The sequence below is a fragment of the Erithacus rubecula genome (genome assembly GCF_903797595.1).
Source record: "Erithacus rubecula genome assembly, chromosome: 3".
Lineage (NCBI taxonomy): Eukaryota > Metazoa > Chordata > Aves > Passeriformes > Muscicapidae > Erithacus > Erithacus rubecula.
In genome coordinates, this window is record NC_136689.1 from 32,098,375 (window position 1) to 33,251,807 (window position 1,153,433).

Sequence of the window (1,153,433 nt, forward strand, 5' to 3'; positions counted from 1 at the left end):
TCATAGTGAATATTTTGAAGTTTTTTGGTTTTAGTGTTTTCTGGTGAAGTGCAGTGAAGGAGAATACTGAGCAGAAGTCAAATAAAACCAGAAGTCATGTCAGTTACACAGATGCTCTCATTTGATTGTGTTTCTATTAAAAAAAAAAAAAAAAGTAATTGAAGAGGTGTCCAAATGAAAATAGTTGTTCAGTTAAGAGACAAAGGAACATAAAATCCTGAGATTTTGAGTGGAATTCAGAGACCACAATTTTGATGAATGCAAGTGAGGTTTTGTACCAGAATTCTTTTGCTCTTTATTTTCAGACAAATGCAACTCTTGACTGAAACTTCATTGCTGCCTGAAGGATCAGGGCAGCCTATTGGATGCTAGGCAGATTACTGGACCCAGATCCCAGGTCCACAGCCCAATTCTGTCTCTAAAACAGTTGAGGCAAACCACATACACACACACACACACACACACCTGTGTAAAACTGTATGTCCAGTTGACAGCAAGGTAAACTTCCACATAAGCAAAATATTCTTTTTCTCCAACTTTTTTTTTTTTTTTTTTTTGCCTCACTTAGCACCAAAAACTTTTCAATTTCTTCTGTATCAAGTACACTCAGTCAACAAGACCTAGACAGCACTAACCATTATCTGCTGAATACAATGGCATGTGCTGGCTCTATTCAGCACACAAATCCAAAAATATCTCACCATTTATGTCTGTTTATAGGTGTCTTTCTATTGGTCAAAGAATTTAGATGGCTAGTACTAAGATTACTTCTACTGTACATGGAAACCTTTATTCCAGGCAAAATGGAATACCTGAAGCAAAAAATACAGTCAAGCTCTCACTACTCTTCAGCCAGTACCATTACTACTCAGTTATAGTCCATGCTGCTCTCCCTGTCTTTATCAGAGAGGAAAAACTAAGAGAGCTCAAGTCAGAGCCTCTCACTGCACAGATTTAGTTTTTCATCACATTCCAAGCCAGTAAACAAGTGCTTTCCAAGCTGCTGGAAGAAATGGGGGGCTACATTTCCACAGCCTTTTCTACAGACTAGCTGTTCATCCTCCTCACTCACTAGTCTCATGTGCACCTGAGTGCCTGACTTGAGCGATGTGAGTTCTGCAAAACGAAATGTCTCTAAACACAGTTGTGGCTGGAGTGAGTACATTAGCTCTCCTGAAAAATCTGTCTTTGTCTAGAGGAAGAGCTTGTCCTGCCTGTCTCCACAATCATTAGGCTCTATTAGAGTGGGATAAGAGGCATACAAATAAAGTGAATGTACAGTTATCTGGGAGGCCCTCAATCAGAATGATTAACTACTGCTCCAAACATGCTTTTTTCTAAAGTACATGATTATTATGATACTTCTAGGATCAACGTGGCAGCAACAGAACTGAGATCCTGGGAGCAGAAAAGCTTCAGCACTTGAGGTGTCAAAACCAAGTACATTGATTTATGGCTAGTTCGCTTCAAAAATATATTATAGCAAAAGCCTTGATATGTTTTATGATCTTTAAATAAAACTGTGATTCATTAGTGTGATTTGAAATTGAAGATAGGAAAACTGGCAAACAAAACACACACAAATTTTATAAAGTGAGTTGTAATCTGAAGCAAGCGTCTTCTACCACTTCATTGCTCACAGACTGCCCAAAGAGTTCTAACCACACCAGTACTAAACCAAATGCTTCTCTTCCAGTTTTCTTAGAGCAAAGAAAAAAAGGACACATATAATGTAAAAAATTCTCTCCAGGTTTTACATGAGGTCCAGTATTCTTGAAGTGTTTTATCACAGACATGTATGTAGGTCTGTAGATGGTGAATTTAGTAAATTCAGTTGTCAATTATTCTTTTACTATTTGTTGACACACCTTGAAGAACAGCTAGTCTCTTGAAAGACTGTCAATACAACATTATTCCTTTGCTTTCATTGTGTCAAAGCACAGTGCTGCTGGACCTAAATCTAAATTATGAGACTGAACATCCAGCTGGTCCAATTACTCTTAGACTTCTGCTGTTTTTCTAAGTGCCAGAAATATTTAAGCACACCTGCACGTCTGGTGGTATCTCTCATGCCCAAAATTCTAGGTTGGAGGGAATATAACTCAATGTAAGAAAAGAACATGTTGAAAAACACCTGATAAAACAGGGCACAAGCCTGTGGGCCTGGTGACAGGCATCCCAGGCTAAAGGAACTGGCTGACTGTTGCCAGCTCACTCTCCATCATATTTGAAAAGTCATGGCAGTTGGGTGAGGTTCCCTATGCCTTTTCCAGGAAAAACAGAAATGTAATCTTTCATGATGTTCAATAAAGCCAAGTGCCAAGTCCTACACCTGGGTCAGGGCAATCTCAGATATGAGAACAGACTGAGACAAGAGCTGAATGAGAGCAGCCCTGAGGAGAAGGGGTTCTCATGGACAAAAATGTGGACATGAGCCAAGAGCCTGTGCTCACAGCCCAGAATGCCAAACTCATCTTGGGCTGCATCAGGAACAGCATGGCCAGCAGGTCAATGAAGATGATTCTGCCCTTCTACTTTGCCCTTGTGAGAGCTCACCTGGAATGCTGCATCCACCTGTGGGGTCCCCAGCACAAAAACGATGTGGATCTGTTGGAGTGAGTCTAGAGAAGTGCCACAGAGATGATGAGAGGGATGGAGCACCTCTGCAGTGGGGACAGGCTGAGAGAATTGGAGTTCTCCAACCTCAGAATAGAAGGCATTAGGAGAAATTTAGTTTACCATGAAAATTCAAAATTTAGAAAATTTAGAAAATTAGAAATCTAGTATAAATTATTTACTGAGATCATAGTGAGGCACAGAAACAAGTTACCAAAAAAGTTGTGGATATCCTGTCCCTGGAAGTGTTCAAGGCCAGGCTGGATGGGAGTTTGAGTAATCTGGTCTAGTTGAAGGTGTCCTTGCAATGGGAAGGGAATTGGAACTAGCTGACCTTTAAGGTCTCTTCCAACCAAAAACTCTAAGAGTTGCACATTCTTAGTCTCCTGACTGAGGCAATGCCCTGTTAAAGTAACTGTATCTTTTCCACTCAATTAAATTCCATTCAGTGACTGCAGTAAGACCACAAGAACATGACCAATCCACTTTGTGTGGATGCTGTTTAAAGGGTCAGGACACAGCAAAAGACAAGATACTCTAAGCAGAAAAATAGAGAGAAAAAAAAAGTAAGATGGAGTAAAATTTATGGGAAAATCTAGAAACAATAATAGTATAATCCCTACTTAAATAGTAATTTCAAAGGTTTGAAGAAAATGGTTTGGCATAAATAAATTAGATTAAACCATATAGAATATTCTGCAGTGAAACAAAACCACTTACTCTCTGTTGACACTATACTCTACTTGAACATACTGTAAATATTTTCTTTGCTAAAAAGGTTAGATCCAGTTGTGTCTCTTTCCTTCCATTCATTCAGAAGGGCTGAATCCTCAGCTGGGCTAATTACTACAACCATGCAGATGTCAACAGAGCTAGGTGAGATGATGATCTGTCCTATCAATTACTCAGTTTCCTAGAAATTGTAGACAGGAGCTCCTTCTTATTCCCAAATTCAGAAACAAAAGCTTTGAAAGCACATGTTTTCTGAAAGTACATTATGCACCCCACTCAGACAGATTAAATTACCAAAAATTCTAGCATAACAACCACTACTGCTTAAAAAAACCCTCACAAAATTGAAAGAAATTTTGTAAGCTTGCTTACAAACAACTAGCTGCTACAAAACATGAGCTGCTTTCATATAAGGCACTGAGACATACAAGCACACTTTATACATGTAGCAGCATTTACCATGGGAATGATGAAGCCTGAAATTCTATTTATTATGCAAATATGATTCTGTAATATTAATTATAATATATATTATGCATAAATTAAACAAGACCTAACCCCAAGTTTTAATGCAAGTAATTTCTTTTGAAATATCAGACATTTAAACATTAGTAAACTGGGTAATAGAAAAAACTGTGTCTGTATTAAAATAAAGTGTGTTATTTACGTGACCATAAGTTTTTTCAGGGTTTTATTTTGTTATTGTGTTGATGAACTGTACTTATCTGGGCAGTGTTCCTATTTTTTGTGTACCCTTGGTTTTGGAAGGTTGGACTATTCAAACACACTTATGAAGTCAGAGCTACTAATTTCAGTGAGGATTTTCCACTGTTATAATGGGATTACATGGCAAGGAAGATAAAGGGATATTATATCCATGAAATTAATAACAACAACAACAACAAATATTCTTATTGGCAACTGTGTGCAAAAGCACTAGTACTTAGGATAATTCAGGATTCCCCCCCTAATGTGCCTGTAGCTTAATTTTTCAGAGAACAGAATGCATTTTGCAATGTGTATAATGAAAATTCTGACAAACTAAGCAAAGTGAAATTCATTTCCTTGCTTCAAAGCAAAGCAGAATAATTTCTCAACAAATCAGTATTTTCAAAGAAAATTGGCCTAAAGCCTGTTAGCAAACCAAAGTTAATCACATTTATTATTTTTCTGAAATAGAAAAGTTGCAAAGCACATTTTAAACCTCAAGACTGCCTATGCTTTAATTGAATAAAAGAGCTGCTTGCAGTAGAAAATGCCAAAAATGCTTTAAATGTGGGAACTGCACTGCTCTAAATATGGGCATCTGTGCTGTTTACAATGATGGAAAATATCCAGGTACTCTTTGGATTAAGCATTAGAGCAGTTTAGAGTGCATTTATGATAATCCACTGAGAAAGTATGGGTTTCCCACTGGCATGAGAAATAAATGCAAACCACAGTCTTTTCATTGAGGAACAAAGCAGCAGTTTGTGTAATATTTAGGTTAAAAATACCCCGGAAATAGCTATAGTCACAAGAAGCAAGTCAGCTGAAAGAAAATTTGTCTTTTTTCCAGTCACAGGAATATAAAGTAACTTTTCTGAAGCAGAAAAAGACCCTTGCACTTGCTATGCTATAAGAAAATATAAGGAAAAGCTGGCAGGACTCTAGTCCCTTTTTGGAGTAAATATACTTGAGATTTTTATCAGAATACTTCAGTGAGCACTTTATTTCATACAGCTGCTTATACTATGAGTTAATATATTGACAGCAACATTTAAACTATTTCAAGGGTGTCAGGTAGTCCTGCATTTTTTCATACACTCAGAGTTGTAATTGCTCTCTCCAACAGAAAGCAGAACTTCACTTTTTGTTTTTAAACTGCTTTAAAGACATAACAGCCATAAAACAACTTACATGGATAAGGAAGAACACGGTGAAATGGGTGAATTTGATATTCTTTGAATGGAAAACAGTGATTGAGCAAGGGGTGTTAATTTGACATTAAAATTGCTTATTAATGATGTAAAAATTCCACAAAGATATCACCACTATCACAATTTAGATTCAAATTTTTGCTTTTTTACAGATGTTATTCTTGACAAAACCCCCACTTTTTCAAGTCCAGCCTAAACTTCTGTTTTTCTTTCTTAAAATAAATTTTAAAAAATAGTTACTCTTTTTCTCCTCTTGTAGTTCTGCAAATTTTCCATGCCAGCTGGACTTTTAATATTTAATGGTTTTGCAGTGAAATGAAAAAATGCCACAGTTTTAAAATTTTGCCATTTTTTCCAAATTATTATATTGTTTTTCAAGAAATTCTGGTATAATATTGTAATTTCTACCTTCTGGCAGAAGTTCATTTTAACACTGAGAATGTCAAGTGGTGTATGAAACCCCTGCTCCCTCATTCAAACATTTTAGCACAGTATGTTTGTTTTACAATTTCCTATCACAGAAATTTAAGGAAATCATCCACAAAAATACTTTCTATAGGTTGAATCTCCTTTAGTGAAATTGGTGATTTGAAGGATATTTTTGTTTTGATTCTTTGAAACAAATACAGATATCTGGTGACAGCTGTTTATAAGCTCACACACTACAATTATGCTGTGCTGAATTTCAAGTATCTGACCTATCATTTGACAGAAATTATAGATTGCTGACTCTAACCCCCACTATATAAATTGTATCAATTTGATGCATTCAGGAATGATGAAATTAAGAAAATTCTTAAAAATCTTCTGGGGGACAGTAATTGAAACATAATCAAGAGGGCTGCTTTTATCTGTGGTCTTCATAGATTTAGCAATCTAATGGTTTTCTGAAAGCTTCTTCCTAAATAAAATATGTTCAGCATTGCCTAGGTAGATATTGATTGAGAACTGAAGCTCAGCTAGCCAGCCAGATAACTCAGGGTCTGATCTTCTCCTAAGGAATAATATAACAGCACAGTTATTCACTAGATTTGTGTGGAATATTTACCAAAAAAAAAGTGCATTCATACTGCCTTAGTGCTGTTTGATTCAGACTGTGCACTCACTCTTTAGAGCTCCACAAACACTTTTAAACTTCAAAATGCTCTAACACAGGGCAAGTGTGTGTATCAGAATCTACTCAGAGAATGCCTGGCCTCTTGTAATTCCCCATTACTCCTGTGTGTGTGCAGTGTGCAGAATCAACAGATCTCATCCAGCAGAGTACTGCAAATGAGCAACCACACTGCAGGTGAACCCCAGACATGCAGAGCTGTGGCTCAGGATTCAGAGGTTATGTTTCTACTCAGTGAAAAATTTCAAACCCATGTTTACATTGATAGGAATATAGAATTACATGGAGAAAGGAAAGAGTAATTCACAAAGAAAGTTTGTCTTTTTACTTCTCCACAAAGTAACAGATTGGGTAGCTTTGATCCTTTGTAGAGATCTGAGCATAGTAAACCACTGGAGCATAGCTCAAGATCATCAGCAAAATGCAGAAAATGAACTCCACTGTGTATTCTTCCTCACAGAGCTAAACTCTAACTAGGTACACCGCCATGAAAAGTGTCTTACTGTTACTAATGATACAGGGTGAAAAAGAGTCCATGTCATTGGGGATCTGCAATTAGACACTAATCAGAACAGAGCCAGTTAGTCATACAGATCATGCAAATTATACTTTCAGGTATTAAATTTCACTGCAGGACTAAGGACTTTTTCTGCAAAACAATTTGCTATAATTTTCACAAATTTTCTGTGCAAATATAAGGGACATTATCCCTTGAAATGGCACAGGTAGAGGGAAGGCATAAATCAATTTTAGAATTGATCAGTTTGCAGCACAGAAAAAAATCACTACTCAGATTGTAGAAAAACAAATACATATACTTCATTTTTAAGGCATGTAAAATAGGAGGGATAGGAAGTGGTTTAACTTACTACTGTTATGATGGTAAAAAAACAACAAGAAACAAACAAGATGAGATCAGAAAACAAGAAGGTGAGATTTATATGGGAGATAAAGTTATGGAAACTTGATGCAATAATTAAAATAACATAACATAACATAACATAACATAACATAACATAACATAACATAACATAACATAACATAATATATTGAATAATTAATATTAACCTAGTTGAGTATTTATTGTATGAGTATTAAAAACAGTGGTGTAACATTCTAGTATATTTGTATTTTTCACAAATACTTTCAGAATGAAGACCCTGCATTGAGATAGAAGTCTTCTTGACAGACATTTTAATGTCTAATGTTTCCTAATATAATCACATGACACACAATCCAGTATGTAATGTAACCATAGTAAGAAAAAAGGTTGTCATCATTCTGAAATTCCTTTTATATTTAGTCTTTTTTGTTAACTGGGTTCTCAAATTAACTGCACTTGAAAATTTAAGTCTCCCTGTTGAACCATTTCGTACTGGCTGCTGATTTTCACTTTTAATGAGAATATAAATGCTCCTAGGACCTTGTTATTGAGGATGTCAGCTACATTCAACAGAAGACAGCTCAAAAGCTGGTCACTAGTTCAACATGACTTCCTGTTCCATTAAATCCACTGTTCCATGTGGGTGTATTTTGGAGAGCTGTTGGAGGCAGAATGGAGTAGATAAAGTACAATGTACATCAGCTGCCTACCTAGAAGCAAGGCTGATCTCTGGAGTGAAAAGAAAAGGTGTTTTGTGACCCCAGGATCCATTAACAACTGTTCAACACTACAGAAACATCCCTTTGGAAACAGCCCTTGGCTCTTCCCTAGGCAGGAATTCCTTGTACTCTATACATGTACAGGATGGCTGATTTCACACAAATGCACACTGAAGTTCAATGCTTGGCCACAAACATATTTGGAAATACATACATGCAAGTGTTCATGTGGATGGATGGATGGTTAAGGAGAGGGGGAGAGACAGAGAGAGAGAGACAGATGGTATTTATATTTAAACATAGACCCTTACACTTGCACCACTCTCAGACATATTTTGAATTCTTCCTACAGGAGGAATTCAGCATGTAAGAAGATGGTTTGGGATTCTGAATAAGATTTTATGTATGCTCAGAATAATGATTCACCTGTTCAGAATTCTTTTTCTTCTGTTATAAATCTGGTCTCATTCACACCCACATTTGAGAAGACTTCCTACATAACTGGTAAATAAAAATGTCTTAATATTTCTAGGTGCTGTGTGTTGCTATCACCTACTATGTTAAATAATGCAAATACTACTGAGCAGCACTTTGTAGCATTTTATGTGGCTTTTTAATTCATTGTTTAATATAAACAAATACTTAGTCTTACAGTTCCAGTGAAAGAGATACAAGGAGAATTCTTTAAGAGCTGTTCTGAAATTGAATTTTTAATTTCTTTTGGGAGAGACGGTGAACTCAGACCATATTTGTGTGAAACTTCTTTATCCTTCTTTCTTTTCATAGGTGTATAAATGAAACCAATAAAACTGCTACTGATTTTAGAAGCTGAGTGTTTCAAAGTAACCATTCCCATTTCCTGAAAGTGGATGAACTTCTTTTGCTTTCACATGGACATGAATGACATAGCAAGATGGGAAAGCTAGTTTGGGGAATTTACTCTGAAACCCACAAGATGCCATGCATAACCACAATTTCTGAGTTGTCCTTAACAGGCAAGTTTAACTCCACCTCCAGCAATAAGCATGGACAGTTTTCTGCTATGTGCAAGAAGTTATTGTATTCATATGGTTTTTGTCACATGATGACATAGATGACACACACAACACACAGAACCCAATTTGTAGAGTTATTCAAATTTTGGGGTGTATTTCTAATTTCTTCTGATTGTGCAAGGAAAACTCTTAATGTCCTAAAGCATTCCACCATTGAAGTTAAATTAGGAGGTTATAAAAAGGGAAGAAAAATAAATCTCTGCATTTACCACACAGAATGAAAACAAAATATAGTGCAAGTCATACTTTATCTTACAAGGCACAAATTCATTAACATATGTTAAACCATATGAAGTATCTAATTTCTGCACAATCTTACTCCTAGTATATATATATATATTTCCTATAGAGATATTGTTGTCAACTGTGATATTCATATTTAGGGTTCATAATAATTTCTGATTTATTCTTTCAAAATTAAAGCTTTGCTTTTGCCATCTAGGCACAACTTGATGATTCTTATGTGTCCTTTCAAATTCAAGATATTCTATGGTTTTTGGCAGCTACAATCAGGCCTACACATCCTCAAAATAAGGTGCCTAGACACCAAGAGTCAGAACATTTCAGAAAATTAGCATGGAAGTAGAAAAGAAATCCAGTGTAATGAAGCATGAAAAGGGTGCCAATTGTGGTGTAAACTAGGAAGAACTGCAGGAAGCAGTAAACAGAAAATATAAAAATGTCGTGAACTGTGGAGGGATAAAGTTACAAAGAGATCTCCTTGGCTGGAGAAGAAAGTGATAGAACAGTTTCTTCAGAATACAGGGGATAAAAGAAAAGATATATCCTTTCATGAATGGAATTTTGAAACTGATGGAACTGATGGAATTTTAAAAATGAAGTAATTATACCCGACCCTGGGACATGAAAGACAAAGACTGGCAGATAGAATAAACAGAAAAATCAAGTCAGGAAAAGGTGTGATCTATAATTTCTAAAAATCCAATTCACAAGCCATGGCTTGGGAGGACTTTCGTAGCTTCTGTTTCTGAAGAGGGCAAAGGTCCAATTGAGAAATGAGTGGTATTTTGGAACATTCTTAACCAAACCGCCAGACACCTATATATTTAAAAGCTAAGTACACAAGAGATAAACATCATAACATTTGCATTGCATAATCTAAAGAAATAAGGACCATAAGCAAGTGGATGAAATGACTACAAAATATATCAGATAGGTGAATCAAAGATGAAGCATTCCAGTTTCAGGAGCCCAAAGGTGGAGTCGACCATAGAAAGTTCTGAATCAGCTTTTTTTTTATGCTGACATCTAAATGCCAGCCTTAGATCTTCAAACACTAAGGCAAAGAGAGAAAAATGTACTTAACTCCAGAATCCAACCACAGCCCAAACGAAAAGATCCCAAAATATTGTTTTTTAGAAAGATATTCTTCTAACAAAGATTCAAAGATTTAAAGATCAGGCATCTAGTCTAAACCACAGCATTGCAGACAAGGAGACTGGCAATACCCAACACACATGAGTGGGTGTGCCTCCTGACTGTGCCTCAAACCCTTATCAGGACAAAGTCTGCATCTGTATTGTGCTGTTTCCACAGAAAGCACACCCAAGAGGGGGAAGAAAAGGAAGAAACAGCATGCTCTGACTGGATCACCTATTTGGACAAACAAGAATTGAGGAGCCCAGCCCACATCAGAACACTGATCTCTATTTAAATGCTTCTACCACTGACTCAAAATGACAATGTAGACCATCTTTAGGTGGACAGCTCCCCTATGAAGATTTCTCCTACAACAAAAGAAGCCTATGTGACTAACTTACTAAATTTCTAACATTTAGGTATGTAGTTTTATTAGGGGACTGTAAGTAGATAAAATTAGTGCTTGTGATTGAGCTAGATGTTTGAGCTATAGATGTCTATACTACATGCATGGGAAACACCCCCCAAAAAACTCTCTACAGACAGAAATTCATTCCTGACTCAGCTGCATGTATTTGAACTGGCAGTGTTCCTTCATCTCTTTCTAAACATTATATGTAATATCATGGAAGCAATTCCAAGTAGCCACTGTGGACACAAGGTTTCTGTCACAATAAGACAAGATAAGCCGTGCCTAACACAGCCAATGCTGTTTACCACTGTGCCTAGATTTACAGATTTATTCCATGGAGATCAGAGATTAAGCCATCCTCATTCTCAAAAGATGGCACTTAATGCAGGCTACACAGAGTTCCTCTGTAAATTACAGATTACTGAATGCTGGTACCTTGTGATAGAGAGACATGGAAAAATATATCTAGACTTAAAGTTTAGACTAATACCAATAAGAAATGAATCAAAACATAAACAACCCTGAATTTGGAAAACAACCCCCAGGGTTTTGGTTTTAGTAGCCTTTTGCAATTGGTGAATTCTTTTCACCAAGGGCCTATGACTGGAAGTCTTTATGCACTCTTTACTCCAACATTAACAACTGTTATTGTAAGTTATCATAAATATCCATCATATTCTGTGCCAAATACCTGTTTTAAAGACTGTTGTGGATTGTCCTGACTAGATAAGTGAAAAACTCACTATTTAAACTATTTAACTATTTAAAACAGGATTTCTGGAAGAACTGGCTGATAAAAAATTGCTTTGTCTTTCTTTCAAAAAACCATATACAAAATTAGGCTGCAGTACTTCCTTTGCACAGAAGTTAAAACAAACAAAATGCTTCTCTTTCTCAGCAGAATCTCTCTGCTAGTCTAACTTGTTTGCAATTAACAAGATGTAAATATTTAAAACATTTGAAAACTTCAAAGGCAGTGCAACTTTAAGAGAACAAAATGGATTGTTGTAATATCCTCTATATCATTTTCTCAGGCACATTTACAAAACAGATATTAAAGAACCCTAAAACATCTTCAAGGAAATAGAAAAATACAAACTTAACACTCTAAAACATATCTATCTTTTACTAACAGAGAGATCAAAAGAACAGCCTGAAACAGATCAAGAGATCAGTCTGAAACTGAGTAGTGTTTTATATAAGTCTTATTGCAATGTTCAACCATGTGTGCAGTAGTAATGGCTCTTCTAATGGCTCTGTAAAGCAAAGACATTGGAATAACTGCCATGGAATGCTGAAAGAATTTCCAGTGTTGGGTTCAAGTCCTGACACTGATTTTGGTAAACCTAAATTAGTTTTTCATGGACAAGTAAATATAATGATGAATATATATATATATATATATATGTATATATAAATATAATGATGAATACAGTCTACTTCTACTTGTGCCTGCTCCTAGTCTACCATTAACTGTTAAAAAAAATATATAGTACTTCAATAAATTAAATTGCCACTATTTAAGGTCCCATGAAAGTATCTTTAGAAAAAATAATGGATCTGCTAAGTGATTTTGAACAGTCAGGAATCTTCATCTAATTTCAAAAAGCAGTATTTCCTGGAGCTTTATTTCACCACCCTTCAAAAGTACTGCATTCCTGCCTCCATCACATATCCAGACACTCCTTGTTTGTCCCAAAGCATGTTTATGAAGTTAGTTTGGTTGTCAGGAAATAGTAGTGTATTACACAGGAGTGATTTAAGGTACTAATCTGGGATCTGTGGAGTTTTGTGGTGCAGGATTAAAGACATCAAAATGAATGAGGAAGGTAAACAGCCTTATCAGTCAAAGATCCACAGTGCAACTAAATTACTCACCCAGGGAGACTGTTTATCCATAAAACAGGAGACAAGCAGCACACCCTCTGGCCAATATTTGAACTCATTTCACACTCAGCCAACATTTCTCCATCCACCCCTCTGTCAACCTACTCTATCAATGAAGGGAAGACATTAGTAGTAAATTCAAATTGAAATAAAGTAATGACATCACAATTTTAAGTAGCTGATAGAGACTTTTGGAGAGACCAAAGTTTCTTAGGGAAGATCAAAACCTCTATGTATTGCAACAATATGAAAATTAAATATCTTTCTTATTTTTCCCTTTAAAGCACAGAAAATCCAAGTAGTTACACCTTATTATGACCCAGCATCTTGAAATAAAATTCAGTGCTAAAACAGTGATGTTGGCTTGGCCTGTGAAAATTAGTATTTGTGAGCAAGATAGGAAATTTTTACTTTCAATGCATTTGATCAGCTTAATACCGTAGAAATATTTGGATCAGTCTCAGAAAATAAGTATCTAGCTAGTTCTTTTCTCTCTGGCTCTGGCCCTTTGTTTTTACACCAGTTCTGCTTACTATAAAATAGCTGTTTATTTTTCTTCAGTTCTTATATTGATGAAAACCTCCCTATTAAAAGTAATTTTCTGCTATGGTTTCTATGAATTTTAGCCTTGCAATTTGCTATCATGCAAAAAAAAGAAAAAAATATTCACCATTTGTAGGCAGGTCTGTATTGTTAAAAAAAGATCAAAAAAGAGAAAAACCATTATTATTCCAGACAAATATTACTTGTTTGTTACTCTTACCCTGAAAGACTCACAGCAGCTTATTTGTTGTGCTCATGCTCAAGTCTAAGTCTGCAAAGCTAGTTGCATCCACATTGCCAGGGGAGACAGAGCATGAAAAGGAGCTATCCTTCCTCCCTTCACCCCTGCCCTCCTTTTTGTGACTGAGGTTCCTTGCCAGGAATGCCAATACACTTCAGACTACACCCACCACATAGGAAAAATGAAGAATAAGGTCATGACGTAGCATGACTCTATAGATGGTTGCTGAAAACAATCACATAGATCAAACGTGTCTGAAGAAAAGAGGGGGAGTTATCAGCACACAGTTGGAATGCAAAGCTGCTTGCTATTCTATTACAGTAATACCCACATTTTTGAAGTAAGTTTAGTGAACCCTCTCAGGGAGTTTAAAATATCTCCCAAAGAAGTCACTGTTAGAAGAATACAAAATTCTAAGCACTGGCATGCTGAACTGTACACTTTTTCCTCTTTATTAGGGTATGCCTGATGAATCAATACAGACATTTCAGTTGCAGCTACTTCCCATCTCTTATCTCTTTTCCAAATATTAAATGCTTTTTAAAAAGCATTTCTGCCTCTGTTGGATTTAAAGGCAGCATAAGCATTTTGTTTACTTTACTGTGAAAACTTTGAGGTTCAGAGATCATAACTGGACAGTGCCACAAGGACTCTGCAATACCAGCTGCCTTTCATTTCCTTAGGTACTTCAGAAGGAGAAAGAATGGATGGAAATAATGGATGTTCATGAACAAATTAGAAAACTCTTTACATCAATTGTATGAATATATTTTTTTTATATAACAGAGCCATAGAATTTTTTGCATTAAATATCTAAAGGTTGTCCATGCTGCACCTGGCATTTAGCAGATCTAAGTCAATGTAAAGGAATTGAAGCTAGTGGTCATGCTTAGATTTTCACTGAGCCCTTCCTCAAATTGCCATGGCATATGTGAGGAGTTAGATCTGTAATAGGATTAATGGCCCATCACAAAAATAGCTTAGGTAGCTGTAACTTCTGTTTCTGTAAGATCATTTGGCATACTAGTAAGAAGAAGAGCTTTAGGCCAATTCCATCACAGTAATTTATTTTATCAAAGTCTCTGAGTCAGCACATGCAAACAGTAATTAGGTTAGATCCTTTGCCCAAGATTAACAATATAAGAAAGAGCTAATGATAGAGAAAAAATTCTTAACCATAATAAATAAATAAGTAATAGAGTGGCAGAATAACTTAAGCATCTCCAAAAAGCTCCCAAATTATTGTTAGGATTCTTGGGGCAGCCTTGCAGTCCCCAGTTAATCCAGCAGAAAATCAGTACCCATACCTGAGCAGAGAGCCAAAGGCTCCTCCCAGGGTGATATCAGAGGGCTGTATCTCTCAGTTAGACTTCAACAGGCCTTTGAATTCCACCTGATCAGAACTCATCCTTAGTGGTTTATTTTCCATTCACTAAGAATGTTCATCCTAGAGCTTTTGAGTAGGTATCAAGACGGACTGAATTCTTTAGATCTTGATCATAATATTGCATGTAAGTTGTGCCATTGCATACAATGGAGCTTTCAACCTATTTGAAATATTTTGGGGTTTTTTAACTTTTTTCATATCCTGGATCAAAATTTAACTAATAGAATTCATTTAAATTCTGCAGTGCAGAGCCAGTTTAGGCAAACTAACAATCTGGTGGGTAGCACTTTGGGAGCTAGGCAAAAACTGTGGTTCACTAGAATTCTGGGCTTCCTTGGACATTTATACTACTGTATGAGCTCTTACATGCAGTTCAGACTTGCCCTGTTATTTTCAAGTGGGAAGTGATAATGGACATTTTCTTGTCAGCAAATAACTATTATTATCACAACAAAAAGCTGCTAAACACAGGTGTTTTTGTATTTCATCCTTTGTGAATGCTGGCAGCTTAGAAGAACAAAGCTCTGAGAAGGTGCATAGTTTTATGCTGTACTAGGCTACAGTACTGTGCAAAATAAGTTAAAGAAATGTACTGTTAAAAAGTGCCTCATGATGACAACATTTGGCATTCACTTCATACAGGTGCAAAGGCTTTCCAAGGTACAGTACAATAAAGTGTCAGAATTCATGGAATTTAATAGCTAAATTACATACCAGGATACTACTTGAGCTTGTGTCAAATTCATAAGCTCAAAGATTTTTAATAGAGCTCTTTACAATAGCATCAACACTCAGATTACATATAATACAGGCCTTCCTAATTACATTAGTTTAATGAGATTGGTAATAAGATTTGATATAGCTGATAAGAGAAGTACCTGTAGAGTGCTACAGAAATTACACCTTCAGCTCTTGACAAAACCAAAACTAAAATAAAGGACTGGCCAAAAAAAAGGGGAAAAAAAGGCAACTCAAAAGTTTAATAGAATAAATAATACTTCAGGCATTATCTGATCAGATAAGAAACAGGTATGAGAATTCAAATTACTTCAGGGCTAGATTTAACAAAACAGAAACTATTTTGTGTTGCTCCAGCAAAGTAAAAAGGGGCAAAGAGGGGAAGAAAAAAGATCCCAATGCAAACTCATTTTTTAGCCATCCCCTCTTTCAGGTGAAATAACAAATTTCATCAACTCTGTAAGCAGCTCCTTCTTACAATGGGAATTAAGAAGAGAAAAAAAAAAAATTTAAAAAAAATCTTACTGTCAGGGCCCTTTTTCTCCATGCTTGTACTTGTATTAGGGAGACCTAATATTTAACCTTCAGAAATTGCTGTGAGCTTGTTACATGCTAAGTAAGAGAGATGCATTGTGAAAGATCTCTTTGATCTTACTGCCAGGAGTTCAGAATCATTCTGTTGAGCAAAATGTATGTGTGAAGAAAAAACAGCCATTATTTTCAACTGGCTCCAAGCAGAAGTGAATATCTTAGAAAAAAGCCGAGTCACATTACAAGTCATGGCTGGGGAGTGAGGAAAAGGGAGAAGCTCCCAACCATAGACTGAAATAAGATACTCCTAGGTGTTATGTTTTTCAAACCAGCAGGACTTTGCACTTGCCCACATACAAGAGCCACCAAAATATTTGTTCTGGATAAGTTTAGCTGGTTTTTGAAAGATAAGAATGATTTGTTTTTTCTCTCTAGAAAGGTAGAAATTAGTCTTGTTTCAGGAGACAGCACTGATTACTTTTTTGCTTTCTTGCATGACTTGCAACTGCACAAGGAAAATGTTTCTGTGAAAAAATAAGGCATGATGAATGGGGGAGGAACATATTGTTTGACAATGCCTTTCTAGCAGACAGGTACTTCAATAAATATATGTTTTTTAAATAATAAAATACTCTATCAGCCTTTAAACTTAGAAGTACTTGAAAGTCTCCATTAATCTGTTTCTATTTCAAGCAAACTGTACCTTATTGTTTTCCAGCTTGGTAATACAAAGCATATATTTGGTCTATTTCTTACCATTATATTTAAAAGTGAGATTGCATTTCATATGTATGTATGTATGTACATACAAGGCCAAGGAACTTCCCACAAAATAGTACCAATGTTGCTGGGTTTGATGTGCTAATGGGAGCTTATTACTAAAATTCTGGCAGTGAACTGCAGTGAGAAATCTGATTTTCCTCCTCTTTATAGAAGATGACCTTCTGGCTGTTGCTGAAGCAGCTCTGACTTCATTGACTCATCCTTGAGCAGGTAGGAAACACAGTCTTACCACCCCTGAAGTAATGCTTTTCTTTCTGAAAGAGCATAAGCATTTCATATCTCTGAAGTATTTTAAAAGATACTGTCAGAGATTCTATAGAGTTTTTCACACATACATATTTTGTCCTTGCATTGTTTTCAGGATACTTTTCAAAAAGTTTGTACATTTCTGGCAGTCATTAACTTTACATTTTTGAGTCCCCTAAGGGGACCCCTCTTGGTCACAGCTCTGAGTAGGGTTTGTATATGCAGAAACTTACTCCCTCAATTTCATTTTCTCAAGGCTACAAGTATGATTTAGTACATTCTTAATTTAATTCCCTGGCAAAAGAAATATCTGCATTCTAATAAAGCAAAAGCCAAACCTTCAGCCTTTTCTCTTACCTTGCACTCTACTAAGACAAGTGTTTAAGTAGCTTATAAACTATTATTTTTTCCTTTTTTTTCCTCTTCTTAAAGAAATGCAAATGTAGTATTTCACTTTGAAATGCAATCAACTCACACAAATTCACCTGTCCAAACTGTAGGTATGCAGTTCAAACCAGGCATTGAGATTCCTCTCAATATAGTAGTAAGAAAAACACTATCTTTGTTGTTTGTATAAGTATCTCTAGCTCCCTGGGTGATCCCCTATAGAGTCGTGAATCTTCTCTCTGACTAAATATCACGAGGAAAGTTAGCTCAACTGTGAAAGCTCTTCCATGCAAATCTCAGATACAAATTAGATCACTTCTCACACTGTCACGTTTACCAGCTTTCCCTTAAGGCTTCTTTCTGACATTTTTCTTTACATGTTTCTTCCTGTTTCTTTTGAGTCCTCCCTTGCTTCCAGCAATAGCTTCCTTTTAAGTGCCTACCAAGATTGCCTCTCTGCACATAATGCAATTGCTATGGTTTCTGACCTATCTGAAGACTTACAAATTTATATGAATGGGCTCTCATGACCAGGATATTAACAACCCCTCACCAGTCTCAGTATTCACCCTCTCTTGCATAATTGTTATCACAAGCTCAGGAAAATTACATGGGATCCACTCTAAGGAAGGATATTTCAATCTATTGTGTCAGGCATCTGAAAGATAATTTTGTCATGTGGCACCTTGCATGGCTCCTTCCTCTGGGCCTGTCTTTAGTTTTCATGAGTCTTCCCATTTCAAAATCAAGGAAGTACATCGAACAAAAATATATTTTCAACTCAACAGGACTATCACATGTTGCGAATAATTTCTGCTCAGTTTATACAAGAGAATCTCATGGTGTTATTCAATTTGCTAGTAGGAATTATGCTGCAAAATCACCACAAAGCAATCTTTGTTTGCCATCCAATTTTATATTCTGTGCTCTGGGTCTCATCAGATTTTTTTACCAAAGTATATGTGGCCTTTCTGGAGATCAATATGAAATATGAGAATAGCCTCTAGGAACAACAAGGAAAGGTTGACAAAAGAAATGTCAGCAAAGTTTAAGAAGAAAAAAAAAATCATTATTTCACTTTTGAAATCAGTTTTAAAGTGGGTTTTATTTCTAATGGTCATACTTAGTTAATTTCCTTCAATTAGTAATTGCAGAAACTTCACTTGGAAATGAAACTTCACTCTGTTCAGCCTGGAGAAGAGGAGACTGAGGGGAGATCTCACTGCTTTTATAACTTCATGAGGGGCAGCAGAGGGGCAGACACTGATCTCTTCACTCTTGTGACAGGATTCAAGGAAATGGCAGGATGCTGAGTCAGGAGAGGTTTAGGTTGGCTATTAGGAGGAAAGTTTGTCACCCGGGGGTGATTGGGCATTGGCACAGGTTCCCCAGAGAAATGCTCATGGCACCAAGCCTGTTCAAGAGGCTTTTGGACAACACTCCCAGGCACAGGGTGTTACTCCTGGTGTTACTCCAGGGTGTTACACCTCAGTGTGCCAGGCCAGGGGCTGGACTTGGTGATCCTGATGGATCCCTTCCAACTCAACACATTCTATGACAAGTTTCTATGATTCAACTTTTTCCTCAATCCTTGGCAAAGGATGCCAGTAGAGGACTGAGAATGAGCAAGGAATCGAGAATACAGACTGGGATATTTGCCAGTACTAATCTCATTTACATAATACATGATTTTTGAAATAAATTTTCTACTTAAAATTTTCCTTCTCAATTTTAAAGGGTAAACATCATCATTTCTTTTGGAGATTGTCATTTTTTTCTGAATTCTGTGCTATGTGCCCATTTCTAGAGATACTTTGTCTCCAAAATCTGCTTTGAGTGACAAATGAGAATTGGATAAAGAAGCTGAAGTGCAGTATTGCAGTTGATGACATATTTTTGCGAGCACTTTTTCTCACCATTTTCACTTAAACTATTTCTTTCTGTTATTTAGTTATTTTGAGTGTTATCCCTAAAATGTTTTTATCTTTTTTCCTTAAAAGTATTTTTACATATCTGATATATATAATGATTTTTTTCTTTCCTGGATAAGGAATCACTGACATTTTGTGGGTTTTCCTCTCTTATGAAAAAAAAAAAAAATCTAAAGCTATGTAACATTTCAAAAATTGCATTTCTACTTATGGCAACTTTGAAACTTACTCTAGTTTTACACTTGAGCAAAGAAATGTTTGTAATTAACATTTCTCCATAAAACCAAAGCAAAGTACTACACAGGTCCAAGAACTTAAATTCCATATCCTAACAGTGCCAATATTCAGAATGATTCAAACCCAACTACAAATTGTGTCACAACTCTACAGTATGAATCACAGAAATAAGAAAGTCTCAGTAGGTGATCACTGAATTATTACTAGAAGAGGTGATACATATATACATATTGCCTTGGAAAGTGCCAAGATAAAAAATCAATGTCACAGAGAGTACAGAATCTAAAGTAGGGAGACAGCATAATGAGAAAAGCATACAGCCTTTGAATAGCACATTTGCAAATAAATTAATTGAAAATAACAGATATTTCCTAAAAATATTTTGTGCTCTTTTTCTGTTAAGTGCTCTAAAATGACAGATCTTGCCACAATGCAGCAAGATTTCTGCATTTGCAAAGATACAAATCCCAAGAAATGTAATGTAAGTGTTTATTTCTACTTTTAACTTACATTTGGGAGCTGAGAACAAAAAGGCTGGGCTAGATCTTTCTCTGGAGCCCACAAATTTCAAGTTTTGCTGTGTCTGTAAGTAATTTGAAAATCAAGATTGCTGAAACACCAGGCTGATAACTACCTACCCCCTTGTGGTTTGCTTTTAAGCTGTACAACTAAATTAATATGTTTCTACTTCAAACAGAAAATGCTTGCATGGGTAACCAAGGTAATAACCCCTTGGATAATCTTTATTGGTTTTGTACCTTCTGTACATTTCCTAACCCAGTATTTACTGGATTATAATGGCAATAAATACTACCCATAATATGACAGCTGGTGAATAAATCACAGTGACCACATACAACTCAGGCCAAGGACTTTGTGTTTGTTGCACGAGGCAAATAATGCTTATTGCTGAAATACTCCAATCTCAACTCAAGTATGCTGTGCTATCACATATTTCATTTTAATTTGCAATATTCTCAACACACTCATCTGATCACTGGAGGAAACAGGGGAGTTTGTGTTTGCATTAAGACGGTTGTTGGCGATGAATTTGAAACAAGATTTCAGTTGAAATGGGCTAAGATGGTGCATGATCCAACACTTTTCCTCCTTGGAGGGCAGGTGTCTTTTCCCAAAGACTGAACTACCAGAGATAGCAGTGCCCATTGGGACTCTGCCATGGTGGAATTCTCAGGTATCCAGCTATCAGAAGGAGAGAGGGGAAAGTAGAACTATTGGAATGGAAGGAGTTGCTTAAACATAACAGCTGCAGTTAACAATATGAAGAACACCTAAACAAAGAGTGGTCCTCAGGAAATGTAGTAAATAATAGAAGGGAATGGGCCTACCTTTTCTGAGGTTTGATTTGGGACTTCTTTTTGCATAAGAGGAGTAATCCACTTTCCATGTTGACAAGTAAACCTCAAGTCTTTTTTATTTTATCCTGTGCTTCTTCATCATCATGCAGCTGCCTTTAGCAGCTCTGACCATGATCTCATGCTAGTACAGATATTTGTGCACAACAGGCAGCAGTGTTAGCAGGGAAAACAAGCAGGATTCTAAGTGGTCTATTTTTGTTTCTGAAATATTTTATTTTCTGGAACAGCTACAAATCTTATTAAAAGGATTTGGCTGCCTTTCACTCCCTATAATAATCTGACTGGCTAACAAGTCACTTTGTGGTAGCTGCTACCTGTCTTCTGAACCATACTAGTAACAGTAATTATCACAGCAGGAAATAGAAATATTTCTACAAGGCAAGCAATCATTGCAAGGCAATCATTGCACTCTTTCACCAGAGTGAATAATGACTCCTCATACCTGTGCAAGTTTCTATTCTTCAGCACTGAAAAACAGAATATGAGAAATGTCTTTTTGAGCCTGTTAGTTTCTGTTTAACACCTGTTAGAGAACTGGCTAATAAGAAAGAGCTATGGGGAACTAAGGAGAGATCAATATTTTCTTCCATGGGTATTCTGCATTCATAGGGATGGATGTTGATTGATTGATTGATTGATTAGTTGGGGAAATGAGATAAAAAACACTTCAAATGGGAAAAACAAAAGGGCCTAATGAGGGCTGAACTCTATATGAAAGAAGAAGAGACTAATACCAAATAAAAAACAATTCCCTAATGAAATGACATCTTCCTTAAAGCTGACTCCCCAATGTAAAATAATTTCATCAAAACACGAGAATTATGGCAAAGTATAAGGGCAAGTATTTTGTTGAAATAGCATGGCAGTATCATTTGTCCTTCTTCAATTTACAAACTAAACATCTTTATTCTTATTTCATTAGTGCGTTGCAGAACTGGTCACAAGAATGCACCCAGCAGAACTGGGACAATGCAAGAACTTGCAGTGACAGCAAGTCAGTCTGGCACCTGATGCCTTCAGAATATATTCCCTCCAAAATACATGTATTTTTCATAATCATTAAAGCACGTACAGAATGCTTCTTTCCTACTCCACATCAAATTCCATATGCTTCTCAGCCACAGATACTCATCTCACCAAAGATTAAACAGAGAACCCACACCTGAAGGAAGCATTCTCATATTCACACAGGCACAGAAGAATGAATCTTAACAATGGTATGAGAGATGAATTAGACTGTACATAAATTCTACTCAGTGCCATGCTCCATGCTAAAAGCTAGTTACATGTTCACAGAAGGAAATATTTTGATACATATATCCTCACCAGTCAGTGCTGTGCATCTTTTGTCTGTACTACAGTGAGGTCTGAACCCTCACTGTTATCTAGTGGTTCTAGGGTGTAGAAGGGGCAGGGAATGAGCAACAAAGATCCTCAAGGTAAAACCCTTAAGGAAAGTAAATTTCACCCACACAACTACATGGAAGATTTTTTTCAAGGTGCAGCTCACTGAAATCCAAGGACAGGTCTGGAGTTTTACTTGTCACTGCCTTTTAAAGGAACATTGAATTAACTGCATTTAAAGTCAGATCATGCAAGCTCTGTAAAAGGCTGTCCTGAAAAATGCAGCAGCTATTCTTGTCCAGTCTAGATAGAGTCAGTGTATAGAGGCACCAGGGCCTCTATAAAGTCATGGACAGAATGAGAGCTTAATGCATAGCTGTGCATATAGGCTCAAGTGCTCTTGGCAGCAAAGAACCAAGATGTGAGACAAGCTTAGCACCACAGCACTTGTCTTTTGTCTCTTGGTGGTGAAGTGGCAGAACCAGCTATAATGCTAGATGCTTCCTTCCACCCACACAGGCTTACCCTCTCTGTTCCATGAGTTTTCTGGGCTGTGCCCTCCAGTGTCACATATATTTTCCCAATATATGACAGAAATTTCAGGGAAAGTAAACCACTCATAAAGGTCCTTCCCTTATCATTGAGCCCACCATACTATTTCCTTCAGGACTCCCTTGCTCATAACTGCTAGAAAACACAGCAAATTCTGAAGAACACCTAAATTAGACCATCACCTGAAGTCACTGCCATCATACGGAGTAGGAAGTTTGCTTTAAAGAGTATCTGTTTATGTGATTTACTTTTCCTCAAAGCTTTGTACTTAAGTAAATACACTTTTTTTCATCTAAGTAAGTACATCTCAGTGAAACATCCCAGTCTGCAGCTCGCTCTCTGTAACTCACCCCTTTAATGAAAATATTACCATTGATGACCTGGTAAGCATTGCAATCACTCACCATTGGCACAAAACCACCTTTGTCAGGCCACATTGGCCTACAGGGTCCAAAAAAAGCACTTCCTCATGCCACAGTATGAAACATTAAGAAAAATGGAGGAAATATTCCAAGAATGATTGTTGATCATTCTCATAGCAAAACACATCATCATATACAGACAAGAGACAGCTCTGCTCATTGATACCCTGCTTGGCTGATGAACACCCACAAGACTTTATGAAGGATGCAAGGCATTGTACATCCTCAAATGTGAACTTCCTATTTTGCCTAGAGAGTGTGGCATCATTAATCTCAACAATTCAACCAACTCACCTGAGGATACATCTGGTCATGACTTCTAAGGAGGTCAATTCCTACCTCTTGCAGTGCAATTTATTTACATATAGATGATGAAAAATCAGCTCAAAAATTTCATGGAAGGCAATAAATCATATAAACAGATAATAGCAATTTGCCACAAATAAAAAAATCCCACAAATTTTGCCACAAATAAGAAAAACCAGTGCAATGTATTTTAAACAGAAATCATCTGAAAAGCACAGGATCACTTAAGCTAAACTCTCGTCTCACTACCAGAATTTATACCCTTATTTTGAGTGCCAGTCAGTGGGGATGGAGAGGATTACAAATATTTGTTCTGGTCTTAGAATTAAGGTTTAGAAACCTGAAGACCTGAGAGTTCAGTTTCTGTCTGGCTTTAGACAAATATTTTGGATGGTTCACATACTGGCTACATTGCAACTGTTTTTGCAGTTTGTTGGGAAAAATGTAAGGGTTTCAGTTTCCCATTGATTTTACAGGAATTTTTGAAGGCCAGATAATTCATCTGAGTGGGATGCCAAGTGCTAAAGCTACTAGGTATCTTATCATCTCACTTCATCCTGCCATGGTTTCTTCATATTTCAGAGGAAAATATCTTGATATTTGTGGAAAACTTGGGATATTTTCCCATTATGCAAGCACTGAAGGAAGTTAAAATAACTGTTATTCATAAAATATCCCCCTGAATACTGTTAATTAAAGCCAGATTTCTGAATGCATGGAGAAGGACTAACAGAAAAAGGAAGAGAGCATTGCTGCATTTACATTAACAACTGTCCAGTATGGCTGTAACATTAAAACTTCCTCTGTCATAAAACAAGAGAGAGACATATGCAATCCTTATTTACCATCCTGGGAGACCATCAGCCACAGAATTCTCCTAGCCTGTCCCCAGTAATGACCAGTTTTTCATAGAACTTCCATCTAGAAGAAGATGAGGTTATGTCCCAGGACAGGAATCTCAAAACATAGTTCAGCCCAACCTTTCCTGAGAAACTGAGTTTAAGTCAGGATCTAGCATTCTGTCTAAATACACCTTGAAAATATCCAGCCAGAGAATTCTACTACCCTCCCTGGGGAGGTTGTTCCAGCATTTGACTGTGAAAAATTCCTTGTGAAAATATCTTACATCAGGATGAAATCTCTTCCAATACAATTTGTACTCATTTCCCCTTGTCTTTCCCATTTGGCTTATTTTTTTTAACTGCTCTATGTCTTCTAATGCCCATGCTGTATTTAGAACCATAAAATTTCGGGCTCTGAAAAGTTAGATTTATGTTTGTGCTTCAGATTTAAACCTGAAGTTTGAACAAAACATGTCCCTGAATCTTCCCAAAGAAGCAACAACAGGAATTCAAACCATTAAAATCCACATTCTATTAATTACAAAATACTGAAGGGAGAGGAATACCAGAAAATCACTTGAAATTTCAACTTAAGGCACTTACTGCTTTACAACACCTTCCTGTACATATCAGCAATACAGTTTCTTTCTAAAGCACCAAGAAGATCATTAGAGACTTATCAAGAAATATGTGTGAATTCTGTTTCACTTTCTTTTCCAGCTTTTCACTCTAAGCACATAGCCATGTTTAAAGGAAGAAGATGTAGGTAAATGGCATCAGGCATAATGTAGCATCATACTGAAATGTAAGAAGGCAAACAGAAATATTTAAACCTTTCTTCTAGCTCTTGATAGATTGCATAAGCATCATTGCATGAAACATGCTATTTCAAATATTGAACACATGTCCCATAATACTTTTGTGTAAAATCCTTCCCTGCATATATAGCAATCAATCCTATCACATTGCAGCTGGTGATGCACTGTTCCATGAGCAAACTATGTTTTCAATTGCACAATCCATTTTTATTTCCTATTTTGTCACTTCACCACTGGCAAGGTTTCCTGAAACTTACTTCATTTCACATCTGACAATACCAAGCCTTCATTCAATGCATTGCTATAAAAATTATGTATAAACAACTGAATTCACATGAGGTCAGTGAACAAGTGCAGGATATGGAAAGCCTAAAGGATTCATTGTGTCTTCTGCTACACGGTTGTAAGAGAATTCTTGATGAGAATAAGGAAGCACGAAAGAAGAAATAAGGAGGAAATAACTAATTTTTTTGTGTGTGTGTGCAGGTATTCATCTAAATTCATTAATGTTTGGTAAATAAATTTGAAATTAATATGTATTCTTAATAATCTGTCTTCTCACAAAAGAGCACAGTGTTAGCCCCTTTTTGTTCTACTGTAAGTCAGCCACTTTGAGATGAGGCACTGATAGATTTTATTTCTGAGGAATTTTCCTCTTTAGTTCTGAATTACTACATTCCTATAAATATATACATTCACAACATACTAAGGTAATCAAACATTAAAAATGGTCACTGCAAACATAGCATAATTGTTTATGTCATGCATGTTTGAAAAAAAAGAAGAAAACCACTTGTGAAAGAACTTGCAAAGTAGGAAAAATACTTGTGAAACCAGGCTGATATCATTTTCAGGGCTAAAAACCACTTCACAATATTAATATATAATCTGTAAATATTTAACTTTACTGCAAGCAAAGGAGTTAGCAGAATAGTGCTCTTTGATCAATATTTGCAGCATTGTGTGCAATTTCCAATGGGCTTGAGTAACAAAATATTGTGTATTGACTAAAATATTCTACACATTATTGAAGCTTAATATAAAGGATCATGAAAAACTTACCTGACCAGGAGTAAGCCAGTAGTCTTATCTTAGCCTGATCAATCTTTTCTTGCATTGCAGTAGCACTTGGTAGTTCCCATAGTCATTATTTTCTGGCAGCTTTCCAAACCATGGACAAATTCAGTCCCTGAAATCAGGAGGTTAAAGTATTAAAAAAATTAAGATGACATTAAAGAAACAGAACAAGTGGAAGTATGAGCAGTGAGAAGTTAAAAAGCCCAAATGGGTTTGGGTTCATAGATTAATAAGATGCTCAATTTATCATTCTGAATAGGAACCATTTTGCTTTCATCTTTCTAGCTTATAAAACTAATAAGAAAAAGTTCTTGTATTCTTTCTCCTGGTTTCATTTCATACTTTGCCATGGAAGCCCAAAAGGGACAGTGAATGCAAACAGAGAAGCCTCAGAGAAGTTAGCACTACTTGTGACATCCAGGAACCATCCAAGTAGAACAATGCTCTGTCAACCTCAGGAAACTACCAAACACTGCTTGGGAAATATCAGTCTGTGCACTTCATTCTGGCCTTTGAAATTTCACATTCTTTCAGTAGCTGAAGGAAACAGCTGAAAGAAAGCTGCCTTAAACAAATATTGTTCCCATCTTTCATGCAAAACTCTACTGCATATTTGGTTTCAAGAGGAAAGCACAAACAAGGAATTTCTCATCGTATAATTTCTAAGGCTGAAACTTTTCAGAAGTAATCATTGCAGACAACCTGCTCTTCAACTCTCCACTCTTTGTAATATGTTACAAAGTCTGGAAATTTGGACCTGCACAGCAGATTCAGGGCATGAGTATCTTTTATCTCAATGTTGAATATGGATGAAATAATCCCATGACAGAATGCACCTGAACACTATTCTCACTTGAAATGGAAGAGACAGGGCAGGGACTTTCAGTGCAGGCAAGTCCAGTTCCCTCTAGGCCAACAATCTTCCAGGCAGAATTTATATCCCAGAGTACATCCTATATGGCAGATGCTGGATCATATCTTAGCAAAGAGTTTTACAGCTAACTTCTGAATAAACATTTGTATAAAGTGTATTTCAACTCTCATTTCTAACAAGTAAAAGGGTCAGTCGAGTAACTGTATTTCACATTTAAGCTCAAGTATCCTTCAACTCCCACAAGGTTTTAAGTGATATATGTCAAAAACTGACTATAAACACCCAAGGAAACCAATTAGACAGAACTATATACAATCTTACATAAACTGTCATTAATTCTTCAAGAAGGAATCAATAAAACATTTCCTTAAATTATAATTTCTTTTCAAATGTAGACCTTCTTTCTCTCTCTAAGTATTCTGAATTATCTTAGATTACTTAACCCTTCTTATGATTGATCAAGAGTTATGATAACACTTTATGATGTTTTTAACCATATGATCCCCCGTTGTTACTAATTTTAATCAGGAATCACACATAATCCTAATTATTGATGAGGGATTTTAGAGATTAAATTTCAACTGAGCAACTGAAATAAGAATTCTGACAGATCTCAGATGCACTGAGATCTTATTGATGTAGACAGATCTCAGATCTGAAATGTTATGTACAATTACCCCAGAGACCTTGGCTCTGAGTCTCCAAATAAGTCCAGCATTGTACAAGCTCTCATCTTCCTGCTGACAACTTTTGGGACTTGGTTTTAAGGGAGTATAAAATTCATTCTTCAGAAGTACTGCTACTCTATAATAAGAGTAGCAACTTAGCATGGAGGGGAAAAAAAATATTTCCCCACCATCTATTCTCACAAATTAAGCACAGCGTGCGAACTATTAGGAAACAAACAGAAACAGAATGCTTCCCTATGCAGGCTAACTAAAGATTTCCAGACTACCTTTTATTCAGTACATTGTCTGAGACCTCAGGATAAAACATTCCACTTACTGACAGTAGAGATACCTGAGAACCAGATTTGTAGTCTTTTCCATATTTAATGAACCATGTTCCTGTCCTCAGTTGCTATTCATCTTCTAATATGTAGTTATATTTGCAATTGCATAGAAGTAATTCTTTTGTATTTTGGATCATCCTTTTCAGAGATCTTGGCTGTGTTAAGTATTATAACCTCAGAAGTCTCTTGCACCCATCACTGGTTACCATTCATCTTTAAGTAAGTTTTTGTGTGATTAAACTGGAACTTGATTCCCATCCCTCTGAAGTGAAAACGTGGAAAAGTCACTTGCATATACTTTGCATATAGACATAATTGTTTGTACTGTGATTTCCATGCCTACATGTCCATTGGGTACACAAAGACAAATAATATTCACAATTCACTTCTTAGAGATTAGATGGATGTTAAATGAAAATTTTGTTCTTGGTTATCAAATTCTATTGAACTGGCATAAGAATATGTATGAGTTTCCACAGTATGGAAAAACACATCAAAAGTAGAAGCAGAGGTATAGACAGGAAGAGATTGCTGGCTTATGTTCAGTAAAGCATAAACTCTGGGTCTTTTATATTCATAAAGTGTTGTGATAGCCCTAAGGAAAAGAAAAAGTCAAAAATAGTGTTCCTATGGCATCATTTTCCAGGCACCCAGAAAGCATATTCATTAGAAAAGGTTACAATTTTGTTTGTCAAGATGGATATTCATAACATTAACTCATTAACTGCTCTTTGGTAGGATGGCTTAAATGAATCAAATACTTTTTACCGTTTCTCCTCTCCAAAGAATTTTGTCCTAGATCATTATGCACGAGGACAAGGCAATATTTTTCAGGAATATTTAATATCTTCCAATTTCATGATCTAAAATTTGGGAAACAAAAAATTTGTTTATTGGAAAGTACAAATTGGGATGGCAGGTGAGAATGCATGTAAACACACACATCTCACCATTGATTTGATCTGGTATAAATTTTCTTATAGGAGAAAAGGTAACACATGCTTTCCAATAAAGACAGAACTTATGTGTAGAGGGATTGTACTCCATGCCAGTTACATTTCTCCATGGTCATGGCTTTTTTGCTTGCTATTGACCTATCACATTTTTGGTAGTTGTCTGGCTTAATTCTGACCAGATGGTTTCAGGGAAAGACAATTTGCATAGGTTACAAATTACAGCTGTGTCAGTTTCTAATCTTTAACTTGCTTTATATTGTTTATTTGCTTTATATTTCCTTTACAAAAAGCATAAAATCAACACAGCATTACTGTGACTTAGTTTGAAATCTCTACCCCTCCTCAAAAGAAATTATTTTTGCCTCCGAAAAATATTCCATCAGCTGAATTTTTCTTTTGGTACACAATTATCATCAACAAGAAGCCACAAACACTGTTTGATTGTTGAACTGGATTTAGGTAAACCTTTCAGGCTATGGGACAGCTGGTATATATACTTAGAACACCTATCATGGGCAAAAGAGTCTTAACTAGAGAATTTTTTTGCCTAATTTATTCATTGCCAGTTATACCAACTTATGATTAATAATTCAGGTACTGGGGAGAAAACCTTAACACAGAGTTATAGAATACAATACTTGGAGCTGGAAGTGTGAAGGTAAGCTAGCCCTACCCCAGCAATGAGAAGGGTCATCTCATCAGGTTAATCAAAGCCCTGTCCAATCTGACCTTTAATGTTTCAAGGCATGGACTATCTACCTCCCTTTTGGACAACCTGTTCCAGTGTCTCATCACCCTCAGCATAAAAAAGTCCTCCTTATATCCAGTCTAAATGTTCCCCATTAGCTTAAAACCATTACCCCTTGTCCTATCACAGCAGATCCTGCTAAAGCATGCTCAAACCTTTCTTATAGGACCTGTATAAGTACTGAAAGGCTTCAGTAAGGTCACCCCAGAGCCTTCCCTTCCCCAAGCTGAAGAACCCCAACTCTCTCAGCCTCTCTCCATAGGAGACCTTTTCAATCACTCTGACAATTAACAATTACTGTGCCTCTCCACTGGACCCACTCCAACACCTCCATGCCTTTCCTGTGCAGTGGACCCCAGAGCTGGAGCTCTGCTCCCAGTGAAGTCACATCACAACAGAGCAGAGGGGAAGAATGACCTCCCTCGACCTGCTGGCCACAGGGCTTTTGATACAGCCCAGGATAGGGTTGGTCTTCTGGGCTGACATACCTGTAAAAACCTTGTTACTATTTTGTGTATCAGCTCCATCTGTGCCTTGGTCTTCCTGACCCTTTCTACATAACCAGGCAGTGTCCCTATGCTCTTCACAGGATATATGTCCCTGATTTCACTGCCTGTGCATTTTTTTCTTGTCTTTTAGTTTGTCCTGCACGTGACTCTTTCCCCCCATTCCTGATTTCTTATTCCTGGGGATGGACAGCTCTTGCACTCTGTGGAAAGCAACCTTAAAGACCTACAAACTCTGGTGTGACCCCTTATCCCTGAGGGCAGTTTCTCAGGATGTTCTATTGACTAATTCCTCGAAGAGTGGGGAGTTTCTGTCTGCAGGACCTCAACAGCTTCCCCTGGGGACAGTGGTCCTGCAAGGGCACTGCTCATCACAGTGACAGGCATTGAGGCACCCTGGGGGAGAAAATTCATCAAAAACTTACTTAATCTAATTAAGCCTGGAAAAGCTGTTTAAATATTGATTTCTAGCCCCTTGACCTTTTTGAAATAACATAATTGGCCCTCAGGAAGGAAAAGCTACACATTGCTGATGTAAATAAAGATACTTGTTAGGTCTTGACAGAATATGTTCAATCTTCTCCTAATTCTACAAATTAATTTTCATGGCAAGGAGTATACAGATTATCCTTAGAGTTATTAAGCTAGCTTATAAAATGCATATTCAATTGAGACAAGCAAAGTATAGATATTTTAAAAATTCTAATATTTTAAAAATTCAAATTTTAACCTATGTTCAAGCCTACACATATGAAATCTGTCTCAGATAATTTTACTAGAGAATATAAAACATTCTTAAAATTCTAGACCTATTATGTAAATTAGGGCAAAAGAAAAATCAAGTTGTTAATATTATTGAAGATAATTTACTGTTAGCAAAAAACTAATAAGGACTATATCTGGTTACTTATTTCATCATGTTTGCACTATTAGATAATGCCCAAACAGCAGTGTTTAGAAGAATTTTACCATAATAATAAAAGTTAGATATATACTTTTTCTTACAGAAAAAAAAAGATTCTGGTCTGTTATTTATATTTGATAACTTCTGATCAAGTGTCAGTTAGTGATTTCCTGCCTCCAAGGCAAGGTACCTGTGACATCACCATGTTATATCTCTTCAGAAGGCAGAGCCACGAGTGATATGGACTTGTACCTTCCTTGAAATGAATGCAACATTGCTCATTCATTCTGGTTTCAAAATCTCATTCAATAAAAATATAGTCATAAACTTGCCATATAACAAGATTTCTCCAGAGAAACTGCTTGAAACCTGCAGCTCTTTATTACATCAAGTGATAGTCACAGCACACTTTCTTTTCCCCATTCAGTTGTTGAGATATTACTCTGAGGAAAATAAAGTGTAATAAAGATTTATTTTTTTTAAGCTTTATCAAATCTGAGGGAAAGTCATTCATCCTCCAAAAACAAGCAAAAAAAAAAGAAAGAAAGAAATCTTGCTACAGCTAGAACATAAATAGCTTTATTCATTTGGACAAAAAAAAAAATAAACCACCATACCTTGCAGCCATTCACATCAATAGCATAAGAGTTACTGTACATTTCTCTTCAGCAGAGAACCATCCAGAATCAGATTTAGACCTCAGAACTCAGACAAGAAGAATTCAAAACAAATCACCAAAAGACCTGATCAGGACTTATACATAGCAAGAAGTGATGCTCAAAGTGACAGCACCAAGATTTTGGCTTGTTGACTACTGTAGTGCCATAAATAATTAAGAAAATTTTCCCTGAGTAGGTAACAAAGGTATTTGGTATAATCATTAAAGACTGGAGGATTGAAAACTATTCTTAGCAAGGCAGCTACACAGCTTTTACACCCTTGGGAAGTAGGTGGATACTACCATGTCTTTTCTAGATAACAACACCAAAAATATAGTTACAGTTCAGGGTATAGGCAGCAATAATTGCAGTCACAAAAAATCAACTCTGTTGTGGCAAGGGATTTTGTAACAAGGAAACATTTTAGTATTGATTGAACTGATCACTCAAGGTACTTTGCTGGTTGCAAAATTAAAACAATAGGTTTATCATTATTCAAGGCCATATGTTTTTCGCAAGAGCAAAAAAAGATTCAAGGCATTACTAGAGACTTTATTTGCATTATTAGGCTTAAGACACGTTTTCACTTCCTTTTTATATTTTCAGATGCTGCTACTATAATTCAAATAGTAATTCAATTATGTCTTAGTAAAAACCCAAAAATGACTGGACTTGTTTGCAGCAAAACACTGTCAAGTTAAGCTAAACAAGACTTTGGGGTTTTCAGAGCCTATTCCTTACCAAAATAGTTTTCAGGATTACACTTATTTTATTGTTTAGACCTCTCCATCAGGTGTCAGACAAAGAGAAATCTACATAAGCCCCAGCTGGGGGGATACAAACACCAGAACAGCCAGTGTCAGTGCAGTGCAGCAAACAGTCTGGCTACTGACAGTCCTACAGACTCTGCTTTTACCCTGGGAATAACATATTAGCTGCTCTCAGATCTAAGAGAATGCACAGTTCCTATCCACTTCTTCAAATGGAAAAAGAAATAGAGTCATGGAGATTTCTAGTTATTACTCCTGGCATTTTCAGAGGTTTAGGAGACCATGGCCCAAGTTCTAACATATATATGTGCATCCATCTCAGCATGAACATTGTGCCTGGTTTTGACAGCAAAAATAGTTCATTTACATTAAGTTTAGGAAATTACTTATTATTACACAAATTTTGCTCTAACTGCACAGTGCTAACAAATGGATAATTGTTTACAAATAGTTTATAAAAAGTCAGAAACTAAGCTTTGAATGTTTCACTGCTTTGCAAGGAACTTCCTATAGGTACACCATAATACTGTGAAGAGATCAATCTAAATTTTATGGTAGGTGATTCATTTCAGATTTAGAATGGGGTAGAGGGGGTCCAAAGGCCTTGTTGACTGGCCACAAATGGGAATGCTACATAAGGCAAAGGAATGAAGGGAAAAGCTCTGCTCCATTTCTAAAATAGAGGCTGCAGGCTCAAACAGAGCAAAGGAATCACATTCTGGGTAATCTCAGCATCTGAAATGTGTGAAGGGATTTGCAGCTGAAAAGAGCTGCACACAGAGTTGAAAGAGCTTTGTGAGCTGCTATAATTGTACATTCAGCAATGAGGGGCTGGGGCAGAATTCACCACCACTTATTATTAGATGGAAATTAAATTCTAAGAATCATCAGGATCTATTCAATGTAAAGTTCAATCCAAAGTATTTGGGGGTATTTATACCATAAGAAGTTTTTCAAAACATTTCTCATTTCCTAGTTACTAGAACTAATATTAGCTGCATGTGGACATCAAATACAATTCCATTTCAAGTATTTTTTTTCTTAATACAATATCCCAAATTCAATCTGCCATATAAATGGTTGTTAAAGGCAGTTGTTTCAAATACCAGCATACCAAACCACATCTCTACTGGAGAGGAGACAGAAAAGAAGTATGAGCAGAGAATTTATAAGCACCAAATATAGATTTGGCCATCCTCTCCTCATTCTTCCATTGTATGTCATTCATTTAAATATCTCTTTTCTAATTTAATCCTCAGTATCCTCCCCACTAGTATTTTTATATAAATTGAGAATAAAAATGCTTAGGATTACATTTGTCTATTCAAATTCAGACAGAATGTAAAAGTTAGCACTACTCAGTTCACATTATATGAGCCAGATTTTATTGCAGCTTTAAAATGCTACAGAAGGAATACAATTATTCTGTAGGGAGAAACTGAAAATTACCTGTCAGAGGTACAAATAGTGTCAGATTTTATGGCTATATCACCTATGTCTCTCCATGGCTAGTCTATCTGTCACATGTGTTGGAGAAGAATGATGTGTACTAGAGTGAGAAAGGAGTCTTTCCTAATCTGGCTTTTCTAGGGATATCACATGAGCACAGCAATTTAGAGCAGCACAGAAACTGATCTAGGTCAGTGAATTCACCACATTCGAAAGCTGTATATCCACAAGGAGACCTATAACAGGATCCTCTGAAGTCTCTTGGATTTTTGACTTAATGGAATATCAGCGTAACAACTAAAAGAGAAATTTCTCAGAGAACCTGTTAACTCTTGTCTATAGGTATAGTATAGGGTAGAATAACTTTCCTGATAAGGGAGGATGTAAAACTAAAAATGAATGAAAGCTTGCCTGTGGAAAAGTGAGACTAAGAAAACACTGTCACTTTTTTCTTTTTTAAATTATGCTATATGTTGCAGTAATGAGAAAGAGTCAGTCCTTACAGATCCTTGCCATTTAGAGGCACTAAAAATGCTTCATCTGGACTCCTTTTCAGTAAACCTTTGGCTTTCACATCGTTGCCTTACATCTGCAATTTCCAAATCATTATACTATTGCCAAGCTATTGTACACACTTCAGGATGCCAGCCAAATTCTAATAATGGCATCATTAAGAGAGTGATATTGCAATGGTAAGTGCTGTATTACTTTGCTCATTTTGGCAATCAGTGTTGTCAGTAATATCCTGTTCTTTAGGAGGCCTAATTAAATTCTTTCATTGAAATAATCAACACTCGTGTTCCCAACCACTTTGCAACTACAGTAATTCTTTGTCTGCCAGCTGTGAAAATTTCCTATCCTACCCTCTCACATCAGCAAACCAAAGGGAAAAAGTTCATTTCACACTTATATAATATAGTCATGATTGAGGTAGGTAACAGACATATTTGCTTGTAATAATAAAGCTTAACTCACAAACTAGGCTTGGAATAGACTCAAGACCAAAAAAAATTGTGTCTCAAATTCAGTCTTAACAAAGCATTTGCAGAAACCACTACCTTTTAACTAGTAGATCAAACAGCTAATCCAGTCATTGATGCAGGGAGAATACAATCAGTCTTCATTTGGATCTAAAGCAACCAAAACCAGCAAACAGTAAAATTTAATTGTATCAAAAGTCATCTGCAGAAGATTGACAAGTGAGTAGGACTCTGGATCATGAATTCTAAAATATGAAACTAGGTCTAAACCACGTCAGAAAAAGATAAATAAGCTAGAGGTAAATGTATTGCTGAGCACTTTTGACCCTCTTTCTACCAGTGTTACACTACATAATGGCTTGAATCTAGAGCTAATAATTATTTCCTCCATAATGCAGACCCTCATGGCCAAGCTTTAGTCTGAATCCTCTGCCAAGGAGAGCCATTAACTCACTGTAGAAACCTAGAGAAATTTTCTGTCTAAGCAGAACTTAACATGTCAAAAAAATACAACGTAGAAAATGTGAAAGAGGAATATGAGCACCCTTATCTACTTGGGATCCACAGCTTGGAATTATTTTATGAAATAAAAGGACCTATTCAAAAGATCCCTTTAAAGAGAGATTAGTGCTCTTCTTTGTGCACAGCTGGGAGAAGGCAGATATAAGCCTCCTTCTTCAAAGCCCCACACAGGAAATGCTGAAAGTCCCACAAGCCACTTTGGATCCCATCAGATAATGTTTCAGTACTGTGGAGAAAAGAATGAAGGATCCTACATGCAGAAAACCCCCAGAATCATACAAATTTTAAATTGTAAAGACCTCTGGAGGTCGTGTGCAACCTCCTGCTCAAAAAAGTTAACACAATTTGTGAGAAACTTGATCTAACTTGATATTCTGTCAGGGCTTTCCCTGAAGTTTTGAAGACATACAGGGTTGGAGATTCCACAGTTTATTACACTGCTTGATCATCCACAGTAAGCAGACTTTTCTTTCTTTATGTCCAGTTCACTAATAGTGTTTTTTGCCTTTTCATCACAGACCTCTGAGAAGAGTCTAATTTTAGCTTGTCTGTAATTGTCCATCAGGTATTGGAAGACTCTATTTGAAGAGCTTAAGTCTATGTGTCCTATTTGGAAGGTATTCAAATGCTCAGTTCAACATTATTTTGGATGCACAGGGGAAGGAGAAATGCACAGATCAACGCAGTAATGGTCAAAATTTTTCCCTATACTAAAAAGGATAGATTTATTTTTAAAGTTTTTACTTCCCTTTGATTCACAAAGCAATAATAATATCTTTCTTGCATTTTATAGGGTTACTTATCAATAGAAAGGCATTTCATAAATAGCTAATTGGGGAATGTTGTATTTGTAATTGAAACAGTCTGAACTGGATTGACTGACAACATGATAAAACATGCCAAAGTTGAGAAACTTGGAATAATATTGCTGGCATAAACAACAAGTCATAAAAATTTTAAATTTGGTTTTCACATTTTAGAGTATCTACAATTATTAGTCCATGGGATCCACTAGCAAAAAATTAATGAAGCAAGCAAAACCATTCAACATTTTGCATATTTGTGAAAAGGCTGTGTAGCATTCAGCTGCTGCCAGCAGTTCTAAATACTGCAAATTGAAGGCTTTAGAGCAGGCCAGTAAACTGAAAGATAAAAAAAATTTCAGCAATTTCTTCAAATTTAGAAAGATGATTCAGTATCAGGGACCATTTTTTTACTGGTTATTCCCTATTAGCTGAGAAATTATCTGTGTGTAAACATTTGACTGAAAAATTGTTTATTAATTAAGCCTCAAAGAAAATCTTAATGCCTATATGTGATGTTTTCATAACCTGATAGTGAAAATTCTACAAATTCTACATGGAGCCACTGTGCTGAACACAGTAGCTCTGTGACAGACTGCATGATGGTACACACTGCATCTGAAGTTAAAGGGCTCCCCTCTAGCCAAACCTGTCCTAGTTTAATTAAAGGTGTGATTTCAACTCCACAAGACCAGAAATGTGATAACTTTGACTTCTCTAATTTAATTCACACTTCCCTGGTGGTTTTTTAGGTAATTTTCATCTCAGGTTAACCAGCATACATCAAGATTGCACTGAGTGCAACCTCATGGATGGACTAACATAGATTTTAACCATCTGAAAATACACTGGTAAAACTTCAGTGTCTTGCACACTAACAGAGCTGGTAGCTGCCACAAAAAATACACTATCTGGCTCTTAAATTATATAGCCAACTGTGAAATTCTGTATGTCTAAAAAAGAGACTGTGGAGAAGGTAGCAAAAAAACAGATCAGCATTGCCTGAATAGCATAACAAAGATTACTAGCTTGTACCATCTGAAACTTATTTTCACAACTCCCATACTTTCACTGTTCTATTTTTCATTCCACAGGCTGTGTCAAATATTAAACATATTAATCCACCTACTCTTTGGTGTTGCACAGTTTTCATAGCTGAAGTGCTTAATTAGGCTTTGATTTGCAGTTTCTAATTAGTAGCAGAAGCAAAAAGATGTAGTAACAAGCTGTAGTACAGAACTACCAGATTTAAGAAGGCAAGAAGCATAATAATTTCAATTACTCACACATATTTTTGGATCCTAGAAACATAATCACTTAAGAAAAAGATATGACCATATTCTAGGCAAATCCCCTAAAAGAATATTGTAAAGCAGTTGTAGTTTTAAAAATGAAGCTTAAAAATCCTCATTTAAAAATCCAGATTTGGAAATAATTTTTAAAATCTGTCTTAGAAAAACCTGAGAAAACAAGCATAATTTCTTCCAGTGTTTTGTTCTATCTCATAGCCGATATAGCAGATGAAAAATGGGGCTGGGATGAGCAGATAGATTATTACACTAGGTACAGAGAGTAATAACTAAATAGAAGATTTCTAAGACATTACAAGTGTGTGCATACTGTCATTATAAGAATTTCTTCAACTTCCATGCCTAGGATCAAAGAGTCCTGGATCTGGCTTGAGAATATCTCAAACACTGAGGAATGGGGATAGGGGTAATTTTGCCTTGTTCTAGTCTCCAGTTGCTGGAGTGGGATCAAATCTTCACTTACAAAGATTTTCATTCATTGTAATATATTTTTGTCACTACTACTTATTCCAAGAGTCTTGTTCAGTTCCTCCTTGAACTGCTAAATCCATTGATTTAAGGATTCAACACTGCCAGTGCAACAGTTACTTTTGCTCTGTGTCATAAGAAAATATAAAAGAGACAATCTGAATTACAAAATTCTTCAACTACTGAGTTGATTTTTATTTGCAGCTAAGTAAACATAGCCAGATTTTAAACTGCCTTTGGGGTAAAGTGTTTCTCCCTGTACTACTTGCCACCTCTATCTGACCTCTCCATAATCCTTCAATATCTTTTCTGAGACTGAGTAAGAATCACAATTTCTTTGCTGAGATCAGATTGGTGGTTTACTGGTATAGCAGCACTATAACACATTCCTTACTATTCCCCATCCAATACTTTATTACTAGAACATCTTGTTTTGATTTTGTACAACTGCTGTTCATTAAACCAGACTCTTCATCCAGCTATATTCCAAAAGATGCAGGCCTACTTCCCGAGTTATTACAGGTAATTTGGGACACTGTATGACAACTAAAAATTCTACATAATAGCTCTGGATACATTTTAAAGACATTCTTTCTCTGCTCTAGAGCTACAAGAAATAAATATTGCTTTCTGATGTCCTACAAGCCATAAATACCAAGCAAACATGTCATCCAGAAAACAATTCAAAGCATAGAGAAAATATAAGAGATGGATTTACTGGAAGTGTTCTGATCTATCCACTAGGACAAAAAATATATATGAACTTTTCCTTTCAAAGAATTTAATTCATGCAGAGATAAAGCCACATTGGGGGAAAAAAACCATCAGTTTTATTTCAAGTCTTGGTGAGTAGAAAAATGTTTACCTAGGATGCAGAAACTGGAAAAGTAGGCAGCTGAAACTTGATGCACCACAGGCACCAAAGTGTCACTTCATTTCAGCCAATGAGGTGGATTAAGATTTTGTGGTGGTGTGTCTGTCTAATATTCTGACATGACACATGGATCTGTGAGCTACAGGCTCTCTAGAGTTTTGAGTCTCCAAATCAGAAGTGATGTAGAAAAACTTGGAGTGATCAAAAAGCTGCCAAAATCACCTCTGTTCAAAAGTTTGTGAAGGTGGGAGAGAGGCAGTCGAGGGCAATCTGATTGAGATATAGGTGGGAAGTAGAAGAGTATACTTCCAACAGCCTGAAAAAAAGCTGTTCTTGGTGGTGCCAAACAGTGGTTGCAAACCACAGCATGGGAAATTCAGATTGGACACAAGGAATGATTTTCACTTGAAGGATGAAACCCTAGGGAATGGTGTCTGTGCACCCTTGTGAAACATCTGTTCTTGGAACCTTGGAAGATTCTGCTCAACAAAGCTGATATGGTTGAGAGATGTCCCCATGCATAGCAGGGGGTTTGGACTGTGTATTTTTAGAAGTTCTCCCCAAATATTCTGTGTTTCTGTGGATTGAAATATGTTTTTTCTTCATTAAAAAAAAAAAAAAAACTTAAATTTACTCTTTCCTGTCCTTACCCGTTTTAAAACACCTCTTTCTTACAGAATCCAAATTGATGCCAATAATCTTTGTAATGCAACAAATGGGATTGAAATGTCTTACCACAGTCCTCTACAGTAATACACAATTCCTGAAGTCATAACCCATTAAAGTTAACATTTCCTTATTGGCTCAGACACCAGCAATGGCATTATTGTAGCAAGAGAAGAGCTCAGACACACTTTGCAGCCACCTCTGGGAAAATGTAACTATGTGCTTAGCAGAACCTAATACAACTAGGTTAAAGTAGAGAGGATTTGCCTACAATAAGTTGGAAATAATTCCTTTCAGCAAGTTTGAAATAAATTCACTCACTGTTAAATGAGGCAAAGCAACAGCAAAAATCAGTTACTGCTCCAGACATGAATGCAGCTGCCCGAGCAGTACATTTCTCATAATGTTCTCTGGTTAGAATTAACTGCCTTTAGATTCTGTTGAAAGTGACTCAATTATAGACTCCAAAGCTTTCCATCCTTCACCTACTTTCATGCATTTGACGTCACATTATGTTAATATCTCTTACAACCAAGCTGATTTCTGAACTATTTGCAAACAGAAAAATTTGTCCATTTGTCCCCAGGGACACCACATCCATAGGGGGAGAAGCACATCATGTGGATGTCACAGTGCTCCCATGCAGTTCACTGTCTGAATGCAGGCAGGAGTCTGTTGCAACCTGACTACACTGAGAAATCCTTGAGAAAACACAGGTTTTCTCACTATTGTGAACCCGTTTCTGTCATTATTTTTATCACTCTCACTAATTCTGGTAAGGACATTTGGGACTCACAGAGTGAGGGAAGATGATGTCTTAGAAAATGAGTGCTGCCCTGCCATGTTAGTGCACCTGAAAAAAAGTAATATTGACATGCAAAGCCATCAGAGACAGACTGTGCCAGTGATGAGCTTCAACTGAAGGATTTGTGGTTACTCAGCAACTGAATTACTGAGAATTTTCCACCCAGAATAATGACCCAATTCCTTACAATATCATTATATCAATCCTCACTCTCCTTTTGCTGTCTCAGGCAGATGCTACAAAAAGGAAATAAATAAAAGATTATGTAACCAGGTAACCATGTAATACTGTATTGACATTGCTAACAGACCATATGCTTCATGAGGAATTAAAAGGCTTCAGGACCCAGGCTTGTCAGGCTTTCTCTGTCTGAACTTTTCTTGACCTGCCTCTGGTTATATTTTACCTAGTTTAGATGCAACAGCAATTTCTTGTATGGATCACAAGTCTACAGTTAATTTATTTTACTTTTGTTTGTCTTTGTATAGTGCAACTTTATGTCCTTTCATTTGCAAATCAATAACAAGCAGTTATCCTATGGAAAACGGGATATTTACAACTCTAATATGACCAGAGAAAAACAGGTCTGTTACAACAGAAGTCCTTGAGAAGTGAAGACAGGATGCAGTGAAGAGGGCCACAAGCACAGGATGCTGAAGGAGAGGGCACAGGCTGGGACTGGGTATTCCTTGACTATAAAAAACTTACAGTCAGTAAAAGACATGTAGACCTGGAGCTGGACAGAACTCATTTTAGGAAGTAACAAAAACCAGAGTCTAACATAAGGAAAATCACCATATATTGTAAATTTAGGTGTGACAGAGAGCCACAAACCAGTGAAGCCAAATGAGAGGCCCAAAAACATGCTAGAAAATGTATAAAAATCACTCCTGATCAATCCTAGAACAAGCAAGAATAAACTATCTACACAAACTTACTCCTCATGGCAAAATACTCATGGTGCTGACAGCTCACTGCAATGCCCCACCAATAGCATCAGCACAAAACCATCAACCTCAGCAGCCAGACCATCAGTAGAGACATGAGACTAACACATGAAATGGGGTAGGAACTAGGAATTGCATGCTTAAAAAACTTACCTGTGTTTTTGTTAGTTTCCTTTTCTATTAGAACTACACATAAAATTTCTTTAATTAGACTGTTAATTTTTCAGCCATGGTAACAATAAATTCTTGACTATATGTGAATGAGATATTTCTGCTGTGCCTATAGACAAGAATTTGAATTTAGTGAGTGTAGCAATGAGTAGAAAAAACGGTTCCCTGTGCGCTAAAAATCAAAAAAACCCTCACCTTTCTGGTGTAGAAGTACTCTAATTTCTATCAATATTGAATATACACAGATTACTTTAGCCAGCTAAGTTAAAACACATATGATATTAATACTCAAAATTTAGATGAGATATGACAGTAGCACTTAAAATGTAGCATGATACAAACAGAAGGCAGGTCAGAAAGTTCTGTTTATATTTTGATAGAACCCAGCAACTTGGGAGGATGCAGTGATATCAAAGCATATTACATTTAAGTCTGGCTACTAAAATAATTGCATTTTGTACATAATTAACCTCCAATATTCATTGCCATGACAGATGTAGGATCACTTAATAAGATTCTAAGAAAATGCTGGAAGTTTAAAACCATAACCACATATTAGGAAGATAAAATGGACTGAAAGCAGATTGTATTCCTCCTGCCAAACAGCAGATTCTCATCTGAAATAAAGTGGCATAGGGCCACTGGCTTCCATCAGGGGGTGATCTGTTACAGGCACAGCAACTCACACCTTGCAGGGCACAAAACAATCTCTAGTGGTGTTTAAGCACAATGCCCATTTCTGTTATTCTCTACTTTTACTTGTTTGTTTGCCTGTTCTCATTGTTCTAGACATTTGTCTAAACTACAGAGATAACCCATCTGACTCCATAGGGAAATGACTAACCATCCAAACACTATTCTGAACACCTAGAAAAAATTCTGTGATTTTGTTTTTTAAAACCACTGTAGATCACTGTGACACCTGGTGCATATGTTCTTGCACTACAAAACGAGTCTCCTCTTTTCAACTTTGAGTTACCAGATAACTCATTGTCTTTTTCCTACTGAAAAACTGCCTCAGGAAGAACAACAATTTAGCACACAACCACTGAGAGAAAAATGCATTTAAAGAAGGTGCTGAAAAGAGAAAAAATTTTATAACCTTTACTTGAGCCAAAATAATACATTTTCTGTAGTTTTATGTAACTGTTTGATGAATTTAGGATTACTTTATTAAGAAAATAATTTCCTTCATGTAATTATTACTACATGGTTACCCAGATATCCTAAATTCTTTCAGGGTTCATTCAAACTACATCTGATAATAAGGAGAGGAACACACAAATGTCAGTATCCTTTCTGATATCAGTTAGAAGAATCTGTATGTATATAAGCAAGGGACAGATGACAGAAATAAGATTTTTATAAAAAATTTGCTAATGCATAGAGCTCAGCCTGTCAGAGTCAGTTAGAAAAAAATATCCATATCTTGTCATTAAACCAGATGTTTCATACATTAATTGTGGTCAAAAGTACAGTATGATGTCTATCCCTAGCCATATAACAGTGTTTTCTGGTAAAATATTGGATGTTAACATAGCAGAAGGTGTACTTTAGCAAAAAGAGACAAAAATTTATTTTTCATAACATTTCTCTGGGCCAAATATGCTTCAACTTTCAGAAGATAGTGATCTGTTTTTTCCACTTGTGATATTTCTGCACCAGAAATTCTGGTTCAGAGATAATCCAATGCCACTTCTGGAATAAATGGAATGGAGGTGTCAAGTTTCTGAAGATGGATTTGAAAGTTCTGAGGAAAAGAATGCATGCTTCCACTAGTTGCTACTCAATTTCAAAACAAGCAAAATTAATGGAACACACACAGAGCCCTAGAAAAACACAGGAGTTTGTAATAATGCTCTTTCAATAATGGGTGACCATTTTTGCCTTTAAGTTGCCAACTCCTCTCTGCTGACTGTAAAGCAAAGATTTCTGTAACCTCTTGGACTAATCTGATCACAACTCAAAGACAGGCACTTAACCAAGCACTTGGTAACCTGAAATGCTCTTTGTGTACTCAGGAGAGCAGCTCAGGAAAATTTTCTGAATTTGTTTAGACATTGAAAACACCTTGGGAATCTAGTCTCAGGCTTTTACAGAGCATCAATAGGAGAAAATAATGGTCTTTAAAGAAGGTAAGAGTAAGATTGCTTGTCTCTCATTCAGCAAAAGTCAACTTATTCAAGCACTTTGGCAGCAAGGTGGAGATGGCATTAGTGGCACTGCCCTGAAGCTCTTGTTGTTCCTCTCCCAGCCACCACAGCTGCTTCCTCTGCTGCCTCCCTGAATTTTCCAGTGCTCACTCAAATCTTCTATTTATAACAGAACAAGGCATATGATTTTGTATTGAGTGTTAAGATAAGCCAGATTTGTGCACAAATAACATTAATAATAACAAAATCCTGGGTTCAAGCCATTATCTTCTATTTATTCACAACCTCAAATTTGCACAGGGGTACTGAATTCGTCCCTAGCTGTTGACAGAACTGGCAATAAAGCAAATTAAGGTCCTCTACACAGAAAAGAAGACAGAATCTGATGTTTAGCTTTCCAAGCTTCATTTCTAAAACTCTGCCTTCACTCCACAAGGAGCAATTTGAGTAAGTGGTTTCTCTGTAGGCAGTCTTCAATAGCCTTGTCAGGAAGCAAAAACAAAACAAACAAATGAAGCAAACAATACAATGAGAAATAATGGCTAATAAATAGGGAAGTGCAGCAATCTAATCCTATTATAATTTTCTATTTTTATACACTTGGGACAAAATCCAGTGATGTGAATCATTCAAAACTGAAATTGGTCCTAATTCTTGCTGTCTAAATCTCTCAGTGAATTAGAGTCAACTGGGAGGGGTGGGAGAATCTACTTAGTTGAACATTCACCTCCCAGTTCTTATTTTTATATAGTTGGGTTTCCAACATGCAAATACTAAAACATTTTTTAAAAATTCTAAATGTGCACTTAGATAGATGATAGATAGATAGATAGATAGATAGATAGATAGATAGATAGATAGATAGATAGATAGAGTAATGCATATACATAACAACATATGCACACACACAGATACACACAGACAATACAATGCATTTGTTTCAAAAGCCAGATTATGTTTTACTGTCCCTAATCACTGGAATACCTAATATATACAATCAGTATAGAGTCAAGGAAGAAATAAGTGATGCTGAGCAGTTAGCACAGTAACAGTGGCATTGTTTTTTTGCAATGCACACAGGGTTTACTGAGAAAAGCAGCAGAATTAAGACATTTCCCACACTTTGTCCTGCACTTAAATGATTTGCCCATTGTGGGGTCAGTTGCTGAAATACAACCAGATTCAGGCTACTGAGGCTTTTCTCATAGAACAGTCCAGAAATTAAGCAATGTGACATTCCCTGTATTTGCCCTAATCAACAAGATGAAGATGTTTATATCTTTTGTTTCCATAATTGTGAATAATTTACTTCAGCAGACACATGGAAAAATACTGCAGAGAGCAAGAGATATGTACCAGCACCAGATTTCTGGGTGTGCTTGTCAGCATCTGTTCTGAGGTCAGATTCTTGCCAGTGCTTTTCTGCTTGTATGCCAGTACTGCTCTGTTTTCTTTTGTTATTTCATTCTTGCCACATACTGGGCAATATTTGGTATAGGGTTTTTTTGCTATTATTTTGATTTATTTCATAGTTCTCTTTTCTACCTCCTTAATAAGAACCAAATTATTTCATCAAAAGTATATTGTATTCTTTTTCATTGTAACTCTAATGGCTTTTGGCAATTCTTTGTTTGATGAAGGTTTGCCAAGTATTAGATAAATTCAGTCCCAGAAATGAATAAAATGTTTCACTTTTTTTTTTTTTTTTTTCTGAGTGGGGTCTATCCTGGAAAGCCAAATAGAGTTGGGTCTAAGTGATGCTGAAAAATAAAGATTTCTTTTATACTTTTTGATTTCTGCTTTGTTATGAATTTTTCCCATTTCATGTGACTAGTAGGTGGATTTGGTACTCTGAACAGTAACCACAAACCTTTCCAAACTGGACAACCTCTTACATTTCTGTCATGACACAATATCCTGTCATTGAACTACTTTTGACTTTGTAAGAAAATAGGGCATGATCAGATGATGCTCTTACAAACTCAGATAGACTTAACAAAAGTTAGATGATGAATAATAGGGGCAAACCATGAGGCTTTCTTCTTGTAGGAACAACAAATATAAGAGTGTCTCCTCTAGAAATCAATCTGTATAAAAGTATCACTCTGACTTGCTTTCTGTACAATGACTGTTCCTATACATAATTGTCTCATATTACTGAAATTACAAATGTAATTACAGTACTGCAAATATTTCCACTGGTCAAAAAAATTGCTAGGTCTTAATATCTCTGTAATGGTCTTTGACACAAAACATGCTATCTGTTATAGAATACAGCATGTTCTTAATGAAACTAAGTGTTTGAGAGGGAGGTGGTATCCATGCCCAGATTTCTCATATTCCAGTGGGTAATTCTGGTAACCAGTTACAAGTCTATCCTTACATATATTTCAATATTCAGAGTCAGTCTAATTGAATTATTAGTGAATTCTTTTTCTGAATTGACTCAACAATGGAAGAATTCATCTTAACTATCTCTTTAAATACTTCCAACAATTATGCATCATTTCTCTATTGTGTGGATGTTCTTTTACTCTCACTTGCTTACAGTCGGGGTAAAGAGATATTGATCACTACTAATGAGACCAGTGTGTCAGGCAGATAGGTCTTACTCTTTACTGCTTTTTTCTAATCTCAGACTACAAATTGCACAGCCAGGTCAGCTATTGAATAGCATGCATTCTTTCAATGACTTCTAATTGCTTTTCTAAGACTAAAGCATTTACTCATAATAAATTCATAAAATTCTCATTAGTTATACCACAGTCACTCTCACTTTAAAATTAACCTAAGTTATGTGAGAGGGAAACAGGTCAAATTATACTTTCATAATTTTGTTTATGAGTTTTGTATCTAATTTCAGGCAGCAAAGAAGCCTGAACCCAGAGGTTCCTACTCACAGCTTTATTGAACTCAAGGAACCCAAGTTATCACTTCAATAAGTGCTTCCTCTCATGAATGCAATGATTTAATTGACTTTGTCTCAAATTTGCAATCAGATGTAGGATTCTCCTGTTAGCTTCACTTCAGTCTTTCTATGCATGGGTGCCTCTCATAAGCCTTTTGCATGTTTATTTACCAGTGAGGAACATTCCTGAGATCTGAAGGGTAAGAGGTGTAAATTGACCATTAAGAAAAAATTTTCAGACCAAGGTATAATCATATGTTGGTAGGAAAGCAGCTTTAACTTGCAAGAGAGGAGATTTAGAGTAGATATGAGGAAGAAATTCTTTACTGGAGAGGTGGTAAAACAGTGGGACAGATTGTCCAGAGAAGCTGTGGATGTTCCATCCTTGGAACTGCTCAAGGCCAAGTGGGGCTTTGAGAAACCTGGTCTAGGGGAAGGTGTCCCTGCACATGGCTGGGGGTTTGGAACCAGGTAATATTTATGTCCTTTTCAAACTAAACTATACTAAAATTCCATATTCAGGCTTTTATATAAAATTGGTTTAAATTTTGATACTGTGTAACATCCATGACTCCTACTTAGATTAGAAAGATTTTCAGAAAAAAAGTATGCTTTTATTGAGACACCATATGTCATGGGGTTTAGTTAAGGTCTGTACACAACAGGAATACAGGACTTTATAAACTTCAACATGAAACATTAAAATAATACTTTAGTCTCTAACCCTTTGTTAATCAGAGTTTTTAAAAATTAGGCTATTTCTGTCTGTCTACCTATCTCTGCTGCTATTTCCTTTTTCCTATCTGTCTCTTTCTGAAAAAATAGCTTTTCTGTATGCTTAAGACAAGCTATTTCCCCAGTTTCACCATGTCTTACACTTCTTGTTTGAAAAGTACTGATTCCTTTTTCAAAAAAAATGAAAAATCAGACAGAAAGTGGTACCTCATATAAGGCTGATTTGCAGTACCTAAACAAAAGTCCTCTCTAGAATGGAAAACTAAACCCTTCCTGTCCAATCCAGTTGACTAATTAAAAGATCCCTCAGACTTTATGGTCCTAATCAAGAAATCTTTAACTGCAAAATTCTTTTTCTAATAGTGTTTCTTCTGCTTGTTATTGGCTGCTTTTTGGACAGAGGTTGAATTATATGTTCCTTTGAAGGAGCTGCCACTTCTACTCAAATATTTATCAACATCCTTAAATAAAGTTATTTCTCATTTGAATCAGGAGAACTGGAATCATTTGATGACAAGCATAAGCAAAGATGCAGTGGGGGTGTCCCTGTTAATTCACCCATGAATATCAGTGACTTTCTATTTAACCTCTCACCCTTTCAGCTTCCTGGGGTGAAAACAGGAACCATTACCTTTTCACCTTACACTTATTATTGTTAATAATAATAATACCTTATTATTGCACATAAAACTGCCAATCAGAATGTACACTGGAATAACACTTATTCCATTAAAATAATAAAAGCTAATAACATTTTAACTCACTTTGAACTGATACATATAATCAGAACCTTAAAAATACAAAGCTTAATTTTTTTTTAAGTCACTGGGATGTTAGTTATTGGGTTTTTTGTCTAGGGAGTTGAATTGCATTGTTGTTTTCCACTTGCTTTCAATCCAAACATTTCCTATTAATGTGTGGGAATGCTAAGCCTTTTATCAGATTTTGACAGTTCATACAGTTCATACACCTATTATGAACTTTTATAACCAGCCAGTCTGTGAAAATAACTTTTTGTCACAAAAGTCTGATTCTTAACAAACCCACCTTAACATTTCAAAAATTCAGAGAGTATAGAGACATCATCTTAGTGCAAGGCTTTTGTCTTTAATTCAGTGAGAGAAGCAGCCTGCTGTTTTAATGAGTACCCACAAATGACTGCTATACTAGCAGATATTGATTTCAGTGGGGGCTACTTGTCTCCTAGGCTGACATTTAATATCTGTTAAAGGGAATCACCTGCTGAGTGACTTCAGCAAAAGCATTACATTAGGGCTTCAGCCAAACTAGCTGGTATAAGCAATTCTCCTTGAAAATACCTTTCCATCAGCATTATGAAAAGCTAAAAGCAAGGCAACGCTTGATTGAAAATTAGAATGAATAGCAGTAGAACACAGAAGAGGAAAAAAGCCTCAACAGTTAGTTCTGATAGTTTTCTACACTGCACAGAAAAAGTTGAGGTAAGAGATCTCCTAACAAAAAGCATCCTGCCCTGATAGTGTTGCAAATACACTCTGCACTCCCATGTCACTTGTGACTGTCATTGTGGCTGCACAGAGCTGTTCAGATAACAGATAACAGGGATAACAGCTGCCTTGTCCTGTCAGAAGCAAAAAACATGGATTCACAGCAGAGCACAACACATCCTTGCTTTCTTCTCTTTAAATCAAACAGGCGACTCTAGTTTACACCAGTTTTTGTTCATCCTCCTATTACACTCGAAGTATGACTCCAATCTTAACCTGCAATTTTTTCCTTGCTTTGGTGGTTTTCCTTCATGTTGACTTTAAATATTTTCTCTGCTCCAGCTACTAAAAAGATGCATTACATGTTTACATGTCTAAATCTGAAAAAGTTTTTAAGATTTCAAACAGAGAATATTTCATTTTTGTGATGTATATTTCTTTAGCAAGAAAGATTCAGTGAGCCTATGAACTTTAGTGATGACTGCAATAGGATTTGCTTATTTTGAGGTTATTATCAGTTTGCTTTGCCTTTTGTCCATTATTATGTCTCTCCTCCCTACAGGAGCATCAGTGAATTTCTGTGGACCAGGGGTCAGGCACTTCTTCAATTCTTATCTGCTCAAGGCTACCAGGTGGGCCAGAGAGGAGAGCCACAGCCAGGGCTGGGTGCACATAGCCTCAGACAAGATGCAGAAACCAGAGGCTACAGTGTGTAGTTTGCTGCCACTCAGAAAGCTGCAGAGATGGCTGGAAATGAGGACCTTCCACAGAGATGGGTTAAAAAATGCTTATATGATCCCTATCACTCCTTTCCCTGAGTTGCTCTGTATTTTCTGCTTTAAACCACTCTGTTGCTACTTTTCTCTGAATTGTGTTGCCAGTAATTCTGTATAAGCCTCAACTTAAAACTTTTTTCATTGCTGTGAAGTTGTGCAAAACTCGTATTTTGATTTTGTTCATGCTACCCCAAAGCTAATAGCAATTTAACCCACTTTGCACTGTCATGAATGATGACAAAATAGCAAGCAGTGATAAAACATCTCAATAGGTAGGTTTCCTAGGAAACTAAGATTGTATGAGCTTTTCCAGAATCAAAATTTAAAATGAATATATAAATAAAAAGTAAATGGTTGCAAGACCTTTCCCATGATGGTTCTAATGAGATCTCCTCTGAGAATTTGCTCTCACCATTGGCCAGAAATCTGTACAAAGTCTTCTCCACACTACTATGTATTGTAATAATCTCCTGCTGCTCTGTTCCAGATTAACAAGCAAATGGGAAATGAAATAATACCTTTTATACTGAAATGTATAACAAGTTTTCTATTCTATCAAATTTTAAGAGGTGAATTTCTTGGAATTTTGACATAAAATTTTGCCAGTAAGTCTGCTTTTTATTTAGAACAAATAAAGCTATATATAAAACCCCCAGAGGAATACTGCAAGTGAAAGGGTAAATTCCATTTCTGGGACGTGCTGTTCTTGATTTTAACTTAATTTCCCTGACAAAAGTTGAAGAAGTTCATAATGAGCTTGACATAAATGCATTTTACTGAGTTAAAGCAGCAAATCAGACATAAATACTTTTTAAACTAATGTACCACAAAACATCATTTTCTAAATTGGATTGAACCAATGATGGCCATGATACCTTATAATATAACAATAGTTGTTTCAGTATAACCTAAACAAAAACACAGTTGGGTGGTGTTCTGTTTTATTGTTTCAAATATTTTTGGGGCTAGAAATTCTCATGTCTGAACCCTTCCCTAAGGCAAACTCAGAGAGCCTTACTACAGTACTAAATTCAGCTTGAAGTTAATCACTTCCTTTAGAAAAACAACCAGCCTTGATGTTAAATGTGCAACAGTGAAAAATTGTTTTCAATGATACAAAGATTTCTTACTAACACTTTTATAAAATATGAACCCTTTCCTGTATTTGACTGACTAGCTCTAAACCAGGTCTTGCTGTACTGCTGTATTTATATATTGCTGGACTAAAAGCTGACAATTATCTGTTTCCAGAAGCTTGATCCTGTGCTAACTGGCCTCAAATCATCACTAAAAGATGCCTTGGAAAAAATTAATAACATTCATTTTCCTGGGCCTCTCAAGGCAGGTGAGGCTCACCAGGTAGTGACCCAGGACCAGCCCTACTATTCCTTCAGGACATCTCACTTGGAGAAAGGGCTGCTCTCACACAGGAATGAAAGGCAGACCTGGAAATATTCTGTGTATGAGACCAGCCTCCATCTTGTGCAAGGGTTAGTTCAGTGTTGTTTCCTTACTTAAAAAAAAAAAAAAACAAAAAAAAACCATAGAGGAGGTATGAGTTATTCAGTGTGATGTGATCACAAACGTGATATTTGACTCATTTTCATGTGCTCTCTTTAGAGTTTTTATTCTTTCTTCTTGCTCTTTTGGTTCTTGTAAATGATAAGAATGTGGTTTTTTGCAACAGATGAGGAAGAAATCTATTTTCTCATTCATATATCATGAGTAGGAGGTAAGTGGAAAAAGGCAGATCATTTCTCAGGCACTTTAGCAGATCATTAAATAGTAAAATAAAATATTTTTCTAAGTTTCAGGAGCTGATAAGAGAGCAGGAATAAGTAATGAATCTACATTTTCTGCAAAATCTAAATATCAGTCATTGTAAAGTTTCCTTAAATTTTAGTGAATATTCCAGCCTAATGTTTTCCTATTTTAAAATACAACATAAAATAGAGTTAAAGCAAGTAGTGCCTAACTAACAAAACTGCACAATGTACAACACAAAAAGAAACTCTGTGAGAATGAATGGCAAGAGGAGAAAAACTTGGATATTTGCCACAAATAAATTAAATGCTCACGTTTAATGCTAGCACATTTTTCTACAGCCCACTTCTCTGCTGAAGTATGCTATCTTACAAGATTTCTTCTGTGAAATTCTTACTGGCACTAGGATTTTAATCCCAAACCTGCTAAATTCACTGAAGATCAGGCATTGTAGAAGCAGAAAAAGACTTCTGGATTTCTTGTAACACTTGCATTATAAAGGCATTTCAATCTGTAGCACAAAGACCCCCGAAAGAGCCATCTATGATTTGCAGTTTCTAATTACTTGCTCTAGGAGAGCAGGAGAGCTCTGCATCTCATTTTTTTTATACTTGTGTAATCTCTTGAGAGCAGTTCCCAATATGAGCAACACTCCCCTATTTTCATAACATTTCAGAAATGTGCTGGCCTATTGCCCCTTCCATCTCTCTGTCCTCAGGGCACTGTTCAGCTCAAATTGTACTACTGAGAGTGAATTAGGCCCTGAGCACTTTGCTATCAATATATTAGCTAAGATCCACATGTTATAACTCAAGCATGGAAAGTCTCTATCCTGCAATGCTATTATGCCCCTGGGCTTGCAGCTAAGCACTTTGCCATCTCAAGCACTCCCTCCATTAGCTATGAAGCTTGGGGTGCTTTGCTGATTTTTTTTTTCCTCTCTTTTTTTAAGGTTTGTGCCTTTGTCTTGTTGTTTTCCACTTCAGTTTCTGGCATCCTTTGGCTATGGAAAGATACAGATTTGTTTATGTGCAGTAAGGCTGCTGCTTCCAATGAATAGCTTGCAGAGCTGAAAATATGAGAGTCTCAAAGTGCCCCATTACTGAGACTTTCTACAGTCAGCTGCCACGTGGGTCTAATATCTCCAGCATTGCTTTTTATATTTTTTTCTCTGAGTTTTTGTACTTTGAAAAGTGCCATAACTTCTCAAGTGTGCCTGGCAAAATGTCAAAGGTCTGGATCTTTCTTGGTTAGAAAGCTGGAATTTAGGAAGAGTGCACACCAATGTGAACAACAGTCTGGTTGCATATTCAAAGTGTATTTTAACCAGGGGCTCTCTCCATGCTTTACAAACACTAATTAATTACTCACTCTGTGAGGCACACACACATTACAGTCTAAATTATATAACTGAGGAAACTGAGGTTCAGCAAATATCAAGGCCTAGTATTTGCAGAGGCTGGTTACCCACTGGTCCCAACAAATCAGAATTAAAAGCATTGAGTCCTTGCAAATACCTTCCTGCAAGGCTAGCCATAAAAAGCACTACAGATCTGGAAATAAACCAAGAGCCCTAATTCCCAGCCCTACATTTGTTGTTTTTCCCATAATTAAAAGAAAGTGCCACTGGTCATGATGCTTTCCTTCACCCATTTAAGAGATCTTTAGTTACTGACCATGGCCAGATCACCTACTGAAAGAATTGTTTTAGCATAGACTAATCAATGCTTATAATGGACTGTAAAATTTCTCTGTTTTCAAGAAGTAGCATCAAGAGACTGATCTCCATGATTCAACAAAATAGAAAAATTAAATCCTGTCCAGTGAAACAAACATACAAAATTTTCCTAATCTCTCTGACAGTATCCCATGTTGGTGGCAAAATACTCTGCTTGAAGTTCTGCATCTAACAATATTTCAGGATAGGAGAGTTTCAAGGGTAGTCTCTTCTTTTTAAGGTAAGACAATTATACTTTGACCTTAAGTGCTTTATGAAACAGGTAAAACTCAAGGAAAATCCTCTCTCACTGCCCAAGCTTTAGGGTGTGATCTGCTTTAGTCTTCTCTGTGGTAAGTAGCATTTAAGTAGCTTGGAATAAAGCCTGGAGTTTATTTGCTATTCACATGACAGAAGAATCCTTTGTATTTGTAACCATAAATCCTGGGGCTCACAGCATCCTTTTACATCACTTTCTTACATTGTGCGTGGCTTTTTTTCCCCAGATTTTACATTCGGATTTTCAAGCAGAACACATTAAAGGTACCAATAAGCCCAGGGAAAAAAAAGGAAAGGCATGTGTTCTTTATGCATACATTTGATATCTGAAGATGAAAGACTTTTTTTTGTGATTCATACCTGATCTGGTGGTTCCATCTTTAGGATAATTTTTTTTTTTTTTATCCAGTAAAAATACATTATAAAAGAAAACATCCCTGACAGAAGCACTGGGATATGCAATTTTTGCAAGTCCTAGTCCTGTTCCCTGCCACTGTGCTAGAGATTAAAAAAAACATGAAGTTTATCTGAATATAGTTGTTGATATGATTATAGGGATGTATGCTGTTTTAAATCTGAAGCCTTAGGAGTATGTAAGTTTTCACTGAATATGAATTAAATACAATTTCCAACTTTCATTGTTCACTGTTTAAAATTTCTTTAATAAATTACAAAAGTAGCTCACAGTTTCTGCTGCATAATATTTATTCACTTCAGCAGGAAGATATGCTATTTCAACAAGGAACATGATGTACTAAACTTTCTCAACTGCTTTTCTTTTTTTTTTTAATTTTGTTTTGGCTTATTGGTGCTTGTTTCTGTTTGGGTTTTTTTTTTTTTTTTCTTTTTTTTTTTTTTGGTTGATTTTTTGTTGTTGTTATTTTTTTTGTTTGTTTGTTTTCTGGGGAGTGGGGTGGAGCTGTGATTGAAAACCAAGGAAAAAATGTTAAGATCATGCAGAATGGAGGATCTTATTAAAAGCCAAATACTATTGATCCATTCACTTCTTCAATCTGATATTTGTAGCTAAATGGAATTAAAATGTTGACATTATCTCTTTGCATGTGTGAATTCAAAGAATTATTTTGCCATGGAGAACATTAGTTTAATTTTGTTTCTTAATTGAAAGCCCATAAATCCCTGGAGATGTTTACATTATGAACTCTTCAGGCTAAATATCATGATATCTGCATCTTGCACAACACTGAACACACTATCAGATTTGAGCAAATCATAAACAACAATAACAATAAATTGTGCACAAAATAAACCATCATTTTCCTGGCTTTAAAGCGTGCCTGGCAAAGTTTCAAGGGTCTGGAACTTTTGTCTGAATACATGTGTTAAGTCAAAACAAAGCTCCCAAGTCTTCCTTTTAAACAAACCCATTTCCCCAGACTGCTTCAAACTCAGCTGTGAAATCCAGACTTCAGGATTTGGTACCTGGAAATATGAGAGTTATTTCCATGATTTTCATGTCTCAGTTCACTGAGAGAGTACTGGACCTGATGTCAGTGTTACAAAAATATTTCCTACCATATTTTTAATATGAAAAAGCATTAAATCTTGGGAATATATATTTGTTCTTGGTTACTTCTATTGTGAGAATCCATAGAAAGAAAATTGCATAAAAAGCAAAACAAAAAACCCCAAACCAAAATAAATCTTAAAAACAAGACTTTTCCCCCCTCATTCTCTGATTTCAGAGACAAGAGTGCTCTCTGGAAACTAAATACAGCTAGAAAAAGAAGGGCAAAAAAAGACCATAAAAGGCAAAACCCAAGAACAATACTGCAGTTTCAACACAGATTTTTTTTCATAAACTTTTAAATCATGGTTTTCATGACCACCTCCTACTTCTTTTCTAGGCTCACAAGGCCTAACTTGACTTAGCCTCTAGGCACTGAAAAATCTTTTTTATGACTAGCTCTCTTATGTTTGACATACCCTTATTCCACAAAGTTTCCTGCTCCCTTCTGACAGACACCAATGTGTTCTCTAACTCTGCATTCCTTCTGATGTCTCCACCAAATCACTCCCATCATCTCCCCCTTATCATTCTATTCCAAAGGAGCTCCAACCTAAAACAGACATCCTTGAAGTATCCTAAATTCTGCATTGTGTGTCAGTGACAAACAGATCTCCTGGAAATTCATTTGTTAAACGGCATTAACAGAAAAGCCAGCCTTCCCCCTATGAATTAGTTATCATTCTTAATCTTATTTCTTAGTCAGATTACTGTATCAATGAAAAAGTATAATGTACATTTTTCCTCTGCTGATTCAGTTTGTTGTTCCTGTGGAGTGTTCTGGGTAAGATACTATCTTTAGTTTTGGAAATAAAGCAAAAAAATACACTTAACCAGAGATCTTAATGACAAACACATGAAGGGAATTATAGAAAATAATTAGAGCCTCTTGCTGCCCAAATTCATTGTCCAAATCATTTTAAATCATCACCATGAGCTCTACCTAAAATTGCAAAATTGTGTTTTACCTAACAGTGAGTTCAAACTACATAATAACTAAACATTGTTCAGAATTAGTTTTTATGGGATTTGGATAACTAATTCACCAAGGCTTCTTTGAAAATCCCAGCCTGAACTGTGCTGATTCACACTTGAAGAAGTGAAAGGAAAGTGTATGCTAGTGCAAAAATTAATTAAGAGGTGATTTTACATTCTAGATAAATACTATAATGTTCTGGATTATCCTGGGTGGATACCATGAACATATGACACATTTTCTCCTGCACTGAGGATCAAAGCAAAAGCAAAACATGGCTCTGATCAGGCATTCAGCTATCAGAACTTCTTTCCACAGGACGCACTTTATAGGTCAATATATATATACATACATATATATATATATATATATATAAAAGTTACAACCCATCCAAACCCATTTAAGTGTCTTTTTTTTGTAAGCCTTTTCAGTTGCTTTTTAAAATAAGACATTGCTATTTATTCTTTGCTCTAAGTGTAATAAATTTTTCTTCCACCCATGTCATCAGTTCACAATTTTCCACCACAGTAATCTACAGCAGCGCCTCTGCTAAACTCTTCTAAATAAAATTCCTGGCATTTCACCCAAGGAAAGCTTTTCTTTTACAAAACAACACTGATATTTTTAGAACACATGCAAGTCTTTGAGAACACATGCAAACCAAATACACTAAGTACCACTTGTTTCTGGTAGCTTGGGTCTCAGCATTTTAGCACTCCCAACCAAGCAAACCATATACAGTTCACAAGGGTGAAATCATCAATAAACCCAAGCCAGACAAAAGGCTTTTGCAAGCCAACATTTGATCATTATGATGAAATAAAAGCCCATGTCCCCCTTCAGAGATTCCTGGTAGGAGAGCAAGGGTAGAACAACCTATTGACAACTTTCTGCTAGTGCTGCATATATGATGGTTGCTTCCCATCTTTCTCCTTTGTTCCAAATACTGCACAGCAAAGAGCAGAAGACCCTTGGTAAGGCAGAGGCTGCCTAACAGATACTCAATTGACCAAATGATTTCAGGATCACAAGATAATTCTGGCAGCTGTAGTGGAAAAAATCCCTGAACTCAAATCATGTAAGCAGTGAGAAAATCATCCTCATGAATCCTTAAAGCAATCACACTGCATGCTTCAATAGTTTTCGTGATCACAAAACATGAGACAAATTATACAAAAACAAATTCTAGTTCCCTGCTGACTCAGTATGCAGAATTATGTCAGACATAGACAAATTGTTCATAAATTTGTGGGAAATTGATGGGAATTGGGGAAATGGGGGGACAGAGAAAAATTACACCTGTTCCAAGAGAAAGGGCAAGAGAAATTACCAAAAAACCTTTGTATGTCTGAGGTCACCTATTGTTTAAGCAGTTCTCTGTGGTAGGATCACATTATTCCTCACTAACCTAAGTGGTACAAATCAGAACAGTGAAATTACAGCTCCTTCTTCATGTGCTTAACAGTTGCTGATGGCCACTGGGACCCCTCCCTTTCCTTGTGAATTGCTGACACTAGGAAGGAGAAGCTGGAAGGGCTGCAGCCTGCATAAAGGAAAAAGGTCTTTCCTCCTTTTTCCTCTCACATAACTGTGCAGAACCAAAAGGCATAAAACAGCACTTGAATAAATGATTTTATTATGCAGGATACAAGAATAGGAAAAGGCTGAGTAAACACATGGAAAGAATAAAATTCCAAAGCTTGGTGTCATTAAGAGGCCCAGACTCCCCACTTCACATGTCTGTATGTAGTTTCCTTTTCTGCAGAGGCTAAAGTCAGTACTGTGTCTGTCACAATAGGAAGCTGGAACAGTCACATTACTTGTTTGTAATTGTTTGCAGCAGCAGAGCTCTGTCACAGAGGTAGTGGACTTCGTGGAAGAAATCTCCCAGCACTTTTAAGAGTTTGCCAGCTGGCTAGCACTGCAACATTGGGTTCATAGATTTCTGACTTCTTTTTTTTTAATGGGAACTGTATTTACGTGCAGAAAGAAGGAAGGTTTTGATAGTGCAGGATTAAGGTGTGTTTATTTCGTGCCTGATTTCTACTGTACAAAGGACTTTGTGTTACTTGTGCAGTTATACAATAGTCTGGAAGGTAATAGAAAACTTCTGAATAGAAGGAAAGAGAATGGTATTGGAACAGGAAGACAATCACCAATTCAAGTGAAATACAAAGGAAGCACTGTGAAGTCCTGCTCCATAACCTTGACAAAGTTTTACATCATCTATATTTGATTCAACTTCATGATTTATCTGCCCTCTGAAATTAAATAACTTCAGTAATGCTACTTTGAAAAAGGAAGTGTATCCGAAAGGGGAGAGGGGGTTCCAAAGTGGTGGTACAATATGCCTCTTCTTTTGTCTTTTAGTAATGTACAGTGTGCAGTCCACAAAGATACTGAAAGTGCCTCTGGGTTTCCTGTTTTGAAGAGGGAAATGTGATCATACAAGAATTGTCTATTGAGCATCTTAAACCTGGTTCAAAAACCACACAGACATTAACAGGCAAGTTCACTTTCAGAATTGCAGAATACAACAATTCAACAGAATCAATGCAACAGAAAACTTTGGCTTCACCTAACAAAGTTCTTTTGTATATGCACAGTGCAATATTGAGAGGCAGATTTATGCTGTGACACCACTTCCTCTGAACATGCATTTTCTAAAACCACAGACAGTAAGGCAGAGAGGAAGGTGAGCTGTGCAATGGAAAACAAGTTCAGTTAAAAATCTCTTTTATAATGTTTCTGTCACACAGGCATTGTTAGAGTTCCCACTTCTGCAATTTCTAAAATAATTTATTATCTTCTAATGATTCCTTTGTTGGTCTCTAAATATTAATGATAAAAACAGTTTTTAACATGTTAGCTTTTGCTTTCTCCATGAAGTTCTAGAGAGAGTGCAAGTGCACTGAAGTGCTGCTGGGTTCCCAGCAGAAATGTTGTCACTCTCTGCAGAGGATCCATGATTTCCCAGCTGCTGAAGTCTGACCTTAACTCTGCTAGATTTATGGTTTTCTGAATAGGAATCTGGCAGTCAATTTGAACGTGAATTGGAGATAGAAAAGTTGGTTGTGGGCTAAAATGTTCAGATCAATTAAACATGCTGTGTAACAGTGTGAGGATTTTGTTCCATGTATTGTAAATATGAACACCTACAGAGCTCCTCTCAAAGCTAGGATTTCAAAAGCAACTGGCTAAGTCCATTTAGAGACATGAGAGAGAAGCCCTGTTTTCCCTATTCAACAAGAGCAATTATTCAGTGATGCTGCAAACAGAACTACATCTTGCTGCCTGTTCTGTGGCTCCTGAACCTCACTCTCTGCTGCCCTTCCATGGAACACTTCCCAGAAAGAGTCCAAGCCTTTATCTTGTAGCTCTTTTGGATTTACCATCACTGCAGGAGCAATAGGGAGATCTGCTCTTCCATTTGTCTTGTTCATGGAAAAATACCATTTCCTTTGGTTTATGCCTGTGGGTGACTGTGAGTTTTGCTTTTGTGCTTCAGTGAATATCTAGCCTAACTCTGTCTCATCTGCTGAGTACTTCAAGCTTAAAGTAAACCCCTGGCAGGACATGTTGCATAGGATTTCTGTGTTCAGTCTGCAGAAACAAATCTGTCTTGTTAAGACAAGTTTTGCTGAAAAAATCAGAGCTTGAAATGCTTGTACTTTTCTACTACCAAGAGATAACAACATGCAGATGCTAGCAGTGCTACCTGGAAGCACTGACCACAAGGACAATGATCTAAAACTTATGCCAAGCTTTGCACTGCAAAATCTTGTGAAGAAAGGAAGAACAAGAAGATGGAAACAAATGGCTTGTTTATCACAAAGACATGTCCAACTCTATTCCCTGATTTCATATTATAGAGTAGGGAACATTTAGAGCATGACAAAAATGTCTTTTGCCCATGTCTGAATTGTCTTTGTGGAAAGCAAGGCACAAAAAGAGCAATGACACTTGTTCCATCATGAAGCTGTTCCATATCCAGACTCAAGAGCTACAGTCTTGAAATACTTGGGAGTAAAATCATTCCTTTTCAAGGAAAAATCCAATGATGACATCTCTTCTGAATCCAGTATTAGATGCTTTTGGAAAGAAGAATCATTTGAGGAGAAGATAACTTAAGCCTGATACTGTTTTATTCACGTTTCATAATATGTTAATATGATTATTTGCAGACAACCCTGTGATTTACATCTAGTGTGGAAATGCAGAGATTCAAACATCATGTTTTATTTCTTATTATAGACAGGATTAATTAAGTCTATAGGGCAGAAAACAATGGCTATAGTTATTACACAACATAATTTGTTTTCTGGAGTGTTGTCTTATGAGAAGATACAAATTGAAATTTTATATTTAGAGCAGAAATCAAAATTTCTAAAAAATTTACAGTAGGGAAGGTTTGATTTTTTCCCCCTCTGGTTTCATCCCAAAAGTCTGGGATTTGTCCACTGAAGCACATTGCTGCAGTGGCTGAAGATAATATTGCACTCACTGCTGTCTCATCTCTCCTCTTGAGACTGCTAAAGGCAAAATTATCCGCCCACAGTTCAGTCACTCTGTTTCATAGTTTTCACACGAATTGACCTCTGTGGGTAGTTTAAGCTCATGTGTGAACAGCAGCAGCAGAGATCTGAGCATTATCTGCTGCTGCTGCTTCTCAAGGGCAGACGTGCAGGGCAATGAGCTGCGACAGCTGTGGCTGCAGGCTCTGCAGCAGGGCAAAGTGTGGCACTGGGAAAAGAGCAAAAGAGCTGCCCAGCCCTGGCTGTGCACTGGCATTGCTCTGCAGAGCTGCTGCAGGAATTGCCTGTGTGAGGAACTGGCTTTGGCTTAAACATTACCTCCCATTTAAGCAGTTTAAGCTTACACATAAGTTAAGTCAAGTGGCTTAAGGTGATCTGGTAGAGGAGCCTCTCTAAAGAGATCTGAGAGAGAAAAGAGGGGTCCTGAGAAGGAGGGCAGTTCCACAAAAGGGTGTCCATTCACTTAACACTAAACCTCACAGGGAACAAATTCCAATAGAATGGAAGTCATGTGGCTACAAGCAGCTTTTGCTCATGGAAAACACTGCAGATGTGCAGAGTCACTGTTAGCTAGCAGACATTTTTATTAACTAAGAACTATGGAGCTATAATATGACAAACAGGTCAGCAAAGAAGTAATGAGAGCTCAAAAATTTATATTTTTTTTACACTTGATCAAAAAACTGAATAAGCTTGAATGTTCATAAACTCTTGGAATAGTGTGGTCTAGAAGGAAGCTCTGCAGCAGGCTTATACTCAGAGCACAGACAAAGCCAAATTTGGACTCAATTTGCAGATTAGACCAGGTAGCTCAGCTATTATCAATGGCTAACCAACCTGAAAACTTTTAAACAGCTGTTTAGAGGGGTAGCTTTCTTGTCATTTAAGCAAGTGTTCACTGTGCATTTTATGTCACAGCAGAATGGAGAGCCCAGATTCTGTTCAGCAGGCTACCATGAGTTTGACATCCCAAGAGAAGAGTCCTGTAAGAGCTACATTGAGAGAGCAATGCACACACCCATCCTAGCTTTAAAACACAGTGGTTATAAAGACATGCTGAGGTAAACTGCAGTGTGCAGCTCTGCCTGGGACAGACCTCAGCAAGCATCTCTCACAGCACAGCTAAAGCACCTCCTCATGGGATGACTCACTGCATTAGGCAAACTGAAATAAAAATGCTTCTTTAGCATTTAATTAAAGGTCTTGAAAAGAAAACTATGTTATAGAAAAATGTTTTAAATTAAAAAAAAATACAGTCCTATGCCACAGGGAGAAGCAAGAAGAGACCTGCCTTAGCAACTTTGGCTGCATCTGCACTGTTTTCTCTGAAATCACTATGCAAATAGAAACTCATTCTATGCAGTTTATGCTCTCAGCTACCAGGTCAAAAAGTCAATAGAAAAAAAAAAAAAAAGCCTGCTATGAAAATCCTATGTTTGACTGTAAACTCCATTGAGAATTCACTGAGATTCTTAGGAAAATAACACTATTCAGTCTAGTACAGATGATGGACACACCTACCCCAGTGTGGAGAAAAATAAAGCTTGAGAAGTCATGCTTCCATGGCTAACTGAAGACAAACAGAGTGCACAGTAAGATTTGCAACCTCAGTGCGTCAAAGTAGATTTGGCACTGTCTGTGAGATCTTGTTTTTGGACCAATGTCTCAATCTCAGAAATGAAACCTCTTATTTTTAGTAGGCCAGTGTTTGAAAAAAATAATTCAAATATTAAATATGTTTAAACATATCTATGTAAAATTAGTTGTACTGCTGGATTAAGTCCTTCTAGTTTATCTATTTATTATTCAGCCAAAATTATTTGCAACAAGCTTGAGCTCTTTTAATCTCTCTACCTCTCTGAGAGTTGCTGATAATGGAAGCAACTTCTGCTCCCCAGCTGCCATTAAGAGTGTTATTCTTCCCAAAAGAAAGGGAAACATCTGTGTTTGTATAATACTATATTAACCACCTAGCAGCTGGATCACAGCACTGGGAACATAGCCTGGTAACTCTAAAGGGCTCTAGAGTATTAGAGTCCAGTGATCATGTAATAGTGACAAGAATTTGGTACAGAGCCATATCAACCTGTTTGGAAAAAATACCAGGCTTTTAGGGGTGATTATTCTAGCATCGGAGTACAGTAGCAAGTTATGATAAATCAGCTTTATAAGCAAAGCTTGTAAAGAGAAATTACATACACCTAAACTATATTGCAGGAATTGAAACCACAATGTTAAAACTTGTCTTTTTTCTTTTTCCTTTTTTTTTTTTTTTAAGCGTAGGTAAATTTAAGTTTGCTTACAGAGCAAATTATTATTTAACTCCTTCCTCCCACAAGCCTTAGGTGTCTGGACAGACAAGTTCTGACAAATCTTCCTGGGAAGGTTTAGGAGAATTCAGTTAACCCTCTGCTACCCACCCCACCCCTTGCTCTTTTCTTCACTGCACATGAAGGAAACTGAATGCTTACAAAGACCACACCTACTCCAGTCAAGACAACATTGCAGATTATCTTTACCAGAAACCTGATGCTTTGGTAGTCCCAAATGAGTCTGATTTGATGGCTCATAAGGCAGAGTGTGAGCACTGATGATTACACTGATGCTTTGATGGTTTCTGCCTTATGTCAGTAAGGTTCACTAGGCCCTTGAAAAATAGCTTGGTATTTAAACTGCTCATGCTTATGCTTTCTGATGTTTCATTTCCTGTAACTGTGACCTTAACGACTATTTTACCTTATTTTAATAATTTTCACTCATTAATTACTATCATCTCATCTCAGTTTTGATGGAATTCTTGGAAAGCTGTTTCTGAAGAAATATAAAGGCTTAAAGGAAGCTTTGGTTCAGAATAATACTCAGACACTTGCTGGCACAGTGTATACTTAAAATTAAATAACAAAAATTTGATGTTTATTTTATCATTGACAGTCCTGGAAGGAATATCTGCAGATAAGCTACAAGATATAGATAAGTTATAAGATACAGATATAAGGTGTGTAATGTCATTTTGTGTTTAAGTAGCTTTCAAGTTAAGTAAACAAATTGGAAGCACATTCAGAACACAGATCTCCTCCCTATGGTTGCAAAGAAACAAGCTGCACAGCCCTTGAAATAAAAGCAGTTTATTCCTCCCCGAGCAAGCAACTACCAGGCACACAGCTTTGCCTATCCTGCAGAAGGATTTATGGTGTAAATAGATGCAAATGGCTCCATCAGATGCACAGCTGGAGAGATCCTGCCTGCTGTGTGCATGCCAGAGAGCACGAGGGTGTCCAGGCTCAGAGCAGGATTGTGTGAACACCTGAAAGAATGGGCTAAAGTAGTGACTGCATATGAAATTAAATCCTTACTTTTGGTACAGCTGTAGGGAACAAATAGGCATTTCAAGGCAATATCTTTGAGATATTTTGTCTTTTTCACCATAATTAATGATTAGACTGAACCAAAGCACCACAAATCTGTTTCCTCTCTCTTCCTCCTCTTGTAAACTAAAAAACGAAAAATGTTTATAGATCTGCCAACTACAGAAAGCTGTATATTTTTTTTTTTTTGTTCACTGGGCATTTTAGACATTACAACAACATTGAATTGTGCAAGGGTTAGTAGGAAACTGCTATTATTTCTAAAACATACATTGAGATATTATTAGAAAGGGTTATAGGCCATGTTTTTACTTTGATGCTAAAAATAAATTAGACTAAAAATAATTTCTGCTGTGAATAATTTGTCTGATTATCTTTACATTCAAGCACTTATATTGTTTCCATTATAAAAAATTTATACTATCCACCATCATATTGACTGAAATAAATATATTGAACACATGTTGCTCTTTTCCCAGCACAATTAACTTGCAGGCAGTATGTGAGGTAGGTCAGCTCAGGCATATCCATTTACTTCTTCGGAATGTCCCACAGGGTCAGGCAGTGCACAAAGGAAAGTACTTTGTGGGTGTGATTTAACATTTGTAAACGCAGTGCACTCATCTGTCTGCATTGCTCTCATGTTTTAAATGCTTTTATGTGTATTGCAGCAACATTCAGCAGCCCCAGACACAGCCAGGACTAAGTGCTACACCTGTACACACCAACCAGCCACCCTGGTTTCAGAGATTAAGCCTGGAGCTTCTCTTCTAGGCAAACATTAGATTATTTTCCTTCATCTGCACACACACTGATGTTCAGTCTCACTAGCTACAGCTAGCAGTTCCAGGGAGGTCTATTTTCAGGATATCTCCTCAGCCTAGAGGTAAGACTTGGACTTTATTGTTCCCAAGGCCTGTCTAATGTCAGATCAAATCAACACACAGCTCTGTGACAATTGATCTAGTTGCATAAAACTAGTCAGTACAGTGCTAAAAAAATATTGTTTCTAGCAGCAATTCTTCACAATGTGAGTGCAAAGCCAGTGGATACTCACAAAATACCCCAAAGATTCAAGGAGTTAGCTGCCATGAATGTCAAGAAAGAGACTTAGCCATGTGCTCCAGGGAAGGTAGAGTTTACCCAAGAACACAAGAGAAAGACAAGCTTATTTGACATAGATTTGTTTTCAAGCATTTCAGAAATTCATAGGGACACTGTCAGGGTGAAGATAACAATGAACATTCTCTAACACCTTGGCCATTTTTACAATTGTAACATTCCCAAATGCAGAAATGTTGCAGTGCTGCCATCCAAAATCCATTTCAGTTTGCCTGACTGCTCTATTGGGCTTTTCCATAGAATGCAAACAAAGCACAGACAATCTAAAGCAACTCTTCCCCCATGCCTAGAAGGTATCACTGTCTAGGCTCCAGGCCAGATGGTGTCATATGCTGCAAATGCTCTTGGTCACATGGACAGTCGCCTGCTGACATTCAAACCCACTCTTCCAGCCTTTCATATCTGTGTTTTATTCCCCTGGGTCTGTGCCTACACAGATATTTAAGATCAGATCACATAGTTATGACAAGCAGGGAACTTCAGTCCAGTCTGATAACTGAACCTTGACACCATTTCTGAACTTCAACACACAAAAGACAAAGACAACAAAGGAGATGAAGGAATGGCTGGAACTCACTGGGTATTCTTTGAGACAAAGAGACAATATAAAGAGTAGTCAATATCTAAAGCCATGTGCAGAAATGTCTGAGGCTTTTTTCCAGATTGGCATTTTGACTACATTTTAACCATTCTACTCGCCAGGGGCAAAATCTCCATTGCTTTCCAAAGCCAAACCCACCTACTGTGTCTGTATCCAAGACTGACCTTAAACTGCCCAGCTCCTGACAATACAGGTCTTCCCTATTTCCAGGTTCCTTTGAAATAGCCCTCCTCATTCCATGATGAAGTAGAAACTACAGATCCAGAGAGGTTTGGGCTTGGGTTGTTGGTTTTTTGTAGGGGGTGTTTGTTTCCTTATTTGGTTTTTTGTCAGAAGATTTTTTCATAGCATTGACATTGAAAATGCCTATTTTATGAATGTGATTCTGACCCTTCCCTAACCACTCTAATTAATTAAACAAATGTCAGAAGGATAAATTAGAGTTTGATTGGAACATCTATATATGGACATATCTCTCATAATTCACACACAATCATCTGCTTAAAAGGTAGAATTTATTAGTCAGATATAATATATTAAGTATAGCATAAGCTACTAAGAGCTTAATCAAGACAAGAATGAGATTTCCAGTATGGACACCCAGTCCATGAAATGTCTGTTTTTCTTAGCATATATACATGTAAAATTATAGGAACATGCCAAACACATTGACACACCTCATCTCTTTGTGTGTGCTTTAAAATGAGCAAAATATAGAATTTTTCATGTCAGTGAAAAATGACTAGGATTTTACTTGGGTCTTTGTTACTTTTCAATACTTTTTCTAAACAATTCTGTCATGCTGCCCTAAGAACAAGAATATCATGTGCATCTTATACTAAATATGAACAGAAGAACCTGTGCCTAAAATATAAACTTACAGGCCCAAAGATGGCATATTGCCCACCAAAACTGCAGAACATCTTCCACTTCCTTTTTGTAAATGGAAAACTTGACCAGTTTAAAAGAAGTGCCTGTGATAGGGCATCCATTTCTTACAGGGTCTGCAGAATACCCATAAAATTCTCTTTACTATCTAATCTTTTTCCACTTTAAAGTAATGGAAATAAAATACATATGCAGAAGTCTCTGCATATAAAAATATATGTATCTTCCCTTATTTATGGGTGCACAATCTCTAAATGATATCCTAATCAACAGCAGATTCAAGAAACTATTCAAATTAATAAACACCAGACAATTTATTGTTCACTAGTATTTAATTGAAAACTGTATAATTGTTGCTACATTAAATTTTCATTGTAAGCTCTAGAGAGCTGATTGGAAACATATTGTATAAATATGTGGCAATAATCTGCATGAATTATTCTCTTACTCTGTTTTAATTTTGATTCCACAACAAAGCCTGTTTGAGAAAAGGATATATATCACTGCTAATTTTGTTTATTGTGATTGATTTGGGAAAACTAGAGCTGTAGAGAACTTGTAGGCCTAAGAATATTTTTCAGAATACAGAAATGGCAAGTGAGATGATAGCTCTTAATAAAATATAATGGAACTCACACTGGAATTTTAATAGTCCCACACTAATAACTAAAATACAACTATTAAGATAGCAATCCAAAACCAAATATTTTTCCATTTTTCATAATTAATGAAATAGTTTCAACCTCAATAGGAATTTTCCATTCACTTCCAACACGTTTAAAATTACTTAGGTTAAGTCTAGCAAATACTTGTGGAAGAAAAAAAAAACAAAACCAAAAAACAAAAAACAACAACTACAACAACAACAAAAAAAAAATTAAAAAAAAAAAACCCTCAAACTCCTTTTATTAAACAAGATTGCTGAAAATAAAAGAAAAAAGAAGAAAAAAAAAAAAAAAAAGCCAAACAGACAGCATAGCTCAAAGCACAGGCAGACTGAGCAGGCATAAAAGCACGTGCACAAAACTTCAATTAAGTATCTCTTGTGGCTGAGTTATAGAATTTGTCTACTTTCCTAGAAGCATGCTTTCCCAAAACTTTGAAGGATCTAAATTATATCTGAGAACTCAACAACCTCATTTTCAAACCAGATGAAATCAACAACACTCAAAACCAACTTGAGATCACCCACGCACAGCGTGAATTTTTAACATATCTTTCTTTGACCTTAGCAACTTAATAAGGCTGGAGCTTTTCTGGCTTCAGAAAAATACTCAAAAAATGTGTAGGATAAGGTGAAATTTTGCAAGAGGATTAAAAAAGAACCTTGCCTTTTATGATTTCTCACAATTTCTGGAGAACAGTTTTTCTCAAACTGGCCATGAACAGCTTTGCAATCACAACACTCTCTTCCTCTGTCTATTTCAGGCAGGTACTTTCTTTTCCTCTCTTTGCCTGTATAATGTTAACTAGGAGTAAGTATGTGAATGAGTTTTCCAATGTTACCACAATATAAAATTATTATAATAGTTCTTCATGCTTTCTGATTTTGTCCACTCTGAACACAGACAAGTAGCAAATAACCCAAATAAATTGACCAAGAGTAGTTCTTCCCTTATTAAACTGTGGACAGTCATTGGCTACAAAACACACATGGTATCCAACCCTTCCCTTCATTTGTTCCTGACTTTGTAGCTCTCTGTGGCAGCAGATGGCTTTGGTACAGTTATTAACCATGAAGTAATGTGCTAAATATGCAAAACTTGTCATCTTTGCAGTCCAAGCTATTCTGAAGCCACAAAGGCAACCCAAAATATAAACAGACACACAGGTACTGACTAGTGAATTTAGGAAATACCCAATCTTTCTCAAACTGCAGGGAGTCTAGTAACATCCCCCTTTTGCTCTGGAAAGAATGCTCCTTTGGCCAGCAAACTCCAAACCATAGCACATGGCCCTGCAGCAGCTGCTGCTAAACTCTCACTGGCAAAATCCCCCAAATCTCTTCCCACCATGTTTCTGGATGTGCCAAGGAGTTCAGTACCAGAGTCTTGGTTAGCCTGGGTCAAAAATCCCCAAACCTGTTTTGTTAATTTTCTAGTACATTGTTCTTACCTTCAGTGACTAAAAAATTAAAAAAAAAAAAATACCATTCAACCAGAAACTTTTTAGAATGAGTTACTGGTAAATTTCTGCTGCCTTTTTTTTTTTTTTAATTTTCCTTAAAAATCCCCAGACCTTAAAAAACAGCCAAATAATTTATTCTCAGGTGTCTAGGACTTACACAGATCAGAAATTGCTTACGCTTGAGCCAAGACTGAACCTGGAATTTGAGACTGGAAAGGACTGTAAAATGTTAGGAGTACAATGAGAGAAAAACACTTAGAACTTCGTAAACTTCATAAGGAAATCAAAGAAAAGCCAGAAAAACTACCTGCCTTCTGCAAAGAAATATATTGAGCATACTTGCCCGGAAGTTGTTGAATGCATAAATTCCATATTTCCTGAATTTTTTGTGGAGGGAATGTAAAAGTTTCTGTGGGAGGGAAAAAAACTTTCAGCTGTCTAGTCTGTTGCTTCTACACATACACACACTCTCAAAGCCCAACAAATGAACAAGAACACTGTAATGGATGACCTAAATTGATTGACAAAATTTTGACTAAAAATGAAGTAGAAAATTTGAGATCCTTTACAGGATAGTAATCCATTACCCAATCTAAGAGAGATATATACTGAACCAAAAGAGGTCTTTTTACAGAAGCTGTAGTAAGTCAGGCTTAGAACCTGGTTAACAGGGAGCTAATTTTTTTTCTGGGTTTTTTTAAAGCAGCATTCACTGTTTTGAGATGTGCTTTTCTCTGATATACTTTAACTCATATAAATAATGATTTAGGGTATAAATTGCATCCGGTCATGAAGCAGCAGATGCTTCTTCTCTAGAGACACAAATAGCCTTACTGGGCATAGTTTTTTGTTTGTCATGATATTGTTGGCTGGTGCAGAGTCTGGCATAATACTGATCTCAGGTGATTTCATGTCAGGAAAAATGCATTGATTAGAAGCCTCAAAGACAAAGCACTAAAGGCATAGCAGTAAGAAGGCATTATTGTCATTGATGCATGGTTTCTGGGCAAAAACCCAATGAACAGGGTATTTAACAATAATGTTTGCATGCCTTTTGTCTCTTTATCCATCTTGTGAGTGCTGAGAAAAACTGCAGCCTTTATATGGAAAAAACTCACAGGAATTGCTCAAAGCAAGAGTACAATAATTACTGGTCTCTCTGACAGCAGCACTATGTCTGAGACAACCTAAAACTCTTCCCCTGCTCTAGCCACTAGGAAAGAACATTTCTGGTCTTGGCATTTCATCTATTTCATCACTTTGCTTGTCCCTGCTGTGTCCTGGACAAAGACATTGACCACTGTTTTCCATCTATAGTTAACAGTGGCTATCCATAGCATTAGTATAACATAGGTTTTCCAGTGTGTGTAATTCATAATCAGTTTGTTTCTAAATGCATGATTTTCAATATACTGAAGCCACATTTTGAAGATGTGATCCTGTGATTTATAAAACAAGTGACCTAGCATCAGCTGAGAGGTACCTGAGGATAGATGCCACCTTCAACACAGGCAGCCTGGAAACAGGATATCAGGTTTCTGCACCCTGCCATTCTGCACACCAATCCCTATGATAAGTTACTTCAATCAGGTGTAGAGAGTGGTCTTTATCTATTATGAACTCTTGGATAGTAAAACACCAGTATTTGCTGTGATGCCCTAATAAGTAGGTTTCTAGCCCTATCGTGGGCAAAAGTCAGCTACTAACTTCTGTTAGGACACAGCCCACATGCCAGAGAGCAAGGGCAGTCCAAGAGCAAGCTTATTTTAATGCTATATAGAAGGTTTTAGTAAGGACAGATAATGACTTAATGCCTAAAAGAGCCTACACAATTCTATGATGATCTTATAGAATGATACATTCAAAGGTGGTTGTACCATAAACATGATGATTTGTTCTCTCCCCTCTTTAAATATTCATAGAGCTGGGAACTTACAAATACACACACATAGATGCAAGAGTGTTTTCTGGTCTCTTGTAAAGAGATAGTTATACCAGTATTGCAGTATGTCCCCTGGGATCCCAGTATCTGAGCCAGCAGGTACTGCTGATCAGCACAAGGAATCCCAGAATGGATGGGTTGGAAGGAACCACAGTGGGTCACCAACCTCCCTGCTAGAGCACATGGCACAACATTGCATCCAGATGGTTCCAGAAGCCCCTTCTGAGCAACTGCACACTTTATGACAGCATAAAGCAATTACAGCCTTTGTTTCTATGCAGATTAAAACCTAACTTCCAGATGATCCTTCATGGAAATATTTCTGTAGGGGTTACTTCTGGGTTTGCTGCATAGCAGACAGCATGACTCTCCTACACCCTCCAGTTAGTAAATTTAGTAACCAAATTGTACAAATTGTACAGATGCAACTTGCAAAGTTCACTGCTCCTCAGTTTGAAAGGAAATATGATTGCCTTTAAAAAGAAAAAAAAAAAAAAAAAAAGAAGGTGTTCCTAGGACTGTATAAGCAAGAATATCAAACACTATGTTAGGGCTAAGGTTTGGTATGTGCTGTTATCTTGAAAAATTGTGTATATATAACCATATATGTGATTATTCTTTACACCTACAGTCTGTTGAGAGCATGGCCTCTTCTGCACTGTTATTTATTAACTGCAGTTTCTGCCCAACACAGATAAACACAGCTAAAGCACCTTTAAACACACAGGTCCTCACAGCACAGCACTCACCAAGCAAAGAGCCTTCAGCCCTCTACAAGCACAGCAAGTCCCAAGTGCTTTTGCTGAGGCACAGAGGGCTGCACAGATCAGAGCTCAGTGCAGAACCTGCCTACACAAAGATCACTACTCACATTGCAGCAGCAAGCAAGATGAGACAGCAATTTACATGAGAAATCAGACAACACTGTGCTCAGAACACATTAAATCTGTTTAAGAGTTCTGCTGTACAGTTGTCACTATTCCACCCTGCACAAATGGGCTAAGATGTTTATAGGCTCTTTGCTTTTTCCACAAGGCAGATAACAAAGCAAGTTATGCTCTTCATGTATTTATATCCTAGGCGTGTGCTGCTTTTGGTGTTTTAGCTTTGGGAACCAACAGCAGCTGTAGTAGCCTTTAGTAAGAAGTTTGCTGAATTCCAGCCATACTTGTTTCACAGCTGTGCTTCCAATCCTTGCCATTCCCACAGCTTAATTTACACTGCTGCAAATGGCAGCCCTTCCAGTGGACAGCTCTCACTGCTTTTTGGGGCACAGCTTTTCTCTTTGGACCACTCTCCTACCTTGTAGCTGTAAGAGTGTGTGAAAGACTAAGAGAAAAATCAGCTGAACAGTAGACTTTGTTTAATTTAGGTCATTAGGAAAAGGTGTAATTTCTTCAACAGAAGCACGAATTTTGTGCATTTAACACCACAATTTCCTTAGAGAACGGATTCATTACCAGATCATGCTCAGATATTCATGATTTCAATAAAAGTACATAGAATTAATGAGAAACAGTAGTGCTAACATCCCACTTCCTATTTAAATTACTGGAAGTATAAGATCAATGCATGCACAGAATCCTATACCCTGTGACATACAGGAAACTGTAGAGATATTTAAAGAAACTGATGGGTTTGCCATTTTCCCCATCCCAAAGAACTGAATTGTGTTGAAAGTTGAACAAACTGTTACCCATAATTAAATTCTTTCATTAAAGACACATTAAATTTAAGTCAGTCCATTCCACAAAACGTATAAAATAATTAATGTAGAGAAACTTTGATGTGGTTTCTATCCATGATTACAACTATTTGATTTAAATTAGAATAACATTATAATTTGCTATGTAAGAAAATACAAGCCTGTGCACAGTACAACAGCATCCTGGTCAACACTACCACCATTATATACTGCAAAAATAAAACCCCCTAGCACTAAAAAAATCCCATCCTCACAACTCTGAGAGGAGAAAATGGTTGTTTGGTTTTTCAGAAACTATTGAAAATTCCAGGCTAATTACTATTCATTAACAAGAGAAAGAAAAGTTGAATTTGGATCAGTGTTGAGTATGTGCTATATTTTAAAAACTACTGGCCAAAAAAATCCTGGTGAAGTATCTAATGATGCTGAAAGTTCTTTAAAATATTTTTTTACTTCTCTTCTTGAATGATATTTTCCAGTCCTCATGCATAGGTGTGGATTTTAAAAATTTATACATGGCTTTGATTTGCAAGTGCAGTCATTGCCCTGCAGTCAGTGAAAAACAGACTTGTAAATATTCAAGTAATGTAAATAATGATATATTGATAGAAGTAGTGAATGTTTACTTCTCCAGAGGAAAAGGCTGAGCTTCCCAGAAGTCTGCTTGAAATGTCCTGAGAAAATAACCTAGACTAGTTAAAATTAAATGATTCTACAAATCCAGGGAATATTTAAATTATGGATGGGGTTTGGATTTGTTGCTTTGATCATTTTGATCTTTACATAATTAATTTATTTGAATCTAAAATGTAACTTTTAATGACATCAATAAATTTCACAACAGTAAAAGATTAAATTCTTGACACCTTTCCAAAGAAAAACAGATTACTAATTTCCTAGAAAAATCCAAACATTAAACTATTGTGAAAGGAGTATTTTTCTCATTAGTCAAATATCTTTGCACAAATCCTGACAGACTTCACTTCAGCTTGTACAAATTGGTCCAGCTCCCAACCCAGGGAGATGAGGGCCTATCTTAGGAGAGAAACATGGATGTCAGGGCAAATGATGGCCAGTCTGCCTGGTGATCATGGCTATTCTTCAGCCAGATGGTCAATCCAAGATAATACTTTTCAAAGCTAGAAGGGAGAAGAGATGAATCCAGTAGCAGTAAGGGAAGTCCATACAGAAACACAAGGCTTCATGTGTTACAGAGGAACAGTCTGAAGGAGGCAGTAGAAGAAAAAACTATATATATAGAAAAATTGTTCTCTCACATGGAGTAAAAGCATGCAAGCACATAACACAGCTCTCTTTTACTAGAGCAGTTTATGACTAAAAATGGAGAGCAACCAAGCCTTGCTAAGACATTCCAGTATAGCAGGGTTCTACAGCTTTACAAGCACTCTTCAATACCTGACTCCAAACTCCTTTAGAACAGACTCAAACAAATCCTGAGGGTTTTTCTGGCATCCCCAGTCTAGGGAGCAGCCCAACCTGGGGTGAGCTTTGCCCTCCCTCCATCCCCAGACACAGGCTGTCACCACCCCAGCATACACTGAGCTGTACCAGAGATATGAACCATCACTTCTAGGAAAAAATTGGAGTAGCAACCATTTCAGGGAGGTTCCCCAATGTGGTTCACTGCAGAGCCACTGGAGATTGCTCTACTGGCATGAGGAAGGACAAAATATGCAGCCAAGAAGAGTAGAACCATCTCTTTCAGCAAACTATTGTCTGGAATTTCTTAGTCATTTGTTCATTTCCTCAGAATTTTAGTTGAAAAATAATGGCATAATACAATACTATGACATTAAAAGAGGTTCACCCCATGAGATTAATAAAGGGCATATTGCAAAACACTATGAAGTTCAATTCTAAATATGAGGAAAAATTTGAATTACTCATCTATGATCCCATACACAATGAAAACACATTAAAACAGTGTCACTTAAAAGCTCCAGCAAAAGAGTATTTTACTGCAGCTCAGCTCCAAAAAAAGTCAAACTAACAAAGAATATTCGGCATAACCAGAGGAATTTTTTCCTCAATTTTCACATCACTATAGTAGCACTTTCTCACAAGTTCAAATTAGATTTGGTTTGAGATATTTTAATACTGTTTCAGATCAGATGGAGAAAACAGAGAAGTTCATACATTTTGCAAACACCCACCACATTACCAGCAGGATCACACTGACTTGGTTGCCTTGGGAACATTTACTGCCTGTGACACTTTCGAGGAATTTTTGTTTGTTTGCTTTATATTTATTTGTGGCCTAACCACCCCTTTGAAAGTTTTGTGCAGTTCAGGAATAGTCAGGCATTTTTCCAAAACCATGCTCCTGAGGTAGTCACATGCATGGGCTGGAGAGGGGAAAGGCAGCATAGTCAGGGTGGGATTTCTGCCAGTAACACAGTACAGAGGCTGAGGTTATTTCCTTATGAACTTCACATTTCAAACAACATGACATGTTCCTTCTTTGGATAAGTTTCCTAGAAATAACACCTTCCCGACTGTGAGCTGTACACTTTGTACATCTCAGTACTACTACTCATGTGATGACGCTTAAAAATTTACATTTTGTGTTTTTCCCAAATATTGATTCTTGGGAGAATTCACAGTAGGTTCAACTTCTTTGAGATATCTGTGGGAAAAATACATTCCATACCCAGTTTTCTTAAGGGTCCAAAACTATAGAAAGCTATGAAAGCTATGGAAAGCTATAGAAAGCTAATAAACTGTTGCATGAATATGCAAATAGCCAAATAAATGCCTATGTAAATTCTTAGTTCCTCTAAAGCCAAAATGAACACAACAGTTTCTGAAACATGAGAATCTAAACCATAATTTTCAAGTATTATTTTCAAACAGCAGTGAGACAGAGGGTCAAGTTTTGAATTCAAAGAACATTCTACAAAGGACAATGGGACTCAACTTATTTTAGTTGGGCATATACATGTGTATGCAAATAATTTATGGATTATTAGGTTTCTAAAGTAATATGAAATAGGAATTGTTTTCAAGCTGGCAAATTGCACTTGTGAGCAGTGCTCATCAGTTACTTTGGAATGCATCTAGAACAAATTTAATCATTGTGAATTTGCCCCATTGAGTTAACCTTCCCTTTTATCTCTACCAATGAAACCCTAGGCTCATTCAACCAAAGCAAACAGCATTATCAAGATGTACACCTGTGTAAACATAATTCAGCTCTGCCTGTTCCTATACCAAGGTTTTTCTGCTGTAATGATTGACTGACAACTTTTATTTCTTTATAGCTACTCCAAAGTCTGTTGTAAAATGTGTTTCTGAAGTGAGTAGCAGCACTAGCTGTGTCTGGGGATTGACCACCAGCATGGTAGACTTAATTACTTCTAGTGAATTGAAAGGAAACAATAGCATATAATTGAAATTCAAGAACAAAGGGTGCTAATACTCAAATTCTCTATTATGTGTGTGCCTTTATAAATCTAGATTTCACAACATGATTAAAGACAACCTAAAATATGAGGAGTGCAGCTTATTATACAAGCATATTTTGTCTGTACTTGAGCTAAATGGAAGCCTTTGATTCTGGTTAATGACAAATCACTTTTAACTGAGAACAAAGAAGTCTAACCATAATTACCACTTGGACACTGGTGATTTGTTTTGGTAGCTCCTGTCAAAGACAAAGAAATAAATGGAGCACTTACAGCCTCTTGCAAGGTGCTTATGTACTTTTTGTTTTTCACCTTTTAAAAAGTCATTTCAGGTACTGCAGGTAAATGTCCCTTTCCTGATTCTTAAGAAATAACAGGAAAGTCTGTAAAAAATTTATTTATGTACCAGCAGGTTAAATCAGTACTGAATGTTCCACTATTCTTTACAAACCAGATAAACCAAGCAAATCAAGATTTTTACTGAATAAAAAAATGTATGCTTCTCTCCCCTTATACATTTTAAAGCTTGGGGATACATGATGCAAAATACAGTCCCTTGATTTGGGGGCTATGAAAGAAGTTGATGATAATAGACTTCTTTTGGATAACTGAAGAATGACAAGGATGGGTATGAAAATGAGTCTAAACTTCCCTAACTTTGCTGATAAAACCTTATAGGATACTGTGAAGCTAAGAGAGCTGCTTTTCAGCTTTCTTCTCCAGAAGAAAAACCTAGAACTTTTAAGCAAACTAGCCTTGTTGTCTTGAACAAGTACTATAATTTGGGGTACACTGAAGTGTTTCCAAATGTGTATACTGAATTTCAAGGGAGAAAAATTAACACACAGTGCCTGATACAATACATATTGCACAATATATGAAGATGAATACAAAAGTCAAGGAAAAACATCTCAACCATTTGTAGACTTTCTGCCATGCAGTTGTACTAAGGTGCTACATGAAGCACTTTTATTCATTATATCAACCTTTAATATCTTACTTCTCTGTCAGACAGCCAGTCATGCAGATTATTCTCTTCCTTGTAAGTCTTTGAAGCTTGACTGATGAGTGAAGTAAATCCAAGCTTCTTGGATTTCCCATTTTCCTGTGCCAAAATGCATTTCTCTCAGAAGACTACAAAAGCCTTCTGATTTTATTCTACTCAAATCTATTATTTTCATTTTAGTCTTTCCCATGACCGATATACAGCAGAAAAATATACAGTTCTAACAAAGTCTATTAAAAGAAATAGACCAAACAAAAATTTTTTTCCATGGAATCCTTCAGAGTAGCACCACTGCTATCTTGTGGAGAGCATGAAGTTTATGAAAGATCAAGATGCCACATTCCCTGAACACATTTGAGCAAATACTTCTAAGAGCAGAATTTGCATCTGGTCTACAGTGTCAGCAGCACTATTAGAGAAACAGAAAAAGGGATGGATGAGTCAAAGAGATGTGACCCTCTTACCTACTGTTTATGGTGTAAAAGTTTGTTTTCTAGTCTGTGCTACTCACATCATCTCCCTCTACTGTCAGTGGAAGCCAAAATATCTCTGACTATATCCCTATTTAAGGTTGTTGTAGAATAAAATCCAACACTCTCTTTTCAATGCTAGAGAAGATTGTTGCTGTGCACTGACAAGATGAAACCTCTGGCTGTCCAAAACCAGAATGTGTTTCCTGGGGGAACTTTGGGCTTTTTTTGAATGAATCCCACTCAAAATCCACAAAACTCCTGAAGGTCTGTACATGTCCCTGAAATTTCAGGACTAGGACCTGGACTTGGCCAGTCATTTTGTTCATTTGCTCTACCCACTTGTTTGCCAAAACAGTCAGCTTGCATTAAAATAAAAACCTCTAGGCAAAACACCCAGGTATATTGTGTCCAGCAGGTTGTCCAGCAAGCTCATGCATTGGGGTTTGCTCACATAGAGCTCTGGGCTCAGAATGTGTCCTTCAGCTGAGCAGAATCCAGAATTCATTTTAGTGGCATTGCCATGCTTGCTTATTTTTTAAGAAGGGACCTTTCAGTTGTTGTAGGCAATTTCAGGAGCAATGCAATTCCCTGATATTACTTCCCAATCTTTCAAACAGCTTCTGCTCATTGTCTCTCAAGGACTGAATTCCTGCTGCATCTGAGATCACTGATTCCCATGAACATGTAACAGTGGTAGCAAAAATGTTCATGTTTGATAAAAGTGCTCAGAATTTCCCCATCCTTTAACTAAACATAAATATCAGCACCCAAGAAAAAAATGCCAATATTCTTTTCCTGGCTTCCTCATTATTGAGAGCTCTCAGTGGCCGTGTCAGAATCCCCTACAGATCCTCCAGGATCTTCCATTATATGACTTACTTGCCTTCAGCTTTCTGTCTAAAACAGTGAATTTCTTTCTTTGTCTCCCACGTGACAAGCTGAAAGTTGCTTCCTTCTTTTTGTGGACACTGCCAACTCACCTTTTGACCAAGTAAATCAACACTATGTAGTGATGAATCTGTTAAAGTATCTCCAATATATCCTTCCATCTCTATATATGGAGAGGACAAATAAGTGAAAATAGAAATACTGGCATGTATAGATAAATCATTGTAAGACAGATCAGTGTAATTTTCTTCCAAGTTTAAAACAAACAGTAGCATGTGGCAACATGCATTGGTCACCTTGGATAATAATTCTTGGACATTGGATGTGTGGGGCTGGAAAGAAAAATGAGAAAAAACACAGAAAAAGAGATAGATCCAAAAAAGTGAAATCCAACAAAAGTCTGTCCATAGAAGAAGACTTGGAATAACATGTTTTCAAAGCACCTGGAGTCATACATAATGTATCCCTTTCTCTTTTTTCTTTCCCTATAGAATCAGTGGCAGCTCTTCCATTTCTCAAACTTGCCTATGGGCATGCAAACTTCCCTGGGTACTACTGAAGGTCTCCAGTTTTTTTCCAAAACACAAAGAACCCCTCTGACTACTATCACTGCTTTTCTCCATTCCATGCAGAAAGCCTGACAATTTGAAAGAATTTTAAGCACCAGGTTACACAAAAGTAGGGCAACGTTTTCTAAATTAGAAGCCAGAATTAGCAGAAGGCTCTTCTCCATGCAAAAGGCACAGCATGAGCTGAGCTACTTTCAGAGGTCTGCCCCTCTCTCAGCTTTACAGCATTGTGTGTTCAATGTCTGTTCCACTTTGGGAAGTCTCTGTGCACCATGTGCAAGCTGACAATGAAGCAGGGGATTCATTCAAGACCCCAGGTAATCATTCACATGTGCATTTACTTCCACCCTCCCAGAGAATACCTCTGTTACACATTTCATATGGGAGTAGTGAGGTGATGGACCTGCTCTCCTATTATTTTAGCCATTCTCTGTGCATTAGGTCGAGCCAGGCATCCCATCATTTGAACATTTACTCAGTCTGCTCCCACTCCCATAGACTCAACAGCTTCAGGACCTAATGCCTGCTCCAGTCCTGCTCATTGTTCCTATTCAATCAGTTTGAAAGGGGCAGGAAAAGGAGGTTTCTTGAGCAGTTCTTTCTCAGCATCTTAGAGTGACATGCTTGAGTTTTAAAGAACAATTCCAAAGCAGGCACTCAGAAGCATAAAAGAATCATTACAGAAGATCATTACCCAAACTTTCCTGTCCTATACAAGCACATGGCAAAAATCTTGGCTCATCAACACCACCCATCTGTCACAACAGCTCATTCTATGCAGCTGAGCTAATCTATCAGAAAATTTGGGTGTATCAGTCTCCAAAACACTACTAATCATCTGTTCCCAAAAGAGAGACACATATCAGACTATGTCAAAATGTTGGCTTTGTTATGGGAATGTGACCTAATTCTGCAATATTCTCTTGTTTAAAGTTCAATTGAGTTTTAAGAAAATGGCGAAGAACTGTGTTTTGGGTTTTTTCCTCAACTGTCCTCCTGCTTAATTAAATGAGATTTTAAAAAAATCTGTTTAATCTGATCATGCTTTCAAGAAAAAGTGTGGTGGCTAAGTTCTAGAACAAGCTTTCGAAAGTAAGTGGAGGTGGACTGGAAATAGGATGGCACTACAGATTCACATAAATCAACAGGCATTACAAGCATCTACCTCATCATTAGCTTTATAGGTGCTGTGCACAGGTATTTCTCCTATCCATTACTTTCTACAATTTCATAATGACTTTGATTTCACATTAAAACATTCTAACCCATTAGGAGAATCTATTTGCCTGAAGGTACAAGCAAAACTAAGAGAGATTCAATACAGTCAAAACTTGCACAGTACTGCTAACATACAGGGAAAACCCAGCTGTCTCATTCCCAACAACAAAATATGGACAGTCCCAAACTGCCTCTGGCAATAAGTTTGCTATACACTGTACCACCATATAATAGAAAACTCAGTTTGAGCTGAGAGGATGAAAATATATTATTTTTGAAGTTGATGTATCAAACATTATTTCAATATATAGCTCAACAGTGCAAGTTAAAAACCAATGCAACACCAAGCTCTAGATTAAAAAACAACTAACTGATCACTTTATAAACACAGCCTGGTAAAAAAGGCACTGATCATTACCAGGGTGATTTGGGAGCTTCTCACAGTCCAGACTATAGCTTTAGCATAGAATTGATTTTCAAACTAGAATAGCCACTGTAAGAGATTTTTTTAAAACAATCTGTATAAAACCAGAGAAGTACACATACAGATGTGAACACGTCCAAGACAGTGCAGATACTGGCATTGCTTTTACTGAAGTTTCATTTTCCTTCATATCAACAAAATTTCTACTAAATACTTTTTAATTCATCAAACCTAATATAGACAAATGCAACTCTTTCCAACTGCACCTTTTCGTTCAGGTATATGAGTGTTAATGATGCACATCCATACTGGGTCCATTGCACTCAGTAAAGCACAGCACAGCAAAGGTAATTCATCCCTTTGTCTGATGAATGCCCAAAACCTGTAGAAATTTGGCAGCACTGGTGGCACCAGTCACCCAGAAGCTGCACTCAGAGTAATCTTGAACAGCCTGTGGTTGGTGACCCCTTCATTTCACAGAGCTCACAGTGCAGATACATGCATGCAATGGCACTTTCCTCAGAATGAATTTCTCCATCTACCTCATATTAAAATGCACATTTTTGGAGAAAGATAACGTGCTTGTGTTTGATGGATGAAGTTTAGTAACACAACATAAATTAGCAGTGCAGATTCTGTCATGGAGCACACAGATTTTTACAATCTGAAGTTATAGACTTTACTCAGACTTACACAATCTTTAAAAAGCACCTGCTTATCAGCACACATTCTGCAGCATACTGTAAGGGCTCTGATACAGCACAATAAAGATAATTTTGTTACAGGAACTATTAATTATGAATTCACAGTACCAGATTAAATCTGCAGGGGCAATTTAGAAATGAGATGCTTACTAAATGTGGTTAACTTTTTTTAGTTTTCCCTGAAGACTTCTACAGCTGAATGCATTTCTGTCACTCATTTCTGAGAGATTGAAAGATAAGCAGAAAATGCTGCTTTCCACTTTTCAATGACTCTCATATGCATGTGTTGCACTTCCTCCATTTGAAAAAATGACTTTTCAATGTGGGCACTTCTCATGTGAAATAAGTGATTTGGGCAATGTTCAGTTCTACAGACCAAAAAGGGGAGTGCACCTGCACACAATGGAACAATTCAAACTTTGGGTCATAGCTACAAAGAATGTGATGGTTTGCTTAGTTTTCATTTACCACCATCTACTAATTTGTATGTAAAATTTAATGGAAACATGGAAAACCCCGTGAGTATGCACTTGGTGTTAAACATTTATATCTGCACTAAATATATCACAGTGAATATTTTTAATGCACTGCACACATTCCTGTTGCCTTATTTTGAACACTGTTCTGAATTTTATGTGCAAAAAAATCAATGCTAGACTTTTGGAAGGTCTGCCAATATTAGCTCTCAACTCATCTGCAGCTTAGAAGGTTCTCTACTACAAACTTTGGTCACTATTATGCAAAGTTAGAATAGCTTGCTTCTGGGATTCAGTGCTTTAACACAAGCACATGTGCACCAACAATAGCACACAGCCATGCCAGCAAGTCTGTACAGGCTTACTCTAGTAGAAAGAATTACAAAGCAGTCAATCAACTCAAGAAGTTTAAGTGTACACAAAGCAAAAACAAAAGGTTACCCCATTAAAAATACATTATTGCTCATCCACCTGGCTGTATTTTTCAGTAAATAGCCCCCATTCCCCAAAAGACAAGTTCAAGAGGACTAAAAATCTGCTGCCACTTGCTTCAAAGGATTTTTTTCAGTACAACACAGATTGTTCCAAATCACTAAACTGAAGTTAATGCACAAAACCCACAACAAAGTTTTACAATTTAATCCTGCATGCAGTGTTTCTCTCTAGTAGAAACCAAAATGCTGCCTTGTTATTGCTACCTCTTTACCCATGTGAGAATGAAATTCTACATCACAAGAGTGAATAAGGGCTGAATAATATCCAAAATCCAGATGCCATGTGAACAAAATAGTCATTACTGAAACATCACAACATTTATTTATAGACCCTATTGAGACTCCACCACTAGCAAGACAGCACATGCTACAACATTCTTTTTGAATAGCTTTTCAGAGCACTTGAAAGATCTATTTTACAAGCCTGTACCACCATCCAGAGAAGAGTCGTATATAGGGTAGAAGTAAAACACAGCAAGCAAACACATGCACTTGAAGGAATAAAGAACATCTAATCACTTTTCATGTAAAAAGAGTGTTGAAATGTTTTCCTGTAATACTGACATTCACTCTGAGAGCCCTTCTCATAAAAGATCTATTACCCTCAGAAATGCAGCATTTTGGAAACATGTGCTGATATTTTCTAAGAGACCACTTGAAGGAAAAAAAAGAAACAACCCTGCCTATCCCCAGCTGGCACAGCCAATCATTTTTATGTGTTTTCTGTCAGTAAAGCCTCCAAGATAAACCATCAAGAAGTATAACTTTCCCTTTTGACCCAACCAACTAGTCTTTTCAGTGTGGCCCTGCCTGCAGGGCAACCTGGTGGAAAAATGTATTTGCAAATAAGTAGATCTGTTCAAAAGTCACCATATGAAATCCTGTTTCCACAGGCAAATGGAAGAATCAGGCAAGAAGGACTTATGAACAGTGATGCCCAAAATTTGCTTTTAGGCTGATTTTGGTCTAAAACCTTCCCCTCTCATTGCTTTATTCAAGGTGGAAGGAATGACAGAGACTCACAGGCAAGCCCAGACCCACTGAACTCCTCAGAGGATTCACATCCAGTACAGAATTACCCCCTGGAAACACATCTACCTGCACAGCTGGAGCCTCCCACACCATGTTGCACCAGCAGTCCTCCTCTGCTCCTCATGTTTTGCACTGCTCTTTTTTTCTTTTCTTCCCCTGGTGCACACACATACTTGCTGATACAAGCCAGTTCCAGGGCCACTACCCTAAAGGTAATTTGGATTCTCAAACTCACAGCTGTGCCTCATCTTCAGAGCTGCTGCAGAGATACTCTTAGGTGCCCAGGAAGTGAGACACTCTCCTGTCCAGTCAATGCACAGATCTGCTCCAACAGGTCAGTGGGCAACAGAGGCCCAGGAGCAAAGATCTGCAAAGATCTTCTTTCTGATTGCAGTGGAGAGATTGTTTACTAACATTTGTCCCAGAAGGCACAATGCTTACCCAAAAGCAGAGAAGGAAGCAGTGGTACAGCAATTCTGACTATGAGCTAGAGCTGTGATGGCATTGGTATGATAAAGTGATGGAGCAATGTGAATAATGCCTTTGTCTGCCAGGCAACTCTGCCATCCCTGTGCCATTAAAACAACATGGCCCCCTGCCAGACCTAAATGTGCCCTGAATCAAAAATATGCCAGGCTCACATGAAAGCAGTATTTGATTCAATGGTTTTTCCAACTGGATTTTTACATGCAAAAGAAGTCATTACTTCCTTTTGACTATATCACTTCTGTTGTCCACAATGAGTTAAATACAGAAACATCTGAAGGCAGGAGCTGCCATGGCAGCAATAGTTGCAGAAATGAAATGAGGACAGATGATAACCACTGGTGTTTGACTCCCTATTTTCTTGGCTTTAGGACAAAGCTCCAGATTTTATGAGCAGACTCCTTAAAAATACAATACGTACAAACCAGCAGTGGTATATGAGGTGATATGAGGACCATGAGTTCATTTCATAAGAATGATGCCCTACAGCTACCTAATTAATGAGTCAGAGGTGAAGAAGTTTATTGGGGTTCTCCAGCTTCATTCTCTTTCACAGCTGCAATTTTTTTCAAGTTGTTCTGCCACACAGATCTCCAACAGCCATTACAGGATGCATCTTAGCCAGTGAGTAAAAACACTGGTAGAGAGGAAAAAAAAAATTGATTTTGTTGGGTTTTTGTCTTGTCAATACACATTTAAGAAGTTTTTATTTAATATCTGATGATGCTTTGACCTTTCACTTCCTAGCTAATCATTATTAGCCAAGTAATGGTGTCCCTTATGTATTATATGCCATTAGACTGAGTCTAGGGAGTTGACTCTTTTCAGGACAGAGCCACTGATGAGATACTATTTACCCCCACATTTCTCTCACTCTTGCTGGCCAGGCTGCCTTACTAACACTGTTCATTTTTGTCCTCAAATTCAAATATTTGAGATTTGAATTTCATATCTGTTCTTCATACATATCACTCATCTGATTTCCTTATGCCTCCACAAATGTTGGTGAGTGGGGTTATCAGCTATGGGGAAGATTTACAGGGAAGATGCTCAGGTCCAGCATATACACAACACCTACAACAGTGCAAGTAACAACATCAACATTTTGATGTTGTCAAAATGTAAGCTGAATGTACCAGCTCTGTGTGTGCATTTTTCCATTTCCTCTGCCCTCCTACAGTTAAAAAATTCTAAATTGGAGATATCACAGAGCACTTAAAGGCCAAGTCTTTGTCTTTCTAGTCATTAGATGAATTTCTGAAATGACTGTAAAATTAGCTGTACTATAAAAAACAAATTATTTTCTGTGCTATCATTTTCAAAGGAAATATGTAGCAATATAAATTAAACATTAAATCCAAAGCTTTTCTGTAAGGCCATTGAGTCAGAGACAGAAATTAAGATAATTAATGAGAATATCTGTCCTTGCATATTCACTTCCCTCTCCAGTAGAGGTCATTAATCTTTAAATAGGTATGAAAAAGACACATGTCAGCACACAAAGAGCATGAATTAAGGACACCTCACATGTCAGGGGGAAAAAAATTATATTTCTAAGCTCTCCAAGCCACTTTTGCACAGCCACTTTCTGTTCCTTTTACAGGGACAACCAGGAATTGCAGGGAAGAAAATCAGGAAGAATCCAAATTCTTCTCCAAACTGTTTCAATTTTTTACAAGTGATTATTAAGACATCTTCAAGACATCTTTGTCTTTTAGATAGATGCACTTAAATGTCACAAATGGGAAAAATTATAATTATTAATAGAGTCTTGTTGAGGCAACTTTTCTTGCTTCTGGCAGAAAAGTTCTTACAGTCTGTTCAGTTCCACAGTCAAGATGTTTATAGTGAGGAGGAGACATACCTGTGCTTTGAAGCTAAACAAGACTTTTTAACAAGACTAACTCTGATTGTAAAAAAAAACCCAGTGAGATGAAGGAATGGCAACATTGTATTCTTACTCCTTATCTGCCATAGGATCTTCAAACACTTCAAAAGATACTTCACCTGATACAGGCTGTTCCACCTCAAAACATGCTCTGTGAGGAAAATTTCCAAGCAACTTACTGGCATGGCTCATGGGTAGCTGGATATTTGAAATTCCTTAGCTTTCTCCTGCACCAAACAATCATTTTACCAGGTAAAACAATTTCAGGACTAAAAAAAGAAAGAAAAAAAAAGAAAAGAGGAAAAAAAGAAAAACTAACCCACAAAATTAAACATCCCAGAACCCAAAAACCCCCAATACCAAGACAAAATATTTTTCTGAGCTATCTTTTCACCAAAGGCTGTGCTGCATTTATCATTCTTGGGGTGAAACACCAACTAATCTTTTAGTTCCTTCCAGAACACTCATCTGGGTTTGGAGGAATCTCATCCACAGCCTCATTTTTATTTGAGGCTGCACTCAAGAGGTTCTGCAATGCACAACCAGCATCTCCTCAGGCTGCCAAACTTGTGCCTCTCCAAGGCCATTTACATGCTCATTCCACCTTCTGCTCTTTCTCCACTTATGGATTTCAACGTGACCATTTGCAGGTTCTTGTGCCACTTGTTCTGCACAAGAAATTCTGGACAGCTCCATACTTAATTCTTTTACCTATTTTCTCCAGTCTGAAAAGAAGAATCAATCTCCTGCCTGTGGCCTCAGGTCATACAATTCCAGCATCCACATATCACACAAAAGACATTTGAGACTGTATTACTCTGAATTATAGGTTAGAGATTGAAGCCACAAAGAATGGAGTCAACTAAAGATGTCTCAACCACTTTTTAGCAAAACTTCTCAATGTAGAAAGGCGTTTTTTATTTTAAAAAACAAACAAAAAACAAACAAAAACAAACAAAAAAACCCCAATATTTTTTTCTGAAATACTGTAAGTTGAGAACTTTTTCATTAATTTCAAGGTTTGCACTAAAAGGTCATGAAAACCAGACAGTGGGTAGGGTTTTCTGGTTGAAAATTTCCACATGAAAATAATAATTTTTTAAAAGACAACTTAGCCTCACAGGCAAATTTACTAATAAAAAAGGAGAATAGGGTAGAAGTGCAAATAAGTCACTTTGAGACTTTACCTTAATCATATGATCATCCTATTGCAACAATTCAGACATCCCAACAAGCAAATATGTAAATTATCTGGCTAAAATTGCAGCAGTATTTGTTACCCTGAAAACAGAAAGGCATTTCACCCGAAACAGTGTGGGGATTTTCTGTACTTAATATTATATTAAATATCTGTTTCCTCAGATGTATGTGAAAACAGTATCTATTTTCCAGAGATATTTTGTCTCATTTGCAAAGGAAAAGTAAACAGACTTCAGAGTGCTTCTCCTTAGATCTATATCTCATGACAATGTGAAAATAAGGAAGTTTATGCTACAGTTGTTTGGGAATTTTCTGAACAAAAATGGTAAAAATAGAAATAAAAATAACATCTTAAAGATCTTTTTTTGTGGAGGTTCATATCTCTTTGTATTAGATCTCTAGGGCCTGGGTAGGTTTATGGTCCCATTGGGGAATTATTTGGCCAAAAAGCACATCATCATACATCTTCTAACATTGAATTAAACAGTATTCTGCTTACTTACAGCTCCTATGTGAAAGATAAGGAAATAAGATTAAACTCTCCTGCCTAATGCAGGTAAAGACTTAAATAAAAATTATAAAAAGCAAAAATTATTGGGTTCTGGAATCCAGGCATGCAACAGGAGTTCTTTAACTGCAGGATGATTCCATTTCTGACAGCACTGGAGAGAACATGCCTCTCATTTTTTTTGTTCTTCCTACACAAAAGGCTTCAAAAGAGCACAGTTTTCCTTTAGTTAATATTAAAAAGGGATAAAAAAAATCTCTAAAAATTTCCATGGGTATGAAAGCTGATATCAAGAACTGCAAGCTCTTTAGGCAGGAGCTGGTGTCCAAGAGCAAACACAGCTGTGGAATTTCATCTCACAGGACTGCAGACAGCAGCTTTTTCAGTCACTGACCAGCCAAACCCTCCAGAAAGGAGCTCCAGTCCTGTGAGGATTGCACCAGGATCTGCATGGTACAATCCTGTCCCTCAGCTGCCTTTCAGGCATCACTCCTGCCACCCAAGATGCATTTCAGCAAAAGCCACTCTGAAATTTGCAGCTCTAAAGGATTTGCCCTGATCAGGGAACGGTAGCTGGGCAAAGTGTTAGCTGCCAAGGAGTGAGATTTCACTTGCCAGCACAGGCAATTTCAGTTTGCAACCTTAAGAAGAAAGCTTCTCACCTCCAAAGCTTTCACCACTCCTGCCTGCACACTTCCTCTTCTCCCTTTTGCTGACCTGGCAGAAAATTAACCCAGCAAAAACAACTGGGTGGTTTCCTATGGAGCTGTTGAGTCAAACAGCTTCATAAAGGTCCAGAGCCACCAGGGAGCTGGGCATAGGGGTCAGCCTGGAGGAAAAGGCCAGGGAAGAGGTGAGCAACACATTCCCTTCATGATAGAAATGCAACTCTGACTCAGCTCAGTTTGCTCCTGAGACAGCAAACTATACCTAACCTAAATCAGAAAAACAATCAGATTTTTAAAAATTAAATGCTCAAAATTCTTATTAAGTTGGTTAAGGCAAACTTCTCTTATATGCTGTGAGATCAATACGTTTGGGAAATAAAGGCAGCTTTTTATGAGAGATCAAATTTAACAGTTTTTATTACCCAAAACTGATACGCTTACAGGTTACAACCCTTCGTTAGATTTACATTTGCTTCAGTTAAATTAGGATCAAAGTCTGAAAATTTTACCACTCTATTATAATTACATAGTCTTAGATGCATGCCTACAAACATAAAAATACTGCCAACATCTGATATGGAGAAACATATTTGTACAAAGTGCTGGTTTGATATGCATTGTTAGCATATTCCTATTTCTGTTGTTATTCTTAATTCAGTCATTATCCTTGGTGGGTTTGACCAAATGAAAGCCTAAGACCACTCACACTAGAACACTTATCAAGTCATTTTTGCACATCACAGAATAATGAGTTAGAACATCCTAGGTTTGATGCCAGGTTCACATATTATAGAAAAGGGAAAAGCTAATTTAAGCTTTGATTTTAGGTGTATTTGTATTATCAGTAAGTACAATAGAGTCATGAAAAAAAGCAGTGAGCTAGGACAAGAATGAAATGGGAATACTGCAGTACATTAGCAAATAATTTACATTATATTTACAATACTGAGTAAAGAGAAGAGTTCAGATCTTGCAAAACAGCTACAATTTTTTTCTTAGCTCACTGAGATTCATGTTCATGAGACCATTATAAAAATATTAGCAGAACTGTAGTTTTGATGTGCTAAGGTCAAGGATCTTAGTGTTTGAGGGTTTTTTTTTGGTGGTTTGTTTTGTTTTTTGTAAAAGCTTCATCAAAATTATGGAAGTTTTAGCAAACTTGAACTATTTCGTCTTTCTACACTACCAAGAATCACAGGTGTAGAACAAGTCATATTGACAAAAAGAACAGAAAAATTCTGTACTTTAAAAAGCAGGTCATTCTTACTTTTTCCCTTGGGTTATATCACTGAACAGCACCTACTGTGCCTACTGTCCAAAAATACAATCTGTGCTTGTTTCTGGGATTTGTCATTCTGAGTGGCTTTCATTAGTCCACATGTCATTGACATATCCCAGGTTTAAATACAGGCAAACTAGAAAAGTTCTACTTCAGAAGTCCCCATGAGCAAGCTAAAGTAGAAAATACTGTTTACTATTTCAGATATATTTCAAAAAATGCATCAAATCAAATGAATAATGACAAACAGCGTAACTAAACTTCATCTAAATTGTAATTCTACAAACAAGACTGCTCACAAAGAGAAGTGTTGGAGCATGCTGATTGGAAACAATTTTTGTACTTTAGCACCACATAGGTTTGTCCTAAGTTTTCCTAATTAATGAGGAAATTCCTAGAATTCATCTTTATCATAGCTATTTATTTTCTCAGCATTTGCCAAATGCACCCATAACAGAGCACATGTGGGAAGGCTGTGGAGCATCCTGATCACTGCCAAAGCGCAAGTTCTGACAGAATTCTTGCCTCTCTGATGGGCTATGCCACTTCCCTTAAATTGAGGGACCCTGAATATTCAAAGTAAATTATTTAAGCAATTAACCTTGCTGTCTTCTCTTTGGTTATGCATTGAGTTGATTCAGCCTGCAAAAAGCAATCAGCAAGGTCTCTGGGTCAATAGATAACAAGTCATCAGTCACAGGGGAGGATGAGCAGGCTGGTCTTTTCGAGTGTCACCCTTCCATCACCTTATTTAAGTTTAATGTCATGCAGCACAAATGGTGTGGTTTCATTCATGTTCTTTTTGCCCGAGTATGAACCAGTCCAGAGAGCCCTGGAAGCTGGGATGTGTGTGGGACTTTTGACTCATTTGACTCTGAAGGCAGGAGGTGTGCTGTGCCTGAGGAAGGAAGCAGACAAGGGATAGTCTGATGGCTGGGGTGAACTAAATGACCCTCTCTAAACTCAGGTTGTCTCCCATTCTTCTCATTCATATGTGACAAGAAAGAGGTCATGAAGGCAGCTTCTCAAATATGGTTACTAATTGAGTGCATTCCAGTTTTTGGCTGATAAGTGGAGCTGCCAAGTGTCCTAGGTTACAGTGTAAAGATAAACCCTAAAGTATGTATTCATCACGATCTGCTGAAACCAGGTGGGGCAGTGATTCTTATCTCTGTGGAGATATCCTCTGCTAATGGGCCATCTGTTAAAACCAGGTGGGGCAATGTTCTTTACATTTCCTATGACCCATCCTTCCTCCAGAAAGGTATCTTCTGTTAATGGGTCATTAACATGCATGATTGATAAAATTACATCATCCCATTGTGAGATGCTCCACCCAGGGGGAGGAGCCAAACATTTCCTACTTAGATAAAAACTGAGATTTGGAACACCAAATCTGCCCTTCTCTGGTTTCCAGAGGATGAGAGCTATCAGGATCACTGATTCAAGAAGACCACTTCATCTGAACTGCTACCACCATGCTAACTAGTGGGGTGCCAGGTTGTATTCTGTCAGTGGTTTTCCTTTTGTACTATTGCATACATTTTTTTTTTTTTTTTCCTATTAAATTGTATTTCTGACTTGGAGTCTCTCACTGGTTTTGCTTTCAAAACCATTACATTAAGTTATTCAGTAGAACATCCACCTAGAAATCCTAATCCAGTAAAACAGAAATGGATTTTCCCTGCCAGTTTGTCCATCTGCACAGCCTGCTGTCTGTCCCTGCCTATTCCTCATCCCACTAGCCAGGGCTCCCAGCTTGGACATCTCTCCCTCCCAACCATCTCACAGGCAGCTCCCATACCCTCAGCATCTCTCTGGGGTGGGGATGCTCCCATCTCACCCAGCACTGACACAAAACTATGCCCTGCTGGGTCTTTTGCACCAGAAATTGAAGGTCTGATTCACTGCCAGGCAACTGCGGATTTTTTGACAGGATAATTTTTCAGAAAGCCTTTGCACAAAAAGCAGTAACACAATCATGAATTATTCCTTCAGCCTTTCCTAAGTGATATTACATATCATCCAAGACACAGATCCTTCAGATACTCTGAATGTACTTGACAAGGAGTGCAAATATATCAACTGAGCCCTCCTGAGCCTACTCTTGGCCATTCTGCTGGAAAGAACATTTCTCAGCTCACAGTACACTGATTATCCATACTAGGAGAAATGGTGAATTATTCCAATGCTGCATTTAATGCAGTAAGATCTTTAGTGGCCATTAACTGAAGAGTTTATTTGCTAGTTCACTTATGGATATAGTTTTACATTGAAGAATTTATCCATCCAAATATTCTATGTATACTATTGCAAGTATTTATAAATACACACCAGTGTAATCCCAGCACAATTAATCAGAAGTAATATAACTGGACTTCTAATATAACTGAAGACAACAACCCAGAAAAATGAAAAGTCTATTCAGAGTTTTATTTGGAGCTGCATGACTGACACCTTCAACAAAAGATTATTCTGAGATTGTAATGATTTACAATTCAGCACTGTCTTCTCATAGAGTACCAATTTTGCTCTAAAATTTACTGAGGTTTTTCAATATTTAATATTTTCCACTTTGAGCTTTTGTTTTAGATATAATCCTGATCCAGTAAGTCATGCTGGTTATGCACATATACCTAATAAGAAAAGAAAGAAAAATACTACAGTTAATAAATTGTGAAAGCCTAGAAACATCTCTTCTCTCCCTTACATTTACCATATCATTTCTGGAATGTGAAAAGATGCTATTTTAGATCTGGCTAGTTCTGGATTCAGGAGAAGAGGATCCTGGTTTAAAACCAGGGTTCATATGCCTTCCTGAGCTCCTGAGATGTTTGGTACATATGTATATGTGCATGTGTTTGGGGCAAATAGATTGTAAGTCCTCTAACATGAATAACTCATGCAAATTATTGGTGCGATACTTAAAATGAATTATGAAAATAGCTATATTTAGTGAAGCTGTCCTCACCATAGTAACAAAATCTTTTAAGGGAAGAGAGGAGAGGAAGGAGCTGAATTCTTGCACTGTAGAGACTAAGGAAGTCAGGGGGGAGGGAAAAATTCCACTTCACAATCATATAAACTTCAGGTTTATAAAAGATTAAAAAAATGAGTAAAAAGATAGAAAAAAATCAGCAAAAATAACCAACCAAACAAAAACAACCCAACAAAACAAAAAGCAAAACAACCTCCCCTCAAACCTATAACTGTATTCATTCTGTTTTGCCAAGCCATCATTATAGAATTCTAGAAGCATATCATAGAGTGAATATTTAATAAAAAAAATTCTTTTTTTTTGCAGCCAAAATTAAGTAGGTGAATTATAGAAACACATTTCACAGTATTCCAACAGCAGTTAAAAAGATTGCTTTTTCAGTATTTTACACTTCACAGACAGAAATTTATTTATTCTACAAATTGAAGCAGGAGAGGAAATAGAACAGTTCTTCATTATGTCATGGCCACCTAGTGATAGACAGCTTGCAGACTATTTGGTGCTACAACAGAAGGATTCTGTTCAGCAGAGTAAAGATATAATAATGAACAATAGATCCTTCACAACTGCCGAAATAAAAGTTGATGCTGGAAGGGTGATGAAGTCAGTGGCCTTTCACTGCTGTGATCAGAGAGCATAATTTATGATCTCCTGGATTTCACTGACAGATTTCATGTTTAGGCAGACAAGACACAGGAAGGGGAATTTTGCAAGCTGGACTCAAGTTAATATTTATGCTGCATATTTAAAGGTCAGCACCCAGCATTTTGTCTGCACTGACACTGCCTGGACACAAAGTTAAGAGACAGGCTGCCTGCAGCACAGTGCACAATGTCCTTGCAGTACAAAGGCAACACCAGGGAACCCCCTCTGCCTTTCTACAAGCATCTGGCAGTGCTGGAGACAAGGGCACTGCTGCCCCTCCTCCTTGGGCAGACGGGCAGGATACAGAAGGTGCTCAGGCTGCTGCTGAGATGGAGCTCACAGCTCTGTCCTACTGTGCTCCAGTGCCTGCCCTGCCCATATCTGTGACACATCACATGGATTCTAAGTGAAATCAGACGATCAGTTCAACTGCAGACACCTCTTGTGTAGTCATCTAAAACTCTGAGATAAAACCCGTGCAGGACAATTTTATACTTGTGTTGATCTAGCAGACAGATTATTGGTATGACTTTAAAAGAAAATTAAAGTCAATTCTCTTATTCTTTAATATATTTCAAATTTTCAGTTGGTAACTCCAGACTGGCTGCATACAGTTAGAAACAAACCAACAAAGTGGAAAAAACACAAACTATAAACAAACCTAGGAGAGCACACATCATTAAGCTTTGCTTTGGAGGAATGTGGTAGAGCAGGCCAACCACGTTTAGTGCTAGATCCACACTCTCAACACAAAGCAGCATGACTCCATATGGCCTAAAAAGGGATTAGTGTCTTACAGCACTGTATGCTATCATTATAGGATATATCATGAGTGCATAAGAATTGGATCATGACCGCATGCACGCCCACTCCTGATGATTCTTTGTTTTTCTGTAGATTATCTGCAGTTACCATCCCAAATTCTCTCCAATATATATCTGCATCCTTCATGCCCTTGTCTGTACAGTCCACATCTCTAATATCAATTGTAGTGGTAAGTAGCATTGACAAGGGTGGTGAACTCAATATGTCATGTACTTCAGCTGTACAGATTACAATTATCTCAACATCTCTTTATTAACACTGCAGGATTGAAAATTACTTGTGGGGACAGAGCTTTTCCTTGTTGCTGTGTTATCATTAGTAGACAAAACAAAATCATTGTGAGATACCAGATTCTGAACAGTTGGTTAAAACTATGCAATAATGCAATAGGGTTTATTTTGTATGGGCTTTGTGGTTGAGAGGGAAATAGGACTGGGAAACAGACTTAGAAGAGGAGAAAAAGTCTAGAATGTATTATTTACATTCTTTACCTTTGCTAAGGTATTAAGGACATGTTCCTTATTTTAAGTACAAATCCTTCGAAAATAGGCCTACAAATACTTTTGCTTTCCTTTCAATTTCTCTGCATAGTAAACAAATCCAAGCCTGAAAACACCAGGCATCAGGACAGACAATGTAGGTGTTTAGACTTCTATGGAACTGGTCTAATTAAAAATAAATACATAAGTAAAATAAATGCACCTCACAACTGTGCATATTTGCAGTAAAGAGGTTCTGGTACTCTGCCCCTCTCACTTTGTTACATACATCTGTGGAGTGCTAAGACTCTTCCTAGGCTTCCACAGCTGTCAATTTTCCCTTTCTTCAAAATATGGTGTGAAGTCTGTTCCACTAATCCTATGTCCCTTATTCAGAGGGTGCAAAGGCTTTTTTTAAAAAACAAACAAACCCTCTTATCTGAAGCATGGCCATTTGCAAGCTCATTACACAAGACTATCACTGCAGGAGCCTCACCATTCCAGTTTCTGCTGCAAGCAGCACACCTGTGGTTTGAGAACCTGGGCATGGTCTCCTGCCCTATTAGTCACAAAACTGTCACAAGGAATTGGAGCTGGCGTACAATACTTCCTGAGCAGCTGGGGCTCCTCCCTTGCACAAATCTGACTTGGTAGTTAATTGACAGTAGCAAACCAAGTGAAAAATTCTTGATTAGGATTTTCTATTACAGCCATGCATGCTACAGTCTCTGGAGAATAATGCCATCACTGTTTACATATCCATTTAACATATTAAATGTTGTATAGTGTCTGTCTTTTACAAATAAACTCAATTTTGTGTATACTATACACCACATATGTTCATATTCTATTGTTGCCAGGAAAAGTAAACAATGGAAACCGTGGAGGCATAAAAACTAGTTTCATCAGTGCCCTGAATCTACATTATCTTTAAAGAATAATCATCTTCAGTGACTGATTATTTCCATAATAATAATAATAAAAATACTGTTTATTTGCAATCTAAGAACTTCTGGATACAAATTTCCAAAAATTAACTCATTGTCCTTCCTTGATAAATTATTTTACCTTAGATTTTCAGTTTTGCCATTTTGCTCTATAGATGCTTTGCTATTTTACTCTTCTTATTTCTGAGCAAGGCTAAACTCCTTGGGAATTACATTTGATTTTCAAACACTACAAAATTTAGCATTTGGGAAATCTCTACTCTTGTTCCCTAAGCCACTAAGTCAGCTCTAGTTCTCAATTTTACTGGGAACACCTGGCTTGAGAAACAGTTGCTAAATTTAGACTGCAAATAGACTGCTTGAGAAATAATTAGGTATTGTTACATGATTAAAAAAAAAAAAAAAAACAAAACAGGCTGTCAAAGACTCATCCCACTCCTAGACTCTTAGCAGGGGTGTGAATAATTATATATTCATTTCACAGTAACTTAGTTCAATCAGTCATTGCAATATAGCATTCTAGAACAAGATATCTGTTTCAAAGAAGAGCAATGGCAAAATAGCAAAAGACTTCAGCATTTCAGAGAACACTTCAACCACTGAAAGACTGGATTCAGTGTTCAGTACATCTTTATCTTATAAGATGAATTTCCATTTCCCTCAAAGTTAAGGAGCTCAGGTCAATGCAGAATTATCATGATTTTTCTCTCTACATGCTCTGCAAGTCTGAGTTCTCTAAGATACACAGAAACTTCTGCACACAGAGATCTGACACAAAGCAGTAGAAAGGCATTACACAAAGCAGAATTACAAGTTCATTATCATGAAACCTCCCTGTGTACATTCAGTTGGTGTACTGGGATTTCTGCTGTAGCCCTGACATGTAGCTAGAAATTCTGGTCAAATTACAAAATTCCTGACTCCACTAGAGCAAAAATTCCTAGCAGAGAATGAACAGAGTGCAAGGATGACTGTGGTTATTCCTACACTGACCAGAGTATGAGCATACATTTTTATAATGAGGATCCAAGGTTTGGTTTCTTAAAAAGAATCCACGATTATTTGGCTATCATGTTTAAAAATATTTAGCTCCTCTATTGCTTATGGCAGAGTGTTCCAAATATTAGCAGTATGCTATATGGATCAGCCTTGACACCTAAAAGCAATTTTATCCTGAGAGCTAAATCACAACATTTAGCAAGCCTGTGGCAAAATTTGCCCAGCTTTTTCCCTTTGTTTTTTTGGTTTTTTTGGTTTTTTGGGTTTTTTTTGTTAATGTAGATTTAAGAAGATGAGTTAATGTTCTAGAATATTATAGCAATAAACATAAAAGAAGAACAGGACTCAATTTATCTGGGGGGGAGAAATAAGAAGCTCAACTATAGATGGCCACTTCTATCAACATATATACTAAGGAAATGTCACAGGCTGCAGAATCTGTGTCAATGTGAAATACCATATGAAAATCATGAAAAAAATTAAAGATATTTTTAGCACAAGGTTATAGCAATGTATCAAACACCAATAGGTTCTGACACAATAGGTAGAATTTCTCTAAAATCTACAGCTGTATTTTTAAATAAACTCATCAAAATAGTGGTTAAAAAATCCACAAAGTCTCAATTTAAACAAGAATAAATCCAGAAAATATAGTAAAAAGCAAATTACCTCCCATGCAAATAGAGACATTCTGTATAAATTTTTATTTAAGCACTTCCACATTCCCATTCCTTATTGCTACTCATATATTTTTCCTATAAAACCACTATTCATATTAAAAAGGAGGTATATTATTCAGATGCATATTTCTGGGCCCATCACCCAAACATTTCATATTGGGACCATCAGGAAAATAAGAGATTTCCCTGAAAAGGAGTAAATTTAAATATGCACAGAGAAATATTGCACTATTACTGAAGGGCAAGCACAACCTCAGTCTGCCCCATGGCAGCAATTATACAGCCCTGGATGGCACCTCTGGAAAGGGGAGCTGTAAAGATTTATATCTGTTATTGTCTGGGTCACAAACCTAGGAAAATTCTCACTGACTTAAACAAAAGCAAATAATTGGATAGTTGCAGTTTTGTGAAGGAAGGAAAAGGCAGAAGACCGGAAAATTAAAATATTATTGTGTAGGAATAATGAAGGTAACTACAGTAAACTTAATTTTAACACAGAACTCATTAAGTTTAATGCTAGCATTTCTCTTCATTTAAGTTAAGCAAATCAGGTCAATATAGAATTGCCATGTTTTTGGGTTTGTATTTTTTTTTTTCAGAAGAATAAACATGCCACAGAATTAAACACAGATACATATTCTGAGTAGCACAGCAAGTCTGAGCTCTGAGGCACATAGAAACCTCTGGAGGAGAGAGAACTCTTCCTTTGGAGAGGAGAGGAGCAGCCTGCTCCTAAAATGTCATCCCTAGGTGAGACTGCCTCCTTCTCCCTGTCCTCCCTTTGCTGAAGGAATTCTGTTTCACTCACATGGAAAAGGTGGTGAAGGCAGCCAAAGCAACTGGTCCAATGGGTCACCAGTTATCCAAAAGAGATTGAAAAAATGAAAAGATCAAAAGTGAGTAAAAATGACACTTCTATCTGTTTCAATCAGTTTAAGTTAAATCAGGATTTTTTTCTGCAGGTGATGTGCCATATCATCTTGGGCAGGTGGGTCATTTAGTTTATCCCCCAACAACATGAGATTGTGATGCTAAACTGAAATTTGTACACAGCACTCTCAGATCTCAGACCCATCAGGTATTCTGGTTTTTTATTTAAAACAAATTTAAAATAATAAAGCAAATCAATATGGAGGCAGTTGAGTTCAATGCCCCCAATTGTAAAGCCTCTAAAGCAGCTGTCAAAAAGAGTAAAGGAAAAACATGCAGCTAAATTTGATCAGCTAAGATGGGGGTAAGTGTTGTCACTGAGAGAATATGGTGTGAGAACTAGAATACTAATAAGAACAACAGCAAGTAGAGGTCAAATGCAGAATGGATTTCTTTCCCCAAGTCGAAGAAGTGATTTTTTTTCCCCAGTTTTTAAAACATTTTAAATAATGTGAGAAGCTTGGGAATCTTTAGAAAATCAGAAGTTTGAAGAGTGAGAAAATATTCCTTTTCTTAAAAGAGTGACCTGTGAGAGGTGAAGAGAGGCCTTTAATGGAAGTCTGGGGAGTTGCTCAGCAGTGATCTCAGGAGAGCCCAAGGCTGTTCCATTTCAGTGAGCAGGCATGTTGGGTCAGATGCCTTACTCCTTTCTGAAATGTTACCTGCCCTTGTGTAACCTCTAATTATAAGTTTCAGTGAGAGTCTCCATAAACTACATTGCAACTGGCCTTATTTAAGCATGGTAAGATTTGAAATGGTTCAGGACCTCTGATACACTTCCCTTTTTCTTCTGTGTATATCAGCCTTTTATCTTTCTCAACTGCCTCTTCCTGCCCCTACCTCAATTTCAATAGGATTAATTCTTACAAAATCATTTCTTTCCGTGGGGTACTAAAATCAGGGGAAAAATAAATTGCAGAATCTAAGAAGGTAAGTAATAAAATAAATTAGAACTCTACAAGTGATTAGAGATGGGTAAGCCTGGACTCCTCCTGCATGTTAATAAAAAATCCACTTCCTTAAAACTGTACATCCAATTCCTGACCATTACTCTGAAGCTGGATATTGCTCAGCTCGTATAAGTCTGCTTCACCATGCAACAATGTCACCTAGTTGCTCAAACACACAGCTCAAGAGCACTGGGATTTGATGCAAGACCTCTGCAGCCTAGTTCAAAAGGACAAAGGTTGGTAGGGTTTCTCTCCACCTGGCAGCCTCCCACACACAGCCAAGAGAAGCTCTGTGCTGAGCTAGAAAAACACAGTCAAACACACAACCTTTTATTTATTATTCACGACAAGACACTTGTGGTTTTCACCCCAAAAAAGCAAATTTTCATCAATACAATGTCAACGTAACACCTCATTATTTCAGCTATTGAATGCAAAATACTTTTGAATGCACAGAAAATCAATGTCAGAGTCTGCAAAACCCTGACCATCAGCTCTTTAGCTATTGAGACTGAAAGACTTGATTGGAACAAAGGATGTTTCAAAACAACCTTCTGTAACTGCATATTCAAGTCTAATTTGGGGCTTCAAGTAACACTTGCATTTGGCTTAACACTTATTTCTTACACATGTTCCTCAGATGGAAGACTGCCAAAAAATACTTATTATTCCAATTATAAACAAATGGTTCAGCTTGGAGAACAATGGGTCTGACCCTGGGAAGCTTAATGCACTCCCAGGTATTTGTACTATATCAGGAGTTCTTACATGCTCACTTTTTTGTGTGCTTTCCCTATGAATAGCATTTAAGCTGAAACAAAGAGTGGCACACCCTCCCTGCTTCAAAGTACTGCCTCACAGGTGGTGACACGAGGACAGTAATTGGAAGGGTTTTGGTAATGTTTTGATGGCCAGCCAAATTTGTATGTGTCCCTTCTAGTAACTACAGTGAGAGAAAACAAGTTCAAAGCATTCAATTTACTCCCCAGAAAAATAAATACTGCAAACTACTATCTGAGAAGATTATTAATTGAGAATTACTGGGAAGAGATTTAAATTCACAAACGTATATATTTACATATTTGTGTGTTTACATGTGTGTATCCACCTATATAGACATACACACAAACACACATAACTTGTCCTTTCAAAGAAAGCTGAGACTAAAAAGTTTGTGGCCAAAGACAGTGGTTGGCAAACATACAAAAGGGATAATGAGGAGCATTCATTTCCAGTCTCCTGTCCTGCAGGCACCTGTGGAATGCAGTGAATTAATTAGAGTGTTTGCTAAATTCAAAATGAAGGCCTACAGAAAGGGTGTTGGCTACAGAAAAATAAATGAGCTGTAGGAAAAAAAAATCCAAACTGAAACATACACTTTGGACTGGAAAAAGAGAGAAATGGAAAGAGTTCAATATCCAAGGGGAGGCAAAAACTAGATCAGGCCTAACATAATAAATTAGATTTAAATACTGTGTACTTGAAAACAGGAGGCTATCTTTAAAGGAGAAAGAAAACACAGTTTCCCAGACATAGCTACCACTGCCAAGAGCCCAGTTTGTGAGGTGCCTCATGGCTTTCAAACAGACCACAAAAACAAAACACCTCTAGAGTAAATCATGGTGAAGAATACACACTTATAAACATAACCAAATGATGCTGCATGTACAACCAATGAAGTAATAGGAGTACTCATTCTTTACTCACACAAGAAAACACAAATACATCCATCCAAAAGGAAAAGAGTTAACATGGATCTGGGAATCTGGTGTGGAATCCAAACTTTTCAAATGTTCTGTGAAAAAGGCAAAATGGCATAAACAAAACTAAGCAAAATGGCACTGACTGAGGGAAGAAAAAAAAAAAAACCACCAAAGAAAACCCCACAACAATACCAAAAAACCCAGAAGCTCAGCAATTAAGAAACACACTCAGTTTGTGGCAGACAATTTTAAATTCTCAGCCTGCAGGTCAGGTCTTGACATGCTAGCAGGGAATGCTCTCACCATTTGGCTATGGGCAGTACACTCTCTTTCCCTCTTTCCAAGTAATATTTTATCAGATTTTATCCCTTTCAACAAAAAAGAGTTTTGACAACTTAACGTGTTTCAAAAGCAGGACAATTTTAAGAGAGACTTTCTAACAAACTCTTTTTTCTCTGATGAAATAACCACCATGACAAAGATGAGGGAGGTGTCAAGAAACTGAGCAAACTGCTGATAGTCCAAATCTATTACTCTGGTTAATTGCACATCATTCCTTTGAAGATCTCATCTTTGGGGAACACTGCTTTTACATTTCACTTGCTTCCTGACTATTTTTCTCGCTTTTCTAGTTGTTTTTATGTCTTAAATTGTTCTAAATTGCTCTTCTCAACTTTCATTAATATTTTCATTTCTCCTTTCCTCTTCTCACCATCCCTGTCAAACTTTATTTGCACATTGCATGCTCTTAAGATGTTTAGTTGTTTACTGTATTTTCTTCCTTCCCCCAGCTCTACATTTCTCTCTTATTTATTTACTTCACTTTTCAATTTTGACCATTGGAGAAGATCATCTATCCTAAATTATCTCTTAAAGACATAGAGAAGTGTTATTGAGGAATAAGTAGCTTTCTATCTCTTATATTTTTCAGGGAAATAAAATTGCAGATGTAGGACTAAAAAGAAATATAAATAGGGCAACATCCAGCAAATGTGCAAGTTAAACCATGTTTTTGATTACAGCCCTAAATATCTTTCTTGTTTGTGTATTTTTTTAAGTGATAGCCATTTATTTTTAGATTTTAAAAAAATGCCAATTTGGGTTGTTATTTTTTTGAAGATAAATCCATAAACTAAAATATATTAAAGACATTTCACTTCCCTTTTGTGGAGAATTGCCTAATTTTTTTCAGTTTGGTTCCTGACCAAAGAGGAATCGCCAACTCTCTTCTGATGGATTTCTAAGTGGTACTCAGAGTAAGGAGCTATGAGTGGGATTCTTGATGAATCTGACTAATATTTAGCCTTCCATAAGGGTTATTTTAGAAAACAAAATGACACATTTCTTATCATGAGATCACTGAGGGAAAAGATCAGCTGAATTATTACTTATGATTATATAATTAGTCTAAAGGCCAGCAAAAAATACTTTAGGTTTCTAAATACCTTATATCTCACTGCTCTGCCACAAAGGAAACTAAATCCAGCAGATTGTCCATTTTAATTCCTGGAAGCTCTGCAGTGTCAGAGTTTCATAGGAGATACCCTGCATCCCTTCACAGAAATAATGATCTTTATTATATTACCTATAACTTACTGTTCTATGTTTGCCCCTTAGTTCCTGTTTTGATATTTTAAATTTCTTACAGCAGAACAAGTAAAAAGCCCAGCATAAATGCTGTTAAAACAGATACTAACAAGTTTCTGATTTCTAGTACACAGTATTTACTATTAATCAACTTGAACAGTTTGAATACACCAACAAAAACACAGTCACTACTCCTCACATTTTCTCTAGGAAACCCCTGAGACCTTTTTTTCAAGGAGGTGGTTTGTATTCCTGGCATTACCTACTGTATAAAAAAGATCCTTTCTATACATTTTTGATAGATGCATACCTGCTGCTAATTTATAGTGTAATACTCCATTTACTCTTTTTCTATCTTTAGCAGCTTACACACATAAATTTTCACATTGAACTTTTCTTTTGCCCTCATACTGGATAGATTTAGGGTAGAAAATGTTTTCAGGTTCTATATGTCAGAAAATACAATAAATTATTACAAAGTCAGCCATTTGTTCTCCCATAGAACAAAAGGAATCTGCATAATAACATCCCAAATCATAGATTTTAAGTTGTATGTTCCAAAGAACCTTCATCCCAACAAATCACAGATCACAGCTAGTACTTAGAATACCTTAGCATCCAATGAGAGAACCAAGAACAAACATGTTTTTCAAGCAGAAAAAAGAATTTCCTATATGATGCAGTCCCGACACTTTGAAACAATAACAATTCAGAATTTGGACTACACAATCTACCAGCTTAATTTCTAACTGGCAATTTTGCTCCAATAGTCTGTTTGGAATTAATAATTATTCTGCATAATACAGGTTTTTCTTTGGATTGTTGTTTTGTTATATGATCGTGCTCTGCAGGAGAAATGCAGGATCAGCAAAGATTATCCATTGTTTTCTTTGATGACAGATTATTTACAATGATTGATTTTTAATGATATGCCAGAAAGAGTATGAAACTGAATGGTTATGAGGTAGCAATTGTTAAAAGAAGCCGCTCTAAATGCTACAAATAGAAAGTATATATTATGGTTCACTTCTGTCACTGACAACCAAATCTGATGGTGCACATTTTACATTAGGAAATTCTTCCTTTCCCTACAGAAATGAGATCAGATGACCATTCAGAGGACTTTTTTTTTTTTTTTTTTTTTTTTTTTTTTTGTGTAAAACATATTTTTAGGAAGCAAGCAGAGACATTTTTTCTTCCCCTAAAACCACAGCAATTTTAAAAATCCAGATTTATAAGAGAATTTGGTATGTATTCTGAAGACAGTAAAATATGAACCACTATAGCACAGAAAAAGTGGAAATTAATCTTTGTAAACAGATAATTTTGTGTATTTAATACACTGAAATGCCACAGAGTTCTTTGGTTTGCTATAAATAAAACACTAGAGCAGCTACAGACACATTGCAGCACTCTTTGATCCTTTAGAGTCAAAAAATAAAGCGACAGATGCAATATGTGCTGGTCAACAATAAAGATTTCCCTCAGACATGAAAAACTGCAGCAGCTGTCTCTTTATTCCAATTTTGCATGCAGTTTCCATGCTATGACAGAGCTAGCAGGCAGGAGTCCAATCATGCCATGCTGGCACTGATTTACCTGTCAGGTCGTGTACCTAATGCCATTTTCACACTGAGGTGACAGACAATACACTGAAATACACTCCACAGGGGCACCACTTCCTGCAGCACCAGAAACCACCTCTAAAACTCTTTGCCCCACACATAAACGAGTGGAGGAGGTAGAGGGGTGCTGACGTCTGGCACTGTTCCCACTGTCCCCCTTAGCTCCACTCCTCACTGCCATGCACCATCTCTAGAATCAAGCACTGCTCTCCAGACAAGGTAGTACTGGAGTGTGGGGGTGACTGCCTCTTTCAGATGAGCTCCAGGACTCTTCTATAGCAAGGATGTCAATATAGTGCCAATTAACAGCTAGTTTATAGCCTTGATACCAGCAGGTGGAATTCCTGTAAACTATTCTGTACTTATACAATTTATCTCAGCTTAGAAAAGAGAGTTTCTTTGACTCCACTGCAAATGACAGAAACTTTACCTATTCATGTAAAGAGTGTAGGTAGCATAATTCATGTGCTGAATAAATAAAATACAGAACCTTCATGCAGAATATAACATGATCTGCCAGTACATCTTTGAGCCATTCTTTTACAGCTTTTGGGAGCTAATCATCTTGGTACAAGAACGATTCACAGCACACTTCATGTCTGAAGTTAATGTCTTTGCCGCTGAACGTGCCATAACAAGGACACTGGAGGTTGCAACCAATGTTTGATTATCCCCACAGCAGTACAGGAGATTTTGTCACATTAGAGCTGTTAAAATGAACACAGCTAAGTGGCTTGTACTGCTTTAGAAAGCTCTATCAGAAGCAAATTAGCTGTTGACCTCTTAGGGCATATGTAATCTCTTCAAAGCTCTGTCTTCTCTCAGGTAGTTCAGCTGTTCTCTTGTGAAGAGGCCTGCTTCTCACTACAGCTGCTAAGTGTTGAATTTAAAGAGTAAATACAGTTTTCAGAGGCTTTAATTAAAAATTTTCCAGAAGTGTGAGGGTGCACTTGAAACCTAACAAGCAAGATTTTAATCTCCTCACCTACAGTAATCACTTCACAGCACGGGTGCTAATGGAGGCAGCAAGGATGGGAGATATTCTGATGAACCAATTGAAGCCAAAGAAAAATAGAAAATATTTTCTCTTACACAGGGCTTGCCCAGCTATGACAACAAGCGAGTAACCAAAGGTTAATCTGGTTATTTTGATACATCTCAAAGATGTTCAGACTCAATACTTAATAGCAGTCTTGTAAACTTTCCTTGCTGTGCTGAGATTGATTTCAGGTTTTGCTGCTACAAAGGCCTTTGCATAAGAAAAGCCTGGAGGCCCCAAACATATCAGTGGATTTGTTCGAGTGCATAAGTCTCATTAACAAAAGAAATCATGGGATACTCTCACAGAACTGTATCTTTTCTGTTTAGTTTACCTGGATTCTTGTTCAAAATAATCTAAAATGCTGCAACTTCTAATATTTGTCTTATTAGTTCAGTCCAAGACCATGCAACAAAACTGTCTTAAAACAAATAACCAGGTGCTTTCAGTTCCATTGCATAGCAGTACATTTTCTGCATTGCAACACAGAGAAGAAACTTGTGAGAAACACACAAACATGCACACACTTAACATTTTAGGAGCCTGGGGCTGTTTTGGGACTTTTGGATTGAAAATCCTCCTCCATAAATCCACAATCATTGCTATATTTCCTGAAAAAGGAGAAGTTGCCATTTTTTAGCTCAATGGTGCTATGTGTTAGAATATATAACTTCCAGATCTCCACGTGGACACCTACTCTGAAAAGCAGACAGCAACTCCTGAATTAAAATGCAGCAACTCTTGAATTAAAATGTATCAACTCCAAATCTTGTTTGATAGCATGTGCATACACACCTCTTACTCTAGACATGTCACTATTTTGATCAGCATCTGCACATTAGGAAATTTAAGGACCACCAACCCATTGTGTCCTGCTGGAGACTTCAGGAGATGGCACAGATACAGAAGTTCATATACTCAAATATGCATAGCAAAGCACTTGAAAGCCAAGGCTTAATTGCTTTTTGATTAAGGTTCTAAGCAGTGCTATTTAAATATTGTATATATTTTAAAAAACATATTTGGTGCTGTAACAGAAAACCTTATGAGTATCATCTCTTCACTACTTGCAGAATACAAGCACCTTGCTGAAGTGAAGTACTCATTAACATGTCAGAGAAACAAAGATAATGGTTTGGTTTGTTATTAGGGAAACACCTTAAACACAATCCAAAACTCATGAACTCCTAATTTAAACTGAGAGTTAAAAACCATCATAGAATCACAGAAGGGTTTGGATTGGGACCCTTTCCTTTGCTCAGATCCCCATCCAACCTGGCCTTGAACACTTCCACAGCTTCCCTGTGAGCATTCCCATCTCCTGTATCCTTAACAGCAGGGGTTCCCTGGTAAACTCTACTGTAAGCACAGACAAGAGCAAAAACAAGAATGAGAAATAATAAAATTCCAAGAATAAAATCTTCAACACTTTTCCTTTATAAGGAAAAAGTTGTCCTGTGAATTAACACTTCTATTTATAGAGAAGGCCCTTAGGAACCAAACTACTAAACAAATTGCCTTCAATGGTAGGTATCATTAACACCATTAATTTAGTGAGGAAAAAAACAACAACAAAACAGCAAAAAACAAATAACCAACAACATCTAACAGTATTTAATTTAATTCTGTGTTGAATATGTTCAGCTCTGCATTTATTGATTCTCATGCATAACAAGCTGAAGAATCACCAGTCTTTCCACATGCAAAGCATAAAGCAGTCTGCATGTACTAAGAAAGATCAATACAAAGACAGGTAAAAATGGCAGAACTCTCTCTGCAAGACCATTTAGAGAGAGCAGATACTCTCTTCTGGTTCTATTTCATTATATACTCTTTAGGAGAAAACCTATGTATAAATTTAATACTAACACCCATTTCTTAATGAAAGTCTTCATCAGTGGTAGTAGTACTATGTTGTTATATATTATTATGGACTATTGAATACATAGTCATTATTATATATTAAATATTTAATACATGACTGACAAGTTAGGTCAGTACTAACACTATTTCAATAGATACTAGATTTCAGTAACAAGTTTTATTGCAAGCAAGCTGAAATTACATTAGTAATTTCATGTGATTCCCCTCTCCATTTTAATCTCTGCAAGTCTTTCTATAGCACTAAATGATGCTAGGCAGAGTACTGGAAGCAACTAGCTTGCATCTTTACATCTGTATTTACTGAGATAATATTGTCCTACAGCCAGCTGCTTTGTGCTGCTTTGGTTCTTAATTGTAAAGTAAAACTCAGAATTGCAACAAAAAACTGTTTAGTTCACAAAGTTCATTTATCAACATCATCAGCCTGCAATGAAAAGTTAAGCTGATACAGCATTTTATGTTGAAATTGCCAAATTCACTCACTGGAACTAAAAGTTTTCTCAAGAGACCAAACTTTCTCAGAAGAAAATATGCAGTTAACAGTTTTCAGAGAGTCTCTCTCCCTTAACCTAGCTTCTCATGAAACCACTTAAAAGCTGCCAATCTCATTCTGGGTGCTGAAACAGGAAAAGTCTGATCACAAAGTCCTTTGTAGAATCAGAAGCCACTTCCTGCCCAGCTCTTTGAAGCATTTTGAATAGGGAAAATAAAAATATTTTAAAAATGAAAACTCCCATTATCTCACAGATCCATTTGCAACATGAAGACAGAGCTAAGAAGGGGTACAGATACATCCACAATTATTACTTAAATCAGGACAGCACTATAGAAGCAGATATCCTAGTAATGTCCATTTCCTGAATTCTTTGTGTTGCAAAATCCATGAACTGGATTTCTTCTTGAGAAAATTAGCTGGAAAATGCTTTCCAGGAGGGCATCCAGTATACTCTGTCCTTCTAGACCTGAGCCTAAAGCTCCAGGCTACAGCTACCCAAAATGAATTAGTGAAAAATGTGCACTGCACGATCAGTTCCTCACAACCAGCTGCTGTGCTGTACACATATTGTACCAAGTTAACTGCTAACATTGATATAGACTAGACATTACCTAAGTGGTAGGACTTTTCTCCAAAAAAACTGAAACCTAAATATCTTTAGAAGCATTTTAAACAAGCAATCAACTCTGGGAGACTCAATCTGAAGAGCAGCACTGAGTGGTATCCAAGGTTTAAAATCCCTATATGTTTATGTAGCAGCACTAAAAAGTGTTGATCAAACCCTCATGATCAAAGCCAGTTTATCCTCTGTTAAATTTGAATTCAAAGATGTGATACACAAACCAAAACCTAGAGAAATATGCCTAAAATTTATTTTGGGGAACAAATGACCCACACGTATACAGTGTTTTAAGTTGCTTTTCTGCCCCTATTCAATTAAATCATAGCAAGGAAAATTAAGAAAGAACTGCTAGTACAGATAATGTGTTTCTTCATTATTCTTTTCTGATGGAAAAACTCCTACCAGTACAGGGTGTATCTATTAATGAAAAAACACAGCAGTTGCTCCTTTTTGAAATAATAAAGTTTTCATGTATCCTATTTATGATTCAGCAAACAGTATTACAATTCATTCTACTTTTACAATTTTTCACACCCACTGTCACATGTGCATATTTGTATAGTTTTATAAATATATGTATTTACACATAGGTTCATTTGAGATAATTTCATATATTGGAGTTAGAAATCAATGTATCTTTCAGAAGAGCACAACTTATCATCAAACCAGCAAGGTCTGGGACAAAGCAGATCTCCAAGCTTATCACTTCAGCATGTGCACTATTTGTGCACCAGAACAGGCAGAGGACTTCCAGGCTTGGGACAGTCTGTTCTTGTCCCTTCATACATCCTAAAACAACATTTTACAAAGGTATTGCGGCTAACAAGTTTCAGCAAAATGCTGCTCTGGCTCCCACAGGCTGCAAGTACACACAGCAGAATCTCAGTGCACTGAACAGTTGAATTGCAAGATGACACTCAGAAACCTCTACAAACCTTGTGCAAACTCTAAAGATGTATTTTTCTATAATTAGAATAATAGAACAGTTTGGTTTGGAAGGGACCCTCAAAGCTCATTAAGTCCTACCCCTCTACTTTGAGCAGAGACATCTTCAGTTAAAGCAGGTGCCTCAGATTCCCATCCAGCTTGACCTCAAACGTTTCCAGGGATGGGGCATCTACCACCTCTCTGGGAAATCTGTTTCTGTAACATAATTATATGTAACAAAAGCTATATTAAGTAGAGCTGAATAAAATATATTTTGAGATTCACAGCCACATTCTGAAAAAAAGGTGTTTTGTCTTGTTTTAAAAATCAGATCTGAATTTTAAATAAATCATGTCCTCTTAGAGTGAAGAGCTGGCAGACTGAATCTCCCACCTTCAGAGCACAGAAAATTAATAATGTACATTTCCATCACTACTTTGCCAATACATTTTCTTGTGGTATGGTGAAGTATCTCAGAAACTAATAGGATCCTGTAACCTCCAGGCTGTTAACTTGATATTTCAAAAGATCAAAGCAAATAAAAAATAATAAGCTATCACACACTGTTTTCCTCATTTTACCCTCCGTTACATTTTGCACCAAGGCCCAGCTGCTTGGGTATTTACTGAATCCCAGAGCCAAATTCAAACAAACCTGAACTCAAAGAGATTTTAAGCAGTATTTTCACCTGTCCAAGGTAGTTGACACCATATTATGTTGCTGTAAGGATGTCTCAATATGTGGGACACAAGGAAGGGCTTGTGAGTGCTGTGATACCTTCTTGAGGAAAAGCACATAATAAACTCAATATCCATGCTTCCTTTTGCTTCATTGAGCATGTTTGAAAGTTGGAAATCCAGGGGGGGAAAAAACAGTTGTGAATGAAGTAACACCCTAGTAGAAAATTCATCATGCTCTAGGACTTTTTCTACATTTTAGCTGGAACATTGCTCTTAAGAATTATTTTCTTAAGGGTCTTTGAAGAAATACTGCTCACTATATTGGATAATTTGCTGTCAGTGTGATGTCTCTGCAGACAACACACACCAGGGCTATGCATAAACTACGCATGTCTCTTCTTGGTCTCAAGTGTGAAAAAGGACTGTGGGATAAAGACCTCAGGACTAGGGATTTTATCCAAAAATTTCTTCTCATTGCCCAGATAAAACTCTTAATAGCCCTAAAGAAATGCAATTTCTGGGTTTGAGTCTCCGGTATTGGATTATGCAGTTGAAATATCTGTAACACATAAAATTACATAAGTTGCTAAAGCATTTCAAAGATCCTTTTAAGACCCATACTAAAGGTCTGTGCAGATAGAGCTATTTTGGCACAGACATTGTACTCCAAGTAAAGCTGTACTCTTTTAAGCAGTACTAACAATAATGGCTTCACAACCTGAAATTGAAGCAGTGATGATACATTTGCTACCTGATTATTTTCATAAGGTCAAGTAGTTTAACTACTAATCATCAAGTTAAGAAGTGTCTTTCATGATGCACAAAATGAGCTGTTAGTATTTCTTCCCTACATTGGGCCATAACCTTCTTCATTTCCAACTGAGAAATTTATTTGGGCTTATCCTTCAGCAGCTGTATGATAAAAAATTATTTTTAAAAATAACTTTTATATTTCTATGAAGAATAAAGACTCTTTAAAGTTCAGAATAGGAATAATTGCCATGCTCATAGGGAAAGCAGTTTTACTATATTCTTTGATGAGCAATGCCTACCCAAAATTAATGGTGCCATCTAAAGTTCAGCTCACTCAATCTGTACCAATTTGCTTGGCAAACACTTGTTCTGTGGACAAATAGCACCAGGTCTTGACCTTTATGATTTATGTCAGTGGCACAATGGCTCCCTAGGTTATTGCCTGCTGAATAATGTCTGGGGATAATACACAGGTTCAGATAATGAAAACACTGTTAAATACACACACTTTGATGAGCACTGAGGTGTAAACACAAGAGGGACCTGATTCACCCATGCCTGGGTTCTTGTAATGAAGGTAAACAGAGCAGCATCTTGGAATCCCTCTGAAATGCCTGAAGATCTCCAGTGAATTTGGAGCTAAGGAAGGCTGGCTCCTCTGGAGGACATCAGGGGCTCTAGATTTGCATCTCCCATTCATAAGCTGTGGCCTTAGAAAAGAAAGTCTCCATCTAATGTGAGTTCTTAAACTGGTATTTCACCACTACCAGATTTATTTTGAAAAGTAAATAAATAAAAAACTCTCTCATCTGCTACATCTGACTTTAATGAAATTAATCAAATTAAGTCTCTAGTATAGCTTCACAAGAAAATGAGCCTTACTAGTGTCACAGATATTTCAAAATATTTTTTAAGTTTCTTGCTTAAAAAAGAAGTTTTTGAACAGTAGCTCTTAGGAGCCTGTAACTCCTAAAAATAAATGCTTGTGTTACTTCTGAGCAAGAAAACGAGCTCTTAAGGTTACAAGACTACTTTTATTTAACTCTACTGTTCATAAGCTCTACTGAACTTCACTTTTCCTGGCAGAAATCAGTGTGGTGTGAACTATATATTTCACAACAGGATTATTTATCCTTCACTCAGCATTGGAGTTTCAATATGTCACCAGTATTTCAGGATATGCTATGGTCAGAAATAGTCAGCAGGTACCTTTAGGCAATAAACATTATTTTATCACCCCCACTGAAATCAGGACTTTTCCAGGGGAGTTTATCCCTCAGAATCAGCATGACAACTTATAGGCCAGAATGGTCTTGTTGGGCAGAATGATGATTGTCAAAATTTTCATGTTCAAAACCAAAAAACAGTTTGCAGAACTAAACAGAAATTTTCTGGAAGATACATATTTGGATAAGTCTTTCCTTTTATTTTCATTTTCCTGCCAGAACATCAGAAACCTCAGCAGGACACCAGCTCCTGGGAGATTTATATTCAATTTTTGAAGCAAAATTTTGGTTAGCTCACCTAAGATGACGATTAGCAAGCCAAACTTTTGGTTTTTTAAGTGAAGAGCAATGAACCATATATTTGGAGATTCCCTCCAAATTATTTCACTAACAGAAAGCAGAACAGGATAAAGATAACTAATCTCCTCCTGTCAATAGACAAGTTTGTTTATGGGCTTGACATTCTTCCAAATATGCATCCCAAAGAACTTGCCAAACAACAATTAATAATGGTATATTTGCTTTGTTTCTACACTGTTTTAATTAAAATTATGAAGTCAAGGGTTAGCCAATGTGCAAGGATGCCATCTTAATGGTGAAATGAATGCAAGGGAGAAAAAATCCAGCAAGTCTGAAGGAGAACTTTATACATAACACTGTTTTTTTTGGAGCAGAAGCTGAGAAAGATCCACAGTTTTCTCTGCAGAGATGTTTTTGGAGACATTAATTAGAATAAATCTATTAGAGCTATGATTGACCCTCAAGAAAGACATTGTGACATACAGGAAAATTCACAGAAAAATAAAATAGTCCCTTTATTCATCAAATATAGAAAGGGAGGCAAGTTTTTAAAAAAGAAAGGAAGTCCATTAACATCAACATTATGCCATTTATTGATGCTTTTGCTGCTGCAAATATGTGCCCCCCACAAGGGGAGATGAAATGCAGAAATATGAGGTCACACTATGCAGTGTAACAGCTCAGAATACTGAAAGGTAAGGTTGCTCTAACCCCTTCCCACCTTTCTCATCTCCTCCCTTTTCTATCGGTTCACCAGGCAATCTTTGAGAACCAGGCTGAACTCCATGGGAAAAAAAATCAGAACAAACAAACAAAAACCAAAAGGAAACAAACAAAACCACAACCAAGCAACTGGACATTTTGCTCCTCTTTAGCTGAGTTAAAGCAGATCAAAAAAAGGATATTGAAATCTTCAGGGAAATAAACTAGTTAGACCAATATAGCTGGGAATGAGATAAAGGAACAGAAAGAACCATGTAATTGGAAATAGCTGAGAAAAAAAACTAAGTTAAAACATCTAAGTAGCATATTCTGCATTAAATTTTTCATGGAAGAAGTGAAGGTACATTAGTTTTATGGCATTACTTCAAATGATGCATAATCAGCATGAAAGTGTTCATAATGACTGGAATCAATATAATATAATGATTTCTTGGAGGTTCACTCCTCCCTTACAGCTCAACTAGTTTATTGAAATCACCATTACCTCTGTCTGGACAGTTTCACATGAAACTTGTTTATACATAATTTGTAAAAGGCATACCTATAAAATATGGTGACTTCTAATATTTTGACCAGAAATCTAAGGTAACTGAAGCATTCAAAACACTTCCAGATTAATTTAATCCAAATATCAGGAAAAGGGAAGAATAGACAAATAAAATATCATTGTATAATTTAAGTCCAAATGCAGCAGTATATCTCTGACACAAACAGACCTCGTGTTTGAGGAAAGAACATTCAGTTGAATATTTGCTACTGATACAGCCTCTGATTCTTTATGGCACTAGCTTTGGAGTGTTTAGTGAAAAGGCCCATAGCTATTGATGCTAATTGCTGATCTCTGTTTCAGGATATTACACAAATTACTCCCTTTATGAGCATAGATATGGCTGCTCTTTCCCTCCTACAGAAGGAAGCTTTCCATGTCATTAAGATATTTTCTGCAGGCACTCAGCTCATGGCTTGAGCAAGATAAACATCTCCAAGATATATATATTTCAAAGATCATTACATCCTTATGATATCCTTTTTGATTTTATCTACTATAATCATTTGGTATACTGTTTAGGGCTAACTGTTAGTGCAATCTGGATGGGAAGCTTGAGAAATGAAAGGCAAGGAAAAACCTTCAAATTAATTTTCAAATTATTTAATTGTCAAAAATAAATTTTAAATTACATTCCATATTAAACAGAACTTCCTGTGAACAGTTGGAATTTGTTCATGCTTAAATGAAAATACCTCAAGAATAAAAACTGAAACTAATTACAGAAAAATGGGAATGTCAAATATTGAAACTTTCAGCTGCACTTTTCCATTAGGTGCCAATTCCCAAAATTAGATTATATGAGAGTTTAAGTTTTTGTTTCTAAGAAATACATGCTTGGTTACTTGACTGCAAAGACATAGAATTTGAACCATTGAAGGTCCAGACACTAGAAAGCATGTAAGATATCTAAAAACTAAAAATAACAACAACAAAAAAAAAATAGAAACAAGACAGCTTCATCCTTGACAACCACCTCAAGATTTTTTAATGTGTCACTTATTATGAAAATGGCCATATGATTTTCCTAGCCCCTAAAAAAACAAGGTTATGGTTATATCTGTACAGAAGGCTGTACATAAAATATAGAAAGTGTGATAGCACCAATAGCACATAGAATAACCTGGAAGAGAAATTTCTGAACTAATAGCAAGTCTCATTAGCTATTGCTGCTTATCCTAAAAGCCTACAAAATTACTTTCTATGAATGATCAAATAGTTGGGTACAAAATACACAGTGAGGAGATAACACGGAGATCAGTGATAACAATCAGTTTCTGCAGTCTCTCCCACTCATGCAACACATAACACTGAGCTGCATCTGCACAGAGGCCCAGTAAAACTCTCAGATATTTACATGGCTCCATCCTAGCTGCAGAAGTATACATATACACTGAAGAGAGAAAAAAAAACAAATCTTCCTAAATCAAGATTAAATGGAAATTATCTCACAGTGAAAGACAGCAGAGGACTACCCTGACATGATAGCTTATTTCATGTTCTGTTGTGTGCCTTTAGAAACATTTGCATTACCAGCTTTTGCCAGATTTTATCATTTGATATTTAAAATCCAGAGAGCTGTGCCAAAAAATAATTGCCTGTAATAATGGTCATGCTGTACTGATCAGCACAAGCAATGTCACTGACCTGGCCAACAGCTCTTAAAGAGCTATTCATCCAAATGCTCCCAGAGAAATGTTATAAATGGCAATGTTAATCCCTTTTGGATATTTTGAGGCATTATAACTGTTTATTCTCAAGCATTTCATTTTCAGAGTACTTACACTTTCTTATTTTTCAACCTATTGAACTAAATTATTTGGGATTAAGTAAATTATTCCACAGTGGTTATTCAGGCAGAGCATAGTTTATTTCCACCATGTCCAGGCTGTGTCTCATCTCCTCAACTGGACATACTGAAGCTGCAATGTAGAAAGCCAGGTTCTCAGCCTCAGTTGCCTGTTGTGGTGATATTCAGGTGAACAATGTTACAGCACCCAGCTCCTTATGACCAGACAACACTGCTACTCCCACCCCTTCCCAAACACATCCAGTCATAGAACACACCTCCTGGATCACAGGCAAATAACAGATTTTGCAGGGATTATGCACTCCAAATACTTGTCAAAATTGTACTCATTTATTAGAGCATTAGATTAGAACATTTCTTTCACTGAATATGGACACACCACCTACAGCTTGTGATCACCTGCACTAAGGCCTCCTTACATTGGAATTTTACTTGAACCTCATAAAGACCATCTTCAAAATGCAGGTTACAGTGGTTGCCTCAATATACAGATCACAAGTGATAACGTCCTGTTTCTATGCCCAACATTTGAGTAAATTGGCACACCACAGAAAAAGAGTTGAAGTAAATGAATTTTTAACAGATAAAAAATAACTACAAGACTAAGATGAACTGCTGAGACTCTGCAAACATCAGACAAAATGGTTGACCTGGTAAAAATAAGCCTTATTCTTCTCTTACACAGCTGACTACACCAGAGTTACCCTGATTTACAGAGAAGTTTTACAAGGCTAAAACTGATGCCAGTTAGATCTGAATGTGGCCAAACGCCTACAAATGGAGTAGCTTCAGATGCTGGCTTAAACTGAAATGGCAGATGTACTATCACATGGCAATCAGGAAATTTGTTCTGCTTTCTTTCCCAAATTGCTACTGACCCCAGCCATATCCTTGTGTCAATAAGGAAGTGTGAAAACAGGAATCTGAGGAAAGAGTGGACTATTAAACAGCTTTGGAATCTGTTTTTTAAACTGGGGTTTTTTCAGCATCACTTAAACATCAGTAGCCTTGTTTCAATACTATTTTTATGTCACTAAAAGCAGTTTCTAAAAATTTTGAGCTTTTTCCCCTGGCAGCTTCCTCTGTCTTTTATTCTAATCACACAAAAACTAAATAAAAATCTTTTCAGACACAAAAGAAGGCTGAATGCACTGTAAATAACTGACCCATTTCAGGCTTTCTCTTCCATTGTGCCTAATTCCATCTTCTAGGGTAAATGGAGAAAAGACTGGCTAATCAGAGAAGCTTTTACAGTTACAATGGACTTTTATGACAGTTGCCATGTATTGATGCATTTGTAACAGCAGGGGTTTGGGCCAGCAGCAAAAGTACCTTGCCACTTTCACAGATGATCTAACTCATTGACCCCACTGGGGGAAAAGCTACAGCTGAGGACAGTACAACCTGTCAAGAAGTGGCCCTTTTGTTAGTATGAGAAAATGCACCAGTCAGTGAAAGGAAGGGTTTATAGATCTTGAGACCACAGAACCACTTTGCCAGTGATTTTGTTATACAACTCCAAGAATTTCAGAATGCAGTTAATACCAGAAACCTGCAGCCTGGTTAAGGTTGCTCTGTGTGGTAGCTAATCTTGCCTTTTCAAGTCTTCTTTTTTTGAGCAAGAAAACACATCCATGACAGTCATTTGAACAAGACAGTTTTATCTGGCCCAGGTTCTTTCACCTGAAGAAACCATTGTAGCCAGCAGTTTTGTCCTTAAATATCCCTAACATTTCCATCTCCAGAAGTCTTTATTTGCTATACCAAAGACAAGCTTTAAATGGTCCAAGGTCATTATTGGTCTGCAAGTAAGCTATATAAACTAAAAATTTGTAAAGTGCTGTTTGCACCACAGAGGCAAGACACACCTTGAAGTGAAGACACACCAGGTCTCAGCTGAAAAAGACAAATCACATAAAAGAGGTTAGCTTCACCTTTGCATGCTTCATGAAGAGGCAATCCTAATGACTCCATATGGAGCTTCTGCCATGGGCTGAAGGGCAGATGCAGATGACAACATAGCCAAACTCTTGTGAGCAGTGGTAAGTGAGCTAAACATGGACCAGAGGCACAAGCTGAGCAGAGACAGGCACTCACACAAAACTCACCACCAAAAGAGGCTACAATGAAAAAATCTAGGAGGGCCATGCTGCACTGGGACAGGTACCCAAGGTACTCAGAGGGACTCCATCCTTGGCAATTTCCAAAATTGGAACAAGTGGAGGCAATAATACCACTTTAAGGAAAAGTCTGGGCTTCAAGCCAACCCTTCTAGCCACCCTTGCTATGATTTCAGGAAAACAGTGGGCTAAGTAGCCTGTTTTAAAGATGTTTAAAAACCTTTTTTAATCTTTTGTCAGAGCCAGGCAAAGCAAGGAAGGGCAGGACACCCCTATACTGGAGGCAGCCCCTCTGTCAGGCCAGGGAAAAGGAGACTCCAGGGAAATGTCTTGGGACACTGGAGCACAAGAGTATAATAAAAGAGTAGTGTCATTACTGGGACAAAGTAAAAGCGACAGGTAGAAGGAATTAGATTAGTAAAAGGATGCAAATTATGATTTTTTCCAGGTCTTTTAGAAAAAGGAGTGAAACAGACAAACCTGTTACAGAAGTGAAGCACACTGGCCAATGTAGAAACTGCCATACAAAATGGGTTCCAGGGTAGAAGTTTTGTTGAGTATCATCTGAAGGAAATGTTGGCTAGAGCAGCTACCTGTGACAACTTCCTTTACAGAGTTATGGCTTAAACAGATAAAGAATTTCCCAAGACAAATAGGTTAAAAACCCTTTTATGGGTTTAATACCACCACTGTAGTAGATATCAGTCACATTCAGAGGGACTTTTTACACTTTTAATATTGTAGGTTATAAGCTATACTAATTTAAAAAAAAAGAAAGAATATCCTTGACTCATTTAACCTGTTCTTTTGTAAGATCTGTTTCAAATAACAAAATTAATTATACACACATAGAAGAGTAATTTTCTTTGGATAGCCAAGGCTTCTTGGAAAAAACCCTTGGTCCTTGTCTTGCTGCATATCATGCAGCCATCCTGCTTATGCCATAATATCAGTAGCTAATTTCTTTCATTGTGGAGCCCAGATCCTCTTGCTTCAATCAATTACACTGTGTCACCCAGGCTGATTGATATAAAACAAAGGTGACAGGAGCTCTGAGAGCCATCGAGTGATCTGCTGATGACACAGAATGGCCTCATCAGCCAGTGTAGCTGTGATTAGATGAGTGAATGCTCCATTAGGCTCTCCCTATTTCTTAATCATTTCTTCCAGACACACTGGCAACTGCCCTGCAGTGAACAGGGAGAGGGAAAAAAAAAACACCCTCCAGGACAATTGTGCTGGAAAATATGAGACCTCTCAGCTTCAGTGATTGCAAACAAGAGATGGAGAGACGTCACTCCATGAAACCAGACTGCTGTAAGGAACAGTGGAGCTGGATCCAAGCCAGGCTGCTTTACAGTCAATAGTACAAGCCAATTTTTTGCCTCATACAAGTCTTACTAGCCTGTATTAATCATTAATTATTAATCATTTATATTAATGAATATTATTTAAGTTATTACTTAGTACTTCAGAAATTGTTTAAGAAATTAAAAATAAGCAGAGGTCCATCCTAAAAGAACGGGATATGCTGTGTTAAATTTCCTGCACACTTGGAACGGGAAAGAAGAAAAAAGATAATTTCCAGCTAATTGTTTATGTCCTATTCTTTGGCAGCTATGCCAATAAAAGCACAGAATAATGATCCTGAAAGGACCAAAACAAGAGAAATTACATGTTCAGCAGTTCTTGTTATTTGAAATCCAGTAGTGTGTTTTATTTGCTTTTCAGCTTTACTTTGGTGTGGCCTTCCAAAAGGAAATAATCCTGTGAACAAAATATCTGGCCAAGAGACAAAAGGCCTGCCAAGTCTGATCCACAGGTGATGAGTACTTGGCCAGCTACCAAACCTAGGATAAATTAAATACAATTAAAACAGACAAAATTGTCCATCTGCTTGTACAGTTAGTATAGACAAGGTAAAAAGGTGTTAATAATGACTAAAGAGAAAAATCTTACACTGCATGCTGAAGACCAAATGTCCAGCAAAAATTTCTGCTGTACAAAGAAAAAGCCTGTACAAAGGAACTTTAGCAAAACACTAACATGAAGTGCCTAATTTTTTAATGTTTGGTAGTAATAAAGAATAAACAAAATTTTCAGCTCCTCTGTGAATGGCAGAATTGGATTCTCAAATCTCACATCTTTTCCATTTCAACTGTAGTAGCTAAAGGGATATTTAGAAAAATTTTAAAAGCATGAATCAACCTGGAACTAGCATGTATACTGAAATAATGGGAGTATCTTTTGAATCTTACACATGCAGTGTGCTTAAATTTAAGTCAATAAAAAGAAGTCATGTATCAAAACAGAGGAATATAAATAATAAAACACCATAACCACTTAAGTTTTATATAACTGAGACTCAATCTCTGTCAAAAATCTAGCACAGTCAAAAGAATTTTTCCCCCAGGTTTCAGCCACATGTATGACCCAATAGTACAAGAACTTTGCTCTTTAACAGCAAGTGGGACACCCAAATTTAATTCCTTGCTTTGACTCAAATGCACATATTTTACTCAAATCCCCTCTGCATTCCCTTGCAGAGTTGGGTGTCTGTGCTGGGTGAGGTGCCTGAGCAGGTCCATAATCCAGTGCTACTGCTGGAACAAGGGAAGCAGCTGAGCACACAGCATACCAGGGATGAGTAGGGAAGCAGGACTGCCTCTGTCAACAACAGCCTTTGCTTCTGCCTCCTTAGTGCTGCCCCAAAACTATATCTTTAGTTTCATGATTGTTTCAAATGAGACTGTTGCAGGTTGATGCCTTGCTCACTCCTTTCCTCCTGCCAGCACTCATGCAGCCATGCAATGAGCCACATTGCAAACTCATGCTGGGTTTGGTTATGGTTTTCTCCTATTAAAAACATGTTTATAAATACAGAAACAATGGAAATAATTTTTGGGTATGAAGGAGTTTCCACAAAGTGATATTCTCACTTTTTCTTTCAAAGAAGAGATGTACATTTTTAGCAAATACTAAGTACCTCATTAGTGAATATTCATGGCTTAAAGCACATTTTAAGCACCTTAAGAAAAGCAAATAATTGTGATTTAAAATATTTTAGTAGCTTCTTTTTTACTTTTTTTTTCTTTCCTTGCTTCCACCCTTAAGGAGAGGTACTAACTTGAAACTAAGCCAACACCATTGAATGAAAATAAATTGCCACCTCCAAGATGACCCATAATAGGGCTTGAAAAGTTTATCTTACCAAGTGCCCACAGATATCTTAAATCACTTTTAAGATCAATGAAAGTCCCAAACAACCAATTTTGTGCATTAGCAGGGCTCCTGCAACCTGAAACCTGCTGCAGAAAAATGTCACCAAAAAAACCCTGAAACAGTCACTGTCAAGACATTGCTTTTTATCTCATGAAACAGTTAAATGGAGATGAATTAACCCCTCTAAGAAAGGACACCTTGTCTGGCATGTTTGGTCTCCCATGGTCACTGAGCAGTGCAGGAGGAGCCAGACTCACCACAACACTTCCAGACCAGCAGCACCATGGCTTCAGGTAATTCAGGCCTAAACTCACCAAAACCAACTCCAACTTACAGGACTTTTAGTTCCTGATCTTTAGCAATTCTTCCTTTAACACTCATAAATGAAGTAGGGAAAAAGAAGAAAGTAAAGGGGAAGAACTACACTCATTCCTGAAGTAACCAGCCTAAACATAGTAGTGTTTCATTAGACAAGGACATTTTATACAGATTTAGATGATTATCCCAAAACAGAGTAGCAAAGAATGCTCACTGTGATATATATTTAATTTCACTAAAAAACAAATAAGAAAATAACACCTAGTTATTTTCTTTGTTTACATCCACAAGCAGTGGATCTCATCTAAGATTAGGCAAGATTAGTTAAAGGAAAGTAACAGGAGAACATAATGAGGAAAAAGAATTTTAGGAAGTTAATGTTTCTGGAAAATCCATCATCTGAGTGCAAAGCTAAAATATGCTTCCTCTCATGCCCAGCCTTAGTAGAGACAGATTAATTTCTTGGATTTTTTTAATTTATACTGAATCTCTGGTAAATATTTCCAATAATCCTTTCTACTTTATCAAGTGCTCTAACAAAACAAGCACAGAAAACAGCAGCTGTACAGCACGACTTGCTTTCTGAAAAACAGACAATATAGAATATTACCCCTCCCTCAGGCTGGATATTAATCCCATTTTTGAGAAGAGCAAGATTTTTATTAATTTTTTAGAAGAGTAAGATTCATATCTGTGGATATGCTACAAGGTGGAGGAGGGCAAGGTTGGCTGAGTTTTTTCTAAATGTGCCTATTTTCATGCACACAACAATTTTACCAGAGGGTTTCATGCATTCCCTTAACCTCCAAAGGTCTGGGCTTACACAAAGCTCCTGAACTCTGTCATTCCAACTCAAAGCTGTTTATACCAGAGAAATTGCAGAGCAAACACACCAATCATACCCTTAGCAGTCCCAGCCTCACAGCTCTGCAGCAGTCATTTTTATTACTGAACAGTTTGGGCTTTTTTTTCTTCTTTTTAAGCCATGCTAATTAAGAGAATCCAATGAAGTACATTGTACATTTTCTCCAGCAGAAACCCAAGGGCTACTATTTCAGAAGGCAATCTCATAAGCAGAGTTCTTATTGGTAGGGAGATTAGCTTGCCTCCAGTAGCACTGGAGTACTGATAGCCAGGGGTGCACACACAGTGAGCACACCAGCCTGGTATGAGAAACCAGCCAGGACTGCAAATAAAGCTGTTCTGCTAATGAGGAGCTGGAGGAATCAGAGCATGAGGCAGCACTGAATTAAGATGCCTTCCCATCTCTGCACTGCTCACTTTAACTGCCTCAAAGGGCCAAGTACCTTTACGTACCCCCATCAACACTATTATATTTACTTCTGGTCTTACCCAGGACTTTCTTCCCTCAAATCTCAGGTCACAACCTTTTATATTTTGTTCAATGGCTAAAAGAGCAGGTGCTTGCATTTAATATAAAAATGTTGTTAAAAAAAACACTGTACTACACTCCCAATATCTTCTTGTGGCAAACATAGGTGAACTAAGGACTGATCCCACAATTGCTCACAAAATTAACACTACACATTAAGACAATAAAAATAATTCAATACTGGAATTAATTCAATATTTGAAAATTTCTTGATCCTTCTCTGCAGAAGGCAGGTGATTAACGGGACAAAAAATTTAACAGTAAAAATCAAATAACATAAAAGTTTAATCACACATGAATTACATCTTGTATCCTCTCCACCACAGACCTTGCAAGAACACAGCCAGTAAAGGACAAAAAACAGTGTTCCAAGCAGGAAAAGTAGCAGGTGTTTGCCTAAGGGCTGTGGAATTTATTAGTACTTGGTGAGGCTATAACTCAAGTTGTTTCATTTTTATTCTGTGTTGAATTTGGGATCCTCAGAATTTTAAATTGAAGCCTATTCTGATAACTGTAATCTGAAACAACTATAAGGGAAGAGGAACATGTTGGAGAGTGGACTTTGTCTACTCCCCTCAGCAAAGGATGCACTCTGGAGAGTGCCAAAACAGGACAATGCTTGGATCCCTGCTCACCACTTGCTGTGCCAGTGCAAGGCTGCCCTTGCTGGCCATGCACAACCATCAGCCAGGCAGTGACCAGCAGCACTGCAGGAGCCTCACACACACTTTACCCCCACTAAACCCATCTGGGGCAAGGAGTGACATCTTCCACATCAAAAGGTGACCACCCATCTGAGACCAACCCTCAGACACCCCTGCTGAAATAACAACATCATGCTATGCAGCAGTGGAGGGAAAGACAGAAACTGTTAGAGATTAAGATAGGACTAACTAGTGTTTATTGCTTCTCTGTAGGCTTCAAATGCAACCACACAGATGAAGGGAACTCCCTCCCCACCCTCCACAAGTTAATAGTGTCTCACCCCAAACACGTCAGCTAACAAAGCTCCATGTCAATCTAAATTCTTTCATAACCCATTCCTAGCCAAAGCTTCACCCTGCTTTTACTTTTGCAATGGGAACTGGGGACAGCTAAACAGCCTGTGAGCAATCTCAGACAAGCCTTTTCAGAGTGAGAAGGTAAAAGATTGTGCCAATTGACTGTGAAATCCCAAAGTTCAAACAGCCGTAACTTGAAAGCCAAGAGAGTCTGTGCAGTTAAGCAAAAAACAGGCTACCTAAAATTGCTGAATTCTTTCCCCCCATATTATATGAATACACTTCTAATTGCTCACATTAATTTGCTATTTACAAAACTGGCAAAATACCACTAAAATATATAATTTTGGGAAATGTTCATGAGTTGTACAATTACTAGAACTATGGAGAACAAATTCGAGTCCCCAGTGGAAATAGAAGACATACAGTAGATGTAAACTTGGTTTATTCTCTTCAAACACTTGAGAAAGCACTGACTTATCCAAGCCATGAATCTCTGTAGAGTTCAGATTTATTTACAACCCTTCTGCTGTTGCTATCTTTTTCCTTTAGTCAGTCTTTTAATAATGACAAACATGCTTCAGCTAGCTGAAATATTGAAATATTCCACTGAATATTCAACACCAATATTATTTTTTATGTTAGCAACTAAATTACTACAAGAGCAAAGCAGTTTTTTTCTATTTCCCAATGGGATTTTTTTCATGAATGGAATTTCATTTTAGTCCAAGTGCATATACATGTAGAGGTTTGTGCAAATACTTGCATGCTGAGGTTGTACTGACCAGAATTTTCACAACCAGTTTTATTGACCGAACTTTATGAAATAATTTCTACTGAAAACCAATTTGATCACTATGATTACTCATAGAAGAAATTCAATTTACATGGAATATATTTGCTAATGCTCTCTGCAGTAACTACCAGATGCTATTTATAAGTCAGAGGCTGAAATATAGACAGAAAAGATATTAAACCCATGAAACAAGAGATAATAGGTGATCCTTCTATGATCCTCTCTTTTTTTCTGTCTAAAGATGAAACTAAGCATTAGTCAGTTATTTTTGTCTTAGGGCATCATAGGGCTATTACACAATATTGGACTGAACAAGTCTAGCATCTCAAAGCTGCAGAAAGATGGATATCCATATTCCACCCCATCTCCTTCCATTCACTTCCAGCTTCATGTTCCCTTCAGTGACATAAATACATTTATCCTTACAATGAACTGCTTCAACTCACTAGCCAAGTCAAAAAAATAGAAAAAAAAAAGCAAACCAGAATATATATAATTTTTCTGATAGCTTTGTGTTGGGTTAGTGAGTTTAAGCACCTGGTGATTTAAGCATTCTGGTGAATCACAGAGCAAGGACAATGCAGAAAAAGAGCACAGAACCTTGAGACTGAGTGCAGGAGACAGGTAGGAAAAAAGAGGAAGAAATAAGGACAACCTTTTGGTGACAGCAAATGAACTGGCTTAATACCAATGTCATCTTCCCCATTATATCAGAAAGAAGTGCTGTCTTTTTGCTTGTGCATACACCTGCAATGTAGTCACCCAGCAAATATTAAATAGGTACTCACTTACAAGACATTTCCAGGAAACAAGCTTGTAAAATATTTAGAGATACCTATTCTCACCCAACAAAACCATTTTGTATGGTGTCCTGTTTGCATGAGAGGTAGAAAGGTAATGTTAGGGTAGAAATTACACTGTAAAAAAGGTTACCTTATTCAGTTAAAATTAGTTCTGCTTCAGTGTTTCCAGTGCCACTTTTATACACAAGCACATGCAAGATGCATGTATATATTGACATCCATAATGCAGGCACTACCTAGACCAACCAAGTATTTTTCCCATCTCCCCACTTTCATAGCCAAGAGAAACATTTATCAAAGCATCATTGTTTTGTGTGTTTTCAAGCAGAGCAGAACTAGACTCCCTTCACTCTGAGAGTCACATTTACTCAAAATCATTCTGTTGCACCTGAAAAGCCTCTTGAAATAAACATTGTCAGTGCTCAAATTGTCCAGAGGGCTCAAAACCAAGGACCAGATTGAGTGCACCATGGAAGACTAGAAGATACAACAGCAGATAACATTTTTTTCTTCTTAAATTTATCCTATTGTTACCAAACTGGTAGAAAAAACTCCTTAACATCTACGTAGCATTAAGAATCAGGCATTATTTATCAGCATTGGATGCACAGGGGATATTTTTTCCTATTGTGCATACCAACCTCTTCTTGGTTAATGTTTAGCAGGATTTTGAAGAATAACCACAGTATTTTTTCCATAAATTAGGCAAATTGTTAATCTAGTGACACTATGGAGCATTAAATTGCCTGGAACAGAGGTAGCAGCCATCCATACAAGCCCAGCACATTCTATTTCTACAGGAAACAAATAGCCCAGAGGTGTCAAATGAGAGGAGAGGGATCAATGAGTCAAACACTCAGCAACCAAAAGTCTACATTGCACTGCCATTTTCAGTTTTGCCACACTATTTACGTCAGCTGAGACTCCAATATTCCTGGCCTACAGCAGTTTTGCATACAACACCAGGGTTAAATAGCTATGACATCCATGACCTAGTTGAAGTATGGAACCATCCCCTCTGCTCCTCTTCCACCCTGTACTACACCATTTCCCTCCTCTACCCTCTGGCAAAACCATCCATGAGGCCATGATAAACACCAGGGAATGTTCATGGATCCACTATCAATTGCCCACAAAAGCATTTCACAACTTCCAGGAGATTTCAGAAAATTTAAGTGCCTTGGTGGATCTATTTTTCAATATGAAACAATCAGATTTCTGTTCAAATATCTGAGTCATCATTTTTACAGTTGTACAATATGTAAAATATTTTAGGAGTAATTGGCCCTTCTTGTTCTTTCTCAACTAATCTTACTGATATGACAGTTCTTCCCACTGAGCTTCCATGCAATGAAATGCCAGACAGGTTTTCTTTCCCACATGGATTCTGATCTTCTGAGGGGCAGGAAGGAAGGGGACAAGGCAGTAATCTTCACTGTAGTCCCTGAGTATTACACCACTGGTTTGCTCCCAATTGCAAAGTAATCCCAAACTGTTCCAGCAAAACAGAGTTACCATTGATCCTCAAAGTATCAAAAAACGAATTCTTTACTGCCAAGAAGTTGTGACTGCCCTATGCACGGAAGTGTTCAAGACCAGGTTGGATGGGGCTCTGAGCAACCTGGTCTGTTCATGGCCAAGGGGTTGGGACAGAATGATCTTTAAGGTCACTTCCAACCCAGGCCATTCTGCAATTCTATGATCACATTAGAAGAGATCTGTCTTTGAGCACTTTGTAATAATTCAGTGAAGTACTTTCTTACAACACAGTCCTTGGCTCTCCCTCCATGCAATGAGGAAGACAATTGCCTACATTAATGCAAGTTTTAAAGACTTGATGACAAATCTTCTGACAGATGCCAGGTGAGGAGCCTGGAAAAAGGTCAGCCTGGGTTCATTAATTAAAGGGATGTACATCAGAACACAGACCCTTGAAGTTTGGGGGTTTGTATTAGAGGATCTTTATGGTCAGCTATTCAGTCTGTAAGTGTTCATTGTGCTTATCTAGAAGGCCTCATGCTGGAATTCATTTGACAAACAAACTGCCACTACTTATCAGGTTATTCTTGTCACTGATATGACAAAATAATTCATGAAGGGATTTTAAACTGTATCTGATTTTCCTCCAGCTAGCTGTAGTCTCTGGCACTTAGGGAATAGCTGTATGGAAGCACTTGAGGCAAAAAATAAATGTAGCTTAATAACCTGAATATTATTTTTAAAAATCTCCACCTGATACTGAAGACTCTTTAAAATTAGTCTGTCTGCAAAAGTGTAGCATTTCTAGGGGAAATTTGGAAAATTTAAAATTCTACTTGCATAATCAAGAGAACTAGGAAAACTGGAATTTTGCTCATTTAAAAGAGTCAGGTAAAACATATTAACAGAATAAGGGTTTAAAAAACACTGGCCTGAATTTTGAATTGAAAAATGTGATAATCACTTACAGCATACTAAATTTATATTTGTTTAAATTAGGCTAGATATACAGGTGTTGTCTTATCCTGAATAAATATTTCAAAAAGATTTTTAAAATTATTGGGAAGTTACATAAAGAATTTTGGTGGAAAAAATCCTGAGCTTGAAACCAGACCCAACCCAGCCTCTGCATGACCTCACCAGGTGCAGAACTACTCTAGCCTGAGCCACCAAGCACCAGGCTCCCACCCCAGATGCACAAAGGTCTGCAACTCCTCTACATAAGCTCCCAAAGCACCTGGCCCAGTAGGGAAACTAAGAAACTAAAAGTGTCTTTATTTCTTTTTGATAGATGGAAATTTCCCTAAAAAAAAAAAAAAATCAACATATAGATGTGATGTCAAGTGGAGCTTTGGAATTTACTCTGCCCGTAGCAGGAGGGTCAGAACTACGTGATCTTTAATGTTCCTTACAACTCCAATCTTTCAATGATTCCCTGCTTTACTTAGGAAACTTTGAAGTTAGGTGCTTGCATACCAACAGACAATCAGAGTAGCTGAGACCCAGGTTTGTATTTCTTAGGAGAGTGCTTAGAGGAGCATACTGGTCCTGCAAATGGTCATTGCACATGTGTGCAGAAGAAAGGAGGCTCCTGCCCAATATTTCTTTATTCCTAAAAAGTGTATATGAGTCATTGGCTAAAACAACTAAGCTGTTTGTTTCCTAAATTTCAAGTCAAGATAGAGCAGAAGTACATTTTTCTCTTGGGTAATTAGAGGGGGAAGGGTGAGGTGACTGGAGCCCCCTTAATCCCCTACTCATTTATTCCCAGCCACAAGACACAGCCATCATCATCCAACCCTTGTATAAGAAAGTTTGATGGAAAGAAATTAAGATTTAAATCAATGCCAAACATATCTGTAAGAGCTCTCATATCTGGCAGTCCATCATGCACTGACCCTTGCAAGGCTGTTCAGCAATCCTTGACCATAAGTGTTTCCAAGGAGGCAGAATGAGCTTATTTCTTACTCCTACATATGATACATAAGGATAGGTATGATACTTATCAGGCATGAAGTTAACATTGCAATTGTTTCAATATAATTATTTGAATTATTCAAACTTTCTTTTTCTCTTGTTTAAGGGGGGAAAAAATGGACATAGTATCTTTTTTCCTCACATTGTTAATATTTGATGCTAGAAACCTTAAATATTTATGCATGTTGGGAAAAGTTGTTTTCTGTCAAAATGGTCTCCCTTCGGAAGAACAGCCTGATCTTTTTTTAGTTACTTCTAAAACAAATGAATGATTAAATGTTTTATTTTTACTGCAAAACTTGCTCTTGGACCTTATTTCCACTGGCAGACATAAGACCACAGGGTTGAGAATATCATCTAAGACCTTTCTCAACCTTCAGTTCAAAGAGGTTTTTTAGGGATAAAATTTTGACTGTTCCTTTTCCTTTAAATCATGAAATCAATTTAGTCGGGTTTAGATGCAAAATTAAGTACTAAACAAAAGAACCAGATCATTAAAACAGAGGTACAAAACCAGTGTTGCTGGTTTTCTTAGTCTTGGCCACAGAAACTCTTTCATTACAATGCATGCAAGTCAGATATTTTTCTGTAATGTTTAATATGTGTCTCAAACACATACCCCAGTTTTGCACAGGTATTTTGTAGACAGCACCAACCCATGCTGCTCTGGTGTGACTCGAATAGTCCAACCATGCCACTCAGGACAGCTGAGTGCTTTACTCAGAAGGCAAGGCCTGGAAGGAAAAGAGCAGCTCCAAGTTGTTCAGCAGAGCTAAGGCTGTAGCATACCAGACTGCACCTTAATACCTCTCACCCTGAGTAGACGTGTAGTTTTCTCCTCCTCAGAATTATGTTAGTGAGTTTTAAGTAGTTCAGCACCGGTGACTCGAGACAACTCCCTGCTCCAACACCCCCAGTGTTCATGGCCTTCTGAGACACCCAGAGATGCCACAAACACACACTATCTGGCCCTTGCCATCACAGTTAAATTATATAGCTCTTGCAAACCATACTTATTCTACACTCTGGAGAAAGGTTGCCTTTCCAAAGCAGCACTGGCAGACAGGAGTGTGTGCCTGCCCCATAGGCACATTGCCACATGGTCTGACAGAGCACATCTCCAGCTTCCTTTCTTGGGCAGGTGTAGCTGGGCCAGCTACAGGGAGCATCTCCCATTGCTCCACACTTCCCTCTGCAGTGACTGTGCCTTGTAACAGGGGCAGTCACAGGATGGGAATCCACATCTCAGCTGCCAGATTTGTAAATGTTTGGTATAAAGTGTGACAGTTCAGATCCAGCAAAGCTCCAGTCCAACTCTCCTTCCCAGCCTTTTTGTAGGAGGACACGAGAGACCCTGTTGGGCATCAGGAGCCAGAGCCATTATGAGTTTAAGCTGATATTCCAGATTATGATTTGATATAGTTTTGGTGTGGTTATATTTTGCCTTTGCCAGCTCCACCATGAGAAATGCAGACACCAGAAATTCCTACAGAAGAGTAGCAGATACAACTGCAGGTAGAAACTTCTTAAACTGCCACAGCACATTCACAGCACACTTTTCAAAGTCATCTGTGGCACCCTTTGTCTCCCATATGTCAATCCTAGGCACATGATACACGATGATTAAGATTACATTCAGGAGAAGACACATTTAAATCTCAGTTGCTATAGCAGCAGAGAAATGGACTGCTGCTTTTCAACTTGATTGTAGAAGCAGCACAGACCAGATTCCAGCATCATTAATACTGCTTGAGTATGAATTTTTTTTCTTGCCATGCCATGACACCCTTAACATTTTGGGTTTGCACACACAAACAGCAAAGTTGTAACTACACCCTGCACAGGCTTGTCTGAGTCAGCTTGAAACCAGCTCAGGGCACTATTGTTCTGATGCTTCAAGACAATACTGCTATGAGAAGAGGCAAGTCATCCTCCCTGCTTTCAATCCAAACTCCATGTCAGCAAGCAATTCAGCTCAGCAGGCATCTGTGAAACTCTACTGCTGGCTCAAAAAAAAAGGATAGGACTAGCTTAAACTTTTCTTTGTGAGTCAATGGACCTCTGGATTTTGGCAGGAAATCACACCAAGCAACAACAATACTTCAGCTACAGCAGCTTTCATGTGGATACAGAAAAAAAACCTTCTGGAGCTAAAGATCCTTTATGCAGCAAAATCTGCATTTCTTAACTAGCTTGCCTAGCTCAGGTGTACCTGGACAAGCTGCAGCCCTCTTCTGTGGGTTACAGGGTGAGAAAAGATATGGTGACTAGATGGAGTTCAAATACCACAGCCCAAGTTAGAGACACGCCACCTATTACATATTTTAAAGAAAACAAAACGAACAAGAAACAAAACAACCTAAAAAACCCCACCAAAAACTAACCCCTGAAAAACAATCCTGCTTGCAGAGTCCAGGGCAGATACTGGACAGCAGCAATTTTCATTCCCAAACATTGGTTTTGTTCTTTTTGTTTAGAGTATCTCAGCTTCTTCACAAATCACCTCATTATACTCTGGCATTTCATGCAAAATGAGATGGAGATATTTTGTCAGTGTCCCATTCAGTTTTCAACAAGAATCAGGCAAGGACTGAAGATCTGAACTGACTCTCCCCTTTGGTGAATCTGTTCCACATAACATGAGGTTAAGTACATTCCATCCAACTTACGTTTTTCACCTTCAGTCACGGATCAACTCTCAAGCACTCTTACTTTCCCAGCCTTCTTTGTTGGTTTGTTTTTTAACAATCTAAACAGCATGCCTGGAGGGAATAGATAGATTGCAAATGCCATGGCATTTACCCTTTCTATCAGAGAAAACATTAGTAAGGTATGAACAGCTTGTGAACATTTTAGTATCTCCTCAGACCTGATCTAGCACTCTAGTCACTAGATACTGAACTCAATATAAAAATTTTGTATATCCCACCCTGAATTATATGGTATTTGTATTTGAGGGAGCCAGAGTCCCAAGAGCTTGGAATGGAGTCTTTGTACAGGTAAATTTATTTCATTATTTTCTCCACTAAAAAAAAAAAAAAAAAAAAAAAAATCCTCTATTCTACCCTTAAAAAGACAAAAAAGCTAAATAAATACAATAAAAATTACTCCAAACAACAACAACAAAGAACAAAAGACAAAACCCTTTTTGAATGCTAGAAAGGATCTAAGACATGTAGGAGCTTCACTAATTCAGCTTCATGAGTTAATGTTTGCATATGCTAAGAGATATTTCCTTATATGCATCTCATTTCAGAGTTCTCTCTCTATGAATTTTAATTTTTTGGTTTCCTTTTTTAAATTTTGCATTAGATGAATTCTAAAAGATGGTTGTGATAATGAGATGTGCACATCCAAATCTGAGTTGAAATTGTTATTGCACAAAACCTGATTTGAATGGAGCTGCGCAGGAACCTTTCTGAATCAATTGTTCATAAAATAATAGTACATACAAAACATCTTTTAGTAACAGACCTTACCCTTTGAGGCATCATATTTTGTTTTAGGTCAACAAGTGATTAATTCAGTGATCTATTAGCCATGAAATATTCTTAGCTGAAAGTTTGTTTTTATGCTGTCATTTTCATAGACTACTCCTTTTCAATGGCTTGAAAGTGTATATCTTTAAAGTTATAGATAAATGTGCACAACCTTAAACAAGTGCATTATCAGGTGAAATTTGACATAAGATGCCTGAGAGGTTTACGTTGTCTTCACCATAAATTGCTGATAAATTCCCATTTTTGCTACAGGCTTTGCCAAGTGGACAGTTTGACACATCTGAACACGTGAATCAGAACATAAAAAATCTTGGTATAAAGAAAAAGCGTCTAGGATTTGCAATTCCCACAATGTCTCTTCTAATTGCATTTCTACCCCAACTGATTTGCCTGCAATTAACAGTTCTGCCTCCCCTCTCTTTGACACTGACTTAATTCCTCAAGAAGACAGATTGTCACAAAAATTGCTCTTGGCTGAAGGAAAAAGACACAAGTGCCCTCAAAAAAGGACAGGGAGAAGAATCCCTTCCTCTGGCTTTTTAGTGGTGTAATAATACATTTATGCTGGTATCTTTAGAGAAATGAAGGCCAGGGGGTCCCTGGTGGGCAGTCACTATCAGTCAGACACTATCATTTTCCCCCAGACTCCTCATCTCAGACCTGCATGGTTAACACCCCTTAGCCATTCAGTACAATCTCATTTACATGGAGCACAATGAATTACATTGACTCCAAGGTCTTGACTATTCAAGAACAAAACCAGACAAAGTCATGTACCTCATTGAGTTTGGCTGGCACAGACTGCTTTAATAGAACAGCTTTGGTTATTTCCAATTAACAAAATTCAGCTGTCTACAATCCTTATTACACTGTGTTGATGCCAGATGCAACTAGTCCATAACAAAAGAGCACAACTGGCAAAAAAAAAAAAAAGAAAATTTAATGGCTGAGTCACAAGCAGCTTCATCCCCCCTTTCTTCAAATGCAATAGAAATCATATAGCAAAGACAAGTTAATTTCCTCCTACGGTGAGTTATTTTGGACAGCATGCTGCAATGCATGTGATAGTAGAGCAGAAAACAATAACAAAATCTAAATACATCCCTTGACCAAGTAACCATTAGATAGTTCAGTCTTATCATCATTTTCTTTGTCTCATTCTTAGTCAAGGAGTTCCTATTCACCACAAGAAAAGACAAATGTAACACCTTATTGTGTTTTGCATCTGATAATCATGATAAGACTCATATCATGGTCTCTGTTTGAAACCCTAATGGAAGAGATCCTCCAAGCCTCTCCAGTCCAATTTGAAATTCACCTTCAACCACAGTTCCCAAATTTGACCTTCTATCCATCTCAGACAACACGTGGTTGGGGAATGATGTTTAAGAAAAGCTCCTGGAGAGCTACAGAAAGCAGAAAATCTTCCTACCTCAAACACTGAGCAAGACTGAGTTTGTAGAAGGTGAGCAAAGAATGCTTTCAGGAGTTCACAACAGGGGGCAGGTACAAAATGCGAGCAGGATCAAAGGCAAATAAATAGCAAAATCCCCTGTTGGCAAGAAGAGGTCCCTAAGATTGGGATGGCATCACCTGTCTGTTTCAACCACAAGAACAAGCTCTTGAATGCATAACTCAATTCCATAAATAGTTTCCCTCTTCTCTAAATCTTCATCCTCTCTCCCATGCACCTGCTGTTGCTTTACTTGGAATGCTTAATTCTGCATTAAAAAATAATAAACAGCAGTTTTGATAAGTGATCTCAAAGCCTATGCTATTTCTGTAGCAAGCAGGGATCAGGCAGGATTCAGGATTAATAACTAACCAGATCAGACCCAGTGGGAGCCATTCTCCTTCCCACTCTGCAGCAGGTCACAGACAGAAGGTACTCTTCAATGAGGTTGGCAGCATCTGCTGCAATAGGGTGGGGAAAATAGCATGGTTCACTGTGTCCCAGCTTTGAAAGCAAACTCCCCAGGGTGAGCAGACAGACAAGGAGCCTCTTTCAGTTTTGCATGGTTCCTGATTTTCTCCCAGACAGCCTGCTCCTCCCAGCCAGATCCATTTGCCTGCAGTGCCATGGCCACCCCGACCTCCCTCTGTCACTAGCAGTGCAGATGGACACCTTCCAGCTACACCTGCCTGAAACAACCTTGTGCTCCTTTGCAATATCCATCACATTGCTATGAAGGGAATTGGCTGTAGCTCCTTAACACAGCACTTAGGTCTGAAAAACATCACCCAGGAAAGAGCTAATTATCTTGCCAGGCCCAGAGAACACATGCAGACAAGAGAGAGGAAAGCCCCTGGCTCAGGTGAGATCCCAAGACTCACAGAAGCTCAGGAGAAGTTTCAATGCCTTTTTCCTCCAACACAAGGCCAAAAAGCCATCCTACACTGACTGATAGCCTGACAGTTGATGGCATGCAAGGATGCTGCTGAGGCATTCAGGGAAGCACTCATCCCTACAGCCCATGTTCTCACATGCCAGACACTGTCCCAACTGCTGTCCTGCCACAACTGGTAAATGTGGGAGTGCAGCTGGGCACCCATCTGACAGTGACCTCAGTGCTGGAATTGGAGAGGAAGCTGAGCCTGGATGGGGCACTTGGTACCAGCCCACACCAGGAAAAGTGTCAGAGATCAATTGATCCAGGCAAAAATGGCAAACTCAGCAATAATCCCAGATACAGTCAGTTCATTAGAACTGCTTCACAGAACTACCACTGCCATGTCCAAGAAAAACATTACTACCATCATCATACCACCCCTGCCAGGCACAGTGACTGAAGTGACACTTTTTTCATTCTTTTCCACAGAGAGGAAAATGACCTTCCACAGCCTGATGTCACTGTTGGTGGTGTTCACACAAAGGAAGGCCACCCTGTGAGCTCACAGTGCTACATGGTGCATATTTGGAATAAACCAGTCACTCCTTACCAGCATTTTGCTGCCTGCTCTGCACAGCACACACAGGATTGTTGAGTGGGGAAAACCCAGCATGTCTTTATTTACACATGCATGGGGAACCATTCAGAGATCAGCTCTGCCTGCAGACAGATGGGGAAACAGAGGTGGTAGACCTCCAGAGGAGCAGTCCTCAGCTGGAAAGGCTTCTGGAGAGACAGGGTTTCAGGCACCTCATAGACCCCAGCTGCTTTGGGAGCTGGGTTATCCCCAGTGTGCTGGCTGGGCTGGGGCAGAGCTGGTTTGCTTTGCAGTGTCTGTTTTGGGGCTGTGTTTTGGATTTGTGCTGAACATAGGGCTGGTAATACAGAGATGGTTTTGTTATTGGTGAGGCAAGGCCTTTTCTGCTTTTCCAAGTGCCATAATGGGAAGGGGGCTGGAGGTACATGAGAGTTTGGGAGGAGACACAGCTGGGAGAGCTGACCCAAACTGACCAAAGGGATATTCCAGGCCATATGACATCATGCTCAGCATATAAAGTAAGAGGAAGAAGGAGCAAGGGGGAATGTCTGAAGTGATGGCATTTGTCTTTCCAAGTAACCATTTTGTGTGATGGAGCCCTGCTCTCTTGGAGATGGCTGAAAACCTGCCTGTCAATAGAAAACAGCGAATTAATTCCTTGTTTTTGTTTTGCTTGTGTGTGGGTTTTGATTTCCCTACTAAAATGTCTTTATCTCAACCCATGAGGGCCCCATCTCTTTTACCCTTCTAATTCTCTCTCTAATTCTGTTTTTGGGGGAGTGAGTGGCCCTGTGTGGTTTGGTGGCTGGCTGGGGTTAAACCATGACCATAGCCTCAGCCTACATCACTGCAATGCTCAACCAATTGATAGTTACTGCTGCTCAAGGCCACCAAGGCTGCCCATGACCTTGGGGTCATGCAAAACTGGAGCTCTGTAGCCTCTCCCCATCTCACCCCTGATTGCAGTCAGGCAGTGGGAAGAGGCTGAAGAGTAGAGCAATAATATTTTCTTAAATCAAGAGTTTTCCCCACAAGTTTGGTACACTGGAGTGCTCAGAAAGCAAAGGTCAGAGCAAATGTCTGCACTGAAAATCTATAAAGAAGTTAAGTTTAAAAGACACCAAGGGTGACTTTTACACTTTCTATCCAACACCATGTTTTCCCTCCACATAGTCCTGCATCTTTCAAGACTAAAAGCAGAAATGCCACAGTGCCATCATTTCACTTCCACTCTCATTTCATTCATCTTCCACTCTCTGTCTCTGAAAACCCTTTTCTCTTTCTCTGAAAATGTTTTATTGCCTTGAGAGTGCTATATCCAAGTTCAGTTGCAAAAGAATTTGAAATCTGAAAATAAAACCCATATCAGCAAGGACCTAAAATTACATAGCTACCTCAAAGCAAAAGTCATATTACTTTACATTTTCCTTATGAGTGTAACTGAGCAGTTCATATTTAGATGTTGAAAAGTAAAAAATATTTTGTCATGTTGCACTTGTGGGGTTAATAAATTAAGTATTTTTAATTAAAATTAGACTTGATTTAACTTGACAAATGCAGAGTTAGTTTCGGGATTCCTCAATTCACTCTAGTAAACATCAATGCAATCAAACATCTTCTGTTAAGACCAAAAAATTTAAGTGCTTCACATGGGCTCTTTGCAGGAAATGATATTGAAGTGATAAATTTCTGGATTTTTGCTTTATTAAGAATCTGGAAACACACGGATGGAATACACATGTTATCACACTACTGAGCCTTTCACAGGGACTGAAAAATAGCTCAGGTTAAAAACCAGAGACAAGATTAATGCCTACATCACTACTAGAGTTAGTAAATGACCTGCCCCAGGCTGACAGTCCTCTATAAACTCTGTGACCTCTTTGGAGGTTTCAGATGGGACCCACAGGACACTAGACAGTCACCTGGTATTAACATTAAAACTTTAAAGGGAGCAAAGAAAACAACCTGAATTATCATCCTTTTTATATGCAAACTATAGTAAATTGGGAGAAAGCAAAAGCATCCCAGCCTGAATTGTTTTTCTTCTTTGAGTGCTGGCTTCATTTCCTTGCTGCTCAGTACAGTATGTTCCATCTTCCACATTTTTTTTGAAGACACATAGGAGCTTCAGAAAAACAGCACATGCTCACAGAGGAAAAAAAAAAAATCTCAAGGAACTGGCAGATACTTGTGATTTCTGAACAGCAGCGGGGTTTTCTAACTACAAATTGTTCAGATGTTGTGGGCTTGACAGAATCTATTCCAAGCTTGTTGTTTCCCTGCTCTTTTTCACAGATTTAGAGCCTCTGATGAATGCTATGTGTACCAGCCCAGATGCTCTGTTCTAGCTATAAAACAGTTTTAGTCAGCTAACTGGATAAGAGAGCCTAAAATAGTGCAGCTCTTTACTCTTTATCAGCTTAACATTTTCCACTACACTCTACCAGACTCCCAGAAGTACAAACCAGCCTGGGTACAAGTGACATACATATTCTGGGGTTGCTTCATGTTGCCTTAATATTGGATTGAAAGTAACTAGGATTTAACTCTTTGTCCTGTCATTCTAAACAGTGCCCAAATACCACAGCTAACTGAGCATTTAACTATTACAGCAGTTACTTGCATATTAACAGACTATTTGTAAGGATTTGGCCTTTCAGTTTTAGAAAAGACCTTTAGGGGATTTGTGCCTTGTGTCCTCAATCCAATTCTGTTTTCTAGACTCTCTCTAGACACCAGAACGAGCCTTACTGTTTTGTTTATTATTTTTATTGTTTTTCAGTCTTTGCTAAGACCATTTCTCCAAACCCCTGAGATCAGAAGCAGAGATCTAAAACTTCTCCAGTTTTAATCACTGCAGAATCAAGTATCAAATAGCACTTATTTTAAGAACAAAATCATTTTGACACGTTGAATCTCTCAAATCCCTAGTGGCACCGTGCCTTTTGGCAAAGCTTACAACACTAGTCATGCCAATAAAGCAGTTTGAATTGAGCTGCCTTTTTGCCCAATCCCACTAAAACCATAGTAATTGGTTCAGACAAAGAGGCTCAGCTGCTTCAATGAGGGCTAAAGCTACCAGTCAATCTTGACAACGGCTTTTTTTCAAGCCTGGCAAAATGAAATATATTGCAAATGTTCCTATTCTTGTTACTGGCCTGGAACATTTACATCTTTCCAAGCTGTCTGATTTTTTCATGTTCACATCCCAGGACGTGTTGACCAGTTTCAACCAAATGTACCAGAAGGTGAAAAGTTCCACACATTTCAGAGGACATACAAGAAAACCTCATTATAATCCAGAAATCCTTATAGGAGCAACACAAATGCCTCAAAACCTGAAAAAGATTCCCTCAAACTCAAACCACTTTAATCAGAAAATTCATTAAGAAACCACTACGTATCAGTTGGACCCTTTGTCTCATGGAATTATTTGGCTTAGCAAATGGTGAGTGGTTTTTCCTCCTCATAGAATAGATTTTCCATCTCTAGGAGGGACTGAATACTGTTGTGCTGCTTGACTTATAATAAAAGTAGCAACACCATGCACATTCACCTTGGGCACTCATAAAACACTCCCTGTCAGAAGTGTTTTATCAGAACCTGCTGGTTTGTGGCTCACTTAACACAACTGTCTAGATATGGCTGTCATTTTTATCAAAACCAAATACTAACACAACAATTGCTCCCTACACCAGTTTCAAGTGTTGTGTAAAAATGTGACACCTTCTTCAGGATTTTCATTACTCTGTATTATCACACAACCAGCCACATCAACACCAGGGACATAAACAGTTCCAGGGACAAAACCTTGGTAGTCTTTTCATATTGAAACAGTGACAACACTTTGGCTGCATTTTGTGATCCCTATGAGAGATGCAAATGCAATTTATTTTCACTGGTCCTTCCCAGTATCAGTCTGATGTTTCAAGGAAATTATGAAATAAGTTTTATTCTACAGTTTGAAGTTAATTAAGAACATCTAAGGAGATAAGTAAGGTGAAATGCCAAAGTGGACTTTTTTGTTCAGTCAGATCAGAATTACTTTGTTATTAATCTTGTTTATAAACAAATTGGGGATATCTCTAATTGGAAACTCCCTCCTGCCCACCCTCTCTTCTTCTAGAAGGACTCTTCTAATCCACTTGGGAGCAGCAATCCTACAGAAAAGAATCAAACTGATAAAGTTTTCCTACCCATCATTCTTTTCTCCTTTTGCTGACCCAGCACCTCTGGCATTCTAGTCTTTTGCCTGCAATGTAAATGAGCAATTAATTCAATCTAATGTTGTAGCATCCTGATGAAATATCCTTTTCCCTTGCTAAATTCTCATCCTATGGGACTTATTCTCCAGGATAAGCAATCCACATCTAAAAGACACATAAAAAACAATAAACCACTTAAAACCAAAGTAATCTGTCAGTTTATGTTACATACTAGAAAGAAACAAGAGCTGTGCATTCAGAAGAGGTATGAAAAATCTTTTGCAGTCTGCTTTGACTCTATCCTAAACTCAGGAAAAAAAACCGACTTCCAGCTCCCCCTTATTTGGAGCTGCTCTGTAATTTATTTCTTACAGAAACCTCTGAAGCATTGCAGACTCCAGGAATTCTGCAGGTGCCTTGACTGCAGCGCTGCACATTTCTAACCTTCAGAAGTACATTCAATTATGCTACCAAAATCCTTTCTCCCTGTGCCAGCACCAACAAGATCCAAGAGCTTTTTTGGAACTGCAGAGTTCCTAATGCAGCTCAGATCCCTCAGAAGTGTCAGCCATACGGATTTCCCCTGGCAAAACTCCCACTGACGTACGAGAGTTACGGTAAGCAGATAGGAAGGCACTGCAATTTCCTCACCCTGGCAGCAAGGTGCAGTGCTTAGCACACCCTGGGCTCTGCCCATCTACATCTCACAGAGCCACTCACTGTGACAAAGCCTGCTGTAATGTACGACAATGCTTTTGTAAGAGCATGTCTGGAAGTCCTTCAAACTGCAGCAAAGTAAAATTCTGTATCCAAAGACAGGCAGCTTCGCTATGAAGAGCTATAAATCTTTTTCTATAAATATGGAAAAAGCAAGGGGGTGTGTTGTATTCACAGATACTTATATTTCAGTCATTCTTGACAGTAGAAGTAATCTGAAAGCTGGCTATTATCAGGGTCACATACAACAGTCATAAACACTGCTACCATGCTCCAGTAGTCTCTTGATTTCTGGCATACATCCTAATTAGCTGACCTGAACAAAAGGGAAAATCAAACCAAAATGCCAACAAAAGAAAAGGCAAAAAAAATATTACACATCCCCCCCCGCCCAAAAAAGAAAAAAAAAAAAAAAAACAACAACACCAAAAAAACCAACTTGATTTCAGATTAACAACTTTGAAAAAGTTTGTCTAGCCTCCCTCAAAATCCTTTGCAGAAGTTTCTGAGTTACTGCTGATGTGCAAAGAGCACCTCTGTGCAAAGGGTCCTGTACTATCAGGATTCAGTGAGGCCATGCAAAGATCAGCCAATATTTCTGTGTTTCTCAGCACTTTTCCTCAGATTTGTCAAAAACATTTATGCAGTTACACATGGTTTCACACTTTCTATTTTACAGAACCCTGTTCTTTTAGGCACCATGCCTCAGGCTTAGAGAGCAGGGAAGATAGAAAAGTCCTTTACTGGTAGGGCATTTCTTGTGAAATGTTCACCCTCTAGAAGAATGATTGCCTTAGAAGAACATAAAATATTCTGTGTGAGAAAAGGAGAACCTGTTGAAAATCCTCATTTCAACACTTGCAGGATGGGTAGGTAAAAAACCAAAATCAATTGTCCTCTGAATGTAAAACAGCACTCAGAATCTGAACTTCTGTTTCCCACGTGAAAGATTGCCCTGTTCTCTATTGTTAAGAAAATATTTGGTAAAAAAATTAAAAAGAGAGAGAGAAGGGAGCTGAAAATAGGAATTCAGGCTACAGCTATCCACTTGACAGCAACTGCAAGGGCCAAAGAAGTATCTCTCTGTGAAGAACAGACTTATGTTCATTGCAGGGTTTTTTGGCATTCTTCATATCATCAACACAATATGCTTTGATGTCAAAGAACAGTGTAGTCTGAGATTTATTACAATTGGGGCATATAAGGCATTATAAATAAAATTAGTGCTGGCACTAATGGGTCTGTGCTCCATCATCGATTAAGAATAATAAAACCAAAAGGAAATAACAAGAGGACCAGTTTAGAATTGCAAAGATGTAACTGAAGCCCAAGATACAATGAGCCTTGGGAAGGTAGAAGAGAGTTTTGCTTCTTCCTACAAGAGTCTTTATCTATTCTAAGAGCACCTAGGGACTTCCTAGCACCACACTTTCAGCTAAAAGGGCAGTAGAGATGATCAGTGCCTGAGATGTGGTACAGAAGCAGCTGCAAAGTCCGTTTGCATGTATTAGGTAAGGACTGAAAGTCAAATCTGAAAAGGAAACCTGAAGTAGTTTGAAAATCATGTTATGGCAAGATGTGCAGAGCACAGAGGAAGAAACAATTTATTCTCTTTCTTCCTCCATTGAAGCCTCATTCCTGTTTGTAACAGATGGCACATCAAGCATGTGCTGGGTGATCTTTGCTAACATTTAACATTTTGGAAACTGGCTTCCTTTAATCTGGCTCTTCAGGGAGGTACATGTGACAGTTGTAGTGAGTAAAAGCTGCAGGACTGCTTTTCTGGGCTGCTCCTCCCTTATAAAGAAAACACTCTCCAGTGAGGAAGGACTGGGAGGGAATTGAGAATGAGGGAAACAAGGGAGGAAGATAATGCAGATAATTGACTCAAAAGCCTTAGGGGGACAGCCCCAACAACCCCACAACCACTGAAAGCAGAATAACTCCTTGGAAAATCTGCATAAGGAAAGAAACCTATGGGAGTTTACAGGCTGTAAAAGTCCTGTACGGGGAAGCTTTTGTAGTGAGACCAAAGCCCTTGGTTAGAACAAAGGGACATCCCTCCACACTTCCAGAGAATTATCTAATCACAAAAAAAAACCCCACAAAGGAGAAACAATATGGAAAGCACTTTTTAATGGAAAAAAGTACTGTTTCCTTATAATAACTAGAAATCCTAGGGAGGTTCTTACAAATCAGGGGTATGAGTCTAAGGCAAGAAAAGTACAGATACTTACCCTTCCTTGTCTTAGCAGATAGTGACCCTTTCTGAGCTGAAAAAGGAAAGGAGACCAGGGGGAGCCCAGTACTATATAAATTGAAGATGAGTAGGGGGAGCAGCCAGAATTATGACAATATAAAGTTGGATTGGATTAGATCAGCTAATATGAACCTGCCCCTTACTGCTTGCTAAAACAAGAGTGAAAACTTGTGATGCTGTGCATCAGAATCAGGCTTAAATTTCACATCTTCATTAATGTGGAGTTATGTTTGGTCAAACATAATTCTTTTAAATATTTTTATTTTAATTGTATGCATCTATTATTTAAATGTAAGATATAAAAGACAAAAGGTCTCACATTAAATTACAGTTTATTCCTTTCAGTGGAGATATTGCATTATGTAAATGGTACCTTTAGACGTTGGAATAAAAATTGCCACAAGGCTCTTCTGGGATCTGTTCTGATTTCCCAAGTATTTGTTCTATTTCTATACACAACTGATGGAATTGCACTGAAATAAGGGTTTCTTTGTTGCTATCTCTGCAATAGGGAGAAAAAATGGCAAGCAAAAAATGAGCAATGCAACAAAACCCTCTAATTTAGGCATTTCAAAGACTATGGGGTGAATTCAGATGACTTATTTCAACACTGCAAAGGAATACAGACCAACAGGGTGACTCAATGAACTTATGATAGGAATTTATGTTTCCCCTACAGTCAGTAGAAAGAAATTGATACCTCTGGAGAGTAATTCTAAAGCATGTAACAGAGATAAGCTTTGGCTCCCAACTCAGCCATTTCATAGGGAATCAACAGAGTAGCCTGAAATGTACATGGAGTAATTAAAACACAGGCACACATCAAAACCTGGTGTACAGACAGGGTGCAACACCTATATTCTCCAGTGGATATCCCAAAAACAAAGCACACACACTTATGAGAAAAGGGGCTACATCATTCTCTTGACTTGATGCCATCACCACAAGAAACAACTGACACAGCTGGAGGCTAAGGACTTGTCCACACTGCAGAGCTGAATACTTGTGAGGATGCCACAAAAACCAGGCACAGAGTACTCCTCATGGATGCACAGCACTGAGGGGTAGGTGTTGCAAAAGTATTATCACATTTCCACAGCCTGCAAGAGTAGGTAATCCAAGACCAGGTGTGGCATCCCACCATCTCAGCTGCAATTTGGGAAACAACCCTAAAACAGAGCTTGGAAATAAATCTGACTGATTGAAGCAAGCAGATCACGCCTAAGCTGTGGAAGGAAGTGTTTTCCTGATGGCAATAGATGCTCCTCTTGGAGGTTGTGCTATCTCAGAGTTTCTCTGCTCCCAGGAGAACTGGCTGGCTGAACAGCAATAGCTGCTGTGCTGGGGGTGCTGACCACTGGCACAATTTAAAAGAGCAGCTGGGTTTGCAGTGTTGACAGGACTGATCTGCTGCTACCCCTTTCCTTGAGCCCTTCTGACCTTCCAATGAGAAAACTAATAAGAGACAATTCCAGAAAACCCCATTTGAGCACTCTCAGGGGGCTGCTGCTCTGATTTGTACCAGTGCTCCAGCACAAGAGGCATGATGAGACCTTTGTCTTCAGAAGCAAATTAAAGAAGCTTTTGCCCCACTCTTTCCTTTCCATCCTCCCAGGAACAAGCATGAGACTGACACGGACGAGGAAACACAAGTGGCCCTGCCAGGGACAGAACAAGGGAGTGTGAAATCCTCATTCAAATACTGCTATTTTCAACTGATTATGTGAGGAGCACAAAAGCCAATCTCATAATGAACCCAAGAAACTTGGCAGGTTTCTGACACGTCTGGGAAGCAGCCTGCTGCCATAGTGATTCTGCTCCTTCCTCAAATCCACTCTGCTGGGAAGGAAGAAAGATTTGGAAATATAAACAGAGATCAGGAACCATTTGCAAGGGGATTTAACAAAAATCTTCTCTTCTGGCAGAACAAACATGATTCTTTTTTTCAGTGGAGAAAGAAAAAAAGGAAGAAAAATATCAAAGTCCTGCAAAAACTTACTAGTTCTGTTTAAAACAACATTGTAATAGTAAATGCAGAATTGCTCTGCATTTTCTTCTGAAGGTCTATTTCTAAGGCTGGTTGGGGTGTGACCAGTAATTTTTTTTCTCCTGGAAAATGCCAGCTGCTGCTACCTCAGGAACACTTCTGAGTGAAACAAGTGGGATCATGTCAGGTGCCTGCTAAACTTTAATTCTAAGCCTCATCTAAACTTTTTTGGCTCATCTCCACAAAGGTGACAGCAAAGTGCCTCAGAGTGGATTGTGCTTGCACTAGTGGAGATGTATCAGTGCTGACAGTGAAGAAAAAGGGTGTTTTGCAGCATGAATGCAAGGCAACCACCTTTTAGATTGCATTCTTAGTGTGAAATCAGAAGAGGACTGGGAATAACCAGATCCAGAACTCTGCTCCTTTCCGGCTTTCATTGCAATCTTTTTGATTAAAAATGTTTCAATTAAGGTTATTCTTTGGTTCACGATACAAGGTTTGAAAAACATGGTTTTTATGTCATCATGAAATATCACCACTAGTAAGGACATCTACATATGTCATATTTCATTTCCATATTAACAAAATCTTAATTGGAGGGAATGTTTTAAATTTTTTCTATTCTATGGAGCCTTGTGATGATTATCCTGATGCCAACACTTTAAAGGGGAAGGTCAGGAGTCAGAAGTCAGTCACATGTCATCAAGAATGTCCTCCGGAGACTTAGTCTGCTAAGAGTCTTATCCTAATCCTTCCAAGGTATTCCTTAATGCTAACAAATCTGCACTGAACCCTCTGCAGGAAACTCCTGTGTAGAGTGTAATGCCTACTCAAGCAGCTATTTATTGCAGAAAAGGCAGATTTTTTTTTTTTTTAATTACCTCTCTCATACACTGAGATTTTAGCAATCTCTATGAGCGCAATTCAACTTCGGATTTCAGATTTTTTTTTTTCAGTCAGGTTTCAAATTGTACTTTCCCAATACAGAACAAAGTAATATTTAGACTGTGACCTTTAGTCACAGAGACTCCTGGAACAGCCAGCCTAATATCAGTGTGCACAGCAAGGCTGAAGGACACAGAGTGCATCACATGTGCAGCTCTTGAGGAATTCCCCCAAAGAATGAAGAAAGGAATGAATCCCTCTCCATGCCCCCTTGCAGCCCACCCCACTTTACTCTGGAACACCACATTTCAAATATATCTTTTGGAGGGGGAATTAGTGTTCAAAATAATGTTCAGATAAGTCAACATGGGCAGTTTTCTTCCTGCTCTTACTGCATTGGTGAGCTGTCATGGCCCCAAATATTGAAGAGTTTAACAGCTCTTTTGTCTGTGCCCTCTGCTTTTTTATATACATTTTTAATTAGGCAAAGAGGACTAATGCAAATGAAATTAAATTATGGCTATTAAACTGTGTCTCTTGGGGGAGGTTTTCAGAAGGGAATTAGGGAAATTTCTCCTTTAGCGTTAATGAGAGTTTTGCTCTTTGTTCCTGTACAGTACAGTTCTGACAGCACCTGCTGCAGACAAACCCTTCAACTTGCAGTGTGTCTGTGTGAATCAAGATTGGGCCTGCTAAGGACCGTGACACACACACACATATTGCTCATTTAAAACTGCACAGAAAGCTAGAGGGCCAGGGAGGCTCCAGAGAGTTGGAAGTGTATTGTTAAAATAAGGGAGCAAGCATACAGGAACTGCAATAGAAGATAATCTTGTAAAGCAGAGACACAGCGCACAGCTCCTCTGTCCAAGGGGCTCTGGATGAACAATCCTGCTTCTCCCTGGCAGCCCACACACCCTGATGCTGCCCAGGATACTTCCCACCCTCCAGGCTTCTCCAGGGTAAGGGGAGCCCAGCACAGGAACACCCCAGCAATGCTGGTGGTGGCACTGGCGAGCCCAGGCACAGCAAAGTCCCCTGACAGCACCAAGGCCACTGCCTGCATGTCCCCATCACACCCGGGTTACACAGAAGGACATTACAGTGACAACATTCCTCATTGCAAAACAGCCTTCTCCTGCAGGACAGCTAAGAAAGGCCACTGAGCTGTTTTCTTTGTTTGGTTGGGGTTTTTTTCCATTTGGATGGTTTTGTGTTACACACAAATCATTACAGAAGAAAAGCAACTGCTGGAACTGCGTTTTGGTTTCCTGGCTCCTTAAATGACAAACCCTCAGTGAACAGTTTTGTTGAATGTTGGTTTTGCACTTTTGACTCACTTTCCCTTCTTTGATTTTGACAGAACTAAGAAAACAGGGAAATGACAAATTGGCATGCATTCCTTTTCCTTCTTGAAAAAAGCCCCCAATTTTCTAGATATCACAGTCAAGCAAAACAATTTATGAAAACATGTTTTTCAAACACTCCATGGAATTTATTAGCATTTCTGACAAGTATTTTTACTACATGCTATCTAAAGTTAGTTTAACTTTCAGTATTTAATAAGAGGAGTGTCATAAGTATTCCAGGGAAGAAAAAAAGTTATTTTTTTCCCTATTAACTGAAAATATTCATAGAAAGGACATTTTCTATTGTTATAGAATTTCCTAGTCAGATTACATTTTCTGCTTTTTGCATGTATCAAAAAGGGCATTAAAAGAAATATTTTTTCACATCTATAACACTTATCTGTAAGAAAATAAACCTACTTTTAAAATTTTATGCAAACTTGTATACTGCAGAAACAAATAACAGTTTAGAAACACATCCCTACAATCAGGCAAGGACAGAAGGGATGGCTTGGTGTAACTTAACTTCACATACAATGCTGAAAGAATTGAACCTCAGAAGGAATAAAAAAGTAATTGTAAAACTTGGAACCTAAATACACAACCTGAGGCATGCATCTGTCTGCTTTGCAGTAAACTAGGAGTAAACAGCTGAACCTAACACATACATTCCTTCCAAAACCAGCAAGAAAAAGAAACGAGTTGGCAAAAAGATGAAATCCCTTTACACACGGTGTTTATGCTGAAAACGCAGGCAATAAAGAGGATGTCAACTGCAGCAGCTCCAACCTTGTTTGTCACTAGATTAACTAGAGAGCCAGCAAGGACAATGACTCAGCCATTCATGCCTATTAGGCTTGCTGTGAAAGGCTCCATTCATTCACCAGCTGGCACGGTGGAAAGATATCTAAAGATGTGAACGAGGCAAGGGGCAGAGGCAGCCTGGCCCTGCTGCAATCTAAAACCAAAGCTGCAATTAATTATATATGGAATGCAGCCAGGCTCTCCTAGCATTGTTATCAAATGGGACCACACAGAGGAAAGAAAACCCTTTATCACATCACATGCACTGCAGATGGACAGACAGAATTCTTGCCATAGACATTTTTTTTTTTTAATTCCTCATGGCATTATTCCTGTTGACAGGCTACAGTGAGTTTATATCTTAAAACTTGAAGTTTTCTGCTTCTGCTTTATTTCCAAAAAATGCTTACGTGCCTGTTTGTCTACCACCAAAATCAGCCACTTAACAGAATTTTTTTTTCTATATGCTTTTTGTCCTCATACTCATAGCAGTAATTTTATACTATTCCAGTGCTTGTACCCTAGAGATATTTAAATCTACAGAATCATCACTCAAACTGCTTGCAAATTACAAGTCTAACCTGGGAAATTCCTGATAGTCTCAACCACACACTGGCACAGCCCACAGAATTCATGATGCTGTAGGCATGTTTTAGATGAGACCAGCTTCAGCTAATTTCCTCTTATTGTAATCCTCTAGGACTGCACAAGCATTTTTCCTATGGGGAAAAAAAACTATTACAAAAAACATGCCTCTAAACAAAACGAGAAAAAAAAGTGGCTGTGGATAGCCAGAATGATGGAATGTCATCAACATCACCCATATCACAAAAGCAACAGCATTCCCAAAATTTATCTGCTACGTGCAGTGCTAAACTTTATATCTTCCCATCATGATCACCATTAAACACTATTAGAGCACTATTTGGAGTATGTAACCAAATTAGGACTCTCTGGCATACACATCAACAGTAAAATACTCTAGCTGAAGATCTTGCAATCAGATAAAAACCCAGCCAACCCAGGGATTTAACCCTATATGTATCCTCCTCTATCTTAATCCCTCTATGGTCATTATTTCTGCCATTTGCTCATTTTCTTGATTAATATAATTTCAATATACTTATTTAACTATGTAATTGCTATTCAGAGCTTAACACTAAAATCAATGAGAAACATCACTTAGAAATAAAGTGAACTAGAGTCTTTGCACAATGGGGTGCAAGTTATCTGAGGATGGGAATTTTTTTGCAGTGGAAATATGTCTTGGGTTTCAAGGTACAAAAATATTGAATAATAATTAACCTGGTTTTATGATTAATAAAGAGTTATAAAGGCAAAGGGAAGTGTTTTAACAACACAGATAGTGAAGCCCTGCATGTATCAAATTATACAGAACAAAACTCAAAAACCTTTTAAAAAAGGTAACATTGCAACAGCTTTATAACATTACTTGTTATGAAGATATGTTATGCATCCACTGTGCAAAAAAATATGCCATCCTGTGAAAGGTGAACCAGGCTCAGTTCAGTGCCTGCAGTGTAGCTCAGTGTCACTGCCTGGTGTACTGCTTGTTGGCAGATGTTATTTTCACACAGAGGAAAAAGGGGCAGAGTCAATGTGCATTCATGGATACAGATATTGGTAAAATATGCAGAGATCTCAATCCCCACATAATAGAGCACCAGTTAGCATCTCTCAGGAACACTGGGCTTTTTAGGAGGAAAGCACATGTCTATGGATTTTTGGGGGGTTGAGTGGGTTTTTTTCTGTTTATTTGTTATTTTTGTTTTATTTATCACTGGTCAGTTGGGGTATTCATAAAACCACAACACATCAAAAATTCAACCTGAAAAGAAGAAAGGGAAGTTTCAAAGACCAGGTCTGGCCACACCATCACCCATCCAAATGGGAGTGGAACCTGGCAGAGGAACCTGCTGATGAGGTACTGCAAATAAGTGTGCCTGAGTCCCTCTTTCCTGTTGATGACCTCTGTGCAGGCATGTGGGAATAGTATAAGCAGCAATGAGTGCAGAGAGGGGCAGAAGAAAGCCTGAATCCCCAAGCCCCAGCCAGAGAACAGCTGGGTGAGTACTCAGAAAACCTCCATGGAGAGGGGGAAGGAGACACACAAAAGGAGCCCTTTGGCTTCAGTCTGAAGTCACATCAGCTCCCATGCACTGTAAAATTTGAACTTCTCAGAGTCAGAATAATATAAACACCTCCACAGCATGACTGTGCAGCCAAGGCAGGTGCCTCCCTCCACACAGGGAAAGAGACTCAACACTCAATCACAGCAGAGTGCTCCGAAAGAGGCCCAGTAAATTGATTTTTTGGTTGGTTTTTAACTTCATGCTGGGTATTACTGAGGCAGACCAGGCTATCCCAGCTGTGAAAAATTCCTTCATTAAAGAAAGTGTCATCATCCTTCATAGATGTAAAATGGCTAAGGGCTTTATTTTCAACAAGATTTCAAAAGAGTAAATAGGCACCAAGTGGGATTTTCAAATGCCTGTAGGTACTTCAGACTACTGAGACTACACAGAAGGAGAAAGAGAAAATAGTACTCTGAATCCTGGATAACTAATAATTTGAGTCAGTTGTGGTAGATTTGAAGCACATGCAAGGACTGGATCTACCAGCTGACCAGCATGATCCTCTCTGTAGGGAAATGTAAGCAACATTTTGATCATGTAGGTTTCTATCTATGTGCATAAACAGAAATACACATATCTCAGTCCTGTTAAACTGGAGAATCTACAATGTAATAAGGAAAACATTTGAGAGTAGTTTACCAGTGATTTAGGGGATAAAGGAGGAGCACAAGAACCAAACAAAAAGAAGTCCCACAAACAACATAAATATTTGATCTGTAAATATTGAAAAAAATACCATATTCACCAAACTAACCACTCGAGTTTAAGAAGCAGTAACTCTTGTGCTCTGCTTTAGGTTTTAAACTTTCAACGAAGACAAACATCAGGTATGGATATCATGTATAAATGTAGCCCAATACAATATCCTGCCTTAATTGAAGAAGTTAGGAAACCCACAAGCAGCTCAACACATGAGTGGGGGACTTACCTGCTTGGTACCTTCTGAACTTATATCAAGGACCAAACTGTAAAAGGAACTGTGACTGTGCAGGGCAAGTCTGACAAATGGGGCCGTCAAGGGGTAGAAGCAAGGCAAGATACTGGAACCAAACATCAAATCTCCAGTTTCTAGAAGGTATAATTAACCATTGTGCCCAACAGTCCTGTTTGTCACAGTGGATGTCAGGCTGAATCTAACTCACTACAGGCCAGGGTCATTTATACTGCTGGTATACAGCAGAAGGCCTCTCCAGGCACTTCCTCTATAATTTTAATTGTTTTTAATTCTCAGTTATTTGTTGGCTTCCATTATTTTAAGAAAAAAAAAAAACTATGCAAAAGTCTGTAAAGACTGGGGGGAAAATATAGATTAGATATAGTAAAATATAGATATAGTAAACCTATCCCTAGTTTTCATTAAAATTATGCTACTTCTGTAATCAGAGCAAGAAAAGTCTGTGAACACTTACAGCAACCCTGCTTACATAGGACTTTATTTTCTTGGACTCCACAGAAGTTATTTTGGGAGTACGAAGAGTTGTGAGTATCTTGGGATGCAAAGTGCCCAGCAGCTCCAGTGGAGAGGACTGTCCTCCCACCCAGCACAGCCTCCCACCTGCACTCTGCCCCAGAGTGACTTATTGGCATTCAGTGGGCCACTACAACCGACCCCAAATAACGTGTTTATAATATCTAAAGAAGAAGAAAAGAAGTGCTAATGAGAAATCAGCTCATTGTCATGCCATTTTTTCCACATATTCAGTTATTTGTTATCTGCTTGTGTCTTCTGACTGATGACATTCATGCCAGCTGCTGGCTGAATGGGAGCCTTCCAGCAGGCCTAAAGAGACTGTCTTCATTAGTGCTTTGTACAAATTCATTCAGAAAGGACTTGCAGACTGTCATTAGGCAGGTCCAGTCTTTCAAGTTCTGCTGCCACAATCCAAGTTGTTTGCTTTAGCAGACTTTCCCCTGCTTTTGTTCCTTTGACAGAGGAGAACCAGTTTCCAACCCCCAAGTTGTTGGGGTTTTTTTGACGTGTCCCACAACTGCAGTTTCCAGGCATAATTCCACACTGCACTACAAGGGGAGAGGAGAAATGCACTCACACACTACATCTTTAAGATAATATATTTCATTGTATGCATTTATTTGCTCCCCACTTTTCTTTCATAAAACAATTTAATAACGAGTCCATATCAATTAGATGACTGAACACCAAGGAAGAGAGACCTAGTCTGATCTTTGATTTTTGTGCATCAGGAGACTGATGGTATTGTATTAAGCGGATGAAAATGGCACATAACCTCAGTAGCTGAAGTTGAATAAAAGTTATTCCTAAAGTCAGGGTAAGATCATTGTTATATTTCAAAACAAGCATTCCTATCCTTCAGCATGCTTGGGAAAAGACATGCAAAACTGAAGTCAGGCTTTAGATGCCAAAGGATATTCAAGAGAAGCAACAGCTGTTTTTTCTTTGAATTATTAGGATTATAGCCTTGAGGGTGGGGGGGGGGAAGTTTTCAAGAGCAATAGTGGATCTTTCTCCTACTTATTCTCCTTCTGAGGACTGGATCAGTTTCTTACCTTTACCTATAAATATGTCATGGTTTGACCCCAGCCAGCCACCAAATGCTATGTGGCAACTCACTCATTCCCCCAAAAAGAAAATGGGGCAGAGAATTAGAAAGGTAAAAGACTGGGCCCTCATAGGTTGAGATAAAGATATTTTAATAGGCAAATCAAAAGCCACACACACAATCAAAGCAAAGCAAGGCATCAATTCACTGCTTTCCATGGGCAGGCAGGTGTTCAGCCATCTCCAGGAGAGCAGGGCTCCATCACACATAATGGCTACTTGGGAAGACAAATGCCATCACTTCAAACATCCTCCCCTTGGTCCTTCCCCTCACTCAGCATGATGTCTTATGGCCTGGAATATCCCTTTGGTCAGTCTGGGTCAGCTCTCCCAGCTGTATCTCCTCCCAGCCTCCTGTACACCCCCAACATCCCTGCTAGCCTGGCACAGAAAAAGCAGAGGTAGCCTTGGCTCTCTGTAAACCCTACTCAGAAATAACAAAACCATCCAAAACATAGTCCCATCCCAGCCACTGAGAAGAAAATTACCCCAGTGAAATCCAGCACAGTGTGGTCCTGTGCAATGCCACGGCATTGATTGTGGCATCAAGCTTTTGACTACAGTTCACCACCTTCTCAGACTATTCATCACTGGAAATATATGCTAACCATAGGGTTAGAAGAATACATGCTAACCATAGGGTGTATTTATGGTTTCCCTTTCAGAGGTTGCTCTTCAAAAACAGTCCAAGATCATCACAGTTCCAAAACAATCTCAAGAGAAAAAAGTCCCTCCAAATATAGCCACAGCCTGCTGTTCGGTTATAGATCTACACAAGGCACCAGAGGTGTGGAAGGGAACCATACAAGAGGTGCTGAAAGACTACTGCCATCAATATTTAGGAAAATAAATTAAATGTGACAATACTGCCCCTTATTTAAAATGTAGGACTAAGTCACCAATGTGTGTCCATATAGAAAGAACAAGCATTATCTAAAATAAGTTAGGTTTATCTATTGTATTGCAGTGTATTTATTATAGGAGTCTATTGGAGGAATTATTTAGGGTAACTCATAGCTTGAATGCCAACTCATGATGACTCAAAATCACCCTTAAATGTCTTCTTAGTAACATTTTATGGCAAATCCTAAGACTTGAGTCTGCTGGGGAGTAAAATTTTGTTTTCAGAGTATCTACAAGAACACTTCAGCTTTCATTTAATTTGATTCAAAAATAATTAGTTCTAGCTTTGTGACTATGGTTGTGAGGAAAAGTTTGAAAATATCAGAGTGCTCAACATTATAGGTAAAGAGAAAAAAATACATGTAATTGACACATCATTGAGAAAGAGTAATTGTTTAAATATTTCCGTAAATTACTGTCACTTAAAAGGATATAATGTTCTGTAAAAATGAAGGAGAACTTAATAGACTCAATAACAAAGAGAAAAATCACCGACTAGTTCTCAAAGAGAAATAGATCATTCTTAACAAAATAAAACATTTACTGGCTAAGGTAGATTTTCCAGAGGAACAAAAGCATTCCAAGAATTCGGACACACAGCCTTTAATTTTTAAATTTGCTTTAAAGGGTGAGAAGTTTTATTTATTGGGCTTGCAGAAAGCACAGCCTGGTTGCTAACACTATTCTATCTTTAGTCTAGTATAAAGCATAAATGTTAATGCATTTATCCAGCATCACAGCATGCAAAATAACATGGAAACAGGAATTGCTTCCTCCAATCACAAAGGAAGGCTGAGCTTTCTCCCAGAAGAAATCCTGCTTTGCACTGTCTCCTGAGTCTCTTGTAAGTCAGACCCATCTCTTCTGGGAGAAAGCTCAGAGTCCCAAGAGGACCCTTCCTTGCTCAAACCAGGTTTTTCCAGTGAAAGAAAACTTGTTATTCACCAGAGAAAAGCAAAGCCTGAAATGTTCTGAGTAGAATTAACTCTATTCAGTAATTTAGGTAGATTTCAAGGAGTTAGATAACAAAAAATACCTGTGTGTTTATATCATATTTGCAAAAACACACATTTGGCCTCAGACTGTAAAATGCATGCATCACTTCTACCATACAACCTGAGGAATAAAACTCCTCTGTAAAAAAGATGCCAGGTACTACCTACAGCACACAAAATACTCAACACTCAATTTAGTTCCTTTGGATTACATAACTGAACCAGCAGATTGGGGGTTTTTTTTGTGGAAGTCTTTGATATAATAAATATCCTTTTCCCCATGGGAAGTTAAAAAAAGAAACACAAACCAACCATTAGGTTTCACCTCATTTGTTAAAATTCAGGAAAGAAAAGTCTCAAAACAGAAAGCATAAAGGTCCTTCATGATTTCCAATTGTCTTTTTATATCATCTAGGCATTGTCTTCAAGATTATTATGTGGTAAGTAGTAGAATATACACAAAACAGAAAACATCTTCTTTTACTTGCTCTCTTTCAATATCACTCTTTAATAAGGCAAACAATAATAAGGTATATTTCCAGTATTTTTAAAACAATATTCTCTTCTTTAAAGATGACCAGAAGGAAGATGATTTGCTGACTGTTAAAGAATATCAGGTTTTACCATTCATTGCTAATCCTTTCTTCATCTCGTTTGGTGTTTGGGGTGTTTCTCCCCTTTTAACAACAAACTTTACAATACAGAAATTGTTTACAAAATTAGAGGGAATTTATCTACTCTCCTATTACTTTTCTCCATAAATATAAGCCCTGAGAAGAATTTCAATAAGGTGTTATAGGGATTGAGTCTTGGTTGTTGGGATGCATTGCAAATTGACTCTAATTTTTTATCAGCTACTTCTAGAATAAACACTTATAAAATTCACTGTTCCCTGCTGGTTAACAAATTTGTTTCTAAGCACACAAACAAAATGCACAGGTGAATTTGAGATGTGGAGTTTCCCTTTCAGGGAAAGGGATGTTAATTGACACAAGCTATCCCCCAGTATCCCTTCCTGTGCCAAGCAGGACACAGCACACGTAGCTTGACAGGCACTCAATTCCTTAATTTTCAAAAAGCCTGTGGGGCTGAGAGCAGGAAATACAAAAGAGAATTGTGTACTTGAAAAAGTGTGTTGTTCTTGATGTACAATGATTATTGCAGTGTTTGTTATTTCTGACATGAGCAGCAAGAGGGGCTTGCATCACTGCAAGCAATATAAGATTTGAACATCTACCTGCAAGTAGAGAACAACTGTAGAAGAGTCTGTTCAAGGAAGATGAGGAACTTGTACCCTCAGAGGATTCAAAGAACAGAAACATGCTTCTGAAAAGACTTAAACAGAATTACAACTTTCACAAGTTGTTACTATCGTTGAAGTAAATGGGAATATTTGCATGTGAAAGTTGGAGCATCCTTAAGACAATAGTCTCTATTTTCCCAAGCCATGCCCAGCACATGCAAAACAAAAAAATCAGCATTCCAAATTATTTATTTAAACCACAGTGAAGAAACCCTTAACATGTAATGTAATTTATTTTACAAAAAACCAAACAAAAAAACCAAAAAAACAACAACAACAAAAAACCAAAATAACCTCAAAAATCAGCAACTTGATTACTAATATACTTAATATATTTTAATTATTTCACTTAATTTTTCACAAGTCCTACTTTTAGAAGAGTAGAACAGCTAGCCTCACATCCCAGAGGTGATAAAAAACAGGAAACCCACTCAACAATACTGGGGAAGTTGTTTCAGGAAAAGAATATTCTTTTACAAGAAAATTACAAGGTTTTCCATGCTGAAAAGCATCAGTTAAGCTCTTACTTTCAGAGCCTAAAGTGACATGAATAAAGCAATTTATCAAACATCTCCCAAGCCACAGAAGCAAAATGCTTCTCCACAACCATCACAAGAATTCTAGAAAAGTCAGTTTGATTCCTAAAAAAAGTTTAAATTCCCTCAATTTTTTTAATAGGAGAGCTAGGAGAAGAATAAAAAATAAATTAAAAAAAAACAAATCCCCAATTATATCCATAGATAGATCTGACCAAAACTGTGTCATGAAAAAAAATTCTCTAGAAGTCCTATCAGAAAAGAATGGGTCAGAAGAAAGTGGTCAACATCCAGAACATGGAAAAACTTAGCATTAGTTGTAGTGGTAGCAGCTTCATAACCTCAAAGTTTGTGTATTGTCTTTTTAATCCCACAATTCTCGAATTTTAAAGACTCCTGCATGAAGATACCAAGAATAAATGCTTCTAGAAAAGGTAAAATTGATCATTTTACCCCCTCTCTTTACCTATTCATCATATTATCCTTTGCACCCAGACAGCATTCTGAAGCATCCTCTTAAGATCCTTCAAACAATACCAAGTGAACACATTGAAAAATAAGCTTTGTTGAGTTCCACTACTCAGCTGGAAAATGATCAGGAGTGCATTGCATTCACTAAAACTTCCAAGAACTTGTTTACCCTATAATTGAAAGTGGAAAAAAAATACTGCTCCTAACTTCTTACTCTATGCACTGTGTTGCACATTGCAATGCCTAGAGAGTTTGACAAGGGCAGTGTATAAAACCATCAGCTCATAGATATCATCTTTGCTGCATGATATGGAATTATCCTGCTGGGATAGCACACATACTGTCCCATTAAGTCTCTATTATATAGCCACAGGTGCTTCAGCACAGGCAGGGTATTAATTATGTTGCATGCAGGATCTGGAGACACTTTTCCAAACAGTATTTCCTGCAGTTGCTTTTCACAAGTCTTTTCCCCCACATTCCTTATGTGAATGCCACTTTGCCTAATTCCAAACTCTCCTTGTTGCCAGCAACAGCTGCACTCACAGCACCCTCCTCTACATGCAAACAGCTTTACAAATGCCACAATTCTGCCTTCTCACTGCTGTCTGTGGTGAAATACTTACAACAGACTGTGGGTGAAATTCCACTTCTGCAGAAATAAGAGCTCCAAATCCTCAACAGTGCCTAGCATCATGTTTTCTGATGTTACCCTTCTGAAATCTGCACCTTCCTCACTGCAATATGCTGTGCTGCTATCCAAGCCTCAGACAAGGTTTCAGCAGCCAAACTTTGGTTTAGCTATCAGGTGATATTATCAAATGTCCAAGATCTAATAACATATTCACCTTGAGGGGAAGAATGGGCTCCATTCCACTAAGCAGTTGTGTCAGCAGAGATAACAGTGTAAAACCAGGGTAATGCAGGGGAGTCCCTGGGGGAAGAGACAGGGGAATATGGACCCTTGCTCCACTTAATGAGTGCAGTTCATACCTTGAGCAATTTGGTGGATGGTATCAGCCATCAGGAAGTTGTTTCTCACAGCTTCTGTGTGATCTGCTGCCCACCACCAGCATGGATTATCTGTGCAGTTAGAGTGAGAACCTTGGTCTGCCCTTTCCTCCAGTGCACAGTCATTTTCCTGCAGGCAGGCAGCATTATGTAGCTATTATTTGCAGCAAGATGATCCTTGGAGCCTAGGAGACCTACTTTTAGCAGGTCAGCCCCAGTGCTGCCAGAGGTGTCCATAGGGATTCACATGCAAATAACCTTAGAAATGGACTGATGGGATGAAGCAGAAGAGAGGAATTGCTGTTGACATGGCAAGGTCCCACATATCCATGAGAATAAAGACAGCATAAGAATTATGCATTTAGACCTTGGCATTTTTCATACCCATCACCTCTCACTATTGTAGGAAAGCAAACCACAGGCAGTGATTCAGCAGCACAGGCCCTCCATGCACAGCACTCCTGCTGAATGCAAATGCAACAAACAATGACTAATTTCAGTTCAGCTTTGTGCTTATTCTCCTTGGGAGAGAAACTGACTGTTCCACTCACACAGCATAAGTGAAATATTTTCTTCTGTTCAACATTAGGAGTGCAACCAATATTTTAAATTGTTCTGCTCTTGCTACAGCCACTGTTCACAGCTACAGGGATGCAAGGATAAAAAAGCAAGGGATCCTGTTTGAAAAGAGAAACATTTTTAAGAGTATTATTTCAGGTCAATTTTCTTTCCTTACAGTAGACCATCCCTTGGAATGTCTTTAGGTGTATAACTTACAAATGTTAAGCCTTTATTATAAACCTGACCACATATATGGTGGGGGATTTCCTAGTTTTTTGGCTGATTTAATAAATACCTGTAGTGGGAAAAAAGCAAATTGCCTGCTGCCAAATGCTAATAAGGAGCACAGGACTTTGGATTGAAAGGGAGTGCAAAGTAGCTGAACAAAGGAAGAACTGATGGGGAAATCCCAAAACTAGAAACAACATTTACACTGGTTTCCACAGTCATATTTAGTCAAGAAATCTACACAGGTATATGATATAATAAATAATTTGACGCCTTTAAAAAGAGACATCTGGCATTAAGTTAAATATTCCTGCCCCATCTCAGCCATGAGAACCAAGATACCTGTAGGGAATGCAGGTTGAAATTTTAAGATTATCATAAGGGTCTGACTGGTGTTCACACTTCTGAGCCTCACCTGGATCCCAGAGGAAAGCCTGGTGTACTTTTTTTGTTTACACTTATGCAGGAGTCAAAAAGGCTGCTAAGGAATTCGTTTCACTTTAGCATTTAGTAGGGTCTCCCTCTGCCTTCTCCATTGAGCTGTTCATGTTAATCAGAAGAACACTACAGTAAAATTCACCCTTGAGAGAGGTATAGGAAAACCAACTGATAGCATGCAAGAGGGCTCTGGAAAGGACAGAGAGAAAGGAAATAGCATTTGTAAATCTAGAATGGAAATCCTAAAAACGGAAGCTAAAGTATACTATAAATTGTATCTTCAGCTTTACTGTTCTAATAATACCTCAGCAAATATTGGCTTGATCTGTAAGATCCCATTTCTTCTGCAACAAAACTTCATATGAGAAATTCAGAAGCAAACAAAGCAGTAAAAACCACCAAACAACTTGATTAAAAAAAAAAAAAAGAAAATGCCAGAGGCAGACAAAATATCAGTTCCAAGAAAATAAGACAGAAAAGCATTATTTTCATAGCCACTAGGAAAAGGAAAACAAGAATGTTAACTTAATTTCCAATAACTAGCACACAAATTAAACACTAGAGTAATTCTGAAGGCACTGAAAAAAGAGATGGAACACAAAGTTAGAACTAGCTAGGGGGACTGGAGAATCTTTCCTGGAGGTTTCGAGAGCAGACACTAGCAGAACACATTGTAAGGAAGGCTGGGTGCACTTGACCTCACACTAGCACAGAGGCACAGATTGATTGGTCCTGGCACTGCACACAGCTCCAGACTTTGTAGAGAAGACAGAAAGCAGGAACTGTGTTATCTAAAGAACAAAGCAAGTTTCTGTTCTTCCTTTTCTTCAAGGAACACACTATGCCAGCCTCTGCTATCAGGTTTATCTTTTAAAGCAGCCAGCAAAACTATGGCTACTTTCAACACTGTTGCTGAAGAAGGGAACAGAAATTTCTGCTGTGATTTGAAGTAATTTTCTACCACATGCTCCTCCTCAATAATCAACAAAGAGCTTCATACTGTACCATGAAGTTCAACTCTTTTTGCAAATTTTGCAAAGAAACCTTGTGAAACCATCAAGTAGTTAGTCTTAAATAAGGCGTGTCTCTTCGCAAGTTCAGCAAAAGAAGTAATGAAAGAAGAACCAGTACACTTCAGTTTTGCTCCATTGTATACTAGCATTGGCCCAAAAGAAGCTGCAGCTGCCCCAGGGACTGGAGCTTCCTCTCTAAGGCAGGTATGAAAGCTGAACTTAGTGGGGAAAGGACCATGCACACAAAATATTAAGTAATTTTAGTTTTCTTTCACAAAGTTTATCACAAACCTACAGTTTATTAAAAAACAACAACAGTAACACTTTGTCCTGCAAGCAGCAAGGAAGGAGCAACAGAAATAGTTTATATTATCTTGACTGACTGTATCTGGGGGGGAAGTGTTCAGGCCCATAGTGAAGATAAACAGGTCTATTCTAAGCTCGTTTTTTGTAAGCATAAAAAGGGATCTAAGTCAGCCCCTTTCATGCACTTTGAAGTTACACACACCCTTTGGCCTGTGCAGAGAGGTATCCTGTGGACCTCTTTGTACGTGCATAGCATTTCAAATCACTTCTTCATTACAAATTCATTTCTGTCTCATGCAAACCAGACCTTTCAAGTATCCTTCCAACAGGACTTAAGATCAAACATGCCTAAAGTTATTCAGCAATACTTCCCACATTCCTTGCTGCATATATCAGGGTCACCAAGAACAGTTGCGGTTCCCTCTTTGCATGGTTGCTGCCAGCAGAGTTCCCAGAACTTTCCTGAATAACTAGTGTTACCTGTTGATTTTATGCCTTTTCCTGCTGTTTTCCCTTTGCACTGACCTCCTGCCCCATCACTCAGAGCTGGTGTGCATTTCTTTTGGAGTTTCAGCTCTCTGCCAGCTCCTTTCCTTATGTTAGGAATCAGCCTTTCAAAATATCTTTCATCCTCCTGCCTTCCATGTCCTACTACATTCTTCATTTCAATCCCACATCTTTCCTACCACTGGCACAAGCATACCAAATATGTTCAATACAAAAATCACAGCAACCCACTAGCACCTATATCTATATATCAAATATAACCTTTAAATATATTACAGAGGCAAACTTTTATGATTTAATTCATTTTTCTTGGTTTCTAGTAATTTTAGAAGTTTTAGAATAATTAGTATTTTTAGAGTCCTCTCCGCAGTAAGAAAGAAAGCTACACATTAAAAAATTCACCTACTTACAAGATTCCTAACTTCCAGTCCCTTGTGGTTTCAGAAATTAGATTAACACTGGATATTTATTCATATTTTACTCAAATCACCTAAACTCATCATAATACCAAAACATTTGTTTTATAGGTTTATATGGTAAAACACCTTCTGTGCCAAACTAGGCTTCTACACTGCTGTAAACATGGCCCTGCTAGGCAGAAGATCCACTCTGGTTTGTTTTCAGTTCAGTAAGCATCAGGAAGTCATTACTCTGATCCAAATGGCATCAATCTCTTCCAGCCTCAAAAAGTGGAGAGGTCAGTGACCTGGTAGAAAGAATGCTAAAACAAATATAATGAATAATTAATTAATCAAGAAATTTACAGGTGGGGAGTAAAGGATGCCAAGTACACACTCAAATTATCCAGTTCCCACGTGAAGGGGGACATGCAACATCTTATCTCAAGTCCCCTCCAATAAAGGCAAGTTTTAGCATAATGCATTCACATTTGTCATGAGTATCCTCAAAAATTTTGTAGGTCAGTAAAATACAAAGGGTGAGGTATTAGAATATATCCTTTGGAAATAGGAAAGAACTGCTTTGTTTCTGCACCCCTGTCTGTAGCATGTATCTGTTGTCAACACACGGGATGTATAAGGTTTTTATTTTTAACCATAAGCCCAAGGTGGCAAGGGATGCTTTCAGGATGATGGGCAAACAGCATTCCATTCCTAGGGGAGTGGCCACCTCTCCTAACAGGGATCTGGATAATTCAATACCTGGCCCTGTAATTAATGGGGAAAGAGGTGAAAGACTGTCCTTTCCATCTGAGCCAGTCTAGGAACTGGTAGCTCATGATGCCTGCATTTGAGTGAGGGCTTCTGTTGAGAGGTATTAGCCTAGAACTCTTTGGCATGCAGGCATGAGTGCCAGGAGCATGCCTGAACTCGAACAGAGGATTGCCAACAGTAATTCAGGACTAATTTATTTACATCTACACCTCTCTGGAAGAAAATAAGAGATTATCACTTAAATGATGCTGCTTCACTTGAAACCAGCAAACCTGCTTTGGGCAAAGTGGCTTGCAAGGCTTCATAGCAAAAACAAAAGAAAGAATTCACATTCCTTTACTGTGCCAGCAATGAATACAAATAAAGGAAAACAAAACAAAACAAAAGCACCCCAAAACAGAATAACCAGTTGGATGGCCTGAACTGCTGCCACATACTACATTTTGAATTCATCAGCAGTTTCACCTAGGAAGAGTTTAAGAGTTTTGCTATGCACACCAAACTCAGTTTCACATGGAGATCTTATGGGAGACTTAAGGTTCATATTCCTCCTGACACGTGTAGCAGCGACCCCAGTGCCTGAACAAGGTAATATGGCCACACTATTGCTCCTGCTCATTTAACAGAAAAAGCTTTAACAGAGTTGTCACCAAGGACAAGACTGAAACCCCGTTTCAGAAGTGGAGCTCTGCTGCATTTCCAGCATGGGGCACAAGCTGCAGGCTCCTGCTTCAGTGCCAGCAGGGTGTTGCCATGAGGCTGAGCAGGAGCATCCAGCACACCCTGCTGCACTTTGTCCAGGGATATTGGCACCCAGCAGCAAGGTGAGGAACATGCTATATTTTCCTTAAAGTACCAGCTACTACATGTGGTGGGGGGAAAAACCTGTGACAGTTTTACTGCATCATTCAGGTTAGGGAGGTGCACTGAAGGGTGCAAAGCTCTTGGGTTTCCAACAGTTCAATTACAAGACAAAAGACAAACGTTGTGCTAATTACACATTCCCTTACTCGGGAAGTTGAAGCTTTAAGGACAAAGCCCAAACAGCCAATGACTCAGGACAAGCATCTGCCTCCTGCCCAGCACAGGAGCAGGTTTTTTCACAGCACCCTGTGCTTTGAATGGTCCTGTCCCTTGACCTTCACCCTGAAATGTTCTGCTCATGAACATCGAGAAAACTTTAACCTAAACCAATCAAATACATTGAAAAGGCACATTTGTTTGCCAGGTAAATGGTATTTGCCTAGTGCTAGGCTGTTAATTCACAGACTTTACAGGATGTTATTTTTTGACTTAGAAAACATTATTCCTGTTAGCAGAGAACAGCATGTAGCAAGAATGGCAATGCTTCATACAGAAGATAAGTAGATCTTCTGACAGGCCAACTGACATGAAAACAAGTATAAATTAGCTGCAAAATTAAGTCCCTCCAGATGCAATGCCTGAGCACATTTGCTTTCTAATTTATTTTGCTAATGCATACAGAATTATTCAATCTTCAAGAAGTGAGGTTATTTGTTTGCAGCTGTCTTCTCATTACACCTGTCTTGATATTCTTTTCATGAAACAGGGTTCCTGAAATCTTGATTCATTAATTTTTACCTAATTTTCTTATGGCAGCACTCTGAAAAGTGTGGCTCAGTACAGAGTCCATGGACCCCATATCAATGTTTGGAACGGGAGAAAGCACAGTGCAGCTCAAGCTTCACATTTCCACGAAATTCAAAACTCAGTTTTTCTGGACACAAAGCAAAGAAAAATGATGTCTTCAGTCACAGTTGCTACACATTCTTCCCTGTGTTTCTGAAATGCAGACCAGAAAGCAGGGGAAAAAATAAAATTAAATAAAAATGGTCCAATCTACTGCCTCAGCACCTTAATTAAAGGGAATAAACCAATACAAGACAAATAGAAAACAAACACATTTCAATGAAGTCTGCAAAAACTTTTCATTTTGAGCCTCAGGGATTTGTTTGTAAGCATATTTTATAAATAGCTGGCAGAGTAAATTTACTAAGGTGGTCATTGAGAGTAAATTAAAAGCAAACACTGAAGATCATTTAGAAAAAGCAAATTTTGATGGTGTAATCCCAATATGTATAGGACTTCCCATAGTTACCTTATCCAAAACTGAAGTCACAGACTACAGAGCCTGTGCTGAAAGGGACAGCAAAAGGAAGTGAATTATTTTCTGCAGTATTATCTAACACTGAACACTCTTGCCCAGCCACCCATGTGATTTATCTGTCTGATCATAACAGCTCAGCTTTCAAATATCAAAGGTTTTCAAATCACTCTTAGGAAAGCAGCAGCAGACCAAGGCCTTTTCTATAAAGTCAGAGGAAATACCTTGGGAATAAATGACCTTTCCTGGAAAGCTGCTCAGGAGCTATCCCAAAGAAGGAGACCCACACTTGGACGCTTGCAGCCTGGGCTCCATGCAGCCAGAAGCAGATGGAAACCAGTGACACCAAAAGGACTCTCATGGCCATGTTTACTGTTGTCTGGGGCCAGACCATCAACTGGAGCATTGTTAAGGGCCAGGTGAGAGTGATGAGACACAGAAGCTGAATCACAGTGCTGAAGCACAACCTTGCTCAGGTGCTCCTGCCAGGGTTTTCATCTGTGTATTCCTCCTCACCCCCTCTTTGGTTTCCCTGTGCAAGAAAGGGACAGGAGGATCATGCAAGTGAGCTCTCTCCTGACTGCAGGGATGGCTGCAAGAGGCAATGTGCCATCAGGCAGCTCCAGCACAGCGTAGAAAGGGCATGAGCTACTGGGGCTCCATCAGGAATTTCACACCCCTACACTGCCCAAAAGTGCTGTACACGGAGCTCTTCAGTCACACCAGCACTCCTGACAGCCACCATCTCACCAGCACCGTTTTTGGCTGGAGCACAGGGAAAGGCTTTCAGCAAAACCCTGCTGGAGTGGCCCTATCAGCAGTGGCCTCTCAAAGGGAGCACACTGTCTTCCAAACTTGCAGTACTGTCATCCTGACACTATGGTCCTACACAGGTGAGCTAGCCAAATTACCATCTTGAGATGGCTGTGAAAGAAAAAAAAAAAGGCAATTTTTGTAACTTTTAAAAATAAACAGTTTCCTATCCAGTATTAAATTGAAAACATATTTCTGTGGTTGAGGGCTGCTCTGGGGAAAAACAAACCTTCACGATTCTTTATCAAAAGAAAAACATTTTTCAGGCACGCCCGAGATATATGCAGAAAAAAAACTTACCTTATCTACACAAATATAGCAGGAGGCCAGACTTAGGATAAAAAACATAGCTCTGTGAAAAAGAAAATGTTGATTACAGACACCTATAGCCTTTATAAATTGCAAGTATGTAAGAATATATTCAGCCTCTTGAGGTTTCCAGGTAGCAGAAAACAACTGAAGCTATGCAAATCATTTTGGAGCTGCCCTTGGTATAAATTTGTCCTCAATGTAACACTGCTATTCCATTCAGCTCTAAAAATAAATTCTCTTCATAGACCTTGTCTTTCCATAGAAAATTAGCCAAATGTTATATGTATTCAGACACCTGCAGGTTTGTATATGTGAAATAATGCACACCAAGATCCTGCAACCAACCAGTTTGGAACATGTTTCTGTCTTACAGTCAGTTTGAGACAGAATGGAGGCTAAAAAATGTACTACAATGCAATTTTCTATACCCACTGAATTGATGTGCTTGTTCATTTTGCTCATCAAAATATCTCCTAATTTTGATCTTTCAGAGGGTACAAGCACTGTCATCGACACTGAAAAACAAAAATAAAATTAAGGGAACAGTCTCCATGCAACAAAAAAGATTAGAAGGGGGGAGGGGGGAGAAACAAACAAACAAACAGAAGACAAAACTCAAAAACCAACCAACCAAAAAAAAAAAAAAAAAGCAAAGCCAAATTCCTTCTAGGAAAATTCAGAGCAGATAAATAAAAGGTTTGCAGTAAAAGAGAAAGAAGTCATCAGGAATAGCAACGCTGTGGTTTAACTACAACTGGTAACTAATAACCCTAGAGCTTGCTCACTCAATACCGTCAATGAGATGGAGGAAAGAGAACTACAAGGGGTAAAAGTAAGAAAACTCATGGGTTTGAATAAGAACAGATTAATAACTGAAATAAAATAAAACCATCAAATTATAATAAAATGAGAACAGCAGAAAGAAATAAATCCCAAGAAATAAAAGAGATGCAAATGAAAACAGTCATGCAGTACCAACACACCAATACCAAGCCAGTCCCTTAGCAGGAGCTCCCCAAACAACCTTCCCCCCCAGTTTTACTACTGAGCATGATGCCATATAGTATGGGATATTCCTATGGTCATTTGGGGCCAGCTGTCCTGGCCATGCCCCCTCCCAAATCCTGTGTACCCCCAGCTGCTCAGTGTTGGGATGGGAAGCAACAGCAGCCTTGGCTCAGTGTAGGCACTGCTCAGCAGGGACTGAAAGATCCCTGAATAATCACTCCATACTAACCTACAGACAAAGAGCTCCATACTAACCACTATGAGGAAAGTTAACTCCAGCCAAAACCAGCCCCAGCTATCTGTGCTATAATATCCAATATTAATAGCCAAGTCTATCTTGCCTCATAGACTCATTTTTACACCTTTCATGAAACTGCCTCCCTCTTCACATATATAAACACATTCAAACTCTATCATCTGTCACAAATTCAGCTATCTGTATTTCCCTCAATTTTACTTTTCTAGTTACTATAGCAAGGATACAGAAATGTAACCAAAAATAAACAGCCACAAAACCCCTATGACCTTCAAGCCATGCTTTGAATTTGACATTGAAGAACACACTCTGAAAGCAGGTGGGAACTTTGGCTGACATAGGCTTGCCCCAAATAGACCATCTTCAGTCATGAGGAACACCTGCCTCACACCTGCATTAGGTGGGAGGCAGTGCCCTTAAGAAAGCAAATAGGGCAACAGGGGAAAGAGAAAAATGAACTCATGAGCAGAGGTTTACATTAAAGCATTTTTTTCCTTCCAGAGTTACAAGAAGTATTAGAAAAGTCTTTATCTTTCCCCTGTGGTATCTGACATTGGCTACTGGCCATCTCAGAAATATGCAGCAGAGAAGCAAATAGAAACATCCTAATAAGTCCTCAGCAAAACCAGAGAGAGACCTTGGAAACAAGGTTCAAACGTAGATAACAAGAGATTATGTGTGGGGTGGAAAGGCTGAAGGTCACAGAAGAGGCAATTTCAGAAGAAAAAAAGAAAATAGGAGGAAAGAAGAAAATATCCAATCATTATTCAGCAGCACTAAACAGCAGGTAATGACTTCTGAAGGCACCTCTCCCAAAGAGAGAAGTGCTGCCCCAAGGCAATAGACAAGAGAGCTGATCAGGTATTTGTGCACTGATGTAGAAGCCTGGAGCCCCCTCCTTCCCTGCAAGCAATTAACAAAACAAAAAGGCTTTATGGCAAGAGCCTGCATCTGGAATGCTTTGTCTGATTGCCACCCCCAGCCCGCGGCATTGGGTCCTACAGCACAGTTTGGGGAGGAAAGCATGGATCAATTTCCTTAGAAACACCCACTGCCTGTTTCATGGAGATAGATCCACAGTTTTCTTGGATTCTATCCTTACTTCTACTCTTCACTCCCATAAAACTGAGATCACTTTTATGAAATGCATAACTGTATAGAAAACTTATTTTGCCATTTTGGTCAGATGCCCCATCTTTGAACACCTATAACCCAGTACTGTTGAAAAGTACATTGTCACAACAGACAAATATCGAGGTTGACCTAGCTTTCTTACCCACGTGCTGGAATGATTTAAAAAAAAAAAAAAAAAAAAAAAAAGCACACTCTTGTTGCATGGTTCACACAAAGTACAGAATATTATGATAAGGATTAGTACAGTATACAAGAAGTTCATGTTGAATTTATAACAGTATGATTAGCTGCAGCTTCAGCCTTGTGAGGATAAGTAACCTAGTAAACATCCTAACAGCTGCAGAACAGCAGAGTTACACTGACCAGGAACCATCATTCTCTAAATCCTACTCATAGAAAACTGACTGCAAGTAGCTGTCTCTCAGTTTTAATGAAAAATTGACAGCTGCTAATCCACAGAGTAAAATCTTCACATTTTCAGCTTTTGAAGACACATGATTTTGTCAAGTTTGAACTCAGATTCAAACCCTATCACTGCTAGGGGTAGATGTGAAGGGTGAAGGTGGGGAGGAAGGACTGTCTTTACAAGTTCCCTGAATATTAGCTGACAGGGCTTGGTTCAAGACCAAAGTATATTTTGGCCAAAGAGCCAAAACAGAGAAATACTTAATTTTCTGTACCTGCACCTTCCATAAATGCATTTTGCTGTCATTGCAAGATTTGTGTGTTCTTATTTTATTCACCTTTAAGAGATAACAATAAAATACTCTGTTGGTTGTAATTTAGGTAGTTCTGGAGATAGTGTTGACTGAACAAACTCTGTCGGGTTAAAATTGTTTAAAAAATCCAAACATAAAATGAGAGTAGATATCTGGTCTAATCTCTGTTAAAGTCAGTGAAAATGCCCTGCTCACATCAATAATTTTAGAAATAGTTCCTACCATGAAGACAGTAAAGAGACTAAGCAGAGTACAGCGAGGGAGTGCTCAATTGTAGGATCTAAGATCAACTGATTTTGACCAGAAGTTTAAACAAGTTTAGTTGTCATAAACACCACGCATCAAACTCGCTGTTACAGAGCATCTGCCTGGATTTGCAGTGGTGCTGGAGCCCTGCTGTGGTCTGTGCAGCCCCATGGTCTGTGGCCCTGTGCTTTCAGCTACGTGCTGGCAGACAGGCTTTCCTGAGCACAGCCACTGCTGCAGTCTTGCACAATACACTTCTGGAAGGGAATGTGTGCTGCAGCTCGATGTTGATTTTTATTAACACACAGATCTCAATTGAGAATTGAGAGACATAGGACTAACTCGCTACTGATTAAAACTTAGGAAACTAATTATGAGATCAAAGTAAGTTATTAAAAAATAAAGCCCCACAAAACCTAATATCACATCCTAGACAGATGTGATATTACATCCTCTTGGTCAGAGATATGGAAAAGCATGGAGAAAACAAACAAACAAAGCATTTTCCACCTCCAAAGCCCTATCATTAGTGAAGAGACTTTTCTGCTGCTCAAGCAAATGAGATGCTAGAGAAACTTGTATTTTAGGAAATTGAAACATTTTTATTCTATATATTTTTTACAGTACTGTACTAGAAGAGGAAATTGGTTCTCTTATGCTTTATATTTTTGTTGGAATATCCGAGGCCTAAGGTTGTATATTTAATCAGACATGGGACTTGTACCCTCTTAGAACAGCAGCTAGAGACAAAGCAGAAATCACTGGAGTGGCTTATAGTGTTTGAATTATGTCATTAGGCAAATGAATTGAGGACTTTCAAGATGATCTGACAAGGCAAAAACACCCATAACAGAGCCTAATTTCTGCAGGAGCTCCACAGCTGTCTGGAGTATATTCCTACAAAAGGGACTATTTCCTTTTACACAGACTATTCTTACACAGCTGCTTTCAAGGATGTAGTCAGGATTTCTAGGTTTATCAAGCCAGTGCTCAAAAACCTGATGCATACCAGATGCAGAGGATACACTACAGTACACATGGAATCCTCATAGTGAATTATTGGTACCTCAAGGTTTTACCTCGCCAATTCTCATAGCCTTAGCCACTTTTTTTAATACACCTTCTGCTGCTAGAGCTAGCCTGCAGTTTGGCATTGTTGAGAAAACTACACACACCCTATGACAAACAGGTGCTAAATTAGTTAATATCGTGGCTGTTTATGCAAGGCTGCATTCGTGCTAGGGTATGTGCTGCAATACGTGCTAGCATTCAGACTGTGAATAGGGCAATCTGCTTCAAATTCAATTACTTAGCGACTTTGCAAAATGCTGCTTATCAGGCATTAATACTTCCCTATTCTTGCTTTAACACCTGCGTCACAGCTTAGGAAAGAGCAAGCTGAGCCAGTGAAAGTGAGAGTCATGTGGGGCTGCACAAGTCCCACGGGACTGCCTCTGAAGGCAGTCTCCATCCCAAATCCTGGCTTGCTCAGCCTTAGGAGATCCCTCAAACATTTGAAATACCACGGGGGCTTTCCTAATTAACCCTTGGTTATGTGATTATACATAATAAGCACCTGAAGGCTGCATTTCTCTTAATTCAGACAGCTTCAGGGAAATCCAAATTCCATTTCTCTCTTCCCGGAGCTGCAGGCAGATACTAGATAATGACTCTCCTCTCTCATCAAGCTCTTGTAAGACGTGCCAAGAGCAAACTGCTATTTGTAATCCAAACAGGTCTCTCAAAGGAGCAGCACAGGCCCGGAAAGAACAGGAAAAAGAGCTAGAAAGGACTATATGAAGCTCTTTACTTTGATTTGGGTTTGGTGGTGGTGTTGGCTTGGGTTTTTTTCAGAAGGCAACATCTCTTTACCACACTCCTAATGCCTGTGACCTTGCTATTCATGCCTTTCTGAGAAAAGAATGCATAGGAAATTAGAAGTCCTAGACCTATCTGTGCTGTGGACTAAAACCAGCTAATTAAACCTTACAGATACTTGGAACTGCTCTAAACACACTGTCTGATAGGATTTTACTTGTTGCACTTGCAACAAAATTTCCTGGCAAAAAAAAAAAAAAAAAACCAAAGAAAATTTTAAAAGGAACATCAGAGGCAATTTGGTTACAGGGAGACACTACTGATGGATCAATAGCCTTGTAGGAAAAGTTGCTATCCCCAAACTCAGTGAGCAGAGTCTCAATGAGACAAAGCCAGCAGGAAAATATAAGAAGCCTGTTTGTTTCAGATACAAACAGCTCTGCTCCTTGCTAATACCTCCTAAGACAAAGCCTCAGTTTTACTGGTAGTCAATCAAACATATTCAGAGTCAACTGTCTGAAGCAAAAGTTACTTTTCTTTTCAAGCTTAGGAATAGCATTAGTAAAATCAAGGTCAGTCATTAGGGTGGTAAAACAGCAGCAGCATCATGAACTCGGGATATGCTTGAAGAGAAGTCAAAACTCATTCTTTCTCACTGGAGTAATGCCTGAGAGGAAAAGAATTGGGTTGTATGTCAGCAGCATGAGCAGCTGGAAACAATGAGGTACATTCCTAACAGTTACATTTTACATAAATTTACATCAACCTTTCATCCAAACCATCTTACAAAAGGATGAAAGAATTACCACTGTTTTACAGAGAAGTGAGGAATGCAGACTTGGTGTAGAACTCGCTTGGATGGCACACAAGGGCCTGTTTGCATTGCACACTGCAGGCTTCTGCCAAGGAGATGAGAGTTTTTTCAGTTCATGTGCCATGCTAGAAGAGAAGTGTCTGCATGAGCATGTTAGGACAGCACCAAGCCCAGTCTAGCAGAGAAAGCCTTTCACCATGACTTTGTAGCCTCAGGCATGGTCTTACCTCAGCTAACATGGTCACCTGGCTTTAAAACAGAAAGTATAGGCAGGCATGTGCTCATATGTGCCTTTGTGTCAGATGCTGGAGAAAAGGGAAGAAAAAAAAAAAAAAAAGAGGTATTAAAAGTCTGACTGTACAGAAATTAGAAATTAATGAGAGCTTGGCTACTAACTCAGTAAAAGCCAGATGTTTACCACAGAGCTATGACTCACATTAACATTACCCAAAGTCACTTTGTGCTGTGACACAAATGGGCAGAGACAAATGTCCCATTGCACAGCCTCAGCCACACCAGAGACCAAGAGTAACTCAGGTGTTAATCCTCTAGCATAAAAAATTGAAAGTGGCAAGGGTCCATCTCGGTTTTGTTCCAGACTCAACAAATATACACCTGCACAGTTACATCAGCAAGGTTATTTTAATTTAGAAAGTCAACTGGTACTAAAATGGGCTAATTCACTTAGAATGCAAAAGGCAGATCAAATTTATTGAGTAAACAATGTGCTGTGAGAGAAAAGCTTTCTAAGAGAAGAGTTTTCTGAGAGAAACTCCTGGGTAATTATCAAGGGAGGTAGATGTTCTGCTGCTCAGGAAGCTGAGCCCATTATAAAGGAAAAAAGTCCACTAAACACAATAAAAGGCTATTGTTAAAAGTCTCTGTATAAAAAAAAAAAAAAAAAAAAAAAAAAAGAAAGCATCAGGTCATGGGGTGGGAGGAGTGGCTCAGCCACCTGGTCCCTACTAGGAATGCTATTTCCTAAGAATTTGCAACTATATATTCATAATTAGACACTCAGATGAACTAACCTTTATAGAAAACATTGTTATAATTTGGATAATTCCAATTAAGTTATTCCCACAACTCCCTTCACATTATCAACTTTTTTTTTTTTTTTTTGTTACATTGAATTGTGTCACCAAACCATCCAATTAAAAAACCCCACCATCACTAGTCAAAGAAGGGATGTGAGATTTTGGCATCAGTGCTCAACCTTGATTTGCATTGACCCCAGAAAAGAGCTCAGAGTTAGTCTAAAGCAATTTACAAACAAGAGCACAGTGTTGTTTAACTCACTGTGTGAACAGAGGCTGCTGTCCTCAAAAGAATAATGTTATCTGAGAGAGGTATGGTGACACAGCCATAAACTAACACAGACAGACATTGTTAATTGTATGAACTTTCGGCTAGACTGCAACAATGTGGCAAATATGCCCCTATTGGCCCAAATACTTCTGAGCCATACCTAACTTCCCCCACTATGAACAAGGGCAAAAAAGTATTTTTATCCCAATAAAGGGGGGAATTAGATTATTATTTGCTGACAGAATCTTTCATATTTCAAATTAGCTGCAGACCATAAAAACAAGCCCACATTTTCAGAAGGCAAAGACAATACACACCATTGCTGCTATGTATCCTTACCAAGAAGAAGAGAATTTATGATTTGGAGGGCAACAAAGCCTTTTTGTCTGAGCACCCTGTGCATTTTGCCACGTGTGCTATTTGGAACGACACATTTCAGAGCAGTTCAGAGATGCCATGGCCCATCACATCATCCTGAGTCACCTTGACATTTCTGAAATTATGCATTGAGATGATAGCCTCAGGGCTATAAACCTGCTTTTTAATGCATTATTAATGATAATAGCTGTTAGAGATTGCATAGTCCTAATGCCTTGTTTTCCTCTCAGAAATCTAACCAAAGTGTTGTGCACATATAATGCAATGATATGCTGTAAGTCTGTATTAGGTGTCTCAGCACTACCTGGTGTCTGCACAGAAAAGGCTGCTTCAGTTCCCAGTTCACTCCCTTGCTCCATGAACCAAAGGACAAGGGAACTACAAAGGCACCAGTGGTCTACTCTATCATCTAATGCAGATCTTGGATGTGTTTCTTGCTTCAGTTAGCCCTGCAGTTGTGGAAAAATATCTAGGCAATGTAGCTGTTCAACATCTAGAAAATATGTTTGCCTGTCTCTCAAATTGTGCACAGAATGAAAAAGTAACATTAATAGACAATAAGGAAGTCTATTGGACCCACCTTAGCTAGGTACAAAAAAATCAAAATCAAAAATAAGCTGTCTGAAGATTGCCACCAGAGCCATGGATGGCTTGCAAAGACAGCAGACAGTGCTGGCGCTTCATTTTCTTTGTATGAACAGCAAGCTCTTAATATATCCTCTGATCTTTCCAGTGACCTCCCACTGGCTTAAAAGATGGGCTGCTCAAGGTCTGCATCCACCCAAAGAGCAGAGGCTGTGTAATAAAATTTTAATGCACTGGTCCTACTCCCACCTGGCACGGTGTCCACATACCTCGCCCTAATTCTATTGATGAAAAAAGCTCGGAAATAGCCTCTCCCCTGTAAGAAAATCAACAGCATTGCTGTTTACTCTTCCGAGGCTTTCCCAGCCCACCACATTGTCCTCAGCTTCCCCGTTCACGGGGAAGAGCAGGGAAGTAGCCCCGCTCCTTGTGTGCGCTTTGCTTAGCTGTGGGCAGTGATATACATCTGTTTGATGTAGAACTTCCTCTAATTACCTGCCTAATTACATACAGAAGCCTACGTGCAGCTGAGTTTGGGCTGGTTCTGGTTGTCTTAAGGACTACAATAAAGGTCAGAAATTTCATACACATCTCTTTTTTTCAGGAGGTTAGTCCAGCCTACATCTTACAAGCAGAAGAGCCTGGCTGAAAGTCTTCCATTATCTCCTGAAAGGCGGTGCTATCTGAATATTAACAGCAGTACATGGATATTCATCTCATGCTCCGATAACATTGTTATCTCCAGGGCTCTTCGCTGCAGGAACAGGCGCTGCCGCACATCAAAGGAGGAGCGACAATGGAGCGGCTCTGGCCGGGAGCCAGGGCTGGCCGGAGAGCAGCGCTCGCAAGCAGACACAGTGTTCTGTTCGTCCCTGCCAGGAACTGCCCGCGGCCGCCCTGACTCAGCCGACACTGGGAAAGGAAACGCGCTCCCCTTCCAAAACCCCACCAAGGCCACGCTCGCCCTGCCCCCGTGCTGTCATAGCCGAGGAGGAAAGGGGCACTACCAGGATAATTAAAAAAAAAAAAAAAAAAAAAAAAAAAAAAAAAAAAAAAAAATTAGACAAGGTCAGGGAGGAGGAAACAGGAAAAAAAAAAAAACTTGGAAGAAAATATCATTATATAGCATCAATGCACTTGACTCCTTCTTTGACCTCATGCTGACGCTCGTCTTACACAATTCAGGGGTGATGGAGGCGCACACCTTCCCTCCCTCCCCAGCAGGGCCAGGAGCCGCCCTGCCTCCTGCCTTGGCAGCTGCAGGGTGCAGGGAGGGGACAGCAGGGGCAGCCACGTTACACTCAGTCCCACACACACGTGTGTATGTTTGCATACTCAGATACACACACCAGTACTTGAAAATTCCTTCTGAAGACCTCGGAGCCACCGCCACCACGAGATCATTCCTTCAGTCTGCTTTAAACAGCTGCCAGAAGTCAGGAACATGAAGTTGGAATACGAAGTTCTCCTATGTTATTACAGAAAATCTCATTTGACTTTTAGACAGGTTTTCAGATGTTCAGCTATGTTTTCTTTACCCTAAAGTCACTAAAATACAGTGCTTTATACATATGTTATGCAAGCAGACGCAGACATTACTTTGAAAACAATAAAAAAAATCCAAAACATAATAGGAACTTTAAATGAGAGCAACATAACCACACATTTCCTGCTGTCTGCATTTGTTTTACTGAGAACACCACTTCTCGGGTCCAGCTAATCAGTATTCATCAGTAAAACAAGATATCAGGGAGCAGTGAGAGCCCTAGAGGTGTTTATCTTCCTCTTCTCTGAATCATTAAGCTTTTCCGAGAGTATTTTCACAAGACAAGAGAATTGTTCCCGAGTATCTTGTAGATCAGCAGCTCGATTTGGGAGCAACTGCCAAAAAGCAAAAAGGACAAAGAAATGTTGCATCTCTCAGGATTCTTTAGCTTTTCCCTATCTGTCCACTTCGAGATCTTTGTGACTTTATATTTTGTCCCATAGCAAAAAGAGCGGCCTGTTACGAGGTAACAAGAATCTGGAAAGATTTTTGCAATGCTATAAATAGCCAGAGCAATTCTCCGGCCAGCAAAAGCAGTCCTGTGTTTATACCCAGAGAATGTAGACAGAGAAAGATAATGGTTTGTTTTGTTTAAGGTGGAATGACTTTGGCAGTGAACAGTTGCATTGTTACTAATTTTATACTGTTAAATAGACAATAAAATCTTCAGAGTACATTTCAAGAGAGTTACAACACAGACTTCAATATATCTGAAATACAGCTTGTGTATGCAATCATCAACATACACACGTAGAGAGAGCCACAGTGACTAACACTGACAGGGTGCTTTTTATTTGTTTGGTTCTGCTGGGGCACACCACTGAGTGGCAATTCTCTGAACCTTGTGTTCATACAAGAATCTTGCAGAGCTGGGTTGGATTAGCCTGCTGCACATATTTACACTGGAGTAACGTTACCTGCTTTGGCAGTCTGCTCTGTGTAATGCCCAGCTTCCTCTACCCAAACCACTCTTGTTCTAGTCCATTCACCCCTCCATAACTGCTTGGCACAGTTTCAGTTCTCCTCTCTCCCCTTGTATCTTTGTAATAGGCTTTGTCAAGTCTGCTCTTAAATCTTCCTGTTCATTTTTTTTCAGGGTCATATCTGAGGCAGTTTAAACTAAAGAAAAGTTACAGGTCAGTTGTTTTTAGGCAAGACTTGTGAACTCAGAAACAAGGAGTTGCAGCTCAGATAACAGCACACTTCACCACATAAACTATGCTGGCTTCCTGAAAGGAAGGGGACACTCAGTACTCTCCCTGCAGCTCCAGCACTTCTTACCATAGTCCCAGCTTTGAGATCCAAGCTGGCCAGCTCTGCAGCATGCCTAAAGCCTGTGAAGAATGACTATATAGTACTGCAGTACAATACTCTAGAGAGGGCAAGAAAAACACTACCAATCAGACCAGGAGTCTGCTGGCAGAAACAGCCCATAATGAAATAGCTTTTGCCCCTAAACTGTGGCTGTTGGGAGACAGCACCTGCTCTCTGGTGCAGTGCCTTACCTGCCCCAGAGGGGCTGTGCAAGTCTCCTGCTCCCCAGCCCAGTCCTAGGCACATGCTATGGATCCAGATTTGGAGACCAGCTGCCCTCTATCCCCTCCTCCCTTCCATCAGCCAAGCCACACATGCTAATCTGCTACACAAGCAGAGTACAGTGGCATTGGACTAACATAACTTGGGGGCTGATATAAAGCAATTTTATAACTTAATACTTATATTCAACTATCTTAATCCATTTTATTCACAGGCATAAAAGCTATACCTTGCCTTGATATATGTGTACTCACTCAGTGTGTGTAGCTCTTGAAATGTACATTCAGGAATGCATATCCTGATTAGTTAGAGCACTCCTAGTTAGAAAGCTGTGCCAGCCAACCTCACTGGTTGACTTTGCAGGAAGACATGGCACATTATTTGAGAAATAGCATCAAGTTAATGTAGCTGCACTGTTCTCCCCAAAGATAACATGAGCTGTGCTGTACCATGTGGACATCAGCCACAAGAACTCTGAGCTTCACTTCCAAGACTGGACACACCCATGTGTTGGCAGGCAAAGTACACACAGATAAATTCTCCATAAAAAGGCTCTCCTCTGGAGGTGTAAACTCTGAAGGGCACTTGGCAAAAGTAAAATAAAGCCACATAATGGAAAAAAAAAATCTATAACTTCATATAGATTAATGTTCATTAAATTTTACACTGGAACAGTTTAAGGCAGTCATTGGTTGTACATATGCCACCACACATTCAAATACATTTCCCACAACTCAGAAGTACAGTGGTCAGAAGAACAATAGATAAAAACCATGTTTTGCTTTTGTTAAACTGGTGGCTGAGAAGCCACCATGAACATAAAAAGGCAGGAAAAAGAATAATCAAAAATCACAGTCGGTGGCTGAAATTTAATTTAGGTTTTCCAAAAGGAAATCCAGAATATGACCTAGGTTTGAAGAAAAAAAGTAAAACTTAAAAGGAGGGGGGAAAAGCTCTGAATTTTCTTTCTAAAGCATTTTTCTTGGGTTTTGACAGGCCACAGAATTAGCTCCAAATTACTCCTTCACTAAGCATTACATCAACAGCACTTTGTACTCTTACTCTAAGATTTCTAGTTTGTATCCTACGGGGATGACAAAGCAAGGTCAGCAGGCCTAGACTAAGGACAGCACATGCTAGACATAATACACTCCTGTCTAGAACTGCCATAAATTTAAGTAACAGGCACACACCAATGTTAACACAAATGCTGCTTCAACATTGGAATGCACAACACTGAACTAACATGACTTTCAAATAACAAAGCCATATATGCAATGGCTACACCAAGCTCATATGACATGGTAAATGACATGAACTTTACAGTGTTCACCATTCTGTGTTGAAGTAAACACCTCTTTGAAAGCAAGTTAATTATAACAGTATTTGACAAGATAAAAAAAAAGGATGAAGACAACTGTGTGAGCATAAAAGCAATTTAAACCAAACACCACCCACCTACACACTGCAGAGACCTGTGTAGACAAGAAACTCAGAGCCAGAGCTCAAGTAGAAGTCCAGGACAATAAGCCAGTTTAGAACAACCTGACCCATGCACTTATTTAGCTCCAAACTAACACTGTGTGTGACCAGTTCATTGCTGCATGCTGTTTTTAGTTCACTGTTTTTCAGAATTAATGTGAAATGGAAAGATTCTCCCACAAGCCCAATAGCCATCTGGTGCTATTGCTGTACTTCATGAAAAATTCATTGCCTTTTTATCATAGTCAGCTATTCAACGATTGTAGTGATTTATGTTTTAAGCAGAATATTTTATTCACTATTGATGTTTGCAAATATGGTTTTCAGCATCACAGTTTCAACAGATTGTGTTCTTTCTGGCTTCATCCTGGGGATTTCTAGCAGCCTTGAAGACAGCAGAAGCTGTAAAGAAGTCAGAAGTTTTAGTAATAGGTTTATAAAATGGACGTCACAGTTTTGTCTGTTTTCCCAAGCTAAATAAAGCTAAACTCAGTGCCAGTGAAACATGCTCAAGCACTAAGAGGCACACTACAGCTCCAAGCTCTCATTCAGCCATTCATCTCCAGCATAGCTATCTGTCAAGTAACACATTGAGTGTGAGTTTGATATTCATTCTAGCTTAGAGAAATTTTGTATTTTTCCTTCATGCTCTACTTGCAGAAGATTCTGCAGCCAGAAGTGTTTCAGCAGGCTGTAGGGAGACCAGAAGCAAGTTAGTGGTTTGAGGAGTGCACAGGCTAAACCCCTCCTCCTGAGTGATGGAGAAGCATCATAGCAGTGCAGTAATTGCTTCCCAGATGGTACCCAGCCATCAGGAGCTTGGCTGTAACACCCACCTTGGTCCTGCCCTGTACCACACCAGTAAGAGCTGTCTGTGTTGTGGCTTTTGAAGCCCTTAAAATTGTGTTTTTTCTTCCCTCCTCCTTCAGGCTAACATGAATAAGTCCAAAAGAATTCAGATAATATAGCTCAGCAACTCCTTTAATCAGAATGAATGCTTTGTGGGTTGGTAACACCTGGAGAGTGGGTGTAGAATACACCCCCCAACAATTCAATACACAACAGGCTGCAAGAGGAAATAGCTACTAAAACTGAAAGGAACTGAGTGAATATTCATAAGTTCTCATCAAAAATAAGATCACCTTTAGCAGTCCCTTTACATACCCACAAATACTTTATCAGCCCACACAATACTCTCCTCAAGCACTGCAAGTTACCTCAGCCCTGGGTATTCATATATGTTGTCAGGGTACTATTTCTGAGTTTTAATCTTAAAAATACTGATTTTACTCCAGCAAAGGCCCAATCATGTGCTTTACTTTGTCAGTTTTGAAAAAATCTGAACTCATCCCTGAATGAGTTGATTTCACAAAATCATGCTGAAAGCAAGTTTAAGGAAACAGAAACAATGCCAGCCTACAGGGAGGGTCCTAGAGAAGCTGACACTGCCTCAGAACCAAAATTAATTTTAAAAGTGTAAGAGGAAGCAACATGGTCTTCTCCTGATACAGAATCATGAAAAGCAATTTTATAGAAAACATGGCTCTGTTGCTGAATGGGCTGGGAGAACTTGGTGCTGAAAGAAGCAGAAAAGGCCTTTTCTGGTGAGGTTTCATCTCCAGCCTTTCTGGTTCCTCTGCCTAATGGAAGTGCCTGGGAGAGCAGACTGAATATCTGTCTGGTCCTATGGGCTCACATGACAAATGAGACCAGTGAGACTGCTGGGCAGCACCACTGACATGCCATCCACAATTGCCTTTAAAATGTCATGGCACTTTCAGGAGGGCCCAATTACTTTAGAAATGCAAAAAGGTCAGATTCCTCTTCAAGAAGGGTTATCTTGGGAAACCACACACTTAATCACAGTCCCCGGAAAGACTGTGGAGCAAGTCTTCAAAGCCATTTCTAAGCACAATAAAAATGAGAAGATCATTGAGAACTGGCAACTGGGGAGTTACCAAAAGGAAATAGTGCTCAACTGATATAATCTCCTTCCATGAAGAAAAAGGTGACTTTGAACAAAAAGCAGCAGATATCCTTTAACTTGGCCCTCCCAAAGCTTTCCCAACAGTCTCCTCAGTATCTACAGCAGCCAAGTCAGAGGTATGGATGATGGTTGGCATGTAAGGAAAATAGAGAACTGCACGACCACTAATTGCCTGAAAGAGTTAGTCTTCAGAAGCCCTCGAGTTCTCATGGGAGGGGTCAAAATTAAGGTGATCAAATACTAGCCCAGGCTACCCTTTGCATTATCTCAGTCCTTTGAGATTACAGAAACAGCTGGGATTAGAATGGATCTCTGGAGACCATTTTGTCCAAACCCCCTGATGAGGTAGGTTCGCCTAGAGCAGGTTACAAAGGAGCACATCTGGGTGAGTTATGAGTATCTCCAAACAGGGAGACTCCATAACCTTGCTGGGCAGCCTTTTCCAGTGCTCTGCCATCCTCAATGTAAAGCAGTTCTTTCTCATATTAAGGTGGAGCTTCTTGTGTTTTGTTGGTTCTGTATTTCAGAGTTAGGCATAGCTTGACTGGGCAAGGCTCTGAGCAGCTATACCCAACTTGAGAGCTGGCTGTGCTTTTGGGAGTTTAGTGTATCCTGCAAGAGTTTGATTAAAGCATCATGAATGCTGAGATCCAGGCTTTTCTTGTCCAAAGATCAAGAAGATAACCCAGCACAACCTCACATGAAGTTTTTTTCACCTAAAGAGGGGAAGAAATAACTTGAAGTAAGACTTTCAGAGGCACCCTGTCCTCCCTACATTTCTCACTTTTTGAGATAAACTCCAGTGTGTTGGAGATTTTAAACAGAATCCCAAAATGCAGAAGAGATTATACTGCCAAGTTCAAAAGAGTAAACTATGCAAACTGCAGAACAGCTTGAACTTTTAGCTTTCCTGCACTACAGATGATTGCACAGCAAGGCTCTCGTTGCTCTGTTGGGCTGGCTTTGCAGGAAATACCTACACGCCTAAACAAACAGTAATAGTAGGAGAGGTAGGAGCTCTCCTGCCCTGACATTCCAATAAGATCACCTGACAATGCACTTGCAGGCAAACCAGTCAGTCAAACAAATCATTAACTTGAGGTTTCAAGTAGCATGGAAGAGACTTTCTGCTTTCAGCACAGTTCTTTCCTGATCAGGGCAGGAAGAGACCCACGGCCTCTCTACAGATATGGCAACCTTCACCACAATAACATTACTGCCAACTGCAATGGCACAAGGCAGTTGGCTGTTTTTGTTATTGCTTTAGGCTGCTGATAAATCATTCCAGGGGAGGGACTGCAGGCACTGCACCTGCATGAATTCCCACAGACTAATAAACACCTCTTTCCAAAGTCAGAAGCATCAGCATGGAAGTGAACACCACAGAAAAAATCTCCCATTTTCTTCCTGTACATCCTCTGGAACTGTCTTACCCACTCCAGCATCCAAGACAAAACCTATGAGTAAAGAAGCTTCAGCATGGTTGTCTAAGGCATTTTAAATTTTGTAGTGAAAAAAAAGCCAAAACAACAAAACCCCAATAATACTATTAAAATCACTTCATTCCTATTAGGACTAGGTCTCATTTAGATGTCAGCAGTAGGGAAACCTCAGAAGGCAGAGTAGCCCCCACATTCTGTTTCATTACCAGTATGGTGTAGCTCCATCCCAGTTCTAAAGGATGGCTGGTTTACATGAGCCCACATAGCACACCAGCATCTGCTCACTGCTCTCTTCTTCCCATTTTTCATATGCTGTATTCCTCTAATTCCTACTCATCTTATTGAAATTACAAGGCTGAGTATTGACATTTTGGTCTGTGTTTGCACAGCCCTTTGCACAATGATGTGCAGGTGCATAAGAAAGTCTTTAGTACAATGTTCTTACAAATTAGACCAGTAACATCAACTAACTGGAGAGAATTGGTCCTGCTAAAAGTTCTAATATACTTGCTGTCTCAATTCTAAGAACAAAGTCACCAGTGACTACATGAATTGCAATCAAATCATATTCCCACACTCTGCACCTGAACTTCTCCCTCAAAAAAAAGGCAGTCTGGCTTCAAAAACTGAAGCCAAATACAGTCAGTACTGGCCAACCAAGGACAAGAGATTTCAGTCAAAAAACCCTCCCAAGGAAAACTAATCCCAGCCTTCATGAGCCTAAGAGTCCCATCTCCATCAGTGACAGCCATGGCTGCTCATTAGTATTCCCAGTGCTCAACAAGTTTGGTTAATAGCCTAAAGCTCCATCTGTGATAGGCATATTTACTTACAAGGAGATAGCCCACAGACTTCAGTGGATTGCTTATTTCTGCTCATGCTGTAGCAGGCCCACAGACTTAATACAGATGGAAGGAAGCAGATAGGATGTGCTTCTCCTTAGATTACACAAGAGGCTTTCTGCTAAGAGGGCATAGAATAGGAATCTGAGTCAACATCTGCTGAAATTGGTGGAAAGACTCCTGCCCTTTCTGCTCACTGTTTTTCTCCTTGTCTCCTTTCCTAATTCAAGGCCTGATGCAAGCATATGCAAGTAAGTAAAATACATATTTTTCAGCCACGTACATTAAATCAGACACAGAAGTTCAGCTTTGGCTTCTTCAGTTTAGATCAATCTGTTCTCATATTGCTCTGATTGGGAAAATCAGATATATATATCAGATATAATAGTTTTTATTTCTTGTTGTAGGTAGATATTTCAGGCATCTAGCTCATTTCTAAAAAGAATTTTTTCAGACAACACCCCCTCTGCACACAGAATTTGTTCATAATATATTTCTAAGTTTGTAGCAAGAAAGCATCTTTCAGTGGAATAAATTTAAACTTTCACTTTGAAAAGATCTTAGCTAAATTGAGGCTGTTCACAAAAAGATAAATATAGGTTTTAAGATGAACACATTCCTACTAGAACATTCAATCACAGTGTTACTGTAGTAACAGTCATACATACTTGCACCTCCTCACAGCTATGGAAAAATAAGAGATAGATGACAGGCAAGTGCTGAAGCAAAGATCTCGGATCACATCCAAAAAGTGGTCATATCAGCTGAGGTGGCATCAAGAAGTGTGACTGATATTTCAATAACTCACTTTGGTTTTCATTAAGCAAGGAATGCTGATTAACATAATTCAGCTGCCAAGTTTAGCCAGCTAAGCTATTCCAGAATCATTTCCTCAACCTAGAGCTGTCCCTGCACACAGTGCTGGGCACCATTTGCATCAGACAGAGTAAGGTAGGAGTCCAAGGCTCCTGATACAAGGAGTCCAGAACCTACTACACTTTGAGATATAAAGAAAAGACAGACTTCCTCAGAATTTCACTTGATTTCAGCAGCAAAGACTACATATTATGTCTGTCTGTAGCAAACTACTCAGAATTAGGTATACTGACCAAGGAAGAGTGCAAAGCCCACAGTTTTCCTGAAAGCCCAGCATCATTATTTATTTTTGTTCAGGCCCCATTTTCCTTTGAAACATGTAGTGCTTGGCTATGTAAAGCAGACCTGGGCTATGGTAGCTGTCTGACCTAGTCCTGTTGAAGAAAGGACTTTGCCTCTGCTGTACCCTGACATGTTCCATAGTTGTACAGGGACAAAGTGGCCACAATTTCCTCCCAGGTGTGCCAGAGTCACCCCAAGCACATTCCAGATAACAGACTTGGTCACCAAATGAGTCCTGGAGACAAGCCCCGATTCCACTACACACAGCCAGGAAGGTGTGCGGTGGTGTAGAGCAGTAACATCAAGGCAGTAACACATTGAAGGAGCAAGTCTTTGTAGCCACCATGGCAGATGACAGGCTAAGGATGCTGGAAGGAAAGAGAGAACTTTTACAGCTCTAGCAGAGACTTCTTCATACATGCAAATGGCTGTAGCAGTGCTAACAAATGAACCAGCATTGGTCCCATATGCCTTCACAAGCCTTGGAAGGAAAGACACTACCAGATAAGCATCTTGTTACAAGCAAAAGTGACAATCCTCCCTTTGAAATTAATATTTTCTAACTGATTATCCCCATTAGTTTGTATGATCAGATTCAGATTAAGTAGGATGAGAAAGACCCACTAAGATCACAGACTTACCCAAGATAGACTAGTAAAACTGGAAGATCCTTCCTTATCTGCAACTTCACGTTATGAGTAAAGGTTTTTTTATTGTGGTATAATGCTTTAACTTCACTTACCTACCCAGCAAAATTATACCCAGCACAAGCATTTTTGTCTGTTGTGATCACATCTACAACACCAGCACACGTAAAAGCAATGCCAAAGTGTCATTCTGCATCAATGCTTTGCCAGCTGAAATTTCAAAGACGGAAGCACAAAGTCCAGCAGGTAAGAGATATAACTACATCCTTGTTGGATTTTTTAATACCCACTACTCCCTATCAGAGAATGATCACTGCAAAAAAGACTACAGAAAGAGTACATGTGTGAAATACTAACAGTGCAACGATAAGAATAATATCTGGGGACAGCAAGCAGGCAAGTCTCCCACGAGAAGGAGAGAGGGAGATATTCCCAAAGGCACTGCTGATCCCTTACATTTGATCTTATCCCCCACATCACTATCTACGCACAGTTTTTGGCAAGATGACAGGTAGATGGAGAGCAGTTTAACTCCTCTATCAGTGGGATGGCTTGGCATGGTACAAGAGGCACGTATCCTCACAGCTACAAAGTTGGAGGGCTTAGCAGAACCACCCTGTTTGCTTAACAAAGTGACGTAAGCCACACAACCACGCAAGCACAGCCTTTGTTCTTTCCTCCAGCTATCCCTGTTTTTCCTCAATGCCCTCCCACTAATCCCAAGTCTAGCCCAGAAGTCTGTAAACCTTAAAGCAGGTACTGCATCTTTATAATGACCAGGTGTGTTCTGAGTAGGCACCAATCATAATAAACCTGAATTCCACTGTTGACAACAGAATGTCCCTAGACACACACACACATATATATATATACATACATATATATAGGGTTTGCCATTAATAAATTCTACTTTAGGAGGCTGAGCCTATTAAAGAAATGATCATGCCTTACAAGGTATAGATGAACATCTATTTATACCAAACAATTAACAGATGGTATTATACTACTAAAAGTTCAATTCTTAATAGAGATGGTTTACAGATAAAAACAGTGAAGCCTCCCATTGAAGTGCTTAAGACATGCTACTCGTGTAACAGGATTATGGCATCTATTAGGCAATTCCATTGAGGATAAACTCCTGATTTCTGAAGTGTGACAGAAAAAACAATTACCTCATACAAAACAGACTAAGCAGATCATAACATATATTTACCCATACATCACAAGGCACACAAGGTAAGGGGAATCATACCAGTCATTTTTTGTTATTACTATGTATCTCAGCAGGCTTGTTTTCAGAAATGTAAAGATCTTTTGTCATTCTACTACCCAAACAGACAGAGAAATCTCAATGAAATCAGCAAAATTTAAAGGTAAACCACATTCATCAGCTAAGACTCTTGTCACTTTAGATAATACAGCCGAACATCACTGTACTTTTTTTTTTGTCTAAACAAATGTAGAAAAGGCAAGACTGAGTGAAAGTCTATGAGGGACCAAATATGACTTGTCACTGTTTGTATTTATAAAACAATGAATACATTACTACTGTTTTATTAGCCCAGTGTCTGGCCTGATACAGGCAGCACCACAGAAGGTACGTGGGTGAGCCCCAAGCTGACAGGGCTGGGGTAGAGGGATGCTATGGGTGGCAGACAATTCCCCCAGCCAGCAGCACTGACAGGGAGCCTAAGGAACATGCAGCTTCCAAAGGGGACGGCCCAAGCTCCTAGAGCTGCCACAACAACTTGTTAATTTAGAAGAGAATGAAGCTGAAACTTCCTTAAGGACACACCCACTCGTATTTAAACCCTAATAAATCCCCACACAGGAAGTGAGACGTGCTTTACCAGGAAAGAGGGAGCTCCTCTGCATAAGTTCCAGTTTATGCAGTCACCAGAAACAGAGAGGCCTCGGCAGTGAATCATCAGTTCCCATGGGTCAGATGTGACCAGCAGAGCAGACATGCTCTCTCTGCCAGAGCACCCAAAACAGCTGCAAGTGGCACCTCGCAGGCAGCTGTTTGACCTGTCAGAAGCTCAGGTGCAGCAGCCTCCTGGTTTGTGGCTCTTTTCCAGCCACAGGAGCAGCCTCTGCTGCCTCCTGCCTCATGGGCTGCCCCTCCAGCTGGGGAAGGAAGAGAATGGCAAAGCTCTGGTGCCAGGGGAGATCAATTGCATCCTCCTCTCCTGGACTACTAGGTAACATAAATACTAATCAAAGAATTTTGCAGAGTAACAGCAGCCAACACTGTCATTACTGCATCTTTTAAAGGGGTATTTATATCCATCTCAAAAAAAGCTACAGCTCACCTCCATCTGAAAGGAAAATAAACACCATCTGAGCCAAACAAATAATGTCGCACTTCAAACATTCAATTCAAAAACTTAAGCAGTGGAAGTAAAAATGACATTTTGCTTTGTTACCAGCTTTCATACATGTCTAAAATTCTCTAGCCAAGAACCGAGTTGAAGCTGTCATTAGACAGTATCTACTAGATTCTACAAATGTCACTTCAGAAACTGAATATGAAATTTGAAGGAAAATAATTTCACATCAGAATTTAAGCTGCAATATTACTTAATACTGAAGTCAGATACTGTGTATGTTGAATAATCCCACATTAATTGTAGACAAAAAGCTTTAAGAGAAGGTACCTAGCAATGAGTTAAGAAAGCATGACATTTCTAAGGTATCATTTTTTCCTAACAGAGTTGGTGGGGAAATAAGAAGAGGGAAAGGAACAAGAACAGGTACAATTACGATCAAGGTCTGTCTTTCTCATGCACACGAAGAAACAGCCAGTCAGGCTGAGGTACCACAGCATGATCCTCAGAACAGACAGTTCCTTGTCCTGAATAACCATGATGGCTCCAGGCTTTATTTGCCAGCCTTCAGAAGAAGATCAGGTTCTCAATCCTTCTGTCCTTGAAGGTTAGCAAAAAAAAAATTCCCCAAAACAACCAACCCAAAAAACCAACAAAACCCCACAACTAAACCTCCACACCAAAAAATTCTGTGAGTATCACAAAAAGTACTTTCCAACTCTTGTACAGTCATCACATCTTCTAATTGACCTCACAAACTTCCTGGTACCTGAGAAATTTTAAAATGCAATAAGAGCTTTCAACCTCTGATTTTACCTTTTTTCTTTCCAGACAGTTACTTACTTTTAAGCTAAAAGTGGCTTATGACATACTAGCCTACAAAATTTGCAGAAACAAGCTGATCAATGAATCAGAGAGCAAATCACCACAAATATGTATAGCAATTGTACACTTGCAGTTCTCAGAAACCCAAACTCTACTTTGAGACAGAAAAAAAAGACACCAGTACACTGCACAGTGATAGGAGAAAACATCACAACAATATTAATAAGAAACTTTTTTAGATTATGGCAGACACTCTTAAGAACTAAGGTTCACCTCTTGCTTCTGCTTAAAACAATTCCTGCTCATTACTTCCATGATGACAGCCAATGACACCCCTGTAGGAAGGCTTTCAAGTCAGGAACAATTTTTTTCAGCTTTCACAAACAAAGAAACTATTATTTCATTGAATTATGCTTTGTGCACGTTGTTACTACTTTGCAAACACCAAGGCCCTGATTGCATGATTCTTCAGCAGCACTTAGGTACTTCCACCATTCAGCCCTGTCTTCTCTGCATGACTCCCTCCAGTTGTGCTGGCATGGAGTCCAGCCAGCTGCAGTCTGAATTGATAAATTTGAAGATAACCCAGGAATTCCACTGAAGCCAGATCAGCTCACTGTGATGGCTACAATACAGCTGCACAGGTAACTGTGCCAGCACAGCTACAGCATGCAAATCAACATTTTTATTGAATGCTTCGTGCCAAAAAATCTAGTTGTTTACATTTCTGAAAAACTTTCATACTCTTCTGCTTCATCCTAGGCATATTCACAAGTCAGAGATTCCATTTTTGAAATAAAATAATATCTAGCCTTAATACTGAGCTTAAGAAATAAATACACCATAATCCAAAGACCAGATAAACCTCCCAAGTCACTTTTCAAGATTATTAAAACCATTGATAAGAAAATGTTGATACTGGAAATAGCATTCTTAAAAGACAGCACGCTTTGGTTACGGGAAGGCCTTTATCCAGACAATAATTCCTGGGAGAAGCAGCACTCCATTGGATTATATCCCTTTTGCTTCATCACAGTGAAGAAATTTAGAGACTGTTAATACTTGGAAGCCACAAACAAGTTTGTAAGAAGACACACTGAAGCAGCTTCCCTCAAAAAGACCATGCACACAGGACAACCCCCAGAAATGGCACTGCGCTGTGCTGAAGCACTAGGAAAAGGAGTCAAGTGCCCAAACTGGATCTCTCCAGGAGCCTTGGGCAGGCAGTGAGCAGGAACAGATCCATCTCCCGGTGTCTTACAGAGAACGCAGAGCTGGCAGATCAGATCTGTAAGGGTTTCAATCAGAAGCTGCAATAGGACCCACTGTTCAGGGCAGGGCATTTCCAAAGGAAGTGCTCAGCTCCCCACTGATTATCAGAAGGGCAAAGGGAAGGGAGGGGGAAGGGAAGGGAGGCTTGCTGCTGCCAGATATCTTTAGCTGAACATGTGAGAACAATTTATTGTCATTTGCAAATACCCCCCGTACAACAGAGCTGCAAGGAGCTGCTCTCCAGCCCTGCCTGCTGAGGGGCTGGGCAGGAGCATCACACCAGACACTCATCCCAGCTTGGTGTAGCGCCTCGAGCACCTCGCACTCCCGAGAGGGCAGGCTGGGCTCTCCCACCCCTCCGATGTGTGCCTGTTCCATGGGAGCAGAGGACTCGCTCCGCAGGGCTTCCTCCAGAGGCTGCGCTGCACTCCGGACGCCGGGACGTCGGGAGCCCTGGGCAAAGCAGGACAGCCTGGTGCTGCTGCTGCCTGGGACACAGCCCGGGAAAGGCAGCACTGCCAGCCCTCACCCAGAGCCACGGACTTCCTCAGGGTCCCTACTGCCCCATCTTCCCTGGAGGAAAGCAGACACCCATTTGTAACCAAAGCACCTACCAGCCAGAGGCACCAGTGAAAGGGAATCATAAGAAATACTCACTGCTTTTTTTATTCATATTAACTCCAGCCAAAAATAGATAATTTCATCAAACCAGCACAAACTGAAAGAGAGTACCACAGTGCCCAGAAAAGTCATAACCAGCCCCAATGACCAGCAGTGAGGCCACCCTACCAACAGCTCCTACCAGAGGGGCTCTAATCCCTTTCCCCAGGAGAGGCTGTGAGCAGCATGGCACATCTGGGAGCCCACAGGTGGGATGAAGTGCCTGGCTGGTCAGTCAAGGGTAGCATTGCTCTGCAGGCCAGAGACACACCCATCAACAGCCTCTAGCTTTAGACATCCTGACCAAAGAAGCGTAGCAAAAGGCTCTTTAAACACAGTAACAACAAATTACTACACTCCCCACCAAAATATTTCTCAAGAGATCCTACTCTAGGTTTCCATTCCTTATGGAAGAGTAGCAAGGTCGCTGCAATACCCTCGGTGTTCTCTTTGAGTTTTAAAAGGCAGGAAAGAAGGAGAAAATTCATCAATCTGCTTGGCTATGGGATTATTTGATGTGCATCAGGATTTAAATCAAGCTTGTCACAGTACAGCACACGGATGTAAATGCATTAGAGTCCAACACCATCACTGCAGGGCACAGGAGTCTAAGAACATTAAGGGGGAATACAAAATTGGATCCTTGCTCACAGGTAACCTGCTGCTGGCACTGAAGAAAACCTTTTAATTGCTCAGTACACACAAGTTTGGGGGAGTCCTGCTACAGAGCTGGGTAAGGCAGACTCACAGAACATAAGCCATGCTAGAGTTTATTAAAAGGAGGGTTTCTGGGTGCCAGCAACAAGCTCTGGCTTTGCAACAAAAGTAAACGTAATTTTTTTTAACAATAGCTCCCAAACATTGTCACATCTTTTTGCAGACTTTATTTTTTTGAACTGGCATAAGTCTTTGCTCCCACATCTCTGCTTTTCATTTTGTAATAATTAAAGCATGCTAAAAAAATTTTAAAAAAATTAAAAAAAAGCAATGACCCAGGAATCTCCATATTAGAAATGAGATGAATGTTTGCTGGGTTTCAATCCTAAGAACAGAAAAACTCCTAACCACTCTACCCAATAACACAAGTGCAGCCTTGTTGGTCTTCTAGTCCTCTGCAGGAGTATAACCCCTGCACCACTCTCCTCTTCTTCAGAGCTGAAAACTCTTTGAATGCCAGTGCAACCACTTACTAGAGCTGAATTTGCATTATTAAGTCACTGCCCCAGGCCTGAGAAGCAATAGGTAAAGGCTTTCTAAGCACATCTGCAGTGGAAGAGAGAAAGTGAGCTAACAGGAACAATGCAGGTTTCCAGCAGAAGTCTCAGTCCCAGTTTCGATATCTTCCCTACCCCGTTTAATCCACACAATACAGAGTGAACAGGATGTTTAGGGAAGCTGATAATATCTGCTTTGGAGACTATGTACAGTTATTTTCTCACTAGAGATAACCTATAGGGTGTCATAGCACCTGGTCTCACATCAGAGATAAGCCCCCAGGAGGTACACCCTCACTGTGCTTTCACATGATGATAGGATGATTTAGGGAATGCAGAAATGCCCATAAGCCTGCACAACAGCTTTCTTTTAAGATCAAGCAATTAACTCAACAAAACAAAGTCTCACGCTTTCCCCAGCCTACAGGAATACACAATACGGTCCCTTTAGTCCTTTGCTAAAGTCAAAACATAACAGCATAGCCTAAAATCTCTATTTTCAACCTATGTTCCTCCCTCTACCCCAGCTTCCAGAATTTCAGCTGAGTTTCCTAAAGAAATAAGTGATATGTAATTCCAAGTATTATCTGTAGTGGGTATTGAACCTTTTAGGCAACAAGTTTGACCATTATAAATACTTTACAAAATATTAAACTATCACAGCTTTCACAACACAGGGACAAGGAAGCCCCTTTTCCATACCCCCCTCTAAAGTTAGGGGTTTCTCATCAGGAAGGTTTTCAGTTACTCGTACCTTATTAGACAGAAGGAAACCTGGAGACATCATAGCAGGTAATAATGTCCTCTGCTTGTGGAGCTCTGTAGTCACAGCCTATTTCTCTGCTCAGGTCAACCCTAAAGGCCAGCTAGCAAACTTTCTTTCAGCCACTCCTTCTCACCCTTTAACAATTTCAGGTTGATTGTCAGTGGCCTTTGTGAGGTCACTTTGCTTTGTGAGAGCAATTGCAACTCACAACACATGTAAGAGCAGGTGCAAATGCTGCTAGACTCAATTACATTATCAATGAGTAGGTGGGCATCTACTTGCATTTAAAGAAAACCTGAAAAAACAACAACAACAAAAAAAAAAACAACCCCCAACTCAAAAAAAAGAACAACAACAAAAAAAAGTCTAATACTTAAAAGCTTTTCTAAATGATTTCCTAGACAAGAGTTTTGTTGCACAATTATAAAGCCTTATCTCCCACCCACTGAATTTGATGAAAAATCTACCTTTGCATGCACAAGCAGCTTTACTGAGACACTGTAAGAGGAAGTAATTTGGTTTACAATTTCTCTAACAAGAATATCTGGACTGTGAAATGTAGTCTTCATGGTAAATAAAACGTTTCACTGCACTTTGTTAAATAGATATTGTTTAATATACTGGTCTTTCTATTTTCCTTCTACAAAGAGTATTGCCACTGACCAACACCCAGAAGCACTGGGGTGCGTTTGCCAAGGCAAAGCACTGCATGAGGCTCTCAGCTGCCACAGATTGACACAGATTTCAAATGGCAGACACCTGCATTTTCCAGCAGAGGAACTGGCACAGATTTGGGGCTATCATTTCAGATATAAATATAGACAGTTGGTGTAAAAGGCAGGTGTCTATATTTGAGTTAATCAGGTGATGCTGTCTGTGGAGCAGAGAGAGAAACAAGCCAGAGCACACGGTGATTTATCTGACCTCCCTTAGATAGCACTCCTGAACTAAAATGAGTCACACCCTAGACAAACCCTTCTTTCCATGAATTGTGAAAAGACCTAGAGATACCTAAATTAAAAAAAAAAAAAGCTTAATTTTTATAGTTTTAATATTAAGTGAATTGAATCCTGACTGCTGTGCCTGTGTTATAATAAAAACACACAGCATTTCTACTGAAGGGTATTATAGACGTGCTTAGTTGCTCATAGGTAAGTAAGTGAAAGAAACCAGGTTGAGTGGAAGAACACTCTAAACTTGACCCTAAGTGTTTGAAGTGAATAAGGATTTTCACTTAGCACATAATTATGGCCTTCCCACTGAAACTGGGATTTGAATGGAAGGAGAGAAAAAAATAAAAAGGTGGATTTTTTCAACTCTAGAGGTTTGTACCCTTAATAAAACTGGCTAAGCAAAGAAAGACTGAAGAGCATGTGTAGCCTTCTGAGCAGATCAGTGCTCCTTGGGAGGAGGAGAGCTTTGTGCAGGCATGTACGTGCAGATGAAATGAACTCAAAGGAAGAATGAAGTACTGCAGATTCAAACACTCAGATTCTTCACCCCCTGTGCAGAGGCTTAAGTGAATCCATAAGGGAAAAGCCGGAAGTGATTTAGGTCAGACTAAAGCTATCATTAATACAGGATCTCTGTACTAGCTCTGCCTTTAAGAAAAAACACACATCTATGCAACAGAGTGTTATACCAGGCAAGCTACACCCTTAGTAACCCTCAGGATAATTCCAGGGTTATCTAGAAGGGGTGAACAAACATCAAAAGATTCAATACTTCTATTGAGATTAGAACCTGCTCCATTTTTTTTTTTTTTTAATAGTTTAGAAAACAGCCTGGAAATTTTACAAGCATGGGGATTTTTTTCCCCCAAAATGGAGAAAAACCTGCATTTGATTTACTTCATCATCACCCCTGTTAAGAAAATGGACTTTATTAAGGAGATGATTTTAAATTATTAATTAGAAAATCCAATGAAAAGCACGTTCATCTTTCTGTTCCCTGTACACGTTCAATTTTACAACTGTTACTGCACAGAAATAGCTCTACTGACAGTGATGAGAGAGTTTCACTTGCTGTGAGGATCTCTGCAAGTTTGTATGATGTGTGTAGGCCTGATTTGCAAATGCTAAATATTGCGACTTAAAAAAAATTTCAAAGGTTTCCATTTGGAGCTGCAAGCTCAAACCATTTCATTTCATAAACAAAACTAACTTTGAGATGGAAGAAGCAGCAAAACACAAACTTATTTTTTGTTTATTTCCATTCCCCTCTAATATATATTTTTTTTTATTTAATGTGGTAAAACAAATACTCTGTGCCAAGTTTTAGACACGTATGAAATTTCAAGGCCTATTATGTTATTAAGGTTCTGAAATAAGGATTTATATTTGTAAAAGAAGTGCTGACACAACCTGAACTCTGGGCAGTGGTAATGTTGCCAAGCAAGAGCATGGTTCCCATGCCATGTGAACAGCCTGGATTACCTTAGCCTAATAAAATGAAAGATTTAAAACAGAGGAAATAATTTAAAAGAATCATATTTCTGCTGTCATGTTTGCAGTCACATTTGGGTTGAAAGATGGGAAAACGTGAATCTATTTATACATTCTCAAGTTACACCCACAAAACAGGATCCCAGAGAAATTCTCACAAACAGGGTTTTCAAGAATACAGCAGAAGTGTGTGTAGGTAGATGTGGGTGCCTGGATGGATTATGTATGTAATCAACATGTAAAGCTCTGTAATACTGAAAATAATGAATTGTTGTGAAGGGGTAAGGGTGGAAAGTGCATTTTACATGGATTATCTGCCCTAGTTCCTGTTCTTATTTTTGGAAAGCAATCAGCTCTTCGTGAGAACTCAGCACCACGCTGAGCCACCCTGGGGCTTTTCATGGCCCAGCCCTTCACTTTGCATTATCATCTGTTAGCAGCCACATCCTGTGCAGACTGATTCATTACAGCCAAGAAAGGCTGTTAGAGCAGTAGACCCTCTGAACCCTCAGGTCTGAAATCACACTAACATACTTCTCCCGGTGCACTATATAAAATAAAGATACTTTTCCAAAGCCATTTCCACTCATTTTTGTGATTATTTCAAATAAAAGCATATTTTAAGAAAATTTATTATTTTAACTCAAGATCTTTGCAAATCACCATTACTTGAAAATACTCATATAACTGATTTGGAAGACCATATGTTCATCCCAATTTAATTTAGACATAAAACTAAATAATTTTGATCACTTTTGCTTAATAGCTATGGTCAAACTCAAACAAAAATCAGGTAATCAGAAACCGATTCAGCTTATGAATATTTAGTCATTGATGTATATGAAATATTATTTTTAACTATGGTAATATTTTTGCTTTCTGTGAAGTTAAAGCACATACAGTCAGAGATAATACACTGTGTTGAACTTGCATTTTTAAGCTCTAAAATGCATTACTTCTAAAATAGTATGATTTCCTGATGCATAACTATTGAACATAAGTATATTGCAAACCAATTGAAAAATCTGAATTAGTGTCACAGTTTATTACTTTTCATTTCACTGTATTTTTAAATATCCTTATATCTCACAGTGGTTTTAAGCATGAATTTAAATGTAAGGGCAACTATGAGATTCTTGTTTTACACATAGATGAAAAAACTTTAGAGGTAAAATGACCAACAAACAGTGGCTGGGATGAATGCACTAAACTTCAGGCTTAAACTTCCAGTTTCCTGCATTAACTCTGGGACTTTAAATTACATTTTTTGATGTATTTGTTTTAAAGTTGCAATGTACACCTGAGTCATTGTGCAGAATTTTTTCTGCCTTCTCTCATGATTGCAGCAATAGCAGGACATAAGCAAGCTCTGCATATAAGCCAGTTCTATGACAGAGTGGCAGAAACACAATTGCTGAACCATGTAGAAACACAGTTTGCTGGTACCAGTGCTACCATAGCAAAGAGTGAGGGATGTGTATTGATGTGGCAATAGGAGAGCTGTCAGAAAGCATCAGTGTGGGCACAGTCCATGAATCTATTTGTCTCCAGTGTAACACGACTGATTACAGCTAAATTACAGTGACTTTAAATGTACAAGTCAATTTTCTAACCTAATTAAAATCAAGGAGACTGGTACTTCTACAGTTAGCAAAATTCAGCTCCTATACAAAATAATGCATAATCAAGAACAATGGCATATATATGTATGATTTAAATAGAAATTCATTGGCTGGAGTTTAAGGGAGACAGCACTACTAATAATCCATAGATTGCCATTTTACTGCATCCCTTATAACAGGAACCAAATAGGCATAAACTGCGTTTGCAGAGATATTGATATATTTCCCAAAGAATCAAGGTTCTATTAGAAACTAAATTAACCCACAGAAGCACCTCAAGACAACTGAAAACATACATCATGGATATATATATATTCAGAAATACTGTGGAGACTTCTCACCTATTGTCTGCCAACTGTTGAAGGCATCTTAGAAGACATCATGCAACTGGTGTCAAGAGAACAACAGCAGCCCATGCTTCAACAGCATACAATAGTTCTAAGACCTGTGTAGTTCAGCTAATGTTAGGAACAAGAGGATATTTTCAGAAAATTTCCTTCTTTAGGGTCATCTTCATCCTGTTAAGCCTACTTTACAAAAAGACTGGTTTTACCTAACCAAGTCACTGAAACGCAGGCGAACTCTTCCCTAATCCTCTCCATTCACAAACTCATCCTTTTGACACCCAATTCATTGATGTTCTAATATTAAAACAACCTGTTAAAGCTTTCAAGCAAAATTACACTAAAACACGAAAAGGATGAAAATGTTGCTGCTCCAAAGGAAATCTCCCTAAATTATCATTCATAAACTGGCAACAGAAGGTAAGAGATTAGAGGGTTCCTGGTACCTCTGGACTATGTAGTGTCTGAGGTATCAGGCCTCACACCTTTACATTGTCTGACCTAAATTCTACCTTTCTGGTATTTTTAGAAAGAACCTTGAAATGTGGCAGCTGGTGAGCCAGCCAGGAGCCCTCAGCACATTTAACAAGGCTCAACAGCCCTGCTAACTTTCTCTTTTGTCAATTGAGATTAAGGCAGCGATTAGGTGACTTTCTTAAATGAGCTATTGTTTCATTTTAGCAATAGGAAAGATACAGTGTATAAAATAATAAAGATTTTGAACCAATTGAGCAGTCTGAAATAATATCTATTTCCCTAGGGCTCAATGTGTCTTGAAACCCAACAGTCTCAAATCCTCTGTCCCGTCCCTCCACACACCCCACAGCCAACAACTGTACTTGACCTTCTCCTTTCTAACTATTCTGTCATCTTTAGCTCTTAATTCTAGTGGAGCAGCTGTGTAAATATAGCTGGAACTAAGAAACCATAATCTTCAAAGCTCAGGGATTACTCTCTCTTACTTTCCTGAGCCATTTGCAAGCAGGTATTTAGCCTGGAAGTGCTGTCAAGCCTCCCTGCCTACATTTTAACCTCAGATTTTGGGTTTGCCTTTGAATAAAATAAGTGTGTGGCTACTGGGTCCCGTGGTGAGCAGGCAGGCAGCATCACCCACTCACCCAGAGGCGCTGGGCTCACTCCCAGCCAGCACCAACACAACAGGATGGCAGGGAGGAAACTGGAGTCCTTCATTTGATGAGTGGGTCTTTTGTCAGCTAGATCTACAAAACTGCATTTTTGCTCCTTCACATGTGGTTTAAGAAGACTGACTAATGCTTTAGAGAAGGGCAAGGTACCAGCTATCTATTGGCCCTTTATTTTGTTCTCAGATAGGCAGGATGGCTGTGGGAGCCCACATGACAGCCCCCAGCATCACCCTGCTGTGAAGCCAGCCTGTGTATTTCCCTTCAGTTTATTCACACAGCTCTGCAGTCTTGTACTGCTCCTAAAAATAATCACAGCCTGTAGAGGAGCATGAGGGGCAGGCCTTCACATACCTATGTCAGTGAGGATTAAAAAAAAAAAAAAAAAAGCTTTCCTCAACCCCCAGACTAAACAAACAGTTCCCTACACATCCCTCCCAGCAGCAACAAGGGTTGTTTTGGCTTGGGGACACAAATCTATCAGAGCAGGCTGTAAACTGTGACCCTCTCAAAAGATGAGTCACCCACCAGCAAAGTGAAAACACTGATCCTAAAAGCACTGATTCATGCCTAGATTTCCCTCTCAGAAGTTAGGCAGCATTATGAGCACACATTTGCCAGCCTTCATGCACTGCAGTCTGACAGCTGATTCACGACTGCATGTTAGGACTAGTGCCCTATATATAGTGGATGCAAGTTGACTATGTTTTCCACACTCTGCCTTACCAACTCCTTTGTAGCATCAATTTGTAGTATCTAAATCCTCCCTCCACGTCAAGAATGACACTCACCTCTCAACAAGTTTCAGCCAGACACTAATTAAACACTCTGCTATTAGTAAACAAATAATATCCCCCCAAGAAGACAAAACTGCCTTCACCCAAAACCTGCTGAGGTTCAGAAGGGCTTAGCTAGCCCCCACCTGACTGCTTCCAGCTCACTGCTGGTCTGTGATCACAAAGTCCTAGGTGATGAACTCCTGCAGGACCAGAGTGCTGTGATCCAAGTCAGGCTGGGAAGCATGGGCTGCCTGTGGGTATTGCTTTCCACACAAAGGATCAATCATGTCTCTCTAAAACATGAACATTTGAAGAGCATAGTGTTTCACTTTTTTTTTTTTTCCCAGATATAAATGCACATTCAGTGCAATGCAATTTAAAAGTGATGTGAGAACCCGAAGGAGCCTCATCACCCTGCAGTATTTTTCCTAGTTGAAACAGTCTGATGGTAACACAGCTAGAAAACAGAGACCAAGTCCTGAAGGCTGGTTAACTGTGATTGCATGTGCATAAATAGCTGAGGGAATGCTATGCAAACTTTTGTAAGCTAAAACAACTGATAAGGTGACAAGGCATTCCTAGCTGGTAACACCAATTCAGATGCAATCAATTCCTTACCTGCTTAAAGAAGCAGGTTAAGATAGTCACCTGAAATCTGGAGGAACATAGTGTTCATGTGTAGCTCTTCTACTTTAGCAAAAAGTATTTTTGATTTAAAATTTGTAACTCCAGAACTGTAACAAAATGACACCTGCTTATTCAGCTACTCTAAATACTTTCTTACACATACCAATATTTAGGCTAGAACTGACAATTCATCATATGGAAAAAAGTGATCCACAGCAGGCAGGACTGTGCCAGCAGGAACTCAAAACAGTTCAGATGCTCTCCTGCAACCATTGTTTTGTTCATAGTCGGATGATTTTGTCATAGTAATTTTTGGCATAGTAATGCAAAACACAGTTGCACAGTTTTGGAGCTACATTTGTATACTGTACTCTCAGAACTGTCACTGTAAAATCCATCAAAATACTTCTAATACAGATGAAGGCACAGCTTGAATTTAAAACTCATCCCCTAGAGTCTTCTACTTCAAGTCAGTATTAACACAGTAAGAACCATGACATTTTAGAAACAGTACTCCCCACCTTCTCTCACTTTTTCCTCCAGAGTGCTAGAGTACAGATCTGTCAAGTCTTTGTAATAAAAAATCATTCACTGCTGTTTTTATGCATAGAAGAGTTTAGGGAGACTGCCACCAGATAAAACACTAGCATGTTTAATATGCAGAACAAAACACAGTTGTTGTTTTTCCAAGCAGTATGCCTTTCCATCTATTCCCAATAGAAGCCTAATGAGTACTGAAAATGAAGCAATTAGTATTTGGTATCAGTTTGTTTCCCAGGTACAAAGAGCCAGTCTGCCATCTCACCTTCCTTAGCCTAGGAGTATAGTGCATCCAATAGGAAGGAAAGCATTAGCCAGATGATACCAGCTATACACCAAATTCACAGGATTCAGCATCACCAATATAGCTTTTTCCTCAGGATTAAGACTAACCTATATTTTGATGTCCCATCAGTTACATAAACAAAAATTAATACATCAGGGTTTTGAGAGAGATGATTGGGTATTCTTGCCCAAACTTAGCCATTTTCATTTGCAGGCTAAACAAAGTTTTTCTCGTCTATGCATGGATCCTGAAACTAATTAGAAGCTTGCCATATGAACACATTCCACTCATTGCTTTTTTCCATGAATATAAAGACATACTGTTGGTCCAAAGTTTTCAGTGAGATACCTACAATTTCTAACACCGTGACATTTATAAGCCTCACCATATTTTAAGACTCTGGTTATTTAACAGAAATACTGATTTGAGTAACAGCAGAACTACATGCACAGAGGTTGATAACAATGTACCATTGCAGCACAAGAAGTCAGACACCTTCTCTCTGCAGGCTTGTTTTCAATTGTTTATTGAGGTTTAAGAAGTCATCCACATTTCTATAAATATAGACATTACTTGAGTAAGTGACTTACAATGTCACCAGTGCAGGTACATATATAACCAACATACAAAAGCTCCACTGGAAGCTACTTCAGTTTATTCAAAAAGGACCAAGATGTCATAAAAAAAACAAACAGCTGTCACTTTCAGTTATCAAAGACACTAAAGTGCATTTTTGGTTACCTCCTGGTCAAACAGCTGCTGGTTAAAAAGTTTGATTATTTTTTTTTTTTTCCTCAACATAGCTAAATTACATCAATTGACATTCAGGTTTGTAGCTGTCATCCTCCTGATACATGGCAGCAGGTAAGAAAAATGTGTTACTTTGCTGGTTGAGAGGATGAAATTGATTTTGCTATTTTTAACTTTTTTTAAAATCTAGCATTTCCAACAAAAAAATTTAATGATAATCTAACATTCTGATGAATTTCTACAGCACCACTAAAGTTAGTCTTAAAATTCCAGGCTCTGCTTTAGCCCTTTTAATTGCTAACCAAGTATCTAAAGAGTCACTTGAAGCTCTGTACCAGTAAGAAAAACTACCCTCCCTTTTCTGTCAAGCACTATCCTGCCCAGTTAACACTGTTTGCACACTCTGTAAACAAGAACAGCTTAAAGCATAATTAAAGCAGAACACAGGCCCATCTTGAAAATCTTCTTCCCCCTTTCCCTCCCACCCACCCCCGCCCCTGGTAGTGTCTAATGTTTTGAGTGTATAAAGCATTATTACAATCCTAACCACAAAATACTGTGAGAGTCACAACAAAAAAAGCATACGTTGAAAGTGACATAGCAATACCACTTTAATAAAATGGGTTATTTTGGGGAGATACAAGATGTGCTCTGCTAATTTTAACTCCATCTTTACTTCATTATAAGTATGTTATGTTGCCAGGAAAGTCACCAATAGGGCAAAGAATGCTGCACTGGTTAGAACCATAGCAGCCACAGTTGTTCTTTATAGCTCCTTTACTGCAATTCATTGACTTTTGATACTAGGAGGATGTAATACTCACCATTCAGAAATAAATTACTAATTTTGAGTAACAGTTTAAACCTGATTAGCACTGTATAATGATGAATGGCTACTTCTAAAAATTAAAAACCTTACATACCAAAAAACATGCTATATGTTGGGAAACCACTTTTTCATGCTCCATCGTGTTGTTTACAGTTTTTACTTTTCAAAGTCTTTCTTTTACCAGTTGAAGAATCCAAAGCACTTAAAATTTTAAGTGTTTGAACTGAACATAATTCAATTTCAGAAAGTGCCAAATTAAAAAAACCTACACGTGTAGCCAAGCTTTCATAGAAATCCTCAAACAAGGTAAAAAAACCAGCCTCAACAAAATTATGGGTTACTAGCTTCATACATGTTTTTAAAGCTGTATAATGTTCACCTAAGCACTCCACTTACGAGCATCAGAAATTTAAAAACACAGAACACCTTCAACGCAAATTGCTTGCAGAGGGCACCCTCAAACATATGAGTACAACACTAAGCAGAAAACCCTCGTTTTATTTGGCTATTTAGACATCCATGTCACATATACCCACCCATCCATTTCCTGATAGCATTACATCATCTATTAGGGCTTCTGAAATAATACAGAGCCAAAAAACTCAGAAGAGACTAGTTTAAAAAAAAAAAATAAAAATCCACAACTGCACAGCCTTCCTGCACACAGCAAGGTTGTGCAACTGCTTGTTTAATGTAACTAAGCTTAACGGCATCCAAACAGGCAGGCCTGGGTTTGGAAGCTGTCTTACGTCAAATTTTGACCATGGAACTACTCTAAAATAGAATGGTCAAAAAAGAACTCATCTCTTCTTTTTCTGCTGCCTCAACATTTTCCTTCGCTTAATTATCATATCATGTAGTTTCTCCAGTCCCTCTTTAAGTCCGTCTCCAATGATTGCACAGGTAGGCTGCAAATGCCACGGCGTTGAAGAACTCAGCTCACTCATCGCTAACATTTTCTCGATTTCAGAAAGGGAGAGAGAGTTCCTCAGGTCCTGCTTGTTAGCAATGATAAGGACAGGCACTCCTTGATTCTCAGATATCCTAGTGATCTTATGAAGTTCTGTTTTGGCCTCCTCCATCCTCTCAACGTCGACCGAGTCCACCACAAACACGATGCCATCGGTGCACCTCGTGTACGACTTCCACAGCGGCCTCAGCTTCTCCTGGCCGCCCACATCCCAGAAGTGGAAAGTGACCGTCTTCGAGTTGCCCAGCGTCACTTTGATTTTCTCCGTATTAAATCCTTTAGTGGGGACCGTGTTGACGAACTCATTGAACTGCAGTCTGTAGAGCACCGTCGTCTTCCCGGCGCAGTCCAGCCCCAGGATGACGATGTGAAAGCTCTGGAAGGAAGGCAGGCTGGAGAGGATCGGCGTCTGGTCCGAGAGTCCATTCCCCATTGCCAGCAGGGAAGGTGACAGCAGGCTGCCACGAGCAGAGGCGGCTCCCGCGGCGGCGCTCGGATCCTGCCAACGACACAAGCGGCGTTACCGCCCGCTCCGCCGGCACCGGGGCCGCAACGCGCCGGCCGCGGCGCCGCCGCCCCGACTGCGGGGGCGGCCGCGGGCAGCGCGACGCGGAGCGCCACACGTCCCCCGCCCCGCCCGGCGGCTGCGGCCGCTCCCGGCACTGCGGCTCGCCCGGCACCTGCGCGCCCGCCGCCCCGCGCCGCGCCCCGAGCCTACCGCTGCTCCCTCAGCGCGGGGAGGCGCGCGCTGCCCGCGACCCCATGCCACGCGCCGCCGCTGCTCCCGCTACTGCCGCTGCTCTCCCGCGGCCGCCGCTGCTCCCGCTGCCGCAAGTACTGCCGCTCTCGCTGCCGCCGCCGCTCCTGTAGCTGCCGCTCCCGCCTGTGGCGCCGCCGCCCGAGTAACTCTCCCCTGCATCTGCTGCTGCGGGCGCCTCCCAGTGCGCGCCTAGCCCCGCGCGCCCCTCCCCGCGCGCTCCCATTGGCCGCGCCGCGCGCGGGGGGCGGCGAGCGAGCCGCGCTCCGCCTCGCCCATTGGCCGGCGGCGTCGGCCACTCACGGAGAGCCCGAGTCCTACCGTCCGCAGCCGAACGCTTCGTGCCGAGCGCGGCCGGGGGAACGGGCCGCCTTCCGCCCACGCCCTGCCTTGAACGGCCCCCGCTGCTCCTCCTCCTCCCACGGGAGGCGGAGCCGCTCGGGGGAAGGCAGCGCGGTCACGCCCTCCGCCTGCGGCAGCGCCCCGCCCCCTCTCGGCAGAGCGCTCGTTCATTGGGCGCTGTTGCTGTCTGTCACTCCATCCCTGCCCCGGCCGCCCTGGGGCTGGCTCCGCGCTGCCCCGCCCCTTCTCGGAGAGCGCTCTCTCATTGGGCGCGGGCGCTGTCACTGCAGCGCGCCCCTGCCGGCCGCGGGCGGAGCCGCCCCGCGCACCTGCGCCGCTGCCGGGGGCGCGCGGCCCGGCCGGGGCGGGAGCAGCGCCGTGCGCGCGCCCGCCTGCGCCGCTGAGGGCCCCGGGCGCGCGCGCGGCACGGGCGGTCTCGGCCGTGCTGCTTAAATAAAAGTGCCCCGGGCCCGGCTCCGCTCATCATGCGTATTGTGTCCGCCTGTGACCTGGCCCCGCGAAACCGGAGACACAGACCGGAAGGGGCCGGGAGTAACGTGGTGTATGATCCCGTTGTGATGGACGCGGCAGTGCTGGGGTCTGAGTGAACACGCCATGGTACCTGCCGGGTGGCAAGAAAGGTTTCCCACAGCACAGAGATATGTTAAGTGATCCTGCGTTTTCATATCTCAGGCTGCTTTGAGCAGTGAAGGTTTCCCAGAACTGATTATGAGTGTCTGATAAACGTTTACTGCATTCCTGTTTCCAGAGCATAGAGGAGGCCTGGGGAGTATCTGTCTCAGCCCTTCTTGCTGTGCCGTGGTTCTGTTCCACTTTGCCGTGCAGTTTGCTCACCTGTGCCATGGTTCTGTTCCACTTTGCCGTGCAGTTTGCTCACCTGTGCCGTGGTTCTGTTCCACTTTGCCGTGCAGTTTGCTCACCTGTGCCGTGGTTCTGTTCCACTTTGCCGTGCAGTTTGCTCACCTGTGGCGATGCAGGTGGGTGCTGCTGCCCCGGATCACGGCAAGATAGCACACGGAAGGATCAGAGCACAGCATGCTGCAGAAATAATCTATAGCCCTTGGATAAAAAGTTAATAAATCAATCTTGATGATAAAAACATACGTTTAACTGTTAGCTAAAGCCGTTGTGCTACTCTAGTCTGCCAGTCCAAGTGCATATTTTGTGTTCTCAGTATCACAGTCATATAATCACAGAATGGTTTGGGCTGGAAGAGGCTTTGAAGATCATTTAGTTGCGACCCCACTGCATGGGCAGGGACACATTTCATTAGACGGGTGGCTCAGAGCTCCATCCAACCTGGCCTTGAACACTTGCAGGGATGGGCATCCACAGCTTCTCTGGGCAGCCACCCAAATCTTTGACCAGCTGGGCTTCAGTAAAAGAGGAGTGGCATTTTCAATATTAGTCTTGCCTTTTGGTCTAGAGCACTTAAAGATTTCTTGATGTGGCTGCTGAAAAGTGTTAATTTACAAGAATATTCAGACAATCATATTTCTCTTTTTCTCCTTTTGAAAGCATGGTACTTCATATTTTAAATTACAGAGAATTCTAAGTAAAAGAGAAGTAATTTAATAGTAAAGGGACATATAATAGCAAAAAACCCCCAAAAAAACAACACTATGTGCTGTAGGCAATGTTTCATGTTATTAAGGTACCCATTCTAGTCCTACTAAAAATAGCAAAATTCTAATTTGCTTACATCTGAGATTAATATTTCACTGCTTTTATCTTTGTTAGTTATTTACATCCTGATATTGCAGCTGATTCTCTTTAGAGGAAGTGGCCTGTTGGTATAGGAAGGTGATTTTACATCTATGGAAAGGAGGAATAAGTTACTACCCCTAAGGCCAGCTGGTAAGGCTTCTGGTTTGGCAGTATTTTACAGACTTTTGCATAACATAAAGAACTGCACAGCATACATCTATAGTATGTAAAAGCAGAAAAAGCACCTATAGTGGCAGGAAAAGTGGGCCTTAATTGTATCATGGATGGTTTTAGTAATTCAAAATGGGAGGAAACCAGCTAAAAATACCATTTTAAGGAATATTACTGCTGATAATAGATTTATTCATACAGCTTGACGAGCTGAAATAAATCAAATTGACCTTTATCTCCACCTCCAAAATTAACTATCCCCTATTTGTAATAGAAAAATAGGCCTATTATGGTCTCCTAAACCTTCATGTCTGATTGTTACCAAGATCTGTTCAAACTTTAACAGAGCTTCCTAATAATGCATTTTACAATTAATTCCATGAGAGTGGATATTAACTAGATCCTACCCTTATGGAAGGTATTTTGATTTTAAACATAAAATGCATAAGGCTTGTTTTTATCTCTTGTTCTGCTGAAAAGCAGCCAATACATAATATTTTATTGAAAAGGGAGGGATAAAGATGTGTTTTTCTAAGGGATAGCATATCCAACACAGTAAATGGAGAAGGAATCTCATAAATGATGCATTTCTTTGGAAAAAGAGTTTTATGTCATCAGGGAGGTCGTTTTAAGATTAGACAGAAATTAACATCTTCAACAACATGAGCATACCTGTATTTGTAAATATACACATGGAAATAATCCATGCTCTCCAGAAAATGCTTGGACACTCCCTACAGTTAATTTATTACATTTACCTGTTGTAACTTGCTATGAAGTCAATTATGATCTCTCTGGGGCTGAGACTATTTTTCACTGTAAGTCTTCTTTGCACCTTGATCTTAATTAATGCCTGTAGGCACTTCTGCAAAACAGCTATTAAATAACAATCCAAGTGGATCAACTCCTCCCATACACTTCATGCTGCTTTAGAAGTCAAACGTGCAGACTGGGCAGGTGTTATGGAGTAATGGTATCTAAATTAGGGGGAGTGTAGAAGAGTTGACACATTCAACCTCTGGTAATTGAAGGTAAGGGTAAAGCAAGGCTTTGATTATCCTGTAGAAGTCTTGAATGAAGGAAGTGTACAGAAAGAAGTGTACTTTTCAAGTGTGTAGCTAAATGGGGGGAGTGGGCTGTTCTTAGATGTCTGCTGAAAATAACTGCAAGATACATGTAAGAGGAAACAATGGGGAAAGGCTTGAGCCATGTGCAGAATTTTTAATGCAAAATAAGGAGGTGCCTAATTTCTGTGTTGGAGTAATTTCACATACTGATAACTTTCTCATTTCCTATCTAATCTCTACAGATCTGAGTTCTTTCTGTCTCAGCACTCCTTAGCTCATGAAAATAACTGCAACTTCAGCTTCTCTGGGCTAAAAACCTTCTCCCCTTTCCTGGATACCAGTTTACCAGTGGTTTACCAGTGTAAATAGTGATATATTATTTTCTACATAGGTTTCTTACATATATGCTATAAATATTTCCCACACAGAAGAGAGCAGGGCCTGGGACAAATCGTGTTTCAAGAAAAGGAAGCAGTACCTGCATAACGTGCAGCTTCTTCACTATGGTAAAGTAGTTTGGTTTTTTTATTTTTTTTTTATTTTTTTCTTGTTTCTTTCTTTTTTTTTTTTTTAATATTTTTTTTATTTTTAATTTCTTAATGGCCCAGGGATAATTTTGGTTTAGGGCAGGTTTGAGAGGGCCAGGCTTCCAATGCTGGAATTATTAACTGCCTCTGAGAAACTTAGATAGTCCTTATTAGTGATATGGACCATGAAATTGGTTGAAGTGTTGCCAAGAAAGAATTGGCATACAGTGGGAAGATAAGATTCTTGGAAATTTTAATATTACTCAGCAGAGACTTAGGTTACATTTTAATATATATCACCTCCTTCACTGCAGGAGCTGTCTCACAGTGCCCAGATAACAAAAATGCAGAAGATCATCAAACATCTACTTGCAAGACTGTATGTATTCTTCACAAGAAATCATCTTTCATATGGAAATAGCAAGTCATGGAAATTAAATCTAGCAGTTCATGAGAGCTCCACTGTAGCAGGACATTAAATCAGAGCTTTCATTAGTGCTGGTCATTTTAAAGTTAAATTCCACTCAAGTAGGTATGACTGTTGTTATACAACCACATCTAGTGATGCAGCAGATGAGAAATTCCTTCCAAAGCAAAGATAGTGGGCTTGAATTTCTCTGGACAGATAAACACAATATTCCTTTTGTTTACATTAAATGTCATCATTCTGAAGAACAGGCTAATGTCATTTATTATCCAGTTCAATAGCTAATCACCTTAGAGTTGTTTTTTAATAGCACCACGTGTTGTGTGTAGCAAATTTGATTCAAATCAAATGAAAAATGAAACATCAGACAAATGATCTTGAGGCCATATACTGCAGATGCAGAGGGATATGGCCAGAACTAAAGAACAGTAAAAGACAGCAGCAAATATGAGCAAAAACTGAAGGAGGGATAGGAAGGAGCTGCATCACAGAGCAGGGATCCCAGCATCCCATCTTCATGAGAGATGTGTTAGCAACCTCACACCACCAATTATTACTGCTGCATGGGGAAATTGAGCAGATTTCTCAATGTGTACGAAAGAGAAAATCAGCTGCATTTCAGTACAATGACATGGCAAACCTAGGCTGGGCTAATATGTATTAATGTTTGTGTAATAGCAATAATATTTATTATTACAGTAACCAACTGGTTATACATTCAAAAATTGAAGTTACCTCTCTTCAACTCAGAAGATCTCAAATTAGGGCTAAAAAATCCTGCTTTGAATTGTTACATGGTTCTGAAAGTATTGCTTTGAGTTGTTACATGGTACATAAAATATTATAGCTGTTTCTCCATGAGAACCACCTTGACTGTGAGCAGTAAGAATGAAATAGCTGACAAATGGCAACACATGAGGTTTTACTCTTAAGACTATCTCTTAAATTGATGCATAAAATGTTTTGCACAAAGAAGCCTTTTATCATCTTTGCTACATCTGCTGAATTCTTTTATGATAACTTACAAGCTGCATGACTTTGCTTTGATTATTAAAAAGTAGTTGGTGGTAGAAAATCTAATTTATTTCCTCACAATAAATAAGCTTAGAGCAGTAGGAGATGGAGTTGCTGTGTTACAATTTAAGTTACCACTCTGATTAGACCAGTTAATTAAATGTACTGTCATTTCATATGTATCTTCACATGAGGTCTAACATCTATGTTTTGCTACTTTCATTTTCATAAATAAACATAATGCCACATAGCAGGCTAACAAAAGCCTCTAAACAAAAAGCCTCTTTGATACTGCCTTTGTTGCATCTTCAATTCTATTTAGGTATGTTAGCTGAAAGCAAGCTGTACTAACTCATAAATGTTCTTAGTCACACTGAGCAAGTGTTGGCTCAGGGTAACTGAAATTGTAACCTCTGCCTTCCAAGCTCCATGAATTTTGGTTATTTCATCCTCTGATGGGATGTCTGTAATGGTGGTGACTCCATGTTTGTGGAACACGGGGAATGGTCTGACCACTTTGTGTACACAGGCTTGTACAAGTGATGCACCTTCCATGATAGGGTGGGACAGCAGAAGGGTTGTCCCAAACAGCATCTTTATGTTAAGGATTTGTATCACAAAACTCTCAGCTACAGAGTGTGCATTTAATAGCAGAGTGAAATTAATAAGGGCTTAGCATAGAGCCCCTCTTCATATGATACAAAGTTTATAGTTACAAAATCCAAATCCGGACACAGGACATGTTATGGGGCAGTTTAAAAGAATAGAAAAAGAGGGTTTTTTTGTTTTTTGTTGTTTTTTTTTTTTTTGTCAGGAGCCCCTGATTTCTACCCCCACTTCACTAAGAAGCTGGTGCTAAAAAACCCCAGCAAATATGTTTATTTAATAAATGGACAAAATACCTCCTACTTTAATCTTTTATTATGTAAGACTTCTGCACCATGAGCAATTCTAGTGTTCAGTGTGTGATACTACAAACAAGCAAGCCTTGGCTTGCACGTTTTCTTCGATGGTTGTATGCTGATCAAAGACTTACATTCACCTCAGCAACAGGTTCCCCACCTCCTACCCCAGATTTGTGACAGCACTTCTGCTTTTATAGGGATTTTTCCCTCTGGAACTACTGACTTGAGTCATCACACTCTTTTGCTGAGAATTCAATGCTACTCAATGCTACTGTTTGAAAATCTTACCAGTTAAGAAAATGGCTTCCAATATATTTTTTTCCCCCCAGTTTTTTATTTTCCCCCAGAAAAGCCTTTTTTTTTTTTTTTTTTTTTTTTTTTTTTTTTGTATGCCAGAGTGATTCTAAACAGTTTAAAATTCTATCAAGCTGAGATTTCACTATCAGCTGCTGTCTTTTAACATTGCTTCCTTTGAAAAGGGTTTCAGAGTTTTTAAATATATCATTTTTAATATGATGAGAGCAGTTTGCTCTCATTAAAAGTACTACAATTACAAATATAAGAGCAGCATGTTTTATTTTGCCCCTGTATAGATGGATTTAATATGTGAGGGTATTTTCTCAGCTTCAGAATAACAATGGAAATGTTGGTAACATAACTACTGCTGTTTGAGATATTGCTAGCACAGAGTAACAATGAAGGAAAGAAAAAACTGCTCTTAGATACTTTTCTGAAAAACTTTATAAATATTGTAGAACTGTTTAACATGTATAAAGGTGCTGACATTTGCTGGAATTGTAATAGATAAGAAAAATAAACAGACCTTGGACATCAGAACAAAGAAGGCTTTTCTTTGATAAATTTGTATCTCAGTTGATTTACTGTAGTGGAAAAAAGAGTTACAAGTTCTGACTGAAGCTTCTGACTAAGTGTTTATGGGATGAAACATTCATTTAAGCCAGTTATTTCCTAACAATCCATCTGCTTGCTACAGTTACTTATTTAAAAGCTATGCTTTGTTCTTCAGATGCTGCATATATCCAAAAGGAAGTGCCAGGACAGGAGGAAGCACACAGCACTCAGCTCACAGAGTCAGAGTTAGCATGTGCTTAATGAAGTGCTTAAATGCCAAATACAGTGCACTGAAATCTGCCATGCGTGCGTTTCAGACAGTCATAGCAGACAAAGCACTGAAGCTCCACTAATTTGCAGGGACTAGCCTGCTCCTGTGGCTGTGCCTGTGTGGTGTGCACAGCTGGCTCTTGGATGTGTTCCCACCATTTTAGCAACAACTGAGAGGTAATGCCCATCCAATATACAAGGTTCACTGTGAGAACGAGCAGGCTCTTGGTCTGTAATAACTTTGTGTAAATCAAGTTAAGTGCACACCTTGAAGAGGAAATTCAGTTGCTCGTCTCTCCTAAAAAGGCACAGCAGTAATAGAAACAGATTTCACAGAGATTGCACTGTATGGAAATAAAATTTTATGGGAGATATGCCTAAGCTCCCAGGAGGACTGTGAAAAATCTAAAGTCTCTGCTTTAGTGTATAATAATGTAGGTAGTACAGTGATAATGTCACAGCTGCTTGAGCCTGGTGCTCAGAGGCAACAGCTGAGAGAAGTCCCCACTGAGACAATGAAATATGCCACAAACAATTTGTTTGATGTTCTCCAACCACTGTTTGGTAATTTATCAGTGCTCCTAATGATAGGAGCTTGTGAATGCTGCTTATAACTCCTGGTCACATACAGAACAAATAATATGGATTTTAACTATTCTCTGGCATTCTGAAAGCATCTCTTTCTTAGATGAGTGAAAACAGCGACCTGCTGGCTCCCTAGATAGAGGGGAGGGGTTTATTTTCATTTTTTGAAGAAAGAAACAATTTATTATTAATTTTAGATAACTGAGCTTAAATATAGTTGTAATAGTTGTAACAATGCTCCTGAAGAAAAACAACATATACATGTTTTAACAGATAAATTAACTTTGTCTTTTTAAATCACAGAAAACTGGTAAAGCCTACTGAGCATCTGTGCACTCCATTGGTCTCATTGTCTGCAGTGCTTGCTTCACTTCTACCCCAAGTCTTTCCTAAGCACTTCATTTTAGCTCTATAGTTGTGAGGCATTTGTGAGTTTTGAAAAACTGTGTGGCACTGGCTGGATCTTTAACCTGTCTTTTTAGTCAACAGGCATCTGAAGTGCATAATGAAATACTTAATACAACCCAGCAAAATAAAACATCAATTTTAATTTAATTTGAATTTATATAATTCAGAATTATATATGACCCAATTCTTTGCTTGCAAAGAAGGTCATAGTTCTGAGTGGCTTTTCATTTGGAGACTTCCCAGGCACTAGGAGATTTGAGCTAAGGCTTACGTGTGTTTGCCCCTATTCCAACACAACAGCACTCCCAAGTGTAGTACATGAAAACCCTGAAATAGCAGGTCCTACAGCTTTGCCAGATGTGTGGCAACTGCATCCAGTCCCTGTGCATGCTTGGATTTTGACCAATATATTACATTTTGTTTTGAAGCAAGAGGGTGTTAAAAATCAGCTTTCCAGGAGGGAATGGAAAGAGCAAATACTCCTTTGCTTTGATTTCTGGTATGAAAAGTAAACTTCAGTCAGCAGAACATGAATGAGAGCTAAGCATTCTAGATTGGATTTTTCTCAAGTGCAAACAGAGTTGTTTGGCTGCCAGTGATAAGAACTACAGAGTTTCAGTCTTTCCCCCAAGGGCCATGGACAGTTTCACCAGCTAGCCTGAACTGTGGCATGAAGGTTTCAGTCTCTTCCATTGAGAAATGCTGGGCATTGTATATTTAAATACTGGATAGTTGTTGCAGCTAAAACCTAAGCCAAATTAAAGAAAAGAAAAAAAAAAGGATAATTATTCTTCTCAGTTACAATACTTAAGAGGTTCAATGTGAAATCTGAGCCTATTACAGTGTGTTATAGCAAAAGGAAAGCCAACCCTTATTATAGGATTGTATTTATATATAATACAAGCCCTCCCAGGTTTGTATTTATGATGAGATGAAAAAGGGAAGAAGAAACAAACCAGAGGATGATGAAAGAATGTTTCAGGGAAGACAAACACTGTGTGGGTGGGGAGGAGTAATTTCATCTCCTTGCTCAGCTGTAGTCCAGACTTTTAAAATCTTATCAGCTCACCATGCCTTCTTTTTAAGTTAACAGTAAATCTCAAAATTACTTCAGTGAATGCAAGATTAGGCCTACTGCTTGCTAAATGTTAAATGCTAAGTCCCTTGAAAATTGATTTGAAAGCTAATCACAGGGGTACTAGGCAGAAAGCTTTCTTTCACATCCTAGGTTTCAATTCTTGGAGGGAAACAACTTTGAAGACCTTATAAAACCTGTCCCTGCAAAATCGTTTTTGATTTCCTCTTCCAGGGAATATGATTCAAACAAACCACATCACACATTCCAATTCCATAGTATTGAAAAAGAGAAGCCATTCAGAGAATGAGGCACAGCTTCTAACGCTAGGATTGTAAACTCACACAAAACCCTGCCAGAATAGTAATTTTTAAATGCATAATTTTTTAAGCCTTTTGTTGACATCACAGTATTTCAATATTTTATCAGAATATGGATTTCCTCTTCCCTGGCTCTCATGGCCACACCACACTACTTAACACACTACTTAGCAGGCTTTAAACAAAGTAAGGAATGCAAATAAACGAACCTGTGGAGGAACAGATTGTTTAGCTGAGATTTTAATTGTGTTACTGAATTCCAGTGAATGGAGGCAGTACTAGAGCCAATAGCTGAAGTGCTGCAAGAGTAAGCTCTTCAGTTTTCATCTCTCTTTCATCTTCCTTTTCACCTCTACCAGGACTGGTCATAGAAGATTAAGAGTCCAGGCAGGACTCTAGGGAGCTGAAGCAGCAGTGTTCAGACACTATGAACATACTAATTTTTTTTTCTAATTTAATAATTTGATTCAAGGCCTCTCTACTCCTGGAAAAGTCAAACAAATAATACCTCCTAATGTGAGGAAAAAATAATCATGGACATATAGTAAACAGAAAGAATCTGTTTAAGGAAGTCTTCATACTTTGAAGATTTTGTATTTCAGATGGTATATGATAAAGATATGATACATTCAGCACATGAGTAGATGCAACCCCAGACTGACCTTCAGAGGAAGCATGAGAAAGCTTTAAAGAGGACAAATGGTTATATCCCTTCCTCCTGGTTTACTGATAGAAAGACTCTGAAGCCATAGGTCATTCTGTGAAAGCTAGTTACTAAATCTGAGATTGTGCCTGCTGAGGGTCACTTAAAGAGCCTGCCCTTCTGCTTAGGGACACTGATATCTGCAGTCTTTCATCACAGCACAACTGTAGATACAAGGATTTTAATGTTAGCATCACTGCACTCCCTGCAAATCATTCATCTCTGAGTTCTTGCTGAGGATTGATTGAAGACACAGCAGTCTGGCATATAAAACATGTATGTGTTCCTGTGTTTTTCAGACCTGTGGTAAGTCAGAGTTGAGATAAAATGTTAATCATTAGCAGTCACCAGAGAGGCCCTAACCTCAAGCTTTCACCGGGCCAGAGTGTTGAAATTGTGTGAAACCAATAGCAGCAGGCAGCAGACATTTGTTGAAGAATGGAGACCACATTTAAGTGCAAAACCAAAGCTTCGAAATGAACAAGACATTTGTTAATCTTCATCCCTCCATCTGCAGTCAGTGAGCACTTTTTGTTTCTCTCAGTTCTACCCTTGACTGTGGACAGGACTCCTGGACTCAGTCTCTGGACTGAAGCCATGTGAGTGGATGTCTGTTACCCAGTATAATGAAAGGAAGAGCCAATACATTATCAGCAGTCACAGTCCTTAAGTCATTCACAAAACAACACTTGCCAGAAACAAAATGAGCTGTACTGCAGAGAGGCCTCATATCTTTAACAACAGATACCATCCCTTTCAAAAGCAAATCATTTCATTCTCCAAGTTGAAGTAAAGAAGCACCTGAAAACTTTGCTATTTCTTTGTAAGCACAGCAGAGCCTTATCTTTGCTTCTTACTTATAATCCCCAGAGCAGTTGCTCCCAATATGGAGAGGAATTTTTATGGACCTGATGCAAATACAGCCATAGTTACAGCTTTCATGGAGTTCATGGAGTGTCAAGGCTGAAGAGGCAAGGGTGAGAGATCTATTTCAGCTTATATGGTGTTATAACATAAAAGCCTTACTCCTCAGTCGAGCAGGCCTCTGTCCTTCCTCTGCTGCCCTAATGCTGGCTGGTGGAACTGCACCCGTTCTTCAGCAGGTCTCTGGAGGAGATGAGGCATTGCACTCATCCTGTCTAATCCTGCTCTGAGCAAGTCTGTGCAGCCTGGCACCAGTAGCCTGGGCAGCTGTCTGGATTATGAGCAGTACCTACAAGATGACAGTGTTGAGAAGTGACTTGACTAGGTCAAGCACTGTACAAACACATGGTAAGAGACAGAGCAGCTTAAATAAACAGGGAAAGAATTGAGGAAATCCTCATTTAATAGGTAGAGAACAGGACTGAAATTCAGTGATTCACTTCACACAGACAACAGGAAATTCAGGTACCATAATCCCTGTTTGCTGCTTTGAATATCAGATGACTTTTCAATAGCTTTGCTCACACAATCTTGAAAAGAAAGATCACTTTAAACTTTGGGAATTCCCACATGGGATTATTTGGATACTGAAGTGAATCTGCAAATGCTAGGATGGGATAGTCTGGCAGCATAATGCAGCTTGGACCTATCTAGAAAGAGAACAGAGGATTGTTAGAGTGGGCATCTTGCCGGTTCTTGCTGGTAGGACATTCACTGCCATTTCTTATCCAAGTAGAGTAGGAGAGTAGCTGGTTAGTGTTGGGAAGGACAGCAATCAATCTTTGATTAGAGATATCTGCAGCCCATTCAGCTGGTTAAATGGGGACTCTGATGTGCTGCAACACCCAGTTCAGGAAAACTGTAACCTTTCTGAGACCACTCTGTGAAAATCTACACCCCGAGGGAAATTTGTGATCTTCAGTGGTCTATTGTAATCACAATTGTTTCTGTAGCTGCTTGTTCTGTAGGAAGGGTATCAGACAACATAAAACATGGCTATTGGGAAATGATACTAAAATCACCTGATTGCATCCAGCCTTGATGTTCCTATAACCAAATGCTGGTAAATCACCCTGAGTCACCTCTGTGGTATCTGTTGAGTAGCAAATAGAGCTGTGCTCTTCTAGCACCTGTCAAGAGGCTTTTTAAAAATAATCAAATTATCATTACTGCAAAAGTAAACATGTGTCTCTGGGCCTTTCAGTGGGATCCTGTTCAGATTGTTGCAGTCTCCCCTGCTTGCCTCCATGCAGCTAATTTTTGAGGCAATGATCTGCAGTTTAACAATAAAAATCAATGCTTTCACCTGATGCTTTCATTTCATGTGCACAGAGGCCCAAATTTCACTGCTGATTGATTAAATGTGGTGGTGAAATGTACAGTGTTGTGGTTCTCAGTACACTCATAACAACCCTTTGAGAAAACACTCACAGGGTGGAAGTGTGGATGTGTTTAGGGAGAAGTCTGATACAGACTGTTTCACCTTCTGCTTGCCCCCCTGGAATAACTCTGTCTGCTATTATTAAAAAAAAAATAAATAAAGCTTACATATTCTGTTCTGTAGAGGCTATTTTTTTCCTGCAATGCAAATATGCTTTAATGTGAAAAGGAAAATGACAAGCAGAGTGAGAAGGGCCAAAATAATAATCCCTTAATTTTATGCCATGGTGGGCTTCCCAGTTCCCATTGGTCAGCTCTTCTCCTTGCACCCTGGAAGCTTTAATTGAAGTGAGTGTATTATTTTCATTTTTAGCATAAGGTAATGGACAATAGACAGAGAAGGTCAAAGTAACTTTGGGCTGGTCAAGAGAGGATGCAATTAGACATTAAGAACCTGTAGCAGATTAAAGATCTGATTGTGTTTTCAGAAGTTCCTTTGATTTTAGCATCAGAACTCCCAGACATAAGAAGGGGAAAGTGTACTATTTCTTTAGATAAAGACAAAATTATTGTCTTTAAAAAAGAAAATGCAAGGACTTGTAGAGTCAGCATAGCAAAGTATTATCTAGCTCTGGCTTTATTAGATAATAATTTTCTGGCTTATATACTTGCATTTGGCTCATTTAAGCCATAAAGGCCAAATTTCAGTGAAATGTTGCTGAAGCAGCTCTATCCTAAAGCAAAGTTTGAAGGTTTTTTCTGAAGCTTTCCTATAATGAAGTCAACTCTGAAGAAGAATTTCAGTCCACAGAAAAAAAAAACCAACTTGTTTGGGCCAATTTTTTCTTTTTAATTCTTTTATATTCAGTAAAAATGAAGGCTACAAGAATATCACAAAGTTCGTAACAAGAAGTGGTCCTATAGCCTGTAAAGATGTTTAAAGATGTCTGAGAGCATCCCCTGCTACAGTCTAGAGAGCAAAACATTTTCTGTATGATTCCTCAGTTCTCCTGTGAGAGTATCATAATCCTACTGTCTACCATCTCCCATCATCTGCATTTTCTTGCTGCAGTTGAAGCTGCACTGGCAAGAAATCAAACCCTTCAATTGAATTTAGCTGCATTTAACATAATCATTTACAGCAGATCTAATTTTATGTAGCACTATGTGCTATGGTCAAAATGGGTACTTAGAGCAGTGATTCCAGAAGCTGACTTCTGTCCTGTGCATAATCTATAGTTATACTTCTAAGATTGTGATATTTTATGTAATATAAATACTATATAGTACTATGACGTCCTGATAGATCTAAGGATTCCAAACACTTTTCTCTTGCAATAAAATAAAGATGAAAAATGATGCTGTGTTTACAGCCAATAGAACATGAATGCTGTTTTGTAGTAGCATAATGAAACTCCTAAATCAGGGTCTAATTTTGCCATTACAAGTACAGTGAGCATGCTATTGCTCTGTGATAATACTGCAAGACATAGCTTATTCTTGACTGAACTTGACTGTACACAGATCTGCAAAATTTTTTTCTATTATGAAAACAAGGCAGATTTGATATGTGTATTCATAAAGTTAGGTGCTTAAGTATTTTCTTGTAAACAGCTTAATCTTTGATATTTCTAAGCCCTCATAGTCTATCCTGTCTGTCCTGTCTCCTTCTCATTCTTCTTCTTGAGAAACAAATACATCTTTGTGTGTACGGTGGATATACGTATGAAAAATAAACTTCCTCACTGTCAAGTAAACCAAGAACAATGTTGCTAGCAGCTGTTGTGCTTAAAGCCCAGTGGAGAACACTGTTCCCTTATGAGCTCTCAATGCTCTTCTCAACATCAGTAATCAACATGCCAGAACAATGTATTACAAACTCGGAAGCCCAGGCCAGGAGACCACAAAAGCTCCTCTGTCTTGTGTGAGGGAACTGAAAAGAGGCTTTCACAGAGCTGGAGAATATGCTGGCACACTGTGCCAGTTCAGAGCCCTCAGAATCCCAGAAGATGTTTATGTACAAGAAGGACAAATCTTGTCTAATCCTTGGCTCAGAAGCTACTATAACTGTTATTTTTTAAAAATGAGAGGAATCATATGTGTGTGTTGAAGATGACAATCAGATAATTACAGGCTGCTCAGTGGCTGAGGCATTGAAAGGGTCTTTGTGCTCCTTCCAGCAGGAGAAGGACATCTTATCTACTGTCCCAAATAAAAGGCAAGATGTATCCTTTAAAAACAAACATAACCTATTTCCTCCTATTTTATAAAGTAGTTATTTCTGTACTCAATTATTTTTGCAAGCAAAAAGTTATAAAGCCAGAGAATTCAATTAATAACAATGGTGTTTTTTCTTAAAGATGAAAATAACCTAATAAGCACCCAGTTCTTTGATTTTCACTTAGGTTTGTAACTGTGAAGTTGTTGAGAAGAGTTAAGCTTCCATTGAGTAAAATGACACCAAAGACAAAACAAATAACTTCTCACTGCACTGTCCTTTTAAAAGGAAGGTACCTGCTTAGGTTTTCAGGAAGTCTTGCTAGATGCCAGTGGAAGCACTGCCCTACAATATGTCAGACAGGGGAAGATCAGCTTGGCATGTAGAATACTAGTTCTTGTAACTTTATTTTAAATGAAATTACATTCACATACAGCCCAGCTATATCAGCAGATATTTAAACAAGTGTTTAAAGCTAACTTCTATAATTAATCTCTTAGCTTCACAATTCTTTTGTCGTCGCTATTACAAGCTCAGACTAAATTCATTCTTTTGCATTACCCTGATTTAAAAATCCCAAGCATATTAAAAATATACAAAAATGTCTAAAATTTCACTTTCCAATCTAACTTATAAGACTAATAAAACTGCTGAAATGCTGTCATTAAAAAGCCACATTGGTATGATTTACAATTGAGCTGTACAAACTGTTGTTTAAAACAAGCATTACTGGATAAATGATCAAAGCAGTGCTAAAGATTTGAATAAAGTTTTACCACTGCCCTTAAGTAGATTTTTTCCTGGTTAAGTTACAAATAAAAGCCACTTTGAAAACATACTTTTAAATACACCAGAATAAAAAAAAGCTCAAGTAAGTGTGCCTGAGAGAAAGGAGAAGGCCATATTCTACAGTGCATACTCACACTCCTAATTCCCAGAAATGCTACCAAAATCAAGGGTTTCCTTGTTTTTGATGTGTGTGATATTTGTCTAACACCTGCACACAAAATTAGAAAGACATTCTGCACCTGACAAGGTGAACAGTCTGCATGCTGAAGAGGGAGTGAGTACTGCTGAGTAAGGCAACTGAGGTGAAGTATGGCTTGAGAGCAATCTGGTTAAGGCAGAGTATGTGTTTTCAAAGCTGTTACTTTTGCTTCCACTTCAAAGCACTAGTGCACTACACCGTGTTTAAGAGCTTTAGTTAAAAAGACCTGGTGGAGCTGGAGCTGGTGCAGAGATAAATCTAACAGAATTCATAACAATACGCCAGACAGTCCCTCAAAAAACACCTCTGTTGATTTCATATTCTGACAGTATTCAGTCTAAAGCTCCACACATATATGTATTAACAGGGTAAAGAAACATGTTAAGCACAGCTTTCTCCAAATATCCATTCATTATTTGCCCCCTGTGAGCCACAGCTCCCACTGAGCATCAGACATTATTTGAAATTTTCAATGAGATTAGCAATGTGTGGGCCTAGTAATTAAATCAGGTGCAGTCCCTTCCTTGTAATGGATAGCTTTATCCCTCTGTCAGGCCAAATTCTGCACAGTATTATCTTGACCTTAATCTGAAGGAATTTCTGTGGCATTAATGTGGATCTTTTAGTGAAGGGAGAATTTGGTCCATATTAGCACATTAAAATAAACTGATCCACAGCTTCTCTTTAAAGAATCAGTAGATTAAAGAAAATCTATTTCCTTCTTTTAAGATTAAAAACTGGTAGCACTTTCTGTATTTACCACTAGAAAAGTCCCACTCACCCCACTTGGCCAGTTTGCAATTATCATTTATCCCTTCCAGTGCCAAGAATTTCTAGGTTATTCACAGAAATACATCAAAACTCAGGAAAGTGTAACAACAGATGCATCGTATTGTTGCATAAGCTTATGCTTAAAATTACTAGAAAGTAGCTGGGCTCTGATAATTCTTTGGCCTGAAGGTGGAGTCTCCTTGGAGAGATCAGTTCTTCCATTTGTTTGAGTCCCAAGCCAGGAACCAGCCAGTGAATGTGGGGGGTTCATACCCTTGCTTCACAATTACAATGGGGGTTCCCTTATCTCTGCCAGAAGGATCTGTTTCAATATAGCGTTTGGCTAAAAACAGAGAGGAAATAAAACATGGAATATATTAGTTCATTTCTTTGGTATAAAAAATACATTAAAAGACATAGTGAAAGAACACAGGGCTGCTATAATACAGTATTCAATTAATTATTTCAAAGGCAATGAGATGATCAGGTAAAGGCTGATTTTTCCCAGCTGGCAGTGAAGGAATTTTCCATGAAGTTAAAACAGAGGGATTGCTTTTCTGAGCAGTTTGTTGAGCTGGGTTTTATCTCTTAAACAGAAAAAAGCATTTGCTAGTGCTGTGAGGATGCACAAGCTTCATTCCCATTTTGTCCATGTAAAAGCCAGTGAGTGTAGTTTCCCCTGACATCTCAAAATGACATCAATACAAATGGAAACACAGCCAGGTAACCCTAGCTGCTCCAGAGAAACATGTGCAAGGATTTTCAGCACAAACTTTGTCAGAATAACTCAGCTGTATGAAGTCACACCAGGGATGACACATGATTTTTCAAGGAGGTACGTGCCACGTTAAGTTGTCTTGATTTGTTCTGTTTATTCTGTAATTGGAATTTCCTCCTGAAGATTTAAGTTAGTGAAGGGTGGCACTATAAGGTTTTGCTGGCAATCCTTCCTCTGTATACATTATTGAAGGTGCAGGACCTAATTTTAAATTTCTTCTCTTTTCAGTGCAGTTACTTTCCATAGGGCACTCCTGCATATTATTTAAAAAGCTCTGCAGCCCAATAATGCTATCTTGATTAATTTTATCCTTCATAAACATACAGAGTTTTAAAGCACATTTAAAGGTGAAAATAATCATCTCCTGTATTAAATCCTAATAAGCTCAGAAACACTTTGAGACACTGTAAACATAATTCGATTTCTACATCATATTTTCCCCTTTGTTAAGTTATATTGATGCTACTTCACTCAGAAATCTGCCATTACCTGATTTAACAGATTCCTGTCGCTCAGTTTCATTAGCGTCCTTCCCAATCCAGATGAAAACCTGCAAACAGAGGAAAGACATAACTCCCCTGGTGTTATAAAGATATTGTGTACAGCTGGTAAAGTACAAAATACTTGATTCCTCTAGCAGAAAGAATACATGCTATGAAAAGACTGCAGAGATACAGAGCTCTCACAAACCACAACTGGTGTTCTTTTCCTCCCTTGTGAGAAAATACAATTATGACCTCTGAAATCTCACTGCTTTCTATGACACTGGAAGGCCAGACCTTTATTTATTCTGATGAAAAGATCTCTAATTACCTTTTTCATAGGTATCTTTGACTTTTACAAGGAAATTGCTCTTTGGGTACAGGTAATAATACTGTCTCTGGTTTGAGCTCTGTGTGCACATCAGCATTTGTGCCCTGTGATATGTGCTACCCTAGGTGACTGCTAGGTAGCCATCTGAAAATCCTACCAACCACAGCCTTGATTTGAAATCCCACACACACCATTTTTTCTCTCCAGGATTTGCTTGGAAAACAGCTACATGTCCCAAGACTTCCTATCTGACCTGGTATGTCCCAACTACTTTGCACCCAGCTCTTCCCTGCCACCCCCATCACTCCTTTTCACATGAACCATGGACATTCCTTCTTATTTCCAAAAACCTCAGCCTTTTGTTCCTTAAGGGTTAGGCTCAGGAAGACAAATAGGGCATGGGCCTTCTCCTCTTTCCCTCCAAGAGGAGAGGAAGGGTAGAGAGAATATACTGTGATAAACAGATATGTTCTCTAAATCTGCAGTGAGTTTGCCTGTCATTCAAAAAGCTCTCCACATTTTCAGTTTTCAGTGAACTGGGCAATGATGGGGATTATTTGTCACCCTTCATTCACTTTCTAGTATGAAGAAATTTTTGTGTCTATCTAGAGTTGGTCCCTTTCTCTACTAGGACTTTTTGTAGCTGGCTCCTACTACAAGGACTTAGTGAATTCTAAATACATTTAATGCAAAAACTTTTTAAAAAATAATACATTTTTGTGATAAAGTTAAGAACACTATTGAAAACCTTTCCAGAACACTGCTGGGGCTTATTCTCTTGCAGCCTCCATTGGTTTAAATAAGAAGTGCCTGCCATGGTCTCACATTATGCTTGGAAATTCAATTGTATGTGTGAAAACCAGCACATTATATAGCTTGAAAAGTATAGCTTCTTTTGGTATAATTTAAAGAAAACAAAATTGTTTTCTGTCAAGGTGATTGTTCCTCCCATCTTACAAACTATGTGATTTGATTATCACATAAAGCAGTGGTCAAGTACACATCTCACCTGCTCCCAGGCATCCAGCAACATGACATCATCTTCAGCCAAATCATCCTGAGTGAATTCTCCTGGGACCTCTTCAATCTAGAAAGGATAATATGTTTTGAGGGCATTTTTTTGTTTTTAATTATTTATCAAGACATAAAATTTTACAAAGACCTAACCTATTTTTATTATGTTAAGTGCAGAGGTAGATGAACAATCCTTTTGACTCCTAAAGGGTCAAACCCTAAACTGATTTGATGAATGCATTAAGGGTGTTTCTCTGAAATGAAACAAATCACATAATGGCACGTCCTATAAACTCAGCTTTGTTTTTCAGAATTGGTAAGATATCCTCAGGAGCAAAGATCTACCTGACAATTGTTTACTACTGTAAAGTTGGGACTGAAGTCTGCCAGAAGAAGGAGACAGGGAAATTTGAATCAACCAAGTTGATATCAGCTGATACATTCATGCAGCTTACATTCATTAATTAGGTAAAGAAACTGCTTTGATTTGCAGTGGGTGACCTCAGAGATGAAATACACACCCAACCAAGCTTCCCAGTCACTTGACTATGGGACAGTACAGTTGACTAAGCCACTGAGGATTAGTCCCCAAAGAAAAGGCAGACTGCTTGCTTCTTCCAGGGACATGCAGGAAGACAGAAAGGCAGTTTAATATTACTCTGTATGAGAAGAGAGAATAATGTAGCTAATGGTTCCTACTTTTAAAGGATTGTCAAGGGTTTGGCTATGTGTGGTCATGTAGGAGTGTTAAAGGGAAGATAAGCAGATGGTGAAAAAGACATTGCTTTTCCCCACCCTGTGTTACAGAGGCCAGAAGGTCAAAGTGATCTCACCTGCCTCATCTGAGACCTCTAATGATGGTGATTCAGTTACTAGATAAAAGCTACAAGAAAGAGGGGATTTCACAGAATTTGGAGGGAATTTAAAATAAAAACTAAGTCCATAGCTCCCAGCAGACTACTGCAGAGAGGTTGGTTCCTATTACTCTATTTCCCAGGAGTATTTTAGAAGCTTGTTAGAAGAATACACTTTTCTACTCTTGTAAGATTTTAAAGTCCTTATTAAAGGATCCTATTTGTTTTATCCCTCTCCAAATGACTGTGCTGTGCCTTAAGGAGACTGCCAGCTATGTCCCCTACCTAAAAATGAGTGTGTCCTTGCCAACTGGTGGCACAACATTGCCCTCCCAGAATACGGTAAGTAATTAAGCCTGAATCACAGACTTAATACCCAGTGCATAGCTCTGGGTATTTCTGCCATGGAAGTAGGTTTTCCTACCTCCTTGAGCACAGGCCAACACCTTAAAGGCATAATTACACATCTTAAATCTCTATGGAAAATTTCAGACTGCTAGGGATTTTTGGCAAGCAGCATTTCTTTTCCTCACCACTCTGTCAAACACGTAAGGCGCAAGGCACTGACCTGCTCTTTCTCAACAAATTGATAGCAATCTGGTGATGCTCTGCAAGAATTAAATTGCTTTTGACTGGGCAAATGCCTTATCTTTTTGCATCTGCAAGCCTCTATTTTCAGACTGGAGCAGGCTCTGGATGCAAACTTCTGCAGTATTAATTATTCTTTTCATCCATCGCATTTGGATTTAAAGCATCAAATGTCCATTCTATAGTTTTTGACAAGTCTAAGCCAGATCCCCAAATTCACTTAAAGACCACTGATTTCCAAGACAAAATATACCAGAAACTATATAATTAAACAGAAAGCATCCATCATATACTCACAATAAATCTGCCTGTCTTATTAGAACAACCATACAAGCGAGGGGGATGATCTTCAGCATTTGTCAAGAGTTGTGATGAAGTCTGGTATTGTTTTTTACCTCCAAGTGCTTTCCAGAATTCCCCTAAAATACACAATATATAATTTATGCACCAGCTGATTAAACATTTGATGTTTCAGCTTGTTAGATAATGTTTCAGAAATCCACAAACAATCTTTGTTGTCTCAAAGATTAATGTATTTTCTTACAGTACTTCCTACAATTTGACAAAATACCAATACCAGTTGCATACCTATTAAAAATCATAGAATTATAGAATGGCCTGGGTTGGAAAGGACCTTAAAGATAATCTAGTTCCAATGCCCCTTGGGACACCTTCCAGTACACCAGGCTGCAGAGAGCTCCATCCAACCCCTCCTTAAACACTTCCAGGGATGAGGCATCCACCACTTCTCTGGGCAACCTGTTCCAGCGCCTCACCACCTTCAAAGTAAAGAATTTTTTCCTAATATCTAATCTAAACCTACTGTCTCCATGCAGTGCTGTGTATTCTCAGCTGTCTATCAGCAGCCATGTGGCCTCATACAAACCTGGTTCCTGGCCTTCATTAATCTTAGTGGTCTGGCATTTGAGAACATTGGCAATGTATTGAGCTCCTTGTTCCTCTTCTTTACTTGCTCCTTTTCCTATCCATGTGTAGCCAGAGTTGTTTGGCAGTTTCAGAACAAAGACATCATTAGAGTTTAGTGACACTGCATCAACATCAACCTAGATTAAAAAAGAAATTGTTTTATTCTTCAAATCTTCAAATAATGTAATTATTATTTTTCACGTTTATATAAAATGCGTAGACATGTTAATCTGCTATGCTTTTGGTCTTCAGTTCTCTTGTATATTGACACAAATTTAAGACAGGGAACTGACTTGCAGGGCAAAACTGAGGACTGTTTGCAGTAGGAAAGACCATCTCATAGGGGTTGCTGACTTCTTGTCTATTCTTTGTTAACTGACTGCTCACTGTGTGTATTCTTACAATTCCTCTGAACGATGTAGACTGATTCCAGCCAGCTACAGCATATTCTCTTTGGTTTATTGGTTCAATAGAGTCAAATAGAGCAGTGAATTGGATTTGGAGTTCTGTGTTCCTACCAGATATGACTACCCAACAGGATGAGCCAGAGAAGTTCATGGCAGCCCTCTCATTTCCCATTGGGAATGGCCGGTTTGCTTAGCAGGTGACCTCACCTCTGCAATCCTAGTAATGGCTGCTAGGTTCCTGCGGATTTGGAAGAGTCGTGTCGGTGGGGCAGGTTTCTGACCCTCCTTCCTGGATGTCCCATCCTTGTAGACTATAAGTGGCTTGTTTTTGAACAAGCTCAGTAAATGTGCAGGCTCTTTGCCTTGACTGACTCGGATCTGTGCATACGTAAAGAAATGCAATAAAAGAAACAAAAGGACACAAGTGGTTATTTTTGGTCTTTGCTGAATAGCTTAGGGGATCTTAGCCAACAATGCTAAGTATGTTAGCAAAAACAAGAAATGGCAAGCTGAAAAGGTCTAAAAATATAGTTCCAGACATACAAAGTTAGAGCATTTGAGAGATTTTTTTTTTTGTCAATCACAGTGACACAAAGACAAGATTCAAACTTCTAACACCATATTTAGCTGATTAAAATGGCTGCTATCTACTGTAATAAAAAAAAAAAAAAATCAAAAGAACTGTCATTTCAGTGTTTTATAGAATGACTTAATTCTCCTGAAAAACTGTCTTGGAATGTAGGTGCCCTGTATTTAAGTTGAAGAAAATGGTTGTTCATTTTATTCATTATTTCTATATGTGTTTTATCTGCAAGAGGAGGAAAAAGAGTAGCATAAATTTTTCATCCAGAGAATAACATGGATGACAAAAATGAACTTCCATTACAGATGTAAAAGATGCTATTGCCATCTAAAAAAATCACACTGCACTATGAAGAATGACTATTTTTACATTAATGTTAAAAAGTTATTTGTATGCAACCATTTAATTTTCCTTTATAATGGTACCACTGGCCAATGTAGAGGTCTGCAAGTCCCTGCCTTTAATTCTCAGAAAGAAAGGGAAAAAAGGGAATGAGACATGCTGTGTAGCATGTGGAGAGCCCTCAGTGAGACCTGTAGCAGCTAGGAGCTGGGATGCTCAGAGGGGCAGCTGGGCAGAAGCAGGTGCTTTTACTGATTTCACAGGTAGACAGAATGCTACAGTTGTCTGGTAAGGATAACCTAGGACACATACACTTCTAAGGCACAAACTGCAGCAGGATTTTTCAAATGGGGAAAAAAACCCAACCCTCAAACCACAAAACCCCCCCCAAAACCTGCAACCCGAATAAACTCAAAAAACCCCAAATCACCCAAACAGCACAGTGAAACATATTAATGCAAGCCCAATGTTTTTTTTTAGCAGTCATTTGTACTGTTGTGCCATCTAGTGTCCACACAAAATAACACACTTAAAGCTTTCAAATAATGCTGATAGAGATATTAGGCACAGGTAATATATTCTATCTGTTTGCATAAAAATGCACACATACACACATATGTACACACACACATATATATATAGATAGGTACACATATATGTTCCTAAACTCATTGCAGGCTGAAAGTACTTTTAAGTATCACATCTTCTGCAGTAAAATGGATCTCCTTCAGCTTTACTAAAAAGACTTTTCAAGCACCTTACAATTGCTGTAATAATGCTGTTAACAATAGTATAATATTGTTATTACTTTAAGATTAATATTAGCCTTAGGTATGAGGCAGGAGCACATTGTGCTGGACACAGTCCAAATACAGAGCACATGTTAGGAATATTTCAAGCAGTAATTATCTAAACATGTTATAATCCCCCCTTAATACAATTTCTATCAGAAATCATAACAGATTAGTGGCTAAAAAAAAAGTATGGGCTGCCATATGAATTAACTGTACCTTGGTGGGTGGGGGAAGCCTTTTGCTTTTGTAAATAAGAAATGGGAATCACAGAATTATCTCCTGCTGCCTAGAAAATCTCTGCTTGTCCCTTGTCATCTTGAGCTTTTCTGTGACAAAAGACCTCTCAGGTCTTCACCTCCCCACCACTTCTCAGTAGTGATATAAGGAGAGCACACCCTGTCAAGCTAAGGACTAGCTTATCTACTTACACCCTTTAGTTGCCAATGTCCTGTGACTTGCCTTGCACACCCCATTTCTGTATGTAAAGATGTGTATTCTGCTTTCATGGGGCTGCAAGCACTATGGGATGGGAAAACCCATGTTCCTCACTGAGGCAAGGAAAAGTCAGACCCTGTTGCATAATTCCAGCAGGCTTTCCTCTTCTGTCTTTCATGTGGCTTTCGGTTCTCCCAGTTTTGACCCTCAAAAAGTCAAGTTTCTTGTCTGGGCTAAATATTACAACTTCCTCCATAGAGTCAAAAGGAAACAGAAGCTCCCACAGGGCTATTGACTTGTCACACTTCTGCTTGGAGTAAGCTGCCCTGGGACAGTCTTATAACTCAGTCTCCACCGGCTAAGCACAAGGTCTGTAAGTCATGGGAAGACTGAAACCTAATTTTAAAGCAGTGGAAATCACAGGAAAGAAAAGGCAGTTTTAGGTTCTGGCATATCTGTGTTCTTTTGGACATGCAGAAAGGGTGATTCAAATGGGCAATCTCTGGCAACTTTAACAGGATGTCATGGTGCTTGGCTTGACACAGACTGGAGCAATTGGTCTTTCCAGTCTGTAAATGCTAGCTCCTTCTTTCAGTTCTCATCAAAATCTGCATATATCATATACTCTGTTGGATTTTATCCAAAAGACACTAACCTGCACAGCCTGATCATTTAATGACCGATCCAGCTGAACAGTCAGAAATGCAGATGCAGTCAGCTCATCTTTTGTAGCATGGGCTCCTTGCCTGAGGAAGACAAGGAGAAAGACAATGGTTAAATTTAGCTTCAAAGTAACCTAGAGCTTGTGCTATGTGACAAATTCACAGTGAATGATGTAACATTTACATATGTTCTACTCAAAAGGACATGGAGTCAACATAAAATAATATCCACACACTGCAGGTCTGTGCAAAGGCAACCAAACATACCATGTATAGATGATCTGCCCTTTAGGGTAAGTGTAGAGGATAATGTAACAGTCACCCCCATAGAACTGTCCATATGTCTCGGGTCCCACAGGAACTCGGCCACTGCTTTCCACACGCCAGATCTGGGAAACAGGGAAATCATTGGAGACTGCTGAACTTCATCCTGAGACTCCTCACAAGGTATTTTACTATCTTATCCCTTGAGTGTCCTGTCTGTTCCCAAGTGTCATTAAATGGAAACAGGAAGGATTCTTCATGAAGTAGGTAAATACACCCTGTGCCCACTGAATTAATGACAACCATCAACAAGGGACTGCAGCATGTTTCCATTTGTCTTGGTGCTTTATTGCCACACAATCACTTCACAATGCTACACTGAACTTTCTTAACACCTTAAGGTGACAATATGACATGGCACAACATTATGATCCATCATAAAACTAACATATAATTTTGGACAGGCAGACCGCAGTCAGATTTCAGTTAGGCAGATTTCTTCCTATTTCATTCACTGCAGACCAGTTCAGCTAAAAACTGGCTGTTCAAGCCTATGGACCATCCCAAGTGTGAGGTCAGAAACCTAGAAAATACCCCAATGAGACTGCAGGTACTCATCCCTTCTTTTTCTTCCAGAAGTCCAACATGCAATTTGCATTCAACAGGCCATGTTGATACAATGCCATGCCAGCCCTGTGTAGCCCAAAGATAGTCCTGAAGTGGATATGGAGAGGTCTAGTAAGACTGTACAATCATCTTTTTCTCTCCAAATCCAGGCTCCCTGAGAGACACACTAGGCACAAAGAAGGTTCCTCTAGAAACCAGGATGCCTACATAAAGAACAGATTTCTGATTCCAAGCACAAATCTCCCTATTCCAGACTTCAAGCTGGTATGAGCTTGAAGTTTTTCCTTGAGACTAAGAATCATATTTAAAGTAAATATTTACAAGGTATTGTGTAGAAGGGGTAATATTTCTGGTGTTTGATTTCTCTTGATGACTGATACATCTTTCATAAGCACCAAAAGAAACACAACCCAGCACACAGTTGATATTCACTTTCTACTTCAAAGTATCTTTTGTGGTGCTAGAAGTAATACTTCTACTAATATAGTGCTAATCTAAACAACAGTATAAAAATTAAAACACAGAATAGCAGTTTAGTCCATTACAAGTAGCAGAAAAAATCAGTTAGATAAGATAAAATTTATTACAACATGAAAATTACCTCTACTTTCCCTGAACCATCATCTACCATGTTATGCTGGGCAGCCATTTGTGGAGACTCATGTAACTTGGTAGCATCAAATTCAACCTGCTCAATTTTAGCCACTCTCTCTGTGACATATACTTTGCCAAAGCCATCACTTTGATCTTTATCCTTCCAGTCTTTGAAAAACTGTTTGAACATTGGCGTTTCCCCTCCTTCGGGAAGGACTTGAATCTGAAATGAAGGAAGACACATGAAACAGAAGGAAAACAGAACTGACACAGTTACTCCAACAGAAATTTTTCTAGATTATATGTGAAATATTGCCCTTATAAGCCCTTAAAAATATTTTTCTGCTGACTTAAAAACAATGTGTTTAACAGAGCTGAAGCTCTCCTGATATCACCTCCATAAATAGATCGCACCTGTGTGTTGGCAGGATAATTCATCTGCTGAATGAACTGTTCAGCATTCTTCATGGCAGCTTTTCTCTCTTGAGGGTTAGCATCTTTGCCTGATTAAAACAGAAGGATAACAGTACATGGGAAAGGGCAATAAGCTCACAGAACCTTCAAAAATCTCGAGCCAGGTTCTCTTTTACATTGCTCTTCCCTCAGTCCTAAACAAACACAAATGCTGGGCTTTGCATGAGCAAGAAGATGCACGTGAAGCTGAATGGCCAAAACAATACTTCAGTAGCTTTGAAAACAGTTAATGTAAAGGGAAAAAAAAAAAAAAAGAGAGAGAAAAAGGTGTCATTCTGTTTTACTTAGTGTTTCTACCAAAATAAAAACTGGTTAATAATGCCTGCTTAGCTCAAGGTACCTGGGTCCTTTCTCTGACCTTTCCTTTGCTGGGCTGCAATATGGTCAATAAAGCTGAACTGCCTCCAGTTCTTCAGGCAGTGCAAAAGGGTAAAAGAAACTCTTGTTTTGTCTGGCTGGGGCTTGCAATTTATCCATTTCCCTAGCCACTGCTCCTTGTTCAGCCTTGCTCAGTGTTAGATATTTCTGGAAGTCTCTGTGGGACTGACACTGTCTAGAAGGTCTGTGTTCCAGCAGGCTGCAGTGACTACATTCCAAAGACCTCACAGTCTAATCAGGTGCTCTGAAAAGGTAATCATTTGTATCCCATTCTGAATGATACACTACTGAAGTAATTCACACTTGTCAGCTTAGTGGCCTGAAGATTTCCAGCAGAGATGATAGCTGCAGTCTCCTGTGCAAGACTCACAGTCTAATGGGGGTTTCCCACACATTATTTTTACTGGCAGTAGCAAACTGAGGATACACAAAGGAGCACACAGGGCCACAGTCAAAGAACCTAAATCATATTTTATTTATTTTATGCCTCACCCTCTTGGCTTGGTTCTTCTAGGAGTTGTCATATGGAGTGACAACTGGGACTTGGGGGGTCAGACAGACCGTAGGCCATCTGAGTACAATGCTCCCAAAATGTTTTCTTTTAAAGGATGTTTCCCTAACTGCAAATAAAGTTTTAAAGCAAAATGCTTACAATGCTTCCTGGGCTGACTTGAGAGACTTGACAAATGCATCAAGTAATTATTTGGTACATAAAAATGCCAAAGAATAATTAATAAGCTGCCTCAGACCAAAAAAGGAGATACTCAGCACTGGATTTAATGGCAGCACTACAGCAATCCAGCTACAAGGTGTCAAGACCTAATTCCACAGTAGTAGTATTCTTCTCCAGGGAAACATTCAGACAAAGCAATTGCCAAGTGATGATACCTCAGAGAACTATTTGCAAGAAAAAAAAGAGACATCAAAGTATTTGCAAGCTTATGCTTTTAGTTTATGCCCTGGACATGCACCTTTCAATTTCACACCTCTGTGGAGATGCCTACCCAAATGGAAAGTTCAGATTTTGTCCCAGAATATAGGGATTTGATGACAATATGCAGAACTCATGTAATTCTTTGTTTGCTTTGTACTTGCCATTTAGATAAGCATTTAATCACCCAAGCTTACAGATATCTCAAAAATAGGGTCCACAGACAAGACTCAGTCTTGAGGTCCTTACACAAGTGAGTAATCCCTTTCCACAGGGAAGAGCTTTGTGCAGGGTACAGTGTCCAGCCATTATTAAATCCTTGCTAGTGTCCCAAGGGTGTTGTGTCAGCTCCTTAGGTATCTCTGCATAGCTTCTGCATGTGCAGTACACGCGACTTCTTACCTTTCCACACAAAGATCTTCCTGGCAGCACCATTGTCCAAAATGAAGCACTCCTCAGACAAAAGCATAGCCATAGTGAAGGGGTTTTCCTCTGCTACCAAGGACACTTTCATGGATCCACTTGCATCTGACACCTAAGAAAACAGTAATTTCAACTTTAGATCAACTCTGGATTTTATACACAAAATTAATTTTTGTTCCTGAAATCAGTATAAAAATCAGTTGCCATTCCTATATAACTGGCTATATGAAATTTGTGCACTGCTGGGAAGTAAAGCAGGCTAATGATTTTTTTTTTTTTTGTTCATTTCATTTTACATCCAATAGAGGGAGATGTAGTGTTAATTTTTAGAGAGTTTGTTGGATCCTTGTTTCGCAACTTCTTGAAATAAATCCATTTCTCTTCTACTGGTATTGTTTCTGCTGCCAAGCAGCTCACACTGAAACCAAAGGTTCATGTACATGCTGAACAACATTTGGAACCATAATAAAACAGTCCTACACTGACACTAACAGGTGAAATGCCTGCATTTATAACCTGCTGTTATTATAATTGGAAAGTCTAATGTAAGACCTGTTGCAGAATTTGCTTTGTACCCTATACCACCACTGTGAGTTCATGTAGACCTTTAAAACCTTTTAAAAATCACTCCTGCATAGCTGAAAAGACCAGTTATTAGTGGTGAAAAGAGATTATTACTATTGTAATTACTTTTCCATCAGTCTTTATTTCCTTTCATAATTAAGTATTAAACACACCATAATATCTTGCATTTTGTATTATGGAAGTACAAAGAGGAAATTACCACTGCACACAACAAATAAAAATCAACCCTTATACCTACTTTGAGGGCTCACCATAGACCTGTCTCCTGCCTTTGACACTCACTTTGAAATATGCTAGACATTTAAATCTAGCAAACAGAGCTTTGTTAGCACGATCTGTGACTTACACTAATTTATCAGATACTCCATGCTGTCAGAGCACTGCCACTTGTTAGCCCAATTCTCCTTGTTAAGTGATATTGGGGAAAGGAATTAATTACAGATATATAAAACACAATGTAACTGTCCATCTTTCAAACTCTGTTAAAAATAACTAAGTCATACATGACTTCTAAAAGTCTCCCTGTTAAAATTAAGAAGGCAGGATGATTTAAGAGCAGTCAATTCTTCTTTGACCTTCACTGTGTGGTTCACAGCCTATGCTTAACTTGTTTCCTGAGTAAACAGAAATGGAATCCATTTTTTTCCCCTCAAATTACCTGGACTATCTTGATTGTCATCCTTTGAGAAACTTTTCCATTGGCTGAAAATAAACTAAAATAAGAGCAGTTCTGTAAATGAAGCCAGAAGTCTATATATGAGGAAGGAATGAATATAAGCATGAGTACTGTTGAGCTTACCTAATTATAAGTAAATAAATAAATAAATAACTTACCATATATAGCTTAGCACTCCTCCTGTTTGTGACATCAGCCAGTTCATCATCATCATCCTCACACTCAGGAAGCTCTGGCTTGTTCCCTAAAACCTGTATAAGAGAATAACACATTCAATGCAGACAGAGTAGGTGCTAAACATCTGTACATCTGTTATTGTTGCAGTAATTGAATAATTGGGATCATCTTTATATATAAGACAATCTAAAACCAAACTCATAGCTGACACAAACATACAGATATTTTTTAAAAACTGTGTCAGATCTCCAGCAACTTTATAGCTACATGATGTCTTTTCCACAGGTCAATTTGCTGGTTGCCTATATGCCACAAAATACACGTAGAAAGGTGCATGTGATCCTACTCTATGCATGTGTTTACCTGTCTGTCTTCCTTTTTTCTTCCCAGTAATTTCTGAACTGTTGTCAAGCACATCTTTTAATTTTTGGAATGACATTACTCTTAAAATGTTTAACAATACTAAAATTAAAACTGACAGAACAGAACATATTAGTTGAAATTATAAAGTAATTAAATTAACCATATAAAATATCAGATTATGAGTTCTTTAATCTTCAAAGTTACAGATTCCTAATACCATTTAAGAGGGAAGTTTAGCTAGAGTTTTGAAAATAATTTATGGTGTGACAAAAACATTTTCTTGCTCTACCACCAGGCTATCAATTTTAACACTGCGGTAGTTTTACATCATGGGCAATATTATAACAAATATCACTACAAGAAATTTACAGAGGTTCATCAAAAATATATTAGATCAAGTAATCATTATTAAGTCCTAGTTACCCTTTCTTGATGATCTTTCCTTAATGATTCATATATGTGGACAGATCCAAAGGTTACACACAGATTATTATGTATTGCTATGAAATTGTGTCCCAGAGTGAAGGTAGTAATTGCTGTGTCTGAGAGACTAAGTATTAACATAAAGTACAAGGGCAGTGCCAGCCTCCCTGTGAATTTGTGCATTATCTGTGTAACACACTGTGCAATATAATGTGGAGTTGCAGGCAAAAGCCTTGTAAATATTTGATAACAGGGAAGCCCAACAAAGTATACAGCTGCAAATTTGGAAAGAAAAACAATATAGAATGAATATTTAATAGAAACCTGCAATCTGTGGAGTTTTCTTACCTGGTAAAGTTAGTAAAATAGTAAAATAAAATAACATGAAAATAGCCTTTTCAAGTGCAATTGTTACAGTTTAAGCTAGAAAATTTTATCTGCAACTCACTGAAGGCAGGAAAGCAATGCCCTGCTTAAGAAAGATGTTACCTCTAGCTCTCCAGTAGCTATCAGTCAGCATTTCCTGAACTTACACTACAGGGCTGCAGATTTACTACTCTATAGGCCAAGCAGGGTTCCATGTTCACCACAGAGTGCCACCATGCTGGGGAATGGCTGGAACAGTGTGCATATGCAGTTTATTGGCACCAGATTTCTAAAAATGTTTCCCTACCTACCTGTCTTTGTAATGCCAGGATCACAGAATTGCCAAACAACAGGCATTCATCTTTACCTAAGCAGGCACTGAACAAGTCTGGTTTTGTAACATTTGACTTTCAGTAACCAATAAGAGGGTAAAAGAGTCCTGTTAATAAAACTCTCAGAAGCTTGTACTCACTAGTGCTCTGCTTAATTAGGCATTTACAGTAAAAGAAAAAAATAATCCCAAGAACCCAAAAAACAAAACCAAAAAACCCCAACCAACCAACCAACCAACAACTTCCAAAACAAAAAGACCCAAAAACCCCACTACATTTTGACTTCTGACACAGTTAAAGTCAGTGTTCTCCCTTGCTGTGCATATAGAATACCTATGGCACCACAATTATTTTGCAGCAACTTTGTGAGTCATGCACATTGATATAAAATCCCTTTTTAACTATGCAAGTGTCATTCTGAATATTTCAAAGCAAAAAGTGCCTGTTGGTGTTTGTGAAAGCACCTTGACAGAAGAAGATTCTCTATTTACAGCAAGGTCTACATGCTGCAGTCTGGCAGCAATTGAAGTAAGCAGCCCCTATAATTTAAAAATTGGGCTTTAAATTTGGGCCCAGCACAGGTCAGTTTGCTGGCCTGACCTGTTGCTGTCTTATAACCAAATGCAGAGATGTTTTTCTGAAGTAGACAGAGAATTATGTCAGACTCATGAAGTTGGTCTCAGGAAATCTCAGTTCATGGGTACTCGCACAGGGAAAGGGGTTAGTGCAGGTTGTGCAAGTGCAGCTATAGATATGAGACACTCTGGTTCCAATGAAACCCTTCCACAACTCATGCAACAGCAGCTTCTCTGGCCAAAGAGAGCTTCTCTGTCACTGTGCTTCAGGCACAGGAAAACAGAAACACAAATTATTAATTTATCTAATTCTTCTTCTCAGAAGGGCCCAAAAACAAATGGAGAAGGGCCTTGAGAGTGTCCCCTTCTCCTGCATTTTAAGTCACAGCTGCTTGTGGATCCTGGCACTATAGTGACCCTTGTTAAGGACACAATGTGCTTCTCCTCACACCAGGTAAGAAAACCCTGACTTGTGAGGAGGGCTGGGAGCCAACACAGCTATCAGAAAATGCCTTGAGCTCAATCACTAGCAGTACCTGCATGTGTTGGTATCAAAACCAGAAGATGATACAAGATTAAATGACCTAAGGCCTGTGAAGGCACCAACTGTGAAGATATGTAGCATATATAAATATAGATATTTACTCAATATATGAAGTAATATTGTATGAAATATATATATATATATATATATATAGTCAGTACATATCTGTATTGCTAGCATGCAATTTCCAACATGGATTTGTTTGTCTTACAGACTGGAGGATGAAACAGATCATGGAAGGAAAAATCCTATGCTTAAACACAAAGCGTGAAAAAATGCTGAAACAATCATAAGTTCTTTTCCAGAGAACTGCCTTCCAGTGAAGTTGTCTACTCCTCCTGAGGCAGACTCCCATGCTATGGCTTCACATGCATATGTCTGCATGTTATGACAATTAGTACTTTTATCAGTAAGATTACAACAGTATTTAAAGAACAGCCAATTGCTGTGCTGAAATTGGGTTGTATCATTACATAAACACCTGCTGGCTGAGCTGTAGCTCTCTGGGGCACCTCCCTTTTTACTGAGAATTCTCATGTGATGGATCAAAAAGAAAACAAATTGTTCCAGCTGAGACTGCAGTCACAGGCTCCCAAAGCTTTGCAGCAAGGTACCCCAATAAAATAATTTATACCAACAGACCATTTGAAGGACACTGGGTCTTCTGATACTTTTGATATACACTCTTAGTCTCACACAACTCCTACTGCAGCTATATACACAGGACTGTGCTCATATAATCCTCTCTGTACAGTCAGGCTGCTTCTCTGGGGCTTGACACTGTATGGCCACATCTTCTTAATTCTTTGGTTTTAGCATTGGTTTAGCAGAAGTATTATTTAACTCCATACCTTCAGATCTTGTCTGAAGGCATATAACAGGAAGTCAGTCTGCATTAATCTAAAAATTTTGGGATTTTTATGTTCTGTTAGACTTTTGTGTTGACATTCTCAGGTTATACAAGAATGCCATTATGCAAACCAACAGAACATCAGTTCCTCTACAATTGCCCAAGTTCACTCTTCTGGTAAATGCAATGTAGCTTATCCTGCCTGCAAAACCTGTTTCATATTTGCATGTACACAAGCTCTTCTCTGTAAATCTCTGCACTCCCTCAGATAAGTGCAAAATACTCCACCCTTTAAAAAGAAATTTGGCAAATATTTTCTTCATAACTGGAGAAGCCTGCTCTGCATCATAAAATAGTTGATATTGATTTAATGGGAGTGAGAAGTTTAAGGAGCTCAGTGAGGCTGAAAATCCACCTAAGAAAACAATAACTGAACAACACGTCAAGTGAAGGTTAATTAAGAGAGAAAACCAGTTTTATACAGTTTAACTTGTGTACACTAGCATTGTGTTTGATTTTTTTTGTCATGTACACACTTTGGGTTAGGTTTCTGGGTCTGAAACTGAACTGTTTGTTGTGGCTGTGATCCCAAATATAAAATTTCAAAACCACTCCAACTCACATTTTTATATGCTAAGAGCAATATAGAAAGAAGAGCAAGAAATTTATATAGCTTAAAGCTGTCTAAATGACCTGACATTTTATTACTTAATACTTTTGGAAAACAGGGTAGTAGCTCATCATTTACTTTCCTGTATGCTCTGACACAAGCATGTCTTGCTCCACAAATTCAAGGTACACACGTACACATGTAGGTTGTGGCACAGAATAAAGCCACTGTGCAGGACTACAGGTCCAAACAACAGACACAGTATGAACTCACTGGTAGATAAAGGCTTAGATTTTTATTAACCTTCAAAGCAGAGAAGAATATTACAAGGAATATCTCTCTCAAATAAGTATTCTCTCAAATATGTACTCGAGCAGGAAAAAAACCTATCAGAGAAAGGAAGAGATGAATGTGATGCAGGCTAGTCACCACCTGGCTGACCCTGGGTACCAGCACAGAGGATCATCAGGCAAAGGGGGCTCTAAGGCTTCACTGCTAAAGAAGCCACAGTTTAACTTCTAACCTGGGGTTACTGGTTCCTCTGACAGAGCACAACCACTGCTGAGAATATTCCAGGCCGGACAAAAATGACTTTTGACATTTATCAGATTATGAATAACCAAATATGCTTTTTTTCCTGATTATTGTAACCTGGAACTCATCCCATCAATTTGAACAAACTTTCGTTATCCTCCAAAAAATTACATTCCCAATGGGAAAAACTTATCCTTTCACTGAACTGCTCACAGGGTTTCTGCCTGAAATGGCCTCTCATTAGCAATTCCAGCAACAACAGATCTCACGAACCTTGAGCAGATGACCTCCCACCTCTGAACACAGATTGAAAACATAAGATATCAGCCATAATGCTCTGAGAAGTGGGCAAAAGGATGGTTTATGTTAACAAATAGTTCTGGCATGCTGTTAATTTCTGGGTGTTTACCATGTAATTTATCAAAAGGACTTTCTGGCATTAAGGTCTAAATCTGATCTGTATGAATTCAGATTGCTATAAAACAGCAAAACACATAGCTGCTCGTGGCACTTTTGATGTATAAATTATGGCCTACATTTTTAGCAAGTTTCTGTCGTCTCAGGAATTTCAAATGCAAATCATAATTTTATTTAAAAGCTTTGTGCTTAAGTGGCTAAAAATAGGGCATTAGGCTTTGGCAGCTTTTAATAAAATATTTGCAACTTTGCATATCTGTCTGGGATAATTTGAATAGAAAGTCTTTACTCACAAGATAACAATATTCTAACATTAATTGTCTATTCTGTGAAACTGGCCACATGTTCAGAGAAAAGTGTCTAGATCAGTCTTGAGAGTACAAATTTGATTCTTCTGATAATTTGGCTCCAAGGTAAAACAGCATTTCTGTCCTGCTGGGCCTGAGCCACTGGCAGCATCTAAACTGGTTATTTACTTGGAGACTGGGTGTGCATGAAATGAGGAAATCCCCAGCCTACACTATCTGTAAATATCTGGCTTTTAGGATGCCTCCAAGATGAACAGTGATCCTGTGCTAAAGTAACAAGGAGGGTGAATGGCAGTAACTATGAAATGCAGCAGTCTTTTCCTAACCATTACTGCTGCTGAATGAACATGGGAAAATTGAGGTGTTCAGCACCTGCCTACCTGCAGCATAATTAAAAATGAACTAATCAATCACCCCCACATCTTTTTTGCATTTATATATTTATACTCATTCTTTCTACCTAAACTTTTAATCTAATTTTTTTGTTAATACCATCCTCTGATACCAGAAGTAGCATTAAATATGGAACCCAAAGCCTGCAAAGACTTGCACATGTACTTGAGATGCCCATTTTTTCTGCTTTATTGGAACATAAATTGAGGCACACACTGAAGCCTTTGCAGCTTTGCAGATCTCTGTTTGAAGGCCTTGTGGATAAAATATCTTACATGCTGCGTGACAGTGCATGCTTATGTGCTGGATAATAATGGCATAAATCAGTAACTAGTGCCAACAGGGAGCCTCAGACATAAAGAATATTTATCTGATAAAATCCACAACACTCCCAGCTTTTCATTCCTTAAGTGCCTCCAGTTTTGCAGCTGGTCCCAAGGCTGTGGCTGGAGCATACCAATATGGGAGTGAAAGGAGCAGTGTGACAAACACTCCAGGAAGCTTGAGCTGGAGACTGCAGCCCATGATTGGCAGCCAGAGACCCTGCCTGGAAATCAGTGCTCCCAGGGGATGCACAGCAGTTGGAAGAGCAGCAGGCAGATACACAGCAGCATCAGGGTGAGCAGGGGAGCTGCAGCAAGGTGTTTCAGCACTTAGACCATGAGAAGGGTGGTGGAAAAAGCCACTCAAGGCATTGGAATATTTTTACAGTGCAATGTTGACTCTATTCACAAGCTCAGCATTTCCAGTCCAATACAACAAACAGACCAGATATGTCAGGAGCTCCTCTCTGGTGTGACACCAAACTCTTAGTCCAAGACAGAGTACAGACTGGATTCTAACATTTAAGAAAGCAATTCAGAGAGTATTTTGACAGGTATTCTCTAATGACTCCTTCTGATGCCTAAAATAAATTAAATCTTTATTAGCACAGAGAGAGCAAGAATGTTCCTTTCACCTGGTGGTATAGGAGATATATCTTGCTTACCTCTTCCAAAATAATTTCCTTCTGCACGTTTTGGTGCTCTTCACTAACTGATTTATTTCTTTAAGTTCCTACATGTCCTAAAATTTTGTGTAAAGGAGCCAAAACATGCTGCTATAATTTACAGTTCTTCGTAATTAGAAGCTGCAGCACTTGTTACTGCAGTATTTAAATCCATCTTAATTTACCTACCTTTTATTTTTAAAGGTAAACCAGATAGTATCAAAGCCATAGGCAGTTGTGTAAGCAAAGACCTGGTCCTAACAGCCTGCTCTGCAGTACTGCAATAATTATATTTACAGATTTCTTCAACATCACACACTGTAGTGGTGAAAATACTGAACTGATCCTCCAACACATGGGATGCTTTCTTCCATACAGCTGTGCTTCACTCTGGCCCAAAATTCCAGTTTTACATGGCCTGGACAGGGAACAGCAATCTGTGCACATGCAGAGTCCATTAAAAAAAAAAAAAAAAAAACCAAAAAAAACACCCAACAAAGCAATCTACAGAGTTTTTCCTCCCTGAGTCCTTCCTGCACTACAGAACTTTCATTATGGAAAATTCAAAGGCAACCTTGCACACAGATGCCAGTTGCTCTGCCAAGGGGCTGGGAGGAGATAAACATGCAGGGGGAAAAGAAAAAAGGAAAAAAAAAAATTATCTTCAAGATGCATTTCTGTTAGGGAGATGCAGGATTCTCAGAACTTTTTATACAGCAAAGAAAATCTACCCTTTCAGGTATTCTCCATGGAATTCCTCTGTTGCAAGAAAGTACCTTGAAATTAGCTAACAACCACGTGTGAACATAAGTGCTGACATCTCTTGTCTTTGGCCTTCTCTTAATTATGCTCATTTAATAACTGAAAATTATAGTACTTTTTCACCAATAGATTTCTTGATAGTATAGCACAGAAAGGAAAAAAGCCATTACAAACTCTATTCATATTCTAACATGTAATTATAAGATTATAATTGACTTATGTGGTAGCCCTGCGAGCACTACAGCTGCTAAAGAAGGAAACATAACAAAGATGAGTGGTTTTCTCACTCACAAGAATGCAAATGAGACGTGTTATAATCTGATCACAAGCACTTCTAGAAAATCATTAGGATCTTAGAAATTCACTAGAATACATAGTTTAGAAGCAACTTTCCTAGCATAAGAAATCAGGTTTTCAACCACTTGCTAGTAGAGCTATTCATAAAGAATTTAGCTCATGCCATGCAGTATGATATACCTGAACATTTTCTTTCCTGAAATTAAATTCCTAATGGAGGCACTAAAATTCATAGAGACTTAATTAGAAGCCTGGCTTTCAGATGTGTTTGCCACCTGCAGCTCCCATTCAGTTCCCTGTCATTTAACTACCTGGCTTCAGGCAGCCAAGACTGAAAACTGCAGTTTGAAAAATATTATGACAACTCCCAATGTTTAGGAAGACTCTTTCTTACCAGCCTCTGCCATTCTCTGGCTAGACCCCTCTTGATCTTCTACATGGATCTAGCCAAATACTCAGCTGGTGCAAAGCAGCTAAGCTGTACTAGAATCCAGGCCATGCAAGTTTTGTCTGGGTATGAGCTGTGCAATTTAGCCATTTAAATGTAAATTTGCATCAAGAAAAGGGACTGTCCTAATGAAGGAGATAGGCTCCATTGCTGTAAGGAAAACAGGACTCCTGGTTTTGACAGTTTGCAACTGGCACCCTAAAGGGCAAGGGGTTTGCACTTTGTACCCACATTCACAGCCCATCATAAAGCTTGATTAAACACTGGAATGTTTGGTAAGCTGCCACTCCTCAGACTGAACAGGTGTTGCTGTGAAAGCTGCACAGTCACGTGTAGGATTTTTACCCCTGTAGGTTTATTCCCCTGGACTATTTTGAGTGGTATTCAAGAAACTCTTACTGCTCAAAATGACAGGACCCAAGTTCTTGCTGGCACCTGCATACACTCAGAATCACTCCAGTGTAGAAATATATTCATCTTCCTGAGGGGTAAATTTGACCCACAGTTTCAAAGCAGCCTGAGAAAGCTGTCTGATGATTTGAGCAGCCAATGTTACTACTAAAACAAACTACAGCTAGTAGTTCTGCTATTTTCTGTGCAGTAGCTTTCTTAAGTCTTCACATTCTCATGAAAATGTAGTTGACTTCTCTGTGTGCCTGTGTTACTGAGTCTTTGCACTGAAGTCTGATACATCTTCCATTGTCCTCACCCCTCTCTCAATGCATTCATTTTCCTTTGTACATGACTGCTCAATACTGCCTCTACCCTGGGACTGAAATTCATTTCTAATATTTATTTCACAAAATTCCTTGGAATAACCTCCGTCTCAATTTATATAATAAGAGACATTACTTTGGTTTACATATATCTAAAGCCATAGACAGGACTTTTCATCTTGGGCAATTTTTCTGGTCGTGAACAGGTCAGGCTGGACCCTGACAGTTACATACAATTCAGAGCTTATGAACATGCAGCATTTGAGTAAAACTGTGTACAAGCTACACAATTAAACAGTTGTTTAATCCCTAGCAAACGCTGGGAGTTAGAAGTTCACAAAAATAATAGAATATTATTCTAGAGAAGTTAGCCCTCTTCCTCCTCTTGCACCACCCTCAGTCCCACTGTTCCTCCACTCCTCTGTATACAAAACAAACAAACCTCCCCTGGCACGATGAGCAATTTTTGCTTTTGCGGAGTTGCGATGACAGATCCTGCTCTTGCTGGCTCTGGAAAGGAGCAGGTACCAGACCTGTGCCTTCACCAGTGGGGCACATGCTGCTGTTCCAGCCTTATGTAATGATCCATGTGACAGGGCCAGGAACTGCAGGAAACTGCACAGCTCCTTCAGAGCAACATGTCCTTGCACTCTCACACCCACTGACATGTCACAGCAAGCCTCACTTTTCCCAGTTACCTCACTGTGCTCCATGCTGGCCTTGGTTTGCAAAATATAACTTTTAAGGGCTTGAATTTGGTAAGAAAAAAAGGAATGATCCAGCTCTTCTATCCATATGATCAGACATCTAATTAATTTTAAGGATTACTGGAGCTTCATGTTTTCAACATATTTGCATTATTTGGGTCTCTAGAGTCTAGAGCATCTGTAACTTACATTTGCACGGCATCTCTTTATTGTCTGTGCTCTTGGGATTTTATCCACAGGGCTGAGTTAGCACTGTCTAGTGCTGCCAGTCCCTTCCAGCTACAAAGGTAGAAAGGTGTGACTGGCTGTAATATGATCAGGCCATTCATGTGTAGTATTTACACCACAGGCAAAAACAATCGTCACTGAACACAATGGCATTCAGGAATTCTCATGGTTAAGCATTGATTAGGGGCTTTAAAGAAAAAGCAGAGAGGAGAAAGGCTGCCTTATCAGCAAGGAGGAGGAAGTTCCCCCTGTTGCTCATATTTAGCTAGCTGAATCTTTACACAAGTATTTTATGAGGTTTGGACCCACCTGTGGAAAGGGCTCTAGAGTGCTCACAAAAACAGGCACAACTGCAAATGCTGAGTAAATGAAAGTGGTGGAGCTTTATGCTGAAAGGCTGAGGAGTGATTCCAAAGATGCATACTAACAAGATGATTCATTTTCTTGCTGTTTTGGACCTCAGCTGTCACATTTCTCAGGTTTCATTGTTTTCAAACATGAAAATCAAAAACCTTTACAAAACCACAACAAAAAGTCCCAGCAGTAAAACCCACAGCAATTTTAAGAGCACTTTTAAGAGAGTAATCTGTAGGAGAACAATAAAGCAGTTCCATGAATCAGACAGGCTCAGAGAAAACAGAAGCATCTTGAAAAGTGTTAGCTGAACATGATTAAGTAGATTACATGATTAAGTAAAGGGGGAAGATGCAGGCTTAACACTTAGTTTAGGTAAAACTCAGTCCATCCTAGTTTTTCATACCCTACAAACTGACAGCTGCCCAATATAACTGAAATGTTTCACAGGGAGATAAGTCTATGTAAACAGAAAATACTGTCAACATAAATGTATTTTAGGGTGTCTAATATTTCAAATTACATAAATAGAGGAAAAGAAATATACTAAGACTTTCTTTTCCTCTCAACTTCATCTCTAGGGTTGCAAGACCAGACCAAGGGATTGCTGCACAATGAATGGAGGATTGATGCTTTGCATCTTTCCCTTGAGTGACTCAACTGAAAGCTTCTATGCATCCTTCATAACTGCAAGAACCTTCAGCTTGCTGACTAGAAATCTTCACATATACAGGAATTTCTGGTTCCTTGCATCCATGTTTGCCATTACTCTACAATACTAAATAACAAGATTATGGGAAATTATTTTTAAAATAGAGTTTCTCCAATTTTGTCTTCTCCTCAAAATTAGAGCAGAGATTCCAGCTAGAGTAGAAAATTGCCTGTCCTGAGCATGGCTGCCTATTACTTTGGCTGCTCTCAGTCCTCAGTGATCTCTTGGGCAACTAAAAGCAGTGCTGTGAGATCTCTGCTTACCACTGTAAGCAGTGAGAAGGATGAGTATCAGTGTCAGCACAATGGGCCCAAAGGGACAGATAGGGCTAGCAATGGACACTAGAGAATTTTGGTCTTAGGATCTCTTTGAAATAATATATTTACTCTTCCATCCTTAAAAAAAAAAAAAAAAAAAAGTATAGGTAGTTCTAATTCTAACATGGTCACTCTGCAGCTACCAAACTGAGTCAAGCATTGCTAAGATCTGTTTTTGGATTGGTTCCATGAAAGTAAAAAAAATCCTGTAACACAATTCAAACAGTCAATGTAAGATTCAGCAGAATAGGTAACTATTCAGCTGTTCACATGCAAAAATCAGAGCAGAGTTGTCATCTGGAGATTTTTTTGATGTTCTGTTGAGACTGGTGACCAGTCACAGCAACAGCAGCAATTTGTCCAAGGTGGTCTGTTTCTCTTTTACTTTTCCAAGGTAGCAAGCCTATACAGCACTGCTTCCTTAAACCTGCCAGTCACTACCTTACCTAAAGCACAAACATGGAGGTGAAGCCAGATACATAAATATCTTTTATGTGTTAGCACAGAAAGCTTCTTCCTTGTCTTCACAGTCCAGAGTTCTAATGATCCTTGAAGCATCTTAAAAGAATTTCTGTGCTGCAAGTCTGAGCTTTCCAGACATGCTGTGTTTCCAACAAGCACAGGAAGGTCACTGCATGTTCCCAAGTGGCCAAAAAAAGGTCTTGCTGCTGTCAAAACTACTCCCATACCCACCTTCTAGTAATCCTCCTTTCCCAGGGCCAGCGAGCTGTATCTTGCTGGTCTGCCACAGCAATTCATCCAGTGCTACAGCAGCTCCAGACAGCTCTCTCCCATGGGCAAATTCAAGCAGTGCAGCCTGTTCCCACTGCTAAAAATGGTATCTGGGAGCAGGTAGCTGCCCTTATCAGACAAGTTCACCCTGTTAGCTGGGAAACACCACCTCATCACAGCACTGCTGCCTCTGCTAATCCTACAGCAGGACACAAGTGTGGTAGGGTTAGTTCAGCCAGCCTGTGTCTTGCCTTGTGGTGGAATGCAGGCACAGAAATCTTGCTTTTCTGGTAGGGAATCACAACTCTGTGCTTATGGAGCAGAAATACAATCAGTATTGCTGGTACTCATGCTGGGTATGTCAGCCCCTGCCTGAAGCTTCTGCTGGCACTGCATGTGCAAGTTTGGCCACTGATATGGAAGCAGATTTCTAGCTCACAGGAAGGGGAATCATTCCTGACATTTGTCAGAGGAGATTAATTTTAGGAAATCTCTTTCTTATTTCAGTGGCATACTGGATGACAAAATGAATATTTAAAGTATGCAATTCTTCTCACTAGAAAATAAATCAACCTTTTTCTAAGAAAGCTGGAGATGCCAAAAATCCACCCTTCCTGATGTGGAGGGAACAAACAAACAATGTCAGCTCAACAGCAGTTAGCCTGGGAGAGTGTAACAGCAAGTTAAGAGACAATTTTGTGGAAGCAAGGAGAAATCCAAAGAAAGAGTAGCAGGAACTGGATCAATTTGAGCAGGAATAAGGATTAATACATTTTAGATGTTTGTGAGATTAATTACCCTCCTGACTTATTAGCAGCACATTTTAGAGTGGACTGGGAGAGCCACAGCTGAGCTGCAGACCCTGTTATGGAAGCAGCATTTACAAAAGCAAGGCTAGCATGATGCTCACTAGAAAATAAACACTCACTCAAACTGGGCCCATCACAGTGGCAGCAATAAAAACAATTAATCTAATTGCATTGAACTACCCATTTCTGTTCCCTCTATATTCAGAATTTCAAAAGAAAAGCAGAAACTTCTTCATAGACTGCTGCGCAAGGGAAGAAAAAATTTATTCCCTGATACAATAACAAAGCACTACAGGATCAAAAGGTGACCTTAGTGTTTTCCTGCTCTTAATCATATGTCAAGGTTGCTACAGAACAACAGTTGCACACAAATGAAAGTGTGGCAAAGAGATGCAGGGGCGAGGGCAGCATATCCCATTGCCCTTCCCCTCAGAGCCCATGGAGGGGCATGGCAGGGAGGCAGCCTGCAGCTGGCCTGTGTCCTTGCTGGGGCAGCACTCAAGTCCAACTCACCTGCACGTCAGCCAGGTAAGAGGGGCAAAGGGAGCTGCTCTGATCAATGCTCCCAAGTCACACAGAAGCCCTGTTCTGAGCCCCCAGTGGTAACCCCAGATGGCCAGGGGCAGGGTCCCAGTGCCACCCAGCCAGAGATGCAGTGGGATTCAAACCAATGCTGTGATTCAAACCAGGCTGCTCTCTAAATGTCAATCTGTGCTCTTTCCAAAAGAGTTATACGTGTAAAATATGTGCCACATCAGAGCCAGTGTGGAAAGTCCATACAAGGAAGTAAAAATCCAGATAGAGGATTGTTTGCTTGGGTTTTTCCTCTTCAAAAATCTCTGGTACACTGGGTGCCACCTCCCCTACTTCTGAGCACAGTCACATCTGTACTCACAGCCACAGGGAAAAAGGTCTTTGCCAGCATATGGCCAGTCCACCCAAAGGGGTCCACAGCCAGCATGGTCATAGGCTGGTGGCTCAGCACCTGCTTTGCTGCCCAGGCAGTAATTAGTTACATACATATGACCACACTGAATGAAAGCACCACAGAAAGTAATTGCACTCCTGCATGAGCCATTAGCTTTACTTCCTGAATTTAATCTGGAGTACAAGACAATATCTTAGCTGTACATATTCCACTCTATTAAAGGACTGCTTTGTGACCCTGCTTCCCTCTTCCTTCTTTTTAGAGAATGAATGGAAGAAGCTGAATTTAGGATACAAATGCCAAGTGCTAATGCTTTTATTAGTATGTGGCCTGCAACAACACAAATGATTGTTCATTTTTTGAGATCTGAAAATCCATAAATTGGGAATTTTTTTCCGCTCTACTTCAATCAGTAATGATATCTGAAATGTGGGGATTTTAAATGGCTTAACTTTCTAAACATATGAGGCAGGGGGTCACTGGTGTTACTAGAGGCTAGGTGCATGTGATGTTGAAATAGAAGCAGAAGTATGCAATACACAATTTGCTACATTATTTTACTTTCTACACGCAGTAATTCTGTGTCTTTCCTTGTTTGGTGCTGTCCCAGATGGATGCTCCATCCTCATACAGAGCTGATAGTGTGCTTTGGTGTGAGCCATGCTGTTAATTCAGTCACTGTTACTGAGATAACTCAATAAAGCAAACATTTGTTCTTGTAAAGGTATTCTCAGATTATTAAGTATCTCAGACTGTAATGCCCAATTAACACTGCCTGGATAAGGAAGGAAAAGGTATAAATTGCCCTACTATATCCTTTATCTGTCTTCCTAGCATCAACCTAACCTGATTTAGTTCCTGAGGTGTAAAAACTTTCTGTTCACAGCTATGTCAGCAACAAGTTTGCACATTACAGTACCTCTATGAGGCGGTCTGGCTCACTCCCTTCCTCCACGGTAATTAATTTAGACCTTCCATTCCGTTCATTGTCCCGAATGCCAACAGCAACCTGTGTAGCCTTCAGCCTCTCGTATTTATTGCATGATGAGCCACACCACTGGTAGATTTCCTGAAATAATGAAAACACACACATTAGCAGTAGGATTTAACACAGCAAAGTTATAAAACTAATTTTATTAATAATAATTCTACTGGATCTGAATCAGCAGAACACTGGTGAATCTGCATTTTTCAGAAGTACTTTCTAGAAGAGTTGCTCAGTCAGGTAGATATTTGCAATATCTATGACAATCTCAAACTGCACCAGGAGAGATCTGGGTTAGATCTTAGAAGTAACTTTGTCATGGAAGGGGTGAATAAACATTGGAATGGGCTGCCCAAGGAGGTGGTGGAGTCACACCCCTGGAGGCATTTAAGAAAAGTCTGGATGTGTCACTCAGTGCTGTGGTTTGGTTGACAAGGTGATGCTCAGTCAAAGGTTGGACTCTGCGATCTCAGAGGTCTTTTCCAACCTATTTCATCCTGTGATGCTGTAATATGCAAGATATTTACATTATATAATTTAACTTCCATATATTAGGAGATCACTTGAACTCTTGATAGACAGAGTTTTGGTTTGACTGAGTTTTATCCCAATTATATATAGAACTTCAGCTAATTAAAGTACCATAAACTCCTAAATTTGCTACTGCAAATTTTATGTATGTCAGCTCATCTTCTATGATACTTCAGCAGAAGTCAAGAAACCTGTGTCAAGAAACAAATTAATTTTAAAATATCAAGGAAGATCCTAGCTGCATGTGTTACTAAAGAACAGTTAGACCTTTCAATCCAGTTTTTATTTGCTGACCTTTTATTTTTTTTCAGAATGCAGCATGATCCCAGGACACCTCTCAGGAAAGGGAGACACCAGGACCAGCCTAAGACAGGTCACCTGATTCAGCCACACAGACCAAGGACCCCCAGTTTTGGCAGCTCCTGTTATTTATCCAGAACTTGAACATTTCAGAATAAAGAATTTAGATTTCAGTCTTGATAAAAATTACTAACAAAAGGTACAAAATAACTAACAAAGTTCTTACTAATAGCAAACTGCAGGGATGCTAGAGGCTGGACTGGAAGGAGCCAGTCCAAGGAAATTACTCATCTTGGCTGGTTGCTTCCCCCACCTTCTCCTGGAGGAAGGTAATTTGATTCTTCACATGATTCTGTCAAATAGCTCAAATAGTACAGCAGCAAAGGTACACAGTCATTTCCAGCTTTAAAAAGGTTCAACTGGTTTGTGTTCATCTGCAATGCAAATTTTAATCAGAGCCCACACTGAATAAATTACTTGGGCTTAGTTTCATGTTTCATGTACATACAACTGTATAAAACTTAGATTTGTGTTTCATAAAAGAAAAAAATCAAGTTATTTCTGCTGACCACTGTTGATCTTTGACAGAATTTGAAAGGGTGGTTTCAGACAAGTGAGGGATGAAGCATAGCTTCTCAGTATTAGCAGACACATATTTTTAGAAAACAGCAAACATTCATGGCATCTGCATGCAAAACAGTGCTAGTAACTTCCAACAGTTACTTTTCACTGGTTTGGACACAAAAATAAACCCACAGTGATCTTACTGTTCCCTTTCAACCTCCATCCCCCTTTTAAAAGCATGTCTTCAAAGACAAAGTTTTAACCTTTGGTCAGGATTACAGCACAGATTCACAGAACTGTATTCCTTTCAACTTGCAGATGTTATGCAATGAAAGTTGTGAGGTTTTCAGCTTGCCTTTAACAACTTGACTGTAGGCTTAAATTAAAAAATTGCTTCTAAGTTCTGGTTTAAATACTGTCCATTTACCAAGTATTCAGAATCTGGAGACAAAACTGGTGCCTTTTCATACTTAGGGAAATAATTTTCTAAAGCACAGAATGTGTAGAAAGTAAAGTTCCAATCTGAGCAGATTTTTTAATACATTTGTTAATTGCCAGGCACTGCTTCAGCTCTTTCTATCTAATGGAGACTTCCCATAACACAGACTCCTTAGCATCATTCTCATCTCAGACTACATCCTACTAATTGAGCTTATTTGCAATTATGTGAGAAAAGAGGAGGCACTAGAGATACTGCAGCAATAAATGGGAATTCTTTATTTCCCATAGTCTGTAGAAGCAACAAGGAAGAATAAGAAGTCCTATCATAGAGAACTAGGGAAAGAGGTAAGGCAGCTATTGCCTTATCTCAGATGTGGCAGATTGTGGTGGAAATTGCTCATCCAGAAAAGTTAGAAGTGGAGCATCAGTTCTACCCATTGGCCTTCTCTTGTTTTTTTTGGTAACTGGTGATGGAACCTCAAACAAGTAGTTGCATCTACAAAATGAATATTTTTGCTGTTCTGACCACAAAGGATATTGTGAGACTTAAACTGCCACTGCAAATTACAAAGACCTTTACTTCTTGGACAATAAATGAATATTTTCTTTTCTTAGCATCTCCCAAAGGCCCCACTACACCCAAGTTACTCCACATTCACAGTTTATTCTCTCTGCCTTCAGTCAGCAAGTGACTAAACTGAGCTCTCCTGCAGTCCACATACTCTAGGCTTCAAATGAGCCTGAGGAAGGAGAAGGACCTTAAAAATAGTAATGGATTAAAAAATATTAAAAAAATACAGTAATGGATTTCTGATTTTTAAATTTGCAGGTTTCATTATTTTCCTTATGGGGTCCATGTTCCAGGTTTTGTTCTACTGTATAAACTATATCACTTGAATCAACAAGCAGTGTCTGAAAACATCCTTGATCTAGAGATTCACAAGCTCCATCTCACATGGCTATTTCAAAAATACCGATTTTAAAAGCTAGAGAAATAAGAACCTGCTTCTTTTTAGCACTAAAGTATAAAGACACTATTCTTTATTAAAAGCCTGAAAGCTAAACTTCAGGTACTGTATAAACAAAGTAAGGGACATGAGCAGCCATAAGTCATGAAAGTGTCCCAAAGTATATAATACTGTAATGCATTTACTATGATCACTAAAATATCTTAAACATCCAATGCTAGAAGCTTTCAGGAGCTTGGATGTAAGTAGTTTTCTCTTCTGAGCTAAAATCATCTCATTTTCAATGTATCTAATTTTGAGGCCTCATAGTAGAGAAGCTGAATATCTATAAACTTGCCTTCCTGATATAACTTACCCATTTCACCCTCTAGGCATTCAATTGTTTTTCAACAATTTAAAACCAGAAAAAGAGAAGTTAAAGTCACTTCTTGAGAAGGCTAATATTTAGATCTGGATTTACCCGAAATACAGTAAATTAGTTATCTAACCATATACAACAAATCATTGAGCTCTTGGGTCATATTTTATTATTCATGTACTTATTTTTTAGACCAATAAAATGCTCAGCTATGGGCAAAATAGGATATTTAGCTTTAGCTCACTCACTACTTTCACAATTTCCTAGCTGTACTACACCTTCACTATTTTTAGGTTTGTTTTCCTAACTTTATTTGGAATTGGCAGGTTGACAAAAAATGTTTCCATTAAAATGAAAACAGACTTCAAGTGTTCACTACCCTCAAAATAAAGAGCTTCATTCATCAGTAATTCCTGTGCCAAGGCCAGTTTCTTTTCAGAAGTTTGCACTAGCAGTATTTATTTCTTTAAACCTCTTAAACAGAATTCTGAGAGATACCATATATTAATGTCTGTTTATTTCAATGGAGTTGTTAGATCATGGTGGGGCAATTAACAGCAGAGGGTGAGACAGTGTTATAACAAATAACATTATAATAAAATGTTATAATGAATAACAATGACCACCCTAGAGCTCCTGAGTGAGGTTGGGAAGGCAAGCTGCATTTGTGCCATTGCACACTGTGTTTAGAATGAGCTCTCCCCTCAACTGCACATTTTGGGAACAGTTTGGTCTTCCACACAGAGAATTCACTGCTCTTACTCCTCATAGCTTCTGGCCTGCAGGGTGACCTTGTGCAAGTCACATGAGATTTCTACAGCACATTAAAAATGACCCAGCATTTAGCTTCCATACAGAAGTTGTGCATCAGGATGATTATGCATGGCTCATGTGCAACCCTGAGCAAGAGCACCTTGGCACTTCTCCCTGTATGGAGGGGAATTGTAAAAGTACACCTCCTGCTTCAGCCCCAAATGGCACAGCAAGAGAAGGAAAAACAAACAAAAAGCACTTATTTGAGAAGTGACATAAAAAATAATTTTTTCCATTCCAACACATAGCCACCTCTGTATTCAACTGGCAGCCTCCTTAGTCTGAAGGCAAATGAAAATATAGTATTTTCTGGATCTTTTGTGGTCATTTCTGTGGATCTTAGCCAGGACAATGACAGGAAAAGCCAAGAAGCTTAAATTCACGAAGCTGTTTTTCTCTAGTTAAACATGCCCTAAATATGCAAGTGCTTTAAACCTATATGTCTGCTGAAATATCTACTAATTTACAGGCCTCTATTGTAACTGCTGATTTGCATTCTCTTACATGAAGAGATATTAAAAAGCTAAATCAATTAAATAGGTTTCAAAACTAATTTGAAACAAGTTTTTTGGTGAAACTTCAATTTAGGTAGAAAATAACAGTGAAATGTTTAGGTCTTATTAACCTTAAATACTGAAATAAAATTTAAACTTTGATTAATGAAATAATTTAAGCCAGGCATCACCAGCTGGTATGCCTCTATGCTTTGTTTGGAGGTTCTGGTACACCTTAAACATGTCCATCTTTGCCCATATATACCCCAGAACATGTCTCAGAATGTAATAGCACCTCAATTAAAAAAAAAAAAATACCACTCTTAGTTGAGAGACAGCTAAAATTTGTAGTGTGGATGTAGTTTTCATGCTGTCATGATCCAACTTTAGCTAACCCAGTGTCAGTCAGGATGTTGTCTTCCATTCCTCTGAACTACAACATTTGGTGCAGTAGAGGTACAGCTCTCATGCAGAGGGACTCAACACGAGAAAACTCCTCAGCTCTATCTGCTCACTCCTGTAAAACACCATAACAAATTCTCTGTACCCCACAGCTCAGACTAAACAGCTGAAAGCAAGAAAAGAATATTTGTAAAGTTATAACTGCTTTAATTCCTTTCTTCCCCTTGCTTTAGCTGCTGCTGTTCAGATGCAAATAGCACATCCAGAAGGCCACTGTGGTGCTTTCACTGCAGGTAGAAGAAAGGCTGATGGTGGGTCAGGAGGAGAAAAGCTGTGATGCAGGGGTCCCCAAAACAGCCAGCCCTCCTAGTACTCACTTCTGGAGGGAAGCAGAAAAAAAAGCCCAGCATGCTAGAAGCAGATGGAACATACTTGAATATTGGCAAAGCTTTACACACATCTTGTCATGCTACTATCAAAATAATGGGCAGGCACTCAGCTGAGACTCCTCATGGCCATTAGTGAACAGCTGCTCTGATAAAGCATGAGTTGCTTATGCCTCACTGAAAGGCTAGTCCTGCAATTAAACTTAATATGTTTAAAGAAGAAATGCCAATACAAAATAGAAATAAATTTGGAAAAAATATCTATATGAAATGCAAACAACAGAAATACTTCTAATGCTTTAATTCTAAGCATTTGTGAAACAGTGGCATATTACATTGGTATTTGTGTTTAAAACACCAAGTTGTTAGAAATAAAACAGAGCCCTAAAGCAAGAGTGTAGAGTGCTTTTTAAAAATTTTATTTACGTACAGAAAAATGTTAAATCAAGAAAAAGTCCACATGGTAGGGAAGATTACTAAACTGAACAAAAACAACTGGAATGCAGCATTTTTAGTCAGTTCACTGGCATCCAGGGGTTTTTTTAGGAACTAACAATATATTTATTAATAAGAATGTTTGGATTCAACCCAATTATAGTCCTCTGAAGGTATTTTCCCTTCAAATTATTAATTTTTTCTTTCTTGACTGTGGAGTTCTTGATACAGGCAGGAAAAAAACCCCGCTCATTTCACATATCCATCAAACCTACCTTTCTTACATTTGTTGAAACTGCACTACAGTGAACCATTGAAAGTCGTGGAGTTTTGATAATCCAAAACAAACTCCAAATTCATTCAGCCAGAATACCTCTGAGGCCACCATGAGCCTGGCCCTAGTAAAATTACAATAGTGTCTTTGTAACCAGTCTTAGGAGTGTCCCATTTGACTCAAATGGAACACATTTTCAGACTAAAAATAAATCAGATACAGCAGAGTCATGCACTCAGTACATTCAGTTTTCCTCTCACACCTGTTTTGTTAGTATGCACTAGGAATAGCTCTTGCTATACCACAGTAGATTAAAGAGTCAATACCAGGATAATCTTAATTCTAAACAGCAGCAGCTCAAGCTGCAAAACATCTGGATTTCCTACAACATCAGGAAGAAAACCAACATAACTGAATCCTTGTGGATACATGTGTGTCCAGTCCACCTAAAGCTTAAACAATCTCTGGTACAGAGAGATACAAATACTTTTCTGTGTACAGAAACTTTCCAGTCCATAGAGTAAGAAGAAAAATCCATATTCCAAATACTTTAACTGAAATGGGGGCCAAAAGGACTTAATTTTTTTTTTTTCTTCTATCTGATGACTTTGAGATAGCAACTTCCAGAATGCTGGCATTTACATTGCTGGAGTAACTGGTTCATGGAATTACAGAAAAATTGAGACACTTGCAATATACACATTGTAGAGACAGAATAACATATTAATGCTGTTAATAAGTTAATAAAGAACCTAAGCACTTTAGTTCCTCAAGCTCAGCCACTTGTTTGGCAGGTCCCTGCTGCAGCATGAGCAATAGTTTAAGTCTCAGCTGGGGGAAACTGAGGAAGAGGTTAGCTGTGGGAGAAACATGTGAATGGAAAACGGACATGAGCCAGTTGTTAGTCAGGGAAAGCAGCTAGAAATGTGGTGATGAACTGCAAAATGCAAGAACTACTCTTCCAGCCCTGTTTATACCTTAACAGTGACTTTATTAAAGCAATTACTATGCCTGTTGTGAACTGCTTTATCCAATGCAAGAGAAGCAAAGCCAGCTAAAAGAAATAGTGAGGGAAGATTACAGATGCCACCAAGACAACTGTGCTTGAGGTTGCAATGTGATGCTGAATCATACCCTGTGGTCATAATCACAAAGCAAGTACCTGTTATCTTGCTCTTTAAAAAGCAGAAGTTACTTCTCTTTTTGTAAACATAATTTAGTCTATACCAAGTTAACAGCTGTTATGAAAAACAGCTGTCATAAGAAGCCAGCCTTTTTGCCTGATGTATTTCTTCTAGTGTCTTTGTTGCAAGGCAGTAATTTTTCTCCTTCTTACATGCTTATTATGTCAGGTGTTCTAGTAGGAACACACAGACAGATGATAACAACTCTGTTCAGTCCCATACTTTTGAGTTCTAACTTCATAATCTTCATTTGGATTCATGAAGCCCTTGAGAAATACATAGATTGAATGCTAGAAAGCACAAGTTGTTTCTAAAAATATTGTGGGCTCTTACATTTCAAGCCAGCAACTCCTTGGCTGTCTATAGTATAAACACCACTACAGGAATAGGAAGAAAGGACAAATGAGCACAGTTTACCTTCAATCTTCATTTAGCTTGAGCTATAGTTATCACCTCACCCATCTGCACTCTTCCTTTGGGAGAAAGGTGATGTTCCACCTGCAGAACTTCTATTGTACTGACAAAATTTTCCAGCTGCAATCAAGCCCAAGCTCAAACCTCAGTGGTAGTTATCACACATCACCCTTCACTCCCTTATTTTAACAACTGCCTCTTAATTTCTTTGAGAAGGCTGAACAATGCACAGCTCCCTGCCTACCTGGCCTTTGCTGCTGTCTCCCATCAAAGAGATTAATCAGACAGAGTCAAGTCTTACATTTCACAAAGCCCTATCCAAACACATGCACAGAGAATATTTTTGCTGGTCACTAAGGATGCAACTTTAGACAGCCTTCATACAGCAGGGCTTCCCAAACTGATTGGGAAGCATTCAACAAAGTCAGATGATCAATTGATGTTGCTTTATTTATTGTTACTGCCATTATTGTGCTCCATGTTTTGATAGCTACCCAAATTATTGGCACATCTTAACATTCCAATTTTGTAAATAACCAGCATACACCAATATATGCAGGGTTAATGCCACAATACTGGCAAGTTTCCTTCCCACTTTAAAGCATGAAAATTCACAAAAGATAAAGTCTTCAGCACATCTTATCAGAAATAGACATATGTACAATATATTTACATATGCATCTAGATGAATACTAAAATAGCCTTGAAAACTGTACATATGTTATTCACTAAATGGCACAGTGATTCATCTCTTCCCTTGCCTTCATGATCATTTTCCACATCCTCCTGCTCCTTGCTATTTTGAGAATTTTCTTGGTGATGAAGGAAGTCAAAGGACTGTGTGAAAGGGGAGGTGGCTGGAGGATGGGGTGAAACAGAGAGCTGCATCTGGAGGTAAAGAGGAACACAGAGCAAGGCCACCAAGGACTGTCAAACCCATCCTGGTGCCTCTCAGGTGGGATAGCAGCAATAGTTCAGGACAGGATTGGAAATGCCTTGAGGAGAAGCCATATGAGGATCAGCTGAGCTCACTTGGTCTGTTCAGCCTGGAGGAGACCGAGGGGAGACCTCACTGCAGTCACAACTTCCTCAAGAGGGGAAGAGGAAGGGCAGACACTGATCTCTTCTCTGTGATGTTCAGTCACAGGACCCACAGGAATAGCCTGAAGTTGCATCAGAGGCGTTTAGGCTGGGTTTTAGAAAAAGGTTCTTCACCAGATGATGGCTGGGCATTGGAATGGGCTCCTCAGGGGCACAGCCACAGCACTAAGCCTGACAGAGTCCAAGAGGAATTTGGACAGTGCTCTCAGTGTAACTCCTGGGGCTGTCCTGTATAGGCCTAAGAGTTTGACTTGTCAGTCCTTGTGGGTCCTTTACACCTTAGCATATTCTGTGATTGTGTGGCAGAAAATACCAGCTCCTGGGAAGCCTTGAACAGAGCTACACCTGGACAAGATGCACTGAGCAGCACCTGACAAAGCAATGTGTGCTCCACTCCAGGCCTTCTCAGCACTGCCCTCGTCTTGCCCAAAGACTCCCTACAGAGAGATTCCCAGGCTCAAAGAAGTGATGTGGAAACCCCACATAGAAAAAACACCGCAACATGAACCAGGGTCTGGCACCCCAGCACTCTCCTGGCTCACTCACTCAACAGGAGAATCAGTTCAGTCACAGCTCTTAGTTCACGGTGTTACAGAAGACTGCTTGACTAAAAGGTCCTCACACATTTCCCACAGCTAACTCCCCTCATGGCACAGACAGTGCTTTCTCTGCCCTCTGCAGCTATTTTCTCTTCCAGCCAAGAGAGCTCAAAAGAAGCAAGATGAGACCTGGGCAGGGTATTTGAGGTGCTGTAAATGTAGTTTGGTAAATTAACCAAGCTGCTGGTGGGTCGTGCACATGGTACACAGCCCCATGGGATCCTGACCACCTTTAAGAGGGGCGTCAGGAAACAGGCAGTTACAGCACTATTTTTTGACATTATTTCCAGCCAAGGTTTGACTCTAACTTAGAAGGCTGGATAAAGATAGAGTAACTTTCATTCAAGGTCAGGCTGAACAGAGCTCAGAGCAACCTCAGCTTGTTGAGGATGTCCCTGCTCATTGCAGGGGGAGTTGATCTAGATGACCTTTAAAGGTCCCTTCCAACCAAAACTATTCTATGATCTAGGTATGAGATAAGCATCAGAACTTGAACAGGAAACATGAGAACCTAGCTTGAAATGCCCTCACACACTTTTTGCTTAAAGCATTATCCCTGTAAATGAAATCCTAGTGATAAGTAACTATTTTATTCCTATTCATCATTATCTTTCATAATTTTCCCTTATCTGTTGAAACTATGAGTTTCAAATACTGCAGTAATTGAGCTTGACAGGAAAACTGAAACGATTTTTATTATATTAGATAAGTGCCTTGATAAAATATAAAAGGAAATGGACAGCACAAGCAATTTTTCAGTGCCATAGAGACCATCCTTTTGGTTAGGTAAAAGACTGGGGAAAGTAAATCCTGGAAATACATCTTATTGGACATACCACAATTTGTTATTACAAGCACTGACCATAAACTCATTTTATGCAATTACTGTTCATTATTCTTAGACAATGAGTCTGCAGTGGTCTGCAATAAATACCAACTCAAAAGCAACCCTATTTAAGACTAATTTTATTTCAATTGTTAAGAAAAACAATCTACATTAGCCAAAATACTTTTATTTTTTCAAAGGAAACTTAAATTCAATTAAGAGCTCCTGTATAGACTCAAAGCATGGGCCTCTAATCATGGAAAAATTCAGTATGAAGTAGAGTTATTTCAGCTTGAAATACAGTTCTTAGAAAAGATGATTTCACTGGAGAAACCTTGCTCAAGTTTTCTATAACACTCATTTATTTAGAGGTACTTCACTAATCTTGTCTATCTTCATCCTGAACTATGTCACACATTTTCATCTCTCATAAGCATGGTCTGGTTTGTGCAATAACCTGTGACCATGAATATCTAGATGCTAAAACACTTTTCTCCTGTCAGTACATCCAGAAAAACCCATCATTCTTACACAACAGACATGACAAGACTGAGAACTGTTTTAATCATGTGATTTGACTGACATTTCCCACATAATGGCAAAAAAAGTTAATGTAGATACTGTTCACATCTAATCTTTCTTCCTCCAAAGGCACAGCATTGCATTGCTGCTTGGCCTCTGTCTTGTCAAACAGTGACTCACAAACCAGTGACATTACACTAAAAAAAGTAAAAGGCTCCCAATGTACATTCAGCATCAGGTAAGGACTCTAAAGCCATATTACATTTAAATTGCTTAGTGACAGCACTCTCACCAAAAGGGATGGGCCTCAAGCTACACATGTAACACTGCAATACACCCACAGTGCATTTCATCAGGGCCATTGCCTTGCCTGCAGTGTGGCCTGAGTACCTACTCAAGGTCATCTGGGGAACTGCAGCACAAAGAGGGTCAGAACAAGTTGAATTCATGGAGGACACCCAGTTCCACAGCATGTCCATGGGAGGTGAACTCAAGCAAAGTTTGAGAGAACTGAAGTCCAATTACAGCCTTACTGCAAAAGCAGCATTTTCTAGAAATGTTTGGTTCTAAACTTCCCACCATTGATTAACTCTGGAAGGGAATAGATAATTTGGGTCTTCTCTGCAAAGTGACATTGAGAGATTACTTTGGATATTGATCACCAGGCTGTTCCAGATGATTAAACCAACTGACATAAGAGGAATAGAATAATATTCAAAAAACACCATTTGGTGTTCCATCTGAAGGCTGTGAAGCATAATAAAAATCAAAGACATATTGGTATCAAGTAGCTATATTCATTACCTTCAACTGTCACACTAGGGGACTTTTTCAGAGAAAAATGCCAAATGCACAATATTAATTCAAAACAGTCCATTTTTCAAGAGGTCAGGGGAACTTTGAGATCTTGATGCAGCTGACCACTTATTTGTGAAACACTACAGTTAAAATCAACTGCAGATAAACTATTTCCTTTCACATGCTTTCCATTTTCTACATTTGAGCATATCAGGCATGGGAATAATTTTAAATTGTTAATAGTTAATGCAGACTACATCCCAGCTGTTACTCTTAGTATCAGAAAGTCTTAGTAGGTATTCTGAGGTGACAGCACTACACTTTAAGCCATTTGAAACAAGCAGAATTATGTTCTCTTATGTGTCAATATTGTTCTATCATTCTGAGCAGAAAGCCTTGAAGCACAGGATTGTTCCTTGAGTGATCTCTTGAAATATTAAAGTAGTTTTATAATCACTTTTGCAGCTATTTCTTTAGGGTCAACTGTCACTACCAAAGTTTGATGACTATGAAGAAATGCTCTTTGGAGAATGGTTGAATCCATGTTCTGCTCTGAACACTACCACTGATCCCATTCATCTGTAGAGAGTGCCAAACTCAGACTGGACTCACAGTGAAATGTTTAAGCTGTTCAAACCAGCAGTGAAAGACCCCAATGCCTTGAAAGGGAAAGAGAACTGTCCCTTGAAGAATAATCTGTGCACACTTCAGAAATGTTTAGGGCAGTTTGAAACCTTTCAAGTGGTGTGACACTTAAACTATTTTTCTAAAGCAGATTCTTTCTGCTGTTTCACATGAGTGACAAAATCAGTTTTGCACTTTAGGGGATGACTCAAATCTTAGAAGGGATGCAGCTCTTTCTTTTCAGTGTTTTGCTCTAGAAAATACTTACATTTCCAAGGTCAATAATGAAACAATCTCCCTTGTTGAAGCTGGTCCAAGCCAGGGGGACTTCTGTGGCTCTTACAACTCTCCGGCCCTTGATATGCAGCAGCCTCTGAGCACTCAGATCATTTGTAACAACATGATTAAATCCAGAGGCAACACCACCTGCCTGAATAAAACAAAACAAAGGAGCCAGCTTTATTTCAGATTCATTTCTGCAGTTGCTTTTTTTTTTTTTTCTACGGATGAGGAACTAGCAGTGAAAAAATAATGGTCTGTGCAACAAAAAACAAGATAAAGTAATGTACAGTTTAAGAGTGCTGAACATTCAGGTGTGAACTTTAGCCAAAGGAGCAGAAGTCACCCTCCTTCAAAGGGTTTTCAGATAAACAGCAAAAGTGAAAGCACAGAATTTACAGCACTCTCCAGCCCCCTTCAGAAGATGAGATAATACTGAACATCATTGTAAGGACAATGGTTAAGGACTGAGGAAAAGGAGAGAAATATGCAGCTCCTTTTGAGGTTTCCCAAACTTGAATCTCAGAGGTCCAAGTGGTTTTAGTCCCTGGTTACATGTAGATGGATGGATAATTCCACAGCTCTGTAATTTTATGAAAGAGCTGAAAATATTTCAGAGTCAACCTCTCAAGGAGTACCAAACTAGGCAAACTGTTGATTTACAATCTGTGAGTAAATATAAGCATAATCTTGTAAACTGGCTTGGATGTCTGCCTCTGTGAGGCAGCATTCATTCTCCACTCTTCCAGGAGATTCAGACCTTGAGTTCGAACAGAGAGGCTCTTGAAATTGCAAAAAAAAAAAAAAAACCCCAAAAAAACAAAAAAAAAAAAAAAAACAAAAAAAAAAAAAAAACCACCAAAAAAAAATTTAAACATAAAAGTTTGGGTCAGTTACTGTCAACCTCACTTATGTAGTTAAAAACTTGGTTATGTAGACAAAGAGAAGTTACAAATCTTCAAAATGGGGAAAAAAAGGCTGAATGAGCCATGGCTGCCAGAGATTCTACTATGGAGATATTCTCAGGTGATACCTTACTTTATTGTTAAAAAAACCCCACAGGTGTTGCAAAAAGTTACTTTTCATCTATTCAGCCTCTGGAACTGACAAGCACACTGACACCACACCTTTCCAAAAGCTAAAATTTTTCAAAAAAGTTTGGGAGGCTGTTTTATCTCCTTCAGAAAAAAACTGCAGTAGGATTGCAAAAGTATAATTTTTAGATTCAAGTGAAAGTTCTGCTCTTTTCCACTCTATTCATGTTTCTAACCACTTGAGCACACTGCGTTCTCCATTCGAACAAAAATATTTGGTCTGCAAGACAAATTATTTCTGTGAGATTTAACACCCCCCAGACACAGAGAGCCCCTACTGTGAGCTCTCTGGTACACAAAAGTATGAAGTTTCAGGACAGCTTTATTCTGGGGAGAAAAATTTAGGAAGAGTTTTCACATGTCAGAAGAGGCAGTGACAAACAAACTGCTGCTTTCTGTACAAGCACTAGGACTCCTACAGTTTAAGATGCATAATTCAGATCTAAACCCACAAAACATTAATAAACTACTTTTAAAATCTCCATTTAAAAAGAAAAACATTTGATTTTTATGTAGGGAAAAATATTACATACAATTTCAAAATGTATTTCAGAGTCTTTACCTTGTATTTAATTCCTCCTTTGAAGTAACCCACAAACTCAGTAGACTCATACCCTTGAATCTCTCTACTCTGCACAGGCTTTCCTCCTAGATAGTCATCCATTTGAACAGCAAAGATAGCTGCAGCTGTGCTTTCATCCTGGGTGCACTCTTTCCCTGAAAAAAGAGGAAATATGTCAGTAAAGCATTAATATAATTTTGAATTCTGTTGGAGAAATTATTTCTGCAACAATTGGGCACTGCCTTCAACAGGTTGTATAACTCATGTTTATGTTTAAACAAAGCACTGAAACACAACCTTGTTCACCAGCAAGTAATATGACCTTCCAAACCATTTCTTGACTGCTTGTAGAATTGCATTCATAAGGAAAAAAGAGTGAAAAATAGTGAAGTTCACCTTCTCTTAGAATCTTCAAACAAAAGAATAATTTCATTGAGCATGGCAAGTGTCAGCCATAATGATTTTTGGACTTTTAGCTGAAGTTCAAAGAAACTAAGATCATGTGAAAGGACTGTCTGGATGGTAAAACAAACATTTATTCTATGAACAACTCACCAAGCCATAAAGCCAAAATAATTCAAAGGCAGTCCTCTTGACACTATAATGCCAGCAAGATATTTTGCCTGGTACAGCTGAGAGAAAGAATAGCATCTTTGGGGCTCAGATATTTGCTTCATGAGGTCACACTTTGTTTTGTACCTTATAGAAATTAGCCTATTCACAAGACTGTGGCAAAATGGCCTCTTGACCTAGTGTGCTGATGCCTGTACGTGCAGAAAACAGGCTGTACATTAAACCAAAGTTTTGAATGTGTGCCCACACATTTTTGCTAAACATTTTCAGCAGTTTTAATTGTTTCAAGAAAAGCACAAACAGAATCAAGTCAAAAGAAAACAGGTTTCTCAGCAACTATAGGAGAAAAAGGAAAGGTGAGGTCTTCCATTTGGTTCCCAATCACTCCATGATAGAACTTGTTATGTTTCAATATGCTTTCTCAGACCTGGGTACCACCTAAAAGTTGGTGGTAAAGCTTTGGAGGTTTTAGGGGTGTTCTGTTTCTTTTTCTAAGTAGGGGTAATCATATCCATTAAGACTAGCTCCTTCTAAACAATTACTTGCAATCACATAGCAGGGTTCAGGGTTAAAGAAAAATGATTTTTGAACAGAGTCATAGATAAGAACTACTATCAGGCTTAGTCTCATAGCTGTTATGCAATAAAATATTTGGTGAAACTCCATTAAAAAAAATTGAGCATCAGTCCAAGCATAAGTTACTCAAGCTTGTGTGAAAACCAGATTTATCTTACAGTGTAAGGCACAAACAGCTATAAATAAGCCAGATCATAAAGGAAAAAGAACAAGTTTTTATCAAACAGATCCTGGTTCACATAGGCAGAACTTATGACTTCATCTCTGGGGACAAGGGTTAAATAATAGTTTAATAACACCATGCATGATTTTATTAATGATGCTGAGTGGGATATAGCCAATCTCAGCTGCACAAGTAGTTTCATACTGGCATAGTGCATGCTGTTTCCATTAAGGATAGCTTCAAGTCCAGACAGCTCCCTTAGGATTAGTACAGCTACTAAGGTATCCCTCAAGTGCCAGTAGAGACAACTGAGTCAGGATGTCTGAGCAAGGTTAAAAGTGGATACAGCTGCAGCAAAACAGATCTGACTGCTTGGCCATGCCAACAATGTTGATACACCCAGGTTGGCTTGCTCAGAAATTATCCAACCTCAAGCATCAGTGTATGTGAGATACTTGGTTAAGCAGCAGTTTTCCCATACAAAGCTTCAGCATGGCAGAACAAGTGTGGGGTCACTTTACCCACAGGATGCCAGTCACAGCTGAAGACTGTCAGCACACTGAGGTCAGAGACCATGCTTCTGTGGCCTAGATTCCCTTTTAATCCATTGAGTGTGTCTAAGCAAGCAATTGCTTATTTCAATTTCTTACCAATCCATTGACTGTGCCCAAGCAAGCAATTAGGAGGACCTTTGCCACAGAAATATTTGATGTTGGGGGTCTTTCTTGCTGGTCAGAATCCCTTCACCCTAACAGCTCTGTATGTGGCTGCCACAATAACATACCATAGATGAGAGGCAGGAGTAGGACTGCATCACCAAATGGCAAAGCCCTTGCAAGTACCCAAAGTCTGCAGTGTTTCCACCATCACAATAATTCTTTCTTTATATCCCAAAGTCTGAGTGATAGTGACTGCTGTAAGCTGTCCAGAGGCACTTATGGAAGTCTTCAGAAAGCCCCTACTGTGACCTTCCTGGTCCACAGGTTATACAGTATTTGCTTACAAGGGAAAAGTTTGGTGTACAAAACAGCTGTGTGAATCAGTTAGAAAAACAGCAAAATGATTCTGTTGTTCTTGCCCCCAAGTATGGCTGGCCCTCCCAATACTCCTTGTTTGAAGTCCTGGTCTCCTGTTGCTGTTAACTGTGCAGCAGTGTTTGAGACTTTCCCACCCCACTGCTGAACTATCTTGCAAACAGGGATTTGCCAGCAGTGAGCCTTCCTGCTGCCACCTTGCCAACTGCACACAGTGGGTGCCCAGATCACCTGAAGCCATTTAGACTATTTAGATAGCACCATATCAACACAACATGTGCATTGATGCGTACAAATAAAGCTCTTCAGCCACCAGCAATGAGGTTTTAATTGCTGCAAATTTTAGTCACTGTTTTACCTTCCCTTCCCAAGAGCTGCAAGCAGTCCTTGCACAACTCCCTGTGATGTCTGCTAGACCTTCAATAAAACACGGGTAGCTCCAGCTTCATTAACAAAGGTCTACACAGCCAAACCTTGCTACTAACTAGCAGCACTGCTGACAGTCTCCGCCAAAATTCATCCACACTGCCATCTATGATTATACTGTTAGCAGAGACAGAAACTATCCTGCTTGCCAGCTGAAAAACTCCAAAGACAAGCAAAATTCAACATGCAAACATTTATGCAGAAACAATCCCAGCTTTATCTGCAATTATTTTTCAATGCATGAAAAAATACAATGAGAACTGCAGGAACTCAAGCACATTAATGTTAATACACCTATCTTTATGTGCATTCATTGAATGATAGCCTACAAACACAAACTCGTTGGTGAAACAAGAAAAAAAGTAATAAGTTTCAAGCAGCTAAACATCAAACATTGTGGCAGGATGACTGTGGCCAGATGGGAAAGTCACATGAAACCTCCAGGAGATGAGGAAATCATGTAAAACACAACCTTATGTCAGGCATCAGCTTCAATGTAAGTGGGCTAGTTAAGCTAGAAGGCAAAAAGACATCCAGCTCTAATTCCAGTAGGCTGCCAGACTGATATTAAAGAGGTTTTAAAGAAAACCTGGTGTCTTTGAACATGATCTCTGTACCATCAGAAAGCAAAATTAATCCAGCTGGAAAAGGCACACCCAGACACCAACCAGGGCAACGCCACGGGGAGAGTGCCAAGGGGAGAGGGCCAAGATGATATTTTCATCCACACGGAAACAAAGGCAAGAAAACTTTTCATGTGAGGAAAGGCAGGATTTCACTCCAGAACCTCTGTCGGGCGCAGCCAAGATTTGACTTTAACACCAGTACTTTTCCAAACAAGCACCACAAAGTGAGCAAGCTCTCGCCGTGCTGCCGTACCCCACTGTCCCACCACCGAGCCCCTCCGCATGGGAAGCGCTGGCGCTTGGCACCATCCTTGGTGGCAGCCCCACTCCCACTTCGCTCGGGTATCCCTCCTGGAAGCCTCGCACCCGCAGCCTTACTGAGAAAGGCGGGGAAAACCCCGGCCCGACACCCTGGAGCCCAGAAACCCTCCAGCAGCAGCAGCAGCAGCAGGGCGGGCGTTGCGGGCTCCCCTCGCCCCTACCCAGCCAGTAGTGCAGGCGGTAGGCGACGCCGTCCCCGCGGCGCTCCGTGCGCAGCACCAGGTACGCGTCCCCAACGAAGAAGTCTCCGTGCAGGCTCGGGGGCACCGGCACCAGCTCCAGCCGCTCGACACGCCACACCTGCAGCCCACTCTGCCGCCCGGCCTCGGCGAACGCCGGCGAGGGCCGCTCGGGAGCCATGGCCGGGAGGGGATGAGGCGCGGAGCCCGCAACGCCCGGTTATAGCGCGGGGAGCGGGGCGGGGCCGGCGCTGGGCGGTGCGCAGCGGAGCGATGCCCCTGTCCCTGCCCCGCGCCTGCCACTGCCCCTGTCCCTGCCCCTGCCCCTGCCCCTGTCCCTGTCCCTGTCCCTGCCCCGCGCCTGCCCCTGCCCCTGTGCCTGCCCTGTCTCAGCCTTGTCCCAGCCCTGCCGCCCGGGCCGCATGAGCTGTCCTTTAGTTATTCCTTTCCAACACGCCCGTAAAACAAACTCACCGGGAATCCCTTTTGCTTCTGTGCCCAGCGCCGTAGCGGGAGTGTTATAAAAATATCACCCACCCTCACTGCAAACAGAGAATGTTTCTCTATTCTAAAATAATAGGTGAAAACCCCAGAAAAGAAAGAAAAGTACAAGTGGGCTAATCTAGTGTCTGTGCGTGTTGTAGCATTGTGCTGTTTGCTTCTATAATTATCACATCTGCTTTGTATGAACTGCTCATACCAAAATACAAAGAGTTTCTATTCTACAGCTCGCACTTGCGGCTTTTTCATCCCCGGCTGGAATGGCAGAGCACAGCTCTCATTCACCCAGTAATCTCATTTCTTTTGTTCACTACAGATAGGAATCTTTCTGGGGGGAAGAAGGGGGAGAATCTTTCATTTGGGATTCCAGATGAAGCCCAGAATTTTTATGATTTTCCTTTTCTCAGAAAATGTTAAAGAGGTCTGCTGGTGTTTTTCCAAAACTGTGCAGCAGCCCAAAAAGTTTTAAACCCAATTCCTACTTGTCTGTCTCCTTTATAAATGTTGGGTGCATCGATGACAATTGCAGTTTTCATTGCAATATGAAAATTATAGCAAATCACTGTTTTCCATCTAATATTGGATATAATACAAGCAGATGTAGTGCAAGCTGTCAGTATATCAAAAGATACATTTCAGAAGGGGTTTTGTTTAGCTTCATCATCTTATCCACCTGGATGAGTTTTGAAGCTCCTAATTTCCCCACTGGGTTGTTTTGTCAAGTTAATACAAGAGTGCGAGTATCCACCCACAGGCAAATCAGGGCTCTCTCAGCAAGTGGGAGAGGCACTGCTCAAAGCAACAAAGCAGCTGGAGAGCATCTTTGCTGATAAAAAAAATAAAAATGTACCCCACAACTAAGAAATTAATATAAACTATCTTCCCATCTTTATACTGTCTTGATGCAAAAGATGACCTTACACTCTGTGTATCCACTATCGTCTCCCATTTTAGTGGGCACCCTGTCATCAGTTTGCCAGACACAGGTTGCCAAAAAATTCCAGCAGTTTCAGTTTCAATATAGTATCAGAAATATTTGGAAATATTCAAAAGGGATTTCTCAAATTTGTCCTCACATTTATGCCAATTGTTCTTCTGTTCACTTTTACTCACTTAATAACACTAAGCAGAATTGCATGCCTTTTTGCATTGTTGGGCATTAATTTGCTTCAGTGAGGGTAGAACTTACCACATACTCTATAATTGTATGGGTTTATTATTTCTTCTGAAGTTGTCCAGGTGAACTCACTTTGCAATGGTGCTGTTTTGCCCATACAGGAGCTCAAACCAGCCCGGTGTTACTCAGCCTCATGTCTCCTACATGTTCTACTTGTCTGGCCAAGATAAATTTGTTTGTACACAGATTGCACAGAATAGATTGGTTAAATTTATATCTCCTTATTACAGCTTTAAATTTTAAATCTACAGACTTATTACTGCACAAAATGGAATGCCTCTTCCTGGCATGAAATGCATACTGTTTGATTAGCATTGACCATTCCCAGTATCACACACCAATGGACAAAGGTTAAAGACACAAGAACAGTTTAATTGTTTTGTCTCAGTGTCTGTGGCACTACTCAGACACAAAGGATGTTAGTACTCCCAGCAGAGTTTTCTCATGCCTGAGTTTGCCTTACTAGGATTATGTAATCTCTTACTGGCTGCTGGCAAAGAAAAACTTGGATTGAAATTTGTATCCTAAGTGCCAGGATACTTGTTTGTACTCTTCAATTTAATTTAATTTTTGACTGTTTGCAAATCTTGCTTTTGCAATCTCACTTCTAATGAAAGCTGTACCATCTGCCTTCATTCATCCTTCTTTGCAGCAAGAGTAAGAACTAACATTGTTTACATGACAGATTTTCATAAATTTTTAAATATTCAAGAACTTCCTAACATGGTTAATCAAAAGTGAAATTTTGGAGTACCTTAAAAGTTGCACATTCAGAAATAATATTTATAATTATTTTTTATGTGCTTTTGCATGTCCTTTGACATAGCAATTGGAGAGGACTAAAAATAACATTGCTTTTGTGACTCAGAAGTCCTTGGTCAAATAGTAATTACTACATTAATTAGAAATTGCACTGTAATGGAATTTTAGACTACCTCAAGATTTCAAAGATTTTTTTCTAATTTAGTGAAGATTATATCTTGCTGATAAACTGTGGCTTTCTCAGAAGGATGGCAAAGGCCTAGCACTGTTTCATCTTTGTGGTGGCAAGGAGCAATAATTTTGCGTCACACCTTTTCCTCGTCCGGATGTAGCAGTTGGCTGCTGTCACAGCCCAGGAGCACACTCATGGGGTAAAGATGCAGCTTTCTGCCTGCTCAACTGCACTCTTTGAGGTATGGACAATTTTAAATACCTGTCTTTTTCTCAAGTCCTGATAGATCACACAGGAGCATTGGAAGATGTTTGTGCTCCTCATCTAGTCCTTGAAAAAGTAGTTTCAGTGCATTGAATTTAAAGCTATAGTGTGACTCAAATAATTAAAGAATTTATGAAAAACTTTACCATTTAATTTTGCTCATTTATTTCCTAAGTATTTTGTTATATTGAATAAGGAATATTTTTCCCCTCAAAGCATTGTTGTCATATACTGCATACATGCAGAGCATGTGTGCATACACCAGAATACCAAAATACAATGTCCTGAGTTCCGATTTTTGTCCCAGTTAGGGGAAAGGTTCACAAAAACGCCAGGTGATGTTTCCAGGTGACAGACACAAGGGGCTCTCAGAAGTTAAGCCCCAGCATCTTTCCCAGCAGGAGTAACTTTCAGTTTATACAAAGTCTAAGGTTTAAGTTCTTCAACAAAGCCTGATTTACAGTTCCAGGAGCTAACAAGGGAATGAATGAAAAGGAATGAAAGGGGAGAGAATAGTTTGAAATGTCTCATGTGTTTCTTTCTACAAAGTTTGTTCCTTCTTCACCACAATTGGCAAATGCCCTCCTGACCTCTATAACCCTACCTAAGCAAGGGGATTATACATGTTTAGTTTTGCCTCTAGTTTCACATAACAAAGTTTGCTGTACATGGAGTATGTGTGTCAAAAGCACACTCTTGTCCAAACAGTCACAGAAGTCAATTTCTGTTCTCATCTGTTCTGTTGCTGAATCAATAGTTATTAATAGGTTTAGCCTAAATACAGCAAGTCAGTTCCAAGATCTGAGCTAAATTCTTATTCCAATATTCATCTAAAAAGTAATGATTACTGATAATGTAAAGGAGAATTTGACCATACACCTTTAAAAACCAAGTTATCAAAACAAGCTGTGGAATTATGTTACCACTTGCTAATTCTCTCCATTCTCTCATCATCCTTCCATCCTGTGTGGTAACTCAGCTTCAACTGGAGAGAACATGCTGAAGGAAGACTGAAACCTAACTTTTCTCTGAATTGGCAAGGTTTGAGTTATGAGGCTGCCAGAGGAGAGGTATGAAAAACCTGGCATAAATGTATGAAGTTCTCCTTTACCTTCAAGATAGGAATCTGGTTTTAATTCTTCAACTCCAGAGCAAATAAAGGGCCTCAGTGTGCAGCTTTGAGGCAGGTGTCTAAAGCAAAGAGAGGGTAGTGTCACTGCTGCACCGTGTGCACCACTTGGCAGCTGGCTGGCTCCTCCCTGTTTAGTGAGCACTGTCACTCCCTGTGGCAGTCCCTGTGCTGCCTGGACCATGAGGGATTCTTCAGGGGCACCCACCACTCTCATCTGTGCAGGCAAAGACACCTCGTGTCCAGCAGCTGAGAAGCTCTGACTCTCCAAATTCATCCTTCAGCAATGGGACTAAGTGGTGCATGTAGAGAAAACCATCTGAGTGTTGGCTGCAGTAAGAGAGTCAGGTAAACATTTTTGACACTGGGATAGAGAGAAATAAAGCATTAATTATGAAGTGTGCTATAGCTCCCTGAATTTTTCTTATGTTCTTTCCTTGAAATATTCAAAGAGCGGCATAAATGTTTAATCAAGAAATTCTAGTTTTATGTTCTTCTTAAGCCACAGTATTATATCATTATATATTATATTTCAAGAAGTCACAGAGAGGGAATTGAAACACTCTTTCAAAAATCACCTATCTTATAAAAGACAGAAGGTCTCCTTTATGTTCTGGTGACATGACATTTCATGTGATAATCATGACATTAGATAAGATTTAAAAAAACATATTCTCAGACTCATCTCTTTACTCATCTTGACTGTCTAGATAGAGAAATGTTGTCATGATTCCCATCAATGATTAATCATCCTGTCCACATTATGTGCTCATTTGGTCTACCAAAGGAATAAATTACGCTGTTCTCTATGTGGCCCAGTAAGTTTCACCAAGACTATCCCACTGATCCTTAAATTTGCTTTCTTATGTTTAAATAAAGTGGTCTGAAGTTTCATGGGAAAAATATCCAGCCCTTTTCAAAAAGTTCAAATTTCAGTGTATGCTTATTTAGACTAGAAAAATAGAAAGGCCATTCTTTATTGAGAAATATTCAGAAGTACTGACCAGAAGGTATTAGTCAAAAATTTTAATTAAAACAAGACTATTTTATATTAGGTGATACCTTGAATTATTGCTACAAAGCCTCTTTCACATGCCTTTATCAATTTCCAGAGTATTGCTGGGACTCAGATGTACACTGCTTTGTGAAAAAAATATTGCAAAGGATGGATAGGAATTAAACCCTGATTTCTGCATTTATGTATTTAATCATGTAGAAAAGTTCAAATACATAGGCTAAAGAGGGTTACTATAAGGTAGTTACAGAATTTGTCTGCATAGACTGATATCATGTAACTGTCAAAGAGTATGATTATCCATTTTGAAATTGAAAATACTGTAAATTTAGTCTGACTATAATTTCCTAATCATATTTTGTGTGCTAAGAAGTGATAATTAAAGCTTCTTATTTCTATATTGCAGCTACAGGTTTTGATGATGGCTTAAGTTGTTTTTGAATACTTGGAAAAGAGGGACAAGGAAACAGCCACACTTCCATTTACCATCAGTGCAGTAATTAGCACTGTTAAAAGCATCTAAGTAAAACTGAGGAAGAGAAAAGAGGAAGAGAGTTTTATTCAGAAACAAGGATTCAAGAACAATTTGAAGAAAGCACAACCATCTTCTGGACCCATTTATTGAATATGCAACATCCACTAAGGTCAAACTCTCCAAAAAGAGGTCCTTAAATCTGTTTCCATTGGCACTCTGGAGGAGTGCCAATGGAAATATTGGATATGGCAGTATAGAAAGTGCAGGGGAAACAATCTCCATCTGTATAAACCAGCAGATATTCTAGATATCTACTCACAAAAAGGGAAGGGGCAACAATCAAATCTGTAAAAAGTGGTAATAAGCACAACTGCTGGTAGTTATATAAACTGAGGGAATATTTCAGTTTAATTTTTTTCATTGCATTCTTAAATAGTAGGTGTTTCCCTCATTATTTCCTTGATAATAACTTGTCTGAGAAGGTTACTGAAATTAATATAGAAAGGAACAATCATTGTGCAATGTTAAACTAAGATCCTTAGGAAAGGATTTTTTAAAATAAGTTTCTAATTATAGATGTGTTTTGAAATAAAGTTATTCTGAGATAGCTTTTTCTCTTGCATGAAGACTATGTCAATGCCTTTTATGCAGTTAAAGGTGCTGGGTGCGAAAAGCAGAGTACTCACAGCATGTGCATCTTTTACCCCCATTTAGCAAGTAGTGCCTCTGAGTTCTCACTAAAGGAATAATCTGATTCATTGAGCTGATTTCAGTGGTAGATATCCATGGAATAGGTCAGATTCTATATTCCAGGCAAGACAGTTGTAAATTATTTAATCATGAATAAAAATAACATTTAAGCTTCTTTAGGCTTTTAAAAATTTTCAGAATAACACGGTTCACTGCAAGAGTACAGCTGTCTTCTAAATACAGAGTAGCTCCTCATTTTCATCAAATCTCACACATAAACTTATCCTGGATTTGGAAACCACATATTGAAACTAATTTTTTTAAAGCATTCATTGACATTCACATAAGATTTGAAACAACTTCTTAAAGTTTGCATCAATTGTAATTCTGACCATGAACACTTACCTAAGTCACTAAAATATCTGAAGCAGAAAACAAGGGGAAGAAGAGAGGAAGGCTTTCTCTTTTCTGACTTTGTGTAAAAAAGATTTCTTGGATTTAGTACACCAACTTGAAAAAGCAAACATTTTCTGGACTGTTCAAAATATCCAGTTCTTACCAAGCTCATATAGGAAAGTGCTTATGCTTCACATTTATTTTTTTTAAGCACAAGTGTCTTGTCATACTTTCATTAGTGAAAGTGGTTTTAAACTCTCCAAGAATAACACATTTGAGAATTATGAACTTTGTTACTGTATGTCAGCATTTATGTATTAGCCAAGTTGCCAACACAACACTAAGATTACTAACAAAAGTCCTGTCACAGCATTTTATAGTTAATAGTTTCATCTCTGCTTTAGTTTCAGCAGGGCAGCAAAACTTCCTTGATCAGCCTTTCCCAATTAAATGAGTAGTTTCTAAGATAACTGACATTTATTTGGAGTCAGCCCATTGAATTTAACAGACCTGAAAATGAAGTTCTCTGAAGAGCAAAGGCATCCATACATCTAGTTCTACATCATCTGGGGCACTAGATTTATAAAATTAGCTTCTCCCTTTCCTCTGAGGTATTGAAAGTATACTGATTTGCCAAAAAGCTGCTGACATTTGCAATTCCACTGAAGGCAGCTTCTAAAATTATTATCTCTTAGTAGCCCACGTTCAAGATGGGATCTTGATATTGCTCAAGAAGTCTAGAGAAAGATCTATTTTAAATCTAATTCCTGTTTCAAGAGTCTGAGACATACTTACTGGAAAAGGACCCAACCTCTTTGGTTTCTGATTAGCACTATACCAAGAAAGCATGGAGGTGCCTTGAGATTAAATGTTGACCTGTCAACACAATATTTATTTTTAAGTTGCTTTTGTAAGGCTAAGTGACAAGGAAAGGCATGGAGGAATATATTGTTAGGCTTTTTTGCAACTCCTCAGGAACAAGAAAGTCTGAAGAGCACACATTTCCTATAAACTGAAGTCTGATTATTAAATCATACATGTTCCTCAGCCTTAGATGCCAATGCAAAAGTTAATCTTACAGGAATCAATACACCTTTTTAGTGCCTTGTTTTGGAGAGCCTATTATTCTAGAGAAGGCATGTCCTCAGGGACACAGTGCATTATCTTTGCAGACACTGTTCTTCTGATTTCTCTTCCTATTTGATTGTCCACTGACAAAGGGCAGATACCAAATTAAATAAAACATAGGGTAAAATGCATAACTGATTTAAAACAGTGAAATGTACAGTTAATTTACATACTCCCAATCCTAGCTAGCATTAGGTATAACTCTCAGAATAAATTAATTTTCTCACTAAGAAAAGACTTAAAACCCAATATCTCTGATATTTGTCATCCCCTTATTTCCTTCATGTTAATAATACATGGCAATGCTAATGATAATGACTCAAAACATATGTGAGAGATTGTAATGTTAATGGTAATGACTCAATGGGCCACTTGCAAAAGCCACAGAGCACTCTGGTGACCTGGGGAACAGCAGCCATCCTCATGCAGAGGGAGTGCACGTCCACCACAGAGGCCAAAAGCTGGGGTTTGAGCCAGTTAAAGGAAGAGGCCAATAGCAAGCAGATCCTGCAAGGTGTGATAGTGCTTTTTGTCATGCCAATGCTCTTTCTTAGGTAATTGGCTCAGATGTGAAAACTCCTCTCTGGGGAAGTACAGGGACATTCACACAGAGGCCATAATTCACCCAACTATGCTGATGAGCTGTAATGTCTTAGAAAGGGTCATAAACCATCAAAGATCCCCAAAGTGCCCCATGATCCACATGATCATACAGAGTAAATCTTGCCTCAAGAGGAGGTACCTGGGAATTCCCACAAAACCTGAGAGTATGTTAACCCATTCAACTTTGTGTTTTGTGGGCTTTCCCCATCCCCAATGGATCAGGACTGCCACCTTCACTCATCAAAACTGCAACCAAGTCTTGCTGCTGGACCCACAGATGGTACTACATACCTTTCTACTCTTATCCCTTATTTCTTTTCCCTTATACATTTTCTTAAGTGTTGTTTTTATGCTTCTTATTATTATAGATAGTAACCAAAATGTTTGCAGTGCTTTCCATTGCAACCAAATTGTTCTAAAATAAATCCTACAGATATATATATTTATAAACATTGGTCATCCGGTGTTGTTTCACTCTAATACACCCCAAGGGATCTATTATCAAGTACCTGGCTTACCCTCCCCTTCTGGGGCAGGCTGTAACAAATACTGTATATACATGTGTTCCCAAAGAGATGTACAGCATTCACTACTTCCAGAATAAAACTGTTGAACAGATACCAGGAAGCCTTTAGCTTCTCTTACAGATCAGTAGTTTAGGTCTTTTCCCCAAGTCTTCAGTTTATCCTACTAAGTTAAATTCCATCCACCTCCTCTATGCAATGCTCTGAAGTCTCTGATATTTTCCTGTCACATTTCCAAGCCTTCTTGACTAGACCTGCTAGAAGCCAAGCATAAATGTTACTTGTACCCCAACCATTCTCCCTTCCTATATGACTTCTGAGAATACATTTATCAAATACCTATTTCTAAAAATAAAATCCTAAACAGTACCACAAAAGAGTGGGTAAGGCCCAGTCTTACAAGACCTACAATGTTGTGAAACTGTGATATCCTGTGTGATGCTAGTAAAAAACCAAAACAAACTAGCTAAACAAACAACCACCCCCCCCTCCCCCCAAAGCCCCATCACAATAAAGTCAATAAATAAACTTATAAATTTTGAGCTCTTTTTTGTTCAGTGACATTGCAACAAAAAAATACATGCACGGACAGTGTGCTTAAAATTGCAGATATGGAAGGCACTTAAGGCTTTATCCTTCCTGGATTTGAGAGAAGCATTTTCCTTGTATTTTTCTTGCTCAATCCAAGGCAGCCAACATGACGCTCCTGCACAGCTCCTGCATGGCAGGGTTCACGTTTTGCACAGGCCGTGCCAGCCACTTTTAAAGACACAATCAGAGGGACATAATCAGAAGGACAGGTGCATGCTATAACATTTGTTCCAACACATGGCATTATATCCACTTTCCTTCCTTGCCTTTACCACAAGGTCAGAAAACTTCCTCTGTTGGGAACTATTGTTGTTTGCTATCCTTTGACTTTCTCTGATTTTAGTTATTTTCACTAATAACATTTTGTTATTTGCTTTCAAAAGTACATAACAATCAACAAGAACAACTATACTCACAGGAAAAACACAGGAACACAGCTTTTTATGGTTCTGTGTTTTGACATTCCACTGGCTGTCAGGCAGTTACTGTTTTCCTATCCTGCTCTTGAGATGAACATTCAAGAAATAACTATCACTATTTGACTACCATTTTCTTCAAATAAGCGAGTAAGAGTCAAGTGAAAATAACATGTTTCTCTTTACAAAGTAAAAAAATGATAGGCAAAAATCAGTTGAAGAACACCTTATTACAGATAAGTTTATTTTCCAAAGCATAAATTTAGTATAACCTGCATGACAGACACGTCCTTGATTTATTTTTCCAGCTAAGAAAAGGCCTCTATGGAGGAAAAGTAGCACTTAAGTGTTATAAAGCTTGATGTTTTAAACAGTTAGAGAATAGAGTTTCTGTGTTTCACTCACTGTCTGTTGGTTTGTAACTTGAGGAAATCCCATGGTACTAAAACTAAACTGACTCTTTAAGAAAAGAACCATGTACAGGCAGCCTGCAGCCACAGCTGCCTTTCCAGCTATGCACATCCCACTGCCCCTGCCAAAGCCCCCTCCTCATGACTTCACATCTCCCTCTTCTTTTCCCAGTCTCATCCCTGCTTGCTGTCCTTCACCACAGTGTGCACAATATTCAGGCAGAACAGTCTCAATGCTACCTGTTATAGTGGTGCTGTCAAAGGAAAAGAGGGTATTATTCTTATCTAAGTGAAAGGAGGAATCCTGCAATATTTTTCATTTGGCTTCACTCCTTTATTTAGCATTGCAGAGGTCTCTATGTGTCTTTTGGGATGCAGTTAGTGCCTTATTACAGATGATCCCTTATATAAAATAAATAAATTTTTTTCTTCATTATATGAACTAAATAGTGCTGTGTTAGCTAACTGCAGTTGTGTTATTAAGGTAATAATATTACCCTACTGCAATCAGCAAAACATGATGAGGTATAATGCAGTGCTCAAAGCAATATTCAGTGGAGAAGAGAAGTATTTAGCAGAAAATTATTTTTCCTGGTTTTTTCCAGTGTATTAATTTTAATTGAGGTCAATACAAGATTTTTTTTTTAATCATCTCTTGTAAATCAGGCTTCAGAAAAATTTTAATAAATAATTCTTTAAATGTTAGATTTTTAATACATTGTTAAGTTGATTATTTAATGTATTTTTATTATTTTGTTCCCCAGGAAAGACATAAAATTTAGTATTTCAAAGGCTCAGTGTGACAAAGATATTAACACTTTCAACAGAACATAAAATTTGATGACCACCTGAATACTCTGGGTGTGTGCTAACATTTTCAAATGTATGCATTTGTCATGGTGGAAGGATATACAAAAGTGTCTTTTAGTTGAACATGGGCATAAATCCATGGTGAAGAATATAATCAAAGTTACAGAAGCATTGATAGATCTTAGATTAGAATTAGGAGTCACAGGATCACAGAATTAACTAGGTTGGAAAAGAACTTTGAGATCACCAACTCCAACCTATGACCTAACACCATGTTGTAAACTAAACCATGGCCCTAAGTGCCATATCCAGTCTTTTCTTAAAGTCCTGTGTTTAATTTGAACACTGATTTTAACCTGCATGGTAATCATTCAAGAGCTCCAAAATCACAGTGGACACAGCTACATCTAACCCAAAGTACAACAGTTTCAGAGATTACATTGAATTTGGAGTATATGGGGGTTGGCAGAGGATGTCATGAGCAGGGACCTTGAAATCTGTTTTATTATAAAGTTTGTTGTAAAGTTCTATACATATAAATACAAAATACTAGTATTAATAACTTAGATAATCTACTGATTTGGCTTTATAGGGTCAGTATGTGTGGGTGACAGATCTGAACACACTTTGTGTAACACTTAGTCCTCCTGGTCATTCATGAAATCACAGTATTAACAGTTGACTTGCAAGCCTGCTTCTTCCTTTTAGTATTTCAGAAAGTATCCATATTCTCTCTGCATCTATGTAAATTGTAGATGTTTTCATAAAGCAGATTCTAAAGGAACAATCTCATAGTGCTGCCTAAAATAAAAGAATTCACCTTCATTAAGCCTGTTTCAAAGTACACTGAAGTTAATGGAAAAGTACCGACTGACTGGAACAGATTTTAGATCAGTGACATTTTTGGTGATGGCTACTGTGCATTACTGGGCTAAGAGGTGCTCACACTGAAGTTGACCATGTGCCCAAAGGCTAACATGGCTGTCAGCATCATTTATAGTGCATTTTCACCCTCACAATAAGCATGCCAAAGTAAAGAGAGTGAAGAGATTTTGCTTGTATGAAAAACTGTTGCAGCATGAAAACATCACTTTAGCAACTTCTTGATAAAAAACCACAATCCACTTCCTCTCAATTTTAATATCTTTGCAACATGTGTCAGAGGAGATGGAGATCAGCCTGAATAGCAAGCATGTCTGCAGGGCAGTCTCAGGCCCTTTGGGCTCTGAATTTTAGTGTGTAACAGGGGCACAAGCTGATGCTAATCTGAGGCCAATGTGAAGAATTGTCAGAGCACTCTACTCAGGTGCTGCACTTCTTCCACATGTACCTATGAAACAGAGCAATGGGCAATGATGCAGAGACACAGCAGCATGCCAGTGACACTGCACTCCTGCTGGGCACTGCTGGATGCTGCTGCCATGCACCAAGCCAACACTGCAGTGCAACCAGAACTGCTCTCTGCAGACTCTCTCAATCTCCATGTTGTAAAGCAGCATCACCAGCATTTTCAGATTAAGCCAGTGCACTATATTGGTAAGACTGGGTGGGTAATGGGGGCTTCTGTGTGCACAGCTGGTTAACAGCACTGCAGCTGCCTTTCACGACAGCTACAGCTGTGTCACACCCCTGTAGGAATTTGGAAGCAAGAGTATCTGTCCTGCCAGTAGCAGTAATGCTCTTAAAGCTGCTTTATTTCAAGGATGTGCTGTTGGAAGAAAACTTTGTACTCCTTCACAGTGTTCTTAACAGGAAAAGCTGGGGTTTTCTCACATATGGTAAAGGTATTTGGCATAAACAAAGCAGGTAAACAAAGCAAGTCAACACTTTTTTATATTCTTAGGGTACTTATTGTATATTTGGGAGTAAAGAGGATTATTCATGCATAGATTTACTGTAGGTACCTTTGTTTTCTTAATAACCTTTATACCCCAGAGTGTCCAGCAATTGCACTCTCCTCACTGCAGAGCAGCTTGGTGGTTTTTTTCTGAGTCTTTCTTAGTGAAAGAATAAAGTTGCCTAAGCCAGGAAATGAGTGTCTGTAACATGTCCATGTGTCTCACTCTCCACTGCAGACTAGCATGAGAGGCTACCTCCATCATAATGAAGACATTCCATTTTTAAAGATGAGATTTCATGCACAGAGGTTAAAGACAAGTTCATTCCTCTTTTCCTCATGAGCTCTAGAAATGTTTCCACATGTGCTGTAAGAGACTAAATTTACTTGCAAGAGTTTGTCTGAAATTGACTCTTCCCTCAGGATTTTGGGGCAATTAATTAACCTGCTCTGTGCTTCCTTTTCCCCATTTGTCAAAACACCAAGTCAATATAATTCCTTTGAAGGACTTCCATGTGTGTCATTAGATTATACTGTCACTCCTATCACTATGGGGAAGTCCAGCTAAAACTCTATCATAATCCATGATTAGAATAGATACAATGCTCTTATCTTATGTCTACCAAGCTCTAATAAGAAAGAGCTGCAGATCCTAACAACCTCTGAATTTTAATTTGTCTGGAGCCTTTTAGTTGCCATGCACAGAGAAACCACCTTTCATTGGACTGGGTTTGCGTGACATTCAGGAAATGAGTAATTTGCAAGCAGACTGGCGACTTTTATCCTTTCTAAACTGAAATTTGGGGAACTGCAAATTTCAAACAATGTCTGGAGATTAATTGCAATTGACAGGAAGCTCTCTTGAACAAAAAATACGCACATTTTTATTGTCAACATCTTGCACAATTTTTGTTTTCAAGTGCTACATCTGGGGAATCTTGTAGAAATGCCAGCCATCACCAGAGTGCACATGGAGCCAGAGGATCCTCACATAAAGGATTTTCACTAGTGTCCCTAGCTTTCCACAGTGGTATATAGCTCACTGTCTTTGGAAAAGGCAAAATATTCCAATATGCTATTTTCTATACTAAATCACTTCCTGGGGTGCATTTACCATGCAGCTTACACACAGCTTAAGTCTGGAGATTTGTGTTCAAGTATGGCTCGGAATACACCTCTAAACCAAAGCCCTCAGCAATGCAGACTATGACTAAGAAGTGCTTCCCCCTGTTGCACTCAACATCCCCACACACTTCTTGGAAAAGGAATTGAAACTACCTGACTGTGAGGAGCTTTCAGCAGTCCATTCCTAGTAATCACAGTCAAGAGCTGAGCAGATCCATCCATTGAAGGAAGAGGGAATGTATGAGGGTTTATTTTGGCACAATCTGCTGATCTCCAGATTCTGGGTGCAGAGGACAGGCAGTTTCCAAACCAAGCTCATTATGGCCCTCAGCATCTGTAGTTACCAGGAACTTGATGGGCTGGGCCCTTTCTCTCATCTCCAGATAACTGAGGTTGGTTAGAGAAAAGAATTAATGATTTGGAAGTGTTGGTGAGTAATTTTTAGCAATAGTGAGGGGAATTTGTTAAGTAGAAAGATATAGTAATATTGATTTCAATACTATTTCAGAAATTTGGGCCTAAGGGAAAGAGGTAAAATACTCACTAATATACCAGACAAAGTGCATTTAGTGTGTTTTTGCTCCATGCTGGTATTTATCTCTGGTTTGGAGATCTCTACATTTAAGAATTTGCTATTATTCTGAAATAGCCTGTGTCTTTGAACAGTCTAATACGGACATCTTGATTCCTAAAAAATGAATTGCCACATGCAATACTGTGTAATTTTCTGCTAAAGTCTGAAATAAAATGTTCTACTACAGACTATATTTCCAACTCCACCAAAGCTCTCAGCAAGAGCTAGAGGAAGAATCACACTCTTTATAAGCTAAAAGAAATTAATAGTCAGTGTCCCTAGATCTCCAGTGACATTTCCCTTAGGATATGCCAGATACTCTCTCAAGACTGGGTGATTCAAAATATTCAGAAATTAATATAACTATTATTGTTGTTATTATTATTTTTGTTGTTATTTTGAAATACTTTGATGCAGAGAAAAGCAAGAAATTGTCTATTAGTTTGACTAACCAGTAATGAAGCCGATTTTGGTGGCCAGGGACCCCTTGGCAGCAGCTGTGGTTCCCATTTGCTTTCATGAGGGTTGTACATAAGAAATCTCCTATCAGGGTCCTTTTGCTTTCCTTTCAGTGGTTCAAGTTCAGAATCTGAAAATATTAAGCAAACAGTATTTATCAGCTATAGGAGAAACTGTCAGGCTTCTAGGATTTAAAAAGCTGTGGTTTTTGTTAATCAGCTCGGATCCAGAAAAAGGAGCATTCAGACATATACAGTAAACACAAGCAAAAAATATTCTGTCCATGGCTTTGTTGTGAACCAAGCCTTGCCTTTGCCTACAAAGAAAGTAATGCTTTATCCTACATGGTATGCATGTATGTGTACTTTCATTTATCTGTAGTTAATTATTTTCAAAGAAGTTGTCCTTATAGGATGTGAAGCTATAGAAACACTTGAGGGCAGGCACCCCATTATGGACCATACACCACAGTGGGATTGCAGATATGGATCATTGTATCTACAATGAGTACACAGACATTGGACTTGAACCAGTTGCCTGGAAATAACCCCTGTTACAAGGCTGAAATTGCAGTCTTATCAGAATAATCAAAATTACAAGCAGTTTTCAGATACTAATCCTTCTTTTATCAGGTGTCCCTAAATCCAGGTGTTTTGCATGAGTGAACTAGTGTACTTCCTGTGATCTGAGTCTGTTATTTAAAGCTCAGAAGTGGAATTTTTCTGATATTGAAACTGAGGGGAAAAACTACTTTTTGATCTTCAAGTTTCTTGTAAGGCCACTTAAGACAGCTTTGAGGGTTATGTGCTCTTATTCCTGCTCCTTGCTGTTGAAGCAATGTTCCTAAATTCTCTAACACAGTAAATGTGCACACCTCCACACACTGCCCACAGCAACAGCCCTAACCACACCTGGGCACCACTACTAAGGATGCCATTTTAGGGTTAGGGTTGTTTCTGTGGACAATTTCCATTCTTGAAAGGAAATAAAATCTTGAAGTAAGTGCAGGAAGTCGAACAAACAGTCTGGAAAGGATATATGATAAAATCAAATGCAATTGAAAAAAAAGAATTTGGAAAATGAGTCACTACAAATTGGATGAGATTAAAAAAGTAGAGTGAAAAGGACTGAAATTTGCCAAAATTATATGCAATGAAATCTTGAAATCAGGAAATGTAGTGAAGAGACAAAAGAGATTGAAGAAATGAAATGCCATTAAAAAAATTTTGAAAGAAAGTGAAAACAATAAAATGGAAAGGGATGACAGGAAGTACAGGGAAATCTTATCAAATTCATACTCCTCGAAATCACAAGGTTTAATTTCCTGTCAAGAAATGAAAGGAAATTAGATCTTGAAATCAGAGAACAAGGTGTAACAAACACTCTAGAACAGAGATATGGTAAAATCAAATGCAATTAAAAAAAGTTAATTTAAAAATGGAGTGAATAAAATTAAATGGATTGTGATAACATTAAGTGCAGGGAGATAGACCAAGCCTTGCCAAATTGATCCTCACTGAAATTACAAGATTGAAAATCTTCATCAAAGAAAATGAAATATTGAAATCAGAGAGCAAAGTGTAACAAATATTCTGGAAAGAAGATACCATAAAATCAAATGCAATTAAGAAGAAAAAAAAGCAACTTTGTAAATTGAGTGAATACGAGGAAATGGACTGGGATGACATCAAGTCCAGTTTCGAGGTCTGAGACTTGCCAAAATGATACTCACTGAAATCTCAAAATCAGGAAACCAAGTGAAATGAAGGGACAGGAGAAGAAATTGAAGAAATTAAATGGAATTTGAAAAAAAAAAAAAAATCTAATTGGATGAAACCAATGAAATGCAATGAGATATGATGATCATTGGATATCATAAGGTGGGACGAAGTTTATAGGTAAAGAAAAACATGCATTCCTACTGAAGGGGTGCAGACCAGGATGTGGGGAAGGAAAACGAGAGAAGACAAGGACAGCATTACCTGCACCTCGGGGCACCCTGGAGGTGTCTGTTCAGCAGATGGATCGTGTGTGCTGGGAGCAGCCAGCAGCCTGAGTGGCTTTGTGACCATTCCCCAGCGGTGGCGAGCAGCTGGTCTGGTGCTTGCCTCAGGCAGCTGCTGAGGCCTGGTTCAGGACAGCGCTGGGAACATGGGCTGATGTGGCCAGAAATGTGTATCCTATCACCATCTGTTAAAACCAGGTGGGGCAGTGATTCCTTATCTCTGTGGCACATACTATCTGCTAATGGTCCATATTTAAGACAAGATGGGGCAATCATCTTTATCTTTTCCACAACTCATCCTCCCTCCAGGAAGATATCATCTGCTGCTGGGCCATTCAGTCCCACTGCATGACTGATAAAATTACATCATCCCATTGGGAGATGCTCCAGCCAGGGGAAGCAGCCAAGCCTTTCCTACCTAGACAAAAACTGAGATTTTGGACATCAAGATACCTTCTTTCCAGTGGATTCCAGAGGAGAAGCCAGACCTTTCTGCATCATCCCTGGACTTGCGGAGGAAGGCTGCACCATCTACAGGAGCACTGCTCCACCTGAACCACACCTGCCACTGCAGGAGGATGCAGCCACCATTTAATGGGACTGCTCCCAACACCCTGACTGACTGATGGGGTGTCAGGTATCTGACTCTGTCAGAGTTGGGATTGTTCTTTGTAATACTGTATTTCTATTTTAATTTTCCCAGTAAAGAACTGTTATTCCAAATTCCCATATCGTTGCCTGAGAGCCCCTTCATTTCAAATTTATAGTAATTTGGAGGGAGGAGGTTTACATTCTCCATTTCAAAGAGAAGCTTCTGCCTTTATTGGCAGATAGCTGTCCTTCACAGCAGGACAGCACACCATGGCGGCAGGCCGGGTGCAGGCCAGTGCAGGCTGGGGGCTGACCTGATGCTCTTTTCGTCCAAGAAAACCAGAAAATGGCAGCCCCAGCAGTGTGGGGATGGTAGCTGCTTTTATCTACTAAGGCTCCTCAAAAAAGCCCAATTTACCTGGCATTCTTTTCCTGGGAAGCCAGTGATCCAGCCCACCTGCAAGGGGGAGGCCTTTGAAGACAAATCATGGAAGTTTCTCTCCCCTCATTGTCTGTCAAACAAAGTCACTGAAGGACTGGGCATCCTACCATGTCAGTACAGCACCTAGAGAAAGTTTCCACATCATGTATAACATATATTGAGGCATAAATTAAAATCAGCTTAGTCCTCCGTGAATGGGTGGAGCCAAGGAGCAAGGTGTGGAGGGAGCAATGCTGGGGCAGTGCTGTGCCCCCCTTGGCATGCCTTTTGTAGTGTTTGTGGTTTTCTGAACCCTAATCCTAAGCACAGCTCTGGCATAACTGGGGCTTCAGAGGTCCTTTTTGGCTTCAGTTCTTCTTTTCCCTTTCCTTGTGGCTTCTAAGGAAGGTTGGAGGACTTACAGATCTGGTATCTAAAATCAGGAGGTTATTTCAGCCGTAAATCTGTGTTGGCTTTGGATTGCTGCACTGCAGTTTGTTGTTGTGAGAAAGGCCAGTCAAGGCTTGCAGAAAATTTGCTTTGAGTTTCAAATAAAAATTTTCTCTCTTCTTCATGGAAGATGAACATAATGGCCTGATGATTATTTTTGTCATCTCAAATATTGCAATCCTTGGCGAAAAGTAAAAGAAAAACCCAATACACACGTATACAACAATACATTTATTATTGATCACTACTTTCACTCTGACTACACTTGTCTGCACAACTCAGCACATTCACTGAAGATAAATATGTGGTTATACTTTAGGAAATAACTTTTGTACCTTGTAACTTTTTGTACCTGTGCTTAGATGAAGAACACTGCATTTTGCTTCTGGCTTTCACTACTGCAAAGTAACCTGATGAAGACAACTCCTGAGCCTAGAAAAAGCCCATCTGAACTCAGAAGCATGCATGTTAGGAATTTACACATTCATAGCAACCTGTAGGAACAGGAGCTCTGAATTTTATTCTACCTGGAATACTGATCACTATGTAACAACACAAATACACCCTTTTTCATATTTAATTCTTGTCTCATTAAGCAGTACATCCCTGGCAGAGATTAAACCTGTGCACATGCAGGGCAGCACAGTAGGGTCTTGGGGTTATAATGAGGCACAACAGGGGGAACACTAGTCTCACTTTGTACAAGTAGAAGTGCAAAAAGAACCTCAAAAGAGGGAAATGTTGAAGCTCTGCTCTCCATTCTTCCAGATGAATTTTCATCTTTCTCTGCATTCCTGGGCAGACCCAGGGCACAATGTTAATTAGAGCTGCCCCATTTCTATCCTAATATGAGCCCAGCTATTATGTCCTGCCATGGCCCATCTCATCAGCCAGTGCCATGATATTCATCTTTTTGCCCAGAGGTAGAAGAATGCTCCTTCCTACACCCAAGGATGCCTCTGGGCAGGATGAAAGACCATTGGAGCAGCATTAGCACCCTGAATAAGCAGTAAAGTATTTCACTCTGTGCACTAACTGGATGCAGACACTACCTTATCCATGTTTCCTGTTTTATCTCCATGTTCTAAAAGCTGGTCCCAGACTGTTACCTTTCTTACACAAGAGGTCCTCTTATGCCCTGAAAATGTGGAAGAAAGACATGGATCCTAAGGGTATTCCAGCAGGCCCAAACACAATATAAAAATTTTTTTTCTCCTCTAAAACTCAACACTCAGGAAACCTGAAAGAAAGTTCTAACATTATGAATTTCTCTTATTTGCAGTTATCTATTCTGAGAACAATTTTTTTTTTTTTTTTTTTTTTTTTTTTTCCTAAAAGAAGGTCATGGTTCATTGATGGATAAGGTCGTATGGAAGTATGTCCTTACCAATACAGCTGTGCTTCTGAACAAGGATTTGATTGGGCAGCTTTCAGGAGATAAATCAAATACCTACAAATTACTTCTGGACAATCACATTTCTGTGCTCTTTTTTTTTTTTTTGTTCCCAGGCCATGCTCAGCTGTGCTGTACTGCCAAGACAGGTTCCTTCCAGCCCAGGACCACATGGCTGGAACACTTCCAACTACAGCAGATCCCTGCTGCAGAACAGCCTTTGGGAAGGGGACAAAACTCAGTCTCTACTTCACAGATTATACTCAGGCTATCCAAACACTGAAGCACAACCTGGCCCTGTTCCTGCTTAGGAGGAGGTGAGTAGGCTTGAATGGGCACTTTGCTTCTGTATTCTGAGGTGTCCCAGGCTCCCCATCAAGTATGTGTGGGCAGTCTACAGGCAAACCACCTGTCCCACCATATCCAGCTGCTGTGTTTACCTCATGATTTAGTAAATTTTGGAAAAAAATTGGCAGTTGATACTTTATACATGTAAAGAAGCCTTTTCTTGTTTTGCAACTAAACTGAGATACTGGCAGACTGACTAGAGCAGTTTTAAGTTCAGGAAAAACAGGTACCTGCCAAGGTCAGTGGGATGAATAGCACAAGTGCTTCTGTTCTTCTACTCTGCTCCAAAATTGTACTATCTGAGACTTTGCATTGCTGCTGTTGCCATCATGAAAAGATGGTGTATGCACCTCCACAGGCATCAGGAGCAGAAATGTTCAGCTCTGCAGAGATATTTGTCTTTCTCTGTCCCCTTTCCTCTCCTTTGTGCTCCTCCTCTCTGTGGCAATGTTAGTCCCACAGTCCGGAGGCAGCAAAATTCTGAATTTTCCTATGTTGCCAAAACCCCTCAAAACTGCATAACACTTTGCAGAGATTGTGTTAAAAAGATAACTTCTCTCCATCTCAAAAACAGGTAGTAGACCACTAACACATTATTGCATTTCCTCCTTATCTCTCAATCCTCTACCCATTTTCTCCAGCCCTAATTTCCTTCCTAAAATCAAGGGTTTGCACCCAGAGTTTCTAAAGCTATGCTATTCTCTGAGTCTCCATTAATTTCATCAGAGCAAAAAGTCAGTGTGCTTTCACACATCCCACCTCTGCCAGCTTTGTTACCATTGATTTTTGGTGCCTATATTTGTATCTTAGAAACAGAAACTCACTGATCCAAAGTACCTACAGATCCATGCACATAGTGGTGAATAAAGACCCCAGAGAGATGCAGAGAACAGGAAAAATAGAGATATGACTCACCACTCTGCAAAGACAGGGACTTCCAGACAAACTTCATCTGCTGTACCAACAGAAGTCTTCCCTTTCCTCTCTTCTCTGGGAAATTAAGTGAAGTAATGGACTTGCAGCACACACTTACTCAGGGAATTGTTTATTTTCCATTGTGCAAAAGAGCTGGAATACACAGTCTACCCATCTGTGTTGCTAAGAAACAGGGCATTGCTGCCTTGGGACTTGATTCAGAATTCAAAAACGAGAAGAACGTCTCAGTAGATTGCATAAATGCAGTTTGAAACCTAGCAACAAGGCCACAAGTTCAATATGCTTCTCTTATATACTAGAAAATATGGGTATTAGAAGGAAAATATAGGACTGAAGAAAAGAAAACAGTAATTTGAAAATAAAGCAGTGGTATTCTATCACCAGTTTTCCTAATGGATGGAACTATGTTTTGCTAAACATACTTTTGTGACCTGTAAGATCTGATGCTGCCCTGTGCTTTGAGCAGGTTCATATTTACTAAAACAAATGAATAGAAAGGAGCAACAGTATTTACCCCAGTGTTTCCTAAATATTCATATTTTTCAGTATAAGTGACAACGAAAGAGTCAGGAGAGCAGAATTAACTTCCATTAGTATTTCAGTTTTCAAGCATTTTGCCAACAGAACAGTTTAATAGCTGCCACACACACCTTGAAATGGTCACTTGAAAAGGCCTGGATTGTATAATTGGGTGCAATTACTTAGCCACATACATATAGACTGTTTCTCTATTTGCTTATGTACAAGTGAAGTATAAACTATAAATAAAAAATACATTATACACCCTTTCACCTTAACAAGTGGTCATTATGTGCTGTTGGAAATTACATTGGTTCAACCAGGTATTTAATTGTAAAACCTGTTCTTTCTGGTTGCAGAGTGTCACTACACCACTGAAACTTTGGCCAGAACTCCAGCAGGGAAGGCCAGGTTTGAGCTGAATTATGTCTCTCAGCTGATTAAACAGAGCTTATTTGGGTTTTATTTCCCTTTTTGACGTTCTATCATGAAATTATAGAGATATTCTTCATATGATATGACTGTATACATAATGAATTTAACTGGAGATGAAGAAGAAAGTAAATTTCAGAAGTAAAAGCCACCTAAATCTACCAAACAGTTATCATATTTGTCCCCTTGTTTTTCTTCTTATAAAATACACTACTTCAAAAACAAAGAAAAGAACAAAAGCTTTCATCCTTAAATATTTCTGAGTTTAAGGCATCTGCTTCCATGCAGATCCTTCAATGTTTATATTTTTTAAATTTTCAGGGTCAGGACCAAAAGACTATCTAGGAAAACACATTTTTGTTTGGTTGGTTTTAAAGAATATTCAAAGTCTTTTGAGAGGGTACACCTTTTTCTCGGAGGAAACATTTTTTCAGGCTTTTAGCTGAAAAGAAATTTGGAGGTTGTACTTGAGCTTTGTGATAGGACTTTGTATTAGTTCAAGTAAAAAGGATTTCACAGGGCTCCTGAAGTAAATTAGAAGATTTAATTGAATGGTCCTTTGCAAGTCTATGCTGCTCAGACACCTACCTCTGAAGAGAAAATAACATCATACAAACTTCCTTAAGAATTTGAAGATTTATATTCCTTAAATCACCTGAAGCAATAAAATAATTTCTCATCGCCAGCAGATGGCAGCATGTTACTTACTTTGCAAAACAAGGGCTCTTTAAAACCCAGGCAAGCCAGAGAGTGAGCCTTTCTCTACCATAGAATAACAAGAGGGCGTGACATTTCCCTACACAAAACCACCTCATCTTTTTAGCTAAATATAAGCTGTTTGTAGATTTAAATAAGATTAAGGAGATCTTAAGAGTTCAAGCTGGAAAAAGCAGTAAAGCTAGTCAGGATCCTAGTCTAAGCTGCAGAATCGTCTTAAGGACAGGCAAGCACAGATGGAATATCATACTCAGATTTAACCCTGAAAACTGGAGCTGTAGCCAACAGTATCAACTTTTTACCGTGAGAGAAGGTATTTCAGGGAGGAAAAAAGACAAAAATCCAGAAAGAAAGAGCAAAAAAGAATAGAATCTCTTCCCATTCATTATTTCTAAATGGTGAAAAAAAGGGGATGAAATATACTTTTTTCAATCATGTTATCAATCAAACCAAGGCTGTAAGAAAAACACATCCCTTGACAGGACCATAAGCATGACATTTGGAGCATGTTGAGCTCTTTGATTTTTTTAGGTTTTTTTTCAACTTTAATCGTTCTAGCTGTACTGATTCCAAAGAATCGACAATGACAAAAAGAGAAAGAAATTTTAAAAAAGGAAGTTTGCTTTTGATTTTGGAAACAGATAATTCTTATCACCACTTTCCAGCCTGTATTAGAAATGGAATCTTTCCTTTAGGCTCTCAGCTTCTTGGAGTAGTGACCTACATTTTTCCTGTATTTCTGTGTCAGCTAAGACAAAAAAATTTCAAGGCACTTGTTTGGGATATATCCTGGCAATACTCAAAAAAATGAGAAACAAGGCACTAGGTGTTTCTGATTAAGTTCTTGCACTCATGCAGAATCTGAGTATGTCCACTGAAGTCAGTGTAAGGCATTGTGAATCAGAATTAATTATTGAAAACCACTGCTGGAGCAACAGGAAGAAAGATTACATTACAGCAGTTTGCATTCTGTATAAAATGCTGATCAGTATGTGATAACAGGATAATATTTCATTGTTCCTTAACTAGGATATACAGTGGTGTTTAAGGGTAAATGAGGGCTTAGTGTTCCCTTGCTATAACTCATTTAGGTAAGGAAGAAGCTACAGATTTCATAAATCCACTTCTTACTTCTCAAATCTTATTAGAGACTGAGTAGAATAAATCCTGGTTTACACTAAAATAACTGTTTCATTTCCCTCACTCTGAGTAGTTGTTCATCAAACCAGGGAATTCAACTCTGAAACATCCCAGCTGACTCCAGGATCAATGCCTAGAGGTCCAGGCCAAGGTGACACATGCATTGTTGCTAATTAGTCTTCATATTCAGTGTCATGCAAACATAGCTCTTTTGCATTTCAGTGATGGAGTTGAGAAATGCAAGCCAGCTTAAACCTATTTTAGGCTCTTCTATGCTGCCCAAGGAGTTGTGAGGTTAATTTGTTATCATAATTCCTTTCACAGAGATGAAGGAAAAAATAGAACAGTCTTAAAATCTTGGCAGGGGCAATTCCTATTTCATGAAAATGTAATAAACATGAAAAACAGCTAGGATACCTGGAATAACAAACCAAACAATAACAAAACCTGAAACCTTAAAACTAGCACCAACACTTGTCCAATTTGAGTTCTTATAAATTGCTTCTCTTATCTGGGTATGCCTTCAAATGTCCTCATTATAGTTTACTGTAAGATATTGTATGAGTCAAAAATAAAAGCCTCATTGGGTTTGACTGTGAGAATTACCACAGAATTATTTTTCAATGGAAAATTTGGAAAGTGACTCATTAAAATCATAAGAAAAATTATTTTGTTTTTCTAGTACATTCTGATAGCAGTCTTTCATTCTGCTGTTTCCAAATGACATAGAACTGAAAAAATAATCACACAATAAGTCAGCAGTAGAAAGAGCAAAAATTAGCAAAAAATTCTCTTATGATTTGTAATGTCCTTCTACAGCTAAATTGAACTGGATAGCAATTTTCTTCCTCTTATACTTGTCCTCTCCAGTAAGAGCAACAAATATACTTGTGTGTATGTGTATAAAATCAGATTGCATATATACACTTTAAAAGAGTTATCAAGTGTATAAATTTAGTGTTCTTACACCTTGAAACAATTATCACCCCATAATCTCAGTCTAAGTCAAGTTATAGCCTTAACCTTTATCACCAAGTTCTAAATCCCTCACAAATAAGATTTAATTTAAAATTGCTGACAAAACCAAAACAGGGAATCTACATTGCTATGCATTTGAGTCATTGCATTAGTTGCTGATGAAATTTTCTCTTTTCTGACTTGAAGTTCAGTGGGATTGGATTCTCTGAATTGTGACACTATAACAGGCACAGTGATTCAGCATATATAGATTCTGTTTATTTGGTTAAATAATTTGACAGACAGGGTTACCTGTTCAAGTGCCTCACATTCATGCACAACAGAGAGTTTAATGAGTTTAAGCACAACATATGAACAATGGATAAATATAATAAATGTTCTGAAAAGCTACTTGTCTGTGAGAGTTTTACATTAGTCAAAATTAGTGTCATTCCCACCTGCCAAAATAAGTAGGGGAGGGGTAGAAAATATCTGTAAATACCTGGGAGAAACAAGGGTTTAACTTCTTTTCCAGACCTTCTTTAAACTTCACAGAAGTGACTTTCTGTATCAGATATTTATGACTCAATCAAATTTCTACAAATTAAGTGCAACATGTAACAAAACAATCTTGTGGAAATATAGCCAAGAACGATATTTCTTTTTAAAGCAAGAAATAGAACACCAGAAGAAATCCTATTTCTTAATTTAGGTGCTCCTACAGCCCACTGGATTGTTGCAAATTGAATCCTGGGAATCCAACTGTCCCTATTCAATATTCTCTGTCTCAATCATATGAATCACTTCTATAGCCAGGCTCCCAACCTGAAGGCAATACAGCAGTATGCAGCACAGCTCCTAAAATATATCCTGTTGGATACATCCTGGTGATTCTCTCCACACCACTAGATTTAACAGGCTGTAAACTGGGCAGAGGAAAGAGTGAGTTGCAAGAAAATCAAGAGGGAGTGGCCAAGTCCCAGAGAGCATCATAGGCATAGCCATGATATGGGAGAAGGAACTGAGACCAGTCTTGATTAGCTCTACCTTCAGACTTGCAAACAGAGAACAAGAGAATACTGGTTCTGTCCACTGTGAATAAGTAGGGACCTAATAAATATTCTGTGCAATTATCTTTGAAAAACCATTTCAGTCATTACTTTGCTGTTATTTGCTAAACACAAATAATTTTCTGCAGGATGTTTTTACTAGTAGGAAGCTCATTTCTTAAACAGAAGACAAAATTTTCTTCAATAATTTCTTAATGAAGTTAATTCTTTAATTGTATAAGTTATTTCCTCTTACAAATTATTTTTCCAGTAATCTCCACATTTCTCTAATAGATGAAAATAATTATATTGGCTCTGCTGAAAAACTTTAAACCATGAAAGTTCTTTAGCTAAGCATAGTTTTAAGAAACAGCCAAATGAACACTGTCTTTGTAATGTAGGTCTGCAATCTCAAATGCTTTATAATATAAACACAAAGTTCTACCATTAGAGGTTATATATATCAACCAGAACTGTTTCAGGAAAATTGACTAATCGTTTTCCAACACACTCAATTGTAAACTGCACAATAAGGAGTTAAAATTTCTGAATTCACAAGTCTTTGTTCACTGTTTCAGAAGCCAAATCAAGTATAATTTGCATTACTACAAAGGTGTTAACAAATATACACTGTTTCCAAAGGCTGAATATAAACTTAAATAGATTGTATATATGCACAGCTGTAAATCAGATTAATTTATAAATGGAAATCATTAATCCAACTAGTATATTATTTTAATACGCCACATTGTCAGAACTCCTATATATTCACATCAAGGTAGATGGAGTTTGTTTTCATTATTCAATATGTTTAGCCTTCAAAAATAAATGGAAAACAATAATGAGTCAGATTGATGTGAGCAGATCAGTGCATAAAAAGCCAGGCTCTTATTTATTTAGCAATAAAATAAATTTCAAAAGAAAATGCTTATCTAACAACACCTAGATGTTACTGTTGTTCTCTTAAAATATCTGTCTGCCAAGCTTTTCTTTTTGTGAAGTGCATTGGTGAAAACATCTTCTCATGAACTAAACCTTTGTATAAGAGTTCCCTCGTGAAAGAGCCATGAAAACACAAAGCCTTTACCATGCTTTACTGACATGCCAACTTTAACATGTTCCTCTATTCATTCTTTACAGTTTTATTTCTCCTTCTGTCTCTGTTGTAGTCCCTTGGCTTTGTCTTTTTTTCACTTTACTCTCTCCCACTGCAGGGGTGATAGGATGCAGTGCTAGTGGCTAGTGGCTCTGCAGAGGTTGGTGACCTTTTCTCTTGACTAAGCTGAATGTTGAGATATTAGATGTACAGCATACTTTGTTTAGAACTGCTCCAAAATTCATGTCTTCATGGCCCATTGCACAGGGACTGTTGCAGATGCAGGAAGGCAAAGCAAGCAGATGGTCTTCATAACACATTTGTACTTTGTCCTATGAAATGCAGGTTTTTTCTGAGAAAATACCAGGTTCTATAAATTTTCCAAGTGAACATTTTCTCTGCAATTTCAGTATTTCTTTGTATGATCTCAAAGATGATGATGTCATGTGGAACTGGTGGACACTACTTCGTCCACAAAACTGTGCATTTACTACAGCTTCACCTTGTGTCCTCCCGACTTTCCTCTATCAAATATCTCACATTAGTTGCATGGTTCTCACTGAAAGGAATGTACCACTTTATTTTGTTATTATCTACTGTTTTATCTCACAGCTCTTTCAGCAATTAGCCACTAAGTTGAGAATGTCAACCCCACTGTTTGGTGAAATGCAACCATCTACTTAAGAGATTCTCTGAATAAATACAAGTTTAATTACACAGAAAAGAGTCTTACAAAACTGAGGTGCTTGTTCTAAAACATGAACCTGTGTGACACATGATTAAAATCTGCCAGTGCCCAGTACTTGCTGTGCCAGATCTGATAACAGTGTTCTGTACCTGGTATCTGTGTACATGCTCTGGTTCCAAATGCAACTCCTGTAATGCAAGTGCAACAATATATATAGGGTTTGACTCTCAGCTGTTTTGGCAAAAGGGTGGTGAAAAACTAGTGAAAAATTTAGAAGGAAGAGCTGCGCACTGAGCATCTTTATTTCTATAACTTTATGAATAGTACCTATAAAAAAATAAATCAGATCAGCATCTTTAGCACTCTGAATACTGCATGTTTATAGTCAAAAAAGTAAAGTTAAAATTTTCCCTTTGAACCAGATGATAATACATGCTCATGCTAATAGAGATCAAATTAAAAACAAGTTTCTATTGTAACAAGAATGTTTAGATCTTGTATGGCTGCCTGATAGACAAACTTCCTTGAGTAAGGACTGATGCAGATGGTTAGACAGTAAAAGCCAGGACAGTGAAGAAAAGTTCAGAGGAAGTTTATGAGTGAAACCACAAGGAGTAACCCCTAAATACAGATTGGGATGTGCCATCTGTCAGGCAAGGCTTATCTGGGTGTGAATCCCTCACCAGACACAATTTGAGCTGCTGTTCTTTAAGCAAGAGATTAGCTCCAAATATCCCTCACTTTTAAAAGATAAGCAATTCATGATCTGGGAGGCTTTAAATGATATCTCCCAATTAGAGATATTCTGAAATATTTCCCCAATGCTGCATCTTGAAAAAATAGGTGATACTAATGAATGTTAACAATGAATGAAATTACTAGCAGTGAGTGAAGTTACTACGTATCAGTAGCCTCCTGGAAATTCATAATAAGCTTTATACAGATCTTCTGTAATAGTGATTGGTGTGGCAGAAAACCAAAAGCCACTCTGAGTTCAAACTGCTTTGAAACAGAACACTTGACTGTACAGATGAATAAGCTATTATAGAGCTTTGAAGAAAAATAGCTAGACACTCCATCTTGAAATGAAGTGGAAACACAATAATTGTCATAAAGTAAAAGAGAAAATGGAAGTTAGCAAAGGTGAAAGTGCTTTTTTATGTGCTTCTGTGCTGAGGTCTCTTCACCTGGATGAACTACTCTTCATCTGCGCAGTATGCTTTCAGAGATGCCTGGTTAAAAAGAGCTGTGAGTATAGCCATGTAGGTAAGTGTTGTTACTGGAATGAACATTAATACCTGAAAATCTCATTTTTATTGTTATCCCAAGAATAATAGTGTTTGGTTTCTGGGAGGAAAAATGAAATGCATAATTGAGAGGAATTGAAGCAGAAGTAGAGACACCAGAGAGTTGTATATCACAGATCTGAAGGATGCAGAAAGGCCCAAAGTTATTTTGGATAACAAATTAGGAGGGCATAGATATAATATAAATATTCATAAGAAATATTCTGCATAAATAGTCTGCCATGATGAGGTCATGGTAGAAAAATTCTAATACCTCAGGAAAGCCAGGATAAAGTTACAGGAAGATCTTTTTTTGTCTCCTAATTCCGCTATGATAATGACAATCATAACTCATAATGACAATCAATTAATTTGCTGACAGACTGATATTGACTTAATTTAAGGATGTTGAGATAGCTAGATTGTATTTCCACCTCAGAAAATTCCTTTTATTTTTTGGTCAATGTAGAATTCCTGAGGATCAACTTCAGACAGAGGGAGATGTTGATCTGAATGGTATCACTCTGTCTCAAGCTGCCACCGAGGCTTATTGCTGGCTTTACAGGGGACAACAGAGATGTTTCTCCTAATCTGTAAATACTGAAAAACAAACTAGAGATGGACTGAGTTTCTAAATCACCTGTTACCATTTCAAAACAGACACAAGAAAAGCTTTGTAGTGACTTCTCATTTCAGTCTGTCTGTTGATAGTGAAATACCTGCTTTCTGCCCAATTTCCAGCTGCGGTCTCTAGGTCTCAGAACATAATTCTGACCTCTAATTACAAAAAGCCAACAGATTCAAACAAGTTATATTTCCCTTTGGGGTAGGGCAATTCTCTCACTTCCCCATCTCATGTATGTTGCAAGATGCCAAGGTCTGGAGATATATTTTATTGATATGATGAGATATGTGAAGAGGATTGTGGCACTGTGACTAAGCCTCTGGAAAGGCCAGAACCTTTAGCTTGATTAATTCATACCTGGCTTTGTGCCAGCTTCAGCTTACAACACAAGGGCAATTGCAGATGTGATGCTGACTTACATGTACAAGCAGAGGCAGCATCCACTAAAGAATTTGTTATGCATTCACACCCTGTGGAAGGGAGGAAAGAAAGGTGGAGCTGAAGCTGTATTTCCTAGTTCTTAGAGAAGTGCTGCAAAGGAAGGAAGCAGAAGAACTCTTTGTTATTTCTCCTAGTGAAACACAACCACCAGGAAATCATCCTTCTTGAAAGAACCAGAAATAAGAGAATGAAAAGCTAATGGACTGACTCCATCACTCAGCAAAGGTCATTGCCCTGGAAGGTGGAATTTTGGATCCTCTTACTGAGGCCGTGTCTCCACATGAGTCATAGTAGTGATCTGTTTCCTGTGCTCATCACTCAGCCACATTAGAGGCCACAACTTCCCCTGCACCCTTCCTGTCGTGTATGCCCCAACCAGTCACACAAAAAGAACATGGGTTAGGTCTGAAGAGTGAAAGATCTTTACAGATTTGTGCTCAAGTAAAATCAGTTTATTCCCAGCAAATGTCTTCAGAATTTGTGTTACATCTAAATCAAATATGCTTCCCATGTGTTTACTCAGTGATAGACAGGAATCAAACAAGATAGTCTTCCAGATCCCACAAACAGCTGTCCTGACACAACTGAATAGACAAGAGCTTCTTAAGCCTACTTATCATGAAAGTATGGTTTACCATGTTAGGAATTAATATACTTTCTCAAAAAAAAGAGCACAACTTGTTTCCTAACACACAGGTCTTGCAGCTTCCTTTCTATTGACTAATAAATCCAGAATTTCACACAATGTATTTCAGTTGAATACTCTTAAGAACAAGTTGCATACATAGAGCTGAGGATTATGGTTTTCAGTTCTGTGGCAAAACACAGATCCTGAAAGATATGTCTGGAAATCACAATAGGAGCTTTATGTTCCTTTAAAATGTACCACGTGCTTTACGTTATGTGAATTGCATAATTTTGAAACAGATTAACTGTCCATTCCTTTCAAATTTAGCAAGTTTTCTTGTATCATGATCACTGGAATAGTCAAACCTTCACTATGTCAAAGACCTTAAAATCAATTAATTTTGTTAAAAGATTTATGACAGGTCACAGGTTCAAGACTAGATTCAGTTCACAGCTGAATTAATTCCTGTTCTTGCCTATCTGTGTATATAACTGAAATCCACATAAGTAAGCCTTGTGAGCATCAGAAAAAGCTTTTTACTGCTCCATGGCAAAGGGCACTTCAAAAATTAATCCTCAGTAACCAACAGCAATGCCTGGTCTGATGTCAGACACCTGTTAAAAGAGAACTTCATTTGTGGCAATAATGATGTACCTGAGATTGGTGTTTTCAACTTTTCCAAGGCCACTTTTTTGACTTTTCAGCAAAGTTACAGACATATAGTATGCCAAGAAAAATACAGTTCAGTACATAAAGCAGCAATATTGAGTTTTGTATAAAATAATTTGTCATACACTGAAAAATAGCCTTTGATATATACCTAATGCTAGTCTAATTATGCAGGTAATGTAACTGGAGGCATACATTTAGGTGAGGTCTAAAGCTTTAAGGAAAATTAGGATTCTTTGCAGAAAAGTCTTCTTTCTAGAAGAAGTAATGTATTGCATTTAGGAAAAAAAAAAAGAGATTAGTTTAAACTGACACTTTCCTTGGTACATCCTCCTAGCTTTGCCAGTCTTAACATTGGGTGCAGTAGCTGTCTTTCAAATCTCTCTCTCTCTTATTGTGCTAAGATGGCTTTCTTTGCTGAATTTCAAGAATTAATTTTTTTAAACTATTTAAAAGTCTTGTAGGCCAAATATTTGTTATAATTATACAACTTGGGAAAAAATGTGGTTTTTTAACTGGAAACTTGATTTTTTTTTTGAGCAAATGCCCTCCAGCACTTGTTTTCTGAGAATTTTTTCCTACTTTTTTTCTTCACCCCACTCAAGTTTAATAAATCCCTACCATGTTCCTCATTTGAGGAACTTTGTTTCCAAAGAGTGGAGTCCTGCCATGGGACAAAATCTAATGCAAAATCCAGGGCAAAGGCCAGGTGCTTTCAAGTAAGTGTTCCCATATGCATCAGCTGGAAACCCAGGCTTGCACCTAATCCCTAGAACCATGGGGTTTTCAGTCCAAGTCTTGTTTTCAGTGTTTCTCAGTGTCTCTAAGCTCAATGCATGTCTCCTTTGCAGAAGTCTCTATGTTTGTTTTTTACTTTTAGATGTGTCAGGCACAGTGCCACAGCCAGCACTGTAACAGCATTCAGCAGCACTCCAGGGTTACCTCCCTGTTACTCAGTTGATTTCCAGCAGTTAAGGCTATACCTTCTACCTGTATTCCATTAAGAAAGGGAAATGTTTTTGATGGAAGCAGAGGTATTTCTGTTCTCCTGCTGGCATTATACTAAATGAAACATGAAATCAATACTGAAGTGATGAGGAATGGAGATTGTCAGAGTTTCAGGATGCTGTTTTTTATTAAATGCTACCAAAAATATTTTAAAAATCTAATTTGTATTTCAAATGTTTACATTTTGCAATGGATGAGCCTGATTCAGTGGAACAAACACTGTCTAACAGGATGTAGACTCTTGCAAAGTGTTCTGGTAAAACAAACCCATTATCTGAGAACCATGGGGTCTATCTATTTTGTTAATCCCTTATTCTTTCATCTTCAACCAAAGAAAATGATTATGTCCTAGCAAACACTACTCATTCAATGAGTCCTTTCTTTGGGAGAAAGGTTATACAAAAGGAAAAAAACACCTTAATCCAAACCAAACATTCTTACACTATCAAATTCCTTCCTGCCATGGTGTCAATGTCTGTTTTCACTAAATAAAGATTAGATATTACTTATATAGGGCAAATGCAGAATTGCAGAAACATTTTCAATAGAGCCAGTCTATTTGGTATCTCAGGAAAGAAACTTACTCTGCACTCCAGTTCAGTACAACTCTTCCAAGTAAATTGGTGGAGTTGGGGAACCAAGATGTACCATAGACCTGAGGCACTATCAAAACTTTTCAACTTGTACTTAGTACATACAATTTGTGGATCAGCTTTTCTTACATATGAGAAAAATTACAAATATGAGAGATGCTCTAGAGAATTTAGTGATCAGTACCAGAACAAGAAAGATTTAAAGATTAGGTGCTATGAATCCAGGAGGAAACCAATGTATCTCTTTTGCCTTCTGCCTTGGTTTCAGGACACCTACCAAGATTTTGAGTCCCAGTGGGAGGAAATGAGCTCCACAGGTGGGTCATTGTTTGCAAAGATGATGCATAAATGCCATTATAGCTTCTCTGTAATTACAGTTTGTGATGACATATGATAATGATGCATTTCATAATCTGCATATTAGCAAATATAGGAAAAGAAGGGTGATCAATTATAGTTACAGAAATCCAGCCATAAAGGAAATTATTCTAGTTTAGGTGTTCCTGCCTCACACATATAATTACTGTGTAACAGGCCAGAATCAGCTGCTATTCTGGAGTCAGAAAATTGGACAGATCAGCAGTGCTCTGATGATGGGGTTTCTTAGCCATGTCTCTAGCCACCATCCTTACTGCAGTATGTGCTGGCCCCTTGTCCCCTACTGCCTTTTTAAACAAAATTCAACAGCCCCCCCCCGCTTCCCTGCAGCAGCAGCCCCTTTATCCCTCATCTACAGAGCTCCCTTGGCTCTGAAGCCTGCGTGTCCTGCAGCATGCAGGGACAGAGCTGTGGCTGCCTCAGCTGTGGCCAAGCAGCACATTCCCTTACCAGCCATTCCTGCCTGTGTTGTCTGATGAGAGTGGTAAGGGAAAGAAAATGCTCAGCAGGACACATGAGGCCCATCTGCCATGTACCCTATAGATATATTCTGAAGAAATGTGTAAAAACTGTGAACCATACGTACAAACAAGAAGAATTTCTCCTAGGCAGCCCTGCATAGTTCAAAATCCCTGTGATTTTGGGGTTTTGTTTGTATTTTTTTTCCCTGTCTCTTTTCAAGACAAAACCTGTAAAAGTATAAGGACTTCAGAAATAGGCTGAAGTGTCCAGAAAACTTTGAAAGTAATTTCTCAGTGGAAACTGTGAAGCTGAGGTTGTCTTCTTCATAATTTCTTGTTTATACTGTAAATGAAATATAGCATCTTAGGTTTTATTGTCCATATAGAAACAGAAGTGTTACCATAGTTTAAACACTAGAATAGGACATTTGAATTAACATCCACTTGGAAAAATGTAAAGCCTGTCATTCCATTTCTATTTATAAATAATCTTATGTTTTCTGATTCTTTGTAAAGAGGAAGAAAATTTGGAAGGCATTGCACATATCCAGCAGTATAGAGCCACACTCCAACACTTTTACTTAGATTTATTAAGATTTTATTTTGGATGAACATACATTAAAAGTTAGTAAAAATTGGTTCCTCTTGTCTGACCAATCACACACAAGCATCATCTACAATTACAGTTATAAATAAGTATGTGTAAAAGCATGGAAGAAAATGGACAATAAAAAAATTCCCCGTGAAAAATTATAAAGTAAGGCTTTGAGCATCTCCAAAAATAAAATTTGTCTCTTTATTAAAAGATGATGACATGAAGCATAGGCCTTTCACATTACTGTCCTTAACATAGAATGGTTTCAATTGGAAGGGACCTTAAAGATTCCAGCCCCCTTGCATTAGACCAGATTGCTGAAGGTGAGATAAAATCCACACGAGATAAAATCCAAAAGGCTTGCATGCTCCATATACATAATAAATACCACTTCCCCAGCAGCTACATACTGTGCACACCTGCTGCATAACCAACAAAAGACACAAAAACCTCAAAGTTCACCAGGCAGGCACCAGCCTCTCTTATGGCACAGAGCCATTCTTCATTCCCAACCCAAACATTTTACTGCTTTTCAGTTTTTCAGTACCACACAGACAGTCACCATCTTGCAAAATCCAGGGCACTCCACTTCTTGTAGGACTGTGCCAATGCCAGACCTACCATCCAGAACTTTTGTGGCTTTTTACCTCTGAAAACTTCACTCCAGCTAATTAAGGACTTCATCAGTCTTTTAATAGAGATCTATGAAGAAAATTTTGCAAAAGGCAAAAAACTTAAGAATTTTTAAAAGTAGTCCACTCTGACACTCTAGTTCCTACTGCAGTCTGTGATAAAACTTGCTTGAATGTTATGTGCCCAGATTTGTCTTCTCACAATTTGAGAGATGTAAAAGAAAATAGCAGGAAGGGTCTGAAATGATCCACTGTTTCAGAAAACTGAAAAGTCATACAGAGTGGCCAAGATAAAGGTACTGATGAACTGATGTTCTCCCTAAATATGAGCCTGTCACTGCCTGCAAATGAGACTAACTACAAATAGTAAGTTTTCCCATTAATTTTAGAAAAGCCTTGCACTGTTTTTACTTCTGTGAGAAACTGCCTAGTCAACAAAAGAGATTGTGACAGAAATCTCATGCTTAAAGAGATAATAGATGAGGTATTTAACATGCATAGCACCTGGGATCCAGTTAAATGAGGAATGTAGACTGCAAATGCTCAAGGGGATCTATTAGCAACAATGTCCTGCAGTGAGAGTACCCAGCAAGGTAACAAAATCATTTGTAATAAGGGTATTCCTCAGAAAAAAAAATAAATCATTAATGTGTTCCTGCTGTGCTAGGAGTATTCATGACTTATGGAAGACAGCAGTGGTAACTGGGCTGGAGGAGTAAAACAAGGAGTCCTTTTTACAAAATTGATAGTGTTATTTTATACCAACCTGGTATAGGGGGGAGTAAAACCAATATAGCTAATGGCAGCTCACTAGAGAGGTTATTGATGCTGTGCCAGAAGAGTTCAGATGCTGAATTTACACAGCCACCCACCAAGGAACATGGAGAAAGAGCAGTAAGACTTGGGACTTAGTTCAGTTTCCAGGCTAAAAAATGTGTTTATTGATTTTTTATAAACAGTGAGATTTGATGGGTGCTCGATCTTTGAGTTTCTCTTAATCAGTGCCTGAACAAACTCTAAAGATTAGAGTTCATATGAGGCTTGGCACATGACCTAGAAATCTCAAAATTTGGAAGGGTTCTGCCTCAGTCACTACTTCACTACATTACCAATGGTGAGAATTTAGTTCTAGACTCAAAAAATACCACAATCTCAGATGTTTTTCATATTTGCAGACCATATTTCAGAAATCTTTCTGTGTGTGGGAGTCAAGTCCCTTGAAAATGAATGAAAGAATTCTTATCAACACTAATGAGCATTTAATCAGAACCTAAAAGGAAAGAAACTAACTGCATACATCAGCCCTTTCTCAAGTTATATTCTTTTGACAGTAAGAGTCTGTGTAATCTGTGACTGACTTTCTTCTAACATACTCAGTTTTTCATTGGCTTACTGAGGGATGATGTCCTTTGATAACAGAGAGTTAATGGATTTCCTGGCACTTACAGACTTTTGAAAATTCTGACTATCTCCTTTGCAGAGAATTACTTAAACTTGTTAGTGTTTACTGAATGTCTTTGAATCCTCTGAAGGAAAGTTTTAGATAAGGCATTGGTTTTTGTCTCTGATAGCTTAACTTGGGATTTGCCTTGATGCTGAACAGAGCATTCAGGGGAAAGCTAACAATCTTCTGGACTTTGGAAGATTCAATCTTACTTCTTAAGCAAGAGAAAGAAAAAAATTATTGGTACTCACTATTTTTACTTCCCTGATGATATATGCAATTCTAAAGAATTTAATCTGTAAATTCTGGGAAAACAAACAAAAAATTGACAGCATCTCTCACTAGTGTCCTTTGAAAATGGCCCTGGAAGGTAAAAAAAAATATTTTTTATTTATTCCAGAAGCTTAGAATTTACATGAACAGGAAATATATCCCATGATGGTCTATCACAAATGACTACTGAAAGCCAGGAATTGGATGTATTACTTTATGTTTTCAACATGGGCTTTAGGAATTTAGAAAGAGTGACTCTCTTTATGAAAAATTTCTCTTTTCCACTTCCTTTTGAGATTTGGGTTTCCTTTTTGCCAGTGCAATAGTGTTGTATTTTTCCTATTCCATTAATTCATCTTTAATTCAGTCAATCAGTCAGTCAGTCAGATCAAAGTAAATTAACATCTTTTTGAGAAATTATAAGCAGAATGAAAAGACAGACACTTTCAACATATTCATTAACTAGTTCAGTAAACCCATTTTATTCCTCTCTCAGGTTTTGCTTCCTGGCTTACAGTAGGTTACCTATTGTCTTCAACCCTCAACCACTGCATACAGAAAAGAGAAATTACTGGGTAAACAGATTGATTAAAATATTTTTGCAGCACCACAGCAGTATAATATAATTTTTAAACATTTTTGTTGCAAAAATATCCAAAATATCCAATGTAGATTTCTGATTTGCATTGATTTCTCCTAAAAACATCCTTATTATTAATATTTTCTAAGACTTACTTGAGTGTTTTTCAGTCCTTGAAACAACAGCTCTGGTATACTGATTTTGGTGGTGACATGATAATTTTGAAAAGTTGCTTAGGAGCTTGTGTTCTATTTTCCTTCCCAGGTACATTCTAATTATTAGTGGTGTAACAGCCCAGTGTCTACTTTTGATCTCCTCCACACAGAAGGGTCATGGACACACAGGAGCAGTTGGTGAAGGGCCATGGAGATGATTAAGGGATTGGAGCATCCACTGATAAGAGGCTGAGAGCTGGGGCTGTGTAGCCTGAAGAAGGAGCTCAGACAGATTTTACCAGGATGTAGAAGACAGATTTCTTATGCAGCTTCAGTGTTTCTTGCATCAGGGCTCCAGGGCAGTTTGTGGCAGTTAAAAAGTTTAGCACAAGTTCTGAAGTTTCTAAAACAGTATCCCATCAACACTTTCTTCTAATTTTTGACTCTCTGTTTAGTCAGTCTTTCACTCTGAAAAGTCCAAGACTCTGTGTCAGGATAGTCACATTGAACAATGTAATATTCACATTTAGTCACAAACAAAGCAAACTCTTTCTCCATGAGACAGTGTGCTAAGGAATGCCTCTGAGCTGTGCCTCTAACGTTCTGCAAATCCCACAATAAGGGATAGAGTGAGGATAAATGTAATTGGACCTCATAGACTGGGGTGGGGGAAAACAAGCAAGCAGGCAAGTAAGCTGTATGATTCTTACTGTGTTACAGGAACCTGTAGGCTAAGTGACTTCTTTTGTGTGACTCTTTTAGCAAACCATTTTAATAGCTGTATTTGCAATCATCTCAACAGCCTTTTTCTGTCATATAAATGCATTTTCAGGGACTTAAATGTGAAATCTGTTCAGAAGCAATTGCAGAACTAAGTCCTTAATGATAAAGTTGGAACACAGCTCTCAAAAATAATTACAATTATATACAGAGATGAGAGTGAATTCTGCACTGCCTTGTACTGTGCAAGGCATAAACCAAACAGCAAAATAATCAATATCTTAGAACCTATCCAAGTTATCTATAATTCATTTTTCATCTGCTTTTGGTCTAATTTCTTAATACTTCTGATAGGAAAGCTGCCTGATAATATGCTGAAGAACTAACTAATGATCTGTACTGGAAGAGTTATGAAGGAAATGACAGTACTACATGGAAGATTCTGCAACCAACATTGTTTATGAAAGTTTTAAAATGGCATCACAGGTACTACTGGAAAAACAAGAACAGGAAGAAAAGTGCAGAATGCCATAAACAAGAAAAGAGGATTGAAAACATCTGTGGAAACAAGTACCATCTCTACAAATAATATTTTTAATGATATTTTCCAACTATTTTAATGTACAGAACTATCTGCTTGAGGCAGTGCAGAAGGGTGAGAATGAATATATCCTCAGCATGCCAGCTGTTGCTCTGCAGATAGATGGGCTATTTTATGCCAGGCAACATTTAGGTTTATAAGAAACCTCTGCACATGATTTTGGAATAGGTGACTCAATGGGATTCCATTGCCAGGAGCAGCAAGATCAAATATACTATCTCAGATTACAATTACCAACTCATTGCACGAGCAGGAATTAAATTTACAGTCAAGAACATCAGGATGCAGAGGCAATAATCCCACCCTATGAAGCCACCCCACTGTTTTTTCTTAAGCAAACATAAATGGGTAGATATTCATTAAGCTGTTTGGAAAGTGGTAACCTGCCAGCTCTACTGACCACACTTGATTTGGGTGGGTGGGCACCTCGGTGAGAAATCTGATTAGTAGGAGATAGTGTGAAAGCCTCAGTGAAATGTTTTGTGAAAATAGACAGCCCTGCTGTGCAATATTGTTGTATCTCAGCCATGCCCTGCTGGGATAACAGATAAAGCAGGAGTAGTTATAGCTATAAAAATTCACCATATGACTGCAATGCAGCAAAAGGATTAAACTTCTTTTAGTGACAGCACTCAACTTTAATTGTATCAACATCACCAGAAGGGGAAATTCTGCTGAACAGAGAAAAGAGCTGTAATTTTCACAGTTTTCAGTGCTGCTACCAAATACACAGCTCGATTCTGGCATAAGCAAGTTCTTGGCCATTTTCACTTTTTATGTCTGAGAATATATTTGTTGCACATCCAAATGGCTATCTGATTGGTATGACAAAATTCAGACTGTGAAGGAGTTAAAATTTTTGAACACTAGTGTGCTGATGTAAAACTATGTCTTGTGTACTTTCATTTGCATTGTGCTTTTTTCTTAAAATAGGGTATATTATGGTGGAAAAGAACAATTTTAACTCATTTAGCCAAGTACTTTGGCTTAATCTCATTGAACAAAGCCACTTGTTCTCCTGCACTGTGAAACCTTTGGGCTTTTGACACACATTTAAAAATTTATTTTGAAGTAAACAATATAGAAATGCCTTTATGAATAGCTATTTTAAAAGCTCTGAGTGTCCCTTCTGCTATTGCTCATACACTACTAATAAAGACAAACAAATAACCAAGAAAGACAGTGCCTTAAGCTCCTATGACAAATTTTGCTTGTTGACACTCAGCATTCTGGGAATATGAGTAATTCTGCCTGAGTATTTTTCCTCCTTTAATTGGCAATGTATTGTGACATTTACTCTCAAATTAGATCCAGATGAGACAGGAGCAATTTTATCGTCATTACTTTGTTAGGTTCACTTTGAGTGAACCTAAGCTTGACTGGACACTACTTTATTATTGAAATCCAAAGTGCTGCATCAAGGCAAAAATTACAGCAGACAGAAAATACTCTTAGACATGCCCATACTTCAATAGAGACAAAAGCATTCATCATTCATTGAAGTGCTGGGACTTTAGTTGCCTCACGTTGCTTGAGAAAAACTGCTGAGAAAATCCTTGCTGCCTGTGTTCAGCCACCTTCTTGTTGTTACTGTTTTTTGGAAATGTTTACCAGGATGATTGGCTTCGCCACCTTCCCAAGGTTCAAGATGAAGTTGATGAGCCTACAACTTCTAGATCTTCCTTGCTGTGCTTCTTGGACACAGTGGTGACATTTGATTTCTTCCCAACCTCAGGAATCTCCCCTGAGGGCCACTGCATTTCAAAGATAATTGAGACATTGGCCAGCTCCCTCAGTACATCTGGCTGCTTTCCATACGGTCCCAAAAATTTATGTCCAGTTAGTTTAAATGTTCCCTAACCCGATCTTCCCTTTACCAAAGAGAGTTCATTTGGAATGATTCAACTGGCTTTATTTGTTAGGTTTCAATAACTCAGTATCTTCATTTATTTCTGGATCTTACAGCAGCTCAAGTAAAGCATTATCTGTTGTTTTAAAGCAATCTTAATAATGTTCTACAAAAATCTTCAGTTTTCTACAAAAATGTTCAAAAATTCAAATACTGCAATTGCATTGCTACTGGAACAAAAGGATTAAACCTGCTGATCCACAGTCCTTTTCCTTCAGCTGTGATTTCACATTGGATATATTCTCTGTACAATAAATATTCAGACTACTTTTCCAATCTGTGAAAATTTATCTCAGTAAAAATAAAATGCATTTAACAAGTCTAATAAATAAGGCACAGTAGTGACTTAAGTTTTTGAAAAATATTGAAAATGAAAATTTGAAATATGAGAATACAATAATCGAGTTTTGTGTATGAGACCTTGTGTCTCATTCTATGAAAAAATTCACATCTTTCAATGAACACAAGGAATTGCTTCTGGTTTTCTGTGAGCTTAATGTAAAACATAAGTTCATTTTAGTTTTAGCAATGTGTATAAATTTGATTTTTCTTAAATCTTGAAGAAAGCTATAACTGTCTAGGCAGATCTTCATGAAAGAAAATGAGGTACTAGAATATACCTGCAAAGTCCTGATACTTAAATAAGCTGGTTATAAATCTGTAGGTAAGTTTCCCAGGTCCTCACCAATATATGTGCATACAATATATTGCTTTATCTTCTCATGCATTTTTTGTAACTGCAGTCCATGGGATCTGGAGGGGTCAAGGGATTAATAGATAGCATCAAAACTATGTAGAAAAACATTTCTCAGCTGCTTGGGAGCAGGGAGCAGCACGTTTTGCCAGCAGTTCAGCACAGAGACGTGCTGGCTGTCCTTGGCTGTGTGCTCACCTTCACTCCTCAGCACAGCATTTGGCTGTCACTGGAGTGTCCCACACCACAGCTCTGCACGCCTGGGTGCTTATTTTATATATGCTCCTGCTTATTTCAGTGCTGGCTGAAGGCACTTCTCAGGAAAAAAACAAGTTCCATAAAAGCTTACTGAATAAACATTGAAGGAAACTTCGATGAGATAGCTGTAAGCCACTGAGACTCATTTGTACTAGAAAATAAAAACATCTGTTTATTTCTTTCAAAGCTCTGCCATCACAGGTTTCTCAAGCATATGCTCCAGAAAAACATAACAAAACAATAGAAAACAAAAATCCTGGATATCTGCCATTTCTTGCAGCACTACAATAATGAAATAAAAGCTACATTTTTGTTATTGGTAAGGTAGCATTTTTTCCCTTTTAAAATGTTTTTCTGTTGTGTATATTTTTCTGCAAAAAATGTAGGATATAAAGAAACCTTTCAATCAGAAAGGTTAATTCTCTCTAGAGGTATTTGCAAACAATGTATCATGGGGGCAATTGTGTCATGTTTTCTCAAGTTTGTAGAGTGCTTTAGGCCAAAATTCTACAAAAATGTAAGAAAAACCATTTTGATTACAAACATTCCAATTCATGTAAATCATGTGTACAGGGCTGAAGCAACATCCTGCCATGAAAAATTTCTTTCTTCCTTCTATACACTATCTCCTAGAGAATCCCCAGGCTCTTTAAGAGCTGCCACAAACCTTGGAAGAGTATCATCATTTTCACACACACCCTTCAGTATTTAGATTATTTCTCTGTAAACAATTATGGAGTAAATTATTATCATAATATTAAAAATGGGATATTTGAAAGAATCTTGCTGACTAAAAATTAATATTAAATAAAAATCTTGCATGAAATATATAAGAGATTTTCTTTAATTTTGTGACTCAGCTTAAAGACAAATTTTTCAGACAACTTCTTTTATTATGTGTAGAGGAATCACTCTAGTTTTGTGTGACTTTCTAAACTAGATCTAAGTGACAGCAACGACTGAACATGGAGGTAACCCCATACAGTGATTTCCTTTTCCTAGAAAGCAAAACCATATTTACTCTAATTGGAAATGACTTAAATAAAATTCTGAATACTTGGTAGATGTGAAAATCATTCCTTTGGTATTATAGTATATTATTTTTTGCTTAGATGTCAGTATTTATCTACTTGAGAACCTTATTCTTAAAAAAAAAAAAATAAAATCACTTTCTCTGACAACTTTTCACATATCTCAAAAGTGCCTTCTAAATAGGACTAAGTAGAAATGCAGGAAGCATGAAGAATGCTGTGAAGATTTGGAGCACAAGTAGCTTTTTGTGAAGGATGCAATTTAGAAGACAACTTTAATGATGATCTTTAGATGGTAATGATGGCTTTGAAACTGGCTTGTTTTCTTGACCAATTCAAATGCAGAATGTTGCTCCAGGGTACATGTTTTCCTGACCAACTCTTTTTTTGGCCATGAGAGAACCATCAGATCAAAGGGCCGTTTATTTTCAGGACTGATGAAAAACAGTGTGCTGATGGAGAATTGTAACACAGGGCTCAAAAATGGCCAAACCTGCTTGTTGAATGAAGCAATGTGCTACTTTACAGCTTATCTTGCCATTCAGCTCTTATTACTCAAAAAGAAGTGTATCTCCTAATCACTGCTTGGAGAAAATTTTGTTCAGCCTCTATTGCCCTTGTAACAGATTATATATGTGGTAGTGATCTTTGCCTCTTAATTTTATGAGGTCCTTTAAAAAGAAATTTTTTCTTCTGTTGTTTGTGCCATTCAAGGACATGATAGACTTAATTTGAATTTTGCAGCAAATATAACCTTAGAAATATCAATGAGTAAGTCTTTAATCTGTTCCATGAGTCTAGGAATATCTTTTACCTATATATGTACATATGAAGCAAAAGCACACAAACACATAGATGTAAGCAAAGGAAAAGTTGTACAAAATACTCTTCATCTATCTTATACATGTGAAAAAATATTGGTTTAGAAGTGAAACTGAAAATAGCCAAAGGGCTAGAAACAGCTATAGTTTTCTGTAGTCTCTACTCAGCCAAACCTCTCTGTTTTTGAGCTCTGTGGCAAAATAAAATGTATTTATGGAAACTTGATTTGCATTTTTGTTTGTAGGTAGCTGCATACTTTTCTGTCTATGAAATCTTTTGGTTTTATTCAGCCTTGGATATATATATATTTCAATTCCACTCGGTCATCTTAAACATGCATCTGTTGTCATATTAATTAGTAATGAATGCATATTCTCGTGTACATTTCTGTTTGAAAATGAGCTCCATTAATTGTTGCTGCATGTGATTAATGAGGAGAGGCATAATATGTAGTATCTCCTTTGTTAGAACTGTTACTGCCTTTCATATCCAGAAATGGGTGGAAGAGGAACAGTCAGACCACAGGACATCACTGCATGTGCCTTCTTATCTGGTGTGGGTGGGATGGCAGTGGGCTCAGAATTTCATTGGCCATAAAGCCAGATAAAATATTCTGAGGGAATGACATAAAAGTCCAATGACATAAAGTGCCAGTGAGGTAGAGATAACTATGTAGTATTAATTCTAAGGCTTCCCAAAATATCAGCATGGACAGGTCTGTAATTATGCTGTAATTAGGTCCCCAACTGTGACTGTTTGCAACTCCTTCCATTTCCTACCAGGAGGTCTGTGAATGCATGGAACACGAAAAATCTAGTCTAAATTAGAACAGGTTGTCAAAACTTCCAACAAAATAGTATTTCCTGATGAAAAATACCTTAATTCCTGTGAAATTTCAGTGAGGCCATAATCTGGAGTTTTGTCAGGTAGGCTGATTAGGAGATCAGATCTCCTAAATCTGTCCTTGCCAACAGTTTCATCATGATTTATTCTGAGGCTAAGAACACCAAACAATTGAACAGTGAAGCTAGAAGTACAGAACTCTTTTAGCTGAGTGTAGAGGGTTCACTCCACAGCAGATAAGACCTTCCCTAGTAGGATGGGGGAGAGAATCAGAAAACAGAAATAAGAAAACTTTAGAGTAAAGATAGATTAATAGGAAAAGGAGGAAGAGAGGGGGAAAAAAAGCAAGTGATGGAAAAGCAATTACTCACTATCAGCTGATTGATGCTCAGTCTCTGAGCAAAGGCTACTTTGGAAAAACTCCCACCAAATTTTATTGCTGAACATGACATTATATGGACTCTCTGGCCAGCTGGGGTGAGCTGTCCCAGCTGTGTACCTTCTCAACCTTTTGCCCATCCCCAGCCTACTGGCCTTTGGTGGCGTAGTTGGAGAGAAAACCTTGGCACTGTGCAAGTGCTGTTCAGCAGCAGCCAAAACGCTAATGTGACAACAACACTGTTTTGGTCACAAATCTGAAACACAGCTCTGTATATGGGCTGCTATAAAGAAAACTAACTACGCCCAGTGAGACCCTGTACATTAGGATTTATAATAAGCGGCCTTGCATTTCACAAAACCAATGCCCTTTCAATTACAACTGTTTTCTAAGGGAGACAGAGTATTTTTGCTAACATCCTAAATTCCTAGGAAATTGCTAGAATGTTACATAAAACCACTTTTGTTAATCTGCCCAGTTGTCACAAGGAAGTGGTGATTGCTTGAAAACAGTGTTGTCTCCATATTTACAAATTACTTTTTTTAGTTATAACTTCTTCTCATGCATGTTTGCCAAAGAAGAGAGAAATTAGGAAAACATTCCTATACTGACAGCTTTTAGATTTAGATGTTGTATGTTATTTGCTATTTTTCACCTGCCTGTATTTCCAAATCCCTTTTTTGCATATTGTTGATGTTTGACACTGGCCAAACAACAGGCATCCACGAAAGCCTCTCACTCGCCCTCCCCTGATACACCTGGGCAGAGGAGAGAAGAACTTAAACAAAGGATTCGTGAGTTGAGATAATGACCATGAGAAAAACACTCCAGGGGCAAAACAGGCTCAGCTTAGAGGTACAAAATGAGTTTATTACTAACAAATTCAGAGGAGGAGGATAACCAGAATAAGCCTTTAAAAATACCTTATCTTCCCCTTACCCCTCACTCCTTCCCACTGACAGTGAAGGAAGACAGGGCATGGGGGTTTTGTTTAGTTCATCACCAGAGGTTTTCTTCTGCAGCTCTTGGAGAGGAGTCCTTCCCCTGTGAGGCCATGGGGTCCTTCCCATGGGAGACACTTCTCTGTGAACTTCTCTGGTGTGGGTACACTCTCACAAGCAGCAGCCAAACCACAACTGCCACAGTGTGAGTCCATCCCATGGGAACAGTCCTCCCCACACTGCTGCAGTGTGAGTCCATCCCATAGCATCAGTTCTTCCCAGACTGCTATGGTGTGGGTCACTCCATGGGGTGCAGTCCTCCAAGGACAGGCTGCTCCATCCTGGGCCCCTCTCTCCATGGGTGTTCCACAGGGTCACAGCCTCCTCTAGGCATCCATGTGCTCTGGTGTGGACTCCCCCTCCACAAGCTGTGGATGGATCTCTGCATCCCCCATGGATTATTGGGTTGTGGGTGGATATCTGCATCCCCATGGATCCCCATGGGCTGTGGATGAATCTCTGCATCCCCATGGCTGCAGGGGTACAGCTCCCTTACCATGGTCTGCACCATGGGCTGCAGAGGAACCTCAGCTCCAGTGCCTGGAGCACCTCCTGCCCTCCTTCTGCACTGACCATGGTGTGTCCATGTTGTTTCCCTCTCATGTTCTCATTTCCTCTTCTTCTCTGGCTAGCAAAAACTGTACCCACTTTGTTTTTATTTTTTTATTAATATGTTATCTCTAAGGTGTTAGCAACATCTCTAATTGGCCCAGCCCTGGCCAGCAGCATGTCCATCTTCAGAGGCACCAGGGTAAAGCTCAGCTAGACATGGTAGATGCTTCTGGCATCTCACAGAAGCCATTTCCACAGCCACCCCACTACCAAAACCCATGCCATGCAAAACAAACACACATATTCAATATGTACCTGAATAACTTGGTAGTGCATGGAACACAGTATGAGTCATTTCTGCAAAAGTCAGCATGAGGCTTTTGCATCATGGTTTAATAGAACTTAAGTGATGCACTGGCTTTGTATTGGCTTTCCTACTGTGGGGACTGTGGGTCAGACTCTTTAAATTATGAATCCCTAGTTAAATATAAATACCTGGCTGTTCACTGGAATTCAAACAGCTTCTGGGGACTTTAGTATCTTATTTATTTACTATTGTCTTAAATATCTGATATCATGTGGCTTTCAGATTTGGGATGTTAAGATTATTGTTGTTTTATCTTAAAGCTGAATGAATCCCCTTGAAATCAAGTGGTGAAGGCAGTGGTGGCTATCTATTTTGTAGTTAATTCTCTGCAGAATCAGTCCTTAAGGGCTCTTTTACTTTCCTAACTAAGGGCTGTTCCACTATGTACCTTCTATGTACTAGTAGCATTTTCTATTAAAAAAAAAAAAAAAAAAGATGGTTTATGTTATTAAAGACTATTTTGTTAGAGAAATGAAGTTCACAAATGCATCACATAAGTGTCACAAATACAGCCTTCAGATAAAAAGTTATGTGTCAACTACAGATGCATTGCCAGTTGAGCAGTCAATGACATGGGAAGAACTGGTGGGTGGTAAAGTTAGTTTGCTGCCTCACACACCAGCTCAGCTTTTAATTCTCTTTATAATTATATATGGGAACATATTATACAAGCAATCAGGCTCAGGGGAAGCCCTCTTATTTATTATCTGAATAAAGTACATTGACATTAAGTAACTATCATGAAGAAGTAAGTCATTGTCTCCCACAGGAGAGCTGTTCTTTTATCTTGTCTCGGAGATTGATCATTTCAGAGCCCACAGACAGGTCTCATCTTCTTTACCATGTTTTTCCATTTACATATGCTAATGGCTACTCTGTAAATGGTACCACTTTCCTAAAGCCATTCTTACAGAAAATTAAATTTCTCAGAATTGATTGATGACACAGTTAAAAATGTAACTTTATTAAAATGTATAATTACTAATATGTGAGCTAACCTTGACAGAAAAAGTACAGCATAAAGAGTAGACTTAAACAAGTGCTATCAGAAAAATAAGCAATATAATACATTTATTTTGATCCCACAGATCCCATACCTGATGAAGAAAACGTCTATTCTGCTACTGTAAAGATTATCAGAGTTATTCTTCTCAAGGAAATAAAATTTGTCCTTGATTCTTGTGAGTAGAAACATAACTGCCTACTTCAGGTTTTATAAGGGTATTTTAAGCTTTCCAGTGTAGTAATCATAGATGCCACTACAGTTTACATTGTTGAATGAGGAGGAAAGAAACACATTATGCAGAAATGTGTCTTTCACTACTGTGTAATTTAATGTCATGTTTATTTTCTGTGGAAAGTGCTGTGCATTAGGGTTTCAGTTTCTCATATACACATCAAAGAGGAGGGAAAGAAGAAAGTAGTGTCTGCCTTTACAGCTAAATCTTCTACTGAAACTTGTATGGCACATACATGAATTTCCAGAATCCGAAGAACCTTTTGGCACAGAGAAGATAAAGTGGCACTACACCTCCTCCATCTGTGATGATTTGCTGCCTACAGTTCCTATGCTCAAATCTCCCAAGCTGTCCAGCTCTGCAGTTGCACAGGGTTTAAAAACAGATTCAGCACTGTTTCCCTGTTGACTTGGACAAATGCCAGCTCAGTGACAAACCACAATCATATTTTATTTATGTTCAAAAGCTGAGGTTGTATTTAGAAGCAGGATACCACATTACAAGAGATAGGGAAGAGAATGTCCTTCAGAACAGCTGGATAGCATTGTTTAAGAAGCCTGCCGTGGCTAGAAGGAAGAGAGGACAGGTTTTATGTCTAGGGCTTCTACCAATCTAACATTACATCTATATGTAAATGGCATAAATATGTTTCAATTAATCAATCCTGAAATGGAATCTCTCAAACAAGGTACTTGACCATGCTCGTCTTCATGTTCCTAAGGAACATGTCAGTAGGTTTTAATCTTAGAATTGTAAAATGGTCTGGATTGGAAGTGACCTTACAGATCATCTAGTTCTAACACCCATGCCATGCTAAGGAGATGAAGATTGGACTATTTCCATGGTCCTTCATCTGTTCTGTGATAAGATTGGACAATACTCTCCAGAGCTATCTATGTTACCTTCTTAAAGGCTTCACAAAGAAAAAACAAACAAACAAACAAACAAACAAAAAAACCAAAAACAAAAAAAACAAACCAGCAGTTTTCTTATAGAAGATTTTAAGATATTAGCAGAAATTGATAGCATCAGGTCATGAATGCAAAAACCCACCCCATAGATATTAACATTTATTGTCTGTAATGTGACTTGCATTGAACACAAAACTATGGCATCATGCAGTAAAAAGTTGAGCATAGTTGCTATAGGCAGATTTACAGCTAAACTATAGGACAAAACAATAAACCTGTTATATCCACAAATATAATTAGTGTTTAATATGTGAAAGGTACATGTGTATGCATTTACAGACACACACAAGTATATTCTTTATATGAACTTATAAATATATACACACACATGTAAGTTATGATGGACTGCTTCAGACCAGCATTGAATGGAGGCACAGAGATGTAGAGATGGAATTTAAGATTAGAAGAAAAAAGGAAAAGGAAGATGGAATTTAAGATTAGAAGAAAAAAGGAAAAGGAACATTTGGTGGGTTTAACTGTTTTCTAATTTGTAAACTAAATCCTAGTCAATGGTCTGGAATATTGAAAATTGTCCAAAGCTTTGCTATCCAAAACAGAATACAAGGAAGCAGTGGATAATTTATAGAGCTGGACAGAAAACAAAATGTTTTAAAATTTCCACAAAAAGAGGGTAAATGTTCTAAGGAATATTTGGCAATTCTTTTCTTTGCTCGTTTTTTTCCCCCCAGCAAGCTTATTCTTGTCATTATCATGTCTACTTATGTAAGTTCACGAGTACACACATACACACTAAGGAGATTAGATCACTCAAACAAGATGATAAATCCCAGATGCAAGCCATGGATGTTCTCCATTTATACATAAAAGACAACCCCTTGGGGAATCTAACCACTCTTCAGCTGCAAAACATTTAATGGTCCAGAGAGGATGTGGATCTTGATCCTGCAAACACTTAAACATGTGCTGCAGTGTAAGCTGTTAAATAAACTGAAGAAGTCAAGTGTGTAAAGCTAAGTATATAATTTAGTTGCAAATTGAAGGTTTTAAAACACATCAGAACGCATTGCTTCTAAAACTTTTAATAATTTTTTTCTTAGCAATACCACACAAAGCAGGAAGAGATAATCACAGCTTGAAAATCTTTTAGTAGAATTCTTGTAAAACCAAAGATTACAGTCAGAAGGGGCAACTGTCATAACCTTTCTGCTCACAGATGCCAAAAAGATGCTGGTGGTCTAGGGATTATCTTCAAATACACAATGCTAAGACTCTGGTTGAACAGCAGGATGTCTGTTCTTAGCATTGCAGCAAGTCTCGAAACAAGGAGGTAAGAACATCACAGAGTCACAGATCTGTAGAAGGGGAATTCCTAGTTTTGCAAATCAGCAAATGTAAAAGCTCTAGATTAAGTCTGTGTCATCAAAGAGGAAAGATGTGAGTAGGGTCTGACTGATTAGATTGCCTTTGCAGAGAAGGCTTAAAGACTGAATGTTTTAACTTCATTAAACATGCTGTTAATGGGTTGTGAAGTTTAAAATGACCCTTCATCCTCAAAATACAGATGAGCTGGCTTCTATATATGCAGCAGTACTCTGAAAAGAGAAGCTGAGGAGGTTATTAAGGACTGGGTGAGAAAGAAATGCTACAGAGCACATTTGCTTAAAAATATGTTCTTAGTTCTGAGACTGTCACTTTATGCAAGGCAAATAGCAATCTTTCAGCCTCCACTACATTATATTTCTTCTTCTTGACTGACAGTCCTTTTTTCTATTAAAAAATTGACAAAAATTAAAACATTTAAACCCCTGCTTCTTTGTAATATATGTAAGCATAGACCAGTCTAAATACAGTGGAATGAAATATTTCATTCTATTAATTGCTTTTCCTTTTAAAATTGTCACTACTGAGTGATAATCACTTTAGGCTAGTAACTAAACAAATCACATTTGCTTTACAACAGTTAAAAAACAGCATTGACCAGGGTAATTATTCTTTTCATTGGAATGCAGAGGGCATCAGCTTGGAATAGTCCTAGTGGGACACAGTCGATGTGTTTGAGATATATTTTATCCATCAATCTATACGTGAAGCTTTAAACTGTGATATTTTACATTTTCACAAGGGACTTATAAGCAGTAATTTCTATCACATTTCAGTGCATGTTACAAAACAAATTTTAACAGGTGTTTGAGGGCTGTTGAAGATATGGGAACTTTTACTATCCAGTGCTTTTCACAACCTTGTTTTTTGTTTTCATATTTGCAGACTGTATTTTAAATTCAGGATACTGGATTTTTGAAAGTATTGCATTCAATGGAGAGCTAAAAACACACAAGCAGGACTGAAAGAAAATCCACTTAATGCAAATTCTTTTCCTAATTACTAGAACTGCATAAAAATGAGATAAATCCAGCAGCCAAATTTTATCAGCACAAAGTCATGTAGTTCTGTGGGGCCCACCAGCATAACAGGGGCTATTACAACAACCAACATTTCCAATTCTTTTCAATCCTTCTCTCTCAACCTGCAATCAGACATTGATGCAGTTTAACAGTATAATTTGGCTTTGATTTTTACAGTTTTTTTCTGGCATCCTTTATGTTGATTTCATGTGACAGTTTCAGCAATGACGTGCTGCAAGTACTCTCCAAGTCCCCGGGTGGTCTCTGAGCCATAAAGAAATGGAATTGAAAACTGAACAGTATTATAGAGCAATAAGCCTATCATGAGATGATTATTAATATGGCTTATTCATTTAATTTTATATTTTCATAGCTCAGGCCTACAAAAATGTAGACTTAAAATACCAATAGCAGTAGGATGCTACAGTAACAGTAATTATGTTGCTCCTTAATGCACTGCAGCTCCAAGCTCTTCTAGGTGATGAATTTTACTTAACTTTAAATTGAGATATAGCAGGAAATAGGTCTGGATTTTAGCAGCACTAGCCTTTCCACTGCTGACAAAAGAGACATAAGGGTTTTGGCTTTGTTGTAGTCACCTATCAAAACCTTTAAGTATTTGTCAAAATCACATTTGTCAAAATCACAAAAAAAGCACAAGCTGCTGACATCTTCTGAATATTTTCAAGTTTGAAGGAGTGTTGTATGATACTATGTATATGATGCCTTGAGATTGGTAATTATGCAACATCTATGAACTCAGGTTAAGAATATTATTGTTTTGACAGCAAGGGAGATAAGTTACTCCAACAGGTTGGAACAAATCTTTGCATAGAGAACACAAAGAAGGAGTTCACTCTTAACTCAGCTGCTAATGTGTTTTCTCAAACTCAAATAACACTACCAAATGTAATGTCAGCCATGGTTTCCCTTTGTCAGGACCACAGATGTAACCAGAGCAGCTCTGAAGCCAGAGAGGTATGGTACAGAAAGGATGTACTTTTCTATCTGGAGAAAATCCCCAAGAAATTGTTATGGGTGTAGGGTTTGGGGAAGGATTAAGGCAAAGACAAATGTCCACACATAGTTTTTGTAGGAGACACAATTTGTGGGAAGCAGATTCACTACAGCCTTGTGCAAGCTGAAGAAATGAAGTAGTTTGTCCTGTGTAGTCATTGGAACCAAAATTGTACCATAATTAAAAAAAAAGAAGCCATAAGGATTTATTTGTTCCCCCACTGACCATCTGGCTTTCATTCTCAGATCTACTTATGATCTATTGCTAAAATTACAAAACTGCAATGATTAACAATATTAAATGTTAGAACACAGAAGTTAATTTTTTAATTCTTACTCAAAAATTCTGTCTCCATAAGCCATTTAATTCTTTCCAGTCCCATCTGAGTGCCAGAATAACATATTTAATACAGTTCATATCAAAATTCCTAACTACAGAGGAAGAAAGGTAGTGAAACAGAATCTTCATGTTACAGGAACACTGAGAGAGTTGCCAGAAAGATATACAATTTTAAAAATGGCATAGCATTTACCATAATTATACTGCCCATAAAAGGATTAATCTTTTAAACTAATATATTATTTTTTCTGTATCTCTCAGTATATCTTTATATCCACAACATTTCTGTTCCTTCCTGTTGTTATCCTAAGAACCTGAGGTATAGATTGACAAGCCAGTTTGTCATTTAAATCTGTCAATGGTTAAGTAGCTGTTTATCTTGTAATTTTATACAACTCTTTTTTTGCATTTTTATTTTTTACTAAAGATTAAGAGCATAACAAAAATCAAACCACGTATTGCTCAATATCAGTGCATGAGAGGGACCAATACCATCCTGCTTAGAGAAAACAGAACATACATATGAAATAATTCCTTGTCCTGTTCTCACTTTTGTCTGATCTGATGCTTTGGTTTTCCTGAGCCAGACACTGTAGCTGTGTTTAACACTTCTTCAAATCTAAAACTTCATCAGATTAATATCCCTCAATTCAGTGTAATTTAGTACCAGCCTTTCAAATCTGGTATACTACTGAACTAATATTTTAGTGAATTTTCAGATTTTTTTTTTAATTATTCTTAGAAATCAAATTAATAACACTACTTCACATGAATTTGTAAACCACTTTTTGAACACTTTGTTCCCTTCTTCTTTAAAACCAGGCCTGTGCTTTGTTCCTGTGTCAATAGGCTTCTGCCAGTCCATATCATGCTTTATTTTTTTAAGCATAATAAAACCAATGGTGTTAACCTAAAAATTGAGATGGCCAGACCATCACAGAGGGAAGTTAACAGGGCATGAGGCAGAGATTGTCCTTCAGTTTCTTCAAACTACAGATGATAAAAAACATTTTCATAATCTGCTGTGCCAAGAAAATTCAATCTGTAGTGAGATATCTTACTCCTATCCAAGAAAAAGACTTCATTTTATCTGGGGAACAGACAGTGAACATATTTTCCATTAGAGTGAGGCAGGGGGATCTGTTTTCCTCAAAATACTTGTTTAAAGCCTCAACAAAGCCCAGTGGGAGGGGGAAAAAATCACATCTGCTTCTCTCTATGAGGACACTTTTGTTTTTTCATACTGTATAAAGATATACATGAAAACAAGCATGCTGGGTGAAATCCTCAGCAAAAACCAGTGGAACTTCATGCAATAAACCTATTTCATAAGCTGTGCTTCTGCTCCTTTAGCATGCATCTGTTCTTACCATCCCATCCTATATTAAGTCAATAAATATTTTCTCTACAATGCAGAGAAAGGCTTATGGAAAGTCACAGCCTAGCTCAGTGTAGTAGCCAAAGCTGAGGAACCCTTCTGCATGTGCTTGCTTCCTTTTATGATCCTCAGCTGTGAGCTCCCTCCTTCAGAGACCACAGAGAGCTTTCCATAAAACAAAGGCAAAAAATGTGCTTTTCCTGGCATGGTGAATGCATCTTTTTCTTACCAAGCCAGCCATGGGTTATTTGTTTTTATAATCAGGGTTATCAAATAGTCATGGATTGTGTATAATAGTAGTAGTAGGATGTGCCCCTTATCAGGGGTGCCATGTATTTGGACCCAGGCAGAGGTGGGTGCTCAGCGACCTTATGGACTCACTACCCAGGAAGTGTTTTCACATATAAAATAAAAGCTTGGAGGAGAAATGATAGGCCCAGAAATGAGGATCACAACTTTTATCACTAGGATATGGAATCTGGGAGATTTTTAATCCCCCCTCTTCTTGTGGGATTTTACTAAAACACGTTTTAGTGTCTGCATGATCAAAGCTTTTGGTAATAACAAAGGTAATCTGAGAATTTGAGAAAAGGATTCTATTATTTGTTTCTCATCTGCATAGGTTACATATTTTGAGAATACTTTTTTCTCATCTGCATCTTAGAAGACCACATAACTTAGTCAAGACTTTTACCCAGTAATGTTAATTTGTATTTCACATATATTAGAAATAGTAGTGCAAACACAAATAGATGAGAGCCAGTATGAAGTACACCATTACCTATGAGATCAATGTTCTGCACCTTACCCAAGTAGCATTTATTCTGTATAGGGTAAACAATTAATTCCATGGTGTCCAACTTTTTAAAAATTGCTACTAACTGAGCTGTACACACGCAAAGACAAACCACATGGGAGACAGAAAAAGATGAAACACTGGTTGAGAATTGTATCATACTCAGCTTATCCATGCAATTACATGTCAGTTCTACATTTCTGCATGTGTAAAACAAAGATGATTCCATTAATATTCCACTGGCCAAGGGACTTCCCAGACTTCAAAATATTCTGGCACATTCTGAATAAACACAGCTGACAGACCATGAATTAAGAATATAAAAATACTTGAGAAAAATAAAAGAGTAAGTGGTTGATCCAAAGATGATTGAAGTTAACAGAAAGCCTAACACTGACTTTATTCAACTCTTAATAACTCCTGGAGACAGATCTCCCATAATTTACATTATCTCTTACACTGCTTATCAAAGCTAAATTACATTAGATTTTTAAACTGGTCCTTTACTGCATAAGTCAAATATAATATATACAAGAGGTCAAATATAAAAGAGAATTAGGGACTAAAACATACTAAAGATGTCATTATTTCTGAAAGTTAAACAAACTGTCAATGCTGAGTACATTTACATGGCAGATTAAAAAATACCCTCTACAAAATTTAAAAGCATTTTGGAAAACAAATGTCACTCAAAAGCCCCTCAGTTTTCTGAAAAAGCCACCAGCAGAATGCAGTAAGCCTCTTGTGATTCTGCAATATTAGCCACAGAATGACCAAAATTAATAAATGTGCATGACCATTACCTATTCTCTGTTTCTATTTATTTGGTGTCAAAGATAGGAAGGGGGATAGAATCAAATATTTCATTCTGAACTGGAACTGGCAATGTGTCTTAGTGTCTTCTTGTGTTGTAGTGACATTTCAGGACATTATTTTCAGAGCTGTTAAACCATGTTTTTAAATCAAATGAACCTTAGCTAAGTTAAAAGTCACACAACCTACAATTTGAAGGGAAGACTGGAATTTGACTTTAAGGGCAGGATTGATTAGACAAAGAATGTTAACAATTTATTGCTTTGGAAAGGACTAGTTCAGCTACCATTCACACATATGAATTGGCACAAGCAAAAAGAAATTATTTTTACACAAAGAAATAACAGAAAACAGTAAGAGGTAAATGTAAGAAAACTCATCCCTCTCTGATACTTTTGGATCTGCCCAGGGCTGCAGGCTATCTGATCAGCCATCTGCTCCTTCCAAGAGGGGTGTTATCTGCTGAAGGTAACTCTTTCCAAACATTCAGCACTGGCAATACTGCAATAACCCTTTGAAGCTTTGCAGGGAAATTTCTTCCAGCTTCCAAGTTCTGCTCACAGCTTTATTTGGACTTGTCATCCATGCTCTATCTCTGCACAGATAACAAACACAGCATAGATTTAAAGGGCTTATTCAGATTTACCTTGCCTTACACTACAGATATACTTAGTGGCTTAGCATGAAAGATTAATTTAAGAAAGAATGCATTGTTCTTCCATTTGTACTTTTAGCTACACAGTTAGAAAGACAAGGTTTATAATTAATTAGATATAGTGGGCAATTTTATCTTAAGCTTAATCAGATTCTTCTCTAAGTGTTTACCTGAGTTTACAAAACCTGGCTAAGAACTTCTGAGTGTTAGAGTGAGAAAATGCCTGGGTGTCAGACCTGGGGATTCATTGTTCAGGACAGCATCCACCTACCCAGCTGTCTTCAGCTCTCAACCTCTGATTTCCCCTTCCTGTGCCCTACCATTCACACTAAGGATTTATTATTTCAAGGAGCCCACCACAAGTACTGTCCTGTAGGTGATCCCCTTATTTACCTTCGAGTTGAGGGTTTTGGTACAACTAGAAAAAGAGTTTGTGGCTTTGTCTAGAGATAACTACTTTTAAAACTCAAGGTGATTTTTCATTCCCAGTTACACCTGAGCAGCTACACACCTCTATTTTTATGCATTTTGGCAAACACTGCTGATTGTTCTTCTTAGCATAGTTACCAAAAATAATCTTTAATCAATCTGCCAGCCACTTGGCTGCTGCTCAAACTGGACTGTTCCTCCAAATGCAATGTGAGATAATGACATCTTGTTATATATTGTATAGACATGTATTTTGTATACATTGAGTTAAAGATCTGAGGTGTACTGCTACAAATATCCCACTGGCATGTTAGCAATAGAAGTGTCAGATGACAAAGTTGCTGGGCTGGCCGTGTTTATGAGAAAATTCCTTTTTTTCCCTTGGACATTTTTGGTAGGATTCCTGTTACCCATACACACATGCTGCAGCTGCACAGTCATTAACTATGCAGATAACCCTTAAACCAGAACAATCTAGTTGCAGATCCAAGAACTTAGTGTCAGCAGAGCCACCTTCTTTGTTATCTGAATTTTTGACTATATTTCCAGCATTGCCCAAGTTGTGTTACTTGTCATCCAACACGTCTCTTTTCTTCGATTTATTTCTGTGCTCTTCCCTGCCTTAGGAGACAGTCATGAGTCAGCAAAAGCACTTCTGCTCAGGCTTTGCTCAAATAATTAATTTAATTTATTAATAGACTGGACTTCAGAATCCACCTTAAAAAGTATATATATCTAAAAGGTTTATTGAACAGGCTGACATTACTAAACTCTAAGTTAGCTTTGGAATAATTTTCAAAATCAACTTTAAATCTCTCTTTCTTCATTATTAATCATAAAATCCACTCTGGTGCTTTGTACTGCCACGTCTAAATGCTTCCTAGAATTGATATCATCGCTCCCTGTGCCATGTTTTCAGTGAAATATTAAGTAATGATTTGGCTTTCATAACCATGATAGTATCTTAAATTCTTCATGCAACAGTCTTGGTTTTCCTCCCAAACATCCTGTTATTTAATAATATACACATACAAAATTGCAGTTTGACTTCACATTCCACTGTAAATGAAAGAAGTGTTTTCAGTAGTGCAACACAATTTTACCTAGCCTATGATTTCCTTAATTGAAACAATGGAAATTACTGACAGAAACCATCTGAAATTTAACCTACTGGAAAGACCTATTCTCCTATTATAAGCACAAGATTGCCTTAGAATTACTTTCATTTCCCATAAATTCACTGTCACTGACACAGCTCTGTTACAACGGGTGCCAAGTACTACTTTTGGCAACTTGTCAGCTCTTTTAACCACAATATGCTCTTTCTCTGCTGTCACTGTAAGAGGCTACAAGGCTGATAGTAGCAGAGGGAGCTGGCAGAAGAAAACCAGTCTGGAAAAGATGAAAGGTGCCTGTACTCCAGCAGCCATTACTGCCACCTCTTTCATGATCCATGACAAAAGGTGTTAATCCTCCTGTAAATACCACTCCATCATGACTAGCAGAGGTCAAAGAAGTACCCCAATGTTTAAATTTTGTCAAAGCTTCTCATATCTCTCTTTCTAGATCTTAACTCTGTAACTTGTTACCTCTTTCCTCTTGTTTTTTTAATAAATATGTGGTTTGGGAAAAAAAAAGACAAATAAAACCCAAACAAATTTCAGACATATGCAGCATTTCAGAATAACAGTTTGTCATATCTGCTGTCAAAAAACCAAGAGAGTTGAGTAAACAATTAAGAAAACTTATTCTTAAAATTTCCCCGAATCTTTAGGACAAAATTATCTGCCTTAGACAACTGACAGGTATCCAAGACACCGAATTCAATTCTCAGGCTTTGACAATGATTCCTTTTAAAAATTCACTGCCATCATAGAGCTATTTCTTGCAATAAACTCAGGGTACATGAGCAAGAGAGGACTGAAGTTACTCCCAGCTGCTCTGCCTTGACTCCTCCTGCAGGGAAAGCTGCTCTGCAAAGACACATCCAGTGCCCCAAGGAAGCAGTCTTGGCTCACCATTGTAGCCTGGCAGATGTTCAGGGGATGGCAGTAAGGTGTGTTTTAGTGCCATCAATGTTCATTTTTCAGACTTAGGCCGACATATGCTACGGAGAATGTGAAGCATTTCTGCAGACTGCAGTACTGTTAGGGGTGTGCAAAGCTCAATAATGACTGCACAACCTCAGGCCTACAGTGCAGAATACCAGCAGTGCCAAATCTTAAATGCTGGGATTTGTCCTGCTCTTTGTCCTCTGACAGGCGTCTCTAAAGAGGAGCATCTCTTAGCAAATCTTGGGCTCTTGTTAAATATTTGCTAAACTCAGTCTGCTTTATGTTAATGAAGATTACATACAGTAAAGGCTAAAAATATATAAAACGCTGTTGGTGATCTGTTGAAGGACCAATTTGAAATTTCTTCAGCATTTTACTGTAGGTCAGCAAATAAATGCAGTTGTGGGTTGGAGGGCAATAGGACATTGCTGATGGTTCTGACTGCTTTGGGTCTGTTTGGACCTCTCTGGGATACGGACAAGCATCTTCAAGGAGCCGCCGACGAGAAGCAAGGACTGTTTCGCTTTCTTGCAGAGAATCCCCAGAGGGGCAGGGATTCCACAGCGGCACAACCCGCGGCTGCGGCGGCCCGGAGCCGGCCCGGGGCACGGAGACCCGCTCAGCGACCCCGGCGGGGCCGGGCCGGGCCGGGCCGGGCCGGGCAGGGGGCGGGCCGAGCCCCCGGGGGAGGGACGGGCTGGGCGGAGGAGCGGGGTGGGCGCACGGAGCGGCCACAGGAGCCGGGAGCCGCTGCCGGGCCGGCAGAGCCCGCGGCTGGGAGCGGAGCGAGGGGAGCGCAGCGAGGGGAGCGCAGCGAGGGGAGCGCAGCGAGCGGCGGGGCCATGGCGGGGGCCGCCCCCTCAGCCCCGCGCCTCTGGCTCGGCGCCGCCCTGCTGGGCTGGCTGGCGGCGGCCGGGGCCCGCCGGCGAGGTAAGGACACAGGGACCGGGACACCGGGACACAGGGAACGGGACACCGGGAACGGGACACAGGGAACGGGCCCGGCACAGGGAACAGGTGAACGGGCGGCTGCTGAGGGGCGCGGACGGGCCGGGCATCGCCTGCCGCCCGGCGCACGGGCTGCGAGCCACACTTTCACTGGAACAGGCTGAACTTTGTGCCTGCCAGAGCAGGAGCTGTCCTTGTCACAGCGCTCTTGAGTGAAAGCCTGCTGATGGGAGCTCAAAACCAGGGGTGCTGTGTCTCCCACCCTCTCTTCCTGGCGCTCTTCGGCTCCGTGGTGGATCACAGGCAGCCTTGGCACATCCTTACCTGGGACCTCTGCTGAACACGCCTCTGTTTATAGTTTCACATTTCCGACAGAAAAACTACATCAGTTGTAGATACAATAACGTATTGCAATGACAACTACTAGAAAACGCTCCATAAACATAAATTTTACACTTTCCTAAAGGTTATGTGATTATTACATTTGCAAAGCGCCTCGTAGGGTGTGAACAGAAGTGGTTGACAAATGTTTTAACACCCAGTGTAATGAGGTTATTTGTAAAGATGTATTCATTTGTGCTTGTTGATTCGATTTTCTTTATCGGTCCGTGCATAGGAGTCACCATGTTTCTGTTCCATGGCATTGCAATACTATCATTTCTGTAACATTTTTGCTCATTTATCAGTCTCATCAAAGAAAATTGTATTTTTTAGGTAGTTACAGTAATTTTTATATTCTCCCTTAAAAATACTAGTCTAGAAAATTGTTCCAGGATTACTTCTTTTCCTGTTTTATTGTTTTGGAAGAGTTTAGATCCACAAATACTTTTATTAAATTCAGTCATAGGTCTAATTTCTGCCTTGAGATGTTGGTAAGCTGCATCTTTTGCAGTCAGTAGATGGAAAAAAAAACCACGTTCATGCTCAGAGTGGGCACTTACTGAAGACACTGTTGGTTTATCAGTGGTCATTTGCCAAACCCCAGCCTTTGGACAGCAGGACGTATACACTCATAAAGATATTTGTACCTGTGCTTGCCAGTGCTGCCACACTGCCCTTGCCTGTCTGTACTCTGCTCCTTTTCTCTTCTCCAGTTTGTACCTGGTAGTCCTCAGTTCCTTACTGTTCCATCGGGATGGAAACATTCTGGACAGGTGGAAAATCACTGACCCCTCTTTGCACATGGATGAAATAGAGATGTGAACAGGAAGTTGAGAAACCCTTCCTTTGTGGAACTCATTTTCCACCCCAGTGCCTCAGAGATAGTCATCTGGAGCCACTTCATATCTCTGTGGCAAATGAGCTCCTGTGTTGACTTCAGAAACATCTTTGACTTTTGGTTCAGTTGTTCAGAGGATCTATTATGTGACTCAGTTTACAGCAGCCATGCTGGAAACCTCAAAGTGTTGGCAGAGATTTCATTGTATCTCTCCCAAAAGGCTCATCCTCTTAACACAAAGCTGTGTGTTTAAGATGCTGCAGTTTAGGGTCACATTTCTCAGTATCCATCAGGACCAAAGAAGTCTGGGATGGATCAAAGCTCACTGCACTGATCCTGAAGACAATCAGGAAATAGCAAATACAGAATCAAATTCTTCCTGGTGTGCAGAGACACAAATTGAAGAACAGTAGAGAGCCATGTGCAGTATAGGGTGTTTGTGGAAAGAAGCACAGAACATGATGAGTAAACTGAAATGCCTGGGAAATAGCTGCATATTTCCCAGGATGGACTGATCTTGTTCAGTAGACAGTGTGTAGTGTTGGGACCTCCAAACAGAATGGGAGAGTTACAACTTTCTAGACTTGTTATTATCTCTCCTAATAACCTATTGATAACCACTTGTATGTATTTCCTCTAGTTTAAGTGAAAACACAGGTGCATCCACTACAAAGGAGACTGGACACCATGTCTTATTTCTCAACTATTCATTTGTGTATTTTATAATTGGAATTTTGCTGTTCTATAGCAAATATTTAAAATGAAAGTTATTAAATCACTAGTACTTTTAAAGGTCCGTAAAAAGAATTCAAAAGAATATTCCCATATCTATGAAAAGCTTTCATCAAGAACAATCATGAATAAATGCTAAATTTTGCTAAAATTTACATGAGTTTTCTGTTTTGTGTCAAAACATGTTAGGATATTTTGTGATTGTAGATGAAGTCACCAGTAGCACAGAAATCTTCCCCTAATTTAATGTTCCTCACATCCTGGACAGAGATGGTGGGTCAGCCTGCCCTGTAGATAACCTTCCTTTACACTTCAAAGCTATCAGAACCTGTTTTCAGTCCTTGTAATTTTGTCAGATTTGAATCATCAGGAAGCCTACAAGGAAGATGGAGAAACACTTTTTACAAAGTGACAGGGCAAGTGGTGGTGATTTCCAAATGAAAGAGAGTAGGTTTAGATTAGATATTGGAAAAATATTCTTTACTGTGAGGATGGTGAGGCACTGGAACAGTGGAACAGTTGCCCAGAGAAGCTGTGGCTGCCCCATCCATGGAAATGCTCAAGGTCAGCTTGAACAACCTGCTCTAGTGAAAGGTGTCCCTGCTTGTGTCATGGAAATTGGAACTATATAATCTTTAAAGTCTCTTCCAGCCCAAAGTACTCTATGATTCTGTAAAATTGCTGGGTGTTAGACACAGGCAAAGCTTTTCTGGGGCATTTTAGTTAAGTTAGTATTCATCATTCTAATAATAGTATTTGAAAGAATGCCTGTATCAAAATCTGTTTTTATTTAAGGCATCCTGAATAAGGAAATCATGATTTCTGTGGAAAGTGTAGCCAATTCCCTCCTAAATGCTTCTGCTTGGAGCAGATCTGTTCTGCAGGGGTAACATTTTTGCAGAGAACTTGACATTAATTTTTTGTGTGTCTCTCCATAAATCTGATGATTTTATTTGTTTCTGCTGTTGCTGAAGTTAGACAGCACTTCAGTTACATTCAGGTTAAAAAGTTGCTTTTATATGTGTTATTGATGATTACAGTTATTTTCAGTTGTTTTGCAGAATAAAAAAGAATAAAAAATTAACCAGTGTTACACAACAAGATTTCCAAATGATAACTATGAAAAATTCTATAAAGGAGAAAGAGATACACTGGATTCATAAAGAGCTGGATGGCCTTTTAAAGTGATATGCATAATAATAAGAAACTTATAATTTGATCTTTAGTAGGATTTATAACCCTATTACAAGTGACTACAGTCAGCTGTTTTAAAGATCTATCAAATGATGATCTAATTAAACTGTGGAGGAAAAGAAAATAAAGACTTGTCTCGTGTCTAGCCTGATTTATTAATGGAGAAGGTAACAGATATTAATTGTTTCATGAGTGATTCAGTTACAGGAAAGAAAACTAATGAGGGTGCTGTATGAAAGGGAGAATTCAAGTAAAGAATAGAGGACAGGAAGAAACTTTCATCATGGTTCGTAAACTGCTTGTGCTTGTGCTTGGAAAACATTTCAATAACACACATGACTGACCTGTGGTTCTTCAAGGGCTTTTCTCAAAATTCCAGTGAAGGGTAAGTTCCCTGTAAGGTCAAATTGTATGGACATGAATAGCCTACAGGCTACTACAAGAAACTCAGAAGCACAGTGGTGGCACAGTCAATCACACTGACTTCCAGCTGCCCTTAGAGGACAGAAGATAAAGCTGTTGTTACCTGCCTGGGTAGCCTAAAGCTGTATCAGATTAAATCTTCAATCTTTGAAAGACTGTAGGATTCTCATATTGTGTTAAAAAAGATAGAGTCTATTCTTTTACTGGGGCATTGTCTCCATTTAAAGGTGAGGAATTACCTGATTTTGAAACTTGTTTTATAATTGTGGATATCTAGAATGACATAAAAAAGTGAAGATAGTAAACTATCATATAGTAATAACCCAAAATGTTTCTAATCAGTGACACAATTGTACCATGCAAAATATGTGACAAATACAGACAAACCTGGGATGGAAAGCTGGAGATCAGGGCATTCATATTAAAAATGTAACATTAGACAAATTTGCTTACAACTTCATCTTTGAATTCAATAGTAGCACAACGAAGGCAAAAATTAAGATTCACTGTATCATACAGTGTAACCTGAAATTCTGTTCACAGTTTGATCAGTTGGCATCCATTTTTAAAAGCAAGATAAATAGATAGGTATACTTTTAATATCACTTATATATAAGCGTTTCCTTACTTTATTTTCTCATTCGTTCACTTCCCAAGCACATTTCTGAAACAGAATGACCAGTTAAGTATGTTGCATGTAAATATACCATTAGCTAGAACTTCTTTCTGCTTTATTTCTAAATGAGTTTGCAGTACAAAAAAAAAAAAAAAAACAAAAAACTAACAAACAAATAAACAAAAAACCCCCAAAAAACTGTGATAAAGACTTCTTCAGATTCTGATCCTTCATTTTATCTATCAATCAGAAAATTTGAGAGATTTTTTTGTGGCCATAAGGTCACTTAGATGTCAAAAATATGTTTGGCAGTTGTATTTTCTTTATTATAATTTAGCATGTCATTCATGCAAGTTGACTTAAAATGTGTAATCAAGTGTCTACCCATTTTAATACACACTTTTGCTATGTTCTATGTGTATACATGCAAGCTGCATGCAGCTATCCAGTATCTCTCATCCATTTGAGGGAATTGCTAATTTCATGCTGAATAGTTCTGTAAAGTGGTAATTATTCTGAAAAGACCTATGGATAAACCTTACTCCTCCTGAGGTAGGTTTTTTATATTCTCATGTATCAGACACTCCATTTGCATTCAGGTTTCTTAAATATCAGTGGAACTAGAAAAAATCAAAATCCAGGTGGAATGTATAAATGTATTCCTTCCCACTGGTTATGCATCCGGGGTAAATGCCTATGTGGTTATTATTGCATTTATTGTCCATTAAAAGAAGGAAAGTTATGGCATCATGAAGTCTATTAAATTTCAGAGTACTAACATGCAAAGTTGTTGTTACTAAGACTTCAGGATATTCTTTCATAAAATTTGTTTTGCATGATATTGCAACATATCCTTATCTTCCTTTAAAAATGCTAACAACTTTTCTAAAATAGTTGCTAGGCATTACATCTTGATACTCAGAATACTCTTGCTCCACAGTTCTGGAATGCTCTCCTGGTGGACATCAGATCCTGCAGAGCCCATACCGAAGTGTGGATTTTGATTCATCCCAGCTCCAGCAATCAGCGATTCAGGATTTAATCTGTGACCATTCCCTCACTCCAGGATGGTATCGCTTCATGATTTTTGATAAGCCTGCTGAGATGCCAACCAAGTGCGTGGAGGTATTATATATATAAATCGTTTCATTCTGAGAAATAGATATTTTGATGAAGAATTTTTCAGTAGAATAGGTATAAAAAAAGGGTATGGTTATGGGAACTTCTCTAAATACTTGATTATATTAAAATGTGCTAACTGGAAAATTAAGTCTTAAGCATTGAAAATTTTACAATGAATGCACAATAGCAGAGGATGATAAATTAAATCCATTTTAGAGCACTCAAAAGCTGTAATTGCCACTCAGTGATAAAGAAATTTTCTCAGTGGCAGTGCTCAGATAGCAGGGCTATCATGTTGTAAAGCTGGAGCTGTGTGATGGTCAGTGTGTTAGAAAGGCCATGTGAGAGCAGTATAAAGGCTTGCAGACACATGAACCCAGTAATTGTCTAGCTTTTACAGTCATCATGTCACAGAAGAGAGATTACTCCTAAAGTGATTTGAACTAACAGAGCTAATTAAATATTGGTTGCCTTATCATCTGCAAGCCTCCAAAGACTCAAGAATTACTTGAAATATTTAATACTTCAGATGTCTAGTTCTTTATTTCAGAGCTTATTTGTAGCTTTATTTTGGAGCTCTGTTATATTCTAAGGAGATACATCTTTTTAGTTTCCCCTTTTAAAAACATTTTCTTCCTTAAAAAACCTTAAAAATGTCATTAGAATATTGTAGCCTCGATTTTTCTAATGAATTTAAATTTCCTTGCCACAGTTTCCTACAAAAATAAGCTAAAATCCCATCAACTAAGTGCTTTTAAATGAACACAAAACAGCTCAAACATACTACCCACATTTCATAGGAGAAATCCAGGAGGTTAGTTGAGCCTTCAGCTGATGGCCAAGTGCAGATAAAAGGTGACAGCTTTAACACCTTTAGTTGATACTCAGTGTACTTCTGCTCTACACTGTTTGCTGTGTTCTGAGAGCATCCATACAGTCACTGCAGGTTAATGATGCAAAGTAGCTCACTAAGCCATAACACAACTGTGAACTTTTTTGAGCAAAGCACTCAGATGTGACTTCCAATTTAGTTCTTTATGCATTAAATTATAACCTGTCTTTAGAAACGAACACAAATTCACTAGGTTCAATAAAGGACCTAAGTGTCTTTTGTGTGCATTGTTATTCAGCCTTGAGGAGGAAAGTCAGCAATCCCTCATATACTAGCTGAACTTTGCTATAAGCTCGTGGGAGTAATTAATTACATAGGTACCTTCTCATTAAAGCACAGCAACAGTTTGATGTAGCATTAACCATTTCCTGATGTTTTTCTCTGGTGCTGAAGATGAATCACTGTGGGACTCAAGCCCCTGTCTGGTTGTCTCTGAGGGAGTCAGAGTCCATGCCTCGACCTGGTGAGATCAAGCAGTTAACAGCTTGTGCTACATGGCAGTTTTTCTTCAGCTCTTCAAAAGACTGCTGTCTTTTCCGAATCCCTGTCAGGGTGAGGAACTGTGGAGGTTTCTTTGTTTACTTACTGCAGCCCACCCAAGGATGCATGGGGTATTGTGCAGAAGGTGAGAAAATGCATGCTGTAACTCAGCTAAGTGTGTGTGTTTATAAGTGTTTTTCTGCTCTATATATGTTTGGTATTTGGTGAAGTGGAAATGTCAGGAAATAGTTTTGCTAAAATTTCTTGCAATCCTTACTTTTAATGTTGATATGATAGAAGAAATGATCTGAAATAGTGGGTTCACTTTGCCTCTCTAATATACATGTAGCATTTGACAAATTTTCAAAGACAGAAACTTAAGAATTGAAATTTTCCTTATAATGAGGTAGAGTTACAAGACACATCCATAAATCAAAATTCAGTATACCAAAATTCAGTGTAATTCAGAACACTCAGACTCTTCAAATAGCTATTACTGAACATGCACAAAATTATGTATCAGAATAAATTTTGTCTTAAGAACTTGAGTGACTGAGTAAATTATTATTTAGCATGGTTAGGAATAGTTTTGCTGTTGTTGTAATTCTTATAATATTTCTGGAGCATTTACATGTTGTTGCTAAAAGAAAATTCAGCACAGTAATGCTCTACTGATGCACATTTTATCAGTACTATGAGAAAGGAGTAATTTTGCAATGTCTCCTATTGTCGTGGGTGCTTGTGCTGCGAAAGTATGTTGGTGTTTGCAGCTCAAAACTTCAATATTTCATTATTCATGACAGATTTTTCAGATAAGCAAGGCAGGGTTAAATCCTTACAGTTATAAATATTGTGAAATAGTGACACAGTGTAGTAGGAAATTCTTATTAGCGCATATAACACATCATTATGAAAATATTTGCAGTATTTTCATGCATGATATGCTATATTGCTTGGAGTCATAGTCTCTGTTACTGACTACTTTAAAAAGCTTAGTAGCAAATCTATCAGTGGGCTTTCTGGCCCGTCATTGTACCTTTAGATCCTTCTGTTAAGACATTAAGACTCCATGGGTTCAGCAAGCATGTGCCTGAAACAATGAAGAACTCCTGCACAACAGGACTTGCATTTACTTTGGATCCTGGTACATGATGAGGAAAGAAGATATAAAACCACAGCTAGACATCCAGCTAGCAAATTTTTACTACCTTAAAACTAAAGCAGACAAAAAGTGTAATTCTTATTTGTCTATACTGAACACTGTAAATCTGAAGCACATTTTGAGTTTAAATGCACATATTTAAGATGATGTTGTCATGTGAAGTACATTGTACTATTGTACTGCTTTTTGTATCTATGTTACCATGTGTACCTGATGCAAATTTGCAATCTGTCCTCTACATGCTAAGGAATTCAAACATTGTACCACTGAAGTGTGGAACAGCAAAATCTTTTTTTCCTTCCTTTTGGTGAATAAGATTTCCAGCGTTGCTGTTGCCCTTCTGATGTAGTTTGAGTAGAGTCACTGACATTTTCATATTTAAGTCAAGTTCCACTTACTTTTCTATAGCATTCAAAATACCAAACAATTGCAGTGCACAAACACTTTCTCTTAGGCTTCTGTAGGAAGGTGAATTTTTTCAAAGCAGGTCTCCACTGAATTTCACTGTCCAAGGTTACAGTTAAAGGATAAGTGTTTAGATGTGAATTTGGAGAAGAAAAATATACATTCAAGATAATAGTATAATTCCTTTTTATTCCCTAGCAACATGTATAAGTATTGGTTGAGCACATCAGCAGTAAAAGTTGTAGAGGTGGTGGAATGTTCTGTACCCTTTCTCCTCGGTGTTTTCCAGCACAGGACATTGTGCTCACTGCTGTCACAACTGTACGTGGATCAGATTACAAGATTGTTTCTATTCTGAAAATTTGCACTTCAATTAGTGTTTTGTGAGATTTGCTCCATAATCTAAGAGCAGTGGTGTTTTTTCTCTGTATGTGTGTGAATATACAATGTAGAAACCTTTTATAGTTGTTTCAGATGCAAGGCCACAGAGCTGTGATCCTGAGGGAATGGAAATTGAAGGTATCTGTAGCAGTGAGTATTTTGTTTTGATTTTCAAGATTTTCTGTGCATCTGTGACCCAGTAATGTCAACATTTAGTGATATATTCTGACTTGAATAAAAATTTGTTCATGTTATCAACAGTATTACTTGGTTTATTGCAAAATGAGTAGTTTGGAGGTAATTTCAGACAAACTCAGATTGTGAAAGTTCTTTCTCAGAATATTTTGAGTAGTTATCAAAATGTCAAAAAGTAACTGTAATGATGCTGAATGACAGATTGCTTTGATTCTTCAGCAGCAAAATATTAGAGGAATCTACAAATCATATTGTTGGTTATTCTGTTCCTTTCTGAATAGCCTTTTTCTTTTTTCTTTTCTTTTCCCCACTTTTTTGGTAAGTAGTGGAATTATTCTTCTGTAAGGCACATTCCTTTGCATATTGCTCTCTTCTGCCTGGTGAAATAATTAATTGCATTTTATTCTCTTGTTTATTTTTTTTTTTTTGGTTTAGGTTTATTTGGATTGATTTCCCCCTCCCTCTTTAGCACCTTCCTATTATCTAGAATATAATCCAAAGCTCATAAAGAGTATTTTCTCCATTTAATAATTGTTAGAAAGAAGATACACATTTTTCTTTGATTCTCCTAAGAAATTATATAGTATTTCCACATATAAAAAGGTAAATATTATTAGAGTATTAATTGACAAAATTTATGTCAGTGTCATTGTATCCAGTACTGATTTTGTGCAGAATAAAAAGCAGAGACCACCCTTCTGTTTGACTAGGTAACCTGGCTCCTACATCATCTCCATCTGGGTCACCACCACTTCCATCTGTTCCTGAAGTTGTAGCAGAGATGATCAAAGGCAGCATCTACCTAAGGTGTACCTTTGGCATTCCTTTTGCCAACAGCTCTGTTGGATTCATTGTAACTTGGTCAAGACTTTCTCCTGAAGGCGTCAAAGAAGAACTTACACATGAAACAGCAGTTCATACCTTCTCACTTCTAGAATTAGATGGGATAAATGTCAGACTTGGAGACAGAGTATGTTAAAGCATTATTATGATTTCTTTGTATATTTGTAAGTATGGCTGAGTAGATGCTAACAGTTTTTAGAGAGAGGTCCAGCATCTTACTGTATAATTTTTCTTGGCAGAAACCTTCTGATTCACTAGATATGTATTGTTTCTCTGGATGAGCTGCTGTTTACTGGTTTTGTTTCTAGGATTTATATACCTTGCCTTCCATTGTACCAGAGTGAAGACTTAGGCTCTCAAGATAACTTTGAGAAACCTAAGTATTGGAAAATCAAAACATCTTTTACCTATATATACCAAAATACAGGTCAATTTTTCCTGGAGGAAATAAAAACCAAAAAATCATGGCTGGTATGCATATGCATGTTCAAGCCAAAGCCTGGCTTATGGTTGGATTATGGACGGCTTATGGACAGCAATAGCAATTGTTACTCCCCAAAAATCATTTGGGGACTTTATGAAGACTTGCCTGACAGTGTTGGCTTGGTGACAGTCAAAAGGAAATCACAATCACAAGCTACCTCCTGCTGTGAATAACTTTTTTTTTTTTCAGGGTCGGAAACACTACATGTGTGGTCAACACATCTTAAAATAGATACAGCAAAATAAAAACAAACACTGAAACAAACAGCAAGCCAAAGCAAAACCACAGTGTCTAGTAGCATGAAACTGGTTCAGTGGAGTAAAATCACACTGAATTCCTCATCTTGAAAAAAATTATCCAAGTCCATAACAAGAGGAAATACATAATCTAAGATCTGATGGTCACTAAACAAAAGGCAAAACCTACGAAATGGAAAAAAAAAAGTAGTAAATAACATATAAACAAGTGTAAAACACATTTGCAGCAATGCTCCAGAAAAGGTTTTTTAAATATTCATTAAATATGATTTGTATGCAGCCATTAGTTGAAGAAGTCTCTGCACAACTGGTAGAATATGCCATGAAAAGGTCCTAGGATGCTCAGTCTCTTTCTGTTTTTTTTCTTTAGCTGTATTTACCAATTACCAGTGACAACTGGTACCTTCTGGTGCCATCAGAAGAGTAGCCATGATAAATCATTGAAGTGACCAGAGTGGCCAAGTTTTGTCTTCATGTGACCACTTCATACCAAAAATGTATTTTATTATTCTGGCTTTACCTTACAGGTCTACTGCAGCAGTTCTTCTTTTTTCATGGAGAATCCAGATATACGGAGCTCTTCAGTTGAGAGCAAGGAATTTTTTGCTGGAATTAAGGTAACTTTGTAAAAACATAATGTAGTAGGAATTTTGAAGTATTGCTGTAGCAATCAGTCCTCTGAAATAGAAAGCACTTAAATGTATAAATTGTGAATCTATTATCCTTCCACCTTTACCCACCACTTCAAGACTATGGCTGCTGTGTCTGCATCTCCTCACACTGCTGCTCCTCAGTCCATGTAATTTAACACTCCAAGCTGATTAGGAAGCAGTGCTGCAGTTTGCTTACAAAGATTGCATTTTAAGTACAATTTCTTCTGTGCTAGATACATCCAGAAACATATGATATATCAGAAGATGGGAAGGAATACAGACTGACAATAGAAAGTAGCATTCCTATTCCTTGTCCTCAATTTAGCCAGCTAAAAAGTGACTGCAAAATCTCACTAACATTAAACAGTGTTGATGAAGGTAAGTATAACACTGATTTTGTTACATTTTGTATATTTAATTTTTAAAATTTTGTTGTATATTTTTATAAATACTGTACTGGTTTCCTTCTTCAGAGAAGTTGTTGGACTTTCTAAATAATTTCTAAAATGTTAAAGTATTCAGAGTTTGCATGATGCTCCTGAAAATATTATATAATTACTTGTTGAAGTTTGCAAATGTTTTGGTAGACACTGGTATCAGAGATACATTCTTTAACTTGAATAGACAGAATACTGTAATACTTATAAAGTTTATAATTCAGATAATTTTGTTTACCTGTTGCATTGCAAGTATTATATATGCAGTCACAAAGTCATCCTTTATTACTCTTATAGCCTTTTTCTGTAATATTTTCTCAAGCAAAAGGAAGAGCCTTGCCTATGCAGACAACATTTTTTTTTTTTTTACATTATCAAGCCTAACATGATTTCCATTTGTCTATCAAACTGGGGAATGCAAAAACATTGTCCTGGGTGTGTATAAGAAGAGGTAGAGAGGAGTTTTTTTTGCATGACCAAACCAAACCAAGAAAAATGCATAATTATTTTAATTTATGAGTGTAAGTGTGTGTAAATAGGTTAGTATCTATATAAGCAATTATAATATGGAGAATGTAGTTCATTTAGAGGAGGAACTCACTAATGATGTATTTTCTTTAAAACAGGTAAAGAGCAGTTAGGTCTAAACTTGGCTCTTTCTTCTTGTCATGTGGATCTTCTCCAGAAATCCTGCAATAATGGACTCTGTGGTCAAGCTGTAATTTTTTTCACTGCTGTGACAGACTTCATGCAGGATGGAGACAGGATTACCAGAATTGCAGTTGAACCTATATCCAGTGAGAATTTCCTGTGGAATGGCTATGTTCCAGAAAGCACACAGGTTGAAAATCTTTGTGTTAAGATCTGTAAACTGGTGTTAGTGAAGCTTTTATTTCAGTTTTGACTTATTGACTCACACCATGATTTATGTGTGGTTGATTTTAGTTGCTTTCTTTTTTCTTGAAGTTCTGTGTTTTCATTTGAATTTTTTTTCATTCTAATATTGAAGTAACTACTAAGACTGATTCAAAGTATAATATAATATAATATAATATAATATAATATAATATAATATAATATAATATAATATAATATAATATAATATAATATAATATAATATACTTATTTGAATGTAAACAAATATAATAAGATAAATAATGTACTTGAGTGCATTTATTTCCTAACCTGATGTGTTTTACAATTCCTTTCTTTGTTTTGAAGATTACAGTTAAGGATCTACCCACTGCCTACTGCTACTCATTTACTGACCCTCATATAATTACTTTTGATGGAAGGTAATTACTGGCTTGCTGCTCTGAAGTGTGTTGGGAGTTTTTTTGAGTGGGTTTTGGGGGGTGTGTTTCATTTGTTTAATTTTATTTATTCTTTTTATTTGTACAAATAACCTGTAGTTTTCTTCATTTTCACTGTGTTTTACAATTATTTTTGACAGGATAAATATGCTTTAGTTGGTAAAAGTTTGCCAGTCATGATGAGGTTTTTAATATTTGCATTTCTAAAGGAAAGTTTTGTGGTTGTGGCAAGAGAATGAAACAAATGGGCAAGAGGAATGGTAGCTGTGGAGTCTGTTGACTACAGAACATAGAAACATTCATATATTAAATGTGAACCATGATAAAATGTTTGAGTAAACAAAACTTTTAATGCAAAGGTGTTTCCAGACAAAAGCATAGTTTCCCTATTTCTATGTGTCAGGATCTGAATCCTTGTAAGGATCAAATTATGAGAAGTTGTCTGCTGTCTGTGTAGCATTTTACTGAGTTCATTAGTGGCACTGAAAGCAACTTATTTGCTACTGTCACTTGCATATCACTGGCTAAAAAGGATTTTGAAGTGAAAACAGCTTTCTTAGCTACAGCTGGTTTTGGTGTGCTTCTTTCTCTCAAGGTATTTGCAATTCACAAAGGATGTCTGAACAAATACATGCTCCACACCTGGGAGTTTTATATTCTTTATTCAGCAGAAGTACATTTCAAGTGGCAGGGTGAGAAGAAGAGAATATGTTGCCTCCAAAAAAGGATGTTCAGCCCACACATGATAACAGAACGGGAAATAAAAGTTGTGATTGTTTCTCTGATAGAATTTTGACTACTGCTACTACTAATAAAGTCAGTGGGCTTATCCTGATCTTGCAGTTTCTCCTTCAGTGGAAGTTTTAGGGTTTTCTTAGCTAAGCATTGTAACTATGGATGCATTGTGATCAAGTTTTCTCAAGAAGCTGTGTTTTCCTGCAATGTGATCTGTCTGGAAGCATGATGCTGCAGAAAAAGGGCTTTCTTTTTAAGGATAAATTATTTTGGTACTTTATTTTACAAATGGAGGAAACAAATTACCTACTAAATTACGGACAATCTGATGCAGTCCCAGTAGTGCAGCCATCTGCAGTTTGTCTGCTGGTCCATTATACACAAAGCAAATTGACAGTCTGCAATCAGCTGTCAAATGCCATCAAATGCCATTTATAGCCAAGAGGCTATTAAACTTACAGCAAAAGTTTGGGGGTTTTCTTTCCGTTTCTTTTCTATTATTTTTTTCTTGCTGTAGAATCATTAAATTGGCTATTTTAGCCTTGCTTCAGGGGACAGATGGCTAACCCTAAGGAAAAAATGCAAGTTGCTATTTATGGTTTTCATCTTAAATATCATTGGGAATAAGCACTCCCCATCTTTATCTTAATAAAGCAGACCTTTTTAAAAGGATGTGACTTTCTAAATCATTTTGTCAAGGGTACTTGTGCAGTTTTCAGCAGCTGCCCCCACATGCACACTGCTATGCATCTTACTGCTCTTGCAGGTTTGCCATTGTAGAAACACAAAGAGTGAGAAGTACCCTCCATATGCACTGTTGAAATCAAAGAATGACAGTAGGTTCATGCTTATGTTTCCATTCACAGCCATTGTCTACATATATTCCCCTCATTATCCTTCTCTTCTGCTGTAAAAATAAAGTATATATATGTATATATATATATATATTTTTTTTTTTTTTTAGTTAGAGCTGCTCAGAAGAAGATATGATGGCGTTTGCTCAGGTTAAAACTGTGTTTTGCTCTGTGAACTGTACTGTTTTTTCTAACTTGGGAAAATGAGTTTCATTATCAGTGTTCACCAAATATTAGAAATCTGCTTAAAAATGAAGTTGCTGACATGTAGTGATACAGTTATTTCACAACCAAAGTGATATCTGTGCTATTCATTTGATTCCAGAGTCTATGACAATTTTAAAACAGGAACATTTGTTCTCTACAAGAGTACATCTCGAGATTTTGAAGTTCATGTTCGTCAGTGGGACTGTGGAAGTCTTCACTACCCAGCATCCTGCAACTGTGGCTTTGTTGCTAGGGAAGGAAGTGATATAATTGCATTTGACATGTGCAGTGGTCAGCTCCATGAATCACAGCCACACTTGTCTGTAATAAATAGAGACACAACAGGAAGCAATGTCAGAATCACTGAATCCTACCTGGGAAGAAAAGTAACAGTAAGTGGTAAATAATTGCTTACAGAATAGATAAAATAAAAAAATCATGTTTCTCATGAGGCTATCTTCAATCTCTTTTTAGGTTTTGTTTTCTTCTGGAGCTTTTGTTCGTGCTGATGTGAGTGAATGGGGAATGAGCATTACACTTAGGGCACCCAGTTCAGATTACAGACATACAGTGGGACTCTGTGGCACCTTTGATGGAAATGCAGAGAATGACTATCACACTGCAAGTGGCAAGGAAATCCCAAATCATGCTAATGTTCCTTTTTCCTTTATTAAGGAATGGAGGTAACAAAATGCTTCTGTTGATAAATCAAATGTCATAATTTTTGGTTCTGTCTTTCCTTCACACTCTTAAAAACTTGTCAAAATAATAATAAAAAATTGCCTTAAGTTTTTAAGTTGATATTAGAATGTCATAATTCTATTCCATAATTAATTTAAGAGAAAATTGAAACTGAATTGCCAAATAAGTATTTAAGCACTATGATGTAAAATTAGTTTGGTTAGGTTTGGAACACAGTACCAAGTTATACAGAAAACATCCACTCGTCTCAATTTTTTTATAAGTTACTCTTGAGGTTTTGTGTTTTAACTGGTGTTTAAATATAGCTGTGTGCTGCAGACTTATGCTGTAGAAGTATGAAACAACAAAGAACAAAAAGAAGTTAATACTTTCATAACACAAAGAAAATAGTTCAGATGATACAGTTTTTTTTCCTTTCCTCACTAGAATTTTACCAGGAGAGAGCTTGTTTGACAAGACACCTGCTTCATTAACATCTTATAGAAAAAATTTCTTCTGTGACTGTACACTTGAAGATGCCAGATTATATCAACCAGCAAACAAACTGGAGACAGTTACTCAGTCAGAACCTCCTCTGTCTTGTAAAGAAAGTGAAAATGGTAGATTTCTTTCTTTGATACCAGGACTGGATGTCACTGCTGAGTATCTTGGTCCTGCTGATCTTGTCAGGGGCTTAAAGAAACGTTCATCTACACATGAAATGGATTCATCTACACATCTGCAGAGGCAGAATAATCAAACCAAACTTCACAAAACATCACTAGTAAACTCTCATCTCTCTGCCACCTCAGTGGGAAATACTGGAACAGAAAAAGAGAGAAGTTCAATCTTAGACATTAGGAGAAATTCTCACCATTACAGCAGTCATTTTCACAAAACTCAATCTGCTACGAGTAGAGGGAAGCGCCAGAATTATTATGAATACCATCCAGTATTCATTTTCCAAAGTCTCAGCCAAACAGATTTAGAGGGATATAGTTATTTTTTCCCAGAGGACCATGCCACTGACACAGATGAAAAGCTCCTTCCTTCTTGGCCCACACCTTCAGGCCTCACTGAATCTAGTGCTTTGTTCCTGTGCCAGCAGGCAGTAGCTAATTCCAGCATAGGGAGATCCTGTGGTGCCCTCCTTGGCCAGAGAACAGGGGATGCCATCGATATGTGCGTTAAAGACTTGCTGCTGAAAGATGACCTTGGCTGGGCAGAAGCTTCCTTAGCTCTGCTGGAGAATGAATGTGAGAAAAGAATTTTAGAAGAAATACATTACAACCCACAGGAACTTGAAGAGTCAGTTGAGAGCCTACTTACTGCTTTAAAGTGTCCCAGTCTCTGCAGTGGAAATGGGGAATGTACAGAATGGGGCTGTGCATGTTTTCAAGGCTACAGCTCATATGACTGCAGCATACTGTCTGGTAAGTGGGGGGAAATGAGATTTGCTTTAATAATGTTCTCAGTGTTTGTGCAAAGTGTATTTGTTTTGCTGCCTTTCTCTCCTGCTTTTGTACATGGACAAGGGTTCTCAATTATTTAGTTACAGTTTACTACAGCTATAATTATTTTGCATTCAGCCTTCTTGTTTACAAGGACAAAACATGAGCTTAGTTTCTAATAGGTTAAATTAAAAAAGTTGGTTTGCAATGCAGAGTGTAGCCCCAAGAGACTGGCAGTTTCCACATGCTGTCTCCTTCAGGGAAAATATGCCACATTCATCCCTCCCCTAGATTTGTATAGATTATGTGATCCTGTTTATTAACTCTAAGTGGGATGATTTTGTCTTTGGTGATGTCATATCTCTGTAAGCTAGCTGTAAAATGGGATGGGGGCAGAATTGGTGGTGAAGAAAAAAGAGGTATAGCAAATAGTGCTGGGCAAGGGTCTTTTTCCATTTTCAGTAGGTAAGATATTCACTAAAAATTCAGTTGAACAATTATGCTGAAAAAATATGAACAGTACGACCAAAGTCAAACCTCTTTCAAAATACAACGTGTTAATATTCTGGTTTGCAATGGTGTTTTTGTTTTAATAACTTATTTAAAAGCAAATAGAGAAAGAGGAAATAGGATATTAAGAAATATGTGCCTTCAAGAGGAATACAATAAGATGGTTTTACATCAGAAAAACTGTTTTTGTATGTTCTGAACTGTCAGTTTATTTCCTGAAATAACTTCCATCTGAGGTTTCTTATTTTTTTAGTATTTATTTTAAAATAACCTCTATATAAATTATTGCATAACTGTCTCCAGTTCCTATTTCTAAGACCCTTAGTTTCATTTCAATTTCTTTCTGGAAATCTAATAAAAATAAACATAGTTGAGAAAGCAAAACATGTATTCACGGCCATTTGTTATCAGTTAAAATTCCTCTGCTTCCTAATACTGAGGTTCCAAGAGAAGACAGAGGCCTAGCTTTAAATTTAAAGTTTCAGTTTAATTATGTAAAATCTTTCTGCTTATGCTTGCCTTCAGCCGGGTTCAGATTATCTTGTTACCATAGTTTTCATGGTTGGATAGAAAAATAAACATGTTGCATAATGTAAATGCATATGAATGAGTTCTCCTAGTAGCATTTATTGTCTAATCTCTGCTTCCAAGACCAGGCTCCAGAAATTACAGAGCTGGAGAATGCTGGGCTCTGCGATATTCGACAGTATGAGTGCACATCAGTGAGAGTGTTTGGACATGGCTTCAGGGACTCATTGAATCTGAAATGTGAAATCATCAAATTGCAAGTAGGTCTCCCTGAACGGTGACAATTAAATTTTAAATTTCTTAGACAACAAGGGACAAAATGTCAAACATATTATTCATTGGTGTGGGTACAACCCAATGCTTTAGTGGAAGCTAAAAGCAAAGGCACTCGGCACTTTGCAGCAAACACTCAAGACTTTGCAAGATTGCCATTTCCCCCATGATAAGAGAAATACACAACATAATGGGAATGTTCAGCAGCTGGGAGGGAGATAACAGCATACAGCAGCTATTCACCAGAAAAGGGCAAGGGCAGCCCTATTAGTAACCACTAGTACATCGTTGTATTTTTAAGTGCTTATGGAGGTGAATTGAAGTACCACTTCTTTGAAGAAGGACAGCAAGGTTAAAGCCATTACTAGATTTCTGTCTCAAATCTAATGCTTGAAATAGTCTTTTATAAACATAATAAATCTATTAGGAAAAGATAAAGGCGTTTTTGATATGTTGTCCATTTCCCAGAGGTAGAATACCGTGGCTATTTAATGATACATTTCAGGTTTGAACTGGAGATAAAAAATGTTACACTGTAAACTTAAGGGGTATTTGTGTAGAGAGGCTGTTGTTGCTCATTCTTGAAAAAATTGTTCAAAGCAAATATATAAACAATTCACAAGTTGTAGCCTGGAATAAATGGTCATCAATTACAAGATTTTATGTCATGTTAGACATGAGAACAAAAAAAGCTAAAACTAAAACTGTATTTTATTGGTGTGATGATGGAGGAGGTGAGAGCTGGCAAAAGGGGAATCATTCAAAAGGAAATTTTGTTCCTGAGACAATAGTTTTCCTTAGCTATTTCCAGCAGATGCTGGAATTATTTTGACAGATCAGGCAGTGCTGGCTATAGATTTTTCTTAAACCCACCATGTATCCACTCAAGTTGGCTTGAAATGATTGTCGAGAGAAGTTTGCACTCCCCTTATATTAAAGAATTTTAGACCAAGCTTGCAGTAAGACAATTATTGGTAGTTCACTTATCACAGTTTGAAATGTTTCAGTTTTGACTCATGGCAAGATACTCTGAAATCTCTCTTGGTGGTGCTGTGTTTGCCTTCCAACACAAAAACTTCCTAATTAGTCACTTCTAATGATGATATTCTCACTGACAAGAGCCATTTTTCTGCTATTAGCTGCAGTTGAGAAAGCTGCCGAATTTTTCCTTGAAAATACAAAATAAAGGAAGTTTAGAGTGCTGGTTTTTGTTTGGTTTTTCAGACTGGAGACTTAGTCAATTTAGGGAAATTTCAGTGGACTTGCAATAGCATAGAGCTGCACATATTTTGAGATAGAACTTAAATTATCAAAATTGTGTAAGAGGCATGTTGACAAAATTTAGAATTTATTTATCTTTTCAATATTTTACTTTTGAAATGTTAAATCAAATTGATTGTTCTTGGGTTGTCTTACCCAGTTTAGAGTAGATACTTGATAGAGGTTTGGGTCAGAAATGGCCAGGAACCTATGATTATAGAGATAGCGAATTTAAAGGTAAAGGATGAGAGTATGTTTCATCTCTGCAAAACAAATACAGGGTTTTATTTCTTTCTGTTCTGCATTGAACTCCAGTTTCTATGAACCTTATAAGCTGGAATGCTTATAGGACTGAAGGCTTTTTAATTGGTTTTTGAAAGGCTAAACTGTTTCTCAAAAAATTCTCTGAACTTGCCTTCAGCTAGTAACAAACAGTTTCTGAAGAAGTAGACTGCTACATTTCAAAGGTCACAGTACTAAATGCACTCAAAATTGCATATTTAGAAATATTTATCTTTTATACTTACCTTTGCTGTGAGTTGCTTAAATTACTATAGAGTGAAAGAAAAAAATGTGTGGTTGGAACAGAAGTAGTATGTATGTCTTTTTAGCAAAAGTATTTCTTTTTCTGCTTAAAAAAAAAAAAAAAAAAAAAAAAAAAGCAAGGCCTATACAGCTGATGAGTCTTCATGTGAGGATTGGGATTGAATAAATGTTTTGATTAGCTCCAGTAAATAAAAAAATATGCCAGCTCAGTAAAAACTAGTCAAGCTCAAAATCCTTTTTAGTTGCTGTTTTCTTGATTCTTAGTCTGCCTAGATTCTTAGTTCCATCTAATTTTATTTATTTTCCACATGCTTATCTCTACTTCCACATCAATGCTTCAGTCAAATAGCATTATCATCCTTATTCTGTTATCTTGAGCTCTCAAGATGGATCCTTGGATGCTCTGTTCCTCGCAGCAGTTTGGAAGAAAAGACAGCGGGTCAATGGTGTCTTGTTTTGTTGAACAACCTCTTGGCTTGTACAAGGGCTAAATGGCCAACTGCCAGTATTGCCCCAGCACCCAGAATGATTCCTGAGCCCTGCCAAAACTCTCATCTGTTCCTTTGACTAAAGCCTGTCCTCAAAGGGGAGCAGGGATAGAGTGGAGCAGAGGCATTTGCACGTCAGATCAGTGGTGTTTGAGGATCACCCAGTGCTTCACCCTCCTGCTACCTTCCAGCTGGAAGGACTGCTCGTCCTTGGCAGTGCAGTGCCAAAGGTGTGTCAGGAGAGACTTCTCTGCCTTTTCATCCACAATGGCAAGCTTAGGTAAAAATCTGTGTGAGCAAATACTGTCATCTAATATTTGCCACTATTCTAATCCAGACACATCAGACTGGTTCAAACACTGTGCAATATATGGGGAATTTTTCTCTGGTAAAAATATTTTCATGATGTACTTCAGGTGTAAAACAAATTTTCTGTCTTAACATTCAGTATAGTGATAGACAATGGATTCCTGGAGAACCTCTAACTATGCCAGCTGCCTTCCAAAATGCCAGGACTGTCGACTGCCAGTTACCAAGTGATGGCCAGCAGTCTGATGCCATGGATGTGGTTGATGAAAAACCCATTGCTAGATGGGAAATAAAGGTACTCTCAGAAATTTCAAATATTCACTTACAAATATTCCTATTAAGATTAAAATACATCATGTATATATTATCCTTTATTTGATGGTACTAAAGGGAGAAGTCAACTTGCTTAGCATGGACTCTCAGTCATGTCACCTAAGCTTAAGTGTCTAGTATTGTTTGACAGTGTTCTCCTGCAAGGGGACTGGTAGATACAGCCTAGGTCCTGCAGAGACACACATTCTTCAAGAGGCCAAGTAGTTACCCTAGAGTATTTCAAATTACCTTGGATCTATCTTTGGTAGAACTGAGTTGAACTCAGCCACATGTACAAATCCCTGTGAGCAGGTATCTCAGCTCTCATGCAGATGGAGTCAATAAGGTCAATAGAGCCTGCACATAATTCAATTTACCTTGAAGTAAACACATGTGGTTTGTCAAAATCTGCCTAGACTCCTTGGCAGGTTTGATTAGATTTCTGATGGCTGTTGTGAGAGTTTAGACACCTCCTTGTGGATGTCTATAATGAGTGGAAGCTCATGCTTGCAGATCATGTGGGTGAGATCTCTATACCTGTATCAGTTAATTCTTTTTTACTGCTCACCTTGCAGATTTCTAATGATGGATTTGTTTATAGCAATTCTAAAACAATGATATTATATGATGGAGCCTGTCAGACCTGTGAACCACAAGAATCTGGGTTATGTACATTAAAGGTATGTATTTCCCTACTCTCTATTATGAAAATATGCTTTTTTTTTTGGCTGAAAACGTATTAGAAAACTTAGCAGAATATACTGTGTTCTTGTTTCCAACAGGGATTTTCAATGCACGGAAAGCTGACATGAGGCAATTTTAAGCATAAAAAATCAAACCAAAAACTCTATTTACATAATTACCAAGTGAAACCTAACTTGCTATCAGTTTTTTAGATTTGCAAACAAGTGTAGTTGTTTAATAGAAGTGCATAATGATTAGATTTTGTTTGATACTTAAAAATTCATAAACAGTTTGATAACCAAAACCATTAATGAATCACATTTTCATTTCTCTAAAAGGAGAAAACATGTAATATAGATGGACTCTGTTATGGTGAAGGAGACACAAATCCAACCAGCCCTTGCTTACTGTGCAGACCTGACATATCTAAGTTGACTTGGTCCATTGTTGAAAGTAAGTTCTAAATAGTTCGTTTTTAATATCAAGTAGTTGAAAATCTGCCAAGTTTTTACATTTATGGTAATAGTGATGTTTTAAGTTTAACTAGGTAAGTGTTTTGGCATTTCTATTAATTTCTCAAAATTATATTTTCGTTTCCAGACCATATATGTAATATTTTAAGTTATTTACCCTGACTCTCCTGCTGTAGCCATGGCAAATAACTAATGAAAATTAACAACTTTCAGTCTAATTAGCAATTTGGAGTCTTGATATTTGGCATTGCTACATCCACATGTGTTTGTCTTCAGCATATAGGTGTAACAGGTATTTTTTAAACAAATTATTCTGATTACAAACAAGTGGAGATCACAAATTAAATTAAATTAAATTAGATATGTCACATTTATTAGACTTAATATCTGGACATCATTTACATTGATGGTGTAGATACATGGCCTATATACTTTGAAAGTACATCCAAGGCTGTTGTACTCCAGTCTAGTTAGAAACTACACTATGAAGGGAAAACTTAAGTCTAAATTTTTCATTTTCCTTCTCTGTAGTACAAAGTTCGAGCATAGAAGTTGTAGCTCTTTTGGTGCAGATTTTCGGCTTTGGATATGGTCCCTTCACCAAATGGAATGTTTCTTGGAGCTTTCATATTAGCCATCCAGCCTCTCCTGCCAGCCCAATCCTACACATCACAAATACAGGCATCCTCACAGTGTCCATGAGTGAAAGACTCATTAAATCAAGACTCTGTCTTGATTAGGAAAAGTCCTGCCTGAATGGACTTCTGGTGCCTGTCTTGGTGAAACGTGTCCCTGTTCAAACTTGTACTGAAAACCAAGGTATATGTACCTATTCTAAAATGATGAGATGTGAATGGGAAGAATGATATAAAACTCATCTAGCAGAGAGGGAGTCAAGGGATCTCCACTGGCCATTTTATGGACTGGAATTCCTTACAGCCAAAGTCAGAAATGAACCAGACCTAAGGAGTACAATGTCTTCTGCAAGGAGGATGATGTTAGAAGCAAGAGAGTTCAGGACTGGTTATGCCATCTTCCTTCATGGTTTTTGCCACAGTGGGTGGATTTTGCAGCAGTCTCTCACTACTTCTGAAAATATCAAGTGCTTTTCCTCTGCCATTCAAATGACATTAAAATTTAAGAGAAATAAATACATGGGATTTCTTTAGTAGAAAGATATGTTCCTTTTAATTTTTATAATATATTGCAACTTTTCTTTAGAAGAGGAAAATATCTCCTTTGTTACAGATAATCAGCCTCCAGTGCTTGAAACTTTTCAGGGTATGCTACAGACATTTTATGGAGAAGATTTTTTATATCAGTTTTTGGCTTCAGATCCAGAGGGCTCTGCTATTCATTTCACATTGGATTCTGGTCCAGAAGGTGCCAGTCTTTCCCCATCCGGTCTCCTTTTGTGGAAAGCTGTGTCAATGAATGTCCATAAATTAACATTTTCTTTGACAGATGACTGCAATGCAACAACTAAGGTAGAAATAGAGGTAATGAATATTACAGTAAAATTACACTTACTAATAAGATATCTAAGTCTTCTATTTACAGAACTCGTTGCTAGTTCATTAAAAAAAGGAAAACTGTCTTATTGGGCATGTCTTGTAGGTCAATGTAAAATCATGTGATTGCCTAAATAATGGCTCATGTGTGACAAACATTAATTTCCCACCTGGAAGTGGAAGATATCTTTGTGTGTGTGTGGCTGGATTTGAAGGTGATCTCTGTCAAGTGAATACTGATGACTGTAAACTTAACCAGTGTGGTATTGGCAGATGTGTGGATGGAATAAACAGCTATTACTGTGAATGTCCACATGAACTTCAAGGTAAATTGCTACTTTATTTCCATGCATTTATCATGTTTAGTGATGAATAGGAGCTTTTAATTTTATGTCTACAATTTTCTTTTTAAATTGTTCACTGTAAATAACTTACTATTGTATTATGAAGAAACTTTATGGTCTTGTGGCACAGATATATGATATGCTTCAAGATTTTTCTGGCATGACTGTAACAGTAGTTTATTTTAGTTCATTATGAAAGTTAATTCGTGTGGTTTTCCTCTGCAAAGATAAATTCACCGACACAGGGAAACATAGGAGATTCCTCCTTCAGATAAGCATGTAGTCTCCACAGCTCATCTTCTCCATATTCTACAATAAGCAAAATTCTTGATATGAGATAAAAAAATATCAAACATTATCAGCTGTTTTTATTAGATGTACTGAAATTATTGGTTGCACTTTTTTTTCTCTCATCACTTGCATACATTTTACTTTTATAAATACGCTACCAAAGTCTAGTAACACAATATTATTAAAAATAAAAAATCTGTATTTCAATGCAGGTAAAAATTGTCAAGAGGATGTAGATGAATGTGCATCCAGTCCTTGCTTCCCTGGAGTATTTTGCTTCAATACTTTTGGTTCTTACCATTGTGGTCCATGTCCAAATAATATGCAAGGAGATGGGAAGTCATGTCATGGTAAAATTCTTTGATTTTCAGAAGAATGGTATTGTCTTATTGTCATTCAGATAAAATATCTTTCTTTGTGCTTCATGTTTCTAACAATACCTTAGAACTCTTTCAGTAGTCAGCAAAGCAGGGCTGTGTCTCTGCTGATGGTAGTATTAGACTGTACTGGGTCAACACAGCTGTAAAACACTTTTTCTAGTGTAGGAAAACGTAGATACAAAGCACGCCCCCATTCTTTTACATCAAAGTAGAACAATACAGTGGAATATTTTTGGCATTTTTTCTTCATTATTTTCATAATAAGATAAATTATTAATAAATTATTGGAAAATATATATTTCTATTAGATTTATTAACATAGAACCGTTTACCCAAGTCAAGGCAGCTGCCAAACATTTATTTACATGCAATTACTGAAAAACTTGTGTTTTTAAAATGATCTGTAAAAAAACTTTAAAGAAACAGTTTTTAACTTTTATCTACTTTCTGAATTTTGAGTTGTTTTTATGTGATAAAATTTTAACTCTGTAATTTATTTAAATTTAATCAAGTGTAGCTATGTCTGTGCACTACTTATGTGCACCTTCACATCTTTTCAGAAAGCTTTGACAACACTGGTATTGGAAGGAAGGATTCCACGGGAGAAATTGGAGGGAATAAAGGTGATTTTTTTCTTGAGGAAAATGGAATTTCTGATTCAAATACCGATAATAATATAGCTGGCAAACAAAGGTTCTAGTCAGTTTTATGCTATTCACTTTATTTTTCAGTTTGACACAATTTATTAATTACTGGGGTTGTATTCTGATCTGAGAAATGAGACTGAAATGTCAATATCAGCAAATCCCTTGGGTCAGTCAAGCGATTTTATTAACAGTGTGATGTATGACACTCTTACAGTTGCCTTTTGTTTTAGTGACCAACCACTGACATAAAATAGGTAACATGGGGATAGGGACATCTGTTATATGAGATAAACAAAAGTTTATGGCATTATGTTGAATGCCATTTTCCTGCTTTAACTCAGAGGAGAGGTGAAGGATATGGCAAGTGAATTTCTTTATTCCAAAACTCTGTAAATGCTGTTGCTGGCATTTCCAGGTCTGTGCCTTCTGGGGGTTTCTTTGTGGGAAAATCTTGTATTTCCCTTTATCTCTGAATTGTTGTTTGGGGAAGGGAAGACTCTCACTGCACTGCCAGAGCTGGATAATTCTTCATCAGCTGCAAAATGGTTTGCTTTTCAGCAGTGGGAGACCATACTTTATCACAATTCAGTAAAGTTTAACCTTTTCTAAACCATTTTCTAGTTATAAATAGGTTAGGGTTTCATTCCTCCACTGCCCTGTAATGCTAAAACTCCATATACAGTATTCTGCCAGACTGAGATTGCAGTGCTGTACGTCTTTCCACAAGCCACACACCTTCCCTGGGCAGAATATGAAGAATTTATCATTCATTTTGCACTCTCTTGAATGAAGAGACTGAGTTAATCTCTGATGTTTATTAAACAGCTGAAACATCCCACTACTAAAACCCATGCAGAAAGTTTAAGAAAGTTGATTAAGAGGTTTGAAGAATAAAATGTGGTAATACTTATGCTACAAGTTGATTGCTTACTCCCCTAGAATACTGCCCATGGTGCATCAGCATGTATAAGCACCTGCATTCATCGTGGTTTTCTCTCTGCTTGCACTGCTTAGACACACTGATGAACCATATGCAATAACTTTCCCTTAAATTCTTTCAGTTACCTAATTGAAAGCAATATAGGGAGCTGATAATCTGCTGACAGTAAATCTGTTTATTGACTGAATATGAGAAAATCTCTGCTCCTCTAAATCATGTCTCCTATAAATCATGCTTTGTCCTTATCTTCCAGCTGAGAAAAGGCCATGGTGAGGGCGAAAGAGGTTATAATCAGAATACCTTGATCTTCTCTAATTCTCCCAGTTAGTTTTTACTGCATACTTGGGTTCTGACATTGCACAAGGAGAGATTTCCTAAAACACAGAATGAATGGGCTGTATGTTTATTTGTTCAGAAGACATTCCCCACCTTCAAAGGGAAAAATGTCTGATGATATTCACGTGCTTGTCCCCCCTTTTTTTCTAACATACTGTAGGTTTTCAACCATCATCCTTTGAGAAGATTTTAAGCATGTCAAGTTATATTCCTAGTTCTACAGATGTCCCAAAGAGATTTATTTCTACAGAAATGGTCAATAGCAGCATGCCACCAGCCTCCACAGCAAACACATTCACTGCCTGGAAGACACCTGATTCTCAGAGAAGTTCTTCTGTACAACCTGTGCTTACTGGAAACATTGTTCATGCTGTAGACACCATCAGTGGTCACCTTGCTGATGTGGAAAACAGTTCTTCAGTACATGCTATAAAGGCTGCATCTTCAAGGAGCCACATTGTATCACCTGAGAAGAAAACAAGGGCACAAGTTGAGGCCTTCAGCTATTCTGAGAGCAGCAGGAAGACTTCTCTTAGCAGCAGAGCAAGTATAAGCAAAGGACATTCTTTGCCAGACAAAACATTCAAAGGAGGAAGTGCTCAGAGAGTTCTGCACCTATTAGCTAAGCAGAAAGCGAGTCGTTTGCCTTTCACCCTTGTGGAAGTCACTGTCCCACCAAAAATGCTTCCTGAGGAATTGAGTGAAACAGAGTTTCCTAAAGCAGTGACCTGCTCTGATTTACCCTGTTTTCCTGGGGTACCCTGTGAGCCAAGTCAGGATGGAAGTGTCAGGTGTGGTCATTGCCCTTATGGTTATTATGGAGATGGCTTCACTTGCAGAGGTATTAGAAATGATTGCACTTAAATGCTTTGAAGAAAAGAATCTTGAGATGTCTTTATAAGCTGCAAGTATATTGTTACTGTATTATCAGTGGAAAATGTAGTGTATTGAATTTTCTCATTTTCATTATTAATATTGGCATAGCCTACAGGCTTTTAGTTGTATGGATGCACTTAAAAATACTTTTCTGATATCTTAGTCTCCTCATTTATGGGCAGTGACATAATGGATTCTCTGTAATCTGTTCATTATATTAGGCAAGACACAGTGTGCTGAAATGCCAGTTTCATTTTCCTTATTCCTTTCTTTGTTTTCTTCATGTCTTTCAGCAAGATGTAAACAACCCTGTGGCAAAAATATGGAGTGTGTGGCACCCAATATTTGTAAATGCAAGCCTGGTTATGCTGGTTATAACTGTCAGGCTGGTGAGTATGGCATGTTAATTTTGCCTGTGGTAACTCATATGCACAAATTAATGACTTGCAGAGTGCTGTTGATTTTTTTTTTTTTTTTTTTTTTTTTTTACAGCTCTATGCAGACCTGATTGCAAAAACCATGGGAAATGCATTAAGCCCAACATCTGTGAGTGTTTGCCTGGATACAATGGCTCCACCTGTGAGGAAGGTAAATGTAGCAGCTTTTCCTTTTAAATCCATAACTACCCAAAGGATGCTGTGAACAACTCCCAGGACTGTTTATTCTGACAACATGGAGGCACCTTCATTTTACTGTCACTTTAACAGAACTCTTGAGTTACATTTTGTTATATGTCCTGATTTTCTTGGTGAACACTATAAGTGTTCCTTATGATTGGATATTCCTAAATTTGGCTTTCACATTAAGTAGAGGAGTTCACCAGTGAATGTAGTTGCCTCCAAGCTTAACACTCCTGAAGAGTGGGAAGCACTGTCTGGAAATTGAGTCAGCTTTCTTTTTTTCAGGATGACGACCACTGTTGGGATTCTGTACTACTGAAGTGAAGTTGTTCTTTTTACATAGGCGTTGCATATATCTCCTTATTTTATTTCCAATTTTTTGCTCACTGGCAATTATTAACATAGCATTTTTTATGAAGCATAACCAGTTCATGCATCTTTCTAGAGGTGATTTCTTGAACTTGATTCTGTATCTGCAGCACATTGTAAACCACCGTGTCAAAATGGAGGCACATGCTTGGCCAGAAATCTCTGCACCTGCCCATATGGTTTTGTGGGACCAAGATGTGATACAAGTAAGCAAAAAAAGAATAAGAGAAAAATGCACAGCATGTTTCCTGTTCTTCAGGAGCAGGAGGGAAATTTTGGTTTAAGTTTTTTATGCCTTCTGTCCAATGCTAGCAAATGACATAATGCCTGTGCCTCTTTGAAGGTTCCCATATCTGGGCTTTTTGGACATCAGGTAATATTTCCACATAACTGTGAAAACATAATGCACTATAAAAACTGCAAATAATGTATATTTTGTGATTCATAAACATGGAAAAATTGAGTACATTTTGTATGTGGTACTACCTTTAGAAAAACACACAGATGTCTCATATATCCTGAAAGCTTTTAAACTTCTATCAGTTCAGATTGATTAGAAACTGGGGTAAGTTCTGAAGCTGCTGTCAGTGAATGGTGTGTCAGAACGACTGGGATACTGGGGAATTGAATTCAGAACAACATTATGGTGTCTTTTTCCCTTTTACCTGGCCTGAAAATTGAAAAATTTGCTGTGATCATAGATGAGAAATTGGAATTACTTTGCCTCACATAAATTGTCGATTACCTATCAAATCGTACATGCTGCAATTTGGAAACTTCACATTTTGGGTAGATTTTATATAGGTAATTTGTATCCTTCAGAGAATCCAAATTTAGACATGCTGTTTATATATTGCTCACCTGAATGTATCATTGACCCTAAGTTCAGAAAATCCTTTGTCTCTTCCTCAAATCCCAGGACTTTTAGTTTTCAGCTTTTCTTGTTCTAATTTCTAATTCAGACCAAAAAAAAAAAAAAAAAAATAGAAAATGCTGCTCTTTGTGAAGGAGTGCTAAAGAGAATGAGATGTTTTCTTGATGAAGTTAATCATGGTTTTCCTCAGCCCTGATATTTAAATGTCTTTGCTTGTCAGTCTCATGTGCCTGTGTACCTGCAGCTGCACTTGTATCCATAGCACAGTCCATTTGTCTCTCAGCATTTCTCATTTGGTTTAGGATTTTTATTTAAACTTCTACATTTTTAACACTAAATATAACTAGACCATGGATATTTGCATGGAAAGATAGGGTTTTTTTAGCTTTGTCATCTGTGCTTGCTATTATGGGTTTGAGACTAGGTCACTCTGTTTAGCAATTCCACTTCAGCTAGAAATTGAATGTTAATTTTTGGGGGAGAACTGAAAAACAAATCAAGAATAATTTGTAATGTATCTGTTTCTTGTCCTCCCACCCCCTGTCTCTTCCCCTGCCTTCTCTTACATTTTTTCCCACCTTCTTGGATGGCAGTGGTTTGCAGCAGACACTGTGAAAATGGTGGCAAATGTCTCACTCCAGACATCTGCCAGTGTAAACCTGGCTGGTATGGACCTACCTGCAGCACAGGTAACACCCCTGCAACTTCCATGTTCCTGGGAGAGCGTCCATGGTCCTCCCATAGTTTGAGATTTGGAGCTGCAGGGCTCAGGTGGCAGCAGTGGGCAGCTGCTCTGTGCTGCAGAGCCCCCACACTCCCCTGAGTCTGCATGTTTGTTCTGCTGCCAGCAGCATCTCTGGGAAGTCATATGCTGATCCTTTAATTTGGGGTAAAGATTCTTTGGGAATGATGTTACCTGCAGTTGTCTTAAGTGTTTAACTCCTGTTCTTGAAACAGACACACATATATTATAAACTTGTTTGGATTTGTGCTTCCTGCTCTTCCTGATCCTGTTTCTGCAGCAATGTGTAACCCTGTGTGTCTCAATGGTGGTTCCTGTACTAAGCCAGATGTTTGCCTGTGTCCACATGGATTCTTTGGTGCCCACTGTCAGAATGGTAATATTTTCTTTTTTTCTTCTCCTCACTCCTTAGTTGCCATTATGAGAAAATCTGTGAGAAAACATTAGGATACAAAATTAACAATCAAATCATGTACCTGACGAGTGATGTAAAACAGAGATTGCATTATTTTTTTAGATTTTTATGGCTGATTCAACAACTGTCCAAGGAGAATGAAGATTCAAAATTAGTCTTGTGCTCCACTCAACATTTAAGCAGTTTTCCAGCTCCATTGTATGCTGTGTGTAGTTTGGTTACTTTTGTATGGATACAGTTGCCAATCTTGACTCCTTTTTGTCTGAGTTTGTCTTTACTTTTGGTTTTTACACCAAACCACATTAATTAGATTTTTACAAGACAGGCCTGATAGGGCTGAATGTCCATACAAGCTGTCAGAATCTTAGTGTTGCACTCTTGCTTTCCAAAAGTATTTCACTAAGTCAAAATGCAAATGACAGCCTTTTCCTCCTGTTTGTATCTTTTAGCTGTCTGCAGCCCTCCTTGTAAGAATGGTGGTCACTGCATGAGAAATAATGTCTGTAGTTGTCCTGATGGGTACACAGGCAGAAGATGTGAAAAAAGTAAGCCAGTGTTAAAATCTTACTGTGATCCAAAAATAACCCATAAATTATTCTGTAATTGATTCAATGTATTAAAGAGCAGATATTTTTGATTCTAAGGTGTCTGTGAGCCAAGGTGTATGAATGGAGGAAGATGTGTGGGCCCAAACACTTGCTCTTGTCCTTCAGGATGGAGAGGAAGAAGATGTAACACTCGTAAGTACCTTGCTACCAGGAGAACCATACCTTAAAAGTAATATGAGATTCAGGGCAACTCTGCCCATACAAGAAATACAAAGTTAGTGCCAAAGAACTTAATATAAACACATTGAAAAAACCAGTTATCTATAACTTGACAGCAAGATTTAGGATGGAGAACTAATACCATGCTCTTAGTTCTTAGGTTAAATCATGGGACTGAAATATCTGTGAAATTCTTGTAGAGCAAATATTATTTGTTTCTTTCTGGATTCTTGTTTAAATAAAACCGTCTGCGTTTCGGAAAAGACGTGAGTAAAAAAGTGAAAGAAATCCAATTTGTGCTGTAGGACATAAAACCAGATATCAATATAAAAAGAAGTTCTGTGAAATATTGGAAAACTGTGGAAACAGTTGGACATAATGTGAAAAAATGATGCAGTGGGCACAAGCTTTTTAGGACAGGTAGAAATAGGACTGTGATGGTAGCACATCTTTGGGTCACATTGTATCTTAATAAAGGTATTGATGGTGCATAAATATATAGTGCCTGCATGGATAAAAGCACATTCTGCAGGAAAATCAGCATAAGGATGTGTGAAGTGTTAGTGTGTGTCAGAGTACCCACTCGAGACTTGAGAACTGATGTGGGCAAAGACCTCTCTAATGGCATGGAGGAAAAATAAATTTTCCTGTATTATTTTCTGTAATTATTGGAAAGGGATTGTATTTTGAAAAAAAAACCAAAAAAACTGTATTTATGGGGGTGAGATATTCTTGGATACTGTAAGAGAGGTCTAATTATCAAGTAGTCGGCTATGAACGCATAATTGTGGATTATATGAATAATTTTGGGTTAGATCATGGCTAAATAAGCAGGGAAAAATGTGCACATAAATGGATCATAGAAAATAACTTTGGATCAAATATACTTGAGTTGGGTGTTCAGCTGAATGACAGACAAACAATCTGTTGCCAAGGTGTGTGCTTTAGAAAGGCAAATTTGGAAAAAAGGTAGTTAATGGTGCTCCCTTAATTCAGTATTTTAGGCTTTTGTACCAATCTCTGACACAGCAGAACCTCTGAATGTGGGTTTTGGTTGTAGGGTTTTTGTTCCTGGTTGCCTGTCTTCTTTAATATCCTGTTGGTCTTAGACACATATTTGAGTGAAGATGATTTGACTCTTGTGTATGAAAAGCACGCCACCTCTTGTAAGCATCCAGAAATCTGAATAATAATGTAACCAATGTAACCACTTGGAATATAACCATACTTTGTGATGGTGTTTGTGCAGCAATCTGTCTTCAGGAATGTAAGAATGGTGGGGAGTGTATTGGACCAAGTACCTGTCATTGTCCTGCACAGTGGGAAGGAATCCAGTGTCAAACACGTAAGAATGATGCAACCTGAAACCTCTTGCTTCTGCACAGCTCAGAATGCTTCAGCCATGCACAGTGCAGAGAAGTCCTCCTATACCTTGGATGTATTTTATCCACACTGTAGTCATTCACATGTGTCAAAGGCAGGATAAAGAGTAGAGATTGCTCTGCCCTTCTGAAGCCCTCCAGGTTCTGATGGCACTCTGGAACCATGTGTTGGTTTGCTCCAGTGCTATGTGCTGCTGCACAAGCCCTGAGAGACCATTGTGACAGCTTGAAATAGCAAGATGTGCTAAAAAACACCTTACTCATGTTCTTTGCTCAGTCTCATTCATCCCCTCAGCATGTTCTCACATTGAATCTGCATCAAAGCAAAAGGGAGTTGGGATAAGATATAAGAACACTCTTGGCTCCACGTGACCTTTAAGTCTCCTTATGCTGTGGGATGTTACCCTGTGAAAATACCTTCCAAGGTCTTGATTCCTATAACAAACAGAATATATAGAGATAGCATCCACTTTTCCTTCACCAAGAGGCATCTGTGAATAAAGCCTTATATGTACCTCTCTTGTTTTAGCTGTGTGCACCCAGAAGTGTCTGTTTGGAGGGAAGTGTGTATTGCCCAATGTGTGCTCTTGTCGTCCAGGTTATACTGGAGTCCTCTGTGGGAAGAAAATTCAGGTAAATATAGAGCCAAGACACCATCACAATTATTTGGGAGTTAACTAATCTACCCATGTCCAGTGAAGCACCATGATATACACCAAATGTGTATTTTGTCTGATTTCTTCCTTTCACACTGCAGTGAGGGAATATTAATGGAATTCCTAAGACCTTTTCCAGTAATTTTTAGACTCTAATATTAACAGAATTGTTCTCAGCACCAAATGTAAACTTCCTTTGTTTCAAATTAAGCTGATTGTGTCTTGTCATGCAGTAGGAATTCATACCTATCCTTCTCACAACAACCACTATTTTATTTTCCAACATCTGGCCTCATTTTAGAGAAGACTGTCCTATTGATGACTTTCTTAGCTTGCAGCAAGTCAAACCCTGATCTTTTCCCAGCTAACTACACTGCCAGTCAGTTCATCAAGTATAACATGGAATAAATTTACTTTTTTGTATCAGAGGGGACAATGACCATTTCTGTGTTTTGTCATGCAATTTTTTGTTGGATTCCCTTGCTTGAGTGCTGATATTCATTGAAGTAATTTGATTTAAAATTTTGTTGCAACTAACTGTTTTGTGATGTCTGAAGTAAAAGCATTCTGCTCTTCTTGCATCATCTATGGTGATTCTTTTCTTTTAATTTCAGTGTATTTAGACACATTTGTGCTGCCAGCAGAATTGAAAGATGGGGTAGTTGTATTACAGAAGTTGAAACAAAGAAATGCTCATACATATTTTGAAAGTATGCAACTACACATCCTATGTCAATAAGATTGTAATGTTTGTAATATGGGTTTCCAAAATGTGACCCAAAGAGAGAAATAATTTTGATTTAAAGAATTTCATAAATATGTCCTGCATAGAGTTAGTCTATTTAGCCTAGAAAATATATATGTAATCACAGTCAATAAGACAGTGCTGTATCATACATTGATCAAAATGACACATTTTTTTAATGAAACAAAAAAACCCCTATAAGCACAGGTTTACCTTCATGCTGTGATTCTACATATCAGGAACCAGAGATTCATTAAAATTGTTTCATACTTTATCATAAAAATTTGTTCCTTCATTAAAGTCTGCTTTTAATGTTTGTTTTCTCTCTCCAAGGTACAAAGACATCATGGTTGAAGAAGCATGGCAATTCAATTGCAATGCTGCATGGATGTATGAGACTTGAAAATAGCAAAAGGGTTGAAGGCAATTAAAGAATTCATTTAAAGGAAAAGAATATTCAGAAGCCTTATTTTAAAAGATGCATATTAATCACAAATGTTGGTGAGCTTCAAAACAACAATCTTGTAGCCATTAAATTAAACATATGTATATTCCTGTAATTTTTTGCTACTTCATGTACAAACCCCACAGCCTCTGATGTCTTCAATCAATTCCCAGATCTGATGACTGAGCCCAAAATTCTGCAGTTTATTTATGTAGTCAACTGGACTGTGAAATTTCAGTTGAGGGAACAACACTGTTGGGTGTCTCTAGCAAGGAAGGCAGCACTTCTGCACTTGTGAATGGTACCTCCTTTTTATAAACACTGCTGACTTACATACTATATGACTGCAGACAGAAGGAAAAGCAGAACTGTTTTTGTATTTACATTGGTCATGTTGTAATGACAAGCCAATATCAAGGAAGAGGGGAAACCAGAACTGAGATTGTGCTACTAATGAAGGCAAGGCCTCCTGTCCTGTTAACAGTCAGACAGATGCAGAATGACTCTGATTTATCTATGACAAGCCTTTGCAGTCAGAAGACAGATCCCAACTTTCTGTTTTGACTTCATTACTTACAGTCACAAATTTGAAGAGCCAGCTACTGAATTATTCCTGTGTCTGTAAGACTCAGATCCCCTGTCTGAGATGGCAGTCAGTAACAGGAGGAAATTTTGTTCCCAAGACTCTTACAGAAATTTTACAATGCTTTCGGTAATGCTGAATCTTAAAATAGGAACTAATAAGAAGAGAAATTTGTTGTACATCATGCCATCCATACTCATCATGTCAGAAAGTATTTTTAAAAACTTAGCAGAGGTTTTTTTTTTTCCCATTGCCAATTGCTTCGATGAACCTATCAGCTGCCAGACAGTTTTTGAAAAAATAAAATTCCAGTTTTTTCTGAAGTTTCCTACAAAGGACTGCTATCTTCTCCTAGAGCTGTGAAACACATATCAGTTCCTGCCATAACAAAGTGAGCTCTGGTAATAGACACAAGCATCCCATTAGCTAAGCCATTGAAGTTTACTTCTTTGGTTTTTTAAGATGATAATAAACATCATGACTTCCTCTTTGCCTGAACAATATTCAGTTTATATACCCTAATTTTGAACAGGAAGAAAATAGAGGTAATTTGGCCATTTACTGCCATTCTGGGATGCTGATTATCAAATCATATCTGTTAGCAGCTTTGTGCCTAGATTTCTCCTCACGTTTTGTCAGTCTTCTTAAGTCATCTTGCAAAGTAAGCTGGCATTTTGAGTGCTTAGCATCATTCCAGAATGATACCTCATGGATTTCCAAGTGCCTGACTGGTATATTTTAAAAATGTGCAATTTCCCACTTGCATTTTAAATTTCAGTGTTTCCATAGTTTCTTTCAATCAAGCATCCACGTGGCTGATAGCCTGATGATCTGGGAACCATTACATTACTTAAAACTTCTCATATTGAACCATTTCCTTTCCTCCATCTCACAAATGCCAATGAACAAAATCTGACTAGCTCTTGGAACTGTGTTTTGGATAGACAAGATACTCAAAAAGTTTTTAGGGTATAAACCACCAATATCACATAATCTCATATTGTAATTACTGCTGTTCCATGTGTCAGTTACAGAGGTGCTGTGCAAAGAAGAAAGACAACATCTGCCTGGAGTACTGCTAATAGTAATTTGGCTAATGAGTTTGTGCAATCCTTCACTCACAAAATGTAATCAATGCATATATGTGCATTTCTAGGATTTCAGGCACAATAAAGGATTTCTTTATTATAATTGTTAGTGTTTGCTGTTTATTTTCAATGGTTTTAAAGGCAGAAATTATTTCTTTTACACTTTCCAAATGCAAGCTGTGTGAACAAAAGCAATCCAGAGTTCTGCTACAGTGGCTAAAAATGCTCAGTGCTAAGCTGTGCTGTTTTTTGCTATTTTCTAGCAAGCATATGGTGCAGAAAAATTATTAGTACTTGCAAAATGCCAGACATCTACTTCAAAACTGCCCAGTAATTATGTGATTAGTTGAAACTGTTTTGTTACAACATTGTCCATCATACACATGAAACAGAATTCACTATAATTAGAAAGCACATGGCAACAATACAGTAAAATTGCTCAGTGTAACAAGATGTGGATTTCTATAGAGGGCTTGTGTACAGAGGTTAACAGAACTGCTAAAATTGTAACCTGAAATTAGGCCTAAAAGAGTCAGGGGATGTGGAAGTGGGAAATGGGTTGGAATTGAAGTAATGAAGGACAACTTGTATCAAACTGAAGATTTTGCAGTGATTCTTACCACATTATGTACAACACTGATATCTTTGTTGAATTTTCTTGCATGATTTTTTAGACACTGAAGAGTGCTGGAATGGATGCACGTTATCCATTTATTACCTGGTTCTACTATAGTTGTTCTGCAGGCTAACAGAAATTCTCCCAGGTGTGCATTGATTTTTGCCCCTGATCTTGAAAAAATCTTTTCAAATGCAGTACAGTGAATGTTCTCTAAAGGAAGGGCTGGTATCACAGAAGATACCACAGATAGTCATGTTGGCTATGATTTAAAAATAAAACCACAAGTTGGCCCTATGGGAAAGGTGTTTTCTTTTTACAAAAGTTGATTATATATTTTCATAGCTGACAAAGTGACTTAACATTTCCACTTACCAAAAGCAAACTCATGAAGAAGTATCAGCACAAGTCCTGAAGTAAATAGGTATAAAAACTGAAGCTACTTGACAAATTGGCTACACCCACTCCATTCTTTGTCCAAATGGAATACTTCAAAGTTTAAATTCTCAAAATATAACATTGGAGCAAATGTAGAGGCTATAAACTTTTCCTAGTAACTAAAGTTATTTATGCAGGTTCTGTCATTTAAAGGTGCCACATGCTGGTATCAGGTCATTTTACCCAGCTTCTGCCTACAGCTCAGTTTAGCTAGCAAATGATATTTTACACCTGAACCAAATAAATCCATTCTTGCCAGAAGCACTTAGAACAGAAGAGAAAACATAAATAAAAATGTGTATGTAAGTAAACTAAAAAAGAAGAAACACCTCACCTTTCCATGCAGATGCTAGAAAGACAGAGTATCAAAAATGCAACCACAGCAATATCCCTAACATTTACAGTTGTTTTAGTGAAAACCAGAGCACCTGTATGAAGTGTTACAGTTATCTCTCATGAGTAAGACAGCTAGCATGTTCTGTGTTGCTTTTCTTCACCTTTGAGCTGCATGAGTGACTTATATCCCCACAGGAAGGCAGAGCTATATCCAAAAATTGCATGCTGTAACTAGTATGTTCAATCCTCCAGCGAGCAGAAAACAAACAAAAGACAAGAATTACTGACAGATCTTTTACTCTTTTTAGTATGTTTAACTGTGGAAACAATAATATGGGGTCACAGACTGTCAATAATGCATTCTGAGATTCTTCAACTCTTACTAGAAAAATCATTTTTAAACTCACTTCAATTGAATGATAAGAAGAAATCTTTATTAAAATCAAAACAAAAAAAAACCCAAGCCCCACTAAGAGCACTGTAGCCAGTAGATGGTGCTATGTTCAAGTAGTATTTCTGAAATGTGCCATTGCATTCTGTGTGGCATCAAATTACTGCTTACTTCAATCGTTTCTGAACAGGAAACTAAATTAGCATTTGTGTTGGCCCGTTCAGAAACACCAGTTAAAGGTCTCTCAATGACTGTTTCTGGTCTCTTGTTCCTGACAATGCCTATATCTCTTCCAGCTTCTAGTCACTATTACTTTTGTCATTATTAGTAGAAGTTAGTCTTTTTGGGAATAATACAGAGATATTATGCCTCTTTGTATTTACATAGTACTGATTATTTATTCTAAATTTTGGGTGGTGCAACTAATTTTTCCCATTCATTCCCCTGCAAACAATTTGTCACTTAAGGTATTCATCCCAACTCCTGAATTTCTAAATTAAGGCATGATGTAGTGGGCTGTGAGACAGGATTACATCATCATCATCATCACTATAAAACTTCAGTACCATTGGTGAAATCATCTTATTCTACACATGAGAATCACATTTTCACCAACAGGTGTGAAATAGACAGTGCATCCCAGCAAAAGCAGCACAAAAAAATGCATTCCTCTTATGCTGTGCCCTGTCCCTGCAGGAAATCCTTCACATCTCTGCAGCAGGTTTCCTCTGAGCCAAAGGCAGCAGCCTCCAATGCAAATGCAGGAGAAAGCTCAACTACACCACACAGCAATTGCTCATAACAGGAAACAGGGGTCTCAGGAACTAAACCTCTGCCTTTCAATTGCCCTCTGCATGCTTGAGCACTCTCTTATAGAGAAGATTGGTAACTGAAAAGACTCCATTACCTTTGCCTCTTTGCTCAGTGGCTTGTAATTCCAGGAGAAACAGGTTCCTGTAAGTCCCTGTCCGTGAGAGCTACATGTTCTGGTAGTTAAACACAGTTAAAATGTTGTTCCAACAAATGGACTAAAGTAATGCATAGAGAAAATTCTCCCACCAAAAAAAAAAAAAAAAAAAAAAAAAAAAAAAATCCAGTTTTATCTAGATGATAATGAAAATCAATCTCTCAAAAAATAAAAAAAAATTGATCTGAGCATCATTCGGAAAGTTGACTGATTCAGTTTGCATATTTTGGCAAAACTTTTCTCAAGAAGGTTCATTCAAGAAACAGCACAAATGAGACAAGGAGCAATGAACTTAGGAGACTCAGTTTGTTCTGCAGCCCTTTCAAAAGGCTGCAAAACCTAAATGAAGGCAAACAGGAACATCTCCAGAAGACAAGCATCAACATCCTGCACAAGTGTGATTTGTGACAGGCACAGCTTTTCCTCACTGCTAGTCTGCAGCCTCCCATTTTACTGCTCCTGTAACAACACTGTCCTGAATAGCATAGAATTATTAATGACTACAGAAGGAAAATACATTTACCTGCCTCACTGGGGTAAGGAAAAGAAATAATTGGAAGTTGAAAGATGATCAGATAATAAGAGCATAGAAGTAGTCAAGATAAGGACTCTTAGAGTATCATCATGGATTAAGCTTTTAGAAAGTAACAGCAGAATTGTCTGAACAAGTATTGGCAGGGCAAGTATCGCTAGTGGTTGGGTTTTTTTTAAAAAATACTGTTCAGCTCATTGAGATCCAGATCAGATTGGAGGAGGATGGACAGGAAGCAGACAAAGTGATAACCATGATTTAAATAAGATGCTTTGCAGTTTGGTAATGTTCCAGAAAGATGCAAAATCTGCAAGTTTTCTCTTGCAAATGTTTAATCTCAAATAAGGCAAATTATATTTGAACTAAATTTACTTCTGATGATCTGAATGGAGGGCTGTTTGTTTCATGTGCTTTTAAAAATGCAATTATATAACACAATGTCTAGTCAAAGGGGAGAAAAATAAAAAAGAAGAGCATAGATGTATTCTGAAGCACTTGATTTGAAGAAAATTTTATTTCAAGGTCAGCTGTATCAACCATCTGCTTATGAAAGATGAGAAGAGAAAGTGTGTGATACACTACACATAGTTGGATATTTGCAACAACTTTCCTACAATCAGCAATACCTTTCTTTCATACAGAAAAGCATGTACTTAATATAGTGAGGACAAAAAGCTGTCTGAAATCAAATTACCATGTTTATTTTAAGGTCCCCCACTGCTGCAGTGTTCTTCTCTGTATAGTTACATTATAAAAATGCAATTTATTTTGGTGGAGGTTGCTTCATTGCTTCCTTTTCTTTGTGCACTGTGGCCCAGAGTACGGCAGTCGACACCGGCACGCGTTTGGAGCGATGCATTTCCCTCCATGCTGGCAGGGCAGCTTACATACAGCTGAAATGAGACACCAGATACACAGCATGTCTTCAGCACAACACAGCATCGTTTTTCTTTTTGTCTCACTGCAGTAGCAGAATTGTTCCCTGGTGACTGCACTGGGACAGTATAAATAAAAGCATAATGGAGGAACTGAAAAGCAATGTCTCTCAATTTATGGCATTGTGGCCTTCACTGGAATACAGGCACAGTACGTCTAGTCTTATTATGCTCCATTTCCCTTTTAAAATACTATCATTTCTGTTCTTTAAGGCACAGGCTCTTTTTGAGATGGATGCCTCCATAAAAGTGAGAGAACAATAAAAATTCCTGCTGAAACTTATTCAAGCCAGGGCTGGATCCACACCCATAAGGGAACAGCCACCTCATCCTAGCAATATCTCACACACTGCCCTCCTCTTCCCCCACAAGGAGAGGAGGGCTGAGTGGGCTCAGCTTCAGCTGTCCCCTGCTACATACACACCAGTTCAGCTCTTGAGCCAGGGCCTGCAATTTGTTTATGAGCATGTACACCAAAAGAAGTCAAACTTGATGCAGGTCTAGTTCGTTTGGGAACGGTGATTATTTCAACATCAAGAACCTGAACACTTTTGCAATAACTGTAGCTGCAGGGAGCTAAGCATTCTACAAGTTCTCTGCAACTCCCACACTTGGCTTTTAATATCACCCTCTATCTCAATACACTGATGAATATAAAGGATAAGCACTTTGATGGTCAAGGGGAATATCAAAATATTACTTGCTAATGTTTACTTGACTATATATATTTTAGAACTAACACTGGCTGATTTAGTGCCACAGCCATGCCCACAGCCGTGTGAAAGTATCAGATTCAGAGATCTTAATCAGGAGACCCTGCACCCACAATATCCAGTTCAAAACCAGTGTTTGCATGAGGGCTTTTTCAGTCTCCCAGAGAGCAAACAAGAAAACCCTTTCCTTTTGTAGTCTCAGGATTATTGTCTTTAGCATCAGAGAAGTCTGTTACAAGGATACAAGGCCCAAGCAGTGCAGATTTAAGACTTTATAATCACCTGCTTTTGTGAAACAAAGTTTGTGAAAATGGAAATGATTGTTCAGCAAGAGTGTCAGTACTAATCCTGATTACAGGCAGCTTTCAGAGTTCTAAGAATACATGGAGTTGATTCTATCAAGTTATCCTCAAAGAGAGAAGCAGGTTTCAATTTCACGTCTATAAAATTTAATGAAGCTTCTAACCCACACCAGTACCAATAGTACTTCTGTAATTTTCAGTTCCTTATACCGGGGTCTCAGTTTACAGACAGTATTTCAGAAATACCAACAAAATATACCAAGTAATTAATTTTGTGGCAACCAAAATCTGAATCTCTTCCAAAGTGGAAAAGTTCTGTGTTTCTGGCCAAATTGAACAGTCATCCACTCCCTGTGCATATTTGTAAGGGCCTCAGTATTTGGAAGCAGCTCTCAGTTACTCTTCTAAGATACTTTCCCTGGAAGCTTTGTTCAGCCCTGAAGACTTGAACACTTTGATTAGTAAATCAAACAAGCAGAGGAAAGGATAAATGAAAAATGTCAGAAGTCATTTACCTAAGTGACATGCTCTACCGACCCATCCAGCTGGACAGCTACAAATCCCAGGAGCCACACAAGCTCCATTATTCCGACAACCTTGAGGACAAATTGCTACAAGAGAAAGAATGGGTAAGCCAGCAGGATTTATAAAACTGATGTAAAAGAATCCTGACAGAATGAAAGATTCAGGATGATACAAGTCAAAATGGCAAAACACATTTTCTTCTAGGCCAGATATTCAACTGCATTTCAAAAGCATTTCCAGGACCATGGAAATGAAAAAAAAATATAGGTACTGAGTTATCAATCTTGGTTTAAATGTGCACAGTTGTACACCATAATGCAAAATATTTTCACACTATTTTATCTGTATAAGTACTCAATGTAGGTCATTCATTTCGGTAGTAATGCAATGACATTTCCATACTTATTAGTCCCTTAATACTTTTTAAATGTTTCTGTTACTGCAGTTTTAGAATTAAATATTTGCATGAATGTAGACACGCACCTTCCTGGCATCTCGATCCTGTCCAGCCAGAGGCACAAAGGCACTTCACGACTCCATTGACAGAGACACATTCCCCACCATTCTGACATCCTCCTTCACAGCTTACTGTGGAAGACAGCATGCACCAGGCATTTCAGAAGCAGCACAGGACTTCAAATTATTGTCTTTAAACAGCTCATCTGTCATCAACTGCAAAACATCAGCAAAAACTAAAATTTCAACTCTTCAGAGCAAGGCACTGCTCTACTTCTCACCAGTAACATCACCGTTCATCAGCCACACCACACCACAGGAACTACTAACACACAAACTGGCATCCAACCTGCCAAACCACAGCTGGTAAGCCAATAACGTGGGTAAGGATTCATGTAGTTCCTTACCTGACAGGACCTACAAGTAAAAAAAGGAAGAAGAGAAGATGACATTACTTTGACAAATGAAACTGTGACTACAGTCAAGTTAAGCAGTGCCTTCCCAAAGGCCAAATACTTGAGTTAGCCTCCTCATTTCAGAATTGTTCTACACATCAAAGCCCTGAAGGCCTCATTAATGAAGCATTATTTATGCCAGACATATGATTGGTATTAACTGTGGAGAGCACAATCACTGTTCTGTACAATCAAATGCTGTCTTTCACAAGTATGAATGTGTATTATATACCACCTTCACTGTATTGAAGAGAAACAACCATCCTTCATTATGAAGATGGACAGTTTGGATGTCTGCTTGATAATTTGTAAATAAAACATCCAAATCTCTTTTTCAACCACAAGCATTGAGCACAATTTCAGCTAACAGATTTTTAGCACAAATACTGAACATGCAAGGACATGCAAGTCAAATCCAGCACAGCTGGAAAAGCTTTTCAATGTTTGTTTGCATATTACTTTGTTGCCCAACATAAGTTAATGTATTTAATATTGATTGTGTTTGATCCATCACAGTGGCAGAGAAGTGCATGGATGAAAGCAAATGTTACTCCAGTCTTCTGGAAGGACAAGAAGGACCCAGGGAATAACAGGCTGGTCTGCCTCACCTCAGCCCCTGGCAAGGCAATACAAGAACTGACTCTGGAAACCATTTCAGCCACATTAAGGACAAGAAAATCATCAGCAGGTCCTCACAGTGAGGGTGACCAAACACTCATATGGTGCAGATTGCCCTGGGAATTGTGGAGTCTCTGTCCTTGGAGCTGTTCAAGAGCCATGAAGACATGCCCTCCAGCAGCTGGCTCTGGATAGCTCTGCTTGAGCTTGGAAATCATGGTCTCCAGAGGTCCCTTCCAACCCCTCCCAGTCTGATATTTTGTGAGATTCATAATAGCACATTGCCCCACACCACAAGTTTTTACATGTTTGTACAGTGTTTTCTTGGATTACCTTTTCCAACACATGCATATTCAAAAGGCTTCACAGAACCATAAAAATTGTCCTTTGCTACCCCTCTGTCATCTCCCATTACCTCTCAACAATACATTACCATACATATCCTCAGTGACTGGCCCTCAATGCTACCATCTTGCAGATACTACATAAAAGTTTCAACCACTTAATGCAGAAATATGCATCTGTACAAGCATCTCAATAAATTATTTAGAAGGAATCTGTTATGAAGCTAAATGGAATATTTACATAGCACATAAAAAGGAAATTTTCCAAGGCAAAATGTTTGCTCAGATTCTCACAACACATTTCAGTTTATGTACTCCATCCCATCCTCCTGCAAGGAGGCAGATCCTCTAGGCCATGATAGTAAGGTCAGAGATTTACAGAATTAAGGCCATTATTTCAAGTGCATTAGATCCAAGAGGATGCAGGCATCCTAAACTATTTTAGTATGTTCTCAAACTCCTTGTCTTTTCAAGCTGCCTTCTCCTTGGGTCTTACCTTTATGACAGTATCTACCCCCATACCCAGGTGGGCATCTGCATTTTCCAGGTCGGAGGCACTCTCCCCCATTTTTGCATTTTGGATAACATGTAGCTGAAAAACAGACAACAAAGAAAAGCTGGATAAATATTGGTGAATCTTATTAAAGTTATGACTTAAATACATAAGAAATTTGCACATTTTCATATTTTCATCAGTTTGTCTTCATATTTTCTAAGATATATCTGCCATGTCATCTTATATAAGATGAAATCATTTCCCTGCACAGACAGCACTCCACCATACTAAGCTTTTAAGCACTCAAAATTAAGGGATGTTTTGGGCCTGGACAGAAGAGACATAATAAAGATACATATTAAAAAGGAGAACAGCTGGACTGCCAAGAAAGCTTTTGATAGCTGACGTGGAGAAATAACAGGTAAGAAAATAGGTGATAAGAAGAAACAATTCAATAAAAAGATGTTTCAACTTGAGAGGCATCATGTGATTTTTAAGATGAAATATCAAACTTTTTACTCTTTACTGGATTCCTACATTTCTCTTCAGGAAAATTTCATGCTTCCCTAAAATGTCTCCAGAAGTAAGTCAGGATTTCTTTCTCCCCCACACTCTTTTTTTCCCCTTTTTTGCTTCAGCTGGCTTTTCAGAAATCTTTCTGAAATGTACAGTGATTATTTAGCTAACATCCAAAATAAAGATCACTTTTCTCATAATTCTAATCATCTCTTGGAAGAAAAGCACCTATGATCATTACAAATCCAAGCTGACAGCTTGGACATGTTCGATAAGGTACAACTAAAAATCTTAATTTTGCAAAATTCTGGATAAATCCAGTCAGATTGCAAATAAATTACCTATCACATAGACTCATAGATCATCCCTGAATCAGTCCTGATGTCTGAGAAAACATTTGTCTATTCACACACAGGTTTTAGAGACCCATCCATTTCAGGGAGTCTCATCTGAGTCAGCTGCTGGTGTGAGATGAGTTCTCTACTTATTCTTTGACTGGATGGGTGAAAAGTATGAAAAAGATGAATGATGAGTAACACCATCCTGATTTTGTCCTCACAGACTTATTTCACTCTCAAGAAACCCAGCTGAAAAATAGAGGACTTTAGTACCTGAGCAGGCAAAGAAAAGACAGAGATGTATGAAAAAAATAGCCAGTGCTCAGGTCTCCATAACTTTTACCAGATGCTCTCATTTCTTTGGAAGTGCCCTACAAGAGCTCCCAATTTAAAAAATATTCTGTTTCTGTGTTATTTCACACAGTGTTCAGAACAAGGGAAGAAACTTCATTTATCCAACTTCCTTTCTACACTGATGACCTTATGAGCACAAGGATTCAGTGGTTTCCTTAACAATTCCCAACAGTTCACCTCACTAGATCAAGAACTGGTCTGCCTCTCCACCAATATTTCACCTGTCCCCTAAACCCCAAAATGTCTAGGAACCAACAGTTCCTACAGCATAGTTTGTACAGCATAGCTGTTAATCTCCACTACACAGCACATCAGCTATAGATCTTTTGTCACCACCTGCTAGCCTCAGCCTCAAAATGAAACAACACTCCATGAATGATTGCAGTGCTGAATGAAATATTCAGCATCTCATTTCAGAGTTAAAAAAAAATCCCCACGTTTTAAATGAAGGACAATGAAAATTAAAACAAATACTGTACAATGTTATCACCTCTTCACATAGGACAACATGCAAAGCAAAGGAGCTCCTGACACTGAGTGATTTTTTAGCATTTAATGGCCAGAAACTCTGTGGTTAAACTTTTAAACAAGAAAATTAGAATACTAGAAAACTAACATGTTACATTGAACAGGGTTTAAACTAAAACTCTTCTGCACAATGTTTTCTTTTGCATATTAGGTGCCATTTACAAAAATACTTTGTGTCTCTATAGAAACCAACAGGAACAGACTCCACCCTACCTTCATGCCTCCTACCATGGAAATGGGATGTACAAATGACTGTGCATTAGGTGACATCCAAGGAGTAAACGACAATACTTTTACAAGCACAAGGTGTTCTAAATAGAAATGAAATCCAGAAAGTAACCTACTTTCTACACACTCTTTTGGTGTTTTTGTTAGTGACTAATCCCGACTATTCGCACCTAGAGATACTAGTTAGATGTTGCTGTGGCATAGAATGCTGTCTCTAAAAGCATTCAAGAACCATCTGGATGCAATCCTGTGCATCGTGCTCTAGGATCACCCTGCTTGGGCAGGGAGGCTGGACCAGGTGATCCTCTGGTCCTTTCAAAGCTGACTGTGATTCTTTAAACACTTCCAGGGAAGTATTCAAACACGCAATTAAAGCATTAGGAGGAATAAAACACCAAAGCCTGTCCGGGGAGAGGCCTCTTACCCAACATCCAAGTGGCAAAAAGCTCTTTATGGACCCACGGCTATTTCCGACAGCGGGGTCTGCTTACCACCGTGAGGAATTCCCGCTGGCTCTGGGCTGAGCTCCACCACTTTGCCGTCACTGCCTCACCTCACCAGAGGCTCTTAACTCTCTTCCTCCACCTCTCCTTCTCCAGCACTCCCCGCCCGCTCCCACCCAGGTTTGGTTCCGCGGGATGCAGGGCTGTTCCCATCCCGGAGCCGGTCCCCTCCCCGCGCGTACCGTGCTGGCAGCGCTCGCCCTCGTAGCCCTTGGAGCAGAGGCAGGAGCCGTCGGCCAGGCAGAGCCCTCCGTGCCGGCAGCGGGGGCTGCAGGCGGCGGCCGGGCCGGGGCACAGGCACAGCCAGAGCCACAGCCAGAGCCCCAGCAGCAGCCGCAGCCCCGCCATGGCCCGGCCCGGCCCGGTTCGGCTCGGCTCGGCAGCTCCGGGCAGCGCGTCCGCTCCGCTCCCGCTGTCTGCTCGCTGCCTCTCAGCCCCGCTCCTCTCGCTTTTACCCCCTCGGCCCGCTCCCACTCCCGCTCCCACTCCCACTCCCACTCCCACTCCCACTCCCGCTGCTCCTCCTCCCCCGAGCGCCCCCGACCCCGCGGTCACCGAGCGCGGAGAAGGAGGCTCGGGGGTAACCTTATCACCACCCCCACAGTAAAGAATTTCTTCTTTATATCTGGTCTTAATTTACTCTTTTTCAGTTTAAAGACATTTGCCCATGTCCTGTCACTCCACGCCCTTGTCAAAAGTTCCTCTCCAGCTTGCCTGTGGATGGGCCTTTAGGTACTGGAAGGTGCTCTGAGTAATTCCCAAAACATAATTTTCTTCAGGATGAATAGCCACAGCTCTCAGCCTGGCTGAGAATAGATACCCCAGCCCTCTGAGCATATTGGCTGCTCTTGCTCCTTGATATGTTGTCTCTGGGAATGGCTCGAGTACAAATCTGTGACAAAAAAAATAGCAGTATATTTCAACTTGATAATGAAAATATTTCTGTCACAAGGAACACACACATAAATTGTCAAAAAACATTTTTTCTCTCAATATTTCCAATATTTCACAAGCTTTTCCTATAATTTCAAAAGTATCCCAGAGAAAACGCATGCTTTCAACACCAAGATTCAGCTCAACGAAACATTTTCAGATGAATTGGAATGACCAATAGTGAAAAAAAATAGATTATAAGCACCTACACAAAGTGTCCACAAAAAAAGTGAAATAAACCTCATGCCTTTTCAAAAACTAAGGGAAAACCAAGTCTTGTTTTCAACTGTGAGAACTGACTTTGAATTACTTTTGCAAGTGGCAAAAAACAGCTTAACTTTTTTTGTAGATAAAGCAGGAGTATGATTTGGTAACTTCTTTCACTTTGACTGGAAATCAAAATTTGTGCAATTGCCTTGTATAAAAGTCAAAGGTACTTCTGTTGTGAATCTGTTTTAAATCCTTTTTTCCACCTACAGAGCATGGAACATACAGTTCATAGCAGGAGTATGCTATGGCAAATCTGCTGCCAATAGCATGACTCTGGCTTCTTGTAAAGGTTAAGGCACATATAACATTATCTTTGCAAGACTGCATTTAGACTTTCAAGTAGCAAAATGCCATCAAATGATTAAACAAGAGCTGAAAGTACAACACTGAATAATTGCCTAAAACGTGAACAATTTCCTATTGTTTGTGCCTAGGCAACCAAAGCAACATTTAGAGGATGCATACATACATACAATGACATGTGTCCTGTGCAAACTCACATAGTAAATATCCTTTCAAGCTGTAATGATGAAGCAAAAAGCCCCAGTGATTTAATTACCCATGCACAAGCTGCCATAGTGCGTGGATTTGCTGTCTAGAATTAGAACATCCAAACCCCATTCCTCCTGCAGTTCCAGTTGTGGTGAGAACAGGGTCTCCTGTTTTCACAGGCAGTATTCCTTCTTGCAAGGACAGGACTAATAGGATTATACAGTGATACCACTTTCAGTAAAACTACTTGCCAGAAATTTACTGTGGAATAAATTCTTCCCAAAAGGAGTAGCTTCCTTTATGCCATCACCACAAAAGCAAAATGAGAGAAGAACTGAGGAGACTGACTCTGGGCTGTATTGTTCTCTGGGTATATCATAATTTTGCACCTCCTTGACTTCTGCCAATAATTTTGTGCATATTGATTTCTTCACAGAGGTATTTTTTCCATTACTGTCTTTCCTCTATAAGACAGTTTTATGTGGAACTGTTCCTTTCTGATATTAATGCCTAGCAACAATTCCTTCATACAGAATTCTTCTCAGATTTTAAGAGCTATTCTTCATTATTCATGATTTTTAAAGCACTATTTATTTTCAGTTTTGTATCCCATCTTCTGTATTCCAGAAAGATGACTCTTGGTGCCTCAGGTTAATTAAGACCCCTTTTTTGATTTCTCTTCTAGTTTCCTTTGAGGATCTTAAAATAATTAATGCCAAAGAAAATAATCATATTTTGAAATATGGCAAGTGCCTCATCCGAGGGGATAATTAAATGCAAAGACTATATTAAATAAGCTTGCCCAGGTGTTTCATTGAATGAAGTAAATTTGTTTAAATATTATCTTCTGTAGGAAGGATTAGGCTGCTTCACCATATTTGTGCATCTAAATTCATCTCAGGATTTATCAAATTTGCTGAGTGCATGTCTGCATTTAAAAATGATTGAATCATGTTAACAGAGGTTCTCACTGAAAACAGAAATGCTTCCAGGCATCCAACATGCTTTAGCCTTAGATGCACAATCTGTTTAAAAAAAAAAAACCAAACAAACAAACAACCCAGCAGATAATTAAATTTTTAAGTAGAAAGCTAGACAAAGAGAATTTAGATTAATTCATTCTTGTCATAATGGCCATAATTAACAGTTATTTTTCAAAAAAAAAACCAAAATAGGGCAGTTTGAGCAGTAGGAAATTCACAGGCTGATTTTTTTGTGGCAACACCCTCCTGATATACTGTATCATAGCAATATGTAATAGCCTCTTGAGGGACACTGCTGTCCAGTCCAAAGAAGAAGACAGGGAAGAAATGAACTCTCCTTTACCATCAGATTTAAGGTACTCTGTATATTATATTATGAGAAAAAGGATGCTCACCTGGAGTCTGGGATTCTACTCCATGTAAGGCAAAGCAGGTACAAAAGTGGAGTCCCCAACAACCCTGTGGGAAGACACCACTTCTGACCTGCTTAGAGCATGTGCATGTGTCTCTTGCCTATTTCAAATATATTTTATTTCATTACAGTGTGAAAAATTTTCAGCAAGTACAAGCTCAGATCTTCACCTGCCATGGGAATTTATGAGCCAGCCTGCTGTAATACAGCAGAACCTCCTCTCAATAGTAAAGAAATATAAGAAAACAATAAGCTAGGAATTGGGATACAAAACCTTAGAGGGTGCTTGTGCAGAGGTGATGCACAGCCATCTAATAAAATGTCAGTATCTCAATAATCAACTAGAATTGCTGGTATGAGAGGCAATGTTAGAAGGTGTATTACACAGCTACCTCTTTACTAGCTCTGTGCAATATGTGCAGCTCCAAGCTCTGGCACAATCAACCCTGCACTGTTACAGCTGCACTGGGTGCTATACTAAAGTACATCTGAAAAATGTGTCATCCAGAGACCATGCTTTGTTTGTCAGTGTCACATCACACCTAGAAACCACATTTATAAGTGCTTTTCAGCATAATTTGGTCTCTGTTCTACCACGTGTGGATGAGCCATCAGTGGTAGAGTTAAGTAGCATTGATCACAGCTGTATCTCAACTCAAGCCCACATCAGGGCTGTCAGATAATGAGACTTATGACCAACATCAGTCTTCTTTGCTGACAGCTTGAATACTGATCTGTCTTCCAGTGCAATTGGGCTTCAGTGGCATTTGAACAAAAGTTCTGCTAAAAGAAAGAAAATGACATATGGGTTTATTTTTGAACATGCCCATGTGTGAATTAGGTGAGCAGAAATATTATCCATGGACAGGCTATGTACAAACATTCACCCACAACTCTTCTTGGTGTCCAAAATAAGAGGCCTCTGTGGATTGCATGTACAGATTTTCCCTGTTAATGCACCTAGCCCTGGTTCCATAATATGAAATCCTATTTTAATTTATATGAAATGAATACATTAATCCAAATGATGCCAGCCCTGTATGCAACTGCAAAGCCACTATTCTAATAAGTAATTTTCTTCACATAACAAACTCTCAATACATGATCTTTAGTCAACAAGACTGATGTGCACAGAAGTTCCAAGATTTATCTTGCTTACTAGATAGAAACATGAACAAGGTATATGTTAGTGAGATACTTCAGAATTAATACTTCAATTATTATAAATCTCTCAGACTGCCACCTAATATAGGCATTTGCAATTAGACTGCAGAATAAATCTGTGCCTGTGGACTCTGGGTAACCCAAAGCAATACAAGAGTATTATCAAAAGACCAGCCAGGCTCACTGGGAACAGTTTAACTCTCTTTGAAGCTTTGTTTTATGTAAGTCAAGGTCACCCAGTCACTACTCCCTCTTTTGAATCTTGGATGTAAATTGCCTGATGGTCAAAGAAACAACATTTCTTCTGCCCATTAAAAGAGTACTGAGAAAAAAGATCAAGGCTTGTCTTGCTGCTTGGCAAACAGCACAGCTGTCAGCAGCAACCTTAATTTGTTGTTGGATCTGGTTCTATCTTTTGGGATAGTTTGGTGATGTCTGAACTAAGAAACCTTCAATTTCTACACAGCCCCTAGACCAGTGACTCTGCTGCCTTAAGTTTTAGCTTTTATATTTTTCAGATTCTGACCTGCCTTAGTGTGTGAGTCTGAACTTCACATAAAGTGCTAGTGAGTTCTCTTCACAGGGTAGTTTGACAAAACAATCCCTTTCCAGCCTGAGAAACAAGGACACTGTTGCAGCTTCAGGCCCAAAAATGTGCTAACAAGAGCAAACTGAGGAGAGCAATCTGGGAGGATGGGACTTCATTACCTGAAGCTGCAATTGCACAATTAACCCCCATGTGGAAATGGATCAAAACTTTAAAAAGTGTGAAAATTCGTGACCAGTTGTCCATCTTGGGTTCATCTTGAGCCACAGCCAGGCTCTTCTACTGCCCAAGGTGTATCTTTGTAGGCCTTTAATAAATACCTGCTTTATTCCTTTAACACTGTCTAGCCTCTGCTCCTCTTTAGGCATTGACCCTTTATCTGATTTCACAAGCATAAAGCATTACTTCAAAACTACAGTTTTATAAAATAAGGCCCTAATATTCCACTGAGACCACCTTGGTTAGGCCCTGCAACCAGGAGAGACCAAATGTCCTCACAAATATAACACCCAATTTAACTTGAAAGCTAAGGCCAGTATCATCTTAATTAAGGGACTTTCTGCTCATGCTAAAGGTGTTGAAATCAGCCCCATTCTGCAGATGCATAATCTGAAACATGCTGGGCAGGTATCCATCAGTGGAACTCCAAACCTATGATTAATATCCAAAAATGACTCTTAAGGACCAAAATCCAGATAAAGCAAGATTGCAAGACACTTAAGTATCACATCCAGCTTCTTTAGAGCCATCTGGAAACCTCCTTATTTTTATCAGTACTATAGTATCAGACCCTATATTCTGGAAAATAAAAGGCATAGTACTGCAAAGTTATCTTGAGTTTCTATTCAACCTGGAGTTTAGAGGACTCAGTATCTCAAAATACCATCAAAGCCAAACTGAAATAGTCCTCATCTGCTTTTTTTTCTTCATTGCATGAAGTTGGCTTGCAAATAAATGAAAATAACTTGATTTTCCCACCATTCATGAGTCTCAGCCATGTCCCTCAGAAATAAATATAGGATTTTTTTGATCGTGTAGTATTATATTTTTCCCTCAAAGAAATCTGGCATAATCTTCAGTGGAAAGAGTTATTGAATAGTACTTGGTGTAACTATTGAGTATAACTCAAATATCACACTAGTGTACATAGTATAGATACCAGGGGCCTAATTAATGTTCTGTAATTCAGTTGAAGTGAAAAGTCCATATTCACAATTCATCCTGATTAAATCTAGGAAAAAAAACCAAGAGGATAAATACTAATTCTAAAGTAAAGGTTTCTTTAATATTCAGTAGTGAATTTTACAGAATTCAGCTTTATATCAACCAGCTTCCTGCAGTATCAAGTGCTACTGATGATTTAATATCTATATAGTTGTTATTGTATCATAATTCCCACACACACTTATGCTGCTGTAAGGCAGAGCAGACACTGCTGAAGTTGTCCCAGAGTAAAACTAGTGTGAGTGGAAGCATTCAGAGAATCATCCTCAAGACATAAAGATATCACTTTGTCTGGTACAGAATCCCTGCCAACTTCAGGGTGAATGTGGCTACTGTTCAACAGGGCACAGCAAAGTTATCCAGCAGTGTGAAACAGGAAATGAATAAAAAAACCCACTTATAATTGATATTTAAATATGGTAGGATGTAATTACTCATGCTGGAATTCATTCAAAGCATCAGCACTCTGAATGCTCCCTTATTTAAAAAAAAAAAGAAAGAAAAAAGTACAATCAGTTCTTTACTGTCCACCAACAGAGGAGACTTAGGTCTGGCAGCTGATTGTTAAAAAATTGGTTCAAAACATATTTCTCTGTTTTTCCTGTCATTATTATGTTTGTTATGCTTCAAGTCTACATTTGAACAAAGAAAATGGTAGCTCAATCAAACAATACTTAGAAGTTTAGAAGCCCTTTGAAAGTTTAAAATTAATTTTAAATGTTTCCAGCTTGCATTAATTTTCCCAACACTTCTGAGGAAAAATTAAACAGCAGAACCATTTTACAAATGGTGAGACAACAAGAAGTGTTTTGGCAAATCATATTTAGAGCTGATAGCAAAGCTGAAGTATATGTGGTATTGTTTGGTGCACAATTGAAACATGACAGCATGACTAATGCAAATGTGTCTTCTTGTGATCTGGGGCTGTCTGGCCAGGAAATGGATATGAGAAAAGAAGGAAGTCAGATAGTAATTTATTTCTAAAGAGCTCTGTCATTCATCCAAAAAACACTGGCAAGCATCACCTTTCCTAAATGCATAGCTATGAGCATGTCAAGGGAGCAAACCTCTAACTTAAACAGAGTTGAATCTAAGCCCTAGAAACTTAAAAAGTGAGAAGTCCTAAACATAAATCCTTAATGACTACAGATTAAACAGGTTGATATTGAATTGAAATTCATCTTAGACAACAAACAAAAAAGTGGAAAATTATCATTACAAATTATCTACTCTGACTCATGTATGTGTAGGTAAAAGGTGAAGGAAATTAATTTATCCAGAAAACTTTAATGTTTGTTGGAAAAAACCTCCATCTTTGTCACTGTCCCCCTTTGAAGGTCACATTACATAGGTGATCTCCAGTTACTCAGCTCAGCTCTCTCTGCCATTTATGCACCATTGTGCTTCTTTTAAACTCAATCCCATGATGGACACCAACTCTGATGGACACTTTTGTCTGCACTGATTGAATTTTAAAACTTGCGACAAAGAGCTAAGAACACAATCCTAGAAAACTCAAGCAGATAAAATCAGTTTTTACACTACAAATTCTATTTGCTAATTTCATTTATTTATTTATTGTGTGTCTATCTTTTGAACTCCTAGGGTATGTAACAATGTTCTTAATTTCACTTTTTATAAATGCAAAATAGCAATTTTATACATACATGCACAGCTGGTAACACATGTCCATGAAACAGAGCCTGAGGTGGCCTGGCATTCTAGAACAGTCCAAGTTCAAAAATCCTGAAATCAGACTTCTAAGACAATAGATTCTCCACTTGCTGGTTTAAACATCTCATCTACAAGCACCAGCAGTGCAATCCCTTGCATTACCTAAGGTTTATTTTGAATTTTTTCAAACCAACTTCTTAGGCAGTATCACTTCTGGAAACCTTCTTTCTTTTTGTTACAAAATTACAATTGCAAGTTATATGTGAATCTCCAGAGTGGAGAGAGGACAATCCTCATTTTAGCACCTGATCATTTCACAGCTTCTCATTTGGTTCATGATTATTCTTAAGTGGTTTAAGTCTGGGATCCTGGTCCCCACAACTGGCAATTCAATGTAAATAAAAGAGATATATTTCTGCACCTAATTGCCATCCATTGGGAGACTTAGAATCCTTGGGTGAAATGTTCCCCATGGGCACAAAATGATCACACATCTCTGTGCTGATCCTACCCAGAGCTGCATCATGGAACCTGCACCACATGTATAAAACTGAGATGCTGAACAGAAGAGCACAGACCTGTGGCAAACACAGTAGAAGAAAGCTCAGCAAAAATGTTCCAGGCAATTTAACCCAAGGCACTGACTGTACAAATTTAACTGAGTACACTTGATGAAGATGAGACTAATAAAAGCCCAGCTGCTTAGCACTTTGGACTTTCAGCTCACACTGCTTGTATGCAAGATGATTTTGGTTCCAAACTGAATATTGCTGTCTAGAGATTAGTAGGTAGGCTGAACATATGCTTGCTGTCTTGTTTTAGGAGAAAAGAATAACCTAAGTTTAAAATATGAAGTCTGAAAAGCAGCCACAATGAAGCAAACAGACCTTAAGGCAGCCTCCTCCTCTCTGCTATGATTAATATTAATGTCAAAATCTTTCATTTTTACTGATTTCAGTGATGAAAAATTCCAGTCCTGCATTACTTAACCTCTTCTCTGCATTAAATCAGACAACACCAAATAGACCTTCTCCTTTTTTAGTTTTTTTTACATACTTTCATTAAGAGTCTAAGTCAGAACAAAACAGCATCAATACAATTTATCTATTACTGTTTGATTATGATATCTTCATCTTCTCTTTAGAATCTTGCCCAGTGGCAGCATTTTCATTTCTAAAAATACTTTGGCACCTATATTTTTATTTTACCACAATTAAAACTAGAAACAAACATGTCACCAATAGTATTTGCCAGCAAAATCTTTCAAAAGGCAGCATATCTGCATTAAAAATTTGTGTAACATTCTCATACATATTTGCTCATTTTTGGTGACTACAGAGGCTGACAAAAATACTACAGTAAAGGATGTCAAATATTGCCCTGTGAAGTTATTTTATGTTAAGGTAGATTGCAGAATGAATGTAGGTTGCAGGACCCTGTTTTAAGACAAGTCAGTGTTAGACATTATTAGAGGGTGCATGACTTAATTTTTACAGGACTGATATTTTCATGGTTTAGCTGTATTACTCATGGACTAAAATAAACCATGTGGCTGATGAAGAAAAGATGAAACTTGTTTTTTTTGCTGTCAAGTAGAATTTCTAGAGTTGATCACTTGCTTAGAGAAACTTGGTGCCCTGCTGCTCTGGCACCTTAAATTAAAATGGCCCTGCATGTGGAAATCAATATATATTTTCAAGGAAGAAAGTGGCAAAACAAGGATGCTCTTTTCTATAAATTACACATCCTCCAATTCCCTTTCTTTTTAATGGTACTCAGAGGAGCACAGGGGCTGCAGATCACAAATGGGAGAACATCACTTCCCTCCCCAGACAGCTCAAGGGTGGCATTCAAGTGTCCCAGATGCAGTTCAAACTGCTCCTTACATTTAGTAATCAATATGAAACATCACTAATGTTTGACTCACCATTAGAAGTGTTTTTGACACTGCCGAAAGAAGATAAGGCTAATGGGAACCTGCACTATCCCAATGGCTCCAAGGACTCTGGGTCACTGCACCCCTTCTTAGCCCTCTGAGTCATCCAGTACCAGCATCCTACACAACCAAAAACTCCCAGTACATAAAATCAACTTCTTGAGAAAATTGTGGTTTTCCTCAGAAAGAAACCAAAACATATGAAAGACATTGTTAAAGCTCTCTTTGCTTAAACCTGCATGGAATTATCTTAGTGAAAAATTAGAGAAGCCAAATAACCCTAAGAAGGGAATGTTTTCCATCATAAAGAAATATCCCACCAGTGGCTCCCTGCCAGCTGAGTCTGACAAGGAAAGGAGGACACCAGCTGCTCCAGAGCAGCACCATCAAATCCAGGTAGCAGGCATTCTGCTTACTCAAAAATCACCCCAGTGGAGTTTCTCTATTGCAAAACCACTGCTATGGCCCAGGCCAATGCTACTATTCCTGGATATGCTTGTGGATATAGCTTTCATAAGCTACTGCCATTGTCTCAATGAGGATAATCACAGAAATAAAATAAGCAGTATATAGCCAAAGCCAAGCAAGACTGATTTTAAAGTAGTATCAAACAAAAGAAGTTGCAAAAATTAAAATTGTAGAAACGTGTTATATTTTTGTTTCATAATAAGAATAAAAATTTTAGTCTGAAAAAAGGAGGTTTCATTTCCTAATTTCAGTGCTAAGAACACCTGCATGGAATAATTCCATATTCATAGCTGTTTCTCCTCTACAGTCATTATCTGTAAGCTGACATGGAAGTCAACACACAGTGCAGTCTAGTGCAGTGAATGGAGTTATTATGAAACTCTAAGAACCTCTGTCTTCTTTGCAATCCCCCCACTAGCTACTGGCCATTATAGATTTGCAAGAGAAGGAGATGACCCAGCAATCTGCACAGCCCACATAGTGCATCACATTGTCTCACTTGATGAGCTGCTCACACACCCTGCATACAGCAGAGCTAAAGTGGAGTGTAAATACCTTCATGTCTTCCTTGCTTATGTCATTCCTGAGCATTAGCTCCCCATCTGTAGAATATTGTCTGAGCTGCTACAGACATGTCTATTCAAATGTGTCTTAATATTCAGCTGTCTGTGCCTTTTTGACATGTCCCATCAAATAGCCAATAATGATGTCTTTTTGGCATTCCTAAAACTGCTTCCCATGTCTCTCAATTACTTGCCCCCAGCAAAATGGCTGCAGTTATTAGTTTGTGCTTCCCTGTGTCATTTGTGTTATTCTAGTTCAATGTGAAGTATGACTTCCTGCCACTTATTTGCTGATGGCAACAAGCTGCCTTTCCTTCCCCCCTGAGGTTTTGTTTCCCCTTCAAAACATTTCAGATTTTTTGCTGGCCAGAAGCACAATTATTCTGCACTGTCAGTAAATTCCTCGGTTTCTGTTCTGTATAGGTTCTGTTCACATGCAGCATATAGGTACTACACTTACTTAGTAACAAATAAACTTCTAGAGTAATAATTAAAAGGTATTTTCAAAGTGCCAAATTCAAACAGCATACAATATGCTGTCTGGCATGGTCAAAAAAAGAGCCATAGAAAAATTACTTGGAACTTAGGATTATGATTTTTTTGTTGTTGTTGTTGGTCACCTTGTAGTTTTTTACTCCAAAATACAATTTAATATTAACATATGCACAGTAATGCTACAATGTGCCTTGGCAGAGGTTTTTAGTTTGGTTTTGTGAAGAAGAATATGTGTTTAATGTAATCATTTTAGAATCAGCCAAAAATAAAGCCCACTGAAAATCATTCCTGTCTGTGTTATTTCCATTTGTCAGAAGAAAACAATTTTGCAGATTTTTAAAATTCAATCTCCATTAAACACTGATTACAGAAAAAGTCTTTTGTCCATTTCTGGGCATCACATGTAGCTATCCTGAAGTTTCTGATCAAAGTGGTGGGGGACTGTGAATATCTAACAACAAACTGAAAACAAATAAAATCCAAACAGTGGAAAAAAACTCCAAGACAAACAGCTGTAGTCAAGATAAAAGGCTGTCAAAGCATGGAGGCAACAGAGACGTGTCTATCCCACATAATCCCACGTTCTGGCCTCCTTCATTATCCCCTTTACTGTTTTCTGTGCATTGTATTTGCAGACTGTGCAACTGGATGATTGTTTGTTGACTGTACATATTACAAGTGGTACTTCAGCATTCTAGTATTTCCTGATCTGTTTAATTGACAGAGTGTGCCCAGGCCTCCCAGTGTTCAGCCTTGAATCCCCTCCCTGTGCAGCCATCTCTCCCCTCCATTCTCTGCTTGGCAAAGTGGCAGCTCCAATATTTCCAACCACAAGTGGGTCTGGCATGATGAATTTGGGATGTGGTGAGCCAAGTCTGTAGGTGAACAGCAAGAACAGATATTAAACCAGCTCAAAGACCATGCTGAACATGAAAGCTTGCATTAAACAGTGCCAAGGACTATTACTGGGAAAATGATAAATTCTGTGTTGCAGAACACTGTTCACATGCTCAGGCTGGTCCCTGGCCATATGAGCCAGTGTTCTCCCAGGACACTTTCAGGGATGAGCTCCCTGAGGACCATTCCAGCAGGCTGTGTGCCCCACCATGCTGTTTTATAGCCTGCTTACATGGGCAGGGGAGATCATGCCTCTTGGTCTCTTTACCAGTAATCAAGCTGGCAAAAATTTTTAAAAATTAACATTTTTAATACCCTAATCTAGATGTAACTTTACATCCCTAGCATCCCCTAATGTACCATAGGGGTATCTACCCTAGATTCACTGTTATCTAATATGTCACTGTATTAAGATTTGGACACAATTGTGGTCCATTTCTGACCAAAAGAGTTTTTTAGTTCAGTGGAACAGCAGCCAACATATGGCACAAAGTTTGTGCCATATGCTATTATATTTGTATATACTGGGCTACATGTGTGAACATGCACATTATGCTTCAAGTAAGAATTGCTCAACACTCATTTGATATTATGCATAATATCTGATTCAAGAGGTTTAGGATGAGAGGTGTGAGAGAAAGTGATATAAACAGATTAATAGAGAACTGTTCAGACCAATTTGTATGGTGCATCATCTAAATTGATATTTGTTTAGTTATTATTCATATTGTTTATTTGCTACAATATTCTTCTCACACTTTTTTTTGGGTAGCAAAAATTAAGCATTTCAGACTAGATAGTAGTAAAAATGCTCAAATTACCTTTCTTTATTGCTATGACTATTTTTAGAGGGACTCCATAGCTTGACATGATTTGGGAAGAAGACATTTACAAGAAAGCTTGTGGAAGAATTAGAGACCTGTCATTTGGAGAGACCAGCTATTAATCTGAAAAGAGAGTCAGCAGGAAAGCACCATTGGACTGTCTATCACAGCCTTTCAATTCCCACTCTTTTCTCACAGTAACACATATTCATTCCACTTATGATTTGCTCCTAAAATCAGGCTTACAGTCTGCAGCCTAACATAAAAGCAACACAGAAATAGTTGCAAGCTTTACAAAACAACACAAATTACTGTTCACAACATTAATCAATTGTCCTACATTTTACTGGGGAAAAGTCATCAGCATAGACAATAATCATCAAAAAAAGAAAACAAATCTGTTTCTCCATCAGGTTCAGTACTGCTAAAAAGCAAAGAAATGAGAAAACAAAACTGAACATTGTGAAAACTGTTTATAACCAAGATAGCTGGGTAGAACAAGCAATTTGGACACATTCTGGAGGCAGCAAATGTCCCTCTAAATTGCCTGCATATGAGGGTACACATGTATATACAATTCACATAGAAATAAATTTAAAGCTCTAGCTGTACTTTCTAATGCTCAGCAGCTCAGAGAGCCTCAGCATGAGTCCCACAGAAGACAGAGTGACGCATTTAGCTTGGCACTCGAAATTTAACACAAACTGTAAAAAAATGGATATATTTTAAAAAGTTTTATATTTGTTCAAACAACATCTGAAAAGAAAGGGTTGTAGACTTCAGTTTGAGTTCAATCCTGCAAAGTACTAAGAAGGAAATCCTGATGTCACCTCAGGCACAGATTAAAGAACCATAATCCAAAGGAAACCTCACATCCACCACACTTACCTTACTTGTTCTAGAAGACTATTTGTCTCCACTGAAGTAAATGCAGCAAAAATTGACTTCATTTTTAGCACAAGAAACAAGCACACACTGTAGAAAAAAATTCACCCTCCTTATCTGTATGTGGGGGGTTTGCAGACCTTCAAGCATTTCCTGTAATAGTGCCAAAGGATTGGTTTTGGTAAGTGATTTTGAGCAAGCTCCTGTGAATGAAGCCTGCAGAAGTAAATTGCAAGCCATATGAAATTAAGAAAATCAGATGGCAAAGTGGGGAGAAGTTAAATAACTTTAAAGCTACAATGTCAAGTTTGCACAATTCATTAAAAGTTGCTATCTGTAATGCTGCAAGGGGTGGAAAAATCTGGTTTTCTCTGGGCAAATTATTTCAGCTATCCTAGGCAAAACCCCTTCTTAATTAACCAGGTGATATAGATGAAGCCTTTGAAATCAAGGTGTCTGCCCACAAGAATGACTCCTGTTTCTAAAAGATACACTTCTAATTAAACAAAACTTTTGGGCTGGGCATTAAATACAGCAAAAAAAGTAGAAGCTCCCTGGTGTAGCTCTGCTGCAAACAGCTTTCAAAGCAGTGAGGTTTCAGAATGTTCCATTTTGGTGCAGGTACCAAGGGCAAGAGGGACAGGTAATAGGGAGGAGGCTGAGAGTTGTTCCTGTCTGATGAGTAAAGCTCATCAGCTGCCTAGGAGGCCAGCAGAAATTGAGATGGTAACTTTGGGAATCAGCACCTGTGAAATGGCTACAGCTTCTCACCTGTGGAGCACAGGCTCTTGTACCCCAGCATGTCGTAGGATGCAATTGATTTTGTCCTGTCCACAAAATGCACCTTGTCCTTATCAATGCTCTGAGGCACAAAACAATGGAAGGGCCGTGCAAACATGAAAGTGAGATTAGGAAATGAGTTTTCCAGTATTGACTGCAAAAGGATTTATATTGCCCACCACAGGCACTTACTGCCCCTGCAGCTTTGATGAGATTTTGATGTAGTTTGTGTGACAGTCTCACTGTGAGGTGAGGGAAACCTGCTGGAGGAGCTGGAGCTGCTGTGGGGTGAGGGCAGAACTGGTGAGAAACACCCCAAGCTCTTTCCCAGAGCTCTTGGGCAGAGTGGGAGGATGCTTTTCAGAGGGGTCATCAGCATCATAACCCAGAGGTCTGGACTTCAACCTAACCCACATAATCAGTTTGAGAAGACTCAGCTATCTTGAAAGATGTGCAATAAAATCCAACATATGTAAGGTGATGAAACAGTGGGATTTTTTTTGTGTCTGGTTGAACTTAAATCAATGAATTATGTTTTTGTTTGTGTTGCATGGTTTGGCTGGTGTAGTTTATGGCTGTCAGCAGCTCATGACATTGCAGAAACAATCCTTGTGACTCTAGCAGGGTCACAGAGGTGACAGTATCCAGAATGTATGATGTATTTCAGAAGCCTAGCTCTACTCAGGGCTGCTCACTGCTTCAGTCTCTAGCTCAGCCCAGAGTGGAAAAGCATTGCTGTGCCTTAAACCCACCTTAGCCCACATTTCCTTTAATCTCACACACATCCCAAGCAATCCAGTTAATGTTTCTCCTCTTAATACTGAAATTGTGATGGGATCTGATTAACCTGCTCCTGGTGGGTTCAAAACAGGCCCAGCAGCTGTGATTTGCACAGTCAAGAAGAAGGCAGGCGGTATCTTTAATGTTTGAGGGGGACTGTATGTTTATCTGAAGAAGGTGGTATTTCTGAGCTTAAAAATAAAACATGATACCATGAAAAATGTCCATGTCCCACAGAAATTGTTAGATTTTCCATCACTCCATGAATGCATGAAACTTTCAGCCCATTTACACCTTTGTGGCTCAGTAATGAAAATCTTTGTGAAGGAAAAAGAAAAGCCTAGAAGAGCTAAGCCTAGAAGTAGGTCATTACTCATTTTGTCAGTGGCTGTATCTCAGTGAAATCTATAAGTAATTCATGGTATCCTTTTTGGTTTTCTTACTCCACAGCATAGTAGGACTGTCCATTGGGACTGTGATTCCTTGTTGGGCTGTACAAAGAGTCAATGGTTGACCAGGAAGAGACAAAGGAGGTTTGTGAATCTGTTGAACTGTGGGGTTATTACATTTTTAGCTAAATTTGAGAGGAGGAAAACGTCATCTAGAACAAAAGGAGCATACTCAACCCATATGTCAAAGCCTAATAAATCCTGTCTTTAATTTTGGGATTGTGAATGGATCAATTAAATGGATGTTACATTCCTGAATGAACCCTTGTAGTTTTTATCCATTTGTAGCATAAAAGCATTTTCCTGAGTGGTAACCAGGGGCTCAGAAACAAAGGACTCTTGAGCCCACTTTCATTTCCTTTTCCCAAAGAGCTCAAGTCTGAAATAGTCTTCAGATTAAACCAGAAATGAGGGCTTGACACTTACGCAAAGTAATAAATGAAGCCTCTCCACAACAGTGGCACTTCTGGCTAAATGATAAAATATGTAGAGAAAAGCTTTTCATTTGGAGCATTTAATGAGCATATTTCTAAGAGGTAAGAGCACTTCAGAAGCTGAAAAACATTTTTTTGCTCCCTTTCACAAGAAATAATTCTTCTGTGGAGCATAGAAAGTGGCAAGGAGCATGACTTTCCTTCCTACCGTGGGGAAGGTGATAGTCTCTCCTCAGAGCCAGGAAAACAGGTGAGACCAGACACTGACATGGTGCCTGCAGCAGTGATTTCCCTGCAGAGTTACACCATCATCTGAGCAGTCACAAAGGCTCAGATGAGCATGCCAGGACCAGCATGACTTCCCCTTTGCATGGCCAAGATGAAGAGCAGGCTTCATCCAGTGCAAATTGCCCAGAGGTGAAACATGCTCAATGGAAACAGCTGGGAAGAAGAAAGGAAAAGCAGAGGGCATCACAACAAGGGTCTTGTGCGACTGGTGCCATGAGCTGAGAGCTGGGTGTGCTCTGCCCCTGCTGCTGCCCCTGACTCAGAGGGAGTGCCAGCAGGTCAGGGAGCCACACTTTTCTGAAATGAACCAGGAATGCAGCAATCCCCAAAGAAATATGTCTTGAAAAACAGCAACCATTCTCCTGGCACTGTTGCAGTTTCTTCCTGCTCTACACAACTGATGACATGTTTTAAAGGCAGAGATTTCAGTTCCTGCTGGTTTTTGACCTTCCAACTCCCATTCTCCTCCCAGAGATCCACAAAACACCTGCTACCTCCTCCTCCTCGTCTCAGAGCTAAAGTTAGTTCAGCATGTATTTGCTCACTGCAGTGTCAAACAAGAAAAGTTACCTTTAATTTTGTCTGTGTGACTATCTGCTTGTCTGTGTGATGCCATTAACAACCCCTGGGATCTGTAGCTCCAAAAAAAAATCACCAAGAGAATTAAAATTTTCAGCACTTCCTGTAAGAGACAGGATGATCAGGACATTAGGGAAGAAAAATTATTCATAACTTTACACTGGGCTCTTCTTTATTGTCCAGACACCAGAAAAGGCTGGGTTCATTTTCACTCCTCCTTTTTCAGATGTGTGAAGACTACAGCACTGAGAGAGCAAATAACTGCACTGAGGTCTGTCACCTGTGGAGCAGGACACAGGAACTGGGGCTCATTTATACCATCCTCTGCCACCTACACACAGTGACTCAGCACTGAAGCCAGTTTCAGAATCCAGCTCCAAATCCAGTGCTTTAAAGCTACATGAGTTGATGAAAGGTGCCTGTGTACCTCATGGGTAAGATTGTTTATTCATGTTCCCTTCATGACTTTGTCCCTCACCTGCAGGGCATGGTGCAGGGAGATTGTCAGGCTTTTCACATTCACCTGGCACTCAGTTGACTCCCGCATCATGCAGAGTTCCATTTGCATAAGGAGCTTTGCAAGGCATCTCCAAATCAAAACCACATGAAACAAATCTGTGGTGAAGCAGCTAACAAGTACAGTCATAATGGAACAGGGATGATAAGATTTAACTTGGTTCTAGGGAACCAAATAAGCATACACACAGTCTGCCTGACTCCAGCTTGCTATTGTCTTTGAACCTCCTCAACACCATCCACCAAATACAGAAGTGAAGACAACTGAGATATCAGGCCTTTGCAATTGCTGCAAAAATTGATGGTCATGTAAAAGACAGATGTCAAAAGTATTTCCATTGCAGGAAAATCCACTTTTTATGGACCACAGAAAACTCCACATAGAAATGGTCCAGTGGCAAAATATCTAATCTAAAGGATTTACTGATTTATTTGAAAGCATAATTACTGTTAAAAAATGGGAAAGAGAAAGTTCCTGGCAGTGTAATAAAAGTTTTAAAGGCAGGAAAATTAGGGGTGCCTAGATTTCCAGACACAGCATCCCTCTAAGAAATAAATCCCAAATTAGTCAGTGCCATAAATAATCCCCTAAGAGCCCATGCTTCTGAGATTGTGGGCTCAATTATTTTTGTCATGAGGCTTAGAAGAGATTAAGCAGATAGGGGCAGAGCATGCTGATTAAGGAAAAAGTGGTTTGCTCAGCAGATGTCTTGTCAAAACCACATCCTTTAATCTGAAGTGCAAACACACCAAGACCAGCACTGCAATGATCTGTTTTAACCATTAGAGCAGGGAGTATGAAGGAAGTATGGTCATTAGGGTGCAGAGGAGCTGTATGGCAAATGTCCTTCTGTGAAAGGATAAATGTGCTTGTCTAGGCAGCTTCCCATCAGGAGGAGCTCAGGCATAGCTCCCCCTTGCTGGGTGCCCTGAAGATGTGCCAGGGATGGACTCCTCTCTCTGCCAGACCTTTTTCAGGAAAAGGATGCTCTGTGCAGAGTGTGTGAGCCAAGCTGCAGGCTGAGAACAGGACCAGAGGTGTGACCCCACAGAAACCACCCCAGCTCCTGGGGAGCTGGAGACAGAACAAACTCATCTGTCTTCACATACCAATGACAAATGCAGAGGATTAACTTGGGCATTGAGCTCAACTCCGTGGCTGAGGCTTGGCAGGCTGAAGAAATCTGTAGCCTGAGAGACTGAAGATGAGGCTAAGAAAGTGGAAATTTTAAGTTCTGCCAAGGTGGTCACTCACATGACATGTAAACTCATCTAGATGAAAAAAAATCTCCTTTCATTTTTATCAGCTGCAATAAAGTACTTTAAAGTGTTTGTTCACACAAAATTAAAAGTAGCAAATTTTTTTTTGGCCAAGTGTGGGATAGATTCAACCTGCTCTTCCACAGTTCAGAGGAGACTTTGTGCAAACAGGAGCTGTACAGTCAGGAGCCAGAGTCTACAGACAGTCTTTTGGAATGTTAATTCACAGTTCAATCATAGCTGAAAGAAAAGTAACTTTTTCAGCAAGAGAACCTGGGATAAAATGCCCATTGACAATTCTAGGGCTTGGTTCAAGCTGGCTGCAGTCAGTACACTCCACCAAGCTAGCCCGAGGAGGGATGGAAATTACATTTCTCTGCAAACCCTTAGTCTAAGAAATAACTTTGTTTCTTCCTCCTAATGTAATTAAATTCTGTGTAGGATTTGTCAGAATTTGCTTGAAGGGCTGAATTTATGATGGGACACTAACTCATCCAAGCACATGTTGTTTAGCAATGCTAAAGAGCATGGGAACCATATCAGCAGTATGAAGTCCCCATAGATCTTTCATTTGTCATTTCCAAAAATGTAGATACATGACAAGGATTATCTTCTGTAGGGTATTTTATCTATCATATATTATATTATATACACCTGAGACTTTAAAAGATAATGATGATTGCCTTTTTTTCTCTAATCTGTTCAGTTTTCTGAACATTGGTTTGGTGGAAATCTGAATAGGGTTTGATTAAATACTAGCAGTGTATTAGCCATACATGTGTTTTTTCCTGCTAAATGTACAATGACCCAAGGGTGCAAGAATGTGAGTGTGCATATTTGAGGGAGTAAACCTCTGCACAAAGCCATTGCCTTGAATGCAGGCATGAAATTAGGATTAAATAAACAAAAACTTCTGTCTGTGGACATGAAATCCCCACACTGGTGGGGTCTGAGCAGCAGGGCTTGTCACACTGGGTGTGGAGGTTTCCTGAGGAAAGGCTCAAGGCACTTGGCTGCAGGATGCACACCAGATGTGCCACCCCATTTCCATGGAGCACCTGCAGGCACCTGCAGAGCACCTGCTGGGAAGAGGCAGAAGGTGTGGAAAGCCATGGGGACTCAGGCAGAAGGCATGAAGTGGTGTAAGATGGTCAGAGCACCCTGCTCACTGTGCCTGCACCTGAAACTGAAAGGACACTGCCACCCTGTCCTTCTGTCCCTGCATTTCCAGTGGGGAATGTGGCTGGCAAGGTCACCAGAGGAGCAGCTTGCAGGAACATTGGATGACCACAGAGCTGAGGGCTGTTTCCAGCTGTCCAACAGGGATGTCACATCCAGTGCACGAGCAATGGGATGGGTCAGAGTGTCCAGACAGCACTTCACATTGCATTTCAACCTCTGCACAGTATCTGGATCCAGCACCCTCTCCTGTTTAACTCCTCTCCAGTTCCAGCTCCGTGGTGCTTCTGGGCTGGAAGCAAATTTTATCCTAGCTCTAGAGGTCCCAGATTTCCAGATCACACTAAACTCTTTGGCAGAGTGATAATTGCCCAAACAAAAAATTTATATAAGTTCATTATCTAATCTACAACATTCTTCTTGGCTTTAGAAGAAAAAAGCTGCTTCTTGTCTTATTTAAATTTTATTAAAAGTTTCATTAACATTACATAACACAACACAACATAGCATAATGTTTGACCAAAGATCTCAACAAAATTTCATAAACTTCACAAAGCTCTTAATAAAAGTTTTAAAAAATCAGATACCTAATAGAAGTTATCTTCAGATATGTAACCAAGTACATGAGCAAAATTTAGAAAACAATAATTTCTTTGATTCAGCTAAATTGTGCTCCAAAATTCCAGCTCAGTGAGTCTTCTGCTGACTGTATCAGGGCTTACACTTAGTCCATGGCTAGTTTCTAGTAGAGCAATGAGCATTTTATTGTGCATTGACAGTTTACCTTGGTACTTGCAGAATGTGACACAAAAGGATGTTTCCAACTGAATGCTTTAGGTTTGCCAGAGGTGCAGAAATAAGTTTTGCTAACAATTTTTTAAATTAATATTATTGACCTCATACTATTCATGTTTCTTGCTGCAGATTCCACTATAATCTGGTGTATAGGTCATGCATTCTGGATGTATTCACAGGCATATGCATACATGAGAATAAATAGAAACAGACAATATGGAAAACAGTGTGTTAAGCAATCTCCAGCCAGTAAAAAAGTGCAATTATTTTTGCTGGGAATGGTAAATGTTTAATGTAAGAAAATTAATATTGAGATGGGTTTGTTGGGAAACATCTCAGCACAGAGGGGAATGGGAGGTTAGAAACCTGAAAGGAGGAACTGATTTGTGTTCTAATTTCCTTCCTTCAAGTCTATGAATGTGTTTTGTGGATATCAAGTATTTCATTCACAGAATATAGACAGGCTTAATGTTTGTTCTTCCCTCCTCCACAGTCCCACTCCAGCTGCTGGCCATTGGACATCTACTATCAGCTGATTCACCTTTGAGCTGGGTACAAAAATTGCACCTAGATAGGACAGTGCAAGGACTGTGAGCCTGTAAGACTCATTTTATGCATGAACAGATGAAAAGTTTTGTCCTGGATATCCCAGGAAAACACCCTTGTGTTACTTGTATAAACATTAACTTTACTATTCACTTTCAATGCATCTCAAATTACAGTTAAACCAGAAACTGCATTTCCAGCATCATCCACCTGACATGTCCAGGCTTATGGCTTCCAGGCACCATTGTGTTTTTGCTTAATATGCTTTCAGACACAGCCTACAAACCAGACACTTCCTTCACACTTGTTATGAATGGATGCTGCACCATTTGAAGGCAGAAATTAGGTCAGAGGTAAGCAGGAAAGTCTGTTGAGTAAACTATACCAGGAAATTATTTGGGTAACAACACACAGAGGAAGGTGATATATACCAATGTACAGAATCTGCCTTTAGTCTGAAATATTGTTGTGTGAAACCTTCAGTCTGTATGTCAATTCTGTGTGAGCCATCAGCCATTTTTCCCCAGTCACCCTGTTCTGGAGAGAACATCTCTCTAGAGACAGCCCTGGATGATACAGTCATTATTTATCATCATGACACCCCTCCAGGGACTGTTGACAAATGGACCCTGAAAATCTGTCAAGACCATCAGTATATTACAAAGATGGCAGAGATAATCATTATATAATAATTCTTCCACAAAAATGTTGTTTAAACAACGTGATATTAAAGCTTAATAGCCTATTCATCAGCAAAAAACCAGAACAATCCTTAGACACAATGACACCATCAATGTTTATGTCCTCTATCCTGGGCCTTCAGAGCTTATTAACTAAAATATTCCTTCATATATATACATATATGTGTATCCATACACATATACACCTCTTCATGTGCTGGAGGTGAAAATTACAGTGCACCTTTATGCACAGAGAAACAAACCTGATGGGTGAAGGCTGTCAGAACAGCAGTGGTATCACACATAAAGTATGTGAACATTATTTATATGTTCTATAGCACACATTTTATGGTATATTTATTATATATATAATTCACTTTTTAAGTTGTTTGTTTTCCAAGAGGATTCACTAACACACATTACACAATGTATCACATCAACCCCAAAGAAGTTAATTTGCCATTTAAGAGGATTTTTGCTTATAAAAACTTAACATTTCCATAACTTTGCTCATACTTATATGTCCATATCCTTCCTAATTATGACTATGCTTTGCTTTACACAAGGATTCAATATTTGCCCTTTTTATGCTTTTCTTCACAGGGATGTCATTTGGTGAAAGTAGTCACTAATCTCAAGCTAAAGTTGCAACAATACATGACCAGTGGTGATGAGCAGAAATAATGATTTTCTGTGATGTCACCAATTGTAAATCAGCTCTAAACTACCCTGATGGCATCACTATTTAGTGTTTGTGGAATATTAATGTTTTTCAGAGCAGAAGTTGTATACATGTTCATGAAGTTGAACACAGTTCATGGCAACATGATCACATCTGGTGGAGCCTCACAATGGAAGCTGCCAACCCAGATCCAAACTTTCCTGAAGTTACAATGGCAAAGAACTGGAGTCTGGACTGCTGGATATAGTTAATCATACATACATGGACTGTTGGTGTTGAACAATTATCCAGAAGCAGCAATGCATGAGATTCCACCCACTTAGGACTCAATTTCAGTATCACATCATCAGTAGCACAGAAAAACTCTCCATAAGACTTTCCCAAAATAAAACAGGAATGCCAGGAATGTATTCAGTGAAGCTAATCTTAAATGTATTAAACTGTCAGATGAAGGCTCCACTGATTACCCTGTAAGGTAATACTGCTAATATTTATTATACAAATAGTTCAGGAGACTAAGAAAAGAAATAAAATTAAACAAAATGCTATTCTTGTCAACCTAAAATCCCAAACCAGTTTGTCTGCTGCATGGTCACATGGTGGAAATATATTCTGCAGCAGCAGAGATACTCTGCAGTGCCTTAGAGATGTAAAAACTATGGAGGAATATGTGACACATTAACAAACCTATCACTGCATTTGTGATGCACTTACACCAAACTTTTATACCCTTCCAGTAAATTTTTCCTCCCTCGACTATGAAGAGATAATTCATTCACTCCCAGCTATTTTTTGGAGAAGATATCCATTTTTTACAAAATAAAGTGTCTACAGAAAATAGATTCCACTCCAGATACACTGGTACATGTAACTCTCAAATATGGTCTTGTTCATACAGTAGGAAAATTGCTTTTCATATTCTGATTTGCATTAATAATGATGATTAACATAAAGATCTTGATAATATTGCATCCTAATCAGTCTCTCTGTAATGAAGGAGTAAGAATATCCAAATTTTCACAATAAGGCAGCTTGCTTTTTAAAGGTTACAATTCAAGAGCCTGGGAATGAATTCAGGAATTTCTTACTTGTGGAGGCTGGGTCAAGCCATTAAGTAATATGATATGACTGACTTTAAATAAATTACTACATACAAAATTCAAGTCTACTATGTGAGTGGGCTAAAAATGACACAGGAATGCATGTCTGAGAAACAAGATTTTCCCAGAGAAAAGAGACTGAATTTGGGATAGGTTTTTCAATGTACTTTTAAGAACTCACTATCTAAGGGTGATTATGTGGTAAAACTAACAGTCTGAGCAGGTACAATTGTATCTCCTTCCCTAGGTAGCAGCAAAAAGTACATTTTGATGTTAAATATTGATTTTATGTGCTTTAAATAACTGGTGAATACACCTAATCAAGATCAGGATCAGACATTTACACCAAGAAAGCACATTTGCACAATGAAAAAGAGATTAACACAATATGTATTTAAGGCCATCTCTGACACTGTTGGGGAAGCATGCAGAAGGGTAAGGTCATGGAGTAATAGCATATGTCCCCCTAGGACAGAGTCTACTGCTATAGTTTTTGACCAAGATCATCTCTTAATGGTGTTTTCCTAGTCCAGAGGATGAGCAGAGTATCTCACAGAGTAGTTCTGTGTCTAACATACATTTATCCAATTCTACCTACATCCATCTTGGTGTAATGGTATCAACTGCTGTGCCAGCACCATTGACTCCCATACATAGATTTAAGAACAATTCAAACTAACTGAAATCAGAGGCAGCCAAGGGTCACAGCTTCAGTGGAATATAAAGTATTCTTGATTTACAGAAAGTTAAAATATTACTCTCTTTTAGAGTAATCTTGAAATTCATAACTGTATAACTAAAACACATTTCTCAGTAGTAGAAAAGCTTCTCCAAAATCTTTCCTTCTGCCTGGAGTCTTAAATCCAGTGCTTCATTCTTCACATGCTGGGCCCCTCACAGCCATTCCAGAGCTGTGGACTCACCTCCTGCAATTCTGCATCGAGGGGTGCTGGGAGAAGCAGCTGATGCCTTTGCAAGGCCAATCTGCCATTTCTGAGGCTGTGCAAATCCAGCTACACAAACACGAGCTGCTCATGATCTTTCACTCGATTAAATGTCTCAGCATCAACATGATTCTCTCCACTCAGACCTCTAACATTTTAAAATCTGAAATAGACCTCTGAGTGGGAGTATTTCACATATTCAGAATGAAAATCATTTACTGGATTTATTAGATTGAGAGTCCATTCTATCTGAACAGTTCAACCAGGACAACCCTGCTCATTTCTGGGAGGTTATTTTTGCTTCTGGCTGCACTTGAATATTAGAGTGGGGTGGGCAGTGAAGGGCTGGGAAGCAGAAATACAGCTTGTTTCTTCTTCAGAGCGCACTTTTCAGCTCCTCAAGCACTACCTGAACTACACTCATCTCACTAAGGAGGCTGCTGCCACTGGCACATGCTGCAGGCTACTGGCATCACTGATGGAGGCAAGGCAGCAGACTCATCACCTTGGCACATTAGTTCTTCATATTAAAAAAAACCCCACAACCCATTCCTCCCCCTGCAATAAAAACTAGGGTGCCTCAGATTGCACTATAAATTATACATATATGCATATTTATACAGTTATATATGCAAAAGAAGTGTTCATAATAGTGGTGGGGGGTTGTTTGTTTATTAGGGTTTTTTAGTGGGTGTCTTAGATGCCAGGGGGTTTCTTTCTGTTTTTTTTTAAATCAAGGACCCTGCACACACCTTCCCCTGGGCTTAGCTGGTCTCATCAAGGTTACTTAGTAACCTTGAGTTGTATTCAGCTTTTCTACTGTTCTTTTGAGAAGGAAATTGAATCCCTCCCATGTTTGAGAAGCCTAGCTTTTAGTTTAAATAGGATTTTTCAAGTATTAGCATATCAAACAGTATAGTTGACAGCATGCAACATAAGATTAGCACATTTTATTTTTTCTAAGTCTTAGCTTCCTTCTGTCCTACTATTTTGCATTTTTAGCAGGAGCAAAGCAAAGGCAAGCTTGGTAGCCATATGCAGGAGCAAGACACCAGATATATTTACACAACAGCTTAATTTGCTTTCAGGACTCAAAGTGTGGCTTTAATCTGCTGGGTCCCCCATGAACACTGCTGGCCCTTGGGAAGTCTACAAGGCAACAACATTTCAGCCCTGACCCCTGAAAATACTTACCAGTACTGAAGAGCTGGACCCCAGAATGTCACAGAGGATGCTGGAAACATTAAAGAAGACAGGATCATCTTCTGATCATAAATTGTTCAGGGAACATGCCACATGTCACATAATATGTTAAAAGGGACATGGAAATAGCAACTCTGCCCCACCTCTGGTTTTAGACAGTATGAGTTTTAGAATCTACATTCTGCTGCCATATTTTGTGCTTTTAAGTCTTATTTTAACATTTTGTTGCATATTTGATGAAAATCTCACAAATTCAGTGTCAGTGTGGAAAGTGAAACAGTTGCATTGATTGTGTCAACATGTTTAAACACACTGAATGTAAAACCTGGTCACAAGTTTATTGTGGGTATGGATTTCAATGTGGACAGCAACTAACATTCCACAAACATAAATTATTTGAGATGGACTTAAGAAATTTCTTAATTAAGAAATAATATCTATTAGTAGGATATAAGCCTCCAAAACTCATGAAAAACATAGTAGGTGTTTACCTGCTTTTTTAGATATTACCATCTGTATAGATAGCTCTTATATCACCTTTCTGACTAGTACCAGAACAAGAGTCTTATGGGATAAATGGCATGAGAAAAAACAGACTGAGACAAATTACATTCATTTTTCAACCTTAACTGTATTGCTAGGACTACTAGAAGCATTACTTCCTAAAAACCTCTCAAGTATGACATACATCATTATCTTCCAGGTATCCATAACTGCAGTCAGTGAAATGCTACATTACAGTGATGCCAAAGCTCCCTAATCAAGTTCTACTTTTCCTGCATTAGATGATTCACTGGTTCATGAAAAAGCAGCTCCATTATGGAGCAAGGTCAGCTCCACAGTGCCCATGACAGCTCATTAAACTGGTGTGGCACCTGCTACCCATCCACAGGAAAAACATCTCAGCTCTGAGGCTTAAGGATTCCTGAAGAAAAACAAAAACAAAAACAAAATCAAAATCACAACAGAAATGTAGCAGGATCTTTACCTAATCTGACATCAAGAGATTTCTAGCAAGATTAAATGTGTGATCTGGTATCCCTTAAGTTGCCAGATAGACATCACCTTTACACTGGAAGGCAATTAGTGTCATTCATAATCAGTGTACTCAGAGTACTCTCAGGTGAACATGTCACAAAACCACATCCCAAATATGTACTGAGTTGCACAGTCATACTGAGATCTGTATGAAATTTTGAAAAGTAAAAGGAAAGCAATGTACAGCCAGCCAGAAAAAATTCAAAATCTTTCAGAAGTTTCTGTAAATTAGGCCTTTGAAACTAGCCTATTAAAGATGTCAGACATTTCAGTCGTTGGATCTCAGAAACATCTGCTTTGGGTGTTCCAGAACAACAATTTCTGGGTCTTTAAATCTGTCCAAATTCATATTTGATTATTTATTCTCATCTGTCAGTGCATTTATTCACTTTTAATGCTCTTTATACTCTCCAGAAAGGTAAAGAGACATTTGAAATTTACCTGGTAGAATTTCACCTTTGTAGTTCCCTACCTGCTTTGAATGGGAAAAAAAACAAGGCAGGAGAGGAATCCAAATTATGTAGCTTGAAGTTTTTGGATCAACTAAATCTGTTCACTGTTAAAGATATATTTCTGTTGATCCATCTCCAGATCAGTAGAACAAGACAGAAGCAGATCCTCTCATCTCTTCAAGCTCTTATCTAAGCAAAGGAAAGCAGTGCTTAAAGGTTGTTGCTCTCCCATTTGCAGTGTCCCATACAGGTCTTGGACAGCTGTAACCAGGGTTATGACAACTCTGGGACAGGAAAATGACTCTAGGAAAAGAAAATAGCAAGCATGACAGTAGTTGTTCTCCCATCTAAAATTCGGTTTTTAAAAAAAAATCAGCCTTTCTAAAGAGATTGACAAGTTGAAACAAAAACCCTCTACACACAAAGACCCCCACTTGTTATCCAAACCAGAAAACTGGTGTAGTACTCATAAATGGACAACAGGTTTCTCCAGGACAAACATTAAAAGTATCCCACTAAATTGTTCCAAAACATCTGTGTAAAGCCATTTGTAACATTTGGACACTAAGAATGTGCTAATGATCAAAGTCATGGGTTTTGTTGCTCAGTTTTTAAAGGTTTGGGTTTTTCAGCAACAACGGATCGTTAAAGTAACTTTGCAGAATTTTGTTTGTCTGTGATGGAGTTAATTTTCCTTACAGCATCCCAGTTATACAGCTCTATTCTTTGGATTTGTTTTTGCTAATGTTGAGTAGTGCTCACGCAGCACCAGAGGTTTTCTTTTCTCATTTCTCATTCTTTCCTGTTTGTGTCCACCCAAACCTGCAGGACCTAGGCTGTGAGTGGTCAAGAAGCTGGGAGGGAACAGCCAGGACAGATGCTACTCCATATGGCCTCATGCCTGGCAGTAAAAGTTCAGGAAAAAGAGAAAGGAAGGCTAATCAGGGTTATAGGGGTTATTTTCCTGTTGTAAACAGCTGACTGCAGCTAGGAAATAAATTTATTTTGTTTTGCTTGTGCATGCAGCTTTGCTTCTTGTATTAAAATGTCTCCAACCTGATCCAAGTTTTCTTGTTTTTGTCCCAGTTCTCTTCACCATCCTACTGGAAGAGTGTACGGGCAACGGCACGGGGACTCACCTGGTGGCAGGGACCAGCCCATCACAACAGCCCAAGTTTGAACTCAGTTACTTCACTAGTTCAGTCAGACAACATTAATTCATTCACATAGGGTGTTCAGCTTTCAGATACTCAAGTTTATTACAGACTTAACACAATAAAACATAGTATAAAAAAAGTAGATTGCAAATTCTTCACATCATGGAATGCCAAGTTACAAAAATTGATGTAATATCCTTGAAAATACATGAAAGCTAGTGGGAAAATATGGTGAGATAGAGGGAAAACTTGTGGGAGACAGGGAAGAAGGGCAGAAAAATACTAAGTCAGTTAAAAAAAAAATATACGTGATCCAGGCATTTTAAATAGAAAATTTAATATCATTCTTTGAGTCAAACAATCCTGTCTAGAAACATATTAATAATGAAGTTAGTCCTCCAGATTTTGAACCACTGAATAACAAGATTCCTTGCCCCCCAGTTACCTTACATTAACACAGCTTCTGTGTCCTACAAGTCATTCCAAAATACTCTTTGACTTCTAGAGTGTTTATCATGCTTTACTGGATAGATTGTTTGCTACACAGTTACAAGAACATCTTAAGTTACAAAAATAGTTATCACTCATTAGTATTTCTATACATATCTCAAGCTATTATATGCACACTCTGTACAGTGGATGTTAACAGTAGTTAAATTTGCTTCCTTAAATCAAACAAAAGAACTAAATCACAGTCAGTCAGACCCAAAATACTCAGCCACCATAATACACTTACATGTGTGGTACTAAACATCCCTGCCCATGCAAAGCAAAAGCAGTTTCAGTACCCAGGAAACACGTGCATCCAAATTGTAGGATCCCTGTGATGGTTGGAGGAGGAGAGTTTGAGGATCAGGATGTTACTCCCACTGAACAGTCTCCCACTGGACTGCAAGGCTCTCCATATGAAGTGTGCAGATCCCATGCAGACTGTTTTTCCTGGCCAACAGGCTTGCCTACTCATAGAAAAGTAGATTTACATGGCAAAAGCTGTAGGTAGCAAAACTACACCAAAATACCCCTCTGGTAATGATCAGAATTCCCAAGCTAAACATAAAATAGGAAGATGACTTCTGAAGTGGAACAAACACTGGGTATTTGCCACAGCCAAATAATTGTTCTCAACATCGTTTGGCTGGGATCTATTTCTCCTTCCCTGAGCCAAAAGAAAAAAAAAATGAGACCTTTTTGGCATGACCAGGGCTATCACTAACAAATATTTTGCTGGTTGCAAGTAGTCAATTGCTGAAGCATATTGGTAGTACTTGCATTATTTATCCTTCCCTTTCAGTAGTGGAAAGCCTGGAACCATTACTAGGGTTGTGGCATTTTGTTAGACAGGGAAGTAAAAGATTCAGTTCATAGAGGTACCATTGCTAGTCTTTCCCATCTCTTAATTCTACATGTGCAGTTCAGCTGACAAAGCCTCCTGCAGCTGCCCAACTCTGGAACAAGTCACCTATTCTAGAAGGTGCTATCTGGGATCAGACAGATGTTTTGCTATAGATTGGAGGGTGGGTAGAAAAACAAAACCACAACTTCCAGCCCTCAAAAAAAGGAGGAAAAAAAAGAAAATCTACCATTTTCTGAATATAGAAATTTCTTTCATACCACTCCAAGCACTATCCTTTCCATCATGAGGGCACACTTCAGTCAGATTGAAGACCCTCATGGCTCAATCCAAGCACTTAGAGTTTCAGTGTTTAAATGGTTCCCTTTATAAACCACATGCTGAAAAGCCCAGGCATGTTTGCAATGCACTACTATGAAAAATATATCCACTTGCAGAACTTCAAGGACAATTTGAAGCAAAGTCAACTAAAACATGTACTCAAATCTGCCAACATTAAGCTGCAAAATATAAACACTACAATGTTAATATCAAGGTCATGCACACATCAGAAGTGAATTAAGAACTTCAAAGTTATACCACAGAGGAAAAATATACTTATGGTTTGTCTTCACAAAAGATTAGGAATTAAGCAATATCCCTATGACACCGAGATGAGTAAAGAAATTATGAATGAACTTCTACAGGCTTTTTCCCAAATCAGGAATCCAAGAATGTCAGGTATTTAATCTTTTAGTAAGAGTGCTTCCCTTTAAATCTCTCCAAATAGATATTTGATGGTTAGTTGTTTGATGGTTTGATCTTGGATGGTTATTTATTCATTCTTTTATTTTTAAAGCAATGTATTGGAAATGTAGAATAACTTTGTTCTCCAACAGCCAAATAATCAATATTTCAATATTCTTATGAATTTAAGTGTTCCATGCTTACTTAGGTTAAATTTTTGAACTTTTACAGTCATTTTAAACAGAATACATTAAGCAGAGTTTTAATAGTGCCATTATAGTGCAATATCTGGATTGTATAAGAAATAACTAACAGAGCTTCCATTTTAAAGTGCAACAGGTTTTGGTAAAGGAATTGCTACAGACTATTCAAGTAAAAAGAATTCTACTAGAAATAAACACACTGCATTACCATATAAATGTATTTGATAGTGTTTGAAGACTAGAGGAAATCACAAGTGAAATACAAAACACTTCAGAAGACACAGGTAAAACAAACCAGGAAAAAACTGTAATTTTTCAAACCGAGTCTCTGGAGAGAATTGTATTTATTGATTTACAACTGAACTGAAAGGTTTGCCTTTTTTATTTTAAGATCAAGATAAAATGAATGTGAAAAATGAAAGGTCTGGCACTTGGATGTATACTGATACCTTGTTTACAAAGTTATACAAGTTAATAATGAGTTCCCTTGCTCCCTTTAGCATGTTTCCAAGCTTGGTCACATAAAGCAAGTACAAGCTAAATATTCACACAGATGTTTACCTGCTTATCTGATGTTACATTAAATCAGTACATAAATCGAAATACTTATTTGATTAGTAATATGCTGACAGTTGTGCAAGGGAATACTAGCACTTGGAACCTTGAACCTTTTATTCTCCTGTTACTGACTTAATTTGAGAATTCAGTAGGATCTTTAAGCCACAGTTCATTTTTTACAATGAGAACTCTTCACCATTCAGTAATTCTATCACAAATTGATGTTTAGATATCCTAGATAAAAAAACTGGTGTTTTATCTTCTCCCTTCTGACACATACATGGAAAGAATAACTCCACTCAATTCTTTAATTTAAATCAGTGAATTCCAAGCTCTTCATGCAAGTTTAAGAACCACAAATTTAAGTACTGGTTTTGGTCAGCATGTCCACCAAAATTTCAAAAGCCAGTCTGAGTCTCAATGTTGCATAAAGTGCAACTTCCCCCTCTGCCATGCTTGCTCAAAAGCAGGATTCACTACTGCCACCAAATAATTTGATCATTGTGCCATTCCAGTTATTTTAGATTACTTTTCATCCTTCAAAGAAAAATTTGTTTTAAACCAATATAACTATCTGCCTACAGCTGCCTTCTTCTATTTCAAAAAACCATAAACAACAACCCCCAAAACAAAAACAACACTTTAGTGTATAAGTATTTAAGCCTAGAAGAAAAGACTCTGTGTCACTTGCTGGCAGACTTCAGTTCTGATATGGTTTAAACCAGAATGCTCTCTCTCTCTCTACTCTCCATTATCAGCATATCTTTCTACAACAGGTATCATGAGTTCACCTCTCTGCTTCTAGCCAGCTCCCCACTCTCCTGGTCTTCAGTTATCACCTGTATCTTCTCAGCTTATCAGTCAAGCTTATGAATGCACTTTAGCAGCTATGAACCTCATCTAAACTCTAGAAAGGTGAGTCAGTTGTGAACTAGCTTCCCTCATGACTGTGAGCTGCAATAAAGGATGCTTACTTTTAAGGGCCCAAAAATCAAGAATAATCTTCAGAATATAATCACAATAAATCATCTCAATTGACTACTCCAGTTACAGAAGTTCTCTAAAGGCAAAAGATGAAATTGATAGTTGAGGTTCCAGAAGTTTTCACAGACTCTTGGAGTAAGTGCTCATAGCAATTTAAATAGAGAGTGGGGTGTTTATTATGGTTACTTAATGCCTTTTAAATCAATCTTACATCACCCACATTTTTTTCCCCCACCCATCCCCTTAGGTCCATTTAAGAGAGGCCAGCAAACAAAAGAATAATGTAGACATGTATCTCTCCTAAGTACTGGAGCATCAGAGATTGTTAGTGGCAAGTTACTCAGAAGCCTTTTTCTATTGTGTTTATTGCCAATGCATTCTGTATAGCTTATTTCCAGGAGATAGGCAGCACAAAAACAGTAATATCTATTTAAAAAAAACCAACCCACTATTCATTATAATGCAACAGTCTTAATAGTACCCTCTAACAGCTGGATCTCACCTAATATAGAAATAAAACAATACTGACCTAGCTAATTAAAAAGTTACCCCTCAGAATAGTCAGCCTTCAGAAGTCAAACAACTTTGGACCCAAAGTTTACAATCATCACGACTGACAATTACCCCAGAAATTCATATGTGCAAACTGTGCTACAGAAACTATTTCGTGCTGTCAGTCAGTAATCTCACAATTACATCAGCATTTACTCCTACAGAAAGAATTGCTTCATCTTCCCTTACATAATTTTGATATGACCTCTGAGTGCTCTGGAGGTACAGATTACTGCTTACTGAAAAAAGCAAAAAAAAAACCCAAGAAATAAGCAAGAAATAAACAAAACCCTATGTATTAACACTTAAAAGTTGCTTAGGTATATAATACATTAAAACAGTAAAAAAATCACAAAAATTTACACCAAGCTCTCCAAACCCATGATCAAAGTTTCCCACCTAGTCCCAACTGCACAATCTTGATTTTAATATCTGTTCCAAAAAGCTTACTAAAAACAGACTGGTAAAGTCTTGTTCATTTTCTAGAGTATTGCATTTTTTCTTTGTCAGTAATTGTTGTGGGGGTTGTTTCTTGTTTAGTTTTAAACCCATCTTTAAATCTAACAATATATATTCTCCTTATAACATCTCAGAGGTAGCAAGAGGGAATATGAATGAAAAGATGCCAGATTCTAGAAACTGCACATTCAACTATAGTGTCATCCAAGAGAGCTTTCCTGGCTTTCATAGACTGCATGTCACCTCTAATCATGGATAGCAAATGAAGTGTAGAATCCCAAAATAAAGAACTATTGCCACTGGGCTACTAATAGAAATTTCATACCCAAACACCTCAAAGTAATCTTGTTACTTAAGTAGTAACACTGCGTTTTCAATAGTCAAATATCAAGAACAGAAGTATAAACTTATAAATTTATGAGTATTGTTTTTTAAAAAATGCTCATTAGTGACACATTTCACCTAAACACAGACATACACACAGTTATTCTAAGTTGATGTACCACACTGTAAGGAAAAGTCCCAGTTCTGTTCAAGAATCTGATATTCCCCCTCTCCCCCCCACCACACAACTTGACAGAAGTGCTTACAGTAACAGAAAGCAAACAGAAGGGGAAAACACAACATTTAACAAGTGCACCTATTTACAATTTGCACCTTTCCCTCCTTGCATCTAAAGTGTACAGATCTCCATGTTTGCTATGCTGTACATGGCATGAACTCTCCCCTCCATGTAACACCAGCTCTATCCAAAGGATCTCTGCAAGCACCAACAGCAGTCATTCCACACCAGCCAACAGGTGCTTCTACTGTGGAGGCTGAAGGACATTTAAATACTCTGACTGGCCCAGCAGGTAGGTCGTGTTTCCTCCACAGTCCACATACTGGTATCTCTCCTGGGATATTTGCTCAGGGTGGCCTAAGTACGAGGTGGTCACTGTCACTCTTAAAAAAACAGAAAATATTTTTAGTGTATTCTATTCTAAAAATCACTGTGTTTTTATTACCAGCATTATTAAAGAAAAAGTTTTGGAACAAAATACATTTTAAATAAATTTAAGAATATTACAGATTTACCATTACAGGTTTTATCCATGAAAGACATCTAGTTCCTTTTCCTAAAGATGCTAAAGCTCAGGTCTACTTGTAACATTTACCACTACAAGTAATATTTCTTGTTTGTGACAAGAAAGCAAACGATTAAACAAGCTACAAGCCATGTTATATCTAGTCTAAAGACACACTCCAGTCCCTCACCAATGAAAAGACCCCACCATGCTGAAATTTATGCCATGTCACAAAAAGCAATCTCTGACAGAATACTAAAGCCAGGAACTCCTTCAAGATCAAAGATCTCAGCAAGTTTTGGACAGTGGGTGATAGACAAAGTAATTTTAAAGTTTTTGAGATATCAGTAGCTCCATAGCTACAGCCCAGCTGCAGAGCAGATAGAGTAGCAATGATTCTCAATGCAGTCTTTATAGCACCAGAACCTGTCAAAAGACAGCTCACTTTCTATAACTATAAAGCTACAACAGTAGAAAGTGAGTCGACTTAATTTCATCTATGATGCAAAGACTCCAGGATTAAGTATTTGAGTATTATTTTAATGAGAATTACATTGCTTCTGAATCTGTTTCTCACACATAGGAAGACTACCATACTTACTGCATCATCACTACTATGTTATGTACTTTGATAGATGGTAAAGTACAGAAGTCACTGCAAAAAAGAACAACAATTGTTAGATTTACATCAAACTTTTCCAGGGTAATTATCTAAAATAATTTCTGGCTTTAACTGGAAATTCTGCTGTCTGTATATATAGAGACTAGAGGGTTGCTGGCAATAGCAACAGAATCATTTGCCAGTGATTGTATGGTCACCTGGACCCACTTTTACATACATAGTCTTACTTTCACAGGTGCTGTCTCCACATGTGTTTGCTTTCATGTAATGCCAACAGAAATGCCCTACACTACATTTAAAGCCTGTCAGGATCACTTTTGCCATCTTTTTTTTTTCTGTACTCATCCACTTCTATATTATGCAAACTAGCCTTTAACCAACATAGAGAGATTCCAAAGTCAAGGTTATTGCCCTCTTGCAAGATCACCTTTTCAGACTTACATTTTCTGACACACGCCTACATACCAGTCATAAAGAGCACCATGCAAGTACATACTTTTAACCCCTGCTTCTTAAATCATTGCTCTTGGTCACAATTTTATCAGCTCTAGAATGTAAAACATGTGATCAGTGTAGTAAGACTGCTTGGCAGCCACCTACAGTATTTGCATGCCTTTGTCATTCTTTCTCCCTGCACCAACAAATTTAAAATATAAAAAGTCAGTGAACTCAGCTCATCCAAATTGTAAAAACATACAGCATTATCATAAGTTCTATGAAGGTTATTTTTTTATTTCCTTATTTAATTTGTCATACATCCAAAGACTGAGCAGATTCACAGGATTTAGTGTCTACATAAAGCTAATTTACATACTTTTAAAAGGTGACAGATGTTCAACATTTTCTGTGGAAGATTGTGCCTCTCTTGGCATTTCACACCTACTTCATTTTGTTTCAACACTTCAAAGCAATAAGGTTTTTCTCCCACCTCAAAGGGGCTGGCATCCACTAGAATTGCACACAGACCTGAAGCCTCAGTAGTTAACTCTTCCTGTTCAGTCTAGATTTCAGCGTAAGAGAACTAAGGTACCAGTCTGTTGGACCACTGAATTTTCAGAAGCTATGAATAAAACCACTCAAAGGGCAGGCTGCTTACCCTTGTATACACAATGTCTGAAGACAAGTCTTTAATTTGCATACCACTAAATACAAATTTCCTTCTACTGAAGAGAAAGTTGTGGAAAAGTTACTAAAGAACTTGTTAGGGGAACACACCTGCACTTTCACCCCCTAAAGCAGCAGTCCTTACTAGTGCCAAGGCCCAAAATACTGTAACAGAGATACCATTTAGAGGGTTTGCAGCCAGGTACAGCAAGCCTAGGTATATGCAACTAATCAAGCAACTACCTATCTTTCAGTGCTATTAAACTTAAAAGAAAATGTCCCAGCAACTTTCCAGACAGATTCCTGCTAACTTAGGAGGAAGTTGTTTTTAACACCACTGCAACTTTTAATAATATCCATGTGATAGTTATAGGTGAATACACTTACTACATGTAGCTCATTTCATCTTGTATGACTGTGGGCACCATATAATCAATCTAAAAAAAAAAAAAATAAAAAAAAACACAATTAAAAAAGCAATGAAAACACAAATAAGTAGATTTATATATGAAGATTAACATATGCTTTTTATTTGAAGTTTAACTTAGAAAGCCTAAGCTACTTACCTGTTTCATATCAAGTGGACCAATGTTGGTGATGTTGTTTAACCGTGCTTTGCCAATAACTGTTTTTGAAAACTGAACCTGGGCTGTGATATTTGCCACTTCAACAGAGTAGTAGTTGTTATTCGTTATATTAAGCGTGTTCTGAAAAAACAAACACAAAGCAGTAAGAGCTATCCATTCTATCTTGATGAGCAAACATTTTGAATCTCATGCATGAGACAGTAATATCAGAAATTCTGCAAGTAAGTTTTCCTGCCTGTGAGGATTGCAGAGAGGAGTGGGGTTACTGACCATCACTTAACCCCTTTCTGAATTTGATTAGTGAATATACTGAGTGATACAAACTTCTGCACAACTTTCCTGGTACCAGCCCTCCACTTCAAATACTGAATTTTCTCCTATCTTCAATTATTCCTTCCAGTAAATTTAGCTGTCAAAGAATGTCTTTCTCCCATGGCAGCTTTGCTTTATTTAAAATTAAGAACTCTACCAAAAGTCTTCAGGCAATCCTTTATCAAGGTAATTATGAAGAAATCAAGAATTATGTGGAAAGAGCTCCTTTAAGTTTTAAGGTGGATAAGAAAGCATTTTGCCTCACCACCAATTCTGACAGAGGCAATAGAAAATGGTATTCCTACACACTAAATTTCAGACATATTCCAAAAGTAACACTGAGAACTCTAAAGTTACTGTTCCCTTGACAACAGAAGACCCAAAGCCAGCTTGCAACTGCACCTCTATTAGCTACAGCTACAAGAACCAGCCACGGCACGTTTAGTCACATTTCCAAACTGGTCACTGATTCTAGCTCTTAAGGCACCAACTAAGCTTTCCAGCCAGACCACAGTTTCTATGTACATTAAAGTGCAAAGCAGTACCTCCTGGTGCATTTATGCATTACCAACACCCAGAGAGTCAGACTCACTGTGATATTTAGGTAGATGATCCGCCTGTCCGGTTCGTAAGTGACGTACACTGACTTCACACCAATGTACTGAACGTCAATCGAGCGAGGAAACAGGAAAAACACAGCCAGCCCAGAAAGCAGCAAACACACAGTTACAGAAGCAGTCACATAGAGCTTTCTGGAGGGAAAAAAGCACATTTCAGAGTCAAAAGCACATTAAAAAATAGTGGCATGCTGTTTTCTTTTAAGTGAGAAGGAGCAGGACTAGTCAACACAACTAATTCAGTTTATTTCTAGCTTTTATTAGCTTCTAAAAAGGGAAAAAAAACCCTATGCTGCACTTCACAGCTATGTCTTAATCAGCTCTTACTCTTGCGTATACATCAGAAATCACATTTCAAATCATGTGGTTATGCCAACATTTGTAACTTGCAAAAGAAAATGGAAAAGGTAAATATTTATGTGCTTTGAAACAAATCCACTTCCTCTTAACATTTATTTATAGCACAACTTCCGTTATTTTGTGGAAGTCTCTCAAAAACACCCAGAACACAAAATAAAGCTCTCATGACAGAGAATCCCCACTTCCATGGAAAGTGTTAGCACTTCAGCTAAGGAGCAGGAGATGCACAATCAAGCTAATACAAAAGTGTGTTTGTGTGGGTGTGGCTCTGTGCACAGGAGGGTGGGGTGGTAGTAGTGGTGTGAGAGATAATAAAAAAACCCTCCACAAATAAAAAGATCTACTTCAGCTCCAATTTTGTCAAGATTTGAACACTAGAATAATATGCTTCAAATCTGTACTACCATTACATCAGATATATTATCCAGAATAGTATTATGTGAAGCTAATATATTTATTTTTCCTGGCACTCATTTCTGTTTGATACAAAAATATCACAACATTAAAAAAAAAAAGAAAACCAAAACATGTCAGAACAAAAAGCCCTAAACATCATAGTGAACCCCCTACATAGATCCTAGAAAAAAAAAAATATGCTGTACCATAAATTGTTGATTTTTCTAGCTACAAAAATCAGAATGTTACAAGTTAATTTTAGGTGACTTATTTTGTAGTAGTGGCTCAAAGACACTATCAATTAAATCAAACTAACACTGAAGATGTGTCTACTTAGATCAATTAGGATGCTACAGAGATTGAGATATATTCACAGCATTACTGTAAACATGTAGATGAATAGGTCACACAGTATTCCTTAGCCTTGTACTTAGCTAAGATGCACTGTGATGAAATTATGCACACCTGTTAATGAATAACTCTCCAAGAGTTAGAGGTGAAGGGTGGGATTACCCACAAGCCCTATTCTTTCAATAATGAATGCAAGAAAGCATTCCAGTGATTTTTGCTTGATTCTTCTTATTGCTATCTCATTTGAACTGTTGAATTTTAACTAGAAGAGAATAATTAACTGTAGATTCAGGTATTGACTTACGTTCTTCTTGGCCTCAGTCTTTGATCACTGTATGGAATTAAGGCTACCAGCTGATTTTCCTGCCCTGGAAACAAAAACACCCTTTCAGAATTTAAACAAAGAATAAGTGTTGTTGCAGCTCTTTTAAACAAAGAGTACCCCTTACAACCTAGTGGTACCAAAGAATAAACACTAAAGATAAACATTTAAATTCCAGATAAGGACCCAGGTCAAATGCTACTGTAGATGATGTCATTTTCTGAAATAGTATGGCTTATGCAACATCAAAATGAAAAAACACCAAGTCCACAAGGACCAAAACAGCAATAAATCCTGCCTCTGTGCTGCACACATGACCAGAGACAGCACTGCTTCTGGCACCACTTCCTGAAGAAAGAGCTCTGAGCTCTCCATGCCAAACTACATAAACTCATAGGACAAAACATGCAGAAGCTTGGGCAGTAAGAACTGATGCAGAAGGCATTCTGCAAGTAGTCTTCTAAAAAGCAGAAGTCAGGTTTGGTTAAAAAATCCCCACCAAACAACAAGCTCAAACCAAAACAACCAAAGCTATCAATACAGGTGGTCTGGGCAACAAGCTATGCATACACAGCATTCTGGAAATCAGGAGTATACAAAACCATATTTACCATGGTGCTGCTGAGCTGCAGCACCCTGGAAGTCAAAATAAGTATCTACTGGAATTTCCCATGGAAGTTATGTCACTAGACAGCCTTTTGAAAGGGGGTATCTTAACAGCAGAAGTAAAGAGTACATGCACAGATGAGTAGTAGTTGAACATACATGTACTACATCTGCCAATAGAGCTTTTGCTATTCATTGTGGAACTGTATGAGAACAGAGGCCTCAAGGCCAAGTCAGATCTGTAATTTTTAAGACAAATGCAAAATTTGATCAAATAATCACTTAGCTAATCAAACACTTGGCAATGATTCCATGCTGAATCACTATGCTAAGCAAAACATGCTAACCAAGTATACAGTAGCATGCAAAATATCAACCTTCTAAAAAGCCTCTACCAATTTAAAACACATTTTCATCTCTACTTCAATGAAGCATCTTCAACCTTTGAAGAAAATAGCACAGTCCTGCTGTCATACATCACACTAAAAAACTAAAGCTGTCCAAGTAACAAAACATAACTTCATGGATTTATTACAGTTTAGCCATCATATCACATATTAATTATAGTCTTACTAGTTATGCTGTCATTCTTAAGTTTTCCCCTTTCCCCTCAAATGACCTCCAAACTTGACATTTTTTCTTCTCTAAAATACTAAAGAATAATTAGAAGGACAATCAACCCTCTTAGCTCTAATAACTCATTTTAAGTTCTAAGTTTAACCACATAATTTTATTAGAATGTATATATAACATGCATGTTTTTATAGTTACTGTAAAATCTTTAATAAAATAGTTAACTTACATTTATTTAAGAATTACATCTAAGGATGAAAATAAGATACTTTTGAACATAGAAATCCTGCTATTTCTTCATTTTGAGTAAAACGTTATTGATATTAACAAGTATTTCAAGTTAACAGATCAAACTTCTTTACCCTTTCTGGCTAAGGTAACTTTTAGTTTCAGAGCGTTTCCAGGTGCCAAATTTGCTGAATTCAGAGGTACTCCAAGAATACACATTGTAGTAGAAAGTTTAACAGCTAAAATACAAATCTCCTACGGTATTTGCAACCACTGAAATATTCTATGCTCCCTGGTCCTTCTACAAAGGTGAGATGCAAGGGTTTGTGAACTGTCATAACTTAATCTCACCAAAGCACATATAGAACGACAACATGGCATAGACACCATTCAAGTTTCCTGAGCTGCTGGTTGAAATCAGTTCCAAGAGCTTTTACACCCAATAATCAATTTTGGATAAGGGGTCTGGCAAAAGCAAACTCAAACATGGAATCATCTCATCAGCTCTTCCTCAGTCAAAGGGAAAATCTCACAGCAGAAGCTCAAGGCTGTGCCTTGGCCCACTGCATTTGTCACTCTCTTCTTCTGCCTGGTTTCAGATATCCCACATTCTCCTTTCACATGTCTCTTCATAAATATTTAGGCAGCTTATCATTTAGTATAGAAGCAGAGCAAAGCAGCATGTTTTACCAAGAGGAAAACCAAAGGATGAAGGCAAAGCAAACAAAACATGGTATGAAGACCAATGCTGTGTAGCCTACCCCTTGGTGAGGCAGCCAAAGAATATATATATTTTCAATTCCAAGCTGGAGTTATCCAGCCAGCAAGCACCAGTGGGACAAAAGGAGGGTAAAGGAAAACAAAGGACATTGGCAGCAGTGAGGGCAAAAAAAATTCACTATAAATCAGGGAAAAGGTGTTGCAGCCCAGGCCTACTATTTCAATTCTGTATTTGCAGCGACTTTTGCAGTTATGTATTGATTCAGTTAGTTTAAAATAGGTAGTTAAAAAAAAATGCAATAAAGTGTCATGAAACTAAAGGTTATGGTTATGTGTGTATTCAAGGCAGAGGAGGAAGAAACAGTTGCATTGTACAGACAAGAGGAGATCCAAGTTGTAATAGCCAAGGTGTAACAACTGACTCAACTTGCTACACTTATTTAGTGTAACAAAATCCTTAGTGCTAAAAAACTCAAAAATATGAGAAGACTTCATCTTGACTTGAAAAGCTATTCGTTATTAATTACTACAACTGCATATGGCTATTATGTAAATTTATAGGTAAAATAAGAAATAAAAGTAACAAACAGAAATTTACCTCGTGGAATCCTTCCTGTTCCCTGGCAGGTTGGGCAGGTGACACTGTCTCTTCCTGTAAATTCCACATATGGAAACTGTGACACATCTCCACATCTGCTATCTTCATTGTGCACTTCTGAGTGAACTAAACCATTCCTCACGTTATCAGACACTGAGCTTCCATCATAACCATCTTCCTTGCATGTATGCATAGGCAGGTGAGAAAGTGATTTTCCCATGTCTAAAAAAAGTCAGAAGGAAGTTTTCAGGGAGAATGATTCAAACATGGCTTGCATTTATTTCTCTGCAGCAGGTAGCTGTTAGTCTGTGGCCACAGTCTGACAAGACTCAGCTCTCCTTTGTTCAGATCCATTAAGATCTGCAAAGCACTAAGGCCCTGTCAAGCTGGAGTCAATCCCAAACTGTAAAGAACCTGAATTAACTGGGAGCTTTGTTCAGATTCTCCAATATGCACAGGTTGAAAGGGGACCAAGAGAGGCTTTAAAGTTAGAACAGTACAACAGTACAACTGCTGGCAACAGCTTTTCAAAGCATTGGTATTGTACAGGCTTTAACACAATGTTAATCTTGGTATTAAAAAAAAAAAAAAAATCAAGACTGGGCCATAGAAAGCAATTTTGCAATTTTGAGTAAATGCTACATACATGACCCCATTTTAGTATATTTTTTAACCTGGACTTATTTTGAGAACACAGGATTGGCTACTAGTTTCTAAGCTAGAAATATGCATTAGCTGGTATTTAAATTGATGATTCCCTTTAATTCAAATGAGGAATAATTCACATGGGAGTCAAGTAAAAAAAGGGAATTACTTAAACATAGCAGCTGCCAATATATAGCATTTATAAAGACTTGTTTAAAAGAGAGTATTACTCACAAAAGCTTTTTTGTTATCTATGTGTATTTTAATTTTTTCTCATTAGTGTAGCTTTTCAGCAATGACACTGAAAATACCTTGAAACATAGAACAGTTAAAACTAAAGTCTGTAAAAAAAATGCTGTAAGCAGAAACCTCCCCAATGCAACTCTGGAAACATTGGAAAAATACCTCCAAGATAAAAAAAAACTTTTACAAAAAACTTCTACATGAAGGGCAATTAGTTGTCCAGCTTATCTACATAACCCATTTTAGTTACTTAACACACAGAGACAGCAGTCACTTAATTCATCAGTGTTTTAAGCAACTGCATGATTAAAAAAGAATATGCAAAACTTCACTGTTTTTTTTTTTTTCCATTAAGAGGCATTTTTAGAATGGCAGCTAGGAATTACGCTGGATCACTAAAAGGAAGCACACTATGTGGAAGATTAAAAGAGGAAAATAAGTCAGAATATTTTAAACCCACTAAAGACAGAACAGAAATATCTCAAATATAGTGATGGCAATGCAAACACGACATTGGTTCAATACATTGCCACAAAGGCTAAGTGAATGTGGGAGAAGGAAAGTAAGTAAACAAATACCAACTGGTCCCAGTTACAGCAAATATGCAGGATTATTTTTCTCATTTATATCATTAAACCCTTACAAACAGGAAAGCTTCTTACCCTTCACTTTAAAAAGTGCTACAGCACTTTTTAAACATTCTAATTTTGGGAGCAGTTCAACAATGGAAATTGTTGAATTGAAAATGAAAACTACAGAGCTATTGAAAAAAAAAATCCTGAAAAGCTGCTGACATTGTTGACAACTGTTTCACATGGGGTTTTTGCTTACTTTTCTCCTTGCAGCTGACCTACAGCCTTCCAGCTACGGAACTTGAGTCTTGCAGCTTAGGCAATAGCTGCCACAATTACAGATCTGACAGCTTAGGGATCATGCTGCTCTGCCACCACTTCATCCAGCTGACTACATCCCACTGACAACTGAAGTGCACCTTCTAGTTTTAGCTTTTTCCAGAAGGAAAGGTTCACACTCTCCCTGATCACACTGTGACATCAGCCAAAGTGCAGCAGGAAAGGATGACTGGGAACTCCTTTCAAGAGCACGTCCTTCGTTTGAATTAAAGTACTAATGCAGGTGCATCCTTCAATGACAACTGTACCTGAGCTTCAATAATTGAATTTAATGGTGCCAGATGAAGAAACATCTCAGTTCAGAATTAGGAAAACACAGAACCACTTTCAAACAAAACAGGATTCACCAACGTGCTGTTTCTCCCAGCTGAGCCCGAACCTTATTACAGCTGACCACAAATCACGAATATGTTTATCCAGCACTTATAGGTTTAACAGTAGTAACTCTGAAAATATAACAACTGTATCTCACAGTTTCTATATATCATCACCAAAGTCAGAAATCCTGCTCCATGAACAGCTCTGCTTTGGTCCAGTCTCCCTTGCAACTGATGTTACACTCAATTCCCCTTGGACTTAACTGAGGTTTCTGTGAATTTACAGTTTGTTAAAAGGAGTTTGGTAAACTACCAATGCTGTGACGAGTGGCTTTTGTTTACAACCGCACCCTTCAACTTGCTGTGCACTGCAGCACAATGGTGCAGGGACAAAACCCAAACAGTGTCACAAGACAGACTGAACCACCACATCCTGAGCTACACACAAGGCTAGGGGAAAAACACTTTGTTTATAAACTCAGTGAAACCTCATAGAGTCAAACTACATTGTTATACTACTCCACCAAGTCAGGCAGATGTTCTTACCCTTTATATGCAAACATGGAAACTTGAGATTAGAAACCTACTTCTTTTTCAATACAGCAAAAGCTTTCGAATCGCAACCACCGCCTGCCCCACCAGCTGTGCCTTAACCGCGATCATCACCAGCTCCTCGAAGCAGGGCAAGGCAGTGACTTGGCAGCCACAGGCTTGTCCAGCCCGGGTGGGCACGACCAGCGCCGCCCTTCACAGCCCCTGACAGACCCGCGACCCGGGCGCTGCCAAAATAAAGGAGCCAAAACCCCTGGGCTTTGGGGATTTGCTAGTCCATCAGCGCCAGCTGCTCTCACAAACATGGCGAAGTTTACAGTAGGCTTGGATCAGGGCCCGGCGAGCTCGGCTGCTGCTGGGCTGCCCGGCCGGCCCCGGACCCGCTCGACCTGGGGTGGTCTCGGCGCGGGAGCCGTCCCGGGGCAGGGCCAGACCAAGGACCGGACAAGCCAGGACTAAGCCAGGGTTAAGCCAGGGCTAAGCCAGGCCAGGCCAGCCCCCCGCTCCGCCGGCCTGCCCAGGCCCCGCCGAGGCCCAGGGGCCGCAGCGACCCCGGCCCGGCGCGCAGCTCCGCCAGCGCCCCGCAGCCCCCGCCCGCCGCCGAGCGCCCCTCCGTCCCACCTGCGGCGCGGGCCGGGCCGGGCACGGCACAGCGGCAGAACCGGAGCCTCCGGAGCGACGCAGCGGCCGGCGCTGAGCCCCGGATCGAGCGTGTGCGCAGCCGCGGGGCGGAGCGGGGCCGAGCGGGGCGGAACGGGGCGGAACGGGGCGGAACGGGGCGGGCTGTGGGCTCGGCTCCCCGCCGAGCCGGGGCTCGGGAATGGCGCATGAATGGATATCCCGAGGGTGCGGGGCGATCCCGTGTGCGGGAGTGGAACGGGGAGTAGGCATGTCGCACAGCCCCCCTTTGCGGCAGAGGGACTAAAGGGGACAGAGCGGGATTCCAACCGGAGGTTCAGAATCCTATTAACAGAATCATCTAAGATCGTCTGGTCCAACCTATGACCGAACCACCACGTCAACTAGACCACGGCAGCAAGGGCCAGTCTTTCCTTAAACACCTCTAGGGACAGCACCTCCCGGGCCAGTCCATTCCAATCTCTAATCATCGTTCTGTGAAGGAATTCTTCCTAATGTCCAACCTAACCTCCCCCGGTGCAGTTAAACCCGTGTCCTCTCGTCCTGTCGCTGTTTTGCCGTGCTGCCCCAGCTGTGAGCGCCCGCTCCTGTTCTCAGTTTCGAGGCACCATCGCTGTTTTCTGTGCCCTCCTTGGCAGCTCTGGTGGGAGCCCCTCGCTCCCTGTGCTCCGGAGAAAGGAGATCATCATGACATCAAAGCGGTGGCAGCAAAAAGAGGAGCCAGAAGCGAGCGCAGCGCCTTTTCATCACTCGCGGCATGTCATACAACGTTGCTTGTACAGGATGTTTGTTTATCCAGGGCATGGGCATGAGATGTTCTGCCAGAGATTGGCCTGAGCAAGATGAAGTGTGTTGGAACTGAGTAAATTGTGATGGCTTCTCTTCACTGCTCTGCCTTTTGTTCACGAAAACCATTACCTGCATTTACATTACATTACATTACATTGCATTATTTGAAAATTCTTGAGACGACTCTGGGGATACGTGAGCACCAAAGGGATGAGATGTGTGCAGGGGGGACACAGCTCAAGTGGAAAGCAGGAAGAAGCTCTGCCTGCTTTGGGAACCTTGACCCAGCTGCAGGAATGAATCAGGCTGGGGGTAATTCTGTGATTCACACCATGTGCTGCAGTCCAAGGACAAACATAGGGTCAGGGTTCAGGAGGAAGAATGAGGAAGGGAGGTTCTTATGACTGCTGGGGTGATCACAAGGCTGGGGCAGGGTGCCAGGCTGCTCCAGGGGCTGGGAGCAGACAGGATGCTCCAGCAGCCACCCAGAGCAGTGCAGCTCTGAGGCCATCTGCAGTACTGCCATGCCTGCAGCGTGCATGGCACCAGCAGATGGTCAGCACAGAAAAGAACCTTTTCCCAACCAAGCATGTGCTTAGAGGAAAAAAAAAAAAAATCTTCATTTATCTTTTATCTGGCCAATGCCAGCCCATTTATTCTCTTTATGCTTGCAACTTCTTGGTGTTTTCTGGGAGTTCAGGAAGAATTGGTTTGCAGTCTTCAGCTTTCATTATTCAATTCAACTCATGGTGAATCCTGCATCACGGCTGGTGTGACTCTACTTATCCAGCCAGGCATGGTCAAACTCTTGGCAGTATTGGCAAAAGCTGGCCTGTTCCATGTCCTTCTGGTGGATCTCCACCTGAATCTTTGGCCCATGACTGGGCCAAGGTTCCTGAGGTACCTGTATAAAGCTCTCTACAACAAGATTGACCATGGTATTTTGTGAGTTCTTATCTCCAAAATGGTATATGATACCTTGAACAGGTGCCTGGCACGCTCAGGGTCAATGTGGAGTTTCTATCTCACTTTAAAACATCAGCTAATCCCAAATTTGTAAGGCTCAGGTCTAACTAGTAATTTCACTGGCTTTTGGGTCTGGTTCAACTTTACATTGATCCAGGGAGCATGAAATGCACTGTGAAAAATACAGCTTTCGGCTGTACAAAAAGAACACCAAGTGTTTGCCTTTCATATTGTTTTAAAAAATAGTGGCAGCCAGTTACATTGAGCTGAATCATCACACAACAGGGGATGTGCCAGAAAAGATCAAGAAAAAAGGGGTTTTGGAGTAGCTTTGGGAGATCCCCCTGAGTTCTGGCAATTAAATTCTCTCAATGCATTTTTTTAAAAGAGAAATATTACTAGTATACGTAGAGAAATATTACTAGTATATTGTAATTAACATGGAGGTTTTTATCAAATCAGAATTTTGCATCTTAAACTGCAGCAGTTTTTATCCAATACTTCCAGCCCTCAAACTAACTTGTAAGGCCCCCTGCAGGCAAGAATATTATAAAACTGCTGCAGTTTTTTCCCCTGTCATGATAGAAGCAACAGTTGAAATCAGTAAGGGCTTTAGAGATAGTTCTCCACTACTGCAGTAAATAGACAAGTTTCTGGTTAAAGACTTAGTACGTGGCAGAGCCCTTTCTCCATAGCTTTGACACAAACAGAATGGTTTGGGTTTTTTATCTCTTTACAGCTGTCATAATGAAAGGGAACATATCTCTGGCTATCTGTTTGCTTTGTGTTATTTTCACTTTGAAAGTACATGTTAAAGGTAGCATTGTATATAGAGAAATGGAAACACTGTGAGGATCAAGTTCAGCCATAAATCCTCAAGGTCACTTTAAATATAATTTATTTGGTATAAGCTAAAATAATTCAAGGAAAACAGTATAAACAATAATATAATGTGTCACACCAACTGTATAATCTTGGAAAAATCAAAGAGAAAATATGTGGCAAGAAGATGTAAAACTTAGAAGCAGCACTTAGATATATATTTAAAATGTTACTGAAACGAGACACTGAGATTAGGATAATAAAGACAGGGTTCCTGTGATTATGACAGAGTATTTTGCAGTAAAGACATACAGAATTAATGACGTTCAATATTGCATGAACTGAATAGATTATGTCTAGATGAAGATTGCATGCTTAAACAGAGACACAGAAATTAATCAGTTGAGAAATACATGGTAGAGGGGTGGTATGCAATACTAGTGCTAGTAGGAGGGATATGAAGCAGAAATACTCAAAAAGCAGAAGGAGAGAAGTTGAAATCATCACCTTTGGACTGAGTTATGGGACAGCTGCAAGTAATATGATCTCTTATTTCTCATACATCACTAAAGGAGTGCAGTTTGTACTTCTGATAGTACATCAGTAAAGAAATCCAAGCAATGAATCTGCTTTCAAGTTGAGTTTTGTGGCTGGGATATGATAAGTGAGTCAAGGCCTTGAAAGGTCTGGAGTTAGCAATCCATAAAGGAGCTGATTGCACCAGTGTACAGCCTCCCAGGTCCTGCAAGCAAGAGACTTAGACCCTAGAAGTACCAGTGAAAAATTATATTTACTTCTGATTTTCTCCAAAGATGGATAGCAATCCAGTAACGTTGGTTATCTGAAAAAACTTCAGGCTGTCCACATTTATTTCATCCCTAAGGAATATAAGCCACTGATTCTGTGAATATTGAAGGTAATGAAGCCTGTTTTTTTACAGAGTTTCTTCTTGGTTGGATATTATTTACCTGAATTATATTTTCTGTTATGACTGCTTATACCTAAAATCTACTGCAGAGCATTTTGACAGCAACAAGCAGACTACCATGCTCAGAAGTGGAAATTTGCAGAAATTTGCTGTCTGGATAGAAAGCTTTTTAATGTTGTCTCCTAAATGTTCAGTTCCTTGTGTCTCCTGCCTGGTTATCTCTTCCTATGAAATTTCTGTGGATGATATTATCTCTCAAACTCCACTGAAGCTGGATAACACTTTCAAGGTTATTGGAACTTGGGACAGACAGAGACAGAGATTGCATAAACCTTGTTTTCATATAGCCTACCAGGCTATATTTGGATGGCATCCTACCTGAAAGCTGAGCTGGGAACAGAACCCTTTTTTATTTGCAAGCAATCTCCAAGTCCAGAAAAACAAACAAACAAACAAAAGAATGTGAAAACTGTAATCCCCAATCATCTAAAGTATAAAGAATGGGGGATTTTGTCAATTTCTCTGTTGCTGGTGGTAAAGAAGATACTTATAATTTGCTGTAATTACTTTAAGTTCATCATTACTTCACTGGGAGTTTTGGAAAACAAGGGGTTTTGGAAACCCTTATGGAAAACCAGGCTTTGCAGAACTATTATAGTTGTTTATGTGGATTGGGTTCTTCCTCCACCATAAGTAGTCCAGAGAATACTAATGCTGCCATGTTGTAAAAACCATGTTTTTTACTAAATTTCTCTCTAGTTTATGGAGACACAGGAAAGAAAATTTTCATTCCTTATACTACAGTTTTCTTATCAAGAAACTTTGGAAAATAGATAATAAAAAACATAATTTTAGTGAATTTACCCCTTTTTGCTGTTTTTTTGTGAGTCAACCTTGTCCCTGGATACACTAGACTGATTTATAAGGGTTTGTAACAGTGACTTAATTGCAGTTTTGCAAAATATGCTAAGTTTCATCATTGAAGGCAAAGTCACACTCAGGCAAAAACAAAAACAAAAAAACCCCTATATTAATGTATATTAAATACTAAAAATATTAAATATTATGCTAATGAGTATTAGAAATAAACTTCACTGACTTATTTTGGACTTTTAAAAGTATAGTTTTGAAACATCCTATTTTCCCCTCCTAGAGTGTTATCTGTACTTAAGAATTGCTGCTTTTAATGGTATTCTATGGTAAATATTTTAGACACAATACTTGCATGTAATAGATTACAGATACTTTCAGTGCTCTGTAATTTCTGATGGTGTAGCTTGGGCCCTGACTTATTTAGCATGAATAAAACATAAGCAGTTTTTTATAACTGATATGTTTCTGATATATTGCACAGCTACAAGCAGCTGTCATTGTTGCAGCACTCCACAGTCTTCTGCTGTGTATACTTTATAGTAGCTTTTTGTTCATCACATGTGCACAAACCTTAAATTCTGCATTAGCTGACAAATGAATGAGATAATTATATTCTGTAACAACATGGATTTTGCCCATACCTGTGTCACACTTGCTGCAATACATGCTTCCTATACCTTCTGGGGAAAATGACCCCTATTTCTCCTGTTTGCATATTCTCACCTTTCTTTTTTGAAAAAGCATTAGCTGAATATTGATGAGGAAAAACTAAAACTAAGACAACAATCCACAGATTTAGACAAAGAATAAATCTTTGGATTGACTGGGTGAATGTCCCTGTGATTATACTTCTAATGCTCTTGAATAGCTTCTTTCTGAGCAAGGTTTTTATAAATTACATGCAGAACCATTTGTCTTTACCTTAGAGGAGTGGCATTACATGGCAGATGTGGCCACCTTCAGCCATGCATATGGACATAGAATAATACTACTGTGAGCAGTCCCAGTGATCTGAGGCTCATCTAATTTACATGTGATCTGTGCTGCAGTTTCTGATGGAGGAAAGTACAAACAAGGATATTCTGTCTTTATTATTTCTAATGCATGACTTGTCTAGCTTTATTCAAAATTGCTTTCTGCAGAGCTAAACCTGTTACTGAGAGGGTTTAAAATTGTGTGGCTCCTCAGGGAAGACTTCAGCTACCAATAGAATATTTGGCCTTTAAGCTTTCAAAGTTATTTAACTTTTAAAAGAATATGTTTTTAACACATATTTGTAAAAAGTAATGGCATATATATGAGTTACATAAACTTCTGAGAAGATCTAGTTTCATGTGTTTGGAAAGTTGCGTGAGTGATGATGACTGCCTCACTTCACCAGCAACAAAATCAGTATGTCACAATGCAATAAATAAATGGGTTTTGCTATTTTTAAAAACATTTTTATTTATGTTGATCAGCACCAAAGAAATCTGCTTTTACTTAAAAAGTTCCATATTTTTCTTCTAAAACACCTTGGGAGAAATCTGGCATTGAGTTCTCCATCTTTCATTTAGGACTCTCCCACTCAAGAGTCAATCTGTGCAACCTTCTGTCCACAGTTTATTCCATTATTTATATAAGGTATTGATTATGGCATCAGTCTTACAGATACATGAAGTACTTTTCTGAGCCAAAAAGTATGAGAAATGGTACCCATAACAGCCAAGTAAGAGATAACAGAAGGTGCAGCATCAAGAGCAAAAATACAAACAGATAACATTGAGGAAAATATTTCACATACAGCCCAAAGCCTGCTCCTGGCATTTTAGCTTAAGTGTTCTTTATTGTATGCACTGCAGCAGTAAATATGATGTTTATCAGTAGGATATGTCAAGGCATCTTTGATAACCTGCCTGTTGTAGCAAAATGACAGACTGTTTGGTCAGCTCTTAAAATCACATTGTGTTAGCCTGCCAGTAACCAACCTGCAAACACAGGTATTTTGGGAATGCTGTTCAAAACAGTATCGGTGTAATTAATGTTTTGTCATTGTGGTCATGTCTAGCCCCACACAGTCTCTTGTGCAAGTTTGCAAGGTGAAGTTGCCAGAAAAAGTGAGTTTTTATTTCTTGGAAAATAGATAGAAGCAACCAGTTCACGGAGGTTACTCATGTTTCTAGAGGTTTAGCTTTCTAGCAATTACAGTTTTTACTTATGACTGACTGGACCAGAGTCAGAAGCTTTGTAAGGGATTTAGAAATTTGTGTCTTAGAAATGGAACACTCTAAATTCCCTTACTTCTTAACAGGGTTTTCCACACAATGGCAATGGTAATTTTTCATTCTTGCTCACTCAGGTAAGCATCAGGTCTTCAGCTTTAATACTTCATTTAGTAAACAAAAACTCTTTTTTATTTTTCTATGTCTATCTCTTACAGGTTTTATATTAGAAAACATTTTTTATTTAAAAAAATCTGCATCATAGTTTGTGAAGGCAAACGAAAATAAATCTGTTTAAGCAACTGTTCAGCTAAAGTTTATACTCTAAAATTAATTTTCTTTCTTTAGAAAAATACAGTGATAATAATTTTTAGTTGGGATATTTGCTGTGCTAAAGTGCTATCAGAGACAGTTCATGTTTCTGTTGTAATATGCTCTGCAGTATGTTAGTGAAATACATATAGAAGAGATGGTACTAGAAATTAATATTGTAACTATCATGGCCATCAAAATAATTTGTCATGGAAAAGATGATCATATAATTGCATTGTGATTATCTTAATAAGTATAATTTGTTTTGTCTGATATTTGTCCGCTTTTGCATTTCTTCAAAATAGGATCCTATTAAAATGTTTTTCATTACTGTCATGAGAACTGCATTGAAATATTTTATTTTATTAATAATTTAATCAAGCTATTGTTGCTTATAATATCTTACTGCAAAAGTAGTTCAGTCTGTGTGGTGGGTTGACTCTGGCTGGATGCCAAAGTCTTTATATCAGTCCCCTCCACAACTGGACAGGGGAGTGAAAGTACAGCAAAAGATTTGTGAGTTGAGCTAAGGAGAGGGAGAGTTCTCTCACCAAGTACCATCACAGGCAAAATAAACAGAACTTGGGGATGTTAATTGAATTTATTGCTAACAAAATGAGAGCAGGATTATGAGAAATAAAATAAATTTCAAAAACACCTTCCTCCCACCCCTATCTCCTTCCCAGCTCTAGCTCCTCTCAAGCTTCACCTCCTACCCCCAACAGTGAAAGGAGACAGGGAATGAGGGTTACAGTCAGTGATCACATGTTCCTGCCACTGCTCAGGGAAAGGGTCTTTTCCTCTGCTCCACCATGGGTTCCTTCCCACAGGAGACAATCCTTCATGAACTTCTCCAGTGTGGGTCCATCCCATGTGGGTCACTCTTCCATGGGGTGCAGTCCTTCAGGCACAGTCTGCTCCAGGATGGATCCCCCACTGGGTCACTTATCCCACCAGGAGCCTGTTCCAGCATGGGTCTCCCTTGGGTTCACCTCTCAGGCATCCACCTGCTCCAGCAGGGGCTCCTCCCTGGGCTGTGGGTGGATCTCCCCATCCCTGTGATCCTCCCTGGGCTGTGGGTGGATCTCCCCATCCCTGTGATCCTCCCTGGGCTGTGGGACACAGCTGCCTCACCATGACCTGTAAGACAGGCTGCAGGGGAATCCAGCTCTGGCACCTGGAGCACCTCCTGCTTCCCCTTCTCCACTGGTCCTGGTGTCTGCAGAGCTGTTCTCACATATTCTCACTCCTCTCTTCCCTGGTGGCAATTACATCTGCACAATAACTTTTTTTTCTTATCACAGAAGCAATACTGTCATTACTGATTGGTTTGTCCTTGTCCACCAGCAGGTTGTACTGGAGCTGCCTGGCACTGGCTGTGGCTAACATGGGGAAAACTTTGTCAGCCTCTCACAGAAGCCACCCCTGTAGCCTCCCCCACTACCAAAACCTTCCACACTAACCCAATACAACCTAGATGAACTTTATACAAAGTGTACATTCCTACAGAATAGTGTCTTTAGTCAGCACACAATGACAATGTACTCATTCCTGTAATACCCAACTTATTTTAATTATGTTTAAAGCAAGCAGAGAATTCCATTCCAACAAAGAGCAATGCCATTTCTAAACATGACAGTACCATATAAAACAATCCATGTATTTTTTGTTCTGTAATACAGGAGAGAGCTTCAGTTGTTTTTTTAGTTGTTTGGCACAGTGGAGATTTGAAGAATACAGATTTTAGTTTCTTAAAGATTCAACTTTTCTCTTTTTTTTTTCCCCAATGAATCATGCTTATTTCAATATGTACATAGTGCTCACAGATCTCTGATTCTAGATAGAGTGTTATTAATTCATAATTGATTGCTTCTCTGTTGCTATGGTTTTTGATTTAGAAAATTAACCTCTACATTTTCCTTCCTTTTTTGAGTGGTGGATACCACAAATAATATGAATTTGTTGCTAAATAGATTAGAGAATTTCCATTTTATCTTGCAGCTATGAGCCTCACAGAGCTTTGGTTAAGTGCTGACTTAGCAAAGGATCCAGTAGCAGAATTATAAACTTGCAAAGGTAAAATTTGGTGTCTCAGATAAAGCAACAGTCATTAAGAATAAGTAGATCTAACTGTGCACTTCCTTTCTAGGTGCTTAGTATGTTGTGTGTCCTATAATCTTTTAACAATCAGTTTAACATGTGTATACATATCCTAAATAGTGTCACCATCACTGGGAAATAATCTAAAATAATCAGAAATAATTTTATTCCAGTTGTGAATGGAAAAACATCTGTATAACATTTGTATGAAGTCTGAGGAAGGTTTTAGCAGTGGTAAAAATACTCTTTTGACTAATTACAAGTAATTTAATTAATAGATAATTATTTGAAATTAGAACCAGAGTTGTAATGCAAATAGCCTGAACATTCAAAGGAAAGTGTACATTTATGTTTGTTCATAAGGCAAACAGCAGAGTGGATGACATGAATTGGCCTAAATTAGACCATGAGAAAATAAAACTTAGAGGTGAGCATTTTTAAAACCATATATAATTACTGATTAGGTTGTTTGGAAAATGGAGGGAAAACGAAATGCTGGAGGAACAGATTTTATGAATTGAGAAGCTCACATCTTATTTTGGAGGTGTGAAGATTTCACTGATGTAACACAGTCACTGAAATTTGTGTTTCTGAGAATGTTTATGTGCAAAGTAGAGTGTTTAGACATTTCTGTTAGCAAGCATGAAGAGCAAAAAATTTTATCTCTCAATTTAATTTAAACATATGGAAGAAGTTGGCTTACATTTTTCCAGTCTGCTGATTTGATTTTCTTTCATACAATTTCATGCTCTGTGAGAAGAATCTTGTTCTTCAGGGAGGATACACCAGTATGAGGATAGGTGGACTCTGGTGGGCAGGATATCTAGCTAACAATTAGCAACCTTGGAAAACAAAGACAAGAAGCGAGAGGAGCATTAAACACTGGCACAGCACCACTGAGGGAGAGGAGATAACAAGACAATAAGAAATACAGGGGTCCTTTGGACACTGATGGACACTGAAGGAACCTCTGAAGGCTGGCCTTGAACAGGTTCAACCAGAAATTTGTTGCTGAAAGAACAAAGAAAGCAAGGAACAAGATTATCAAGAGCTCATGGGAAGGTCAAGCTTCTAATGCTTGAAGGGACTTCAGAAGTTCTGTAGAACTTACTAAGGTGGATGGAGGGAATGAACAGAATTTATTATATCACATATAGAAAAGGGGGCAAATGCAGAGAAAGGAAGACATGGTGAAGAACCAGAGAGAAATGAGTGGAAAAAAGGAGAGCAGAATGAAATGAATCAATGATGATTTAAACAAACTGTTGGCCAGGACAGTTCCCTGGCTAAACCTTTGGGCTTGATTACCTTGGTGTGGCTTATCATGAAGTTAAACTACTGCTCCCATGTGGATGTGAGCTTTACAACAGACTAGCTGGTGGCTGGGATGAGCATTCAGGATGCTGTCACATGAACACTGAAGCCAGAGGATGAAGGGCCCCATAGTTCCAGGGCACAGTGACTGGAGAGAGGGGTCAGCTGGCAGAGGGGCCCATCTGTTTGTGTGTGTCTGAACAGCACAGCTGGAGTAGCTGGTGAGTTCAGTAAGAAGATGTGGGCTTGGCACTGGACGGGTTAGGGGTCTGATAATTGGTGACTGAAGGGATCTGGAGCAGCCCCAGCAAGCCTTGTGTGTGCATGCTAGCAAGTATTGTGCCTGGTTAGCTGGTGAATAAGGCATGACCAGGTCACCAGTTTTGTTCATGTCCATGTTAGTGCTTTTGGTGTAACTCTGTGGGTGTGCAGGGGCCAGTGGAGCCACTGCCATCTCCTTGGGTTGCTCTGTGTTGCCAGATGTGTCTGTGCACATTTGGGATACCTGCCTAGCCAAAGTTCTGGACCTGGCGAAGGCACAGCAGCATACTCAGCAGCAGGAAAGAGCCCTGGGGTCTCACAGCCCACCTGACTCAGCTTACCTTAACAGCAGATCCATATCTGTGAGACTACACCTTGGCTTGGCCGTGCACAAACATCTGCATGTTGTCTATATGGAGAAGTCATCATGCCAGTAATTTGTGACCTTGCTTTTTAGCTCATTCTCAGAGGTAGTGATAATGATTTTATAAACATACATATGTCCCAGGATTTCTGGAGATAACTGAAGTGATCTGAAGTGCAGCAGAGAAGTCTGAAATGTAGGTGTGTTTATAGGAGCCCTATTCATATATTACAGTAGCACATTGATTTAATGTCTTATTTCAAGTCCACCTTGTGGATCTCTGGGAATGACATAGCTTTTGCCATCAATATGATCAGACTGAAAAGTTATTTTTCTGTCTCCATTCTTATTCCCAAATGTACACTTTTGACACTTGATTTGTGACAGCTGACACCTCAAAGCTTATATATGGCTCAAGAGTTAAGCAGCACAGGGACAGACAGAATGAGCTAGCTATAATCTCTCAAACATACAATACTCTCTGACACTGAGTGTGAAAATCATCAGCTTGTGAATAGTGTCATATAGAAAAAATACTAAAATTAAGTAGAAAATTACTAGAGTTTTGACTTAGAGAATGTTACACTATTAAACTGCCTGATATAAATATATATTTATCTCCTTCTCTTTCTTTCCAAGGATATAGTAATAAAAATTTATTCTTGCATTTCAGCTCCACTCACATGTCTTTGTTGATGAGAGAAGGGAAGGGAAGGGAAGGGAAGGGAAGGGAAGGGAAGGGAAGGGAAGGGAAGGGAAGGGAAGGGAAGGGAAGGGAAGGGAAGGGAAGGGAAGGGAAGGGAAGGGAAGGGAAGGGAAGGGAAGGGAAGGGAAGGGAAGGGAAGGGAAGGGAAGGGAAGGGAAGGGAAGGGAAGGGAAGGGAAGGGAAGGGTCAAAGTCTTTCCCAGCAGGTTTCTGGATTTTTCCATGCTGCATTAGGAGACAACTAAACTACAAAGACAGACTTTGTTTTCTGTATTTGCCTGGAAAAGGACAGTTAAAATGAAGGCAGAATTTATCAGTATTTTTAACCAGAAAAACTGAAGTTGCTACACCCTGAGTTACTATACCAAATATTTATATCTATTTAAAATCAGTTTGCTGTAAACCTGTATTTTTCCTGATGAGAATAAACATGTTTTGTATCACAAAAAAATCCAGAAGCTGACTTTGAAGGTTTGGAAATATTTAATTCCAATACTAAGTGTGATCATGTATAGATGATGTTTTTAATGCCTAAGTATTGATCAGATTGGAGTTTGGGTGAGCATGGACTGCCTTCACCCAAGAAAACAAAGGATGGGACAGATTTTGTAGGTAAAATGTGACGGATGACCACTGAAAATGTACACATGGGTAAGAGGGTTAGAAGAAAAGACAAACACATTTTTTCAGTCTCAGTATATGATCAACTATTTTGAGAATAGTTACAATCACAATTTGGAGAGTGAAACCTGAGTGCATGGAAAAGGCTATTTTAACCTTCTTGAACTGGGAAATTTGCAATAATGCAGGAAAGCAATTCCCTGACACTGAAAGGATTTTTTGGGTCAGAAAGTCAGAAGGCCTTTCAAAGAAGCCAAATTTCATAGAATTACAGACTCATAATTATAATCATAGAATCATATAATAGTTTAGGATGAAATGGACCTTTAAAAGTCCTGTAGTCCAACCCCCCAGCAGAGAGAAGGAACATCTTCAACTCTATCAGGCTGGTCAGAGCCCAGTCCAGCCTGACTTTGAACATTTCCAGGGATGGGACATCTGCCATCTCTCAAGGCAAGCTGTGTCAGTCTCACCACCCTCATAATAACAAACTTCTTCCTTATATCTAGTCTAAATCTTCTCTCATTTAGTTTAAAATCATTACCACCTATTGTATTGCAACAGGCCCTACTAAAAATTTGTCCTCATCTTTCTTGTAGGTCCCTTTACATATTGAAAGTTCTCCACTGGAGATTTCTCCAGGTTGAATGATCCCAACTGTCTCAGCCTGTCATAGGAGAGGTGCTGTATCCCTCTGATTGACTTAGTTGTCTCTCCTTTGGAGTGTCTCCAACAGGTCCCTGTCCTGTGCTGGGATCCCAGAGCCAGGTGTAGCACTGAGGTGGAGACTCACCAGAGCAGAGCAGAGGGGCAGAATCTCTCTCTCGCCCTTGCCCTGCTGGCCACACTGCTTTTGGTGCAGTCCAGGACATGTTTGGCTCTCTGGGCTGTGAGTGCACATTGATGGGTCATGTCAACTTTTATTCACCAGGATCCCCAAGTCTGTCTCTGCAATGCTTCTGCAGTCTCTTCGTCCCTAATATTGATACCAGGGCTGTGCTGGCCCATGTGCAGAACACATTAGGTTCACATGGACCCACTTCTCAACCTTGTCCAGCTTCCTCTGCATGGCATCCCATCCCATCCCATCCCATCCCATCCCATCCCATCCCATCCCATCCCATCCCATCCCATCCCATCCCATCCCATCCCATCCCATCCCATCCCATCCCATCCCATCCCATCCCATCCCATCCCATCCCATCCCATCCCATCCCATCCCATCCCATCCCATATCCCATCCCATCCCATATCCCATCCCATCCCATATCCCATCCCATCCTCAGACATGTCAATGTCCCTCTGCCCTGTGCTCCCTGCCAGCTTGCTGAGGGTGCTCTCAATCCTGCTGCCCATGCTGCTGATGAAGACATTAAACAGTCCCAGTGGGGACTCCTGAGGGACAGCACTTGTCACCAGCCTCTGTCTGGGCATTAGCCTCACTTCTGGTTTCTCAGGCATCAGGGAACAGAGGGAAGATCTGCCACTTCTCCCCAAAACAGATCAATAAACAGGTTTCAGAAGAAAGAGACATAAATACACTCTGAATGTTTTACTTCATTTAAGAATGTTTAAACAAGGATCAAAAGCACCCACAGTGTCAGGAAAAGGCTTGCTTCCATTCAGTAGGGCAGCTATTCTCCATTTTGACCTTTCTGGCTCTGAACATAAAATGCATTATGAAGCCTATGAAGTCTTCTTTTGGATATGGATGATATTCTAAGCACTTTTTAAATTCAGAGTTTAAGTTTAGTTTGAAGATCTCAGGAGAAGCTAAGCAAGCAGAAAGAGATTGAAATCACAATCTGAAATTTGTTTTTTAAACTTGGGGATATTCATGCAGGATGTAAGACCAAGTCTGATTTTTTTTCTTTTTTTTTATCTTCTTTTTGTGTATTGTGTAACTTTTAATAATAAAGAGTCTACAGGTTTATGTCTTTATAACACTTCCTCCCCTTTGCATTCACTAACTGCTGTCTGCCTGTACAAGTGCAGGCTGAGCAATAGCAGAGTATCTCTGCTGCCTGGGGCTAGGGTGACTTCAACAGAAGGAGAACCCTTCTGCAGTGCCCTGTCTAAAAATCCCATCAGTGCCATCAGTGGCACCAGTTAGCCCTTGAGAATCCTCTTCCAGCTCAGCATTTTGGTGGTTTATAGTCACTGATACCTCAGATTGAATGTACTGGGTGATTTTTTCTTTCTTTTGTTTCTTCATGCTGTTAAGGTTAAACAAACCATTTATTCTTTAACTTTCTAGACATAAATTGTTTAAATTCGATTTTATTTGTTTTTGAGCAACAAAAAGCTCCCTTAAAGTAAGCTGTGTAACGTGTAAAGGTAAGAGTTTTCTCTGCAGTCTGATTATGGCTTTGGACAGCACTTTAAAGCCTACTAGCAATTATAAATCAATATATGTCAATTAAATGTACATGTGGCTGCCAGATCAAATTTGTTCTTTATTTATTTACTCAGTTTGGCTGCTACCAGTTATTTCACCTTTTATCAAGTACAAGCAGCATGAAGCTAACAATGAAGAATGATGCAAATATAATGATCCTATTGACTGGGTCAGAGATTGGCTGCTTGAGAGAGATTGACTGCATGTACTGAAAGAAAACATACTTAGGTAATGGACTTAGATGAACTGAAACTCTTACAGAATGGACATCATGGCATTCTCCTCCTGAGAATATCTAGATAATAGTCAATTCTTATCAGCAGCTGTACCACAGCTCTGCTTCTGGGAACATTAAGGTTCACCATAGTGGCCTCCAAAGCTCAGAAAGTTCAGAAACACCACAGAATGAAAACACAAGCTAGTTTCACTTCAAAATACTAAAAGTAATTTACATCTGTGGTTTTCCTCAGCCATACCAATACAGGCCCTTCTTTCTTTTCCTTTGCCATTTGCATGGCCAAGTTTTCTGTGGCTTGATTTCAGTCCTACCTGTGATCCTACAGTGAATAGTGAATATAGAGGGCTGTCAAGTGCAGCAATATTCCCCCTTAGGAGCAAATGGGGAATCAATACTGCCTGAACTCATTATCTGCTGGTGCATCTGCATTGCTTCTATAAATTGTTATTCTTTAAAAGTGACTAACTCAGCATCCATTTGTCAACATTAATGTGGTTATTTCAAGATTTTTCTCCATTTCAAAAAATTCTCTGGACAATTGCATAATTACAGGAAGGTACTATCTCTGTGACATTATGGCCAAGTTAAAATGTGTGATGGGAACTTTGATTCATACACTGGGAGGGCTCTTTCCACTTATGCTTCTAAGATGTGTGAATAAGATTTTCCTCATTCATTTAATGTCCAGTGTATATGAAATTTCATCTCCCTGATGGAAAAAGAAGTCCAGTCATTTATTTACATAAACACTGAATCACTCAACCATCTTCAGTGCTGTAATTTTAAAATACATTTATAAGGTACTCTTGTCAGTTTTTCAAGCTCAGGAGGCGACTGCCATTTCTGGTGCCCCAGACTGACATCAGCTCACAGCACCAAATTGGTTTGGGGCCTCACCCTTCACCTGCCCTGTGCTAGGACTCTCTCTTCGTTTAGCACATTGCTGTAATTTGAGTAAGAGATGCCTGTATGCACAAGGAAAGAAGGAGATACAAGATCTGGTAGTGATGCTCTTTCTTTAGCAGTAGCAAGATATAGCCCTCACTGATTTGCAGTAGGTGTGATCCATCTAACTTTCTGTAAACTACAGAAGCAGACCAGTTGCAGCAGAACATGCTCATGCTGTAGTCTCCAGAGGATCACTTACATGGGCTTTTATCTGCACATGTACCTACAGATAGAGTAACAAAATGGTCTTTTTGTTCCTGTGGTTTGCACAGAGCAATACAATCTGTTCGTTGTATTGGACATTAATCATTATTCATACATATGTGTGGAGTTCTCATTTACTGGCCAAGCTGACTTTGATAAGAGACATCATTATTACAGTCTCCATGAGTTAATGAAGTGGTAAATGCTTCTGTCACATGTTTTGGAAAGGAAGGCCAAAGAATGGGGTGAGATAAAGCATTGAAACTTGGATTGAGCCATTTACTGTTGGTTTCATTTTTTTTAATGAAGTCTTTCTAGTAATGTAATTATTTATATTTTTATACATTTTGCTTGGTTGGTTTTGGGGCTTTTTTGTTGTGTTTTCGTGATATTTTATTTTATTTTTTTTTTTAAATAAGGATTTACATAATCTGATTTCAAAGCAAAAAGATGCTCTCCGTATTTTATCCACAGAACAGGGACAGTGCAGTGGCAGCCTGCTGACATGCAGCCAGATTCAGACTCATCAGAGCTCCTTTATTAAGAATTAGAAGTCCCACACAAATAGGAGAAAGTATAGTTAAATTTTTACCTTCTTTCCGTTTCAGACAGCTCTGCCCAGGCTCTCAGCCTGTGTTCTGACACTGAAATGCTTACACTGGTACTGATCTGCATACATGTGAGGTGTTACTGTGAATGTGAGGCCAAAACCTGAAAGGCTTTGAGTCAGCAGTGTTAATGTGATAAAATTGTGCCAACATCTGCAAGATCAAGGCTCAGGGGAGCAATTAGCACAGATGGTTTTGTGTGGTGCAAAACTGTCTGCTAGGGCCTGGCCTGAGACCAACAACACATTTTACATTGGGCAATGAGTAACATTTCATATCAGCTGTAGTTTACTCCTGGTCTGAACTGAACTGGAAATGGTGAAATGGGGTTTGATCTCTTAATGGGCCCATTTCTCTTTCCAAGAATTTGAAATGCTAGTATATTATATTTTTAATAGATTTATTTGAAATTAATTTGAAAGTTGTGTTCTGGCTACTATTCCTTTCATTATACATTCTCATGAAAAATATAGTAAGGATAATTGAACTAGATTATTATTTGGGTATTTTTATGGTCTAATTCACTCTTTCCTCTGGCCTAAGTTAGCATGGTTTGGGTTTCTTTTTTGAAAGAGGTTTTCAGGTTCTCCTATCTTATACAAATCTTCCTCCTTCCTTAGAGGTAGAGTATAATTTATATTAGGACTACAATAATATTTTTTGCATGTGTGTGGCCTTTCCTTCCTGAAGGCCCAGTAAGTGACTTTTGGTCTCCAGTTTATTCCTTTGAGAAAATGTAATAATCTCAATGTATAATTCAGCTAAATTAGCAAATCTTGTTTCATTAGAAGCCCCTCACTAAATGAGCAGGGAGCCTAATTAGGTGCCAGCCCCCTGGGGGACACCAGCACCTGCAGAAGCAGGCTTAGGGTTCAGGTGGAAGCCTGGGGGTGATTTATCTCTCCCCTCCCACCCCTTTCCTTCCCAGACTTGTTATTTTGCCTTTAAATGCTGATGGATTGCCAGCTCCTGAGCTGTGATGAATTCTGTGTGCCAGGCTGGGTGACAGAGAAGCAGCTGTGTGAGAACAAAGGCTGGTTTGTTGGTGCTTGTGTGATTCTCTCTGTAGGGGCTCTTTCTTCTAATGGCACCAATTTAGGCTTGCAATAATTTGGCAGTTTTGTAGTTATATTAGACTTCTGCACCCAGTTTGGGAGGATAGCAAAATTTTGGCATCTCTTTAAAGTAAGAATGTTTAAAACATAACTATCTTTGTTAGCAGCATGTTTCCACTATTCTTCATTGATCCTCTATCAATGGATAATCTTTTATTCTCTAGAGCAGGAAAATCTTTTACCTCTTTGTGTAGAGTAATAGAATGTAGATAAGGTGTGGTGGGAACAAAAGCATAATAAAAGGAATGAAATATATCATAAAATTATCTATGTAGAGTATTTTCAGAATTTGTTGTTCACAAGACTTTCTACAATACTTTCTTGCAAAATGCTGTTTCCTGCATATAATAAGGAGTATTTCTCCTGTCTGTCTGTAGCTTTAAGTACACTCCAGTGGGATGGATAAGGTACCTCAATGTCGATATTCTTATTTAACCTAAAATGCAAAACTCCAATCATTCCAAAGACAAAGGAGCCCAAGGGCAAAGTAGTAATGAACATGTGAAAAGGGTTACTGGGGGAAAAACCTCTTTGTATTTTTGCATGCTAATATGAATTCGAAATGAATGAATTTCTAGAATAGTTAAAATTATTTAATATTTGCAGCTTTATTCAATATTTGGAATTATGCTGCCAAGTTTTTAAAAACCACTTGTGTTCTCAGCAAGGTGACACCATGAGAATCACTTTTAGTATTTGTTCTTTATTTTTCTTAATAATTCTTCTAGTTTTACTTTGTAACTGATCACAGTAAAGATGTGATCATTCTCCTACTCCCTTTAAAGGTAAGCTACCCTGAAAACAATTTGCATGCATCTGTAGTACCCTGTTGGTATATGGCTTTACTAATAAAATATATACACAGACAATATGAATGAAACTTTTGGGGGATTTTTTTTTAATTGAAAAAATGCTGAACTTTTCACCATGTTATCAGAAAAAGAAAAAAAAAGTATTAGTGTAACTACTATTATAGCAAAAAAGAAAAAAAAGAAAATACAGAAAAAGCAATATGAAGTTAAAAGAAAAACCCTGTGAATTAATGGGTTCTTCTGACAGCAGTTTTATATCAAAGAAACAAGTTCCTTTTCTATGGTGGTAAACAAAAAGGAACTACAGAAATTGCCAAGTTGCCTTCTAATTTTCAATTGTTTTTCAGGTAAAATACAAAAAAAAAAAAAACCAACTGAGAGACTTCTTGGGTTTTTTTCTTCAGCCTTGGGTATGTCACAGCTGAAACTCAGAGTCTTATCACAGATTGTTTGTGCAAGGTTATATAAATAACCACGCCTTCACCAGTGAAGTGTGTTTTCCTTTCTATTACTCCCTAGTATGTAACAAATTTACTCTTTTTTTTGTGTGTGTTACTCTGAGTTGAAACTGGAATTTTTATTACATATTAAATTTAAAGGCTAACGGTTTCTGAACAGCAAGGAAAACATGCTTAAAAAGAGGAAGAGAAAATAGAAAGGAGGCTGTAAAGGGAAGATTTGACTTTGTCTGTGTTGGCAGAAGGCCAATCACACCTCATGTTAGCAGGTGCTTCTATGGTTTGAGACTTTTTCCCCCTAAATTATTTTTATGGAAAAAAAGAAATCTTATGAACTTTTAAGAACTCAGCTCTGGTCTGAATGAAAGGTAGTCTTAGATCAGGTACTGATGTAAAAACAAAAAAACAAACAAAAAAAAAAGGAAAGAACATTGTGTCCAACTCAAGTTGGAAAGGTTTTTCTTATTGTCTTTTCAGATCTTTAACCTACCTGAGAAACCAGCTGATATTTTTTCAAACCTGCTTGGAGTGTGAATTTTCTGGGGAATGCCTTCTACCAAATTCTACCTATCTGTAGTTCTGTAGTGCACATGCATGCACAGATGACGTTTGTGAAGTAAATTTTGAAAAATATTTCTGAATGTTTTATAGATATGGAGATGAATTCTTGCATTTCATATTTCAAGTGTTATGAACAGAATTCTTCAACAAATCTGTCCTTTCGTATTGCTCATTTCCACTGGAAGAAAATAGTGACACGCTTAACATCTGTGTTTATTCATTATATCAACAGATTCTTGACTAGGAATTGAACCTTCTTCAGGAATTCTCCTACTTAAGCAATTCTTCTTGCTGGAGCAGAATCCTTATTTGTGTTCCAATGAGCAGAAGACGTGTTATTTACTATACTTAGTTATTTAAAGGGCTCTGATACTCAGTATGCTTTATGTTCATATTCAACCAGGCAAGCACAGAAGAGGAACAAGTTTCAGGAATAACTGTGGTTGTCTAAACCAGTAAGGCTGGAAGAGAAATGACAGATTCCATCTCTTACTACTCAGAGACATAAGGAATTTGTTATATTCTTTATTTTAGGAATTTTTAAATTATCTCTATTGTTACCCTTTGGATTCAGTAATCTTACAGGAAAAAAAATCCTGTGCTTTTAGGATACTTTTTGCACTCAGACCATGGCTATGTAATAGAACCAAACCACCATAATGAACCAAAAATACTGTATACCCAAATGTTTATTGGCATGATTTAGGAAGTAACATAAATTGGTTGAAGTCCATTTGTGCTCTAGGACATGTTACAATATCTGCAACAGATTATACACAAAGATGTGACTGTCAAGCAAATTAAATGAATCATCTCCATGACGTGAAGTCACAGAATAATTAAATTTAAATATAAATAATGACTTCATTTATCTTAATTTAGGGTCTGTACCCTACATCAGGTGCAGATATGAGATAAAATATTCTGAAAATTGACACTTTTTCTGTACACTCTGGAAAATAGTCTGTTTGCCTTTTTTTTTTTGTCTGAAGGATACTTATTTAAATATTAATTATGTTTGATAAGAACGGAGCTAAACAGTTCTACTAAACCTGGAGCTGCATAGATAGTATATATTTTTAATTTTTAAAAGCTTAGTATCAAGTCAAATAGAAGCTATTTGACATATTGTCAAAAATGTGATTGCTGTGGGCTACTTGGCAATATTTTTGTTGTCAAAGCCAAGCAAAAACAGATTGTAGGGTAAAACCTTCTAAAAACTGATTCAGAGTTAAACTGAAGAGCATAAGCATTTCTGGGTTTAAAATCTGAGGCTAAGAACCTGGGTGGGAATATGACAATTCTTAATAGTTGTTTATGGATGCTTTTATAATTGCAGTCCTGCTGCTTAAATTAACTACAAGAAATTCACTTAACAAGGTAAATCTGACAAGTGGGCCATACAGAGCCACCTTCTTGATTTTTCTTTCTTTCATTCTTTCATAAATAAATGAAGAAAAATTCAAGCTGTTTGTGCTCAGATCTGTAAGATCATTTGCAATACAAGTGATTGCATTTCAAATAGGATTGGGGGTATTTTTTTTTGCCCTGGGTTTTGAGGCCAGTATTAACATTTCATAGTTTCCTTAATAATGAAAGGCACAACAGGGAAAACTAGTATCTATCTAATGAAAAAGAATATCTAGTGATTGCTATGAATAAACCAGCAGATCTTCTAAAGTGTGTAATGGCAAGCTGCAGAGTTAAATGAAAGCTGGTGATGCTCATTAGAGCCTGCTATGACACCTAGTTAGATTCATCAGTGCACAAACAAAGGTTTAAACTGCAGAAGACAGGCATATAGTTTCATCTGCAATGGGTTGTAAGTGAACAAAAGGAAAAGGGAACAGTTAAGAAGGAAAATGGTGTTGGATAAGTGCCATGTGGGAAGCTAATTCATTATAGTTGCTTACCTTAAAAAAATTCTACTTGGGCCACTTATAATATAAATAGGCATCTAAAAATCACAAAATCCAAAATGAAATAATCAAAGCCTCTGAACTTGCCTTTTGATTGCTAACAAGCTTTTTTGATTTTTTTACTTATCTCAAACCCATAAACCCAAAAATATCCATTAAGGGATGTTTCTGCTGCTCTAGCAGGACAGCCTGCAGCAGGACTGTGTGATGACATCCTGTTTTAAAAGATGCTGCCAAACTTTATCTTTTTAAATATTACTTCTACCCTTGTTTATGTTAATATTTTAGGTTATTAATAAAAAAAATATTAACTTGCTAATTTCTTGGCACTATTTATGTAACTCATTTCTTTTTTGACCTGGCCAAATACAATGGCCTAGATGATTTCATTGCATTTTTGAGCTGCCAGGACAACAGTATTGAATTTAATATTATAGCTGTGATCACAGCTCCTTACAACAGGAAGGGAGTTCCTGGGAACTCCTTTCAAAGGGATTTCCTTCATTGGCACCCACATCTGGGAGCAGGCTGGGGCACACTCCTTTCCTGAGCAGGCAGAGGAAGCCAAGAGGCTTCTGGCCTGGGATTTCTCCCTTGGAAGGTGGTAGGGAGGCAGGAGCAGAGGAACTGGCACAAGAGGTGCTGTTCTGGCTTGTGGTTCCATTGGTGAAGTGAAGGATAGAGGAGATGCAGCTCAGCACTCTCAGGGCTCCTTTCCTCAAGCTGGTGTCTGCAGCATCCTTCAGCTTCTCCAGAGAGGAGCCCCTTACCACAGGGAGTGTGAATTGGAGAGGATCCTCTTCCTCAGTGTCTGATATCTGACCACTAGAAACCATCAGTAGTCACTGGGCAGAGATTGATGAATTTTTTTTCTCAAAAATAGCAAAAAAGTTAAACTGATCTTGGTGCTAAAGATATTAACAATTTTATTTTTTCTTTTTTTGGCGGGGAGCTTTACTCTGCTTACTTTTGAATATTTTCTGGCTAATGTATTTCTTTACCTTTTTATTGGGTTACATACAAGAAGATAATGGAATTATAATCAGAATTTCTAGATTGAAGCCCAACTACAGGCCTGCTTTGCAAATGAGCTGCTGTAAATAGTGCAGACAAGCATGCAGAGTTATATCACTCCTGTAAATTTGCAGAGCAGCTGTCTATTCTGGGTTTTGTAAAAATGGCAGGAGGCTGCTGTTTGGATCTAGCTGCTGGAGTAAGAACCTGTTTTTCAGGAGAGTGTTTTGGAAAGGGTAATTATGTGGGAAGAGTCATTTAAGTGCACTACTACATCATAATTAATAATAACTGAATGAATGAGTCTAGTGAGATTGAATTATTAAGCCAAATTGTTGTGCTACAATGTGCAGCAAATCTTATGCTTCTCTGCTACAAAGCTTAAAGTTTTTCTTAGATGTCAGAAACCTAGTGTAACTTTGGCAGTGGTGGTGATTTATTTAATAATTAAAGCCTGATTTCTTTTAGTCATTGCCCCATCTCTTTATAATTCCTTGTCACCAGTCACAGCAGCTTCAAAACATTTAGGCAACTTCTGGGACATCAAGTTTTAAGTGAGGCAAATGATGGGTTCACACTTCCAGTCATCATGTTTTATGAGAGCCTGTTGAAAAAGAAAGGTCACCAAATGCCCCAAAACAAAGAAGGAATTTTAATTATTGGTCTTAGCAAACTAAATAATTCAAGTTATGCAAATTATCTGAGTAGTGTCAGGTTAACTCCTGACACCATAAATCAAACATGGGTGGGCCATGTAACCTTGTGAGCTAATCAAGGCCTTCACAGAGCCTAAAAGGGCATTTTCCAGCTTATGGCTTCTGAAAATAAGACAGTCTGGGGGAATGGAGGGGGGAGCTGTCTCTCCAGAGAGCCCTCTAACAAGAGAAATCCTGTGCTACAAAAGCTAAAGAGCAGAAATTTTCTGGGCTTCAAGACTCTCCTCAATGAACTGTTTGCATAGCTCTGGGAAATTCTCATTCCTTTTCTAGTCAACCCAGTACTGCTTTGGCAGCAAGCCCTTGTCTCTACCTATGCATTTTTTTAGAGTCACAATGGTCACAAAGGAGCTACAGTGTCTGATTAGGAATCCCAACAGGCAGGAAACAGCAGAAATTAAAAATAGTGCTTTATTAACACAAGTCAGTGTTCTGATATGATGACAGAAATGCAGAAAGACAGAAGTATCTTGACAGATGCTTTAGTGCAGTCCAAATATGAGTATATTGTAAACAGTGCTGTACTTGGTGCTGGCAGTGAGGAGCTGCTCTGCATACGGATAAAACAGGAATTACAAAGTGTTGCTGTGGTCAAGAGGTAATGAAAGGGATGTAGTCACTGCATTTCTTGACTTTGGGTTGACCATAATTCTGAGAGCAATAGGGCTGTATTTACTTTTTCCAACCTCTAGCTTGATGTTCATTGAGCTCATTTAAATGAGAACTGAAATTCATTTGTAAGAGATATGAAGTGTGAACTCATCCTTGTGCACTGCTAACATGGCCTGAGCATAAACAGAATGTCCATTTGGGTTTGCTCATCACAGTTCATACACATTTAGTGCCAGAGTAGAGACAAAGTGAATGTGTTTTGTTGAGTCCAGCATTTCTCTTTTCATACACTGTCAGACAGAACCTGTTCCCTTTTAATTAGTTGGTTTGTTGTTGGTTTTGTTTTTTGTTTGTTTCTTTTTTCCTTTGCAGCCAGCAGCATGGGATTTGCTTATCCCATCTCTTAAGAAGTAGAAATGTTACAACCACAAAATGACCCAGTTATATAGAAATATGGAGATGGTTTAATAACATGAATGAATATATAATTTAATATAGGTAAGTGCAGGAATAAGCTGTTGATGAAATGAGACACCATTACTTCTTGTTACTGGGGATTCAAAAAGATGGAAGTTTATTTCTGTGGGACTCAATTATTCTTTTTTCCCTGACTGCACAGTAAACAGCAGTCTAACTAATGGGCCTGACTCATTTAAGGATAAACAAGTGCCACCTTCCTGTCTAGACATGCAAGGTATGTAATGACCAACCATCCAATTAAATGCCTTTGAAAGCTATAGTTAAAGCCCGGTTTTCAGCTTACAAAGACTATTCAAGAAAACTGAAACTAGTCTTGAACAGACCATGTGCATCCAAGACATCTTTTAGTGTAGTTCAGAAAGAAAAACAAGAAAAAAAATTGCTGAATATCTTAACTAACAATAAATGGTACATCTTTTAGAGATAGTAAAGGCATGTGGTAATAAGGATGACATAATTTTCCATCTCGGACTTAAAAAGAGACTGTTATGATAAATTTAAAAGACTTTTAACATTTTACAAAATAGTGTGCTGACTGACCTCAGACCTCAATGATGCAAACTGTTGTACTTTATGCATTTGAACAGTATCTAGTTAATCAAACTTGGAAAAAACACATTTTTAAACAACACTGTTAACAGGATTTGACCTGTTTTCATCTTGTCCAGTTTTAGATACTGTAATTTATTAATAGGTATCCCAACTCTCAGAACTGGCAGCAAGTTCAGGGGTTTGGAATGCTTTGGAGGTGCAGTTAGATACAATCGCCCACAGATGGAGATGGTGCTTTCTTTTGACATTATTTTGTAATTATGCCTATCTCTATAGAAGGAAATTTCAACAAGTAGAAGGTCTCAACAGTTATCATTAGGTGAGTTTCTTAAAATAAAAAAGTAAAATCTATGGTAATATGTTTCCTTTTGAGTTTTATTAAAACTATTAATGTGTTCTTAAAAGATTAATTGAAAGATGAAGTAGATTGTGAGATAATAAATTCAGCTTTGGAGATGAGAAATTCAATTTTAGTGTTCAAAGAATTTAAATATCAGGTTATTTGTTTTTTGAATCATCTTAGGTGTTTGCAATATTTAAAATAAAAATATTTTTGAAACAACAGATGATAGGTGTGTCAGTTATTTGGGGGTTAATATCTGTATATCTATTCTTTATAAGCATTGCTGAGTTTATTCTTTTTTTATTGAACTTTATATCCTTCATGCCTTATAGCTGTCTCATAAAGTCTTCTGTCATCTATTCCCAGATAAATATTATCCTGTGTACCATTACACACTTTAATGATTTTTTTTTTTGCATGAAGCAGTGATTCTTGATGTATTTCTGCTTTCATTTCATGCTATCTAAGCTTCTATAATTCAATTGCATACTTTAATCACAGTGTTACCATGAGAGGATAAATTTTCTGTGGTTTATTTAAAACTACATTTTCATTTTGCTGTTGTTACTCTCAGGGGTCTGGAAGGCTACAGCTGACACTGAAAGCAAAGGTGATCTAGCATAGGCAAAATTTCACAGTAATGAAAAAAAAAATTTTTTTTTGTTTTTTTTTCTGGTTTACCACTGCTGTCTCAGAATAACTTGCATTAGCCATTTTAGGAATTCCAATGACAGTAGCACATCTACAATATTTTTAACACAGATTTGACTTAAAAAGGAGGAACCAGTTGTAGGGGAACAGAAGGCACAGTTATAAATTATTTAAATGTTGTCTCACAGCAGGGTTAGGGTTCTGAGAAAACTGTGTAGTACTGGCTTTTCTTGATTTCCAGAGATTAAAGTTTCTAAATAGGCTTTTGAGCAGCATATTTGATGATGTAATGCCCATAACAGTGCAGATAAGGACATATTCTCCCTCAGTTGTGGGAAACAATAGAGGAGGGCTGTTCAGAATTTTTCTTTTCCCTGCCAAGAAAGCAAATGTGAACATTTAAGGCATGTGGTAGCCATGCCCCATCAACTTCATAACTTGAGTTGAGCACTTTGCAATGTGACTAACTTACAGATTTCATTGTTTTAGAAAGGGGGTTTTGGAGTGGTTTTAGAAAAGAGCCTATCTTCAGGATCTTTTTTCATTTTTTAAATTTTTTAATTTTTTTTCTTTTTTTTTCATTTGTAAACCTTATTTCTGATTAAATCTGCAGAGTGGGATGGAATTATGAGAACCCCAACATGGAAATAACACATGGTCTGATGAACAACTAGAGGAAATGACTACAAACTTCAGGGACACCCAGTGAGATTCTTAAGACTGGTGAATTAAATCTTCATACTTATTAGTTTAGTCATTGAAATTTTATATCAAACCACTTTTTTTTTTTTTTTTCTCCTTGTGAATTGGGCTTTCCAAGTTTTACACCAGCAAAAATTTTCTACTTGCAGTTTGTTGGGTAAACTATAGTTTTATATAACTATGAAATAGTTGAGCTGAATAGCAGCTGGAGGTAAAGTTTGGAAAGACAGATGAAGGTTGGTGCACTGGCATACTGTCCATTATGTGGTCACCATGAAATTCCAGGACATTAGAGCACACTGTTATAATTTGCAAAAATTAAGTGGCCAAGCCTGGCAATGAAAACAGAGGATGAAATAATTAAACTGGCTGCTAAGCTAAGGAAAGGCTTTTGCCAACAGGTGTATATGAATGGAGGGCAGAAATAGCAGCATCTTGGATATACTAAAGCTACTAATTTCATTATTGCTTCTTAGCAGATGCAGGTTGTCTTCATAAAGAATACCTTTGCTTTTGTCTAAAGGGTGACTTTATAGTGAAAATGACTGCTTGGCACTTTCTACTGTTTATATCCCCCAAAAGGCTGTTTCTTAAGTACAGTACAATCCCTTTGGTTTTGTTTTTGAGGAACAGAATTACCTTTTATGGTTGGAATCTTGTGTGCTTAGTTTGCAGATGTTATTTTATTTTTTAACAAAACACACTACATAGAAATAAATCAGAGTATGTCTTTAGATAAATATATATATTTTAAAAGCTATTATTTTAAGAAGCATTATTGAATAATAGCTATTTGGGAAATTGCTTGAGGCAACTTGTAGATCTGTAAATCAGAAAATAAAGGAAAAATTAAGCTTCACAAAAAAAAATTGTAGTTCTAGAAACTCAGAAGGTTCCTCAATATGTAATGTTATCAGCTGACTTATTTTTTTCTAGTTTTTCACAGATGAATCAAAAATAATCAGCAAATTCATCTCTGTAGAACACAGAATTAGAGTTGATCAGGTCTGTATTAGTAAAATGAGTGAATCATAGTAACACCTAAATTTATGGGAAGCTCTGTATCATGCTAATTAATATAGCATCTGTCCCCTCACCTCTCTTCATAAACAAAATTTACTTTAAACAGCAATTTGTTCCAGAGATGTGCATACAATGTCCATTATACTTTTTAAATGATGAAATATGATAGCTGCTTCCCACCTCTTCTGGGAGAGGAAAATAATAAACTAATTATAATGATATAAGGAACCCAGTCATTGCAAAGGCTTAAGAGAATCTAAAGTAGACTTTTTTTGAGAACTCTTGAATCTCATAGAAGTTCTTCAAAGCTAAATAAGTTTTCTAATTGCACTTAAATCTCTCTATTAGGAAGGCAAAACAGATGTGTCATACCAGGTTCCATTTTTCTCTCTTTTTTTTGTTTGTTTTGTCTTGAACGTTTTTTGTTTGGTTGGAGTTTCTATGTTTGTTTGGTTTGGTTTTTGTTTTGATTGTTTTTTGCTTATTTGGGAGGTTTTGTTCTGGTTTTTTTTTTGTTTTTTTTTTTTTTTTTAAGGGGAAGATTTTGCTGACATCCATTTCCATCACATATAATTGTTTCCTTGGCAAGATGAATGCCATCACTAAAATCATCCCTCACTTCCTTCTTCTTCCCTATACTATATGCTGGGCAGGACACCATATGATGAGGAACAGCCCTTGGGTCAGCTGGGGTCAGCTGTCCCAGCTGTGCCCCCTCCCAGCTTCTTGTACACTCCCAGACCCCTTGCTGGCAGGGTGAGCAGCAGAAAAGGCTTTGGCTCTGTAAACACTACTCAGCAACAACTAAAGCATCCCTGAATTGCCAACACTTTGCAACACAGATCCAAAATACAGCCCTATACTAGATATTGTGAAGAAAACTATCTCTACATCAAGAAAAAACTGCATAATTCCTTCCTGCATTTTGTCTGGAAAAGGAAAGTAGCTTGAAATCTAAGAGATCAAAGGAGTCACCTATGAAAGGGACTTCCATTTTGCAAGCTGGTAATCTTGCAAATTGGTTAATTGTATGTGCAAGCAGGTATTCACTAATTGGATGCTCAATTATCCATTTTTCTCAAACAATGGACAGTCGTGTACATAAAATTAAAGGACAGCTAACTCTTCCCTTGGTAATGAGATTACCAGAGACCATCTTAAAAGACATCATCAACATTTCAAGGCTTCAGAGAAGTCAAGGGGGATGAAATTCTCTTATGAATAAGCACCGTGTAGTGTTGCCTAACAATTAAAGTATATATGTGGTAATATTAATATCAGAAAGCAGCAGAACCCAATATAAATGGTAATTAGGAGAAATGACAGCTCTGCAAAAAGGAGCTATAGCATCATTAGTGCCACTAGGGGCTTTGTGAAGCACACTCTTGACTGTGCAGCCACAGAGCTGGGAAGGGGGTGGGGAACAACAGCTTTTCATCAGGCCAGGTAGTTCTCTGGAAATTCAAACTATTGCCTGACAGATTGCAATAATTTTCTCATTTTCAAAAGGGTTTGCATATGGCTTTTCAATGTGTTTTCAGTCAGACATAAGTGCTTTTTGAAAATAGGACTTAAACTTGATTCCTGAGCTTTTCTTTTGCCTTCTGTCCAATATTGTGTTAGGACAATTACTCTAGAGCTACAAACTGATATCCCTGGAAGCTTTTAAAAATACATTCAACCTAAAGTATAATGAACTATGCCTTGTGGAGTAGAAGACAGGATTACAGAGATCCCATTTAATGTTTCTCTCTTCCTATCACCTGAGGATTTTGCCTGCTTTGTGGGGTTGATGTGAGTTTTATCTACATTCATAAACCACTTCCTAAGCTCTGAGGTAAATCTAAGAAGGGAAAATTAAGAAAAAACAACATATATAGATGAATATTGTTGTTACTTTCTAGCCAATACCAGGTTCATACCTTTAAGCTACATCAAAGGTGGATAAAAGTTTTAAGTTATTTTATTTAGAACATATAATGGCCAATAGTGATTTCATTTTATTAAAAAAATTAGAAGAAATAATTACATTTTTTTGCATATCTCAGAGCTCATAAAGTTGCTTCTGATTGGCTTTATCAGTCATGTCAGTAGATGTTGTGTGTCCAGTGGAAGAAAAATAAAAGCTGTAACTGAAGTCCTAAATCCCAGAAGTTCACATGTACTGAAACAATTTTCTACTTTAATCGTGCTTCCTCTCCCTCATCCTCCCCTCTTCCCTCTGCTCTTCCTGTGTGGGTGATTTCTGTTCAGTTTTGGGTAGGTTAGAAGCTGTGGAGAAAGCAAGGCTTGTCCCAAGCCCCATCCAACCTAGGAGTCTTGCAAACTTTTGAGTTCAGATTTTGGGTTTTTTTTTTTTAGTGTCAGAATACACCAATCCTGCAAAAAAATCCCAAATTCTATCTTCTAAAGTCTGGAGAATAATTAAGCTTCTCAATGCAGAGTTGATAGTTCAGAAATTAAATTTCTATTATTAGTTAAGTTATAAATATCTGTGTGGCTTATCAGCCAATATTTCTGGCTTTCAAATATGTAAATATATTTATTTACATGAGCTGACCAAAGTGACTAGAACCAAGCCTGGGATGACAGGTGAGAGAACTGCCAGGTTTTGGTCAGGAATTGGTGGGGCGAACAAAAGGATCACAGAATATTCTGGGTCAGAAAGGACCCACAAGGATCACTGAGTCCTTAAGTGAATGACCCATATGGGGATTGACCCCATATACCCTCATCAAATCTATATGAAATTTGGCTTTGAATCTCAAGGAGGAGAGGCTGTCTATTATTTACTTATGTTTTAAAAATCCTTTTTTGGACGTTTTTACTCCATTTTTGTTAATGCTACTGATTTCAGTTGCAGTGCTTGTTAATAGAATTTTGTGTGGGATAAAGCAGATGAGTTATTCCTGTCTTTTCTCTTAGCTACACCTATCCTTTCATTACATGTTATGTCATTATTGCCTCATTTAAAAACAAACAAACATAACTCTGATCTGAATAAAATTTGAAAATAACCCCCCAAAAAAATAAACAAAAAAGAAAAAAAACAAAACCAAACTCTCAAATTTATCTATAGTCAGGAAAGGAAAATTCCCTAAGGTTTCAGAAGACCCAGTCATAAGAATAGACATGCACAGTTATTATTTCCCCCAAGGGATTTTAGAAGACACAAACATAGCTCTGCAACCATTTCTGCTGGGCAGTTTTTATTATGATTTATCTTCTTCTGGTAATGCCTCTGTGATGCTAGCTTAAAGCATGACAGCACTCTGTATGACAGCAAAATGTCTTTGAAGACTACCACACAAAATGTTTTTATTTCTACATAGTCCAAAGAATGTGCTAAATACTCCATATCCACACTTCCAAAATAATCCTTTATGGATCATTCTACACTGTGACAGTTTATGCTGTATTACTGATCAAGTCAGTTTAGACAATGTGACATTTTCTGAGGTATTGGAATAAAGTTCTATTGAAAAATTACAAAATTAGTACTTGTGTATGGTATGCAATATTGCAGTCTACTAGAAAATCGTAATATTTTGTAAAAAAAGTATTATCATAGTAAAATTCATTAAAAAGTGCAAATGGAAAATTCAATGGGGAAAAGAATTCCTATTTGACAGATACACCATCTCTTGATTGTCCCTTGGAATAATGAGCCATTTTTCTTAGCCAAAATTACAATTTGGCTATCCTTGAGCAGGAAAGGACATATGAAGTTTAAAATTTAAAAATATGTTTTTTATATTGTAGTGTATTAAAAAATGACAGCTCCAGTGGTTATGATCATCATATGTCAGAGATAGGATGACTTGGGATCTGCTTTTAACCCATAATTCATAAATGTTTATGTTGTCAGACCAGTTGCAATACATTTTTATGTAAAGCATGCTACTTATATAGCACCTGTATAAACATCAGATACTTGCTCCACTTGAAAAAAAATCAGTCTATGGCTAAAAATTGAAAGAAATTGAAGTCTACATGAATTTTTCTCACCACAGCTACTTCCAGGGTCAAATAGCATGATCCTACTCCATATAGCTATAATAAGTGGATTCCCATGAAAGGAAAGTAGTTCATTGCAACATCACTGAGAGATGTTACATTTCTTCTTACTGATGAACTAGTGATTTTTTTTTTGCCAAGACACTGGCAAAGGGTGCTGTTGGAGATGTATTTTTAGTTCTCTACAGGCAAATTTGGGAAAATTTTGCTCAGTCTACTTCCATGAGAATGGATTTTTACAGTTCCTGATTTAGCTATGAATAGTGTCCTTTCTGCCTTTGATATGTGGACCTTTGTAGTAGAGTCAAGCTTTGCTCATTCTGTCAAAATTTCAGTTATGTTGTATGTCTTGAAATAGGATTATCCACATCTTTCCTAAGGGATGATGAGGGTAATGAGCAATTAGTTCACAGAGGGCCAGCTTTTCATGTAAGTTTCTTCCTTCTATGTATATTCTGCTTTTGCTGACAGAAATTGACCTTTACTTTTCAGATTTCCAGCTCCCTGGAGTTTTTCTAGTCTCCAAACTATACTGAAAAAAAAAGAGCAATAAAAAGAGAATGTTTCAGTAAATTATCCTTTACCAGTTTAGTGCCAGTGTAAACCTAAAACTTGCAAAAAATAATTCTCTATTTAATAGTTAACTAATGTTAAGAAGGTTCATTATTATTAAATAAAGGTGATATACAGCTGGAGTTTTCTACACACTTGTACCTTCTGCATAAAGCAAGGGAGAGGGGAGTTAAAATACCTTCACTTGGGATGAAATAATCTATTTTCTTCCCCTGGTGAAATATAGATGATCAGGGATATATATCCCTTTGAAAAATACATTGAATTTTCATGAAATTAATAACATTTCTCTAATAGTATAGGTAGGGTAGATTTTGAGGTGTCCCATCTCAAGACATTCTTACAAGTCTCCTACGAGCTGTATGCCATCCCATCCTGTTTATAGGAATGTACTCAAAATGCATTACTGGGAGAACAGTATGATAATAAAATCTCCTTCAAGAGACCAAAGGTGCTTATTGGCATGGCAAGCACAGAGGATCACAGATACAAATTGAAGTGGATATTCCTCACTCTATTTCCTATTCCAATTTCTTAAAGTGTCAGTGTTGGAATATTAACCCCATTGATATGACTAAAATTTTCACTGCCTGTTGCGTAAAGCTTTTAACAGCAAGACTTGCAGGTCTTAGGCAAAATAAATTCACCTCAGAAGGTAAATCCCTGTGGGGAATTTAAAAAAAAAAAATTATCTAGTTCTGTTCCGAAACATTTTCTTCCTACACTTATATAAATGATCCCAGCAGCCCATTTCTGCACCTCATTGCTGTTCTGGTCTTTCATATTGCCCAGCAATCTGATTTCAGGACCTTCTTTTTTACTTTTGTGCCTGGTGTCTCCAGTCTTTCCTCCTGTCCCTACAAAGCTTTCCATATTTCTTCCTCTTGGTAGCTGGGAATATTTATTGCTCTAATCATTGTTGCTGGAGTTAGTGGTAGATATAAAATATCATGGTATCTCTCTTAATAGCTGATTCAAATATCAGTTCTCCTAAGGCAAGCCTTTATGGCAGGGCAGGACTTTCCTCAATGACTGATTTATATTCCAGTACTTCAAGTATTCAGTTTTTAGGGAATACACAGAAAAATGGATTTAAATGGAAGTGTGCAATGTCTGTTTTCATTCAATTATATTTTTATAATTATTTCTAATAGATCAAATGTGCTGCTAACCACTCAAATGGTGTCTTAGGAAAATTCTCCATCTGAAACCTTTTCAAAGATGCTAATATTTTAGGAAAGCTAAGAGATTGAATGTTTCCCAGTTTGTATATTTCAGATATGATAAAAGACCTCTTTGTTTCTGAGGCAAAACCAGAGGTATCCACAGATGGAAAAACAAGCACTATTTCATGCTTCTTCTGTTTTAAGACATGTAGCCAAAATACCAAGGAAATGCCTTCAAACTGCCCTATTGCTTACACTTGTGAGGAATAGTTTGTGAATAAAAACGCAAATTACCAGATATTAGATTTTATGTTGGGGATAATGTTTCACATAGAGGAAGAAAAATAAATTTATTCAGTAATAAATTGGTTTTGATTTTAAAATAAAGCTAGTATACAATGGTTTGGAAAAGAGCAGGCAAGTGCTGAGCTGTATGTTTGGCATGAGCAATGTAAATCTGCCTGTGCTTCACCATTGCTTTGCCTTAAATGCTGTTCCCATAATCAGGGATGTAGTTGTGTGTGTTGTCTGTGTCCACATGGTGCTAGAAAATTTAAGCTTTCTAGACTGAACAGGAATGCCAATTAGGGTCTGCTGTGCTGGTGATTTCTTGAGTAGACTTCTGCCCACTGGAATAACAAATTAATGTCACAGAAGGCATGGGATATGAGAAATAGTGACAACTCAGTCAATTTATCACAGCTTTGCTGAACAAAGAGGCAAGAGCTTCTTTACTGCACTCCAATTTCCTGGATGGTTTAGTTCCTTGACTATGAACATGCATTTTCTGTTGTCTCTCAGGGATGATTTTTTCATCATTTACTTTTTGAGTGATTATGAAACTTTTGAAAGGTTTCAGAAGTTCTTAAGAGATTTAAGAAGATGCTTGTTTAAAGTCTCACAGAACACTTCAGCCAATTTATTTTCAGTTCTCACCCTTGGTTTGCACTAAGGGGTCTGAAAAAAAACACATAAAACAATTTATGAGCACACCTTGCAGGGCTGATATATTAGTTTAGAATGTGATGGTGATTCTGCATCCTAGCAGAATATTGCATTTCAGGTATAGCTGCATGCTTATTTCTAGTGTGAAATGAGGATTCTTTCAAACAAGAATCTCTGTATCCATGAGATACTTAAGATTATTTACCTTATATGTATTTTTATAAGGTATATGTGTATATATAGAGAAAGAGCATGCAATTTATGCAGTGAAAAAATAGAGAATAAGTTAAAATACAAGTAGTGTTAAGGAGCATACTGGTAAACATGTCAAATAGTTTAAGAAGAATGCAATTAATAGAAATCCTAGTTTTCTCTTTTGCTGAGATGGAGGACAAATCAGAGCTTTTGTGCATGAAAGGGAAAAGAGTTTCAACCTGGGCTACTCTTTTTGCCCGTTGTTCCCTTTCTCAGCCTCTCTCTGTGTTACTGCCCCTGACAGCTTCAATTCATGGCCTATCTCAGAACAAGCCCCTTTGGCTGTGCACAGGCCACATGCCTAAAAATATTATTAGTTTTCAAATACAGCTAAGAAACTCCATCTCAGGCAAAAGTCATTATGGTCAGAGCAAAAAACCTAATATTTGCTATTAAACATTTTTTTAGGTAAGGCTTGGAAAACTCAGTCTGCTCTGTAGGTAGTGCTGATACCCTAAAAGTTACCATATGACCAACTTGTATGGCTAAATGACATAAAAATTATTTTGACCTTTATCTTTGCCCTTTCAAGTAGAAATAGGGACTTAGGATGAAGCTTTACTTTGACCATGCTGATTTTTGTAGGAATTGTCATGAGAACCCCATTTAGAAGAGGGATGAGTCATTTTGACCATCAATTTTTAATACTCTGAGAGATAAGGGAAATAAAAAAATCCAAAAATAAGAGTTTTGCCCTATAATATTAAACTTAGTGTGATTTATTAAAAAGAAATAAGGAAAGAGTAGTGAATTCCTGAAAGGTTAATAATATTTCTGAGAGGTTTGAAGAAAAGAAGGCTGAGGTGGAGGATGTAATAACCATCTTCAACTACTGAGGGAGTGCTTACAGGAGACATAGAACCACACTCTTCTCAGGTGCCCTGAGGAAGAATGAGAGGAAACAGACCCCAGCTGCAGCAAGAGAAATCCCTATTAGGATAAAACAAAAGCATTCTCTGCAATAAGAAATAGTCAAAATTGAACAATTTCCCCATAAATTTGGAACCTCCATTCTGGGTGATTTTTGAAACTAGGCTGGACAAGGTGCTGAGGAGGCTGATCTAGCTCTGAAGTTGTATTGCCTTGAGGAGAGAGTTGAACTAGATCATCTCTCATCAGCCTAAATTATATTGTTTAATTATATTGCTGGTTGTAGATAGTGATATTTCTAAGTTATAGCAGTGATGTGGTTCTCCACTTGAACTGTTAGCCTTGCACTTGTGATTTAAACAACTTAAACCTGATTTTCCCCTAGAGTTTGCAGCAAATGTAGGAAAAGCAATACTTGTGTGCAAGCATGGTTTCTACATCACATAGTGAAGCATTTAAAAGATGATTCAGTGTAGAGTGCTCAAAAAATCCAAATGCTGATTTTCAAGAAGAAGGCACATTTGATATTTTGTGCATTGGTCTTCCTACATCTAATAAAAATCACATTAATTTTTCTAAAAGAAGCTTTTAATAACGGATATTAAACTGCTAAGCCTGGTGAACATTTAGTTTATGTATAAGGAGTTAACATTTGAATATTTTTAAAACAAGTATTGTAGACTCAGTGTTTTGTACAGTGATCCTGCTAATGGGATAGAACAGATGCTGTTATTGGATTTATAGAGCAGGTTTCTGTAGAATTCTGAATGTTGCTGTAGATTGATCACATTATTGCAGGACATGCAATCAAGCTTACAATTACTCAGTCATGGGTATTGGGGCTAAGCTTATATTTAGACAAGCATTTGACATATCAATCAATATTTTACCATGAAAGATTTACTGAAGTTGATCATACCATAACTCATTTTTGCTATGTGAAAAAAAAATAAAATTAGGAGAGACAAATAGAAAAAGTTTTCCTCTCCATTCAGATTATTTAGACTCCACAGAATGTCTAATGTTCCTTTAGGAGTTATGAATAAAAGTTGCTTTGATTCAGTCCTTTGCTCAAAGTGCATGAAGAAAAATAAAACCTAAATAAACCTAAATAAAAAATATTTTGCTGCAGTTGTTACTGGAAATAAAGATAAATCTACTGGAGATTACAAGATAAGCCTATTAACTTGCAACTTTTTCTGCTTCTTTCAGAAAGAGCATTGAAGCAGTGGTTTGGTACTCGTTTGCCTGCTTTGCTTTTCATCCATGTCCTGAAGGACAAGAAGTGTGAAAAATCAAGTTTCTTTTCTGGGCCTGAAGTTTCTGATTTCCAGGAAGGAAAACTAAGTATTTCCATTATTTAGAAAGAGAAACATAACAGTGATTGGAAAAGCTTTCCATGATCCAAAGTGAATATTCGTCTTTCTAAGATACCCTTCTCTTCAGGAAAACGTATGAGGTTCTGTCATTGGCTGTTGAATAATTTGAGACATTGATGATTTACGCCAGACCTGGAGAGCGCAGTGTTTGCCTGCCATCTGTCCCAGCTAATCTCCAAATTCCATCTACAAACGTGGATGACTTACAACTTCCCTGATTAATGTCATCTATCATTTTCTTCATAACACGGAGCAATTAATCTCGGCTGGTCCCTGGGGTCCGCCGCAGTAATAGGTTTGTGAGAGGTAGAAACAACCCGCAAAAGTCTGTTTGGAAATAACACCCTTTAACATCCTTTCCTCGCACCCCACCCCGCGGTCCTTCATTCTTCTTTGCTTTATCATTCCTTTTTTGGGTTTCTCTGTGTGTGTGTGTGTGTGTGTGTGTGTGTGTGTGTGTGTGTGTGTGTGTGTGTGTGTGTGTGTGTTTTCCCCACCCTTCTCTTGTTTTGCTCCCTTGTTTTGCCCTCTCCGTCTCTCCTCCCTGTCCCACACCCGTGACGGCGCACTGGCACCGGGAGCTCGCTGCCCGTGGGAGCGGGACCGGGGCGGGTGCGCATCCCGCAATCCCGCAATCCCGCAATCCCGCACCGGGGGCAGCGGGCAGGTGCCCGTGCGGAGCAGGACAGACGGGAGGAGGAGGAGAGGGCGGCCGCAGCTGCATTGCGGATGGAGCCGCTGGCTCCCGGGGAGGGGCGGGATCCGTGATGCCGGGGGCGGGCGGAGGCCCGCGGAAGGCGGCGTGGGCGGCGCGGGGCACCGGGGGCGCGGAGCCTCCGCCCCGCCGCGGGAGGGAGGCAGGCAGGGAGGGGGGAAGGAAGGAGAGAGGGAACGAGGTGCCGCCGCCGCGTCCCGGCGCGGGCAGCGGAGCGGTGAGTGCGGCAGGAGGGCGGGCGGGCGCTTCGGACAGCCGGCGGTGCGGAGAGTGCGCTCCGGGCAGCGTCTGCCCTGCCCGGGCTCAGGCTCCAAGGGCGGGAGAGCGGAGCCGCCAGGGAGGTGCGGGATGGACCTGGAGCCGCCTGCGGGCGGGCGCGGAGCCGGGCTGTGACCCGCGCCCTGCGCTTCGCCCTCTCCCTTCGCTCGGCTCAGCCGCAGCCGCCCGTGCCCGCTGCGCCTCCCCGGCTGCCCCGCGTTCTGGCTGCCGTGCGGCTGTTCCCGCCCGGGAGATGCGGAGGGGCCGAGCGGGCGGCTGGGAAAACTCTTTGCTGGGTGTTCTCGTAGGTGTCACGCAGAGTTTAGCACTCTGAGAGCGGCTGCTTGGCTGTGGATGCGCTCTTGGTGGGGAGGCAAAGCAGAAAAGGCATGCTGTGAAGCCATGGCTATAAAAAGTAAAAAACCCGTCAGATGGGGTTTGCCCAGCCTCCCGTGGGCGAGCTTTGGCCCGGCACTGAAGCTGTCAGGGTGCTTTGTGAAAGCAAATAGTTGCAATTTTAAGGAAAAAACCCCCTCGTTTGTCAGGTTAATTTGTGCGTGTTGCAGGGGCAGAGTGTAGTCGCGCTCGGTGCCCGGAGCGCTCCGTGCCGCTACTGACGCGCTGTGCTGCGCTTGGTAACGGGACCGGCGGAGCCGATGCTGCGAGAGTAGCGAAGGAGCATCTGGAAAGTGACCAGAGGGCATGGGGACAGTCTTACATCGCACACGGTTAGGCGCCTTCTGGAGCTCTCTTAACCAAAAGGAATGTAAAGAACAAGACATAATTAAAAAGGAAAATAACTCTTGTAGTAAAGACTGTTGGCATAAATACAAGTCACAGGCGTTTCCTTTTAATAACTCAGCCTCAGTGAGTTATTAAAGTCTGTGTTATTATGGAAACTGAAAAAAAAGTGGTTCTGGGTTATGGATGTGGCTTTCTGTGTTGTATGAACTATTTCATGTCTAACTGAGTTTGGGAGGCTTAATTCTGAGTGAAATTTCTGATGTGGCACCACTTAATTTATAAATCAGCACTAAGTTCAAAGAAGCAGCACAGGAGAAAGTTGGCTTAACATACTCGTAATTCATTAAAATGTTAACTTTCTAAAAACTGATCAGGCCATCCTTTAGCTTGAATGTGTGTAAGATAACATATTAAACTAATTTGCTGTTTATATATCAGTCACAGGACCTACCCTGTCCTTTCCTGACTTTAGTTCTCTTTTCCAAAGACACTGTTGAAAAAGCCATTTTTTCTAGATCTCTTGGAGAGCATCTGGAAGACAGTCAGGGACAAATGTGATGAAAGTCACTTGAGAACATCATGCTGTGCTTTGGGAGCAGGTGATTTCCTTAGGTACAAGTTGTCCATGTTCCTGTTTCAGCTATATTATTTGCTTTATTTTGGAATGACTGACTTTCTCTTAAGACCATTTATATAATAACAGACAATAATTTAAGACTTTCTTTAAACATCCAGATTCATGTGACTGATTAATTCATGTGACTGGTTAATTTTGTGAGACCTGTTCTGACTTGAGACTCAGAACAACTGTAGAGATCTTTCTTTTTGTTAAGTTATTAGATGTTTCGTTGGTTTTATGGCACTGGAATAATGCAAGTTTTCTGATGGGATGGTACGGGCTTTAATTCATCACTACTTTGTCTCTTTGCAACAAATTAAGTCTTAATATTGTCAGGGGCTTGCCTTTGTAAGCTGAGGAATTTAGAGCATCTCTAGCAGCTACCACATTATTTCTGATGCTTTATACTTCATTTTCCTGGGCAGAACAAAATACCAGAAATTCCAGCTGTGGCTAGGCACTTGGATTCCACATTTATCTTCCCACATTGTGCATTTTATGACAAGGGGGAGTAGTGGGAGGCTGACAAAGTGATAATACTCTGACATATTACTTCTATAGCCTATATATCACACCAGTGTACCATATATTGCATCAATCATATGTAGTGTGTCTGTCACAGCTGGCCATAAGAGCTGGGGGGAGGGATCTAGGATTACTGCAGTTAGCCCTCCATCCAAATCCACAAGAGAACAACAACGTTTTTATCTGGATCCTATTGAAACATTAATAGATAGTTGAGGAAAGGATAACGTTATTGACTAGATTGTATTGATACTAAAAGTTTTCAGTTAAAGTAGTAAAATCCCATGCTTTCCATTCTTTGGAATACCTTAGGTCAATGTGTGCAGGGTAAAATACTTTCACACTTATGTCTTCCTGACTGCTTTAAATTTTAGAGGTGTAAGGCATTGGTTTATCACACTTAATCAACAGTCAATCAGTATCCCAAAAGTATTCAGAAGGTAATCAGGGAAAGAAAGAATTTTAGTTTTTGTTGTAACTGCTGCAAAACTGATTCGAACTGATTTTTATCCAGAGCAGTCCACCTTCTCCAGCTTTATTTCATTAGACTGACAAGCAAATGTGTAGATAATACAAAAATTATCCTAGAATTTCTTACTTTAATAATTAGAAAAAAGTTCTTGCTTCTTCATTTACTTTCTTCTGTGCTTCAGAGTTTTACCTGACAGAGGTTGAAACCAGGATTAAATGTCATGTAAAGGAGATGCAGGAAAAGATGAGCTAGAATGCTAATATCCCTTCAGCCTGCTGTGATGGATTGTGCTGGTGTAAAAGTTACTCTTCCCTTCAGAAGCAAAACTATTAATGAAATAAATATATTCAATATCTTTGAGCTGTTAGTTTACCATAAGCACAGAATGCCTGTCAGAACTGTGCCTTCAACTCAAATTACCACATACAAGGATGGTACCCAAAAAACATAATAATAAAAATATATGGTTCTCACATTTATTTAGATTGATAGACCATGGGCAACTTTGCAGTAGAGTCAAATTTCCATTTAAATTTTGGTTTCAGCAGGTCAGTTTTCCTTAATGGTGTGTATTAGACCATTTGGAATTAATTTGCATAAAACAAGTAGAAAATTACTTATGTAATATATGAGTATCCACTTTAACTTTCAGATGGTTGACTGGTGGTATGTGGATATATAGTAGCTTTCTTGAAATTTATGTATGAAAACCAAGTCTATTTTCCACTGTTGTCCTTATCTCCTCAATTGTATATTTGGCAAAGATATTCATATTCAAGTTGCTGAAGTTGAGGTCTTTGAATGATGCTGTAATTAATTCATCAGTCCTCATATTCATATATGAATATATAATCTATATAAGATTTGTTCAGTGACAGAAACTTGGGGAAGAAATAAAGGAAATACTCACCTGGATGGCCAATGTAAAGTAGCAGTAGGAAAAGCAAAATCTAACCTTATGCCTGTGTAGAGAGGCATAGAGAGATCTGATAATCTGATGAAAATAATAGTATAAACTCACATTAATTTATGATGAGAGGAAACGTTCATCTTCAAGAAGAAATAACTGAAGTTGGGTCAGGTGCTGTAAAGGACTGATAGGATGGTCTGGTCTTAAGGAGATAAGAAGTCCTGATTTGTCTGACCAAGTGAAATGAAAGCTGTGTAGGGCATGGACTCCATCTGCAAATTCAGGAGAGCATCAACAGAAGGGAAGCAGAGGTTTTTGGTAAAGGACATTGAACTCAGAACAACTGAGTACTACCCTCAAAAAAATTGTCTTGCAGAAATTTGGAGAACATTCTCCTGTTGGAGCACATGGGTTGTGAAACACCCAGTGGCAGCAGAGAGTGGTTGGGAAGTGCTGCAGAAGTTTTGAGATGGAGTTTGTCTCTTATTTCAATAAGGGATTACATGTGCCCAGGAAGTGCTTGCATTTAGCTTCTGTCAGAGCTCTAAATGTCACGCCATTCAGCATGCCAGTCCAGCTCTGTTGTAACCCAATACCAGAGGTATAAGGAATGCTTTAACCCTTCCCTCCTGTCCCTATCCTATTGGCAGAGAGCCAAATTCCCCTCCCTGACCCTTTCCTAGAAAAGACCGTTACCTGAAATCCTCCTCCTTTTTTGTCCTGGGACCACCATGAAATAAACTATAAACACTGAGAAAGGCAAGGAGCCTCTTTTGAACCTTTTTTATCCTATGCACTGCCTAGCTCCTTCTTAGAGATAGCTAGGAAGAAGTTACAGCATACTGAAGTTGGCGCCCAACGTGGGGCACAAACCCACGACCCTGGAATTAAGAGTCCCATGCTCTGCCTTTCAAGCTGTTTATAATGAAGTTTCAGAAACTTTTCATTCTTTTTTTGGTGCTTGCCAATATTCAGCCCCTCTTGAGTGACTGTTCTTCTATGTCAGCTTTAATCTGTTTGTTGCTCCTTAGCAGGCTAAAGCTGCATTATGTGGAGCCTGCCTTTCTATTCTTGTTTCTTTTCCCTTTGCTTCAGCAGCCCTCTGGGCTGTCTGAAGTGAGACAAATCTCCTCTGCTCTCTCACTCCTCAGCCTGTGCTTTGGTCTGGCTCTTTCTCTGAATGGCCTTACACACTCTTATAAGTTTCTTCTGAAGACACATAATATTCAAAATGTTTTCAAATGAGAGCTCTTTTGTAAAGGAGCATGAAAAAATGGGCAATACAGAGATTTTTAGACATTGCTTTGTTGCACTCACATACCAAGGGCAGTAAGGAAAGTGAATGTAGTAATTTGTGGAATTGAAATTCTGCTAAAAATGTCAGAATTTTAAAATAAAATACAACTTTAGAAGAGCTTTAGTCTGGCAAATCCTGCTGGCTTTTTGTCTCTCATTTTGTGTTATGTGTTAGAGAGTGTAATTTTGCTTTTGTGTGCCATGCCAGCATCTCTGGTGGAACCACTCACATTTCAGATAACAGCATGGGCTTCTATTTAGCTCTAGTGTTCCTTAGAGATGTCTTTTGGATGAATCCATTAGCAGCCATAGCAGAGTATGTGCTGTGCTCTTGCTGCTTCAAGTCAAGATGTCAAAGTTTGGCAAATGCTGCTCTGTCCCTCAGAGGGTACTTAGGTAACCTGTGTGCTCTGGGACCAGTTGTTTGTTTGACTGGTTGTTTAGAAAAGGGTTTATTTCTAATGCAATTTTGCCTCCTAGAAAGATAGTTTACATGAGTAATTTTAAGTAGATTCCAACTGGAGAGAGGTAAGTCTTTCTCTCTTCCCTGGCCCAAGACCAGTGCTGGTAGCAGTATAGAAGTGGAAATCCCAAAGTCATTAAACAGTTGAGTTTGAAATAGGGGCATGAGTGAAAATAGCTCTAAGACCCGTATTTATACCATGGTTAGGAAAACTTGGATGATTTTTTTCATTATGTTTATGAAATTATTTGCCACCTCTTTGGCTTTTTGTGTCCTTAGTCTTGATTGCTGTCCACTCTTTGGGTTTATATTTTAACTTAAGTAACTTCTCCCTTTTGCTTACTCTTCACTTTATTCTGCTACTCTTATGTCTTTTAGTGTCTGCAACTCCAGAGGCAGTGGAAAGTTTAAATTTGAATTTTTAAGCAAATCCATCTACTGGGTGAAAATTATAGGTGTATAAGGTCAAGTAGAATTATATTGAAGTATACATGGGTAACTTACAATTTAAAAACCTTGATTTTTAATAATACTTCTGGACAGAAATTTCATGGAGACTTTAATATTATTAGTTTAACTTAAAATTTTGGCTAGGTTGTAAAATTATTTAATTTAAGATAAATTGCCTGAAGAAGAAAATAAACACACGGTTCTCACCTCAATTAATTTACTGTATGGGGTCTCTACTATGCTAGAACTAAATTGTGTTATCTATCAGAAATGCAGATAATTCTATTGTAATTTGTAAGTTTCAATGGAAATTTGCCTCATTGGGAGGCAAATTTACATTTGGTAACAAGAACAAAAAGGGCATTGGATTAATTTAAAAATTCTAATTTTAAAAACTATTAATTATATCCTGTATTTATTGATCTTTCTCTTTTCTTTGTGGTCTTCTAAGCTTGATGATTTTTTGTTTGTTTGAGGAAAGAGAATAAAAGTGAGGAGAAGCCTACCCCAGATCAGTCAGTAATTATTATGTTACCCACTACCTTAATGCATCTATAGTTTTCATAGCCTACTTTGAAGTTAGCCAGTATAATAAAACAGCTAATCAGAAAGCTATATTTTTTAAAAATGAGTGCTATTGAAATATGCTTCTGAGTGTTGTGAATTTTCCTTTAAAAATGTTCTGGTCAAAGTACTTTGATTGAAAAGGATTCTCCTGTTTTGCTTTCATGGGGACCTAAAGTATAAATGCAGCATTTTATATTCCTCCCAAGTCATTAAGAGTTCAGTTTTGTCACTGAAGGGAAATGTATTCTCTCCTTGAATTTAATATGTATAAGACTGACTTCCAGTAGTCCAGTAACTATATAATAATGTGTTATTCCTCCAATTAGATAAATACAAAAAAGATTTATCTTAAAATAATTGAGGACAGATCAATACATTTTGAGAAATCCACTACAGTGACAATGTGATTATGTGGTTTATCAGTGGCATGAAATCTTACTAAGGATGATGGATAGAAATTCCAGATAGAAGCAGTTGTAACAATATACCTTTTGTAGTCTCTGAAATTAATTTAATAAATGTTTTGGAGATTGACTAATACACAGAGAGTGACCTTTTTGTTTAGGTCAGTGCAAAGTCAAATATATCTTGGAGATTAGTATTGATCAGAATAAAGCCAAAATCAATCTTGAATTTTGAGGGTCATTACACTTGGAAATAGGATACAATACTGCAAATGTTGGGTTGTGGAAGACTTTTACAGTAATTATGGAAAAATAACCTTTTACATAGGTGCAGTGTCTAAAAAACCAAATAAACTGCTAAAAGATTAGTTATTTAAATAAGTAATAAATTCAGGTCCTTTCAACTTTCCTTAGTTTGAGAGATGATATGCAACAGTCTTAAAGTTGGTATTAAAAGCTGTTTTTGCTTCGGAAGTCAAAAGCTGGTGTTTAGAAAAAGGTTAACCTATGTTTGTTTAGAGAATTGGTTTTTTGTTTGTTTTTCTTTTTTTAAAGCAGTAAATTTTTTTCTGTCTTGACTCTTTTCCTTAGATGTTTTGGTGTAATTTAATTTGTGCAGTTGGAGAAGCACAAGTGGAAGAGGTAAATTACAATGCAATGTACCTTTGGAACATTGCATAGCAAGCATAATCAGTTTTAATGAAGGAAACTAGTGCTGCTTGCTAAATCAGAAATCTTTGAACAGAACTTTTTATTTTGTGTCTTTAATAGATTTTTTTTTTTTTGGTTTTGTTTATTTTGTCTGGTATAAAGTCTCTGGCCTCTGTATCTCATTTAAAAATACCTGGTGGAAATTTTTAAGGATCTTACCAGAGAGTTTTCAACAGAAGTAAAACTGTGAAGATCTGAATTGATTGAAATGTCTATCCTGTATTAAGTGAAATAGTGCAAACAGCATTTTGTCCAAGATTCCTCTGTAAAAGACAATTTTCCTGCTTATTTTCAGAACCTGCAAAAAAATGAAGGTTGTTTTGTTTTTTTTACTTTTGGCTGTCACCTAGCCTTATATATTGAAATCTGAAAAACCATATGTAAGGTGATAGACTATGCATTTATATTTATTTTAAAAATAATGCATATTTCTTATCTTAATGGTGTATTTGAGTGCAAATAGAGGTCCCTATATGCATGTGCATGTGTGTGATTCAGGGACCATGTACCATTGTCCTTGAAAATGAAAGTCCTACATAAATGCAAGCTACTGATATTGGAAGTGATCTTCAAAGCTGCTCCATTTAAAGATATTTAACTATTAATAATGAGCTACATTCCAGATACATTAGTTCATATTCTGAGAGATCAAAGTGCCAAGATTATAGATAGCAGTTCTCAGGCTATAAAAGTCCTTTTACCTGAGCAGCTCCTCTTATCAGTGGACTTCTCTTGAATTTCTCATAATAGTTATCCTCAGAGAAAATCTGTGGTGGGCATATTAAGAAATTTACCTTATTTGTAACTGAAATAACATTTTGAAATATATTAGCAGAAATTTCAAGAGAGGACGAATATATTCCATCTTTTGCTGCAATGGCAGTTGCTTTGAATTTAAGGCAGGCTCAGCCCCAAAAAAGGCAACAAATTGCCAGAAACGCCTCATAAGTGTCTTTCAGAAAAATATTCTTTAATAGTCAGAATATAGCTATTAAAAAAAAATCTCAGAAAAGGGGATGTTTAGTGTAGAAATATCTTTCTTCTTACTGAAATATTTTGGATGAAATTTGCAAGATTATTTTCCAATGGACATTCCCACATGGAGTAATGTATGCATCCATTTTACTAAGTAGAAAATGTTTTTCCACAACTGTTCCCCATTCTCCTGTTTCAAGTACTCATAAAAGAAGATACTAGAGTTGAGTTAGAATTATCATTGTTTAGATTCTCAAAAGAAGGAATGAGTATAGTGATTATATTATAATTGTAAATTTATATATTCTGATTTTTGCTGTTTCTGTTTTTCTTCAAAGAAAGTAATGGATAAAGATTAAAAAATAATAATTTTTCTGCTGTGTGCAATCTTTATATTAATATTTGTTTATTCTAGGAATTATGAAATAAAACACATAAAGCACTAATGTATCTTGAGCTGACTAGTGAGCCCCAAATGCCTGTGAGTTCTTCACATCAATCTTCTCAGAGTATGGAATTCAAATGCTAATATATTTAGTATGTGAGACTTTTAATGCAGGAGAAAAATGTACACTGATTAATTTATATAGTTTTGAAGAGCCCACTCAAAATGGGTCAGGCTTGCACTATTTGAGCTGACTTTGAGAAAGTTTGGAGGCAGTAGGTAACTTGACCTATATTTTTTAACTGGGACTTTAGAAACTGGGCTGAAGGAAGAATCTTGTAAACTTCTTTCTATGCATAGAAATATTGAAATTTGGACACTGACTTATTCTCATTCCAAGAATTCATGTGTACCTGAGTTAGAGGCTGCTTTTTTTCTTCATCTGAGAATTTTGAGTGAAGTTCATTGTAATTTTATCTGTGTAAGAGCAGAGGAGCCTCAAGTTGGATTTAGCCAGGCATGTATCCATAAAAAAGGTATTGAATGTCTGAAAAGTGATTCCTTCTGATTTTTAGTGGTTTGTTGCTTTTTTCAGTAATGCAATCGAATATTTTAGAAGTAAAATGCTGTTTTTGTTCTAAAAAGATTAAGAATATTACAGGACTGATACTGTGTTGCTAAGTGCTACTGCTTTGATTGGTGTCACAAGTCTCCAACAGTGCTTTTCTTGAGCCCTGTCTCCAGTTATATTAATGTGCCACAGTTTCTCAGAAAACAGATCAGTCCTTTGCCTATTATGCTATTACCTGTTCATCACAGGAGACACAAATTGTCTGACTTTTGAGTCTGAAAGATTTATGGAAATTTCAGTCTATTCTTAATTAAAAAAAAATAAGTTAATAGCATTAATAAAAGCATGGCATTGGGGATGCCTGCTAGTGGTGTTACTTGGTGTATTGCATTTTTAACTACTGTCATAACTCTACTTTTCCCAAGTGTAAAGTCAACCATCAGAATATAAAAAAGTTTGAGAAAGAAGAGGTATTTACCCCTAGTTACTGCAGTTTGGCTGATCTTGATTGTCCTGTCTTCATTTTTCCAGGCCTTTCAAAAATCTCTGCTAAGCTGCAGCAGCTCTTATTTGCTGTGATTTCTGCATAAAAAATGGCCTAGAATCTGATTTTCTTATATAGGAAACACTTGTAGCATTAAATTAGGAGATTTACACTTGGGATTTTTGGCACTGCCAACCTCTAGTATTCTGTTGTAATTCAGTATTTTGCATGCTGACTTAGTGAGGCTTTACAAGTTTCCTGTGAGTATGTGCAAAGAACACTTGAAAACTGGGGAAGGTGGATGGAAGGTGGATGTATCATCCAGCACACAGAAAATGATGGCATGATCTGATCAGCTGATACCAGAGACATTGTGAAACTTTATCTAGATGGGGTCCTCTTGGGCCACTTTTCTCTTCACACCTTTTTCAGTATGTTAAATCACATTGCTTTCTAGGCAAACCAAGTAACATATTGTAACAAATAAAGTGTTGTGGTTCTGAGGTAGAAAAATGTAGTGGTTTTTCAGATACAGTTTTCCTGCCCCATTCAAGTTTTTAGGAACACTTAGAGCTATCACTTTTTTCTTCAGTTTTCCAAAAGAAGCTTGTCAGGACATGCAGAGAGCATCTTAACTCTGTAGTGATGGCAGATTTGATGACCTAGCTGCTTAGTGAACTTGCAGATTCATTTGAAGCAAACTTAATTGGGGAAAAGAGAAAGTATTTTACACAGTTTTTCTGTAATCAGCTTTCTAGTGTCAATTCTTTGTATCAGAGTAGATGTTTTACTCATAGGTAGCACTGATATTACATGCTTCCCATCTGAATGCTGCAGGGTCTTTGTGTGTGCTTGAGGCATAACTTGTCATAAAAGTGCTACTGATGAAACAGAAACCCTTTCCGAGTTTTTTTTGGTCTTAATTGCCAAATAAAAGGTACAGATGATGAAGACTAACAATACTTACTGCAATAATGTAAAAGTAAAATCAAGATATTCAACTAAACTAATTAGAATTTGTTGTTGCTTACCTTTTGTAATTTTCTAATTTTTAATTTTTTGAAAACTTTTTTATTCTATGTAATACTGTGGTTAGGCCTACAAGCTGTTTCCCAATGTAATGTCTTTACATGGACTGAACCACAGCTTAAGCAGGCAGACAATTGCCATTCAGTGCATGTGCTGTGGGAAGAGTGACTTTGAGTAAAATCAATTTGTGAGGGATTTTAAAAATTAACTTCCATCATTTTTGTTTGTTCCTTCCTCATGAACAAAGGGGACTTTCTTTTCAAATCAGAAATGGAAATGTATGCTAATGAGTAGAAAATTCCTTCATGTACTCCAAAACAGGGTTTCAGTACCAAGAAGGACCTTGATTCTGGTTTCAGGCTTTATCAGCTAAGGGATGCTGTTTGGAAAAAATTCTGCCTCAGGTCACAGCTAAAACATTTATTTAACTAGTCTCATTAGAAAGCTTTATAGACTTCCAAGAGAAATTAATAATTCAAAAGGACATCTGTCTGTAAATAATTTAAATAACCATATCTCTGTTAGTAAATAATTTAAATAACCATTTTTATGCTAACTGTTATTAGTTACCTGCGTAATATTTCTGAAGAACAGTTCTACAATAGGAAAGAATGTGTGACAAGACTACAAGAAGGAAATAAGTTGATATTCTTCAATATATGAGGCACATTCATAGTATTTAATGATTTATGATTTACTACCTCATTTTTAGCATTTGACTTTCAAAGGATGTTTTGACAATGAATTGTACAAAACTGTAAAGTTTCTGCAAAAATTTGCATTTCAAAATGGTCAGTAATTTTATTAAATGGCCTCTAGTTTGTGAACCTTACATAGCTTTGATTTTATAGATCTCTGCTCTAGCCACTCTGTGTTCAATTCTCTTTCATGATGAAAGATACTTTTTTTAAATATGAAAGTCCCAATATAATCTTTGGGCATCCATGTTGCTATGCCATAATGTCTCTTCTAGCTCTTCTCTGTAGTGGTGTAAAACAAACAATGACCAGAATAAAGTCACATTTTGAGGATTCTTGGTTTGCCATCAAAATAATTTCCAATTAAATCTCATTGCACTCTGTCCCATTGCCAAAACTAATGGATTTTTCTCTGCTGCTGGACATCAAGGAGGCATTTTCAGATAGCTGTTCTTGATAACTCTAAAATGTCATTCTTATAAAATGGTATAGAGCCCATCTCTTTGTATATGTGATTGGGGTTGTGTGTGTGTATTTTTGCAATGCATCACTTTATGTTTATAGGCAGTGGATTTCGCCTGTAATTCAACTTTCCACACTTGTGTGAAAGCCTTCTGCATCTTTGATCATTTTGAATTATTAGCAGGTGTACTTTTTCTTCATTATCAATTTTTGAATAGTTAATTTTTCTTCACTTGCATGTGGAAGTGTAAATATCTCTATCTGCAGATAGATTATATATATATATTATATATTAGAGATCATATATCCATATTATATACTTACGTGATATGTTGCAATGAATTCATTTTCTTTATAGATGCAGTACATCCTCTCATTCCTGTATCATTTCTATCTTCTATTACATTCTTTGTGCTTCTGTTAAACACACATGCAATAGATATTGATAGATGGTCTGTTTATATGGGATAAAATACCATTTTACACAGGAGTGTGGGCATATGCACATACATGAATTCATATATTCCATTATTAGGTTTTATCATTTATATAAAAGCACAGTCATGTTTAATCTTAGCTTTACTGGTAATTTTCTTATGTACTGCTTAATCCTTACTCTACTAGTTTTGTAAAATTGTCAGAGAACTTTGTAGCCATTTTTTCTTGTGTTAAGATTATATCAGTGTAGCATGAGAGCTCATGGTGTGACCCTCAAATCTAAGACTTACACAGAGGTGCTCAAAAATAGCAGCTGGCTTCAAAACTAATTTTCAATAATTCCACATCTGCAATGTGGATTCACCTGGAACAGTAATTTTTTTTTTTTTTTTTTTTTTTTTTTTTGTGGGGGGGAGGAACTGGAATATAAAATTCAATTATTTTTATGAAGCTTAAACTTTGTAAAGCTCTGGCTCTGTGGTTTTAACTTTTACTGCAGTGGGATGGAGCAATGGTGATTTACAAACTATTCACTGCAATTTTGCAAGTTTTTGGTAATAGCTGTCTGGTAGAGACCACTGAAGCCCAGTGTGGGCAGATCTGTGACATTGCATTCCACCTGTTGCTCTTTCTCTGCAATTGCTGTTGTATCTTGGGAAGGTTTAGTCACAGAAATTCCAGAGGTGTTCTTACCTATAGGAACTGCATAAGGACAAGCTGCACTCATCACAGGTGCCCACACTGCCATGGAAGCAGGCTCATAGGCAGAGGGTTTGCTGGGGATGCTCTGTGGGATCTGTGAATCCTCTCCTGGGGGAAGGTTTCTCTGTCTGCCACGCCTGCAGAGCAGCAGGGCCTGACTGTGTGCTGTCCATGGGGCTGGGGTAAAGGGGAAGGTCAGACCCAGGGCAGAAGTGTGCTGGCTATCAAGGGTGAAGATGTGAAGTATTTCATTTGTTGTCTGTATGCAATAGCAATGCTCTTTATGTCATGCCTGGAGCCTGCCAGACACTGAGAGCTCTATCAGTGTTCCACATGGTTATTTCTTTGGATGTGCTTCCACACTAGAGACCTATAAGCTCATTTAAAATGTGGCTCTTAGCCTGTGGTGGGTAAGGACATCCTTGTTTGTTGTTTTTCTTGCAGCTGAGTCCCACAAAGAGCCTCTGTTTGTTGAATAAACTCAGTAAAGAGTTCAGCTGTGTCTGAACAACAGCATTAAGGAGTATCAGGCTCTCCAAACAACCCAGAAAAGATTATACTAATTTTTTTTTTTTCCAGCTGACTGGCTGTGTTAGCAAAATAAATAAAGTTGAAGGAAAACAATGACCTCCTTGCTTAAATCAGCTTGGAGAGTTTTTAAAAATGTGTTTGAAATCTGGATGTCACTTTTAAAATCTAATTAGGCCTGGAAAGATGTGTGTGAGTTGAGCCAATGTCACCCAGTCAGCCTTGCACTGCAGTGCTTCCAGCACAAAGATGTTGCAATAAGCAGTATATTTTGCTGTTTTGTTTTTAGTTTTATTTTGTGGGTTTTTTTCTTTGTTTGTTTTTTTGTTTTATTCAGATAAGTGCTTCTTAAACACTATTTATATGTTGTGACCTCCTGTGTGATATTGATTATAATTAATGTTGAATCAGGGTGCATCTGCATTTAATGTAAAAAAAAATGAGCTGGAAAACATTGCTTAAGCTTGTAATTGTATTTTGTTTTCATGCTAAGATATGTGCTTCTTGTTAGGAGAAGACCAAATATTTGCATGTGTCTTGAAATGGTCCCATTTAGTGGATGGGAGTGCTTTTATCTGAGTTCCAGTTTAAGCAGTGGTGGGGAGGCTTAGTCCAGAGATTTTTGATAACAGTAGGAATTCATGTAGCAGTTATCTTTTCTTGATTTAATCTTGCCTGTCAGCTATGAGGAGTTGTGCCTCGTGGTTTGCTGTTTATTAATTAGCTTTTGTCTGGTAAGCACAGGATGGAAAGTTACTCTTGTAGGCAAAGTCAAAACCTCAGAGGCCTGAGGTAGTGCAATTTCTTACCCCTGGCCTCAGAAAGAGCCAGGATAAGCAAGAAATGCCTGTCTTCTCCCATGATGCTATTTTCTCTATAATTCAAAAATGCTAGGAAAAGCACACAAATTCATATGAACTTTAGTTTTTCTTGTCCAAGAATCTGATTTATGTGAGAATACTTTTTTTTGTTGGTGTTAGAAATAATCAAACTATTTAAGACAGAGGAAGATTCTGTGAGTGTTTATCTGTGAGAGAGAATTAAAAACCAAATCTGTGATTAAAATTCAGGATTTGTTAAATTATATTGACTTGGGTCAGTAAGAAGAGGAAGAATTTTTATTCCTTTTTCTTCTTTTAAGTTGGAAATTGTTTTCCTATATGGATGGGGATTTTTTTCTGAAAGAGGTGGTTGTTTCCCTGCAGTATATACCATATCTGCTGAAATATACTTTATTTTCTGTGTGCTTCTGCTTTTTTTAGCCTCACAAAAATGTATACATTACTTGAAGGTATAAGGTGACACATCCTTGTGGTCCTTTCTACACAAGATTAACATCCTCCTTCACTTTAAGTCAACCCTAAGTTGTACAGAAAGTGCTGTGCACTTATCAAACTTTGGATGAGTTTGGATGAACTACTTTCCATTAGTAAATTGTTCTTGTTGCATGTTTTCCTCTGGCTTTAATACAAAACAGGATTAAAACCTGCTGGACTTTAATCCTGTTATAACATTTTGTTACCTCATGTGGTTGGCTGACTCCAAGTTAAGTATTTTGTGACAGGTTTGCCAAATTTGTCCATGCCTGGTGTTGCACCACTGGTCCCTCTTCAGCCCCTTGCTGTGAAAAATGTTTCACTTTCTTGGTTGCTGTAAATCCTGATGCCTTGATTTTAGCATTTCCTTGTCCTGTGGCACTAGAAGAAGTTTCTGTGGCAGCACATTGCTCATGATCCCTGTGTTGGGAAGCCCTGATCTGCCCCAGTTCCACTCCCCTGTTGCTGCAGGACAGAGCTGAGGACCCTTGCTGCAGCTTCAAGGGCCAAGCAGTGGCCAGAGCTGCACTTGCATTAAACCTCAGTCACCTGAGCAGGGCAGAAACTCCTCGGGCAGCTCTTGCATCTGCTGCTGCCCACAGGCACTTGAGGAAACTCACGAGAGCCCTCTGAGTGTTGTGTACCCACAGGTGCAGAGCAGTGGCCCATGGTTGGCTGTGCTGTCCTCCCTGAGCTGCCTGAGCAGGGAGCCAGGTGCCTCCAGGGCTGCCTGTGCCTCTATGGCTGGCAGAGATCTCCCTTTAAATTAAATCCCCTAAATGGGATTTAATTGGCATCCCATTGCCCCCGAGGCTGTGGCTGGCTCCCCCATCCCTCTGTGCCTGCAGTGCAGAGCACTCTGTACTCCCACACTGCCTGGGACTGGTCATGCTGGACCCTCCGGGGGTCCTGCCAGCAGTGCTGTCCTCAGGATTGCTTTTCAAGACATGGTTATCAGTTTAATTTGCTTAAAATTTGCCATGAGGAGAAATAGGCTATGAGGTCTTTCTTCCTGGGAGGAATTTGGACCAGGAAAACCTGTCACAGAGCATTAGCTGCACACTACCCCTCTGTGCTGCTGAGAAAAAGAGCAAGTGAAACTAAAATAGTTTGTCTTGCTGTTAAAATTTCACTCAATTGTTCTGTATATTACATGTGCTTCTAGGAAGACCAGATTCTTTAGAAACAAAGCTGTTCCTATTTGTTTAGTGTCTTAAATTCTGAAATCTCAGGTCTCTGACACCTTTGTCTCTTCTGTAGATAGTTTAGTTGCATAAAATCATGAATTTCAATGGGGAGTAAGAAGAAAAGTAACTCTCAGCATATGGAGAACTTTTCACACAGAGTAAATGGATTTAATACACCAGGGTGAACTTACTGACCCTGATAAAGACTTCTGAGCCCTTGAAGTCATCTTTAGTGATATGATCAGTTTTAATACTTGGTGGTGGTTATGCAAATTTGGAGGCTGAAATAATGCTTGTTATAAGATCTAGAGCCACCATATCTAATACTTTTGACTGGATAAATTTGCCTGCTTGGACTTTCTAGAAGCACTTTGCTGAGTGTTGACAAGAGCTAAACAGTCTTTAATTTTCCTCTGGAACCTCTTAAATTGTTCTTGAATCAGTTCTGGGGAAAGAATACTACTTCCTAATAGGGAATACGTATTAGTTCTAAAGGGTGAATATGTGGTTTTGAAACTCTTCCCTTTTTGAAGAGTTTTCATCTAATTTGTTTGAATGGACATCACACTAAAAGAGTAACATAAGTAATCAGTTATTGGTGTTATACAGGAGGATCAGGAGAGAGTGTATCTGTAAGGCTTGGGATCTTTATTATTACTTTCTTCTTTTCAAATCCATGATAAAACTGATGGTATGCACCTTAGGCAGAGTGTGTTAAGCTGCCACCTGACCAAACCCTATAAATCTTTACAGTAAAGCAATTTCATCATTTGCAAATATGAATTGTTAATAGTGATTACTTTGTACTCAATTCTGGATTCTGTAAGGATTTACCACCAAAAAAAAAAAACAGTACAGCAGTACTGTTCAGCAATTTCGTGTCTGAAGTTCTGTTTTATATTTGTTAACATGTTTTTAATTGAAAAGTTCATATTTTATTAAAATAATCAGACAATCTCAAAAGAATTTCAGTTGTTTGCTCTTGAGATGTTGCCTTTTTTAAAATCTAATTGTCTATATTTTTGGCCTTTCTGTGACATTTGTAGAATCAGTGTCACACTGAGTACAGATCTGCAAGTCATCCTTTTCTGGTTGGCTGGTTTTGTTTTAAAAGCATCAGTAGCTTTGTTATTTTACATTGTTTTACTTTGTAACTGTTTGGACCTTTCCTTTGTTAAGGCAACATTGGGGAGCTCTGTTGGCGTTTTAATACTCTGGGATGCATTTTTTCTGCTGAAGATTTAAAAATATTGCACAAATTGTTGTTATTTAATAACTTATTTTCTAATAACTAGAACATAATAATCACTATAAAACACTGATACATCATTCTACTTCCTTTATGATCAGAATAAATATCTTTTGAGCACTTCTTGCTTTCATCTCCTAAAGAAAACTTTATCAAAAGATAAGAGCTTTAAGCTCTGACCTCAGTGCTTGATAACTTAGGTGTGCCTTTTATTTCACTGTGAGCATCATCAGAGAGTTTCAACCATAGCCTTAAGAATTCCAGTTTCATTTGGGTTGGGTTTTTATTTTGGTGATGCTTTTTTGGTGGTGTAGTTTTATTTTTTGTTGCTTTTTTTTTTTTTTTTTTTTTTTTTTTTTTTTTTTGATGTGTGTGTGTGTGTCTAATGAAACGTGATCCAAATGGATCTGTGTGTGTTTAAATGTACATTGAGCCACAATTCCTTTTTCTCAAGTCTAGCTACGTTGGTAAATTGAGTTGTGTTCAAAACTGGAACACAGAAAGAGTAATGTTGAAGTGTTTTAGGATCTGCTCTGTAAATTCTCTTTGAGGTGATGAGAGCAGACAGCTCCTGGCCCTGAAATGAACACAACTACAGAAGGGATTTTGGTTACTAGGAAATATCACAGCAACAGAAATGTTTGCCTTAGAAAACAGATTGGCTCCTCTTAGTTAGGAGGTGAATTTCTTTAAAACATACCATTTATTTTAAAAGGAGTAATGTGTATTTCAGTCAAGACCCTGTGGATATTTTCATTACATTATCTAAACCTTTGAGAATATTTAGGATTATTGGAAACATTTTGGATTACTTTACCACACTCTTTTATGTCTCTTTTTAATGCTTATAAAAAAGCATTATAGTATTTTAGCTTCTTAATTCATGTCCCATGATTTCAAGTACTCTATCATAAACTTCTAAGGAAATTGTTTTAATGCTGCTGTTTCAAGACTACACTGCTATTCTTAATGTCTCTCTGTTATTGTCAGGTGGTTGTTTTTTTTTTTTTTACTCGGGGAACTGAGCTTGGGTGCTACAACTGAATATTGATACAATTACTGCAAGCCCAGTCTGGTTTTATTTTTTAATGATTTTCTTTCCTGAGACGAATCATAGTAAAGAAAAATCATTGTGAAAGAAATCCAATAACTTGATGGAAAACAGCACATCAGTTGGTCAGAGCAGGGTGCTGATAATACAATACCATACCATACCATACCATACCATACCATACCATACCATACCATACCATACCATACCATCATCAAGAGTGTTTACTCATCAAGAGTAAATCTTTTGAAATCTCTTACTTTGAGCAAGTAATATTGGCCTCTTTGAAAAATGCAATATAAGAAATTGTTAAATATTTAAATGCTTAGGCATCACCATCATTTTGAGAAATTTTGTCATTACCTGTGGGATTTTGAGTTGGCATGAAAACATTATTTCTGTAGATAAAGCAGATTTGAGTTGATCAGATTGGTCTGTAATGGGTTTTAATTTATGGAAGCCACAATGAGCTGTGCCTGTTAAAATGTTCCACCCCAAGCTTGCCAAGCCTGAGATGTGGCACTGTGTGTCTTATGGTAAACTCTTTCAGAGCAGAGGGGGGCCTGGGAGGGGTCACCAGAGGAGATGCTGGGGTCAGTGTGGGCTGGTCCTCTCTGCCTGCTGCTGGCAGGAGCCATGCAGGAGGCTGCTGCTCCAGAAATGGCATCTCTCACACAAGCTGCTTTCAGGTTATTTGCTGTTGAGATGCCTTTGGATCCCTGGTGGAACTGCTTGGCAGGGCTTTGGGCTTTGTACTTAAAAAACAAAAGCCTTTCTCTCCAAGGTTTAAGTGACAAGTTGGTATTGAGGCATAGCCTCCAAAAGTGTGTTTTGTTCATCAGCTGTCAGAATGTGTGAGGCTTCCTCCCTTAACAAATGGTAATAAAACAGATAAAAGCACTTACATGGTGTTTGATAACATCTTTGAAAGTCTCATGGGGGCCTGTTAACAGTTGGTGGTATGGGGGATTGTCTTCCATATAGTCCTTCAACAAAGAAGTTACAAAAATAAATCCTATCAGTTTATCAGGAAGGAACATGAAAATGAAGGTTGCTAGAAACCTGTGAGCACTCAGTTATAACAAATGAGTGCCAGGAGATGTGGGCTTGCTTCAGGGTATCTGCTACCACAGAACATTTTAAGGCAGGTATTGTAATTTGATCATAAGAGGAGTAAGCTGAAAATTGGATCAGAAACCACAGAGCAGTTGTGGTTATTATTTGTGTTTGGCTGACAATATTCCAGGGAGGGAATGTAATGATACAACCTTGTCATTTAAAGGCCTTATTTTCAGTCTCCCTTTCACAGCTGTTTTCATCTCCACCACTGTAAATCATTCATACACCATGAACAATTTAAGCTGTGCATGTTTGTTCCTCAAGTATAAATTGGAGCATAACATTCACTTTACCATCTTACTGGTATTGATTTAATACCTGCTGGTTTCAATTTGTCTTTAGACCCAAATTCTACTTGACTCTCAAGTTGTCTCCTAAGTAATTAGCAGTATGAAATTATACCTTTCTAGTGACTGAAAGACTTTCAATTTTAGTTTAAGATAGATTTTATTATTTGATCCTTTAATATGTTCAGTCTTTTTCTTGTTGCTTTAAAACAAAGGTGTAACAATCTGGATTGATATGAAATCTTACATGAATTTTCATTGTTAATATTGCTTTTCCTAAGGTTTCCCAGGATTACAAAAAGTTGAAAGACTCTTGTTACTGAAAGCTGTTTAATAAAACCTAAATTTTTAGTATTTAAAAACTCAATAAAATGTCCCATTGTAAATTTTGTATTCCCAGGTTGGCACCAGGATATTGAGCCCATTGTTTTCAGGCTCACAATTGTTAAATGCACATCACTGACAAGAATACTGCAGTTACTTCAGAAATTACACTGTAGCCTGTTTCTATATCTTGACTCTTTTAAACCTTTCCACAAGGGACTCAGAATTTCAATCTTTAGATTTTTAATTTTTTATAAGTGTGCTCTTACAGGCTGTTTTTATTCCAAGGGCTTCCAAAGAAGGATTTTACTCAATCCTCTTCCATTCCTGTAAACAAGTAAACAATGCTATGGTTTCCCTTATGTTCAGAAAGAGGAAAAAAAAAGTGTTGCAAGTTTTTCTATGTTATGGTATTTTGCAACACTTGGTTTGCAACTAGGGAAGTTTTTAGAGGAAAAGTCTTATGAGTTCTCATGTAAAACTGAGGCATTTTTCTCTGTTGTCACCCAGGAGCAAGGACATTTTGCATACTCCATTTATAGCTACATTTGGGAAGCATAAATTGCATTTTAGTGTTTGTCAATTCTGTTCTACAGAAGTTCTAGTTATTACTTGTGCAGAACTCTCCTTTCTTAATAAATGAATTTAGAAACTGTCATTCAGCTACCAAAAAAATGTTTAATTTGAATCTTTGAAAATGGGCCACCACAAATAAATTTAATTAGGACATGCTGTCCCAGAAAAATTCCTGCTTGACTTTGAAGATCTGGAATGAAGGTGTTATTAGACAACAGCCAGTGACAGAAAAGAAGAGGCAGCAGGTTTTTTGGTTGTGAGTTTTTTTAAAATTTAAATCACAATGTTCACTATTTTCTTTTTGCATGTTGATATATCAGTCCAAAGTACAGCACAGTTGTATAGTATAGCGCATAGTATAGCATGAATAAAACTTTTTTGAAGTGATGAAAAATGGGGCAATTGTTGAATGTAGTACTAGCAGCACTGAAATAACACTAGCAGCACTGAAATAATAATATTACATGTTAAGTTTTAAATACTTTGTCTTCTTCCCCATCCTGTTTTAATATTTAATTACATGTAATTGAAGAAAAATTATCATATGACACAAAAGCTGTCCAGAATGTTGTTTAATCAGAATATAGTCTCTTCTCTCATGCCCTACATTTTAATGTAGGCATAAACTTTTCAATACAATTTAACTATAAATACTGATTTTTATCCATTTTCATATCAGAAGACAAATGGGTGACACTGTGACTTCTGCTGGATGTAGCTCACTAGATTTTATTGAAATTCACCACTCTCCACACTGTAGCAATGAAGTTCTTTTTGAAAAAATAAGAACAATTTCTGCATTTGTTTTTTAAATGTTTAGTGTCACTGAAATCACCTGATGAAATTCTAGGTTTAATGACTGACTTTTAGGAGAAACTGAGTTTGTCATATCTACCCGAGTTGGATATCCAATGTCTGACTCCCAAGTCAATATGTGTTGATAAATAAGAGCTTGATTTTTTGTTTTGTGTGTTTTGGGTTCTGTCTGACTTTTTATTTTTGTTAATGGACCTGTCATGTTCCTACATCCTCTCTGCAGTTTCAAGTGGAGATAACCTCATAGCTAAATAACCTTTTTCTAACTCATCCCATCCCATACACCAAAGACATGATTTGTATTTGTGACTGCATATTCAGAAGAAATAGTGGGAAGGTAAGAGACCTATAATGGAAAAAAATCAGGAGATGAGTAAATGCAAAAGTGAAGGGAGGATAGAAATAAAGTAGCTTGTCTAGTTGCAACTTATTCAAACTCTCAAATGCTTACCAGGAAAACCTGAATGCCAGTTTTGATCTGGAAGTTCAGAGGTAAGTAAAATCTGTGGAGTGATCCCACTGCCAGTATCTGCAGATGGGGTGTCAGGCAGATGGGTGATGGGGCATTGAAGGAGAAATGACATGGTGACAATTTGAAAGGTGTGGAGGAAATACTGATCTCCTCTGGTGTCTGTGGAGGATGTGTTGCTTTCCCTGTGAGTTTCTGACAGCACAGCACAGTGAAGAGATGTAGGGATGTGGCACAGGTTGAACAGGAGCTCACATGGCTGTATCTGGGCTGACCTTACATATTCATTCTATAGTCTGAACACTTACCTGGCAGAGCAGGCCCAGAGTAGATCACCAATAGGAAAATTGCATCTTGCTTTTTTCCTGCCTTATTCTGATCACTGTGGTGTCTTTGAAACTCAGAATTTTTAATGGGGAAAAGAGATATTAGTAAGTGCTAAAGTATCTGTCCCTGAGCCAAGGTTTCACACTCTGTTTTACATCCCAGACTTGTAAGGTGTAGTCTTGCTGTGGTGGGGTAAGCTTCTGGTCCATCCTGCCTTTTCATGCCAGCTGGAGATCTGAGCAGAGCAGGTGATGAATCCAGAGAGTGGGACTGGGACTTGCTGCTCCTCCTGCCAGGACAGGGCCATTGTGAGGGACTCTCATTCTCTGGGGAGATGCTCCTGTACTAAAAGCTACACGAGCTGAAGAGAAACTAATTCTTCTGTGGCTCCAACTTTACCATGTCTCTTGATTAGGTAAGGCAACAAAGCTTTGCTGGTTGTATTGCTGGAGGTGGAAAAATACCAGAACTCTTCTGTGACTTGATGATCCATTTGTTCCTAAATGCAAGTTTCTGCCTTCATGGACTATGTTCAGAGCAGTAGTGTAAAACTGAGCTAATTTTAATCCCCTTCAGCACCCTGGCAAAGATGCTGCAGGAGATTGTGTGTCATATACTGGATGGCTTTCTTCAGAAGTGGTGCTTCTTTCCAATGCTAGTGGTCAGTTACTTTATGAATTGAGTTCTGAAATCAATCACAAAAATCAGAATAAGCCTCAATGGGCTTCTTCAAACAGTTCTTTTAAAGGATATGTTCCAGGTGTCCATATGAATAGATTATTTTAACCTATTAGTGCAATTAAATGCTTATATTCAGTTAAAACCATCTAATTGGATTCCTACTCATAGTCTCTATTTCTCCATAAAAAGGTAATAGTATGTCTTGTCTTTTATTTTATTACAGTCTGGCCTATTTCAATTGAATTTAACTTCATTAGAGAGTGCTTAACTTGGGTAAAAGCAAAGCTTAATTTCTTGCTTGTATTAATATAGTAATAATTCACTGAACAGGCCTAATCCTATGAGGATAAGAGCAAGGTGCAATATGAACTACCACGTTGTAATTTAAGATTAAGTGTATGTAGCTTTTAGACAAAGATTTTTCCTATGAATATGTGCTACAGGAAGGCCTGGAGGAAGTTTGAAAAATAAATTTGCATGGTGTGGAATATTCAAAGACCTCTCCACAGTGGTATATAGGCAAGGGCACATTTTACACAGCAGCTCATGCTGCCTTTGGTTTCAATTTTCATAGGTGTTTATTTGCTGCAGCCTGAAGGCTGGTGGGAAGGGAGGAAGCTGCACTGGACTCTGTCTGAGCCTGGCAGCCAGCTGTGCTCACTGGGACCACAGCTGGCTATTTGTTCTTTAAACACCTTTTGTGTCATTCACTTTCCTCATGACATTAAAATGACTAAGAGAATATTCCAACAATTCACAGCTGGTGTGTCACTCAGTAGAATTTGATTATATTTGGGCTGTACTTGTGAGGTAGCTCTTGGAAAAAATCTTGCATGGCAAGACTTTCTTGGGTTTCTGCCATGTGGAATCCTAGCTGTGACTTAAATCAGTATTGCCTAAGATTTGTTCTGGGATAGATTAATTTCCTAATTGTTATGGTTGCATAAAACAGATTTATTTTCCCTTCAGTTTGTCCAACTTCCTCATGGCAGACAGGAATTCTGAGCATTTGAATATCCTGATTTATCCTGAATCCTTTTTAAAAGCATTGAAGTGTCATGTTGAAACTTTTATATAGTTTCTTTACTAGGCTATCAAGCATAAGACTGATGTGTTGCATTGTGTTCCCTTCCCTGGAAGTGTTTCAGGTAACACAATTATATGCAAGATATAATAAGCCCTAAGTCATAGAAAGGAGCTGAATTATGTAGCTAGCTTTAGTATTTATTCCTTGCTTGGTCAAGAAGTTGGGTTAAATACAAGGTATAGAGCCATGTAACAGTAACACAAAACATTTTTTTTTCATTATCACCAGTTGCCTGTGGGATGGTGTGAAGGTTGACTTGGATTCTCATTAGCAATCAAACTTTTCAATAATCTCATTGAATAGATTAAAATAATGCAGGAGTTTGTGGAAAAGGACTGTGTACATTTGTAATGATAGGCAATCTCTGAAACAAAAAATAAATTATTTGAGATTTTTAATGAAAATTATGGCATTGTGTAATATTTTTTGTTACTATTTTAAAAATTATTTTTAAATGCATACTAAGACTGTCCTCACTAATGATTCCTCTTAATGGAAAAGCAATAAAAAAATACAGTCCTGCTCTAGGCTATTTGAAAATTGCCTCAAGTTTTCTAAGTAGCTCAAGGCATTTTGACATGATAAGTCTAGGACTGCTGCAGTTTCTGTTACAAATTCATGTCACATTTTGTATTACATTTGGTAGTTCAATTTCATCACAAAACTATTGAAGTCATCTTACAGGCAGTGAAAGCTGGTTAATGAATTTTGTTGTGGTCTTTGACTAGAACCAACTTCAAGTAATAGGATGGGGATTTTTCCACAGTGATTTTGGGAGTTTTCACATCACTTGCATCTCATATTTCTTTTAGCTACTATGTCTGAAGTCAAGAACCTAACTTTTAATGCAGATACTTTTGCCTTGTACCCTAGAGGAGATTTGCTTATGTTATGTATGTGTTATCCAGGCAGTGTGAATGGCTTTCATGAGCCAAACTGTATATCCATGGGCATCCAGTCAGCTCCAGTGCTCTCAGCAGGATTGTGTGGGTGCAGTAGAGATCAGAATTTGTTTAATATGCTCTATTAGCACATATTCTTTCACTGAGAATAGTAGCCTATTATATTACCCACTCCTTTCATGAAATTACGAGGATGTGTGTAGTGAAAATTATCATTATGGGATATTTTTTCATGCCTGGTTAATTGTTTATAAAGTCCTTTGTGTACCCAACAAAAACCTCCTCTCACTGGGAGAATTGGTTTGGGTGAGTATGTTAATTCTGAGGCCAGAGTAAGACTGTATGCTCATACTAATCAGTTAATTTTTAAAAGGAATTGCAGTAAAGTAAGTAATCTAGGCTGAAGGTGTGAGCAATACTAGATACCCACCATAATTGGAGAAAATTGCTAGGGGCAAAATTATGTAGGGTAAAATGGGGCAATAATCTTTTCTAAGCCTTCCCTAGGGAGAGGAAAAAGAAGACCTTTGGCCTAAATTTACATTCCGAGAAAGAGAAAATCCATTTCAATTTCTTCCTATTAAATGTAATGTTACTTTTCCAACACCTGTTTGGAACCTCTGCTCTTGGAATTAGCAATTTGTTAAGAAACTGTAAACATTGCAGAGGCATGGATATGGTATTCTCTCACTCAAAGTTAAAAGTACTCATTGAGTCTCTCAGGCTTCTGTTTTACTAATACTTGAGCTATGTTGATTTAGATGTAAACATCTGGTTTTGTATGCTTTGCTAGTGCTCCACATGCCCTTGCTTTTTTATAGAAGGTCCTAACATAAGAATGTTAAACAAAATATGACTGTTCTGTACATGAGAAGAATGTGGAAATGAAAGATGGGTGTTAAAACTATGCATGCAGAAGCCTAATCTGAATGCATGTTGTGTGAGAGGTTTGTGCAGTGGTTTCCCTGCTTTCTGAGAGGAAATTACTGTGACAGTTTGTTGTTAAAACACATGGAATGCATATATGAAATCATCATTCAGAGACTTAAAAAAACTCCTGTTAGAGAAAGTGAAGATTTGTTGAAGGAGAGAATCTGCAGGAATAATTCCAGTGTCAACAAGATCTATTTGTTATCAGATGTTTCTCTGTGCACGAGGGTTGTGGAATGAAACCCTCTGTGGGTTTCAGGGATCTTGGCCAACAGTTCCATACAAGAGAACTGAACTGTGTTGCAAGGGCTTTGACAGTGTGTCTTTGTTGTAGATAACAGTAAAACAAGACCACATTGTGGCCTGAAATGGGTGATAGATGTTGAAAGCTTTGTCATGCTCAGGTCTTAATTCAGAAGCAGTTTTGAAGAAGTGGAATTTATACTTCCTGTTTAAAGCTCATTAAGTTCTTTTTGTGGCTAATAGTGTGTTATGTTCAAGGTGATGTTTTGTGACAGGCAAAACCATTTTTAATTTAAGGTTTGTTTTGAAGAGTTGTTCAAAGAAAAAGGGGCATCCTCTTTCAGCTTAGTGCACTTGTAAATGTCAGGAAACTGATAAATTAGAATTAGAGGAACATCCATCCTTGCTTTCAAATTTACCAGTGATTCAAATATTTTCTTTAGTGATAAGCCTTCTGCTTTTGTCCAGATGACTTGTATACATAGTTCTGATTGCATAGCCTAGGGGAAAAATATTTTCTGCCTTCCTGGAAGCATCCTGTAGCATAAGATACTACAGTTAAAGAGGTTGGCTAATTGTAGTTGGGATAGTCATTCTTACTCTCCCATCGAGAGAATATTCTGTATTGTCTTACAAAACTGGCCAGATCTCCTTGAGGAAGGTCTCATGTGAATGACTCTGGACTTTGATCTCCAGTTCTCCAAGGAAATACAACTCTTACTGTAACTCATAAAACAGAACCTGGTCTTTTGTGCAGTTGATTCTGAATGTTAATGCCAAGATCTTAATGGATTAGAAGCATCCAGGGAGGCATTAATATTTTGTGACAGGAATTTCTTTTGCAGAAGATGGCCCTACTTTGGGAGATACTAGGTAGGTGCTTCAGCACATCTAGAGCTTCCATGATGTCCTTTGTTTTACTGTGCATCATCTTTGCAGTAATTAGTAAAAAGCTATATGGACTTCTGTGAGATGGCTTTCCTCAAAGGAAAACAGAGGAGAGTGAAATAATGTGTTTTCTGTAGGGGGCCCTAAACTGTGTTTCCCTTCCAGGCTAGTGGTAGTCTTGGGATGGAAGTTGAGTTAAAATATTTAACATGTTCTACATGATACAGAAGGAAAGGCTTATGCAAATCCAACATTAAAACTAAGGTATATGATGAACTGGCCATGCATAAAACTTACTTCAGGCTTTATTATTTGAAGTAGCTGAATGTTTTCATTATTTCCAGAGGTGTTGTACATAATGAATTTTAATTTTTTTTTTTTTAAACTCTTGAACTTAAGCAAACAATTCTTTGCTGAGATATGGTCAAACACTGGAACAAGCTTCGTAGAGAGATTGGCAATCCTCAAACATGGGAGTGTTTATGAGGCATTTGAATAATGCCCTTAATAACATTCTTTTACTTGATCAGCCCTGAAATGGTCAGGCAGTTGGACCAGATTATCATTGCAGGTCCCTTCCAGATGAAGGAGTGTATTCTATTCAAACATGAGCTGTGAATTGGGTCTGCACTGAAAGTGTGAATTATTCCTTCATACTGATATATCTGCCATGCTCTGGAATTGTGCATTCCTTCTGAAGTGCAGCTGAATGCTGCTTGCCTGATAGCACTGGGACAAGGTGGCCCCTTGGAATGATGTAACTTTCCCTGGGAAGTGGGCAAACAAAACTCTTTTGGTATAATAAATAAAATTGAGAGCCATGTTCAGAGAGGATAAAAACAGGGCCCTGAGAATGAGATACCCTTTGGCCAGTCTTGTATAGAGTTGTGGGATTCTTATTTCCAGTTAGAGGCTGAATGCTTGGCCTATTTAAATAAGCAAAGCAAAGGTAAAAATTATATGTAAGTGATGCATTCAATTGTTTCTGTGTATGTACATGTTTATATTCACCAGCATTAGTTCCTCTGAGTCGGTAATGAAATTTTTGTCTGAAATTCCTGGCATTTTGGCACATGAGATGGAGAAGGAGTTTGGAAGTCCAGGTCCTTCTGCTTTTGCAAAGAAGCTCATGTGCTCAGTATTTTCTTACCCAGAACATGCCAAAGTGTGTGCTAGGTTTCTCTTCAGTGAGGAAGAAATGACTGTTTATCTCTAGGAATGCTGCAATGAGATGAATGTGTGGGGTGTAGGACTTGTTGCACTCTGTGGTGGGTGTATGCCATGTGTCCACTCACTCTTCAGAGGGGCTTTCCTTGTGGACCCTGGATAACACACCATCTAATTCTACTGAAGAGCTGCTCTGGTTTATCTTTTTCTCAGTAGTAGTCTATTACAGGGACATAGAGCAGAATTTTGTCATTATTTGTGCTTTTCCTAACTTCATTCAGCTCCAGAAATGAGAAAGGCCATTTTTAGACCTTAAAAAAAGTAGTGTCCTTGCAATGTCATTTTGTGTAACTTTGCTTTTGCCAGTGAAAACATGCACTTCTGTGTTATTATTTGGCCTGAGCATTTGCACAGATTATACAGTGCTGTCACAATTTCTAGTAACTTAAACAATTTTTTTTTTCTTTTGATATAAGAATAGAGCTAAATGACCCCTGACCCAGAATTTTTTGTCAGTTTTATTTTGCACGTCCCACACTAATCAGCTTCCAGATGTGCATCAAATCTTGTGGTCTTTTGCTGAACCACACATTCAAAAAGAGTTTAATATTTTACTTACTCTTAGATAATAGAATATAACACTATTTTATATATATATATACATATATATAAAATATGTGAAGTTTCATGATTTTTAAAAATAAAACTTCTGCAATTCTGCAAGCTCAGCTAGAATCTGGATTTACATTCAGTCAGATGCAAAAGTATACACCAAAAATGTGGAGAATAATGTGATCATTTCATAGAATTAAAAATCCTTGGATTCAAATGTTTGTTCAAGGACTTTGATGCATATGAAGAGAACTTCTCTGCTCAGAATGGTTCTAGAATTATTTCAGTACTTGATATTTCAGACACAAATGCATTTAATTGGAACTGCTCATGGGAATATTTACAGATTCTTAGTTTCTCTCTCTTAGAATTTGTTGATTCTTTTTTGATTTTTTCAGTTCTACATCCCTAGTCTGCTTCTGCAGACCAAAAAGTTCCTCCAGCTCCTGACAGGTTTTTGAGCATTTAGAGCTCTTGGCTATTTCTGTATGGCTTAAATGCCTTTGTACAACTTGAGTATTTTTACCATTTCCAGTCATAGCCCTCAGTCTTTTGCAGACTTTTTTACTTCTTAATGTGGAATTTAAATGGGAAGGATGTTTAAATAGACTTAATTGACCTTGACATTTCCTTAGCCACTGAGGTCTGCCCATTTTTCTATCTTCATCTCCATTTGTATCTTCTATTGCATATTCCTTTTAGCCTTATGTTATTCCCTTTCCTGACAAATTTACCTTGTTATTTCAATGTTAAAGTCTTAAAATTTTTCCTCTGGAGATAAGTATTGTGTACCACTTCTGTAGAAATGAATAAACCATATAATGATCTTGCATATCTGAAATCAGTCTTTGTCAGCATCCTCAGAAAACTTAAAAATGGGATTTAAACTTTTTTATTAAACACTGTTTTTTAGCCTTAAATTTCCTTTGTATTTGAATGTTCAGATTAATTTGTATTCACTGTTATCAAGTTTAGCTAGCTAGTTTAAGAACATTTTTGTCAGCTTACAAGGATATATTTGACTTATCTTTACTAATCTCAAGTCCTATTTGTCTCCAAGTCTCCAGACATCATGATCTTTATCATAAGTTCTTTCATTCTTATTTTAGCAGAGTTAGCATATAAAAGTTGCTGCAGGCTCATGCTGAAGCAGCAATGGCATTGGTTTCCCTGAACCTCTGTGTGAAGCCACAGGGATCTGCCTGTGGGGAACCATGTATCTCTGCCTTAATCCTTTATTAAGATCAAATGGGGCAGGCACTTCACTCAGTATTAATACTCCTACTTTTTGAGCCAAAAGCACTCCATTGTATCCCTGTAATAATTTTACAGGGGGTTCCTGACTGATTGCAACCCAGAGGCTATCTCATGCTATGCAATGATTATATGCTTTCTTTAAATCTGTTGTGTAGTCTGACCTTTTTCTTTCCTCTCTCTTTCATTATTAACCATGTGATTTGAAATGCTTGAAACATGGTGGGCCTGTCCTTGCTTATTTAAAAGTAATTAAAAACCTTATTTAAAAATAATTAAGTGGGAAAGACATGAATATTGTTAAATAGACTGGGATTTTAAAAACAATTCTGCACTGGAATGGAAGTTGTTCTTTCCCTTAGCTTCTTACATCAAAAAATTATTTAGGTAAGCCAGATGTTTCTAATGTTTAAACATCACCAAAAAAAGAATTCTGTAACTCTTCAGTTTTCAACCTCTTTGTAGCTTAGAAAAGAGCTAGAACTGTAGCAATTAAGCTTCCAGCAGAATGTATCAGCTTGAAGGCATTAAAAAAGAAACCTCAGGCAAGTCAAGAAAAGGACTGATACAGGCTCTCTTCCTTGTACTTTGCTTCTTGCCAAAATGGGCTTGCACTTTCCAAGTTGATTGGAATAAGTCTTATTTACCTTTGCTACAGTAGGGTGGATTTCAGGAAGGCATCTCTAGATGGACCCTCCAAACCTCCTCTGTGAGCACTGGTGTTCCTTCCTTGAGTCTTGCTTGGTCTGATGTGTGGACACCATCACTAGAATAGATGTTTCAGTACAAGAATGCTTATTTACAAACCTGTATATATCTATGTATAATAATAGCTGTGTGATAAAAGTAATAGAACTACTAGTTCTCGTAGCATTAACTGAACAATAATTAATCTCCCTATCAGCTGCAGTAAGATTAGCTTTTGAGTTTGGTCAGTGTGAGCTGAAATTTTCTGAGAGCCATGTTCCTATATGTAAATAAAATAACTAGAAGGGGCTATTTGAGAGCCTTTATTTTGTCTAACCAAGGATAGCATGGTTTGATTGTAGCTTTCTTTTTGGATTATTCTTATTTCCAGTGGTAATACCACTGGACATCATATGGTAATATTCTTCGTCGTCATTTTCAAGTTTCTTAAAAATATTTTTAATGCCCTTTTTGATTAGATTGTTTTTAGTTTTAGGTTTAAAGTTCAGTCCAATACCTGCAGCCCTTTTAAGTCAGAGTGCCTTTGCAAAGACTATATGTAAATATTGCTAATACTTGCAGAATTGATAATGTGTCTTAGTATCTTTGATAAGGAGGGATCTGTTTTTGTTGCCTGCACTGTTGGTGTGCTTCACTGGGTTAACATAAGCACCACTTAGAGGTGGAGGAGACAGAGAAGAACTTCAAGGTGTCTTTCACTTATTCCGCTTCCAGGGTGATTGACCTTGTTCATGAGCTGCATTGCCTAGGAGGCTTAGATATCTACCTTATATCTATTCTTAAATATATTCTTTTTTTGTATGATAAAAGGTTAATCTGAAGACAGGAGTGTTCAGAGACTGCAGCCTTCACTTGACAGTTTTAAAATTTAGGGCAGCCCATTGCGTGAGTGCTTGGTTTAGATTAGGTTCAGCATTATCCCAGGAAATAGGGAGATATATAGCAAAGAATACCAAGTACTTTCTAAGATGCTGGAATATAAATGTCCTGACAAGAATGTATGGGTGAGAAAGATTAATGCTGGGGGGTAAATCTTTTCACAGAAGCTTGACATTTAAACCTGATCTGCCAGAGAACCAGTCATGGATGTGAAATCCAAATGTCACTTCTGTGCTTGTGTGGGTTTGTTGCCTTATGTTATGAATATCCAAAGCTGTAAAATATGTAATCAAATTTACTACAGCAGTAAAGTTTGGATTTTTTTTTTTTTTTTTTTTTTTTTTTTTTTTTTTTTTTTTTTTTTTGTGTCAAAGTAAGGAAATCATTGTAGTGACTGCTGAATTGTGACTGTCAAAATCAGGAATCAAATTAATGCAGGTGGAATGCACATTCTGGAATCAATTCTGGACCTTTTCATTGCTCTTATATGGATCTGCATGATTAAGGCAAAAAATATAGCAGTCTTTCTCAAACTTTTACAAGCCTGAGCATCTCTCTTCTTTTGGATGTTTTGGTTTTCTTTTTGATCACAATGTACCAATATATTCCAATTTTTTCTTTGCTATCAGTGTGATTGTAGAAAGCTGTGAGTATTACTAATTTCTTCTGGGTGATTTACAGTACTGGCTTTATCAAGAATGGCATAAATTGAAAACCTTTAGGGAACTCAGTGAAAAGTCTAATTCTTCATCCCCCTGGAACTGCAGTACAATTTGGTAGAGTCCAGGCATTTCAAGCCACCACTGACACCTAATATAATGCAAAACCAATTTGGTTGACCAAATTATAATGCTGCCCACAGTGTCTTGCTTGCTTGCTAGTAATTCCCAAATCCAAATATCTATGCATAGTTTGTTTTAGGTAATAAGAATATTAATCTGTAAATGAACCACTGAGATGCAAATATAATATGCTGAATAAATATCAATTATTATTCATTAAAATGCAAATGCAGATAGGCACTTTAGAGACAGTTTAGGTAGTCAGAATAAATGAAATAAGTCAGGACATCCGTAATTAGATACTTGCAAGAGGTGTATAATATTTTGCCACAATTGCTGGACCAAGACAATATAAGGCTCCTTTTTCTTCAGCTTTATGTTGCAGCCTCACAACCACTTTTTTCTTCTATGACTATATAAAATATTCAGGTACTGCAGCTCACACTAAAATTTTATTAGACATATTCTAAAGATAAATCTTTCTGTGGCAGTAAATTTTATCTGTACTCTTTCCTTCCACTCACCTTAATGAATTCTTCAGTTAAATCCCTGTGTGCCACATAAAAAAAGACTATTCTCAGTTTACAGAACAGAGTGAATGGGAGTAATTATTTTGGCACTAGATGAGCATTTGTTATTCTAGGTTTACACAAGTTTTATACTTTCAGTTCAGTGCTCAAATAAACGATTAAGTCATTTACACACAGATGTCAGTCAAGTAATTTTAGAAAAATGACAATGAAATTTTGTGAATTTTTCTTCTGAATGATGTGAAGGCCTTGTCACAGAAAGCATTTGTAAAGCTGTTGCTCAGTTAAAGATGGTTTGTAGACACTGTTTTGTGTTTAAAATGCTATCACAAATTAAAAACAAAGTTTGGGACTTTTGTGACGTGAACACAACTGTAATGTGTTGTTATTAAATTTAAACACCCTTTGAGGTTATAAATTTGCAGTAGTCTGCCAATGGCTGTATAAGAACAGAGATTGCAGTTGGTCTGGTAACAGTTATTATGGCTTCATTAAGCCATATATACTCCTGCATAATTAATGCTGACTATAGCCACATGTCAACGTTTAACCCTTCATTGTCTTGTGGGTTAAATTAAGTAACATGAAAGTAATTTTGTGTAATGTTAGTGGTCTGTTGAATCCCTTGAATCTAGATGGAAATAGAATCCAAATATAAATTGAATATTGGTACCCCGTCTACTAATAACCATATACTAAAGCAAATTATTTTAGAAACTATTGAGAATATGACTTTTTATGTTTTTAAACTGATTTATTTTTTTTTTTTACGAGTTCAAGTGACTGATTTTCATGGTTTATTGAAGAGTTCCTTTTGGTCTTTTTGTGGAATAATACTGTTAAATTTGGTCAAGTAAGATCATCTTTTAGGTGTTCTGAAATAAAGTTTGAAAAGAATTAATTGCATTCTAGTAATTTCTGTTTGCAGTATGATAGCACTAAAATGGGAGATTATTTTAATGTCATTAGAATTAATTAACATATATTTGGCAAATATAAATTATGATCCAAGTCCTCAGTGAATTCCAAATTAAATTCAAATTGCCCAACCACAAGTATGTTTTTCAGATGGCACCATCCAAGATTTTTCTGTTTGTGTCAGTCCCTGAAGCAAAATGTGAAAGGACCATTAGGTAATATCCCATGGGAATTGTTTTGCTGTTTCCTGAAGCCAGGCATTCAGTGGCATCAAAGTCAGATACAAAGTAGATGACATAGTGATCTGGAATTGTAATGATGTGAGGAAACAGATACAAGAATTAAGTATTTCATAGCACTGTTCTGGTTAAGTACAGGAAAGGAAGAGGAAAAGGAGAGTTGCAATAAAATGCTCTGTGTAAACACTGGAGCAGGAGTTGGAAGATTGCCCTTTTCCTTTATTTATGTTGACCCTTAAAGTAACTAGGATGGTCATGTTTGTAAATTTTCTAATACAGGTGTGAAAATGTCACTGTTTGCCTGCTCTAAATGCCTTGACATAATAGTAATAATAATAATAATAATAATAATAATAATAATAATAAATGGCAGGTCTCCTTTTCATATAGAAAATATTTTGCTAATTTTCATTAAATGAGACAGAGAGGCACAGCGTGCTGTAAATTATAGAAATTAAATTCTCTGCATTGTGGTAGGAGTGAAATAAAACCAGTAATGAAGGCTAGAAATAAATATCCCCATCCTCTCCCCTTAAGAAGAACAGAGAATATGGATAAAACTTCATTTTCTCCCTTGAGTTTACTTCCAGTAGTTGCATCAGGACCTTGAAATACTTGTAACATATCTTTGACTTTATATTACCTTTTTACTCATACATCTAACACCTTCATCCATCTGCCTTGCTGTTGTTATGTGTCTCTGTTCAGATGAACATATCTCTGTAATAAATAGAACATTCTATAATGGATTTTTAAAAATTTGTATTATTTTTCATTTTGATGTAATTTAAATTGCTTGGATATGGCAACCAGTAATGTCCCTGTTAGGTCTGCTTGGACTTAAGGAGTCACAGGCAGTGTTAATAAATCTAAAGAAAACCTTCCAGTGCCAAAGTGTTTATAGCTGTGCTGGGGATTCTGTGATTTAAATTTATTTGTTTAATGTAAGCCTTACTGTAAAAAATTGCTATTTCTGAGTTTACTTTTATTCTGTTCTGAAATATGTTTGTGGGTTATGATATAAAGTACATTTGCAGATGGGAATATTAGATACAGATAGTATATATGCATAGTAAATATGAGAAAAAACAGAAAAGGAAGAGAAAAGAGCCAGAGTGGATTTGGACTGCTTACATGTCTAGGACACAATTTCAAGACAGATTAACATATGCAGAATTAAGAGATTACAAACTGTCTTCATACTTCAGCTTGGGTTTAATTACATAAATTATTCTTCTGATGAGCTGGTTGGGTCTATTGTATATAACTTAGGGATGAGATTCCCAAAGGCTTGGGAGCTTCTCACAGAGTATTCCCAAGTGTAATGAAAAAAACCACCTCAAAGAGGAAAAGGAGAGGGGGAGCTGTTGAAAAGGTTCTCTGTGTGTGTGAGGGCATTCTCTGGGCATATTTTATCTCAGAGAATTAGGATTTCTATCCAGAGGGGTTACTCAAAATGAATTGCATGAGCTGCATGTATTCATACAGTTCAAATCTATGGAAGGTGGAAATACTAGACATAAGCCAGGACTATTTAATGGATCTACATGACAGTTCCAGAATGCAGCAGTGTGCCATTCATAATATTACTGACATAAGAATTGTTATGGAATAAGGTATTTTGAAAAGAAGTATTTTTAAAAAATGCAATGTACTTTGATGGGGAAAAAAATAAACATGTGGTAAAGAACTACCTAGCAGTGACCATTTCTTTTGAAAATCAGTAGATATTAATCAAATATTGAAAGACTAAGTTCCAATTGAAAATGAGGTTTATCAAATGATGATTGCAAAAAAGAGAAAAAGCAAACCAGAATGAGTAAAAATAGTGGTGAAAATAGTTTCAAAGTCTATCAGCTGTCAGCAAAATAATTAGGAAGGAATTAGTAAGGAGTTATTTTGTAGTTTACAGGTGTTTTCACATAAACTGATCACAAAGGTAGCAAGCACAACTAAAACAAAAATACTACTTATGAAAAGCTGTACCTTTTGCAAAGGAATGTATCCTCATGTGAACAGGAGGTCATCACATCAATGCTTTAAAAAAGTTTTGGGAGGTCCCTGCTTCCTGAGTTTATATATTTTAGTAATTGCAGCTATCACAGTAATCAGAAACTTGTCTCTTTTTAAAGTCTTAAACCAATCATATTAATTGATAAACTTCAGTGTATTAGAATAGTAAACTGGGATGTTCTGGCATTCTAATTTTTACAGTCATATATCTGCTTGCAAGTCAACAGGATTCATATACATGTTTATAAGTTTTGGATGCTGTATCGGTGTCATGGTGCTTGTGCAATCTGTTTTGGATTCTTGTCATAAATGGCAGCCCTTCATTGGTCATGCATTTCTTCTGAAAAATGCTGTTAGTGGCACCATTCTTTATTAGTGGAAGGCTCAGAACTAGATTTGTTTTTTTAAAAAGTTAAAACTCAGTTATGTGGCAGGAGGGGGGAGAAATCTACATCAAGTGTCTTGCATTAAATCATTTGACTTGTATTTAAATCACAAGGGTTGGAATTGAGCCACAGAAACATGTGTCCTTCTGCTTTTGCAAATTATATATCTCATTTTTAAATACTGCTGTCATGTGAGATTTAATAGACCTAACTGGCCTTAGGGATGAACTCTGAAGAATTTCAACTTTGAACTTTCTGAACTTTCTCTTGTTGATAATTATCTCTCATGTATCAAAGAGAAAAAACATCAAGAGTTACAGTTACTGAATGTGAGTTGTATCTTATTTCTCAAATGTAGATCCATATATTTTAAAATGTCAAGAATAGGCCAAACCACCCTCTAGCAGAAACTTTTGTGTGGTATGGGCTTGTCAGCATTTTATTATAATTCCATTCTTCAGGCTATAAAAATTTGCTTTAAGCCAGAAGCTGGATGTGAAATATTAACTTCATCATAAAGTTGATTTATCAAATTTGGCCAAATTTGGCTTCATTTTGAATAGTTCAGAATTTTAACAACAACAAAAAAAACCCCATGTTTCTTTTCACCATTCTGCTGTGTGCATTACTCAAATTAACTGCTTGTGTGTAACTGGCTGTTTTGTGCTGCTTATGTGAAACTCTTGGGGTGTTTACTTTATATGGCTGCCATTTTTATGGATGAAAAATAAACACTAGCATTTGATGAAATATCTCCCAAACTAATGCAGCTCAGTTAAGACTTTCTCATTGTTCCAACTGAGCTTGTCTAAAATTCCCTGAATTAGTATAATTATTATGGTTTAAACCTAGTGGGATGCTCTGCCCCAGTTGGCCGCTCACTCACTCCTCCTCTAGTGGGATGAGGGAGAATCAGAAGGGTAAAAACAAGAAAACTTGTGGATTATAAAGAATGTGAATAAATTTATGTGAAAATAAAGACAGTTTAATAGGTAAAGCAAAAGCAGTGTGCAGAAGCAAAGCAAAACAAGGAATTCATTCATCCCTCTTCTGGGCAGGCAGGTGTTCAGGCATCTCCAGGAGAGCAGGGCTCATGTTGAGCCATTTCTTGGGAAGGAAAATGCCATCACTCCAAAAGCCCCTTCCTCCCTTCATCCTTCTCCCCCAGTTATACATATGTATATGCTGACCATGATGCCATATAATATGGAATATCCTTTTGTTCACTTGGGGTCATGTGTCCCAACTGTGCCCCCTCCCAATTTCTTGTGCTTCTTCCTGCTGTGTGAGCAGGAGAAAAGGCCTTGACTCTGTGTAAGCACTGCTCAGCAATAACTGAAACCATCATGTGTCATCAACACTGTTTTAGCAGCAATCCAAAACACAGCCCCATGTGAACTACTGTGAAGAAAATTAGCTCTACCCCAGCCCAAGCCATTGTGTTATTCAAAGATGCCCAGTAAGATGAATTGCCACTTTGATTAATGAAAGATATTTGTTTCTGAATGGAGGTATCTAACTCATACTACAAATTATGTAAAATAAACCACAAAAGGTATTTCATTCTGTTTTGCAATGATCTTCTTGCTTCAAGTCCTCAACTAGGACGTGACATACTGATATACAGACCAGCACTGCTTTGAGATAATAACAAGACAGATCCTTATTTTTAAATTTCCTCATGAAGAAAAAGGAAAACAGTTTTTGGAATGTACAAAGGACACAATTGTCTCCCTTTGCTGCCATTCTTTTACAGTAATTAATATATAACCATAATATAACAGCTTAAATGTAAAAAGAAACACTTTTTAAAATAACATCTGCCTTATGTCAAAACTTCTTGGCATAAATTTTGGCTACATAGACATTTCCTGAGCCTGACTTATCTTTGTTCATTTTTAACAGGACAAGCTGAAATAGGGTTGGAAAGTCCTGAATGAGATTAGGTATAATCACAGAATTTTCTCAATGTAGGAAAATACGTGCAGCTATGGAAATAGTCCTTATTGTGGTCCACCTTCTCATATTCAACTTGCTCAGCTTTTCTATGTCCTTAAGATAGATAGAGGTTACGTAAGAAATAAGGCTGAGGATTTCACTGAACTCCAAATAAAAAGGACTTAGAGCAAATGGAGCTGAAGAGAATGGCTAACAGTTGCTATTTTTTCTGTTTAGCTGGCATATTTCTCATATTAAGGAAATTTGGAGGTGTGATTTTATAAATGCAGAATCTTTCTGCCTGTTAGTACCAATGTTCTGCACTTAGTTTACTGGATTACATTTGTATTGCTTGATTGCTGGGCCAATTAATCTGTCAGAAAATTGGACTTTTTTGATTTTAGTAAGCATTTGTAAAAATTTCATCTATGTTGTTTGGGGCTGTCAAGCCTGATAGGCAAAAAATGGTGTATATTTTTTAAAATAGATTCAGACTGAAAAAAAAGGTCTTTCAATATACTTTGAAAGGAGTGGGCAAGACTAAGCCATGATTCAGAGGAATGTCCTTTTAAATTAGAGCTTTGAGATGGATGTAAGTAATGTGCTCAGATGGCATAAATAGAAAAAAAAAAAAAAAGGGAGTAGAAAAGGTCCCAAACAGATGCCTGGCAGCAGTTTTTCACAGAAACAAAAAATGTGTGGAATGACCTAGACATGATTATGCAACTGTGAGTTAGACATTGGGCTACTTAAGGAAATTCAAAAGTATCCAGGGGCACATGGGACAAAGTAAACTTTGAAATGTAGGGGGCTGTTAAAATATCTTCAAATGTTCTTGGCTTTAAAGAGATATTGATGATGATTTGACTATTACTTTTACATGGTTCAGATCATCACTACCTCTCATCTAGTGAATCCTAGGGAAATTCATATGGGTAATTTGTTCAATTTTTGCCTTCTTTTATCTGCTTGTTTTTAGGTTGCTTCTGAATTCATTACATGGACGTTTCCCATCCTTATGATATTGATTTTACATGCTCTGGAATCATGATGGTTGTGAAGTCCCTGGCTGGCAGTGGAGAATTTATGTTTGGTGTGACAGAAAGGTGAGTTTAATTTGTGCTACTCACTATTCCAAGTGGAGTATTAACTTGTTTCTTTCCTAAAACCCCCTTGATTCTTCTTACAGAAAATTTGAAATATCTTTGGAATCAATAGCAATTATCTTTGCCTAACTGAGATGTAATTTACAGATAGAGCTGCAATCTGCATGAAGCAGTCTACAAATAGAATACTAAAACACATATGATAACAGTGAACTGCAGTTTATCAAAATGAAATGTAGAGAGTTTAAGGTTTATATTTTTGTTCTAGTTTCAAATATATCTGAGTAAAGAAAGCTAGGAATGTCCCTAGGAAATATTGGCTAACTCGCTATTGTGCACTTGTGTTGTCTTGAACGTCAAAAATTGATTGTGAAATTGTATAGTCCATCATATGTGAACCTATCTTTGGATGACATATCTTTGACTAAAAACATAATTGTAGGTAACACAATAGTGTTGTTTTTTTTCTTCTGCAATTTGTTTGCCTGTATAGTTTGAGTGTAAATTCCACAATGAACAAAGTTGCAAAGATTCATTTCTGCTCAGGGTGTGAAAGAATCTTTCCTCTGAAATAGCCTGATTTTTAGTCAATTCATTCTTTAGGAACAAAGCCAGTGGTTTTTTGTGGAGTCACTATTTTAACAGGCAATAGGCTGACTAAGACAACAGTTTTGTGTCAATTATATTTCAGTCTGTCCTAACCTATTTAAGTCACTTTTACATAGTGGCTTCTAATTTTTTTTGCTTTTCCACTGTGGCAGATCTGACCTCACAATAAAGTGTACATATTACTTTCACAATCTGCAAACCCCTGTATTTTTTCCAAATTATTTGGTTTTGTTCACCAAATTTTGAACAAAATTCTATGAAGTGTGGGAAAATTATGGGGCAAAAAATTCTGTGGTAGGCAGATATGCTGGATTGTCTAAAAGTACTAAAAAGCTTAAATCCTCTCAAACATCATCAACAATCTTTTTATATTAACTATATAAAATATGCAGAGCTTATGGTGCAGCTGATGCATTATTGACAGTTAGTTGTCCTAACAGACAGATGTGCTGTCATTCAAAATTTATTCCAACAAAACCAGTAAAATATTGCAAACACTAATGTATTTGTTTATTATCCTACATAAATCATGCATCTAACATGCTGTTATGAATATGCCAAAACTTCACTGATGGTTTTGCTTTGTTTTGGGCTTTTTTTCTTTTTAGAAATAAGAAATGAACCTAAACTAAATGTTAGTGACTGCATGTTAGCAATTGAAGATGAAATAAAGCCAAAATGTTCAGGTATTATCATGAGGAAGGGAGGGAGTGCTAGTCTTTTTGATTTCTGTATTGAAGAAAATAATTGGCTCATTATCATAATTACATTCGTGTTCATGATATCAAGGTCAAACAAAATAATAGTAACAGTAGAGGGATGTAATTTTACTGAAACTGGCAGATATTAATTGAGGTTATAAGAATTTGGTGGTGCTGAAAAGAGACAGGTGAATATCAAACCCAGAGGACCTTCACTCTATTGCATATTCTTTACCATCTGTTTTGGGAATTCCATGTTCAGCCATGCACTGGGAAAGGATGTAAAGTTATATCTCCTTGTTTTCTATTTCACTTCTTTAAAAATGCTGTTTTCAAGATAATGTTATGATAGAATGTGTATATTTTTAATTTGAATTTAAAAGTTTGGATTTTTATAACAGAAAAACATATTTTCTGTTATGTGTTTATATTTTGAAGCACTGAACTCTTCATTATTTATTCCAGTTCAAATATTATTTCCGTGGTCATTAATGAAAATCATTAATAGTTCCAGCGATGAGTGTTGACTGTTTCTCTCTCTTGTCTCTGCAATCTTTTATAATAAGAGGAACCATTTACTTTGCCCTTTTAGTAGTAAAAAAAAAAAACCAAAAAAGTTTAAAAGATTTATGCCAGTAGAACATGGAGAGTATTAAATGAGCTTCACATTGGGTCTAAAACCAAGTGATATTTAACTGAGCAGAATTAATAGATGTTCAAAGGCATTTTGATTAGTTCATGCAACCAGCTCAACTTCCTAATAGAGAAGGCATGGTGACAAATGTGTTGAAAGAACTATGTTGATTAAGCAGTGTTGATCTTTTACACAGTTCCTGCCAATGTAACAGCATATGAAGTCAATACTTTACTAGCTGAATCAACTCAAGACTGTTTTGTTTGGGTTTTATGTAAAACTGTTGTGATAGTTAGAAGATATTGCTTCCTAACTTCTCCAATATCTCATTTTGCTTTAATTGAATTTTATATATGTTAAATAAACATTCTTGGATATAACTTTGAAATGACAGTAAAGTTAGAAAATCAAACAGAGTGTTTCTTAAATTATGAAAGCAATGATTGTTTCCTGAGTCCAACTGGCTGATCTGATTTAGCTAAAGCTTTGCAAAAATGTCATCTTGATGGACATATGGAACTGGAAAACATCATCGGATAATTTGTCAATGTATATATGTGTTTAAAAAAATCTCAGAATGGGAACAGCTTTTCCTTAATGAGATAAAGTTCTGGCTGATTCCTTGATGACCTGACCTCAGCTGATCTCTCTTAACAAAGGGAGCACCTCAAGAGAGGTCCAGGGGTACCCAGCTACCTGCACAGCCCCAGCAGCCATGCAGGGGTGGGCATTGGGATTTTTGGGCTGCTGGAACTGAGACCATGACAATGGCTAAACACTCTTAGTCCTTACAAGATGAAGCTGTATTTGCTGAAGGTGACCTTTTGTCTGAAAATTAATTTCATGTGTTACAGTGGTAATAAAACATGCTTTTCCTATGTTTTTACTTATTTCTTTGTGCTACAAAGTACAATGTCTTCAACAGAGTATGGTCAGTGGCAGATTTATGAAATTGTTTGAATATGGCTATGCTAAATATTTGGTCTTTGATACTGAGAGGTTTTTTTAATTTGTCTTGACCTTGTGGGTAGTGTGTAAATGAAAGTAAAAGAAATATTTTTTCAAATCACCCAAGAAAAGTGGAAAAATAACTGAAGTAGCTGGATGTTTTTTGTTAAAATGTGTGTATGTCAGTCCTTGGCTGAAATTATGGCACTTAAACAGATTTACATTTTGAACTGACAAAAAGAAAGCATTTGGGTTCCAGCTGGTAATTAACCCCTACCACTTTTTCCCTGGCCTCAACTCCTCTGGCAGGGTATGTATTCTGGAGGGAGGATCTAATCTGTCTTTTATCCTCTCTAATTGCTCCTGTAATTGGATGCGTATGTCAATACCCACTGCAGTGTTTGTGGCCCCATCTCAGGAAGATGGCATTACTGAATAACATCTGCCACACCTGGCACAAGGATCCCAAATTTAGAGTGAAAGTGGAATTTTGCTTCAACTTAGTAGGATGTATGGAAAAGAAGAAGAAAGAACATCTAGGGGTTTTATTGCTCCATTGATTTATTTTGGTTTTGCCTGTTTTCTTGTTTTTCATTATTTTTGTATTTTTCCCAGTTTATCTTTCATATTCTCTGGGAGCCTGTGGCAGTTGGTTTGCATTTGCACAAATCTCAGTGACATGACTTTTGGCCATAGGCTGCTTCAAGTCTTACTGCAAATATCTGATTGCCTCCTGACCAGCAGCTAACCCTGCTCTGCAGCTGTTCAGTGCAGAAGGGTATCTCCTATCCACCCACTAATCAGTGTAATCTGTTACTGGCCTTCTCACACCAGTTCTGTGCCTTTACCACCTTCCCCCTGCTTTTATTCCTGCTTTCCCCCTGCCTGTCAGGTACTCTGAGACCTGGGAGTCCTCCCAGCTTCCTATGAATCACATTACTTTTCAGTACCTGGCAGGAAGAAATATAGAGTTATCCATGGACATTGGTACAAGATTCATTTAATGAATGGCCAAGCTGTCAAATGTTTGAAAATGATGTAGGTGGAATGTTTCTTGACACTTTGAATAAGTATCTGAAATCTGGGATTTTCAGTAAGTGTGCAGGTTCTCAGCTTGTCTGGGCAGCAGCTGCCTGCCTGCAAGAGCTCTGGAAAGAGAAATTAAGCTGTGGAATGGCTGTGCTTGTAAAGAATGTCAATATTTGCCTGCTGTGTTGCTGACAATTTTTAGCTCTTCTTGTAAAATGTTCCCTAATTAACCACTGGCATGAGATGCTTCATGGGAATTAGATGTCTAATTTTTCAAAAAGAAAGGAAGAAATATTTCTCATACAACTGGAAGGAATTGGCAGCTGTGCCCAAAGTCTTGATATTGCTAAATCAGTCATTTAACTGAAATGGAGAATCAGATTAAGGCTTGAAAAGTTGCATGATAATTTAGTTTCTTTCTTGTTAGTGTGACATACAGCTCTGCTGATTCTTTGCTCTATACTTTTATGTGGGTTTGCATAAATATGCTGCATGAACTGAATCACATTTCCTTTGCCTTTATAATTCTCCATAAGCAATGCAACTCAACAGCTCCTGAAAAATGCAATACTTTTAGGATTTGATTTAGGACAGTGTTTATAGCATTTAAACCAGTGTATCATAGGCCTATCCCATGTTGACATGAAAAGCTCATAGAGAAAACTACATTATTAAAGATATACAGCTGCTGTAATGTGGGTAATCATATGCTACTCTTACACCCCTTAAGAACTTTTTCCCTGTATGCACATATGTTTTGTGTAAGAGGAAAACTTCTAGGACATTAAGCATGCTCAAATTGTGTTAATATTTGAATTTTGGCATCAGAACTGGTATCGACAGTTAATCCATGCTGCAATGTTCTTATGCTTCTAAAATAGTAATTTTTCTTCCTATTAATAAAAAGTGCTTTAGTTTTGCTCTAAAATGAAATATAGAGATTGTTGGAGAAGATCTCAGGTGGAGTAATATCCAGTAAGAGGAAAGTCTGGGTACAGCAGAAAACCTGATTTAGGGTCATTCTTGTGAGATACAAGAAGGCATTATAGTGAGATTCTCATGAATAATACTTTTATAGAATTAGGACACTTTATAGCAGCTACAAAATTAAGACTTCAAAAGTGAAGGACATGGGCAAAATCAAAACTGTTACTTTGCTTCCTTCATATGTATACAGAGGTTGTCAGTATTCTAATGCATGGTAGAAGCATAATTCCCTATTTTCTGGGGAAAAGGGCTTCCCTGAGCCTGGAAGTAGTAAAGCAGCAACCAGCACTCTGGAATTGGCTTTTCTGGAACAACAGCTCTAAATGAATAAATTGATGCTTCTCATTGCTCTGTTTCCTACTGTTTATTATATGCATAATGTTTCGAGAATATGTGGATGTAATAAGTAATATAGTTATTAATAGTTGCATATTAATTATTACAATATTATGTAATAATTACTATCGCAACATTTAATACATGTGTTGTAAAATACATAGACTAGCTGAAAAGAAATGGTTTTGAAACTTGGAAGCTGTTTCTGAGAATGTGTGATGACTTGCAGATTTTTTAATTAATTAATTGAAACCTTTGTTTACTCAGAAACGTGTCTGGATTAGCAAAGATGTGCAACACATTAAAACAAATTTCTAAATTATTTTCTATGTAAAAGATTTAGAACAAGAAGGATTTCTCTTGCATTACATTTGGACCACTTATTATATTTTGAATAACAATTTCAGCTAAAAAGTGACTCCTCAGAAATGCCATAAAATGGGAAAAGCTTAAGGGCAAGTTGTGCTGTTAGTGAGTGATGATACTTCTATCTGGCAGTTCAGTTGGCTTGAATAATACAAGGTTTATGTGATTTATAATCTTACAGTACTGAAGTAGTCTACTAATACAAATGTTTCCATTTAAAAAGAAAGTGAACTTGCTAAATGGAAAAGATAATGTTTTATTAATTTTTCTTCTCTGTTTTATATTCTTGTGCCCTGCAGCTCTAGTACAGCTGCTGTAAGTGCAAATGCAAATACCAACTTGCTTAATGGGGTAATTAAAGGCAGTGGAGGAAAGTTATGTAATGGATACTCACTGAGTGTAAAATATATTCAAGCCATACAATATGATATTTTAAACTGTGGAATTGTCTCCTGAGGTTGGAAAGACATTGCATATTGCTTGTGAAACAGTTCTATTTTTCTGAAATTGGATGTAAAAAAAGGTAAAAGGCTCTTCCTTAATTCAGCAGAATCTAAATGATTTTTGTTCATCTTACTAGAGTAGGGTAATTTGACGTTTTTTCCCGTTATTAACCCAGCTTCCAAATACAGTTAAAAAACAATGTATTGAAATCCTGACTAGCAGCTGCATTATTAGGAAGACTATTATGTAAAAACAGTTTTCAGGGAAAATTCTTTGTCTTCAGATTATGTTCATTATTGCTTTGCATGTCTTTGTGTAAGTGAATGCAACTGAGGACAGATTCCAAGGGCACAGAGCATTGTGTAGTTTAGCAGGGGAAATAAAAGCTGTTTAACATGTTCAGAAATCTGTGATTAGATAATTGAAAACTTTTGTTTTCAAAACAACCAGGTTTTGAAACTGGACTTTGTCTTTTTAAAACTACTGTGCAATATTTTGGGACAGCTTCCAATACACTGGACTTCACAAATCTTTCCAAAGACAGTATTTGGCTTACTCGCTAGAGTTGTTTCCTTTATTAGCAAAGTGCAAAAGTGTAATTCACAGGGTAACCATAGTGATAAGGTTATAAATATATAGAATTCAGTTTACATTTGGAAGGAGATTTCTACATTTTAAAGAACAAAACATAAACTGAATCTGCTATTAAAATGAATGCACGTGGAACTACAACATATTTCAAATAAGTTAAATAAAAGTTTGGACAAAGTGTATATTGTGGCCTCAAAATGAGCCAAGGGAGGTTTGGATTGGATATTAGGAAAAACATTTTTCATGGGAAGGGTTGTCAAGCATAGGAACAGGCTGACCAGGGAAGTGGGTGGGTTGCCATCCCTGAAGGTGTTCAATAGATGTGCAGTTGTGGCATTTAGGGACATGCCTTAGTGGTGGACATGGCAGTGCCATGTTAACAGTCGGACTCCATGGTTATACAGATTTTTTCAGCCTAAAGAATTCCCTGTTTCTCCTATGAAGTGTTAGATTATGGTACTGGAAGCCTTGGAATGGGTGCTCCCATGGCATATGAAACTCTGGCCTTTTTGCTTTGGGTAGAATCCAATTTGAAATGTTTCAGTCCTGAGCTAACAATATCACTATCACCCACAGTTTTTGCCAGGTATGTCCACAGCTGCTCTGGATAATCTGTTTCTGTGTCTTACCACCCGCAGAGTAAAGATTTTTTTTCCTAATATCTATCTAAACCTATTATCAGTTTGAAACAATTCCCCCTTGTCCTGTCACATTTTACTCACATACATAGTCTCTCTCCAACTTCCCTGTAGGCTCTCTTCAGGTACTGGAAGTCTGCAATTAGATCACCCAGAACTTTGTCCTTACCAGGCTCAACAATCCCAATTTTCTCAGTCTTTCCTCATAGGAGAGGTGCTCCATCCCTTCAATCATCTTGGTGGCCTCCTCTGGAGTTCTCCAACAGGTCCCTGTCCTTCCTGTGTTGGGACCCCAGGGCTGGGTGCAGGGTTCCAGGTGGGTCTCAGCAGAGCAGAGGGGCAGAATCCCCTCCTTTGCCCTATTTTGGATGTAGCCCAGGACACGTTTGACTTTCTGGGGTGTGAGTTCCAGACATTGCTGGGTCATGTCCAGCCTCTCACCCATCATCACTCCCAAATCCTTCTTGGCAGGGCTTCTCTCAACGTGCTCATCTCCCAGCCTGTGTTGGTACTGGGATTGTCTCCACCCAGATGCAGCACCTTACATTTGGTCTAGTCAAAACTCAATTTTTTGTATTTTATTCCCTATTTTATATATGTTTTATATACCCTCTAAGGTATTTTAATGTTATCTGATAGAGATGAGTGGTCAGGCTTTGATAAGACATGGGAAGTGCCTAGTGGAATTCTAAATAGAAATTTAGTATCTATCTAGAGGTAAGAAAAAAAAAAAAAAAGTTATGAAGGAATATGCATCAACTGGGTTGAAAAATCTGTAATTGGTGACACTCCAAAAAAATCCCAAACCTAGGATCCTTGTTGAATTGTGTTGTTTCTGTTGTACAGACCTGTTTTAGGAAACAGTGATATTTTATATTTTACATAATAACCTGACTTTAGCTTTCAAAATCAGTGCCCATGAAATGTGCAATTGATAACTTGTGTTTTAGAGTTGCAGAATAATCTGAACTGGCTGGTAAAATGGATTTATGCATGGAAAACATTATTTTGTCTAACAAAGTCAAAGTGATGCTTCTAGAAACAAGAAGTGCAGGACTTATTTTCAGAGAGCTCCTGAATTCTTTACTGAGGAAAACAGTGACTCTAGAGAGGGCTTGGGGAGTCAGAAAAGAAAAAGTAACTCCTCAAGAGGAACCAGTTTGACAAATGTTAGTTCAGTCTCTAGCTGTGAAATGGTGCAGGAAAGACTAAAAGTCAGCATTTAGTAGAAAGACTAAAAGACTTGTTTTAATCTGTGAAATCAATACTGGAAGTGTTCTCAGTGATTGATGTTGATGGTTTAAAAGCGTGCAGAAGAGCAGGAGAAGATGTAGAAAAACATCACATAAATATTGCTCGAGGAAACTGCAAAAACCCTGTTTGTTTCATTGATAGCAATCCTAAGTATTACTTGGGATAAGATGCATAAATTCCTTCAGATGGGGAATAAATTTTGGGGGCTAGTAATATTCTGTTAAAATATATGTGTTTTTGAAAACCTGAATGCATCACATGAAGTGCTATAGAAATATCTGGGGGAATTTAAGGTTCAGTAGCAACCAAGTAAAATCTGATCCAGTAAATCCTAGGAACATGTGAAACGCTGGGGTAACATATTTTGCAGGTAGTCAGAGATATGGTCTGAGGAGTACAAGTCCATCTTTGTTGTAGTGGAAAAGGATAAACTGGGTTAGGATTTGATAATTCCAAGGCTGAGCTGAGATTCTGTAACTCCATTATTTTAATTTCATAAATCTCTTCTTTTGGTGAAGAGTTTGATCTTATAATATTTAAATAATAATTATTTCAATTTGTTTCCTTTTTAAATAGTTGTTGCGGTTTGTTTTGAGAGGAGAGTGTTTTATAAAAGTTAGAGGCCAATTTTTGATGGCAAGAAAAGGTCAATCACTGACAAATATCTTGCATTATATGCTTTGGTTATGATCAAATGGGGGTACTTTAGGTATGGTGATAGTAACTTCAATTAATATAATAATAATCATTGCTTTGCTGGGTGATATATACACATATTATCCCATATCTCTTAACCTCTCAAATCTACATTCCAGCCTGGCTTTGGAGCATTTTTGCTTGGCTGTGGCAGCTGGGTTTTTCTGCATTTGATTATTTTTGGCAGGTTGCAGAGGCCTCTTCTCTTCTCTTCTCTTCTCTTCTCTTCTCTTCTCTTCTCTTCTCTTCTCTTCTCTTCTCTTCTCTTCTCTTCTCTTCTCTTCTCTTCTCTTCTCTTCTCTTCTCTTCTCTTCTCTTCTCTTCTCTTCTCTTCTCTTCTCTTCTCTTCTCTTCTCTTCTCTTCTCTTCTCTTCTCTTTTCTCATGTCATACTAGAAGCATAAAAAAGGTTCAAGATGACCTGGAACTATTGCACGTTTATGGTCCAAATTTTGTAAATGTTTCTCAGTCCAAAACAGTGATTGACTGGAAGGGAAGCTTATGAAAAGCATGAGGACAGGGAATAGAGTGCTTTGTGAATGGAAGTGCTGAAGAACTGTATTACCATATAAATAGGATTTTTTTATTGTTACTGAAGGAAGGAACATACTCCAAATCTGGAAGCCAGATAACTTGGCCCTAATCTAATTTAAGTGTCTGTAGCTGAGTTTGTAACATGGCAATTCTTTTATATTCAAAGTGTATTTTGATATTTTAAGGTAAGATTCTTCTGACTGGGTTTAGAAATAGACTTCCAGGCAAGATAAATTGTATCTTATTGACTAGGTCTTTGTTGACTGTAATGAAATATAGCTAAAATGTAGATAACAACAATGGACACTGATGAATCCTATTCAAGATATGTACTCAGAACACCACAGGCAGTGCATTATTGCACATTTCCATCAAAAATGCATGTACTTCTGAAATAGTTGTGAGAAAATGACACCCATTCTTCCCAGCATAGCAGTATGAAAGTTCATCCACTTGATGAATAGAGAAAAAGAAATCAAATGCATTGTATGGTTGACTGATTCATGCTGAAAAATGCTCTTTATCTTTGAACTCTCAGATTGCAGGTCAGACTGGATTGTGTAACTTTTGTTTCAGAACATTCTGTGCAGATGTGATTGGACAGATATGTGAAGAAAGAGTTCTTTCAAACAAAAGCTGAGCAGATTTCTCTAACCATTGTCTATCCTGGTTACAGTTAATGTAGGCTTGAGAAGCAGCCCCAATTCCAATAAGTTGCACTAAGCTTTTAACTGGTATTTTGGAGGGAGGGGAGGTAAGTTCTGATGGTGGTTCTGACCTTTCTCAGCTTTGTCCCCTTCAGAAGTATTTTGTCTAAGCTTCCTTTTTGTATTTGTTTATGTACCTTTTTACACAGATGTTGAGGCTTATTTATATACTTAAAAAAAAAAATACAGGAAGTACAAGTATTTTTAAGACTGCCAGCATACCCAGATTATACTAGACATAATTTTTTTTCACCTTTGTTAAAGTTGTTTGACAAAACAGTTAACTTCTAAAAGCCTTTTGTTGTTTTTCACTTTTACCATAACTTAGGTGTTGAAATGTAACGAGTTTATACTTTCTAAATGAGAATATTGAGGTATTTTGTATGAGTTGAAGTGCTGATACTATGAATATGCAATATAGTAAAATGATAGAGCTTTGGTGACTTAGTGAAAACAAGCAGTGGGATTCTGGTAGCTGCCAGGAGCACTGTGTTTTTGCTGGCAAGCAGGCTTCCATATCACCTAAGGTTTTTAGTCAACACATTTCAAATTTAAAAGAATGTGGAGGAAAGTCTTATAATGGCCTTTCTAGTTAGTCTTGAAACAAGGAAAATAATTTTTTCTTCTTTATAATAATATCGAAGAATTGAAGTATCTGCGTCCTTTCCAATTTTGTGGCGAATGTAACTCTCAATAAAGTTCAAAATGCAGGACTGAACCAGTTGAAAGAATATTTATTCATGAAAAGTACAAGATATAACAGCAATGGACAGGTTGTGGTAACTTTAAAATGTCTGTGGTAGGAAGTGAAACAGAGAACTTTAGAATTCAAGAATAACTTCTGTTAATTTCGACTTTTTTGTTGAATAGAATAAAAGCATGGGAGCCCCAAGTGATCAGGCATGTATTGACCACTTGGATTTCTTCTGTTGTTTTCATACTATTTATTTTAGCACCTTGAGCTAATCTGATGTATGAGATAATTGATATTGAGATATTATATTCAGAATTGAGATAATAATTAATTTAACAATTTAGATATGTTTACTGTTATGTTATAGAGTAAAGGGAACTTCTTAAGTACTCCTATGGTATGTATCCTCCTGACCCATGATAACTCCATGGAAATTCCATGGAAATACTCTTTTGAAATCTTAAGAGCTTTGATAACGGTTCTTGTTAATGAATCAACTCCTGTTGATTCATTACAGTGACTGGTAGCTGTAAAGGTATCTGTTTTGGTAATTAAAAGTGCTCAAATGCTGTAGCTTGATGTGATTTCTTGGTTACTCTGTTCCTGCTTTTGTGTAGTTTCTGTTGGAATTTGCAAGGCCAAGCACTTATTCCATAATCTACAGGAGTGCTGAGTTCTGAAGCTTTGCTTGCTGTATGTGCTGGTAACACATGTATATGCTCAGAACAGGATTTGGGACTAGATTTGCACGCTAAAGTATTGCACCATTATCTCCCTCAACAGCTCTCAACTATTTAACCTATTTAACAGATGAATAGGTGTTTAGCCAGTAAAAGGGAGGTGTTGGGTTGGGTACCTTGCCACAAATTTCCACCCTGTCTGTGTAAGGAAGTTTAAAGAGCTGAAGAGTTTGGCAAACAACCAGAGCTGCCAAGAGCTTTGTGCTGCTTAGGGCAGGACTGCACCTGGCAGCTCTGAGGCACGTGGCTGAGATGTTCAGCCTGCAGGTGTGTTCTTTCCCTGCTGGGGATGTTCTGGTTTGCTGTAGAGATTTGCTCCTGGAGCAGTGCTGACCTCAGGTGTCAATGCCTGGTGGTGTCACATGCCCTGTCACCCTCAGAGGCTGATGCCCTGAGAGCCCTCACAAGTGCCTTCCTCCCCAGCACCTCCCTCAGTGCCCAGGCAGCCACTCCTCCCACCCTGCCACCACCCCTCCTCACAAATGACCATCAGAAAACTGTGCTTCTAAGCACTGCATTTATAAACACCTGCAATGTTGTTAAATATGCATAAGGTAAGTTAGTTTTTGGTAAATAACTGGAATTGGTAATTAATTGAGAATAGTAGAATGAATAGAGGTGGAGCATATATTTTTGCAAGGATTAAACTAAAACCTTTTCACTGAAAGATGCAACGAAGTGTAAACCAAGATAGTTCCATTGATATTTTATTGTAGAATCCAGATAAGCATCTTCATGTTATATCTGTAGCATGCTCAAAATTATTCTTGTAAACTTTTTTTTTGTTTGTTTGTTTGTTTTGTCTGGTTTTAGAAATAAGGCAGATACACTGAAGGACAAGCAAATAGTAATTTCCAGCTTTTATCTACCTTCATACAGTGATTGAGAATGCTACTTCTGACACATTTTATAGTAGTATCCCATTCAGATAATATTTCTTTTTATTTGTTTTAGAGTGATTAGTCTTGGCTTCAATGTCTGCTAACTAGCCTCTCTGAGAAGCCTACTTATAGAAAACATGCATTTATATATAAATGCAGGGAAATAATCAGAAAAATTAAATAATAAAGTCTTCTTGCAATACAAGGTAAATTAGAAAATAGTTTTAGAGGTATTTGTTATACATATTCAGCCTGTAATTAATCTCAGACCTCTCTTGTACAGCTGAATATTTTGTAAAGTCTGCTATATGAATTGAAACATATGTATATAATTTAAACATTGAATTATCTTATTTTTGCTTCCCTTGGTAATGTTTAGTGTCTTCTCCTTGCAGTTCTTTTTCTGCTTTTCTGCATGAGACAAAATTCTTCACACAGCGTTAATCTTAAGGAGAAGCATGTCCATGGGTGCTAGTAATAAAATTAAATCTTTATTGCTTTCAGTACATAGTTTGCTTGGACTGTACATTAATTAAAGCACTATGTAATTCTGTAGGACTTCTGATTTGTGGATAGTAAATCCATCTCTGTATATTTTTTATTTGTCTTCTGTGTTACAGTTATTCCTTGACTTGGTGCTCATATATATATGGTTTTTTTCAGTGACAGAATCATAGAAGTCAGGACGACAAATAGATATTCCATCATTAGCAGGAAATCTGTATGGATTTTGATTTCTTTTGAGTGTTAATTTTTTTTCTAATACCTCTTACAATAAATTGTCTGATAATATGTTCCTCTTTAGCTTTTATCTAATTTGAAGTGTCAGTCTGTCTTTTCAGGGTTAGGACTCATCTTCCATTAACTTTCATGCCACCATGGCAGTCTTGCTAATGAAATGATAGATGTTGAAATAACAATGAGAGATAGGTGTGAGAACTCTCCAGGAACGCACTGTACTAACACAATGCCATACTTGAACTGTCTGGTATTTTTCTTACACTGCAAACTAAAAGAAAAAAACAACAAACTCTTGGTAGAATGATGGAGTTATATGAATCCATTTTAATTTAAATGTGCTCTCACATATTAAGTGTTCAAAAGTTTTGTAGGTAAGACATAACTTAGTTCATAATATCACAATTTATGAGTTAATAAGAGCTTCAACCACTTAATACAGTTACAATTTTGCAGTGATTTATAGCTTAGAGCTCTCACATTTTGCATAACAAAATTTGCCTAAAAATACCTTTAGTGACCTTGAGCAGGAAATTTCACAACAGTGTGCTTGGATTTATTCCAAATTCTATTATTATTTTGAAAACAGTAGAAGCTACTCATACATGAATTTCTTAAACAGTAACCTACAGTTTCAAATGACTGAAGATTGAAACATTACTAATATCATTTCTCTGTGTGTGTGTTCAGCATTCTTGAGATATTTTGTTACAATAATTCGAAACCAATGGATTTACAAACAATGTATCTTTATAGAGCTATCCTTGATAAACATAAACTCTATTGTAGTGCAAAATCGTGGGTTCTGAGCAGCAACACTGACTGGTGTAAGACATTTGTCTATCTGTGGAGTCCCTTTTCTGAGCAGCTCCCAGTGCTGTTTAGCATCTCTGTTGGTGATGGGCAAGTTTGCTGATGACACTGAGCTGTGTGGTGCTGTCAACAGACTGGAGAGAAGGGATGCCGTCCAGAGGAGCCTTGGCATGTTTGGGAAGGTGGATCCATATGAGCATTGTGAAGTTCAACATGGTTCGGCAGTTTCAAGCACAAATACAAGCTGGGTGGAGAATGGATTGGGAGCAGCCCTGAGGAGAAGGACTGGGGAATGTTTGTGGGTAAGAAGCTTGACATGAACACACAGTATGTGCTTGCAGCTCAGAAAGCCAGCCACATCCTGAGCTGTATCAAAAGCAGCACGACCAGCAGCTTGAGGGAGTGATTCTGCCTCCCTGCTCTGATGATACCCCCAGATGGAGTTCAGCTGCATCCATCTGTGCAGCCCCTGATATACGGGTGTGGACCTGTTGAAATGAGTCCAGAGGAGAGCCACAAAGACATTCAGAGGTCTGGAGCACCTTTTCTGTGATGGAAGGCTGAAATAGTTGGGGTTTTTCAGCCTGGAGAAGGCTCTGAGGAGACTTTATAGCACCTTTTGGTACCTATAGGAGGCCTGCAAGAAAGCCAGAGAGACTTTACAAGGGGTATTGCAGTGATAGAACAAGGGGCAGTGGCTTTAAATTGTAAAAGGATAGATTTAGATTAGATACTAGGAATAAATTGTTTATTGTAATGGTGCTGAGACATTTGAATCAGTTGTCCAGAGAAGTGGTGGCTATTCTATCCCTGAAAGTGTCTAAGGCCAGGTTGGATGGGACTTTGAGCAACCTGGTCTAGTGGAAGGTGTCCCTACCCATGGCAGGGTGATTGGAACTAAATGATATTCAAGATAACTTCCAACCCAAACCATTCTGTGATTCTATGAACAAGATACAGACAAAAAAAAAAAAAAAAAATATATATATATATATAAAACATATATATATATATATATATATATATATATATATATATATATATATATAAGACTTAGGTCCTGTTTTGAGAGTTGTTATTCTGGTAAATATCTAAAGTTAAGTTTACTGTTGGTGCACAAATCCATGCAAGCTTGTCCCACAACTGTAAACACTAGTGGTCTGTAAATGCAGCAATGGAGACTGTCTGACCTTTAAAATATTAGCTGTAAATATATGGAAAGATTTCTTTAGTGTAAGAGTTGTCATTTACTCTGTACTGAGACTACAACTGGTGAATGAGAGCAGCTTTAGCAAAGAGATCTCAAAGGAAAGTTTCTGGTGTGGAAATATCCATGGGAGTAATTAATGAGTATTGTAAAGATGCAAATCTCTGTTCAACAAGAAGTTACTGAAGAAGAACCTTAGCTAAAAATAGAGCAATCCATACTATGGTAAGAAAACTGTGAAGACACAAAGCACAGCATGATGACAACCAGGCCAGTGCTCTGTTCTAAAATTAAATAAATAAATGCATGAAAAAGGCAAGCTTTGGACAACCATTTTTTAATATTTTTTCTCCTACAGAAGATGTTAGAAACCTGAACTGCCACGTGACAGTTTGGATGAGCTAGCTGTTGATTTTGCATAGTTTATACCTGCTGAAAATCAATGAACTACAGGTACAAAAGTAAATTTTATGAGAATTAGATTTCAGAAAGAAAATAGTGTGTTCAGACTAATCTTGCCAGTAATTGAACATTTTTTACATTCTTTTAGTCTTCTGAGTAAACTGTAAAACTCAGTGAATTTAAAAATCCTGTTATGACAACTGGGAAGTAATTAAAGTATCAACTAAAATTAAGAGCCTCATCAGTCAAAATATCTAAAAATGACCAATAATATGACCATTTTATGAGGTATTCCACAAAAAATAAGATTGTTTCAACCACTGTTTTCATTAATTTTTCCTCATTGTCTCTTTTTATTTATTACTTTTGGTAAAAAATAAATTCTAGGGTCTTATCACACTGAAAACACTGAGATATGATGGTAGATCAGTTCAATTTAATATTACAAGAGTTGGCTGGGTATTAGAGCCAATATCTAAGCAGTCCACTTAAACATGCCATGTTCACTTCAATTTGGAGAAAATAGGTCAAATTCTGGCATATACTATGACTTCATTAAATTAAAATTATGTCTTTCTGCTGCCAACATATTGATGACAAATTTAACTTGAAAATATTTAGGGTTCATCATCTTTGTTAACATTGGGAGAGCAGCTTCAGCTTCAAGTTTATTGTAAAAGGTAAGAATTGTGTTTTGTTCATTTCTCTGGTTGTGTTACATTAAATAAAAAAAGGAATTTGCTCTGTTTTACTTCAGAAAATATATTGTGATTATCAAGTTCTGTTTTTTATCACTCTATGAGTTGGGTTTTGCCCACTGGGGTCAGATTGCTGCCAGGGTGGTGTAACCCTTCATCAATGGCATAGGTAAAGTGGAAAGATGTCCTTAGCTGGAGAGTACTGTAATATTTATGTATGTGTTGTCAAGTCCTGCTTTATAAAGCCAGGAGCAACTTCCAATATATTAAACTCTGTGTTAGTGCAGTAATGAATGGAAAGCAGAAGGTAGAAGCTGGAGCAGGGCAAGAATAACCCAAGCAGCACATCAGTCAGAGTAACCTCAGAGGTCTTATCTTGGTTTGGCCACAATAGTCTGCTTATTTCTAAAGGGGCAAACTTTATGGATTCACTATGAAGAAATGTACTGTCAGCTCTAATGAAAACTATTGGTCTCAGAAATTACACAGAATGACTGAATGCTGCTATAAAACCACTTCATGTCAGAATATGAAAATATTGCTTATTTGTGCTGAAAAGAATCATATTCCAGATGTTTTATACACATCCCAAACATTATACTTACTTGCGTGTACTGAAAATAACTGCTTGACAACATATTTTGTCAATAAGTACATAGTAAACCTTGCTTCTCTTTGCCCCATGGTGTATCACAGATGGAATAAATGGGGCTGTAACTCCCCTGGGTTCTTAAAAATGCACTGCCTTAGTTCAGATGCTGTAGCTGCATCATTGCCTTGCTACTAAAACCATCGGACCCAGTGTGGCATACTGGATGCAAAGCCCTGCTATATTAAACTGGCAGCTTTGCTTAAAATCTCTTTATGGATTGTTAATCACCAAAATAGAGGCTATTCTGCAAATATTTACTGGGCTGCAAGTGTTCTTATGCCTGGATAATCTGCTAGATTTGAAAGGCAATGGTGAGCAGCTACTGTGAATTGGTGAACAGGTATTCTGGATTAAGAGCCACATGAAATACCAAAATAGCAGCTATAACAAGAGTTTTGACTTATCCAATTAAAATTCTTGTCTTTCAACTTGACATAAGTCTCTCCCTGGTGTTCAGGGAAAGATTTCAGGATTTATTATTAGAATGATATTTTTTAAATGACAGGAGAAAGGATTGAAGTGAATAAAAGCTTTGTTGAGAAACACTGGATGTGTTGAATTTCCTTTTCTATATGATATGTGTTGAAACACAGAATACAGTAGGAATTAATGAAAATCTCTCTGCTTCTACATCCACCTTCCTTCTTTAGCTTTACCACAAACTAATATATAATAGGTGGGTCTGTGAAATCTGTTTTAAAGATGATTTTTTCCCTCACTTTTTTTCCCAGAGGAATTTTTCTCTCCCTTAATTGTGGTTTGGTGTTTTGCTACTTACTGAAGTTTTAAGGTGTAATAAAATTTAAGTAACCTACTAATTTAGTTGAGTAGTTTGTTTCCTGTCAAAGGATTTGTTTTTAAATCTTGGGTCATACTCTTCCCTTGCCCTATGACAAATATATAGAGGAAATTAATGTTCCAATCTTCTTGGAAAGCACATTTAGCAGGAAAGGGAGGGCTATATTTAAAATAGGAAAGGAAAGTGTTAATTTTAATAGGCTTTTGAGAAACAATTAATATACAGAACTAACCTATTGTGTAAATAAAATTATATTAAGTGTCTAAATAAAAGAAATGCAAATTGTTACATGCAGTAAGATCCATGTTTTGCTAATACAGCTCATAGAGTGTATAAATATCTTGTGTTATTCTGGTAGTTTCTGAATCCTCATCCTGACCAAAATGTCTGGAACCTTTCATCTTTTATTAAGTTTAAAATGCGCAAAAAAGACACTTTTCCTTTTCTGTTTTTGAAATTACTTATCTTGCTAAAGCATTTTCTATGTTTAAAATCCTGCTTCACAGCCTCAGAAGTCCCAGCTGAAAGCAATCTGATGGCAGAGGTGTGGAAGACTGCAGTTGAGGGATGCTAGAAAGATGAAGGCAGTTCTTATTTCAACCATGTGGCTAAGTGCTTTTGACTCAAAGGGATGTCAAGTGAATTCTTTAACCCATACAAATGGAGTACTCTTACAACTTAGCCCCTCTGTGCCCTTTTTGGAAGTGTGAAAATCTCTGAATCACTAAATTTTGAAGTATTTTAATTTTCTCATTTTTCAATAAATGTTTATCAGACTTTATGGTTAAGGTAGCAATTTGGAATTAAGCACAAAATAAAAAGATATATTATGAAGGTACTATTAATATAAATCTTTGTGTTAGAGGAGTAATTCCTCTAAAGACAAGGGCCAGCCTCTCTAACACACTGCAGGTTTAGCTGTCATCTGATAGAGAGTGGAGGCTTCCTGCTGCACCATCCATTTACATTTCCATTTCCAGCCCCCTCCCACAGAGGGGTCTTTTACCACAGCCACAGTCTGGCCTGCTGCTGAGCCCCTTCAGCTCACTCAGTGTCCAACAAGTCTTGGCAGCACAGCACCCCCAAAACTCTCATTCTCTCATGCTATTTAATGGGGTGGTTAAAACTTACTGTTAGGAAGTTATTTTTGTGGCTCTTCTGTTTTGGACAGCACAAACGTAGGTCTTGCACTTTTCCTGTGCTGATTTCCTGCTTCACAATCTGTGCCAGCTCCCACTAACATCAGGACTGAGGCCATTCCAGTAATTGTTTTGGATGGAGAGCATAGGAGGAGTCCTTGCCTAAGCTCATTTTCAGCAGATTAACCTTTTATTTGCTGGTCTGTTATCTAATTGCATTTTTGCTGTAGTTATGGTGTCGCCACAATATAACTGTGAAGTTTGTAAATTACGAAATTACTTTGATCTTTACAAAATAACTAAAGGCAGTGTGATGGAGACAGACATACTCCTGGAAATTGAAGCTTCCAGATTTCTGTTGCTACCAATCTCTGCTGTTTGGGATTTGTAGTTGGAGAGCAGTTTTTATAAACTGTCAGTCTGATCAGCCACATGCTGGGAAAAACTTATTTTTCTTTCCTTTTTAACCTTTGTTAATTTACTGTCAGGTATAATTAGGTTAATAGCTAAAGGGCTTGTAACTGTTACCTTCAGTAATACTTAGTGTTACTTGTTTTATTGTGAACAGAGTGGATGAATGTGAGATAAGCACCTGTTTGAAGTGGGAGTAGTTCCACAAAGATATTCAATTTAGCTTAAAATGTGCTTCTTAATGTAGTGAAACATAGTTCTCCTTTTAAATTAAAGGCATATCTGAAATGTGAATTTCACAAAATTCAAGATTTTTTTTCAATGATTTCAAAATTTTAATTTATACTTTAATTTTTATGAATTGAGTGATTTAAATATGTTTCTTTTTAGGTTTAAAATTATTGAATTGTATGATAATGATAAGTATTACTTAGCTACAAGTTGCATTTCTGGTACTGTAGTTCACATATTCTAATTTGCTCCAGTATGAATTTATGTGTCTATTAATATTTAGAAATGATTTAGAAATGATTTTCCACTGAAACATCTCAAACCATGTGCAGTTCTTAAAAAAGTTTACTGCTAAGTTAAGATCACTATTTGGAAAAACAAAGACAAATATAAGGTAACTGTGCACTGTGTCAAACATCATCTTAAACTTCAGTTGTTTCATTTAGCATTTTATCCCTAGAGTAGAAATTACTTTAGGCCCATTACTGTAATAGGTTTCATCATTCATCAATCAGCCACTTGTAACATTGCTTTTTCTCAGGTAACTACAAAAATAAATACCTATTTGCCATTTTTGTTCTCGTTTCTGTGTATTTGGTGTTGTTTTGTTGTTGTTGTTTTGCTTTGTTTTGTTCTAGTGTTAGTCAATTGTTTCAAATACAGGAAAAAGAAATCATGGGCATTTCAAATGGGTAGGAGAGCAGTAGATTGGCCTGAACCTGGAGAGTGGGAAAGTGAACAATGGAGGCATGTTTTCATTAGATTAGAAATATTATTCTTTGGAACTCAAGGTGCAAATTATCCTGTGCCATAATGTTCTTTTCAAACACACAAGATAAAATTTGCATATCTAAATTGGATCAGCTTGAATGGGTTTCCCTGCTGTCTCACCCCCTCAGCTACCGTCTTTTTGAAATGGCCTGCAGGTGGATCCAAATAGTAGTTTTTAAGTCTATTTTTAAGAGCATCTTTGAAATATTTTTTTTCTTTTAGTTTTCTATTGATTTCTTGCACTGAACATCAGCAAAATTTCTCCTATGTCTCATCTGAGTATAATCTACATAATAATTAGAGGTTTAAATTTCAATGTGCTTACACTGACTTTAAGAATAACAATTTAAACTGGATCAATAAAATCACAATTGTTTCATATTGTTAAAATAGTAACTTTCCCATTCTCTTCCCTTTCCCTCTTTCCTTTCATCTTAGAAGTAGTGTAATATTTTATTTTCAATGTGAACAATTCTGCCGTCCAAGGGAAGACCCTGCAAGCAATCTTTGTTCTACAATGCTGGGCTTTTCTTCTGCTTTTAAGGGTAGACTCACTGATACTGCACTGATTAAGATTTCTGTTCTCCCTTTCAATAAACTCTCACTACTTTGATAATATTTTATTACATTAATCAGGATGGAGGTGTATATATTATTTTCACCTCTACTAAAATTTTCAAAAGATTTTTATCAAGTATGAGGGGAGACCTCATCATAGTCTGCAGCGCCCTTATGAGGGAAAGTGGGGGGGCAGGTACTGATCTCTTCTCTCTGGTGGCAAGACCCAAGGAATAACAGGATGCTGTGAAAGGGAGTTCTTAAGCTGGATATTAGAAAAAGGTTCTTATTTGAGAGGGTGAGCACTGTATCAGGCTCCCCAGGAAAGTGATCATAGTACCAAGCCTGGCAGAGCCCAAGGTTTTGGCTAATGCTCTTAAGAACATGGTGTAATTTTTGGACCAGGAGTTGGACTCAGTACTATTTGTGGGTCCCTTCAAACTCTGAATATTCTATGATTCTAATAGTCTAATTAATTTCATCCAACTGCTCAACTTAATTTGCTTTCATTTGGTAGTATGACTTCTTCTGACATATCAAGGAGAAATAGCAAAAGAAAAAAATTAACTTCTGTGGACCACAGGGCTATAGCTCAAAGACAATATTTTATTTCCTGTAGAATAGTTAGAAAGTTTTAAGGGTAATATTTTTACAGTGTCTCTCTGATGTATGTAAAGAAAAATTGTGGCACAGTCTTAGATTTTGGTGGTTTCTGTACCAAGGAATGGATGACCTAAAGCTTATGCTCACTCACCTATGTTTTACTAGCTGTGCATGTACATTAGCTGCCAAATCTTGATGTAAGAATAAGGACTATGTTGTGAAGATGGTTCTTGGCCTTTGTTAAATGAACAAATAGAAGCAGAAAATGTTTGACATCAACAGAGCTTCTCCAAAGCCTCTGTCCAAGGTGCTGAGGGTTAGTGTTCGTCTCAGCATTGTGAGGCAGTACCTTCTGTGCTGGGGACTGGCTCAGGTGGGTGAGCTGTGCTTACTTGCCACCATTGTGCTTTCTCAAGGTTATATTCTGGGTAGGTTTGTGGTTAAGAGGCATTTGGTTTAGGTTTAGGTTGGAGTTTTGAAGTTTTGTTTCTATTTTTGTTGTTGTGGTTGGTATTTTATATTTTGGTTTTGTTTTGAAACTTCTTACCTAGTGTATGTAGAATGCTGGAGTGTCATAGAAAAATCAGATTTGGTTTGGTGGTTTTACGTACAGGTGGTTAAATCTCAACATTATCAACTCTCTCAGTTTATCTACTGACCCTAGTTCACTTTGGTGTTTCTGTAGATAGGAGGTCTGAAGATCCTATTCAGTTCTATAAATAGTTCTCATTTATGTATTGTTGGAGTTTTTTTTTTCTCTCATTTTTGTCCAAGTAATTTGAAACTTTTTGAGAATAGGCTAGGATTAGTGCTGTGTCCTGTGATGATGGTACCCATATATTAGTCAGAGAAAAAACCCGCCCTAATTACTGCTTCTGAATGCAAAATTAGCCTTGCATGGGGGTTTTTTTGTTTGTTGTTTTTTTGGTTTTTTTTTTTTTTAAGATCACAGTAACTGTCTTCTCCCATTTGAGTGATATTTGAGGAGGTGTGATTGACCTAAACACCAATGACCATGTCTAACTCATGGAGCCTATACTGATACCACAGTAAGATTAATGATACTGCTTCTGTAAAAACACCAAGAGATTGATGATACTACTTCTGCAGAAACGCCTTGGCTATCATTGGTGCAGGGAATAAAAAATAAGAGATATTCCAGTGGTTGTTCTTGGACTGTAGGATTAGTTATCTTGCTTTAGGCTTTTTAAGGAATACAATAAGGTTGAAATGTTTTTTTTCTGGCACAGAGAGCAAAAAATATGAGCATTTGGGGAAAAGATTCTGATTGTGTTGTGATGGGTGAGGAGGAGTTGAACTCCAGACTGTAGTTCTGAGAATAGACTGAATAGAACAATATTTTTGAATATTGTTACTGTTTAACTTCATTTATATACCCACATATCTTAACATAATACGTTCACCAAATATAGGTGTGGTGTTTGGCTTTCTATGGGAAGTATTAGGCAATATGCCATCATAGTTTAACAATCTGTAAGGAAATTGTAATGAATTGGTAAATTGTAATGGATTTCCTTGCTCTTGTCTCTATGGTTAATCCTTAGTCTTTTAAATTGCATTTACTGTTTATAATCCAATGTGTTGCAGTAGAGCAGACATAACACTTGTGCTGAGTGTAATTTATCATCTTTTAGTTCTCAGTATTTGCCAGAAGAAAGAACATGGATTATTAGTTCATTAGGGAAAATTAGGGTACAGAAAAGTTAATTAATGATGAAAGAGTTGTTTCTATGTAAGACAAGAAATACCTTCAAAGTTTTCCAAAAATCTTTGTTAAAAAATGGCGTGTGTGCTTTGCAAAGAAATCATTTGTTCTGCCATGGTGAAGCTAATTATTCTCAGCATACACTAGCTATGTCAAATTGCAAAATGAACATCAGACTCTGTGTGTTATAGGAATTAAAACACCATCAGTTGAGTTAATGAAGAGCATACAATGAATATGATCTCATTTTTGCAATGCAGTTTAAGTGAAAGCCTTTTAAAGAATTGTTGCAAAAATCATAATTTAGGGGGGAAAGAAACAATAAAGCAAATGTTTGCTATCTGTTTTAATTACTTTCTGCTTAGAGGTATGCATTAGGTTTATTTATTGTTTGATTTCAAATTATTTCTCTTAAATGGTTTAAGAATACAGTGGCTAATGATCCATTCTGAAATCAAATGAAGAGTCTTCTGTATTCCATTATACAAAGCCAAAAAACCTCATTTTTGATTGTTTCATTGTAATATCATGTGAAGATCACTACTTGAAATTATAGATTAGCATAAGCATGGGAACCTGAAACAGAATATGAAACACAGAAGAGAAAGGGAATCAGTACATTTTTTTTTTTTTTAATGGGAAAAAATGAGAGTGGATTTCTGAATTATGTAACAACTGAGAATGTAGTGAAAATGCCATCTCCTATTAATATTTCAATTCTTTTTCTTTCCGTAGAATTCCTTGGAAGGCAGCACTATGAGAATGTCCCTGTAGTAAATCTCCTTGAAAACTTTAAATATTTGGTGGAAAGAAGATATTTTTTCCTAACCAAAGATAATAGCAATTTTCATCTTGCATACATATAGGAGAGATTGGAAGATTTTATTTCACTCTCTCCAACACAGATTCAAAGTGTGGGGCCCTTCCCATAGTCAAAACTATGTATGCACTTAGAAAACTTAGGATATGAAGTCAGAAGCCTGAACTCTTAACAGAAGCAGAAAACCTTTATTCTACTTCACCAGTCACTTCAGATATGAAAATTAAGTATAGGAAGTTAAAAGGGAGCCCTGTCAAACTGCCTACCTGTAAATCAAGAATATTTTTTCTCAGAGACCACTGCAATCAAATAACTCAATATAGTTACATTTTCTATTTTAAAAAATCTTGATTCACAAGGTTGGAAATCAAGCATTTTGTTGACTGCCAGTAAACCAGTTTTTGACAGAGAGGGGATTTGGTGTGGGCATATGCATGTTTAAAGTGTTTGACATAATGGAGTTCTTTCCTGAATCCTGCCAGTATATTATTTTGCTATGGTAACCCTGTAGCTTTACAGGAGATGAATTTATTGAATTGCACCCCCTTAAGCCTTAGTGAGGTACAATGTGTCAGCTATTCTGTGAGTTTCAGTATTTAAGATGTACTCAAAGACCATAAGATATTTAACTTCCTTTAGATAAGACCATGTGCAATAATCAGATTTGGGCAAACTTCTGCATATGTTATGGCTTTGCTTGTAAGATTTTACTCTGTAGAAAGTAGAAAGGACTAAAATGATCTGAGGATTTCACATTCCATTATCCTCCAAGGTTTCCAAAGCAGATTGCTTATAATGGTTTTCTAACAGCTTTTCATGGAATCAGAATATATTTTTTATTTTCTTCATATTTCTCCATGTAAAAATCTGAATTATTTGGTTTTGGAGTGGATAAAGAAAAATATTAAATAATATACTAGAAATAGCTTTTGTACATATTAAAGAGTTGAAAATACCACTAAGTCAGTCTGTCTGATGGAGACATTAATATTTGAGCATATGTAGAAGTATCTGCAGGAAGTGGGTGGAGGTGGACCTGGTGGTGAGAGTTTTTTTGCAACATATTGCAAAAATTGCTATTTTCCTTTCACTGTGTGGGATGTCTCAGAAAAGTGACTTTGTACTTAGGCACTGATATATCAGCTGGACAACTGAACTTGTGTGTTGTATCTGTATTTATATATGGGGGCTAAGAGAATTTAAGCTGACATAAATTGTGCTAGTGTCTAGTAAACATATTCATTTTAATATGTGTATTTAAATAATTACTATGAAAGCATAATAAATTTTTCCCTATTGATACATCTGTTTTTATGTGAAGTTTGACTTTTACTTTATACATAATGTATCTTTTTTTTTTTTATTTTTGCAGTGGTAAATCCTGTCTATCTATTTACCTGAATTCAGGTTGCTCTTTTACCTGAACTCAGCATCATTCAAACATTGTGGATTCAAAGTCCTGCTTCAAATTTTTAATCCTTTCCACCCTAGTTTATCTGTGTAAATTAAATTTCCTTGTCCCAGGGAAATCATGCTCTACTCATCTAGCTGGATGGTAACAACTGAACAGCATGCTGATCTAGAGACAACTGCTTTGCAGGTTTCTATATTTCAATAATAGTTCAATCACTCAGAATCTCCTCCACATCATTTCTTCCTTCAGTGGGCACTATATCAAATGAATTCTATTCTGCAGACAGTGCATGGATGCAACTGTCAGCTCTTTAGACCAAGCTTAGTTTTGTCTCACAGGGAAAACCTGTGTAAGTAACAGAGCTGACACTAACAGTTAATTGGAAAACATTTAATCCTATTTTCAGATACATAAATGTAATAATGATTGGAGAAAACTTGCTATATTGTCTTTTGTCATCACAGGGAAAAGCAGTGGTACCAATTTTATGAATGTTTTTCCCATCCTGAAAGTGTCACATCAACTTAAGTTTGGTTTGATCCCTTTTAATGAAGCTTTCCTTGTAATGCTAATGCTGATAATTTAGGATATATTTTTCAGCAGCACACAGAATGTATTAAAAACATCATGATGTATATGCAGAAAATTCAATTATATGTGGTTGTGATGCCAGGTATCTTGGTGCACAGGTTTGGCTACTTGCTTTATTTTGCCATAGAAATATTGGTGTAATGAAATGGAGGCAAGGATGGTGTTCAGCAGCAGAGAAAGAAGAAAAGGCAGCTCTTAGGAGAATGGGAGGTTTTGTTAACAGCTCAGCATTTTGCAGTCCATGTGTTTTGAAATGATAACTTGCTTTGATTAATATGCATTTCGAGTTTGCTAACTTTGTGGCCCTCCCTATTTAGATTTACTTTTTGCATTGTAGTTTGCTCCAGAGTTGACTTTGGTGAGTCACCTCTGATGTTCAATAGTGAGATTGATCAGTAGGAACAGATTTGCTTCCATCTCCCAGTTAAAGCAGCTGCTATATAATGGAAGTATGACAGATGGAGCAGGCTTGTGAAGTTTTGGATACTATTGCAGAGAGAAAGCTTTATTTTGAGATACTATATTTAGGGCTGTAACTTTAATTATGACCAACAATGCTGCAAAGTATTATTATTAATGATAAAATGGGCTTCTATTTTAGGGTTTATTTAGTTAGCCAATCCCAATTGAACCTTATTTATTAGTTTAGAATGGTTTAAGTCTCACCTCAACTCACCCTGAGCCTGAAAGGTGTGAGATATATTAATCAGTTTACTGAAGTTATCCTCTTGTTCATTGCTCTGCTGAAGCCAGAGCAAAACACACAGATGTACTTTTGGCCAGCTAAATTAGGACTCTTAACAAGTAAGCAAGTTATTAAAAGCTGTTTCCACCTATCTTGTGTTTGTCACTACTACTGAGTCTGTGTATTTCTGGAAACCACTGAATGTATTTGTTAAGTTAAAAATAGCTGCACCAATGAAACAACTCACTAAAAAAATCAGCCTTGTTTAGTTTTCTTATTAATTAGTATTACCTAATTAGTATTAACTAATTTGAGAATTGATAACAGAATGTTTGAGTGATTTATGACATGAAAAAGAAGACCAACATTTCCCTCCTTGAAAATGGAAATTGGCTTGTCAGACATTTAGATGAAAAATGATCAATCAATAGGATTTTAATAAGGAAAAGGTTTAAAATTGACTGAAGGTGGCTTTTGTTTAAGGTGATTTGGTATGTGCATATTACTAAACTCTCCCTGGAGAGGATTTTCAAAGTCAATAATAGGCACTGATTTTCTTTGTTTATTTCATTGTCTTTTTGTTCCCCTTGCCAGGGATTTCAGTACTTACCTCTCCATTGTGTCTTTGAAATCTCCCCAACTGCTCTTCAGAACCTGTGAAAAATTTTACTTATTTGCATTTAAAACTATGAGTTTTAACCACTATTTTTTTACAGTGAGCCTGTTGTCTAGATAAACATTTATTTTCAGCCTAAGTTCATGTTAGACATGGGGGCTTGCTGTTCCCATTGATTTTAGGAAAACAAATTTCAAAAATACATGCATGCATTGAAGGAATACAGTTGACTTGGAAAGATTATTAAAATCCTGTATTTTGTTACATCTTGGAAAATCTAGTATAATGGGCTTGGAGTTAAAAATTAAATGGCACTTATGGTCAATGGGTTTGGTTTGTTTTCTCCATTACTATTACAGTCCCTATTGGGTTTTCTGAAACTGATGTAACTAAAGTTAGATTAAAAAAGCTCCTTTCTCTGTGCAGTCTTATTCACATACCTATGCAAACTGTAAATCCATGACCAATGCATTAAAAGAGTAAACAGTATATAGCACACCCACACAACTTCTAGTTGTCACTACTTCCTTGCAGGTTTTTTCCTCTGGTTAGGTTTCTTATACTGATTTCATCCTGCTTTCTTGGCACTTCCTGTCATTTTCCAAACTTTCTAGCCTTAGATAGGTGACTTAGAGTCCACCATTATGTTCTACTTTTGTAGCCAACCTTATTTTGTTTCCCCTCTGTAAGCAAGTGCCAACTGGTATCACAATTACAGAGGAGGTTCTAGTTTTGCAGACTTCTCTTTGGAGGTTGTGAAGGCAAGAGCACACTGATCATTCCCAGCACAAAAAAAGTTAGAGTTTTTTCCTCAAAACAGGAATTGCCAAGCTTTTAAGTGAAAAATTCACCATTTTCCTCATGCATTTTTTTTTTTTTTTGCCCTTTTTTATGAAGGTGGAAAAAGTCATGGAGCCAGTTTTGATCTTAGCCAGTTCTCATCTTTGGATAGGATCTTCTTCACATGGTTGGCATTGAAGCCAATGCAATCTGGGCAGAAAGGACAATGTTCATTCACAGTTTAAAGCCAGAAAGTAAAGTTAGGCAGTTTAATCTGACCTTCTCCAGTTCTTGGACCATTATATTTCACAGTGATATTGATCTATTTAGCCCAGTCACCTTTGGTTACATTGTCAAGTCAAAACTAACACTTTTCTTGGAAAACAAAGATGGTAAATACATTTTTTTCATCATGTACCTTGATCCAAAGCTGGGTGCCCTCCTTGATAAATTAATTGATTTTTTAAATTGAATTCTTCTAGCTTGATATCCCAGCAAGCAGTTCTAGACATACTTCATGGCTATACCTCAATGTGCTTTCCTTACAAAGAATACTTACTTTCTGTGAATGCCAAGGATGTTGATTTTATTGCCTACAGTTCTTTGGTTTTTTTTCAATTGAAGAACCCACCCTATACCAATGAAAGAATGAGTAGGAAAATGTCGAGCTATTAAATAAATATTGAAAAATTCACCCTTCTTTCTCCTGTATAATGAAACAATAAAAAGAAAACCTTAAAAAAGATAAATCAGGCAAGAATTGCTATCTTACCTTAATAAAAGCAAAGCGTTTATAAAATCAGAACTAGGTGACGAGATATTTCTAATTATTCATGTAAGTAGAATCCTCATTAATTTTTCAAAAATAAGTTTCTATTAGCAATCATTACTACTTTTTTATAGAAAACAGGAAACACTGAAGAGTTTAAGTGTACATTATTAATATACTCCAGTCACTTTGTATATATAATGCTATCTTAACTTTGTGGAGCTTACCCATATAACTCTTAAAGTTCATTATTTATTCTCTAAATCCATGATCAAAAAAATGAAACAAATTTAACATCATGATACATTTAATGTTTGCAAAAACAGTTATTCTGGGAAAACCGTAAATAATTGTATGGTTTGATGACTTGTATGAAAGATGCTGGGTTGGTTTTGTTTGTTTGTTTTAAAAATTGAAAATTTACAGAGGATGTGGCATAAAAACCTTGAAAGGGTAAAATCAAGGCTTCTTACCTGCTATGAAAGAAAAAGAGGAATCCATAATAGTGTATATCCATAATAGTGTGTTATGACATGGTCGAGTGTGACACCTAGAGGCCATATGTTTAGGATTCCTAAAGAATAACTTCAGCTGCAAGTTTTGTACAGCACTTGTAATTTTGGACTTAAAGACTGGAGCAACCATATTTTAAAAAACAAACTTTTTTTTTTTTTTCCAGATTTCTCATGTTTAGCGTATTTTTGTGGGCTCCCTAAGGTCTCTACCATTGATATGAAGAAAAATAAGAGACTGTTTCTGAATCTGGTAAAGAGTTCTTAATGCTGTGCAACAAAGAGTAGAAGAGCCTTGTGCAACTTATTTCCATCCTGAAGTACTCAATATCTAACAAAATTCTTGCAGGTCCCATTTGAAGAGAATTATTACAATAGACTTGCAACCTTAGTAGAATATCTTCATGAAAGTCAGGCTCTCACAAAATGCAGGACAAGAATTTTTGGTCCATGACTTTGTCAGGTAGAGAACAAAAGCTTCTTTTCACTGCTGTGTGAATTATTTAGATAATAGTTATTACAAAGAAACATACATGTAAGGGAACACATTCACCTTCTTAACTTCTCTAGAAGTTAGAGGGGCAACCATATCACTACATCCCATGAAATGGATATATCCAAGGGCATCCTACTCCATACAGCAACAGAATCAGATGTTCAGCATGTTACAGATTTAGAATTCTTTTCAGAAATGTTTGGTACTCTATTATCCCATGGGCATTGGCTATAGTACACTCTTTATAACCATAGAGCTAAATGAATAAGAGATGGGTGACTTAGTTGTTTTTGGCAGTATTTGTTATTTTTATACCTAGGAGAGAGGGAAAAGTCTTGGAAATCAGACAAAACTAGCACAGTTCAGATGAAGAGTACTTTGACTTTTCTACACAAGAAAAAAATATTTTTCCCCTTAAGAATTTGGGCTATTCTAGTAAACATTTTGGAGGTTTAGTCTAGTACTCATGCAGCAGAGATGGTTTAGTGGCATACAGTTAGAGTTTGTAAAGCATCTTCTATAGATCTACAAAAATTGACTGAAACTTCTCTAAAGGTTTCTGGCTTGACCAGTCTGAAATTGAAGGCAGATGGAAGTGATGCTGAACACTGCTCTTTGTTGTGTATTGCTTACTCTAGCAGCAATTGTGCTTTTAGTACAATTGTGCTTTTAGTAGTCTTTGCATGCTCATTGGCCTTACCATATGTAGAAATACAACATGATCAGGATATAAAGTAATATGATCCTGAAGCTTTTATTCATGGCTTTTCATAAAGAGAAGGGTGTTAGTGTGGGAATCCCTGGCAGCAAAGGAATACTACCAGCTTGATTCTGTATTGAAATATGTATCTTATAATTTGTCTCTCCAAAAAGTAAAAGGTATTGCATGCTTACTTTGTCATCCTCTATCTCTTTATTGCTAGGAAATGTGAGCAAAGTTATTCCAATATTTCATGACTAACACTGTCATTTTCATAAAGGTCTTTGAGGTTAGTCACACTTTTTGCAGAAAAATTAAAAGGTGCTAAGTTGCCAATGATTTGTGTATTTTACAGACTTCTTGTAGCTGTTGTGCCTAAAATAAAATCATAGGATTATTTAGTTTAGAAAAGATCTTTAAGTTCATGGAGTTCAGCCACTGACCTATCTCTGTCAAGTCCACCACTAAACCATACACCCAGGTGCCACCTCTACATCTAAATAAATAATTGTATCTCTTGAGGCTTGCATGTTTGTGCTCTAAGGGTCAACTATGACACTATTAAGTTTGTGATATGAATGCTAATGTCAATTGTAGTTTATTTCTATGCTTTGTCTAGAGGCTCCTTCTCAGGAATACTTGATCAGTTATTTGGGAATGTCTAAGCCATAAACAACTGATAAATTAATATTGTTAAGCATACATTAGAAGAGTACCAGTGGGCTGGAAACAGAGGTTGTTAACTGGAGGGAGGTCCCATGTTCATGTATCAAGTAGGAGAGGGTAATTGGGTATCAGATAGACTGGGGTGGAAATGGCTAGCATCATTCCCAGAAAGGCATGCTGACAGCAAATGGAACTTAAAATCAGGGTATATTCCCTCTTGTTTGAGAAGTCTAGCTCCTGCAGTTAGGTTGGTGAGGTTGGTGTTGGTGTTTGTGTGTTCAGGCACCAGCCTGGTCTTTGGCCTGGGGAGCCACTGACCTTTCCCTGTACTGAGTGATAGATGAATGTATGCACAGCATCAGTGTCTGAGTGTGTCCCAAAATCAGCTCTTCAGAATTCCATTTTTTTTGTTTTCCAGACACACAAATACTTTTGCATAATAATTATTCCTTCCATTTTGTCTCTGTGACCTATTTCTGAACAGTTTGAATTCATTATATCTTCTGACCAAAAAAAGAAAAGTGGAATTATTCTTTTGTAGTTCTTTGATTTTGTGACCAAAAAAAGGGTGAAACCATAAAAAGTAGTGTTAATATATTTTACTTTGATAATCTGTATTTTAGTGGGTTTGAAGTATGCAGTCCTATAGTTACATAAGTATAATAAAATATTTGAGTATTTGTGTACGTGTGCTTACCCTCTCTCATGATGCTGCTTTGTTCTGCTGTCAAAACCCACTTTGATTCATTGTGCCAACTACATGGATGATCTGTTCCCTGATGATGTTTCCAGATGATCTGAGTCACGTACAAAATATTCTCAGAGGCTTTCTTTATACATTCATTAACAATTCTAGGTAGAATCCATTGTGTTTAATAACTCTGAAAAGGGTGCCTTTTCCCCTAGTCTCTCTATAAACTTGAGTCTTCCTCTGGTGCATAGCTCTGGCTAAAAAGCCAGCCTTTTACTCTTAGTTTTTCAAAGGAATATATAACCTACATATGTTTTAAGTATACAAATCAATGCAGCTATTGTCAGAGATTTCCTGAGGTTCTTAAAACCTCTTTAAGCCCTTAGATTCTTAATCCGATTTTTCATAAATTGTGAAGTTGGCATTAATTTTATTATTTTGAATATTCTCGCTACACAGGCTGTTAAATAATGTGTGTGTGATTAACTTAACCACAGATGTGGCTTTAAAATGGATGTAAATCAATGAACTCAGAAAAAAATTTGGTTTAAATCAGTGTTTTGGTTTAAATCAGTGTTCTCTCTAGTTCAAAGCAAAGGCTGAAGGGAAAACCATGCTTTCTAAAGTGAATACAGCATGATGTAGAAGTGAATAAAATGTATCTCCTGAAGTGCTTTTAGCTGAGGGTCCAAGTTCTGGATCAGGACACTATAAATTTGTTAAGATCATGGCTTTCTATGTATCCCTTATCAACCTATAATCTCCTGATTGTTGCCTGTTTTTCAACAGCTGAGGAACAGTAATCCACACTTGCTTATCTCTCTTAATCACAGCCTCATGGTGCTATAGCTCCCTGAGCCTTTAATTCCCTCTTAGAGGCGTAACAGAGTGGAAAGTAAACAAAGACGAATTTGCAACCTTCAACATTGCTAATTTGCTCTGATGTCAGAATATTTAAACAGGCAAGGACTTGGGAATTATTTGATCACAACTGTTTTTAATCTAATGCATGTGAAAAGGCTGAGTCTGGGAGGGTTGTGCAAAATGACAGGCGTCCCAAGAGAGGTTGACTGAAGGTTTCTTCTTTAAACAACAATAGCTCCATCATTTTTCAACTCTGGGTCCTGTGTATTTTTGTTTGCATTTTTAATGTAACTTTCTAAATATTATATTGGTTTTCTTGAAAAATCCTCATTTGCTTCCCAGTTTATAGGTGTCAGGAGCCCCATCTTTAGGCTTGTCATAGTGTCTGTTCACTGCATAGTGGGTGGGAGAGATAAAGATCCCTATTTAAAAAGCTTTGTCTCTCTCCACGTTTTTGTACCATCTTGACAGCCTAATGTATCCTGCATACTTTCATATGTAAAATGATTGATAACTTGATCTTCAAATTATTTTAAATTACACAGTTGACGTTTATGCATGTATATATGTGTACATACTTGCTGGACAAGAAAGGATGTTATCTTGTGTTATATATTATATAAGCATACTTCATCTACCACAGAGGTGATGGGCTTACACATACATACACATAATTATACACACATATTCATCTGTCCTCATGACAGATAGCTATATGCCATTACCTGAAACAGATTTGATAAATATATGCAAGACAAGGTAGTGGGTTTGTTTTTTTTTTTTTTTTTTTCTCTACATGTTCTTCAATTTCCCTTCATAAGGTCTTAATTGTCTGTTTAATGTATGTGTAATCACTTATTGTTTCATTGTTTACAAAATGGTTAATGCAGCGTACACAGTATTATCAGGACAAATGTCTGATGCTCTCTTAATTGTTATATATCGTTCTGTTTATATCTGTTCTGGTTGAACGACTTGTGTTTCTGAAGCACGTCTGATGGTGATTTCTTCTTTTCTTCTTAGCGTGTATCATTTGGGATATTCCAGGGAGAGACGTGTCTGGGAAGCCAGCCTTTTGCAGTCACTCTCTGCGCTGAGATTACAGCGCTGGGCTGTTTGTGTTTCTCCTCATCCCTGTTTCTCTGTCTCTCGCTCTCTCCAGCTGGTGTAAATGACTGCTGCTGCCTCCCAGAGCAAGATAACCTGCTCAGTCAGCTGGAGCCCCCTGCGGACAGCTGTCTCGCTTTGAGCTGATGGAACACTGCTACAGGCGCTGAATGGGAGAGCGCGGAGCAGCGCCCGTGCCGGCGGAGGAGCTGCTGCAGCAGCGACAGCGAGCGAGGACTCTATTGTTCCCCGGTGTTAAACGGCTTCTCCTGCTCCAGGGCCATGCACAGCAGCGGGAGAGAGGTCTGCGGCCCCTTCCTCCCCGTGCAGAGACTGTGAGGCGGGGAGGGTCGCTACAGGAAGGTTTGGCGGCGGCGCTGCGGGATTTTGGGGCTGGAGGGATGGGGCTGAGCGCGGGGAGCGCTTCTGGCTGCCCCGCTCCGGGGAATGCTGCCCTGCCCGCCCGGAGCCTGCGAGTGCTGCTGCTGCTGCTGCTGCTGCTGGCGGCAACTCGGGACGCCCGTGCGCAAAGTGAATTCCAAACTTCGTCCGTCTATTTGTGGAAGACTGGTAAGTCAGGGTGCTGTGATAACGCGGCAGCAGTGCGATGAGTTTTTGTTGTAAGTAACAACCTTCCAGTGTGCTTTGTGTGTGTGGAGGGAGAAAGTTAATCTAAATAACTAATGTTTACTGGCAGGATTATAGGGGGAAAATAGGTCACCTTACAGGATTCTACCATCTAGGCAAATACTGCAATTAAAAAACTCCACATTTGTGAGCCTGTGGCTCTGTTATTGGGATCTCTTTTATATTTTCTGTGTCTTTTGAGGTTTTTAATTTTGTTTAGCAGCTCTGTGTTGTACATGAAGGTCAGAGCATTAGTGCCCATCCACAATAAGAAGGAACAGTTCTTACAATTAGAGTCAGTGTTGTTAAAAGTGCTCTAAACATATTGAATTTTCACAAAGAAAGATGTAATTCGGCACATCTAATCTTTGTGTCCTGTGCTGACATGTAATATATTCAGTGTGGTAATTGATGGGGAGTTGGGTTTGTTAAATTTAGGTTTATTCCATGGTATATAGGACACGTGAAAGCTAATGATGGATTAGGTGAAATAATCCAAGTGATGCCAGATCTCATAACCAAAGAGCCAAAGGCAAATAGGCTGTGTGGATTCAGCACCACAGTAGATGGATAATTTCCCCTACTTTGATCCTAATGAGTTACGTGTCTGTTTTAAAGATTGCATAGTCATAACAGTGTTTCAACCTTAACTCTGCATTAAAAATCAGTGGGGAATTTTCCTGTGTCTATTAATATATTGCATTAATTCAGGATTTAAGCAGTGATGAATATGTGCATTTTAGTTGCCTTGATACAGTTTTAGTTCCTATGTAAGTAGAATCAAATTGTTATTTAGGAAATTTAAAAAATTCTGACTGGGAAATATTTCACATTGGTTTTGGCAGTTAGCTTCCTTTCCTGCATGTTGCCAGGAATAAAACAATCAAAAAACTAGTAGACTTGTTTAAAAAGTGATTTTTCACTAAGGATAATACAATAAAAAGAGAGATTGAAAATTTATCATTTGTCTGAAAAACAACTTTGAAAAGACAGTCTCTTTCCTGGATGTAGGGACACAGCCTTCTGCCAAAGAGGCAGATCAATTTACAATTACAGTGATATCCTGAATTTTTTAAGAGGCTCCCTCTATCCAGCAGCTCAGAAAAGAGATTAAAAGGAAATTCATTTAAACAAGAAGACAAGCTTTCCAATAACACTAGAAAGAGAAATCTGAAGGGAGAATCCTTTGCAACTTTCACTTCTGACTGCAAGATGGGTTACACAGTGACCATTTTTCCTCTTAAATCATTGATAGATTAAAAACAGTTTATAGTTCCATTACAGATCTGTAAATGTTCAACACACACTTAAAAAGAGATTATATGTGTGCATAGGCTTATGCAAAGGCACAGTAATAATATAACATTTTCATAAAGCATTTCACATTTACCCCAAGTTACTAGGCATCAGCAGAATAAACTCTCCAGCAATTTATTATGTCTCCATTTAACAGTGCAATGGATTGTATTTAGAAATAGTAACATTGTTTGAGGATAATAATAATTCTAGAGAGCTACTACTTAAGAACACGTGCAGTCAGTTTGCTATGGACTGAACTCCACTTGCTTTGCACATAGTACACGTGCTCTGAGGTCATGTCAGTTTAACCAGCAGGAAGGAAACTGTTGGCTTTTGAGTTCTCCTCCTTTCTCCATTCCTGGTGAAGACTGCTCTTAAGAAACTTTTGTGTAGAGCAGGTATGATCCAATTACTTTGCCTGATGAAGAGCTAGTTCTTTCCTTCATCTTTCCTTCTGCGACCTCTCTCGTCTGTTTTGCCTACAATAAGAAATATTGCAGCCATAACACCAGTGATGAGATTGGAAACATGATGAAAAACAAGTAATGAAAAACAAGAGTGGCTCTTTTCAGATGATGAATGACAAGATGCAGTGAATAAGACACTCCATCTGTGTTTGGCTCCAAATTAAATTTTTGCACTCTTTTTCTTAGCTGTGTGTTGAAATCTTTTGTTTTCTCCGCCTCCAGTTGTGGGAGGATCTAGAATGTGAAGTAGAAGAATTGCTGGTCAGTGGTCTGAAGTGACATGTGGTATGGGATGTACAGAGTTCAGCTAAAGTATTAGAGAGAAAAACAAAACTGAGCAGTAGTGAGCTCATGCACTTCAGATGATATTTTCCTTCTTCTGTGAATGAGAGAGGTCAGAGGAATATGTGGCTGAGACTTTGTCATGGCAATCAGCTTGATTATATGCCTTTTGGGACCTCTTATGTCCATTTTTTGAGACCTATGCTACTTTTGTATCGAATTTAGTCTGTCATCAGCTTTTGTAAGTGCTGCTCATGACTTGCATCTGTCTTGTTTTTATTTCTAAAGGTTTTTGAAATAATGTCCTGGTGTATGCTACTCTGTGTCTTCTATACTGCTTTACTGCATTTTGTTTTCTTAAGGATGCCCTTGACAATAATCTGCAATGATTATGAGGTTTGAGTTAAGGCCTCCTTTGTTTTATGGAATAATAATTTCTCTCCTTTTGTTTGTTTGTTTTGTTTATGGGGTCTGAAGGGGTGTTTTGTTTTGTTGGAAAGAGAGGAGAAGTGTTCTAATTCAAATTTCAAGTGTTTGCTTTCATTCTATAAAAAGCTCTCAGGGGACATGATTTCCTGTTTACTACCATCCTCCTGTCTACTACCATAAAAATCCGAGGTTATTGCAATATTCACTAACCATTTGGAGGTTTAGCTAGCTTTGATTCAACATATACAATGTTGTGAATAATCTGTTTTGAGCAGGGAGGTTGTGCTTAAAGTAATCTCCACCCATCCTGTGATACAGGTGCCATCACTGAGTCATTTTTACTTCTCCAGCTGAAACTGCTTTGACTTTTGGCTTTTGTTACTTTTTGTCATGTCTTGAGAGAATGGGTATTTGGTGTTCTGGTGTGTTTAATGGACCTTCAGAGTTTTGAATGGCATTTAAATGAGCATAGTTGATTATAGCTTCAAGTGATTAAACTAGGTTCCTCACCAAACTTTCTCATTTCATCCTGTGCAGACCTGGTGTATGCATTTTATTCAGTTACAAATGCACAGCTGGTTCCTTTTGTGTGGTCTCTGAGAAAGTCATCTTGGTGCTTTAACATGAACTAAAACAAAGTGATGAAACAGCAAGATTCCAGAGTTTAGTCATGGTGTGTGTCTGGTTGATGATCTGAGCTCGACAACAGCAGCTTTCAGCAACTCTTGAAGAGAAGTTGTGGTACTGAGGCCTGGTTATTACATTGGTGTGAGGCTGACACGCTGCCAAGCATTGAGCTGTTTATGTTGAGAAGATGTTTAATGACATGTTTTGTTCACGAGTAATATCCTTACTCTGATTTAACTGATTTAGTTTACAATGAGCAGTTGTTTGCTTCAGGTTCCACTCTACTAAGTTGAACTTCTGTGAGCTTCTTACATGCCATTGTTATTCTTCCTTAACTTTTGTGATTTGCTTTAGAATTTTGCTGGTTAAAATTGGATTTAATCTGAAGGAGAGTTGTCAGGAATAGAGCCAGGCTCTTCTCAGTGTTGCCAAGCAATAAAACAAGAGACAGTGAGCAGAAACTGATGCACAGGGAGTTCCATCTTAATATGAGAAGGAATTGCTTTATTGTACAGGTGACTGAGCACTGGAACAGATTGACCTGAGAGGTTGGGGAGTCTCTCTCACTGGTGATATTCAAGAACTGTCTGGATGCAATGGTGACCCTGTTTAGGCAGGGAGGTTGGACCAGATGATCCACTGTGGTCCCTTCCAACCTGATCCAGTCTGTGATTTTCATATTCAAAGACACCTTATAATCTTGTGATAGCATGCACTAAGATATTGATGTATCTGTAAGTTTTGCAGTGACCAGTGTGATGACTGCTAATTCTTAAAGACACCAGTGAAGTTTTCACTTATTCCACTTTACATGAATATGCACATATTTCTTAGTCTGTCATTTCATCATGCAGACATATATTTACCATTCCTTTACACAACTAAGCATAGATGTTTTTGCCCTATCACATTCTACCCTCTACTTCATACTTTTTGTTAAATGAATTCACATGCTGATCTGTGATGTGCTGTCAGTATTGAGTGTAATGACGGCCTACAGTTGCTAAGATATATATATATATATATATAGATAAATATATATACAGGTATAATATGCTGATTAATTACCAAAGAATACACAAAATCAGCAAGATTCAATCACATTAAAATCACATCTTCCAACACTTGAAGGAGTGCACATTACAACTTTGAAGTAGGAGATGAAGCATTGGATTAATACCTCTGGAACAAAAAAGTCTCGAGAAAAAAGTCCAGGAGGTGCTGCCTTTTCCATTATTATCCATTTTAAAGACTTGATCAGATCTCAGAGAGTACAGATAGGTGTAGCTCTACAGAATTATTTGAGATATCTGCAATTGCTGACACCAAGGCTTGGTCTTTGGTATAACAATTGCAGTTGGACATTTTCCCTTCTTTTTAACATGGGTAGAACTTGAAATAGGCTTTCTGCGGGTAACAGAGCTGTTTTAAAAATTGAAGTGGAATCAGAAAGAAGTCATTATTTCCTGAAGAGAACAATAAAGTATCTCTATTTCCTGCTTATGTTGTGTCTCCTAGGAGAGAATTGGTCCTTAGATGAGAACGTGCTCAACCTGTGATGCAGTAAAGAATCAGAGGAGAGGAATAATATGTGTGTAGGCAGCATAGAGAAAATCATAGGTACTTTTGGGGTAGTGGAGGCCAGGAGTGGAACCAGTGGGCCAGATGGTTTCCACAGGGGCCAGAGGAGTGTTGCAAACTCTGCAGGCAAGAGCTCTTAATCACTTTCTGATCTTTCTCAGGGAACAGCATCTGTACCTGATTTATCCCTGTTCCATTGCCTTGGCAAGAGGGCTGCACAAGGGCCTCCTGGCTACACAACCTATCAACAAATGTTTTCTGTATCAAGGTGTTACTTTGGGATCTTGTAACCAAATCACACTTGACTGATTGATATCAGCTTGGGTCTCAATACTCCTCTGATTTTCAACCTCTTCATTTCCTACTTGCACAACATCTGTGCCATTGCATCCCTGTCAGGATTTACATTCTAATGGCCAAATCTATTTTAAAAATAGTTTGTGGACTTTTCAACAGTTCTAACGTCTTTGGTGCCTAAAACCTATACAATCACTGAATAAAAAGTATTTATTTTCCCTATGTATGACCCTAGGGCTGTCCTATTTTCCCTGCACTGAGTGTTCCTATCTCATATTAATGCCTGAGGAGGACAGAAGTCCTTCCTAGTTCTGGCAGTCCAGCAGGCATTTCAAAATGTACCTAAATACACACTGACAGGAATTATCAGAAGGCAAGAGGGAGAGAGGAAAAGTTACCTAACCAAACCTGTGATAAAAGCACTTAGCTCTCAAGGGCTGTGTCATTGTTTTTTGTTGGAGCTGTTTCATTACCTAGGTGAACCCCCCCATTTGTTTCAGTATTTATTTTCTTTTTGTTGTTGTTGTTGATTGATTGTTTTTTTTGTTTTTTAAACCTGAGAAAAGACTTGCAGTAATTGCACCTTGAGACTAAAGACAGATAAGCCTGTGTCAGTAACTAGGAAACTCCTGATTTTAAAGAGATTATGAAGAAATGATCTGAAGAGGAGGATTAGATGATAGGGAAAATGTTAAATGAGAAAAAGATGTTTTATCTTGGGGCCTGTCAGGAAAGGCATTCACATATGATGATGAAAGAGGGCAGTGAGGACCTCTTCAAGGGAAAATAGAGCCCTGGTTATGGCATGGTGAACTTCAGCTGGTGCCTGCACATCCTTGAGGAGAGAGATCTGTCAAGATTTAAACTGCCACTGACTGTAAAAGGTGTTTTTGGGGATTCTTCTTTTTGATTCTCTGGTCTTCAGTTAACAGAATAAGATAGAAGGAATGTTAATAAAAGCTGTATTTCATCACCTTTCAAATATTAAAAATTATTCAAGCAAAATGGGCTGAGGAAAAATTACTGCTAAATATAAATGACCCTCCAGGATAGAATGTGATTAAGTGTTGGTTACACATACACCACATAAATTCATATTAATTAGAATTTATCACTTTTATTACATTCTGCTATGTGCATCTAAGCAACCACACTCTTTGCTGTCATCTCCCAGTTTAATCTGACTTTTATGTAGTCAAATGGGGCTTGTCTATCTGGGTCTTGAATAAGGACATATTCATTTTCATTAGGTATGTTCATCCCTGTTGCTCTTTGCCCTCATTTATAAAATATCCTTTCAGATATTTTATTCAAAAGAAATTTTGCAAAGCATGTATTAAGTCTTTGATTAATGCAAAAAGACTTGTAGTGCAGCCTGGCAACAGAATATTTGGCAGAGATGCAGAAAATGGTTGCTTTAAGGAAATTATTTATAAATGTTGCTTAGTATTCTGTCCCTATTTAACAAAATCAAAGTAAATATTTAAATGTTTGGATAAAAATGTTGTGCTGTGAAATTCTTTTTCTTATGCAGCTACTTTACCATATTTGAAGTAGGAAAATAGAAAAAAGTGTGGCTGATATTATAAACCTCTAGTTAAGATAAACAAGTACTATATGCTAGGGTAATGGTTGATTTCACTTGGAGGATGGCATTTTGAAGCTGTCAGAGAAGTTAAAAATGGTCAGTTGGTAATGTTGTACTGGTAGCAGAGGATGCCTGGATTGTTTTTAGCAAGTGCCCTGAAGTGCTTATGCTAACTGGATCAGCTCAATTCCTCAGCTCATAGGAATGCTGGAAGAGGAGAATTCCTCAGTTGCTGTGGATTTTATTCTGCAGGTTGGGATCCAGTGTTGAATTAATTCAGGTTTTTTAATACCTTATAGACCAGGGTTTAACTTTACAGTTCCCTATTTCACTTGATGTCATTTTTTTATCCTGCATGTCCACTGGGTTCTTCAGATAACAGAAGTGTGTGCCTTTTAACACAATAACTCCAGATTTCACAGAAAGCCCAATTCCCATAATATAAAGTATAGCATTAGCAAAAACAAGTACTAATCAATATTTTGAATTAAAATTTTTATAGTGTAAATTAAATTGTGCATTAAACTTTGTATTGTGAGTAAGTAATTCCTGGGGTAAAGGACAATGCATATGTTTATCTTGTTTATTGAAGTTTGTCCTGGATTCACATGTTCTTTTTTCTGTTTCTTCTATTCTTCTGTGGTCTGTTCAAAAACAAGCCCTCACTTTGTAACAGGGCAGAAAGACCCTTTTCCTGGATGCATGTCCAGTCAAGATCTCTGTTTCTCTTTCAAAGACCAGAGAAACTGGAAAAAGTGGTGGGTTCCTTAGGTGGGTAGATATATGCTAAAATTCCCAGTAACAGAAGTTTAAGATCTGGTGGGTTTGTGTAGCACCTCAGAGAAGGCAATGGGCTGACAACTTATAGTGGGAGGCAGCAGTAACATTGACTTGGGTTCTATTTATGGATTGTTCTTCCTTCTTATGTCTGTTTCTGTCTAGTAAGGCAGAAAAAGTATATGGAGTTACTAAAGGAATGGAACGATTAGAAGAGAGAACCATTAGAGAAATCCTAAAACTTCATATTATTGGGTGAAAGGTTTCCGAAATAATCACAATTAAAATAACTTTATTATATAGATATTAAAACTTAGACAAATGAAAGTTAATGCAAACGCTTTTGTTACTGCTAGCACAAATTATTCTCCCCTAGGAAATCCCATTGCTTATCATTTCCATATGAATGCTGTACAGTGCTAAACTTATCAGTGTCTGGGATTTCAAACAAAATCCAGCAGCCATTTATTGTAGCAATCAGCACGTTCTCAGCATTAATTAGTGCTGTGATTTTTGGTGCTGCTGACATTGCTCAAAGTCATCAGTAGATCACAATAGATGAAGGTTTTAATAATTGCTTTCTGTACTTTGTGAGCACTGCCACGATTGTTTTGGGGATTTCATGTCTGTGGTGTAGAGAAGGAAAATCTGGTGTGCTTGCATGGATTCAGGGAAGAGTGTTATTAGATGCAGACCTTATTGAGTGGCTCAAGTGGAGGCTTCTTGTGTGATCCCTTGTGAATGATGTTGCTAGAAAGCAAGCTTTCAAATGTCCAAATACCAGTAAGAGATTTCCATAGGTATTTTAAAGGGGGAAAGGGGTTGTTTGGCCATTCCTTGCAGTCTGTATTATATTAAAGTGAGGGTATTGAGGATATTAATTGGAGAAGGTTTCTGATGTAATGAGGCAAACGTTTTTAAGATTGATGACATCTGCTAATCTAATGAGAAATTTCTTAATGAGAGACATGATTACTTTCTACCTCCTGTATTATGCAAAATGAAATGTTTTTATTAGTGAACAGCAGTATAACTCTCCTTATGTGTGCTGGATAATAGCTGTTTTACCACTAAGCCATTAGAGATGTAGAGAATAGAACAGAGAGAGATTGTTTTATAATGACTTGTGTTTGTACAATGCCTAGCACAACTGAATTGTTCTTCATTTGCTGGTGTTACTATGTTCCACAGCTTTATACAAAACAGCATAATTGAGACTTGTTAAAGATGCTGTTTACAAAGACACAAAAATAATTTATTAACATTCTTAAGGAGCATCCAAATTACATCAAGTGCCAAAAGCAGTTCAAATAGCTGATATCAAGGTGCCATGCTAGTGGATATTGGAGGAGAGAATTGTTTTCATAGGAAAATAGCACTATGAAAGACCTTGGAAAGCAGGTTCTCTGTGTGATAGCTCCAAAATGCATTGTTGGGAGAAGATATTGGGAGAAGAGGAATGTTTGTAGAAGTTACTTAGCATTTCTGCATCCACAGATGTAACAGTCATTCCTTCTTCTTGCAAGTAGCAAAACTCTTGTTTTGAATGTGCTTAATTATTCTAAAAGATCAATTGTGTTGTGTAAAAATTTGCTTGTTTTGCAGTGTTCTACTGGTGTTTTAAACAAGTATACATTGTAAGGAATTTTTAGCTTGATTTAATTTCTTGTGGTTTTTGGTCAAAATAATTCCTGAATTAAAGGAAGAGGGTGGAGCAAGAAGAGAAAAAAACATTAAGATAGTCATAAGACTGCTACATCCTGCAATAGAGAACATAAATCTTATTTGCAAAAGTTGCATTATAAGCTAGTAAAGAGGCTCCAGCCTCTTGAATCAGCTCTGCACATGGTTTGCAGTGTTGGTGCTGGGAATCTGCTTGTCTCTAAAATGACATTTACATGAATATAGTTTTCTTCTAGCTCAATGCAAAAACAAAACAGAAGAAAATTTGAGTCTCAAGATTTTTGGTACAGTTGTTAGTGCCCAAGGTACTAGTGCTTTAGCACACTCCTAGTACATTTCATATGCAAGCAAAAATGGATGTAGTGCAGAAGGCCAGAACACTTGAGAAAAAGGAGGAAAAATTTAACATGAGTGGAGAATTCAAACTTGAAAAGCACAGAGCAAGCAACTAGCAAGTTTGTTTCTCTTTTCCTGTTGAAATCAAATATTTAAAATAGATTGTGAGGTTGAAGAACTGAGGGGGCTGAGATAAAGGGCAAATTCCTGTATGAACAGATATGGACTTTTTAAACATGACTTTCTAATGAATCAGTCTGGAAGATATTTTTGTGCCATGTATGAATGTGCATGCTTGCATGTGTAATACGTATGTGATGGTTTGAAGGCACTGTTGAACAATGCTGTATGGGTCCAATGGAACTACTTAAAAAAAAGTAAATAATAGATTATCTAAGTAATCTTCTTCCTGAACAGTGGCACAGCTTGAATTAGTGGTCAAATCTAAGAAGTGCATTTTTCTATACCCCTAATTCCTTTTTTAGAAATCCACCTTCGGGGCTGCTGAGCTTGCTGTTTTTAAGAGGAATACCTTGAAGGCTGTCATTGAAATGACTTTTTTATTTTGCTTATTTGTTTATTTTTGTAGTTCTAAATGAAGTTCACTGTCAGCATTGCTTTTTAGATGACAGCATTGGAAAGGTTGACTTGCTCCTGTAAGATGTGCTTGGTACCATGCAGGAGATAATGAAAGGAAAAGGAGGAAGAGTGATAAAGTGACAGAGCATGCAAGGAAGATTTGTAGTCTTTAACTTGACATGGATGGATGAGTCATGGCTCTCCATATTTCAACTTGATGCATGAATGTCAACACCTTGGGAGTAGTTTGGGTACCTGAACCATAAAGCCAAGAATTCAGGTTATTTTCTGCAGTGTACTTCACATCTTTGTAGGGAGCTGCAGGAATGTTACTCTGTGTGCTGAGTTCTTTGAAACTCCACAAAATGCATTTTGTGATACTTGTATAGGTGATTTGAATATTTAATAGTGATAAGCACTTTATTTTCTTCTCCTCCTTGTTAAATATACCTTAAAAGCTTTATGGAGGACATCCAGATGATGAGTTCATGCACTGATTATAACTGAGTCTTGGTTCTTTTGTCACAGTACAGATTTGAGCTATTCTGCCAGGTAGACTGCCAATTACATGTGATGGAAGTAACTTTAAAATTGTGAGTTTTTCCTATACCTGTAGTACAACTCGTTTTTTGAGATAGTATTGCTTCTGTCTTTTTCTCATCTTAACTCTGCAAGAAGTTAATTTTGTTGCTCTGAGGATGTGATAAGGTGAATGCCTTCTCTTGAAATCTCTGAATTTTCTAGATTACATGCTTCATAGTTTCTTCTGAACAGTGTACTGCTTAGTTTCTCTCTTAACAGGAAAGTAATAGTCTTTAGGGTCAGGGTCCACAGAAACCAAAATTAGGTAGTAAAGATTTTACTTTTTGGATGCAGAAGTAGGTATTTAAAATAGGTGTATTTTGCTGAAGCCTCGCATATAAAAGGAAATTGATGATTAGAAATGGAGTGGCAATTCAGTGCACTAAAAATTACTGCCATGTATGCAGAAAAGAGTCTCTTTAAATAACAATCTGTTGCTTACATAATGCCTTCATCACTCTCATTTAAGAAATAGCTTTTCTCATATTGATAAGAATATTGTTTTGAGACGAGAAAGAGGCAAGCCAATGAACCTAAGTCTCAGAGGAAATGACATGTTTTTACTGTTCACATACAATGCTATTATTTGGTGTAAGCCATTTTAAGATAGATGGTAGGTAATTTGCTTATGAAGTAACTTATGTATCTTTTACAAAGATTGTGTATGTGCCTTGTCAACTAGCAGGTTTAGTAAATTAAAGGCACTCTTCAGTATATAAGCCTAGGTCTTCTTAAGTATGTTGTTTCTGGACAGTAGCCCACTACTATCCAGAAAGTTGTTTATTATTATTTATTATTATTAATTCTTCTTTGCATGGAATACAGTCACAATATATAATTCCATGATAATGATGAGTAGCACAACTAGAGGCAGGTTTTTATTAACAAAATATGGGTTCAAGGAGAAGTTGAGATAAAAAAAGGGTGCAATTTAATTAAAGAGAAAATATTAAAAGGAAGAGTAAAGAATTAGTTTTCAGCATTGTCATGTCTATATTAGTTGATAATGCAATTCTGTGTTGCAATTTCTCTTCCCTTTAGGACAGACATTCCTCCCATTTTATGCAAATGTTACCAGAGAGAGTTATTTTGGAAAGAAAAGATGAAATATATTTAGAAGCCATAAAAAAGATGCCCTGCTTTCTGTATAATGAATCAGATAATACAATGCCTTTTTGTTAACCATTTTTTTTTTTTCGTTGAGAGTATATAAAAAGGAAACAAGCTATCATTAGCTAAGGCTTATTAAATCCTCAGAATGTTATTAAAATAGTTTAATCTAGTCAGGCATATCTGAAAAAACAATGAAACAACCCCAAATATGCAAACTGGAGTGTAGACCATAAAAGATATAATGTATAATAAAAAATATATAAATCCTTTGTGTTCTGTCACTTCACCTGTCTGGAGCTGAGACACAGGGTTCACGTATTTTGCTACAATCTGTTATAAAGGAGGGGTCCACTTGAAGCAGAAGTTCTGCTTCTGGTTTTGAATTTTTAAAGTAAAGATGAAGGAGGCTCCCTGAAGATAGAAATTCATTAAGAAAGCCAAAGACTTTTTGGAGAATATGTTCTCTTCAGGGTGGTTTTCTGTTCCCCACTTTGTATGTCTCAGAGCACACTGGAGCTTCTAATGAAAAAATAATACAGTTCATTAATGTGGAAAAACTTCTGGAAGTAGCTACAGTCTCACAGCATTCTGGGAATTAGTTTGAACATAATTGGTTGGATGTCAATATTAAAAAGCACTCTAATGAAAAAGAAAATGCTCAAGCTATGATAGTTTGCTGCTTCTGATGAAAAATTTAATGAGGCTGAATAATTAACCCCTTCTCTCTTCTTTCTTCCCTAACTGCCATGTCTTTGCCAATTTCTGCTTTACATTTATTCTAAATATTTTAAGCAGTACAGTTTCTATCACCGTAATAGAAAGACTACACTGTTGTCTGTGTGCTGCACTATAGCTAGTGTTTTTTTGGTTTTTTTTTTAATCCTTTTTTCCTTCATGGCTAGCTTACTCAAGTAGAGAGTTTGTCAGTTGTCTTGCCCCTCAGCTATGACTTAGCTGAACTGTGCTTGGTGAAGTCTAATCTTCCCTGATAAATCCACTGGCTAGTGTTGTGCCAAGCAGCACAGGATCTGCCATTTACATAATGGTTGCTCTAATTGGTTTAATGTGACTTCCAACCTCAGGCTGAGAATTACTTCCTTCTGAAATGTGATCATTGCCCAAATACATATGCTTTCCACTCACTGAGTTGACTCCTAATTGCTTATTAAATAAAGTTATGAAGCACGTGGAAGTTTTTAATGAAGAACCTATTTATAAAAAAAGCAAAAAACTAAGAAGAGCAAAATAACACACACAAACAGAAAAGACAAAAAAACTACACGATGGATATTTCTCTCTGATATCTGAGTTGCCATCAGTTTGATATGATATACATTGTTTCCTTAAATATATTGAACTCTATGTGAAGTACAAATAGATGAAAGATGAAATATTTAGTCTCTTTAAAACACAGTAGGTTTTTGTATAACACAGAAGGTTTACTAATTTTTCAAATCAATCATCAATGATTATAGTTGTTCATTTTATTTTTGGTACATATGATAGTTTTTAGGTCCTCATCCCAGTGTCTCACGTGGCTTGTATTAGCACTTCCATATGCTACCCTTCTTTTGTTTCAGTTGGTGATGGATGCTGTATGAGAGTTTGTTGCTGTGACCTGGGTCAGTTTCAGCTCCCTGTTCAATAACCACTCAGTACTCTGGAGAACAAACATGTTTTTACTGCCATAGGCCTCCATCTGCAACAAGAAATAGTGGTTCATCCTTTTTGTCACGTTGTGTTAATGCACTTCCAAAGAGAAACATGAACCATGAAGATGGTCTTATTTATCTCATGCTGTCAACATATAAAAATTGTTATCAAAGATGAATTGAAATTATAAGACAAAGCTTGATCCAGTTGGGTGCTTTTGCTAATGATATTCTAGGTCTGTATAAGTTACAAGCCCTGAATATCAGGCACATCATGATGGCAATGCAAAACTGGATGTTAATATTCAGGTACTCTCTGTAGAGACATTTGGTGCCTCAGAAAGCTGCTGTTCTTTAGAGCCTGAGGCCTCAAAGATAACCTGGAATGCCAGATAAGGAAATTGATAAAGCTGTCAGCTATTTGCTGTGCTCTACTTCCCAGGCTGTGAGCCACATGTGATACCCATGGTATCATCCAGTGTATGACATTGAGAGATCACAACTTTTTCCTCACTTCCTAATAAAGTACAAAACTTTTAATGTAAGATTAATAAACAAAATACGACACATATCAATGCCATCTCTTACCAGGAATTTTTGCTTTTTAACCTAATTTCATTTCATTCAACAATTGAATGGTTTGTTGTCTTTTTTCATCACAATCAAGAGAGAGGAAAATTTGAATCTTTCTAGGAGGAATTTTAGTTCATCTAACTAACTGTTGTAATAACAGTGTACATCTGTTTGATTTTTCCATTGGGAGGATAAAATTTCTTGGTCCAACCTAATATGCATTTAGCTCCTGTGAATTTAATGTCATGTCTCAAGGTAACAGTGCAAGTGCTCATCATTTTTATTGGATAGTAAAGGAGGAAATAGTCTCTGTGAGACATTCTTAATTTTTTTTTTTGCATTTTAATTTATATTTTGTAATAAAAATTTATCATCTTCAATATGTACTTTGTAGTATCCCTTTCTTCGTGCAGCTCAATATACTGAGATTTCTTTTGTTTCATCCATTAAATTGTAATATAGATCATAGTGTTGGGGCTTTCCCCATCATGGAGGCATGCTTGAACTTTCTTCTGTCTTGTTGGAATTACACCTAACTTTTCAGAAGCTGTGCACTTTGCTTTCCTTTTTATTTTTTCCAATTTTATTTAAAGGAATATGTCTTAGTTGCTATCGCTGTCACAATATCCATTCAAACAAAATGCCCAGTGCCAATTGTCTCCTGTTAAAATGCACTTAAAAAATAACAACAAAAAATCTATGAGGTGTCTTATTTTCTTTTCAGAAGATTCTTGGCTATTAGATTAGCCTATATGCCTTATTTAAGAAATAATACTTAATCCTTGAATCAGAAGGAGTTGGGAGCAGAAGATGAAATTGAGTTATGTGACAATTTGTGTCCCCTTGGTTTGGAATAATTTTTAGAAAAGGTTACTCCCCCATCCTTCAGAAATGTGGGTTGCTGTTAGAATCTATTCTGAGCATAATGCCAATGTAGCTCTATCAAGCAGACCTGGTAAGAAAACAGATATATGAGATTTAGACTAAAATAAGATATTCTAGCATCCTTTAATTTTTTCAGTTGTGATGAAAGATATATTTTTTAGGTGAGGGAGAAGTTTAATGTAGGCTTTTGATAGTTCTTATTGTTCATTTGTAGTTAATGATTCAAGATTTTATTTAGTTCTTCTGATTTATGTGAACAGCCCATTTCTGTCTCCCTTTTGCTATTACCAAGAAAAATGTTCTATGGCATTGAAGTAATGAAAAATGCTACTTGCTTATGTGGTTCTTATCACCTCTGAGGTGCTTTGGTTTCTTAGAAAAAACAAATCAAATTTCAATGCAGTGTAGGTAACAAGGAATTTACTCCTTGCAATAACAAAGAAGTCTCTGCAAATTAAATTTTTCAAATATAATACCCATCAGTTTGAAATCTGGTAAATAAGTACCCTTGGCTTAGCTGTTGCCAATGATTTTGTGTCTAAATAAGCTTTTCATAGCTATTCCATTTTCAAAGCTGAGAATGATATGTATATTTAAAAATAACTGGTTCCAAGAAGAGTTTCAAAATGAGAACAAGTTGTTTAAAAACCTTCATAATGGAGAAGCTTTCAAACTGAAATTTACTTCATGGTAGCCATTTATGAGTCAGGCAGTTCAGTATGATTCCAAGCTCTTGCTTTTATCTGCCTTGATAACAGTGCATCAATCTGCAGTGCTGGTGAAGATACAGAAATTGATCCCAGCAGCACAGAAGCAAGACCCAGTTTGATTTTAAAGGTCATTCTTGTGCAATGCCTTTTGATGAATTAGTAATTAAATCATTATTTTTTTATAATTTTGGTTGGCCTTTATTTTAGTGAAGTATTGAGATGATTTTACTTTTCCAATTTAGCACCCTGATGTGACTTTTCAATTTGGAAAAATTTGGAAAGGTAACCAATCTTTCAACTGCAGGGATGTATCAGATGCATATCATTCTTCCACCTCTAAGACTGCCTGCAGTTTCAATGCCATCCAAATATTCCCACTTGCTAAGAAGATAATTTTGTAGTTTGTTTACAAACAGGAAATTGGATAAGGCATTTTGAAATGCAGTATTTCTGCTCTGCCTAGTGCAATTAAAAGTTTCTTTGCATATTATTAACTATTGCACATTATTAGACTATTTTGTTATTACTCATGTGCTTGTGAGAACATATTTCACAAGTATAATCTAGTGCTTCAGTGTTTCTAGAATATTCCTAAATACTTAGTGGTGATTCTAAGCAGCCTCTTGGAAATGACTCCATCATTGTAGTGATGACACAGAATTTCTTAATGTAGTTTTCTTTGTGGAATGATCTTTGCTGTCTGTTTCTCAGTGTCAGGATTTCTGACATCCTGACAGATTATTGTAACTCAGCAGATGGCCTTAGACTTGATCTTTAATCAGTAAACTCAGACTGAAAGTTTGGCATTTATCTACTTCATTCTTAGCTATGGACTAATAGTGGGATAGATGGATTCACCCTGTTCAGTGGAGTTGCCATAAAAAGTGCTCTTTGTAACAGTAAGTGTTGCTGTGAAATGCAGGAGTACTGCTGATACTGTTGACATTTTGGATTATTGTACTTGACTTTTGATATCTTTAAAATCCTCATTTATGAAAAAGACAATTTTATTCCACTTTTTACATAAGCCCTTTACAATTTTCAAAGAGAGGTCAACTAAATAACTAAGATAAGATAAGCACCTGAGTATAACTAAGAAAACAGATGTCTGTATTCTGCAATAAATATATTACATAAGGAGTTTTTTATGTGGATTTTCAAATTAGTTACATGTTATCTAACAATTTTTTCATTGCTTGTATTAAGCTTTTTCTGAGCATTTAAAACAAAGTGTCCAAAAGTATATTTTTTGAAGAGTTTACATTGTCACAAAAGTGTATTTTAAAACAAATATTTGTTAATATATTCCAAGTTCCTAACTGCAAGAAGGGTTGTGGTTTTTTGTTTTTTGTTGTGTTTTTTTTTTTTTTTATGAGAGGCACATATGTTAAAGCTGTCAATACAATGGTTGGTTATAAGTAAAACTCACAGCACTATTAATACTACTTTCTCAGCATGTTGTTTTCATATACAATGTTTTCTCCTTGTGTCAGAGTATTCTGCCATTAGTTCAGTGGATTCAGTGACAAGTTGTTATAACTGCATTTCAGAATATAGAGATAAAATCATGATCTCTATAAATACATATCTCTGTCAACCAGAACTAGCTTCTTCTCTCAAAGTGGAGAGAAAATTTTCTTCCTGACAGCTTTTTTAAAAGTTTGGATTTTGTTCTTTGTTAGAAAGAACAAAAGTTGCAAGTTTCTAGGTAGCACAAAGAAAACAATCATTTTCCTGATTAAACCTGTATTTTTATGTAGGTTTCCTTTTTGATACCTTGATGCCTTCAAGCATGAGCTTTAATTTCATCATCATCAATTTTGATTCCTGAACTAATCTATCTTTCTTCAAAGCTCTTGATGCTATCCCTGCTTGAAAGTGAAAATGCAACCTGAAATTATACTTTCTAGATTTATTCCTGGTGTTTAGAAATAGCACTGTTTTACATAATGAAAAGTAATTAAGTGATTCTTAAATAAAAAATACAAAGCTTACATGAGACTTTCTTTTTGTTGTTTTGGACAACATTCCCTCAGTAAGTAATTATTAATGGTAAATCATTTTGGTAATTATTTGTGATGGATTGGACTAATTATTACTAATGGTTGCTTTTCAACTCCCTCTTTCTTCCCCCTAAGTATGGTATCTTGGATATTCAGTGTTTAGAGCTGCATTAGAAAAACACGCCATATGGTATTGCTAGCCTTCCCTGATTGAATGTAGCAGCTGTAGCACCAGCTGTTACTTTGCAGATTCCTGAGTAGACTGTATAGATTTCATCTGCAAGTGCTCAGGCATTTACTTTCATATTTGTTTTCAGGATGGATTGTCTGAAAATTAGATTGAGATTTATTTGAAAATATGAAAGACATCCAAGTATGAATATTTTTTAGAAGTATGAGTATTTTCAGTTAGCAAACTGAAACTTTATGTGCAAAATAAAGGCATGGCATCCTCTGGCATTTTTGTAATGCATAAACTTTGCTGATTTTTTTTGCAAAGTAGCACAAGGAGAAGTAATCAATTGTCTCTCCTTAAGAAAGCAAATCAAAAAACAAACCTCTCTATGGAGTCAACCTACTTGTATTACATTTCCTTGTAATATAAACTCATGCAATGCATAAAAGCTACATTACATAACATTTTCATGCTTGAATGCTTCACATTTATTGGGATTTTAGAGTTACTGAAGTGTTTTAATTTCATTAAAATAATGAAATAATGCTTTTCTCAGCAACGTAAAGACTTGGTTACAGTAAAAGCTAAGAGGCTTTTATTGACATTTAGGAGTTAGTTATGAAAATAACAAAACAGTTTTCTGTATCAGAGGTTGGATAGCATCCATCTTTGTTTATTTAAAGTTTCTGGTAAATATTTCTTCTATTGCATTTTTCTGGTGAAAGCAAAATCAGCAGAACTAAGCAGGGACTTTGGAATGCTGGAAAAAGCAAGGTATTCCCAGAGTTACCAGCAGAACACTCAAAAAATATTGAGAGGCAAAGATTTAAGGAGCTGCTCTGAAGTAGCAGGAGATGGGATTGTATTCATAGTCCTATACAAAGACTATACTGTATATCATCAGTTTATGAGTTCTGTTCCATCTTCTTTTGCCCCAGACTGGTGGATGAGAACCTTTGTTCCCTTCAGGTGTTTATTTTGTGGCCTTTCATATTGCTGCCTTACAGATAGGTGTGAATTTTCTGACTGCTCTCTGTCCCCCACAGAGTGGGTGGATGGTTTTAAACATTCACAGTCATTCTAGCTGGATGAGTTATTGATGAAATTGCTGTTCAGATCTGATGACAATTTAATACAGTACATGATAACTGAACTGAGTGACCTTTGCTGCAATTGATGTTGGCCTTTCTCCCTGTTAAGTGACCACCTAATTTATCTAACTTAGAGGAAGTACTGTGATTGCTGCATAAACTGTCTTGGACAAAGATATCTACCATTCATCCTGAAAAGGTTGAGTGGACACTAGTCATCAGAAAAGGTCAAAGAGCCTGATTTAAGATTGTTTAATTTTAGTGATTTTTTTTTTCTAGGTAAAAGCCAAGCGTCTACATCCAGTGTAGGTGAGTCTGGTGGAGACAAACCAGTAGCATATAAGATTTTAGAGTGTCACCCAGGCTGTCAGTTTATGGGTGTTAGAACAAAATACAAGTTTTAGACTTAGACTTGTCTTCAATCTTCACAGAAGACATCTAATTTTTTAGCTATATCGTAGTTTGTGTACACATAGTTGGTATTTCATGGAATCAGACACAAATACTTACCTTTAGTGAAAATTGGTAGATACTGATCTGTTAAAATGTGATATTTAGGTTCATTGATACAGGCTATTTTCTGCAGAGTTTCTGCTGTTTGAGAACTTGTTTCGTTCAAATTGCATTAACTACCACTTCTATGCTGAAGCTCAAAATTATTAAAGAGAAATGAAGAACAGTCAATCTGCATGCTTTTCTTTAACATATATTGTTCTAATCCACACATGCTATTTTCTGTTTGATTATTCTGAATTTTGAGGCATTTTATCAGGAGAAAATTAGCACAATGATGTTGTTACCTTCTGCTTTCTCTGTTAACCTCATCACATTAAACCATTACTTGTGCTTAGAATGCACAGGAATTTCCTGCCTGCTTAGAATATTGTATAGTATGTTGGTGCTTTGGCCATGTAGGTAATGCCCCCTCACCACCTCTTTTTAAAATTTTATTTTTGTATTTCAACCTGAAGCATTTGGAAATAATTTTTTCCTTGATAGGTTTACTTGTGTTATAAGTCTTAACTGGGGATGTTGTGAATTCTGGGGGTCAGCAGAGTGGCACCAATATTTAAATAGATGCAAACATTGTTTCAGAATCATCTAAGTGACCAAGTTCATTCTAACATGAACATATGTCCACCTCCACTCCACAATTTTCTAGTGTCTTTAGAAGTTAATCTGTTTGAGCAGTAACTACGGATAGTGAATTACTTGAAATCATTGAGATTGTATAATAAACTTATTTTTGTACTTAATCAGGTAAATTTGAGTGTGTGTTTCCATAGCACTGGTGCAGTAATGCAGAGAAGGGCTATACTTACACAGCTGTGGGATTCAGGTCTCCATGGGATTGTCCTGAATTGACCTGTATGAAGTACCCCAGAGTTAGAAATGGAGCCACTTTCATTTCTCACCCTTATCTTGGTCAATGATGAGATGCACATGAACACAGGGCACTTCATTCTGTTTTACCATGTTTTTATTTTACCTTCACTGTTCCATAGGACTGTAGCCATCATCCCAGTGTGTAGACACGCGTGCGTGCATGTGAACAAGCTTATTTACCCAGGGCGCAGTGTGACTTGATTGAAGTTTCATTACAAGCTTGTTAACAGCTAGGTTAAAGAGAGTGTGTAGACTGTCTGGCAGTTAATTAGTTCCCATCAGCAAAATTATTAGCACAGTAGGTCAGAGTTACTCCCGCCAAGTGGAAGCTTCAATAATCAGTGCAGGATCTGGGTCAGAGACCAATCCGATCATAAAATCTGTGATCGCCTGGGCCTGGAGGGTGCAGGCTCAGAGCCACTGGTGCTGCCAAGCTCTGATGTGCAGTTGCTCCTCTAGCACTGATAGCATTACATGCTGAACAGTAGCAGTAGCTTTTTTTTTTTTTTTTAACATTTTTTGCTGACACTCTCAGTATCAGCCCCTGTCAATAATAATGCTCAAGCTTGAGGCAGCAGCTTGCATGATGAATCACCACCATAGGAGATGTGTGAATTTGGATGTCTTTCTTTGAAAATATAGCTTTAATAAGGGTCCCATCACAGAAAGTAGGAGTTGACAGTCAAAATATTAGAAGCTGCTCTTCAGTCAGCTCATCTGTCTGAATTTGCTCATAAGTTTTTGTTCATATTTAATTCAAATGGAAATAACCTATTATTTTACACATGTGTATAACTCTCTGTTCTGAACCTGTACAGAGCATCTTTAATGCTGAAGAGTGGTGAAAGAAGTTGACAAGGCTGAGAAACAGTCATACTGGTGTGCCTTTAAAATGTCTGTTTATGCAGTTTACCTAAGAATAATAGGACAGAAGGGAAATGAGACAGGGCATGGTTGGTATCAAAAGCTTTCCCATTTTGTAAAGGACAGCTGTAGTACTGCTCCATCTGTGAAGAACTATTTTTGCCAGTAATTCCCCCAGAACTGTGGTAAGAATATCCAGCTCAGCTCCAAAGCAGAACCAGTGTCATGCATAATACATCATTTCCATCAAGGTTTTCGTTCTGAGAATTACATGTGTTCTCACAGGAGAAAACTTGGGCATCTTCTGGAATAAACTGAAACATAAAGGTATGATTTTGTTTCCAGGAGAGAAAGAAAATGTGGGCTAAGCTGCATGCCAGAAAATATTGTTGATGATAGTTTTGTGGAAAGCAAAAACATATGGTAGGTGCAAATGGATAATGCAAGAAAATCCATCCCTCTTGAAAATACACTCTTTGCAAAAACTTTGATTCTAGCTATTCATTAGAAAAAAAATATCAATATTTTTCCAGTGTTTAAAATAATGTTATGAAAATATTTATGCAAATATACTTCCTATGAACCTGTCTTCCTATCTTACTTCTCTTTATTGCTATAGACTAGAAATTTCAAAATGTTCCAACAGCCAAACTTACACTGCTGGCAGTGGAGGTGTCCTAATGCCTGTATATCAGTGCAACATCAATGTTTTTTTGTGTGAAAACTGGGAATTCTTTTTTTACATTTACTACTATTTCAGAGGAATAATATTGAAATATATTTTGATTTATCACTCTATTCTTTGTTTTATGTTGCTCTGAATACAATTACATACAATTCAGATTTCTTTTAGTTTGTTTTTCATCGTTTTCTTAATATATAGGTGAATAAGACAAATGAACTGGTGATTTTCCAGGGAAGTGTCAATAAAGGTTTATTTTTGATCTATTAATAGCAGAGGCATGTGGCAATCTAAAACTATGTTTGGCATATTAGGAGTTCATAAGGGATAAAGTAGAACATTTTTTGAGAAATCATAAGCCCTGTTGTAATTAAGCATGGATCCACAAACATTTGAGTTTAAATATGATGGTTTATAATAAGTTAAACTTCACAGGTGAATACACATAAGATAATGTTTAAACACAAAAGTATGCTGTTACCTATTCAATTTCATATGCATTTTTTGCTTTTTTATAAGTAAATGTTCTTCAGAAGAAACTTTTTTGTCCTTTTCTCTGCATCAGCCAGCAGTCTATGCTGTACTTTGTGTTTTCAGTTTGCATTTGTAAATGGGTTTTTTTATAAGGCTTTAAAAATCACATTAAAAATAATGGAAAAATAATTATTGTTTTTGTGCTCTTTGAATTGCTCATGCAATCTGAAGCCAAATGTTCCAATGAAAGTGCTATATTCTCATGTTTTCCTCTCAAAACATGTTTATGGCTTTTAAAAAGAGAAAGAAACAAATATCTTCAGATACTCACACATTATTATTCTACCCAGTTATCTAAACCTCTTAAATTTTATATTTTCTGATGGTTTTCTAGTCCCAAAGTATAATTCTAACACTCAGGGGATTTTTTTCTTCCCCATTTATCACAAATTTGCCACAGTCTTGCAGCAGTATTAGCAAGATTTAGTGTAACATTAACAGAATCTAAATTAGAATGGTTTTATTTGAGATTATATTTCCTTAATTGCTGTAGAGATGTTTTCCTTGACTGGGGTGGAGTGTTTGAATGCACTATTTAGAAGACTTTGCATTCTAGTCCTAATGCCTTATATGCTCCTGTTCTTTGAGCTGGCATGATCTGCTCTCTGACACAGGCTTGTGCTGCCCTGCTTCTTGACCTTGCTTTTCTTTGTCACCCTTACCACAGTGCTGAAGGGGCACTCTGCAGCTTTCACCTTCAAGGTCCTGTGCTGCTGGTGCCTCTTCCCACTCTTTAAAGCTTCATTAGTTTGTTAGGGAGCAGCTTAGTGTTGAATGGGAAATGGGTATCATTCCTTTGTTATATGTTTATTATGTGTTGGGTTTTTCCACCTATTAGTGCTAGGAATGAAGCTGAGGTCTCTTAAAGGGCAAAGTTTTGTGCCATGTGTCAAAGGGCTTCTGGAATTATTTTTAAGTGCACCTTCTCAGTTGTCTTCCTCACATTAATCTAATTGCTTATTATATGACTGAAATAATGTAGTAAAAAAGAAATGTCTTATTAGTGATTACAGAACAGTAATTAATGATACAGAATAGAACTACAGTACTCCTAACATACCAGTCTGCATCCAGGCCTTGAGAAAACACTAGTCTTTGGAATTGCTCTTACTTACAGGCAGGCTTTACCAGAAGTTTGGTTATAGATTACTCTAATAATCAGTGGTACTGGAGGAAATAGCACTGCTGTGAAACTAATGAGTGCATAGGTGTAGTAATGATACATAGAACTTATTATAATCTCCCTCTGCTCCTCAAATGACAATATTTAGTAAGCTTTAATTTGTTTTGGTCATGTTGGAGTTAAGTATCCAAAGAAAAATAGCCAAAAGAATTAAAAATATATAGTAAGTGAATCCTTAGACATAAATAAAAGAACATTCTCCATTGTGGGCAATGTGTCTGCATGTTGGATCTCAAACAATTATTTGGGCACATTTTTATTTCCAGGGGAAAGTGTTAGAAAGAAAAGCCCTTGAATGCAACAACCAAATGGGTTTGCCTTGCCCTATGGTTCTCTTATTTCCTTTACATTTCTCTTTCCCTCCTCAAACTAGTGCTTCTTGTAGCATGTGTTTCTTCCATTGTATCGTGTGTTGTCATCCATTCCCCTAATTTTGACCTAATTTCATTAAATAAGCAAATGCAAAATTTAAATCTGGAAGAACTTCAGAGACTAAAATATTTCCTAAAAAATGTGTAAATGTAAAGGTGAGATTTTTCTAGGAGGGAAACCCACAAACTACCATCCCCACTGAGGGTAATTAGGTAATAAATGGCTCTTTCATATACTGACCACACTTCAACATTCTCCTTCAGTTGTATATCAGTTCTGCGTTTTTCACTCAAAACAAATCAAACTTCTATATCAGTCTCTAAAATCCATCCTATATCTGGAATTAAAGACTTACCCTAAATTCATAGTCATGTCTAATATTTTTTTATATTTCTTCTCACTGTATCACCTGATTCAAAATTAACCCAGTGTTTTAATTCCTGATCCTCAATCTATGATTCTGCAAAGCAGAAATTCAGAGAGGATCTTGCTCTCCTTGCTGTGTGTCTACACTGATGAGCAGTGCTGGCTCTTGAGAGAGCATGGCACCATGAACTCCAGTTCATCATCATCATTTGGCCTAAGAAATTACTAAAAAAACTTCTGTCAGTGGCTGTGGGGCCTGTGCTGGCTGCATTGGGCAGAGTATCCCTCTTCCTCCCTCCCTGAGCTATTATATAATTGTCTGCTAGATTTTCAGGCTCTATTAAGAAGAATCTGGTGCAAGCCAAGTTTTTAAATAGTTATAGTGGGCACTCAGCAATGTGTGAACTGAGTGGGAGAGCCCTGTCAGGACATATTGCATGCTTTGGTGTGACTGCTAAATTGTTGCTGCTCTCTGGAAGAAAGCTTCCTCTGTGCTTGAGTTGCTGCTCCCAACTCCAATACCAGCTCACAGAAACCACAAGTTTTGTTGAAACGTGGCAAGTAACTTCTGTGAGTAGTGGCATGACATCTTCCTCTGCCCCATCTTCTCAAAATCTAAACTCTGCTTAGGGGAATGAAGGAGACTGATGACAGTAGGGGCAAGTCATCTATTTTGTTAGACATTTGGGATGTCTGAACAAGTTTTGTCTTCCTTTCTGATTTTGAGATACAATTAATTGATTTTAAGCAGCAGGTTTTGGCATCCTACGTATCTACAAATATACAGCAATGTACAGAATGTGAGAAAAATGCTGTCAAAAACTGGCCAGGCTAATGAAACATGCCTGAAGTGAGAAAGAGAGATGAGAAGACATTTTATTTTAAATCCCGAGTAACATATATAATAATCCTTAATACTGAATGCATGTTAATACTAATACTTAATACTAATGCAATGTTTTTTGCTTCAAAATTTGTTATCCATGTAATTACAGACTTTCATTCACAGGATGACCTAAATCAGATATCCAAATACTTGAATGTAACATGAAGGAAGGAAGATGTTCAATATATGCATTAATATATATTAATATAGACCTAGGAGACAGGGAAAATGTGGAAGCACAATGAGTGACAATCAAAAGTGGGACAAAAGAATTTGATTGCTGAAAGATAAATCCTAGATATAAAGGACAGCAGGAATTTGGAGATGCAAAGAGAGAGTGGGGAAGGTTAAAAAAATCTAATGAAAAATTTGCTATTCAGTCTATTGACGTCAGGCTGCTAGAGTTGCTTTGCCCTCATAGATACAGAAAAAGGTTTAAATGCTCAGTTCCAATGTGTTTGGATTTTTGATGTGGATACTGTGATGAGGCAAATTCTTTTCAGCTCCCTTTGTGAAGATACTGACTTGAATTAGGTGACTCTTGGATAGAAATTATACCCATAAGATACTTTTTCAAAGTAGTGTAATAGTGTAAGAATGCCCAAAAATCTGCTTGCTATAGCTCAGAAAATAAGATTAGAAAAACATTGTTATTGTGACAAAATCCTCCTTAGGTCCATAGTCACTTAACAGCTGATTTTAAATTGATTTTAAAGAAGACAAACAGTTTATGTATCCTTTGTAAATAAGTGGTATGTAACTTTACATGTTGGTGTATATGCATTTATATATAAAGAAGTTATAACTGCAAGTTGCATTTGTACTCCAGTGCAGAGATTAAGGTTTTGCCATTAGATTTTATTTCTGATTTGCTGTAACCAGCTTTTTTTTTCTTCTGAATTTAATAATCTCCCATCATCTTCAAGGATCCCAACTATTTTAGCACTATGACAAATCTTCCCTATTCCAAACCAATAAGCACATTCCCCATTTGCAGGTAGCACAACAGGACTACTTTTAGATTAGAGTCGTAGCAACATATTAGTAAAGCAAAAAAGTACCTTTACCATTAAAAGCAGACATAATAATTGCAATTAAGGTGTATAAATATTTGAAGAATGATGTGACCTCAGATGTGTAGAGTGCTTTGGAGATATGGCAAATCTATGCTCAAGTCCCTGCCTTACCTGCTTTACCAGCTGTAGCCTTGTGAGTTGAAAACAAAGGATCCATTCTCACTACAAGCTGTGGCTGATATAAGCAAGTTTCATTGTGAAATGTTTTCCTCTGGATCTGGGAAATTTCTGATGCACATTATAAAAAATGTGTGTGCATAGAAATGACATATTAAGAATTAGTTATATGCCATCAATATAACATAGTATATAACATATTACTATTTTTATATATCACCAATACAATGAATATGTTCTATAGACAGCATACTATTATATTATGTAAAATTTGTAATATGAAAAACGACTAATTTGGGCATCTTATGTATAGCACATATGTGCATACATGGCCACACATGGCAGCACTTGATGCATCTTGTTTTCCTGACCAGTGCATTTGTTTTTCCTTGTAAACCATCATCTGTCAGTGTTGTAATTCTTCTGTATGGTTATAAATCTTCCTCATTTATTTGAGATAGGACTAATTAAATAGCAAGCTCTCTTACGTTTAGTAAAGTATTCAATCAAGCTTTTTGTTCTAATGAGATGTATGCAGGTGTCAATTCTGTCTTCCACTTTGTTGTTCCTTCAATATCTTTCTGTATTGTGGCAACACATCTTTTATCCTGATTGTCTGGAGTTTGGCTTGTATCAGCCAGCACTCTTGTATTGTGCTGAACAGATAGGAATCCCTATTATTGTCAAACCCTTTTCCACAATACTTCTTAACAGGGGCTGTCTTTATCAGACTACAGTGAAAGCTCACCTGGTGTGACTTTTTTTTGCTTCACAAACTCAGTATTTTAATTTCTAGCTCATTAAAATATATTGTGATGGCAATCCTGACATTTGCAATGTATTTTTTTTTTAAGTATCTGAACATGCAGTTCTAGGGAGCAAAGTCTAGCACTGTAGAAAATTGAATTAGAAGGAACATTCAGTTCAGCCGTGGAAAGATTAATTGGTCTTAAACCTATGTTGGTAAAGGTTTCATGGTATTCACAGGCAATCTGATACTATGTCCTTCTTTTACATGACTTTTTAAATTTTATAATGTTTTGACTTCCTAATGTCTAAGCTGTTTCTGGCAAGCAAATTAATTAATTACTTGTGTTATTTCCCATAAATTTTAAAATTTTCTCCATGAAGTAAACTTTTTCTTCCATGAAGTGTGTTTTGTGTTAATTATGTCTATTTTAAAACCAAAGAGAGATTTTTTTTTTTTTTCCAGTCCTTACAGTAGGTTTTGTTTGGTATTGGCCTTGTTATCCTTGTTGTCTTGATTCTCTGCAATAACTCTGTAGAAAGAAGACCTAAATAAGTTTTACTTGCAGGATGTAATTAGATTTATATTTCTAAAGGTAGCTGATGAAATAACTCTGTACAGAAATCAAAGACGAAATTTTGAGACATTTAAGATCAAAATAATTAATTTGGTTTGATATTCTGAATGTAGACATAAAAATGAGCAAAGCCTTTTTGTCAGAACTATAAGTCTTGTGGGTAATGCTGTGTAAGAGCCCAAAATTATCTTCTGTTACTGCAGACAACTGACTCCAGCAAAGCACAACAGTGTGGAAAATAAAACTAGAGTTGGGATAAAGAGCAGGATGATGTTGCTTGCAAGAATGGAGTGACATAAACAGGAAATAGAAACCATTCTCCTTGCTTGCTTCTAGAAAATATGACTTTTCAATATCTTGTCTTTCATTTTGTCATCCACGTTCTGTGGGAATGTCCCATAATCCTAACAGGAAAATAAACCCAGTGGCTGGAAAACATGGAGCAAATTACAACTAGATGAGTATGACTAGTTTCCTTTTTGTTGGCCACCATTTGCAGAGAACAAAAAATCTTGTCAGGGAGAGTTTCACAAATTTGACTGGTTTTGAGTGAAGAACTTGCAAGACTTATGAAAAATGTTTCAAAGAGAAATGGGATGACATGTGCTATGCTTTGAAGAACTGATTATTTCCACTTCATTAGAAAAATAGCCAACAAGGTACTACTTGTAAATTCAGCATTGTATTTTAATGCTATAACATTCAATCTTTAATTCTTTTTACAGTTAACATTATGGTTGATTACTGACTGTAGTAGCCAACAGCACCATAAAAGCATTGGTGAACTTTCATAGCAATTACCAAACCAGAACAGTAAATAAATACAGCTATCCTAGTGTTTTAAGTCACAGAACATGTGATAATCTCTAGCAGTAATACAAATGATGAAATTCCATAATTCTGTATAAATTATAAAATAAAAGTAATGAAGTATTATTTACTGCTAAGTGTTGGAGATTTGACTGAGGAAGAATTATCAGTCATATTAGAAAGTTGTATTCTCTGAAAAATATGTTTTGGGCAGCACGTTTTATTGTGAACTGGAATGAACAGGATTGTGCTGCCATTTTATTCACTCTTTAAGTAAGAAGAAATTGCTATTTTTTTTCAGCAGCTGACAATTGAAGGAGAAATGCCACCTTGAATGAATAATTTCTTTTCTGCAGCACGACCTCCTTCTTCTTAGATGTGAAGGTGATAAATCACTGAGTAAAACAACAGCAGGGATCCTTATTAATAACAATGTTCAGCACTCTTTGCAATCATTCCAAATCCAAATGACACTGTAGAAGTGTAGATTTATTTTTTTTTAATCTGAAATTTGAATTTACTGCTAGCTAGGAAATTTGCCTGGATTGAAGAGAACCTTCAGGTGTTAGATCCTTTGGTTTGGCTTTGGGAGTGGTATGGGTTTTGGTTACAGCCCTGGTTACACTTCTGGATGGACAGAGGAGGAAAAGGAAATGTGAGGCAGCAATTCTGTGATGAGAATTAATTATAATTGAACTTTTAGTTAATGATCTGGCACTTCTAGTTCTTAGACAAAGTAAAGGAAACTGTTGGTTTAGTGGTTTGTGCAAGGTTTAATTTTTTTCTTTTAAAGCCCTAGTTTTTGTTGGCAGTGATTTTTTATTTTTCTGAAAATTGCCCACATCTGCAATGAGAAGCCCAAGCAAAGACTGTGAAATGGGCAGAAGATACCTAAATAGGATAAATTTACTATTCAGAGAAATTTATAAGCAATTTTGATTTTACCTATGTCTTCTTGTAAACCTTTTAAACCTTCTTCCTAACCTTTTAATTTGAGGATGGTAGCTTAGGAGACCCTTGTTCCTTAAGAGATCTGTTAACCAGACCTGGTACTACAGGATGCCCAAGGTACATTTGCATTGGTGTTTTAATTTGGGACAGGAATGTGTATTTTGCATGGAGTTATGCATTGATCTCCATTTGCTGTGTTTCCCTTCATGTTGGAAATCACTGGGCACATATTAAATTTTGGGTGAAGCTAAACTGAACTGTGCTTTTTGGGAATGCAGTTGATTTTTCTCCTGCTCCTAAATGGAATTTGGTCTGTGCAACCCAACCAGAGCTAGTCCTTGAAAACATGGATTTCTGTCTACATTGACTGCTTGCTTGGGAGCCTCAATTCCACCCTGTGCAAAAGTAGTATGTACAGGACTGGAATGAGGAACTCTGTGATCACAGCAGACTTCTTCAGTTTCTGAGAGGTTTCTTGTCACTTTTTGTAAATTTTTGTATGCCTGCTACCTACAATGTATAAAACATCTACCTGTGCTTACTGGGGAACATGTTACTTCCCTCTCCAGTTGTCTGGGTTGGTTTCAGTGTGTTCATCTCTGATTGCAAAAGAATGCCACCACAGTTTATAGACCTATGATCACTTTCTTTCCAATGTGGAACTCAAATGTGGTTAACAACCACAAGGGAAGTCTATTTCTGTTACAGGTCTGATTTTAGCTGCCTCCTTGGAATGGGAAAGAACCAGTTTTTCTAATAAAACAATTGACTCACTAGAAACATGTCCTTTTAGTTGACTTAAACCATACTTAAATCAAGGACAGTTCTGGGGAACAAGTTTTATTTGCTGAAAACTTTAGTAGTAATTACTTAGTGGTTCTGAATTGCTGGTTTGAGGTGAGGAATCTAAACTTGTCATTTCTGAAGTATCAGATAATGATGTAAACACCGGCACAGCCATTCTCCATGCACAAACACAAATAGTACTTAGTTTGTATTGAATTCATTTTAGGAAAAGCAAGAAGCTTGCAGGTACAGAATGTTGTTACTCACCTAAATACACTTAGGGAAATTAGAAAGGTGGGAGACGCACTGGATGACTCTCAAGTTTCTGAAGGTGCCTGTTAGTTGAAACTGTGATTTAGTGTGTTGAGCAGTCCACTCAATATCGTGGCAAATACAGTGCAGTATGAAGAGATGAGCCCCAGCATCACTCCCTGGGCTACTGTGCTTCACAGTGAACAACAGCTGAACAACTTGAGCTACTGCTTGACAGACTTTGAGCCCAGCAGTCCAGACAGTTTTTGAACCATCTAGAAGCTGTCCAGTTCTCATCTTGTTAATGAGGATACTGCAGGAGTCAACATAAGTCTTCTTGAAATCAAGTTATACTTCACTGTTTTCTCCTCATGCACAGGAATGATCTTCCCTTGGTAAATCTATTTTGACATTCATGATACTGCCTTATTATATTTATTATCCTTACTGTTGTTGTGAGTAATTTCTCAGAAAATGTGCTTCATGACTTTAGCTGAGACTGTGCTAAGTCTGGCCAGGTCTCTGGGTCCCTGGATCCACCCAGCTGCTACCACTTCTCCCATTATCCTCCTCTAGTTTTTTAAAATCATAGACATGGCCTTGAAGGCACAGCAGGCTATGTTTAGAGCCCACACCTAAATAATCTCTAATTCTATGCGTTTTCATATGTCCAGTTTCTGTCAGTAGTTTCTACCTTGTTACTCTGCAGTTTGGGCTGTCACACTACCCCAGCCTTGCTGTTATGGTCTGTGAAGAATAAGACAATGAATTTTGTTTAACTGTGTCAGGTTGTTGCCATATCATCCTTCACTACCAGCCCACATCCAACCCACCCAGTTCTTTGATCTTGCTTTTGCTGCTGACAATGGATTTATTTAAATGAGTGCATTTCAAAGATGTGTCATACACAGCATAAACGTGTGGGGCTGTACTTTGGAAATTTGTGAATGTTTTTTAGTATGTTCAGCCAATTCTGCAATATATAGCATCTATGTCCAGCACTCAGCACTTAACTGAACTTGAATATTAGGGTAATATTTCACTTGATTATCAGGTCAATATTTCTCTTGTATATCTCCTTTAAAAGGTATATTAATATGTATATTAATATTTTTATACATTATTCTTTCTCTTATCACTCCAATAATATTTTGAATGTCGTGCAGGCCTCATTGTCTCTTAACAAAAGGAAAAGCTTCCTAGGTAAACATTCACTTTTATTGTAGACAGTAATATATTAAGTTCATTTAATTTGAGTGACAGTTGCATAATTCTGTTTTCTTGACAAGTTCATGAAAATGAATGAGTAGGGTTTATATTCAAGAAAAGAATGAAGTTCCTCAGATTTTGAGTAATGATAGCAAAAATCCTTTATTGTTGCAATCTATATAACAATGAATTCAAAGGTTTTCTATTCATTTGTAAATCAGAATAATAAGCCCATTTATGAAGTTCTATTTCATTTTATCATTGTAATTATTTCAGCATATGAAACTGAAATATTAAAAATCAAGCTTTCAGGAGGTTATTAGTGATTTAGCAATGGCTGCACTTGACTTATATTGCTCCTACCCAAAAAGCTTGCAAGAGAATCCAAACAGAATGATTTGTATTAACCTTTCTCCTAATAAATGTGTAAATATGCCTGAGCTGATTGAATCTGAAAATTAGAATGCCAAAAAACGTTATACATATAGGGAGACTGAAGATTGTGTCCTCCAGTATAAAATGAGAAAACATAGCTGATTAAATCTGAAGGGGAGTCCAAGATTTAAATCCCAACTATTTAAGTATTCTGCTCAAATTGTTTGCTGTTTCACTTACAGTACAGAAGAATTGGCTTCTGGAAAAAAATTGCAGGAATTGGTTATTAAACAAGTTTTATATTCAGATGGGCAGTGTCGTATAATATCTGCCTTCCTGCATCTCAGAAATCTCCAAGCACAGACCAGGTTGCTGTAACATGAAGGAATTGCCCACTGGTGTAAGAGGAACACACATTTTGCTGCTTATTCATCCAGACAGTCACGTAGTCCATATTTTTAATTTCCAAAGCAATATTGAAAAGAGGCACAGCTCTCTGCCCACCAGCAGCCAGGCACCTGTACTGCTTGTGGTGAAGCCCAGCAGTTCTTTGGTTTAGAGAAGGCTTCACACAGGGATTGTAATTTTGTTCAAGTAGATTTATGGTATCTGAGCATGGACCACATGTTTGTGTTGATATTGTTCAGTAGTTCTGTAGAGTAAACTCCTCGTGACTGTTGTAAAGAATAAACTTTGTTCTGGCCATCTCTGTATGTGCACTCCCTTACAGCCTTTTTGTCACACTAATTGCTAGAAAACTGTCATTTTTGTGTTGGTGATTTTTGAGTTAACATTGCAAGAGGAAAAAACGCTTTCAGAAGTTAAGGAGTCATTTAAGCATCTTGTGTGCTGCATGAATAAACATTCTGACTGTGTGATACTGCCTGCTCCTGCCTCATCCTGAGAGAGAAAGGAACCACATTTTCAGGGTCACATTTCCTAGGCTGGTGTCTTTCAGAGTGAATTGTGTTTTGTTTTGAAAGTGAAATAGAATCCAGTATTTATAGAAAAATCTGGATTTGCTAAGTGGTAAGTTTCTCTATGCTTACAAAAGGGGAATGCAGTGAATGAAAGGTGACGAACCCAGTTAAACTATGCATATTTAAATAGTATAGGATCAATTTCAGTAAACCCTTGGAGCATTAAGGGGTTTTTATTTTGAACCTTAAATTTTATTTATAACCAGCACTGGGACAATTCTATTTTCTGAATATCATCATAATCAATGCCAATTTAGGACAATTTGGAGCCAAAGAATGGAAAGGGGAATCATTAACACACATACACAGAAATCAATCTATGGTATCTGTCTGCCAGCTGACCTCAGGCCAAAATAGATTGAAGATCAAAAGTAGTCAAAAGGGAAATTCTGTGTCATTATGAAATGCTTCAGCTTGTCTTCTATTATGTGAGTAATGAACCTTTAATTTTGGATTAGCGTGTTTACAGTTGCAGCTTGATGTCTGAGTCACAATTATACATGGTTTTGATAAGCAGAGATGGTTTAGACTGAGAAGCAACTGTGAAATGGTCACTATGAGTGTAAATATTTTTTTAGTTCCAAGCACAGAATAACAGAAACAAGTTTTCAAAACTGGATGGTTAATCTTGATCAAAAGCCAGCAGTAAAATAGCAATAGCTCCAGCTTTTGGCCATCTGGTAGAAATTATTCTCTGGAATATTTAGGCTTGAAATGTAATTTTTCATTTTTTCCAGTTCACCTAACTGTGAAAGAATTTTAAAAATATGTGGAAGGATATAATTTACTATTAAATTATTGGTGAAGGTGACAATGAATGACTTTTAATCAGATGTTTACAAGAGCTATAGCTCAAGCTTTGTAGTTAATCACTGAATTTGCACTATTGAAAATGATAAAATTAATGTATGCTAAGTGCTCTTTTTCCCATTGTGACTGTTTCTAGTAGTGGCAATTATTCATTTGTTTTGCTTCAGTGTTTTTCCATTTTGCTTGATGTCCCAGCATTTTAAAATGTGGTAAATTGTTAGTGATGATGAGATGAAAAGCAAGTTCTTATCTAGCCCTATGACCTAATAGTGTCCAAACATTTTAATTTTATTGTATTGTTTTTTGTAGCTATATTGCCCAATTTTAATAATAGAATATGTTTATTCTAATTTTAGAAGGGTTTTTCAACTTTCTTATGTAAGAAGCATGTCTTTTGAACATTTTAGTTAATACTTAAGAAGATAGATATTTCTATAGGGTAAGGCTGTTTTGGTATAGTTACTATTATCTATATGTATGTGTATGTAGAGTTATCATTTTTCTCCCCTACTTTCCATTCCAAAGTTTTTTTTAAAAACAACCTTTCAATTATTTTCAAGCAATAAAATATGTGTTCCTCATACACTTTCGTGCCCTCTGTTTCAACCCCCAAAATACCAACATACCATACACCTAATAGTTTTTTTCTCCTTATGCGACCAAAAATAGACAAACAGCAATTTAAGATTTAAACTCAGCAAATCAAGGTCACATGCTGATGGTGTTTCACCTCAACTTCAAGAAAGTCAGTTCTAAAAGGCTGAGTTTAAGTGGCAGAGGATCTAGCCCATTTCCTTTCCCTGGAGTGAATGGTCATGGGGGGTCAGAATTAGATATCCTGGTGTGGATGCACACCTTTGAATAGCCATGTTAAGTGAGCATATGATAGGAACTCCAGCTGTAGATAATATGTTGTCTCCTTGTGGCATGTGTTGTCTCAGAGAGGATTTGTGCTTTCTGGTTATGTGGATATAATGTAGAGCAGTGTTAATAGTAACATTTCCTTTAGAAAAATCATTAATATCGTTGACACAATTCTTAAATCCTCTTAAAAAAAAAATATATATATATATATGGTTATAAATGGTTAATTCTATCCACATTTAACACTGTTTGGTCATTTTAGAATTGCCTTTGAAACATAAAAACTTGACCCGTAGTTTTCTCTGTTGTGCTGACAATTTTGTTTGAAAAACACTCAAACTACTGTTGTTGCGTCCATCATTACAAAAAATTCCGGAAGAACTATCTGAGACAGAAGAGTAAAAGCGCTTTATCTATAGAACTTGGATATATTTTAGCATATTGGCATGAGTTTTCTTTGCTGCTCTTTAAACAAGTGCTTGGCACTAAAAAAGAGTGAAAGTGTTAAAATGTGAATTACTATCTACTGTGTAAAATAAAAAATAAAAGATGAAGACAATCTATTCTTTGCAAGGTTGCACTGTCACAGAGCAAGTAATCATATATTGACTGGAATAATTCATTCCACACTGTGATACATTTCTGTAGAGCAGAAACGTTAAGTTATTGCCTTCTGACAGAAATGCTCAAAACTCTTTCCATAAGCTTCAAGTAAATTGGTGAAATAAGAAGCAAAATATTTTGCAAGAGAAAAAGAAAATGTAATAATTTTGCTCCACATTTGAAAGTTGTTTTACTGTAATAACAGCATTCTGTTTTGACATACAGCTGCTTATAACTCCTAGTGACTTGTGACACCTCTGTCATAGAAGAATGTAATGAAACTTGGGGTTTTTATTGCAGTTCATACAACAAACAGGTTTATGCCTGCCCAGGATTCCTGTAGCATTGCTTCCAACACTATTGCCAGATTCTGGCACTGTAGGATATTTTTGTGTAACAGGATGGTACATTCCATTTTTATATGTACATTAAACTAAAATATAGTAAAGCAGTTTGGCAATATTCTTATTTCTAAATGTGGGGTTTTTAATAATTGCCCAACATCATATTCAGCAGTGGTCATACTAGAGATACTGTACTATAAAACCAAAGTAAAATATCACCAACAAAATAAATTCTTTGGTAACTTTATCAAACAGGTTGGAAGATAGCTTTGTTTTCATTTAGCTTTTCTAAATTTAGTTGCACAAACTTCTGGATCAAATGATACTGATAATAACTTGGGCATTTTTCAGAGTTTTGTAAGATTGGATAAGAATACTTTTATGCAGAGTTGGGTTTGACTGATCCCATCTCTATTGAAGTGGATTACATCACCCTCAATGGCTTAGATGTGGGTGCAGGATTTACTGATATCCAAAGTTCAGGCTATCATTTCCTATTTCCTTCATGAACACACCCCATTTTTCTTCGTTTAGTTACCTGTGCATGGCTGTTTACAAGTCTCTATCTGAATCTCATGTGTATAGGGAGCCAAATTTGGGATGAGAAGTAAAAATTCTTGGAGGATTAAGGGAGCCTGCAGTTTAGGTCTGAATGTTGCATTGAGATTTGTGAAAATAGGGCTGGGAAGAGCCCTGAGAAGGAAGAGGCTGGTTGAAGTGGATCTGCAGGAGTGATGAGGATGGAGGGGTTGTATGATGTGAAGGGCCAGGGTCTGTGTGCAGATAACCAAGATTCTGGTTAGGGCAGGAACTTATGCATAGTTTTAACAAATGAATTAACATATTTCATGGATTTTCTTTATTACTCCCTCACATTGAATTAAAGCCCAAGTACACAGGTTTCATTATATGTTATCTGTACTTATTAATTATTAGTTGATCTCTGTTGAAAACCAAAAAATACTGCTTGCAAGTGCTTGTTAATGAAGTCACTGCACATATTTTCCATATTTTTTAATTGTTCTGTGAACAAAAGTTTGTTTCAAGATTTTAAACCATTGGAACAGTATGGATGTGTGTCCTTTACCCCTGAATAAAAAGACTTGTGAGTTGTCTTATTAGTCTCTCATTGAATGATTACAGCAGTTGTTTGACCTTGGCAGAAGAGGGACACTGCTGGTGTTCTCCAGGGGCTGGTGCTATTAGTGCTGGCTGACCTCGGGAGCTGGGTGACCTCCATCTCACCTCCAATCTCCCAACACCTAAACAAGGCTGTATTTTGCAACATAACTTAAATAAAAGACAAAGGATGGATGTTTTTATATATAGAAGAGTGAAAGAGTCTGATGTAGCTTTGATGAAAAAATGCAATGCAATATAAATGTCTTGTAAAAAAATGAAAAACCTAGGCTGCTGTACACACTATGACACTGATTTCAAATTTAAGGTTTTCACTTAGAGGACAACGGGCATAAACCTCACTGTCTATACTACAGTTATTGCTGTTTTTAAGGAAAAGGATAGTGTCATGTCTCAATTAGAGCATAATCTTTCCCATTCCTTCCATTCTGTGCAGCCAACACATGCATGCTGGCAAGTATTCACTTTTTAGAATTGTGTTTTTTGACAAAGTGGCCACTGTTGATTTGAAATGTTAAGCCACTGTTATGAAATCCAATAATATTCCACTAATGTTTCAGGGAAAAAAATGAGATTCTGTGACTGCTATTTTCAGCTAACTGAGAAAAATAATTGATGAATTCTTTTCCTAGTTGCTATTGATAATGTTTGGGATAGAAGCTTAAAGTTTTTCCAGTTGAAAAGAAATAGCAAACTCTAGCATGTTCTTTTTCTGGTCAGTGACTTAAAAGTCATGCTTGGCTTGCAGCTGGGCTGATTCTGCATCTATCCCAAATAAAGGAGATAAAAAGTAATCATGGTGCTATTTAACATATCAGTCTTGGCCTCCTTTAACTGTAGCTGTCAGTCTGGCAGGATTCCAAAAATGGAATTTTTGGAATTCTAATGTGCATAGATCAGATTCTTGGGAATTGCTGTAGGCTGAAAAATACTTACCAGTTCTTCTAGTGTATAACTTGCAATTGTGAAATGCCAGGTATCTGAGAGAGTGCACCACCACTATATTTTCTCAAGGAAAATAAATTCAGCCCTTCTCCCTCATTGTTTTAGCCCAAGGCCAAAGTAGTTGAAAACTGAACTACAGTGCTAGATTAGACTTCTATGTGAGATGCTTTGAATCAAGCATCTGAGTTTCAGACAAACAATGGATTCACACATGCCGAATCTGCTGCCTGATTAACATTGCTATTTTTCAATGTACTCAACAAACTTGATTTGATCCTACTGGTGGAAAAGCTGATTTATGTGGCTATTCTTTAGATACAAATTATGTCACTTTAGGTAAGTTGGCCTTCCTTCACAGTGCCAGAGAAGGGAAGGCCACAAAAGGTAAGAAAATGGGCTTGGAAGGCAAGGGTGTGGTGCTGGTTTAGCCCATTTCTGAAGAAATGTGTCCTTGCTGTACCTTACAGTGAGAGCCAAAGCCTGTACACCTCCATTCTGGCGTGCCCTGGGAATGGTTCTGAACCTGAATTTTAATAGAGCTGCATACATGAAATTCACTGAAACAGATTCCTTGCTGTGAAATAAATGATGTGTTGCAGCATAATATATTACGAACACATTCTTGCTAAGAGACATTTTTGATGCCTACAGTCGGAAAGCTTTGGTATTTGTTTACGCATGAAAAAATAGTCTGGTAATTTTAATTGTGTATTTATATCTATAGGCTACATTCATGGTTTTGTTATCCCTTAAATCACACACACAACTTATACTGCCTTTTCTTTCAGGGGTCGTTGCTTGTATTGTTTAGAGTTCAGAGAAATGACAATATTGTCAGAATATTGAAGCCAGAGGCATTTTCAGATTGGAATGAATTTGGGTAATCGAATAACAGCACTGACTTTTTTGACACTGAAAAATTATGATATATTGTGCTATAAATTGGACTTTGGCTCAGTACTGACTAACACACCTAATTGACCTTGGGTCATCTAATATTTGTAGCAGTGTGAGAGGAGAAAGAACTCCATATTTGAGTGCAACTCTTTATCAGAGGTTTGGGAGATTTACTGGCAGCTGAGGTATAAGATGGAAAGAGTTATATTTATTGTCCATAAAGTGTATATATTATATGTTTTTTCATTAATAATGCTTTCTGTTCCTTCTAATATTTTAACATTCAGCTTTTATAATTTTAACCTCACTCATGCAACTTTAACTTGAAATGGATCCCAATGGCATCATGGTTAATTCATGAATTATCTATTTCATAGCTGAAGCTATGATAGGAAAGTAATAATTAAAACGTATTTATAGAGGCGTGTGTTTCACATATTCATCCCTGGTCTCAGAGCTGCATGTATTGCAGATATAAAAAGTTCTTTTTCATCAAACATTTGGTGATTTTGTTGGTGGCAGTATTATCTGATCAGGCAGTCTGGGAGTGCTGCATATATATGGCATATAAAAAAGATTTGAGTGAACTTGCCTGTCTGACTGTCACTTGTTCTTCCTTAACTACAATTGTTTTTTCATCTCACCAACCTCAAAGTGATCATTTAGGTTATAAAATTTCATAGAACCAATGATATCCTTTGAGGATATAGGAAGCACTTTGGTGATGTTTGGACAAGAATTTTGTTTACTACGTACTGGTTCATCTTAGACTAAGTCAAATTCTTATCCCAATATTTTAGTGAAGTGCAGAGAGTAACAATGAGACTGTGTAACCTTTTCCTTAAGAACTACATATACATGAAATGTGATCCCAAATAATAAGACACACTTATGCATCTGGTTACTAGTAATGTTAAGACTGGAGTTCACTGATAATGAGTATTAGAGTAGCAATTAAACACTGACGCATGCATCTACGTGATTACCATGACTCTTCAATCTAAGCATCTTCTTAATGTTCAGAATAAGAGCTTTGAGCAACAGTAAACAACAATTTTGGGTCTACATAAAGTAAATGAGAATATCTGTCCAGTAGAGAGCTGAAAGATGTGTTTCATACCTTAAAGGATGGAGATATCCCAAGAATAGGAAGAGATAATGGGTTGCTGGGTGACTTTGGGACCTAAGCACCCTTAGGATGATTCCAATGAGAAAGGTGGTCCTCAGCCTTCTTTGCTATAGACAGCTCCTTATCATTGACCATTCCAGAAGCCAGCTCTAGGCTTCATATATTTACATGTCCTTTGCATTATGTACTAGCTATCTATCTGCTTCATCAGCCCACTGTGGAATTTGAGATTTTTGGATCTTCTTAAACATTCCACCTAAACATTTTTTCTTTTTTTTTTTTTTGGTATGTTTTTTTTTAGTTTTCTAAATTTGATTTCTGATCTTATTTATGTCCTACAAGCAAGCTGCTTTTCTGAGGTCTTGAAACTTTTCCTTGCATTGGATTTACTGATTGTTCTTTCTGTTGAAGATGTGAAGTAAATTATTTGTAATATGTGTTACATCTTGCTTTTTGGACTAAAATTTTTAATGTGTAGAAAGTCTGGCATGAATTAATAAAAGTGATGTCATGTATTTGTCAAATACTAGTGGTATATCCATTCAGGTGTCATTTGTGACACAACTGCATTCCAAAGCCTTTTTATCCTGACTTTTCCACAGTGAACTGCAATTGTATAATCTGGAAAATAGGATGAAAGTATCAAAGGTCTGATATTTTAAGAAGGAATTGTGAGAGGAGCCAGTATTTAGAAGGAGTGCAGTAGGCTCTGAGAAGGATCAGACAGATACTTTAATACACCAAGGGAAGAGTGCTTTACCTTTTGACATGGGTAGCTCCAGTAGCTAACCAAGGAGAATGACTGGGAATCCTGAGCTCATTTCTTTAGAGAAATAATGGATCAGAGACAAAGGCAAGTGTTAAATGTTTCTTTGAATTTCTGTATCTCCTGTGTTAAGTATTAATTATAGCTGTATGTGGGCATATGTGTGTGCTTCAGCTGTTACCTAAACTGGATATCTGAATCATGAGACAAGAATACTCCTGGCAGAAATGTAATTGTGTCTGAACTACTCAGCAGGGTGAAGGGATTGACACTGGTTTCACCTCCTGAATAAACTGGTGTGTGCAGTTCTTTGTCTGTGATGGCATAATGTCCATTTTTCCACATGCTAACTGGCTATCCAAACACAGCCAAACTTAGGTGTGCCAGATGTCATGCCATAGTTTGTGATAGACTTCCCCAGCCCTGTTAAGTCTATGATGTACATTTAGAGACTGGGACACAGCCAGATCCTTAATGAAAGCTGAAGATATGAACACTTGGAAAGCATTTAAGCATTTAATAATTAGCAATTAATAACGTCTGCACTCTAAAAAAAATGGTACAGACCCATAAAATGGGCTCCAAACCTATCACACTAATAATTTAGACTGGTTTATAGAGTCTAGAAAAAAATATAGAAATTAATGCCATTCTATCTACTGACTTATTGTCCTGTAACAGCCAAAGTCAATGGCCATGGCATGAGCAAGGTCCTAAGGTTCTTACTGGGGAAAGTATTGAAGGATACTTATTTTACAAGACTGGGGGAGGTGGAAGTCAGCAAGAATATGAGTCCTAGAAGAAAGCAGAAACAGGTTTTTATGCCAGGTGCTAAAAAAAACCAAACATGTAGGACAAAAGTTTTCTCTGATCAACAATCTTGCTGGAGTGAAATGAAGGTCTTGTAAAAAATAAAATAAATGAAAGTTTACAAACACACTAGAGGGTGAAAGAAGTCCTCAAATGAATATAAGTCAGCTGTAAAAATACAGTCAGAGAGAGAAAGATATTCTCTTGCTTCATGATTTCAAGTTAATTAGTCAAGAGCTGTATCTTTCTGATTTTCATAGTAATGACAGGAAAAACTGATAACATGATGTAAATCAAAGGGCATGGTTAGCAATGGGTGCATACTGCAAGTGATGAAATAAAGTTTCTGTGGCAGATGGCCTTGTGTTTCAGAGAGTTCACAGGATCAAGAGGTTTAGACACTGGATCACTGCCTACTTCATTTGGAAAATCCTCATTGCTTCTCTTGAGCAAAATGACAGTCAAAATCTTCAGGGAAACCTCACGGTATTCATGCCCTTCATTTGCCCTGCAAGTTTTGCTCATTCCACAATATCCAAATTTGGTCTCAAGTCATAAGTAACATAACAATTTTTTGCTTCTAACCCAGTCCCGAAATACATAATTTCAAAATGCTGCAGCCTTTGGAAGCATGCTGGCAAAATGTATTTGAATCTGTACTATGTCCATTTACCATTTGATTGTTAAAGCTGGTAGAACAAAATGACTTCTGGAATTTCTTTACTTTTCCCACAGATGCACTTAATTTCAATAAAGTCATTTGTAAGTAAAACCAAGAGAGCTACCATCCCTAATATATCAGTGGACATAAAAAGCCTGCAGCTGGAATCAGATTTGTTCTGGTTGTTGATATATCTATTGTATTTGGGTCACAGTATGGCCACAATGAAGTCAAATAGTCAAATGATAGTGAGTGATAAGAGGAAGACTAATCACTTACCTAAATACAATTGAAAAGATGGCTTATGTACAAGCTATTGGTTTTCTGCTCTTTGATAAATGCATGTAACTTTTTTTTTTCTTTTTTATCCGAGGCTTAATCTGCTAATGGTCTTCACAGAAGGTGATTACTTTTTAGCTTGGTACAGATTTGATTGGACTTGTGTTGTAAGTGTGCTATGCAGTGAGCATAGCCTTTGGGATAGAGTCAGGTTGTCAAATCAAAATGTAACAGCCATCTTCTGGAGTGCATTTTTTGGTAATAGAAGTCTCTATGGATTACATACATTCAGTATAGCCTCTTGTGCAGATTCAGTACTGTCCTAGAGCTCTGAAGCATTGTTTAATATAAAAAACATGAGTCCTTATGCTGACTTTGAGATTTTTCTTTGGTTAGAGAAAATGCATTTATGTTTTCTGAGCATAAGGCTGACACATACAGAGCTCGAGAGTGATCACAGCACTACTGTTTATGTGAAAGCTGCACAAACACTGTAAACTGATATATGACTCACTCTCTTGTTTACACTTCTTTGCTCTCAAATTCAGTATTTTTAACTATGATACAAGCATAATTTCCACCTTTTTGGTAGTGCTCGTAAACCATTGAAGATCTGCATTTTTATTGTCACATGAATATTCATCAGAATATTCTTCCCAAAGATTTAAATTTGGATCCCCAAAAGCTAATGGTAAATGGAAGCAACAATATTTAATGAGTTCAGGAATTCCAGAAAAGAATGTTATGTGCAAAGAAGCATTTCTACATGTGAATTTTCCTTTATTTAGACTTCTGGGTATGATGATGTTGTGGTATGACTGACATTGTGTCTGGTTTTGAACTAAATGAGAAGGTCACTGTAATATTTTAAGAATGATGGTCTGTCTAATGATTTACATTTTTTTCCCAATACAGAATGAGTAATTTGTGAAGCTCTTAGAAACTTATACAGCACAGCTATGACAGTTTAACATCTAATCAGGTATCACATCTGATATTTAGATTGATTTCACCAACAATATTCTTCTGTTAGGGAAAAAAAAAAGAAAAAATGGTTAATAGAATTAACTGTTGCAGCTGCAAAAGAATGATGCTTGGGGTTTTGGCTATTCAAGAAAGGAAAATAATTAAAGTGTAGTAAAATATTCATATACCAAAACAATTCCTATATGTTGAATAGTTTCTGAATATATTATGTAGCTGGAATTTTGTCTCATTGCTGCCAAATTCAAGATCATGGCTGGAGGAACAAAATGTTAGGAATCTGGCCTGAAGATTCCATGTAGCCACTGAAAATGTGAAATTAAAATGGTGGTTAAATTTTTTCTATTTTGTGTGCCAATGTAGTTGTATTAATCAGGCTCTTTCTTCATAAAGCAAATCAAAAGAAACCATTCAATATCTTAAGCCTGATGCATAAAACATGTACTTGTGGGATCAAGGCGATGCTCAGCCCACCTTGCAGGAGGGGCTTAAATGAGGCTGCTTTGCTCAGAGAGTGAAACTTTAAAGAAAATGCATGCCATGTTACCTTTGAACACATTTAAAAAGAAAAAGATCAGAGCAATTTGTGAGAAGAGTTAATAGTTCACAAACAGATTAAAGGTGGAAAAATGCATGCATACATACATATATATATATGTTTGTATTTATTTTTATATCTTTATGGTAACAAAAAGCTATGGAGATAAAGATTTGGAAACAGGTTTCCAGTTTTCATACCAATAGAAGCAGTTAAGGTAAAAGGCCTAATTATTTTCAGAAAACATCATAAATTTCAGAAATCTTCTAGAACAAATGAAAAGCATTTATTTAAGACAATACATGAAGTATTTACCTGAAGTAGCAGAGTTTTGTATTTTCTAGAATTGCTGCATTCCTATTTTAGAAGGTCATTGCCAAAAGAACAACAAAGGCAGAAAATTGTATCTATATTGAAGTGCTGTCCAAGCTGCTTGTAAATAAATAAGTTTGATTATCTCTCTGGCTTGCATGTACATATCTATTGAAGATGTGACTTAATTGCAAATTGTCTAGGAGAGACATGTTCTGTCCTTTGGGCTTGTTTTTGCTACACTTCACATTGCACATGCAATCTGCTGATCCCTAACAGCATCTAAGCTATGAGGCCATTGCACCCTTATGTGTGCAGGGTTTCTTGCATTGCAGAAATAACTGTATCAATTGCAAAATGGAAGAAGCCAAAGAGTTAAAATGATGACACAGATAAGCTTGTTTTCATCTCTCTTACCCCTTTGTTACAGGTTAAAAAAAAAATATTATTTTGGATGTCAAGCAAATCTGCCCCTACCTTAAGTAGAAGCAATTAATTATCATATAAATATCGTATAAATGCATCAGGTTTCATATTTTGTGGATTTTGAGGGGATTTTCAGGTTCTATAGAACCTCTCCTGTGAGACTCAAAGCTTCTATAAGTGCTTTGAAACACAAATTGTGCTCCCCACTACACATTTTTGTCACTGCTTTGCTGAGTGCTACCCTACTCACTCAGATGACAAGAATCCCAGTATCCTAATCAGCAACACTTTTTCCAATTAACTCCATTTGCCTCTGCTGGCATCTTCCATAAAGGCTAAGCCATAACACCACAAAAAAATCCCTTGACAAACATATCTGCATTTACTCTCTGCTCTTTTGTGTGTCTCTCTCCTACTCCTTGTGCAAAGGCCTGGAAAGTCTCTGCACATCAGAATATCACTGCCCAGCTTATCAAATGATAGAGCCCTTTTCTGGAAGGAAGATGACATTAAGAATTAGATGGTATTGAAGAGGCTGATTCAATTCAGTGTATTTGTTGAAAGGCAGTTCTCTGACATTTCGCCCCTTCTCTTCCTCTGTTTTCATCTGCTCAACAGCTTCAGCATCATCCATCACAGCTGTGCTGAACAGCACCTCTTGCTCTTCTCACTCTGGAACTTTCTCAGTGCCTTTTGCATTTCCTCATTGATTTCTCAGAATGATTTAAGCTCCATTCCCTGGTGAACTAACTCATGCACTGCTCTTTCAAGTGCATGTCTCTGGTCCCTTCCTTGATCCCCATGTTTGTATCACTATTGCCTTAGCTACCCGTCTTCACTCCCTCGAGGAGTTTTACTTAAACTCATTGAACCACATGTTAACAGGAATTACATTTTACACAGAAATTTTACACTGCATAAACGCAGAATCACCATGTTGAGAGTGAAGTAGTCCTCTAATTTGACCATGAGCATCCTGGAGGGTGTTTTTCTTCATATGTTTTTCAGGAATTCCAGGGTTAGGAATCCTGTGATAACATGAGATGAAGTATTCTTTACCCTTTCTTCAAGATTTTTTTCCCCCTCTAAAATCTAAGGCAGTTGGTGCTGCAGTTTAACCAGAATCCTCTCCTACTGCTCATATTTCAGATATGAGGAGTAGTAGCTCATCCTCCTCTCCTTTTCACAGCAGCCTGAAAGGCTCTTTTTCTGTGCCTTTTGAACAAACCCTCTGAAAACTGTATCAGTATAAGCATTACACCATTACACAAAGTTCTCAAATCATTCATTAATGTAAAGAAATGGATACATTCCATAGAAAAAATTATTTTTGATCTGTGGTATTTTCATCATAAGGAATGTTATCATAACTGCTTCCTATCATGGTATCCTTTTAAGAGTCTTGTTATACATTTTGCTTCAGCTGATAAGTTTTTAAAATCTTGGATTTATATTTTGTCGTCTAGCTTGTATAATAGGCATGAAATGCCAGTTAGACACACCTGGGTTTTTTATGGTTTCCTCACTACAGTTGTACAAAGTTCCTTTGAAAATAGGCTTAACTAATACTGTAAACAAATCAGCAGATTCACTTAGACTTGTCCTTTAAATTCTTCTTGTGTAGATTAAGCATCAGCATTTTTTATGGTTCATAGAAGCCACTAATTAAGTAGTACACTAATAACTTCAGAAATCTATTCTGTTGCTCCAACAGTCTTTGGCTGTTGCTAATTACAATCTCATTAGTCCCTATTTTACTGTCAAAACATGTTCATGAAGTCTTTCTTCTCAATATAGCTAGTACTTTGTCTATGGTGGAAATCTCTTTGGGGCTTGAGTGTCTTTTTTTTTTTTTTTTTCAGAAATCAAATACATCAGTACTGTTATTAATTTCACACCTCTTCCCCTCATATGATTCTTTGACATTGCAACTAATTTATTCAGTTTATTTATTCATTCTTTTTAGGTACCAATTTAGTAACTGTGTTCTTCTCACTTTTTTTTCAACTTTAATGTTTCCAAGTTCACTCAGAAAAAAAGAAACTTTTAATGAAAGAAATAGCCCTCTTAAAAACAAAAAGAGAATGGTTGATCTGGGATTTACAAATATATTTATTAATGCTTTTCAATACATGCTATATGCAAAAAGCAGTATAAATTTTATGGGATCATGGAAGATCAAATGTTGTTACAGGCTTGCAGTCAAGTCTATCAAATAATCATTATTCTGAGAAAGGGAATGTGCATTGATGTAATCACTTAGAATAATCTCCAAAATAAATCTAATCCTGAAAATAACTTTTTTGAATTTGTAGAAGGATAATGAAAAAAGAAGCAAGTATTAGGTAAAATGCTTATAATACAAATTCAGAGTAGATAAAGTACCCTAAACTCATGAAAGTGATAAAATTTTGGTTGGTAAAAACTTTCTATAAAAAAATCCAGTTGAGAAATGAAGTAGCACAATAGAAGCTATACATGGTGCTAAGCCATAAAGATATTTTGCAGAAATGTAAGCTCACAGGCTCTCTGAAGTGGGATTTTAAATGCGGGGAGTGGGGGGGTTGTGTGTATTTGTTTGTTTTTAATTAAACAGAGTCCTACTTTGCCATAAAAAACAGTGAACCCTGAATTCAGACAGGCAATTTGGAGAACATTTTCAGAAATGTCAATATGGCTTCAGAAGTAGTTGTTGAGTTGTTATGAACTGAACCAAGGTATAAGGGATGGCAGTGCCTGACATGTCCACTGACCTGACAGTGTGTTCTGCTGCCTCATTCTCCTCTTGTTCCCAAGACTGTGACTGATGGATATATATTTATTTACATTCCTCTCCCAGTCTTAATATATATAATAAAATATTTGAAGTTTCTAAAATTGTTCCTTGTATAATGAAAAGGTAGTTTGAAAAATAACAATCTAAAATGTTTCTATGGCTGCATCCATTTCTGATGTCAGTACTCTGATATCTGTGGTTTTTCATAAATGCCACCCATGCAGTGGCAATGTGCAAGTATTAGACAAGGTGTTCATTAGAGGTTGCCACATTTTAAATCACAGTGGGTGTCAATCAATTCTTTATAAATCAGAAGATGTGATACAAGATTTTGTCAGCGTTAATTCTTTTTTTTTATTATTTTAACTATATAACTTCATATGATTCAGAGCAAAAGTTTATTTCTGTGCTTGATTTCAACATTTTGGAATTTCAGAAGCATTTGGAAGAGGGAGTAATGAGTGTGCATTTAGTTTGGCTTCTAAGATTGGTTATGTATATTGGGATTTTTTTCAGTGTCCTGAACTGAGAAGAAGCAACAGAAATATTTGTGGCTTATAGTATGATAGCAGAACTGACTAAGAGAGAATGTGAGATGCAAATTCACATTTTTAGGGGATTCATTAGATTTGATTTCTTTCTATGGTACAGCTTTTATACTATTGTGTAGATTTCCTAGGTGTTAAAAAATAGAATTTTGCCCCAGCTATGTTTTTCTGTTTGATGAAATGGGAATGTGTGTGCAGATGTCAGACTATGCTAAAGAAAGAAGGAATGCTTCAGTATTTGATAAAAGTGATCTCTATTAAATGTTTTTCAGAAAGGTTGTATATAATTAATTCATATGTTTGTGATTCTTGATATAATACTATGAAACAAGAATCAGACATCTCATTGTACCAGCTGGATGGTTCAGTGCATGTAGAACTGGTGCTGTTCACCTTATGTGGAGGGAGTAGGGACAGTGGTTTTTCATTCTTTAAGGGGTTTTTGGATGTGTGAGTATAATTTAGTAGCTGTTACAGTGAAGCATCTCAAGGTTTATTGTTATTTACTCTAGTCATTCTACATTAGTTTGTAGATGGACAAGAAAGTTGTGGCCTTCCTGATTTTCTTCAACCATCTTTTTTTGCATCTTTCAAAATGACAGCTTGTGCAGCCTCTGTGAGCACAGGAATCCCTTTCAAATACACATTTATCTCCATGTTATTCACTGTACTTAAATGTGCAGGGATAAGACTGTGTAAAATTATCATGTGCTGCAGGATTTTTTTGCCTTCCTAAAGCTGATAAAGAAAATTCTAATAAAAACAGGTGATAACTTGTTTTGTGCTAAGAGGTAGTACCATTTTAGCATGTGAAAGAAGTAACAACAGGCATTCAAAAAGTGGCAGCAGTATCCAAACTGAAAATTTTTGATGATACTTGTATAAATAAGGTGGGCAAAGGCACATCACATGCTCTCACTCCCAGGCATATGACAGGAACCTTGTGCTGACACTGAAGTCAGAGTGAATCTCGGTCATTTTGCACTTCCATCCTAGTTTTACACATGGTGCTTCACAACAGGGACTGACTAATGTGATAACCTCACACTAAGGTGCAGTGTCAGCCTTGAAATAAAAGGTGGAGTGTGCTGAGCTCCCAAAGGGTGCAGCCAATTAGCACATTCTGTAATGGGGTCTTGCTGCCATGGGATCAGAGGTTTATTTCCTTCAAACAGAGAAGTATTCAGGCTCCTTAAAGATTTGCTTCTTGAGAGCTGCTTTATATTTTCTGAATAGGGAAAAATTAGGCAAAAATGTCATGTTATAAAGCCTTAAGATTCTGATTGTAGATAGAGCTATGTAAGGCTTATTTTCATATTTACTGATTAGAGTGGAAAATAAGAGTAAATATTCCAGTATTTAGATCTGAGGGAATTTTTGCCTTCTTCCTACATTATTTTCATTTTTTTGCCTCCCCCTCTCCTTCATTAATAGGGCATATACAACCACTTGGTGTTTTGTGTTCATGATACTAAAAGTAAATTTAATTTTATCAAAACTTGATAGCATATATCAGTTTTCCCATAATTACTTGATAGGTGCATAGCCACATGTGTAAATGTATTTAAAAAAAAAAAAGGAATCAGCAGCCCTGGAAATGTCATCTGTTTCTGCATCATAGAAAGACATTTAATCTAATTCTGCATAATAATGAGGGAAGCTGTTCTACAAGTATTTTTGTTGCATATGATTGACTGAAATATCCAGAACTAACGGAGAATAAAGCCTAGACTAGCTCTGGCTGTTTTGCCTTTGAACAAATAGCAACTTTTAGGAACTTTTTCTTTTAGGCCTTTAGAGTTTCTATATGCAACTGCTAAAGCAATACTTTATAATATTTATCTTTTCATTCTCTTCCACCTCACAGTTCAGTAAGAATATATTTTTTATGGAGTTCCCTATGTTAAGTGTGGTGACATTTGGAACACACATGGACTTTGCTGCATTTGATGAAACATTTCTGATAATTTGGAGATAGAAGGAAGAAATCCATCAGCGTGTTTATCTCTGCTGATTTAAAAAGAGAGCATTCAAATCAAATCAAAACAAAGGAGAATTTAATAGAATATCCTTTCTGTGACCTTGCCTGTTTCTGATTGCCTGGGGAGGAGTATGAAATGAGGACAGTTATGTACAGATACCACCTCTAAATGCTACCCTTGCCTCCAGCACATTGTATCTTTCTAGACCAATGGTAATCCCTTTCTGTATAGTAACTACTGTGAATTTTTCCTCTCTGACCATGTCCTCCTGCTCTTTGCACACAACCACCTGCAACAAAAGTTTCCAAGTTGTTTTTATGTTTTGTGAGAAACATCCTGTTTTGTTTTGATTTTAATTGCAATTTTGTTCTACTTGTTTGAAAACACTCCTTCATTTACTAAAAAATGTTGTAAATAGTCAGTTCATGAAAAACAAGGCTTGTCCAAATCTTAGTGTCGTGGATCCCCACCACCTTGTTTGTATGCAGAAGTGTAAATGCTAATCCCAGCGTGGCAATCCAACATCTCAGATCTACGCACTTCTTCACAGGAATATTGTGCAATTATGAAACCTGTAAAATAAATAAATGCTTTTAAAGTTCCTTTCTTCAGGCACTATTGGTTCTTCTGAAACAGCAGACGAGAATCATAAAGTTGTTGAGGTCAAGAGCTTGGTAGATTTCTCAATCACAGGTAAAATATAGAATAGAATAGAATAGAATAGAATAGAATAGAATAGAATAGAATAGAATAGAATAGAATAGAATAGAATAGAATAGAATAGAATAGAATAGAATAGAATAGAATAGAATAGAATAGAATAGAATCATTCTGATTTACAAAGATAATCTATTCTAACTGCCTGACCCCTTCAGAACTGACCTAATGTTAAAGTTTATATGCTGATAATAATGCAGCCTTTCACAGGGAACAGACCTCAGGAACATCACAACACCATGACAGGGACAGTTTGAGCATGTAGATCATCTCTTGCCCCCAGAGTTGGTTTGATTTTTTTTTCTCTTGTTTTCTCTATGGTTTGATATGGTATGGTTTGGTTTTGAGATTTTTGTTTTGTTTTGTTTGCTAATGATACAATTTACAGATTGATTTACTAGCTGTGCTCCTATTGTGCTTTTTGGACTGGTGTTGAAGGATTCTCCTAGGTCACAATTCTGACCTTGGCAGGATCATCAGAGCATTTCTAAAATAACAAGGGTAAAGGAGCATGAGTCCTTCCCATGTCTCTGAAGGAGGACATCAGCTGAACAGACAGGGAAATCTCTGCCAGGAGTTGCTGCTTAGCCATTGTTTGTTACTGTCCAGGCACTTGCTAATGTCTTTTGGGGCTCATCTTCTCTGTATTGCTAATTTGCACTTCACCTGGGACATTTTCTGCAAGTGGTTCAAAAGCTGGTGTCATCACTAATGTGATAAGGCAAGTTTGGGTGATGAGCTTCCCAAGTGCTGGTTTCCTTAGTCAATGGGAGATCTGCCTGTTTTCATCAGACTTTTAAATGGTGAAGTAAAAGTGAGTTCTAAGGGATCAGAAGAGTGAAGAGAAGGCCCAAGAAGCCCATACATTCAGTTCAGTTTCTTCCTTTGCACTTTACTGTCAGTTGAAGGAAGCTTTTTCATTCAATCCAAGACCTGCAATGGAATATTGACTACTGAAAAGAGTTTGTTGTGGATGTTAAAGAATGAAGGAAAATAAAGTTGTCATGCATCATGTGCATGAGAGCAGTATGGCCTAAGTCTCTGAGATATATGTTTAGAAGAACGTTTTCTGGGTAGGGATTTGAGGGGGGGTATGCATCTTTGAGATGTGGCTCAGTGCCCTTGACCACCTGCTGTAAATCAAGGGTCCAGATCTTGTAGAGGTGTGAGGTTTTCAGTCACCAAGGGGCAGCTCACGCTTACTTGTGTTTGGTGCCTCTGGCTTAATGTCTCCAGACTCACTGAATGGCATCACCTCCCTCTGCAAAGCTTCCAGTTCCTCTTGCCATGCATTTTATGAGTGTTAACTTGTCATGAGATGCCTCAGTAGGAACATTATGTGAACACTGAAGCACTGCTCTTTTGGTAGCATTAAGTGATATAGGAATGTGCATAGGGGAGGCAAAGGCTTGTTAAATCATTTTTTTATCTTTAACAGTCTCGAGAGATTCCATTTTGTTCACACTGTGAATTGCTGTTGTGTGTACTTATTGGCTTGGGATTAACTTCTGAGAACATGATTGACCTGTCTATTTTGTCTATTTCTTCCATGAACTACTGGAAAATAAAATATATCTTGTAGTTGGTTTCTAGTACTCTGCAAGCATGTGATTTCAGATCAAGAAAACATTCCCTGCGTGGTTATTAATCATCCAGTATCTTGAACCTCTGGAAATATACAGACAAAAGCAAACTAGACTATAGAATTGTTATATATTGTTTATATGTATATATATATATACACATATATGCATATATACACATATATGCAAATATATATATTTGTGTGTCTTCTGTGAGGTTTTGATTGTTGCAACTTTGACAGTTGATTGTAGCTGTGGTCTTGTGCCTCTTCTGAAATATATTAATGGAATTCTCTGATGGAGAAAGTGATCTTTTTAACCAACTGAAAATACCATTAAAAAATTGAAACATCTTTTTCAATTTGGCAATGTTTGTTCCCAATATGTATGCATTATGGAAACTTTTATTGTATTATCTCAACTTTGAAAGTAGTTCTGGCACATATGCAGTGTCAAAGTAACACAATATGTATTTCCTATGGACCAAAAATGCACTGAATTGGAATGTGAAAGTTCTTGGTTTTGCCACTGATTTTTTAAATTCTGTGTGTTGAAACAAGTTTTCAGGGATCCAGTCCTGTGCTGTGCTGTTAGAAGTAATAAATTCTTAGTCCATGACATTGCTGCAGAATATAGACTTTTTAGTGTACAACTGTACTTTTTTCCATTGTTTTAGTTGATGTTGGTGGGGAAAGGATAAAACAATCTTGTGTTCTTCAGGATGACATTGTTGTCTCTGGGCAAGTAATTTCCTTTGCTCTCCATCAAGATTACCAAGCTGCAATCTCAATGTTTTCAAACACTGTAGCCCCAAAACACTTTCATTCCTATTTTTTAAATAATTCCCTGTAGTGTTCACCATGTTTTCAGTTAAAACCCTAGGAGGTCCATATGAATTAAAACCTCATTAAAGGCTACAGCAATACCAGGAATAAGTAAGCATCATTGGATAGAAGTAGATTGCATCTCTTGAGCAGATGGGTACCACAAAGTAACAGAAATAGCCTTCCTCCCTTGCTGCTATTATATATATGGTAGAAACCAACCCTTTAATGTCCAAATATATAGACCATTTCTATTGAAATGTTGATGTAAGGCCTCACTTAGGACTGAGTTATCCTTTGAAAGTTCCTTTTAAATCATGCAGTGCATTTATTGGTAATGCTTTGTGCCATCTAATGAAAGAGAATATATATGAATAAAGGGGTGGGGAGGGAAATATCTTTATTTTTGTTCCTGAAACTTCTAGGGTTTTATGTGATGACAATGGATCCATCCTTCATGCTTTACAAATGTTTTGTGCTTTGTGAATGTTTCTTGCAAACCAAAATCAAGACACCAGCCTGATGGTTGTTGCAGCACAATGGAAATATGAGCATCCCCTGTTAGAGAAACAGCTTTAATTATTCTTTTGCTTTCAAACCTTTATTTTTGGAAAGTTTCAGAGAAGCAAAAAAAGCTAAAGAATAATTAGAAGACATCATTTTATTACAAACCATTCCAGATAATTTGAATTAGCTAAAGAAAACATGGGGTAATTTGATAGGAAATCTCTTGCATTGCCTTTGAGATTTTTTTTCTTATTTCTGGTCTGCAGGTTGTGTAATAGAGTTGACCTGTGAAGATGTTGATAGTGAAAATCCTGTTGGCAGTAAAGAGTGTTTGAAGTGAAACATGCAATTAATACTAAATTTGCTTGGATAAGTGTTCCATTTCTTACAGAGAAAGTATAAAACCCGGTATAATTCCTAATAATAGAGAAAGGTCTGTTAGTATCTTGATTAGTGGCTGAAACCAAGGTCTTAAAAACCACCAAGGGAGTAGTAGAATCACTGTCTGAACTTCTATTGTTGGATTTTAGCTATTAGTGTTTGAATTATTGAAAAAGCAAAGTACTAAAAGAGCTTTTTTTTTTTTTCAAATCTCTTTCTGTAATGTGTTTCTCCTTATTTAAAAATCAAAACATACATTCAATAAAAGCTACTGCACCAAATAAATTGAATTCAAATTCATGAGTCAGCATATTCAGTTACATCATAAAATGGTTCTCTCTGCAGCTTTAAATTAATAATGATTTGTAGACAGCATATGTTTTATTTTACCTTCCCTTGAAAGTCAAGAAAGCAAGTTCACCCACTAACGTTTCAAACAGTTTTTTATGTCACATTTTGCTCTTTTAACATAGAATCATAACAGATTAGTTGGAAATATTAATAGACTGCTTCAAATTAATTTATGCTAGAAAAATGTTTCCTGGTCCATTAATGGTATTTTTACTCTGAATTAACATCTAACTTAAATTTAATTCTGGACTTGCAACAAGTGTCTTAATTTTAATGCATGGTCAGGTGCAGTAGTCCAAGCAGTAATGGGATCTGACAAGACCCTATAAATCACAGCTTTAAGGAGGCAGTAGGAAAGATGAGCAGCACAGCACCCATATGGCCATCACTTAATCAGTGATAGCTAACAAGGGGTCATAAGGGATGCCATGGCTGTGGCAAACTGCCAGGGATGCTTGGAATATGGGTCATCTGGCAGCTGCAGCCACTTCTGCAAATGCCTTTCGCCTGTGGGTCAGGGTTGGGATGCTCCTTGGCTCCAGCAATGCCTTTGTGACTGGAGGAAGTCCAAGCTCACATCAGTGGTGAGCAGGTTCCACCTGAGCTGCTGCTGCTGCCAAGCAGGGTGTGGGCAGCGTGCCTGGATTGCACAATTACTGTCTGCTTTAAAAATTGTTAAAAATTCCTGCCTAACTGAAGAAGTAGGTTTTGAGACAGTTGAAGACCTGTTATCTGCAGTAGCAGCTTCAGGAATTAGTGAATTAGTGGGGTTTGTTTGTGAAATCCACTGTTTTTAGATCCTTGTCTTTTCTGGTTGACTGTTGAGACATTTCTTTTTGCCTTTCTAATTGTTGTAGTACCTAAGTTCCACTCACACTTTTTATTGGCTCTTCTCTACAGTTTTCCCTTTTGCTATTTGACACAAACATTCTCAGGAAAGCCCAGCAAGGAAAGAATCAAAGAAAAACATTAGTACAGCTAACATGCTTACAGTCATCAAGTTGTTTTTTCTGTGCTTTGTTCCTATCTCCCCTGAGCCCAATCCAGCTTGTGACCCCTGTGGAGCAGCACCTGGGCACTCTGGGTCTCTGAAATCACACAACATCTGGCACCAGTAAGGTCAGGTGTGTTTGGATCTTGGAAAAATTAAATGAATATAAGTAATTGAATGCATCTTCCAGAAAAGCATCTAGTTTCAATCTCAAAGTTTTCTAGGGAGAGAATTCTGTCTTCCTGGTGATTTGTTTGAATGGTTGAAAGAGAGAAATCTCCTTTCTGATTTGAGTTCCTTTTCTATTTTGCAATGTCCTGCCTAAGATAACTATAAATGGTCCTATGCTAAACTAGTGAAATTTTGGTTGGCTGGCATGGAGTCAGGTTTCTTACAGCTGCAACCTCCTTCTTTGGAATATTTTTGTTGCCTTTAAAAATCATAACTGGAAGGAAAAATGCAGAGCTTACTAATTAAACAGAGTGCTGTGATTTGCATATAATAAGGAGATGCATATGGTTGGGAGTATATTGCATTCTCTTTGCTACCCAGCTGGCTTTTGTTTTTTTTCAGTGGTGCCATGCTGGGTTGAGCTTTCCTTTGCTTACAATTACCTGCTGTTGAACAAATAAATGTGCCCTTCTTCAAGTGTGACCATTGTCTAGATGACTGTCGCTATTTTTCAGTGCAAGGAAAAAAGGCATCTTAAATAGTACTATTATAACACAAGAAGGGGGACAAAAAAGCATTGGGATTGACAATTCAATAATGAGGTCAAGGTAGACAAATTTAGGCTCCTGCATTTGATTTATAATAATTTCATTATACTTCCCCATGAGGCAATTGTTATCCAATCTAAAATTCTGTATTTTAAAAGGAAGCAAGAGCTTGTCCAATTCTCCTGTAAAATTTGAATTGAGTCAAATTTTACATTATGATGGAGACTTAGGCAAAATTCAGATATGTCCCTGCTTGAACACACTGCTTCTTCCAAAATGCATCTGAAGAAGGTGAGAAAAAATTTGCAGCTGCTAATGTAGTCTGGATGGATAATTACCTATTCTACATCCTCCAGAAAAATAAACAGTGGCCATATGATCACTGTCAATGTCCTTTGTGACACTGAAATTCTCATAACAGTTTTTTTCCTTTATTCCTGAGACCAGTAAACATTTTAGTATTGATAAATTTAAAAAAAAAATATTAGGACGGATTCTCTGTCACTCTTACCCCTTTGTAGAGAGTCTCCTTCAGACAAAATGACCTTTCTGTTTTTCAGGGCCTTTTGAAAATATTTCAGCATAATTCAGGCTGATAAGTATCTTTGCATCACGTACTTGGCAAGGGGGCCAGCCTTTCTTTGTCCAACACTAACCTTCCTTCTCTACTCATTATCTCTGGTGAGGGCTGTTTTAATTGAAGCTGTTCCTTCAGAAAGATATCTCAAGTGCAGTTCATTATTGATTTTGAAAGATCTAACCTGTTAAAATTTCCTTGCCAATGAGTTAACCTTCTTTCCTGAAGGTGAATTAAAATAGAGAATGACATTTCTAATTTCCTAAGTGATGTAGCCAAAGGAGCTGTGCTAAAGTGGCATAATGTTATCTCAGTCTTTTAAAAGGATAGATTCTGTTATTTAGCTTAGTGAGACTTCTTGGGATGTGCAACAATAGCTTCCCACTAAGGTGCAGTTCCTTCTGGAATGGCCTTTAATTGAATATTATTATACCATAAAAAGACACTCTTGGACTTTCTCTCTTTCTTGAAGTTCTGTTTTAAAGTTACACAAGGCATTCAAGTAATAGCAAAATTGAAGAATGTGAAGTAAACTATTTACCTACCCAGAAATTTGACTGAACTGATAGCATAGCATCATTTTAGCACTTTGAGGACCTGGATTCTGTGGAAAATTATTATCTCAATAATTTTCTCCCTTAAATTTGCAAAAGCACTTCACTATTTAGAAAATGAGTTTTTATTTGTCTAATACTTATAAGTATTGAGAGGAAGAATTTTAAGAATTTATATAAGTATACATTGCTCAATGAAGCTTAAACTATGAGATTTAGCACTGGTGGTAATCCACAAAAAGTGGATTATTTTTAAGATTTCCTAATGTATAATATTAATTTTTTTATGTTATTTTGTATCTGTCACAGTTCTGTCTCTACTCCACTGGATTTCATAAATATAAAAAACACTTAGGAATTAATTTTTAATGTAGTTAATATTTAATGAAGTTGAGTACATGTTGCACATTTAAGTTTATGGTAATTGTCTATTAGTTAAGTTTAAAATTCTATAGATGGTTTTCATTATAATTTGTTCTTCCTATCAGTTTTCTGATACAGAATCTGTGGCATGCAATTAATTAGCTATTTCTAGAAAGGTACAGACTTTATAAAGACCGATGATTAATGGAATCCAAACCTTAACAGAGAGCATTTTCTTGATGTCTGCTTTCATAAATGCAGAATATCTTTTAGGCTTCATATAGAGCGTTAAGATTTGGCATAGTAAAGTTAGAAAATTCAGGAGATTCTGGAAACTGCATAACCAAATAAATACTGCCTTTGTGACTTTCAAGTCTCAAACTGATATGGGTATTCCACAGGATCACAGAGCAAGTGAGGTTGGAAGAGAGCAGCAGAGATCACATTGTCCAAATATCCTGCTCCTAGAGTCAGTTGTCCAGATTTTGAATGTCTCTAAGGATGGAGACTCTCCATCATCTCTGGACAATCTATTCTAGTGCTCAGTCATCCTCATAATAAAAGGGTTTCTTGACTGTTGTGGTTTAACCTCAGTTGGGAAGCCCTGCACAGCAGCTCACTTGCTTTCTCTGTTGAGATGGGGAAGAGAGTTGGAAGTGAGAAAATTTATGGTTTGAGATGAAGACAGATTAATAGGTTAAGCAAAAGTCACATGCACAAGCAGAGCAAAACAAGGGATTCATTCATTCACCTCTTCCCATGGGCAGGAAGGTGTTCTGCCATCTCCAGGAAAGGAGGGCTCTGCCATCAATGAGGTTACTTGGGAAGACAGACACCATTGTTCTGGACATTCTGTGCTTCCTTCTTCCCCAGTAATATATCACAAAATCATAGAATATATTGAATGGAAAGGACCACTGGGGTCCTTCAAGTCCAACTCCTAAAGCTGAGCATGATTCCATACGGTGTGGAATGTCCCTTGGATCTGTTGGGTTCAGATGTCCCAGCTGTTTTCCCACCCAACTTGTGCATTCCATTCTCTTTGCTGGTAGGGTGGTGTAATGAGCAGAAAAGGGCTTTGACTCTGTGTAAACACTGCTCAGTAGTAATGAAAACATCTCTAGATTATCAACACTATTGTCATCACAAATCCAAAATATAATGCCATGTGAACTACTATGAAGCAAATTAACTCTGTTCCAGCTAAAACTTGCCTTCTAGTGTCCAGGGGAAACAGGGGGAGCCTCCTGTCCTTCTGGTGGTGCCTGTTATCTCTGATCCTGTCACTGGGCACCACTGAAAGGAGTCTGGCTCCATCCTCTTTGCACATTTCCTTTTGGTCTTCCTATTTTGTGGAACACTAAGTACTGCCAACTTTTATCTCAGCAGATGATGAAATTGTGCCTAAGTTTCTGCTGACCGTGAGAATTTGGCAACAGTCAAGATCAGATTTAAAACATTCTTTGTTAAGTATAATGGGTACTTTTACAAATCCTGCAATAATGAGAATATTATTTGCTTTACATTGCATGCCTTTCACAGAGGTATACTTGAGAGAAAAAATACTGTGCAGTTTACCATCTGTACTGGATGAGATTCTAGAATTGTGGCTGACTTTTTGGAAGAGCAGATACCAAATTATTATTTCCTTTCTCCCCCTCTCTACTTATTTTAATAGCAGTTATAACTGCCACCTGCCTATTATGTTTTACTTTATGCTAAATTGTCTGGAAGATTTTCGCTTTCCTGTAGAGATGTTTCTTTTAATCTCCACAAGAATTCTGACAGACCTACATGTTGTCAGAATGTTTTAGTTAAACTTCTTTCTTTTTTTTCTTTCAAAAATTAAACCTGAAAGAATTGGTAAATATCTGATTACTACCTTGTAGTACATATTATGTCAAATTTTAATAATATCTGATGAAAATCTAATGTTTTTAGGTTTCTTGAAGGATGAAAAAGGATCTAACAGGACAATAGTAGTGATAAAAAGTAGTACCGGAGGAGTAATCAATGACATTCCTTATTGCTAAACTCAGTGCTTTAGCACAGTTTTCAAAGAAGTAGCAGATTATTAAAAATGACAAAAATTAATTTCTTGTTGTTGTCTTTCTGGAGTCAAACATGCAGTTTTGCCTGATACTGTGCAGCTTTGCATGTGTGAAATCTCCTAACACATTCTTTGCCTCTCACCTTCTCCTAAGTGGGAGGTTTCCCAATATAGTAATCAAATAAATCCTTCTATGTCTACAGAAGGTTTAAGGTGATGCTAAAGAAAAATTTACCTGTCAAGAGAAAGAACGAAAAATCTTTTAGCATCTGCTAAAAGATTCTGCTATTGCTTATAAAATAACCTCTCTGAAGTAACTTAAAAAAGTCAAACGTATTACTGGCAGTGGAAAGGTAAGTGGGTTTTGTGCTAGGAGAGAAGATTAAAGAAAAGGTTGGTTGCTGTGTTCCTGTCTTTGTTTCTTTGATGGGTGAGAGGAATTTTAAGATATCTTCTAGATGTTTCTGAGAGTTTTCTTCTGATGAAGTCCTTAAAATATTTATGTACATTTAATTTTTCTGTAATAGTGATTCACTGCATTTTAAATAGGACATCTTGGGTTCTTGTGATAGATCTGTGTGATAACATCAGCTCAAGTTCATGTTTTTTAAGCAGCAGTCCCTGCTGTGATTAATGGGGATTTCTGTTTAAAAGCCAATGTTATGATATAGTCTAAGGTACTGAAATAACTGCCTACACTAATATTTTATTATCCTTTTTTTTTAAACAAAAATTGGGAAAGTACTTGCACAACAGGGTTTTTTAGATATATTTCTAATATCACAAAAATAGAGCAAAACTGCTTATTTAACACAATTTTGGAACACATTTGCCAGATGGAAGTGACTAAGTAATAGTCATTTCTTGAACTAATTATTTCTCCCAGTTATGTCTGAATGAAAATGATTGATTATAGGGCACTCAAATGAATACATTGCTTATTTTGCATACATTGCAGTGACAGGTATCATATGGTCCTGATAATTCCTTCAAAATTCCCAGATGATTTCTTCAGAGTTAATATAGATTTGTTCTTGTCTAATATACAGTGGCACCTATATTTTGAGCATGTCACAAGACTTAGTTGCCTTGCATTCACAGAGTTTTAAGAATGATGTCTGTATGATGAATGCACCACAGTTTTAGGGGAAAGTTGCCATTTAAAATGGAAAATGGGTTTCAAAGGAATTTGGCAAAATGCAGATGATAATGAATAATAAATGAACAGAGGATATGCTTGGGAGAATGTATCTCTGCAAGACATAAAGTCTTAGTGCACTTCAAAAGAGTTATTACTGAATTGTTATTTCAGCCCAATGAGGCAATTTAAATAATTAAATATTTAAAGGTAAATAATGATAATTATACACATTTGACCCTTGGCTTAAGGTTCTGTATATGCAAGTTCGTTAAATTAAATTTAGTTAAACTTTCTTTGCTGCACTAAATTAGAAGAAAGCCAAAAGGATGATAAGTCCATTGCATTATTTAAGTGACATTCATTAAGTTCAGATCTGCTATTTTATTTCATTCCATTAGTGGCAAAGAATGCTATAAAGAATCCAGAGATATGAGAAACCTTCCTATTTGATCTTTAAAAATCTGTATTAGCTCTCCTGTGTCCAAGGAGTCAGAGGGAAGACACAGATGAGAAGTGTAAATGCTGTGCTCTATGAATAAGATTTCTGCCAAGAGTAAGAAAAAGTATCGGTTTATCATCTGAGCATCTTGCTTTTTTATTAAAACACACCATTCTACACAACTGGGATTTAGAACAAAACTCCAGGGAAAGATATTGAGTAAACTATGTGCTTCCAGAGACAAATGACAGAACACGTATTCTTACTGCTGTTTACTTATTGCACACTGTTTTTGTTAATGCCTGTAATGGGCTTTAAATATTCATTTTGTCGTCCTTGCCTTATACTGAAGAAGCTGAAGAGCAAGGTGACAGAAGGGGTGTATATAGTTCATCCTGCAGGCTAGCAGTGGGGCTGAGTACCTAAATCTCTTTATGACTTCATGTTACTGAACTGTAGTGTTTTCTTATAACCAGCTTCTGGCTTCCTTGTCTGACATCACACTTCACAGAAAGTCTGACCTTTTAAACAAGTCACTGTCAAAGACACTACATTTAATTTCTGATTTCTGGCTCTAGTAGCCTACTTGAAAAGCTGTAGCCAGTTTCTGAAAGGCTGTATAAGTGAATTTCCTCATTTCTCAGTGGAGGAGGTTTTTGACTTGTTTGCCCTTGGCTAATGTAAGCAGAGCCTGGGATTACAAACCAGTGGGCTGGCAATGGCTTGTGCTGATGGACGTACCCTGTGGCTGCAGCAGCCTCACAACCAGCACTTCTGGCCATCAGCACCACAGCAGGAGGCTATGATGAGCAAGGGAAAGAAATCAAAGGGCAGAAAATGAAACAGAGGCAGAACAATAAAAGCATTCACTTGGCCTTGATGAAAATTGAAACAGAAATACTTTTTTTTTTTTTTTTTTTAAGGCATCAGTCTTTGTTTACTAAAGAAAATCACATTTAACAATCTGAATTGCAAAATTATTTATTATAGAAATTAAATTTGATTTAAAGTCTCTGCTACCTCTTCAACATGACTAATTATCATTAGATTACGTGAGACTGCATAGAAATAAACTCTCCTAATATTACCAAGAAATTGGTGGTGCAACACACACTGATGGCCAAAGTGTCATGACAAGGACTAGTAGTTTACAATAGATCTACCTGGGATTCCTTCTGATGAAAAGTGGAGGGCAAGCTAGTGATGATTAAATTAGTGCAAAAATCTACATTTTCTTGTATGGTCAGTGAGAACATTCATTGCCAGTGAAATTTTCAGGTTATGTGAGATGTTATCTCAGCAGTGTTTCAGTTCAAATTTGCTTTAAGATTTGTAGGTAAACTGAATATAAAATGCTTTTAGGAAGAAAACAGTGAATCTTTGTTCAAAACCAAGGATAAAATTTCATCTTAATCTATACAAATCAAATCCTCCTCTTTACTAGGCATTGGATTCTGAATTGATTTTCTCAGTAACCTATCTCTTAAAATCAGATTCTGACAGAGACGGAGCTGTAAAAGTCTACAGGGACACAGATAGGAATTATTCATGGTGATTTTTTTTGTGACATATTATTATAGGGCTTCCATTGTAAAATGATAATATTTACTCATTGTTACAGTCTGAATAATAATTGGTAGTAACTTCTGGTTTCATGGATTTACTTGTAATTGGCCCTGCTGTTCATGGAATTGGTTTTTGGGTTTTTGTTTAATTTTTCTTTGCCCACTGCATAAGGAAAAAATAGGTTGATTCCATGGGCTTTCTATCATTACATTTCTAGTATTTCTATATATTTTTATCATTACATTCTGGTACCATAGAAAAAAGAGCAGAAAATTAGGAAGTTCCTAATATGAGTTCTAAAACTGATCTTACTTAGAAGGTGGTTGAAGAATCCATGGATTTTCTTTATCAGAAGTATTATTTCTAGGTGAAAGTTTGTACCAGCCTGTCTGCTGTGGTGTGTGAGCTGGAGCTGGTGGTAAGCTGAGAGGGTGCCAGGGAAGGCATTGTGTATGCTCACCATATTTCTGTCCCTTCTTCAAGCTCCAGCTCTTTGTGGTGGGGTAGGTGGGTCCCCAGCCTGACTCGGTATCGCTGCCTCACAGGGGAGAGGCACAGCAGCTTTCAGCTGTGGGAAATCAGAAGGAAACCAAAACAGACGTGTGGCAGAGATACAAGCAGAGGTTAATGAAACCTTTCATCCAACTTACAAAGCCTGCAAGAGTGTGTGCTGTGTGTGAGAATCATCATTTTGTCAGAAGAGCGTTATCTGGCTTTTCAGCCAGCAATGTGGCTAGAGGGGCAACGGAAGGAGAGCAATGTGAGGATGTATTAGGATGGTTTAACACCACCTCTAATGAAAGTAAGAAACATTCATGAACCAGCTTTATATGTAAACAGACTGTTGGCTAGAAGAAGCTATATTCAATATCAGAAGTATTTATTCCAACATGACTAGTAGCTCAAAGCAATGTAATTGCTTTGTAGAACATAGAAGCTCTATTTTTCTTTAAACCATGCTGCTTCAATTAAATATTCCTTTTGTGTATTCATTTAATATTCATTTTGTCTGCTACTGCTATACTATGTAAAGAGAAAATGAACAGTGAGAGGAATTTGTGCTAAAGAAATTTGGAGGAAGAGCTGTTTTAAAACTGAATAATGTTTTAGGAATTAGCTTAAGTTTGCAATAAGCCTAAAGGAGAGGATTTCTTTCCAGGTAATAACAACAGCACAAAGCCAGATAGTTCTGCACTGTGAGCTGTCAACCTTTCATGTTAGTTTATGTGCCAGCATATACTTCAGAAAAATATGTTGCACTGCTTCTGCAAGCTGACGGCTCTTGATAGCCATGGTGCAGATAGCAATTTTCAGGGTGTTAGGCCACTGTACAGTCAAATTACTTTGGGCAGAAATGTGTTATGAAAAGTGTGGATCCTGATGAGTTTATTTAAAAAATTGAATGTGTACAGCCAGAGCAACAAAATAAATATTAAGCAGTGACAAATATAAGTAGGTGGTTGAGTGTATTTTTTATATAAGTATTGAATTTTGTTCTCAGCCCTGGCTGTCTAGGGCAGATGAAGAACTAGCATTATATTAAAAAGTGGAGAAAAACTTTCAGACCATTTAATTTTTTAATGTTTATTTTACTTTTCTTTTTTTTTTTTTTACTGTAGAAATATTTTTTAGTCTCTCTATGTTTATAACAAATGGAGAATGAGTCATTATCGATTATAGTTGTCACAATAATAAAGCACAAAAAAAAACCAGGGAGCAGCCAAATAACCTCTTTACAAGTGAAATGTGGTGTTAAAACTGCCATGAGTTACAGCACAGGAAACCTCACCAACACTAGGAAAGCATGTTGCATTCAAAACTTTTGTTAGGGAATACACAATCTTGTCTTAGACTCACCAGTTTTCTCATGTGTAAAATTGATTTTCCTCTTTTCTGGAGGAAAATAAATATTTGGTTCTAGTAACTGTGAGGTTCCAATATGATGATGCTTTTAGGGAAATACTGAATACGTGCTCTGTCTTCTGTGATGTAGTCAGAATTTGAAATGGTATGGTTACTTCTAGGTTTGTATCATGTGTATTGCATTCATTTTTCAGAGAAATTTAATAACAGATGGATAATGTTAATTACCATACTGTGAATAGTATCAGGAACATGTGTGAATGTATTTTTCCAATGGATATTAATACAGGAAAAGGCCTACATTTTATTAGGTGCCTTAATAATTGTGTGCACACCTGGAAAGACTATTGAGTGGCTGATTTTCATATGCTTTGTTTCGCCTTTATTCCACTGTTGGATGTACTCTGGAAAGCTGGGGAAACAATATGCAATTTATAAATTAGCTTAATTTGTATTTCTTTTTAATGGTATTTTTTTATATTTCATTGTTAATTTGAGAAATTTCAATAACTTGGTCTTCAAATTCTGAAATTCTTTGAATTACACTGTGGCTTATGCTATTAGAAAACAAAAACTTTGTAGGCATATTTGATAACACATTATATTTTTCTGAATCATGGGTGTTACATTTTATTATGTTGAGAATCCTTTCTGCTTTTATCTCTCTCCTATATCCTGAATCCATTTTCATTGATGCAGACACTGCCTTGCATGTTCTTTTCAACCTCTGAAAGAGGAGCCAAGAAAGACAAAAGCATTAAATAGAAACAGCAGTCAAGGTGATCCATAGCACTCCTGGAGGGGAAAATTTGCTGGCAAACAGAGCAGGCAGAAAGCCACACAGCACTCAGGGAGTCCTGCCACGGCTGGGAAAGATGCAAAATTAAAGGTTTTGTCTATCAGTGCTCTTCTACAGTGTTGGCACTCCCAGTAGTATAAATTATAGAACCTGTCTGTCCAAATGTTGCCAGCATGTGGTGTTGGCAGCATATCAGACTCTGTATAAAAAATAAATTAAAAAAAAATCCAAACTGAAGTTACCAGTAATTTATCTAGAATTACAGCATTTTTCTGTTTTATCTTTTGCCAGTGAGATAAGCAATGTGTCTGTATCAGTGAGACTGTTCCCTGTTTAGACTTTCACAATTACTGCCTGTGATATAAATATTTTGTTGCAGCAGTGGTTGTTTTTCCTTTGTGCAAAGCAAATATAGAAGATTCAGGTGTACTAAGTTACAGACATGTTTATCAAATTTTAATTCAGCCAAGCAGATCTGCAAGTGATTTTGGCAGAGCTCTGAGCTGCTGTATTCTCAGTGACCTGCTGTTCACCCAGCTCTTTGACCAGCTCCACTATCAGGAGCTGCAGTTTGCATTCAGTGTCATTTTCTGAGTCCTTCAAATACTTCTTGATCTGTGTCTTTTTGACCCCTCTTGAGATTTACTGCTTAGGCTTGAACTCTATCTTGTAATACTTGTGTCCTTCTGACTCAGCCCTGTATCGGTCTGTTAACTTTTTTGCCCTCTTCCCAACCTTTTTATGCTACTAAGAAATTTGAGGTCTCTAATATTAGGTAAGGTTAGCTTGTTTCTGAACTTAGAAAAAGTAGATTTTTGCTAATCAGTCTCTCAATAGTCTCATTAAATACAATCCTCTCAAAATACTGAAAACTAAGCTGCTCATTGTCTCGTGCAGTCTGAGTCTCTCTCCCTGGCATTAAACTGTTAATGCTACTTACAGGCACCAAACCAGTAACACAAAATGGGTCAAAACCAGTTCTCACGGAAAGTACAGCTAAATTCAGTTGAAATCAGTGCAACTCTCACTTGTTAAAAATGTGAGCAATGTCTTGCTCAATGCTTTAAGATGTGTTTGGAGTTTTATGTTTAAGGATAGTTGGGGGATTATTTTGTCTTTCTTTGTATGTGTATGAGGAGAAGAGCTCAAGGGATTTTCACATAGCCTTATTTTTCCTGGATTGAAGTTCAAAGTTCTTTTTAAAACAGAGATAATTTTAATACCTGAAACAATATTAAAATTTAGTATATAAACTATGCTATACTAAATGCAATGATAGCTTACTTTGTTCTCAGCTGCAAAACTGTCAGTGCTTTAGTGGGACTTTAGTTTTCAGTTTTTTCCTCCATTGTGATCATTCCCTCAAATTTCAGAATAAACTGGCAGGAATGGTTAATTCGTTTATGTTCCTGCTCTCTAAACAAAAAAAAATAAATGTTAATCCATCAGAAGCTTAGAGACAATCTTAATATTGTATTTTATAGTAATCTCTTTAGAAGACAAAGAATTACAAATGACATTTTAAACTCACTAAGACTTCAGTGACAACTCCCAGAACAAAAAGAGGCAAGCTTCCCATTTATTTCTGCAACTGCCATTTGTAAAACTCTGATTAAATGAAGAGTGGATAAACTATAGTATTTTCATTAAATAAGTTCAGCTCACTACAGGTAGAGTATGACTTGTTCATCTAAGTATGTTCAGATAAAATCCAAAGAAAAGCTGTTTTGCATTCACAGCAGTAGCCTTTTTCCCCAGTGTGAGATGGTTTGAGTGCACATACATCCCATTGGCGAGGCGTGTCTGGATCAGCACACAGCAGGGACAGCAGAGTGTCTGTGTGGAAAGAGAAAACCTAAAGAATATTCATAAAGGGCAAATTAAAATATTATATGAAGCCTTGATTAGGCTTGACAGGTTTCCTGAAGACATTCTTGTTGTTATAGAGATTAACATCAGCTGAAGATTTGTGATAGGGCAGCCACCCCCCACCTCCTGCAGCCTTTAAGTAATGGTGGGTGAGACTCTACACAGTGTCCTGCTGATCTCTTTCATCCTGAGTTTCATGTGTGTGCTACATTAGTCTCTGTGAAATTAATTTCATGCCAAAATTTCTTATTTACAAATACAGTGGTAAATGTACTACCTCTAATAATAACATAGCATAAAAAACATAGTGCAGGTATGGGATTTTCTTATACTTCTGAGAATCATTCAAGACTTTAAAGTGGATTAGCAATACTTTAGGATTCATTTCTTTGACTTTTTGGAAAAGTCACAAAGACCCCTTTACTCAGTTCAGAGACATTTATTTTCCTGTTTTCCTGTGATTAATTTCAAAAGACAACCATGTCTCACCTTGAAGCTTGCAATGTTTTTGGGGCTACTTAAGTTAGAAGTGAATTATTGTAGGCTCTTAATAATTGAGAAGGAGATGGGTAGATGTGAGGAAAATCCAGAGAGAAACCTCTCCTTCTCTTTTTGTGATATCCTCATACAAATGCATATCGACAACATTCCTCATCAATTGTTTGAGTTTGACCACAGTGGCTACAGGGAAATGGGGGTAACTCAACTGAAGATTTCAAAGTGTGCAACTGAAAAATAACAGGAATATTGGTTAATGTGGATGGCAGAGATTGTTTTCAAAAGAAAAATAAAAGGTATTACTAGAGTAAGTTTCTATTAATACAACTAGAAATACATTAAATTATATTTTTTTCTTTAAAACTAAATAAAAAAATGAAATATCAATCTCTTTCATCCTAAATAAGATAAATTAATTAAGCAGTGAAATTGCTTGGACATTCATAGATATTTTAAAATTAATTAATTGGAAATTGGCTTGATAGTCTAGTTCTTAATGAATGCTGAGAGTATAGAAGTGTTAGGGTTGAGGTCTCTTTCCTTTATTTTTTTGTTTTCCTGTATATTCCATAATCCTAAAGGAAAATGTAGCTAGTTGTGAAAAATGGTCCAGTTGGTTTTTCTTTGGTTCTTGTTTGTATTAGAGCATGCTTTAAAAACCAAATATTTATCCTTGATTCCAGGACATAGACACAAGGAAAAGGTATTTCAGTTTGTGATTAAGGCCTTCCAGGATAAAAGCTGCACAAACAAGCAGTTGGTTAGGACATGGTGCTGATAACACCAAAGTTCAGAGCTTTATCCCCAGAGAGACCATTCACTGAAGGGTTGGATGTGATGATTCTTGTGGGTCCCTTCCAACTAAGAATATCCTGTGATCCTGAGCACAGAAAAGAGAAACCATTTGAGTGAGGAGGGTATGGCAGGGAGTACACGGCCAGGACTGCAGGGCCAGAGGTGTTTTCTGCAGCCAGCACAGAACAGTTTCCTGCCATTTAAAATCAGGGAATAGGCTTAGACGGCAGGGAAGAATTATATGTTTGTTTTTGGTTTTGTTGCCTGCTTTTTCTTAAACGCCTGCCCCTTGCCCCAAATTTTAGTTTTCTGTGAATGAAATTTGGTTTGGTCAAGTGTGGAAGCACTAGGTTCTTGAGGAAGCTCACTTAGGACAAAGCCTAAATAGATCTTTGCCCCAAAGCTATGGTTCCCTTTTAGACCCTGTCACAGTTATAAAAAGAAGTGTGCAGCAGAGTGAAAATTTAAGTGTTTTTCTCTAAATGGGTTATTTTGTCTTTAAACTTAAAAATCATTCTAGTGTAGATAAGAGACAGGGTCAGATACATCACTAAGATCTCTGTGTCACCATGCACACAAACATAGAATTGCTGAGCAGTAGTCTGCTCAAAGGGTCATGTAAATGTGGTTTGTTGGTACTCACCTGTAATGACTTAATAAATGTTTTACTATTTCACAGGACAAGCAAAATAATGCGATTTACTACGTGAGTCTATCTGTGTGTCTCATCATTTTGTATTCAGTTCTAAAAACAACATATTTATAATCTAATGAAAGAACATTTTTCCCAGTTAGCACAGTCACATAACAGAGTTTTTGTTCATATTTACATGTCCAAAGGCAGAATTTATTGCATCAATGCTGAAATTTTTATCATTTTCGATAGTGTAAACCTGTCTTAGAATTGGATGGAAGATACTTTGATGACAAGCACTTTTTTTAGGTGCAATGTGATTTTTTTGATTACTGATGAATGGATATGTGGTAGAATCCCAAGTGGGCAAAATTTTCATCTGAATGAAATGACCTGATCTTTAAAGAAAGGGATTTCTTTATTGAACACAAAAACCATGCACAAGGTGTGCTGACATGGCAACGTAGATACTTGTAGTTTGCAAGATGAACAATTTATCTATATTTCAATCAAGATTAGTTTTTGTTTCTCTGCTCTAGTTGAAGATTTTCTGCAGTCTTTATTTTTTAGAAAATGGCAGGTGTTCAGAGTGTTTTGAGGAAATGATGTCTCTTAACTCAGTGTAAATACACCCAAATTAAATGCAACAATGATAATGTCACTTGTGGAAGGCTGGTTAGATAAAGCAGCACAGTCTTGCTGAAATGGAAATTGAAATATGTTTACATTTAATATACATTCATTTTTCTGGACAGCTAGATAGATCTTGCCAACTATAATTCAAACTTAATTTGCAAAAGAATATGGGGGAATTTCCTTGGACTGAATTTGCCAGCTGGTATTGCTATTTTCAGCCATCTAGTGTTCATTCTCAGGGTTTTAAAACTACAAGTGAACTGTTCAGCCATGGTGTTCACTTAAAAAAGAGACAATGAGGAGCAGAGGCTAAATGCATAGCCTATCATCAGCCCATTCCCAAACTGGTACTGAAGTTAATGTTGGATAAACAGATGAAAATTGTGTGCAAGTCAATGAGAGTTTTAAAGCTCATGGGAACCAGTAATAAAATGTGGCCACATATTCCTCCCAGTCATTTGATAAGAAGACATTGTAAATAATTTGTATCTGCCATAGTTCATTTAACTTATTCCTGTGCAGTTCCAAAATTATGCTGTTAACCTGCTTTGAAAATAGCAAAGGCTCAGCCTGGCTTCTTCAACAGCTTTACTCACAGAAATAGTCTTGAACTGGGGTCATTCAGGTGAATGAGGATTGTGTGGCATGGCCCCAATTTCTTCATAGGACAGAGCACTCCTCAGTAGAGAAAAGGTCTTCTGTGGTGTCTGCAGATAGACAGGACTTTGATAAATAGTTGCAGGATTTTTCTCTGAATTGCTTATTCTTTTGCTCTTATGTGTTAAGTCAATTCACAGTGTGTGTGAGGGGAGATCTTTAAAAACCTGATAAATACAGGATTTTTTTAACCTCTGACTTATGGATTTCATGGGTTGAACTGGGTGAATATTACAGTTTTTAATACTGGAAAAAGCAACTACGTAATCTTTCAATCAGATAGCCTTTTGTTTATATTTGTTGACATTCATTATGGTAATATGTTGCATGTCAAATATGGTAAATATCTGACACGCAACATATCGTCATAATGAATGAGAGATTTAAGAAACTGGTACGAGCAAGTTACTCCTGGGTGAATGTTACCCCTGGGGACATCCTGATTGGACACAAGAGGGAACATTTACAATGAGAATAATCAGAAGTATAATAATCAGAAGGAATAATCTCCCCAGGGAAGTGGTAGATTCCTCAACAGTGGACATTGTTAAGAGATTGTTGGACAGGGTGCTGAGCTGTCGTGTCTAGACTGTTCTTTTGCCAAGAAAGTTTGGACCAGATGATCCTTGAGGGGCCTTCCAACCCAGTATTCTGTGATTCAATAGCTTTTGTTATTTGGAGACTTACAAGCTGGTATCTCTCTGTCTTCAAGAGCTATTCTATAATGTTACAGATTGTGTGGAATGAACATTTCTTAACTGTATTGTAATTTTTTTTTAAAGTTATGATAAAGGAAAGACTAGAAGTGGCCGACTTGAAATGACCACTGTTTTTCAACATGTATTGCATGTATGCATGTATTTCAACATGTATGCAATGTGGAAGGTAGAGAACACAATACCAGTTGGCATCAAGGTATAAAGTGTAGTGCAGTAGAAATGTGAAGATGAAGAAGAAAGAGTCCAGGAAAAGTTACGCAAGTGAATGAAAGAGATCCAATTCATGTCTTTAAGGGAAGAGATTTGGCTCCTACCTTGGCAGCAAAAACTAAGCTGTGAATGTGATTGCTTAGGTAATAGTTCTCCAAAGTGATTGATTCGTGTGTATGCTTAGGAATTATTTAATATTAAATATTCCATTTGTCTGGGATAAAAAGTGAGATGTATCTGTAATCATAAAAACAGTACATGGAGAGTGATCCCATGCTTGTGTTCTCAAAGTTTAAGTTTCTATAAGGATGAAATTCTTGGACATGCAGGAAGTAGTGTGAGTTTGCTTTTGCAGTATGGCAGGGAAGTAACCGAGGCGTGCAATGCTAGCATCTTGTCTTGTTTTGCAGGTCCGTGGGGGAGATGCATGGGAGATGAGTGCGGTCCGGGAGGCATCCAGACGCGGGCGGTGTGGTGCGCCCATGCGGAGGGCTGGACCACGCTGCCCACCAACTGCAGGCAGCCGGAGCGGCCGGACAACCAGCAGAGCTGTTTCCGCGTGTGCGACTGGCACAAGGAGCTGTACGACTGGCAGATCGGCAGCTGGAACCAGTGCCGGCCTGTCCTGTCCCGCAGCCACGAGAAGCCCCTGGAGTGCCTCAGGGGGGAGGAGGGCATCCAGACCCGGGACATCGCCTGCGTGCAGAAATCCAACGGCGTGCCGGCCGAGGATGTCATCTGCGAGTACTTCGAGCCGAAGCCGCGGCAGGAGCAGGCGTGCCTCATCCCGTGCCGGCAGGACTGCATCGTGGCCGAGTTCTCGCCCTGGTCCGAGTGCTCCAGGACCTGCGGCAATGGGCTCCAGCACCGCACCCGGCACGTGGTGGCTCCGCCGCAGTTCGGGGGCTCCGCCTGCCCCAACCTCACCGAGTTCCAGACGTGCCGGTCCAGCCCCTGCTCGGCTGAGGAGAGCCTGTACAGCCTGAACGTGGGGCCCTGGAGCGCCTGCTCCGTGCCCCACTCCCGGCAAATAAGGCAAGCCAGGAAACGGGGGAAGAGCAAAGACAAGGAAAAGGACAGAGAAAAGGCAGTTCGAGACCCTGAGGCTCGCGAGTTAATTAAGAAGAAGAGGAATCGTAACAGGCAGAATAGACAGGAGAACAAATACTGGGACATACAGATTGGGTACCAAACAAGGCAGGTCACGTGTACTCACAGAAATGGGAAAACTGCTGCTCTGAGGTAATCGCTATTTATATTTGCATACTTTAATTTTTATCTGTTTGAAGTAAAACATGCACAAGTGGATTCTTTTACACAAGCCCAAATCTCAGAATGGGGCTCATGCTATTTCCAGTTGAACATCCATCATCAAGCTCCGTGTTTTCTGTGACGTGAAACATGCAAATTGTGCTGGTGATCATACTAAGGATCACACACGTACCCTATTAAACTGAGCTAGTCTGTAGCCTCTCATTGCTTAAAGAGATTTGTAGGTTCAGGCAGGCATTTGTTCTCTATTATTTTTGAAATAATTGATGTTACTGCTTGATGTTACAGGAAACTGGATTGAGACAGACTTACAGTAAAAGTATACAACAAGAGAGAAGCATGCATGAGAAAGCAGCAGCTACTCATTCTAGCATACTTTCAAAAAATACATGAGCTTGAAATATTGTTTGTCCTTCATGATCCCTGTGGCAAAATTTCTGAAAGGGAGACTGTGAAACCTCTGTTTATTCCATGTGCCTCCTCCCTCCTCTGTTTCTTCCTCATCTGCACCTCTGTTGTCTGCCCTGAGTTTTTTCTGATATTTATTTTTATACATTGATTCATTATTTTACTTTTCGAAAGTTCTGTCAGTCACTGATATTTTGATAATTCTTTCCACAGGCTTCTGGATGCATCTCTAAAACTGTATTATCTTTGATTTATCTGCCATTCTCTTGCTAGCTCATGTATTTCTTTCCTATCCCCCAGAATGTTTCTATTCAACTCAAAAATCTTTCAGTTTAGTCTTCCTTTCTTAATGTGATTCTATTTCCTGCCCTCTAGTTGAATGCCTGATTAATCAATTTTACTTCAACTGTGCAATGACTAGGATATCCTGCTGAATGAGGCTGAGAGTCATTCCTGCTATGTTAATGTTTAGGAACTTCTTTCAAGGTATTTTGGTTTAGAGTTTTTGTTGTGCCAGTTAAACATTTATCACAGAACATGTAATTGCTTCCACCTTTTCCATTAGGAGCCAAATAATATAATTTTTTCCAAGTGTAGAAAACATTTTTTTTTTAGTATAATTCCTTTCAAGAGGTGATCCAGCAGTGGAATAGGAAAATGATGAGTTCCCTTGGTTAAGGGAAGAACTGAAAGGCTTGAGTTGTTTAGTTGGAGGAGGGACAGATGTGAATGAAATGCCCATAAGTGTGTAACAATCCATCACAAGGAAGAATGGAACAATCTATTCTCTATATTATGGATGTATTAGAAAAGCAGTAATGGGAAAATCACAGCAGTGCTGAATGAGGTTAGGCTTCTCAACACTGGGAATAGTGAGACTCTGGTGAAAACTGCCTGGGCCATGGGTGGCACCTTCATCTTCAAAGGTTTTTAAGAAAAGGCTAGAAAAATGCATGTGTTGGTGATGACACACCTGGACCAGCTCTTGATTAGGGCAGAGGGACTGACTGTTTAGTCTTTTTGCAGTCTCTTCTAAGTCTGGTTTTCTTCAGTTCTTTAAGAATTTTGATCCACACCTGGATGAAGGGCTTCACAAGAAACCTCTAAATCAGCAGCTCAGGCTGTCCCAGGTGTTGGCTGCAGCACAATCTCATTTCTGGTACCAAAATATTGCCTTTACTCCTTCCTTTTCCAGTCTCACATCATGCAAGCCACACTGTGCCTAGCCCAGGAACATCATTACCTTTTAAATACAAGGAATAATTTATTATACATCAGTTGCTATCAGATAGCAGCTAGGCACTCTTTTTCAAAATCCCTAAGTTTTTGAAAGGTTAATAAAATTATTGAATAAAAAAGGGAAGAATGACACAGTCATGCCAAAGCTCTGAAAAGTAAAAGTATAGTTGGAAGTCAGTGGCATACTTTACTCATCATCTTTACACTCACTCTTGAATTCACTTAGATCACCAGCGCTGTCTTAAATTCAGATACCTCAGAGTCTTGTGCAATTTCAGGTTGGGTGCAGGGAAGTGGATGAAATCCTCTTGCCTGAGGCAGTGAAACAATAGATAATAGAGTATAGGAACAATTCTTCCAAGAGTTGAAAAGTTTACAAGTCATGCAGTGGGCATTTCTATGTCTAATGTGTAAGGTTTTATGTTTTAATTGCACAAAGGATTTCCAGTAGTCTTCACATTAATTTTAATACAGAATTTTCTTTTCTGGTTGCATAGTATAATCAATAAAGTTTGGTGAAATGACTCATGTGAGAAATTCTGATGCTGATAACAAAGCTTTTAGAGACCAGTGTATGTTACCTGTATATCCATTTGCATCTTTTGTGCTGCACTCTTCACTAAGCAATCAAATGCTTTATTCTATGACTGCCATTCCAGAATCTGAAACAAAAGAATTATTTTTCTGCCCAGGGTGTCAATGCATCCAGCTCAAATGATTTTGTAACCTCCATCACATAGTAACAGTGTTACTAAAAAATATAGACAAGTAAGGTGACTGGGAAACCTGCCGTTCTCATGTGAAATCCTCTTCAGCTTAAATAGTCCATTTTCAGTGAGTTTTGACTTTAGCAATCAGAAACAATCAGCCCCCTGGCAGTAAGACTGAAAGAAGAATAAAAACCCTCAGGCAAGTAATATTTTTTGCAGAGATAGCAAAATTGATATATTATAAAAAGGGTTTTAAAAAAGAACAACTTTCAGAAGGATGCTACAGAGAAAATGGTTCTGTAACACTGTCAGCAAAACTTCAAAAAGCTAAAATTCTCTTGACATATCAGCACACCAGGCATGGTAAAAGAAGTGAAACAAGAAAATCAAAGTTTAATTTATATACTTTATTGCCGAGTGAACAATAGATAGTCTCCTGTGAAGGATGAAATATTGGATTTTGTATTGCTCCTTCTGCAATAATGAATGTGTTACATGGCCTGTGTTTGCTTTATGTTCCACTCAGTCTGAAATTCTGGTGCACTGAGAATATTTGAAAAATAGAAATGTTGAAGGAAAAAGCAAATTCAGTAATTGAAATCGCTTATAAAATTACTTTTTTGGATAGCTAACAAAATCTGGACAGTGCTGCTGTTAGTGTAAGGGACAACACTTGCTTGTCTGAAATATTTCCTCTTTGGTGAAACTGGGGTTTACCAAAGAGAGCTGTTGAACAACAAACTGGCAATGCAGAGAAACAAAACAGTTGCAAATCTGTTTTTTCTGTTACAAGTTGTGATTAGCATGCCTCATGTTAAGCCTATGATTTTCTGTTATAATATAGACTCTGTTGCTGTTGTGTCTCAAACATTTTGTCATCATTTTTCTTCCTGAACAGATTTTTGTGTTGCAAAGTTTAGCTGGTTTGTACAAATTATACAAGTCTAAGAAAAGGGGTTTATTTTGTAGGTTTGTTTTTAATTCATGCAACCTTTTTGCTGAAATGCTTTCTTGGGACCTCACTAGATTGGGAAAATTGTAAGGACTTAACCACGGACATTAACAACAGTAAGAACATGGAATAGAACTAGAGTATCATCTTGACCTGTATGGCTGTGCACTTCAGCAGAGATTTTGAAATCTGGTGACAAAGCACATCATGTTCCCCTGAAGCTGGCTCATGAGTGTGGGGGCAGCCTGTCACTGCTAAGAGTCACTTAACTCCAATGGCTGGAAAGGGGGCTGTAGTTAAAGCAGTTCTTCAAGGGTATAACTGCCTCTTAAAAAAAAAAAAAAAAAAAATCCCAGAAACTTCTGTGCCATTTCCTTTCTTTTTCTACATCATTTAGATACAGCTTGCTATCTTGCTTAGTCTGGGACCAAAACATCTCTGAATGGGGGGAAGAATGGAGGAGAATACAACCCCACGAGCTCTGGTTGCAGTCCCCAAACCTGGTTAATACTCTCTTGGCAGCAACACTGTGGAAGAGAGACCTGTGTGTGAAGATGAACATTACTGGTGACCTAAATGACCTGAAGTGAGAATTCAAGAAAAAACAGTAGAATTTTATAAATATTCTGAGCTTTTACAATCAGAGCAATTACAATCATGGAACAAAATGAAGGGGCAGAAAAGAATCACAAATTTAAGACATTCACAGAATAACTAGGTTGGAAGAGTTGCCAACCAATTATTTAGCACATTGTCTTAGCTTCAATGCATTTGATCATATGATGATCTTTGCTTTGTTTCACCTCTGTTCACCTGAGAAAGTGATTTTTTTTCAATTTTTTTCATCTTCCTCACTGATTCTGTGCATTCATTAAATATCTAGAAAATTATATCCACATATTTTAACAAATTTGGCTCTTTTAGAAGTTTTTCATTTTTTGTTGGAGTGCTTTATGAAATTTCAAGTTTTGGAGAGTTTGAGTTTCTATTTATTCCTATATTATAGTTGAGACATGAGAGATGACAGTAGGACCAAAATTATTGACTTGTCTTGCTGATGTTGGGCATATGTAATGCTTCATTTTTCATCTTACTTCACAAAGGTGTCTGTCTGCTTAAAGCTGAATCATGATATTCATTACTGGCCACAGGTGTTAAGCTGTCTAGCCAGAAACTAAGGAATTTGGGAATGGCCAATTGAGTGTTTAGCCTGATAAGCAAATAATACTCAAGATATTGTCAGGAAAAACAAGGAGGGAGAATCTCCTTCTCTAGAATGGCATTTTAGCTTTGTTTTCCTTTTCAGGTCTTGAAACCTCTTAACCCAATTTTCCCATTCCAAATCATAAAACAAATGTCTGCATTCCTTTATGGACTTTCACTCCTATAAGCTGTGAAGGAGGAAAATAAAAAAACCAAGCCAAACCATCAAAAGCCTGTTGCTTTATTTATGCCATTGATTTGAAAACCAGACAAGTCACCCAGAGGAATGTGCTGTCAGTAAACAGAAAAAAGATTTAGACATACATACCATACAGTAGCACAGTGTGTTGGATCCTGTAATGTATGCCTTGCTTAGAAAAAAAATCTTAAAAGGGATTCTCTGCACTCCTCTGAGCTCCTCCATGAGGCAACAGGCAGAAGGGGGATGTGTGTGAAGGTGGCAGTGGTTAAGGGCTTCAAGGAGATGGGCTGCAGGAAGGTGAGGGAAACAGCAATGCAGAGGGTGGGTTGTGAGATGAAGGAGCATAAGCAACATTCTGTTTGTCACTGAGGACCAGATGAGTGCATGTAGGTCTGCCCCTGTTTTTTATGTTACTGCAAAGGCAGCTCTACTGCTGTTTTTAGAGGAAGCCTCCCAGCTCAACATACTGTGAGGATTTAAAAGGCATAAGTGGTTCACTTACAGAGCACCTGTAAATATCACTACTTAGGATAATGTGCTATATAGAGTCATCTTGATTCATTAATTTGGAATTATTTAGAGCACATTCTGTTAACAAATGGAGAACAGGGAAGAAGAAAGCAATCTTGAATGAAAAGCCTCTTGATAACTACAGGGTAAATTTTTGGGTGCATTGGGATAATAAAAATGTAAACTATTATTAGAGAAATGCGATGCAAACATACTGCTTTCCAGTCATTTTCTGCTGTGCCTTTAGAATTTCCATGAATTTGAAAGTAGAAGCATCCTGTAGTTTTTTAATGTGATTTTGGTGGAGACAGTAATTTCTGTGGATATGCTTAATATTATTTGACGGGTGTTCCTTTCTATTCTAAGTACCTGCTCCATTATCTTCCTGAGGCTTCTGTTTTGACAGTGTCTTGTCAGTATTGCTACACATTTGACATACCATGTCCAAATCTAGATTTGAGATGGAAACGTACACACCATGCTGAATAATTGAAACAGCAATGAACGATTCCTATTTTGAATGATTCCTATTTTCCATACCTTATTTTAACTCCTTTCATACAGTGAACAGGATGTTCTGTCTTCTAGATGTATGACATTCATACATTTCTGTGCAAAGCATCAAGACTGGGTGCCTTTCTCGTATATAGTTTTTATTCAAATACCTGCAATTGTCTTCCTTAGCAAAATATAATAGACTATAATGTAATGAGGGTTGTACTCCATGTTCTGATAATCTCTTGTGGCGATAAATCCTATGAATGAATAAATTATTTCCTTGAATGAATGCAGTGTTGAATTTTTAGCTTCAATCTAGTAAGAGATTATGTTGCACAGTCGTGAATTGAATTAGGCATTGAGATCTTAAATGAAGATTCTCCTACACTGTACTTTTATGCATCTTTTCTTGTCAGTTAATGTTAATTGACCTCTGTGACAAAATAAATAAATGTTAATCCAGGAGTATCCTTCTAAATTTTGGAATTTCTATATTGGTATTATATCATAATCTCCAAAAGAGTCCCATGTGTTTTGGTTTTGATCAGTTTATTTATGAAACTGCTAAGTGTAGTCTGGGACTTAGAATATATCCTTGTTTTGTCAATCAGCTTAATGAAGTTATGGTACAGGAGCACTTGAAATGAGCATCCTCCTGGGACATATTGTCCCTCAGGGTGGAAATGCACAGGACTCCCACACAGAATCTCAACTCTCCAGAACAGCAGGATTGGCTGTTTCACTGTCCATCTTTCAGCAGTCCCACTGGAGATAAAATATGTGGCTCACTTCCTAATACTGACCACATTTTTTCAAATGCTTGAAAATTTGATGGAGCCAGTAATACTGCAAAATTTCAGCTTAAATGCAGGGGCCAAATCTAAACTAATGCCTGAAACACAGCAAAAAGTAGTAAAATAATTTTCAATAATATATTTCTGTATATCTTTACATTAATATTGTACATTTTTATTCACTAAGTTTGGCATTTTGGGGGTTTTTTTTGTTGGTTTGCTGATAACCCTGTGAATCTTGCTGTTATTTTGGGTCAAAGTAAATTCCAATTAATGCTATGCAATGAAAATTCCCACTGACAAAGGGGAATTCCTCCCTAAAGCTTTAATAACTCATATCTGTAGATTCTTGTCAAATAACCAGCACTGCCAATTTCATAATTATCTGTAACATGAGATGTACCTGAATGTCACTATCACTGGACTGTGAAAGATAGCACTCTCAGTGAATACCTTTGCTTTCTTGTCTCCTCAGGCACTCATGGTATCAGCCCCACATCAGCTGTTGTTGACACTTGTTTGGGTATAGTAGCACCCCTTGTTGCTTTGCCTGCATTAGCCAATGTATTTTTTTCTTGACACAGTAGTTGTATGTAGTCTCTGTCTTCTCCTGTAGTGTAGAAAGCCTGAATGGTTTTGTTTATTTCAAAATTGTTTGTCAGAATTAGTTAAACTCGTGAAAGGATCATGGGAAAATTGTCTTGTGAAAAACACATAGGTGGACAGTATTGGAATTGTAAATGAATAGCAGTGGATTCATTGTCTGTGTGATTATAATGGCCCATTATACCAGGAGGTACTAACAGTTTCTCAGAACAATGTACAAGATGACCAATACTAAACAGTGCAACTTTATGGAAAATGAATGGGAACTATGTAATTTTCTAACAGGGAAAATACAGGCACTGTATTTTCACTGACTTGCTTAAATAAACAAGTTGTTGCCAGCCATAAACTGAACATCTTAAGGATGACTAAACTTTACAAATGGCAATTTATGTCTTCAGAGTAACTCATGGGGGTTATCTAAGCTCTAGATTTAAATCACTCTATTATCATTCCTGCTGTCTAGTAGCTGCACAGTAAATAGAGTTTTTTAAAATTTGGGTTTTTTATGGGAAAACACACCTTTTTTCTTTAGGCCAAATACTTATCACAGTCTCTCTCAAAATCCAGCTATACATGTGGTCCAAGAATAGAGTTAATTTGATTATTTTACTTCACAGGTTAATGCATTCAACAAGCTGTATGAAGTCTGAGGAGAACCATGCATGGAATATAAACAGCTTGTTGCAGCACATCAGGGCACTGTGCTTGATTTTTTTACTCGTGACTCCAAAATCCCTCTTACTCATACTGAATAACTCTTAAGGTTCCATAATGGACAAATAAGAGCAAGAAGAAGATGCTCCCCATGCAATATTAATATCTGAATTTCATTCCAGATAGCACAAAGGATTAATATTCAGCATGAGTAATTCTGTGTTTCCTCAGGCTTCCTGTCCATGAGTGTCATCATTCAGAGTTGCAGTAGAAAACTGCACACAGGGGCCCCTATATTTCAAAGGCTGATTTGACCTTCTGACCTAACCAGGTTATTTCTGTGAGGTTGTTCTGTTATAGGTATGAGCATCTAGGCTGTGGCTCTGCCCATGGGTCATCAGATTTCCCAGCAGTTTAAGCTGTAGCTTTTCTAAGATATGAAGTAATGAGTGATGTGGTACAGATTTTACAGATTTTACTTCCTTCACTGTAAGGTTATAATCATGAGAAGCAGATGTGGTCTTTGGATACTGTTCCTTATAGTCTCTAGTCTGGTAGCAATTTACTGAGATTTAAGAAAATTCTAAGCAAGCTGCTGATATTCTCTCCACTGGGAAAGTTAAATATGCTTGTGCTCAGTTCCTGCTTTAAATTATTTTTTTACCTTAAGGATTCCTTGGGAGTTGGGCCAGTGTTCATGCATGGCTGTAGGTAGTCTTGCAAGGATGCTGCCCAGCCTTGTGGCTTGTTTTAGTGTGATTTACAATTGCTATTTTCAAACACAAATTCACTTTCTGACTCTTTTCCAAAAGATTCCTCTAGTTTTAGTATTTTCTTCAGGTAAAAATGGCAGCTTTTACAAGCCTGGTTTTATGTATTTGTGTAGTTTTGGTTTTCAAGTGCTACACTAGCATGTAGTTTTGGTGTTCTGCAAGTAATTAGTTATTGTTCCAAGTGATTCTGCAGATGAGTTTGTTTGGTGAAATGGGCTTGTATGTCAGCAGTTCTCATCTTGTGGCTGGTGGTAAAGGTTGGAAACTATTTGTCTAGTGGTATTCAATGAAGTAATTTTTCATGAGATCAGCAAGAATTCAAGAGAAAATCTTATGGTTTGTGATGATGTGATGATTGTGGGAGATGCCTGATGGTATGCAGGGACTTTGTGGCTAGGAAATGGTTAAATTATTCTGCTCTGAGGGAACCTACTGTGTTTTATGTTGTTTGGTTTTGGTTTTGTATTTTTTTTTTAATCTTCCAGGTAGTCCTTGGTCTTTTTCCTTAGTATTTAGATGAAGCTTTTTAAAAACCTATTAAAGCATTTTGGATTTTCTTAGAATGTTGATTGCCCTTTGATCTGAAACCTTCAGAAGCAGCTACCTTTTTCTGCTGAACTGCTGAACCTCCTCTTATTATATTCAGTGTGTGTTTCTTCCAGGCAGATAGCCTAGTTTTTGATTGCATCTTCTGCAGTCCTCTAAAGTTTTTAATTCATTCAGTCAGTCTTTGTTCAAAATATAATTGGATTGTGTTGTTGGGGTTTTGCTTTGGAGAATGCAAGTGGAACTGCAAAAAGAATAATGAAGTTTCTTCCAGAAAGGTGGGAATATAGAACATCTATAGAATATCTTATTACTGTGGCACTAGTTTAGTATGAGAGAGCCAAGAGGAGGAAGAATGCCATTTTCCCTAGGCTTTGTGTATAATGTCCAGCAGTTTAGATGTCTGTTGAGTTTCTCTTACTAATGCCAGCTGTGCTGAGCTCTCTGATATGGGAGTGGCTGCTTCCCTTAGCAGAAGCGAGGGGAGGTCAGTCATGCCAGGACTGGAGCAACTGGGCAGATCTGTAGGGACACCTGCAAAAAACTCTAGAGTGACAGGAGCAAAGACCCTGTGGACATAAGCCACTACTGCATCAAATAGCCAACCAGGATTTAAAAAATCAAAGTTTTCAATTTTAAAAAATGAAAAATTTCATTTTGTTCCTCCTGAGTGCCAAGAGTTTATATTGGCATCAATCTCCTGAACCGTAGCCATGTTATTCATTTCAGAATAATGGAAGTCTCTGTATGTAATCAAATGGAAAATCAGCTAGAGAAAAAACAACTATATCAGGGTTCTGGGAGAATTAATATAGTGAATGAAGTAAGGAATAATAACTGAAAATTTCATTAATGAAAATCAAAGCTGAATATGGATAATGGGAAAACCAAAGTTTAATGTTGATAATGGTAAAGGAATAGAGGCAAAATAATGCAGACCAAAATTATTGAGGAGACTAGTTTGCATTAACCTTGCCAGTTGATCTCCATTACTTTACATTATAATTTTAAAAATGAATAGCAGTTCTTGTTAAATATCAGTACTGAGTGAATTAATTTAATTTATTGTAAAAGACATGTCCTTCACTGTACAATTTTAGATTTAAATTACAAACCTCACGTTGTTGCTCCATTACATTTGAGCATGAAAAGCAGTGCATCAAGAAAAACACAAAATCAAACTTTGAAATGGTGTCTCCTTAATACCTTGTGTTTGTGACTCCCATATTCATTAACTTATAGATTGTCAAGATATAGCAATGTACAGATATTTTAGGAGTGTCCTCAGCATGAATATTGAACAGTCCTCAAATCCAGACCAGTTTTCTCAATGTTGCACATAGAGTAGAAAGGATTTATTGTTGTGGGGTATAATTGTGTTTAAATAAAACAAGACCAAGTGAAAGAGGGCTCTTGGACCTGACAAAGAGACAGTCAAGGAAAGATCCTATAGGAGTGTCTAAGTCAAAATGCCACAGAGAACAAATACAGTTGTGCAAGTCAGAAAATTAAATTAGCTGAGCACTTTTAATGCAAAAATAGCTATCTACAGTTATTTGTCAGTAAAAAAGGTGTTTAACTTTCTGTTTCCAAGATGATGTACATACCAAAATCTTATCTAGTTTTAGAAGGCATTTATATTCGTTCATGGAGGTGAACACTATAAACTCTTCAGTGAAAATATTCAGCTTGTGTTCTAAAATCTGTAAGCCATAATTTGCTGGAAAACCAGAGCAAACCTTGGGGTGGTGTGACTGACTACTTGCTGTCTTTCCATTTTTGCCCTTTATTTGCTACTGCCAAGGCAGTTTTCCTACTGCATGAACTATTAGCTAGTTAATAGTTAGAACCTCCCAGCCATTCTGATGCTGCTCTTCATCTTTTCTTATTATTTCTTTCTAATTGATAATTTAGTCTGATATGAAAAAAAACACCAGCAAAAGCAGAATATCTCTTAGCTGTATGAGTTATGTAAGGAGTATGTTCATCCAGCAGAGTCCTACAGCCTAGTTTAAAACCTGCACATTTTTTCCATTCAACTTGCATGAATTTAGAGATCAGTTGTACTGTCATGCATTTGGCCTCATGAATGCAGTATGCATGGTTTTATCTATTGCAAAAATTTATCAGAAAAACCCATTTCTTGTCTAGTTGAATTTCCAGAGGAGGAAATTCCAGTGGTCTCTTCCATGACCTTTCCACACCACTAAAAAGACAACTTTTGAGACTGAAATTATAAACACTCATCCAGGTCATTGGCATATATAATCACTCTTTCCTGATTTTTAAAGTTGTATAAGTATTATTCATTCTCTAGTATATCTTTAGGATATCTCAGAAAGTTGTTGGTTTGTTTTTTTTTTTTTTTTTCTCATGACTAATCGAACTTTTTCACATCTTTTAAAGCTTATTTTTGACTGAAGAGAGTTTTTTCAACTGCACAACTTGCTCATTTGTACACAGGTACAATGGTGTGATTTTCTCCAGGCTTATGTGTTAACCTTTGTTCTCCCCTGTCTTTAGCCTTAATTATCCCATAAATTACTTTGAAATCCCTAGGTGCAACCTTCCTATTTTTAATTCTTAAGTGATATTTAAGTTTTATTTATTGCTGTAGAAGCACAATGAGGCTGCAGAACGTGAGTAGACACAAATTTTTGACCACATGTCTTCACAAGAGGTTGAACAGTAATTATGTTCTGTAGGTTCTCCTTAGAAACAGCATTGCCTTTTTCTTTACTTCTTTTGTCTAATCTATGTATTTGAGGCCAGGAATAGGTTTATTATTGACTTAATAGCAATAGGGACTATTCATCCTGTGATGTTTTATTTTGTTTTGTTCTGTTTTGTTTGGGAATGCTTTCTCTCTCCATCGTGTCATTTAAGTGCTTTTATACCTTAAGCTTCATTTCCCACTATATCTGTTTTCTAAAATGGTACTTTCTCAAACCACAGCCTTAGTTCAATTTGTGTAATTCCTTCTTCCCTGCCAAAAAAACTTGGGGCATTGTCCTTTGAATATATTCACTGGATTTTAATTTCCGTTTTTATTTTCTGTTGTGTTACTTGCCCATTTGCCTTATATCCTGTGAAAAGATTCACCCCAATCATCTCCATGATTAAACAAGACACATACATCCATGAAAAAGTACAGAGAGCGTTACATGAAAAAAGTTTTTTTTCAGAGTTCAAATCTGTAGCATCAGGTACCAATCACAGAAGAAACTATTTTGTTTGACAAACAAATTCCCATGTTTTGTTTTAGAATCAGTCTGCTTGTTTCTTCTGGTAAAATAAAGTTTGAAGAAAGTGATTTTTTCCCTTCCTTACTTGATTAGAGTACAATACATATTCTTCTGCTGCCTGCAATATGAAGGAAAACTCTTGATAGTGGCCATTTCCAGTTAGCTCTTACTGTTTCTCTAACTTGCCCAAAGAAAACCAAGTGTTAAAAGAACAAATAGCAGTTCATTTGCTTGTGTGACTCTTCTTTTTCTAATTGTAATTATCTCTGCCCTCTAACAGTATGCATAATAGAAAAGAGGTTGTGTAGTTGTGATTTACAGTATCAGTTCCTTGTTGGTGTTTATGTAGTACTGCAAGTGGTGCATGGTTTTAATAAGCAAGTAAGGAAATAAATAGGTAACTCACTTTACCTCTTGCTTGTCTCCCTAGTAACATTTATGTTCTGGTTACAGGAGCCTAAAAACATCCTTGTTTTATATTTAATTTTAAATAATTTTATTTTACAAGTACCTATTTTAAGAGAGGCATCTTTTAACTCTATTGTTTTATTTTTGTTAAGGATCATAAATAAGCAATGGAGTTAGTAACATGGTACAATTCTGTTTGAGTCTTCATGTCTGAAAATAAGGAGTAACAAACATTAGCCTTTCTCTTGTAACACTTCTCCCAAATAAGTTTTGAAATGGATGCAAAGCCCATGGACTGTTGCACATCATTAATAAACCTCTTCCCTCCTCACCAAAGCTACTGTGTGGTGGCAATTTTGTGCATGCTCCCTGGCAATATGCATCTGTAATTAAACTCAGCCCCAGTCACAGTGAGTGTGAAGAGGTTGGTTTACTCTGCTCTCAGAGGTGTCACATTGGGAACTTGGGAGGGGAGGATACTTCATCTACAAAACAATTTGCAAATACTGCTCATGTTAGAAACCAAAAGGAATGTATCTTTTCTCCAGTCACTTAAATTTGTTTTTGGGGGATCAATGGGTCTATATGTTTTATCAAAGGTACAGAAACTGATCTATTGATTTTGACAGTACCATAGTCCTGTGCCAGATTGAGCTTCATGTAGGTGGGAAAGCCCATTATTAAAGAATGATTTTCTCAAAAACTCTTGAGTATCTTCTTCCACAAACAGGATGGAGTTTCTGTCCTAAAGCAGAATAAAAGTTGACTATCACGTGTTAGGATTTTCCCATCGCCTCTACTTTTAACATAATAAGAACATTAGAAAACTCCTCCTGAGTAATCCCCTATGGTCTGTCAAGCCCAACAGTGTCTCCACATTATTGTCTCCAGTGGTAGAGGGAGATGCAATTTAAAGACCAAAAATATAACACCTGCCTGTCTTTTGCAGTTCCTTTATTTTTTATTTCTCCCATATTCCAAGAGGAAAAAAAGAAAGAGTATATCTAAAATAAAAGATAAGTGAAAAATGTATGTATTTCCTCTGTTGTATTTCTATACTTGTAGGAAGACTTAGATTTTAATTGTATTCACAGATATGGCAATGTTTTGATCACAGATATGGCAATACTGGTAATCTTTTACTATAAAAAATCTTTTTTGTCTGGTTTGAGTCGCTTTCACCAAAAGCTCTTTTGGCTGAATTTTTAGGGATCAAATAAATGTGGAGTAAAACTTAACAATTTTAAAAACATTTACTGACTTTCATGTTACCACTGATAGTGCTATTGCTGTAGGAGCTCATGACTGTCTGTGGATGTGTGTGCTAAAATCTGTAATGCTCTCTTTTTACAGCTTCTGCAATCAGGAAAAGCTACCCATCACATTCCAGTCCTGTGTGATGACGAAGGAGTGCCAGGTGTCAGAGTGGTCAGAATGGAGCCCCTGCTCCAAAACTTGCTTTGACATGACAACCCCCAAAGGGAACCGTACGAGGTCACGGACCATTAGGCAGCTCCCTGTCGGCAGTGAGAGCGAGTGCCCACAGTTGGAAGAAGCAGAGGAGTGTGTTTCTCAAGGAGATGGTGTAGCACCCTGCATTACGTAAGTTGGTTCATTTCAGTGCTCCATTGCTAAAGTGAACAATTCAGCATATAGGGCTGGTGATGGAATATCAACCAAACCATGATTAAAGAAATAATAAGTAGGACTTAACCTTTTATTCTTCAGTGTTCTTGAAAGCCTGCAAATAGCTGTAGTGTAACCAGGTCCTTATCTAAATACGCGAATAATAATAATAATAAGTATATTTTCATTCATTCCAGTTTTTAAAAGATAATATTTGCACATACACAGACTCAGGCAAGAAGAAAATAAATTAATTGTATTGATTTACCAGCAATCTTTTCCCTACATACCATTTCTCATTGTTTTCTGAATTTCTTGTCTGTTTGCAGACTGAACGTTGAAAACAGGAAAGGGGTCATAAACATCTGGTCAGCTAACAGACTGTCTTAGTGAGGCTTTTATTCAGCACAACAAAGGCATTACTGGGCCACAAATGGTAAATAAAAGTGGCTAACAGTGGCAGCAAAGAAAGTTTAGGAGAAATGACAGAGAGCACTTTATGACTCAAGAGATTGCTGTAATCCTTATCTAATCAAAATTAATATTAAAGTCCCAACTGTGTTTTTTCTTTATCGAACTAAGAATAGAGTCTGGAGAAATGTCACTTGATGTTACATATCTTACTGTGGTATATATTTTTCATTTAAGAGCTGAAATATCATCTTTCTTTATCTCCAGCTGCATTAGGAAGCACTTTGCTTTATTTAGCCTTAAAGTACTTGTTAGGTAGAGAATTCTGTGGCATTTCTTGCAGTTCATAATCCTGACTGGGGTTTTAACTGTAAGTCAAAGATCTTCTTTGCTGTGTATTCACTGATTAGGAAGCTTCCAGCTTCTCATCATTCATCAATACCCAGCAGGGATGCTTCAGTACTGCAGAACAATCTTCCTTTTAACTGTGAAAAAAACCCAAACAAAACAAAAAAAAGAAACTTGCTGAAAAGTTTTTCTGTCATTGAAAAATTACAATTATAGTTTCACCTTGATATCCAGAAGAAACTTTTTTGTTTCCTACCAAAGATAAAAATATGCTTTTGGATTATTTGTGGGGGGAGGGGAAAGAGGGAGATGTGAGGTTTTCCCCTCATTTTCTGGCTCCTATGTTTCTCAGCATTCTCTTTCATATTTTGGATTTTGTTTATATAAATTGTCAAGCTCTAAACAAATGCTGAGAGTCACAATCTTGAAAGTTAACTTGCCTGAACATGGACTATATGTCTCTGTATATCAAGTTTTTCTTCCCTCAAATAAAATATTCATATGTGTAGTATGTTTCAGGAATTCAACAGAAAATATCCTCCTAAAGAGTAAGGATTTTAAAAATAAATAATGCAAAAGAAGTTTCCATACATAAAATGGGAGATTTAATACACCTTTGTGTGCAAGGAATTGTGCTTTATGGAACTAATGAGGTTACTGAGGTGCTTCAGCTTGTATAATGTAACCCTGTGTAAAATGGCTGCACAATCTCTAACGACCCAGTGACCCAAATGTGATGCAGGTATGGCTGGCGGGCCACGGAGTGGACAGAATGCCGTGTGGATCCTCTGCTCAGCCAGCAGGACAAGCGGCGCGGGAACCACACGGCGCTCTGCGGGGGCGGCGTGCAGACCAGGGAGCTGTACTGCGTGCAAGCCAACGAAAACCTCCTCTCCTACCTCAACACCCTCAAGGATAAAGAAGGTACATTTGGTGCAATTGCCATTCAATTAGTGTGAAATCAGAGCGTGTCAGTGTTCCAGAGCTCTTTCACAGCCATTGTCTTCTGCCATGAGTGCCTCCTTACCTTGTGAGTTACTGCTATTTCTTAATTCAGGTGAAAACGCTCAGTTGCTGCAGCATTCAGTACATATAGATTCCAAATATAAACCCCTACAAATTACTATTTCTTAGTGTCTACTGAAAAATACAGTTCAGGATACCATTTCCATAAAAAAGAACATGAAAAGGTGGGTCAAAATCCTAGAAGTCCTGGTTTTTTTCATCTTCTGTAAATTTCTTGTGTGTCCTTCATCTGGGTGATGAACTTGTGCTATTTGATGTGTAGATGGAATATGTAAATTCTGACATGTAAGCTCAATATAGAAAATTGAAAAAAATATGATTAAATTTTATTCCCAGAGAATTGATTTTTTTTCCTTTATTTGGTCAAATTTTTAAATGCTTTCAGGACTTCAAACCAATATAATTTCATGGGTTTATTTGCGTAACTGAAAGAGAGAAGAGATTATTCCTTGTCACTGTTGGAGCCTGTACAGCTTCTTAAGAAAAGAGAGGATAACTTAGAACACAAAATCTTTAATTAATTTGGTAATCTACTTGCTTTAGAATAACACCTGAGTAGTTTACATTACATCTACTTCTATAGTATAGCAGTGCAGCACTGTAGATTCAGAAATCAGTGAATTAAGCTAAATATATTTTTAATTCATTTTTATCCTCTACCTATTTCATACAAACACATGTTATTATTAATAAGTAAATGAATAAATAAATAAATACAGCCTTGTACTTCAGGAAAAACAACATCAATATGCAAATCCTGTGTAACACCACATTTTGTCCAGGGCTGGCCAAACAGCAGACTGGTGAGGCTCCTGCTGTGGTTTAAAGGTACTCTCAAACTTGCCGTGGAGGTAGAGTTTGTGGGGAATGCTAATACCAACATCCATTTCAGCATGACTGCTCAGATCAGTAGGGTGTGACTTGTGAGCTCTGCAGCCCCACATCTGTATTTATTAAAGAAGAAGCTTTCAAGCCTCTTTGTCTTATGCAAATCAGCTCTGCCCAAGGGCTTTTAGTAAATCGCCTCTGCTGAACAAAGTTTAGATGCCTCTGCCTAGTATGAGCTACAAAAACCTCCCAGCTAAGGAGAGGTAACAATAAAGCCAGTGGCAGCTTACTGTTGAGAATGATGATTAGGATTTTGGTAGGCTGTGAAGTCTCGCCAGATTAGGCGTGTGTGAAATGTACCCTTATCAGACTGTGACAGGAATACATGGAGCCCATCAGGAGGTAATCTCTGCAGGCTCCTGGAAGCTGATTAAAACGTAGCTAGTCTTTGGATGCATAAACATGAGAACGGTTTTTCAAGAGCTCAAACTGGGAGTGAAGTGGTTCCTAGTTTAAGAAGGAGCTCTGGGCTGTTTCCACATTAGGGAATAGATTTGCAGAAGAGGTGCTTCTCTGCTCATCCTCCCTCTCTCTCCCCTCCTAGAATAGAAAACAATGAGTAATTTGAGATTATGATGTGGGGAAACGCCTTTATCTCAGTGTAGTTTACTGTTGGTTGTAGCAAATGCTGTCTGGGTAAGGCTACTCTAAAGATCTCTTTCTCATATACTCATGGTGGCGTTTCCCTGTTATTTCAGAAAGTCAGTCACAGAGCAAGTCGAAGGCTAGTGCTGCACCCCTGCTATCAATCACTTTTGAAATAACAGGTAGGTAAATTCAGGCTTCAACCTGACCTTTTGATTAAGAGCATGAAAAGGAAGCAACATCCCTTTTGGGGGACCTTGTTTGCTATTTGTGTGTAGTTAACATGTTTATGTAGCTCTGAAATAGTTGAATGGATTTGAGTGTTCTCAGGAAATTTCAGATCAGTTTGAAAGTGATGGGCCAAAATTCAAACTATTGAAGTTCATGAGCCAGCTGGGATGCTGGAACAGTTGCCTGTTCCATCCTAAACCATTATAGCTAGTGATGGTTTTTCCTCTCAATTCTGAGCATCAGTTTTGCAGCTTTCATCATAGCTGCTGTTTCCAGTCCCTTTTGTAGATTTAAAAAACCATGTTAGGCCTCCAGAAAGAATGTGAACTTCTAATACTTAGCTGAACCAGAGTCTCTCATGACATTCAGGTCAGAAGGGAGAAGGAGCACTGGTTGTAGTAGTTAAGCAGTGGCAATCAAGTTTCCTGGAGGCCACAGTCATTCTACCATTTACTTGCCACTGACATAAATTGTTTCATCTCTATTCACCTACTTAACTGGTTTAGTCATGAAGTTTCTCTTACTATATGATGTGGACAGTTTCATCTTATTCCGAGTACCTTTAAAACCCTCGATGTAGAATAAAGAGGAGGAAAGTTCCTTTATGGGCATAAATTTATTCTACATCTGCAAATACACATTTTTTTCCCCTATTAAACACAGGGTAACTGCTTACATGGAATTGTGCCATTTCTCAGAGCATAATGTTCTGAATGCATAATGTTCTGAATTATCTAGTGAGTTTTTTTATGAGAGAATTCAGCATTATTATAGAAAATAAGAGGAAAATATGTTATTTAATCGTTGGTCATAATGTGTTTTGGTCTTGGGTTTTTCTTGGGATTTTTGAGTGAGAGTACTTGGAGAAATGTCTTTGTGCTGTATGACAAATGACCAGAAAGAGAATATGAAGCTGTGTCTGCTTACACTGATGCAGTCACATATAAATTCAGTCTCTTTGCCAGCCTGGTCATTACTGGCACTAGTCTCTTGAGGGTCTTTAGAGAAAGACAGACTTTGGTGTCTTGATAAATGTAGCAAATGCATAAAAGCAGAACTATTCTTTTTCTTTTTAGTTGTTTTTAAAATGCAGTACTTCAGGGAGGTGTTTTCCAAGGATTTAAATTATATTCCGCTAAAAATTACTAATATAGAAGATGATTTGAGGATTGGTTTATTAAATTTTACTTTAGCTTTTAGGTTGCTACCCACAAACCTGAAATTCCTTGAAAACTGAATCTAATTTATTACTTAGACTGAAGGAGAAGATTGTGAAAATCCATTAACTTTTCTTTCTATTTCTGGCTCAAAATTTGGTCAAATTTCACATATATCTTATAGTATTGCACCCAGTCTAATCAGCTTTTAACATTACTTCCAAGGAATAAATAACAATCTTTATTGCTGACACAAGAGAGTATGAAAGGACAGAGATAAGACAATGTTTAAACTGTAAATATATGCATCCAGTATCATCTTATCTCGGAGTATCTTTGCTAAACAATAAGCATCAAAGCCTATGCTCAAAGACGCTGAAAGAAATTAATCTAAATTCATGGGAACAAAATGGTCATAAGATGCCCAGGCAAAGCTGATTTCTTATTTTACTGTCATCTCAAATAAAGAATTCTGAGTAATCCTGCATGAAATTCATCCTAAGTGCTTAATGACGAAAACATTTTTTAATAACCTGAAATAGAACTTTTCTGTCCTGTGGTTGAATCCTTTTGTTGTAAAAGCAAAATAAAGAAGAGAGCATTTGTACATCACTTAGGGTCTAAAAGCAGTATTTGAAAAGCATTTTGGTATATTTAAAGATTTATTAAAACCTGTGATACAAAAAAAACTGCTACTGCTAAAAGCTTCCTGATTAAAGTTCTTTTTTATTTTTCTGAGTAAAATTCCCTGAACTAGTGATGATAAGTTCTTTATCAATCATGATGAAGGCTAGAGATGAAGCGTGAAACTCCTCAGAGCACTTTCTCTATTCCCTGGAGCACTGTGTCTCAAGGGTATAATCAGCCCTTAATTTCAACTGTCTCACTTGGGCAATTCCCCAGTTAAATTAGGGTAAGAAATGTATGGATAGCAGTAACTTACTCTTTTTCTTTTTTTATTAGAAACTATTGAGTACAAATTCAACAGGCAAACTATGTTTACTTATATCCATTTTCTACACCAAATAGGCATGTTATGTTGATTATTATGCATGTTAGATATGCATGCCAAACTTATTGTAAAGTTCAATGATATGTCATAACATTTAATTTCAACATAGCATTATGCAGATGTTGGAATATTAGGCCTTATATTTATATTAGTTTGTTTCAAGAGATTGGTGAACTAGAGGTAGTAATATTAAATTACTATCTGCCACCTTCATGCCTTGCTTATGTGAAGCAACACAGCATAAAACTGTGCCAAAAGAGGCAATGTTGAAAACCAGAATAGGGTGAGGATTTTTCATTCCATTTTTCCCTTAAAAAAAGTGAGAATTGGATGCTTTTTCTGAAACTGCAAAGATAACCTGCTTAGAAAATCAGAACAGAAAGACAGACACGTGTGTACAAGCTTGACTGTATTTTAACAGCCTAGTGTTTACTTTCACATTCTATAAGTGGTTATTGATCTCATCTTTCAGAAAGATATTTTGTCATATACTGTATTTATTTAATCTGAAAGTTTTTCCATCAAAAGTGATGGCAAAAATTAGTGATGTAACTCCCCCGTGAAAAAAAATACTGAATAGAATGTGAATGCTTTTCAGTTAAGGAATTTCATGTTTCCTCATTCAATCAAGTGAAATAATGTGGCAGACTTCTAGCAGATATTCTTTGCTTACTGTAATATTTTTTCATGTCCCATATTATGAAAGAGAATTAAAATCTTGCTTTCAATGAAATGGTACATTTTCCAGTTAGAGTTCTGTGCCTTACTCTGGCATCTTCTAGAATTGTCCTGTTACTTGTATTACCTGAAAAGTCAAAAGAATAAAGTACAGAAGGAAAAGGGTGATTTCTGCCCAAGTTATTGATCCTTAAAGAACAGAAGACTCTGCCTTCACATATGTCTCTATATATTAATGACACTTAAAAAAGTTGTCTCGTGCAGTTTTTACAACTACATATATACATTACATATGCATATTTATAGACATATATGTAACAAATGCAAGCCAGATATATATATCTGAAACAAAGCCCTTCTTGAACTAAAGCTGCTGCTGTACAAATCTTACTGCTGAGTGTGCACTTGATGGTCTTTGTAGAAAAAGAAAAAAGTTTTTGCCATCATTTTAGCTGTGTTTCAGGTTAAAGCTTAAAAATAATCATTTAAATATTAATTAACTAGGCCTTTGAAGTTATAGTATCATACAGTTTACATATACAATGGAAAGGGTTTTATGTAGCTTTTTGTTCAGTTTCTTAAGGGAAGAAGTAATGAGATAACAGGACACAAATTTATGCAGAATGTGAAGTGAATAATTGTTATGGTAAAATATACCCCTCAAAGGAAAGGACTGGGTCTGAGGGGAGCTGCAATATCTACAGTCTTCCCATATCCACATAATGGGATTTGACTTTGTTCATGCAAAGATTAAACTGTCTTCCATTCAATTTTTTTCAAGGCAGCCATTTTTCTATCACATCTCCAGATTAAAATTATGAGATAGCAGCCTTTCTGACTGAAGGATGGTTCTGTCCACTTAGAGCTGAGGATCATGACCAGTGACATATAAGAAATATTTTAACTTTGTTTTGACAGCTTCAAGGCCAGTAGACCGTAAACTGTGCACAGGACCTCTTCCCAGCACCTCCCAGCTGTGCCATGTTCCCTGTCCTACAGAGTGCGAGACCTCGGCGTGGTCAGCCTGGGGACCCTGCACCTATGAAAGCTGTGATGATCCTCAGGCCAAGAAGGGTATGTGAAAATTCAGCACAGCCTTTTAATGGGGTATTTACTATTCCTAAGTCACTAGGTTATGCAAGCACACTAAATCTTGTACCAAGAAGTGTATTATCTAGTGCCTCTGGTCATCAAAATAAAGTCATTGAATTAAGACTAAAAATATAGATGTGACAAAATATAGATGATCTGACATCACTGTTACACCAAAGGTCACAAAAATGTAGCCTGTTTACTCGGCTCTCAAAATCAATTTGGGTTTTTACTGGTCAATTCTAGTTTCAAAACTTCCTCTCAGATTGAAAGGGATACAGTCAGTGGGTTCACAATTTTGGCACTGTCTCAAAAGGATGTGTGTAGTGTGCAAGGCACTCAAAAATTGTCAGTTCAGTAATGGCTTAAGAATTCACCATTAGATTGTAAAGCATGATCTGACAAAGAGATGGCACCATTCACTGGTGATACATGATGCTGTTTAACTTATGACATATGTGCTGGTTCCAATTCCAGCATGTTTTGCAACTTATTGCCATTCAGAACAGATTGTAATAACCTGACATCCAAACAGGGAAGCAAGAATACAGTGACAGGGACCTCATGTTAGAAGTCTGTAGGCTTCTGGCTGTAAATGAGAAAAACTGGCCTAGTCATTGCTGCAAAGTGATTATCTGGTAAGAGCTGGGAATACAGGCTTGGTTTCTTGATTGAAAACTATTGTAAGAAAGGACAGCCACATATGTACACTGGAAGGAGCAGCTGTGATTACTATATTTGCTTAGCTGGATCTTTCTGGCATACTAACTACACTTCTGTCTGGGCAGCAATAATACAAGTCTTACAAAGCTGTTTTGTGGAACTCTGACCCAACCTTGATCAGTTCAAGAAGGAAAAAGCAGTTCACTGTGCGAATCTATCAGATTAAGTCTCCTCTGACTACAGCTGTCAAGTAGTCTGCTATTTCTGTTGCTGCTCCATCACTGAAAGATTTATTACATTTTCTGGGGTAAAGTTTAGGTTTGTGAGACTGATTTGGACATCTGTCTAACAGAAATACATTAAGATGTACTTTGTGCAAGCCTTTATTTCTGCACACATGAGCAGGAATCTTTTCTCAATTGCCAATGCTTTTTCTTCTCTGGAAATTCTTACATTTTATATTATAATTGCATTGACAGTTCTTCTGAGAATGATGTGAAAATTGTACAGGCACTCCCACTTTTAGCAGCATGTCTCTCTGCATATTTCCAGATCATTTACATCCATCCTTTGTTGCTGTAGATATTGGAGTCATTTATTTATGAAATTATATCAGCCTTTTGTGTCAGGCTTACCAAACCTTTTGAATATAATTTGGCTGAATTCTTCAATTTAGGGAAAAAAGTAGCAACATCAACAGAAGATAAATGGAAATGTATTTTTAAAGTAAATGCTATAGTTGAATTAAGAGGCATGTCTTCAAAGGATCAGTTCTTGCACACATGTTTGAAAACTGTCTTGTTTAGTTTGTGTCCTGGTAGATATGACAGAGTTATATCTCAGAGTTATAAAAAATATCTTTATATTACTAACTGATATAAAACAAAAGAGACTGTGAAAAGATGTGAGAAGAGAAACTATTTCTTGAATTCATTCCGTTGTTAGGTTGTTTTGACCATATTTATTCTCTTTTTTTCAATGGGCTATCCTGAAAGGAGAGAGTGGTGCATAAAGGCTCATCAGTTTCTCCATTCCAAAATTAGTTTAGGTAGTCTTAAGGAAATTTTTAAATGCAAAGGAATGTTGTGGTGTTTATTACTGAAAATGTATTCATAGGACTTGAGATTATTTCCGTGTTTTTCTCACAAGGTTGTGTTGTCTTTTTATTCCTCTGTTTTCTTTAGGAGGGTAGGAGAGGGAAGGGAGTGTTTGTAAACTGGTTTCACTTGATAATCCATTCCTGTTGGAACATACCTGAGAAAAAACAAACAACATATTTGAGAAATGGTACCCTAGTAATGTAGTCCAGATTTATAAAATGAGATGAACCTTGCAAGAGTGATGCTCAGGAAAAGATTATGTCTCCTTCCTGGAGTATGCATGATTATGATAAACAGGGGTTTAAGGCAAAGCCTCCTGAGGAGGCTCAAAAAAATTGAAATTTGTAACATTTTATCTCCAGTCCCTCTTTAATGAGTTCTTCTACCCGATTATCTAAAATGCATAGTATGTGTGGTGTGCCTTACAGAGAAGAGAAACAGAACTCTTCACTCTGGTGTAGACAAATAAAAACTGCTTCACTTCACATTTTAGAGTTAAACTGTTGTTTTCATGGGCATTTCAGGCTTTAAGCTGAGGAAACGTCGCATCACCAATGAGCCTACGGGAGGAACAGGGAACTGTCCTCACCTGTTGGAAGCCATTCCTTGTGAAGAGCCCTCGTGCTACGAGTGGAGGATCACGGGGCTGGAGCAGTGCATCCCTGACAATGAAAGGCCGTGTGGCCCCGGCACCCAGGTTCCTGCTGTGGTCTGCATCAACAGCGATGGTAAGATGGATGGTTTGTACAGTCCACACCAGATAGAGTGAGAGACTAAAATATCATCCACAAGGTTTTGTTCTCAGCTTTCTCCATCCTTAAAACCAAGCTGTCTGCAATAGATATAAATGCCCATTAATACTGCAGAGGAAGGGTGAGACCTCTAGTTGCTCTAGGACCAAGCTCCTTCACCTACACTGTGTAGGTTTTCAAAGCTTCACAAGGTGATTTACAGAAAATTAAATAGAAAACAGCTATTGTTTGCCAGTAGATCAGATTCATGCCTGCAGTGGCTTGACTGAATTCCCTGATGTAATCCCACTAACAAAGCTGATCCTCTGAGCCCTGAAACAAATAGAATGTGAGCATTGCAATAAGTATAGCTGGAAGAAAAATAATAATGTGTTTATTTAAAAGGATGGTTTGATGTGTGTTATGGAGTTGGGTTGACAGTCCAAGCTGTCTTGCTTCTTCAGAAGGTCAAAAAAAATACCACCATTATTCAATTATCTTCTGTGAGACAAAACAGATCTTGCATGACATAGTCATGAAAGCCAATTTTGAAAGCTGCTTACAGAATACTTTAATCTACTGAAGATTCATGAATAACAGTTGTGAGAGTAGTCTTTATTCATTAGTAATATTATAGTCTAGAGCAGCATATAAATAAAATAATTGTACTGACTGCAGTGTGGTATGGTAAGCGGCTTCTAAGTTCCAGCAGAGGATTAAGTAAGAGGACACCTCTGATGAGTGCTAACAGCTGCACAGAATATTTTGAAATTAAATCAGTCAGAAGTAATAAGAGCTGATTATAGAGATATTTAAATCTTGAACTTTCATGCTGAAGACTTTGGTTGTAATTGAGTTTTAGGGCTTAAATTGAAATGCTTAGAGTTAGAATGTAAGCTTTATTTTTCTGCATACACCTAGGAGAGCTAGTAACCATTTTTACAGCTCAGAAAGAGCTGTATTTCATGTCCTTAACTCCAAATATGTCCCTTTGAAATTTAATAATTTCTTGGAAATAACTTTGAAACTGTTTGCAGAGGTTTGTTGCATACATTTTCAGATGAAAAATTGCCTTTTCCTCATAAATCAAGGTGTTTCCTAAATAATTGTGAAGATACTTAAAAAAACAAAAAGCTTTTTTTTTTTTTGCTTTTCTAGATTATTCGTTTAGTTTACCTTTATTTTGAGAAATGTGTTTTCTCACACATATAACGTAATTTCTTTCTAAATTATAATATAATAATTTATATTGTATATTTGGAGCATGCAATTGAGCCATTAAACTTTGAGATGTCCCTTATCTATATGATTTTTTCTATTAAAATTCACAGGATTTGCTCTTTGCAGTTTGTGGGCTTTGGTTTTGGCCAAATTTGACTTTGAGGACTTGTGGTTAACTTTTTTGTTCCCACTATATGTTTTTTGTGTCTCTATCTTTCTGAATTATATGGCATTATATATTGCTGTAAATATATGGCCTTATACATTACCTGTATCAGTAATCTGCCTCAGAGTGAGAAGTTAGGGTTTGGCCTGTCAGTCTGTAAGATTAAAGAGTTGTAGGCACAGCTTCAAAGAAAGGACAAAACAAATTGTAATTCCATCTTTTTTTGTAAAGATTTGATCACCCAGTCATCCAGTCACAAAAATATGTGTTCAGTTATGTTTGAGAGTGCAAAAGCAACAGAGAATAATGTAATTAACTGCCCCAGCTCTTCTTTGAAATTCCTTATTTAATAAGCAGTCTTCTGTGTACTTCACCAGTAATACCAAGTGTGTGCTGCTTCGCTCTCCTGAGAAGGATTAGCATGAAGCAGTAGAAGCAAAGCAAGGACCCACCAACTCCAGCAATCTCCCCCTCCAAGCTGACTCTGCTCAAACATCTTATTACTTTTCCCCCCACAGCACCAACCCACTAGAAATCCTGTAGACAGCTCTTGAATACTTTCCAAACACCACCACCTCTTCCCAGATGGTTTCCATCTGTACTTTGGCCTCCTGCCCTGGCAGTCAACAGAATATCTGTGGTGTCCTTCACCAAACCCTTGCTGCAGGCTTCTAGATCCTGCTCTGCAAAAAACAAGAGGGAAACCCTTTGCAGTCAGGCAAGTTTTGCTTCAGGTCCCACAGCTTCAGGCTAGTTCCAGTAAAATAAAGTTTGGAGAATGCTACTTTTCCATTGTCTAAACATCATGGTTTAAATTATTCTTCGTAAGAAATTTGTTATATTCAATGTCCTTTGAGTACTTCTTGAAGAAGACTGCATTAACTGTCAGTTAAGTACTGTACCTTTATCAACAGGGTAAATAACTTGTATAATAATTATATGTTTCAGTATTTTTGATCTTAGTAGCACACAGGGAATTTAATTGCAGTTTTACAAGTAAAAGGGACCCTAAAAGGAAACAGTATGGAAAGAATTAACTATTGCATGGGGTTGCTATGTTACTCACACCAAACTAATCTTTGCTTGACAATATTATCTTCAGTCTCTTCAAGAGTTCTTGTTATTGTTAGGTATTAAGCCAGTCTTAAATCTTAAAATGCCTGGATTGGAATGGTTGAGATGAAGGGATTTAAATGTACCCCAAAAAAAAAAAAAAGCATATTGTGCCCTTGGCTTCTGTTTTATAAAATGAAAAAGGCTGGTAGTGTGTATTTCAGAATAGATTAAGCTCTGTAGCTTTAATGTAAAATAAACCCAACACTGATTACTAGCTTCCCTTCCTGTTCATGGTTGCATTGTTCTATATATCTTAAGCATGATTAATTTGGATAATATGTCTTGACCTGGATGTTTGGCTTCACAATTAGAATCAAACAGCAATGTTTGTGAAGTTGTTTCATATAATTGGAATTAGTTTTTCATTTTGGTGTTTAGATAAGAGTCATTACAGCCTTTGAGACAACAGCAAACAATAGGTTATCCTCCTGTCTCATTGCTGGAGGCCTGTGATTGTCACTCTTTCCACAGTGGATGGCAGTAATCAGAATTTTCATTCAGGCTGAAAAAAGCATGACATTCAGTACCCCAGGTTGTCATTGCAAAGACTATAATGAACTTTGATGTATTTTATTATATAAATGGAACTTCAGTTCTTTTACTGTGGAGAGAACATTTTCAGAATAAATATTCTTGGTAAATCTTCCAGGAGATTTTACAATGGAGTTTTTTAGGTGAAAAAAACGCCTTTTGGTTGTGGAAGCTCCAGACTGGACAGAAAGTGATCAGAATTCCTTAATTGTATATATAATTTTAAGAATTAGGCATCTATTGCTCGTGTTCCATTCTACAGATTAACTTTTGGTAATGATAAAATGACTTTTAAAAAATAAATTGATATTAATCTTTTTGTTGTATAGGTAATATATGAAAGTCATGCACACACACACACACCTGTGTGCATACTATCCATTCTAAGTGTATTAACATAGCTCACACTCAGAAGAGTAATTTTTTGGAACAGATGAATTTGCTCTATTTCTCTGTAGCTATGACAGACTATGAAATTACCATTTCAAAAATCTCTGTGTTATTTGAAGTCCACAGTGGAAAAGTTGTCTGTCTCTCCACTTTAACAGACATATTAGTGCTACTCGTATGTTAATAAGGAAAAATAATTTCTGACATAAATATTTTTAATATTAAATTAAATTTTATATTAATTAAATATTAATGTTTAATATGTAGATTACCTCTGGTAATCTCACACAGTCATCTGAAAATTTCAGTCATCTGAAATTACTTGCTCATTTGCTAAGAATTTCTAAATAATAAATTCGTTTACAGCTTTTACAGTATGCTGGGCTTTGTACTGCTGCACGTGTTACTCCAGAGAAAACAGGTCTCACTTTTTTGAAGGTTTCTTGTGAATCTTGTTGAAGCTCACTAATAGTTGGGTTAGGGTAGCTCTACAGGGGACAGACAGAAATGGCCTCGTTGCCATCTTCTGCCTCACAGCTGAGAGTCACTTGCCTTGAGAGAGGGAGCCATGGCAACATCAAGGCTCTTTGTGCATATGTAAATTTGTAGAGCCCTTTGAAGCAGCAGAATTGCTGCTGGAGGTGAGCAGGCAGAGGTGCATGCTGATGTAGCTGAGCTCCACAAGTTCCTTTCTGGCACCTGTATGGGCGTGGGTGGCACAGGTCTGGTTTTTCTGAGGCTGAAGTGCAAATTCAAACCACACTGGCATCAGTATTTTTTGATGTAAATGGGAGGATTTTACCAGTTTTGCAATACTGGGGACAAAGCAGTGGTATTGCTATTAATTAAAAGATATAGAAGGTAGACTAGTCTGTTTGGTTTAGGCACTTTACAAACCAATTATTTTAGCTACTTTGGCTGGAGCTGCAGCACTGTACTGACCAAAATGGAACAGAGGATATTTCCAGGATACCTGCCCTTTATCTCTTCTTACTCTCAGCTAGTGAGACTAACAGAAGAGACCATACTTCAGCAATAAAACATCCTATGTTTTATTTGCCTTATTGTTTTCCTCAAGAGTTAGAAATATTTATTTCTGAAATACTTCTCTTATTTTTGCTGAATTTTACTTTAAATCTTATAAAACTTTTTCATCTAGTTTAAATTTTCTTCTATAGTTTCCTGAACAATATCTCAATTTCCTTCCTTAATTTTTTGGTTGTGGCTTTATATCATCTTACAATAAGCAGCTAATGAAATAATGTGTAATGCATTTTTGGAAAAACTAAGTTTGGCTGGTGCAACAATTTTAATTTAAAATATTGTGGCTGGTTTCAGAATTGGGTCTTTCTGTATATTTATGGTTTGAATCAAATGCTAACTGAGTGGTCTGATCGTCATTTATTTTCATGATGGGAAACAATAAGAGATTCAATGGACCTGAGCATATAGATGTGCCCACATCTAAAGAGTCTACTTTTCTGACATTTCTATTGTGCAGCTTTATGCACTGAATGAAGAAACCATCAGACTGGTTGGATTTTATGATGATTATTTAGAAAAGAAAATACCATTTTGTGTCACTTTATGACTTAGTTCTTTTTCAAGAACGAAGAGCCAGATTCAAATTCAAATTACATTGAATTATTCAGTTATGCCTGTAAGAAAACCCAGATCAAAATCTGGTCAATGCTCAACAGTCAATTAGCAGAAAAATATAGTAGCTAATGACAGTTCCTTTGAGCTCATAGTGCCTTATGCTTACAGGAACTTGGCTATGTTGGTATTAATCATCATTTCCCAATATTTGTTTCCTTGCTAATATCATAAGAACATTGTTTAAAACTGTTCTTTGCTGCTGACAGCTTTTAGGATAACCAACTGAAGCATTTAAATCAAATGTAAGATGCATACTGTTATTCGCTGTAAACACATAGGCTGTGAAGCTTATGCCCAAGTCATTCCTTCCTTTCCTTTAATTTTTCTGCTAATGTAAGGAACTATTGAATATGTTTCTTGGATGCTTGGTATATTTAAGAATTTCTTAGTGAGGGTAAAATATAGTGAATTTAAAGGACCTTAAAACTGACACTCTCAGGCAATTATGCTTCAGATCATTGGACTTTTAAGGCATTTTTTAACAATATTTGTTTTATTTAATATAAAAGAATATAAGGAAAAATAAAAGTGCAGTATACTGCTTAAACTATCTCATTGAAGTTTCCGAGTAGTTTGATAATTAGTAACTCTTCTGTCAATAAAAAGTCACCTTTAATTGATGACACCAATTCCTTTTTGCTCTCATCTTGACATGAGAAAAGTGACATGTCACTACCAAGTTTCATAAAAGAATGAAAGCTTTTAGTATTTATGTAACATGTAGTAATTTAATTATAGGGAAATAATTAAATAAAGATATGCTTCTTTGTGCTTATCTTTAATAGTTTGCTTGTAATTTGATGTGATGATATCAGTTAAAGGGATAAATAAAACAAAGCCAGTGTTCCATCTGCATAGTCCAGTAAGAAATTAGCACTTATGACAGTGCAATAGACCCTTGCTTCCAATTTATCATATATCTTTGAAGATGGAGTTGCACTTGGGATGGACAATGCCTAATGAGACATTAATGTCCATAAATAATACAATTAAGGTGAATACAGGCAGGCCAGCCTAATTACCAAAATGTTTTTCTGGTGTCATAGATCATAATGTGACTGTCTGGTCGGGCAAGTTTGGTGCATTTTGGCCTGTTTATTTCTAAAATGTAATGCTGCAGTCGTGTAAAATTTATTGGACTTACAGGAAGGAGGTTTCTGGAGTGGAAAGTGCAAATATTTTGAAAACATATCTGGGAGAGTGCCATGTTTCATATGATCCATATTCTGAGTAACTTTCTTTTGTTTTTGATGGCACAACCAGTAGAATATTGCAATAACAGTATGTGACTAAATTTGAAGGGAGGGATTTTGATGCATATGTTTTGATTTATGTAATATTCAGCTATGCAGAAGCCCATTTCTGATTAGGCTCCAAGCTTCATCATGGTAAGAACAGAGAGAGGAATAATTATAGGTACACTTCATAACAATTGGGATTTGTTTCACAAAGGTCAATTTAATGCTGTATAGTTTTTCCATTTATCACTTAAAATTATGCTATTATGAAGCAAGAAAGAAAAAGAAGGCTAGGGAGTTATGGATGGATCATGAAACAGGATTTCTAGAACCCCTTTGGTTTTGCATTTGTGTGTAAACTTGTTAACTCCCAAGAACATACCCAGAAAATATTTGAAATATTTTTACAAAACATATTTAGAAGAGATAATTTTACATCTAATTCTGTTATATATAAAAATAAAGCTACATAGCTATACATTAAGTGCCACTTTCTCAGCAGACTATATGACACAGCACTAGTCATTAATCTTTATAATAAAATATTCTAAGCCAGTATATTATTACTAGGTTTGATGGGAGTCAGTTTTCCATCTGAGAAAACATTGCACAGGCCTATTTATATTTTACAACAACCTGCATACTTATAGTCCATTTTCTAAATAAATGTTATAAAATTTCAAAGCTGTGAAACCACTGTGTTGATAAATGGTGAGGATAAAACCATCTTCATGAGCTAGTCATGGTGAGACAGAATAAACTGGAATTTTACTCTCAGTACTTCCTGCCAAGAGCAGCTCATTGTCTGACCTTTCTTATGGATCATAATTTGTGTTAAGTACTGATTAATTAAAAATTGCTCTTATCTTCCAAAAAAAAAACCCCTTGATTTCACAAGGCTCCAGTGGCCACTTAGAGCCTTAAAATAATCCGTGTTATTTTGCAATTCTTGCAATTCTTGTGCACAGCATCTTCACTGATTACTTAAGAAACTTCAAACTAAAACATGCTCAGGCACAATGATTATTCAAAATCAAGGTAAACAGTTGATACCAGTCCCTACAGTGTTTCCAGATTTCACATTTTAGAGTGCAGGTAGTTTGTGATTCTACATAACCACAACCCCAGAAGAGGGAAATAGAGGTTCCTACCTGGGACTTGGTGAAAAAGGACAAGACAAGAGGAAGAAACTTGTTCTGGCCAAGCAATTATGTTCAACGCTGGGAGAAGGTAGGATTTGGCTCTGGTTTCCTCCAGGGCAGTTTCCTGAGACCGAGTAAAGAACTCAAAGTTTTAGAATGTCTCTACATGACAAGCATTAGGAATTACTTTGGTGAGGGATTTAATCTGCCAAGGGTTAGCCCATGGGAGGATTTGACAAGCATCTGAAAAGAATTTGGCAGGGCTGGGTGAAAAGAATAGTGAGGTGTCAGACTAGGATTAGTGTCTGGAGAAAATAAGGCTAAGAACCCAGAGAATGGGGAAGAAAAGGAAATTCACAGCTTCTAGGGCTGGATTGCAATGAATTTTAGTCTGCTTCTGCTTTTGTCTCATGAGATCACCAGGCAGAGCAGCAGTTTCCAGCATCAGTGCAACACCCATGGCAGGAATATTATTTATCATTTGACTTCTGTTTTAAACTAGAAAACTGGAAATAAATATTGCATCAAAGTCTTGTATTTTAGTTTTCAAAGGCAAGCCCTCAACCATTAAGAAATCAAGTTTGTCCTGTCCTTATGTGAATGCATCAGAAAGAAGTACTTAATTATTTAATTATTCCAACATGACATTTTCTCTACAGAGCCTGCCACTTATTTGTGAGACAGATATATCTACTTTGGTGATTAAGTAGTCATTTTGTAGTAATGAATGCAATGTCTGTGAGACAACTAACCTTAGTTGTCCTATTCTTTAGGGTTTAATTTTTCTCTGCTTTTGTTCAGCATCAGCAAAATATAATAATGCTGACCTGTCACATCTTCAGTGTTGTGAAAATTGCCCTGTGCTAGTGGGCACCTGATAGTCATGACAGAGAGATCTTAGGAAAAGTGCCAATTCTGTTTTAATAACACTTTTAATTAGTGTGTGGTAAATAAAACATAGGCTCATGACTTGAACAAAGGGAATAGAACTAAAAATACCAAATAGCTCCTCATTAAGGAGTTTCTAATCTGTGAATTGAAGGAGGAAGAGACCCAGTGGAAAAATAATCAGCATGTGATTGTACAGTTAAATAAACTGCATTATACAAAGGTAGCTTTCATTTTGTCATTTATTGTTTGGTTTCTTGATAGAGTTTTGGGAGTAACTTTTGGATTGAGTGTGTAAATCTTGACCTAGGAATTATCAGATGTTTGGGTCTATTTTTATTTAGACATCCTTTATTGATACTAATACTATTTTATGAATAGCAAATTGCTACATGAATGTTTCCCAGACAAAAGATATTATGCCAAAACTACATGAAATCTCTTGTTCTGGGTGTCTCAGAATTGAGGGTTTTTATTTAAAGAGGGGAAAAAGAAGAATTACATGAGCTGGAAGCATCTTATTGTAGAAAGCTTATAGGAAGCCAGCAGTGAAAGACAACCCGACTTTTAGGGTACAGTGGATTTCTATGAGTGTTAATCTACAGTGAAACCTCTGATTTCTGTGACTTTAGGACATTGGCTTGCATAATTTATTAACAGAGAAGAAAACTTGCAATGTCCCTATACTTGAAGAGGTGCTCCTGGGTTTTTTTATTTGTGACAATGCTATTATATTTCCTTCCACAGCATACATTTATAAGGTGTAGTACTATTTACCTCTGGTTGCTTTCCTGACAGCTCCTTCTCTGAATCCATACACTTAGAGGCTAGGAGAAAAGTCAAAAGGATGGGTTAGTTTTAGTCTTCTTGGGAGGAAACAGCTCTGAAAATGTTTCCAAAAGACAAGATTAATTCACAGTCTGAGCTCCCTAAAGGCATGCTGTGCCTTCCACTCATAATGATGAGAAGATATTCATTGCAAGATGGATAAAAAGATGTTCTCCAAAGACTGCATTTTATCTGCCAGTAGTAGGACACAGACAAAAGCATCCATGAAATTAATTTAAAAACCATTTCTCAGAAATGTGTAAACATGACAGTGGCAGTGATCTCTCTTACACCTCTTGGGTCCTATGTTTTAACTGTGATTGAATTGAGCTGTCAGATTACATAGAGAGTGACAACTCTTTACTAGCTGCAGCTAGATGAATAATGCAAAGAAAATGTTTGCAATCATCTTTTGCCATATAAAATAATTTTTCTTATTCTCTCAAACCCCCTTTTGAGTTACATGTATGGCAAGAGGTGTGACAATGTGTACGAACGCACAGTTGCAAACTTGCTGCAAATTCACAGTATAGTAGTGAAATTCTAGATAATTGAAAAATTAACTGAAAAAGATAAAGATAGCTGAAAAATTCTCTTAATATTCCGTCAGGTACAGACCATTAATCACTCTCTTACTCTGTGAGATAAGCTTTTGCAATACAGAGAGGAATAATGTAATGATGTTGGTGGTCAAATTCTAGGAAAATATTGTTGGAGTATATATGAACCCATTTTTGATGTAACTTTTTTGGAGTTTTTAGTCTAAATGTGTAAATTTATTAACCAAATATAACATTTATGCTGAAAATGAGAAACCTGAAGTTTGTGAAAGTCTTGCTGTTTCTTGAAAAACCAGGCCATTTAAGGTAGCTGCTGAAAATATGCAGATTAGTACCTCAGTGTAGGGCATTGTCGAGCACTGTCATTCTACTGACATTTGTGGAACTGTCACATTGTTTTCATGCTACTATTTTTCTTGCCTATTATTTTGCTTTTATGCTTCTAGTCCTAACTCATGTCACTAAATGTTAATCTAGTTCAGAACTATCTTCTTTAATCAAGCTGGTTTGAAGGTATTGATATTCCATTGCCCTTCTCAAATTTGTTCTCCAGGTTATTTTGGCCTTATTGGATGGGAGGAGGAAATGAGTAAAATAGCACTTAAAATACCTTTAAAAGGCTACAATAGTCTGTGTCCACGTATGATGAAGTTACAAATTTACTGAGAATACTCAGCAGTGGAAAAATAGTACAAAAACTTCCTGTGATAAATAAAACATGTTCTTTTTTAAATAATCAAAAAGACACATTGCAATAAGTACAAGTGTTTTTGGAAATACAGTGTGAATTTTCTAGTGATCTTATCCTCAAGGTTCTCACTGTCCTCTTTTTTTCCAAATTGCTCTGTCAGCACTTTTCCCCTTATTTCCCCATCCTGCTAAAATGGCCTATTTGTTTGACATATTGATCCCACTTGGTCCCATGACTAATATTGATTTTGTTCTCAATGGGACCATAGCCTGTCATCAAACTTATTTTTTCTTTCATATCAAGATGACATTTGATTGGCTTATTTGACACTAGAAGGCAACTCTGCTTGGTTATGATCAATGCACTTGTATTCTCTGTTCCTTATCATTCTCAGTAAGACTACATTAGCAAATGAACCATGAAAATGCTTCAACTACCTGTCAAGCAGTAGGAACATTTTACTCCTGTTGTTAGGCAGTGTTTGGGTACTCTGCTGGAGTCTTTATTAGAATTATTGAACTTCTATCCCTGTGGTACAAGTCTACTATAGCACCAAGTTAAAAGGAGATTTTCAGCTAAAGGCATATCATGTTTCAGGTTTTCTTTATTTTTGCTTATATGCATGAAGACACTTTCCAAAGCTGATCTAAATTAACTGCAAAACTAATTACTTAAACTATATTAAATGTGTCTGTGAATCCTCCTATTCAAAGGGGTCTTAATTATATTTGTTAAGAATTTTCTCTTTCATTCTGAATAAGGATAGCCATGCAAAATGTTAATGCAGTTTAACTAATCTCCTTCAAAGTCCTAGTTTAATTAATTTGGATTAATTCTTCAGTATCCTTTAGGTCAGGCTCTTTCAGAGATACTGATTTTAGTAGTTCATATATAGCCTATTTCATGATGTTGAATATTCTGTGCTATCAGAAGTAGTGAAGAATCAAAGAAGTATCATCTGTAAGAGTTTACCATTAGCCTTTGATGCATAGTACAAAATATGCACTCAGTAACCTACAGGGTTGTGTCAGAGAAAAAAGGGCTTTGTTACTTTTTAAGCCATAGTTAGTTTTATGCGTTTTTTTCCCTCAGTTTTCTGTATATTTCTATTTTAGCATAGTTATGGGATATTATTTTTTCATACTCTTGTTTAATCTGGCCAAACGTCACTTAATTTTAAATAAAAATATATTATTTGAATAAAGAAATACTATTTATTTCCCTGGTTGTATTTTGTCTGGCAAATTTAGACTCTGTCTACATGACTGTAATCCTGATAGATGACTCTGATATAAATGAATGCACACGTGTTCTGTTATTACCAGACATGAAAATGGGATTACTAGAAGCATTAATATTGTATCTGAAGGTGTTAATTCATTATGTTTGACCATTATTTTAAGTTACTGCCAAAGAATATGCAAATATGTTTTCCATCTGAAGCAATTATAGCAGGAAATAGCCATCTTTAAAATATATTCTCAATTTTTGTGTCAGTTTTCCCTTTATTTTTACCATTATTTCAAGTTATGGAGTGTTATTTTGGTTTTGGTTAGTCCTGTAACTGTTTCTTATATGGTGCATGAAGTATTAATATATTATTCATCTGATGTATTAAGGAATACTTACCTGGATTTTTTATCAGTGATTAATTTTTCATAAAATTTGCATGATTGAAAGTTTGGATGAATTTAAGGACATAGCAGAAACCTTATAACCAGAACTGTCTTAGCTCTGGAGCAGAATGGTTTTCACATCTTTCAGCTCTCCTATAAGCCCCTTGCGTTGTTACCTGCTTCTGCCTTTTTTCTACCCAGTTGATAATATGCTGTGTTCTGGGAAAGGTTAGCACACATTCTACCCTGTGAGCTGTAACTGAGCTCTTTACTGGCTGGGTTACAGCAAAGGAGCTGAAGTGTTCAGGTACTATTCCTGAAGTTGTATTTCTGCATGAATGTGGGAGTTCTTGAAACCAGGGTCATCCCACTCATCAGAATTATTTTTCCCATAAGGTGAGTGGAGAAATTTGCATATAGCCATTAACAAGAAGTTATTGCTTATAAAATGTGGTGTTTCATCTCATTAAGGAATAAAAACCAATTAAAAAAATAATTATTTTTTTCTTTAGTGTGTTAACGTGCTGTTATCTTTGATTGGAAAAACATTGGATATGGTGGGTTTCTAAGCTCCAGCTATTTTCCTTTTGTATACTATTACTTCCTGTCATTACAATTACATTCCTGTCATTTGCAATTTCTCATTGCAAACATTTGCTTTTAAAAAACTAAAAATCAAATTTTAAAATTTAGTATTTTATTTTAAAAGGCATATGTATCTTCCAGTATTTGCACAGGGAAAGGACTGCAGTCAGTGGCCTTTTCTATATGTCACTGGTTTGTCTGTGCAGGACGGGTAAGATGTAAATAAAATGATGGTACCTGTGCTTGTGCTCTCAAGTTTCTTGTTGAAAAAAAAAAAAAAGGATTAAAAATAGAAACATACATGTTTATGACTTACAGGTTTTTTTGAGTAAGTGGCCAAATTATCACATTTATAATTTGCACATACAAACCATCAAATCAAAGAGTTTACAATCCTGCAATGTTTACATATCATTAAACTATTAGACCAACTTTCTGTCATTTTTGCATAATGAACAGATGTGAATAACCAGGGTATTTGTCTTCATTGAAATCAGTGCCGTTTCTACTTAGGCTTCTCAGAAGAAAATTACTTCAAGAATATTAACCATCAACTAATTAAGATGTACTTAATTAAATGCAAATGCTACTTAGCAAAAGCGATTGAGAGAAAGGCATGTGATTAGGGAATTAGCAACTGATTTAACACTTGGAGTTACCAGCTAGGCACCTAAGCATAAGAAATAAATGTAGAAGCTTCACTTGATAAGAATAATACAAATGGAAAATGCACAATCTTTTCACAGCTTATTTGTTGAAAAACTTAGAGTCAGTGAAGTAAGATATACTGAGATCATAAATTGTAGTTAATGTTACTTATGTTTGATAATTAGAGAGGTTAAAAAAATCTTCCAAATGTTGAAAATTTACAAATACTTTTAGATAACTGATTCAGGAACTGTAATGGAAAACAATTACTAAGGTAATACACTTGCTGCTTTTTTGAAAGACACTGCCATGTTACTACCATTAAAGCTTTTTTTTGGAGCAGATATGAATAAATGCCATCAACATGGCATGAAGAATTGAGGATTAATAAAACATTTAAAGTTTCTTATTGTCTGTCAAAATATGTGTTATTTGCTAGTATGGAACTGATGAAAGGGCAAAAATACTCTTAAGATTGATGAGCTAAACAAGATGGTAAATGATGAATTTCATGTAAATATTATTGTTTCTCCTTTCTGGGTTTATTTGATTAGTCTTTCAGAGATTAGCTTCTAAATTCTCCCAACTGAAAAATCTGGGTCAGCTTTTCAAAGTTGTGTATACATTTTAATTAGAGACACGTGCTAAGAAAGACAGTGTTCCTCAGAGAATTCCTCCTGTATAAGGAAAAACTAACAAAAAACCAAAAACCAAATCCATCCTGAGTTATTTTCTGATCATTTTATAAAGAAAACATCAAACTACTGCTGGAGCTTCTAGGTTTGGATGGAAAGCATAATTTGCTGTGAGTGCTCATGCTAAGCAGGCATGATTTTTCCTGTTGTGGTGAAGTTTGGTAATCAATTAGTGATTCAAAAGAAATGCAGAAGTATTAGAAATTAAAATAATAATTTCAGTTTATCCTGATTGATTACTGTCTGCTTATTTGCATGTGAAGATGTATGAGGTTTTGAGAAGTCTGATAGAATTTTGCATTAGACTAATCATCCAATGTGTTGACCAGGTAATTACTAAAGAAAATCTAGTATGGAATTTCACATTTGGATAAATTTGTATATTTTCTTAGTTATTTTCTTGATTTTTTTTTTAGTTGCCTTTAGAATAATTACAGTTAAATGCATTAATGCTGCTTCTATACTCTCACAGTGTAGCCATAACATTCCTGTAACTTTGAGGCAGGTAGATTATGGACTGATGACTTTTTAGTGGGGAAGGATATGATTTGCTAACTGTGGTTAAAGTTAGCTCCAAGTGAAAATAGAACTGAGCACATAGCACAGATCTGGTTTTAGTAAGTTTTGAATACCAATAGGTGTATTTTTTTCTTTATGGGCAGAGTCCACCCAGGATTTTTGCCTTCTCAGCCAGTCTGACACATTTTGAGATTGACAAGGGGATCAGTGTAAGGACAGGTATAGGTCCTTATGTGAAAGGAATGCATATGGGAAACTGCAGAGGAGTTCAAGACAAAGAACATTCTCAGCCATTTCAGCCTTTACAACTCATACTAGAGGCAGTTCAATTCTTTCCTGTTGATTATTTTTCTACACAGGAAAGGAAGGAAACAGTCAGTGGCAACCAACCACTCAGCACAGCCAGCACAGCTCACAGCTATTGCTGTTGTGTGAAGTAATACTGTATTTTTCTCCTGCAGCCCCTCCATCCTTAAAGGCATTACTGAAGGCAGTTAAATAATAGCAAGGCCTTCTTCATCCACAAACAGGTTAAAAGTTGAGTCTGTAAGGCTTTTCCAAGTATTTCAGCTGCCCAGCAGTTTATAGTGGATGACACATCATGTACAAGATACTGATACAAGAGACTTTTTTCTTTCAAGTTGAAGATACAGTTGTAAATTTGAACATATTGAAACAAGCGATAAATAATGTGAAGTCTGCAGTTCTAGCATTTGGGCTCAGTTGTTATCATTGCTTCTTTTATGAGCTTTAAAATGTGACTGTAAAATCTGTTTTACCACTGTGTGCTATTCCTGTCCTTTACTGATTACACAGGCAGGTTAAAAATAATATTAGACATTAATGTTCAAAGCTTATCTTGATTTAATTCCACTTATTTTTATTTTCTTGTCAAAGTTTACTTCGTTTATATCAAGTTTTAGGTCAGTTTTTCAGCAACAATAGCTGGTTTCCTTGTTTAGAACCAGGCTCATTGACTTATTACATAGGGCTCCAGGAGCAATTTTATTTTATGCTGATTTTTTTAAAGTTGTTCTCTATGCTTCATTGAATCTTTCAGTGATTTTACTGTTCATTTTAAGGCTTAAAAAATATTTTGCTCTCTGTTAAGCACTTGCCTTCCCATTTACTACAGGTCAGATTTTGACAGCAATTTTCACTGTGCACTGAAGCATGCACCATGTTAAAAGATGCACAATAAGCAAGAGGGTTTCTTTGCCATTTCTCTCTAGTGATTCCAGCTCTAGGAATGCTTCCCATTGGAACTTAAAGCATTTTACAAGAAACTTAAATATCAGATATGTTTTACAGATGAGTAAACAAAAGCACAAAGGACTGACATGATTCATCTACATTAACCACAGAATATGGTCTAGCCCACCTTTAGCACCTAGACTAAATTTTCACAGATACAATACCTGCTTTGTGAATGTAATAAAACAAGAATGGTGTTGTGAATACTGATATTTATCAATCAGCTCCTCATGAATGTTATTCACAAGCTGCCTCTCTGATCTGTTAAAATTAGCCTATTCTGTAATTTGGGGGTTTTTTGCTTGGTTGACTTGGTGTTTTTTGTTTGGTGGGGTTTTTTTTGTTTGTTTGTTTGTTTGGGTGGGGGTTTTTTTTGTTTGTTTGTTTGTTTGTTTGTTTGTTTGTTTTTTGTTTTAAAACAACTAAATAGTTGTGTACTTCAATAGAGGCTCTCATGTCGGGCATACCAGGAAGTCATTGAGCCAAGAAGTTGGCCAAAAGGAGGTTTTAATGTAGTGACTTGCTTTGCTGATTGTCCAGATGGATCAAGCTTAATTATTTGAGAAAGAAATGTGTATTTGAAAGACTATTCCCTCAGCATTCTCCACTGATGTAAATCTGTAAAAAGAATTCCCAGAAAGATTTTAAAAAATATTGACATTTCAGATTTTTGAAAACCCCTCTTTTGCCTCCTGCCATTTTTATGTGCTGTCATTTCTTTAAGTGCAATTTGGAGATTTTAGTCCAAAATGAGTGTCTCTTGTCTAAGAGAGAAATATAACTCAACAACATAGGCATTTGTAAATATAAAATATTGTGAGATTCCAGATTTTTGTGAACAAGTCAACTGGTAAGTGGTGAAGGGTTCTCTTGACAGAAATGTCATATTCTGTTTTCATCTCTTTACTTTTTGACATTCTGTTGTTTAAGGTATAAGTAACCCCAGGCAGAGGCCTTTAAGTAATTTTTGTTTTTTTTAGTTTTGTCTTCAATACTTATAAATAAAGATAAATTTATGCCCATAATGTCAAAATAAAATCAGAATCATCAAGCAGTTAGGGTTGAAAGGGACCTTAAAGATCATCTAGTTCCCACCTCTCTGCCATGGGCAAGGACACCTTCCACTAAAACAGATCCCTGGTCTTGAGCACTTCCAGGATGGAGCATCCACCACATCTACAGCCTGTTCCAGTGCCTCTCCTCCTTCACAGTAAAGAATGTCTTTTTTAATCTTCTCTCTTAGTTTAAAGCCCTTCTCCCTTGTCCTATCATTACAGCTTTTTTTAAAAACCCCTTTTCATCTTTCTCATCAGCTTTTTTCAGATACTAGTAGGAAGCTGTAAAGTCTCCTTGGATTTTCTTCTCCAGGCTGAACAACTCCAGTTTTTTCAGCCATTCCTCATGGAAGACATATTCCAACCCTCTGTTCACCTTCATGGCCCTCTTCTGGACTTGCTTCAACACTAAGTGGCAAACATTTCCAAATGGCACTTTTTCTAAGTAGTCTTTACACTGGCATTGTTCCCAGTTTACGGCTGAGTGGCTCCTGGTGATTGACTACACTACAAGCTTTAAAGAGGAAGGCAAAAAAGGTCAAGTCGTTCATAAAATCATTAGGGAAATGTCAGAAACAGTTTAGTATAAAGAAAATATTTCTCTGAAGAAGTACCCATTAGAAGACATTTCTTCCAACTACATTTCTATGTTACTGAATTCATCATATAAAAATTGGACACTTGACAAAAACTAAATGCCAATATGTAAGGTAAATAGTTCTAGACTATTTTCTGTATAAAAGCAAATTAAAATAGGGCCTTTGATTTTGGGAGAGAGTGAAGGCTTGGCTTCATTTGAGATGCAAACTCTGACTAAAACTAAGTTGAAAATATTCTTCATTGTGGCATGAAATTAGACTTGAGTTCGAGTTTAAATTTAAAGCCAAGTTCAGTGTAGTGTCATTTATTTATACTGTGGCACACTTTATTGTAGTAGCAGCATTTCCTGCAAAGAGTACACGTGTCCTAGCAGTTTAGCTTATTGAGACTTACCTAGCAATGGAACAATTTAAGAGTAGGTCTCACCCCTTTTCTAGCTTTTTTTTTCTATCTGAAAAAGAAGTTTATAGTCGTCTCCTCTGTCTCTTGTCCTTGAACCCAAAAAATGCCCTTCTGATGAAGCAGAAAGTAATCCCTCCTGCACTGGTGTCAGAGTGTGATGACCTGCAATATAACAGAGGGAGAAATTGATGGAAAGACTGAGTCCAGTGAGGGAAGCAGAACTTGGTGTAAGAGAGCCATGAAGCCTTTGCCAGGACTCAAATTTATATTTTAATATGGGAAAATATAGCTGCTGAGACTGACTTGATCTCAAAGGTCTTTATAATTCAGATGAGTGTGACTTCTGTAGTCTATTTTAAAAACATGAGCTGCAGGATTTTCCCTGGTTTTCAGAACCAAGGAAGATCATGTTTGTAGTTCTGTTGTGCCTATATATTCTGTATGAATAAAATATTTGGCACTGTTTAAAAGGATCTAATATTGAATGGATGGCCCTCTTCTTTAACTCTTTCACAAAGAATTTGGTTAACACTTCTGGGACTCATAATCTAATTTAGTGCTAAAACACCTCCTTTCAGGAGTTTCAGGAACTCAGTTTAAGAGATTCTTATTTAAAGGGTTCTAAGACTGTAACCCTTGAATGACAAAAAAAATAGTTTATGTAGTTTCTGGTTTTATTAGTATTTGAATCAATTTATTATTATGCATCTATTGAGCAATAAAGCCTAATGTGAGACTCAGTAAAGCAGAGTTTTTAGCTCTTTGGCTTCATTTATCATGTGCTCAGTTCTTACTGAATTAGCTTTCAAAATCCATGTGGTAGTTGCTAACAGTAACTGATGCCTTTTACTGATTTAATTACAGAGTATTTAATCAATATATCTAACAAATATTTAGTTGTAATGAAGACTTACATTCATTTACAAATATTGATAAGACATTATTTTGTTGACATTGGCTATTAAAACAAAGGGGTTGACATGATGGATCTTAGAAAGTACATAATGTAGACAAGTCCTGTTTTGTCTTGTCAGGATCATGTAAAATTCAAGAGTGTTTCAATAGATGAATCATAACAGAAACTTTTATGCCCTAGTACAGAAAAGATTATATAGCACAAAAGACATTGTGATGCTTTGAAATGTTATCCTGTTAAGAAAATTTAAAAAAAATATGTTTACAACTGGACTGGCTCTTTCATGTCTTAATTGTATGTGGTTATCAAGGCCATAGAAGTCTAGTGTCCTCTTAGATGCAACATTTTCAGTTCCTCATAACAGGCATTATGTTGTGATAACAAGGCTATAATTCTAAACACTGGACCTAAATCTCTTTCTCCTTCATTTTTCCATCATTTGCTCCAACATGAAAATTTAAGATTTTTTTTATCATGAGACTTACTAATATCACAATATTTATTCATTCATTCATTCTCCTCAAAATAAATATTAACTGTTTAGATCAAGAAATCATGTCACCTCACAACTGTCCATGTGGTGATTAAGGTGCTGTTTAGACAGATCTCAGACACAGTGCTCCCACGATTATCTGATTGAAAACAAAAGCTACCTAAATACTAGCTAATATTTCCTTAAGCACTTCATACCAACCTGGATCATTTTATTATAATGAAGTATGTACCTACAGAATACAAATGCATAGATCCTGTTATACTGCCATGACACAAAGACTGATGTGTTGCTGATTTGCTAACAAATGAAGATCTTTCTAACTAGACAATACCCTGAATGTAATTTACTGCTGCTTTTCATATTTTGATGGATAGCTGCTATTCAAAGGATAAATTGTGGATTATAGAACTGGCTAAGTTGGGATATTTTTCCCCTTTTCCCACAGATCTGGATGAAAACTGGGTTATTCCTATGCGTGTATCTCCATGTACACAGTTTTCCATAAGTGTGTTATATACTCCATTACTTACATTTGGATTTTGTGTGGGATCAAGTATGTATTATAAAACAAAATCCTAAAGGCCACCCAGGCTGGCATTCACTTCATGAGAATATCGAATCAACTTAGGTTTAAGTACGCTCCTCTAGAATCGAGGCAGAGGAGACAAGTAATAAAAGATCTATTTACCTTGTTGATACAGAAGAACAGAATCTAATTTATTTGTGTGCCCATCTGGACTAGATTGCTCATTTTAAGTTAATTTAGCGAATGATAGACTGCTACTGGCTTTTTTTTTTTTTTTTTCCTCCCAGGAGAAGAGGTTGACAGGCAGCTCTGTAGAGACGCCATCTACCCGATCCCGGTGGCGTGCCAAGCGCCGTGCCCCAAGGACTGCGTGCTCAGCCCGTGGTCTGCCTGGTCCTCCTGCTCGCACACCTGCTCGGGGAAGGCCACGGAGGGGAGGCAGGTGCGCGCCCGCTCCGTCCTGGCGTACGCAGGGGAAGGTAAGGCTGCGCTCTGTGGGAATGGGATCCCCACTGTCCCTGCAGCAGGAATGGGATCCCCACTGCCCCTGCAGCCGTCTCCTGATCCACTGACACAAACTGTGAGGCCGCACTGGGGGTCTTTAATACAGCAGAATTGTCTAAATGGTTATCCCGCCTGTACTCCTGGTACTAGAGCTGTTCTAAAGACAGTTTATTTTGTTCATTTCTGTTAATTTTACTATATTTTTATGAGTGTGATTAATGTTGCTATTTCACATATATGATTTTCATTAAAATTGATCAAGACAAACAGTTAATCCGACACAGATTATCACCCCTAATTTATGTCCAATTTGAAAAGATACTATTATCCTGAATGCTGAATCTATGAGAATTTAATGATTCAAATGTTACCAAAAGGTTTTTGTTGGTTTTTTTCTCTGATTGGTAACTTATGTTGCCTCACTAACATTGCTATTCATAGCAAAACTTTGGGTTTTGCCCTGCAAGTCTTCACTCAGGAATGGTTTCCATTTATTCAAGTGATCCTTGTACAGTGTCTGCAGCATATGCAAAAAGACATAGCTGGAATACAAAGGAGAAGACAGAACAGGTTTTAGATACAGGTTCATGGCTATTCTTTGATGATTTTCCATGGTTCCTACAGCTCTTTCTGTTTTGGTTTTAAGTATTTGGAGGGGTGGGTGGATTATAGAGGAAATGCATTCTGTATATAATATGGTTCAAAATTGGCCATGTCAGGTGTACCAGGGTCCATCTGATAAAGTGCCTTGTGTCACACCAGGAGCCACAGACATAGCCACCAAAGAGTTCTTGGAAGATGTTTGCTCACATGTATTACTGACAGAAAAGTCAAATATAAAAGGGTATAAATGGATTAATATTATAAGAGGATTACATGCATATGTTAGTTTTTCTTTTAAACTGTTAAGCATTTTATTACTTTATCTTAAGATCAAATTTAGCTGAAAAGTGAAAGCTGCAAGGTGTGGAAGCAGTGAAATGGAATAGCTGTGCACTTTGCTGTTTGCAGACACATTGCTAGAAGTGTACTGTGTATTTGACAGAATTTGGATGATTGTTAAAAAATAAATATAGCAGAGCACTTTCAAACTTTTCTCTGGAAGGAACCTTTGCTAGAAATATAAGTGGCATTCAGAAATGTACTCTATTTTAGTAGGTGATTCAAATCACAAATTACTTAGATAGATGTATGTAACAAAGTAGGAGCACATTTAAAATTATTTTCAAAATTGGATTTGTGGTGTCCCTGTTTTTCACATTGTGTTGAACAGACTCATTTTGGGGAAAACAAAGAGCCATATAATCTAAATAAACATATATTCATGTGCTTCTTGCTTGTCCATGTAGATCAAGACAACAGATTTTCTATATACTTCTGTAATTTTACCAGAGACAGAAATTTAAATCCTGACAAGCATGCCAAAGAAGTGAAAACCCTAAATTACTGAAAAAATTATTCCACTTTATTATGCTTAATCTTAAAAAGTACTCTTTATTCTGACTTTGATACTTAATACAGCCTAGGTTAATTTACAAGGCTACAGATGCAGCAAAGCTGTTTAGTGTCGCCTGGATTTTGAGTATGTGAATTTTATTAAAGTTCATTGTGCAGTGATCAGAATCAGCACAGAGTGATCACAAAGACAGATCTCAAATCATAGAGGCTGTAGTGAAGAAATCCCTAAAGTAAGGCTGAGAAATCTAACTCATTACCTGGGTACTGTAGTCCTTCAGCTTTGCTTGCACCCTGGCTTCTTTCCCATTATTTCAGATGAAGTTATTCTGTGCTTGTTTTAAGGATACAAGCTGGTAGATCTACCCAGCTTACCCAGGAGTGCACTCACATTTTGATCAAATCTCTTCAATACTGTGCTCCTTTGCACTCTCTCCAAACTCCAAAGAATGAAAGTATATAAATAAATGAAAGAACCTCCCAAGGCTAAGGGTATTTTTACAACTCTAGCTGAAGGTACTTTTCACCTTTTCTTCTATCATATTAAAAAATGTATCAGTTTAACATTTATTTTTTATCCTTCAGTAGAATTAGAGTTATTGTCATTTTTTTCCTCATACATACTCCTGTTATGCCTCTTAGTAATTTGTTACATGACAAATAACTGAATGAGTTTTCACCTCCAGAATTCCATGACTGAGATAAGCTGTGCTCCCAAAACATAAAATACTGGGTGCTAGGAGGTCATTTCTTGTTCTAGGAGCACAGAATATATTCATGCATTTGAGCATCTGTATTCCACTGATATAAAAGGAAGCTTCACATAAACATTTTTTGGAACACATACAGTTCTCAGTTCTATTCAGAGCTTAGAAAAAAATGCGCAGAACTGTAGATGGAAGCTCTGCAAGCATCATGCAGCTACAAATTCCAAGTCTCATAAATATAAGACCAGTAATTCCATATATACATTAAAGCTGAGTTCTGAAAACAGCAATCAGTTCTGCTCAGGTGAACAGACACACAAGTTTTCTTTTGTAGTTCTGAACCTTTTCTTGGGCTGTTGGTAAGGCTAGGTAAGCTATTCCATTGTAATTTCTGTATCATATTGCCATGAGTTTTTACTCAAAACACTACAGTAAAAATATATTGTACATAAACATGTGTTACTCTTACTATATATCAGAATCAGATATTAAAGAAAAAATATGCAAGACTAAATCCATGAATAAGGCTAAATTTGTATTTTAAGATGAAATAAGGAGTCCAGATGTGAGTTCTTGATCACACTCATCCTCCTGATAGTCATTCAGTCCACAACCCTAGAAACATCAAAGCATTGCAGGCATTACCTTTGCAATAAATACTGTAATCCATCAAAGTATGTGGTACATTTAATTCTTATTCATTTGGGTCCTTAAACATGAGCACCTCACTAAAATTTTTGAGGATCTATAGATACATGTGAAATAGGATTTCTTATCTGTCTCTCAGGTGGCTTTTTATCAAGTATTGTCAGTGATTGTTCAGTTTCTCTCCTCTTTGAAATGAAAAATATGATATTCTGCCATTTTTCTTGTTAATATTGGCGTATATCTGTCTGTAATAGAGCGATGTGATTTCATATCTAAGATTTTTTTTCTTATTACCCAGTTATATCTGCTGTGAATTGAAGAAACCATCAAGTTAACATGACTGGCCACCAGGAAACAACCACAGTTTAATAATTTATTTTTAATGACTTAGAATAGAAATAATTCAGTAGTATGGTAATAATTTCTCAGTGTAAAGAATAGGTTCAGAGTAAAAATATAAGCCATATGTAAATTACAAGGGTGATGAAGTTTTCTTATGAGCTCTGGGATACTGACTGCCCCTCCAGCACCACACTGATTTCTTCTTGAGCCAGGAGCTGACCTCAGCTGTGCACCCTCTCATCACCATTTCCTCATTCCAAACAAGACCCTTTTCAGGTGGTCAGACCACACACTGCAGAGCCTCAAGCACAGTGTGGTCATACACATCTGGAATGGGCTTATTTGCTTGCATTCAGTGAGGAGAAAGGAGTTCTCTTCATGAGATGAAGACTTACTGTGTTTTGTGAGATGACTCCATGTGGAAATGAGTGTCACAGTAACCATTTGTGACATTTTTTCTGAGATATTTTTCATTGTCCTCAGCTTGAAGGTTTGAAAGGCAAAGCAATTTATAAATTTGCCTGTCTGTGAGACTGCCTATAGTGTTAGCTCATTTGTGGCACTGTCAAATATATCTTCATGGTACGGTAAGAAGCTCAGAAAAGTCAGTCTCAAAATAAAAAATGACAGCAAAGGACATAGTGATGTTACCTGATACGTCACATAGTTGTTCTGCATAAATCTACTAAGGTATCATATACAGCTTAGCCTGTCTCTTGAATGAAGAGTGTGTCTACTTTTGGTTTATATTCTTTTAAATATTTCTGGTTTGGTTTTTTTTTCCTCTGCTTACAATGAATCTTATAAAATTAGTAGTGTGCACTAAGACTGTTTCACATTACAACTGGACCTGTACTAAAAAGTACTTAGTTTTTCAGTAAGTAATAAATATGTAGATTGATTCAGTATTGATTATACACTGCCATAGAGTGGCACTGATAAATTGTGCAATACAGCATAACACTAATGTTGTGGATTCATCCTAAGTTTTATCACTAAAACCAATTTTGGAAAAGTTAAGATTTAACATATCACCTCCAAAAAAACCTGAACCAAAACAAAAAAAAAAAAACAAAAAAACCAAAAATTGAATACAAAGAGGAAAATTAAATTACTTAAAAGCTTAATTTATTAAAATGAGAGGGAGGGAATTTATTATTATTATTATTATTATTATTATTATTATTATTATTATTATTATTATTATTATTATTATTACTTAGGGCAGGGATGCATGTGCTTGGCAGTGTTTTACTATGGGTATTATATGATCATAGATTAGCAAAGTGTAATGCCAGGACTGTTTGGCACTACCATTTAGCACAGAGTACTAAACATCACAGTTAGATAGTATAGAATATTTATCCATCTCATCAAATATGTTTGACAAGAATCAACAGCTCTTACTTCTCATCTACCTGCAAGACTGATTTATTGAATTCATAAGAAATAACTGGATCAGAGAAGCTTATTCTCAATACTTCACAAATTATTGTGGATATGCTTTAAAATTTTATCTTTGTTAAATTCCAGTACAGTTTGACTTCATAGTTGCAAAAAAGAAGTTATGCTTAACATTTTTAATGTATTTACTCTTTCTGCACTTATTGAGTTTGTTTTCTGGGTTTGTATTTTCCTGGCTTGAATTAACAGTGCTTGGTAATTAAATCTGAAAGCACAGAATTGAGTAATTGTTTCAGCAGGAAATTTCTCATTCACAAAAAGATAAGTTTTGGAGAACATGAGATTTTTCATGAAACAGGAATGAAAAAAAAAAAAAAAAGAAAAAAAAAAAAAGCAACATTAAGTTTTGGAACTGTGCAACCTGAATTTTCAGGCAAAACTTACTAAGTGACCAGACACCTGTGTGAGAAAGGTGAGCCAGGGCAGGGTATGTTATTGTGCTGTTTTTGCTCATTGTAGTGAGGGGCCAGGGGGTCATGTTCTATCCTGGAAAAGACTTAAGGACAGACCTTGCATTTACCATGGGTCCACTCTGCATCCTGACCTGTTGTGTGCTTTGGACAGGTCTGTTTGGTTTATGCAACTGATATAAACCAGGGGAGGAAACATCAATGTTTGCAGAACAGGTCTGTCTTCAGGAAGTGCAGCTGAGAATGCCTGCAGTAAAGAAATTAGTAACACCCATTTCACTCACTGGAATACAAGAGGCTCTTCAGTCACATTAGTTTTCTTAAACATTAAGATTATTCCAGCTGTTTAGAAATGCATTTGTAAAACCATACGCATCTGCAAAAACAAGTGATATCAAAATGATTAATTAAAATGATTAATTAATTAAAATTATTCTAAATGCTTTAAAAATGTTTAATGCTTTGAAATTTTAAGGTTATCTAGTCAATGTCAAAAAAAAAGATTTATAATATTGATTATCCTAGAGCAAGGTGTCTTACCCATTAGCAGCTCCAAATCAGGCAGAAAAGCAATCTAAGTGTATGACAATTCTGTCAGCTAATTTATGAGCAATATGCAAGTCCATCTGCAAAGCTAGTCTTGCACTTCCAAGTCTACTTTGCTTAAAAATGCAAACCCAAATCTAAACACTTCAGCCTGAGGTTTTTGCATCCTTGAAATTGTTATTTTTAGTGCTACCAACTGTCGTCTGATCATTTATTATTAAAGGATGTGTTGATTATTGTATATCCCTTTTTCCTATGTTCTGATGAATTCAAATGTCTATTTTATTTTTTTTTTCTGTGATACTCATTAGCTTTTATGTTCCTGTCAAACCTGTCCTCTTCTGGGGATATGCTCATAAAGCTGCTACCCTTAAACAGATGCTGTAAAGGGCATCTCTAACTGCCAGTTTTCCAACCCATTCTGCATTTTCTGTACCTAGTTAAATTGAGGAAGCACAAGAGAATGCTGTTTTCCTGGAGATAATGGCACATTGATTTTTATTTTAGTAGTAGTATTTCCACATTTTGTTCAGTCTTTGCATGTTTTCTTTAACTCCTGGTTTAATCTGTGCAGAACTGGATTCCCACTGAGCTGCAGACATTCATGCCCCAATGTTTTGCATTTACAAGTCAATGTCAATCTCATTTTTTTTCCTGAATATATATTCTTCCATAGCTGTCAAAACTGAACCTAAGTTGTCACTTTATTCTCAAATGTCTTAGGAACTGGTGCCTGTGGCATTCAATTCTGGGAAAGTATTTTTTCTCACACACACCCCGTTTAACTTTTGAATTTCATTAATATTTCCCTTGTGTTTTTTCTTGAGCTAACATCAGATGGAAATACTTAATTTATTAACTTTGCCTATATCACTTAAATTTTTGTTATTTAAACCTTTTAATGGAGGAACATGTCTAGACTCCTCACATGGATCAATTTTCTATCACAAATTATTTGTGACTTTACTAGGTGGTTTTTTTCCTCTTCAAAGTACACTCACTTTTCTAATTTACTTGCTTATATTCCTATCTGGTGGTGTTAACTGATTTTTTTTTCTTGAAGGATGATGATTAGATAACTTTATTAAACTTATTACATAAGCATAATTTTATTTTACCATTTGTTTTTATTTCCTTTTTTAAGAAAATACATCTGGCACTTTGTTTTTATGCTCTGCACATTGACATATATTTTAACCCATTCTGATAGACTTGAGTTGCATTCATTTTGAACCAAAAAAAAAAATTTCAGGTTATTCTTTAAATTCAAACTATTCTTTAATTACATTCACATATCTGCAGGTTTTTCTAAACCCCTTTTGCAAAATTTAAGAATAGCCATTTTGTTGCATGACATCTCAACTAATATGATGTTTCCTGTTGCTTGGTTAAGTCAATATTTTTAGAAAAAAAAACAAATTAAAAATATTCCTAGATAATTAAATTCAGAATGATGATTTTACCTTGTGGTTTCATTGGAATGAACCTTTTCTCATGTTTGCTGCATATCTAGACCATGCAGAACAACTTGGGGTACAAAGTATTTTTATACTGGTTACTTAGCTTTCTTGTGCTGAAGTATTGAAGTATCCATTGTTTCTTTGATTACATTTACCTTTTTTTTTTGTTTAATTTCAACAATGAGAGCTTAAAACCCCTTCCATCTACTGTAGAGTAGACAGTCAACCTGAAGTTCAGTGTTGAGATATGAAAAATAATATACTCTACAATGTGTATTTGGTGTTAGCATAAATTTTTGCCTTTAGAGAAAAGTCCTGTGGATCATCAGCATTAACTAACAAAAAGGTCCTATTTCAATTGTCTTTCTTACTTTTCTTGTATTTTAGGAGAGGCCAAAACATTGCTTAGATTTTTGCTGTCTTTCCATTTGTTGGAGATAGGAGTCCCATTGTTCCTTGTAGGTCAGAATCTTAAACCTAGGTTATGTGTGTCCAGTAACACCAGATATTGTCTGCTCACAGGGCTGGGCACCAAATAGCTTGTGATCAGTTCTGGTAGCAAGGACTTCTTCATTTCTCCTGCAGGACTGGAGGCCAAAATGGGTTTGAAGTGCTTTAATATAATAAACCAAACATACTGTCTGAAATCAAACACAACAAAGACAGCATCATCTGGGCTGTTCTTCACAGTCATTGATACTTGACTGCATTTTAATCTTAACGTGCAGTAAGCTTTGTTGTCTTAATCTGACCTGGAATTGCCAGCTGTGCCATCCTCTTTGGGTTACATAAATGGATAAACATCCACTGGGAGCTGGACAAGAGATCCAAAAATCATCGATCTGTGAATTAGACATAAACAGTGGTCTTTAGACATGTATAACTAGAATAACTAACCATTTCTTCTGCCTAGAGCCTTCATATGTCCTTATGTCATCTCATGCAGTCTCTTCTAGAGACCCCTGAAATAATAAGGCTGAAGATTACTCCAAGCACATTAGAGTTTTATAGAAGTTATGATTATTTTTGGTATCATTTTAGTATATATACTGTCCATTAACTCTTCCGTGTGGCCTGTTGATTGAAATTTGCCAAACTGGGCATATGAAGAAGAGGAAAAAGGAACAGCATTTCTTTCATGTAATCAAGATGATAATATATAACTAGGAAAATTTCAAAGTGGGTCTGTGGTATTTTTTTAAAATAAAGAACACATTGCAGTGAGCGATCCTTGCCCTCTTTTATCGTTGCAGGAGGAACACAGTGCCCAAACAGCAGTGCCCTGCAGGAAACACGCAGCTGCAACGAGCACTCGTGCACCGTGTACCACTGGCAGACCGGCCCGTGGGGACAGTGCATAGAGGACACATCTGTCTCTGCCTTCAACTCCTCTGCCAGCTGGAATGGGGAGGCCACCTGCTCCGTGGGCATGCAGACAAGAAAGGTCATCTGTGTCAGAGTCAACGTGGGACAAGTAGGCCCAAAAAAGTAAAGATCTTTAAAAATATCCTCATGCTGTAATTATGTTTGGATTTTACTGCTTTACATTTTTGTCACCAGTGACTGCTTGCAAAGGCAAAAAGAGTCTCTTCTTTTGATGTACATTTTATCTTCTAAAAGTGTAAAACTGGTCCAACGGGAAGACTAGATAATACTTTGTCACTGTGGATTTTAATGGGTGGTATTTGCAGTGGTGATTCTGCTGACAGCTGACAAAATCCAGTTGGCTCCTTGCCACCATCAGGTTGGGTTACAATAAAATGCTTACAGAATGTGTATGACATGCAGAGCAGCAACATTTCCAAGATCCTTGTGTTGTCTCCAAACAAGCAGTGCACTGTATAGATTAGTGCAGTTCCACTCAAAAATAGTGATATTAATGTAAATACAGTAAAGCACTTCTCAGAAACAGACCAAGGAGGTATTGCATAGTGGAAACTGACATGACATTAATTTGAAACATTAGTTTGAACATTAGCTTGATGAAATTTGTGAATTTTTTTACCTGTTTATGTGTTTTTTTAAGTTATTCCTTTGGCCCAGTGATTTGGTTTTACAGTTTAACATGTGACCAAGGTTAAATACAGATTAGCTGCTAGTAAAATGCATTTGATATCTTTGTGAGGATTGGCAGTCTGTAAATATATCCCACTCAGAACTGATTCAAACTCTAAGAACTGATTGTAGAGGTCATTCAGAAAGTTCATGAGGCAGCTATTTTCACACTAAATATTTGCTTGATGCCTGCCATTTGTTTTATTCTGCAGTAGATTTAAGCCTAATTTACTTTAAATGGAAATGTGGGGAGTAATGTGTGCACACTCAGTAATCTAAATTATTATGTATCAGCATTAAGTTTCTGTTCTATTTAGTCATGATATAATTATCTTTTGTTTGGTATATTTACATAAAAAAACCCACAAACCTTTAATGATTTATCATCCTTTTAAAATCTACTGCAAATTAATCTGCCTTTGATTTGATATTAAATTCTGGGAGGAGGACCGTTTTATTCTTTAAAAAATGAATCATGTGAAATGAAAAAGGTCTTAGTTGTTCCTTCAAATTGTCACATCAAAATCACTGAATCATTTTTAAAGACCCAGACATTTAACATGAAAATGTAAATAGGAACCTTGTTTTAAACTCTCCTTAATAAAAAGGATTACTGTGGTATGATACAATCAATATTATTGGCCTTATCTGCCTCACAAGTTACAGACTCCAGCTTGTATCTTTTCTGTTTAATTTGACCTTGAGTAAGGACTGAAAAAAAATCAATACTTTGCTTTAAGCCATATATAGTAAACACAAACAATATAAAGCATAGAAATGGTGTTATAATTGAACTAATTGCCTTGCCTAAGTATCTGAAGAGGAATTGTAGTGTTTAGCACTCCTGAAAGATGAAGCTCTCTGTGAAATGGTAAATGTGTATATTTCAGACTGCTTTGTGTGCCTATAATTTCTCCTGTTTTTAAAGGGAAAAGTCAATGCAAGAAAAGCCATTAGCAAGCCAGCATTCAATGCTTTTCAGAAACATTTTTTATTTTAACCTTAAAGAAAATTTCTGACAACATCGTCAATATATCTGACTGGCAGCAGAGGTTTTTTTAAAGTGTATGTGATCATACCTAAATACATCCTGGCCTATAGAATCTGATTTTATGAATCACATAGAACCGAGGCACAAGTTGACTTAAAATTTTAGAGAGAACTTACAGAGAGGTGATGGAGATTTGTGTTGCTATATCTGTATTATTTCATGGTGGTTTTTTTACATTGGTGGAAGAGATAAAAAAGAGAATGGGCTGAGATCCCATTTTAACAGGGCACCAAGCAAGGAATTGGTGCTGGTTCATGTTAGTTGATCAAATCCTGAGAAGAACGTGTGAATTGACAGGAAAATGCAGTGACAACTAATGGAAAGCATGCACAAACAAGTATTATTGTTGAGGAGTGTGTTCTTGTAAAGCTGCAAATTAGCTTTTGTCCTCCTCGCACTTCACAGGCAGAGTTCCCTGCTGACCATGGAGATAGATTTTCTTGACAGTTTACCATTAGACTTGCCTCTCCCACCTCTCTTCAGTTGCCCAGCACTGAAAAGAAGAAAATTTAGTCATAGCAATGCTTTTCTGTAATGATCCAAAAGCTCCCAAAGATGGATGTGATGTTTTTTCTTACATCTCTACATAATCTTCAGACAGCCCACAGTCTGTATGTTTTAAGAGCAATAGTAGTTTTGAAATTATTTCAAGTATCTTCAGGACTTCTGCGAGAGTTTTTGTACCACTCTGAAACAAGTGTTGTGGCATACAAAGTTGATTTTCCTTGATCAAAAAAGACAGAATCTCCACAGAACGTGGAAAATGACCTGGGTAATGAGTCCCATATGTGGCAGTCCAATAATCCTTTTTATATGCTGATCAAGCCTCTTCCTAAAACAAGTAAGGTTTTCTGCCTTTTGACAGTCTTTCTCAGTCTCATTGATCTGGCAGATTTAAATCCTTTTCTGGTTTCTCTCATAATCACAGCCAGCTTATAACTATTTGTTCCTGAGTTAGCAGTGTTACTTATTTTCAATATGCCTCCTTCCAGAGTTTATATTTATGATAAAGTGATGAGACCTGGAAACGTATTTTACTAAGCTAAATGAGATTGCTTTTCTTCATAATTACGTGAAAGCTTGAAAATAACCCTGAAAACACAGAGTATAGCACGGTGTGTGAGGGATGATGATTATTTAAATCCTGGGGTGCAGAATGTACCAGATTTTGCTTGCTTTCACCACATGCATTTAATTGCTACTATTTTTCATATTTGTGCTCCATCCTGCTGAATTCTGGGCAACAAGCACTGTCCTCATGTGCCTGCAGGCATTCAGTACCTCACACGATTCACTACTTCATTGCAGAGTGATTTTTTATTTGATAATTCTTCTTGGTAATTTTTTCCTTAGATGCCCTGAAAGCCTTCGACCTGAAACTGTGAGACCTTGTCTGCTTCCCTGTAGGAAGGACTGTATTGTGACTCCATTCAGTGACTGGACAGCATGTCCTTCTTCTTGTCAAGAAGGTAATTTTCCATTGCATGCTAATAAATTTTAAGAATATTAAAAATGGAGAGTCAGACTAGAAGTCACTTTTGGCACATCTTTCTGACAGAGGATGTGTCATACCTGGTACAGCTGTTGCAGGGAGGACATAGAGTTTTTTGCTGAAAAGAGCAGTTATTTCTATCCATTTTCTATTTGAATCTGTTTGTAATTTTTTCCACATTTTGCTGAATGTTACAAACTCCTATTTGCATCTTACACTGATAAGGAGATAACTAGTTACGGGGTAGACGCATAGCTCTTATCATCAGCTTATCATCTTAACATCAATACTTATATAATGATTTTGGGTATGGAAATACCTAAGTTTATGCTGTTTGCTCATCAGAAAAACTTGAATCTTTATATACCAGGAGATAAGTATACAGCTAAATAGATAAGTAGTTTTATATAATTTTGTCTGGCTGCTTCTACTCCAAGGAAAATTGAAGGAGAGTTAATAAAAACCAACAGACTTTACAACAATGTGAATGGTCTGATTTAAACGTAAAATCCAACACCATTTTAATTCACTTGGCAAAGCTCCTTAAAAGTGCTTTAGCAGTGCAGGTCTCCCCTGAATTTTTATTACATTGAAATCACACATGAAGTTAGCGTGATGACAGGCTTAGCATTAGCCACATTTTATGCTCTTTTTGTCTTCTTAAGCTTAACATTATGCATTTTTCTAATATGTACTGTTACAGACAGGCTCTGTAATACTCCCTGTTCCACAGGGTGCTAATCCCTGTGTGGGACATGGTGATTACTCACAGCTACCACATTGTCAAAATGTAAAAGATACAGTTACATCAAAGATACAAATTTGGGCTGTCAAGGCCAATTCTTTATGCTTGGTAAAGGACACAACCATAAAGGCATTTTTGCAGTAATTCCTACCAGTGTTTAGTGCATTCTAACAAATGAAAAAAGATATGAGAAAGATCAAATTCCTAACCTTTGAAAAAGAGCAGGGAACTGAATCCATTAAATCTGAATCCATAAAATAGATATTCATTTTCATATGTGTGTTATTTTACAGCAGTATTAATTGTTCTTTCTGAAATATTTTTGTTGGAGGAGATCATACTGGGTAAAAATGCCATCCATTTCTGCTCCTATTTCTGTGGGTTTTAAGCAAGTTCTCAATGAAATGAGTATATCTTCATGAATATTTCCCACAAACTATTGTGCAGGCTTCTATAAAACAGTATATTTGTGAACTACAGGTGTTTTGTCTATTCTACAAAAAACAATTTTTATTTAGTGGGGTTTACCCATTTGTGCCAGCAAGCCGGTCAGTAGCTTTGCTGGGCTGCACGTCTGTCTTGCCCCTTGTGCCAGCTCCTGGCATCTCCTGGAGCTGTTTGACTGGGGAGTGGAGGGTTTCCTCGGTGCTGAAGAGGGGCCAGGTGGTGGAGAGCCACCGCTGGGATTCTCCTCCTGCTCTCTCCTAATTGCAATGGCTTGGCCGAGCTCCAGCACGCGTCTGTGATCAGACAGGCTGCAGCTGCTCTAATAACCCCCCCAAAGCTGGTATCAGCCCAGTCAGCCAAATGTCTGCTCTACTGCTCTCTGTGAAAAAAAAAAATAAAAACCGTCCAAGAGTTTTACCTAACGTAGGCATTGCTGTGGAACTAATACAGATCTGTAGCTTTTCTCTTAATTTTCTGCCTGAAGAACCGATACCTGAAGACGACAGAAATCAAAATTCCTACAGGAACGATTTACTGTTTATCATTAATAATGGATGACCATAATAATTAAAAACTGCAAACTGTAAAGGAATTTTAGAGTGGAATTTCTGTTTCTGGTTTTACATGCAAATGATTAGGGCAAGCTTACACCTTCAAACTGTAAAATGTAGCAGCAAAGTGAGCTGGTTTAATTTTTGTTCTCTTGAATTGTTTATTCATTTCAGCTGTCTGTTCATTTGTTCAGTATTGCTGGTATTGCTTTCTATTTAGTTCTGCTTCCTGGCCTTGAGCTGAAATTGAAGTGTTTTTTCAATCAGGATTAATTTTTTTCTGCTTATGGGCAAAATAGCATGTCAATATTATGGCAATTGGTTCAAAAACCTTGTTTTCACCCTAATTAGTTCCAGGCCTAAGTGGCAGCAGTAGAAACCAGCTATTCCACTCTTTGCAGGGGGTGTCATGGTAAGGAAGCAGTCCCGTCACCGAGTCATCATCCAGCTCCCTGCCAATGGTGGGCGGGAGTGCCCAGACTCTCTCTTTGAGGAAAGGGAATGTGAAGCTTCTCCTGTCTGTCACAACTACAGGTATGTGAGACAATCAACCAGAAACAGCTCAGCTGTGATTTTTAAACTTGTATGCCTCTGGAGCTTGCTGAATTGCTTAGCAGTAGTTGTTTTTCTAACATGTACTATTTAGAAAAATAGGATACACATCTGAATCAAAGTTTCACAACTGATATGTAGACTCAGTTGGGCCCATAGGGAATCACTGGTTCATCTTGTTCCAGATCCTTTGAAAGAACATTGCAACAACTAAGAATTACTTTCCAGAATAAAATTTTCCTAGAAACTGTTTTGACATTCTAAACATGTAAAACAAATCTTCTAAAATATCTAAAGTGCTGAACTGAAAACTTATATGTTTAGGAGAGCTGATTTCTGATGCTACACTGTTCAACCTGTCATATCCTTCATTTTTCTATCTCTGTAAACCCTGAGGCAGTTCAGAGCTGAAGATATTCCCCTCATGCCCTGTGTCCTCTGCATTGCCCTGATCTTCATCACAGAATGTTGAGGACTATTCCAGAAGGTGGAACAATTTTTCCTTAAGAAAATACTTGGTTTGTACTTGTCCTGTAATATCTGAGTGTGAGGAAGGTCTAGACATACAGCAAGATTTGTTGCTGATGGAGACAAAGTTTAGAAAATTCTAATGTCGTTAGTTAGATTTACTTGACAAAATAATAAAAAAAATTGTTTGTTTTATGAATAATAATTCCAATGAAACTACTATCAGTTGCAGAGGTACAAATAGAATTCAAGATTAGTTTAATGAAAAGAAATTGAGATTAAAGAAACGTATTGCTTTCATCGTCTCGTAAGAATTATCGTTGCAAATTCATTAGGAGATCACAGTCCATGCAAATAAAAGATATAAAAATATTGAAAAGAGCATTTGGAAGCTACCAAAATCATTACTCTAAACATCATAGAATTGGAGCTCAAGAACTTTCTATAGTTAAAATATAGAAACAGAGTTTTATCTTTTAAAATGCTGGCTGTTCATCATCTCTTTAATTTAATCTTCAATATCTGATCTGCATGATAATGTGCTGAACATTAAGAAAAAAAGAGTTGCTAGAGAGTGGTAGATGAGGTCATTTATATTTCATGACATGAACTAATACTAAACACATGTTCCATGTATTTCCTTTAGCATCTTTCTGACCTGCACACATGCTGTGACAGATGGACTCACACACTCAGCTGGCTCATGCCTTAGTTGCTGTCCCATAAAGGCAGGTTGCTATGAAATGTGAGCTGCAAAACCATTGAGATAGTTTGAAACACGCAAACTGCTGATGGTTGGAGCTGTGGACAGCTGTGGATTATTTTAGAGTTGTGACAACAAACAGACTTGCCTGGATTTATTATATTTAAGGGCCACAGCATTAGCAGGGAACTTTGTAGAAGTTTCATTGCAGTTTATATTCACATAGAATAATATAAGCAGTGCAATATTGCATTTGTTATTGATGTTTTTTTGCAAGTTCTTTTTGTTTATGTTTTATTTTTTATATGGTGGACCTTTTGCATTGGTTTTCTTGGCTGGTTGCACATTTCTAAGGTGTTGCCACTGAGCATTCCAAGATCTCAGGAATTTCCTGAGGCAGCCTTGCAATCACTCAGTCCCACTGTCCCAATACTTTCTTGCAGCTACCTTTCCTTTCTGTTTCTCATTTCTTCTTTTTTCTTTCTACCTTTGCTTCCTCCTTTTTTCCATGTGTTCTTAGTGGCCTCATCCTAAAAGAAGAAAAAGAGTTAACAGAATAGAGATAAGTTTGTGGTCTTGTTACTGGTTCTTTTGTGAATTGCCTGTGACCAGTTAGAAAAAATAAGCAACAGTTTATGGTGGTTTATAACACTATCTATTACTTGTGCTGCCTGAGGTTTGGTGGGTACAAGGTTTAGGTGGGCTGCTTCCCTTCTCCTTTCAGGTGGAAGACACACAAATGGCGCAGGTGCCAGCTGGTACCGTGGTACGTGCGCCAAGACAGCCCAGGAGCACAGGAGACCTGTGGGCCTGGACTACAGGCAAGAGGTGAGACCTTTTGTTTCTGTCATTTATTCCTCAGAAACCTGCAGATGCACTGGTGAGGGAAATGCCTTACATTTTGGTCCTTGTAACCTAACATTAATTTAATCCATCTTGATGTGCATCAGCATAGGAAAATACTCAAAGTGCTCAGGGCAATGTCTCAGTTTGTTTGTAGTCTGCCAGTGTGGAGATCCTAGAGCCTCCTCTGGAACTTGCTGCCTGATGCAATTTGTGTGTGTGACCCCTTATCCTTTTACTGTGTGCCTCTGAGAACATTTTGGCTATTTCTCCTCGATATTCTCAAATTAAGTTACAGAGAGCAGTGGGAGCATGAGAGATGCAAGACTTTACATTTACACTGTTAAAGTTCAGTGCCAGCCCAATTTTCCAGGCTGTCAAGGTCCTTTGAATGGCAGACCTTCCGGTGGGTACCGACTGCTCAAACTGCCATTGTCCTCAAACATGCTGAGTGTGCTTTCTGTGCAGGTTGTTAAAGTGACTAAACAGAACAGTGCCTGGAATTAACCACTGAGGTGTAACAATCTTAACCAGGTGCTGGTTAGACTTCTAAGCCACTGACCCTTTGAGCCCAATGATCCAGTTATTTTTGCACCATTTTCATTAAAAAGCAAATAATTTTTACATCCAAATCTAACTTTGTTGTCATCTGTCTTCACAGAGAATTTTGTGGTTTTAACAGAATTGTATGTGTGTGAATCTGTTAAATATAGCCAGGATAAGGGCTTTTTAGGTACATTGAATACATTCAATAGGAAAATAAGTGCAATTCCTATTTGCTATGTTACAGTAATTGAATTGATTTGAACTACTGGTCAACCTTGAATTCCAGGAAGGTTTTTCTCCTTTGTTGTTTGTGAGTGCAGACTTCTATTTGTTAAAGCACTATTGGCTCAGCAGATTGTGCCATTGCCAAGGAAGGACACTGCAGAAGTGAAATGTTCAGGTCATTAACTTCCTTGCAGTATGAAAGGAGGTCATGGTATACTTAAAAAGTTATGGAGTAAATCTTAAGCTAGTAGCTCCTACCACTTACTCAGAAAGTGTCACAGGAGATCAATTTAGAGCTTACCACAAAATGGAACCTTAAGGCATTGCCTGCTAATACAAAAGACTTCTGGCTGTGGTAATTATTTCAAAGGTCTATCACAATGGAATCTATTTCTAGCAGCTCTGGAGGATACATTCAGATTGCACACTGAGAAAATAAGATTTCTGTCTTTGATGGTAGGAATTCAGATAGTAGAAAGTGTTGTCTTCTGTGCTTACATGGTAGTACCTAAATCTCTTGACTTTGTTTCAAAGTGAGTTAATAAAGATAGTTAATAATAGTGCATGCAGATTGGATTTTATTATTCTTTTGTATCACGAGAGTATCCTACCTAAATCTCTTGACTTTGTTTCAAAGTGAGTTAATAAAGATAGTTAATAATAGTGCATGCAGATTGGATTTTATTATTCTTTTGTATCACGAGAGTATCCTTTTATTTTCTTAAATGCAATTCCAATCATATACAGGGCATAGGCATATAAAATAATACATTATTTTGAAATTAATGACCATGTAGTTTTCAAAACAGAGTGGCAGAATTTCCCTTTGGTACTACACAGAGTTTGATCTTGTGAAAGATGATGTATTCAAGCAGTAATCATGTTCCCACAAGCAGATAAAATGGAAGTAGCTCACTAGTGTAATATGGTCAAGTAGTAGGATGAGTAATCCTTAATTAGGAACCCCTGGAGTAGCTAAGCCTGAAGAAAGCCAGTGTTTTTGATAGAATTCTGTGAATGTTTCTGAGATCAATTGTTAGAAAGGAAGATTTTTGCTTATTATCCATAAATGTATAAATTCCATTGCAGAATTCATGGAGCATATTATTCAAGCTGGAAAATTAAAATTTATTTGTATCTCGGTCGAGATATCAAAATATGAATTTAAATATTGTTTAGGCTCTTACAGTGGTGAAAAATATAGGCATTAAAGACAGAGGGGGTCTTGTGTAATATTTTTCCTATTTATTTAAGTGATGTAAATTAACATCAGATGTAAGTTTACAACTCAGGTCTATCATGCATCATGTCTCAGTGTTGTAATACCTCACAGTGTGTTGATCATATCTTTCACTTTTGTACTCAGTAATGTAAACTGATAATCTGTGGGAGCTAAACGCAATAGTACAGCTTTTCCTTAGATTGATACAAGTGAAATATTTTCCATTTACAATGAATGTGACTTGGAAGTACAAGTTGAATTTTTTGCACAAAAGTAAATTTCACTTTGGAAAACACTCTTCTCTAGTTCTAGATTATCAGCTGAAGTTTTTTCTTACTTAACACCTCAGAAAATTGCATTTTGAACACAAATAGTGTGGCTTTATGTGATAATATAATTTATCTCCTACAAAGGGCATCAACAGATTCCCTATCTCCTCTTACCTTTCAAATTCTGCCATCAAAATAGCCATGTATGATTTTTTAGTGATACACATTATTTTGTTTGGCCCCCTGCACCAGAGCTGATTTCATGCAAGGTGCTCACTGAAGGGAGGCTGACCTGAAAGCAAACATCTGCCTGACTGAGCTCTGCCCTGGACAGTATTAGAAAGATTTCACCATTTCCTGAAGGAAAACTCCAGAAGAGGTTTCACGTCCTCTCCCTGTTAATTCTTGTCTCCCTCCTGCACACTTGGCTGCTCCAAAATAAAATTCCACAGCCTGTGGAAAACTTTGCATAAAAATGTGTCACTAAAAAATTCTGTACTATAAATATTTTCTTTAATGGCTATTTTGTGATGTAGTTACAGAAAAGAGTGAGTTACTACTGTACAACTCCTTTTAACCACCCCAAAATCACAAAATGCTAAGCACTGAAACATGAAATCCATTTGGTATAACATTCTGGTGCTGCATTTATGATTGCAACTGTAATACAGTTATTTTGACCAGTGCATTCAGCTGTGTGTTGGTGAATTCTGTACAAATATTGACCATACTGTGAAAATTGTTGACATACCAGCATTTCTTTTCCAGTTGAGAAAGAGTTCTCTTTCAAGTTTCTGGTGCTCATGATTACAGAACTCACACATGCATCCATCTGTTTGTGCCAACTTGCTTTTGATAACAAAGTGAAACAATAATCTTATAGAAGTAATCTCTGCCTTCCCATGCTCTTTTGTTTTGTGCTGATATTCACTAGAGCAAGTAATTCCATCCTTCTGTGTGGAAAGAGTTCTGAGTTCCTCTTCTTCAGTGCAAGGGGATGTAGCCATTGCTATCAGCTTGTCCTATTTCTGATCTGATTGCCCACACACAAACACTAACTCAGAGTATCAGCAAATGTGTTAAATGAGAAAATATAGGAATGTACACCAGGGAAAAGGCACATCTGAACATGCATTCATTAGCAGTTTATTTTGAACAAAATAGTCTGCTACTGTTAATATTTTAGTTAGAAAGATAATTAAATCTGAAGGAAAAAATATAAGTTAGAGATCATTAGAAATGTCTGGCTGGGTGTCTGATCTTAGGAGTCTGTGAATAATTAGAGCATATGCATGCCTTGCTTTGTATCACAGCTTTACTATTTACACTTCCATTCTTCAGCTTTTTTATCACATTTTGTCCTTCTTGGCAAAAGAGATATTTGGGTGAATTGTAAAGTTTAGAATTGTGATTCATTGTTAAAGACAGCTTTGTTTCAATCTGTCTTGTATAATGAAGATTTTGATACAAACCATGTCAAGTTAAATGAATGTTGTTAAACTGTAACTTGGGTCAATGCAGAGGAAAGAAAATAAAAGGGTTTGGTGGTTTCCGTGTTTTATTTTTAAAAAAATATTTTCTTTACAGTAGTTTTTTTTAAAAATGTTTGTTAGCTATTCGTGCAGATAATGAGCAAGTATTTATAGTTAGTCCTAATCACAGTAAAATAGCATTTGATACCAAGAAGCAAATTAATTGCTGTAATGATGAACTTTATTTGAAGAAGGCTGGTGGTCATGACAATTGCATTGAATTCCTATGATGAATGAACATCTGAATTTGTATCACTGATAAAATGTCTTTTAATGGTGGGCAAGCAGGCCAGGAATGTATTACAGAACTGAAGCAAATTAAGACTTGTGTCTTTTGTTCAAAACCTCAAGAGGAGATGATATGTGTGCATCAGCAAGGAGTTTGAAACTTCCTTTTGACCCTACCCAATAAGAAAAGGAAATACAGAGAAAAGCCTTATTTGACTGCAACAACATTTGTGTTTATTTTCATAAGCTGTTTCTCACCTAACAAGATTATTTGATCAGATGTATTGATGAGTCACCTGAAATCCAGGAGAGAGGGGCACAGTGGTGACACATTCACAATAACCCCTTCTCCTATCCCCAAGAAAATAAAAATAAGGCAACAACCACCAGCCAAAAGCTAAACAAGAGTATAAATGCTTGTAAAGCTACTAAGCATGAAAGCTACTAAGTTTGAAATTGTGAACAATTTAGGCAGGTATGTGTTATGTTATGCTTAAATCTGTGTTAGTAAATCTTTGTTTCAGTGACTTATGAAGGAACTTAGAAGCACAGCTCAAATCCCTTTTGAATTGTATAGGAAAACCTAAGAAAATTAATAAAACTTGTTTTGCCAATAGCTCCTGCAAATTTAAGTAGGGGTTATTGGGCTACATCCCAATGGCAGTGAAGAGAACGTGTGGCAAATGAGAAGCTTGAGTGCCCAAACTGCAATAACCAAATCACATCATGATGTATATGGATGGATGCACATGGTAAGGGCCATCCCAGTGACCGAAAAGGGATTTGCAGAAGGATGCACAGCCTGCAGTCCTTGCCACCATGAATCTTCCTCAGAGTTTTGTAGGAGGAATGGGATGAAAATTGCAAAATATGTCCGCATGTTCTGTAATAGCAAGAGGAAGGTTATTTGTAAATTTAAACAGAAGTTAAAGCGACCTGGCTGTCAGAGAAAATACCTGAATAGCTGTGCTTGATGTCACTGGGAATTGGCCTTCACTAGAGACCTGGTCTTGAGCTCTCACGATTCTCCATTCACAGGCTGCATGCAGTTATTTGAAAGACACAGGAATGTGAGGAAGCTTCCCAGGATGGCCATGGGTGCCCAGAGAGGCCTTGCAGGCTTGTCAGAGCCATGGGCAGGCTCAAAGGCAGAACCAGTGGTCAAAATCTCTTTGCTCACTCTGTAGTTAAACGGGGACAGCAGCCTCCCTCTCCAGGCATTGCTAATGGAGACAGGGATTTGATGTTGTGGGTGTTACATGCCCCTACTGAAAGCACAGGAAAGAATTCAAAACCATGGAGTGCTGCTTTTCATGGAGCTATAAATTACTATTTTAATGTTATTGAGACTTAACAGATGAGAGTTCCCTTTTGCCTGGTTTGTATTTTAGTTACTGCAATGTAGTGATCAACTTCAGGAGTCGTAAGTAAGAGCTTGGGCAACTGCTGAAAAGCAGTGTCTACATGAGAATTTAATTTTTTATTTGAAAAAAAAAAAAGAGCCACGATCTCCTGACAGCATTATTTGTCAGAAATACATTGTTATTGTCTTTAGAGCATAAAGAGCACTCAGTGTTGTATTTTCACAATATTATGGGCATATGCTCCTTCTTAAGATACTTTGTGGTAGGAATATTTTGTCACACTGAGTCAAGTGTGCTGTGTCACACAAAGAAGGAAATAAACATAGATGAAATCATAGCTTAGACAGCACAGATAAAAGGCATAAGAAAAGTCAGTGTTCTGAAATAATGCTTGTTTTCTAGAACTGAGAAAGAATATTTTTGTTCTTAAAAATACTTAGCAATTGAACAAAATGATATCACAAGTGTGTTGTAAAAGAAAGGACAATGGAGAATCTAGAGAACCTTCATTTATAAAGAAATTTTTAGGTATAGGAGCCACTGAATCTCACACCTCAGTGAAATGTCGGTGAAGTATGCTAATGATGGTAGCACTGGAAAGGTTTTTATATATACTCACACATAACATGACTTGCTAAAATACAATCTCAGTGCTTCATTATACCAGAAATATATTAGCCTGTACACTCCTGTGGGGACTTGGTGGAAACAATGCTATCTGATAAAGTTTTAATTACATCAGAGTCCCTTGTCTATAAAATCTAGACTGCTATTTATTTCCCACCTTTCTTCTGGGAGCTAATAGTTGTTAAACACCAGAACAATTTTATAAGTGAATGGTTTCCATGTTAAATTTTATTTTTCTGTTAGTTGTACTCCTGTTTTGTCTTTTCACTGAATTATTACTATATTTAATTCAGTAATGGAGGAACCATGAGCTTTCTACTTACTGATAATATCTATAATAAATATAATGTGGTTGTACAAGCAAAATAATTAGACAGGAATTGTACAGCTTTATAGTAGTTGAAGACACTTCTCTATATAGTGAGTAAATCATCAATCTCAGCAACCTCTACTTAAAAAAACATAGGTTTGATCAAAGAGTCAGTGGATGAGCTTGCACAGATTAACTTGTGAGTAGGAAAAGTAGCTCCTCTAACAGTGAGAGCATTTCAGATGTCAAGACAGTTAGCTGGCCAAAAGAATGTATTAATAGAATGTGTGCAGTTGTCAAAATCCCTGCTTCTTATACTGGAAAAATATCCTCTTTTCAGCAGTCTTAAGGGGTATAAACCATTCACATTGATACTTGAATCTGGAAAATAACAATAGTAAAATGGAATATAGATCCAATCATCCAGGTCTTGTCAACTAGAAGTAGCATGAATAATTATGAAAAGACACTGTGAAAATTAAGATTCAGGAACTGATCTAGTATGTCTTCTACTTTGTGTTGTTATTAACGTGAAATATTTAGGTCTTGAGAATGAACAGTTTTCCTACTTTGAATGCTTTGGTACAAATGACAGTTAATCTGAAAAAAAACAAAGCATTAATCCTCAGGGGAGCTTTTCACCTGAGTCTGCCTGATGTAAATTGGGTGCATTAATATGAGTCTGAAAAAATTTATGATGTCATGGATATCTGCTCATGGAGTAATGTTTTATAACTAGCCAGGATGAGGGAATGAATATTGGTTTTAGAAAAAGTCAGTTTAGCTGGAAGGAATGTTCTTTGGTGGACAACGTTTATTCTCCTATCCAAGGGCTAGATGGAAAGGCAGTTTCTAAAATGAGCATTAAACTTTTGAAGAAAGTTATTAAAGGTTGTTGGTAAGTTAGTTGTCTTTTAGCCCTTGGTTAGGTATAGCTTCCACTGTTAAAAATGGTGGCCTCTACCTCCCTGAGAGTGCTGTCAAGATAATGAAATTAGTTTTGCTGATGTGTGCATATAGCAGGGCCAAACTCAAGACAGAGGATTTAAGTTTCACCTCTGTGAATTTCCATATGGTAAAACTAGTCTGAACTGTGTTTTTACCTTAGGAATATTGATGTGTGCTACTAGCAGAGAAGAGCATCTCACAAGAATCCAAAGTTATAGCTTAGGCTTCTATTGGAAGATAGCAGTTTGACTTGTGTTTTTCCAAAATATTTAGGTGACCTTAGAAATCTGATCGTATGGATTTTCAATTTTTACATATCTGATTTTTCTCACCGAATCACTGTAATTATATCTGAAAAAAAAAATTCCTCGTGTAAACTACACCAGTAGTAATAGGATTTAACAGAATAATTGTATTAGACAGTGTGCAGCTGGTCAGTCCCCTGTAAGCACAACCTAATGCAGTACTGAGCCTATTACAAACAGTGCTGGCAACCCTGCTCCAAAGGGCAGTCAAGGATCAGGGAAGTTATTTGCGCATCTCAGGAAAAACACACCCCCCTCCCTTTCTGTGTTTTCTGGTAGATGTGTGGGAAAAACAATTCCCTTGGGAATTTGGATATGTCTTAGTAGGCACACAACTTGAAACAGAGCACATGGGTCATCAAGTTCAGCTTCCTAAGTCATGAGACAGAAATTTAATTTAGAACTGTCAGACTAAAAATATTTTTAAAGAAATCACAGGTCACTAGACCATTACAACTACCTTAAAGCAATATTAAAAAAAAAAAAAAAGTTTCCTTAACTATGCTTCCTTTTTAACTCCAGGAAGAAATAGTCATAGACTCATAGAATATCCTGAGTTGGAAGGGACCTGCAAGGAAGTCAAATACCTGGCCCTGCACAGGATAGCCCCAAGAGTCACACCATGTGCCTGAGTGTTGTCCCAATGCTTTTTTGAACTCTCTCAGGCTTGGTGTGGTGATTACTTCCCTGGGAAGCCTCTTTCAGTTCCCAACTGGGTGAAGAACCCTTCTAATGTCTAAACTATTGCCCCCTTACACAGCCTTGGGCCATTCCCTCTCATCATTCCAGTGGTCACCAGAGAGAAAAGTTGGGCACCTGCCCCTCTTCTTGCCCACTTATAGGCAGTTTCTTCTTTTATTTTGAAATTGCATTCATACTCCCCTTTTCTTCAACAGCTAAACTTGATATTTTGTCATTCATGCTAATAAAGCAGTTATTGTTAGCACAATTGAAAAGCTATGCTTAAACTATAGAGTGTAACATAAAAAACTATATTCCTTCATATGACTACAGAATATTTGGATGCAATGCTACTGCAACAATAGGTGACCCAAATTATTTTACAGTCTACAGTTTACAGAGCTACCACTTCTACTGTGTGCTGTCAGATGCCAAGAAGCATAAATATAATTCTGTTGTGTGAACAAACAACTAGAAGTTTCCTGTCTTGTTACTGTATAATAAGTCTTACGATGTTTTGAGGAAGGAGCTAAAGTTAGGTTTATTAAGCTTAGAATAGATATGAAACCATGCTTAAAAAAATACTAGAGAAACAATTACAGAGCACTGTTGACTTTCATGAAGGGGTAGAGTGCCTCCTCAGCAAGTTTGCTGGTGATACAAACTGGGATGAGTAGCTGATACCACAAAGGGTGATTTAGCCATTCAGAAGGATCCAGACATTAGGAGAGATGGACAGTGAAGAACCATCTGATATTCAACAAGGGCAAGTGCAGGGTCCTGCACCTGGGGGTAAACTACCCCATGCACCAGGACTGACCTCCTGGAGAGCAGCTCTGTGGATAAGGGCCTGGGGGTCCTAGTGGACAATGAGCTGTCTGAGCCAGTGATGCCCTCTGTGACCAAAAATGCCAATGGTGTCCTGGGGTGCATTAGGAAGAGCATTGCTGCCAGGTTGAGGGGTATGATCCTGCCCCTCTACTCAGCCCTGGTGAGGCAGGGTGGCATCCACTTCTGGGCTCCTTAGTGCAAGAGAGATATGGAGCTTCTGGAGCAGATCCAGTTGAGGGTGACAATGATGATTAGAGGACTGAAGCATCTCTCTTGTGAGGAAAGGCTGAGGGAGCTGTTCACTCTTGAGGAGACTGAGAGTGAATCATATTGATGTTTGTGAGTATTTGAAGGGAGAATGTCAAGATAATGGAGCCAGATTCTCCTTGGTGGTGCCAAGTTTTAGGACAAGAGGCAACAGGCAGAAACTGAAGCACAGAAAGTTACACCTGTACATGAGGAAGAGCGTTTTGCTGTGAGGATGACTGACCACTGGAACAGATTGCCCAGAGAAATTGTGAAGCCTCCTTCCCTGGAGGTATTCAAGAGCCTTCTGGGCACAATTCTGTGCCATGTGCACTAGGAGACCCTGCTTGAGCAGGGACCTCCAGTGGTCCCTTAACATTAACCAGTCTGTGATTGTTAAAGACTATTAATGAAAGTGCCTTCCCTATTCTTTGTAAACCCTTATGTTCCAGCTCCTTACTTTCGTGTGACCTGATGTTTCCTTAAGGAACTTGTTTTTCTTCTTATGCAGGAAGCTTTTATTCAGGACATGCCATCTTGTTCTATAGAGTTGTACCCCTGTTGGCTAACAATCTTTCCCCAGGAAACATGCTGTATTATTCAAATCTTTTTCAGGACCAAAAGTTGCTGAAGAACATCAAGTAGCAATATTGTTGTAAAGGGTTAAGTGATACCCAGAACTCAAATATTCTTCTAAATTTTAAGTCTATCCATATTTCTAAAATTCAACCCACTGATAAAACTTTGTAACTTATACAATTAAGTTACTTAGGATGATATTGCAAGTTTTTTTAATGTCTGAGATGTTGATTGCATCAGTAATACCAGGAGAAATTATAATGTGTAAAGTAGTATAATAGGTGTGGGTAACATGGTGAAACCTTTATAATATTTGCAGTTGTCTATAGTTTTTTTTTTCCTAATAAGTCCTGATTAATTATTTTAAACAAAATCTTAAAATAGAAATGTCAAATGTATTCATTCAAGGTAAAACAGTGGCTTTTGTAGGTATTCTGGGCTTACAGTGTGATTTTCTGATAGAATATTGTAGACTATTTAACTGAATAGAGATGTTCATTTAAAAAAAATAGAAAAGGGTAAATTAGAGTCCATCTCTTTTTGCTTCCAGCAATTACTTGTCGCAGACAAGACGGAGGACAAGCTGACATCAGTGAGTGCCTTAAATACTCTGGCCCATTACCACCCTTAACACAGATGTGCCAGATTCCCTGCCAAGATGACTGTCAGTTCACAAACTGGTCAAAATTTTCTCCCTGTAATGGGGACTGTGGAGGAGTCAGGACAAGAAAACGCACTCTTGTTGGTAAGAGTAACAAGTAAATAATGCTTCTTTTATTAATTATTTATTGCACTTTGTTTAAAACCTGTGGACTTTAGAGGTTCCCTTATGACAAGTGTTTGTCATAGTGGCAGAAAACAGATCCATTGTCATGCTTTATATACTGCTGGTGGAACATATCCAGTGTAGAAACTCATGCCATATGCCAGAGATTCTTGATATAGGTAAGTGGCTGGAGAGAAGATGGGAGAATGTAGAAGAATACCTTTTTTTTTTTTTTTCTGAATATGGTGCACATATTTTGGGAGTTTTATTTTTTGCTTTTTGTCTTTTGTTTTTTTGTTCTGGTGAAGTTTTTTGTTTGCTTTCTTGTGGGTTGGTTTTTTTTTTTTTGACAGGCAAGTTAGCAACAGGATGAGATGTTAACCAAGTTGCCTTCCTCTTCCCACACTGGTCTCAGCTAAAGCATATTCTTTCTCTCATGGTGTTTTTTGATGCATTTAGAATTACTGTGACAGCTGAGCATTTTTCAGCATTTTGCTTTAGATCACTATTTTCAGCCTTAAGCTTTGGCTTACCTGTTTTGGTCTTAGCTGCAGTCTTGAATGTCATATTTGTCATTAAGCCAATCCTTTCTCTGGCTGAATGTTTGCTCTCCCAGTTTCCTCTTTCTCCATTTTTTCATTGTCTACATCCAGCACTACAAACCACATGAGGCAATACACTGCTTAATTTTTTTGCCTTATTTCTTGAGACAAGTAATAATGCTTTTATTTTGTGTCCCAAGAAGCCTCTTTAGGTTTTACTTAGCAGAATAAAAAGATTTACCAGTGATGCCCTTGCCACAGACTTGTCCTAGTTCTACATAATGGACACTGTTCCACTTAGAAACATTTTTTTTCTTCAGCTTTTTTTCTATCTGTTGTTTGTTGGGCTTTTTAAAATTATTTTTTCTTCTGCATAAAATTAAAAAAAAATGCCCTGCTTCTAAATTATAATTGAAACCTCAAGAGTGAGGCTTGGCCTCTGTCACAGCACTCTTTGCCAATTAGTCTGTATTGTCTGTGGTGGAGGAAAGCTAGCTAAGGGGGGTGCCCATTAGCAGGCTCAGAAAGAATGTGATAGGATCCAAACCCTATCCCCATCTCCATCCCCCTGTAAATCAGAAGACCAGTGGACAATGAATAATTCATGATCTTCAAGAAGCCTCACTGTGACTGTCTAATAATTCCAGTAAGCTTTATGTCAGGTTTGCTTCCACAAGGGAAAAAATGAACAAAACTGACTAACAATATTATTCCTTATTTTAAAAACAAAGCAAGAAAGTACATATTCTCCTACCACATTATTAAAACTTTGTGATACCTCCTGTCCTCATTTAAGTTACCTCTTCAAACTTGCCAACTCTGTGATATGTGCTGTGGTGTATTCTCTGTGGCAATGCGTTACCCAGACTAATTCGTAATGCTTGACTTGGAATAAATTCATAATTATTCCTGGTAAATAATTCCAAAGGAGAAGCATGCACTTAGTAAGAAGTTGTCCTGTCAAAAGAATGATAAACTTTTCTCCAGGTACCCATTTCCTATTCTAAATGAAAGCAGTAGCAAATACAAGAACAAGAACTAAAGTTATTTCGAGTGTCTTGTTTTGAATAGAAAGGGAAATGCTGCAGAATATTAATTTACAGCAATATCTAAGTAACAGCTACTGAGATATTACTTACTAACACCCACTACTTTTCCAAAGGTTACTACATTAATTTATATGAACTGTCTGGTATGGAAAGGAAAACTAAGCAAACTTTACCAAAGAGAATATTTAAATATATTTAACAGAAAGGGGAAATTGAGTGGGCTATGCTCCAGTTCAGGAAAGGAAACAAGAACAGAACTGAATAAAAACAAATTCAGAGAAGGAATTTATTCTGTTAGAGGGGAAGAATGGTAATTATGAACAAATGTACAATAACAGGTGATTAAAGAATTTTGACATTTTGAAAGAAGGTACTAGTGTGGCAAAGATGCGTGTTCCTTCCTTCTTGACTTCTTCCATCACCTTGAAAAAGCTTGATCCAGATAGAAATATTGTTAATGAACTGCACACTGTGGATGTAATAGGAGAAAAAGCATATTTAATTGCTTTTTCAAACTTTATTTCTGAAACATTTTTATCCCAATTAAATATAAATTACATCTTCTTTTTTAAAAAGAAATTGCCTTTGTGCAAATTGTAGATATATCCACTATTTTAGAAATTCAAGTCAATAACCTAATTTAATAAAGATTAATGTAAGAAGTATTAGGCATATGTGTGTAGTTGCAAGCACTTGCTACAGAAGCCTAAATTAAATTTTTGAGAGATAAGCTGGAAACTGATACAAACTTGCTAACCACTATTTCTTCTCTCTAGGAAAAAGTAAGAAAAAGGACAAATGTAGAAATTCTCAGTTGTATCCTCTGATCGAGAACCAGTTCTGCCCGTGTGACAAGTACAGTGCCCAGCCTGTGGGGAACTGGTCAGACTGTATTTTGCCAGAGGGGAGGATGGAAGTGCTGCTGGGAATGAAGGTCCAGGGGGATGCCAAGGAGTGTGGGCAGGGCTATCGCTACCAGGCCATGGCGTGCTACGACCAGGACAGTCGGCTCGTGGAAACGTCGCGATGCAACAGCCACGGTATTGGCCAGCCCATTCCATTCCATCTACCTACTTACGTGCCTAATCTACATTTAACATTGTATCTGCACAAGTAGAATTAGCACATTAATAGTTATTGGCTAGACTGCCTTTTATCCCAAGATACCTTCAAACACAGCATGTTTTTGCTGACTTTTAAAATAGTAAAATTCAGTGAAATCATAATAAGCTACTAACTAGGTATTTTAATTGAAAAAAATAAAATCTGTTCTTTTTCTTGATAACTGTACCTAGAAATTTGAGAATAAAGCCATTTAGAAGAGGCAAATTCACAAAAAATAAACAAGCACAGGACTATTTTGGAAAGGCTGAAATTATTTCCACAGATTCTTTAGATAGCTTTAAACTCCTTAAATAGTCTTATCTCTACCATTTGTTTTTCAGCACCTTAACTAACAGGCATGCATTGATCTGAGTTCAACAGCACACAGCACTTCTACTCCATTTAAATCTGTCATGTGTAAAACTAGGATGGTTAAAGACTTTATATTTTTTTATATTTGCATTGCTCCAGGAAGGAACAGTGTTCTTTCCTAAAGGGGATGCATCTGTAGCATTATGATCAAAATTGGCAGTTTCTGGTTTTCAGTGAGCCAGAAATGTGCTAATTGCCATCAGTGGAGTTTTTGTGTTCATTTTTTTTTCTGCTTGCTTTGCAAACTTGTATCTGAGCAATTGGTATGAAAAGCTGGATGTTAGTGCCATTAAAAGGTCAATCTAAGTTTAATTCACACATGCATTCTACTCTCTAATGTTAGGATATCAGAAATTTCATTTATTTACTTAGATCTATTTAAAGTAGCTGATCAAAGAAATTGAATTAGTCACTTTTAATTTTCACTATTAATTCCAGTTTAGAGATACGATAAACTAGAAATTCAATGTATCAAGTCAAGGTGTTAGCATATTCTATGTTAGAAATTAATGATTTTTCAGCATTAAGTTCACAGTAACCTTTGAAAAGTGGAAAAATATAAAAGTACTTCAGTATGTAGGAAACTAGAGGAAGTGATGGCTTGCTGCCAATCAGTTTTCAATGACTTGAAGAATGGGCACTGCCAGCTTTTGTGTCAAAAAAAGGAAAGAAACTGTTTGTCCGGGAGCATGTTGTTGGTGTTGTACGTGGTAGGTAACATGCTGCTGCTAGGAACAGATTTTTGTGTAGAACAAGTATGGATGTAGCTGCTTTCAAACCCTGGCAGTACATTTTGAGGTGCAATTCTGCTGCAAAAATGAAAGAAATAGAATAAAAAAGTATTTTAAAAGTATATTCTAAACCATCATGGTTTACAGTGGCATAACTCTCTCCTCATTATAGTAATTTCTGGTCCAATAGATTTTATCAGTGAATGTGGCCTGCATTCACAGTGACCACAATGAATAATAATCCAGTGGAAAAGCTGCTAACAATGAGTTACTGTTATTCCTGCTATAGTCAGGGCTACTCCTTGCATGCTCTTAGAATGCTAAGGCATCCTTCCAAAAACACAATATAGCATTGCTTTGTTGTGCTTTTTCCTTCTCAAGTTCCATCCCTTTTTTGCTCATGGGAGACTTGAAGTCTCTTTTAACTTTGTAAAATTGAAGTGTTTTCTTGTCATTACTGTATTTATTGTGGGTTGGGAAGCCTGAACCCTTTTTTTTTTTTTTTAGGTGTTGTTTTGTTTTGAGTTCTTTCTTTCTAGATCAGTTCATAAGATTTCTGGTTCCTTGATATTCCACTACTCCACCCCCCACCTCACACCCCTTCTGTCTGTTTTTTTCTCATCAGTTCCATCTGAGAGGGAAAGTGCATTCCATGGTGTAATGTGCGAGCAGATGAAACCTGAAATTTTTATTGAATTAATCCTGTATTCCTTCTACCTTCCTACAATTGTTTGACAGGAACCTCATGTATACAAGAAATGAAGTATCTGATATGATTTTGATGATAAAGGTTTAAACTGATGCTAATGAATATGCCACTAAATTTATGGTTTCCTTTCCAGTAGATCTTCTGTTATTGGTAGGTATTGTACATACATAAGGTTTACATAATTTATTGTCTGCCTTCGGCATTTTTCCAGGTTTGGCATACTTTCTCAAATACAAGAGAGCTAGAGCAAATTACATAGATTTTTCAATCTAATCTCAGTATGTTTACTGCCTTTTCTAAATAACTACTTTGTATTCATGTGTTGTATTCTGAGGATTTGTTTTATTTTTCTCAACATGTACAAACTGCTGCTTTGCCAGTTAAATCTTATTTTATATCTTCCCAATATTTATTTATGAAGCTTTTTTTGTTTTTCTCATGCACTTGTTGTGTGACAGTTCTTCAGTTTGGCATCTTCTAGGTTTCAGTGTGCTCTTTCATTTTTTGGGGTTTTTTTCCCCTTGTGTTTTGTTGTTGTTGTTTGGGTTTGTTTTGTTTTGCTTTGTTTTGTTTTGTTTTCTTTAAGAACAAACATAAGAGCTATAGTATGCCAAATCGACAAGGGACTTCTGTATTACCACAATAGTACCTCACCTGCTAGAAAATAAAAGTGCCTTGTGGCTTCCCATCAATCTGAATTTAGCTTTTCAAGCAGAACTTGACAGAACACATAATTCAAGCCTGCTTGGGTTATTTTTTAAATTTTAACAGAGGTGCTTATTTCCCTACAGCAATGATTTTTCACTAATTTCATAACTGATTTTTAACTGGATTTTTTTATCATTTTATTACTGATCCAAAGTGTCATCAGGTTTTTCCACTATGTTCTCTTTTTTACACTTAGTTCCTGTGAGTCTCTAATTTCTTTTCCAAGCAATATATTATTTCCAAGCAGTGATTTGGTGAATTAGCTTGCAGTAGGAGAGAAAACAAGACCAACATTTAAGGGAAGATATTTCCTGTCTGGTATCCAACTTGAACTTTTGCTGTCTTCTGACACTATGAAATCCTGAGATGGGAAATGGAGATAGTTGAACTTCTTCAGCTGTGACAGCAACCTCTAAATCTGGCAAGAGAGACAAAGTGCACCCACACTGATGTTATTAATACATCATGAGATGTGTTTTTTGGTATATTCAAATGACACAAGAAATTCAAATTGTGAGACTTTCAAAAGTTTTATGCAAATATTGCCATGTAAATTTACAAGGCCATGAACAGGCCAGTGTTGCAAGTCATGTTGCTTTGAGTGGAAGGAATGAAAAGACAGATCTGCTCCGCTGTGCCAAAAAATTCATATGCTGTTTGTTTTGCAAAATGTTGCTTGGTTATTATCACAATTTAGTTGATGTATTCAGAAAATAAAAGGTAAACAGAAGCAGAAGAATAAATATGTCAAGTTTCTTTTTCCTGCTTGACACATCTCATGTTCAAAAGACTTAAGAAGAGTTAACTAACAGACTGTTTCAGAGACACTGAGGAGCTAAAGGACACGTGACATAAGGACCACCCTAAATTAATACACCTATTTGAGGATTATTGTGATAATTTTTGAAATTTTGGGTGCAATTATGAAGTCTCAAGTGCAAATAAGTTTCTCAAAAAGTTAGGAGTGACTGTAAAGAAAAGGAAAGACAAAATATAGTTAAATAACTCAAGTGTTACTGCTGGGTAAGAAGAAGGCAGACTTCTGGTAAGAGGGCAGAAGTCCTTCTGCAGAGGGTCCTTCGATTTCTGTAGCTTAGGAGATGCTTCAAAAAAAATCCCATGCAAACTGTTGAAAGTAGACCTTAATTTCAGCTGCACACAGACAAGATTTGTTTTTCCCTTGCTTTCTTTTTTCATCTGTGTTGTATATGCCAAACGTTTTGACTTTCATTTTCAAAATATTTTGTTTCACATTTGAGCCATATTTATTGGTAAGAAAGTTTACACTATTCAGTGGCCATTTGAGCCATTCTGCCACTGGTGTTTTTCATCCATTCCAGATCTGCACAGTATGGGCAGGAGCTAATAGCTTCCAGATGTCAGCAGATGTGGTAACATCAGCTAAAAGTGGTAACTGAGCTGTTGTTTACCTGTTTCCCCTAGTGGAAGATACATCAATTGCCCTTTGTCAGCTTCCTGCTTTTCAATACTACATAATATAATAATACTAGATAATTTTATTGGAGAAATATAAAAGCATATTTATTTTGTTAGTCATGTGTGAGAGGTTTATTTTTTTTCCCCATTAGAAAAACCATAGTTGTTTTTCATAGCTTTATCCTTGCCATGAGTCATGTACTGGAGCTCTGTGGATAATGACACGTGTCTGCCAACAATCTGTTTCCATGTATTTGTGAAAAATAATGAGAGAGATTATCTTCATTATTCCTTTAAATTGTACCTTGGAATTTTCATGACAAAAAAAAATCAAAAGCAGGCCACTGCCATGTTTATGAGCTAGATTATTTGCTGTTCAGTATTTGGTTTTTCTCCACCATGTATCAATTATGAATGATGACCCACATAAGCTGAGCAGTGGTTGTGTTTGTGTGCTCCTACTGAAGGCAAACAGGGCAGCATGGCAGACAGATGCAGCATTTTTATATAGGTCGTGTTACTCTTCCTAATTCATGTCTGTTTGCTGTTAAGACCTTAGGCACAGTCAAGCAGTCAGGATAGTTTGTCTGCTGCCTTATTAGTGTGAGATTATTTCCCCCTTCAGCATTAATTAAATGAGATGCATTGATTTGTGCTGACTCTACAAAGCCCTCAGTGGCTACAAGGCTTATGTGGAGGATTAGAGAGGAATATCAGTGAATACTTTTGCAACAGCTGCTAGGAGAATGGAGAAATTTTGTATTTAATTTCTTATATGTGCAATAAAATAAAATCTTGTGTAATATAACAGAGTCTATATAGACCAAGATGTCTGTTACAGCTTGCTCTATCCACTTTTATTAGGATTCATAAATAGTCTAACCTGAAGCAATGCAAATTTATCCAGAAAAAAAAACCCATCAGTGTTAAAATTTAATTGATACTTTCCATTGAATATTTATTCAAAAGTAAATATATTTCCCATAGGAAATTCTAATCAAGTATGGTAGTAAGCCTAGGTTCTCAAATTGTTATTAAGGCTCTTTACTGTTTCATAGCCTATATATTTTCTCATATTTTTAAAATCTATATAGATTTTTGTCATGTGCTCTCTAGCCATATTTTACCTATTGACCTGCACCAAAATTCCTACCTCTGAATTCTAGTGCCTCCACATCTGCCTTGTCAACAGGACATCAGTCTTAAAGCAGACATCCATCAATACAAAGAGGTGTAGTTAGTTCACCAGAGGAAGAATTACTGATGCAGGAGATAGTTAAGCATGAATAATTGCTCTCAGATTTTGAGGCTTTGAAGGGTAATCCTGGAAAAAAAAAAAAAATCTTATGGTGTCCAATCTATCTCTCCATGGCTCAACAGAAATATGAATAGTCTCTAGAAATATGTATCTTTGGATTCAAACGAAATGCAAATACTTATATATTTCTTTATCCTGGAAGATGAGATCCATGAACTTTATATTTCCTGGGAAAAAAAAAAATCTATAAGAACTGCATAAACCATTTTGACATTGCAGGTTTTTTCTTTGAGACGTAGTATGACATTTAGTTATGAAAGTATGAGCATAATTCTGTCAGTCCTAGGGACAACAGAGGTCATGTAAGCCTTTTGTGAGATGTTTGTGTTTGCACCCTTCAACTGGAGTAGTCAGTCTGTTCCTGCACATTGCACATGCAGTTTGAGGGGAAAAGTCTCATATCCACCTGCTTATCCTGCTTTGTCATTAGAGAAAGCACGAGTCCATTAAAGTCCTCCCTTATAAATTATCCATCACATCTGTTAATGACTTTGCTCTAGGAGTCCAGATTTTATAGCCAATTAGCAATGGGACAGTAAACTTTTCCCTTTTACTAATGAGTTCAGTTCATACTCCTAGTGGTTTGAAGCAATTTGTTAAATTGTGGTTCAGTAATCTTTAACAATAGAATAGCCATGTTCTCACTCCTAACAGACAACTGCCCATTTCACAGCCTTATAGGAGCTGAAATAATGGAGAAACTGCTGCCCTGGGAACAGACACAGGCCCTTAGATACAGGCAACTCTTTCTAACACCTCTCTGGACCATGCAGAGCCCTGTACCACATGCAGATATTCTGTATCACAGTACACCACAGTCTCACTCTCCAACATCCTTCAGATATTGTGAGGAGAAGGAAATGATGGAGAAAGCATCCACATCCATGTAGTGAAACACTTCAGTCAGGATGAGAAACAGCAGGGAAAAGTGAACTGATGATGTCCAGAGAACATATCTTCAGCCCTTTAATTGTTGGTTTTTTATTTCACTGTCCCTCCCCCACCTTCTCAGCTCTTCTTCATAGACATTTCACTGCTCTAATTCTTTCCTTCTCTCTGCATCTATTGTATTTTAGGTATTTTACCTTGGTAATTTCTTCCTTGTTCTTTGAACCTCAAAGCTCTGGTAGTGCAATTTAGTGCAATTGTATTAATCAACCAGTCTGTGTGGTACCATTGGGTGATATTCCACCATGGAGACCCTTACCCATGCACTAGAGGCTTGTTTCTGTAATAAGGTTCTATACTAACACACACACAAGGTTTGTCTAAGTGGCACCTTTCCAAGAGTGATTTGATCAAACTGATAACAATACTGAAAATTTTAAAATGGCTCCTTCAATCCTTTTCATGTCAGAAACTATATATCTGCATCACCAGTGTCATTTACATGTAGTATTTCTGGTTTCTGCATTTTAATATTTTTCAATATAACAACATTCTGTCTTCTCACTTGGCAACATTGTTATGGTGTGAACAAACAAATATCTGAAATTTAGCAAAAACAGCAACAACTACAACTAAGTGTAAACTTTTCAAAGTTCATGAACATCTGCTTTCTTGGACTTGAGGGAGGATTGCTATGAACTTATGGAGATTGTCCTTAATCACCCTAAAAGACAGCTGATTTCATACACAAAGAAAGGCATCTGAGTGATGACAAGTTCAGAGAATCTTTTCTTGAGAAGTACCATTTGATAGGTAGTAAAGGGAGTGGAACAAGTAATTTACAACAAGGAATTTATTTTTTAATTTGCTCTTATTTCTGTCTATAAGCAATTTGAAGTGTGCTTCTGCCTCAGTTCTAAGGGAGTCCAGTAGCATAGCTAAATGTTAAATAGTCTGTTGAGCAAAATACTGAGGCCCCTGAGAGGAAATATAAGCCAAGGGATGAATATGCCAAAAACTTTTTGATGTCAGCTATAACAAGGTCATTTTCATTCTGCATGCTAATTACATATGGAATGCAAATCAGAGAGCACAGTGTTTGTATTTCTTCCCTTTGTCCTCTGTTTTGATTTGTGAGACCATTCTTCGTTACATTTCACTCTGGCCAGAGGATGCCAGCGTAAGCTCTTGAGAGCATTTTGTTCTTTTTTTGTGCTTCAACAAGATATTACTTTTGGCAGGATGTTTATTTCTTTTCTCCTCTTTCTTTGTTTTCTATTCCCATGCAGATTCTCCTAAGAATTCTCTTGACTTTATGTTCTGAGCCATTTATTTCCTCTTCCTTCTCACTGCCTTTTCTTACCCTTTCCTCTATTCCTCCTTAGTCCCTCTTTTGTTTTGCATTTCCTCTGTTGTATTGAATTCTGACTCTTTTCCATAAAAAGTGACTTCATATAATTATAGAATACCCTGAGTTGAAGGGGACCCACAAGGATCATGGAATCCAACTCCTGGGCCTGCACAGGACACCCCAAGAGTCACACCATGTACCTGAGAGCATTGTCCAAACACTTCTTGAACTCTGTCAAACCTTGTGCTATGACCACTTCCCTGGGGAGCCTGATCCAGTGCCCAACCAACCTCTGGGTGAAGAACATCTTTCTAATATATAATCTAATCTTTGTGTTCTTCACTTGTTTATTTTATTTTCTTTCTATTTGGCTAAGCCCTGAAATTCCTTTGTGGACCCCTTAAAACAGTATTCTTAGTATACCAGTGGTTAGAAGTGTTTTAATGTTTGTCTTGCATCTTACAAAAAAATAAGTGTTTTTCTCTCTATTCTCCAAAAATGCTCTGCACTTCCAGAATCTCCAAGACATCCTATGTTGTTAGAGCTCATTTTAGGTGCTTTCATTGATTGACTCTGTTCTTGTTCTCTTCTTGACAAGTATTTTCCATTCTTCTTGTTCAGCTGTTTAACTTTCATGTGTGGAGTTTGAGAATTGACACTTTTTTGAGAAAATAGGAAAGAGGGAGAGGAGAGCATCATAGGCCAGATATCATGAAGGTGGCAGAGGAAAGAGCTGTATGGTGAACACAAGCTATTCCATGAAGCTTGCAGGATTAAGAACCCAGGATAAGATTGCAGTTCAGTATTTTTTCATTATTGAGTATGTGGGTAGTGTCATCTGGACCCCTGCATCTTCTACAAAATGCATTAACATGTCAGCAGGTTGCAGTCTTCCATGCTATAACTCTTAGTAAGATTCTGAATCTGAAATAGGATGCTGTTTTGCCTTTTTTGCATTATATGGTAAGGCAGTGGCTGACTTCAATGTAGATATTTCATGGATAGTATAAAGGTTGCTCTAGTGATATGGTTTCATGTGGTAATTTATGGAATCACTTGGAATATAGCTCAGGGTAATTAAAATGTTACCTGGAAATTGCATATAGTATCATGTATTTGATACAAATTCTGTCTACAAGATTCTAAATATGTTGTTAAACTTTGTGTCCTTGTTTGAATTAATTGAAGAGAAATGAAACAAAATAACTTCTGATTTGTCAGTCATTATAGTTTAGTATGTTCCACACAGGGTCTTTTTGGTAGGCTATGAAGTATTGTCAAAATCTTGGAATACCATGGTATCCCAGAGAAGATCTTGGCAAAGACTGAGAAGATTCCTTTGAAGGTTACTAAAACAAGCTCAGAGGTCTATGGAAGTCCTAATAAAGTCTTCATGAAGCAGCCTGTACTAATTTCAGTTACCTACTTAAGGATATATAGTGTTTTTTAAAAACTTGAATTACCAAATATAGAAATTTGACAAATGGTAAATGGAATAACTGTGTTATAGTAGAAAGGTCTCTCCAGAAAAACATGTTGAAAGTAAAAGCATCATTTCAGGATCACAAGAAATTTCATAGGGCAATGAAATCTTCACTTAGTTCTATCAGACAGTAAATATCACTAAACATTCATTGTTTGGAATGAATTGTTTCTTTTAACTTTTTTTGGGCTTTTTCCATTTTAATTCAGTAGCTTCCTGATTGTGTGAGTACATGGTTTTGCATAGCACCTGAGAGGACTTGTTGAAAGCTCATTTCTGGTGAAGGTACAGACTTTGGTATGCATGCAATCAAACTTCAGTGTAGGATGGAGCTCTGAGATAGGGTACATCAGGTTTCTAGGACTCAGAAATGTCAGGTAAGGTTAAATGTAATCAAGTTTGCATCTATTACTGTGGGGCAACCTATGTCAGCACCTCTGATATGCAGGGATGTGATCCTCAAAAATGTACTTTATACACTAACCTAGTATCCCTTTCATATCCTTTCACTGACTGGTCACTCAAATGGCAACAGATATTTAATAAATATGCTTGGAATTCAAGGTAATGATATTCTAGTAATTTTAAGGAAGAAACATTTGGTGAGCATTAGTTTCACAGTCCTCAAGTCCAAGAAGTGCTCTCTATATTTATTTAAATAATTAACAAATTAACAAATAATAAACAAAGTAAAACCATACTGAATAAAACCTGAATTTGACCATAAAATGCTCTAAATGCTACTATATGTTTTTGTTACAGAAAACTTCTTTATATCTAAAACAAAATAACTATAACTCAAACAACCAATTAACTAGAAATAGGTATATAGAATTGAAAGCTAAGTGTTTCAATCGTTTACAAACTTTGAGATTGGTTGTTATTGGTTGCTTTTAGAAGAGACAGAAGAACTTAGGTTAAAAACAACTCATATCTGATGAAAAGACTGATCCCTTTAGAATTTTAAAAAATCTATCTATCTGACAAAGAATCAAAACATTTGAAGTCTAGGAAACCATTAAAATCTTTTGAGGGTGATCTTAGCCAAGTATGTGTCAATTTTGCAAATGTTTTCATTAAATATTTGAATAAAATATTTAAATACAATTTTAAATTCAGCAAGGTTTTTAATCTGTAAAGTGAAATGCTTTGCACATCTGACACAGGAAAGGGGAGAAGAATTTAGGATAGAGTTGTAGGAAACATTCAGTAGAGGCCAGCTTTTAATTTGATGTATTATAGCTTCTCCCTTAAATATTGGGATAAATTGCACATATTGTAGAGCATTGGCATATGTTGCTTTTGAAAGAAAGACATTTTCACTTATTCAGTGAATTGAGGCCTCATGTTACTCCCTGCAGACCATGTCATACCCCCTTCCAACCTCTCTGGACCAATGACTTCTCCAAAACAAACATCTGCTTTTCCATTCAGTGCAATCATTCAGTGTGCTACTCTGGGCAGATGGTTGTTAATCAGCAGATCATTAATGTGGCAGGCTACTCTCTCTTTCTAGCCTTAGAAAGGTCACAAGGTGTTAAGTGCCCTTGCTCCAGGCTGGCGAGATGCATTTCTTCTCAGCTGGATTTTTTATGTATAATTGCAATTTAATTACTTGATACAGTTGTGGAGTATCCTCTAATTAAACCTTTTTGCCTTAAAAAAATTACATATCATTTATGCAGAGCAAGAATAATGCCACCAAGAAATGGTTAGTGTCAATTGCATTGTAGCTGTCAGAAAGTTTGAATGCTGAAATCTGGAGAGTGTGAATCCTAATCAGATGGGATGATGAGCAGTGAGGATGCTCAGCTGCTACTCTAACACAGACTCCAGCTATATGTGTCAATTTTCTGCAGAATTTCATTTATCCCTAATGATGAAGAAATCTCACAGCCCTGTCAAGTCAAACTTTGGAGAATCTAAATGAAGCAGACGAGGGCTTCAGGGAGAAGTCACAAACTGACATGCTGAAGAGATTTCACTTTCTTTTCCATTCATACAGGGTATATTGAGGAAGCCTGCATTATTCCATGTCCCTCAGACTGCAAGCTCAGTGAGTGGTCCAACTGGTCTCGCTGTAGTAAGTCCTGTGGGAGTGGGGTCAAGGTTCGATCCAAATGGCTTCGTGAAAAACCCTACAATGGTGGAAGACCCTGTCCAAAGCTAGATCACGTCAATCAGGTAATTTGATTTATATTTGCATTAAAAATATAGCTTTTTCCTTACCTCAGATAACCCTTTTGTCTGTATTTTTTATTGTAGAAAAACAATATAAGGGGCAGATAGAGGTAGAAGGAATATGTGTTGGTTTGGAGTTCCTCAGGCAGTAAAGAATGTCTTAGTTACTGACTCATCTGCAAGAATTTTGCATATTTTGTGAACTGCAGATTTTGGAGACTGTCTTTCCAAAGATCTCTTACCTGAATGGATTCTCCAAGAAAGATGGAAAGAACCTTTGTGCAGAGTCGTGTAGTGACAGTACAAGGGGTAATGGCTGCAAACTGAGAGTATATTTAGATTACATACTAGGAAGAAATTCTTCACTCAGAGGGTGATGAGGCACTGGGATGCATTATGCAGAGAAGTTGTGAATGCCTCATCCCTGGAAATGTTCTAGGCCTGGTTGGATGGGGCTCTGAGCAAACTGGCCCAGTGGAAGGTCCCCGCACATGGTAGGGGGCTTGGAACCAGATGATCTTTAATGTCCCTTCTAATCTGTGACGGGATAAAATGTCTCATTAGAGTTGCTCAAACTGGCAAGATTTTTATTGTCACTTCCCAACCATCTTAGATCAGACAACAAAATTCTCAAACAGTCACAGTCACAGTGTCCCTTAGTGGGTTCTCCTCAAGCTGGAGCTTGACCACCTTGGGTACACTTGCCCTGGCAGTGCAAAAGCACTTCCAGTCACAAATGCACTTCTGAAGTCTGTCTCTCACAAACTGCACTTAATATTGCAGTATGGAGCAGCCTGACCATGCAGTCTGGGTCCATTTCAAGTGAAACTTAACCATAAAATGTGATCCAAAAGCACCCTGGAAGAGTTTGAATGCTTGGACCACTAATAAGCATTTAATCTTTAGGACTAAGTTTAGCACTACCCCAAGTTAAACCTCTGAAGTTTCTTTCCTTGGAGAGTTTTAGAAAGGAAAAAACATTCCTTGTCAATTAACTTATGCTCTTCAAAGTTGATTTATATTCATATTAATGTTGAATTTAATTTAGTCTGCAGAGGCATATTAAGCAACCACATGGTCTTTTCTGTAAATATTCAAAGATTTTTAAAAAATGTGCTCTCAATTTACATTTGAATAAAAATTCATGTACTTAATATTATCCTATTGACATTTTGCTAGAACAAAATGAAATGCCTTGTTTATCTAATTTTCTACTTTAGGGGATGTAATTAGCTCTAATTTAAAAAATCATAAGTGTCAAACCACAGCTAACAAGCTAAGTTTGTGATCTACTTTAACAAAATATGAACTAGAATGAGGGTTGTTGGATTTGGGTCAGCATGTAAATATGCTTTAAATTAGGAGGAACATGTTTCAATAGGAGCAAATTATAGTCTATACAAAAGTCTTTTTGCTTCTTTAATATTCATGTAGTACATAATAGGCATGTATTTTTCTGCATCAAAGGTGATTTTGCTGGAGCTCTGTCAGTCGTTTTTATGCAGCACTATTGCCCTCTGCTGGTACTTTGACTAATTTGTTTTGTGATTTCATGGTATTTGACAAATAATAATAGCTGATTCAAAGTATAATTATTGTAAAAATAAAATTGAAATATAGTACTTTCATGAGAAAGACAGATAATACAGAGATGTTGAAGAATGTAGAGGCTGTATTTTTCATTTTTAAATACATTTCCTTTCAATTCAGAAATATGCAGGGAAATAAACAGATATTTCTATTTTGAATTAGTTATTTAAACTAAATATGATTCACCATTCAGCTGGAAAAGCACTGACTTTTCAGAGTCAGCATTCAATAATCATTCAATATAATGTGTTTTAGTTACATATTTTTTATTTATATATGTAACGTACTTATTTGCATACTTATGACCCACAGTGGAAAGATTGGATCTTTGGTGCCCACAAATATGTGTTCTATGATTTACAGAAGAACAATGCTGTAAAATGCCATCTAGGAATTATGAACCTGAGGAAGGACTACAGCATGTTGTCTAGCCCAGAGAACAGGATATGGGAGGGAGAATGCTGGCAGTCTGCTACATACATAAAGGGCTGCTGCAAAGAAGGAGGAAATAATCAATTTTCCATGGCATCATGGATAGGATAAAAAGCAGTGGGCTTACACTGCTGCAAGCAGATTTGGGTTAAGCCTTGGGAAAACTATCTAACAGTAAGGCTGGGAAAAACTGGAATAAAATGCTTAAGACCTTGTTAAGAAGTCGTTCAGTGTCTCTCAAGGCTGATGTGTGTCTGTGATTTGAGGCAGGACAGAGCACAGTGAAAACTGGATGTGTCACTCACAACACTGGGTGTGTCATTCCTTCTGGACTGTGCATGCCAGGGTGGCTCCCAAACCAAACTCTGAATAAAGCTTGCTCAGTACTCACTTCAGTAGGTTAAAAGACATCATAATTATAGTAATGGTAGAGTCAGGTTTGATATAAAATCATGTCAATGGCTATCAGATGATTTCAAATGAAAAGACTAACTTGAGACTTTGAGAAATTGAGGACATCCATCTTTTAATTGATTATATGCATTTTTTTCCCCCTTATCAGTAGCAGGATGAGTATACCATTGTTATACCACCCAACTGCTGTGGCCTGCAGTCACAGCTACAAAATGCCAGTAAAGTCAGAACACCACTCACATGTGCAATGCAATATGAAGTCCTCCTCTGGCTTTCTGTCAAGATATCCAAATTTTATGTTACTCCAAAAGCTGTTTTGTGTGTGGGATTTATAAATTTCTTCTTATGCTAATCAGGCTCAGGCATAGAGACATTTCCCTGAATTAAGGCTTTCCTATTTTCATTTTGGAAATTCTGGGGAAGAACAAATTTTCAACAGAGTCCAGTACGATCCTTAAGATGCATTTTCTCCACACACTTTTACTCCTTTTATTGTTTAGGTAGTTCAGAGGAGGCCCAAGTATGCTGACAGTGCTGGTGGTCTTCTGAATGGGCTGATCAGCTGCATAGTGGTATCAGACTCTGCACAGTTACTGTTCTGGCATTGTATTTTCTGTGGTATTTTGTTGCAGGTTAGCTATCAAACCATCAACCCTCTTTTTCTACGCAAGAAGGACTGCTGAAAAGAAATCAAGAAGTTGTTTGAGACAAGTCTTAGATTGTCCAGCAGTTTTAGTTGTGCTGACTTGACACCTAGAATGATATGCCAAATTAGCTGGTAAAATTTCAAGGCAATAGGCCATAAATAATTTATGCATAATTAATATATTCCAGAAAAGACTTAGGAACTTTGGAAGAATGAGAATTGACAGTTCTATTTATTTCTTTGACTCTATTGCACTTAATGCTGCCAGAAGAATTTCAATTGATAGAAAAGTCCAGTGTCCTTCAAAAACACCATGGATTTCCTCTTATCTAAGAGAGACTGGATTCCCTACTGTGTAAAAGTTTGATGCTCATTATAGGCAAAAAGGGAAAACAGTTCAACTGTCTCACCAAGAGACTAGGCAATATACATTTCTTCCCACCAGCTGTGATTTTAAGAAATTATTTTCTTCCAAGGACAAACTTTTTACAATTTACCTTATGACAGCAAAGGAGATCCAAGAGGAAAAAAAATACCTTTTGCTTTGCAAAAGTAACAATATTATATATCATAAAAGTTAAATTGATGCCATTTAAATATCTATATTTCACTCTAATAATTCTAACTTTTTCTCTTTGCTTTTTTTTTGTGGGTCCATGAAAATACTTTCTTCAGGCACAGGTAAGTGTTAATAAAACAGAGGTTTAAGCTCATCATGTACTGTCTGTCCCTTTTTTTGTAATGTATGTTTGAGTCAGTACATGGAACACTGGAGAAATTGCTATATGAGATGCTATTCAAAAATTTGTATTCAAATCTAAACATAGTACTAATGCTGATGCACAAATAAATTAGAATAATTTTAGGCATACACAATGAATAAATAAAGTGAATCAATATACATTGGTATAATTTCTCTTGAGTTCACCTCTCCTTAGTAATAGAAAAAACCCACAGCTAATAACTGGGATAATAATATAATAATAGTGGGATGTAATCATGGAGAAGAGATGTGAAGGGTAGAGCTAAAGTGCTAGCAGAGTTTTAACAGCATTTTTAAAAAGTTGTGCTCATGAGCCAGCCTAGTTACTGACTTTATGTTAGTTTTGTTGATGTTTTTTGTGGAAATGGCACAGCATGGGCTTAGTGGCCCATGAAAAAAGAAACAGTGGAAAAAACTTAGTGGCCCAGAGAAAGCCAGAGAATCCATAATTCAATAACTTTTTTCTTTTTGTTATTTCAGTAGTTTTCTAGCAAGTCTTTAATCTGTATTATTACTAAAGTATTTAAATTATCAAGTGCATATTTTTATGCTTCCCAAAAAAAGACCATTAATGCTTTTTCTGCATGATCCCTTTTGCATGCTTATCTTACTTGTCTGCCCAAAACTGACACTGAACGTGGATTCCAGGTGTATGAGGTAGTCCCCTGCCACAGTGACTGCAGCCAGTACATATGGGTTACTGAGCCCTGGAGTGTCTGCAAGGTGACCAACGTGGACTTAAAAGAGAATTGTGGAGAAGGTGTTCAAACAAGGAAAGTCAGGTAAAACAATATTGCTCCTCCCTCACTTTCAGTTTTGGCTGCATTTAATTTTATGTGATTCTATGTAATTGAGTCCAAACCTGGACCCTGGCTAATATAAATCAGAATAGATTCAGAGAGTGCAATATGACTCTGTCTACTTTTTATGGATATAGACTTTGATTCCTAATTTAATCTATTGGTAGTTAAAAGGCATCTGTGTAAATTAAGGGTGAATACTAAGAAAATAATTTTTTTAAAGCTTTAATAGTCCTGAATTTAAAGTTATCAGCTGAAATATGCACAAAATATGTCTAAACCATATATGGTTTGCATTATTCTGATTTAGAGGTAAGCTAATGTCAAGCAAATCACTGATAGGGACTGTCTAAATTATGTGCATGCCTTTATGTTGATTTCATCTCTGAAAACAAGGATTGTGTTTGGTTCTTCAGCTTTTCTTGGATATTCATAGATCAATACTTATTTATGTGATGGCAAAATGGTAAAATGCCTCAGAATACTGTAGAACATATACCATACAAAATCCATGGCAAATGAAGTTTATGTGCAGTTCTTTGTTCCAGGTGCATGCTGAACACTGTGGATGGTCCTTCTGACACAGTAGAAGACTATCTGTGCGATCCTGAAGAGATGCCTCTGGGTGCTAGAAAATGCACATTGCCATGTCCTGAGGACTGTGTTATGTCTGAATGGGGATCGTGGTCTCAGTGTTCTTTGGTAAGGAGTGTACTGAAGTGTCACATTTATAGTTCTGGTGGGATATTTTACTGAACTGATTACACCTGTAAACATCCATATATAGGGTCATCTTTAGGGTTGGTTTTTGTTGTCCGCAAATAAAGTGTGACAGTACTTTCCATTAAGCTAAATTCCTCCAGAACACAGACTAAAATGTGCCCAGTGATCACTCTTCCCAATGTGGGGTACCTTCTGTGCAGTGGAATAGTTTTGGCAGTGGCTTGTGAGTCTGTCTTTGAGCCTAGCTCTGAGCCTCTGCATAGTGGCACAGTCTCTGAACTAAAACTGTCGTTATCTTGGTATGAGTGACAAAGTCTGCAGATCAAGTCTGAGCATAGAAAAGTAACTTTGGTTCTCTTCTCGCATTCCTTCCTGACAGCAATTTCAAAAAGAAATGTAAAAAAAAAAAAAAAAAAGAAACAAAAATCCAAATGTGTTTCAGGACTTCTGAGAGGCTTTGGTGCACTGCATTGTAGCATTTGGAAAGTGAGCATATCTCAATATCCTCTTTATGAGTGAAGTAGTTCCAAAGTACTGATACTGAAATATGCACTAGTTAGGAAAACAGAGTGGTGTTGCCAGGTGAAAGGAAAAAGAAAATATTTCTCTTATACATTAGCACGAACTTTTTATTTCACACTTGTGTTTTGTGAAAGGGTTGTTTAAAAGGTTGTTGTAATGCTGCATGATGAGGTATCAGGGTGCCAACATATCTCAGCTGTTTCCAATCTTACTTTCAAGCCATGCAATGGAAGTAGTGTCCGTGAAAGGTCAGCTGAATGCCTAAGACAACCCGATGATGGAAAGCCTTGTCCTGCTGCCACCGAGGCAGAAGCCTGCACTTTGAACAAGAACTGCTACCACTATGACTACAATGTGACAGGTATTTATGTTATTATGCTCTAGTGACAGCCTGGGACCACATCTTACAGCTCATTCCCATTCACCTTACAGGATGGATTTTTCTGCTTTCTGTTCTTACACAGAGGCAGCTGTGGAACTTGTACTGAAAACCGATTCAGGCTGTTTGATTCAGATAAAATATTAAATTGAGAATTCGCATGTGAAATGTGCATGTTGTAACTCCAGGAATAGTATTTCTCATATAATTTTGTGATTTACTCAAAATCCAAACAGATAAAACAAAATATGAACTTTTCAGGAAGCTACACAGACAATTTGCAGTAAAGGTCGCTGTTTCCAAAAATGTGTAGCAGCTGGGTTCCATGAGCATTTTCATGTGTAAAAGTTGCTTGTGAAGGTTATTTTAGGCCATCAGAATTAGGTGGGATACTGGATCATTATGAATTCTATCTGAAAGTCTGCAATGCTGTTGAATTCCTCCTTTGCAGACTGGAGCACTTGTCAGCTCAGTGAGAAGGCTGTCTGCGGCAGTGGTATCAAAACGCGGATGCTCGATTGTGTTCGCAGTGATGGCAAATCTGTTGACCTGAAATACTGTGAAGAGGTGAGTGGGTACCTGTGAGAAAGCTCTCTTCTAATGGTGCTAATTAATACTGAGCCAACTGAGCTGTATGGCATCTTCACCAGATGTTTTGCAGCACTGTTCATGGGTTGTTAAGTACCTCTGAAATGAACTGAGCCATCAACTGATTTTTATACTATTTCCTTTGGTTACTTTTAAGTGCCCCTGTGAACATATGCTAATTATTATGTCCTGAAGGAAATGAATTGGAAACAATAATTAATAAAGTAGAATAAAGGTGATAAATCTCAATCAGAATACTAATCATAATTCTAATTTGATACAACTTCAGCATGGAGTCTTGGACACCTGCCAGTATCAATCATTTACTCAATGTGTTGGAAAATATTTCTCACGTGTATTATTTCTCATTCTGCAGCTGGGCTGAATGCTAACTTCTTGTATCCAGCTCTGTGATGCAAAAAATACCTAAGCTAGTGTGAAAAAAATGTGCAGCATGAATGTAATATTAAATGGGAACATATATGTAAAACTAGCAGCAGACAGGGGCCCTTAAGTTTTGAAAGAGACAGTTTGCAAACTAACCTCCAATTTGACAGCACTGGTTTCCTGATATTTTTTGTGTGGGTCCTAATGCTTTCAATTTCATGGAGCCCATAGCATCAGCACAATTTTGAAGTCAACCCTATATGCATTTCTGATGGAAAGTAACTGCACTTGTTTCAGCTGGCATTCTCCCACCACCATGACATCAGAAATAAAATTACTGGCAATGGGGACCAAAGAGGGAAAGGACTCCACAGCAGTTTTGGCACCAACAACTTTTCTGTGGAACCTTTCTGGCTTCTAGCTGCTCTCAGGATGTTCCCATAGAAAAGAGTCTCATCAGAAGTGTAGGGAGTCAGGAAACACATAATTTACTTTGGAATATAATTTTGTAAAGGTGTATCTGACCTACTTCTCCAATCTCCTCGGACATACCGGATTCCTGAATCAATAAGTTCTTATCAAAGGTAGAGAGCTTCAGGTGAGAATTACTTCTGTCCCATGTTCCTCCTTCCTTTGTAGTTCATGGGTTTCTAATAAAATCTAATAATTTCACAGAATTATAAAATAGTTCAGGTTGGAAGGAATCTTAAAAAACAAAGCCCCTTCTGTCGGCAGAGTCACTTTCACTATAGGAGGTTGCTGAAAAACCCCCTCCAACCTGGCCTGGTGAACACTTCCAGGAATGGGACAGCCACAAAAATTAAGTCTCAAGAAATAACTCAGGATATAAGTACCTAGCAGCAAGTTGTTGTGAAGTTAATAAGGCAATGCATTAATGATTTTAATAAAGTTTTAATGTGTTAAAAAAGAAAATGCCTGTAATTTCTAAGTGATTACAATATTGATGAATTAATATCAAGGCATGATGCAAAATAGCCATGCAAATAAGTATTTCAACAAAAAAAAATCATTTGAATTTATGGGAAAATATATTTCTTCTACTATAAAGCCAAGAAATTATTCCTGTTAAGCAAAGATTTAAAACAGCATTTAGAACTGATTACATTTTACACTGAAATCTCATTTCAGAAAACCTCTGGAGTTTTTCTGCAGTTAAGAAATGAAATTTTATTATTCAGAGAAATAATGAGGGCAAGAATATAATATCTCAAGAGCTACCTGCTGTAAATGACAGGCCAACAGACATTACTGCTGTGGTGTCCTGGAGTTATCAACAGCCACTGTGCTGCATTCTTATTTGCCCTTTTGATTTGCTAGATCATATAGAGCTACATCTTCTTGTAGAAAGCTCTGATCTACTCCCTAGTCACACAGTTAAGACTATTTGTTGAATTATGGATGTGTAAGCAGTGGTCCAACAAGGTCAAAGGCTGATCCAATAACTGAGGAGTAAAACCTGTTAAACTGATTAACAGGAAAGCCAAGCTGTTCGGATCTTAACAGACCCTTCACTCTAAAGATGGGAAAGCCAACTCTGTGACCTTTCAGGTCACGAGAGGAGAGTGTTCAAGAAATTATCAAAATGTGGATACATACTATAAACTTCTTGCTAATGATCCTTCAGGTTTCTGCTGGGTTTTTGGATTATAAGGGTAGTGCAGAAATATTAAATGAAGTTCTAAATAAGGTGCATGTGGTTGGAAAAGTTGATGAATAGGAGAAATATGAAGTAATTTGTACTGAGCTAGCTAATGAATTTTCTCTGGGCTATCATGAAACTTATTACCAGATGTATGAATAAAGATTTGCTTAATTTTTGTGTAGGTACATTTACTGAATTATGTTTCTCATTATTATATGCAAAGAAGAGAGCTCATAATAAATAAACCTACACTGATCCCTAAGAAATTAAGACACATTATTGCAATGAGTTTCTATGTAAGATATGGTTCAAGAAAGTATTAAAACCATATATTAAAAAACCCTTCATGCTGAACTTTGTAGCCATCTCCAGGTATGAGCATCAGCGGAGTTAAATACTAACATTCCATCTGAGCCCCTGTTTTCTGGTTTCCTTATGTGTCCATAAGATCCTGTGTTTATTTGAGCTGATCAGTTAAGGAAGGTAGCCAGTCATCCTGATTACTGCCAAGATAAACCAATTTCTAGAGCTTATTCCCAAGTCCTGGTTATGTTAATGTAGTTCTCATCAAACTCCCAAAGCATAGCAATACTGGATTACTTGATTTCTACTTATCACAAGAACTTGACTCCTCTTTCTTTGAATATTTGAAAATCAAATCACCTAAAGCAAGCTGATCCTGTTCATATTCCTTTTTGTAGACTTATTTTCATTCATTTAGCATTAATTAAGGATGAGAAAAGCCTAGAAACCAGCAGTTGTGTCTGCAATAGAAAGCAGACTTTGCTGGTTTATTGGTGAATAGTCTGCTTTGTCAGATTACATGATTAACCTCCAGCAGCAGGGTTTAATCTTTGGGGCCAACCATTCCTACAAACAAATGCAGATACTTCTTGTGGATCAGAGGATATAAAGAGCATGCTGGTGTGGCAGCCTGCTGCCCCTGGCACAGAATGTGGCCAGAAGCACAGAGCACACAGGGGTAGCTTTCAGTACTTGCTGTGGTTGATTCAGAAACTACAGCTCATTTAGAGCAAATGCTCCAGGGTAGGGGAGCTACTGAACACTTTTTCAAATATTTTCTAAGCTCTTCAAGTTGAATTATGGTTCATGAGTTCAAGAAAGGAGAGGAATGAGAAAGGAATATATGAATACTTTTGAATTGCAAACTGTCAGTTCCCCAGATCTATTTAAGCAGCACTTCAGTATCTAAGACATGCAAATAGGAGGTCACTGTGGGTAATCTGGCCTTCAGCTTTCTCCTCTTCCCTGTTAATATCTTTCTTGGGCTTTTCCCTCTTGAGCTGCTGAAGTCCAGCTGAGCAGACCAGTCTGAAAGCGAAGAGTCATGTTTCTATAATTGGCAGGAATCAATTCAGCAGGCTTCAAAGCCTTTGCTCAGAAGGTTTGACCCAAATATGGACTTCAAAGAGGGTTCTCCAGCTTCCTAATCATCCAAATTCCAGATTATCCAAAGGTTTCAGGTGTTGTCTGTGAGTGATAGCTGTATTATCAAGGCTATACTGAACCACCAAGAAAAGCCAAGAACTCATTCTTTGATGTATAAAAGCGAAACTCTCATTTGTCTCAATAAATGGTACTGTAAATGCAAATTTAAAACTTGGTGAGTTTATAAGGAGGAGATATTCTCAGTACTTCTGCTAGTTTATTTATGGAACACATGTTAATGTGCCTAATTATTGCTCTATGCTTGTGTTTAGTAGGAAATAGTAGGTTTATTTCCTTTTTAAGGTGATTTAATAGGTTTTTTAATTTCTAGTTTGCTTGGGGTTTTTTTTTGCGAGGGGGGGTTTAGTAGATGAGGATTTTTTTACTAGTGAAAGATATTCACAACTGCCTAGGATTCTGAAAGGCCTCAAGGTCTGCTGGTGAGGTCAGTGAAGAGGACAGTTCTTTGTGCTGGAAACCTGTAGATCTGTTCATATTGGCAGGACTGATTTTGTTTGTCACTTCAGACCATACGCCCTCTAACTGACCTACCCTTTTAACTCAACTGTGCAGAATGCAGGCTTTATTATGCTAATATTTTTGCCATCAGTCCTATTTCATTCTTCATCATCTATTCTCATGTGTGTTAGGGAGAATATCTCTTTCCTTCCATGGATGGGGAAAATCTGGAGTGTGTGAATTCATAAGAACATAGAAATGGCTGTCCAGGATAAGACCAAAGGACCATGTAGTGGTTGTGCCATATCCCAAGCATGATTCTAAAACTCTTCCTTCCCTGGGTTGGGGTGTTAGGCTGAATCATACCTGGAGAAAACATGAGAACAGAATATATTTTTGGGAAAACTTGAGTCTTGAGATTAATTTCACTGTCCACTTCTCTCAGACTCCTCCAGCAACTGAAGCTTTTGCTTTATGGATGCTAGAGGATTCTGTTTTTTTGTAAAATTTTTCAGAAAAAAAATGGAAATATCTAATTTTTTTTGATAGATCACTGTCAGTATCATATCAATATCTTTGTATGAATAGCATGATAAATGGAATGGAATGGGAGTAATCATGCACTTTTACATCAAATTAGGAATAAAAAAATGAGAGGCATAAGCAGATGCCCTAGGAAGAAGCACAGACATACAAGAGTTTCCATCTACTTTTTCTAAGGCCTCCACTTGTTTTGAGTTCTTGAACTGCTTTTACCTGATGGAGATTCTGTGTGTTTAAACCTTCAGATTTCTCTTCCATTAACTTATTTAGTCTTTCTTGGGCTCCTGTAAACTTTTAGCATCTGCAACATGTTCTGAATATACAATACATGTTCATCCTCCTCCTTTTGCTAATTTGTAACTTGGCTTCTCATATCACATTAATTCACTTCTTAATTGCTGTTCAGTATTTTGCATTCTTCTTTCAAAATACTTCATAAATTATTTTAGCCTTCACTTATTGTAAAAAGTAATACTGTTGAGACAAAGCCCTCAATTTATAAGTTCTAGTTTAGAAAGTGATTGATAAAAATGGGATTTATGCATGTATATAAAGATCAGTATATGCATTAGGACTGTCTTGAAGTGAGAATTTTAAATGTCCTGATTACTTTAGTTTTTACCTTGCACTGATGATACAGGCCTGGAGTTTTGTGCTGACCATTTAACATTTTCTTTCAGCTTGGTTTGGAAAAGACATGGCAAATGAATACGTCCTGTGTGGTGGAATGTCCTGTGAACTGTCAGCTCTCTGACTGGTCCCCTTGGTCTGAGTGCTCTCAAACATGTGGCCTTACAGGTCAGTACGTACCTCTGGCATATTTTAAAGACTGAGTTATCTTTTTTTCTTTAATAAAAGTGATAATATCTCTCTTTTCAGAACTAAAAAAATGTAGCTAGACAGGGAGACTTACAGGGGTATAAATCCGGCTTATTAATGGAAATAAATGCTTGAGTGAGACTGTGCTCACTGAAAATAATGGGAATTTAGTTTAAATATTTTCTGATTCTGGAAAAAATAGTGAGATGCAATGAATGATATATTAAGACAAAAGCAAGCATTGATTTGAATATTTATTTTTCAGCTGGTGGGGGAAGGAAGAGGCAGAAGGGATTTTCTTCTAAGTTTAGTTATTGGTGGTGAGATTAGACAACTAAAAGTGTTCCAATAACAAATTGGAACTGGTCTTTTTCAATAAGTTCTAGCCATGTAATAAATTCAGTGACCACAAATCTTAACTGCTTTTGTGCACCCACACAACTATCCATCTAGCTGAGGAAGAATTTTGTGTATGAGAAGTCTGTTCTTTGCTGTTCTTTGGAGTTTTTCAAGAAAATCTTATTCTCTTCTGTAACATCTTATTTGAAGCAGCTGTGAATTCAAGAATGATGATGAGGCTCTGTTTGGCAAACATCTTTCTAGCTGTCTGCAGTGAGAACAGCTGTCTGGAAGACTGATATTGTTCTGCTTATGCAAGCTTGTGTAGCTTGCTCTCAGCAAAAGATTCATGTCATATCATTGGGGTACTCAATTGCAAATGCATGAGATTGAAATGTGGAATTAAAGATTAATTCTTTCGGCCGGCTAGCATCAGGTGTTATATAGGTAAATCTGTGTAATGCTTTATTTTAATATAACCCTCACTATACAAATTTAAATAAATATGATTTTTTTTCAGGCTTGGCACTTATATTTTTCTATAAATATATTAAAATATCACAGCTGTGTTGATTTTGTGTAAACCTTTGTGAGGTGACATCTCTAGACCAACCATTTGACCATTCCTTCTGACACAGAAGGAAATTTTCAGTTACATCACATGAACTGTCTGTAATGAAGCATAATAGTCTAATGCCCACAGCAAGATGAAAGGAGAAAGAATTGCTAAAAGGATAAAAATGTCTTTCTCTTTCAGTTTATATAAGCATTTGAAATAGAACCTGTATCTCAGTGAAGCTGGGTAGCATATCACTCACAGCTGAACAGGAGATAATTGTTGGATAAGCCTATTGTATTTTAATTTTCTTTGGGCCTGAGTGAAGAATCCTCCATCTTCTGCAAAATCTGTATGTAATGTTTTCCACAGAGACAGTGACAGAAATTTGCAAGTTTTTGTTTGCTGGAATCTGACAATTATGGGACGAGTGTTTTTGTGTTAACTTAGAGAAGACTACAACATGCTGGCCTCTTCTAGCAGCAAGCTCCAGATGGGGAGCAGGAGTCTCCACTGAAATGGACAAATATGTTGGCACATTCATAAAGAATATTTTTATTTGGCTTCTGAACTAGGAAATTACTGCTTTTGTTTGCTGTTACAGGAGCAATACTTATCAGACATCCTCCTGCACTTCTTATCCTACAAATGACAGAATATAAAGTGTCTGACTTGGAAAATGTGAATCCATGTAACAGACAAGAGCCAACAGATCAGCTTTACAATCCAATTTGTCAAATCTGGAAAAAATTGCTTTATTCAAATACAATGCTTTTCAGCAAAATAGAACCATATTGAGGAATAAATCAGTCTAACCACTTTTTTGTTTGCTATATTGCTGGGGTTTTTTACAGGAAAAATGATCAGAAGAAGGACCATAAATCAGCCATTTCAGGGTGATGGGAGGCCTTGTCCTTCTCAGATGGAGCAATTCAAACCCTGTCCAGTAAAACCTTGCTATCGATGGCAATACGGTCAATGGTCTGCATGCAAAGTAGAGGTAAAAGCCATATGGGACTTTGAAGTTATGGAATATGTGGATCCAGGCATATTTGTGATACACCTGGATACCACCTTATCAACTCTGTAAACAATTTGCTTCCACCTCTCTTATATAAAAAATAGTTTGTTTTTTCCTTAGATTTCTTATTAATCAATGGATGCAACAGTGTCCTACAGATATTCAGAGTATGAATGTAAACTTTTGTACCTGAGCAGCATCTTTGCTAATAATTTCAATGCTTCTATTGTAAAAGAATATCAGTAGAAATATATTCACATATTAAAGATATCTTCACTTGACATACTGCTCTTGTTGCAATTCTAAGGCATAATTTAGCTCCATAGTTTAAGGAACAAGTAACCGTGACCAGAAATTTTGTGGGTTTTTTGGTGGTTTTTTTTTTTTTGTTTTTGTTTGTTTGGTTTGTTGTTTGTTTGTTTGTTTGTTTGTTTTGGTTTTGTTTTGGTGGGGTTTTTTGTTGTTTCAGAAGTAATGAGCCATGTCTTCTCTTTTTTGTCTTCTTTTTCTCCTTATTGGAATGAATAAGTAGTTAAGCAAAAATAATAGGAGATAGAGTGACATGTAACTCATATCTAGTCTTCTGGCACTTTCTTCTGTCCAGTATCAGTCAATATATGTTCTCCTTCTGCAGGATGCTCAATGTGGAGAGGGAACACGAGTGAGGAACATCTCCTGTGTGGTTTATGATGGATCCATTGAAGATGTTGGCAAAATAGTAGATGAGGAATTCTGTGCAGAAATAGAGCCTATTATAGATGGTGATAAGAAGATAATACTTGAGGAAACTTGCACTTTCCCTTGTCCAGGTAACAAAGCTGTTCAAATAAATGTTGCATTTCAAGATTGGTTGGGTGTCATTACAGCTATTAGGGCCTAGCATTAGCCACAGGCAATTAAGTCTACTTCATGACAATAAATCAATTAGAAAAAATAATAGATTTTAAATTTATAAAAGACAGGATCTCTCTGTCACAGATTGTATCCAAGATGTATATATTTTTTCACAAAATCTATTGAAATAAAACCTGTATTTAATTCTAAAAGAAAGGGTATTGGTTTACAACTAAATATTAGTGTTAAGTGTCTAGACTACGTAACAACTTTATTAATACTTTTACCAGTGGCTAAAAGGCTTGATGCCTTTTATGGGTGTCTAAGGAAGATAAGCTAAGGCATCTTATTTTTTTCTTTAAGGGTTCTATTTCAAATGAAACTAAAGTTTTTGTCTCTGAGAAAACATGAGTGCCCCTAATTGTTTAACTCTCTGTATGTGATGTGCACTATCATTGTCTTTGTGAACTGAGTCTAAAGGAGCTGTTATGAATTATCAGGTCCATGACACTCATACAGACAAGGATTAAGAGCATATAAGAGCTGTTCCAGTAAAAACCCTCCAGTTCATCCCAAATACTTGTAAAATTTGAAGAATATTGCTATTGTAGTAGCCTTTAATGATGAATCTTCATTGGAGGTGATAAACTCCTTCAGTTCTAATGTAGTTATCATTTCACACCAGTACTCTATTTTCATTATCTTGAAACCCTCCTCTTTCCAAGCGAGTTTTTTTTTCCAGTACATTTCAGATTGGACTGAAGGTAAAGTTGTCTCAATAAATAGAAATAAATAAAAATTGCAAGATTTCTATCACTGCTTAGTACATAGCATTCCAATTGCCTAATTTTCATATATTTTTCTTCTTAAATAGAAACTAGAAGAATACAAAGACTGTAGTTATACAGTTTATATTAATGAGTTTTATAGAAAAATTTAGCTGCTTACTGATCGCTTTCAAAAATTTGTTGAGCAGGGACCTGTTCCTCAACAATATCACATTTAGCCAGCAAGAATAATTGCCCTGTGGGGATGTGCTAATGATACACTCCAGCTAATGTTTCCAAAAATCACTACTTGTTTTCCTATTATGTATACATCAGTTCGTCAATTATTCATTTCTTTGCATGCTTTCCTAAGGTTGGCAAATAAAATTCCTTCATTAATCAGGCATCCGGTCAACACAGTACTGATTATATCTGTCATCAGTATAATGCAAGGTAGCATGAATTTTTAATGGCTTGCTCACTGAAATAATGAGAACTAAGAGGTTTATTTATGAGTTTGTGCACAGTCTAGTCCCATTTTCAACTGCAGTTTTAACAAAATGGTTTCTTTGTGTCATGCCTCAGATCTTTCTTAAATGTTCTTTAGCTGATCATACTAATTAGTGATATTAGTATAATTTTATTTTTCAGTTTTGCACTATAGAATTCTACAGAGCTATTATCCTAACATGAAATAGCAAGAACAGACACTTTAATCATGTTTCCATTTCCCTTTCTTGCAAAGAATTTTCATCAGTTGCATCTACATCTGTTTAGAGAAAATCTGCATGGGGATAAGCAATAAATTATTTTTTTAACACTAAACAATGTTTTCTAAAATCAAAGCTGAATTGAAAAAAGGATATGTAGATTTAGTATAAGACATGCAATGCACAATATCTTAAAATGTACAAAAATCTAGACATTGGGTAGAGCATTGCAAAGAGATTCATAATGAGAAAGATCTCATGGGAATGCTACAAGAAAATAAAACTTCTTTAGAACAAATAAGTCCTTATATAATCTTTTTATATTATTTTCTATGACACAGAAATTTGGATAGTATCAAAATGTTATTTTTCCTATACGAGTCAAGTTTTAAAAGAGGAATGAAAGGAACTAAAAAGAAGGAAAATTACGAAACTGTTATTGGACGGTTTTTAAAGACATATTCAGTGCAAAGAAACTCTTCACATACAATGATCATTCATCTCATAAAACTGCTCTTTGCAGGGGACTGTTACTTGAGAGAGTGGTCAGAATGGAGCCTTTGCCAGCTAACCTGTGTTAATGGTGAGGATCTTGGTTTTGGTGGAATACAAGTGCGATCTAGAGCAGTGATCGTTCAGGACTTAGAAAATCAACATCTCTGTCCAGAACAGGCTTTGGAAACAAGACCATGCAATGGTAAGTACCAAAATATATGTAAGGCTGCTTCCTGTAAGAAAAAATACAGAACATCCATAATTCTGTTTTCTTTCTGTTCATGGTATCGATTTTGGGCAAATGCAAATTTTAGAAACAGAAATGCACTTAAATGGTTGTTTTCCGTATGTTAGCTGTAAAGAGAAAAAACTTTCAAGTGGTAACTATCGTATGTTACCCCTCTAGAATTATTATGACATTTCTTTTTACATGGGACAAAATTTTCTTATACGCTTAGTAACATTAACCGAAAGAAATCTCTGAGTTTTGATTCATAACCAGATTGAAATTTCTCTCTACACTTTAAATTTTCAATTGTATGACAATGTGATTGAAATGTCTCAGCCATGCTTACTACTGGTAGTAGACAAATTGTCTAAGAAAAGTAGTTTCCTGTACTGACTTGCCCATTCAGAGGTCGGATCAAAAGTAAAGGAATTTTATATTTATAATAGAGAGCTAAGGTGCAGAAGGAACTTCACCATTCATCCCATATGAGATATGGGATATATTATATGAGCTATATGATATCCCATATGATATATGAGATATGCAGAGAAGAGCTGAGACATGAAGCCAGATGCAGCCCTGGCCACTTCACCAGCACTGGAGCACTGGCTGAAGCTCAGTGTTACCAGGAAAGGAACATGATCCCTAAATGAGTTTTGCACAACAGATGGGCCACAACAATTATGAGGTTATGGGAAACATTTCTTTGACCCATCAACTGCATTAGACTTGCTTGTAATCCTAGTTAGTGTGTGGGACACATGTGGTCTATTCTCTATGTCCAGTAAGTGCAGGAGATCCTGGGAACTCCACGTGTGAGGTACAGTGCTGGATGAAGGAAAAAGAGGCATATTGAACTGTATAAGTCATTAATCTTAATGAGTGTGGCCACAAAATGAGTATGGTCTGCTGATGAGTGTAGCTGTTGCTTGTGGCAGTCTAAAACCTTGTCATCAAATTTCTTGAAATGTGAATGTTCTCTGTGCAGATGGCCAGTGCTATGAGTACAAGTGGATGGCCAGCCCATGGAAGGGATCCTCTCGGACTGTGTGGTGCCAAAGGTCAGATGGTTTAAATGTCACAGGTAACTACTCTTTTTATATACACAAAAAAAAAAAAAAAATCCTGGAAAAAAGGTGAATAATGTGTTTTCCCAAGAAATCAAAAAAAAAAAAAGTAAAAGGATCTGCTAAAAACACTTCCTCGGGTATGAATCAAAATAATAATCGTTTTACATATTAAAGATGTGGTTTCTTTTCTAGAATCGTCCAGCATGTAATGGTAAAAGTAAATATGAGTATTATCTTCTGTAGTGGACCTGAAATGTTTTACATTGTATATGTTTGGGGTTTTTTTACCTTCAGCATCTTTACACTACTAAATGTAGGGTTTCAAGTTTCAGGCCTTACAACAAATAAAATTTTTATGTATTACAGGTCATTTCAGTGCCTATACAAAGTCAAAGTTGCAGAGCTTGATAATATCATCCATATATGATATATCTCACTTAAGTTTAAAAATATAAAAGATAAATAAATGTGCTAATATGAGTTGATTTCTTTACTTCAATGCCATAAATCTGTATCATAACGGACTGTTACGGAATGTTGTAACTTTTTGTGCAAGCCAAAGCACAAAAAAACATGAATTAGGAATGACTGAGATCTCAGAAGAGAATCTACATATGAATCTATTTATGTGGATTTATATATTGGCAATGGGGATTCATTTAAGCTAAGAGTTATGCATTTATTTAAATAATTTTTGTATCAGACCAAGTGATAGTAATTGAATCCCAGAGACTGTAAACATATCCTCAATGCCAACTGATGTCAGGTCAGTCACAACAGGGGAACTGTTACTTACATATTGCCACCACAATACTTCTTGATGATGGAGTCCACCACCCCTGGCTGTTACTACAATAGAAGTAAAATATTTGTATAATTTTTACACTGTGTTGAAATAACAGCTCAAAGCCTCTTGCAAATCTTACCTTGTGGTGTAGGACTAGTAAAACACATCTTGTTCACAAGAAATGCAACAGGGCATTGTTTATGCACCTTGATTGATTCCTGCTTAGCTAAGATGTTTCTGTGATAAGTAAAACTCTAAATAAGGATTCTTATTGAGACTAATATAGTCCAATAGATATTATCTATGAAAGGTCCTATAGGATTTGAAGCAAATAGTATCTTGGAGATTATAGCTCTGAGATGTTAGAATATATTCGTAAATCACCATCAGTCACATGAAAATAATAATTTCTTCTGATGTGACTGAATACAGCTTTATGATAAATTCTAGGAAAAATAAATGTATGACTATGTATTATTGGAAGATTTTTCATAATGTGACCTCCAAGGCAGACAAACCTCAGACCTATATTGCATCACTTTTTTTTCAAAGATTGTTTGTATGTGGCTTTAAAGCTGTGGTAACTTTCTGATTTGAAAGACTAAGGGAATATTCCGGAATATGCAATCACTGGTCTCCATGCAACACAAAACTATATTTTTCATGTGTTTCTATTAAATGAAAAACTATAATTTTCATTAATTTTATGATAGTTTTCAAGTGCAGCTTTTAAATATAATACTCTAGTCTATTAATATCTAATGTAGAGGGAATATTTCTACATTAAATATACAGTAGTATACCAGATTTTAATTTGCATTTGTACATTTTCTGAAAGTGTTTTGTATAAATTACGGTATTTTTGAGCTTGTAGATGTGATAGATGCACATACATAATTGGTTTAAATTGAGATTAACTATTTTGATTCAGAAGCAACCCATATCTCTGATTACTGTGTCTTGTTAGCCTTATTCCTGCACATTTGTCTCTAACACAGTGCATTTTAATTCAGATATTATTAAATAATTATTGTGAGTTCTGTTGGTATTTTAAGGTCTTTTTCTATTTTCTTGCATAATACCATTGTGCTGAATAGCTCTTTTTTACTTGAAGGTGTTATTTCCCATGGGCGATGAGGCAACTCTTTCCTTCTGCTTCCTTGGATGACTGATATTTTATTACATAGATTCCCACAGGCATGTGATTCGTATGCTAGGATGTATGATTTTCTTTTCTGGGGGTGGGGAAAACTTATGGCAACCAGCAGGGTTTTCTTTGTTCCTCACCAGCCATTCTGTTAACACTTGGATCTATGTAACCACAACTAACTGCATCTGCTATGGTTGTGACCAACCTCAGCTATCAGGATTTCATTATCATATCACACCAGTATAAAAATGGTATTAATTTGGGATATGCATAATAAGTTGCCCTGTAGCAGCATAAATTTTAAACAATGTGATACATATCCCTCTTCTATAAGCTAAGAGGAAACACAGGTGAATTCAAATTGGTTCTAAATGCATTTTAAAGTCATTCTGGCTGAAATGATAGTGAAAGCCTGATCATGTGTATTGGTCCATAACAATAACTGCACTATATATAAAGCTGTAGTAATGAAAACTAGTTCTGTATACAGAAAAGACTGAAACCCACAGTATCATCAGTATTGTAACATTCAGTACATGCTTTACTGATAAATATGCTTTTCTTTTGTAAAATCTCAACTAACATGAAGCCTTGATTCATAAAGGCATATGTAAAAGTGACCCAGTAGCAGCAGAAAACAGGTATCCTTTCATAAACAGGATGAGTAACTTGTTTGCAGTTCAACAGGAAAATATGTAAATTAAAAAGATGCTTTTATTTAAAAATTGTGGACACAGTTTTAATGCGTAAGTCATAAGGAGGCCCCTAGAGAACCAAATCTGTTCCCTTGAATACAACAAAACATTTAAATTGGTTTTTTGGGCAATCCACCTACGGGAAGAAGGGGAAAACAAAAGGCTCCATTACCAAATATTAGTTCTCTAAAATGCACATGAAATTAAATACATTTGCTGTATCCTTATTCTACGTATAAGAAAATACTTGATTCCAATTATCCTTCACCTTAGAATAAAAGAAGAACTCTTACATTCAAATTTGCAACAAGAGGGTCATCCATTGTATCCTGCAGGAAGTAATTTCATCAGTGGTGAGGTATTGCCATGTGAAAATATGATTTTCTGTCCTACAGGGGGCTGTTTAGTGATGCGCCAACCAGACGCTGACAGGTCATGTAACCCACCGTGCAGCCAGCCCCACGCTTACTGCAGTGAGGTATGTGCTACTGCATTGGAGCATAGGACACCCCTACGAGGCCTTCTCACACATCTCTTGATTACAGAGATCATGCCAAAAAAAAAGCACTTTCAGAGATTTTACTGGTCACAAATTTGTTAAAATCCGCCTAGCAGAATTTTCTACCTTTCAATTAAATGTTAAATAATCTTTGTTGATATGGTATGAATTTGCATAAAAATATATGAAGAGGTATTCTCCAGGCTAGCACTCATCAAAAGTCTTCTCTTCCGGTCATCCGTGTTGTTATGCTTTACAGCTGACAGAAAACATTGTTTTTCTGCTGCACATTGTGAAACACTTGTTCCCTACAGACTAGAACTTGCAGTTGTGAAGATGGATACACTGAAGTTATGTCCTCTGATGGCACACTCGAGCAGTGCACTCTCATCCCAGTGGTGGTGATCCCCACCATGGAGGACAAAAAGGGAGATGTGAAAACCAGTCGAGCTGTGAACCCTACCCAGCCTTCCAGTAACCAGTCAGGACGAGGAAGGACCTGGTTTCTGCAGCCCTTTGGGCCAGGTGAAGTCATGCAATGAGCAGCTCTTAGTGCTGAGTACTGCTGCAGGGTCTGGCATTTATATTTTTGTATATCTAGGAGGACCAGAGAAACCCTTGACTATTCATTTAAGAAGGCAGGCATGTACCCTTACTGAAAACAAAGGAAGAGACATAAGAAGGCACCTAGCTCCTTTCACTTCTCCATCAATATATTTAGTGAAATCTTATAATGCAGATTTCCTTTTAGCCATTCTACCTGTTAAAATTCACATAAACTATTTGACATGTGACTGTAGAAGGGAGTTTGCTGCAAAGGTAGAAACCAGTATATTAAATTATGGTGTCTTAACTAATAATTCTGTTGACAGATAAATGAAAAGATAGCACTGAAAGCTGAGAAGAGTAAAGGCTTCTTGAAATCTGTAGCCATAGGATAAATTGTAGGAAAATAAGCAGTATAGGTATACTAATGCTTTTCTGACATATCCATATTTAAATTAATTCATGTTAGTCAAATGCTAATCATATTATTGATATTTAGCATAGGCCTGCTCTAAGTCTCTGTGAGCAGTATTTGCTCTTATGATGGACCATGTTCTTTGGAGCGGAGCAGACTTATATGCAAGAGCGGCATAAAATATAACAGTTATTTCATAAAAAAACTTCATAAAGCCCATAACATAATCAGATATCAGTAAATATTTTCTAGTGCAACTAAATATTTGTATAAAAACACTTTAATTAACAAAATACTTTCACATAAAGAGATATATTGCTTTTTCCAAAATATTATTAGTAGGGAAGACAGGAATTGGTAATCATCCTAAGTGTCTCTTAAGTCACATAGGGCTAAATATATTAATATACTTGTGTATTAGGGTGCCATTTATTTCTAAAGGGTTTTTTTATGTTTTTAATTGCAGAAATGAAAGCACTATCTTTACATGCAAAATCCATAAGATGTTTCAAGTTGAAATTTATAAAAACATTTCTAATAAGAAGATTAAACAATGTTTGTGTTAGAAACAAGAAATGCTTATATTAGAACCCATTAGTGCTACTAGTATTTACTATTATTTGTTCTTTGATATTAGATTTGGTACCTGCAATAAAATGGTCTTTACGCCAAACACTTTAATCAACAATAAAAAATAGAAAATTAAGCTTCTCTAGTCCTCTTTTAAAAAATAGCATCTTACCAAATATGTTATCATTTACTCATTTTAGCTAACCTCTCCTGAAAATGGCAGAGGGTGTGTTGCATCATGCAGAGTGATAACAATAAGTAACTATCAGTCAGTCACTTTCAATAATTTAGGAATGTCGACACTCATGTGAGCTCAGGGAGGGTTTTGGAGCAAAGTGCATTTGAGAAACTTCATAAAAACTCACCAATGTAATTCGAGTTGGGAAGAAGACATAGCTCAGTTCAGATAATCTCAAACATACCCAATAGAACTAATATTTTATGCAGTGAAGTTATAAGTGTGTGTGAGAGAAAGTGTACATTTTCCAATTCAGATGAGATTTAAGCTTCATTGTTTTATTTCAGGATTGGATATCTATTTGAAAGGTTTGGGTTTACTCCATCATGATTATTCTTTTTCTCACAGTTTCTAAGTCTAGATATAAAATAGTTCTTTCATTTTCTTCCACAAATTACATTGCACTTCCAGAAAGGAAGGTATTAAAACTTTCCTCTTCAGTTGTCTGGGCTGAGGTATTACCACAAAAGATGAATCTGAGATGCCAATTCCCGTGCATATTTAGAAATAATCTGTCCAGAGGGAATCCAGAAAGCCTGAGTTAGATGTCAGTAGTTGCATAATAGGAATGACCTCATTAGCAGAGTTCCCTGCTTTGACAAAAACAAATAAATCTGTATACAAGATATTGCCAGCCTTTTTTTCAAGGAGATGTTGCTATTTTAAAAGAAGCCAACCTGAAAAAAACCAAACCTCTTACATTGACCAATAAAAAAGCCAAGGAGAGAGTAAACTAACTTATTTAGCAGTACTAAAGTCTGAATTCTTCTCTTTGGTATTATTATATCATAGGATATTTCAGGTCAAATCTACTGTTCCATTAATTTCTAACGGATCAGTTATTTCAGTTATGTCAGTTATTATCAGTTATAATGTTTCATTAGGTTGATTAAGGTAATGAAGGTAAAATGTTCTGATATTGATTAGTCTTGAACAACTTGTCCACATGACAGCAAGATATTGCATTGCTACAGCCCAGAAAGCCTGAGCTTAACTGCACAGCAATGGAGAGCACTACTGTGTAACCAAGCTATCTTAGTCTAAATTCTGTTAATATTATTGTGGAAATAGAAACAGCATTGATGATGTCTTTTGGTTGTGAAGAGCTAATGAGAAGCACTAAGTGTTTGGTCAGAAAAATTTTAGCTTCATTTGCTTACATGCACAACTTCATGAAATAAAACATGAACCGTTTGAAAATGAAATAATTCAAAATGATTTTGATATTTTTGTAATTGCCAAGGAGATGCAACAAGGCTTCCCCTGAAAAGCAATGTTTGCAAAAAGCTATTTAGAAATTTGAAAAATTTGTTGGATAAAAGTAATGAATCAAAAAGCATGCACTCACCTTTAGTTGCCCCCATGATAATTTGGGGGCAGAGCAAAACCCCATAGACAAAGCCACCCCGTTTTCCTTGTAGACATGGGTGCATCTGAGACAAGAAGTAGAGTGATGTGTATGCCTAAGCCTCCAGGGACATCACACACAAAATACATACTACACAGGCTGCACATATATGCAGTCCTTATTAACAACAGATAGTTGTTTTATTTATGGATATGGGTTGGCTCTTTTGTTGTATTTTTATTCTGTGAGGAGAAGTTATATAAATAGAACTTACATTTGGTAGGGAAAGAAATTTAAAAATTTTACTACTTTATGCTGCAGTAAAAGTTGTGTATGTGCAGTTAAGGGATAGATGATGTACAGCGCGCTAAAGACATTTAAAAATATATAAGTAAATAGGAACAACAATAAAAATCATACAAATAAATAGGAACAACAATAAAAATAACAGGCAGATTGCTTTACCAGAGCTAGACTAGAAAGTGATGTTAAATGAGTCCCAGGATGATGCACTGCCCTGTGACCACACTGAGGGATTGCTCACTTCTAGAGAGCCCCACAGCTGAGTTTATGCATCTCCCACCCACTGCCTCTGCCCCAGATCTCAGCTCCATTTGAATTATCCTGACCAGCTGAAAAGCAGAGCACAGAGAAGTCATTGCTGTTATTTAACAATATTCACTCTGATTAAACTGTAATTTCTAGTGAAGACTTTTATGTTGGAGAATTAAAGTATTTCTATGCTATATCAGAACTAATAATTCAACAAGACTAACTCAAACACTACTGACTAACATTCATTCCTTTTAGATGGGAGGCTGAAGACCTGGGTTTATGGTGTAGCTGCTGGTGCATTTGTTTTACTCATCTTTATTGTTTCTATGATCTATCTAGCCTGGTGAGTTCTCTAATTATTTATAAGAAAACAGTCCCCTCACAAACTGTAATGAAAATGTTTACATCTGCTGCTCACTTCTGTGAACTGCAGGGTTTAATTTGCTGTGTCCTTTTGTCCACACTCAGGTTAGCAGATTCTGATTGTACTCTAAATGATGGATCACCACATGCACTTCTGAGGGCATAAGAATGTAAAAATATGGGGTATCTTAGTATACAGTTCAGTTTTGCTCAGTTTATTTTGGTGGTTCTATACAGTGTCCAGAATAATTTTTTTGTGTATCAAAAAAATGCTGACAGAAATATCAAGATGGAAATTGAATATTTAGACAAATCATATTTTATATTTGACAAGATATACAGATACAGAACAAGAAAAAATCTGAAAACTTTCTCATCTTTTTAATACATTAAATGTTTTTTTTTTTAAAACAAGTCACCTTTGAGAATGTGCTCCCTGATGTTTTCTGGGTCCTGTCTGGAATTTCTGATCCAGATGGTAGTACAGGTAAAAGGTGAGGGAAGAGTGCTCAAATATATGAGGCTCTTGGCTATACTGCATTCCTAGGCATTTGGGAGGCTTCTGGGTATTTGCCATTCAGTAAACCTTGCCTAAAACCTCACTGTCTAAGTAATATAAAATTTTCTTTGGGTTTTTTGATCTGGTTTTTTTTTTGGTTTTTTGTTTTGGTTTTTTGTGGGGTTTTTTGTGTGTGTGTGTGTGTGTGTGTATGGTTTTTGTTGTTGGGTTTTGTTTGTTTGTTTGGGATTTTTTTGTAGCTCTTCTTTTTTGTGGTTAGTTGGTTGGTTTTTGGGGGTGGTGGTGTTTGAGGAAAAAGAAATCCATTAGCATTCAACAACACTGTAGATTATTTTGACTGGACCCTGTGGCTACTGCAAGTCATTGTAATAAAATATTTCATATAAAAGATTCAGATTTGAGCAGCCTAAGTGACACAGCTGAAATAACACTTTGGACAAGATTGAGGATGCACAGGCTTGATTTAAAGAAATGCTTACACTGCACTATAAAAGAAGACAAGTACTAAAGCCTGGATAAACATTCATTTTTCTTTGGCCTAGTAATTTTTTAAAACCATAACATATATGTTGGAAATACTTCTGTATTAAAATCTAATTTAAGGCTAGACAAGGAATGTTATAGTAAACAACCATACCTCTGCTATTAATGACTGGTTTAACACCTAGAATTAATTGTAGTCATTCCAGCAAGTATAATGAGATAAAACCAATCAAAAGATGGATCTTTTCTGCAGAAACCCTTGATGTGTCAAGAGCGGTTTAGTAATTGAATCACATGATTTAAAAGAACCTGATTGCATCTTTGATACATGACCAGATATTGCATGGCATTCTTCTGAAAACTGAGTGATGTTGCAGGAGTGCCTGCCAAGGATTTCATCAAGTCACATCAGCACCATAACAGCTTGTTTCTGAACAACTGAGCTTTGAATTAGATATTGCTTTGGGTTGATGAAAAGGTAATTAGTGATCCCAGTGAAGGTTTTAGGCTTATAGCTTTTATAAACAAACAACTGAATGGATTATCAACATGCTCGTCTTTCATTTAAGACTGAAATACATTTTAGTATGTTATTACTTTCTTGTTCTATTTATAAATATTTATTGTTTCAGCAAAAAGCCAAAGAAGCCCCAGAGAAGGCAGAACAACCGACTGAAACCTTTAACTTTGGCTTATGATGGAGACGCAGATATGTAAAATACAACTTCTCATGGTGACAAATGGAGTCTAAACTAAGGAATGAAATCAGAAGGTGTCCAAAGCCACAGGGATTTTCTATGGAGTGGATTAAGTGTTTTGAATTTTTCTGTTTTGTAACTGCACCATAGATAAAGAAGAATGGACTTCATAATGCCTACCGATATTCACGGTATTAGTGCTTTACTTTAGACCATCAGCACTGAGAAATCAGGCAGAATCACACTAATAGACACTGCAGTTGGAGATCTGTGGTGTTTCCTCAGTCTTGAAACTGAGCACCACTTCTGCCTCCAGAATACTGTAGCTGACATACTATTAACACTTGGAAGCCCCTGCATCATTAACCAAGTATAATCAGTACGCATGACGAGTTTGTACCAAGCTGTCTATGACTCTTTGTATTCAAACAGAACATATATACTCAGTTGAACCATATGTATTATTCTATCAAATTATATACTTGATGAAGAGCATTTTAGTGCTTAGTACAATATTAACTTTTAACTGGGATTAACCCACTGAGCAAGTTCAACAGTTTGACAGTTGATGATAACTTGTGTTAACCTGCGTTTTAGAGGGCAATGACTCACTTGAAAAATTCTGTCCTGTTACCACGCCAAATTATAAAGGCCTCATGTGTACATCTAGAAAGGAGGCATTCTCAGATTCACTATTTTCTAATGGTTGGTGTCTGGAAACAAATACCTGCTGTAAATGTTACAATACGTTTCTACTTTCTCTAACTCAAACTGTTGCCTGCATCTTTTTTGCTACGTGTAAGGCAAATTTTTGCACTATATTAGTGCAGCATGATATGCACTTAACTAGTATTGCCATAGAAACTGCCTCTTTTCAGAAAGGATAATGATGTATCTTGTGCAAGGAGTGTCAAGTAGACAGGTCTTGAATCCTGAAGAGAGTAGTGTTCAGTTTGGACTGTGACGGGATGGAATCAGCTGCAACGTTTGCTGTACACACGCCGTTCCTCGTCACAGCAGCCATTGGTACTCTACACCATGGCAGTAATACAAGTGTCTAGTTTCTTGCCCCATCTACCTATACTGGTATAGATTGTCCTGCTGGTTTCTAATTGTACTTTGAAGGCTGTTTATGACTAGATTTTTTATATTTGTTAACTTTGTTAGAAAAACAAGAAAAGAAAAAGAAAAGTGGTTGCCCTGTAATCCTGAGTGACATACTTCTTGTCTAAAAAGGTGTTCTGATTGTTCAACTAAAATAAACTGTTTTACTTTTCTTTCCTTCTGTTAATGGGAGATTTTTCACTGTTACTGGCAGTGCAATACTCAGAGACATTTTGTCTTTTCTAATTATGATAATTCAGTAGACTATTTTAATTATTCAGTTAAACACCTGAGTGTACTGGCAAGTCAACAATAAGATCAATAGTTCTGCCATTTTAGCACTCATGACTTTTTAAAAACCTCTGGCAGTATGAAAACTCATTGCTAATCTCTTCCATGCTTATGGCTTTTCACTGTTAGGCTTCCAACATGAAGCTCATTGACTTGCCACTCATGTGACATGGCTGTTATGGATGTGATCCATGACCTGAGAAGGGTTATTCTCCTCAAATGGCTTCTGTGTGCAGCCAGAACATACAAGTGACTGTTCCACTACTGAGCAATACAAAGCTTTATCAGGCAACCTCTCAAAAATAATTGTTACATTAATTTCAATATTAGGTTCTCAGGTCTTTTATATAACCTAAACCACTTCTGCCTACTCATCACTCTATTTACTCAAGAAGCACCAGGTTTTGCACACTGAATGAAAGTAGCTTTGCAAACTTTGACCCAGATCCACTGAAATCAATTACAAGACTCTCATGGGCATCAATGGGTAGTATCAGTTCTTAAAATACACATCTTTGTTCTATGTAAAATAATTCTTGAAACCAATGAGTATTTTGTGGATATTCAAGAGAGATTATGGTCCTGCTTTAGCTTAGCTGCCATATTACCAATGTGGTGTTACTGCATCAAGATTACCTTCATCCCACTATTATAGGTATTCCCCAAATGGGAATGATGAGCAGAGGAACAATGGTAACAATCTTTGGTGCAGGTTTAATTTCTCATTTTATACCTTGATCCAGCTGCATCTGATGAGGTTTCATGGCCCCTGCCACAGCAGTGGTTCACTTATATATGTATTTCAGGGCTGGAGTATTCAGTCTTACAATGCTTTGTAGAGATTCATTGCAAAAATACAAATCTTGACTATTTTAATTTTCAGCATTCTTGCGTAGAAAACAAGAAAAACTTGGTTGGTTCCTCTTTTATCAGACATAAAAAAAAATGTGAAACAATTATAAAGTATTAAAGAACAATAACTACATGTGGAGACAGATTTTAATAATTATTTCTGTTCTTTTAAGTGTCTGATTCTGTGTTGTTGAATAGTTTTGGACCAAGAGGGCATTGAGGGAACAGGGTTTCTTTCATTGGCAATGAGTCATCTTTATTTATGGCACTGGCTGGTCTTAGCAGAAGCTGTTGCCTAGTTCTTGCCTTGAAGATTTTTATGTCCTAAATCTAAGCATTTAATAACTTGAAGGTAAAGGTATGACATCTCCTTTTTCTTACCACATTAAATGGATAAAGAAAGAGATAGGAGGGGTTTTAAAGTATGTTTGGCCTTTGCTATCCATGCAAGTATTTTAGTGTGTGTTACATTTTATATCTGATCAGTGAATATCTGGTGCACATCTGCATCATACTAGCGCTGCATTTAAAAACTTGAGTGTGTTTTTATTATTATTTTTTCTATGAATGATGTGCATGGAAATTTGAAGCCAGAATGGCTTCCCTCATTATGAAGAAAAAAATACTTGGCTGTAAAGAGGGCTGAAATTTTATGTAAATCAAAATGTTGCAAAGGTGATTAAGCCCTTTAGCATTGAAACAGAAATAAGTAACGTGAATTATCCATATAGAATGAAAAGCAATTTGCTTTAAAAATCAGAGTGCTTCTACAAATCCAGTGCCTAAAGCAGTCACTACTGTAGATTATTAGTTTGTGAAAGTAATGTTTCCAGTGATCAAATAAACCATTCAAAAAATAGCAAAGTAGATATTTTCCTGTTGATGTGGTGGTTTATATTTTCCTTTTTAAAACTGTAGTTTCTAGCTTACTGTGTCTGCTTTGAGTCCTGGAGCAGTTCCTTTTTGAAGATTTGATGCAACTGCACAAGCCTGTTTATATTTGGTATAAAGCATCAATTTTGAAACCCCCTTCCTCCTGACAAAATGTAATAAAGTTGGTTTTTTTCCAATTCTAAAATTTGAAGAGACCAATTTAAAAACTCTCTGTGTAAATCACTGTAAAATATACCTTGAATTAAATGGAAATCTGTCTTTTTACCTTTATGTAAATTGTTAAGAGTTAAGAGTTTATTTTGCCTAACTTAATTTACTTGAATATTTATTTTGTAGAACGAGGAGGCAGCTGTCTGAGGAATGTTTACCTTTTTTTTTGTTAATGTTAATTTGTAAATTGTGTAATGCATTTTTATTTTTTAAATTATGTATATTTCTTTTTTAATGCACAAAATGTTTACGTACAACTTCTACTGCAAATTTGTGTATATTGTCACTAAGCTTTATTCAGTTAATACAGATGATGTGAAAATGTAACAAGTCTTACATTTTCATCTGGGTTATTTTTACATAACTGATGTATTGCTGACAATAAATATAAACACAAAATCATTTAATGTCTTTTTTTAATAAATGTAGTATACTATGCTGGGATAGAGTAACAATAAAAGCCAGATCCTTAAAATATGACCACTTTTTAAACAGTCTCTTCTTTTTTTTTTTTTTTTTTTTCCTGAAAGGCATTAACAAACATATTCTTACTAAAAATTAGTCTTTCTATTTAAAAAGAAAAATACTTTTCATACTATGGTGCCTATCAAGTCTGTTGCTACAGTCCTAGTTGATTTGAAAATTTGCAAAACACATTTAGTCAATTGATAAATATCCAATAAATGAAATAAAAAATAATAAAATTTTCTTCCTTGCCATTTTTATATCAGAAAAAACAATGCTTCTTTGGAAAGTAAGGAATCAATCACGATCTTATAAAAAGATGTGTATTCACTTCAAGTGAAGATTAATCTGTCACTGTACCTACACAAGAAGAAAAAGCAGAAAATATAACACTTTGCATTTTTTCATAATTGCTTGTATTTGCTCTCTGTGCTCTCCAAAACTCAATTCTTTTTCGTGTCCAGTTCTGCTGTGTAACTTACACACTGTGTCATGGGGGGTTTGTCCTGTCTCCCAGTAACCTTTCCAAGCTAACCCCTAAAAAATTTAAACTCAATTTTGAGAGCACAAAACTTTTGAGGCATTTCAGGATTTTCACAAGTAACTCCTACCTACATATTTCTTCTGCTGGAATCCACAGTAAAACCACAGAAGCATTGGTCTTGAATTCCCACCTACAACCTAATAGAGGAATTTTTAAATCATTTAAATGTGTTTATTTCAATACAGGAAAAATGTTGTAACCAGCTAGAAAACATCCAAGAGAAGAAAATTTAAATTCTCATTTAGAGCATTGGCTGTAGTATACTATTGAAGATGGTAGTCTTCACATTCAGTAAAGAAAATGTGGTAGGACTTTAGCAATTGTTTGAAAAACTTTTGGGATTAATGGGAAAGGGTAGTGCTTATTTTAAAAAGAATTCCAAAACATTACAGGACAATATGATTTTCTAGTACAAGTGTGATGAAAGGACATGAAGTGAGAGGTAAATCAAGAGACAGACAAGCTTTGTAAATGTTTTAGTGTTCTAGTAATGTAAAAACCTACAATATTGGAAAATCCAGAAAATCTAGAAAATTATCCTGCCGAAACAGCAGGGAGCTTGAACAGCCATTCAGGATCTGCTTGGCATCACTATCAGTTTAGCTACAGAAAAAGTTATCTCTAGATCTTCTGATGTTTTTTGTTTTTTTAATACAGGGAATCTGGCTGTCTAGCCAAAAGCAGGTAATGACCAGTCAGATGAACAAACATTTGCTTTTTTGGAGCAGGATAGGGATGAATTGGTTGTGTGTGTGCATAGCTTCTGCTTGCCTGTTTATTAATTTTTTGGCAGAGTCTGAGGATGTGTAATTTTGCTTACCTTCATTTGGGCAGTGTCCCTGGCTGGAATGGGTGTTTCCCTTGGTCTGAAGTATCTCTATATCCTTTTGTAAACGGGCATCTTTCCATGTCCTGCTTAAATAGAAAAGTTGGAAGACTTACATCAAGGCACACGTTAAATGTCAGCCTGGCCTGTATTCCAGGTCAGGCAACCATTACTAAAGAAAACCTGTATCCCAACCCTAGGCCCTGGGAGGCATTTGTTGGAGTTGTGGCAATCCCAGCAGAAAATGTTCCAAGGAGTTATGGGATTGCCCATGTTAATGCTTCATACATATTCCCAACCCTCATTTTCCAGTGATCATCACCACTCCCAGTCCCTGGAATGTTCTCCCTTCCCTGTATCCCCATTGGCCCTCAATTGATGCAGTGTCCCTCCCAGCCCACCCCATGGACCCTGCCTTCCCTTACCCCGCTTCTGCACCACTTTCCCCTATACCCATTGGCCCTAACCTCGACTCCTACCCCACATTTATACCCTGGCCCTCGCTACATCTTGCTCTTCGACCACCGACTCCTGCCAAGACCTTGTCCCTTTGCCTCGTGTGTTCGGATTTTTGGGCCTTGTCCCACATTTACTTTCACTGTTATTAAAGTATTTTACATTGCTAGTCGTGGTCGTTGCACAACTCTTATTTTTGCCACAATTGCCCTAATATCAGAAGAACTCTAAAAGCATTGTTGAGCCCACGTCACAGCCCGGCAGCTCTGCTGTGGCCAGGGTGAGCCTGGTGGGAGCCCAGCACTGTCGCTCTCAGGCTGCTAACACCAGACCTGCCCTTCCAGCCTGCAGCACAAACCATTGCTGGGGTGGTGGTCTACCCTGCCTCGGCCAGCTGCTGCTGCTGCATACTGCCCGGTCCTGCTTGTCCTAGTTTGGTTAGTACAGCCCTGCTGGAAAGGTGGGCAGTGTGCTGAGCACAGCTCGGCTGCAGATGGCACTGGGGGAGGAATGCACACAGCCTGCATGGACAAGAGCTCCAAGGTCATCAGTCCCCCAGCCTCCCCAGCCTTCCTAAGGCTCTGCTGGGAGCCCCAGACTGCTTTGGACCCACTCAAGCAAGGGAAAAGTCCTTGGATTTGTCACTATTGTGAAGGTAAAACTTAGCCACAGGATCATAATCCATGATCACAGCTCTTGTTGTTTTCCACTTTCAAGGAAATCTTATTTCAAGCAGTTCAATTACTGAACCTATTTAATTATCATTATGGGTTGATGTATCTAAAAAGCTCCATCTTTTCTGAGAAAATAAGATTTGGTACTTTTCTATTTGTAGATGAGGGGTTAGAGGCTCCCCAACGTTTTAATATTTTGTGGATTTTATTCAGAACCTAGCCTCTAAATTTATCAGAATTGTATTCTGAAATTGAAATTATAAAATTATTGAGGTTTTCTTTTCTCTTCAAAAATACTCCTCAGAGTGTCAGATAATTCTTTAAAATAACAGAAAGTTGTTCCTCAATGAGTTTTGTTTAGCTTACAAATACAAAAATGTTTCATCCCAGTGTTGTATTTCCAAACAAATATAATTTTTTCCTTCTCTGGATAATTATAATTTCTTACCTATACCTGTCAAAATGTGGCTTCTCAGCTTCTTAACTGTTCTCAGTGCTGGTCCTTAAGATATCTATATGGAAATAGCAACACGATTTGAGCCCATGACCAGAATTTAGTTAACAGTTCTATGACTGGACATTCACTCTGGTGGTGCAGTACTGACAGATTATTTTTAATGAAGTCCAACAAAAACCTCTCCCAAGCTGAACCCAAACTAGCTTACACAACTTGTGTCATGTAAAAGCTATGGAATTGTCATAGAATTAAAAGGGTTACATCTTGTGTTTTGCTTTCATATTCTAACTCAATTCCCTTCACAGCTTTCTTCCTGTGCCCCCATTGTGTCTTGGTGGTTGACACAAATGTCAGATTTCATCCTTATGTGGAACTTTACTGATTTGCACTGAATGCTATCATAGCATTAATTTTCTTTTGATGTGTCTTCTCTCTCTTAAGATTGCAATGAGACAACAACAGTTCCCAGCTGACAAATTACATGTACATGAAAACACACTGTCAAAAGTAAAAATATGCATATTGAAAATGTGAATTTTGTGGCTGAAGTATTTTTTTCCTTTCTTGCTGCAACTAAAGGTGCAACTATGTATTTAGAAACCTTGCAGATACCTAATTCTACATATTTTAATCATGCCATTCTATTGTTCTAACTTCACAATTTCCCTATTGTTCCTTTTTTATACTCATTTTGTGTAAATTTTAATTGTAAAATCATAGTAAATGCTCTCTCCTCCGAGTGTAAAATCATAAAGGGAGAAATCTCTCTTTGAAATCCTGACTGTGATAAGGCAATAAACAATCTTTAACATAAGCTCAAATTCTCAGTATCTATTACTTTTCCAAAAATTCTGGGGTGAAACCTTGGTGTACTAGTTTGGAGATACTCTCAAGCTGTAACATCCCTAAAGAGTGAATCACCACAGGAATCAATCAAAATCCCTGTTCCATGAGCAGCTCCATGGGAGGAGGTTATGCACATTTCCTGTTTTGGAGTGTTATTTTAAACACACATGGATGTTCTGATTTTAGTTACTTTATCTCTAAGCTATACAAACAACTTAAAGTCATGAGTAGGACAGATGATGAGGTATGTTTAAAATAGTTTTTAAGAGGTATCTAGCGTCATCCATGTGTTAACAAAGCTGTGTTCAGATAGAAATTCTGTATTCAAGGTCAGGAGTGACATCTCCATCTTTCAATTTTGGATCTCATTTTCAGTTTTGATATGCCACAGAATGAAATTGTCATAATTTAATTTGATTTGTACTGAGATAAGAGAGATTAAAATACCTCATGTACTCAGTACTGAGGAAAATTACTGCTCACTACTTCTCAGCCCCAGGTCTGCTCCTTTTCAGCCAGAGGGTTACATGAACCCATGTAAGCTCCAATTTGGTTATTACTCCCCGAAACATAAACTAACTGTTATTAATAAAGGCCCTGTGACCTACTGGCGGAGAACCAATTTGCATACAGAGTCTGACTCCCAAGATAGTCTGAAGAACTGGTAGGAAATGAAGTTGCACTGATTCAGTCTTACCTGTTTGTAACCGAATTATGTTGGTGTCTTCCTCACTGCTTTGTTTCTTCACTTTTCAGAATGAAGAATTCTGTAGCTCCATTTTGTGAGAGGAAATTGGTGACACCAGGATTCACTCAGCCAAGAAAAGAAAAAAAATAATTAGCTGGCAGTTCTGTGACTGCCTGAAGTTGAATTTAATGAACTGCAGCAAAAGCTTTCTGCAACATTAGAACAGCAGCTGGAGCTAAATCCAGCACTGCTGCCTTAAATGGCCTTCACTTACAAGTTGATGAGCAAAACATTAGTAGCAGTCATTTGTTCAGTTTTACAGAAATACAAAAGGAAGGTTAGCAGCACAAGTGAGAAGTTAATCATCAATCTCAAACTGACTCCCCAATCCTATTGCAGAATTGCAGTGCTGAAGAAGCCAGGGCAGAAGTCTAATGGCCTCAAGACTGTAAACAGGCTCCTTCTGGACGGCAAGACATCATTTACATTAAAAATTGCCATACTCCATCTCTCTGACTGCATTCACTTTGAAATGAGGTGGTACTGCAGGTGACAAGACTTTCATCTGCCACCTTAGATCAATGAAATGGCAGTACAATATGTTTCTCCAGAATACTTCATGGGTCTCATCAAAATGCCATGCCATGACATATTAAAATTGTCTTTATGTTTAACAAATCCTTATGAGCTATGAAGCTGTCTGCTACTATTTAAGGATTTATATATCAATAATAACACTATAGAGATTATAAGAAAATTATATAAGTGATAATAACATTTATTATTGCTTGATTTACATTGTTCAAAGCTTTTTATGTTCTATTTAAGCAGTTGTCACTAAGCATGCAGGACATCCTAGGCAGTCTCTGCTTAACTGTATTGAATAACATGTATAACAAGAAATCACATATGCAATATGGGAGGGTTGTTGATTTGCTGTTTTGTTTTTTTGGTATTTTTTGGTAGTAGGGTCACAGGACAATTAAATAAAAGTACAGTAAATAGTTTTTAAAGAGGATAAAATATTATTTTAAAGAATTATCCAAATCACTGAATTCAAATTGCTTTTTAAAAATGTCTCCCAGATCTACTATTTGCCATAAATTCCTAAGGACAAGAATATTCACTGTGGTCTCATTTTCTCTGTGGACAGTTTGCACAATCAATTGCTTGTGCATGTCTTCAAATTCCCAGAGCCTTTTTCTTTTTTGCTTTTGTTTTTGGTTGGTTGGTTGGCTGGTTGGTTTGAGTTTTTGTTCATTTGTTTGTGGGGGGGGTTTCTGTTAGGTTGGTTTATTTTGGGGTTTTCTTGTGTTTTTTCTTGTGGTTTTTTTTTTTTTTGTTTGTTTTGGGGTTTTTTTGGGGGGTGTGGTAGGGAGGAGAATCTTTCTCTGTTCCTTTTGTCAACATTATACATATTTGACTTTCAGACATGTATCTACATCCATGTGTTTTTATTCTGTCATGTTCTGGGAGTCTTTTAACACAGGTTAACTAGTTGCTAAAAGCATCAACAGAGAGAAAAAAAGTCTGAATAGCAGGAAGGGTACCACATGTCTACATTTAATTTGTCCTTGTACAGTAGAAAAATAGTTTTATGAGGATAGCAGTAAGAAGCAGTAGTTCTGTGCAGAACTCTAGCATGAGTCTAGCATTGAGCTGGACAGAACTGGTTTTAGAGATAACAAAGAAATATGGTGTCTAACATCCCAAAAAATACCATATGTAGTAATTTGGGTGTGATATGGAACAACAGACCAATGCAGAGCAAAGGTGTAAAAGGATTTTGGCTGACACATAAAAATAGCCCCAAATTGATTGTACAGTGAGGATTACAACAAAAATAATTTTTCACACTGAAAGACTCCAGAGGCTGGACAGAGGCTGGAAATTCACTAACATCCCACCACTGCCACCAGTGTGAAACCCCACCAATCTCAGCACCCAGAGGAGTAGTGGAGACATCAGCCTAACACTGGGAGGTAGGCACCAGGATGTGTATGTATAAACATTTTAACTGCATTGACCTTCTTTTTAAGCAGTTAGATCTGGATTATTAATGGTAAGAGTGCTTCACTTTCAGTTATGCTAATAATTTTTTAGCTTTACTTATATGAGCCAGCAAGATTTTGAGTGCAACAACTCAGTAGTAGCAGAGAGAATTCTGGGTCAGATTGATGAGAAAAAAGGACAGATGACTTTTTAAGTTATATGAATAGAGATACAGTAATCTCTTGGTGCATCGATTTTTCAAAAGGGAAGAGAAAACCTTGAAAGCTAGATGCACTCTGGCTTCAAGTCATTAGAAAAATGTGTAGAAATGAAAGAAAAGCTTGAAAGAAAATATTACCTTGGAGGCATTTCGTGCTATTTTTAATAAGAAATCCAAGCTAGTTTTATAGGATAGTTTAATTTAGAACAGAAGCAAAAATCCTAAATTTACTAAAATTGCACTATGTGCAAAGCAATGTGATTAAAGAAAAGAATCAACAATTTTAATCTTTATACAAAATATGTAAGTATTTATGAGCATGAACAAGACTTTCATCTGAACCATAATGGCAGAAGTTGTGTCACAAGGGGGACCAGTTGCACTAATTTTGTCCACCTAATATACCAATGAGCTAGAAAACTGTTCAGTGTGGACTGATAACTGCTTAATGCTAAAAACATACTGGCTGAGCAGACATGGCAAGGAACCCTGTAGGCAAGTTATGGAAAATATTAAAATTATGAGCAACTAGTACAAAAAAAGTGCCTGAAGGTGAACTAAGGAGTAGCTAGAATTAACTGCAAATCACTGCAAGATAGCAGTAGGGGAACAAAGGAAAGCAAGGGAAAATATGTCATAAAGCAATAAGCCACAGCAAAATCTGATATGATCAAAGACATGACAAAGCATGTGCTGTGAGGCTTCCTCAAGAGCAGGGTAGAATTATTTCAAAATATCTTACATTTGTGATAGTTAATAGAGAAATAGTGCCTCTAACTACAGCTCAGCAAATGACCAGTGAAGACTGGGACAGAATAAGCAAAGAATTGTTAGCAGTAGTACAATGTCTTATAAAACAACTTACTAGCGAAAGATATTAATGAGAAGAAAATTTAAAATTAATCTTTAAAGAATAATAAAACCTGCAATGTTTTCACAGCATTCTGGCATGCTTTTTTTTTTTTTTTTTTTTTTTTCATATACACTCTCAAGCCAAGTATTATTCGTGTCAGAACTCCCTAGGCCAACAGTGTCCACCAGCCACTGTATCTGGCAGACTTAGGTGTCTTTAACTTTTATGATGGGGACCAATTGTTTTTTGAGCTTGTGCTATCTCTTAGCATCTACTGCCCTGCTGGTTCCAGGGTGGTAGGTTAGAAGCAGATCTGGGGTATGGTCTACAGTAGGTACCATTGCCATAAATCATAAAAGACAAGAAGCAGGGGAGCTGGTCAGTCTTCATTTCCTCAGAGTGGGACTGTTCCCTGAGCAGCAAGGATCACAGCACACAGGGAAGCACCTGAAACGTGCCTGCCAACCCCACAGGCATGGTGAAAATAGTCTTAACCTGAAGAGAGATTCTTATGAAAGGAGGATTTGAAGGAATGTAAATGTCATAGTGAGGCTAAAATTCCAGCACGTTCATATATTCAGTGTTCCTTCAGAGCAAGGAACGTGTAACTCAAGTGCATGTAGATAAAAACATATTGATATATGGTCTGCTCTATGGCCTTGAAGAACATCAGCTCTAATACTCATGATTCTTACAATTAAAGCATACCCTCTCCAGGCAGTAGAGAAAAGGAAACAGTAGAAGTCCCATCTGGCAAAATATTCAGAACAAACTGCCTACAGCAGTGGGACATTTTCAGACTCAAACAACCCTGCTGGCCAGGGAGGGCACCCAGCTCCTTTCCATTAGGGAGTGCTGTGCTGCTGATAGCCAGTGATCTGGGTTGACACCTTTGCAAACTTTGCCACTGTGACAAGTTGTTTTGCTTGCTTATACTTTCATTGACCTTTATGCAATTTAATTTTGTTTTAAAGTTTCAGTTAAAATTGGATACCATACATTGAGTTTCTAATTTAAAGAAAAAACCTTGATAGTTCTTTAGTAAAAAGCTTTACCTTTTCAGTTGTAGGCCCTTATCTTCATCTATAAGCATGATGTAAATTTTCTGTAAACTTTGGTGATGTAGTTGCACCTGGATGTCTTCTTCAGCAAAACAAATACCTATTTCATAATCTTTCTAGAGCAAGCAGAGTCAGTTTTCTGTTTCTTCTCCACAGAAAATCACTATATTTCTGCAAGATGAAATAGCTCAACTCCTGGATATGGTTTCACCTCTGTACCACCTATAACCAGAGCCTTCATGATTTCCCAAATCCCTCTTCAACACTTGGGATTCTCATGCACTGGGCTCCCAGGCAAAGTACATCAAGGTAAACTTAGGTCTGTACCATAAAATAGGTGCAGTCAGTTTTGATTCCCCAAAGTTCCCCTATGAGTTAATGAGAACAGGGCCAAGGCACAAGGCTTGAGCACCAAGCTCTGTATTTATGTGCAGTGATATGAAGCATATCTGTGTGAGCCTATGGAAAATAAACCACAACCACAACAGTGGGACAATTTATAAACAACCATGTGGTCAGGCAAGGGTAAAAAATTAGGGAAAAGCAGCAAAGCTTATTTGCATAGCAGAGGGCCAGAGCAGCCATACAGCTCTTCTGGAAGCATGTAATAGCAAATGATTCAAAGGATTAAAAAAATCAGCTTCACTGAAGTGGGTATAAAAAGAACTCACTGGTCTGCCTGACTCACCAAACTAAATGAGACATTTAGGTAAACAAACATACAAACTTTACAAAACTTCCTAGCACTAAACTCCTTGATAATTGCAATTTCTTCTCTTTCATAAATGAAAGCTGAAAAAAATAATGTCAGGGTACTTGGCAAAACAACAGAAATTATGAAAGAAATGACAGGTTGTGAGGACCTTAAATGACTCAGGAGATCAGTTAATGGACAGCATGTGGAATGAAGCAATACAAAATAAACTTTTTCACAGTATCTGCTTTGATCTTACAGCTTGCACCAGAAACAGCAGTTCCAGTGATACTGGGCTATGAAGAGCAGAGAGCTGCAGCAGCATTATGAGGTTGTGCAGCAACAGCAAGAACAGCCAGCCAGCCAGAGAGAGCTCCCACATTTGCATATTCTTCTTGTCCAATGCTAATAAGTGTTCAAGAAACAATAAAAACCATAAAGAAATTAGAGTATTCACAGAACATGGGCAAACTGGTTGAAAACCCACAAGTATTTCCTCCCAGGGGCAATATCAGAGAATTTCATATTCTTTGCAACACAGAGTCCACCAAGGATACTATGGTATCTTGACAACAGCTTAATTTGAAGGCAACATATGAAGTATTTATTTCAACTACAAGGGGAGACAAAAGAAAATATCAAGGTCATAGAGGATCTGATATGTCTGATGTCACATCATCAACTGCAATTCTTAAAAGATTTAAAATTTTAAAAATCAATGAAACATGCCTCCTTGGAATATATGTACAGTAACATAATATTGTAAACATCTTTTTTCCTGGTGACTCTTACAGAAAAGTTGCTCTTGCTATGTATAACACACCACCTTGTAAATGAAGTGGCCATGACCTGAATGCCAAGGATGGCTCACCCTGAAGCATCAGGGAATTTCTCAGGCAGTGCATAGCTGGAGCCATCACAAAGCCTCTCTGGTATTTTGGTGTTGGTTAAAGGAGAGGCAAAGGACAAGTGCAGCTCTGCTGAGGCCAGATGTGCCTTATTGGTTGTTCTCAGTTCTGGAGAAGACACTAGCCCATGGGCCATCATTAGTGCAGATGTATCCAGAAGGGCTCCAGAGGATGCTGGTAATGATTTAACTACTCAGGGAAGTGCACCCATGCTTCCAGGTGTCACTGTGGTACTTGAGATCCTGCAAAATAGAGAAAGGCTGTTAGTATTTTCTTAGACTTCATAGATATGTTCTATAGAACTGTTTGGCTTTTTGAAAATGAAGTATTTGTACTTCTGGGTGCTTTTTCAAGTACAGACTGTATGGTATTGCTTAGTTTCCTTTTAACCAGTTCAATAAAACCAGGTGCCCCCATCTTTTTACTGCTGTGAAGGTAATAACACCAGTTATTAAAATCCCATTGTGTGGACTCCCAATGTTCTTGCCTTAGAAAAAGAACAAAGACTCAACAGTTTCAAGCATTTTTCCCTTTTCCATTAAAGCCCCCTGTAGTCTGAGGTAAAAGCAATTTAATAAAGCCTCCTTCTAATGTTTACAGCTTTAAAAAGAAGAAAGGATTAACTTCAGAAAAGTTTAACAAAACACTAAAACAAATTGAGGGCATGTTTTTTCTGTCACTTTTGTGATGTCCTCTAAACACTTTCACATGTCATTAGACCAATTAGCCAAATGGAAACCTATCAGTGAAAAAACTGAGCCAGAATGACTTAATTATTTAGCAGGAATAGCACCTTTTCAAACAATACCATCCAACTTTCATTTCTTTGAATCAAGGAGGGACTTCAAACATATTAGATTATCAGCAAAGAACTATAACTGATGAAAAAAAGTGATGGACCAACAAAAAAAGATTAATCAAGCAGAGGTGCAAATGAAAGCAATGAATCTTTAGCAGGTTTTTTTAGTACAAACATTAGTCTTTGCATGTCAAAGCATGAATGACAAAAAACTTCACAGCATTTTTCAAGTGCTAATTAGCACGAACTTTAGACTCTTGAAAAAATTACTGATAGTTTAAAACTGATCTGCTTGTATATGCATAAAGTTATGTATATGTTTATATGCATGTGTGTGTGTTGTGTATGTGTTAACTGGAACTACCAGTGTATTACATTGTCTTGGTACAAGACCAGGGAGGAAGAAAAAAATGTTGCATCAGAAACCTTCCTACAAATATAAGGTGTTTTTAGTTTGAGTGTGTCCCACGTCCATTGCTAGGGGCCTAGCTCTGGAAACCACACAAGTAATTCCATTAATAAATGACAAATGGGTATAGAAGCAGCTGCACACAGGGTACCAGCTATCTGAGCAAGGTACCAGTGAGCCAAGACACACTTCTAAGCCCAAGATATAAGATAATTTTTGAATATGTAAGACCTTAGTTATGTGGATAACAATATATTTTCAAAGGCTTCCCCTTTGAGATCCTGTATGTAACAGCCACATTTTCACTCTTACAAAAAAACAGAGAGAATACAACACCCAGAAGCCCCCAGGAGGTACCCAGGTGTCCAGTGCTCTGCCTTGCATTTTTGAGGGGTTGAATAAAGTAACATCATCCTCTGGATAAATATTTGTTGAAGTGAGAAAGACAATTATTAATTTTTAAGATTAATATTATCCATTAAGAGCTCCACTTGTGTTTATAATTATTTTCCTCTTATCTTACAATTTAAATAACATCTCTCTCAGAAATGGAAACACATTCACTACCAAGAAAAGTAACATTTCTCTTTACTATCAATGCACAGCTCAACTCACAGTGAAACCTCCCAAGAGCAAAGGTGGACACATTCAAATCCATGTACCAAGTTAAAATCAAGACCAAGGAGACACCTCCCTTAGAACAAGTGGTCCCTGTAGTGGGAAGGGGAAATTTCTAAGTCTAGGCCAGTTAAACTGCCCTTTACCAGAGGTTAGACCTAGGAAAGTTAACAGTGGACCTCCAACACAGACCCATACACAGAAAAATAACTTGTTTATAAAACCAGGTACTGCCCTGTTTTTACATTTGGAGTCTACAATTACTAGCACTGTTACCAGAGGTTTTGTTACTCTTTATGCCAATGCTCCTACAACACAGCAGCTACTTCCAATCCATTCCTCAGTAACAGATGGGGAGGAGAGCTCCTGCACTGAACACATCAATAATGAGCAAGACATGCCTTTTGGAAGAGAACTACACAACTGAAGTGTCTCTCCTGTCCTCTGCTTCTTTGTGTTAATGTTATTCCTAGTTTATTATTGCGCTTTCGAAGATTTTCTTTGGAGAGGACACAGTAATTAAATTACTTCTTTCCTTTTGACTGACTGCAAAACTGCTGTCAAGTAATCAGTGTCAGCAATCTTCCTCACACACTACAGTAAATAGCTTCTAATGTAAACTGGTGAGCTGATTTTATCCAGCAGTGCTGATGCTGAAATTTGAGTTGGACTTATATAGGGGGGGAGAAGAGTATTTGGCAATAGGTAATGAAAGTATAAAATAGGTAAATGAAGAGACAAGGCTCATGAGATTCGAACCAGTGTGAGTTTATACATTTTGAGAATGAAAAAAGATAGAAAATAAGAATGGAAATGGACTCATGGGTAATGTCAATATGTCGTATTTGATTATTGGAGGGCCTCATTACCTGAAAAATATTGAGTCTTTTATTGTGAAAACATCTTGGCTGGCTTTGAAAGATCTTGACAGTCCTTAGGTGGTGAATATTTTGGATATGACAAAACAATTTTTTTTTTTTTTTTTTTTCTGGCAGGGGACTCATCTAGTCTAACCTACTCTTCCCACCGAGACACAACACCTGAGTTCTTACATCAGCATTTGTGCACTTTAGCATCAATGGCAAGCTGTGGGTCTGGCAAGAGCAGCACAGTGCCTTTGCTGGAGGGGGAACCCTTCACTGACACAGGAACTCTCTGTGCTGCTGTAACATGACAATCCTGCACTGCTAACAGTGGTGGGCAACATGCAGAGATTAAAATAAAATAAAATTTAAAAATAAAATTAAAAAATAAATAGTAAAAGAAAATAAAATAAATAATAAAATAAAATAGTAAAATAAAATAAAATAAAATAAAATAAAATAAAATAAAATAAAATAAAATAAAATAAAATAAAATAAAATAAAATAAAATAAAATAAAATAAAATAAAATAAAATAAAATATAAAATAAAATAATTGAGTAGCCAAGAGGGAGGAAATATCAGCTGGCTCTTTTCCTGTGAGAGCACCGCCTTTTGGAAAATGGAACAGGATGCAACATTCGGCAGATCCTGCAGGTTTTAAGATGTTGTGAGGGTTTTTCTGTCCCTGCAGCAGCTGGAGCGGCCGGCAGCCGGCGCTGCGCATCCGCATCCCTGCCCTGCCAAAATCCGGGCGCTGTCACCTTCGGGATGCGCGTCCTGAAAACCCTCCCGAGGGGCTCTCTGGGTAGCAGACGCAGAAATAAAATCTGGGCAATGTGAAGATTTAGAGACATGGATTGCTGCACTGGGAAGGTCCCATCAGAGACCAAAATTTCCTTTTCTATTCCTGCTCTCATTTGCATCTCTTTGTATAGAGCACTGCAGTACATCTGGCACATCCCTGCTCTGCCAGGTTTTCCCTGGCTTTGGCTGCCACTGTCCCAGCCCTTTCCGCTGCTTTTTTGCTAATTTAGCAATCCTAAGATATGGAAAACTGAAGTATATAGATCTCCCACCTGATATCAAATATAGATATTAATTCAGGGCTGAACAGAGGGCATTAATGACCTCCTTCAAGCTTATTCATGCACCCTGTGTGCAGTTGTCTTTCTCACTGCCAGCTTCTGCAGCTGAATCGTGATACACTGCAAAAGTCTACACAACATTTTTGAGGAAAAGTTGCAGTGATGTGAATAAGCTGCAAAAAGAAGCTGAAAATAAAGTGACAAGACAGAGGGAAACAATACAATGGCGTTTTCTGATGAGACCGTTTAAAGCACAACTCATGCAGCTGATGAAGAGCAGGCACCAATCACATGCACCAATGAGCAGCTTCTGTAAATAAATGGAAGAAAGGAATAAGAACCAGAAGTTTAGGAAGCTTTTGAAACATTTTGAGGAAATGGAGACTTAAAGGCAGAAGTGAATCAATCCCAGGAAGGGAGCAGTATTCTTGCAGAAATTAAAATCAGCAAAGTGATTTTGTCACTCTTATTCCCTGCAAAAGCTCAGCAAAGTGGACAAACAGTACAGGAAAGAAGCTTAGACACGTCCACTTGCTGCAAATATAACAGTGAGGCCTTTCCAAATAAGTGCTTTAGTTTCCATTAAATATCACACCCATCTTTTTGGTGCTAGGAATGACACAAGTGAAAAGCAATCTCTCCATTATGCACTGATACTTTGATATTTTGCCTCCTTTGGAGGAATTTTCAGTGGAGTTCATCAGAAATTCAAGGTGCCATTCTCCACTTCAGCTCAACAGTCCTCAGATCTCAGCTGAGTCACCACAGTTCTGATGGATTAGAAGTCTCTAGATCAATTTGTACTACATGAGGCAATTCTCTATTTCTTGCCTAAAAAGCTAATGGTGTAACTATTGTGTATAGAAGTCAGCATTTTTTTCCACCCTCAAGTAGGCAACAGAGAATTTATGCAGTAGCCTTTCTTTATTCCTATCCCTTTCTGGACAAAATTAACTGTCACCACTTGCTAAACTAATTATGTAATTTGCTTGATTATTTCAAAGGTGAAAAGAATTTAGAGATAATTAGAAAAAATACACAAAACAAAAAATGAATATTACCTTCAAAATATTGCATAGGGAATACAGAGGTGCTAAGATAGCTCACAGGCCTGGAAATGAGTGCTGGTGGACAGCACACTGACCATGACTCAGCTGCAGACCCTGGCAGAGAAGCCAGCTGCACACAGAACTGCATTAGGAACAGCTTGAAGGAGGTTATCAGTCTGCTCTTCTCAGCCCTGAGTTTATCTCTACAAGCTGTTCAGAATCAGAACTTACAGTAATAAACAAGAATGACCCCTATTTCTTTATTAGTAATAAATAAACATATTCTTCTATTCTATTGCAGTCTGCATGGACTAAACCAGATTATAATCATGACTGCCAGTGTTATGTGCTGCCTGTATTAGGTAATTATCATATTATATTTGTCATAAAGGGCTCAGCTTTCAAATATTTCATTAAAACCAATAAACAAATATTATAATTTTAAAAATTCTGTCTCTTGACAATAATTTTAATACTGCTCTTTACACCCCTAAATATACTTTCATAAAATGCAGGGGATGTAATAGAATCATGTGAATCTTGCAGCTAGTAAAGATGATTATAACCATAATTAAGCTGTGGTACTTATTTATGTAGCATGAATGCTGATACTTCTATGTCTGAGCCCTCTTTCTAGAAAAGACACATCATACATATACCCAGTACCTTGCCCTCACCTCCCCATTTTTTTTTGAAAAATCCTTGAAAATAAGCTGGACAGGGATGAAAAGTCATCTAAAAAGGGATGAACAGTGATTTGGGTAAAAACTCGTGGCTTCTCTGCACTGTTAAACCACCTGGAGCTCCAAGGACAAAGAAGCTGTTCTGATGGTCAGCTTGTCAGCCCCCATCCATCCTGTGAACAAATAGCACATTGGAAAACCATTTCTTTGGCACTGGCTTAGCCTCTCTCTAAAGAGGAGACATAATAGAATATTGTAAAAACACCCTCTCTCAATCTCCCCTGAAATATTGTACACTCAAAATCCACTTGCTTTTCCTTCTCAGCTCTCACTCTGTTTCACAGGACTCACAAAAGCACACCGATTATGACTTGATTCTTTGTGCTCCCCCTTTTCACCAGATAATACCCTGCCTACAAGCAGGAGAGTACAAGGCTTGGGTACACAGAGAAGCTGGTGTGCAGGGAGCCAGAGGCTGCATTTATAGTGCATCAGCCATTCCTCATGGAATGGTTTTGTTTGCACTTTAGTTTGCACCAAAGATCCCTCTAAGGATATTCCTTACTCCCCTCTGAAAACAGGCTGTGCTCCTCCAAGGGCTAGAGCAGACCAAAGGTCTGAATCCTTCCTCAACTTACTGGACAAGACTTACTCAGAAAGTATAAATTCAGTCTTGAAATGGCCTGTGTGATTTTAATGATGGTAGCGCTCTAATGTAACTTAACTTCAAAAATTGTTTCTTACAAGGATAACTAATCACACTAAGGAGATTTTTTTTTTTCTCAGAAGTGGCAGCAAGTATTTATATGAGGAAATGAAGTGTTTCTTTGTAGTCAAGCATTTTGCTCTGTGTGTGTGTTATATCAGTGAACTCAACCAGACTTTACAGAAACAAATAAAATACCAAGTTTGCAGTAGAAATTCTCAAGAGGGCTGCTTAGCCTGTATATTGCTTAAGGATTCTACTGGATAAAATATGCCCCAGAATATGTAAGAATGTAGGGTATGTTCAGGCAAAAATAAATCCTTTTGTTATTATTATTAACATACGTTTTTCAGGTAAAAAAGGTAATAAAATTGCTCTGCCTCTCTATCCTGCAATAATAAATAAAATTTTTGGCCACATCTGACAGAAGGGTTGCTGCCTCAAATACTTTTTTCTTGTAATGAAAATGGATGTAAAGGTAGAGAGGTGATCTTGATGACAGAGCAACAACCATATAACCTCAAACACTTATATATTCACACATATTCCTTGCGAAGCAAAGAATCTCACCCTGAAGACATCCTCAGGGAACCAGGCACCCAAAGCTCTCCTGCTTGTGGAGCTCTTTTTTCCCAGGGCCTCAGTGAGGATGGCTCTGTGACCATACTGCCTCCACTCTTTGTTTGGACAGTGACATACCCTGAAACATTATTCTAAAAATTCCAATCACTCAGTTTCATAATACACAAGAAAAGATTTGAGAATTCATGATTTGGACAACACCCTCCACACACACAAACCTCATGCAGTCAAATACCCAAGTTTTCATTCCCTTTTCTAAAGCACCTATTTTCTTACTGATGCTAATTGAAAAAGTGAACCAAAGAAAACTACAGGTGCATTTCAGCATTACCTAAAAAGCAGAAAAGGCTGTTTTCCAGAATTAACAAATATACGTTTATTTACAAAACATCACAAATCTAATTCCAAATGCAGCACACAAATCTATGTCAACAATGGATGCTGACCACCAAAATGGAAAAAGAATAAGGGTACATTAATAGGCAGAATTGGTATTTGCATTTTAAAAAACTTTTTATATTTTAAGCACTGAATCTTTCTTAGCAATAGTCAATGGACCAAAATAAAAGTCAGAAAGCAAGGACACCTTTATCTAATGCTTGCAACTACCACAGAAGTTCCACAAGAGAGCAGCATATACTTGAATTTGAGGAAGAAATGACACAGAATTGCTCTTTTTCCATCCTTTCCCCTCCTCCACTATTATTATTCCACTGCAAAAAGATAATGAATGCAAACACGCCCAGGCTGTTGGTACGACAGCAGTCCCTGAATGTCAGGGAAATGCCATCTCACTCCGAGCTGATGAAGTAGAAGGAGGCCACATGAAACATGATAACTATTAAGAAATTATATATTGAAAATTATAAAATATGGCTCATCATGAAGATTCTAAAGGACATACTCATTTATAGTAAAGGGATATTTTTTTTGTTACTGGATCACAAACATATCATGGAACACTTAAATTCATCTTTAGGGATATGTGTCTGATAATATTTTGAGATGGTAAAACATTACTGTTTCAAGAACATTGGAAAAACTAAGCATGAGTAGAAAAAAATTTTTTTTTCTTCAATTCATGGAAAAAATATTTTTTCCATTTTACTAAGCTGGGAGTTTTACACTAGTATCAGACAAAAGTATGAGCATTTCTATATGCTTTTATTCCTAAAGAAAGAAGTATTTTTAACTTCTTGGACATCAGAGGCTGTTTTTCCTGAAAATTACAAAAAAAACCTCCACACTTCCATAAACCCTGTAATCCAGGTGAGGACATCACTGGTCTCTACAGAAACAATCATAACATTTCCAATGCCCAAGCAGAGCTGCAGAAATTCAGCTGTTGCTCTGGAAAAAGAGCGACCAGAATTTTCCATGTTAAAGCAGAAATACTTGCAGTAGCATTGAGGAAGAAAATAAATATTTTGGAGGACAGATGTCTGTTCAGGTTAAAAAACTTGACTAAAACTCCTCACCTAAAGGAGGAGCTTGTGTGGAACACAGACATTTTAGCTGGTCCTGTTAAAGGAGCTATGACCAGCAGTAGGCTAAAATTCTTTCTAAAGAACCCAAAATATCTGACTGCCCCCATTAGCATCTCCTGCCAGTGAACTGTTATGCTGAATGTGGTTTCCACCAATACCATATTCTGTGAAAGGCAGACCTCATTCAACAGAGATTTAGAAAATGCTGGGAGGCCAAAGGAACAGAAAAAACACCAGGCACATTCTTCAACTCAAGCTGTGCTTAGGGGAGAAGGATATTTGTATAATTTTGAAAGTGATTTAGAAAGCAGGAATCACAAATGTCAATTAACATGAAATCAGCTGCAAAACATCTACAGATATCACACAGGCTCTTCCTTCACTTCAGTGCACTCAGAAACCACAGTATTTATCATTATTTGGGTGTGATGCTTGCTCTCCCCTCCCTCCTGGCCCTGCATCTGGGGAGACATGCCTTCTGTTATATATGTCTTTCAGATTCTCTCTTTGATATTAATTCACAGAATTATGAAAAGAACTACTAAGGGATAATCATACAGGAAACAAAACAAGGATTTCTGTTCTTTTTCTCCCCAAAAGCAGCAAAGAAATTGTGCAACAAAAGGTGGGTCATCAATAAAGAAGCAGCCATCTGGATGGCTCTAGCTGTTTGACTAGCTTTTTGTCTTTCTGAGGCTGAGTCTCAGAGCCTCAGAGAGAGCCCCATCAAAGGCATTTGCAGCAAGATTGATACTTGAGCAGAAAGCCTGTCACATTTAATCTTTTTAAAGAAACCAACCATGCAAAAAACTGCAATTTACATCTTCCAGTCTAAAGATGGCATTTAACTGTGCCAGAGCAGCCTTATAAATGAACAAATAAATAGTCTTATGTGTGACTTTGTTTTCTTGGTATATCCTAAATATTTTGGACTTCAGATTTCAACAAATGCTCACTCTCCATCAGTCCAGGATCATTAATGTGACCCAGAGGACTCATGTTAGTCCTCAGCTCTGTGGGTGTTCAGGATGTGCCAGTTTAGCAAAGATAAAGAGCAGGAAAAAAACCCCAAACATTTAAGAGTAAGGCCTTTGGATACATCTCCATCAGAAATGAGATTTTTTTTATTCCCTTATAATTGCAGGTTATTTAAACCAGCAATGACAAGGATATAGCAATAATTCATACAATCTGTCTTCCTATTCCTTAAATCAATTCAAAGATGCAAAATTCAGCTGTTTTTCATGTGAGAAACAATAGGGTCCCAGAGATGTTTTTTCTTTTCCATTAATCTTTATAAATGCAGTTTCATTAATATCTGATAAAGAAGCACCAGTTTTTATTAGCATCATTTAGCTTTGTGCTACAATGATTTATCTGCAAATGTAATCTACTGCTCTTAGAGATCTTGTGGTTGGTGATGGTCTCTGCTCCTCATAATCCTTCTTTTTGCTGAGCAGAAAAGAGCTCCATCACAAATTCTAAGGAACTTTATATTAAAGATTATCATGGTTTTGCAGTCATTAGCAGTTTATCTCACTATGCTATTGTTTATAACAGACTGCAGGCATTTGCAAAAGATGTGAGTGCAACAGAACTTTGTTACTTGGGAAATATATTAGGCTAGATTAATTTCAGTACAATCTATGGACTAGACAGAGTATTGTAGGACAGCACTGTGTGTTTGACATTTGTGAAATTGCATTTTTGGTAATGATACACTTCCTACTTACCTAATATCTATTTTCCAATCAATTCCAATCTGCTTGCCGGGACAAAAAGAGGTTTGTTTCTTTCTAACACATACCTTTCTCTTCCCTTTGTTGATCATAATAGGCTGAAGATGCATTAGTAGCCATAATTTAACCATACCAGTGGTCAAGTTTATTTTCTCTTTTAAAAAATTCTCCACTCACAGATTTCCAGCACACTGTATTAGCGAAAAAAATAGAAATAGAAATAAAAGTAGAAATAGAAAATTAGAATAGAATAGAATAGAATAGAATAGAATAGAATAGAATAGAATAGAATAGAATAGAATAGAATAGAATAGAATATATAAAGTTTTTTATGACTTCATATTATATAGTTTCAACTTAGCATAGGATTCAAAACCTGGAATCACCATTACTTTATATAATACAAAAATAGTCCATCAGCCTTTTTCCAAGGGAGTCTCAGCTGAGTCATTTATACTTGTGACAATTTTGGAAGATAAGGACTTGAAGACACTAATTTTTCTCCTTTATTGTGCACATTTTGACCACTTTTTTTTTTCAAGCGAGATGTAAAAAATGTGCCACATTATATAAAAAAGCATGGCACATTCCCAGATTTGGACAAAAGTGACAAGGCATATTTTACATATTGTTCATGCATAATTTATATTATTTTGAGAAACTTGATCCTTTTTCTTGATACAACTAGGTTATATGAACTGTAAAAGGAAACTTTGGTTACCATTCAAATACACTAGATGTCCTGCTAGGTGGGGTCCTTGTCTCTCTGTCAGATGTTTTGGCCTCTCAAGGTTAAGGTCCTGGGGCTCTGCCAGAAGGCAGGTGCTGGTCTGGCAGACGGTGTGTCCTTACAGCCCTGGAGGTGTTGTCCTTCACTTCTTTTGAAAGAAAAATCTTCTGAATAGCTGTGCAACAAACTAACTTGCCTTTTTTCAACTGAACATGGTAGTAATCCTGTAAGAGGCCAACAGTTCCTTTGGGATCCATTCCCACCCTGCCCTCCCCAAGGTGGTTCATGATCTTATGACTATCATGACTTTAACTTTCGTTCTTCTTTATGAGGAATAGCAACAGAGTTATGCTTAGTTCTTACTTCATCCCTTTGATAGAGCAAAGTATTCTCCCATTTGATCTAACACACTGTAAATGCCTGTGTTTCCTTACCTCCCATGCCCCATTCCTGATCCATCTATCCAGCTGCTAATCCTAGCCAATGGCAAACCATAGAAACTGTCAGAAACTGGATTAGCAACAGAGCTCTGAGCCTGGCTTGGAAGGAGATGTTGCCTAACTGATCTTCACAGTTTCCCTGCCCTATTTAGTTTTTCATGTGTGGGACATGAGAACAAGGGCAGATGTGTGACCTTCCTGGAAGAATTGGAAGGGGAGACATAACACAAAAATCACGGTGTTGCTTAAAAAGAAAAATCGCATGAAGTGATGGGATATAAAATATTTTAAATTTTAAGAGAATCACTTTTTTTCCTCTGCTGCTCAAAATTTTATATCTTTTATTAATCTTACATGTCTCTCAGGGACAGGGACTGCAAGGTACCATGGGGACTACTGCCAGGCAGGAAAACACAGGAATGTCTTTGAAGTTTCAACTAGTTCATTTGTAAGGGACTTTCTTTACCATCATAGTGCTATTTTTAAGGGAAGGAAAAGAATTTCATGCCAAATGGTTTATAGATGGAATTATTTCTACTTGCAGAAATGTGCATTTTTAAAGTGGATCTCTCTGATTTTCCCATTACATCTGCCATTTGAGTACAACTCTTGTTAGTATAGCAAGTAGCCTGAGAGAAATTTCTGTCTTTTTCCCACTATCTGCTCTCACCTCACTGATTTCTGCTTTAGGCAACAGAACTACCTCAGCTGTTAAAGACAGATGCTCAAATAATCAAATACCTAACCAGTTATACAAACTAATTTCATAAGCAATCATAATTTCCACCTCCTTTTTCAGAAACAAGAGGAAAAACTTATTTTCAAAATGGAAATGAAATTGCCTGGCCATGTGCATTTTCACTTTTCAAAAGTAATTATTAAACTGCTTAACTCTGGCAATTTCAAACCTCCTGCTGTGAGAAGCAGGTATAGAAAAAGGAAAAAATGTCTGTTATGAGTTTCTTAAAGGGCAGGCTTGAAGCAAGATGAAACTACAAAAGCCTGCATTCCTGGCTGTGAGGCTGCACCTCCCTGATGCTGATTTGCCTACCAGTGGTACAATGTGTACATCCAGAAGTGCCAATGGTATATAAAAGAATGGTTTCTGCAGTCTTGAAGCATAATAAGTCTAGATAACAGAACTTCATTTTTTTTCCCCCTTTTTTAATAAGCTCAATGTAAAAAAATAAAATCTCGTAAATAAAACAAATTAAAACTTAGTAAATAGGCCAGCAGTGTCTCTTACATGGTACAATTATCATCTGTCAACAGCAAAAGAGAACATTGTTCAATTACAACATGGTCCAAGAGTTTGAAGGCACTTATTTCACAAGTACCCAAAAATAGCAGCATATTATCTCTTCTTATGGGTGGAAGACTGGTGTAAGAAAAATTAAATATCTTGACTTTGGAGACAGAAGATTGTCTGTAAAGATTAAGAAAAGACTTCATCTTTCTACTGCTTGAGATTTTTTTAATAAGGCCATTTTCCCCTCTACATGTTGCATTCTTTTTTAGCAAGTCTAATTACCATCCTCTGGCTAACATTATATTGAGCCAAATTAAAATGAAATTAGATTGGACCTAAATATTTTTCTTACTTCTTTTTCAAACATAAAAATTAAATTGGCAAGATACAAACACTGAAAATACAGGACAGAATGAGCATCCTGAATTTCTTTCTACCTCACAAGAACATAAACTATTAAAGAAATGCTTCATTTTCTTTCACAGTATATGTTTTGGTAAGCACATCTTGTCAGATTTACTTTCAAGCAGGAAGTTCAATATGCCTGCCATATTCCCTACTGATTTGCACAGGACAGTGAAAACTACAGCCAAAGAAGCTCTCTAAAGTCAGGATTTTGGCTCATACATAGGCCAGTTTCTGTTCAAGTGTTCTTTGTGAATAATAAATTGTGTGAATAGCAAAATAAAAATGAGCCTTCCTCTGGAAGCACTTGCATACTATAATTTCTTTCAGAGAAAAATTAGTTTTCTCTTTGTGAATCAGGTTAGAGAAAGAAATTCTCCCTATCCCCACATATTTTAAGGCAAATTATTTTAATTTTCATAATTGATCACTAGAAATATTTTAATGAAAAACAACTTCTTATTTTACAAGAATCATTAGGAAGATAAGCAAATCAGATCAGTCTGCTGTAATCAGAATGGCAATGACTATAACAGAACTGGCTCTGAAATTGTTTTTGAAGTAGAAGTCAATGAAGAGCAGTGATCTTCCAGATATTTTCTTGAGAAAACACCTCTGTATATTGTCAACACTGTAAAAATCTACCCAGTATACATGGGGTAGCAGAAAGAAAGTAAAAAACAATACCAATGTTACAATCAAGATTGGAAGGAGAAACTAAAATTACTAGAGATGGAAAAGCTCACCGAAATGCAACTAAAAACCTTGATTAAGTAAAATTAAAATTTTGAAATAAAGGAAAATCAAAAGAATGGGTACTATCATACTGGACACCAGGAATACCAAGGGCATTAACTCCTTTTATGTTGCCATGGAAAAACAGCTTGCTGCTAAATTTGCCATCTCTGTTAGTGAAGCATCACATGCCATTCAAAAAGCTATTCAAAAATAAGAAATAAAAAGGCAACACTACAAAAAAAGGATGAATATGCAAACTGTGGCCAAACCAGTTATCTGCTGACATGACTGCTGTACGACAGAGCTGGGAAGTCACCCATAAATACCCAGTGGGTCTGCCTGAGCCACCAAGCACATCCATTTCCTGGAAAGACTGTGTAGACATGAAATGTAATTCAGCATTGCTGCCTGCTTCTTAGGAGAAGAAAAAGGAATCCAGCCTGGTAGGAAGCAGGGAAAGTGTGCAGAGGGACAAGCCCTGGAGACCTCATGAGAAGTTAAACAGCTAGACAGCTGGAATTGTGTTTTCTGTTTCCTTTTCTGTAACCTTCTCTTTCCTAACTTGTACTTTTCAAACTCAGACCTGCAGACCTAAAAAAACTAATTTGCAATTCACAATTAAGCCTGCCAGGTGTTGGAGGCAGTGGGTATAAGTCTGAAACCTACAAACTTTCAGTGTTTCATAGGGATGAAGCCAGAAGGAAGGAATGTGCTTCCTGCAGCCTTTGCTTGCTAATTGCAAAGAAAGACTTTAGGGACCTGGCATGATGATTAGGAGCAAGTGCACTCCAGCAAGCATAAACCAACCGCTCCCTCTGCCATGATCAGAGAGCTGAGACAAATCCCATCTCTCTCTGGGAATCCTGAGGCATCACAGCAACAGGGGCACACAAGGTGATAATGAGTGGCGTAGAGAAGAGAAGGTGGCAGTTCCTTGTTAACAGAAAAGGGGAGAGAGTAAACAACAGGAAAACGTGTCAAAATTCAATTCTGAAAATTATTTTTATTTCTTCACATTGTGTTTTTAGGCAGAGGAGTTCAGACAAATCCGTGTCAGAGATTTTTGACATTAAAGGTGAAAAGGAGAGGTTTGAGTAAACACGTTAAATCATTTACAGACACAACAATAAGTTAATGGTAGGAAAAGAAAAATGGAAAAGTTTTTCTTTTTTTGGATTATGTATGTGTGAATCCTTCTGTTATTGAATTGGTTTGTTTGGGGTTTTTAGTGTCAAATCACACATGATTTGATATATGAGCATAGGAAAATATGAGAATTCTGATTTGGAAGATGGGTTTCTTAATAATACAGAATAAATTTAATACTAAGGCAAAACTGACAGACTTGATCATCAATATTTAAACTCCTCTTAAGAAGCATTACTGACTTGAGTAGTCAGTAGTAGCCATATTTCAATAATTTGACCAAATTATCTTAGATCATGTAAATAATCTCTGAACTTGATATTATTCCGATAAAAAAAAACAAGAAAAAAAAAAGTGGACATTCGTGACTTTAAATTATGAAGAGCTGTCATAACTTGAGTATAATAGGCTGAAAAGGGCAATAATGGACTTTGCCTCACAATTGTCACCAGTGTTCCCTCCACTACTTGCATTTACAGGGACAATGCTCTTGAAAAACACTCTTATGCAGTCTTTACAAGACAAAATTACCTGTAAAGCAATGGCTGACAACTTCTGAAGGACCCTTATAAAAATGCAATCACTTTTTAAAGGCAGAACAGTGGATATGCTGTAAGAAAGATATTTAAAATATAGATAGGTTTCTCAATCAGGGGCCTTAAGCAGTCCTCAGTCACGAAAATAGGAATGGGAGCCTCAAGTGTGTAATGAGCTCAGAGACCATTGCCACAGATGCTTTGAAAAATATATAGGAAAAGACCTTAAAAAATAACAATAAAACTGGGAAGCATATTTTGTTTGCCTTCATTTATGGCTCCTAAATTCTTGAAAACAGCTGGTATTTTATATGAAGGCTGACAAATATTTTGGTCTTTACACCTGTTGTAACATGTTGTTCTGAAAGAAAAGAAATTAATTAAACACCATGTGCATACAATAAAAACATATATTAATAATGGTATTTTATTGATGTCTCCTATTTTGCTAATAACTCCTATTGATTATTAGAACTAAGAAAACCAAATTCTGTAAAGAAGAAAGTATTAGTGACGACATGTATTTGTGGTTCTTCAGAGGCAAAATACATATAAAGGATGAAAGCAGTGATTCTGTGAAAATACTAGGATGCAGAAAGATTTGTTGGATAATGTTCCATTACATATAAAAGAAAAAGGATATTCTCTTCATGACACATACCCAGTGAATTACATTGCTTCCAGTAAAGAAGTCATACACAATATACAGTCCTGGACAAAGGTGAGTGCAAAGATTCATGACAAAATGAAGAAAAGATACTTGGTGAACAAGAGCATCCTAAAGATTGAAAGAAAGACAGAAAGACACCTCTAGACAGACACTTCTAAAGGAGTGCCAGGAAAGATGGTGAAAGTCTGGAATTCAAATAAGATTATATGAAAACTAGTTTCAAAGGGAGAAAGGATTTTTTGCTCAGGAGTTAGCAGGGCTCACTGAAAGAGCTTTAAACCAGACTTGAAAGGACAAAGGGCTAAAACAAGGCTCACCAGAGATAAGCCTGGGGGATGCCCATCAATATTTGAGGGACAATATGCTAGCAAGGTCCTTTTCTCCTTGCTTGTAAAACAGAACTTCACTGTCTGTGATATATGATGAGAAAAGGCTAATAATACTGGTTGAAAAGCATTCATTTTCTAATGAAGTAAAAACATGCAGATTGGCTCAACTGGGACAAGTTTATGGAAAAATTAGTGCCCTCTTCATTACCTACTGTGATGATGCAAAGCTTCAACTGCTGCATAAAAGTGGGAAAACTAAAATAAGTTTACTCATTGGCACTAAGGATTTATACATAAGGATAGGAGACTAAAACTTCAATTCCATCCCAAGCTTGTACATGAAATATCTTGTATTACTTTCCTTAAGTCAAAAGAGCTGTTATTAGGAATGCAGCTCTTTGTGAGTAAGAGTGGCAGATGGTGCATAGGAGTAAGTGGTGAGCAATTTACAGTAAACAAATTCTTTATCTCTGACGGGTCATGGGGAGAACTAACATGGTCCCCAACTCAGTCAGGGAATTGTCTGGGAAATGGTGGTATTCAAATGTGCTAATCATGCTGGAACACACTTGAAGAGAAAAACAAAGCCAGCACAAAAACTTTAGATTGCTAAATTGAATCTTATTTTTTCTACAGAAGTTTGTATTCTTCTGGGACTGACAGCATGATGCAATTTGTAAAGGTGCTCCAGTGTGCTCAGCATTTACCACTGAGGGCACTATTATAGCTTAGCATGACTGAAGCAGTCAAATTTAATCCAAGAGTTACTGACACACCACAGCTATGGTTAGTAGCCTCTGTAGGTGGGCTATTATGTGCAAACAAGGATTTATAACCACTTTAACCATCTGTCTTGCAAGGTGGCACTCAGCACAGAGCTGGGTTTCCCTCATCTTTTGAGAAGATGGGGAAACTTGTGTCAAAAAAACAAACCCATCTCTTTGAGTAAAACAGCCCTAACTAAGGGTGCGTGAGTAAAGCACTTCTGGGATTTTCCTCTGCTGTTCAGACACAATGCATTCATGAGGCCCAAATTCCCTGTGTCTATCTGAATGAATTGTGGCAGAACTATAGCTGCCAGATGCATTTTCTCTGTGTTTTAAATTTGGACTCGAACAGCAGTCTGTCCTTGGTAACTAGCACCACTAGCTATGAGTGCAATATGTACATGTTTCCTCAAGTAGATGATGAGCTTGCCAGTTTCAAATGTTACAAATTGAAGTCTTGCTTTTTAAAATAGAATTAAAGAACTTTGCATGGAAAAATAATCTATTTATTTTTAATATTAGATGTAATCACTCTGGAGATGTTTTAGCTTGAAAGAGAAGTTGGTAATTCCATCAGTTATCTTCTCTGTAATTCCATTTATTTTTATGAAAGAACAATTCTAACGTTCATTGAATAGACACTAACAAACTAGAACACATGACTTCTCATTTATCTCATGCACTTTTAAAAGACTCAACTCTTCCTGGTAATAAAACAACCATCAAAGCTTTTGTAGAATGTAGTTAGTCATTTCCCCAGAGAAATTACAGTGCCTATCACTGGCATCAAGACAAACAAAATCACTTCGCTTCCTTCCCCACCACCTTAAGCAATGGAAAGATATGATGAAATAAATATTCAACTGAATACTTGTATTCCAAGCATCAAAAAAATTGTCATCATCCCTGATTTTTTCTGTGTACAACAGTAAAAAAAAAAAAACAGCAGCATGGTTGAAGAAAGATCCTGGGCCTTAATCCTCTGAGTTCTTTCAAATCGGAATCAGAAAAAGTCATCAATAAAAAAACTCACGTTTATACTGGTCAATTTTGTATCTGAGCTTTCCTGTACTGTTTCAGCCTGAATTGTCATTTATCTGCATTGTTTTGTACTTTGGCATAAAAAAATATAGATTTTTTTTTACATTTTTAACACTCCTTAGCCTCTTTGGGTAATCCTACTCAAGGTGTTTTTAGCAAATTAAGTTAAACTTATCTACCTGCATCTGTGCTTAAAATGAAGGCAATCATCATTGAATTGGGCTGACATACAGAGCTAATATTCTGTGGACTTCAAAAACTCCAGTGGTTGTGGGATAATACTGTGAGAAGTGAAACAGAACCTAAAGGCTGTGGCCTGGTGCTCATTTAACTCAGCAGATCCTGAGTGCTCTTTGTTCTTGTATGTGCAGTGCAATGAAAATATTGTCTTCAGAAAGGTCTGGAAATCTTATCTTCATGGAAGATTAACGTTTGTTTTCAAATGTCTGAATACCACAGCAATGCCTGAGGAAAAAACAGTGCAAGACTTATTTTCTTTTAATTAATATCTGCTCAATACAGATTAAAGACATTTACGAATGTTTAAGATATTGCAAAATATCATCTTTGTTTTAAGTTAACAGAAATAAATCCAGGGCATCAGGCAGAATTTAGATAAATTATTGCACTTTAGAATCACCTGCATATAACAGGATTCTATATGCCTTTGGGGATGTCATTCAACAGTTCTTTAATAAAATTGACTTACACTGTTTCAAGTTCTCTTGGTCTCTTGTCAGATACTGATTTGGTATTTCCTGATGTTACAAATTCCAAAATAAATTATGTAAAAAACACGAAGTGAAAAATACAGCTAATTTTTTCTGGAATAATAAATGAACTAGTAATTGGAAATTATTATCCAGTTTCATCCCATTGTTGGCTAGAAAGTACTAAATAATTTTGGGCAATTAACTAGAAAACATGAAATCGTTGTTTATTTTTCTGAAAGATGAGGAAAAACATAGGGAAAAACAGGAAAGGTAATTTAGTTGAACAATCATTACTGATATATCATGTTCAGTCACTCAGCCATTGTTTTGAAAATTCTAGGAAAGTGATGACATATCTTCAAATGACCTTTGCAACTCATAAAATAAAATAATGTTTATTTTTCTGACAGAGTATTGTCCCTAACAATCTACACAGCAACATTTCTATATATTTCTAAATATTTCTGTAAGGAAATGTATGCACAGCTTCAGGAGGATATGTGGGCAAACATTTCATTATCAGCATTTTTTAACATGATATACATCAACCCCTACTAGTGGTAGCACTGTTTGTGAAGTACAAATTCTATTTGTTCTACATAAATATATTTATTCTGTATGCTGTAATTATTGAAACATTATTCCAAATAGGATTTCTGCATATTTTAAGTTCTGTAATTCGAGAAAAACACTGAATCACATTGCAAGAATGAAAGCAGGTTAGTTCTGCTTCAGATTATAACTCTTGAATGCACAGGTGTTTAACAGAGCAACTGTCTTTACAAGTTCTGTCATGCCCATCTACACCTTTTCTGCTTCTCTAACAAAAAGCATTATACATTTTCAGGTTCAAGAACATGTACTGAAAGATTTCTTTGCCTGGATCCTTGGGGGTTTTTTGGGGTTTTTTTGGGTTGTTTTTTTTTTTGTTTGTTTGTTTGTTTTTTTGGTTTTGTTTTGTTTTGTTGTTTGGGGTTGTTTTTTTTTGTTGTTTTTTGTTTTGGTTTTTTTTGGTTTTGGTGTTTGTTTGTTTTTTTGGGTTGTTTTTTTTTTGTTTGTTTGTTTGTTTTTTTGGTTTTGTTTTTTTTCCTTTTTATTCCATTTTTGGGCACAGCAGCCAGGAATCTTTGACTGCTGCATTAGTAAATGATCAAGGCCTTGTAAAATACTCCAGACTGGCAGCCATAGAAATGAAAGTATTCAAATTACTTCTTAAAACCCTTGATTATGACACACTTTATACCTTGGAAGGTCAATTAAATTTTTCATATGGGTTGTTTGAAAAACTATTCTAATTAGGTTTAGGTTTTCACTTTTGTTCTGTTTTGGAGAGGATGTTCATAACACCCCTATAAGTAAATCTCTAAAAATTAATTCCTGTTGTTCTTTTTCCAGTTGTGTAGCTTGGTATGCAAATCAGTTCTTCTCTCTCTCACACATGCACACTCACACAAATATTTCTGCCTCTTTCTCAGCAATCAGGGCCCTCTGCTATAAAAAGAAAAGAGGGATTCTGAAATGGCTTGTTATCATAAGCAATCAGATGAACTTATTAATATTATTTATAATTGCTGCATTGTTGCCTGAGGAGCCAGTTGCCAAGGGAATTATTAAACCCACTGATTTCCACTTTTGTAGAGGATTTGAGAAAATTGCTTTTAAAGGAAATATCTTTCATTTTATCCACAAAGTAGAAAAAAAACTAAAGTAGGCAGAACAAATAGAACTTCTTTACGATGTCTGATAGAAAATTCCCCTGAGTAAAAGCTTCAAATGGATACAATAAACCTTAATTTTAGAGGGTTTTTTGGTATCCACAGGGGAAGTAGGATGAGGGGTTTGAGTCCCCATCTTGCCAGTATGTCTACAATAGAGTGCTAACAATAATCAGAGATATTGTAGCCAGCTGTTCACGAAGAATAACAAAAAAATACCAGTGTAAATGTGCTAATTCATTACTGATATACATATGTTTAGGAATATAGAAGATAAAGCACCATACCACCACCTTTTAACATCCTTGTTAAACCCTTGCCTGTCCTCCATGCTGTCCTCTATAGACTCCATGTGTGATACACATTTGATTCTGTGTCTTTCTGAAGCTGCTCCTAAGGCACACAGACTGCCCACATCAAGACTAAATTTCTAGTTTTCAGGGTACTAAGAGCCAAGTTAGCAGAGAGCAGCTTCCAAAAGCAGCCCTCAGTTAGAACACCAGCCCCATCAGTCTCTGCTTGCAGTCCCATTTTATCTTCATCCTCCTTTGTTCCAAACATTAATGAGTCCTTTCCTCGGTTCTAGTCTCAGTCCCACCACTGGCCCTGACAATGACACTACAGACTTGGGATTAGGCACCAAACTCTCTGCAGCTGAACAAATGCCAGTTCTATTAATTTAGTGAAGGCACTCACTTTTGAAATACTACTTTACCCCTGCACACACGTCACAAGAAGCAAACCAACAATTTCCATGTGGTGCAGCATTCAGCCCTGTGTACACCTAAATCCCATCAGCTACTCCAAAGGACCAGCTACTTTAGAGAGGGTAAATGATGAACCAGAATAGAAAAACACTGCAGATATGATTAGCAGTTTGAACATTGCTGAGGAAGTTGAATCCAAGAATCAATGCATTCAGCAACAGGAACAAGTACAGAAAGGTAACTTTTTCCCCCCCTTATATAATTTCTTCTATTTTGAGCATTCCTGCTTATCTTTCCACACTCTTTTCCAGTCTGTGGTTGTCTTCCACTTCAGATCACCTCTTCTGCTTCAAAATTGGAGATTCTAACATAAAGAGCTTTTGTTTGGTTTAGGAGATGATTTGTTCATAAGCAGCTTCAAATTTTATTACCATTTAAAATTCGAACTCTTCAAATTTTGACCATGTTGTGACCAGCAGTTGCCCTTCCTGAGAATATATTTCACCCTGCACCACCCAGATTTCCACATTCTAAAATGTCAGCAGGCTCTGCCTCTCTGCATTGCAACATTTGCATTTTTGCCATAAAGTGATACCCTTTTCCTTTGTCTCATGGCTGGATGCAATGACTTGAGGCATGGTCCAACATCAGGTTTACTGGTGAATCACTTCCATACAAGAAAGTGGTTAATTTCTCTCTGGAAACACTCAGTCTTAGCAGAAAACAGGCAAAATAAGCCATAAGTATCTTTTCTTTAAATTGTGTGCACTACTGGGGGATAACTATTATTAGCAGCAACTGTGTGAAATTACTTTAAAAGTATTATAAGAGTGGGTTTAACAATATATAAATACATATTTTCATCACACCATAAAATTATCATTATATTTCATCATTGAAACAGACAAAACCAGTTCAGGCAGGTTTGCAAATGTAACCTCTCTTTGTTGAGTTATTAATTTTTAAAATTTAAAAACTGAAATATCAATTATTTCATTCTGTTAAAACTATTGCAATAAGCAGTGGGAGCATGTTAAAACATATTATTCAAGCTATATTCAGTGAATGCCAGGTTTATCCACAAATATCCCATGTCTTATTCTATAATCACAGGGTAACAAGGATTAAAGTTTAGAAAATCACTGCAAAAGCATTTGAAATTATGGTAGATTATAAAATATTTTGAAATTATTATAAAATAATAGATTTTTACCTAAATAATTACTATAACACAGAATATGCAATATCAACATTGGAGAAAAGATGATCATAGTATGCTTGACAGAAAACTTTAAATATTTTCATGAATAGTTGTTGGTTTGGGAAAGTCAGTGAAACAAACACTGATATCCTTTGTCCTTTTGTAAATTAACATAGTATTAAAGATGCATTTATTTGCCTTCCTATCCTCTTCCTTCTATCAGCATCTCTGAAATGTAATGTGAAATCTTTGTTCCATATTATGAAGCATTAAACAATAAAAGGATATAAAATTTCTCTGCTCTCCATTCCATAAATTCCATAAAGAACATTTGCACCAAAAGGTAAGTTCACATTAGTCCTAAGATAGATCATAACAGAGGAACTGTGCTGAAGCATGGATAAAAAATGCCTATAAAGACCACAGGCAAAGTGTTAGTAGAAAATTATTTCTGAAACCTTGAAGTATGTACAGACTTCCAGGGATCAATTTCACTATGTCCTAGCTTGGATCTACATGATGCAAAATCCTTGTTATTGCTCTGAGTTGGCCTCAGCAGTTTACAACATTTAGAAGCTTTTTAGTCTTAGCAGTAAAAGGTTTCTTTTTGCTCATGGCTTAATGGCAAAAATGGTCCTTGGTAGCTGAAGACTTCAAAGAATATCCTTCTGTGTGTGTGCTGAACTTTCTTGCCTCTTATGTATTTGAACTTCCTCTTTTTTTCAAATTTTTGAAGCTGAAACATCATTAAGAAAAGACAATTTAAGTACTTCAAAAAGACAAATGTTAAATAATTCTATCTGCTCTCAGACTCTTCTATTAACACAGTTATGATCTCTGATAGCTCAAAGCCAGATGTTTTCCAGTTGGATGAGGGTGAGCACAAAGCAGAATTTGATGTGACTAATTAATCTTGCAGAGAATATTTCTAGATCTTCCAAGATGCTGAGAGAACTATTTCAACAATTTAAATAATTTCAACAATTCAATCTGCTAAACAACTTCTCTTGTGCATCTGCTTCCCCTAAAATATTTGACCTTTTTTTATACAACTATTTCTCCACTTCCAGTAACATCCAGTAACATCCCTCTACAGGGGAAAAGACATTCCTCATCAGAGAAGCACATGAGTTATTTAAGTATGATTTGTGCAACCACATTTCTTTTTTTGCCCCTATGTTGGACCAGTGAAATTTGTTGGAGATAAGCACAAATATCTTGGAAGCTTTTGATTTGGAATTTCTTCATCTCATAGGAAATGGTCCAGTCACCTAGAAAAAAGTTTCAAGGGAAATACACTGGTTTTGCCCAAGACTGTCTCAAAGTAGTGGGAATGGTCTCAAAGTAAGAAAGGATAGCAAGCAGGTTACAGTTGTTTGTGGGCTTTTTTCAGATAATTATCAGGATTATCAGAGAATGGATGCAAATTTTTCACAATTCAGAGTTTCATTGATGTTATTCACATTATTGACTTTTGCCATTAACTGTCCTGGACAGTGAGCGACTTTCTTCTAGCATCACCTGAAAAGACAAGAAAAGTTTCACAGTATTATGGGACAGAATCAAGTGAAGCCATAGCAGGAACCACTGAGCTCCTGTTTTCAGGCTGTTCCAAGCAATATTGCTAATAAAAATTATTGGCAATTTCTTTTTGGTCACTGGAGCAGTAAGCTTGATGCTTGTGTTCTCTTCTCTTCTCTTCTCTTCTCTTCTCTTCTCTTCTCTTCTCTTCTCTTCTCTTCTCTTCTCTTCTCTTCTCTTCTCTTCTCTTCTCTTCTCTTCTCTTCTCTTCTCTTCTCTTTTTTCCTCTTTTCTCTTTCTCTTTCTCTTTCTCTTTCTCTTTCTCTTTCTCTTTCTCTTTCTCTTTCTCTTTCTCTTTCTCTTTCTCTTTCTCTTTCTCTTTCTCTTTCTCTTTCTCTTTCTCTTTCTCTTTCTCTTTCTCTTTCTCTTTCTCTTTCTCTTTCTCTTTCTCTTTCTCTTTCTCTTTCTCTCTTTCTCTTTCTCTCTCTTCTCCAGCAACATGGACCAGAACTTTGGCATGTTTCTAGCAACACAGCCCAGTGACTCTCACTCTGAGCTACATTTTATGTAGCTAAGGCGAGCTTCTGTTTTCTACTTCCATCTGTCTAGAAAGTTTCATGAAATATTAATGCAAAAGGATTTTGCTTCAAAGGAAGGCTACATGCCATGCTTCTGAGTCACTAATTTCAGCAGAAGCTGAAGTGCCATAAATGAAGCCCAGTGCATATAAAAGCTCTGCCTTAAGATTATACTATTTAAGAGTGCTATCTTTGTTGCTGCAAAAGGAAAAGCAGTGGCACTCCTTCCAGTTATCACTTATAAAATAGAATTTCCCTTATTGTCTCTAATTTCCTTTTTTTGTTTTTAGCTCACAAAGCAGAAAACCTGCATTATAGGTCATCTGAAACAGCTCTTTGTTAGGAAAATGCATAATCTTGAATAAACAAGGACATCCTTTCTCTTTTATCTGTTGAGCCTTTCACTGTATGCCAACATGAAACCCAGAGGACAAGCAGTGACTTCTCTGTATTTACTGTGTACACACACTTACAGAGTTTCCTCCATTACAGACCTTCTATAAAAGTTTAACTCCACCAAATTTCCTATGTTTATTTCTCATAGAGTGTAATCCAGGTTTGGAAAGAGTACAGATGTTACCTCTTCTATCACTTAATCTCAGTGGGTAAAATGCCAAAGACCAAAAAAGAAAACAGATGGGTGGAAAGCCTTTTAAATCTCAGACTGAACAGGCCTGTTTGTTGGAACCAGCTAAGAGAAAGCTGTCTTGACCATTTTTCATTTCATTTCAGATATTTTAGAGAATGAGCAAGGAAGAAACTAAAATACTTCTAAAAAATGTATATTAGTGATTTAAGAAAATGTAAGCAGATAATTACTGTAACCACAGTAAAGGTATGTCTACAGGCCCTTAGATCTTCCAACATTTTGTAGAAATACACTATATTTTTTATTTTGTCAACATTTACAGGGTTTTTCCATGCTCTGAAGAACAGGATTTACCCTGATAAGAAGCTAGAGAAACATTCATTCCACTAAGTGAACTTCTTAGAGTGTCTTGTATGTAATTCCCTTTGACCTCAATTAAAACAAACATGGTAACACTAGTTTCATAAAATATTTAAAACAATCTGTCTCTTAAAATGCATTTCTTACTATTTTCATCAAAGTGAACATGCTGAACATGCTGTGAAAGTTGAGGTTATATCTCGTGAGTTATGGCCACTTGTGTGAGGCTGTCCATGAACACAGAAAAAATACCCTCAAAAAAACCCCTGACACTACCTGATGGTGCATGACATATTGCAATATTTGATTTCAACAACACTTTGAATAATTTAAAAATACACGTTCAGGCTCAGCAGCGTACGTTTTCATACCAATTCCAAGAGGAGGAGATTTTAACAAAGATCCTGTGCTGTGCCAGCAGCTCCATCTAAAATGTGCCTTACAGTGTGAGCTCACCGAGACACGAGCGGTGACTTTGTGTGCACATCTTGTCTGGCACAGCAGGCTCTGAAGCTGCTTAGGCTCTTTTAATGCCTTCTGACAGCATGATGATCTCCCTGGCAAACATGTTCCTGTGCTGCTTATCTTGCCAGCAGCTCCAAAGGGGAGAAGGTTTTGTGTTTCTTCTGTCAGCTTGCAGTTATTCTGCTGAAAAGTGAGGGCAGCATCCGCTGGCTGGTACAAACACACACGGGCTGTGGCAGGGAGAGCTGCTGGCATGGCTGTGCCTGCTGGGATCATGGTTTGTGGGCTTGAGGGGAACTCACTGGTGACTTGCTCAGTAGGAGAATGAGCCCATAAATCAGAAAAATCTTTTGCAAATTTGCAAATCTCTTTAAAAACTGAAAAACTTGAATTCCCTGACAGAAACATTAGGGTCACAGATGTTAGAAGACTGACTGTGGGGATAACAGGGTTTTTTTCTCCTGGGCATCATGTAAACTTGTAACATCACTTCAGCCTGGGCATGGCAGGTCTTTCTGGTATGATTGCTCTTATCTCGCTCACGTATCAGCAGCATTCTTTTTAAAATGTATATACACAAAAATGGTCTTCTACAAGGATTTCTTTGAAATCTGACATTTTTCCTGGAGGGTTATTGCACTGAAACAGAAGACACACACAAATTCCTGTTGCTCCTATTTGACAATGTTGTGGCCCTTCTGTGACTGCTGATTCTTTGTGATGTCTCTGAAACAGCACACATGGCATAGCTCATCAAACCATTGCAAGCACTAAAAAACAAACATGAAGGAAAATAAAACCCAGAGCAGCTCTAGAGCTTGATTATGCTGACCTAAAAGCCTCCTACTATGTAATTCTTGCATTAAGATGTACTTTGCAAAAATCATTCCTGCTGGGTATAATGTGCTTATTTTTTATTATTATTTTTTTATATCTCCCACTTGTCAGGGAAAAAGCCATGATGTGGATGTTGGAACATTATGAAAATGTCTGCCACACTGCTCTTGCTAAATTCTGCAATGAGTGAGAGACTCAGCATGTAGCCAACCAAACTGCTTCAGAAAAGACAGTAAAAAAAAAAAAAAAAAAAAAAAAAAAAAAAAAAAAAAAAAGCAAGATATTAAGGGAGAGAAAACATTTCTGACATCTATTTAATGATCATGGAATTACATAAATGTAAAATCCCCAGGGCCAAGACAAGGTCAAACAAGTGTCCAGTCTGGGAAAGCCAAGACAAAGGGATTAATATCAGTCTCATGGTCTCCCACCACAAATACCAGATGACAGCAGGCCTGTGAACCATGAGCCCAGAAAGATATTTCATCTTGTGTGCTCACAGTGTCAGCATCCATGACTGCTAGAGCCTGGGCAAGGGCAGGAAAAGTGAGATACAGCCATAATTGTGCTCACAGTGTCAGCAAGGATCCATGTGACCTTACACTGACTATAAAACCAGGGGTGGAAAGCCTTCCTTCCCAAAACTAACTGCACCCTTTCAATGTTTCGTTTATAGCTTTTCTGGTGGAGTTGGTGAGCTTCATCTCTGAATGCTCCTCTCTTGCACCAGGTACCTGCTGCCTGGTGGCAGAGCACTCTGCAGCTCTCCATTGCTCACAGCTGGTTTTGTACTTCACTTGTAGCACACTTTGGCAATCCATTCACTTCTCAAAACTGTGTATCAAAGCATTAGTCCCTTCTTTTACCCCTTCTTACAGTAAAGGCTTTTGCATTACTGCATTGTCTCATCTGAGGCAAAAATCCTGGTCTTACTTACAGTGACCACAAAGAGCTTTCTTCATTCTGAAAGCTGCTCTTGAACTGCTACTAATTTGTCATCTATTTACCTTCAGCTAAATCTGTCTATACAACACAACAGTACAATGATAAGTAGACTTTTAGATCAATATGAAACAAAGAGCAATAAATCCAGGAGTAGAACTGAGACTAGATTAAAAAACACTCTGGAAAACGAAACTGGACCAATGAGTTGGCAAAAGATCAACATAAATGCCCATAGGCTCAATTTAGAGGACACTGGCATGTGCACAATAAGTTTTATAATGCCTGCAATATACTGTGGCATAAGTAATGCCTGGGATAAAAAGCAAAATATAAAGAAGGGCCACTCCCTCCCAATCAGGTTGGAAATAAGCTGTCTAATATGCTGGAAGCTGCAAAGTACATCTCCAAGCATAAATATTACAAGATAAGGTGAGGAGAAACTTTGCACTGTATTTGATCTCTAAACCTCAGTGAAATTCTAATTGGACAAACCCTGTTATAAATGTTTTCATTCTCTCTTAAGTGCTGTTTTGCATTTTAGCACAGCTTTTTGGGTTCTTCTTCTCTAGTGCATTCCTTGTTCATAATCCTCCTTCCTGCATAAAAAAGAAAACTGATTAGTAGTGATTTGCCAGCAATGTCACAGAGCTGCCTATTAGCCACTTTCCCCAATGGTAAAGCACTTCCACAATCGTAGCAATGTTACACCTTTCTGAATGTGACCCAAGTGCAAGTCAGTCCTGTAACTAGCAGTAGCCCCACTCCCATTTCCTGAAAACTCTTAGGAGCAGAAGCTAGCAGAGAAGCACAACAATATCACTAGCTGATTCTTTTTTCCTCCAAAGTAATTAACCAGAAGCATGAGTGAGCATGCCATTGCAGGGTTGTTCTAGATAAAGTAAGAAATCTGGGGTCATTACTCTAAAACCAAGCTTTCCTTGTGGCCCATAAGTTCCTCATTCTTTGAATTCTTTGTGTCTATTAGCAGTGATGCATTCTTCTCCCTCAGCTTTGCTAACCTCCCTCTAGGTCTGAGATGACACCAGACAACAGCACCACCTCCACCTTATCTCAAGGTCCCACTGCAGGTTATCCTACAGCCCGAGTTCCAGGTATCAGGGGGGCATGTTCAGAGGGGGCTGTGGTGGTCTTTGGTGATCACTGATGCCATCTGTCCCATAACTTGGGTAATCTTTGTTTATATGGTGATACTTATGTGGGCAGTTTCTTCTTTACACTGCTTGTCACCATGGGAATTTTTGTCTGGATGCATTACCCAGGATGTGCTAACCAGATCTCACCTCCACCAGGTATGGAGTTAGTGCCATCCTGTGGGTCTATTCTGTGCTTATCTCATGGCAAAGTCCTTCTGGGACCTTAACAGTATTTGAGACAGGCCACTGTGGTCTTTATGTCTTTACACTGGATGCAAGTTGTAATCATGTCATCTGCCTTCCATCAACTGTGTCAGGCAGGAAGAATAGGCTTCAAATGGGAAAGACACTTCTCTGCCACACATCTTAGACACATCATGTTCAAAGACACTTAAAGACAGACTTGTTTTATACTTCTCCCCATCATATTATTTTACCAGACTTCCCCATATGAGCCCTCCATGCAGTTCTTCAGAACATGTGACATTGTACCTCCACTAAGTTTTAAAACTCCTTTATGCTGTGTACACTCTGATACAAAATGCTAAAAAGTCTTATCAACATGTCATTGAGCACTTGCCCTCCTCTGCCAGCAATTTTTAGAGCAAGAAGACACGTCCTGGTGATCTGCCAGAGGAGAGGCACTTTGAGGAGCACCTACATCTCTTCATCACCCAGGGTCAGAATCCTCTCCCAGCACCACCACCAAGAGGTGAACATTTACCTAGCCTGTTCAATTCACAGTCACACTCCACCACAGCACTCCAATTATTTCTCACACCCATCAGTTCAGTACAAGTATCTGCATAGTCCAGACAACCACCACTATCTTCTACCAGCTCTTTGCTACAACTCCACCAAAATTATCCAGGATCCTGCCTGAACTGCCTGTCTTGTGTCCCAAGAATTTGGTTTTGTGCAACTTGGTAAATGGCCTAGAATGACCTCAAACCATTTTAATTCTATATTAATAACGTTAATGGTCATCTAGGATTAGGCTTTCAGGGTTCATTTCATACTTTTCCATATTATATTCACTTTATAACACTAGAGAATTTTTGTCTTTATGATAATCATCATACTGATTTTTTATATCAAATAACACTTTCAAAGAAGTAAGTTCTCAATTTTTAAGTTTTTTTAATGTCCACTGATATCAACTTTTAGTATATATTACTTATGATCAAGTATTCAGAGTTCTTTCATGTAGTCTCAAGCTAAAAGTCCTGAGCAGAGCTACTTATTCAGAGCATTTTGCACTGAGGGCAGAGACAAAGTTGTTCAAGTAGCATAAACTAATCCAAGAACTCAGAAGTGAGATGAAAATACTTGTGATGACCTTTCACTTTATACAATAATTTATCTAAAACAAATGTTCCTTTAATTTGCATTATAATGGCAATCACAGGAAATGACTGGCCAGCTCTCAGAAGTTTATCTGCAGTAATTAAACATTTTCTACCCCAGAATTTCTCATTTCATTGATGAAGCTAAAAGTGCAATTCACTTCATCTGGAAATGCACTTCCAGAAGGTCAAAAAATAAACTTGTGCCATTTCCTTCACCTTCTATTAAAGATGCATCAAACTACCCATGAGCATTCATACTGTATATCATTGAACATGAATGGGCTCAATGACCTGTGCAGAACAAGGGTATTGAGCAACCTATTAGACATGCTGACAAAAACACAATATTTGGGTCATATTATACAACACAAAAACAATTACCTCAAAGTTACACTCAAAGATACAGCTTACTTAAAACAGCAGAAAACTTTTGTTCTTCAGGAGTCATTTTTCTAATACAGAGGAATAAATGAATTTTTTATTGGGTTACCATTGCATTTAAATGTTGTCATAGAGTCTGTCTTATAGCCACAAGCTACAAGCTGTATTTAGAATTTAAAAATAATAGTGCCCACAACAGTTATTTTTGTGGTTTTTTTTTTTTTTCATTGTGCCCTTTGTTTCTACTCAAGATTATTCTGAGTTTTTAAACCTTCCAATAAGGCTTTTTTTTTTCTGTATTGAATTTGCAGATTAAGCAACAATCTGATATTAGGAAAATCTAGTTTTCTCATAATTTATGACAGAAATGTTATCATGGAAAAAATGGACAAAAAAAAGCCCCAAAATGTTCTCCATTCTAATCAGGTTCAGATAAGGTTTGGGACATTAACAGACTCCACTATACAAGAATTCTGCATTAAAAAACTGTTTCATGACAAAATATCTCAACCTTTGACAATCTAACTTCTTAAGGACATACTTGAATGAATGAAAGCAAAAAAAGAAATCTCATTAAATGTTCCCAGCAGCTCCAAATTGTTATGAATTTTCCTATACAACATCCGATAATTATATTAGTTTTCCAATAATGCAGTCAAATGTCTTTCATTACAACAAATTGAGAAAATACAACAGATTACCCAATCTCACTGTTTTATGAAAAGAAAATCTTGTTTGGTCAGCTCTGCAAACTGTTGCATGTATTGACATACACAAAAAGTCACAAATATGTCAAGACTTACCCTTCTGTGAGCTGGAATTCTATTACTGGATAATTCTTCCTATATAAATTCCCAAAGCTGACCTACAAAAAGTTCACTAGGCTTTATATCCCAAATAATTTTGATTACATTTATAAATATTTCTAGCCAGCAAGTCTAGGTACATTGTTAATTTTCTGTAAGCAGCAAACTCAGAAACTTTACTGGTACTCCTGAGACTCAAACTGTCTCTGACCCTCAGGGCCACAGTTCTCATGACAGCCCCATTATCTGCATACAAACATCTCTCTGACAAAACCTGCAGGCAGTAGGATGAGAATAATCAGAGCTGCACAGTCTTTGCCACTGGCATTGAGGAGCATGCTGGAGGAAATCCAGATGAAACTTGCAGGGCTGGCAGCCAGTCTGGTTTCTCCCCAACAGAACAATAAAATTCACATTACTATTGTTATCATTATTACTGTGGTTATCCAGCTAAGTAGAGCTATGGCTTGTGTGAAGCACTGGGGTGGTAAGACAGAGCTCACAGAACCTGCTGTGCTGGCTGTGGCAAAGTTTCCCTTTCAGCCTGGGCATTGGGCATTTCTGCTCAGCAGAGCATCAGCATTGTGAAATCCCATCAGAACAACAAAGCCTGTTTGGGGGCATACAGCTAATAACCATTTAATTCTGAACTCCTGTATAGTCCTCAGCAGTTTATTTTTACAAGATTAAAAAACAAATTGACAGAGAGAAAGCTGAGGCAATAAATGAATATGGGGGTTTAAAATGCCTTTAATATGTCTTCACCCAGAGGTTCCAAACCCATAATTGTTTAAAACTGGACACAGAGGGGAGCTGCAACCCCAGGTGGGATTCAATTATTCACAGTAGCATTTGGAGTCACAAGCATGAGACTAAAGGCCTGCAACCAGAGAGAGTGTACAATTACTGCTCCAGCTCTGTTTTGACACCATCTCCTGGACATTGCCCATGTGTTTCAGAAATTTCAGGGCTGGAGGCCACGAAGAGCATATGCTTCCTATTGCTTCACACACTTGTGCCTATGTGCTAAGAGCAGTGGGGTCACTGTGCTCAGCTACTTGGTGCTGAAATCCTACCCTTCATGTGTAGGGCAGCAGGAACATCTCTGTGCAGCTAAGTCCAAATACATCTCACTATTTCAAATACTTGGCAAAAAAAGCTGTAGAAACTTTGCCTTCACCCATCTAAGGCTACAATAATAGGATGTCCATAGTAATATCAATAACACTAATAATTATGTTGATAAAGGAGACAGTTCTGCAATAAATATTGCTGTGATTAATTTTCCAGAACTTTCAAATGGCCATTTCAGACCACTGTCTTTCTATATTATAGATGCTGCATATATGTTATCATTGATTTTTTTTTAACTTTGAGCTTTTGAAATACTTATGGCTTAGATCAGCAACAGACAGAAAATAAGCATAGAATAGTACAGCATCAGAGGCACTAGTGATAATTTGAGAAGGGGTTCACAGAAAGAGGTACAATTATTAAAAGAGTGGCAAGACATGAAGACACCACAATCACACTCTATGAGAGAAAAAAATATTTTGCAAAAGATCCAAAAGGATTATATCTAAATCTAAATTAAGCCTTTCTTTCTTCTACTCATCATTCATTTCTGCCCTGATAGTAACTTCCCTGCTTTCCTGACTAGTAAAGAGAGTAAGGAAAACAACTGGTTTATTTAGAAAGATGGGCAATGGGGAAGGATAACAGCCCTGCAATGAGGCAACAAATTATAAATGTGTCAAGTCTCCCTTTTCAGGAACCACTGTTTGCCATCCTGGCTGCTTCCATACATGCATTACTTGGTTAATATAAGTGCAAACATATCACTCAGCAATAATCTATACCCTCAGAAACTTAAACCTGGGAATGGCTTTTCACTGACTGGCTGGACAGATCACTTGAAATTCTTCCTGTCTGCATCCAATCCAAATGTTTTTCAAATTATTGAGAGAAAATTATAGTTATTTAAAGATCAGATAAGTAAAAAACTAATGAATATATTTAAGAGACTTGAAAACCATGTAAACCAAACCTGAATAGAAAAGATGTACCCTGATAAGAACACAATTAATCTTCACTGCTAAATATAAAAAGTTACTGGATCCTTCCCTTCTATGTTTTAAATAATTCAAGCCATTTGCAATGACCAAAACCAGCATTCAAAATGATGGAGTGTGTGTCTGCAGATATGCATGTTTGTGTTGGGGAGTAATAAAGCTTTAAAAAAAATTTGCTTTCTAGTCTGGCATTTTCTCTAAGTGGGGCAGAGAGAGTCCCAGGAGTGGAACAGAATCTGCAATCAATAAATTTTCAACTAATTCAAAGGAAAATTTTAATTCTCCTTATCTTGAAAACAAATGATTTAAATGTTGGCAAACAGAATTATTTATCAACAGTTGCATGGCCACACAGAATGAAACTTAATTCAATGCTATTCTCAAAGAAACCTTATCCCTTTCTTTAATGCAAAGATGGGAATGAAAATGAGTACTGTACTGACTGATAAAGGGGAGCTATTGCTTTCCAATAAGGTAAATGGCACGAGCCTGATCCCAGAGTAATTTGGCATAAAACTGGTTTTCCGGGTAACATGAAAAGGACATTGTGTAAGGAGTCTCTTCCCATTGATTCATTCCCTCTTTTCAGGCCCTGGTGCTGCTGAAACTGATTGTCTGCTCTAGCACAAACCCAAGTGACATCTGATTCACACACTGGCAGCCATTCAAGCCTATCTGGCTGAGCAGGCTTCCGTGAACTGGGGACTTCAGGTTGTTTCCACAGCGTTTATCAGCAGTTTTCATGCTGTTGAAATGATCTTGGCAGTGCTGCTCACAGTAATCCCTCACCCCTGGTACCACTGCTCTTTGCAAATACAGCTCTCCCTATCCTAGGTGTGTTATCTCAGAAGTCTTCAGCCTAGGAAGGCTATGCAAATGGTCTGTTAACCTGGGAGCCCTCCAAGGGTTTGGGCGACATGCAAAATCAATGCCCTGTAAAAACTAATATCATTTTTTTTAAATGAAATTAAGTTAATTACCTGCCTACTTAACCTTAGCATTTAAATCCCCCAAGGCTTTGGAGCCTGCAAATGGTCAAGCACTTCAGGCTTCACATACATATTTCCTCTGGGCCATCTCCTAAGGTGCCAGGAGCCTCTTCGAGGGTTCACCTGTCAAAGAAAACCTAATATGTTAAATGCATGTAAGCAAGAGGAGCCACATTCTTAAACACCTATTTGGGGTGACAGACCGTAGAATAATGGAGGAATATCTTGTATATATGAGGGGACAGATATAATTTATCTGCACCTACAATTGTGTCCAGGAGCTGGACAAAAAAGATAACAAATGAAACAAATTGTATCAACAGCATGCTTCAAAGTATCAATGGGTTAATATCTTGCAACTTATTCCCTGAAGGAAGAAAAGGAACCAATCCATATCTATATATAACCATCAGCACATGGTAGTGTTTTTCATCATGAATTAGAGGCTGTCCAATGAAGACACATAAGAATAAAACAAATTAAGAGCAAAACCAGGACCTCTGAGGAGTCCTGGAAATAACGGAGGATGAAAGCCCAGTGCATTCTAGGCATTTATTAAAGCATTTATCTATTTGATGCATAAACAGCAGTTCTTCAAAGCCAGTCTGAATCACTGCTACAACCAAGATATAAGCAAGTTTAAACAGGACCAGACAAACCCATTCAAAATTGCAAGGGCTGGATAAAAAAAATATCACCATGGGTCAATGCAGTGTCAGAAGAAGAGGAAGGATTTGATATGATTATGCTGAAAGATACCCATGCTCAACACACATCAACGAAGAACTTCACAATTCAGCATTTTGTATCAAAATGCTGGAGCTAAAGAATGAAACCTACTTGAAAAAGATTCCTACAAGTGTTCCTTGAAATGGCACATGAACAAAATTTATGATCTCTTTAATAGAAAAAGAGCTGAAAGAAGAGGTAGAGTAAGCCCAGCCTTGAAAATAAAAAATGCTTCTTTGTTAAAAAAAAAAGATGGGCAGTACATACAAATATTCTCCTTGAAAATAACCCTTAAACTTGTTAATACTGTGTGTGCTATTTAAAGATCAGTGAAACATGAAAAAGGCAATGGCAATGTTCTACCAATAAGAGGAAATAGGTAGTAAAATTGTATTTATTTTTCAATAAAGAATAATTTATTGCTAAGACTGAACAATGAACAGAAAATATATTTTTTTTAACCTACCATTCTTACACCATTCATCCAATTTTTTTTTAACCTACCATCTTATAACCATTCAAACATGATATACTGTTATTTAATGTGGTATTATTCCACATACAAAGCCCGTCAGATTTCTCCTATTATCAATCATTAATGACAGATCAATTGGTCTTTCTAACCTTTGAGAAGATACAGGGAAAAAAACCCAAATATTTATCTTTATGCATAAAATACTCATGACAATGTAGAGAATATTTTGGGAATGAGTTTGGGATGTGATTTAGTAGCACTTATCTAGTGAATATAACAAAATGTGTGCCTAGGGTTACACAAATAGCCAGTGTGACTCTGTGGTAAGATGTAGTTCCCTGTCATGTCAAGAGAACTCTTCAGCAGCTGCAGCTACTTGGATGCAGCATTTCCATCTTAAAAAGAGAGTCTTTAGATGATGGGGATATTATGAAAGCAAGTTCATTAAGTCTTTTCATTTTATCTATTGGTTTATCACACGTTTTGACATTGAACCCAACATTTCTTTGCTGTAATAGGAACTCTTGTCATATTTGTAAAAAATTATCTTCTTAATCAAATCCTTATTTTACTTATTGTAGTAGTCATTTATATTCTGAATTAAACCAGCCACATCTTGTATTAACTCCAGATATGTTGGCTTAAAGACTGCCTCCAGTCTGAAACCAGAACACACTGCTATCCTTCATCTTCATGTACAGTATTTTTTAAACATTTCTGGTTTCTTCTTGCCTCACATGATCTGGTATACTTACCATATGAAACAAAAAATTCAACATTATGTGATTATGATGCTGTTCAGTATAAAAGAACTTGGGCTATAAGGCATAATCACAGTCTGAACACAATCTAATTTAATACAAAATCCTCATTATGCAAATAGTTTTTTATTTTGTACTAATTGCATGATCCTATATAAAAGCCCTCAGAAATTAATCCTTAATCAATGTGGGAAAATTGCTTGGATTTTTTACATGTTATTCAGTTAAAAACAGATTGCCCTGGAATGGGTTCAAATGCAAGCATACATTTTCATAGTGTAATAATCAAAACCTGACTGCAGACTTTGTATATGACTAACAAGGCTCTTCCTGCTGTGCTACTAAGCAAACATCCAAGTGGTAAGTCAGAAGGCATCACTAGACTGCCATTCCTATTGCAGTTCCAGGTGTAATTACTTTGTGTACATGTGTACATATTTACAGGATAACAGGCATTATGAGAACGTGGACTATAATTTACTAGTTTTTAATGGAAAATATGCTTTATTTGAGTGTTTGTTTCCAGTCAAGTTCTCTGTGAGAAACTTAGACCTTAGTGATGATAAGCTTCAGGGAAGTGGTACAGCAATTAGCAATTACAAGAGCTAGTTTCATGGGGAATTCAGAAATAAGAGCTTTCCTGCTGGGACAGGCAGAATTGAAATCAAAATGTTTTGTTATGATACTTGATGCTATTAAAATCAGTCTCTACTGAATTCTCTCACATGGGAATGGAAACTCTTCTGTATGTAGTGACTTGCAAAATTAAGAAATGTCTAATGTCAAAACAGAAGGTTGAAGTAATTTTATAGCTCAAAACTTAAAAAAAAAAATCAGACTAACACTAAGAAACACATACTGCAAATGTTTCCCCAACATTGCAAGCAAGCAAAGTTCTCACATATTTGTGAAATGTATTTGGAATTTAAATGGATATTTGCTATATGCAACAAAAAACATGATGTTCATTTCTCATTACATCACTCCTATTATTGTATAGAGTGTCTGTGGACAGGCATAGTAAAAATACTTGAATATACCATAAAGAGAGTATGTTCTGACTTTAGCCATTATGCACCTCTTTGCTTACTGTGCATAATTAGCATTAAAAAATTGTTGTCAGGTTTATTCACTTGCTTTGCTATGAACAGAAGTTGAATCAACAGGTTAAATTAGGTTTTAGGCAAGAAAAGAAATGGAAGAAGCAGTTTTTTAATATAAAAGGATCATTCTGTAGCCATTCAACTTCTATTACTATGCAACATCTTGAAAAGGCTGATTTGGCAATACAAATGTGCTTTGCATATCCACTAAAGGACACACAAACCATTTCCTTCAATTAGCAAAGTTAAGTTGATAAACAGCAAGAATTTGTAATGTCTTTTAATGACAAATGAAAATAATTTTAATTTGATTAGAGCTCTATCATACTTCAATGCCATTTTATGACAAAAATGACTAAATTATTTTTAATGGGAATTTTAATAGGTTGGATAGGTTGTCATGAAATACCTAGTTTTTCTTACTATCAGCAGTCTACATTACCATTTCTGCAGGAGCAGAACACTAAAACTTTTCCTATGTTCTATGTCCCCAAAAAGACAATTGTATCAATAAAATAAGAACTTTTCTAGGTGAAGCCTATGAGAAGACATATGACCCCCACCCTTCTGCCATGGTGATGTACTTACAAAGTCATAGGAAATCATAAAATTTTTTGCAAAGGACATGGGTATAGAACAATTTAGAAAGACAAAACGGGACAGTTGATATAATAATTCGTCATTTGGCTTTGTTGCTTGCCATACCAACACAGGTTAACTCACTGGAGTTCTTGGTTTGATCATTCCCCTCTTTTTTTTTAATCACAGCACCTTTCTTGACATCAGCATGTCTGTTGTACTTTAGTTCAGTATAGATCTCCCTCAAATTCACTGTTTCCATTACTTGTGCCCACATAACTTACCTCCCTCTGGCAGAAGGGAAAGAATATACAGCCTCTTCCTCATGAGATAATCAATAGTGCTTCAAAGATAAGCCAGCCAGCAAAGGCTTGTAAATGTGTGCCACTTCTGCCTTCAACAGCCCTCAGGAGGTGACATTTCCAATGCTTTTAGTTCCAGCTGACCTGGCCCAAGGGAAAGATGTCAAAAAGCTTCTGATGAGTTGGAGCTCCTGAAGTTACTGCTTCACTGGAGGATTACCACCTTATGCCACACTGCTTTCGCTGCATAAATATTACACCCTTAGTCTTTATTAACATGCTATACAAATCATGGATGAACTCTCTAATAAATGATAATCTAAAGGTGAATTTTTGGGTTTTTTTTTTTTTGCTATAATTTTATCTTTGTTGTTGTTTGTTCGTTTGTTTTACTTAGTATTAATCAGTTGTTTCATCTATGGTGAGAGACAAATGAAGAGATATAAAAAAAATTGCCTTGGCAGAAATAAAACAACAAAAGAACAGTAGAAGAAAAATAAAATGTAACCCTGTCCTCTTACAAACTGATCATGAACTCAGAAATATCAATCCCTCCCAAAGTTTATCTTGGGGACTGCCATGTATGTATCATCTTGCAAGTTTAAGCTAGTATTGTTTGTGATAAAGTCCAGAGGCCAGTGACTCAAAAATACAGAACTGGTGGTCAGTAGAGCAAGACTCAAGCACAAAAGAATTGGAAAAAGTTCTTGAAGTCCTTACCACTACCAGAGCTTAGTGCCATTTAATTGTGCCAGCTTGAGCTCCACAAGCTCCATCTAAGTCTGTATATGTTTGAGTAGAAAACTTAAGGAAAGGGAAAAAAAAGTTTAAAAAAACATCTGAACCCAAATCCTCAAATCTATCTCCATTATCAGATATTTCTGATGACTAAAAAAACCCAAAAAAAACCAGAAGAACAAACTGAATTGAATCAATAAACTCAAATACCCAAATTGCTGGTGCACTCTGAAATGGAGTAGTAAAATCTGCCATTAATGTTTAGAAGCAGGAAAGCTGCACTATAACTCATATTTTAGAAGGCAGTATCTGTGTGAGCCCCAAGAGCCCACCTGGACAAGCAGAGCCCAGGGCAGTGCCTGGATTTTGCTCAAAGCTGGGCACCTGGATGCATGTGAAGCTCAGGGTCTTGCACTGGAAAGTGACATCTTCTCTCACATTCCCAGAGGGAAAACAGATACACTTGGACTTTAAAATTGAAGTGTTTTATTACCTTCTCTGTTTGCACATCCAAGCTGCTAAGTATATAAACATGAGATACTTATTACAGAATAATTCAGATGGGAAAGCAGCCCAGGAGGTTTCTAGTTGAGCCTCCTGCTCCAAGATGGGTCACTTTGAGATCAGATTGGTTTGTTCAGGGCATTTTCTACTAAGGATGAAGACTGCACAAACTATAAAACTGTAGGAAACAAACAGATTTTATATAAGTAATATTGTATTTAATTGATATCTAGAGTTGCAGCTGATAATTTTCAGAAAAGGCCTGAATATCAGGTGTTAGGGGATAAAAATACTAGACGGGGCTGTGATGTAAAATTAGAATTCATTGTAAAAGAGGCAAACAGAAGTGACACTTGTTTCCTTGTGCCATAGATGAAACAGTGCTCCTGAAAGCAAAGGAAAAACCATTTCTAGGTGAAATATAATTCAGAAATGTTATAATAACTTGACTTCTAATAGCATTTTGCTCCTGCAAAGAAAATAGCTTTAGTTAAAAAAATCAAGATTTTAAAAATGTGGTACAAGTTCAAAGGCACTGATACCAAAACTGTTGATTAATTGCTGCAATTCACTAGCTCTTCACTGTCACTTTGGGCAAACAGCAAATTGACTGTTCCATTTTAGGGGCCATGATCATGAAGTGCAGTAGAAACTGGTATGTTTGAAGTTTTTTCCTTCTGATTTGCTCCTGTGAGATTTCAAAATAGCAAAGCTGCAGTTTTTTTGCTTGTTAAAAGGGTTATATCCTCAGCCTTCTCTCATGCCTGAAAGAAGATGGGTTTTGCCCTACTGAAAATCTCTGATAATCTCTGAAGGTTAATAAGCACTGGACAGCACGAAGGTCGGTAATTATTCCAGCCTTGGTGTCCTCTCAGAAAACACATGGAACTGTCAACTTTTGCAGTAAGGGAACCTAAATTAAGTGGGCCTGAATGATTTTAGCAATGGCTGCATGCCCAAATGAGGAAATCTTTGCAAAAAGGACAGTCTCAAGCTACAGGGCAGGAGCAGTGTGCCTGTTCAAAAAACTATATTTAAATTGATAGCAGAGATCAACAAGAATGAGAGCTCTGTGTGTTTTTCCTTCTTTGTGAGACTATCTCTACTTGAGCTTCAACCAGTTTTGGGGTCTAATGTTACACAGAAATCTATTCCTGAAGAAAAGTGGAAAGATAACAGGTCTGATGTTCACATCAACAAACCAAAACTTCCTAATCAGGTGTGGGCAGCAAAGTCTGACCAGATTGAGAATGCACTGATCAGATGACCAAATGCGGGTCTAATGACATAGCTGCCAGTTATTAATGGAAAAACTGATAGTTCAGTTTAAAGGACTACTATTACTTCTGCCAAATCCTCTGCTGATGATGCCAGACTTTCTCCATCAAATCAGTCCTGCTCTGGTGCAGGTAATTCACAGTTATTGGTGCTCTGACCACTGCTGAACTCTGGCTGAGTTACCACACTGGGCTGCAGGCTGCATTACATCCCTACACTCCCCAGCCCAGGACAACAAAATAGCAGTCATCCCATGGCCACAACACAGCACACTGCTCCAGCAGATCCCAGAGGAATTACTGCCCACAGCCACCCAGGGAGATGCTCCTGGGCTGTGAAGAGCAAAGCTACTGAAGACCAGCCTAGTCCACTCCTCAGTAAACACCTGCAAGGCAGCACTACCTGCATACAGGTGGTGCTGAAGTTACTTAATACATTTGGTCTCTGTTTAAAAGCTCCTTCATTAAGGATAACTGTGTGAGGATGACCTACAAAACATTTAAAAGATTATTCTAAGAGTCTTTCTTCACATCTGCAAGGCTTTTCAAAAGTCAATAAAAGTGTGTGTCGATTACCGTGGGTAGCAACAAGCAAAACAGTGTTTGCAAGTTCCCTCCTGGCACATGAGCTGGTCAGAAGAGATTTTGTACCTGCTTGGACTCAAGGCCAGTACTGACTGAGAGGAGGTTTGTCATTCTTGCTCCAGTGTGGCTGTAGTGGGCTGGCTCTGGCTGGATGCCAGGCACCCACCAAAGCCTCTCTGTCATTGCCCTCCACAGCTGGACAAGGGAGAGAAAACATAACAAAGAGCTCATGAGCTGAGATATGGACTGGGAGAGATCACTCACCAAACAGCATCACTGGCAAAACAGGCTAGAATTAGAGATAATTCCTGAATTTATTTCTAACAAAATCACAGCAGGATAGTAATGAGAATTACAATGAGAAGTAAAATAAAACATTAAAAACACCTTCCCCCCACCCCTTCCTCCGTCCAGCTTTACCTCCTGCCCCAGTGTCACAAGGAAACATGTGACTATGCCGTTATCACTTGTGGCTTCTCCTGCTGCTCAGGGACAGGAGTTGCTCCCCTGCTGCATCATGGGGTTCATCCATGAGAGACAGTTCTATGAACCTCTGCAATGTGAGCTCATCTCGGGAGCAGCAGCTCCCTGTGACTTGCTGCAGCATGGATCACTCCTCCATGGCATGCAGTCCTTCAAGGACAGGCTGCTCCAGCATGGGCTCCTCTCTGCACTGGTCTCCCACAGGGTCACAGCATCCACATGCTCTGCTGGGGCTCCTCCATGGGCTGTGGGTGGATCTCTGCATCCCCATGGATCCCCATGGGCTGTGGGTGGATCTCTTCATTCCTGTGGACTTCCATGGGCTGCAGAGGCAAAGCTGTCTCACCCTGGTCTGCACCACAGGCTGCAGAGAAACTCCAGCTCTGGCACCTGGAGCACCTCCTGCCCCTCCTTTTCCATGAATCTTCATGTCAGCATAGTTGTTCCTCTCACATGCTCTTACCCTGCTCTTCTCTGCCTGCAATTACAATTGTGCAATATTCTTTTTTTTTTTCTCCTTCTTAAATCTCTTATCACAGAGGCTTTACCATCATTTCTAATTGGCCCAGACTTGACCAGCAGCACATCCATCTTGTTGCCAGGGATTGGCTGTCTTACATGGAAAAAGCTTCTGGCAGTTTCTCACAGAAGCCACCCCTGTAGCCCCCCCACCACCAAAGCTTGGCCATGCAAACCCAATACAGTGGTCTACTAAATAATTTGAAGCATTCAGCAATGCAGTGTTGCATTCCTTTCTCTCTTAAAAAAGGCCAAAAACATACTGTTGTATAGGTAGGGATGTGCTAAAAGAACATGATCAAAGCTGTATCACTTCTTCAGCCTGGCTTTCAGGCTGTTGTCTTCTGCAATGAAAACAAAGCTTTGGGAAACAAGAGGCTTTTCTCTGTGCTGCTGTCCCAACCTCTTGGCAGCTGCCTCACCCTGCTTCTCTGAAAGGTGACAATTCCCCTGGCTGGTTTAAAAAAGCTTTTATCTACAAGGAAGAAAAGGTAGTCTCAGTTTTGTTTTGACTCCAAATCCTGAAAGTGGGAATCAATGGTGTGATTTCACACAGATTTACATAGTCAAGCTACTTAGCAATTAAAGACAATTCCATAACATGAGCAATGGAGCTTAAAGTGTGGATATAGCAATGCCATGTATTATCTACACTATGCTTGGATTAAAAAAAGAGTCAAGATACTTTTATGGACAAATGTGGGCCGAAAAAGGCATTTCTCACCTAACCACTTGGCATTAAGTTAGTAACTAAGAATGAAAATTGCATTCCTTTTCAGGGACAGAACATTTCATAATACTGCAGCTGATTCAATATTTGGAAGAGTTTGATGTATGAAGATATAAAGACATTAAAAATTCAACTGATCCCTAAAATATTTAAGAAAAAAAAAGGTTATTTCATAATATATATTTCACAGCAAGATGTTAAAACAGAAGTTTGGAGTTTGAGTCAAAAATACCCAGATATTGGTGATTGAAACACTGATCCTTAAAATAAATACTAAGTAATAGCATTTTAACAACTAAAATGTAAACATTCTGAAGTCTTTCTTCTGGGCAACATAATTGCTATACTCTATCTTTTATAAATCCCATCTCGTCAGCTACTAATTAGTGTTTCTTACTCCGCAAGGGTTTTAAGCTCTTGCAGAATATTGTCTCATCTAGCCTTTCCAACTTCTGATGATTCAAGTTGTCTTTGTATTTTATTCTTTCCAAGCCACTGGAATTGGCTGCTTTTAACTCAGTGTTACAGCCCCAATCTGCAGATTGTCCCTTGCCAGAACTCCCGCAGCTGTCCCTCCCATGTACAGAAATGAAAGCTCTGACACTGGTCTGGGGAAAACTTTTCAGATCAAAGTAGTAATTTGCCACAAGTTATTAGACTTGCTACATTGCTGCTTCTCCAGACTTCTTCTCTCCATTATGAGAATAAAGATACTTCTCGCAAACTCTTTCCAATTGTTCAGTCACAGGGCAGAACAAAAGATGATTTCTCTTGGTATCTCTCTCTGCAAATTCCATTTGTTACAAATGCTATGATATTCACTGTAAAACCTGCACAACTTTATGCTGGAAAGTGATATCCTTTATTTTTCCAATAGAAACTTGCAGAATATGTAGCAGAGCAATGAAAACCCAAATAGTTTTCAGTTATATTTCCTGCTTTGTGTGATTTCCAACTGCTGGTGCCTTGCTAGAACATGTCAATCTGTGCTGCTTTACCTGAAAGAATACAAGAAATGTGGTGCTATCAGCTTGTTCTGACACATTCCTCTTCTACGATAAGATGGCAGACATAGTACATAAGTTTTCAGTAATATACTGAAAATTACAATTATTAGGTTAATATGTATATGATGTTCCCTACTGTCCTTACTGGCATGCACCAGAAAAAAGAGTGGTCTCACTGTATTATCTGCTGCTGCATTCATGGCATGCTATTAGTTCATCACTGCAGCTCCTTCAAATCAACATGACTTGGCAAGAAAAATAAAATAATAAAAATTTGATCAGGCATAAAATTACTGTATTTTTTGGTTAAAGTGCATAACAGTAGCACAATATAGGTAAGATACAGCTTTTGCTTTTATTCAGCTGCTTTGTATGCTGTAGGTATAAATGAGACTTAAACCAAGCATCAAAACTGAACCTTTCAGACGTTAATGTGACGATAGCTGTGTTATTATGAGTCTAATGATATCTACTGCACACAAGAATACATAGGTGTCATGCTGGGAAACCAATGATCTAGCTCTCATTCTGACTGGAGGCAAAGAATATCTCATCAAAGCTATAAATTTCATGACTCTGTTCCCAAATTTAAAACCCTTAAGGAAATGGCTTTCATGGTTCAACAGTTTTAAAGGGTTGCTCTAACTTGGCTTTGTAACAAGGAAATTAATAGTTCTTCCAAACAAATCAGAATTATGCCATAGCTGCATGCATTTTCATGCTGTTGCCTTCAGCATTTCACTTCCTCCCCAGATAACATCACTGCAGAATCCACACTGAATTCACAGTGGGGAAACATTTATTACCTGCTATGATTTCACTCTACAGCCTTAGATAGGTGATAGAAGTCGTTTGCTCATTGTAAAAATTGTTTTCATTAGGTCATGTGAAATAGAGTCAGTTTGTAATGAATCTTCCCTTTTCAGAGTAAAAACAAGGTAAAACCTATCCAGCCTAATGTCAGGGAGAGTTAGTTTCTGTACTGTGATGTAGAGCAACCAACCAAGAGGTAGCCTGCTTATGGGACTGCAATAAGAAGAAGCACTGAAGTGAAATACTTCTCTGTCAGCATGGTTTTCTCCCTTCAAAAATTCCTACTGTGCAAATATTGAAGCTCCTGAGAGGGAATAATCATGTTAAATATTTTTCTTAATTTACAGGTATAGAAACACTCTCTATTGAGCAGAAAATGAATATTGTATTAGGATTAGCCAATGTATGTGACATTTTGTGCACATAAAGCAGTACAGTTTGTGCTGTTCAGGAGAAAGATCCTAAATGAGCCCCAAATGTTCAGTGTAGCAATACATTTCAATGTATCATTAAGACAAAACCAAAATACTGTGGATTCTCATTAAGTCATAAGAAATTACTCATACACTGGGATTAAAATACCAACATATATTTGCTTTTGTTCAGAATCCTTATGACTCCACAACATTTTAGATCCAAGTATTTCACTGTCAGTGAAGCTGCAAAAAGGAAAGTAACAGCATCTGTTTCAAAAGTAGCTTTGATATTTTAGCTCATGTCAATCTTCTGAAGCCCCGTGTTTCATGTAGGAATACAGCATTCAGAGTAAGAATCCTTGCATGACAACAATTAGGTAATGTAATAAAGAGATTAATTTAATAATAAGCCACACTTTCATAAATCAGAAATATTACTCTAAGTGATTGACAAGAACTTCCACACCTCGAATTTTTGATACCCCCATGAGGGAGTGGAAAGGTTAGACATTATTCTTTAAGAAAAAAAATTATAGAGAAATTTGCTCTTCTCTGAGGATGAAGTGATTGTCTGTAATAGAAAACAGTGTTGGAGTTCAAAAAATCGTCCATAGCCCACTGTTCCACAGGAGGGAAAAGAGCAAACATGGAGGACTGAACAAAAACCAACTGCAATCCATCATTAACTGCACAAAAGCAGTGAATTTGCTTTAATATGAGGAAAATGACAGTTTCTCCTCAAGCAAAGAAAACATAATTATCCCTTAAGATAGCTAAAATAGCTGTCACTAATGCAATCCAGAAAACTGCAATTCCCAACTGGGGAGCATCATCACTGTCATGCATGAGAGAGATGCAGTGGGAAATAAGTAGTTCTCCATCTAGACTTTCAGAACAGCATGTAACTCATAGTATTAAATAACAGAATAGAGGGAAAGAGATATAAAAAGGACATTATAACTGGCTGCTTGGGCACATGTACAGAGGGGTGTCTGTGTGTATTTGCATACAAAGAATATACTGCTCTACAAAAGTGACTGCAATCAGCTGAATTAAAGCTGTCTCAAATTTTGCTGTTCCTATCTCTAAGTTGGGCTTTGAACTCATCCAGGTAAGCTTTGGACTTCATTCTGCAGGAGCCAGGATGCTTTCAGTATCCAAGCTGGCTTGTGTTTGACTGCAGCATGGACACACCTTTAATAAAAATCACAATATTCTCCGTTAGGTTTACACCTTAATTCTGCTGAAGTGTAACACTTGGAAGCATCATGTCAGAGTCGTGTAGCAGTGCTGCAGCCATCTGTTTTATCCAGAGCTTTGTATAAAAAATCCTCTGGAGACTAAAGAGAAAAAATATCTGATGACAATGTAATTTATACTGGTAGTTTGAAAACTCAAGAATACACAAAAAATCAATTCAGCTGCAAATTGTAACTAGAACAGAATCAAAATAAACAAAGCCACCTATTTGGTATAGCCTTCATCTGATCCATTTGATCTTTATCAGTTAAAAAGCTCTCTCCCTCTGTTAAATAAATTATATCTACAAATAAATTCTTAAAATCAGTTTCCTGCATTTTTCTGGCAGGGATAAAGGTAGCATTGTATTTAAATTCAGCCACATTTGTCTCATTCTCCACCCCAACTGATTATGGCAAAAATACTGGTCATTATTTTTTAGTGAAAATGTCTATTTGAATTTTGAAGTAAATAACTTAAACAAGAGACAGGTTAACAACACTGACTGTAGGCTTCTGGTGACATACTTTGGAGTTAGCTAAAAGTATGACATATGTAATTATACTTTCACATTAAACTTCTGAAGAAGTTAGGAAAGATGTGGAAATACTCTTTTAAAGCTCATCACAATTATGCATCAAATGGAAGCAAATGGTATCTTTCAGTGTTTGAGCAGTTTTTCTCACTCAGGTGTTTCAGAGCCAAGTAACGCATTTTCACATAAAACCTGAACAGTAAATAACCACCCTTCTCTTCTCATGCACCTCTCCAGCCCTGGGCTGTCCTAGCAAAAGGACAAGCATACGGCCATGAACTGAACAGAAATAAGATCACATAAAGATACAAATATTTTGTACAACTGAGGCCCTATCTATGAATTTCAGGCAGGATAAACCCAAACATTAAGTGCATCAGGTGTAAGCTGAAAGGTCGAAGCATGTCCAGGCCAATTCATCTCAGTCAGTAACTCCCTGTCATTACACTTCCTTTGTGCAACCCCCATGCAAAACTTCATTCTCTTACCTTTTTTTATAAGTTACTACATCTGTCCTTCAAAGTTCAGAGGCCTTTCTGACTGTTTCACTGGACACTCTGCCCCTTCTTCAAATCGTGATGAAAACCAAGCTCTGAGAACTTTGGTTTTCTGGGTTAGCAGAAAATGAAAAGCATTCCCTTTGTTTTCACCTACCCTATGATCCTTCACACCGCTGCTCAGAGAATGGTCCCGAAGGTCCTGCATGGGAAAACTCTGCTTCCGTTTTTCCTAAATCTCTTCCACTGCAGTGAAAAGGAAATCATATTCCACCTCCTCTCTGAGATGGCTACAGTGTTTGATCTGCACCAAATGGACCAATGCTGAATTTATTTTATAAGTTAATTTACATGATAGCTGTATTCCTTAAAATGAGATATAGTGTTGTTAAACTCCTGTAGAATAATTGTGATTGAAATTTGTCCATGAGCTACACATATTTGAACTTCATAAACCAGAAAAGTATTCATACAAGTTATTGCTTAAGTACAGGCATGTTGTTTTTAAAGTATTTTAAAATATAATTTACACAGAGAGGAAAAAGTTTGGAATGGATACCATTTACAGTCTGATTTAACACTCAATGCAAAAAGTAACAGTTAAAGTATAGCAGAGTAGGGAAATAAGTAAATTTTTTCAGCTGTAGATAATTAATTTCTCTAGAGCAAGATAAACTTCACTGAAGGGACTTCAGTGAATGTTGTTTTAAACCCAAAACAGAATCAGAGAGATTTTTTTGTTTTTTCATTGCAATCTATGAAATTATCAGCCTATAAATCTACCTCTGCATTTCTTGTACTTTCCCATTTAATGACCTGCACACGCTAAAAAGCAAAGGTAAATTGGAAAACAAAATTAGGACTGTAGGAAGAAAAGTTATTTTAGATATTTATTACTGGCTTGAAGGTTTAATGACAGAAAGAAGTTATTTTATTTTGTTAGAATGGAAAGATTGGCATAAGGGAATTATACCTTGGTAAGATGGCCTAATCAAGACAAAAGATTGACATTCATTAAAAGGAAATGATCACATGAAGATGGAAAAGGTTTACACAAGGAAAAGTATAATGCAGCAAGAAACCGATTAAAAATCACAGTACAAGTGTAAAACTAATTACTTCTGAAAATGTACCGTACATATAAAAGACTTCTTGCCTCTACCCACTCCTCAGAAACATTTATTTTAATCACTGATCAGAAGAAATTTCAGAACTCGTCTAGTAGAACATACTTATCTAACTTTTAAGAATCAAAGCTCTTGCTCAGAAATACCAAAATACGTCTGAATTATAACTATCCTTTAAGGATAACACTGCTTTGCAGAGTAAAACATCAAATTGCCCTATTTGTGTACTAAGTGCTACAAGTGATGCATAACCCATCAGCTTTTGATAACATGTTCAGAAAGCTTTCAGAAATTCATTGGTAAAATACTCAGCTCTGATAATTCAGCTTTTAATGTAATCAAGAATAACACCAGGAGCTACTTAATTAATTCCCCAGTGCACCATGAATTCAATTTTCATTGACTTTATTGAGAACTTTTTTTTGTTAATTTTACAATGAGAAACTATAACCACTGTTACACAGCTTGCAAATATTTCAAACAAGACAGCAATCTCCTATTTTTTTGATTTTTTCTGTTCCAAATTCAGCTCCTGAGATGGATTTTCTGCTTCAGCTTCATTTTCATCTTCCTGTAAAAGAAAATGAAAACCTGAACATTAATCAATTTATTGAAAAAAGTATGCTTTTTCTGCTTATGCAGCTGTATGGAATTCTGTACAGTCTTTTGGAATCTTTTGCCTGATTAATAAGCATAAAAATAAGGAAAAAGTAATTTATTCGAGTGATTGATTTTGCTTAAGAGTTGAAATAGAAACAATAAGAAATTTAAACAAGTATAATTGCCTGCATTTATAGCAGAAGAATAATTAAATGAGTAAATATTTTACTGACAATTTTACTGGAGAGTTATATAAAGAAATTATTAAATTGCACACAGAAGACAACATATTCAAATGCCTACAGCAGACAGTATTACACACCTTCCCTTTGCTCTTGACAAGAGCTTCCCACTAAATTACTTTTGAATGCAAGAGCTTCCATCATTGTACTAAAAATTACTTTTAAAAAGTACCTGCCATTGAAAAATGTTTCATTTTTTTGTGACCAGGTATGTTTACTTCACGGTTTGATACAAGACAATAAATTTAACTTCAGAGACACTTTATGTGCGGCAGCACCATTTTTTTGTCCCATCTAGAATATTTTCTCGACAGCTCTGCCAATTTTCCAATTACTTGTACCACCGTACGTTATCTGAAGATCAGTCAGGTCTAAAATAGGAAACATGAGCATGTCAGGCAGCAGCATGCTTACAATATTCTACAGCTTCAGCTCCAGGAGTGAGGCTCATCATTCACTATAGGCTCCTCTGGATCTCAGTGGAAAAATGAAGCGACATCATAATGCCAGTTTCCATAGGAATGGGCACTACGGTGTATTAAACTTTGGACAAGTGAGAAAACATTCTGGAAAGATACCCACAACTCACCATTACCACCAGGAATAGCCCCTGGAAAAACTACAGAGCAGGACCAGGTGTCCAGTCTGCATTTAATCCAATCTACATTCCAGTAGCAGGACGAGAACTGTCCATTGCAGAGAAGATAATGGGCAACAAACACAAGAGCTGAAGAGAAGGAAAGAGGGAAGGAGAAATAGAAAAAAAGGAGTGCAGGACAAAAATAACGAGAAAGAGGGAAAAAAAGAGGAGTGCAAAAAAGAACAAGGAATGAGAAAGAGAAAAAAAAGAGTGCAGGTAGGAACGAGGGAACAAAAAAGAGAGAAGGAGTGTAAAAAACAACAAGAGAATGAGAAAGAGGAAAAAAGGAGGAGTGTAAAAAAACCCAAAAGGAACGACAAAGAGAGGAAAAGGAGGAGTACAGGAAAGAACAAGCGAAAGGCATAAAAAGGAAGAATGAAAAAAAGAATGAGGGAACATGAAATAGATGAAAATAAGACCAAAAAGAATGAAGGAACGAGAAAGAGAAAAAAGGAGGAGTGCAGGAAAAAATGAGGGAAAGAGAAAGAAAAAAAAAAAAAAGGAGGAGTGTAAAAAAGAATGAGGGAATGAGAAAGACAAAAAAAAAAGAATGCAGGAAGGAACAAGGGAACCAGGAAGAGAGGAAAAGGAGGAGCACAAAAATGAATGAGGAAACAAGAAAGACAATTGAGTAGTGTCAAAAAGAACGAGGGAGAGAAAAAGTGAGGAAAATGAAGAGTGTAAAAAAGATCAAAGAAATGCGAAACAGAAAAAAAAAAGAGAAGAGCAAGAAGGTAAAAAAGAACGAGAAGGAGAAAAAAGGAGGGGTGCACGAGGGAATGAGAAAACGAGAAAGAAAAAAAACGGAGGAGTGCAAAAAAAACCAAGGGAATGAGAAAGAGAAAAAATGGAGGAATGGAAAAAAGAAGGAGGGAACGAGAAAGAGAAAAAAAAGGAGGAGTGGAAAAAAGAACGAGGGAACGAGAAAGAGAAAAAAAAGGACGAGTCCAAGATGGAACGAGGGAACGAGAAAAAGAAATAAAAAAAGGAGTGGAAAAAAAAACAAGGAAAAGAGAAATGCCAGAAAAGGAGGAGTACAGGATGGAAAGAAAGAACGAGAAAGAGACAAAAAAACAGGAGTGCAAAAAAAAACCCGAGGGAATGAGAAAGAGAAAAAAAGGAGAAGTGCAAGAAAGAACGAGGGAAAGAGAAAGACAAGAAAAGGAGGAGGGCAGGAAGGAACGAGGGAACAAGAAGGAGAGGAAAAGGCGCAGGGCCGGATGGAACGAGGGAATGACAAAGAGTGCAAAAAGATGAGTGCAAAAAGAAGGAGGGAAGGAGAACGAGAGGAAAAAAAAGAGTGTTGGAAAGAAGGAGGGAACGAGAAAGAGAAAAAAAGAAAAGTGTAGAAAAAAATGAGGGAAGGAGAAAGGGAGGAAAAGCAAGAGGGCAGAAGGGAACGAAGAAACAAGAAAGAGAAAAAAGATGAGTGCAGGAAGGTACGAGGGAATGAGAAAATGAGAAAAAGAAGGATCGCAGGAAGGAAGAAGGGAATGAGAAAGTGGGGAATAGGAGGAGTGTAAAAAAGAACGAGGGAATGAGAATGACAGAAAAACAAAGGAGTGCATGAAAGAACGAGGGAACAAGAATAAGAGAAAAAAAGGAGGAGTGCAAAAAAGATGGAGGGAACGAGAAAGAGAAAAAACGAAGGAGTGCATGAAAGAACAAGAAAACGAGAAAGAGAGAAAAATGGAGGAGTGCAAAAAAGAACGAGGGAACGAGAAAGTCAAAAAAAGAGGAGTGCAAAATGGAACGAGGGAAAGAGAAAGAAAAAAAAAATGAGGAATGCTAAAAGAACAAGGTAATGAGAAAGGCAAAAAAAGGAAGAGTGCAGAAAGGAATGACTGAAGGAGAAAGACAGGGAAAGGAGGAGTGCAAAAAAGAACCAGGGAATGAGAAAAGCCAGAAAAAGCAGGAGGGCAGGAAGGAACGAGGAAACAAGAAAGAGAGGCAAAAGAGGAGTGCGAGAAGGAACGAGGGAATGAGAAAGAGAGAAAAGGGGCGAGTGCAAAAAAGAACAAGGGAAAGAATATGACAAAAAAAGGAGGAGTGCAGGAAGGAATGAGGGAACGAGAAAGAGAGGAAAAGGCAGAGGGCTGGATGGAACGAGGGAACGACAAAAAGTGGAAAAAGAGAAGTGCACAAAGAACGAGGGAACGGGAACGAGAGAAAAAAAAGTGTGTTGGAAAGAAGGAGGGAACGAGAAAGAGAAAAAAAGAAAAGTGTAGAAAAAATGAGGGAAGGAGAAAGGGAGGAAAAGCAAGAGTGCAGAAGCAAACGAAGGAACAAGAAAGAGAAAAAAGAGGAGTGCAGGAATGTAAGAGAGAATGAGAAAATGAGGAAAAGAAGGTTTGCAGGAAGGAACGAGGGAATGAGAAAGTGGGGAATAGGAGGAGTGCAAAAAGAAAAGAGGGAACAACAATGAGGGGAAAACGAAACTAGCAAAAAAGAACAAGGGAATGAGAAAGAGAAAAACGAAGGAGTACATGAAGGAACGAGGGAATGAGAAAGAGAGAAAAAAGGAGGAGTGCAAAAAAGAATGAGGGAACAACAGAGAAAAAAAAGGAGGAGTGTAAAAAAGAACGAGGGAAGGAAAAAGTGATGAAAAGGAGGAGTGCATAAAGGAACGACAGAACAAGAAAGAGAGGAAAAATAGAAGTAGAAAAAGAACAAGGGAATGAGAAAGGCAAAAAAACGTGGAGTTCAGGAAGGAACGGCGGAATGAGAGAAAGAGGGAAAGGAGGAGTGCAGGATGGAACCAGGGAATGAGAAAAAGTGGAAAAAAAGAAGTATGAAAAAAGAACAAAGGAAGAAGAAAGATAGGAAAAAGAGGTGTGCAGGAAAGAAAGAAAAAATGAAAAAAAGAAAAAGAAGAGGAGTGTAAAAAAGAACAAGGGATCGAGACAGAGAGGAAAGTAAGGAGAGCTGGAAAAACCGAGGTAACGAGAAAGAGAGCAAAAAAAGGAATAGTGCAAAAAAAATGAGGGAATGAGAAAGAGAGGAAAAAGAGGAGTGCAAGAAAGAACGAGGGTCAGAGGAAGAAAAAAAATAGTTTTAAAAAGAACAAGGGAACAAAAAGACAAAAAAGATAGACTTCACAAAAGAACAAGGAATGAGAAAGGCAAAAAAAAGGAGGAGTGCAGGAAGGAATGATTGAAGGAGAAAGAGAGGGAAAGGAGGAGTGCAAAAAACAACAAGGGAATGAGAAAAGCCAAAAAAAGGAGGAGGGCAGGAAGGAACGAGGAAATGAGAAAGAGAGGCAAAAGAGGAGTGCGAGAAGGATCTAAGGAATGAGAAAGAGAGGAAAAGGAGGAGTGCAAAAAAGAACGAGGGAATGAGAAAGGCCAAAAAAGGAGGAGTGCAGGAAGGAAGGAAGAAACGAGAAAGAGAAAAAAAGGAGGATTGCAAAAAAGAACGAGGGAATGAAAAAGAGAAAAAAAAAGAGGAGTATAAAAAAGAATGAGGGAACAAGAAAGAGATAAAAACAGGAGTGCAAAGTGCAATGAGGGAAAGAGAAAGAAAAAAAATGAGGAATGCGAAAAGAACGAGGGAATGAGAAAGGCAAAAAGAGGTGGAGTTCAGGAAGGAACGGCGGAATGAGAAAAAGAGGGAAAGAAGGAGTGCTAGATGGAACCAGGAAACGAGAAACAGTGGAAAAAAAAACCCGAAAGAACGAGAAAAAAAAATAGGAGATCAAAAAAGAAAGAGGGAAGGAGAAAGGCCAATACAAGAGGAGTGAGGGATGGAACGAGGGAATAAGAAATAGAATTAAAAAACGGAGTGCAAAATATATCAAGGAAGCGAGAAAGAGAAAAAAAAGAGGAGTGCAAAAATGAACGAGAAAACGAGAAAAAGAAAAAAAAGGAGAAGTGCAAAAAAGAACGAGGGTACGAGAAAGAGAAAAAAAGGAGGAGTGCAAAAAAGAATGAGGGAATGAGAAAGAGAAAAAAAGGAGGTCTGCAAAAAAGAACGAGGGAACGAGAAAGAGGAAAAAAAGAAGGAGGGCAAATAAGAACGAGGGAAAGCGAAAGAGAAAAAAAAAGTAGTGCAAAAAAGAACGAGGGAACGAGAAAGAGAAAAAAAGGAGTGCAAAAAAGAATGAGGGAATGAGAATGTCAAAAAAAGAGGTGTTCAAATGGAACGAGGGAAAGAGAAAGAAAAAAATATGTGGAATGCAAAAAGAACGAGGGAATGAGAAAGGCAAAAAAAAGGTGGAGTTCAAAAAGGAATGGCAGAATGAGAAAAAGAGGGAAAGGAGGAGTGCAGAATGGAACCAGGGAACAAGAAACAATGGAAAAAGAGAAGTACGAAAAGAACGAGGAAGAAGAAAGATAGGAAAAGGAGGAGTGCAGGAAAGAAAGACAAAATGGGACAAAGAAAAAGGAGTGTAAAAAAGAACGAGGGATCGAGACAGAGAGGAAAATAAGGAGAGAAGGAAAGGATAAGGAAAGGAGAAAGAGAGAAAAAAAAAGAAGAATGCAAAAAAACCGAGGGAACGAGAAAGAGAGGAAAAAGAGGAGTGCAAGAAAGAATGAAGGACAGAGGAAGAAAAAATATAGTTTTAGAAAGAACAAGGGAACAAAAAAAGGAACAGGGAATGAGAAAGGCAAAAAAAGGAGGAGTGCAGGAAGGAACGATCAAAGGAGGAAGAGAAAGAAAGGAGGAGCGCAAAAAAAAACGAGGGAAGAAGAAAGAAAAAATAAGGAGGAGTGCAAAAAAACCTGAAAGAATGAGAAAAAAAAGAGTAGATCAAAAAAGAAAGAGGGAACGAGAAGGGTCAAAAAAAGAAGAGTGCAGGATGGAACGAGGGAATAAGAAAGAGAAGAAAAAAAGGAGTGCAAAATATATCGACGGAGCGAGAAAGAGGAAAAAAAAGGAGGAATGCTAAAAAAGAATGAGGGAACGAGGAAAAAAAAAAACAACAGGAGGAGTGCAAATAAGAATGAGGGAACAAGAAAGGCCAAAAAAGGAGTTGTGCAGAATGGAACGAGGGAATGAGAAAGAGAAAAAAAGGAGGAGTGTAAAAAAAAAAAAAACAACATAGGGAACGAGAAAGTTTAAAAAAGGAGGAGTGCAAAAAACTAGGGAACGAGAAAGAGGAAAAAAAAGGAGGAGTTAAAAAAAGAATGGGGGAATGAGAAAGAAAAAAAAAGGAGGAGTGCAGGATTGAACGAGGGAACGAGAAAGAAAAAATGGATTGCAAAAAACAATAAATTTGGGAACGAGAAAGGCGAGAAAAGGAGGAGTGCAAAAAAGAACGAGGGAACGAGAAAGAGAAGAAAAAAAGGAGTGCAAAAAAGAACAAGGGAACGAGAAAGAGAATAAAAGGAGGAGTGCAAAAAAGAACGAGGGAAGGAGAAAGAGAAAAAAAGGAGGATTGCAATAAGGAACGAGGGAACGAGAAAGAAAAAAAGGAGGAGTGCAAAAAAAAAGGGAACGAGAAATAGGAAAAAAAAGGAGGAGTGCAGGATGGAAGGAGGGAAAGAGAAAGAAAAAAATGAGGAGTGCGAAAAGATGGAGAGAAGGAGAAAGTGATGAAAAGGAGGAGTGCATAAAGGAATGACAGAACAAGAAAGAGAGGAAAAATAGAAGTAGAAAAAGAACGAGGTAATGAGAAAGGGAAAAAAAGGTGGAGTTCAGGAAGGAAGGGCAGAATGAGAAAAAGAGGGAAAGGAGGAGTGTAGGATGGAACCAGGGAATGAGAAAGAGTGGAAAAGGGAAGTATCAAAAGAACGAGATAAGAAGAAAGATAGGAAAAGGAGGTGTGCAGGAAAAAAAGACAAAATGGGAAAAAGAAAAAGGAGTGTAAAAAAGAACGAGGGATCGAGACAGAGAAGAAAATAAGGAGAGCAGGAAAGGATGAGGAAAGCAGAAAGAGAGCAAAAAAAGGAAGAGTGCAAAAAAGAACGAGGGAACGAGCAAGAGAGGAAAAAGAGGTGTGCAAGAAAGAATGAAGGACAGAGGAAGAAAAAATATAGTTTTAGAAAGAACAAGGGAACAAAAAGACAAAGTAAGGGGTACTTCAAAAAAGAACAGGGAATGAGAAAGGCAAAAAAAGGAGGAGAGCAGGAAGAATGATTGAAGGAGAAAGAGAGGGAAAGAAGGAGTGCAAAAAAGAACGAGGGAACCAGAAAGAAAAAATAAGGAGCAGTGCAAAAAAAACCAAAAGAATGAGAAAAACAAAAAGAGAAGATCAAAAAAGAAAAAAGGGAATGAGAAAGGCCAGAAAAAGGAGAAGTACAAAAAAGAATGAGGGAATGAGAAAAAGAAAAAAAGAGGAGGAGTGCAAAAAGGAACGAGGGAATGAGAAAGGCCAAAAAAGGAGGAGTGAAAAAAAGAACGAGGGAATGAGAAAGAGAAAAAAAAAGGAGGAGTTCTGAAAAAACCGAGGGAATGAGAAAGACATAAAATGGGCGAGTGCAGGAAGGAGCTAGGGAATGAGAAATACAAAAGCAGGATTGCAAAAGAGAACGAGGGAACAAAAAAGTTAAAAAAAGGAGTAGTACTAGAAGGAACGAGGGAATGAGAACGTCAGGAAAACAAGTAGTGCAGGAAGTAACTAGAGAAGGAGAAAGAGGGAAAGGAGGAGTGCAGAAAAGAACAAGGGATGAGAAGGACAAAAAAAAGACAAATGCAAAAAAGGAAAGAAAAAACTTAGAAATTAGGACAAATGGGGAGTGCGAAGAGAATGAGGGAACGAGAAAGAAAAAAAAAGGAGTGTAAAAAGGAACGAGGGAACAAGAAAGGCTTAAAAAAGAGGAGTGCAGAATGGAATGAGGGAATGAGAAAGAGATGAAAAGGAGGAGTTCAAAAAAGAATGAGTGAACAAAAAAGAAAAAAAAAACAGGATTGCAAAAAAAAAACGTGGGAACAAGAAAGAGGAACAAATAGTGGAGTGCAAGAAAGAACGAAAGAAAGAGAAAGAGAAAAAAAAAGGAGGAGTGCAAAAAAGAATGAGGGAACTGGAAAGAGAAATAAAAAGCCTGAGGGCAAAAAATATCGAGGGAATGAGAAAGAGAAAAAAAGGAGGAGTGCAAAAATGAATGAGGGAACAATAAAGAGAAAAAAATGAGAAGTGCAAAAAAGAATGAGGGAAGGAGAAAGAGAAAAAAAGAAGGAGTGCAAAAAAAGAAGGAGGGAACGAGAAAGAGAAAAAAAAGGAGGAGTGCATGATGGAACGAGGGAATGAGAAAGAGAGGAAAAGGAGGAATGCAGTAAGGAACATAAGAATGAGAAAGAGAGAGAAGGAGTAGTGCAGGAAGGACCGAGGGAAGGAGAAAGAGATGAAAAGGAGGAGTGCCAGATGTAATGAGGGAAAGAGAAGGAGAGGAAAAGGAGGAGTGCAGGACAGAATATGGGAACAAGAAAGAGAGGAAAAGGAGGAGTACAGGGATGGAGTGTGAGGGAAAAACTGGGAACTAAGATAGTCTCTCTGTTAAATAAATCACCAAAAGGAAAACATCTAGTAGTAGAGTTCAAAACTTATTTTAAATTGAATGCCTATGCTATCCTCTTTAATAGTATTAACCTTGTAATGAAAAGTGGTGCAAAACCAGAATACAAATGGAACAGTTTTGTACCAATGGATTTTAGAAGCAAATATAAATTTCTTCTGATAAATGACAGTTTTCTGTCACCACAGCTCTGCAGTGATAAGGCAGCTGTTTGTTTCCTAAGAAAAGGAGACCCTCGCTACATGGATCATTTTCATACTGACAGTCTTGACAAGTCTGACATTTGCTTCATGAAGAATTCTAAAGCAGCCATCCCTTTGGGACCACTGGATATCTGACAGTTGTACCTTTTAATGCACATTGCCATTAATTCTTACTGTGAAAGCCCACCAAAGTCCTACAGCAGAATCTCTGCTGACCTGGAAAGCTATAAAAGGGAGGCTATGAAGGGACTAACCATTACAATGTAAGCAAACATGACATCAATTAACAGGAAGCAGCCCTGCACAGTGAAAAGAGCAATGCTGCAATGTTTCTTTACCAAGCAGTACAAACTGCTGAGCTCTAGGTGGCAATGCAAGACCAGCAGAACTACTTTTACACTAAAGCTCCTCTTTAAGAAGTTACAAGCAGCTGCATGTTTATCACAAACTCTTTCCTTTAACTCACACTATTACAAGAACTTAAAAGTCTTTTTGAAATGTTTGTCAGTGTTCTGTATTTTCTATTTCCTTGTTGCTAATTCTGATTATACAGATAAATGTGCCATTGAAGAGCCCTTACAGTCAAATTTCATTTAATGCTTAGTACAGAAGTGGAACTTCATGCCAGATTTCAAATCTTCCATCTGTTCCTCTCCTTTTTAGGAGGCAACCATTTCACTGAGTGGTCCCTTTGGCTGACTGCCACTACAGTTGGGATCCTCTTCAGGCCAGGTGGTGCTTGAAACCCAACCACTGTTTTACAAGTTCAGCTGCTTCTCCTTGAAGAAAGTAGAAGAAAATATTTCCTCTTTAAGTCTCCAAATTTGAGTCTCCAAAGGTTCAGTTGTATGAACATTCGACTGCACCTATAAATGCTTAGATATGACAAGCCTGCAGCATCAACTAAGAAAGATGAAAAGCAGCTTTAACAGGACTGAACTGTGCCCACATGGGACAAGTCTTCTTAATTTCCACTCCAACTTGAGAGGGCACTCTATTTTTCAAATCTGACACCTTCAGGAATAAGATAATTTCGAAGGCAAATTTGTCCTTCAATTGTAATAATTTCATCTGTGCATACATAAAAACATACATGGAAACCACAAAAGCATTTTCTACGTATGTAGCAAGATAACAATTATTTTTATGAATTGTAATTTTAAAATATAAAGTTCTACTTTATATATACTGGTACTACTACTACAGAATAATATTTCATAGCCTAGAAATATATATTATAATGAAAATAATTTTAAATATTTATGGCTATACTGTCACTATACACTTACTATAATATTTATGGCTATAATTTACACTATACATTTACTAAATTATAAGAAACAAGCTTTATTCATGTTTGTATTTATACTAAGAAATAAAATGGCTTCTTCTTATTATAATTACATGAGAGCAGAAGGTGCTTCAGCCAACAATAAGGAATTAATACCTCTATTTCTTAGTACTATTAAAAGGAAAAAAAACAACTAAGAAGCACAAGTTTAATTTTTAAGAGCTCAATTGTTAGGCTGTACATGTATCTTGGTAGGTACTAAATGACAGTTGAAGACTGTTTTGTGCTCTATCTGCTTCCTCAAGTAAGTTCATGAAATACAATCTAATATAATCTATATATATCTACAGCATTTATCAAGAGGTCTGAACATCCTTTGCTTCAAAAATGATTCAAAATACTAAATGGAAAAGTATTAACATACTTAAATAAAACAACTGAGTTATACAAAAATGCTTCTGGAAGCTACTGTCAAGACACACTGCCCAAAGTTGATGGCAGCTGAAAGATATCACTGTAAACATCACTGAAGGATATGTTTATAACAGCAAAAGACAGCCCTACCATATGAAAGGAATAAATTAATCTCAATAACAGAGAAAATATAGACCCTAATAAAAATGTTTTAGGGAAAATACGTGTGTTGCATGCTTCTGACCAAAATTAATTAGAGTTTTAATGTTTTATATTTCCACCATAATTCTTTAAATGGTGCATTTATTTCATAGTAATAAACATTCGGTTCATTAAGTAAAGTTCAGAATCTGTGTTACTCGCTACATTTAACAACCTTTGGCCCTCTTCTTCTGTATTTCTTGATTCAGGTTTCCAAAGCATTGAATAAGCAATTGAGGAACACAATTAAATTTCATGACTCTGCATATTTAGTATTCTTATTTCATCAAAGACAAAGTGCAATTAATCTACCCTTCTATACTGAATTTCAACTTTAGTGAGCCATGATAGATACTGAAATGAACTTACAGGAAATGCTTAATTAAATTACTGTAAAAAGTATAATTAAAGTTTTTTCCTTCCTTATGACAACAGAAAATGCACATTTAATTGGAAAAACCTACTGCAGTATTATAAATTTATTAACTTGGGAATTCATGACAATATTGTTATAATGTGACAGATAAGAATTTAGAAAACTTTTTCCTTCTTATTTCATCGGCACATTTCACCTGTGTACTGCCATGAAATTCTGTTCAGGTTCAAGGCATAAAAGCTGGAACTTTCAATGGAGTTAATATGATGATATTGCCTTCATTTTGCCATTTATTTTCCAAAATGTGATATAAGTAAATGTTGTAGAAATTACTTTATATTTGCTGTAATACTGAACTCCATATTTAGTCACAATCCAAGAAGTTGCCAACAAAACAGATAGAAATTAATGAAGCTGCAGAAACAGATGAAGGCTAGACTGTGAGAGCAAACAGAAACTGTGCTACTGCTAAAGCAACTGAAGACTAAAAATACTTTTGCTTAAAAGAAAACCGAAAAAAACCAACCCCCCCCCAAAATTTCTTTCAGCAGGTGTCTCAAACACATACTGATATTGAAACTAAGAATTCAACAACTACAACTAAGCAAACACTTCAATAATTTCAACAACTTCAATTAAATAAAATTCCCAAAAGAACATTTTAGGACCAAATCTAGTGTTAGCAGTACCTTCCATCTCTCATGGAAAATCTACTCTTTTCCTACTGTTGCAGTCATTTAGTCTAAATGAATACAAGTATTGCAGACCTACTCAGAAGTCAAAATCATTGTTTTCCAAGATGTACAAACATACTTTTGACTATACAGAATCATAGAATGATTCCCTTCACCCATTTGGCTATGGACTTGAAACCTAACAAGACAAGATATCTATGGCTTTAAAGGTTGTAAAGGTTGGACATGAGTTGGTTTGATGGCAAAGGAAGTGTTATAGAATTGGTTTTATATTTTGACTTTATTGCTCTATTTGAAGTATCCTGATCTGAGCCTGTAATCATGCCTGAAAAGTCCTGTTTCATGCAATAGTTTAAATCAGTTGCCATAGAAGAATCAAGAGTGCACTGGTAATAAACACATAGTCAATTTGGAATCAAAATTGTAAACTTAATATATCAAGGTTTTAACAGTTTCAGGATAATCAGTTTCTAAATTTAAAAAAAAAAAAAAAAAAAAAAAAAGGAATGTATCAGATTTAACAGTTGATCTCCTCAAACTCCATTCCTCTTTGCATTTCCAGGTGAGGATTGAAAGCCAAATGTTATTTAATTCAGTGGGTATACTGAGGAATGTTTTGGTAATTTGTCATGACAGTGATGTTGCTTCACTGTAATTTTTTGAAGTCAGAATGAAACTAAATTCTTTCAACTACAAATAATGTGATGTCCAACCATTTAATGTTTCAAGTATCATCAAAAGGAACTTTCCAAAAAACATGACCTGTAAAAGCAGTATCTGCCTTCAAATATGCTCTAAAATACTTCCAAAGCCTTCTATCTAACAATATTTATACACTTTGTGGGGAAAAAAAAATAGTTGCCTTTCAGAAAATTAGAATCAAACTAATCGACAGACATCTGGGTACTGGTAGTCACTGCAAACAGGGCTTCTTACATGTTCGTTGTGCATTTCTTTCTGATAAATTTGTAAGTCACTGTTTCACTAAACCACATCAAAGTCATCTTTTGGTTTGTCAACAGCTTGCTTCCCATCTCTGCCTACCCTTCAACAAATGACACATAACGTTCTTAGAAGAGTGGGACAAAAACTACTTTGATGTGATTCAATTACTGAAAAGCTATATTTTAAAAGATTCTTAAAACTAGGGAAATTTGGCTATAACTAATTAGTGTTTTGCATATTTATGACAGAAGAGCTCATTACAGAGCTTACATTATAAATTGTTTATGTACTTTTTCCTTAGCACTCTGAAGTCACTTAATATCATGGATTGAAACTCCCTTTGAAGCTCACTAAACTCTGTGCCTCAGAAGGCTTTTTGTCTCCCATTACATCAGTGTTTCCAAGACATAATATTCTTTTCCATTAAGGGGCACAACTTGCAAACACGTATACATCCAGCTCATCTGAACACCACCATTGCTGGGTATGAGCTACACTGTAGAACAACACTTCTCTGCAATGGATGCTGAGTTTAAACAATCCTGAATCCGGCAGGGCATTTTAACTATGAGTATTTAAGAGGAAGTTGAACTATTATTAGACCTCTATGTTTTCCTGAAATCTTAGTGCTGCCACTCAACTGTCTCCACAGAGTTTCTGTCACCTTACTGAGGGTCAGCTAAGACACCTTGGTGATGTTTGATACTTGCTGCTCTCTGCTCTTGCTCAACAGCTGCTCTTGTACCTGTCCATGTTATCTAACAACATAAAGTAAAAGCTTCTTCTTCATTCATTGTACTTAGTTGTAATCTATTTGGTTTCATTCACTGGCTTTTCTCTTTCTGCATATACAGGAGCTCCAGGAATTGGATACCATTATTCTAAGAAGTAACAGCCAGTAGCTATTTCCTTATTTTCTGTTTACTGATTATTTAAGATAAAATTATAAACTTACTGATGATTTAAGGTAAACTTACCATGTCTCCTTTACTCACAAAACTGAACATCTAGTATATTTAAAAAAGGTTATGTAGAAAAAACAGGCCTCATATTCTTCTTTGGGAAATACCACCTAAGATTCAAAACCCATTTTGCTGCTTCCAGTCCTCTACAAGTAACTTGGATGACCAACAAATCAAGAAACACAGAAGTCTGTAGTATTGCCATTTAAATCAGCATTTAGACTTACAGGAAAAAGTTAACTTTACTACTTACTCTGACAATGTAATTTTTAATATGATTATTAACTATATATAAGACTGTGAAGAAACTACAGCAAACACCATCTAATTTGGCAGTCAACAAATCAAAGATCTTACTTTTCCTGCATTAACTGAAGTTTCCCTTTGTCAGTGCTCTCCTAATATCAGTGAAAGTTAGTAGCATTAATTACTTGTTGCTTGAATTGGACTTAGATATTTTTAATTCATTTGCACTCAATGAAACCTTTCAGGAGGTAAGTTCTCAAAAGAGCAAATAATGAAAAAATCTGTTAGCTTCCCCTGTCCACTGAAAATTCCACCAAATGATGCTTTTTAAGACCTAGATATAGAATGCTCTCTAGGTCTCCTTCAAAGATTTTGCTGTTCAAAATAATAAATTATAAAACATAGATACAATATTTATTTATCTATAATATTAATAAATAATCCAAAACTGGCTAAGTCATATCATATACCATATGCTATATAAAGACATCTGGAGAGTTTGATCATGTAGAGTCCAAAGTCATTTATTAAAAAAAAAAAAACAAACAACAAAATAAACAAAAGAAGACCAAGAAGTAAAACATCAGGGAAACTAAGCAGGTCAAGACAATGGCCACGTATATTAATCACATTTTAATTCCAAGTATGGCTAAAAAATTAAGAATGATTAAAAAGTGGCTATAATCAAAATGTATATAAAACTATTTCAAATAGAAATAGTTTTTTATTTTCATATAAAACAAATAAACTGATTGTACAGACAGAAAATCAGACAGTTATTGCAGATGTTTTATCAAAACAGTACTGAGGCTTTGTTAGTCTGTAGAGGTGTTTTTCTGAGTTGAGGTCAAGGGGATAACTCCCTGTGTAGGAAAAGCTGAGGAAACCTCTGAATTTCTGGAAAATGTCAGTGAAGAAGAAGAAGAAATGGAGAAGTGTCACTTAACAGGTCTTCTAATCTAAAGAAGGGTCACTAACAGAAACCAGCATAAAGCTAAAGCATGTGTTGATAGTAAAGCAAGGTCAGAGACTCAGATGAGGAATTTCTCAGCTGAAATCTCTGACATTTGCACCCATGCTATAATACTCACTTGGCCTGGAGGGTGTGGAAATTGAACTCACTGCTAGAATGCTAAAGAACTTATCTGTAAAATGTGAATAATAATACTTTCAATGTTAGGATGGAGCTCTATGCATGAAAAGATTTATTTAAGTGCTAAGTGCTGTCATTGTTATTACATTCAGTGAGTACAGAAGACTTTAAAAGCATTAACTTTTCTAGCACAGAACATCAGCCATTCTTTTTTAAGCCAGAAAAGAAGAGATAAAATGAGTGTAGTTACTGCAAGAAATTGTGTGGTTTAAAGTTCTGATGCTTATTTTTTGTGTCTAGAAAAAGTAAGCAACCACTAATAGCAGGAATTTTGTGATAAATGACATTTTATAATATGCAGTAACCTATAAAGTATACGAAAAACGTTTTACTTGTTACAAACTTGTTTTTTGTCAGGAAATTATTTAATTGGAAAGATGCCTTGAGAGCAATCAGAAAGCAATGTATAAAAAAGGTGTCTGGTTCGGAACGATGAATAGAGAATGGAGACAATTTTTAAAATATAATGTAATAAGGAAGTAACTACCAAGCCATGCTAGTACATCATCCAGTGGGACCAAATGAAACTGCTGTGTCTATTTGTCCTTCTCAGAAGGGGAAGCACCTGCTTTCCAAGGAAGACCACATCCTATTGAAATCTAAGTGGTGGTCCATTGTCTCTCTGAAAACTGGTTATCTAGAGTTAAGTGTTTCTATAGAATTTACTTTCATTTTTAGGCCACCTTGCATCATTTCAAGTTAAGACTGTGATGAAGAATTACATCTTCAGGTGTAGAAACTTTTGGATATTTATCTTCTGGTTTTGGATTTTTAAAAAGTGTCATTTATGTCCCATCTTGTGCCTAGAATTCAAACTTTACTGTCCATGCAATGGACAGTGGAAGTTTCACACACAATATTCCTTTCATCCAAGAACAGCAATCATTCATTTGCCCAAGCAACATCACATTTTCAGATATGGTGAGCATTGTCTCTACATATAACCAATTTTTTCTCTTGCAAATCTTTATTTCATTGAGAAAAATCAAAGGCAGAATTTTCTTTCATATATTTCAAACTTGAATTACAGGAGGATCACAACTGATGCTTGCCCAACACACTAAAATATTTTCTCTGAACAGAACTGTCACTAATACAGTATTTAAATTTACAAAGTGATTTCCACATGAATGGGATTGTTCCAGACCAAAAACAACATTCTTAATACCATAAACAAACAAGAGATGAATGCACAAAATGAACTGTTTAACAGAGATTTATGTACCCCTTGTGCTTTGTATTTGGAAATGAAGTTCTTAAACTCAGAGGCAGGGGATTCTCTGTGGATTAGAAGAGAGACATGCGGTCCTTTCAGCAGCATCCTTTTATACAAAATTTGGCACTAACACCCTGTTTGCTTCAGCAAATGACTTCATGCTTTGTCCTTTTAATCCAATTTCCACCATAATATAGACTGAAGTGTTGTGAAAATACTGGAAGAGGATGCCTGGAAATTTATTGCATTAGAAATCTAATCCAGGTGGTAATCCAATCCCACACAGCACATTTCTCATTAACTGAGATGTTTAACACACAGATGGCTTTATACAAACCAGCATTCTGCACTAGCTATGACTGGAAATAATTCTCACACATCAAGACATGACTCAACAAGGCAGGTAAGAGGCCAAGTCTGACAAGAACAGAACAGTCACTCTACTGAAAGCTACAATAATTGATTGCAACACTCATCCCAAGTTGAGTAGCTCAGATTTGCAGGTTATTACAGCATTAGGTACTTTTGCTGGTGCAGCCCGTGAGAGTATAAACCCCCCCTATTCAGCAAGAGCTTTGTCATTAGGTAATGTCTCCTCTCAGGTGAAAGCACCATATGTACCTTAAAGTCACCCTACAGCAGACAGGAGACCATTCAGAAAAACTTTATTCAGAGTTTACCATCACAGAAAGTAGTAATTTCCTAGACAATGAACATTGATACTTTTGTCTTTTATTTCTTGAACAGATTCTTTTCCTGAAAAGGAGAGACACTTTCAGATGCCAGCAGCTTGCCATGTATGTGTCCGGGTCAGAAAATCAGCATTCCCATGTTCTCCTGGTAGAAGGCCTGGATCCATTCATGCCTCAAAGGAAACACAAGGTTGCTGCTCATTGTTTGTGAATATGATGTCAGACTTTGATTAACCAGGGATTTAAATAAAAAGTAAAAAACCCAAAGTCTTAAAAAACTTAAACGTGATGGAAGCATACCATAAAATATTCCCAACCCAACAGTGCCACGTACCTTTTTATCTTAGCCAAACAAGTTATGTACTCATAGAGGTGTATGTCTTTAACATGTCTTGAGCAGAAGAATGAGAAAGAAAATGATGTATAACCACATTAGAAACTTCTACCATTTGGGAAGCAAATATTTTCTTAATGTAGTTTCTTTCAAATTTGTCAGTTTTACACTCTTCTTCACAGAAAGGCATATTTGTTCCTTAATGATTTCTGTAATTTTTCACAAAGTATAAGGTTTTGTCTATAAAGGATATTCCAGAGTTAGGCTGGTAGAAGAAAAAACAAATGTGCAGGAAGGAGGAAGAATACCCAAAACCCCAGAAAATACTTTCCCTGGCAATATTCTTTCCAGCATGATTTGAAATGAATTTTTCCTACTTTGGGTCTCAGTAACAAGCCAGCCTTTTTGCTTAATGAAAAGGATTTGCATTCCTGGCCAATGTAAAAATAAAGACTGTATCTGTGATTCTTTTTCCTGTTGATGTTCTGAGTAACTGAGGTGATAGCTAAGATTTTTATATTGTCTGAATAGTTCATTAAATGCAACACAGCCCTCCTCCACTCCTCGGGTAATGTCTCTAACATATGTTTTTCATTTTCAAGGTCTTATCCACTGATACAGAGAATAAAAGGGAATTTTCTCCATACCCAATTAGTTGTTTAGAGCTGGTAACTAGACAAAAACTAATGAAAATAACGTTTCAATGTTTCTCCACTTTCCTCCCAGTGCTTTCTTAGTATGTGTAGAACTTCATACTTAGGTGTATGTTTCACATCTTTAGGTTTGTTTCCTTCTAGCTTTCACAGCCTACTTCACAGAATTACCATCTTTGACCCAGGAAAATTCCCGAAGATCCTTAGGATGACATTTAAAATCTTACTATCATTTCCTTTAGCTACAAGCTCTTCTTCCTTCCTTTGTTGCTGTTCTTCATCTACGTCCTTAAAAGAACATATTCTCTTGGTACAAGAATAAGGCAGACACAACAGTTTTCCACTTACAGGTATGCTAAAGTTGGGGGACAGAGTAGATTTCCCTAGAAAGGAAATTTCTAGCAGTTGTTTTGCTTTTTTAAGATTCTAAACCCTAATTTTTCCTCTAATATTATATTGTAGAGTATTCAAGTGAAGAAACTGAAACAGGCACCAGTCTATCTCTCTCTAAAGAAGTAAAATGGATTCTGAGACTATGTTTCATCCAGACAACCACCACCCATGTGGACACAGTGACCTATTTTTGTTATCACTTTCAGAAGCCAGATATTAAAGTATTTTAGAACTCTCATCATATTAATGTTTTATCACTCAGAAAAAATTTTAGATTCCATATGAATGAGGCCTATAGCCATGACATATGCTGTGGGACACAGCAAAGGGATTTCTACTAAATGTGCCAAACCCAGCCCCTCTGATCACTGAGGACTAGCTGGAAAGCAAGGGTGTTCATTTTCTGCCAGATTTCCATACTCTTAATGCAACAGATTCTAACAGTGATAGTAGCTTTTGTCTCAAGTGTAAGAGGTTTTCTCAGTAGCACAGCAGGTTGTGATCATATTTATATCAACTGAGATAATTTTTCTAACTAACTTCTATACATAAAATCATTCTGCTTCCACCATGCCAGATGCATGTGCCCCACTAATCCAAAAATATTAAATGCATAATTGAATTTCATTTCCTTAGGGCATATGATTTCATAACCCACGGCAGGAAAGGATGAGAAGAGTCAATTAACAACAAAATGCCTGTCCAAACAAATGAAAGGCCAGACCTCCCCAAAAGCTTGCCTTTTGCTTTCCACATTAATGTTTATGAACCAGTGATCTATCAAGCCCTTCAAAATCAAGCAGTAGATATGCTGCAGTTAATCTGTTTTGCACTCTCTGAGAGGCACTGTCAAGGATATGTTGCTTAAGAAACTTTCACTTCAGAAAGCACTAGATATATCTGTCCTGAATGTCTCACTGAAATACCATTTTCAAATGCAAGACTGGCTGACCTGCTGAAATTTCTAAGCCATGCACTTACAGCTAACTGGAATGTTATCGTGAAAAGACCAATATGACCTCACTTCTGATAAGTAACAGCCTTCCTTAATGAAGTTATTTGGTGCTAGAAGATGTGAAGTGAGCTCCCCCAAAAATATTCTGAAGATGTGAATTCTCAAGCTGAAATACAGAAACTGCCCCCAGTCAAAGTTTAACAGATTTTATGACTCTGGAATTTGTTTGCTTCAGAAGGATTGATGTATATTTGAAAAGAGTGAGGTACTAGGAGTCAGCATGCCTGCTCCATCTGCCATGAAGACATCAGACTTGTTCTGCAAAGTAGGCAGGATCCCATGGTTCTGGAAGGGATTAAGTCAACCAAGGACTTTAAAGCACTTTCATTTAAAAGTACAAAAAGCTGACTTGTAACAGAATCAATTCATCTGATGTCTGAAGATACTGAGTTTACCACAATAAGAAAAGCCTCTGTTATGTGCAACTCTACACATTGGTTTTTGTCTGATGAACTTTTCCTACAGTATCTAGAAGCCAATATTTTGAAACATGCACTCTGAATGCAAATTTGCCAGCATGGTTCTTCATAGCCAAAAGCCAAATGGATGTGCTGGCCTAAATAAGTTCCTGATATCCAAGAGCAGGATCCCACACTTTGATATAGACATAGCCTCATATCACATCTCCTTTATTCTGAACCAGAAAGCAGTGGAACCTACCAGTTAAAGCAGGTCCTTATCCTGTATGTAGGCAGCTGTTTGGGTTGAAGTACTGCATTATTTTGAGCCCTCTGACATGGCTAACCAGAGTTCAGTGTACATAAAAAGCATAATGGACAAAGCATAACCAAAACTAGTCAATTAATTTCTGTGCAGTCGGATACAGTACTAATGTTAATTTCAATGATTGTGACTCAAATTCTTCTATCCTTTGAGCTCTCTAAAAATTTGGAAATTTGCTTTCACAAGATGCATTTGATGTACAGTAGAAGAAAAGTCTAGAACATGACGCATCATCCTTATGTTCCACATTGAATTCAGGATGCAATAATTCAAAAATTCCCAAAATACATACGCTACAAACATTCTGGCAACAACAGTGGGCAAGCTGCTCTACAGAATGCCCATCCAAGAGTAAATTGCATTCTGTCTGCAAATAATCAGAAAAGGTAAACATTAAGAGTCTGTAGGAACTGGAAATATTTACAGAAAGAATTAAAATTGAAATTGCAAGTTTCTTTCAAGCTACTGATCCTGCAGTATTAAACAAGCTTTACTGCTTTATCATGACAATTAATTTTTGTTTCACATTAATGACATTCTTATCATGCCTGAGATGCTAATGCAACTTGACAATAGCAAACACCATAAGATCACTTAGCTTATCCATGTAACTTGTGGGGACAAATTCACAGCTTTACATTAATGACCTTCCAAACATACTAATTGCTTCTAAAATGGACTGCTTCTATGATTTTGCTATAGAAAGACTCATTCTCACATTTTCCTTTAATATCTGACTTCTAAAGAAAACAATTATCACATTTCTAGCAGCAGTTCTAAACCAGAACACTGGGTATACCCCATGAAATTATATTTTGATGTTTCTTATTAAATACATGACCTTACCAAATCTCCCAACTTATTTTATCATCAATGTGATGTGATACTAATTAGTGAATAAAGTTATATTTATTACTGGATGAAAACACTTGGAGTTCAAAGTAAAATTCTCATGTACATTAGAAACAGTAAGATTTCATTTCAGCTTTCTGCTTGTTTGCAAAAAGTTGTGATGGATGCCCTGGGTCTTTTGTGATGGAACTGGCTCCAAAACTAGCAGTGATATTTCTGACCTTGGAGAGCACCTCTCTCAGAAGTCTGTAAACTTGCAGCTGGAATTAGGGACGCAGTAGCCATAAATGTGCGAGTTGCTGCTGCAGGACTTGGGGAAAGAGCATTCACAAAGAAAGCATAAATTTAACCACTCACTCTTCACTGTTAGAGATACATGGGATATGACACTTTAAAGTATTACAAATCAAATGGGTTTAAAACAATAATAAAGGGACAGCTGCAAATTCCACAAATGCAGATTCATCACATATAACTTCTCTCTTCCATTATTACTTACAAATACTACCAACACTTCCCTGAATTTTCTTCCTAAAGAAACTGGAAGCAGAGCTGAAAATGTGGTGAGATACCATAGTATTTATATGAATTGAAATATTTGTGTATAAAACGCTTCATTACAAATATATTTTGGATTCTAAATATTCTATTCTATTCTATTCTATTCTATTCTATTCTATTCTATTCTATTCTATTCTATTCTATTCTATTCTATTCTATTCTTTATATTATTACCCAATTACTTTACTATATGCATATTTAAACATAATTATATACCGTGATATGTACCTCTCCACTATTACATTTATTGCTAAGGCTAATTTTAACTAAATTAAGAGTTCATTCAAAGACACTTAGTATACACATATTTTGTGGTTTTCTTCCCCAGACAACATTACTATTGTACAAAACAGCAAAGTCCTAGATATATCTTAGGTTTAATGTAAGAATAAAATGGGCACCTTTGAATTGACACTAAACATGCGTCATAGTTTCCCAATGTCTTCTAAACAAAATATTTTCAGAAGTTTACTGCAAGTTTGTTTTAACTTTGACTTGACCTTCTTTTTTTTTATTTTAAAAAAAAGCTTTTGCATTCATACATATATTCCTGTTGAAGACAGGGTTAAACTTGTCTGAAGTATTTTAATAAAATACTGAAGAACTCCTTTAATTTATGGCATATATATTTTCAAGAAGGAAAATGCTGATATTATCTTGGTTATAAGCTTGCTGCTGAAATGATTTAGATATTCTTTTCCAGTATCAGTATAAAGTGTTTCTTTGCATGCAATGAATTATAGTTGACACTTCAAACCTATTCTATCAGTATCTTCTAGTTCAGAAAAATGAGAAAACATAAATATTTATTCTATGTATACAGAAAAGACACAGGACTCTGATAAAAACGATCCTTTATGGAGTGATGAGTAATTGTTACACGTGTCACACTTAGAACAGTAAAGGGCAAAAAAATTTGCCACTTTTTAATGTGAGGATTTGAGGTTATTGTGCAAATAAAAATGCAGTCATATTATCCGAGTGAGCTGATAAGTTTTTAGGCCCAGTGATTTTTGATGACATTCACTTCATGACTCTATGGATGATGAAGCTGCTTGATACAGATCCTTGGTCTGATTTGATAAAGTCTTTTAATGACGTGCTTTAACAGTGGAAAAATATTTATGCAAACAACCTTCCATTTTCCTGGTTTATATGTGCAATACCTCTCCATCTTAAGCTTAAGTTTACCAATTAATAAGACTAAGAATTCATTTGTTTAATTCTGTGATCTGTTCACTGTCTTTAATCTTGCTACTATTACTAACTTAAGTTTCTGCATTATGTAGAAAAGTAGAGACTATTATAACCTCCTCAATAATAAACACTGTAGAAAAAGAATCTGAATGAACACTGTAGAAAAAGAATCTGAAATTTCCAAATATTTAAAACAATATTATCAGCCTTATGATCAGTCTTTCCTTTAAAAAAAATAGATTTCTCCTATTAAATATATTTCTCCTACCGCATTTCAAAATGCAGTAAAAATAATCAAAGCAACATTATTTAATTTTTTTAAAATCCACAATGTCTGGTTTTATACTAGAGATGAAAGCTCTTTGAGGTAATTGTTTTCTTCTTCTTTTTTTTTTTTTTTTTTTTTTTGATTCTGTGATTTTAGCTATATGCCCAGACTGCAACACTGAAATGCATTCATGATACAAATTATGGAGCTAAAAACAAATACTCAAAATTACAAGTTCTTGGGGTAAGATTGCCACAAGAAAAGTATAATATTTAATTGGACAGAATTATTTGCTAATCTTTGTCATGGGAGCCTCATAGACCATAACACTGAGACCCTATGCTTATTAAATTTCAGTATATATTGATTTAAATGAAAATAAAGTAGCATTAATTCAGTAAATAAAAAATAAGGAAGATCTAAAGTCACAATACTCTGGAAAATTGGCTAAGATATTTTCTCGAAGTGCTACATTTGTATTAAAGAGTAAACTGGAAATCACAATACATAAATGCTAACTTAGCTGAAAAAAATCTAACCTGGAAACACAGCACATCTGCAATACTGCATCTGAAAAGTTTTAATTTTTGGCACTGCTTCTTGGCTTCATCACTACACATGGGCATTGGCAGGTTAACTTGTGACATAAAGAAATAAGGAGCTACAATGGATAGAAGCAAATATTTCTCTAATCCAGTTTCTTGCCACATACAATGGCTCAGAGAAGACTGCAATATGAAGGCACAAACAAATCAAATTTACCCATACTAGTTTCCAAAATTAAATATTATTATATATAAATACTTTAGAGATAAAGAAATTCCACCTAAAACACACAGTATCATATGAAGAATTTAGAAAACACAGGCCTTAGGAATAGTATTTTAAAGAATACACCAAGCTCTTCCACCTTTTGATCTTAGATAAAATAATTGAAATAAATTATTTCAATTTTTCTCTGAGTTTTTAGTGGTTTGACATAAAATCTTGAGGCAAAGATGGAGGGATCAAATGTATTTCACTCCATGGCACAAGAGAGATCTTGCAGTCATGCTTGTGGTGAAGAAGGAAGTTTCCTCTACTTAATTTTTCCTACAGTAACAGAGATTGGATTTATTCTTTTGGTAAGGCTTTCATGTGCTTCTGCTTTTTGAATACCTTGGTGCCTCTGCAGACACTAAAAGCTTTCTCAAGTAACACCATGACTTCAAAATTGGGTTATTTTCACTCTGCTGCTTATCAGGCTGCAATATGAAAAATGGTGACTTTTGGATTATCTACACACTGAATAAAACCATCATATTTGCCTTGATTCCCATTTCAAATATCACCCTTGAAACTACAAAGAGACTGTTAAAACAAGCAACATTTTGCAGGAAAAAAATCTAAAACTTTGCACAGCATGCACACACACAAATTATATTCTGTGGGAGAATGATGACTTAGAGATATTTTTTTTCCCAGAGCTAAATACATAAATAAAGACTGTCAGAAAATGGGAATAAAAGTAAGCATCTAAAATGCCTTAATAATCTATGTTCCTTTCCTTATGTTCTCTTTCTTCATGCACTTAGTATCTTGTCTTTCATTTTGAGCATTATGTCTCCCAGATTCAGATTCAGAGATATATTAGAACAACTACACCTTTATTTTGACTGATTTTTTACACTTCTGTAATGGCTTGTCTTTCTGCTCCTAAATTCTGGGTATTTACTTACATAATACCCTTGTGACCCTATGTGACCAATATTGGATTAACTGAGTTTACCTATAACTAGTTCCTATAGGCAGTAGACAGTCTACTGAAAATTCGAGGGAAACTGGGAACAAGGGAATGATTCTATTGTCAGTTGTACAAATTTAAGGCAACTTTCTCCACTGGCAGCTCATTTTAGAATTTTGACTATAAGTCTCTCAAAGATTAGAAGCTACTGTTTGTATTTTTTTCTGCTTTCAGATAGAATTCTCAGGTTAGAATCCTAGATTTGACCTCTAAATCATGGAATTATGGAATAGTTTAAGTGGAAAAGATCTCTAAGACCCCTGAGCTCAACCATTACCCTGCCAATGCCAAGTTCACCAGTCCCTAAGTGCAAGAACTACAAGTCTTTTAAAAAATCTCCAGGGATGGTGACTCAATTGTTTCCCTGAGGAGCCTTTCTTTCAATACATTTTTTCCCAATATCCTATCTAAATCTCCTCTGGCACAACCTAAGGTCACTTGTGGTCCTGCCATTTGTTACCTGGGAGCAGAGACTGACCCCACCTGAGTGCAGCCCCCTTTCAGGTGGTTGTAGAGAGTGTTAAGGTCCCCCTAAGCTTCCTTTTCTCCAGACTCAACACCCCCAACTCCTCTGCTGCTCCTCACAAGACTCGTGCTCCAGACCCTTCCCAATTCTGTTGCCTTCTCTGGACACACTCCAACACCTCAGTGTCGTTCTTGTGGTGAAAGGCCCAAAACTGGACACAGGATTCAAGGTGTGGCCTCACCAGTATCAAGTACAGCAGGACAGTCACTCTCCTGGTCCTGCTGGCCACAGTAACCCTGCTACAATCCAGGATGTCACTGGCCTTCCTGACCACCTGGGCACTCTGTTGGTTCATGTCCAAGTGCTGTCACCAGCATGCTGAGACTTTTTCACTGGGCAGTTTTCCAGCCTCTCTGCACCCAGCCTGTACCACTGCATTGTTGTGACCAAGAGCAGGACACATGGCTCCCTGTACCTTGAAGAATCCAAATCAACACTGGTAGCTTTCCAACCAGCAAAACGTCCACTAACAGTCTGAAAAGATTTCTTCTGATAACTATCACAAAAACTTTACACAGATATAAGCAGGCACACCACCACTTTGTGTGAATTCCAGTCCTTGTGTTTCTTGAGACCAAATAGTCTAAATTTTGTGTAATTAATCACCTTACAGGCAAAAATTGATCCTAATTTGCAGAAACAAGGAGGATTTTCATTAGTTACAACATTAGCTCTTAATTCTAGTCAATCTCCTGAACAACCCCAATATGACAAGCTTACTCTTGAGGGGTTAACTGAGAATATGGCTGTAAAATGGGAAAAAAGTTCTCTTTTTGAATGGATAAGTACAAAAGAAGTGGCTAATACAGTAAATCCAGAAACACTAGTGAGTATTTTGAAGATTATTTCAATTTATTCTTCCAAAGCACCAAAATGACACCACATTCTCAGTGTCAGCCCTGGATCACTGAACTGCATGCTGACACTGAAGAGGGAGCTCATGATCTACAGCATTGCATGTCCTTCACCCCCACAGATATCACCCCATGTTCTCCCAGAGTAGCCCATTGACCCAGCTCACTCATCTGGTCCAACAAGAGCAGCAGGCAGTCTGTGAACACAAGACTGCTCTTTCAGCATCAGTGTGGGTTTGATCTGGTGGCCACTGAATTGCAGAGCATCTCCAGACCCCATCCACCTCAGCCAACCCCCCAACTAGCTCTTCTAGCTGCCCTGAGAAGTCCTCTGCAAGTATCTTCCTTGGTAAAACCTGGCAGAATCTACGGAGGTTTAGGCAAATAGCTTTAACCAGATAATCACGCAGTAGATATATCTCCATCTTTACTGTGCATATGCAGAACTACAGAGTAATACAAAGCAGTCATTATGAGAGGATGCAGAAGTATCTTAACTGATACTATCTTATTTTCCTATGATGATTCCAACCATTTAAACAAGAATCTTACCATGACCAGACTAAAACACCCTAGGACTGGATAACGGAAATCCAGCTTTCCAAAGATACCACTCCTCATCACAGTCTAATTTCTCTGAATTTAACTATATTTTCAGGAACACATTCAGTTTCTAAGCAAAACAGAGACCATAGCTACAGCATAGAATATGTAGTTCTGGGTATTTGAGGTCATCTAGAGATTTTGGGAGACTATGATAGCTACATAGCCATACTTAAAAATCAAAAATTAATTATAGGAAAACTGTTCACTTAAGAAGGATTTAACAGGTCGATGACTGTTATTAAAGATAATAGTGTGTGTTAGCCTACTTGATAGTCTTTAGAAAATATATGCTTGAAGTTAATATAGATTTAGACTTAAAATACTCTTAATTCAGTTAGGTTAATATATATAGGTCTATCAAAAAATACACACTAAAAGAAAAAAGATGTAGTCTAACAAATAACAAATCACTGATCCTACTGCGCTGAAATATTTAGGCATTACGAACTTTTCAGTGTCTAAATATTCTGTTTAACAGTGAGAGAAATGTAAAGTAACAATAGTCTGGCAAAGCAGCACTGGGACACTATTGGGATTGCACTGCAGTTTAGAGATAACCCTCAAGCAACTTGGTAGGAAAAGTCTATATAACCAACCTATGTTATTAATGACTACTGACTGACCTCTGCTTATCCTCGCTATCTTAAGGATGACACTGGAATCTTTGACTCTGTTCAAACCTTCTTATCTCAAATTTGACCTGTAATAACTTAAAAGGGTTCTGATGATATTTGCAACCTATCATATTGCAATAGGAAATTTCTGATATTATATATCATCTACAAAAAGGATCACTGCTTTGTTCATGTAGTGCAGTGTGAGTCCCAATATTTACACTGCATGCAATGACCAAAGATTGTATTAGTCTAATTTTTCACTTAAATATTACAGGTAAGAAAGAAGACAACAAATCCCTCAGGAAAGAAAGAAAAAATAGAACCATGAGAATGTGCCCATAATACATTGAAGAAAGAAGCTACACTTACTTTCCTCCAGGAAAGAACTTCCATGGTGTATCACACAGGCCACACAGGAAATGCAAAAGTAGCTAATGACACTGCACCATGCCACATCATGAATATCTTAAAGCAACACAGTCAAAGCTGACCAGACATGCACACAGGTACATTGAAGCTCACTGACATCAGTACAACCATCAAAGTCCTCAGCAGGTGGAAAATTGCCCTAAACTTGAACTTCTTGCCAGTTTCCCACCTAAAGCTAGCTTAATTCTAATTTTCCAATCAATTTTCCATTCTCTTCCTCTATTAAAAAAAATAAATAATTATTTAAAGGATGTAATTGAAGCTGAAAATAAAGCTGTTCTTTCCTCTTAGAATATAACAAGTTGTTTAATGCTTGATAACATTTTTAAGGGGACAAATATAACAACATGTTCATTTCAAACTGAATTTACAAAAATTAAATATTTTTTTTTGTAGCAAGATGTTAAAAGAAGAACATGTCTCATAAAATATACAGTAGCTATACTTTGCTTCTTCCTTTCCTAATATTTTTAAAAATTGTTTCAGATTTTTTTTTAATAAAAAAGAATCAATCATTATTTAAGAAAAGATTTTTTTCTCTTTCTAGGAATGCAATTCAAACCTATCTGTCTTCAGAATATGAATACAAATTTGTACACAAGTGATCCTAAATGTCACTGCCTTCCCGCTTTCAATGCTGCTTTTTTTCCAGAGAATATATCCACAGATCAATGACCCTTTCATGTGATCTGGAAATGCCAAAGAGTAATACCTCAGGGAAAATACTGTTTTCACTTGAGTTAAAATATGAATTTTTACAACAGAAAGCAAGCAGAAATCCTAATATCTTTGAGAATGCCATCCAGGAAATGTACAGATGTGGCAAACAAAAATAAAAACCAAAAAAACAAAAAAGAAGGAATAGAGAACTAGTAATTGTTCACAGAAAATAATTTCAAACTAAAGCCACTGTAATAGTAATGAATCGCACAGATTAATAAACTGCTCATTTGGCAGCATTCACTGTAGCACATTTTTGCATGTTTGGCCATTTTTTCTTACTGTTTATTAATTGCAGCTCCTTGGAATTGATGATCTCCAGGGTACTTATCAGTGCTTATCAAGACTGATGAATGCATCCCAGATGTTGGAATCATGTGGAGGGTCTATCCATGTACAGGATCTGTGCTGAAACCCTGAATGTTTTCCTGCAGTGAACTTGCAGGCACTCCTGACAACAAAAATGCAGCTAACAGAGGAAACTCCAGGAGTGTCTCCTCTTTCCCCTCCAGCACTGCATGAGAAAGACATTCTTAAGCTGATGTGTGAGAATGTACACATGATGGGGTGTTGCTTGCAGCCCTAAGGAGTCATTCAATCCTTTCCTCTACCCCAAGGGAGACTCTGGTATCAGATTATAATTTAATGAACTTTGATGGTGTGCTCTTCTCCATGTGTAGACAGGATTTCTGAATTCAATTTTTTGGCTACTGGGGGAAAAAACCTCACGACTGTTCTTTTTTTTAATTTTGAGCATGCTTTTAAAATTTCTTTTAGAAATATGGATGAATGCCAGGCAACAAAGCAGAAAACTGCAGGGATTTTAATTGTATCTGCTTTGCTTAATACACAATAGATATTTTCATCATCTATATATAAAGTATCTTTGTGAAACCCTTTAAAATATGATTTCAAACCAGTGAATGCCATTTTCTATTTGCCTTTAATTTCCTCTCAATAGTAAGTTCATCAGAGTGTAACAATTAACTAACTTAATTAAGCTAACTTAATTATGTTCTTTCATAGGTCAATATGTAGAGCTACTCAGATTAATAGCAGAGCTTGTAAAGTTAATCTTCTTGTATAATGCAAATGATGCCCAGTCATGTATTAAATACCTTCCTGAGGAACAGATGATATAGGACTGAATGTACTTTAAAGAAGGGCAGAGACTGTGAAAAGGTTAAATAAAGAAAAATGTCTTGGATTTGTGGAAATTTCAAACAGATCTAATTCATTTTTTAAATTAATAATGTTCTTCTAAGAGGAACGCTCATTTCATAAGGCCATTTACAGCTTAAATATACATAAATAAATTTTGACTTCAAAAGCAGAACTGCATGACAGCATTTTCCAGCCATCTTGCAACCTTTATATTTAGTTATTAAGAAGATTACATAAAACAGTCATGTGAAGAGATTAGAGGGAAAAGATGAATTCCTAACTCCAGAGCATTTACATGCTTAACTGTATTTCCCAGTTTATTTTACAGAAGAACCACTTCAGTAGTCAAAGGTATTATGTTCCTTTTCTCAGTTCATTATTAATCCACTTTTAACACAGTTAGACTCTAAGGCTCTTTAGGCATATGGCTCACCACTTTTGTTCTGAAATATTAATGGGAACTACAGTAATAATAATAATTAGTTGTTGAAGCATGAAAAGTAAAATCAAACAAATCTCTTGAGCCAAATGATCTGAAAAGGTGACTCAACTCCCTCTTTTTGATAAATGAGTCTGATGACTGGAAGACATGCTCTGACAAGAAGAGTTGGATTATGGGCCAAATCACCCATAAGTAATTCCACAAGGAACCAAATATCAGTCTTTTCTACAAAGAATTGACTTAGGTCCAGAAAATATACTAAATGCTTTTCAATTCTAGGTTGGTAATCTGCTGTGACTCTTCTGCTGTCACTCAGAGAAAACATATTGGAGGAGAGCAATAAACATTATGTAATAAACACCTTAGAGAATGTTTACTATAAAGGAGCTTAAAGGAAAAGACCCCACAAATATGAAAATGACCAGTGCTCAGAAGCTTTAAAACCAGAAAAAAGTACTAAAAAATGCACAGGAGGGATCCATCCTATGTGTACCAGGTTATGGATGACATAGATGATCCAATATGTTTTCTTCTCTTTGTTAAAGTATTACGTTTAGTGTTTGCGGTGGGTTTTTTTTGTAGTGTTTTGCCTATTTGCAGATCTCAGTATAGCAGCAGGTTCAGAGTACTAATTAACCTCTGTTCCAAAATAACATTCCAGTATCACTACTGATATAAAGGGGAATTATTTACCTATGATACATAATAATTAGTAAGTTATCACTTATGATTTTTCATCAGAAAACAGATTGTTAGGTCCATACAGCATATACATTTAAAATTATTTTTCTGAGTGGGGAAGTTCCTCTGAAGTTAAACAAAAAAAAATAATTAGCCTTCAAGACCAAATAAGAGTCCAACTCACCCTATCTTGGTCACTTTTTTTTAAATTAACAATGGGTCTGAAAGAATGCATTTATAGCAACAACTGTCTGACACTAATTTTTTATTAAATGCATTCAAGCCAGCAGCTACACGGAATACAGGGAATATATTGTTAGGCCTATGAAATTTAGAAAAGAATGCACAGGCTTTTCACTAGTGTAAGCAAAAGAGTTGTGCATTTATACATACAGATAGATATACAAACATATTTTATCTAATGTATTCTTGTGTTCTCTAAGAATGCAAATCATCTCTCTGCTTCTTAACAGTGCTTATTCTTCATGCTGATTATTTTCTGAAATGAATTATGTTAGTGATGGAAATTCAGCTATTTAATAGTCTAATAATAGCAGATGGAAAAAATTAGCACATAAGCATTATTATAAACTTTCCAATGGAATTACTTTCAATTCAATCATTTCAGAAGATGTTACATCATGCTTTGTTTAAAAAGTAAAAAATTCAGTGTAATAAAATACCCTAAGGATGGACTGGACACACCGCTGATAAAATTTATAGCTTTAGGTTTAAAAAAAAAAAATCCTTTTGTACTAACTTGAAATGCCAAAGGGACTTGTTGAGAAAGGTTTTATCCCAAGATCAAGGAAGGAGGATAAATCAAGAAACAAAAGACAGTATTAGCCACCAAGCATATTAACAGAAATCAAGCAAAATTTTCTTCACTTCTATAGGAAACAATGCAATTAAAACTGAGTTCTACAATTCTTTTAGGACCCTTGTACCATATTTACAACTAATGGCAAATGACTTAAGTGTGTGACCCATCTTCCTCTATCAAACAAATCACTATACCTTAGCTGTTCATTACTTATGGGAAAATGTCTGTGTTCTATCCAGATAAACTGCAAGCACTGAATGTTTAATAGTTCAGAAACAGGTTAGTGGGTAGCTATCTGAATCCTTCTTTAGCTAAGAACCACAATGATTTGAAAATGTTTTATGATTTGAATACATCACCCAAAATGCACCACAGACACATAACTATTCATGTTCATATGCTATGAACGTATCCCTTATATTTTACCCTAAAGTGCTCCATGCTTTAAATGCACTCTTTTTTTGTAGGGGAAAGTAGGGATTTATTGGTTGTTGAATTCATTTTTCTATCCAAGAGAAGGGATAGGACAGCTTTTCCTTTGTCTCTGTAGTGTTCTGGCAATGCAGACACTCAGAAAGATCAGCTCTGTTAGCCTCTAGGCTTACACGATTAAAACATGATTAATTAATTTGCCACAGGATTGGCAAAGGAAATTAATACACATAACTCATGTACTTCTATTTTACTTCTAATTAAACAAGAGAATATGCCTCTTATGAGACTCACATTTAAGGGAACTGTCAAAACTAGTATTTTCTTACTTAGTTAACAAACCACTGACACCATCATTCCCCATGGATTAAAGAGCTGTTGATGAGAAATGGTGCCAAGACCAAGCCCACCCATCTTGCTCTTTAGACATATAAAAAAGGCAAAGTAAAACTACTTCAGCAAAAAATCTTCAGTTTCTTCAGCATCTCTGTATATCTATCAAAAACGTCCTTAAATATATGTACCAAATATGCTGCAACTGCCAGATGCCAAGTGAAGCTAATTACAGAAAACAGAATAAAGGTCATAAAAGCTGATACACCAGCCTATCAACTTTATTGAACAATTGCACTATTATTCAAGCAAGTGCATTTATACATTTAAAAGTTTTAAAAGCCCTGCATCTTAAATAATCACAACATCCAGAGAATTTCCTTTCATCCATTCATGGTAAAGAATGTGTAATATCAGAGATATTACAAAAATCCTATCTTAAGCATTATTTTGGAGAAAAACTGCTGAAACTATATGAACTGCTTAGAACATCTAATGAAACTACACTGAAATTAGGACGACACACATATATCCCCCTCTTCCAAATGCACTGAATTCTTTCAATGTCAATTCCAATTCTTAAAAAAAACCTCAAGAAATATATACAATATTAAGTTATCAATCACGTTTTTATTTTAGGATGGACACTAATTAAAATTATTCAAGCACTCAAATCTATACAACTTAAATTTTATAGAAACTTTCACAGCTTTTGGAAAGAGACAATAAAGTATCTTTCTAACTTTAAAGTCAGTTCGGTTACTTAATAACACAAAAGGCTTCTGCATGTGAAATACACTGATGAATACACATGCTTTCCTGAATCACTAACAGGTGATACAGGACACCTGTGAAATTCACAGAAGAATCACAGTTGTCTAAATCTAAACACTCAACATGCTAATTATTTCTGCAGTTGCTTTTGTCCTATGCCCCGTAGCTGGACACTGTCCTGATCCAAGAGAGGTAAATCTAACCTTATAGCATTAAAAGTGACTGGGAAGAAGGGCAACAGTAAGAGAAGTGGATGGCATTCTGCATTCCTATTGGGGAGAACTCAATATTTGACTATCATTTTTGTTACGAGGAATGACTAGACAAGCAAAACCAAACCTCATCTGAGTGAGTGATCAAATTACATCCCACAAATACCACCCTACTGATGACACAAGTAACAAGTGTTAGATTCAGACTGTCCTATCTAAGAGGAAAACAAATTCTAAACAGGAAAAAAAGGTGCCTTATTCAAATTAATGTGGCACCTTGTGGGATTTTCCATACTTTCTCCTACTAGAATTTGTGTGTCCTCACATTTGCAGCTCCAAGACTCTTTGAACACCACTTTCTACAACATTCTCAAAACTTTCTCCACCTTCCCGAAACCCTTTGCTGTTAGCCACCTTGCCTTCTTTACTCTTTCCTCATATTTCTCTTTTCCACAGCTGCATTTGAGATTTTCTTTAACAACTCTCATAATACTGATGGTTTGAATTCAGAGGAGATAAAAATTACACAAATAATGCACCAGTCAGTAGTCAATTCCAAATATTAACTCATTAAGCAGATATTGAAAGATGTATCAGAAGACTTCAAACAAAATTAAAAATAAAAAGGCATCAGTTGAAGTCAAGCACTGCAAACATTTTTTGGACCTGTTTTTTAGAATGTAATTCACAAACGTTTGCTTATCATTCTGACTTACCCATGAGTAACTTAGATGGGTTGTTTCATGGTGGGTTCTGAATTTGGAAATTCAGCAAACTGGTGTTCCCCTCTCAAAGTTCCCTGCAAATCCAACCACAAAACTCTGTCTAACTCACCTCTCTGTCTTTTGTACAAACTGTAGTAAATATGATTGGAGCAAGAGTAAATATGATTGGAGCAAGACTCATTCCCCTATAAACCACATGACCCCACATTCAGTATAGCAGCTTCAACATGAATTATTACTGAACTCCTTGTAAAATTTGAAAGGTGTATTTCCCTCTTTTGATTCTCTGAAGTTTCCTTTCCCCTACAGCTGTATACCCATCTTCCTCTTATTCACCTTTTATTAAATAACCATTTTTCTTCTACAGTACTTTTCCACTCTTTTTATTTTTAAACATAATCTGTGCTCTCTATTTTAATTTCTCCACTGGAATAAAGTAAATAGACAAAGCTGAGAATTAAGAGGCAGATCCCATGTCCCTCCACAGACCAGAAGTCCCTTTGTTACTCAAGAATACATAAAAAGTGTTACTATAAGCTTGTACTACTCAATCCTCACGATTTTAGATGTGATAATCTGACTTCCTATCTTGGAATATATAGTGACATCCCAAAATAAGTGAATCTACTTGGTCGTATTCCAGGAGATGCTCTTAAGAATTCACCTGGCTTCATACCCTGGACCCTCCCTCTTCTTCACACAAGTGACAAGACTATCAGAGAAATGAAGATATTTATCTAAAGGCTGCACTAAACTAATAAATGGCATTGTATTTCCTATGACTAGCATTTCATACTCTCCTTTGCTGTGAAAATTGCAGTCAAAAGAAATCTCAGAAAAAACAGCAACAAAGGCTAGTCTTTATATTACCTGGCACTTGACACCTTTTCAATGGTAATAATACCAACTAAACTGTTTGAATAAACCAAGATTAAGTGTTAAGGCTACTATAAAGGAAGGACTTATGTCTCACAGGAAAGGTTAATTTAAGGATAACTTTTCTCTGGGACGATGATTGCCACCATGAAATGAAGTTATGAGTCTGAATTCTACAGACAAACTCTCCTCCAGCTACAGTGCACTATGACAGGGATGCACAGCAGGGACAGAAAACACCCTAAGTCATTGGCTATCCCCTAGAACTACTTCACAAGCACCTTTGCTTACAGCAAAAGGAAGTATGAGCTTATGACCATACTATATCTCTTTTTTGAAACCAAGAGAACAAAGAAAGGCCTAGTATCAGGAATAGTATTTCCTTCACAAAAGCCAGAAGTTAGACATATTTGAAATTTGTGAGGATGATAAAAGTTTGTATCTATCTATGTACAGATTCTATTTCTGACTCATCAATGTAATAAGGTTGATTTAACCAGAATCTAACAGGGCTCCTGCTACTCTTATGGTGTGAAAGATAGGAACAATAAAAAAAAAATAAATTCCTAATTACTGACAATAAGAAACAGTATTTTTAAAGTGGTATGTATTATGGAATACACTTGTAAGTATCATTAATAGTTCTGAGTTTTACCTTGTCTTGCGTGCTGTTTATATGTGAGCATTAGGCTGAGCTCGCATTTTTAAAAGTCTCTGTCATTAGTAGTATAACACTAGGCATGAAAAACAGAGGAAAATGTGTATTCCACAACAGTTAGTTTTGGGAAAAAACAGACACAGAATGTCCTACCTCTTCTGGACGTTTCTGTGCCGATATCAGCTCTTCAGAGCTACTTCTTGAGGTAGAGGGTGCCACGTTACCGGGGGCCTCTGAGACCACCTCGTTTGACGGCTCGGAGTCCTGAGGGCAACAGACACAAACAGACCCCTCAGCAGCGTGTTGATGTGCCACGCCAAGGAAAGGAAACTTTTCAGAGCATCTGTGCTTTAAGCACAGAGAGAGAAATAAGAAGAATACTTGAGATCGGAAACACTACTCTTTTTACTCTGGGCAACTTCTTTTGCCCAAGTCAAAACCATCTGTCATGTGTTTTCTCTTGAAATAATAATAATTTCTTCATTAGAGGATTTTAAGATTTACTAAGTAGTTATAAAATTTCGGAATTGCAAAGTTCTGAATAAGGATGGCTTTTTGCCCATACCTACCCCTGCTCCTGAATTGCAAGGAAGGGCATATTACATTTTGTCCACTTATGGCGGATGGATGCTTCTGCAAAACAGCTGGAGCCATGTTAGAAAAACCCCCAACAAATGTATTTTACCAGTCACTGCAAACCAGTATAGCACACAACCTGAAAGCTAAAGAAGTTAGTAGAGTTTGCTATCTTCTAGTAAATTTAACGTTACAGTAAAATAAATAAAAATTCTTAAGTAATTTATTTTCTATTTTCCAAATTGCCTTGATTTTGCCATGCAACATGACTAAATCATCCAAAACAAAAACCACTTTAATACCTTCACTGCTTCACACAGCAGTTTTGATAACAGCAGAGATTGAGACATTTTAAAGCAGAGAAGAAACCCATTAGTCAGTACAATCTCTACCATGCTTGTCGTAATGCTCATTACAGAAGGTATTTCAGATGTCTTTGCTTAGCAAGCAGAGTATGTGCTTTTGATATACTACTTTCTTTCTACATTCACTAATTGCAGGGAAATCAAGATTATATTTTTGGAAACTGCAAGCTGAAGAGCTCATTATTATGTTTTCAAATACAACAAGCTGTAAAAAGTAAATTAAAATTTCATAATGATAATATTCAGCAATTGCAGTTTAGCCCATTGCATGGAAAGGGAAAAAGTGAGCACTGGTCCAACAACCATTACTGAGTCACACAGAGAATCACATCTGGTGACCAGATACTGTAAAAGAATTAACACATGGAGAGAGTTCCCAAAGACAATAAAGTGGAAAAAATACCTTCTGAGCTTAAATATTTCTAATAAAGCTTTTTTACACCTTTCTAATTGCATCACCTTTCTGTGACTAAATAAAAGGATACACTGGACCATTTTGTGACATAACCCTTTAAAATTCATGTTCCTCATGGTATGAGGAAGACATTTTAGGAAAAATGCTTTCAGAAAAAAAATAGCTTTTACTGAAGACTAAAGACTACCATCAATTAAAATGTCAATAGTGAAGTCCAACTGTCATTGCACTGAACTCTTTCATGGGCATAATGCTAGATCTGTGAAATAAAAGAAAAAAATCAGATCTCTTGGAAGAGTATCAGCCAAACAGAGTGAGTTGCAAAGATAAACATCTCTTGAATTCTGATAAAAAAGTCTGATTTTTCCCATGCTATATATGCCAACAAAAGGAACTCTGCACCATGCTCATCCTGACACCTTACTGGCTTCCCAGGACTTGCACAGACAAACATCCTCTCTCTCAAAGGCCACCTCAGTTTGGTCCCAGTGAACTACCATGATGAGGATATTTCTTCCTGACCCAATTAGCCATAAGCTAACTCTGAATATAAAACAGTACTGTTTTCTCCTTGAGAAAGTTAAATCAATGCCATGCAATTTATCAGCTCAATATGTTTCCAGAAGCTTTTCTGTGCTTCTTACAAAAACAAAAGTAACAAACAAATCAGCTGGAAGAAAATTACATACTTGTCTGAATCCATTGGTTCAGTGATTTCTCTCCTTGAATTCTGCTTGTATTTTGTGCCTGAACAAGCTTTTGTTATGCTGTTATTACCTGTGGCCAGATAATGGTGGCAAGCATTTTCAGTTACTTGGTTTTTTAAAGTAATAAACAGTGTTTTTCAAAAATTATCTGAGCAACTGCAATTTGGTAAGCTTACATTCATGTTACATTCCTTTGTCTCAACAGGTCCATGGATTCTTTTCTCTATCAAATCTTGAGCAGCTCCTTCTCCAGCAGCTTGGCCATCCTTCTCCTAAGAACCAGCTGGCTAATTTAAACCTTCTATTTTTAGAGAGATGGATGGAAATCTAATTTACTTTATTATTCAGAAACCAATCCAAGCAAATATGCCTCCTTTTCCAATTGCACTGGTTTTATTATCTCTTTTCACATTGTTAGTTGGTCAGACCATGTTGCTAATAGCACCAAGGTCCTGGGTTCAGTCCCAGGGGGCCATTCACTTACAAGAGCTGCACTTGATGATCCTTGTGAGTCCCTTCCAATCCAGACTACTCTGTGATCTAAATATGTAACACAGGCAATCTATGAAGTTCTGAACTAGATTGGCAACATGTGAAATACAGATTTCAGAAACAGACATATTTGGTAAGGGGAATGAGATCCTTTCATGGACCATACCACAATAAAAAGGCTGCAAGGTGCAAATGAGAACTTTTACTGGAGCTGCTTCCACGAGTCTGTGGCCAAGCGAGCAAGAGTTCTAGTTAGTAATCCTGGTACTTTTACTTGTACTCTGGCAAGTAAAACAATCTGAACAAGTATTAGCATCATTTGCAAGCGAGCAAGAGTTCTAGTTAGTAATCCTGGTACTTTTACTTGTACTCTGGCAAGTAAAACAATCTGAACAAGTATTAGCATCATTTGCACTTTTAAATGAAAGGCAAAAAAACTGTACCACTAAGCTGAATAACTTTTTACCAAAGAGGTGTTAAAAGGAAAAAGGTACTTCAAAAATAATTAAAATTTATTGTCCTAAAGTCACTTTATTATTTTTTCAAGGTCCTGCCTGATGAAAAAAATTACAACAGCATTATCACTGATCTGTCAGCCTCAGCTGTAGCAGTGATGGACATGGTGGTTTATGGACATATAATTAACACAGTAACTATTTTGGTACATGTCTTTTCTGGTGCTTAAGCCCTTCCCACTTCATTAACTACTTATTACATTTTCTAAACTACATAGGAAAAATCACAAATCCCCATTTTCAAGTCAGACAGACCAACACATAGCTTTATAATAGATCACAGTATTTAGTTATATTAATTAATAAAATTTTAAAAAAGACACTAAATGGTACTTCCAGTTTCCTTAAAATGTAGGAATACTTTGTGAAAATATAATTGCATTATAAACAAATAAATTCCAAATGCTCAGTGACAATTTTTTTCCCTGAAAAATGCAGATTTTGATCAAAGCTCCTCAGAACATGAACTTTCTTGGACTTACAAAACCTTGAAGAGGAAACATGAAATGTGTAGACATTCTGCTATGTCCATGCAATAAAGATATCCCTGCTTTTAACTGTGGGTCTTTTCCTGTGACCTAAATGTTCATGCAGTTTAAGATACCACAACTGTATAGGCTTGATCAATCTCTTTTCTGCAAAAAATAATATTTTAATTATATGTTGACATAAATACATAACAAATCAGATATTCTAGCACTGGGATGGAATCAGCTTACTAGTTTTTGCAGTATTCAGTTCTCTTCTTCCCTTCGCTAAAATTGGTGTATTTGCTTTTTGTATCTACCCTACAGGAGCACACATTTTAGTTTTTTCCTTTTCTGTGCAGAAGGAAGACTGACACAGTATGTTGAAAAATCAATAGTGCATACAGAACAGATGTGGATTTCATTCCAAGTGACATGAAAGTGATAGATTTCAAAGGGAGATGTTTATGTTTTATGTTGTGGCTTAATTTAAGAATTTCACTATTCTCACATTTTGCTTTCCAAAAACCAGACCTTTAATTCAACATTGAGACACATATACAGTTATGTATGGTATATGTAAACAGGATACAGATATGTATATACGAACATGGGTAGTCTGTACATACACATATAGGCAAAGCACACAGTAGCAAAATGCTGTATTTACCAATCCATGTTACTGTCAGCACAGATACTGACTTAAACAAAACAGAAGTCCAACATTGCTTCTTATTTTAAGGAGAATGCATATTTTTATATTTTTTAATTACGTATAAAATCCCTCCTATAAGCAAAAGAATTTCCATTTGACACATGATGATGGAAAAATAGTGTTATACACTGTGGCACAGTGTTCACACTAGCCAAACAGCCACTACTTTTTCTGCTATTGCTTCTTTAGAACAAAACTAAAAAAGGATTGAAACAAATCCTTTATAGATGATTTCAAGCTGACAGGTTTGAATATATTACATTAACTCTGCATCATTTTTCATATATCATCCTTTACCTTGGTCCAGTTGAGAAACACACGAGTCATAAATTAGCTTTAAACAAGTTTTGAATCAGCCTGGAACTAGTTTTCAAATTAAAGAGCCGTCAGTATATTACATTGTACTGTCATTTTATTACCCCAATCAATTCTGTGTGGCCTGAGGTAGAAAGAAAATGGATGCTGTCTTCATTTGCAAAGGGTTTATCTCTCACACCAGGCTGTGAAAACATGACTGCAGTAATGAATTGGATGCCAAAGTTACTAACAAAGACTTCTAACAGTAACAAAGTAGAAATATTTGTCCCCCTTTAGACTTACAAAAGTGAGGGGGGAAAAAAGGCCTTTCTGAAACATAAAGACAGCTTCTTGCACTTGAAGCACTGTGGAATGAAATTAGTGCATTTTTATTGAAGTGCTAAAGTGCTCACAGCTTCACAGAGTGTCATTTCCAGTGCTGCACAGAAAAAGCTTTCCTGGGTCAGACACACAGTGTCTCTCCAGCCCAGACCACAGAACATCCCTCCAGCAGCTGAGCAACCACTCCTACTGTTCTCATTCCTACACCCCAGGGCCATACTTTGAAAGCATTCACAACATCTTCGCCAGAATTTTGGAAAAATCTGCTGCAGACAAGGTATCTGTAGCTCTCCATAGTTCACAGGTGGCCAAAGTAAATCCCCAGGGAGAAATGTACAGTTTATCTCAACCTACTCACATGCAAGATCAATCACCTTGCCGTTCCTCAGACTTTACCCTGTGTTAGTTAATGAAGCAAGAATATGGGCTTTAAACTTTAAAGTCATGCTCCACAGTTGTAAAATTTCCCTTTGTCTTTTATTACGCCTTTGTCATTCTCTTCATGCTGCTTTTATTCAACATCTGACAATCTCCTCTCCTCTTCTGCCCTCTCCAAAGATAGGAAATTACAAATGCAACCTCTAACACTCATGTGCCAACCTCCTATGCTGCCAGTCACAGAGGCAACACTGTTGTGATGTCCTTGGCTATTTTTTCCCTCTCTGGAGAAGGGAACAATGACTTCTATGTTTATACACTGTTAATACAACAAGGTCTCTTTTTCAGCTCGTTCTAAAACCACTTCAGTTCAAGTAATAAACCTTAATTATCTCTAAAACCTCTACCTTTTTTGAGAAAAAGAAACAAAACCAAAACGTTTTATAATTCTCTGCTTTCCAAATATAGAAATAAAATTGCAATCTTTAGCCTCACACTAGTTTTGCTTCTTTTTTCTTCAAACACCTTGTACAATATGAAGGAATTAATAAAGGCACAAGTTTTCAATAAATACCCACCTGCTCCAATTTATTATCCCTTTATCTTCCAATAAACTACAGTATTGACAAAGTACACTTGCATCTTTGAAATCTACTCAGCTTTCCAAGTTCACAAGGTGAATTCCCACCTTAACTGTTGCTTTAAAATCAGCATGCTACTATTGTTAGCATTTTACTAGAAGAGTTTGATTAAACTATGAAAGGAAACAGGGTCATCTGTTTTCTCTGGATGCCTTCTTCAAACAGAAAACAAGAATTATTTACATACATTTAAAGCTAGAAAGAGCACTCTCAAAATGTATTTTGTATCTATTCTTCTAACTTTATCATATGCAAGTAGAAACAGAAAAACATTTCATTGTTTGAAGGTATTATCATTCACTGACCTCTGGAACCTGAAATAGTTTTCCCCTTCTAGCTCACATATTTTCTTCATTTCCATTACTCAGTGTACTAATCCCACTTCTCTCAGGACTGAATTCTCCACCTTCTCACTTAAAGTCTCCTGGATTATTGTATTTCCCTTTTATTTTCTCACCATTCACTATTTATTTAGCTACCCTTTCAATAGCTGCCTTTCCTGACCCCAGAATTCTTTAAACTATATTAAAAATCATCTCTTAAAAGGCTGCAATTAATAAAATCACATTAGAATACACACACACACAAAAAAAAAAAGGAATTAAACCTCTAATTATAGCCACTCAAAACACTAAATTCATCACAGATATAATATGGCTTAAACTATTGGCAAAAATTTCTGCACCAGGAATTTTCAGAATCTCTAAAGGGAAAAACCAAATATCAATCTTTTGTGTGTGTCTGTGTGTGTGTTAAATGTCCTAAGTCTTACATAATTTGGTAATTATCTGGTGCAACAGATTTTATATTAGTATCTTTTGCAGGATATTAATATGCTGGCAAGACTGCTGTACTATGCTATTATCAGTGCAAGTAAGAGTAATTCAGTACTTTCTCCCTTTTTTTTGTCCTCACTGGTTTCTTCCTATGTATTGTTCTGCTAATTTTTTTGTATTGTGAATTAGGTTATAGGCAGATACTACAGCCTAAAAAGTTTTTTTTTTTTTTTTGTCCTCATTTTATACTTTACAGAGTTTATAGAAGTTATTTGATTTAGTTATAAAAAGCTTTTTATGACAGGATACACATAATTTAATATTGCTGGATCAGGATACTTCATTTTCCCTGTGCCTGTTTGGTACAGCTGTGATCTCTCCAATCCCTTTTTCCACCATCTAAAAAAATCCCAAATCCAAATCTCAGGAGCTGCAAAACAAATTCTCAAGCCCAGCACAAGCACCTAGAGTCACAGTAAGGGTGGAGTCTGATTTTGCTGCTGTTGTCTCTCACATAGGTGATGTGCAGTTCACACACTATAGGTCCATTACCTGTATGTATGTTAGTATTGCAATTACTGACTTCAACATTTACAAAATTACACAGGCTAATTACACTAACATTTAAAACAAGACTTTCTAAACAACAGATGTACAAAGTCATCTGGTACCACTCCTGGAGGGCAGTGCCACAGCTACAGCAGCTCCATTAGCAAAGCTACATTTGGGGGCGCAGTTGTCTCCTTCCTTAAGCAAAGTTTAATGCCTTCAGAAATGATCAGAGGCAGACCATCCATTCATATAGTCTCTCTAGAAGAAAGTTTTATCCAGCTGAATTTCTTTTCAAGCCATGTTTAAAATGCTTAAAACTTTCTGTGCTTTTAGATTACTGAGGTGATGACAACTTGGGACTAAGGTACAACAGCAAACTTACTTTCGTTTCTTAGGGTCAAGCTGCACATTTGCACTATTTATAGTCAAAATACTTTCCTTTAGTCCACTTCAGCAGCTTGAAAGAAAGCACACACAAAATTTGCTCACAGTATTTGGTTATTTCTTAACTTGAATGAGAAGATTGAACACTTGAGAAGATCTCTGCTCCAAAAAGCAGCTGCTTTATTCTAACAAAAATAGAATGTAGCTCAGAAAAAGCTTTCTTTCAAGCACACAATCTTCAGATATTATGCATCAGCATGCAGAATGTGTCTGTCAGATGTTGGAACAAAGCTTTAAATTGTACCATGTAACTTAATTCTCAAGACAGGGTCAGCACATTCATAGGATTGTGGGGTTTTTTTTTCATCTTTGAGAAGTCCTTAAAGTAATATTTATTTAGCTCCTTACATCTTCTTCAGCACTGATTCTTGCTTTTCAACTCCTTGAAGTCCAGATTTTCTCAACATAATGCAAAACAGGGTTATATTAAATGTGTGATCACTAAAAGAATCACAAAATTGTCAGAGGCTACTTTTTAAATCAAGACTTGTTTTCATCTCTCCCACTTCCAGAATTTTCTTCCAGTAACAAGATGAAATAGAAAAAGAAAGGGAATAAAATAGAAATGAATAGAAAATAAACGGATTGCTCAGACTTTTATGCAGTCTAAGTTTATTACGTAAGTTTTATAGCTCTCTAAATTAACTCTACATGCAACCCACCTGTTTTTTCAGAGGTTTTCTATACACACTCTACCCTTCTCTGGGGGAAAGATCTCAGTGTGTCCTCCAAATCTTCCTTTCCACTTTGCTGCAATCCCATATCTTAATTCACCCTATTCTGCCCTGTAAGGGTTTCTGTGTACTTTCCAAGTGGAATTTTCTCATTCTTATGAATGTGTGTGTGCTTACAACCCTCCTTTAATGCCAAGGGCGCTTCCTGCATCATGCTTTTCTAGCACCTGTTCTTCCTATCCCTCTCTCTTCTTAAAAGCCACTATCATTTACTTTCAACTGATAAAGCAAAAAAGCAAAATATCAATTCAAAGCTATAAAAACATTTTTTTAAAGAATGAGTTAACAGTAGCTTTCTACAAAAAGCTTTCTACAAAAATGTTTCCTAAACATGCGGAGATCTCTCTAATATCTGAATGTGCCAAATGAGAAAAAATATATCTTTTGCATCCTTTAAGAAGCTTCAAACAAATGTCAGGAACACTATTTTGTGGGCGCCATTGATTTATTCATTCATGCTAGACACTAGAATAATTAAAGAAAATTTCCATTTAACTTTACACTAGTAAACAGAGATACATACTCTTATTAATTAGAGTAGCCAGATAAAATACTAGGATATTTTATGCTGGCACACTGAGCTGACAACAAGATGTTTACTAAAAAAGGGAATGAACAGCCCAGTTGACACAGTTTAAGATGTGACATTAATCAGCTATCTTTTGCTGAGCTCATAGAACCGAAAGGTTACAACTACTGCTGCAGCTTTAAAACATCCTCATAAAGGCCTGGAAATTCCTTGTTCTTCCCTAATTAAGAACCCTGCAAATGATACACGGAATGATGAGGCTAAATTCACACAAAATGCCAACTTTACTTTCTCATTCCCAGAAGCATATTTATATTTTCCCTGTGGTGTTTTCCTTCTTGAGATTATTTCTACTAGACAAAATTCTTTTTTATTATTCTCATCTGTACTAGAAAACATACAGCAAGTCCCTTACTCTTAAATATGGTTCCTTAACACTGTAGATTAGATGCTTTCAGTTAAAAGCAGACAGTGCTTATACAAAAGGTCAAATGATAAAATCTGACACTCTAGCAATATAGTGCTGTGTATTAATTTTTAGGCTTTTGATCTTGAGACTACTAATACAAGATTTCCACATATTATCTCATCAAAATATGAATAAAACCACTCTTGCAGTAGATGAAACTGAAACACAAACATACCTTCAATATAGTTAATGTAAGTCACTCCATACCAGGAAACTGTGGTGTGACAGGAGCAGAAAAAAGCAGTTGGTGTTGAGGACCAGCCAGATACAGAACACATATTTCAAAGACACACCTAGTTATCATGCCCATTAGCAGTCAGAATACATCCTAGCTTAAGTGCCCCTTGACAGAAATTCACCTTGCACACACCTAAAACCACTCCATAATATGAACCAAAGCAGAGCCACTGGTGGCAACTGGGTGATTTTCTTACAAAAAAGTGTTTCCTACCTTAACCAAAATACTAAGGTAAATGTACACTGAAAAAAACTCAGATAAAATTCATCAAAATCAGCATACCAGAATGAAGACCCAGTTAAGCTAGTAACAGGATTTTCCAAAAATAACACAGTATTTGAAATACCAGCTTTATTCAGAGTTCAGCAGTGCTATCCTAGATCATCAACAGTCCCCCTTCCTCCTCCTGAGATTCACCAGAAGCACTCTATGGTTTAAGAACTGCCCCTACCTTTTTTCCATTTTAATTTTGTCCAAATTAAAAGAAAAAAAAAAACCAAAAAACAAAACACCCACAACAACAACAGCAACATAAGTGAGAGAGAGAGACATACTTTATGCCTTATTTTCAGACAATGGTTTGACTTCTGCCCTGAATTAACTTGCAAACATGTTCCATATCATAGGTAAGATCTCAGTTTGCATTCCTCTTCCTCTTCTTAAAAGGGTCCAAAATAATATTCCCAAGGGAATGCCTAAACCATTTCACTGTTCTTTAGCTGAAACAGGTTGTTTTGCAGGGACGGATAAGTCAGTGGGTAAAATGATTAATTGTCTCTTAGCCAGTATATTTATTGTCTTCTGACTATTCTAGCATTTTTATGTAAAGGCACTTTTCAGTCTCTACCTATGTTTTATCCAGAAAACATTAAAAAAACAAAAAACAGATCCGTAGCTCATTCAATGCCTGAAATCCTGTCTTGTACAATACATTAACTTTAAACAAGCAGTGGAGATATTACACAGTAGGAGAGCATGGTATGGTGAATGCATATTCATGTAATACTAAATATGCTTGTAAATATTAGAACCTCATATGTATCCTTATTTAATGCATGGAACTGGTTACAGATTTAATATTCACTATGTCAATGACTGCATCAATCTGCTGACACCCTTCTATTTCCAAAAATAATGATGTGATTAACTCACTCGAAGTACACTTGTGGGCACCTTCTGTAAATATTGAGTTATCTTGCTATTTTATTTCCTTTTTGACACTTTTCTTCAGGTATTTATATCACATCTGAAAGGATACCATCTGCCCTTCAGTCTTCATGAGATTAGTAGCTAGGAAAAAATCTTGATATCTACAGATTCCAAGGTTTTCCACATATAAAATCTTTTGGTAATGTTTGTTACAGCTGAAGTACACTTAAGACTTTTCAAACACGCACAAAGATGTTCCAAACCACTGAAGCAAATAATAATTTCAACAGTTACCAAAGCCCCATTTACTAAAAAATCTAAGATAAACTTAATTGCTACTAGAATTTAACAATGCACTATACAGTTTAAAGGTTTTGTGAAAATCTTTACAAAAGCCTTCTTAAAATTCCATGTAATAGTTGTGCATTTTCCTGGTGAAACTGATTGTAATGCTCTTGCAGTTATATTCTCTCACAAGCTATCTGCTGAGCCAATTTTAAGAGGATGGAACTTTTCTGCTACAGAATGCTAAAATCCAAGTGATGAGACACTCCTTTGCAGAGAAAGTGGCTGACACAGCACAAAATGGCAATGCCCAGCTGTCTTCTGCAAAATGTGATTAAATGTGGCTGGCACTAAGAGAATTTCTGCTTGAGAATGGCAACTGAACCTCACTTCCACTATCTAACATGATGAGGAAAAGTACATCTTGCCTGTACTAAAACTCATTACTTGCCTAGCACTTCACTAAATGTCACTTTTTGGTTTCTTCACCCCCACCTTGCTCTCTCCTGGTTCAATATGATTAGACGTTGCCCAGGCAGCATTAGCAATTTTTTACTGATGAGTGACACATTACTTAAAGAGACATAGATGGCTACATTTCTTTGAAAGACTAGAAACTAAAATCAACCTTGAGAGTAAACATGAGCATTTAATTGGGGAACTATGATAATGTCTTCAAATCTTATACACAGACTAACAATTAAATATCTAATTCTTCTTCTGTCATATAGAATATGATTACAGGCAATGTGCTAAAATAATTTGCAGGGAAAAAGTTGGACTAATGAGGAATTAAAATATATAATTCTTCTTTAATTACATACCTTCTGGTTCTATGTAAAATATAAGACAAGAAATATATTTCTAGGTTAAGAAATTTATCTCAGAAATCTGGTAGCAACACAACACTTTGCAACATTAGGGTGCAACAGGATGCCACCAGCCTCCACACATACCTTGGCACATCAGAAGTCCCTGTTTATGTCACTGCAAAGCATACATCTTGCAATTTTCTATTGACTGCCTAATTCTTAATGAATATTCAAATCATACAAGATTATGCACAATTGAAATGTGGGGTTTTTTTTAATGCTGCCCTCCTGGAAGCCTATCTCATCTAACCCAAGAATTTAAACAAGACTCAAAAGGTTTTAAAGTTCAAGTCAGTTACAGGATTTTCATCCATACATTTTTTCCAGATATTTCCAAAATCAATATTCAACAACCAACATTCTACTAACTAAGCAAATAACAATCTAAATTTCCAAACTGATTATTAACTGAGAGTAGTGATGGTCAATCATAATTTATTGCTAAATATGTTTATGGCTCTACTGTCAGCATGATATTCTTAATTATCAATACCCAAAGAGTTCCTTATTTTAGGAACTCTGGAAGTAGGAAGAGAACTGCATTGACAAAGAATCTCTGAATGTACATCAGTGCTGTATGGTCTGATGCTTTGCAAGCTATCATGTAGCAACTGTGACACATTTGTGTCTTCCTTTTGTGACTTCATTTGAAAAGGAATGCAAAATAAAGAAAATTTGCTTTAAAACTAGTATTTTCATGTCTTTTACATTTCAATATAGCATCTTCAATATGCAAATTCACTGTCACAATGCTTCCCAATATTGTACATATCTAGAAATAAATTTTCAAAAACAAGAAAGAGAAAGCCTCCAGTTCTGTATGGTGCAAGCAACTTTGATTCCTCTGTCCTTCCCATACATTACTCCTCTTTCAACCTTCTCACTTCCTTTGAGAATATGCACAGGTGCATACTAAAGAGGGTGTATAAAATCTTCCTGTTGTGGTGTGCTGCTCAGAGCTCAAAAACGGCTCTTTTTTTTTCCTTTTTTTTTTTAATTCTCTCATGCTGAGTTAGCATAAAACCAAATTCCCTGGCTATATTTCAATCATGACACTAGCTGATTTCTGGATTTTTCCCAATTGCAGCTAGCTCCCAGCAGAGATTTTTTGCCACTCAGTACTACAGTAGCAGGCAACGTAGGCTGTAATTTCATTTTGTCATGGCTTAGGAAGAGTAAGTCACGATTCAGTAGCAGAGCTATTACCCAGATAAACCATAACTGTAAGCAGATTTTGTTAGAAGCACAACCTAAAGAAGGCACAGAGTAGCAGCAGCATTTCGAACAGCTGTCCATGAAGAGATTTTGATTCCTTAGCCACCACCTTAGAGTAAGTAATATTTATTATACATGAATTAGAGGTTTAGTCTATTAAATATTAGATTGTGTATGTTTAGATTACATGCATTAAAAATGCACAACCCCTATGCTGTTTATGATTTGCTGCCAGTATTATATTAATAAGGTACCTCTTAAATGTTCCACTGGCAAATGGACATGGATATGAATTTTAACAAAAGTGATAGTAAATGACCAAGCTTGTTTCTAATTTCAGCCATACAGCTTTTTACTTCAGTAACATATTTTTTATCACAATGAAGCGAAATGATCAAGACAACTTATGAAAAGCAGGACTATGTCAGTAGTAATTTGATTTGTGTGATACAAAGCCTCATAAAAACTCATTTGCTCAATTTTTGTATTGTGTTTTGTGGCAAGGTTTTGGCAGCATGGTGGGGGGCTGGAGTGGCTTCTGTGAGAAGCTGCCAGAAGCTTTTCCTACATCTGATGGCGCCAATGCCACCTGGCTCCAAGAGGGACCCACTGCTGGTCAAGGCTGGGCCCATCAACACCAGGGGTGATGCTTCAAGGATAATGTACTTAAGAAGCAGGAAAAGCCTACACAACAGCACCTGGAGAAAGGAGTGAGAGGAACAGCCCTGCAGACACCAAGGTCGGTGCAGAACAAGGGGCAGAAGATGTTCCAGGAAATGCTCCAGGTACCAGAGCTGGATTCCCCTGCAGCCCATGGTGCATCCCCTGGTGAGACAGCTGTGTCTCAGAGCCCAGGGAGGACCACAGGGATGCAGAGATCCACCCACAGCCCAGGGAGGATCACAGGGATGCAGAGATCCACCCACAGCCCAGGGAGGATCACAGGGATGGGGAGATCCTCCCACAGCCCAGGGAGGATCACAGGGATGCAGAGATCCACCCACAGCCCAGGGAGGATCACAGGGATGGGGAGATCCACCCACAGCCCAGGGAGGATCACAGGGATGGGGAGATCCTCCCACAGCCCAGGGAGGACCACAGGGATGGGGAGATCCACCCACAGCCCAGGGAGGATCACAGGGATGCAGAGATCCACCTGCAGCCCAGGGAGGATCACAGGGATGGGGAGATCCACCCACAGCCCAGGGAGGATCACAGGGATGGGGAGATCCACCCACAGCCCAGGGAGGATCACAGGGATGCAGAGATCCACCTGCAGCCCAGGGAGAAGCCCCTGCTGGAGCAGGTGGATGCCCAAAGGAGGCTGAGATCCTGTGGGAAGCCCGTGCTGGAGCAGGCTCCTGGAAGGACATGTGTCCCCATGGAGAGAGGAGCCCACTCTGGAGCAGGTGTGCTGGCAGGAATTCTGAACTCACTGGAGCTGATCCTGAAGGACTGCACCCTGTGGAGAGGGACATAAGCTGGACGAAGCAGCTTGTGAAGAACTACTGCTCTAACACTGAGACAAAGAACTGTGAGCAAAGTTTCAGCTTTGGAAAAAACTCTATATTTTTGGATTTTTTAATGAAAAAGAGCAAATGAAGATAAGCAGCACTGGGATTTCTTCCTTCTTCTGTCTAAAATAATAGGGGAAAGAAAATAAACTTGGTTAAAAAATACATGGACAAAGTGCCATTAAAATGGCTCTTTAGTTTGGTTGTTTTTTGTTGTTTTGTTTTTTTTAACAAAAAAGCCTCATTTAAAACTGCAGTGTATATTTAAATCTTAGTTTTCTAAGAACATATAACTGGTAAAAGAGACTCTTAGCAGGTTTATTTGAACTGTTGGTTTTTGTTAAAGCTTACTGCAAAAAAAATTATTATTTCACTTTGCAATCCTAATTGGTAATTTATTTTTACAATACTTTTCTGCTCTATCCCAGTGTTATCTTTCAGAATCAGAAATTTGGTTTTGTATTTGAAACAACAACAATACATTTTTTAAAATAGCCCTACATTTCAATTTCTTTAAACATCTGGCTGGTACTAGTTGCACTATCATCTTTCAAAGAGACAATGTTTTTTTCATGTGAAAGAAAATTATTGTATTATTCATTTTCCCGTACTTTTTTTTTTTTTTTAAATACAGTTAAGCTGCACCCAAAAAGTACAAGCACTAGAAACCCATGATGAGGATCTGTCAGTCACCACCAGGAAATATTTGAACTGATAAAATTGATTTTGATGTGGAGAAGAATCAAAATACTAAAAGTAAGCAGCTTATTATATCTTACAAGTATTTTACAGTGCTTTATCATTTTTTGTTTTGTTTCATTGTGTTCTTTTTCATTAAAACCTAAGCCTCCCACCTAGACTATGAGAACCTTCTGCCAACTAAGTGTATCTAAGTTTTTGGATTAATTTGGGGATTTACTACCAACTAACTTATCCACTGTTCATAAATCAAGCCCCAGCTTAAGTTAATTTCAAGGCTGATAATTTTTGGAACATTTTATGGTATAAATTATTCATTACACAGATGTATTATACCTGTTTGCCAGAAAATAACAGAGGCTGTGCCAACTAATTTTTTAAAAATATTATACCTGGAAAGTAAATATTAAAACACGTTTGGCAACACTTCAGCCAAGTGATATTGCCATACACTAAAATTTCACCCTTTTTTGGACCATCTTGGCAGTGAAATCCATTTCTGTGCCAAAATCTAGCATTACTGAAGTTCTTAAAACAGGGAATAAGCAGCATAAGGACTTGTGTTAAATTTTCATGTGGGCTTACAGATTTGATTTATTTTCTCTTGTTCAATTTTAAGGAAATCACTCCAGTGACAATGGTTTACTGCTCCTCAAAAACCTAGGAAGACAACAGTGATTTCAAAATAACCAAATATTATCCAGTTGCTATATTAAAAAACATCTTTCCTTCTATGCCACACAAGAAACCAACTCACTAGTTAAACTCTCCTCAAGAAACTTTAAAATATATAAATAAACACAAAAATATTTAACTCTATCATTCTTTATGATCATAATATTCACACCTGCAGAAGACAAATGCAGTTCGTGAATTCCACTATGTAATTTTTCTGTAAACTACCTTAAAATACTCCTAAGTTCTAGCTGAAAAATGTTGCATAGAAACTGAACATTTTTTCCCATTATGTTATGTTCTGCTTGAAGCAGCAAGCAGATTTATTAGCAGTATTCTTTTATCATTTCTCAGCTGCAATGCTGGGTGCCATGATGGCAGCACATTTGCTTCTATGTTCTGTCCTCAAAAGAAGTTGCAACAAGCTCTGAGATTTAAGGTGACTAAATGAGGGTCATCCTTTATCAGAATATGTAACTGAAGCAAGTTTGAATTAATTAAAAAGACCTGTATGGATTTTTTTCATATTTTTAAAAAAATGTATTTTAGATATAACTGTAAAATTGCATTGTATTGAATGATAAAATAAGCACATGTAAAACATATTCAGGCATGATTAAGCATTATATTACTGCTGCATGCCAACCTCATCTGTTACATTCAAATAGGGTTTTCTTGTGCATATATATACAATATCTCCCACTCCAGCTCAGAGAATTCAGGATTTTTGCAGGTTGGGCCAAGGCATCCAAGTTGGGTAAGAGCAAATGAGGAGAAAAAAAAACCTAAACATTTGAAAACATTAATTTTGCTTAGCTCACACTAGCTCTGGGGTGAGACAAAGATAAAATTCAATTTGTTGATAACAACTCAACTACTTCAAACATAAAGTCAAACTTCCCTTCTTCCCCATTCCTGAAATCATCACTTCTGTAAGACAGACTTTCTCCTAATTCTCAACCCAAATGAATCCCTCTTAGTGACCCCCAACAGCTAAATCAGAGAAGGCAGGGGTCCTAGGCAACAAAATTAAAAAATCATAGCATGAAGTGATTAAAGGCTGCAAAGCCACACATAGCCTAAAAAGCACTGAAAGCACTGCATGCTACCTCCACTTCTATTTCCTAGATCTTGAAAGGTTAACATTAGGATTTTGGATTCACTGTTTAATTTTTAACACACTTGTGTGAAATTACATGTATGAGGAAATGCTTCCTGTGTTTGGAGAAAGTCAGTCATAGTGAAAAACATAAAATTCCACAAACCATAATGAAATTGTCGCCTGTACAGCGCAGGAGTAGATCCGACACTTCTGCACTCCTCACAGACCTTCTTAATCACCAACCTTATTTTGGATTAGAATAAAATTCCAGGGACTACAGGAATTGAACTTATCATCTGACCAAATGTAAAGATTTGAAACACATCTTACATATTAAAAATTATTTTAAACTTAAAATACTATTTCAAACACTATATTCAACAATGTAATATTACATTACATTAATGTAATGATCAAATACATTTGCATATTCTCTATGTGAAAACAAAATAGACCCAAAGAAATATTTCTACCTGGCTAATAAGCAAAATCACCCATGATTTCTTTTGAACACAAAATGTGTACAAAAATATATTAATTTCCAGGGTTGATATGTTGTGTATTTGCAATTCCAGAAAACATTTCCTGAGGGGTTTAGATGAGAATTCCATGCTGACATATGTAGACAATTTATTTCCACTGAAAAAATGCAGTACAGTAAAGAAATGAAATAAAAAGAAACTAAACAGAAGTCTAGAGATGAGGCAGCTGATCCTGCAGTACTCAAATAATGATCTGACACATCCACTCCGCAGTGTTCTGCAAAACAGATTGTATGCAAAGATGAGCAGATAGCATGGTCAGTGTAACCACCATGATAATATGTTTAAACTCCTTACTGCCTTGGTCCTTGCAAAAGTTTAAAATTGGAGAAGACATTTCAAACAGCACTTTTTCACTGGAAGGCAATGGAAGGAAGTCCACATCTAATAATAAAGAGATCTCATAGTAAGATCTCATTGTACATAAATGAAAAAATGGTCAGGCCACATTTATTCCTACTAAATATTACCATGTCATGATATTGAATTATTTTGGTTTACATTCTATTTATATTTCTTAAATTCAACTAGAACAAGTTGAAACAAGTGTCTATATTAAGCCTGAATACCACTAATAAAAACTCCCAGGAAACTCACGATTTATAGTGCTCTTTGGCAATCCTGAAAGAGCACTGTAATCCTTTTGGAGGGTGAATGGACAGTGTTACAGAAATGGAGACCTTAAAAGTTTATTTCAGCTTTCATGTGATGTAACAAAATCTACAATGTTTTTGAGATGAGAGAGCTTGTCAGACCTTAGTAGCGAGCATCACTCATTCCAAAGAAGTGACAGCAAGTATTATCAGAGAGAAGCTGTTGCCCTCATGCCCTACAGCAAAGTCACTGCCTGTCTATTATTTGACAGGCAGGGTAATATGGGAATATGCTACGCTGGTGGAAAAACTGACACAGTTGCTGGAGTGTCCTGCAACTAGGATGAGCAGAATGGAAGTAGAATGTCCGAGGTTTCTGCTAGATAACAATTTTAATCATATGTTTATTACTGCTAAATTACATGCCTTGTACTGCTGACACCTGCAAGTGCTTGGCAAATCTGAAAATAAAATGGCATTATTTGCTGTCAGCAGAATGCAACTTTTCCTGAACATCTAAAATTGCATTTCATAACTAGAAGTAAAAAGCTAACAGCCATTAAATGTTCAGCACTATGATCTCTCTTGTCATTGAAATAGTGTCATTTACCTACCAATTATTTTCAGGGCCCTATAGTGCTAATGAAGATATATTGTTGGAGAATTTTAAAATGTGTATTTTATGTGATTTAAACTGGATCAAAACTGATGAGCAAAGTCAAAAGAATGAGAGCTAAACAATAGTCTCCTTGGCAAAAGCAGAAAATCCCATTTTGCTGCTATAATCCATACTAGTAACTTCCCTGTGACACATCAAAAATTGGATGCAGTGAGTGACTGAGAGACTGAAATCATCAGTAGCTTAGGCTTGCAATTCATCCATGGGTCAGGCAGAGTGCAGCAAATGACCCAACTTTATACATGTTCACTTCTCAGCTCCAAGCACACATTTGAGAGACCACCCCTCTGAGCAGGGGTGGAAAAAGCCTTATCATAACAGCTCCTCCTGGCTGTGAAAAATCACAGAGATAAATACACAATCCTAAAACTATGTAGAACAAAGAATTTTATGAAGAAATTCAAGAAATTATGAAGTATAAGGGAAAGTCGTAATCCTTTAAAAATAGGTTCACATTACGGCTGTAAGGAGTTAAACTTGACACCATATTTTTTAATTTATTACACTTCATAGTATAAAACAGAAAAAAAGCCACCAAAAAAAGGCTTTCAGGAACATATAGGGCAATACAGTTTTATCAGAGAAATTTCTCTGCACAACTCTCTGGAAAAGTGAAAGTGACTAAACAAAACCACAAGGAGTCCCCATAAGACAATTTTTTCAGTAGCTCTCATATTTATTACATATTCGCTAAATGCAATTCTAATTGCCTACACCTAAAAGTCCAAGAGACTTTATTTAAATTTACTCATTAAAAATCTTTATGAATGAAAATCAGACATAAGACCATTTTTAAAATTCATACTAATCACTAAGATAACACAAAATGTATCATATTCTACTGAAAAATTTTGTTTACTCTTTAAAACATTCCATTTTCCAACACAACTTAAAACTGATACACACCCTGCAAGAAGTGAAGTCCATTATAATTAATTTACCTCATAAAGTACTAGAAAATTGTATCTGATACATGATATACTGATCTCCAGGAAACCACACATAGAAATTATAAACCCTCAGATTTTTCTGTTTACTTGGAAGACAAGAATACGAGAGACACAAGATTTTAACTCATGTTATCAGGACCCCATTTTAGTTTAACCTGGTGACAGAAATTCAATAACAGTTTTAATTCATTCTTGGAATGTCTCTTGCATGTAAGTGGTATTCAAGAAAGATTGCTTGATGTCCAAACTGTAGTGGACAGCTAATTTCCTGTGTCTGTCTCCATACCTCCTTACAAAAGAACAGTTTGATTAATTCCCCAGGGGGAAACTGAATAACATATTTTTGCAGTTGGAAAGGGACAATAGCAAGCCAAAAAATGATACCACTCCCTGCAGGTTCTGGGTATGCCAATCTTAAAAGTAAACACATGACGTGCAAGTATTCAAGTGTGCTGACAGGTAACATATGAGAATATCTCATCACACCCGTGTACCCTGTGTAAATACTAAGGCATTTACTAGGTAAAAAGATGCTGCAAAATACAAAAAAAGTGGCAGCAAGATGAAAAATCTTGAAGACTTGTAGAATACTCTTTTATCTTTACACTGAAGATGCATTTATAAATCCACTTATGGAAATCAATTGGAAAGTGTCTCTTCAGAGTTTATAGTGATGATAGAAAAGAATGCCAGTGCTAAAGAAGCTTCTGTGCAAACAAATAATCAGAATCTTTACTTTTTGAAAAGTCAGTACTATAAAAGAATACTATTATTTTCAGTATTATTAAACAGCTAATCCATGTCAAAAATGTAGTTCTAGTTTTACAATGTTATATTTGAACAAGGCATGCCAATCAATATAAGGTATTGATAACCTTCATATGAATTTTCAAAGAAAGAAAAAGATTTAGTAATTCAAATCACCTTCTTTTGTTTAGAGAAGATACATTTTCTCTGTCCTTAAAGGTTTGTATTCTGTAGTACTCCTGAAATACTTTTTCTTGTCAGTATTACCAATGCTGATACAGTATCTGAACTCACACCTTTCTCACAGAGACCACAATGCCAAAAACAAGCATTTAAATAGGACAGTAAAATGTCCTTTACTGATTAAGAATATTTCCATTTTGCATATACTCTGGGGTTTTTTGTATCTATTTAAAAGAGAATTTGAAATCCTTCTTTTATGACCTTCTACCAGAGCAAACCTATGCACAGCAATTAATAAAAAAATTCAGACACAAACTAAAACTCCTAAAACCATAATACTTCAATCATTTTTAGGGTGGATTAACTTACTTTGGAGGATGTAGAGTCACATTCCTGACAAATCCACCCGTAGCCAGTCTGTTTAGGAGACTTTTTCAAGGGAGGGTCTAGACAGCCAAAATGGTAGCAAAGCCTGCATTCATCACACCTGCAAGAGAAAAACAAAAAAATATATTTATATTAAATGGCACTTCTGTACTATTTTAGATTGAGCTTTCCTGCAATTCTCAGCAGAAGATTTCCTGATCCATTATCATAATAAAGAAAATCAATTTTATATAAGGGGTAATTTTAAACAGCCACTTCAAGTAGGTTCTGCTTAATCTGGAATATCCTGATGCAGACATTCATGTATCACCTTTGTCATCATTGTATATAAATGACAACATTTCAAATACTTGCAAATTAATGAAAAAAACTGCTTAAATTTTTAGATACTTCAGTGTCACTCACTGCCCTTTTATTTCCAGAAATTTTAATTTTTTAGACAGTAACAATATTTTTTCATAGTTTTAAGACACAGTTTTGCACATGCAGTTTTTCAAGAAAAGCTGTGTGAAAAATTCACCCACATATTAAATAACTCAAGTATAATTTACAGTTATGAATTACATTTTTTACATCAAGACTATGTGGTTGATAAACAAATAAACAAAATATTTTCTCATTCACGCTGACTTTTCTGGAAAGGGCATTAATTTAAAACAACTTCACTGCGAACTTTCACTTATAAAAGTGTTCTGTGCACACACAACAAATGTATGTTCTTCTTTAATAAACCTTTCATTAGTGTTTAGCACTATACATAGTCCACACATATACCATAGCTATTGTTAACCTACTTTTAATGTACCACAAATAGAAAACATGCTACAGTAGAAAAAGTGTTTGATTAAGGGGTTTTTTAATCAGAATAATATTAGGCTCAAAATGAGTAAGAGATTTCTTTGAAGCAAATAATAGGTTTTCATATACCCTACGAAAGTTCTCTTTATTTGCATATCCTCCTGTATTCCTTTGTATGAAAAGGAATGCTTTTTTCAAATTTACTTTGCAACAGTCTCTTCATTAAACAGTCTTAAACTCTGATTTAAGGCCAATATTGAAAAATAGGAAAGAGTAAATGTTTAAAAATCAAACATTTTAAAGAAATCCCTCACACTCTCTTTCTCTGCTTTCCTGGCCTTTTCCTCTTTTTTTCCTCTATGGCATGTGCAAATACAAAAATGTCCAAAAATTGCAGTAATAGCATGGCGTAGGCATCATCAGATCAAAGACAGAGGGATATAATTTATCAACAGAACAGAATGTGTTGCAGAAAGTGGATTCAACTACAAGAACAAAGTGCTGCATTAATAGAACAAAATGCTCACGTGACTTTTCCAAGGATTAGTCTCCCATTAAAAAGAAATAACTGTTTTCAACTATGATTGGTTAACCTAAGTAAACACTTTTGTCCTCATTGCCAAGGCTGTGCTTGCTAGGAGTCACAGGTAACACGAGCACCGGTAAGGGTATGGCATTTACTGTTTCCAGCTAAACAGAAATCAAAAGCAATAATCTGACTATCCACAGGATTCAATACTGGACCGACATGGCTTTGATACCTTTTTTGAAATGAGATATACCATACTCAATATACATCCTTAGGACTGCTTAGCGGTGACTCAATCTAACTCCATGACAAAGCAAACAGTTAAAATAGAAAACCATTCTCAGTTTTTAAAGACAGAAGAGTTCTAATATCACTTAAAATCAGGAATATATGCAGTTTTATTTCCTGTAAAATGTGTGTTAAAATAATAAAAGGGTTCAGAATGGGGGATGGAATAGGTCACACTCCTAAATCCCAACAGTGTATGTGACCTACAGCTAAAGATTAAGCTTCCTTTGAGCCTCAATGTTCTCATCTGTAAAGGAGTATATTTTTACTGACCTATTTCTATATCTGGAATCTTATGCATGTAAGGGCTTGCACTTGAGCAGTGCTTATCAGAAGTCCCTTATAGTAAACTTAAGGATCTTCTTAAGTAACTGAAAATAAAGAAACATCCTATTTCTGACTGATTTAGATAGAGTACTTTCAGAGTTTAATCCTGAAACCTACATCTGATTTAAACAGTGTTGATTTAGGTTTGTTTTTTGGGTTTTTTTACAAAGAATTTATTTATATGTCTATGTTCAAAAGAAAATGCTTCCCTTTTAATATTACACTTTGGCATCTCTTGCAATTTTACCATTTTGTATGTAAAACAGTGGTACTGCACTTTCAGTCATGTTTCCTCAGAATACGCTGAGGGAGTTGACAAAGCCGGGTTGAAATAACCGTGACATTGTGAAATTAAATATGGATCTCAAGGCTCCATGCTAAAGCACAATATTTTTAATATTTATTGCCATTAATTTTTATCACTTCTGAATGTTTAGTTTGGTAGAAGAAAAACTGCATTTTCCTAGAATGAGTTAAAAATATCTCAGTGGAAGTTTTTAGATATTAATAGCTTCAATCCTCATCTGCACAGCTAAGGAAATGCAAATGAGTACTTTCATATATCAAAACATAAAAAGCTGCATGGTGATAAAAGTGTAACTATACTAAATATTTTTTAATGCTTGCTGCTTTTTACTGGAATAGAGATTCTGTTTTACTGGAAAACAGAAATTCATTGATTCTGACGTTCCCAGAGCATGATGCTGGGAAAATGGATGAATACACACTGTACCTTGGTTAATGATGCTCTAGCTGTCTGGCAATCACTGTCTGCTGAGACTGACCAGGGACAAAATGTGAAGCTTACACACATCACAGTGATAACAAAACAAAAAAAAAAGGCATTCTCAATTCCTAATTCCAAAAGCAAATGTTGCACCTAAGTTAAAATGGCACTAATAACACAAGATTAATCCCTCAAGTGTATACTATTAGCTGTGTTCTTTGTCTCACAACATAAAAATGATAGAAATCCCACAGTCACATTCAGAAAATAAGAAAGTGACACAAAATACAGAGTATTTCTGACTTAACTATAGAGAATGAAATTGCTGGGTCACAGAAATGTCATGCTGATCGTCTCACAGCCTGTCAGTAAATGTACTCACAGATCCATCACATTCTGATCATTTACAGAGCAAAGGAGTCACATGGCACCATCATTTACAAATATCATCCACTTCCATCCTGAAGATGGCTTAATAGCACAAACAAAACTGTTGGGATTGGGGGGGGAAGGGAAAAAAGCCACTTCCTCCATATTACAGGTTGTTGAAATTTTTTACCCTTGTGCATTCAAGGTCTCATATGCAAACTTAAACTAGCAAATATTTTATCTTGCTGTTGTTTGTGGATAACTATTTTTGTGGTGAAGAACATGATTTACAAATTCAATTAAGTGGTGGACTGCCTTCAGTGGCTTGGTTAGGTGCTGTACTGAAAACTTTGTGGAAATAAAAGCAGAGCTCCACACAAAGACACGCTAACCTAACCTCCTAAATTACCTCTAACTGACAGGTAATTGCTTACTATCACTGTTATAACAAGTCTGAAATTACTTTATGCATCAAAATTAAAAATCACGGTGTTCCTAATTCCATCAATTAATGAGGACAGATACATGCCCACTAAATATGGAGAAAATGGAGTGTGAAGAAGAAAGGTGAATTCTGAAGTAGTTATGACAAAAAAGTTTAAAAACCCCAAACATCTTCACTAATAGAAGTTCAGAGTGCATGTCAGCTACCTCATCACTACAAGAAAGCTTGGTTAGGCATTTCCATACCTGAAATATCTTTGCTTTGTCTTTAATAGAGTGATCTCCATCTGCTCTTGCCCTTGGATTGTTTTTATTAGTTTTTTTACAGTACAGCCGGCTGTGCTCAAGCCCTATCGTGTTCATAATTAACTAATTATGCTCCAATCAATAGTGCAGATACTTATTTTACAATGTAAATGAGATAAATGAGATAATGTCTGGGGTCAATCTCATTTTATTTACAAAGCTCAGCACACACATCCAATTTCATTACATTGCATCTACCTGCACAGGAGGGAGTCTTATCAGTTGGCCTGCAGAAGTCTTCCTGCAAGCACTGGGGGAAAAGACCTGTGCTTTTACAGAGGAGCAGTGAATACAAAACCCGCCTGTCACCGGCACATTTGTAAGTCACTGGTTAATATCATCGAGAACCACAAAGAGCTGATTCAGCCAGAGCGAAGAAACCTATTTTGCATTCATGAGACAGCATCACCCATCTATAGCTGTAAAAGTAATTACCTACATGTCCCTGAAACACAACATTAATAAGCTAATCTTTAAATACAACTTTCCAAATATGCTTCAGAGACTACAGAAAATCTCACTTATGTACGCATCATTGCACACCGCCTGCAGTGTCATGCCAAAAGGTACCATGGTGAACAAAATACAAAATTGCAAAATATATATACTGCTTCCAATTTGTCACAACAGCTTGGAAAGGTTTACTTTAATGAAAAGAAAAAAAGAAAGATATAAAACACTGATACATATCTCACCATTAAATGTAGAGAATTTGTCATATAAGCCTTACTCTGACAAACTCAGAATTAGTAAAAAAACAATTAGAAGTAAGCTAATCCAGTTTTTAAACTTTAAGGGAACTGCAGTAGGATACATGTGTGTACATGCATCCACTTGCTGAAGGCATGCAACACAATAGCTACTGCAGCTCCTGTGTATATTTAACTACTGATAAACATCATCCTTTGCTGGCTTTTTTTGGACCCCATTTCTGACTAAAGGCTCTTAGCACCTGAGGAAGAGACATCTGAGAAACAGAGGTTTCTTCTCAGGCACTGATCTGCCTCCCTTTTAACCCCCAGTGTACACGTGCTGAGTCACTCTGGAACTGCAGAGACATGATTTGGGGTTCATTTTAAATTGCAGCACACTCTTGATTTCAGATGAGCAGCTTAAAGCCAACCATGATTGTGTAAGTCACTGTCAACACTTGTTTTCTTATTAGCAGCTATACAATATACAACAGAAAGGAGCACATAAGCATTCCCAAAACCCCAGAGTACAATCAATGCAGCTCAAGTGAATTCCAGCTGTAGAACCAAAACGAATTACTTCAGCCTAGAGTAGCTGAGGAGTGCTCCTGTGGCACCCTACTGCATCCAGACCACAGGAGAGACAAATTCTGGATGACAGGAATGAACAGTGTGGTGGGTTGCAGCAGCAACTCTTACATGTCACATCAAAGAAAGAACTTTCCTGAGCCTTATTTAAACAGTAAAATTCAAAATCTAATGGTGAAATAAATGTATAGTCCTCTATTTAGTGCACTGTTATTAATGCTGTCCAAAAAGTACATTTATTCTAGTTACTGAGAGAGGAGCCCAAAACTGTGGCATGTTTTCATTACAGAATATGTGTAGAACACTCATCTTTTGCTTCTGACATTTCTTGAAACAAAGTGAAAATAAGCAAAGGTATGACTTTGTATCTTACTCTGCCATTCTACACCAACACTCTTCAATTCAGCCCAAATAATTACAAAATAAATTACTTTCATTTTGCTGTGATATGTCATGATACGTCACTGTGAAACCCAGGAGTGATGCAGTGCTATATTTAGACTCTGAAATGTAAGATCTACATTCTTATCAACTTCTTTGCTTTTTAAATAAAAACATGACGAAATAATAAAACTCTATTAAGTATAAAATGGAAGAACTTGATTCTCATCCTCCTGATTGCTATACTTTTCCCTTGCCTATAAATGGCATAACAAAAATTGGTGATCACTTTGCAGTTTCTGTTCTGCAGAACAGTTTTAAGAGGTCTTCTCACATAAGCCAATCAAGTTTTAGGTGACTTTACCACCATGAGTGTGAAACATTTCTGCATTAAAATTCTTATGTGACTGCATATGCATAAATTGTTGATTAGAAACCAGGATACAGCCCAACTATATGGCCTCTTCAACACATACACATGTTGTCCTGAAAGGCTCTCTATCTTCACAGATACTAGAAGTTCACCCACGTTAAATTGTAATGAACTTCACCCAATTTCAAAGCTAGATCTAACTTTGCAGTCAGTCCTGCATCGAGTGGATGGCTGGAACAGATGTCCTCCAGAGACTTCTGCAACCTACATCTTTCTGGATTCTAATATTTTCATAATTTTGATTTAGGTAAATGAAATACTCTTTCTGGGAAGAGAAGGCTAATGCTATGGTATTACACTAAGTAATTAAGTCCCATTCTAGTTTCTGTTATGCTGGGTACAATGCAAGTACACAAAGGGAGGTCTCTTATCTATGTGGTTTATAATGGTAGATGAGAGAGTAGACTATCATTCTCTTTTGTTCTGCCTGGAAGAGAGAGGGCATGGCTGTTGCTGAAAGGTGAGTGATTATATCACACAAGGGATGATAATTGCATTCTGTTTTTTGTGTCTCCCTACTGCTGATGAAGACAATGTATGGGCAAGATGGACACAGCCTGACAGAATATGATGAGTTTACTGATCTTCAATTAAGAGTAAGGTACCTAAGTGCTTTTGGATATGGGAAATGGTCTGATCTCCTGTTTACATAAATTTCTATCCAATATCAAGTGCATTAATAAAACAAATAGTGTCTATCAATTATAGCAAAACACAAAACAGCAAAAGAAAACAAGCATTCATCTGAAAGACATCTGTGTAGCTAAACTTATTACATTAAAACTGCCACCTAACTGATTTAACTGATTAAAATCATTACATTAATACTAACTCAAACACCCCCTCATGTCCGAAAATCTACCACAGGACTATCATTGTCTGTCATTCCTATGTAACCAAGATTTTTTCTGAGCAGTCTACAAATCATTTGGGTTTTGAAATGTAAGTTTGCATATACAAAAACAATTCTAAGAATGCTGAAAAGAAACTTTATTTACCATACCTGTATGTGAACAGATTTCTTTCAGCAAGAAATTAACTTTTCTCTCTCTCACTACTGCAAAACTACACAAACACATGGCTTTGTTAAATTAGTTTGAAAAATTCATTAATGGCCCACATATACAGGTGGAATATAATGATATGAACACTATCTCAGATGTGTTTGCTTTTGTTAATATAGTTACTGTGTAGAACTTCCATTTTCAGCATTTTAATGTTTAAACCAAGAACTTCTGTGAAGACAATGACTCAAAGACATGCATTAAAGTAATGCTACAATTACTGGCATTGAAAAAGTCCTTTGACAAACTGAAAGGTGTAAAATTTAAGAAGCCATTACCAAATGCTGCATTTGCTTTTCTGAAATACCTTCTAGTAGTACAAGATTGCACCTATAGTGCCACTCTCAGGTGTTCAGATATAAACTCTACTGAATGGGGTACTGGTTATGAACTACTAGAAAAGTCCACGATAGTTTTGAATATTGCCATCAAACTTATTTCAAAAGGTGAAACATTAAGTGTCAGCATCTGGCTTTCAACCTAATGATATGGGGGAGAGAGAGAGAGAGAGACAGAGAGACAGATCAAAATTCTACAAGAAAGCTGTACAAGGGAAAAACACAAAAAATACAGCAGGAGTTCACCTTAGGATTTCAAGCATGCCCAGGAGAATATCAGCAATACTTGAAACAGTATTTAACACATTAGTCTGTCCTTAAAATCTTCCAACAGCAGAGATTACTGAACTTCCCTAACAAACATCTCTAGTGTAAGTATTATCATTAGAAAGAACCTTTCTATTGGCTAAATCAACTTGATACAATGTATCTTATTTTTTGTCTGATCTGCCTTGAAAAACACTTTTTTTCCTTCTTTGTAGCAACTTCTGTCTTTATCATCTTTGTATTAATTTAGTATTTTTAAACAGATTTCCCACCTTCACCAAATTATAAAAATATTATTATTTTAAGCTATTTTTATTCAACTCTCCTATGGTCTTCTTATTATCCAGTACAGTTTGCTTTGGACATTCTCTGTTTACCAAAGTGGACAGGATGTGCTAGCTGAGACTTTTCAAAGGGTGAGATACTGGTCTTCTGAATATTCAGGAGTACTTCAACATTGCATTAAGTGCAACCCCTCTCTCTGCATGCAACAGGTTTGATCAGTTTGAGAATGTTCTGTGATCCAGAGTCCTCCACAAATTCTTAAGTCACTCCTGATATCATAATTATGCAATCAATGGTGATTTGCCTTCTCCTTCCTGCACTGCATGCTTTTTCTGAATACTTTCTTAATTTTTTCTTTTAAATTCTAACACATTCTACTGTCATCACTTGCAAATGCAACCAAACACTTTATTTCAGTACCTAATAGTCTAAAGCAAAAATATCATAATACTGAATCAGGAGAGCCTGAGTGGAACCCAGTGAGCTGAGTATCATTTGACAGTGATCAAACCAGGTAGCTGGTTTATTTTCCTAATCAGCTACACATTTTATTGCAGCTTAATTAAGAGAATCCCTAACTTATGCAAAGGAATGCCACACACAGAAGTATTTTGAAAGTCCTACTAAAGCCAAGATAAGTCACATTTATCATTCTCTGCTATCCACAATACCTAGACCATTTTAGTTTAATAAATGATCATAAATCACAGTAAACATTCCTTATTCTGTTTGGTTTTGGTTTTTTTTTCCATAAACTCAGCATGATGTATGGGTAAACATCCTTTTTTCCCCCTTGCTTACACAGCACTTGGACCCAACTTTTTAGTTTCAGAATACTGCACAAGTGGTCAATAAACCTGGGTCTTTTCTTCCTAGAAAAGATTCATGGATCCTTAAAGATCAAATTCCTGAATTAGTGTCTACTTCCTAGTGCAAATTTCTTTATTTATAAGGTGTCTTTGTGTGCCTTAAAACACAGAATGATAAGCATTTCTGATAGTTCCAACAAAAATCTTAACTCAGATTCTCCCACCCTCTTTTTAAAATGAAACAACGTGTTAGACATCAGGTTAATTTTATTTAATATAATATTCAAACATGAAATGCCCTGGTAAGATATGACTCATAGATAAGTATACATAAATTTGTATATTTTCCTATTACTTATTACAGCATTTAATTCTTTTTTAAGTTTAAAAAATACTTTAAAATGGAAACGTGCCTTGATAGATGACAAAACCCACCATATCTCAAGAAATTCAAAGATTATAGGCCATAAAGTTACAAGTGTGATTGCATTTGAGCAGAATTTTTCCAAGCAAGTTCAAGATGAAAACGATGAAGATGTCAACACTCTGATACTGTAGATTTAAGAACAGGATCTGTACCATTTGAAGATCAAAATACTATGTGTGCATCTACCAGGATAGATACGGACGGAGACGAAGATCTCAGCTGTCACGCTGTGTGATCACTTCTTCATTCCTTCCCCAACTTACAAAACAATTTTGTGTTTGTACTGGGAGGAGACAAGCTTGTCCTGAACACTGCCAGAGAAGTAAGCCAAATGAAACAAATGCCTGCACAAACTCAATTTTTTCTTATTTTTAAAAAATTTTCAGAAAGAAGTATAGGTATAGTTCTATTCACTCGAGTGTTTGGAGTCAGAAACAATTAGTTCATACTAATAAGCATAAAATCAATTTTTGCATGGCAAATCTATTCCTTCAGAATAGTAAGTCTCAAGTGTTTTACAGGTCTCATTATCATTGAACATTTATTTTTTTTTAGGAAACAATCCTTTTTACAGTAAGGTCTGTACAACACAGTGTTCTATATAGAAATGTTCTTATTAAACTGTATAGAAGTAGAGTGGCAGGCAGATGGCAAACCGTTGCTTATTTCTTTCAGTATCACCACAGAGGAACACACAATATTTAAGTCCCACAGGCTTCTGTCACTCTTCAGTGAATCCAAGCATTGTATAACATCATTTGCCAACGAAGCACAGGGGAAAGAGACATTACTTAATAGGACAATCCTGACAAGACATTTATCCGGGATTTCTCAACGATGCACATACAAAATGTTCCTGAATAGTGCAAAAAAATGCAGGCAAATTAACTACCTTGTCAGTCCAAATAACAAACCAATCAATTACATTCTATCCAAGCCTGACAAGCAAACTCAGTGTTTTGTCAGAATAAGCTTATAGTTGAGACAAGGTAGCTGTTCTCCTTTATTTTAGGTATTCTATTGAGAGCTTTATCCACATTTAAAAATCCTATTATAAAAGGTTTCCACGATTGCCTCCGAGGATGAGTTGTGGCAGAGTTGTGTCTCATGGAGGGTATCTACACAGTAAAGTGATAAGAAAAAAATATTAACATTGAAAGATCACAGCAGCTCTCCTCTGTCTTATGAAACATTTTAACATCACACTAAATTTAAGCAATGTGTATGCTCAGATCCAAATACTTAGACACCCACATCAAATTTTCAAAAGTCTCTAAGTGTCAAAACATTAAACTGAGTTAAGTATAGCATCCTTACAACACTTAGAACTTTTCCTCAATACAGCTCAAAGAACAAAGGCAGTCCACCACAAGACAGAGAAGATAATTTTCTTTTTTCTTTAAATCATAAAAGCAACAATTTAATACAAGTAGGCTTGATTGTGAAGCTAGTATTTTACTCAGTTTGCAACCCACAGAAATGCAGCTGAGACTGTCTACAAGGACAAACATGGGTACTATGTTAAAATCTTAAAAAATGCTTGTTTTATAGAATAGCATTTGAAAGAAAACCAGTCTTAGGATTTAGGAAGGACTAAGTAAGGGAGGGTTTCTTTCAAAATTAATTGTAATAATTCAGTACATTAAAGGCTTTAGTCACTTCTGAAAAAAATATCTTTGAGCCAACAATTCCAAAGCTTTCATAGCATTTTCATTTCCTACTTGTACTTCCTGTCTTTTGACACTCATGACATCCATACTTTTCAATAATGCCTATTAAAAAATCAATATAATTTTAAAGTGCTGATTCACTGCATTTAAACTCCTTAAAGTACTTGCTATCCAGCAAACTAATGTATCTTAGAGCATTGTGAGATTTTAACTAGGAAAACATCTAGGTTGTCTTTCATCTGAGCAAATTTATTTTGAGAGATAGGCCAATAAAAAGCCTCCATCCACATTTGGTGGTTTGGTTTTTTTTGTTGTTTGTTGGTTTTTTTTTTTTTGAAATGTATTTAAGTAGAATTGTAAATAAAAAAAGAAACTGCTGTCGTACTTTGATAAAATGTAACAGTCTGATGAACAGGAGCCATCTTGTTGCCATATGTTCAAACAAAAATTCTTTGTAAGGGAATTTTAGTTTTGAGTATAAGGATTTTGAGTCTAAGAGTTAGAGGGACAGTGAGAAGTACTACATATAAATCCACTCCCAATTCTCACTTCATCTCTTACTCGAAACACAATTAAAATTTTTAATTGGATGTCCTGAACTGCAATTCTACAACACAATTTTGAACTTTTTAAGAAAACTGAAGAGAAGCTTAGCTGTAAGACAGAAATACTCTTTACAATTCCCCTCCCTTACTGAGTGCAGCTAGCTTTGCTCTGACAGCCTCAGTGGGTGAGGATGACATGGGTGCACACTGCAATGCAGAAACCCCAAGGGTAGCATCAGGAACGATCAAGACAAAGAGAAGGTCTCTGTGCCACCTTCCCCCTCTCACAGCAATGCTGCAGCTGCAGCTGCACCATTTCAGCCAGGCCATCAGAATGTGACAGGCTGTCCCATCTGCACCAGCAAGGTTTGGGCAGGAATGCAGCCACCCATACTTTAAATACAAGGGGTTTTCTTTGGTTTCTCAAGATGACTGAATGAGTCTGTGAATATATGTATACATACATACATATATACAAGCATGTATATCTACGTATAACTGTGCTTATATATAAATCTCTACTTATAAATTATTTTTATATAAAAATTTTGTCCATGTAAACATGTTTTTATATATAAAAACAACTTCACAGCTGAACCAACAAAATAATCAGTTAAATTTTAATAAGCTCTCAACTCAAAGTAATGGAGCACAAACAAGGTTTTTAGAGGAAACTTTTAACTACTGAGAAAAGAACTTAATATTTTGTAGCACTTTAGGTAAGGCTGTAAAAACAGACATCAGGTAGGAAGTGCAAGTAACCTACACCTGCACTAGTTATTCCTATAATATTTCTTTGTATTGCATTTTTATTGCTAACAACATACCAAAATATTTAAAAGATATTAGAATATTTACTATTATATTAAATGGGAATTATTATTTAAATGGTTAGACAAATTTTCCATTTCTATTATATTAAAAATTTAACTTGACATAATTTATTTTACATGTTCTAGGGTTATCCTTACCCCTGTCATGTTTGAAATATTATTAATTAAGGAATCACTACTGGCTTTGTTTAAACAAGATTTTGTTTTTGTTCTAGCAAGTGAAAGATTGGTAGAAGACAAAGGAATATGAAAGTAAAAATACAATAGCTTGCAATTATTGTAGTTAATTGCATTATTGTAATGTAATAGCAAACTCATCTGGCTACTACTGCCCTGAGACCACACACACTGATGACATTTCTCCTGTCCCAGTCTCTTCTGCTCTTCCATCCCTACACACCATCTGTCAACCCTTCCTCAACCAAAGAACTGCTCCCTTTCCTGTACATCTATTCAAATTTCTACTGACTGAAGCACCCAGAGCTGTCTGCAATAGCTGAGTTTGTATTTACAGCCTCATTTAAGAAAAGGATTTAGTGGGCACAAGAATCTGAAATAAGGATGGTGAGCAAAACTAAATGGCTTTCGTCTCTTACCAGCAGACACAACAAATATTAAAGAGGAAAAAGCATCACAAATAATCCTATAATAGATGCTCTGAACAGGGAGGTTCTCAATTGCATATCTGATCCTTTAGAAAAGTTGTTCTCTATCAGCTCTCCTTCAATCCAGGACAAAAAGTAATCATAAATACACTTAAATTTTGGTGCAAAGAGGAAGAAACACACCAATCTCTCTCCTCCCTAACCAGACATGGCTGTCATTTGCTTCCTCACTTAAGTAAAGATTATGTAAAGGGTGGGTGTCTAGGAGTATGTGCAGATTTCCTTTTCAAAAGACTTCATAGGACAAGAAACCCTATAAGTTATTTCAGTATTTTCTGCTCTTCATTTGTGCAACAGACACAGCAAATTGCAAATCACAGACAAATGTAATGCTTGTGTCAGCAGTTTTGATCCTGGTTCATTTTTAGCCATTTTAATACTTGCCTTCATCAGGTTAAGTAGCTGTTGTAAGAGCAATGTTTCTGGCTGTCAACTGGGCACAAGTAAAAACACATTTTCAACCAAAATGTAAAATCAGTTTATCTTCAAGAATCTGAAGGCAGGAAGCTGCTTCAGTGTACCTTACCAGCTCTGAAAAATTAGAACTCTCCCACCAGGTTAAGTCTGCAAAGACTAAAGAGGAATCTGGGGTATTTGTAAATAACTTTAATGAGGTAAAGATGATAAGTAATACGCATTTTTAAAATTCAGGCTGCTCAAGGCACACCTCATCTCAGAAATTAATGTGTACCCAACAGCTCTATTAAGTGGATGAGAGCTACTGAGCTCTTTAGAAGGAAAAAAAACCCCATCCAGAAAACAGTGATGAGAAATGTGTCTCCTAGACATTTCTAATTTTCTCAGTATTGATCAAGTTATAAATATTACTATATGATTCCTGAACAGTTACAGATTTATTTCTGCTAATATACACACTGATTAGTCTGTAAAAAAGTTATCTGCAGGACAAAAGATCACAGCATCTGAGGTACCACTGGAACAGAAGAGCTCTGTTTTATCTTAGCAACTGTCACATGGGAACAAAAATAACATTTAGAGCTGGTCACTGCATAAACATGTTGACTGTCTTGATTTACTGAATTCTGTTCTCTGAGTACTTCTATGCCCACTTCAAAACAAGAAAACACTTTGAAACTACTTCAGAGGAAAATTATACTTTTAGTACTGAATGAAACCATTTCACATATATGACACCAATATTTTATTTACTCTTTTGTATAGGATATGTCATTTTCCTTCATTCTGTACTGTCTTTGTGAATATCAGCTTCTGAGAACCCATGAAAAATATCCAGTCAATACACTCAATACTCTACATGAAACCCAGCTTTCTCTTTCAAATGACTGCATTTACAGACCTTGTCACAACAAGGTCCCTGATGTTATCGAAGCAATTTCAAGATACTTTAATCACTGGTAAAACTCAGTGACTTGACAAGAGAAATCTGGGCCAGAAGACTTCAATGGCTTGAAAGGAAGGTTATTGAGTGATGTAATTTCATTTGGATGGGACTGATTCCAATTGATCTGTTTTTGCAATGCATATCTTGCCTCTGCAGCTGTGTCTATCCAATTCAGTGCTTAACTGCAAGGAGTGACTATCCCTTTCCACTTAAAGCAAAACTCTTCCTTCCCCCTGCTATTATTTTGAATGAGCATGAGGAGCTCACTTTCGAGTTTAATCTCTGTACTCACTGCAAAAAAATGCATTCAACTGAATGCCGACCCATTAATTCAACTGAGTCTTGTGAATGCCAGCATATGTATTATGTAAGTAGAAAAACAGAACATAGAGCACTGTGTTTATCATCATTATTATTAGGAACTCAAAATATTGAGTTACGGTTTGTATAACACAAGGGCATATGGCAGTACAAAATAATTCTTAACCCCAACTGCACAATGTAATCTACATTGTATTAGACTGCACTTATTTTCAGTTGAATTACTACATTCAAAAGTTAAAAAAAACCCCTTGCTTGGTATGCAATAAGCACAATAATTAATAAATGGCTATGTTATATATTCCTATACAAGGATGGTTTTCCATAGTTTTAACAGAAAATAAGTGTACCATGAGGAACCTCACAATTTAAGTTAAACTACATAAAACCTAAGGAGAAAAAAAAGCCATATACAGGGAGTTACAAAGCTTTGAGAAGAGTATTGATGAATAATGTAATCATCATTATATGCTAATGAAACTGAATCAGGATGTGGCAATAGATGTTTCCAGCACTAGGTAGCTGACAGGTCAACTAAGTTGCCCTCTATTTACCCAGTCTTTAGTCTTATGCTGTCTGTGCACATAAAACATGCTTGACTAACAAACAAGTGACTTGCTGGATTAGACACAAATGTGAGCTTTCCTCTGGTAATTTAATGAGCACTGATAATGGAGTTAAAGATCAGCTGCCAGTCCTTCACTGACTACCCAACTTTTTGTATCACAGGAGATGAGAGTTCTGCTCAATTTCTTTTTATTCTACTTCCAGATTTTAAGAGTTTCCAGATGTCTATAGAAGCAGCAACATTCAGGCCACTCCAAAGCAACATGCACACCAGACATGTCTGCAGAAACACTTCCAGAGAAAACACAACTGACCCTTTCCACCAACCACTTTGCCTGCCTGATCCCAGGGCATCTGTTCTGCTGACAGTAATTGATACAGAGTACCTTCTCTGTAAAACTACGTGCTCCAAAGATGGTAAGTAATTATGACATCATCTATCAGTAAATTCAAAAGCATAAACACAATAAGAATATGTACATTTTATATATCACACAGCTTTGTATCACGGGTACTGTCACTCTGTTTCTGTTAATGTGAGAACTCTGTACCCCTTCGTAAGTACTGTATAAATATACTAGCATACCATTAATCTTATAAATAAATATTTTATTGGAAACAAAAATAGAAACTTTCGCCAAATACAGAACTTGCTTATTATTGCCATTATTTACAGACCACACTCTGAGAAGCATTCTAACTAGCAGAGCCATATAATGCAATAAATTAAGTTATAATATTGTTTTGAAATAAAAAACCTGAATAAAGTCTTTTAAAATAAAAAAAAGAAGAGTGAAGGATATTTTTCCATTTCAGTATATAAATAAAGTCTAAAGTTGTTATTGTTATATAATATTATTTTTTTATATTTTTACAGAAAAGTAGATTAAGTAATTTATTGGGCTGCCTCTTTATCAGTGGTTATGAATTAACTCTGTCAGAAAAATCTAAATTTCACTTCACAGTTTGGACAGTCAACACCAAAGTCACTGGACTGCAGAGTTTTCATACTGTTTTCAGTGAAAACACAGGCCCCTAAGCCTTTAGGTTACCCATCAGTTATTGATGGTTTATTGATATCTGTGAAGCATTTAGAATTTTTTGTGCAACTTCAATATGTTAAAATCTAAGAATGACTACCACAAATGCTACAAAACAAGCCAAAGTAGGAATTTTGGTTTCTTGCTCTGCTGCTCTGCCAAGAACAAGTCTAAAACAGATTCAAAACTAGGAGTTGGGCTTTTTTTTAAAATTTAAATTATTCTCCAAGATATTTATTAAGGTTTTTTTCCTCTTAAAACTCCCACTCCCTGAAACCTTAAAGCTGTAGCAGTTCTATTGTGAGACAATCAAAAGTCTCTAAAGGATTATGAGGAACCTCTCCATCAAGCTGCTGTATCTCAAGTGAAGTGCAAGTGAAAACCTGTAATGCACTTGCTCCTATGCTTAAGAAATCAATTATGATCCAGTTTTATTTAAAAATTAAATTGAAAATATTAATGGCACTAGTGAGACTTTATGGGTGATTGGAACATTGAGTCCAGAGAACAAAGTGACGTGTAAGTACAATCTCTTACCACTCCTATGGTTTAAATTTACAAAAGAATTTACTACTTCTCCATACAAAGGCCATAAAAAGCTCAGTCATGGCTTTGGAAGAGAAAACATTGCTTTGTAAAGTTCACTGCTAGGCTGAATCCTGCAGGAAGCTGTAAAAGGGAAAGCTGCCAAGTGAAAGGGGCATGATTTTTAAAAGAAAATTTACTCAGAGCTCAGAGAAGTAAAGCAGTACGTGATGCCTTTGAGCACAATGCATCAGCAAGCACGGAGAAAACTCGACCTCAGACCCCCACATCCACCAGTGTGACATGGGATAGAGAAGGACAGCCAACAGCAGGAAAGCAGCAAGAACTGGTCTAGTCCATTTGGATATACCCCAATCCATAGGAATTATGCAATATTTCTGAAATGGATGTTTGTTATCTCTGTCAGACTCCTGTGTAAGATCTAAGAAGCACCATTACAGCCAAGGCAGGACTCTGAAAACTGAAAAATGCTAAGACAAGCCCATTTAAAAGAGGTGAGACATGAACAATAAAAAATTATAGTAAGGATTACCCAGGACATCATGGGCTGCTCACCTTTGTCCCTGTACTAGGAAAGATGAAGGGATCCATTGTCAAATACATGAAAGTAATTGAGAACATTCAGCAAACCTTTAATAAGGGTAGAGGGGTTGCTGGTATTTGAAACGATGAATGATATGCACTATGAAAGAGGGAAGAGCAATGGCTGCAACACACCAAAAGGTGTCCAGCATAATGCTCTGGTACAGCATTTTCCTTATCAATTTAAAAACAAGGCTGGATGAGCAGGTTGAAAGCCAGCTGCAGTCAAAGAGCAGAAGGCTATAGCTTGAGCTCTAGATGCTGTCCAGTAACAAAGCAGCCCAGGGAGCCCGGGGGAGAGAACTGATGCATCAGGCACAGCATCCCAGCCAGGCAAGGGAGGGGATTGTCCTGCTCTGCTCTGAGCTGGGACAGCCTTACCTCGAGTGCTGGGAGCAGGTTTGGGAGACACAATGTGTAAGAAAGATATTAAACTGTTAGAGAGTGCCCAAAGGAGGGCTGTGAGGACAGTGAAAGGCCTGGAGGAGAAGCTGTAAGAGCAGTGCCTGAGGTCACTTGGTCTGCTCAGCCTTGAGGAGACTGAGGGGAGACCTCACTGTAGTCACAACTTCTTAGTGAAGGGAAGAGGCAGAGAGGCATGCTCTCTTCTCTGTGGTGCCCAGTGACAGAACCCAAGGGAATGGCCTGAAATTGTGTCAGGGGAAGTTTAAATTACATAATAGAAAAATATTCTTCACCCAGAGGATGGTTGGACACTGGAACAGGCTACCCAGGGAAATGGTGACAGCACCAAATCTGGCAGAGTTCAGAAAGCATGGACTGTACTCTCAGGTCCCACGGTATGATTCTTGGGGATGGTCCTGTGCAGGGCTGGGATTCGTCTAGATGATCCTCCAGGGTGCTGTCCAGCTCAGCATATTCTGTGATTCTTTCATTTTGGGGCCGACAGCACTACCAAACTCTCTTTACTTGAGAGTGGGAGGGCTCTCACCACAAGGGCTCACAGCCACAACCTGCAGCTTAAGAGGTTTAGAGGGGACATCAGCAGATGCCTTCTCAGGACATGGAATTACACAGTGAGCTCAGGGGTACTTATATCTCAGCTCTGTGGGAAGAAACAAATAAGAAGCTATGGTAATTTGTTCTTGATATTCTAAAAGCTTTCATTTCCACTATTAGAAAGCATTATCAATTCCTGTGGTCAGGATGGGAAGCCAAGATGCTGAATAAAATCCTGTGATGCCCAGTACATGGGTAAGTAGTGGATTTCTGTCAGTTACAAGGGATAAGAAATTTCCTTCCCAGCCCTGTTACAGACAATATCTGACTGTAAGACAATAGTGTACTATAAGAGGTATCCAAGACTGATTTATAATCTGTCTTGTTGTGCACAAATTGTAAAATATTGTGCCCTTGATGCCATCTTAAAATTCAACGGTATTAGTCATATCAAAGGTCCTATTCTTAAGACTGACAGGTGATTTCATATTCTACTGAAACGTAGAAACTATAAGGATTTTACCAAATAAAAGCCAGAAGAGGTTATACACAAGTTTCTAAGTGGAAGTACATCTACAGCATTTTGGGAGCCATCAAAAAAGCCCAACCAACCAACCAAAATTAAAACAAAGGAAAAAAACCAAACAAACAAAAAGCCAAAAAACCCACAGAAAACTAGAACTATTCATTTGTATTTACAACTCGACTATAAAAAAATTTACACATAAAGTGGCCTAAAGACAAATTTCATTTATATGTTTACAAACAAAGAGTAAGAAAACAAACGTAGGGAAAATGCAAGGCATTCACTTGAACAGTTCATACAAACCCCTGTATTTCAAAATAAGCATCTTAAAACTGGACATTTTTTTTAAATGTCCATGACATTTCTCAAGTTGATTGATAGGTGCAGAAAAGCTTAACTTACAAAGCAAACATTTAATAGATGCCATTATAATTTCATAGTTAATTTTCAGTCTTCAGTATGAAAACTTTTTAAAAAGATAACAGGTCTCTAGGTGGAAATGGGCTATTTCTGAAATGCACAAAAAAATGAATTATGATTTTCTTTCAAACTAGTCCTGAAGCATGCAAAATTTAGTAATACTTTTTCTCAAAAGAAGTCAGAAGTTAACCAATAGGTATAAACAATGGATACATTTGTATTATTCTATAATCAAGCTAAATACTAAAAGCATTGTACAGCACTCCTGAAAAGGACTATTTAGAAAATATACTTAGAACAACATTTGTTATAACATAGTTTGTCTATACCATGCTGAATGCATGCAAATAAAATTCAGACATAATACATAAACAGTAAAAGCAATAACAAAGATAAAATGTATTATATATTAAAATCAATTAATTAATAGTATTTTAGACCATGACAAAATTTTTGAACAGTGCACTAAGATGTTTTATTTGTGAAACTCTGTGCTAAGTATTAAATAAATCACTTCCAAAAGAACTGAAAAAGTTCAGTGAAATCAAATACCACAATGTCCCTTGTAGCATGTTTACTCTTAAGATTTTTCTTAAATAATATAAAAAAGGACCCTTAAGAAAATTATTTCATCATGACAAAAAATGAAAGTCAAGTAAAATATTATGCAGTTTTTTTGCAATGTCATTATCACACAGCTGTATTCTTGAGTATTACTTTCAGCAGGAGCATCAATAACCAAATCTAGAATAAGGCATGAAGTTTAACTGTATCACGAGATAGAACTACCTTTGTAGCCAGGAAAACAGTTATTTGTTTGGAGATACATCCTCACTATATTATGTCTTGGCAGTAAAATCTGTATGAAACAAACCTAAACCAAATGGAACTAGTAGGAAGAAGGGATATCTCACCCTATATCATGCTGGGCATAAGGTGAATCAAATTACTGCATTTGATAGTCAATTTTACCATTTTCCTAAACTTGTTACTGCTGTTTTTGGGCCCTTCCTGTCAGATCAGTAACACTGGTTCCCTGTAAAAAATGTCAGATCTTTAGTCCAGGTGAAATCAACTAACTTCCAAAAGCAATTAAAAGCAGGTTTAAACACATTTCAAACAATGTACCTATATCAATTTCTACCTTCAAGACATGAATTTGGGAAAAAACATGAAATAAAAGAATATTGTTTATCATCCTGCATGTCTTTGGAACTACAGAGTAGATTTAGCCTTTTGTCTTATTAGTGGTCATAGTCATTCTGAAATGCCCTTGTTCCCTCATACTTCTTTTCACTATTTTTTCCTCTCTAGAAGACAATAACACAGAATGTGAATCCATCAACCCATGAGAATGACAGGCAGACAAAAGATAAAAATGATGGATACAAAGAAGTTGAAGAACTTGATTTCAGAATACTGCGAAGTGCTTGAATCTTTGACAGCAATTTACTAATTTCTGAAATCTCTGCTTTCCTATTCAGTTTTGGATCACATAGGGAAACATAGAAAAATTAAAATATTCCAGACTACTTGACAACTTCATCTATTTTTTAATTAACAGCTCAAGACAGATGAATGACAGCATTTAATATCAAAGAAAATATCTAACAAAACATGGAACTTCAGAAAAACAAAAAAAAATTTATGAAGGGTTGCTGATTAATATATATATGGTTAATTAAGTAATATACAACTTTTTCTGCATTTAGAATAAAGAGTTTTAAAGTATTGAAAATAAATATATTGGAACTGCAACTATAAAAGTAATGCTAATTATGCTTTAGAATTGTTTTTTTTAATTAATACTTACCATTCCTATTTTTTCATTTTTAAATACTACTTTGCTACTTTTGTAAATGTTTTGATTAATCAGTAAAAATCCTGTAATTTTGCAATCATAATAAATATCTTCTGCTACCTATAACAATGAAATAGCTGAAAATTTAGTAAGATGTCATTTTCTAGTCACCCACTCATTTCAGCACCACTGACTTGTCTCGACCATACCAAACTTCTCATTTTCACATAGGATTCCTATCCACAACCACCCTCCCTGATTCTTTAAAGAGTTTCAGTATTACCCCTCCTCTGACTATTATCCACATGGTTTTCTTTTTTCTCTAATCAGTCCAACTTTGCTCAAGTTCTGAAGTTTGAATAGTCTGAATTTTGCTGCCTCTGCACACCACTTAAATTCTATTTTTTAAACATTTATCATCCAAATGCAGGTCCTTCTCCATGGTGGTCCTGGTACAACCATGATCTCAGTACTGGGCCGTAGCAGACAACCACAGCTCTAAGGTGTGTCTGTCTGTAACCCAAGGCCCTGTTTCATACAGCAAATCTGCAAGATTTTGGCTTAGCTTTACTGAAGAAACAAGTGTATAGAACAAATGCAAAACTCTGGTAGATGAGGGGAAAAAAAAAAAAAAAACCACAACAAAAAAACCCCCCACGAACATTAAACCTGAATACAGTGGAGAATCCAAGGATGGCAATTCAGCTAGATAAGCATCAGCCTGGTCCAAGGAGCAGTAGAGGCTGAAATATCTTTACCCTACCAAAGACTGCCTGACCAGCAAAGATATATCAGACAGCAGCACTGGGTGAGATATTCATTCTGAAACTTAGCCTAGGAAAAATGCTACTCCTCACAAGTGACTATGTGACTGCTGTGGATTCCTGAGCTCAGCATATCTTGCTCACATCTCTCTGTGAAGGAGAAAAGATGACCCAGGAGTCACACACCTCTCCACACTCACTGTCCCATTTTACTCCTCTCATCTAGTGCAGCACTATCAGTCATTGATACTGTCCTTAACATCTTTCTTCTCAATCCACATTTCTGTTCCCTGGAAGTCTTGTAGCAAATCCAACTGCAGGGATAAGTGCACTCAGCCCACAGCACACTCAGCACAATGACAAATGATGTAAAACCTGCCATACTATGAGTCTGATAGTTATGAGGGAACTATTTCTCTCACAATATCCTTCAAAGCTTCCCTTTTCCAAGATTTCATCAAATTGACATGAATAAATATCTCCTCCGTCCTTGGGAAAAGGAGGTTTTTGCCAAAATTCAATTTACTGATCAAAGACTTCAATTCACTTTTCTTCTTAAAGGTATGGGGTGAGGGACACCTGGACAAGACAGTACAGTACACTTACTCAAATGGCACCTTAAAAATTCTGCCTGAAAATATCCAGCCTAAAAGATAACAGGAGACATGAAGAATTCTGAGTCCAAATGACTAAAGCTTTACAAGTTTTTTCAAGTTTTACAATAAGAAACTGAACATGGGGTCTGGTACCACAATTATTACCACTGCCCAGTGTGGCTAACTTTCATCTGTATCAATGCTACTTAAACAATTCCAGAAAGTAAGCTTTGCTGAGTTCCAGTCATGGACATTTTGCTTGATCATTCTCCTATTTCTCCTTTTACTGTCTGTGACTCGATATTTTATAACACAGTCATTGTATAGAATACACATAATCCATCACTCTTGATGAAATCGAGTGGTTAGATTTCCCTAATTCAGAAATAAAAATCATAGTATGAATTTGAAATAAATTAATTGAAGCTAACATTTTGAAAGAAGAACCAAACTTTCATAAGAAAGTGCTCTTGAAAAAAAGCAAACATTTTTTAACTCATTCACCAATGACATTTTTAATTAATTTCAGGGGTTTTTTTTCTTTGTTGACAAAGACATAGAAAGTCTCAGATACAATGGCTAACAGAAGTTGAAGCTCTATTCTTCCCAAAGGCCTGGTGGCCAAGACAGAAGGAAATCTTTTGGCTGTGTGAACAATGAAAATTGTTTATATGTCTCACACAAAAAGCAAAATTAAAAATAACACATAGCACTCTAATACAATCCTGGGGCTCACAGAAAACATAAGTACACTCAAGCTACTGAAAAAGACAACTGCAGCAATATTAAGTATTTTTCCTTTTCTTCAACTTACTCATTAAATGTATTTATTAAGCTAATTGTCATGAATTTTGTTTATGGTGACTAAAATTATGTTTTGAACCTTATCACTTTAACTTATAAAACCCACCAGCTTCACATGAACTTTTCTACATGTAACTATCAGAGGAAGTCTACTTCAAAAATTTTTTACATGGATTAATCTATACTGAAAATACTGTACTGCTTAATTTCAGAATTTTATCAATCTTCATAATGAAAAAAATTAACCACCCAATCACAGATATGGTTTAATACAAATTTAAATGCAAAAATAAAGGAAGCATGGCAATTTTCTGAGGCATGTTGTCAAACAGTGAAACCAGTTTTGAATGACATATTAAGGTATTTTTATAATGGGAATGAGACAATAAGAACATAATAGTTCTTATTCAACTAGAATTAAGTACATATTATATTAACTGAAGTTTCAAAATAAGTCTTAAAGTTTTTAATATATAAGTCTTTTAAGCTAAACCTGATTTTTTTATAGTAAGCAGACCAACAGCTTAGCTAATAATTATTACATATTGTAAACACAATCCATGATTTTTTTCCCACAAATCCAAACGTACACTATTAATGATATCCAGACATCCCATGGACTACAAGCTAATATAAAGGATTTCTTAAGTGAAGAACCACACTGCAAGAAGATATGAAGCTGTAAGAATCCACAGGAGGGGCAGCAGGGATGGTGAGGGGCCTGGAGGGGAAGCTGTTTGTGAGCAGAGCCTGAGGCCACCTGGTCTGCTCAGCCTGCAGGAGAGGCTGGCACTGATCTCTTCTCTGGGTGACTAGTGACAGGACCCACAGGAATGGCCTGATGTTCCAGCAAGGCAGCTTTAGACTGGATATTAGACAAAGGTTCCACATCCAGAGGGTGGCTAAGCACTGGAAGAGCCTCCCCAGGGAAGTGACCACGGCACCAAGGCTGACAGAGTTCAAGAAGTGTTTGGACAATGCTCTCAGGCACATGGTGTGACTCTTGGGGCCATCCTGGAATAGGATTTTGATGATCCTTGTGGGTCCCTTCTAACTCAGAGACACAAACTTCTATCTACAGTGTTAAAAAGAGGCCACAATTGTTTTGGCATAGATTAGAAACCAATGGCACAAACTGTTCAGATCAGGTCTCCAAGGAACCAGGATCTATAGAAGAAAAAACCTTGCTCTCAGTACTCTTCCATCACTCCACAGACAGCCAGCTCCTAGTATTCCAGCATTTCCAGTTTTGCTTGGAATTAAGAGAGTGGAAATCTTAACTCTTAGCATGTGTAAAAACTGCATCCACTATTCTACTCTGTGGGGTACTCCAGTACCCACCACAAGAGATGGAAAGGATAATTAAAGGCTGACAATCCTCCTGCCCTCATGTTCTCCAGCCCTCACAATGGATCTCAGCATTCTAGTACAACACCACTGGATTTTCTCTCCTCGCGCTTCTAACTCCTTTTTAGCTAAGTGTGGAGTTTCAGCTATGACATTATTTATTATTTTCTGGGGTTGGCAGAATTGGCAAAGAGACCGTTCACAGTTGAGTTTTGTGAGTTTTTAGAAGTCTCAGTCTGCTGCCATGTTACCTGATACAGCTCTTCTAATGCAATTTTACAGGTTGATCTGCAAGCTGTTGTTGGGGTGATATTTCAATGTAGTGAATGTAGAAATGCATTTTAAAAATGCACTTTTCAAAGAGAGCAGAGGAAGGGATTGAAACTGTGGATGTCTTATCTGAACTTACACAGTGAAACCTACCACTAAGATGGATCTTCCACTGGAAAATTGTAAGCCTTAGAACTGGTAATTTTCAAGAATGCTGCTCAATGAATTCACCTTTTAAACTGCAACAACAAACTACAGCTAGGACACAACTTTCCCAAGACGTGAATTTAATAAGCAAAATTACTTTCTTGTTCTTCAGCAGCGTTCTTAATGACTTGCTATATTGACTACAGGAAGATGTTTCTTATCTAAAAAACTAAATTTTACCTGCTATTTACAATAGAAGAATTTTTTTTTTTTTAAAGGTTTACTTTTAAGAACAGTAAATATACTTTTTCTTTTGCCTCAGAACTGGTGGACCCACACTAAGAACACTGCATCCAATTCTGGGCTCTCCAGGACAAAAAACACAATGGAGATACTGAACTAACTCCAACAAAAGGACTATGAATATGACTAGCTGGAGTACCTGTCATACAAAAATAGGCTAAGGCTGGAGATTATTTAGGCTGGAGAAGGCTCATTGAGAATCTTCTCAGGGTGTAAATACCTGTAAGGGGAAGCAAAGAGAGCCAGACTTCTTAGTGATGCCTAGTGAAAGGACAAGAGCCAACAGGCAAAAACTGAAATAAAGTATAAGAACATAAGAATTTTTTTTTTTTTTTTCACTCTGAGGAAGAACAAGCAACAGAACAAGCTGTCCAGAGAGGCTGCAGACATTCCATCCCTGGAGATACTCAAAATCCAACCAGACACTGCCCTGAGTAACATACTCTGTCTGACTTGTTTCAATTTGCAGGGCTCGGACCAGACTAGCTCTAGAGGTCTTTTCCAATCTCAAGCATTCTGTGATTCCATTTTTAACAAAAGCAGAAATTATTTAGAAAACATTTCAAAATTAAAGAAAATTCAAGTCCTGCAGTTTACTTATTGTTCTTTAATGTAAAAAACTAAGATTACCACTAGAGTTTTAAAAGCCCACTGGTTTTCTTATCTCTTTTTCACAGCAAGTGTTATTAAAAGAACTGTCAGTATGTACTAGCAGAGAGGCTGTTTTTATGTAAATTTAAACAATTTTTACTATGACAAAGTAGCACTTTTATTTTTCCTCTTTTCATCTGCTCTGCATTTTCAGACATTAAATTGCTGCTTTTGCAGTTTTTACATACCTGTAGTTATGCATTCTCTCCAAAATGTAGAGAAACTTCAAATAAATATTACTGTTCTGATCACTCAATATGACTACTAAAGCTAGATACTGATTTTACTCACACAAACTTAATCTCTCAACAGATATTACATTTTCTTTCAAAAGAGGACATTGTAAGTATTTTTTCCTCAAGTGTTTTTCTTAACATCCCTCCATAAACTCATACACTGTGGCAGTTCAAGCTTTAAGGGGAAAAAATCTAAAAGTTCCTTTCTTCTCCTGTCATTTAATAATAATCCTGAAGGAAATAGCTCAACAAATAAGGTTATCCTTGTCACCAATTCTCATGCTGTTACTGAATCCTGTTTGTTATTCTTTCTCAATATGCCTAAAAATCCATTGTTCTATTTCAAGGCGCTCTTTTTTTTGCCACATTTTAAACCATTCTCAAGTAACTTAACTTCTCTTCTCAATTCTTGCACTTTTAAATGCTAACACAGAATATGCACTGCCAGGAAGCTGTCCCAGCAGGGTCTAGACTGGATTTCTTCTAGTTTTCATGTGAAATTTCAGATCTTTGTTCACTACTTCAAGGTTTACAGAATCAGCAAACTGGTTTGTCCTCTATTCATTACTCATTTACTCTTTACCTCATAGCCCTTCTTTTGTCTTGCTTCCTCTTCTCAGTTTCCTAGAAGCTCAGTTTTAGGTAGCACTTCCATATATTCACTTTTTTATCAAAATATTTTAAGAAATATAAGTACTTTAAATAGAAATATAATTTAATATCCTAAATGGCTCAGAATCAGTTGAGGTTGTCAAATAAAAAATTTCTGTGAACTTGCACAGATCCCTGACAAATAAAAAAAGCTATATTTTCTGTTCCATCTGCATAGTGTCAAGTTCAATAGGCATTTATAAAGCACACTACACATCCAGAAAATTCTTCCACAACCCTCCTTGTGTACTCAGAGTTTCTATACAAGTTAAAGGACACACAATTCAGAAATGCATATGGATTATTCTCCCTCAGAAATAGCCCTACAAAGGAAATGAGAATCAAATTCATAATTACCATGGATTCCACAATTTCATAAAGACACAGTTTAGAGATGAAAGTTTTTGTTTACTTTATTTGCCTTTCTCCAGGCACAAACCAGAAGTCTGTGCTCACACTTGGTTGTGCTAATGAGCAAAAATGCAGGCATGAGTCCCATCCATTAGCTTTTATGTTTTATTCACATGGAATGTTGAGCAGAGATGGGAATACCTAAATAAGAAGTTTGTATCACAAGGTCCAAAGAGACTTCCATTTTGAGTCCTGGGAAGGCTTAATACAGGAATACTTACAGAATAAAAAATTTAACTCCTCTCCACTATTTCCCTAGGCAGCAACATCAGCACAAGGCATAATTTGTCTCTGACTTTTACTAACAAGAACACTTTAAAAAGCTATTCAAATTTATGAGATTTTTAAACCCAAGGATAAACTCTGTCCACAGTTTACACTGAAGTGAGCACTTTAATCCATACAATATTTTCTTACCAAATTATAATCAACTTTCTGCTATGCAATTTTGGTGCTGCTATTGCTAGCTTTTATTGCTGCATTAAATTGTTAGCAAACAGCTAAAGGCTGCCAGAACAATTTCATAACATCTATTTCACTTTTAATAGTCCTTTGTAAGAAACAGCTCTGAAATTATTGCTTACATATTATGGTCAAATAAACACCAACAAATTCTATTGTTTAGCTTACTGCCATTAGGATTTTTGCAATTATTTTAGTTTTTATTACAACAATATATTTTAGAATTTAATAATTTAACTATCAGTCCAGTACTATCACTGTATTATATAAGTTTTTACTTCTATTTTCTCATGCTAAAACTGAGTGATGCTTCAACTTTTAGGTATTGGTATCATTTTCACCTTTGCCTATCACTAACATTTTGTTTTCCTATTAAAAACAAAGCCAAAAAAACCTCCTCAAAACTGGTTTAGCATATGTAAGATGTTGAAGCTTTTATAAAGTCCTGAAGTGCTATCAGTTGCCACACCGTTTTTCCAAGACACACCCTACTTTTAAAATCCAAGAGTACTCATTAGTTTTCAGGAAAATGGAGAGTTAGTTGCTAGTGTTTCAGTTTTAGTTACAAATATTTAAATTACAATAAACTCAGGTTATCTTTCCAGAATTTAAGACTATTTTAAATGTCAAAGTCAGCATGGCTTTTTGTTAACCATTAAATAATGTGACAGAAAACATATTCCAACATACACCTTTTTTTCAAGTAAGTTCCTGTATAACCAAAATTCTATGTTTATTTTCAGTGACTGCAAAATAAAATATTTTATATATATTTAGATGTCCTTTCATGGAAACAGAGTAACTTTCAAATACAGGAACCATTATCCAACAAATTGAAATTGGATGGGAGAAGGATAAAATAAATGAGGTGCCAAGAAAACTTCACACATCCTTAAGAAAACAAAAGCAAAATCTGTGTTTTTCAAAGATAGAATTGTATACTGTGCTAGAAACAAGCAAAGCCTTTCATCAGTTCTGAAACATGAAATACAAAGCTGCCAAAGGATGCATGTACCACACTTTAGACAAGTAATTCTTCTGTCCAAGTATTCTTACATGTATTACTTTAGATGTAGACAAGCTCCTGTATAGCATGAATGGAGAGACACTTTCTGTTTCCTCACTCAATAAAATTTTATCCTTTTCCAAGTGACAAGTGTTGACCTTTCATTGTATCATGTCTGCTCATGGTTTGCTCCCTTCTACAATCACTTCTAGCAAAATACATCAAAAATGACAAGCAGAAATAAGTGTACTACATGTGCTATATGATATTGCTGATGTGTAAGATTTCTGTGACTGCTAATTAGAAAGGATACTTTACTGAATTAGCATATTTGGTATGTGATTATTGCAAAGCAGCAACATAAATTAACCTTACACACCAAGGTGTTCAACATTGATGCTGGAGATATGTATATTTCTTTTTCCCCAAAATATGCACAATCCAATCTCAGAAACAATTTATATTTAGAGTGCTTTTGGTATTGTCTTTAAAGAAGAGATTTCTGAATTAGAATCCAAATGCTTGGCCACCTTCCCTCTACTTCCCTAACCCAACTTTTGTTTCTTTTTAATAAGAAAGGAAAAAGTCAGCAAAACAAAATGTCAACATTAAATCATTTCACAGCATTCTGTGTCAGAAATGTAATGGAAAATGTGCACATCATGGGAAAGGTTACTGTTCTTTCAGAACATCTTTTTATTTGGTTCAGGGCTCATCCCTCTACATAACTGTGCAGGCACTACCGATGGTTGTTCTCCCTGGGTTTAATTTGGCAGTTGAAGGATTGTGGCATTTTCAGGAAACCACAGTGCAGTGATTTTAGTGGTTATCCATCTGAAAGTGATGCTATGATTTAGAATAATTACTCTGTTTATGTGCAATGGTAAAAGTCAGTTACTACACCATATTCCAATGTCAGCTTACATTTTACTGCCTATTTCCCTAATACAACATCACATCAGCTGTCCAAGTCAGAATTAGAGGGATTTAGTGCTCCTGTTCCTCAGCAGTAAGTGCACATGCAGTACAGTAACATCACTGTACTTAGTTTAACTGACTAAGGAAAGTAACTGGGTAGGGAAAGGAGTGGGAGGGAACGAGATGAACTCAGCTAGTTAATCAAAGCACTGCACATTAATTTACGCTTGACCTTTGCATTGTTACAGTCAGTGATATGAAAAAGAAAAGAGAAACATATTAGTCTTTGCTAAGAGCTTTTTCATATTCCTGAAGAAAAATAAGCTGTTTTTTTTCTTTCTTGCATATCCTTTCCACAACCATTATTCTCAGAATTAAGTGAATTTCCAGGCCTTTTTCAAGATGAAATCTCTGATAGGCTTAAATATTTATCTGTAACTTTAAAACATTACTCAAGACAGCATAGCAAAATTCTTAAACTGCTTGTTTCTGATTTCCACAAGAAAATATTCAAAAAACATTTCTTCAAATGACAAGAATTAAAAAAAAAAAACCAAAAACCAAAAAACATTCAAAGGTAAATATTTAGGAAAAAATCTCAAGAAGAAGAATTAGATTGTTATGGGGTAATGATGTCCTACCTGGAATATTCAGTGATACTGAATTCCTTTCTTAATACAGAATCTTGACTTTGGAATTTTAAATGGCTTGATGCAAAAATTTAATTCCATTGAGACAAGAATGTTAAAGGATGACACAAAGTAACAGTAATAGTCTCAGCTGTTGTAAAGGAGATTCAGTTTCACTAACTGAAAGCAAAGCAAAACCTGAATCAAACCTTGCATACAGTACAGATGAAAAAAACCCAAAAATTAATGAAAAAAACCCACAAAAATTTATTTGATCTGTATTTTCAATGACCACAACACCAGGGAACCATGGTAAGACAAACAGACCAAATCCAGTGGACACCAAAATCATGCTGAAGTACAGGAAATAAACCTTACAATTCCATTCCTTTCCCCAACAAACAAAGACATTTTGTAAGAAGATTGATATTAACATCACATTTCTCAAATTATCTATTTAGCTGTTATTACATGCAAATTATTTCAGCTATTACAAAATAAAGTTCAATATTAAAACTGGATTTCTCTTGTTATTTACACTGCCAAAAAAGCAATGTTTGCCAAATATATTCTAATACTGAAAAAGCTTTGCAACTAAATGGGGTTTTTTATTGTTCTTTTTAGGTTTTTTTAACTGTTTAAAAGTATGTTCTCCAGTAAGAAGCTTTGCAATACCTCAGCCTATAGCACAATTAAGCTAAAAAGAACAATAATATCCCAAATACATGCAGATTATCTACAGCCTCTCAGGGAATACTACTATATGTAAAATTCCTGATTTACACCCATATTGGCAAAAAAATTGTATGCAACTGTGCTCCATTGATTCATCAATGAAATTACCATTCATGCCATTAGTACCATATAATGGTATTATTATGCCTTAATTAATAATGTGAAGAATAACTGTGAACAATGCTGAGAAAAGTGACTCAATATCCTTAAGCTCACTGTACCTCTAGTCGTTTTTCACATACAGGTTTCCTTGGTAATGCAAAAAACCTCAAAACACACCAAACCCATACTCTCACACTGCTCCAAGACAAAGTTAGTTTTGAATAGTGTAGAAGAAGTTTTGCACCCAAACTGCAGGTCACTTACTATCAAAACCTCACACAGATTAATTAACTACAGATTAAAGAAAGTAAAAGTATTGGGCAGCAGTAAAAAAAATTATAAAAACAGCCTGTGGAACAGTAAGCATTATTCTTTTGCATATTAATATTTCCTACTAATATAGTCCAAAATTTACACTACACTTCTGTAAAGAGATATTTAACTCAGAAAATTGACTGCACAGCTGCTCACTTGACACTAATTGTGACAACTCAAAACTGATGCTGCAACACAGCATTTAAATTGTTATTGTCTCCTGCCGTGGTCTTCCACCACATCATTTTATTACAGGGACATGAAAATTCTCATGTCATAAATTTTGTAACTATAAGTTTCAGTCTTGTGGCTTCTGTAGCAATGGCTCAGTTTAACAATGCAAAACAAGAGAATTGGTAATGAGTTTGACATTTGCTTTCTGAGTATGCTGCACTGTGAAATATTCTGATGTGATAAGCTCGCTGCACGGAAAGTGACTGAAGCAGTTTGGCCAGAATGAAGGAGTAAGTGACACATTTAAATGACAACTGAATTCAATTATTGGATGCAATTTGATGTAAGAAAAAAAATCTTAAGAATGCCTGCAAAAATAAGAACCTACTGACCCCATCCAGGTAGGTAATTTTGCAGTCATAACCTATTACTGGTAACCAGACTGGGAAACAATCTGATATGTCACGAGTCTCCCCTTTTCCATCACGAACTGCATCTTCAAAATCTGCATCTTGTTTCATTAAACTGTTTTAATCTTCAAAAAAACCCACCTCATTCAGTGACTGCTTTAGATAAAGAGGTCATTCATTACTTATAGTCAAGAACTTCTATATTATATTTTTTCATTTTATAAATTATTATAAATCCTAGTAGTTATAGGACACAAAAAAGGAGCAAAGGTCTCTGATATATATATATATATATATATATTTTCTAGGGCAAAGAGAAAAATAAAAAATAAATCCTGAGATACATAGCTCTCTGGGGAATAGATTACAACTGTGACATATAGTTTCAAGCTGTAATTTACAAACCCATGATTGCACCAAAGACTTGATTGAGCAGCTGTAACTGAAGGGAAAAAAATTATAACTATGCATTAAAAGTTCAGTAATAAAAAAATGGTAAAATATTCTTTGTTAGTGGAAAACAAAGTAACCCTGAAGAACGATTCTCTTATTTAAGAGTAGTTATCTTGTGTATTTTTGAAGTTCATAGCACTGGTATAGAAGCTTTCTGGATCAGCATACTTCAAATATCAATACTAAGAACTTTGGGCAATTACACTTATACCTGAAGAATATAAACTTCTACTGTTCACTAAGTTTCTATAGACTAAAATATGAACTTCAAGAAGGTCTGACTGGTAGATCAATGAACAGCTCAGAAAAGAATGTAAAGAAAAACAATGGGGGATGATCACACCACTCGCTCCTATTCACTTGTAACAGGAACACCAGCAAATCTCATCAAATATCACAATAATGCTCCAACAGAGTTTTAGAACTTTTAAACTCTGAAGAGAGACAAATATAAATTTTTCTTTCCAGTGTATTAATATGAAATGTCATTAAATAACCCCCAAAAAATCAAATAAACCCTTTTGTGGAGCATGTGGAGCGAATCATGTTTTGCATGATTTCATATCTGCATTTGATCAGAAAGCATGGTAAGCCAGATAACTTCTCATGCAGTTTTGCTCTCCTTTGAAAAATGAAAGCTCAATGCTTAACTTTACAGAAAAATAACATCAGATGGTCCTGTGTATATTTCCCAGCCTGAATTTCTTAGTTGTGATAACAGAATTGAATGGTAACAAGTCTTTCAACATGGGAATACCTCCAAAATTTCAGTTTTGGGCCACTCTTACACAGACTACACAGTATCAAGAAACAAATCAGAGATGGAACACAAAAACAATAAACAAAGAAAGACCTGAGTCTCTATTCTTCAGATGGTTTAAATTTCCCTAGGGGTTAAGCAGCAAAACAATCAAGGTAAAAGAGTAACATCAATTCACATTTTGCTGTCTCATTTCAGGAAAATAACAGACAAGCATACTAAAGAAATCCACTAGGTACCAGGTAAATAGACTGCTGCCTAATTAACAGAAAACCCAAGGGTCTGCCGTGCACTTTTTGCAAATGTTCCAGGCATGAACAGCTTCAGGTAGCTGGATAGCTCAAATCCAAACAAACCCAGCAGTCTTCTTCTAGAGAAGCCCTGAGTGACAGCACTACAAATCTTATTACCAGACCTATGCCTGACTTGTAGGCACCTGGAAAGACTGCCTCACAATGCCTACTATTTTTCTTTTTTAATGTCTAGCACATGAATTTACAGAAAGTAAAATGCAATGCAAATTCAGTTTGAATAAAGTCCTCTGAAGAAAATGTGCATTTGTCATTATATGTACTATCCTGCTATCTAGAACTAAAAAGAAACACTTTTCAAAAGGCAGTATGCAAAAAATTATCTAGCTGGTAACTCAAGAAACTAGAAAAGTTAACTCACAGAATTAATCCCTGAAAATTACATAGCAAGAATAAACTGCACAACTGAATGTTACATTTCCTCACATTCTCTTAGTTCATTTCAATAAAATAATGCACTTGCAATCCTCTGTAACATGTAAGATTGCTGCAAATTGTGGCTTAACTAACTAACATTTTCCTTGTGATTAATCCCTACATTAGTGGTCTTGAACTTCCACTCTAAATAATAGGCTTTCAATCACTATGATGGACTGAGAATTTTCTTGCAGTGCATTTAAAGTAATGAATAATTAATGTACTTGCTCTGGAATAAACTTCAGCTCATGAAGAGATTCAAAACTAACAGCTGAACAAGTAAGGAAGAAATCCTTAACTTGAAGTTTGACATGTCCCTTTGCATGGAAATGTAAGAAATAAAAATGAGAAGATAAACCTATACAAGACAAATACAATTAAGGAAATCTGGTGAGAGATTTTTGGGCAGATGATCTCCAGAGGCTTCAAAAGAGACTGTCTAGAATACTTTCTGTCAAAAGCAGAATTAAAGCTGACCACTGTGTGCAGCTAAGCATGCAACCTTTCATACAGTATAAATTATCATCCTAAACTTGATACATATATTTGTAGCACCAGAATTACAGAGGTTGAACATCTTTTAAGTAATTTCATGATTGGATGACTCATACTATAGTCAACTTTATAGTTATTTTTCTTCCATAGTTCTTTTGTTTAGTAAATATGACACTGCATCCATTTTCTTCTTTCTCCTTTCCTAACCCTCACCTTCCCTGTCTGCCTTGATACAGTGACTGTTTAGCACATTACACTTGCTTGAAAAGTGAGAGAGCAAAATGGGAAAAATAAGCACTTCTACATTTAGCTTATTTCCTAGTAAATATATGCATTAAAAGTAAATGCTGTATACATTCTTGATAATTTGCTTTGCAGATTTACACTTTTTGAATACTTTATAACCAGAATTCAAATCTATGTTTTCAACAAATTCTATTCTTTATTATTTCAAATACATGACCTTCATCTTTTTTACACTCTCTGTAATGCTGAAGTCATAATTTTGCTTCAGTTACTGCAAATCAAATGAAATGGAAAACTCTAACTTAACTGACAATACTGCAGAAAAATTCAATACATAAAACTACAAAAGAATGTACAACGTGCTTGCTCTAAATTGTTGGATGAAGAAATCAAATGTTTTTCAGGGATTTCTTTATCCTGATTTTGGCCCATACAAAAACGATATTCTATTCAGCTTTTCTGAAATGTACTATTGAGATGTCAATTTTATCTAATGCACTACATTCCAAAATACAACCCAAACATATCTTAAAGCAAACAACAGATAATGCATTTAATTTTTTTTTAGTAACAGCAGTTAGAAGGGAAGTCCTCCCTTGAAAGTTTTTAAACTAGATCAGGTTGTGGATTCTTCTTTAAAAAAGTGTTCTTCAAATTACAATTGCTTAAATTCATCTAATTTTTTTATTTTACCAAGCAGATTACACAGTAATACTGTGCTAGAAGCACTTTGTCTGTGCAGTGCTACAATATGAAGGGGAGGTTTTCCCTATTACATACTGAGCCATCTGAAAGACACTTCTTTATCCATGTTTCTACTAAATATGGTGGCTTTCTAAAGAGAACTATTGGGAAGGCATTTTTAAGGATTTGCATAAGTGAATTACAGCCTCATTAAGAAAAAAAAACCCACAAAGCAACCAAAACAGGAGGTACTTATGAATAAAGCAACTCCTCTGCAAGATCTATCATCCTAAGGAATTCAAGCAAGATTGCAATTAAGCACTCAGGAAACCTTTTAAATGTCTAAACTATATATGACTACAAAACATTCACATAATGAAAATAAAAGCATCATATCCAAATGCTTTTTGAAACAAACAGCAGAGGTCATCTCTAAGGAACAAACAGAACCTTTAAAATTATTTTCTGAGTTTCTCAGAAATTTACTGTTCACATCAGGCTTTAGAAACTCCCATACTTCAATGTATGTCTTCAATTTCCAGCAAATGTTGCCAATATTTGATTATTGGTTAAGACTGAGCAGTATGTTTTTATAGGTAACCTCTGGTTTCACAAAACTGTAGTTTCAAGCACACATTACAGCTCTTTTAACTCTTCTCTCTTTTCAAAAAGTGCTGTGTCTTCATGCCTGCCCCATATCAAACCTATCTGTGTCAAATATAAAATATTCTAAAACCTCCATCTTTTACTATTATTTCTCTCAAAACTCAATGACAGGTCATTTGAGTAAAAAGACACTCAAAATCCACACTTTTCTGTAATTACAGCTACAGCTTTGTCACTTATTTACAACGACAGAGATGCAACTTTGCCTCATTTGAGTATGTGGTTTCAATTAACTTTTCACTGTTAGATCTGTAAATCTTGACTGCATCACTTATTATTTCTTGCAAAAAGCTAAAATTGCAGGTTTACTTAGCTCAGCATCATTTACACAGATATGTATAGAAGAATTTATAAAATAAATTACAATAATTTCTAAAAAAAAAAAAAAAAAAGTCATCACATAGGTATCGCAAGACTGATCCTTTCTAGAGGACAAAACCACAAAAACTAAATTTCAGTTCCAGTGCATTCTACTATACTGAAAGAGCCTATCCATATTATCAGACATTCCTGATTAAGCATTATTTTGATGTCTGTAATACACACCTATGGCAAACTATTAGCATAAGTAAAAGCAACATGACAATAAATTTTAAGAAAAAAAATTGATTAAAGACATACTAATTTTTATCACTATAGTCAGGCAAAACTTGGTCAGTTAGTAAAGCATTATAATTAGTCAGAATTAAATGTACTTTTAAAGGAAAAATCATTCCATAGTTATTTACTAATTTTAATCCATATGAATAATATGTTAAGTAAAGCCATGGAACATGTAACAAATAATCAATCCCTTAGCCATCTAGTGCTACCCAGAAGCACCTAAAAGGGAGTCTAAATAAAAACCTTTCCAACAGTCCCACAATAATGCTATTCAAATTATACTTTTTTCCTTCAGATTAATTGCTAAATAAATTATTATTAGAAAATATAAATTTCTGCTGCATTATTTGAAACGTGAAAAAATTGCTTATCTTCCTGCAATCCTTACTCAGCAACTCTGGAGTGAGGGCCAACTAAATCATTCCTTAAATCTGCAATTTCACCTGTTGCATACTTCTGTTTAACCTAGTGATGAACCTTTATACTCAGAAAAATCCCTTGTATAACAAAACCACAACCCACATTTTCTTAGTTAGAGATGGGTTGGAAAGTGGAATAATTAAAATCCAGTAATTTTGGTGAAGACCAAAGATGATAATAAAGATCTGAGAAATTCTGGGCTTTACTAACAGATAGTGCCAAACAAACAGATATTGAAAAAAATACTTTGCTTTCCCTCCTTTCTTGCTGAAATTTCTTAATCTTAAATTTCTAAAAGTTTCTACCACCACTCACAAAGGAGTCCTGCATGATGGCACAGGCAGGAAAAAGCACCAGGGCAGGCACTCCTACCACATTGTGACAATGGAGAAGAAAATAAGCTTCTGAAAACTTTCTCTGATATAGCAATACTCTGTGGATCCCTTCCCTACACATCTTAGACTGCAGAGTTAACATAATTTAGTAATTATCAAAAATAAGCCTACACAGCTCTTTAGAAGCAATGGTAATCTGCACTGGATAAAGTTGAAGCTATTTATAGGAATCATCTGAAAAAAAGCAAGTTTTAAATTTAAATATTTTTTTAAAAAATTAATATGAAAAATAAGAAGATTTAAAGAAATATTTTTCAGAGAATTATGAACAAAGGATTAGAACATAACAAACTCCTTCTATGCAGGAGTATTGTTCAGTTTCTAATTATGAGGATGATTTTCAGGATAACCTGTTGGGTTTTGGCATGTACTATGTTTATTTTTGGCCCATCTAAATTACTACTAAAACCTTTTCCTCTAGTAAACCAGACATAACATTAATTTTATACCCTTATTTTTTAATTGCAATTTAAAATATACATCTCCTTATGGCATTTTCTCATCTTATCCTTTATGCCTTCCAATGCAGTATTTTTAACATTTTCTAGAAAAACAAGAAAAAAAACCTAATTCCCTGCCTTTTTCACAGTAAAACACAGTACATGTTTTACCAGGATTCCTTCCCACAACAAAATGATCTTCCTGTATCTTTCATTTCTTGCAAACTATAGGGCTTAAGAAAGCCTTTTATCTTATGAGCAGATAAAAACCTCCTGCCACCAGCCCTCATCAGTTAAGTGCATGAACAATCCCTGTAACACACCCCTCTGCTTCACAGTCTGGTTCTGAGCAGGATCTAAGATTACCCAGCAGAAGTAGCCTGTATGTATGAGAGTCACACAGTTACTGATGAGCTTGTACAGGCACTCTGCCTCCAATGTGAAAATACCTCTACATTCTGCCACACAACCTTGAAATTTTACCAACTTCTATGGTAAATCATATGCTGTGGTTGACACTAAGATCAGCTATTCTAAGTTTGTACAAGACATCTGTACCTGTGAAATATCCTGATTATAAAGATATGTGTTGCCTATGTTATCAGTGATTCTGACATTTCTCATAACTCTGACTCCCAAAAATAAACTAAAATACTTAATCTGGAGTACTCCTTCCACGTAAAAGTAACAATTATATCTGACCTAAAGAGAAGAACTTGTCTAGAAAGATCCTGTGGAAGCAGACAGTCCCTAAATACAACACACTTTTAAAATGTGAATTTATCATTTTAATGAAATCAATTAAAATCCACCTTCTGATTGATAAGGTCCATGATTCTTCTTTCAAGAACTGTGAACAGTTTTTACAGCTTTGCAAAGAGGCTACAATGAGAGTTATGAAGTCAAAACCCACAGAAGCTGTGGTCAATGGTAGCTATTTAATAGCAACTATTCTACACTTTAATTAGATTTCTGCACCTACTAAAACATCATTCAATGTCTTTTTTTTTCATTTCTGTTACAGATAAGAAACATGATTATTTAATTCTTTCATGACCTACATTAATGAAGGTAGCATTAATACCTTTTTAAAAACATAAATTCTTCATAATCCACATTTCAGCTCATAAAATTATTGATTATATTAATTTAATTACTTTTAGGATGCTCATGTAGCTTTAATATCATTAAAATATTGGTTTATCTTTCTGACCTGCTCTAAAACATTGACAATTAACCTGATGAGAGCAAATTAATTCTTCTGTGCTAGAAAAACAGATTATCTTACTTATTTAAAATATAATTTTTTTGGCAGATCAGTAAGTGAATTGAGTCAGTATTTTGGATGTAATGTTACCCCTAAATAAGGAGAGGAAATTTACTGTGTTTTCAAAAAGTACATTTTCTTCATTTTAATCACAACAAAGTGATAGAGATGGGCCTTTAACTTCTCATAAGGTCAGAGTACCAAACTTACCTGACTAGATTTTCATTGTCCCCAGTGCCTTTGCAGGTAGCACACTCAGTCCTTAAATCCTCTGACTTGGGCTTCTTTTGCAGCACAGACTGTCGTTGCCTTCTTTCTCTGGGAATACGTTCCTGCCACAGCAGAAGGCAAAAAGAAAGGAATGGGGGAAAAGGAGGGAAGGAAAGTAAATAATTTCAATTATGGCATGGAAAGTAACACTTCAGCCCAAAGTTTAATTTTTTGTGCAACTATTAAAAAAACAAACAAACAAAACACTATATTCCAACCTCAGGTTTTTCTTCTTCAGGCACAAAGCTTCGTTTTCGTCCTCTAGTTCTCTAGAAGAGAACATATTTAAAATTCAATGTTAGGTAACAGAATGCTTTTGCTATTTATCTATTACACCTAATGAGAAAAACATATCACAGGAAATAATTTAAAGCATTACCTACAGAACCACAGCCAGACAACTACACTAATGAGTATTAGGATTATAGCTTCACATTGTGAATATAGATCTACAGAACTGCCCAAAAAGTAAATATAAATACTTGAGTATGTTAAGTCTTATTCTTAAAAAGACTGTCACTAGAATTACAGATCTCTTACATACTTTACACAAACTTTCCAAAACTAGTAATTTGAAAACTGATATGAACAGTGGATTAAAATAAACTCACTGAGCACTAAAATGTGCTCTATTAATAAGACAAGTGATAAGATTTTTTAAAAAAATTAAAGAACTTCAGCAAAACAGAAACACAAAATAACTTACAGATTTTGAGGAGTAACATGAATTAAAACTTTCACACTGAAGCTTAGTACAAATGGTGTAAGGTGGATACTCATAAAGCTTTAGCACATACCAACATATGACTGGCACACAACAGAGGTTTCTGATGATTCTACACAAAAACTAGAATTTTTTTGAGTATTGCATTTGGCCAAAAAAAGTAAAAAGGCATGGACCCCATGGACAAGGGGTATCCATGGACTTTAACAGTGAGCACTAAAGGTTTACAAGCACATTTTATGTTATTACATCCAACTTGCATGAGTTCAGGTTCAGTCAGTGCACTCCATCTTTGAAACAGCAGCATTATTAACCTGCCTGTGTTATAAAACTGCCACAAGCTGACAATATCACTCTTTCCTTCTTGTTTAAAAATGAAAGCATAATAGAAGGGATGTGGAAGGAAATAAGAAACATTAGAGACTATTCCAGCAACCCAAAATGTCTGACACACAGACACTAATAACATAAATACAAAAAACCCCATGAAAATGCTTGTTTTTATGGGAAAGAATCACCACATTAGGAAGTAATTTATCATATGATAAAGAAAAGCTCTTAAAACTTTTTTTGAAGCAGCTGGTGTTCACTTCAGAAAAAGTAAAGAACAGATCATCAAAAAAATCTTAGACAAGTTTAGAAGCACAAGCAGTCATAAATTCAATTCCAAAGAAGCTAGCAATATAATATTTGGGTCCTCTTTGAAGATGATTTATACTAGCTTCAAATTAAAGACAGTTCTCTATTTTAAACGGTTTTATAGATTTAAATACTGCTACACTGCAAATAAACCTGCCACTTCAACACATCTATGCCTTTATACTTATTAACATAAACAGATCAAAATCTGCATAATATTCTGCTTTAGGAAGATTTTCGTGTTTTAGACAAATTTAACACTCTAGTAGCACTGATGGTAGCAGAATAGAAAATGCTAGTCTTTTTCATGGTTCTTTAGAATATTTTAATTCTCTTCCCCACGTTTCCCTAAGGGTGATTTATTAAAAAATGTAAACTATTATCTATTTAATATATATATCAATATTTACTATACATTTACTAATTGATTTGTTCGACATTCCACATGTCACAGAGTAGTGCCAAAATTTGGAAAAAAAAATTATTTATTAATTGATCAATGTAATATTAGACGTATCAATGTAACATGGACTAGGTGTCAACTATGTGTTACACAATTCAAAGCCACTGCAAATTAAAACTAGAAAAAAAAAGTTTAATCACACATCAGCATACTAACTAGCAATTTTATTACTTTCAGCCTCTGGAATGAGTCCTAAGAACATCTACAGACTTTGACAACTTTAAGCTATGGAGGCTCTCCTGAATGCAGCTGTGTGGAGATTATAAAGAAGTAGGTATAATGGTGCATGCCAATAAAGGCAGGGTCCTCACTCCTCATGCTTAAGCAGCAAGAAACAAAGAATGCATGCCTTGTACCATCAGAGTAGTGTTACCTTGAAAACTGATACATAATTTGGAAATCTAGGTTACAATGACATTACTTTTGACTCTAAACTGAAGGCATTACAAGTTTAAGGAATTTTAAGGAATAATGAAACATATTTAAACTTCAGCAAAATGAAGATAAAAGGTTTATAAGTAATTTAGCCATTTTTGCCAAGAAAATGTTGTTTTCCACCTGTCTGCTATATAATCTGTGATGTGTATGACCAGGAATGTCATATTAAATTACACCTTCATTATGCTTTCATTAGCTTTCTAAACCTTCAAACATATTTGAGTTTTCTCAATAATCACTAGAAAACAAACATTAAAATCAACATCTTTAGCACATATATTTGTAGGATATTTTATATGCTTTGAAATTGCAATTTTTTTAAACGGACTTCCATAGTTAAACATATTTTCAGTGCTTCTGCTCAGGTCATTTTACTATTGACAGCATTCAACATCGAAGTTAAGATCAAATTAACAATTGAAAATTGAATATTCTTTGATTTTCAGCAACAGCCCTCCAGCAATTTGATATTTGCAATTTCACATATGCTGTCACTAAAGTGACCTTACAGGTTAACAGAAAAGAATCAGGTAAATCTGGATTACTTTGTTCAATATTATTTATTGTTGTTTGCCTCAAAGTACTGTATTTTAAATTGCTTTGAATAATTTCTGTCATTAGGAGGCTCAGAATGAAAACATCAGAGATCACAAATATAAAACACTAGCGCTGCATATACTTGCCATGAACAATTCAAGATTTGTTATTTAAAAGCAGCTAAAGGAACCTTGCTATTAAATGGCATATATACATCTGAGATAAACTTGTTCATATTCAAAACTTATGATGCTAGTCCAACAAAAAATGCCCATAAAGACAGTGGGTTTTTTTAAAATCAACATACCTGGAAATTCAATACTACAGAGATACCTTCAATTGAGGATTTCCCTACATCATAAAAGGCACAACACGGTTTTGTGAAATTTGTCCCTGCATTTTCAAAGTATTCAAACAGTAAGTAGGGAAAGCAAAGTCATGTTAGCAGCACTCAAGCAAAATCTCAATTAATGTCAGTGATATCCCAGCAGCTTTTTTATTTTACTGCAGAAGGTAGAAATGCTGTAAAACATCCAACATTTGGGATGGACAACTGAGTCCAGATAAAAACAGAGTAAGGTGTGGATTGGAGAGAGACAACCCACACATGGCAACTGCAACAAGGTGACACTTCAGAACAAGAGTAATTTCAAAAAAAGTACTGAACAATGTAAAGTGGTTCAAAATATGGACCTACAAAATTTTCTTCCTGTAGAAATAAAAGACATCTGTGAAAAATTATTTCAAATGTTGACATTTAAAGACTGCTGACTGGCAAGTCTTTGGTTGCGTGTCATCCTAAGTTCTGTACATACACAGCTCTGGAATTCATTCAGTGGGCACTACAGTAAGGGCAAAGTGAGCCATGTGCTCAGACACTTCCCTTACAAGTAACAGAAGACTCCAGCCACTGAGCTCTGGAGCCCACAGCATCAGAGTGGAATCACTATTTCAGTTACTACACAGGCAAGTGACAATTTAAAATTAGATGTCTATAGCTTGGGGCTGATTCTATATAACCTTAACTGCCCCAAAATCTCAGACAAACATGCCAAGGTCATAAGGAGTGCAGACTCTTCTTTCCTCTCACAATTAGGGCAGCGAAATAATACAAATAAAGGAATGAAATGACATAAAACCCAGTTGAATTAATAAAATTTGACCTCCTGATACTATACCACTATTTTTTATTCCTCCCCTTCTCCAGTGACTTCTTAATCTCTTCTTCTCTAGCGCATCCAAACCACACCTCCCAGCGTGTCCTGTCATTCTCTGTGTGTTCCCCAACTAAAGAAAGAGCCTTTCCCATACTCACACTTCATCCTTCCCATTCACATGCTCTAAAAAATACCCCAACACTTAATTACCTTAGGCATACATAGCTCTCAATCAAATATTGTAATAATGGGTCTACCAATTACTAAAGGCAATGTTACTATAGTAGTAGGCAACCAACTAACTTATTTTCATTAGGAAATCAAGTTAAAACCTATAATTATTTGAAATAAACAGTTCAAAGATTTAGCTGCTGCATCACAAAGAACATAACTTACACTGAACTGAAAGAGAAAAATAGTACCTTATTTCATTAGAAATACATTCCAAAGTAATCTGAGCAATCCAAGAAAGGTCACTGAATTAAAATTTAGATGCCAGCATAAAACAGAGTTATTTTTAAACAAGAATAAAAGAAACACTTTGATAAAAAAGTTAAAAATTACAAAAGATAAAATAGACTAAACTTTTATTAGTCTTTTTTTAGCATAACATTTCGAGGGGAAAGCCACACCTCATCAAATAAACTGCTCTTGACTCTTTAAAATCCTGCAAGATTATGTTCCTTGGGTAAAGAAACTGAGCTGTATGACTCAATGAAATCACCAATATGAAAGCAAGCCATCTTTTCCAAGAATATCTTACCATAGCTTTACCTTTCATAGCAATTTTAATGACAGTCCTCTGAAAAGAGAAATCTAAAGATTAATAATGTCCTTTTGTGTCTTTTACTTCAAGGCTTACTATTTATGGAGGTTAGAGAACCATTCCACAGTATCAAGGTACACCTCATTTCACTTATTTCAGTTATTTCATTAACTCCTGATTTTTCCTTTACCTTCCTTGCTCATTGTTTTAAAATTTCTCACAAAACCTTACAAGACTCCCCAGAGAGATGCAGAGGTGGGCATCACATGCAAACAGCTATCAAATCTGGAAAGAGAGAGAAGTAGGAAAACCCCTAACATTGGATTGTTCCTGTCTAATCTAATTTGTAATTACCTAAATTGACAGTTACTACAATATCCCATAAAATATGCATAATTTTAAAATATATAATGCAAGTAATAAAACACAATTAAGAATAAATATTAGAGAAAGAAAAGAAGAAAAAATAAGAGAACTAGAGCACATACTTCCATAGCCAATGGAAAGCTAAAAAATTGGTTTCTTTCAGCCATCATGTTTTGTGTCACAAAACTATCCATCTATGCTGTACAGGACTCTGCTGTTACAGAGTGGAAACTTGCATCCTGGCATAGGGAATTAAGAGTCAGGACTTCAATGGCTAAAAAGTAGAATACCAACACCATAAATTAATAATGAATGATAAAATCATAAATTATGCAGTCTGACATATATCAAATGAATGAGGGAGTGAACTCAAAACACTTTAAAAAAAATCAGAATATTAAAAAACACTATCCAAAACTGAATGAAAATATGCTGAGGGAAAATGTGAACAACAAACCCAATAGGAGAAGAAGAAAGACTGAAATGGGAGTCTCCATTTTGACCTTGGAAAAGCTAGAAGCAAATGCTTACACTTAGTATTCTTGTTCATAAGCAACTGGACAGCAATATGAAACATATAAAATGAAGAAGATTTGAGAATGTATTGACTGTAAGATTTTGAATATTCTCAGAAAAATAAATTCCATATATGAGAAAAATGAAACACATCTGTACAGAACATACAAAGCCTAGGATGAACCCTACAGTCATTGAAAGGAAACAGACTGTTTGCAAAAGGAAACAAAGCAGCAAAGCAAAGCTGCAAAGGAAACAGTCTGTTTGCCATCACTAACAGATGCAACAAGTTGGTAGGTTAGCTTCCAGGTGGGAAAGCACAATGGTGAACAGGACAGAACAGGGGCCCACATGACCCAAAACCACTATGGCTGTCACCAAACCTCATTGTTATGTTTCACTGTTCATGCTTTAAACCAGTTCATCCAAAGACAGCAATAGAAAGCAGAATGCTCCCTTGGAGCACTTTTGCTTTGCCAGTTGGAAGGAAAAAACCCTACATGATTGATCCAGAACTTCTAAACCAAGCAAAATGGGAGAGGTGATTCCCAAGAGTCAGAAGTATATGCTCCTCATGAGCTTTTTTCTGAAGTGATCCTAGAGGATAAAAGAGTATACTGTAACCTATTTTTTTTTTTTTCCCACAAGAACATATAGAAGAGATACCAATGTCAACAATACACAGAAAAGAATATGAAATACTGAAAGCAACTTTGGTAAGTGGCAAGGGTTCAAGTCCACTCTACATGAAGCGAACTAAAATGGTTCTGGATTTGATCTACTGTGTCACAGTTTTCCAGAAGATTAATGGAACTTTCAAAACATTCTCTGAGAAATAAAATATAAATATAGGAGGGATAAGACTATAATGATATTTAAGATAAACTTGGATTTTCAAAACTATTGATACTATAGTAATTTCTTTGCAGAAAGTCTGCAGCAGTTTTGTCTGTGTTGTAATTTTAACACAGCAAAATGTGAAGAACTTAAGATGCTTTGATTTTTGGAGATCTATAAACTTTGCATTTCTTGTCAGAAATAACAGCACATATTGATTTATGTTTCCTTGACAGACCTGCGGCTACAGTGACTGCTTGAAAAAGACACAGCTATCTTTCACACATGCTGAAATGCACAGCAGAGAGGATCACTAAGATTACACCCATGTTTTAATTCTGGATCCTATCTAAATTCTTCATACATTTTCATGACTATCTTATGTCAAGTTGTGGCTGACTTGCTAACAAAACATCCAAACATCAACTCTCTCACTTATGCAGCCTTTATCATATAGTGCTAAGGATAATCTAAAGACAAAAAAAAAAAAAAAAAAGTAAACATTAGAAATCTATATAATCATTCCAAACAAAGAAGTCAATGCAGAACAATTTCATTACTACAGAACAGAGGAAAACTTTGATATGAAACACAAGCAAAACAGAATCTCTCAGAAAATGAAGCTGGAGAAACTTTCACTATACCACAAAAGTGACTTAATGAAATCAGTTCACTGTAAATAGCATATTTAAAACAAACCACAAAAGCCTGTGAAAAAAGTCACACAGGCAGAAACTGCACAGATAATGTGATCTTTATCCAGTTACACATTAACAATGACCATTTTGCCAAGACAACAGTTTTAAATGCATGACATCATCCATTCCTTATGAAGAGTTAGATCACAAACTTCCTTTGCCAGTTAAAAGGCTATGGTGAAACCAGTTGCAGAAAGAATTTCTTTTGACTCCTTTTGCTTTGTTAAAAGGCAGGAGAAATGTTCAATTGATGGCATTACACAGACATAAAATAATTTCAAATAAAGGTAAGGACTGTCATGTAGACACCAGATGGCACACTTGCTCAGTACAGATCAAAGTATCTTAAATGGCACATATCACAACTATTTTAAAAAAAATCTCTGAAATAATTATTAAATTTTCCAGAAAAACGAGAGTATAAAAAGAGAACTGTAAGACAAAAAGAAACACCAGTAAATCAAAGGATGATTATAAAAAGAAACAAGTCAACCACGAACTTCATTATACAAAATTACAATTTTTATCTTTTTTTTTAGTTTCCTTTGTCTTGAGAACTTTTTTTCCAGAAAATCAAAAATTTTGCAACATTCTTGCTGTCAAGCAAAACTATCACGAGTCAATCAATTAACTTGCAACTAGTGTTTCTCAGGCTTGAACAAGTAACAGAATTGGAGAGAGAGCAGGCTTCTGCAGAATTCAGCAGACTGGCTTCTATCCTTTTTCACAATAATTTCCCCCAAACACACGTTTAGAGAACTGAAACAGAAGCAGGAAGACAAATAGGCCTGAAAGGCTCAGTTTTCAGATTTTGCTAAAACAAGTGATTCTTTCCTGGAAAACTCAGCTTAGGAGTACTTATTTGCACAAGTGACAGATATGCCAGTTACCTTTACTTACAGAGTGCCAGTATTGACACCACTGAAATACCATTTAGAATATGTTAATTTCTCCATGTCTTTGCTGCATGAAAAACAAGTGATCTTTCATCTGTAGGTCTTTTTTTTCTTCTTGCTTTTTTAAAAATCAAACCAACCAACTAAAATAATCCTCAATATACAAACAAAACAAAGCAAAAAAACCCAAAACAAAAAACCCAAAATAAAAAAAAACAAACACAAAAACTCCACAACCAAAATGTAGAATTCTGATACATTTGATTTAGTTCAAGCACTGCAGAAGAGCTGTATCTTACTGCACTCCATTCTGAATTTCATCTGAAGCTAAAAGAGAGTTCTATATTATCATGTAGCTATGTATTTGGCAACTGAAATAATTAGTTTATACATTTGTGATGTCACAGACTCATGAGTAATTTAATTGATGAAGAAAATAAAGTTATTTTACAATGTTCATTATAATGAAAACTTTAAATTTCAGAAAGCTGACCATAGGTTTCTTTCCCAAGAGCATTTATGTTCAGTTGACAGCAAGTAATCTTTAAATTCTGTATATCAAAACCATAACTATCCCAGATTTTTTTACTGTTAAACAGAAAAATTACTGTGTGTTTCTCTAGATTATATACAATGCAATTACAGAAAATAGATTTTCAGGTTTCAAATAGCAAAAATAAGTTTGGTATCACAGCATCAGAACACTTCATTTACAGACTTTAACAATTAAGTTCCCAAAATTCCTTGATTTCACCTTTATAACACTGGATAGGTAGCAGCTTCTCAATAAAAAAAGAATAAAAAATGGAATTTCCACAAAAACAAACCACACAAAAAACCCCCTCTAATATGCTCATTAAGAGTACCAAGATCTGACAGCATTCATTGGAAGATGGAATATCCAACAACACAAACACTCAACTTCAAAGGATAGACCAAGCATCCTTTCCACTCTTAGAGCACACAGCCTGCCCCAGCAGCACAACATTGCTTTAGAAGGTGTTTATGTATGTGACATACAGGAACTGTATTACACTTCCAGACAACAGCAGATAGAGAAGGCAAAGCACAGTTTATGACATCTTTAAAAATATATTTAAGATAATTTTTACAAAAGGACAGAAGAAAAACCCTTATTTTGCAAAAATAAGACACCAGACTAAGAAAACTATTTTAGCAATTACACATTTGATTGAAAAAAAAAATCTGTGTATTCTCTTTTATTCTAGGATAGCAAATGAAGTTGACAGATTTAAAAGCTGTGTTATTATAATATGGATCACCTCAAACAGACTCTGAAAATCTGAACATACATAGCTGAGCAGAGAAAAACCATTAATCTCTCAATTTACTGATGAGAAATGTTATTTGCATCTCTTTAAAATATTTTCCAAAGAAACAATCTATTCTATAATCTTTATTAAAAAAAGGTGAAAGAAATGGTGCAGTTTAGAAAAGCAAATCTTAAAAAACATATTCAGATTTATAAGAAATATGAGGAAGGTGTTTATAAGTATCTGGGTTATGCAATTAGCTATTGATTTCTATTAGCTATTTGCTAATCATTAGCTATTAATTTCTGTGAAATTAACTAGAAGCAGAAATAACGATTTGTGATGCTTATAAAAGTGTGAAATTGGAATTATAAAGATAACAGATTTTAAATAAACCTAGTTTGAAAAGCTATGCACTAAAATGCAAAAAATCTTTAAAAGGTCACTATATACTGCTTGAAATGTATAAAACATAAATAATTCATTAAATTCTGTGCAAATGCAGCTGTTACACAACAGAATTAAGTATACAGACCTAATGTCTTGTTTATTTACATTCATTCGTCATTTGTACAAACCCTGGCTCAGAGTAAAAGTATGGTATGTTTAAATTTACTTTTCTATATTCACTTCCATTGTCTTAGAAGTTCAAAATCAGAGGTCTTCTTGTAAACTTAAGCTACATTTTAATATGTAATATGATAGTTGATGTCTCAAAAACAATAGAGTGCAAATGGCTGGACTTTGTCTTCTCATTTCTTTGAAAGTTCTGCTCTACAAGGCAAAAATGGCATCAGCCTGCTACAGGATGAGGATGGTCAGCTCACAAACAGGAACACAGACAGGGTAAAGATGTTTAATGCTTTCTTTGCCTCCATATTCAACAGCAAGTACTAGCTGAGGGGGTCCCAGAGCCCTCAGCTGAAGACCATGGTTGTGAGAATCTCAAATTCCCAGTCAGCTCAGAATTTGTGTGGGATTCACTGCTCCAGCTGGATCTGTGCAAATCTATGAGGCCTGATGGGATTCATTAGACAACACTTTAAAGAATAATGATGTTATTACAAAACCTCTTGTGATGATTTTTGGGAATATAAGAGGTCCCAGTTGACTGGAAGCTGAGAAATGCTGTTCCAGACTTCAAGAAGGGCAAGGAGGACCCTGGAAACTGTAGGCCTGTCAGTCTCACTTCAGTGACTGGCAAAATTATGGAGAAGACTATTCTGGGAGATACTGAAAAACTCTTGAAGGACAAAGCCATGAGTCAGAGCCATCACAGCTTCATGAGGGGAAGGTTCATCTTGTCAAACTTGATTTCCTTAGTTTTTAGTGAGCGGGGTGACATCAGATTAGGGTTCTGCAGCACTCCATATTGGGCCCAGTTTTCCCCAGCATCTCCATAAGCCACTTGGACAACACCTGATTTGAAGACACATCAAGTAGGCTTGCCAATGATACTAAATTGGGAGGAGCTGCTGACGCTCTCAAAGGCAGAGAGCCCCTGCAGAGTGTCCTAAAAGAGAGGGCTGGGCAATTGCCAGCTGTATCAAGCTTAACAAGGCCAAGTTCCAGAATCTGCACCTGGGACGAGGCAACCCTTAATGTACAGACAAACTGGGGAATGAGAGGCTGGACAGCAGGGATCTGGGGGTCCTGGTCAATGGTAAATTGAACATGAGCCAGCAGTGCCCTGGCAGCCAGGATGGCCAAGTGTGTTGTGGGAGGCATCAGACACAGCATTACCAGTGGGGCAAGGGAAGGGATTGTCCTGCTCTGCTCTGAGCTGGGGATACATTCATGTAATACATGAAGCAGAAAATCACCAATGTAGCACTAGTTTAGCACATTGCAGAATGACTTCTCTACATTTTGCACAGAAGAATCTTTGCAGTTATTACATGGGCTTTAGAACAAACCAATCTTCTATCCCTATAGATTTCTGAATAATGCCTTCTATTACTTCTTTTTTTTATTACATCTACAGATGTTTTTCCTGCAATAATTTTAGTTCTCTTTAGTCCCAGAATCATGATTCTCCACACCCTAAGAGCACTACATTAGGTATAAAAAGAGAGAAGAGAAAGGAAGAAGAAAAATGGGAGATAAGACACAAAGGGTTCAGTAAGCAGAACACCAGGTTAAGTCTTCTTTCTTTGTGAACAACAGCACGATAACAGTAAGTTCAACCTACCCAGACAGCTGTAAGTTTCTGTGAGCTCTTACACATAAGGAGGAAGGATACTTTCCCTCAATGAGGAAAAGAAAAGTTTCTCAAAATTTAATTCTGGATTACTCACATCCCTAATAGCTTGAGTTAAATAAATCAGCTTGGCTTGAGTCATTCTTAAAGTTCTGAGTCACAGACCAGGAAAGAGAAGCCGTTAGGTAAATCAAAGCTGTGGCCCAAAGTTAAAACAAACATTAAGGACTGCATCAGGAAAATACTTGTTTAATCCCATCACTGTACCTTAGGTATGTAATTGCTAGAATAATCATTAAATGTATAAAAACTTCATGAAGAAAATAGAGTTGTGATGCATGAAAGATGAAGTCTATCTAACTCTAATGTGAGTTAGAGTCTAATTCTAATATTTCCTGATATTAAGAAATATATTGGAAGATGAACCACTTATATCTGAAGTGATATGGGAACATTACTCATCCCATAAACTGGACCAAAATGCCACTTGGTATTTTTATGTTTTTATAAGCTGTATGACACATCACACATGGAAAGCCTTGTTTTCTGAAAAAGTAGGAGAGAAAATTTAGGGAAAAGTGCACAGTGATTAATTAAAAAGTACTGCTTTCAAAGGAATGAAAGATGTTAAATACTCCATCAGTACAGGAAGTTTGTCTTCTCAAAATTCTATCCACTATGAAAGTTTAAGAAAACATACATTGACTAGTAAGACTAGGAAGCGAAACAAACTGAAATAACAGTGTCCTGTGACAGTCATAAAATGTGTAATCAGTCAGCAAGTTGCCTGTAGATAATGAAATTACTAATTATTTTTACACTATAATTCAATATATTTAAATCTACCCTGGTAAGTGTCCTTACTACCACAGTGAAGAAGAGCTGTTAAGGCTAAGTTTAAGTGCAAACTGAATTTTTCTTCAAGCTTGTACAGTTCTTCAGTTAAGTAACTTGTTTCCCAGCTTTCTATTTTAGCGAAACAGTATCTACCAGAGCTAATAAAGCACTAAAAGGAGAAAATGGAATATATAACAAAACCAGAACATCAATCTAATTTAAATCCCTTAATTCAAAATGTCCACAAGATGTAGGTCATATGAAACAATATTACTATGAATATGAGCCACAGTACATCAACTCCATCATCATTTACCGTGTTTCTGATTGGAATTTTTTTCGGTTCTGTTGTCACATCCTGAGGAACAAATTTCACTGGTTCTTTAATTTGCCTCCTTGATCTTTTGGTCCCATCTGGTAAGGTTTCCATGGCGATATCAGCCTCCATATCACTGCTACCTGCCTGGTCACACTCTGAGCATTGCCTGCAAAGTGGAAGATTTTCTTTTTAAGACTGCAGTCACAAGAGCAGAAAAAGAAACATATTGAAGTGTTTAAGATAAATTCAAAAGTCAAGAAATCAAATGGACATCTAAAACAACCAAGCAAAACACAAGTAAGATGCTTTTATTTTCCTGACAGTACTTAACTTTGAAAACCAAGATTCTGAATGTAGGAATTAATCTTCAAGAAAAATGCCCCTTATTTCTTCATTTTCCTTCTACCACATCTTCATTTTTAAAGCTGCCTATTAATTGCTGTAGCTGCTGCTGCAGTTTAATTATAGAATTATGTATAGTGGTTTGGATTGGAAGAGATCTTAAAGATCATCTCGTTCCCACCCCTCTGCCATGGGGAGAAGCACCTTCCACTAGATCAGACTGTTAATCTTTACAATGATATTCTGCTCATTCCAATGAGAGCACACCTTAGTAGCAGGCATTTGGAGGAGACAAATGTGTTGTGAAAATAAATTTTGACATGTACTTCCTAAGGGAGTGGGTTTTAAATCTGAAAAAAATAGGAGAAAATTACAAATAAAGAAGCTAGAGACATATATTAGCAAACTTTGAACACCAAGTTGAAAAAAAAAGAAGCCTATTGCATTTCTGAAAGCATGAAATCATCAGAACTTGAAAAATGAAGAGACACTAAAGTAATGCTATTAACAAGCTCCATAACAGAATTAACAAGAGAGGAATTCACCAGAATTTGTTTTTATTTGCAAAAAATCATCTTACGCAAAGTCATAAATGAGAATGTTCACTTAAAATATGTTAATGAAAACATAAAAATTATACTCACTGGAAGAGCCAGTTTAATTACTTCTCACACTGCACTTCCAATTCAAAAAACTAAAAGTCAACTGTAATTCACTACTGTTCTCATATTAAATGTTTTTTTTAATAATACCAACAAAAAAAAAATCAACCTAATGTTGTGCTATTAATTGACATTAACAGGGATAACCACATTAAAATTATCTAAGTGATAGAGCAAATTTGCTTTGGAAGGAGACAAAACAAAAACCCCACTTATTTAATTTGAAGTTACACATTTACAACAAGAAAACATATCCATCCTGTAAGACAAAAAGTACAAAGTCAGAAACACATGTTTGTGTTTGAGCCTATTTGTTCCAATTTACACATTCAAAAGGAATAGTTCTTCTCCTGTGAACTTCAGTGAGGGCTAACACAATATCAAGTCCATTAACTTTCCATGTTTTCTAATTCTTTCAAAGTAATCCAAGCAGTATAATCTCAGATCTCTCCTAGCTATACCAAAAGACACCAGGAGTCATCATAATTTGCTATACAGACTGGTGATGAAGTCAGAATAGAAGGAATCCAGTCATGGATTGGGAAACAGATCAGTGTAATCTTGACTAACTCAAGACCTTTCTCCTTTAACTTTTCCATATGTAAATTTTAGATAATTGTGGCAACATTATAATGTTACAAAGATTCATCACCTGTTATCTCATAAGCACTTAAGACAGGGTAAATATGACACATTAAAGTACTTAGAATGAAAAACAGAAGAACAGGGTAGAATGCAGGAAAGGTAACAGTTTCTCCCCTCTCTCATGTAAGTGTAGAGTTCTGATGAATAGTCAAAGCACAATACATTTTTCGAGCAGTTTTGGGCCAGCATACAAGAGTACAGCTCTGCATTCTTCCTCCTTGTTCTAGTCACAGAGAAAAGGGGGATGGAGTTTTTAGCCCTTCTCAGCTTAAAGCCTTTGTCCAGCAGCACTATTTTTCAGAAACATTTCTGTTTGCTCCTTGATGTGAATATCCTTTTGTGAGTACAACACTCTATCTCTCTCTTGTATATCATTTGCTGTTAACACTGCTGTGGTTATTGTAATTTTAGTAAATCTCTCCCTATTGTTCCTCCATTATCAGACGAGGTGGGGGAAAAGGGAGCAGCTTACTTGGAGTTGTGTTCCCCCTGCTTGATAAAATGAGCACACTTCTCTTTAGAAGCCTCAGTTTGCTACAAAACAGTACTCATTGAGACCTCTAGGCCTTAAGACACTGGAATATAGAAAAATACAAGCTATTGCATACAATAGCTTTCACCATGTTACTTTTTACAATTACATGTTTACATAAATTTGTGTGAATATATACACACAAATATGTATTCACATATACTTACGTTAATAAAGGCTCGCAGCCCAAACTACAATTATTTTAAGATTTTATGGAGAAAGGCACTCCAATGATGAAGGAGAGAGAAGCTTTAAGTAACAATATTTCCTCAAAATCTTGTACATCTGCTTAGCTATAAGTTACTTTGAGTTCTTTATTTTTTATAAGATGCATTGTTCTTAAAGCTGTCCAATCCAAAGGTGAGTTTCTATTTAGTAAGCATCAGAGAGCACGGCCCTCCAGAACACTGCAGCATCAGTCATGTCATTAATTTATGTACTGGAAAGCACAATTGAAAGTAATTACTGTGATCTGCTTATGCAGATGTAGACAATATCTATGAAAATGTTCAAAAATTCTATGAGCAGCTCTTACAAAGCATTTATTTTCCCCATTATGATGGTAAAAATATGTGCTATGTATAAATTATAGGAAAAGCTTCCATAATTTAAGAGCTGTACTAAAAATGACACTTTTATAAGAGAAACAAATAGTCATAGGGTTTTACAACAATATTTGGAGTTGGGAATCCAGCTTCTTTGATCTACTACCCTGCATGTATGATTTAAATAATTCCTGTTCTTTATCTCTCTGTAATTACAAGGGAAAGACACAATTTTTCTGCTACCTATGTTCAGACAGTTCTACAGAAAATACCTATGAAGATCACTGAAATCCTAAAGTTTCACTATTATCTTATTTAAATACACATGTGAAGCGTTTTAACTTTTATGTTAGCAAGGAAGACATGTAACATCAGCCAAAAGATGAGGTAAGTTCCTTAAATTCTGTTTTTATGAACAAGTTTGCTCTGAAGCAGGTTGTGCAAGTGTGAAAGCAATAAAAATTACAAAAAAACCTAGATCTAGAAAAGAAAAGCAAAATCATACTATGATAGGGGTGAGATTGTTATGTGAATCGTATCAAAACATCACGAATATATCAAAGGTGAAAGGAGAAAAGAGTTATAAACATGAACTTACAAGAAACCTCTTGATTTACCAGAATAGGTTCTATTATCATATTCAACCATGTCTCATCGTCCCTATTACAAAACAGACAAACTTCAACTACAAAGCACTTTGGCTGTTGGCTCCCATAGAGAAGCTACTACAGATACACACTCCTCTTGACTTGGAAACAATCTCTTTTCAGCTCTTACAGTTTATTTCAACACGGTCCTTGAATTTAAAGTACTCTTCCCATTCTGCTCTTGAATCCCAATACAGTCATAGAAAACAGCCCTATGAGTTCTTTTCAGCTATGCTATGGTCATGCTCACTTAATTTCAACCTGTCACAGCAGGTCACCTTTAGAGCCACTGCAACCATCTTTGACCACCTCTAAATTAGCCAGCATTGCTACACTGCATAAACTAAATAACAGAAGTGGTGCCAAAGATTCAACTTTCAATACACAGGGTTTGTTTTGCTTTTAGTCTAGACCCACAGAGAAAATCAGCACCAGGCAGTAATGTGCCTTCTTCTAAAATGTGCCTACTGCTAAAATTACTGGAAGTTTTTGTTCCATCAAGAAATCTCAGTACCGATTTGAGATCTCTTAATCATACAGAAAGGCTTTGATTAAGCACTAAACAACCTACAGAAGAAAAATGAAATTGTGTGATTTTGTTGTTTTCAATCTAACTTGGTACAAGAATCAGAGACAACTTCCCATCTCACAAACATCTTGTCAACTCAGAAGCAGTGAGTTGGGAATAAGTGTATTCAAATTGCTTAGCAAACACCACTACAGTGCTTCCAGAAAATAGTTCTGTCCTCTGTGTTTAAAAAGGAAAACAAGAGGGGCTTGTTTTCATAAGGAAGACACAGGCCTCACAGAATTAAGAATTAGGTCACTTTGAACTTGAGAAACATGAACCACAGCTTCAAGATGACACCTATGGTCTATAAATTACACATGTAAATGACGTAGTGAAGATGGAAAAAAAACAGGGCTGCTTTTATTCTGGAGATAAAAGACAGTATATATGAACCTAATACAGCTGTCAAAAAGCTTCAAAGAGCACCTTACAGAGTGTAAAATTACAGAGTTAAAAAAAAAATAATTTGCCATTTGCAACAACCCAAACATCTTTAAATTAGGACAAGTGACAAATACAGAAAAAATGTGTATGCCACATTCCACTCATGTTTATGTAACTTAATAATTTTATATCATTATCCAGTAATTCAGGATGAAAAAACATTTGAAGAGGTGCTAGACCACTACTGAATGAATGAGGTCAGCAATATGAATGAATGTCCAGATATCACACTAGTGTTCATGGAACTACTGGTCAGAAACTCTACAGCTCATTCTGTCCTGTGGCCAATACTCCCCACAGCAGTCACCACTAAAATAACTTGGCCTTATAGAGCAAAATTAAAACCAATCAAGCTTAATACAAACCATTAGTCCTTGTTTTGTCCATCTCAGTCCCCAGAATCTCATATACTACCGGAAGTTATCGGTTTTTCATCAATCTCATTCCAATAGAAGAAGTTAATCCTTGTTGGTAGCTGCCAAGTATTTTCTTAATGAAAATGTCAACATTTTACAATTGCATTTTGATTCATAATATTGTCTGTCAACACTTGTGCACTGCGTTAGTACCAGTCAAGATCATTCTCTACCAGGAAAATGCATCAAGACTGGCCAGGAGCATAAAAGCATACAAGTTGTCATAAAAAATGATAAGACTTAGTATTATGATAACACATTATTCAAAATAATATTCAATTGTTTAATCAATAGGATTTCTAGAAACTGAAAACTGCAAATTTTTAAACAAAAGTAAACCACAGCATTTCATTGTATGGTTAAAACTTCTGATCTAAAGTTACGACTCAAATCTTCAAACTCAGGATATTCTATGATTCTACTTTGAAAGCACAGCATCAAGACAGGCATAAATTAACACTTTAATGTGTTATTACATAAAATAGTTCCTATGCTCTTCACCTCAAATCCATCTGAAATGAGGACAGGCTTTGAACTCATTATGGTACAAACTGATGTGTAAGATCTAGAACTGTTCCACTGAACTTAACTGTCAGGCCTCCAAACAAGGAAAATTCTTAGTGTTAAGTGTTTTAAACCAGTTAAACTTCTAAGCTGTGAAACACTGGTGCCCACCAAGTCTAAATTCTTACTGTGATTTCACTAAGACTAAAACAGTTAAACTATTTTAAATTTTAGAGACATCGACATAATGAAATTTAATTAGTGCACTCTTCAACAAATTGGCTTTTAAATACATAATACATTTAATTTTTTTCTCTTGCTATTAACATATAATACTAGATTTAATTTAACAATTTAAAAAACCTTTTTGCCAAACATTAATTTAAACTATTAAATGCTGAACATGAAACGGACAAAAAATATAACTACAAATCAGTCTATGTAGCATCACACACATAACTTGAACCACCTGACATCCTCAAACATGATATAAAAGATGAAGTTTATGGAATACACACACGTTAAAGTACAATAACATATACTGGTAAAGTATGTGACAGTAATAATAAAAACTTTTGCAAGGACTCAAGTTAGTTATTCTGAGTACATTATTAGCAGTGATAATGGAACAGAAAAAAAAAAAAACCCAAGAAACAATTACTGTAATTGTTTATTGATTACTATTTTCCAAAAGAACTAAAGTCAATGTTTTTAACCACTCTATTTAAATAATGTCTTTCAACCTGCCTAGTATTACAAGGAATTTCCCACTGTATCAATTTTATTTTATTTTTCTGCTACGCTCCTATTACATCCTATACAAATATATGAAAAGTACATGGCCCCATTCTAAAAAAAAAAATGCACTTTTCTTCCTTTCTTAATCAAAAGATAAAAATTGTATTCAAAACAGCAGGGGAGGAAAAACCTGTTGAACTCTAACTGAGATTAAGGGTCTGTTCTATATGCTCTCCACTGATCCTAAAAAGAATACATAAAGGAATGTTCAATGATGAAAAGAATGCAATCAATGCAGCTCAATTTGTCTGCTATCATCTCACACTCCAGAATATGCCTGAGCTAATTAGAAGTAAAAGCCAAGTTTGTGATCTGAGATATAACTGAAGCATGAAATTCACAACAAAGCTAAGTTATAGCTTTGAAATGAAAGAGCTTCACTACCTAACCTGACCTATCCTGCCTTTAACACCTACTGAGAATTAGTCTTATATCTTTTGGATTGATAGCTTTTAGTGATCCTTTTCAACTTTGTTAAAAAGCAGAACAAAAATCAAATCTCCTGTGTAAATGAAGAAGCTATCTAAAAATTAAAAAAAAAAAAAGAAAAAAAACTTCCACATAAAATAACTACTTGGCAAATTTGACCAAAGAGATCAAAAGTCTAACAACACATTAGATTAAATAATTAAAGGAAAATTATGAAAGTATTAGTGATGGTAAAAATAGTTTTGAGATTTTCATCTTTTAAATGAAATCTCTATTAATTTACTAAGCAAATTCTCTGAGGTAAATCTAGGTTTTGTCACATTAAGATATTAAAAAAAGAGGCCTCCCATTTCATGTACTGGCCATCTTGTTCTGCGCACAATCTTTGAAACTAAGATGGCTGAAGCAAATGTTTTATGCAAGTTCTTTAATAAAAAATTTAGAGATATATGAAAAAAAACAGAAGCTATTATTTTTCTGTTAAAATTGTTTCACTGTCTTTTCAGAAGCAATTCTTACACTATTCTGATTTGGTACCTTAACATTCAGACAAGGTGATGAATGACTCCTCGAGATGCTGTACTGTAACTTCCTGCCAGCTACAAACTGTTTCTGAGTTTGTTCTAACACATTTCAGAGCAGTTTAAATATGCAGACTGGTAACACTACAGAGCAGAGCAAGCTAATTTTATGACAGTTTGGAAATCAACATCTCTGCCACCTTATCATTTCTCCACTGTACAACTTAGCTTTTTGTTCTGCCCTGCAAGCATGAAAGAACTTTCATTCATGGAAATGTAACTGCAATAAGTACAGTTACATACATACTTCTGCCATTGTACATTTGAGTACCTAAGATAGCAATAAAACAAACACTTCCCATATTGAAATAAACAGAGCTATTACTTGCAAGTTTATTTAAAAGTATTACAAGTATTTGCCTGAAGATCCAAACAGAGAGTTGCCTATCTGAGTCCTAACATGAACAGAAAACCAAGTCTTTCATTTCCCAAAAGTATTAGGCTATAATTTCCTTCCACTATTATACTGTGGCAATAACAACCACAGATGAATTCTAAACTCAAGAAAATTACAGCTATAACCTATTTTTACACAGCGGCTAATAATGAGAAAAATCTTTACAACTTCTTTTTTTTTACCCTTGAAACATCACTGCTAATAACCTGAAAATAAAAAGACTGCTCAAACTGCATTAAAGCAATGTCTAATCCACTCAGAATTTGCAAGTCTGCTCACATTTACATCCTACTTTAAGGACAGAGACAACACAGAACAACATTAACTGTGTTCTTACCAGTAACTGTTCTTGGTCTTCCTTGGCATCCTTGTAAGAGGTGGATCCAGGCAACCCAGATGATAATGAAGTTTACAAGTGTCACACAGTAGCAGTAGGTGTTGATCATGGTTCTTCTTGCAAATTCCACAACTTTTCATGTAGGTAGCAGAAAAACATTATACTTACAAACTCATAAAGAATAAATAATACACCCCAGCACATTCCCCAGCTTCAATACAAACATGTGGCAACTTTAATTTGAATGTATCATTTAAGTGCATAATTTCTTTTTGGAGTAATTATGGAGTAATTTTGGAGGAGGTTTTTCTAAAGGAATTTCTACCTATGTACAGTAAAAGCACAAAAGGCTCCTAGTAAGAGTAAGCAAAAAATGGCTTTCAGTTAAATTTTTGAGGACTTCCAACACATTAGTGATCACTCAATACTTCAACAAAATATACCAGTGGCAAGTGGAAAAAATATAACAAATGCTTAAACAGAAAATTATGTGGCTAGTACCAATCTTAATAATCACACACTTATGCAGGTAACCAACTTGAAATAGGTCAATGCTGCTGCTATGCTGGGCAATATAACTCCTTAGAAATTATACTTCTTTTTTATTATTATTTTAGTGGAATTGAAATTTTAAGTTATTTTGAAAAGCTAGGTTTTCACTGATTGCATTATAACATGGAAGGAACTGAGAGCATTTGAATGAAATAGAATTGGTGAAGCATGACCCCAATTATTTGTGTACATTGAAACTGCCAAATCCTCAGCCCACCACGTTTTCAAGATTTCTACCTCTTGCAGCACTAAAATTAAATTTTGCTTTTCTAAATCATCCTCTTCCCTTAGCCTTCTAGCTGGGCAAGACACTACTTGCTGTGGCTGGATGCCTGGCAGCTGCTCTCTAGGTAAGCAATAGATCATGTCACTCCTCAGCTGTGTGAGAAAAGATCCCAAATGACATGCATGCATTTTTCACAGTCTGGGATCCCAGTTTGTGTCCCATTATTAGGCTTAATAAAAACCCAGTCAGTAGCTTCACAGAAGAGGGAAAAAGGTGGAACTATGACAGAGTAAGTGAATATACTTCATACCTTGGGAATTAATAAAAATAGAAGTAGGGAAATTTAGCATGAGCAAAAAGTGAGAGTTCTTATATGACAAGTGTTTTGTTGCAGGAATTGTGACTGAACAGCATCATCACTGTTCTCGAAATCATCCACTCAAGATGACTGCATTCAAAGAACAAAGTGACCAGTTAACTCTCATATCAAAAAAACAAAGGGCCCTTCTGCTTCAGATGCAAGGAGTTAGCTTTGTCCTTAAAGAACTGCTGCCAAACTAGCAAAAACACCCAAACTTTACTCATGTGTGGTAGGGTGAAAAACTGACCACAATTCAACTTAGCCTTCAAAAATAATTAAAACGTATCGACAACTTAAAAGCATTTTTTAAATTAAAAACAAAGCAAACAATATTTTCAGAACACTTTTTTGAATCTATCAGTTATCAGATACTGTATCTATTCTGTCAAAATGTAATTACTTGCCTATAAAGTACTGCTGGAAGTGTAGATGCCTTTTGTGCTCCTCCTTCCTTTTTACTTGGTTTCCTTTCCTTAGGAGCCCGTAAAATTGCTGGTATGTTCAATTTCTATTGGATTTGAAGAAATGCAGCACATATGAGTCTTGACACTTTTAAAGAATATCCTCTAATCTCAATGCATGAAGAACAAGACACATAATTAGTGGGAAATTGCTTAGCTAACTATTTTACAGACTACACATTTATCCCAGTATGATTCTGTAATATAAAGTAATCTTACAGTCTTTTTTTCAATTCAATAAGAAACACACAGAAAGACTAGCTTTTAGAATTTTTCTTCCTGCTTCTAATGTAGAGATGGACAAGAATGCATTTCTCTAGGAAGCTGGAACAAGCAAAGGCAGATTCATGAAAGTGACAGAATACTGAGGCAGTTTATTTTCCCCAGCATTGCAGCTACCCTGGTGCACGACAGGTTAATTAGAAAAATTATCTTATTGGACCAAGCCCTTCACAAAGCAGACGAGACTCTCGTTGGGTTTCTCCTATCTGCAGTATGCTGGATTCTCAGACAGCAACCATCTATCAAAGTCATTTCTCAGCAGCCCCATGGGTCTGCATCTGTTCAACCAACTGGAAAAAATGTCATGCAAGCTGTGTAAATGAGTTCTACTCAGCTTTTCTTTCTTTTTTTTTTTTCCAAATTGAGTAACATTTGCATCAGGAAATATGTTTGAGAATACTTACTCAAAGGAAGGAAAAATAATCTTGGTTTAAAATACATGTTATGCAAGAATTTTTCTTTGCAAGTAGGAGAGGTAGGCAGACAAATGGAACTAGTAAAAGGTTGCATATCTTAGGAACTATTACTGCATAAAGAAAGTGTAAAGTTCGTTTTCGGAATAGTAGCACAAACTCAGCAGTAACAAAGGGCATGCCAATATTGCAAATAATTCTAAGTCTGCATTTCCACAGTGAACAGTTTCTTCAATCTTACATCATAACTGGAAATCATTGCAATCTCCTTCTCACATTCAAAATGTTCACTGACATTTAATATCTCTGACATGAAATATATATTAAAATACTGCAAAAATCTTTACTTCTCTTTTTTCATGTATCAATGGGAACAAAGATAATTGCTGGCAACAGGAAGCAACCCAAATCTGTTGTCCTACATATTCATATTCATTTCATCAAAATATTCTCCTCTAGTTACACACCATTATATACATATCACATTTAAAAGGACTTTTATCTTATAAAATCCATAAAGTGTTAACTTATCATTTGAAGCCTACAGTTACTAAACACAACTGGAGACAAAAAGAGTAGAATTAACTCATGCTTCATGCTAAACTGCATCACAAATGGCAGGTCAATCACTTATACCAAATGAAAGAATTTTGCAAACAAGCATACTATTGCAACAACAAAATTAAGCTACACGTTCCCAGTAGGTGGCTTGCAGAAGTCTAGGTACTTCAATCAGGAAACATTATCCCCTGAGTAAAGCCTGGGTCTGATCAAATCACATAAATTTATTTGGCCATAGAAGTGACAGACAGAAACAAAAGGACTATTCTTGGAAAACTTGTTCTGCTTTTTTTTTTTTTTTTCTGCAAAGGGAGACAAGGAACCAACCAACCTGTCCAATGATTCTACCCAGCAGAGCCCAAATGCCTTGCCCTTCATTTCGCAGTTTCCCATTCATATTTTGCAGCTCTTCCAAGGACTCACACAGCTGAAAAGTTACAGGGAAAAAAAATTAAGCAACAGGAATGAAAATCCATTCAGAGTTATTAAACAAAATTTACTCATCCTCTTACTTACCAAGGGTGCATTAATTTATTGTGGGATTAGAAAAACAATGAAACTCATACCAATATAGTTGAGATCAGAACAACCATTCAGTAATTTAACAGAAATAAAACAAAGACCCAGAGCAGACATTTGTTTTGGAAAGACCTGAAGTATTTCAGCATGGAAATAAGGTTTCATAAAGTCAAATGGAAAACAAAACTAAAATATAGCAGCATCTTATATGCACTGTCCACACTATTTAGGCAGCAAGACTATAACAAGCAAACATATAAATGAATTCAAACTCTCTTTTGCCCCACTCTCACAGAAAGAGAAAATTTAAAAGTAAAGGCTGAAAGCAAAATAAAGTGTTTTTTTACTTCTGGAAGTAACTATTAGGTTTTGTATTCTGGAAGGTAATTATTAATTTGGTTAACAGTCCCAGGCATAATCTCCTTTCCTTGTATCATCTCTGGGCAATCCACAAGGATCTGCTGCTACATTTTCCATATGTTCTCACTTAAAACACACACAAAAAAGTTTAGGAATTAATGGCAATGCCATTTTTTTTCATTATTAACTATCATGTAATAGGTTGTTGAATTTAGCAAGAATTGCACCATGTCATCTGTCACAAAGGGTACAGTATATCTATGTTTCAAATTAAGTGAATATTAAAATAAATATTTTGTAAAAATACAAAAAGTTGTTTTTTAAGATGATTAGAAAAGATGCTGAATTAATAAAAAATTAAATTAGCAGCATTTTGGGGGAGCAAAGCCATAATTTATGGGCATCAAATTTGTTACAGCATAAAAAGCATGCAGAGGACATTGTAGAGGTGTGAATGCTGATTATTTCTGTCTGAAAAATTAGTCAAGTCATTAACCCCAAGCCCAACTGGAGTTGTAGTTAACATAAATAAATAACACTGTTGAGTATGGTAGATTGCCAGTTACCGAGTAGGGAATCGTGCAGGTTCAAACAGGTCCATGTGCAATTTGTTCCTGGAGCTCTCAGTAGGGTCAGTTAAACAGATTGACTTCTGTCCAGTCAACATATCACATTTTCAAAATTCATATTACTTGTATGGGAGAAGACAGATTACTGGATATTTTTTAAAAAGAAATATGTTTTTAAATATTACTTTTAAAAGATCAAATTAGAGATGCAAATTTTCATCTGAATTTTTTTCCACAGAAAGAAAAATTTTATCAAAGTTAATAGCAGCAACACTAAAATGATACAAGAGTTTATCACCCTTTTTCTTTACCTTATTATACTCCACATGCAGCTTTTCTTGCTCATTTTCCAACTTATCCTTGATATTCTTCTGTTCAGCCATATTCTCCTGGATTTGAATCATGCGCATATTTCTCTCTATTTAAAAGAAAACTGCATTATTTCCTATTCTTGAATATACAGTCTCAAGTTTTATGCAGTAAAAAAAAAAAAAAAAGGTGAAAATATCTGAAGCAAAAAACTGCAACAATACAAAGACACAAAACTATGGCCTATAGGTTCAATATAAAGACTGAATAGAATGAAGAGTTACAACATTTATATTTTGCTGCATAAATATTGTAGTAGATGAACTTTTATCAGGATCTAGCAAACAGTCAAAAAGTCATGCTATTCCACATAGAAAAGGAGGAGAATTTAAGGAAAAAATATCGTAGCAGGAGTTACCTACTCCCTTCTTAAAGACAGTTTAGTCTCCCGTTTATATTTGAATGATTTTATTATTTTCTGAAGTATTTTAAAAAAATGAAGCCAAGTAAACACAGACTCCAAGCAATAATATATCTGACATAAAATGAAGTCATAATCCACATTTATCTACTATAAACAATTAAATACAACCAAGAAATAAAAAAGCCAATGAAATAGCACGGCACAATGCAGCAACCTTTTCATTTGAGAAAAACAATCCATTTTCACCCTTACCAAGGTAGTAATTCACAAAGTCAGCAGTGAGGGCTGGTTGTTTATGCTTTCTTCTTCCATCAACACTGGAGCTGGTATCTGAAGTGTCCACTGGAAAGATGTCGGTGCTGATGCCCATCAGCTCGGCCTTGCGCATGAGTTTGCGTATGGCCGACGCGCTGCTGGTGAGCGGCCGGGGCAGCTTCTCCCGGGGAACCCAGGCCTGGGGCCGGGTGGAGCGCGCCAGCTCCGCCTTGGCACGGTACTGCTGCAGCCTGGCATTGATCCGAGCCTGCAGCGAGGAACCCGCAAGTTACAAACGGCAAGGAACGACTCACAACTAGCTCTGAGTTATCATCTGCAACACATCCGTGTTTCATCTCCATTTTGAAAGCTGCGCAATACAATCAATGCCACTTTCACTCCACAACTCCACAACTCAAGAAACACACATCGATACAGACATTCCATTTTACCTCAATTGCACACACAAACAACATTATCCTTTCACTAGGTTTTGGAGATATGTATCCATTTCTTGATGAGATTTCCCCATTGATGAAAGCAACAGATGACTGCTGGCTTTGAGACAACTTCTTCTAATAATGATAATTTGATGGGACTGCAAGAACTCACTACTGGTAGAAGCTTTAGTTGACTTACCACAGTTACACTTAGACAGACATTAAATTGGCATTTATGTGAGCAACGAAAGCTGATGAAGAGCATTTTTACCATATTTGACATACTTTTGTAGAAACTTCTTTCTCAATGCCACTTCTCTTTATAAATGTTAAACTTGCTGATTATAATTTGTCAAGAACACAACCCAAAAAGAAGTGAAGCAGACAAGAGAAGCTCACAGTATATATTGTTGATGACATCTGTATATTTGTGACCATCTGGGAGATCTACCCCAGAAGATCTAGCTGCTACTGACAGCTGGAAAGCACTGTCTTGAGGGAACTCTATGAAGTGGCAATTCTGGCAGAAACTGACATCAACATACAAAGCTTCAGAGGCAAAACTCCAGCTGACTATCAGTTAGAAGCTGTTTACTTGCCTGCACAAAGAAGAAACTAAACTAATATGACTGCCCCACCATATGGTGTAAGATACTCCTGAGACAAAAGCAAAAGGTGTGCATACACACACACTATGGTTAAGAAACATCTCTGATTTCAAACAGAATCACTGGAGGTAGTACTGCAGACAGTTTAACACATTATCTTACTAGGTCTTTAACATTAATGACCAAGAAACAAAGCAAATGTAGCTTACAGGTCAGCTCTGACCTCGATGGCTTTTCTCTTATACCCACAGCAGCAGGTAACAGGTCCACCTACAGCCACTGCTAGACATACCAAAGCCAGAAATAGTGAAAACATGTGGCTGGACAAAACATATGCAAGTTATCATATTGGTGCCTATGACACAATGTCAAGTAACTCCACTCACAGTTTTCAGCAGTCATTACTTCTGTTTCCAAAAATTTAATCTAAATAATGTAGAATAAAAAATTTCAGGGTCTTGGTTTGGGGAAAAGAGGAGAGAGAACAGGAAATGCTGGAAACTTATCAGCATTATCAGCACTGCATAATACATGCCTGAAAACAGAGCTAATAACCCCTTCTGGATCCAAACTGATATTGCACAACTAGCACTTACCATTGTATTGGGCAGTATTCATATTACTGCAATGTCTCCACTACACATGTGCATTTCACATAACTGAGAGCTGAGTATATTCAGCAAGAATTATGAAAACAGTTTTAAATCTAGCTACATGAAGCTCAAAACCCCAAAAAATATTTTATTCAAAACTGCTCTCCGGTACGAGTTTGCTCATGCTCATTATCAACAGCAAAGGTCATTTTACATTAATTTTCTCCTTTTCAAAGATCTCTTAAGAACTGGAAAGTCAAAGTTTTTTTAAATAAAAAGTCTCATAATATGAAACAATACTTTCTTATCATTACAATATAATTCTCACTTCAGAAAAAAAGCAGATAGTCCTCTCCCATATATAATTTCCATTATTTATAGCATCTGCTACTTTCTGCAAATAAATTAGGCAGGTTTCATTTAGGTAACAAGCTGCTTTTTTGCACAGGTGTGATTTTTCCATGGAATGCAGTTCAGTCTAAGCAATGAAGCAAACTGTGTTAGAAATTCCTCAGAATCAGGAAAAAAAAAAAAAAACACACATTGAAACACGAAAGCATGCAGATTCCCTCAGAGGGATTGAAACCTTTGTATTAACAGGACATTTATCAGTTGAGCTTCTGCAGTAACTAACAGTTTTAAATGTATCTGTCACTAGACAGGGATGTAGACTTGCCTAAGGCTTTCAGACAACTCCCATGCTGTAGCACAGACTCACTTCTTTGCATATATTAAGTTTTTTTCCTAGGAAATCTTTACTATGAAAACACCTAGAACAGAGATCCCACTCAAACCTAAAAAACTGGAAATTTACATAGAAATAGCATTACGCCTAATATTTTCTGGCTTTTTTCCTTCAGAATCTTGAAGAAAATGTTAAACAAAATCTATGAATTACAACGAAAAAGTAATTACCAATATTTTACCTCAAAACCAAAGTAATGTTTTTCAATTCAGACAAGCACAGATATTTTATATTTATTGAAATAGATATACAATATATATGAGATACAACTATATAATATATAGAGAGAATTGTTCTTAGAGACCAAATCCTCCAAACAATTCAGCGTGCTGCTAAATGACCATGCGCTATTATTTTAATCCACATTTAATTTTCTACTGTAATAACATTTTTACCTTCTCTTAATTTCTGTCTTGTTTAACATGGATGATTAATACAGAGGCATTGGTGTCACAAGTACAATACCTGAGCTTCTGGTGAAAGCTGCTTTTCTCTTTCCTGCAAGGACATTTTACAGTAAGATTGCAAAGCCAAGTAGTTCTTCCGCTTCCATTTTCTGTCTAACCTGTCCGCATGCTGTTTACAATAAGCAAAAAAAGGGTCAGCTATATCCTGTTTCAGAAAAAACAAAGGGGAAGGAATGAAAATAGAGTGAGACAAAGTAAGGCCAAAGGGCTCTGAACAGCACAAACAATCTGGCAATCAGTTCACATCTTTGAATGGGCATGTTTTTAAAAACAACTAAAAATCATGTTTCTAAATCAATTTCGTCATGTTGATGTAATTTGCAATGTAAAGTTTTTTGCCATTGTTTTCATTGCATGATCCTAAATGTTTTTAGATGCATTAACAATTTAACTCTCTACCAGTCAATCTCTGTACTATATTTGCATTCCCAGGAAAAAAACCCCAGCAAAATAAATTCCTAAGTACAAATCCCTTTAATATATAACATGTATTAATTTCCTGTTGGTTCACTGTGCCTTTTAAATTAAATCCTAAAAATGCTTAATAATGCTGAATACTATCAAAGGCAATATATTTTGTTTCTCTATTGTTTTTCCAACCATTTCAGTGGCTATACCCTCACATGATTTATCATCTCTCAGACTGTTTTTTCCCATTTTTCATTCTATCATATCTGCACACTATCATGGCTAGGTTTATAACCATTTTTAGCACCCACAAACCTTGCAAGCAGACTACAAATATCTGAGCCATGAGGAGACATGGTTTGAGAAACACATTTCATTGCCTTTGTACTTTCAAAAGGGCATAAACAACATCATAAATCTACAGACTAAGAAAAGCTTAAAGCAGGCTTCCTTCATAAAGTAATACAAACATTAATAAATTACCTGCCTATCAAATTTCCCTTTATTCCATTTAAAAAGACTAATAAAATTTACTCTGACTTACTAGCACATTTTATTTTAATATAGATTTTCACAGTATGCAACAAGCTTACTTCAAAAATTAGCTGTGCCCTAAAACGAGATAGTATGAGACCTTGATTAAAAATTTGACTGCAGAAAACATGTAAGAAAGTTTTAAAGTGGAAAGGCAAGCAGATACATATGTCCAGAGGGAATTCACACAGGGTATTTAAAGACTCAACCTTACAAATAACTTATTAAGGACAACAACGATAGTAAGGTGGCATCTTCCTATTTATTGGTCCAATGGAACAAAGTATTTAGTGATTACTTCATGAATCTCTTAGTGGTCCTCTGTTTCCATAAACAAAAGTGTAAAGACCAACAGTGAAAGTAATGCTTGTTTTTGTGTTACCTGTGGTACTTCCTAAGGCAAAAAGCTAAATTAGGAAGTTATGAACATGACAGGCTTAATCAAAATGATACATATCAGGATGAAATTGGATAACCTAAAAGTACTTATACCATAAAAATGAATTGGGAAGTAGGAACTTCAAATTTGAATTGCTTTAGATCATATTACAGGGAAAATCCTGTTAAGAAAAGATACTAAGAACTTATCAGGAGGTTATAAATATCTGCTTTTCATTCTGATTCCAAAGATTAATGTTACCACAAGGAAAGTCATATCTATGTACCACAATTTGAAGTAAATACTGGAAAACACGCACTAAAAAGTGGCATCAGAAATGCCTTTAATATCTCAAGTCTCCTATTTGGTATGAAACTGAGATTACTGTACTACACAAACAGCTAGGTAAGTATGTCACCCTATGTGAAGTTCAGGAAATAGAATTCCTGTCTGTATTAACTGACAGCAACTTCTGTGTTAATTTACTCTATTCTTTTTCCCAGTTTCAAAAGATGCTCAGAGTTGGACAATTTGGTGAAGGGCTCTCCCTGTACAGTTCCTTTACCCAGCCTAGGACTTGTTACCTATTTAAAAAAACTTTGTTCAGGGCCTGGCAACAAAACAGCTACCATTTCAGGTCATAAGCTTTCAATAGAGGTCTTTTTATTCTATCCTTTCCATAGATACCTCTTCTGCTGCTGCTTCTGAGAGGAGGCCTTCCTTCTGAGCACAGGTCACATGGAAATAAGCTCTGCACATCCCAGCATCACAACTAATGCATACACCAGTTCTGGCAAAACGAGGATCTTCACAAAAGCTGCACTCCTTTATAAAGAAGAATGGAAAATGCCACAGTAAATATTTCAGTTGCATTTTGCCTAATGTTTGATAATTTATGTCCCATATAAAAAACCAAGCTGGTAGGTTAATTCCTGTGTGGTACAGAAACCAAGCATGCTCCCAATGGCTGACACTACTTAATGCTTCCTGCTTTCTCAACTCCCACCATTAAAGCCATTTTCAGCAATGGTAAAATGCTGAAATAATCTAAACAGCATGTTGGATGAATTTTTACATGAACTTCCACATATTGCATTCCCCTCCAGCAAAACAACTAAATACCATCCAAGCAATTCAAGCACAATTACTTGTATAAGTATAGTATAAAATATTCAACCACTCCTGAGCCAATGTTCAACAAGTTCAATAAAAGAGCAGTGCTCTCAAGGACTGAAACCAGAGATAATTATGTACATGTCCTTTAATAAGCAATGACTGAGGAGTAAACATGTGACAGTGCAGAAACAAATACTCAAAAAAATCATAAATATCAGTAAGGAACGTTGTGATTCGCTTAATTAAGAAACTATGACTTCAGATATGTGCATTCTAAGCACAGTCACTTGCAAAACAATGAACTGACAACCCCAAAACAATTAAGTTACTTTTTAGTCAGATAAATTCCTCAGTCTGTTTCACAACAATTTCAAGCCAAATCCCTGTGCCAGCAGTCTAGAGCACTGAGCACATAAGCAGGAAATGGGAACATGCACTGCCTAAGCAGAGGTGCTATCCAGTGCATAAAAATGATCTAAAATGACACAGGCATGCATTTCCTAGGCTCCTGCTTGACGAACAGAGAGAAAAGCTGTCTATCACCTAGAGAAAATATCTCCATGCAGAATGTTAAACAGAACAGAATGGTAAGGAAAAGTCAGTGACTGAAGAATCTCAAAACATCCCATATGCTGCACTAGAAAGGCACCCTTTAGCTGTGTAGCTGCAACACCTAACAGAAAGGAACTAAATGGGAAAACCTATTATATTAAGCTGGTTTTGCAGGGGGGACTGTAGCAAAATAAGCTGTAACTTCCACACTTAATACAGCAAAACAGCATTTAGAGCTTTGCAGTAGTACAGTTCACTTACACCTTACTCACAGTGAGAAAAGATGCCCAAATTCTTTACCCTGATCCTATACATCACTCATGCTATTTAAAAAAAAAAAAAAAAAAAAAAAAAAAAAAAAGAGCACGATTCACTTCAACAACAGCTTGCAGGATCTGCTGTGCTTGCCCCAACCTTTTTTCAAACTAACATTTCCAACAAGGCTAAATGCCTCAGCAGGCCCAGGCTCCTGATACAGGTATGTTGCACATGGACAATCCAAAGTGTTTTATATCTGTTTTATATATTGTAAGCATTTTTAAAACTGCAATACATATTTTCATTTAGAATTCAATTTAACAAATTGACATTCAAGAAAACAAAAGTGACTTGTCAGAAAAGAAGTTTTAGAGCTGCAGACTTAGCACCAACCATCTTCCCTCACATTAGTTGACAGACATGGCTTCTCCAAAGTCTCCATTAGACATACAAACAAGTATTCAGCAATTAATGAGTGCTGTCCTCTGCCCACTGTAATGGTTTTCTGTATGATTTGTTCAAGATTACTTTTGGTCTGGATTGAAAACATTTACATGTAAAACAATTTTAATTTTAGAGCCATTTATCAGTTCAAGTTGAGGGTCCTATGCTGCTGTGGATTTTTTGTAAACACTGCTTTGGAACAGCCTGTTGTATGCATACCAGCTTACATACAAACTCCCAAGTAATTCTTACTGAAAGCACATATACCACTCCCCTTCTTAATCAACTTAACCTCCCATTTCTCATCTTATAAATCTTCCTTGCTTTCCATTCACATTTTGCCAATCTGCCACTGACTTCAAAAGAAGTTAGCACCTCTGTAAAAAAACAGGGAAATTGGGCAAAAACACTGACAGAAATTATGGATAACAGTGGTAAGGGAACAGATAGAAAGACTGAGGGAAGAGCAGGTAGGCTGTAGGTGCAACAACCATTAACAAACTATCTAATTTTTAGTCCTGAACCTCACTACAAAATTGCTATAAAAAAGAAATAAAGTTGGGAAGATGCATTTTTTTTCTATTACATGTAAAACATAAAATACAGCTACTTGTTGCTACTACACTTCTTCTGAACTTACCTTGGCACCATACTTGGAATAATTCATTTCTGTTAGTGTTACTGGCCGCAGCTTGTCGATATCTCCAAATGCCACTCCTGGAACATAGAGGGCACAAACAATGTGGACCCACCTAAAACAGCAGACAAAATCAGGTTACTGTTATCAGTATTTTGATCCCATATTACACTCACCATTTTCAGGCTTCAAAGTCCCTTGTAAATGTGGCTGATGCTAGCTGAAACACTTGAAGTACATTGAAAGCAGGGATAGCATGCCTACTGGGAATTCAGGAGCTCAGACACTGAGCCATAGAGTAAGGCCTTTCAAAGCCACTGGGATTGCTCTGCCTGTCTGGATCAAGGGCTGGGCTACCACCACCTTTCTGTTCTGATGGCTCTCACATGGGCTCCACACACTTTTCAAGGAATATGAAAGGTGTACAAGGATTTTGATATTACCTATAAAGCTAAGGCTCACATATTTTCATGATGTAGGAGGGGGTAGGAAGGGAAGGAACAAAATTATACAGGTAGTCACAGCAACACTGAGTTCCGAGCATGCAGCTATGAAGCACTTACAACAAAGCATCAATCAGACTTTGCACTGCTAGTTACACCTGTTAGTATCACCAAAACTAACTAGTTTTAAGCACCAGAGAGGACTTGCATTCAAGAATAAACACACATGGGAAGTATAACAGAAAAGCCTATGTGAAATCCAGATAAATAGACTGTTACTTAGTTATTCCTTCTTCGCTGGCCATAAAAAACCGAGGAGATTAAGAGGTCTAAATCCTCATCCCTGAGGGACAGAAAATTAATCTGGACCTTAGTGTACAGTAATCAAATCAAAGGTTTCAGCCTCAAGACTACCCTTGACAGGCATCTTCCTAACCTCCTGAAGCTCTCAGCTATCCAAAAACAGCCTTGCAGCAGAAGAGAAATTTTCCTCTTCTTCTTCTTCTTCTTCAATTGTTCTCATAATGAACGCTTTCTAAAAGATCCAGCTCTCACTGTAACAAACCATCAGTTAGCAACAAACTCAAAATCTGTTCTGCACAGCATGCATGACTCAAATTAACTGAGACAAACTACTGCAAATAATCTTACTATTTTATCAAAATTCAGGAAGTATTTGCTACTCCTTGCTAAGTTACCAGGTGGAAGAAAACTCTGATATACAAAGGGTCAAGACTGCTATTTTTTCTTGTCTTAAAGTATTCAAGAAAATGGCCTTTCAATTGAAGGGATTGTAGCTAGCACTTCGAACCTATAAAGTCCCACATGATATATAATACAACTAGAGACTTCAGACATAACTGAGCTGAAATATTCTGTTTGAGCCTCAGCAAGTGTGTTAATTCAGCACTTTATAATCTTCCCAGCCATTATTGTTTAACAGTAAATGTATCACTAGTGAAGAATAAAACTCTCTTCTGTTCTAATCAAATAATAGAATCTACTCCCTGTATTCAAGAAGACTCATGATGATGTAAGAAACACTTCTTCCCTTTCTCTTTTCCCAAGGATTCAGTACAGACCTGTTAGCACCTGCTTAAATCCACACCCATGCTGCTGTGCTCTTTTTTCCAATCTTCTACCACTGTTTAGCCTATCTCTTCACCCTCCTCTTGCCTTTGTACACCAATTTAAAAAATTCAGTTGAATCAGAGCAATAACATGATGGGTTCAAGTGCACTTAAAACAGCTACTGTTATTAACTAGCTGCTTACAGATGAGAGAAATACTGAAAATTGTGTTTATACTATTCAGGAGGTCCATGTAGCCCTGGTTTCCCAAAGCAGCACACTTCTCATCAATTGTCCCTAGACCCACAACACTGGAATTTATCACAGAGTTAAGTTTCACATTATTTATGAATCATATATCCCAACAGAAATTCCAAAAAAGCAAAATAGAAAGGGTTCAGTAGCAAGCTCAAAAATACATCTGTATTTCAGTCTTTACAAAAGAAAACAATGATCTTTCAATGCACAAAACTGTGGACAGACTATTTACTTACCATTTTCCCCAAAAACAGTCCAAGATAATAACTGGACAGCAGAAAAATCCCAGTAACAGTGAGAAGCTACTTAAAAGCTATTCAATTGCTTCACTCCATAAGAAATTTCTCAGTAAATCTAACAAGCCACAACATTGACTGATCCATTGGGTAATATCTGACAAGACTCTTTTCACTTGTGTGTTTAAAAACGAGTATTTATCCTATGGTTAAATCACTCAGGTTTAGAATGCTAAGTAGTAAATTCCCTTTAAAACACATGAACTTAAAACAATGAAAATAATGTATATCCCAAATACACATTTATATTCAACAATTGCATTGTTCTGCCTCCACAAATTTTACTAGTGTTCTTCACATCCACAAAATTATTTGGTCATTGCACTGTAACTATAGGAAGATAGAAAGAAAATTTAAAGATTAGTTACAACTTTGTCTCTAAATAATGTAGTACAAATACAGAAAGCCTGCTGGCTGCCAGAGAACAAGCTGAGACACTCAAGTGTTCTGCCAAACTTCTTGCTGCTCAGAAAGGGAGTAACCTCATCAGTGGTTTTATTACAGCATAAACACTCCACCATGCCAGCACAACTCTATAATTTAATACAAAGTTACATACAAAATTAATATTCTTCTTATCAGTATATGAAAAGTACATCTTCTGTAGATCTGCCCCACAAAACCAGAGGAGGCACAATAAATCCCTGCAGGGGAGCAATGGAGCACCAGGTACCACTTTTGCCCTTGCACACTGTATCCAGGAGTGGGAATAGCTTGGCCTAAATCACTACCATACTTTTATTAAATGTTCCTCTATTAGAAAAAGCATATGTACATGTTTAAGTGTGCATTTTGGTAAACATTATGATTCAGTAATGTAAATACCTCATTGACATGAGCACACTGTACTTGTTGTCAAAAGGAAATTAAAAAAAATTATAAGCAAAATATGACACACAGAATGAGACCTGTAACCTTGAGATAAGTGGACCTCTTGCTTCTAAATAAAAACCATCATATTTCTGTAGGGCTTTTTTTCTATACTCTTCCTTTAATTTAAAGTATGTAATACAGTACAAATCTTTATAAACAGAAGCTATATATCTCCACAATTATTATTCTTAACAAAAATCCCAAGGCTCTGATTGGAGATTTTTGATAGCAAGTTTTAATACAGCCTACTAAACATACTCTCTGAAGTTCAATATAGAGATACACATCTTCTACAAGCAGCTGCTTTCTCAATTTAATTTGCACAGTTTTTTCATGCTCCACTGGTGTATTTAATGCTGCTGCACTCTGTAGGAGTTTATCTATGATAAACCCAACAGCTGGCTGCTTGCTTCACACTGACCTTCTCAAAATGTTTTAGTACATGTCACCCAAGTATTGCAGTACTACAGATTTAAACTGCCATTTCTGTGTGATTGGCACACAAGTGCCTCATTTCTTTAACCACCTATATGTGAACTCAGACCTGAATCTTTATTAAAAAACATACACAAGTCAGTCAAGTTCACAGCTGAAGCAGCTTCAGCTGCTTTTAATACCAGTTCTAAATATTTTCCTGCTCATTTATTTAGCTGCACATGTTTTAGAAGCTTGTAATTAAGACAAATTGGGTAATCAAAGAAGAATAATCTTCCTTGTTACTTTACCATCCATTTAGCTTGGAGCAATGATGACAGATGTTGATTAGGAAGGAAGAAAAACTCCATACTGAAACAAGGACAGAATTTATATTTTTGGATAACAGCATTTTGAGAAGCAAAATTTCATAAATTCACATTTATACTTGTGAAACTGAGTGATTAATGTGAAAAGGCTTGTGCTGAGAAATTAAACACCTCATTATTCTAACAATTCACCTTTCATGTAAAAAGAGAGAAAACTGGCTAAGTTTGGCTTGTACAATTTTCAGCACTGAGGTATATGAATTCGTTTTTAAAAGGTGGGAAGGGGATGAAGAGCAATGGCAAGTTAAAGGATTCTGTTACTCAGCAGTCTCTTCCTGCTAATACATCAAGAAAAGCACAGGATTGGATTACTGAGTACAATGGAAACATAATGGACACTGCCTCAAGACCCTACCTAAACCTACAGTGCCACTCTACCCTTGAGAATTCAAACTTATAAATAAATAATAAAAAAAGAGCACAGGAATTTTCACATATTAGTAATGTGAATTAGTAAATAGCAATTGGGTTTATTCCTAATACATAATCTCTTTATCTGGGAGAATAAACTTATCCAGGATAGCAATATGAGAGTATATAGCAAATAAAAATACAATAACAATAATAAATTATTGTGACAATGCCCACTGTCACCAAAGCAGATGTGCTTCTGCAGACAACCAATGCAACACAGAAAATACTTCCAGCTTAACCACAAGCTTAACCACACCATATTAAAAGAAAAAATTTAAGCAATTGTTAAAATGTTGACTATATTTTCTACTAGGATAATATGTGAAGTCAGACATATAGAGGATTTAAATTGTTTGCAGAACACAGGAGCAAAAAGGCTGAAATAAAACTTGTCAGGTGATTATCAAGTCTTACATTTCCTGTTACACAACTGACTTCTAGTCTTTAAAAGTATTTTTCTTGCATATAGAAGCATTATTATTACAACAGAAAATAACTGAAAAAGCACTATTTGCTAAGTTATGTAAAGGCTTTATAAGGAAGATGCACATGCACTCTTGAACCTACTACAGACCAGAAACAAGGATCTGAACTCAGAAGCATTTAAAAAGCAGTACTACCTCCAAGGTTCAGAATTATTCACTACAAACCTTGACTAAACACTTGTCTAACTCTTTTTTTTTAAAGCTTATGAAAAGCCCAGCCCCTGAAAATCTTGCTTATTACCACACACCTGCAATTTATACAACCATAAAGCGTATGGGAAAAATCTTAATTTTCCTGGTTTATTAACAAAAAAATAAAAGAACCAAACAAAACCATAAAACCATGCTGCAAAACCTCATAAAATCAAGCATAAATCAATCATTACTGATAATGCAGCTTCTGCCTTTAGTACAAATAATTAGTTATCGCTAATACGTACATCTTAATATATTTTCCAAAGGTGACAAGAATTGAAGACATCACAAGAATTAATCTGCTTATTCTCAAATTATACCTGAATTCAATTGTAAAGCAACGAATATTCTCAAAAAACAAGAATATAATCCTCATATTTCTAAGTAATCATAATAAATTCAGACAAGTCTATCTGAATACGTTTTGCACACCTTCAATATAATTTTGTTATGCTGCTTTTTCCTATCACCTGGTATTAGTGACCCAGTCTTTTGCTCTACTAAAATAAAAAAACAAAGTTTTCCTCCCATTTACATCCTACTTAAAGTCAACAGACTTGAGCAGAGTTTCTACAAGGTATAGGAAAAAACTCAACCATTTAAAGGTAAGGTGACATCAAATTGAAAACATCATGCATTCAGTCTTACCTGCCTGCATCAGTCTCCTTGAAAATGCCATCCTGGTTGGGACACAATTCACAGCTAGGTGTGACACCACACTTGCATGCATCACAAAACCAAGGCTCTGTGGAATTTTCTGAAGCTGAACTCATGATAGAGTCACTCTCTCCATCAACACCATAGCAACCTACACACAGGAGAAAAGGAAGATCAGTACAAGAAGAGACAATTGTAGAAGTAGCAACTTGCCAGTTATGACTTCAGAAGGAAACATACACACATACAGATTCCTGAGAATGATTCCAGAGAAATACTGAGATACTCAAGAAAGTTTACAAAACTTCTGAAACAATTATGCTTAGTGTAAAATTTACATTTTAAAGCGAGTTTTATTCCAAAAAGTCACCTGTTTGATGTGATTGTATTAGATTACAATTGAAAAACATGAAGAAAGGGACTGTTTTACTTTATACTTCTAGCCACACTTGGTGGTCTTTCAGACTATCCATTAGGAAGGAAAGTAAGAAAACAAAACGTGAAGCAACCAAAGATTAAAAAATGTCAATACATTTTTTTGAGTAAATCATTACATTTGAAGCAACATGCTCTTCTCCCTGAAAATGAACATTTTTTGGAGGGAAGGGGAGAGTGTTTGGGTTTTCTTCTAGAGGTTCTTTATGTCAGTAGAATCCAGTCAATAAATTTTTAATTCACTTTTCCATTTTGCATTCAGTATGCAAATCAACTACAAAATAATATACATATGAAATAAAAAATACTATTTACCTAGTTTTTGAGTTGTAGGACTGACCTTAATAACCTTTGTGCAACTTCAAAACCAAAGTATTGCTTGTGGAGCACAATCTGACAATTCTGAGACAACACACCAGTGAATGATGAAATGTATATATATATTTTTAAGCATTCACATTTGTACCTGGTTTTAAATTACAGCTAGGCTCCATCATTCAGTTTCTCCATTCCTCTTCAGTACAACTAGGGTATTCTTTATGATTGATAAGGCACCTATGCATGCTTAATTACCACAAATTTAGGAAAACAGTGTCTTTAAAGTGATTTGTTATTTAAATTTTGCACAAGAGAATGAGTTGCATTAGAACTACTGCAAATAACAAAAATGAAAATACTTAAGCTAATCACTCAAAACTGTTTTTTTTCATATCCCACATTTTGAACACATAGCTGTTATTCAACAAGAGAAAAAAAAATTAATTGTCAACACTTAAAACACAAACTTTACTAAAAAATTAAATTCAGCTATTTATCAAATGGAGCAATCAAGCCAAAATTTGTCCTTTCAGAGAAGCGAAATTACTCAAATCTGCAATTAAATGACAACATGATTTTTTACTTTGTTTCATTACCCACTGGCTGTAATAAAAGAGCAACAGTGTTCCAACTCCAGTTGTAACACAAACAGAGGTCTGCATAATGCACAAACTATATTCAGGAAATAAGCAACACTGCAGGAACTGCTTAAGAAAGATAGTCTTCCATTACATAATGAGTCTCATCAATAAGAATTAAAATAAGATGGCAGAATGTTTCTTTTAATAATAAAAAGTGTCCTAGAATGAAAGGACAAGTAATGTGGAGAAGTGCATTCACAGACAAATTTCATTAGGGATATACAAGACCATATAGCTCATGCATAGGGTCACTCCATCTTCTTTACAATATGGTATCAGCTTTAAGCAACATCCCACAAAGTAGTTTTTTTAATTCTAATACCACAATTTTGGGTAGATGCCAGCAAATCTCCTTTTCAGCAATAACACTAAGATACAAACACATTGCCCATTGATACTATAGAGCTGATGAATTGTTAACCTTTCAGGAATTCCTTCAGACTTCTAAACATATTAACATTTCCTTAAAAGTACTTAGTTGTTTTTTTTTTTTAATATTACAGATGCAGCAATACTGTCCTCAATCCACACCACAAATATTTCAACTACTGATGCTTCTTCACCAATCAAAAGTAATTAGATTTGCTTTTCTAGTCTATGTGCCATTGGTCTACTAAAATTAGAATGATGACTTCCCCAAACTGCCTTACCTTCATTCTGAAACAGCTGCTTTGTTATACTCATCAGTCATTTATACCTGATTGCATTTTATCCTTCCTCATAGAAAATGACACAAATGTGCTGCAATTATTCCCATCCTTTTTACATGTGTTGCCATTAAACATAATTTCTATAACAATACCAATATATGTCCTTTTCCAAAGGTGGGGGGAGGGAAAGTTTATATTTTTAACCCATTTTTTTGCCCCAATTTCTATATAAATGTTGGTGACGGCTTTAAAGAGTTTAAGATCTCTGATAGATAAGGAGGCATTTGCTCCCTCAGCATTTAGCAAAAGCTCAACATTACACTATTGCAATCAGCAAAAGGGGTGGTCTTTAGCTGGAGTAAACAGACTAGATTACTATTAATCATTGCTAATAAAAGCATCAAAACAATCTGGTCCACCACAAAGCTGAAAAAAGGAAATCCAGCCTGTGAGACTGCTGTTACCTGATGTACACTGCCAAATAAAGCTGCTGAATGAAAGCTGCAATAAAAAAACTTGTTGGCCCTGAAGAAGGTTTCAGCGAAGATACTTTTCAAGTGTTCTTGACTGACTTGTGGAATAAGCCAATTTCAGTATACTCCAAAGTGCAAATAAATAATAAATAAAAATTAAATATATCCTTTTAGGATCCTTAAAACTGCTGAATACAACAAGGTTCAAATTACTACTATCTGCCTTCTTTTGCTGTGGTTAAAAAATTATTTTGTTCCAATTAACAAAATTTTAAAAAGTATTATTTTCATGACTTCAAAATGCATAGACACGCAGATATAAAGCTGTTACTTGGTAAATAATTCCATCTATTAAGTGGCTACACTGAAGATCAATTTAAAGTTGCTCAATTCAACCCTTTGGAATGATTTATTGGGAATTGCTGGTGGTGGAAGAGACAGCAACTTAAGGGCCAGCTTAGTAAAAGCCTCAGGAGGTAACACTTAAGTTCCCCCTAAATGTACCCCAATTGTACAGACAGTGTGACTGATTCAGGCTTGAAAGGACAACAGGGGGAAGGATACAGAACCTGTAAAGAACATGGTTCCAAGTGTTATCACTGCACCTCTTACCAATTGGGCATTAAGTCAATCATCTGCCCCTTTGATTGGAAAATAAGCTGAAGAAAATAAAATAACTTGTAAACATTTAGCTTAAAATGCATGCTCCCTTCCCTTTACATTCACAAAAATTCTAAGTCTGGGTCTTCAGAACACCCCTAAGAGCTCCTTTCAAACTTAAGCTCATTAAATCTTCATGTTTGTATAATCTTAGATTACTGTATCATAACTCCACTTCTGACACCACTTTGAACACCATTAACACTAAACAATAAAACCAGTTTAGTATAATACTAACCTATGAATTTAAACACATGAAATTCAAGAGGGTAAAATTTTCACACCACTTACTGTTCCTTTAATGGCATCTATATATTACAATTACAGCCAAGTTGTCCATTGAATATATGCCATTATATATAGAAAACAAATTTTTTCATTCCATGATTTTGAAGTCATTTTACTCTGTCAATAGCTTATATTTTCATGTGATTGTCAATAAAAAGAAATGGCACACGCTTTAAAATAATATCATTAAAGCAATTGTTCTGAAATTTATACCACTAAGAGAAACAAATAGAGACCTAATTCCTGTCATGGCTGCAGTTGGTCCTCTGGTTTCTCTGGGAAGGTAATTTTTTGCCAAGGAGGACATCTGCATACACCAACAACATCTATATATACTCTGAAACACAAACTATATGGCAAACTCTATGTTTGCAAAATTAAATGCTGTGAGAGCACAGTATTCAAAGTATGTTTCATTAAATTCATAACTGGACTAACAGTTTAAAATAAATACATTCATAATTTCATGCATCATAAATTCAGAACAGTATTTTTATTTAGTAAATGGAGAGTACTAAAGTACATGATTTTGAAAAATGGATTTTTATACCAGACAGCAGCAGACCACAGTAAGGGGCAAAATTAAAATGCAAAAATGTTTTACTACACTGTAGAGCATATGGCAACTGCACTATTGCTTTTAGCAAGAGAATTTTTACTGACATACACATCAAAGTACAGTAAGAAACACAGATAGGAGATGGAAAAGAAACTGCTCAATAAATGTAGAACTTTTCTCATTTAACTCACAGCAACTAACCCCAGGGCAACAACTGGCAAGCATACTACCTACACTTGTGGCACATGCTACAGGGTGTGCCAGACAGCTTCAGACACACTGCAATCAAGATGTCAAAAAACTGACAACACAGTTGGGGGTGTCCTGCTATTACTAGATCTTAGCACAAACGCATTCATCCAAAGTGACAGATGGGTGTCTAAAGAAGACTTCTATAAAAAGAAATTGCAATTATCTTCATACAGGAGTAAAATATCTGAAAAGCAACTGTACAAATTCAGTATGAAATTTTTTTTTTCCCCCTATTTTTGTGGGGAGCGAGGGAAGATGCGACAGGGATAGGTTGATATGTGAAATGAGAACACAATTTTAACTGATGGACTTATGAATTAATTACAGACTTTTCAAACTAAAAGATGAATACATTGTGTAAGAGTGGGTATAAAATTAGCATTACATGCATGCTACTTATGCAGTTTTAAAGGCAGTTACAATTCAAACCAGTTATTTACTCCACTAAGCATTGATTTCTGGACACATGTCTGCAGCACAAAGACAGTTTTTGGACAAGTGATGCAGGCCATACAGGTGATATGAACATCACACAGTAAACAGTTGTATTAGAAAGTAAACTGAATTTCTCACAATCTTAGAACTCGTCAGTAAGTCAAGTAAAGCTATTTATTAAGGGTCCATGACTTTAGGTCTGAATGAAAACTCCCCTCTAACTCTCGGCCATGTTGCTGCTTCCATATGAGCTCTGACAGAGTTGCTCTCAGATGAGTTATCATCCCTCTTTTCACATGGAAGATCTTATGTAACAGCTCACTGATGCAAGCAAGCAATCCAACAGGAATACAAGTCACAACTGAACATGCAGCTGCTGCACCAGATCCTCAAAAGGAAAAGGTGTAGCACCAAATACCCAGGAGGCAGCACTGGAGTCCAGAAGAAGTGGGCTTGACTCAGAGCAGTATTTTCTCAGCTAATGAATAACTTCACATTAAAACTGATGTAGCTGTCATAGAAAAACCTCTTTCAGTCACTAGAAAGGTTCGGTGGTGGACAGAAACTTCCACTTGAACAGAACACCAAGGCATAAGTCAAGGGTGTAAGACCCCCTCTCTGTGAAGCAAAAAAGTTTTTATAACAGTCAACAAGGAGAAGGAGAAAATAAGGTCTTCATGGGAAGAACAATCAAATTGTCAATATCATCATTATGTGGGACCCTGGGTGGGACACCTGTATGGCATGAAAGGAGTGTCCTCCTTCCACGTAATTATTTACCATGCTACAAAGAAGAAAACAGGCTCATTCACAATACCTCTTGAAATTTCATATAAGAACTATGAAGAAAACTCTGTGGTATTCCACGCATTTCAAAATAAATCAGATTGCAAAAAATGGGCATATTACTTTTCCTAAGTGCAGGCAAACTTCACTGCATTGATTTCCATCCAATTCATATCATTCAATACTGTGCTCTAAAAAACTCAAAAGCTCAAATATTAGAACAAGTTTCTGGACACAGCATGATATTCACAGCCATTGCAATCTATATGCTAAAGAAAACCTGAAAAAATAAAAACAAATTCTTGCATTTCAATGTGTTTACAAAACACACTTGCTCATTACTGGAACTCATTTTTCAAACTACCAAGCAGCTGCATGCAAGAGTACAAAGGACTATAAATACAGTCTATGCCTATGATCTGGGTATACATTTCCAAAGTACAGATCAAAGCCAATGCTATAAAGAGTAAACCTTGCTTCTACTATCAGTTAAAAAATAATTTTCAAGGTTGCAAGCCATGTTTATATGATTAGACAGTAATTACCTTTTCAACTACTTTTTGATTTATTTTGGAACTCAGCCGAGTTGAATGATCAGGCAAACTGGACCAAAAAGTAACTGTTGCACTGCATTTTGGTTTTGACTGCAACTTTGTAATCATAGGCAATTACTTGTGTATTCAGAAGTAAACAGTCAGTCAGTGACCACCAGGCAGGAATGCAGGAATCTCCAAGTCATTGAACATATGTCTATATATAAGATCACTGGATCAAACTAAAGCTTCAAAGGTTCCAACTAATTTTATAACTGTTCTGCTTTTGGCTGGGGTGGAATTAATTTTCTTCACAGTGGCAAACATGTGGCTATGTTTTGGATTTGTGCTGAATACAGTGATGATAAAGCAGAGATGTTTTTGTTATTGCTGAGCAGGACACAAAGCCAAGGCCTCTTATATTACCCTACTGACACACCAGCAAAGAAGTTGGGGCTGCATGGGAGGCTGGGAGGAGACACAGCCTGGACAGGTCACACAGGTGACCCCAACTGACCACAGCAATATTCTAGACCATGTGACATCATGTCCAGTATACAGTGAGGGGAAGGAGAAAAGGGGGAATGTTTAGGGTGATGGCATTTGTCTTCCCAAATAATTGTTACATGTGATGGGGCCCTGCTCTCCTGGAGATGCCTGACATCTGCCTGCCCATGGGATGCAGTGAATTAATTCCTTGTTTTGCTTTGCTTGTGTGCATGGTTTTTCCTTTCCGCATTAAACTATCCTTAACTCACAAGTTCTCTGCCTCTTACCCTTCCCATTCTCTCCTGATCCTGCTGGTGGGGGAGTGAGTGAGCAGCTGTGTTTGGCTTGGGGGCTGACAGGGGTTTAAATACAACAGCAATATTTTTATTTGCTGCAAGCAGTTATTTAAACAAATTACTGAAAAAAGTCCAGCTTTAAAACAGCACTTACCTTACTTATCATTATAAAATATCCAAGTACAGAAAAACACAGGAAAATAAACATCCATTTCTATTGAAACTATATTCATACATATCTAGCAATGAAACATATACATAAAGTGTCAAGTAAAACTCCAAATTGTTCAGCTTCAAATTATTCTGGCTGCAGAAATTTGCATTTTATCATAGTCATCAAGTACTTTCACATACACAGCTCACTTATTTTCCTCTAAGACTTCACCTATACAAACAGAACTTCACAACTTCTTCATATGCACTTTCAAGTATTTATTATTAAAATGAATTGCAAAGAGCTAACTAAACACATTTAGCCACAAATGTGAAAAATTAACCAACATCTATGGTCAATTATCTGCTACATACTGTAGAACTTACCAGAACAAACTAACAAATTAAATATTTTGAATCAATCAATTTTACTTTGTTGCAATGACAACAAAAGCAACATGCACTCTCCATTCTTTGTATCAATGGAACTACAGGGAATCTTTGCCTGGAACACTGTAAAAAGAATAGCAGCAATTCCTTTTACACAGATTTTGAAAGACTAAAATTCAAGTTACTTTTGAACTATGGAACTACTTTCCTCTAGAAGAAAGACAGCTGTAATCTTACTTTTGTAGGGACAGAAGTTTAGTAAACTAAGTAAAATGAGGACATGGTCTTCTGGGATTTTTAAAGTACTCCTCTTGAATAAAAAAAAAATTTCCATAATTTCATTCTAAAGTGGCAGAGGATCATTTTTCTATCACAATCATTCTTCACTTAAGCAATCATTACAATAATTAAATAAATTTTATGGAACAATTTCCAGGGAGCTCCACAGCTTTAGAGTTTGGATGTACTGACTGGATGTAATGTTTGGGGAATTCTCAAGCCTGCATTTATAATGATTAGCAAAAGACTTTTTTTGTTCTTTATTCCACTGTTCTAGGGGAAAATAAGATCTATCGTGATTCTATAAAACTAAATTTTAGACAGCCACTGTATCTCAAATCAAATACATTCTGCACATTACTTTCCAAAAAAATTCATGCATACAGAAGAAGGAATTCTGCAAGACACATAAATTTAGGAGCCTAACACTTCTAGTAGGCATTAAGACCTGACTAATGCCTTCAAAGACACTTGGAGTGTGATTCAGCTCACTTGGGGTTTGCTTCCTGGGGGGGGCCCTTGGGAGGTTTTCTCCCAAATTTGCCCTAAACAGTACAAGATATGAGGAAAAAAGCCCCAGTTGATTAACGGAGGAAAAAAAAACCAACATTTCCTTTTCTAACAAAAGAGGCGTGTTAGTGTTCGTATCTCCTGTCTCTGTGTTAGTATCTTCCCTACCTTCCAACCTTAACAGAAAGAGAAACAACACACAGTACAGTCCCATCTTCTGTGTAAAGGTGTTAAAAACCAACACATTCACCTAAATTATCATTCTGGAGTATTTCTGTAAAATCAGATCACCTACATTTATTACATACATGTAGTCCAGATTTTGCAGGATTTAGCAAAACAACAACTTGAGTATGTTTTAACTTCAAAATTTCCCCATTACAAAATGTCAGTGAAGATTATGAGGAAGTTCAAGACTAGCATTTTTTACTTTTAGATAAATGCCATGGACAATACCTTTCTTCTTCCCCTTCTCTCTGCCATTTTGGTACAGCAAAAATATAGGTGAAATAACCTTTCCTTTTAGAAGACCTCCTATTCTCATTATCTTATATCCCAATGATGCAATCAAATTAATGTACTGAAATAGGTAACATAAATCACACTAGTAGAATATCCTGAAGCACTGAAAATACAGTGTATAGCTGCAATATTTGCAGACTGTCATTCATTGTGTCAGTATCTGTAGACTGTGTCCCATCTCACAGGTTCTTATACTTGCTTTGCCAAAGTAGAAATGAGTGTTGCACCACTAAAAGAGATCAGTCCAGTATTACATAAAAATTGTGCATTGAAAGGTTCTCTTTGAAGAAAGCAAGTCAAAATTTTCTTAAAAGCAAACCATATGCCTTCCTCCTCCAATGAGGACGAAGGGTTGTATTACCTTCATGCACTGTTATTCCACAGTTGTCACACTGGATTATTTCATCAGCATCTTCACTGTTATCTCCGAGACAAACGCAACAAATCAAAATATGGTCCATTTTCTGGGAACTCCAATTTTGAGACTTCTCAAGGATCAATGAATCCTAATATCGAAAAATGGAGACACATGAATTATGCCAGGAACTTCAATTTTATTTAAAGCAAGCAGAAAAACTATTATTTGGTCAATTTTTGAAAAACAATCAAAGAACCATGGAAACATTATTTTCAAAAGGCTAGAAGCTTCTTTGTTGTCAAAGTGCTCAAACACTTCCTCCATGAATACAAAAGCTGGGATGCATGGATCTCAATGCAATCTATAGACTTGTTCAGATCCAGAGGTCAAAGGAGAGTCATTTCTCAAGACAGAAACATTTCTTGGAACCATTTATATTCTACAAAATGGAATAACTAAGAAACCATTTAAAATCAAAATATAATAAAAGGCCAAAGGTGACTTGGGTATGTTCCAATATTCAAAAAAGTTGCTTCATCTTCTTAAAACTAAAAAAAAAAAAAAAATCATATTGATCTGAAAAATCCAAGAATACACAGCTAATACAAACCTGCCAAATTTTCACTTATAAAAAGTATAACAAGTTATCAACCCTATATGGCTTTGTTCTAATGCAAATTTATTTGTATCTGTGCAAAACCAAATGATTTATTAAAACAAAATGTTCTTCTGATTTTATACAAGAGTAAGGATTTGCCGTGTTCTGGCAACCTACAATATGAACCACGGCTCTTAAGCAAATTGTGGGTTTTCATGAGGAATTTTTCTAGGAAAACACAGAAAAATGCCTCATAAACCAAAGTTATACATAAAACTAATTTTTTTTAATAAACACTGTCTTCTTACTATTATCATTGTGAGACAGAGCCACTGTCTTCTCTGCAGTTCCATGGCCTCTATACATAATTCATTTATTTTTATACCTGAGCTTTATTTATTATACAAGGAAGTATGAAAATAAACACAATAGTGAAATAGAAATTGAAAAATAGAATACACAATAGAAAAATAACTGTTGTGGTACATATAAAAAGCAATAGTTTCAATGCAGAAGCTGAGAGTTTAATGGTACCATTCAAAAGGTAGGAAAACATTCCAAAACTGTTGCGGCATCCAAAAACAAATTAGGGTGAAAGATGCCCTCTCAAATACTTTTTTCTAATTCCAAACCCCATTTATAAAATACTATGCCTCATACTATGCACCAATACTATGCCTAAGAGAACATGAGCTCATGTAGAAGTAGAAAAGAACATTCACAGCCACACTGCTTACAGGAAGCCAACTAATTGCGAAAAATTGAAGGTTCTCTGATACAGAGTTCAGACATACAGAGCATCTCTTCCAGCATGCTCCTTTTAGGACCCATCATTTTGAGGAAAGCAATACACCTGGACATTACTGCAGCTGTCATTACTCAAAACACTCATGTTTAGCTTACCATTTCTGTTAGAGTTAGGAAAATGGCAGTGGATGCTCCCTAACTTTGGCAGATTTATTGTGCTCCAATGCATGTCACAACTCTACAGAGATCAGCTTTTTCTGGCAGTACCTTTGACTTAAACTGTTACTTGGCTTCACTGAGAGAAGTTTAAAAGACATTGGTAATCTCTACTGTTATAGAAGCCTGACATTTGGTAATACAGAAAAAAAAATGAGACCAAAATATTACTTTAAATGAAGGAACAGAAATGCATTGTTAGAACACTGAAATAACACTAGCTATCTAGGTAGTAAGAATATATGCAAACACAGACCAAAAAACTGGAACAAACAAGCAATGATGAAAGGGCATCACATTTTTGTTCTAATATTAGGATCCCCAATCATTAAGGTTCACTTCATGTGAAGACAGCTACCAGGTCAAACAAAGCAGCTGAGCAATTTATTTTTTTATGCAGGCATGGAGAGGGAATGATCTGGAAAGTCTGCTGCTCTCCTCTGCTTTTGGTCTAAGCACCTCAGAGACTCATCCAAAACATAGAACTTTAAATATTAGGGTAAACTGCTGCAACTCCTGAATAAGTCCTGTTCCCTACTGAAGTGGGAGAAACTATTTCAACTGGATTTCACTATGTAACTCCCATTTCAGTGGTTTTAATGAAGAAAGTGAGTGCTTCAAGCTATATGACCATAGACTTTTAAATTTAATTTTCATTTTAAAGAGAAAAAAAATATAAAGACAATAACCACCTCACTGAGAACAGAAGAGTCCTATAGACAGGTAATAATTATAAAAACAGAAAAGTACCATTTACCTACTAATGGTGCTTGACCTCCGGAAAGAAAGCTAAGTTTGTATTCTATGCATAATACAATAGAAAAGCACATGGTATTTAATTACAGCACATGTTAAAATAATGTATATGCAGAGCTCAAAATATTTTTGTAAAATGTAAACAAATAAAAATCACAGCGAAGTAAGAGTCAAACAGTCCCTCCCCAACACCCTTCCCAGTTTCCATTTTTCAAAAATAAGCAAAGGAAAGGAAGAAAGAAAGAAAGAAAGAAAGAAAGAAAGAATACATAGAAAGGATACTACAGTATGTTCAAAACTAATTACCTGGACATTTTTTCTTAAATTTATTATGTATTTCAACATCTAGGAACTCAGTTTTCTAAGAATTCAGTTTCTGCAGCGTGATGAGATTTTGCTAGATGTGTCTGCTAGACAAGACTTTTTTTTTTTTACTCTTTTTCCTTTTTTAATAATTTAAAATATTGTAGCCATGGAGAATATACTGTTTCAATACAGTATCTTGAGTATCAAAAATCTGAAAATTACAGTCTGTAATTCAGTCTATAGATACTCACTTTTGCAAAACTTTTTGATAAAGACCTAGTCATAAACAGTACAACACTTTATATGTAATAAAGATAAATGAACAGCTACAAAAATTATAATTTTAACTTCAAATTCTCAAATTTTGATTTTTATGTTCTGGTCAGTGTTCTAAATCTAAGGTAAGAATAGTATGTGATATCCATGCATATTATGAAGTTTCAAAGAAGATACATCAGAGACAGCTCTGGGTTTCTGAAACAGGTCTGTTTTTCCAAGCCAAGGGAAATTAAACTGAAGAATATATCACTAAGAATGCAGCCACACATCTCCAGTCTGAGGCAGGAAGCAACTCTGAAAGAAAACTGCCTCTGTTTCAAGTTCTCATCGTTAGTATTGGTAGAGCAAGAACACTTTCAGATCCTGAGCCCAGAAAATGCAGGTAATAGTACTAGAATCACAGAGCCTGACAAGGAAAGAAGATGCCTATACAAAAAGTTTTAAAAAAAAAAAAGCCCAAACAAATCATACTTTTTTTCAATCCCAATTATTACTAGTAGCTAAAACAGCACAGCTCACTTGCAATAATATATAAAAATATATATATATGATACCTATCAAAGTATCTAAAATGGACCAAATCCAAATACTGTTTAGTTCCCTGCCATTTTACACATTTAAACGAAGTTAAAAGGGAACAGTAGGACTTCAAATAATGTCATATCACTATGATTTCTCAAATGTTATGTTGACACTGTGATTATATCCTGAAAACGGAATGTAGATTTTATAGCAATTCTTTTTATTTTGTTCTGACTTTTGCTATTGCACAACATGAAGTCAGCCACAGTGAGAACCTGGTATCTTAACTTTTCCACGGGCACAATCTTCAAGGCAACTGTAATTGTGCATAGGGAAAAAAGGTTATTTTATTAAATATTTATATATAATATTCACATTCTGCCATCAGAAGATATTTAATATAATAATCATAGTACCCAAATGCTTTTAGTAGGGTAAGAAATTAATTCATTGATGACTCTTATAAGCAAGTCCAATATAAATTAACAGAATTATTCTATCTGATTTCAAACCCAGTCAGCATGTTTTTTTACTTAAAATTCTTCTGTAAGTGGACTTTGTTCAGACTTTGGTGTTTGTCACAAAGAAGGGCAAAGAATAGTGCCTCATGCATCTATATTATGATTATATCACAGATGTTTTTAACTTTTCTAACACTACAGATATACAACACTTACACTAAAACAGAAGTCTCACTAACATATGTTGGTTTGCATACTGGACCTCCTAGTTTTAATACTAATCCAATCTCTATAAAGCCAAGAGAAGTCCCACTATTGACTTTAGTGGCATTGGATTGGTCAAATGGTCCAAGCAAGGCTATTTAATATGCAGTGCCTATTTAGTATAATTTTTCCTGCTTCACTTATTATTCACTTATTATTTTGTGAACACAAGTCCAGCCAATCAGTTTAACTTTCAATATTAACAGAATAGCTATTGGGGAGTAGTTTCCATTTGTCAACAGATATATTATAGAAAGTTGGTTGCACTACCTCATTACTCTTGCTTTGTGAAAGAGCCAGGCTATCATTTGTCAATTCCTCATCATCTGCATTATTCCTGTTAAGAACTTTACTCTTCTTCTTCTTGGATCCTCCGTCGCTAGCCGTGCTGCTATTGTCTTCTTCATTACCCTCCTCATCATTGTCATCCTCATCACTTCCACTCCCATCATCTTCATCATCTTCGTTATCTCCATCACTCCCCTCTTTTTTCAGTGCATTCTTTCCTTTTCTTTTCCCAGCAGTAGGCCGCCAGTCATTGTCATCTTCACTATCGTAGTCATCCATATCATTTAGTTCTTCCATCGATACAAAATCCAGGAGTGGTCGGTTCCTGCGCAAATTCCATTTTTTTGGTTCATTTGTTTGCTCATCAGCCACAGCATCAGGTTCAGTTGCTTTCTCCTTCTCTTTCTTCTTTTTTGGCTTTTCTTCTTCATCTTCTGGTTCTTTCTTTTCAGTTTTAATTACCTCTTTGTCTGCTGTTGGCACTTCTTCTTCAGTGGAGGTTTTGGGCTGTTGCTCTTCTACTTTCTCTTCTGCTGGTTCCTCCTCCAAGATATTTTCTTCTGATTCAGTGCAGGAACCTTCACCACTGTCCTTAGATGCATCTTCACTCCCATGACCACTTCCTTCAGAATCTGTTGAGCATATGAAAATTTAAAAAAAGTTCCGACATAAATGTACCCCCAAAAATAAAATCTCTTGCAGCAAGTTGTTAAACAAAAGAATGATGCATGTTCCTCCCTCATAAGGTATTCCACCTATTTTTTCAGCTGGTATCCAAATACTGCTATTTCGAGTGCTATGTTGAGAATCTGTTAAACATGACTGCATTTTAAGATGCCAAAAAAAAAAAAAGATGGTAGAACTTATTAAATGAGCATTATATGTTCCTTTGAACTGCAGCTCATATCAACAAAAAAGCAGTAGCACAGAGTAATTTCCATGTGAAGTCACATCTTAAAAAAAGAACATTCCAGTTTTTAATTTCTGGAGGTGTTTTCTACATCTTCAAAATAAAACAGTTATCCAATAGAAGTGGTTTGAAATCGCAAAATGAAGAGTTTACATAACTAGTTCTAATAATAATATGGATTATCCCTTACCTTCATTTTTAATACAACTTTGTTTTTTCTGAGTTTGAGGGCTCTTTTAATTTCCAAGGTTAGTTCACTTATTAATTCCACATAAGCTATGCCTCATTCAGCATTGCAGCTGCACTACAATGCAATAGGCATTTTTACTATAAAGTACATGTAAAAAATATTGGAAAATGACAGGTGAACTTGTTAAATTTTATAAACAGCATCTACCTTGCTAACTCTCATCTTATATGCACCTACTGCTTTTCATTCCTAGTATTGTTTTAATGAAGGAAAATTCAGAAAATATTTTTTTAAAAATTTTAAAAAGAAAATACAGTTTCTTGATCCAATGCAGAGATCAATTAGGCACTGGCTACAGTTTTTTTTGCTCAGAGCCATCATCAAGTTCTTGATTATAAACACAGAGATGCAACGTCGATGTTCACAAATTAAAAAAACCCCACATTTAATTGCTTTAGTTATAACCCAAAACTCTCCACCACTCAGTATCATTTTACACAGAGAATTTATCTGCATACTCAGCTCTGTATAAATCCAAATAAATAGATGCTGAGGTAGATGTGCACAGTGTGGCATTTCATGTGGCATTTTTTTCCACCCCTAAGAACATTGCCAATGATTAGCCAGTTGCTACTTCAGTATAATGGTCAGGTTTGCCTTCTTCTGCATATACCTGCATGTGGAAGCATTCAGTGATATTATATAACTATTGACAAAAAATTCCATAAGTGCTACTATTACTGAAGGACATCAAAGCTAATCATCCCCTTACAAGCTAAGAGAAGCTAAAAGTTTCCAACATATGTTCTAACACTTAGAGATCAGAAAAAAACACAAGTTTTTTTACAGTCTTTGAGAAAAACATAATTCAGTCATTTCTCCATCCCTATTAGCCTTAACTGCACTAATCGAAGTACAAGATAATTAACTAAAGTTTTGAAAGTGTAGAACATGAGTCAAGCATACACAAGAAATAAAACCATTATTAACTAATATGCAATCAAAAATAATTGTTTTCCAGTTACAATAGTTTGTCTCGCTACAGAATCACAAGATGGGTAAGGCTGGAAGTGACCACAGTGGGTCGTCCCAGAGCACACCCATGTCCAGGATTGCATCCAGACAGTTCTTGAATAAATCCAGTGAGGAAGACTGCACAACATCTCTGGATAAACTGCCCCAGGGCTCGGTCACCTGCATACTAAAGAAGTCTTTCCTTGTACTCAAGTGGAGTTTCCTGTGCATCAGTTTCTGCCTGTTGCTTCTCGTCCTATTGCTCGGCACTGAAAAGAGCCTGGTCCATTCTCAACACCCTCCTTTCAGATACTGACAGACATTGATGAGGACCCCTCTCAGTCATCTCTTCTTAAGGATAAACAGGCATAGTTCTCTCAGCCTTTCCTCATTAAAAGAGAGCACCTCCACAGAAGGACCACAAAAAATAGTGAGAAGGCTACAGTGCTCCATGAAGACATGCTCAAAGAGTTGGGATGGTTCAGCTTGGAGAAGGCTCTAGGCAGAACAGAGCTTACAAGAGAGATTTTTTACCAAGGCCTGTGGTGACAGAAGAAGGGGAATCAGTTTTAAACTGAAAGAGGGTAGGGTTTAGATTGGATACAAGAAACTTTTCAATAATCATGGTGAGACACTGGAACAGGTTGTCCAGGGAATTTATAGGTGCCCCATCACTGAAAATATTCGAGGTCTGGTGTATGGGGCTTTAAACAATCTGGTCTAGTAAAAGAAGTTTCAGACCAAGGCAAGGGGTTGACTCAGACTATCTTTAAAGGTTTTTTGATCATGAGTTAGTTTATAGGATACCAGGCCTGCTGGCAACAGACAGGGCACACCAGATACAGAGGGGGAAAAGGATCACTGAAAGACTAAACTAGATTTGAAGAGGGAAAGAATAAACCCAGATTCCCTAAAGATATGCCTGGGGGCAGCACACCACTGTATGGGGGACAACATGCTAGAAAGGTCCTTTGGTCTGTTGCCTCGATGGAGATAGGGAATGGAGATCCGTGCAGCAGTAAAGACACAAGGGTTATTGTGTTAGAAAACATGGACATCACTGAAAATGGTCATGGTAAGATTTAGGGCTTGTTCCCCCAAAAAGTTGGTGAGATCAGTAGCCCAGCTGAAGTGCCTCTACATTAATGCATACAGCATAGGAAACAAACAGGAGGAGCAGAAAGCCACAGAGCAGCAGTAAAACTATGACATAGCTGTCACTCATGTAGACATAAGATAACATGGACAGCCAGAGTGCTGCACGGGATGGCTATAAACTCTTCAGAATGAACAGGCAAGGAAGGAGAGGTGGTGGGGTAGCCTCATATGTTAGGGAGTGTTTTAATTCTTTAGGGTGTACTTACAATATAGTTGTTTAATGGTAAGACTCAGTGGAAAAATCCAACAAGGCAATACTGGTGGGAGTCTGTTAAAGACCCAAGCAGGATGAAGAGAAAAGCAAAATAGTTTACAAGCAGTTGGGTGAGATCTCACAACCACTAGCCCTCATTCTCATAGTGGACTTCAACTTACCAGGTGTCTAGTGAAAACACAATACAGCAGAGAAGAACTGGTCCAGAATGTTCCTGGAGCATTGGAAGCCTGACACAGTGAGGGAACCTACTAGTAAAGACTCCCCACAGGACCTGATATTTGTGATTATAGAAGGATTTGTGGGTGATGTGATGACTGGAGGGTGTTTTGGGCAGAGCACACTTGGAATGATAATTTTCAGTTCTCAGAGAATCAAGGAAGGGGGTCAGCAGAACTTCTATCCTGGGCTTTTAGAGAGATGATACCCTGCCGAGATGCTTGGTCAGCAGAGCCTCTTGGAAGGCAGTCTAGGAAGGCTGGACATTCTTCAAGGAGATCTTAAAAGCACAGAAGCAGGCCATCCCTATGTGCTGAAAGACAAGCCAGCAGTGAGAAAGATTGATGTGCCTGAACAGACAGCTGAGAGCTTTGACTCAAACTCAGAAGAACAAGGAGAATTTAAGGCTTTTGGAAGAAGGCGCAGCCAACTTGAGAGGACTACACAGAAGAAGTGGGGGAGAAAATTTTTTGCAAGGAGAAAATTAGACAGGACAAAGTCCAACTAGAACTTAATCTGACTACTGCCATGAAAGATAATAACTACATTACCAACAAAAGGAATAATAAATAAAATCTAAATAAACAATATTTTTATTGATATATAAATACATAAAAATTTAAAAAAAGTAAAACATCGGGAAGGAAACAAAAGGAATAAAAATAAAACAAAAGGAAGGCTAACTACGATCTCTACCCTTTACTGAATGAGGAAGGAAACTGTGCCAACGGATGAGGAAAAGGCTGAGGTACTTAATGCCTTCTTTGCCTCAGTCTTTAACAGCAAGATCCATTATTCTCTGGGTATCCATCCCACCAAATTAGAAGACAGACACAGGGAGCACAATGAAGCACCCACCATGCAAGGGGAAATGGTTAGAGACCTGCAACATATCTCAGACACACACAGATCTGTGGGCCCAAATGAGCCACATTCAATCATTTAGTAGCAATTCTGGCTAACCGGAGAGGTCCCAGATGTTTAGAAGTTAAAAAAATGTGATACCTATCTGCAAGAAAGGTCAGAAGGAGTATCTGGAAAACTGCAGTTGGTCCTGCCAGCCTGACCCTGGAAGATCATGGAGCAGACAATCTTCATGAATGCCATCAAGATGATGGAGCACTACAGACTGGGGGCAGAAGAGCTGGAAAGCTGTGCAGTAGAAAAGGGTGGGCAGTGCTGGTTTGGCTGAACAAGACCCAGCATGTACCCAGGCCAAGAAAGCCAGTGGCATCCTAGCCTGTATCAGCAACAGTGTGGCCAGCAGGACCAGTGCTTTGATTGCCCCCCTGTATTTGGCACTGGTGAGGCCACACCTCAAATCCTGTGTCCAGTTCTGAGCTCCTCACTTCAAGAAAGACACTAGAGTGTGTCCAGAGAAAGACAATGGAGCTGGTGAAAGTCTGGAGCAGAAGACTGGAGAAAAGGAGGCTCAGAAAGACCTCATCACTCTCTAGAACTGCCTGGAAGGAGGCTGTAGCTAGGTGTGGATCAGTGTTTCTTCCCATGTAATAAGTGATCCAACAAGATGAAACATCTTCAAGATACAACAGGGGTGGATTAGGTTGGGTATTAGCAAAATCTTCACAGAAAAGGTTGCTCCTCAGAGAAGTAGTTGGGTCACCCACCCTGGAAATGTTTAAAAGATGTGTAGGTGTGGCACTTCGGGACATGATTTAGTGGTGGGCTTGGCAATGCTGGATAACAGCTGGACTCTACTTTAAAAGGTCTTTTTCAGACTAAACAATACTAAAATTCTATGACACTTGCCAGTTCTCAAACATTTTACAAGTAATTCCTAAAGCTATGCTCTCATACTACCCCTATCACAGATTAAATGCCATATGTATGCTCAAAGCAAAATGTATTTTGTGTCTCATTTCACAGGTGCCAAGTGCCGATATGCACTATTTGTCTTATTGTAAGTAATGTAATACAAAATTTCACCATGTTGAAATTAGCTGAAATTTATAACTTAACTTCCATTATTTCTCTACCATAAATGTATGACAGACAGTTGTTTTGATGCTTTAACTGTGCTGATGCACTTCTAAATAGTCTTGGACTTCTTGTCAATTTAAGCATTCATCTTTTGGAGAGAATCTTAGTCCTGATCTCTAACAGCATTCTAATTTGCTAACATTGAGTCTTGTACATCAATACTATACAATGCAATAATTTAAAGAAGAGAGCAAATAAACACTATTTTCACCTACTTCTCTCGTTCAATTTCTTTTTGCCTTCTGCCTTTCTGTGCTTTTGCCTTTGCACATTTTGCTTTCTACTCTCTTTTATACATTCACATACACACCAGAGATGTCTATAGTAAGAGATATCTCTCCTTGATCTGAATGCATCTACTGTGATAGGTGCTTTTCTAGAAAGAGCTATTCTGTGATAACAGCAATTTTTGCAGGCCTTCTTCTGTCAGCTGCACTTTTACTGAGGAAGAGGCTGCAGTATACAATTTTCTCCTTGAAAGAAATGCTTAAAGAATGGCTCTTTCAAATTGGCAACCATATCATGTCATTCCCTACAGGAAAGAAGTAAAGCTATTCTAAGTGAAAGATGGGACCAGATACACCACCAAATAGTGAAGAATTCAGAGTTCCATTGAGGACAAATATGACAGATAACAGTTGGGAGAAAGACATCATTTATTCCTCTACATCTTATATCTTTAGCTCTACTAAGCACAACAGCAGGTGGCACTCAAATCTAAAGAGGATCATTCTGAAAAGAACATTATGCTACAGAATTAACACACATAATAAAGAAATACTCCACTCAGCTGTGGAGTCTTGTATAATATGTATGATGCACAAGACTTCGGGGTAAACCTACTGAAATCATTACATGAGTCAGCGAAAAAAATATCCTTCCAGGGATTTTTACTGGACTATTTTGCAAAATCTTACATATTACACCCCACAATTTCATTTTTTTTTCAACATTCTAAGAAAATTCATGTATACAGAGAGCAAGTGCTGCACTAAAGTACCTGGCCAATCTCTGACAGGAGATGGTCTGTTTCCTCAATGCAGCATTTAGCTTGATAAGCAGCTCTTTAAAAAACAGCTTTATTGATTGTTTTAAGTGAACTCCAAAGGATAAACTGGTTAAAAGCAATCATGGACTCAATTTCAGACTTGCTTCTTCCCTAACAAATTTTAACAAATTGAGAACAGCAGACAAGAAGCATTTGGAATAATTTTAGAAAACTCTTTTATTCGCACCAAATCCTATCTGAGTCTTTCCAAAGTGCTCAAAGGTACCTACAACAAATACAATCAAGGATGCTGGAACATTGAAAAACTGAGCATGCAACACAGAGAGCAACTACCAAGTTATCACTGCTAAATAATATTATTCAATAATAATCTAGCCATCATGTGACAAAGAGCCTACAGTGGCCTTTACAATATCCTCTTTTTGAGGGCAGTAACAAAAACCAGGATGCAGGTGAGTTTAAATGTCACCCAACCACCCCATCTTATCTATTGGTCCTTCACCCTCTTTTCCCCCCATCACAAAGAAAACAACTAGCCTTTGACATGATTACATGAAATTACCTAGCAATCTCTGCTGAAACAACACCATGTACAATCCCTCACCCAGGGTGCCTGCATCCTGATGGATGGAAACATGGAAAGCACTACTAGAAGTGTTGGTCAACAGCCTCTGGCCATAAATTTCCTTATGGAAGAACAGCAACAGTACCACAAAAAATCCTTGGCACATGTGCTACACTAAACATGCAAAAGCAGCTGTACTTCCCACAGATCTGATCCAGATACCACAAATGAACACTCCATAATACCTTAAAGAAATGACTAAACTAAGTAGAAAGCTTAATATTAACAACTGGATGTGAAAAAAGAGGTAGGAAAACCTAGATCGTAGTATGAAAAATAATAATTCAAAAATTACCAAAGGCAGAGTTTTGTAACTGGTAAAACTGTGACCACATTTATTATTAGACACAGAGGTCCATTACACTATGATCAATAAAACTATAAGCAAGAACTAAAGACTTAATACCTCACTCACAACATAATCCCAAAAAGAGAGAATCTAACACACCACTTAGATACATGCCCCTGGCTTTCTATGCTATTTTGCTGCATATGATGATTAAACATTGGTAGACTACTGGCAATTCAACATCAGCAGTGCTGGCAGTTAAAAAAATTGAATTGTCCAAAATACCATGATTAAGAACATACCAAACCAAACCAACACAGATTAAGATGCTAGAGCTCTATGGAGAGAAACTTCTCAAATAATATTTTTAAAAGAAGTATTAATATGTATTAATTGCAGATGGAGATTGGGCAGAGCAGGAGACAAAACTGACCACTGACTCACAGTTACACATTTCAGAAAACAAGTACTTAGTTTAATAGAAAAAATGATGGAAAGGGAACAAAGGAAAGTCATTTAGAAAGCAGCTTGCTTACTTTTACACTAGTAATAATTATGTCATATGACATTTCAGTAGATGTCTATTCAAGTTTGTAAAACCATTCAGAACTAAAGACTGTCAATTTTGACTTGAGCCATTAGGAAGTGCCTCATTTACAAGGTTAGAACACTGATAAAATTGGGTGCCCTGCCAATTGCTTGTCAGGAAGCACCTGGAATAATAGAAATCCCAGTGTTTCCAAAGAAAATTGAAGTTGAAAATCTTGTCAGTGACTCCAAAGTTTTACTTAGAGTGGCAGACATCTGTACAGATAAAAGTTTTACCCGGGATGAAGATACCCCAAAATAACATACTGCCAGTATTTTCCATTTTTTCAAATAGAAAAAGCCCCTGTGAATTCCAGTCTCAGGAACTACACATTAAAATGGAAATACATGATAATTTATTAATGATTAATAAGCCAATATTTTCTTTTACCTTCACTGTCTACTGAAACACCTTACAACTTTACTCTTGCCTATCATTTAAGTCTAAAAAACCAAACATATTTATTTTTCATCAAGATTTCAGTACTGTTACACACAGTATTTTGACCTTCACAAACATTTCTTTATATCACAATATCCTGTATAGGAAAGCAAAAGTGTAATGTCCATTGTGCTAAGAAGAAACAAGTTACATAAGGATAAATATATTTGCAACTTTTTATTTCTAGGTCAAGTCACAGTTTTTAGGAATAGATAATATATGCATTTATGTAGATCATTATTTGTTTTAAACAGATCTACTATCTTTAACTGCAAAACAGTACATAATATATATGCAAGTCAGACTTCATACTCAACACCAAAAAAAAAAAAAGTATGTAAAAATTTGAGTCATCAAGTAGCAGAAGTAGTGACAGGATTGAGTTCTTCAAAAGCAGCATTCAGTTATTTTCTTCTTAGCTACACTCTGATAGGAATCAGTCCTTAAATTCACACGATTCTTGTTCAGGAACCACTACATTCCTCTGTATGATTTCAATTTCAGTATATGCACTGAAAAAGCTGAGTTCATAGATGAGAGAGAAGAAAAATGGTAAATTCTTGCTTTGGAGTCCTGCTGGGAGTTACTCTAGACCTGTACTCTGATTTCTGACATCAGTGTGTCTCCAGCTGCTCCCACTGCAGAAAAAGAAATGAACAAAAGGACTCCCCAAAGCATGCTTTAGTTAACTTAAAAACAAATCTTCAAGTAACTGATGTCTATTATGAAAGATACTATTAAAAGCCTTGAGTATATTACAGCATCATCATTTTAAGTCACATACTTGTACATTCTGACTCCAAAGGGACAGTCTTTTTGATTGATTCCACAATAAGATTACATATGATAGTCTTTCTCATGGAACAATTTTTTAAAGATGTTTACAAAAACCAAAAGAATACAGTACTTTAGAATATGGTTTTACTAATAGAAACAGAGAAACCATTAAAAATTACTTTGTTCAGTATAGTTATAATGAAAATCCTAGAGGCCTGGAAACTATTTACATAAAGTAAATTTACAAGAATGTAGCAGTTTTAAAATCAACTTCTCTAAAGAGGTGTCAGAACGTTGAGATCTTTTAAGTGGAAAAGGCCAACTGACTGCTGGTATGACCTAAATCCAAAAGAAAAAAAATTGACTACATTGTAAGTAAAAGTTCATGTTGCCTGTGGATTTTTTTGGTGGAAATAGAGGTTAGGTGATTTGAAATATTTTTCATAATAAAAAAATTTACCAAATTGCCAGAACTCTGAAAACAAAAATTCAGAAATGCCAGCTGCTTCCTAAAAGCACTTAACAGCAGCTTCTCAAACCCTTACTGCATTGCTTATTCCCAGAAATCTGGCACAAGAATGGACGTGTGCAAAAGCTTAGGGGTTCTGGGTTCAGTCCCCATATATCTGTACAGGACCATCTACTAGAACATATCACTGGAGATCCTAAAGCTCACACATATGGACACAACACAGTTATCAGGGAGAAAACAACTGCAGAATTCTTTAAACTCCATATTTAAATAATACTTTCACCTAACTTTCAATTTTGTTTTGTTATTTTTAACACCTATACATGCATTTGTCAATGAAATAAACACAAACATACGTCATAGAGCTGTGGAATTACCATACTAGAATTTATGCTTAGACTCAATGCAGACTGATTCTTACTTCTGACACACTTATTTCCTTTTGTAAGCAAGCTATACAAATTCATTTGGAATTCAAGCAAATACTAAATACTGATTTGCAACAGGCTGCTCATGAAGAGTCCTATATGTGTGTGTATGTGTGTGTGTAAGAAATGTCCTTTATTTAATCACTTCTTCCAGCCAAATCAAAATGGACTAAATGCAAACTAATTTAACAGTATGTTATACCAGCTTCATTTTAAACTCATACAAATGTTCTGTTTCAGATTTTCTGCAACTATTCAATTAAACCTGTATTCCATGTAAGAAACTCTTATTTGTAGTAACTTTCTACTCCCCAACTTCTCCAAACCCTCACAAATTTCTTTTTCCACACGTAAATTTTCAAATAAAGTACAACATGTCAAATTTCGTGTCTTGTTCTCCTGCTTGTGAAACACTTGTTTCAAAGTGTTTTGACAAAATTTTAAGTTACATTAAACAGAACATTACTTTCTTCTACAAATGATAGGCATAGGCTCAGAAATGCTAAAACAACAGTTCATGAGATACAGGAAGACAAACCAGCAATTAGAAAAAATATTTTAAGTACAACTTGGGTTTTTCCTTATATGCTTGTTTCAATTCAGTATTGCATATTTAAAGGAAAATCCATTCAACTTCCTCAAAATGAAATTGACTTTGAAATACACTCAAGGCTAGACACTGACCAGTCCCCTCTAGATATATACAATGTCCTAAAAGTCAAAAAGGGTAGCAATTACAAGTGAATCTTCTGCACCCACACACTTGAGTCAGGAAACTGTATAAATTTTTTTGAATGAACAACTGCCTTTTGACCAACTAATATACTGCTCTGAATTATGTGTTCATCACCCATACTCCCTTTCCAATCCTTATTTTCCCTTAAATCCTACCTACATTACTGCTCCAAAATAGGGAGATTTCCTTTGGTAATTAAAAATAATTTCCTCTTAAGGCAAATTACATCCTTATTCAAAAGAAGGGAGCAAAAAGTCTCAGAACAATTAAAAGAGTAGATGAAATAAGCCTCCAAAAGTCTTAAGATGAAATTGGTAAGACAACATCAGTTTTGCTCTCTTAAGCCACTGCAGCCTGCTCTACCAGAACAACCAAAGGAAACATGCCTAGGTCTAGGGGAAGAAGTGGAGAGAAGAACAAAACCAACCAATCAAACCAAAACAAACCACAAACAAGGAGCATTAGGACATATCTTAAACCTGACTCTGGATGAATTATTACTAAGCATGTTTAAGTTCATCAACACACAGGAACTTGCCAAATGTTAAAGAATAAGCCTTTAAATGGGAATATTTTTGCACTATACATTCACACAAGATGTACACCAGCATACCCAGTGCAGAAATAACAAAGTCAAATTATTTGATAAGCTGCATAATGCTTCCCTCACATCTTATACATTCTGCATTTTCTTGTTTATTTCCCTCAGCACATGCCACAGAACATCCAGTGTGCAGTTTATTGACCAACATGGTCCTATCCCTTCTTCCCCTTTCCTTCAACATACTTGAATTTACTAATTTTATTTTGGCCATCTTATCTATTTTCAGTTTCTGTGAATGTTCACTGCAGATATAGGAATCTGCACATTAAAAAAGACCTCAAAGCAACAACGCTCTATAGCAAGGACTTCCTTCTAGTATGAAATGTGCACACTTTTCTACCTGAACGGACACCTTAAGTTTGTCTATTGTAAAAAACAATAAAAACCAGCACAGATTATCTTTTTGCTTTACGTTTTCGCTCACCAAGTAGAATTAACCTTGAGAAAAAGTTAAGTTCGTAAGTCCAAAACAAACCACTATCCAGACTTGCTCAAAACAAAATTGCTTTAGATTGTTCTTATTTCAATACTAAATACAGTGAATATTCCAAAATTTATCCCTACACTGAAGAACTCAAAAGCAATAAATACAGTTCAGGCAGTCTGAACATTTGCTCCTCACATGTTTCTACCAAAACTTGTTTCACAATAATGAGACTTCTGTTGTAAAAAAAAATAATCACAACTGAAGCATTGATTCCCAGTTACCCAATTAAGACACTCCCTTCAAGGGGCTCCAAGTCCCAGCAGACTCACTACAAATATTCTGCATCTTATTTGATATTAAATGAGCAACCACAAACCAAAAATGAGATAATTCTGAACCGAGGAGATGAGAAAGCATATTTACCTGAAGCATCTCCAACTTTAAAATCACTGTCATCAGAGCTATCATAATCTAAAGCTTCCAGCAGCGAAGCTGCCAAAGGCTTCACCTGTCTCCTCTTCGAACTGCGGTCCACTGCAGGGAAAAAAACAGTGTTGTTACTGGGTGGCATAAAGAGAATTCAGCATCGCTAGGGGCATTTAAACTACGAGGCAGCACGGCCGTGACAGGCAGGGGCAGTCCCGAGAGCAGCCCGCAGATGCAGCCGCAGCGGGGTCCCGGGGACACCCGCTCCCACAGGGGAGGCAAGGCAGGGTCCGGGAGGCAGGACAGGGACCCGAGAGCCAGGGCACGGTCCCGGGAGATCGGGCAGGGTCCGGGAGGGAGGACAGTGTCCCGGGAGGGAAGACAGGATCCCGAGAGGGAGGACAGGATCCCGAGAGGGAGGACAGGATCCCGAGAGGGAGGACAGGATCCCGAGAGGGAGGACAGGGTCCCGAGAGGGAGGACAGGGTCCCGAGAGGGAGGACAGGGTCCCGGGAGGGAGGACAGGGTCCCGGGAGGCAGGGCACGGTCCCGGGAGGCAGGACAGGGTCCCGGGAGGCAGGGCACGGTCCCGGGAGGCAGGACAGGGTCCCGGGAGGCAAGTCCGCCCTGCCGGCGGAGCGCTGGTGCTCCTGCAGGCGCCGGCAGCCGCACGGCACCGCGCACCGCGGGCTGCCCGCAGCCCCGGGCGGGCTGAGCGGGCGCTTGGGGCCGCCAGAAGCCGCCGCCGGAGCAGCCAGCATCCCCCGAGGCCGCGCCTCGGCGCGATCCGCCAGCGCCCAGATGCACGGGGGAGACGCGCAGCCGGGACCGTGGGACGCCCAAGGGACGGCGATGCGCCCGCTCGCCCGGAGGCGGGGGCGCTGCGCGGGCACAGCGGCATCCCCGCGGGGCAGGGCCGGCGGAACCGCTGCGGATCACTTACTAAAGCCTGCGCGGGTGGGCGGCGGGCGGGCAGGGGCCCTCGGGTGCAGCGCCGCCGAGCCCCGGGCCCCTTCCCCAGACAATGGGCACGGCGGCGACCCGGATGCAGACCCGCGCCCGCCCCGCCGCCGCCCGCCGCGCAGGCGCCGCTCGGGCGCGTGCGCAGCGCCGGGGGAAGCGGGGAGCGGCGCGGCCTGCGCGGCCTGCGGAGAGGCTGCGCTCTGACCGGCGCCGGCCGCACGCTCGTGAGCGAAGCCGCTCATTCTCGGCGTGCTGCCTCTGAAAAACACCTCTAAAAACCATTCCGGTGCTTTTCCATTTCCCCCCGTGGAAACGATAAAGTGTTACAAAGTTGTTCTCATTTAACCCCTGCTAGAACAGCTGAATCCCGCGTAGACTATTGCATCGTCGAGCTCATTCCCGCACTTCTAAAGAACAGCAATCTACTGCATTGGGAACAAAAAGAAAAAAAAAAAAAAATTGAGATGCTCTAGGCCAGTGTGCAGTTTCCAGAGTTCCCTTTGCTTCTCCCCCCCACACCACCAAAATGAGCCACCTGCACAAAAGTATTTTTAAAACTGGTGCTCTGGCACACAGAGAGGATAAAAGAGCTTGAGGATCAAGAATAGTGCTAAACAGGAAAGCTTCCAACAGGATTGTAAGGGCTTTAAAGTTGGAAAATGTGTGTTTAATGATGGCTAAATGTGGGGCCAAATTCGTTCTATGGTCATATGGAAAATCATGCAGTGAAAAATCGGGGTCCATAAAGAAGACAGAGGAGTCCTGTAACTTCATTCAAATAAAGGGAAGGAGTACACTGAAACACACGCAGGGCTCTCTATCTTGGGGTTTCAAAGGGCACAGCTCCATTTTATCCACATTGCCCTCTTCCTTTCCCCATTGGCTGAGGTACAGCCTTCCTGAACCACCTACCAAATATCCCCCCCCTTGAACCTGTCATTTTACCCCAGGTTTGTGCAGACCAACTTGTCTGTCTCAGGAGTCAAACTGGGCTCTGTAACAAACCTGCTGACAAATGTGCTGCCCAAAGTTCAGAAACTCACACTTGTCCGTTTCAGGAGCCAAGCTGTTTACACTCTGTAACAAACCTGCCACTTGAAATTAGTAGAGACACAAAGATCAATTTCAAAGACATTAACAGCCATACCTTCACCCAAGGAATTGTTCGTAAAGACATCAACTCACATCTTCCCTATCATGGTGAAGAGTGGAGGGGGCGTAAAGTTTGACAAGTGTACTCCTGTGGCCAGAGCCTGTGCTACATTTAGCGCAGTGCTGCATGTGCCAAAGCCCAAACTCCTGGCATTGCAAAGATGGGTAGGTTGGTGGTGGTGTGTAAGTTTTTAAATAGAGCACAGAGATGGCTGGTTGGTGTATGATATAATCATGCAGCTGAAATACTTTTAACAATAATTTTCTGTGTTTCTCATTTTGAGTGTTTTTGAAGGACAGAAAATTCTAAAGGTAAATGTGAATTCTGTGATTACATTTACTGGGGTTTTCGTAGCATCTTATCACATCCATAGTTGATGTGTTCACACTGACTGCTCCTGTTTCCTACATCAACTCTTTGGCTACACAGGAATTACATAGGAAAAAGTGAATTCTTTTCCCAAATCTGATTTTGCCAACCCTACCCAAGTATGCTATTGGCCCATGAACTCTAGTATTTTCTTCCAAACTCTGATCAGGTTCCCTGTTTAGTGAGGAGTTGGGTATGTCAGCTTTTCATTTCCTGGATGTTTTGCTTTTGTTTTGTTTGTTTGTTTGTTTGTTTTCCTTTTGACTGGCAAACCTTATCCTACTATTTCACTAAACACACTATTTCAGTCTTAAAAGATAAGTAGCAGGGCTCAGATCCCTTTGTTGAGACTGCAGATCCATGATAACATGCAGCAGCAGGTTCTGCTTAACCTCCTCCCTGCCAATGGACAAGCCCCTGCTCTTGTCCCATAGACAGTGACTGGCAGGACAGTCCACATCACATGTAACAGGAATGAACAATAAAAAGAACTGCCTCCAAATATGGCCCAAACAGAAGATCAGGCTGAGCAGCGCAGACAGCTTCGAAGAATAAGAGCTTTCAGCACAGACAATGGGAGAAGAGCACCCTGTGGAACAGTGGAGGAATTTATGAATCCTTTAAATAAGAATGTAAAAGTAATGTATGGACTGTCTGAGTTTCAGTTCAGCCCTCTGGGACAGGCTGCAATGCTAGGATTATTCCAGTCTCTATGTGAATAGTTCTGGCAGGAATAGGTGAGCAAACAGATGTTAATTAATGGTTGCCTGCCCCTGCTCCTCATTAGCACCTCATATTCCTCAACTACTCCTTCCTCCTTTTCTCTGTACTCTGCCCCATGACTCAAGCCCTCTCAGCTCTTCTGTCTTACTTGTCCCAGATGTGGGTTTTTTCCCTCTCCTTTTTTCCCCTTTCAAAGAAATATTCACACTTTCATTTCTTAAAATAACATGCACACACTCTTTGTTATCTCCTGTAGTCAGCTCTGCCCTCGTTCCTCAATAGGAAAAAAATCCCACATCAATAAAATGAAAAGAACTGTGAAGTGCCTAAAATGTATTCACTGTTTCTCTAACCTGGGCACTGCACAGATAGGGCTTACCAACAAATCCTCCAAACGTAGTAATTATAAGTAAATAAAACATACAGCACAGAAATTAAGTAGAACTAGCAGTTTATCTTTTGTTCATCATTCTTTGGAAGTTTCTGGCCATTAAAACATCTATTAAAAGGTAATTCCCCCTTTGTAGATGCTAGTAGAGTCAGATTATTTCAAGTAAGGGAGAAAGAAGGGAGAATTCATGCTCCAAATGAAAGAAACCTTCAGAATGTCTCCTTATTTCTACAAGGCCTTTGCCAGTCTCAGCAGAAAATCAAGGATGTTGAAAATGTTCTGTTGCCTTTTTGGTAGAAGAAATGGAGTATTACTGGCACACTGCTGGGAGCTGGGCACTGTACTGACATTACTGTATCCATTAAATAGATTTAAGTATTGTCAGTTTAGCACCCACAAGTACTACCCTCATGCACATACAAAAAATCATCTTAAAAAGTCATTTTTAGTGGAAAATTGTGAAGAGCTGAAATAGTATATCTAGTATGAAAATGTCATGGCAGCTCCATCACTAACATAATACCTAAAAAATGCCTAGAAGTATTTCAGTATTTCAGGTCATGTCAAACACATCAGGTCTTTCAATTATCTTGGTATTCCAGTGGTTCTCTTCAGGCTGAGCCTTCAGTGTGCAGCCTGTTGCAAGAGTAGATGTCTGAATCTCCATTTCAGTGCTGCTGTTGCACTGCTGGAGAAGGAAAGAAAACATCTTCTGCCCCTACTTTTGCCTTAAGAAAAAAGGAATCTTTGTTGTGGCTTGATAATATTTCCCCAATTAGGGAATAAACTCAAGTAAGTCTGTTTTTAACTTATTTGCCAACTGCAAATGGAGAATCATAGTATGAAATCTTCTATCTATTTCTTTTCCTGTCAGTGAGCAGACAGTTAAAGCCATGACCTACCTGTCTGAATCCAAATGGCAGACTCTTTTTTTGTCTATCCAAACATCACCATCCTTAGTATGGAGACTGACCTCTTCAAATATCTTTCCAAAGAGAAATCTTACAGCTTTTACACTTTAACTGGCCGTTGCAGCAAACTCTTTCAGTGATCTCTTTTGTCTAGTATTGTATGGTAAAATACTAAAAGTCTGAATCAGATGTTCTTGCTTTTTTAAATTGCAAAGGGGAGAAAAGGGTGTATGAATGGTCTCTGAAAATAAGGCTTTGAAATAAAGTCCAGACTGCTACAAAGGTCTACTGCATTTAAACACTGCCAGGGAAAGTTCCCAGCAGACATTGAGAGATTTCTTGCATTCCTAAGGTCATGCTCAGCCTCAGTCAATTAATTATGGGGGGTTTTGATTACATGGTACACATGTTGTAAAAGAGTCCAGGTAAAGTGAAAAACAACAGTAAAAAACAACAATATGTATGTTCAGTAGAAGAACTTTCTAACTGTACAGATATATTTGCATTACCCTGGCTGTATATGCCTACCTACTTCACCCCTGTGAGGCCACCCCCTGTTACTCATACCCATACAGAGGACATCATCCTCAACTCAAACCTCACTGCAGATTCAGCCACTGAAGCCATGTCTGAAACCTTCAATGTAAAACATACCTCACATGCAGCTTTCCTGTCTGCCCACTCAGCAAAAATTCTTATCTAGGCTTATCTCCCGACTCCTTTCCATCAATCTTCTCTTTCTTGGTCTTCAGAAATGCAGCTCTGATGTTGCAATATCTATTGTAATGATTCTCCTCAGCTTCTACCATGTTAATTTTCTATTTTTTTTTCTGGTGAATTTGCCTCTGCTACATTGCTTATAAACTTCTTGAGTTTGATTTCAGTACATTTCACAGATTACTCTTTCTTTCATCTGCCATTTCTTTACAGCAGATTAAATTTGCCCTACAAATTTTTTTTAACACAATATATTGGCCTCTAGTTTGCTGTTGAATTTTCAGACAAATGTGTGGGTTTTTTTCCAGTCATCCTTCATACTTAAAATGTATTCCTTGTAAATACCTGAAAACTGGCTTCATTTTTCCTTACTAATAGTCTTCTGCCACCATGCTCCCTAAAAATTTTTTACAACCAAATGAATATTGTGTCTCATGTCTCTCATAGTTTATTTGGACAGCTGTTATACAAGTGTATAGCAAGTATATGCTGCTAGAGCTGTGTCTGTTTCTGGTTCTTGTTCGATGAGTGTATTACCACAGACTTAGTATTTCCATTATTTTATTGTTTTTGTGTCCATGAATTATATCAGATGTGGCAGAATTCTGAGTAATGATTAAAGCTCCCAGAAAAGCTACAAGAGGAATATTAGTAATTTTATCTTGACTTTCAGACAACAAGCACATCCAGTAAGCCATGTTCTTTTTGTTTTAAAAATACATAAAATTTGGGACACTGCATAAAGAATACTAAATAACAACAACAAAGTATTATGAAAAATTAAGAATATACAGTTGTTTTTCTTGTTCAGATTAAGGTATGTCTAGCCTAAATGGATAGACAGAGAAAAGTAGGAACAGAACACGTATATATGATATTATACAGTCATTTCTCAACTTCCAGTTATTTTCAATGTTGTGAGTTTCTTGATCTTTTTGTGGTTTGTCCACTTAGTATCCTGTAATGGCTCTTTCTTCTAAGAACTTGTCCATTCTCCTTTCTAACCCATGTAGAGTTCTTTAATACCTCAATATTATCACACAGAATTCCACAGATCTACTACCTTCTGTATGAAAATATTGTTTTGTTTGCTTTGAGCCTGACTCCTGTTCTACTATACCTCCCAAGTCATCTCTTTTCCAAGCTAAAGAATCCAGCTGACAAAGTAAATTCTTATGGTGTATCTGAGATAGACTTCAATTCCTCCAATGCCTCTTCTCTTGTTTTCCTTCAATGAACTTTCCCCGTCCATGTAGACAACCTTTTTGTAGTGAGAGGACAGCATTGAAATGCAGGCAAATAGTGCATTTATTCAGTTTAATAATAAGGTTTGTTCTTTTGTTCTCTATTTTTTTGTTCTCTATATCTCTCATGTGATTTTTAAGATTCTTTTTTTCTTGGGGCATGAAGGGAACACTGACTGCACGGAAATGGCACTTCCATAAAGTTATCATGATCCCAAGGTTTTGTTCCTAAGCCAAGGCAGTCAACTCAGAGTTCACTGTTTTATGAGCAAAGCTAGGATTTCTTGTCTTCAGAAGCAAAGATTTCTTTACATTATCTATACTGCATTTAATTTCCTTTGCCTTTCTCTCTATTGAATTTCATCTGTTATTTTATTTACTGTCCAGTCAAGTAAGAATTTACAGCATTAGTAGTTGAATCATTTTACACCTGAACTCTTTTAGAATTTTTGTGATAGTGCTGGTTTCTATGTATTTTGTCAGACCATTTTATCTTTTAAAAAAAATATTTTATTTGTTGCTGCTTCCACAATAACTTACAAATTCAGACAGATTGTCCACTGAGCCCCCTCCCCCCAGAAGACTGCACTTTAGCATGGGAAAATCTTCATTTGTTTTTCATAGAAAATACTGATGGAGAAAAATTATCTCTCTGAGTAAATTTCATACAAACTATCTGCTGGGCCAATGAAAAATGGCTTTTTTTATTTTTTCTGTCTCAAATACATGTTATTACTAATTTTGATGCTTTTATCTTGTTGATTCTCAAATTATTTTCCATTCTTCCAAATTGTTCATATTTTGACGTTTAATAAATTAAAGCTTATGATATTTTTTATTTTCTTTTTTTTTAAATGCAATTTGAAGGATTCCTTCCTGTTTGTAGTATTCTCCCTAAGTTTGCTGAAAAGTGCTTTCAGCTTCCTTTTATATTTCCTCTTCCATTTCCATAGGTGATAAACACTAATGCTGCAATTCCCGTATAGTGTCATCCAGTAGCTTACATGCCCATCAGATTTAATTCCTTGGGCTGTCCTTGGAGAGGGGAATTGGAGGCACAAGAAGTAAAGATCATGGGTTGAGATAAGAAAAATTTACTGGAAACAACAATGAGACAAGAAAATTAATAGTAACAGTAACAATATTAATAAAAACGTGTGTTACGAGATAGATGAGTGGTTCACATGGAAAACGTTCACCCTGGAGCCCAAGCTGACCACACCAAACTCCCCCAACCTGGAAGTGAGACTCTTCCCAAGTCTCTGGAAAACGATATGAGGTGTTACAGAATAACCTTCAGGTCCTTGCCATACCTCCTCCTGGCTGCTTCAAAAACTAACCCAGGCCTGGCCAAAATGCTGTCATGCAAACCTGAGGTTTTAGATTCCTTGTTTGTTTAAATGTTCTTCCCTTTTGTCAGTAGTACTGGTCCACCACAGCCAGTTACACCTTCCCAGCAGGTCTTAGGAGCCTTTGCAGACTCCCCAAGGGTGTTTGCCAGCTGGTAGCCACTGTGCAAACCTGAAAGTTTCATGGGACCCCAAGCCTAGCTATCCATAAATGCCATGACAGATTATTCTGCCAATACAACCTTTTTCTTCCCCACTGTTGGAGGAAGAAATTACATGCAAAACAAGTAAAGAATGTAATTCCATTCTTTTTTAATAATCAAGACTTACTCCCTCTTAACAAGATATGAAAAATGTGAACATAAGCCATGATTCCCACTGATTTCAGTGGGCTCTGGCTCAGGCTTTTAATGACGCTGACTGATACACTTTTTCCAGATGTAGTCTTTCATCCATCAAACCATTCTGTTGTTCTGAGGAAATCTGGGATGTAAAGAACATCTGCCACAATGAACATAAAAAGCACAGACCTGCTGTTACTAATGGGAAGTATTCTAAGGGCTTGGATTAAAAAAAAAAGTTAATTAATTTTACAAGAATAATTACTTTGAATGTGAGTGCCAATGGCCCTTCTCACATAAAGCTTTTCCAATAGAATTTTGTTTTGGTCTTGCAGAGGACAAAAAATGCTTCACTTGTTCTGACAAAAATCATTGTGAATTGCCATAAAATAAATTTTACTGAAGGGGTTTCTATAGCTTCCTTTTAAATTGTATTTATTTATTATCTTAAGCAAAGAAGCTGATTGGTTTGGATTTGTGTAATAAATTATAGTGAAATAATAAAATCTCTAAGCAATCAAGAAAGGAAATAACTGCTTTTAATGTACTCTGTTAAAATGTAATTGTGACATTTAGGAATCAATTTGCTGCTTTTTCTAATATTCATTATATCTCATTAGCACAATGTTTCACAAACACTGAAGATGTCTTTTACTATAACATTTTATAGCATCTAATCTGGTTCTGCCAAATAGTGTAGGTTTTTTTCTTGAAAATTGTATTTTAAGAATTTGAGCTGATTTAAGATCAAATTTATTGCAAAAGAAAAGACATTTAGTTATGCTAGAGTTCCCCTTCATCTAGACATATATACAGTTTCCTTTGTCTTTTAAAAAGGAAAAGCCATCGCCAAGACATGTCTTTGTTAAGGTTCCCTGCTGGCGGCATATGGCAAAGTTACTGGCACCTTGCCTGGAAAACACAGCAAGAACTGATAGATCTGATCTCATTCTGGGGCTGGGGAGAAAATAGATTGCAGTGAAGGCCACTCTTACGGCCTGCGACCATCAGTTGCTTGGCAAGAAGCACAAGTTCCTGAAAACAGATCTGGGAAGGTGAAAGAGAAAGAGATTTTACCCTGATAAGTGATGGCAGAGCCCCCCAAACAGTCCATGCTACAGCAGGACCTTCAGAAGTCTGTATGTAATTCTGTTTTGTATGGTACTGTGAAACAAAACTCTCAAGGTGTAAATGTTTAAAAAATAATAGCATATTATTAAGAAATTATTAAGAAATAATAGCATAAAAGTGTTTTAGAAATAATACTCTAATAATAATAGAAACAATTTTATTTTAAATAATAATATTTTTACAAGTTGGTATCAAGTTTTTCTTGAGAACTGTGACAAAATCTTGCAGCTGTAGAACTTCTGAAAAAAAAACAGGTTTTATTCCATACTGTCATATTGCTTGAACCAGGAATTAAGAGTGATGATCCATTTAATGTAAAAACTAGACTTATTTTTTCTTATTTGAAATTAGCTTGGCAGTTTTGAAGGGGTTGGGAGTGAGGGGAATCTACTATAATTGTGATAGTTTATAAAGCAGAAATCCTGAAGAGACTTGAACATCTCCCGTCCCAAACTTGGACAAGACTAGCAATAAGATTCTACTCCATTCTTCTGTGAAGATATTTGTATGCTAGATATCATCCTATAGCAAAGATCATTTTTATGCTTATATAGATTTAGTAACTGTGACAATTACAGGAAATGGAATTGATTTGCAGATTGCTTTAATTATTTCTCACACTTGAGAAATGCTGTAAAAATTAAAATTGAAAGGTTGTTTTCAATTACACTGGCATGATTAATACTTTTTTAAAATGAGAATGTCCAGCTACAAAGATGTCTTCTTTGTCCCTTTGATGGCAGGGTGCAGTTTCATATCAAGTTCCATTCTCACAACACAACCTCATCACCCCCTCCCATACACTTATACCAAGTTTTGCAATTATCAAACCACATACTGAGCCAGTTTCAGATCTGACAGACACCTGCCCTACCAAGAAGCCCTGTGGTTCTCACACCAAGTCATCCAGTGCAAGCCAGGGGCAGGGACACAGGGTCAGGAATGTGAGGGAGAGGGAAGCAGCCATGAGTGCCCAGCTTGAGAGCAGTGTCAGATCAGGTGTGACACAGCTGCTGGTGGCTCCATGGGCACACCAGTCAGCCTGGAGTGAGACAACGTGACCCCATCGCCACCTTCCATTCACCTCTCCTGCATGTTTTCTGCAGTTACATCCTTTACACTTGTAAATAGCCCTGACCTGGAACTGGTCCAGATAAAACCTTTTTGTTCATCTCTTTTGCACAACCTTATGTGAACTGGTACTGAAACATGAGTGTCGAAGGCCAAAGGATGGATAAAACCATCTCCAAGTAGCACTTTCAGCTTACTGTGAATTCAAACAACTATGCTACTTTGGCCTAAGCCAAAACATCCTTCACTGTTCCATGTAATAAAAGCATACCTGTCTGTGTTCTCACTATTATTTATTTCTATTGTGTGACTCAAGGTGGCTCTGAAGAAAAATGATTTATGGAATCCACGGAGCACAGTCTTTTCTGTTGCTCCTCAAATGACTCTTCTTTCTCTTCCAGATTCTGCAGTCATGAAACTGTGTATCAGCAAATCAACCTAAAAAAAATACAACAGTGAAAATCATTCTACCTCCCCTTCCAAATCAAATAGGACAGCAGAGAGGTAGAGAAGGGAGCAAAAATTCCTACCATACTGATTTGTTTATTTAAAAATGCAGTGTGGATTACTTCTTTTAAGACTCAGCACTGGAATGTTCTGATTTTAAAATCACAAGTTATTTCAATTTTTTAAAAAATCAATATTTTGTTTTGCCCAACAAATGAATATACTGAATTCAAGTTGGATTAGACAGATTGTTCTTGTAAGGACTTATTTATCTCCAGACTGGCCTCTTGAAGGATTTTTCTTTTTTTAATTAGTAATGATTCTGCTGGGAAGAGGTTGTGCAAACATATCCCTGTATTTTTGACAATGTTATTACCTTTCATAGCTCCAGCAGTTTAAATTATGCTTGCAAAAGATACCAGTTTTAAAGTTTATTCATTTCATCTGCATCTGTTCAGCATTCCACACAGAAAAGACAAGAGTATTGGGTGCTTGAATACTTTAGGAGTACTGCATGTGTTTGTTAAGACAGATCTTTCACATAAGTGCTACTGTTCTGCTTGTGTCTCTGTAAATAGGATGGCAGCCTGAAAAAGGTGTTTCTTTAGGACAAGTCCCAAAGTGGAAAAACAGATGGGCAAGGACAGCATCAATGGAGTAACATCTCAAAGTATACAAACTTGTAAGTTTGTCAGACAAATAGGTTAGTGAGACAGGAGTCAACTGTTTTGGACCAAGTATGTTCTGAAACCAACAAAAAAACAAACAAAACATTCTGTTGTCTTATTCCGATTTCTTGTTTAATGTAAGGAGAAAACAGCATTTCATAGGGAAAAAAAAAAAAGAGAGAGAGAGAGAAAGAATGCTATAAAGATCCTTTTTAATTAAATATTCTAACTCTTATGTTCAGCCAATTCTCAAAAATTTTGGTGTCTTGTACATATAAGAAGAAATATCAAGACATGCTGTAGTTTTTCCCTTCACATAATTTTCATTTCAGTCAGGAGTCTGCTATTCAAATAAAATAAATTCCTGCTCAGAAGTCTGATTACAGTTATATATTTCATGCAATCACACAATGTGAATCTTACAGATATGCTGTATACATTATTCAAAGGAGAAGGATGAGCTCAGTCCCACATCAAAGCACGTTATTATCCTTTTCCCAAAAATACAATAATACAATTCCCTATATTGAAATGAAGCTGTATTTAAAGAAAGGATAGCATGGGAATACTACTTCTCGATAAGTGGTACATCACACAATTTTTAACCAAGTAGAAGTTTCAAAAAAGAGTAAGTAAAACTCAAGAATAACCAGAACAATTACTTTCATGCACTTCTTGATAAAGTTTTTGGGATTTACTAAAGAGAGATATTGGCATACTTTGTGTTCTTAAGATCAGAACATTGGGTTTTGTACTAATCTAGACAAAAGCATAGACAAAAATGTTCTTCAAAATGTGTGAATGCATAACTTTAATCTGCATCCAGGCTGAAACATGGTTTATCTCCCTTCTCCCAAAAAGAGAGTACAGCATATTAATTTATTATTTACCCAGTAAGGAGACAAGCTAGATTTCACATTCAGCTATGCTAGAAATTATCTGCACAAAGTACTAATGATTCAAACAAATAATAATCTAAGATATTGAAAAAGGACAATGGCTTAGTTCCTTTACAAGAACATGTCACCGCCCTCCCATGCCAATTTTGTTCATGTCTGAATTATATTACTTCTGGCAAAGCCACAAAAAGGTTTAAACCATTGCTAACATACCAATTGCTTATCCCCAGTTATATGCCACTGTCTGCAAAATCAGGCCACTTACAAAACTCATCAGCCCTTGCAGTGTCTGATGTCATAGCCCTCATAGGAGGAACCCCAAGACTAATGTTTTTGTACAGCACGAACCTTGTGAAAATAGCAAGAAACAGATATTATTAAATGTTCTGCACAAGAACTCCAAGTCTTCCCAGGTTCATATCAGGATGCTGCAGATATCTTGGTTTTGCTCTGAAGGGTAATGTAAGCATGAGATTCACCCAGAAACACCTTCTCAAATGCAGCTGAAGTCTATCCCTGTGCATCAGCTTTTATCTCCAGTGATTTTGGCAAAGGCAAAATGCGACATCCTGAGAAAGTGCTTTATTCTAGCTCTAGCTTAGATTGCCTCTGGGAACCACCCATATCTTTCCACTGATTTCAGAAGCAAAACTTGCTTCAAGTAAACTCCTAACTTTTGCATTTCTAAACTTCTGTGGAATGTATTACCCCCAGTGCATTGTCATTCACTGAAACACGTGCAAACCATACTCCACACCCATCCTCTTCAGATGGCTCTGTGTTACCCAGCAGTGCCAGCATCTGCAGCATGATCCAAAGACTCCTAAAGTAATCAGTAACAATTCTGTCATCTGGTATTAGCAGCTGGAATGATGTATCTCTTCTTGCTGCAATGCATAAAACATACTGGATTTCTCAACTACATGAAAAACATTCTTTTGCAATTTCTGCAATTGCAATCCTTTCTACTTCACAAATACTAACCTTCTTCTAAACACTACAGCAGAAAAGAGAGGCAGATAATGTTCATGAATAACATCCTTGTTCCAAAATAGCAGTATCTGTCCTGTTCATAAATCGCAAGAATCCCTTGTTACCCTTTCCATAAAGAAAACAAAAGCACACAGCTCTTGTTAGTGGAAGACAGATGAGACTTTTCTCCAGTCTAGGTTTGTGGAAAATAGCTTGATCAGAGTTATGTCTCATTCTGTCCTCTAAAGGCTCTATTGCTGTCATAAATGAGAACAAGTTTGGGCTTATTGAAGCTGTTATATTTAGAAACCTCATTCTTTCTACAAATTGTGGTTCCATTAAAGTACCAGATTTCTCCATGGCATTAAAAAATACAGAAAAATAAATTAGAATACAAAATCTATTTATACTTTTCTAACTGCATAATCCTTTGTTGGCACAGCTTTTGCAGATAGTGCCATAGCAATAAGACTATACTTTATAAGCATGCACAGTTTTCATGTTTCTTTGTTATTACTGTATTGTTCTCTTTAATATTTGGAATGTACAGTGAATGTGAGATCTCATGTATCATTCCTGTTGCACAGTCAATTGTATTTTTTATCTGTGTGTGTATATTTCTGCATTCCAGAAGCTGCCTGTAAGCATTTTGCTCTGTTCCCAGATTGTCTGCTTGACTCATTCCTGTGGCAGCTGCAGCAGTTTCTCCTAAGCAGCAATATGTCCTGGAAAAGGCTGTTAAGACCAAACTCTTATTTTCTGGCAAAGGAGAACAGTTTTAATCAAAGAGCAAACCTTGATCAAATTTTTTTAAGTCACTAGCCAATAGCTGATGAAATATGATCGTTTTTATTAGTGTGACTATAACTGTCATGCCAGTCATGGAAATCCATGACTTGTCTCAGTTGGTATAGATTTCCAGAATGAAAAAAAAAAAAAAATCTGCTGAGATTTGAGTACATTTTGCTAAAATCATGTGCAAGCAAAAGATTAACCAGAGGCTAGTTAAAATTCTGAACATCAGAGCAGAGGTCTCATAAGAACTACCTATTCTTCCTTAGCAAATGTAAAAGAAATGACACAGAATGGTTTTGAACTATTATTCAAGTATGTAGTTGAAAGATCAAAAAAGCCTTGAGACAATTACAGGCATTGGAAACAGAAGCACCTTTAATTTGTCTCCAGTAAGTTGTTGCTGAATAGTTGAAGCAGCATGTTGTTAAAACCAGTTTCAGGTACCAGTGCTGCTCATATTTTTAGTGAAGATTTTGAATTTCTATAGATCCATTAAACTTATCTTTTATTTATGGAGTTCAGATAGTTTTTAAAATCAAACACCAGAGCAGCTTACAGGGAAATACCATCTATGGATGCAATTCCATGAAAGAGATTATGTGTAAAAGGGCACTGGATCAGTGTATTTTTTGGGGGCATTATTCCAGTAACTTCTTGTGGTCTTCTGGTCAGATTCAAGCCATCCAATTGGATGAAAGCTGTGTGGGGCCTGTATTTCTGCATCCTAAATTTTGGCAAATTGAATAACCTAAAATAAACTATATTTTAAATATAAACACCAGCTGTTTTCATTTTCTATTTTGACCCTAGAAAGTAAGCAGGGGCAGGGACCTTAATTAATTTAAGTACTTGTTTCTCGGCTGTTGTGCTTTTGTCCTGTCCTTTATTGGGTACTTTTAATGGAAATATGGAGACAGGAATCATATCAATGCATATTTTTGATCAACATAAATGAGAGAAGTAGAATATTTCCATACTATACTTCTCAGTACCATGAATTTTTAATTTCTTCGTGGTTATAGCCCTTGTGCTGTTAGCTTTCAAATTTCAAGTAGTTTACTTCCTTTCACCATATTTTCTTAAATGCTAGACATATTTTTGCTGCAGCTTAAAAATAAAAATTCATTCCTAATCTTAATTTCTTTCTAATTTTTTTTTTCTCTATAAGCATAGCATTTGACTTAAATATAACATTATGAAGTTCTTAAGGCTTTTTTTTTTTTTCAGAACAATTGCAGTGTTTACACTTAATGGAAGAATTTGTCACAAGCTGTTATATTGAAATGTTAGTGCCCCTATTACAGCCATTAGACCAGGGATACAAGAACAGAATATGCAGCCACTCCATTTCACAGAGTTAGAACCAAATATAAGTCAGATGTTGGGGAAAATGCAAGCAAACTACCCCAATGAGCTTGGAAGAGGTCTGCACACATACCCTGTTCTGCTCTTTCCCCCTGCTAAGTGCACAGAAAGAAATGCAAGGATGTACAACAGAGGGAACAGACAGTAAAAGTAAAATAGAAATAGTAAAATAAAATAAAGTCACAAAAAATCCCTGTGTATTTGTTGCATATGAGCTATGCTTTACATTTTTACATATTTTTTCAAGGTTTTTAAATATATTTTGGTCTCCTGTAATTTCTTTTCTCTGCTAAGAACTGTTTTTAAAAGTCCTTGCTTTTTTTACCAAATCTGTGAGACCTACAGAAAATCCTCAGTTTATACATAGTTTGGATTAACAGAGAAATGTCCTGATGCTGTAGGACAATTCACAATTAATTCAGTTTCTTGATCAGCAACCAGTTGCAACATCAGCAAATCTACTAACCTTTCCTTCTTATTTTCCTCCAAGTAAAACATGTAACTTAAGTTTGACTATAATTTTGTCTGTTTCTTTAGGGTTTTTTTTAAATGAACTGACTTTGTCAAACCTTAAGAGTACAATTTTTCAAATAACCTGAATTTATTACGACTTCTGATTCTTGTTCTTTAAGAGATCAGACCTGATTATATTTGTGGCTAAAAATATACCTTACTTGATGCTGAACAGATTAGAAATCTGCAGATTTCTATGAATCAATTCATATTGACAGGTAGAGTTTGAGGAATTAAGACTTTAGAAACAGGAAGGCCACCAAAAACTAAAATAAAGCATCTGGAAAAGAAGAAAAGTTTCTGAAATCAAAATGCTCAAATGAGCCTAAGGACAGGAACAAGGTCCAGTAACAATCAAAGAGGGACAGTGAGAGGCAGAAGCCATGAAGTGAAGCTATACAGGAGAACAAAAGTCAAGAGGAAAAAATAAATGACAAAGCATCAGAATAACATGAGGACTTGATTTTTCAGCAGTGCTGAGCACTACTGCAAGTCTAGCTCCTATTTCCTACTGGATTGGTTCATCACAAAATCCTGCAAAAATACCTGAAGGATTTATGCATTCATATTCCATGCATTTCATTATTTAAAAAGCAGAAATCTACACAAAAAATATCTTTACTCAGATTAAAGGAAGCAATGTGTCTAACTAAAGGATCATAAATTTTATTGTCAGATGTGAACACAAAGGCACCAAACCTTAAGAGGGAATAAATGTAGCTAAGTGACAGAAAAGAGAGTGGCAAAATTATCTGCCTTTATCCAGTGTTTATTGTCTTTCTGGAAATGGGTTGATAAGTTACAGAAAAATCTTAGTCTTCAAGTATGGCACATATATTGATTGACAGCATTACTATAAATTAACCCAGGCAATTTATATAACTATAGCACAGTACAAGCACTTAAACTTGGCAGCTGAGTATGTATTTCTCAGAACCATGGATTCATCATCAAGATGACATGAAGTACTTTGAGTTTAAACTCAGAATTTTGCCTAGTGATGCAAGTGAGGAGGTGCATTTTTAGCAATACTGCATTGTATGAAATTAAAAAATATTAACTTGCAGTTTTCAAAATTAGAATGAAAAAATCTGATTTCTGATTGTTTTCAAACTTCATTTTTTTGTCTGCAAAATTCATTCCCATACACAAAATTCCAAGTGTTATAAATAATAAGGCATGTATATGAACAACAAAACAGCTGAGCTATCCAGGTCCAGGCAATAAAAGATGATGTACAAAATGACAAAAATTTATGAAGTCCATGAAATGCATGACAAATTTTGCAAATTGATCAGGTGCTATGCCTCTTAAATTCATAAAAGCACAAAACAGCAAAAACTATACATCATTGCAAAAAAGTTATACTGAGAAGCACATAAAAGTCATTCCTAAAAATATGTGCCCAAGACATAGCCTAGTGGAAATAATGTACCTCTGATGATCTTCCCTTAGTAGTGTAGAAACAGGATACTTGTGGTCTCCAGATTTTTTCACTTAGTATGTTGGCTGTGCATAAGGAAGCAGACTTTCAGTCTGAGCAGTTTTGCTGAGCAGCCCCACATGGTTTCTGGCTTTCCATCTACCCTTTGGTTGCTCCCTGGTTTTCCAGCATCTGGTAAAGCAACAGGCATCTCCTGCAATCCAGGTATATGGTGAAAAGTTCAACTACTCTACTAGAAGGTGAGCACTGGAACCTTCCAGCTTGCTCTTAGAGGTTTCACATATTTCTCTTCTGTAGAACAATAGCAGCAATAGTATTAGTATAATCAAATTGTTCTTTCCATTTAAAAAAATGGAAAAGTACTATCTTCATGACATAATGAATACTGGAACAGTTAACAGACTCCTGGAGCACACTAACTATGCTTTTTTTTTCAGTTTATCAACTCTGAAACAAATGAAGGAGACAAGCAATAGGATTGCATTGCTCCTAAGAAAACGTTGTTATAACTATTTTTTTCTTGTGCCACCCAATGACGTCAAAGGCATCTCTACAAATCACTGAACTTAGTTGTTACCCAGGTTAAACTGGATCTGGCAATCTGGAAAAAAAATGGATTTTTGAATGATATGCAAGGAATGGGGTTTTTTTCCTAGAATTTATCGTAACAGAGATAATTTGAGACAATGGTTGAAAATAAGCAGAAGCCAGCCTGTGGAACTGGGGAGTGAAATAGCAGACATCCATTTGCTTCAATACATTTATTCTCTGCCACTTTGTTATATTTTACTTCAGAATTGTACTTTGTTATATACAGCCACAGAAGCTAAGAGCATTCATGCAAAGTTCTTTTGATTCTAACCTATAAAAAGGACTATTTCTGTCTTACATTAGTAGCATGATGATATTCTCTTTACCTAATAATGAATTTTTTAATGCCTAGGGATAATTTACCTTTTGGGCTAACATTTGGGAAAGAAATCACACTTCAGAGTGGCTGGTGGTACTATCCAAAGATAGGCATTAGGTTCACAATTCTGTATATGACAGATAGTAATGGAGAAAAATTAGGACAGCATTTGGGCACAGTACCATTCAACAGTAAATAGCCATGTTGCTTATTTAAAATTATATAACAAGAAAAAAAAATTAAATTCAAGTCATATTTAAATAATCAAAGCAACCTTGGCCAAAATATAATAGAATCATAAAGTGGATCAGATTGGAGGGGACCTCAAAGGTCATTTAGATCCAACCCTTGCCAGGGGTACCTTCCACTAGACCAGGTTGCTCAAAGGCCCATCCTACCTGGCCTTGAACTCTTGCAGGGATGAGGCATCTACAACTTCTCTGGACAACCTATTCCTGTGCCTCACTACCCTACAAGTTAAGAATTTCTTCCTACCCTCTGTAACTTTAGGTCCTACCCAGGTTCTATCTCAACATGCCCCTGTAAAAAGTCTCTCTCCTGCTTTCTTGTAGGTTCCCTTCACATACTGGAAGGCTGCAAATGGGTCACCCCATAACTCTTCTCTATTCCCAGCAGCAGCTCTTGGGCATTTGAGGGCAGCACCAAGAGAGTCCTGGTGGACAACAAGCTGTCCATGAGCCAGCAGTGTGCCCGTGTGGCCACGGAGACCGTCGGCATCCCGGGGGGCATTAGGAACAGCATTGCCAGCAGGCTGAGGAAGATGATCCTGACCCTCTCCTCAGCCCTGGAGAGGGCTGCACCTGCAGTGCTGTGTCCAGCCCTGGGCTCCTCAGAACAGCACAGATAACTTCTGGAACGCACCCTGTGGAGGATTAACAAGGACAATTAGGGGAGTATCTCTCTTTAAAGGAAAGTTGGGAGAGCTGGGCCTGTGCAGCCTCGAAAGGCAATGACTGAAAGGGAACTTTATTGATATCTGTAAGGGGTGTCAAGAGGATGGAGCCAGGCTCTCCTTGGTAGTGCCAAGCAGTGGGATGTAAAGCAACGAGCAGAAACTGATGCACAGGAAGTTCCACCTGAATGCGAGGAAAAACTTAACTGTGCAGTTGACTGCACACTGGAAGATTGTTCTGAGAGGCTGGGGAGCCTCTCTCACGAGAGACATTCCAGAACCGTCGAAATGAAGTCTTGTGCCACGTGCTCTGGGATGACCCTGCCTGTGCAGAAAGGTCGGCCGAGAAGACCCCTGAGGTCCGTTCCAGGCCGGCCCGTTCTGTGAGGGGGCACAGGCGGGCGGCTCTCCGGGCCGGGCAGCCGCTTCCCCGGGGCCCTGCCCGCCCGGGCAGCCCTGGCGCAGGCGCTGCCCGCGCCGCAGCGGGCGGGGAGGGGCGGCGCTGCCCGGCTGCCCGGGGTGCCCGGGCCGGTGCCTGCCGCGGCCCGCGCTGCCCGCGCTGCCGCGGGACGGGGCCGCGCCGCCGCGGGGGCCGCGCAGGCCGGGGAGCGCGGCGGGCCGGGCGCGGGGCGGCGCGGCGGGGCGGCGGCCGGCGCGGCGCGGCGGAGGGCGAGCAGGCGAACGCCGGAGCTGCTACATCCGGGCTGCGGCGGCGGCACCTGCCGCGGCGGGGGCCTCGGTGACATTGGGGCTCGGCGACTGAAGGAGGGGGCAGCGCTGCGGAGCCCGCACGGAGCGAGATCTTCGCCTGCACTCGCCGCCACCAATCCGCCACCACCAGCCCGGCGCCATGGTGCTGGGCACTATCCTCACCCACGCGAAGAAGCACCCGGCCGTGAGTACCTGAGCCGAGTGCCCGCCTCGGCCCCGCGCCCGCCCTTGTCGCCGCCGCTCGGTGCCCCGGCCGCGCCGGTGGCCTCCTCCTCCTCCCCATCTGTCTATTGTTATTCCTGTGCATGCCCGGCCCCTGGCCCCCGGAGCTGCTCGAGCAGACACCGCCAGGTCCCTTCTTTCCCCCGGTTTCTGCGGCCTTGCTTGTGCTGCAGGGCTCGAGGTGGCCCTTCCGTTCCCCTCGCCCATCAGTTTGCCCCATGCTCATGTTTTTGGTTTGTTCTCTTGAGTACAATACGCTCTGAGAGGGTAGGGGCTGTTTTGGCAGTGAAGGGAGGATTGTCTGTCTCAGAAACGCGACGTGGCGGAATTTTTTGTTTGGTTTTGTTTTTTTCTGCAGGTAGGACTATTTTCATACCTGCCTCTTCATAGCTGCTGGTTCCTTAATGACCCAGGGATGTCCCGCAAACAGGAACTTATGCCAAGAGTTTAGAGGGCCACGCATTTGTGGCTCCAAATCTGTAGAATTGTTCATTGGTTTGCCGTAGTCAAATTCAGAGGTGCTATGCATCAATACTATTTTGCTATATCACAGGATAATACTTTTTTTGGTGTTGCTATTCCAGTTGATCCCTCTGTTTGTGATCATTGGATCTGGAGGTGTTGGCGCAGGCCTGTATCTGATGCGTTTGGCCATGTTCAACCCTGATGTCAGGTATGTATTCAGTAATCCCCACTGCCAGTCCTCTTGCTGCATATGTCACTGCCTTGGTTTTTATGTTCCTGAAGGCCTTAATGTCTTGATCCAATATCAGCTGACATTAAATGTGTGGAGGTTTCCTTGATTTGGAGATCTCTTTGTTTACCATGGTGTTTAGGGACTGCTGACAAAGGATGGTGCCTTTTACTGTGGAAACTTGCTTGGATGGCTGACTCCATGACCTAATAACCACAGTACATGTACTATTATTTTTTTTTTTTATTTTGAAGGTAGCGTTAATATCTTCTCACATCTTGTGTTTCTCTCAATAGCTGGGACAAGAAAAATAACCCAGAACCTTGGAACAAAATGTCTCCCAGTGACCAATACAAGGTAAAATGAGAAATGAGATTTTTAGAAAGCATAATATTAGAGGTATAGCCTATTGCTTTAGGGTGTTTGGTTATATGGGAAAGAAGTTGGATGTGTGATGTATTCCTTTTGTTTGTCTCTAGAGTTCTGAGCAGAGATGGCCGAGTTTGAGGTTTAAAACTTTCCTAATGATGGTTGATAATGGGGTGAAAAGAGTCTGTATGAAAGCAGTCATATTTGTTGCACTGTAAGGAAAATTGGAATTCTAAGTGAAAGGAAGAATTTACTGACTGATAATACTCAAAAATAAACTACAGAGAGAAGAACAAAACCCTAAAAGATCTGAACTACAGCTTAAGCTCTAAGCTGTTGGCCTTTACTCATGAGAAGCACTGCAGGAAAATGGCAGTGTTTAACATAACCATGAGTTCAAGTCTGCAGTTGATTATTTTAAAACAAAACAATAGAAATGCAATAGAAATACTCTTTAGCTGATACTTAGCTAAATTCATTGAACTAATAAGGAAGTGTGTAAAGATGTCTAAAACACTCGGTAGTTTACGGAAATCCTAAAATTGTAGAATCATTTATGTTGGAAAAGACTTCCAAGATTATTGAGTTCATCCTTTGACTGAACACCATGTTGTCAACTAGACCACAGCACCAAGGGCCATGTTGTCATTTCTTCCACACTTCCAGAGATAGTGACTCTACTCCCATCCAATCTGTTTCAATGTATGACAAATTCTTCCAGTGAAAAAATTCTTCCTAATGTCCAGCCTATACCTCCCTTGATGCAGCTTGAAGTTGTGTCCTCTCTGTTGGTGGTTGCTTGGGAGAAGAGGCCAACCCCTACCTGGGTACCGCCTCTTCAGGGAGGTGTAGAGAGTGACAGTTTCCCCTGAATGACAATTCCCCTGAGCTTCCTGTTCTCAAGGCTGAACAACAACCCCATCATATGACTTGCTCTCTGTACCCTTCACCAGCTTCATTGCCCTTCTCTGGACATGAATCATGTTTTAATCATGCTTTGCAGAAGTGCTGTGTTAGTAGACTGCTGTAACGAATATTTAAAGATTATTCTCAAGCTACCAAAAAACCAAACCTATGGTGTTTTCAAAGCTAGTGTCTTGTCTGGTACCATATACTACTATTCCAGTCATTGAAATAAGTAGAAAAACCCCACACTTCCAAAATAAAACAGGTTGTGGTTCCCTTAAAAGTCCAAGAAAAACATTTCATTCTTTGTTTTCATTGTCAGTTCTGGAATGTTGCTGGTTTGTAAATATCTAAACTCGGCAAATCGTGCATAGTGCACATCAGAAATTCTTGTAAAGAGTGCATGACTTGTGTAGCATTCGTCTTCTGCCTTAACATGTGAACACGGTCTCAGTGTTTGCCATATTTGGGTGAGAGTATCACTGGACACATTTTTTTCTGAATCTGCCCTATGGAAAATAAAAAGAACATATACTCTAATTTTAGGATGACTCTTCAGTAAAAAATTCTTGTTTTACAAATCTTAGCTTTTGGTGAGATTTTTTTTCTATTGTAAACTTCTCTTTGTCGTATTTTCTTAGTTTTTTTCCTAAGAAGAGAGTTGACAACCTGAGCATTACTGTAGTAATTGCTCAGAAAGCTGTAATGTGAATGTGCTGTACGCTGTTGTGTTTTCTTTAAGAAGGTATAAAAAATTGTAAAATTGGATGTAAGTAAAAATAATAAAACTAATAGTTAATGTGTTTTTCATCATTTTGTTTTTTTAAGAAGAACTCTACTATCAGATGCTTGATGTCAAGTCAGGCTGGGATGCCAAAATATGCAGTTAGTCTGTAGACTCACTGTCCCTAGTCAGTTTTTGAGTTGTTCTGGGTTGCTTGGAACGGGATCCAATAATAGCAGTATTAACTGAGCATGGAGAGGATCTGTTCTGACTTTAATTCCTCCTTGACATCCTTTGCAGTTATAGATGCAGCTACTTAAACCACAATGGGCTGTTGTGGCAGTGCCCTGAAAGTTCCTTTGTGCACTGTCTGTTCAGAGACACTGTGCTCTGTGCCACTTGGTACTTCAGTATACAGGAGATGTAGATTTTGAGCAGAATGGATAAACTCAGCAGTACTGTAAAAAGTTCCTCTGAATGGACTTCTAATTCCAGGGGTTAAGAAGAGTCACTATGGGTTTTTTCTAGTGGAAGACATGACATGACCACTGCCTCATTTTAAATGCAGGGTTTCTAATACTGGGCGTGGAATTAATATTAAAAAGTTACTACTTATCAAAAGTTTTTATTTATTTATTAGTGCCCAGATCACAGATTCAAAATCCATTTTCAGTTTCCTGACATGAATTCAATGATGCATATTTTTAGTAAATACGGAAAATACATAGTCAAGCTTCTTAATTAATATTGTTTCCTTTCTCTTTCCTAGTTTGTCTCCATTAATATGGACTACAGTAGACTCAAAAAGGATCGTCCTGACTTCTAAACACACTCATGTCCATAAGCTGCACAGAAACGTCTTCCATAAGCCATCCGCACAAGTGTCATGCTTGGTCATCCAGGAAACAATCAAATCTGCCTCACACAGCACTAGATCATGTTTGAAACTGTTTTGACGAGGCTTAATAAACGTTTAAAACTTGGCTTAATAAACGTTTAAAACTTGAAGTGTCTGCTCTTTCATTTGAGAAATGACAATATCCTCCTGTTAACCATTTCTGCTGTATGGTGTGTCAGTAAGCAGAAGTCAGTTCATGTTTCTTCAACAAGAAAGCAAAGTTGTGATGGGCTTTATGCTCAGTGTGTTGATCTCAGGAAAATAACTGTGCTCATGCAGTTATACCATACTTGAAGAAATTGAAAGCATGTATTTATATGTGTGCATATATATTTTTTTAATTGCACCTGAATTTATCTACTTGCTGCTTTAAGAAGTTTTGTTTGTAGAAAAGTCAATGCCAGTAAGTCATTATCCATCAGGGAGGAAGCAGATGTTGCCATATGTTGCTGAGGGGAAGGAAAAAAGGATTCTCACTGGGCTCTCAAAAAGATTTTGTTTCCTTTCTTTTTTGTCTTCAAGTTAAGCAGGTTTTTTTAATAAATAGACAGCTTTCAATATTTAAAAAATAAAATTCTACAAACATTCTCAAGATTTCCTGTGGATCACAGTTTTAAGGAAGGGAAGCATGTAGCAGAAGAGGGTACAGGTTTTGGGAAATAATTAACTATTCATATAAGAACAAAAATACCTTTTAGAGAGGACAAAAGCTTACACTGTAGTACTTGGCTGAGTCTGGATATGGGAAGACTAAAAGAAAATATCTTTGTGTGTCTGTAACTTATGGTAGCTTCTTTGTGCTTTACTGTGAACATCTGGCCCTTTCTTGGATAAGGGGTATTAATTCTGGACTATCTGACAGAGCACAGCTGTTCTTATGTTGATATTCTGCTTAAAGTTGCCTCCAAGAATGCAGATAACTATGGCAACTATTACAAGTAATAAAGTCAAATCAAGCAGCAAGAACTTGGGAGAAGAAAGACCATTCTTTGGTGATTGCAAAGTAGCAGATATCTGCAAAGACTTGATATTTTATATGAAAAACCTTCTAAGTAAAATGATGTAGTTTATTTGGTAGCAGTTCAGATTATCCTTTTATTATGCACTGAACTGGTGGATTCACTTACAGTTTGCAGTTGCTTGACAGTCTCTCATGAAGTCTGAGTAAGAAAACTTGTGTTATGACATGAGACATGTTTACAGTGGTGGGCAAGGCCTATAAGTGTCCTTGGGGAATGATCCTTTTCTGGATCCAAATAGAAGTTCTGTTTCAATACTTCTGTCCAGTTTTAAAAGAATGTTGTGTAAAAATGGGAAGTCTGTTTTGTAACTTAGTACCTGGCAGTTTGATGGTATTTTATCTCTTTAAATACAGATTCTCTGGACATTAAGACCAATATCCAGGAAGTAAACCCAATTCTTAGGTGAGACAAGGTTATTCTTTTTGTGCACAGCTGACAAAAGCATGGGCTCATGTCTTTATTAACAAGGTGCTTCAATGCATATTTCAAATATATTTAACGAGTGCTTAAGCTATATAAATCTTTAAATATAGATGGACTAGAAAACAAAAGGCAATTAATTCAATGTCACTTGTCTTTGCCAATTACAGCTTACTTGTTCCTAAAAACACAAAAAACTTGAAGTCTTCTAAGTTTAATTATTCTACAAGTCATTATCCTGACAGGACACTTCCTTCTTTTTCTTTTAGGGATATATATATCTGTCCTAAGTTAAATGTAGTGGACAATAGTTGCCATAATTTGCCAAGTAAATAAATATCATACAATATCATATCATACATATCAACAAGTAATAAATATCATCATAATTCCTTCCTTCCTTCCTTCCTTCCTTCCTTCCTTCCTTCCTTCCTTCCTTCCTTCCTTCCTTCCTTCCTTCCTTCCTTCCTTCCTTCCTTCCTCCTTTCCTTCCTTCCTCCTTCCTTCCTTACCTTCCTGTCCTGTACTTTCCTTATCTTCCTTCCTTCCTTTCCTTCCTTCTTATACCTACCCTTCCCTTCCTTCCTGTCCTTTCATTCCTGTCCTTCCGTTCTTCCTTCCTATATCTTCCTTCCTTCCTTCCTTCCCTTCCTTTCCTTCCTTCCCTTCCTCTCCTTCCTTCCTTCCTTCCTATCCTTTCCTTACTTCCCTTTTCCTTCCTTCCTCCTTCCTTCCTTCCTTTTCCTTCCCTCTCCTTCCTTCTCTCCTTCCTTTCCCTTCCTTCCTTCCTTCCCTTTCCTTCCATTTCCTTCCTCCCTTCCTTCCCTTCCTCCTTCTCCTTCCTTCTCTTTCCTTCCTCTCCTTTCCTTCTCTCTCCTTACCTTTTCCTTCCTCCTTCTTCCTTCCTTTCCTTCTTACCTTTCTCCTTAACTTCCTTCCTTCCTTCCTTCCTTATTCCCTTCCTTCATTCCTTCCTTCCTTCCTTCCTTACTATCCTTCCTTCCTTCCTTCCTTCCTCCTTCCTACATCCTTCCTAGTTCCCTTTCCTTCCTTCCTTCCTTCCTTCCTTCCTTCCTTCCTTCCTTCCTTCCTTCCTTCCTTCCTTCCTTCCTTCCTTCCTTCCTTCCTTCCTTCCTTCCTTCCTTCCTTCCTTCCTTCCTTCCTTCCTTCCTTTCCTTCCTTCCTTCCTTCCTTCCTTCCTTCCTTCCTTCCTTCCTTCCTTCCTTCCTTTCCTTCCCTATCCTTCCTTCCTCCGTCCTTCCTTCCTTCCTTCCGTCCTGTCCTTCCTTCCTTCCTTCCTTCCTCTTCCTTTCCTTCCGTTCATTCCTTCCTTCCTTCCTTCTCCTTCCTTCCTTCCTTCCCTTCCTTCCTTCCTCCTCCTTCCGTATCCCTTTCCTTCATTCCTTCTCTCCTCTTCCTCCTTCCTCATTCCTTCCTTTCCTTCCTTCCCTTCCTTTCCTTCCTTGCCATCCTTCTTCCCTTCTTCCCCTCCCCACCCCTTCCTCTCCCCCCTCCCCCCCCATCCATCCCTCCCTCCCTCCCCTCCCACTACCCTCCTACCCCCTCCCTCCCTCCCTCCCCCTCCTCCCATCCCTCCCCTCCCTCCCTTCCTCCCTTCCTCCCTTCCTCCCTTCCTCCCTTCCTCCCTTCCTTCCTTCCTTCCTTCCTTCCTTCCTTCCTTCCTTCCTTCCTTCCTTCCTTCCTTCCTTCCTTCTTCCTTCCTTCCTTCCTTCCTTCCTTCCTTCCTTCCTTCCTTCCTTCCTTCCTTCTCATTCTTGCTTTCTTTTCTTTCTTGTTTCTTTCTCTCTCTCTTTTTTTGTGTATATTTCTTTGCATTTTTGTAGAGTGCTGTTGAAAGAGAGATGGCTTTGCACTTGGCAATATTTTATCTGAATTTAAATATTCAAGGCCCTTTTGAACTGCTTCTTTAAAACCATCACCTACCTAACTCTTCATGAAGCCAAGGATAGTATTCCCTAAAGACAGTATGAAGAAGTGACTGCGGTTTGGATTCTTAGGATTCCATCTTATATTTACCTTTGGCTTCTATGAAACGAATCCCATCATTAGTAGGAAAGTGAAATCCTTCATAAATGCTGTGGCTTATCATTTTGTTTAAGCAGGTGTTGTGTTATCTGAAAGAGGCTGATATTCTGCTGTCTTAGATTTCAACTGACATGGATGCTGCCACACAGTTTTCATTTGTGGCACATCCATTTAGAATGGTTAGTGTGGACCTGTTCTTCATGTCCTTTACATGAGCCACACACAGAAGATTCATCTCTTATTTTTATATTAAAGTGTTGTGCATGTTACATCATTGTGCATACATCAGATTTCTGTTAACAGAGTTATCCTGTGCCTCCTTATCAGTGGTCCTGATTATGCAGCAGGGTGATTAAATCTGAAATTCATTCTGCCCATCTAGGATAGAAAAATTTACAGGTTTCTGCAGTTCTGGCAGATGAACGCATACTCCATACAGCATGTTGAAAATTTGTTTGCCTGCAGTAAGGGGAAAGCTCATTGTATAAAATATCTAGCTGCCTCTAAGAAATTGGAAGGGTGTGCCTGATATTAAAATAATAATTTAATTTTTTGTGGGATTTATAGGCAAATGTGATCTGAGAAATGCATTTCAGATCTGTTTTCAACCTCTGCTTTACTTTTAAAATTGTTTTGGTGTGTGACTATTGAACGACCTTTAAATTAAAGAAATGTATGTTTAATGCTGATTCACTTGTAATACTTTGTCAGGAAGAAAGATTGAGAAGTTATTACAGGAATTTAACAAATGTATTTTGAATGAGCTAATTGAAAAAAAAAAATAGAGATGTGCAAGTGCAGACAAAGTTATTGTTTCTACTGCCTAGCTAGCCTTATTATGGACACAGCTGGATGAGCTGCAGAACCATTTCTTCAGGACACAGTCAAGCACAAGAAGTCTGGGACAACTACATAAAACAGGTGTTCACTAGCATCATTGCCACAGTAGGGTTTTTAAAATATTAATTAATAGGAAACTTACTCTTCAGTCCTCTCTTTTGAAATCCAGAAGTTGGTTGACTTCATGCTATTATGATCCATTCACTTTTTCCTAGAAGTGGTCTTGATGTTTAGTCAAGTTTCTGTGAAGCTCAAATCATTTCATGTCCTCTGATCTTTCTTAAGATTGTCTCTGGACACTGCTATGATGGCATATTTCCCAAATGTGTGCTAATTCTGGTACTGTGTGGTTTGGAAGAAATTTGCAGGCTTGTTTTTTTTTTTTTTTTCCCCAATAATTTCAAAGTGCTACTATTTGTGGTTGGTAAGGCTTAACACTTTCTCAGTAAGGATGTCACGAGCCAGTACAGTGCAAGAAGATACACACCTCTTCCATTCATGAGAAGCAAACCCATTTTTGCCATCCAGAGCAATGTTTATCTGAACCTGAAAAACAATTTGCATTTTTTGTTATTCTCTTTTTTGAAAGTTTCATTTAAATTAAAAGATAAAGTAATTTTTAGACTTTCTAAGGTAACATAATTCTCACAGGTACAAGGTGCCTAGGTTACCTAGTAGATTACCACACTTCATTTTTTTTCTATTTTCAGTCAGAATCAGTGATGCTTTAGGTAATGTGAAATGTGAATATGAGTATGCAAGCAAAAGCAAGAAAAATGTATTCGAACTTTTAATAGTTTGCTATCAGCATTTACCTGATATTCATTTGCTACTAGAATTGACACAAGACTGGCAAGTGGAACTCCTGCAATAGACAACAAGTTCTGAAGATGATCAGAAAATAGTTTATTAACACATAGCAAGGCATACATTACAAAGAAGAAAAGAAATTCTGCTGGTTATATTCATGAGTATTGTCAATGCTTTATAACAGTCACCTAAAATAATATTTCTAGGGTCATTAATTTGAATTACTTTGGACAAAATAATGCACTACACCATTTACAGTTCATCACTATAATGTAAAGACAACTTTACAAGAGAACTGCAGAAGCCATAATCCAATAGGCAAATTTATAGACTTGTTTTTTTTCACATTGGAAGCAAACTAACTATGAACATGAAATGTTTTCTAATTTTAGTTTCTCTACTGCAGGCAAATGAAACAAACTGCTGAGAAGGTAATGAAAACAGATTACTTAATGGTGAAAAATCTGAGTGCCATTCTTTTTCTACCAGTGGTGCCACTGCTGGAATTTAATGGAGTGGCACCAGTGTGTCTGAATGAAGATTTTGATCCCAGCTGTTTAAAAATAGGGTTGAATCTAATAAGATTTCCTCAGTATTGATAGCTTTTTTTTTTTTTTCTACACTGAGAGCAGGAAGATAGCAGAACTCATTATTAACAAGAAGAAAGCAGAATTTTATTCCAGTTTCAAACTTCCTGCTCTAGCTCCACTTACACTTCATGATAGTCTCTAGGATTTTCTTAGAATGTTAAGGGGATAATTTGCTTCAGATGTTCTTATCTTCATGTTGTGTCAAACAAATTTAACTTCCTAGCTTTTTTGGAAGCTTAGGGGAGGAAATTTCAGCCCAGCAATAAAGAAAATGTGCTTAAAATGATCAGGGATCATTGAAGCTTTTTTTTTTTTTTTTTGTGTGTGTGTCTGAGAGTAATCTCTCTCCTACCTCTTTATAAAAGCTCAGATAAAGTGAGGAAGTATTCCAGGAGAAAGAAAAAAAAAAAAAAGAGCATCAGTCGTGATGGAATAGACAGATGGAGCTGAATCAGGTTTACATCAATTACAGTAAGTTCTTGGATTTAGTGTGGGAGCTTTCTTAGTTTATGTCCTTCAATTTCTGTATATATTTGGCAATGCAGAAGTTGTTTATTACACCTGCCATGACTGCTTGGCCTATTAGGATGCAGTGAGAATTAGGCTGAAAGTAAAGACAAAAGCATGATATTCCAAGGGGTTTGAATTACTGCTCAAAATAAAAAAGCAGTAGCAGAATAACTGCAGAAGAAGGTCTAGTGCACTGTCTTCTGAATTTAGATTTTAAATGACAAGTTTGTGTTAGTGCCATAGTATGAAATAAAAATAAAAACAATTTTATGGGTAGTTTTGAAAATAGCATTTTTTCTTTCTGCATTGCCTCATAGAAGCAGTTTCTAAAACATTCCAACAATGTAAAGTAAACATGTGAACTGTGTCTGAACTGCATGTATTTTATTTTATGCTTTCTCTTTATGACATAATTCTCAGTAACCATTTATATTAGTTTAAGCTCACAGTATTTTATGTCTCACCCTATTATTGTTCCTGAACAAAACTTGTCCTATGCTTTCAAATGGAGAAGGATTTCAGATCTTTCATCTTAAATCTAATACTAATTTTATGTATGAAAATTGGAACCTGCCTCACCAGAGTTTTTCAGCGGATTGTTACTCAAAGCACTGGGACAGGTACCCTGTGACTTTTCCTGTAATGAAGTGTAACAAAGTAGGCAGTTGGATATGACTCTCTCCAAAAAGAAGAAGAGACAAAATTTCCAGGAGCTGTTTTATGCTAGTGGTGCAACACCTAAATATGAGAGTACTCTTTTTCACAGATGGATGGATGGATTGTGAAGAGCAACTACCCGACCTGCTTTTTATCCAGGTCCCTGGCAATTGTTTGCTTTTGTCAATCCCTGGCAGAGAGGAATAAGGTCAGGAGTTGACTAATGGCCCAAACTACAGCAGTTGAGTACTTGAAAGTGATCTAGACTGCCAAGCAGTGTTTACAGAGTGAGGATAAAAAAGGTGACTCAAGCCTTTCCTATTTTCCATATCAAAGCAAATCTTTCACAGCTGGCCTGGTAGCTGGAGAAAAGATTAGTTAAGTTTTTACAAATTCTGCAATTTATTACCTGCATTTGGGCTGATAATGCATAGAGAACCATGGACAAAGTTAAAATGAGATCCTCAAATTTAGAGCATTTTGCAAATAACTATTTCCACCACAGAGCACAGTATGCAGTGGTCAGGCAGTAGACATGATTTATATTGTACATAGCAGCAGACCTCCTAATCCTGAAGTGTAGGTGTTTGCCCCAGCAGTCAAATGAGTCATGTAGCTGCATTTACTGGCTCATGGAGCTTAAACAGTCTGCTTCAGGAACAGTGGAGCTCTTCTGAATGAAGCTTAATATTCCCTTATCTACCTGTGTGCACATCAAATGCAAAATAAACAGTCCAGTAGTGTATCTGAGATTCTATTTGGATGTGTTTTACTGTTTCTCAGTCATTACAGAGAGCTTTTATGTAAGAGAAGAATGAGCTTTTGGAGACCCCAGAAAGAGAGATTTGTTACATCCAAAGTGAGGAGAAAGGAGAGACAGAAACAAGCAGCCTACTCACTCAGGCATAGGAAAGCAGAGGATGTAAAATGTGCAGTGGAAGTATAATGAATTTCTCCATTACAAATCGTTGGCACAGGGAAATGTTTTTGTACATGAATTCTGACATAGAAAATTGGATGGATTTTTTTGTTTGTATGTTGCATTTATAGAAAATGAGAAAAGCAGTATATAAATGTGTAGAAGTGTGTTGCTTAAGGTCTTCATTTTTCTTGTCTTCAATCTTTATTCTCTCATCCTCTCCTCAGCTAGATAGCCAGGGTTTCTGCTTACTAGCCTGACAAATCCTCTTCACTCATATACCTTCCTCTTGTCAGGAGCTTTCCTTCTTTGAGGGTATGCTGTTTCCTGACGTGCTGGAATCGCTGGCTACTTTTGTGTTAAAAAGAAATAGAACCTTTCCCCATCAACATCTCATTACAGCTGAGTCAAAGGTTTCTGAGCAAGCAGAAAAGTTAAGTGATCCAAGAAAACTTTTTAAAATTTGCAATAGAAACCTCACTTGGCACCAAAATATTTACCAACAAATGGACCTCTCTTGGAAGCTTGATCTCTCTGAAAAAGAAGAGATCTCATATCCTGGCAGAATAAGATCACTGTACATTAAATGGATAAAATATTGTTACCTCTTTCAAGATTGTGTATGTTATTTGGCAGCATAAAACCAAATAAATTTAGTGCCATATACAGAAAGAATATAGTAAATTTTCCACTTAAAAATGCGGCCTTAAAGAACACAAAAGTATTTGCATTCTGTATTTTTTTTTCTTTTTCTGCTGAAAGACTTTTAATATGAAGTAGAGATCTTTTTAGATCTGGAAGGGACAGAAAAGGTGTTACTTGCCTCAAACCAGATTTTGGATTACTTTATGAGGTACCTGTTGAAATCAGCTACAGCAGGCTTTGTATTAAGAACTTGTCAACTATTTTAGGTTCAGTGAGGAAGGAAGGAATGTCCATGACGATATTTTCATGTCACTGTAGTAAAATTAAATTTTTTGATTGCTTACAATGAGATCAGCTTTTCCCTCTAGGACTGGATTTTCGGTACGGTTTGGTGGAGAGAGTCAATTTTCTTCATAGTAGCTAGTATGAAGCTGTGTGTTGGATGTGTGCTGGAAACAATGCTGATAAAAGGAAACTTGGGAAGAAGCAGAAAGAGTGGAATGTTTGGAGTGACAGTGTTTATCTTCCCAAAAAATGGACAGGTGTGCTGGAGCACTGCTTTCAGGGCATGGTTGAGTACCTACCTACCCAAAGCTGCATGAATGAATTCCTTCTTCGTGACTTCTGTTCTACCCATTACGGTGTCTGTATCTCAACCCATGAGTTTTTCCATTTTTATTCTTCTGATTCTCACTCCCATCCCACCAAGGGAAAATGAGAGAGATGAGTGGGACTTGGTTGCCAGCTGGGTTAAACCATGATAGGTAGAGGTTGTTCAAAAAAGTTGCTTTACAAATGCAAGGTTTCAGAGAGGACTCTTAGAACTTCTTCATATATTTACTATTTTGTGCATGCACACAAATACATTTGACGTTAGCAAGTTCAGTTGTCGCACAATTTTTTGACTCAGTGACTTTAATTCTGTAGAACGCATACTATTTTGCATTTTATCTCTGTTTCCTAAGCCAAATAGACCTTGCATTTTTAAAGCAATCTTGACTATATTAATTTTCTTAGGACTAATTAATGCATGCAACTTCCAACAGAGGAGAAAAATTAACTTCTGATTTCTAGTGAGAGGTGTACTTGGGTGTTCTGGCTGGTGCTGTCAGTTAAAGGACCTCATGGCTTGCTTTCAAGTACACCCTGAGCCCTAAAGAAACTTGTTCAGATAAGTCTTCTGCCCTAAAGCAGTGTGACTTTGGACAAGCAAACCTGTTTTTTCACACTAGTAGCAGCCCAGCCACTACCATAGCACACAGCATCTGTTCAAGCCAGCAGAGGTACCTCACACTGCTGCAGGGCCACAGCTTCTGGTGTCCAGGCTTTCTGAGAGCCATCCCAGCTACTGCAGTGCAGCACTGCCCTCTGTCTTGTGAATTCATGTGGTCTGGAACAAACTTTGTGATTTTAAAGGGCAAGACTGAGGGATTTGGACCATTTCATGAAAAAAAAAAAGCCCCATAGGAATGGGAATTCTGTGGTTTTGTGCTTGCAAACTGCAAAATGCAAACAGCACAAAGAGCATTCATTACATTCTTTTTTTTGTACAGCTGTGAGTATAAAATACTTTGTATCAAAGTGTGTGCATATATACACACAGTGCACTTATGTATAGGTAGTACACACACACAAAATATTTTTTAGTATTTGTCCTTCAGGTGATATGTTCCACATTAATATGGTGACATTCACCCAGCCATACAGAGCCTACATATCCTGTGATAGTTAAATGGCATATGGTCTTCTCTACTTCACGAGCATGGTGTGTCTTTTTGCAGCTGAATCTCCACGGGGTCACCAGCTCTTGAGGGGCAGTCCCTCACGCTGGGGAAGCAGCAGGCAGGATTTCTCAGCTGAGCTCTGTTGCAGGGCTGGATGTGCTCCACCGAGCGCTGCGCCAGCCCTTCAAGCCCTTGCAGCTGCACCTACATCTGTGCCTCATTAGAGCAGCACAGGCTTCTGCATCACCCAGTGCCTGCTTTTCAGCAGCTCTCTTGCCATTTTATAGCCAAAAAGGAATATTTCTCTTTATCTTCTCCCCACTGAGGTCCCAGTTGTGTGAGGTGTGTGAGGTGCAATGACAATGATTATAGTCATACAATGCATATCAGGCAATAAGCCTGCTTCTTTGTGTCTTTTAATATTCCATGTTGGTATTCCAGCATACTTGGAAAGCAAATCTTAATGGTGCTTACTATTATTTATCCATTCTGGATCAAGCTTATTATTGTCTAAGTAAAGGAGGGCTCAATCAACATTATTTTAGAGACAACATTGCTATTCTGTTGAAATGTTTTCCATCTTGCTGCAAAAGGTGCTTAATTGAGAGCTGATTTCTTTCACACAACATTTTAGGGTGTGGTGATGTTATGTTATAAATGGCAAAGCTTTGTTATGAAACCTTAGTTTCTTAAAGTGACTATTTTTCTATGTCAATGCAGGGATAAGTATGGATTTATCTACACAAATTTAAAGGAGATTCTACTTAATAGTAAAAATCCATATATCTAAGTATTTAAGAGTTTAACAAGTGTAGCAAAAAGAGTTATCGGCATATTCAGTGCACTGGGATGACATATAAATTTGAAAGGGTTTGTGTTGGGGCTAAAATATACAGCTAAAATTTACTATTGCTTTAAATGGGGCCAAGATTTCTTTCTGAGTTATTTAAAATCATTAGTGGAACCTTTTGCAAACTGAACTAGTGTTTGCTTAATCCTTGAGTTTTCAGCGGAGAAACATTTATGAAACATGCATGAGATTCTTGGCAGGCAGAGTCCTGGCTGCTTTTTTTGCTGCAAAGCATCTCAGCCTTGGCAAAACAGGAGTAACAAGCTTTAAACAGATTAATAGTTTATCTGATTTAGTGATCATCTTGCTTTAGGATAGAGTTAAAACCATCAGAATCCTTTCTTGATCTTACTCAGAAAGCATACACTGTGAAGGGAAAAAGCTGCTTTTAGTGCAGATGTGATATCACTGAAATTAATGCTGTTGGGTGTTACTGTGGTTTACTTTACTTACTGGTTGCTCTAGGATAGCCCTGGTTTTTGCAAATAAGTATCTATATAGTATATACAGTATATATACATGCATGTGTGATTTTTTTAATATTGCAATAGCTTTTGAATGTAATAAATATTGCAAAGGAGAACTTCGAATCCTGCTATTTTATCATTATTTTGTTGTTGTTGGTTGGTTGGTGGGGGTTTTGTTTGTTTTTATATTCACAAATAAGATCTGTTTAAGAAAAAATAGCACATGCAGTCTAGAGGGAAATATCCAGTTCTGACAATTTCAATCTCAATTTTTGTATGATTTTTTTTTTTTTTTAAAGCTGTTAATTGTTCTTTGAACACACTTGTGGTCCTTGAGATCAAGGAGTTAGAGGGCATGTATTTGTTATCAGTTGCTAAATTCTCCTTAACTTCCCTCCTTTTTATGTAGTAGATTATGCAGTTTTAGAAATTCCACACTCCACCAGCAGCTATAAATCTCTATCCCTATGTTTATTTAATCTGTTATTCAAAGACTCAATTTTAAACATTTGCACTATGGCAGCTCCAGGATCCAATGCATAGTCCTAATACTAGGCTGACCTTTCCACAAGAGTATACAGTCTGAATAAATAAGATAGAAAGGAGCTGGAGAAAGAGTGCACATTAATCTACAAATACAAAACTAAAAGTGTCAATTTTGCACAGAAGCACACAACCATACTTGTATTGAATTGATTGCTTCACTTTCATTTGCTTTCATTTATTGGGCCTGCCATATGGCCACACTTTTTCTTCATAGCCAGTGATATTATCTGCTTTTCTGTGCCAGTGTCCTAGCCCTTGAGGTTGTTTATCCCTGAAAAAAGAGAAGATCAAACTTGTAATCCACTGCAGCAATAGTCTTCCAGACTCAATCAGATTTCTCCTTAATCTCCTTGACAAGCATGAGTGTAGCTTCCTCTGCCTGGAGAAGAGCTTATAGTTCACCAAATCTCTGGTTCCCAGCATGGATGGTTTTAATTCTCACTTTTGAACTCTGACAACTGAAAACACCAAGTTGGTCCAATTTATTTTAACATTGGAACATATAAACGCTGTAAAATTACCTCAGCCCTAAACTCAGCATTGTGGATATACTGTGAATAAAAAGAATAGGAAAAAATAAACGAAATAGATTATATATAAAGGAAAGTGTAGTGAGGGGAAGGGGCGGGGGGAAGAAAGAAATTACTATTTTATTATTTTGTACTTGATTTTAAGCAATTTCTTAATTACCAGATGACAAAAATCCAGCTGATACCATAGATGTTGAAAAAGGTTTCTAGACTTGCAGAGGAATAAAAAGAGGTTCTATTCATGAAACTGGGACTGTGAAGAGCACTTTTGCAGGACAGTTATGCTCAACACCACCCCTACAAAATGCCAAGTTCTGTACTAAACTCATCTAGACTTCATTTTCTAGTGCTGTATTATTTCTTGTCCCACGCAACTCTTCCTGTAAGGAAGAGGAAAACTATTATATTGAATTGAGTACAAAATGTTCAGGCAATAACCAGAACTGCACTATTACATTACAGAGAAACCCAGTTGCTATTGCAGAAACAGAAAAAACTCCTAATCCTTGAATATGAAGTTGGAAAAAAGTCTTCTGGTTAAGAAAATGTTCAAAGGATTTCTTCTAGTGTCTGTGTCATTTACAAAGAATAAACCGGAGTAGCAAATAAATTGTGGTAAAGCTGAGAATTATTTGTCAAGGGTCCAACAGAAATAGGAAGTTGTCTATTTTTCCACTAGCCTTATGTACCTTAAACAAGGTACATAAAACCAAAGTCACTGTAAGACATCCCAAAAATTGTGTGCAGATAGTCTTTGCCCTTATCCACTGTTGGAAGGGGGAGCTAAGGAGAAAACTGCATCATAAGCAGAGCTGCTGGAAACCTGGCCAGCCTCAAGGGCTTGCTTTCCATTTCCAAGGGCTGCCAAGGTGGGGAAAAGTGTGATAAATTTCTGTTCAACGACTCTTTCTCTTTGTGAGAGAAATGGAAAAATTGAAAGACTCATGGTGAGTTTTTGCTCCTTTAAGTGAAACCCCAAGGAATTGTATATTGAATTCTAATCAAGCCGTGATTTTAGATATACTTCCTGATATAGTTCCTGATAAACTTAAGACAATATAAAACTTAAACTTCTAGTGATTTATTCAAGTGTTTTAAACCACTCCATTTTATACCATGCATAAGGTGAAACAGGAAATAAGGTAATATTAGCTCTCAAACTTACAAAGTAGTCAGAAATCTGTTGTTTTACCTGTGAATCAAAGCAAAATAGTTAGATACTAAAAATAATTGTGCTCTTTTTTTAATAGTAGTTGCACTAAAATGTAACCAATTCTTATAAGTCAATTTATTAAGGAAGTCAATAATTTTGGTTCATTTTGGTTTCCAGAATTTATTGATATTTATTACTTGATTGTATGAGTATCCTTTGAACTGCGTCTGCCTGGGTCAGTTTGTGTGTATGCCTTAGCACCATTCAGTCCACCAGAAGTTTACACAGCTTAGTGTGGCTCAGTAAAACATTACAGCTTAAAATTTTTAAACTTGTGGATCTACTAAGTACCTACAAGGTCAGTTCAATCAGTGAATGGAATTCACTTTATTATTTTCACATCTGAAATTAGGAATAGCATTTATGAAAAAGGTGAATGGATGATGTTAACATTCTCTTTAGAATGCAATGTAAAAATATGTACACATATACTGCCATCAATGAATACACTGTGTGTACCACATTTGGGGCACTGGATATGTGCAGTTAGCTGAGGTTCAGGTGAGCCTCTGTACTAGAAATGAATAGAGCAAGTAGAATTTTGTCTGAAGGAATAGGATGATGTTAAATAAAATAAGCTGCTAACTCCTTAATAAGAAATATCTTTTTTTCCTTTTTATCTTTCATACTTGGGATAACACAACTTTCAATCCTTCTCCATCTTGGTTTTGTCTCAGTGCAATTTCCTTTCCCTGCCAGCCACACCAAGTGCCCACACTGCCCAAATATGCTCAGACCTTTCTTTTGATAAGCCTGAGATCTGGAGGAATGCGAGTGCCCTGAAGGGTCAGCATTAAAGGTTTGGAGGTACTTTAAACCCCTAAATGGCTCCTGTTTTACAGTTTAAAAAAAAGTAGGAACAGGCACATCCTTCTGGCATGAAGAAAACTGAGTGGCCTAAAAGTGAGGTGATGAGTCAAATGGTCCCCAGCATCTTGGATGCACTTACACTGTGAAAATAACTTTAATAAGGATATATTCTAAACGATTTTCTTAGCTCAAGTTAGCTGACTTGCACTGAAACATTGGGAATTTTACTTAGTAGCTTGTATTAAAATCAATAATGAAGTTACTTTTCATTTAGTTTGCTGACCAAATTAAAGCACAGTCACTTTTTTTCAGTGCAATTTCACCAGTTTGACTTGTTCTGAGAATATTTTGAATAACCATATAATTAGGCCTAGGTGGAGAACTTTTAACTTAAAAGCCTAAGTATATAAAATGAAACATTTCTCTTGCTGTGAGATAAATGCTTGCAAATTACTTTAAGAACTGACTATGTCCACTATGGTGGACTAGAAATGGAGCAAATTTATCTGCCTAGCAAGAATGAAAAAAGGAAACATTTCACAGTTTTTGAACCCTCTTTAACATAGAAAATTACATGTTTTCAGGTTGTCACGTTCTGAGGCGTGTGCTTCTGGGGTAACACATTTTAGTGCATTTAGTATGTAAATTCAGCCAAACCAATTTTGTAGTGCTTAACTATAAGGAATGATGAGGAAAAAATAAGGTGATTTGGGAAATTATTTAGTCAGTAAAAAGCAAAATGAATACAAATGGAAATAAATGTCAAAATGTAACTAACTCAGGAGGAAACACTACAGTTTATAGATAAACTCCTTTGTTCAGTGATGGCTGTGGAGCTGAACTGATGGTTTTGTGGCTATCCATCTGCACCAATTAAAGCATCTTTTTGCCAAAGCTTTACCAAACTACACAACCACCCTCACTAGAAAATGAAAAATTGCAGAAAATAAAGTCCAGAATCAATGCTTTCTGTTTGTTAGTAAATTATTGTAAGTAAATTATTGAAATAACGAATACAGAAGTGGGGAAGGCAAACCAGCTACTTGAAAATTAGCTGAGTTATAAAAATATATGTGGGAATATTTATTTTTTAAAGGGTTTTTTTCTTTGGTTTGTATAACCACTAATATTGTTCAAGAATATTAAGTATATTGCATGAAGAGAGAAATAACTGAGACACAAGATCCAAACTAATACATGCAAAACAACATGCACAGAGTTTTTTATGTGACTTAGCCTCTCTGTAACTAAAACATGCATCCCTAAATCAATATGCAAGTTATTTGCTTGGGTGTATTTTCACAGGATCTAACCCTTGAAGTGTAGCTACTGTGCAGCTAGTTCTGACTACAAATTTCATGTAGCCATTTGACAAAGATTGTCTTCTGCCATGAAGCACAATGTAGTCTGTGAATCCCATCATTCAGTCCATAAATCCCAGCAGAAAATCACCAGTGCCCCAAGTATTTGTAGAAGTTTGTGCTAATTACAGGTTAGGGAACAAGGTTATTGAATATGGAGACATTGAAATGGTTGAAATTCGTTCATGCTATTCACTCAAAACTGTCTTCTCTCAAACTGGCTATCATTGCACCCTCCACCAGGCATGGACTTTTAGCACTTTATCTGTGTCACAGGCTACAGCTATTTTAAAAACTGGTGTTAAGAAGATGTCTTCCTAGGAAAGCTCAGAAAACAAAGGATGAAGGATATATTTGGGTAATAATGTAAAGTTCAGAGTTTTTTCTTCTTCCAGATGTCTAAGCATTCAACCAAGAAACTTTAGTTTGATTGCAATCTCTTCCAACTACTTTACATGTGAAATTCACAGTGCAGTCATTTAGGGGCACAGGAAACTGCTGGCTTGGATTGTTTTGTTATCCCAGACAAGTCAGTCATCTTCTGTGCAAGTTTTGTAGGAGATTGGAACTCATGATGCTTTCATCAGAGAGCAGAGCATCTGAGTAAACAACAGCATAGCAGTCATGGTCTTCTGTGTCTGCTTATTCCTCAGTGCCACACACACTCCTGTTCCACTGAGGAATCACAGCAGGTTTCCTGTTCTCCACCTCTGAAGACTTGCAGTAGATATATAGAGATTTCTCAGAAGTATTCACAGATTGGCTGTTAGAGAGAGATGTTAGGGACAAGAGCAGGCAGAGATGAGCAGAACAGAACATGGACACTGAGCCTGTTTTTATGCTTCCCTTGCTAGCTGTGTATTGGGATCAACATTGCTTCATTCCATGTTGCAGGCAGATGTGTGCATCAGAGTTCCCATTGCCTGCATAGAAAATCTCTGATTCCAGACTTCCTGGTGGCCATGGTCTTCTTTCAGTTGTCATAGTAAAGGTTGACATTTAATTTTCAAGATTTGTACACTGTACTGGGCTTTTCACCCCAATTTGTTCTTTTTGTCATTATTTTCTTTTATAAAAAAAAATTTAGTACTCTTTCTCCACCAATTTTCCCAATCCCATCCATATTGTATCATTAAGACATTACATTGCATTGTAATATTAAGGCAAATATTCTATTCTTAGAACTAATTCACCAATTTTCATTTTTCCTTTATTATTTTTCTATCTTCTCAAAGTTCAAGATATATGTATGCGTATATATGCATATATGCTCTGGAACTGACCACTGACTGTAATACCACAGTGACAAATACAAGCAATAGATATAATAGCTTATAAGAGCTCTAAAAGACTTGAAATTGAAATATAAACAACATAAAACAGAAGAACACCTATCCATTTCCACAGCACCAAAAGAGTAAACCGTACTACTATGGGAATTATTTGTCATGGCTGACAGGTGACATCAGAAGAATGTTTGAAGGAAATACAAAGTAAAATTCCTTGATGAATAATTCTTTATTTTTTGAAAAACTATAATAAAATTCCGGTGGCACTATGGTAGTATTATTTCAACTGTTTTAATTTATTTGTGCCTAACCATTGTAGTCATTAATGTTTAGTGGTTTCACCTAAATTTTCAAAGCTTTTTTTGTGGTAGAGTCTCAGTAATCTTGTTAAAAGCAATGGGGGCAGTGTTTCTAAATCCCAAGTAACTCTTTGGAAGTTTAGTAATTATGTCAGATCAGCCTCATTGTGAGGATGATCATACTGGAACACGTTAGGGAAATTGTGGCAACTTTCAATCTCAGCATTTTGGAAGGAAGAAACTAAATAAGAACTGCAGCACATAGATGAATTTCCTGGTCCTATATGAGTAGATGGATGTTCCATATAAAGTGATATTAAAGCCTTCCTTATATTACAGCCTTCCTTATATTACGCATAAGAAATGGTACAATGATTTGAAAAAAAACCCCTCCTGTTTAAAGGGTTTTCTTCCCAGAAATTGCCTTACTATCTATTTAGCTCTAAGAAAGCATGAAGAACCTAAAAGAGTAATAATATTAGCAATAATAATGAGTAATAATAATAATAATAATAATAATAGTCAAGCAAACATGCCAATCAAAAGTTTTCTCATTTTTTCCTTTAATTCAGACTTTATCTTAAAAGATTTTTATGTCAAACAAGAGGATCAGTTTGACTCTGTTAAGATTGTTGTAATAAACTGGGGAGAAGGAGATGTGGGAAAGGTTATAGTCAGAAGCTCTGCAGTGAGGAAAGGAAATGGAGAATTTGTTTTTGGGAAAATTGCATCTTTTCTCTAATATAATTCTCTACTCACTATAAAAAATTACTTTTTCTGTGAATCTCAAAGTACCCCATTGAAATCCACTTATTTCTGGAACATTTTATTTGTTTGCTATACACTTGTAACAAATATTCACATTTAAATAAAAAAATTCCCTAACATTTTTGAACTTTCAAGTGCATGAATAAACACAATAAAAGCAAGTTATTTTGTGGGATGTAGAATTATTAATACCTCATTTCCTATAGATTTTAATGTTGTCCCCTAACTCTTCCAAGAAAAGTGAGCCTAAGTTTTCCATCATCTCGTGACATGCACCAGAAGCACGTGCTGTGGCTAGCCAGGGTCCTAGATGTGTGCTTGTGAGGCCACTGTCAGATTCCAACCACAGTCAATAACTCTCCTTTGGTCTGAATTCCTGTCTCCCTTACATCAGAGATGCTTATTTGAGTTTCTTCCTTCCAGCTGATGGATTCCATGAAATTTGTAGTAATCTAATCATTGTAGACACTCAAGCTAGTCTTCAGTCTTGTAGAAGTGGATCAAACAGATCTACATGTCAGTAGAGAAGAAGAGATAGGCAGATACAAAAACAAGGTCTTAGTTTATTTTGCGTGAGAAATCTAAATTTTATTTCAGAAGTCTATTAAAAAAAAAAAAAAAGCACAATTGATTACCAGACAGATTTTATTTATTTAGGCACAATTTAGGTTGAATCAAGCATGATAGTACTTCCTAAGCACTGTAAGAATAAAAAAATGCTTCTCAGCAGGGGAAAGAGTCTACTAGATTTGGATTTTAAAGTGGGAATAATAAGAAGAACATATTTCTGGAATTTTATATACTGGAGGATAGCTTGATATTTTACAGAGTTTCTGTCCCAATGGTCTTTTACTTGGAGTCCTTTGTCATTCATTCAGCTTTCAGAAATTGGCGCAACATTATACTGTTCATAATCTATTGGCTGGAGATCCCTGATTCTAATTGAACCATGATGCCACCTGGGAGGCATAAGACCAATATATTTTGAAGAGTTTTGTCAGAGAAAAAGAATTCCTACATCAGCAAAATGTTCTTTATTGTATTCTAATGGATCATTGCTACCAGGTGCTCTATTCTGTGTCAAAGAAGCACTGGAATAATTGATCTTTTGATTATTTTAATTCCATTACCAAAATATGAATGTTTAGTCTGCGACCAAACTACAAATAGAGAATTTCTGTTGGCATTGTTCAGGGAATCTAGTGATTCATTTTTGTACAAAGGTCTCCTCTCTAAGTACAATATAAAACATACCCAATGTGACATCTTTCATGATGAAGGACTCCAGAATGTCATTCTCAAAGCAGCTCAGAGCTTTTGATCCTTCCAAAATCCTTCTTTACAGAAATAATGAAAAACATCAGGGAAAAGTGCAATTTAGGTCTGAAATTAGACACCTACCTTGCTACAAACAAGTAGTCAGTGAAAAGACTTAACAAACGTGGTAATATCATGATCAGGTAGTTTTAACTCCCTAAGCCCACTCATAAACTTAGTAAGGGCTATTGGGTGAAAATCAGTGCTGGATTGAATTTCAAATGGATTGGAAACAGAATCATTGTACTGCTTTTCATCAAGCATACAGATTCTAGAGACTGTGCAATATAAATGTGAAATCTACTTAACAAAAAAAATAAAAAGAAATGCTTCTTTGTATTGAACCTCTATGAAAAAAATATTATTTTAATAGTCTAAAATAAGTTGGAAAGAAACAAGCATTTTCAAGCAAGTGTAGCAGCTAAATATGCTGAAACAACTCAAGTCTGTCATCATTCCCTACAGAATTTTTAGCTCAGATTCTGGCATCCTACACTGTGTGTGCATATGTCCAGTCTGACCTACACACCATAACAAAACCATCAGATCTCAATTAATACTCAAAAAATGTGAGGTGCATACCATATCCACAGCATCCTTCTTCCTGTTATCCTTCTTTACATTTATCCAAAATATGCAACTACAACTCCTCTTTTTCAGACAGAGGAAGGGTTCATGACCAGATTTATAATCTATGTAAAGTACATATCAGGGATAAGAAATTATATTTAACAAGGACAGTAATTTATCCTATTGCTCACATTATTACTGACATTTAATATGAATGTTGTCATTGTTTTTTAATACTCAGAGGATATGTGTTTTCTTGGTCTTTTAGAAGAAATAATTCTACATATAATGCAAGGAAGGTATTTCACAGACAGGGAAGCTCTGAGACAAATTAACTCAGGAAGCCTATAAGGATTAAAAGCAGGAAAACTTAATAGAAAAAGAAAAATAAAGATGAAAGTAAGAATGAAGAGTTTTGCTCAAAGGCTCTCACATATCTTGTAAGTGTTAATTAGTGTGAATAGATGTGTGAGTAGTTGCCCTCATTTTCAGTTCTTGTCCATATGGTATTACATACTTGAGCTTTAACAGAAAATTGTGTCTGAAATCACAATAATAAAAAATATATCTGGCAAGAGCAAACCTTGGCATTGCATCCAGCATGCATTTTGAGTGTCAAAGGAACAAACAACTTAGTTCATTTGGGTGGTCCATTCTCCAAACATTCATGTCCAATCACTATCCAGTGGCTTAATGCAGTATAAACATTCTTCTGAGTGCATCGTGTGGCTTTCTTCTTTGCCAAGGTTATTATAGTAGGAAAAATACTGTAAAGCCATAAGGATATACAAGGTAAGTAGTAAGTCATATGGGCCAAGAAAGCAGAGACTTGGCCTTGCCTTTGACAGAGGTTGTAAATTTGACAACATTGACCTACACAAATGGGCACAGCTATTATTTAACTCAAGTACATCTCCTGAATGCTCTGCAGGGGCCCACTGACTAAAGCTGTTCTTTTCTGGCAAAGTTCTTGAAGCAAGACAGAATTGCTGTTATTCTTTGAAAAGCAGTGTAAGGTACAGCCAGGCTGAAATTCACACTGAAGCTTGTGCAGACACAAACGCAGAGACATTTTAATAATTTTAACATTATGATTGTATTTATTCTGCACCAGTGAATACTGTTACTCCAAGTATGCTCCCAAAATCCTGTTTATAGGCAAAACCATAGGGTGTTTTGTGCTGAAAATCTCTAATGGAGAAAAAGGAACTGCAGCAGTCAAATAATGAAAAACCCAAATAGATATCTTGTTTATTCTTGGTATAATTGGTCCCCTGTAGTGTCGCTAATAAAAAAATGACAGCCAGAAAGCAAGTGAAAAAAACACATCCACCCTTTTCTTTGCTGCAGATTTCAGGAGGCCCTAGGCTTAGATGATGAATGGTTGCTAAGTGAGAAAAGAGATTTTCTTTAGAAGACCAAGCCTTCCTTTAAGCTTTTATCTGATATTCAGGCAGAAACACTATGTGCAAGTTGTAAATGAAAAAAATCATGTAAAGCACTAATATATTTGTAGAGGAGAGGCAAAAAATTGGATAAATATGTAAATACCCTGCCACTAATTACAATGAGGAATTTACTTTCCTGTCATGTTTCAGGGCTCTTACTATGTGGCAAAACTTATTAATTAATACAGTGCATCTAATAGTGGAGATACCAGTAGAATTTCATCATACTTGAGAAATATAACATGCAATTTTATCAAGGCTTCTTATATATATATTTATGTAAAGCTTTTGAATAAAGGAATAACTAGAATAAAACTGAATAAGGGCAAAGTTTTGATGTTATAATTCTGGAAGCAGCATAAGAACACTTAGGAATATTGGATTGGTTCTGATGGCTTAGAAACCTGGGGGTTGCCTCATTATTCTCTTAAGTTACTGAAATAAGGCTTCACGCAAAGAAGAGTGTTTTTTAGAAAACTTGTTATAAGCTTAAAGCATTGTTTAGCAAAATGAAAAATGAGTTGCTTAGACCATATATTCAGCAGACATTGACAAGTCTAATCTTTCTGATTATCTCTCCAATAAATCTTAATTTTAGAAGAAAAATGCCATTTCAAAGTATTTTTTTTAGCCAGCAGAACAATAAAGAGGAAGATGGCATTCCTATTCCATAAATCATATTGCAGAACATATATCAGCTCAAAAAGTATGAGTTCAGCAATATTTTTCTGATCCTGTTTCAGATGGATGAATCCCTTCTTATATCTTGTAATAATCTAATGGTTTGCCTGTGTGTTCAATAATTCCTATCAATACTGATACCTCTCACACCAGGGCTTTTTGCCTGAACATTTATGATATTTTGTTTTTGTGAAAAAGTTCAGGGCATGACTTAACTGTCTGCTACTTTCCATAAGTCATGCCTGGAAACTTGTAGATGAGACCATAGCTGCATCTTAAATGCCTTTATTACTGTTTTCCTGAATCTTTCAGCTCAAAATGAAGTAACCACACTGTTGGTAATATCACTCTCATTTTGAGGGCAGTGTTTGAGTTTGCCAGTGTAATTTCTTCAGGCTCACATGTACCACAGTAATGAAACAGCCTCTTATTTTCTTTCTGTATTAAAAACCACCAAAAGCAAACAAATCATGAAAAATTCATGCAGTAGTTTACACAAAAATACAATCCTTGCAGTACCAGGAATTTTTCTGTATGAATGTGTTCTGGTTGTTTACCCAGCCTGAGTCCTTATTTTACTTGCATCATGTATTTCAGCATTAGCAGGTAAAAAAATTATGATTTGAATACCTTTGATGTAGCTGTATCCTGTGACCATTTATTAAATGAAAAATCCCTCAAAAGAATCAAAGTGTCTTCATGGCACTCAAAGTGACACCATGACAATGTCTGGTTACCAAAATGTCAGTCAATGACTTAAATAGTACATTCTCTTTCTTCTGTTCCTTGAAAATTATTTTCATGCTCATATTGCTATACATTAGACTAGATTTCTGATTAATATTGCTTGGATATCAAGATTGTTTATGCACCCCCTTAGTTACCTATTAGATAATGGACATTAGTTAATGTTAGTTAATTAATTAGTTAATGTTAGTTAATTAATTAGTTAATGGACATTAGTTACCTATTAGATAATGGACATTAACCTTCCATGGAATTTTATTAATATTCTGAGGGAGCTGATGATTTGGAGTAGGGCTGACTATATAAAAAGTGTGGTTGTAGCTTAACTGTACTTTTGGATTACTCCTATATTTTTCTGAAACTGCTTTGTATGAGCTATTCAATTCTAAGATTTAAGACTAGAAAATGAAATTTCTCAGTCATTAGTAGAAAAGTGGAAATCATCTTTGGTTTGCATCCAAGATGACAGGTTAATAAATATTAAAGCTAAAGAGAAAAATAATTCTGATTTAGTAAATTCTAAATGACATAGCATCTTTACACCCGGGTTTTGTCCTGTGCCTTGAAAAATTAATATGACATATTATGTAGGGTTATTTTGTACTGTCAATTTTAAAATACATTGTTTTGGGACATTATGTCCATGGAAAAGCTATGAATGAGAGAATTACTTAAGAATATAGTTAGATTCAGATGGTACACCAGCTTCAATGTTGCTATTTTGGATGCAAAATTATTTTAGAAAAATTATTTTACAAAAATTAGGCACAGCTTTGTAACAAGTGCATTCATTTTGTAACAAATAAATGCAATAATCATTTCTATTTAGGCTTACCTCCAGACTGAAAGTCAAAGCCAATCTTTTTTTTTTGCAAGTAATAGCATGCTGCATTCATCCTAACAGCTGATGCAGAACCTAAGAATCCCCTAATAATGGAAATAACAATAAATAAATGTCAGTTTGCATACTTAGGAGACGGAATTGGTAAATCTCAGTGCAGAAGCATTTAACTTGGCACAGAACTATACCTGAAAGACTAGACCTTTGAGAAGGTGTCTGCAACATCACAGTGTTCATCTTGCAGTTCTTCAAGAGTGCAAATTATAAGATAATTTTAAGTGTTCAAATAATTAGAAAGTTCTTCTTCAATCTCCTTTAAATGACCTTATCTACATTTTTCATGTTCTATTTCCTGAATATTATTTTCCTCAATATTATTTATCTCTTTATATGATGTTTGCTTAAACTTTTTATTTGCTTTATAAACATAAAAAATTAAACACACTTTCCATTTCCTCTTTTTGTCTTCTCCAATACTCTCTCTCTATTTCTCATCTGTATGGTACCTATGCATACAATTTGCAACTGTCTTTTTTTTATGCAAACGACTCATGATTAATGTAAATGAGCCCAGATTGATTCAGATACAATAGGGGCTGGAGAGTGATGGCTGATGCAAACAGGAAAGGAGATCAGCATTGTTCTTGCTGCATGATGAATTGCACTACATCATGCATTAAAACAATGAATTGTCCTTCAGGATATCAAAGACATTAGCAGACAACTGATGGCAAATATAGAGTCTTTTATCTGATGGAGACAGAATTCCTCACAGTAGATGCTGAGGCTGGAGGAGCATCAGCAGGATTGCCAACAGGGTTTTTGGAATCTGGCTGCATGGAGGCAGAGCAGCTGCTTGGTCTGTGAGACATACTGCCTGAAGTAAACCTTTCACAGTGAGCTCTCTTGCTGCCTTTTTTTGAACAGTTGTCTTTTAATCATCATCATCATCATCGCCATCTTCCTCAGATGAGTGAAGGTCCAATCAAGTCAGTCAAGGATGGAGATTGGAAAAAAACCTTTTGTTTGCCAGTTGTCACAGATGAAGCCCCTTAAACCTCATAGGCAATGACACAGCACTAGTATGTGCTAGTCCATAAGCACCAGGCCTTTGGTTTGTAGTCAAAATTTTCTACTGCTATGCCAGTTGTCTTGTCTTAAACAATAATTTCCTCATAAGCAACACAGTATTTAGCAAAATGGGCTATGCTGTTAACAGCAGCTTATCTTTAAAGTGTTTTTTCTTGGAGTTGTTTTTGTAAATTTCCTTTTTATGAATGCATCTCAGATGTATGCATGAACATTGCAAATCAGATTTGTATTGATGAATAGCTGGTGAGCAAATTTAATTGGCAAATTACACCTCCAGCACAAATGCAAGAATAGCATAATAAACAAAATCTTTCAGCTTTAACTATTGTTTCCAGTGATCTGGTGGCCTGTTTACAGGAAAAATACTTGTATTATTACCTCACAGTCAATCAGACTCCTGGGGCATTACACAGCAGTTCTAATTGTATCTCTCTCACATCACTATGGAGAGTTCAAGCACCTTTGTTTTTATTGACACATTATATGATGGACCTGTTCATCAGCAGGTGTTCAGAACTTTGTCAGAAATTTAAGTTCACATGCAAATGTAGGGAATCAAGACTTCAGATAATGAGAAATGTAAAACATGATTTTGAGTGCAAAGTTTTCATTTTACATAGCAATAGTACCCAACACCCTACAACAATTTTAAACCTCTTCCCTTTATTCCTTCTGAACAGATAATTAACTTTGGTGTTAGGCAATTTTTTTCCCAATCAAAACTAATCATCCCAATCAACTCTAATGACATGATGTTTAAATAGGAATATTTTGCTTGATCAGCTACAGGATATTAAAAATTCTTTCTAGGATAGATTGCATTAGTTTTTATTCACTGGATTAATTTCAAGGGAAACTCTAAGGAAACAAGCACTAATTTTCATCTAATTGGAATGCCAATATTTACAACTCTGTGGTATTTAAACATTTCAAATTTTAGCAGAAATTTTCAAATTTTCATAATGGCTTATGTTGTTTAAGACAGGTAATGAATATTATATCATATTGTTCTCTCTAACAGAGGGGACTTTTGGGTGAAAACATACCTTCAGAAATTTTTGAAATGTGATGAAGTGATGCTTTAAAAAAAATTCAAAGTTCTTTCTAACAAATCTGAGTTGTCATATGCATACCAAACCCACAAAGAATGATAAAAATTACTATATTGAATTCCTGTAATCGACAATCTACTCGAGTCCTTGTCCTGCAGCTGCCAGATGTGGTGTAGTTTTAAAACGTTTAATACCCAAACCTTCTTCTCTGTCATGGATATCTCTTTGGATTGAGGAATCCAGGGTTGGTCCCGACTTCCCTCTGCTGCTTTGAAGTCATTTACTTTTATCTATCTTGCCTGAGACAGTTGTTCCATTTCACTGATAGATGTTATGTCACCTTACAGCTATCTTGGGCTTCTCTCACTTTATGAAGGGTGTTTTCATCTACACATTTTCATTTCAACTCTTGTCTTCTCATATAAATGATGAGCTCTTTAAAAACATACTACTGTAATCTGTTGGCACAGATCAAGAAGTGTCTGCAATCCACAAATGAAACTGGTGTGTGGGTTGTGGTTATCTCAACTCTATTCTATTCTAGACATCAGAATCATAAACTCTGACATTTCACAGAGGAAATGAAATGGTCTTCTATTTTATCTGGCATAACTATACCCTCATTTGTTTCAATTGCTTCAAATTACACTGGCAATATATACTGTTTGTAGCAAGACCAGTTACATCAAAGATAATAATAAAAATATGTTTGCTTCAGACTGAACTGCATTTTCAATTTGGTTGCTTTCCAAAATAGAGCAGCAGTAGATGTAGTATATTAATCTGCACAATTTAAGCTTTAATGGCCTAGGAAACATGCTTTTACATTAATATGATTTAAACATAAAGTACAGCAGTTCTATTAAAAATAAATCAACTTCTGCATGGATGTCTGAATAACCAAAGTTTTTTTTTACAGCGAGCATTGCTTTTTCTTTGCTCTAAAACACAGAGACAATCCTGAAGAGGCTGACACAGGAATTTCAAGCTGCAGTGAATAATGAAAACCACACATAACAGCTGAGGCATAAAGTAAGAGCTCTAAGTTTCTTTAACATTTTTCTGTTCTCAAAAAATACAAAGCAAGCAACATTAGTTAGGGGGATTTGTCCTTTTTAACACCCATTGTGTTGCTGTTCATGTCAATGCCCAGGCTCAGTGCAGGGTGAGCTCTCACCAGCCATTCTCAGTGTACATGCACATCTCCTGCTCTGGGTCTGTGCAGGGTGCCTTCCATCCTCTCTGTTCCCCTCTCTTTGCCCAAGACACACAGTTTGAACCTGCTGGTTTTCTCTGCCTGCTGTAGTTACAGGTCTTTCTGCAGGGGCATGAAAATTTTCCAAGGGCTGTAGCAGAAACCTGAAGAGGGGTGATTCCATTCCCCAGGTTGCCAAAGTCAAGGGTGACAGAGAATTGTGTAAGCAAAAACAACAGGAGGGAGGACAGCAAATATGACCTGGGCACTGGAGTTTCATTTTGGAAACATTATAAATTTTCATGACTTTTTTTTTTTCATATGAGTTTTGTGGTGATACAAGTAGGAAAATTGCTGCTGTGGTGAATAACGTGAAACAGTAAGAGATAATGGTGGGACTTGGTTTCCAGGAAAAAAAACAGTCTGGAAACTTATCTTAATTTGGCACTGATTGTTAACTACATGCATCTGAGAAACTAAAGAAATACTGAACTTCATTTTATGAACACAAATCTACTCTTTATTAATATTTCTTCATGGGGAAGAACAACAGCAGAATTCTGATTTTGATGTAGCAGTATATTTCTGGCGACTTATTTGAGAGTTATTTTTCTACTTCTGTAATAAATAATTTTATTTTATAATTTATTTTTTATTTAAACTAAGCTCATAAGAATAGATAAATGTTTTATAAAAGTAGCTTTTACTAATATATAAATTATATTGGGTTTTTTTCCCTTTCATATGAACTTCTTAAAAGTGACAGTTTTGTAATGATTTGCTTTTACTGAACCTTAAGCACTTGTCTTCCACTTCTAGAGTGTGATGGATATGACTGTGGCCTGAAGTATACCTAAGTACACCTAAGTATGCTCTAAGTGGATATGGCAAGCTCTAAATATTCAATAAGAATTTTCATTATAGAACTCTAAAGGTGAAAAGAAAGATATTAAGACAACAATGCTGGGATTACAAAGCCAAGTGTTTGCACTCCAGTGTGCAGCAGGATTTATCCCCCTTTCAGCTGTTAGCCACTTATTAAGCAATTGAGTAGTCACCTTCTCTAACAGTCAGTAGTGATGCTACTTAAAAGTTAAATCTTGTTTCTTCACTCCTGGAATGGATTAGAGCTTGGCAATAATGGAAGAGTTGGTGCTTCTCTTTTCTGCTACTTTCTGCTAATATGTTTATCATGTTTTAATTATATGACTGCTGTCCCTATTCTGGAAATTCATGAGATAATGAAGATATGGACAACTAATCAATTTTTTCTTAATGACCTTGTGTTGTAAATGACAGCTATTTTAAGTGTTACATGTAAATAAATGTGGAGAAATAAGTGGGAGGTTTAGGATTTTCTTAGATAAAAATATAAAAAATACTTAGTCTGAAAACTGAAGAAACTGTTGGGGTTTTTTTTGGTTTTTTTTTTTTTTTTTTGTAATAAGTGTGATAAAAGAAGTTTTTTAGACTGGGAGAGAGTGTTTTCTAATGAAGCCTCATTAGCAGTGTATTATGTAGCCACACTGAGATTGAGGATCCAGTCCTACGAGTGACTGAGCAGTGATAATTAATCTGCATTTTCTCTGGCTCAGGCCAATTGTTTTCTTAGGCAGTAATTAATGAAAGATCTATTTAGGACTCATGAGCTTTTAATATAACAATGAGTAGGTATTCCACCTTAGGGTGTAGCACAGATGACTAAAATTAATTTGCTTTAACAGACAGCACCTAGTCTCAATAAAACATTTCAAATGGAATTACATTTTAGCCTATGCATTTAGAGAGCTCCTTACACTTTCATAGGATGCCAGATAAGTGCAATGTTTCCAGTGACATCAGTCAGGTTTGGATTAGGACTATTGGAAAAGCAGTTTTTCTCTTTATCTGGGTTCAGGGCATTAAATGATGGTTGAACATAGCACAACATTTTAATTGCTTAAAAGCTCAATGCATGCTTAACATTAGTCACAAATGTACATGGGAAAAATTTTGTTTGTTTGTGGCAGGATAATTTCCTGCAGCATAGTTTTCTTTGTCTCTTGAAATATACTAATGCTATCCAGTTAATTCTTGTCATTAAACCCTGAAGCATTTACTGAAAGGAAAAAATTATAATTCTATTCCTTACACAGAATTGAAAATTTGCAAACCTAAGATTAGGTAGAGCACATTAGCATGTGCACAAGTACTTAATTACATTAGTGATGCAAATGTTTTGCAATATTGTGGTTTTGTAAACAAAATAATCTTGTTATTATAGAGAATTTGTGATGTGGAGGAGGCTCAGAGGCTATGAGAACTAAAAGATACTACCATGCTTAGTGTCTGAAACAAAGTTTTTTTTTAAAATCCAGTGAATCCCCAAAACACTATTTAAAAAATCCAAAACCACTGTTTAATTTTACATGGTAAGTTTTTAAAAAAATATCTTTTATTTTATTCTTGTTCTGTATAGATTACTTCAACTTCAGTTGAATAATTACTTCAACAGTAATGTATTCAGCTGTAGCAATTTTTTCCCAGCTAAGCTTCAGGATAGTCTAAATCTGAAATCTAATCCTGAAACGTGCAAATAGAGGAATAATTTCACACCTTCAACACTACTAAGGATATGTATTCATACATTTACTTTACAAAATATTAGAAAATATATTATATGGTATGTAGTATGTTGCAATGAATAGCTACAATTTTTAGGAAGTAGGGGATCATTTCACATTTACATCTGGTAGATTATAGTCTTCATCTTGAAAATTGATGCATATCTGTCTAAAATATTAACATTATTTTGTATTAGTCTGAAGGTGTTTACTAAGTTTCTTATCTTAACTTTTAAGTGTTGATTATAATTTGTTACTAATAGCATTTTTTTTTCCTTTGCTTTCTTTGGCCTTATTTCCTGAAAGTCTCCATATTTCCATTGAGTTCCATAGGAATCTGAGTTGAAAAAAGGTAGCAGATTTAACTGTGAAATACTTTTATTACTCAAATACAAGTAATTTTACTTGATTATCAAATTAGAGAATCTGAATGTAATTCTTTGATGACCTTTACAGCTCAGCATGTTTTTTTTGCCAGAGGCATCCATCCCAGTTTCAAAGCTATCAACATCCTTTTGCCAGGGCACAGCGAGGGCTGGCTGCTCCCAGAGGCACAGGGAGCCAGGAGCAAGTCACAATGTGAGAGGTGGAACATGTAAGACTATTGGGAAAATTATTTAAAATTAGTTAGGTTGCAAAATCACGTTCCTGAAAATTGAGTTGCACTAAGATACTTTAGCTTCACTCTTCCTTGTCTGACCAAGTTGTGCATGGAAGAAAGACAAAGTATTGTGTACAAAATAATGTACAATTGATTAAGCCATCATTAGGGTTTTACATGAAGAAGCAGAAAATGCACATTCATCACTTCTTAAACATGAAACAGTGCTTTTGAAAACTAACCCTCCACAGTTTACAACAGAACTTAAAGCCTGATTATTTTGTTTTCTTAAATGAAAGACTTCAAAGCATTGCACCATCCTATTTTTCTTCATTTGGCTGTGAGCTTGAAAGTTGTGACCCATTTGGGCTTAGTTTCAGCATTTCAACCATATGACAAGGGAAAATTAGTATTTTACTGTATTTTTGCAAGAAATATGTTATGATGCCCAGGAACTTAATTGACACCTTTTATCACTTTAAATAAAAAAAACCTTGAATTTTTTCTGAAAGGATAACAAGCCTGGGTTTGTGTCCAGAAATACTGTACAACTTCCAGCAGTTCATGGCATCTCTGGTATAGCATATCATGGGGGGAGCTGTTCTGCAACATTTATTGGGAAGATAGCCTAAAGTTTTATGAGGAATCCAGCATTTGCAGGACAAACCCTCATTTAATAAGTAAAGAAATAGACCCAGCTAAAGATTAATATTATTTCAAAGCAATCTCCTTCTTTTTTTTTCTTCTCCAAGGATTTTCTCTTTGTTTTCTTGGTATTTTCATGTTGCATCAAAGGAGGTAGAAGATACAAAAAGACCATATAATTTTTTATAATGGAAAAGATAATCTAAGCTGCTGTCACTCCACATTTCCTTATGTGTTTCTGTTCTTGTGGTTGTAGTTGCCTCTATATCTATATAATCTATCTATAAAATCTATCTATAAATAGACATACATATATGCACACATACAGTACAGATCCTCAACAATACCAATCTGAATTGTCACAGGATTAGTATGTGTCTGGTAAGGACATATATAGGGTCATGAATGTAAATAATAAAAGTTAAACAGTGCTCTTCTATTTCTGCATTAAAATGTAAGTATAAATGTTCATCTATATATACTTGCAGACATATATAAATATGCATATATACAAATATTCAAGAGATTGCTTTGCAGCTATCTATTTATCTATGTAATTTCAAACAATCCTGTAATACTGTGATGCTTTACTACCATGAAACTCATTTCATATTCCATCAGTCCCTCTGAAAATGATGAAGTGAGATCATTTACCCCATTCTTGTTAATGGGCTGGGCTTTTTATTCTTGCTATAACAAAATGAGAGTATAGCTTGGCAAACTCATATCCATTGCAACAACAGATGTACTGCAGTGATATTAGTCAGATCCTATTTAATATTTGTGCTAATAAAGAAAAATATTCTGTCATTTGACAAAGTCTGAAATGAGAAAAGTTGGCACATTTTCTTTCTATTCTGCAAAGGCTCAGGTTCTGACTGAAAAATAAGCCTGACCTCCAAATTTTGTATCTTTTTGTGAATACTGCAAAGTTCAAGAATGCTTGGGCACATATGGCCTTACCTGGGAGTTGTGTAAGTCTGAAGATACCTGCTTATAATATGGTATTGTAATTAATGACACTTTACATGTATCCAAATACCTCAAAGTCTTCTGCAAAATTTAATTAATACTTACAAAAGCCTGGAGAAGTAGTTAATGGGAGATAATTTTTTCACATGAATTGAAATGCAGCTGTCCTTGGACAGGCAAGTAGCAGCTGTTTAACAGGAGGTGGAAGTGCAGATTAAGGCTGGAGATGAGCTAAAATGAAGAGGAAATTTCTGTAATAAAAGTATAGAATTGAAGGTTAGATGAAGGTGGACATTAGGTCAAATCCTCTGCTGGCTGTATTATGATTCCATATGCATGGCTTATGACGACTGTATTTTGTTGTAGATTGATTAGAAAAATAGACAACTAATAAATACCTTCTATGTACTTAGATGGATATATAATTAATTAAATTAATCAAATGCAAATGAAATTTTATTTTGATAAAAATTGTTCACTTAATATTTGCACAATACTTCTGATTTCCCTAATGTGAGAAAAGAATCACAGATCAGAATAAATCTATTCCACTGGTATTGCAAAAGTATCTTAAGGCTACGTGGAGGAGCAGAATCTATATATATTTAAAATAAAACTATTATCTTACTGCTCAAAGAATATGTCAATTAAAAAAGAAGGTAATTTCCTATCATAAGATCAGTATTGATAGGGGTATCTTAAGCATTTTGAAGGCCTTGTTTACAGTAGTGGCTGGAGTTCTTTGGGCAGGTAAATGTTTCCACAGAGCAAATTCTCCATAATTTGCAATTTTGAATGATGAGCATGTGTGTAGGGAGTTATCAAAATCATCTCTCTATATAGAAAAGTCCCTTTACAGAGTCTGGCTGTGAAAGATGGCTTGTCATTATGAAAAGACAGTCAAGAACCATATTTTCTCAGTGTTAGAAACCTCCTCCCATAGCAGTGGGGAGCCTTTAGAGGTTTACAACAGACCCAGGCCCATAGCCTGCACCTTTGGATGACTCTGCCTAGGAGGGGCTTTATTAAAGCATCCACTGCAGTTCACTTTCATTAGTGCCATATTAAAGACTTAGAAGCTAAAACAAACTCCATCTCTCTCAATTTTCTGCTGTTGCAGTTCATACAATATTAATATATTAAATATAATTTCTCTAAATTACTTGTGATAAAAGGAGTCAGTGATGCTCCCCTGGGTAGGTTTCTTCATTCAAAGAGACAAGCTGCTGCAGAGCTTTAGTGGCTATAGTATTTTGACAAACTGCTATAAAACGAGAAAAAGTCCTGCTTTCCAGTATTAATCCATCAGGAAGCTTTTAGGGATTCATCTTGTCTGAAATATTCATAGGCAGCAAAATGTCCTGAATGCCCTACAGAATTTGTGCAGAGTCAGGCAGGTGATTGATAGTGAAGTTCTGCTCTGAGTCACTCACAGTATGTAACTCTATTTGTCTTGCCAAACACTAAAGAGCAACCAGCTCATAAAATGTAAAGGTAAAGGGCCTCATATTTTCCCCAATTTAAGAAAGAACCTGGTGTCTTCACTTCACTGTACGTCACTGAAACTAATTTCCATTAAATCAAAGGAGACAGGCACAGTGTTCTTAGCAGAGAACACAGAAGATGAATTAGGCAAGTGTCATTTATTGTGCTTATATATTTGTGTATATGATTTTTAGAAAAATCCTCCACAATTTTATACTGTAAATAGCTGAATTGCAGCTGAATTGCTGAAATTTTGCCCCATTTCACGAAACCAAGAAGTTAATTAAGTACCAGTGAAAGTCCTCACTGGCTTCCAGAGGAATTCACAGCATTCCTCAAGAAAGTGGACAAGGTAATACGTTGCTTTCCCTACTACTTTAACAAGGTACCCAGTGACATAGTGTTTAGTGCTGGATATTACTGGGTACGGTCCATAGTAGCAAAAAAAGTTTCCTGATTCTGGTTAGCAGCCTGCATGTCATGGATGAAATTTTGGGAGATCTAGATCTCAAACTGATCGAAACTGGTGAGCTTTTTAGTAGGAACATTATTCATCTCTTCATTACAAATGTGTCCCACGTTTTCTAAACATGGGTACTGTAGGATGTGGGGAGGGAAATTCCCATGCTCAGGACCTTGATTTCATACCAACTGGGTAAATTCAGCTATTTAACCTCTTCTGAGGGCAACAGATTCAGTGACAACTTGCAGGATTTCCTATCTTGCTCTTAGGAGTTGTCATGTTCAGTTTCTTACTTCACACTATAGCCATATAGTGCAAGCACATTTGTACAAGACTGAAAATGCCACAATACAGATACAAAGTAGGCATTAAAAAAGTGCTTACACTTGAAAACTGATCATGTAATAAAGATAAATTGAGCTATATACTCAGTTTTGATGGAAGGAAAGGAAAAGTAGAAAAATAACAAAAGAAACAGCATGAAGCTTATCCACCCTTTACAGAGGGAAAGTCAGATTAGAGGAAGGAAGAAAAAAGGGAAGAATTAAGGCTAGGGGCCTCTCTCCATAAACCAACTACTTTTTACTCAGTAGCATCTTTCTTTTGCTCTTGTGCTTAGATAATGTTCATCTGTTAGCTTGTTTATCGAATAATAACCCGTATTTTTTTTTTTTTGTGAAATTATTTCATTTGAAGTTTTTTCCCATTTGCTTATGTTTGCCTGTTGAATGAGTGGAGAAGAGTGTGAGGCTTTCTACCTTTATAGAACAATTCTATCTGATGATAAAATTATGCATGGCACAAAATAGCTCACAGAATTACCCCAAATTGCAGACCAGTTCACCCTTTCAAATGTAGCTGAGATGAACCAACAAATACACTATAAATTCAGAAGCACGTCCATATGTGAGACAGTTTTGTTGCATCCTTACTCCTTTAAGCCTTATTGAAATCAGTAATGCAAACATCCTCTTTCAATCAGCAGCAAAGACAATTCAAAAAAGATTACAAAAACAATAAACTGTAAAAGAAGGTTTAATGCCTTCTGGCAAGATACTAATGGCACTGATTACACTCATGTCTCAATAAAGAATCAGAGGCCAGATTCTCAGCTGACATAAGTGGTGTCAGCATAACTGTGTTGCTTTAATATCCCATGTGAAGATCACACTCTATTTAGGGAAAGCCATGTTGCATCCTTAGTTACAGAATATAATTAGGTAGAAATACTGGGGAAGAGCAGGAAAGCATGTTACTTAATAGGTCTGTGTCTGAGCAGGTGAAGGGTTTATTGTCTGCTCTAAAGTGCACCGTAGTTAAGCAGAAGGATAGCTGTGGAAGGTACAGTTGGACAAAACTTATTCAGCTGATTCTCTGCTTAAAATTTGAAAATAGAAAGAGGGGTAAAACTCACACTTGCAGCCCATGTAACCTTTGCTCTGTGATCAGACTGATGGATGAAACTTGGTTTATTCCAGTGTGACTAGTACCATGGTGTGAGAAGGTCAACAGAGAGAACCAGGCTGTTATTTCTGTGCTCTGGACAAGTGTAAAAGGAAGCAGTGTAAATGCTTTCTGAAGCTCTTTTTGTGGGCAAAACTGAATGGCAGAAAGGTTAAATATGTACACTGTCTGCCAACAGTGTAAGAACAGCATGTGTTCAGGATGGGAGTCAGATTCCCGCTGAGGAATATGATCAAGATAAAACAAATGCCAAGAGACTGATAGAACAATGCAAACAACAACACTTGCCTAGCTTGGTAAAGCAGATGGAACAGAAACCCTAATAAGGTAAGGCCATTCTACAAGGATGTCACTGAATGGAGGCAGGACTATCAAAAATAATAATAATAAAAAAAAACATGATAAAGGACAAAAATATAATTATCACATGAATAGAATACACATTTACACAGAATGCTGTAATAGATAAATATTTTGACAAGTGCTGCAATGAAGAGCTCAGTATGGGTGAACAGCCATTGGTTGAGCTCTGTGTTGAGGAACTGAATTTTGACAAATTCCAAGAGGCATCAGGGATGTTCAAACAAAAAAAGCTTTTGGTATCAATCCACTGAATTCTACTAAAGTATTAAGCACACAAAGAGAGAAGTCAAACAAACTTTCTACACATTGATTTTATGTGTTTTGGAGGTTTGAACATAAACCAGAGGACTTTTCAAAAAGAAGTGGTTGAAAAAGGTTTTGAAAAAGGGAAGATAAAAGGGAAGAAGTGGGAAGGTATTCCATTCCTATTTATGCTCAATAACAGCCATTCTCTGAGGTCCTTTTACACTGAGTGGTTCATCCTAGAAAGCCAATATGTCATATCACTGTAAAATTAATCTCAATTCCAGCAGAAGATATTCAAATCAGTTACTATTTGAGAGCAGCAAGTATAACCAGAATATGCACATATTATTATATAATTTTCAGAAACAGGTAGTAGGGTTCCATGCAGTAACTTATGACATTAAAAAAAAAAAAAAAGTTTAGAAGCATGCAATAAAGGGATTAAATCTCCAGGCTTGTGTATTATTGGGTCAAAAAAAAGGATGCAAAAGAAGAAAAAGCATTTCTATTTTGTTTGATGGCTTGTTGTGAAATTAATGACTAGCCTAAATATACGATATATCCCCCATTTTGAATACTGAGATAGTTTGATATTAATTACTATTAATTACTTATAAAAATTGGTGAGGAAGGAAGTTTAGGTATGGATAAAGACCTATGATTCTTCTCATTCTCTGCCAGTGGAGAGCTATAGGTCTTTTTAAATACGAAAAAAGGCACTGTTTCAGTTATGTTGGGTCAGGTATTTCATATCAGCAGGACTTGGTCATTTTACTAAGGAAAAGAAATACAGGCAAGTAAATGAAAAAAAAAAAAAAAAAGAGACTTGATTTTTTTTTGTCTGCTTAATCAATATGGGAAGACAAAGTTCTTATAAGAAGTGATAGGAAATCTATGCAAATCCACAAAAAGCCAAAAAACCTGAACCCAGCTTAGCTGGAATACTGAAGAGAGTTTAGATAAGTGCCTTTAGATAGGGTCTTCTGATGGTAATTGGACCCATTGTTCAATGGAGAATAGGATGGAGAAGACGACAATGTCTAAAAGCAGTGAATGTGAATGAGCAGCAATAAGAAAGGTCAGCCTGGTGAGGGAGGGACTTCAGCAGATGCCCAAATCCATATGGGGAGTCTTCTCCAGTAAGGACCTTTCCTGAGATAGGAAATGAATGGGAGTTTAGTGGCCAAACACAGAAGAGTTAGTCTTAGCAAAAATCGAGTCAGTGCCTTAATTATTGCTAACTGGTTAGGAAAATATCCACGATGGTTTATCCTCAGATGTAATTTCTAAGTATGTTTTTGGTACTGTCTAATCAACTGACACTGATGTGTATATCCTTGAGGAGGAATATTCTCCCTTTGTTCTATCATCATAACCATCCTCATCCCTATTCCCTGCCTCTGTTACAATACCTTTTTCACTACAGATGTACATATCACACATATTCCTTTGTAGACCTTATTGTCCCTTACATTTAAAAGGAAAATGTAGTCTCTCATTTCCCCTTTTTAACAGCCTCTTCTCTATTCTGGCGATGGCTGATACAGAACAAAGATTCTCTTCTCATAGATCTTTTTCTCTGCTTACCACATTATCCACAGCTTCCCTGTTTTTCACCTTTGGTATTTTAAAAGGCAGAAACTGAAATGGGTTTGATACATTTCACTTCATCTGAGGAAAAAAAAAAAAAAAGAAATAGAAGGTTGAAAGCTTAAAGATGGACAAAGGGTTATGGGAATCTATGGCTTCTCTTGCAGCTTTGTCTTTTGCAAGGTTTTCCTCCAAAATTAAGAGCTGTTCATTCAGTAAAATGTATAGCAGAAAAAATACTGGAAAATCTCTTTTGCTACATTTAAGAAATACTGTAACTCTACAATGGGCTATCATTTTATAAAGCTATGTGGAGGAATATTTTGACTACTTAGTTTATACGATTTGACAAATCAATGTGTTTATAACACTGCTTATACAAATGGGTTACAGAGTATAATATAAAAAAAAAAAAAGAAATACATTCACTTGCCAGATATGGGATCTTCTTCTCCCATATAAAAGTTGCTGCTTTTCTTAACCCTGTGGAGCTATTTACTTTGAAATTGTAACAAATAGAAATAAAACTTTTTCTTACCCTGATAACTTGAATTTTGTATTTGGTGTCTGACAAGTCCCTTTTCAACAGTTTTTCTTGATGTTATTCTGCCTTCAAATACAAAGAATGTTGCAATTTTGGTCTGACTTACAAGAGTTTAGGAATGTTTTCCCTTCCTTCCCAGGGGGCATTGTTAACGTTTAGCAACTCTGTTGTCTGGTGCAGCAGAAGGAAGCTTACCACTTTGATGTGGATTCTTATTAAAGCAGTGCAGAGTATTAAACTAGTGATCCAGAGCTGCAGAGAGCTGAAAACAAACAGTGCTGTTTCAGAGAGCATTTGTGAGTTCATCTTCAGGAAAAAAATACCCCAAAAAAACTAACACATGGCCAAAGTATAGTATAGTAGTATTAAATTTTACATTTTCATGAGTAACTTGAAAATTAGTGGTATGTATGGCAGCATTACTGAGTACATATTATCCCTATGATTAAACTGTGATTCAACTGGTGAAAAAAAAATATTTTCCTAAATTTCACCTAAATTATCTACTTCAGTTTAAATTTGAAAGAGATAGTCGGAGCTACAATAACACTTTGGTTGAGACAATTAGTGGGAGCCATCAGACATTTCATTTTGCATGTAATTAATCTTTTTATACTGAAATTGTTTTAGCAAATCACATTTCACATTTTTCTGCTTGTGTTTGGCAGCTAATCCAAATTCTCTGGGATGAAACTGGTTGCTCTAGCTTACTCATATGCAGATGAAAAGTCAAATCACACACAGTTACCACCTACTTTGGTGCATTTGTATATGAAGAAGAAAAACAGAATTAACATAACTGCAAACTAGGAATTAAATGAATTATTTCTATAAAGATACATCTTGGCACAATCATGTTATTATGCATTGCTTGAACTCAATAATAAGGTTTAAATTTTGAAGATGCATATACTGCAGCCAGAAAATCCCCCAACTATATAAATTTCTATGTACCTGCTTCTAAAATCCTACACTGGACACATGTAGATGTTAGATATGCAACCTGGCTGAATGGGGTCAGGCAGAGGGAGGCCAGACACCAGTGATGTTCCACAGGGTTTGGTATTGGGACCAGTGCTGTGTGATATCTTCATCAGTGATGTGGAGGATGGGACAGTGTGAACCCTCAGCAAGTTAGTATATAAAACAAGTCTGGGATGAGTGGATAATTCAGCAGAGTTGTGCTGTGATCTGGAGAGACCTTAACAGGATGGAGAACAGAGCTGACAGGAACTTTTGAAGCTCAACGGAGAGAAATGCAAATTTCTGCACATGTGGAAGAATGTGTACCATTGTGTGTTGGGGCCACCAGCTCAAAAGCAGCTCAGCAGAGAAGGAATTTATGATCATGGTGGACAGCAAGACACATGGTGGTCTGTGAACCAGCACTGCATAGTCATGGCAAAGAAAACCAACAGCATCTTGGGCTGTGTTAGTAGGTGTGTTGCCAGCTGGTCAGTGGAGGTAATCCTTTCCTTCTACTCAGCACTGGTGAGGAAACATGCCAAGCTCTGGTTCCCATTCTGTCTCCTTGGTACAAGAGAGACATGGATAAGCTGGAGAGAATCCAGTGAAGTGCCACAAAGATGACGACAGGACTGGAGCATCTCTACTGTGAGGAAAAGCTGATGAAGCTGGAAATGTTTAGCCTAGAGAAGGGAAGGCTCAAGGATATTATCAATGTGCAAGATAACTGGCATAAGACAATGTAGAAGAGAAAGCCAGGCTCTTCTCAGTAACAGGACAAGAAGCAATGGAAAAAATAAGAAACATTCAATTCAATCTAACACAAGAAACGAGTGAGTCTGGTCAAACACTGATGCAATGGGCAGACAGTCAGATGTCTGGACATGGTTCTGCACTACCTTCTCTGCTTAACTCTGCTTAAGCAGGAGGGTTGAACTAAATGGTCTCAAGAGGTCCATCCAATCCTAAAAAAAATCTCTGTTATTCCTTCTGATTTGATGGCATATTAAGGATTTTTGGATCCCTAACAACATTTGCTTCAAAACTCAATTTTCTGTTAATATTTCTGGACACCTTTCGTCATACTCTCAGTTGACATGCTATAGGCTTTACCAGACAATTCTATGGAACTGACTGCTAGAGACTCAAAGACAAAGCCAGCACTAGTTCTCTGAAACCATGTCTCATGCCAGGGACAACAGACATTAGTTTTCTGAATGAATATACCTCAGAGCTGAGCTAGTACTGGTTTATACTCCAGCCATAGGTGTAAACCCTGTGAACAAGCTTCAGATATGATATTCCTGGCTGGGAAAGCAACAATGGAAATGAGCATTAGCGATCATATCCCATCTTTTGGCTGCTTAATCTCATCCACATCTGTTAGTATGGCAGTATGCCTGTTAGCAGTGCTGTATGCCTGTTAGCAGTGCTGTATGCCAATTTTTTGGGTCTTGGGGTAAACTGGAGATGCATTTAGGTGGGCAGCTTGAGAATGACACTAAAACATAATCTCTTTTTCAGAGGTCATTGTTTGGATAACGTTATGAAGATATCTATGCCTGCCCATTGGGATTTTACTTACTAACATAAATGCCAAATTTGGTATAGACAAGTAGTCAAAAACTAAAAAAGCTTTTAGGAGCAGTAGGAAGCACAGTTTGTATTTTATGTACTGTGTGAAACATTCTACAAGAGTACAAGAGATGCAAAACTGAAACTTTGGGATCCAGGAATATTGATAATATTTTCTTCAGAAGTTAACTGCATAGGCTATATTTTCACAAAACGAATTCAATATGTGATTTCATCTACTTGTATTCCACACCATTTCCCAATGCCATTTTGTGCAGCTGAGAACTTAGACTGCAATGCAATGAGTGATACCAAGCTGTGATTGTTAAAAAAAATATATTGCTAGTTAGCTTTTTTGTTATGTCTTTATGCAGATAAATTTCAATCTCATCATATACTGCTTGCTATTAATAGTACTCCTGTAGTGTGGAGTGTCCTTTAAAAGAGGGAGTTTTGCTTTTGCTTCTTGGAATCAGCCCTGCTACAGGAAGGAAATTATGTTCCTAAGATGTTTTACTAGAGATGAATTTGAAGTTTGGCATGAGTTTAAGTGCTTTGTTGAACTGAACACTGTGAGTATAATCTTCGTAAATTGCTTGCATTAATCAAAAAGTGCTAATTAGTAGCTAAGCTTCATTTCTGGAAAAGACTGCTTTTATTTATTAAGTTAAATAAAAAACCCTCTTCCCTCTGAGTGGCCCATGTAAAGAGGATGGCAGATCACAGCCCAAATACTGAGTGGAGCTAAGAGCTTCTTAATAACAATTTCCAACAAGTAGATCTCCCTAGGAGGAGGTGGAGCTGCCTAATGCTCCATTATGCGTGGAGTGTTGGGATCTGTGGAGAAGCAGGACAAAACAGCTTTTGAACCAGCAGCATACTGAACTTCATGGAGCATTGTTTCTTTTTCTTTTTACTTTTTCACACTGTGGGGGCTGTAGCTGAGTGCCTCAGTCTTTGTGCATCATGATTCAATGGATCTTATCTATTTGAGCCAATGGCCAAAACCTGTTGTCTGACCCCACTGGAAAGAACAGACTTTATTTTGCTTGGGTCTGTGGGCATGCAAGCTCCATGGAAGCAGCTATCATCATGTTCTGCAAGGGTGAGACAGTGGTATAAGTGTCTGCTGCTTTTCCATGCATTAAACAGCCCTGCATACATGGAGCTGGAGGAAAAACAAGAAAACACCAGAGGTGCTTTCAGTGCTTGAACAGATTTGCATCAAAAGGCTAAAGGTAGATGAGTGACAGTGAACTGTAACCATAGAGATGCCTACCAGTTTTTAAATTAAAAAAAAGAAAAAAAAGAAAAACAAAAATAAAAACATATTTCTTCTTTAGGAAAACTGGCAGTAGACAGCCACTGTCTACTGGAACTAATCCATTTTCCTCTCCTGTGCATGTGTGTGTGTGTATTCTCTGTACATGGTGCAAGAGCAGCTTGCAAACACAGTCTCTGAGCCCCTGTTTAGCCCTTGTCAGTGTGGCTGACTTCCACAGTGATGACTGATGAAGAATGGGAGCACAGATAGCTCCATATGTGAATAGTGGCATGATATAGTTTATGTGGATGGTGACATGATACAAGTGTGCCAGCAGCATGGGATTTCAGCTCAGGAATGGGCTTAATCCTGCTTCTTCAGTAATCCCAGACTCCTCATCTCCTGCTTATAGATCCGAATAGTTTCAGCTTCACTCTGATTGATTTTGTCAGGGTATATCTGGGAATTGAAGACAAGCTGCAATACTATAATAAGGATTTGGGTATTGTCATGGGGGACACCTTCAGCCCACCCCAGGAAAACTGTGTCTGAAGAAAAATTAAATATTATTTAATTTTTATTGCAAGAGGAGATACCTGTCTGTTTGTCCATCTACATCCAGGTTGCTCTTCTACTGCCCTGGTGAACAGTGAGACAAATTCTTCTTATATCCAAAACTTGAATTCTCACATCCACCCTCTCTGTCCTTCAGTCCAAAAATACTCCTATTCCTCTTTTATAGATATGAAAGCTGCCCTTCACACTGGAAAGCAAATTTTGCAGTAAGGATTTTATTTTTGCACAATTTTGTCTCTCCAGGGAGTCAAGCATTTATGATCTAAACTGAGCAGTCCACTCAGATAAGTACTGATCTCCTAGAAATATTTGTAATTAAATGAGTGAAGAGAGAAGTAGAATTTCTCTGCATTGTTCATGACATTGCCACTTAAACAATTTTTGAACTATTCAACTTGAGACTTACCAACAGATTTAATGGGAAAAAATCTCCCAGAAATGTTATGAGATCTTTATTCTTCCTGCCAGAACGTGACTATTGAGTACATAAAAACAATCTTCCACCTGTAGTTTTAGATAACTTTAAGGTATTTTTTTGTCTTCTATAACTCTTTGAGATGTAAATTTACTTCCTATGATTAAACTTCTACTGTCTTTGATAGTACTTTTTCCAAAATAAAACCATATTTCCCTAGTGACCCTGACCAACACAAATTTTCATTAGAAAAAACTGAGGATGTTTTTTTAATATTAAAAAAATCTAAGAAGGACATTGCTTGAACATATGACATCTGAAACAGTTTTATGAATAGCAAACAGAATCACTTGAAAAGAAAAAAAAATCTTCAAAACCAATGATGATGATAAAGGAGATAGACTTCTTATCATGAGGTTAAAAGTTATTTGTTTTATTCATGCTCTTTTAGGGTCATACAATTTAGTTAAAACATTCTAAGCAGTGATATAGCAATAATTTAGCAATGCAAGTATGTTGGGTTTTTTATTTATGTTTTCATCATAAAGATGGATTTTTTTTTTCTATCAGTGACTGACCACTTTTTGGTTTATTTAGTGCAGTTTTCTGCTTAGTGTCTTTAGAGGATGAGGTTTAAAATACTGTAAAATGCAAGTGAGACTAGGTGAGCCTTGCATACGTCAGTGGCACAAACAAAAATTAAAAAATCAAGCCACATTTCCAAAGGAATGCTGGAGAGCTTTCTGTGGCAGTTGGCAGATACATAAAGGCATTATTTTGCAGATATTATTGTTGATAGGTTTGATATACAGCATGGTTTGTCTGAGCCAATGGGATATTGTCCTCTTAACAAATCTCATCATGCCAGCAGTGTTGCTTCTATAGGATGGCTTATCAGCTCCAACCAGAGTCTGCTACACTTGCACTTGCCTTCATAGCCTGAGAGGAAAATAAATTGTTCCCAAGCAGTTAATAAGAAAGAATTATTGTGAGAGAGATGCATGACATTATGAGAGAGCATGGTGTTTTACTGACTAAATGTTTCTTTGCAACCATCCCTATCTTCCCTCACTTGGCAACATTCCCTCTTCCCTCCCTCCTAGCAAAAAAACCAATGAAAAACAACAAAAAACCACCTCAGGTTTAGTGCAAATGAAATGAACATTTCATTTTTGGAACAGAGGCTCTTTAAACACTGTTACTGATGTGCCATACTATTTCAAGAAGTGTATTTATGACATTTCTCCTCTGCATTTTAATATAGGCATTGGAGTGAGCTGGAGAAATTTTCCAATGCTGCCACTGTTATGGCAACATGCATCTCTATTTTTGATATCTATGCAGCTGAAAATGAACATATACAAATAGATTACATTGTATGCAAATATTAGGTCTGAATACAACTCTCTTTTTTTTTCCTGTGAGTTCGTAGAGCCACTCCTGGAAAGTTAAGGATTTATAGTAATGAATGTCAACAGTTTATGGGCCAAATGCCTCTTACCTTACATATGTAAGTGTGTTTATTTAAATTAATGGAGCCACACAGGTAATAACAATGAGTGCCATTCTAGTGAATTCCTTACAACCATCGTCTGGGAATCAAAAAACAAGAAGTCTTTGGTAAACTGTAAGTTTATATGGAGGCTGATAAATGCAAAGGGAAATGTAGGCATGTTCTTGTACAGCTTTTTTTGTCTTTTATTGTGCTATATACCTAATGTTTTGCTTAGTCAAGCAATCAGACAGCTCTTTAGCTTTATACCCCTGGTCAAATCCCATTTTGGGTAAGGAGAAATGCAAACTATTTTCTTAACTATGACTTTACACAGAGCACATATGGAAATCAGTTGTCGTATTTTTAATTTCATTTATACAACTCTGATTGTTCACAATTCAGCCATCTGCCATTTCTTATCCCAGAGCTGGCTGTCATGCAGGGTGTCTTGGAAAGAGCTGAGAATTCTTATGCATAAAGCACCATCTGAGGGAATTGTTCAATATTTTATTGCTTTGAAATGGAAAGTGAGTGTGAAGATCAAAGTACAAGAGAGAAACATTGATAATACAACACTATTACAGCTCCTAAGTGTTCTGGACTTCCTTAGTATCCACAATCTCAGACCTCAAAACATTTTCAGATGTTATTTAAACATTTTGACAAGTTTATAGACAGTTATTTAGGTTTATATGTAGATAAAATTAGGGGCAGAATTGATCACCTAGTGTGTCATAGGCACCAAATGACACAATTGTCCAGAGTAACAGGGACTGACTGAGAAAGCACAATACAGTTATGCATATTTTTGAGACCACACAGTTAGTTTTTAAGATACCTGGAAATTGAACTTGTACCCTTCCTGGCAGTATTCCACTTCCTTTATCCTGACTTTTGCTGTGTTTAAATTTAGAGTTTGTCGAACTCACTTAGGAAATTGCAAAGATCATGAATTTAAACTGATTGAATTGTTTTAATGCAAATATGTATAGTCTTTCTTGGGGTTTTTTTCAATCAAAATTGAGTTTGTTAAACCAATATGAAAATTTCCAATCTTTGGATACATATAATTTCACTACACTATGATAACCTATAGGTAAGTTTTGGAACTTCTTGCAAATTCAGCTCAACAAAAGCTTTCCCTGACATCAATTTAACAGTACAAGAAGATTCAGGCCCCTTTTCCAGTGAAGCATCTCACATATGTACAGGATGTGTATGTATAATATTGAAGCATTGCACCAAATATGCTCAAGTTCACATACTTTTCTTAGGACTTCAGTTGAATCTTATCTCTTCTCACTATATGTAAGGAAAGAAATGATTAGGTGTCTGAGATTTGCAGAAACAGTAATCACACAATGCATCAAATCTGCATGTGTTGGCGAAAATAGTCACAACAAAATGTATTATGCAGAACAACCAGTCAATTTGATTAATTCCTATTCAAAATAGAAAAAGAGTAGGAAGATTTATTTCTTTTTATTATTCTGCACTACTGAAGCAAGTAGGAAGAGAAGGGGATAAAGGATAAATTGAATTCAAATTGAGATTGAGACAAGCAACATTCATAAATTCATATCCATGCTGTTCTCCCAGAGCTTCACAACTAATTGCTTTGAATTTTTCTCTTGTTCTTATCTAGGCCATCCTCCATATGGCTCCATATGCCTGGGTCTTTTCACCTTGAATTAGTTCTTTGTGTTTTCTCCCCTCCTAACCATAGCCTTTCTTAAAATTCATATCTGAGAACTTTACACTTATCTTCCTTTTGCTAATAAAGGACACTTCCTTCTGTTAATAAAGAAAATACTAAAAAAAAAAGATTTTTAATACACCTTCTAAGTTAATTTTTGGCTAAAATGCCCGCTCAGTTCTAATGTAGCAGTTTGGAGTCCTAGTCAGTATATATCAGCATATCTCTAATGAATTCAGCTCCATGCTGATTCTTTAGTATTGCCATGTCCAGTTTAGAAGTTTGAAACAAAATGCACAGAGTAATTAGGAAATCAATGTCTTTCTAAGACTATTTTCATGCAGAGAAACATCTGGACCCTTAAAAGAGAGTTGCAGGGTTAAAAACAGGTGGGAAACAATATCCAATTTTTTTTCCATGTTGGAACAAAGGAACATCTCCACAGGAAGTTTTTGAAAAAGAGAAAAAAGAAAAAGTTTCCTAAAATGGCTTAGAAGCCATCAACCTCAAACAGATAGAGACTTGTAAGGAGAAAGAAGGAAGATGAGAGGACAGCTAGTGCTGTAAGAGAGGTTTAGCTCCAGCCAGTGAGAGGAGCTGGGGAATGACAATGGAGTCCTGTGGTCTCTCTGCTTCCAAATTCTTGTCAATACAAGGGTGAGTGCACGTGTGTGTGTCTGTGTGTGCCTGTGCCTATGTGTCTGTGTGTGTGTGCCTGTGTGTCTGTGTGTGCCTGTGTGTCTGTGTGTGCCTGTGCCTGTCTGTGTGTGCCTGTGCCTGTGTCTGTGTGCCTGTGCCTGTCTGTGTCTGTGTGTGCCTGTGCCTATCTGTGTGTGCCTGTGCCTGTGCCTGTCTGTGTCTGTGTGTGCCTGTGCCTGTCTGTGTGTGCCTGTGCCTGTGCCTGTGCCTGTCTGTGTGTCTGTGTGTACCTGTGCCTGTCTGTGTGTGTGGGCCTGTGCCTGTCTGTGTCTGTGTGTGCTTGTGCCTGTCTGTGTGTGCAGACACTCATGGAACATGCTTCTGCTCACACACTACATGTGACAATCATACATAGGGAAAATGGAAGACAACTCATAAAGGACTGGATACAGTTCTTTTAGTCATATTTTAAGGCAAAAGAACTAGCTTCTGGTTAAGATAGGTGATAATCCCTTGTCCTAGAGACATAACTGCATTTAGCAGACTGTACTAATAGTATACCTGGTAGAACCTGCAATATTTGTAGGCAGACTTTTTCTTTACATGCCACTCTTAGACTGGAACAATGTGACAACATTACTATGATGTTCATGAGAATACAGTTTATTTGGTCTAAATTAATCCAAATTCCCCTGAGACTGAAAGATGCATTGTACCAAGCATAGGACATGAAATTCAAACCTTCATTTGAATGCTGAAGAACCAAATCCAAATAAAGAGACCCCAATTTATGTCCCTTGCATGTTTAGACTTACCTTGTTAAAGTCTTAACTGGATTGTCTTGTCTGAACTTAGTGCCAATGATAGTTAAGCTTAAAATTAAATGTACGAAGTTTTTGGACATGTTAAACAGATAACTCACTATACAGGTGCAGCTGATGAAAGTATATTCCAGAGCAGTGAATCTGCATTTCAAGACCATATAGTTGTCCAGTAAGAGGCTGAACTGCAGGATGCATCCAAAGTAAAAGTGGAACAGTTCTTTCTTCCATTCTCTACTGGAAGAGAGGATAATGTGAGAGATGTCTTAAAAATTGATTCTAGCTTATTGAAATCATAAGTTCCTGTCAAAACACAGACCAGTGCATACATGGAAACAATTAGGTAAATTTTAGTAGTACCAAGAAAAGTTTCACATCAAAAGCTGTCTAAGGGACAGGAAATTGCCTGTGTATTTCCTGAATATAGGTGCTAGCCTATATGAGGGCTCAGATCTACTGTATAAATCTACTGTATAAATCTACTATTTAATAGTACCTAAGCCTGAGTCCGTGTCTTCCATTATCAAGAAACCTGGGTTATGAAAAAATTACACTGTGATTTCCAGCTTCAAATCCAAGATCAGCTTATTTAAACTAAAGTGTATCTTCCTAACAAGGAGTTTTGAAACAAAAGGAACTCCATGAATATTGCAAACAGGTATACAAAATTTAATATATCTTTTCTAATTAAGCAACATTAAAACCAATTGGAGACATGTTTCAGAAACTTCCTTCCCAGTCCTTGAAAGTGGATAGAGCAGCATAAACTATTAATACCACTCATTAGGTAATTGGCATCTCCCTACAAGGCCACAGGAATGAAAACCAGGGAATTTGCCTTGACTCGTTTAGTACAGTGTTGGTCTAACCCACTGACAAAAGTGACAAGTTAACCTTGCTGGCTCTAACACAATGGGAGATTCTACCCTGTTAAAACACATATATAACATCTTCAAAATGTATCAGAATGAATCCTGTCAGCAGCCAGCTCTGGCATTCACTTTGTCAGTGTAGAGTAAGTATTCAATGGTAAGTTTATAGTCCTTGCTTTTTCTAGACCTTTGAATCTCAAAGCACCAGCTCATCTGCTGGATTTGGCACAAGGTTTAGGTGTATTCACTTATTTTAGGTGTATTCACTTATTTTTTCTTCTTACCACTGCACAGCTCTGGTTCATGTACAGGTAACTCAGGTTTTGAGTCCATCAGACAGCCTGTCTAGATTTTAAAAAAGGGTTAGGAACTGTGGGAAAATAATATGTGGTTACCCATTTGAAGACTGTGCAATAACATGTGTTCTCTGTTATCTTTATAGGAAAATTCAGCTTATGCTGCTTTCCAAATTAAGGTTCATATAATATTTCTACATACCTTTTCAGCCTACAAAGTGTCCTCCTGGTCAGGTAGGCTATGACACTAAACAGGCTGAGCCTTAATTCTCTATGCAGGCTGACTTAACAAAACTAAAGAAAACTTAGTTTTGCCATTTCTTGATTTCTGAATTTTCGGTCAGAATATTCTTCCATGTTCCTTTTTTTCATAGTCATTCCCTTTTAATCTGTAGCAGTGATGGCATCTGTCAGTTGCCCTTGATAGCAATGCCTGGTTTCCAGCTGTGCAGTTGCATTGAGAATGACTGGATGCATCTTTACACCAGCTGTGAGTCTGGTCTCCTTCTGCCAGCTATGAAAGGACTCATGTATTTGCCCTGGCCTGCCCTCTTTGCTTACTAATATCCCTGGTTCAAAATACCAATGTACCATATCAAAACCTGAAACAAAGCAAAGTTGAAGCAAAAAGGTTTAATCATAACCACTTTGGGTCTCCAGAAATGTGCATCTGTAGCCTTCTCCACAGATTGTTCAATGCAAGGCCTGTAGCACCTGAGTAAAATTGTTTCCAACTTTTCTCTGTGGACGATAATCTCATATTCCCTTTGCTTAGACTCCTTGCTTACCTTAGTCCATGATCACTAAAAAAAGTGGTAAAATAGTAAAGTATTAAGAGAATAATAAGGACGGAAAGTGAAAGAAAAGGTAAATAAAAAGAAGAGGACCTTGAAGAGCTTGGTCATATCAAGAGAAAGGTGAAAAAAAAGGCAAAAAGAGGAGAGGAATAAAAAACCAAAACAATTTATTGTGCTATTGAGTTTCTTGCATGAAGGAACAATATGTAAAGCTCAAGAGTGAATATGTTTTAAATATTATGAAATTAATGTCAGAATGTAGATTTATGTATTTAGTACAATGTTCTCCTACCCTGGGAGTTGGAAATGTAGAGTGATTATTAGCTAGGTTTCTATTTTTTTTTGCATAGGTATCTTTTCTATTATTACTCTGTTCCACTATATGATCACATTTTTTGCATAATTTAGATCTGATATATGCAAGTGCCTCCATTTTGAACAGACCATATGGAGAGCTCCATGAGTGCCCAGGGAACCAGAAGTATGCAATGATTAACCATGGTTTCTGTTATTTGTTAAGCAGATGAAAAGAGCTGTGAAATAAAAGGCATCTCATGATGGTTTCCGTGTCCTTGCACTGTCCTTTGTTTGGTTGTGCTGCAGTAGGGGGGAAAAGAGAGGCAAGTTTTAATATAGCAAAGAAAATTGCATAGCCATTCACAAGATCCAAAGCCAGAAACAAAGGAAAAGAAGGCACTGGAAGAAAAGGAAAGGATCTATACAATAGGTCAGTGATTATGAAGCAAAGGAGAAAAATATAGATTGGACATGTATATATTTTCTGTATCTGCATTTCACTGGATCTAACTTATGAAGACAGATAAAAGAAGAAAAAAATATTCAAAAGACATGAAACATAATTTCAGATTCTAAAGAGAAAAAGCAATAAAATTATTTTTAAGGCTACTTCTGAGATGTCTGAAATTTGTGAATCTCTGTTAAGACTTTATATAAGGTAATTGTAATAATTTTGTCTTTCAAAAGAGAGAAATAGAGAGTAGTGGGGCATTTACTTCACACAACATAATTTTGTTGAATATAAATTAATATATTTACATATTGACATATGTAGCAGATCCTGGTATTTTTAATTGGAATATTAATGTGGCAACAGAAAGTTTTGCATAAGATAATTTCCAGATAATCCATGGTTCATATTTGTCTTTACATAATGTATCACAAAAGATGAACATAACTGAACATATTTGATGCTAAAGAGGTGAATTTTCACTTTTGGATGTAGTTAGGACACCATATTATGTTATCTGCATTTAAACTATGTAGTCTGTTGCTGCTATTCTGATACAGAGATGTTGGTTGATGCTTTCAAAATGGGAGATATTAATCTCTTGTGAAGAGGAGGAAATATAGAAGTCAGTAGCAAATGGTATGAAGAAAATGAGTTAGAAGGGTAAATTAAATTATTTAGGTTAATGTTAAAATTGGAGAGAAAAGAGAAAATAGGACTGAAGATGTGTAGACATTCATTGTGTTTGCTGATATGAGGTAAAAGGAGAAATTATTCTGATTTTTTTGGCAGACAGGAAAGCAGAATAAGGCTCAATGATCAATTTTAGCAAAATGAGAAAGTATCTGTTGTCTTAGAGTTAGTCCCTGGTCTGAAGTCTGATTTTTAGAAAATATTCATTAAAGAGTTGAATACTGCAATAGATGAGACAGTATTTAGCTTCATTAAAACTTCAAAATCTTGATGGAAATATTTGAGGCTGATGCAATTTATGTGGGTTAACTTAAAATAAACTTGTCCATTAATAAAAAATTGTGCATTTATTTTGGCTCTCTTTTTTAAAGAAGCATTTTAACCAAAAGCATTACTATTACCACATTTTGGCATGGGTATTACCCACCATGTGATGTTTCCCTTGAATAATTCCATGGGCTTGAAACCTCTAAGTATTTTGCTGCCCTTCAGAGAAGCTTCCAGCTGTAGCTTTTTGAAAGGATCTAGATGCCTACACTAGAATTATTTAATGCAAGTTCAAAAGCAGAACCCACTGTCCAGAGGACTGTCTAATCTAACCAGTTACTTAGTGAGATTTGGGGATGATGTGAGAAGTAAAGGTATTAAACAAAGGTTATGGAAACATAGTTTTGGCACATGGTGCAAGAAGTGCATGTTATGACTATTTTTGATGTCAAACTCTTCTTTTTGGATCACTTGTTTCAGTAATTACAAAAAAATTCATCCAGTGTCTCTTGTTACACTGCATCTGACAGACTTGATTGTCCAGCTTTAGATATTTAAGCATTATAGAATAGAATCAAAGAATCATAGGGTCATTTAGTTTGGAAAATATCTCTAATCATTTAATGAGCACTGACACATCCACCACTAAACCACGTCTCTAAGTGCTACAGCAACACTTTTAAAAAAATCTTAAAGAGTCAGGGAATGATAGGGAAATGAGACAGCAAAAGGAAAGAGGTTTTATGTTTGACAGCTCTACTAGACTTGTTTGTTATAATTTTTATGGAAATTTTTAAGATTGCTATTTCCTACTGTATGTGAGATCATTGTGCATCTTGTTCTAGTTGACCTAAATACCTAACTATGCAGCATGTATCAAAAAGAACGGAAAATGCTCCTCTCAGGAGCTGATCTTGAGAATTTTAACTGTAATAGAGACAAAAGAAGAAGAGATCCATAAATGCTGACAGAGAAAGGAAGAATGCCACAATTCATCTTGTATGACATAAACACTAACTTTGCCAGTACTGGGAGATAAATTTTTATTTCCTTCTTAAGCCCAGCACTTGCATTCTTTAAAGACAATACTATACGTGGAATCTATGATACTTTGACAAGTGCTCAACAGCTTGTTCCAAAACTTGTTTTTTGAGAGATTTTATAATAATAATTATATATTTAAGAATAATTCTGACAATCAAGTGTCATAATACTGCTTATAGTCTTGTGGTTTTTAATTGGCATTACTCTGTGGATTTTTTGACTGAAACCATATTTTGTCTGGCCATTGTGAGTAATTGAAGGAGATAAAATTTACTTGAAAGTCAAAATTAAAGAATAATAAATGGTTTGAATTGGAAAGGACTTTAAAAATCATCTAGTTCCAACTCTCTTGCCATAGGCAGGGGAACTTCCACTCAACCAGGTTGCTCAGAGCTTCATTCAGCCTAGTCTTGAGCACTTCCACTACTCCTCTGGACTACCTGTTTTGGTGCCTCACTACCCTCATAGCAAATAATTTTTTCTTAATATCTAATCCAAGCATACTCTCAGTTTGAAGCCATCCCACCTTGTCCTGTCACTATATACCCTTGTGGAAAGTCACTCTCCAGCCTTTTTGTGAGTCCCCTTTAAGTTCTGGAAGGCTACTCTAAGGTGTTACCAAACCTTTCTCTGCTCCAGGATGCGAACAGCTCCATAACATAAACCCTTCCCTTACAGGAGAGGTGTCCCTACCTGTGATCAGCTTAGTGACCCTCTGCACTCAGTCCTTGTGGTCCATCTCTTTCTTGTGTTGTGGGTCCCTGAGCTGGGTGCAGTACTCCAGGAGCAGTCTCACAAGAGATGAGCAGAGAAGAGTCATCTTCCCTGACCTGCTGCTTTGGGTCAGCCCAGGATGCAGCTGGCTTTCTGGGCTGTGACAGCACATTGATGAGTCACACTGAGCTTTCCATCCATGGAAGTCCTTCTCCCCATGGGTAGTTTCAACTCACTCTCTGCCCAGCCTGTACTCATGCCAAGTCAGGTGCAGGACCATGTACTTGGTTGAACTTTGTGAGGTTCCCACAGGCTCACCACTCTAGCCTGTCAAGGTCTGTTTGGATGGCATCCCTTCCCTCCTGTCTATCATCAGCATCAAGCAGCTTCATGCTGCCAACCCCACTGTCCATATCACCAACAAAAATGCAAAAATGTACCAGTCCCAGTACTGGCCACTGAGGAGCACCCCTCACTGAAATCCTTGTAACTACTTTAAATCAAGATGATGGAAGCATACCTACAGCACCTATGCAGATAAGAGTTTTATGAGACCATTGTTATTCCTTTTATCCATCCAACTCTTCAAACTTCAGACTTTGTTATGGACAAATGACTGATTCCTGAGTATTTATTTTAGATAGGTACTTTAGGAGTCTTATAAATACAAAACCCTACATTTTGTCTGTTGAACCCTGCCTACAGTGAATGCAAACATACTTTAAAAAACAAAAGGCTCAGAGACAATAAAAGACATGGTTATTTCTAAAAACATATCTTCTTCTCTAGCTGAATGACCAGCCTAGCATCCAATTCCTGAGACATGTATCTTAAGAAAATTTGCTTTTCCCTGTTGTCACCTTTTAGAAAGGAAGAGGGAAGAATTGTTTGAAAAAGTAGATAAATAATCTCTATTTGAAAGGTTCTTTGTACTATGAAGTGCAATCACACCCATTATAGATAGTTATCCTGAGAGTCTACTTTCCCCCTTCTCCTTGAGAAAAAACTCACCTTTGTAAACCTTAATAAAGCATTTGAAAATGCTCTTTAAAAATACTTGACAAAGGATTTCAGGCCTTCATTCTTCAAAGGTCTTATGAACACACATAGTACTCCTGCTTTCAGGAGAGATAAAACACACAAATCTGACCTCATTCTCTAAAGGGGGTGCACCACAAAGTATCAAGTTCCATCAAGGTGCATTTGGGGACATATTCATAACATATTGTGTCTAACTGAAACAGTCATGGTAATTTAAAATATCTAAATCTTAACTTTGAATGGATTGTGGGACCTTACAATGTGAGATTAAAAACAATGGAATAAAAAATAATATAATGAATAACAAGACAATATAATGATTATAATATAATAATTAATAATAGCACTACTGTATACACAGAAACTGATCACTGATTCAAGCACCAAATTGCTGGTTCTCAGACTATCCCATAAGAGCATTGAAATGCTAAAAGGTGATATTTGTTAGCAAATTAACCCTGTCAAGACTCTAAATGAATCTTGTTTCTTTGGTTCTATTCTCAAGAATTCTACAAAGAGAGACTTATTTTCTCTGAACTGAAATTCAAATTTTATTATTCCTATTATTGCTGTATTCTCATTCTCACTCTCATTCACCATCTCTTTTGTACATTTTACTCATTTCAGTTCTACAGGAAACAGAAAAATAATACCTACAACAAGACAGTGAAGAAGAGAGAAAAAAAGTCCCAACACACAATTTCAGGATGCAGAAAAATGGCTACCATTGCATGACAGAGCAAATATTGAGGTTTTTTTTTTTTTAAAGATAACTAAGATCCCTTTTTTCTACAACAATTTTAAGAACAAATGGAAATACTGCTATTATTGCAAGTGCTTTTGATCAGTTTTAAGTGAGGATTTATAGAGAGGTGTTAGATGACTACAGTAAGGAGAGCAAAATCATGAAAAACTGGAATTGCTCATTCCATAGAGCATCCCACAGTTACTGGAGTATAAGGTCACCCTTGTATACTTTCTTCCTCAAATTCCTCAAAGAAAGAAGTATACAGCTCTTTTTAAAATGTAATTTTCTGTTCTTATGTATGCAGCATTTGATGCTGTTCCTTTGTGCAAATGATATGATAATGTTTCTACCTTTGGGAGACAAGTTTCTAGTAGCTGGAGGGAAATACAGTCTCTCAAAGGAGCTGATGCAAAATCGGTTCGGGTGTAAACAGATTCAACCAATTGTTTTCAATGGAGTTCTTTGAATTTTGAGCTAAATTAAACCTATGATTGGTCCAATACTATAATCATCAGGCAAAATCCCCATTATTATAATAAAAGTTATTATAATCAATGTAACTATAAATAAAGGAAGACTCAGAAAGCTCCATGTCCCATTTGTCTTTGAAAGGCAAATTGTGAGAATTTTCCCCTTTGATCCCAAGGTCAGAAGGGTTTTTGCCACATGACACAACATGAAAATACAAATAATGAGCCAAATCTGCAACTGGTGAAAATAAGTCCAAATTCAGTTATGCCATATATGAGTTTAGCCTCCTCATCTTTTGACTGGAATTGTTAGTGATGACATAATTAATTCTCCTGCCCCTCAACATCAATGTGCAAAGAAAGCATATACAAATCAAAATTACCAGTCCTCTTTGCTATAGTCTCAGGGTTTGTAGAGATCACCCTTCATCCATGTTATTTAACAGCTGAGTGCAGCAATATGTATGATATTTTTGCCTATGGAAGCAGCTGCATTATTCTGGTCAAATAGACTGCACCATCTTTTCAAGTTAAGAACCTTTCTGTAGTAGTGTTGTTAACACTCATGACTTTTTTCCAGCTCTCATGATTTTCCTTATATTTTTCTTTTTTGTTGTTTTTTTTTTTTTTTTTTTTCTTTTTGGAAGTTCCAGCTTCCAAAGATGAGAGATGATGTCAAAATATCCTTTTATTTTTTTTCTTTCAAACTAAAATTCTTGTCCTCTTGGTTATAATAAACCATGTGAAAATAAGACCCAAGTGAACTTCAAAATAAATAAGAAGAGATAAAGTATTTTAAAAATCTAAATAAAAATACTTTTATTTTTAAAGCCAATTTAATTTCTTATTAAAACCACACTTGAGGTTTTTTGAAGACTTGAAATTCATGGACTTCTATCTCCCCACAGCCGCCAGGTTGAAATTCTTTCCTTACCCATGACTGGCAGATTCTGAGAGAGCAGAAAATGAGTATTCAGTCTCCCAGTTGGCTTTCTGTGAATTATTTATAGATGACAGAAACATTAGAGAAGTCCAGACAGCTGGACTGTGTGCGAGACTTTCAGAGAATGATTTCATCTCGAATGGTGTTTCAGGGAGATAATGTAATTAATGTGAAGGGGAGACGAGAAATCTCACACACTGCATCTGGAAGTTTCTCCTCAGGAAATCCTTGTAGCTCGCAGTTTCTGTCAAGCAGGGTAATGTGCCTATAAAACGCTTTTGACAGAAAACATATTACTGCATCAGCAGAACCAGAAAACGACATAACATACACAATGTGGAGTAGGGAATGTCAGTGTCTTTCCACCAAGAAAACAGGCAAAAAAATCTTGAATCAGCTGGAATCTTGTAAAGGGAATGGAAGATTAGCAGAGATGTTCCACTGGCTCTTACTAAGTAAACAAAACACTTAAAGAAGAAGTGAGGAATATCATTATTAGCAGAGTAAGTCCCCTTTTTTGCACAGAAAATAAAAGAAAGCCACTGCAGCAGATAGCACATTTGGGTTTTAATTTTTTTTTTAAATTTGTTTTGTTTTGCCATTATAGCTGCACAGAAGCAAATAAATCTGAAGGCAAGTATATATATTTTCAGATCATTAAAATGGCAAATTTATAAATCTATATGTTCAAAAGCTGCCAGGGAAAATAATGTGTATTTAACTCTTATTTTGCCTATTGACTTTCCTGCCTTTCAAATCACATTCTCAAGCTTTTATTATTAGCCATGAATCCAGAAATTTAACATGACTGTAAGGAAACAATGGAATTTTGAAAGAAAAATCAAAATTGTGCTCAAGGGCCAGTGACTCTCTTCTGTCAAAACAAAAAACCCAACCCCTCATCAAATTCTAGGCTCTTCTAAATCTAAATAAATGCTTTAAGCACACAGTTTTTAAACTATGAAGATTATATAAAAGAAAAAGAGCAACATAATAGTCACTTACACAGACATGTTTCTGATTAAGGTGGAATTTGAACATATCATTAACTCGAATTACAAAGATAAAAAGAATCATTGCTATATGGAAAAAGACAAAACTAAACGGATGGAAATATCCTTCAAAAATATGTGGTTCTTTTAAAATTAACTTCTATTTTTAGTATTTTTGATATGTTATACGCTTCAACTTCTTCAACAAGAAAAGAAGAAATATTTAATTGCTCTGCTTACCCAGATCTCTAAATGAGCATAAAGCTAAAACAGTAGTCTAAATAAAAGGATGCATTTTTTTCAGCAGCAATTTCATATTTAACACTGAGTCTGTAGAAAAAAGAAAATCAGTCTTTTTAGTAACAATAGTAATTTTATTTAATAATACTTGGTTTATATATTATATATATATTTATATATACAGCTTTCAGACTGTATTCATCTTTCTTAGACATATTCAGAGCTCTATTGAAATAATCCTAATTTGTTATAACCAAAAGATGGCAGCACTCCATGCAACATACACTGCCTTTTGCTCTTATTTATATTCACCAATCTACTTGCAAATTCCATTTTATAGTGCTGTAGTTTAAGTCATCCTAGGCAGAAAACTATTTAGAAAGCTTTCAAAAGAGAGCACATGCTTATATTTGGGAAGGTTGTAATTTTGGAAATATTAAAAATCTTTCCTGTATTTGCTTTGGTATAGTTCCAGACTTGTTAGTCATCAGTATTGTATAAGGGGGTCTGAGTAGCTTCAAGGTGAAGTCTGTTTTAGGGAAACCTATTCTCATTTTCTGGAGACTTAAGCACCTGATAGTATAACTCATCTAGGTCTCCTGACTATTCTCAGAATATTTTTTCCTTCTTTTTTTCCCCCATATCTTATTTTTGTTCTTCTCCTTCACCTCCTTGTCCTGTCTCACTCTTTGCTGTTCTATAGTCTCCTGTTGGGCAGATCTCAGCATTTGTGCCCAAGAGCAGCTCTGTGGTGTGAACACCTCTTTTATTGTGCATCTCCACTCATCTGTGTTTTCTGATATCTGCACACTGCTGTACCCACAGCTGTCCAAATTCATGTTTTTCTGTGGGACCCAACATAAAACAAGGCACCTCTTTCCCAGTGATACTAGAGTTTGAGGGGGGTAGATGCTTAGTGGCTGTGTGGCCTTCACCATGTAGTACAAAAATGTTAATGAAGAGGCTGGCAGCTTCAGAGCACACCCATTGCTTTTTGGAATGAAATCACGGGGCATATACAATGATCACCAAAAAGTTGGATTTTTAGTTTGGTTTTAAGGATGAAATTAAGAACGGAAGTGGTTTATTGAACAAATCAAGGGGTAAAAAAGAATGTAGAAAAAGGAACCGAGACTTTACTGCACAAAAGGAGGAAAAAAAATGGAATTGCTAATAAATGAATAGCACAAATTCTGCACGGTCACCCTAGAAGGTGCCAAAGACTTGATGAGTACTGTGATCATAAATAAGAAGATAAAACAATTAAATATGTCCTTATATAAGCCTTTGACAGAAGGGAGCCATTGGGCAGATGAATGTGAGACCCAACATGCCAAATCTGCAAAAAGTTAATAGTAAATGGTTTTGGTTTACTTTATTCCTACACGGCTATGTCCAAATAAACGAGAGCCCTCCCAAGTGACACAGGCTGCTAAGCTGTGAAATGAACAGTAAAAGTGACTGAGAAGCCAAAGCATGGTGCAGAATAAGCCCATCCAAGACATTCTCAGAATCAAGACAAAGGCAGGCCACTCCAATACATAGCTCACTGTACATGTGGGTAACTGCAGAGTAATAAAAATATATGGAAAATTATCTTCAGTGCAAAGAGTATGAGAAGCTGTTTTCAGTTCCATAACAGATGAAAGAGAATCACACACAATAATATTAACGTGAGAGACTCCAGAATGTGTAAGAAACCACATTGTTTGGTTTGGGTATTTTTTTTCTCCCTGTTTTGTTATCGGCATTTTCTACTGACTCTAATTAGACTCAAGACTAATGTTATTATTTTCTGATACTTATGTTTATTATCAATACCTGCGGATATTGCTGATTTTCATAACTTTTACCACACTCATTAAATGAAGATTCTTCTCCACTGGGTTATAAATTTCTGAATTTTAACAGCGGCTGTGCTAAAAAAATGGGATTTACATGCCTTCCCACGTTGAAGCCAGTTTCAATAAGCCCCAAAATTTAATGAGTTAACAGTTTTTGTGACATTAAACATTGTTGCACAGCTGACCTGAACTCTCAGGCTTTGAAAAAGGGGAAGTAGAAAGAGGATTGACTATGGATATTCTGCGACCTTAGTGCATGTTTATGTAATATGTTTCGCGTAGCTCCTTTGCTACCTGGAAATTGTGTTTCCTTACATATTTTCTAGTGATAGAGTCTCATGGGAAAACAATAAAAAGCACATAACAGTATCTTTCCTTTTTATATAGAAATAAATTTCAGCAACCAATCAATATTGATTAACAATTTTCCATACAATATATTAAAAAAACTAGCAACAATACAGAGTAGGAGAAAAATCCAAATAATGAGATTTTAATTATGTTTACTAAGAAGATTCTGAAAGTAGGAAATAAATAGTCACATTATGAAAGCCAGTAATGATGGAAAAATTCAAGGCATGTGAAATTTTTTGCTGGCAGGAGTCTCCTTTATGTTACAGGTAGTAGTTTTGATAATGATATTTAAGAATAGGTCTTATCCAATTCAGAGTACTCTGTAAAGCTGTAATTCTGTGAAACCACAAGCTGCTGACTTACTCCCCATGCCCTCCCTGCCCTCCCCTCTGGTGAGCTGGAGAGGAGAACTGGAGACACAAAAGGAAAAGATCACGGGAGGAGACAGGAGAAATTCACTGGAAACAGCAATGAGGTAAGAAAACAAACAGTAAAAGCTGCAATATTAACAAAAAAATGTACAAGAAAGACAAATACTCAGCACTGTACCTGAAAATACCAACTGCTGCCACACTATCCTGCTCCTGGAAAATGTGGTACAGAATTTCTATTCCTAGCCAAACCCCTGGCTACTGCTAAAACTAACCCTGTACCTGGATGGAACCTGGACATCAAGGTAATGCAATCATGGTATGTGAAAGTGCAAGACATCTCAAGAGATAGATATTTACATATGTCCTGAGTGAAAATATCAGCTAAATGCTTCCCTTACCTAACCTAGAAGGGACAGGATTACCAAAGCACCTGAATGTGAGTACAGAACTGAAAACTTAGCTGGACTTGTGAGAAATCTGCATCTGAGAAATTATGCTGATTACTTAATCCTGTGAGAAAATGGTCTTAATAGTCATTAGCAGTCTTTGACTTGCTCTACTGTGTAACTGTGGTTACACTAGGAAATGTCAAGAATTAATCTGAGGACAGAAAAACTGAGTCTTCTTTAGTAACAAACAAAATGATTACTATCATTAAGTACAAAGTCCTGTGAAATCCAGCTCTGGAAATTTTCATCTGCTGGGACCCAACATTTTTCTATGCAGTACAAATATATCTCTATTCCTAATTTCTATGAAATCTATGGAATAAGAAATCATTTCATTATATTGCTATACCATGAGTACAGCAGGTGACCTCCTGAAGGGAATATCAGTGAACCAAATGAAGCAGCAGAATGTTCCAGTCATGCTCCATGTAATAGTGGCCATTAGCCCGGGGAGCAATTATCTCTTTTAATCCTTAACATTTAAATTTGCAGGAAATATCTGGCATTTAAGAATATCAGCATGTGAAAAGAAACCAGAGAGAAGACTATGATGAGAGAAATGGAAAAGTCTATTCCATTTATGCAGCATAATTTTACTATTATATTGAATAAAGTGCATTTAAATTTTTAATCAACTTTGAGTCTGCTCACTATTGTAACTCAGCACAAGATAAATGAAATAATTATTGTATTGCAAAGTGACCCTCTCTTGAAAAGACAATTGTGCTATAAATCCTGAGTACTGCTATGTAAACCTACTTTTGTTCCTGAACTCAGCCCTTTCCATACTCTGTCTGTAATAAACCTTTCACCAATTTACCCACAGTAGTAGCTGTGGTAGTAATAATCAGAAAAGACATTTCCTTGTGAAGATATTCAGATAGGAGATATTAAAAAAGAGGCTTTAGGAAGAATTCATTACTATAGGGACTTTTAGAATCTCTACATAATCTCTGCAAGTTTATCTGCACTCTGCAACACTGTATTCTGGATTTTTTTGGTAGTATTACAAAATACATTTGCACATCATGTTATGTACACTGATTTTCCCCTAACTGCCCTCATATGTTTTAAATGTAGATCTTAGCAGTGCAAAACTCACTGAAATTAAAAAAAAAAAAAAAAATCAGTCTCTGTTAATATGATCTCTTTTCCATCTGTCTTTCAGACAGAGAAACTTAAGAAAAGGAAAGCACTTTGTTTTAGTTTCGGGGTGAATGAAGATAAATACTTCAGGTTTTAAAATTAAATAACATCTTTGGAAATGTTACTGAGCTGTCCTCTGCAAGATTTTCTAAACTTCCCTTGTTAAAACTGGGGATTAACAGATTAATATTGACTCTGTTCTGCTGCATATGTAACTGTAAGAATTTTTAATGTAAAATAAATATTCCCAGAAATTTTAGGTTGAACACATAGTGATTTTTATTGGTTTTGTTTTTCTGTAAGCATTACCTAAATTTAAAAATCATTTCATGAACAAGTGATTGACTTGTGGTCTGGTGGATTGAGATTTAGAGTCAGACTACAGCTTTCTGTGAAAATCTGAGCAAGTCCATAAATCCACTGAACTGTCTGGGCTGTTTGTACCTTTTGGATAGCAACTTCAAGTTTTTCTGTGTTGACATATTAACAATATAGCCAAACACCATGTTCAAAAAAAAAATAATAAGTATAGGCAAAAATAAGGATAAAAATTCACTTTTTTTTTTTTTTTTTTTTTTTTTTTTTTTTTTTTTTTTTTTTTTTGGTAGGGAAAAAAATCCTTCAAACCATCAAAACCCTCAGCATTGTTAAGAAACAAGCTCCTCCCATGGATAACAATATATAGCAGTTCTAGTAGAACAAAGCAACATCACCCAAATTAAAGAAAAAACAAAAAAACCCAACCCAAACACCCTGACTTTATTTCTGTGTGGATTAACCTTGCAGCAGCAATATGTGCCTTGTGATCAAAAGGCATGTTTACTGTAAATCTCTAATAGATTATGCAGGCTTTTCTCTTCCCTGCAGCTCCTTGGAATGCAGAAACATTTATTTCTTTGTCTGAGCAACTCTGGTACAACAATCTACTGCCAGCACTCTAAATTTGCTGCCCATAATAGTAGAATAATTTCAAGATGGTACTGATAATTTCTAAAAACTTTAAAAATTGTTCTAATGAGGTCTTTTAGAGGCTTTCCTCCTCTACAGCTACACTCATCTTCATAGGAATTTTGGTGTTATCTCTTAAGTTAGAGTAGTAAGAGAATACCTTAAATGTTGCAAGCCTGTAATTGAAAGCATATTTTGTTTTGGCATTTTTCAATTTCCCTTGTCCATTTTTTGCACAGCATCTGTCAATTTGTCACTTGGAGGGTGTTCAGAAACTATTATTTTAGTTGGGTTGTTCTTTTATAAACAGCCTTTTAAAATCCCAAGTGTCCTCCTTTCTTTCATGAGAGGTGATTGATATTGTTTTTACTATATACACATAATTTACAGAGCACATTTAAGGTTTTTTCGCCCTTGATTCTTCTTTACTTTAATGTAGTGAAATAACAAGATTTTTTCCCAGATCAAATGTCTGCAGCAATGCAGCACAACTCTTCACATTGAGCATCCTCAGACAGCTTCAATATTGTGAGTCCAGAGATAAATAACCATAAGTAAAAAGAAAACATTTAGTTCTGAAAACAGTATTATATCATTTACAGTAAACTGGAGAATTCCTACTTAAAGAGAGCAGCTTCTTGCCCAATTGCCATCTAACAGGTGCTGGTAAGAAATGCCACAGAAATGCTGCACCAGAGGCAGCTCTAATCTAGTTTGTTTAAGCACAGAAAAGAAATACATGGAAACTCATCTTCCATGAAAGTTTTGCAATGCATAACTGGGATTCTGAGTACTGAGGAGGTTGAGTCTTGATCCCAGCACACCCACAGGCAAGATTGCACCTACATCACTTGCATCAGCCTGCTCTGCAATCAAAACTTTTTTTGCTGAGTAGCTAAGCCAGAGATGCTGGAAGGAAAAGTAAATATGCCAGGCCATGGAGTTGCTTGATAGACACAAGGAACAGTCCAATGCTAGTTGGCAAAGAAAGTGGAAAATGAGCCTAAACCAAATTGAATTTGAAACTGTAATCTGATGAGGTAGTGGCAGAAAAGGCAATATTTCACACAAAGTCTACAACATGGATACAACAATATAGTGTTGGGGATGTCAGCAGAAACTGTGCAGTTCATCAGTGTAACACAAAGCTTTATGGCCTGAAGAAAAAAGGTTTACAGGCAATTATTTTCTCTTGCTAATATGGCTTTAGACGTAATTGTGTCCATCTCAGCTGCTTGAGGATTCCTACAGCATATTCTGATATTACTCCATTTCTCTATTTAGGGAAGTTGATCATAATGACCAAGAGAAAGAATTATGCCTTTGTTAGAATGCATCATTACTTTCCATTCCATTATGAAACAAGAAAAACTGTATCCCCTCTGCAGGAAGAAACTGGGATTCATTTTGGTTTTTTTAGACATTAAAATAAGTAGTAGATAATATGTGAATTTACACTTGAGAGTACAGAAACATTTTGTTTATTGCTGAAAACCCAGCCTAAAAGATATTGTGGACATACTATATACAAATGACACAGGTATGGTATGTACCTTATTAATGTTTATCAAAAAAGTTTTGATGTCTGCACAGCCAATAACTGAAGTTCAATTTAATTATTAGCTGCCATATGAGCACGCAAACATCTAATCCAGAATCTCTGAAATTACATTAATCTGAAAGCCTTGATGTATAAAGCCTGAATATACTTCATTCTATGCTCATAAATATCAGGCTTCAAAATTTTTAATGTGTGAGATTTGAGGCAATTTGATCCCCAGTTGAACCCAACACTAGATGCTAAAGGAAAACAGCAATATCTATTATGCCATTTTGCATCAATTGTTAATGATCCGTTTTGCTAAGTGATGAGCATGCTTACTGCATGCATTTTCCTGAAAATGGAAAATATTCCACTATGTATAGGCCTAACAAATTAATTCAATCAGCATGTATAAAATGAATGAAATGGACCAAATTTCTTCCTTCACTTGGCACAAGCTACTGAGTTCTGCCCCTGTAGAGAGAAACAAGGTCTTTGGTATGTTAGTGCTTATGATTCTGCCCTCTCAAAAATAAAAGTCCAGTCACTAAGCTGCATTTAAGGTGAAAAAAATGAGAGCTGAAACTTACATGATATTGTCTCTTATTGTCATATCAAAATGAAAGTAAGTAGAACTATGGAAAAACTTGAGAGTAAGAAGGAATAAAAGCATTTTATAAGGCTGGAAGATTAGGGATTCAAATTCTCCATCTTGCATGCAGTGGTACAAAGAATAAATATGCTGTACCCCTTCAGATCTCAAGATATCTGACCTCTATGTACTGAAGTGTTGAAAGTAAACACTCATGCCATTCTGTCAGACCAAAATCCCTCCTTGCTTCTTGTAAGGCCATAAGGAAGCACAGTTACTCAATCTTTTCCTGTAGGCAAGTATTAATCGTAAGACTAATGCAAAGACTGACACAAAATTATTTCCTAGGAAAAATCTTGGAGTCTTAAAGAACATGCCCAAACAGATTGCTAAATACAAAGGTTTTGCTGGACTTATTAAACTGGAAGCTATTTGACACAACCTTAAGGAAACCTTAAGGAAAGCTTATCAAGATCTTTTGGAAGTTTTATGAGGCAAGGTACAAGAAGAAAACTGTCTTCTGTCTCTTTAGAATGACAAGTGGCTTCAGTGTCAGACAATGTTGGAAAGAAATTAAGTGGAGCAGAATAAAATGGAAATGTGAAGAATAAACCATGTAAGTATACAGTTCTGGGAGGAAAGGGGTAAGGGAGAAATATGAGTGAAATATGGAGCAGAATGGATTTTCATAATCATGAGAGAAGAAAGATTAAAAAATTGCTGGTGAGTGACCCTTCAGACTCATCGGTAGAGTAAAATTTGGGGGTTCCATATGACTTGGTGATGTATACTGGGGCTGTGGCAAAGTGAAAGTGGTTCTGCACAGCTGCACTGGAGTACATTACAACTAATCTGTGTGTTTATGCTCTCAAGTACATCAGAAAAAAATTTATTGAATAAACAACTCTGAACCTCTTGTACCTTTATTTTGTGCTGTGATTAGTTCAATGCTTATTGCAAACCTATCTGATCTCAATTTTTGTTTACTCTTGTAGTTTGTCATTATGACACTTGTAATTACAGGCTCTTGAGTTCTTTCTCTTGTTGTTTGCTCTTCTGCTAAACACAATATTAGCCCTCCAGAAATCCATTTATTTCTACTAGCTAGCTATGAGCCACTTACTGGCCATGTCACAAATGAGTAGTCTTTAATTAGCCCATCCATTAATTGTTCAGATTGCTGAAATTTTATTTAGACTACCATTGCATAGTCTGTGGCCAGTGATACCATCTGAGAGCATTTGACCTTTGTGTGAAAAAAACAGTCTTGCCCAAGTGGTGTAGAAGTCTTACACAGTAAGAGTCACTAGACAATAATACTACCTTGCAATCCCACAGCTTCCATCTCACTTCCACCACCTGCTAAATGTTGCCAGCCCCAGCTGAGTCTGGCACAAGCAGCTGCAGGGTGACAGAGGCTATGGTGCCATGCAGAGCATGTTCAAAGCAAACAGAAAACAGATTCTGGGGCCAAGGCCCCAAGGTCTTACAGCTGTCGCTGGTGATCCAAGGCATAGGACATTTCCATGCTGGGAAAAGAGGTGGAAAAGTAGACATTTTCCAGAATCTTGATCTTTTGAAGTAATACAAATAGTTGAAATTTTGCAATCTGCCTATATTTTTGCTGACAAACCCACAACTGCAAAGATAAAAATTATTTACTTCTATTGTGAAATAAAGGACTCAACAGGATCTTAATTATTGCCAATAGTATTTCTACCAGAACAAACATGGAATTACCTCGCCTGTTTCCTTCAATTTCCCTTCAGAGCAAAGGAACAGATGGCTTCAGTTTATTCACATTTGACAGATAACTTGACTGTAACATTTCAACATCATCAGGCATATAAATGGTTAATAGATTGCCACAGGGAACTTAAATGTTAAAGTTACTTGTTAAAGTTATAAAATGATAAAGTTATTTGAGGCAAGTAATAAAAATAAAGATGCTACAGATGTAATGGCCATGGAGAGCCTGTGTGAGCTCTTCAGAATTTCTATAGTTATTTAGCACTGATAGCCCTGTTGCCCTTTAACTTTTCCAGGTATATACTTTATAATAGATAAAAAAGATGGTTTACCTTTCTTAAATTATCTGAGTATTTATGCTGCATTTAATGGCATTAGGTTTATAATTTATCTCTTTGTTGTTCAGACTGGTCTTTTCTCACTTGCTATGGATCTCATGTTAGCTTTTCAATTACAGATTTCAGGGAATGGAGGTTTATCTTTGAATGTGACTCAGCAATTCATGAATATATAACCTTGTCAGAACAGCTGGAGCATGTCTCTTACCTGCTCTGTGGGATGTGCTAACGAATTTTTTCACAAAGTGAGAATTTGTTAAAGTGTTCCTCCAATGCAATAAAAATCACCATACAGAACTGACCTTGGAGGTGGTATTTAAAATAATATTTTAAGTCTTTAAGGACATATCTTGTTCTGAAGGCCTATAGAAAAGACTGGTAATCTGAAGGTAACCAGAACTCTGTCTCAAACTGAGTTATTCAAAATTTAGGACATTTTGTTTTATAGAAAGTTGAGGACATCTGAATTGAGAACATTTCACAAGGAAATATTTTGATTTTTAAGGAGTTATTTTGGCATTGTTCCACAGCATTTTGCCTTTCACCAGTGAATTTGCAGTGGAATTGGCACAAGATATTGCTGGTACTTACCCAGCAGCTGAATCCTGAACTGCCATGGCTTAAAGCTTGAATGGCTTCACTGCCATTCACACCTGAGCTTGCTGCAATTAACAGAAAATTTTTCACTTGTACAATTTCATGGTGTCACTGTCAACTATCAGATAGATCTTTTAATAAGGCATTCCCAGAATTTCTTGTAACCTACATTGGTATAAAAAATGAACTTGCTCTGAATTGTGAATCTCTTTCAGTCATGCTTTGACAGCTCCACAGAGACATCTCTGAGTGTAGGTGATGGCAGGATCAAGAATTTTCCAGCAAAACGTCTGTCCTGCTGAAAACTTGTCTTTGCCTATTTTTTATTTGCAGCTATTCTTCTCTCTCCTGCAAGAACATTACTTCTCATGAGCGGTTTACCACTGCCAAAAATGAATGCCACAGAAGGTAGCACATGCCAGATTTCACTCTGGATAATTTACACACCTGCCATCATCATCTTTCTGTTAAAGGAGACAAAAGTGACTTCTGCCTTCATCACCAACATCACCAGTACTAGTACTGGTGTTATCATCACTGCAGCTTTTCAGGTCAGGTTCAAATCTAAGCCTTTTCCTAAGGCAGTAAAGCAAATTGGACTGTTGTCTCCTGCAAAACCTGGAAATGCAGAATAGTCTTAGCAGGAAATCCCTCCCCTTTTGTAGATTTAGAGTCTGCATATAAGCCAAGAACACTTTCTCTGGTGGGAGAGGACATGGTAAGTACAGCAAAGATAAACTGATGAAATAGAAATAATATTTGGAAAGTTACACTATTTCTCAAAACCCAACAATGAATGAAAAATAAATCCATCCACTCAGGATACTTTTTAATCCTAGAAATTTTTTGGCCAAATTTTGTATGATTTGTGAAGGTTTGGGTTTGCAAGGCTAATAGTATTTTCAGCAGCTCTGCTAATATTCTAATTAAGAGTAGGAGTGTGACTAAGTGAATGGGTTTAGTTGAAATAGCAGCTTATGACACATACATGAGAGACAAAAATACAACTTCTAGACACTTACTCCAGGAAACTTTTCCATCCATATTTTTCATCAGAAAAACTAAACACAGTTTAAGGTTTGCATTCCTTGATTTTACCAGCGTTTTTTTTCTATGTAATTTTCCTCTGTGAAATTTTGAGTTTTTTATTTTTGTGATTGAGAATCTACAAGTGCAAATAAGAAGTAATAAAGTAGGAAGCTGAGCTTTGTATCAGCTCTTAACTGTAAGAAAAATTCTCCATCAGGCTCGAGAAATAAAAAGCAGAAATAACGCAGTAAAAAAAAAAAAATTGTAATTTTGTTGCTAAGGGTAAACATACAAAGATTTAGTTTGGAATAATTTCATTGAGCAAAGTTTAAAAATGCTGTATACTTTTCCATGTATAGATATCATGGCTATAGATCTCATTTGTTTCTGTTTTGGCTCTCCAGCAAACATATAGCATATTATTAACTACTTCTAAAAATATTTCAGAATGGAAGAACTATTCAAGTACTTTTTATTTATATGCTTCTTTTTCATAGAACAAAGGCTTAAATTCAACACCAGAGTACATCAAGTAATGCCTCTGATGCCATTAAAACACATATTTTAATTTAATTGCAAGGTAGATTGAGTTACAGAGGGCATGCATTAGTAGAAGTAGCTACTGGAAGCAGCCCAAATAATAGAACACCTAAAGGTAATTGCAAGAGAAATGAATCTATGTAAGAAGTAAAATACTTAAAGCATTCCCTGGTGTGAAAGTCCTCTTTAGCTGTAATGGTGCTAGCAAGTGCTCCTGCAGTACTTATTCTGTATATTTTTTACTATCAGATAAAATAAATGGAAATGTCTTTTTGTTCATTGACAGTATTGTCCCTTCTGACTGAAACATTTTATTGAAGTCTGAAATTTTAACCCTACTGACATGAAATCATAGTTTTCTGTCATCATGTCAGTGACCCACATTAATGTTACAGAAGTGTTGTAGAGGAGCAGCACCTGAGTTCTAGTTTTTGTAAAATAAACCCTCATGGAAATTGGGCCAACAGCATAAATTTAGTACAGACCTAACTGCTAATGCTTTATGAGAAAAATCCTTATCTTGAAAGCATACTGCATGCCACAGACAAGCCATGAAATACCTGGAAGGATTAATTTTTTTGGTAACCCACTTCTAGTCTAAGAGCATGATGTAAAAGGATGCTCTGGGGAAATTTATTTATGCTATGAATTAATTAATTTGAACTACACTCTTTGTAGGGTTATAATATATTTAATAATAAAGAAAATTATCCCATACTTGGAAAATTATGAAGATTATTTTGCTTCCTTTCATCACATAAAGTAGATCTTATACAAACCAACATTTCAACAAATACCAGAGTACTTATTTAACTACAGTTGTTATTCAGATGGGCTGGATGTTTCAATGTAGGCAAGACCGGAAAGTTCATAAAGATCTAATTTTAGAGTTTTCCTCAAGCACAGATTCTTAAGGTTCAAATTCCTAATTTCTGCTCCCTCTTCTCTTGTGTCTTATAGCAAACACTACTCTGCCTTCTTCACACTAAAGTGCATGTTCATAGTAATTGACAGCTACAACATTTTAAAAATCTCAAATGAAGAGAGTTATTACGAGCTTCTTATTTATCAGTGTATGAGTAGGAATTGTTTCACTTACAGAAAAATGTGTTTTATATTTGGTTTCCTCCTTTACTCTTCATCAAAACATCTTCTCTACTGCTAAAAAAATTAGCTTGTTGTAGTGTAATTGGAAGTTCAGGTGAATTCTTACAGAAATGCTGCTTTTCTACAGAGCCTAGTACATCTGTTTAACATATGGATCATACAGAAGTTCTGACAAGTTTAGAATTAAAATCATGAAAAACTAATATCCTATTTTTTTTAATCTTTTGTTTGCTTTCTTATTCCAAGTGAAATATTTCCTCATTGCACATGTAGAATTTACAGAGTATGAATCATGGGATGGTTCTTGAACCTTCCTCTAGACCAGACTGCTCAAAGCCCATCCAATCACACCTTGAATGTTTCCAGGGTGGGGCATCCACAACTTTTCTGGCAACCTGTTCCAACTCTTGATCACGTCCAAAGTAAAGAATTTCTTCCTAATATCTGATCTAAATCTACCCTCCTTCAGTGTAAAGCCATTCCCCCTTGTTCTGTCACTACAAGTCCTTGTAAAAAGTCACTCTCTAGGTTTCTTGTAGGCCTTTAAGGAGAATTAATCTACTGGTAAATGGAAATGTGTTCACATTCACAGCAACAGAGGAGTGGCAAAATTATAATAGTCCTATATATTTTCTGTTTTAAATTCTGAATTTTGTTAGCCTGTGTCTTGAGTTGAAATTACCACGAAGTCCTACTGAATCCTTTTGTATGTGACCTGTTACAGCTGCTTGAAAAATCATCCCAAAACTGGAAATTGGCCTGTGCCAATTGGACTTTGTTCACTCCTTAAAAGGGCTAGAAAAATTTTGTCTAAATCATGAGAGAAAAAAAAAAAACGAATCTCAGGGTGAAAGGGATATGAAAATCAGACTGCTTTTTTTTGACTAGTTTAAATTTGTGGAACTCTACTTCATTTTGGTACATGGTTACAATTTCCCAGATAAAATATACAAAATAGTTCCTCTGTTTTGCCTAACTGAACATCTGGTCCAAGATTTTGCTGTGTAAAAATGACAAACTAGTGGTGTTATTCTTATTACCATTTGTGTTTTCTTGGTGTTTTATGAAACAGCATGAGGCTGAAAGCAGTAACTGCTTTTAAAAGTCAAAGTTGGAGTTTGGAATTCAGAGAAGAGGAAATACAGCAAAAAGCAAGCTCACAACTCTAGAGTTGAGAGAGCAGATTTTGGCCTCTTTAAGGACCTGCCTGGGACAGTCCCATGGCATAAGGAGGGAGCAGGGGTCCAAATTTGGCTCATATTCAAGGCTAACCTTCAAGTGCTGTCAAGGTTATTGGGCACTGCAGCAAGTTGCTCTGAGGAAATTAGTATCTCCATTGTTGAAGATACTCAAAAGCAGTCTAGACACACTCTATGTGCCCTGCTTAAGCAGTGGTATAAAATGACCTCCAGAGGTCCCTTCCAACCTCAGCCATTCTTTGTTTCTACAATTCTGAGATTCTGTGAACTGATGCATAAAGATTAAGAAATAAATTCCTTGACCTACATTTTGAAATGTACTCAAATAGCATGCAGAATATTGTATTTATTAAGAAAAATATCAATCTTAAACTGACCATACTATTCCCTTCCAAACTATCCTTTAATCCCATACTTGATATTTGGGTGATTTTATGCTAAGGATTAGTAGCTCTTTCTAAAAGATAAAAATATATTCATAATGTGCAACATCTAGACAAAGTGATCTATTCTGTTTTTAACACAAGTTATCCTCCAAATGAAATTGAAGCAGGGAGATAATCAGAAGGTAGAACTACAGCTGTGTTTGGTATATGGCTAATCAAAGAAAGAAACTGTTTGCTTTGATTCTTATCCTGCTGTCCTGTAAAGAATTAATGTGAGCAGCTGACATTCTGAGCCTTTACTTTGTAAATGGGAAATCAAAGAAAAATACAAAAGCCACCATAGCACGACTACAACTATCCCTGAAAAATGGAGTAGCCTAAACAGCAATATATTTCCTCAGGTTTCAAGGTTTAAAAAAAGAATAAATTACATCTTAGCAGACTTATTAGTGCTCTTTATTATCTGTTCATGGCCAAGATTTCTCATGTGTAAAAATTCACCTTTAAATTACATAGAACTTCCTTTCCTGGTGAAAATAATTTCAGAAACCTGACAGCAGTAGCAACAAATACCTGTGTCCCACTTCTGCACAGTGGACAAATGAATAGATACTGATAAAGTCATCCTGAACTCTTCTCTTAATCCTTCCTGAGGCATTATATTTTTATTACTCAGACTGGAACTGTGCAGTCTCCTAGGCACAAGGGTCTATTATTCTGTGCATATGTTCATGTTTGTGTATGGATGTAAATATATAAATATATAAATAAACCACAGAAGAAATGAGGGCTTACTGTTCCAAAGACTAAATGTTCCAAAAGTCCTTGGCAGTCGGCAGACCAGATGTCTGTGCTCCTAAAAAAATTTTTGTTGTTGTTGTTGTTGTTGTTGTTGTTGTTGTTATTTTTTTAACGAAATGAGATGTTTAAAAAAAATTTTGCTGTCTGGAGAATATCATCTCATTTCCAAGATGTGGGAGAGAAATGCATAGATCTTGTAAAACCTATTTCTGGGCATTCAGATCCTGTTGTAAATTGTCTATGTACCAGTGAAAGGCATAAAACTGTACATCCAGAAGGAAATTAGTGCCCTAGTGCAGACAGACTAGCAAGGTTTTGAATAGAAGTAGCTCCATATTGCCTTGCACTCTGCTCTATAAGCTGCAGTGGATTTGAATTTTTTTCAGCCAAAATGCCTGATTTTTTTCTCCTAGGGCAATAGATGATTAAGGCAGGATATACCATGAAAGAAGACAATATCTAGTAAGATATTCTGAGTAAAGGCTGCAAGAGAGAGATTCTTGCAGCCTGAACTCCCACAATATACCTGTCGGGCTCCTGAGGGCACTATTAGGCTACATTAGCCCTGATCAGCACATACTATTGCCATCACAATTTACAGCTTTTTCAGTGACTACAGAGAAAGTTCTGACTCCTTCACTGTTTCATGTCTATTTTGGAGAGACAGAGACCATTTGGCAGATCAAGAGAATAGAGAAGGGTGTGACAGGGGCTGCAGACTGGGCTCTGCCTGGTCTGAGGTTGAAGAGAATTTATGAGCAAGGTATAAGTATGTTACCAAGCACTCTTTGATCCTAGCCAGGCTGTGCCCATGGCTGGATTCAGTGTTGCACTCACCATCAGAGTAGCTCCTGATGCTCCTGACACACAGGTGTCCCTGTCCCACACCCCCAAAATCCTCAGCCTGTGCACAGGAGGGCCAGGTCCCCACACCAGGGCGGTGTCTCCCAGCTCCACAGCTGCTCCCCTCTGGCAGCCAGGGCAGCTCACAGCCTCCCCTCCTTCCCTCAGTCCCCCACCATGGCCTGCAGGGTGCCAGTGCTGTGAGGGGAGTCTCCATTCTCCAGGATCCCTCCTGGAGAGGAGCTGCAGCATTCCACAGGTGACCTGGTCAGGTGTGCTTAACCAGGGCAGCCAGGCTGGGCTGGTGCTGTGTGTCAGCCATAAGGACACATCAGCAGGCCTGGGGATCCAGGGGGGTCAAGATCCATGTTCAGAGTGTGGATATCAGAAACAGCAGCCTGCAGAAAGTCTGTGGAATGGGAAGGGCTTCGGGAGACAGTGGCACACACTGCCTTAGAACTGAATATTTTCATACTTGTGCATGCTAAGCAGCCTTGCAAAGTTAATGGTCATTTGCTCTTCCTTCATTTAAGGACCGAAAAAGTCATGATCAATGTAACTGGACTTTATTATTTTTTTTCTGCTAGAAAACCTAATAAACCTTCTGCAGTAGGTTAAGTGCAGCTCCTGAGTGCTGTTCCTGGGGCTAGTTCCTGCAAAGCCTAAAATATTTCTCTCTCAGCAGTGTGGCCAGAGTTGCCTATCACGCTGTGAAGCCTCTAAGACCCTTAATACACAATAAACAGAGAAAAGTCCCCTTTTAAGATCCGTTTTCATGCTTTTTGTGACAATGCAGAGAACTGTTAAACATTGCAGATGTCTCTGAATTATGTGTTAGGGATGAAATTGTGACTTTCAAGTACCTCCACCTCCATTAATATGCTTTAAAGAGAAGCAGAGCTTAAAAAGTATGTGAATTTTTTTTTTCTTTTCTGCGCCATAAAATGTCTTAGCTCACATTTAATTTTATCCATGGTTATTTACAACAAAATTGCTTTCATCTACCTATAAATCCTTACCTGGTACATTCTTTTTCCAAATTGCTTTATTAATCCTTAGTTATTATTAATTAGAAATGGCACAAACAGCACAATCATTTCCTTAACTCTGGATGACAGCTGGGCTTTAATAGACTACAAAGCATGACTTTGGTATCTGGATTTTATTTCTTCTCTGCATTAGCAATGTCACATGATTGTAGAAGGCAAAGAAAAAAAGAGGAGATCTATTTCTGAGTGTCATTTTTAACTATATAGAGACAATGTTTTATTATAACTATTATGGATTAGAACTGGTGGTACATTCTGAAATAATGCAGGCAGACAAAGCAGTTAGAGCTTTGTATTCACAATTATCAGTTGGGTTTTTAAAAATTTTTTTTTTAATAATTGGATATGGAGTTTTTCTAATGTAATCAGGATAAAGGATGTAAAACTGTACAAAATAGAAAATCTGTCATTTAGAGAGATATGAATGTACAACAGAAATGTAAGAACTATGGCCCAAGGACTATGAAAGTGATCTGATGAAAGAATTATAATGGAATCTCTTATAAAGGGGTTTGTGTTATTGACATCTTAGACATTTACATAAGTGTCCTAGGAAAGGAAAATGAGGACTAGTTCATGTAAAAGAGACCAATTTCAGGAAAAATGAGAAAATGCAGAAAAAAAAAAAATTAAAGTCTGATGAATCACCAAGATATAGGAACTTGCTATCAAAACCTATATTTCTTTTAAACAAGGAAAAGTCACTTTTTTAGAATAATTTTTAAAACTTTCCTATTTCATCAAGTCTTAGCTAAGCTAATAATTTTTATATTGGTTCAAGAAGCAGGGTTTCAGACCTGAGGTTGGAAAAAAATTTACTATTGCCCCCAGCTACTTGTGTTGACCTTGAACAATTTAACTTTTTTGTGAGTTTAAGATTCTGAATCCTAAGATCTAAGGGGCACATCCTTATTAGTAAGGTTAAGATGGTTGGTGATTTGTTGAGGTGCTATAATAATGGGTTACATGTACCAATACAGATCACACTGTTTAACTATTGTAAAAAACATTAACATTGTTAACACTGAAAATTAATTTATGCAGTGTTTTAGTTCTTCCCACTCTTTAACCAATCTTGGAAATGTAACCCCTTAAAAAAAACCCAAACAAAACCAGCTTCTCTCTTCTACTTACAAATTGACAGATTGCCTCTCATAGAAGCCAATAAAATTGGAGTGCCCAAATAGTCCATCCTTCCAACACTCCTCACTCTATCTTGTATGTTTTGAATTGTATTTTTTAATGTTTTAAAACGTGCTACAGTGAAAAAGACTCACTTCCAAGCTCTCAGTCACTGTAAGACCAAACATCTTATAAGAACTCAGTCCTTGAACAAAACATAAACACTCATGGGCTAAAAAGTTATTACTCAGTAGAATAGTATTTCATTGTAACTTATGAATATATGCATTATATGCATATAAGTGCATTAGGTACGTTTTTGCTATTTTTGCTATTTAAAATGGGTCTAAAATGATTGTCATACACTTTATATGGGGTTCTTGTGTTAAATTGGTCCATTGCATCTGGAAAGGATCAAATATTAAGAGAGAAAGGTAGCATCAGAAGGACCACAGCTACACATCAAATTCCTTTTTAGGACATACAATTCTTTTTTTCTTAAACTAGGAATAAGCTTGATGCTTTCAACCAAATATTTTTGAGACTAAAAATGGGAATTTCCCCCAGTTTTATTAAATCAATCCCAGCTATATAGAAGAAAGAACCTTCCTATTACATACAGCCTTGTGCAGAATGCTATAAACTGTCAGAAACATTTACCTTCATGATGAAATGTTTTATACCTACTCTGTCTCTCTCTTGATATTTGCTACTGTGAAAAAGAAAGGACAAGTAAGGCAGTTGAAGGTTACCCTGCATACATACACACACATACACACACACACACACACACACACACAAAGGGAAGAAAAAAAAGAAAAGAAAAGAAAATGTTTTCAATTATAAATAATGAATTCTAAGAAACAGCTGCAACATGTTTCTGAATGCTTTGTTTCTGACTGCTTTCCCTTCATGCCTTGAGCAACCAAAAGGATTAATTCTGGGTAGTTATTTAAATATAGTTACTTGCTAAAAATCCTCTGCCAAGATCAGAGAAAAGGGATTAGGATTAAACTGTTCTAATCAAAAGTAGTGTGGGTTGGTTGATTTTTCTCCCCCCCGATAGGAACTCCATTGCTTCAAGAAACAAGTATTAACACTGTAGGGACTTCAGTGTTGTATACTGCATATATCACAGTGCTAATAAATACTAAATATAGAAAAAGGTTTTTATTTTTTTTTTTTAATAGATGTCAGTGGATGTATTAAGAGATGTTAAGGATAGTAAAATGTCATGTTGCAAAATAACATCAGCACTAAATGTGTTTCTATGTTTACCAGTTTATAGAATGACTTTGACTTGTTTGAATTCCTTACAGAAGTCATACACACCAAGTGTGGAACTAGTTTCAGTTGGAGCTCATCCTTGGTGTGACTTTAATTGTAATAGCAACAATAGCCAGAATGTTTTCCTTCCTGTTTACTTTTGTAACAGATGAGACACAAGAAAAATGTATATACAAAAGATGTCAAAGTAAAGATAACATCTTAAGATCATGAGTCCCCTTTGGTCTTAATTTCCATTATTTTAATTTTTTTATTTTTAATTTGAGAATGACTTCTAGTGACTATTTGCAGACATAATGATTCTTACTAAGTTTAAATTAAATTGAGAATCTTAGTGTGCATGGGTGTGAAAACACATTTTTTAATGAGGCATAATGGATATTTTAATGATGAATAGTGTGACATAAACCATACTTCAGAAGGATATACTGCATCTTACAGGGGTCACAGCAGGTTACTAGCTTTTTTCAGTTAAACTGGTTGACCTGCTGCAGACATCATGTGCTACCCATTCCTTTGCAGAATGGAAATCAGAAACTATTTTCTATTTCTGGAACAAATAGAAATTTTAATACCTGGCTACCAAAATGCCATCTCCATTTAGTGACTCCTGAAAGAGGCATTACTGCCTTTAATCCTCTAGTCTTCTTCATGGTCTTGCACCCACAGATGCAAGTATTGAGGATGCTGCAGTCAGTTTTTCTACACTTGGATAGAAGTACTTACTGCAGATTATTTTCAAATATTCTACTGCCCATTTGGAATCAGAGAATGAATGGTCAGTGGATAAAAGTGCAATAATGGGAGTAGCTGAGGGGTTCTCAAGTGTGTCCATGGTGGGTACAAGGATGTATTCCCTGCTAATGTTAAGAAGTGCTTTGTGTGATGGTAGAAGATTGTCTGAGAGAGCAGAACTTGTGGAAGATAGCTGTAAGTATTTTTGTTGAGCATCTATGGGAAAGAGAAAAATTGTGCATGCCAGTGTTGTTGTTCTTTAATTTAATAATTTGTGTGGCTATAAGTACACTCTTAAATGTATCCTTCCTTTCAGAAATTAATTGTAATCTCATTAGAAATAAATACGAAATATGTTCCATCACGTTGCTGAAATATCTTCTAGTAGTAGATGAAAGTTGGTTCAGATGTTGTGGAAACATTGTTCAGATCATTATTGATGAGAAAACAGATTGGAAATGAGATTGGGAAAATATTTCTACAGCCATCCAGCAGTAGGTTGGAGATAATTAGATGTTGATTTCCTGGGGGCAGAAACTGTCTCTTTCACAGCACATATGAATCAGAATCATGACTGGGCAGCATTAGCAGTATGTCAAGCAGTAATAATGTTGTTTAGCTGTCCATCCTGTCCTGTGATAGTTGACTAATCTGACTAATCTGGCCTCTTGATAGCTCAGTTAGGCAGAGAAATTGTTAGAGGAGCTTTTTAGCCAGTCTTTTGTTTTTCTAAATTGGAAAGTTTCAAAGAGGAAACTATTTGCATTTTCCTGTGAAATTTTGTTCTAGTGATTTTTTAATGTGCTTTCTTGGTCTTTCTTTTTTTTTTTTTTTTTTTTTTTTTTTTTTTTTTTTTTTTTTTTTTTTTTTTTTTTAAGTCCCTGCCTTCCCTACTGCCCTACTGCTTCTCTTGCAGAAACTTGTGCAAACTTAGCCCTTACCTGTGATGCTTGGAGGATTGCCTGAGTCCTGAGGAAAATCTCTTTATGGACTTTTTTAGGAGAGGCACTAGTTAAAAAAAATGGGTCCTGATATCATATTTGCCTTCTTTCCACTTGATAGGAAAGAGACTCCAGTTTTCCAGTTTCTGATTTTGGATAATGTTAGTTGATTCTGTACTGATGGGTTCTAAACATAGAATTTTATGTGTGGCAACTCTGTGGAGTTAGTACATCTTGAGCTTAGATGACTGCACTATTGTTATTTTGCTCTAGTATCATCTAGGTTTACCACTAAAACAAAATAAAAGTTAATGTACACAGCACTGCATGTACAAACCCATAAAGAAGTCTAGAAACACGTTTAAATATTTGGTAGCTTGATGCCTTTTCAGGTATTTAACCTCTTGTCCAAAATACTATACTTTGGTCCTTTGAACCAGCATTTCTCACAAAACATCTTCTTACCACTGCCCTCCACCCTGAATAATCTTTCCTGGCATTTCTTAGGGAGGCTCCTTCTGAGATAGGTTTTGGGATACCAAGGCAATTGACTTTAGCTGTTCTTAGGGAAGCCATGTGCTCTGCTTTTGGGGTTCATTTCAGTCCTACTGGGCAAAAAGGCCACAAACAATAGAGATTTTTGTTTATTCTTGTACTTTGCTTCTGAGTGAGTGGCCACTTGATATTTGAATATGTTTTGATTGTCGGAATCTCTGGAACAATATTGGCACAAGTCACATAATTTAATTTAACTGACTGGCTTAGTTAATGTTGGGTGTGTTATTTGGTAAGGGTATGAAGAGGAACTCTGCCTTTCCCATCTTTTGCTGCAGGTTCATGTCACATAAACAGATATTTTGTTTGCTGTATTATGCTTTATGTCAGAAAATGACTTCTTGTGTAAAATGAAGGACGATGCCTTAATATATGACTATAAACAACACAATTCATTCTCCTCTTTTCTGCATAGTACAATTCTAATTAAATTAAGCAGGTATGGTGTCACTTATGCCCTCACATTTGTAACCAGTTGGGTGAAGGGGAGTTCTCACAGAGCAGCTTTTTTTTCCTTTGTTGTCCTCAGTCAGAAGGCAAAAAAAAGTCCAGTATTACCCTAAAGAATTAAGTGTTGTCAGTGTCACAATAGCTGGCACAGGCTCCCATTATTTGAATAGTTGGCACAATGCTCTGCACATACAACAATTCTCCTAGAGAAATATATAGGACCTAGTTTGGCTGCTCTGGACTTCCTTTGACGAAGTAACTGATCTCCTGAGGCACAGAAGATGATGATGTCGCAGTCTGCCCTTCGATGGAACAAACCAATCTACAAAAGGCTTTTCCTTGGGTCAGGTGGCTATACCTTGCCATGAATTATTAACAGGAAGATACTGAAATATCTTTGGCTGTCTGGCTTATGCATACACTTTCAGTGCCTTATTTCGAAATTAATTAAATCAATTTTTATCCTGGATATGGTCTCAGTATTGCCAAATGCTTTGTTTTATTTTTCATGCATACAGATGTTTAAGTCTTAGTGCCTTTTTGCTTGGAGCCAGATGGAACTTATCCAATATATGACTAGTCCTGCTGAGCCTTGGCACCTGACTGCTCTTATATTGTCAAAAACCTTGGTAGCTCAAGGTCCTTAGAGAGCATACACTGCTCTATTTTATGACTTTCTGGCGGTGGGTTTTTTTTTTTGTGTAGTCTGTCCCTAAAGAAAAGGTTACTTTTTCCTCTCTAGGAATGGAGACATGTAAGTTCTTCTACCCAATGTAGCTGTGTGATTTTTTAAAATATTTATTTGTGGTGTGATTTGTATAAAATTACACATAATAGGAAATTGTCCTATGATGCAGCATTCCCTAGTTACTGAATTGGTCCAATGTGGATGCCAATCAACTCTTAAAAATATTTATATCATTGAGCTCTAAAAATTATCAATTTAGTGCAGGTCAGACTAACAGATTGTCTTTTTTATAACTCAGCAAGGATTTGGGATTTTAAAACAGGTGCATAAAAATATTTAATAGTCTAGCTGACTCCTTCAGGTTTGCTTTTCTTTTTTTTTAGTCATACCAAAGATGCATCAGTAGTTCTCAAGGGGTTACTCAGTGTATTCAAGCCTCACTGAAACTGAACAGATGCTTTTCAGCTTTGTTGAGGTTCCTAGGAAATTCATTAGCATTTTTCATGAAAATCCCTTGCCTTTATATTTGTATCCAGGTGACAGTGGCAAAAATGAGGAATTTACTTCTTGTTTATTTTCAGCTGTATTTTTCTCTTCAGATTTTCTCTGCATTGATGGCTACAGTCCTATAAGCTTCTACCCTTGTGACTTATGTGTAGATTGTATGTGGAATGTTATGAGAGAATGTGGTAGATTTTAATGCTGATTCTCAAATCTTTGGAACCTATATTAGAGAGATTTTTAGCTGCTCAGCATGGAATGTCCGCTGAAGGCTAAAAATAATTGCAGCTTGTATATCTGTGTCCTTATTTCTCCATAACATAATTTTTAATATTCTTCAGATATGGCAGTACAGGTCAGGCCCAAAGGAGCTGTTCATTGTTGAGAAGAGTAAATCATGAGATAGTTAATTTTCTGGACAAAGTGGCAGTGTTCTGGCAATGGGGAATACTTTGAAGCTGTGGAAGCTTGTTCTGAAGTGACAGAATCAATGTCCATGACACAGATTTGAATGCTTTCCTATTAGGCAGTCAGACTTGTTGCTAGAATACCAAGGGATCATCTTAGCTAATCACTGACATTACCCATGACAGGAGTCTGTGAGGCCATAAATAACTCACCCAAGATATTTATGTGGGAAATGTTGCTGGACAGAATTGCTCTTTCAATGCTTTGTGTAGATTCATAATACTTCTTACCAGAGCATCAGAAATTCAGACAGAGCAAGGGCAGTCTGGGAAACCATTTTCACTGCTGAAATAAATCTTTCGTCCTTTATCAAATGCTGCTCTCAGTAACATGGTAAAAACTGTAGGGAACCAGTGAGAACAGACCAAACACCTCATGTATGGTTTCAAAATACCATAATGCATTCACTAGTGTCTGAATGGTGTTTGACCTGCAGTACAACCCCAAAACAATGCTATGTCTCCAGCTCAGCACAACGAGTTTCAGCTCATTTGCACAGATGCGTCAAGTCCAGTGCTTGTGTCATTGCTGGATTTGCTGTACCTGCCCAGATCACATCCAGTGTAGATGTACACGCACAAAGCACATCCCACTCCCCAGGTTCTGCCTGAAAACCCATGGGATGCCTTGGCAATGTGGCATAGGCTGCTTCATGTAACCCAACTAATGCACAGAACCTTCCAGACTCTCCCCTGAAGCACTATCTAGAATACTAGATAAATTGTTGTGGTGATTGTAGCTTGCTGTTATGCAGGATCTTTCCTGAGAAGACCTTGGAGTTGTGACCTGGTAGATTACAAGATGGATGCACAAACTTGGAAAGTGCACACACACTAATCTGTACTCATATAAAATGCACTAACTTAAAAGAAAAAAAGAAATCTGGGTCTGTATTCCAATGGAAAGAAGATTTTGTAAGGTTAATGTTTTGAATTTATATGATATGAATTATAATGTTGCACTAATAGAAAAAAAAGGAAAATTATGTTGCATGCTATTTAACTAAGACAAGTTAAAATGTCTCTAGGAACACCACTGGATAGACTCTCAGTTGGGTTATATTGTTTAGTTCCCTTGATTTGAGTGGAATTATTCCATTATGAACTGAGTGAATAATTCACTAGGATTTAATTTGTGCACTAAAATCAACACACAAAGAAATTATTATAGTTATGTTCAGCCTATTGCTGTAACCATCCAAAAGCCTGTGCGGAAGAAAGGTAGGTAGATTGCTTTAGCACCATTAAAGCAACATCTATGCAGCACAGAGTTTAGTGCATATATTCACATTGAAAGGTAGATTTCTGTCATGAAAAGCTGGTTATCTTCTTATTTACAGAGGTTTTTCAACAGACTACTGAAATACTAATATCTTACCTTAAAAAGTATAAAAAACCCTTGAAGACACAATAAATACTTGTGTTTATACCTAATCAAGATAATTTGAATTAAAGATATAAAAAATATATTTATCCAATTTCTACCATTAATGTTTATACTGAATAAATACCTTAGATATATAATCAAAAGGTTTCAATTTTCTCTTTTTTTTTTTTTTTTTTTTTTTTTTTTTTTTTTTAGTTAACCTACTTCCTACCATTCATTAAGGTTTCAGTTCTTTTTTCCTTCAAAGAAAAGAAGACTGTCAAAATACAGAATTAAATATATATGTGTGTTCCTTTATTTTCACAACTTCCAAATGAGTTTATTTGACTATGGATTAGATCTTTTTCTGTCTCTAGTAAACTTTGGACTTTTTGGATTCTACCCTGAAGCCATACATATGCTTTCCATTCCAATCTTTCTGCTCAGATTCATTCAAACTTCTTAAGGAATGGGAAAAGCTTACCCCAAATGAGTCCAATTTGACAGATGTGCAACATGCTTCTGCCTTCTTCTCTGATTGATTATGTGGATTACGTATTTAGTTCAGAAAAAACATTCTTCCACTGCTTTCTAATGGCTAATTTATGGCCCACTCTGTCCTGAGAAACATGTGTGATTCAACACTAGATGTGTCTGTGCTTAAAATATTCAACAGTTATGTGTAAACTTATGAGGGAAAGGAATAGAAACACTGGCAGTAGGACCTGTGAAATCTGGCTTTTGCTAAGTGTTCTTTTTATATCTGTAATCTTTGTGCTTAAAGTTTTTGTGCTAAGTTTGTCTGGTAACACATTTGGCAGAAAATAAGCAAACCTTATTTTTAACAGTTGCATTTTTTCAGAAGAGTGTTCCACTTTTTCAGGACAGATGACTGCCCAGCAATGGGCAAGGTTGGAAGGGAAGAAAGTGGGGTCATCTGATCCAACCTCCCCTGCTACAGAAGCTTAAGAGAAGAGCAAAATTCCATGACTTAGGAAACAGAGGTCATGCACAACTTACTGTTCTGTGTAAACTCAGGGGTAGACTGACTTGACCCCCAGCCCTTATTATTTATGGAGGAAATATGTATTTAGGTGCAGCAACAGCTAAGCTACAATTTATGTTTAAACTACTTCATAAGTGTATATTTATGTAACAAAAGTGTTTAAGTAATAATTGATCCTGGATCATCTTAAAATACGACCTTAAAAACCATTATTGATGAAATGTTAAACCCATTACTGGACAGAATTCAACACTGCCGCACCACAAAATACCAATGAAGCCATCCAGAGTGTTCATTCCTTATAAACTAGATCTCTATATCAGTTTCAAAGTGTTAAAACAAAGATAAAATCAGAGGAATTTATATACAAAGCTGCTCCTTTTAGCCCAGTGGAAAAAAAAAAATACAATCCTTTTTCGTGACTTACATTATAATATATTTACTATTTCAAAGTACTTATTGGCCTTTGAGTTAATTGTTTTTAGTGGAGAAACTTCTGATTGTCTCTAATTTCCTTGTCCAAATGGACATTTTTCATACTGGCATCTCTTTATGTGGCCAGTGGGAGCCTTTTTTTCTCTACTTTTTGAGTTCTGTCTGGTGTGTGGTGTTTGCAAGGCCTGCTGCTTTCCTCACAAACCAGCAGCTGTCTCTTTTTTCAGCTGCTTGCACAGACTCATGGGATGCAATTATTTCAGAAATGTTCATTCTAATAGAGTTGTTATTCCTACACAGTGTATGTTTATTTGAAAGCATTTGAATGTAAAGGCCTAAATGTGTCATTTGATGCATACCACTGGAGTCCAGTTTTCACATGTTTTTAAGCCTATGGCATTCTCAATTATTCTGGGTTTTATCTTTGATGCACTTGAGATATCCTTGTCTTGTCAGGTTATGTTGAACTTTGCAAATACTGATATTACAAAAGCAATTCTACTTTTGATTTCTGCTTCAGACTTCCCTTTGTGATGGTAATTCTTAGATATCAGAATGAATCCACTCATTCAAGTTTCTAAACTTTGATGTAAATTTCTTGTTTCATATCAGAATTTTCCATTGTCATTTATACATTTTTTTCCTCCTATTTGATCATCAGTCCATTGGTAGCTTTGTTTTTAGATCTGCTAGCTATGGTTCTTTTTATTCCAATCAAGTTGATACCATCTGCAAAGTAGAGATTATAGATCTTTTACCACTAGCTGAAGACTTTGTCCTACCAGAATTTTCAAGCACTTTGGATTTGCTACTTTCAAGGAAAATATGAATAGAGGTGCTGCCAGCAGAAATCTCTCAGTCAATTCTTGTCAGAATCACTTACTTAATATGTACCTTGTGAAGATTACACTTTCATAAAGCTTTTAAGTTCTAATGCAATCTGAACTTGCAGGTTTTTAGGAGGGAAACATTTGCATTTGCTTGTGAAGTTGAAGGAACTGCCTTTCTACCTTATGTTTTAATGGAATACTACTTTACATAAGCATTTCTAATTTTACCTTTGCTATTAATTTATTTTTGAGGCCTGAAGTATTTAATAGAGCTGTAGTCCTATTTTTACTACAAAGAATTTAGTGACTTGCAATATGCTTTGTGTCAGCATTCCCTTCAGACCTTAATTGCTGTTTGGCAGAACCTATGCTCTTATCTTATATATGGAGCAGATTCTGAGATCCACATCTGCTTTGGGACAACACTCTAATGGGCAGGTTATAAAACACTTGCAGCCTATTCTATGCCAGGACATATATTGATAATTAATCTACCTCACAGGAGAGAAACAAAGTTATCAGCTCCAAATAATCTGTACTTTTGTGGTTAGGGCACACTGGGGCTGGTAGGCAAGGAATATGTTTTCTAGTCAATGGAGACAGAAAATCTAGGTTTAAGCCTAGATCTCTCAGATCCCCAAAGGATGTATTAACTTAGGGTATTTATTGAGTAAATAAAGAGGCAAGAAAATGGGGCAGTGATGCTGTTTACTTTTTCACCTTTCTTGAAAGGTCTGACCTGATTTCATCCAATAATCTCAGGAGATGGTTCATAGCTGTGGTTCTAGGAAAAGGATGGAAATCTGGCATTATACATGTGCTGAGTTGGCAAACAAAAAATTTCAAAGTGTGGTACATAGAGGAGTTCAAGTACAGCTGGTGCATAGAGTGACTGAGACACACTAGTATGTTCTAGGTGAGATATTTATTTTAATAAAGAACTGAAACCAAACTAATTAGACTTGACTGTCAGCCAGCTCTCCTGACTGGTGATGCACACCCATACACTAAATACTAACATGGTCTAAAATACATGCCTTTGCTTGGTCTTCTTCATCCTTAAAATACTGAGTCTGGACTTAAGTTTCCTGATGTCCAGACTCTAGTATTTGCTGTGTCCTTAAAAAACAGAAAGGCAAGTTCTGTCCTGGCTTTGGAGACCATGTAAATATACTTGAATTGATGAGTCTTATGCTATTCCAACTCCCCCTCTTCTATTCTCAGTTTGATATAGGCTTATATCAAATTTATTCAGTTTTTCATGCAGCTGCTACCCAGATTAAACATTGGACAACAGTGTCCCTCAGTATCAGTCATGCTTAGCTCCTACTTTACAAGATGTCATATGCCTGACCATGCAGTAAAAAACTCACAGGTTTTAAAATTATTTATTTTTAGTGAGTAGCTGAGAATTCATATACCTGTGGCTTGGGGAAAAAAAAAAAAAAAAAAAAAAAAAAAGCTATTGAGAATTAAAAATTTATTTGGCTCTCAGAACTCATCAGGGAAGAAAGTGGGGAAAAAAAAATCAGTGTGCTGAAGTTCAGTGCAATCCTCCAAATCCCATTCCAAATTCTGAGCTCAGTTCTCCTTCTTTAAAATTTGGATATTGTCTACCCATTTTATTGCATGTTTAATAATCACAAACTTCCTGAATATAATCAGTGATCATGTGTTAGTTGATGTACCTGCAGCAGATGATGGAAAAAGCAGAAAGGACTGGATTCATCAAGGGTAATGTTTGCGCCCTGGGCTCCACTCATAGTCAGTGGAGATGTAGTCAATACAGTGAGAAGAGTCTGAAGTGCAATTTGTCTCATCCTAAAGCAGCTGTCTAAGAGAAGTGAAATGAATCAAACCTTGAAAGTGCTCATTACTCTCCACTGACCTGAAAGGGAGCCAAGGGGGACTAGCTTCCCAGCTTCCATGTAAGCAGACAGAGATCAAGCATTAAATTATCTGAGCCCCATCCCACACAAATAGCATTGTTTAACAGATGTGGAAAAATACCTGAGATTTTGTCACAAACAAGTCTGTTCTGTTCATTGGCTGGGTGACCAGGTCTGCAATCCCAGTTTGGACAGAAAGTGTTACACATGCAATGCAAAGTGCTTGAGTTCAGTACACGGTTACGTTCCTTTCTGTTCTACATGTGGATGGTCAGCATCCATTTGGGAAGAGGCAAAGAAGGGGACAAAGCAGAAAAAAAGGAGTATTTTTCCATATAGTTAACCATATCTGAATTGTAACTATGAGATTTCAGTAATACTTGACAACTAGACTAGCTTAGCTAATGCTGCTTAAAATTATGGCTGCTCTGAATGCAGTGACAGAATTCTTAGACATGTAGTGCTTCTCTTGCCATGCAAAGGGGTTTAGAGCTATAAAATTAAGATTTTTCTATTTGTGACTGCATTCCTAAAACTTGAGTTTAGTTTAGTATTGAACCTTGTGTATCTACTTCAAGTTCCTCAAGTTAAACTTTAAAATTTAGGAGATATGCTTTCTGTATGGAAATCACTTTTGTCACTTCAAAAGCAGAAAAAGAAAGAAAGGTAATTTAGAAATGTAATTTATATCAAACTGTTTGCCCCTTCTGGTGGTCTTCAGTAATCTGAAATCTGTGTCCTTTTTCTCCCTGTGTTAATTAAGAGGGAGAAAAGCTAAAAATACCCAAGTCCCTTGATTTCATGAATTTAGAAAATAGTGACAGAAAATTAGGATTTTTGTTTGTTGTTTGGTGTGAATTGGCACAGGCATTATGATGAAGTTAAAATGCAGAGTTTATTTGAAAAATGTGGTAAAGAAAACCTCTTGAAGGCCCCAGAATAATTTTGCCTGACAGCAGTGGTAGTCTACTACCATCAGGCACTAAATCTGCTGAAAATTCCTGGAAGGGGAAAGAGAAAGGGAAAGAGAAATGGAAAGGGAAAGGGAAAGGGAAAGCAAAGGACCCTCCCTGAAGTTATTTCTGTTTATTTTGCACAAATACAGCTCTGGAAAAATAGCCTATACAGTGAATTTTATCTTTTTTTTTTTTTTTTTTTTTTTAATTTTTTTTTTTTTTGTTCCCCTGGTTTATTATGCAAATATTTAAGATAAAAGGAAATACTGCGGAGCACATTGCTATGGAAAACCCATGGAAAAGATTCTTGATTTTTTTTTCAGTTTTTTTTTCTGTCAGATAAATTCTAAACATTTAAGGTTAGACAGGAATAGACAATTTTTAATCACAGGACAGAAAATGTTGAAATACCTGCTGCAACTCCATAACTCTGGCTAACCCCCTGTTATGATTAAGGCATAAAGGTCTGTGGTAAATTTAGCTCTTTGCCTGCTCTTGTATGTTTTTTCATAATAGCTTTATGAAAAGCTCCATAAATCCACACTTATGCTGTGCTTTGAAAAGAAGTCCAATGCATGATCCTACTGTGTGTTAAGTCTAGTGGTATAAAAGAACTCAAAAGAGTGTCTGTCAGATTCATATGCAGCACCACGTTTCCACTCAGCATTGCAATTCGCATTTTAATAAACACATTAAGGAGTCTCGGTGTTGTTGGACCCAGGTTACATCTAATTTCTCATTGAGATGGTGAAGAAAAACAGTATGTTTTGCCCTAAATTGTCAGTCAGTATATGAACTCAGTCTACCTCTTCTCAGTGCCTTTTATATTAATAGGCAAGATTATGCACACAGGCTTTATTTACAATGTACTGTGTTTATAGTCCCTATTGTACAACTTGCTAGAGCTAACATTTTCATAATGATGAGGAACAGCTGGCCACAAACTGTTGTTTCTCGTTAAAAAGACATGTTTCCCAAGCTTTGGGGATTCTTTATACTGAGACAATACATACTACTGACATTTTGCCCTTTTCATTTTCCTCTAGCTCTTGACTTGTGGGATATCTAGAGTTCAGGGTTCTAATTGAATATGTGAAGTGCTTTTGAGAGAGAACCAAGGAGAAACCTACTTTGGGTCATTAAAAGTCCCAGTGAACTCTGAGCAACAAAAGATGTGGCCTGGACAGATTCCAGCTTGTAAACTGCACTGTTATATATTTAATAACATATTTTCAGCACCCCTTAAAAGGCTACTGTACCATGCTATTTAACCTATGATGACCACTGTATTCTGCTCCAAGAATGGCTTCACTCCAGATGTGGATATAATTTCTTCATAGTGGTTTCAGCTAGGAGAAGATAAATAATGAGAATTGCACTAGTTACACCAACTTGAAGCTTGTTTTACATTTATATGGTTTATCAGTCATAGGAGGCCCATATGAAGAATTATTAGTTCTGGTTTTATTGATTAAAAGTTTTGATTCTGTGATGTAGAAGTATTTGTGCTCGCCTACTTAGTCTAAAATTGACTGGTTTTGATATTTTATCATTCTCAAAATATGTGGATCTAAACTTGAAAGCATGTTCTATGATTTGAAGGGTTAAACATTGTGGAGTGTTTCTGCACTTTCCATTCAACACCTGATTGGAATCAATGCCAACTAGCAGAGACTATGGTGCTGCATCAAAAGACCAAGTCTGTTAAAAATTCAGAGGCCACCTCCTTCTGTTCTGTGAACTGCTGTAAAATTTTGGTGATGGTTGCTTAATGTTTCTCAAGCTTGTGACCATTTCTGTTTTTATAAGTCTCTGTGAAAGGGACTAAGGCTTTAAGTGGACAGTCAACAGTCACATAGCACTGGGATGCACCACATAGAAATACATACATCTGTGGCTAAGTGAAGGTATTGAAAGTGTTTTGTAGTAGTATTTTGTGTAGGAAAATATATATTTCCCAATATAAATTTTAGAGACTGAATAAACAAGATATATTTAAACTGTATTTACAGCTGTAAGGAAGTAGATACTTTGCATAAATTGTAGCTGTGCATGAAATCAAACTCTGCAGTCTGCTGAGTGTATTTTAAAACAGGTAAAGATCAACCAACATACACATACATAAAGAGAACCTTTCCATATTAGACATGACTTAAACAGGACTTGGGTTCAGTGCCTGCAGACTGAAGTCCCCGCCTGATGCAAATAATGATAACATCTAACCCAAATAAAAACTAAAGACAAGGAAGAAAAATTTAAAAAAAGGAGCAGGAAATGCTACTTGTAGTCTATATTGTTCAAAGAGGCAAGGATTGGAGATTTAGTTAGAATTCTTCCCAATAATCTGTCTGCAATCACCGTTTTCTGTCAGACCCTCCAGTTTTTCTTATGCTCATTGCAATATGAAATAACTTATTCTAATTTATTACCATTTTCTAATCCAATATATGAATGTATTCATCTGGATGCCTAAAAATTATATATATACATATATATATATATATATATATATATATAATATTAAGATTAAGATTAAATTGTATTTAATGAGGAGTAAAATTTAACAAGTAACAAAACATTCCATAAAGATTTATGGTCTTGCTTTTACCTATTTCTTTTGCATTCCTCCCGTTTTTTTTTCATTTTGCTTTCAACTTGAATTTGGTCAATCTTGAAATTCAGAGCTGTGGCATCATCTTTGCTAGTTTTCTTAAAAAGTCCAAACAAAACAAATAGGTATTTGAGTTGGTGTGTCATCATCTAAATAAATCTTTAGAATGCCGTTAAGAGAATACACTTGAGGTATGTGAAGGACCTAGGGCACATGGTGTGTGTAGTGTCTGAGGGATCTGGAGTTGTTCAGCCTGGAGAAAAGGAGGCTCATGAGACACCTTATCACTCTCTACACCTACCTGAAGGGAGGTTGTAGCAAGGTGGGAGTCAGTCTCTCCTCCCCCACAACAAATGACAGGATGAGAGGAAATGGCTTCAGGTTGCACCAATGGAGGGTTAGATAGATAATAGGTAAAGTTTCTTCACTGAAAGGGTTGTCAAGCATTGGAATAATCTGCCAGGAGAGTCACTGTCCCTGGAGGAATTCAAAATGTGTGTAGATGCAGAACATCTGCAGAGAGTTAGGGACACATTTCTTCTCAAAAAAGTGAATAGTGAATCTCTAGTTTGTAGCAACTTAATCAGTTTTTATTTACAAAAAGTTATGGATGGTAAAAAGGAGTATAATTACTTCCACTTCCCCTTCTCCCAGTCAGGACATGGGAGAAAAGTGAACAGAGCAGTAGGAGGGGTTCCCAGAAGATGTACATCCCTGAAGGAACTGTTGCTTATGGGCAGTCCATGCCAGAGCAAAATAAATTACTTGCTAGTAGCAATGGAAGAAAAGAGCGAGAAACAAAGAGAGGCTGAAGGAAACCCCTACACCCTCACCTCATCCTCCTGAGGAGTATGTTGCCTTAAAAGAGGGACTGAATATAGCTTGTGGCAATAACATGGAGGGTGAGCAAGTGGGGAAGAGAGTAGTGACTGTAGTGAGGCCGAGCCTGGGACATGGAGAAGAAAGGTATTTTCCCCAATGTTTAAATGTTTGCTACTTTGCTTTCCAATACCCAAGTTAATAACTAAATGTTTAAAATTCAGTTAAAATTTCCATGTCTGTTTTGCTTGTAACACTTATTGGTCAGTGATTTCCTTGTAGTTTTTTTCCTGAACACATGAGTTTTCTCTTTGTTATTCTTATTTTCTCCTCTGCCCCTCTTGGGGGAGGAGAAGGAGCAAGTAGCCCTGTGGGTTCTTGGCTACTAGCTGGCATCAAGCCACCACAGCCTTCCCAGAATCCCAAATTTGATCAGGACCTTCTATATTCAGTTGTAGTTTTATGTGTTGGGGACACTATGGCAAAATCTTTACATTTGCACTTTTTTGAAGTAACTAGGAAGGTTCACTTATGTCATTAAAACACTGCAAGTTTTCTGTACACGCTTGGATCTTGAAACATTGCAGCTATAACAGCAAAGGGAGGCATTTTTTCAGGTACACCAATTCAACTACATTAGTTTTGCTGTAGACAGGATTGTAGGCATCCAGGAGAGATAAGACCTAGGTCTAAAACTCTAAAATCTAATATGTTACATAATTTTGAAATAGCATTCAACTTCTAGAAGTTGCACATGTGTAGGCACATACTTTATGGTAATTGGGAATGGGGCTGTGGCTGAAACTCATCCCTAATGGGCTACAGCTGTGCAGGACAGGTGAACTGTGTAGGACAGGGGAACAGTACTGAAGGTAAGGAAACATGGAATGCTGAAGTGTACTGACCACTCTCAGAAGGGGAGAGGGGGCACACAGGTAGGATCCATTTAAAATGAAGAGTATAGAAGGTTGTACTGCAGAACAATAAAGTGCTGATGGTTGAAGCCTTCTCTGGTGTCTGTTGTGTCTCCTCTGTCATATATTTTATATATTATGATTACTTCTGGAATCTTGATTAAGTTCTTTGCTGAGTTCCCTTCTTTTACAAATGATGTATTTCAGATTCAGTAACAGAGAGCAACAAGCTCTGTAAACTAAAGAGCTTTGCCTTTTTTATCCAGATCTGCAGGGAAATTTAAGAAACGCTGTACTTTTGTGTGTGTGAGTATTGTTTTTAATAATGGCACAATGAAGGCTGAAGGAGAGGAATTTTTTGTGGAATCAGAATGTGATTTGCATGTCTTGTAAGAAGTAGCTCTGCATTTAAACGTTTTAGTCATCTTTGTTTTCCTGACTTCACTTGCAATGTGGATTATCTGAATACAGATGTCTCAGACTTCCTCATAAGAATTCTAAGCAAATAATGCCACAAGATCATAAAGTTTTTCTCTGAATTTAGCTTCTTCAAATGTCTCTATTATTTCTATTTTTATATTGTACTTTTCCTTGTGTTCTCACCATTTAAGCACTCTGCCATGACAATGTAGCATTGTTGATAGAATGATCAATGAATTGGAAGGCAAGTCAAAAAATACTGCCCAAGAAGGAATGACTGTTAATAATATACATAGGTTAATTGCTATACATTAATTTTATGCCCCTTTTGTTCATCCTTTTTCATACCTTTCAAACTATTAGTTCTTTAAATTCTGGCATAAGTGTATAGTGATTGGAAACCAGCTTCACTTAGATTGATATCTATCACTAGGCAAGATGGTATAAACTGGTATGGAAATAACATGTGATCAATTACTTGACCCTGTATCTCAAGTTTTCAAATATTCTTTACAGCAGTCATAAATGTGTTTGCATGGTAGGTCAAGCTAATGGCAAAATACATTTGCTTCTTTGAGTGAGATAGGTAAACTTTTGGGTGGTAAGCACTACATGGAATAACCAGGCATAATCAGTTACAATAAAATAATTATATTTTAGTAGTCTACAAATCTATTTGCAAGACTTTTTTTGGCCCTGATTTAATATACAGTAACAGGAAAAGAAGAACTCTAAGAAGAGTTCTCCTCTTATTGTGTAACACAGACAAGTTAGAAATGCCTGTCTACAATGAAATTCCAGCTTTGCACATGTAGAGGCATAAATGTCATGTACTATGGGCTTATATTTTTTCTGTATTTGGCTATAACACCTGGTGTTATACATTGACTTGATTTTAAACATGGGAGTAACTTCATCACTTTTAGTATTGCTTCTGGACTCATTTACCATGTACACTTTACTATGTACATGTTCACTTAAGCAGTGACATGAGGTAGAAGGATCTTAACATGTTAATTTGGGAAACAAAACATTTGCATTTTCTCTGGCTGTCATAAATATATACACCTTAGGAATGGATAGATGGATACTGCCTGAAAATCTCCATTTTAGTTTCTTGACTAATGAATGTTTCTATTGTATCATAAAGTTATGTTTGTTGGAGAGATCTGAGCTCTTGCTGGGGTACTGGGGGATGTCAAGAAGTTAGTTTTTAGTTACTTGGTAAAAATGGAGGTGAGGGTGTCAGGGCTGAACAGAAGGAAGTTATGATAGATGTCCTTGCGAAACTCAGTCTGGGTTGGAGACATTTTCTATTACCATTTGCCAGGATGACAGTCAGTTTGGCTATTGTGGTTAAAATGTCAGAATTTTTTTTCCTTCCAGGTCATTGTCCTCAGGAAGGTCTCCAATCGAATTGGTGAGTTTGCATTGTGTGTTCTGGCATTTGCATCAGAGGCTTGGAATTATTTTTTGAATTTTCTGTTGAAGCTCTATGAAAAGCACAGTTAAAGAAAGTTAATTCTTAGCTGCTCTATTTAGCAAATCTACTTGTGATTTGGGGGCTACATACATCTTTAAATTATTCATTGATTTGGCATCCAAACTCCTGTAATCATTTTTTTACCATAAAACTTCTTGTAGTAATTCTAATTTGCTTGCACAGTCTCTTCAGATATTCTTAACACAATTACATTAAGCAGCTTGAAAGATAAGAGGCATTATTGTTGTGAGCAAGTTAAGTCATTAAATCAACATCAGGTTAGCAAGGAATGTGAGATGTCTGTGATGACATTAAGGTGAGAAGTAAAATAATGACAATCTGAACAGTGAATGTGTAAACAATTCAGATTTTATACTGTACTTAGGAAACCAGTACAAATATAATGCTATCAGTGATAAAAATGGAAACAAATGCTAATAATAAAAAAGTCAGATGTATCTCAGTAGAAAGTGAAAATGAATGCTGAAGCAGAGATGCGTGAACTGTAAGACTCCTGTGCCCTTTTCAGTAAAGACTAATTTTATTTTCTTTCAACAGAGTTCTTTGAATAACTCTAGATATTTTATGAAGTAACTCTTGACAGAGTTCTCTGCAGATTTCCCCACAACAGAGAATTTGAGAATTTTAAGGTGAAATCTTGTAGATGAATGATTAGAAGAGTGTCCCCCAGAGACTGATTTTTTGAATTTAAACTTTCTCTTCTACTCATTTTCTTTTTTATTAGGCAAATTATGGAAAATAATCCAGAGCACCAGCTATTGAGTTTTTAGGCAAGTTATAAGCTCCTATTAATTTTAGTAAACATTGGGTCCCTATATGCATGGGCCTGAAGACATTTAGTAAAATACACTGAATTAGAAAATGCATGTTCTTTGAATATTACTGAAAATGTTAAACACACATTGGATGGCAGGGATGGATAATCATGCTCCCTCTACCTTTTTTCACCCAGCTTTAAAACACTTATGTGTAGTCAGAATTCTTGAGTGATGATAGTAATACTCAAACTATCTCCTGTTCTCAGTCACTAGAGTGCAGTGATTTCAGCTGACCTAGAGCCTAGAAGTGAAAATGAGAACTGAGAATTACACTGGTGTGAAACAGTCCAGAAGATAAAATTCCTTGGGAAGTTTTGGACAGGTTCCCCTTATTTTAAATGGCATTTTATTGAAACTGACTGTAGATTTGGGGAGTTGTTTGTTGTATTTTGAGGTTTTTTTGGTATACCAGCCTAAAAGTTTTGAAGCAACTTTCACTTAGTGAGATGTTAAGGTCAAAATGTGTTTTCTGGTCAAAATGTATTTTCTGGTCAAAACCACATATATGCTGGTGATAAATATTTAAAAGCTATTATTAGATGCTGACAACCTAAATTCTACTCTTCCTTTTGTCATGCTTGAAACACGTAGAAAGTTTAATTGGGTCTCCTGTGGAACAAATTATTGCCTTAATCATTTACGTATATGTATATAACCTTTACTCCTGTTAGATCTTTTAATGGTTTTTTTTGTTTTTTCTTTTTTTTTTTTTTTTTTTTTTTTTTGTGCATAGTTGTAGTGAGTGTTTACCCTGGCTGGAGGCCAGGCTCTTGCCAAAGCTATTCTATCACTCTCCTCTGCAACTTAGCAGAAAGACAAAATGTAATGAAGGGTTCATAGATTGAGACATGGGACAGATCACTCATCAAACACCATCACAGGCAAAACAGACTCCAGCTGTGGATATTTGAATTTATTCCTGACAAAATCAGAGCAGGGAGATGGAGGATGGTGGTTGTAGTGAGTCCATCACACAGGTGTTCCTGCTGCTGCTCAGGGAGGAGTCTCTCCCCTGCTCCAGAGTGGAGTCCCTCCCATGGGAGACAGATCTCCATGAACTTCTCCAAATTGAGTCCATCTCATGGACAACAGTTCTGCACAGCCTGCTCCTGGATGGGTCCCTCACAAACCCTACTTGGAGACCTGCTCCAGCGTGGGCTCCTTTCTGCACACATCTGCAGGTCCCTGCCAGAGCCTGCTCCAGCACAGACCTCCCTTGGGATCTTGGGTTCACAGCTCCCTCTCAAGCATCCATCTTATCTGCCATGGGGCTCCTCTAGGGGCTGTGGGTGGATCTCTGCATAACCCAGGGGCTGTAGGGCACAGCTACTTCACCGTGGGATGCACCGTGGGCTCAGAGGAATCCCAGCTCCAGTGCCTGATGCATCATCTGCCCCTCCTTCTCCACTGATCTTGGTTTCTCAGGGCTGTTCCTCTCACATGTTATCACTCCACTATGGCCACAATTGCATATGAACAATAATTGTTTTTCCTCCTTAAATATATTATCAGAGAGGCATTGCCACCATTGGCCCACCCTTGGCCAGCATCACATCCATCTTTGGAGCTGCCAGGAACTGGCTCTGTTGGACATGGAAGAAGCTTCTGTCAGCTTCTCCCAGAAGCCACCCTTGTACCTCCCTCACTACCAAAACCATGGTAACCCAATACAGTAGTAAACAGCATTGAAATCCTTTTTCTCTTCAGTGTTTAATAGCACACATAAAGTACATAAGAGACAAGATGTAAGTAATTCTGCAGAATGGTTTGGTTTCTGGCAACTTGGATTCAACTCTGTTCTGATTTGCAGGAAATTTTTACCATAACCTAAATAAATGCCTTAAACTATCAAGACAATATGATATTGTTTCCTGAATCTGTTCATGCTTTACAATTTCTGTGACAAAAATACAATTACCCAAAAGACATCTGAATCTAAGAGAAACATCTATCCCAAATGGTAAAAATATTATATTTGCTGCTTATTATTTTGAAACTTGTTGGTAAATAGATTCAATTTTTTCACTGTAACTGCTGTTTTTTCCCCATGACTAATTTAGACTGTTGCTTGTGTTTAAAAGTCTTTCTCTGACTTCCTCTGTCTCACCTTTGGGCAGTTTGGACATCAAGAAAATAATCTCAAGATGGTCTACTTGATAGCAGCATAGCTGCTGAGGTGAAACTTTCACCAGTGTGATTAGTGACATCACGGAAATCTCCTGTGGTAGATGCTCTGTGCAGCTGTAATGTGGGACTTCAGATGCTGGTGGTCGTAAAAGACATTGATAGGATTATTGTATTGTAGATTCTCCTAATACAGGCATGCCTTAAATGTGTCCAATCAGACAGTGATTTCTCTAGCTTGAAAAGACATGCTTGGGAAATGATGGCTTGAGAAAGAAAAAGCAATCATTTGCTAAGCCTTAATGGCTATTCTGCTGGGCCAGATCAAGGTGATGAAGTAAATGTGCTGAGAACAAGCCTTTACCTAAAGTTGAAGGTAAAAGTAAATGTTCTGAAGCAATAATTTTGCACTTAATAGTTAGCTCATTCTCTAGTATTTCACACTAAGATGAAATGTGGTATTTTTTTTTAAAAAAATCTGAATATTTATATAGGTCCACACTATTTGAGCTCAAGGACTTGTCATTTGAAGTAGAATTGATTGATCTACCCAAAACAAATATGCTTTTCTGACAAAGTGCTAATAAACTCCTTCTGGCAGTCACAGAGTGCTTCTTTCAAGATCTTATTGTTTGTTTTTTTGAAGTGATGAAATTTATAGGGACCTGTTATAAGGTTCTAATTGAATTTCACAGAAGTAGTCCTGGTGTGACCCAAAATGGAGAAAAAAAATCCTCAAAGCTAGTCTCTGTGGAATGAAAGATTAAGAACACTAAATGGGAAAGAGAGGTCCAAGCTAGAAATAATTGAGAGACTTAATGAAGATTTTTGAGAGAAGTTAAAGTTGATGATTTCTAACGATATAAGGAAGATGAAAAGATTCACAACAGAAAAGCGTTTATTAAAACACTTTTAAAGAAACCTTAGGAAATAAAAAAAGCTTCAAAGCTTCCTATTAAAGTGAAGACTAGGTGAATTAGAAAATTTTGCCACCTGCAGCCCTAAAAGAACTTTTTGTTTAGCTCTTATTGCAAGGTTTAGCTGACTTTGAAGAAGTCAGAGGCTTTTTACTAAGATTGTGACTAAAGAACTACATAAATCCTATTTTCAATAACTTGAAAAGTGAAGTAACAAACTCTTGTGATTGTGTCAGGACAATTTATAAGTCACAAACTAGTTTTGTTATCAAGCTAGATAAAAGGCATGAAAGTTTCCATGAAAACTTTTCCCATTTTTTGGAGACCTGTCATTTTAGTTTCAGGTTCACGATAAAGCCATTGCTACATTTTAAGTTCACAGTTTGATATGAGCTGAACATAGGATAACTTTTTTCTGCTCCATCTTGCTTTTCTAGAACATAAGAAGAGTCAACAAACAACAGTTGTGTTGACTGTAAGAGCTCAAAAATACATGAGAGATGAAAGTTCATTACTACACTTAGTAATTTTACCTTTATATTGGAAGCATTTGCAGATAAGAGGAAATCAGTGCTGAAATCTGGAATGATTGTTAGTCACTGGAATAATGATGGTATCTGGGAGTCACAGCCTCAAGTCAGGTGTCTGCTATACCAGATTTTGGACCATGGGCAAACAGCCTAAGCTGTCCATTTCCTTGTGACTGGTACAAAAGCCTCTAGTGTCTCAGATGTGATTTCAGTATACAAAATACTTTATTCCCACTCTTCCTTTTTGGTTAACAAAGAAGGCACAGAGGAAGGCATTTCTTTGTGCCTAGCACTAACTGAAATAGGAGATATTATAGAGAATTAGCTGTCTGCAAAGCTGAGTAGCATGATTAATGCAAGCTAGGAAAAGAGGTAAAGAACAAGATGAGAGGTTGTGGTCATTGGTTGCCACTTTTCACTCAGTTGACTGATAAGTTACCTTTGAGGCTGAGTGGGAGGTGCTAGAGAAGTACAATTCTTACCAATGTACTTGTACACGAGCATGAGCTGGGGTTTGTGTCCCATCAATTCAGATTATGGAAAAAACCAGCACAATTTTAGGGCCCTTAATCTTAGATACCTTCATAAACCACTTGGATGCAGGACTGGAAGGGATACTCAGGGGAGGAGCTGTTGACACCCTCAGGGGCAGAGAGGTCTTGCAGACAGACCTTGACAAATTAAAGGGCTGAGCAATCACCAGCAGCATCAAGTTTAACACAGAAAAATGCCAAATTCTGCACCTGGGGTGAAGTAACCCTGGATGTACAGACAAACTGGTGAATGAGATGCTGGAGAGCAGTGCCACAGAAAGGAACCTGGGGGTCCTGGTTGACAGAAAGTTAAATGTGAGTCAGCAGTGCCCTGGCAGCCAGGAGGGCCAAGCCTGTCCTGGGGGGCATCAGGAACAGCATCACAGCCAGGCAAGGGAGGGGATTGTCCTGCTCTGCTCTGAGCTGGGACAGCCTCACCTGTAGTGCTGGGGGCAGGTTTGGGGTGACACAATATAAAAAAAGACAGGAAACTATTAGAGAGTGCCCAAAGTTAGGCCACAAGAGTCTGGAGGGGAGTCCCTGTGAGGAGTGACTGAGGTCACTTGGTCTGTTCAGCCTGGAGGAGACTGAGGTGAAACCTCACTGCAGTCACAGCTTCCTCAAGAGGGGAAGAGGAGAGGCAGGCACTGATCTCTTCTCTGTGGTGACCAGTGACAGGACTGGAGGGAATGGCCTGAACGTGTGTCAGGGGTGGTTTAGGTTGGATATTAGACAAAGGTTCTCACCCAGAGGGTGGCTGGGCTCTGGAACAGCCTCCCAGGGAAGCGGTCACAGCACCGCGGCTTATCGAGCTCAAGTGTGGACAATACTCTCAAGTCCACACTATGGAGATGGTCCTGTGCAGGGCTGGGATTGGACTCCATTATCCTTGTGGGTCCCTTCCAGCTCAGGATATTCTATGATCAACTGTCTATAACATTTATATTAAACAATTATCAGCATAACCTTCCTGTACGTCGCTGGTCAACCGAATATTTTTGGCTCAGTCTTCAGAACCGTCATTCAGTCCTTGACTCAAGGGTTCAGCAGCTGCAGTACTCTCTTTTTAAGTCTGCCTCTTAAATTATCTCGATATTCCTACTGGTGTGGAGATGATGTCTGAGCTACTTTCTGAGCTACAGAGAGATGTATGTTCTTTTAACTCTGCAGGTTTTGCCTGGTGGTTTCTGACAGTAGATTGAGGAATTGGGTTTTCATCTGCAACATCTTCACATTTCTTGGGCCATAAAATAGGACTTGCTGATTTGAAAAATGGATTTTGGATTTTGTTCTCAAGATTGGCAGAGGAAATAGCATATGTATGTTGACCTTTGTGACAGCATGTGAAGCCTCTGCATTTGAGCTGATGCTGGAGAAAAGCTAAGGTGAAGAGATGGCACAGGAATGAATTTTCACTCCTGAAAAATAAGCTTTGTGGATAGGGAAGTGGAAAATGTGTTTTTGAAAATGTCCAGTCATTTGCTTTTTGTGCTTCTATTAGGCTGCAGTCTAATTCAATTGTCAGAGGCAATTAGACCCTAGGACCCTCATCTTAATGTTTGGTAGGCTGACATAAATTTTAAAAATGACATCATTTTGTTAATTTTGAATTCTCCAGTATTCTCTCAAGCTTATTCCTGTCTCCAAGTTTCTACTTCAGCAACCACAGATTATCACCAGCTTTCATCTTAATTTGCATCACACCTATTGAAGCCATGTAACTGGGAGAGGCTAGAGAGGCAATCCTACAGTACTTTCAGCATCCCTCACCTCCATTTTACAGCTTTATGTAGCTCTGTCACTCTTGCCCTGTCAGTGCAGCATCAGTGCAACTAAATATCCAACTGGATAGACATTTGTGATTTAAAAAATTTAGATGTTTCAATGATTAAATTTTTTACCTGCTTCAGTACATTTTTAGCAGATTTATGGTAAACCTGTATTTTTTTAAGGCAAACCTGGTATGCTATATGTATGTGTGTTTTAGGAGATGGCCCTATAAATCACCATCCAGTGCTGCTGAATTGAGATGCCTGTATGTTGTGGGTATAGCTATTCTATTATTCACATGGTAAAGCTAAAATCTTTCTTTAGAAATTTAGTTGTCTCATAAGCCAAGAAAGTAAATCTGACTTGAATTAATTAGTGAAAAACTAAATTAATTTAAATATATTTTTACACTAGGAATGTAGGCTAATTGATGGCTAGCTTTCTCTATATATCTTGTTTCATGTCCTTTAGATACCCATTACTAATAATATATTATTTTTATATTTATTATTGTTGCAATCCTGAGGATATTGTGATCGTAACTAAATTTTCTGAGTGGATTAAATAATAAAAAAGGTCCTTGTAGCTGTCAATTGGTTCTTACTGTGCAATAAATGCCTGTTAACTGAAGTGCAAATTAAAAACTTATTTTCTGCACATCATATAAAGCATTAAGTATATTAAAAATTATATTATAGACTCACAGAGTAGAGCCAAAAATAGGCAGCTTCAGAGCATGTTAAATATCCTTAGCAACCTGCTAAAATATGACATGGGAAACAGTTTACACTTGAGCAATTATCTGATAAGAACCAAGCCCAGTGAGCTTATTGCAGTATGTGTACACAGATAGGGTATACATAATTGAGCATGTGCACAGAGCCAGAGAAGGACACAGAAAATGACTGCTTCAATATGTACATAACAAAACAAAAGTATATAATACGTATCAAAATTCAGTAGGCATGTAAAGATTAGAGATGGCAGATATCAGGGGATTTGAATAAATAATGGTTCAGTTTATGGTGATGTAGCTTTCTTGTAACTTCAAGTTATATGTAAGTATACTGAAATGTGTACTTATATAAATGTAGCTGAATTCACAATGGCGAATTAAGTAAAAGCATTACTGATGGTTGGGATTTAGAGTTTTCCACTCATTTAATGCAAATAAAAATTAAGCAGACTTCTCTATTTAAGCATTTATTCAGCTTGTTTTGGCTGTCTTTTCAGACTGAGGACATTTTCTGTTCCTTTGGCACATTGTGAGAAAAGGTGTATGCCTTCCTTTTGAGATGTGTTGAAAATGAGGTGAAAAGTGTATCTGCTATCTGTATTTCTCAGGTAGTAAGAGACTATACAGATGAGGGAGCTGAATGAAAGCCCTTCTAAGTCCCCCTAGATTACATGACCTGCGATTTAAGGAAAGTTTTCAGAGTAGACTGACATCTTTGATTATACAGCTTTTTGAGCCAAGCCAAGTTCTCAGCTGGCATAAATCAGCTTAGACCCTTAGAAACACAGTGCAGTACTGACTTTCACAGCTGCAGATCTGGACCTGTGAGATCTGTGGATTTATGCTTCCTCCCCCTCCCAATCTTAATTTAAGCAAAAAACCTGCATGTTTTGTTGTCCTGTTTATCTGTCTGATTCTTTGTCTTCAAAGAAATGAAGTAAGATCTTTTAAAAGAAAGAAGTTAAATCACAACTAGACATGGCACTACTGACTTTGCTGCTGCAATATTTGATATATTTCATGCAAAAAATGGAAATAATAGGCATTTCTTAAGAAATAATCAGAGGAATTCTGAATGTATAATTACATTTAGGAGGAGATAACCTCCTCTTATAAAAAATGGGAAGAATTGTTAGGTGATCTGATGATGTTAGCTGCCAAAAAACCCACAGGGAAGTCCTTTCACTCTGTCTGTGCAGAAAGAAAGATGAGAATTGGCATGGGAGCTGTTAGTCTGGCTCAACATCAGTTTATACTGAGACAAACCCCTTGTGATTATTCAAGAAGGTCTGAGAATAAACTGGATGGGAAACTATTTTGTGTTCCCAGTTTAATTTAAAGGGATAGGGAAATGTTGTCACAGTTGGCTGAGAATTTTAAAACCTGGAAATAACAAACGGAAATGAAATTGCAGCATCTGCTAAGCAAACCTAAAAAAGTGGCCCTAATTTATTTCTGTTTCAGTATAAACATATTAATTACAACTGACAGTAGTGGTAGGTATTAATGGCCAACACTTTTCTCTTCCAAATTACATATCCTTTTATCATTAAATGTCCAAAAGCTTCCAAAGGTGAAGCCAGATGAAGACATCTTTCATTATGTCATGGTTTCAGCTAAGATAGAGTTAAATCTCTTCCAGTAGCTGGTAAAATCTGGCCTAATTTTCTTCCAGTTGCTGTGTTTCTTAGATTTAATATGACGGAAATATAGATAACCCACTGATGTTTTAAGTGTTGCTAAGTTGTGTTTACCCTCACTCAGGGACTTTTCAATTTCTCCTGCTCTGCCAATGAGGAGGTGCACAAGGAGCTGTGGGGTAGCATATCCAGGACAGTTGGCACACACATCCAAAGGAATATTCCCTGTCACAGAATATTATAAACAGTATATAAACTGGGAGGAGGTTGCCATGGGGCCACCAGTTGCTGCTGGGGGGGAACAGGATGGGCATTGGTCAGATGGTGGTGAACAGTATTGTTAACCACTTGTTTTCCTTGGGATTTATTTCTCTGTGCTGCCTCCTTTTTCATTACAATTACTATTATTGTTATTATAGCATTATTTTATCTTGTTTCAATGATTCAACTGCTCTTATCTCAACCACTGGGTTTACTTTCTCTGATCCTCCTCCCATTCCACCATGGGCACAATGGGGAAGTGAGCTAGTGGCTGTGTGTCACTCAGTTTCTGTCAAGGGTAAAACTACAACACATTACAGTTTAGTTTCAAGATTTTCTCTAATCTCCATGTAGTAGTGACATGCAGATTGACAAGTTTGAAAGAGGCAGGACGCAGGCCAATGAGCAGGGCTCCATTGCAATTTACTTAGAGGGTATTCCCAGCAACTGAGATGATGAATATCTCCATTTGTATTCAAGAAAATATATGTATTTCATGTGAAAAAATAAAAAAACAGCTAGGGAAGTGGCTATTAAAGAATAACATCTTGAGAGTAATAGATATTTATCCTTCCAGCAAATGCTATTTTGAAACATGAACCTTTTTTGTTGTATTAACAACTCTCTAACATACGATGTTTGTTTGAAATTTCTTTCTGAATATTGAACTTGATCTCACAGATTGCATATATCCTATTGTTGTGTTTTCCTGACCTAAATAAAATTTCTATTTTATTTGATTATCAGAGAAAATTTTCCTTGGAATTCTCTAGCTAAATGCTATACACTATTTTCTGTGTGAATGCTACAATAATTGCATCTTTATTTGTATTTACATAAATATTATTTCACCTTGTGAAAAAGTCATCCATAAGAAATAGAATATGACCGTGTATTTCCTTTGTCATTTCTGATTCAGAACAAATCAAATGAAACATTATTATTCCAAGGGCATAAAAAGAAAGTGCAGTTTGAGTATTAGTTGTGGGTTTAACAGCAGCTAATCTCACCCATGAGGTTATCAGCTTCTGGGTGATCCTATTTAAATCACTTTTGATACCACAGCAGGCCTCATGAAGCATACACTGTCTAGCTTTGCCAGTGAGAATTAATATTATTCACAGCTATCAAATGCACATTAAAATAATATAGTTCTGTTCATGAAAATGTATTTTCATATTTCTGAGAAGAATTTATATTTATATTTCAACAGTGTAAAGAGCAAAGCCAAAAAATACGCTAATTTGTAAAGGCTGAATACTGCAATCCTTGCTCATGGGAAAGTCCATACTCAAATGCTTAAAACAGCTTCATTCTAAGTACAATTAGCTGAGTTAAATTAGGAGATTCAGTACTTCAATAAAATAATAAGTAACTGAATCTTATTCAAGCAATGATGACTTAGTAAAGTTTGAAGTATATTTCATTCAGCACTAGAACCTTCAGTGACTGAAAAAAACAGATTTTAGAAACCCACAAGTTGAGTTTAATTGTATTTGTGAAAGCACCCATTGCAAGTGGATTTAAACAGCTCGTTAAACTCTCACAGAATCACAGAGTGCTTTGGTTGGAAGGGATCACAGTGAATCATCTTGTACAACCTCTCTGCTCAGGCAGGGTCATCCCAAAGCACATGGCACAGAATTGTGTCCGGAGAGTTCTTGGATATCTCCAGTGATGGAGACCCCACAACCTCTCTGGGCAGCCTGTTCCAGTGTGTGGACACCTGCACAGTGAAGGAGTTCTTCCTCATGTTCAGGTGGAATTTCCATGCATCCGTTCCCTCTCGATCCCTCTTGTCCTATGCTTGCCACCAAGCAGAGCCTGGTCCATCCCCTTGGCACCCCACCTTCAGATGCTGACAGTCATTGATGGGTGCCCTCTCAGTGACCTCTTGTCAAGGCTGGAGGCTCTCAGCTCTGCAGCCTTTCCTCAACAGAGAGAGGCTCCAGTCTCGACCAACACACAGCCCTCAGCTGAGCCCACTCCAGCAGCTCCACATCTCCCTGGTGCTGTGGTGCTGCACGTCCTGATCTTCCCTTGAAGAGTTAATAATTGCAACACGTGCCTGTGAGTGCTGTCCATCTCATCTCAGCTCTTCTCCATGGAAACAAGGCTAAGGAGCCAGCAGAGCTACTATCCCTGCAGCAGCAGTCACCAGCAGGATAAAACAGAATTTTTCCAGAGGGCTGCCACAAAAGGGACACTAAGCATGCACCTCTTCCCTACCACACTGTGAACCTGGTACAGGAATTTGATGTTTGGAAAGTAAATAATCTATTTTCATAGCCTGAAAATTAATTAATCACTTTCTAATTGTAACATTTATTATTCACTCATTGGTAAAATTTTAACTACACAGGTTGTGCTTGATGGAAAAGGTTATAAAGTAGCATAATATTCTTGAAAAGTGCCTGTAAGTTGAAGCTCTGGCCTGGTGCTGCACAAAAACTCTTCAGAAAATAATACAAAATGTTATTAGATGGAGATATTTAATTTTTTTTTCTTTAAATGGAATTAAAAGAAATATTTCACTTCAAACACTAATGAAAACTATAATTTTTGCTTTGACATTTTAATTTTGTGTTTAACTTCAAATAAATATATTTAAGTAAACAATTTCAATTGAAAAAATGCTTTTAGAAAGAACAAGGTGTTTTAATTTAAAAGTTTCAGCTGTGTCAAAAGGCCTTATTCCAACCATTGTAACAATATGACATTTTTAGAATTGTAACTTTTATCTTTTTTTCTTTTTTTTTCTCTATCATTAGTGACTCCCACCAAAATATCCAAGAACCTATGAGGAGGCTCTGGCTAGTACTGTTTTTGCTACATATGAGTATACATTTTCCTGGAGAAAAAATGAAACACTAGTGAAGTTCATTTGCAGAAATTTCCTGATCCTAAATGTAATCTCTGTCTAACATAACAGACAGTCATAGTGAGAAGTTTAGGAAAACTTGAATGATTAGTCCTTAAGATCTGGGTAAAAGAAAAGACATGCTGCTCATCTTGGCTATTGAAACTGCACAGCAGTATGACCTTGCCCACACTATCAACTTGTGACTTCATTGTATTTCATCCTCTAGCTAGGTCTTGTTTCACCAAGAAAGATGATGGATAAATTTTCAGCTCATGTATTTCTGGAACATTTGCTTCTCTGACAACTATTGAAAATTAATATATTGCCTAAAAATCCCTGTGCTCAGAAGTAGTCACATCTCATTTCATTCTTTTCTCTTTTTCATTTATAGATGTTCGTCTAAATTATTTTTTTTTTTTTTTTTTTTTTTTTTAAGATTTCCCTATGCTTACTTTTCATTTTTAGGGATTTAAGGAGTATTTGTGTTACCTTGTGTCAGTGAAGTGTTGCTTTTATCTTTCAATTCAGAAAAACATTCTTTTTCTCACTTTATACCTCACTCCTCCACCAAAACATGAGAAAGCGTTGGCATTTAAAATTTGTATTTTATTTATCCCATAGAGAGACATTTTGCAATGTATCTTTATATCACTAAAATAAAACTAAAATGTATTATTATGTTTGTTTTGTTATAGCAAATAGCACTGTGAATTTTTATGAATGCCATGTAGGAAACAGTAATTAGAAATGTCAACTAAGATATGCAAGAGTTTAGAAATAACAGAATTAAAGTAACCTTAACAGTTGCAGAATTTTCATATATGTTTTAGTTGTGATTTTACACATTTTTTCCCCAAAGTCTCACAGTTTGTTCAGTACAGAGGTTAATTCACATCCACGAGGAGGGACTAGTGTGACCCTTTACAGCCACTTCCAACTGAAACACTGTGCACAGCCTTCACATGCTTTGGCTCAGAACCACTCCTAATTCCATGCTGTGTCATCAAAAGCCAACCAAACCTCTTCTCCACCTTGAAAAGAAGCTCCTGGGTCAGTTTGGCCGGGAGACTGCAGCAGCAGCAGATTTCAGAATTATCCTGGACTGTTTGTGCATACAGCAAGGTGCTTGAATCCCACAGTACACCCCCCTATTCTGTGCTATTTATCCTCTGACACTGTATATAATATGTCTGCACACCCCAGCCCTATCTCCCTCCACAATGTTCCTCCTTAGCTTCCCAGGTTTCTCCACTCAGCTTCTATCCCAGCTTTATGTTTATTCTTCTTTCATCCACCCCAAACAGATCCTCTCATCCTTCAGTAAATGTGAGATCTGGAGCTAACTGAAAGTGACTATTGTTTGTCTTCTACATTAGAGACCACAGGTACTTAATATGAAAGAGAAGTCTGAGGAAAATTGCAGGAAGGACATTCTGAATATTTTCTATTATCTTAAAACATTACTTGATTTAGCTGTTTGAGTTTCCAAAACTGTTAAAATCCTTTTCTTCTAGTAATATAAATATCAGCTGAAGATTTTATTTTACACATTCAGTCTGCGTATACCAACTGTAAAATTTTTAAATACATAAACTAAAGACATTCATTTGCTGAGGTCATACTGAAGTTAAAAAAGGGCAAGACTAGAAAAATCTGAATCAACTTTAAAATATATATATTTTATTTTTTAATATATAGATACAATTACTCATACACAAATATACGTATATATGTAACACAAATATTGTGCTACGATCTTCACCAGATTTGTATAGAATCACAACAAAGATTAAGAGCAATCTACTCGTGTGCAATCACAGACATACACACATAAGCACACACAAGTTTCCATTCTTTTCTAACTTTTTGTACTTTGGGCATACTTTTTCACTTTGGTTTTGGCCTCTAGAATTCAAAAGTAACATAGTTAGTAAAACATGCAAGCCAACAATAAAGTAATAAACACCAGGCTGAGATGTATCTGGAAACCTCAAAAAAAAATGGTATTATAGAGCTGTAACCAGGCATTTTGGTCCCCGACTTATCAAACTCAAAATTTTGTGATACAATAGAAGCAAGTGCTATAAAATGATAAATTGAAAGAAATAATATATTTGGTAATAGTAATCTCACAATTTTTGTGTCCTTTTAGTTTTTTTGTCTTAGGTAGTTTCTGTTACTGAGATTGCTGCCAACACCTGCTTCCATGTAATGAAAAAGGTATTGCTTGATGTAAAGTTCTGACACATTTGTGTTCAGAGTATAAATTCACTTTGATTTACTTTAAATTGGGAGACAGTGATGAATTACTGTGTAATTATGATGTTCAAAATGACAAACTGAAGCAATGACAAGTCCTTTTAGATTTTCTTTCCACTTCTACTAGTAAGGGTACATGCAATAGTTCAAAAATACTGCTTCATTTTGTCTCTGTCACAACATCATTTTTACATCTGCTCTCTTTGATGTTTTTGAATAGCTTCCTCATGCTTTTCCCCCTGAACTGAAAATCTGCAGCTGTTTCATTTTTGGCCTTTGTCTGCATAGTTATGCTTAAGATAACTGATATAAGATTTTGCAACTAGATTAAGTCCTCCTGCAGACATGTTAAGAAAGATTAACAATGTTTGTTTTGTTGTTAAAAACATAATTTTAAAGTTCTAACTATAGTCACAATGGGTTTGTGGTGTCCTTACATTTCAAATCTCTTAGGCTGGGCCTAGATTTGAAATATGTTGCATTTTACTGTATAAAAGAGATACACTGCTGCACTACCCAGGTTTTATGTGCAGCTGGACAAAAGATATTCCTCAAAAAACTTGAATGTAAAACTTTCAGCTTCTATAACTTCCTGGGGTGAGGATGTCTACAACCTAACAGGGCTGAGTGAAGGCTTTTTAATTTTTATTCTATCCTAAACTCCTGCTGATACTTTCATGCTTGCACTTAATTGAGAACTGTACTTAGGAATCTTTTTAAAAAAGCAAAAAATCTAGGTAAAAATGTGCTTCACCAGAATGGTTAGCATACATTAAAAGAGCAGCATGCATGTAAAATGGGTTTTTAGTATTTTTAAGAACATGTCTGAGGCTAGAGTGAACATGCTTGCCTCTTTCCATCCCTAAATAAAATTATTAGTCCTTAAAGAACTCATCCACAAACTAGGAACCAGAATCCAGACTCTACTACATTGAAATACATAGGAGATAATCAGGGTATCTCTGGAGCAAGATATTAATATTCATCCTGTTTGCTGAAGTGATACCAAGGAGTAGAACACCAATCATATTGGAGAGAAAGAGAAATTTGATTCTGTACTCTGGAAATTTATCTGAGAAGACACACCCTGACTTCTGGTTGCAGGAATTTTCATACACAGTATCTAATGACTGTCACTGGGATTTCTTAATTAGCAAGAAAACTGTTCATTAGCCGGTTTTATTTAAAGACACAATATTGTCTCAGACTTGAATTTTTCTGGTTTGAATTTCACTGTTTTGCCAAGCAAAAGACCATTGGTCCTGAGAGTGCTTTCAAAATGGGCCACAGAAACCTCTACTTGTCTTGGTGGCATTTTTCTCAATCTTCCATACCTTAACAAGACTGGAGTTTCTGTCATGTAACCCTGACCTTGGTTTAAATCTGGAAAGTTTTACTAAATGTACACTCATCAAAGCTTTTAAAGTACATTCACTATTTTTAAATTATTGAATGATTATTTAAAAATTATATTACTATGCATAAATGTGCATTATTTAGAACAGATTGATACATCCTGTTGCAGAAACAGTATGCTTCTCTGACAAAAATAAAGGGCCAGACCCAGCCCTAAGATCTCCCTGCTAAGTCATAAAAGCTCTGTTCTTCTAGCTGCTGTTCATTTCAAGCACTGCATGCCTGAAAAAATAAAGAATAAAGCCATGGGAAATGGCTTCACAACGATTAATAATAATCAAATTTTATTGCATATTTTAAAAAGTCCATTGGGGGGAAAATTCATCCATACTTGGACACTGTTCAGCATTTATAGAATTAAGTTTGCACTATAACTATTGGGACATAAAATAGAAGACACTAGTTGACACAGTAAAGTTCATGTAGTGGATGTGAAAAACAACTGCAAAACATTTCCAGAACTTACTCTCTGACACAAAATTTACTTCTGTTATTGCAGTTCTGACACCTACAGAGAATGAAAAACACCTGCTCATGCTGATAATCTAAGAATATTTAGGAAGAAATTGTTGTGCCTATGGGAGATGGAATAAACTTTCTCCCAAAGGAAGTGTCATAAATTTTCTGATATAGTTTAAAGAAATCACCAGTCTCTAAGCTCCATATTTAAGGTTACACTTCATTTACTCAGCAATGTGGAGGCTGTCAAATTATTTTTATGCTGATTGCACTTAAGAATCCTCTTTTTAAATGTTTGAAGTAGCAGAAATGATGTTAAAATATATGGTTATATATTTTATTTAAAGAACTGACTTGAGTAAAAGTGCAACACAATTCTTTAAAATACTTGAATTTAAATCCTGAGGAAACATAGGTTGCTGTTTATATCAATTAACAGTTCTGTGAAATAGCTGACTATCAAAGACTTTTTCCAATGGTCAAGGAAAACACCTACTACAAATCTGTGCTACTATTAACAAATAATGGTGGAAAATCTGCTTTTTTGAGTCAAACATAATTACTTTTTAATAAAATATTTTTAAATGAGGAATATAAAGTCAAATAATTAATAGAAACAACTGCAATGATTTACTCTCTAGCAAAAGCCTGTGGTTATTTTTTCTGTCATTTTTGCTATATTTGAAAAGATTTTACTGAAGTCAATGGACTTACACTACTAGAAAATTGGTTTGGGAATGTCAGGCCTCTAGATCAGAAGAAATTTAAATCCAATTCAAGCACCAGTTCTGGTTTCTAAATGCTTAGCATCAGTTACAAGTATTTAATTAATATCATATAAAATGCTGAACAAATAATCTTATTAAATTGGTGACTAAATGGAAAAAGACAATAATTTATTTCCACTATAGAGACCTGAAAAGTCAGGCTTCAGACACCTCAGAGGCAAAAAGAAAATCTTAAGAAAGAAGAACAGCTGGAAGAAACAAAGTAATTTTATTATGCACTCTGGCTGTTATCACTGAGACATCTGTTTTGGAAGGTGAAATATAGGGAGGTTACAATGAACTTGCTATAAATTAATATTTTCAATGAGAAAAAGAGTGAAAATTTAAACCAGTAAGTGCTTAGGAAGAAGTTACCAATCCAAAAGAGAAACTAAAAAGAGTGAATGAGGAATAGAGATGAGTTCTTGGGTATTTTATGAAACTGGAAACAGCATGAGTGATTAAGTGTGGAAACTGAACCTTATCACTACAGTGAGTGGGATATATCTCTTCTAAATTGCATGTCTGAAAGTCAGGAGTCTAGCACTGAACTGCTTGCCCCAGGCTTCCTTTATAGTCAACGGAGAAATCTAGGCGTCTCTAGAGGGTGATTCATCTCTGACTAAAATAGGCATCTGAGATAGGTCAAATGAATTGCCCTCCAGAGGTGTCTGTTTCTCTCCACTTCATACTTAGATATCTGGCTTTTAAATGTCTAAAGGTAGGTGAGGTGAATTCCACTTCAGATCTTACATTGGTCCTGCATTCAACAGTGGAGTGGCCATTAGGAACCAAAAATCCCTAAGGAATGTTTCAGTGTAGATACCCAGTGCTGACCAAGGAGTGAAGAATAATGTGGTATACTGACTCTGCAATGAGTGTTTTCAGCCAGCATTTTTAGTGTAGAGCTTGGCCAAGACCCTGTGGCTTGTAGATCCTCTTTCATTTCTCTCACAAGAGGGCTTCTGGATGAAATGTGCTCTTCTTGATGACTGTCAAAGTGTTGAGAGGTCCTGGGTTAACAATATTAGTCTGTGCTCTGTTTGGCATTTTGACTGTGATGCTGCCTGCAATGTTATGTCCCTAGCTGAACAACTCAAAGCCATTCAAGATTTCCCTCTTGGATATTTTTAATTCTTCATCATATATCCATAGATAGATAGATATAGATATAGATGATATCGATATAGATATTGATATAGATACAGATATATATAGATGTAGATGATATAGAAGATATAGACATAGATATATAGATTAGATATAGATATAGAATAATATTTACAGGTTGCTCCCATAGAATGTTAACCTCCTTTTCAGGAGAAGGAAAAGAAGAATCTAGTAGGTAAAGTGTTAGACTGCAACGTAGCTGAGGCTTAATCTTCTCTCTCACATTATAGTCAGGGGGTGAAACATTATTTGTTTGTTCCTTCCACTGGTTTCTGCAGCTACTCAAAATGTAAATTCTGTTGTACAGACTGCCTATTGTAAGGTGCAAGCACAACACAGGAGTCATGAGTGTGGGAAGAACCTTTAATAAAATAAAGTATATAAAGTACTTCATGGTACTCCTAGGATGTAACAAGTATCATTTACCTATGAAACCAGACCTTCTCTGATTATTTTGTTATTTTTATAACTTCATGTAATTTTATTTTCTAACATACAGATTAGTGCAAAAATCCATTATTTGCTATTTTGCTTGTGATTAATTCCATAGAAAAACATGCCTTTTCTGTCATGGTCCTAGAGCACAGAACAAAGGCTCTTCTTGAGTCCATAACAGATAAAACATTTAGCCTTGGAATGCCTTTCTGCCTAATACAATGAACACACAGATTGCTTTCTGCTGTTTTCCCAACATCCTGATGATTCTTTTTCATGACCACAACATGCAATATTACAACCCAAAGTAAAACCCTCCTCCATCCCCCTCAAAAAAAAAAAAAAACCCAAAAAAAGGTTAAAAGTCTATTATCTTTCTTATTTTTTCCTTATTAGTATATTTATTTAGTGCTTCTGGGAAATAGAATATAATGGATAAAATTAAAAAATTGAAAAAGAATAGAATAACTCCATAGAATAAAAATATGGTTTTAGTAATTTTCAGTAATTAAGGATTTAGAAATGCACACTATATCTTGAACGTGCATATCAAATGAAATATCATTAAATTGTATACACAAATTAATTAAACAGTTGGGAAATTGAATTTAGCAATGGGTCACTGGCTCTAAACTACAATGTTCTACCTTGGGCTAAATTAAAAAGTAACCATTTGGTATTTTGACATTTCATTAGCAAAACTGCCTTTACTACAGACTAGTCTGAATGATAGGAAAGAATGAATTCTTACTGTGAGTGTAAAGGATTTACTGGAAGATAGAATAAACCTAATCTGAAAGTAAAATAATTGGAAAAGATGGGTGGATTCATAATTATTGGAGTGAAAAATAATATGGTTTTTCATATTCTTTCTGAGAAACACTGATGGAACATTTATTCAGGAAATTAATATCCTATTGGCAGCTCTCAATATTGAAATGTGGAAAAAGAAATGGAAGAAGGAAAATTAGAGTGAAGAATAAAATGCATTCAGTATTTCTTTCTTTTTTCCATCAGACAAAATATTTAGAGATGAAGAATAAAATCAATTGTTATTTGCTGGTTTATTGGTTCAATGTGTGCAAGACACGCATTCACACATTCATTGTCTCTTTACCCTGTAGCAAATCCATGTGGCCAAGATGCACAGACAGGAAATTTGAATAACTGAATTTAAAAAAAATTAGAAAAAGGAGAACTATATTCAAACAGTACAACAAAAATAATTTGCACAAACTGTAGATGTAGACTCTTGATTTTTCTTAGAATAAGTCCTTAATTTCCAAACTGTTTTTCAATGTTTGTTCCTATAGTCCTCCTTCTTCCTTGAAAAGCATCCTGAGTTATTTGTAATGATGTCTTACATCAAATTTAATTTACCTATGTTGCCAAGTCTGATAGATTGTGCTCTGCCTATACCTTCGACTACTACTTGTTTTATTCTAACACTCTTGATCACATTTGCCTTTTCTACTCTGATTTTTTAACTCTGACTACTTGAACAGATTCTTATATTCTGTCTCTGCCCTGACCTGAACAAGTGACTAGCATGTTCACAGACCCACGCTGTAGAGTTTCTCCTCCTCCTGAGGAGTCTTTGTACCAACAGTCTGTCAACCATGAACCCATTTCCATTGTTACGTTGCTCAAGTTCCTCTTTGCTCCTTAGTGGGGTTTTTTGTTGTTTTTTTTCTTTTTTTCTTTAATCCCATTTCTGCCTTTCAGATCACTGGAAAGGCCCTGAATGTAATAAATAGGAGCCATTTATAAAGTTTCTCATTTCACCTAGATTTTTGTGTGTGTGTGTGTAAATGATGAAATGAATATTGGAATTAAAATCTTCCGTCTACAACCCCAAGAAAGTGAAATTCCCAACAAAATGGAAATACCCAAGCCTAATATTTTCTGTTCAGTGGCCACTAAGACAAATTTTCCTTGTATTAAACACTTTGCAGTGTTTTCAACAATATTTTTTATTTGCCAAATGACATGTAAGTAGCCCCAAACCCGGAAGTAACTCCCAAACCCGGAAGTAACTCCCAAACCCGGAAGTAACTCCCAAACCCGGAAGTGAATACCAAAGCCGGAAGTAGCCCAAACCCGGAAGTAAATCCCAAACCCGGAAGAAACAGTCAAAAGTGAAAGTAAATCCCAAACCCGGAAGTAACTTCCAAACCCGGAAATAACAGTCAAAAGCAAAAGTAAATACCAAACCCGGAAGTAGTTCAAACCCGGAAGTAAATACCAAACCCGGAAGTAAATCCCAAACCCGGAAGTAAATTTCCAACCCGGAAGTAACAGTCAAAAAGTGAAAGTAACTCCCAAACCCAAAAATAACATTCAAAAGCGAAAGTAAATACCAAACCCGGAAGTAGCCCAGACCCGGAAGTAACTCCCAAACCCGGAAGTAGCTCTCAAACCCGGAAGTGAATCCCAAACCTGGAAGTAGCCCAAACCCGGAAGTGAATCCTAAACCCGGAAGTAACAGTCAAACCCGAAAGTAAGTACCAAACCCGGAAGTAACAGTCAAAAGTGAAAGTAACTCCCAAACCCGGAAGTAACTCCCAAACCCGGAAGTAAGAGTCAAAAGTGAAAGTAAATCCCAAACCCGGAAGTAACTCCCAAACGCGGAAGTAGCCCAAACCCGGAAGTAACTCCCAAATCCGGAAGTAACAGTCAAAAGCGAAAGTAATAACCAAACCCGGAAGTAGCCCAAACCCGGAAGTAGCCTAAACCCGGAAGTAAATCCCAAACCCGGAAGTAACAGTCAAAAGCAAAAGTAAATCCTAAACCCGGAAGTAACTCCCAAACGCGAAAGAAGATCCCAAACCCGGAAGTAACTTTCAAATCCGGAAGTAAATCTTTTACCAGGAAGTAAATCCCAAACACGGAAATAACTCTCAAACCCGGAAGTAACTCCCAAACGCGAAAGTAAGAGTCAAAAGTGAAAGTAATTCCCAAACCCGGAAGTAATTCCCAAACCCGGAAGTAGCCCAAACCCGGAAGTAACTCCCAAACCCGGAAGTCGCCATAACTCGGAAGTAACTCCCAAATCCGGAAGTCACTCCCAAACCCGGAAGTAAGAATCAAAAGTGAAAGTAAATCCCAAACCCGGAAGTAACAGTCGAAAGTGAAAGTAAATCCCAAACCCGAAAGTAGCCCAAACCCGGAAGTAACTGCCAAACCCGGAAGTAACAGTCGAAAGTGAAAGTAAATCCCAAACCCGGAAGTAGCCCAAACCCGGAAGTAACTGCCAAACCCGGAAGTACCTCAAAAACCCGGAAGTAAGAGTCAAAAGTGAAAGTAAATCCCAAACCCGGAAGTAACTCCCAAACCCGGAAGTAACAGTCAAACCCGGAAGTAACTCCCAAACCCGGAAGTAACAGTCAAAACCGAATGTAAATCCCAAACCCGGAAGTAGCCCAAACCCGGAAATAACTCTCAAACCCAGAAGTAACTCCCAAACCCAGAAGTAAGAGTCAAAAGTGAAAGTAATTCCCAAACCCGGAAGTAATTCCCAAACCCGGAAGTAGCCCAAACCCGGAAGTAACTCCCAAACCCGGAAGTCACTCCCAAACCCGGAAGTAAGAATCAAAAGTGAAAGTAAATCCCAAATCCGGAAGTAACTGCCAAACCCGGAAGTAACTGCCAAACCCGGAAGTACCTCAAAAACCCGGAAGTAAGAGTCAAAAGTGAAAGTAAATCCCAAACCCGGAAGTAACTCCCAAACCCGGAAGTAACAGTCAAACCCGGAAGTAAATCTCAAACCCGGAAGTAACTCCCAAACCCGGAAGTAACAGTCAAAACCGAATGTAAATCCCAAACCCGAAAGTAGCCCAAACCCGGAAATAACTCTCAAACCCGGAAGTAACTCCTAAACCCGGAAGTAACTCCCAAACCCGGAAGTAACAGTCAAAACCGAAAGTGAATCCCAAACCCGGAAGTAGCCCAAACCCGGAAGTAATAGTCAAAAGCGAAAGTAACTCCCAAACCCGGAAGTAAGTTCCAAACCCGGAAGTAACTCCCGAACCCGGAAGAAACAGTCAAAATCGAAAGTAACTCCCAAACCCGGAAGTAACTCCCAAACCCGGAAATAACTCCCAAACCCGGAAGTAAATCCCAAACCCGGAAGTAGCCCAAACCCGGAAGTAACTCCCAAACTTGAAAGTAACAGTCAAAAGCAAAAGTAACTCTGAAACCCGGAAGTAGCTCTCAAACCCGGAAGTAAATCCCAAACCCGGAAGCAAATCCCAAACCCGGAATTAGCCCTAACCCGGAAGTAACTCCCAAAACTCGGAAGGAGCCCTGAAGCCAGGATGTAGCTCCCAAAACCAAAAGTAAATCCCAAACCCGGAGTAGCTCCCAAAGCTGGAATTAGCCAGGCCCACAATCTGCCCTTGTGCCAGGTAGGATGGTGGCTGAGAACAGCGTACTGGTATCATGAGACAGGATATTTTTCTTTTCATTATCATAGGAGCTATTTCAGTTTCCAAGGGTGTGTGTGCTGTGTCTCCAACAACAAAATACTCCCTGTCCATTTCCATGTGAAATACAGTCTCGTCTAATAAGCTGCTTGACAGGTCCACTGTAATAATTGTCCAATCGGTAGACCTGAAATGAAAATCTTTGGTAGTCTCCAGCCTGACAAGGCTGCTGGACCTGCTTAATGGAACATTTGACATTTAATTTGTTTTGTATTCCCACACCTTTTATCCCGTCCTCCCCTTTTGTTTTTAGGAGAGAAGCTTTTGCCAAAGTAGTGCCCGCACTATTTATATCTTTGCGCGGAATGCTAATAGCGAGCTAGCGCTTTCCACTTAGTTTTTTTGTTTGTTTGACTTCTTTTGTTTCTGGTTAAGAGGGCATTCCCTAGCAAAATGTCCTTGCTTTTTACACTGGAAGCAGGTGACATTCTGTAGCTGTTCAGGTGGCACTGGGTGCTTCCTCACTTGTGGTTCTTCAGCTGCTGCAGACTTGGATGGTGCTAGCCTTGGATTCCTTTCTGGAGCACTGAACAGTTCTGCTTTGCTGGTGCATGCCTCTGTGATTTGTGCTAAAGTTGGTTCTGGATACAGAGGAAGGCTTAGAATAACTCTGTGACAGACTTCATTGACATTTCGCTGTGCCATCTCTTTAATCAATTCTACCTGGGCTGCTGGATCATGTACTTGTCTTTCCACCTGTGTACATGGACGAACCTCAAAAAGTTCTCAGAATCATATTGTTTAACATTAATATAACTAACAGTTATTTCAAGAGTTGGTATTTGATTAAAAGCCTTTTCAGCCATATTGCAAATTTTATCTAAAACAAATTTAGATAACATTCAAGTTTGTTTTTCAGGGCAATGGAAATTCCCTTCACCACATAAATGATCTAATGTAATTTTATTATCCTCAGAATCTTTGGAATTGTCAGGGCTTTGGTGAAGTTCTGTTAAGAGAACCATTAAAGAATGTTTCCAAATATTAAACCATAAATCGTATTCTGAGGGAGTTAGCAGACACCTGAAAAGTTCTTTCAATTCATGGGGAACTAATTCATTTGAAGTAAAAGTTGCTCTCATTATGCCTTTAAAAATGTCACTCCCGTGGCCAAATTCTCTTTGTACTTTGAAAATTTCCTTTTTATCCTGGTAAGACAATGGTTGATAAACTCTCTTGCCATTTTTTCCACCCACATAAACTACAGGAGCGGCTGAAGGTACATAGTTTTCCAAGTTTTGAGCTGTAGGGCTAGGTGTGTCTTTATCTATCAGCCTGGGAGATACTGCAGTCTGTCCCTCTGCAGAGGGACAGAGTCACTGCTGTTAACTGAACTTTTTTTCCCTCCCCCATTGCATGCAGTTTCACTGTCTGTCTGGCACTTGCCATAACTGGGAGGATTAGAAGCTGTAACCTGAGCCGGGAAGAAGCGACTAGGCAAACCTGTGGGTGCAGAGTTACACGGGAGCAGGAACGGGTTATGAGAGGGGGGAGGGAAGGGGTCAGGGAAGCTGTTGGGGGTTGAGTGTTCTTCTGTTACTGTGTCAATTGAAAGAATTTTTCCCATTATCATGCCAATGGAGCTGGCTGGGTTACACCCAGGATCTCTGATGAGTCCAGACAAAAGGGGTGGGTGGGAACGGCTCCCGGAGGGGCCTCTCGGGCTTCAGGAGGGGACTCGGATTTCCGGTGAGCGGAGTAGAGGACGCCCCGTCTGCAGCCCCTGCTGTGGAACACAGGAGAGCCAGAGGGTCTGTGATCACCTGCCCTGCATCTGCCCCGTTCCAGCCTCCTGCCTCTGCGGACACAGCTGATCACCCGGACACACACGGTGACCGAGGAGCCGCCGCTCCAGCCCGTTCCCACCCGGGACCGGCATGGCCGCTGCCGCCCCCTCCCACCTCCGCTCCCGCCTGCCCTCGGCAGCTCCAGACTGGGACCAAGCACAGAGACAGCGTGCTTGCATCTAAAGGGACTGACACCGAGTTATCTGTTCTGTTCTGTTAGCAATTTTAACAACTGCTGTTGTTTGCTGCTTGTACAGTTAGATATATTAGTAAAAGAGCTGTTATTCCCACCCCCTTATCTCTGCGTCAGAGTCCTTGATTCAAACACTTATAATACTTGAGGGGAGTGGAACCAAAGTCTTAATTTCAAAGGGAAACTTCTGCCTTTACTGGCAGACACCTGTCCTTTCAAAACCAGGACAGAAGGGGATTGGGGAGAAGAAATGTTAAGGGATGAAGAAGCTGAAACATGGTTGCTGCCATGAGCCACACGGTCCCCCCTGTGAGACAAAGGAAAGTTTCCTGTTGAACTATTATTACCGTGTTCCTGAGGTAAACTGGGGGGAAGAGACAGGAATATAGAGAATTCTGTAGCAGGCTGTTCAAAATTTTCAGAACTTGGGTATATGGGGGGGAAAGCTTAGTACTTTCCTGAGGTATTTCTCATTTTTCATTATTTTCAGGGACAGGGGAGTTTGGAGGGGATGGGAGGTGGTTTAAAGAATTTGTCTGTGGCTGTCCTTTGTTCTCGGTTTCTAATAAGCATTTGCGTACTTGTAAAAATATTGAAAGAAACACAGCAGCATTAGAGTCAAATTTTTCTACTTTATATGTTAATGAATTTCCCACATTATCCCGTGTAATGAGTAGTCAGAGTTTGTAAAAGTGTTTTCAATACGTAGTCTGGTGACTGTTATTTATAGGAGCCCTAGGTAGGTATTTCCAGATTTCTAGACTTTTGTAGATGTTTAAGTCAGAACCTACACAAATGTCAGTATTTTGCACTAATTCACATGAGCTTTCTTTATGTGGAAATTCGTATTTTGCATAAACTTGAAAAACTGTCTCATGTTGCTAAACATGACACTTAAATACTGCCAGGCACCTCCTAAGTTATATATATAGTCTTACAAAACAAAGGGAAGAAGGAAGCATCTCCACCAATACATACTCATTGAGATATAAATCTGGTAGCAGGCTTATTGCATGATTCATCTTTTCTTTCACCAATAAGGGGTAAAATATAAGAAATTCACTGACAATGCTCTTGACACTTTCAGGCCTGTGTGGTAAACCAGATACATAATTTCATTGTATGTTATAGTAATATTTACACTTCAACTGAGTACCTGTCTCCAATTTTTGTGTCATATATATAAAAAACCTGGCAAATTAAGGCATCTAACTCAGTATCTGGTAAAGACTGGAGCAAGAAAATTCTGAAGATCAATATCTTTCTATCTCTTGCAACTTGGCCCTGATTCTTTTTTTCCCTGTGTGGAATATCTGTACATTCAAGTGATGTATTGACTAACATAATATAAAACTTCAGAGTGGGGGAATACTTTCAGAAATTGAGGCAATTTAAGATCTGCTTTAAAAATACAGTTGCAAAAAATCTCTTGGAAGGAGGAAGTTGGCTGTACCTTGATTGTCAGATACCTTGATCAATTTTCATTTTATGCTTGTTGTTGATAGTTTGTTGTAGCATTTTTTTCATACCTCAGCTTTATCACTTTTCATTTTTACTTGTCATGAAGAGTGAATATTTAGATTTGCACATCTTTCTACTCCCTAAGAAAAGGTCTATATTTACCTGCACATTTAACTGTCCCCCTTCTGTCTTTCATGTAGTGTGCATCTCTTTCAATACAAGCTGTGTTGGACTTTTCTAGTGGAGTGGGTAGTAGCAAACACACTGCAAATTTTTGTAGGGGTGATAATTAAATAGTAATAAAAATAATAATGACAGTGATAATTACAATAATGAAAGAAAAAATCTTTTCTTATAGACTGGTTATGTTGTCTTTTACATTTTCATGAAGTCTTACTATAGATTTGAAGGCCAAAATCAGCATCAATTGACAGCTACTCATTATCTTGACATTAACATAAAATTGTACTGACATGATGCAAGAATAAAAGGTACCTTGAGGCATACTGAAGCTGGATGAGAAGGACAGTGCTAAATTAGCCTGTGTTTCATTGATCATAAATATCCCTTGGTTGTTAAAACCTGGCAAAATTCAGGGCAAATATGAAGATTGCATTGCCATGCAATTTTCTACGTTGGACAGAAATATTTGGAATTACATTTATAACATCTGTAGATCCTTTTGAAAGCTGGCTGTATTTTCAAAGCAGAATGACAAGTGTGCATGTATTTAAAAGATATTGTCATGATTAATGTTCTGCTGAACATCAAAAGAGTTAATGGGCTTTAACTAGTCTTTTAGCTTAAGCCAGTACGAATTTGGCTGTCTTAAATTTGCAAGACTTTTCAGTGAAGACAGAAGGCAGTGAAGTGACCTAAAAGGTATTTATTACCCTCCTGTGGTCCTATTTTTAGTCATCAAGCTTAGATGGGAATGAGTGTCTCTAAGGAGGTATCTACCTCTCTGAAAATAGAGAAAGCAATATTCAAACACCTAAAAATATTGAAAGAATTTTTTTTCCAGATAATCTTAGGCTTAATGTTTCTGGATTATCAGATTTGACCAAACAAATATATTTTTGGGGTTTTTTTGGGTTTTTTTTGTTAACAAAAATTTCAGTGGCTTTAAACCAGTTAAATTATAGAAGCAAATTGTTATGTGGGTTATGGTTGCATCCTCTCCTACAGTGAATATTACCTGGGCAGAGTGGGGGTCAGGCTGGGAACTCAGTTCTGTTGGGTAAATTAAAAAGCAGTCTTAATGAAGTAAGCTGCCAAATCCTAAGGAGTCAGTAACATTTCCTAACAGCTTTGTACTGTGCTTGAAGATTTTAAGGTGGATTTGGCAACATTTATTAACTAAATCTTTCATCCATGAATTGGTGAAGCTTGTGAAATCTAAGGTACACTTTTGATTGTGCTGAGTAAGAGCAATTAATAGTGATGTATCAAGAAAAATTTCTAAATCATTGGTAATTGGAATGACAAGCAAGACTCTGTTCAAACACTTCATTAAACTTCTATTTTTATGGGGATTTCTTCATTTCCAGTGGAATGAACAAGTCAGTATGCATGACTTATTCTGCAATGAACTTTGATGAATTTTTCTAAGTACATTAAAATGAGCTGCATCTTCTGTTAATCCAAAGACCCCCCCACCCATACATATGGTGATAAACCCTGTGATGCACAGGCAAGAAGGCAGGATAATGGGCCTGAAGGACAATCATATATATGTACATGTATAAATATATTTTTGCTTGTCAGTAATAACTCTCAACTGCCTACAGCATTCACAGTGCCTCTTAAAAGTCAGGTATTGTATTGAATTTAAAATTCTCTTATGCAGAGCAGGAAAGGGAAAAAAAATCAAACACTTTCTGAATTGGGCCCAAATATCCAAGGTTAATTTTCTGAGAAAGCTGCAGCAGCTAGATAAGGCCATTCCCTGCAAATTAGTTTTGCCTGCCTGGATTACAGCTAAATTTATGCAGCTTGCCTTATCCTTTCAGAAGCGCCTCTGAAGTGTCGTAATTAACTGGCACACATAAAGTGAGAAAATTTTCTGCTTGGTGGCAGCCATTCCTCATTTCATCTCAGTTCTAACCCATATGGAAAGGTAGTTTCTTATTTTTGCTGTCAAAAAAAAATCCCCACAACCCACCAATATCTTACAAGAAGTCTTTGAAAACAAACATGAAACAGCTTCAGAAGAGAGTTAGGGTTTTAAAGAGCATAAATACTGCTGAGGGAGCAAAGTGGAGATTTTGCATAATGGTAAATACAAAATAGTGGCTGGAGATTGAGTATACATACAAATATATAGGTGTGCATAGGTATGCATACACACACATACACACACATTTAGACTCCAAAATTTTACAATTAACTGCAAAGAAAATTTTACAAGATATTACAATTCACTATTTTTTTCTGTTGAGATCCACATCCAAACTATAAATTAGGCTAAAAAGTAGATGTTATATATGCTTATTTCTATTTTAATGTAAAGATAAGACCTTTCCCAATTGTCTGCTGAATCATGTGTGAATGCATTTTATTAAGAAAAGTCAAGAGTACATTTAATATTTTTAATGTAATTTTCTTTTCTGCTGATTAGAATATTTTAATATCGTACAAAGAAAAAAGTATAATTGAAATAAATCCCCATTTTCTATACTTGAAGACTGGTACACATATGCAAACTTGATGAAAACAGTTTAGACTGGAGAAAATTTAATCCCAGACTATGTTAATTCCTTTTCTTCATGGATTTTCACCAGTCTTTTTGTTGTTGTTGTGATTATAAAGATTTTCTACTGTTCTAACATTTTATACTGTGCTGCTCTGTCTTTCATATAAGATTCCCATTTTTCTCACTATTAACTCATTCATAAAGTCTGTTGAGTAATTTTTTAACTTTTAATGCATTTTTAAAATAGAATTTTAAAAATTCTTCAAACTCTTGTTCTATGAAAACCTGTGGAAGTCAATGAGAATGGCTGCTGGCTGCCAATTCTGCTGGTGAATTGCTGCTGTGCAGCACCCAACAGTGTTTGGAATTTTTACCCATTTTCCCATTAAGAAAAGTGGTTTTTAGGTATGCTATCAAATCATCATGCTATGCATTTAGAGCATTGCAGACAGAGTATTCAGTATATTAGGGAGCATTGTGCACAAAACTACCTCCATTTCAACTAGTGTAGCTTTGTGGAAAGCTGTATTTTTGCTTCCTGAAAATTGATGCTAGAGCTGAGCTGGGAATTTTCTGCAATTTATTTTTACTCAGAAGTTTCAGCCATAAAGCTCTCACTCCTCTGGTAAGCAGATCAACAACCATGTTGCAGCACTTTAGTTGCACAGAGCACACCCCATACAGAATATCTCCCAACAATTCAGTTGCTGCAGGAATCAAAGGGTCAAATTCTGCTTTCAATCAGGATGGATTAAATCCAGAGCAAATCCAGTGACTTCAGTGGAATTACTTGGGATTTAATCTCCTGTAACAATTAAGCAGAACGTGTCCCTTCCTATTTAAACCATAGTTCCAACAGCTGCTTATAGCAGGGATTCCTGGGTAGTGAAATGACTGTCAATGAACTTGCACAAGAAGTGAACATGATATGAGCTCATAGAATTTTCATTTTCTTAATCTTCCAGTGATAAAGATGAACATTATCACTGTCTTGACCATATTAAAGTATCTTTCCCGAAAGTTCTGCTCTGCAGAGAAGACTATCATGCTCAAAACACAGGAAGCTAAAAAAATGCTAAAAATATATGCAATTGGAAATATTTTTAAAAGAACTGCGTAAAGATGAAGGCACCTGAGTTTCAGCAGAATCCAAGACCTCATTAGCAAAAACCTTGTGAATAGAAGCCTAATTATTCATAAGAATTTTACAGGGATTAAGTGGTCTTTAACAAAGAAGTCCCTCAGAAAACATTGAAAATAAATTTCTATGTACTTCAGGATTAGGAACAATTTACTGAAGGACAGGTGAGTTATAGAACCCTAAAAAAAGGAGATGGAAAATCTGAGGTTCAGTTATGCTAGCCTTTCTCTCACACCCTTGATATCCCAGACTGGGTATAAATTTGGCTGGGTAGCTCCAAAAGATCTCTCATTACTATGAAAAGCATTCAGAAACTTTTGGAGTTAGAGGTTATGTATAGCCAATATCATTGCACAAAGACAGCAGTTAAGGGAAAGTACAATTTACAGTGGCCAGTCTCCTGTTTCCCTTCCCAGCTCTTCACTTGCAGGAAACACCTGTAATGGAGAACACAAAAATTTAGACACCTTTAAAATGAAAAATGTGTTCATTATTATAGGACTCCAGTGAAAATTTTCTTTAAGTTTCCTAAAATGATTGAATGGGTTTAAAAATTATAGTCTTCAAGGTTTTTTGAGTGTTTCTGTTTTTCTGTATTTTTCTTCAGTGTCTCTATCAGTTTGTGTTAACTTTCCTTCTTTATACATGTTTTATTTCTTCTATCTTTACTTCAGCTACTTTAGGCCAACCTTTCCTCCTGTTTCAAGTGTGCATTTTTCTTCCTTTTTGTTCTTGTCTTTTTGTAATTTTTATGTTTATCTCTATATTTGAAATTGCCAGCATTATGCTGTGGCCATGAGGTCTTTTGTCATCACACATAGGTACATATAGTAGAATGGAATCAATATTTATGCTTAACATGTTCATTTATAGACTGATTTATTGTATTATGTTGCTGTTCATCCATTACATCAAAAGATCTTTTCTGCTAATGCATGTGTGCTTTAACAAAAGGCACAGAGAGGGGTACAGTCAGAACATCTGTGATTACAGTCAGAATCTTGCTAAAATACTTAGGAAGGTCTTAGAATACATAAAAGAGAGAGTGTATCATCTAAGCTTTCATACTTTATTTTCCACTACCCCTCTTTATAAATACAGTAAAGACAAACCTGAAAAGCCTGTTAAATTAATACCAAAGCACTGCAGCATTATCTGTGGATTTTATGGAAATTTGTGGGCTCAGTTCATGGTTCAATATCCCATATCTCTAATAGCAGTACTTCTGTAGCAGGAAATTAACTGATGTTTTGTGAATGGTCATTTATTCATAGTAATAATTATTCTTTTAAGTTGCTATGGTATTTAAACACTCTTCCATATTCTTTTGTAAAACCATGAAACTAGTTTATATCAATAAACAATGCTTTTTTTTTACATTTTTATTTTCAAAATATAAACACATTTTAAAATTTGTGTTTCTTTTTTCCTATTTGTAGGAACCATATGTCAAACTTGATAAACATTAAACTAAAGGTTTTTGCATTGTTCTTCATATTGATGTCAAAATCCATAGGATGACCCATTAGAAAAGTGTATTTTATATAATATTATTACATATGTATATAAAGAGTGGTCAGATTTAATAATAGGTATATTTAAGAATAGCAAAGTGAAGAAGTTGTTGTGCCTTGTCAAGGTTTTTCACAGCTTTTTTCTTTTTTACATATCTTGGCCATCCAGTTGCTTATATTGAATTTAAATTAAACCTTAAATGAGGAACTGATACATGTATAAAAGTAATGACTAAAAATCCTGTTTACCAATTAGTTAAATCCAATTAAAGCTTAAGCTGATAATTGTATAAACCTCTGGTGTGAAAAAGAAAAATTGTGCTCACAGCTCTTGTCTACACTATGCATTGGGAGGTATTTTTATTGGCAACTTGTTACTGTACTGAGACATTGAGTAAAATGCTATTTTAACTGTGGTAAATCAGTGATCCTAAAGTCAAGACTAGTGGCTTCATATTGTCTATTTTAAAAAAGAACATCCACAAATATAAGGGGAGAGCCAGTGCTCAGAAGTCAGTGTGATCACATCTGTTCCTGTTCAGTATGAAAAATGTGTTATTTTCAGAAGCTGTGATTCTATGCTAGTTATCCAGAAGATCTGTCCTGAAAGGCAGATCAGAACTATATGGTTTGATGTGTTATAGTACAGTGGAAAATCCATATTTCCTCAGCTATGATTTGATCCTTCCTCACTTCCAGAACTTGTTTTAACAAAAGAAAACTTCTTCTATTTTCACATGATACAGAGCCCAGGCAGGTAGCAGACTTTTCACAGAGCAAAGTTCCTAAGTGTCATGCATAGATGCAGGATGTAAGCCTCTGCTGGCTGAATTTTGGACTGGTCTTGAAGGCTTTTCTGAATTATGCAAAATTAACTCAGAAAAGCATATTATAGCTCTGTTGCTCCAGAATATATTTAACACAGCAATAAATAGACTTTATGCTTGAATTTTGCCAGCATATTTGATATTTTTTTAAAGTGAAAAATTTAATTACCCCATTTATAGAATTATTACAATGACATTAATGAAAAACAGAGAAGCAAAATAATTTCAATTATTTCCTATCTTCTGCATCCTCTGTTAATTAAGGATTGATTGAGAGTAAAATGAAGTTCATTTTGTTACATCTGCACCATAATCACAGAATTCCTCCTTTAATTTAAATGCTGAAAGGAATGACTGCCTAAAAAGTGTTGCTCAGAATTACTGCTATTCCTATATAATAGAGTTCCCACAGTCATGGCTTCATTAGGGAAGCAGAATGCCATCACTTTGTTGAATGTGTTATATTAATACTGATACAGGGAGAAGTTGGGTCAATGAACATATGAGAGTTCCTAGAATTCATGGTACTTTTTCATAGGAGTCCCTTGAACTTAAAATGTATTTTCTGTATTTCTTTCTACTATAGAGTGAAGGATTTAATTTTACTCCACTCATTTAGAGTTTATTTGAAGAAGGAAGTGCTGGAAGGTGCTAACTTGCCATGGCTACCTGTAGTATGTAGCAAGTAAATTAAAGCAGCACCTTTTCTCCATTGAAGGGAAATGGGGATTCACTCCACTGAAGGGGAAGATGACTGGACACAAAGAAAGTGGAAACTGGGAAGCTATATTCACATGCTAACAGAAGTTATAACAGTATGGACATTATAGGACTAGATGCAGTTGCTGCTCCCTGGATGAAATGCAATGAACATGCCCAAAATCCTATTCCACAAAGATTCCTCATGTACACAATCAACAATTGTAAGCAAATGCTGAGTGGGATGAAAAGGAGGAAACTGATTAGACATGAGGCTCTCAACTTTCACAGGGTGCTATAGACTAGCCAAACACTAAAGGTTTACTAAAATCTTCCCTTTCCACATGACATCTGACTCGTGCTCAGAAATATCCTCCCAAGGCCTCATTTTATTATTTATTCACTACAATTCAGTAAAAAAAATTACTATTAAAAAAACAGAGAGTTGTCAAAACAGTATTTACATTTTTGTTAATTCTAATATGCCCTAATCCATCATATGATCAGGTGTCCTGTAAATGCACATTCTTTTGGGTATGTTTGGTTTTCGTTTAGTTGGACCTTTTCTTGATGGTTGTTCCCTGGTTTATTTGGGAGTTCTGGTTTTGTTTTTTGTTGTTGTTTTGTTTTGTTTTGTTTAATTGGTTCTTTTTTGGTTTGTTTTTTTTTTTTTTTTTTAAGAAAGGAAGTTAAAGCACTATACTAGGACTTTGGAGATTTGTGTTCTGATTTTAGGTGTTGGGGCAAGTTGTTTAAAACTCAGATCTCCCTCAGGTGTCGATTTATCTGCTTCCTGTAGTGCTCAATAAGGGAACTTTTTAGGTATATGTTCTTCATGCATTATGACATAAAAGATTATCAGAGAAAGAAAGTGGAAATAAATAGTTACTTTACTTTTAAGTGATTTTTTAAATAGGAGAATATGAGTAAAAGACATGAAAGAGAAAGACAAAGACCAGGAACAATGACATTTCCTTTCCATCCTAACAAAATATATATGTGGTTGGTATGCTACTGAAATGCAGATATATTAGGCAAAATGCTATTGCTATAGATATCAATGAGAAAACACCCATTTCTCTCCTTCAGTCAAGATTTTCCACGTCATTTGTGAACACTGAAAATGGTAGAGACAAAGAAACTTTCACCAGAGTTCTCATTGGAGTTATGGTTTTGAAAGTAAGATGTGGGGTTGGGTAATCTAGGGAAGCCTTAATAATATTCCCATGTGCACAATCCATACTGATAAACAACTTGTGCTTACAGTATTTATGTACATATAGTCTTGATTATGTCATGTTACTTCAAGATTAGCCATAAAAATGTTTAATTGCGTGACAGAAATATTTACTAAAACAAAAGGTTTGGGAATGTTCCATTTGAGTTCCAGTCATGCACATGAATGCATGCTATTAGTGTGACCACTGTATAGAGAAACATTCTGCCTGTTTTTCTAAGAGGACAACTTGTATTGTGATAGTGTATTCACAAGTATAAAAGCTTTAGCCATTCCAAAGTTGCTCCAAATCTTTAGCCTCTAAGGAGACAGGGCACAAAAAGTTTAGTTGTTGGACAGGAAGACTGCTGTTATTGAGCTGCAGGAAAACCTTCCAAACCTTCCTGTTCTAAGGGAACAGGGGCTCTATTGCATAGTAGCTCTCAAAATTGTTCTTGTAGTGGTGACGAGTTTAAGACAGTCCCCTCTGTCCCCTCCCTCCCTGAGAAGGAACTTGAAAGAGTCTAAAATATGCAGCTGGCCAAAAGTTCATCCTTTAAATTACATCCTGAGGGTCACAGATGAGATCCTTATTTCAGGTCCCTAGGTAATTGTAATAAGGCATTTATGTGTAAGGCAGTAGCTAAACTACTGTTAGCCAAGAGGAATAGCCACTTGTAAAGCACAGTTCATTTGACCCATTTTAGATGCCCACAAGAGTACAATATTAATTATACTGAGAACTGATTATTTATCTATGGAGACTTAAAGTAATTCAGATGCAGACATCTATATGGTAAATGTCCACAGTTCAGCAAGATGAATCCTACTAAAGATTAAGCACTTAAATCCTACTAGAGATAGTCTTAAAATTTTGTAATTGTTATCCTTTTATCATCTTTAGACTCAATGGCCAATGGACATTTCCATTGTTTCTTAAGCATTTTACTACTGCTGGATCATTTCTTGTCATCTAAATCCACTGGAACGTCAAATATTCCTAAGAGTCAATACGAATGTACATCAACAACTAAATTTCTGAATTTTTTAAACTTGTAGATTTCTCCAAGAAACAGAAAATCATTAGGAGATCATTATGGGACCATAGAATAAGTGTATCTGATCTGGTGGATGTTTTCTCTAAGTATGTAATTGAAGAACAAACATCTTTGAAGCTCACTTTCTGCAGATTAATAAATCTATTCAAAATTAGGGTCCTTGATGGCACAATGAATGCCCATATTTCCTTTGTAACAAATATTTGCTCAGAGGCAAGATGAAGCAGTAAACATAATTAAACAAACTGAGATTATCCTCTCTTCTTGTTACTGCAGAGAAGACAAATGACCTTCCAAAACAAAGACCCAGACCTTTAGCTGTTAAGAAAAAGAGCTTGCCTTTTATTATTAAGCTACAGTGCCACAATCCATTGAAGATAAAGATCCATTTATACTCTTAATATAAAGCCAAACTACTGTTTAGCTTATTGGAAGTGTGGAAATCCTCAAAAAAAGGGTGAAAAAGTGATTTTAGGATAATTAGAAATATTTTTTTCTCTTTTTTTTTCTCAATAACTCAATAAAACCTTTGCAAATTTGAAGAGAGCCTGCTGTGAAAAGATGGTGTGCAACTAAACTATATTGCTTTGGTAGCACCTAAAAAAATGCCTCTCTCATATTTTTTTACTTTAGCTCTGATTTGTCTTTTCTGCCAAATCCATTAAAAGAAAGTTGGTTCCAGATAGCTTAAATGGGGCAGTAGAAATTTTCAAAGCACTTTCATAGCAACTTCAGGTCAAGATGAAAAACAAGCCAGCAATTTTCTATGTCCAGGGATGCAACACGTTTTTTACATTTCCTGGTCTATTTTTTATTTCACATTGGGAAAAGATGTATTAGAAGAGGTTTTCTAGGTAATGAATAGGAATTGGGACTTTTATGTCTCACTATCCTTTTATGCTCCAGAAAATATCTCCCCCAGTGTATATGAGGCTTGATCTAGCTTCCACTGAGATCTGTGAGTCTCATACTGATTTTTTGGGAGACCTGGATCAGGCCCCTTTTACATTAGCTAAATCCTGACTAGCCCTGTACGTGTATGAACTGACAGTGATGACCTGAAGATGAAATTCCAGATTTAAAAGCCACAATACTGTCTTCTGTGGCAGAAAGCAAAACCAAAAAATGTGTGCATGTGTAAGGGAGAAATAAGGTGCTGCTGGCAATTCTAAACCTGTACAATTAGTGTTTTGATCATCAGTCCACCAGTCAAGAGAAGATATAAAACCATGGTTAGTGTGTTTCTGCACGTAATGAGATAAGTAGAAGTTTTTAGTTAGCCATTCAGAGCAGACATTTCTAGTGACCTCCTGCAGGAAATAGGCTCTTGATGCAATCTCGTATTGATCGAGCTGCCAGCCATTAACTGATGGCCAGACTTTGAAGGATACTGTTTTAAGAAACCTTGCAATTCTGTTTCACGATTCCTTGTCATGTGCTTAGACCTGAAATGTCATGGAGGAGAAAGAAATATGAAAATTGGAGTAGCATCATACACATTTCGCTTTCTGATTAGGACCGAAGTGAAACAAGTAAGATCAGGACACTAACACAGGGCCTTGGTTTGTGAGCAGGGAGGGCACTGACTAAGTATTAGGACAAGGAGACATTTATTGTACATTGATCTGCATCTAATCTGTGCTGTTGGCAGAGCAGGTCGGCCAGAAGTCAACCCTTATCTCTGGCTATTGACATTTTTCGTCTTAAGGTCCTAGATGAGTTTTGAAATTGGTCTCAGTGCTCTGTATTGAAAACATTAAGATATCCTAGTGAATATTCTTTGTAGCATCTCCTAAAATTGGAAACTGGAAGAAAGATGTGATAGCAAAAAATGAAGAGAATATATTCCCCAAATATCTATATCAATTATCTTTATCTGTACCTGTCTATATCTATCCATATCTACCTCCATCTACCTTTGCACCTACTGACATTAATGAAAACATATCAGTAGAAATTATTTTTTATCTTAATTGGAAGCTACTATACACATCACAGTACCAACCGATTCTTAGGCTGAACTGAGAAAAAACTCTGCCCAGTTTTTAACAGAACAAGGTCTAGACCAGAAGTCAGAAATACTGAGTCATGCTTTCAAGGTTGGATTTTCAGAAATGGAGTTTGACCAGAGAAACAGTGCATAAGAAATAAAATATTCAAATTCTAATGCAATTTTATGCAGAAATTTGTAGTAACTCTCTAAATATGTATAAATTTCCAAAACATCTTATTTTATTGAAAGAGTTTAATTACTGAGATATGATCCTGGTATACGCTGAAATCTAAGTGTAGTAATGGTTATGGAGAACACAAAGAGAACACAAATGGCAATTTTAAATTGAAATGGACTTCTTATAAGCTTTTCAAACTGGTCAAAAACAAAACAAAAAATCCGTACTGTGCTTAAAAAAATCTGCATTTTTTTTTACTTCACTGATTCTCAGACTGATGTGTTTAGCTACTTAAAATATATTAAATATTTGTAGCTGATTTTTAACCCAGAAAGGGTCCTGATCCTGAAGACTGCTCTGTACAGATAGATATTATGTCCATATGGAAAAGCTTGCAGTATCAGGTTGAATTTGTGATATATGTATTTATACTTGATACACTTGCCAGTTTGAGCAGGCAGCTCTGATTTGGAGTTAGGCCAGAATGAGTAGCTAAGCATGGAATCATTTTTTGCAAGATGATGATATTAAGTAACTCCATGCTGTGGTTTGTTTAAACAACAGAAAATGAGAGAACAGTTAGATACAGTAGTAGATTTCAGAAGTATTAAGGAAAGGTAGTTTGTCCCACCTATGACAAGAAATTTCATTTGAAGTAAACAATAAGTTTGCATTTTGTATTTTGCAGAGAGCTATCTAATGATTGTGCACCATCAGTTAAGATCATCATGATTATATTTGTTTGCAAAACAGGGAAAACTAATTTTAGTTCTTCCAAACTACTTTGTAGCTTGTTCTGTCTCACACTTTTGCTTTTAAAGTAAGCATGTGGTTCTATTAAAGAGTTTTGTTTCTATATAGAGGCAGCTGCAGCTGGGAATTGCACCCTTAGTGTAAGGTGAAGCAGTGTTTGTTGAACAAAACACAAATGATTGCTGAAGTTTCCATCAAGACAGCACAGTAGACAAGGAAGCCCACTAGAATTTGATGTTGTCAATAGCCAGGGTATTCTAGGTGGAATGAAAGGAGGACTGCTGTAAAAATACAGCCTCTGTTTGTTGTCTTCAGATTTCTGAAATAATTCAGACTTGGGATGAAGATGACAATTTGACTCAGATGATGAAGGACCTAGTGGAAGTCTTTGTTGATCCCAAAATCCAGAGGTCTGATCAATTTCTTCTATTAACAATTTGCTTAAATATTCTGTAGCCACAATCTCAGAAGGTGCCACAGAACCTAATGCTGTGACTAAACCTGAAAGCCATCCAGTGCTTTTGTAACAGGCAGGTTCTAAAGCCATTTACTGCCTACTAGGCAAGCACTGAAATTATGACAGAGCCATCTGGAGTGCTGAATCTCTGAAGATGATCAATGGGATCTTTCTTTGTTTAAGCAAAACCCTAACCACGACCACCATGAAATAAGAACTTTAGCATCAGTTTTTGTCCATTAGCTCAAAACAAAGTGTCAGTGAAGAGGCAGGAAATGGATTAACACATTCAGAAGAGGGCAACACATTGGCATTCTCATATTCTTTGTCTGCTGTGAGAGTAACACTAAGTAGTAACTTCATTTCATAACAGTTAAGTGATATTTGTCACTGCTAGATGTGACAATCATCTGTTCTGCTCCCCTGCCTTTTTGAACTGTGAGTTCATTTGCTAGTATATGTCAGTTAATCAATTATTTTATGACTCCATTTTTATTTCCTTTTTATATTACCTTACAAGCAGAGAGAAAAGAAAAGGAAATCTGGTCTATAAATCAGCTTGTCAACCCAACAGTTACAGTGCTACAGCAAACCTGCAGTGATTGTATCCTTGAACCAGAGGCAGAACAGAAATGTGTTGTGAATTAAAAAGAAATAAACCAAAATGCAGAGAAGCCCTACTCAGGAAGACTGGAATTTAGCAGCAGGAATTGCTTTATACAGCCAGTCATTTAATCATTGACCCATGTCCAGGACAGAACATTCTCTGCTCCTTCCCCTTCATGCTGAACACAATTCACAAAAATTTTTTATGTCATGTATATCTACAAAATTAAGTGTTTTTTTATTCTCTCCTTTTACCTCCAGTTTTTTAACAGAACAGTAGGAGTATTAGAATCTCTGTGTTTTCTCTTCAGCATTTCAGAAATGACATAACTGGCTGGGAGAAATAATCTTTCTTTTCAAGTGAGAAAATCTGAAAGTGCAGAAGTGGGCAGGGTGCATTCTGCAACCTATTTGGTTTTCAAGTGTTATGCAAAGTCCTGAGGAATGCCAAAGGAGTTGCTGTAGCAGGTGACATGAAGGATCTGGAGAGCAGTAAAATATGTCACCTGCAAAGTGCATTTCTTGAGAGAAAACCCAACAGGTTGCCCAGGATGAGGAAAAGCCTTGGTTATTGTATTGTGTCCAGATTCTTTGCTGGTAGACTTCAGTTTGTATCCACAAATTCTGTTTGGAGAAGCCATGTGTAGTGATACTCTGTAGGAAAATGCCCTTCTGCTGCAATCATACAATATGTCTTACCTGCTGTTATGAAGACCACTGTTTGCAGGTAGGTCAAGAAAAGAAATAAAATTATCTTCATAATTTTGAGGATGCAAATTCCAAACAGGTTAAAAATTAAAAAATCACAAACCCAACTACATCACTCCAGTTTCATATCAATATAATAGCAGCCATTTTTTAAAAAAAAGTATTGGTCTTCATTCTAATAATTTCCATAGGCACATATTGTTTCTTATTTCTGTTGCACAACTTTTGGCATATCTGTTTGTGGAAATATACAGTTGCAGATTGTGTGATGAATAATGTACTCACTGGATCAAGAAAACTTTTAGCAGGAAGTTTTTTTTTTTTTTAATTTGAAAAAATATACTTGTATCTGCACAGCCCTGCTGTGCTATGAGGCTGTGCTGCCCTGGCTGAAGTAACTGCTGTTTCTGAGACTGTACTTAGTAGCCATTTATCATTCTGGGCTTTGTTGTACTACAGTGTGTACACAAGTTCTGTGCAGTCCTTATTTTTGTAAACTCCACACTTTCTCAAAACCTATAGCTATTTGCTGGCATCTTCTACCAGATCTACCACCAATAGTTCTACCACTTATTATTTGAAGTAAGAACATCACTCTTCACTGCTTTTTCTTGGAAGCATACATAAAGTGTGAGAAAATTTGTTTGTGGATGAAGGCAAACTGCAGCAACAATTATTCTTGCTAACAGGAAACCAAAGCTACATCCTTATTTTTTACCACTCATTAAATAAAGCAACCACAGAGACTTCATGATTATTACTTCTTCCTGTCTGAGAATGATTCAGTATGAGAATTTCCCTGAGCTGCTTTTTTTTTTTTTTTTTTTTCAGCACAGCAGCAATAATTCACCTTCTATTTTGTCCCCATAAGGCTGATCAGAACTTGTCTGCCTTGGCCCTGTATTTCTGTGAGTTCCAGCACTCCCATCATAGGAATGATTCTCCATTCTCTCTTCTCTCTTCTGTTGATATTGCATTTCCACTGGCAAGGTCCAAATATAAGGCTCCAGATGTGACCTTCTGAGGGCTGAATTGAAGGAAAAAACAGCTTGATCCTGCTGATTGTGTTCTTGCAAATTAATGCTGTTAGCCTTTGGTGTCTCAACAGCACACTGTGACTTGTGACTTTGTGAGGATGACCAGAACAAAGTGGATTTCCCACTGGCTACTCTGGCACTGCAAGGAGAATGAGTGAGACATTGTGTTTACCCATAGTAATTTAAAAAAATTTGAAAATCAGTTCATTCAGAAGTACCTAGAAGGAATAAGATATCTCCTGCCCTTGCTGTGACCTGTGAAAGCTCCAGGCAGAGCTAAAGTACTTCAGGAGGAAGGAAGTGATGGGAGCCATTCTAATGAGAAACTGTTAAAAGGGCTGAGGCAGTAAACACTTGTTTGCAAAGATCATAGTACCAGTGTCCAGTCCAGAATGAAAAAATGAGAGAAAGCTTGAAGGAGGAACTGCAGTGTTAGCATCCTATTTTCATATGAAAGATTCTAGTGCAAAACCAATGATAAATTGTGAATTCTTTTAATTGAATTCATAAAATTAAAGTATATTTAATTTCTTCTAGACAGGTGCAATATATTTTCATATATCATGAGATCTCAGCAAAATATCCACTGCTGACAAATTGTTTTTCTCCTGTATTTTAACAGAAGAAATTGGTCTGACATGTTAAAAACAGCTCTTGGTGGGACTTTGCTATCAATACTGCAGGCTCATCTGCAGTTAACCCATGATAGTGGGCATAATAGATAGATTGCTAACAAGTCAGTTCTTAAGATAAAAGGATTAATATTCACAAATTGGAAGTAAGTAGACAGATGCCTAAGAGAAACTTAATCAAAAGCTGTTCATCCAATCAGCTCTAGCTTTGGAGTATTTAAAAATGATTGTTCAGGACTCTGTCCCTAAAGGCATGCATTCAGGAACATTAGGACCAGCTGCTCCCTAAGGAAAGGAGAGCTGAATGCCAGGGGTGATGACAAGGTAGGGTACTGAATATCCTTCATGAAGCTGTTTGCTACATCTCAATTCAGCCTTCTCAGTGCTGTAGCCCTACAGTCTTTGCTTAATTTTTACCAATAAAAGAAAGGTGAATCCTCTTCCTGCTTCCAGTTTGGGAAATAAACTGAGCTCACAAACTGCAGAACAAGCACCTTTTTTTCCTCTTTGCAATCGGGTTTATTCAGATACTTAAAAATGATGCCTATTTCACACACAATCAAAGAGTAAGCTGCATTTCACCCGTGTCACTTTGTCAATTCTTCTATTCTAATCTCATCCAAATGGCTTAGAGATTTATACAGTATATGGACACACAGAAGTAAACAAACATAACACTGATAAGGTATGCTCTCTGACTTGCATTGTCTGTCAGGCAATTGACTGAGATAAGAACCTGTTCTACTGTTATACACAGTATACCACTTACTGCAGAGCTAGACTCGACTATGTAAGAAAGAACAACATATCCTCATACAATCATGGGTATCCATGATCTGCCAGTGTGGGAACACATTTTCAGAGGAAAAATATTGCCAGCATAACAAGTAGGACAGTTTTAGAGAAAGCAGACTTAAAAATAATTTTGCTTATAACTTTGCCTCACATCAAGTTAAACTCTCCTTAATCTGTGAATCCATGTAATTTTTAACCTTATGCAGATATGGCAGATATTACTGCTGAACAAGGTACTTGGTACCACATCTGCTGGAATTTAGCAAAAGAGTTTGCCAAGAACCTTGGCTGTCTGCAATACACCTTGTGTTGCAAGTAGTCAGAGGGATGGACAGATTCAAGGATATGGACTTTGCAAGTACAGCTGCAAAACAATATGTGGTGAAGGTGTTCTGCTTTATGGAAACTCATCAAGATCTACTTCCAGCCTCATTAGCTGTCTCCAGATCTGTTGGAGAACCTGAATGTCATGAACATAAACAATTTGCATAAGAAATGTTCAAGCTATGAATTGGAAACAAGATTAAAAGAAGAAACAGCTGTGTGTAATTGTCCATCCCCTGTGGAGATTAATATCACACATTACATGAAAAATCAGATTTTGAAATGAGGTTAACAGAAGAATTAACCAGAAGAGGGAGTGAGCAATACCTCCTACATAGTACCACGTTCACCACTATGTCTTTACTGCCTTTTAGAGGCTATTCTGCCTTGAAAAATCATCCTCTGGAGTGCTACAGGATTTGTTACCTTGCTACATTTAACACATTTGCTAACGAAAACAAATTGATTTTTATTTATCTGGCAAAGCAAACCTTGGTCTTTCCCCCTAATATTTAATCTCTTCAGCAATGTAAATAATGAGAAAGACACTTGCAGATCTGATTTACCTGCAAGTTCCTTTTTAAGCAGTGAGCAATCGATAACAATACCAACTCCATTAAACAACCGTTATCACTGCTTGAGTCAGTAATTGCAAGAAACACAACTGTATGCTTATTTTTTTATTGTGATTCAACAGTATCCTAGGTCTGAAATTTAAAAAAAGGATAAAAAAAGGAAAAAAGAAGGAAATAATAAAAATACAGATTCTGTAGACTTAAAAAATTCTTTATTATCCCAGCCATGTATTACGTTAGAATATATCCTCTCCTGACAACACAAAGAACATGATTTTCTTTTAACTGCACTTACATTGTAAGACAGTTTTTTAGAAGTACATCCGTAGAACATGGTGTTCTCACAAAGTGCTAAAATGACAATCCCCATCAGATGAAACTCTTCTAATAGTTTATGGAATAGGGGGTCAAAGCATACAATTGCTGACCTATCAATGTTTTAAATCTAATCTGAAAAGCAGTATTTCTACATCAGAGATTATCTCAGTTTCCAAACCAGTGATTTTGCAACTGGAACTACAGGCCAGGAGCCATGGCTCACTGCTAGTCCTTGAAAAAATTGTGAATTCTTAATTATCAATTTTAATTGTAAATGTTATAGGTGGTCATTTCATGGACTTCTTAGAATAGCATTGCAAGCCACTGCCAATCAACCATTCCTAACATTCTTTTAAACATTGGTTTCTCTAATTAATTTGGGAAACAGAGTAGCTAAATTAGGCTGATATTTCTTACCATATTGGTAAACAGCCACACAGCCTACAATTTTGGGCTATTCTTCAGTATGTGACATTCTACTATTCTCATCTGAAAGGTGATATCCAAGTGATGAAGATTATGTTTCTATAATGACAGTATCTTCTTATGGAAGTATTGTCCAGATGACATCCCTTTGAAGATTTGGTAAAGACTGCTTTGATACACACTAGGGATTACTTGACTCATTTTATTTATTTGTTTGAGATTTCCAGACTCATGGCAGTGGGTCTGCTGTATATCTGGAAACTGACAGCTCACCACCTTGTGTAAAAAGATAAGAAAATTTGTGTCACACGTCACAGCAGATGAAACCAAGATAGGACACAGCCCCTTGATCTCCTGGAGAAAGCTACCGTTAAACAACACAACTATTCAGAAATCATTTGAAAATCTCAGCTTGCAAAGAGAGCAGCTGTCTTGTGACCCTGATGACTCAATTTAAAGGTGAGAGGTTCTGTGCTATTCATAGCACAGGGATGAGTTCCTTTGTTCTCTTAAAAATACTGCATATCCTATCTTAGAAAAAAAAAAAGTGTAAACAGTTCATATAGTGTAGTTACGTGACAGGTCCTCAAAACTGATGAAACAAAATTCTTCCCTGTTGATACCCATGAAGCACATTTAACTTATGCTACTCACAGAAGCACAGTAGCCTTCTAGGAGGTACCACTGAGTTTCCCAGAGTAAGGTGATATTTATGAACTAATTGAACTTTTATATAAAGCCCCAATATCTGCCTTTATTACTCCCATTCTATTCAACTGCATCCTATTGACTCCTATCCCTTCTAAAACTTCATGCTTTAGGATCTGTATCAGTTGTTTACTATTTACAGTTTGAAAGAACTGTCTGTGATTACTGTGCAAAGAACATTGAGTCTTATTCATATTTTCTGAAGAAACATTTGAAAAATTACACAAAATATCTGCTATTTTGCCTCAGTTAACTGTCCATTGGTCTTTAGTAGTAAAACACATTGGAGGGTGGAGAGAACATACTAGGAGTTAAGCAGCAAGATGTAGCAATAATATCAATCTAAAAATGTTCAAACTGGGATTAAACAAATTTGAATGTTTAAACAGTCCTTCAAAAAGTATTTTTGAAGTATGGAGTATTTTTTTTTCTAAATAGTTGTAGCTTAATTACTTCCAAGAATGGTGCTAGCACTTGGTCTCTTACTGCCTTTGAAAATAAGTTCAAAGGGTTGTGTAACAGGTGGATACTATCATAATCAGGTTGAACTGAAGGAAGAAAAACATACTCAGTTCCATGTTAGCTATTTACATTTAGGTGATTGCACAAACCAGTTGTCCAGGCCTCTCAGCATTCAGTGGGTCTGTCTTTGGTAGAGAGTTACTATTGCTTGCAACAATCTTCATGCCCAACCCCATACAGAAAATCCCAAAGCAATATATATTGATTTAAATGAAATCCTTTCAGCAATTTGAATCAAAACCGTTCTGCTTCTCTGGTAATGAATACAAGGAGATTTTGGAAAAGGAGTTACTGCTGCTGCATGATTGAATATTCAGGGAAACAACAAAAATGATGTTACACGAGGGATGAACTCGTCTTCAGGTTAGTCCCTTTAAATATAAGTTAAATTGAAAGTTTGAAATTAACCCTGCATATCTTGAGGTTTTTGATCATTGTAAGATGCTCAGAGAAAGCAAACAGAACAATTAGGAAAACTTCTTTGTACTGTGATCCTTTGAATTGGCTGCACAGACATAATTTATGTCCATCTTGCTGATCATGCCAAAACCCTTTAGACCCATTCAGAGAAGGCACCAGCAGAGAGCCTGTCTTGTAAGGTGTTGCCCATTTCCTGATAGCAGGAATTGTTTACCCAGAAGAGAGAAGCACATTTCCTGCTGCTACAAAGGGGAAAGGAAAAAATTAGTTTTAGATTTGATAAAAGGCATTACAAATAATATACCTGTGCACAATGTGTGCAAACGTGAAATTGTGATGAAGTTCTGTCCCTGAGGTTCCCTTTGCTCCTGCTGAAAGATCTATCTGTGGTTGACACAAAGGTGGCCATTTTCAGCCAAAACCAAAGTCTGCAGCTCAGATTGAGGGATAACATTGAGCAGCCTTGTAATCGTAGAAACACAGTATTTCCAGACTCTATGCCATGAAGCTGTGAAAGGCTAAGACAAAACCAAAATCATCAGGGCCTTTGTCTGACATTAAATTGGGAATCTAGACACCTTGAGATGAATTCAATGTAATTTACCTAGGTGGGCTCACACTCAGTTCAGCTCACCTAGAAAGTATATTTTGATGTTTCCAAAATCCTACTTTTGCTCCACTTGAATAAGTGGTGACTTTGGAGAGGAAACAAAACAACATGAAGAAAAAACTGCCTTTTTCATCATTAGGCCTGTTTGGAAATATGTATTAAATTTTGAGATACAAATTTATATTAATTTCTACAAAATAAAATTTCTAAGAATAAAAGAATTAGTTGTCCCCTGAAAAATTCTTTAGCTTACATCTACATAAAGAATACTCACCTACATGTAACTATTTTAGAACTTTCAGTGTTTTTTTATTCTCCTCACTTTTTAAAACTCTCTGACGAGTTAGATTAGCCTTGTGATAATAACTTTGCTGGCCTGCAGCACCAACTGGGACTTCCCCTGGCTTCAGGGAAGTTGCTAGGCTACTATCTTAAAGAGACAACTCACTTGATTAATTGCAAATACAGATTGCTTTATGAAAAAGTTAATACATTTATAACAACAAAGTCTGAGGAAATAGCAGGCTGATTATCAGAACTTGCAGTATTCCCTGAATACAGGATTAAGGAACAAAAGTGCAGCTTTTAATAACACTTGCAAGCCTGAGCTAACTCCAGTCCTGCTTTCAGTACTGTGGAATTACTGTGCTCCTGGTAAATTACCATTTCATGAAAATCACAAAACATTTGTTTCTAGAGTGGGTTATCCAAAATAAATATTGTCTCACTTTGTACTAAGGTAACTAGCAAAGAACTGCTGTAATATTTTAGGGTGCCTTTAACCCAAATATGCCTTGGAGGAATGTACATGTCTGGTATGTGTTTGCACTGAATGTCAGACTGCTGATACTTTGCTTTTTCATTAAGTATCTTATTACTTGAAACTCTTCAAAGGGCTAAGCAGCTTTCATTCCTCAGATCATGCAGTGATTTTATGAATAAATGTAATATGGTAATACATATGATAATTAAAAATATACATTTAAAAAAATTGTGAGCACCTGGTTTCTTATGAATAGACCTTTCAGAAATTATTTTAATTTCCATTACATTTGTTGACAAAAACTGGAGAATAAAGTCTTTGAAATTTTCTTTGCCTTTTTTTTTTAAGTTCTTTTTTTTTTTTTTTTTCTCATTTCCAATGAAACCCAACGAAGCACACAAACTCTCTTTGATGTTTCATTATTGCTTAAAAATCTCAGAACATTTAAAAAATACTTTCTGGATTTTTTAAAGCTACTTAAGGCAAATCAAATATTTTCAAGCAGCTTTACATGTAAATCTTTATATGAGCAGCAGACATCTGCTCAACGTGCTTCTGATTCTTCTGAAAGCTTCATTATTAACTTGTTTTTCCTTTAAAACTCCAAATAGAATGAATCCATGTACGATTTGGAAGCGGTTTGGCTTGCTTTTTGTGGTTAGAGGAATGTGAATGCATTTGACTTTCATTGGTAGACAGACCCCTGCTTAACCAGGAGGTGTTAAAAATGAGCAACCTGCAATGAACTGAAAGAGCAGGTGAGGGAGTAACAGCACAGCACAAGGCTTTACTGGTGAGCTACAGAGCAGAAAACATTGAAAAAGCTCTGAAAGGACTTTCAAACTCAAAACTATGGGGCTCGGAATCCTTGAGAAGATACAGACACTGTAAAAGTGTTCCTGCAGTGTAAGGCTGACTCGAGGATTTCTCTGAGTTGTGTGTGATTATGTGTGTTGGATGGTTGGGCACCTACAAACTCCAGTGTATCAATTAATAGTCTTTATGTGAAAGCAAAGGAATTCAGATGCAGATCCTCTTCTGGTGCTGAAAGGTAGTGGGGAGAATGCAAGGCCTTCTCTTGCTGGTTACTTAAGATAATTTGTGAAAGACACATAATCTTTATTTGTGATAGCATATTGAAATTTTATTTAGAATAAAATATATTGTCACAGTCCTAAGACAGAACTAAGCTGTGAGCACTCTGTAAAACAGGGTGTTACAGCATAATGCAGCTAGGAAAAGGATGCCAGTGGTGGAGCAGAACTCTGCTCCTATTTAGGCCTTAGGAATGTGAAGATGTTGGGGAATCAGTCATAGCACTTAAGATCTGTGGATTCAACTGATAAATAGCAAAGGAAAGTTTTGTTGAGGGATTGTTGAAGGATTAAGATCAGTTTAAGGTGTAAAGAAGAATACATGTTGGCAAAGGCCCAAAACAGGTCCAATAGGAGATTGTTTTGTATAAAACTGAAAAATAAATTATATTACTTTGGGTAGGTGAAGGGAGGAATTATTTTCTGTTTGTTGAGATATATTTTCATACTATACTGAGTTAACTTTTATTTTTTTCAAATGGCATCTTCTGCTATTCCTTTAATAAGACTCAGCAAACTTACAGGACCATAATAATTTGGCTTCTGCATGTAGAAAACAGGTGCTTGCATGTAACTAGCAGAGTAATCCTATTGTAAGCCACTCTAAGATGCAGCTGTAGCACTTCTATTTACTAGCTGAATAGACAGTAGCACAAATTTTTTCTTCAGACTGCTAAACATAATGCTACACAATAAAAATCCTTTTGCTGTTCATACCTTTTAAATCTTCTGTTTCCAAATGTTATTTTTCCTGTAGATTTTAAGAATTTCCAAAATTTTATTTTAATTTTTTAAAATTAATATACAGTGTTTTTGATGTTTAAATTTTTATAATTTTTAATTTTAATGGCTGCACTATTCTTATTAGAAATCTAAAAGACAGATGGGTTTGGTTCAGAGCTGAAAACCATTTACCAGACTCCATTTCAGACCTTTTTATGCTCTAAAATGTGAAGTGGTTAATCTTTCAAATTATCTCTGCTCTTTATAAATAAGAAGGAAGAATCATAGAGGTAAATGTAATTTTAAACTCTTCTTCTAGTCTTTCACCTGTTCTTTTTTGAATTCTTGGGTCGATGGCCATTTGACAGCTTTGGTGACTATTTGCAAGTTATAATGAAAATTTGGATGATTGAAGTCAGAAAAACAATTCCTGAATTCAAAAAATAGCATTACTTCTGGTATTTCTGCATCTGGATTTCCCAGTTGCTGTTATTTAAACAACCTGTGGGAAACATGGATCTGTAGTGGCAGGGCTAAAGCTCCTTCAGCACAAGAGGATGGTGTAGGTTACTCTTTAATTTTGGTATGTTTTTTGTATTCCAATGCATGGTGTTAAGAGAGCTTAACCTGGACAAACCTTATTTAATTTTTGGAGCTCCATCTGACTTTTGGGCTTGGAGAGGAAGAGCTGGACCAGAAGACCTTATGAGGTTTATTCCAACTGAATCCATGGATTTATTATTATAAATCCAGATACATAGTTCAACATGGTTTTCTCTATTGTTTTCTTGCAACTGTGGTATCATGTTTACCACCATTTTTGTCCCACAAATGTTTTCTATGTACACATATATATGCAAGCACACATGAACACAGATCCATAATGCACTCATGTTTACATATATTGCAAAGTGGCTTTATATCTTGATTCAAATTGAGAACAAAGAAATCTATCTCCATAAAATTCAGGTCTGTCAAAAGGCACTTGGATTTCATGTTCTGAAAACTGAAAATTTGGTTGGGAATTTCAGAATTTTATAATGGTAACACAAGAAAGTACAAAATTTTTCAAGAAACTCCAAAATATTAATCTTCCAGTGTTTGGGAGACAGTGAGGCAGATGAAAGGACAGAACAGCAGTTTTCAATCATCTCCAGTCTGTAGAAATATATAAACAAAAACTGTTTCTGCCATATTTTGTCACAGCATCGCCAGTGCCAACGTTGTCTTTTTTCCATCTTTGTTTACTGAGCTGCAATCAGTACAGCAGCATTAAACAAGCCCTAAGAAAGACATCAGTGTACTTTAAGGGAAAAATAAAGGACTCCTCAAAAATCCATGAGGTGTTAAGAAATGCCACCAATCCCTGTCCAGCCAACCTGCACTGGTAGTTTCTAGCTTGCAAATATACATCTAAAACAACTGCTAAAGTCTAAATGACTGTATCATCAGTTGGCATAAATCAATGTAACCCAAACAAAGTCAAATTTTAATGAGAGTAGAAAGGACTAGCTGTTCCCCTGAATACTGAGATCTATTGCCAATATCCTGCTTATTTTTCTGCCGACTTGTCACACAGAAAAAAAAGCCACAGTAAAAATTGTAGCATGTTGGATTACTTGCTTCAGTCTGAACCCCAAATGAATATATGTTGCAATCTTCCTGACCTGATGCTTATATTCTTTATACACCCTGCCAGTACTTCGTCCTTGTTCAAGTATTTGGAATTTCTCACAAAAGCATTTATAGTCACTGCAGAATAGCCACTGTAAGTGAGAGATTTAAATAATGTGTCCACCAAATAGATGTAAAAAACTAATCTTCTTTACTGCTGCTAATAAACCATATCGAGTCAATTTACTCTGTCCATTCAGGAGTCTCAAGGTATCAAACATGCAGCTTCAGTGCTGGTTTCACTCCTAGGCTGAAAAAGTGGCAGCTGCTGCAGTGAGGGAAAAATGCTTTTTCTTTTCTGAGCAGTTGCAGCAAATACTTCCTTCTGAATTTCTGTGAAAACAAGGGTGAAAACCATATTTTTCATGAGATCAACAAAAAATAAATAGTGTTTACGTTTCTTTGCATTACATGTATTTGTATCTTGTTAGATAATTCCTAATTGGAAAAAGATGTCCCTTCCTTTTTTTATTTTTTTCACGTTGTACAAGAAATTGAAAAATGCATGTTATATCTGAAAGACAAATAAGAAAACTGAGATCTGACAACCAAATAGTGAGGTATCAGTGTTTATGACATTTTCAGTTATAGTTCTTTCATAGGTGTATGTTATCTGCAGTGTAATTATTCTGTAAATAGAATATGACCCTGAGATATGATTCTTATGTCTATGATGACATCACCATCTGATGCAACTTGACATTTAAAATAATATATTTATTATTTTGGCTACCCAATGTTACAGGATGGTTTTAAGGATACTGTCACATAAACAATATAGTTGCTGAAATTTAGCTGGAATTACTCTACTTAATATTGAAAATCTTCCTATCTTCATATTGAAAACTTGCTTAAAAATATTTTAACTGCATTTCTATATCTTCATTCTAACTATACTTATAATTAAAGAATTTTAATATTAAGTATGTATTTAGATGGTATTTCAAGCTCTTGTGAATTTTTTTCCTGTCAAATATAGGTAGAATGTGGAGAAGATGTTAGCTTCAACTACACTTGGGAGGATGAAGCATGGTAGTCATTTGATGTAATTTGCACTTAGAAAACAAATCTTTCTTGTCCAACAATTCAGCATTGTGGAACGGGACAAGAAAGAGCAAAAAAGTGTCTGCAGACTCCAGCTCATTAATTCAAGGATTACTTGGGTTATTAATGATCTTTTTTGATGTTTAAACCATTAATGCATCTTGGCATTGCTTCAAATTATGGCTTTGTGACATTACTTACATTGAATTAGCAATGAAGGTGAAATCTGCCAAGAAGAAAACAAAAGTTTCTATTTACTGTAGGAAATAACAGCAGCAACAACAAAATATGTTAAGGCAGCCCCAGAACTGATAACCATCTTCACTGTTTTACCTCACGGCCTCCTTCAGCTCCTTGCCATATGCTAAAAGTTCATTCTCTGATGAGCCTTTGAGCTGTCAGTCTGTCTTCCTAGCTTTTCTCTCATTTTCTTTTCAGTATAAATGTCTGTTTGCTGGAAATTGTTTTATATCTTGCCTGACCATTTGACTGCAGGGCATAGTTAGTTCTCATGTCTTTTATTAGAATGACAGTGGACACAGCAGGCAAGCTAGGCCAATTAAGTGGCCACTACCATTAAGATTAACCTTTTTAAAAGTCTGAGCATTATGTATTAGAACATATTTGGTTCTAGCATTACTGGATCAGTACCTCAGGGCAAGAAAAGTTCAATTTAATCACCAATTTTCCACTTTTTTCCCCTCAGAATAAGGGTGAGGCCAAATGTGCTTTGAAGGGCACAGTCATCAGCTTGTGGGTCAGTCACCCATCTATGTCACATCAACAGGGGAAAGTTTAAAAAACTCCTGATTTGACTGCCACCAGTGCAGCTTATTAACAATAATATTCTTCTGAAAATCTAATGTTGCTTTATATTGACATAAATCTCCCTAAATATTCATAGCTTTGGGATAAATTTTCACAATTTTAAATATGCATATGAATATCCAAACCTTTTCTCCTTTAATTCATCTTACTAATAGTCCTGCTTTGGGAATAATATGTTCATTTTTCATTTTCTGCCCTTGTCATGTGCCACTTCATTTGGACAAAAAAGCATGGCGGGGTTAGTATTCCTATGTCTGTATTGCTCTAGATGGAGTTCTGTGCCATATTGTTTAATTCTTATTATCCTTGCCTGATAATCTGATTTCATGCAGAAGGAAGAAGTTAACTCTGGTGAGTTCCCACTGGTACCTTAGTGCATCTACAGCTGATGAATTTCTGTTCATCCCAATATGATTAGCAAGAAATGTTGGAAGAAGAGAATCACTTGTAGTGTCATTTGCTGCAATAGAGCAAAGAGAGTAGGATGGGTTTCCTCTGCACTGTCTCTGTGATTGGGTTCCCTGGGTGCACTGTAGGATCAGGAGCTTCTGAAATAATTAGCTATTTTCTGCCCTTCTGCTTTCCCTCTGCCAACAGCACCTTATCTGCTGTTTTTTTCAGGTCTCATATTCCTAAAGTCATACTTCTTTAATGAAGAAAAACTCTAACCATATTTTTGTTTGTAGCATTAAAAATTTTTGAGATTCAGATCAGTTTTAGCAGTCTTTTGAGCACCTAAATATCTTTGCCAGTGATGATATAAATAACCTTTAATTCTGTATATCTCTTCCCCTTGTTAAGCAGTTTTCTAAACTCTGAATCAAGTGACCGTGTAGCAAATGTCAAGTTGAGAACTAATATGCTATGAAAATAAAAGAAGTTGAACAAAGGAAAATAATATTCAATGACTTTTCAGGTAAAACTATGGTGTTTAAATACTTCCTTTGACAAATGCCTTATTATTTTTTTTTTTTTGGAGGGATCAATTATTCTTTACTTCTGTTTGTTTCAAATACCTTATTGTGCAGGTGGAGAGTGCTTGTGTGTCTTCTGTTCTCTGAATATATTCCACAAACAATGGTGTAACATGAGCCATCTATGGGGGAGCTCAGCTCACTCTGATCTCCTGGTGGGTCCCAATGTTTTAGAGGCATTTCTATCTCCTTTCATCTGCTATCCCCACTTGGCTCTGTCTCATATCTTAGGACACATCAGACAGCACAATGAACTCAGCAACTGAACTGAGAATTTCCAGGGTGAACTGACTCTTGTCTAGAATTCGGTGAATGTAGTTTCTAGATCTCTTTCCTCTTAATGAAGTTAACACAGCTGGGTTATAGATAGAAACATACTTCTAAGCTTGTGTCCCATGTTGGCTGAAGCATTCTGTTGGGGAGAACAGCTCTCAGGATATGGCCTTTTTAGCAACATTTTTCAATGAAAGGCCTTCTAGAAACAGATTTTGGTTTGCTCTTTTCTTTAAGTTTCAATAATATACCCCAAGTAAAGTCTGATTTTTACAGGATAATTCTCACAGTTGCTAGTTAGCAATGTATGCAAACAAAAAGCTCCTGATAGCTATTTATAAACATTCCTGCTATAGTAAGTAAACCCAATGAAGAGACCATCTTTATACAGCTTACTTAAGTCCTTAAACAATTTTCCATGAAAGATTTGCAACAGCTGTAGGCACATGAAACATTTTCCATTACCTTTGGGTAAAATAAATGTGCCTGCCACATTTTTTCCTGACACCGTACCCCAGTTGTTTGCACAAGAATGATACCACGGAGAAGGAATTGGTCTTTTGAGTACCACCCAATATCATAGCAGATTTAGAAGATGTGGTACTAGAATTTTCAATGTGATGATTTTGGTGGAAGTGAAGTACTGATACATTGCAGAACTTACTCAGTTTATGCTGGCCCTACCAAAAAAGAATAGTTTCGTGAGTCACTATAGTGAAAGCAGTAGATCTGTATTTGCTTTCTTTTTGTCTAAAGAATAGAGATAGTAAAAAAGGAAATTAATTAGTAAGCATATCATTCTGATCAGTAGTTACATCCTTACATTCACAGGAATAAGATACTACAAAAAGCCATTTATTAGTGAGAATGTCAGTCTGCTTATGTGAGGTTGCAAGAGAAAGAATGTATTGAGACTTGGCCAGGAAGAATGAAGGAACGAATGGTGTCACTGTGAGTTGAGCATTCAGTTGTGCTTGTTACAGGTGCATTTTCTAAGATATAAATCAGGTCAAGGAAGCTTCAGTTGAAACATGTTTGCTGAATGAGCAGATAACTGCAGTGAAAGGATGTAAAGTGAGAGAAATAAAGAGCAGCCCACACTGCCATAAATGTGAACTACAAGCCATGTAAATAGCATAACTCCCACTGAGAATGTGACAAGTCTTTCAAGCACTTGCTTTTATTTCTAAGCTTTGCCCAACCCCAGCTATCAGTATTAGAGCTAGTTCTTAGCAGACATTTTATGAAAATTCACACACATATTTCAGAAGCTAATAAAATGGAATTTCATTATTATTCATCAATTGTATGTACCACTAACTATTTTGAATCCACTGTAATTTGTATCCCATGCACTAAACAATTCAGCAGCAGGGTTTGAAATTAGTACCATTAGGTGGCTTGCCTTGATATGTGTGTGATAAGAAGCAGCCTTTCATTGAGGGTAAAAAAGTGTATTATTTAGTAAACTAAGTGCCTTTGTACTGTTGGCTTTTAAAGCTGTGTCACTGCTGTTAAGCAGCTCAAACTTGTTGGCACCAACTACGTACAAACTTAGAAAACACCCTTTACAATGCAATTTGCTCACTTCAGAAACTGGGGTGGGTTTTTTTCAGTTTTTATTTTTATACCTGTTGGCTCCTGTCTCGTCCTTTCTATCTAGTTGCTTTTGAATGCAGTAAATGACCAGGGGAAAAGTTTTCGCATGAAAAAGAGAAAGTTTCCCATCTTTTCTGCATGGTGCAGAGGTCATGATGGGAGATCAAAGACAGGAAGCAGCTTATCATTTTGTTAGCAGGTACAGGGGCTCAGAGCTTTGTTACACTCTACCAGAAGCCATTAGAGAACTGTAATAAGCTAGGAGCACCAGCATGGGGCTTGATTTTAGGCTGGCAATGAGGTGTAGTTTTGTACAGGAGCAGACAGGAAGAATGCACTGGCACCTGTTTGGAGTACACTCGTGTGTTTTCATACATACATCCAGGTGGATCTTCCTTTTTGACATTTAATTCAACACAGAATAAACAATGTAAAAGTTCTGCAGATCTTCACCATGCTCCCCCTCCCCAAGCCCCCACACCTATACAGCAGATAAAAAACTATATTTCTCTTTTTTTGTCTCATGCTGCCTAGCTACTTTGTGTCTCATATCAAATGCAGTCCTGACCTAGAGTCTGGTTTCTAAAATTATGGGGGTAGAATAATTTTAAACTTTATTTTCATCAAAAGATTGATATTTTCTTTCACATTTCCTTGAACTCACTCAGAAATGAGATTTTTATGACTCATAAAATAACACTACAAATAGTAAAGATTTAAAAAAACAGATTCAATAAGATTTTATAATAATTTATACTAATACCAATTAAATGCCTATAGTACCCTGCTATTTTCCTCTACAATCCAGACCATTGGATTTTTTTCTCTGAAAATATAACCCCTCTACTGTGGACACCTTTTTGGAAATTGTTACGCAAATCCAAACCCTGCGGACTTTAGAGGGAATCTGTGACAAAAGGGAGACAGGCACAGATACCTCCACTCAGGCACTTCTTTTGATTAAGGTTCTCTACTTTAAAACAGAGTTTAATCAAGGATAGAAAAACCAGAGGAAAACTGCTTTCCAGGTGTGCCTTCTTGTGCAGATGGTGTGCTGCCAAAGAGAATCAAAAGAGATTTAATTACAAGAATGATCAGCAGAGTCAGACAGGATGAGAAATTGTGCGCTCTGATGGAAGCTGTTCATTACAAAACAACAGCACTGCTTGGCACGTAGGGAAGGACCAGGCCACTTCTGATGGATGACAAAGGCTTTCTGAAGTCTGCTGAGACAGAGTAATCCATGCTATGATGTTTGAAGCATTTGAGGAGGTGGCAATCACTTGTTCTTTCTCTGGACAAGTCCAAACCTGCAGGGGAACCCATGCTGCTCACTTTCCTGGGCAAATGGACAGGTAACATCCCTTGTTAGTCTGCTTCCTGACAGTCTTTAAAGTGTTTCAAGGAGTGGCACCAGTTCAATGCAATGCTCGTGTCTGTTTTGCAGAGAGGCAAGGTTGATCCTATATGAATTAAGTCTATTGGCTAAGGCAGAACTGAGGCTCTGCTGTGATGCCTGCTGTAGCCACACACATGTGAGCATGGTCTCTGAAATCTGGCAGTCTCAGTAACCTTTTGCAACTGCTTTTTGAGGTAGTTGAAACACCTTATCATGTACCTGACCCTAAAATGTCAAAGGTTTAGACTTGAGGCACAAGCTAGAGGGCGATGTGGAATTCTACTTCATCGGGAAAGAAATGTATAATTTAACTTTGATATCCACTCCTGGTTTTCTCTGGCAATGATGGTTACACTATGATTTTTGCAACTGACTATTTGTGACTGCACCCACGAAGAATCCCAGTGGGACTCCATTCAAGTACAGCATCTGGCCAGAGGGAGCTGCAGGCAGAACAGCCTCATTAGTATGAGCTGAGAGATAAGCCCTGTCTTACTACCTGTCTTGTCTACTCTGGGACATGTAATCAGTGGTCCATAAACACTAATGCATTTGTCAAGGTACTTTTGATGAACAAATTGTAAACTCTGTTGGCAGAAATGAGATCAAAGCTCTTCCTCCACAGCCTTGGGACTGGCACAATTTTCCACACTGGCATTGCAGTTGCGTGCCTAATTTGGTGACAAAAACCCAAATCTTCAATCAGCTTTCCAGAAAATAGTAATGCCAGTTTTTCCTTGGATAGCATTTTATTTCTGTTTTTTTCCAGAGGGTTCTATAGGCACTACTGAACTAATTCTATCAACACCATGGAGTGCACAGAGGCCTAATCCTCTGTAATCAAGGGATAGATTGTCAGTGACTTCAATGAGCTTTGGATTTGGCCTAGATGAATATGGCCTAGCAGAGGAAAACAAGCAAGTGGCAAAGTTAGGATTTAAATGCCAGTGAGTCCAAGTAACAGCATCCTACTTAGCTCCCCAAAAGGGACCCTGATGGTATTCTGAGGCAGTAGTTTGAAGAAAAATGGAATAAAATGTTCCAGTAAATCTCAGAGAAAAATGACAAGCAAGAGGAGAAAGGTGATAGAGAAAACATCCATCTGTAGACTGAAAAAGTATAGAGGATGAGTTTATCTCTTGCCTCCTCACCAGTTTAGTCTTCTTTCCCTTCCTGTCTGTCTCTCTGGACTATTTATTTCAGTAAATTTTGTTGTTCCAGAATTTCCAGTACAGGTTCTGTACTGGCCCTTTTGTCTCCCTACCTGTTGGCAGTTGGCAGGGCACACAGCTCATGACAATATTGAATCTCTATGAGAAGTGATCTAAGAGGACATGTAAAAGTACAGGGAGCTCACAGCATTTTTCAAACTTCAGTTATAAGTCTTGCAATTCCTTTGTTAAAAAGGCAAGACTTATTAGACATCTCTTTGGGAAAAGTGAATGACTAAAACCCAGCTTTATCTAAAGTGTCAATATATTTTTTATTTTTTATATAGTATATAGTTACAGAATTATAGGTGGGCTGAATGCATCTACATGCAGACCATTGTACAAACAACATGAAATCATGGTATGCAAAATTCAAATCCTCTTCACTTGTAATGCATACCCTTGGAAGGATCAGTAAGTCACAAATAGAGTCAAGAATGTGAATGCTTCAGCCCACTTTCACCAAAAAAGGTGACAATGAGTGAAGTTAAACCCATTGGGGTAAACTCGGTGTTGATAGCAGGCAAGTAAGTTGGAAGGCATCAAGAGAAATTAGGAAGGTCTCAAAACACATTGCTTTAGTCTAGCCTCACTTTGGATATTTAGGAAACCAGACATATAATCTCTGTCTCAGCAGGAGAACTAAATGCTTACTGTTTTTTCTTTCTGCTACTGTCTGGCTTTTTTTTTGCCCAAAGACACAATAACTATTTTAGGGAACTTCACACTGTGACAAGGCCTGTGTTATATAAATGAAATGGAGGCATTCAAGACTAAATTAACAGATGATTATTAAGCCAGGACAGTTTTGGGAAAAAAATGGTGGGCTGATTTTTAGAAGCATTTAAACTTGCTTTGCAATGTTGACACAAGCTTAGACTTGTTTCCTTGTTCATCTGTCAAAATGGACACCTGCTGGACATTCAGTTTATTTCCTAACACTTGCCTTTTTGCCCCAGTGAGTTTGTTCACTCACTCCTGTAAAGACCTCTCCCATAAAAGGTAAAAGGACAGATCTGAAGTTACATTTTAGGGATGAAGTATGTATTGCAGGCAAGAAACTTCCTATATGGAGACATAGTCATAGATGGCATTTTTAAGGATGGTATCCTGACAGCCAACATAGAGTATACACCAGATATTACATAAGAAACAATCCAATATGCTCAAGACCTCTCTATAGATGACCAGCACCTACAGCAAACCTTTGGGGGAAAAACTATTTCAAAGAAATGGGAAGTGCAATGTTAGGGAATAGAGGTGAGAATGCCCTTTTCATAGTGAGGGAAAACTCCCCTGCCTGAGGCCATGGTTAGGATACATCTTTTGGGGAAGGAATGGCGGACTATATGGACATCTTGTAGAGCTGGAGAAGAAGCTTAGGGTGAGAGGTAAAATAAAAGCCCTTAGGCTAAGATACAGGAGCTCATATTTCTGTAGGCCACAAAGATCTCATGTATCATTAGCCATGTCCTTGCACAAGCTGGTGTTGGACAAGGTGCTGTCTGTCAATTATTCACCTGTTTTAACTATGTATGTCAAACTTCTGGGCTCCAGCAGCTATGAAAGAATCTCAGTATTTCAGATGGGACTACTCTGCTTTATGTCTTATTCTGTATTTAGGAAAGATGGTGAGAATAATCTCTTTTAAATCCTTACTTTCCTATTTGAGGAAAAAGCTAATTTTCCTCCTGCACTATGAAATATTTCTTTAGTTTTTTACAGTTTCCCAAGCCTGCAGTGGTGTGGTGAAATCTAATAATTCTATTTATGATGAAAGGCCACAGTTGTGCCCAGAAGTAACTGCTTACCTGCTCTAAGGGATTCAAAGCCTTCCAAATCTCAGATTTGCTCTTCTTGAGGAGGAATGATAATTTAAGTTAGAGCACAAACTCTATTGCTGGAATTTGCAGTTTATTTAGGAACATGTACCTTTAACTGTGAAGCAGAAAACACTTCAGTGAAAAAATGCACTAAGGAGATCTGCACTGCTATGCAAGATCAGTGCCACACGTGATTTTGAATGCAAATAAAGAGCAATGCAATTATAAGTTAACTGGGAAAGTCAAAATTAATAAATGAATTTACTACAAGTAGACAAGTACCACAATGCATAATTGATTTTAGTACATTTTTACTCTTACTGTGTGAATATTTGATTTTTGCATATTGGCCTGGAGACTAATCCTCTGCATCAACCTGTTAAGTTTCAGATGCTTCCTGCATACACTGAGCACATAACTCCTTTATGTTGAGCATTTTTTTAATCCTTGCATAGGTAAAAGGAGTGAGCTGATTTTAATCACATTTACCAAAAAATAAAAATAAATTTAAAATATTTGCCTTTGGGTGTAGAAAATCGGAGTAAAAAAGCAGAACTTTCCATCTATGTATATATTTATATGTGAAAATGCAGAATTTCAATAAGAATGTTAATACACTGCTGCAGCCTAATTGTGAAATTGAAGTATAAACTTCTGTATCAGCATGATGAAATCCCTCAAACTCTAACTCATTTGCTATTAGCATAATTTATGGTTGACAAACAACTAACAATCCTGAAGTGTCTGCCCAGAAATACTGAACATCTTCCTTAGATATTTGCCTTATTTGTCCAGTCACAATTTTTGAATCTTCACAAGAAGCAAGGAAATCATTATTAAGAATAAGAGTTTGGTAAAACATCTCAGAAATTTATCATTAGGAATGATATTAAAGCATTCTCTTGCCAGTGACTTTGGTAACAGTCTGCTAACTTGGTTCTCAGCTTGCTGGGGTTATCCAGCTTGTGCAGGTTTATTTTCTACATTGCATTGCCTTTTCCTGTTTTGCTAGCTCTGAGAGTGAGCTGTGGTTGTGGGCAGGCCTGTGTGCCATCTCTTACAAACATTTTTTGGTCCAGTCCAGAGGATCCATTGTTTAACCCAGCCAGGGTGATCTGAACTTTGTTTAACAGGCTGGTACATTCTATCTTGCTCCTCATCTTTTCCTGCAGCTTCCAAAAAACATCTTTCATATGTAGTCTCTTGTATAAAAGAGTACAGGGGCAGAATAGCAACCTTCAATTTCTATATCCTTTCCAAACTTAACATCTTACCTAAAAGTAGGCTTGCTTTTCAATCCTCTTCAATCTTCTTACAACCTGCTTTTGTTTTTTATTCAGATTACTGCTATTCCAAGTGTTGGTTGCAGTGACTCAACACCAGCTGGCAACTAAGTACTATTCAGGCACTCACTCATTGCCCACCTCTGTGACATGTGGAGGAGAATTGGATTAAAAAACCCCAAACTGTTGGGCTGTGATAAGTGCAGTTTAATAATTGAAATAAAGTAAAATACAATAATAAAAATAAGTACAATATAAATGAAGACAACAAAAAGAGAGAAAAAAATATAGCCCAAGTAAGACAATTGATGCAAAATGCATCTCCTCACCACTTGCTGACCAATATCCAGTCTGCTCCTCAGCAGCAATCAGTCTCTCACAGCCAGCTGCCCCATGTTAATATGCTGGACATTATGGTTTTTGTATGGAATACCCCTTGGGCCAGTTTGGGTCACCTGTACAGGGAATGCTTCCTCTCAGCTTCTTGTGCACCTGCTTTGGGCAGTGCATGGGAAACTGAAAAGTCCTTGACCTAGGAACAATAAAACCCCAAAAATACAGCACTGTACCAGTTACTAGAAAGAGAATGAGCTCTATTCCCACTGAAACCAGGACATGGGTGGAGACTGCATGAAGATATAACTGGAGATATTGCTTTCTAAGAATGGAGATGGGCATGTCTTTTTCTCTAGACGCTCTGTGCTTTGGAGCTGAAGAATGGTGTGAAGTAATTAAAGCACCACTTTTGATTTTTCTGAACAATGGGTTTATTATCTTTTAGGGATTCAGTGGAAGGTTTACTAAGGGTTGGATCAGAACATGATGAAAATAGATGTCTGACAGTCCACTTCTGAAAGAAAGATAAACGAAGAAATATCTTCATGAAATGGATTCTTATTATACTAAAGTGTTTCACAGAAATACTGATACTTTCACATCTCAGATTATTGTTAAGGACCCCAAGCATTACACAACCATCCAAGATTTTATGGTGTTTATAATGGAATTGTGTACTGTTAATAAACAGAAGTATTGTGAATATTGGCATCCAGATTTAACAGTCAATACAGACATGTGTGCAATTTATTTGGGTTAAAGGAATTCACTGCCTATATGAGGTCATAACATAGAGCTTTAGTGGTTTGTGAAAAAAAAAATTCCTGTTTTAAATGTGATTGTATTAGCTCACCCAATCTGAATTATCCTTTTTTAATAGTCATTAATATAGCAATACAGGATAAACTAATGGAAAAGCCTTCCCAATAATTGTCTCTTTCTCTGGTGCTGTTTTTCCTCTACTCCTTAAGAAAAAGAAAAGAAAGTTTCTTGATAAGCAATCAGCACTTAAAGCTCTTTACCAGGAGAACCAGGTAAAATGCTGGGGTTCTTCCTCTTCTTTGCCAGAAAGGGAATGATGTTAATGGTGATGATTTCTTTCTACTGACTCTGGAGTCTGTTTGTATCTATTTTTTATATATTTCAGATTTCAATATGCAGTACTCCTTATTCTGCAATTCCACATTATATCCATATTATTAATAATGATTAATCATTAGCATCATCATCATTGTAATAACAATAATAATAATTAATAGCTTATTTTTAAAAAACAGCACTGTTATAGAAGAAACACATGTGTACAGACCCATAGATATATATTGTTCTACTAAACTGCTTTTACCAATATCTACAAGTTACAGCATTATCATTGGTGCATTATAAAAATTTCTACATTAATGCCTTGGTTTGGCAATGTACCTTCACATAATAATATAGCAATTTCTGAATAGGTATGAAAATTGAAGAAATTCAAGAAACCAGTTTAAAATTCCAGTTTTTAATTAATTAACTTAATATACTTCTTACTTTCATAGTTGTGGATTTTTGTTGTTGTTGTTGTTGTTTTTTTGGGTTTTTTTGGTCCTTGGGTCTTTTTAGTTTCTTTGGGGTTTTTTGAAATTGTTTTTTCAGGGTTTTCTTTGTAACTAGGGAGATTAATGATGGAAACACTCAGATATATAACAACTTGCTTTCAATAGGATTTAGGTACTTACTTAGGTAAGAAATTAAAGAGAAAATTACAACTCTTTGCCCATTCATGCCATAAGTCTAAACAGAGTAGCAAATAACCTGAGACTGAATTTTCAGTTGGTAACACTGAATATGTAGCTTGTACTAAGTTCCGATTTTAATGTATCATCTTCTTGCACCTAAAAATATAGCCTGAGTGCATTAAGAATACTTCAGTCATTTGTCTGAGAATCTAGAGGTTTTGCAGGAGCTGCAATAGTAGCAAGCAGCTCCTTTTAAAATTGTCATGTATTATTCACACCTTGCCTTAGGAAAGAATGGCGGCTTCTCAACAAATTAAAATGACAGATTTTTGCCTTAAAGTACTTAAAATCAAAATTTATGGGTCTGACTAGGCTATTTGGTGTCCGAAAATCCAGGACAAATGGCCCCTTCACATGGCTCATCAGCTCTATGGGACATGCTTGCTGGATACATGGAGATTTTGAGCATGAGCTGTACACAGGGCCTCTGCAACAAATCTGATGCTCTTTCAATGGAAAATTTGGAACTTTGTCTTTGTTATGCTTTAAAACAGAAGTTGTTTGTCACAAGAATAGGAAGAAAGTCTTATATGCTGCTGAGTAAATGTATTTTAGAAGATTGTTTGTGACATAGGTTTGATAAATAAGTGCTCAAGGAGCATTTAATATGCACCACATTACCTGTGTAAACATTACAGGTTGGAGGATGAGCAAATAGAGACCAGCCCTGCCAAGAAGGACTTGGGGGTGATGGTGGATGAGAGGCTGGACATGACCCAGCAGTGTCTGGAACTCACATCCCAGAGAGCCAAAGGTGTCCTGGGCTGAATCCAGAGCAGTGTGGGCAGCAGGGCAGGGAGGGTATTCTGCCCCTCTTCTCTGCTCTGTGACATCTCACCTGCAGTGCTGCATCAGCTCTGGGATCCCAGCACAGGAAGGACAGGGACCTGTTAGACTGAGTCCAGAGCAGGCCACCAAGTTGATCAGAGGGATAGAGCACATCTCCTGTGAGGAAAGGCTGAGAGAATTGGGATTGTTTAGCCTGGGAAAGAGAAGTATTCAGGGTGACCTAATTATGGCCAGGGACCTGAAGGGAACCTATGAGGAAGATGGAGAGAAACCATTTACAAGGACATGTGGTGACAGGACAAGGAGGAATGTTTCTAGGTTGAAAGTAAATTTTTATTAGATATTAGGAAAAAAATCTTTACTGCAAGTGTGGGGAGGCACTGGAGCAAGTTGAGCAGGGAAATTTTGGATGCCTCATCCCAGAAAGTGTTCAAGACCAGGTTGGATGGGTCTCTGAATAACCTGGTCTAGTGGAAGGTGTTTCTGCCCATGGCAGAGGGCTTGGAACAAGGTCATCTTTAAAGTCCCTTCTAACCCAGGCCACTCTCTGATCCTACAGTTTCTCCTAGCAAAGGTAAGAAAAAATATTTACTACCATTCTCTTGTTGTTTCTGGTTTATTTCCAGTTCTGGAGCTCAAATGTGACACAGTTTTAGATATTGCTAAGAGGGATGCACTTGCTGGGCTAGTTAGTCTCTGTAGTGCCTGCAGGAGGGTCCTTGTATGCTCAGATGGAGCAGCCAGCTTTCCCATCTTTGGAACAAATATTTAGCCAAAGGACAGAGTTCTCATACCATATATTTATAGATAAAAATGTATCTTGGCCATTAAGACCACCCTGTCTAAAATGTTTATTTAACTTTGCTTGTTTTTAATTTCTCTGGCTTGCTGTCAAGCCCTCTGACTTGCAAATATCTTCATCATAAATTACCATATATTTTTCATTCAATGCTTTAGGAAAGAATGATTCTATAGACAAATTGAACTGACTTATTTGTGCCCCAAGGTGCTTATAATTTTTATAAGGCATAAAAGATTGCATCAAAGCTGGGAACCTGGGTAATGGGAGACAAAACTACAGAAATTAGTGTTTTATGGGTGGCTGAAACATTTTCAATTTAAAAAGTCTGGAAAGACATTTTGAGTCCTCTGTAAACTCTCACACACTGAATAATGGGACTTGGTGTTCTTTCAATCTGGTAGCAAATTTTTCACCTTTTTTAAATGTTCATTGCATCAGTAAAATAAACACTCTTTGAAAAAATATTCTAGTTGTAGAGATACATTTGTCTCTTGAATTCCAGCTATCAAAAATTACCTCAGCTGGTGCAAAAGGCACGTTGGAAGCCTCGATAGAGATCATCAATAGGGAAGCAATACTAGGAGGAATTCTGCCCAGGGTTTGGAATTTAGAGCAGAGCAAGAACTTTGCTCAGCTCCACAGTTCCACAGAAAGACTCCTGCCTAAGGGGAATTCAGGAAGACAGGCCTTGTCCCAGTACTTTTGGTTCAAATATGTGACTGACCTTTCCAATCTGACAGCCTCTCTTAAACAGCTATTGGGTGTTCAAAAAAGACATTGATTAACCCCCTTGTTGCTAATGGAACTGCTAAAATGAAGCCATTGTTTGATATAGTACAGTGTTCCTGTAAAATTGTTTTTATCATTACATAAAATGCTTTTTTTGTTGTACAAAAGGCTTTTATTAACAAGTGGCAAATAATCTCTGGAGCTCTCTGATATTACCACTGAAGTTTATATCTAACTCCAGTCAGTGTCACTAGAATGCCAAGACTAGCAATCAAAAAACTTGAAAATACAGCCTCTATGTTAAAATACCTCAAGGCTTCCATCCTCCATTGTAATGACAGCTAAAGAGGAAATTCACTAAATGGAATTGTAATTGTTTCCTAGTCCCAGTGCAGAGTAATTGAAATGATCTATATAACTAAATTTAAATACAAGCACTTTAATATTCCTGTAGTATCAGATTGGGGCAGCAGATGTGGAAAATCCACTTGAGAAGCCCTTGAACAGTCACAGACATGAAAGCTCTTATAGCTGAATTGTTTTAAGTGTGTTAAGTTTTCTGAATTTGGGGAGGATATATGTAGGCTTTTGTGCTTTATATTATACATATTTCACCCTGTGGTCCATGATGATATGGCCTTAGGTTAGACAACCTGTTGGTGTTCTGAATTTGCTGTGTCCTACCATTCTCTACGTTTTTTCTAACATCAAAGTAGAACCTGCCAAAGCCAGGATAGATATGGCAGAGAGAAACTGAATAACAGTAGTGAATGTCAAGAATAATTTAGGATGGTGTGTGCCTACATGTATGTCATATTATAGTACTAAATTATGCATGCAGAGTCAGAATATTGCAATACAGCTACTATAAAATATTACCCAGTTGTAATTTTATGTACTCTTATGAAGACATCAAGTTATGATTATTGTAAAGTGTTTTAGTACTTTTCCATTTTAAGCAGGACTTTCTCCAGTGATCTGCAATTGACAAATTTTGTAAATTTGACCAGTATTTACACAGATTTCATAAAAGAGGTTTGTATATCAGCTCTATACAAATATTTATTCAGAAGTATGTGGTAGTTCTCAAACTCTTATCTTGAACAAACATCAATGCTCATGAGCAGAAATCCTGAATGATTTATCTTGTCCTGAGCATCTGTTGCATGAGGAAAACAACCCTTCTTTTTGCCAAAAAACACAGCAAATAAAAAACAATAGGATATTTATAGATGTTTTCTACAGAACATTCTAATACTAATTCTATTAGAATTCTTTTCTCACAGTCCTACAAGTAGTGAAACACTTTGAAAATATTGATTGCTCCTAAGAGAAGATGCTTACACTTAATTTAACCATCATTACTGTGTGATTTCCAGTTAAGAAGGAAAACAAAAGTTCCCTGGTGTAATGGACATATGGGAGAGGCTTGGACTAAGATTTCAGCTGCATACAGATAAAAAGAAAAGATTGATAATTTATCCGTGTGATTGAACTGCAAGCTTTTTGTGGGAATGTTCTGTTAAACTTCTGAACTCTGGTAGAATATTTTTTTTTGCTATAAAAAGTGTGACCCACAATTTTGCACTTGATTTGGTTTTGGAGTTCAGAAAATTTCAGCTTGAGAACTCAAGTAAGAGATGTACTAGATTTAAGAAGAAAAGGATGTCAGTCCCTGATGAAGAAGGAAAGAGAAGTTTCTCTAGGTCTACAGGGACCTACCTGAAAAATTCAAAACTCCAGAGGAATCTTGTTCCTTGGGAAGTTCTTTCCTGGAGACTCAGAGGACAGTATGCATATGAAGGAAGTGAATAAAAAAAGAGAAATGTTGCTTCTTGTCTCTACACATTTTCTTCCAACTGATAATTGCTCCCAGCTGTGAGGACACACAACTAGTCCTGCAAAGGCTTTGTTACTTCCTTCCTACAGCAACCATCATTGGTACAATGAAAGGAAGTGGCCAGGAGAGCCACTCACTGGGTAATGAGAGCAGGCATTAATTCTATATAACCTCTGTGTATTATCTAAAGAGATTGCAGTCCAAAAGAGTGATATTAAAATTAAAATGTGAAAATTTATGGAAAAAACTAATGAAGGAAGATAAAGACACAGAAGAAATATCCTTTCCAAATGAAATAACCACAGTCAAGGTTGAAAATACGTATTGGGAATACAGGGAACCACAGCAACAGCAGGAAAGAAAGAGTTTTTTCAAAAGGAAGAAAAAAACATGTATCCTATTCTTGAAATAAATTACATAATTGCTAGTAAGGAGACAGGGAAGACATAGGTGTTCAATAAATCTGAGTGTCTGTAATGAAAGAAGTATAATATAGCAAACTTGTTTTCTGGCTCTCATTGCAAAAGAATATTTTAAAGATGTCTGCACTTCTAAGAATGTCTGAGGACTGTCAGTATTAATATATATTAAATATTGTAAATATTGTAAAATTTTAAATATCTGAGATTGTTGATACTGTGTGAATGCAAAATTCAATTTGTCACCATGTGCAGAAAAATAATGGAAAAAATGACGAAGGAAATAAATGAAGTAGTTCAAAAGTATTTAAAACCAAGTACTTAATGGCAGCCAACACTGTGGTTTACATGGTTAGCCCCATAAAATAAAATTATTTATGTGATAACATTTTAACTGTGTTTGAAAATGGTACAAATGCTTATCCTGATAATGTGTACCAGCATCTACATCCTTTTATCCAACTAAAGAACCTGACACAATGCAATAAGATATGGGTTAAAACTACATGGCTAACAGGTCTTCAAAAAAGAAGTGTCAGCGTGAAATATCTCTTTGGAGGTGGTGTGCTACTATATTAGTGCTAATTGTAAAGTGTATAGTGGGAAGAGAAATAATGGTGAGAGCAGGTCATTCAATGGCTGGTAAACAGGGTATGCTGTTAATCTAGTGAACTCAAAAACACAGAAGGTTGTTTTCAAAATTACATCTTGGAGGATAAGGAAGTTAGGTGAGTATTGAGAAGTAGTGATCTTGGAGCTAATTCCCAAAGTCACCACCACAGTAAATATATGGTTCCAAGATGCATAAGCAGCTGGCTAATAGATAGCTCACATGCACTGAGGAAGCTAAGACTGATGCTTCTAGACAGGTTTAAAAATTAGCAAGGTCTTAGAAAGAGCCACAGAATTGATTTGAACACTGGAAAAATCCCCATCATATGAACTTTAGAGCTTTCACTTCTTAACTTGTCACAGGAAGGATGTTATGGTGGATAACACTTCCAAGGGAGAAAATATGACATTCAGAGAGCAGATGTGTAACAAGAACCAGTGGCTCATGGTGCCAGGCAGATGCTAAGAAATAAAGCACAGAGCATTAATCATGGAAGGAAACTGCCAAGCTGATTCTCCATCTGTAGGTATATGCTGGTTTGGCTGGGATAGGGGTAATTTCTTTTGGATTTGTGATGGAAACAGTGTTGATAACCCAGTCATGTTTTTGTTACTGCTGAGCAGGGATTACACAGAGCCACAAACTTTTCTGCTCCTCACCCCATCTCACCAGCAAGGAGTCTGGGGGTGCACAAGGAGCTGGAAGGGGACACAATCAGGACACCTGACCCAAACAGACCAAGGGGATATTCCATACTATATGGGTCATGCTTAGCATCTAAATTATAGGGAAGAAGAAGGAAGGGGAGGACATTTGCAGTGATGGTGTTTATCTCCCCAGCTAACTGCTACAGTTAAAGGCACCCTTGTCTCCTGGAGGTGGCTGAACTCCTGCCTGCCCATAGGAAGTGGTGAATTAACTTCTTGTTCTGCTTTGCTTGTGCATGACTTTTGCTTTACTGTTAAACTCTCTGTATCTCAACCCATGAGTTTTCCCACTTTTGCTAGTGATTCTTCCCCAAGGAGGAGTGAACAAGTGGTTGTGTGGGGCTAAGCTGCCCTCTGGGGTTAAACCATGACAGGATGTCATACAGTTCAGATTGAATGTACATTTATTGGAAGATATCGTTTAGAGAGAAACTAAATTTTAGCCAAAAGAAAATTATTTCAATCAATGTAAGAACAAATTCTGTATATCCAATGACCTTTGATTCCCTACAGTTGACTAAATTATCTCATTTTCCTTTTGACTTTAAATTTTTTACTTGAATTTTATAAAGAAATGTAGAGAATGAAGGATGGTCAAGGACTAGGCATTTGGTCTAGGACTAAGCATTTGGTCTTTAAGAGTTGTAGTGTCTGTGGGAATGTCTGAAAGAAGATAAAAATATAGACAGAAAGTCTCCATACAAGATAGCATTTAGAGTTCTTGCTATCATTTCAGCAATGTGGGTTTAATTTACGCCTTCTTCAATCAAGCAAATGCTTGATTTCTGACTATAACAGTTTTGAAAAATCAATCTGATTTCTGGAACTTCAAATCTTTTGAAGTTCACTTTGAAGTTGTAAATATTAACTTGGACTGATTTCAAACTAAAACTGATATTTTTCCTTGAGATGATATTTATGTTTTTTGTTATTAAACCCATAAAGTACTCAGTCTTCACATAATTTACTTTCATTTGAGGCGACTAAAATAATAAAAAAAAGGAAAAATAATTTTCAAGGCCTGCTAAATCTTTTTACAGAAGTGATGTTCTCCAGGCTCTCTGGTTTATGGGAGTATGGGAAAGAAGTGTAGCATGTGTAGAATAAAATGCTTTGCTGAAAGATTTTTTAACTTTTGATAGCCTTCAGATGTGATTAAATAGAATGCATAAAATATGTATAATATTCAAGCATAAAGACCAGCATAAATTACCTTTATTTTAGGTGAGCTAAAAAACTATATTGAAAAAAAAATTCTGGACTTATACACCTTAAAGGATGCCTTCAGGTGGCCACTGGTGAAATGACAGATTTTTTGCCCTCAAATGGACAAAGGCAAGTGTGCCCATACAAGAGGCAAAAATGGCAAATATGCACCACTTTCTAAACCCCTCCAAATTATTGGGGTGCATGTCATCTTTAACTGCAGGGAACAAAGGTGGTAATCTGTGCTAATAGAGCAGGAAAGAGCAGGTCTCTTAAATTTGCTAGACATGGCTTGCACATGTGTTATCTGAACTCACCCTGAGCCAAGATGAGCTTATGCTTATATTGCTCATGTCACTCTGGGCAGTTTCGGGAATTGGAACTATATTTAACTCTTTCTACTTCACATAAAAGTGACTTGCTTACTAATTTGGGTGCAAAGTGTATGATCACTGAGCAAAAGGATTCAGTGCCTGAACAATTTTGGAAAAATTTCAAGTATTGTTGACTGGATGGGCTAGCTGTTGGTCAAACAGGGAACTACTATAATATTTCACTGGTTAGGTGTGTATACATGAGTAGATATTGCTTAAAATAAATTGTGTTTGAAGAAGCACACTTCCAGCCTAAAACATTACCCATCATTTTCCTGCATCTCAGTAAAGATTTAGAAACAGAGACTGAATCTCAATATCATTATTACAACACCACTTTACATTCCATTCTCCAAAGCATTTATTAGTGTGTTTGACATCTGGACAACATACTTTTGAACATTCATTTTCCTAATGACTTTGCAAAAGTGACCTATGCTCTAGAAAGGATTCTTTCACTTATTAATCTTTATCTATTTCTAGGCAATAAATCCCTTTAATGAGAATAATACTTTAGGTTTGGGGTTTTATTCAAAACTGCTTTTTCTAAGGTGACAGCAGTATCAAGATAAATAGCAGCAATAGTATAATGATGTATTGCTGCAAATAAATGGAAACAAATGACAATTAGAATATGGATGAATAAAATTCTGGTCTACCAAGTGTTCATTTACTCTGTCATTTCCTATGTCTTCCCTTTCATGGGTACAAATTAGTGAAGTCCTGTAGTACTCATAAATAAACCCGGGAAAGCATGTTTTTTAATTCTAGCTGCTAAGATACCTCAGGGTTTTGCATTAGAAGAACCCATAGGAGATCAAGCAATACTCTACTGTATATAGACTGTGCACAAAAATTTCTCCTTTTTTCACCTTTTCTCTTTTTTATATTATTTCATAAGGGAACAGACAGCAGACGAGAATTTAAAAAACAGTGTAAAATTTATGCACAGGGAAGCATATCTACAATGTTGGCTAGAGTGTCTACAGCTGTATTTCTACAACACAAGTGCCACAACTCAAAAAATAGCAGCTAATATTGTTAATGACAGTGGATTTATTTATTTTGTTGCATAGTCATCTAGCTCTACTGTTTGAAAATAGGGCAATGACACTTTCACTTTCTGTCAGTTCTCAGATGGTGAAGTCAAGATAATCTGTATGGAGAAGGCTTTTCTTGTAAATGAGGGGAAATCTGACTTCACTTTTCTCCAGTTGCAGCCTTTCTCTTTCTTTCTTTCTTACAAACCCAAGTGTCTTTCTGCATCCTTTGCATGGTTTTGTTTGAATGCTGTATCACAGTTTCAGAAGGGTCCTGGTCAATGTCTCTGCTCAGTGCACCAGTGTGTAAGGGCTGTCAGAGTGCCTAGTGCTGACTCTTCTCAGGGGCCCAGTGCCCAGGGGTTCTGACTGGATGGCAGTGAGGGCTTGGCAGTGCCCTCAGAGGGCACACAGGGCATTCTGCAGGTCAGTGTGTCCCACCACATGGGCTGGCAGTGTAGGGGCAGTGATGCTCCCAGGCTGTTGACTTTGAGAAAGGGCAAACACGGACAGCAGCAGACTGGGGAAGCTCCTAATTTCAATTTTTGTATGACCCCCCCAGCCCTCGTGTGCTGCTACTTTGTTCCACTTTAAATAAATCGGAGAGATTTTATGTTTTTATAAAGACAAATATTTCTTTACATAAGGTAATTATTTTTCTAAAAATAAGATCCACTAAACCAAGAGAAAATGAGAATAATTAGACGAAACAGGCTAAAACTGTACATGTCAATGCTTAGCTAAGATTGTGTGATAGCAGGATTTGGGAGGGAGTTTTAAATTATGTTAATGAATACGCTTTGAATATACATAAAGCTTTTGGAATGGCTTTCTAAATTAAGTCAAAGGATGTCTTTCCATTGACTCTTTTAGCTTTTTGATCTGGCTGTAAAGACTTGTCACTCCATTTTCAATTAAACAGTCTGAACTCTCTGACTCAGCAGTAGCTGGGAAAGATGAGTAGAAAAACTGCTGGAAAAAAAATGATCATTTTAAGTCATACAGACAGACCCTGAAAAAAATCTATTAAATTTTGAACTGCAAATCTATCTATATACCCTTGGTTAGTGTGAAATATCTACCAGCATAAAATAGTACTCTGGAAAAATTTAGATGTACTGTCATTCATTTGGAGATTGCAATTGGGTTGCTTGGGGATCTTCAGAGAACTAAGCAATACAGGAAAAATAAATTTATAAAATTAGCATATTCTAAAACCTTCAGATTTGGGGTTCTAAAATGCATGGACCACACCATAGAACACAAAAACCAACATTTGCATTCAGCTTCTTTTGTAGGAAGAAAGACAGAGAGTGACTGAAATACTGTAGAAGACAAAAACATTTTTGATTTTTATGTAAGCAAATAGCAAAGTGAATTTGAGAAAAATCTCTCTATCACTTCTACTGTTTTAAATAAAATAATTAAGATTTGGATGTCTTTGTCATATATGACAGAGGTTTTGCAGCTCTTATAATATGCTCTTATGTAATGTTCTTACAGGGGTTTTTCATACTTGGCTGAAATGTGGGATAACCAAGGAGAGTAAACAAACATAATTTATAGAGTTTCAGAAGATATATATGACAAAAATAACCCTATCATATATTCAGAAGATTTCTGATATGTAATTTTACTGTTGGGGTACAATCTCTGTTTTAATTGCCTGTCTTGCCTGAGACATTCATGCAAACAATGAAAATTACCCTCAAATTACATCTGAAAAACCATACCATATCTTAAACACTGTCATCAATTAAATTAAGCTATAACTACTCAGGACCTCCTAAAATGTCAACAAAGGTTTTGAAACATCCTCTTTTCCTCTTTCAGTGGCTGCTGAAAAAACCCCTGCTAACCTTCTGCAAAAGGCTCCCTGTCTTGCTGAGGTATCCTTGAATAGGAGAGGGGAACTCCACCAGAGACTTATTCAGCTCTTCCTGAAATTGAAGGAAAAAAACCTAGGGAATATAGGAGTCTCTCAAATACTGAGATTTCCTTTTGTGTCTTTGAAGAAGGTCCTTACCACAGTCTCAACTTTTATTAACTGGTTTTAAACATCTTCTTAGCACTTCAAGAAACACTTTTGCTGTCTCCTTAGTTTCTGAATTTGTAAAGTTTTTTGTTTATACAAGGTGTAAGAAGTCGTAAACAGTTGTATCACTTACAATAATTCCCAATTAAAAATTGGAAAAATACTTTTGCATATGCTTTTTAATGTAAAAATCATGTTTTCCATACACATCCAGGCATTTAACAATATCATTATGAAAGCGTTTAAAAATTTTGTCTGTTCTTCTACAATAATACATTTTCAACATAAATTGTGCATAACATCATGTCTGGTGGGCAATCATACAGATTTCATGATTTATATGCCTACTACCAGAGGACTGTGTCTGGGAAATTACTTTCCTTATACTGCACTTTTGTCTTACCAAATTTGCCTCCAGCCTTGATCTGTTATGTGTGTGTGGGTGTGTGCACCCCTGCCTGTATGCCAGCTGTGCACCAGGAATAAATTACACAACTCTGCTCCATACCCAGCCATGACCTATGTACAATATTCAGAGGTTATTGCTCAAATTTCAAGTGGCTATTTTATTTCCATTTTGCCAGGTGTGAAGGAGAGGGGTTGCTCACAACTTGCCAATGTTTGGAACACTTTTTGTTTATTGCTGTGCTATTGCATCAACATTTAACACTGGTCTCACGTGAATTCCAAACTCCATTACTGAGTCCTACAAGACATCAGTAATGTGACTTTCTAGATAATTTTCACAGCATATATGAAGGAAGGGGAATATGCTATTCTCTTGGCAATGAGATCTCTTTAGGGGTGTAGCCTTGGGAGAAGATGTGGCAGTAGTTGCCTTGAAAGTTTCCCAGAGGATTCTGATGCAAACTGCTTCATTATTCTTGCCTAATTTATGAAAATACTTTGAGACAAAATCAGATTTTAAATTATAAAGTTGCTAGTGCATTGCACATAGTAGTCAAATTTCTCCTGTGACTCAGCTCCATGGAAGGGAATGGCTGAAAGAGACTCTGCTGCTGTAAGCACCTTCCAAACTCCTCCTTGTGGCACAGTGGGGAAAGGTGCAGGTATTGTGACCTAAGGGGATGCACTGATGCAGAGAATATGCATTAGATGCCAATAGAGATATATTAGCAACCTGAGTCCTGAAAGCAACATATCCATTCTCCTAGGTTCTGCATTTCAGAGTCCTCTGAGCAGAATCTACCAGCTTTCTTAATGACATAATGAGAACTTACCTTGTTTGCTTACATTTTCAAAGATGGTTTCTTCACTCTGTGGTGTGAACATACCTTTAAGCGAAAAAAACCCAATGGCTGATAGGGTAAAGTACAGCTTCCCCTCAGCTTCCTGAATTTTCCTTCCTTTCTTTAACAGCTTTAAAGCTTCAGTTCTAAAATACAGAAGCATTTGAAAGGAGGTGTAAATTTATGTCACTGCATAAATATTAAATTTAATAATAAATGTACTGCTGATATTATCTATTTATATTTAAAATTTGCCTTATGTAGGGCAATAAATACTTTGACATTGTATATGTGTAAAATAACCTAGCTTCCCTTTTTCACCCTAACTTATTTTGTGTAAAACACCATTAGGAGCAATCATAATGATAGCTGAATATATCCTGAGGGGTTGGTGAGCACTAGCAGATGCTCACCTTTTACTTACTGACTGATGGAAGTTGAAATTATGGGAATTTTGCCATCCATCATGCAGGTGCTGAGAGACTAAGGTGATAAGTTCAAAGAGCTGATGGTTAATAATTAAATATAATAAGCATCTGCTATTGTTACTACCCAGGGGCTGAAACGCTCTGCTTAGACACAGGGTAGGGTTATGGACAGCATGAGGCTGCATTGCCTCTTGGAACTATCAGGAAAGAATTGTTACTGACCTGTGCAAAACTAGAGCTTTCCAAAGGACTTATCTGCAAGAATATTTAAACACTTCAACCCAAATTCTGATCTCCTAACTCATTCTGATCAGTACCAATATAATGTCACTGTAATTCCTGTTGGAGCAAAGGGCTAATGGGACAGGATGTAAAATGAGAACTCTCAGTCCAATACCTGTACCTGGACTGGGACTCACATCTCCTACCTCTAAAATTTGCCAAGCTGGACATTTAATTTAAGCCAGCTGTTCAGGCTTCCTCTATAATCAATCATAGTCAATTCAAAAATAGTTTCTTCTCTGAAAGGGCTGTCAAGCATTGGAACAGAATGCCCAGGGAAGTGGTGGAGCTACCATTCCTCCAAGTGATCAAGAAACAACTGGATGTGCACTTAGTGCTATGGTTTAGCTGATGAGAGTGGTGGTTTGGTCAGAGGCTGGACTCAGTGGTCCTTTCCTTCCTGAATGATTCCATGATTCCATAGAGATAGACAGCTTCACAAGGAACGGAATCTGTCTCAAGATAGTTCCTTTGAACCTCTCTCTTGTTCCTCACCAACGGAGAAATTATCATTTTGATTTTTACATTAAAGGAAACCCAATCGAATACATAGGCCAAATTAGGAAAATTGTTAAGGTAAGTCCATACCTCCTGACAATGCCATATTTTTGCTGAGAGGATGCCTTTAGGGTCTGTTTTTTTGTTTGTTTTATTTGAAAGATAAAGAACAACTGAAAGATGCCAAATAAAATGTTTCAAGGTTATTGCACAGTAAAATAGCTTTCTTGGTGACCCTGATAATGCAACCCTAGACATGCCTAGTACGACTTCAGTCTTCATTACCTACAAGGTAGATGATTTTTTCTTTATTTTTTATTTTTATATTTTTTAAAATCACAGATATTTTATTCATTGAAGAGCCCAAATAGAAATAGATGCTAAATTGAGCAATTATTCAGTTCACACTATTCACTTGGCCATTATTCAGGTCATTTCAGTTATCCATTGTTTTCAGAATTATTTGGGCTTGATAATGTCTGGCTAAAACACATGGAAGAAGCAGACGCAATGCAAAATGCTAATGACTTTTATCAACTGTTACAAATTGTTTCATACAATTTACCTATGTGTGTAGTGCAGAAAAAACCCCAATAGCTAACATTACTTCTAGAAAAGTTTTTTCAGGTGTGTAGAATTACTTAGGCAAATATAGCTAGATGTATACGGAGTCTGATGTCTTTTCATGGGGATAACTGATTTTAAAATTATTATTATTGATTAATTTCCTGTTATTCTTGTTTTGTGGGAGGGAGTAACCAAATCCAGTTAGGCTCAAGAGAAATATTTCCCAAAAAACTTTCTTTCTTTGCTAGGCTTTGACACATGGCTTTATATGAAAGACAGCCTCACCTAGTGTGCCATAGAAGGACAGAAAATGAGGCTGGCTGCACCATGTGGTCATTTCCAGAACAATGTTTCCTGAGCTGCAAAGTGATTTTTGCAGACACCAAAAACATACTGTGATTAATATTGTACAAACTCATGTATTTAACTATGGCTTAGTGTCTGTCATCAGGGTCAGAGTGTGCCATAGGAGTGCCAACAGGTTCCTATATTTGAATTCATAGCCACGAGACAAAAGAAAGACCAATTCCTGGCAATAGGTCACAGATCTGGAACTCTTCCCTTGCCCATCTTCCTAGGCTAACATTTGTGTTTGCTTGTGTGCTATATGAATATTTACAAGTAACTCCTGCTTCCATGGCTGTTCAACTTTAACATTAAATAATATTGGGACTCCTTCTCCCTCTGCTGCCCTTTGATCTTTTGCCTCCTCAAGATTTTGACATTTCTCTGTGGAGGGGCTGTCCCTAAGACCGGAATTGTGACAGCAGGTGCAAACCCTGAGCTGTTAAAAAGTTGTTGTCTCTCTGATATTTAACTCTGGATTGCAATGGAATGAGTTAGGAGATAGGTATGTAATTCTCCAGGAGGGTAAGAAAGAAAATGTGGAGTGCCTAAATTTAGGCAAGTGGAGAGCTTGATAGATAGCTAAGGAGTTTAGAGTCTAGGTTTTGGGTAGGGGTTTAGGTTAATTTAGCTTTTGGTATGTTTGGCTAAGTGTGCTGAATCAGCATTTTTGGCCACCATTTGAAAAATTTGCATCTATGACTCATCAAGTTCAAAGGCTAGCATAAAATATCTATTGCCACATTCTCCAATACTTTCAAAGAAGAGTTTTGCTATTGAAAATAGCTTTCTATTTATGGCTTCTACCAAGTTAAAGAACAGACATCTCTAATTTAAAAAATTTGCTGGATAGAAATCTAACACATAACCTGTTCCTGGTGAATATTACCTAGTTCTGATATATTATTTGAAATAATGAAGAAGAAGGTACCATCACCATCACTCTAACTTTGTAAAACCTAAGATACTTAAATGAAGGGAAGGCAATGCTGCTGAGATAGTGACTATAATGGCAGTAAGGCCAGTGTCAGATTATGTAAGGGCCTGCATGTCCTGCTAATAGGTAAAACAGGGACCTTCTTTCAGAATGCTTGGCAAGACATTTGGATCTGAATTCCACATCCAAAGCAAATTTGGATATTGTGGGAGTATTAGGGGCAATTTGAGTCATATTGGAGAGAGGGAATTCTTTACCAGAATATGTTGTAAATACTAGTTTATTTATATTGCTTCAAGAGAGACTGTACAAGTGCACAGGTGTGCACAGAGGATCAAAAAAAGTTACTGGCTACTTTTAACTCAAGCAGTTACTGTATTGCAGGTGCTCAGTGATGGAGGAAACACCTAAGAGAAAATACTATATTATTAACCAATTTTTATACTTTTTCTTGGGCAGTCACATTTCTAAGCTGATCGAGAGTGATTGCTGGACTTTGTTTTAAACTGTTGCAATCACTATTCAGCAAGATTCATAAATCAAAATCTAATTTTTAAAGTGGGCAATATCATGAAAATTTTCTAAACTTCTTTTAGGCTGCCCTGTATAATGCCAGATATTCCTTGACCCAAGCTGAGTTTCACAGGCCACTTTCAAAAGAGATGCATAATTTCTAAAATGTCTATTATTTACCAAAATCTTGTGGACTTGTAGGATAGAACACAGATCTTTATAATATGATCACATTCAGGCTTCTTCGTGGAATTTAGAAGTACCTCATCATGTATCATTTAACACATTCTGAAATCTCATAACAGCTTGTATTTTTTTTTCTGTCTAATAGAGATATATGGTTAACTCAAAAGAGCTTGTGACGACTAAAAATAAAAAGAAAAAAATTAGATCTATACAGAAAACTGCAGTCTAGATAGCCAAAATTAAAATTGTAATATTCCAATGGCAAATAAATCAGAGATCAAAAGCTTTTCTAGTATAAATTTTTAGAAATATAAGAAATAAATAAAATGTAAGAATTGCCGGCATTGCACAAATTATAGAATCAAGACTGAAGACAATTAAGGTATAGCAAAAAATGAAAATAATTATTTTCTTTCAAACAGGATGATGATGTTTAGAAGAGAAGAAAAAGGTTGGATGGTGAAGAGAAGGAAATTTTGGAAATTGCCACCTCTGAAAAAGCACATGCTGAGAATTTAATTTTTTTTCATTAGATAGAAGAGAGCTTGTAGCACAAAAGGATAGTGTTGACACAAAGATAAGTAAGAAAGCTATCCATGAAAGTACTTCCATTTGCATTTAGTTTTCTAAATATCAGTATGATTCTCTGTGACATATTTCTAACAGGAGAGGAAATTAAATGAAGATTAACGTTATTAGAGCAGGTCCTGACTATATTCTAAAAAAAAACCATTAGCATGTGAGCAGTTTAATGTGGCAGTCTTGTGCTACATATGTTCCTCAAATGAGGTTTTACTTACTGAAGATATCTTATGAACTTGAGATGTAAGGCTGAATGTACTACACCCATTAAGGAAAATTCCTGCATATGTGACACTAACTCAGCAACATTTACGACTGGAGATTTCTCTCCCTTCAGGAAAATGAAAATTAGTGTGCTGTAGGGTAAGAAAATAAATTCAAAATAAAGTGTCACCCTGGAAACCTACTTTGACTTAGTTCAGGCTTTGGTCAGAAAAGGTAAAGATATTTGTAAGGCATAGCTGCTGGGATGCCACTCAGCTGCCTCTCAGGAAACCTGTCCTATACCCAGGTGGCCAGGGGAAACCCCAGAGAACAGTTCTTCACCATGAAGTTAAACTCCTGTTTAAACCTTGTTAAACTCCTGAGTTAGCCCTTGGAGCAATCCTTCTTCTGCAGTTGCTACAGATAGAATTGAGTGTCCAAATTATGGGCATATATTAGTCCTCTAAAAATCTGAAGTCTGAATTGCTCAGCTTGGCTACAATTTGAATATGACATAAGTGAGGACTAGATCACAAAACCTCTAAACCATGAATGATGATACATTTAATATCTTTGTGCTCTATCACATCAGAGCATCTACAAAATTTGCTGCAGTCTGATAAAAGTGAGAATTCAACTAGGAACTATTTATTCCATAAACTGTTAGTTCTGTAGTTACACTGCTGGAAAGACTTTTCTTTAGATATCCTATTTGTTACAGACTTTGCATTTCTTCTGTAGCAAAAGGTACAGGGGGAGTACTTTAAGGAACTATTAGGAATTCTCACATGATTGTGGTCAGGTTCTACATTGCTTTTGAATCTTCAAGACTTCCTTTTGTCAAAACTCTGGTGGATTGTTAACTCAGTTATTAACAAACTTTGTGCATGATGACATATTGTCTTCCTTTATATTTCTCCCACTTAGTCATATGCAACCACTACTTGCTTATATTTCTTTTGTCTTGCTGTCCATTATATTTTGCCAGGTAGCCAATTTTGTGATAGGGCATTGCTCAGGGTTAATTAGATATTGATCTCTAATGTTATCAGGTGCTTTAAGACATTTGTCATGATCTGAATTTAGTTTTGAGCCACTTATTTGTCTGAGTAGGTGTTCTAAGGACTGGTAACTGTTTTGATTAATATAGTATAGTCAAGAATTTCTATTTTCTTCCTTTTTGTTCTAAAACTAGAGTTGCTAATCAACAACCTATGCAATTCAAGACCTCTGTTTTAATTTCTTTTGGACAGACACTTGCACTATATTTTTTAATAGTGCATTTCATAAACTTTGAGAATCCAGAGATGTGACTTGCACAATTATAAAGGAAGCAAATTGATCTTCTCAAAATTTTCCCCCCAAAAAGCAGCAGATAAGTACTTCAATTTTATCCTCAGCTTCTGTTATAAAATTCAATGTGGTCAACAGTCAGTTATGCTGAAACAAGTCAATGCCAGACATATTTTGAGATGCACAAAGGGAAAAGTGAGTGACTTATGTTCATATAACCACCCAGGGTTAAATAACTCTTCTTCAGATGAAAGCAGTGTTGAAAATATTGCTAAAGGTCACATGCCACCTCTTCAGACCATTTAAGGCTTCTGAAATGCCACTCTGAAGTAAAATAACCTCTCCAGTAGAGTCATTCTGTTAGAGAGCCAGCTAAAATCAGTGCTGAGATAAATGGGAATGCAGAAAATTGATTTTACACTTGTACTGTAAGTGTGGTCAAATGTTGTAGGGCAGTACCTCAAACACAATTCTGAAGTACTGCTGTGTCTTAAAAATAATAATACAGAGAATGAAGTTAAATGCACCTAAATATACTTTTCTTTTTTTTTTTTTTGCTAACCTTATATTAAAATGTTCACTTTGAAGTTTTATTTACTATGTGACATAACTTTAATTTTCTTTGTTCTTGCTTCTCTCTGTTGATAATACTTATAAAGAAACTGACCTTTTCCCTTCAGCAATTGCTTCTTCTCATTCAAGTCTCTCTTACTGCTCCTGCAGTTTGACAGGTAAATAAATGCATACTTGCTTTCATGCAAGACTGAGAAAACCTTAAAAGAATGTTTAAATGAAGCAAGATTGTATGGTATTTCACCTTAATTATTTTTCAACAGGATTGTTTCACCATTGAAAGACTGCTAAGATTAAATAAAAGTTATATAACAGATATAACGTGATTATACAAGACCTGGAAGCAATTCTGTGGGAGCTTCTGGCTGCTAGCCTGCTTTTTGTCTCCTCTCTAATTTCAGTTTTAGATGCTTCTGATTTCAGAATGCTCATGTCTTTTTTGGGTCCTTGCCTTAGCTCTTGCTAGTAAAACTACAGTATTAACCAACTGGGACCAATCATATCTTTTCAGGTGTTTCAGACTTCCTCATGGTTGAATAACAGCAAGAACAATTAATGCAATATTCTATTACTTTGTCCTCCCTCCAGTGCTAAATTCTCTCCAGGGTACATAGGTAGTGGGGTGATGACATTTTTGTGAAGACCTGGTACATTCTTGACAGCTTAAAAATAAATAATTTCATCTTATTTTCATACATAGAAATTAAAAGGACCCATAAAAACCCTAGCATAGTTCAACCTACATATTAGAATATAGTGTTAGTGACAGTAATCAAATAAGTCCTTTTAATAAAACAAAATAAAAAATTAAAATAAATAAAATAAATAATAAATATCTATTTAGGTTAAACCAATAACCAGGACTGTGTAGGTGATGTCTTTTACTCAGCTTGATCCTTGGTGCATATTTACTTCCAATGATAAGCAGAAGACCAAAAGAGAATTGGTATTTTTTGTCTTCTAGCTTCTTGGCAATTGTTGAAAATGTTGTTTTGGTCTTTTCTTCTGGAGAAAAAAAAATAAATTGAAATTTCTAAGTTTTCCACATTGAGTAAAACACACCTTCTGTGTTCCGAGTCTATTATTAATATTGTATTTTTGCTTCTTCAAACAATTATTTTTGTCATTTTTTACACATTACTACTGTACTTGTCATTACTTATTGTACTTGCTAAAAGTAATAGATCTTTATTGGAAAAGCAAAAAATTATTTTGCATAAAATCATGTAAATTCTTTATATCACATGAAAGTACACTTGGGTACAGTTTCAAATACATTAAAGCAATCACAATTACAAAGAATGGTCACCCAAAAGAGAATTAAGGTTCTTTTCCAAAACTGTTTCAGCAAGTATCATATATGTTAATATTCAGTGAAAAGTTATTTCATGCACTGGTGTGAACAGGTTTATATTTCTCAGCCAAGTCCAAAATGTTACTAAAAATGGGGATATCTGCTTCTTTCTTTTTTATCTACCTAACCAATAGTGTTTTGAGTTGAAGGACTCATCCCTAGGCTCTGATACCTGTAAATGAGCCCATTTCTGAAAATCCAGAAATATCTGTACTCTTTTACCTTTCTTTTTGTAATAGTGCTGTTTTAATAAATTCTTTTAATCAATCTCTGTTAATCAATCAATGGGTAAAAGTAATTAAAAAAACCCAACCAGAACTACACAGCTGCAGTCAAAACTGCTGTTCTACCCCAGTAGATATGGAGTATTATTATTTACTACTTTTAAGAAGCATTAAATCAATACAAATATCAATGTTTGACATTTCTTTCAATGAATGTATTTCTTTCACTGTGGAACTACTGCATAAGAAAATTTGGAAGAAAAGATTGCTGGAAAACTTAAGGATACTGAATAAAATAATCATATTTTAGCTAATTAGCCGACTGCCATCTTCTCTTCTGAAGTTTCAGCATTCCTCAGCTTGTTATCATTCCTGAAGAAAACTTACAGCTTCCTCCTTTTATATCCAAAATGCATTTGGCCTTTCAGTACTAGTAGAGGAATAGTAGCAATGGCTGAGATGTTACTGTCCTAAAGCTGCTTTTCATATCTCTCTCAGATAGTATTTCCCCTGACCCACAAACAAAACCCCAAAACCAAACCAAAACAAAACAAACCAAACAACACACCCCCCCAAATCACAAAAAAAAAACCCCAAAATCCCCAAACCAAATCAACCAACCAACCAACCAACCAACCAACCAACCAACTAACTAAAAAAACCCCAACAAGAAACAAAACAAATGAAAAAACCCCAACCAACCAACCAAGATACTCCACACTTTTCTAGTTTCTTCCTAAACATCCGCTGATTTATTGACCTAAAATTATTATGGGATAAAATCCTGTTGGATCCTGAATCCTGTTGAAGCTTGTAGGGGAATACTTGATAGGAATGATTCTGTTTCACTTAGGCTTACTTACAGTCCCAGTTTGAACTCAGGGGTTACATTGAATCTGGTTTCATTCTGTACAATTTGTTCACTCACTTTTAAGGGAGATTCCCTGACTCTGCATTTATAATCTTGAAATGTCTTTAGTGATAATTGTTATTTTTGTTTTACTGATGAGCAGGACACCTTCATACAAATAATTAGACTTAGAAATACAGTTAAAATTAATTAACATGCAAGTTGCCCTTAAGGCACAATGCTCTTATGCTCTGTCTTGCTTATTCTGTTCTGATTTTTGTTTTGTACAAGATTTCCTGACAAATTACAATTGTTTAGATGAAGTTCATGTATCACCGATAAATGTGGAAACTAAGAAAGAGTCTTAGTGATTGATGTCTACTGAAACCTGTTGTTAAACTCAGATTAGAAGGCATCCAATGGAAAATAAACAATGGCCCCTTTATGTCTTTTTTCAAAGTCTGCATCACCCACATTGTTTCATTTATCAGTAATAGCTCAACAATTTTATTTAATTTTATTTATAGTAATATTACACTAATGTCACATCACAGTCAAAGCTGTTTCTCTCTGAAAACACCCAAAATTAAAGCCTTGAAATGTGCAATTACTGTATTGTAGCATCAGCCTAAAAACAGCCCCATGAAATAATGACCTGTTAATTCAGGTCTAGAGCACATAAAAAGGAAAAGCTCTGAGAAAAGAGTTAATCTTTTAACATCCAGCTGAGAAAAAAGAATGGCTATAAAAGGTGGTACCAGCTTATTTATTCACCAGTTTATTTATTCAAAGATGCCAACCAAATAAGCTAGAACTGTCACAGCAGTCTTTTCTTGTACATTTACCATGGCCTTTTTTAGTAAGTTCCCTGTAAGATAAATATAAGTCAGAATAATTTTAGATTGCTTGTAGAACAAGGAAGGTGACAGCCATGAGACTACACCCAGATCCCGGCGTTGATTCTAAGAGCCCTTATTTTAGGACTGTGGCCAAATGTCTCACATAATTAGTTTAGAAACAGGTTCACACAAAAACACAGAGAAAGGAGCTGCAGCCTTTGAGAAAGTTCAAATGAAACTATTGATCTAAGATAAATTAAATTCTATAGCACAGTGTTCAGTGCAAGACTCATCCAGTACAGACAACATTCCTTTTTTCATGGTTTGGGCTTTTTTTAGTGAATAATGGAACTCAATTTCTGTTTCAAAATGATGTGAACATGAAGACATAGGTCTTGATCACTTGAAAGCTATTATTGAGATAGAAATGTCTTGTTGTTGAAGGTTTTTTGTTTGGGTTTTTTTTTGTTTCAAATAGAGAAACACAGATTTCAAATACACTTTGTGAGACTTAAATCTGTGAAATTTTGCAGCCTGTTATTTCTTTAACATATGCTTAACTCTATGGGAAGGATTCCTTGGCTATTTTGATATAAGCCTAACCATGATAAGGAGTTTTGAAAAGGGGTGGAGGGAAAGCAATCTCTGCTTCTGGGAAAGCCCATTCTTTTAACTGAAGGTTGATACAGCCTGCATCTAATGATAACTTTTATCTCTGGCTCATGGAGATACTTCCTAAGAGGTATTTTTTTCTGAGGTATATTAGATTACAGCAAGTGGCATTTAATTCTCATTCAACTCATAATAAACACCCACTGATTCCTTGTAAGACAGATTTGTGCTATTTTCTGCAAATTTACTGTTATGACTGCTAAGACACGATATGTCCAAGGTCTGTGAATTTGGGATAGTGTGCTGTTTCTTTTCTTTTTTTTTTTTCTCTCTGCAATGAATCAGTCAGCATCAGCACCCGGCACAATGAAAAAATATTTTAAATGCATACATCAGCATGCTCTGATCTTTGCTGTTGTGAGATAAAGCACAGGCATGTACCCAGGCTTTTTCCATTACAAACATTTACATTGTTACCTACAAAGCATGACTGTCAATCTATTTTAAATATTCTACTTGCAAATAAGCAAAGCACAATCTTGCTGTGAATCCCAAAATGGTGTGAGAATGCATGCAAAGTAGCACACAAATTCACATCAGAACTGTGAAATGGTGTTTTCAATTGTATTTCCCAAGACACTTTTTCTATTCCTAGACAAATGAAAGTGTTATGATTTTAAATGTGTTTGTTATTTTTGCTCATGTTGAAGCCCTAGAAGTGTGCATAGAGTTTTCTGAAAGACTGGAAGATGAGGCTCTTCCCTATAACAGAAAGAAACTGCAAGAAACAAACAACTGTTTCCTGAACTGAGGACAGATATAAGGAAAAATAGTAAGACATAAATACTTCCCATGATTTCATTTCAGTGCAGACTATGCATTTTATCTCCATATGTTCTCAGAATATTTTTCTCGTTTACACATAGATAATTTTCTTTATCTACTCTTAAAGAAGTTTCACCTACAAATCCTTTAGAATTCAAGAGCTTAACCTCCTATGTAAAGAGAGGTGCTTATGTCATTCTAAACTTCATTCTCTTACTTCAGCTTTTCTATTTTAATAGCGAAAGATAAATTAGAATTTGCAAGTAACAGATTCAAGGAGTCAGTGTGAAAAAGCTCTTGTAATCCCATGGTAAACTGAGATCACTGCAAAGAATTCTAGATTGCTTTAATCAGGTATCTGAGAGTGCATTACGTCAGAAGTTATTACTAATATATTTGCAAACATTAGTTTGAATAGTTCATTAATTATTTAGCATTTTTATTCAGAAACTCCTGAACATTGAAAAGTTTTCCCTTTATAAAGAAGCATTTGTTTCATGAGACCATCTTCATTAACCAACAATGGAAAAATATTTCAGGAAGTTAAGTAGAAGACAATACCAAAGAAAGCACATATGCAGAGAGAAGTATAGGCCTTTGATGCATAATCTGTTAAGTAATCAGATTTTTCTATAAACACTTATTATAGGTTTAGTATCTTTTTGACACATTTTTATTCTTAGAAATGCAATCTTCTGAATCTGAAAATCTGAAAACATTATCCAAACTCTGCATATTTTTACTCTAAACATCTGATTTCTGCATAAATTCAGAATCAGATTGCATATTTTTTCCTTCACTTATCTTTTCCATTCTGTCCTATAAAGTCAGGACGATTAAAGGAGGATGAGTGTAACTCTGTTCACAAATCAGAAATGTGAAAATTAATTACTGAATGGGGAACTTTTTTTATTACCAACATTTACATTGTTGTGTAAGCATGGCTGTTGATCTATTTTAAATATTCTGCTTGCAAATAAGCAGAGCACAATTTAGCATGTGAAGGATGGCTAGAAGCACTTACATGTTCAGCGCATCAGGAGAAAGTTCAGCCAAAATATGGGCCTGCTCCTGAATGGTTTTGGTGGTGCAGTGCCAATGAGAAGTCCACCTACTGCCCTCTTTTACTTGGTCTTTACTGACAAGGTTTCCTTTCAGGCCTCCCAGGTCTTTGCATCTAGCTGCAGAGTTTGAGGAAAACACCACTTGCAGTGGTGAGGAAGGTGTCAGGTGGCATGGCTAATTGCATGGATATAATTCCCTGGGATCAAACTGCATGCCCTGGAGTGGGCTAGTAGAGCCCCTCCTATAACTTTGAAGGGTCATGCATATTCAGGGAGTTCCCAAATAATTGGAAAAATGACTTTCATGTCATCCTTCAAGAAAGGCAAGGAGGAAGATAGAAGGGACAAGGTGAAATATTATACAGCTGCTATGTATTACTGTAGTAGATGGTCTTGAAGACTTCAAGCATACTGATTCCAGTGTCTCCTGGTGTCCTCTGGGACCTTTGAGCCCCTGGAAACTGTAGTCCCACTCTAAGTGCTGGTAGTCAGGCATCACACAACTTACATAGTTTAGATCTCTGAGATACCCAATGCATAAATGGGTAACTCCTAAATCCCTGGTCTCCCGTTGCTGGTACTTGGATCTACAAGCCCCTGAGTTATGTATTTCCACTTCAGTTGCTTGTAGTCCCATTCTGCTAGAACTTTGTTATCATTCACATTTAACCAGTCAGGACATGGAGTACAAGCAGAGAAAATATTCAGAAACATGATTTAATGGGAATATGGTAAATGCATGTTTTAGATAGAAAAGCATACTGACAGGCAGCCTGTTCATCCTTAACTGGCTTCTATATATTTTTCCCTGCTTATTCCTTCTCAATTCTCTTGATCCCTCCCATACCTACCTTTGGGAAACTTCACATCAAGAGAATTCCACATCACTGCAATCTCCCTAAAACATGCCAGAATCAGTTTTACACAATCTGAAAATGCCCTTTTCCTTGTATGTTGTAGGAAATCCTATACCCATTCAAACAATTACATCTTTAATGAGATAATTTCCTGCATTATTTAACTCAGAAATCAGTGATCAATGGGTCTGACTGACAGCTGTCTATGAGGGTTCCTCAAAGGATGGTACCAGGTCACTGATATCTAACATATTCAGCAATGATCTGGATTATGGGGGGAGCTCAGCATGTCCACAGATACACCACACTGAGGGGAGCCATTGATTCTCTGGAGGGGAAGGCTGTCAGATGGCCCTTGACAAGATGGGGACATGGACTGGCAGGAACTGTACAGGGTTCAGCAAGGACAAATACCAAACAGCCCAGCACATGGGATAAAGTAATCCCTTACACTAACACAGGTGTGCCAATGACTTGATAGAATACATCTCTGAAGAAAAGGTCCTGAGGGTTCTCAGGGGACAAAAATTGAAAGTAAGTCACTAGTTTCACCTTATCTGATGAAAAGTAATGGCGTTGGGCTGCTTTATCAAGAGAATGGAATGAAATAAAGTAAAATATTTATTCCCTTCTACTCAGCCCTTAGAAGGCTTAATCTAGAATACCATGTCTAGTTTGGAACTTTTGGTAGAAAAAAAATAGTATGTAAACTGGAATTAATCCAGTGGAGAAGCATAAGACTTCTACGACATCTGAAGACAGCCTGAGTGAACTTGCTGGAAAATTGAAGGCTAAGGAAGGATCTAATTTCAATCTTTCATTATCTATGGTGGTTCTTAGAGAAAAGCTATTTCCAATCTACACTGTGTTAGGGCAGAGACTTCAGTTCATGTTGCAACAAGAAAAAAATCCATCCAAATATAAGGAAAAAAAGTCACAGTGGAAACATGAATGTGCATGAAAGAGATGATGGGAAGTATTGTAAAACACAGATCTTTATTTCTGGAAGAACAGATGATTAGTTTTGGATTCTCATCAAGATATCACCAGAGGCGTACTTTGGTGTTGTACTTTGAGGTGTGTGCTTTTTATTTGATTCTACACAATTGGTGTGAAATACGATAAAGATAAATAATTATAAACAAGGTAAATCAAAAAGTTTAACATTTACATATTAATCTGCATTAAAACCCCCAAAACCAAAATGGAGTTAAGATTTTGGGAAGGTATTGGTGATGTTTCCTAGCTGCCTTTAGAAAGCTCCTCTAATACAAAAAAACCCAAAAAAACAAAAAAGCAAAAAACTTGATTAGAACTGCCATGTGTCTTGACTTATGAGTACAGCAGCACAGGGCTGTCATATAAAGTGCAGAACAACATGCTTATTAAATGTACTCCCCTCCTCTTTTCTGGTGCTTTAGGATATCCTGTTGACTTTGGAACAGCTTGTGCCATACTCTCTTGGCATCAGCTACACATGATCACAACAGCTGGGAACTCAGCACAGAAAAGGGTAGCAAAACCTTGTGACAGAAAGGACAAAGTCTATCAGAACCCAGCCCTCCCTTTCTTCTGAAGGACTAAATATTTTTTTACTAGAGAAATATGGATCAGTTTTCAAAAATGACACCACTTATCTTCTTAGTAGGAATGCTATTTTTCAATGAGAGATGTATTAGGTTTCTTGTGTCCTTGTTCATTTTGTGAAGGAAAAGGTTTCTTAAGCCATAAACTATCTTTCTGGAAGGAAATATAGAGCTGTGCCATAGCATGGATGATTGAATGAGTTAATGTGATGTTCTGTGCTTTAAAGATGCTCATAAAAGAAGATCTGATATAGAAATCTATGTTTTATTCTGATTTTTAATTTATTGATATTAGAGCTTTGCTCAAGCATTTGATTTGATAAATTGGTTTTAACAAAATATAAATTGCAAATAGATTTCTCACATCCAAAATAGAATTTCTGGTCAAGATCAAACCCCATGTAGATCTTGATGAAAGCAGCCAGTAAGATGATGCATGTGTAAGATACAGATCTGGGCTTCTGCTTATGCTGATGTTAGTCACTGCACTAAGCTGTGGGAAGGTTTCTAAGATAGATCTGTGCTCTGTCTGATTTAGTTTGGCAACTCCAATTTTTTGCCATGACATCTTTTGTAGGATATTACACTGAGGTTAAGCATGGGCCTCTAGTTTTACTTGCTTCTAAGTTTCTTCTTTATAAGTGTAAAAAGAATAAGTAAACTTTTGAAGACAAGGAAATACAAGAAGCAGTTGGGACTAAGTTATGACTGTAAAATGAAACAAAATAGAATCCAGTACAATTCATTACAAAAGCATATTGTTCTAACAATCCCTGCAAAAATTATGAAACTACAACCTCTTCATTGTTTGGAAAATTTAGGATGATTTCCCAATACTTTTTTCTAGCTCTATGTCATTGTATGTCTCCTACTTCTTGTGTCATGTCAATTCAGTGATAATGTACTTGTGCAACACAGGTTAATTTGGAGTGATTTGGTATATTATCTCAACTACCACTGAGGGACATTGTATTATGTTTTACTGCAGAGAGGTAGAATGTTTGACAGGATTGTCAGCATTTTCTATGAGAAATGTCATGTTGATATAGTGCAGAGAAGAGCATTTCTTAGCAAGATATTTGCAATTTGAAATGCCATTAAAAAGGAAAAACTTGGTTTGCAAAAGTTAGTGAGGAAGAGGAGTTGTGAAAAAAGGTTATAATTGTTATCTTAAAAATTAGAAAATATACATTCTTTTCTGTTCAAAAGCGTGGAAAAGTTTTGTAAAATATTGTAGGGCATATGAAAGTATTACTCATAATACTGAGGATATTTTCATGTATTTTCTCTAATGAAATAAATCACACAATGTTTCTCGGTGCATTTTTTGTGGAAAGCAGTTATTTCAGAGGCTAGATTTTGAGTGAGGATTTTTCCTTGGAACATTTGAAGATCAGTGGTCTACAGTGAGAAATAGGAGAGTTTTAAGTGAACGAGTTACACTTGTTATTTTTGACCCCACACTGAAGGGGGAGTCTCCTTGGGCATTCACCAGTGCCAGCAGAGGAGAAAAATTGCACTTAACCTCTACTTTAACCCTGAGAGTTTCACATTCAAAAATCTCTTCTGATTACATGTAAGCCAACTATGACTTGCTTTTTCAACATTGCAATGTACTTGAGAAATTAAAACATGTTTTTAAACTCTTCCTATCTCATTTGTATGGGCAAGAAAGTCAATGAAACACAAAAGTGCAGGATGCATTCACCTGAAAGTAACTCATCCAAAGAAAAGCTGCTATAAATATACCTGGCTTTCATAATCCTGCTTTTGTACTAAATTTCACTCAGATGTTTGTGCAGTGGGAAACTGGTCAGTTTGGAATGTGATTAGAAATATATTGATACTTAGCTTAATAACTAATCAGAGTGGAAGGTGGGCAGTTTGAAAAGTAGATGAATGTATTATCTTTTACTGTGGAATTCAAGTACAAATGATCATTGGAGAAACACAATATAAAATTATTATGACTTTATTTTTTATGTACTTCGAAACTACCCACTGAACATACTGTGATCCTTCCTTCTGTTTAAATAATGGTAAAAGTATTTCTGTTTGTTTTTTCCCTTTTGCATCTGGAGAACAACATGTAGTTTCATACTCATAAAAAAAAAAAAGAATCCTTAACACCATGTTAGACTTCTATGCATATTTTCGGCTTTGTAATATTCACACTTAAAGTGCTATGTAGAGGAGAAGACAGAATGAGAAAAAAAAAATCTTAAACCCATATTACCCATCTTCATGCTAGGTAAGGTTAGATGTGACTCTGCATTAGTTTGCTTCACAAGTGCAGTAAATTTAAGATTTTATCTTATGATATCTTCTCATATATAATCATCCCCCAACTAGGATACTTTTAAAAGTATACTGCTGCCTAAAAATTTAGTTTGGATAATCTGCATCTTTAGATAAGGAGAAGTGAAAGGAGACTGTCTAAGGATGTTCCATGCATCCAAGATTAGAAATGCTCTGCAGTTATTAATAGCAGTTTTGTAGTTCAGTTTGCCAACTCTTACCTGTGGTTTTCTCTATTTTTCTGTGATTATTATTATAGAACTCCACTTTTGAACACACTTGTTGAAACTTTTTTTCTCTCATGTGTTTTGGAGAGGCAGAAGGGGACAGCTGACTACAAAGTAATTTTGTATACATACACCCTGGTCATTAGAAAGCACTTCTAAAATTGTGTTTGTACAGATCTGGCTGATAACCCTTAGTTCACAGGGACAAGAGAGAAAACTTTCCTTTAAACATGGTATTAGGACAAAGAGGATACAAATTTGCCACTACAATATTGATTTTTTTTTCTATTTGATTACAAAAAATGTGTTAGCATCCAGGTTATACTACAACTATACTTCCAGGATGTAGAATAATGTGTGTTTATGAGACAAAGACCACTTGAACAATACCTTTCAGAAGTTTTCTAGAACTATCACCTCACTTCTGCTTATTGTATTTATAATTTGAATAATGTCTGCTATTACTTTTTTTACTTTTGAAAGTGTATTAAAATCAGGATAAGCAACAATATCTAATGATAGAGCTGCATTAATTTCTCATAAAAAGATCTTTTCAACTGTAATTCTTCATCTGACTTTAATAATTTAAATTAAATCTTCTCTATTGACAGGTCCCAATTTACATGAAATGTGATAACAATATTAATCATTATAAGACAGGTTTGCACAGTGGTAAACAGTCCACAAAGAAATATGAAAATTCAAGCTGCTAAATCTAAGAGAGTTCTGTTCTTAATGAGTCTAGTCCAACCCCTCAGAACATCTGATAATCACAGCAAGAATGATAATTTTCCAGTACAAGGCTGAAAGGATTAAGTAGGACTTAACTCTAAGGAATTCTGAGCTAAGGCTGACCAGAGCTGAGGTCTACATCATGTACGGTTATCAGATTATCCTGCTGGGACCAACCCAAAGAAAGAAGCTTCAGTGTGAAGATGATTCAACACATATATGAGGGTATGTGGTCAGTTCATTGTTGCTGGGATGTCTAAGGCAGTAAGATTGGCAGACTTCATGTCTGTGATAAGCAAGGTGAGTCTGACTCATGCCCTTAATACTGGCTTCTAAATATCCCTCTGCTGAGACCACTTGTGCCATGGGTGGAACTGGCCAAAGACCATGCACACCTCCTAGATCTGTGAAAGGACCATGTGGTATTGGCTGTAGAAGAGCTTCTGTTTTCTTCCTTTTAAAATTATTTAAAGTGCAGAAGCTACCACAGAAATAGCTGTTTGCCCCACCTTATAAAACATTGTTGTAGCTGCAAAACCAGGCATTGTAAACTCACAAAATGACATATTACCCTCTGACTTCAGTTCCAAACTCTCTCATAAATTCATAGACACTTTGATTCAATGGCCACTTAGGTCATCTTCTGTGGGAGCCCATACTTTATTCAGAGCATTATCTGGACCTGCTGGGAATGTGAATCTGGAGTATTTTCCATATGATCTATATGATCTATTTTTTGATGCTGTTTGAGATGTGAATGAAGCAGATATTTGGATTTTGTCTCTGCTGTAGAGGTCCATTTTGGTCCTATCATAGAAACAGCTAAGCACTGGTGTCACTTTTTCTGATTTCTGTTGGTCTGCATTCTGGCTATTCTCAGGTACAACTGAGAATCTATGTGAATATTGTGTTGAACATGCAAAGTGTTACTTTACATAATTTGGGAAATCATTGCTAAACCCTCAATTGTATACTATAAACAAACAGTCTCCTGCTGTCTCAGCTTGCTTTCTGTAATGTGGGGATAACACTAACCCCTCACATCACACTGCACTTTGTGAAGATAAATTAATGCTTGAGGAGCATCACAGAGCTGACTGCCAGAGAAAAACCCATGAGGAAATTAATAATTCTGTCTTCATTGCAGCCTCTGAATAGTGTGCAGTAGATAAGGCGTAAGTCCACAAAACGAACAATGAGGATAAAACAAAACATTGAATAGCTGTTCTTTTTAAATTGATCACCATCCATTCTGTTCACTCAATGGGGTAGGGGTCCAGTGAAGAAAAAAATACAATGTGTGATTATGTATTATAATGCATATACTCTAGGGAAAAGAACTAGGGATGCATAGACTGTTGAGTTCTCTCATTTTGTACTTGATTTTGCCACTGCAACATCTATCACATGCTTTTATGGATGAATTTCTCTTTTGCTGTCATCTACCCCTTCTTACCTGCACACAGTCAGTCCCTTGAACTTTACCTCAAACAATAGCCCAATATATTGAAAATGTTTTTCCATGGATGCTTTTTTCAACAAATGTTCTTCCTGTTCCTCCCTTCACTTCTTCTCTTGTTTCCTTGATTCTTTTTTGCTATTTATCCCTGTCATTGCACTGGAAAGGGAAAGGTCTTAAATTCTTTGAAAGCCCACATAATTCCAATACTTTTTAAAACACAGTAACTTTGTGGCTTTATCAGTCTAAAGTCTAAATAACTGTGATAGGCATGGTTCACTGTAGTTTTCTTTTTGAGAGGGGAATTAAAAGTCAGGATCAATCAGACACTTTATGTGATTTAATACCTTTCAAACTTCTTCTTTTCCTAGCTGAATTGTTTCTTTTTAAAAAAATCTCCTTCAGAGCTATATCTTATTTTTTCTTCCCTTGTCAATAGATCTTATTATAGTGAATCTGTTCATCTAATAACACTAATTATATGTTTATTAACATTTATTAAATGAGCTAAGCAATGACTCAAGTCTATACTGACATAGAAAAAAGAAACATATAAGGCTGTGTTAATTATTTTATTATGTACTGCTTTATATGTATGGACAATAAACATAAGATCCATTAATATTTTTAAAAATTAATCACTTCAGGACAACTAAAATTCCCTTGTTCTATCTAACATAGTTCTTAGTAGAAAGAGATAAAATCCATTTGATACTGCTCTGTTTTTTCTGGTTTTTATTTTACACCTGCACTATCTTGCAGACGCACAGAACAAACAGCTACTATCTATGTTTGACAGCAACTATGAGTGTTGTGGCTTATCTCAGCCAGCACCCAAATTTTGGCAACCACCAATTACATCTGCTGCAAAGAAAGATGCAAGAAGCCTTTCCAAGGACAGCTCTGGAATAAGCTGGTGTTCACTCTGAAGCCTACCAACTGAGCATTGAAGGGCTGGTCCTTGAGCATTTTTCACAATTTGTGGAAAACAGAGCTCACATGAATTTCATGTAGGAGGCAAGGTTAATTTTCTCTGAGAATTTTCAATTGCAATAAATTCTGAAAAAAAGAAAAATGGTGGCTCAAGCAGTTTCACAAATTTGACCCTGATAGGCAGATGTGTCAGGAAACTTCACAGTGTGAATGCCTAAAAATAAAGATCATTATGCTGAAATAATCCTCAGGTTAGTTGCAAAAACAGGACACCAGTTGGCAGAGATGTGCTTCAAAGGACATTTGTATATAAGTTGTCAAAATAATAGTAGACTCAGATATTCATCAAGATGCTGTATAATCAGAGAGTAAAAATGTCTTGTCTTGGGAGAAGCCGTGGCTTGGATATGTTTCAATATTCAGTTGTTTTTACTAATTTAAAGAAATTCAGTTGTTTTACTCATTTAAATATGAAAATATACTCAGTGAAATTTTAAATGACCGCTGCATGTTTCTGCCTAAAAACTAACATGTAACCTCCCATGGCCCCACATGGCCAGCTCTGCAGCAAGACCATGGATTTGTGATTCACAAGTTGGTATTTGAATTATCTAAATTTTACCAATTTAAAAAAAATCAAATTTCTTCCAAAATTTGTTTTCATACTTACACATTTTATATCCTTCTTGATTACTTTTAGAAATTATTCAAAATTTCAAATATATAGAGGCAAACAGGAAAGTGTGATTGTAATTAGAGTAAAAATTACAAAGTTGGCTTAAATGGAGATTTTTACCATAAAAAAAGCCTTGCCAGTGTTAAAAAATGTTAACCACAGACTTTTACTGTGCTTAAAATCTTCTGCTTGTGTAGCTGTTAGTAGGACAGTGACCAGTTGAGATAATATGTCATGAACAGACTTCCTTTGACAAGGAGTTTGTGGATGGGAAAAACCTTGTCTTATGAAGGAAGATGTATTATTAGTGTTCAAAATTCAATTACGAAGAACTTTAATTAAAAGAGACATTCTTAAGCATATGAAGCCTCAATACAGGCTTCATATCTGAATAAAGTCAGATTTTAAATAAACTGCTGAATAGAGACAAGAATTACAGCCATTGAGCCAGCATCATAAGTAGCAGAGCATAAGTTATGGTCTGGTATATACAGTCAAATATCTAAAATCTTATCCATGTAGATATTTCTACTCCCCCCAGTTCCTTATGTTCTGGAAATACACAATGTGAAATTTTCACAATTACCTTTCGTCACAGGACTATCATTTCCCCCTGCTGTGCATGTGTGGGATGTGAGATTACAGATACTTTGTCAAAAGACCAAATAAGAAGGAAAAAAGATTCAGTGTTGATGTGTCAGGTCTAATTAAGAACCAACGTTCATTCATACAAATACTAAGATTAATGAGAGGAAGATATTTTCCTTTTTAAGATACAAGTAGAATTAGAGGGTCAAGTGCCAAGAATCAGGAAGGAGGCTTGGACCTGGTCCAGTCTGACTCCTCCACTCAAAACAAGGCTTCATCACCTTCTGAGTTCCTGTTCCTATATTTAAGAACCTTTATCATTAACAACTTAGTCTTATCCCATAATTATCCTTGTTGTAACTTGTTTCTGTTACCTCTCTTCCTGACACAGTGCATCTCTAGGAAAGCCTGGTTCTGTTCTCCTTACCCTAACTTAAAAATGTAATGGCACATTCTTTTATCATTCTGTTCTTGAGGTTTCTAACAATACCTTGTATGTACAGGGTATAGATCCTGAAATAAGAGAAATTAATTTTTCAAAAGTTAGATAATTGGAAAAATGGAAAAAAAAATTATTTAGCACTTTTGTTATTTTAGTTGTGGAGGAATGTGGTGGAAAGTGGAATCTGTACTGTAGGCCACTCACCAACCAGAACCTAAACCTGTTTGTTGAGCAAGTTTCTTCTTATCAGTCTAACTGCTTATAGAGGGAGTTTAAAATTTCAAATTTAAACTTCATATTTACCTGTAGTATCTTATATAAATACAGACTTGTAAAATCTCTCTTAAGAAATAATAATTTCAACTTGTTTAGCAAGTCTCATTTCTCACTCCCATTTGGTGACAAATAGTAATGTGACAAACTTGAAAAATATTTTGCACAATAAAAAAATAAGACTCCTAGTTCTGTTCACTGAACTTCTAAAGTTATACTGAGTAATGAGATTGATCAAAAAATATTTATATTCCCTGTTTATTACATTCAAAATACAGCAAGATTAAATTCTAATGTGAAGGTGTACACAGATTTGCATCAGATATTCAGGTAGTGTCTTAGGCATTCTGAATAGGAAGGAAATGGGCTTCCCAGATCACAGAGAAAATAAATTTTTAAAATGGATCTATTTTCAACAAATTTGTTTTTTTTCAGGAACATAACTACAAAAAAGAAGGATGCTTGTTTGCAGTTTATGTCAGCTGGTACATAGTCAAATAGTCTTGATGTGCATTTTGTTGAAAATAGATTATAAGAAAGTGTCTGTCTTGCTGCCAGTGACTGTAATGAGCAGAAGTTTACTAAGATTATACAAAATATAGCTAAAAATATAAAAAGATTAATTGAAGGACATTGTAATACATTTCTTTAATAGTGTAGGTGGGAGAAATACAAAGTCATTTAAAATATTATTTGATTTGATTCTCAGGCCCTCAATATGTGAGCCTTAGTATTTTACACATAAAAAGCACCAAGAAAGAATACCCTTGATATAATGAACATATTGGTATGTTGATATAATAAACACAAGGGAAATAATTTAATTTGCATAGATAAGATTCATGTTGCAAGGGTCAATCTGATACAATACAAATGTGATTCTTAATAACAGCAAGGCATTTTAAATACTGTTTATTCTAAGATTAGCAAGATTTGGATCAGTTCTGTCTATCTCAGTATTTTAGATTTTTTATTTTCTGTGACAGAGTTTATGATTGTAGACCAACTTTCCTAGTCCAATCATGTAATAACAAGAATCTGACCTCATGCAAATAAATGCTCTAGTTAATATTTGACAAATATGCTATGATTTTGGGTGGCAAACTCTTTTTGCAAATAACCTTTTAATTTTAACTTAATTTTTTACATTCCTAAGGTGGATAATAGCTGGTATGTTTTCTTTCTCTACTAAGAGAATGGGGAATTCTTTGGAATTGTCTCTTTCCACAAACCTCTCCAACGTGTACACACTTTGTCTATATCTCAGACACTGAAGTTTCTGAAACAACTGCTGCAAACAAACTGCTGCAGTTTCATTAAATTAGAAATTAATATATTTCCTAGGTACATAAAGAACCTAACTACTCTCTGGAAAGGACAGTGTCTCACCTTAAAACTATCTACCTACCCTGTGATCACAAAATGAGTCTAGTTGTCAGTGGATGAGTTTTGTACCCAGAGAGAGAAGCATGAAACTGTTCTTAAATGTTGAATAATCAAGGGCAGTAATAAAAGGAGATTTAGGATGGTCTACTAAGTTTTCCCTCCTGGTGATTCAGGATTAGCTTAACCGGATTTAATAGACTAGATTTGAAATTTATGCAAGTGTAAAAAGGTGGAATTAGAAACACTGTTTTTATGAAGAAAGAATATGTTTATATTATACAGGGAAACATATAACAAAGTAAAAATATTTGGGCATGTGGGTTAGGGACTATGCAAAAAACCTTTAATTTAATTTTCCACCTGTGTGTCTGCAAAGTGGAGAAGTGGAGAGGAGCTATAATATCAACAGTAGGGTAATGACCTGCATCCATCAGCTAATTATACAGCAGCATATAATTGAGTTTTGCAAAGGTAATTGATACAGCCTGAAACACCACATATGCCTGGTGCTCTATAAACAGGGAGGAAAAGCAAATCTACTCTTCCGAAGGATGTGCAATCTAGCAGGTTTTTCACCAAGGCCAATTCAGTGAATGCAGCTAAGCAGTAGTGAAGTTGATGGCTGGCATTCAGACAAAGCTGAAAGAATCTGTATGTAAAAAATGAGAATTACATTAAAAAAAAAAAAAGGGCTCAAAATCCAAGGATCGTATTCAGTCTCTGAAAGGGATCAAATTCTTTATGTAGGACACTTAATACAACAGGATTCTGATTGACCTGTCTTGAAGCAACTGTGATTCAGATTAATAACAATAAACACGAAACAGGTCCTTCAGATTTGGAGTAGTCCTTCAGAGCAACAAAAGTAATGGGGAGGAAAGAAGGCCTGTCATTAATTGTATATGTCACAAGGGATATAAATTGCATAAGTAGTGTCATCTGGCTTCTTGCTGCCAAAGACTAAAACATTCAGCACATGAAGCAGCAGCTGTGGCAGCACTGAAAGCTGGTGAAGCCATTTTGAGAGCATTAGTAAT

At 37.1% G+C, this 1,153,433-nt stretch overlaps 8 protein-coding genes and 2 long non-coding RNA genes across 17 annotated transcripts; 3 read left to right on the forward strand and 7 right to left on the reverse strand.

Moving 5' to 3' along the window:
* Window positions 1-198,044: 198,044 nt before the first annotated feature.
* Window positions 198,045-200,958, reverse strand: ARL4A (ARF like GTPase 4A). The gene is made up of 3 exons (XM_079301546.1): window positions 200,893-200,958; window positions 200,802-200,854; window positions 198,045-200,582 (listed from the first exon to the last, which is right to left on the reverse strand). Exon 3 carries the CDS (start codon window positions 200,514-200,516, stop codon window positions 199,914-199,916), a length of 603 nt encoding a protein of 200 aa, XP_079157672.1. The 5' UTR covers window positions 200,517-200,582; window positions 200,802-200,854; window positions 200,893-200,958; the 3' UTR covers window positions 198,045-199,913.
* A 15,186-nt stretch (window positions 200,959-216,144) lies between these two features.
* Window positions 216,145-263,678, reverse strand: SCIN (scinderin). Its single transcript, XM_079300899.1, has 16 exons — window positions 263,389-263,678; window positions 259,509-259,663; window positions 257,842-258,003; window positions 245,474-245,623; window positions 230,823-230,915; window positions 229,383-229,515; window positions 227,612-227,700; window positions 227,205-227,420; window positions 225,980-226,101; window positions 225,706-225,796; window positions 223,104-223,274; window positions 222,449-222,626; window positions 221,860-221,981; window positions 220,116-220,193; window positions 218,783-218,843; window positions 216,145-217,858 (listed from the first exon to the last, which is right to left on the reverse strand). The coding sequence occupies exons 1-16, from the start codon at window positions 263,585-263,587 to the stop codon at window positions 217,725-217,727; spliced, it is 2,154 nt and encodes a 717-aa protein (XP_079157025.1). The 5' UTR covers window positions 263,588-263,678; the 3' UTR covers window positions 216,145-217,724.
* Window positions 263,679-323,041: 59,363 nt separating this feature from the next.
* On the forward strand, window positions 323,042-781,740 carry VWDE (von Willebrand factor D and EGF domains). 2 transcript variants are annotated; one of them, XM_079301593.1, is made up of 32 exons: window positions 323,042-323,135; window positions 328,278-328,462; window positions 329,745-329,976; window positions 331,864-331,929; window positions 332,685-332,944; window positions 334,086-334,175; window positions 334,445-334,589; window positions 335,275-335,489; window positions 335,870-335,943; window positions 337,876-338,149; window positions 338,232-338,440; window positions 338,886-339,871; window positions 341,051-341,187; window positions 343,943-344,098; window positions 344,691-344,795; window positions 345,138-345,252; window positions 346,521-346,771; window positions 346,890-347,109; window positions 347,631-347,768; window positions 348,359-348,421; window positions 349,882-350,562; window positions 350,891-350,986; window positions 351,090-351,185; window positions 351,697-351,792; window positions 353,054-353,149; window positions 353,483-353,578; window positions 354,067-354,162; window positions 354,262-354,357; window positions 355,634-355,729; window positions 356,296-356,399; window positions 357,501-360,107; window positions 781,730-781,740. In XM_079301593.1, the coding sequence occupies exons 1-31, from the start codon at window positions 323,048-323,050 to the stop codon at window positions 357,519-357,521; spliced, it is 5,583 nt and encodes a 1,860-aa protein (XP_079157719.1). In that variant the 5' UTR covers window positions 323,042-323,047; the 3' UTR covers window positions 357,522-360,107; window positions 781,730-781,740. The 2 variants fall into 2 exon arrangements, with proteins under 2 accessions (XP_079157719.1, XP_079157720.1); XM_079301594.1 differs by lacking the exons at window positions 348,359-348,421; window positions 781,730-781,740 and having other exon boundaries at window positions 357,501-357,633.
* LOC306799941 (uncharacterized protein) lies at window positions 362,144-370,281 on the reverse strand. Its single transcript, XM_079301601.1, has 5 exons — window positions 370,057-370,281; window positions 367,408-367,503; window positions 365,522-365,626; window positions 365,029-365,124; window positions 362,144-363,456 (listed from the first exon to the last, which is right to left on the reverse strand). The coding sequence occupies exons 1-5, from the start codon at window positions 370,220-370,222 to the stop codon at window positions 363,347-363,349; spliced, it is 573 nt and encodes a 190-aa protein (XP_079157727.1). The 5' UTR covers window positions 370,223-370,281; the 3' UTR covers window positions 362,144-363,346.
* TMEM106B (transmembrane protein 106B) lies at window positions 398,818-414,648 on the reverse strand. The gene is made up of 8 exons (XM_079301066.1): window positions 414,499-414,648; window positions 411,800-412,021; window positions 409,057-409,120; window positions 407,621-407,780; window positions 406,696-406,836; window positions 406,517-406,566; window positions 405,005-405,058; window positions 398,818-404,281 (listed from the first exon to the last, which is right to left on the reverse strand). Exons 2-8 carry the CDS (start codon window positions 412,017-412,019, stop codon window positions 404,143-404,145), a joined length of 828 nt encoding a protein of 275 aa, XP_079157192.1. The 5' UTR covers window positions 412,020-412,021; window positions 414,499-414,648; the 3' UTR covers window positions 398,818-404,142.
* On the forward strand, window positions 452,786-715,993 carry THSD7A (thrombospondin type 1 domain containing 7A). 2 transcript variants are annotated; one of them, XM_079301320.1, is made up of 30 exons: window positions 452,786-452,862; window positions 492,185-492,311; window positions 526,614-527,128; window positions 598,736-599,567; window positions 613,702-613,950; window positions 615,476-615,657; window positions 617,346-617,414; window positions 621,229-621,384; window positions 623,690-623,893; window positions 643,926-644,117; window positions 652,428-652,662; window positions 655,634-655,749; window positions 657,917-658,049; window positions 659,963-660,066; window positions 670,545-670,739; window positions 673,128-673,391; window positions 684,458-684,636; window positions 689,127-689,260; window positions 689,827-689,980; window positions 690,743-690,884; window positions 691,354-691,469; window positions 696,672-696,789; window positions 698,560-698,705; window positions 699,361-699,535; window positions 701,561-701,734; window positions 702,750-702,845; window positions 705,859-705,941; window positions 706,277-706,487; window positions 709,890-709,977; window positions 711,633-715,993. In XM_079301320.1, exons 3-30 carry the CDS (start codon window positions 526,729-526,731, stop codon window positions 711,715-711,717), a joined length of 5,232 nt encoding a protein of 1,743 aa, XP_079157446.1. In that variant the 5' UTR covers window positions 452,786-452,862; window positions 492,185-492,311; window positions 526,614-526,728; the 3' UTR covers window positions 711,718-715,993. The 2 variants fall into 2 exon arrangements, with proteins under 2 accessions (XP_079157446.1, XP_079157447.1); XM_079301321.1 differs by lacking the exon at window positions 452,786-452,862 and adding an exon at window positions 453,533-453,622.
* Window positions 694,722-716,924, reverse strand: LOC306799810. Its single transcript, XR_013773690.1, has 3 exons — window positions 716,879-716,924; window positions 701,610-701,765; window positions 694,722-694,872 (listed from the first exon to the last, which is right to left on the reverse strand). It is a non-coding gene; the product is annotated as an uncharacterized lncRNA (long non-coding RNA).
* Window positions 774,996-936,664, reverse strand: PHF14 (PHD finger protein 14). Of its 6 annotated transcripts, none has more exons than XM_079301598.1 (19): window positions 936,522-936,664; window positions 935,576-935,686; window positions 923,032-923,681; window positions 918,616-918,760; window positions 909,577-909,736; window positions 904,095-904,206; window positions 901,772-901,909; window positions 899,762-899,872; window positions 896,908-897,178; window positions 896,234-896,340; window positions 894,806-894,901; window positions 893,162-893,265; window positions 891,619-891,750; window positions 883,766-883,934; window positions 871,320-871,370; window positions 871,042-871,163; window positions 831,815-831,932; window positions 810,742-810,852; window positions 774,996-775,178 (listed from the first exon to the last, which is right to left on the reverse strand). In XM_079301598.1, coding segments are annotated over exons 1-19 (2,784 nt in total). In that variant the 5' UTR covers window positions 936,523-936,664; the 3' UTR covers window positions 774,996-775,103. The 6 variants fall into 6 exon arrangements, with proteins under 6 accessions (XP_079157724.1, XP_079157722.1, XP_079157725.1 ...); XM_079301596.1 differs by having other exon boundaries at window positions 899,762-899,908; XM_079301597.1 differs by lacking the exon at window positions 774,996-775,178 and adding an exon at window positions 809,042-809,128 and having other exon boundaries at window positions 899,762-899,908.
* Window positions 936,665-943,600: 6,936 nt separating this feature from the next.
* LOC306799942 lies at window positions 943,601-953,355 on the reverse strand. The gene is made up of 3 exons (XR_013773717.1): window positions 951,762-953,355; window positions 946,213-946,379; window positions 943,601-943,899 (listed from the first exon to the last, which is right to left on the reverse strand). It is a non-coding gene; the product is annotated as an uncharacterized lncRNA (long non-coding RNA).
* Window positions 953,356-955,587: 2,232 nt separating this feature from the next.
* NDUFA4 (NDUFA4 mitochondrial complex associated) lies at window positions 955,588-959,501 on the forward strand. The gene is made up of 4 exons (XM_079301107.1): window positions 955,588-955,762; window positions 956,385-956,473; window positions 956,791-956,851; window positions 959,263-959,501. Exons 1-4 carry the CDS (start codon window positions 955,718-955,720, stop codon window positions 959,317-959,319), a joined length of 252 nt encoding a protein of 83 aa, XP_079157233.1. The 5' UTR covers window positions 955,588-955,717; the 3' UTR covers window positions 959,320-959,501.
* The last annotated feature ends 193,932 nt before the right edge of the window (window positions 959,502-1,153,433 follow it).

What these genes read in the sequence shown, in the direction of transcription:
- NDUFA4 (XM_079301107.1), top strand. Translation starts at nt 955,718, where the DNA reads ATGGTGCTGGGCACTATCCTCACCCACGCGAAGAAGCACCCGGCC. An exon ending in ACGCGAAGAAGCACCCGGCC is followed by an intron (nt 955,763 to 956,384) that starts GTGAGTACCTGA and finishes TTGCTATTCCAG; the next exon opens with TTGATCCCTCTGTTTGTGAT. An exon ending in CTCCCAGTGACCAATACAAG is followed by an intron (nt 956,852 to 959,262) that starts GTAAAATGAGAA and finishes TCTCTTTCCTAG; the next exon opens with TTTGTCTCCATTAATATGGA.
- VWDE (XM_079301593.1), top strand. Translation starts at nt 323,048, where the DNA reads ATGGCGGGGGCCGCCCCCTCAGCCCCGCGCCTCTGGCTCGGCGCCGCC. An exon ending in AATTTTTTGCTGGAATTAAG is followed by an intron (nt 334,176 to 334,444) that starts GTAACTTTGTAA and finishes CTTCTGTGCTAG; the next exon opens with ATACATCCAGAAACATATGA. An exon ending in TCCTTTATTAAGGAATGGAG is followed by an intron (nt 338,441 to 338,885) that starts GTAACAAAATGC and finishes TTTCCTCACTAG; the next exon opens with AATTTTACCAGGAGAGAGCT.
- SCIN (XM_079300899.1), bottom strand. Translation starts at nt 263,587, where the DNA reads ATGGCTCCCGAGCGGCCCTCGCCGGCGTTCGCCGAGGCCGGGCGGCAG. An exon ending in GGGCAGATCATCTATACATG is followed by an intron (nt 225,797 to 225,979) that starts GTATGTTTGGTT and finishes TGTCTTCCTCAG; the next exon opens with GCAAGGAGCCCATGCTACAA. An exon ending in TGCTGGATGCCTGGGAGCAG is followed by an intron (nt 218,844 to 220,115) that starts GTGAGATGTGTA and finishes CTCTGTTTGCAG; the next exon opens with GTTTTCATCTGGATTGGGAA.
- ARL4A (XM_079301546.1), bottom strand. Translation starts at nt 200,516, where the DNA reads ATGGGGAATGGACTCTCGGACCAGACGCCGATCCTCTCCAGCCTGCCT.
- LOC306799941 (XM_079301601.1), bottom strand. Translation starts at nt 370,222, where the DNA reads ATGGCGGGGCTGCGGCTGCTGCTGGGGCTCTGGCTGTGGCTCTGGCTG. An exon ending in AGGATCGAGATGCCAGGAAG is followed by an intron (nt 365,125 to 365,521) that starts GTGCGTGTCTAC and finishes TTTCTCTTGTAG; the next exon opens with CAATTTGTCCTCAAGGTTGT. An exon ending in CGGTAGAGCATGTCACTTAG is followed by an intron (nt 363,457 to 365,028) that starts GTAAATGACTTC and finishes GTCTCATTTCAG; the next exon opens with CTGTATGTAAGCTGCCCTGC.
- PHF14 (XM_079301595.1), bottom strand. Translation starts at nt 935,723, where the DNA reads ATGCCACCCAGTAACAACACTGTTTTTTTCCCTGCAGTGGACCGCAGT. An exon ending in CAGAAGCAGCAGCAGAAGAG is followed by an intron (nt 899,909 to 901,771) that starts GTATCTATGGAA and finishes TTTCTGAAACAG; the next exon opens with GATATAGCTGACCCTTTTTT. An exon ending in AAGACCAAGAACAGTTACTG is followed by an intron (nt 883,935 to 891,618) that starts GTAAGAACACAG and finishes TCCACTTTGCAG; the next exon opens with GCAATGCTCAGAGTGTGACC.
- THSD7A (XM_079301320.1), top strand. Translation starts at nt 526,729, where the DNA reads ATGGGAGAGCGCGGAGCAGCGCCCGTGCCGGCGGAGGAGCTGCTGCAG. An exon ending in GTTCAAACAAGGAAAGTCAG is followed by an intron (nt 689,261 to 689,826) that starts GTAAAACAATAT and finishes TCTTTGTTCCAG; the next exon opens with GTGCATGCTGAACACTGTGG. An exon ending in CGTGGTCTCAGTGTTCTTTG is followed by an intron (nt 689,981 to 690,742) that starts GTAAGGAGTGTA and finishes CTTACTTTCAAG; the next exon opens with CCATGCAATGGAAGTAGTGT.
- TMEM106B (XM_079301066.1), bottom strand. Translation starts at nt 412,019, where the DNA reads ATGGGAAAATCACTTTCTCACCTGCCTATGCATACATGCAAGGAAGAT. An exon ending in AACAGGAAGGATTCCACGAG is followed by an intron (nt 409,121 to 411,799) that starts GTAAATTTCTGT and finishes TTTTGTTTCCAG; the next exon opens with GGCAGGAAAATCAGCTGGTA. An exon ending in GATGAAATGAGCTACATGTA is followed by an intron (nt 405,059 to 406,516) that starts GTAAGTGTATTC and finishes TCTTTTTTGCAG; the next exon opens with TGACTTCTGTACTTTACCAT.